The sequence below is a fragment of the Podarcis cretensis genome (genome assembly GCF_951804945.1).
Source record: "Podarcis cretensis genome assembly, chromosome: 1".
Lineage (NCBI taxonomy): Eukaryota > Metazoa > Chordata > Lepidosauria > Squamata > Lacertidae > Podarcis > Podarcis cretensis.
The window spans coordinates 94,631,158-95,476,823 of record NC_137170.1 but is presented as its reverse complement, the minus strand read 5'-3'; the positions used below and the strand labels follow the sequence as shown (position 1 = coordinate 95,476,823).

The window sequence follows — 845,666 nt, the reverse complement described above, 5'->3', positions numbered from 1 at the left end:
CTATAGAAATGCTCATGTCTTTGTAGATTACTTGATTATTCTTAATTATGACGCACAGATGTAATCAAGTGTCAGTCGTGCTTTCCCTAAGAAACTGTTTAAAGTTGTTTACTTGCTATAAGTGTTTAAATAAAAGCATGTAATACGTGACCACAGTTATTTTATGTCAAGTTGTTCTTATCCAAAAAATGCTGAAATTGCTTTGCAAAAATTATGAACAGTCCACAAGATGGTGCTGTGTCATTAACTATAACTCTAGTTAACAAATTTGAGTTCCGGTGTTCCTGAAACTTTTGGTGCAAGGATACCATTTTCTCATGGAATAAACATAGCTTCTTATGGTGCGCTGCCCCCCAAAACAGACCCTCCAAGTGTCCCTCTTTTCCAGGGACAGTCCAGGATTTACAGAAGCCATCCTGGTTTCTGATTTAATCCCGGAATTTCCTGATTTTCCTTAGTTCGTCCCTATTTTCATTGGAGAAATGTTGACAGATATAGAATGGAATGTACCTGTTTTCATCAGAGAAGTGTTGGAGGGTATGGCTACAAGAGCCTTACTTTTGCTACCCATATATCCAAATCACCACACCTGAAATCATGCCCATAATGAGTTCACTTTTACTATGGCTGCTGAGTTGTCTTCCTCTGCTCTGTTTTGAAAGTGAACTTTTTGATCCTATATTTGTATTGCATTAATAGTATTTCCTGTATCTTATTTATTTATAAGTATGAATTATTCTTGTTCTTCTTTTTACCTTGGAGCTACCTGGAGACCTTCTGTTGTAGTGTGGCCAACCAATAAATAAATATTTAAATGCTGGCTTTGTTGTCCTTTTTTCGACTTTGCTAGTCCACAAACTGGGTTGTGGGTCCAGGAATAATTATACCACCTATTGTTTCCTCATATTCAAATAGACTTACAGTGACATGGTTTGAGTACAGAAACTGAATCGAAGACCAGGCCAGCACAAGAGTTTTCTTGAGATACTTGATCAGGAAAGCTGAAGAATGGGACAATCGGATGCCACTACAAACTCCCACCATGGTTCACCTCTCCTTTCATGCCCTTGTAAAAGAAATTAAAATGAAATACAAATTACATTAAAATCCAAATATTGCAATAACTACATGTAAATGAAGCATATTATTGAATCATTTGTTTTGAGTTCATAACCTTGCATTTCTTAGTGCAAAGCTGCCTTTCTTTTTACCACAAAATACAGTCAGCCTTATATTCATAACCAAAAAGCAGACTATTGCCTCAAGAGAGCCAGTGTGGTGTAGTGGTTAGGAGCGGTAGACTCGTAATTTGGTGAACTAGGTTCGCTTCCCCGCTCCTCCACATGCAGCTGCTGGGTGACCTTGGGCCAGTCACACTTCTCTGCAGTCTCTCAGCCTCACTCACCTCACAGAGTGTTTGTTGTGGGGGAGGAAGGGAAAGGAGAATGTTAGCCGCTTTGAGACTCCTTAAAGGGAGTGAAAGGCAGGATATCAAATCCAAACTCTTCTTCTTCTTCTCAAATACACCAGTTTTCTAGACTATACAGGTGACTTGCATCTTACAGGGGAAAACTCCTGGAAGGGCCTTCTGAAATCTTGCAAGAGCCCTCATGAAACCTTCCCAGAGCCCAGTAAGCAGGACAAGGGGCTTAAAAACCTTGCATAGGGCAAGGCAAGGCCCTCTCAGCACCAACACTGGACATGTAGGGATGGCCGTGTGGGCCCATTCTGGGGGTTGTTCTGGCTTTATGTGATTTTGCTTATATGTGCTGTTAAAAATATATATAATTATATAGAAAAATGCACAGACTTGTGTGTAGATAATGCTGATCATTTTAAACTACTAGGTTCAGCAACAATATATTTTCCGCTGGTTCTGCACATAAGTTACTATTATACTGTTCCTAATATATTAAAGGCATCTGCCCCAAAGCCCTGTGTTTCAAGCCCTGCCTTGTACATCACTTTTGCTGGAACCTGCCTACAAAACCACAGCCGTGCCACATTTCCACAGCATCCCAGTGGAACCATCCAGTTTTAATGCATCTGCCCAAGATCAGCTTTCTGTTCTCCTTCCCAACAGCTATCCTGTTTGTAAAGACAAATGGCTCATTTTAAGTGCTGGCATGTGCAGGAATGTGAGAAGTTCTCACAATGCTTCTCTGGCAGCTGCTCCCAGCTTCCTGCTGAATCCTCCAGAGTAACAACAACATGCATGCTGGTTAGCCCCCATCACTGTGGGCAATTAGGAAGGATTTATTTGAAGATCTCTAGGGAATCTCAGCTCAGGCCACACAGAATGTTGCCCATAAGAACATACCATCTCCTTAGCCATCAATAGGGACCTGGCAGCTGGCCCTCCCGATACAAGTATTTTTAATTTGGCTATAGCGGCAAAAGGTAGAAGCAAGGCCCATGGGCCTGTGGTACATAGGACAAAACTAAAAAGCACAGTGGAAATTTGCCACCTCGTTGAGAAGTGGTAAATTGCATGTGTGTTTTAGGGGAGATGGGGATGGTGTCGATTGTGGAGGTCATTTCCCCAACAGTTTCTGCTTTTTCATATGGTTTCTGAGAATATGCTTACTAATTTTTTCTAGTTCCAAAAAATGTCTCTTCCTCAAATACCTGTGATCCTTTAAAAAACCCACACATATGAAGCCATACAAAAGTGCTATGCAGTGCAATGCTATAAATGCCTACTCAGAAGTAATCCCCATTTAGTTCAATGGGACTTATTGCCAGCTAGGTGTGGATAGGATCAAAGCCTTAATCTCTTTTCCAAATAATTTCTCCCAAATGCCTAATTAAAAACTTGCAACAGCCCTCTTCCTCCAAGCATATTGTTTTCTGTGATTTTTTTTGGATGCAATTTACACATGGTTGAACTGAAACTCTTCTTTTTTTCATAGGCTTCATTTGCAGCCATGTTGGTCTTAACACAGAGGGAGAAAGCAATATATGTATGATGGAAGTGAGAGATTGGCTAACTGAGCCAACGATGCAAGCACTGGGAGTATTCATGTTTGTCTTTCTTGACAAGCAAGATGATTAAACTGCTGTTGAAGAGCCATCCATGTTAAGTTAAAGGACTGGCTTAAAGCCACAAGCTTGTTTTAACAAACACCAAAAACCCTCCACCCTCCATATATCATCATGCAGCACAGAATGATTTCCATTGCATCTTGGCATTCTACGTTAAAGACCAGAACTCATAAAACTGGTTCGTGAACTAGTTCAGTGGGAGGGATGCTGAGATCTGCATGACACTTACTGCACTTCAGTGAGGTGTATGTCCATCAGCATCATATTAATTCATCCTTTGACTGGCAGCTTCCTAGCTTGCTTAGGCTAAGAGAAGAGCCTGGTGCTCAAATTACAGGAAGGGCAGAGGAACAGCTACTTTTCTGCCAGCTACTGTTTTTAGACAGCGGCTGGGACATGATATGACTAAAACTGGGAGGGTGAGAGGGGCACAGACCAGGAGGGAAGGGGCTCGTGCATTTTATTATTATCTTTCCCCTATAATTCTTGTCCAAAATGTTTCACAATGTAAAATATGTATCCCAATGCTTAAGGAAGACTAGAAAAGGATGGGGTAGGGAGATTACTTTTAAATTGCAAGCTAACCTAAGAATATTTGCTAGGCTATTTCATTCATTTATTTATTTATTCAGTAGATTCACATCCTGCCTTTTGAATCAAAGCCACCAACGACACTTATAAAATACATGAGCTAGACCAAGTAGCACATGACCAGGCTACAAACAAAACAACACAACACAACCAGCTGCGCTGGAGGTAAGAAGCCATTCTTTATACTGTGTCATACAAATGGTCCATCTAGCCCAGTGCTGTCTACGCCAAGGTTTCCCAAACTTGGGTCTCCATCTGTTTTTGGACTACAATTCCCATCATCCATAGCTAGCAGGACCAGTGGTCATAGACAATGGGAACTGTAGTACAGAAACAGCTGGAGATCCAAGTTTGGGAAACCCTGGTCTATACTAACTGACAGCGGCTCTCCACAGTTTCAGGCAGCAGGCTTCCTCAGCCTTACCTGGAGATGCTGGGGAACGGAACTGGGACGTTCTGAATGTGAAGCAGATGCTCTGCTCCTGAACTATGTCCCTTTTCCATGAGCAGGAGCTGGCAGTGGATGTTCCTTTCCACAAGACTGTTGCTATAAGTTGGTCCTGGAGCTGGGTGTGGAAAGAAGTCAGTCTGACTGGAACAGGTTCTTCACCTGCTGCCTCGTTCCCTTCTTCCTTCCCACCCAACTGAACCATCTGAAATAAATCCATCAATAAATACAATGTAAAAAAAATGTAGGTACTTGGTAAAACAGGCACAAGAGTAGCAAGAAAAGGAGAAAGATCGAAACACTTGGTTATTACATAAGGAATTATGACATGTTTCCTGTTTGTGATTTAAATAGCATGGGGCAATCAGCAATTAGATGCTGTTTTTAGTCTGTAAGCAAATAGCTTTTAGATTTTGCACTTATCAGCAAACTAGAGATTAACCAATAAAATGAGTTATTCTGCAGCTGCAGCCCTAAGCACACTTACTAGGGGGTAAGTCCTATTGAACACAATAGGGCTTACTTCCAAGTAAAAACGCACAGCAAGTCATCTTTTGTGTTATCAGCGGAAATAGCTATTGGGCTTGTCCCAAGAGAATTCACTGTTACTGGGCTAGATGCATCAGGACATATCTTCCTATATGCCCCCCCCCATGTAAGGATTGCAAGGCTCACAGCAATAAGTCTAGCAGAGTCAAAATTATGGGACAGTTGTTTGTATCGTAAGTGTGAACAGCAAAGAGACTCATGGCACCCTAAAAACCAATACAGGTATCTGCCTGACAGTTGATGAGCTGGGCTAAGCAATATGGAGCTCTCCAGATGTTTCAGATTACAACTCTCATCAGCCCCAGCTGGCATGGCCAATCAGCAGGAATGATGGGAGCTGGAGTCCACAACATCTGGACCTTGTTGGCTATTGCTGATAGAGCATATATCACACCATAAGCAAGGGCAACTCAGGAATATGGGAAGAGCAGGGCTTTTTTAAAGCTGGAACTCACCCAAACTCAGTTCTGGAACCTCTCAGGGGGTGCCATTGCCATTATAACAGAACAAGGGAGGCATTCATGGTGAGTTTTGGCACCTCTTTTTCTAGAAGAAGAGCAGTGGTGATTAATAGAATACCTGCACTCTACCTGATCTTTCATTTTAAGTTCGCATAATCTCTAGTAGGGGCCAATTTTACTTATATTTGATAGCTGCAGTACGTCACAAAATTTCTTTTCCCCCCTCTTATTCTTTGCATGCTTCCTAATTTAGTACAAATCATGACCTGACCAGACCAGAGCAGTTCACAGCCAGGAAGGCAATAAGCTTTAACTACTTGTCATGCGAGTGTGAAGTCATTTATCCAATGTGTACAGGTATGCACTGATGGATCAGGGACACTCGGGAGCTGTTGTGTCTGCTGAGGAGCTGAGCTATTTTTGAAACGGCACACTCATTTCTCTCTAGGGGACTGGGAGAAGATCTGTGCAGTAATTGGTAATTATAGAGTTAAATATTGTCTCCAGTTATTATGGGTTGGAGCTAAAGGATCCACCCTTCAGCTTGTTTTTACTTTCATTTACTTATGCAGTAATGTGTTAGCTTGTTTATCAAGGGGCCTCCAAAGCGTTCCAGGCCTACAAAGTGAGTAGCCTTGCCTTTGATGTAAGTACTTAACAGTCTGATCCTTAAAATAGTGGACAGAGACAGGCTGATACTGGGTTTACCTAACCCTGGGAGATAGTTTACTTAAAAAGATACACCCAGGGTATTAGTAGGAAAGTGTACTTGGAAGATAATACACAGGTTACCTTTACTCCAGGCATTACCTTAGAATTACACACCACAAATCAATACCTTACAGTCCAATAGCCTTGTAGAAGTTTTATCAGAAGAAAGTTTCAGTAAGTTCAGTGAGGGTTTTTCCAAGTCACTGGGCATGGCAGGGCCTTGTTAATGGTGCCCTCAGGGCAGCACTTTGGGGTAGAAGTCCAGGGTTCACTCAGCAAAATGGGTAGGAGTGCCTTCAAAAGCAGCAAGTCTGGCTTACCACATTTTGAGATACCGGTAACTGAAAAGTAATGCAGCATACATTTTCATCACGGGCATAGCCAGGAGTTTTGTTAGGGTGGGCAGGCCTTTTGTTGGGTGGGGGGCAGAATCTCAGTTTGCTATGTATTTTTTTTTATTGGTATTGATTGATTGATTTGTTAATTATTATTGGTATTTATTGATGGGGGGGGGGGACGCAGGTAGCACTGTGGTTAAACCACAGAGCCTAGGGCTTGCTGATCAGAAGGTTGGCGGTTCGAATCCCCCTTGACGGGGTGAGCTCCCGTTGCTCGGTCCCAGCTCCTGCCAACCTAGCAGTTCGAAAGCATGTCAAAGTGCAAGTAGATAAATAGGTACCGTTCCGGCGGGAAGGTAAACGGCGTTTCCGTGCGCTGCTCTGGTTCGCCAGAAGCAGCTTGGTCATGCTGGCTGCATGACCCAGAAACTCCCTTGGCCAATAAAGCGAGATGAGCACCGCATCCCCAGAGTCGTCCGCGACTGGACCTAACAGTCAGGGGTCCCTTTACCTTTACCTTTTATTGATTGGGGGGGGGCAGCTGCCCCTCCCTGGCTACATCCATAATTACCATGTAACTGGAGGGCAATTAAATTAAGTACTGGAGCTGCGTACCGACCAAACGTAATTAAAGCACATGCAGGCATTGAATCCTGGGGGTTGTAGTTTAAGTGTGCTGGGAATTGTAGCTGAGTTTCCAGGATTCTTGAGGGGGGCGGGGAGAGAGACACGTGCTTTACATGTATGGTGTGTATACAGCCCAAGTCGCAATTTTATTCAAGTAATAAGTATGCGTATAGGATTGCCATTTAAGGTTGCGGCAATCTAGAACAAGTTTAAATAAATAAATAAATAAATTGTCCAGTAGCACCTTAGAGACCAACAAAGTTTGTTCTGGGTATAAGCTTAGTTGGTCTCTAAGGTGCTACTGGACAATTTTTTAATTTATTTCGACTGCGTCAGACCAACACGGCTACCTACCTGAATCTAGAACAAGTTTATTATGCACTCGCTTACTTTTGACCTGGAATCCATAGATCCATTTAGCTTATTATTATTTTTTTAAAGCCTTTAGTTTAGATTAGGAACTTAATGCTGTGATCGGAGGCGGGGAGGTGCATCCTGACCGGGCTACAGAGAGTTAAAAATCCCCGGGCGCCTATTGGGCAGGCTGGGCGGAGATTTGCCATTCAGATCCTGTAGGAAGTAAGTTCCTGAGTCTTGGAAAGAGAGTAAAAAGAGAGAGTTCCAGTAAAGGAAGGGGGGAAAAGGAGACGCGGAGAGAGAAAGAGAGAGGGGCGCGCAAAAAACTAGCCAGAAATTCAGATGCAAAATCAGGCGGAGATGTTGAAGAGGCTGCTAAGGCAGGGCCTGGGAGAACTCGGCGGATGAGGAGTCGCGCAACTTTTCGAGTCCCGGGAGAAGTGCGCGGCGGCGGCGGCGGCGCGGGCGCAAGAAGGCGAGCATTGCGCGAGATGGAGCCTGCTGTGGAGGTGTAAAGAAGGAGGCAGTGTCTTCTCTCCCCCGTTTCTCTCGTTCTCTCCACACACGCGCGCCCCTTTATCTTTTGCCTTGGGTGCTCCGGACGAGGCAGGAATGCCCAGGATCGCGCCTCTTCCCTTGGCCGAGCCGACCGGTGCCTGCAGCCGCTCCAGCGGTGGCCTTTGCTGAAGGAGCAGCGCCGCCGCCGCTCTCTCCCCTTCTCCCGGCGCAGCTGCACAAAAGACTTTCGAGGAGCCTTTTTATTTTCCCCCTTCTCCAGCTGCGGTCGTCATGTCCCGACGGAGGGGGCTCCTGCCTTACCCCGCCGCCGCCGCCGCCTGCGTATGCATCTTCTCCCTCTTCAACACTGTTAGAGGTTAGTGGATGGCTTCAGAAGCAGAATTATAATCGAGAGGAATGGTATTTTGAAAATAAAACTGCTTCGGAAGGTTTGGGTATAAGGGAATATGTGAAGCTGCGTCTTAGTTCCCATCCCCCAGCAACAGGTTTTAAAGCTTAGCATACCGAGTGGGAGACAAACTAATGGAATTAGTTGTTGAATATTTAAGAGAGGTGTGCACGAACTCCAAAAATGATTGTCTGAGGAAGAAAGTTAAGTCGGTGGGGCTACACTTTTTAATATATTTTTAAAATAATCCTGTGACTTATTCCACATTGTTGATGATTTGAATTGCCCACACTGCCCTTCTGGACAAGATTCCTAGGGTGTGAAAACAGCACATATAAAGACTTTGCATAAATATTAAAACAAAACAGAAAGCATGGGGGGGGGGGGAGGAAGTTGTGGATAGTCATTTTGGACCATTGGTGGGGATCCTGTGGCCCTCCTCCCGTTAGCCCAGCTTGCTTAGCCAATGGTTTGGCATTATGGGAGTTGTAGTTTGACAATTTCTGGTGGGCAAGAGGCTCTCCATCTGACCCCTGTTCTATATAATAGAGAAAAGTAGTTATCAATAAGTCATCTTGAGCTCTTGAAGGTTGTAGTGCAAAATGTAAAAGGTGTAATGATGTAGTTGAATCAGACTTAATTGCAGCCTATCCTATGCTTGTTTGTTCAGAAGAGCCGATGTTTGTTGTTTTGGAGAGGCATTTGGGAGTGGAAACAAATGAGTGACTAAGCATCAGGTTTGCCAAGTATCTGGGGCAACCACTTGCCAAAAGTAAAGGCAGGAGAAACAGAAGCCAAAGATGGTTGGTAGTGCTGCATTAAGAATGCAGGTGCCAAGTTTTCACAGTGAGGCATGGGTAGGCCCCTGGAGTGAATTTGCAAAAGGAAAACTTCACATATACAGTATATATACTGTGTATAATCATAGGCTATGCATGAAGACTTCCCTCACAGAAAACATCTTGTTTTCATGCATCCTTTACAAAGAAAGACCACTTGGGAAAAGCAGCCACCAAAGATGGGTAATGTTTATCTTGCCGCACAAGAGAGGCTTCTGTGGTGGGTTTTTCCATCAGAGCCAAGCTGTAGAAGTGTTTATCATGCTAGAGCTGGCTGTCACATAAGGTCTTTTATTTAAAAAAAATAGGAGCTGGCTTCATATAAACATGTTCACTTCCTATGTTACTTTACTGAAATTGTGTTTTAAAAAATGTATAGGGGGAAGTGGTTTCGGAATGACCAGAGAAGCAGAGACTTGTAATATGTCAGTGGCTTGACAGGAGTTGGGCAGCACTCTGTAGCTGGCCCACAAAATGTGTGTATCAACAGTGTTTGGATATTGGTTTCTCAAGCAAGCCAGGGTTGGAATTATGCCCTGGAATTACCGTATTTTTCACCCTATAGGACACACTTTTTCCCCTCCAAAAATGAAGGGGAAATGTGTGTGCGTCCTATGGGGCGAATGCAGGCTTCAGGAGAGCCGCAGCGCCAGCCCCACAAGGTCGGGGACAGCGGGGAGGCTGTCCCCGGACCTGGTCTGCAGGCGGGCGGCGGGGAGAAGAGTGCTTCTCCCCGCTGCCGGCCCCACAAGTGCCTGGGGGGGAAATAATTTTTTTTCTTTATTCCCCCCCCCCAAAAAAAAACTTGGTGCGTCCTATGGGCCGGTGCATCCTATGGGGCGAAAAATACGGTATGCTTGTTGTATGCTACCTCCCACTGCATGCTTCACTTAGAAATGGTTGTATGCCTTTAATACTGCTGCATAAATAGCAGATTATTCCTGCTCAGATTGACTGCTCTTGCCCAGATGTTGTGCAGAAAAGATCCTGTAGGCTGCTGCTGTCCCAATATCACATGCCTCTGGCTTGTGAGTATTGAATGGCTGAATGTGTGCTAGTGCACGGCCAGTGAAGTTGCAGAGATGCCACCCTCTCTCTGGTCTGCTGTCCCAGATCAGCTACTGAGCAAGCTGAGATCTGATGTTTCATCTCTCATCTTGAAAAATAGGTGTACATCGTTTAGCACTTCAAAAACAAGTAGGTATAATGCATGAGTATTTAATACTTACTTTGCACCCCTGTCAAAATTGTATCCTTCCCTCACACACACCCCAACATACATATGTCCCTCTCACAAACCGCACACAGGCATATTTATTCCCTTCACACACACCCCAAACATACATACATCTCCCCACTCTCTCAGCCCAAATGCATATCCCTCTTCCTTTGCAATTACACATACAGTGGAACCTTGGGTTGCGAACATGATCCGTGCGGGAGGCACGTTCGCAACCCGCAGCGTTTACAACCCACAGCGCAGTGTCTGCACACACATGTGTTGCGATTCGGCGCTTATGCGCATGCGCAAAGCACAATTTAGTGCTTATGCGTGAGTGCCAAAACCCAGAAGTAACCCATTCTGATACTTCCAGGTTCAGTGCGGTGCACAACCTGAAATTGCATAACCTGAAGTGTCTGTAACCTGAGGTACCACTGTACACATAGGCTATATCTTCATGCATAACCTTTCTCAGATCAAACATACATATGTTCTCCCCTCACCCCTTCTCATACGCAGACCAACAGAATAAGGGATGACTTCGGGACAACTTTAGATATGTCAGTGCCTGTTCTCTTGGCAGATGTCTGTCAAAGAGCTGTGTTGGGACTATTGTTGTTGAACTGGTTTGTAAATGAACTGTACTGAAATATGACAGGATTTTTAATTTATTTTTTGGTAGAAGAAAAACATATTCTCTTGTATGCTAGTGTCATTACCAAGTCTTTATCAGGGCCTCATAGAGGTCTGCTCCTTCAGATAAGGGATCTTCAACTCTCCCTTATGCTTTCCTCTTTGTCAGGCATCCCCAGGAGATAGTTGTGAAGAAAGACAGAGCTGGGGGAATATGAAAGATGTCCATAGAAAAACTCGCCTAACTCATAGTGACCATGCAGATAATGGCCAATGGGAAACATTCTGATCTTTTAGAATTTCAGAATGATTGGAAGTTTATTCCATAGAGTCTGTATTCTTGGATAATTTATTCCCATTGACTGTCTCAGTTTTGCCCACTATATATATTATTTCTGCTTACAAACTGGCATGTCTCCTCTTTCTTGGCTCAGATGTTTTTAGGGTTAGCAAATAAGCACCTATAAATTATGGGCTTTTCTAAATGTCTTGTGGAATGTGTGTACTTCCCCCTGCTTCCTTTACTGTTCTAATTGCAATATTTGTAAAACCTCTATTTGGCTTTTGTTATGAAGTTTAAGAATATTGAGAAGAGGCAAATCCCTTGCCAAACTTCCCCTTAAAAAAAATGTAGAATCTGGTGCTGGAGTTGTTTGAGACTCCTGTTTTTACTTTGCCATTTGGCAGAGGAGGGGGGGAATTCAAGTTGTTTGAGTCAAAGCATTGCACACCTTACTGTTGGCTCCAGTTGTCAAGTCTCTGCACCATCGTTCTTTATTAAATCAGCTTGTTGATATCTAGTGTATTTTATTCTATAATAACATTTTAGGAAGCTCCCTAAAATCCTAGATAATGTTTCTGTGCTTTTCCACCTAACAGTGTATTTGTCAGTGGCTACTTCCAGACGCGGGTGGTGCTGTGGGTTAAACCACAGAGCCTAGGACTTGCGGGGTGAGCTCCCGTTGCTCGGTCCCATCTCCTGCCAACCTAGCAGTTCGAAAGCACGTCAAAGTGCAAGTAGATAAATAGGTACTGCTCCAGCGGGAAGGTAAATGGTGTTTTCGTGTGCTGCTCTGGTTCGCCAGAAGCAGCTTAGTTATGCTGGCCACATGACCTGGAAGCTGTATGCCGGCTCCCTCGGCCAATAAAGCGAAATAATTGCCGCAACCCCAGAGTCGGCTACGACTGGACCTAATGGTCAGGGGTCCCTTTACCTTTACCTTTACTTCCAGACAGGTGGCTCCTAGTGGTCTTCTTTTGTAAGATGCCGATAGAATTTGAAATCGACTTTCCACATGTTTGTGAGCATTGCTGTTTTTTGCTTGCTTGCTTTGTTTTCTGTGTTTATAGAGTAAGCAAACCATCGGCTTAGGATTTTTCAGTATCTTTTTATTTATTTAAAAATAGATATATGGATAATATATTAGGTGTGGGGAGGGCAAAGTCTGAGGCTTCTTTCTCATTCTGAAAGACAGTAAATCTCTTGACTACCAGATACTAAGGACTCACAACAGGGGATGGGCCATAAAACTTTTCTTGTGTACCTCTCTGAATAATTTGGTTGGCTACAGTTTGTAGTACTGATGGCAAATTTCTGGCTCACCAGCCTGCCATCAGCCCAAATCAGCATGACCACATATTGGGTGTGGTAGGACTTGCATTCCACAATGCTAGTCTTATAGACAGATGTTGAGGTAGATGGGATCAGAACATCCTTGATAACTGCGTGTAAAACAAGCTTGTGTTTTAAGAGCTGAGTGAGTTTCCAACAGGTAAGTTGGTCAGTTACTGTCATTCCTTTGTCCTTTGTCTAACAAATGCTGGACTTTTACTATATTTCATTATAGCTTCCACCCGTGGTGGAACCCGTGGTACCCGTGTACCTGAGGTTTAATTGTGGGTAATACAGATACCTTATGTTCACAAAGTCTGTTGTTGTGACCTTAACAGCAATGAAATAAATCTTGCCCTTCTCAAAATAACTTTGACTGAAAATAAACAAACTGTGGTTTCCTCCACCCACCCCCCTACACCTCAAGTTTATCCTTGGGATGTCTGTGTACAGGAAATCTTTAAATATCATCACATTTTTATCATCCTTTTTAAAGGAATTGGAACTTTGCCTGTATATATTAGGCGGTCAAGGAAATAATATCCTCTTGGAACCATTTACTTTTATCTTGGGGCAGTTGAGAATAGCATGTAGTCAATTTAGATCGAGGGTCATCTAACCCCCATTTCCAAGCCTTAGAAATGGCAGTGAAGATAAGACCTGCATTGACACAGTTCTCTCTGTAGATCATACAAGGCCGGCTGTGGCTCTGCCATCAAATGTCTTGCCAGTCATATTGCAATTGTTCCAACAACCCACGTTTACAAAGCTGTTGTTGTTGTTGTTTAGTCGTTTAGTCATGTCCGACTCTTCGTGACCCCATGGACCAGAGCACGCCAGGCACTTCTGTCTTCCACTGCCTCCCGCAGTTTGGTCAAACTCATGCTGGTAGCTTCGAGAACATTATCCAACCGTCTCGTCCTCTGTCGCCCCCTTCTCCTTGTGCCCTCCATCTTTCCCAACATAAGGGTCTTTTCCAGGGAGTCTTCTCTTCTCATGAGGTGGCCAAAGTCTTGGAGCCTCAGCTTCACGATCTGTCCTTCCAGTGAGCACTCAGGGCTGATTTCCTTCAGAATGGAGAGGTTTGATCTTCTTGCAGTCCATGGGACTCTCAAGAGTCTCCTCCAGCACCATAATTCAAAAGCATCAATTCTTCGGCTACCAACATGCATATTTACAGTGTATTCTCTGGTTGCCCTTTTGATTTCTTCCTGCAGTTACATTCCTGGATGATTCCCCAAAATGGTGGTTTAGACTTCAACACTTGGGGTGCAAAATAAAGTACTTTGATTAGAGGAGGGCAAGGTAGATTACAGCCATTCAGTACCAGTGCCTTTTAACTATTGTCTCAGCCAGATGGGGGCTCCTTAGTTACGAGAGGATCCCATTTGTTGGACTGTTGGAGGACTCGGTCTCAATGACCCAGACCTATGGACTGGATTAATTTCATAAGTCTTTCAATGGAACCCCCCTCCCCTCTCTCTTTCTCATTCTTATATTTGCTCTGTTGAGCCTAGGCTGGCCTACATTTCATAGTAGCAATTTTGTGGCTCACAAAGCATATGTAGCCAAAGGCTGGAAAAACAATTATTATTTACGGTATATTTGCCGCATGAAAAGAACTCTGTGACTGGCGTGCAGGACAACAATAGTAGAGCAGTGTCAAGGCTTGCTTTTATTGCACTTTCCCTCTGCAATCAATATAGGTGTTGTTGTTGTTGTTCTGAGATAGTCATTCAATGTTTCCCCCCCTCAGTAGATTATGGAAAGGGTGGCTTATATATGGATATATATATATATATATATATATATATATATATATATATATGAAAAAGAGCCTGTTGAGTCAGGGCAGAGGTCCATCTAGTCCAGAATTTATCTCTCACAGTACCCAACCCAATACCCACGGGGAGCAAATTCAGGTTCTGCTTGTCAAACTCTGCCCACTTATGGTTCTCAGCAACTGGTATTCAGAGACATAATACCTCAAAAAAAAAAAAAAATTAAGGAGGGAATCCTGTAGGATACACTCCTCAGAAGCCAGTGTGGTATGAGAGCCAGTGTGGTGTAGTGGTTAAGAGCGGTAGTCTCGTAATCTGGTGAACCGGGTTCACGTCTCTGCTCCTCCACATGCAGCTCCTGGGTGACCTTGGGCCAGTCACACTTCTTTGAAGTCTCTCAGCTTCACTCACCTCACAGAGTGTTTGTTGTAGGGGAGGAAGGAAAAGGAGAATGTTAGCCGCTTTGAGCCTCCTTAGGGTAGTGACAAAGCGGGATATCAAATCCAAACTCCTCCTCCTCAGTTCTTAGCTTGCAAATATGCCTGATGGTCACTGATGCTATAGTCCAATGATTCCTATACTGTCAGGTTTCAGAGAGCGCTTTCCCCCCCAAACCAAATAAAGTTATAAATTGGCTAAGCTTTGTGTGTATATGGAGCCATTGACTACTGTAAACTGCTTTGCTTGTGCATGGAAGCTGATTTGGCAGATATTGAATAATACATCACTTGTCTACCTGGAGGCCTAGGGCTAAACTCAAGTAAGTCATTCTCGGTGTAGACCCACTGAAATAATTGAAGTCCACTGATTCCAGTTGTTCTACTCTTTAGTATGACTTAGCTAGATGCAACCCATATACTGGATCTTACTAGTTCCAGCTCTTGTTTACAATGGAACAAGCTAAAGATTGTGGTTAAATATTTGAACTTGTGTGTGGACAATGTTAATTTGAGTAAAGGCTTATAGCTTGATAATGTTCATGTTTACTCAGATATAAGCTCCTTTAAGTTCAGTGAGACTTACTCCCAAGTAAATATTTGTAGGATGGTAGCCCTGGTCCTGGAATATGTTTTCACTGCCTGTTTGTTGTGAATAACCGTGCACAATGATCAGATGAAGAGCCTGGACTAGATTTAGATTAGGTCATAGATTTTTATCCCATCTTTCTGAGTATTTAGCCTCACATGGTGGTTTACGCCCTCAAGCCAAATAACAAATAGCCGTATTTTAGGGAGAGAATATACCATAAGGTTTATTATTATTATTAATTTTTTTGCTTGTTTACAAAGGTATGTGCAATGTCTCTTTTTTCAAGTTACATTTTCTACAGGTCAGTTTCATTTGTTGAGACACTAGGGCTACATTAGGAAGAAAAGGGGGGAGAGGTGGAGGGGGCCATGGTGGGTGGGGGTGGGGTCAGGAGGCGATGTTTCTATTTTACTTAATGTATGTGTAGGGTTGTGGAAGCATGACTAACAGCCCTTCCCTCTGCTGCTGATGTTGAGTTATCAGCTCTGTGTAAAAGAATTCACTCCTTCAAGGGAACTACCATTTAAACAGTAGGGATGCTCTTATGCTGCTTCTGAAATGCACTTTAAAATAGCACCACTTTAGAAAATGCATCTGCATAGCACACCATGTTCTCTTCATAGGTCCCCTCCCCCTAATATTATTCTGGGCTTTTTAAAAGGAGGAGTGCAACGGAGTGGCTTTTAGTTCTCTATTCATTTATTTCCTTCTGTGTTGTTTACAATTTAACAAGCCACATTAACAAGATTATTTTATGTACTGCCAAGCCGCCTGTGGCAAATGACTATAAAACAATATAGGGCTTCATTATATGGCGAGTCAATAACCCTCCAGATATTGCTGTAGTAGAGCGTGTGAATCCAGGACAAGAATTTCCACTAATTCAGTAATAAATCAAGGAAGATGCTAGTTCATATTGCTTATTACAGCGTGGTCTATTCAAGGCATAGCGTAAACTGGAATGCTGCTGCAAACCTGACATTTCAGTTGTGTTCTTAAAAACATCATTTGCATGTTTGTTCCATGAACATGGTGTTTGAAGAGCCTGAGAAGCGTTGTGTATAGGGTTTCTGTGACAGAACCACCCCTCTTCAAGTCAACTGGACAACATAGGGAAACCCAGCCCAGTGTTTTGACAAGGGATGGATGCCTTCTTTGGGGAGCACCAGAACACTAGTGGTTCTCTTTATCCCCTGACTGAAAGTGCCACAGGTTTTTTTTTTTTTTCTAGGCCCCAAAGCCTGAATTGAGCTTTGTGTCTGATTAAATTCAGATCTTTGGAAAACTGAATCTGGGGCACCTGCCTCCTTCTGAAGAATTAAGTATCATATAGTGAAAAGAATAGGGTGCCACTTCTGGACTTTGTTTGGGGAATTCTCAGTTCTTGAGTTGGAATGATGTATGCAGCCACCGCCCAAGTTTTTAAATTTTCACATATCAGCACACATTGCAAGAAATCTACCAAGGAAGCTGTTACGAAGAGAAGCTTGAAATCTTCCACTACAGAATTGGAATATGTTCATTCTGTGTCTGCCATGTAGTTCAGTTCTTTCTCTTTTGAAGCTATGATTGCTTGCAACGAGAAGTCGTGGGGGCAACTGACCGGTGCTTTTGTTGACTCGGTAGGACTGTGTGCATATTGTCATTGAATTGATCCCTCAGTGTGGGGAAAAAGGAATCACAATGGTTTTAGAATCTAGCCTTGGGTCAGGCTCTTTTCAGATTTCAGTGTGTCAATTCAATGTCATCAGCTGTGTTCATTTAATTAGATATTGACCCTGTTAATATCTGGGCACAGAAAAATTGACACATCAGTATTATTGATAGCTTTGCCTTGTCTATAAATACTATCACATCATAACAAAATAGTTCTCTTCCCTTCGCTTTCACATGTGCAATTTTTAAGACAAATTCAAGGAGGAGAGGGCTATCAGTGGCTACTATGCTCTGCGTCAACAGTTGGAGGCAGCAATTCATGCTTCTGAATACCAGTGGTTGGAAAGAGGAGAGTGCTCTTGTGCTCCTGTTTTGCTTGCTGGTTCCTAGGGGCATCTGGTTGGCCCCTCTGAGAACAAGATTCTGAACTAGATGAGCCATTGGCCTGATCCAGCAGGATCTTCTTATAAGAGTGTAAGCTTGCAGGCAATATCTGTTTGATTTGTTTTGCTTTGTACTTTGCCTTGGTGTTGAACATAGCCTGGAGATTATTGTAGAGATGAAACCTTGCAGCTCAATCTAGTAGCCAATTAATTACCAAAGAACTACCATAGCAATGTGGTCCTTAACCAGAATGGAAGTACTGAGTTTTCAGCCACTTCAGTTTAATTGCTGGCTATAATATAAATCACCCTGAATTTGTTGTTTAATTGGCTGCATGTCAGGACTCTGCAGTTTAGAAATGAGATTCATCAAGAAAGATATGTATAAAACAGTGAACACCACATGATAACTTTAATAGACCAGCAGTCTAAAACCTAGTGTAATTATCAATAGAGTAAATGGCAGCATTTTTTAAATGAGACATGATAATATAATAATTTATTATGGATACCCTGCCCATCTGGCTGGGTTTCCCCAGCCACTCTGGGCGGCTCCCAATAGAATTAAAAGCATAATAAAGCACCAAACATTAAAAACCTCCCTGTCACGGGACTGTCATGGGATGCAGTCCTGCTCCCTTTGTGTTTTGGAGCGCAAGGAACAGAGGTGATATCAGCAAGATCCTTCCCTTCCCTGCCATGGCACATCTGTGCTGGGAGTGCAGTTCTGCCAAGTGTGTTGAAACACATCCATGATGAGATCATCATAGAATTGGCATACATACCCAGCTTAGATGTAGATAGACATTGGTGGAGGAAGTTGTGCTTTTGTCTTATGAGGAGCCACAAGTGCAGAAAGGAGGTTTTTATACCCTTGGCCAGTAATTCAGAAAGTGCTCCAAATTCATGGAGGGAAGTCTCTGCTATCAGCTGTTGTCTTGGTTTCTGTAAAAGCAATGCTCCTTGTGAGACTGATAGACTGAGATATTAAATAATGCTCCACCCCTCAGTTGGTACGTTATGAGACCCTTAATCTCAGGGTCGTGGGTTTGAGACTCAAATTGGGCAAAAAATCCCTACGTTGCAGAGAGTTGGACTAGATGATCCTCATGGTCCCTGCCAATGCTACAATTCTATTATTCTCTTTTTCTCTCTGTGTGTATCATAGAATCATAGAATCATAGAGTTGGAAGAGACCACAAGGGCCATCGAGTCCAAGCCCCTGCCAAGCAGGAAACACCATCAGAGCACTCCTGACATATGGTTGTCAAGCCTCTGCTTAAAGACCTCCAAAGAAGGAGACTCCACCACACTCCTTGGCAGCAAATTCCACTGTCGAACAGCTCTTACTGTCAGGAAGTTCTTCCTAATGTTTAGGTGGAATCTTCTTTCTTGTAGTTTGGAGCCATTGCTCCGTGTCCGCTTCTCTGGAGCAGCAGAAAACAACCTTTCTCCCTCCTCTATGTGACATCCTTTTATATATTTGAACATGGCTATCATATCACCCCTACACCTCCTCTTCTCCAGGCTAAACATGCCCAGCTCCCTTAGCCGTTCCTCATAAGGCATCATTTCCAGGCCTTCCTTTGACCATTTTGGTTGCCCTCCTCTGGACACGTTCCAGTTTCTCAGTGTCCTTCTTGAACTGTGGTGCCCAGAAATGGACACAGTACTCCAGGTGAGGTCTGACCAGAGCAGAATACAGTGGCACTATTACTTCCCTTGATCTAGATGCTATACTCCTATTGATGCAGCCCAGAATTGCATTGGCTTTTTTTAGCTGCCGCGTCACACTGTTGGCTCATGTCAAGTTTGTGGTCAACCAAGACTCCTAGATCCTTTTCACATGTACTGCTCTCAAGCCAGGTGTCACCCATCTTGTATTTGTGCCTCTCATTTTTTTTGCCCAAGTGCAATACTTTACATTTCTCCCTGTTAAAATTCATCTTGTTTGTTTTGGCCCAGTTCTCTAATCTGTCAAGGTCGTTTTGAAGTGTGATCCTGTCCTCTGGGGTGTTAGCCACCCCTCCCAGTTTGGTGTCATCTGCAAATTTGATCAGGATGCCCTTGAGTCCATCATCCAAGTCGTTGATAAAGATGTTGAATAAGACCGGGCCCAAGACAGAACCCTGTGGCACCCCACTAGTCACTCTTCTCCAGGATGAAGAGGAACCATTGATGAGACCCTTTGGGTTCGGTCAGTCAGCCAGTTACAAATCCACTGAGTGGTAGCATAGTCAAGTCCGCATTTTACCAGCTTCTTTACAGGAATATCATGGGGCCCTTGTCAAATGCCTTGCTGAAATCAAGGTAGGCTACATCCACTGCGTTCCCTTCATCTACCAGGCTTGTAATTCTGTCAAAAAACGAGATCAGGTTAGTCTGACATGACTTATTTTTCAGAAATCCATGCTGACTATTGGTGATCAGCATGGATTTCTGAAAAATAAGTCATGTCAGACTAACCTGATCTCGTTTTTTGACAGAATTACAAGCCTGGTAGATGAAGATGTATGTATGTGGCTTGTCTGATTATGGGGGTGTGTATTATTTCTGCGCATATACACACTGACTTTTGTGTTTTATTGGCTATTGTCCAGGATAAACAAACTGCCCTGCATAACATGGATATCCGGTGGAAATTATTATATTATACTTTAAAAGAATAAATAGGTCACAGCGATGAAATGAGATAGTTATGTAACCTGCATGTGTGTTCAGACACATAATTAAATGCCATGTTATTAAAAGGTCAAGTTCAGATCAGTGCAGTTTACTCAGTTCAACCAGAATCCATTCGGATCTTAAATAGTCTTAAAATGAGGGATGCCTATGATTTCCCCTTTTTAAAAGCAAGTCAATTGACTGCCACAAGTTCTCGTATTCCAGAGAATAACCTAGACATATTTTATTTAAATAGAGTTCCATAATTTTTCCAGACAAACTTTTGCCCACAGTTAGATTTCTAAAATTCCATTGAGTATGCGCAGCCACAGAAAAATACTGTAATTTACACAGCACTTTCAGCGTGCTAACTCACCAATGTTTTTACCACATTGCAAGCATGGTGGGGAAAATTCAAAGCATCTGGTTGCCATGTGCCTAGAAAGTTTGTGCTGGTGCTTAGGAATTTGAAATATTTGCTAGAAAGGTGCCTAGGATTTTTCTTCTCTCAAATACTGGCCTGTTGCTTACAGTGTAAGATGCATCTTTTTACTCTGTCACGGCTCCTGTACCTGTCTCTTAACATCTGTGCAACTAGCAGAAATAAACACTTTCCCTTATCATCCCATCTCCATGCCATGAATGGGAAAGTTATGGCTGTTGACTTTTCATCTCTCATGTTGCTGTTTAAAGGAGCCCTGCTATAAAAATTCTGGGTACTGGTAGTAGATAGGAATATTACTTTGTCAGAGGATTCTTGTTCAAACACATAGGAAGGTAATACAGTGGTACCTTGGGTTACATATGCTTCAGGTTACATACACTTCAGGTTACAGACTCCGCTAACCCAGAAATAGTACCTCGAGTTAAGAACTTTGCTTCAGGATGAGAACAGAAATTGTGCTCCAGGGGCGCGGCAGCAGCAGGAGGTCCCATTAGCTAAAGTGGTGCTTCAGGTTAAGAACAGTTTCAGGTTAAGAACGGACCTCCGGAACGAATTAAGTACTTAACCCGAGGTACCACTGTATGGTTGTTTGGGCTGAAAAAGACACACCCCTAAACTTTGAGGCTTCAGTACAGTGGAATACTTTGGTGAGACTATTTCAAAGTGCACGGTGTGGCTTTTAAAATAACCCTCATTTTAAAACAACCCTTATTTTATTTATTAAGTTTATATCCCATCCTTTTTCCCAAAGGCGCCCAGAGTGGCAAGTCTTAGCTCCAAGCATTGAAAATGTTAAGTCGTTCAAATGCTGACTGACTGCCTATAGAAACATTAATTCCTAGCACTAAAAACAACCTAACATAGCATGTTTTTAGCTAAATATGGGAGTTTTTGATAACTTGCTAGACATTTAACCTTTTCTAAGTAGAAAACAAGCAATTACCTCATTTTTATAAAGCAACAAATGCAGGCTTTTTGGGGGGTTGGGGGGGAGTAAAGTCATCACACATCAAGAGAAAGATATTCCTAAAGGGTTGTCTCTAATAAAGTCATACTTAGAGTACACTCACTGAAATCTTGGTAGTTAAATTAGTCATGGCCATTGATTTCAGTGCGTCTGCTGACTGCAATCCTGTCCGGGTCTACTCAAGACGTGAGTTCTGTTGAATTCAATGGGGCTTAGTCCCCCAGTGGGGTTAGGAGTGTAGCCTTAGTTTTGTTTCTGATCTGCCATATTTATTCTGGTGTGAATAGTAACAAGCACCCTGTTATTTCTCATGGGGTATTTTTTTGGTCAATTTCTCTGGTTGCTCTCTTAAAGGTCTCAATATTTGCACAAGTGGCAGTGCTACCTCCTGTGAAGAATGTTTGCTTGTTCATCCCGAGTGTGCTTGGTGCTATAAAGAGGTGAGTTGTCACTTTTCTTTGGTCCTTCTTACTTTAAAACTAGCTTTGTATATTTGCAGTCTAGAATCCTTAACCTCAGGTGTTTTTTTGTACAAGGCAGACTGGTCAACAGATTACTTCCTTAGTTCCTGTATTAAATCATAAACAACACCAAGGGTGCGATGCCAAGCCTCTGCCCAAAATTTCTACTCCTCCGTTTTAATTATAGCCTGAAGAGGAGTTCTGTGTAACTCAAATGTTCACATGTCTTATTGTGAACGTTGCTGTTAAATAAGTTTGTAATTACCTGTATAATAACACTTAATTGACTATTTGAGGCAATGGTATCAGGAAGTTGTATTTTTTCTTTCCCACCCATTTACAAAAAAAAAAATAAAAAAAAAATGCATCAGTAATATGTAGTCCAAGAAAAAAGAAATGGTTGATAACCAACATTAGTCATAGTAGACCCACTGAGATCAATGGGCTTAAGTCTATTGATTTTAATGGGCCAACTCTTTTAAGATTAGTTAATATTAATATTTCAGTTAATATTAACTTAAGTATACATGCTTAAGTGCAGTGGTTTTCTTTATAATATCCTCTCATGAATTATCATGAGTTAGAATGATCATGTTTATCATTTTTTATCCTTTATATAAAAAAGAAAATTTCTAAAGAATAGAGCTTTTGCATAATTATGGCATAAACATCCTCCTTTTGTAATACTGGGGCTGCTGAACCTGATGTGACTTAAATGCACATGATTAATGTGGGCCTGGGCCTGCAGACGCTGTGATCTGAAGTGGAACCCTGGTAGCTGTTGAAGTCACTTTGGTGTAACGGACTTCCCTGCCCACTTAAAATGTGCCTTGGGTTGTGGGTATCATGCTGTATATGCAACCTGACTTTATACATTTGGAAAATGGCCTGATGTTTTCATTGCAATGTCTTATTTGCTGTCTGTCAGGGAACTGCCATCAGCTCAGAGGCAAGGGCAGTTGGGTTACAGGGAGCCTTCAAAGATCTTGAGAAGCAGCACTTCCTCCGTGGAGGAGGGAAGCCACGCCTCCAGTGGGGAAGGGAAGCAGGGCTCGGAGGATGCAAGGGAGAGGCAGAGCACCGGGCCTGAGCCAAGCGGGGGGGGGGGGGAGGCGGCTCCCCCTTTGCCCACGCCTTCTCTGCGCAGTCGGTTTACGCGCAGAGAGGGGAGGCGTAGGATGGGGGTCAAAAGACTACTCTGCTGGGGAAAGTTTAAGGACCACCCACTCCCAGATTCTGCTAGTGACTGAGCAAGACATGGAATTGAGACGTTCTGCACTGTGAATGTTTTGCACCGATAATAAGGCCTTGAAAAGACCAGTGGGGGTCTTGCCTGTTTGCTCTCGAGCAACCACGCCAACCTAACACTGTCCCTCAAAAGTTACTTCTGTTGCCACATTTGGACAGTGTGCATTCAGTCAGGGCCACCTCTGTTTCCACTGTTTGGGTCCATCTGCATTCTCTTAGTGGGGTTTTGGTGCTTCAGGGAGACCAGCGACTGCAGTTTCTCCATCCTATTTCCACCTGTAGGGGGGCCTCTTTTTATTCTGTTCTCCCTACAGAAGTTCCACTACAGCAGGGGTTGGCAGCCTGTGGCCCATGGGCCACAAGTGGCCCATGGGGGTCGTTTAAACGGCCCACAAGCCGTCCCCAAACTAAGCCATCTGCTCGGGGAGCCCCTGCGTGCTGCGCTAAACCAGCACAGTGTGGAGTGGGGACTCGCTTCTGCAGCGCCAGAAATTGTGTCTGCACAGACACGATCCGGCCCACAGAGCAATTTCGGCGGGAGTGAACCGGCCCAGGCAAGGTAAACCTTGCCGCCCCCTGCACTACAGTAATAATCGTGCTTCAGGGCGGGGGGCCACTAGGGGGTGCATTGGAAGATGGCCGACAATACCATCTCTCCGACCCACACGGGGTAATTAAGAGGCTGTTATGGGAGTAGGCAGCCTCCCTTGTTGCCCCAAGGAAATGGGGAACACTGCCCTTGCCTGCTGTGCCTATAAATCACCCCCTAATTTGATAGAAGGGGGTGAGGGCCCTAAGCAGAATGCCCCTGTGTGGACCTCGGCTCTCCTGGACGCTGTCTCTGATCGCACACTAGTTGCAGCAATTTGGAATAATTAATTACAAAAGAAGCAAATGCACATATTTCAAGATAAGAAGGGGAGTGAAGTCTGCTAATTTAAGTGACCTCTGCGAAAGAAGACGACGGGTTGGAGAAACAGGAATATTTTACGATGAAGATACACCAAAGGCTGGGTATGTTGACAACAACGGGACTGAATGGGGGGGGGGAACCTATTTTACTTTCCATCTATGTGATTTACAAGAACCCCTCCTCATTAGAATCGTCGGTTGAACTGACCCAAGCAGGATGATTAAGGTCTGTGTGGAGATAAACTTTAACTAAAAGTATGCTTTATGAAGATCGAGAAACAATAAGAGCTTTTGGGAATGGCGCAGCAATTAATTCGGAGTCGCCATCTTGCCAAAGGATTTATAGCCGGGAGGAAGAAAGGACTTGTTTTCAGACTGCATTCCTAGTGAATCTCCTCAGAAGTTTTGAGAAAGGAGGCAGATTGGTGAAGATTAATGACGCTAAGACTGTTTTGATGTATGGAAATGATGTTATATGGAAAACGTCTGGATATGGCTACTGGATTAAAAAAAAAAAATCCACGTAGTATTACAAACTGTTCTAACCAGCTTGCGGAGATTATCAGAGGTCACAAAGAGAAAGGAAAAATATATGAAAATAACAACAAGAGATGTGGAAAAAACAGTAAGAAAGGACTGGATAGTACTGTGAACATCAAAAGATTAGATTTGTGGACATTAAAACAGCAGTAAGATGCAAGAAGTTGATTGGATCACCTTCGAAACTTGAAATATGGGTACCCCCAACAAAAATTTAAAATTCGGCTGTGTAATTTGGAATTTATGTAATTTGGTTTGATTTGATGTGATTGGTCGGTTAATAAAAAATTATTCTTTTTTAAAAAAAGTCGTGCTTCAGGGCAATAGAAATGGAAATACTGGGGCATGCCGGAATGGGGGAATTGGCTCTTGTATATACTTAGGCTCACTTCGTTGGAGAGCTGCCAAGGCTAATGTTGTGGGACTCTCTGGAGGAGATTTGGGGGGGCATGGGGAGAAGAGAGGAAACATCAGTCCTGTTGTACCAGTAGAAATACTTTAGAGGATGCAACCTGTAAGAAGCGAGTTTCAATTTAAGCACAGTAATAGGATAACACTTAAGTTGGTCATCTGAGGTCATAAGTGGCAGAGTACTGTTGCCTGTAGGGATGGGAAAAAATCACTCTTGTTACATTTATACATCCAGCCAGGAGGATAATGGTGTTTAGTTCTTCATATGCTCAGCCTCTTGTACAAAGAGTGCATATGCATAGGGGAAGGGTTACTCCCCCCCCCCCATGCCTCAGAGACATCTTGTATGCATCTGTAAGAAGTGTGTTTCTGCCAAGTGTATAAGTGGTGGTGACATCAGAAAGAAAAAATACTGCTTGCGAAGCTGTGGTGTTGGGCTAGAATTGTTTTATTTTCTTGGCACAAAAGGGCTATTTTTTGAGTGGCTCTGCCAACAGAAATGTTTATCCGGGAGTTGTTGTGACCGCTAGTTATAGGTCATCCTTCAGCAGTAGCTGCTGATGCTGCGTTATCAAATCAATTATTTGGTTTAGATTCCCGCCCCCGCCCCCCCAATTTGACTGGAGAGCAAAGAGGTGAAAAGGGGCTGTTTGTAGACAATAATTCCTGAAGGCCACAATAGCTCTTAGTTTAAATTATCTGCCTTTAATTGTGCCACTGCCCTTAAGGAAAAGGTTTTCAATGTTTAGTGAAAAAAGTTGACATTGATATTCTAACAGTACAGAGTTGTAGCAGACCTTTTAAGTGTCTTTGTTTCTTCCCTACTTTGTACAAAAGTTCCCACTTTGAGTGGGGGGGGGGACCCTAGCCAGGAAAATTTTTATTTAGAGTTACGAAAACCTTGTTAGCCAAGGAAAAAGTTTAGGGTTTATTGGGTCGGATTAAACTAATTTGGTGTGCTAGTGGAAGACAGCACAAGGGCTCCTGTTAGTGCAGTTGAACTCCACCCCCCCCCCCGGCCAAATCCTCCCCATACATCTCCAGAAATCCCCTCCCAGAGAACCCCAGAGCAGCATGCTTTTTGGGGAGGGGGGAAGAGGGGAGATAGTTCCACGGGGCAAGCTAAAATGCTTGCACTTACTGAATGATAGTACAGTGGTACCTCGGGATGCGAACGGGATCTGTTCCGGAGCCCCGTTCGCATCCTGAAGTGAACGCAACCCGCATTTCGCTGCTTCCACGCATGCGTGCGACGTCATTTTGACCGTCTGCGCATGCGCGTGCGGTGAAACCCGGAAGTAACACACTCCGTTACTTCCGGGTTGCTGGGGAGCGCAACCCGAAAATACTTAACTTGAAGCACATTTATCCCAAGGTATGACTGTATTGAATTCCAGACCATGATTCCAAGTTTATGGGGCTCCGGGATTACTAAGGGTTACAACCAAAGCTGCCAGTCCTGTTATCAGAAGGGCCTTTGCAGTAATGGAGATCAATTTCTGAAAGTTGCGCAAGAGAAGGATCCAGTGCAACAGCCCTGCTGGTGGAACCATTTCACAAGAACTCACTAGTGCATACACATTTGTCTGCTTGTGGAACCTCTCGGGCAAGAGGATCTGTTTGAGAAAGGCAGCCCGCTAGCGGAGCAAATTCGAATTCCAACTCTTTAACTTCATTGAATGCAACCCTTAAGCAGCAGCCTTGCAGACACTTATTCTGGGAGGAACCTCAATGAAAACAATGGAACCAGTGTGGTGTGTTGGTCAGAGTATCATACTAAGGGCTCACCCAGACTTATCCTGTGCCTGGAAAGCATGGATTTGAGTGGTTTTCTGCATGTCCTATGCTTTCTAGGAACAGATCTGTACCGTTTTGCCCTTGTTCCACTGATTTCCACCAAAAATCCCACACTTTAGTGATAAATTGGAGCAGACGTCAATCCAGAGAAAACCCGAAGACGTTCTCTCTGATTCAGAGGTAGAGTTTGGGTTTTCCTTGGGGGAAGGTGGTGGGGCAAGTCTGGGTAAGCCTTAAGACCTGGGAGACGATGGTTCTAGTCCCCACTCAGTCATTAAGCTCACTGGGTGACCTTGGGTCAGTCACTGTCTCTCAGCCTTACAAGTTTGCAGTGAGGACAAAATGGAGAAGGGGGAAAAAGCATGTGCCCCACTCTGAGCTCCTTGGAGGAATGGTGTGGTATAAATCCAATTTTTAATAATGCGCACATTTCTGAATATAGGATTGCACCATGAGTGCAAATATTACGTTGTAGTCCGCAGGCAGAATTCTATTTACATATTTACTTTCCCTGTCCTGAGAAGTGTGGAAAATCTGTCTGCCTAATTGAATGTTAATAAATTCAGTTTTGTGCTGCTGTTCTTTGAGTATCCTAAATTGCATGTTTGGAAGTGGCAGAACCTCAGCAAGATATTCAAATTCAACCTGACACCCCCCCCCCCCAAATTCCAGTGGCAAGTCTAACAGGGCCTCTCTTTTCTGAGGAATTTCCAAAGCTAGGTTTTTAAGACTTGCAGTTCTCCACAGATCACTGTGCCCTTTAATCTGTTTTTCAGGAATAATGACATTTTGATTTTGCAGGAGAAAAGAACAATTATTAGCCCTGAGTTTGGTGCAATATATCTTAGATCAGGCTTCCCCAACCTAGTGTTGTCCATATGTTTTGGGTGACAACTGCCATTCGCCCCAACAGCATAATCGATTGGAGTCCAACACTTTCTGGAGGTACCAAGTTGGGTACACCTGGCCTGGACCTTGCTGAATTACTAAACCCCTGGACCTTTTTACTTACCAGCCGCAGTAGTTTCAATTGAGACTTCAGTATTAGTTTTGTTCTAATCAAACACCACAGGTTTAAGCAACATGTAAATGGATAACAAAAGACGGACTTCCTTAAATTCTTAAAAATGGTGGACCATGGTCTTATGAAGCCTGCAATAGATTATACTGGCATGATCTTTTTTTCATAAAGTCAGAGAGCTAGATGGAATCATAATGGAAGCATGTTTCACCTGAAATCCTTGGACAGAATATTTCTGGAGGCATTTTGTTTCTGAGTTGAAAGCTTCCATTAAACTTCTATTTTCAGAAGAAGAAAAAATAGTTGTAGTACTGTATGTGGAAATAACGTGTTCCTGGTATGTATTTGCCTTGAGGCTGAGGCGTGAAAGAGGCAAGATATTGCAGGAGAAATGGCAAAAATTAAAAGAGGATCACTGAGTGTTTATTTTTATTATTATTAGTGTTGCAGAGTAGTGAGCAAAAAGAGAGGGAGTTATTGGCATGCTAAGCAGAAAACATCAGAGAACGAGTTAAAGGAATAAGGAAAAAAATTGGCAGTATTTTCTTATAACCTGGTTTGCATAAGGTAATGAACTTCTAGCTCATATTATGGGTTAGCTTCAGTGTGCTTTAGCCAAAATTTTCGAAGCCTCTAATGTCTTCCTCTTTGAAAAGAAAAAAGGAGGGTGTGGTTTGTCTATATTTCTGGTTCTGCAATTTTTAAAAAATGCTTGTACTTTATTGTGGTCTGTAGAATATAATCTGTACTCAAAGATTTATCAGATAATGTGTATTCTGTAATTGGTGCCAAAAACATGTGGAGTTTTACAGCTGGGGGAGTATTACAGATGCAGGAGAGAGATAACTGACTGGGGATGTCTGTTTTGTTTTTGTTTTACAAAAACCCTTTATTGTACTGTTGGACAAGGTGGGCAAATCTGTCAATTTCAGTTTCTCATTAAAGAAAACAACTCTTAAGTTCACTTCTCCACATTTCCTCGTTAGTTTGCTTTTTTTTAAGAAGACTCCTTGTAAAAATTCATTGGCTCTTCAGTACAAAATTGTATTCATACATATTTTTGCAAATCAAACCTGCCTTGTGTGATGCGTTTTTAAGTTATTTTCATCAGTACATTTATATATATTTTTGGCACAAAACACAAACTGAATCAAAAATCGAATTTCTCCTCTATATTTAGCTGTTATTAACAATTTTATACAGCATTTACATGATATCCATACTTACTTTGAGCCTCAAAACAAGATGGAAGAAAAAACACATTTGTTTAAAAAATAAACCCCAAGGATGCCTGGGTAGCTCTTAGTGCAGAGGAAAAATACAGAAGAACAAAGCACAGATCACTGAAATAGTTCGTGCAGAATAATCTTTCAGAGTGTACCAGGCTGGTAGCATGCAGGAGGTTGGTTTTTTTTAGAAAAACAAAAGAGTAGATACATGAGAGAACTGAAATGTATTGTACAGAGGTGAATTTTATTCTAGTGCCTCTGCAAGCTCCTCTGTTTCTTTTTTTGCATTTGCTTGTAGAGAAATAGGGCTCATCCCACCTTTATTTAGTTCAAAACGTTTATATGCTGCCTATCCAAATGAAAAGTCCACCATGGAGGCTTACATATTAAATAAAAGAGTACATGCCCACCTGTTGAAGCATCATTGGCAAAGGGGTGGTGGAAGATAGCAATCTGGGCAGCTGAGCTAAAACGGCCCCACACCCCTGGAGTAAGGTGTTCCAAAGGCATGGGGCCACCATAGAACAAGCCCTCTTGTGCCTGCCAATCTCATTGGTTAGTTGGCGGGCAAACAAAGAGGACCTGTGATGCAGATCTTGGAGGGCATGCAAGACAACATGGGTTCAGATATCTTGGACCTATTTCTTTCAGGCTTTAAAGCTTAAAGCTAGCACCTTAAATTAGGTCCAGAAATGCAACCACATACCCACCTGTCCAGTACAGTAGTACCTCGGGTTAAGTACTTAATTCATTCCGGAGGTCTGTACTTAACCTGAAACTGTTCTTAACCTGAAGCACTACTTTAGCTAATGGGGCCTCCCATTGCTGCCACACCACCGGAGCACAATTTCTGTTCTCATCCTGAAGCAAAGTTCTTAACCCGAGGTAATATTTCTGGGTTAGCAGAGTCTGTAACCTGAAGCGTATGTAACCTGAGGTACCACTGTACTCTCTAGTGTTTTGGATTTTATACCAGCTGAGGCTTCCAAGCAGTCTTTAAAGGCAGCCCCATGTAAAGCACATTACAGTAGTCAAGCCAGTACATGACCAGAACACAGATTACTGTGGCTAGGCCAGATCTCTTCATATAGGGTGTACCAGCCAAAACTGGTGAAACAAACTCCTGGCTATTGATATCTGACTGGGGAAGCACACAAAAATGCTTTCCTGCCATCCCATAGATGCCTGAGATATAGGCATGCATTCCTTACAAGTTTTGTTTAATTTATATTGCTTTTAATGGATTTGTATGCTTTGGCCAGAAGCCCTGCATGCAGCTCATCCTGTGTTGACAAAGAACATTTCCACATGTCGGAAGCAACTAAGAGATTATTGGCAGTGCAGTCCACTATATTAGCCTTCCCCTACCTGGTACCCTCCAGAGGTTTTGTACCAGTCACAACCACTATGGCTGTGCTGACTGGGAACGATGGGAGTTGGAGTCCAAAAACATCTGGAAGGTGCTTGATGGGCAATGCCTCTATACTTGTTTCTTTAGAAGCCTCAGAAGTTAGTCTTCCTGTATAAATTTGTACTGGATTACTCTTCAGCCATAAGGGTCCTACTCTGCCCCACCCCACTGCAAATTTAAGGTAGAATGGGCGAAGTATATTGCCCCCTAGGTGCATCCCATCATGTTATCTGGTCAAATGTACTCTTAAGGTTGTTTTGTGTATAGCTAGAGATGTTGGTGGCGCTGTGGGTTAAACCACAGCGCCTAGGACTTGCCGATCAGAAGGTTGGCGGTTTGAATCCCCGTGACGGGGTGAGCTCCCGTTGTTCGGTCCCTGCTCCTGCCAACCTAGCAGTTCGAAAGCATGTCAAAGTGCAAGTAGATAAATAGGTACCGCTCCAGTGGGAAGGTAAATGGTGTTTTCGTGTGCTGCTCTGGTTCGTCAGAAGCTGCTTAGTCATGCTGGCCACATGACCCGGAAGCTGTATGCCGGCTCCCTCGGCCAATAAAGCGAGATGAGCGCCGCAACCCCAGAGTTGGCCATGACTGGACCTAATGGTCAGGGGCCCCTTTACCCTTTACCTAGAGATGTTGGACAAAATAAACGAGCAACAATAGAGTGGTTCAACCCAGATGCAGGTTTATTGCCTGGTAAGAACTGGGCCTCTGGTCTTTGCTGAGCATGACCTGATTTCCGGCTTGACCTTTCTTCTAACTAGTCCTTTAAAAAATCTCTGCCAAGAATTGTGCAATTGCATACTTGTGATTGTGCTTGCTTGCAAATTTACTTATTCTGTTTTTTATGACACAGGCTTAGCTAGTGATTTGTGCATAGAAAGTTCAAATGAGGAAACTTTTTTAAAAAAATCGTTGCGAAGTAGATAATGGGTATGTGTAGCAATAAGAAAGCCACAACTAGGTCAATATATACTTTGCCGATTTTGCAGTTTCAATCAAAAACTCCTTGCATTTGTAACTTGATAATTTGGCGGGATTTTTCTCTCTCTCCTCAAATTGGTGAAGAGTTTTCAACATCAAATATGCATGTGTGTGCCCACAAAAATGGTTTACGTGCTTTTGTTTTTTATTTTTGAGGGTTTTTATTATAAGACTAGAATATCACTGTTTGGAATGAGGCAAGATTTACATTTCACATACCAACTATAACTTCTGGCCAAAGATCTCTTATTTCATTTTGACAAGAACTTGGATTCCTATGAAAGCTCCTGAATAGCAACATGGGCTGTTTAAATAAACTCTAATATTTTTTAAATGTTTCAAAAAATGTTAAAAGAGCAGCACTTCTGGGGTTAAAGCCCATTGGGGAGGGAGGAACCTTTGTGAGCCAGAATCTCAGCACATTCTATGGCCTTGGGTACTAAGCCTTAATATCATCAGCTCCTTGTTTGTAATACGAGATAATGATGGTCTGCTTTGCCGGATTACAAAGATACTGGCTGTGAAAAGCTTTGAATACCTAAAGAAAGCACTGTATAACTACTATTATGACTGCTATTAAACATGCAAAGGCAAAGAAACCGGTAGAAATTTGACAAGTAGTAGCCAAGTTGTTAATGCACTTGCCTGCAATTGGAGTCAATACAGGAAGATATCTTACAAGTGAGCCAGACTACTGGTCCATCTATCCTGGTATTATCTACTTGACAAAGGTTCTCCAAGGGCTTTCTCCAGCCCTGATTCCTGAGATCCCTTTAAATGATTAGTGTTCCTTAGTCCAATGGATATTCCTCCGCCAACACCAACATTCCTTTGGGAGCACCAGTTTGAATCGTCCATAGTGGGGAAAGGTTTGGGTCTGAAGCAAGAGAGTAACCATTGGTTTGTCATTCAACTGCTCTGATCTCTTTCCATAATTGCAGAAATCTAAATAGTGGTGGTTTGTAGATTAAAAAATGACTCACTGATTTTCCTGCCTACCTCGGCTTGCATTGTTTCTAATGCTTTAGTTCTTATAATTGCTACCTTTCCATCATCCTGATGTGTCTGTAGAAACACACATGTGTATGTTCAAATCTGAAGAAATCCTGCCTTTCCCTGAGGCAATGGTATTTAGGTGATACTGTAAGCATTTAAAAAGGGTTTGCCTGTAAGAACAACCCCCTCTCCCCCAGTTTTGTTTAACATTTACCTTGATGAGTTCTGGGGAACTTAGACGTTTGCTCACTATTCATAACAATTGGTCTGGCCAAATAAGAATATTTCCCTGCTATGGATTTTGGACTTGTAGGTCTTCATTAAACTTGAACCATGGCAAACTGGAATCAGATTCCTGGTGGCTGATGAATGTTACTGGCTGACCTTGAACCAGTCAAATTCTCTCAGCCCAACCTAACTCATGGGTTGATTGTAAGTTAAAATGGAATAACCCCAAAGGTTGTTTTTATGAGCTTTCTGTGGGATTTACAGGATGAAAATTCCAATAATAAAAATGTCTTCCCAGCTAGCTCTCTGTTGAATCATTACAATCCTTTGGGCAAACTGATTTTCTCACGCTGCATACTTCAATTTTGTTTCCTCGCAGGAATTTGGCAGCAAAAAATCCATCACTTCGAGGTGTGACTTCACCGAAAATCTAATAGCCAATGGTTGTGCGGGGCACTTTGAGAGTACAAAAAGCAGCATTAAAATAGCGAAGAACCTTCCTTTGAGCAGCAAGGGCTCTAGTGTGGCCAGTTCGGATGTTATCCAGATAATGCCACAAAAGATCTCACTAAATCTACGGCCTGGTAAGTTAGCACCAAATGTCTGTAACCTGTATCGTTAATTTGCAAGCAACCTGGACACTATGGCAGGGAGCCAGTGTGGTGCCTTCCAGCTCCCATCAGCCCCAGCCAGCATGACTTATGTTTAAGGATAATGGGCACTGCAGTTCAACAAAAGTTGGAGGACACAATGTTGGCTTCCTCTGCTCTATGGGTTGGCTCACATGCAATACCAAACCATGGTTTGGAGATATGGGAGTAAGTCCTATGCCTGCTGTTCCTGTTCCCCTGCTTTCTACTCATACAATCCAGTTTTTTAGTTAGTTGCTGGGTTTATTTATTGTTTTTTTGTTTATATATATTTACAGCATTTCTGTACCACCATATAATAACATACCAAGGGCTGCAACAAACCATAGTTTACCATTGCCTCAGGACCCTGTAATACATAATTGTAAGTAAGGATCAGACTCTGGGTTACAGGCATGCCACAATATTGAGAAGATCTCTAATAGTCAAACCACCCTTGTTTCCTCCCCTTCCTTTCTTGGAAATGAGCCTTCCCCAGCCCTGATGCACAACTGGAGGGCATGAGGTTGGGGAAGTGTGTTGTTGACTGAGAAACTCGCCCACGCTTCTGCTTGTCCCGCTACTTTTCCATGGGAAAACCTGCTGCTTAGCACTGACTCAGAACAAATGTCAATTGGTTTTTCTGTGGCTTGACGTTTCTTCTGATTCGGCAGTAAACAACAGGTTTTCCTGGGGAAAAGGGGTGGAACAAACGAAGAGCTGCTTGGACCCGTGCTTTTGAGGCATGGGGCAAATGGAAGTGTGGGCACGCACTGGGTTCTCAATCATTAAAGTTTTATAAAACTGTGTTCCCATTTCCCCTTGAAATCCACCAGCTACTCGTCTTCAGAAATTATTCCCACTGTATTATCTCTTGTCTTAACATGGTTAAGTGACTCACAGTCATCCCACCTTCCCTGTAAAGACAAGATGAGCTTTGACTGCACTGACTCAAGAGATGAACTTTTGATCCAAGAAGCTAGAGTTTACCATATTATTAGCTTTCTGCCAAGATGAAAAAATAAAATGGAAAAATCAAGAATCTTGTTGTGGAAATAGTTTTGCAGAAAAGAGGCATTCATACAGTTTCAACGTTTGTGCGAAAATATTTAGCCTTTGATATTTGGTTGTTTTGTTTTCTAAAAAGGCCCTTTGTATTGAAGCTAAAGGCCATTATGAAAGACAGATTCACTAAACAATTGTGTACGTGCCTGGAATGTCTGTGTTGTGTTGTAGTCCAGGCAAACTGCAAATAGAGGAAATGTTTTCCCTTTCCATTCCTATCCTCCTCTGATAAGGAAAAGGTTTATTTGTTAACAATAAGGATTTTTGTGTGTTTTTTTTACTAATAATAAGGCTCTAGTATTCCTCTGATGAGAGCCCCAAGTTCATAAGGAATTCATATTCCCCACACACTTAAAACTCACGAATTTTCCCGACATTAAAATTAATCACAGCACAAAACAAGAAAGTTCCATCACCCAAAGTGGAAACGCGTGTTAGTTTCACATAAATAGAGAGGCAACTATTGAAATTTGGTTACTGAACGTTCTAGCTTGCAAAAGCCACCCTGAAAAATGCTTTTAATCTCCTCCTTCCAAAATTGCTGTCATTGTGCTCATTAATGGATCTCATGTAACAGCTCTGTAGTGTTCTCATCGTGCACTTGACGGAAAGCAAAGTTGACATGGTTTCATGCTGGTGAAGCTGATAGGATGTTGACTCCCAGCAATGTCTGTTCCCTTTCTCTGGACCGGATAGAGCAGTATTCTCAGTGTAGATCCTACTCTGACTGCCAGTAGCTTCCAGCAGAGATCTTTCCTGCTCCACTACTTGAAAAAATTGCTTTTTGAGAAGCTTTCTGTATGCAAAGTCTATTCTGTACCACTGAGCTTTGGGTGCATACCTTTTAATGGCTACGGTTTCTTGTAAGCTGTTCTCCCCAATGCAAATCCATTAATATAGCTGCCGCTGCTAAATGAGACACGGCAACAGATACACAAAACTGTATCCATGACCCTGCTTCTGTTTTGGACATCAGGTAGGCTGATCTAATCGATCTATGCAAATCCAGAGTGGATGCAGCTAGGAGCTGGTAATATATACAAGCCTAATACTGTAATGTGAATGTTGATTTTAAAGCTTTCTATTGATTGAAAGTTCACATTTGATTCAGGGCAAGTTCACACATTCAGAATCTCCCTCCATGTGACGCATTCCAATTGTCCTGGAGAGAATGCGTTTGCAAAGAGAAAATAGTTGCTGAATGGGAACAAGGCTCCCTTGTTTGCTAGCAGTTGCAGGGTGGAAAAAAGCTTTGCTAGAGCTGAGCCATCTGTCACATCAATCACTTCAGCAACAGTGAATCTTTAGGTTGCAGGTGAAATTCTTACTTTGGCAAGGGTGGGGGAAGCAAATCTTCTTTCAGAGCGTAATAAAATGAAATTACAGGGGCTGTAAAAGCAGTGGTAACAAAATGTGAAAAGTGTAGAAAAAATATGTACACAGGAAAAGCACTTCTGTTTGTTTGTGTATATAAACTTTGCACATAACTTCACGGGGTTATAACGGTCTTTTACTGCAGAGGAAGCCAATGGCATATATTGTCCTAAGCCAGCCCAGTCTTTCCATGCTCCTGCAGCTTCCCACTCTTAGAGACCTTGCTACTTTGACCTTTTAACCCATTGAGCCTTTTCTTCCTTGTTCTCCACCTCTCCATCACTGCATTATGCTCTCAAGCCGTTGTCCACCCACCCCACCTCAGTTTCTTTGCGTCCTGTTTCCTCCTCCTCCTCCCTGAGCTGGAATCTGTCCTATCTCCATCTATTATCAATGATGGCTACGGACATTGTAATACAATCATATATATGTCACTGGAGAAAGGAAGTTGTACTACTGTCAAAAAGAAGTTGTGCTAAGTTACTCTGCTAGCCATGTGGAATTGCCATTTTTTGCGGGACCGCTACCGTTGTTGATTCATCAGTTTATTTTAAGTGATTTTATTGGATTTTAATGTTATATGACCGTATGGTTGTGACCTGCCCTGGGACCTTATGGAGAAGGGCTTTCACTCTCAGGTAGTTCTTAGGAGGAAGCTGGATGATGCCCATCTACTGCTGGGTGTCCACAAATCTGTGCATACCTATGGGGCCAAAGTAGATTTAATCTTATTTCGCTAGGTTGTGAAGAGAGGAAGGATTATGTCTGTAAACCCTTGAAGCCATAACTTCCTAGCTGCATACCTGTGTTGTGCAGCTGTTACCAAAACATTATACAAGACACAACAGGACATAATTGAGTGTTACAAGCAAGGCTTCCGTTTGCAAACAGCCCTTAGTGTAAGTGGTGGAGAAGCATTTATAAAATGAGCAGTTAGTAAATGAGACTGACTGTTTTGTTTCTACACCAAGCAAAATATATATTTCAATAAACAGGATTACTTCAGTTGAGTGGCCTAGGAGTTGAGCTGCTTTCTACGTCCTTGACAGTCTGGAGGTGAAAATCTTGCTTGGGGTCTGCACTGGGTGGCTGGATCTAACTCACCCAGCTGTGAAAGAGAGCCTGATTGAGCTAGAAATGTCATTTGATGCGACAGAATAGTGCTCCCAGCCAAAGCCTATTAAAACCAACCATTACGAGGCATCTGAATTTCAGTTTTCAAATGCTTATCCTGTCTTTTCAATGGGAGGGGAGGAAAAGGTGGCAGGGGGATGCATGTGTTATAGTAGCCTATTAAAATATGTTGGATTTAACTTCAGTTTTTGTTTGAACCATTTGATGTAGCAACTGATGGTTCAGAGCAGAGCTTGACTCTACATTGATCATAGAAGTGCTGATATTCTCCTGTCCCCAACTACCCCAGTTAACACAGGCACCCAAACCCTAGGAAAATCTAAGGCACATTGTTGAGCTGGGATACTGCAGGACCACAAGGTCCTGTAATCACCAGTCCACATTCATTCCATTCCACTTAGTTAAGAGAGAGAGAGTGGCGTTTGTACAGAGCCCCTGGTCGTTTCACGGACTACTGACCTGTACACCACTGCTTTATTCTTCCGCTGCCACCAACCAGGTTTCTTCTGGTGAAATACTGAGTCTCAGTCAGGTTGTAAAGTCAACAACGAAGATTAAAGTTTATTGAAGAACAAACAAGTTTTAAATATATTCAGAATGGTTTCTCAAATGCACGCCCTTAACTAGATGTGGCACTATCTCACACTGTCACACTCTTCTCTCTCAGTTCTATCCCTGTCTCTCACTCTAGCTGTCACAACCAGTATGTTCGTCTTTTACTTTCTCTTTGTGACTCTGACTCCTCTATCTCCCAATGGTAAAACCCCTGGGCTGAACCTCAAAACCAGGTAGGCTCCGCCTCTGAGCTTTCTTATTGGTCATCTGTATTAACCATTTCCATCCCCCTGTACAAACAAAATCACAAGGAATGGGCAAACACCACAGAGGGAGAGAGAGAAGGGCTTAATGAGAGAGAAGGCCTTCCATCGGCTTAATGGAAACATAATTATATTTTGGTTCCTCTCTTCTCAGAATGCTCTCCATCTGCACCCATTCTGAGGGGAGAGGCAAGGCGGCAGGGTCCCCTCCATTGTTTTAGACAATGGATGGCACCAGCTGTGGTACATGAATTTGCTTATTTTTTTCTTCCTTTCTGGTTCCCTTTCTCTTTAGTATTGCATCTGTTTGATTTTAATCCATTATTACTGCAGTGAACTAGCTTGAGTGCATTGGTAAACAAAAAATAAAATAAAAAATGAAATGAAATGGCTCCCAGCCAGTAGCTGCGAGTCTCACAACTGGGAAATATTGTTGTGGCTTGGCTGCCCGCATGGATGCAAGCTAAAGAGCAGCCACATCAGAGTAGCACTGCAGTGTTATTGTTGTGGCCCTGATATCACCTGCCGATGGAACAGACTCCCTCGGAAGGTGGTGGACTCCTTCATTGGACGTTCTTAAGCAGAGGTTCGATGGCCATCTGCCATGGATGTTTTAGAGATTCCTGCTTTGCAGGGGGTTGGACCAGAAGACCCTCAGGGTACCTTCCAACGCTTCAATTCTATGGTTCTAACTTGAGTAATTGCTTCACTTGCTCCCCCTTGCAATTGCCAGGCTTCTACTGAAGCCTTAATGGAAGGGCTCTCTTACAGATTTTACAAAAAGGAAAGTATGCTGTCTGGATTTTGGCATGTTATATCAATTACATGTTGCAACAGGAAACTTTGTGAAGAAGTATTCATATTTCAGGCATGAATCTGTGGCTATTTCTGGTAACAGTTAAGGGGGTGATTTTTCACCGCCAGCTGAGTGAATGCAAAAGGCAAAGAAAGGAAACAACTGGCTTGCCTTTTGCTTGTCATTAACCTGCCACAAACCTGCTGCTTCCACAGGTGATCCAACGCCTTTCCATGTGCACGTTCGGCAGGTAGAGGACTACCCTGTGGACCTGTATTATTTGATGGACCTTTCCCTCTCCATGAAGGATGATTTGGACAACATCCGGAATCTGGGAACCACGCTGGCTGAAGAGATGGGGAAACTCACCAGCAATTTCCGCCTTGGGTTTGGCTCTTTCGTGGACAAAAACATTTCTCCCTTTTCTTACACAGCACCTAGATACCAGAACAACCCTTGCACTGGGTAAGCAAAGGGCCAGCAGCTGCTGCAGTTGTTGCTTTGGCACTGAATGTGCAAGAACGTAAGATTTCTTTCCTATTGAGCAGAGCAAGCTAGAACCTGCAGCAGCATCCCATGGCTGCAGGGAAGGGCTTGCAAGACCTCACAGCTTGCAGGTTCATTAAAAGGTAGACATCTCACATTTGAAAAAACAGGTCTATTTTGAATTTTGTGTAGGATCATGATATCTGCAATACAGTGTTTTTATATTCCTTTAAAAATATATATACTCTAAACTGTGCAGATATAAATACATTTGGGAAGTGGAAACTTTGGTCCTTGGGTTTTTGAAAATATTATTCTTTATATTCTTGGCCTATGCGTTTGTGTATGTAAAATTAGGGCAGTGGCCAGGATCCAAAGGCCCATTCAGTCTAGTGCTTTGCATAGGATTTTCTTGGCTGGAAGTCCCCTCTGACTGCATGGCAGAAGACCAGGCCTGCATAGATGAGTGACTCACCAAGCTAAACTGGGTCCATCTACTATTTGTTGTGGCTTGACAACTTCCTGGTTTTTTTTACAGGTCCCAGAAAGGCAGCAAAACCAAGCATTGCGAGTCCCTTCTATACTGGAGGGCTGCAGTTGTGTTAGTGGGTCCCAGATTGTGTGGGCCTGCAAAACACCTGCAAGCAACTCAAAGGGGAATGGGTGGTTTGCAAAAGTAGTTGATACATGGTGAGTGGTGTCTGCCAAAGAGTAAAAGTTAAACAAACCTGAACTCACCAAATGATCACAAGCCTTTGAGCTACGCAGCTGAAAGTAGTTCTTTGGATCCCATCTAGTATGACTATCTACCTTGCAGGGATGTTTGGGGCAGTTAACAACTACTGTCTTATACTTTTTTTCCTGGAGCAATCATCAGGATTTCAAACAAGTGCCTAGTGGCGGCAAATTTATTTGGCATGAAGCCAGTGATTCCTGATAATTTAGCAACTCTCCTTTGGCTTTTAGAAAGAAAAAGTTTTAAGAGATTTTAAAGCTCTGCGGACAACACACTTTGGGAGATTTTTCTAACCCTAACCCTAATATTCAGGTATAGGCGTTCCTGCAGGCAAAATCATTTACAGTACTTAAAAGGAGAGCTTATATGAGAAAGAGAGAAGCTGGAGGCTCACTCAAGCCCCCTCCACACACACTGCATTTACACACCTCTTTCCCATCACACCAACCGCACTCCTGGCACAGCCAGACTGCACATTTGTGTGCAGATTGTTTTCGAGCGGATGTGTTGCATCCAAAACAAATAAATTATTTTATGCATATGTATTTTTTACCAGTCTCGGCAGCCTTGCTTGCATTTTGCTTTACCCCAGGGGTCAGCAAACTTTTTCAGCAGGGGGCCGGTCCACTGTCCCTCAGACCTTGTGGAGGGCCCAACAATATTTTGAAGAAAAAAATGAATGAATTCCTATGCCCCACAAATAACCCGGAAATGCATTTTAAATAAAAGGACACATTCTACTCATGTAAAAACATACTGATTCCCAGACCATCCGCGGGCTGGATTGAGAGGGCAATTGGCCAGATCCGGCCCCTGGGCCTTAGTTTGCCTACCCATGCTCTACCCCAAATTGAATTTGTACAGCAATTTATAGATTTTTGGCCAGCATCATTGAGGGGAAGGGGGTAACAGGGTCGCTAGTGGTGAGGAACATGAGCTGAAGCATTGAAAAGACCATCAGCTATGCAAGTATTGTTCCTGAATCTAAATCCATGAAAAGTAGAACCTTTCTTCTTTTAAAGCAGGAGTCTTCTGTAGTGTCCATTGCACGCATGCATATTAGTTTTAAAATACAGCGCTCCCTGAAAGTTGCAGCCTAATCCTATGCATGGTAACTCTGAAGCAAGTCTCGCTGAGTTCAGTGGGGCTTACTCTCAAGTAAGTACCTGTAGGACTGCAGACTTAGGAGCAACCTAACTCCATGTTCCTCTTTTCAAAGCATTCCCACATCTGGAACCCCTGTTATCTTCTATACAGTGTCAGTAACCTTGGGCATGAGGGAATCCACCAAACTGCTGAAATTAAACTGGCAGTGAATGAATGCTTGGCTCTGGACATGAGCCTTTTCGCTCTGACAGTTGCCTCGTGTTAGCCAGTCGAGGCCTATTATGCACGACATCATGCTCACCTGCAATACAAAGCTCCAGGGATACTGGATACTACTGTTTCTTCTCTGGTTTACGTATCCCTGCAGTCTGTGTGCTCGTTCCATCTATGCAGTCATTGTTTGCCATTCACATCACCTTTGTAGGGGGGGAAGTGATGTGAATCAGGGCTGCTAATAGCCCGAGTGTTCTAAATCGGGCAGGCAGCTTCCACAAGTAGAAGAAGCTCCTCACTTTAGCATTTGGCTCTCCAGTTCATGGAAGGTTGAGATCGGAGAAAGGGATGTGTTGGAGGGTGTGAGGCGTGTCAGTGGGCCACTGATTTGTGCGACTTGTCATTGCTTGTAGACTGTGAACACCTGAATTAGGCTGATAACCGTGTGAAAAAAGGAGAATGAAACCACAAAATTGTGGAAGAGAACTGTAAAGTGAACCACTATTTGTAGACAAAATCTCCTGCACTTTAATTAACAATATTTTTGGGTGTGTAATTAGTGCACATCGTCCAAACTGTTCTGTGCTAGGAACACAGAACAAGAAAAGCACTTCAACCCCAAAGTGCAGCATGGGAAGTCAGGGTTTTCAGCAAATTTACAAGGCAGGCAAAATACAAAACATACGTATGTCCTTCTCTAATGTAACTTATCATGGTTACAGAGCCCGTTTAATCACACCCACTCAAGGCCACATTTTCATAACCTACTAGAAAAGTCAGTATCTTTGGCCTGGTGGATACAATGCTGACTCTCTGTATACTCATCTTTGGAATCAGGAGTTTCTCAAATCAGGAGACAGGCAGTTCTTCCTTTACCTCTCTCCCCCCAACCCCCTCTGCTGCTGTTAATTACCAGTGTCCCTTGTTCTTGCTTCCCTAATTTATGGTTCAACATAAAGTGGTTTCCAACATTAAGTGGTTTCCAACTTAAACATGATTTGATACCAGATCTGAAATCTGGTTGGCAGATGATTTGGCAGTGACCTGAAACCAGGGGTTATTTTCAGTGCAGATGTAATGTTAAAATTATGATTAAGACTGGTAAGAGAAGGGGAGAAGAGGGTATGCTTATTTGGTTGGAGGATGGTTTCTGCTTGCCAACCACAGTCCCATCTGCAGTATACGTTTAAAGCAGTATCATACTACGTTAAACATTCATGGCTTCTCCCAAAGAATTCTGGGCTGTAGTTTGCTAAGGGTGCTGTGACTTGTTAGGAGACACCTCTACACCCTTCACAGAGCTCTGTTTTCCAGATTGGTTTAGCCTCAGTTAATACAACCCCTAGTATGTAGCATATATGACTACTGAGAATGAAGAGGAGAGAACAAGCATATTGAGGTTCTATGTTATTTATGATGGCCAATTTGCCAAAGCCTCCACCCCAACTTAACACTGACATAAGATCTCTGCTAAGCTTCAAATCACAGAGTATTAGCTAACTGAACTAGAAGCTGCTAAGCTTCTAGGGACTCCTGTTCATGCTTATAAGAGAAAGTAGCATGATTAAAATGAAATTATTCTTCTGAAACCATAGAACTAGTGAAAGCAAAGCAAAGTCCTTTTCAAATGGGATAGTTGTTTTTCAGTTTCTGAAGTGGGGAGACTTGAGAGACTTGCTTCACTCTAGCACATACCATGCAGAGAAATGAGCTTGTCAGTTCAACCACATGAGTACATAAAGCAGTCATGTAAATACAAGACAGAGTGACAGAGACTGAAAACAGAGAATTTTCCAGCATTCCTTCCATCTGTTCCTCAGCTTTCAGCAGCAGCAGCAGCAGCAGCCGTTGTTCATCATGGCCAGTTCAGGCCCCTCTTCTTCCCTGGTGGGCTTCTCACATTGCCGAGGTGATAGTGACACTATGACAAGGAAGGGGGAAATAATATTTTTTAAAAATCTGTAGGGCTCTTTTGCATACACATTATGATCACCTGATGTAGCCCCAATGGAATTGCAGGCCAGTTTCTCTCCTACTCCTTTAAACAACATGCACTCAAATATTTATGTATCTATTACAATTCTTTATTTCCCATCTTTCAGAATATAAATATTTCCAAGGTTGCTTCCAATTAATTTTATGTATTTTTAAAATACAATAAACATTGTTTAACTACTTGAAAAGTCATCAAGATCCTCCCTACAGGGCAATTGATGGAATATTGCCCTCTTGGGGTAGGTTGGAAGGGACAGTCCAACTGGAGCAGGCCTAAGGCTTGCCTGCTTCTTTCCTGGTTCATGCCAAAATCTCAATCCTGAACAACAGCCAGTACCAAGGTTACTCAGAAAGAAATCTCTATAGAGACTTTTGACTGGGGCATATTCAGTTTCAAAATTCAGTTCCTCATTTCCAGTGTCACTGTACATTATTCGGAATCTGAGTAATTTTTCAAGCCAGAAAGTTGCTCTGAATTTGCATTCTTGAGCAGCTTTAGTAGGTATGAAGTACAACGCAAACTCTGGTGTTACTATCTTACTGTGCAGACAAATGACTCTCAATGATGTTTCATTTCTTTTCTAGTTACAAGTTATTTCCCAGTTGCGTCCCATCCTTTGGATTTCGCCACCTTTTGTCCCTCACGGATAAAGTTGACCGGTTTAATGAAGAGGTTCAGAAACAGAAGGTTTCCCGCAATAGGGATGCCCCAGAAGGTGGCTTTGACGCAATCTTGCAGGCTGCTGTGTGTGAGGTGAGTAACTTCTGGCAGATTGTGAATGGTTGGCTATACAGTGGTGTCTTGGTTTACAACCATAATCCGTTCTGGAGGTCTGGTTGTAAACCAAAACAGGTTGTAACCCAAGGCGCGCTTTTAACCAATGGGGCCTCCCAAAAAAATGGGTTGTAATCCCCCCCAAAATGGGTTGTAATCCAAAAAAAGGGACACACACTTCTGGGTTTGACATGGTTGTAATCCAAAATGGTTGTAATCCAAAGCGGTTGCAAACCAAGGTACCATTGTATCTGCCATTCCTTGTAGCCTGTAGGGGTTGCGGGTATTGGAGATGGGAAGTTAATTGATTGTGTGTGGGGAGAACATACTTTTAAAAATGGCACCAGTAAATGAATTCTCAGAATAGCTTTGTGCGCCATGTGGAATTTGTGCTTTTTAGGTTAGCTTGGGGAAATTATACATCTCTGTAGTGAGATTTGTGAGCAGAACCTGCACTTGGGACTTGTTCATCTCACCATAGGGTATATGTGCTAGTTTGCCCTTTCGAAGCACAAAAAGACAGGGTCTGGCACATTTGTGTGTCCCTGTATCTGTCGGGTGGAACTATCCCTAGTATATGTCTCCATCTGAAGAAAAATTGCAGTGCCATTGTTACTTGTCCCTTTGGCTGGCAGTTCCATCAGTGGCATTCCTTGCCAGTAGATCCTAAATATGCCTCTTGTTTATGAACAATGACTGCATTTGGCACTGGGATTTGGGTGCAGCATTTGTAGTAAAATACTTTTCTTGTCCTTTTTTGCCTTTGTATATTAGCAAGGTATATGGCATGACAGCCTATTTTAAGAATCTGTTGATACTATTTTTGGATAGGTTGCATCTATCTGACAGAGCTTCAGTTTCTGCTGCTTGTTTTCCTTTTATATATATATATATAAAACCCATAGCTTCTGTGCGGATCAAAACACAGCCTTCTTCTTAAATGTGCAGGCACAGTTGCCTCTCGTCAGCTGCCTTGGCAAAAGTTCCACTCTTGGCAGAAAGACAATTTTTATTCAAACTGCTGTCAGCATAATAAAAGGATAATATGTTTGTCACTTCCCTGGAGGGGGGAGTTATTTCCTGTGTTCAGCAGGGAACACTAAAGACAGCATTGGTTTTTTTACACCTGCTGCTAATAATAATGTCTCATATGGCTTTTTAAATTTTATTTCTTCACACCTTTTTTTGGCTGTTCTGAAAATTGAGCTGCTTTCCTAAGTTTCGGGAGCAAATATAAAATGCATGCCACTTTTTATGATTCTAGAGTTGGGAACTGCAATAGAATATCCCCCCCCCCCCCCGGAGGAACAATTGCATGATTAGTGAACTCTTACAGGACTTGAGGTCAGCAAATCTGATTTTCCAAGTTGACCAAGTCTATGTTGACCTCAAAGGAGGTGCAACTTTCCTAAACTAATATATCCCCTTGGAAAATGCAGTTAGTTGCTGCAGTGCATACATGGCATCTTATATTTTGACTTGGCCTGCCCTTTGCAGCCTTTGCTCTTTTGGATATTTCCTTCAAATAAGCAGGTCTCACAGGCTACTGGGGTATTGTACCTGTTTCACAGCCAGTGTGGCATCTTGCTGGACCTGGAGGTCATGCTGTCAGCTACTGGCTGCGACATGTGTGTTGACCACTGAAAACATCATTGTGCTTGAATGGCTAGAGCAACCATTTGCCCGCTTTAGGCAGGAGTCAGTTGTTTAAGAGGGTTTCCTATCAATAGGATGATGCCTAATTCCATTGAGATGAATATTTGGAAGACTGGGTTTCCATATCTTCCTACCAGTGGCAGGAAGATCATATTTTAATTGCTGCAGATAATGTCATGCACAGATTATGCTGTGCATTACAAGTTACTCACCAGGGACTGAATTTTTACTTACAGTTCTGCTTCGTTTATTACAATACATGCATTAGAATTTCTGGTTACAGAATTTGAAGGTTATGGTTATAATTCTGCTCTGTTTTTATTGTTTTCCTGTGGCTTTGTTTCTGTTCACAGCTCTTTTACAAAATAGTTTTATCTGTGTTATTGATGATACCTAAGCAATGCCTATTTCCTGATGCAATGGCTTTGTGCAGAAAGAAACTGTCTGTTGGCATGAGCAAAGGCTGACGGGTTTCTTCTTTTGCCTTGACTTCAATGTAGAAGGAGATTGGATGGCGGAAGGAGGCTTCTCACTTGTTGGTGTTCACTACGGATGATGTCCCACACATAGCACTGGATGGGAAGCTGGGTGGATTGGTGCAGCCACATGATGGGCAGTGTCACCTGAATGAGGCCAATGAATACACCGCTTCCAATCAACTGGTGAGAATGCATAGCAATGAAATGGATGTGTAAAATGTCTAGTTATCATTCTAAGGGCCTATTGAATGCGACAATGTTGTTTTGACTTCACATTTGGATGATTAGACAGTTTTAAAAACACATTCCCTTGTGTCTCCGGAGCCCTGCATGATGCAAAATAGTGTATATAAAAGCTGCTGCATGGAGTCCCTTGCTTCATTCCAGTTCTTTCCTCAATGTTTTGTGAGGTAAACAGCTGCTCCTTATCAGTGTTCTGTATCACTGATCCTTGTTGCATTTCATTTCAGGATGGAACAACTTGTTACCCCCAAACCCTTAACTGCTGTTTAAAGACGGTGGCTATGTGAATGTCTCACAACTTACTGTGTTTCAGTGCAACTTGTTGTGTCTCCATTATGCTTTCAGCAGCAGTCATGTGTTTCAGCTTCTGTTTGCCCCTTACTAGCTAAGTGCTGTCCTTCCATTTATGTGTATCAGTATATAAATAAAATATTGGTAATCAAAGGACAAGGTAAACCCCTCATACCTACGGGACCACCTCTCCTGGTATGTCCCACATAGGAACTTACGGTCTGCAAATAAAAACATCCTGAAGGTCCCAGGCCACAGAGAGGTTAGGCTGGCCTCAACTAGAGCCAGGGATTTCTCGGCTGCGGCTCCAATCTGGTGGAATGCTCTGTCACAAGAGACTAAGGCCCTGCGGGACCTGACATCTTTCTGCAGGGCCTGCAAGACAGAGCTGTTCCACCAGGCCTTTGGTCAGGGCGCAGCCTGACTCCCTCCTCTGGCAATCTGCACAGAATTTTGCTTAACGGTTGCCATCAATTTGATTTTAATTAATTTTTATAATGAAATGTTTTTAGTATATTGGATTATTTGATGGTTGTTAGCCGCCCTGAGCCCGGCTTCGGCTGGGGAGGGCGGGATATAAATAAAATTTATTATTATTATTATTATTGACACTTTGAATTCAGTAAAGATGTCTGCAGATAGCTATTTTCCTCCTTTGGCTTTTCTGGATGAAGAGCCGCTTTGTTCTTGCATAGCTGTTGGGTTGTTTTTCTGCAGGCCAGGCAAATTGCAAATCCTAATTATTATTGCGCCCTTTAATGAGCATGTAATGTTCCCCTCCCTCCATGTTGAAAGTGTTCCTAACTCGCTGTCTTTAGACAATGGGCTTGAATCCTTCCACAGGACATTTCTTTGTTTTCCTGAGTAAACAAAGTCAGTAAATATAAATATTCATTGGCCATTTCGAGAATTTGTGTACTAGCCTAGAAATCACATGAAAATCTATTCTGCCAGCATAGTATTGGAAGAATGTCAGCGTGGTTCACAAAGGAAGGCCTGGATACAAATTCCTGCTCCAACAGAGACTTGGCTGGATGGCCTTGGTTGGTCATCAGTTTCTCCATCTGTAAAATGGGAACATTACTGGCCGGTCCACACTGGACGGGCTGGAAGTCGTGAAAAGTTTGGCATGTCTAATTTCCATTGAAATGGATAGTACTAATGTGCATAGATAAATACTTAAAGCTGCAATCCTAAACTCCCAGGTGAATGAGCTTCATGGAATACATGTCTTGTTAATTTCTGTGGGATTCAGATGGCACTAAAGATTAGGTGTTCAGAATTGTCTGTACAAATTATTCAGCGTCTTGCCTATAATTTTATATGCAACAAGAAGTGGAGGGTATAAACAGTATTCTTAAGAGCGCATTCATACTAAGCTTTGCTCTGAGCTGGAGGTGATTGATACAAGGCCTAAACAGAGTGGATTGCTATTATCAGAACTCTCTTCTTTGCTCCAAATGTGTGATGTGAGAGAGGTTTTCCTCCACTTGTTTATACTGGGGCAAGATGCTGCCTTCTCCTGCTGTTACTTCACTGCCATTGGTATGGGTAATGGGGGGTGGTGCTGCTGGAAGGGGGAGATCAACTGGTTTATATCTTCTTTTGAGAGTGCAGAGAATGGTCTGAGAATACATAATGTAGGCACATGGTCTTAGCCTGGATTGGGAGGTCATGATGGCTCAGTGCAAGCTATGTAGAACTTCCTGAGAAGAGGTTTTGGGATGTAATGAAAAAGGGTAAAGAGAACGGCTGACCCCATAATTGGTGGGGAATTGGGCAGCATGCCTATTTATTCATTGCTTGGCTGACTTAATGCGACTAATTTGCTTGGAAACTAGTTAAGTGATGAAGTGTCCACTATACCATATAGGCCTTCCTGGGTATTAAGCTCTACAGGGGAGGCCTTCTTGGTAGTGGCTCCCTGATTATGAAATTTGTCACCCCACTGATTCTTTTGAGTTTTCAGTGCCAGCGGAAGGCACATTTCTTCATGTATGCCATTGTGTGGGTGGGTTGAGTTGTTACCTATCAAGTTTTAACTTAACTTGCCCTGCTCTTGTTTTTGTTTTGTTTTACTGTAATAAAAGCACTTGAATTTTATTGCTGCCTATTTTGGGTTATTGCCCTGGCAATTCTCTGTAATTTACCTCTATAACAACAACCCTGTGAATTGGCCTAGTTTTCACGTGATCATAATGAGTGCACTTAACTGATGGCAAACCAGGAATAGAGCTTTAGTTTGGACGGGCCACAGAGTTCCATTCCTTGACACACGGATGCCGTAATATGAAATAGGTCTTAAAGTACATCCATGGTGTGGAAATCTCTTATTTGCAGATGTGTGTGCTTAGCTATAATTGTATACGCTTGGAGTCTTTTAAAGCACAATTCTATGCATATCTACTCAGAAGGAAGCCCTGTTAACTTCAATGAAACTTACTCGCAGGCAAATAGGATTAAAGTTGCAAAGCAGTTATAATTCATTTTCTTTGTCTTCACTGGTCTCTCTTTCTTTATCTTTTTCTAGGATTATCCTTCTCTTGCTCTTCTTGCAGAGAAACTAGCTGAGAACAATATACACTTAATTTTTGCAGTGACGAAAAGTCACTATGTTCTTTATAAGGTAAGTGTTAGGCGCAAAGAGGAAGGAACTGATTTCCTGTTTGAAACCTGCTGGAAAGTGAAGGGGGAAGTCAGTAGAGTCAGAGTGGGCCTTGAAAGTCACCCCACTCCAGGGGTGGATAATCTTTTATGAGGGTTGCATTGCCCCATTGTAGCTCCTCCAGGGGTTTCATGCCAAGGTGGATGTGGGCCACACTCTCATGAAGGCACACACAAACACATGCAGGAATATGGCATATTTTCACACATGCAGGCACACTGGGAGCTCTCAATTGCAGATTTGTCCACTGTTTTTGGAACTTCCCCATCCTTGCCCCAATCTTGAGAATCTTGAAAGGACTCTTTCAGGTCTGATTAAGATTGCAAGGCGGCAGTTTTGCCACTGGAGTTCTGGGGTGAGAGGAGTGTTAAGACGTCTATTACTTAGGAGGAAGGAAGAGCTGCTTTGAATTAAAAAGCACTTGAGAATGTGCTTATGATCTGGCTTTAAGCCCTGGGAGCTTTGCCTCTGTGCAAATCAGGCTGCAATCCTAACTGTGTCTACTCGGAGGTATGTCCTGTTGGCATTCAGTAGGGCTTACTTCCAAATAAGTGGGGTTAGGGTTGCAGCCCCAAGCAGCTCTGCAGTGCGCCCTCCTCCAAATTTCATTCTTCAGTTAATTTCAGAATGGCGCTTCAGTGAAAAGCAGCTAAGCTTCTTAAAGTGAATAGATCAACATTGGTGATCATGAAGGCACCAAAAATAGCTATGGGATTTAATCCTTATTTTGGGAACGTTGCCAACAGTAGTGTATTCAGCCCAGCCTGCCGTTACTTAAATCTTATTACTTAAAAGTGAATTATGTCTCTGCCCTGTTCAGAGGCTCAAAGTACCTTGTGTCTCTTTCAACAAAATTTCCCATTCTCCTCCACCTAATTAATGTTAGTGAACAGAAGTCTCCAAGGACCAATGTTTTTCCCATTTAAAAAATCATGGCTTTTTAATTATATTGATGAAACTTATGAGAGGATATAATTTCCTTTGTTTTTAAATAACTTGTTTTTCTTGTGTACTTCTCTCTCTCTCTCTCTCTCTCTCTCTCTCTCTCTCTCAAAAGAACCTTACTGCCCTCATTCCTGGAACGACAGTAGAGATTTTAAATCAAGACTCTACAAATATTATCCAGCTTATAGTCAAGGCCTACAATGTGAGTTTTTCACTTTTGGTGTTTAGATGTCATCAACTTCGTCTGTATGTTTTAATTATTTAGAATACTTACATCCCTCTCTGTGGCCCCAAGGGGCTCTCAAAGTGGTTACAAAGGAGTCTCATAATAAAAGATGCATTCAAGTGTGGTATTGGGGAGCAGACATAACATTGTGCCATCTGCAAGCATATCATGAAAGGAGGTGTGTGCAAATGATGCCACTTAGCTGGTAAGAAATTTGAACTTGTGTCCTGCACTGTAAATCTATGGATTTCCTTAAATTTACTACTACAGTCCATTTCTCTTCAGATTGTCAGTCTAGTTGTTTCTTCTTGCTTCACACATCCTCCATCATCATTGTTGGCCAGCCATCCCCTGCCCTGGTAACTGTGACATTTGAGTTTCTCTATTGAACCACAGAAGAGCCAGTCTAGTGTAGTAGTTAGAGTCCTGGACTAGGACCTAGGAGACTGGAGTTCAAATCCCCACTAGCTCAGGCTTGCCATATGTCAGGAAAATTCCTGACATGTCCTGATTTTCGGGTGTAAAAATGGCGTTGGGGGAATTTTTGCCGAATCGGTCAAATGTCATGGGAAGCCTAGATGCATGGCAACATGATGAAAAAAGCTCCAAAAGCTTAAAATCACCTTGAGGTGGGATAGAAATGCAGTAAATAAATAATGAACAGATATTTGTCTGCTTACACAAATTACCCACTTCGAATTATTTCTCTTGCTTTTTGGTGGAGATTCTGAGGTCGGATCTTCTCGTACTGTATGTAGGTGATTTTGTACATAGGTGCTGTCTAAGAACATAAAATTATTTTGCTTTGATGGATTGAAGCCAGAATAGGAGCTCTAACAGTTTCATCTCTTGGCTTGAATTCCTGTTAACCGATTTCTCATTGTTAATCCTGTTTCTTGACTGTTTTCTCTATAATGTTTCAACGCAGAGAAGTGCTGTTCCAGAGTGTTTATTACTTCCTTTTGATTACTTCCCTTTCCCTCATGAGTGCCAGAAAAGCACTTTTAGCCTCTTCCCATGGAGCAGTGCTTAGAGGTTAAGCTCAGCTGCATGGATGCCTATTAGAAGTCAAAGCTGCATTATGCAATGTGGTGGTCCATGTTGTCCCCCGATTGGCTCTTTGGGACCATAAAAGAGGCTGCTGGGAGAAAGGAAATCAGCCACTCATAGGCATGAACCTACTTGTTAATATTTTTGTGGTCCCTTTTGTCCTGTATTTGACTTGTAGATAGACCCTGCCTGTAAAGAAATTATGCTGAATAATAAAGGCAGCAGCACATTCAACCTAGTAATACCGGTTCTGACTGGCAGCATATTTTTGTTTTAAAGATCACAGCAGGAAAAGGAGATGGCATGTATGAGGGATGCCCATTTCCTCCGTTTGTTTTGATTGTGTGGGAGGCTGATGAGGATAGTTGGCATGTGGGCAGCAGATGATTTGTTGCTGGGTACGCCACAAGAATTTTGGAATTATTTAGAGTTTAAGAATCTCTTGTTGGAAGCCGCCCAGAGTGGCTGAGGAAACCCAGCCAGATGGGTGTGGTATAAGCAATTAATAATAATAATAATAATTAGATTCCAGTTTCGTTGGTATTTTAATGTATTAAGACAGCCATAGCGAACATGGTGCCCTGTAGAAGCTGTTGGACTACAACTCTCATTGTCCTTGCCCATTGGTCTTGCTGGCAAGCGCTGATGAGAGCTGGGAGTCCAATTATATCTGGAGAGCAGCATGCTGGGTCTATTGAAAAACAAGCCATGTTAACATTGGAGAATCCAGCAGAGATGCATTTTTTTAAACACACACACAACACAGAGACTTTCTGCTACTCTGCTTTTGATTTGGAAATACTTGATATCCTGTTTATCTCATTGGAAAAGTCACCAGACGATGACAATGAATCTTTATAGCTATTTAAAATGCTTATAAACAAAGACCCTGAAGGGAGGAGTGGGGGACCATAAAAGGTTTGAACTTATTTTTACAGCAATGGTAATGAGCAAAGGATAAACAATCAGTCACCATTATAGTTACGTGTGCCCAACTCATTGTTAAGCCAGTACAGTACTGCCCACTTGCTAACACTGGAATACTGATGAAGAGGAACTAGGCAGTGAGTGAAGCATCACAGAGAAGGAATGCAGGCAAAAGGGCAAGTGGTGGAGAAGCAACTCTGGGCTTGGCAGTAGGACAATTATATTCCATGAAGTTTCTTGGTTAGAGAGGAGATGTAGGGGATTTAGTCAGTTCAAACATCACTGCAGGTGAAGAGGTTTGGAAGAATCCTTAGAACAGATTTAGGAAGTGCAGTGATTGTTATAATATCCCAAGCCACCAGACCCCTCAACAACTTTGAGACGTACATTAGACAAAATTACAATAATACTAAAAGAGCCATTTTTCCTCTTCATAATGTTTATTTATTAATTAATTATATATATATATATATATATATATATATATATACACACACACACACACACACACACACACACACACACACACACCTCCCTTCATCCTCAAATACACAAGCAGTAAAATCCCAGGGCCTTTAAATTCAAATACAAGATGATTCTTGGAGCGCTCTGTGGAATGAACCTCCATTCCTCTCAGTCTCAGCTGGAATAAAAGAAAATGCCAACAAATTACTCTTTTGGTGGTGTCTTACTTCATATGCTGTTCATAAAATAAATCACTCAACTTCACCTCTCTCTTGTGCTAGGGAAACTGTGGAAAGCAAGGCACTTCCTTTCATATGTGGTGGTTATGCCCAATTATTTCCGCAATATTGGGATTGGTCTTCCAGGAAAGAGGCAAGCTTATTTCTCAGCCACTAACTCTGGATTCTTTAGTAGCACTTCTGTTTATCTATGATTCACAACCTAAACATGTTTCTTAACAGCTAGAAACTGGAACCTTTCCTAGCACCAAGAACTATGGAATGTGGCACTGATGAAGAAGGGAGGTGCTCCTTATCGCTACTATGGATGCAACCTTAGATCACTGTGCTGTTTCATATAATTTGATGTGGCCATTAGTGCATAGTTTGTTCCTACAAATGTCTTAGGAAGTGAAATGATGTATGTGCTTTTAAAAAATTTTAACTGATGGGACTGTTTATTTTCCTTTTCTAGAGTATCCGATCTAAAGTAGAGCTAACTGTCTGGGATAACCCTGAGGACCTCAACCTGGCTTTCACAGCCACGTGTCAGGATGGCTTGTCATACCCTGGAGTCAGGAAGTGTGCAGATCTTCAGATAGGAGACACGGTGAGTTTGTTTATCCAGTGGACAGAATAGGAAATAATTGTGGTAGAATTGCATGTGGGCCATCGGGCTCCCATGAAAGGGATAATTGAGGCAGTTCAATAATAGGAGTTCCCTCCTCTCAGAGGTGCCTGTGACCTCTGCACCATGAATTTCTAAAAACCCACCTTCTTCAAACGGGCTCTATGTAAAAAAATTCCTTCCACCTAGGGAGCTACGTTGCAGAATATAGCTGTTGTTAGTTGTTATATTGTTCTGCTATTTAAGTAGCCTTTGATAACTTAATGTTGCTGCCCTTGTCAGTTTTAGATGGCTGTAAGATTGTTCATTGTTATGTTTTTGATATTCTGAGCTGCGCTGGGTGGGCTGTGCCCTCAACAGTGGCACATAAATTCAGTTTTTATTAGTTTAGAGATAGGAGTTTAAGAGGATTGCATCCAGATCTGATATTGAAAAAGAGAGACCAAATTCTGCCAGTGAATTCTGTTTGAGGGCTGCTTTGAAACTGGAAGGCCACAACGTGTTGGGCTTGAGGGAAGCAGCTTTCCATTCCATACGTTATGTAATCTATTTTGAAAATGGTAAAAGCATTTTAATTTGTTATTCTCATTTTGAACTTCTTCATCAGCTGGCTTACTACTTTCCCTTGCCTTGCTCACACGGTAGCAGCACATTCCTGTGCATGTCAGAAGTAAGCCCCACTGAGTTCAAGGGGCCTTATCCCCCATTTACCTTGGGGCAACTTTGCAATCTTACATCAGTGAGCACTAATCTGTACTTGGCTAGTCGTGAGTTTATATTGTCGGGGCATGCTCACAACCCCTTGCATTTGTGCTTGGAAAGAGCTGGGGAAGCAGATTCCTTCTCTTGACAGACAGAAGTCAGAAAAGCAGCATTTGCAAACAATTGCCTACTTTGCTTCCCGTGCTCGTTCCTCAGCTGTTACTATAATCGCCTTCCCACGTGGCCCCAGCCTGTGGATTTTATGCACAGTAGAATGTTGATGCAAGCTGTGGTTTTGCTTACATCCAGCGCAGTGTGTCAAATATTCAGTGTGAACTGGGGCCTATGTGCATTAACACTTAAGTGAGAAGGACCAAGGAATAATTATCTTTGGACGATCAGAACACAGGAAGTCACCAGATTTGTTTAATTTGGAAATGTATAATTGGCTTTTAAAATTGTACTATGATTTGACATTGTAATAATGTGGCCCATATTGGAGTGTTATTAATGAAAAAAATAAGGAAAAATGTTTTATAAAACCCAAAAAGCACTTATGTGAGAAGGCCTTGAATGGCACCCCTCCTCCCCGCTACCCTGCAAAGAGAAAGTGCAGATAGGTGACATGAACAAGGCCTATTTGCATAGGCATTTTCAATAAGTGCCATCGTTATCCAATAGAAATGAATATATCAAATCACACATTGGGAGAAGGCACTGTAGATCAGGCTTCCTCAGCCTTGGCCCTCCAGATGTTTTTGGCCTACAACTCCCATGATCCCTAGCTAGCAGGACCAGTGGTCAGGGATGATGGGAATTGTAGTCTCAAAACATCTGGAGGGCCAAGGCTGAGGAAGCCTGCTGTAGATGCTTCATGCTTGTTCCCCTGAAGAAGACAGAATCTGGGTATTGTGAGTTCTGATCTGCTCTGATCACAGGATTGGGAAACTTCTATGGTCCATGTAATCCTGGGGCTCCTCCCAGCAAACCTTTTAAGCTCTTTTTGATCTGTTTTCCTTTGTGAAGGAGGAGAGCTACTCATACCCCTGCAAGTCTCTAGATCAGGCTTTCCTATGCTTTTTCTGAATTGAGGACAGCACTGTTGGGGTTACTAATAGTGAAACTTGCTAGTGTCCCATCTGCACATTGCCACCTGGCGCAGAAGAGCAGAGCAGGCTGGGATTTTAATAAAATGAAGAATTCTCAGTGACCCTTTGAAAGAGCCAAGAGACTGCCCCATCCCCACTGTGTGTTTCAAACCAAGCCTGTTTCGAAGTACATCAGAAATTGGTTGATAGATAAACCTGGAGCAAAGCTAACATGCTGCATTGACATATGTAAATACTTTTAAGTTTCATAAATCAGTTCCTTTGCTCCATTCGTGCCACTGTGTTTTACAGGAGTGGGCTGTCCCTTGTTTTATTAGCAACAGTTCTGCATTCTCCAAGCAGCCTGCAAATTTGTGTTCATTTAAAAAAAGAAAAAAAGCAAAGGAGAAAAGGGGGGAATAAAAGAGACAACACTTATTTGCAGTCTAAGCCATTGGCCTTCACTTCTCAAAGAGAAAAATATCTAGTGTTGAGTTTAGTTTGTATCATTGCTGAATCTACCAGTTTGACAGGTTTTTTATGCCATGTGTTTTTAAAAACATGGCACTGGGGGGGATTGTGTATCATAATATCATGGGCATTTGGTAGCTTGTGGACACAATCATTTAAAAACAACAACACCATTTTGTTCATTTTCATTAATAAAGGATTCACAGTTGCAATTCAAAGTACAACTGTATGCATGCTTATACAGAATAAGTCCCATTGAGTTGAGTGAGCCTTACTTCCAGGTAGGTGTGTATAGGTTAGCAGCTATAATAATGTAACAAAAATTAACGGGGGGAGGGGAGGAATTAAGGCAATGTTTTCAACCTGAAAACAGGAAATCATTGTTCAGACCGACTTCTCCCTTAGCTTGCAGAGATAATTGCACTTTTATTTTATTTATTAAGCATTTATAACACATTCTTCAAAAAAAAAAAAAAAGTTCCCAGAGTAGCATACACAAACAGAATAGAGCAGGCATAGGCAAACTCGGGCTTCCAGATATTTTGGGACTACAATTCCCATCATCCCTGACCACTGGTCCTGTTAGCTAGGGATGGTGGGAGTTGTAGTCCCAAAATATCTGGAGGGCTGAGTTTGCCTATGCCTGGAATAGAGCAATGGCAGTAGAATAAAATCAAATGTAACAGGGAGGATGGAAGACTTGCAGATCTCTGCTCTAATGCTAGAGGAGGGAGCTTTCCTTCAAAGCAAAATAAGAACAACTTAACAAAAATATTCCCATTGCTTGAAATGATATGGGGGTTTGCTGCAATTGAAGGGATATCTTTGCCCTTGTTTTTTCCTTTTGAAGGTTGTTCCTAGGAACTCCAACCTAGGCTGTAAACAGGGCTTCACATGCATCTACACTTCTAATGTTTATTCTGTGTGGAGCAGGACAATGCAGCAGCCCCGTCTGCCCTTCTGCAGACAGAACCTGATCAGACTGGTGGCTGAATCCTGCTTCAGTAGTGGCAGCAGCCAACACTATATCCAGGGCTAGGGGTGGGGGCGGTAGGAGGCTAGCTGAGGATGCCCATGGCAGGGTGTCTAAGGAGAAGGTCCATCAGTCAGTAGTAGAGCTTAGCATACAGAAGGTCCCAGGTTCAGTCTCTGTCTGAGAGAGACCCTGTTTGAAGTCGCTGCCCGTCAGTGTAGATGATACTAAACTAGATGGACCAATAGCCTGACTTGGTATATGTTCCTTGGCTCACTCCCCCCCCCCCCCAGGCATTTGCTGTTTGAGGGAGCTGCCTCAACCTGCCCAACGGTAGAGCTGGTTCTGCCAAAACATTTGAGTTTTTAAAGGCTTCTGATGACTTCCCATTCCTACCTTTCACTGTTCCCACATAGGTTTCCTTTGAGATATCAGTAGAAGCTCGAAGTTGCCCCGCTGAGAACACCTCGCATACATTCACTATCAGGCCGGATTGGTTTCGGGACACTCTGGAGGTGATCGTCACCTACAACTGCGTGTGCGGATGTACCAAACAGATAGAGCACAGCAGCAGCAAGTGCAGTGGGAACGGCACCTACGTGTGTGGGTTATGTGACTGCGATCCGGGCCACGTGGGAGCCAAGTGTGAATGTGAGGAAGGCGAGAGTGGGAACATGTACCAGAACATGTGCCGCGAAGCTGAAGGGAAGCGGGTCTGCAATGGCCGAGGGGAATGCTCTTGCAACCACTGCGTCTGCTTCGAGAGCGAATTTGGGAAGATCTACGGGCTGTTCTGCGAGTGTGATGACTTCTCCTGCCCAAGATATAAAGGTGTAATCTGTTCAGGTAAGTGTGAGGAGATCTAATAATGCATTTTCCTGTTCAACTCAGATCTTGTAAGAGCTCTCAGATGTGAAGGGTGAGCCGTGCAGTTTCCTCTCCCCGAGATCTTCTGTTAATTGTTTACTTAAGCCAAAGGTGACCCTCCAGAAATGGTCAAACTCCACAACTCCCATCCCCTCTGACCATTGGCCTTGCTGGAAGGGGCTTTTGGGAAATGGGAGTCCAGCAACATCTGAAGGGTCACAGGTTCCCACCCCACCCCAATTGTGCAAAAACATTTCAAAAGACATTTGCTTACAAGCCAATGCACCAAGACCTCTTCTCAGCACAGGAAAATGTGGTTTCATATGCTAGACCTACGTTGTCATCAGAAGAAAGCATGTTCCAAAAGCCATATTCGCCATGTGAAACTAGTGTGGCCAAATCACTTCCTGATTTGCAGCCCCAAATCACACTTTCTTGGTAACATTAAGTTATGTATGTTGTGCTCAGCGGTCTCTGCCAACAGCTAATGAGGTGAAATGGATGAGGAAACCCCCAAAACTCCACGAGTGTTGTGTTATTAAATGTTTATTTGGGAGAAGGGGAAATGGTGCTGCATTTGAGTGTGATCATGCATTGGTAATAATGTGCAGATCAAGCCACTAGAAGAGAGATGGCTAAGTGGCTCTCCAGGTGTTGATGGACTAGGACTTCCATCAGCCCCAGTCAGCATAGCTAATGATCAGGGGTTGTATTCCAGCAACATTCTGTGGAGAGCCACAGGTTCCCCAATCCATGCGGTAGAGTTTAAGCTTTTTAATCCTTTAAACAACATGTTCACATGTTGCAAAATGTTCACATACACGCAGACAGCTTTATGTACACCATCCCAGAAATAAGGGACGGGCAAGCGAGATACATACTACTTTATTTCGCAATATTTATACAGTGATACCTTGCGTTACATACGCTTCAAGTTACAGACTCCGCTAACCCAGAAATTGTGCTTCAGGTTAAGAACTTTGCTTCAGGATGAGAACAGAAATCGTGCTCCGGCGGTGCAGCAGCAGCAGGAGGACCCCATTAGCTAAAGTGGTGCTTCAGGTTAAGAACAGTTTCAGGTTAAGTACAGACCTCCGGAACGAATTAAGTACTTAACCCGAGGTACCACTGTATACCGCTTGAACGATGGTAAAATGGCTTTGTGGTAACTTCCTGACTTTGCAGTTCAGCCTTGATCACTGTAAGCGTGAACTCGTACAACACTGCAGCGTCTTGCAAAATGAAGCATACTTTCCATGGCCTGTGTAGCAAGAGCCACCTTTAAGTAGTCATCTGAGCCTGAGTCATACTGGGCACTCACGAATCCGCAGATGTTAGGTCTGCAGTATTTCTTCTTTTCAAGGATTAAATACTGAAAGCTACAGTGGTGGCAACAAAGGAAATGAAAAAGAAAAGAAAAAGAAAATGGCTTCCTTAAGAGGAACCGTGTTACCTGTCTTCTTGCAATTTGGCTTCCTTTTCTCCCTAGTCCAGATGTCAGTTTGACATCTGGAAACATTGGATTTCTAGTGCCACATTTACTGCTAAGCTAGAACCCTATAGCTTTGCTAGAAATAATGTAATTATGCTGTGCCACATTTACTGCTAAGCTAGAACCCTATAGCTTTGCTAGAAATAATGTAATTATGTGTGTGAAGTTTTCTAGCAGAAATATGAAGCACTGTTGCTATTGTTAGAATGGTGTTTTGGAACTTTGAATGTGACATCATTACTGAGGACTGGAGTCCTGCTAAATGCAGGAGTATCCTTCTCTTTGCTTTCTTAACTAAAATATAAAAAAATTGGAAAACTCATCCTTTTATATAGTGCATTTTGAATGCTCAAAGCACTTCATGTACTTTCGCTTTGTAATTCTTTTAACAACCGTATAAGAAGAGGAGGAGGAGTTTGGACTTGATATCCCGCCTTTCACTCCCCTTTAAGGAGTCTCAGAGCGACTAACAATCTCCTTTCACTTCCTCCCCCACAACAAACACTCTGTGAGGTGAGTGTGACTAGCCCAAGGTCACCCAGTAGCTGCATGTGGAGGTGCGGAGACATGAACTCGGTTCACCAGATTATGAGTCCACCGCTCTTAACCACTACACCACACTGGCTCTCAGTGCAGTATCCTTTTCCTATTGTAGATGTTACAGATAGGTAGCCGTGTTGGTCTGCCATAGTCAAAACAAAATTAAAAAATTCCTTCCAGTAGCACCTTAAAGACCAACTAAGTTAGTTCTTGGTATGAGCTTTCGTGTGCATGCACACTTCTTCTTCTTCAGAAGAAGTGTGCATGCACACGAAAGCTCATACCAAGAACTAACTTAGTTGGTCTTTAAGGTGCTACTGGAAGGATTTTTTTTATTTTGTTTTGACTATTGTAGATGGTAGGAGAGGGACTGGGTTGAGAGACCACTGGCTTGCCTAAGTTCGTGGCTGAAGTAATATTTGCATCAGGGACTGAATGAGGCTGCAATCCGCCGCCTGATTTACACTGGGCTGTGGGTCGTTTGGATTGAGTGGAGGCATCCTGCCACTTGCTTCAGCCGGCCCATGTCACCAGCTACTACTGATGGCAAGTGATACTTGCAGACTTCTCCCAGTAGAGCCTGGGAGAAGGCTCTGTAAGTCAGCCTGAGATCTGCTGGATCCCAAGTTGCTCTCACAGCTGCTGATAGTCTGTGGTGGGGAGGTGATTTAAAGCTGGCTTGGGGTCATGCCCAATATACTTGTTCCCCACCTTGTGCCACTACCACCATGATGGGGCCTGTTGTGGTGTTTTTTTTTAATAAATATTTTTATTATATTTTCAGTCATAATAAAAAGTGACTTGAAACTATGGCAGCTAGTTGTTTTCCACCTGAAAGAACTTCCAAAGTAGCTTAAGGAAATGCTGATACATAAGAAATTTTTCACAAAGTCCCTAGACCTGTAAGTCCCTCCAAAGGTTGTCTCGTTTGGTCATCGTTCAATTTACTTCAGAACATTTTCGGGTGCCCTTAATAGGGATCTAATTTGGCACATTCACTTTACTTTTGTTTAGTAAACAGGACTCAAGACTCTGAAACTACCAAGCTTGCCTAATATTGTATTTACAATTGGCATCCATTCCTTGTTACTAATAAACTTGAGGAAACAGGGGGGAAATGTGGAAAAATAATGGGCTGGGGGAATTTCCACTCCACATCACTACTGAAAAGCCATTAGTGGTAGGGGCCAGGTGAGCCTCTCTAGGGAGATGAGCACTTCTGGGAAGGTTCTCTCTTCAGGTAGGCATAATAAAGGTTCCTCTTTTTTCGGAGGAGATTTTTGGGATATTCTGTCCTGGGTTTTGCCTACTGCAAAGGGTAGTCTGATCATCCCTTGCCATTGGCTATGCCTATTGGGGCTCTTGGGAGTTGTAGTTCACTTCTGGAGGGCCAAAGGTTCCCCACACCTGATTTAGAGCCATCCTTTTGGGGCACTGCTCTTCTTTCTTTACGCTGCTCCTTGAATTGGATGTGAATAGCAGAAGCAGCTGATCGAAACCACCTCCACCGTTTTAGCTACTCGAGTGCCAAATTGAACTCTGGCAGTCATTAAACTCTGTGGCAGACAAACCCAGAAGGACAAGAACACCCTGAGGAGAATCCAGAAACTTTGCAAAAGCAATCAGCAGCAGCGAGGCAGCTTAAAAATTATGTGCAGATCAGAGAATCTGGAAATAAGATATATCTGCAAAGTTCTGCAAGCTGGTGGGCCCATCTCAGGATGGATAGTGCTTTTGATTGTGAATTTACAGGGCTCATATAATATTCTTTTTACTATGGCGAAGGAAGGTGAAAGCATGTTTTATAGCTAGCATATGATGACTTGGATGCCTGGAAGCTTTCCCAGGAGTGATTCAGTATGTTTAATTGCAGTGCAAGTCAAAAGGAGACAGTGTGGTTTGTGGATGAAAGTAGCCCGTACATTGGGGAATGAATCTTAAGCCACATGGAGTGTTGAATCATGTCAATGCTATATTTCATGCAAGTAAAATAAGATAATTCATGCACTTTATGAGGAAATGGTTATGATAATAGGGGCAACAACAAAAGGGTATGATTTGGAATCAGTTGAGGACGATCCAAAATAATTTAAAGGAATGTAACCACAAAGGAGAACAGCAAACTCCCCCTGCTATCAGAGTTCAGCCATATCTTATAATTTAGAAAATTCTGCAAAAATTACACACAGTAGTAGAGCAGGGGGAGGAATGTTTGAATGGGGAGGAAAGCCCCAAATGTTACAAAATCTTTTCTCTCTCCAGAGGGGTAGCCATGTTATTTTTGTGTGGTTTAGTTTGCTCATTACGATTGAAACATTCTCAGCTAGAGTTCCTGCCTCTTGCAACTTTTGTGATGCAGTCTCTTGGCACTAGTTGTCTGCTTTAGAGATCAGGATCCAAACAATTAGCAACACATTCTTTATGCTTGATGTGTTGCTGATGCATTTGAATCCTTGTAGATTTTGAGGTCTCTGGAGAAGGGGTGCAGTTCAGACAAGCTGTCCTCCTTCACTGCTGAACTCTTGACTCTTTCCGGGTCAAATGCCTTTTAGATTCTTTGTAAGGATTGCTCCCTTTTGCTCAGAAACAGGTTGGAAACTGGAAGTGATCCTGAAGTTTCATCTTGGTTGCACTTGTACAGTAGACCTTTGGAGGATTGTGTGGTATGTCACGCAATAAGGCTGCAATCCCATGCACTCTTATTTAGTAGCAAGCCACATTCAACACAGTGGAGCTAACCTCTGAGTAAATGTGTGTAGTCTAGAACTGCAAGAGTGATAATGGTTTAATAGTAAGAATCATAACTGAGAAGGCTTTTGCAATTGCCTCTTTGAATTGTTAGAACTATATCCCCATGTGCTCCCATCTCAGTTTCTATATTAGTATTTTCCCCATTTATCAGCATTTTATAAGCTTAGCCCATAAGAAATATGCATTAAGGTAGGAGGGTGCTGTATTTTGTTTGACCTATAAATTTATTGTTTAGTATAACTTATAATTTATCATTGTGGCATGAATTTCAGAACCTTATAACTAAGAGGTTATCCACCATCATTAATAAGCATTCCGTTTCTAATGCAGATTCAACACAATTTTCTGCACTGTATAATTCACTTAAATAATATGTACTTAGTTAATATTCTGATTCGAGGAGAGAGGGAAGCTTTTGACAGGACAAATTCAGCCTTCTAGGGCAGGAACCTCTCCCTACCCTAAGACACATTTTGGTTCTGTTTTCCAAATTCCTATTAGTCAATTGTAGCTAGTTATTATGTTTTATAGCCTTGAGTTTTTCTCTTTCCAAAAGATGCTTAGGAGCTGTGTTTAAATATGTGTTAAATGCTCCAAATACATTGTAAGAGGACAGATGGGAAAATATATTCAGCTAGATTTCTCTGTTTCTCTCTCTCTTTCATTCTCATAAGCTTCCCAAAGAAGCAATTTCTTAGTTCCAGCAGATACAAAGAAGGTCAACAGACTGACCAGGCTTTTTACAAGTCTTTTTCTTTCCCTCAGCATCTCTCTCTTTATGGCTACTGCATTTTGATACATATAACCGTGTGTGTGTTTTCTGACTCATGACTAGGGATGGGGAGAAACTTGCGTTGTTTCACATTTTCATACGAATTCATGCTTTCCGAAACAATATCCAAACTGAGATGCAGCTATCCTTCAAAATTCACGTTCCTTCGAATTTTCTTAATGTACTTCTCCAACCAAAGGTTGTGTACAAAAATGTGGCTTTTTGAGGGGGGAGGTGCGCATAAAAAACAGCACACAATAGGGAAGATGGCTTTCAAAACTGAATATAGCAGGAGAAACACATGCTGAAATACTGATGCATTTTCATTGAGACTTTTGAAAACCTGGTGTGGAAATATGTACTGGACTGAGCAGTGAGATTGGAAAAACGAGAGACTGAAATGGACAGATTTATTCCTCCCTACCCGTGACACTTCTGGTTAGCGGCATAGATTTATGGATTCCCCAGGCATGTTTTAAAAGAAAGTGAGCCAGCATTGGGGTCTGCTGGCCTCCTTTTACTTGAATTCCATTCCAAGTGCCTCTTAACAAGGATTAGGCGTGGCATGCTTCTAGCCATTATTGCCACATGGGTTAACATGCAGAAATGTGGGGTCAAGATTTAGGTCCCTCTGATGTAATAAGGACTGACATGAACAGCAGGAAGTGGAGTCCTGTTGTTTGTTGCTAGTTGTAGCGGGGCGGCTTCCACTATGTGCATTAGATTTTGAAGATATTCTTTGTGCTTGGGAGTTCCAATAGTTTAGCAGTCTTTCTTCTGCTTCTGATGCACGTGTCTTGGGGGACATCAGCCTTATTCCCTCTAGGGGTTTATGGAGTCTGTTTGACACCACCCCCATCCTGCACGCATCTCTTCTTCAGCTCCCCTCTCCCATCCTCCCATTGCTTTTGCCTAATGCCCTTTGTAAAAAGTCAGGAGTTGGTATTCCTGCTGGGATCTGTCTGTTGCCCATCCCTGTAATAATGCAACAGAATGCCACTAACAGCTCAGGGGGAGGGCAGGGGAACTTCCCCTTGCTTGCCTAAAAATTAAAAAAAAAGTAGTGGCCAAAAAATTAACCACTTAACCACATATTGCCCAAGTGATGTGAAGCCAGAGCAGATGTGAGCAAGAGTGATGGATACTGGATTTTTCCAGAATTAACACAATGACTTATCGCCCCTTTCACATGATATGCAAGAACAGGTTATATACCTACTTAAGGGTACAAGGAGAGTTTCATACCTTCTGGAACCCCTTCTTTTCACCTAATAGATAATTTGCAGGCCTGGGGTTTAGTTTGGAGATAGATGATACCAGTATATGGTATATAAACATCACTTGTTTATGATTTATACATGCAAATGTGTGCTACTTTCAGTGCAGAGATGATGAGAATCCACATATGCTGTCTGTCTGCAGTGTGTTGGTTTCGGAAGGATGCACCTCCAAATACAGTTTCCATTGAAAGCAATGCAGTCCAGAGTTTTTGCTTGGATGATTGGTACAGTACTGGGAAACACATTTGTATGTGTGCATCCCTGATCAGTAGTCCTGATTCTAAGGCAAGGTGACAGTGGAGCAGTTTTGGACTTTGAGAATGTGCTTCTAAGGCACATCCTGCAAAGCTAACTGCCCCCCAAAAAAAGAACAGTCATTTCTAAAGCTGTAAGTGAAGCTTAAATGTCAGCTGTCTGCTTGCATACTTTCTATTAACTCTGTGGATATGACAGGGAAGAATACATAGGTGGTATCCCTGGATCTTGGGCTGCAGCTTCTGCTTAGCAGGCACACCTTTTGCTTGCCAGCTCTACTGAGCTACCAGGCAAAATCAGAAATCATAGGATCATAAAAGTTGGAAGGAACCCTGAGGATATGCAAGAATATGCAGTTGTCCCTTATGAACCAGTTCTAAACATGTGGGTCACAACTCATCCATCTAGATTGAAATATACTTGCCCTTTCTGTGCCCCCTTGCTCCTCCACTGCTGGTTAACGAATGACTCTGGATATATTTTCTCCTCTCCTGTGTAGTTGGGACTCATTAGTTGGGAAGAGTCTTCACATTCTACTTGAACAGTATGCGCTATATATTGTTGTTGATAAAAAAGGCAGTTCTTAGATCCCATCTGGCACTGCCATGTGGAATGAAATCATGCAACTGTCACATGCTTTTTTAAAATGGCTATCAGCTGAGTAATCACTGTTGATGTTGAAACCTCTCTCCTTAATTAAGGCATCATCTTAAAACATGTGCATGTGCTGACTAAGTGATACTGTATTTCCGAATGTGCTCATCTAGCATGTTTTTGTTCCTTTTTTCAGATCAGCTAAGCTGCTCTTTCCCCCTGTATTAACCTCTGATTTCTGAAACCTTTACTTGAAATTTGCGGTTTAAAATAACTTTGTGCTGGATGTGCATGTTCAAATGCTCATTTAATCCTGTTTAGTAAAGAAATAGATGCAAGCAGTAGCAGCAGAGCTGTTTTCCCCAATACGGGAATGTGGTATTGCACTGCTGGCATTAGATTGAAGATAGCATGAACATAGCGGGAAGGATTAAATCTTTGTTTTTTTAATTGATGAGAAAAGCACTAAAGCGCCATCCTGGTAGCACAGGAATCGCTATTCCATTCATGTCCAAAGCCTATAAAAAGGGAAAGCAACTGTTCAGCATCTGAATGAATTTGGCAGCAGCACTAAAAAGACATGAGCTGTGTATATACAAAGCCCCTCCAAGTAGTGAATTCCTGTTGCATGCACCAACTTTTTTTAACTCTGAAAACCCAAAAGACCATTTTGGCAGCTGAACTGATAATCCAACTATTATTTTCAGTATACTGCAAAGTATTGTTTGGATGCATCTAGGATGGTTGGAGCAGCAAAGGAGACTTCCTTGAGTATAGAAATCCTTGTGACCCATATACTTTCCTTTCCAAGGGAAGAGGGAAAAAAAATCAAACTTCCTAGTCAGCAAAGTTGTGAAAGAAATTCACAATTTGCACAAAGATGACGGGTGCAAAATAAATAGATCTCTGTTTCTGCTTATTATGACCCCTTGTTTGCTCATCCCTTTTGGATTATTGAAATCCAGTCATCTCAGTAAGGCATGCTGTTTAGCATATTAGTTGACTCTTTCTTCCGGCTTGTCAAAAAGCAGGGAGATTTCAGCAGAATCCTTAACTTTTTCTCCTTGCCTCCCACTCACTCCCTTCCCCAGACATTCTCGCTTCCAGTCCTGGCTCAGGTTATAACAGCTGTACATTTATCGTGTAAGCTGTTCTTATCTGTAAATATATGGATTCGATGAACCTGCTGCATTTATGCTGGGCATTCAAGTTAGGGGGGAAAGGCAGAATGTGTGGGAAATGATGAGGCACAGAGGCTTAACCTGTTACACAGAGACATCAAAAGTTGCCTTATACCAAATCAAAACATTGGCCCATTTAGCTTGGTCCTGCCTGCGCTTAATTGGGAGCAGCTCTTTAGGGTCTCAAAAGAGTCTTTTCTAGTCCTGCCTAGTTAATGGAGATCCGGGGATTGAAACTGGGACCTTCTGCATGCAAGGAAGGAGCTCTGCCACTAAGCTACACTCCTTCCCCAACTGTTGATTTCCTTTTGTGCTCTTAAGCACATCTAGCAACTTTGGATGGCGGTGCTGAGGCAAAGGGTGGTGTGGCCCACTGCTGTGCAACATTCTGAGGCTGCAGATTCCTCTGAGCCCTGTGATGCATTCACACCCTCTCTTTTTTCCCCTCTCCCCACCACCTCCATCCCTGGTGCTTTCCCCCCACGAAGATAATTTTTCCTGCTAATCCCAACAATTGATCTCTTACATGCATCTGGTAGGATGTTTCCCCATGTAGTGCAGAATGCACCGTGTTGGGAACAGGCAAATGAGCTGCTTCCATGGCAGTTTACGCTGCAGAGAGCAGCCTCCCGTGATATTTGTTCTGTAATTTATTTATATTTTTTGGCGGGGTGGGAGAAGAGGAATGACAGGGGCAACGTGACTGAATATCCCATTTGGCTTGGCCCATAATAGGGCAGGGCTTGCTCTCCCTAGGTTTAAAACAACGAATGTGTGATATTGGTATTTTGAGGTGGTTTAACAGCTTTCTCTTTGTAGGGTCAAGGGGTCCCTTGCTGCTCCAGCCACTCCCTATGCCTTGGACCTTTGGGTCTTTGACAGGCCCCTGTGTGTTTTTGCATTGGATGGTTCCACCTTCTACAGCTGACAGCTCTGCTACTGCTTGTTCATGTGGTCACTTGTCCAAGGATATGAGAGAGGTCTTCCACAGGACTCCTGACATGGGTGTCTGCAATATTTTTTTCTGGTATGGGCAAGGGGGACCCAAAAATTGAAAAGGGGGAGCAGTCTGGTTTCTCACACAGAAAGGAGAATAGTGTTTGTACATTTTTGCCCCATATATCTGACTCTTCAAATGCTAGGCACATATCCTTTTTTAAAAAATGAATGCTGGGAATAAACAGATTATGGTTTACTTGGGGTGTGTGAGAGATGTGCAGACAAGAATCTATGATGTTCCTTGTTCTCCCAGTGAGCATCCAGTCCTGTAAATTTTGGTTCTTCAGGAAGTGGCAATAACACACACTTAAAGAGTTTATAAAGGCATCCACTGCTTTCCCCACTTTTGTTTCTTTTTTTAGGGGCCCGAGTGGGTGGTTAGGGCAACGAGTGCAGTGGCGCTTTAAAGACTCATTGAATTAAAGTGGCATGAGCTTGAAGTGGAACAGCAAGCTTATATTCACATGGGTTGACATACATGCCCTGTTAAGTCAAGTTAACATGTTGAAGGCTGAGGTGGAATGTAAAAGCACACCTCTGCATAGTTTCGTGTTTTCCTGTTTAAGACATAAGCGGCTTATGGTTAGTGTATAGCACTTTGTTGTGAAGTTGCCTTAATGAAAGCTTCCATGGCCTTCATGAAAATTCAGTACTTTTAGTCATCTGACCAAGAAGGAAAAAATGGTCAGAACACTCACAGGTTATTTGAAGCTTTTTGCCTGCAGAAAAGGAGGGACTGAATAATTTTGCTAAGGAAAGCCTTCATCTTTAACATGTGCAAAGGTCACAAAACTCGAGAGTCTAGAAGGGGAAGGGTTGGACGCCTGCTTTTTGCCAACTGCTAAATTAATTCCAGTCATTTCTTAGCCCCTGCTGAGAGCATGAAAAACAAGGGTGTGTGTGAAGACAGGAAGCAAACTGGAGGGATGGTGGAAAGACTATAATGACTTAATGATCTAGGTATCCTTAATGTGAACTGACAGTGTTTTTAATTATTATTGTTGTTGTTTATATAGTGCCTCTTTTTTCTCCCTTCGTTTTTTAAAATTTCTTTTTTGTTTCCCTTCTTTGTTAAATTTACAAATAAATAATAATAATGAAGACAATTGTAGTGGCTGAAGTCTGTGGTTTTTGTAAAAAAACAAAACAACCCAGACTAAATGGAAAATGCTGACTCAAAATAAATGGCATTAGGAATAACTGGAAAAGATGATGTTCTCTTTAATAACTACATCTGTGAATGCTGAAAGATTTATATGAGAAGGGTTGGCAAGACTGAGGGTGCTGTACAGTCTAAAGAAGTGTAATGTTTTGGAAGAGCTGTGTTTTTCCAAATACTGCCTCCCAATGAGGCATGTTTGTGTATCTGTGTGACTTGTTGCATAAGGCATCATCTGCACCATCCATTTAAAGCCCTGCCGCATCACTTGAAATGCTAATGGCTTCCTCCAAAGAATCCTGGGAACTGTAGTTTCTTAAGGGTGCTGAGAGTTGCCAGGAGACCCTTGTTCACCTCACAGACTTAAGAGTTGTTCCAGAGTGCTCTGAGAAAGAGGGACTGATTGTTAAATAACTCTGGGAATTGTAGCTTTGTGAGGGGAATGAACCCAATGCTTCATTATGCATAATGGTGAGCTTATTGAAATATGTTTGGGAATTGCCCTGTTGCACTTTCTGTGGGCAAGGCACATCTTTTCATATACACCCAGGGTGGGGTGTCCATATAACCCCAGTGCTACAACATGTATGCTGCTTTCTTAGGTGAAGAAATGTGTTGTTGGGGGCATTCCAGTCTCCTTGTACTACAGTCTGGAAAATGGAACTACCAGCTCTTGGATCTATACAGCTACTGTTGGTATTGCATTTCTTTTTTTCCCCTCCCCCTGCCCCCTTTTGGCTTGCAGCTCTCACTTGGGGTGAAAAAGGATCCCTACGAGGTTGCATTAAGTTCTACTGCACAACATAGGCCTAAGTGTACAACTGGAGTGCACATATTCATTGGTTGGGTTGGATTTCTTTTTATATGTGATCCTGCTGAGCAGGTGAGCAGCACGTTGCCAGAATACAGTTAGCGGAATAGCTAGCAGAAAGTGACCAATAGTGGATGCTTTTACATCAAACCCCCCCCCCCCCCCCATCCTCTCATTCTTGATTTATTATATTTATCATAATTTTTTCCAGTTCCAGTAGTGTGTGTGGGCAGAAGATAGTGGAACAGGGAGGACAAGTTGGCTTAACTTTTTAATTATTTGTCCTGAGGCTCAGTTGTTTCTGTGAGGGTTCTTTGCTCAGGCATCCTCCCTCTTGTTTCAAAGCAAAAAGCAGAAATTGTGGGAGTTGGGAAAAGTGATGCTGGGTTTTCTTCAGAAGCTTGTAGAATGTGCACAGTCTGATTTCACAATATACAAGCAACTGTGCAGATTCATGTCTTGCTGGAATCTTTTTTTATTCTCTTGAGTCTGGTAGTGCTCTAGCTTTGCCCATCTTCACAGTTGGTTAATCTCTTTTAGCCCTAGTAGTCTGCCATCCCAGGAAAAACATCTGGGAGAGCTTCTGCTACCTTGTGCAAAATTCACTGTGTGGCAGGGTATGATGCGTGCTTATTTGTGCTATTTTGGAATGTAGACAGAAGCTAATGCTCTTTTCTTGAGTCATGGAAATAACTCTGTTGGAAGCTGTTTAACTTGTTTGCCTAAGAAGGAACTGCTTCTTGTTATACCCTGTTTCTAAACTCAACCTTCTAGATTTTCCAAAGTTCAAAGCTTTTTCCTGCATTCCTCTAAAGTTTGTACTTACTTATTTTTAAAAAAATTGAATCCCACCAAACAAAGCCTGCAAGGCAGCATGCAACATTATGTAGAAATAACAGTAAAACTACTGTAAAACGCCCCAAGTATCAACTTTATAAATTGGAGTCTTCTAGACAAAAACAACAGCAAACAATATAAAAATTAGCTTTAGTGAGTCGGAATCCCAAGCTACCTAACCATTTTAGGTCTCAGATCCCAAACGTTTCACTAACAATGTAAGAAGCAGTGCAGAGCTGCCAAAGCAGGCTTTAGGGGAGAGAGAGTTCCACAGTAGGGGGCTGCTACAGAAAAGGTCCCGCTGCTTGTAACTACCACCTAACATTTGCTAACAATGGGACTTGGAGCAATCCCACCTCCTCAGATGATGTCTGTGCATTCTAGGGGATAGTGTCTTCTGTGGGAGAAAGCATTCTGTAAATCAGGGATAGCCAATGTGATGCCCTCCAGATGTTTCGACCACAGCATCTCCTAGCATTCCTGACTATTGGCCATGCTGAATGGGATTGGGGGAAGTTGTGGTCCAAAACATGTTGGATACCCCTTGCCCTAAATTAACCTGGACCAATATATATGTCTTTATTTAGGGCTTTAAAGGTTAACACCAGCACTTTGAATTGTGCTCAGGGATAATTTGAGGACCACTTCATTTTTTCTCAACAGTAATGTTTTGTTCTCCCACCATGTAGTGGTGAGCACAACTGAAGTTTCTGATCCCTCTCTTTAGAACATAAGAAGAACCCTGCTAGATCAGACCAAAGGCCAGCATCCTGTTTGCCCAGTGGCCAACCATTTATAAGGGTGCAATCCAGCTCCATTAAAATAAGTAGGAGTCCTGCTGCTGACTTTAGTGGGAGTCCCATTATGATTTAAGGTGCAAGAGACAGAAGTTAGCTTGTTTGCCTTATTTCTGTATAAGTCATCTCTCTCCATGCTGGAAACTTAATTGGACTGCATTAGAGCTCCCATCTAGCACCATGCGCGCGCACACACACACACGCACGCACACACACGGGCAATCATGAATTTATTTATTTTTAGGAGTTTCCATTTGGGAAATATAAAATGCTACTCAGCCAGTTTAATCTATTTGTAATGGTTCCACTTGGGTTTTGTTTTCCTTTCCTTTTTTTTCAAAAACCCAGACAAACGCAGTGAGGACTGGCGTGTGTCCTTGTAAACAAATTGCAGAAAAGCTGCAGCGTGGAGGTCTGTGTCTTAAACTGTGCCAAATCTCTTAATTTGTATTGTGCTCTTGACACTCCTGCTGAAAAGGCAGAGGAGTGGAGAAAAACGGAAAGTGAGGGGGAGGGAAGAGATGAAGGGAGATGGTCTCTTTGTTGTGCCTTGTTCACTTAGCAAGGATTCCTGCATGAAATGGGGGCAAAGGAGGACAGGGCAGCGTCCTGCCAAGCCCCTGAACAATAGCAAGACAGCAGTGTTCTCCCAGTCTTTGCTTATTTAGCTGCAAAGGGATGCATCTCGGAATTTGAGTCTGAGTCAGTCCCATGTATCCATCTCCCTTGTTGAGAAGGGAATAGCTTTGGTGAAACCAGCATTGTTTCTTGGACTGCTGCAAGTTCCCAACTCATGAATCTGTTGATTTAGCTGGCCCGTGTGTCTTGTTTTCATCTCCTGGGAGTTGGGAAGGTAATTTAAAGGGAGGCAAACTGCAGCGCTTTTTACCATAACAAAACCAATAATATTTAAGGAAAGAGCTGTGGCTCAGTGGCAGAGCATTTGCTCTGCACACAGAAAATCCCAAGTTCAATCCCTGGCACCTCCAGGTAGAACAGGAGACAGCCCTTTCTGAAACCCTGGGTAGCTGCTGCCAGTCCGTGTAGACAGTCCTGAGCTAGATGGACATGATGGTGTTCTCATCTCCTGTGGCAGTAATTTAGCAGCAGGACTCCGAGCTTGAAGGAGTGATACCGTTATCTCTGTTTTGTCTAATATCGGGACAGTTTACATATTACAGCTGTAATTTATGGTGGTGGCTATGAACTATCCCACAGAGAGGCTGTTACCTTACTGTGAGCTGTTCATTTGCAGTTGCTCAGCGAAGGCATTGGTCAGTTTTCATCCTGCAAAAATAAGGGTCTGCTATCGCTTGCTGAAAAACACCCAGTCTTCACAAAGGTCCATTTCATTCCGTATTCATCCCACAGTAATGGCCATCCATTTCATTCCGTATTCATCCCACAGTAATGGCCATCCATTTCATTCCGTATTCATCCCACAGTAATGGCCATCCATAGAAAATAAGTGGCTTTGGTCACAACTGTTTAACCTGCAGCTGTACTCTGTCCTACAACACATTTAAGTTGTAGTCTGTGCTACAAGTGCTTAGCCCTAAAAGAAATTTACATCCTGCTGACCAGTTGTTTTGTGAGCAGGGCTCAGTAGTGTGGAAAGGCTAAGGTGTAGACTCTCCCCCCCCCGCCCCAACTTCCTAGCTGTTTTGGTTCTTTTCCAAAGGTACAGATGTGTGTATCACTAGCTACTGCACTGGCCCTGTTGAAGTGTGAGCATAATTCCGATTTGAATACAAAACCCCTCATCCTGCTTGGGGCTGTGCACACAGAAGCCTGCATCCATATGTACACAGGCCAGTGGTGGTGCAGGGCAGTTGTGAATCACTTGCCTGCTCAGACTGTACTCTTGCCTGACACTGATTTTACAAGCATAGAGATCTAGGGGAGAGAGCTTCTGAGAATGTTGCATGGAAACGATCAGGTTGTCAGTCTGCTCTCTTTTAAGAGCACTCTAATAAAATTGGCTATTGATTTTAAACATGGAATTAGGTTTACTGCTTTCAGTGGAAGAGCAGGAAACATCTGACATCTCATTTCAGAGTTGGACTAGAAGAAGCTCCTTGTGGCAAGCAGGAGGTGAAATATTTCTAGCAAACGGCATTAATAAATTGGATGCAAAACCAAAACAAGAGTGGTGGGTTTATCAAGTGCACAAAATATATTTATTTAACAGCAACAGGTGCTAGGGTACAGATGCGTGTTTCTTGATACTACCCCCACCCCCAAAAGAGAGATGCTTTAAACGTTTGATACTGGTACCTTACTATCATATAGCTGACATTTTGTTTCAAGAGCAACATAACTCACTCACCAATTGAAACATGCTGCAATCATTCAATTTCAGGCGTAGCATTTTTTAAAACTGAAGTACTGTAGGCAGAATGCCCTGTTTCAGACGTGTTAGTCACCCAGTCTCTGTATGTTGCTTTGACACCTCTGACTTGTTTTTGGAATGCACTTTCCCTTCTTGGGCTAAGATTATATTCCAATTCACCAGGAAGACTTATGTCTGCAGAAGGGTGCTGTGCTTTTCCAGCATTTATTTTTAGAGTCAGAATGCTTCTCCAAGATGGCCTTTTACATATTGTAAAGGTTCCTGGCCTCTTCTTCCCTCCCTGTCTCTTAATTTGGAGTGTGTGTGTATAAGAAATATCAAACAGACTGCCACAGGCTTGGGAATTCTTGATGCATTCGTGTCTTGAAAGCTGGTTTAATCTTGGTAATGAACCAGTTGCAGCTCAGTTTCTTTCATGGTAATTCCAGCTGAGCAAACTTTTTAAGTGTCCAAAGATTTTCCTTGCAATAATGGAAACAACAAAAATTAACCAGTGCCTCTCTTTCTGAATGGAATTCTCCACAGCACAAAACCTCAGTTTGCGTCCGAGTCAAAACACATGCACTTCTCCCATCTGGCAGGAGGAGCATTTACTGCTACTTTTGAGAACTACCTGCCTTTGTTGTCATTTTTCTCTAGAAACAGACAAAACCATCAAATACACTTTCAGAAAAGTTGGGTGGTGCCATACTTAATAACATACCACAGTAGTTACCTGCTACCAGAGGAGGGACAGTCTCATTTGATGAGATTCATTTTTTAAAAATTAACAAAACACCACTTGGTTTAGTATCTTGGCAGTCAACTTTGCCATCAGTGCCACCTTCAGGTGGATAAAGTGGGGCTTGCTGACAGCAAAATAACTTCTAAGTTGCAAGTTTGCAAGTCTTTCTTTGTAGCTGCTTCCTTACCTGCCCCACCTACCTGTCGTCACCTATGATGTCAGGTGGGTATGGGGGACATGGGCTTGTGGACTGGCTTTAACACTATGTGGTTAGAACTGGGAATTTCACAGCTGAACCAGTCTATATTCCTGGATGTTTTAAAGTTGTTGTCTGCTTAATAAACCCTCTTTAGCACTCCAGCGCTTTTGCTACAATTTATTATTTGTGTGTTATGTGCCGCTCTGGAAGTGATGCTGGCTTTGGAATGTCAAGCAGCATTCACAGGATTCCCAGAAAGTCTGGTGGGGCTGTATCCAACACCTCTTAGGTTGAAATGGCCTGCAGCCCTTAGGTTACCACTAATATACTCTTCCATCCTGCTTCACATTATGCAAAACTTTAGGGTGATGTAGTCCTTGTTCAATGCCCTTACAGTTCCAGGAGACATGTACGAGGAAAGCAGGAGTGAGTGCTGGGTTCAGCCACGAAACTTTCAATGCAAGTCACTTTTTCTCAGCCTAATCTACTCCACAGAGGCAGCTGTGAGGTTCAGATGCGATAGCAATACATTAAAACAAAGACTGTTCACCTTTGGAATGGGGGGGGGGGATTAAATAAATCAAGGCATGATGTTATATATGTTTTCTTTCCAATGTAACCTCATTGACTCTAGTAGGAAAGTTACTGCAGATTCCACCCCACCCCCACCCAAATGTCTAAGGAGGGGAGCCAGGGACCTCTACTTTTCGAGTATGTTGAACATCCCAAAGTGGTTGGCCTGGAGTTGTTTGGTTGGCTCAGATACGCCTGCTTTTTAAGATCCTCTTATTTCCAAGTATCCTAAATAGCAAGTCACAACCTCTGTGAATGGTTTTTATCATAAGCAGCTAAGAAATGATTCCTCCAGGGAGAGATTGCTGCAAAATATTGTCAACAGCAGTGCTGCAAGGTCTGTAGTAGCCTTTTAATGTTTGTTGGTGTTGGCGCAAAGTAGAATCTGTTATTTCAAAACAAGGAAAGAGACTCTGAGATGAAAATATTTAATAAGATTAAATATTTGTTAGTGCAAAACAGACGAGGATAAAAAAAAGAGGGTGGGGTTTAACTAAGAACATATTCCTTCAGCTGCATCAGGAAATAATCGAGAGCCAAAAAGAGTGCGTCTGAACTTTTGCTCCACTTGAAACAATAACTAGGAACTTGCTTCTATTTTAATTTTCTTGCTTAGCCCCTTGGTTTGTATGCTGTACAGCTTACGCTTGCCAGGTGGGATCTACAAATGAGATGCCACCCGTTTTAAAAGTGTCCTTTATTCCGGAACATATCAAATGTATAGCCTTGTTACTTTTTACTTTGAGTCTAGCAGTCCTTGTGTAGCTATTCTCATGCCAATTAATTTTAGCCTTTGTTGAGTTCTGGCGTTGAGTGTGTTGGGGTTGAGCCCAAGAGTGGAATTCCATGTAGTGCTAAGTGGGGTATGAGGTTCACCTCCACAATGGGACTTTTTCTCCCCCTCCTACTCCCCGTGTGACCCCTAAACTTGCTCTGTCCCCCCCCCCCTCCAAAGCAGATTTTGAGGCCAAGGGATGGGCTAGTCCTGTTGCACGAGTGGGCCACATTCTGCACATGCAACCATTAGCAACCAGAGAGACTTTGATAGAACTTGCGGGAACTTGTCATCTCCCGAGCAGTGGTCGAGGATAAAATGGACCATCCTTGGATACCCTTGAAGGGGAGAGGGAAGGGATACATGTGTTACAAATAAGATGTCTGGCCAGCTTGATGATTTGGGGCTTTGCTACATTCCTATGTAGAGGATGGCAAGGCTTGTTTTGTCGGCATCAGAAGTATGTTACATGTGCTTTGTTTATCCTTGTTGGTTGGCTGGTTTGCATTGTTGTGGAGAGGAATCAGTAAAGCTAGTCCCCACCTGCAGTTTGACGGGGTACAGCTGACAACAGATGGGATTACCATCTCATGTGCAGCCTGTGAGAACTACACCATAGTTTGTAGGTGACACTTTTTGCTGAATGTGATGTCTCCCTCCATAGTCAGTTTTTAATTACTTATTCCTGCTATTGCCCTTTTTACTACTACATAACACTTTTAATTTGCACAGTATTGCAATCTTTAATGTGTTTGCTTTCAACCCAATCCTGTGAGGTAGCTCATTTAATATCCCCATTTTTCAGACCAGCAGTGAGAACAGTGATGTTCCCAAAGTCTCACAGTGAGTCTATGGCTGAGCTAAGACTTTTTATCATTGAACACATTGGCTCTTGGGTAGCATTACTGCCTCTTAATTGGATTTTCAGCTGTCTTCTGGAACTGTGTCCCCATTTTGTTGGCAGCATAAGTGACGCCTGCTCTGTTTAATTTGCCTCTAGGTCATGGGGAATGCCACTGTGGGGAGTGCAAATGCCACCGTGGTTACATTGGGGACAACTGCAACTGCTCAACAGAGACAGGCCAGTGCCTTTCCAACGATGGCCAGATGTGCAGCGGCCGAGGCAACTGCATTTGTGGGAAATGCCAGTGCACAGAACCGGGTGCCTTTGGAGAGACGTGTGAGAAATGCCCTACCTGCCCAGGCGTCTGCAGCACAAAAAGGTATTGTGTGAGCTAGCTAGAGTGAAAACCCTTCTAATAACAACTTGATGACAGTGCCTGATTATGTCGCTCTCCAGCTTCATTGGTGTCCATCCCACCTGCCGATATACCTACAAAAATTCAGGAAGCAATGATGCATCACAGCTTGAAATTTACTTATCACTAGAATCCAGTGAGGTAGCTCATCAATATTCCCATTTTTCAGTTGGGGAATCTGCAGCTGAGACATGTGACATGTCCAAGACTACATCCATGAGTCCATTGTGCTTATTACAGCTTATTGTAGATGAGACCATGGCTTTGAAGTACTTTCCATACCTGAAGTCTTTGGCTCAGTTTTTGGCCTCAGCAGTTAAAAAGGTAGAATTGGGGAAAATCCGTTTGAGCTAGAGGGTAGGAGACTCAACAGTCCCAGGATCATGCATCCACCGTCTGTCTTCATGCAAGGCAGCAAAGGATGTAGTTTTGTGGTAGAGCAGCTGCTTTGGAAGCAGAAAGTCCCAGGTTCGATCCCTGACATCTCCAAGCAGGACTGGGAATGTGTCCTGGCCAAGATCCTGGAGAACCACTCCCAGTCTGCATAGACAAGGACTAATGATCTGACTTGATATAAAGCAGCTTCCTGTGTTGCTGTGTTCTATAGTTCTAACATCCATTTAGCTTGCATTGATGGATGTTTGTTTTGCTTAATGGCACTTGTTCAGGCTTGTACAGCTAGTGACACCCCGCCACCCCCAAGCTGAATGCAACTCCTTGCTTTTGTATTGGAACCTGTCAGGTATCTGACAACCTCCATTTCCCCCCCCCCCCCCAGTTCTAAATCATATAGCAAAAACAGGTTTATGAAGCTGTAATATGTGCCTGGTATATGCTGTGTTTTCAGCTTGACAGTTCATATGTTGTGCAGGCATGCATTAATAGTATTGTGTATAATGAAATGCATGAAAAAATGCAAAATGATCTGAAGCAATATGCATTTTCTTTTTCATTTCAATTTTACACAGCCTTAGCTTGCTAATTCTCTGTATTAGCCTCCAAAGGTTGGATACCTTCTCTACAAAACAGGACTGTCCTAAATATAATTTCCTAGTGCAAATCCTTTTTGGGGTTCTTCTTATCACTTCCCCTTTCTTCCTTTTTAAAAAGTATTATTAGAGAGTGACTTTTTCTCCTTGAATGGGAACGGTTTCTCCTTACATACAAGAAACAAATGTGTAGCCATGACCCATGTACCAATAAAATCAGCAGCAGCCTTTATATGTGGTTGCCACAGAGGGGGAAAGTTTTTATTTTGAGAAAACATCTCTGTCCATGTTTTTCTCAGGCAAATAGTTGTTGCTACTGTGCACTGAGACTTGTGGGGCAGAGGATAGGGAGGCCAACAGTAGGTGGAGCCAGAGAGGATAGACAAAACCAGTGATGGGAGTTTTGCTCCCATCCTCCTTCCTGCCGAGTTCTACGATGGGAACCCTTGAGACTAAGGAGGAGGAAGCTGGTGGCAGTGCCACTTCCCTGGACTGGTTCTAAGCAAGAAGGCAGGTGGGGACCGGCTGAGGGTAAACGGAGGTTGGTGGGGCAATGCCCCATTCCCTATGGGGGCAGACTCCACTGCACGCGGATGTGATTTGAAGGGAAGTCTATCAATCTCCTCTCATTCCTCTTTCTAAGGGACTGCATCGAGTGTATGCTGTTTAACTCAGGAAGACTGGCTGACAACCAGACCTGCCAAAAACACTGCCGGGACGAGATCATTACTCGAGTGGATGCTCTCAGTAAGTACAGGCAAGATAAACTAGGCAGAATCCTGGCAGAAGTTGATGCTGCTTATCAAAGTCTCACCACTTTAGGGGAAAGGGAATTTGGAATGTATTTTGTTAAAATGTAGACAAATAGTTGGATGTATTAGAGTTGTAAGGGAAAGGAACATTAAAGAACAATTGTGCGCGTAACGTAGGAAAAGAAGTAGCTGAGAGGTTGTATCTATACAATATATCGATTGTATCGATATATTGGCTAGTGATATAGGAGACAATTGTTTCAGTTAAGCAGCAGTGGTCCTTCTGTGGCCCTCCACTTGTTGCTGGACTACAATTCCCAACATCCCTTACCATTAGCCATGCAGACTGGGGCTGATGGGAGTTGCAGTCCACCTCTGAGTTAAAAGAAAATTGTTGCTGCATGATCTAATGGCAACAGATATAGCCAGCCGCTCTCTGTCTGGAGTACATTGTCATGTGGACTGAGTAGTTTGGTATCTCTGGACTTCAAGCTCTGTTGTGTTAAACCTTTTGTCACATTCCATTTTTGTGTGTGTGTGTGTGTGTGTGTGTGTGTGTGTGTGTGGCATTGGCGGGGGTGGGGGGACCATCACAGCTGTAGCTGCTCAGCTGTACTTGTGGCTCAACCCCACTCCCGCCAGTTAACAGACAATGACTATTTGCCAATGCAAATGTTGCAACATACTTTTTTTCTTCCTCTTTGTCTGTCTCTGCTGAGTTTATTTGCTATTTAAATGTGACTCCATTATCAACCCACTTTCCTAGGGAGAAAAGTCCAGATTTTTTCATTAATGGAATCCAAAACTGCCACAGAGGTGCAATGTGTGTGTGTGTGTGTGTGTGTGTGTGTGTGTGTGTGTGTGTGTGTTCTTAAAAATGCCCCTTAAAGCCCTTCTGGCTACTTGTGTAAATACAGATGCCTACCAATCGCAAAAAGCTAACTTCAGATAACAACATGCATACAGATAACCCTGAAATGCAGGCCTTTCGTTTGAAGCTGCTTTCCAAACTTATATGCTTAAGCTGTGCAGAGATAACGTAGCCAATATTGTGCTGAATTGCATGCAAAGCTCTTCCTGTGCAAACAGAAAAATTCTGGAGATCCACTTTTGGGAAGTGATTTGCACCAGCTTTACAAGTCTAGGGTAGAATTGAACTGAAACATTTGCGTTCCTTACTTGCTCCTTTATGGGGTCCCAACAGAGGCATAGACTGTATGGCTTCTGTAGCCACCACAATTTGGACAGAGCATAAAATATGATGGCATAGTGATCATATTAGACTCCTTCAAACATACTTCCTCACCTCTGGCCCAGAGGGTCCTATTGGGATCCAGCCTCTTCCAGGCTTTGGTTCAACACTTTCACAGCCTCTCCTGATTCAGACAGAATAAGGAGAAATATGTGTGCCATGCATGCTCCAAATCCCTGGATGACAGCTCCCACTGGCTTCATATAGAAGTTGAATAATATAGGAGAATGGACCCTTCTGCTTCACCTTCACATGCAGCAGCCAAACCTGCTATAGATGGGTTTTTCCTGCAAACCCAGCTGACTGGCCTTTTCATTTTATATAACAGCCTGTCCTTATATGATCCACTGGGGGGCCGGGGGAGAAACTGCTTGAAACAGCCGTGTCTGCCCCCCCTTCCTCCCACAACTTTCCCCTTTCTCTCAAAAATGACCTTTCAAGCAATTTCTGGCGATAAAAACCATTCAGCACATTTTTGAAATGCAAACACAGTGGATTGATTGCAGTTTTGATAACATCTCCACTTTGTCAGCACTTTGCGCCTCAAAATGAGACTGTTGTCTGCGGAGTATTCAAAAACGAAGGCAAGAGGAAAGCAAAAGGAATCCACAGGACAGAGTGCAATCCCTTGGCATTGAAGCCGGCATCATTTAGGAGCCTCGTTTTCTCAATCTCCCTTTTGTTATTAGGGCTTTACTTATTAGCCTAAACCAGATAGGCCTTTCGTGTGCATTCCTCTGAAAATCTGTAGCTGGGTTCAAAAATGATGAGATGGAATGTCTGATCAGACCCTAGGAGCCTTTACAAATTGTTGGTTTATTGCTCAAAAATTGAACTTGATACTTGGTTTTAGCAGTGTTCCAAACAACTAGCATGAGAAACAGTGGGATACACTGCTTTCCCTCAAATACCACTTAAGTTGTTTGTTTTAATTAGTTTTTGTTAAAGATTTTTTTGTTACAAAATATCTGTTGTCTCCACTTTCAATTCAGTCTTTTTCACAGTTCCTTTACATTTGGCATCCGTTTTAGAAGGTCCATCAGAACTTCTCCAGTGATGCACTACTGAATCGATTTTAAAGAATTAGTTTAAAGAGCATTCATTTATTAAATGCGACTAATTCAAGATGTTTAGCAGGGTTATATTTGATTCCTCTCCTGACTGAATGTCTGTATACCAGTTGCTCATAGTTTGGTCTGAAGTTGTACATGTACAGGTAGGGATTTGTGGGCCATCTGCTATCAGGAGTAATGAAGGTTGAGGCATCTTTGAAACAGAAGCTCTTTGTAGTGACTGCAGAAGTCTGTTCTTCTGACATGGTCCACAAGCCATCTGCCAAGCAGCCAAATGCTCACACAGTAAGAGAGATGAAAAGGGAAGATATCAGATTCTTAACATGGGAGCAGGAGCACAGGCAGATGGAAAGTAACCTGCTCAAGGATACCTGAAGGGCCAATTCTCCCATACAATCCTGCCTCACCCATTCAGATCCACCAATGGAAACATGCAGTTGCTGGGTAAATGGGATTTCCTTGTTTTCACACGCAGGCTTTGACACTCGCAAGTCTGAGGGGCCTTGGTGTTTTGCTGTGTGGTGGAAACAAAACTTTATTGTAAGGCTTTTGGCCTAGGCTACTGAATATTATTTTTTACTTCCTGCTATAATTTTGTTAAGGTATGGCATTGCTCAACTATGTTTCAAATACTTTTTGTATAGCATCATTCTATTGCTGGTAGTCACAAAGCTTATATATACAGTGGCACCTCGGGTTACATACACTTCAGGTTACAGACTCCGCTAACCCAGAAATAGTACCTCGGGTTAAGAACTTTGCTTCAGGATGAGAACAGAATTTGTGTGCCAGCGGCACGGCAGCAGCAGGAGGCCCCATTAGCTAAAGTAGTGCTTCAGGTTAAGAACAGTTTCAGGTTAAGAATGGACCTCCGGAACGAATTAAGTACTTAACCCGAGGTACCACTGTACATACATACATAGTGTGGCTTTGCTTTTTCTAAGCACTACCATTAGAAACTTGATTGCTTATTCCCCAAGGGAACGAAGTAGTGTTTAAAAACTGCATATGGGCAAAAGTGAGAGATTTGCCAATGAGACCTGCCTGAGGATGCAATTTTCTGACCTGCCCCAGATCTCTGGCCACATAACTACAGTGGTACCCCTGGTTAAGAACATAATTTGTTCTGGAGGTCCGTTCTTAACCTGAAGCACCACTTTAGCTAATGGGGCCTCCTGCTGCTGCCGCGCCGCCAGCACACAATTTCTGTTCTCATCCTGAAGCAAAGTTCTTAACCTGAGGTACTATTTCTGGGTTAGCGGAGTCTGTAACCTGAAGCGTCTGTAACCCAAGGTACCACTGTATTCAGTTTAATGCATTTGCTTGACCCTATGCAGCGTATCCATCACAGCATGTTTTTCTGTAATGCACAACATTGACCTTATCAGTGTTGAATATTTTAATCTCCATCTCCCTGCTATTCCCTGTGCTCCAACTGGATTGCAAAATTAAGCTTATTTCCAGACAATTACTTCCTCCATGGAGATTGGCATAAGGAAATGAAACTTCCTCTTCCAAAGAAAGTCTTCCAAGTTTCAGTTTTGTTTGGCCTTCTTTCAGAGAGACATAGAAATTCCTCTTTAAGGAGGGCAGGGCCATACCAACATCTCCTTTGCAATCTTGGAGTTGTGTTTATCCATAGCTTTCAAAATGTTTAGGCATGCAGCCGAGTCAATCTTTCACCTACTCACTATGTTAATGGTTTCAACAATTTTAGACATTTGAATGGTTTCCTAATTTGCTCCATATGTACCAACAGGAAGGCCGTCATATTGAAAGGAATCCAGAGACCCAAGAGACTTAGAATCTCAACATATTCTTCCATTTCTGGGGTCAAAATAATGGTAATTCAAACATGTGTTTTGATGCGCTGAACAAATGCCCAGCAAAACAAAGGGAGCATCTAATGCTGCGGATATGTTATAGGTTAAAATGTTTTTCAACATATGCCACAATATGCTAGGGTTTTAAATCTTTGTGTTATAAATAGGATTGTCTTACATTTTATTCCAGAAACTGATGACCCTCATTCAGTCTTGTGTGCTTACCCAGTGAAGGACTGTGTGATGAAGTTCACCTACACGGAACTCACCAGTGGAAAGACAAACATCACTGTTCTCAAGGAACCAGGTTTGTTATATCGTACATGCTTTGTGCTGTTTGTCCATACCACCAAAAGGCAAAAGTTTGGTTGTGGAGTTGACTGTAGAATCCCTTAGAATATTTTAACACCACTAAGGGTACAAGGGTGTACAAGAGTTTGGATGTTGTCCATAGATACTCTTTCCCTTTTCAGATGTGCAGAAAATACACAAGCAGTTTTAGGTATTTAAGGCGAACCAAGCCTTCCCCCTTTGGGGGCATTAGTGTGGTGGGGCCACTTCCACAGCCCTGCCATGCACAACGGCCAGGGCTGAAAGTGAGGGTTTAAATTGCTTCACCAGCCTGGAGATGGTGCAGTGATTGAGCCTGATGCTGATGGATCCTAGGCTAGCTCAGCCTCCCTGCCCTCCATATACCGTGTTTTGAGACCTTTCACTGGCTGCCCATTGAACTCCCTTGTGTCTGTATATTTCAAAGGGACAGTTCTGCATTGCTCTGTTGAAGGCAGCCTGCAAGAGTCCAGCTTAGCTGGGAGGAGACAGCTGAGCACAAGAGGGGTTTGGATTGCTCTGCCTACTGATTAATTTTCACTGGGGGGGGGGACTGCTTGTAGGTTAAGCCAGAAGAACAGATTCACATAGGGAGTGGTCCACAGAATACTAGTGAGAGGGGATGAAGGTTGATGGTCAGTAATCAGTGCCAGGCACATCTGGAGCACATCAGAAGGCCTTTGTGTGATGGGATGATGAAGTCAACTTACCTCAGTGTTGCAAGCATTCTTGCCAGAAGAAACATCCAAGCCAGTTGGAGCTTATTGGCTAGACCCAAATCCCCACCCATATTTTTAAGTGTAACTATGACCAAAGTAAAAAAGAATCTAGATAAGCAATGGTATAGCATGATAATCTAAAGCTCCTGATCTAAACAGCTCCAGACTTTGGGGAAAGAGTCCAATATTGGATTTAAAATTTAAAAAATTAATACTTTTTGTAGTCAAAAAGTTAGGCAATATTGTGCCCTACCTTACCTTTAGGGAACTGAATGTAGTGGCGTGCCCCAGTCTCAGTCTCCTGTCAAATTATCTAAGCTGTGAGCTGGAAGTGGGTGGGGCATCATTTTCAGATGGCATTCCTTTCTAGGCGACTTTGGGGCTGCATGCCAGCGGTGGACGGGGCAGAGCAATGGATGTAAATTTTATCTATGTAAAGTAGGCTAGCTTGTATACGCACTCACATTCCCCTCTCTAGCTTCCACCTAGACAAGCAATAGGCATTATCAGAGTTCAAGGACACATTCTGAGCCAGGCAAACATGCTCAAGGAGCGTGTGAAATAGGACCAGTGAAGAATGTGGCCTGGGAAGAGTGTGGCTGAGGAAAGGGTGAAACTTGGGAAGAGCCCAGGCTGAGGTTCCCCACCCGTTCTTAAAAATGCTATACATATGGAGCTGTCACATGCAGCAAGCAAAAGGACATGTGAATTTACCCATTCAGTGACCTTATATGTGCACAGAAGTAACCACTTGCTGGATTGGGGATATATAAAAACTCTGCTGCTGCAACAATATATATGCTGCAAATGAATTAGCAGAGCTGATCATATGTTAATAGTTAACTGTTGTCTCTGAAATACTGCCTCATAAATTCTGCTGTTGGTTTTGAACCTTTCAGGCTTGATAAAATACCTGTATTTGAAAAGGCAAGTTCTGATGTTTACACTGGATTTAGATAGTGTCCTTATCAATGATGATCATTTCTTTTCCTTGCCAGAGTGTAGCACTGCCCCTGATGCCATGATGATCTTACTGGCTGTGGTAGGCAGCATTGTGCTCCTGGGGATTGTCCTCTTGGCAATTTGGAAGCTGCTGGTCACTATTCATGACAGGCGGGAATTTGCCAGATTCCAAAGTGAGCGTTCCCGGGCAAGATATGAAATGGTAAGCATTCACTTCATGGGGGGGGGGGGCAGAAAAGAGCTGGAAAAGGGCTCAGTGCATAGGGGGTGGGAAGAAATGTGCAAATGTGTGCTGAGGACTACAGAGCAGGAAAGGAAAGTCTTGCTTTACTCTGTTCAGGGAAGGATTCATGGAGGCTGCTTGAGACCAGAATGGTGTGCAGGGAGGCAGAGGTGGCTCGGGTGGAGAGACGCAAACATGTGCAGCGGCTGTGTTGGCGGCAGCTGAAGAGCCGCGATGTACTGTCAGCTCAAATTGCCTTTGCCCAGGAAGACAGGCTGTGGCTTTGCTCTTGGTGCAGTTGGTCATGCCATGAAGAAACAGACAGCCCACCCCAGTGGAAGAAGACACAAGGCAGGCAGATGCAGGGAGCTTGAGAATGTGCTTGGCTGCCACCTGCCTACTTGGAGAGACAGCGTAGCTTCCTTGAGCTGGTCAGGTGGGGAGAGGCAGCCCCCCCAAGCAAGTGAGGCATCAGGGCTCACTCAGTTTGGGGGGAGGGGCTGCCTCCGCCTTCACACTGGAGGGCTCTTCTAGTCAGTCACTCCTGAAGCGACAAACCAGCTGGTCTCTGCCAGCTCCCCCCCCCCCCACCCGTGGCAGAGGGACTCAGGAGTGACAGTGGTTTCACCAGTGATACAGTGCTAGTTGACGCCTCTATCGCAGTCTGGCTGTCATACTGGTCCTGGGTGATGCACTGATACATCACCTAGGCCTACACAACACTATTACAGACTTTAGGAGTGCATGGGTAAAGAGTAGCAAAATAACATTAAGGGGAGGGGAAAACAAATGAGATTCCATTGATTTTAGCAGAACTTGCATTTGGTTTTCATGTCCAGAGTTTAATCTCCCTGTAAATACACTGTTTATATCACTTCCTTTTTTTCTTTTTTGTAGGCTTCAAACCCTCTTTACCGAAAACCTATTTCCACCCATAGCTTAGATTTCACATTCAACAAGCTTAACAGGACCTATAATGGTACAGTTGATTGACCCTGTGCTTGAAGGTGGAAGAGAGAGTTGAATGCTTGACAGTTGCTTGGCTTCCTCACCGCTTCCCAAAAAGGAAGACTGAATCCTCTACAGTGGGACAGTATTCTAAACTTTGACTTGAATGTCAGGAGATGGCTTCTATTGCACATTGAGGACAAGTGGGTAGCAGCCCATGTGCTCTGCAGATCTCTAACCCAAGCCCCGCTGATGTGCTCAGAATGTGTTGTCACTGACCTGGAGCTCTTGATGCCTCGGAAGCGCCAACCTATTGAACAATGTGCCATATAGCAGCTTCAGCCATATCTTGGTAGGAAAAAAACATGCAGGTCCATTTCATAGGGGTATTGTGTCACTGCTGGTTTTTAGGGGAGAAAAACTAGCATTGGAGAAGGTGGTGGAAGCATTGTTTTTTTTAAAAAAAATCCAGGTGTTAAACAGTTTTTAGAATAAATTTTTATATTAAAAAATAAAAGCAATTGCATATATGTGCTATGAGTATACTTATTCCTTTGCTTCCATGATCAATTTTTTTTATGAAAGGTGTGTTGCACTGTATTTAAGGACTTTTTATCAGAATTTAAATTAATATAAACAAGGAAGACTGCTTGTTCAGCCCATCATTTAGGTTAACCTGTACACTTACAAACTGTTCAGTTATCTGAAATTCCACGTTACAGCAGTCACAGTAGCTTTTAAGTAGCTGGAAATGTTTTGACTCCAAGCATGCTTATTTAGGATTAATTCCCACTGAACTTTACTTCCAAGTACACATGCTCACTACGTGACCCATGGTGAAAATAAAATAAACCCAAGTGTAGACACTGTAATATTTGCATAATTCAACTAACCACAAAACTTAAGATACATAATCTCTGTTTCTGTTCAATGTCACCAGTTTTGCATGCTGGCAAAGGAGACAACTAGATGTCCTCTAAAGGCTGCTCACTAGTTCTCACTATATGACACGTTAGGTTTAACCTAATCTACTTTAACACTGAACAATAAAGATCTTTAAAGAAGCACAGTGTTAAATGTATTAAGATCAGGTTTCTAAATGCCTAGTTACAGAGAGGCAGCGTATAAAGTACTTTTGTTTTATAAAGCTTACTGTTTGTTGGCAGTGACATTGCATTTCCTCTTCGCGAAAAAATCAGCCTTAATGCTGCGTCACCTTGTCCAAGGGGCAAAGTTGCTAGGTTCACTGTTCAATAATCTGTAATGAAGAGGTGTGGCAACAGGCAAACAATTGGATGGGCTGAAAAGCAAAATCGAGTGAGTGGTGGGACTACTGCAGCCCAGGAAGGGAGAAATTTCATATTATTCCACGCAGCCGACATGTAGCAAAATGACAACTGCAAAGCACATGGGGTAGCCACTTGCACCTACTCCACCAAGTAATGACCATAGCATCACAGCAGCAGCTCAGGTTTAATATGACATGTATGAAAGGTCTTAAGCACACAAAGACCATTATCACAAACCCAAATATGATTTTAATGAAGTGCTGCTTCAAGTTCTTGCAATGACTGGGGAAAGAACAGTGCTCAAAACATTTCGTGACTCTGCAATTATAAAAAATAAGGCTCTATACACTTCCCTTATACATACAATATTACTGCAAACATTGTCCAGTTTCAATATAGCAGGCAGCTGCAAACTGAATTTTGTTAGGACTTTAATGACAGTTTCTTAAACTTCCCAGTTAAACTATCACTCCCAACATCAAGTATGAATTTAAGGCTACAACTTATCTCTAATTGTGTAGCCTAATGCCTGGAAGCATTTCTTTATCCATTAGTTGAGCCTGCAAAACAAACCTCCAATTTTAAAAAAGAAAGAAACATAATCTTGAGAATTAGAGTATATCTATTTCTTATGGTAGTTTAAGAGACTGTTGTATCACAGCCTCAGTGCAGAAGGCAACATAAAATAAATAAAAGGCTAGCCAAGCTACCACTGATTCTCTCATTCTGACCCTTACAGGTCACAAAATGCATTTGCCAGGAGAAAACCAAGTTATTTTCATTTCCTGCTGGAGCAGTAGGTGCAGACATAGACCAATAGGCTGTTTAAGCTTGCTGCAATGAACACAATTACTATCTGCTACCCAGCATCAAACTGTGTTTATTTAACATTTTTATATGCCACCTTTCCCTCAAGGCCTCTAAAGGCTTTATAATGGCAACATAACCAATAAGAAGAGAACAGCCTATGGCATGTAAAAATAGAACACTCATCAATCAAAGCCAGGATTGATGGAGGAATGAGAAGAGTTGTACAATTACCTGACACACTAGAACTTATGAACTTTCCATCTTAACCACATTAACTAATTCACTCACACAAATAAAGTTGTCTCTTACACATCATAGTGGCTGGACATAATGGAAAAGCACTGTTTGGCTAATAGCAAAGAAAGGTTGCCTATAACAGATTTACAGTGATAAAGGGCCACGTTACAAAAGGCTGAAATTGTCCTTCACTGTTAAAATAAACTGGCTCCAGCTTCATCTCAAAATGAAAATGTAAAGCAGCCAAATTAAAGGTGGGGTGGAAACTTGAAGACAACAACTATTAGGTACTGCAAAGCACCTCATGCCACTTACACCTTCTGAATGAAATGGCCGTTGAACACTTCAACAGAGAATGGGACAGAACTACAGAATTTAAATGGCTATCAAGTGTTTGTGTCATTCCTATAATAATCTGTAATGAGCATTTCAATAACAGCCAGTTATGGAGAATCACTGTTATTGGCGTAGTTGGCTCAGTGCCTAGTATTGAATGAAGTAACAATCTCTGATGGATTTGGTTCTTCAACAAGTACCGCAAGCCAGTAAATAACTGCAGAATGAATATTTCTGCCGTCATTAAGCTACTGCATTTCCTTGGCACAGAAGTTTGCCAAGCAACCAGTCTAACAAGAAATATCACCTGATGACCACAACGCCAAAGACTGCATCAGCTTAAATGTATAAAAGTCAAATGTAGCCACTTAAAAAAACCCCACTTATTTTACAAAAAAGATACAATTAAGAAATTCAAGTTGTTTTATAAACTAGCAGAGGTTAGCACATCCAGCGCCTGTCTCCCTGTAATTCATTTACTGCCTCAGCTAGGAATGCCTATGGTATATAATGCAAATGAGGTTTTTTTTAAAAAAACACACAAACAAATTGTGACCTAGTTCTCATGTTCCTAACATATGGAAGGATGCCAGGGAATGTAAAATTAGAGATTATAGGACACATTAACCCTGGACACAGATTTCTTTACAGAGATGTGCCTGAATGAAAAGCATTGTTCCCTTGGCCGCTTCCAAAACCATGCCAATTAAGGCCAAGCACATACAAATAGTAATGTATGCTAACAATAAGTCCGATCTAAATGAAGGAGGTATGTGCAACAAAACAAAGGAGAACCAGCTACTATCATTTTGTCAAAACAGAACTCCCCTATTTTGTTTACTGAAGTGAAAACACAGTTCTTTTCTGTTAAATATCTACTACTTCAATTAAACAGTTCTTTATACTTGGGACAGCCTTGGACACTTCCCTCTCAATCATCTCCAACTGTTGCGTTTCAGGAGTATCTATTTTCTCTATTTTCTCACACCAACCCATATGAGTGATGCAGGCACATTTAAAAATGCTCTCTGCCTACCACTGCTCTAGGGAAATGTTAAAAGTATGGCTAGACCCATCAACTGTCTTATATCAACACAGATATTACACTGAATACACAGACAATGGCAGAAAGGGGGTGTAACTCAAACAGGTGGTAAGAGTAGTGCTGAGCCTGCATGGACCTCCTAAAGATGGTTAGGAGAAGAGTACATCTGCATTTGTATATTTTGTTCCAAAGCAGCACAAATGACAAATATTTTATACAGCAGACAGCTGCTTTCACATTTATATTCCAGCAAAAGTAGTTGGCAAGTCCTAAACAATAGGTAAGTTTACTTTCTTAGTTCTCAGCAGTTATTTATTGTGGAAGACCAAACAGTAATACACAAGTCTATGTAAAGTAGGGTTGCCATATTTCAAACAGTGAAAATCCGGACAGAAAAGTTGTGCTTTTTCTGGCAAGATTGCAAAAAATTGACATTTTGCAGCTATTTTAAGGAAAAATTGGCCAAATTGGCATTGCTGACATGGGCTGCCATATGTCCAGAATTTCCCAGTTGGGTGATTTCTGCCCAGACACTGCTGACGACTGCGGTATTCCAAATATGTCTGGGAAATTCCGGATGCATGGCAACCCTAAGTAAAGAAACTTTTGAAAAACACAAAGGGTTATAGCACCCTCTGGTGGCTTAAATTTTATACAATGATACAAATTATTATTTTTTTTTTTTAAGACAAGATCTCTAGAATGCAAATGTTCACTAGAAGGGCTTGAAATTTACAAAAGCATATATTGACACCCAACTTTGTCTTGTCTGCAAGTGGAACATACTTCTGCTCACAGTGGAACTTGCCCTTCCTCTACTCCAGAGGGTTGGGGACATTTCATGGCAGATTTTTTTTTTTTGGGGGGGGGCTCAGGGGGAGGAAGAGGATATCCATGCACTGGGTATCATCCAGAGTATTTAATGTACAAAAAGATCTTCCCATTCTCATACCATTTAAACATAGTCTTTTTGAAGTTTACTTTATTGTTGTGACAACCACTGCATTTTACCAGTGAGGCAATTGAGAAGCAAGGATCCTGAATGTGCTTTGAGGTAGCAGATCATTAATGGAATGCATCATCTCCACGTAGTACACAAGCATATTAATATCTAAGGCACACAATTTCTGCACCTGAGCAAGATTTTGAAACGTATTTCACATCATGATCTAAAGCACCAAATACTGGATGGAGAAACTGCTCTGTGGAAGAGGGCCTATTACACTCTCAGTCCTTACATTTTAACACAACTGAGAACAGCAACTAACTTTAAACTGCAAATGCAATGTGATCAGGATTTGCTCGGCTTCCTCTTTTCTCACAATCTTTATGGCTCTGTGGTTCACAAAACCACTGGAGTTAAAAAAAAAAAACCCTTTAAAGTGTTTTTAAAAATGGGATAGCAGACGACACACAGCTGTTTGAATTCAGAGTCAAAATTTACAATTTCTGTACTGATTCTCAAATAACTTTATAGCAAAATTTTAACATACAACAACATTAGGCAAAATAACAACAAAGAATTACCTGCTCAATCCTTCCTGCTTCTAGAATTTGGTTTGCTTAATGAAACACAGCAGTTGTACTATTTTTGTGCACCAATTCTCTGCAAGTAGCTTTCCCATGCTACTTTCCTATAAGTCTCTGCTTCATCTGGGCGACTGGGCGCAGATAAGATACCACGGCCGACAATGATGATATCCGAACCTCTTTTATCAATCACTTCCTGAGGGCTGAGGTACTTCTGCCCAAGCTTATCACCTGCAATGGATCACAATCACAAATATGCCATGTTATGCTTGCTCTCCAGGAGTTTCCTTCATAAAAGAGTTTCAAGAATGCTGGTGACCTCCAGAAAGTGTTCCCCATGCTAACACTGGGTACAGATTTATCCTTATACACTGATACCTCGGTTTAAGAACAGTCTGGTTTAAGAACGATTTGGTTTACAAACTCTGCAAAAATGGAAACAGTGTCTTGGTTTGAGAACTTTACCTCAGTCTTACAACGGAATCTGAACGGTGGAAGGGCACTGGCGGCGGGAGGCCTCATTGGGGAAAGCACGCCTTGGTTTAAGAATGGTTTTGGTTTAAGAACAGACTTCCGGAACAGATTAAGTTCGTAAACCGAGGTACCACTGTATTATTAAAATGCTATTAAGTGTGCACAGGAAATAGGCATGCTCTAAAAGGATCTAACCAAGATGAGATAATCAACAACATGAGGTACTGCACATCAGAGCAAATAATAATAACCAAATAGCACAAAATAACAGCTTTCTTAAAGGGTTATTAACACTGATTAAATATGAAACATAAAGCCTCACTGGCATATCCATGGCAAATATGCCTTGATATTTGCATATAATTTAAAGCATTGCAAGGTTGCATACAAAACAGCAGGGACTGGTTTGCAGCCAAGGCTATGTGTGCAGAGATTCACGCATACAGCAGGACTTCCCATTCCTCTCCCAACAGACCCTTAAGATCTGCCCTGGAGGGACCTCCAGCACCCTACAGTGTAGCGCAGGAGGCTACAGGGGAGCGATTGACACATGGAAACAAGCGATTGACACATGGAAACATATGTGAGAGATGTGATTTATCTGCTGTTACAAATTCTGAACTTGCATACAAGCACAGATAAGTAGGAAATTATTTCCAGTAACCTTAATATCTAGTTACAGTTTTCAGTGAATGAAATAAGAAAATACTGGACAGAGCATTATGAACATTTAGGTAACTTGTATATTGTATTTTATGATACTGCACTTATTTGGCTGCTCCTAGTGTGGAACAGTTAGTATGTTTTACTTCTACATTTTACTTTGTAGACCTGTTTATCATCTTCCCCACTCTCCTCACTGTAGTACATGAATTGGGCAATTCTGAGACTATTTGGATGTGATCTCTCACCCAAGGCTAGGGAATGCAGAACCAGACATACAAATCTAAAGGCAATCTTAATGTTAGGACAGGGAAGGGTATAATCTGAACAGGAACTACTCGGGACTTTGACTGTATTTTCACCCTCACCAGCATACAAACCAGAAATATTTATGAGTGTACCTCTGAATTATTTCAATTATTCTGGTATTTTCATAAATATTTTGTACCATCAAATAAAGTGCCACAGAATTGCTTACCTCCAGCCAGCATCTGAACACCAGGAGTCAGATGAAGAAATTCAGGTTTGTCAATAATTCTGGAGCCAGAAATAAATCCCAGAATAAAATCCGAGTGTTCCTCGGCCATTTTAACCTAAAGGAAAACAAGTAAACAAGAGCAGTTAGAAAATGCTTTACACTCTTGCTCTAGAATGGAGGTACAAATACTAAACAAGGTGCTATTATGCAAGCACAAAGACTTGCAGCCTTAACAAAATCAAGACAACATGATAAAGAATCAAGAGACTGTACTGATCAGAACATCATACAATCCACTTACCTCCATTCACAATGGATACCATTATCTCATTAGCAAATGAGCATGCCAATCACAAACATAACCTCCTTGCTTCCTCTGCCTCACCCCATTTCCCTCAATTCCTACCCACACTCCCCCAAGAACTTTGTTTTTCATTTTTCAGAAGTGTAAACTCCCACTACTTTTCCTCAGACATTAATTTCACTGCAGTATTATGCTGCTACACTTCCATTCTGATCTATTCCAGAAAAAGCACCAGCAAATATTATCTTTGCTGGCTATGTCCAATTGGAGAAACTTAAAGTAGCACATTAAAATCCAAGAAATGCTGCTTTTCAAAAGAGCTTCCCCTCCTCCCGGGTGGTGGTGGTGGGAGATCTAGACCATTCAAGACATTTTGTTGAGATGAACGCTCCAACTTACCACAGCTTTTGTATAGTCACCAGTGGCCAGCGACCCTTCTGAGCTCATCTCACCAATCAAGAGACACCCTCTCTGTAAAGGATGCCCTATTTCTTTCAATCCCTTAACAACTCCAGGTCCAGGAACAGCATGAGCATTAACTATATCTGACCAGGATGCTATTTTGAAAATACCACCTGAAACAGAAAATATACAATGTATCAGTTAAGCGTCTTTTTGGCAATCAGATAACTACTTAAGAGATTAACCAGGGATACCCTTTTCACAACTTTTATTACCACTGTAGAAATATTGTCGAGTCATATTTTCTACACCTATCAAGGTCATAACTACACAGTACTATCACAATATGGGATATCAATATTCTATATTTGTTAGCACCCTGTAGGCTAGCCTCAGGATTGATTTCCTCAGTATTATTTTTCTCAATATAGCATACAATCTGAATAAAAGTCAGCTCAAAAGCAAGGCCCTTGAAGGCTTGAAAATAAAGAGCTAGTTTCAAGTCAGTGAAGGCCACATCAACATTTCAAATTAAGAGTACTAGGAACATATGCAGCCCTATAGAGATATGCAACACATTATAGGTTGAAAAGAGGAGAGGGGTTAGTAGTTATGCCAAATTCACCTTCATACTGATGCTTCACAGTATTTCCAATGTCTGCAAACTTGCGATCTTCAAATATCAAGAATTCATGCTTATCTGCAAGTGCTCTCAACTCCTTGGCTATTTCTTGGGTGAAATCATCCAGAATATCAATGTGAGTCTTCAAGATACAGATGGAAGGGCCCAAAGTCGCAGCGAGCTGGAGCAATTCTTTGGAGTTAGTCACATCAGCAGAAAGACACAAATTAGACTGCTTTTTCTCCATCAGCCTGAGAAGTTGTGCAGCGAGGGGATGAGTGTCTGGCAGTTCAGCCCGAGCAGCAAAGCTCATTTCTTTGCACATTCTTTTCACGGGAGGAGTACCATTTTGCTCAGGTGGTTTAATAATATTCTCCTGGATGAATTTTTCTACTCTTGCCACCATCTCAGGAGAAACTTTTTCTTGCTGCTCAAGGATCTTGAGAATTTTAGATAAGGTGCATACAGAGTGTAGGCGTATGCCATGCTTCTCCAACAGGGCTACCCCTCCTTGCTCTCTGTCCAAAAGCACTATAGCATCTGTAACCTTCAACCCCTCTTTCCGAAGGGTCTCTGCCGTCTCCAGAACACTTGAACCAGTGGTAACTACATCTTCAATGATCAGACAAGTTTCTCCTGAGTTTATAGTCCCCTCCACAAGACGTTTGGTACCTTTTGAAGCAAAAAAGGGCATTTTTCATTAACCTACCAATACAAAAAAAACCAAGCTTGCCAGCTCAACTGAAAATATTATTGCTACTATAGTGGTACCTCGAGTTACAAATACCTCAGGTTACAAACTCCACTAACCTGGAAGAGTTACCTCGAGTTGAGAACTTTGCCCCAGGATGAGAATGGAAATTGTGTGCTGGCGGCGCAGTGGCAGCAAGAGGCCCCATTAGCGAAAGCACGCCTCTAGTTAAGAACAGTTTCAGGTTAAGAACAGACCTCCGGAAAGAATTAAGTCCATAACTAGAGGTACCACTGTATTATTAAAAACAACATGTGCACTACACCAGTTAATAAAAACTTGTGGTTAAAACTTCTGCACTAAGGCTCCTAAATCACAGGTGTGTTGTTGTTGTTTAGTCGTTTAGTCGTGTTCGACTCTTCATGACCCCATGGACCAGAGCACGCCAGGCACTTCTGTCTTCCACTACCTCCCGCAGTTTGGTCAAAACACAGTTGTGTTATGTACATCAAATTATTACCTTTCTAGATCTGCTAAAACAACAAACTGTATACACACTACTGAGGAAGTTGGAAACTTTGTTAATTTATTATAAACATTTTTGCTGTCTTGAATATTCATTGCTTATAATGCCAATATATATCATCTAGGTAAATTTGATTCTTTTTACCATAATCTTTAGCTTCTTTTCGCCGTATAAGCATTGGGATCTGGTTGGTTGAGCAGATGATTGTAGCCAGGGGCAAAGCCGTGTATGGGACCCCGCACACCGAGTCATACTTGATTGCAGCATCCTTTGCTGTTTGAAAAAGGAAACCTGCTACCTGAAAGAAAGAGTTTTAAATATTAAATAGGTTCTACCATTATAACCAAACATTAATACATTGTCAATAAAATAAGGAGAGTCCACAAAGAATCACCAGAAAGCGAAACCATAAGCACCAAAGATCACATGGATTTTGTTTCTTCACATGATGCTTACTTCATCATCTAATTATGCTTGTGTTCTTTGTATTTAGGTTGAGGAGCAACAAGCAGTGATAGCTTAATTATTTCCTTGGAAGAATCATGTATTTGTGTGATCTCTGTTGCACTAGTGGGAATTCTTGTGTTGAGTTCCGCTAGCACAACTATTTGGTTGAATATGGCATAAATGATAAGGTATGCTACCGAGTTCTGAGAAGGGTATCCTTTGCAACAATGCTGACAAGACAGAACAATGTTCTTATCTCTTTGTGCCCTTCTTCCATCCATATCCCTCAACCTCACCTTCCACTACAGCCAATTATGCATGAGGGAAAAACCCACCCCAACATGGTTCCAGGAGTACTACTAGCTGGCAGGATTGTATCATCTTTGACAGCCGCCCTCTTCCCCAGCAACTAGTTGACCCTCGTGGTCCCTTTCTGACTCTTCTAACACTCTTGCCATGTTTGTTTGCTTGTTTAAAAGAGGCTTTTCAAATATTCAGGCATGGCTGGCCTCCAACTCCCCTCAGTCCCAGTCAACATGGTTAGGGCCGGAGATGATGACAGCTGTTGTCCATTAGTATCGAGAGCACTAAATGAGAAAAGGCATTAAAGCATTTTTGTCCTGCTGAAAAGGCTCACAGAGAAGCTGACATAAATTCGATAGCAGCAAGCTGCCCCCCGTTTACACCCTCGTAAACCCTTTTCCCCCAAAAGGGGGAAGGAAAAAAATGAGGAGAGGCAAACCCCAGTCAGGACCAGTTCTTACAGCTGCACAGCGCTGCTTATAATGACCCCCAGCTGCAACAGAAACACGAGGCGCTGGTCTCTCGGCCTCCCTCCTCCAACTGCCTCGGCCCCGCCTTCCTCCCTCACGCGCGCCCCGTTCCCGCCCGCCCGTGGGGCTCACCTTGTTGAGCAGGGCCGGGTGCGACACGATGACGCGCAGGTCGACATAGGCCGGAGAGAGGAGGCCGCTCTTGAGCACGAACTCGCCGAAGCGCACCGCCCGCACGCCGTACAGCTCCGAAGCTAACGCTTCCATCCTTCCAGGCTCTCGTGCGTACGTAGGGAGGACAGCGCGCGCTGGAGCAGTCGCCGAGTAATGACGCGAGGCAAGGCGGGGCGGGGCAACCCTCTTCCGTCGCTAGGAAACGGGGCGATTCCTTACGGGGCGCCACGTGCACATGCGCGCTAGGGGAGACTACTCTTACCCAACCGGACCTACTATTGTATTTGTGGCACCTGGGTTTCTCTTGCATCCTAGCCGGTGCTATTTGCTTGGAAAGAAGGGGGTGCAATTGGTACCGGAGGAGGAGTGAAGGTTGTATATGCTCCGCGGAGAAGGCAGGGAGGCTGTTTTGCAGTTGCTTGTGCTACTACTACACGGATATTCTGGTGCACGTGTGTCCGGGTGGACGCGTGTGGACATCACCTAGCAGACACTGGTGTGGAGGCACAAAGCGGCGACTCCACCCCCCCAACCCGGTCTCCAGAATAGAGCTACCCAGGAGAGGAGAGATGGGTGTAGACAGGATTTATGTTGGGGGGGGGCAGGACTTTTGTTGGGGGAGGTAGGACCGACGTGGTTGGTCAGTTTGTTATTTCTATTGTTTTACTTGATCGAGGGAGGCAGGTGCCCCCCTTAGCTACGCCCATGCCTTGGAGCGTTTGAGGGGGAAAGCGGTGTGTACATTTAATTTAGGGGAGTACGAGAAGAGGGCCATGCACTCGCAGTGGGGGCGCCGCCTGTGCGTCCAAAAGCCGAATAAAAACTCCATCGCCAAAGGAAAAATCCCTCGGAGTGCAGCACTAGGATGGATGGAGGCATGACAACGACACTGGAAGCAACATTTGCGTCGGAAGAATACTGAATAGGGTCCATTTTGAAAGAGAAGCTTCGGGCTTCTCAGGGATGGATAACTTTTTAAAGAAAGGACTACAGGTTTTCCCGATTGAGATGTGTTTCGAACTTTTGTGCAACTAAGGACCTGGGAGCATGGCCGTAGCCAGGAATTGTTGGAGAAGGCGGCAGAACCGAGTTATCTGTGACGCAATTGGTTAGTTCAGTTCAGTTATTTTAATTTACGGTATTTATTTTCAGCCGCACCCCCCTGGGAGCCAATAATCACCTGCAGGGTCGTCTAGCACGTTCGGATTTACTCGCTTCGTAAGAACTCGGGCATTGCTCACATTAAGGACGTCCTCTGTTACGGACGTTTAATCTTTAGGCTCTGCTAAAAGTTCGGGGTCACACACTACCACCTTTAGCACTGAGTAGCCTGATCAACATAGACCAGAGGAAATTAACAGTTTTGGTGTGCGATATGTAGCAAAATTTGTATTTTTTTTAAAGGTAGTGTTAGCAATATCAAAATCGAATTTGCCCGAACACAGTAAAGGTAAAGGTAAAGGTACCCCTGCCCGTACGGGCCAGTCTTGACAGACTCTGGGGTTGTGCGCCCATCTCACTTAAGAGGCCAGGGGCCAGCGCTGTCCGGAGACACTTCCGGGTCACGTGGCCAGCGTGACATCACTGCTCTGGCCAGAGCCAGAGCCGCACACGGAAACGCCGTTTACCTTCCCGCTGGTAAGCGGTCCCTATTTATCTACTTGCACCCGGAGGTGCTTTCGAACTGCTAGGTTGGCAGGCGCTGGGACCGAGCAGCGGGAGCGCACCCCGCCGCAGGGATTCGAACCACCGACCTTTCGATCGGCAAGTCCTAGGCGCTGAGGCTTTAACCCACAGCGCCACCTGCGTCCCCTAGTAGAGCTAATCAATTCTCCACAGTAGAGCTAATCAATTCTCATTATTTCAAGGTTCATATTACAGTCTTAAAGCACATATGTCAAATTATAAATCCTATTTTTTAGGGAAGAAAAGTAGTATAGATAACGGACTTTCATTAAGCACCCCCCCTTACTTTTCAGCTGTATCTAAAGGCTTTACATGGCAGGCAGCTCTCACAATTTCTTCTCCTGTGTTCTCTCCCCATACTATACAGTGTCATATAAGTCAAAATAAAAGCTTGTCTTTATAATATCCGTCTTAATTGATTTTATCAGCAGAATTGCTTTTACATTAAAAAATAAAAATCCCATACTTGAATCTTTTGTATATTGTATTTATAAGGAAGGCAATAGCCTAAAATGTAGATTTTATCATCTGTAGATAACATATATATTTATATATACTGCAGAAGAGTAAGAACATGTGACAGCAGGAAATCACTTTACAACATTACACATGAAGAATCAGAAGTATAAATAAAATATTTACAAAATGTTTTAGAAAACACATATGCATACAAAACAAAATCAATAATAAAATAATGAGATAACACTTAAGGCAGACCAGCAAAAGACTGAAAATGATTAAGGCTGTGGAATTCGTTTGCACCTTGAAATTTTTTAAGCTCTTAATACAATCCCTACCACACCACCACCACCACCACAGAAATGATTGTTGCAAATATTTTTAAAAGTGTGTTTTTAGTAGTCTGCTGTGCCCTTTACATGTCTGACCTTATTTTTCAGTAGTATACTGTTGAAGTGACATGCTAGCAAAAGCAGACTCAATGGTTTGACAGAAAGATGCAAAAGCACCAGCACTGAAAAAGAGAGCATAAGGATAAGATATGGCTTAAGTAGAAAAGATGTTTGTTACTACTAGCTTCAGAGTATAAAGCTGAGAAATTACAGAATCCTGGCATATTAACAGTCACTAGTATAACGATTCTAGAAGCAGTTTGATATTGGACAGCTTGGGGAGCCAAAAAAAAAGGGATCTGACATTTATTCTCTTAGGAAAGCACCATTTTCTGATGTGTCAGTCCATAAACAATCAGCTTTGGGGAGAAACCAGAGCCCTGTGGAGGATTTTCTTCTACAAATGGATAGGAAAGATGTTGTCCATGCAATGGCACACATATTCCTCGGAGACCTAGTTACAATCCAATGGTCCCAAACCGTGGCTAGTCACACTTTGTTGCATACAACTACTGGCTGCAGATGACATATCCAACAAAATCAGCAGAGGATGAAGGGCACACATGTACACAGAGATATGCAGCCAGTCTTAAGTTGCTTTGTTACAAAAGATTAAAAGCAAGATTCCAGGAATTGTCACACATAATGCCTAAATGACATTTGAGCCTCTTGGATGTTATTGATGTTGCTGCAGAAGATAAGACATCCATGGTATTCTGGTTCAATGTAGATTTTACATTCACATTACAAAGCCCTTTGAAGCAAAAACTGTTTTATGCCTGAGAAAACAACTCTCAAGACTTCACGATAAAACAGCAGTCAGTCCTTGTCTTAAATCCTGCCTATTTGCTTGCCACAGATTCAGGTATTTTTCCCCCATAGGTGATTATTCCATAGGGATTTAAATGTACCATAGAGGTTTCTTCTTCAAGGATGCTTAAGTAATCTCTTTTGCATTTCCCCAGAATCACAAATAAAATAACCAAAAGTAGGTACACATTTTGACAGTCACTCTTCCACGTATATGTAGAAGAACAGAACTAGAAAGTAGATAGGCATTTTTGATGCGGCTACTGCAGCTGGAAAGAACAAGGAGATGTGGCAAAGATCCACATCTATTTATTTTATCATATCTAAAAGTTGTGATGCTTTACTGAGGTTGTCCTTGGTTCCAGTGAAGTGATCCATGACATGCAGTCTGGTCTCACTATGTTACGTATGTTTATTCAGAAGCAGCGCTGGCTCAATTGTTATCGTGTAATGTGAAGAAGCCACCTTGCGCAGATGCTGAAAGCATGGAAACACAACTGTTTGTGTCGCATGGCCTGTAATTCATCCCTGAACTAGCTCACGGCACTCGGGTGCAGTGGAGGATGCTGCCCCATCAACAGAGCTGAAGTCTCCTTGGCTTTTGTACATAGAATGGGGAAAGACACCATCTTGTCCCTTTGCCTCTGACATCAACATGTTTTGGGCTGCCCATGCTCGGAAGGAAGTACCCACTGTCTTCAGCGGAACTAGCTTTCCATTAAGTATGCATAGGATTGTAGCTAGCCTAGGTCACACTGAAGCCACTGGGACTACTTAGTTGTGACTAATATCTTCCATTGATTACAGTGGGATTCCGCCATGGGTAACTTGGGCTGGATCTTGGCCGTCGTTTATACCTGAGCCGATATGCTCTGCCTCTGGATGATTGTCAGTGCCTTGAGGAAATTGTAGCAACTAAAAGGAACCTCAAGAGTTGATCCTATCTCCACATTCCTTATTATAACAGTGGGTTGGATGATCACTGCATGTTCATAGTATAACAAACCTCTTGATTAAAAAATAGCAGGAAAAAAACACTTCATTGAAAAGTTAAAGGACATCAGCTTCTTTCCCTATGGAAAGGCCCTTTGCTTTGTTGAACCACATTTTCTAGCCAGAAAATCTAAGTCAAGTACCTTTCTCCTTTTCTGTACTGATTTGTTGGCTTGTTTCTTGGTTCACCAGACATCAGTGTGTTCACCACCTTTCTTATTACTCTCACTGTAGCAAGAACATTTACAGCTCCTGATTTGATCTGTTTGAGGTTTTGGGCAAGAGAAAGGAGAAAACGGTAAAATACTCCAAGTTAATATAATATGTTAGGTGCCACTGAGAGGCTACAGAACCCTTGTCACTTGGCTACCAGGTTGCCTAATCCTGACAGCTACTTAGGACACAAGTGACTAAAAGATGTGCCAGAACCATTAGTATATTGTGTTCAACAAATGGATGCCAACTGAACAGGCAAAATGAGAGAGCTCACCATGCCTTTGATTATTACTAGGTCCATTGCCACACTGCAGAGTTTATAGAAGATTAGTTGGTGGGATAGAGGAAAAAGTTAACTATGAATTGCTGATTGATTTCTAAATGATTAGGATATGGTCAGTCACTGTTTTGGCACTAAATTCCTCTTGGTGTGAAAAGCTGGACTAGTTCTTACAATATTAATTTGAGATAACTGCAATTTGGAACTATTCAAAAGCTTCTTAGTTTGAAAATACTTTGATGATTTATAAGGGGCTATTAAGTTAGTGGCGTGTTTAGTGCACAATAATGGACCATTACAATGACTTTTTATATTAATAGTCTTTTTTGAATTGTTATTTAACACCAGAGTTTGGGATGGAACAAATATGCTAGCATAGAAGTTAGGATTCTGGAGCTAGGAAGAGAGATGCATGTGTACAAATATGCAGTAAACTACCAGTCTCACACATCAAGACTAATTTTGAAGCAATAATTGTAAGGATGGACCCACTATGTTTACCACACTTTGGCCAACTTTGGATTGATTTCACAACTGATCAACTTTTAAAACTGAAAAAGGAATAAGATTCCTTTTCATTTTACAGACTATATGAGAATTCAACAAACATTCTGCAATAGAAAAAGTCTTTGACATCTAGTTTACAGATAACAGTAATTATTGTAACATAGCCTTTTCTCAACACACAGGTTTCACAAAAAAGTCTGTACAAGAGCTATAAAAATTTACTTTAAAAAATGTCTCATTGTGCTTCATCAAAACATTTTTTGTTCCAGTGAATTTACCATCTTAGCCGTAGCACATTGCTACTTTACAGTATGTTAGCTTTGAACATGTGAATGCTGGAGAATCCAAAGGACTTTTGACAAAGGTATACTATGATCCTGACCAATACGGCATACCTAAGTCACTTTACAGGCAAAGCTGACATTATGATAGCACAAGGGCCATAAAAAAACAATTCTGCCACAAGGTTAATTCTTATTGAAGACAAATGGAATTCTCCTAGTGAAACAGAGCTTCATTAGGACTTGAGGAGCAACTATTTCTGCAAAATCTCAAATCCAGTCCAGTGTTGTTGTTTCAGGAAATGCTGGCTGTGGAGGGTCAGCCTAGTTTTATTTCTTTACTTTCCGTTGCCTTTCAAATACATGAGTTAAAGTTTAATAAGATCAGCAAGGGTGTCCAGGTCTTTTAGAAGGCTGCCTTTCAAAAGTAAGGCAATGGTGTTTTGGTTACCATTTTCAAATGATGTATTTTTCTAAAATATTCTTCTGTATTTGACATGACTTCATCATTGCAAGATAAGTCACGCGAGGAGTTGCATATGCAACATCAGAAAGCCTCTAGTTCTAACCAGTTAGATAATGCAACTGCTGGAAAAGTACATACACTTTCTTTGACATCACATCAACTAGAATACTTTACACAGACATAAAGAGAGAGATTCCACCTTCTCTCTTTTCACACGCCACGGTGCTTCAGTGTCAAATCAAGGTACTTGTATTGCATTATATTCCTGGGTTCATCCTGCTCATTATGAAACTCTTAACATTGGGAATTGGCCGCACATCAAACTGGTGCTTGCGGCGTTCAATGAAGCTGGATAGGCGTGAGGTATCCAGTGGGATTTTGGAATAGCTGCCGTTGTGAAACTGCAGCCAAGGGTGCTGCAGACAAGTGGCTGCTGTTGGCCTCCTCCTGAAGTCTTCCTGAAGGATGACAGTGATGAAGTCTCTGGCAGCATGGCTTACATCACAGAAGTACTCACTGGGAAAGCTGAAGTCCACTCGGCACACATTGATGCAAGTCTCCTCCCTGCTTTCATCCAGAAAGGGGGACACACCACTCAGCATGACATAGGTGAGCACACCCAGGCTCCAAATATCTGTGCCCAGTGAAACAGGAGCACCTTGGATAACTTCTGGAGCAGCAAATTCAGGGTTTCCAAGGAGATGATGAACATGGTAATGGCCAGTGATTTGAACAGCATCTTCCAGGTCTATTAGCTTAACGCGAGGCACCGGGATCCGCAAATCAATGAGCAAATTTTCTGGCTGTGGAGAGCAAGGATAAAAAAAAAGGTTCCATTGTTCATTGCTTTTGTATTATAAATCAGTTTAAGCCAACATTTATCACATTTACAGCCTGCCTGCCTTCCACCACAGAACCCAGGACAGTGTATATGTGGTTCCTGTGGTCCTTCAGATCATACATTCTTTTGCTTTTCCTGTTAAGGAAAAAAATGTACCAACAATGTATGTGCTGGCACTTCTTCAGAACACACGTATGTCCCAAGTAAGTACTATAAGTATTTGCTCAGCTAGTTTGGAGGCTTTACATTTTGGTACTTACAGAGCATTTCAGTGAATATTTGCTCAGAAGTAAGTTCCACTGTGTTCAATAGGCCTTACTTTCATGTATAGAGGATTGCAGCCTTAATTATAATATTAGATTGACCACCCAGCAAAACACCATGCACAATGCACAAACTTGAGTGAAAGGTTTCAATGGATACCAGCTGAAGGATAGAGACATTTTGAAACTTGTGTACATTGGAGTACAATGATGTTTAAAACAAAAGGCACTACAGGAGGCCAGCCTGTAAGATGTACAGGCCACAACTGCCCACTAGGTAGAGGTGGGTGAATGGCAAGCATCATGTACAACCTTACAGAAAATATTTTACATCTTAGATTTATGCAGATATAAGTTCATGTCTGAGTAGTAGTTTGAGAAAAAACCTAGTTAAGCAGAAGAGGCAACAAAACTGCTATGAGCCAACACTGTGTATGTTTTGAGTTGCAGTGCAGACATGTAGACAGTCTGGTTACTCAGGCCATTTCACTAAAAAACAAGAATAAGCCTCTGTTGCACTGCTTATTCCATGTGCATATGTTGCTGAAGTATCCATCTTTCACAACTATCTGAGCCAGTCTAAGGAAGGATTTAAGCTTCATGTAAGCAACATATAAATTAGCTTTATGTTTACATCTCTATCAAGGTATAAGCAAAGTTATGTGGACAAATGAAATGAGATCTCATCATCCCCCTCCACCCCCCCCCAATTGCACATTTTTCAACAAGGAGCTTTTGTATGAAAGGAAGGAAAGAACTGGCATGTTGGATCTTTGTGGGAAAACATTGAAGATGTATGTGAGTTATACGCAGTTATTTTTTTCTGAGGGGATGCAGGGGTATGCATACCCCGAAACATTTTGTGAAGTTTTGCACTTTAATGTATTTATTTTTCCCAATTTGAACTATAAAATGGTGATTTTCTTGAGTCAAAATGAGAGTAACCCTAAAGGCTTTTTTTTTGAAAGAAAAAAGGCACTGGTTATATGTCATTTGTTAATGACAAGATATTAAAACAGAAAAAATGACATCCTGTAAGTGAATTCTCAGAACTGCTTGGAATTTTTATTGAAATTTGGACCAGATGCCTTCATCACAAATATGGCTATAAAGAAGTAGTTGAAAGAAGGACAGATTAGTGACATAAAGCAGGTACTTTTAAGTGTTTTCATTATAGGTAGATTGTCTCTTCACCCGAATTTAGAATAGACTGAATGCTTGGAATTCACCATGATAGAGAGAGATATACACAAGCTTCCTACCTTTATATCCAAATGAGCGACTCGGCAGTTGTGAAGGTACTGTAAGGCTTCCATTGTGTCTCTTATGTAAAAAGCTACTTTCTCCTCCATCAATTCATCATGATTCATTAAGTAGTCCAAGAGACGGCCATCATCCATCCTAAAAGCCAACAATTATGCACTGAGAAAAGAAATCTAGCATAATGACAAACTCTTGCTAATACTTCAAACATGCGACTAACACCTTATAATGGAAGTGGCATTTTTAAAAAGCAATAAATAAAATACTTATATATTGCAGTGTAATAAGGGCTATCTCATTTTAAATACAGTATAGGACTCTTTATTTAAGTGCATTGCTACTTCACACTGACTTATTATGCCCACCCCTACCCCCCTGGCCAATGCACATACTGGATTGTGTGAATCTGACATTCACAGTCATCTGAAATATTGCTCTTTTCATGGGGAAATGAAATCATTTTCATTACAATCATGAAATGTGTGATTGCAAAGATGGAGAATTCCCTCAGTATAACAAACAAGAAGTTTAGCTTCCATCAAAAGACTTACAGTTCTAAAATTAATATATAGGAGGAGGGTGACTCATAGGTGTCATGAATAGTGATATACTGAGGATGCTGCAAATGTTGCAACATGGCCGCCTCGTGTGCTGCCTGCTCTTCCTTCTTCATTTTTTTATTGATGAACTTCACTGCAACATCCTTCCTGGTGGCTTTGTGGATACATTTCTTTACAACAGCAAATCGGCCCCTGTGGAGAGAAATGATAATAAGCATTATTCATTCCTAAATCATGCACCCACTGCCTTAACAGATAACTTAAAAGAAACACTTTTAACACCTGGCTTGTGTATTTTAGTAAAATAATTGATTCCAATCTCATTTAGTGAAATAATTCACCTTCCAATCTCATTCAGTTCTGTGTAGGCGAAATCAAAGTTCTCTTTCCAGGTCACGGTGGCTCCATCTGCTGCAGAGTCTGTGAAACCCAGAGGATGGGGAAATAGAGTTGGTTGCAATGCTAATTATAGTCTTTATTACACATCAGTAATACAAAGGGAAAAGTTTAAAGAAAGAAAATCATGCGAGAGCCTTGACAAGCAAGCAGATGGCATGCCACCGAATGTGCACCCGGATCCTAAAGATTATGCCTTGAAAACAAAACAAAACAAAACAAAACAGCTGATCTAAATACATGTGTGCTGATCGGAAAAGACACAATCATATATACGTTGCCCTCAGATATCTATAGTTGAGTACAAAATGCCAACAAGAAGCTTGATAATCAAACAAACTGTAGCTTTTGAAGCAGAACTCTGACCCACAAGTTCTAATATTATTTCTTCTGAAAATTAGTATCCTTCCCTTTTTGACCATGTTCTCACCGTATTCTGGAAGTTTCACAAATTCAGAGGCCTCGCTGGGCAAACTGATTCCCCAGGGGTTGCTGGCGCTGACTCGGAACTGATATTGGCATCCAGGTGTGAGATCTTCAATAACGAGGTAGGTGTCCAAGGTGGAGGCAACAGACTGCTGCCAGACCTGTGAGCCTATGGGTTATGCAGAGAGAGATTAAGATAACATTTTTTAAAAGAACATGACTATAGATTTTAGAGAAGGGAGGATGCTGTGCCTTACTGACTCTTCCCCTCCACCGCACCACACTGAGACTAAGCCTTAATCTGGCCCTAATTGATAAAAAAAGGAAAGAAATACAGATTCTTTTAGAAGTCTCCTGTGCTTAAAAAAAAAAGCTAAGAAAAGTAGCAACCACTTTGTCTTCTTGTGTTGTCTGATTTAAACATGCAGTAGTGTGATGTTGTAGAATGGTCTATACCATATTAGACTAGAGGTAAGAGACATTATTTCTGAACACCATATTAAAAAAAACATTCCAAGTGGAAAACTAGTGCAATGGGGAAATCATTAGAACTTTATTTTCTATTGGTAGGGAGTTGAATAAATACATAAATAAATAAAATTTGCACAGGAAAGTATTGAGTAATACTCTTCATCCTCTGTGGACTGAAGCAGTATGGTCTGTTCTACCACTTCAGAGCCAGCTGTTAAGAACTTCAAATTACTACCCATTCTCTTCTGGGCAATCTTCTGGCAGCCACATGCCAGTGGTGGGCAGTGCCAGAGGCAAAAGTGGGAAGAACCATTAAATGTAAAATGTACAATAGGCTAGTTTCTACACACATGCAAACATTCCTCTTTGTCCTCCATCCCGGCAAGCAAGAGGCATTCTCAGAGTTCAACAATGCATTCTAGCCAGGCAAAAAACACTCGAGAGAGGCAGGAAGTAGGGGCAGTGAGGTGTGCTGCCTAGGAGTCTTGCTTGAGGGCTAGACAGAAAGGCCTGGAGGGCCACATTTGGTCTATGAGCCTGAGGTTCCTTCCCCCAGCTTATTGCAGCATGCTGGTCATGCATTTTTCACTGGTCTTTGTCAGGTGTATGGACCAGTGTGGTGATCACCACCAGTTGAAGAACCCTTCACATCTGGACTGTGAGAGCCAGGATGACTGAAAACAGGCTTGCCAGATCAAGTCCATAGGTTTTGCCTTTCACTTAAATAGGCTGGCAACCCCATGTAAAACTGGTGCTCCCTTGCTCTACTTGCACTTGCATCCTCAGAGGCCCATGGTTAAGCTGGAGGTCCACTGCTGAACAGCAGAAGAACCTGGCCCTGCTGTTGCTTCTCTTGCCATTGCCACCCACTGGCCCATAGCAGGCAGTGCAAAGAAGCCATGGGAGTGAAGGGAAGGAGCAGCAATTGCCACTGCCTGCTCACTTGCTGGCAGAGAAAGAGAGAGTGTGCAAGTGGGTAGTAGCAGGGAGGAAAGAGGTCACTAGGGCTTCTGAGAGAACCAATGTTTCCCAATAATGGCACAGAAAGAGAACATCCCTTCAGCTTCTTACCGAAGGGCTCCCAAAACCTCAAGCCAGTTCTGCTCACCTGTATTCTCCTGCCTGCCACGGGACACGACTTGCCCCACTTGCAGATGGGAGGGAAAGGTAATGGCGAAGCCACTGCTGCTAACTTGCTCACAACCTCCCATTTGCACCAGACAACCCTAGCAGAAAGAGGCAGGATAGGCAACACCCCAAATTAAAAGGCACCGAAGCCTATTAGCTCAGCCTAGCAGTTCCGCACAACAACCTGGATCATCCTATTACAATCAGTTGCAGACCAAAGGTGTATTATGAGTTTAAGCATATACCTTCTTCTCTGTACTCCACTGTGTAACCTGAAATGGTGCAGTTCCCTGTACTGGATGGAGGCAGCCAGCGAAGAATCACTGAGGTGCAGCTTCTTTCCTGAGCAATAGGGCGATTTGGGGCTGCAGGGACACCTGGAGTGTAGGCGGGGAGCAAAATCAGGAGAGTTGCATTGCAAAGCACGCGAAAGAGGGTTTCTTAAAACACACAGAGAGTGTTTCCTAGTGCAGTCATGGGTACAGGAGAACTGATGGACATGTATTAGGACACAACTATTAGAGACTGCCAGAGATCTAGAATCTGATCCTGTACTTGTATGCTTTACTCTGCAGGATAAATGGCAGGTTGGAGGGGTGGGGAAATGGTTGGGACAGGGACGCTAACTCCACTCCTCCCAAAATTTTAGCCCTAATTCCTCTTGCTCCCACAAAACCTGCAATTAATCTAATCCAAGTATCACCAGCCAGCACCCATTTGGTGACAATGGGCCATGCTATGTACCAAAATTGTGGGCAATTAACTTTGTTGTCTAAGTTTTTCTTGAAAATAATAGTACACATGAGAGCTGGTATACATGTTTAGGGTGGTAGAGGGAAGTATGCTGTTCACCCTCTAGGATTATATCACTTTAACTGTGTGTGTGTATATGTGTTAGAGAGATGAAGAAGGGGAAGAGATAAATTTGTAGTGATGGGGGCATGTGGAGGGGAGAACTGGTTATTTCCCATGTACTTAATATTTCCATGTAGAAAGTAGTACACAAAGTACATGTAGTACTTCAAATGCAAATGAGTATCACACACATTTGAGTATCACACATTTGAGTATCACACACATACACAACTAACCTGGTCTGCAAAAGCCTATCATGTCAGCTTTCCACAGGCAGGGATAGTTTTGACATGTGTGGATTCCTCACCTGCATTTTGAAGTGGTATACAGGCCCATGTACCATTAAACCAAACATTTCAAAAGCTGATTGCACAATGATTTAAACCAATGGAAGCTCTGGCTGAGCAAATATACAAAAAACCAGCAAGAAATCCATTACCTTGTACTTTTATTGTAGCCGAAGTGGACGCTGTTCCAAGCTCATTTGTTGCCACACAGGTATAAATACCGCTGTCTTGAGGCATCACATTACAGATCTTCAGAGTGATTTCACCTGAATCGCTGGAGAGGTGCAGATGTCAGTGTTTTAATCTGTTACTCTGCTAAGCATTTTACACTGGCTCAGTTTCCAGTGGCAAGCTGCTGCCAATCCATTTCAACTGACACAGAAAACAAGTCTCTGTGGATAGCAGACAAATAGAGCCCTTCGTATTATGCAGTTTTGTGGATGCAGGTGACTTACAAGGAGAGGAGGAAGAAAGTAGTAATGGATCCAGCTCTCTGTGTTAATGATTAATGATTTAGAGGCCCATAAGAATGGCACAGTTCAGCACCAGGTAGAAAGTGGTTTGTTTTTTAAAATAATAATAAAATCAGTGTGGGCTGTTATTGTGGTCCTCTGCTTCTTCGGATACTATCACTTAAACGTGCACTGCCTGCCTCTCCTGGAGTCAGAATAAACAGTGAAAGGTTGCTGCAGTGCCAGAAAAACCCATTATAAAGGCAATAGGGGTGTCCCACAGAGAACATCAATATTTCCTTTTGACCTGACGAGAGGGCTACCCAAGAACTATTTCCCTTGCTTCACTTTTAAAAAATGCTTGCGGCCACATACTTTAAGATGCATGAAAATGTCACATGGAAACAGTACGGAACAATTCTGTGGTTGCACCCTGTGATGTATTTCATGGATAAAAGTACTCACATCATATACATGCCTTTGGCTACAGCGCCTACATCTACATCTACGTCCTTGATTTCTTATCATCAGAAGCATTCAGTTGCTCTGATGAATTTCCCTCATTGTTTCCTGAGGATGTGGACCAAGGTTCTTTCAGAGGTGTGGCTTACTACATGTGTTCTTTCTCTTTCTCCCTTGTGATCAGGGAGATGATTAAAACCTCCCTTAGAGAAGGTATGGCTCCAGCGCCCTTGAAAGTGATGAGGGTGGTGCTGGGGAAACCCAGCTAGATGGACAGGGTATAAATAATAAAATTATTAATTATTATTATTATTATTATTATTATTATTAACCTCCTTCCTCTTCTGAAGCCATGCTTTGATCTGGACTGGATCAGGCCAGTGGCCCACCTAGCTCAGCATCCTATTCTCATAGCAGCCAACTTGATGGCTGTAGGAAACTGGCAATCAGGAGCCTAGCACAATAACACTCTCCCCTTCTGTGGTCCCCAGCAACCATGGAGGCAGAGCTAGTGGCTAGTACCTTGACAGCCTTATCCTCCATTAATTTGTCCAATTCCCCCTTTGAGGAGGAATGATAAGAAACAGTCTTGCTTCATCAGATCAAATACCCATTTAGTTCAGCAGCCTGTTCCCACACTTGCCAACCATATGCCTACATTTATTTATTTTTTTCAAATTTCAGTGTCCTAAACTGGCTCTCCTAACATAGTTTGGCATATAGGGTCATTAGCTGGATTCAAACACTTTTAATGCACCACATTTTCTAGGAGTGCAACTGCTACATTTGTGACATCCCAACGCCCTCTGCAAAATATGAACGTACCAGGAGGAAACTGCATATGCAGCTGTGCTGTTGTCGTTGTCAAGGATGTTCTGATCTGGTCCTTTCCAGGTTATGGTTGGCTTTGGTCGCCCACAGACTTTGCACTGCAACATTACCGTGTCACCAAGCAAGCAGGTGATGTCCACTAAGGGCACGAGAAACTCTGGAGCAACTGCAGCAAAGGCCACATGTATAGAGACATAATGTTCACTGAAAACATAAAACTAACCACAGGATGTTGAAAATACAAAATGTGCCTCAGTGATGCCTCTGTTGTATTGAGGGTTATTTATAAAGGGCTGTTATAAAGACCTTGCCCAACACCTCCTGTAAGACCAAGCATCAAGCAATAAAAGCAGCATCTGTTATCAGGTGAAACTCAGGAACATGAAAATCTCAGCACTCTCACACACAAATTCACACCTGGAAAGTCTCCATGAGGAAACCCTATATCCCGTGGTCTCCCATGAAATTCCAGAGGATTGCAAGGAATTCTGCAGGAAGTTCTAGAACTAGGGTTACCAATATCATGCCTTTCAAAACCAAAACGGGAGTCTCCAGAACACAAAGATGGATGAATAACTAAAATCATGTTTATCGCATTAAAAATACACCAAAATCTATTTAAATTTGAATAAACCAAAGGAAAGCAAGTAAACCGCATTCAAATAAATTAAATATGTTCATTTTTTGTGAACAGATGCAATATGAAACCAAATATTAATCCAAGTAACACAACACTGAAGTATGATTGAATACTGAATGTCTCTCCCTCTCACACACATATTTACCAGACAAAATTTGAATGTGGGTTCAAACTGGCTGGTTCACCATGCAATAGATTCCTTGGGACTGTGAGTGGTACTTGCTTGGCATCATTCTTTCTTGACTAATTACTTAGATAAGATTTCACAGGACTTGTTTGGGCAAAGATGATTAAACCCAATGTTTGGTTTGCTAGATCATGGGAACAACCTGCCACATTTCTGTCCTTACTCACCTTCCTGGATGAAGTTTGGGTTGATGATCTGGAAAAAGAACAGATACATAAAAGAAATAGAAAAGTCTTTTTTAACGGGCAATGAGAAGAGGGCTTATTCTCAGCAAAGTATTAGAGATTTGACATAAAGCTTGCTGAGGAACTAGAAGCACGTCTGGAAGGTTCTGATTCAGGATCCTGGGTGTGCTATTCCAGCACTTGTGACTTCCAGAGTCTAGAAGTGCAAGGTGCTGCAGCGCACAGCATGGAAAGGTTTTTTGGGACCAAATGTGAGTCAGTGCCCCTAATCCCCAAGGTCCTATGTCCTTGTCATAATGTGCAACAACCACTGTTTCCTAGGCCCATTCTTCAGCAATCAACATGACTTGGAGGAAACCACAAAGTTCATGTCATAGCTAGTTCTGGACAGTCCTGAGATGCATGAAGATTGCTGTGCTGGGGTCAAAGAACCATACAGTTCAGTATACCGCTCTCAAAAGCAGCCAACTTTTGAACATCTAGATAAGAATCAGGGTATTAAGACAAGGGTCACCTGCTGTTCTATGCCTCCAGTATCTGGTGATCTGAAGAGCCAGTGTGGTTCTTTTGTCTCTCAAAGGTAATTTGTCAAAGGCTGGCAGTGAGTAGAACAAGCCAGAAGTGGGCATTGCCCACTTCTAGACTCTTTGACCCATACCACATTGCCCTCAGGCCCATCTGTTGGTGGGTCACTGCCTCTGCCTTCTGGTAACAAACTGCACAGTGAGGCCTTCTGCAGCACATCATTCTGATGTAGACACAACTAGGTTTGCCATACATCCAGAATTTCCTGGACATACACGGAATACTGTAGTCAGAAGCAGCGTGTGGCCGGAAATTGGGGGTGGGGTGGGGAATCATCACTAACAAGCACTGGCACACTAAAACCACAGACAAAGCTCTAAATGTGCACAACATTAAAATTTGAAGCTTTCAGTTACAAAGGGTTTCAAGTGAAATTTGAACCTCAGTTTTGAAGGATGACTTTAGAAAACTGTTGTTAGTCTTGAGAAGTGAAATCTGAGACTGGATTATTAACCTGTCAAATCAAATGTTTTAGCTTTTTTAAAAATCATTTTAATCTAATAATATCTGCAAATAGTAATGTTGGGACATAATAAAATTAGAATTTGTGTGTTCACACACTGAAGCAAATTTAGTTATTTTTAGCAAATATTCTGAAATTCATTCAGTTCCTACTATAGAGCATTCCTACTATATACATTTAGGCCCAATGTGATGGTCAAACTACACTTTATGTTACACTTATGAAAAACATTACCACTCTTTCTTGGAGAAAAAGCAGCCTCTGTAAGCAATACTTTGCTTCAGCAGCAGAGAGCAGCTTTGCGCCAAGATTCATGGATTAACGATGAACTGCTTTGCAACCACTCAAACACAAATGGATATTTAAAACAAAGAATATCACTATTTCGCATAAGGCTGAGATGGGAGGGTTTTTTTTATTAATAGGCAGTAATACACATTATAATTGCTGTAGGAAATAGAGCTGGCATTTTGAGTCTTAAAATTCACCAGCAAGAATCATAGTTTACTCTCAAAGTCAAATTTCAAAGGTGAAATTTGACAAATTGTAAAACTCAAAGTTTCAGTTTTAAAATTATGAATTTTAAATGTTTACTACTTTCCCCTAACATTCACATTTCTTGCAACAATTGTAAAGTGCAGCTGCACCCTAAATATGCAGAAAGCAGGACTGGCAAAAAAGGGATCCACATTATTTAAAGTTTTAACAATGCACCTTCAGAGCAAGTAGCCAGGGCAAATTGCCTACTTCATTTGGACGTGGCTCAGTTGCACATTAATAAGCCTGTTCAGAATCCATCTCTTCTTGTTTTGCCTTTTGCCAGCCTGAGTTCTGCTCATGGAGAATATAGCAGTTACTGTATTACCTGTCATCTAGCCATTAAAAGTTTGGGGCATTTCTTTGGGTTGGGGGAGGGTGGCTGGCTATCCTAACTGGCATACATCTTTCCAATCTGAATTGCACTTCCAAATGGGCTTGTGAAACAAACTGAAATAATTATAAGCTACCTTTGTTGTAACATTATTGTCCTTTGTGAAAAACCAGAAGACATAAATCAAGAATGGGAAACGTGGCTATCTAAATGCTGCTGGACTTCCAAATTCCCATCATCCCTGATGACTGGCCATGCTGGCTGGGGCTGTTGGGAGTCAGAGTGCAACAACTTCCCGAAGGGCATAGATTCTCCACCCAGGCATAAACAATGCAGGCTGAAGGGACCTTGTAATCAAGGCTTTCTGATTGTCGCATAGTACAGTCTGGTTGTACATTTAAAACACACAACTTGTCCCAAAGAATCTTGGGGTCTGTAGTTTGTTAAGGGTGCTGGGGAGTGTAGCCATGTGGTGGGTAAACTATAGTTCCCAGCAATTTTTTTATTTTTTGGGGGGGGAGCCGTAACTGTTAGAAGTGCTATAAAGGTGCATTTAATACACACATTCCATTTGTCCAGAGATTTCGCAAAATAGAAACAGAGGCAGTTAAAAAAAGAGCTAGGCTGGATTTTCTCTCTTAGATGTGTTAACATTTTATTCCCAGGGATGGTTTGTGTTTTAACCTGGGGAAGTATTTGGAAATGGTATCCTTCCCTCCACACCTGTAAGGGCCTAATACACACACTGCCACATTATCCTACTGCATGTGTAGGCCCAACGTGATGGTCAAACTATACTTTATGTTACACTTCTGAAAAACATTACCACTCTTACTTGGAGAAAAAGCAACCTATAGAGACCTCTAAGCCAGTTTCCTGTCAAATGTCCCCCCTTACCTGCTCTCTGCTCTTGACAGCACCATTCAGAGCCAAGAGCAGCTGCATTTTTATTTTTTTTACCGTGAAATCTAGCTGGTTGGTTGTGTTAAGAAAAGCAGAGGGCACCTATTAAGGACAAGCTCAGAGAAGGGAAGAGGTATATAGTAGCCATTTTGTTCTTAACCTACCCAAAGACTGAAGAGCCTCAATATTCTGCTTTGGAGTCTAATGACTAGCAGGCAGACAGCGGCAAGTGTGTGCACTCCCCTGCCTTTGCTATATATACACCTTTCAAGAGAAGGAAGTGAGGAAGAACAAACAAAGATGGATGAAGACTTTTACTAATCAGTCAAAGCAGGGAGACTGTGGAACTGTGAGTGGTCCAAGCCAGCTGCTTGGAAGATGGCTGGATACTGTAAGTATTAGGCAGCTTTACTGGACACGACATGGTCAACCAGATGAATGGAGTATTACAGAACAAACTGAAGCACTGGGATACTGCAAGTCTACTTTGGGAGCTGGGTGGCAATGTGTCCTACTTTAATGAGGACAGTCCTCTATTTGAAGTCCAGTTTAAAGATAAAGAGCCCCAAGTGAGGACATCAGGGCCCATGAAGTTGTCCATCAACAGTGAGTATCTGGACCAGAAATTGAGAAGGCATATATATCACACTATATAGTCTTTCACACTATGTAGAGATGCATCATATTTCTATTTAAATCACAGTAATTGTCTTTATTTTTATTATTAAATTTCTATACTGCCCTATATTTGCATAGATACATAGAAATTAGCACATACATAAATTAGCACATACATCTGTGTCTTCTTATTCTTCCTGCTTGGCAGGGGGTTGGACTCGATGGCCCTTGTGGTCTCTTCCAACTCTATGATTCTATGATTCTGTCGATGTATAAGTAGCCAACTTGTTTGCGAGTTCAAAACAGCATTGTAACATTTTGCAAGTTGGCAGAGTACTGTTGCTAGGGCAAGGCAGATGGCAGAAGGCCGCCTTCGCAGAGGGACAAATGTTTCATAACTGTCACGAGGAGAGAGGGATATGCTCCTTTTTCATGACAATAACATAATATATGGGGGAGCACATGAAATGAGCCTGTGTAAGGCCCAGTGGTGCTGGCCTTTTAGAATATGAGACCTTTTCCCTGACTCCTTCCATACAAAAATATTGCTGTATCTCATTTTCTTCTGGGCTTCCTCTTCCTTTGTCCCTAGGTTTTGCGTTCATGTAAACAAAGCAGTGAGGCCAACAATGGATATTCTATTAAAAGTCTTTTAAAATAAACTATAATTACAAAGGCACAGCAAGTACAGTGGTATCAACATAGCACTGTTTAGCCAAAAGCAAATAAAAGAAGGAAGTTGGGAGGTAGGAATTCACTGCCTTGTTGTATTAGTTGGTCTCTAAGGTGCTACCGGACAATTTTTTATTGTTGTATCAAGTTTGCCTTACAGCTGAAGTCTGCAAGGCAAGTTTCACTGCAACCAGGGATGGGGCACCAATGGTTCTTCAACTCTTGTCAGACTACAGCTTCCATCATCCCTGACCATTAGCCATGCTGGCTGGAGCTGATGGGAGTTGGGGGTCTAACAGTGGGAGGACCACAGGTTCCCCACCTTGTACTAAATGGAATCTGAAACTGCCCAGATCTTACTGGTAAATGCACTTCAGTAGTACCAATGGACAGCAGCTGACCATGGACAGTTGCTAATATCGGTCAAAACAGGACCATTTCTCATCGGTAATGATTAAGGGCATATTCAAGTGATCGCCAATGGTAGGTGTGAGTTTTTTGTACACTTTTCTCCAGGGAATGGAAAACCAGCATTGTAGGCAGTCCAAAACACACTGGTGCATACAAGATACACATTTACAGTAAAGTAAGGATTAGCCCAAAAGGGACGCAGGTGGCGCTGTGGGTTAAAGCCTCAGCGCCTAGGGCTTGCCGATCGAAAGGTCGGCGGTTCGAATCCCTGCGGCAGGGTGCGCTCCCGCTGCTCGGTCCCAGCGCCTGCCAACCTAGCAGTTCGAAAGCACCTCCGGGTGCAAGTAGATAAATAGGGACCGCTTACCAGCGGGAAGGTAAACGGCGTTTCCGTGTGCGGCTCTGGCTTGCCAGAGCAGCGATGTCACGCTGGCCACGTGACCCGGAAGTGTCTCCGGACAGCGCTGGCCCCTGGCCTCTTAAGTGAGATGGGCGCACAACCCCAGAGTCTGTCAAGACTGGCCCGTACGGGCAGGGGTACCTTTACCTTTACCTTTACCTTTTAAGGATTAGCCCAAGCCAATCTGACACCTCACGTGCAGAATATAAAGGGCAGTTAAAAGGTTTTTAACAAATTAGATCAGTGATAGTTTGTTGCCCTTTAACACCGCCCTAGATCTGCTATCTGAGATGGCATTCTGCCTATCAGTCAGCCCCAAGTGCATTCCACTACACATGCAAAATTTCTCAGGGGGGTGGGATAGAAAAAGGTGCAAGGTGGGGGGAAGGGGAAGGTGCAAAAGGGTTATTGTCTACCTCCATGCTAGTGTTGGGATCAAGGTCATCACATTCTGACTCCTCTGAACTGTTTGTCTCCTTTTTGGCAGCATGGAGGAAAGAGAACAAAATTACAATGGGGAGAGAGATTAAGAGGCACAAGATCAGCAGAAGCAGGTGAGCGCAAGGTAGCAATGTGCACTGTGCAACTAACATGCTTTCCAAACAAAGAGGCACTAAGTGGCAAGCAGGAAAAGAAGAAAAAAGGTGTAGTAATCTTGAAATCATTCAGGGGGGGGGAAATCAAAGGTTTTAATGGAAGCAGCAGTATGAGGAGCTACCTCTGCTATACCAGCCCACTCCCACCCCCCATTTTGCAAGGCCCTTAAAACATCCACAACAATACTATACATGGAGAGCATTCACCAGACTCTTAACATTCTGTTCTAGTGCTGAAATCTATATCCTCCCAATGAACTCAGTTTGAAATAAAACGTCAGGTGGAGCCAAGAGTTCAATCTCCTTGGATTTGTTGTGCTTTTTAAAAAGACTTTCAGGTGTTTGACCATTCAGCCTATCAAATGTCAATCCTTTAAAAATGTACATGATCCATATACTTCAGTCAGCTTAAACATAAATGCAATCTGATGTGTGCAAGTACATAATTTTAAATTTAAGCACCCACCTTAAAAATCCAAACGGCATTTCCTTTGTTTCTGTTTTTTTGTGCTCCTTGGCCCAAATCCAAAGAAACATTAGAGCACAGCATAAGGTATCCCACTTACGGCTGCACTCAAAGCCCCCTCCCGCACCGTCCTTACAATACTGATTGCCTATTGATTTGAGGTGTGAGTGGCCAGACTCGGTCCAGGCACCAAATGCTTATTGGTCTTATCACTGCTGATAGATCAAATTACTCGTTTGACGGTATGTACACAACATAACAGGCACTGTAGGCACCCTTCTGAGTGGTGGATGTGGGAGATCACCCTGCTGCCACAGCAAACTTTTCCATTCTTTTGTAGGATAATCCGCAAGCAGATAAAAGTGGATCACCCTGCCTGCCCTGTAGTGATTGTGGAAGGGAAGGATGCAATAATGCAATTCCTGATCAAAAGAGTTGTATCAAACCTTAGCTAGAACAAGGTGGTAGATGTGTTTAATTTTTAGCATGTCAAACAGGCACCAAGAGAAAAATATTACTTAAAAAAAAGAAAGAAAGTAAACTGACTGATCAGTAGAGCAGATCATGGGTAGTCAAGCAGATGGTACCCTCAGAATGTGGTTGAGTGCCATTAGCCCCAGCCAATGGTCAGGGAGCTGCAGTTCAGCAACATCAGAAGGACACTCCATTGGTTACCCCTGAGTTAAGGGCTTTTATATCAAACACAAATGAAAAAAGAAAATTGTCCTGGGAACTGCAAGAGTGTTTAAGGTGTATTTAGTTGTACATAATTATTGTGACTATTATTGTCCTGCATTCACACAAAAATAAGTGCTGCACTTAAACCAGACTTCTCTCCATTGTCATTTAAATTGCAAAGCAGTTTTTTTTTTTAATTGCAAAGCAGTTTTGATGGATCTTTCTCCTTCCTGCCCAAAGAGTTTTGGGTTGAGATCCACAAACCAGTTTTGCCACGATTTAGACAAATTCCATGAAAATCCCACAAACTGCTAAAGCTAAATATTAATATTTGTCATTATAATATTTCTTTACTCAAAAGTATTACAAGTAATCTGAGATGTTAAAAAGCCATATATTGCTGTTTAATCACAAATATTATTTATAACACAGCTCAAAATCATATGTTATACAGTGGTACCTCAGGTTAAGTACTTAATTCGTTCCGGAGGTCCGTTCTTAACCTGAAACTGTTCCGAACCTGAAGCACCACTTTAGCTAATGCTGCCACCGCACTGCTGGAGCACGATTTCTGTTCTCATCCTGAAGCAAAGTTCTTAACCTGAAGCACTATTTCTGGGTTAGCAGAGTCTGTAACCTGAAGCGTATGTAACCTGAGGTACCACTGTATGTGTCAAAAAAAGACTAAACAAAGGAAATACTAAATGAAAACTTGAATCTCTGTGTTGGCTTCAATCTGCACAACAGATAGTGTGCACCTATAGAACTATTAACTGTCCAGACAGGTTTGAGAAATGTGCTACCACAAGAGCTTGTAGCTAGAGCTCTCTTTATACTACAGTGTTTTGATGTTAGTATGTTTTTAAGACAGACACAAGAGAATGCAAAGAAAAAAAGTGTTCTGCATAATATATATTTTGAGAAGTAACATTTTAAAGTTAGAATTTTAAAGAAATAGATCTACTACTAAACACATAGGGTGGAAGTCAGTAGAATGCTAAATTATTGTTCCATCTGGCTGTTCTGGGAGTTTCAAGCCTCCTGAGCAGATTGGGAATGGTGGGCCATAGGGATAACTGCTTATGCAACTTTCAATTGTTTATGTCACTTGCAAAGATGTATTTTGAAATATTAAATTCTCTTTGAGTTTCTAAAATATTGTTCTAGATATTATATTAGAAATGTGACCCAATATTACAAATTATATGTAATACAGAATATCAGTGAAGAATTTTAAGAATGCATTCGTTTCCAATTAATAAGGGTTTCTCCACACCTGCACCCCTGTGGAATATTTTTAGAAATGTAGTTTCCTGGTAAAGACCAATATGTGATTGAAACATGCCGGACTGCAAGTAGAAACTATTCAAGGAATTTTAAATTGCAATATATGGCTCAACACTCTTTTTCCTGTTATGCTGCTCAGATTGCAAAGGAGAACCAGGCTCATATACCTTAAACAGTCTGGTCAAGATGATTCCTGCTTTGGAAACATCTGACTTGCATTACATGTGCCCTTGAAGACAACTTGGAAGCTTCAATTGGTATAGATGCAGAATATAGCTGCCAGAGTTCTGGGTAGTATGGCCAGATGTCTATATTTGTGTGTGGCAATCTATTCACCATATTAAATATGCTGGTATTTACTTTTAAAGCCCTACACAGCTTAAGATCCCCAAACCTGAAGGAGACCAATTCTCACTGCAACCTGTGTGTGATTAAGGACCTTTTTTGGTATTGGCATGCCCTCTATGGAGTACTCTTGTTATAGAGACTTAGTGTGGTGCCTACATTGATGGCACCAGGTTGAAATATTATTGTTCAGCCTGGCATTTAATCTTGTGCATGTTTTAAGAATGTAGCCTCTCTCTGCTCTGGTTTTATTGTTGCATTTTATGTCTATCTTGATGGTGCAATGCCCTGAAATTTTTATGAGTGAAGAATGGTATGAAAAGTTTTAAATAAATATAGCAGCTATACAGAAGAATTTTAGCAGGTGCAGCTGGTCATGGCAGAAGTGGGGAAAAGCTGCACCTGCTAGAACTGCAGCTCCTACGCATCTGCTAAAGTTATATGAGCCCTATCTTCCTTTACTTTAAACTAGGGTAAGCAGATGAAAGCATCAAGCAGGCTCACTGAAGTTAGCACTGCTGAATAGACACAGACAAACACAAGCATATTAACACAAAAATGCAAACGTTGTTAGAATGCATGCAGATTTTACATTGCCACCACCACAGTTAATTCAATTTAAACCCCATTTCAACAAAAACACTTCTGTACGGTCATTGGTATTCCAAAAACAGTATTAATTTGAATGGAAACCAAATTATTTGCCTGAAGATTTTCTATGGCCTGAGTCACAGAATGTATACTTGGTCCATTTGATAAAGTTCTAAAGGGAGCAAGAAGGACCTGGGGTGGATTAGGCACTCTTCCATATTATCCAAACACTGTATGTGACAAATCACACAACCAGAATGAAAACTAAGAAAAACCTTACAAATAAAAATGTCAGTGTATTAGTAGCCCCAACAAATGCTGGCTGAATGGCATCAGCAGGGATCTGGAACGGCATAAGAACATGAAAAAAGTGGCTGACTCCTCACCATATTTGGAAAAAACCCACAAACAACTTTCTGATTGCCTAAGCCCCACTGACTTCAGTAGTTCATTAGAGACCAAGTGCTTTGATGGACTGAGGCTTAAGAGCCTGATCAAAATAGTTGTTGGAAGTTAGTGATAGAAGAGCCCAGTAGACACCCACAATATTAGGAGGGTGATCCACAACAACTGATCACACCGTAGCTAGTGCCTAGGGGGCCATTGTTGGAAAAAGGTTGGGAGACACTGGTCTAGGGATCTGCATAGGGTGAATTGACAATGCTCATTGTGCAACAACTCATGCCATCACTAAGGCTAGCAGTGTGAGTAGTTATACCCTGTTTGTAATTCTGCTGGAAGTTGCAGATCAGACTGCCTTATCACAGATCAAGGTGGTTTGGGGTGGGCTTTTTGTCACATGCTGTTATGTTCGTTAAGGCTTGCAAGCTTATCATAGTTGCCTTGAGCATTTCATCCCCAAGAGTTTCATGAACCTACATTGCAGATCTCACAATGAATTTGCTACACAAACATTTTGTAGCCTTTGTCCATGAGAAGGTTGCTTGGCATAAAGCTGTTATGTCAACCCCAGGAAACAATGGTGTAGTGGTGGGCGAGAAGGTAAAGCTGGCATTTCACAATTAATTCCATGCCCCACTTCTTCATGGAAATGTTCAAAAAAATGTGTCACTGCAAGCAAGATGTACATACATCTCTGTTGGGCCACTTACAAAACTCCTGCTTCACTTCCACAAACATTCATGGCACTTTCATACTAAAAAATTGCACTGAGATTTCTTCAGATCATGTTTATGGAGGGCAGGAATTTTGTGCCAACTGCATGACTTGCGTGTCTTCCACTGTCTCCAGTAAGTCATGCCTATTAAGAGGAAAAGCATTGAAACTGGGTTTCAGGGAGTGGAATTCAATCCCATGGTGGACAAAAAATTCCTTGCCAAATCAGTCTGTCTCTTTTTCAGCTAGAAAATGACAACCAGTGATGTGATTCTCACGATGACTTTGAGGACTAGCGGGCATAAGTGGGATTTATGACTGTTATGTAAACTTCTTAGAACTTTTCTTTTTTTGCTTAAGGAGTTTAGAAATATTGTTAAATAAAACAAATAAAAAGAGACAATACTCAGAGTGGTGTGTCCCCCACCCCCCTAGGCATCACAGTTCCCAACTAAATGACTCATTATTACAACTGGATTTTCCTAATTCCTTTTTTTGGGGGGGGAAGGGTTAATGATTAGCCAGAAGAGCTGGAATTTATTTGGGTTGTTCCTATATAGCAGGCACAATTCCAGGAGAAGATGTCAGAAGCTACATGAAAGAACCAGAGCAGTAAGTAAACATTGCCCTTACATAACTGGGTTGGGGGGAAAGGTGAAGTTTTTCTTCCTCATCCCTAATTTCTAGGAATTTAATTTCTAGGAATTTATTGAAAACATCATGGAAGTCTTCAATATGAACAGTCTTAGTCATAATACATCTATAACATACAAATCAATCTCTGTAGGATTGGAAATGCCGCAACAGCTAAACTAGTTTAAAAACAGCAGTGTTAGGCAGTGTTTAAGCAGCCCTAGAAGGATGAAACAGCCCCACCAAAACTTCTAGCAGGTCATTTTGACAGAGGTTGCCTGTTCTGCACTGTCATTGCTTACCAACCCCTGAAGGCATTTTGCTGCTCATGGATCATTTGTTGCAGATTGTTCCTCATCTATTAATAGCCAAGTCTTGCCTTATTTGGGCTGGCATGATTTTTGGTCCCTCCAAGGGAAAATTTTGCTCGCCTCTGCTTGGTCTTTTTAACTGGACATCTTTAACTGCACGTACACTTTTGATGGTTGCATTAAACTTCTGAAGTTAAATACTACACACAAACACACACACACACACACACACACAGAAACTATTTACTTACATTTTGGATGCCAGTGGTGAGGAGGGAAAAAAGCTGTGTTGTATCTTGCATGCAAAATCCGGCCAAAATGTCTACTACTACCAAAAAGTAAAACAAATTAAAAATAAAAAGCAAAAAGGGAAAAACAAAACAAAGTAAAAAGCCAGATGTCACCCCCTGTCCATATAGAGGATGTTGCAGGGGGAGTGAGGATGAGAAGCAGGAGGCAGCGCACAGCTTCTGATGGCCTTACTCACTTTAACAGAGACTTTGTTGCCCAGAATATCCTTGGGTTTACGTAGGCCATTGGCTTCAGTTTTGCCACTGCTTTCCTTTTCTGCCCGCTTTCTCATGCGCAGGGTATGCCATGAACATGACTTCCTGTTGTACCAAAAAATGCACCAATCAAATGGCATATCTTAGTAGGAAGAGGAAGGGATGTGGAAAAGCAATCAGCACACATGTTCTCGATACCTGCAGCCCCCCTTAAGAAGGGAGAAGCCACTTGCAATATGCCTAGTTGGGTGCAAACATTCAAGTCAGGATTTCAAACTAGTCTAGAACAAATGTTTTGTTTATTCTTGCTAATTGAAAGAAGATATTTTCTGTAAGTTGGCTGCAGGTCCGCAGATAACAGCATACTTCTTATTCATAACCTGCAAGGGTTGGCAAAGTAAATTCTTCCAGTTAAAGTGAAAATATTGCAAAATTAGAGAGAAATTAAGTCTTTGTGCATATCTTACAGAGCAACACAAAGCATTTGTGTATTCCATAGTTCGGTGCCAGCTCCCAAACATCAGAAGTTAGATGATAACCACTTTATTAGATAGAGGAGATAAACATCATAGTACAGCTGAGTTGATAAAACATAGGCATGTTGAAAGAACAAGAACTTCTTTGCTTAAGCATTAGCAATGCTTGTCTTTCTGCTCTAAGGAACAGAAAATGAAGTTTCTATATTCCCATTTTGTGTCCCAATACACATCCTACCTTTGCCACAAAATGTTTTCTTTAGGATGGGGAAGCAGAAATAGGAAAGTGTATGTATCAAAGCAAATAAGAATACTGACAACTATTTAGTCATTAACTGGATCGCCATTGCATGTCACTTTATAACAGAGAATCCCCCCTCTGTGGATTTGTAATACATTTTCATGTATACAGCTGAGTGAGAACTCACTTTTCTAAAACAGAAGCAAAACAGCTAGAACCATGGCTCAGTTGTCTGCTGTATTTGTCTTGGGTTTGTTTGTTTGTTTGTTTGTTTGTTTGTTTGTTTGTATGCTGCAAGTCTAGACTCTGATCCCAGCTATGAAGACATAACAACATACCTTACAAGAAAGGGCAGGTCTGCACTTCATAACTGCCACAGGAAAACACTGCTGTAACACCAGTGTTTCCTGCAGAAAATATGTGAAGGGTGGGCATTCACACATACATATTTTAAACATTCATGTACATATATCTGGGATTCCCAATTGAGCAAGAGCTTCTGGATGTGTGTACACACGTATGACATTCACTTTTTTTTTTACTGTGGTGAAAAATGGTGTGTAGAGCTACTCAAAAAGTTGCATGCAAACTGGGAGATCATTGAACATTTTATGAATTATCTCACAAAACAACACTTTGTTCCAATACTGAAATGCTTTGTGCTTATATAGTATTGTTCACCAGATTATTTGGTTGCAGTGTAATATTAAAAAGCAAAAAAACCCCAAGGCTTAGAGCAAATAAGCCACACCATCACAAGACTAAACTGATTTATATCAAATTGTGGTCAACCGTAGTTTATGAACTGTGTATATGCTAGTGTTACAAGAGAAGTCTGATAGGCAACATTGTTTGGGAGCATGCAATGGATATCAATATCATCAAACCATGTGATATTGCGCTGTACCAGTCCTGTTCACAACCTCCACATGCATGCTCACTGAACAAGTGAGGGAAATATAGCTTCATATTCAAGTATATTTAGAAGAAGGTGTGAAAGGGGCTCCTAATGACCTGTGGTTTCACTCCTTCACCCAAACATTCAGTGAATGTGTGTACTGCAGGCATGAACAGGGCTTTGGTTTGCAGAGCTCAGGGGGCAGATTTCTCTAAGATAATACTTGAGCATAATATCCATAGAAGCATGAGAAGTAAATGGGAAAGAATGGGAACATTATTAAGGAACATAAAACTAGTGAAGTAAGATTGATATAGATTTGCTTTTTTTCTGAATAAAAGGCCAAACTTTTAATTTTGGAGAGGAGGGGGAAGAAAAATTCCCATTTCCCCCTACATATTCAAGTTAGCTTGAAGTAATTTTGAGAACATAAAAGGCTTTGAAACAAAGTGTACAGAATTCTCAGCATTTGCAGGGATATTCTATAGTAGCGTGAAACCCATGAGAGAGATACATAGGCCTTCTCTCTCTGTACTGTTATGTATTTATGCATATATTGTTCATGTTTTTCCCACCCAGCAAGTCATTGTGCTTTATTTCCATTGGTGCAGTGTTTGCTTCATCATTGGTCTTCCTGTAGCATAGCAGTTTTGTGCATGAAAAGTTATGGTCAAAAACCTAAGTCCCAATCCACATGACAATTCCCCTTGCCATGAAAATAACTGCTCCCACATCTCACTGAATTTTGTGAATATGCCCCCTGGGCTGTTCCTAATATGGGAGGTACCCTGAGCAAGGCCAATCACACAAATGCCTGGCAAAACCAGCATGTGAGTTCCATTAAGAAACTTCTGTTACTCCCCATTTCCTCAGGCCTTGACATCACCTTGAGATCTTCACTGGATGAATGATGGTCAGGACATAGCTGAGTGGATAGAGCACGACACCCTTAATCTCAGGGTTGTGGGTTCAATCCCCACATTGGGCAAAAGGGGGATTGGACTAGATGACCCTCCTAGTCCCTTCCAGCTCTACAATTCTATGATAACTTTGTAAAGACTATAAATTATTAGGCCCAGTGCAGACCTAACCATATTAAGCACTGACAAGAAAGCAGGAGGTATGCTGTGAGCTCACATTCTTTCCCCCCCTCTTTGGTGCAAATTCACCTCTTCTCTTGTTGATTTTTGCCATAGTTGAGCACTACACCCAGGACGCACCAATGCTAACCATGGTTAATGTGAAGCAGCTTAGCAAATATTTGCAGTCTTGCTTCAAATCCTGGTTAGGAATCAGACTCATAGCTAAACATGGTTAGCATCTATGCAGATGCAACAATAAATCATGGCTAAGGCTAATAAGAAAAAAATATTTGTGTGGAAATCTTCATGTAGGCTATTCCCTCTCTCTTAAGATATAAAGACTGGCAGCATTGTGCCTGCACTGAGCCTTATTCATTTGCTGCAGCATACGTTAAATCTAATGAGTCAACACACCTAATCTTCAGTACTTAAAAGTCCATTGAAGAGCTCCCTTCAACAACTGTACTCCAAGGAATCTGTGCAAGATAACCAATGCTGAATCAATTTTTGACAACTGAAGATAAAAATAAAAATAAAAATCAACTGGTTTTACAAAAAGGATTGTACCTTCAGTATTTAATATCAAAAACATTTTCTTGCATTATTTAATCATTTCAAACTGACAAATTTCAAAAAAAGGTGAAATAGTATTCACACATTTGTTAAATAAGCAACAAAACATTGTAAGAAAAATAAGAACTTAAAGAGGGTCAAAAACTGGTCCTTTTTAACCTCATCAAAACATGCTCATGGTGAAAATTTATTTTACATATTTAAAATAGTACATTTAAAATTATTAGTTACATTACAGGTACAATGATGAACATTGCGACTATCCATAATATTGCACAACCTGACTTCAAATATGGGTTTCTTTAAATAGTGCAAAATACTTTTTACAGGAATGTACTCCAAAGGGGATTTCTCAAACCAAATTATTATTACAAAATATTATGTGAACAGAAAAAAGAAACTTTCAAAATAAAAAAGTTACAATCTGTACAAGAAATTGCCATTGACAACATCGAATCTCTAGTCCTTGAGAAGTGGGTCTCAATCCAATACAAGGCCTGATGTATGTGGGTGGTGTTTTTCTTTGCTCTATATCATTATAACCTATATATATATATTTATATTTATATATATTATAAGCAATTTAAAACACAAGATAAATACAAGTCCAGTCAAATCAGGTCCATATTTAGGAAAGGATGGGGGGAAACTATGCCCTTTAAACTGTCTATGGATTTCAATTCTTTACAAACTATGGGGGCAGAGCGGGGAGAGAACAAAATTCCAACAAAAGCCCAACTATGCCAACATGGATACCCCATGTTGTGTTACCAAGCAAAGTTTGTTCCAATGGCACTGTAGATTTTAAAAAAGGCAGGAAAATCCTAAGATTTGGGTTTTATTTTTCCTCAAAAATCCACATACTGCTCCCAGGGAATCCAACACAGCACTTACTTTATGCCTCCATCGCTATTATCTGTAGTTGATTTAGTGAGGGGAGCCAATATATTCCCTGGGATCCATCCTTCTGCTGCTGGTGAATGGTCATTGGCAGGCTGGTACACAAGGAACATGTTCTGCTGGTTAATGGCAAGTACTTGGACCACCTCACCCTGGTTGACACAGATTTCATTCTCCTTCAGTGCATAGTAATCTTTGATGACCACCATAGAAGAGGTCCCATTGCACCCACCCAAGTCATTCTGAAGAAGAGACACAGAAAGCAACAGTGACAAGATAGCTCGGCTGCAATGCTAAGTTTTTTTATCAGCATCTCCTGGGCAACACATTTAAGTGTACTAAGAGTTTACAAGACATCTCAGTGTGCACAGCAGAATGTTGCCTAGGCAACTGCACTGTGTTTCCTTCCATGTGATGCTGTGCGATTGATGGACTACAGATCAGTTGGCGTAAATTCACAAATGCATACTCATTGTCACTATAAGCAGTAGCTCTTTTTAATAGCCTGCTTGTGGAAAAAACCTACGCATAAGCTTGGGAAACAACAGTTGTCAACTAATTTCATAGGACATTTTTGAAAATCGATTATTTTCCTAATTTGGGAGATGGGAGAAGATCAGTTAAATAAATGCATCAAGTTACATCGGTTTTGGAAGGCAAAGTGAAACTCTGGTCACATAATGGAAGTACTGCAGCTGATATAATTAAGGTAAAGAAAAATAAGAAGCAAGAAGAACTTTGTGTGCAAAAGCTCCCTGGTTCTACTCATCTCCAGGTAGGGCTGGGAGAGAGTTAGGACTGAAACCCTGCTAGTCAGTGTAGACAATACTGAGCTAGGCAGACTAACAGTCTGACTTGGTATACCACAGATTCCTATGTTTCACTTACGCCAGTTGTTGCTGAGAAGTCTGCAAGAAGGAATGAAGGCAATTGCACTTCCTTGCTGTTATCTACTCCCTCTGAACATGGACTTCCCATTCAGCCATCAGGGGGGACCACTCCCCATGAATTTGTCTTAAGATTGTTGTTCTTTAAAGCAATTACAACTAATAGCCACCAGCACATGTGGCAGTGATTTCAAGGCTAGAGATGCACTTGTGTCTCCCTCTGTCGAATTTGCTTTCAGCTTTTTAAAAAAAATTGCACCATGCAGATTCTTGAGCCCTTTCCTAACACCCAGAACAGACTTAAGACTGGATTTTGCTGTCTGAAAGCTGAAGCTCATTTCCTTCTTGGATCAGCAGTTATTGACTCACTGGTTCAAGTACTCACATCCACTAACCAGGATCAGTAACAGGCCAAATTTGAAATGATGGCAATTGCAGTAAAAACAACAACAACACAAAGTGAAAATACATACATACCTTGATTAGTTCATATTTGTCCCCAGGCTGGTGCTGCTCATGCCCTGTGCTGCCATTGGAGGTAGATATTTTCAGAGGTGGAAGAGATGGGTTACGCATTGTAGCCTTCAAAGGTTTATCCGACCCTACTGGACCTGAGGAATAGGGTCTGGTGATGGGCTGAGGTACCCTGCTGGTCTGGGGTCTCATTACAGCAGAACTGCTGTTTTCTTTGCGCTGGTACTCTATAGGAGACTGTAGTGCTGGAGTAGAACACTAGGAGTTAGTACAGACCTGCCCATTTGTGACACCATGTTTGCCTAATGCAAGGGATGCCATGTTTAGCTTGTTTCAAACAAGTAGCCTGGGAAAATACAAACCATTCACCTACATAGCTTGGAAGCACTGAAAGTTTGTCTTCAGGAAGAGTGAAGGAAGCACTTTCACAAGTGCTGACTTAACAAGACTGTAAAAACCCAACGGTGCAGATCAGGCCCGCTTGGAGCTCATAGTAATACTCCCTACTTCTAGCCTCTTGATAACAGCAACAGTGAGCAGTGTCTGCTCAGTGATGTCCCTCCTGCTTCCATAATTTGTTGCTCTGGTGGTTGATACTAAATAGCAGCTAGACCTAAAAGATTACTTATCTTTATTTTATTTAAGATGAAATTGGTAGAGAAGAGAGGCAAAGGCAGCTTCTGCAAAATTCTGGCTTAAGAGCAAGAAGAAAACAGAACAAACCTAGTTTCAAAGTCAGAAGCTCTGCATGCCCATCCCTTACTATATGCAAATATAACATGGATGGGGAACTTGTGGGCTGCTATATCCTCTCTAAGTAGAAGAGGAGTCCATAGCTGAAACTACATACTGTTTGGAGTAGGACTTCCTCTAATATGTCCTGAATCTCACATGATTTAGCTTCATTGGAGGAAAAATGTAGCTTGTACCCAAGACTGGCTTGCATACCTAAGGACTGTGAAGTGGCCAATTTTTAAAGAGGGATACAGGAAATGACAAGCCAATTAGCATAACATCTGTTCCAGGTAAATTGGTGGACACCGTTGTGAAAGATGATAGCGTATACAAAAAGCAGTGCCGCTGAAGAAGAATTAACATGGCTTCTGAGAAAGTAGGACTTGTCTTGCTAACCATTTATGGAGTTCTTCGAGAGTGGCAGTAAGTATCTGGATGGGGTGATCTGGGGGACAATGGTACAATCCAACACACCACATCCTGAAATCCACTGCTAGACTTCCTAAAAGAAAAAGATTTTCACCCTAGATTTTAATCCTTAGCACAAAATTTATCTGCCTCCAGTCATGCTCCATTTAAAAGGAAGGTCAGCGTGCATGACAGTTATGGAGGTGGCCTGCAACAGCAATCTAGGTAGGAATAAGGTTCTGCCCAGAACAGTCAGAAAGCACTTGGGTTTTCTATAATCAAGGACAGAGATAAAAATGCTTACCATTTAAGAAGTCCCTCTGTGTGTCCAGCACTTGATTGATATCCTCCACCCAAGCTTGCTGGATTTCAGGATTGGCTGCCTGCAAAATGAGCCTTTCTGACGTTTCCCGACTCATGAGTGCGAATTTGCAGGGATCATTGTCCACATTATCCTCAAGGATTAGGTATGTCATCTGCAAGCAACCAGAGAAAGCTCAATGCTCATTCAAGGGGGAGCAAGCAAATTCAGGTAAACTATATAGCAGCTAAACTGAAAGATGGCCCTGCCACCACTGTCCAAATGAAGAGCAGCAACCACAGAAGGTTCACTTCCCCAGAGGAGGAACTCTCTGGAAGTAACGTCCCATAGAGAATACTTGGCTTTCAGCTTTGTTCTTCAACTTCTGTGGTAAGCATCTTCAAGAACAGTTCAATTATCTCTGAGTTACTGGCTTTCTTCAATGGTTAGCAATGCTAATAATTATGGGTGGGAGGAAGAAAATTGCTCTAAATTAGACGCCCTCCAAAACAGAAAATGCTTTCTGTCATATTGCCAAATAAACACAAGCATCAACAGAACAGCCTCTAAGAGGAAAAATATAATGCTGTTTGCCCAGGTATATAATTCAAGTGCACGAAGGTTTATCATTTGCTGACTGAAGTTTTTTGCTGAACATTTAGAGCAGGGGTTGGGAATCTTTTTCAGTCCTGAAAGTCACTTTCCTTCATGGGCAACCTTCTATGGGTCGGATGCCAGTGGGTGGGGCAATGGATGCAACTTCTACCTTTGTACAGTAGGCTATATATGAGCCCTGTAGAATTCAGAAGCACACACACACACAACACACACCCATCCATCAAGGCAAGCAAGAGGTGTTTTTGTAGGTCAACAACACATTTCATCCAGGCAAAAGCAGTGAAGGAGACTGCTGAGGCTGTCTGTGAGAGGGTGTAGCTCAGGGATGGGGTATGGCCAAGTGAGAGTACTGAGGGGCCAAGGGGCATTTGGCCCCTAGGCCTAAGGTTCTCCAATTCTGGTTTAGATAGTTCAGCTCTAATTAGATGTGATGTTATTTTGACGCTCATTATCCTAACCCTATGCTATTCTAGCAGTTTTATTTAATCACTCACTCAGTCTGCACACACAGACACACGTCACAGAATAATAGAATAGAATATTAAAATAGATTATATATCTATTGTACATGGCTGCAAGTCAGAGAATGACATGAACTGTAGGACTGGAAAAGGGCCTAATGACCATCTTCTTTAAACCTCCTGCACTGAAGCAGAAGGACCTTTTCACACCACCAACTTTGCTTATCTAGTGTGCAGCAAACCAAGAAAAGGAAAAATGCACTGCAGTGAAGTTTCCAAATGACTCAAGGAAGCACAACCACAACTTACCTTTATGCTTCGCTTAAAAAGGTACCCAGGTGTTAGAGAGCCTTTCCTCAGAAGTTCACTAAAGATGACAATTTGCTCAAAGAGGAAAACTCTGCGTTCTTTTGGCCGAGAGAGACCTCCAGAATCCTGCTCCGTTACATAGAACGTATCCTGCTGTAGCAACTTCCCTTGGGCTGCCAGCTTGCCCTAAGTTAAATAATTGTTAAGTTAAACACAGATGGCATAGAAAGATGAAAGGCACTCATTCATGGCCATCATGTTATCACATGGTCTGGGGTAGACCTTAGGATTTGCTCACGTGTGTGAAATGATTCATTATCACATGATGTTTAGCCATCTATGCTCAAAACTCGCTACCAAGTTCATGTACCCAATACCCTAACATGAATATGGAATTATGTACAATATATGCATGCCCACCCATATATCTGACCCTTGCAAACCTCCTGCATCAAAAAAACCCTGAAGGAACAAAGGAATTTGGCATGCACACACACACATACAGGTGTATGTGCATATCTCCCACACCATACTATATTGTATGTGTGATAAGGGATTCAGTCCAATGCCCTGCCATATGTAAGATTTCCACATTGGTGACTCTGAAGCAGATGCCTGAAGTTTTACTCAAAATGACTTATAAATTAAGCAATCCCACAGTGGAGAATCAGGAGTAACAGGGAAATTACAGTGGTGCCTCGCAAGACGAAATTAATTCGTTCCGCAAGTTTTTTCTTCTTGCGAGTTTTTCGTCTTGCGAAGCACGGTTTCCCATAGGAATGCATTGAAAATCAATCAATGCGTTCCTATGGAAACCGCCTTCAGACCAGGTCCGGGGACAGTCTGTCCCCCGACCTCTTCTGAAGGCTGGGGGGGGAGGGACAAGGGCTTTTCTTTCCACCGTGCTTTCCTGCTATCCCGGACGGCTTTTAAAATGCTGGCGGTGGAGAGCAAAGCCTTTCGGCCCCCACCAGCCTTCCTGGACCTCTTCTGAAGGCCGGAGGGGGGGGCGAAAGGCTTTGCTCCCCACCGCCAGCATTTAAAAGAGGTCCCCGGAGATTTCCCTATGGGCTTTCTTCTTGCGAAGCAAGCCGATAGGGAAATTCGTCTTGCGGAACGACTCAAAAATGGAAAACTCTTTCGTCTTGCGAGTTTTTCGTTTTGCGAGGCGTTCGTCTTGCGAGGCACCACTGTATCCATAAGCTACAACAACTTCAACACAATACTACATAGAAGCTTCAAGGTTTCACTGGACTGAGAGTCACAGTGATGCCTTCAACAACAACAGCAAAGGTAAAAGGCACCAGGCATAAGAAACTGCTTGCTATGTGATTACAGGTGCCAAAGGAAATGATTAAACAGTCTCTGTTCAGCTGTGTGTGTGTATGCACATGTGTAAGAGCACACTCATGCCCACAAGTGTACAAACGAAACTTCCTTCCTGGGTAAGACTCAAAGCAGAAAGTTTAAGCATATCATACCCACCATTTTATGGAAGAAAGTTCACACAACTCCCCCCCCCTTTCTAAAATGCAGTTGGGCTATTCCAATGAGACACAGCTATTAGTGTCAACAATTGTACTATTACATCCACATTTAAAAATATTGACTTCTACCTCAAAGCCCTGAAGACGACCCAGGTTCATCATGTCATTGCAGCGTTTAGGAACAAGGCACATCAGCTCCACAGCTTTCTATTGGAGAGAGGCAATACATAATCAGAACTGGAAGGAAATGAAAGGGCATCTAGTGTGCTACTCTACTCAAGGTAGGGCAAACCACGTATTGACCCTTCCATCCATGGTACAGAGGCCAGAGTCTGAAAGTGGGCATCTTGTAGAAAGATGTCAGAGGAGCAAATAGCTCAAGACCGCTCAAGCAAGAGGGTCAATGCTTATTTTGCCTGGTGTGCTCTGGTCCATGGGGTCATGAAGAGTCGGACATGACTAAATGACTAAAAGACTTAACAACAAAATAACAAATTACTAAAGCAGCTAGACAGTGGAACTTCAAATATGGCTTCCCATCACACCTACAGTGTGACCCAAAAATCCACCTACAAAATAATTCTAGCAGGCACAATTATTGCCACCAAGGACTGACCACAATCCCCACCCATGTAGATGCCTGCTGTACACAGGAAATGCCCAAAGTGACCAGAGCAAGAAGAGCCTTCCTTGTTTTGGCTGTGGGGTGAAAGTGGTTCAGTGAAGCCAACCACAGGTGGGGCAGGAATTGAATCCATTACTACCTTGCAAGCCAGTCATATGAAGCTGCCTTTGCCTCAAACCATCTAGAGACCATTAACTCTCAGCAAGCCCCATTAACTTTACCAAATGCAAGCACTGATGAAGCCATAGCTCCACAGCCTGCCTTTAAGTGGGGCTACAGAAGGGTTGGTTTTGGACATAGGAAAAGGATTTTGAACTCCTGTTCAAGACCTGTGGATGAGGGAAAAGCTCCATCTGATTGTATTGTCTAATTTTGTGTTATGCCATGCTCCCATGGTGCACTCTCTCAGAATTCAAAATGTGTCCACTGATCTAATTATCGGCAACTACTGCAGTATGGGACAGAGTGAACCTATGCATAAAGAGAAAGCTCCCCACTTCAGACTCCGCCCCCCCCCCATGAACTGATGGCAGGAAGGGGCAGTAAAGCTCCATTCAACACAAAGGTGAGCATGTGGAGAATGCTTGAAAGGGACTTCAATAAAATTATCTGAACAAATACTGTTTGGTAGCCAACACGGTCCCCTCCAGCTGTTGGATCACAACTCCTGGAGGGGGCGATGCTGCCTGGGACCGATGGAAGTGACATCAAGCAACATCTTGGTCTACTGAAAGACCCTTTGCAAGTTCTAGGCTGGTATCCGAACTTGTGTCTTCCAAATTTGTAACTGTGTTTTTAATTAATGCATCATATCAAATGTTACCTTGTGTCAATTGCAACTATCCTTGATGATCAAAGGAAGAGGGCAAGGAAAGTCTAAAGTAAGGATATTCAATTTGCTGCTCATAAGGCTAGATTTTCATTCACTAATTTTAGCCCGAGTTGACATTTTACATTAAACATTATTGAAAATGAATACAGCATAAAAGCAAGTATTTAAAGGCAGTGGAGGTGGGGTGGGGAGGGGAGTAAACAATAAAAAAATCATTTTTCTTCTTCTTACTGGTTTCACCATATGAAAATCACTCATATACTTTTTTGGTATCTTGACTTTCTGTTAATATACAAACACCCAAGCCAGCTTGCAACATGAACACATTATAATCATTCAGTAAAAACAATACAAAAGAGAAAAGACAGTAGATAAAAGTCCATACCTCTGTCTCTGAACATTCCAGCCCAGCTTTTTCACTGTATTTTAGAAAATCCTACAGGAATGAAAAACATCCTCTTAAAAATAATTAACAAGAATACATATTGATATTTTCCCCTTTGAAAGCATACTTGCTTACTTGTGGAAATGATTTTGCGTGGCAAGGTTCCAAACCCTCCCGAGATGTTAAGGAATAAAGACACATGAGACCACTAACTTTAGGTGAGTCTATGCTGCGGTTTAAAAGTGCCACCCATTTATAGACATAAAGGTCCTAACTGATGAGCAAATAGAACACAAGACTGAAACAAAATGTGTGCATTTACAAATTTTATTGTGATCTACAGTAATTTTGTTATGCATGATTGAATCTGAAGGCTTTTTGAATGCTGAACATGTAAACCGTACATTTCAAATTTAAATGGTCTCTATAGGGCACCTGGAAAACACCCCATCCACTCAACCCTTCACAGTGCATGCTCCCTGTACTGCAATAGCTTTGATGCAGTATGGGGGGAAACAAACAAGTAAAGCTCCAGTATACATACAATGCTCCAGGGAGCATTGTGGTTTAGCCTGCTACAGCAACTGGGTTGGTTTTTTTTTTTGCCATTATCAGTATACAGGTATTTGGATAACCTTTTTCCTAGACACAACAATTCACTGGTATATTTCACCTTGAGTAGCAGCTGGTACTTGGTTATTCTTTGAATGGGCTTTATTAAGAAGTCACTGAGAGTTAGCCGTTGGTTTATTTCTTGTTGCACCTCCTAGAAAACAAAAAGTAGGCAATATCAACAAACAAAAAAAACCTTATTTATATCTTGTCTTTCTTCCAAGGAAACTCAAGGGGTCCCCATCCAAGCACTGACCAGACTATGCGTTACTTAGTTTTAGCAAAATTTTGTAACATATGCCTTCTGTCAATTCCCTGAGATTATAGTCATCTATGACATGTTGACTAGCCCATCTTTCCAAACCGAACAGTTAGACTAGTCCAAATGTTACTACAATAGGCCCGTAACAATTAAGATTAGTATTGTACAGATTAATATAATTTTCCTTTACTCTTCTTGTTGAGTGGGTGGGTGGGCAGAAAAGGAGGTTAAAGTGAATGTATCAAGCATGAAACATCTTCAGAAACGGGTACAAAAATTTTCTGGAAAGAATACTGGCACTATCTGTCAATTAAATGGAATGAAACAACCCCCAAACCAAAGGGAATGAAACTCGAATAGTTGTTAACAGCTTACATGGCAGAAATGTTGCTTTAAAAAAAAAAAGGATTTTAAGCAGAAATGTTAGAATTTTTAAATTTAATATTTGAGGCAGTTTCTAGACCTTGAGACAGACATAAATGGAATCCTTTCATAAAACGGTTTAGGAACCATAAAATATGGAGGGGTTGCTCTCTTCCTTTAACTTCTGGTATCATTCTCCATATTTGTATGTGTGTGTGCAAGCACACCCACCCACCCTCAGTTCCTCACACCTGCTACAATATGTGCCAATCATCCATGCAACTGTTAAAACAATGAGGTAAATGACAAAACTTTCTAATAAAGAGTATTTTTGCACTTTAAGAATGAACTAATTTAATTATGGCGTAACTTTTCATCTGTATCTATTCCACCTGTTTTCTTTCAGAGCTAACTTTGACTCTAAGTGGCAGGTGAAGAGCTTGCCGTACCCCTTACTATTTGCATAAATATGCTTTACCAAACAAAAAAATTGATACCACAGGTAAGTAAGACAGCCCCCCACAAACTGCCTGGTCCTACCAGCAACAAATGTACAGGGAATCAGGTGGGGCACACGAGAAAGAACACACTGCTAAATCTAAGACAGAATTTACTTGGAAAGCAAAGACAGAAAGGGGGAAAGCCACTAATCCAAATGGGATAAGCTTGCTGACACAGCTGTAGGAATGTGTGTGCAAATATGAGAGGGGAGAAGAGATCCTGTCAGGTGTATTTTAAGCTGCAACATGAATAAGGAATGAAGGCCAAACCTTACCTCAAAATATGCACCACATTCCGCTACTATATATTCAGATTTTGGTTTGTTTTGACAGTACACCACATACATGTGTAATCGCCTCTCCTGTAAAAGCAAAATTTGCATAGTTTTCTTAGTCTAAGCCCAGACTAAAGCTTTTACCACTGCATGGACAGTGACAGAAAGCAAATTTAATTATTCTTGTCAGCCACAGCACAGACGGTCTTAGGGAGTATTTATTTTCCTTGTTTTAATTTTACTGTCTACTATCACCTGATCAAAGGACTGTGTACAGACACCAACTTTTGGAAAAAGAATGAGGAAAGCAAGATAAAACTAAAGTCCAGTTCCTAAACCCGAAGCACAAGCACCCTGGTTCCTCCCAAAGATAATGTGTGAGTGGGTCGCCCCATGTGGACATCAGATTCAGGCAATTGTTCAAGAAGGGTAAGACTGCATGATTGCTTGTCAGGAAACATGCCACACATGCCACTGCTGCTTTCATTTTGCTGCAACTTCCATATCTCTCCGGTTAGCTTTCTGAAGCAGCTAGGCACTGCCATAGTGCTGCTGCTGAGAGGACAGGAACAGAGCTCCTTGGCTCATTGGCTGTACAAAAGCAAATAGGTGGTACAGTCAACTAGAATCTTCAATATACAAAGAGATAGTTCATGGGCTCCTGCGTCAAATGGCCTTACACTATTATTACTTCCTCAAGCCAAAAGATGAGGACATGCTCAAAGCCAGCCAGCAAGTATGTGATTGATATAGGATATTAATCCAGGTCCAAACTCATCAAACTATTACTAAGGAGGCACTTGTTCTATAATCCTAGTTGAAGTGTAAAAAAAGTAGACTGTTGAATAAGCAATGTATTATTAGAAATTGCTGAGGTATACATCTGTGTTAGTTTAGCTCTGTTATTGAAGACACACATCCTGTACAAATATACAAAGGTTGTAGCCAGGAAGTAAGCAGCTAAACAGTATTTGAAGCAGCATTTGGGGTGGTGGGTACATTTCCAGCCAAGTTTTAACAGAAGCAATTAAGTAAAACACAATATTATTACAATTATGGCTTTAGTTAAGACAATTTTGTGGATATTGAAGGAAAATAACTTTCATTCTGGAAAAGTAAAATAAATACTCCACTCAAACATCCCATTTTATGGCTTGAGGGAAATCCAGGTATTATTCCTATCCTCATTTGGGGGGTGTGTGTGTGTAATTAAAATATCCAATCAGTACAACAGGGACATATTTAGGAGCTCTTTCCGTTTTTTAAAAGGACTAGCATGTAACTCACATGTTTGATGAAGAGCTGTGCTAAACGGTCATGCTCTTGAAGGCACTTTTCCAGTTCAGCGAGAAAGAAACTGCAATAAAAAAATACACAGCTATTCACAAAGTCTCTCTCAGTACTTTTCACTACCATACTATATAGTTTTATCTGATTTTGTCTTGCATCACAGATAAAACTACCCTCATATAAGATCGGTTACTTCTGAATAGCTTAGCCTGCATCATCCTGCTAATGGTTAAGAGAATTTAATTGCAAATGAGGAACTAGTAAATATAAAAAGCCCATCCGTTGGCATGCAATATCCTCCTCCGAATACTGAGAACCTTGCTGTTCATCTGTTAATGAAGATAGCCCCAGTCCAGTCTTCCTGTTGCAAAGAAATAGGGATAATTGACCATAATTCTTAGGAAAAGGTTGTGAAAACAGGAGTCAATTATCAGACATCTCTGTTCCATGGAATTTATCCCTGCCACCACCTGCATTTTTTAACTATTTCCTTTCTGCACATATAATACATCGAAAGTTCATCTTTGCAACCAATTTGCAACCCTGAGATTCTCCAATAACATATGTTCATTTGATTTTAAATGAAGGATTTTACAGAGCCTCATCATGGGTGCAACTAACAAATAATGGGAGGCATAGAAAAATAATTTCAGCAATTACTGAGTAAAAGAGGCAATACTAGAGTAAGAGGCCAGAACAGTGCTGTGTCCTGTAAGTCATAATATTCAGTCAACTAACATCTATGGCACTAGACGCTAGAGTTTTTGCTTGAAGCTTGCAAGAGACCTCTTGGGGTATAACAAATGCTCAGAATCACATACCTTGTGGCACTGAATGAAATGCTGATTGCTGCTACTAGCTATAGAACATTAACTCACAATGAACTTCTCCCAGAGGGTGAGGGGATGTAGTATAGTAGTTCAGGCCAAGTAAAATGTCTATGTATATAAGAAGTCTATGCATTTTAGCAATAGTCAGTTAAAAGCTGACTGCAGACTTACTCTTTGTGCCAGTCATAGATCTGGTGAATGTTACCGAACACTATCTTGTCTTTCCCTTTCATGTCTTCAGGAACACCTTTTTCTTCTATCCTTTTCATGAATCCCTTTAAGGAAATTATAAAAAATAAATTTAAAAAAGCAAATTTCAAATTCCAGATTTTTGTTATATTTTTGAGATACACATCATATTCAAATGAGACTTATTCTATATCCATGGAAGGGAGCAATTAAACCTGAAAGAAGTGCAAAAAGACAGCATTAAAACATTTCTTCTGTGCCCTCAGATGACAGATAAAATTATCTGGTTTTGGTTCATGAAAATTATAGTGTTAGAATATTACTCAATTTGAGAAGCCACAGTAAGAATATATACCCAATATAGATTATTTTACTCACCTCCACCACAATTCCTAAGTCTTTGACATAGTCCTTCTCTGTCTGTACAAGTTCATTTAAAACAAACCTAAAATTCAAAAGAGGAGCATATTGTAGCAGCCAGGTTAAATATACGTCACGTATACATGGTCAGCAACTATTTTCACTAGTAGACTAAGTAGTAGTAGTAGACTTTTCACTAAGTAGACTCTCATCTGAGTCGGGCAATATCAGGGCAGCTCAGGTTGATTATAAACAGGCAATTCCCACACCAAAGGCATGCACTGTAAAAAAAATAAAATTATATGGTGGTACAAGAGGATTCAAAGCCACCAAAGCAACCAACTTCTTTCAACTCTCATTACATACTTTAATGTCACTGGTTGCTCTATTGGAAATAGTGGGTGAAGACATATACAGTTAACTTGCATCTTACAAGAGGGCTTGGTTCTAGAGCAGGCTTCCTCAAACTCGGCCCTCCAGGTGTTTTGAGACTACAGTTCCCATCATCCCTGACCACTGGTCCTGCTAGCTAGGGATCATGAGAGTTGTAGGCCAAAAACATCCGGAGGGCAGAGTTTGAGGAAGCCTGTTCTAGAGGTTCAAGTGTGAACGCAAAATGCATAAAGCCAGGAGCCTCTTCAAAGTGGAGGGCTGCTTGCTGGGTTCTAGGAAGGTCACACCAGGGCTCTAGGACACTGCCAGAACCCTTGAGCCTTCTTCCCAAAGCTTGGCAAGCCTGCAAGTGCAGTTGTGTGTGGTGGTGGCAGTGGCGGATGGGGGACTAAATAAACGGGGAGCGGGGAATGGTGGATTTCCTACCCTCTCCATTTATTTATTCCCCCCTCAATTTCACAAAACTGCAATCATGTAAGTTTACAAGCGCAAGCTGCGAATTACCTCTATAACATATTAAGAACAGAGGAATTAGTTTTAAGAATGCCATCACCATGGTTTATAAAACTGTTCCTGGGAGAGCTTTAATTGGTTCTGTGGTTTCAGCATAACTTCTTCTGAATCAGAGCAAAGTCAGTTGTTGAAGGAGCCTACTGGCTAATGCCCAGAGCTTCACCACTATAGGCTTTATCCACCGGTTCTGAGGTCATGTATAAGGGGCATTCTTCTGCATTAAAAACACAAATTTTAAATACTGACTTGAAAAAAAATAACCAAAGTTTACTTACATCCTGCCTCTCATAGCTTTGGCTTTTTGTTCTTCTTCAAGGTTTCTTGAAGGAGGAGTTGAAGGTGTCACATTTTCGTTCAAGCATCCAGTGGAATCCTTTAAGCTTCCCCGGTAGGAGCCTCCTTCTAATGTCTTAAAAATAAGAAAAAAGCCAAAGGATTCAACAGAAAATCTTAACAGATTGACTATATAGCTATTTCTATAGCTACTTCCTCAGGGAATCTGTATTTGCAATAATTAGTAAGCGGGGGGACGGGACCCTTAACTTTTCTTAAAATGTACCCCACGGTGACATTTAATTTGTTTAGGCTGATTGGGGGAAGACAGAAGAATAGAACTGGCTTGATTCAGTACAGCAGTTTACAAGCTAAGAACATCTCATTCATTCCAAAGTTTTCCTAAATATTCTGAAGACCTCCTGAATAGGATAAATGTTAAAAGGTTACAGTATATCTGTGCTGGGTGCTTCCTGAAGCTGGTCCCCACTTTTCCCCTAAGTGTTTTGTACATCCCATCTGCAGATCTGCTCTGTGGCACACTTTTAGGCTAGTCAGGTATCATGGATTTGGTTAGACCCAAACCAAATGATACCTAATTCGCAGTAAAAGGTAGATTCCCCTCAGATGCAAATAGGTGATTGTGGGGTCATGCAACTATTTTGTTCTTATTCCACATTTGCGCAGAAAACCAAATCTCTCCCTTTTGTTTTAATGGGGAAAATAGGAAGGGAAGAAACTGAGGGATACCAACAGTGGAAGAGGGCTGCTGATTTGTAATACCTAACATCACACTAGAAGAAGCTGGCTAAAATGAGCCATTTAAATATTTAATTTATTCCTGTATACAAAACACTCAAGACAAAACTTGTTTCATTTAACAGAAATACCATTATCCCATCTGAGATTGAATTCTTATTTTTTTTATTTCAAGACACAGAAGCGCAGCATCTTGGATTCTAAAAAAGTACAAAGTGTATTGCCTGAATGGCAATTTATGTAACTATTTGCAAAATGAGCTTTCCATTTCCTATATTAGATTCTTACTAGTAAGCAGTGCTTAAACTGGTTTTCTAGATCAGCTGTCATGGAATTCTGTGATTTACCAAGTCAGAATATCAGCATTGAAATCACCAATGGAAGGGTAGGTGGTAAGGAGAGAGGAAGAAGAGTTCACAAAGGCATAAGTGCTGTTCTCAAGCCAATTAAACCATGGTAAGCTAGTCAAGTTGTATCCAGGACTAAGAGATGGCTGACCTTACTAGTATAGATAGATTTTAAAAAGAAACATCAACCTCCATCTGAAAATGAAAATGGAGCTTAGCTATGATAAAGGTGATGTAATAATGCAACAAGCAAGTCTGACCCAAGAAGTTGTTTCTTTATTTAAGTAATACAACTCAATTTTATGCATGTTCCTTTGACATGTCCCACTGAGTTGTACAGCACATGCTCCCAAGCAAAGGTAGATAAGATAGCAGCTTTAGTTTGCCCAACTGAATTAAGCTGCCTAGGATTATTTGTTACTGTATTCATTACTGTAAACCACCTGGAGTGTCTACAACTAAGGTGGGACATTAAATTGAAAATATTGCTTCATGAACCATATACTGAACAGCCCTTGAACCAAGTTTTCCAAAAGTGGCTCATTTTTTTTGGGGGGGGGGGAGGGGATACATGAAACAACAACCTTCTAATATGCCTAGTGTTTTTTAAAAAACAAGCACAAAAATGACAGATTCGACACAGCATAGCACTTGACTGAATATTGTAAAAGAAATAAAACATTTTAAAAGGAAAAATACTTGTTCTGCAATCACACCCCTAGAAATTTACCAGGTAAGTAACAGATGTTAGGGACTATACTATAGCCCGCTGATGTTATCAGGAATATGTCAACGAATCAAGTCATTTGCAAAAAATAAAAAATAAAAATGGTTTTACTGCACTTTAACTCTAGCAACTAGTTGACGATAGAACCAGCATGGAACTGCAATTAGCTACTCAGTGGTGAGGATAGTCAGCAATATGACCAGCAGCTGAATTACGGTGTTGCTCAACTAGGACGTTTCTCTTCATGGGATCCTAGGTCTTCACACTTACCAGCTTGCTTTTGACCAGTTTTTCTATTGCACTGACAAGATCCGCTGCAGTTGGGACATCGGAGATGCTCTGTCGAGCAGCTAGCAAAGAGGAGGACTGCAAGACACCAGTTTGCAAAGGAACAGCAGGTTAGCAGGAATGAGAAGGAACTAGGAAAGCCAAAAGGCTAGCAGTTTGAGGTCACACAATGGGGCACAAGCAGCGGGGGGAGGGGGGAGGGACATGACAGGAGCATGAAGGGTTGAGGGGAGGTCATGACATACAAAAGGCAGCAGCACTCAGCAACAGACTGGCAAAGCACATAACCTGCTCTGGGATTATGGGTAAAATGTATGTCTGAAGGGGTTCTTCTAAAGACCACCACTTAGTCACAAAGAAGAGCCAAAGAATAATTAAAAGAGCAGTTTGGCTCCTGTTTCTATATTGTGAAATCTCCCAAGATTTTTGTGCTACTTCAGGAACAAGCAGCGGTGGGTGAAGGGAGCAACCCTTTCCCCCAGGGAATGCAGAATCCATCCCTTTCTCTTGCTAAGCTCACTCCTATAGAGTACAATACAACGGCAGGCTGGATCAGACTAGGGATTTGACAAGCTCAGCACTTCATTGTAATGTTTTGCAATAACTTCATGTTATTATGAAATTCTACTTGGTGTACAATTTATTGCCAAAGATTCAAAAATGGAAAACACTTTGGACTGTTATTTCTCCTTGCTGTCAACTTTAAAAACTTGAGTGGCAAAGATAGATCAAAGTATCAGTGGTACCCTTCTTTACAATACCAAAACTGTCAAATGTAAGTATGTGTAGAGAAAACATATGCATTTCCTCCCCAAACTTAGACTGTAAGCTATGTGTGCCACACTTAGAAGGCCATTGGAGGTCCTCTCTCTCTCTCTCTCTCTCCTATTCCTTTCCAAGACAGGAAAAGAGAAATATCTGAAGCAGTACAGAGAGATCCTCCAAATCTTAAAACAGCTTTAAAATACATTCTTACTAGGTTTGCAATCTTTCCCACCTATCCTGAAGACTAGATTTTGGGTGGTGGCAGGCTGTTGTTTTTAAAGCAAGGTGCATAATACTCTGAAGCAAGAAGAACACCCAAGAACACCTCCCCGTGTCATTTCGTTTATGATGTGAGGAATGAGGCCGACAGAAAAGACTCATCCTGCCAGTTCTTCAGCAGAACTGGACCTTGGGTGAAGACAGAAGTTGTTCGCATGTGGTGGATGCAAATGCCCAGGCCATTCCTTTTCCTTCAAAGCCATTGAAGTTCGCCAACTGTACTATAGCTAAATGAGGAGGCAGATATCGTTAATATGCCCAATCCTAGAGTACTGGGCACCAATCAAAAGAATTCTGGACCCAATGTGGCATTGCCATGGATTCCTTTGACCTCGACTACTCTAGGCCCTGGTACTGTCCAGTTTTGACTATGTGGAAAAACTACAGAAATATGCATAGTCTGGAGATTGCATACAACTTGCATATTTGCCACCTGAATTCTATAAGGGCAGATGGAGCTTTAAAAGCAAACTACTAGGATTAACAAAGTTTAATCAACTTCACAGGTGTAGCAGAGGGGAGAAGAATAAAGGCAATCAAGCACCAAGAGAAATCCAGTGAAATTAGTAAGTGTTGCTAAATTGAACTCGGAGAAGTGACAGTAAATATCAGGCAGGTAGCTATCTCAATAAAGCAGACTATTGTCTGAAAGTCAGCCAGAACTGACAGCTGAAGGCTCCTTAGGAACTGCTGCTGAGTGATGTATCACTCTAGTCGCTTTATCCCTAAGAATACCTACAGTAGACATCTTGTCATTCTCCTCTGATACCTTATCATTCACTTAGAGCCAATCAGCAACTCAAATTAAAGTCGGTGAGAACAGACTTCCAAATAACCGTAAAGGTTACTTCAAAATACAGCACAGAGGAGTTACCTTATGGCGACCAATCTGAGTGACGTGAGGTGGAAAAATGTTCCAGTGCTCTGTTCTTCCACATAAACATTTCCATTTCTTAAACTCATTAGCAATGAATGGATACCAGTTGTAATACTAGATAAGTCTGGCAGTTTCAAAAGTTTTAAGCTTTGTTTCCCAAATACAAGCAAAATAACTTGCTAAATGAGATCATTTTCCAGAGTGATCTAAACATTTTCGGAAAATTTTCCAACTCAATATATTTCAGAAAATCCATATCACTGCCTGATATCTCAGCTTAGGAAAAGCCTTAAAAAGAAATTAATAATACAGGTTACTGGAAATGTATTTAAGGGAGGAAACACAGTAAAAGGCTCTTCTTCACTCTGGAGATTTAATCCTCCTCGTGTATACCATTTTACTGTATTTCCCTTCAAGAGAAGTGTAACCACATCATTCACTTTTCTATCTTCTGATTATGGAAGATACTCAAGACTGCTTTCTTCAAAAGTTATATGACAAAGTGACTAGACTACAGTTTAAGGGTTCCCTCCAACCCATGTGGATTTCAGCCTCAATGCTTAGGGTTAAACTTCATGTGATGCTTGGAGTCTCAATATGGCCAAAGTAGTTTTGTTTACAACCAGAATAGCTGTGGTTCATGTCGGGGGGGGGGGCACTTATCATCTTCCCTGTGGGGCATTTGTCTCATCAAAATTACCTCACCCAGTTGCTATTTGCTTTAAGGAAGAAAAGACAGGCATGCATACATTTCCCCCTACAAGGCAAAACATTTTTTTTTTGTGGGGTGAGGAGGAGAGATCTATTTTTTTTAAAATGGCCTTCAGGAAAACAGATAAGCATTTCCCCTTTCAACTTCTCATAGTCCCCCTCCCCCTATTAAGCCAGATAAAAGTTTATTGCAGCTGCTTTGGTGGGAGGGGAAAACCTTGGGAAACCACTCACATTATGAGTAGTTTGACTCCAAACCAACATGCCAGTTACTACACCACTCTTCAGCAAGCTGCAAATATACGGTAATCTATAGCAAGGCACTTTTTATCACTCTAGTACATCCAGAAAACTGAGCACTCTGTGTTCCAATGAACGAATCAAGGTAATGCAGGGACTGCAGAATGCTCGCACAACTACAAGGTCACACTATCAAGTATGAAATAACATTTAAAGCACAAGGCCTGTCCATGCCTCTTTTAGGGTCATCACACCTAGCCACAATTAAAAACAGCTTGACTACACTGATGGGAAATGAAGGACTCCCAATGATCCGCAAGCCCTCTCTCCATAGAGCAACAGTCTATGGCGGTGGTTCCCAATTAACTAATTACTGAGGACCCCCTATTTTTCAAAAGCCAAGCCACAGACCCCCTACTTTTGAAAATTTTGATAACTTTATGGTAGTTACTTTGGCAAAGCAATTTTTTTGAAGAAAATGTGGGGTAGCCCCTAGTAAGCAATGGATTTTAGGTATACTAAAAACAGTTTTTACCACGCTGAAATGGCAAAGATTTAGTTTTTGGTGGGGGAGACAATTTTTATTTTATTATAGTAAGCTAAAGGTAAAGGGACCCCTGACCATTAGGTCCAGTCGTGGCCGACTCTGGGGTTGCGCACTCATCTCACTTTATTGGCCGAGGGAGCTGGCGTACAGCTTCCGGGTCATGTGGCCAGCATGACTAAGCCGCTTCTGGCGAACCAGAGCAGCGCACGGAAACGCCGTTTACCTTCCCGCCGTTTACCTTCCCGCCGTTTACCTTCCCGCCGTTTACCTTCCCTATTTATCTACTTGCACTTTGACGTGCTTTCGAACTGCTAGGTTGGCAGGAGCAGGGATCAAGGAATGGGTGCTCACCCCGTTGCAGGGATTTGAACCGCCGACCTACTGATTGGCAAATCCTAGGCTCTGTGGTTTAACCCACAGTGCCACCCGCGTCCCTTATTAAAGTATAGTACAAGTGAACAAATTATGACATGTCTAGCAGCTACTAAACCTAATTTATATGCCTACATTTTATATGCCACCCATCTGGCTGGTTACCCCAGCCACGCTGTGTGGCTCCCAACAAGATGTTAAATACACACTAAACCTAAATGTGATGGGCATCTTTTTATCCCAAACAATCCCTTCCACATCTGGTTCAATATTTCCTACTTTCATTCTCAAATCTGATTCAATATCAAGCCAATTTCTATGCATGTATCTGCAAAGATAAGTGGAACAGAAGGGAACTAGATATTTCAAAGCTTTTTCACCAAACTTCTTATAATCAGCAAAAACTTTCATCCAGAATTGGCCCAGCCTACATTCTTTGAAAAATGATTTCAATGAACCATCACAAGTCACGTCAACAAGCGCATCTTGCTCTTGTGAGAGATTACACTGTTGTTCTTAATAACCTCCCAGATCACAATGGAAGTTGCTCAGGTACATGGCTTAGCAAGTGGAGGTCCACCTGTACTTTATCACTACAAGCATTCATTCACATGGGTATATGCACTTAAGAGCCCTGCTGGATCAGATCAAAGTTCTATTTAAGTATCCTGCTTTTCCCAGTAGGCCTTTGGCAACACCATAAGCAGCTGGTACTCAGTGACATACTGCCTCTGCAACTGAAGGCTGCATATGGACATCATGAATAGTCATCCTTGATAAGACTTATTCCCCATGTTGCATTCCACATAGTGCTAAGGAGATCACTCCATCAGCACAAGTACTCCTGCTTGCCTAACAAAAATATCCCTTTCCCTCCCCTTGCACACTGTTCTAGGACATACCGTAAGTCCCTTAGCACTGGCAGGAATTGTTGTGCTAGTACAACAATTCAGCTGAATATGGCCCCATGAGTATGAATTCATATGTATCCCCCTTTAAAGCTATCTAAGCCAGTGTCTTTTGTCACACCATGACACTGAATTTCATAAACTAATTATATTATGTCTTTATGGGTACTATTTTGTTTGCGTCAGATCTCTTGTTAATCAGTTCCATTGGATAACCAAGGGTTCTAGTACTAATAGAAAGATACTCTGCATCCATGTTTGCTACACCAAGTATAAGATGTCATCCTGTGCTCGCTTCATTGATTTTTTCTATACTTTAAAACCCCAGATTTTATCGCCCCTCTTCCAGCTGCATCCCTGATCATTTTGGTTCCCCCTTCCTGCATCTTTCCAGCCCTACAGTATTTTTTTGAGATAGGGTGACCTGAACTATATATATATTGGGTGAACTTTAAGAGAGAATCTGCTGTTTGCATCATACTGAAACGATATTGACTGTAGAACACTCAGTCTACTACTGCATATCTACTTCAGAGGCCCCTGCTGGCAACATTATGACTCATATATCCAGTCCCATGATGAAGTTTTTCAAACCTTGGGCACAACGTGCACCACACACCGCGCCATTAGAAGTTATTGCCGCAATCACCTTTTCTTGCCCAATTTCTCTGCAACACAGGTGGAGACAACACCAGCATCATGCTAGAATACTACATGTATGGCTGTTGCTGTACCACAGTGGTTTTAAGAAGTATTCTGGGAAACCCAAAAGTTCCTTGGAAGTTTATCAAGAACTTCTCAGTCAGAATACCGGTAACAGTAGGCAGGCTTCCCTGAAAGAAAGTTTGCCCACCCACTGACAAATCTTTCCTTGCAGCAGCGTATTGCAGGGCAAGTATTGGTTACGTTTTAGCACTAACTCTCAGTTCATGTAAAGAAATGGTGAGGCGAAACAGATAATAGAATCATAGAATTGTAGAGGTGGAAGGGGCCCCATCTGAACCAAACACTCGTATTCTAATACACCCCAGAAGCACCCACAAGGTCCAGAAATTCCTCAGCAGGCAAGTTCACATAGAAAGCTTTCTTCTGAACGTAACAACTGCTCTACAGAAAAGGCATGAAATGCAAAATACATTAAAAAATCAAGCTACAAAGGTAAGCAGACTAAGTCACAAATATTCTGATGATGACAGGAGGGAAAGGAAAGGGAAAATATCCTTGAGCGTTGCAACAATGGCCTTGAAAACAGATTGCTCAGTGCCATTCCTTCCGGATACAAAGTGAGGGTGTAAAATAACAAATTTCAATATATAGTACCCTACTGAAACACCATGCCTGGTTCCTTGGATTCCAGGAGGTTTTTTTTTTTTTTTTAAAAAAAAACAACAACACCACAAAAGAACACAAAGTTATTCTGAGGGAAAAAATGAAAAAAAGACCCGGGTCCTACCATGTCATCTTGTGTGGGATCATTATCAAAAATCTTCATAGGAGGAGGGAGTGGTGTATGAGATTCTTCATCTGGCTCATCTTCGCCCCAACCTTTCTTGCTCTTCTGAAAGCAAGGGAAATTTCATTATGAACAGGCAAAGTTGGATAGAATGAAAGAGTCCCTCCCATAATACGTTTATAGTGTTGGAACTCCATAATCAGAACAAATCCATTTCAGACAGAGGAATGGGTTGTTGTGACAGATATAAAAAGAATATTTATCTAGCCTGTCCCCTCTGATGCCTAGTGAGGTAGAAAGGGAATTCCCCACATAAGGGAGTCCCATGCAATTCTCTAACCCACATATTAACATCTACATAAAACATTATTTCCTTTAAAGGGGCAAGTGGATCTACAATAAGTAATTCACTGCAGCATCAGGACTTCAAATTTGCTCAGGAAAGACCACCATGCTGCTTAAAATAGCAAATGTTCTGCTAACCAGTTCTCAAGTTCCTCACTGAACTGGATCCGGCTGTCAGGCATGAAAAAAACCTCCTCCTCCTCCTCCTCTTCCTCCTCCTCCTTTTTTGAGCCTGCTACATTCCTGGGCATATATTTGAATGAGCACACTAGCTCCTTCCAGCAACCTAGTTCTATTTCTTGATTTATAGCATTCCTGCATCACTCTCACTATTGGCAGAGCAACACCTTAAATGCAGCTCCAATAGAATAATTTAAAATGCTTTGAGCAGCTATTAAAGCAGTCATAAAATACCCATAAATGCATCCATATCTGCAGCTGCAAAAGGAAGATAACAAATCTATACAAAACGACCAGGAAAAATGTGATGGAAAATAAAAATGCAAGAGCTCTGGTTCCCTTCATGATCTATGGTGTTATTTTACATCACACAGCAAAGATGGTGGACAGTAGGCAAGCCCAAGCTTTGGAAGTAAGGAGCCAACAAACATAAAGGCTGAGGCCTAGGGAGTAACTAGTCTGGATGGGGTGATACAAGAATCCTCTTTATACTGAGGACATAGGGCTTTCCCAGTTTTGATACAAGGATGGATGCTTTTCTACAGTTATTTCAAAACTTATTCCAAAACAAAGTGAAGAATCAAACAAAAGGATGCTTTATGCTCAAGTCAGCATTCTTAAAAAAAAAGGTATCAAACTATGTCCATACCTCATCTGCACTGTCTCCCTGAGGTGTGGTCTCGTCTCCAGGCTTGGGGGATCCCAGGTCAAAGCTTTTCCTTCCTTCGCGCACTTTCTTCTGCTTTTTGATGTTACTGTCTGCCTTTCCACTATTCAATCGGCGTACTGGACTGGTTAGCCATTTCTTCAGTGTGTTGGTAGAGCGCTTTGGACCAGGGGAGCTCTGGATGGAATTGATGGATGAATGAGGCTGCAAATTGGCCACCGATTCAGATTTCCCTCCATTTTCATTAGAGGATGCTGAATAGGAATCTGCCAGAACAAAATAATAAAAATGCTAAGCAAGACAGGGTATTATGTTAGACAGTTCTTTCTGGAAATGGAAGCTAATTTTGTTGATATAAATATTAAATCAGAAGGAGAGTGCTATGTTTAAAATTAGAAGAGAACACACAGTTAAGTCTAAACTAAGTGGACACTAAATGTACTCATTCCCCTTTCCACAGGTGTCCACCATCCCTTCCTGATCTGTACTTATGGAACACTCTAAATCTATTTTATTGGCTGGTCTGTTTGTCAGGTATGAATATAAGGAATCTCTTCTCCATACAAAGGACTTCACAAATCCTCAGTACTGTTACTTCTGTCCATTATGGTCAGTTGGATGTCTGTCCATACATTTGCCAAGGGAAGTTTGCTTTTTCTGGCCAAGTTAGGGGGGTGGGGCTAAGTCAACTTAACACTTCAAAGTTGCCTATCTGTAAAAACAGCTGGCATTGGCTTTTCACTGCTACTGATATTTCCAGCCAATGAATTCATATTAAGTAGCATTAAACTGACAAGAGATAAGCAACCACTGAAAATGATTCCACTCTGCTATCTTATGTACGATAGGCTTTGGACATTTTCCATTCACAGAAGCCATATGATTTGGAGGCGGGTGAATAACGCAAACTATTATCAGAATGCTGTTTGTCAGCAGATTCCAAGGTCAGACTGGTTGATCTAACATTCTGAAGATATATGCAGGATACAAGCTTGTCTTATTCCACTACCAACCATTCTAATTTTGCTGAAGTGCTTTATACTTGGTGTGTGCTCACTACAGAGTTAATAACATTTGGTACCCCAAGTTTCAGCAATACCTCCCCCAGTAAACTAGTGTTGTACTTTGGAACAGACCCAACTGTCCTCTGTCCTGGCACTTGGATCAGCCAATTACATTAGGAGTTGCTGAATTAGTTTATAAAAATACCAACATATATGTGGGGGCTTGAATGCCTGGGAAGGTGCCATATTGACATCTCTGTACAATGAAGCTTTGTTGCATCAGGACTGGAGCCCTGTGTTGAGTGAACAAGCATTGCTAACTGGAAGAACATTTTACTTGCCACACCGTATTATTTCTGCACAAAACTCCAAATGACATGCTAAAAGGTCCACAGCATGTATATGTTTGATCCAACATTCCAACTGTGCATTAATTGATGGGCAATAAAGTCATCAAGCACACCCCTCTCCTAAGTTTAAACAAGTAAGTTTCTTTGCAAAGGTACCAGTTTATGAAGCTTCTACGTAGTCGAGCAATTATTCCAAAAAATCAACCCTGCATTTACGAAAGGACTCAAAATATGCCAAGTGTATTTTGAATATGTTTCCATGTTCAGTAGTAGCCATCAATGTGGTTTTTTTAAACCAAATATTTGAGAAATATAAAAACTGGTTAGGGTTTTAATAGCAATGTATATTACACGCACACACACACACACACACGATTCTGTCCCACATGGAACCTTTGGGATTGAGAGGGTTATGCAATTAAAGCATTGTGAAGTATTTTGGAGAACTGGAACAACCTATTATGAGGGGCAAAGGGGCGCGGGTGGCGCTGTGAGTAAACCACAGAGCCTAGGGCTTGCCGATCAGAAGGTCGGCAGTTCAAATCCCCACGATGGGGTGAGCTCCCGTTGCTCGGTCCCAGCTCCTGCCAACCTAGCAGTTCGAAAGCATGTCAAAGTGCAAGTAGATAAATAGGTACTGCTCCGGTGGGAAGGTAAACAGCATTTCCGTGTGCTGCTCTGGTTTGCCAGAAGCGGCTTAGTCATGCTGGCCACATGACCCGGAAGCTGTACACCAGCTCCCTCGGCCAGCAAAGCAAGATGAGTGCCGCAACCCCAGAGTCATCCGCGACTGGACCTAATGGTCAGGGGTCCCTTTACCTTTACCTTTACAATGAGGGACAGCCAAAATGGTGCACTTCAGATGGGATGCTGGACTACTACTACCAGTATCCCTGACCACTGGCTGTGCTGGCTGGGACTGATAGGAGCTGTAGTCTAGCAACCCAAGTGGAAAGAAAAGCAGCACTGTAATAGCTAACCTTTCTCTTGTCTTTGTAACAGTTTACCCATAACACAACGTGATTAGCTGAACCCTAATTATGGTTCGTGGGTAGGTTATATGTAAGAAGTCTCCTTCCATGTTTAGGCCTGCTTAAAGAATTGAAATTCATGGACCTGCTGTTTTTGAAGACAAAAGTATCAAGGCCTGAAAGTAAAGTAAATATGATTAAAAGAAAGGGCATGCCTTAGATCAGAGTGGGTAACTCATGTAGCAGCAACTCCATGTGGACAGAGCCATCCCACTGCTATTGATTCACAAAGAACTTCCATACGCATAAACTTTCTCATTCACTTTTTAAATGGTCAGACAAATCCCAAATGCTGTGAGGAGAGTTTCCTTAGAATCACAACAGTCATTGGGACAGTTCTTGACGCACATGAGAGTATACAGAACTTAGAATACTGCACACTGAGTGCACTTGATCCAAGACTAGATATATATAAAGATATGGTAATTTTAAGGCTTCTGATGTGTTCATATATACTGGTAGATCCTTTGCTAATTTGGTAGGTTAAGTTATTAGCAGTGAAAATATCACCAAAAAGTATGTGACTACAGTTTCAAGTTCAACAACTTTGAGTGGACCAATCCTTAAAAAAGGTCAGGCAAAATGGTTCAACCCTTATGCATGTCCACTTCATCAAATCTAGCCCTCTTTGAAAAAAGTTTGGACACCCCTGCCTTAGTGGAACCGCTACTGCAAGTCAAAGCATCCACTTTTCAACCATCTTCTACCAACCTATGCAACCAGGGCCATCTTTGCCTGGGGGTGCAAGGCACCTGGGCGTCAAATTCTGGGGGGTGCCAGGTGCCCGCCGCTGAAGCCACCTAAGCTCTTAACTATCTACCTGTTACGAAATAATAAATAATTTTGATCAAGCTAGAAAAACAAAATACATATATACCTATGTACAGTGGTACCTCTGGTTAAGAACTTAATTCGTTCTGGAGGTCCATTCTTAACCTGAAACTGTTCTTAACCTGAAGCACCACTTTAGCTAATGGGGCCTCCCACTGCCGCTGTGCCACCGTCGTAGGATTTCTGTTCTCATCCTGAAGCAAAGGATGAGAAAGAAGTAAGAAAGAAGGGAAAGACAGGGTGGGGGCTGAATTTTTAAGGGATGAAAGATTATTATGTCAAGAGCAGACTGTTTGGGTGAGTATTAACAGATCAAGTGGGGGGAGTATTAACAGATCAATATTTAAGGCAATAATATGACTTTAGTCAGTTCAACAGTAGAAGACAATAATCTAAAACATAAAATTCAGCTAGGCAAGTAACTTCCGCCACTTACATAAAATTTTATAACCTCAAACCAAAAGCATCAATCAAAGAATGCTATCTCCAACAGATAAACTGTAGGCTGAGATAAGTTCCCTTTTGAAAACTGGGGCTTTGTCAAAAAATACTTTCAAAGTTAGGGCTGAAGATAATTCCAGGTACTTCATTAAGCTGTGACACCACAACTCCACAGAACCTATTTCATAAAGTGTATATACCACTAGATCACAAGGAAAAACCTCACATGTCCTGTATTTCAGGATGGCTCTGCTTTCTAAAGCCACAGCTCTACAGCAGCCCTTTTTGACTGACTGACAACAGTGTAATGCCACAAGGTGATATTTACCTACGGTTACTTGTTCTTGTAAATGTCATGGAAACTGGTTCTTAGCTGCAGACCCAATTGATTTAAAGGCTTCATCAAAAGGTGTGGATTTTTGTGCATAATTATTTTAGGACTACATACCTTACTCCGAGTAAGAAAGAAAGACAGAGAAGCCATCAACATTTTTACCTTGATGCCACTCACAAGTTTAAGTCACAACCTGTCTGCCTGCTTCAAGGATGAGCAAGAAACTTCAAACCTCCAAAATGGACCATAAACACACCTCAAACAGAAACAGACTAAATACAAAGTGACAGTTTGCAAACCTGTTATTACTTAGATCCAGAAAGGAACAGAAAGCTTGTTTTAATTCTAATGTTTTGTTTATTTCATCCAGGCTGTCTAGGCCAGGAAGAAATTTTACTATCAAAACGTTAGTGTGCAAGAATTTGCCTTCCCAGCCCATTAGAGAAATTGTGATTATGAGATTAACATGATTTAAAAAAAAAAAAAAACCACACCTAGCAAACCTTCACTGAAACTCATTCTGCTCATCTTACAGTGGTTTCATTGATCATGCATTTTAGAGACGTCTCTTATTTAAGTAAGAAAGCTTGGAGCAACATGAACTAATCAACTTATAGTACCGTCATATAACTATTATTTACTCTGATTGAAAAATGGAATTCTGCCAATTCAAACAATCAATGCCTTATCAGGAGAACTCCTTAAAAAAAATAGCTTGCCTATCCCACCAAAATCCCAGATCTAAGGTTTAAGCACCCAAGAAAGGCAAAAGCAATTATCTTTCATTGAACCAATTTCTGCTGGCAAACATATTTTTAGCTGCAAAAACATACGTATTTTTCGCTCTATAAGACACACCAGACCACAAGACGCACCTAGTTTTTGGAGGCGGAAAACAAGAAAAAAAAAATTCTGAATCTCAGAAGCCAGAACAGCAAGAGGGATCTCTGCGCAGTGAAAGCAGCAATCCCTCTTGCTGTTCTGGCTTCTGGGATAGCTGCGCAGCCTGCATTCGCTCCATAAGAAGCACACACATTTCCCCTTACTTTTTAGGAGGGGAAAAGTGAGTCTTATAGAGCAAAAAATACGGTATATATCAGAAACTGAACCTGTTCTATGGACTGGTAAGGAAAGAGACCTCAGGTCTGTAGTGTAACATATGCTACCTATATGAGGCCCTGGCATCTTCAAATGAAGAGTCCTGAGTAGTATGCTAGGAAAGATGTGTATAGAAACCATTGAGCTACTAGGTATTAAAAATGGTACTGGGTCATACTGACTTACACCAATGAGTCATGAGAGCAAAGACCAAAAGCCCATGGTTGATAACTACAGTATATCTGCCCCCAGCAACTAATGATTCCGACCGTAATGAAAGGTGGTCTGAACTTTCGTCTTGGCTTCATGATCTTCAAACAACTAACCCAGGACTTCCTCAAATCCTCTTAGGCGACTTTAACGCAAGAATAGGTCCCAATGACGATGCTATATTATCTCCCGCAGCACTCCTGGATAATCCCCTGCAGCCCCCCTGGGGAAACAGAAGCTCTCTTGATCCCATAACAAATGCGTCGGGGAGGCTGATGGCCCAATTGACCATTGAAAACGATCTCTGCATCGCAAATGGCAACGTTACTCCCTTGTCCTCAAATTCTGCTCTCTTCTCAATCTGACCCGCAAAACTGTTTTTAACTTAGAGTGTATTAGCCCGGTGGCCCTACCTTCAATCAAAAAGAAGTTACAGCAACTTGATTTCTCTAACACAGCTTCCCATGCAAGAGGGCCGTGTTCAGGCTTAGCCCTAGCTATTCCACCCCCTGAAGGGATCCCTCCATACTGCTTTACAATTCCTTCGGAGGCTAGGCGAAGGGCCTTCACCTGTGCCCGTCTCAACTGTTTCCCTACAGCAGTTTTGTCGGGTCGCTATTCCAGAGCTCCCATCGCAAATAGAACATGCACCTGCAACGACACGGCTCTGGAGAATATGGAACATGTAATGCTCTTCTGTACCAACTGGACAGATGAAAGATCTCGGTTTCTAATTCCTCTCGTGAACAAGTTTCATCTCCCAATCCAGCCCTGGATAGTGTCCCTTCTTCTGCAGGATTCAGACTGTTGGATTACCGAGATGACAGCTAACTTCCTGCTTAGTGTGATGAAGAGGAAAGTGGCACCAACTTCTTCTTTAACACCACAGCCGTAGTCGATATGCCGCACAATCGAACCTGTTTTTGCATTCTCTGTCACTCGATGTTTTAAATCCCCTGTCACTTTTGTTATCCTCGTATTCGCCTTGGACGATATCTACCTTTACCTCCCGCCCTATTTTATGCTGTTATTTCTATGTATATTATGCTATGGCCACATGGCTAATGCAATAATAAAGTTGTTGAAGAGTCATGAGAGCAGTTTATTACATAACCAATAATAGGATCCTCCTGCATACTCCAAGTCTTGCACCACCTTAGTTTTCTTACAGAAGTGAAGAGCAATTTTGGAAATTACAAGGATGTGCTCCTAGTTAAATTTTATACTCAAGTATTTATCAAACAATGCTTCTTTAGTGTTCTGATATGCTGCAAGAAAAAATAGGCACCCTAAAATTTTACACATGACCTTACTCTGGACTGCAATGTATTTAATGAATGACTCCCTATAGGTAAAAAGAATAACAAGGATGCAGTGAAACTTAGAATCGTAGAGTTGGAAGGGACCCCAAGGGTCATCTAGGTCAACTCCCTGCAATGCAGGAATCTCAGCTAAAACATCCATCCAACCTCTGTTTAAAAAACCTCCAAGGAAGAAGAGTCCACCACCTTCTGAAAAAGACCATTTCATTGTTGAACAGCTCTTACGTCAGAAAGTTCTTCCTGATGTTTAGTCAGAATCTCCCTTTTTTTTTTAACTTAAAGCCACTGGTCCAAGCCTCTTTTTTTTTTTTTTTTTTAACTTGAAGCCACTGGTCCAAGCCTCCAGAGCAGAAGAAAACAAGCTTGCTCCATCTTCCATGTGACAGCCCTTTAGATATTTGAAGATGGTTATCATATCTTCTCTCGGTCACCTCTTTTCCAGGCTAAACATGCCCAGCTCCTCAGCTGTTCCTCATAAGGCTGGTTTCCAGACTCTTGATCACCCTCCTCTGCACACATTTCAGTTACTGTGTTCAGCCCACAGCATTATCCTGATCCACCAAGCTTGCAACTCTATCAAACAATAAATTAGATTTGTCTGGCAGGACTTGTTTTTGGGAAACCAGTGCTGGGTTGGTCTTAGTAATCACAGCATCCTTTTCTAAGTGCTCACAGACCAAGTGCTTAATTATCTGTTCTAGGACCTTTCCTGGTATCGACATCAAACTGACTGGTCAGTAGTTACCTGGGTCTTCATGAAATCAACACTAGAATCTACACAGTACAGTGGTGCCTCAGGTTACATACACTTCAGGTTACAGACTCCGCTAACCCAGAAATATTACCTCGGGTTAAGAACTTTGCTTCAGGATGAGAACAGAAATTGTGCTCCAGCGGCGCGGCAGCAGCGGGAGGCCCCATTAGCTAAAGTGGTGTTTCAGGTTAAGAACAGTTTCAGGTTAAGAACGGACCTCCGGAACGAATTAAGTACTTAACCCGAGGTACCCCTGTATAAAATTTACTTGCGCTTCCATGGTAAAATCTGAGCTGTGTGAATTTAAGGAAGTTACCACTACCAAACAAATAGATTACTGCTACCAAAAAAGTAAGGGACGTGGGTGGCACTGTGGTCTAAACTACAGAGCCTAGGGCTTGCTGATCAGAAGGTTGGCAGTTTGAATCCCCGCGACGGGCTGATCACCCATTGTTCGGTCCCAGCTCCTGCCCACCTAGCAGTTCAAAAGCACGTCAAGTGCAAGTAGATAAATAGGTACTGCTCCGGCAGGAGGGTAAACAGTGCTTCCATGCACTGCTCTGGTTCACCAGAAACGGCTTAGTCATGCTGGCCACATGACCTGGAAGATGTCTGTGGACAAACGCCAGCTCCCTCAGCCAGTATAGCGAGATGAGTGCGCAACCCCAGAGTCGTTCGTGACTGGACCTAATGGTCAGGGGTACCTTTATTTTTAACCAAAAAAAGTAGTAGTTTGCCAGGACACAAAACCAGTAGGAACTGGATAGCCTTTTAAGATTGCTCTCTTCAAAAATTGGAAATGTCTATTTAGAAAGCTTTCCCCAAACTTCTGACAGCAGAGGCACACTGATCTACCCCTGAATTAAACTGGGAGGAGCACATCAGTCTTAAAACCCCATTAGTTTACTTTTAGGGTGTAAGTGTAAGAGAGGAATCCACCCTTAGAAGAGCCTATCCATGCTTTCTGCATGAAGTCACTGATCATTCTGACATGTTTCCTGACTGAACACTGAGTCATGTAAAACCACCTCTCTCGCCTCTTGCCATTGCTTTTTGGTTAGACGTAGGCCAGCACCAGCAGCTCCTCATATGCTGAGTAAAGGTGGCCAGGGAGAACATGTGGTTTTGAATTTCATAGAATTGGATCAGTTTGGCCTTTTAAAAACAAACCAACAAAAATAAACTATTTCTCATGCCCAGCAGATGCTAGCTAATTTATTTTAGTTTATTTATTACATTTTATCCCATTCTTACTTCAGGGAGATCAAGACAGTTTACATTTTTTTAGCCCTCACAACAAAAGCTCTCTGGTAGCTTAGGCTGAGAAAGTTTGGCTTGCCCAAGGTCACTCAGACACTTTCCATGACTGAGTGGAGATTTGAACCCAGGTATTCTACATAGAGAAACTTTCAGGAACAGCAGCATGGTTAATCATTTGCAAATGGTCACAACTGACAGCTAGCAAGACTGTGAGCCAACCAACATAATTACAGGTGGAAGGCATAGCAAACAATCAGGTGGCAGGCAATTATTTCATAGCATACGAGTATGAAAACAATTTTCTTCGTGAACTCTGTTGACTTCTGTTCTTAACAAGCTGGTGTCTATAGAGTCTTTTCTGCTTCATGTAGTTGTTCAAGCCAACCAAGCAGGAAAATTAACTCGTTTCATTGATCCCTACAGAAATCCTCTTGAAAGAACACAAGTCATGGACCATTAACCAGACAGCTTTTCCACTTCTGCAAGGAAAGGATGGGATTTGGGGAACTGGGGAAGCTACAGGTATAACTAGCTGCTCCTGCCTACTTGATTTGCAGCTTGAGAGAAGGGAGGCTGTTCCAGGAATTTGGCCGAGTTCCTTGAAATTATGACTCACAGCAACCTTCTCTATTCCTTTCATCCTCTGAATATAAATTATCATCCCCAAGTTGTGTGACAAAGGTGTATTGAAGTCAACATGATCAGTCAGCTATTTAAAAGTATTAATTTGTTCCTGCCCTTTCTGGGTCAACTCTGGATGATTTCAGATAACAAAAAACAATGCAGCAGGCATCTAAAAGCCTGCCACATAGTGCCTGCCACTACATTGAAAGTGGCTGACAGAAGCCTTCAACCACACAATTAAGCCCAGTAGGGTGATTTTATTGTTTTTAGAGTTTGCTGAAACAATGTTATTGTTTTTAGAACTTTGCTGAAATGATTTTTTTTTAAGAACAGGGATTTTTTTTAGAACACGGAAAATTCCCTTTTAAAGCTCTGTAGCTATATAGCCACACTAGCTTAACAAATGGAACTGTTCTTTAGCATCCACACACATGCTACTGCAGGACTTTCTGCTTATTAATTTCTCCCACTGACAATTTGTGAGTAGTTTACTAACCATACCAGTATGATCAGAGGGGGCTCTGTTAGAAGAATGCTTAGCCACTTTTTGACTCACTTTGTATAGGATGGTGCTGGCCTTGGATGATGTAATCTGTTCTAATAAGAAATTTGTTTCATTAACAGATGAACTGGAAAGGACCTTCACAGCTGAATTTGAGAGCCAGCAAATGAAGATGCTCTCTGATGCGCTCTGTGAAACAATGGAGCCTGTGTTGAGCTGACAGCTGCTTGGAAAACATGTGTATTATAGCTACATTACAACAACTGCTACTCTGAATTATTCGGAAAATGGGTGGGGATGATACTCTCCCCCCCAGCATAAAACATCGCTGTATCAACAAGGGATTTTCAGAAGGAAATAAAACTGGCAATGCTAATTGAGCCACTGAAACTGCTACATTTTTCTCCAACTCCAACAGGATTGAAAGAAATCGAAGACAAAGTTTAATTATAGTTGGATACACATTTTATTGAAAACTCTTATAATTCTGAACAAAATATGAGGGACAGCAATACATTCTCATATAAAAAGCAAGATTTATAGAATGCCTGCTTAGTTTGAGAAAGTGAAAACAACCAGGTTCATGTGTCTGCATCAGGGATTCAGCATGTGCTGGGGCGGGGAGAAGCAGAGAAAGAATAGAATAGGTGCTGCAAGCACCAACCTGTCTGCTGAAAGGAACTGATGTATGATTATATATATATATAAAATTATTACACTGAAGTCTCAACAATGCAACTTTTGTATGCAGTTTTCCAGGGTGACTATTTTCCAGATATTCTCCAAGGGATGCGAAAATGGGTCTGGTCACATGGTTCAAGCAGTTTTCCTTCATATGAGGAAACACCGACAGCATTAGGTCTGCTATTTCTATGTATAGTGCCTATGACATGAAATGAGTGCTGTAGAAGATTATAGAAAGTCTCAACAAAAGATAGCACTTAAATATGAGTTCTATGCATACCTGCACAGGTGATTGAAAGGAGTCTTCCTCAACCTGGTGCCTGCCCCTCCAGTTACAGGACGCCTAGCTCCATCATTTCTGACTGTTGTCCATACTGGCAGGGGCTAATGGAAATTAAGAGTTCAACTAGTTTTGGAGGTTGAGAAGCCTGGGTTAAAGAGTCAGACCCAATTCAAGTCACCTCTTACTGGATATTATCTACCAGTAAACAAAGTATGGTCATTTGACCTTTTGATCCATCCATTGATGGGCAATATTATTGATGGGACTTACAACTGCCTCTTTTTTTCTTCCTCCAATATAACATAACTTGGCCCAGGGTTATGGGCTAAACAGTATGCAATATTTAATAGCAACACATAGAAGTGAGCTGGGCTCAAAAATGTCTAAAAGAGGCTTTCAAGGAAAAAAGTAACAGTGGCTTTATTCCAGGTAGCATGAAAGCATTTTGTACAGCACACGCACAAAATTAAGTTTCATTAAATCACCTATCACATCACGTAGTAGGCAACTGATAGACCACCACCCTGACAAATACAGTTCCATGGCACTGAAACAAGCCCTTCTGAACCTAGCTATTGCATTCAGTCACCAGTCTTGCTAAAACTTGATCCTCCCACCGGGTAGATATAATTCTCAGATTGCAAGATGAGCCAATTCTCCACATAATCACCCTCTCAAACAATGAAGAAAGAGTGGTAACCAATTAAATCTAAATAAAATAATTTAACATTGACTACTAATAGAGATGCTATTTGTAAGCAATTCACACACATATATTATGTTCATATATGCACTGCCCCAGAAATTGCCCTACTGCTCCATGAAGAAACCAAGAGAGAACTCTCCTTTCTTACAAATGGTTAGATGCACACACACTGGGTCCTACCCAACTTTGGAGGGGGCCCAGCACACACATGTGATGTCATGTGGTAGGAGGAAGCCCAATGGGGCCAGCCGCAGCCATGGGGAGGCTCGCCATGGCCCGCCACAGCCTCAAAAAGGCCTGCCAGGACCTTGGGAGGGTCCGCCAGGACCTGTTGCAGGTGCAGGAAGATCTAATGGGCCCCACTGTGACTGAAGAATGCTGAGGGGGCTCAGCCCTCTCCTTGAAAATTTTGAGGCAGGCTCGGCCCCCTGCCCCAAATTTTTGGGTGGCCTCCCCCCCCCCCCCGATGGTGCCCCTGGTTAGACATGAATAAATGCCGAATGGCTTGCCTGCTAACCTAAGGTTACCAGATTTTTTTCAATGAATCAGGGGATACTATAAATAAATAAATAAATACTTCATGTCCGGGACATTGATGCTGCAGCGAAGGCAGTGGCAGAGTGGCAGCCGCCGCCTTGACCTCAACCGCCATGTTTCCCCTTCCTCCGAGGCTTCTATCTCCTTTCTCCATGAGCCTGGGCAGCCCCTGAGTTGTTGGTTCTTCGGTGGTGGTGGTGAGGAAGCAGTGTGTGGTGGGTCAGGCATGGAAGGTAGAGGAAGGCCAAGAGTGGCGGCGGCGAGGCTCGGGCAGCACGATGCCTCCCTTCTCATCGGAGCAGCCCAATCCCATTCCTACTTGCGTGCAAGCAGGAGGGGGTGGGGATCCCTCAATTGGGAAAGGAGGTTTTGCATGGGTCTATGGAGCAGCCCTGATCCCAACTCCTACTTGTGTGCAAGCAGGAGGGGGCAGGGATCTCTCAGTTAAGCAGTGTGACGCCTCCCTTCCCATAGGAGCAGCTCCAATCCCATTCCTACTTGCCTGCAAGCAGGAGGGGGTGGGGATTCCTCAGCTGGGAAGGGAGGCTTCCTGTTGCCTAACTGAGAGATCCCTGCCCCCTCCTGCTTGCACGCAAGTAGGAGTTGGGAGGCTGCTCTGATAGGCAGCATGAAGCCTTCCTTCGCAGCTTAGTTGCTGGGGTCAGGGAAGGTGGAGGCAGCCCGGAAGCTGCATCTTAGAGCCCCTGCACCACCACCATATGGGGACTTCCAAGCAGCTCCTGAAGCCAGCCAGAGGCAACTGCTCCGGGCTGCTGAAACTGCCGCTGCTGCGTTTCCCGGGGACATTAGATGAAATCCGGGGACATTCTGGGGATGGAATTTGTCCGGGGACTGTCCCTGGGAAACGGGGACATCTGGTAACCCTATGCTAACCTCCTCTGATTAGATTCCTGAGAACATTCATTATGGATAAAGTCAGTTCTGCATGTACCTCTAACATTTATTGCCTTTAAAATCAGAGTAGAAAATCAGTTATTTGGTACAGTGGTTAAAATGCTATCATTTTAACAAAAAAGATAATTAAGGTGATTTTTAATTATTTCGAAACTCTGTGTACAATGAATTAAATCTATACAAACCTATTTATTTAGAAAGTACACTTAAGATTATTTTCAAATCAGCAGCTTGGACTCCAAAGCTGCTATGTGTTGAAAAATACCATTACAATACAAAGTCAGTCTTCTAATCAGTGAAGCCCCCTCTGCTGGTAGCACTTTCTCTCTGGACCAATCGGGAAGCAGAGTGGTGTGATAATGTTCGGGTTCCGAAGTTACAGCTGCCCCCAGCCATAGTTCCTTACTGAAGACTCACAGGGCGTGGGGCAGAGCCAGTGGATGTGCTAAATCCATGTGCGCAGGGCCTTCTAAAAAGCAGTCCAACAAATCAACCCCAAAGTCACGTGCGCACACACTTTTTCAAGTTCCCCTGAACTCTTCATCAGGCTATATGGTAAAAAAACACAAAGGGGAGAGAGAAAAGAGGCTGTTGTTCAAGCCATCTGGGTCTGCATGTGGTAGGTGTCTTTAGTTTGAGGAAGACGTAGCAGAACTCAAAGAGATACTTTTAACTTCAGGATACTCTACAATGATATTATTGCACCAAATGGAGTATAACATCCACCTGTGATTATTCAACTGTCTTAAAGAAACCAGTTAAAGAAATTTCCTCAGTTTCTTGTTATATGTAATATTTAATATCTATTCATAGGCTCGCCCAAATTAAATAATTTCTTTTTGTCCATCAGATGCCAAGACTTAATTAGCAAATAACCTTCTATGTGCACTGAAGCAAGAAGATTTGTGTATTAACCCTTACGTTTCATTCCAAAGAACATACAAGTTTGACAAAGTGCACAAAAACTGCTACAGTAAAAAATGGATAGCTTACACCAATATTCAGCTTGCAATTGTTGGCTTGTGAATTAAATATGCATACTTGAGGTTTATACTGGCACCAAGAGGAAGACAGAAAATACAAACACACCCTTCTTGTAACCAGGGTGTGAAAGGGGCCCAGTTAATCTCTCTTTGATTCAGAAGGTAAGGTACGGTAAGTTTAAAAAGAAAAAACAACCCTGCACAGGTTAAACTTATTGTAAATTGCCACATTATTTTCTGAATCAATTGGCAGTTTAACAATACTTCTATAAATAAAATAAACAAAACTTCTAATGGTGAATCTCATTTGATCTCGTGTGTTGTTTTTTTGGTAACCCATTGTTTTCTCAGCTGGGAGTTATTTGTGAAACTTTGGTTCTTTACAAGACTTCTTTTCCTTCCTTATTTTTACATGCTTCTTTGCACCACTTTTCAAAGTCAAGGACACTCAAAATAATAAAAAGGATGCCTACACCTGGTTTAACATCAATGACCTTTAACATTAACTACATTTATTCAGTTTGCCTTACTGCAAACAGTCCATAAAGCAAGTGTGGGGAAGCTTTTTCAATCTGAGGGGCATATTCCCTCATAAGGAACCCTACAGGAGCCACATATGTATGTTGGGCAGGGTCAGGGAAAATGGGCAGGACACCTACTGTTGTACAGTAGGAAAAAGAGAAGAGTGCTACGTTCTTACTTAATATAAGGCAGGGTTATTCACTTTTGCAGACCCAGAACAAGAGACTATTTATTGATGAACACAGCAAAACAAATCGTCACAAGGAAAATGACAGTGACCATAAGAACAAGCTAAAGGATGGAGTCTTGGCTCCACTCCATAATAATACCATGACAATATTTAACGCTATCATTCTACACAGTGATTTCCACATATACACCCACCCTTTTCTATCCAGACAAACAAGAGACATTTATCACAGTTCAGCCAGAGAAAAACACTTAAGGAGGGCACGGAGCAAGGCCAGTGGTCTAGGGAAGAGTCCTATCAGACTGGAGAGAGAAGGCTGGAGGTTCTCTACAGCTGACATAAAAGTATGCCTCTTTTAAAGACTTTTAATGCTATTATTTCCCATGTCAACCCATTCTTAGTGCTACACATCCTGTAACTACACCCCCCTGACAAAGGAAAGAACTACATTTTGCAAAAAGAACCCCCCCCAAAGGACTGCAGAACTACCTGTAGCATGTGGTTTCCTCCCTATGAAAGCATCACAATGCCTACTATTGGTTGGTAAGACAGGGTTTCACCAGACCACGCATCTGAGTAATTCCAGTTGCTTCCTCATAGCTATCATTCAGGAAGCACAAGGAAACCTGAGGAACTTGTTCCACTATCTTAATCTCCACCATCTTTCCCTTGCCATGCAGAATTTCTAAAGAGCCATTTGAACACACATTTATATTCTCTGCTTTATGGTTCAACTGGAAAACTAAAATGTGAAGCCTTCAGTTCCCTGACATTTCCTTGTAGGATAATACTGTGGTGCAAATCATACCAGTGCAGGAAGGAATTTGAATCAGAAATATATTAATTTTCTTGTCAGTATTTGACCACTTCCTTAACACACAGACACACACATCTGGCACTCCTAGCATTGCTACTCTCTGGTACAGTATTTGACAGATCAGTTCTCAGAAACCCTTGAGCAACAGCCTTCAGTCACAATAGCTTCTTGTGTGTGACGTAACTATGGCTGTAACTAGAGGTCCCAAATAAAGCCTGTTGTGAGCAAGAAAGCGACGTATTATGTGTGAGAGAACACTATTAACAGCACCTCATTAGAATATATTGTGCTTGTAACCTATATATTAGGTTTTTGCATCACACAAATAATGTTCAGAATAGGGAACTTTTCATTCAAATTTAAGGAACAAGTGGCAAACCTCGTTCTAACTGCCAGTGTGCAGCCCCCACCTCTCAAAAGTGGGCCTTTGAAACTTAAGAACAGGTAGGCTGCTAGCCAGTAACCTAAGTTGCATTCAGTCACAAAAGTTTATGCTGTTACCATTAGTGTATAAAACCTTTAATGACTTAGGACCAGTTTATTTAAGGCAGGCATCCCCAAACTCGACCCTCCAGATGTTTTGGGACTACAACTCCCATCATCCCTAGCTAACAGGACCAGTGGTCAGGGATGATGGAAGCTGTAGTCCTGAAATATCTGGAGGGCCGAGTTTGGGGATGCCTGACTTAAGGGATCACTTAAAACACATGTGCCTTCTTGATCACTTCAGTCTGTGGAACTTGCACACACAATGTTTGTTCTGCATTTGTGAGGAGTCATTCCTTCGGTGTGGCAGTTCCTATGCTCTGGAACTCCCTGCCTATTGATACCAGGCAGGCACCTTTATTATGCTGTTCCTGCCTGTTTCAGCAACCTATACAGACATGTGATTTGGTTACATCTGCTTTTAAATTTGATGTTTTACCGAGTTTATTGTTTTTACGTGCTTTTAAATGTGTTTATTTTATTTTTAACTGTATCGTATCACTGATGAGTTTGCTACCCTGGGCTCCTTCAGGAGGAAGCACGGGATATAAATCCAATTAATTAATCAATCACACAGAGAGGGGGGTTGTTTCTAAATGGCATATCTTGGTCATTTTACAGGGCTGCTATGGAAACAGTTGCTTAAGAGATGCATTTACAGAAATAGAACAAATTATACAAGTTATTTTGTGTATTTATTGCAGTAAGTGAATCACTACAGTTCTTTCAACCCTGGCACGGTTATGCTAGAATTGCTTATTATTTGCTCTCACCCCTCTCCCACAATCACCTGCAGTGCTCCACTGCTAAGCAGTGCACAGATTATGTGGCATGCCTTCGCCTTGGGCAGCTGTGGGAAGCCCTAGGCATCAATTAGAAAACCGCATGCACAGTTTCCAGGAAGGACAAAACTAAGATGTTATTAGAGTTAAGGCTGTGTGTTGATCCCAGATCTCTTGGAGGGTAGTTATTATGCCTCTTCTGATTAAAGACATCACACACAATTCCATCTGGAAAACCTGTGATTCGGGACAGGCTAAAGCCTAGTTCTCACTGAGATGATAGGTCTGTGTCTGGGCACAGGTGGGGGCTCACATGATTTCAGTGTTCTTCCACTGGCATAGAAAACTGGCATCTCAGGGAAAGCATTCTAGCCTACATTTCTCCCCACCTTGTCTATTGTTTATGAACAGGATTTTTTTTTTAAAGGGATGAGCACTCAATCATAAAAGCTTCCCCATCTGCAGTGGTGTTGCCTAGACACATTCACCACCTTAGAACCATACCTCAAAAAAGCAAGTGGGACAAAAATCTAGGGACTTGAAGAAATATTTAGCTTGGTTCATTTCATGGCTGCCCAATGACACGTGACAGCTGCTCAACAGCATAATATAGACTGCCCTTAGCATCAGAGTTTGGAGGAATTCTGTACCCTACCTATAACCCTAAGTTTCTCCTTATATACAATGCCCTTCAAGTTTTTCCTCTCGTGTGTCAGACCTTGTGGTTTAGGGACAAACACGTTATGCAAGGTTCTGCAATTTACTGATACAGTGGTACCTCGGGTTAAGAATTTAATTCGTTCCGGAGGTCCGTTCTTAACCTGAAACTGTTCTTAACCTGAAGCACCACTTTAGCTAATGGGGCCTCCTGCTGCCGCTGCGCCGCCGCTGCATGATTTCTGTTCTCATCCTGAAGCAAAGTTCTTAACCCGAGGTACTATTTCTGGGTTAGCGGAGTCTGAAGCATATGTAACCTGAAGCGTATGTAACCCGAGGTACCACTGTAGATGCAAATCTTAGATTTCCTGAACTAAATTCACTTTCCCTTTGTACTGGCCACTAAAAGTCTATTGCTTAGGTATCTTAAGCTGCTAATGCATTTCACACACTTTCCCACAGGCTTCGGTCGCCAACATAGCTCAGAACTTTCTCCTACTCAAACTTTTTGAGCTTTCATAGCTTGTTTAAATAACACAGCACTGTGGTACCTTATCAGTATTGTACTTTGCACTGAGCAGCACATTGCAAATAATCATGTTCACTGCCCCTCTTTAAACTGATGAACTGCACAAATCCATCAGGACACCCTTCCTAAACATTAAAGGAAAATATTATAAAGAACCAATTGCCATTTAACCAGTTGGCATGTTATGTCCAAATTTTCAACTTAGCCATGAACTGGGCAACCCAGTAAATGTTACCACCTCAGCTTCCACATTTATAGCTTGGAAATTATATTACTATGATGACAAATATTAAGTATCTGATCACTTTAAATGATCAGTTGATTTAAGTAAATTGTTCATTCACTTCAGCAGAGTTTTTAGGAAGGGTGCAATTGCTACTGTGCAAATCATGCATTTCCCAACATGCCTGAAGAGCAAAGGAAAATGCCAGGGAAAGGTGAAGGGGAATCTAGACTTGCCAGGTTTAGGATTTTTTTCAGTTTGCATTGCAAAATTTTCTGATGGAGCAGTGTTTCCAAATGTATCGTATGCATACCTCCAGGGGTATGTGAAAATATTTCAATGGGACATGGCAGATTTTTTTGTTTTACTTTATCATAAATAAAATAGTAATATTAGGACTATCCACAAATTAACTTCACCTGGGAAAGGGTATGCCAGTAGAAATGAATGCTCAAAAGGAATATGTAATTAATTTAAGTTTGAAAAACACTGCCCTAAAGAGTGGTTTTATTTAGCTTGCCTAATATTGTATTTCCAGTTGGTATTTATTACTTGCTATTATTAATGAACTTACAAATCCATTGTGATTTAGTAAAGATTACAGCTCAAACCTGGCTAAAATACAACTTTGTCTACTATCGCTATCTACGATCTATCATCCCTGACCACTGGCCATTCTGACTGGGGCTAGATTTGGAGGGCCACAGATTTCTCATCCCCAGATTAGAGTATTAGACTAGGTCTGGGAGGTTAAAATCTCACTGAGTGACAGCAGGACAGTTACCATCTCCCAGCCTAACCTATTTGCGTGGTGAGGCCCCGGGCCCCGCAGTTCCCCCAGAAATAAACACAGAGACATGCATATGTTGGGTTAATGGGATAAATAAGGCCACAACTTTATTGGTTACATATGTGAGCGGTTTGGCTTAGGCAATTGGGTGAAGCAAGACTATATCCTGACTCCTGCAGGAAGTCTAAAAAGGTCAACCACTGATAGGGGGAGCCCTATGATATACATCAATTAAGAGCACTCCCAGGGTCACTGATGGGGTCCTGGCATGGCCCTTGCCCACACCCAGGCTTCGGACAGGAACTACACCCCCGGATCCCTTTAACGGGATACCCTTAACGTGGAGGGGCAGGCCTGAGGCAACAACTGCCCCTCCCATGACAAGGCTTACCCAATGCCTAACCTTAAAGTTGTGATGATTGCTACTAGGTAGGCGAAAACTAAATGGCTGGTGCCGATTTGCCAAGTGGAAAAATTCCTACCTGGCTCCGACAACCAGGCGACCGACATTAGTCATAGCAAGCCATAGTCATGCAATGCAAGGAAAGAGGGCTGGGAGATCCGACGAAAGGAGATGAATGGAGGCTGCCCCGAAGTCGCACCGCTGTTTAAATGGCAGGTGGCCACGCCTCCAGCTAACCCAATTGGTCAGCTGGGGGGGGCGTGACGCGGCTGGGCGTCCCACTGATGTGGGCAGCATCCCTTCACCCACTGCCTGGTAACTGGGGGGTCCCGGAACCCCTCCCGCAACGCAGCCCCCCTGGAAAAGGAGAGCTGTCCTAACAGGACTGCTATGAAAATACAATGACATAGAAGGATATGTACCACCTTGAACGCCTTGGAGGAAAGAGCAGGTATTTATGGTCATGAATCTGCTGACATCAATAAATACCTGCTCTTTCCTCCATGGCTTGTTTATGCACTGAAACAAACAGATAATTATTTTATATAGCATGTGATTTCTAGAGAGGAACTCTGGCCACCAGTTCCTTATCCCCATTTTCCCCATAATAATTTATCCACATTTCTCTCTTTTTGGTTCTTCCATTCTTGTGACCACTGTTTTACAAAACAGCATAAAAACATTGAGTTTCTTCAGAATTAGATATCTTAGAAGAGGCTTTATTGACACAAAAAAGTTTCAAGTATTAATACCCAATAGCAAGATTAAAAAAGACATTCAAATTAGTATAATTGGGGGGGGCAGAACACACAGAGAAAAAAATGTGATGACAAGATGAACAATGCTTGTGTGTCTGGGAATCAATAGAAGTCATTTACATATGAAGTAATATCTATTCAAAATACCTCAGAGCCGTTGCATTATTATAATCTATAAGGTTTATTAAAATAATAAAAAGATACATGCTTTATAAAGCAAGTCTAAAAGCAGAACGACTCTTAGAGATACAGTGGGCCCAAGAGTCAAGGTCTATCTCTCTCATTTCTTATCAAGACAACATTGTATGTTTAAAGGTCAGCACACAGCCTTAAAGGAAAAGCATCAAATTTTAAAACAGTGCCACTATACCAGGATATTTCTGACAATCAAAAGATCCTGCTAGTGGAGGTTTTTTTAGAGGTACAAATAATCTATGCGTTGAACTGCATGTTAGGGTAGTTAAATGATAGCAGATAGGGAGAAGATATACAGAGCCCAATTTGGCAGCAAAACTACTAAAGAGAAGACACAGAAACGGTAGCAGTTGATTGGTTTCTTTAGACAGGTGGGTTGCCCAGAGAGCTACAGTGAAGAATGGCTGCCTTGGCACTGACATTGTGAAGAGAAGTAAACCTGCAACAAGTAGATATCAGTGATGATGGAGTTTCAAAGTGCCTTACAGGAAAAGGATAAAAATATAAAACTACAACAAATTGTTTTTTAAAGCACCAAAACTATTCAACCAACACTAACCCACTATCAAAAACAATCAGCTAACAATAACAATTAGCCTTCCCCCTGAGCCACAAGATTTGTAGACTACCTAAAAAGTAAGCTCAGCAGTTAAAAAGTTCACAATGAGAAGAATTTGAATGTTTAAATAGTTAGAAAAAATAGAATATGCAGTAGGAATGGGAAGCCTTAGGGAACAATGGGAAGATGGATGGGAAGTCGAAGGAATAGAATTATGGAATGTATCTATTCCTTTCCCTTTCCCTTCTTTCCCTTCTTTCTTTTTTATTCTTCAGTGTGTGTGTGTGTGTGTGTGTGTGTGTATAAAACCAGTGCTCAAAAGAATGTTTTCAATGTCTTTCTTTTTGTAACCTCCTATGAGAGTCTTTGGTTAAGCACTGTTGGACATAGGTACTAAAAAAACAAAAACAAAACAAAACAAAACACCTCTCTTACTGTTTTAATTTCACAGACTCCAAAGGCTAACAATGCATGTAACCCACAAATAGTTATTTGCAATTAAGGGTAGGTTTTTACCAGTTTCTCATAGGCTGCTCCTGATGTAGAAAAGGTGAAAACAGTCAGGTTCAGAATCACAGGCCTGCACCCTTTGTTGCCACATAGGAAACACAAACAAACATGACCAGTTTGCGTTCCAGATACCATGAAAGCACTAGCTATGGGGGGGACGGGGACATTACCCTCCCCATTCCTCCTCACTCCTATCTCCTTCACATGAAGATACCTAGGTCTATAAAATGTAAAGTCAGAAGTTCAAAGCTACAACCAGATATCCTTATGATACAATGCGTCCATAAGGGGAGTGCTGTCTTTACATTAAAAGTAAGCTAGAGTTTTGTTGTAATTTTCACTTATACTCAACACTTCTGGTTTTGATGTTGTAAAAGAAAAATCTCTCTCTATCTGACTCAATGGTGGAGTCAGCAACCATTTCATCTGAAGGCAATTTAGAAATTGCTATTTTGGCCAATTTGAGAGCCCCACATATCAGCTTAAACAAAGAAAAACAAGGATGTCAGAAGATCCCATCACAGGTTGCACCATAAGTATCTTCTGCTTGACTCTGAAATGAATTGAGAGGTAGAGGGATAGAGTATGATCTCAGAGAATTTATCTGTGTGTGGCCAGCAAAAATAGATGGTGTTCCACATAATAGGTACATACCAAAACGTCATTCCAGACTGAATACATTTCTATTTCTGGTGAGGCCCTGTTCTAATATTTGAAACCCATACATTCAAGTAGCCTTGCCTGAATCTTGTGGGCACATTTTTTTGGTTTGGAAGGTACTAGTAGCCTAAGTAGGAAGTCAAGTATCAATGAGCCCAAGCTTCAGCAGAAATCTAAAGCCAAGTTTCCCCTCTTGGAAAAATTTGGTTTCACATTTTCTCTAGTCCGATTTAGATTTTCCTTGCTAATGACCTTCTACAGAGCAGGAAACACTTAAGCCATAGCTTAGCTCTACTTATCTCAACTTACATTTTCAAGGTACAAGGACATGGGAGAGTAATGCAGAAAGCAAACTGCACAGGCTTTTAAAAAGTCTCAAATACAGTGGTATCTCTGTTACAAACTTAACTCGTTCTGGAGGTCAGTTCTTAACCTGAAACTATTCTTAACCTGAGGCGCGCTTTCGCTAATGGGGCCTCCCGTTGCCATCGCGCCGCTGCCATGCAATTTCCATTCTCAGCCTGGGGCAAAGTTCTCAACCCGAGGTACTATTTGGATATTTAATTTGGCACATTTTACTAGAGAATCTTCTGCTATTCTATTTTATGCAACAATCAATATTAGTAGTTGTGACCATGGTTTATATTGTATGTGTGGTGCCCGATGATTTTTATGGTTATTGCTGTTTTTCCTTTTGTTATTTTTCTGAATGGCTAGCGCAATAAAAGTCGATGATGATGATGAACCCAAGGTACTACTTCCAGGTCAGTGGAGTTTGTAACCCGAAGTATTTGTAACCTGAGGCACCACTGTACAATTCTTTAGAGATAGACACACGGGAGCACCTATGACTTTAACTCCATTTGCATGTTCACCAAAGAGTACCTTTGAAATGTCTATGGCCCCATCTGCACTATATTTAAAGCTTAGTTTAAACAGTCATGGCTTCCGCCAAAGAATTCTGAGAAGTGTAATTTGTTAAGGACGCTAAGAATTCTTAGGAGACCCCATCCTCCTCAAAGTGCTACAGTTCCCCGAGTAGTTTAACAAGTAATCCCTCTTCCCAGGGAACTCAGGGAATCACAGCTCTGTGAGGGGAAAATGGGTTGCACTAACAAGTCTCAGCACCCTTAACGAACTACACTTCCCAGGATTCTTTGGGGAGAGCCATGACTGTTTAAAGTGGTATAAAACTACTTTAAATGTACAGTGCAGATAGGGCATATGTGCCTCTCTTTGTGTAAGTGCACACACATTACTGAGAAAAAATTGTGCATTTCTTACTGGTCGGGAACCAGAATGCGAGCACCAACCTAGTATCACTAAACCAAAAAGCAACAACTGGGAGCTGTCTTTCATAGGCAAGTGATAATTGTAACATTTATTGGGTTTAAAGGTTCAGCAGCAAGCCAAAGTAGGGAAAGTGTTCTCTGTCATTTGTTTTCAGGTCACCTTATGTCATAAAATTATGTGCCTGTCCCTATAATGGGTCCTCTGGATGTAAAGATCCAAACTTGATACTTGAGAGAACCGTATGACCCAGACCTTGGATTACCAATGGAAGTTCAACAACATTTCTATGGACTAATTTAAAGTCAGGAAGACAGACCTGACTTTCTAGGGTCCACATTGGGGCATTATCTTTGGGACATTTCTCCTCCTGAACAAGAGCAGCAGAACGTGGAGAATTTTTTAAAGCCCATATTTATGCCATCCACACCACCAGATATTCTTTGTTAAACTCCTATATTCTGCACAGCAAGTGTTTCTCCAACTCCCAAAGGAATATTACAACCAGAACCTAGAATCACGAAATCATATAATTGTAGAGTTGGAAGGAACCATGAGGGTCATCTATTCTAGCCCGCTGCAATGCAGAAAACTTTGACCCATGGGGCTTGAACCCACGACCGAGATTAACAGTCTCATGCTCTACCTAATGTCCTGATTAGGTAGCAAGAACACTAGAGATTTCCCTACTGTTATACTGAACTGCAGCTATGCAAAAAGGTCCAGTTTATTTCTCACAATAAAAAACTTCACTCACTGAGATCTTTGAAAGGAACCCACAAAGCAACGACTAAGACACCATGCTGAACTCTGTCCATCTGAGCCTTTTTGCATGTCCACAACCACCACCTACACTTTATAAAACAATGCTGTACAACTGTTGTAACAATGAAAGTTTACACTGGATTTTGAATTTGCATTGCTATGGTGGCAAAAGAGGGCATATCTTGTTGCTTAGCATTTCTTGTAAAGAATGCAACAGAATGGTTACTGCCTGCTACAACTGGGGGTGAAATGCAAATAGCAGAACCGTATGACCACAGAACAGAAGCCAGATTCTGACAGAACAGAAGTCAGTTTCTGGAAAGTCACCACTTTTTAATCACAGCTAGAGGAAGCAAAATTATTCCTGGGGCATGAAATTATATGAGCACTTAGATGAAACCAAAGCAACTGGCACATATTTTTGAAGTTTAACTTCTCAATCTTTTTATGTGAGAAAATAAAATATCTAAGGTACTTTAAAAATAAAGAGAAGCAGACTTTGAAAATTAAAGACTGCATATGGCTTATTAAGTCTGTTGAAGGAGATTTCTGCCTTTCTAAATGTATCTCAAACTACATGCATATGCTGGGTGAAAAAAGCACCCATGGATGGTTATAAAATTTGTGGCTACGCAGTTCCCTAGCAAATACATGAGACCCATGAAGAAAATTCCTCAAGTGTGAGTAATAACAAAGCATTAATATATATTGTCTGTACAGTTCTGTAGAACAGGCTAGTTTTATAGGCTCAAATTGCTGATGGGCAGTGGATAAGGCTAAGCAACAGTGCCTAAGGCCTCCTAGGGAAGTGGTCCTATAATGAGAGAAAACAATGTTGGGGAAGAACCAACTCAATGGGATTCTATGAGAGAGATAAGGAACCCAAGAATGATTTCCATAACCATCAGGCAAGGTGAAACATCCACCTTATCTTGCATAGGTAAATGGGCTTTATTTTAGGGTCATTGTTATGGACCTGCTTGCAACCGCCAAGAGATCCTCACACATGGAAAACCATGCACACACATTGGCAAAAGAGCATTTTTCAGCTGAGAGGCAGAGGTGAGAACTGAGTTTTCCCCCAATAGGTGATAGGAGTTGTGTAGCCCTAAGAACACTGCACAGGCAGTTCCAGAAACTGTCTCCTTTCCCCCTGCCTGCCTGGAATCCAGAAAGCAATCTGTGCACAGAAGCTTTTTGTCCAAAAAGCTTTTCTGCTGGACTGAGCAAATGCACTCTCCTTTTCAATCTCATTTGTTCATCTGTAAAATAGAAAATAATGGCCTTTCTCACAGAGGCCAAACCTATTAAGTACAATACAAATACCAATTATCATTGTTTACAACAAGCACTTATGACCATTGATTATATACCTTCTTGCTATAGAAAACCAAGTCAGGAATTATACAAACTACATAATGTAGTTAACACCTTGTCATCCCACCCACTTCTGATGAATTGTTTTAAATGCAGACTGAAGTCACTATTGTCTTTTGCAGGAACACAGAGAGAAAATTAAGAACCCCCACCCCTATTATATTTTGTCCAAAGTCAGCAGAAAGAGAGGTTTGGATTTTCGTTTATTTATACACAGCGTTTACCAAAGTATTTTGAATCTGCAATCTGGAAAGAAAGAAAAAACCCTAATGGGAGGGGAATAAATGCTTTCAGAAATACTGTAGTTCTTTCTCACAACTCCTTCAGCAACAGTTTGCTCTTATTGGCAAAGCAAGGTCACAAAGTTGTCTGCAGAAAAACTATGAACTCTGCTCCACTCTCCAGCACACACACTTTTTATCTCTGAGTTGGTTCTAAAATACAGCCTTGGTTCATTCAATCATTACATTTGTTAGTTTATTAGTATCAAAGAGTCTTTCTGGGCCTATCCTATCTTTACACAGAAGCATACTCCACTGAAATGGATGGGGTTTACTCAGCACCAAATGCACAGAGGGCTACAGCCCTAAGGTCAAATGAACATATAGAGTGCATGGGCATGTAGACAAGAATTATAGCTCCTAAAGTTGTGGTCTCTGTTTGCACTTCCTTAACCAGCAGCATATGCTGGACAGAAACCTAGAAAGAAGTCTCTCTCTCTCTCCTGGCAGAAGACATCTGAGGATATGTGCAAACAGAGATATGGAGTTGAGTGACAAGCCAGCAGCAACTAGAAACCACACACATATACCACTTGGGAAGGGTGCAGATTAAGAAGCACAAACTTCACATCAACATGCTATTTTTATGGCAGTTTCTATATACAGTACAGCTTCTTCCTAGCCCCCTTAGGGAAAACTCTTGAGCACCCTTCAAACACCAGCCATATAGCAAAGCCAGGGTTACTCATTTCAAGTTTAATATCCCCAGAGTTAGGAGTAGCAAACATTTAGTTTTGGATTTGAACAGCCTACCCTCTTCCTCCCAGAGCTCCAATGTTCAAACGAGAAGCACATCCAGTTTAGTAGCCGGCTACCAACCTCTGCACGTTGGGAAACAGCAGCAACACTTGGCGAGGAACCAGCCCAGGCAAGGCGTGCTGGTATAAGCGTGCCTCCCACCCTTCATTCTGCCTGGGGGGTACTCATGGCAACCAGGCTCCGCGGAATCCACCAGCTGAGCACAGCACACTCACACCAAAAGGATCGCGCCGCAGAGTAAGAAAGAAAACTACCTTCGGAAAAAGAGGAGAGCAGAGGGAGGAGCTCTCTGGAGACAGGGGCAGGGCCAACCCCCAGCTGGTGCTTATCTACTCTTGCCTGCAAGACTGGCTCGGAACACGATTATGCAACGCGGACGAGAGCGGAGGAGGGAGGGAGCGAGAAACGCACCTACTACGAATCGCGACGCTCTCCTCTGTAGCCAAAACATTGCACAAGGGCTTCTTCCGTCTACTCGGAAAACAAATGACAACCTGTCCTTGGGGTAGACGTTGCAAACGATGAAGTAGGCAGTATGTTACTTTCGATTGCGCCAACTTTAAATAACAAAAACCCCTATGTCTGCGACCATCACATCTGTGGTATACTGCAATTAGCTCTCTAAAGATAGATCTTTTTTTTTCCCCGCGAAAGCGGGTGGGGAAAATCCACAGGTTTCCTGCCCGCTTCTTCTCAGTGACGGCTCTTTTATTTTTGGAGGGATCCCGGTCGATCAATCAGCTGTTATTGCGAATTCTGGTTACAGCTTGTCGGTGGTGTGGACGGAGAAACAGCGGGTAACCAACTTGCAGCTTCTTGGTTCTGGCGCTGCCTGTTTTCTCAGCTGGCTCCTTTGCAGAGTTGCTAACTAGCCAGAAACTGGCTGTGTGTGTGCCATTTTATTTTTTTAAATGAAACTTTTTAGGGCTTGAAGCTGCAGCCAATCAAACTTCAGGGCGGGGGCCGTTACTGGGACTGGTTCAACAATTAGCAAAGAAGGAGATATCCAACAGGTTAAGCTTTCCCCCAGCTTTCAGATGCAGTGGTGAACGAAGTTTCCCCTTTCCTACAGTTTATGGCGCTGTTGGACTCCAATACCCATCGGCCAAAATGGCCAGTTATTTGGTATGATGGGAATTGTAATCAACAAGACCTATTGGACCACAGGTTCCCCATTCCTGCTTATTTTAAGGGCAGAATGACAGGGTCACTGAGAAATTTGGCAGCCCTGGTTGTATCAGCTGTTTGTGAATCACATGCTGACTCTTCTCCAAAGCACAGTCCTTCCCTTCAGGAGCCACTTTACCCCAAGGCTGCTTATAGCATATATATTAAGATAAACATTGAGTTTAGAATGCATCACTTGGGAATGTTGCAAGAGATAAAACAGAAGGCTTATTTTAAAACAAATGTGTGCAAGTGTAGCTAATATAGGTTTTTATTTGATTTACAGTCACATAAGGTGGCTGCCTTATAGGAAGTAATTCAACTGACACAGCTCACCAGCACAGATAGACTATAACAGGGAAAACTGCATCTGCTAAATTTCAATATGCCATGGTGCAGCTGCTAAAACAAGAATTTTAATCAGGAAAAAGAAGCAACATGCCTAATTTTTGCTGCATAATAACCAGAAATTCAGCAGGTGAAAATGTTCATGCATGAAATGCAAGGCTGAGGAAAACTTCACCTGTTGTATTTCTGCCTGTCAATGCAGAAGGGCTGCCAATAATAAAAAAGGTAATGTAACCATTCTGAAGTGAGCTACACATGTCTGAGTAAGCTTCTGATGTTGTGTTTCAGTATTTATATAACCCTAGTGTTCTTGCTTCCAATTTCAGAACAATAGTTTGCTACTGAGGATGTTATATGTCATAATTCAGTTCTCAGGAATAATGAATCAACTTCAGTGGCACTAATAAGTAGGTTCATGACTCAATACTTTCAGCAGTGGTTTGTGTACAGTACCAGAGTCCAAAAGGGTGTGCGAGTGACATCTTTAAGCAATGTCAGGCTTGATGTTTTAGCAGGGAAACTCAGCCTTCACTGTGACTCCTTGCCACTCCCTTCCTTGTTTGTTCTTCAAGGTAGCTATTTTATCTATTTGAAGAATACCACAGAGAGTTGTTTGCTTTTCTTAGTCTAGTGTGGTGTGATGCTTCTGAACTATAAATTCCTTTGGAATGTTCTTAATAAATAGTGGTATTATATTAGGGCTGGCAGCTTCTTTGACTGGCCCTGCTCTTGTGCCTTTAACAGCAGCCTAGTAATGAGAAATTAGGCAGGTGAAGGCTTTTACTGCCATGGAAATAATGTGAGGAGAGAAGTTCCACCTGCTTAATTGAGCCTCTCAGTCTGTTGTTAAAATCCCAGGAACAGGGGATGGGAGGCGATGTTTCTTATCCAGTGTACCCAGCACATGGAAACCCGCCAATCAACAACATTTAACATGCATGCCTGATGCATCTGGGATTTTATAGAGACGTTTCCAAGCTGATAGTAAAAATAAAAATAGGGTTTTTTTTCACTGCTTACACATAAATTTGAACAATAAAGTGGTAGGGGAACACCCTGATAGATGCTGACTGGAGAGCAGCTACATAGTTCTTTAAAACTGAACCTGGAACAGTTGAAGCATTAGGATTTAACTGTGTGCAATGAAGCTCAGGATGGATGGACTCCAAGTTGGGGAGCAAAGCATAGTTTCCGTCCCATAAACAGAGCAGTTGCTGTCTAGTTAGCACCCACTCCTTAAGTGTCCTGTAGGTTGTCCCCAGCACATGCAAGTACTTGGTAGAGCATGAGACTCTTAATCTCAGGGTCATGGGTTCAAGCCCCACAATGAGTAAAAGATTCCTGCATTGAAGAGGGTTGGACTAGATGACCCATGTGTACAATAGTTTTCTCTGGTGGTTTTGAAGGCTGGAGATTTATTGGTGGAACACAAAAGCACAATAGAATGAGAAAATGAAGGATTAAATCATCACTTATTGCAACAGACAATTATTGATTTGTGTTTGTAAACAATGTGAAATTCTTTACATTTGCTTATCAACAACTGGAACTCATTGCTTCAGTGTACGTTAGAAATACACACAATGCACACCCACCCACCCTGGTAGGGCTCCTATGTCTTTAACAGAAGTAGCATTGGCGTAAGTGAGCAGGTGAAAGTTTTGTTAGCATGGAGATTATGTGATGGGGATGGCTTAATATTTTGAATTTGGCCTTTTCATAGGTTTTAAAGCTCTGACAGTGGGAAGAGAGCTGGTAATGCTAGAGTGTTCTTTTGACTTTACAGCACATCACCTTTCTGCAAACCCTCCACAACCGAATCTCTCAGGAGCTATATCAGCTCTTTGACAAAACATGATGTCCTTCTGAGCCACCTAGAGGGCATTTCTATCCCAACAATAATCATAGAACAAAGCTGTCCTTTATGGTTCTGTCTCATGCCTGTATTGAAATCAGTTGTGACTTGCTTCCATCTGAGCAAAACAGGTTGTGACAAATAACGTGCCATCTGTTCCACTGAAAGAAGATGATGAAAATACTGAGGTTTCCAATGGAAAGTTGCAATAAAATATCTGCCTTAGCAAAATATTTATTCAACTAACCAAATGCAAATTTCCCACCAGCCTTGTTTCTCCACAGCTAAGGCAAAAGAGAGGCATAATGGACAATTGTCAGCTTTTGAGGAAGTATACAGGTGCCATGAATACCAGCGGGAACATAAAGGAGAGGCAAAATGGTTTCTTTGAGGGTAAGCAACATTTTCAATAAAGCTAAATGTATTTTTTTTGGCCTGTGGAAACATTCCAATGATCACTTGATTCCTCAAATTATGGAGGAAGAAGCAAACCCTAAAGCAGGCAGGTTCATGCTATATTAAACTTCAGATCCACATTTTCTGGAAAATAAACTAGTTACTGGAAGAGCAATCTAACCAAACCTGCTGTTTTAATTTTGAAACAGACATGCTGCTGTAGTACTTCAGGGCAGGGAAAACCACTGCGTTATTTTTGAGTCTTGTGTGATGACACAAGTATCAAGAGGTAAGAGTGGGATTTCGGGTAATTATGACTACAGTGTTGGGATACGGGTTGACTGTAAATGAGGATTGAAAAATCCAGCATTGTCTGACACAACATTAAACATACTGCAAAGAATAATGGATGATTAAGAGCAAATTTTCAACAAGTTACTCTCCTCTCCCTTGTCTATATAACCATGAAAGGACCGGGAGAGCCTGTGTCACACTACTTCTATCTAAATACTCTACAAGCACCAGTTTTTTAGAGCACCAATGTAGGTTTGGATCAGAAGTTTGAGAATCTTGTACACCTGCATTCCATATCAAAAAGAACATACGTTTCTTCTTATGGAAAATGGTAACTGCTAGCTTAAGCTTTGTGGCTGCCACTGTAATCTACAGAGAAGTGGACACTCACATATTAATAATATCAGTATTACAGAGTTTTAGACTTTTAACTCTTGATATTAATGTGACTGACTAAGGACCCAAATAATAACCAAGTAGCCCATCAGGCCTGGACTTTCTGATGCACTATATATAGCACTTTTTACCAGGTACATTGGTAGATTACAGCCCCATATTATTAAACTGCATAAAAATTGCATATGCTAATTTATATGCAAAGATACAAATTTAGACAAACAAAAACAAACCCTGGCTCTTGCTGTCAGGGCTTGCTCTGAGCTATGAAGTGCAAACAGGATTTTCTGGACACTGTACACTATGTCAGGGGCAAGGAACCTGTGGCTTTCCAGATGTTGTTGGATTTCAGCTTCCTCTAGTCTCAACCAGCATGGCCAGTGAAAATGGGAGTTATAGTCCAGCAACATCCAGAGGGCCATAGGTTTCCTGATGTTCCACTGTTCCACCTGAAATCTTTTGGTTAGAACTGCTTATTTACATAATTAAACTACAACAAGTATTGTCCAACATCTAGCATGACTTCTCTCTGTCTCAGTCACTCACCCATTCCCACTCACCTCTTTCCCTACCCTTACTGCATGTGCCCTGGGTAAATTCAGATGATGGGTGGGTAGGTCTAATTGGTACTGTGCTTTGCCTAGCCACATTGTTAGCAAATATTTTTTAAAATACAAAAGGCATAAAGCTCCTAGCCCACAAGCTAACATTGCAAATGACTTTTATCCAGTTGACAGCTCACAGTTATACTTAAGAAAGACATGAGATGCCCTTTGGGCAGGATAAAACCAGTTGTTTCCTTTCTGCTGTAGTCTTTGTCATTTAAAGACTATTGCTAAAATACATTATGAAATTATCAAATGAAACCTCATCATGGCTTAGATGGTACCTGAATTCTAGTTAAGCTGTGGATAATTTTTTATCCCTTCCTTCTTCAGAAAATAAAAGGACACCTTCTGTCTCTCTCTAAATAAACTCTAAGTTTAAAATAGAATGGTACCAATTCTGTTTCTTAAAATAGTCTTTCCTGTTTTATTACAGAATTTACAGAGGAAATAAAGAGCCTGATGAATTGCCAGTGGTGCTTCTCCAGGGATAACTTACTACCGATTAAAGTCAAGTGACTTTAATGATACATTTGGTTTGCCAGTTCTGGTAAACAAATATAAGTCTAGATAAGCTTGTGTGCTCAGAAACAACGTGACTGCAATCTAAAATATACATTATAGACAACAAAGCTTCCAAACCGTCTACTCTAGAAATCTAGCCCTATCACAATACAACCATTTTAATACACTTTTCATTTCCCTAATATTCTGTTCATAATATTGCTTTAGGCAGTGAGGGGAAGACTAATGTCATCAGAAGCACAAGTGGCAAAATACATTCCACTGAAGCTAATGACAAATTCAAAGCAACCTGCTCTCCAGTTGTTGGGCCAGAGGGAACTGAAGATAACTGAGTTAATTTAATTCACTTAATTAGGAGAAACACAACCACCTATGATTAAGGGCCAGAAACAAAGAGACATCATGAGCATGACATGTCCAGTCCGAACATAGCTGCAGGTCAAGAATATAAATCTCATAATTTTTAGATAAATAGGTTATACTAAGTTATTTGATTCAGATAAATAAATTAAGCCAGGTGCTACAACACAGAGAAGATCTGAAAACGTTGGTTGTTGAGCCTTTCCAAGAGGAATCTGTCCTGGCATTTTAGCACAGTAGATCCATCAAATTTCTCACATTCAACTGTTACATGCTTTCATATAAAGTATGGCAAGAGGAAAGGCAGATCACCTTTGGTGAGGCTAACAGCCTGATCCTATGGCCCATCATAGCTGCTGGACATACAGTATCTTACATAAAGATGGTGGGACACACAACTTTCTTTTACAAAGCGTGTTCTCCTTCATGGAGAGCACGTGTTGCGGTGGGGGCTGCCAGAACACTCCAAAGTTGGGGGGCGGGCTAATTGATCGTTGGCCACTGATGCGATTGGGGCTTCCCTTGTTGTTGGGAAGAAGTTAATGTTGCCATTTATTGATTGACAGCCAGAAATAGTAAAACCCCTTGCACGAGGCTAGGGCTTCCTCTTTTCGCCCGTGCACTTATGTGGCCCCTCAGTTTGAAAAGAAGACCCCTGAACCTCAAAAGCCAAAAACAGGAGGTTTTAAAAAGCGCTTGTATTGCTGGGATTACAGTAAAGGCTCTTGCCAGCGACAACCATGTAGGTTTCCTCATGTCTGTGAAAAATGTGGTGGCAACCACCCGGGCTCCACTTGCTTTGGCGGCCGCCGGCCCTTTCGTGGGGGAAAGGGGGGGTCACAAGCTGCAAAAGCGCCCCCCCCCTCAAGCAGCAGCTGGCGCTTCTAAGTGAGGCGGATATGGTTTTAGCTTATACGCCGGTACGGCTTCCAGAATTGGTTCATTGGTTGCAGTTTTACCCTAACCGTGAGGCAGCTGCTTATTTACAGGAGGGCTTTTCTTCTGGTTTTAGGATTCCGGTAGCTACGGTCCCCGTAGCACGGAATCCGGTTAATCAGCAGTCAGTTAGGAAAAGGCATGAAGTGGCACGTAAAAAGATTGAGAAAGAAATTGCCTTACGTCGTATGGCAGGCCCCTTCCTGGCTCTTCCTTTCGCTAATCTGCATCTCTCCCCCTTGGGAATTGTTCCGAAGAAAGCCCCCGGGGAGTTTCGCCTCATTCATAACTTATCACACCCCAGGGGTTCGTCAGTAAATGATGCTATCCCCCCGGAGCTTTGTTCGGTAAAATACGCTACTCTTGATCATGCGATCAAGATGATCAGAAAATTTGGGACAGGTGCCCTGCTGGCGAAATGCGACATTGAGTCTGCTTTTCGTTTGTTGCCAATTAATCCTCAGGATTTCTGGCTTTTAGGGTTCCAGTTTGAAGGGGCATTTTATTTTGACAAAGCCATGCCCATGGGCTGCTCAATTTAATGCGCAGCTTTCGAGTGCTTTAGTACTTTTCTCGACTGGGCCTTGCGTTTTAAAACCGGCCTGGATGGGGTGACCCATTTTTTGGATGACTTTTTACTGGCCTCGGCGAGGGACACGGGTGACTGCCTGGCCCTGCTTCAGGCTTTCGCATCTCTTACGGAAGAGTTGGGTGTCCCATTGGCATCGGATAAAACCGAGGGACCTTCCACTCAATTGACTTATTTAGGTATCCAATTGGATACAGTTGCATCTACATCTCGCTTACCTGAGGACAAATTGGTTAATTTGCAAAGGATAATAGAGGAGTTGCTCCCATTACGTAAGGTGACATTGCGTCAGTTGCAGTCCTTATTAGGCCACCTTAATTTTGCATGCAGGGTGGTGGCTCCCGGTCGCCCATTCTGTGCGCGCCTGGCCAGGCTTACGGCCGGCTTGCGTGCCCCTCATCATCGGGTGCGGCTGTCACCTGCTGTAAAGGCGGATTTGCAGTTATGGCTTGAATTCTTGAATGAATTCAATGGGGTGTCATTATGGCAGGACACTTTGAACCTCCATAATGACTTCCAAGTGCATTCTGATGCAGCAGGCTCTCTGGGTTTTGGGCTATACTGGAAAGGTCGTTGGTGCGCATTGCCCTGGCCGCCATCGTGGCGAGGGGAGCCTATTACGCGGGACTTAACTTTTCTTGAGTTCTTTCCCATTGCAGTGGCAGTGCACCTGTGGGTCAAGGAATTCAAGGACCATCGAGTCTGTTTCTGGCCCGATAACCAGGCCGTTGTGAACGTGTTGGCAAAAGAGTCGTCCCGTTCAGCCAGGGTATCGGCCCTTCTCAGGGCTTTTGTTTTGCATTGCCTGTACTTTAACATTGTGTTTTCAGCTCGATTCATCCCTGGCGTTTCTAATGAAATCGCTGATGCTCTGTCCCGTTTTCAGATGGAGCGGTTCAGGTCCCTTGCTCCAGAGGTGAATCTGCTGCCAGAAAATTTCCCGGATCATCTCTGGAACTTTGGCAGCAATTAGTCTTACAGGGAGTAGCCACGTCCATTTCACCTTCCACTCTGCGCTCATATAATCGAGCTTGGACTGACTTTTTAAAAATTTTGTCGTCAGTCTTTGTCTATGGAGATTGAGTCATCTCCTTCTACTTCACAGGTGCTGCAGTATTTGGCGCACCTTTTCCAATTGGGTCGAGCGGCCAGGACGCTCAGGATGCAAGCAGCAGCCATCTCCTTCTTCTGTAAAGCCTTCTTTAATAAGGATCCTTGCGCCAAATTTTTTGTGCGCAGGGCTCTGGAAGGTTGGGGGAGGCTTGGAACTCGACCCCCTTTGGTAAGAAAGCCTATAACTTTTGATTTGCTTACCAGCATGCGCTCAAAGTTGAGGAGCGTCTGCTGGTCCAGATATGAAGCGCGGCTTTTTTCAGCTGCCTTTTCTTTGGCCTTTTTTGGTGCCCTGAGGGTAGGTGAGGTGGTATTGGAGGTCATCCGGGGCAGAGAGTCTAGGGGTTTGCTTTTGCAGGACGTAACTCTATCCCCTTCAGCTATCGTGCTCCAGTTGGGGGAAAACGATCTGCCCGCCACAGACTGTTGTTCTTTACGCTTTACAATTCAAAGGGACTTAGTTGAATTGGCAGAGTTTTTGCCTGGTGTGAAAGTTTTTTGGTCCCAGTTGCTGCAGAGGCGCACCTGGCGTGGCAGTCACTGTCCAGCTGCCACTGAAGGAGCCAGAAAGCGCGTTAATAAGGTGGCAATGAAAACAGTCATTGCTCATGGTGGTTCCGTGATTGCGCACCCCAATATCACCTTCAAGGAGGCCGTCCTTTTCAGGGACGATGGTGTGCATCTTTCCCCGTTGGGAAATGACACATGGTTAAAATCTGTTGTGTTGGCGGCGAGCTTGAGTGCTCGGTGGCGGTTAGGCATTGGTTTATGGTTTGGTTGGTTGAGGGGCATGGATTGGCTGTGCCTGCCCCTCTAATGCTGCTGCTGCAAGGGATTCCGTTAAAGGAATTGGGAGCTAACTATTGCTTGTCCACTCTGTCAAGGGGGCTCGGGCCATAGCAATGAGCTCCTGGTTGCATTTGGGGTGAGGGCAGGTTCCCTGCTCCGCGTAACCCCCAAGTGTATTCCCCCATTCTGACTTTCGTATCGTGCGGAATGTCAGTCTGTCCCCCATGGTGGGGGCAGATAGTCGCAACCAATGCCTACGCAACCACTCACAAATTTGTATTTTAATAAAGTTGTGGCCAAAATTATGCCAAAAATCTTAAACAAAAATTTCTGTGTGATGTGTGAGTTATTGGGGTGGACCTGGGGACCTCGACACGCAAAAGTCTCCAGCCTTAACTTTGGATTTTAGCACAGGAGCTACAAAAGAGAGATGTTCCCACTGCCAATAGGTTGCCCTCCTCCACTTTCTTATCATTAAAAGACAACTTAGTCATGCACATACTCATCTATGGTAAGAATCACACTTGGAGGACCAAACAGGAAATTTTAGAAATTGCAACAGTACCTTAGCATCTTTCAGGCTGTGCCACAAATGACTATGAGGGCAATTTGGCTACTAAACATTTTTCTGGGCTACTAAACATTTTGCAGGCTCATTTCTAAGGGCTTTTGTGACTGTAAGCCAGTTTTTCGCAGAATGAGTTTCCAGCTCAGCACTTGTACAGTGGATATTGCTCCATGAGTGAGCTGGCTCATTAGCTTTAAAGCCAGATTCTTTGGCTCAAGCTTCTTAGAAAGTGTAAACACATGATACTTAAGCTAAGAAAATCTACAAAGTGTTCTGCTACTAACACCTTCAACATGACAAATTTTATTTTAAATAACTTTCTTTCTTTCTTTTTACTCCAGAGTCTGCAGGTTACCGTAATTCATAATTGCAATGGTAACATAAATAGGTATGTCAATTTTATGTAACCACTTCCTTGTACTATGTCAATTTCATGCTAGATATAGTACTATTTAAATGAAAGGAGTGAAAAAGGGAGGTGTGTTTTACTTGGCTGGATGGATAGCCTGCCTTCCATCCATGGCATCTCTGCCATCTGCCACTTCCTTTCCAATTCGAATACAGTAAACCTGCAATTTACATGCATTCAGTGCTATTTTTATAGAAAAAGAGGTGTTGGAACTCACCATTAACACATCCCTTGTTTTCTTATAATGACAATGGTGCCCATCTGAGAGGTGCCAGAACTGAGTTTTTGAGTTCAGGCTGAAAAAAAAGGCCTGCCTGCATTTAACTTGTGTGCATTCAGCTTTACGTGCATGGCAAAAAATAAAAAATAGAAGTAAGGAGAAGGAAGGGGCAGGGTTCCAGAAAAAATTACTTTGGCAATCCTACCCCAATGGGTTTTGACTACACATGATTTTGGCTTTAGATATGATCCCTGAAATGTAACCCTGGTATAAGTTGCGGGCTTACCATATGGTAATTTAATACTTCACATCTCCATTCTGCAGCAAAACTACAGGAATAAAAGACTCTTTTCCCTCTGTTAAGCTCAAGAGAGTAGTATAGACAGATTTGCAGTCTGAGTAGATTATAGATGTTATTTTCTTTCCCTGGGAAAGAAATGACAATTCTTCATTTGAAAGAGATAAGTCTTGTTCTATTTAAAACACTAACCCTTGCTGGAAAAACTAAAGGTGTATAAGAAGTTAGTTTCACATAATGCTTTTTCTTAAATTCCTCCAGAATTTTCAACATTAAACCCAGGATAGGGAATTTCCCAGTGTTTTTGGACTCCAACTCTCACCATGATGATAGAATCCGTAGTCAAGCAACATCTGGAAGGTCACCACTTCCCCCTTTCTTCCTTCAATATTGACTGCTGAGTTTACTTTACAGATATATTTTCAAAAGGCTGGAACACCAGTATCATAGTAGTAAAGGTGGAACAGGGAGGAGGAAAAGTGGAACAACACCAATCCAATGAGGCAGCAGCAAGTGCAAGCCCAATAATAACTTACAATATTGCCTCATCAGGCTTTTGCAGATCATCTATGGGCACTGGGACACTTGTACCACACACACAATGCAAATTTAGTTCACGTAACAAATTTAAACACCTTTCCATATTCATGATTTGGAAAAGGATTTTTCTTCTGGATCCATCCACTTATCTAACCTGCTATAAGTACACTCAAAACTAATCTAGGTTAACCCAAGGCCAACTGGGAAGTCATTTATTGCAGCATTGTCTCTATTCTGAGCCCTCTTCATATTAAGGGGCAGATTCCCTTCCTCTGTTGTCCCAAGGGGCAGCATGGACACTGCTGTCAACATAACATTTACCTTTGGAAACTGCTGCTCTTAGGCCTAGTTTTCACTGAGTAGGTAAAGCTGTCTTTGAGCCATACCACTTGAGCCACCAGGTGATGCTTCTCCATGGCAAGGGGAGGGGGTCGAATCCCTGTTGTATTGGGTGGAATGCTTGGGTAGCATCTCCCCTGACATGCTAGTTTTTCATATGCATGGATTTTTATTTTTGTATTAGGGAGAATTGACTATGGAGTGGGTTAGCCAGACACAGCTGACTCACATCAGTGAGAATTAGTTATTAGGTCCATGCATATTTTCTTGATGTATTGACCCTGATTCTTATATTATAACTTATGTTTTTAGAATGAATTACCAATAAGTGAGTAACTAGAAAGTTTCTACCTGTAAATCAGGAGAGCCCTCTTGTGAGAGGAAAGAGTAACAGCACACTCATTTGCCACAGCAAGAAGGTGGCGTGAGTTAAAGGTAAAGGTAAAGGTACCCCTGCCCGTACGGGCCAGTCTTGACAGACTCTGGGGTTGTGCGCCCATCTCACTTAAGAGGCCAGGGGCCAGCGCTGTCCGGAGACACTTCCGGGTCACGTGGCCAGCGTGACATCGCTGCTCTGGCCAGAGCCAGAGCCGCACACGGAAACGCCGTTTACCTTCCCGCTGGTAAGCGGTCCCTATTTATCTACTTGCACCCGGAGGTGCTTTCGAACTGCTAGGTTGGCAGGCGCTGGGACCGAGCAGCGGGAGCGCACCCCGTCGCAGGGATTCGAACCGCCGACCTTTCGATCGGCAAACCCTAGGCGCTGAGGCTTTAACCCACAGCGCCAGATCACAGCAATAGTTTTTAGGAGTTGAAAAATGCTTTTAACAGTTGAAAAAGGCTCTGCTTTTTGTAGATGCAGTTTCCTTTTCTTTCACTGTGTAGAACTAAATGGTGAAAACATTCCAGAAAGACTGTAAATGCCATATTGGTAGTCAAGATAACCCTGGGACTAATTAGCAGTTGCTGCAAGAATGAGCTCACCTATGTTTATGCGCTTGCTTTGATATATGTTAACCAGCTTGCTTTGATGCTATGCTTCTCTGTAGGCTTTAGGATGCTTGGTTATTTACCTAGGCAGGGGAGCAATCTAAGACTTGGAGGCTTGCCACCTATGCCTTCATTGGCAGGCAGTGTCCGAAACTCTCATTGTTCTAGGGCTAGGTGCATTTTGCGACAGGGAATTTCATTAGCGCAAGCAGTTTCTGAGCTCTGAGAACAGTATTGCCCCTAAGATTTCAGATTAATACTGCAGAGGGGAAGGAAAGGAGGACCTTTTTCTGCCTCCCCACTTCCACCTACTCTCTGAAGACCCTCTTAAGAATATTAGGGGGGTGGGCAGGTGAAAGACTAGACCATGTGAAAAACGAACGTAATATTTTAGCTTCAGTTCATTCATTTTCAGCTTTGTATTCTTGTTATAAAAAAGTGGTCCTAGACATTCTACTGTTGTACCCATAACCTAGGTTTAAGGTGCCATTCAGCTCCTAGCTTTCATATCTAGAATGCTTGCTGTTTCTGTGTCTGTCCCAGGTCTATAAAGGCAGCAAGGCTCTGCAGGCTGTGTTGTAAATTTACACCTTCTTTTAATAAAGCACCAGAATTGATCACCTTGGCATTTTTGACATCCTTGTTTGGTATCCCTGCACCAAACCAATCACACAAGCTCACCATTGGACCTGTGAAGCAGATTTTTAAGCAATACAAAAAACTGTGTAATCTGTTTACCAGAGGTGAAAGTGGAATAAGTGCATACATCACAAGCAGTGGCTACATACCCACCATGCATTTAAAGCACATGAAAAGCATACACATGCCACCAAGAACCCTGGGAATTGTAGTTTACTCTTCACAGAGCTACCATTTCCAACACCCTTTAAAAAACTACAGTTCCCGGTATTCTTTTTTGGGGTATGTGTGTGCATGGTGTGTATTGAGCCTAAGATTCCACCTTTTTATAGAACAAATCTCAGAATGCTGAATGCCTTCTTCTGTCCCTTTGTCTAGTTTTTAGATAAATTTCTAATTACTTAGTCAATATCTTCAGAAAAATGCAGGCAGTGAAAATTGCCTACATTCTTCTGTTTGCCTGTTCACTAAGATCTTAAGGGATGTCAGTTCTTTTTACTACTTCTTTTCACTGCCTTTGCTTCTCTGTTGACACCCGGCTCCAGAATAATAGCTGTTTGTCTCTGTTACCCTCTTCCCTGAGGTTTAAGTGTGTTACTGGCTTGACCTTTATTGGGTTTTTCTTAGTCCACTTTTCTGTCCATGAACACATGAAGTGAATTATAACATTTAAAACAATATAACATAAAAACATAAAAACAAACAATATATGACAGCAGCAAACAAAATCCAACTAGGCATTCTCCACCTAGACTATATTTGTGATTGTCCAGCACAGGCAAAAGCCCAAGGGCTTTCTTAGAAGAAATGATGCTAAGGTGAATTGCTTAACAAAACTATCCTTCCCAGCTAACTGCTATAATGTGATAGAACTCAGGTGCTTTAGGTATTGCTTTTTGGATCACCTGATCAAAAGTTTCAAAAACAGAAGTTTGGTGCTTTATTTTTAAATATTCCCCCCGTTTTTTTTAACACCCTTGAAAACCCTATATAATGGGAGAAGGTGATTTTCTGAATGACTCAAAAGCCATCCAATCAGCATTATGCAGAGTCCTGCACTCATACAGAAGGAATTGTTTTATAGCAGGTACAATGTCTGGCTAAACAGTATGTAATTGGGTTTCCACTCAAGCAGGAAAAACAGGTCCCTTCCTTCCCCCACCCTCTCCTGGCTGATGCAGGTGAAAAGATAAGTATGCACATCAAAAGTGCAGACAGCACACTTCCACAGCAGGCTGGCAGCTCAAATTATGAATATCTGTACTTTTATCCTCCCTTCATTTTAGCTAGTGAATTAACAGTGGAGGGAATATCAGCCCTGTTCAATTTCTGCCTACCTTTTCCTGAAGGGAAGAAACAGTCCATCTCCACACTGCTCCGGGAATGTGAGATACAGAGAGCACTGCTGGGGACCAGCCCTTCCTGAGGAGGACTGCGCTCTGTTGTCCGTACCAAACACCAGCCGGGCCTTTCACTTGGCCTTTCCAGTAACTCCACCGTTTGCCCCACCTGGATACTCAGCTCACTACTATGGCTGGCTATAAAGTCTTGTAGTACCACAGTTAGTTCACATCCTCCAGACAGCTGCAAGGGGAGAAAATTGAAACAGAAAAGAGGAAAAGTGAGTCACCTACAACAAGGCACAGTGATATTTCATATAATATTGACTCTTGTAATGAGAAACATAGTTCAGTTTAATAGTTTCCACTCTGGATGCTTCCAATCTGTTGCTTCGGATGGGATTCAGCCACATACCTGTAGGGCAAAGCAAATGGGACTCATACAGGTACTTGTATGTTTCCTCTGATGCAAATCTGTGGGTCACTTAATCAGGAGGAAATCTCCCTTCCTCTGTGGTGTGATCCTGACTGGATATGCAACTCCTCATATGCATGCATTTCCCCACTTTTCTTTCTTAAGGTATAAGATACTATCACTGGGTTTTCAATATCACGTGTGGTTCCGCTCTCATTCAAAAGAGTGGGAGGGCTCAGTGCTTTTTTCCACTGTTAAAACCAAGTAGGTTTCACATCCTGGCTAGTGCTCAGACGTGGGACAACAAAGCACAAAACAGAGGTATCCTTGCTTAAACAAATGCCTGGACTAGCCTTCCCTTTGTGGTTAGATGCTGTTACCATCTGATTCTGATTACTATATGTTAAATCTGCCTCCAAGAATCTCTCATCTCTTTCCTGGGAAAGGATACTTTATTGCAGGATCACTAGTTTTTAAATGATGGAGCCCATGAGACATCTACTACTCCCCATGGGAGGGAAAACAATGATTATTATTATCACTGTTAGCTAAAGAGTGCCATCAGTGTAAATGGTGCATTACAGAATTAAATAAAGCAGGCACTTGGTATAAGAGTTTGCCATCTAAGAATTAGATGAAAGAGAGAAAACAGCAAGGGAGTGCTGGAAATGGCAAAACTCAGAAACACATTTTATAAATGTAATTTATGCAACACCTAAAACACTGTATCTGTCTGGTGAAGAGGTAATGCTGAGGATCTCCCCCACTATATTGTTCAGTGGTACATCTATAAGGAGGCAAGAGTCCCTTCGTGTACCCTCACCTCTTCCTCTTTAAGTTTTGAACAAATGTACAGGGTTTTTGGCTGCAAAGGAAGAGCGGTCTTTTTTAAAAAAAACAACCCAGGAAGGCTAAGACAAATCTGCATGGATACAAAGTGGCAGCCAGTGTTCTGTCTATATTTCTGTTCTGCCTTGTTATGTCCTATGGTTAAAACAAAAATAACATTAAATATAAACTTTCCATAAATAATAGAACTGAAGCAATGAAAGGAAAAGGAAAAGTCAATCTTAGCCCTTACAATGAGATAAGATATTTTACACCATAATTACTCTCAGATAAATGCTTGCAACAGCAAATATGGTATATATTGATTTGGGGGGTACATATCTTCAGCTCTAATGATAAGCACTGTTGATGTCTGCAGTGCTGAAGCGTGATGTGCTTCAGCCTTTATTATTCTCTTACCAGTCTGTGTGTAGCCTACAGGGACTAACTTGCAGCCATTCAGTTGTTGGACTGCATCTCCCAACTACTGGCCAAGCTGGCTAGGGCTAATGGGAGCTGTAGTCCAACAACCTCAGGAGGACCGCAGGTTAGACACCCCTGGTGTAGTCCACACAGCTGGCTAATGATAAAGGTAATGACTGTGCTATTCGAGAAAGGTCTGCCTTTGGCAGAGACCTACCTAGGGTCCCTTACATCCTTGGCAAGGAGTTGTATTGGCACCCCCAGCAAGGAGCTGTATTGAAAAGAATCAATAGCCTACATCCGTCTTGTATGATCTAGCTGAGATTCTTGCATTGCAAGGGGTTGGACTAGATGACCCTGGGGTCTCTTCCAACTCTACAGTTCTATGATTCTAAGTTGCACTGCTTCCTTGTTACTCTTTTTACCAAATCTTGGCAACCCTTTTTTTTCTTTTTGGCCTGTGTCTATGCTGTTTGATGTTCACAATAGTTTAGGGCAGGTACTGTTTGCTCAGCATCCCACTCAGTTGCTTCTGGATTCCTGATCCATGTACTCAACTGCATAAGGATGTGTTTACAGACTGCTCCCTCTCCTTCACTATTTTCTGTGGATCTTCCTATGAAAGGTCTTACGCAAAAGATCACTAGTTGGGTGAGAAGGAATGTAGCAGAAGATTGATTAGACCTTTATTCATAACACTGACTAGGTCTCATTCAGATTAATGTTTTCTTACCATTTCTAAAGCAAAGACACTTAAGATCTTCTCTCTCTGCATATATTACTTCCCATCATCCTTAGCCAGCCCCAAAAGCTGAAGGACTACCAAGGAACAAAATGGCTCTCAAACTGTGAAGCCAGTATAACTCCCTGGGGAGCTGCAAACCAAACTACTTCCTGACCTATCTTTATGCCTAGAGGGTTTTTTTAGTGCTTTGATAGTATCTGGAATTGGCTGCTAAACTGGTCCTTGGAATCAGCACAGAGCACATTCCTCTGTGAACAAACCCCACTTTTATTGCCCTATGGTGCTAGGAGGCTCAGGGGGATGCTTAAGCAATTCGATCTTTATGAAATCTGACATGAACTGAGCTGATCTGTAACTCTGGATTAATATGTGGATTGGAACCCAGTTATCAACTGAACTTCTCTGACACAGTTCTTGTCTCAAAATTCACCAAAATGCATTTTAAAATGCACATTTTGAGAGACAATATGTTTAGAAATAAGTACTTTAAGGAAAACATATTTAATTATGCATTAAAATTCACAGATTAATATGGAAATGTGATGGAATAGATTTCTGAATGAACACATGTAAAAGTGACATAGACAAGAAACAGACCTGAGCCACCCATCCCTAGCCTCGTATTTTCATCACAGACTTGAAACTTCCTTGGAGTGTATATCTAAGGGATCATAAGGCACTCTGAACAAACCAGGATGCCCATTAGCTTAGCTGGTTTTAGTTGCTTAAGTTACATTTTTTGAAGGCTCTGTAGTAGTTACATGGTGAACTTTGAGTTTGGCTCATTCATATGATTCCAGCATAGCAAAAAATACTATGACTGCCTTGACATACATTAGTCAATGATTTCAATGTCACAATTTAGGATTGTATGGATAATAAAGGTAGTTCATTTAAAAAGTTGAGAGAATCAGGTTCAATTCAACTCCTTTAAAAGAATATAGTCTGCATACAATGCAACACACAACCACTAGATGTCCATATTTGCTGTCTAAAGGCAAACTGGATGGCTGCATCAAGCTAGGCTGTTTTGGACTGAATGGTGGGGGTGTGATACAAGATATGCCCAGACAGTGTATATGATGGTCAATTTGTAACTGACAGCACCAACCAAAGCTTTAAAAGTACCCATCAATTGCTTACAGCAGTAAGGCTGGTAGATGTTACAAAAGCAGAGGCAAACTTTCTCTAGATGCTTCATACAACTTTTGGAAAAAATAAAGTAAAGATTCAAAGGAAAGAGGAAAGTACCCTTAAATGCTGAGGGGGAAATTTACGAAAAATAAGCGAAGTCAAGTGGCAGAATTCCTAGAAATCTACATGACCACAATGACATCAAAGGCATAGCATCTAGCTTTCTACAACAAAGCCTTATAAGCTTCATTAGCATTCCTAAAATTGCATATTTTGGATATTTTTGCAAAAATGAAAAAGTCCTTATAGCAATGAAGAAAGCTTTGAGAAAATGGATGCAATGTCTGCTAAAAGCTCAACAAGTTTTTAAGGACAGTGTAAGGTTTCCCTTGGGCTAAGGGGCAAAGGCACCTTCCTTTTATACCTTTAGGTGTCAGGCGAAAACATTCCTCTTCAACCAGGCCTTGGGCTGAAATTAACATCGTATTCCCTTTTAAATGTGCTTGTGGGAAGAGGTGGGTTTATTGGTTTGTGGCTCCCCCGTTTTTATCATGTATTCTGCATTTTCATCTTGTATTTTATCCAAGATCTATGGATGAAGGGTGGTACACAACTTGAATGAATTAATGATTAAATGAATGAATATTTTGGGCAACCAGCAGGGTTTCCATTGTCTGGTTGCAGCTTTTGGCATTTTGCTGAATTCTAGATCCTCTAGTGGCTTCGTGGGAAGCTACTCTTATCTAAGGAACAGTACAGTAAACTGCAAAAGCCTCCTCATCAATTATTTGTGACCCCATGCCTCAGACAGGGGCTAACATAAAAATCAATTTGTGACATAGCTCCTGTCAATAACTTATTAAACTCTTAATCCTCTGAAGTAGCAAAAACCGCTTGGGTCAGGGGGAGAGCACTCCTGAACTCTGGTGCTTAAGGAGCATTTGTATTATTTGACCCTCATATATTGTTACCAGGCAGAGACTCTTTGTCCTTTTCATCTTTTTTCATTTGTTAAAATGTCACTTGAGGTAGAACTCAAGCTATGGCTCCATCACAGTGGGAGTATAGCCAGAGGAATTCCAATGAAGTTGATCAAGGACATAAGGTTGCTTCTAGCGGAGCTACTTGCTGGAATAACTTTGCAACTGCCTCCCCCCTATATTAACAAATGTATAATACTGCAGGTTTGGATTAGGTCATATCCATCATCCTTGACCATTGACCCTGCTAGCCAGAACTGATGGGAACTGTAGACCAGCAACATTTGAAGGGAGCACGTAGTTCAAAGGACAACATTTTTTAAAAGCTGTCCTGGGGTGTGTGTGTGTGTGTGTGTGTGTGTGTGTGTGTGTTTTCAAGTAACACTGCTAAGATAGTTCTTAGCAGTAACTTCTATGTTCAAAGACAATTTGCCACTGGATACCAGTTGCTGAGGGACTGTTGCCTACATGACCTGCTTGTAGGCTTGCCAGAAGCATCAGGCTTTCATTTATTTGTAACAGAATGCTTAAAAGAGAATGCTGAGTTCAGTGGGGCTTTCTCCCCCAGGTAGGTTTGTATAGGATGACAGTCTCCTTCTCCAATGTTAATCCAAGTACTGTTTTATAATATACATTTTTTTAAAAAGGCTGCATGTTATTACTCACACATACACGTGAGTAACATCGGATAAAAGTTAAGCCTTGAGAATATAATATTTCTCAGGTAAATGTGTTAGTACCATTTCCAGCAATATGTTTGTGTCTCCTTATTTCTGTAATAAATTCCCTCATTAAGTTTTATTCATTTTCTTTAACAGCTTTTCACAAAGCGACCACATGTTTGCATTCAATAAAAGGAGGAGGGAACATTTATGTGAGCAAAGGCAAATAATAAAAGGGCAGGGGGAAAATTGGTAGCTGATTTAAGAGCAAATATATAAAACTGGGAAGGAGACCTTCCAGATGTTGTTTACCCCTGCTCCCATTAGCCCCACCCAGAATGGTCAATGGTAAAGGATGATGGGAGTGGTAGCCCAACAATATCTGAAGAGCCATGGGTTCCCTATCCATGATGTAGAAACTCAGGGAAATTATCACACTGTTGTGGAGTACAGTTAGATTCACAATAAAATAAAGAACAGGGAAACACAAAGTGCTGGTTCCACTCTCTGCTGCTCCACAATGCTAACTGAAACTGGTAGAGCCTTTTAAACTACAATGATGTGCTTCTTATGTCAGTCCCATGTGGAAAATGATACTTGATTTTCCATGAGGCACCTATCTGTAGGTGGCATGCCTCCTTTATTATTGTGACACTCAGCTCTCTGCAATATTATACCGTTATGTTTGATCTACGTACATCGATATGGAAGACTGAGCCAAAGAAAAACTATCAAAGATGACACTCCAGTCCTAGACTTTCTTTTTCCATATTTAAATATGGAAATGTAAGGGGAAATATCTCCATAGATCTGGACTGTAAGCATATATTTTTGCTTCTAGTTCCAATCATTGCTCATAATGACAGAGTATTATTCAAGTCCATCACAGCAATCAGATTAACCACACCTTTCCAGTAAGCCTCCTCCATAAAACCACTGGATGGGCAATACTGAACAATCCTGTGAAGGGGTTTTGTTAAAATATTGAGAGACTGAATGTCTCTTAAAGAGACATGTTTATTCTATAGCACAAACTGATTTTATCTATTCTTTATCTAGGGGAAAAATTGGTTAGATTAGGGGGAAAGCTCAAGAAATTCAGAGTAAGGAAACACTGTTAACACACAACTGCAAAATTCACAAAATTCAACACTACCAGGAGGATTTAAACAAAGCGCACATCTTCAATGAATACTAAAGAAACTGCCATTTCTGTTAGGAAACCTCTGCCCATCAGGCTTGGATGAAAGCCAGTTTTAGTCACTATGAAATTCAGAGAGCAGAAAAGTGAGAAAGATAGAGAATGATGATTAACTTATGTCTACAACCTAGGGTGGGGGTGGAAAACGGAGTCCTATCAACTCATCTCTCTCCACGTGTTGAATTTCAACTGCACATTGTTCAGTATTGTTGCCATGCCCACCTGGGTGAATAGGAAAGGGCAGAATGTAATGTTCTCTGTGCAGTTTACAACAAGTTTCCTACGTAGTTTTATAAATTGTATTTTACCTCCTATTAAAACAGATGGCACCAGTCACTTTTGTCCATCCCTGCCTATGTGTACCAGGCCAGAGAGCTATCCAAACATTTGAATAATTAAAGCTACTCCTTTATAAGCAGAAAAAAGTCCTCCTAAAAATGTTCAGATATATTTTATGCAGGAGACTGGGATGCTGCCAAAGGTATTTTTGCATGATACAGTGGTGCCCCGCAAGACGAACGCCTCGCAAGACGGAAAAACCGCTATACGAAGAGCCTCACGGAACGGAGGCTCGTCTTGCGAGGCACCACTGTATCTTATTGTCTTTGTATGGACACCCACCCTGTGCCCTGTCAACATCACATCCCCCTTCTCTGTTCCACATTGTTGGCACATATTAAGTGATCCTACACAGTATGTAGCTCAACATGCAGCGACTGTTTCTGTCACCAATCCTATATCATGCATAATGTGTAGGAATGGTAACAAAAACACCACTCCATGATGAATCTCCATTTTTCTTATAATGCATATGATCACTTACCATGTGTTGATAATGTGGAGGCGGGGAAAGTGATGATGTCCAGATATGGGGTAAGGGATACTACATGTTACAGGTGAAGAAGAAATCATACAAATATGCTATTTTGGGCAGCATCCCTACATTCCACATTAAACACAGTTCCACTTTACTTAGTTTTAGGAGGCCTCATTGATTTCTTGAATACAGAAATCTCTAAACACTTTGGGATCCAGGAGCTGTTTGAATTAAAAGAAATATGGACTTGTGAAACCTCCTTCCTGGTCTAGGTCTCTTAGGTAGGAAAGAAGGAGATGGGAGGGAAGGAGAGATTTAGTTGGTTTTGTTGCTGCCAAAGGAGAAGAGAAAATGTCCAGAGAATTATGGAATCATCGAATTGTAGTTGGAAGGGATCATGAGGGTCATCTAGTCCAATCCTCTGCAATGCAAGAATCTCAGCTAAAGCATCCATGACAGATGGCCTTTCAACCTCTGCTTAAAAACCTACGGTATGTATATGTATGGTCCTTTAGACCAAGAGAAATCTAGTTGTTTTACAACAGGTGGAAGAGACCACAACAGTAACTGGAAACATGCAGTTATAGTAGCTGAAAGAAAATCTGTTTCTCTGTGTTTAGATAACATGCACCTTTTAGTGTTCCAGATTGCTTGGGCAGATTGTGGCACAACAGGAAACCTTAATAGACAACCACATCTACAACCTGACTCTGCTGATTTTTTGACTAATGTAGGCAGCCTGTGCACATACATGCGCTACACAGCTTGGGATGATATGCTTGCACAATTTGTAAATGTTCTCTAGGAAAGAAAGACTTTGAAACTACTGCCCTAGAATAGCAGCTCATTAAGATTATCACGGAATTGTTTTAAGGTTGGGGATGTCCATATGGCATGATGCTTTGCTACTTTTTCTTCTTTTACGCCACATACTGCTGTAAACATCAGACTAAGATAAGCAAGTCTGTGTGAGCCACTCTTGCAAAGTCCTCAGAACCTTTAGCAGGAAGCAAATAATAGTTCATGTTCAAATACTATAGCTTTACATTCAGATTGCAACAATAAGTGAAAATGCATGTGTTGCTTTCAAACTTTACACAATTCAGTGAAATACTGGTGAATGGCGAAGGCGACCAGTGAAATACTGGGGAAAAAGAAGTCATGTGTCACCTTCAGGTTCTTAACTAAGACTGAAGTAAATAGCAAATATGGAGGAGCAGACTGAGAGGTCTTAAGGACCACATTCAGTCCCTGTGCCCAAGGTTCTCCACCCCTGCACTGCTGGCTATACTCAGGATGAGGGTAAGCTGGTACCTCAGTAACAGTACATATGTACGAGGCCTGTCATTTGAATAAATAAATCATAGTTGATCAACTGAGTTTGAATGAATTTTAATTTGCATATATTTGCATCTAAAGTAGGTCAGACAGAAAAAAATGGATTATTTGTTTTTAGATTATGTACACATTTGTTGCATCAGGCACCCTTTGTTCTTCTAAGAAGGCACCTATGGATTTTTAAACATATCACATAAAATAATTGTTGAAAGAATTAAAATCTGCTCCCTGATTAATTGGAAACACCTTTTCAATTTATCAAAAGGTTTTAACTGATTAATTACCAAAACATGGCATTACTGGTGAACAGCCACGACACTCATGTAGTAATAGACTTACAGGTGGGTCCCCACTGCCTTATTCGGCACACAGCATTTCCAGATTGTCTCAGCTGGCCCTTAATCACTTAGTCACTGCTCCTAATTAAGACTATGGACAGAGCAATGTTAGAGGAGGAGGGGAGATTCCATAACAGAGGATGCACCACTTTCTAAGCCTACCATGACCTATGACCTTGCAGTACACCATGGAGGACGCTGATGAGGAAGATGTTCAGACCACTTCCCTGGGAGAACTACAAGTGCCTTATTGAGGGCCTTCCTATCTGGAAGACAGAGCTCTGAGTCAGAGGATGAGTCCCTAGAAGAACCTCATAGAAGTCAAAAGACTACAAAATAGTGAAGAGCCTTTAAACAGCCATCCAGCTGCTCCAAGGACCTACCATACTCCATGTCTTGTCAGCCTGTACAAGGCTTCAGTTAGCTTTAGCTCCCAGCAGAGATGACATCTTCTGTAGCTGCCTGCAGAGGAGAACACTTCAGCCAACACAGCCCCATTGGAGCTGTCAGAGATCCTGTTGCTGCCTGCCCAGACCTGACTCGGGCCTGACAGTAGGCAAAGCCCTGCTGGGCCTGTCAATGATGTGGTATCTCTTCCACCCTTTTCATCTCTGTTTTGTTCTTAAAATCCCCTCCCTTGGTTCCAGTGCATGAGAAAATAAATCTGCCAGCATAGTATTTCTCCCTTCTTGGGGGCATGTCAGGGGAACAGGAGGGATTTTGATCCAGTGGATCAAAGGTCTCTGATTCACCCCAACATGCCCTTTTTGTTTTCCTACTATTGTTAGAGCATCACAGGCTGCAGAACTTTTTACTGCTGCACCATGGAAGTCTCCAGCAGTTACCTTCTTCACTCAGTTTCTGTTGGTGAAGCAGAAAGTCTGCAGCAGCCCCTCAGCCACCCTCCCAAGGAACTTCGGGTTGTTCCCTAGCAGCCTAACCCTGGGTGAATCATTACCTTGCAGTATAATGTTTTGCTGCCAATAGGTATTTAAGTTTCCATGGCACATTTTTGTAAACGCAAAGCAGAAACACTAACAAGCATTTTACCATTTGCTGGATAGCAGAAAGAAGAGGTAGGTAAAAAAAACTTTCCTCCTCATTTTTTTTGTAAACAAGCACACAAATTTCTTACAAAAGAAAGAAAAAAAGAGCAGGGACAGGGAATTCAATTCAATGACCATCCAAATATGACAATAATGGTGGTGGGTTCATCAAACATTTGTCACATTATTCTTGGGTTAGTAATCTTAAAATGTGGTCTGGATTTAGAATAAAACACTCTTTGCCCGGCTGAATAGTTCAGTTTTGCATGGGGCTTCACTGTGATAAACCTCTGTTCCTATTCATCTCTATATAAAATAAGTTATTGGATTAGGGTTTTTCCCCACTGGCAGCCCAGTTCACTATGATAGCTGTAAATATCCCACTCCACCAAGGTGAAAAATACATTGAAATAAAAACCTTATTTGTTTGATACTGCTAAGATAATAAGCATTGTTGAACATACTTGGCAGCATCACCTTAAGAAACCAAATATCAGTTCTGAATGCTTAAAATAAAATCCTGATGGATGGGTTCAAATTATTCCCTGGTGTTTTCCTCTTCTAAATGCTGAAATCAGAGAACAGATGTTTTATATGAAAATGGTTTTAATCTTAATTGGAAGGGATTATTCAAACTATGTATAAACCAGATGGCTCTTGAAGTCACACTCCTTTTTGCCCCTTTCTAGAGAGGCTTCTTTCAATCTTTGCCATTTTTTTTAGGTTGCTCTCCATTTAAGAATCTTACTGTTGCTTTTTTCATTTTTATTGACTGTCTTCAGGCACAGTTACTGTAAATTCAACATTCAGCTTTGACTCGAGGGAAGACTGGAATAAATTTAACTTAATGGTTCACTGGACTGATCCTACAGAGAAGACTTGAGCTGACTTCACTGACAAACATATGCAGGGACAGGGGAGAAATATAGAGGGATTTAGCAACACCAGAGATTTCTTATTTTTTATTGGGGGGAGCAATACTGGAATTTTGAGGGCAAACAGTTGCACCCCACCCTTTAAATGGAATCTCACAGGTGTTGCATTGCAGAAAAGTAATCTAAATAATTTCAGGTTAAGGATACACCTGTTAATATTCACTGTTTAGAAGGTGTTGAATGCAGACACCTCACTCTATGTGTGCACTTATTCTTATGAAACTCATGATTTAAAACATTTCAAAAATTCCTATAATAATGGAAGAATGGAAGAAGCATTCTGGGCTAGCGATTGTGAGCAACTCGTTTTTCCTGTTCACCTATACTCTGTTGATTGAAAGTACAGTATGTGCCACACTTCATTTGTTTTCATGACTCTTCTTCCTGATCTGTTCCATTTGTGGCTGAGAAACCACTACCCCATTCTCCTCCCCCACCTTAGTTGATTTGGAATGGGGAAAGCTTCATAGAAAAGGCATGCTAATGAATAGGCAAAGTTGTGGACAGCATAAATCCCCGTCAATATACTCTAATTTTATTAATTTGGTGTGCAAATTGGAAAAAAATAATGAGTGGCTGGGGCAACCCAGTCAGATGGGGAGGATATTACTACTACTACTACTACAATAGTCACCAGGGCAAGGAGGGGGAGAACCCTACCAGTATTTTTCTGCACCCCCAAATCCAAAGCAGTATGCCAGCAGTCCTATCCTAATAATGGTCTTGATTACTGTTACTAGTGATTCACAATGGCGTGTTCAAATTGCGCACAGCAAAACTAGCACAGAATTATTTCATTATTCTAGGCAAACGATGTGGAACTTGTGACCACCACAATCTTCAATCATCCCAATTATCCATGCTAGTGGGGACTGATATGAGCTGGAGCCAATGACACCTGGAGGGCCACAGGTTCCCTATCCTGTTCTCAGCTATCACTTCTAAAATGTTCATTTGAAATAAACTGGTTTCCCTCTCTATCCTTCAGCACTATTCACATTGCAATCCTATGCATGTCTGTTCAGAAGTAAGTCACATTGAGTTCAGCTCGAAAGCAAGTGTGTATAGGACTATAACCTTAATTTCTATAAATGCTAAGCACATTTAGTGGAAGTACATCCCACTGATTTTACTGGAAGTTATTTCTAGGTAATACACTAGGGGATGAGTTATAATGCCTTTATCAAAGAAAGCATGGTGGAAAGTCACTACAAGAAGAAAAGGGTCAGCAAAGGATGTGAATAGATTCCCAGATCCTTGACAAATCAAGGATCAACCAGGGCCCCCCAAATTTATATACAATGACCATCAGCTTTTATATGCAAATGAAGGGTTTTTTTTATCTTTGACAAAATAAAGGTCTCATTCTCAAAGACAGACAACACCTGTGAAATTTGAACAACCAACTATTTTGCTAACACACCCCATGATTTCGCTTTCTGTGACTACACAGTGTGTGTGTGTGTGTGTGTGTGTGTGTGTATGTGTGTGTGCGTATGACCATTGCCTTTCTTGGCTTTCTTCAGAAATCCAAAGATTCACACCACTATTTTTAAATGTATTCAATGCAATAGACTTAACTGTCTTAATAACTTTTTTTTAGCAATAGCAGAAAAATTTTAAATGTACGTACTAGGTATAACTTTGTAGTACTAGTGAGTGATGGTTACTGTCATGGGAGGTTTATAGGACACACCAGCCACATACTTTAATATCTCTCTCCAACAAGAACAGCAAGAGGTAACTCATGAGGCCACCCAGTTACTGCTAAGTCTAGTGCCACCTAGTGACTAAACTAAAAAAGGTAAAGGACAGTTAAGTCCAGTCGCAAATGATTCTGGGGTTGCGGCGCTCATCTCGCTTTACTGGCTGAGGGAGCCAACGTCTGTCCACAGACAATTTTTCCGGGTCATGTGGCCAGCATGACTAAGCCGCTTATGGCGAAACCAGAGCAGCACACGGAAACGCTATTTACCTTCCCGCCTGAGCAGTACCTATTTATCTACTTGCACTTTGACGTGCTTTTGAACTGCTAGGTTGTCAGGAGCTGAAACTGAACAACAGGAGCTCACCCCATCGCAGGGATTCAAACTGCCAATCTTCTGATTGGCAAGCCCTAGGGCTCAGTGGTTTACACCACAGCGCCACCCGCATTGTGCAGTGACTAAACCACACAATGACAATATCCACACAGTATTACATACGAAAAAACAGTCACCACTTGCTAAGCTAGTAGATAATTACCACCTACCTTATGGCTGACCATTTCCTGATTTTTGGTAAATCATCGATAGCAGTACAGTGGTGCCCCGCAAGACGAACGCCTTGCAAGACGGAAAACCCGCTAGACGAAAGGGTTTTCCGTTTTGGAGGCGCTTCGCAAAACGAATTTCCCTATGGGCTTGCTTCGCAAGACGAAATGTCTTGCGAGTTCCTGCGGGTTCCCCCCCCCTATTTTCCCCCTTTTCCTAAGCCGCTAAACCGCTTATCAGCTGATCCGCTGATAAGCCGCTTATCAGCTGATCCGCTAAAAGCCGCTAAACCGCTAATAGCGCTAATCCGCTAAGCTGTCAATGGGCTTGCTTCGCAAGACGAAAAAACCGCTATACGAAGAGCCTCATGGAACGGATTAATTTCGTCTTGCGAGGCACCACTGTATGATACCATTCTAGTTACTGACCAAGGAGAGTCCTGGTTGGCACTGCTTCCACTTGGTGTTAACCCATTAATAGTAATGCCATCTGACACCTGATGTCTTAATTTAGCTCTCAGGCTAAATTAATTTCAATACCTTTCAACACTTCTCTTTCCAAATCTTATATCCATTCATGCTTTGTATCATCAAGAGGCATACCTTTTTCCACCTCATGTATACTGTATTATAGTAATCTCCCATTTCTACTCATGCAGTTTACCTACTACATTGTAACATGTAGTATTTAAAACTATTATTATATACTCATATGACCAAGCTACTTTTCCATTATTTGTGCAAATTATGCAAAAACAAACAAACCCCACATCAACTCCTTGTACCTTCAGAGACAACTTTTCACTCATTATTAAATCTATATAAGTTGACTACTATATTAGATAAAAATCTAAAACACAAAACAAATAATATGAAGAAAAAAATCATTCTTATCAAGTTGCAGTTCTGATGGAATTATTATGACCCTGCTGCAATGACCATCTGCTAACATCTGCTATAATCTTGCATTGGCTACAGAAATTAAAAGCTTTTGCTCACATGCAAAGAGGGTAAAAATAAAGAGGAAGGAAAATTCACTGCACTGCATATATTAATATCACTAACTTCAAAAGAGATGGATAATTTTGCAGAAGATTTCCCCCACCAAAGTCTTCTATTAACTACTTTTTTATCTCAGTACAGTGATCTAAGCGACAATGGAGAGAAACAGAACTGATCACCGAGACACAATCATAGCAGTGCACCAAAAATGTGAAACCCACTGTACCTTGCCCTCCTGCTGTTGAACAGGTGTGTTCTGAACAAACTAACACTTGTCTTATCAACTTGACGTCATTGTTACTGGGTTGACAAGATGTTTCCATGACAAATTTGAAAGCTGATCTGTCCCCTTCAATTCTGACGATGCCTCAAGACTACCTCTCTTTTCCAACATTTTCATGGGTAACACCCACCTATTAGGTTGGATGAATGCATAGCTGAAATTTAACTTATGTCTTTCTTCATGTGCTTGGAAAAAGTAAAACAAAGCTATTTGTTGAGCTCTTCCCACAGCTTTCTGTACTGCTTCTACTGTGACCACACCTTTATGACCCATAACACAATGTAGTTTCAAAAGCTGTTGGCTATATCTGCATTAACAAAGGAAATCAGTAACACAGGAAACGACAAACCTTGTAAGCACACAATTCTATTAACACTTTGAAGTATATCTCTCCACTTCTACACACACAAACACACTGATGGCTATAAATTATCATCTCAAGCAGACAGAGCTCATAATAACTAGCAGATGTCTGAACTTTGCATGATTGGGAGGAGATTTCACATGGATTATGGAATGACACAGCTTTCCATACGTATCAGGGTGTTTCAAGGAAGTAATTTATGTTCTGTAGTCATGGATGATAAGTTGCAGTGGAACAGCAGGAATCTGAGTAGCTTTCATATTCCATCCCATCACAGTTGCAATCCTCTAATAAAAGAATGCTAGAAGCAGGGCTCTGGGTGCAGAGGAAACTCCCATAGCACTTGTAGCTCTGTTAACACATTACTGGTCTGCAGGTGGGGTAGAAAAGTTATCCCAGTTGACAATGTATATACTGTACATCCCTTCTTTTCTTATTTTTGTGTGTGAACAGATGCTAAAGACAATTATTAGCTTGATGCCATAAGGTAACCTTTCAAGGTTAAGGAAATGGAACTGAGCCTGTAGACACCACTAAGTAGAACAGTACAGTCACACCTCGGGTTGAAGTTGCTTCAGGTTGAGCGCTTTCGGGTTGCGCTCTGCGGTGACCCTGAAGTAACAGAATGCATTACTTCCCGGTTTCACCGCTCGTGCATGCGCAGATGGTCAAAATGATGTCACGTGCATGCGCGGAAACGGCGAATCATGACCCGCAGACACGGGTTGCATTTGCTTCAGGGTGTGAACAGGGCTCCGGAACGGATCCCGTTCATATCCAGAGGTACCACTGTATAGTACACACTGGATTGTCTGGCAATGATATGACTCTTGCCATGCGAGGGCTCCTCATTCTGGAATTGATCAGTGCAAGCCTTGTTCAAAAAGTCCGCATTGATCTTTGAAGCCCTGCCCTCTGAAATATTTTTACTGGGCGTGGGGCAGGCTCCAGGAAGTTGAGGCCAAGGGCAAGAAGCTGAGAAGGGACAGAAAGAATGAAACTTGATCCCATATATAGTAAAAGAGCTCTGCGTTTTAGTACAGTGGTACCTTGGTTCTCAAACTTTATCTGTTCCAGAAGTCCATTCCAAAACTAAAATGTTCCAAAACCAAGGCACACTTTCCCATAGAAAGTAATGCAAAATGGATTAACCCGTTCCAGACTTCCAAAAACAACCCATAAAACAGCAATTTAACATGAATTTTACTAGACCATCTTTACGAGACCATTGATCCATAAAATGAAAGCAATAAACAATGTACTGCAGTCACACAATCAATCAATCAGTAGCTGAACTGGGTTCCACACAGTCACAAAAACAAAACAAAAAAGAGCTGCAAAAACAAAAAACACAAAATAAAAAGCAAAAACAGGCAGACGTCAGTGTAACACTCAAAATGGAAGTGTGGCACTCAAAACAGAAGCGTGGCACTCAAAAATGAGCACGTTTGGCTTCCAAAAAAGTTCACAAACTAGAACACTTACTTCTGGGTTTGCAGTGTTTGGGTTCCAAGTTGTTTGAGTACCAAGGCGTTTGAGAACCAAGGTACTACTGTATGTCTATTTAGAATATTTTTCTAAACTTCTACACAGTGCTGTTGTGAATCAGTCAAGCATTCAGCTGCATACAACTAATTCAATTATTATTCTTTGAATTTCTAAGACTAAAAACAAAACACTCTGTCACAAAATATAAATGAGTGATTAGGCCAGCAAAATAATTCAGGAGCAACCAAAGTCTTTCCTCCTCAAAATAAACAGCAGTAACTTTACTTTACTAGCAACCAACGATAGGAGGTAAGACTTGGCAACTTCTATTATTAGTAAATACATGTCATTTTTTGTTCTAATGATGAAAGTCAATACAAATCATTTGTTGTATGGCTGGGTAGGTCAATTGGAACCAGATTTCCAACAGGTTGCATCGGCACATACATATCCTTAATGCTCTGCATATGGTTTCCAGAACATCATACTTTTAATAAATCATGTTTCCCCCCCTTCTATACATGTTGCTTCTAATTTGGTAACAGGAAGTTGATTTAATATATATATATATAAGGCAGATGCAACTTTGGCAGCTTTATACAAGATATAACACATTAATAGATATATTTTCTCAGTTGTCTATTATGGTTCATTGATGAGGAAGCAATATCTCTGCTGACCCCATGACCAGTGCAGATTTCTTCTGATGGTCACTAAATAATACACCTCTCTTTTAATCACCATATGCACATTATTGTCTCCAAATAATTATACAGCACCAGAACTAAGGATAGCATCAATAATCAAACCTGTATTGAAGTGTGTTCAGTTCCTAGAACTCTGGAACTATTTGAACAACTTGTACGTATGTCTGGTCTCTCCACACTCTTCTCACAACTTGCAGTATATTCATAAAACAAAATGATGGATAGTGACCCAGCTTGTAAGGAAGAGTTTTGTCTGCATCTCCTTATCTTGACAAACACACTTCTGTGTCAAAATTATCATGAAGAGCAAACCTCAGCAGAGAATGTCCCCTGCTTCACAAAGCAAAATTCCCTGAACAATATGTCCAAGAGAACAACTCTGAATCAAGGAGATTTGTCAGTTTAATTATGTTCAAAATGAACATAATTAAGAAATCTTTTACACACTGCATTGCTTTCCACTGTACATTTTATATAAAAATATATAAACACACGAACACGTGTACACACACACACACACACACACACACACGGCTATTACAGTGGGTTTGTACATCAACACCTCCAGACTCAGCATGTAGCAGCATCGCTAACACAGCAAATACATCTACTGCACACATTTTTATTTGATTACCACCATTTTTGGAAATTTTCTCCGTGCTTCTCTGGGGCGTCTATTCTAGTCCTGAATTTTCAAAGTTCATTAATCTGTGGGTAATCTCTTTGAACAACAATGAATAATTTAGCACTTCAATCACTTCAGCTCTTATGAGCCAGAAACACTTTGTAAGGCAGTTCCCATATTGTCTGAAAGCTGTTATTTTATGTTCTGGCAGTCGTCATAGTAACTCATGGGGGAGTATGTGAAAAAGCCCATATTATATAGAAGAATGATAAGCATAAAAGTAAAATTTGAGAATGGATTCCATTCCAGGATCTACTATCTGTCCAAGCTGTATGCTTTAAAGCTTAGGACAGTGAATATCATGTGCTTGCTTAGGGGGTGGTGATAGCCTAGTTACATATTATTCACCCTCTGATTGACTCCCTTTAATAATCTGCCATGAAATAAATGGCCCGTTCATAAGACTCTGGAAAACAAGCGAAAAAGCCCTGTGCCACATCTAGGAAAGAATGGAAGAACTTGCCTTTCTAGATCAAATTTCAGAATTCTGTTTCCACAGAATACAGGATTGTGATCCCCCCTCCTTTTCCCCCAATAGAAGGTTGGGTGGGCTTTTTTTTAAAGGGTGCTTCGGATAGGAAATAATGTTCCTTAGACTCAAAGAGTTTGGAATATTATGCACTAGTACTTTACCAATGCTCTGGTTGTATCAAAGGATGTTGGTGTGTGGAAGAGGAAAAAGCTTGTTTATTTTATATATTACAAAAAATGCCTTCCTCATTGTATACTGTTTGATAAGCTTCCCCAGTGGTCCACTGTGCTGAATAAATTCCTCAAATCTCCCCTCCCCATGGGGAAATATTATTTGTAATATGTAAAATATACATGCTTTTTCTCTATCATGTTTACTTGTCAAGTAATATTAGGGCTGCTAGTTTTAAGGGCAGACCTTTTAATTGTTGAGGCTATTTTGATTCTAATACATCACGGTAATGGATCATAAAACCTATCATATTTAAGTTTTTCCATAGTACTAGAGGAATGATAGCGTATATGTCTACTCAGGAATAAGCTCCTTGAAGGTAGGTGCATATATGCTTACAGACTAGTGCTATCTAGTGAGCTCATTAACAGAGATAAGGATTGAACTAGATACTTCCTAGTACTTTCATTTTAGTACCATAACCACTATGCTATACTTGCTCTTACTGAGGCACAAGTAACAATGAAACGATCACATCCGTTATTTCTAAAACGATCGTAACAAGAACATGCATCTTACAGACAGGAGGGAAATAAAAAGCCAAAGTCATGAGAATATTGTCCATCTCCCTGGGATCTGAAGGCAGAATCCTGGATACACTGCCACTTCTTGCCATATGAGTTATTATTAGATTCTGTGTGGCCTGAAAGAGACCCTTTTGATATGAAAACCTCCTCGGAGTCACGGTATCTCTGAAGCATACAAAGCAGTGAACGTATCTGACCTGAAGCAAGTGCTAATGAATCCTACCAAACTTATACGAATGTTCAATTAGAATGTACAATTAGAACGGCTTGTTAGCCTAGTTGCCTCTCCTTTCGTCTCCCTTTCCCTAGCTCCACACCTCGCAGCCTACCCTAAGAGATCACTGAGTCACTCTTCAATGAAATAATCTTTAATTAAAGCTAGACCCACAGCTTGTTTTCTCACCTATCTAGAAACCTTGTAAATGCTTCAAACAGTAGAGAGGTTCCAAAACCAAAACCCCAGAAGGGGTCACTGAGTAAAACCTTTGTTAAAAATTGGTTCAATGCATGATCTGAACCATTCTTTTCATCAGCCAAGCTTTCACACAAAGTTGCATGGCCTGCGATAATATTCTCGGGATAACCTTGAATCTTCAAATAAACAATAGCTTCTCTTTAGCGTCTTAAGAGAGATTTGTGGAAATGTTTAATAATGGTATCCGTTACTGTTACAGTAGCTGTTACAGAATTATAAAATTGTTTGATAAAAGATTAAGGCAACAGTGTGTCACTACAAAGTTAATACTGTTAGCACTTTGATCAAATTTGTAGTGCAGAGCATGCAAATAATATATATTGTAAATTACCTTTCCTGGTGTTTTCACCTGTCACTTTCTATCAATAATATCCCTGTTTTAGCAGATGTAAATGATTTGCCAGAGTAACTCATTCCTTAACCGGGGGATATATGCCTGAAGTTATTTATTAAGTGCCCTGCTTGCCTTAAGGACTTTATAAGCAAGCGTCAAAATGAAGAAAATGAAAGAGGAAAGTAAGTTAAATATATATTTCCAAAACAATATTTTATTTTTGTGTAACAGCCTTATATAAGCAGTGGCCAAATCCTAAATATTATTTAACGGGCTAGAGGTAAGGCAGGGTGTGTTCAGACAGCACTTTACTCTGTTTTCCCAATGTTTCTTTACCTGATAATTTTCAATCTTTCACACAGTAGAAAAGCCCCTTATGTAAATCTAGTGGACTTTAGTGGAAGATTAATGCTAACATTTCCATGTTAATGGCTTCCAGAAAAAAATCAGTTGGCCAACCAATTAACCTGGAAAATTGTGAGATAAGATTTGGGATGGTGTTCCAGCATAAAATTTTGTAGGGGGAACATGCGGGAACAGAAGCTCACACACACATAAAAGGTGGGGGATGGAAACATGTTGGATAATATGAGCTGTTGTGTCACACCACACCTTCTGCTATGAATGGAATTTAGTGTCATGTGGAGGTGCTGAATGTTAGAAACTGGGACAGAAGCACTAGCATTATAACCAGGAAAACTAACACAATAATCCTCATGTCTGAATGCACCCACAGGCTCTATGCATGAATGAGTGAGCAATAAAAAAAACTACAGTGTCAGCGTGGAGCTGTTGAGGGGAAAAGGGTACACACACTAGCTTCTAGTAAATAGGCATCCTGGGCCAGGTTGTTCATGTGCATGCACTATTGTTATCAGGGTTTGGCTTGTAAAATGCCAGTGTAAACATGAACCTCACCCAAAACAGGCATATGCACATAGCTAGTTCGAAATGGACAGAGCTAGCTGGGAATCAACATTAGTTATGTTTTCCCCTACTCTCAAACCATTAGATAATTGTCATTGATATCAGTACAAAGTACTCATTTCCATGACACCAATGTTTAAGGACAGAATGAAAGACATATATTAAATGGGCACTTAAAACAACAAGAGTGTCGAAAATAAAAAAGTACAAAAAAATACAGAAAAGAAGCCTTTAACTGCATGATCATACACCGTTCCTCCTTTAGTTAACTTTCCACAAGTGCTCCCATTTATGAAAGACATGCTGGACTGCAAATAACCCCAGCAGGGCAGTTTGCTCAGCAGCAAAGAGGGAATGTCTGCAACATTTCACCACACCCATTATCCCCTTTTATGGGTGGTCTGAGGAAGCACTTCCTTGATACTCTCTTTGACAGCAATTAAGTATATTAAAAAGGAATATGTGGACTGGAGCTGCTTATTCTAGAGAAATGGATAATTATTTTTTTAGGTCCTCACTTAAACACTTAGGTAGCCTCTAATAAGCTGACAAAACATAACATCACAGTATTTACACTTTCCATTTCAACTTTACACCTACTTAAAATGCTTGCAAGTTTATTCTGCCACAAGTCTATTCTGATCTTTTCAAGTTATTCACCCATTTGCTAGAAATCTTGACTGAATGGTAACTATGTTAGTGACCATGTCCCTATAACATGGAGCTGTTTTTCTGCATTTATACAAATGATTGTCCACCATATTTACACAAATACCAGTCCCACTCTATGAATTCGTACAACACATTTACATCCTAAATTGTTAATTCAAGTAGCAAAATAAAATCTGGCTTCTTCAAAAGGGGAGAACACTCCTTCTCCTAATTAGAAATTGAATTGGAACACTGTTTGTACCTTTACAGACTTGGGTTTGAATAGTTCATTTTACTAGCTGATCATGATTATACTATTATTATCCCCTTGACCTAATGTGATGTAATAGGAAAGGGAGGGGTTCAGGTCATACTCACTCTCTTCTTGATCTGTTTTGGTTGCCTCGAACTCATCCACTTTAACATTCTGCTCCTTTGCTGGCTGCAGCCTCTTTGCGGTTGAAGGCAAAACTGAAAATGTTTCTGTCTCTCTCTCTCTCTCTCTTTTCCCCTCCCCTTGCCTGTCTGACTTTCCAATGAAGCTTTATAGGTTTGCAACATGGTTTATTTCCTGCAATTTAGCACCACACAGTCATTCTGAACAGAGACTTTGTACCACCTCTGCAACTTGCATGGGCTGCCAACTTTTATGTCAGTAACTGGGCTTCCCTTATGCTTTGGAAGATTCAGCCATTCTGCCTACAGCGAGATCACATGTACATCAGAAGCATCTTGTGATTTACAGACATTGCATAAGCAATTAGCTGCAATAGCAAATAGTTCACTAACATGAGGTTTAGCTGAAAGTTATGGTGTTTGCACTACAAAGACATTTTATGAAGGTATTGATTGTAAAATGATTTTTTCACACGGCTCAAACTACAAGGCAGTGACAATCTGATTAACTCCTCTATTTCAATATTATTCTTTAAAAAAGCTGTTTGGCTGTCCAGTCTATTCTATGGTTGTATTTAAATGCAATGCTAAACTGTAGCTTAAGGTTACAAGAATGAAGGTGTATATCAATTGTGTGGTTGAGAAGCAGCAAATCATAAATAAGAGAGCTTTGCTCAGAATGAACCAGATGCCTATAAGAGTTGTGTCTCGAGCATCTTTCAGTGATTACAGCGTGAAGCTCTTACATAAAACAGTGTTTCTAAGGGTGCTTTGTCAAACTACAGTCCCAAATTCAAAACAGAAATTCAGATTTCACTGTCTCTATATTAAGAGTCAGCTATTCTCAAAACACACTGTTTATCCCCTAATTCAACATTAAGTATGAGAGTTGTTTTTGTTTTTAAAACTGACCTGGTTATAATAAATTGTGGGTGTGTTGAGAAGTTTGGGAAGGATGTCCTCTGGCAACCTTTCAAACATCTCTTTTGGATTATGTGGAAGAGCACTAATAATGCACACCATATGATTTGTACTAGTCAAACATAAATGTCTTATTAATTTGATTAAAGCCATGCATAATCACAGGGTTAGAAGTGACCTGAAGATCTTTCAGCAGCTCCTGCATATTGAAAAGATAGGATTCCTTTACCATTTATATACACACCACACATTAATCTTGCCTATAAATTAACACAAAATATCAAATGCGCGCAAAAACTAAACCAAGTGTGAATATGGTGTACTGTATCCCACAATTTCTGAAATTGTTCCAAGATGCATTTTCCTGTAAAAGGCAAACATACATTCCAAGATTGTCAGCCAATATGACTAGGCTAATTTCATGGTCTACAAAAACCCTTCTAAAGTTCATGTAGGTTTGTACATTAAATATAACTTCACAATAGGAGCTATGTTCAAAGCCTGGTCTAATTTAGTGGCCAGGGACAGGTGATAGTGGATTATTTGCAACCCAACACAAGTGTCTGGCAGAAGAGGGTGCCATGACAATGGTAACAAGACGACCGTGTCACAACATTAAGGAGCAAACAGAATGAATCCTTTCCTGAAAATCAATTAAGAGGTGTTGGGGGCACGGGGGCAGGCAAATCCATGCAGTCTCTTACATTATAACTAACTTTGTACCAAGCCTTCCTAAAAAGTCTTACAAATTTTGTCGAAGTCTGAATGCAAGCAGCTGCTCAGCCATAGGCTTCTTCATTTCAGCCATCCACAACATTCATTCATTCATTCATTCTACTGCTCATCATCCAAAGATCACAGGGCAGTTTGCAATATAAAAACAAAGGTTTTTGGTCATCATAGGGCCAATAACGTGCCCAATGAATGAGATGGGGCCAGCAGTGCAACTCCACTCCTAGTAGACTAATTGATAATCATATCTTGAATTCCCAGTGTCAGATACAGACTCTAAAAACTGATCAACGGTTGGACAGAGTATATGAGCTGAGGCTGGAAGGTGGAACAGAAGGTAAGTAACATTTAAATATCCAATTCAGCTTCCACTTATCTCGTCCATCTGTTCTTCACTGCCATAGCACCTTTTGCCCCTAGCCCTGCTTCTGCTGCGTGAACTTCTCCATCACCTGGCCTCTCCCTTACTCTATTGATTCTGCATGGCACTGTCAGCATGCAGCCTACTGCAGGGTAGCCTCTTGCTGTCACTCTTGACCTTATGGTGACATTGTACTGGATGAAAGATAGTAGTAGCAGAAGAAGAGGACTCAGCATGCTTCCTTATTCCCTTCCCAGCTCCACAACTATTGGGCATAGCTCAGATATTTTAAAGGATAGAAAGGGGGAGGGGAGGAAAAAGAAAAGCCTGCTTGTGATTCACATATGCAGTGCTCCCTGGGTGCAGATGCAAAAGGCCACAGAAGCACAAATTATTGCTATTTGAAAACGCCTACCTGTCCCCTTCAGCGCAGAACCCCAAAGGTGGCGACAGAAAAATGAATATTTTTCAAAGTCTTGAGTGTGGGAAGCAAACATGAAATCTTTGTGCTCTTGATTCATTTGTGTATGTGTCTTTCCACCCAGGCAACCGCTTTGTCGATCGACCCCTTTATGCATCACAGTCAATTCAAGAGCCTGCCAGGGATGGGGGTGGGGAATCACATGGACAGCTTTACGTGGGTGACCCAGAAAGGGAGGGGGGAGTCATAATTGTTGCGTTATGGGAATTGCTGGTTAAACTCTGCTCAGAAGCAGATGGGGTAATCAAAATTTACACTGCAAGCACATGCTTTGGACAGTTTGCTTTTATAAATGATGAACAATCTAAAGCAATGGCAGAGTTCTTTCTTGCTCACCGCCTTCCCAACTATAAGCCAATAAGTTCCTGCTGCTAAAACTTAATAGTTTAAGGCTCTGAAGTATATTTAAGCCATTTTCTTATGGATCATTACTCTGTGTGTTCTCATGAACTAAATGGAAAGAGACCACCCTACTTCAATTTTCACAATGTGCATCTCATGTTAGAATTCACAATCTCACCCAGGTTTACTGAAAAGTAAGCCTCATTTAGTTTGATAGGGTGACTTTCAAATAGGTGCACAGAGGTGCAATGCACTTAAAGTGCAATGCACCTTTTTTTTGGAAAGCAAGAGGAAGTATTTCTGTTCTGACTTTAGTATGCTACAAACACACAGGACAGTAGCCTACCAACTGCATGACTAGGGGAAAACTTATTTACTCTAAGCCAAACAACCAGGAGCTTTAAATTTTAAAAATCAAGTTATTTTTATCAAATAAAATACTATCACTTTCAATTGCTCTAAAACTACACAAAGAGAGAGAAAAGCAAGGAGGAAACAAACAGGAAGAAAGGAAGGAACTCTGATGATTTGGAACTGAGTTGCCAACCTGTGGCTTACAGATACCCATGAATAAGTCAAAACCAAAATATCAGGATGCTTCACGAAACTGAGGAATACTTGATTCATTTCAACAAGTGATGCTGAACCGGATCATAGTTATATCTTTTTTTTTGGGGGGGGGGAGTCTAAACTACTCAAACAGATTTACCCCCATATTGCTAAATAACTTCTAAATGATCAGTTATTTTGTTCTACACATAAAATGGGATGTTACCGTCACTGAAAAGTCGCCCTCAAGTTTGTAATCTCAACTTTTGTCCCTCAAGCAAGGGGGGTGGGAACCCTATTACAATATTTCCTACAGTCCATAGTCCCCAAAATCTCAATGAGTTACTAAGCAGAATCATTCATTTTATATCTCAAGTAATTCTGAACAGCTTTGTGCACATGAACACTAAGGTAGTCTGTGGACAGGAGCCATTGGCTGCCAATGCCTGGTGACTTCACCACAGCCCAGGATGGGTGTGACGCTTCAGAGACCAAACATGGTACAAGTCCCTAGCACATTGGGGGTGGGTGATTGCCGCTCCACCACATCAGATACCTGCACTGGGCACCATGCTGCAGGGGGCACCACAATAATGCTGTAGAACAAAGTGTGAGAGATGGGAGGTCAGCCTCAACAAGCTTTGTAGCCAAGATGGGTTGACAAAAGAGCAAGAGAAAGATATCTGCATGCTTGGTGAATCTTGAGGAATATAGAAACACAAAAAATTGGGGTGGGGGTGGGGTTGAGAAACAAACACAGATGGGGCACTTCTCTCCCCCCCCCCCAGGTTTTGAATGCAACTGCACAAGCATGCAGTATATGTTAATCTTGCTGTGCTCTTTGGCTGTCTCATAATCTGTAGGGTCAGGGTTTGCATGGCAAGCTTTCAAAAACCATCACACAGGCTCCTGACAGAAGAAGGACAACAGAAGCAAGAAGCAGAAGGAGAAACTGAGTGGAGAAAAGAAGAAACCCAAAGGATGACAGCGAGGAGGGGGCAATAGGGAGAAAGCAGGAGGTAGGAGGTAGTGAAAGACAATTTATGACAGAGTGAGTGAGAGAAGGCAACAGAGGAGTTGGGTGAGAGCAGAGGCAGCAAAGAGCAGTAAGGAGAAGGTAGGATGAAAATGACCAAGAACAAGAGATGGTGAGGGTGGGGCTGGGGGCAGAGGAGAACAGAGTGATCAAGTGAGAGAGAATGGACAGGAGCAGAGGTGGAGGGAGGGGAAATGGCAGCATAAACAGTGGAACTCAAAGGGGAGAAAGGAGAGAAGTATAAAATGAAAGACACAGTAGGGACTGCAGAAGAGGAAGTTAGAAACAGGGTGACAGGTAGGGGAAGGGAAGGGAGAATCAGGAGTGAGGTGTTGTATAGGGCACTAAGCTTTTTAATCCAAGCAACATTTTGCTGTGGGTTCTCATTATGGCATTCCCCCCACCCTGGCTGGGTCTTTTGTGCTGTAACTGAGTTAATCTGCAGAACCAATCTGGTGATCTTGCTGCCCTACCTTAGCAGGGGAAATAGCTCTGTGGGAAGAAACAGACACCATTCTCTCTATTTCCTGCCCTTTGTCAACCTTTCCATTTCCATGATGAATTGTTTATTTCTTCCACAGCAATTCCATGTAGGCAGTTACCTATTTCAGAGTCCTACCTAAGACAGAACAACTCTTTAAAATAATAATAATAATCCCAGCAGTACTGGAAATTATCCAGGAAAGAAAGCAATAATGTATGTGTCACCATTGATTACATACACACACAAATTCAGGCATTGAAGTCTCCAGAAGAGACGTCAGTGACACCACCCACAAAATGCTGTGCGTAGATAACCATCTGCCACCATGAGTGATGCAAATGCATTGGAAGTGCAGGGCATCAGTTTTTCAACAAACAAATGAATAAATAACATGATTTTTCACTGTTTATTTTTCATTATTTTTCGTTGTGAGTCATGCACCCTAACCTTTTGACATTACTAATTAATAACAACCGGATGTCTCTCATTAGTACCTGTGTGGTCAGCATTTATTGGGATAGGTCAATGAAGAGTTTTCAGAACTTGATTGCTTTAACCTCTTACTTGGGCTTTGGTGGGAAACTGCTGTTTCTGCCAGAGAATTGCATTTTAGTCCAGTCTTTTTTTCTCTATCGCTAGGTAGGGGTGGGGAGGGTGTGCATTCAGAATCTCAACCTGTGCCTGCTCTTATAATTCCCACTTACTGAATTGGCTCCACTTCCATATGTGTGTTGGGGGGGGGAGATTTGAGGATACATGTTGCAGGAATGTACACCTGCTCTACGGTGGCATTCTCTTTACTATCTGATAGATAAGACTTGATTCCTGTATACAGTGCTTGTTTCTAGAAAAACAGGTGCCAGTACTCACCATGAAGCTGTTACAGTAAGTGCCACATTTTTTAACAAAAAAAGAGAGGTGTACCGGTACCGTGGACCCTTGAGTAACCCCTGAAGAAAAGCACTGCCTTTATATAAAACACTAACCACATAGCGTTTTGTTCTGTTGTTGTTTGATTCTTACACTTGAAACTGTTATGACCACTAGAATAAAAAGAGTTTTCTATTTGGGGAGAGGGAGCTACATCAATACAGCATAAAGACTCTTGGCAGCATATTTGATAGCAGCACATATGAAGGTAAAAAGGGCATTGTCTATTCCTCTGCAGATAATCTATATGGGAAAGTTATCATAAGTGGATTCTGAGTTGTATTGTCAAAGGGAGACTTCATGCTCACCAAAGAAACATTTAACTTTAAAAAATAGTTAAATGCCACTGGAGGTGCCAATGCTTCCTCCTCCATGTTCCAGCAGCCAATCAGGATCCACAATGATGCAAGCCAAACAGGACATCAAGCAACACAGAGCTGCCTGCCCACCCTCCCGCTACAGCTCCCCAGTGGCATCGCAGGAAGACACATGCTCAAAAATAATACAAGCCAGACTAGAACTCTAAAAGGCAAAGTGACAATCATATTCTGCCCCCCTCCCCATCATGGAGAAAATTTGAAATAAGTTACCAAAATACAAGTCAAACAGAAGGGAGTCTCCATACCATACATTACAATATGAAAATATAACATAAGCATGGACTTCAGATGAGAGCCCCATGGGCCCCTGGCTTCTGACTGTGGTAGATGGGACTTGATGAATTTTAGCAGTTGCATAACTAAGGCACAAAGTAAGTAAGTAAATAAGTAAGTAAGTAAGTAAGTAAGTAAGTAAGTAAGCAAGCTGCATATTGAGCCAAGCAAAATGAACACAGGCAGTAGAAGAGCAGGCAAATGGAAGGCAAGAGACAGGTAAATTCTGCCACCATATCAACCCAATGTGTTGAACTGTTCAGACACTATTTCTTATGGCATTAATACAGCCTGGATAATTTTTTCTTATTGTCCACAGCCTACAGGAATACACACACACACATATATATACAGTCGTACGTTCGCTTACATATCCCTCCAGTGACGTAAACTTCGGGATACATAAGCAGCAAACCCGGAAGTATATTTCGGGGTTTTTGCCACATGCGTGTGCGCAGAAGCAGTCTCTCCAGTTCCGAAAACCCCAGGATCCGGCCAGACCTCTGGAACAGATCCTGTCTGCAACCGGAGGTACCACTGTATATATATTTTCAGTGAGTGGTATATAAATTGGCTGAGTATGTTTTAGTATAAATGTGACCAGTTAGAAATCATTTTTTCCACCTGTAACATGCAGCCTTTGGATGTTTCAAAAAACCCGCATCACTCCCTGAGAAAGCAATGTGTGACATATGCACATAACAGGAAATCACTGAATGATTGGCCTTTGCTTCAGTTTTGCAGGGATGGGAACAGCTGGAGAGGCACTGCAGATGTGTTGCCATGGGAAATTTGCCTTAAATTCTCAGAAAATGCATAATCTTCTTTGAGGATGGGGATGTTGGTGGCCAGAGTGGTCAATAAGTGAGTAGATCTGCAGCCAGCTGCTAGGGTTTGCAATAGTCAGGATAAGATGTACAGTCTAAATTCTGCCACAGTTTCCAAATTTTGAAATGAAAAAAAGAAAAAGATCCTTCAGACAAAATATTGCAGACTTCAAAATGTATTGCCAACAGACTTGGTTCCTTGCTTTAAGGTCACTTTTATTGTGAGCAAGATTATTGTGGTTTCTCAAGGGCTTTGATTATGTGCTTAATTGTAATATGTCATTCTTTACAAAAAAAATTGAAATTCAGAGATTCAGACTGCCAAGAAAGTTAAGCAAGTGTACAACCATGATAACAAACTAGAGCTTGATCTCTAATCGCTTAAGCAAACCGCATACAAAATTCGTCCTAAGAAAAGAAAAGAAAAGAAAAGAAAAGAAAAGGAAGAAGCATAGCTAACTTTTGTGCTGCTTCTGAACAATGTGTTTGGAACAGTGCATTTGCCCAGCCCTACTGACCTTTTAGACATCTGTGAAGGATCATATGACTGCCACTTTATTGGAAGGAAATTAAACCAATAACACCGGAATATGCCTTTAATGCAAACATAATTTGTATATCTTAGGACTCCTATAAAAGTTATTCATTTAAGATTTACTCCTGTTTCACAGGTTTGCTCTGCCAACAATGCTGCTTATGGTATTTACCCTGCTTCTGGAAAGGACATATGTTCGACCATGGAACAGACTCCCTCAGGTGGTTGTGGACTCTCCTGCATTGGAGGTTTCTAAGCAGAGGTTGGATGGCCATCAATGGTTTAGTTCAGATTCCTGCATTGCAGGTTTTTGGACTAAATGACCCTTCCAACTCTACACTTCTATAATTCTATGGCATGTACCATAACATTGTCCCAAATGTACCACAGACAAAACTCTTCAGGCAGTTTAGCAAATTTTTTATACCTTTACTGCTTTTGTACCTGAACCAAACAGTGATATTTCAAGACTCAATAGCAATCAGCAAACTACAGCTCAGTAATTGCTTCTGCATGATTCTAGATTCAGGTAGGTAGCTGTGTTGGTCTGACGCTGTCGAAATGAAATAAAAAAATTGTCCAGTAGCACCTTAGAGACCAACTAAGTTTGTTCTGGGTATAAGCTTTCGTGTGCATGCACACTTCTTCAGATACTGAAGATACTTCAGATACTGAATCAGAAGTCTGCATTCTGAATTGTGTGCCTTGGGACTCTATCTATCTATATGTCTGTCTATCTATCATCTATCTATCTATCTATCTATCTGTCTGTCTGTCTGTCTGTCTATCTATCTATCTATCTATCTATCTATCTATCTATCTGTCTGTCTGTCACCGCTGAAAGATCAGGAAACAATACCAAGCAGATGCATTTCTGTTCCCAATCAAATTAATATGGCAACTGAATATCCAGATCTGAACAATGCATTCAATGAAAACAGAATCCAATCATCTTCAAGCATTCCACTATGTCAAAGAGAGAAAAGACAGAGACTATTCAACCCCACAAAATGACTCCTTACCAGGTTTTGCACCTTGGACACCACACTAAAGTCTTGTGTTGTTCTTGCTGAAGTGCGTTTGAGTTCCTGGACCTGGCAGCCCTCTTCATATGTGGTTTATCAATTCCTGACAGGGCCTCTTCTAACACCACCAATTTCCAGGGTCCAACAAGCTCACATTCCCCATCTGTCTATGCCTCCAAGCAATTGTGCTGTACAATCTGAAATGTGTGTCTTAAAATTTCGAGGAAGCAAGCAGAGCCTCCCTCAATCCAGAAGTAGTACCCTGATGGCCACCAGAATATTGAAAGAGTTTCTGGGCTACAAATCACAAATCACACACTAATCTACTTACAACCTTAAAAACATTCCTTCCCCAAGTGACTACTTAGGTTGCTTATGCTATCAGGCTGGCCCTGCTAATCAGCCCTTGCCTCCTTGCCCATCCTTCCTCCTCCACCTGCTATTACAGAGCAGGAGTAACACATGGACATTACTTGGAAAGGAAAGTCTTTTCCATGTTATGGTGCCACAGACTTGAGTGCAACTCAGCTCTTTTACATTTGCATCACATAAATTCTTGGTGATAACTACTTAAGGATGACGCGCAATTCACAATGCCAATGTGCCAAGAAAGAAAGAAAAAATAACCCTGGATCCAGTTTATGGAGCGAATCCAGCCTGGCTGCTTTACTTTTCCAGGATGCTCACACTCACAAAGAATGAGTTGTATTCAATTGTGTCTCTTCATTGAGAGAAGGGCAATTTGATCCAATTGAAGCTTCTATGAGTAGAAAGGCAGAAACATTGAATCATAGAATCTTTGAGTTGGAAAGGACCCAAAGGTCATCTATTCCAACCCCCTGCAATGCTGGAATCTCAGCTAAAGCATCCATGACAGATGGCCATCCAACCTCTGCTTATAAACCTCCAAGGAAGGAGAGTCCACAACCTCCTGAGGGAGACTGTACAACCTCCTGAGGGAGGAGGTAATATTTTCTGTGCCCCTCAAATCTGCTCCAGAGGATGTTTTTGAATAGAATGGAAAGCGGCACAAGGGAAATTTGCAAAAATCATCTCCTGTCCCTTTCCACTCATGGAAACCTCCACAGGATCAAAGAGACTTCTGTCAGCTGAGGGACAAAGTTGGACATACCTGATATGAACTCTATGCAGCCATGGAACGTAAACGGACAGTTTAAGCAGTTCCAAAAAGACAGAACACTTAATTTTTATCTCTGACGACAGTTTAATACTTTTCTTCTGCCTAGAATCAGCAGTGCTATATTTTCAAGAACAAATCCTACCTTGTCACTGTCCACTGTATTTTGAGAAGTTCTGGATGCAATTGAAATTGTGTCTGGCTGACTGCTCCCATCTCCTTGGCTGTCGGCATCTTCTCCTCCCTCTCTGCAGGGAAAGAACCAGAAAATTTCGTCAATGGATTTGAAAACTGCTCTGCTAGTGTGTGAAAAGTCAGTTGCTCAGCCGATCACATTTGTGTTACAACTCAATCTGTAATTTAGAATGATGTCACCTCTACCATGAAGCTAGCACATAATAACCATGTTTGCTCTTGGAAATTGACTATCCTGGGCTTATATGGTGACAGCAATGTTTCTTAAAATAGCTCTGTAATGAGGGTGGCCTGCCCATAGCCCATTCTGCTTGGATTTCTCACATAACCAAACCAAGCTATCTAGATTATAGCTTTGCTGTTTTGGAAAACGGACGCCAATTGCCAAGGGTCATTTCTCAGTCTTTGCATTTTTAGTAGTTTGAATTAAGAAATCATAACAATCTTTAAGGAAAAACGTACAAAACATTAATGTACTGATACCCTTCCCCTCCATTTTATATATTTTCCACATTTTACAAGAGTTTGGAGTATTTCATACCTTTCCATTCAAATGTTCTCTCTGTAAGTCATACTATTGTGGGGTTTCTTTGTATGTAGCAGGTGGCAGGTTGTATGCCTGAGTCCCTTCTAATTCCTGGATCCAACAAGGATTCAATTGCTGGAATAGCCAGGCAAGTTTCTTGGTAATGGCCAGCTAAGTATGGGTTGCTAAGGTAACAAAGGAAGTGGCTCCAAGCTAGAGGTAAAATGGGGGGGGGGGCTCCCACATATAATTGTTAGTTAGAAAGACAAAGGCCAGAGTTGAGGAGTGTGAACTAGAAGCAAGGAACCAGCTGGGCAGCTGAGAGACAGAGCCATGCCTGATTTCTGCTGGATCCAAGGCTATGGCTATGGGAGAAACTGATCCCTGTAGACAAAGTTTATTGTGCTGCTGATATTCACTGAAACAACTATTTATACAATTACTCCCACATTGACAAATCTTCACAAAGCCTTTGCATAGCAAACTAATTACCTTAAGCAGAGCGTCAAGTGATTAAAAATCATAGCTATTCCAAGGAATTACTAAGATTACCTCTTACTGTTGTTTCTTTGCTTTGCTGGGGTTTTGGGGAGCTGTATTGGCTCTTTCAAGGCTCCCTTTAAGTGTATCATCCTTTCCTGAATCACTTCCCGAATATTTTTTATCCACTCTTGTTTTGTTTCAATATTGGATGCCTAAAGAATTCAACAGAGAAAGCAGAAGTATGGCTTCATGTTCTAGTGCTTTGTTTCAGTTTCTTCCATTCCTTTGTTCTTCATTAGAGAACAATCTGCCTGGGTAAATCATAAGTAGTTCAAGTGTCAAAAGCACCTGACCAGCTGCTTTAGCAAAAACCAGATAAATGTGTGTAGTACATGAAATACAATACGCCTGACAGAGGGGGAAATAGGATGTTGTTCCATCACTAGGATTTCTGTATGCTACAAGGTCCTTGTTAAAACAAAATCAATCAGCAAAAATCACCAGCTTGTTCAGGTGGTGAAAAAATCGTTAGAGTCAAAACAATCCAGAGAGACTGGGCAGTAGTTAAGGGGCGGGGGGGAATACTATAAAGGAACTTTCAGTGAACTTGATTCTCTTCTGTTATAAGCAATGAATAGCAAATACATTCCTTACGTCACACCACGTCAACACCGCAGACCATTTCCCCCTTCCCCCCTCTCTCCCCCCACAACTGCATGTCTATAACAATAGTGTCTCATACCGAACATAAACCAACTATGAAAAAGACTCTATGAATTGAAAATGGAGACGCTATGTGTCCTCTTCCTTGTTTATGTGTTTGTTTTTTAACATAACAAAATCTTTAATAAAATCCAATTTTAACCCCCCCCCTTGCAGACTACTTCAGTCTCATGAATCTGATAATATGTACCTGATCTGCATTCAATTGGACCACATGGACTTTTCCTAGCAATGCCTGGGCATGATTTAATTTCCTATCAACCTTCTAGACCTTACTTTTTTTAAAAAAAATTAACTTGCTAGGTGCCTTGTTTTAGTTAGGAAAGTATGTTGTCTATCAAGGACAAGGGCCATCATTCTCTTTCAAGCCTTTGAAAGGTGTGTTGTTTGATTTGTGAATCAAATGAACTTTCAGGTTACAAGTACCCAGGAAATCCTTAGAGAGGCAGATCACTATTGCAAGATGGTCCTAAGTCTGTAGCCTTAAGGAATGTGACTAGAGAGTGTGTGGAATTTGTGTGTAAGCCTTCATGATTAATTTGTTGTTGTTTTTTGCTCCATTTGTGGGTTGAGTTTGTTTTTCAATAACCTTTCCACGTAAAACCCTTTTCTTAAGAAATTATTGTATCACTTTAGTACACTTTTATCTACGCTTCATTAAAACCTTGTTATCTCTGATTATTCACCATGCATGTCTTAAGCCAAGTTCTATGCAGGTGGCGCTGTGGGTTAAACCACAGAGCCTAGGGCTTGCCGATCAGAAGGTCGGCAGTTTGAATCCCTGCAATGGGGTGAGCGCTCGTTGCTCTGTCCCAGCTCTTGCCAACCTAGCAGTTCGAAAGCACGAAGTGCAAGTAGATAAATAGGTACCGCTCTGGCGGGAAGATAAATGGCGTTTCCATGCGCTGCTCTGGTTCGCCAGAAGCAGCTTAGTTATGCTGACCACATGACCCGGAAGTTGTACGCTGGCTCCCTTGGCCAATAAAGTGAGATGAACGCCGCAACCCCAGAGTCACCCACAACTGGACCTAACGGTCAGGGGTCCTTTCTTGGGGAGACATGAGGGAAACTTTTAGGCCAATTGGTGATAAGTAGCTTGGCGGGGGGGGGGGGTAACCCAATCACTTGCTGGTAGAAAGCCCTGAAATGGGGAGAGTAGGTGAACAGGAGCCATTGTGTTTCGCAGGATCTGCATCCCCATCACAGCACGGGACCCAAGGTGGCTAAATCATATGGGCACAGCATCCTAACTCCTACCTCAAGGCCAGTTCAGCTGCTACATCATTATTAATGCAACATCATCAGGTGGACTGTATGCAGACTCCCAGCTGTGGAAGTAGAGAACTGCTAAGGAACCACAGTCTGAAGAACTGGACTCTATTCTACATCAAACTCAATATCAAACTGCTAGCTGTACCACAGAGCTAGGTTTATCTAACAACATATGGCTGCTGAGGTAGAACAATGAGATGAAGACACAGAAAATAAACTTGGAGACTCACTTTCAGCACTGTTTTGTTATCTGAGGAGGGAGTCCGTCCAGACCACAAGGCAAATTTGCAGGGATCTCCTTCCACATGCTCTGTCACTCCCAGCTCTGAGGTCTGTTAGGAAAGAGAGATGGTTGGGAAACACATTTTCTACAGATTTAGAACTGAGGCTAGGAAGAAACTCACGCCTAGTATCATACTGCAATGGATGTAACTTTATTGAATAGTGTTAAGCCTTTTCGGGTATCCTCTGCACATTGCTTCTCAAGTAAAGTAGAATAAAGCTAATCCTCATGGGATGTGGCACCAAACTGCTAGCATCTTCCAAATTTGGTACAAAGACATGCACACCTTATTTCTGCGCCCTTCATACTTAAAAAATAAGCCCATACAAACATTCATCCTAGTCTCAGCAAACATACCAGTAATTTGTTCTTGTAAACATATTTAGTGTGCCCTGCAGAATCTTTGATCTCTTTGCTGAAAACAAGAGAAATTTCAAAGAGAAACAAATGTCTCTCACGACCCTTCCGGATGAGAGATTTGGGGTCCCACACTTGAAAGGAATCTTGAAGGATCAGTTCTCCCTGAACATCCAGATTTTCATCAAATCCTACATATAAAACAAATCAGATCAAATGAAAAACATAAAGATCATGAAATGAAGTTGGTTTTAGACAAACTGATAAGACAGAGACTGAGAAATGAAACTTGTTCTCTAAAGAATTACCAAAAGTAAGGGAAGAGGACATATGTGCCATATCTATAAATGCCATGAAATTCTGTGCAAGTCTGAGATTGTGTCTGACCTCCTTGCCATATCAATCTTGTGTTCCACCACCGAGACCCCCTTTTCCTTCCCAAAAGAGGGATTCCATAAATGGGGTGAGGAAGCAATGACCCTTTGGAACTCTGATGCAAACACACTTTCTAAAGTTGTACAAAACTACTGTACAGAACAAAAAATAGATTATGCAACAAGAGGGAAAGGGATTGGTGAAGATGTGCCGAAAAGGAATGGGGCACTAGTTAAACTTGGACAAAATGTGGCAACTTCAAGGAGATATGTTGTGTGTTGAAAACAAAAACTTTTAAGAATGTGTGGCACAAGTTATAGACAGTCTCAAGTTCTTTCTTTCATTCTTTCTTTGGGAGCAGGAATCTGCAAAGTTACTTAGTAAAGCCAAGTATCTGTAAATGCTGTTATCTATTTATCCATCCAAAAGAACGCTCACTTCTGCACTTACTGGCATATTCATGTATGTATGTATGTATGTATGTATGTATGTATGTAGTAACATTCCTCTCCCTACTGTCAAAATCTGCTTACCTTCCAACATGCTAACATGCATGGCATCATTGGCTTTCTTGGGAACACTGAGCATCACTTCCAAACCATCCTTGAGTTCTCCCTTCCCTTCTTCACAGCATGTTAGAAGCTCCTGAAGAGAAACAGTAAACAAAACAAAACCCCATAAAAGATTGCTGCTTCCTTAATTTGCAGTCAGTAAGAACATTCAAATCAAGGTATTTGGCACCTGGATGAGTGTGTATCTTGTCAGATGTAGATAATGTTGATATAATATCAATAACAAACACTCATTCTCCACTTTACTGAATATTAAAGTTAAGTTCAGTACTGGGTATTATTATCACAATATTGTTTCAGCTCGTTTTCTCCTTTGTCACCCAACCATCTCTGAGCTCCACCCAGTGACTTTGCATGTGACCCATGCCATTTTGATAGTGACTTGCAGACGAGCAAACATGTGGGTTCCTGGAGAGATTATAGTGACTGCTATGCTCCTCCTCCAGTTCTGCTGCTGTCACATTACCTGGGGTAAAGCTATGGTTTGGCTTAGCAGTATATCCAAACCCAGGCTTGTGGTTTGTCTTACTACAGACAAACCATGAGCCACAACTATGGTTTGCTCGTGGTTTACAACTCATGCTTTGTTTAGAGGAAACAAACCACATGCTCAGGTTCAGATGTGATGCTAAGCCAAACCGTGGCTTAGCCCTGGGTAGCCCAACAGAAGCAGGACCAGGAGAGGACAAGGAAGAAATGCAACATATATTATTATAACAATGAAAAATTTAATGATTCTCCAAGTCTGCTATCTAGTATCACAATGCACCTTGTAAGTGAAATCTAAGTTAGATTACTCAATCTGAGCTGGTGTGGGATTCACATTCCTCTCAGTTAGTGTAAAGGTAAAGGTAAAGGGACCCCTGACCATTAGGTCCAGTCGTGACCGACTCTGAGGTTGCGGCGCTCATCTCGCTTTATTGGCCGAGGGAGCCGGCGTACAGCCTCCGGGTCATGTGGCCAGCATGACTAAGCCACTTCTGGCGAACCAGAGCAGCAAACGGAAACGCCATTTACCTTCCCGCCGGAGCGGTACCTATTTATCTACTTGCACTTTGACATGCTTTCGAACTGCTAGGTGGGCAGGAGCTGGGACTGAACAACGGGAGCTCACCCCGTTGCAGGGATTCAAACTGCCGACCTTCTGATCAGCAAGTCCTAGGCTCTGTGGTTTAACCCACAGCGCAACCTGCGTCCCTCTCAGTTGTGTACCATCAGTTAAATAAAGGCATATGCAAATAAGTATCATAAGAGTAGAAACAAATCACTGGTGTACCTTCAATAAAAGCTGGTATTTGGTAATCCTCTGGACAGGTTTGATTAAGTATGAGGAAATGGAGTTGGCCAGACCATGCCTCTGCTGAATTTCCTTTAAAAAAGTCAAAACAAAACCACAGTTAAGTTAAACATATAAATAGAACACGATGAAAAAGTTCCTAGACTTAGTCAGTTTGAAAAGCAGCCACACATAATCAATTTTAGCTGCACAATACCTGGGCTGACCAGTTTTTTTTGAATAGATAATTATTATGTGGTTACCTGATAGATAACAGTATATCCACAGAGAAATTTTATAATGGTCATTGAGGGAGACCTTTCAATACAAATATGTCAGTTAAGGCTTTCCCAATAAAATAATAAATGGTTTGTTTTAAACAGATCTTTACTCCCATAAAAAGGTGACTTTTTCTTGATAATTAACATTAAAGCCTAGATTAATTTTAATATTTTGGCAGAGATGGTGGGGGAATCACTAAACCCCTTCTACATATGGAAATTTCGATTGCTTTTTAACTTGCAGGAGCCCTTTGAGAATGGTTTACTAAATCTGAGTGAAATACAGCTCCAACAAAATTAATGGGGCATAATATGTATTGTTCCTTTTCTGTTCAGCAAACAAGAGAAAGCCAGTTAAGTCTTCCTGATTCTCATCACAATCCGTAGACATAGGAGAGTTCTCCCTGTCTTCTTCAAATTGCTCCTAAACTGAAGTGCTTTGTTTCTGTGTAGTGTATCTAAACAAAGATGTGCAGTGACACAATTTAAAATTTCCCGAAACAAAAGTGTTTGGCACTGCTCAAGTTATGACAGAGCAGGACAAGGGAGTTTGTTATGAAATCAATAAGGCCTAACTCCTGACTCCCCCTCTCCTATTTTAGCAAAACCATGTTCTTAAGGGGTGATTACAAAAGGTAACAAGGCCAGGCACACTCTGGACCCCTACAATTTGAGCTACTGCAGTGCATGTAGCAAGAACAAGCAGCAGCTGTTCTCAGAGGAAGGTGCAACTTTGGTATTGTATAGTTCCAATCTGGAGAAATCAGGAAGCAGCAAGAATCCACCTATGTGTTAAGAGAGTTGCTGAGTAAAGACAGTCAGCTCTGCTTCATTTCCAAGGCACAACGTAATGCTTTAGTAAACGATGCTCTGTTTTGCCCCATGACTGATTCCCATTTCAACAGTCAATTACTGTAAGAATTACTATAAGGATATGTACAAAAACTAGTGTGTCGATCGTAACTTCTGATAAAAAGTTTCTCCTCACACTGAGAAAACTTAGTTGGCCGTGCCACCAGGTGGCGCGTTGGAAGATGGCCGATAATAACATCTCTCTGACCCATACGAGGTAATTAAGGGGCTGCTATGGGAAGTATGCAGCCTTCCTACCCCCCAGGAGGTGGGGGGCCCTGTCTTGCCAGCGGTGTTCACAATGCACCCCCTGATCCGAGAGATGGGGGTGCCGAACACTTGGCACGAGCCCTCAGTGAAGTCAGATCTTCCTGACGCCGATTCCAATTAGCGCGTGCTGGTTGCTTCAGCTCGGAATTATAATTGGAAACATACGATTGGAAATGAAGCTGAAGCACATACATCAAGTAAAGCTCGACAGATAAGACTGCTGATTAATGGATCTCTGTGACCAGGAGTGACGGATGGATAAGTAAATCTTCTGATGAATCACCACTAGGAGACTGTATGTTTGGAACGAAGGGGGGGGGTGGAGGAAAAAAAACTCTTTTTTTCTTTGCACGATGTGATATTAATAACCCTTCACCCCAGAAAGAAATAAGATCGTCGCGTTTTTACTAATCATAAGCAGGATTTTAAGAACTGTGTGGGATGGATTACAACAGGAGAGAAGACTGGTGAACGGTGAGAAAGAGGAAAATTTTTATGACGCAGTTAAAAAATGGCGTCTCGCCAAGACAGGCTTGCCAGAGAAAGAAGGACAGGGGGAGGAGAATCAGGATCGTTCGAAAGAGAAGGAGTGTTGGAATGCAAGTTTGACCTGACAGAGCCCCCTGATTTATTTGATTTATTTGGCTAGCCTGAGAAAAAATAAAGGACAGACAGAAGATTAACTTTGTTTATGGAAGCGTTGAACAGAGGCTGTCCCTGAGTGATATGGTCTTTGAAGAGTACAAAACCCACACAGAGACGCTCGTTTTCAATCTGCTTGTGAGAATCATCAGAGATTGCAAAGAAAGGAATATATGATAACAACAAGATGAGAAAGAAAGTAATAAAGGACTATCCGGATCGAACTGGATAGAACTGTCAAAGCAGTAAAATAAGTGATGCCTGGAATTATCCAGAATTTTGGACTCGTGCGGAGCTTGATGTATGGGTAACCTCAATAAAATTTAAAATTTGGCTGTATAATTTGGAACTAATGTGATTTGAATAATGTGATGTGATTGGCCTGTTAATAAAAATTATTTTTTAAAAAAGGAAGAGAAAACTTAGTTGGCCGTGGCTTCTCAGAGCATGTGGCATGGATAATGAAACACTTGCATGTAGTCACAAGTTACAATCTATACATGGGTTTCTTATTAATTTCAATTGCATATAGGGTTACATATAGCATACAGTGCATGTGCAGGAGAAAGCTTTCAGCTCAAGGGCCACATTCCCCATGGGTAAACATCTGGAGGCCACATGCCAGCAGGAGGGAATAAAGCAAAAGTAGGTGGGGGTGGAACATCCCTATTCACATCCCTTTCACACCCATCCTTCCACACAAATACACATTTGGGTGCATGCTTTTGTATAACATTCAGCTTTCCCTGTTCCAGATTCTCCAGATTCATCTTATCAGGCTACTCCTTCCTACAGTTCAGGGCGACAGGAGTTTTGCTCTCCTTCCCTTCCACCCTCTTCATCTCAGTCTCTGTGTCTCTCTGCCCCCCCCCCATCTCTGTGTATTATCTCTCGCTTTTTCAAGTAGCCCTATGCTATTTGTCTTTTATATCAAGCTGGGCTCTCTGTCCCCAGTGGGACAATGACAACAGAAAGCTTTATTTCAATCAATCTAACAACAACAGGGCGGTGTGTGAGAGAGAAATCTGAAGTCTGATTTTGCTTATGTTGGTTGTGACTGAGGGACATGAAACAACTCTGATTGGGATAATTATTGCTTTGGGATAAGTGGGAGGCAGCAATAATGGACAAGTGCCTCTGAACATACCCAAGTGCTTTTGGAAGAAGTTGAGAGCTGCAGAAAACTCCCTGGAGCATCCAAGCACTTCTGAGTGCAGGCAAGAATGCCAGAGGAAGAATGGAAAGGCACAGACACTTCTTTGAATATACAAGTGCTTCCAAGCATGGAGGCTGTTGACTTACTTTGGCAGGCATTGGTATGAGGGTTTGGGCCTATGCTGATGAGGGTATAGGGCTTGAAGGAGAGGGTGCTAGGATTAATAGAAAGGCTGGGAGTGCTGGATGTGGCCCCTGGGCCCCTGGTTCTCCATCCTTAATATAGTGCTTCTTTTGTTTAGTTCAGTAATCCTTTCAACTGTGCAAAGTAGACCCAAGTTATCATTCTCTGAGAGATCATGTTTTCTCATAGGCCACCCACGGAGCGCTTCCCTGTTTCGTTACACAAACTGTAAGTACCTTCCATGCAGAAACTGTGTGAAGGGGCCCTAATTAGTCCAATTTCCCTGATGCTTTTGAACCTAGTTGCACAGAATGAGATGGCACTATTCCTTATACCTGTGTAGGGAGTGCAGCTCTCACATGGATGGGCAAGGAAACATGCATGTGAAGCCACATTCAATCCCTGAATGAATTTTGGCTCATTGGGAACGGAGCAGATGAATGCAGTCCTTATCACTGGTTTGTTTTTGTTTTATTATGTATTATGTATTATGTATTCTCATTTTGTATTTTTGTGTTGTGAACTGTCCTGTGATGTTCCAATGAAGGGTGGTATACAAATTCAAATAATAATAATAATAATAATAATAATAATAATAATAATATGGTACCACCACCTGCTAAAATGAGCATCCAGCTGCCCTGTAGGCACAGGTGGGCTGGGTTGAAGAGGGATCCTGCTGAGCCCCTTGGCTTCCTGACCAGTGCCCAGTCTGTCTGACCACTGGCATCAGGCCTGGGCATAAGGCCTCACAGAGAGCAGCAGTACACTGACAGTGATCCCAGGACACACAGACATGGTTCCCAAACACACTGTTGTCCTACCCAATGCCGCCCCAAACTGTAGTCCCCACCTTGCTGTGAAATACACATTCTCATCATGGCCCAGTCTCCTCAACTGCATCCTGATCAGGATTAACCTGCATCCTTGATATGGTCCCTACCTGGCCATTGGATGCTGTGTGTGGAAGCACACAGTATATGTGATCTTTAGATGAGGAATGGTACATAAATTTACTAAATAAATAAGTCACAGGTAAGCTGTCTTCTGGTTCAGCCATGTTAAAGCAGGAGAAGCCACAATGCCCTGCAGGCTGGATTCAGATAATTTTAGTGGAAGGAGGCCTCCACAACGCACTCTTTGTGCACTTTGCCTGGGTTATGCCCAGTATTGTTGGCTTTTAATCTATCTTGTGCCAGATTTTCAATGTTAGTTTAGACTGCTGTCAGCTCACACTAAAAAAATAAAAAAATAAAAAAATAAAAAAATAAAAAAAATCACTTCTAAGTATAAGGCCAGAATTAGACAAGAAGATATCTGAAAATGTTCCCAGAGGACCTAATTTCCACCATAATGTTCCCCATCTCTGATTTTCTGCTGCCCTCCTTCTGAAAATGACACCTGAAGAGGTGCCAAATCAAGCAAGGAACATTTTGCAGTCTTTTTGCATGATTGGATGACTATGTGAGCAGCTATGACAAAGTACAGTCAGGCTAACTCTCCAAAATGCACAAAAAGTCAGCTTCCTGTTTTCTTCCTGTTGCTTTTCAGGAAAAGGGATTTTCTAGCCTAGAAACTGAAAAAGAGAAAGGAAAAATCTACCACTCATTTGCAAAACATAAATGGGATGAAACATCAACTTTTTTTTGTATTAAGCATTATCAGAATATTTCCAACCAGCATAGCGCAGCTGGGCTAGAAAAGCTTAGCCAGGCAAATGCCTTCTAATCTGTGTCAATACCCTGTTAAACATGTAAATCTGCTGAAATGTTACATCCCTTCCAGAAACCTTTGAGTAGGCAAGAATGCCACCTGCTGGTTCTTATATTTAACTATCACACATATTTTCACCAAAGGGACAGGGATAATTCTAAAAGAGACTCCTATGGGACGCTGCCCAATTAAAAAGAATAATACTCTCTCCACCTTTCTTTTTCTTTAACTCACTTGAAAATGTTCTAAACAATGAGCTAAAAAGAGAAAATGTAATCAAGGGCATGTAATGAGGCAAGTCATATAAGACTTTAACAGCTGCATCTAGGTGGAAAGACTGCCAAGGGATGATATTTGTAATTTGAGATGTTCAATTTAGGACTAGATTAACCATTATGCTAAGTAGAGCAGGGACCCAGCCAAACTGGAGTCCTACCTATAGCGCAAGCTAAGAGTGGTTCTGTGCAGTAAAAAAGGCTATCCACTCTTAGTTTTTGGTTCCTGAAAAACTGCCTTGGCTCAGAGCAAAGAAAGCAGTGGTTGACAGGGGATTTTCATTGGGTAAACAGCATTTGGAAAAAGAGTTAACCTTCATTCCACAGTGCTGCTATCTTAATCTGGAATGGGTTCCTTGTGGCTGTTATCTGCTGAAAAGAAGGCAGAACCAGTCACAGATCTCTAATGTTTCACCTAGTTGACCCTAAAAATTGTTTAAAATTAAACAATATTCATTTCTCCCCCCCCCAGACTTTTAAATTTATATGTATTTTTAATACACACAGTCTCAAATATTAAGGGTAATTTTGAATCCTATTAGTAAAATGTAGGTAGCACAATCCAAATTTTAGCAAAAAGCCCCAAATCACTGCCATTAGAATTTGAAAATTTTCACTCAAATTTGAGTTGGCCATTGAATTTACACTTCTATTAATGGAATCAGACCAGGATACAAAGAGCTGTATGGGAAAATTAAAATGTACCACTAGTGCATCAGGGCTTCGGAGACTTCAGGAGAGCAGATTTAATCTAAACTCCTGGCCAATAGCAATGGGTTTGATGAAGTGGCATAACCACCACCACTTGCACAGTCCTTCCACACAAACTGGCCAGGACAGAAGGTTTTGCTGCAGCAGCTCTCAGGCTGAAACACCAAAGAGGTCTGGATTGGGTCCACTGAGATAGATAAACCACAAGCCCAGGGTCAGACATACAGTAATGCTAAGCAACCCATGGCACAGCTCCAGGTAGTGCAGCAGTAGGACTGGGGAAGGCGCTAAACAGTCACAATGTTTACTACAAGCATGCACATACTTGCATGTTCATATTTAGCCATGGTTTGGCTTATTGCTGTGTGTGAACTGGGCCAGTGCAGTTCTAATTTCTCAGTGGCAGCCAGGAGAAAATGAGATGAGAGGGAAACCAAGGCAGCCATCAAGTCTCTGCTGCATGGTGTCTAATACCACAAGCGCAAAAAACTCTCATATAACCAACAAGCCTCCAAACTGGATGGCCATTGCAACAGCAAAAGAGCAGCACAGGTTATTGTCTAATCTGACATAGAAAAACAATAAACACTTACATCGAAGAATGTTCCTGCATGTTCTAGGATTAGCTGGCTGGAGTCAGGCTTGTTTTTACAGTAGGTAACATACATCTGAAATTTATCTGCCTGTGAAAATAAACGCCAAGAGGGGGGAAAGGCAAGATGATCAAGAGTTGTACTTGCACCATTTCCGATTCAACTTCCACAGAATATATGAATACTTTATGTCTGTCCCCTCTAATTAGAAATGTACTGCAAATGAAAGGAACAATAAAAAGTATAACAGAGTATGTTAGAGTAGTAGAAAAAAAATCTACAAGAAAATCATGATTGCCTTTCCTATTAATTAAATGTATGTCCTTTTGAAAATTTTATCTATAGTGCCCACTAACATATCTCAGTGTCTATTTAAAAGTCCTTTTTGCCACAGAAATATATCTTGCACAATATATAAGATGGGGTGCTTAGAAATAATTAAATTAGGAAGTGTGATTTTCTAAAAATTGAAATATAAATGTTGCTGTTACCTATGGTACTGTACACCTTAAAAATTCTGGATCTGTCTTAAACTTGTACTTAGTACATAGAAGTTATTTCATCAAAACAAATCTATATTAGCAGATGAAGCCTGGAATTTCACAATTTTAAGTTGCATTTGTGTTATATTGATCTGATTGTCCATTGGCAGAAGTCTGGTGCCCTGTGATGATTTGCAACCTTTTGCAAATAGCGGACTTATTAGATGGCTGAAATTAATGTTTGAGGAAAACTTTCTATAAAGGTTCAATTACCATTCAGCAAAGTACTGCCTGAAGAACTGCACAGTCCACTACTTTGGCCTACTTAAAGCTACTCAGTCCCTGTTACAAATGATCAAGACATCCATTAATAAATGGTGCTATGTTAAGACTCATTACCCAGGTGACAAAGCAATGACCCACATCTTCAGGGAGTTGTTCATATTTTTCCAGTTCTTTCAGAAAAATGCTGAAAAAGTAAGAGAGAGGACTCTGGTTATAATATGCTTGCCCTACCTGCACCCCAATCAACCTGATACAAGATATTAAAGAGTGTACACCCTCCAATGCTATTTGGTTGAGTGACTCAGGGGAACATCACAACCACCTAGTAGAAGCAGGTGCTGGATGATGGAAAATGCTTTCATATATTTCACAGAAAAAAGGACCCTCCAAATTCATCTCAAATGTTGCTGAGCGTAAAATCTGTCAGTAGATTACAGATGTGCAAACCTCAACCTCTGACATTTCAATCTTAAAGAAATTATTTCACTTCCCCTTGAAATTCCTACAAACTTGATTCAGTTCCCATAATCCCTGACCACTGTGTGTTCTGGGTGGGACTGATGGAAGTTGTGGAGACCAACAACTCATGTGTTCCCTATCCTTGCTATAGATGTTTCAGCTGAGCAGGACCTTTCAAATTCACTGTGGTTTTTTTCTTTATGAGACATTCAGTAGCAACTCTTCTTTTAGTACAGAATTAGTCTGTACAGAATTAGTCACATTTCATGGTAGGTGAATGGTTGGTTACCTTATCCACATAGCAGACCACACATACCTGGCTGTAATACTTAGCATAATTGCCATGCCAATTTCCTTATTACGTAGAGCGTGAGTTTCAAAGTTGGGACTAGATATTCCTGAACTGTCTTATTTCTGGTGTAGAAACGCTTGGCACAACTGGAAAGATCTTCATGGGGAACCATGCTAGACATTGTAGGTCTGAGCCGATGAGTGGGGAGTGTCATCGCACAGAACATGTCTCCAGCCTGCATAAGCAGGTAGGCCAGGGCTGCCCAATATTTATCATGTTAAAATCTATAGCACAGTTATTTTCCTCCTCCATAGCTCAGCACCTGTTTTTGCCACACATTAGCCCACTCCTGCAAATTGTTTGACACTTCATAATCAATTATATATGAAGCTATGAACGAGCATTGGGACTGAGCACTCCTCTCCATGTCCCTCCTCTGCTCTCTCTCAGGGCACACTGGTTTCAGCATGAAGATCCTGGCTTGTTCTTGTTATGTCTGAACCAGGGAACTGTAGCTTACTGTTAAATAATAAGCCAGGGTCTACCCACCAGATCCAGTGTGTGATGCCGGAGGAGAGGAACACTTGGCCTCAATGCTGGTTCCTAGCTTTGCAAAATAGGGTAAGCTTCCAAAAGGGTACCTTTCTCAAAGTGTTGAAGAATACGTACTTATTATGAAAGTCATAAATCTCCTGGATGTTGCCAAAAATTATGTGCTCTTTGTTAAGAATCCCTGGGGGTATCTCCTCTACGCCACTTGTCATTTCCCAAAGATAGGTCTAGAAGACAACAGTAGTTCTTAAACACAGAGAAGAAGTGCACAACAAAAGAAAAGATCTTCTAGTTTTCTTGCCAAAGGCACAGAATATCTCAGAAAACATGGAGTTCTAAGCTAAAAGATAATAATAAAAACCAACACAACTAATAAACCAAAACAATTAATGTGGATGTTTAAGTGATAAGAAATATCTCAACAAATTTAAAGATAGATGCTTTGATGTTCAGACACACCTTCAGCTAGTTCAAAGGTTCAGTTACCATAACCTTTTCTTTCTTTCTTTCTTTCTTTTTTGCTATGCATACAAAACCTTTTTTTGAGGTCCAAACTGAACGTTAGCTTTTTGTCTTCACACACAAATTAATAATAATAATTACATTTCTTACCCACGCTTCACCACAAACAATTTAAAAATACAACATTAAAAGCTGTCTATTACTTATGGTGTTGCATGTCTACAGCAAGAGTAATATATCAGTTTTGAACACATACATTGCACCCACCTTCCATTCTACCTGTAGAAAATATCGAAGGCTTTTGCATTTTCAGATTGTTGAAACACAAACATCATGAACCAGCCTGCACAGTACAGCAAACCTCCACACAGGACTCATCAACTATTACATCCAGGCAAGTTTATAATCCTTGAAAACCCTGCCGTAACTGAAGATTACAACACCACATCATGGTGGTAGTTATTATGACCACCAGCCATCAGAAACAGTACAGCATCTTTATAAACATACCTCTAAACATTCATGTAAATCCCTGACATAGGCCTTCTCAGTCTGAAGCAGTTCAGCCATGATGAATCTAGGAGCAGAAATGCATGGGAGTAAGTCTGTATATTAAACACAAACTCTCTCTTTGTTATATTCTTCGTAAGAAAGAAAGAAAAATACTTTCAATGTTACGTAGACCAATGCTATGGATATTTGCTGAAAGTAAGTGTACAGAATATTGTAGTCGTTATCTTTCTGGGCTGCCTAAATTACACATTGTAAATGAAAGAATAAAATATTGTTTATGTGACCATCTCATCATGTATTATAACATTTCAAGGTCATGGGTTCAAGCCCCACATTGGACAAAAGATTCCTGCATTGCAGGGGGTTGGACTAGATGACCCTTGTGGTCCCTTCCAACTTAACAATTCTATCATTTCCAAATTAGAAAAGCATTCATGTTAAGGGATGGAGGGATTACAAACTGGAAGTGTGGGGAATGCTTCATGCATGCAATAAGCAAGTGTGGACACTATTCCGCTTTCTCCAGTTTTTTGTAATGTATGAAAAGAGAACTTAAGTATCTCCTCTATGATGTAGTAATCAGCCTGGGACTGGTGATATCCAGTCAAATCCACGCTAAGCCACAAAGCACACTGGGTGACATTTGATTGCGCCAGACACTATCTCAGTTTAAGTTATCTCACAGAATTGCTGAAGAGATAACATTGGGGAAAGGAAATTGTGTATACTGCCTTGAGCTCTTTGGAGGAAAAGTGAGATATACTTTATGTTTCCTTGTATAAGACATCCCTATGTCTAAGACGCCGCCTACTTTGGGGGACCCCAAATTTAGAAAATGGGCATATGCACTATCTGTGTATAAGATGCCCCCAGATTTTAAACCTTATTTTAAAGTAAAAAAACCCAGTCTTATACACGTAAAAGTACGGCAAGTGTTAATAAGTAAATAAAATGTAATTCCTCAAGCCATTTCTCCCTTCCCATCAGTTTACATTAGTTCTTCGTCTCTAGCATATTTGTATTTTCTCCCTGATTATGGAAATACATTTAGAATGTATCATATCATGTTTGAACATTTATGTATTGTAGCCATCTCTGCATTTTTATGTAATTTGCATAATACTTGCATAATTCAATAAATTTCTAGAATCAAGTATAAATGTTGTTAATCTTGTTGTGGTTATTGTTGGAGGTACTGGTTGGTTGCTCGAGAGCAATCAAGCAGTATGCCTCAATAGTCTGTTCTAAAGCTTTCTTATTGGTGGTAAAAACCTTTAGAATGCAGAGCGCCTCTTTTCCATGTCTTGCTCATTCACTGGCAGAATCTGAGAGTGGGCAGTCCTTAAATCTTCTCCAGCAGAGTAGATTCTTGACCCCCAGTCTGTGCCTCCCCTCTCTGCACGAAAGCTTACTGCGCAAGGAAGGCTTGGGTAACGGGGGACCTCCCTCCTCCCCGCTTTGCCCAGGCAAGGTGTCCTGGCACCGCCTCGCCTCCTCCAAGCCCTGCACCTCCTCCCCACTAGAGCCATGGCTGCCTTCCTCCGCTGAGGAAGTGCTGCTTCCCACAATCTTTGGGGGCTCTCTGTAATCCATCCACCTTTTCCCCTCTTGCTCCTGAGCCGATGGCAGTTCCCTGACAGTTATATAAATATGAGTTTCTATCTTGATAAATAAGAATAAATTAGCATTTAGTTACACACACATAGAGAGAAAAAACAATTACGTTTTTAATTTATCAGGCATGGCCTTATCCCACATATCTTGCTTCTCTCCAAACTCTGGTCTTTTGTTTGCATAACATTCCTGCAAGGATATCTCACCTGCCTCACAAATAGGTGGGCTTGGTGAATTGTTCACATGGAACTGCTGCTGTTTGTCATTCATGTGCTATGTTTTGTGAGGTGCCCATTTCCTACCACTTACTCTTTCTTTCTGGCTGACTTCCTTTTTTCTTCATTAGCTTCGTGATTGGCATCACGCAGCTTCACTTCGCGATCTGACAGACTTGCTGGAATGATGTCTAATTCCAGGTCCTTGTTATCCTGAAAAAGAGTAGTGTTTTGGATTTAAAACACATTTCTATGTTTTGCAAAAGTAAGCATATCTACAAAGTGAAAGAAAAGGCTATAGGGCTGGAAGAAAGGAAAAGGAAAGGGAAAGGGAAAGGGAAAGGGAAAGGGAAAGGGAAAGGGAAAGGGAAAGGGAAAGGGAAAGGAAAAGGAAAAGGAAAAGGAAAAGGAAAAGGAAAAGGAAAAGGAAAAGAACAAACAACTGCACATACAGACCTACTAACGACTGGCTAAATGCATCACATATTTGGCAGGTGGTAGGAGGGTCCTTTTCCCCAACCAATTTGCTAGGCTTCATCAGTAACCCTTCCTCTCATTTGACTTCAGGAAGGGGATGGCTTTCCTCATGGGAATCCTGGGACACATCAGTGGTGGCAGCAAGCAGACACATTTTGTCTGCTCCGCAATATTGCCTCTGAGGCTTGTACTCTACTTTCCCCAAATGACAGCATTTGCTCAAATTTCATAAATGATATTTATTTGGTACATCTTTATTGCATTCTTCATTCAAATGAACCAGATCTGAATAAAAACACTGGCTTTGACCCCTGTGTGAGCAGAAGTACACTTTTGCTTGCACTAGATAAGTGCCCAATTTTGCCAATCCCCCCTTTCTGCTGCAGTCAGCTTCATGGCATCCCATCCTATTCCAGAAGGCCTCCCAATCTTCAGGAGCAGATTTTTAGGAGCCAAAATGGCCATAGCAAGAAGGTGACTGTCAGAGGAACTCACATATGGAAATTAGGATCCAATCCCTTTCTCACTTGAATGGTTCTGAAGTGAATTTTTGAGGCAATAACTAAAAGTTAACATTGCCCTGGCTTATACATGGTAACCTAAATCCGCTCTTCACATGTCCTGCTGGCCGTAACAGAATGGGCTGCAAAACAGTAGATTTACCCAGAATAGCAACCATTTAGCTCTGTGGGACTCAAGTCAAACATGTACATACACAAGGCCAGTGCCAGAAACATGAAAAGCCTTGTAACAGACCATGTGCAGCCCAGTAAAGTCTGCAGCTTTTCACAAGTAGCACCAGCTAGGAATTAATTACAGATTAATAATTGATTTGCCCTGCTATTTTGAATGAATTACCATTTTGTCTTATGTTGACTGATCATCATCTACATGAATTTATACCTGGAAGTCTACTTGATTACTCCTTATAGCAACTTCCTGGGCACCCAACCAATCATTCCCCTGTCATCTTGTCTAGCCTTTGTGTCACAAAGGAACAACTTTGTGTCACAAAATCCACACCTAGTGTGCTCTGTGTTATGCCACTGCAAGGTAAGGCTGGCTATGTAATGCATGAAAGCATTTTCACATAAGACAGTTCTAATTCCTCTTAGGTTTTTTCATTTCTTTAAAGTATGTCAGCAAAACATGTGACTTACAGTACCTCTGTATTGATTCCAAGAGCTTTTTCCAAAGAGTAGCGGTATTTCCCCATCCTCAGTGAAAAGTCCCGATAGCGTTTGTCGACGGTGGTAACCCATTTCCTAATTTCAGTGGCATGAGTATGCCCTTTCTCTACAAAGCTATCAGCCAGCTGAATGAGAAGCTTCACTTTCTCCTTGGTTTGCTGCCCAAAAGAGTTTTCCTTGGTTATCATATCTTCCATGGACATTTTGTTCAAATTTCATTCACATAATAACCATATGGACCTCATATTCTTCACAAGCATCACTAACACAAAATGTTCCTGAGATCTTTGGAGACATAGTGTAGGTGGAGTGCAATCTTTTCATTTATTATCTAAAATGGTTCTGAATTTCCCACTGCCACTCACTACTACTCAATGGAACTTAGTTGTTACAGGTTGCAATACTTTGCAGAATTGTTTGGGTCTGAAGCAATCTTTTGAAAGTGGCAATGTGAGCAGAGAGTGATAGCACCATTCTGCTTATGGGTGTTAATTTTGACCTGATTGGTCAGAATTTCTCTTCAAATGGACGCTGCGGCAGACAGGAATGAGATGAGCATGGGGATGTGGGTACAAAGTGATAGCAGGGAGACTGCAGAGCTTGATGTCCCCAAACAGGCAGATATTGCAATTTAGAAAACAAGGGCAGAATATTCTGAGGTCATTCTGAAGTTTGGTAGTTCTTCAGAAATAATTAATATCATTGGTCAGTATACAAAAGAACTCTGAAACTAGCTCCATTAGCAAAAGGGGGCTTTAGAGTTGTTTTCCTCAATAAATTGTTCTCCATGCCACATCACAAGCTCCTTTTGGATTTGAAGTGAGTTTTAAAAGACATCTGTGATAATGCATGGAGTGAGCTTCCAAAGGAAAACAGGCCCCTTCTGTGAGCCTGTGAGTCTGCAATCCTATATACACTCAGTGGGACTCGACACACATAAGATTGCATTATTAGTAATTTTTTTGGATCTCAGCCATAGAGTTCAGAATGGGGGGGGGGTTGCATTTATAACATTCAGAGCTATTAAATATATCATGTTATACATTTATTTAGTAATAAATGATGCATGTAGATAAGTAATAGTGTAACTGAGACTAAATCCTGTGAGTTGTATACATTTACTACATTTCTTAACTGAAACTACCATAGGAAGCTCATGAAATTATAAAATCAATAGAAGGGTTTACCTTGGCAGGTACTTTGAATTCTCCATATTCTTTCAGAAGTTCCTGAGTTTCTTCTGCTGATTCCCCCGTAGAGTTGTGAGTAGAAAGATAATACTCTCCTGTTTCCTGAATCCAGTCTAAGGCCTACAAATGGGAGGGTGGGGGACCAAATGAACAAAAACAAGGTGACTTGCTTTCACCCATGCAACCAGTTCTCATTGGCACATTTCAAAATTAATTGTTCAAATTCTATTGCAGTTGAAGAGCACCACTAGCCCTCAGAAAAGAAGAAGCCCGACAGGCAGGCCTAGGCCTCAAATTCAAGTCTAACAACACTTTACACAGTAAACAAGCAAGCAAAATGTAGCACAGTAGGGACTGATGGTCCACTGCCTTGAATTTTATGCGGTCACAGACACTTACACATGATATATTTTTCCTTGCATCTGGCAAAGCAGACTTGAGCTCACAGTAGCTGAAGAGGTAATAAATTTGTTAGTCTTTAAGGTGCTATGAGACTCCTTGCTTGATCTTGATCGTAGTAGTCTTGCAAGACTTCAGATCAGAGATGACTGCAGTGCAGACACAGTGTGAGAGGTTGCCAATGTTAGGCTTCTCGTCACATCTGCTTCCCCACCACCACCCCGAATATAGGCTCACCCTTCTTCTCCATCTACTGAAACAAGGAGAACTTCTGTTTTGCCCTACGACAGATGAGGTCTGAGACCAACTGCTAAGAGACCCAGGAAAGAAACAGGTGGGAGCAGTTAACAATTTCTCCCACAGCATTCAGCATATACAAGGCAAAATGTTTATTTCTGGTTTGCAGTCTGGCAGCCTTATTCAGGCCAATGGCCTATCCAGCTCACACTGTCAGTTTCAACTAGTGTCAGGTTTGAAACTAACTCTCCAGGGTCATTACCAGTGTTGGCTGATGCAAAGGATTGAACATGGCAGCTCATAAAAAAAATTTTCCAATCTTGATTGATGCAAAGGATTGAACATGGGGTCTCATAATGCAAAGTCTGCAGTCCCTGAGATACAACCCTTCCCACAACTAATCTATTACACAGTCCATTATTACCTGTCAGCCATAACAACAGAACAAGAGGGGAAAGCAGAGTTTTATTAAGCTACCTGCTTAGCACTACGCTCAAAGACCACATACTGCTGGCACTGATCTAATCGCCGTTTCTTCAAGGTCCAGAAGTGAAGAACTCTGTTCTCTCTCTGCAGCAGCTCACTCAGAATGGCTGCGGAGAAAAGGAGGATGGTCGTTACCCTCAGTGGCTCAGTGAGTACATGCAGACGCAAGTCAATGCAAATTCAACTGGCTACTCCATCACAGTGATATAAACTCCCTAGTATGAAGCACTTCAGAGTCAACTGAAAAACAACAACAAAATAGCAGAGAGTGGGCAGTCCTTAACACAAGGGGCTCACTAAGGGTGTGTGGACAAAAATCAACAGAAAAAATATTATATTCCCAACACATAGATACAGATAGAGTTCAGAGCACTTCAGACCACACTGTTCAAAGCCCAAGCAACGGGAGTGGGGGAATAATTACAAGTCATGCAGCTAACAACAGTTTAGATACCCAGTCATTAAATGTATCCTCATAAATGCAGAAGGAACAAGCACCATGCCTTGGTGCCAATAGTGGCCAGACTCACAAATGTCAATCTTGTACTTCCCACACTCACCTGCTCACTTATACAACATTTATTTGGAGCACAGTCAGTGATGTCTTAGGCCTGGGGTGGACATACTATACTAAAACAAAAGGTATTTGACGATTCTGCCATACAGTTCTATTCCAGAGAGGCATCTTTATTCTTTGTTCAATGGTATTACAATTTTAGGTCACCAAAGCCTCCCCTAAAATCAGTCCTATGAATTTTTCAGAATGCTCAGCTCACATTATTGATTTCTTAGAACTAAAACTCTGAAAGGTCGGCTGCAAGAGGTTCTTGTGGTACATATCCTTGAGCTGTCTCTAGACTCACAAATTAAACATTCCAACATGATTCTTTTGAGGTACAAGCAAGGACCAGTCCAGGACATTTTGGTGGCTAAGGGGGCAAATTCAACTCATATCCTGGTTCACTAATTAATAGGGGGGATTACCAACAGTTTCTTCTGTGCAAGCTTCAGTTAAATAAAATTCTATGGTGCTTGTGAAAGAGAATGCCCCACCTTTTTCTGTCTGTCACAGCCAAGCTTACTAATTAAAGCAACTAAGTGTATATCCCCTACAATGGTCTATTGATATTGGTTTTTTGTTTTGATCCTGAATCACAGAATCATAAGAGTTGGAAGGTACCCTAGGGTCATTTAGTCCAACCTTATGCAATACAGGAATCTCAACTTGCAGTCCCCATTTGAAACCATACTGGACCCTGCTTAGTTTTGTAAATGTGCTAGTATTTTTACTTTTATGATGTTATTGGTTGGTTTTATGTTTTTATATTGTTGTAAACTGCTGTGCTATATTTTTATGATACAGTGGTATAGAAATATATTTATAAAAATAATAAGAGGACCTATATCCGCTGTGTAAAGTAGCCTACTCTCCTTGCTTGCCTCCTCATAGGAAAGATCTTATGTCTTAAAATGACAATGTGAGAGGCTGCCTAAAGTTTATGTCTATTGCTTAACATGTATAAACAGTTCCATATATTTTAGTAAGCCTTCTCCCTAAAACTGTATCTTAAGAACCCAGCTTAATTGTGTGTGCATTTTTTTAAAAAAAGATACTCATGTATACGAGTGCAGACTTTTTTTGAGTTCTTGAGCAATATTAACCAAAGAAATATATATTTTTAAAGTACGGATTTTATGTTAGGCAACAGCATTTTCAACCCCTTTAGTGATAGCAACTGTATGGCACACTCAGTATCAAACTACATAATTATTATTGCCCTCCACAGTCATTGATCTGTTCTTTTCTACAGCTCTAAAAGTAATCCAATCAGAGATGAAAAATGGCTTAGTTCTGCAGATTTACTTTAGTTCATTTTTATCAGCTCCTCACAGAATCAAGGAACAGATTAGCAACTGGTGGATTACAGCTACAAAAGAAAGCAGGGGATGCATCACCCCAGACTCCTCCAAGAATGTATCATCACCACAGCAGCCAATGTTCATTTGAACATATGAAAGAGGCAAGCATAAGAAGGTCATTCTATTGGTCACTGTAGCTAAATAGCTAAGAAAGAGAAGCAGACATTGAACTCTGAGAAAAGTGACCACGTTGTGAATTTCAATTTTGGCTTGTCTTATCTTGGTATGGAAGCCTGATTAATACTCTGCAATAGCTCCAAATGCCAACAAACAAACAAACCCAGTATAATAACCAGTTCTGTCCTTGAATGTAGTATGAGACAGATACTTTCTGCTCACTGTTTCCTGAAGTGGAAGGAGTTAAGGGATAGTCCTTTTAACAGAAGGAAATACTATTTACTGCAGCTCTTTGTAGCTAAACTGCCCACATTTTCAGTCTTTCTCTCCCGCTCCCCACCGCCCCAAATTAGATTAGTAATTAATTGCTTTCAGATTCCATAACTAAGCTCTGAATCAGATGGGATGGTTTCTCTTTTACACCTGTAGGCAGTCTGGAAATAAGAAGGGATCTGTATATGTACAGTAACCTTCCTACAAATCCATCACTGCTCTCCTCTTACCTCTTTTGCTTTTAATTTTTTTTTCAAATGACTACCAGGGCATCACTTAGATCATGGGTAGTAAAATGAGATAGCTTAAAGAAGCTTGACCCTGCTATGATTTTAGTACCCACACCCTGACACATTTTGAAGTGGAGGCTTAAAGTATGGCTTGATATGAAAAAAGCACGTGATAGGTGTAATAGAGAATGGATCTTAATGACTACTACTTTAAAAAATACTCTAAACATACTAATAGGAGAAGTATTGCCTATAGATTTCATGGAATTTCTATTGTTCTAATGACAGATGATGGCACACTGGTAAATTTATATGCAAAACATTTCACTAGATCCACTCCTAAGATTTCTGAGCCAGCACAGAAATGAAAAAGATGCTGCCATTTTCATACCATCTGCTTGTATTCTAATCTTATTCTGTTCAGCAGAAAAGGTGCACCTGTAATTATTATGTGGCAAATTTAATCCGGTGTAAGGAAGCATCAGTGGTGAGCACAAGCGTCATCCATGGGTGTGTGGTATATTTCTAAAGCCAAGCTGCCATTCCATTAACGCATCTCCCAAACAAACACACTGACCTTTGACTTGTTGCTCAGGTCCCCTCGTGTGGCTCACTCCCCCTGGCATGCTGACGTTGTTTCGGTGAATATACTTGAGAAACACTTCTGCATTCCTTCGTGCTAGTGTGCAGGCCTGTGGGCAGTAAACAACACCCCCCACCCCCAAGCACAACAGTTACCCTTTTGACAAGTGAATCAGAAGAATAAAACACAGAGGAACCACTGAACTGTGACATGAGCTTCTCTTCTCATTTGACCTCTGAAGGATGTTGACGTGCATGAGAAAACACTGAGAAACTCAGACTGCAGTCACACACATCCATCATCTTGGGAATGGGTATGATATGAGAAAAAATGCTATGTGGAAAAAATTGGCTGATTCCAGTAGAAAAGCAAAAGCGTAACACCGCTAGTGGGAGATTGTACATCTTGATCTTTATTCCAGAAGGTGACAGTTGATTTATTCTGGAATGCAGTCTTTCAAAAACATACCATTACATTATATGTATGCAACTTTGAAAAGCAAAGGTGTTAAGAATTATTTAACATTTATATATAAGCTATGGGTTGCTGAGGTGAGGATCTAGGGATACATGGAAGAAAGGCCAGTCACTTTTTGCCATTGCATTCCTGCAACAGAATATACAGCGGCCAGGAACTTGTCCTTATCCTTGCCATATCCTAGTCAGAACAATTGTTAATATACCACAGTACCATGTATCCTAGAGACAGCCAATGCGGTGTCTTCCAGATGACAGTGGCCACTCCCAACAGCCCCAGCCAGCATGGCCAGTGATCAGACATGGTGTGAGTTCTAATTCAGCAACATCTAGGGTACCACATTGTCTGTTCCCCTGGTCAACCCTGCCTGGCATCAGTTCTCGTAAGTCAAAAGGTAGTGATCTTTTCCAGCTCTGAATTCCTTTTAACTAGCAGTTCCTGGAATTGAATCATACTACTGTCAGCATGTAAATCATGTGCTTGAACTTTTCCTCCTACTGCAGCTACCAGTACTTTGAGCCAGATAAATGAGATCTGGGAGAAAGGGAAACAATAAGGGCAGGAAGAAAAGATGCACCTTGAGTTCTTTACCCTTTCAATGTGAATGCTGCTTAGAAGACCATGGGCAGAAGAAAACAGTTGTTCCTGCCCTCGCATCTACCCAGAAACAAAACCAAGTACTGATATCTGCTCAAAGCCACATTATCTCATGCTTGGTTAGTAGGCCTCTACTCCTTTTTAATGCCAAAGAGCAATGAAACATTCCAAACCCTTGTCTCTCCATCTGCTAATTGTACCTGGCCTTTTGCAACACTAAAGAGTTGGCTCAAATGAGGCACTGGAATCCAGTGCACAAGGCACTGCCCACATGAGCAGGCTATTCATGTGAAGGATGTAAAATTAGCACAGCAGATTAATATGAGCTCTTGTGTTCCCTTCCATGAATTGAAAAAAAATCACAAGTTGTAATTTCTTTTCAAGCTGATACATGCTGGTTGGTCCCACATTACACTGCCTGTGGAAGCAGCCACTTGTATGGGCAGAATATCCATTTTTGTAGTGTTGGAACTGACTGTCAAAATGAGGATGAGGGGAAGGGAGGAATTGGGAAATCTCTATTCTGGAGAAAGATTGTGCAAGTTGTCTACTCATAAAACATTTAGAGAAAAGCTACACTATGACTGCATGCAAAAACTGTGTTGTTCTTATGATTCCCATAAAATTATATTCAGGTATGTTCTATATGGAAATGACTGTGCACAGAACATCATCTGCATGCTCTGCTGACAGGTTTCCACCACAGCTATTTTCAGTTACCAAAAAATAAAAACAACTACAGAAAAGAGGAAGGCTACAACAGACCTTGAGAAAGGCTTCTTTTTGTTCCAGATGTTTGCTGATTAAGGGGATGACATGGTCTATTTCAGATGCTGGTCCAAGCTTATCCCGACCTCCACACCAGTCTTCATCTCTTCGATATTCCTGTTCCAAACTCTCTAGCACACTGCAAACCTGAGGCATAAGAACACAGTACTTCAGCTATAAAAGCTACATCCAGAAACATAGAAAAACTACTACAAGTCCATTAACCTATAAAGCTAACAAAAGACAAGAAAAGGAGAGATTCACAGACAAATGTTATATGGGCTTCATAACTCAGAACATATTAGTTTGGGAAATATTAATTGACCTTTTAAAGAGAAAATTCCAACCTAATTTGCAGACCCTGTAGCTGATGAAGCCTATTGCCTAATGAGGATTTTTAATGATGCAGAACTTTAGGATTCCAAGTTGTGCTAAAACTACAGAAGAAAAATAATATATTGATTTGTAGGTTTGAGACTCACCTGGTCTCATGAAATGGGCTCTTTGTCTGCCCAGCTGACAATGGGGCAACAAGTCAGCATTTGGCAGCTATGGTGCTGAGCTAGCCAGTTCTCTTATTTGTGAATCAAGGGCATCAAATTTAGGACTGATGCCTTGGAAATGGCTTGAGATGTATTTTAATTGTTTAGGTTATTGTGCTCAAACCATGCAGGAAAATCCTAGGTCGCAGGTAGTTAAGTTATTCATACAGAAAATTCATGTATCGGCAATACAGTCTGAATTGATGTTGACCACACCCACTGTCAATGCACTTTCATATAATACATTGAACAACAATATGCATCCATTGTGGAGAAGGCTGAGCCAAAAGCTTAAAATTTGTTTTGGCTCAAAACTTTGGAGGTTTGGAGGGGATCCCAAATCTTGGGATTTGTAGTTAATGAATCTCAATCTAGGACTATGTAAGATTCAGACAGCATCAATGAATATGTGGGCAATATAAAGATGTGGCTAGCTCAGAGATTTGAAGTCACAGCTGCCCTAAATAAAATGTTATGACAATGAATACTATGGGATTTTTTTTAATAGTTACAAGTATCACTGCACATCATTCGGCTCACCTGCTCTGAGGTTTTATAAAAAGCGACAGATGCATTAACCAGCTTCAGCCTGTCTTCCATCTTCAACATTAGTTGCTGCCAGTGCAGTGCCACCTTTTCTGCACATTCCCTTATGGCATCAGCATCGTAGTGCCCAGCCTGCAGCAATACCTCTGCCTTCTGCTGCACCTGGAGGGCACTCTGGTGCGTCTTCTGCAAGGAAGTGGCATGAAAGAGGGACTGTGTATGAGGGGAGGAAAGAGAGATTTGTACAGATGTGCCAGACATATGGTAAAAAGAGGTGAAGTGAAGCGTGAGAATGAAAATGCGAGAGAATGAAACATTTTTAGTGTTTTCCACAACCAACATATTCTCTTTAGTAAACATTTTGCAGATTCATACGGGCATATTTATTCTTATTCCTGATTTATTACCAATATTTATACCCCATTCTTCTACGAAATATTCAAGGCAGCTTTTAAACAAAGGTAACACCGGCCTTATTAATAATTTCCACTACACTTCTAATGCAGTCACTGCTTTAAAATCTTTGTTATTTTCCCTCCTCACAACCCTGGAACATACAACACTATTAGGACCATTTTAAGAAAGATAATTTAGGAAGTATGGCCACAATACAGGTTTTGTTCATTGCAATAAATCAAGCCTTTTAAACCCCTAAACTTGAAAATTAGTTCAAGAGTTGCTCCTAACATGATGTTGAATTGCATAGTACATAAAAAGCAGTAACCCCCCACCCCATATATACATACACGTTCTGAAAATGCCCAGATACCATTAGTTGGGGGTGGCTGCCCAGATGATAATGAGAATGCTTGTTTTAAAAAAAGATGTCAAAGAATTTGCAATGGAAACCCCACCAACAGTTAGACCTTCCCTGCCTCACTGTATGCTTTTCTGGATACTAGTTACATGCTGAGATTTTAAGGACCATCAGTATTTAATCTGGTATTCCCATCTCTGAACAAAATTCTTTTCTCCCATTGGCAGCGTGAGAACCTATGTCTCACTGTGGGCCTCTTAGTTAATACCAAGTACAAGCATCTCTGAAGTGTGGAAAGCTGTGCTAACAGGAAATGTGTATTCTGCTCCACAGAGGTGCCTGGTTAAGGCTGCCAAGATGCAGCTGAATGGTAACCTCCTCCGCTGGATGATAAAAGGCTTCCCTTCCCTTTGGGGTTTGCCAATATGGCAGGATAATGTAAAGTCTTGTCAGATGCTCATTAAGAAATGATTAATAACTCTACAGAAAAGTGACTTATTTATTCCCGTTATGGGAAGTTTCAAGAACATCAACAATGGTCATATACCAAGACAATGCTAATTTATTTCAGATTAATCAGAAGAGGGGGGAAATACAATTTCCTGGTTTGTTTGTTTTTAATTTACGGTATTTTCACATATGACGATAAAAATCGCTTTGGACCCACCCCTGTTGAGCGATTTGTGTGCATATGTGACTGCTACTAATGTGAGAAAAAACAGACTTTAAAACACCCACCCAGGATGACTATTCTAGCCCAACTTGACATTGTATTTTGCAGATGGGAATTAAAAAAAGAACCACCACCACCATCATGGTATCATGTTATTACAACCACTAAAGTGAATAGTCACTTCTAGTACCTCTGATTCCATCCATAAGCAAATGCTGGAGTGGAAAACTCCAAACTTCTAAGTAACAAGGGTTATCTAATGCAGAGAAATGGCTATCTCTTGACCTTGCCTACATTACAGGGTTACTATGAGGATAAATGGAGGAGCATGGAGAACTATGTATGCTGCCTTAAATTCCTTAAAAGAAAGGCAGGATATAAACATAATAAATAAATGGCAATTGTTTCCAAGTGACTAATACAGCAGGGTACATACTGCTCTCCTGCTTTTGACTATCTGTCCCAGTCTTCAAGCCAAGGGTGAGGAACCTGTGGACCTTCAGTGTTGCTGAACTAAATAATGACACAATTTATGCTCTCTGCATACTTCTTTGGCCCTCACATATTCATTCCAGTCAGTGCCTATTTAACCTCTGAACTTTTGTTCTGCTGCAACAAATCAGATTGATGCTTTGACAGGCCTCTGTATGTGCATAAATGCACCCTTAACCTAATTCCTCTCTAACCAACAAAACAAGCCTGTAAGAGGATAAGAGGTTTCTATCAGTAGTATTGCCTATCAAAACCTAAAAGCGCCCATTGCAGAGGTAGATAGAGGTGCTATTCAAGTTTTGTAAAGGCTTAAAAGAAATCCAATGCTCCAATCTTTAAGTTCACTTCCATGAGTATTTGCCTTTTGGGGTGTTAGTTTATATTTCTGCTGAACCATTTGCAAAGAATTACAAAGGTGGTATGGGAAATGAGCAGCTTCTTCATGTATTGTGATTTTTGTCAAGTAACAGGAAAGCTTAGCTATTGATAGTAAATTATCTGTTACAATTGTAGTCTCCTCCCACTGTTAAATAGCATCTTGTTTTTATCCCCTTGCACTTTCATCACCATTAAATTTCTGCCCAAGGAGGTGGCCTCATGTTTGCGGAAAGGGAAATCCAAACGTGCCTATTATGGTTACCTCTATGGCCAGCTGGAACTGCTCATGCTCTCTCTGGAGCTGCTCAGCTTCTGACAGTGAACTTGCATTGACAAGGCTGGCATTGAGCATTGATTCTCCATTCCGGATCCAGCCAAGGACCTGCCAGAAAAGAAAGAAAGAAAAGACACCTTGAATGATAACCACTATAAATATTATTTTTGCTTATGGAAACTCAATATTTGTGCATATGCAGCATCTACAGTTTACCTACGAACAATTTTTCTCCCCTGAGATGGGCCAAATCTCAACAAAAGTACCTGCCCTGAGTTGGTTTTGGCATACTATTTTAATATTTTATTTAATATTTTAAAGAAATATTCCTGCTCTACTTTCTCTGCTATTCATGAAGTCTTATACTGTTACTTTAAAATATGTAAGGTCCTATTTGGCTTTTAGAAAATGTTAATATATGGATGAAGGAACCATGAGAATTGAAAATCAATAAACAGGTATCTTTTATTTGCTTCTTTGATGCCAGCTGTTTAGCATTTTGGCACTACATCTTAAATGTACATCTTTGTACCTCTGAGGCCTAGAAACTTACTTTATGATTTTAATTGAAAATGAGATTCTTCAGATTTTAATAAGAGCCCGTGGGTCACATAATAGCTTCAGGCACCACACGTGGCTCACTTGCCAGATGTCATCCATTGCTTAATGGGTAAGAATGCAACTTAATTCTGAACGCAAGTTCCCATGCTGAATATTTACACTTCTAGATATATTTTCCCAGTACTTGCTAGAATATTACTACAATAGTTGGAAACAGTGCTGCATTATTTTCAAAATGCTGAGTTTCTTTTTCTTTTTCTCTTTTGTCTATACAGATTCATCCATTTCACAAACAGAAACAGCCTATCTTTATTTCATGATCAAAAGTGTTTATTAGCTACATGGCTTTGAAATCCAATGGCTTCTGTTCAATATTCTCACTAGCAGCCCTACTGCAATCCCCTTCCCAGCTGAGACTCATGGAACTACTCCCCTAGTACATCATATATTGCTCTCATCACCACAATTTACCATCCTTAAAGAAATCAGTTGTCATTAGAAACGAAAAGAAGTAACTAGTCCATATGTTTCAATTACACCTGTTTGCATGGAGGCGCTGACTGCAGATTCTGCAAGTGGGGTCTTCAAGAAATCCATCACCACCCCTACCCCGCCATCCAGTTTAATGCCAAATTTGATTTAATTGGTATCACATTCCACAAAAAGCAACAAAAAACCCCCCAAAACTATTGGGGTACACTAGGCCTCACAACATTAACTTAAATTCCTCTGTAAAGAAAGTTCTATAAAGAAAATAAGGGAGATGCATAGGTGAAAGACTAGGCTCACAGAAAAAACAAGGAGAAAACAAATCAGAAAACCACCAAAATGCCAGGTGAGTTACTGAATTCAAAGTAAATAATGGAAGGAGTCCAATGTATCCCAATAGCAAACGTTCTAATTTACCCCTACAAAAAGATACCTCAAGAAATTTCCACCACCTCAAAAATATCTATGATAAATTAGAAACAACTCTTGAAAATTTGCATTATGAAATCATTTAAAACTTCTATGTAAAGATAAATCCAGTTTGGGACAGAATTTAACCCTAAGGACAGAATCTGTTTTTGAGGTCCAACTGACCTGTGCAGCACTTTGTAGTGGGTTTGCTTTGTACATACAGGATGGAATGGAATTGGGGGTGGGGTATGTTTTCTTAAAAAATGAAAGCGTGGGGAGAGATATAATACCAGATAACAACTGATTCCAAATTGTTGAGGAATACATGGAGTATGAAATGATTCAAGTTAGCTAAAAAGTTTTATAAGTATTTCAAACAGCTTCTGAGTTCCACAATAACTCCATTAGGTTGGGGTTTTCTTTGTTTTGTTTTTTTGGTGGAGGGCATTAATGTAGCTTCTCTCTATCTCACCACCAGCACTGCTATTGCAGTTTTTTTACTATGTGAGCCTACAGTTAAGCACAACTAATCAATACCAAGAATATGAAACTCTGTGTCTAATTGCCAGCTACTTGGTGATCAATATCTTTTCTGCATCACCAGCTTCTAACTGTCTGGCTTGTTACTGACTTAAACAGACAAGAAGTGTAAATAACACACTGAACAGGATTACAATATAAATTATCCCAGATCACCTTCAGTCACCAAAATCAGGGCCAGTTCTGAGAATCAATCTGAAGTCACTAAATGCAGTCTGGGATAAGTTTATAACCCACGGCTTACAGAATACAGGCCACCAGTGCCAGATCATCTGCCTACAGTATTAATTGATTTGTTTACACTGATAACCTTTTTAAAAAATGTCTTTTTACATAGCCCTTAAACTGATCCCTACAAGCAGATGGTCTGGATTAGTGAGAGTCTAGAATAAACATTTAATGAGGACTATAGAATTGAATGAAGGGACGCAGGTGGCGCTGTGGGTTAAAGCCTCAGCGCCTAGGACTTGCCGATCGAAAGGTTGGCGGTTCGAATCCCTGCGGCGGGGTGCACTCCCGCTGCTCGGTCCCAGCGCCTGCCAACCTAGCAGTTCGAAAGCACCTCCGGGTGCAAGTAGATAAATAGGGACCGCTTACCAGCGGGAAGGTAAACGGCGTTTCCGTGTGCGGCTCTGGCTCGCCAGAGCAGCGATGTCACACTGGCCACGTGACCCGGAAGTGTCTCCGGACAGCGCTGGCCCCTGGCCTCTTAAGTGAGATGGGCGCACAACCCCAGAGTCTGTCAAGACTGGCCCGTACGGGCAAGGGTACCTTTACCTTTACCTTTTTCTAGAATTGAATTAACTATTGGGAAACATATTGTGTAGAGAGACCTACCAATGCAAGGTGAGGGTTAAAAAAAAAAAGGAAGTGAGTTCAACAGTGATTTGAGTAAGTACAATCAGGAGAGATTTTAGTTAAAAATACGTAACTGAAAGAGCATAATGTGGCTTCTCCTAATGATGGTCTGGTACCCTCCCAAAAGGAACATTAGTTTCAGTCACCAGAATGTGATTTAAGGAAACTCTTAACTTTGGGGAGTTGAAACAAAAGAGGAACATGCACTCCTATTTTCTGTTGTATGTGGGCAAGCAATCCCATTCCCTTTTCTGTTGAAACTGTTTCACACTGACAGGATTATACCAAATTTATGGAAAATGTATCTTAAAGAGCAAACAAAGCAAAATGAGAAGCCACCATCAGCACATGCGTGCATGCACACACACACACACACACACACACGCACACACCACACGCACACACACATTCTGGCCAGTTGCCAAAAGAATATTGTCATGATTAATTCCCCCCCCACACACACAAAATCACCTGGCATGCATAAATGGAGGAAGCTGCCTCAGACCATTGGTCTATGTAGCTCAGTATTGTCTACAGTGAGTAGCAGCAGATTTCCAGGGTCTCCAAGAGGAGACTTTCCAAGTACTGCCTGCAGATGACAGATGCCAAACCTGGAACTCTCTGCATGCAAAACATGAGGTCCACCATTGAGTTATAGTCCCTCACCGCAACTTTGTGCAATGCAGCCCCAACACTAATGCTAATGCTAATGCTAATAATAATAATACTTTAAAAACACATTCTGAAAAGGTAGTTTTGAGCAATACTGTGTGTGTTTAACCACCCACTATTATCCAAATCACATACTTTCTATAAAGCCATTGGGCAAGTATTTGAGTCTTGTAACAGTGATGAAGCACTACACCCAATTCTTTGTTCAAAATGTACACCAGCTGTTTTTCTTTTCTTTTTTTAAAAAGAAAGAAAACAACTTCAGATCTCCAGTGCACACACAATTGTGCACAGTGTATACCTGACCCCTAAAATGTAGACTAGCGATCAGCACAGCAGCCCATTTTATTTTAATTTTACACCTGCCTGTTCTAGCAACAGGAAAGGCAGCTAAATGTTGCATGCAACTGCAAAATTGGTTGGTGACCTTAGCAACATGGAGTGGTGTTGTGGGTCATTCTTCACTTTTACACATGTTGACAAAACCTCAAGTTGCCATTGCATGTGTGCATAATACATAAAAATGACACTTCAACTCCCCACTTTTTAAATAGTTGGTGCAGTTCTCAAGCCAATGATATTTAGATACAGTACATAGGATGACTGCAACATTCCTCCCCCTTCCTTATATACATTCCATTGTTTAAATGTAGAATACATAACACTTGGATTAGTCTTGATCTACCACATATTGATACCTGACCTATACAGTTGGGATGTAGGCTTGATGCAACAAAACTGTGAGGAGTCATACACTATCATTTTTCACTTGCTAGATAATTTGCACTTGCATCAGGAATTGTACATTTGACATAGCCTAAGAAGAAATGAGGTGTCATTTCATGAGAGCAAACTGAAACAGACGATGATCTACTGTGACAATTTGACTTTCTTCATACTGCAAACTGCTTTGGGCCAATGCATTCATAGACAATAGGCCTTATATATTACAAATGATGGATTTTGAGATGTATTTGAGATGGATTTTGAGATGTATGATACTTTGGCTGTATGGCTACCTTAACACAAAAGTGCCATTATTTCACCCAGCGTAGTAAGAGAAACACCATGGTGCATCTGCAACAGCAAAACCAGATGCCTTCATCTGCCCCAGCTGCAACAAAACATCTCTCTCCTGCATCAATTTCTACAGCCACAGCAGGCACTGCAAGCTTCCAACAGTATGACTTCACCCTCAAAGGTACACTCCTCCCAAGACAGATGGATGTCAACAACAGTAAGAGAACCACCTCCAGGGGATGAAAACTGAAGCCAAGAATGGTTTCACATGACTCAGGCCATGACACTACATACGTGTGCCAGGAGTAAGTCCCACTGAAGTCAGCAGGGTTAACTTCTCCCAAGCATAGGATTGTGCTGTTAGTTGTGGGACAAATGCCACTAGTGGCCAGAATGAGAAATTTGTTCTGCTACACTACAACAACTCCTTTATGTTCTGATGAGCCTTTAAGCAAATGGGATAAAGGAATTTGCAGTTACTCATCCACATTTTCTAGAGACATTAATTACTCTTTACATCATCTTGGAAACTTAATACATGTCCTCCTTTGCAAAGCTCCTCGTAAATGAAATTTGTCTGGAGGATTCAGGGATAATAGTGATTGTGCTGATCATCATCATCATAGGGTAGAGCATTTAAGCTACTACAATTAGGAAATGTTACAGTAATCTCCTAAAGGGTTTGCTGAAAAACGAAGGAATAGGGATTAACCTCTTTCCTATAGCTTTGTATATCCATCAAGTACCTTTTCCCATTCTCTCTGGGAATCTCCCATGAAAATCCAGGCATTAGCTTAATTGCCATAAACACAGTAAGAATAGGGACAATTGTGCAAAGACGTTCCAGCATTAGGGCTGGCCAAGGAAATGAGGCACATCAACCCAAATCTCTCTCATCTATCTGCTGAGGAGGAGGCTGAATCTTCCCTCAAGGTTACAAATGTTGGTACAACTAAGGAGGCCAGGATTAGCAGATTTAACCTTTAAATATAAGTGTTGGAGACGTTTCCATTCCATCATCCAGAGTTTGAAAATTTGGGCTCAGTGCTTCTACGTACATGTGCCGCAGTGTACCTTTCCTTTGTTAAGGTGAAGTGAGGTGCTTGTCCTCCATTGGACAGAGTACCTAGAAAATGAGCTGTGTAACTCCCCCACCCTGGGTACTTTATTTATTGATTTACAGTATTTACATACTGCCTTATAACAAATGACACTGGGTACTCCTTAATAAAAAGCCACGTACTTGCAGCTGGATATCGCTTTGTGCAGGCTAACAGCATCCTCCAGGCTCTATAGGGAACCAAACTAGCTTGTATCACTGAGATTGAAAAGGGTGAACTGGATGGAGTGTGTCTGATTTGCCTGCCTGTTTACCCTCCCTGCTGAAATATGAAAAGCCCCATCAGTGTTGGCATTCTGCTGCCTTCTGAAAACAGACCTGTAGTTTTAACTGTTTTTAAGTGTTTTAATTTGTGTGTTACGCTTTTTAATTGCTTGTTTTATTGTATACTTTAAGGATGATTTAATATTGTTGTGTATTTTAAGTATGTATTAATTTAATAGAAGCCATTTTGAGATATAAGTGGTATACATATAATAATAAGCATTAATAATACGGTGCAGCACCAATATAAAGAAAAATGTTTATATTAGAAGAAAAATGCACAGAAATGTTATCAATTTGCACTCAGACTTTTAAAGAAATTGCTAGCTGAACTTACAATTGGAAAAATAAGAACCTGAGAGAAACCAAAACTGATTTGTTAACTCATCCTTAAATACACCACAAATAATAGGTAACAAAACAATGACTTCAAAAGCCCTTTTAGCATTAACCTCATAAATTTGGATCTTGGGATGTGGCTGGAAATCAGCATTTATATGCATAAATAATATGTATCTCATTACACAAAATGCTTGTTAGCTGGCACAGGCTCCTATGGTGTTAACATGCATTTAACAAGAAACTATGTATATGGATTAATGCATTCCCCAGATACTTCTCTGATCACCACTTTCAATGAAGTAACAGATATGCCTATTATCTCTAAATGCACAGACAAACTAACAAAGGCAGTAACCTTTAGGCAGACATTTCATCCAAATTGAAGATTTTATCAGTTTTTGGAGACATTAAATATCTCAGGATTTAAGTGGAGCCTGAAGACCCATAGAAAAGCACTAAATAATTTTCTTTTTGATGAAAAAGCAGAATAATGCTGTGGAATGCTCAGAGTCAAGTCAGCTCCTGTAGACGGAACAATTTCAATATAAGCAAGTTTTCAAGAATCGTAATTGCTCTTGCTGCAATAACTGGTTTTAATTCTGACTTTTTCTGCACCGATATCAGGGCCAAACTACACATGATGCTTATGACATACTTTGCCCTTGAGTTCAAGCTTTTGCTTTCATAAATTGCCAGTGTGGGGTGTCTGATCAAACCCTTTAATTCTTTGCTTCCCTCACTGCAATCTTGATCTGTATAAGCCCTGCCTGCCCCACACCAACAATTTATATAGGGGAGCATTCTGACTGAGACAATTTGAATACCCCCCAAACATCTGGGAATACTCCCAGATGTGGGACCCCTCATTCAGAATGAGACCATGGTGGACAGCAAAGGGCTCTGATATGCCAAGGTCCTGATATGGATTTGGCTATCCATTATAGCAATTTGGGCAGGAAGAAGTTTACACTCTTGGGCAAACTATGTGATAAACATCACACATAGCTTGGTCCTCATTTCTACTGAAATAGCTACATATTAGAAGAATGCCTCCCTGGAAGTTATGGTGGAAAATAATTTTACACCAAAAAACTTTATCAATATCATCATCACCATTATTTCAGTTTTCTACATATAGCATCCAAGGTGGCTAACAACAATCATAACAAAAATACAATAAATCAGTTTTTTTAAAGAACATCCAGTAATACTAAGATAAAACAAACGAGAACACATAAAAATTGTAAAGATGAGAAATAAACCCGAAGTAAAACATCAACAGGTTAAAGCCCTGTTTTTTGTTTTTTTTAAAAAAAGGTATTTGCCTAATGGCTGACTAACCCCCTAGAGAAGACTAGGCAGGAATTTCAAAGGTGCACCAGTCTCAGCTATGCATAACCACTATTTGCCACTGCTGAAATCTGGGCATCCAGGCTCAGTGACAGAACCATGCTGAATCTCTATTCCCTGATCTGACATTCTAGGAAGCACTAAATTTTTGACACTTCAGTGCCTCAGTTTTGTACTGTAATATTTCACACCATGGTATTCTTAGACCTCTGTTTTTGATCTGGTTTGCAGATGAAAGACTAAGCAGTCAAAGATGCTATAAAGGGACAGAACTGGGAGTAGTCAGAAGTAGCTGGGGGGGGGGGCAGACATATTTGGTGGCAGCCCAAGCAAAGTCTTCCATTTGAAGAAAGTGGAAAACTACTGGGCAGGACAGTTTGGAGAAACAAACAACTAGATGATATGTAGATAATGGTAGAAGGCACACCCTTAATTATCTCTCTCTGCCTTAGCATAAGAGAATGTGAAAAATCAGCCACCTATTTTATTAAGTATTCTACAGTGAGAGTCAGCCCCCATACACATTACACATCCTTTATATCTAATTACTCCAAGTTTCAACTCATTGCCTTAACATCCAAGCCAATGGCATGTACTGTTGAAAAAGGAAAACTTTCCAAATGAGAGAGGGAAGAAAAAAACAATTTCAGATATTTCCAAGCACCATTATGTTAAAATGCAACCACATGTAGGCATTCTAGAGCTCTCCAGACTTTCTACTGTATCAGCAAAAGTTGAGTTGAGTAAGCACCAGGTATTGCTTGGTGGCTCTAATCCTAAGAGCGAGGGCAATTTGGTAATGGATTTGAGACCATTCATCGTCTCAGATGCTCTAAAGTGAAAGGGAAACCCATTTGGATCTGGACTGGAAACGAACAACAGGCCAAAATCAATATAAATTCCAATTTCACTAAGTGATTTTGATTATGACTCATCCCACAGGAAGCCAAATCCAGCCGTTTTATGACAGGGCAGTGATATATTTAAACCCAGCTCTTTCCAGGGAAAGCTATAGCTGTAATAATTCACAGGTTAATAATCAATTGACTTTTAAAGTATTCAGCTGAACAAATAAAATGTGTTTTCACCATGGGCTTGCTGTAAAGCATTGGAGTGAGAAAGGCTTCCCAATAACGTTAAAGAAACTCTAATGAACCACAGCTGTTAACATCCCTTTTGAAACAGTTTGAAAGTTCACTCCTAAATCCATGCACACTTTGTTTGGGCTTTAGATTACTGTACTCTGCACAAGTTTGTAGATGGTTGGAGCACACTATGGAAATAGCATGACTCATTCTGCATCTTTTAAAGCAATAATTCCTTTAAAATGAAATTTTGAGGGAATATTTTAAGGCAGATAATATATATTGGTATATAGAGTTTTCCAAGCAAGAATAAGAATTAAAATCAGAAAGGGAAAGGTTCAGAATGAGTTACAGATACAAACAAGCGCCATAGATTTCCCTAAGAGTCTTATGACCACTGTAATGTCTTCCATGTGGAGCTGCCCCTGAAGACAGTCTGGAAGCTTTAACATTGTTTTAAATGTGAAAACATTGTTTTCAACAGGTGATTGTATTACACTAATCATATTACTCCAGTGTTACAAAAAAGGCTGTTAGTTGTCAATATGTTACAAGGGTGTAAATGTTCCTATTCCTCTGCTTCCCAGTCTCCTCTTAGCTGCCAGTAGGCTGATTATTAAGGTCATGATACTTCAGGGGCAGTTTCAACAACTGCCTCTGATTGGCAGCAAGAGCAAGCAAAATGGAAGTTTAGGCTCTACAAATCTTTTCAGTGTTTGAAGCACTAGAAACTGCAACAACTGATTTTTAGAAATTGCCTGAAGTTTAAGAAATTTTGCAGCTCTCCTGACTAGTGATAAGACCATGGAGAGAAAAAGTGCAGATAATAGATTGATTATTGGAAGCCCTGTCCACAGTGCCTCTGATTTTCTGATGTGTTTTGAACACCTCCAACAACCAACACTATTTGCTGATAGCTTGAAAATCACTTTATAGAGTAAAAGCTGTATTTTAGCATTCTCACATTGTCTTCTAGAATTTATACTGCTTGGGAGCACATGATCACACTAGCTTGTTGAGAAAGCTATGAAGTATGAGGCTGGGCAGTGGGGCATAGCAAACGGAAACCAAGTGGAACTTGAGTGAAGCAACCACACAACCACTTTATGGCTGCTGGACGATTCATGGATCAGTGGATCCTGCCAATTTACCTGATACTTCGAATATTTGCAGTTTCACAGCAACTGTGTTCAGTACTTTACCTCGCTGAAAATACTTTCTGAATACTTGTTCCACCAGGACAACTTTGCTCGTAATAAGAAGAGAACATATCCTACTGGGCAGAACGGAACAATGCGTCTCAACCAAACAATGTGTATGCTTTAAAAACAATGAAATGGTTTCTCAGAAAAGTGCACTATAGAATCATAGAATTGGAAGGGACCCCAAGGGTCACCTAGTCTAACCCCCTGCAATGCAGGAATCTCAACTAAAGCATCCATGACAAATGGCCATCCAACCTCTGCTTAAAAACCTCCAAGGAAGGAGAGTCCACCTCTCATGGGAGTCTGTTCCGCTGATGAACAGCACTTTACTGCAGAAAGTTATTCCTGATGTTTAGTTAGAATCTCCTTTCTTGTAACTTGAATTCATTGGTTTGGGTCCTACGCTTCAGAGCAATAGAAAACAAGCTTGCTCCGTCTTGAATATCCCCAAATATTTCTTTTTTTTTTAGAAATAATTTTTATTTTTATTTATTAATAACAATCCAATGGAGGCCACATTAATACAACACCAAATCATACCAAATCATAATATAATCAAAAGATCCAATTAATCAGTTCTGAATTCAGCATTTTTGGATGACTTCCCGTGTTCTGGCTATTAGGAGTTGATGTTATTCCTTGGTCCTGCGCCAATTCTCTTAATTAGTCCAAATACAACAATTCCGATCTTGATCCTTTATTTTAACAGCCACTGGTGTGATGACTTTCGTTCGTATTTAGCAAATCCAGATCCATTAACTTGCAAAGGGAATTTATTTCTTGCAGTTTTCTGTGTGAAATATTTGTTTACATTCTTCTTTTCCTTCATGTTGTAATCAATCAATCCTCTTCAACATTGCCCCTCCCTCGAGAACGTAATTCTCATTATGCCACAGCTTCCATTTTGCCTTTCTAAAACCGAAAGTATTCCAGTGTCCGGCAGTGACTCCTGGTTTGCTTCCCGCTTTTATCTCTTTTAGTCCTTTCCAATCTACTAACAAGCTGGTGTCTCACCAAAACCAGAGTTAGAGCCCTCTTTAGTAGGCAATATCACAAATCATCACAGTATTTCACAGTCTATTCTTTCCAGAACTCCGTAAAGAAAATTATAGTTCTTGTTGAATCCCTCTTGCATTCCATATATAGTTGTAATCCATTAGTAATTTTATTCCATTAATAATTAATTAATTAATTCTTCTTCAGTGAAGGCTTGCTGAATCATCGCAAACAAATATAATGTAAAAAGAGAGCAAAGCCTTCCCCTTCACTTACATAGCAATCCAATTACGACAACAGTCCTCTCCAGATCTAAACATTGGCACTCGGTGGCTGATTCATTTAGCTGGCTAGCTTTCTCCTTCATCCAGAGCACATCTGTTTCTTACGTCCAAATTCAGATCCATCTTAAAAGAAACAGAAGTACCTCCACTCATGGCGACCGCATTGGGGGGTTTCCAATACGTGCAGTGCTATGCACTCTGTGTCCCTGCTCTGCATTCCATCAGAGCGAGAGGCAGTTATTGGACGATCCGTGAGTGAAAGCTCCGCCCCTGACCCGGGGCTTGCAAGGATAATTACTCCCAGATTATCCTTAATTAACTGCACGGCTGGTGTCCGCTATCGTGGGATCTGCAGTTTGCCATGGTGGCAGCGCCAGAAGTCCATCCCAAATATTTCTTATCAGAAATTGTCCACAGTGATAAATTTAAGGTTGGTTTACAAAAGCAGTTAGATGGATTGAGGAGCTTTAGACTTAATTTTCCAAGCATGAAGGGCTTCAGTCAGGCCTGTCACCCATATCAAGCTGTTGAATGATGGAAAGCTGGACAGAAGAGGACCATGAGCAACACAAAATACCAATGCCCTGATCCAATTCAAGATTCCTTTGGGTACTTGAGCTGTTACCCGTGGTACTGTCTACTGCACAATTTAATTTGTCCTACACAAAAAGAGGTCTAGAAACCTGCTTTTGAAAACTAAACCTCATGATCTCAGCCTCTGTATTAGATATTAAAGTCCATGCTTACATCAGAAACATGCAACATCTGCAGATCAAGATATTACTTTCTACTGGAGATCCTATAGAATGAGCAACAAAAGTTTTTTCAAATAAAATATATGTGGAAGCTGCCAATTCATGTTGTTTTTGAGAAAAAACTAAGCTAAATACCACCCAGGGAGTTTAACACTTTCAATATGTCGCAGCTCAGCATGTCTTCCAGAAACATTTAAGCCAACACAAAAACAGACTAATGACAATGGTGAAGGGCTCTGACCTGCTTGACCTCTGCCTGCAAGTGTCGGAGCTGAAGGCACTGCTCCAGCCGCTTGTGCGTCTGATCAGCATTGAGCTCCAGCTCATGTTGCTTCTCGTGAAGAAATTCCAGCAGTTCTTGCACTTGTGTTGCTAGATCAATGTCTTTTTCACAGATCAATTCAATGCCTGTAATGAAAAAAATTTCCTCAGATGGAACAGTGGACCTGCTCCTAACAAAAGGAAAAAGGTAGTAGCCTGGAAAAGTGCTGTGACTTGTAACAACCACCTGAACTTTTCTGTTGGTAATTTATTGTAGATAAACCCATTCACATTTACAGATGCCTTGTGAAGCACCGAGGAATCAGTTTGCTAGTTGCTCAAATCTAACATATCTGCAGCTGGTGTCTGGATAGGAAATGTGTTGTGTAGCTACCAAAATGTTATTCTTCCAGCTGCAGCTTCTCTTCCCCATGGCCGTCTGAAGCAACAGTTTTGCAGTGAGTAATTGCTCTCAGCCTTTCAGGGATGCAATGTTTAACTAAAGAATATGGATTACTTTTTAAAATTAAGGTGAAGAAAAAGCCCTTTCTGTCTCTTGTACACCACTGATTTTATTAGAAAGAGAGAGCACAGAATTACTGAAATTCTCAGTAAATATCCTTTTGATTTTGGCACATTATAAGAGAAGATTATACTTCTCTTTCATACCACATAGCAGAAAAGAAAGAGGCAGAGCCAAAGAAAAATTAACCTTTTTTATGTTCTGAACTCAGGCTCGTGGGTTCAATGTGACCATTTATGTTTTGCTTTGTTCAATGCTAAGGACAAGAGTCTTGGTTTGCAGTCAAGAGGAGGTACACTCTGCCCACCACATGCTCCCAAAAGTTTTCTTAGGATCCAGACTCCAAGTAAAGGACCATAAAAAGCATAGTATATAGAAAGGTTCTACATTCAAACCCAGTTAAAATTTCCCTGTGATTTAGGAAAATAAATCCACCCAGCAAAAATATTAATGAATCACTATTTTACCTAAGACAATACATTCAAAGCAACAGAAAAAGTAGTTCTGTTAATACCAGCATTTTAAGAAATCCCAGTTTTGTCATCGTATATGTGGCTTAAAACTGTTTGACATGTGGCAAGACAGAAAGGCCAAATCATTCATCACAGGGGAGCCAGCTGCCCTTTGATATCCTAGGCCCTTTACTGATTGCCACTGATGAGTTATCACAATCAGAAATACACCAGCCGTGTGTGTGATTGAAAATTGTGAATGCAGCCAGATCAAAGACATGTAGCGAAGTCAAGCATATTAAATGCAGGAAAAGTCCTGAGGACACAACACCATATGCAGGCTAATTATAACAAATGTGTGCTGTATCTGGCATTTAAAAAGAACCTTCCTCCCAAAGGGGAGGATAGATTACCATGCCCTGAATGTGAAGTTCAAGAGCCATTCTATCTTATTTAGTAATGAAGATGTTGTTTTGTTTGGGCCCAGATATTCTACTGATTTTCACTTCCATGCAGTTTTCAATACCGCAGGCTTACAAGACCACATCTCCCAAGATGGCTATGTTTCATATTGCCTCTGCTAGCACTTTAAGCAGCTGGAGAAGTTGTAAGTGAAAAAAGATCCCCTAGATAGGCAGGAACATTCCCTGACCTCCATTGTGTAACTAACTGGGCTGTTAGTTAGTTTAGAATTAACTAACTGGGCAGAAGTATAAACTGCATAAGCTCTCTGTATTACCCCCAAGCACAAATCCCATGGAAACAGGGCAGGTATGGAACAGCAGAAACATCTTTCTGATTTGAACTTTACCCAGCTTCAGTGTTTGTGTGTACTCCAATAGTGCTAGGCTTCACTTAATTTCTCTTGGTTGTTTTATTTCCTTGAGAATACCTCTTGTAGATGTGAAAGCATGCTAACATGAGCCTTAAGGGATAAAACTGGAAAGTACAAATAAATGTATGTCACTTGCCTGAAGCTTGGACTTCCATGATGTACTGGTGCAAATCTTGCCCTTGCTGGATGACCTCAAAGGTCATGTTGTTCATTGCCAGCTTCCGCTCTGTGTGTCTCTGCAGGCGCTGCTCTGCCAGGGTCAGGTCCTCAGTATTGAAATCATTCATTTGCCTTAGCAAGTCCTCATTCCAGGCATCTAACTCAGCTGTTACCTTCAAAGTAAAAACAAGCAATACAGAATAAGCATTATAAGCCATCAAAAACATGGTTACTGAGAAAAATAATCTAAAACTGCTTTGTTCTTTTCTGTTATTACAGTCTATATTTCACAGCCCAGCAGATTTAACTGGTTATTATATAAGATACAATGGTGTTTGGAAGCAAGACATGTTTTTCAGAAGAGCATAAAATAAAGATATATAATGTTTATGATATTGCATAAAGCAAAATGATGTAATATTTATTATACCAGAATCTTAGAGGTAAGATTGGACTGGAAGTTGTGGGTATTGAAGAAATTGCCCAAATTGGGTATTTTCAAACATCACAAAATCAGTACAATTTAGCTGCCTATGAGAATAAATTATTGTTTTATTAATATTATTATTTATTGAATTTATATACCGCCCTATACAGTGGTGCCTCGCAAGACGAAAAGAATCCGTTACGTGAGTCTCTTCGTCTAGCGTTTCTTTCGTCTTGCAAAGCAAGCCCATTGACGGCTTATCGGATTAGCGCTATTAGCAGTTTAGCAGCTTTTAGCGGCTTTTAGCGGCTTAGCGGATAAGCGGCTTAGCGGCTTAGAAAAAGGGGGGGAGGGGAAAAAACCCACAGGAATTCGCAAGACATTTTCGTCTTGCGAAGCAAGCCCATAGGAAATTCGTTTTGCGAAGCACCTCCAAAACGGAAAACACTTTCGTCTAGCGAGTTTTCTGTCTTGCGAGGCATTCGTCTTGCGGGGCACCACTGTATCTGGAGGTCTCAGAGCCATTCACAGAAAAGATAAATGGATCTTCCTTAGGATAATTCTATTTTGCGAGAAGCTTGCCTTCACATAAGTGGACATAGGGGATTGCAGCCTAATTATATTATCCAAGGTTTCAATGGAATGTTAATTATTTTGTGTGTGTGTGTGTGTGTATAATAGGGTTGTAGATTTTAGCTGCTTTATAATTTTATTATGTGCACTGCTTAGAGAGCTCTTTAATTAAGTGGTTTATAAATATTTCTAAAGTAATAAATGGGGCTGATGAAGTGGAGACACTACAGCAGGGGTAGCCAGTATGGTGCTCTCCCCAACATTGTTGGATTCTACCTGCCATCATCCCTGATCATTAGACATGCTGGCTGGGGCTGATGGGAGCTGGAGTCCAGCAAAATCGAGAGGGCACCATGTTGGCTAACCCTGGCCTATTCTTGTTTTATGAATTCATTGTTTCTCACCATGTGGATAGTGGTATCTGATTGGTGAGCACTGGTGGAGTTTCTAGGGTTATTGTACACATTTGCTTGGAGTAAAAGGGAAGGGTAAGTTGGAGGAGGGAAGCGATGACGAATGGAGCAAGCAACAACAATCTACAGCAACAACAAATTCACTCCTCTAACCATGTGTTGTAGCCAAGGTTTGTTATTGGCTGTTCTTTGTGGTTAGTAGGGAAAGAGCTTCAGCACGAGTCCAGGTACAGAAAACACACTAAGGACATAGCTCAGCCCATGACATGAGTCCTACAGATGTGTCATGGTGGTCTGATCCTGAGGAAGAATGGGAGACGCTCAGAGAGCTGGACAACCCTGAGGAAGGTATTAGTGAGAAGGAGGACTCCAAGGAGTGTCAGAATCCAGAAGCAGCTGGTAATATGGAGGATGGAGAGTAAGATCCAGAGGAGAGTCGCGGCAGATTAGCAGAGAAGTGTTCTGCTCCAGAGCCACTGGGCACCCCATGTCAGATCCCTCCTGTTGTAGCACCTCCTCCTATCAGTGATGAGGTTCCTTCAGAGGAGGAGGCTACTGAGGGTAAATCAGATGCTGAGTGCCAGCATAAACAGAACTTGCAAGCTGAATCCACCTGGAGGAGTGCCTCTTTGCTTCTCCAGCCTCAAGACTCCTGCTGTTTGTTGCACTTAGTGCTGTGCCCACACATCCTTCAAAAGAAACGTGCAGGGGGCATGCCGCTTGTTGGAGCTAATCCTTTTGCACATCTACTGCACTATGGAACACTGCCTCGCTTATGTACTCCTCTGATTTAAGCATTAAAGTCTTTGGAAGAAAGTGACCTGGGAGTTCAAGTTCTTCATCTGGCAGTGAGGGCCACGACAGTGAAGTGCAATAGTAAAAAAAAAAAAAAAGCCTAGGGAACAACAAAGCAGCTGCAAACTCTCCAGGAGCCAACACATTCTTTCTGTCCCAGTAAGTTGTAGTTCGACTTGCCATGTCATGTGAGCATTGACAATTTACAGTTCTTGGAAATCCAAGTCAGAATAACAGTAGACAGCAAATGTGTGAGTGCTGCTTTCAATCAGCATCACTAAACCTGGGGTAGAAATTCATAGAGAGGGGATTTCAGAAGGCTGCTTTTATAGATCTTCTATTCCTCCTTGTTTGTTTCTGGATGGAGGGTGGTGTGCAAATTTAATAAATAAATAATAGTAATAATGAAGAAATGGCTTGAGTTGCAGGAAAAAGAATTCAGGCTCTCACAGGAGGTGTGTTACTGACAGTACCGTTGCCATAAAAGCCTTCATTTTCTTCCTTCCTTTTTTAAATGTCTCTCCTGGCACAGACAAGGCAGAGCACACACATGCATCCTGATTGAGTACCGTACAGCCAGCATGAAACATAGCACCCTTGTGCCCACTCAAATTCTGTTCCTACTGAAATCAAATCATTCTTTAATGGCAATGATAAATGAATATATATATATATATATATATATATATATATATATATATAACTTCCTTAAATGCTTCACAGTTCAAATGCTGGGTTAAATTAATTGTATGAAGAACAGCTGCTCTAAGATTCATGCTGAGATTCATGAGGAGTATTTCCGTAGCAGGGAAGCGAGTAGAGTAGTCTTGCTCCCACAGGGTCCTGATTCCATGGGGCTTATTTCAGTAATTTCAAGGATAAACATTTTCAGAATAATAATAATAATAAATTCTTTTCCTGCACATGTTATTCTTCCCTGCCAATAATATTTGTTAATACTGTATAGTCCTATCACCTGAACATACAAATTCCCTCTTAAAGTGCAAACTGCCAAAACTAGGCCCATTTTATATATATATATTCGGTTTGGGTTCTTTCCTTTATTTCTGAGGTTATTTTCCCTACTTGAGGTCTAGTAATTTTCAGTATTACTCTGATGTCAACTTTCTGTTTTGATTTGTATCCACAGCTGTCCCCATGAATGTTGAGGTCAGTATTGGAGGGCCTGCTCTGTGCCCTTTCACCATGAGACAGATAACAGGTGGGCACAAGGGATGTTTCTGTTGTGGCACCAAGGTTAGGTAATGCTCTCCTGAAAGAGCATCCACCTCCGCTCACCTCCTTGAGCTGTCTGTGCTAAACTACAGAGTATACATTCTGGTCACATTGAATAAGGCTAGGAATTGACTTTCAAACATTATCATAAAACAAACAAAAAAATTGATCGTCCATCTCTTCCCACCCCAATTTTCCTCAAAGGCTCTTCCCTTTCAGAGTATTCAGTGGAACCCTTACCTCAATGGTGTACTGTTCAAAAATTCGGAGCTGAAGGAAAATGTCTAGCTTAATCTTTCTCTCATGAAAAAGCTCTTCCATCTGTACTTGGGCTTCATCAAGCTGCTGGAGGACAGATTCAATGTGGCTGATGGAACTATTGTGTGGCGTTTTATTGTTAGAGACTGCTGAATCCCTGTGGTAAAGTCAAAGATGAATGGTTAAAAATGCAGTGTTGAAAAAGGTAATAAGAAAGAATATTAAACATTCTCAGCTCTAAAAATAGCTGGAAAAGGTTGAAGGAAGTTTTATCCAGGATTCACCTCATTCAGTTGCTGAATGGCTGCATTACAGAATGCCTGCATTACACAGTGAATTGTATGCATCCTTTCATATCTGGTGACATTATGACCTCTGTGCACCAACAAGGAGTTGGAGAGAAAGGAGAAGGGAGTGAATGGTGCATAAAGTTTCTTGAAGACTCTGACTGGTAATCGTCCTTGATTTTATTTCAAGTGAGCCCAATTCTCCCACCAATACTGCTTCTACTAGCATGCTGTGCACAACACTATTTGCTGAATTCATTCAAGTATCTGCCTATTTTTAGATTGCATCAGAATAAACTGTATATTAATATGCAGGGACTTGATATTTCTCATTATTTCCTACTTTTTTAAAAACCGTGAAACGTTATCATGTGGTCACAACAGGGAGCTCAAAACAACAACAAAATCTGAATAATTTCAATATATATCTCAAAGTAGAGTGAATTAAATTATTACTTCAACAAACATTGCCATTTTTAATACTATGATAAACAAAACTTTTTTAAAAAAAAAAAAATCACCACCAGAATAAGAAGATATGCACTTATCCTATAGTATCAGGTTTCGTTATGAACTCAACACACACCCATACACAAAAAAATTTATTGGCAGCTGTGTGTGTGTGTGTGTGTGTGTGTGTAAAGAGATGTGTGAGAGAGATATTACTTTCCACCATTAAATCTGTATTCATCTGAGGCGAGGGGAGAAGCATAGCACCATCTATTTTGTTACAATTGCTTGTAGGAGTACCACTAAGGAACACTAATGGAGTGTGTTGAGCAGGCCAAGTCTGCCCCTGCTGATATTAATTTTGTATGGGGCAACGTAGGTTGTTCTTCTTCCTGCAAAGTATTGCTAATTGCATCCCTCTCACTTTGCTCTATAGAATTTAATGGGACCCATGGACACTCAGAACTCTTATCTGCATGATATTGTCCTGGTGTTATGTCCCCTGCCTCAGGATCCCAGTTTTGACCAAAGGAAGACTCTGACTTGAGAAGGATCCCTCTGCACTCAATTCTACACTTCCTTGGCCTGACGACATGGCTCTTCCATTGTCCTCAGAGTCTGAGGTTGATTTGGAACAGGCTGTAGGCCCATTAAATATTGCAAACAGCTTCCCTGGGGGAGTTGTGCCACTGGAATATTAAGTTCTGCCAGTCTTTTTAGGGTTTCAGGAAAATATCTGCTGAGACATCTTCCTAAACTCAGCAGGGACGAGTGGGAGCTGCCCAAGGTCCTGATTTGACTTGCTTTGTCCTGCTTTACCTTGGATTGCAAGAGGTTCTGGTATTTGTTACCACTTCCCCAGCAGAACAGGACACTTAGGACCAACAGAACCAATTTATACCTTAGTGGTAGGAATGTGAGAGCAAATTTCAAGTAGTTTTTTTTTGTTTTTTTAACCATGTTTCAATAATGCATGGATCAAGGGCAATGGCATGATTTCTGACCAGCTGATCAGTGCTAAGGGCAAACAGTTGCCATACCACTGCTAATAATATATCACATTAGATCTAAGCAGATGTGCTAATATTTTGTGGGGGTCCCAGTTACAAGCTGAAAAAGTGTATTTCAGCTATTTTCACATGATTTGTGAAAATATAGTTTATCTTCTCCCACCTTCATGCCCAGTTGCAAGGGAAATTTGCGGTGGTGCTGACAGTCATTAGTGTTCTCCTGTCCACTGACTGCAATATCAAAAGTGAAAAACTGACCTCCCTTTCAATTTAATTCATTTATTAAATATTTATAGATTTCTGCAACCAGTAAAAAAAGTTAAATAGCAGTGATATTAAAATAGAACTCAAGCATCTATACATACATGTGAACTCATATCACGCACACATGATGACATATATCTATCACATTGGGCACCTTTGCTGTGGACAATTACTCTCCACAGATGTTGTTGCAATGGACACAATTACTCTGCAAATACCAATGTTGTTTTGCTTATTTGGAGGAATTTGGCAAAACTAATTAAATACCAATCCAAATTGGGGAGGGGGGGAGAAGTTTATTTGCACAAAATGGCAGGCAGAAAGTATAATGGCTTTGCGACATGGTCCGCCAGTATTCAGCAATACAGAAGGATAAAGGTGATTGATTCAGCATGAGGCCACACAAACCCACACTGCCTGGACTATAAGCTTAGCTGCTAGTAAAGAGATAGTGACAGAGAGTCTAAAAGGCAGAGCATTTCCTTATATGGAAATTTAGGATGGGTATTCAGAAATGCAGTGGGTTAGCCAAAAACACCAGGAAGGGGGAATGTTCATGTGCAAATAGCAACATTACAGATCTTGTGATAGCCTTTGCCAACCTGGTTCTGGGCTACAGCTTTCATCAGCCCCAGCCAGCACGGCTGTGCGGAGCAGAGCTGCAGTCCAAAACATCTGGAGGTCAGATGTTGGTGAAAGCTGATGTAGGTAAACAAGATCTGAGAAATATGAAAAGTAGAGGGGGGGGAGCAAAGAGGGTGGAAACACAATAAATACCTGTCCCCAAAAGGAGAGAACAGAAACAGCTCGCTGGATTTTCACTGTGACTTAACAGTACAGAGTCACAGTGCACATCTGGGACGCAATGATATTTCAGGCAGTTAACCAGAGACAGATTAATCTGTCTCTGCTTACTGCTCGGATGGTCCAACTAACCTTCAGCTGAGGCTTATCTTGGCTGCATCAAATTCCACCCTGGATTCATAGAAACCTGTCCGAATAAAGTTTAAAAGTAGGAAGGGGCGAGTTTCCTTTTGGGATGACACAGTTTTGTGCTTCCCACAAGGTCCTGACTACTCCAAAAGAGAAAAATAGCAAATATGGCTGAGAAGCAGTGAGATGGGGAGGGAGGCAAGGGTAGGTTTCATCTAAGGCTGAAGAAGTGCTCCTCCTGTAACCATCCATGAGTTTGGAGCAGTCTTGGAAATCAGAGGCATGGAACTGAAGAAGAGCACTGAACAGCCTGAGCAGGTCCCAGTTATATGAAAGAGAATGTCTGAAAGACATTGGCTCTGGCACAAAGTGTGATCTCATTAAAGCCAGCTGGACATTATATGTTAATTAATTCAAGTACTCAGCCATTACAGACATATTATAAATTTCCTGCCTTATAGAGGCAGGGATATAACAAGGAGCCTTTGGCAAGTTAGAACTTGCCGTCAGATGACTACATACTCCTCATGAGGAAAGGTGGATCCACTTCTTAGAAAGCAAAAAAGTAAATTGAATGGTGGGAGGGTGGTTGCTGCAGACTGCCTCTTTTTACTGCACAGTGTTAATTAAAATCAAATAAGGGTTGACTTGCATTACACATGGTAGATGTTATGCTAAGTTCAATTCACAACAGTGGGCATGCTGTGGTGCAAGAGTGGACACCATCAACCATACTGCCACCCTTTATGCACATGTGCACTTCTGTGCCCCCATGATTCAGCCATGAAAATGGTGAGAAAGCACTGTATGCTGGAATACCCAAATTTCATCACATGAATGGCAGTGGCACGATGTATGAAAACCACAGGAAAATTACAGTACAAACACTCTTCTCGTTCTCCAGGTTAACAGGGTTGAAAACGGATTTTTTTCTGGAAGCAATTATCATGAAAATTAGCACTAAACTTCCACTAGATTCTGCTTGATTTCTAGGAGTGGCTTTTACATATCTATGAAAGATCACATGAAACACATAAATTATCAGGAAAGGAAATGTCATGAAAATGGAAACAAGTACTGTCTGAATACAGGCCGAGTCACACCAAAATTTATTATTTATTTTATGATTTTCATTCATCCATCACCTCTTAACCTGAGTTCTCTAGGTGATGCTATAGCTGGTGATGCTATAGCTGGGGTTCTCAGGGCAATGAACTACTTAAACAGACAAAAAGAAAGTAAAACATAAAATCAGACCAACCAGACAGATATAAACTAAAACATCCATCAAAACTAAAATTCAGAGAGTTAAAACACCTCATGAGGCACAACACACAACCATGATGATAACAGCAGACACTCTGTTGCCAGTAGCAGGCACTATGTGATGATACGAATGCTCCACATGCAAACACAAAACTCCTGCAGGAAGTAAAATATTGCATTCAGTGTTATTTGAATCTACGCGTTTTGCTCAGTAGCTGGCAGACACTGCCTAGCAGGAGTAAGCAAATAAATCACCAGGTCCCACTTCATAACAGTTTAACAATATTCTGTAAATATCTACTTCAAAAATATTTATACAGTAACCATTTAATCATACTCACTTTACCTTATCTACAGTTCTTCTCATCCATTACACACAGTGGCTCAAAGTGATTTAAGACTATTTTTACCAGTCTCTACAAATCATTCCTTGCAGTTTCAATAAAATAAAATATTCTGAATCGTAGCAGGGCAGTGATTAATTCTCACATTAAATTCTAAGTTATCCTGCCTCTGTTCATTGGGCCTCTCATGCAGTGTGATGAACTTACCTGAGCTGCTGGATTAGATCTTCACCTTCTTTGATTACATTGAGGGTTGCATCGAGGGTAGCTGTTTGCTGCTGCTGGAACTGCTTAATGAGTTCTTGAACAGCATCCACTGAGTCAGCACAAACATCTTCCAAGAGCTCCTTCTGCAGGTCTTCCATCCATGTCCACAGCTGTAAAGGAGGAAAGGAACACAAATGGAAGGACATGGAGTGGGGAGGGGGAGGGGGAGGGAAAAGCGGGAGGGAAGTGGGGGAAGAAAATGGAAGAGATTGAGTTTTAACCCTTTAATCCTCTAAAGCCAGCTTAATTAAGCCAGCTTAAGTATTAATCAGAGTACTACAAAGCACACCATGTCAGATGCTAAAGGACACTGAAAATTACATGTATTGAACAACCAATATATTAGATGAAGTAATCTGAAATCTCATATTAAAATGAATGCACAGTATGAGCACATATGAAATGGGCTATAATTTACTGCCTTTTTATCAAGAAGATAACCAAAATGTTAAAATACTGGTAGGTATATAATACCCCACCCACCTGTATGAATACTAGATTCCAGTTCTCATATAGACTGTGAGCATATCATATTCTGATATGTATGGTATATTAAGGTGTAATGAAGGAAAGCAGATGCCAAAATCTTTGTGGTTAACTTTCAGCTATTTTCTGTTTCCTTTGTGCAGAAGCTTAGCTTATGATCAATCTTCTAAATATTGACACCATAAAATAATAAATTCACTCCTCTGATTTCACAAGCAGGATATATGTCTCATTAACATATCTTACCTGAATGTGATACACATTATATGATCAACCTATGAAGGAGAATGTTACTCCTTCAATCAGAGCTGGCTTGCCTATGCTTAGGGGGTGAAGCACCTGCTTCAGGCAGTGCTGTGCCCACCCCACCGCAGCAGAACTTGGAGGAGCACCCAAGTTCCTGCAGAGTTTGGCAAGAGCATTGGGATGCAATGAGCAAGGCCAACCTTTTCCCTCATTATAGGTAAAGGGACCCCTAACCATTAGGTCCAGTCGTGGCCGACTCTGGGGTTGCGGTGCTTATCTCGCTTTATTGGCTGAGGGAGCCAGCATACAGCTTCCGGTCATGTAGCCAGCATGACTAAGCAGCTTCTGGCGAACCAGAGCAGTGCACAGAAACACTGTTACCTTCCCGCTGGAGTGGTACCTATTTATCTACTTGCACTCTGATGTGCTTTCGAACTGCTATGTTGGTAGGAGCAGGGACTGAGCAACGGGAGCTTACCCCGCCACGGGGATTCGAACCACCGACCTTCTGATCGGCAAGTCCTAGGCTCTGTGGTTTAACCCACAGTGCCACCCACGTCCTTCTCTGCTTTTGAAAAACAACCTTCAGGACTTCATGCCGCATATACGTATGCATATAGCACTATTTGCCCCTTAGTCTTTTGTAATGCACTTCCCCAAAACCTACTGTGGCCAGTGTGGCAATCAGAAAACCATTTGGAAACTGCTGACCTAAAGAGTCTGTAACATTCTTTGTGGCCATGTCAGCCACGCTTTTGCCAAAGTCATTTTGAAACTTGCAGCATAAATCTGACGTGTGAAGATTCCTCCCCACGCCAAACATAATAAATGTATTGATTACAATTCTACCCTACTATCCCATTGCCCTTGAGGAAATTAAATAATGAAGTTTATTTTTCTCTCCAACAGAGTCCAGATTGATTCAATAATTCAAAGCTAACTATTTATTTGTCCAAATTGTTTAGTATACAGAAAGCTGTTCATCCTTATGATGAGGTATGTGAAAAATGATAGACAGCCCTTAACTCTCACAGCCTGCACAAAAACTACCTAAAACATATGGGACTGTTCTTTGAGGAAACAGTGCAAAAATTGTATCAAGAGAGACCTTATAAAGGTTCCCCTCAATATAAATAATTTCCACCTCAAATCAGATTGGCTATTCATTCAGGAGCTTTATTCTCTCTCTATTCATTCATTCATTCATTCTATTTTAGCCCTGCTTTTCAAGCAAGTATCACTTACAGAGTGGCTTGCCATAATTGAAAAGCACCATAAAGTTGCAAAATAAAATTTTAGTGATGCATCCCCCTTCCGTGGATGTACATACCTTCTGATTGTGGTTTCATATTTGCTGCTTTGATTATGCACTGTACTATTGGGTTTTAATATTTGTAATATTGTATTTGTCAGGGAACTGACATCAGAGCGAGAAGCAGAGGCAGGGCTCCAGAACGATGCTGGAGAGGGAACCAGCAAGGGGGAAGGAATTCAGCGTGACACCAATAGAGAGGAGAGGGAGATAGAGGAATCGGGGTCGGGGCTCCAAGACCCTTCAACCGAAATAAATGAAATATTCATGGTAAATGTAGGGGGAAATCCCACAGCTACTGATATTTCTTCCCACTGGTGTATGGGGTTGTACATATGGGATACTAACGTATAAATATGTGGTAAGAAACTTTAGAGATGTAGATTACACATCTGGCTATCATACAGTAGAATTAAGGACTCAATTTGTATACCACAGTGAAAAGCAGCACTGAAGTGATGGTGATACATTATAGAAGTCATGTTAGTCCTAGAATGGAGGAGGAGGAAAACAAGTTTGAGAAAAGAAAATGATAAATTCAGTGCAAAGACTAAGATTTGCTCTCAGCTAGTTATTTTCATGTGATATACATCTAAAGTACTACTACAGATGATGCAAGCTGAACTCTTACGCATTTGCAATATACTCAAACAAATCAGGTCAAGATAGCATCGGAATCTACATTAACAGTGTTTATTCCTAGTGCATGACCTTTTACAACAAGGATTTGCATATTATAAAACTATTAAACTGTACATCTTCATTGACTCAGAAGGTTTTAGTCCCCTGGTCTTCAGTTATGCCTGCAAAACCCCATTACAAATAATCTGTGCTGTTAATAAGATTAAAAATATTTCAGAAACAATTTCAATCAAAATGTGATTTTTGATCGATTCACAGGATTCCCATTCATGTCCCAAGCAAGCCACAAACAGTAGGCAAAAAACAAACCATGGTTACCACAAGCCGGGGTTTGGATATAATGACAAGGTAGATTCTAGTTCTAATCTTCTGACAGCATAGCAGCTGTAGGAACAGTGAGGGGAGTGAAATTCAAGCTTTGCATTGGTGTGTACCAGCTCAGTGTACAGCTACATTAAGCCATAGTTTATGTGTAATATGGGGACACATGACAACTTTTAGTAGGTAAAAGATACCCCAAATTTGTAAGTAAACAATTCAACAGTGATGAGTTGATTGGAATTATTATGTCATGAATGGAACCTAGTGTTTCAAGTCTAAAAAGCATTGAATCAAAGTAGATTACGGCATTCAGTCTATGTACAAAAAGAGCAAGTAGAACTAGGCATCACAGCACCTACTCAGTGGCTTTAAGTAAACTGAGGAGGCAGTAATAGTACTGCCTATTTAACACCGAGGGGCCTGGTAGCATATGGGATGAGGCTTAGTGCAGTCTTCTGGGCCACTTTAGACTTTGTCTTATCTATTCTGTGGCTTCCAGTGCATTCCTCTCCAGCACAAAGCCCTCCAGAGAGCCAAGGGAAGTATTTCTGTCTGCTATGTGCACAGATTTGGGTTAGGTTCTAAAAGACGGAAGACAGAAGAAGGGAGGTCAAGTACAGGAATCTCCAAAGCAACTATTTTGCATGATAAGTTGCTCAGAAAGAGGAACCAAGCCTAAGACAACAATTACCGTATATAAGGCTAGCCAGGCCCTTGTCTGCTTTGGCAATAAATCTGCTTCTGCTAGGCTGATGAGCTACCATTATCTGGGTAGCACTAACAGAATAAAAGACCACACAAATATCTCCTTCACAGCCACCCTACTGGCAAAGAAAATAAGGAGCCCGAGTCCTGCTGTCAGATTCTCTGATTCAAGCTTTCCAACACCTTGCAAAAGGATTCTGGACCTGCCCTGGAAACGGTTTCACTCTAGCCGACAGTTCTTGGGCAAAACAAGAATCCATCTTACAATGTAAGCTAATACATTCTTGAAATAAACAGATATCAACTCAAAGCTATTCATCATTAAAGTAAGGCCTCTTTTGATGTTTCTGTACAAGAATGATGTACAGAATTATAAGCACTTATAATCTGATGTTTCAGATTTTTTCATGCACCAAATTGATACAGCTAAATATAACCTCTACTCGAGGCAAATATGCTTAAGGCAGCTATGCTTGCATCAGTTAGCATGCCAAGGTCCCAAAAAATGTGTGTGATGGATTCAGAGTTCATCCATCCCATAATATTAAATTGTGCTACTGAGGAGTCAGATGCTCATGAACTGTAGCTTTAGAATGACTGACAAAAACATGTTCCTATCTAAAATAATATTCTAATTTCTATGTCATTATTAATCTGGAGGTAATTAAGAGCAGACATTGTCAAGGGCAAGCCAAATTCCATGCTTACTTTACAGAAATAAACTGGATGAAAGCAATCAGCATTAATATAAGCCCTCTTCAGAAAGTCTAATACTGTGTGGACACAGGGGGCAGGGGGCGGCTTCAGGGATGATCACCCTAGCTGCACCCCCTTATTGCCACTTCAGTTACCCTCTATGAGCTGAGGGGGGGGGGACTGCTGAAGTGAAGAGCATCCTGAACTTATTGAGACTTTCCATGCATTTTAGAACCCCTAAGTTCTAAAAGGTACAGAAGTTTGTCCTCCAACCCATGGAAGGCAATTGGCATGGAGACAGAGGGACAGAGCTAGTGCTCCTGTCCCCACAGCACAAACATGCCAATTTTAACACTGAATCAGTCTGCCTGAAGAGGGCAACAGTTACTGCTTATTTTTAAGCCGTGATAAGTTGACAACAGAATGTGTGCTTCTAAGAGTTCCAGCACCCTGCATTGAAAAGGAAGTGATTTATTAGACTGTCTGGAAGGAACCATGAAGTTCCCACTCTTTTTGCTGCTTTGAAACATTCCACAAATCCTTAGTCAAAGGATGTAATTTCTCCAGCATCTATGTATTTTCCTTCTGCTTTGTATTTTCATTAGCTAAACATGACACAGGACATAATCCTGATAGATCTCCAAGTGCTTTATGTGACTTCCTCACCACTGTCCTGGAATTTCAAAAGTAAATCATTTGTGACAATTCTAAACCATTCTGCAAAAACTTTTTAAAAGGTTAAACAAAACATCCTACCAAACCTCACTGAATCAACCAGTTTTTCTTATTTTGTACAAGCTTAGAATTTCAACTTTGTACTTGATAAAATAACACCGTCTTGATGCCTTTGCTGAAATAACACCATTTCTACAGCATCATCTCTACACCAAAGGCCTAAAGACCAGCTGACATAAAGGAAAGTAGATGTAAAAAACTATACACATCAATAAGGGTAGGATAGCTTATGCATAGAACACTGCACTATCCTTTGGGATAGCTTGCAAATGTTATGCTCTAGACAGGCTGAATTAAAATCATGAAACCTATGGGCAGTCCATATTAGTTGTACTCTTTTTGTACAATTTTCTCCCTTAACATGCTCAGTGCATTAATCTAAAAGTGTATGGCCTAGGAGTCTCAGATCACAAGGGTATGTCTCCCACCCTTTCCTCCTGCCCTCAAACATTTGAAACTTCCAAATGATATAAATTATACTCCCACATTATTCTTAGGTTCCTGTGACTGAAAACCAGCTCCTCACTCCCTTGAACAAGTTCCTTTTTCTGGACAACTTCCCCTACCCAAGAGAGATTAAAAACCTAACAGGTAAACACTAGCTAACCAGATGGTTAAGTTTTACCTTCCCAGTATCTTCCTTATCTCTCTGATCTACAAAGTAAAATCACCAGACAGTAAGCAGCACACTTCAGGAGAGACAAGACCCTGCCAGAGTAACAGTAAAGAAGAGCTGTACATTTCCAAATGGCAATTATGAGCCCACACATATTCCTCGGCAAACTATTTAATATTAAGCAATTTACAACAGACAAATCTTAAGTTCTGGGGTGCCTAAGAACTGTGGTGTATGGACAAGGTTAAGATCAATAAGGCCTTTAAGAACCACATTGTCAGAAAAGCAGTGTTTAATGTCTGGACAAAATATAAAGACTTATTGGAAAATAAAACTCCAAGGTGGCTATCACCTCTGGAAGCTAAGGCCCGAAAAAGACCCAATATGGAGGCCAAATGGCCAAAATATGGGGAAATACTAGAAAAAGATGGAGACAATTGGAAATTGCAGAGTTTGGAGAAAATGAAGGATAAAGTGCGAGACTGGTTACACTACGCTCAGATTAAAGAAGTTTTTAAAAATGACAAAAAGTTAGGGTTCCAGGTGGAGAAATCGAAATTGGAAACAGAATTGTTAGAACCTAAGACTAAGGTACTTTCAAGAATGTATAACTTGCTGTTAAAATGGAACACACAAGATGAAATGGTTAAATCGGCTATGATAAAGTGGGCACAGGATATTGGGTATAATATTATGTTTGAGGACTGGGAAAGGTTGTGGACCACTGGGTTGAACTTCACTGCATGTAATGCTTTGAAGGAAAATGTAATGAAAATGATATATAGATGGTACATGACCCCAGTTAAACTTGCCAAAATATACCATTTGTCTGATAACAAATGCTGGAAGTGTAAAGGGAATGAAGGAACATTCTTTCACCTCTGGTGGACGTGCCCTAGAGTGAAGGCCTTCTGGGAAATGATATATAATGAGTTGAAAAAGGTATTTAAGTATACTTTCCCTAAGAAACCAGAGGCCTTCCTCCTGGGTATTGTCGGCCAGAGGGTGATAGAGAAGGACAGAACTTTTTTCCTGTATGCAACAACGGCAGCAAGGATACTCATTGCTAAGCATTGGAAAACCCAAGATCTACCCACACTGGAAGAATGGCAGATGCAACTGATAGACTATATGGAATTGGCAGAGATGACCGGCAGAATTCGAGACCTGGGAGAGGAGAGGGTTGAAGAAGACTGGAAGAAATTCAGGATTTATTTACAAAAACACTGTAATTTGGTTGAATGTTAAGAAGGATGCCAGATCATAAACAATTGAGCACCACTAAATTAGACGTAATCTGGATGACAAATGAGATTGAGGAAAATATAAATTTTTTATTGGAGAATTATTAGACTAAATTAAATGAATAAGACTTAAGAATGTAAATAAGTTGATAAATTGCTGGGAAAAGTTTTGCAATGATGCAAGTGGGAGCGGGAGACGTGAGGGAGTCCAAAGAAGCTTTGACAATACGTTATGATATATGTTATATTGTTTATTATTTTTGCATTTTTGTATTCAAAAAATCTTAATTTTTTTTTTAAAAAAAAATAAGAACTGTGGTGTATGTGTGCATACACAACCATTACTGCATCATGTGATAAGAAGTTAGGGGCTAGCTGAATATGTGGGTAGACCCAACCAAACCAATAAAGAGATACTTGATTCATAAAAGGAATGCACATTGTCTTCCATGTCCCATCCATAGCTAAAAGTGCTTCATACCATTCAAGATGCTGAAGAGAAAGACCCATGCAGTGCAGACCATTTCCTTTACACTAGCTTATCTGTGACCAAATACGTTTGTTTGCTCAGGCTTCCCTAACTCTGCAGCAGCTTATTACAAATTACTTGTTTGTAGTACATAATTCAGCTAATACTGGCAAAGCCTTCAGCTCCTGCGGGTGCCTTTATGGATCAAGAGTGCTGTGGCACACAGATGCTACAGTGCATGAAAAAACAATGATTCAGATTAATCCTTTCTCCTCACAGAATAAAACTTATCTTCCAAAGGCACACATTGCTGAATAGCCTTTGGTCGAAAGGGGAAAAATGTGAAGTATGCTTTAATTGCACCCTCAGGGGCCTCCAATTTCAACGCCCTGTCCCCTCTGTCTCCTGCTCGAGTGTCTTATCTTTGCACATTTTTCACTTGAACTAAAACAGCATTTAGTCTCGTTCTGAGCAAGCAACTGAAAAACACATGGGAACATGCATTTTAGGCCCATTTTAAATAGTATGAAAGTATAACCATCTCTGATCATAATCTGAATTCTTAGTTAGAAACTTACTAGAAATAGTAAAACAGATGCTTCATTATACAGTGGTGCCCCACAAGATGAACACTTCGCAAGACGGAAAACCCGCTAGACGAAAGGGTTTTCTGTTTTGGAGGCGCTTCGCAAAACGAATTTCCCTATGGGCTTGCTTCGCAAGACAAAAATGTCTTGCGAGTTCCTGCGGGGTTTTTTCCCTCCCCCCCCCCTTTCCAAAGCCCTAAGCCGCTTATCATCTGATCTGCTAAAAGCCGCTAAACCGCTAATAGCGCTAATCCGCTAAGCTGTCAATGGGCTTGCTTCGCAAGACGAAAAAACCGCTATAGGAAGAGCCTCACGGAATGGATTAATTTCGTCTTGCGAGGCACCACTTTAATGAAATTCCTCAAGAAACACTTCTACACAGTTATGCCTATGATTATAACTGATATTCTTTTAAAAAGAGCTCAGACCAAATGCAATTAGTATAAATTGTACATTATTACTATTTAATTATTATGAACTTGGTCACCTTCCTCTCCTCTCATGAGACTGCTGTAAATTTGCTTTAAAAACACTTTATCACTTCTGTGTTTTTAATGTTGTACACTGCCCTGGGCTCTTTTGATAAAGGGTGTTATATAAACTGAATTAACAACAACAACAACAACAACAACAACAACAACACTTTTTCTTGGATTTACATTAAACAAATGAAAGGAGAGAAAATATGGCATTTTTGCAAGATATACAAGTTGTCAATGTTTTCTGAGTTTTCATGCTGTACATTTCACATTCAGTCTATTATGGCTTAAGCAACTTAAAACTTTCTTGAGTGTTACAGGCTTTGCAACATCAGTCAAATATCAGCAGTCACTTGTGTGATGGCAAAATTCTGTGCTCCCCTGTCTCTTGCCTTCTGTTCTAAGTCATTGTTGCGGCGCCCCCTGCAGCACCCTCTTCGCTCAGTGCCCAGTGCGGGCAATCTGGTCGTGCTCCCCTAAATGCAGCTCTGATCACACTGTCAGCATCTTACCTCTTTGGTATGAGTGTGGAAGGATACAGACATGTCCAAAAGAAGCTTCCTCTGCTCCACTCTTCTGACAAAGTCCTGAATCCGCACTTCCAGATGCCGTGCTGCCTTGTAGATCTCTTCAGGGTCACACTCTCCGGTTTGAGCCAACTGCTCTGCTGCTTCCAGTAGCTTGTCTGCATTAGTATAGGTATTCTACCAGGAAACAGAGCAAGAAACAAAGTGCAAGTCACACATATGTGGCAACTGAAGCTCTAGCATGAGTATTTACACTTCCAAAACGCAGGAACAGAAACCAGCATCTTAAAATGACAACAGTTATTCCAAGTGATGCTCTCTGCAAGAGGAGCTAGCAAAAACCCACACAGAGTAATCTCCAAATAGGCATGAAATAGTTTCTCATTTGAAACGCATAACCTCTCCAGAGCTAGCTTGTTTGACAGATTAAAAAGGCTCAGCATTCACTTATTTCCATGATCCCTGGAATCTTTCAAATATGACGTAGGGTAAAAAGCAGTTCAGATAGTTAACTACTTCGGAAGCAGACACGGTCTCCCAGGAGATATTTCACAATGCATTTGTTTAACTAGGAGCACTGATGGCTAGCATGTTGCAACATGTAAATGTAGTGAACTGGAAACATTACTTCTTTAAAAAATGTGTCCACTCCCTTATTTTTGTATTTTGTCAAAAGCAATCAATCTGTGAGATTCTGGCCTAATTTACAAACATATCTATTGGACTCATGAAAATCAACAGTATTTAACAACTCCCTTACCTGAGTGTGTGGATTATTTCTGATTAAGCTGCCTCAGTGCACTCACAGGGGCTCTGACATCCATGTGGAGCTACACACAAAGAAGAGACACCTCTACAACGTGGCTAGGGAACATGTGGCCCTCCAGATACTGCTGGACTCTAACTCCCATCAGCCCCTGTCAACATTGCCAATGGTCAGGGGTTATGGAAGCTGAAGTCCAGAAACTTCAGCTTCCATAAGCCACAAGTTCCCCACCACTGCTCTATAATGTCAGGGGAGCTCAAAATGCAAGTTCCTACTGTGTCGTAGAGTATTACCTGATGCTGAACAAAATAAGGCAGTCCACATAAACAAAGCTCTCTGTGGAATTCAAAATATTTAAAATTACTTATTTAAAAGTAATTTAATATTTTAAAATACTTATTTTGCATTTCTTTTAAAAAATACCAACAAATTATTTGGCTTGCTATTTTTTAACCTGCTCCACTGTCAAATGTGTGGCAGGGTAGGCATAAGACATCATTTCTCAGTCATGACTCTCAGAATTCAGAACAGCTTTCCTACTTTTTTATACATAAATATTTTATTTAATAGATTAGACCATTTTTAAGGCAAAAATGCCTGTCAAAGTTGTTTACAGTTGTATATAATATAAATCCATAAAATCCAATAATAAAATCACTAATGGTTGCACCCAGGGAAGTAATTCCTTTTGAACAAGTACTTTCAATTCTGCAATGGAACCTCCCTTCCCTCTTCTATCTCACATGCCCCACACCCATGTCTCCCATCAGCTCTGGAGGGTAAGGGGAACACCCAGAACAGTTTTGGAAGGGACACAGTGTGGGGAGCAAAAGTTGAAGCTCTTTTGCAAGTGGGATAACTTTGTTGGATAAAACCCTAAATATTTAAAATACTGATTTTTATCAAGATGGACCAGTATATCCGACCAGTATATCATATAGTAAAAGAAAAGTAAATTCAGCTAGTTTAAGAACAATGTCCAATTTACAGATGTTAATTAGCCCCAAAAGGCCATTGTAACATAATACGTTTTTAAGGTGGTTTGCCTAAGGCTTTGTCACCCAGTGGAGCTTTGTTGCATGCTCTTAAAATAATTTTAAACTGCTGCCACTTTTCAAAGATGCTAGTAATATTAGGCACCAGGCAAAAAGGTTTCTCTATAATCAGCTTTTGGCTGATTAAACATTCTATGGCCTTTTAAATGTGCTTGCGTAGGAAGGGCTTATTGGTTTGTTTTTGTTTCATTCTCTATTTTGTGTTCTCATTTTGTATTATTAGGTTGTGAACTGCCCTGTGATCTTTCGAAGAAGGGTGGTATACAAATTTAATAAATCACCAACATGTTTTAGTTTACAATTTATTTTATTGTATTTGACAATATTTATGAAGTGATGGTTTTTGTAAGTTGCCTTGAATATATTTTTTATGGAAAGATGGAGTATAAATACCAGAAATAAACAAATATCTTAAATAGCTTTATCTTGCTTTGAACCAACTCAAGCTAAGGCAAAACCAGTTTTCCATTTCAATTAGCTTAATAACTTCTCTGTGATAAGCAATAAATAATAATCTTTTAAAACTGATAAAATATGCCATCTCAAAAACTGGAAAACTTCCTACAGACTGCAAAATGGCACGCTTACAAATGTACACACATGTAATTATTTTATGTGTGAAAGAACAAGAGGGCATAAATTGGTTTATTCACTACTAAGAAAAAGAAATGGCAAATACTATTTTTCAAAAGGTCACAGGAAGAAAAGCCACCACGGGCTAAAAAGTCAGTGGCATTTATTTGACTGAACAGATTACCATGTCAATTAATATGTTTCATGTTTTTTATTCATTAGCAATTGATGCTTATCACACAGGGTAAAAAAAGAGAGAGAGTTTCTTTTCAATAAGTGGAAATTGAGCACCAAAGATAAAGGAAGAAGTCTAAGTCCTGCTAGATCACTGTGTAGTAGGTTGAAACAGAGATTGTACCGCCACTTTCCATATGAACCTACCCGGACCCTGAGATCATCTTCTGAGGCCCTCTGTCATGTGCCTCCTCCTCAAGAGGTCCAGATCGTAGCAACACAAGAACGGGCCTTCTCTGCAGTGGCTCCCCATCTGTGGAATACTCTCCAGGGAAGTTCTGGTACCTTGATTATACACCTTTAGGCGCCAGGCAAAAACATTCCTTTTTAACCAGGTCTTTGGCTGATTTAATTGACATCCTATGCCCTTTTAAAATGCAGTAGTTTTTGTTTTGTTTTTGGAGGGGTGCTATTGGGTTGTTGTTTTTATTTTTATTATGTATTTTGTGGTTTTATATTTTTATTTTATTCTGTGAACTGCCCTGAGACCTCCGAATATAGGGCGGTATATAAATTCAATTATTATTATTAATAATAGTTTGATGAGGTATAATCTCAGTCCCCAGCTATGTTTGTTTTCAAGCCAGACAAGGCCAGGACACTGTATCAAGTCAAACAACTACATAGTAACATGGTAGGGCTTAGTCTCTCATCCCTCCAGTGACAAGGAAAGAGCAGTCATTGAACCAGGTGACAAAAAGGCAAGAGGCTTCAACCCACCATATTTCAGTAGAGTGACTCAGTAACTACAATCTCTGTTCCAACCTACTTGCACCTGGTCCATTATTCAAAGCCAAGCAAAGCTGGAAGTGTATGTTTTACCAATCAGAAGTGTTCTTTCATATATTTTAAAATACATTTTAAAAAATGATTACCAAATAATTACCAAATACAAAGTGTTGTCTTCCAAGACAAATATATATACAAATGCTACCCTTACTCAATCAGGCTGGTAGTGCTTCAAGCCAAACATGGATAAATATCTATCCCAAGAAAGAGGAAAGGAGTAAGACTTCTTGCCCAATAAAGTTGACATGTATTTTCTTGGTAAACAACAAAATCCAAGACAGTCTTTTGTAACAGCTAGGAATCCCAGGAATTCCTTAGAAGAGCTTGAACATGTCCTTGAAAAATAAGTCAGAAGTTGTCTGCAGTGTCTATAAGATTCTACAGCCTTCCAGTTGGAGCTGCTTTTTCACTGATATATCTGACAGCCCAGTTGTAATGTCTGAAGGTCTGCAAACCACCTGAGCAGATCTTTCCACTCTGCCCCCCTTCCTTTGTTATAAAAAATAATTGAGCAATGGACCATGATTAAGCTTCTCATCAAAGGAGCCTTTCCAAGCATGAATGAGCTCCCCACCTCTGCATCCCTTCACACCTTCTGGAGAGGGAATGATATACTGACTTTCTGGCAGAGCATTTGCCTTTCCCCTTCCATTCTGGAAGGCTCAGGGAGCCTTGAGGGCAGCCTCTTATCATTTTTCAATGAGGGAGGAGCATAGGATAAAGGTAATGTGTAAGAAAAGACACAGGAAAGCAGTGAGGATGGGGTTACATTGTGCACATCTGGTGGGTGTTCTTCTCTGCTATACTCATCTTATGCATATCAGTCTGTGAAATTAGATGAAAGAGCATGCAGATGTTAACTGAAAGAATGTGATTCAGTTTGTCACAGAATGTACTATGTACTGCTAATGGATGCAAAGTGTGTGGGAATTAGTTAACAGGAGGAGGGCCAATTACGGACTTGTCCTTTTTATCAACAAACCAAAAGTAACACAAGTCCCCCCCCACCCCCCCACCCCAACAAGAATGTGTTTTGTTGTTGATGCTGACACTAATCAAAGTAGAATTTGTGTATAAGGACTACAGGAAGAAAAAAATCAGTTCAGAATGAAAAATAATAAGAAAGTGCTTCATAAAGGCATTGCATGGTTGTCATTTTTGCTAAATTAAAGTGGAATGATTTGTGAAATGCATGTGTACAACTGGGAGTAGGGATTTCAGTTTCCTATTTTATATTTAAACGTGCTTTTTGAGAAACAAGGAAGCTGCCTTATACTGGGTCAGAACATTGGTCCATCTAGCTCAGCACTGCCTTCACTGACTGGCTGGGATTTCAGACAGGGATGTCTCCCAGAATTACCTGAAGATTCTGGGGACTGAGTCTGGGACCTTCTACAGGCAAAGCAGAGGCTCTATCACTGAGCTAATACACCTGTGACCATTTTCATGGCATAGTCTTCACGTATGCCTCATTACATTATTTCTGAAATGTAAGGAAAGGGTCAAACTGCACTTTCTTGAATTTGTACAGTCTTCAATTCCCTTATTAAGAACAACTGAAAGGCTCTGCCCATATCATCAGCACATGTCAAATTTCATTTCGTTTTAATTTTTTAGTGCCTCATAGGTTTAGTAAAATCTTGTTGCATTTCCTGTTCAAGCTTGTGTCTTCCTCTCTGAATTGCATGCACAGGGTTTAAAGAATTTTAATTAATAAATGCTGGATTTGTGCAAATACCATCATGCATCCATCCATCCATCCAATGTGTAATTAATTTCATGCATTATGGGGGGAAAGGGAGAAAGGTGGTATTAAGAAATGAGCTGGCTTCTGGAAGTATGAAGTAGATAGCTTTTAACCTCTTCTAGCAAGAAAATTAACAAGCTGTCTAGACAAGGATGGAAATGTCTGAAGGGAATACTGCACTTTTCTAGCAGATACCTGTTACTATTCAAACAATGCTTTCCTAAGTTGGTTTTAAAATGAGGCCACTGGGTCAGACTTTTGACATCTAGATGCAGGGACAGTGCCATCTGCAGGACCAAAAATGCAAATTCTAATCACCATCCCTTATCCACTTTGCAACAGCATTATTTTTCTGATAAAGAGGTACACAATTTATTTATATTTCCAATCCTTAATAGACATATTATTATTAATAATGAGATTTGTATGCAACCCTTCAACTGAATATGACATCATGGTTCATAACAAACATACAAAATGAGAATACAAAATGCATAACAAACAAAACAAAAAAACCAAACAATAATTGCCTCCCACAAACACACTTAAAAGGCCATAGATTGTTTAATCAGCCAAAGGTCTGGTTATAGAGAAACGTTTTTGCCTAGCACCTGAAGATTTATAATGAAGGCACCAGGCAAGTCTCCCTGGGGAGAGCATTTCACAAACGGAGCCACCAAAGAAAAGGCCCATTCTTGTGTTGCCGCCTTCCGGACCTCTCATTGAGGGCGTACATGAAGAAGAGCCTCAGGGCCAGAGTTGGTTCATAGGGGGAGAGGCACTCCTTGAGGCATTGAGGTCCTGAGCTGTTTAAGGCTTTATAGGTCAAGAAGAGCACTTTGAATCGGGCCTGGAAACCAAATTGCCCTGCCTCATTGAGCAATCTGGCCACCAAATTCCAGTTGACGTTTCTGAACTATATTAAGAGGCAGCCTTCTGAAGGTAACCAGAACATAGACAACAGAAGTTAATCTATCCTTGTTCAGACAGTAGCACAGCTGAGCCACTAGGTGATGGAAGGCACTTCATGCCACCAAGGCCACTTGAGCCACAAGCAACAGCAAAGGATCCAGGAATACCCTTAAGCTACGTACTCACTCATTCAGAGGGAGTGCAACCCCATCAAGTGCAGGCAGCCTCCAATCCATCCAGTCTAGTCTATACTTGTGAAGCAATCCATGACATGGGAGCATGGAAGCAGATTGAGAATATATGGGTAAAAATTGTAGGGGAGGGAAACAACAGTGACCTTACTGTGGCTGTCTACTATAGACCTCTAAGCCAGATTGAGGACTTGAATGATATTACCAAACATTCAAAAAGGAGAGCTATAGTAGTCATGGGAGACTTCAACTACCCTGATGTCTGTTGGAACTCAAGCTCTGCCAAGAATGTAAGGTCCAACAAACTCAATTGCCTTGCTGACAATTTCATTTCTCACAAGGTAGAAGATGCATTTTTTCTTTTCATGGAAGGAGCCCATGGTCATGTGGCTCCCATATTATACTAGTCATGCAAACTAATTGCTTGTGTGCCCAGGTTTTTTGAGATGCAAATAAGCCACAACAAGTCATCAGAATGAACTCATAAATCTAATGCAACAGCAGAGGGGGCGGGGAGGAAATATCAGGGGCACTACAAATGCAATGAGGAGTTGGAGAGACATCCTTAAGGATCAGATTTAATTCAGAAACCTTTCTGGGGATCCAGGATACTTCAGAGTTACGTCTTAATCGTTCAGTATTTCTTATGCTCTGGAATCAACAGAGCAAGAAATCACCTTTTATATTCAGACTTTTATGTTACAGTTTCTGTGAAGAAGGACCAGGTTCACAGCAAGATCAGTGGCTTGATTATCAAACTGTAGCACATTTGAAGAACATTGGTTGTAGCTGTGATTATTATTTTTTTAAAAAAATAATTAGAAATATAAATATAAAAATTATGGGAAAGAGTACTTCCATCTGACCTCACAAAATGCCCCTCCCATTTCTATTCCCCCACCCATTAGTCCTAAATCTACACAGTTAACATTTAACTTTGAAAACAGACAGATAGCTTGAGCAAAACAAGTGACTATCATCAAGAAACCAGTGGATAACATAGAAATTCCTTCCCAAACCGCATAATAAATTATATCCAACACAAGATACAATTTTTCAAAGGAATCCTAGCTTTGACAAATGTCTGGCCTCTGCACTTTCCTATCACACTTTTCCAAAGAAATGAGTATTATTTTCACAAACCTTTAACCTTTGATACAATGTGGGAGTTTCCTGGTTTCAAGCTATATATGTCCCAGAGTGACACACAGCATTCAGCGGTCACATTTCAGACATTCCCCATAAATTAGTAAGAAGATTCTGGTGTAAATTGTGTAAATCTATCCAGAGACAAGGCACAGGTCAAGCTGCTATTGAAGTCAATAGGGGGATATGGTCAATAGTGGGAAGAAGAGCCATGTTCTGAAACGGTAATTGACATTCTGGATCGATAGAGCAAAATATTACAAAACCGAAACAATGAAACCCTCTTTCCTGTATCCAGGATGTTTGCCACCTATTTTAAAAACAGAATAGGATTTTTAAAATTTACAATTCTGGCTTAGCATCCTCACATATAGAAAGAAGGGACAGGGAGATCCCCTGGTTCTCTCTGGCTTGGCATAAGCAGTCTTTGATATTGAGCAGAATAGCAGGAAAGCCCTTCTGTTCCCATTGCTTCCCTGCCATGATGATCAGTTCCTATCCACATGAAGCAAGAGGACAGGAGAGACAGAAGGATGTTTCTCTGTCCTCCTCTACAGTCCCTTTAAAACCTTCTCTTAAATAACCTTATATACAAGTTTTCAAACAGTCATGTCAAAGCACTATTATCAGTTTCCAAAACAAAAATACTCTGCTTGAATCTCTAACCCTGTTTCCTATTTCTGATCAAGCTTTCAGGGGACCTAACATTTTGCATTAAAATAACTTTGTAACAGGATTCCCTAAAAAACAAGACTGGGATTTGTAGATTTCTGAAGGAGGTATTATGTTTGTAGAGACAGTGAGACTAGCTAGAAGGAAATAATAGGATGAGATGTAAAATAGGATGAGATGACCGAACCCAAAGGTTGCTCATCAATGGTTCCTCTTCATCCTGGAGAAGAGTGACTAGTGGGGTGCCACAGGGTTCTGTCTTGGGCCCGGTCTTATTCAACATCTTTATCAACGACTTGGATGATGGACTCAAGGGCATCCTGATCAAATTTGCAGATGACACCAAACTGGGAGGGGTGGCTAACACCCCAGAGGACAGGATCACACTTCAAAATGACCTTGACAGATTAGAGAACTGGGCCAAAACAAACAAGATGAATTTTAACAGAGAGAAATGTAAAGTATTGCACTTGGGCAAAAAAAATGAGAGGCACAAATACAAGATGGGTGACACCTGGCTTGAGAGCAGTACATGTGAAAAGGATCTAGGAGTCTTGGTTGACCACAAACTTGACATGAGCCAACAGTGTGACGCGGCAGCTAAAAAAGCCAATGCAATTCTGGGCTGCATCAATAGGAGTAGAGCATCTAGATCAAGGGAAGTAATAGTGCCACTGTATTCTGCTCTGGTCAGACCTCACCTGGAGTACTGTGTCCAGTTCTGGGCACCACAGTTCAAGAAGGACACTGACAAACTGAAACGTGTCCAGAAGAGGGCAACCAAAATGGTCAAAGGCCTGGAAACGATGCCTTATGAGGAACGGCTAAGGGAGCTGGGCATGTTTAGCCTGGAGAAGAAGAGGTTAAGGGGTGATATGATAGCCATGTTCAAATATATAAAAGGATGTCACATAGAGGAGGGAGAAAGGTTGTTTTCTGCTGCTCCAGAGAAGCGGACACAGAGCAATGGTTCCAAACTACAAGAAAGAAGATTCCACCTAAACATTAGGAAGAACTTCCTGACAGTAAGAGCTGTTCGACAGTGGAATTTGCTGCCAAGGAGTGTGGTGGAGTCTCCTTCTTTGGAGGTCTTTAAGCAGAGGCTTGACAACCATATGTCAGGAGTGCTCTGATGGTGTTTCCTGCTTGGCAGGGGGTTGGACTCAATGTCCCTTGTGGTCTCTTCCAACTCTATGATTCTATGATTCTAAGTACACACACATAGTTTCATTATGGCTGGGAAAAATGGACTCTCCTGGCAGATGAATAAGATCTTGGCCAGTATGAAAACTTAGCAAACAGAGATGTGGATGTGCAGTAAAGATGTTTTTTAGCACACATATAATGGGTTGGGGCATATGCAAAAAAATTCCTTTATTGTGCATGCATATTCCTATTCACTTCCAAAAGCCAAACATCTCACATTCTGAACATGAAAGTGTCACATAGCACTTTGAAAATCAGCAGTATGTTCCATTTATAATGGAGCATACTCAAGAGGAATACGCCCATTCTTTTCTTCAGGTTCATATTATTTATATTCATAGTGCCCTAAAGGAAGAGCTCAGTTTGAAATGCATTGGGCTCAATAAAAGCTTGCCGCTTGTGCACCTGAAGGTTTCATTCCTTCTTCCTGAGACTGGTAGCTTCCTGTGTTCTCTTACTTCTTTCCCAAATGAAACCAAATATATTTTTCCAAATACCAATACAAAAAATAGGTTGTTTTGTGTTGTTTCTATTACAAATGTGGTACAGACAACTGTGCGCTAATTACTTGGTGAATTATGGTGTGATATCTCACCCAATACAGAGTGAACCCTTATTTCTTGACTAGCTACTCTTCTGACCAGAACACCTCTACACTCTCCGGAAGTTCATTAATAAGTAGACAAACGATGGGTGGGGGAGGGTTTAAGGATGCTTAAGTAATCAAAAAATAGCCCAAAGGAATTCAATATGTATGTTATGGGAAGTCTCAATTAAGAAGAGACATACTTCTATTCACTGGCTGTAAATGCCAAGGAAGAAATGAATTAATCATGACAATAAGATTGAATGTATAAACAGGAGCCAATGGAAGAAATCAAGAGATGGTATAACATCTTTTAGTCTCAAGAATATAGCAGTAAGAACAATAGACTATTAAGATCCTTAAGATCCTTCAGATTATTATCTTTGCTAAATTGACTTTCAAAGGTACATACTGGTACCTGTGAGAATGAAAAGCCTTACTGTGAAGTAATTTGAAGCCATCATACTGGAGGCTAAGCTAATATCTTCTGGAGAATGGGATAGCGCCATGTTGACTGAATAAGCTGGATGCCCAACGAGAAGCCACAGCATGAGAGGTAGTTTTTGTGGTTACTGCAGCTTATAGAACCTAGAGTTAGAGAGGGCTAATAGATGATTGGATGTGTACTATTTTTCTTTTTTGCCTTAGTTATAAAAAAGGTACAACAACAGTAATTCCTTTGATGTGCTTTTTGTGAATTATGCTTTATTCTGACATCAAATTGTTTTGTGGACTAATTCCCATGGATATATATATATGAAAATGATAAGTCAGTTAATACAATTGGTGAAACACAGTTTAAATATCATCATGCCTCTGCACATGTAAGCTACAATTCCTGAGTCATTGTCACATTACACTGGCCAAATATGAAAGTTATTTATTTTTTATTTAACTCCCATTGGGCTCTCCTAGTCTTCCTAAGTATGAACAGACAGAATGAACTAAATCACTGGAGTGCCAGCCTTGACATCCCCATCCTACAAGTCAAATGATGCAAGAGAACAAAGTACAATCTCAAATGCTTCTGATCAACAGCATTTCCCCAGTCATCCTCTAGGTACAAATCATTTACCAAGGCTGTGAAAGTTGCTTCCAGCCATAATCAGGCAAGAATCCTGCATGGAAAGGACTGAGATAGGCTATATAATCCAAGAAAACCTGTAGTTGCTCTGCTGCTACCCACTTTACTGCATCTACCATTCCACACTGAAAAAGAAAAGGAAAAAGAAAGACTGAACACTAATCTAAATTTAGACTCTCCTGGCACTGTACTTCGAAGTTTCCTCCATCTCTTTTCCGTGAGCACTCAACCTGTAAACATTATAGGTTTTCACCCCAAGATCCCAACAAAACAGTTTATTTCACATGTTTGAAAAGAAACCTCAGAGCACTTCAGAGTCCTGGAAACAACACAATAAATCAGTACAATGGTATCCTCTGTCAAAGCAATTTGCTTAGATTTGTCACTTGCTTACCTGTGCTACTTCTTCAAAATCGTCATGTCTTTTCTGAAGAGCTCGTGCCCGATGCAGGGATTTTCCCACTCCAGTGTGTTTACTAAGGAAGGCTTCCCCATGGTTTTCAATCCAGTCCAATACCTGGACAGAGAAGAAGAATATCCAATTATCTCTCATGGCTGTTCAACACAAAACATCCAATTATCTGTGGGCAGTACTTAGAAACAACACCATTCCATATAAGTGGATTCAATAGCCTGAAGAGTTTATCTAACACTCAACACCATTCAGAGACAAATCTACTCAGAATCCAAAGTAAAAGGCTCCCCCCCCCGGCTATTTACTGATAAATTGCTGTTATTGAATACTTGTTATCTGTTTATTTCCATCATATGCTACATGTTTTGCAGCAGAAATGAATTTGTTCTAAATTACTGGGATTTTTAAAAGAAAACCACCACCACTATCATCATATAGGGGAGACAGTTACATCTACTATGTTGCCCTTCCATTCAAGTTCTTGTGTCTTAGATGTGCAATGATTCACTTCATATGAGCAGCCTATCCCAAGGCAGAGTATCTAAAATAAATCTGAACTGAAAGTAAAGGATTTAATTTTAGGAAGAAGGGAGATGGCTGTTTCAATGTTTAATCTAAAGAGTCTAAGGCTGAGGTCTTAAACCATACAACATTGGACGACACCAGTTGTTAATGTAACACCAGCTTCCAATCTACTCACTGTAACTGATCCCAGCAAACCTTATATGCAAGAGGTTCAAAATATTATCTTTCCCAAAAAAAATCACCTCTGCCACGGCAGGTAAAAGATGCTTCTCCCAAGTAGTAAAAAAATTAATGTTACAAGTAACATCAAAAGCATCCATCCATTATTAGAAGCCCATGCTTTTTAAATAAAATACAGTTATACCATATATGCAGATGATTCGAGATGACATGGATATAAATAAATGCTACAGAAGAACAGTAGTAGCCATAAATTTTGATGCCATAATTCAGGTCTTCTAGAAAACTGGCACCAGCGGCAGCTGAACCATGATAGCTGACAGAATGTGTAACAAGCAGAAGGAGCCCTTCTCACAAGCTGACCAACTAGCTGGCCTTCCTTTCCACCCAACAGTAGAATGATGTTTGAGAACACAGAGAGCAAAATCTTCTACAACCAGAAAGACAGAAAGGAAGGACAGCTGGATTGTTCATTAATGACCCATGCTCTATTCAACTCCTGGTTAGCCCCAGATGCTACTGAGATATTTCAGGCACTTGGTTCCTTCTCACATTCAAAAAAAAATGAATGTTATAATGAAATATACAAACGCCTACCCACCCAGCCTGTTTGCTACCTGTCTGCTGAAAAGGGCACTATCAGAACCTACAGAGAAACCCTTCTGGTCATGAGAACCACACCAACTTCCTGAACTGTGTTTCAGCTTCTAGCATGCAGGTATGCTGCAATACTCTGAACTTTGGGGTGTATCACATTGGCCTTCTTGCCTAAGCTCTTTTGATCTTTTATTATTTATAACAGCCTTTGACAAGTTGGTGCCCTCCAGATGTTTTGGACTACAACTCCCATCAGTCCCAACCAGCCCATGAAGGCTGTTTTTTTAAGATGTCTGTCGGCAACCACATATGCTATATGAAACTAGAGAGGTAGATTCTGTTTAGGTAGTGCTAAGGAGAAATAGTAGTTTTCCTACTGAGCAACATTTCTTCCTAAAGGTCTTTTCTGGCTTAGATTGTAAACTGAGCTGGCTTGCCTCCATCTAGGACACCTGGGAAGCTGAAACAGCTGAACATCAAGTACCTTAATCCTTAGTATGACTATCAAGCCTCCTGTAAATGATATGTGCAGGTTCCTTTCTGCCTGGTATTTACTCCTGTGTAAATATGCACACAATAAGGCTACATTTATATTCCACAGAACAAGATATTCTTTAAACTGCATTTTAAAAATAAACTTTGCATTATTTCTTTGGTGGGTATAGTACAATAACACTTAGGAATTTTGTAATGTAGGCCATATACCAATTTAAAAGAAAATGGTCCACTATCCTACTTAATGTTGGGATACAGTGGTAGCTGCTGTTTGATGGATCAGGAACATTTTATGGGGTTTATCAGAGGAAACTGCCACCTCAGTTTCCCTCTTGGAATGAACTCCTACACATGTGAGATAAGAGAACCCAAAATATGAATGGTTTTTCTTCTAATATGTCTTTGCTCTAGTATTTGTACATGGCTTGTAATAACAGGAATGACTGAACAGTTACTAGCTAGCTCCGCTGTTATTAAATCTATTAATACTTCTGTTAACATCCTTTCTCCTCATCAGGGAGTCTTCACATCCTCTACTATAATCCAATCTAAGCAAAAAGTGGAAGTTGAAAGCAGAGCCATATTATTTGAAAGTAGGAAATGTCCATTGACCTAAAATATTATAAAGAGAAAACCTAAATGGCATTCCCACTGATTGAAAATAATTATTTTCTATATATTTACAAGGAAGCTATGCAATTTCTTATGTATTTTGAATAGATACACAACACACAAAATGTTTTCATTGGGGTGGGGAGATTGCATTCTTAGCCAAAACAATGTAACTTTCTTGGCTTCTTTGTTTGTAGGAAGAAGTAGTGTCAGACATATATGACATCACTACTTTATGACCTTCACTGGAAACTCCGAACAAGGTATTTACTGAGGTTTCCTGTATCCCATGCCTGCAATATTATTCATTATCAACTTTCAATCATCAATAAGTATATGGAAACGCTCAGTGTGTGATGGTCACTGGAAAGAGTGATGCCCCCATCCAAGCTCTCTTCTTCTTCACGGAAGATAACTCTGATAATCTCCATCCATTGTTAATATTTACAGGACCTTGGGTCACACAATTGATGTGTTCTAATTACAACCAGCAGAGGGTGCTTCCAGTGCACATCTGAGCCAAAACAGTTTCATTTTTGACTGTGCATAAAAATGATTTTTCTACCACTACCGGAAGAAATTGTCACTGGGGCTATACAATTTTCAAGGTTTAAAGGGACATGTCTGGAAAGCTACACAGCACCAGTCAGCTGCAACAGCTATGTAGTTCCCATGTGAACCCTAAAAGAACAAACATGTGAAAGGCTTTCTATTGGCTTAAAACTATGCACTATGAAGGGAAGGGGGGCGATCCTTTTGGGTGTGTTCATTAATTCCTCCTTGAGGGTCCCTCCTTCTCATCTTGCTCCTAACCTTTAGATTTTCCTTCTGGTTGGATAATCAATGGAAAACTTGTTAACTGGTCACAATATAAAGGACTAATTGGAAACTATATGAAAAGCAATTGGAATTTTTGCTGGTTGCTGGTTTATTTTTCTGTCCACAGAAAAATGTGGCCTCATGCTCAGCTGCACACATTTGAAAAATAAGAAATTAGGCCTAGCTGGCCAGCCAACCAGCTAACTGTAGTATGCACAACAATGTTTATATTCCTTTAGGGTTATTTTCATCCTTTACCAGTAAGTATTCAAGAAAAAGATTTTGAGTACTGTATAGTACGTGCTTTAAAAGAGTAAAGAGTATCTTAAGATAGATACTTTTTAAGATCACATTAAGTTATCTCTTTATTTCAACCTTTAGCAGAAAGCACCCAGTCCTGCTCTAGACATCAATAAAAATTCAGAATAAACAAACTCTCCCTTCTTATTGCAGGCAGACAAGCTTATTTCTTTACTATTGGATGGGTAGAGGGGTGGACTCTAACTCTAGTCCATACAAAGTTATAATATTTAACTCTTGAAGGGTCATGTTACTATAAAGGCTGGGGGTTTTTCAGGATCACTTAAGCAATTATAGGGTGATTGTGATCATGAAAAATCCATCCAAAGCCAGGGAAAGTCTTGAATGAGTAGACTTTGGAGGGCTCTTCAGAATCAGGTTTTTGCTGTGTACTTGCCCTGCCTGAATTTATCAAAGGGTCCCATTGATCCTGTTCTCAAAACAAGTTGTCATTCCTCAAACGAAGGCTGTCATTGACTAGCACGTCACAAATTAAAAGAGACAATTATCCTGCCAAAAAACTGGGAGGGTGTGGGAAGCACAGCTCTGGGAGGGGACAGTGCCTCAAGAATGCACTCTAATTCTACAACATGAAGCAAAGTCAGTACCTTTCTAAAATAATAAATAAATAAAAGTGTACTTCTGGAGGATGGATTGGAGAGGAAGCATCCCATTCAACAGCAGAAGACCTGGCTGTTAAGTAAAAAGAAGTAATACTGGCACCATTCTCTGGTGGCTGAAATCCACAGTCTAGCTACAATTTAAAATGAAAATGTAGAGAGAACATTGTGAATTTCTTCAATAAACAGATGTTATGGAATCTTCTGCCTTTTAAGGAAAACACAGTCGTACCTTGGTTCCTGAACGGAATCCATTCTGGAAGTCCATTCGACTTCCAAAAACGTTTGAAAACCAAGGTGCGGCTTCCGATTGACTGCAGGAGCTTCCTGCACTCAACTGGAATCCGCGGAAGGTGCATCGGACATTCGGCTTCCAAAAATAGTTTGCAAACCAGAACACTCAGTTCTGGGTTTGTGGTGTTCGGGAGCCAAAATGTTCAAGAACTAAGCTGTTTGAAAACCAAGGTACAACTATAAAAGGGAATTCAGTGGGTTCCACATATCAGTCCAGCACTATATATGCTGAATATGCAACCCTCTTAGTTTTAGAAGGACCTTGGTTTCAGAAATGCTAATAACAAAATAAAAAACAAAGAAAAAAAGTCTTGAGAAAAAAATCTAAGGAGGCTTACTAAATCCTAATCCTGCATAATGGCCAATAATGCTCACCAACTTAATTACACACAAAAAAATCTCCTTTTGTTTATTTAAAAGCCACTGCTTGAAATAGATTTCCCCCTCTTTTCTCTTCCCCATTTATCATGGAAGAGTAATGTCAAATAAAGGTCTATTAGAAAGGGAAAAACACTTCTAAATACAAAGCAATTTATCCTCTGGCTTTTCCTGCCATTATTAATGACTTACAATAGCTGAGTCACAAATAAACTAAACTGTTCTTATTGGCACTTAGAAGACTTCTTAATAAAACACAGAACCAAGACAGTAAGTGAATTTTCACTACAGGTTCTGTGAATGACTTAGTAACAAAAAATGAGATCAGAATTTGACCAGAAATTAAGATCTGGTTTAATTCAAAAATTAATACCAAAGACAAAATACACCTTAAGAAATAGTTTCAATCCTCAGCACTGCAAGATCTGCCCTTCTATTTCTGAGAACAAACCTGATTTTCTTTGATGTTCTATTGAGGTGCTTATTGGCTTGATGGTTTCAATCATATCTTATTATTGTATTTAACATTTTTATGGAGATTGCTGATGTATTGTTTATTGCTGGGTTTATCTACTCAGCTTTGGTTTATCTTTTAGGTCACCTTGAGAGGGCTTTTACCCTTACAAGTGACCTAAAAATATTATAAATAGGTGTTAGAAACTCTCATTAGAAGAAGGATGCCATCTACAATCTTAATAAGAAAAGACCAGTAAAGAAGCTGCCTTATACCAGAGCAGAGTATTTGCCCATATAGCCCACTATGGTCAGCTCTGACTGGCAGGAACCTTCCAGAGTCACAAGGAGAGGCCTTGCTGCTTGCACATCATCTGCTTTGATCCTTTTAACTGGAGATGCCGAGGAAGGAACATGGGACATTTTCTATGCAAAATATGTGTTGTGGCACAGATTTATGGTCCCTCCTCATATATATAATAACACAACATTTATTTGCAGAGAGTTTCCCCCCTTCAGACATTGCAAAATTAGGCTCAGAGTTTTACAGGTTAACATCTGTAATATTGTCAGGTGGCAAATGTTTTATACTAGCACTATCACCAGGACAGGACAGAACATCACTGATCCTTCCATTCCTCAGAGCAGAACAGACAATGTCTGATAGAACTGTAGTAGACGCTCAAACTGCAGACAAATGGCCACATCAGGGGGAAATACTGCCTGTCGTACAGACAGTTAAAAACAATTAAACATCAGCCCACAGGATTCCTGTATGTTTTATAAGAAATGACTAGCTTGCCAATAGCAAATCCATCACTTCTAAACAATTCCAGCCTGAAGCTATGTAATTCAGCTACCCTTAAGGGCCATTAGAGAATACAAGGTAAATGCAGCATCATATAACATGCTGCTTTAGATGGAAATATTCGCACCAATCAATAAATACTATTCTCTTCACACTCATTCTGCTACACCTTTTTACTTGTAAGGATAAAGCTCCAGGCAGGTCTTTATCCATCTTATTAGAACTTTTGGTCCAGTCTGTTTCTGGTATATAGCCTTGGGTTTAATGCCCCTCAGTGTGCCAGTGCCCCTGACAATTGCAATGCAGATACAGAGTCAAAAATAGGGGTCAGTAGGGGTCCAGTGCCTGGTTGTGTATGCTAGGTGCTCATATTGCACCTGGATTTTCTATGTAACCTGGAACAATATGCTTGTGGCCTGAATCTGGCAATTCTAGGTGAGATGAATAACAGCAGGCAATACGTCCACTCTACTTCTTGCTCTTTAAACACCATGTACTAGCAAAGCAACAAATCTATCTAATTCAGTAAGCTCTGAACATGTTTCCTCAAATCCATTTCTGATCATACCCTAGACTATCCATGGTCTGGTCAAATCTGAAATGGATATGAAAATTGGCCTCATTACATGCAGCACATAGTGTTCTTGAAGCTCTCTATGCCATTTTCAACATATGTTGCAACTTACCAGAAGCAGGGTTGTGAGGAGAGTACTAGGGAAGAGTCCAAGAAATGCCACAGCAGGCACATGAACACATGTTGGCCACAGAATTAAAGGCTGCTGGAAACAATGGGAGCTGCAGTTCTCACATTTTATCTATCCCTAGAGTTGAACTGTCAACATATGCAGTAGTATCCAGGACCTCAGTTACTGCTGTGTCATTTTGAGGAGTCATTTCTGCCATCTCTTATCATGTCCCATAAGATCCAAAAGTGAGAATACAGGAGCAAATGCTGAATTTGCACTTGAACAACCTTTCTCAACCTGTGGGTCCCCAGATGTTGTTGGACTACAACTCCCATCACCCCTAGCTAGCAAGGCCAGAGCTCAGGGATGATGGGAGTTGTGGTCCAACAACATCTAGGGACCCACAGGTTGAGAACCGCTGCTCTAGAATTTGGTCCAAAGTTCAGTTTAATATTGGAGAAGACTTGGATGGGTCTACTAATCAGCAGAATCTGTTTAATCTACAACCACAACATATGCATGGCAAAAGAGCGCTTACCGTGCCTTAAATTCAAAGTCACATCAGGCATGACATTATTAGCACCGTGTAATAAATTATCTCTGAAAATTCTCTCTGCTTATGAAAAATGTCCCATACAATTCTTATATATGCAAGCATAGCTTACTGGGATGGATCGTAACACTGAAAAGTCTTTACAGATTCTTCTACCATCTATGTGCCCTTCTCTTTCTCAGCATCTTTTCCCAAAATATCCACACATTGAACTGCAAACAGCTCTTTTTAGAAAGTCTGGGAGCTAATCCATGAGCCATTATGAAAATTTTTCTAATCAAATCCTGCTTTCTCTCCCCCCTCCACTACCAGTGTTTAGAGGCCTACTTCCTATACATAATCACCCAAGACTCTGAAAAGAACATGCAATCTGCTTTCTCCTTGAAAGGAAGAGCAACCTTGCAGACCTATCAATATTCTTTTGCTCAGCACAACTAAATTAATGAAGAAAATTAAGTGCAGAGGCAATTACAACTCTTAAATCATCTTTCTTTATCCTCTTGCCAATATTAAGCTGAAGAAATCCCTTAAAGTCAGCATGTAGGTATTTTTTATAAGCCCACAATCCAAACTGCAAGAGCTTCATCCTAATATAAATTCTCTTTCTATTATAAAATGGAACTTCTGAATTTTTATGAACTCATTTTTTGCTATGATCACCATCCCATAAACGCTGCCTTGACTTCTCTAATGACACACGTCTCTGTTTTCCAAATCCAGTACTGATCTTTTCTCCTTCACAGGCATGCTTAGGGTTTTGCTGACTACCACCACCAACCCGCTCATTCTTTCTGAAGAATAAATGGGCAGTAGCTTTTGGTTATGGTGTAACTATATTTGATTGCTACTACAAAGAATTATGCTTTTTTCCTGCATTTTCAGCCTGTTGGGATGTTAATGTTGCATTGTATTGATCTGCTGTAACCCACCTTAGGAAAGTATACATCCTAAAAGGCAGACAGAAAAACCATTAAAAATATTAAAAGGCCAGTTTGTTTTCTTCATCATTTTGGAGCATTTTCAAGATAATGTTATGTGTATCTTGAAAGATTGCTATTTCATTATCATGTGCCGATTAAATGCCATGTACAGTTTGTATCATTTTGACCTCTACTGCCTGTTGACATACCATATTTTTCCCTAGGTAAATTCCTAATTTGTTGATTATGTACTTAATGTGACAAATGTCACCAACTGTGCTATTAAAAATACTGCACAGAAAAACAAAACATTTTTTGTACATTTCCCCAGCCACCTTCAATCATATTCTGTGCTCTTATAATTATGTCTTAATAAATTGCAGGAGAGGGGAGTAGTAACTAAAACTGTCAATTGAGAAGGGAACCATACTTTTTAATGCTGAACTTGCTTCTTGTATAGCAATGTTTCCAAACTGTGTGTGGATGGATGAGCTATAAATAACTGAATATGTGCATGTTTCTGCAAAGAAATATAGAAAATGTGTTCCCTCTCACAGAATATAAGAAAGAAGCAAGAGTACTCTACAGAAAGCTGTTGGTTGTTTTTCTTTTTTCTTTTGCTTTACAAAGACTTAAAATCCTTACAGTTCTTATAATAGCTTAAAAGGGGCCAGTCAGTGGCATTACCCAAAGGCTCAGAACTCTTAATTCAATAAATTTATCACATTAGCATCCACTTCTCTGTGCTGATGTTCTTCTTTATTCCAAGACTGCCACAAACCACATCTACTTTCCACGCATTGGTCAAGATGCCAACTCCAAATGTTCAAATAACCTAATAGCCTTCCTTATATTTCAATAATAAAAAACAGATATTATCCTTTTAAAACGTAATGCAGCAGAACGCTGATTTACCCAAGTTGCTTTTATCTAAAATTCCTTGTTGGCCTAATGGAAGACAAAAGCCTTCAGAATGTTGGTGAGCCAGGGTGGGAAGCTCTGACTGTTCCACATTAGATTTGCCTCTGACCTTTTTGACATCACGAAGGGAAATTCAACCTTCCCTGCCCCCCATCACTTCTGTATTTGGAAATTAATTATATGAAAAGGGGAAATTATATTGGATCAGGCCCTGTGAGACTCAGGGTCAATAGAAGGTCCCCTTCATCACCTCCACAGCAGTTATGTCTCTCAGGAAAGTTGGTTAGGGATCTATGTGCAAATATTTAGTTCTGGAGGGAGCGATCACTTACTTACAATTAAATGAAATGTCTGAGGGTTCTTTTCCTTTAAACGCCAAGTTGTTAGGCTGCCCTGCACTTTGAAAATGGTGACATCAATATGCCCCTCCATGTATACAGTTGTGATGACTGGAGCAGCCCTCTTCTTAATATATAATGCCATGGCAATGACACTATGCCATGTAGTGTTGTCTCCAAGGAAGCGAATATGCACCCAACCAATTTCAAACCACTTGGCAGCTGGGAGAGTTTGGAGTCAAGCCACTTGCTGCTTTTAAATTATTTTAAAAAGGAATTCTTGGCCATCCCCCTGAACCTTTCACTACCCTCTCTTGATCATCCCCATTCCTCCAAATGTGTCAAAAAAGTTCAGTGGAGAACATCTGGTGCAGGCCTAACCTTTTCTAATTAAATATTCCACTTTATCTAACCTAATGATATAAGGGCTAAATTATACATGATCAGGAAGCCACATATATTTTATCCACATTTATATTTTATATTGATCCGCATATATTTTTATCCCACATCTCCCAAAACGACACTACTAGAACTCGAAAAGGTGCAAAAATGTGCATCAGTGATTATGAGGTAGTTGGAGCACCCTTCCTAATGTTACATATTAGTTTAGAAATAAGGACTAATGGGATATACAACAGAGGTTTAGCAAGTTATGAGTAGTGTGGAAAAGTAGAAGTTTTTCTCCCACTTTCATACAAGAACTTAAGGTGACCCATGGAACTGACTGGCAGGAGATTTGAGGAAATAAGTAAGTGTCTTCTTCACATAGCATGTAACTTCAACATTAATAATCTATATTTAAAAAATGAATTACAGGATCATTAACACACTGTTCAATAAATAGATATTGAAAAATAGTAAGGGTAATGGTAACTCTAATGAGGGCCGCTTTAAAGCACAAAGCAGAGTAATCTGTTCTGATTAGCAACTCTAGGGAGGAGAAAAGAATTACAGATGGAGACTAATTTCATATGAAAGTTCAAATCAAATTATGCAAATGACAGGGTATGGTTAAATAATGAGCCCTATAGAATGTCCCGAGGAAATATCATTACATGAAAATGAAATTATTTAAAAACAGAGTTTTGTGGCATTACACTGAGCTTTATTTAAGCATCATTGTCTGATGTTTGGAATAATTTTATTTAGCTTCCTAGCAGGCTGTGGAGAATTTGAAGCCTATCAACTGCTTAGTCTAACATCAATAGTCACCTGTGCAATATTCTTGGACCAATGCCTTGCAACATTAAAAAAGGTCTATACTGAGTAGCAAAAATTAATCAGAGGTTTTAAACACACCTTTCAGTAAATGTATGTTGAGTATCATTTGGAAAAGAAAAAATGAAAACTGAAATTGGGAAGAGGAAAGTGTATAACTTCCCAGAGACTCATATAATATAGTATCCAAAAGATAGGTTCTGCTGGCTAAATAGAACCTTGAACTAGAGCACTTATATTAGGAGATGAGGATATACTGCAACATCATCACCATCACCATCACCATCACCATTATGATGCTGATGCAGGTCCCACCTTGTATCACCAATATCTGCAGTTCTGGCAAATATTACCTTATACTGAATGGCAGATCAAATCTCCATCTATCTATATCTCACATATTCTCACTACCCACCTCCACCCCTTTATCCCCAGGTAGTATAAGAGACCTACTTACAAGATGGCTTTTCTCAGTTACTGCATCAAACAGTGATTAGAACCAAAAAGAACTCATTTGTTAATTATGGACAGAGATGCTGCCACATCTTCAAAACCTTCAAAAGACATTGTCAAAATGCATCCACCACGAGTCCACTGGTCTCTGTTGTGATACCAATACTAGTAATCCTGAGACTGAGGTTTCTTCATTTTGCTTATGCTTGAAATATTAGGGGGAAGAGCATATTCTGAGACCTAGTATCCCTCTTCCCACCAGAATCCTCTCCAACTTTCTAGGGATAATATACCCAAGATGGACGCAAAGTGAACAGATGCTGTACTACTTGAGATGTCTCAAAGGAGATTTGCACATGTTCCTGTAACATGCAAACACATCATGTCTTTCATATGCATGCTGCCCTCCCTCCGCTGACAATGCATAGACATGAGGCAAGGCAGGATTGAAGTTTCTTTATAGAGGTGCCAAAAGCCATAGTTCAATTGCAAAGCACGTGCTTTGCATGCAAGAGGTCCCAGGCTCAGTAACTGGTATATCCAGTGGGAAAGACTCCTGCCTGAAACCCAAGAGAGTTGCTACCAGTCAGCATCAACAGTGCTAAGCTAGATTGAAAAATGGTCTCACTTGGCATAAGGCAGCTCTCTATAATCCTATGCTCCATCATATGGAACTCCCTGCCTAGGTCTGGCTGGCTGCTACACTGTCCTGCTTCAGGAACTTGGAGGATGGAGAACCTATCTTTTCCCCAGTTAAAAGGTTTCTGGAACAGAAAAATGTGCTCTGCAGTTTTGTGGTTATAATGTGGCTTTATGTTTCTTTCTGATGATGTGTTTGAGGTTATTTTTACATGTTTAATTTTTTATTGATTGGTTTCATGTATTTTTCACTGCCGTTGAGGAGACCTATAAAATGAATATATAATCATGGTTCATGGGGTCATTTCTGGCAATCCAGAAAACATAGTGATATAATGCCACAGATAAGTGGGCATGGGTCTGGTTTTGCAATGTACAGTATCTTAGCAATACCATCTCCGTTGTGCATGCATACATCAGCAGATTGGGTAGGGGATAGCACATTTCACAATGTATCGCTAGTATGTGTGGATCTACCATCACTACTCTTACAATATAAACTTCCATTTATGTAGAAATCTGTACAGGCATAGAAGCTAAGCCACTGGCAGCAATTTGTAGCACTACACACCAAAATATATGCATTGTGACATTTATGCCTTCTCAAAACATGTAGATCTTATTGCAAGATTAGTGTAAAGGTTTGAGAACCAAATCAATACTGTAATTGAAAACACAAACATCTGTCTCTGTATTCTAGTGAAACAAAGGGTATTTCCTTACCACTGTATTTAGAAAGGATTAAAGACACATTTCCCAGTTTTGTTGAATCAATATTGGTTTCTGTGTTTCTTGTACATATTGGTTCTGCACAATAACTCCTAAATGTGAACATTTACTTGCTGAGGGAAGGGGAAGAAAGTTGGGAAAAGAAGATGGAGATCTTAGAGGCAGCCATGATATCTTAAATAACAGCTGTGGTGGGGACAATGGGCAGCCTACAGAAGTGGTGCCAAAGGTGATGATCATGATGATATGTAGAATTTAACTGAGCTTTTGAATGTTTAAACATTTCACCAACATTATATTGTCACAATCATTACAACAACCCTGTAAGTATTGTAATATTGACACTGATCTTTCCAGGTGAGGAGGCGAGGTTAAGGTTGAGAGACTATGGTTTGTTTAGGACAACTTTTTTCCTATGTCTGCTCTGGCAACACCTGGACCTAATAATGTCAACCATAACCAGAGTTCATCCACCTGCTCATATTTAAATGTTGTACATACCATTATCTGCCAACATCACCCTTCCATGGTCCACATAAGACAAATAGGTCAGTATCAACGCAGAGAAATAAATTAACAATATTGGCTACTTCTCCATGGTTTATTAATCCAGGCATGTTATGTAAAAACCAGCTCAACAGCCTGTTAATTTTGACAACTGTGCCATAGTTCTCATATTCTAAGGAAAGGTAAACAATGATTTCCAGTTCACTTTCTGCACACCCCTCGTGATTATATAATGCTGAAATCATCTAGGTAATAACCTAGGGATATAATTCATTCCACTCTCACTGTTGCTTTTTTCATTTAACTGTCCTTCAGGCATAGACAGTGGTTTGACAGCTAATTACCTACTCACAAAGACAAATTCCAAAATAATTTCTAAAAGCTTTCCTATAATAATTTTGTAATTAATGGTGGCACATGATATGGTAAAAGTCTATGAAAGCTGTTTTATATTTCAGTATATCAGCCTAACAGCATCAGGTGATAAAAATATTGTTTCATGAGGCTTTCCAGATGAAACTCCAAGCCAATTTTCAGGCCACAATGAACTAATCTCCAAGTTTCAGTTTCACATGCCTGAGAAATTACATTACCTGCTGAACATCTTGCTGGAAAACACAAAGTTGAAGCCTCTGATGTAACCGGACCTTCCTGTGCTGCCAGATGCTCTCCAAACGCCGTTGGTGATGCAAGACCTCATGGACCACATCCAAAACTTGGTGAACAGCCTTGGAATAATTAGCTGTGGCAGTAAGAGATTCCGAATTCCCTGGACTCAAGGGACGCTGTAAGACATCCAGCAAAGCCTTTCCATCCTGGCTTACCTGTAAGATTAAAGGGGGGGGGGGTGAATCCATCAAGTTTGATGTTATAAAATTGTTCAGGTAATTGTGTTTTAAAAATACATATGTAATTAAATGGGGTCACTTTTTTTCTTTCTTTCCCTGTGAAAAGGCAAACTCAGAAGGATATTTATTCCTAAGGTTCAGAAACTTAATTCACAAACTTCACTTTTGTCTTAAGAAAACATGGGTGAATTCTCTTCAGTGTTTCCTTTTAAAAACTGCCTATAAGTGGGGGTTGTTCTAAGCTGTAATGTTGGTGAAAACTGTATATGGAAAAATGGAATTGCCATTAATTTATACCGATGCAACACAGCAGGCTCACACCCAAAAGAGTGTACTTAAAACATTTTCCTTCAAGCCTATTATGAAAACATTCAAGCAAATTAGAACTTCACTAGATACTTTGTTACATACAGTATTTACTACTTTATTTTGAACACAGTGGGAATCCATACTTGGTTTAATGGCTTTTCTTCAGTGCTTTTTAAAAAAATTGTTCTGATAATGTTGTTATAGATATCATAGAAACACCAATAAAAAGAACATGAATTATGTGAGTCCTGAAAGCCCCTGCAAATGAATGAATGGGTTTTGAAAGAATTATTTAGAAAGTAAGCAGCTACCTGCCATTTAAGCCTTCCAGCGCTCCCTTTAAGAAGTAAAAATACATGTATGTCTTATGTCAGTGATTTGCATTTTACAAGGATTGTTCAAGGTTAAAATACACTTATAGAGCAGCTTTGCAGTGTGTATTGTATCATAAGTTGAAAATGGGGCTATACAATCAAACTAGTGGGTGAATTCATTCTCCCCTCAGTTCAAATTGTAATTGGGTTGCTAATTGCAAGCATCATCAGAGAACACTGAAAAGAGATCAGTTTTCCCCCTAGAGTTCTAAATTGGCTTACTTTTAGGGAACACACATGTGCATTTTTGCACTGCTGCTTAGAGATTATTTTATTTTTAAAATGCATATAATGCCTTTTATTAACTTTGTTTTTGTTTTTCCAGCAGTCAATTAAGGATTTGGTTTTTTAAAGATAATGTGTATACAGTACATGCCCTGTATTTGGGCATAAGTTCCCAAACTTTTCAGTTTGCCAACCCAATAGCCCAAATGTTATTGGTATGGTGACTCATTTTATTGCCATAATCATGATCCCTATCCAACAGCTATACAAGTTATTATCTCCTTCTTCTTCTGTACTTCTATCATCTCTTTCACAGTTACAGTGGTACATCGAGTTACAAATGCCTCAGGTTACAAACGCTTCAGGCTACAAACTCTGCTAACCTGGAAGAGTTACCTCGAGTTGAGAACTTTGCCCCAGGATGAGAACAGAAATCATGTGCCGGCGGCGTAGCAGTAGCAAGAGGCCCCATTAGTGAAAGCACGCCTCTAGTTAAGAACAGTTTCAGATTAAGAATGGACCTCTGGAACGAATTAAGTTCGTAACTAGAGGTACCACTGTACTAGGGATATATACAATTTAATTATATATCTGTAAACCGCTTTGAGATTTTTATTAAAAATATAAAGCAGTATAGAATTTTTTTTTTAAAAAAAATTAATTACTTTGTGCAAATTATTTGGAGAACGTTACTTAAGCAAAACAGAGTTTGGGTTTTAATTTGTGTAGGTAACACACTGTGCTAGTTATGGCTATTTAGACCAGAAGTTGATAGTGGTGGTTGTCTAGTGTTTCACAGTTTCTCTTACTGTGCAATCTAGCACTGCAGGCAGCTAAGATCACAATAATGTTACACAGAATCATAGAGTTGGAAAGAACCCAAAGGATCATCTAGTCCAACACCCTGCAATGCAGGAATCACAGCTGAAGAATCCCTGACAGATGTTCTTCAACCTCTGCTTAAAATCCTCCAAGGAAGGAGAGTCCACCATCCAAGGGAGTCCGTTTCACTGTTAAACAGCTCTTACTGTCATAGTTCCTTCTAATGCTTTATTAAAATACCCTTTCTTGCAACTTGAATCCATTGGTTTGGGTCCTACCCTCTGGAGAAGCAGAAAACAAGCTCATTCCAAGTTCCACGTGACAGACCTTCAGATAATTAAAGATAGCTGGCACATCACCTCTCAGTCTGCTTTTCATGGATTAGGTGACTCAGTATAATGTTCACTCATTATATTGAGAAGAGAGCAAAATAGTAGGCTGGACGTAGACAGTACTAACAGAATAGTTAAAGAAGCAGGGGTTAATATGGATAATCATCTGGCAGCTCTACCGACTGAAGAGAGTTCCTTCTGCTCACGCATCATTAAAATTCACCAATAGTGCAATGAACAAGCAAAACTGGAGAATATTCATCACTTCAAGAATGAATGAATGTCTTCAGAAGCAGGGGACAAGAGACCTTTGAGGACTATTTGAGATGTGATAGTCACATAGCTCACCCTGTGCTGAGATTCTACCACAGGTTCACTTAATTACTGTTAGAATCCCAAGCCCTGGTGCCTAATTTGCGGAACAATCGTGGGCATGGTTTCTCAGACGTTAAGTCCCACTGTGTACAGTGGGGCTTATTTTCTAATAATTGTGCTCAGACTGCAATACTATAAAGTGCTTTCTGGGGAGAAAGTGGGGTAGATGTTTCTGGATTGTAATGCAGAGGGTTCCACTGTTTGTCTGCTTACAGAAGACTCATTAGTTAAGGTGCTTAAACAGTCACATCAGCATGGAAATGAAAAGTCAGATAAATATGTCCTACATATTACTCAGCTAATACCTCCACACCTCAGAGGCATATCCAACAATTTTCATTAATTTTCACTGTCTAACCTGCTAGTGGTTATTAAAGTCTGTTCCGTAAACACTCACCTCCGTGTAGGCTTGGGTGACCTGTTCATAAAGGGACTGATGATGATGGATGGCCAGTTCAAGGTCTTGCATTTCAGAGGGGAGGCCTCCTTCACTGCACATTTTACACCAGGCATCTACACCAGAAAGGAACTGCAAGAAGAAATTCCAAAAGGACATTACAGGAATGCAATAGACAGGTAGCAGCAGGAGGAAATAATAATAATTAAAATTATCAGGAGAGCCATTCTGAAGTACTACACATCATAGCACATCAAAAGTAGAGTGAGACAAACAAGCATATAAACAAAGTTTCACTTTCTGAGTGGAAACCAGGATCCACAGAACTTGTGTACCCAAGGGGGCACGGAACTTATGATAATCAATCAGCAGCCCCCTGACCTGTCAGTGCTGCAATGGTTTTGGACAACTCCCTGAGTTTCAAAAATAACAGAATGGAGAAGGCAGATTTTTTATTTTTTATTTTTTGAGAGAGAGCAAGAGAGAGAGAAGAAAGCTGTATAGCATAGCCCCTTGGGTGCACCTAACCCACTGAGCATGCCTATAACATGTTTTTAGATCCTAGCCCATGATAGCACAGAATGAGAAGAAGAAAAGGAGTGCTGGTCTTAACTGTACACAAGCTTTCATTTTTAAGAGCTTAAGTGATAAACCTGTGACCCATTAACTTAGTGCAACTCACAGGGTAATTTCTTTAAGACAATCTCTACATGAAGTACGCTACATGTTGAAATGGACTGGGCTACATCTTAGCACTACTATACAAAATCGAGGCCAAGCAATCACTTCAGCAACAAAAAGAAACAACACCTCCCTCTAAAGGTCATGTAAAAGGGGAGAAATTAACAGATTCTGCATCCCTCTATGATTAGCAACACTTGCCTAAATTCTATATTCTACACAACTATTAAAGATATCTCTGCCCAACTTTGCATATGGTCACCCAGAGCTAGGCCATCTTCTATCTTTCAAAAACATCCAGTAATGATGGAAAATCTCCCTGCAGCTTGATTTGAAATTGAATCAGCCAATGTGAAAGTTTACTGGAGAACACTTTTTAAAAGATTGCTTTTTCTCCACGAGCCCTTGTAATATCTTCTCATACTATTTCATTTTTAACTGGTTCAAAAATCTAGTTAGTTATTATTATTTATTTATTTTTGGCCTGCCATATGGACACTAAATGCATCTCATAGAGAGCTAAGCAAACACACCAAGGGGCAGTTTTTATGACTCTATGGGGCAATGGAGAAATTCCAGAGCCTTAAGAAAGGGAAACCCATCACCCAAAGACATGTTATCCAACACCAGTGAGGTACAATCTACACTGAAACTACAGTGGTACCTTGGGTTAAGAACTTAATACGTTCTGGAGGTCCGTTCTTAACCTGAAACTGTTCTTAACCTGAGGTACTACTTTAGCTAATGGGGCGTCCTGCTGCCGCCGCACCGCCAAAGCACGATTTCTGTTCTCATCCTGAAGCAAAGTTCTTAACTCGAGGTACTATTTCTGGATTAGCGGAGCCTGTCACCTGAAGCGTTTGTAACCCGAGGTACCACTGTATGTATATTTTCTTAAAGAACTGGGGATTTCCAGGATGCTAAATCTGTGGTGCCAAACAGTAAACACTAGCAATGAGAAGGCTTGCAAGTTCTAAGGCCATGTAGCCTGTACACTTTTCATAAGCCTACAAAGCTTTTCCTGACCCTGCCTTCTCTGAACAAAACTTTCTCTTGCTTGCTGGTTTGTTTGTTCAAACTGAACATGACACATTGATGTGCCTTTTAACAAGCTCACATCTTCAACTTGTTATTTATTTATTTCATATCCTGCCCTTCCTCCCAAAGGAGGCCAGGATTGGAAACAAGTGATAAAACGTTAACAACATATTAAAAACAATTCCAATACGGATGCAGACCAGGAAAGATTCCACACACTCTTAATCCCACCACATTACTCTTTCCTAATGTTCCTGTTTCGCTTAGTCTTTTTTTTTCTCTTGCTCATTCTGCTATGCATAAACACCTATCAATAAAAAGAACAGCTAATTATACAGTAGCTACACTACCTCATTTGAGTAATATTAAAAAAAAACCCTCTGTAGCCCCAGTTTTTTAATCCACATTTGAAGTTTGAAGTTTCCCCCCTCTGCCTTGCTTAGGCAATGCTTTATTTAAGCATTGTACCTACTGAGGTGTACTGACTGAAGAGTTCCTGTTAAGTTTGCCATTTTTATCACGGATATCTTAGAATGAGGAGCCTGAAAGGATATGAAGGTCACAGTGGCTAACCCCATCTCAACCCCACCCTGAGCAGAGTCCTCCCCCACCTAAACACATTAGCACAATTATTATGAATCATAAGCATAGCTCAGCATATGCTGGGCCCAGCAGCTTTACGACAGGGAAGCCACTTTAGCATAAAAGACTCCTATGGCTCAACCAAGGTAGCTGAATTAAGTGTAACAATGCTTGGACAAATACACTTTTTTTGGATTGCTTTTGCTTTTCAGTGTGTACTTTCCCCACTGATTAGTGGTGATGTACTGTGCTTATCAAACCAGAAGAGGGGGGAAACAGGAAAGGATTCGCACCTACTGATCACCAAAAGGCAGTATAGTGGCACCTCGAGTTAAGTACTTAATTCGTTCCGGAGGTTCGTACTTAACCTGAAGCTGTTCTTAACCTGAAGCACCACTTTAGCTAATGGGGCCTCCTGCTGCTGCCGCGCTGCCGGAGCACGACTTCTGTTCTCATCCTGAAGCAAAGTTCTTAACCTGAAGCACTATTTCTGGGTTAGCGGAGTCTGTAACCTGAAGCGTATGTAACCCGAGGTACCACTGTATTACATTGCATGGTTCTCAATTCCTGCCCTCTGGATTCCTAAACTTCAGTGTCTAAGGATTCTGGCAGTGAAGCTAAAGTTTAGGTATGTAAACTCAAATGAACTTTTTGGGTATGAATACATGTGCCATGCATTTGTACCTAAGTAGGAATAAACTCCCCCCCCATCCTCATTTACACAGCATTTTCTAAGCATTTCATTTTGTTGTTTCCTATCATCACAACTACTCCCTGGCTTGTTTTTTCTTTCCAAGTCATTGCATGTCAGTCAGAAGGCAATGCATTCAAAATAATTTTATTTGGGGCATTAAAAAAAAATTTCTTTGGGGATAACTTGGAAGCAACCTGGTTTCAGCTATGACCACAAAGAAGAACAAAGTCACTCATGTACTTGAGAAATATTTATAAAGTGCTTCCCAAGGCTTCAATCAGCTTATGCCTGGCTCAGATAAACTGCAGCTGCAACAGTTTGTAAATGGTCTAAGTGTGTCTGTAAACATTAGGTGCTGTAAGATATGTTGTATGTTTTAAAATAGCAACCACCTTAGAAAGAGATAGAAACAAGTATTCCACAAAGGGTATTCTGGTTACTAGGTAAGAGAAAAGAGATAGAGATGGAAGTTAAAGCACATGAGTTTAAAAGAAACCCAGCTGAAATATAGAATATAATTTTATTAACGGAAAAGAGAAGAAACATCATGAGATTAAGACACCACACAATGTGAAGGCTGCCATCCTAAGCACATTTAACTAGAGAGTAAGTTCCAGTGATCTCGGACTTACTTCTGAGTAAACATACTTAGGAACATAAAAGTTCAACAAACTCAATTTTAGGGGAATCGTTTTCTGGGAATTACTGTTTGGCTCCTGCCTTAACTTTCATAGCACACCAGGGAGTTGATCTTCTAAATTATAAGACGATGAGTCAACAGGATATTTCACTAAATAGAAGAACCAGAGCAGACTACACATTTCAGTTCCAGACTCCCAGCTGATGGAACTGCAAGCCTAGTCAGATAATTGCAGCCCCCACCCCACCCAGGCACTTGAGAGTTTGCTGGCTCCACACCAATCCTTTCCTCCCACAAATGTCTCTTTTAATCCAAATGAGTAGCAAGTTGGACTCAGATTCTCCTACCCACTTTAATTCCTGTCCTGAGAGACTCTGATAACTGTCTATCAGCCTTTATTTCAAGAAAGGGTTCCTTTTTTCCAGTTGCTTTCTAACCCAAGTGAGAGGGCCCATTAAAAGCTAGGCATGTTAATGCAGCTGATACAGCTGTCCTGTCAAAGCTTAGACCATTTAGGTATTTCTGTTTTTGTCTCTGTGTTTCCTTGTGATCTCTAAGAATGTGCCTGCACCTGACATCTCTACTCATGACTCACTAGAAAATCCAAGAAATTGCCATTTAGCAAGTATGCATTAAGAGTGAGGGAATCCCACATTGCTATCAGTCTGGAAAGGTACTATTAGTCTGGCACAATGCAGACTGCACCCCCAGTGCTAGTCCTTAAATTACTACACACAATGCACATGGGGATGAGACCAGCTGATCTGAAGACAGGCACAGTGTGGATTTTGAGGATCACAGAGCTGTTACAGCTGCCCTGTGGAAATGCTTGAAATTACTCCAACTGGCAGTTCTAACTCCCATGATAGTTAAGTAGTTTCAACAGAGTATATCATCATGACATTTGGCAATACACCCGCCTTCCCAAAACACAACTCTCCGTTAAGATATTTTATTGGTTATTATTACAAATATTTATGTCCCAGCTAATGTGCTCAAATTGGCTAACAACAAAGTTTATAATCTATTCTTACAGAACGCTCCAGAAATAACAAAAAGTAGTCTAAAGAGGTAATAAAATACTACAGTTGAGAAAAAGCCATAATATGCCTGTGCTGGCATGGAGAATCCAACTGCATGTGGAATTACTCCATACAAAGGTGTAACCAGTATGGGGTGTAATTTTAATTGGTTTTGAAGTGCAAAGTATAAAGCACAGACTCCTAAGCAACTTTTAGAAATGCGATCAACTTTACCATTGAGACTAAGATCCAGAAGCTGAAGTATTTTAGCTAGAACATTTATTAATCAAAATGTAAAATCCCCTAGATTGAAAAAGATAAGCATTTTTTTTAAAAAAAGGACAGAAGAAAAAGAAAATTGCCTGATTTTTTTGTTTATTTGTAAAGTGATAGCCATGTCTGAAGAGGGGAAAGGATGACTGCTAGGAAAAGAATAACAACAAAACATACCCAGATATACAGTATTTCAGCAAGGTTTCCCTTGGTTAAGGTAGGCTTCCTGTTGGCTGTCAAATCAGCCTGGAGAATATCCGAACTCAGTGACCTCTCTATAGCCAAATACCTCTGCATCTTTCACAAGGGCAGACTGGTCCTGCGCAGTAACCCAATCTTTATACTGAAGGTCTCTTCCAGCTTCCACTTACAACAGGAACTTGTTTTGCCCACATTCTGCCTAGAAAGCCTGGCATTCCCTAGACATTTGCAGGACCTTAAAAACCTACAGCAACAGGACCAGGGATCTCAGGAGAACAGAATCCCTCTTTGTATCCTTTCACACTTCCTCCCTGGGGAAGAAAGTGACCTCCCCTACCTTGGCTGGATAGATTAAGGCCTGTATTGCTCTTGCCTATGAAGCACAAAAGCTTCTGGGCTCCTCCTTTCATCACTGCTCACTACATATGATCAGCAGCTACCTTGGCTGCTTTCTCATCCAATGCTCCTCTCCTAGAGTGACCAACACCTTCACAAAACACTGCTGCATCAATGCCCATGTTTCTGTTAAAGCCACCTTCAGTAGGAGGGTCCTACAATGGGTACTTCCTCTATAATCTTGCAGCTGTTCTCCCACCTGAGAATGGGATAGCTCTGGTATGTCCCGATCTGCTGACCTTTCATTGCAGGGAAATGGGGGGAAAGTATGGTCGTACCTACCTGAAGCATAGTTTTCCATTGCCAATGAAAGATCAGCAGGGCCCCACCCTTATGGCGGATTGCAGGATCCCTCAATGTTCTCTCTCTATGATTCCCTGTTTTCTCTGTGATGTAGTATCTGTTTTTCCCCTTCCCTAGTTCCTGTCTTTCCTTGAGCTTGGTGAATCCGCAAACTGAATCCCTATTTGTAACACATCACCAAGAAAAGAGCCAAGATACCAGTTGAATTAATGGTATCGATAAAATTCTTAACCATCAGGGAGTTGGCTGATGAGGGTGAATGCATCGGGGCAGGGCCCTGTCCTGGTTTCTGATCCGTGGTTGACTTCTGACTTCTGCTCGGTGGTTGGGGCTGGGACCTTCACGTCGAGTCTGACTGTGGACTAACATGAACTTATCTCTACTCATAAACTCTTAAAAAAAAAAAAAAGATAAAATTCTCAACCAGACCAACATCCCAAATAAACCGAAATTACACACCTGTTCAGCCTTCTGGTGAAACACAGCAGACATTGCTAGTATAGTGCTGCGCTCATCCAGTGCTGCAGCAAAGCTCTTCCATTCTTGATCTAGCTGCGTAGAAATTTGTTTAATTTGTTGAGATGCATAATGGCCTGCCTCTGAAAGCCTGGATGCAACCGACATGATGCGATTTATATTCACGTAGGCATTCTGGGGAGAGAGAAAATTATATTAAGTAAGAACTGCCACCCTCCCTATTATTCATCAAAACATTTTAATATATTTCTCAAAACTGAGAATGGGTTGTGAAGGAGAGAACAGGTACACAACCAAGCAGCATTTTGGAAGATCTGACAGCCAAGCTAAATTATTAACAGGATCATATGGTGATATTCTTATTTATTGATTGTAGCATTTCATCTTTCAAATGGAAGTTCCCACTCCTGCATGCCAAGTTTTCTACCTGCTGAAAGCAGTAATGTATTTATGGTGTTTGCCTCCCATGCTTCAATTTTTGTTATTTTTAAAGTCACATATCCAGTGTCCCAGCCAGACAAATGGAGTAAATGAAATTGTAAGATGAGGGTTGGAACCATGCTAAACTAGTAAATATTGATTTATTTAAGATATTATTTTGAAACTGAAATAAATAAATCATGAACAACATAATTTAATTTCCACCTTTTTATTTTACTTTAATGTTGTATTTAAATGTTTTTTTATTAAAAAAATGCTCAAAAAAGCTATAAATTAAAAATTCAAATGAATCTACAATAAGTAGTGCTCTTGACTTAACCTTTCTACTTGCTTTGTAAAGATTATGCTCCTACACAAACATGGAATTAATAAAATGTTCACTAAGGAGATGGCTTTTTAAAAGATCAAATGCATTGTGCTTATCATGATGGTCTAACATGCCTCTTTTCACCACTTAGTTCCTGGAGACACACAGGGTGGGCAAGAATTAAAGACAGAAGGTGGGGATTCTGCTAGGACTTGCTCTCTCTCTCTCTCTCTCTCTCTCTCTCTCTCTCTCCTCCTTCTATTATAACAAACGATCATCACCAGAATAAAGTTAAAGAAAAATTATACACACAACACAACCCCACTCAGGAGTGAAAGAAGCAGAAGACTCCATGAACTCAAGAAATACATTAATATGAGTCCATGTTTTTCTGAAGAAATCCAATTGCTGCTTTGATTTTGCAGGGAATGAAGTTGTAATCTTTAAACTGTACCCAGCAATTGTATAAGCTCTAATGAAGAACAATAGCTTGTTCTCATATGATCTCTTCAAGAACCCAATTCCCATGGTAATGTTCTTAACCAACTAATTGCATGTGGCCTGATGCAGATTTTAATTGAAGTGCATATTGTCTTGGCATAATATAAAGAGTACAGTGCATGGAAATGACAAACAGTAAGATCTTATTTCAGAAAGATGTCATTAGAGGGTAATTGTAATGTGTTTCCTATGCATTGTAACTCTAGGGAGAGAGGGCAACTTGTCCTAGTTTTTAACAATTAGTTCCTTGACAATGGGTGGGCTGATGTAGCCATGTTGGAAAACAACTTTGCACATTTCTCTGAAGTCATGACTCACCCTTCGAAGGGGTCACATATAAAGCATAAACCAATTTTGGTGAAGCAGTTATGAATAGCTTCAATTAGAATAATCAGCATGTGCACTGAGCTATTCAAATATAAATCGGCAATCAGTGTGATTTGTACCCATTTAAATAGGACAATGAAGCTTGCTTTAGAAAAGTAATGAGATTAATGGGATACCAAATATACTTTAAAGTCAGTTTTCTCTTTTAATGAGACACATTAACATATAGACGTAAATACTGCACAGTTGTAATAAAAGAAAAATCCATTTTTTAAAAAAAATAATACTAACACTGCTCTGTTAAAATAAACACAATTCTTAGAGTACATAGTGCTATATAATATTCATTTAGTTTAACATAACAGCCTAGGAAATCCATTTTCTTACAATGCACTATAGCATCACTATAGCAGTGATGGCAAAACTTTTATACACCGAGTGCCCAAACTGCAACCCAAAACCCACTTACTTATCACAAAGTGCAAACACAGCAATTTAACCTGAATACTGAGGTTTTAGTTTAGAAAAAAACAACTCATACATTAACATCTTTTGTCTTAAAAGAAAAACACAGTAACAGAGTTTTCAATGATACAAACAACTTATAAAAGTTTGCATTAAGATGATCCAAACTAAGTAAGGAAAGCAATCCCAAGTGCTTTCATTGACTTAAAATTATTTAGCAGAGAATTCCATACTTTAAGGATTCCCCACTTTTAAGCTCCAGCCTGAGCAAGCAAGCGTTTTCAGCGTTGCCCTCTGAGCGCATGCAGAGCAGAACCCCCCCCACACACACACATCACGCTGCTGTTTCCTGAAAGGGCCCCGGGGGCTGCCCAACATGCTAGTCCTACTCTCTCGCCCAGCCCCGACTAGCCCCTACGCAGGGTGTCCACCGTGGCCGGAGGGTGTGTAAAGCCTCAACCTCACAGCAGCAAGAGGAAGGCGGCTGCTCGGAACTCTCAGTGGCCCACCAACGCAGCAAATGTAATAAATTTGGGTTGTTTGAAACATTCCTCCTTTTTCTAATTTTTGAAACATGTGTTACATGTATTTAATACAAAAAGTAGCACATGTAGCCATGAAGACTGTTACTTTTAAAAAAGAAAAGAAAAGAAAAAACCCTAAAGCTGAGATTTTTTTGGATTCCAATCAGTCTAAAAGCCTCCCACAAGGAACATTCCATATCTCCTATGATTTTAAAATATAAGGATTTTGCCTTGACTACCTGCTTTTATGAAACCAGCTTTTAGAACAAAAGAAAACAAAACATCAATCTACGTACTGTAATGGGAGTTTATTTTAAATAGTGATGGCAATGAAACTAACAGCTGTACACAATATGTATAGTCTGACTATGACAAAACTGATGAAGAAGGATTATTCATGAAAAAGTGTGCAAATAAATAAAATGTTTAGAGAACTGCACTTAAAGACATTTTCTTTAACAGTTTTTCCTTTTCTGTTTCATTACAGCAAAAGGAAAGGTAACTGGAAAGCTGTTAAGGCCCCGTGGGGATTGGGAACTCAGCCATAGCCATTACTAGCACACATGTGGTGTAAAGCTAGGCATTACTAATCAATGCACAGCTAGTGACAGTCCCCTATGAAACTCAGATATTAAATGTTCAAAGAGGCTCAGCTTATGCTTTATGAGCCACAGAAAAATCATATGGCTATGAAGAGTCCTGCCCATGAAGACCTTCCACAATCAAATTCTTCATTTTGCTCCTTTAATGGTTCCTCTGTGGAGATGCTTTTTAGGAGAACAGCATTCAGAAAATAAGCAAGTTTATCTAGATGAGACAAGAGTACCACGTCTTCAGTCACATCATACATCAAAAGGAAGGCCCTTATAACATGGTCAGTGTTACTTTCTCAATAAAGCTACATTATGGCAATTAATACAACAGTGTTCTGAAATGACACTTAAATAGGAAGTCTGTGTCCAAGTTTGCAACAGCTTTGTAGAAACAGCAATCCCAGCAGCTGGTAAAGTTGAATGGAGACAAACCACACAACATCCACACACTTATAGGAATGATTAACTTCCTGCCACAAACCGAAGTTTCTGAATAAAACTTCATGCATTAGCAGTACTTAATTTTTACTGAGTGATACGCTGACAGCTAACAGGTGGATTTTCTCTTCTTTAATTTTTAACTGTGTTCAATTTACCAACTACAAATTAAACTGAAATATTATTGCAAGTGTCCCATAAAGCCACTGGGATTATAATAATCAGATGGTATTTTGCTAGAACATAAAGTTTATCATTTCCAGTCCTATGAAACATGACATTTTATTTTTTTAGTGACCCCCAAACACCAAAGCAACTTGTTTTACATTTACTGAGCGGCCAGTGACATTCTAACCGCCCTATGAGTTGTCAAGCTCTGAGCATCTTTAAGCCAAAAATTCAGATGGCCACAGCTTGTCATGGGGCCTCTTATAACCACTGCTATTTTTGGAGACTAAATTTTTCTTTGAGTTTTAGTTGTCATCCAATTTCAGCAGGCAAACAAACTGTCACATAATTTCAAGCATTTGGACAATAATTTCAACTAGTGGGGTGCTAAGCTGTGATTGCATATCCTGAAGCAGCTACTTTGATGTGAAGGGATTCAGAATGGCCCCAAGGTTCCTTCAACCCACAAAAAACAGGAATGGTTTGGAGCAGGAAGAACCTGTATCAGCTCTATTTTGATGCACCGTTCCCATGCCCATGCAATAGTGTGGGAGCTAATTTTCTGTTATACAAACTAATGGAAACCTGTGACTAAGCACCCATGTGGCCATGGGTCTTTCTTGCCCAATAATTGTCTTGTCTACTGGTCAAGCAATTACTTGGTGGAAAACAAGAATATGACTCCTGGAGTGGCATGAAATCATACCAGAGGGAAGTGGCTTCAACATTGCTATAAGCACATACAAAAGAGGCATGTATCCAATGCAGATGGAATCAGCATGTCCGAAAATAAGCATTATGGATTATTTTCAGGAAGTCTGAACTTCAGTAGCAGGTTAAATGACCAAGTGATCAAAGAGGAAAAATAAATCCTGGTCATATGAAAAAAAAATGTCAGTTATCACAGTACTAAGCTTTCTGTTTACTGACTCTCATTAATGGTATCTCATGAACATGGCAAAATTTGTATTGCACCAACCGTCCTTTAAATACTTCTTTTTAAAAAGTATTGCTGTTAGATGCTCAACCTGACCTTTTACTCATTGAACCTCTAGGGCTTCCCTAATCTTTTAACTGGTGCTTCTTCCTTGACTTTTCATCTCTGTCCCATATGCATCCTTAGACAGGAAGAAAATAGGTACTTACCATAGAATTCATAGCAAAATGATTATGCTGTGTCTGCAAATCCAGGGCATGTTGGTAGTTCACTCCAATTTCAGTGTGGCTCTGCAGGAACAACTCTTTGTTGTGACTGATCCAATCAAACATCTAAAAAAAGAAAGAAAACAAAATCATGGCTTGAAGATGAGGACCTTACCTTGGATCCAAGCATATTGTTTTCTACACAAATTTATACTGGTGTCACACACAACACCCTATACAAAATTCTACCAAAACTATGCTCTGTGAATAAAAGCATGGCATATGTACTTCGAAAGCACTGCTCAAATCATATGAAGCTTGGATATTTGAACTGTCCAAATTATTGTGATACAATTTCAAATTTGATCTACTTAGTCTTAGGTCAGGTTGAAAGGATATACAAGCCCAGGGTGGAATATGCATGCATTTATAGGGCCCAGACCGATTAGAAACCTGTATGTGGGCCTATGTAATTTATATGTGGAATTCACTTATAATTCCAAGCAACTCGGAATATATGCATCATGGCCCCCAACCACAGAAGTCAGCAATACTCCAAGGGGAAACTGGGTGCTGCATCCAGAGGATAACCTGAAATACCTTCTTGTATGTCCTCCTTGTTAATTGACACAGTCCAACCAACACGCTCTTACTCAGAAGATGATAGGACGTCCACTTCCCTGACCTTGCAGAAGCCAGCAGATAAAAACCAGGCAAGGATCCTTTAATCAACACAGCCAGCTCCTATAGGCTCTGTCAACTTCAGCTCTCTGCTGAGACAACATCCCTCTATTGCTGCAATAGGAAGGTGAACTCCAGCCAGAAGGGGCCACTGGGAACTGTCCATGGTCTGGACTTTCCTGGTTGCTCTTTAAAGAGATGTACCCTGATGTGCCCTAACCTCTCAAAAGAGACGTGACTTGACCATGAGCCCCAAGTCCCTTGGAACATTTGGATATGGTAGCTGTTCCCTTATAATGTGACACAGGAATGGTGGCCATCTTGTAATTTGTATGAAAAATCATAGAAGCATAAACTCTATGACAATGAGACAACTGAATTCTCTACATAATAGAATAGTTCAGAAGAGAGATTAGCAATAAATTAGAAATGTGTTTGTTATCATAGATCTATCTAAATGTTCTTAATATAAAAACAGGATGAAGTTACCATATTGACTTGTGTGGTGGATTTTTGTGCAATGGCTGGTCTTCTGAATAGCCTAACATGGGTTGACACAGCAGCTCAACAAGTTCTGGCTCAAGCCTATCTTTAATCATTTACCCCAAGAAGAAACAAATCTTGATATGCAAATATATTTGAGAAAGAAGTTTATCATAGCAAAAAATTCAATTCCACATCACTCCTCAATTTACGAAAACTACAAAATAGTTATGTGAACCAGCCCTATATGATTGCTGCCAAATAGATGTGATGTATATAGATCATAGCTGTAAGGTATGATATAAGATCCATGGAGTGGCTTGTAGTGCTGTTCAGAGATAACCAAGTCTAGTCAGTTTCAAAACAAGCCAAATTAAAATTATGGGTTTGAAGGAAGGAGTGCAAAAGCCTGAAACACACTTGGGCTCATTCTAGCATGTGCATGTCATGCTAAACCATGGGTTTGCATGAAGTGCAAACACATGCTAAACCATGGGTTAGCATGAAGTGCAAACAGAGCAAATGGATTTATCTGGATTTCTGTCATTTGCTGGATCATTCTAACAGCAGTGCTCAACTGCTTTTTATGCATGATATGACTGCAGCCCCAAAGTGAAAAAGTGGGTAAATGAGAAAATTTGTGAAGAGGCATTTTTCCAGTCGGCCAATGCACAGGGATGGATTAAGATTTTTAGGAAGTTGGCAGGAGGAGTTTTGCAGTGGACAGCTGGAAAAATAATGCCACTAAGCTGTGCTGGGAATGGCAGGGAACTCAGCAGATGGAACAGGAGATTGATAATCATTGAGATCAACATTTTAGGGTTGCAGAATGTGTTCCTCTGGTTTTCAAAGCTTTAAGGTTCTACATTTCATTTTCACTAGCAACAGAGTATTTTTTTCTGTTAACTATTTAATCCCTACAATTGCTTTTTTGGCAGTTTCACATAAAAGAAGAAAGAAATCCAACAGGATTCCTAATTAGAAATTTAAAACTTGTATGTGGCAAAAATGAAAAAAATACTGGGAGAAAAAAATATTCCATTTGTTCTGCCACCCTCCCAACCCACTAATTTTCTCTTCTGATGCCACCTGATACATTATTTCTGAAGTTTAAATTAGAAGCTTTCATTACAGCAATGGATGATTTGGCCTGGACATTTTCTGTCTTGGAGAAGCTTAGCGTATTGGGGATTTACAGCAACAATTCTTTGTCTTAGGAAACAACTTAGGTTTATCTTGTTAAGTAACTGCAGGTTAGATGTGAACATTTTCCAAACCAAGCTAGAGCCATTTAAGAAGGCAAGAGCCATTCCCTTAAATACGAAAGAAGGGAATGTGTATTAAAGGTGTAACCACGGATGATTGTCAGAGACGTTGAAGGAAGTCAAAAAAATAACTATGATTTGTTGTATGCGGGATTGAACGAAGAATTGGAGGGAATTTTATAAAATGTATAATAATAAAAATTATCATAAAAAAAAGAAGGCAAGAGCCATCTGGCAACAAGCCCTAGAAAATAAACAGTCAATCTAGTGCATTATTCACAAGGAACCTAGCTGAGATCAACCCAGAACTAAGTAATTAACAAACCCCGACGATTGTTGCTAAAGGACCAAGAGAACATTTCTTTCCCCATCTTCAGAATAACTCTTATGTCATTGGGTAATGGCTCTATATGGACTAATGCAGAATTATTTGGACACAGTGAACTGCATTTTATATTTTCCTCCCTCTTCTTGTTCCAAACTTACTTATGAAAGGATATTAGCAGCATGTAGCAGCCATATCCAGCAGCTTCTGATCTGATCTTTATTATTTCCAAGGCTTTTTTTCCCCAGCTGGAACTCGCCGGAACTCAGTTCCAGCACCTCTCTGGTGGGGGCCATTATCATTATAAGAGAACAAAGGAGTTGTACATAGTGAGTTCCAGCACCTCTTTTTCTAGAAAAATAGCACTGATTATTTCTAATAGCTTGCTAAAACAACGCTGGCCAAATAGTGGTGTTCCCTACCACCATGCAAGGAAACATGGATCTATTAACACAATCCTAGGAATGAGTGGGCTTTCTGACATGCCTGTCAGGATGCGGTCAGACATTATCTTTACCCTGTGGTGATGGCAACTGCCACAAAGAAAAAAGGAAGAGCAAGTGGCTCTTCATGGTGCTTACCATAGAAGGCCTTGCTCTTCTACTAGTTCCAGTGCAAACTATAGCCAGTTAAAAGTGCTGGAAGGAAGTGTGGAGCAGGGCCAGTGAGGTGTGTGGCATGGGGATGCCTAGCCAGTGTCTCAAGGGCCAGGCAGAGAAAACTGGAGGGACTCACTTGCCCCCAAAACCTGAGGTTCCCCACCCCTGCATCACTCAGTGTTAAAGAAGTGGTCCTATTGCAAGGATGGGAAAACTTTCATAGGAATCTGTTTGATGAATTAAATGTTACATTAGTAGGCTAATTCCTCCATTGTAACCCTTCTCTAGCACAGAAGGTAATGTTCAGAACAAGGGGCTAACTGGGAACTGTACAATGAACCAAATGGCCGTGGCTAATTTAAGATTTGCGGCCATGTAAAATAGTAAATCATGAATGTACTCAATGTCAGCTGACTAGTTCATACCCTCCAACATTTCTCAGAGGAAAATAGGGACACGAGCACAGAAAATTTTGAATTTATGTATTGCATTTAGAGAAGCCTGAGGAAAAAGATATGGGGTATCCCAATGTTTATTTTGGGGTCCAGGGACATAAAAACTTTTGAGTTCAGGGATACATAAACTTCCCTTAAGTGTTTCAAAATTCTGAGCAAATTAGGAATGTGTAAGCAATTGCAGCATCCTGGTGTTGTGGTGAATCCTAAATGGATCAGGTGCACAGACACCCACCCCCTGGCATCCCCTCCCCCAGCTGCGATGGGACTCCTCTTCACCCAAATGCACAAAATGCATCAGATTTCAGAAGGCACCACCAATTTACCTCATGGGAGAGATCAATGCCTTCCCCCTGTCCACATGATAAACCAAGCAGGAAGGGGCTTTGGAGCGATGTGTTTTTGTTCCAGAGAACCCCTCCCCATTTCCTCAAATCCCCTTCATCTCTAGAAATCTAGTCTTGTTCATTTTAAGTCATAGAAAGAGCCAAGCTTTGGGATCAGAACTCTCTGTGTCTCTCTCAAAGCAGGAGCCAAAGAGGAAATGCACACTACACACACAGGTGGCAGTGGCTTAGAGACACTTCAGATTCCCAAATGAAACTGGCGATGAAAGGACTCTGAATTCGGGACATGAGAAGCCATGGTGACTTTAAGGTTTTCGTGATGGTCTCGGTATTTTCAGGGCAGTTGGAGACTATGCTAGTTTTACCTATATACAGCATTAGACATAAGCTGGAGCAGTTAAAAAAAAAGAAACAAAGGAAGGAACTTTTACTGTAAAATTATATTTTGCTTTCTCTTTAGAGCTCTTCTTCACGAACAAGCACAAAAAGAGGGTTGTTTAAAAGACAGAAAGACTTTGATATTTTCCCATCATATTCCCCACTTCTACCCTTTCAAAATATCAAAGAGAATGAATAGACCTGCCAGGGTACACAGTGACTAGAACATTCACTGCCTTCTGAAACATAACCCAATAACTTATGTGCGGATGGAGGTGATCTGGGAGTCAAAGTGCTGTCGTATTTCTGCCCAGTGTGAAAAATACCTGAAGAGTTGCCAGTGGTAAATAGGTTAATGTCATAGAGTGCTCTACAGAGCAATAATTGAGGGCATCCCTGATGTGCCTCCTCCATTAGTCAGATACATTTGTTACTACAGTATACTTGCAGCACTGCATACCTTAATGAGTTCATCAGCAGGTTCGGAAACAAATGGGCAGCTCTCTTGTTTACCTCCGTAAATCTTATTGTCTTTGCTTCTAGGGACTTGGCACTTGGTCTGCTGTTTAACTTGGAACTCGTGTCAGTAATGCATATTGTAGACAGCTCAGGGTATTCTCTGTATCCTTCTTTAAGCAGATAGCAATAAGCTACTGCTAGAGGGTTTACAGGAGCCAGCAAAGACGTAGCTTTAAATCCCAGCACAGAAATAAAATAAATGTGCAGGAGCCTTCGTCAAATTTCTGGTAATGAACATTTCTATGTATCAACTGAAGAGAGGCCTCAGGCTCTTGTGGATAATTTAGCAAAATATTGCATGGAGTAAGCCTGCACACAATTTGTTGGATTTTTTCATGAGAGAATAATTCACTGAATTACATGTAATTTTGTAGCACTTAGCTGTACTGTACAGTATGTGCCTTTGCTTTTCCTTCATGGAACACAAGAGATAATGAGCTAGAGAGATAATAATATTTGATGGATGTTTATCTGTGAAATAATTTATATATATAAATGTGCTTTTTTCTAAAAATATTCAAAAAATGTTTAGGTGTTCTCTCATTTTGACTTAATAAAATTACCATTTTATAGTTCAAATCGGGGGGGGGGGGGAATACAGTATATGGACAAAAGTACAAAATGTTTAGGGGTATGCGTACCCCTAGAAAAAAGCACTGTGTGTGTGTGTGTGTGTGTATGTATACTAGATGCCACCAACAAATTTTAGAAGTGGTCTGGGAGCCAAAGATATGCTTGGGTGGGGTTTAGACCTGCCCTGCACACACAATGGTTCAACACTCCTGATTTAGTTCAACAAGTAGTACTAACAATTATTTCTTTTGCTATCATCAATACAGCAGACAATAAACAGGAAAGGAATAGTTCAATATCCAGTCTATCTATGCAAGATACATAGAGGACACGACATACTGTATGTGCATTTATTAAACTCACACTCGCCAATGTGCTGATAAGGCAGAAGTAGATGTTAACTAAAGAAGAATGTGGAAGCAGCTCTACACTGCTTGGAAGCTGCTATATTAAGGGGTATATTAAACAAACAAACATAATCAATGTAGTTCCTTACTCTACTTCTCTGCTACTTTTTCTTTCATACTAACTGGTTTTCCATATCACAGTTATTGTTTGAAATGTGGATCTGCCATTCTTTTAAAGAAGGCTTAACTGAGTTATTGTTTGCCTTTTAACCAAATAATCAATTAATCAATTGCATTTCTTTGTTGCGGGTTGATATTGTACTTTGTAGCAACATTGCTATAAATTACTTGCTGTATCTGCTATCATTTTCTGTAACCTTTCAGTTTTCCTTATGTAGTCAATCATCCAACTGGTATAAACAGCACTCAACAATCATTAGCTGAAAGAACAAGATCCCATTCTTAGAAACACCACACCTGAAACAATTAGAAATATGCCCTAAAATGTGAGATTTTCACAGATAGGTTATTTCCAGCTGATGCATAGTAGACTTCAACATATTCGGCAACTCTCTGACGACTAGACATCTACAATTATATTAACACAGTGAGAGATTTATTGACCATTCTCTGACGTTTAAACCGTCAATTTCAATGAGTGGTGCACAGGGGCTCAAGCAATGCACCTGAGTGGGTAGTGGGCTATACAAAAGCAGCCATATCTATTGGGGAAGGGAGACATTGTTAGCAGAAGAGGCAAAGAGGAATCCATCAAAATTATTTGGCATACTAATAGCGGCTATTAGCCAATTTTAAGTTGCCTCAGCAAAGTTCAAGGGAGGGCCTTTAAGTGAAGAACAGGAATTCCTAAAATGATTTTCACAGTATTTTATTACTATACCTATTAGTCACACCCCTAATTCCTAAGATACTGTCAGTTATTCCTTCTGAATATAAAAGAAATGGAAAGACTACAGACAACTCCTCCAACACAGTGGCTAAGTGTCTGAATCACAAAATAACTGGTCTTAGGCAATAACTGGTCTTTCAGCCTACACATTCCTCCTGCAATATGGGGTATAATAATGCACTTCTATTTCACATGCTGGTGGAAAGGATTTCAACAAATTAATGCATGCAAATAGCACCAAATACTTGAAAGTGCAATACAAATGTTAAATATTATAAATATTATAAATATTATATTATAAGATGTTTGGTAGGGGTATGAAGGAAAAGAGATTTGTTTAGTAAATATGGGTGGCGTCTTTGCTGCTTACTTGCTGCCGCCAAAGTAAAGTGAATTCTGGCAGCAAATCTCACAACTGTTCAACTAATCTGAATGGGGAGACAGAATAACATAAATATGTCTCGATTTAGGTGCACTTATACCATTTGTGAGTTCCATTACTATGTGATTACCAGGGAGAGGGGAGGAACAACTTGTTACGATATGGATGCAATGCAGCTGCAAAGTGCTAGCTTGAAAAGTAAACATGTTGGGACTGTCCGTGGGAATCACAGGCGAAGCACCGGAATTAGCTCAGAGTGTAATATGAGCTCTTCCGTTTATTCCTATCCAGGAAGTGTTTCTGTCTCTATACTGCTGGAGCTTGAAGAGAGCAGTCATGTTTTTTGTAACGCTGCAGAGACAGAAATAAAGGCATGTAAATACGTTTCTGTCTATCTCTTTCCCCTGCCCGGGGGGGCAGGAAAGAGGGGTGTGTTCTTCTCACGTTTGAGAAGAATCGCCGATCGAGACCTTGCCTGCGCCTGCTGGGGAATGCAGCCAGGGAGGTCAACAGGGAATCAAGCCGGGTGCCTAGGATTGTTGCCAGTTCCTCCTGATAAAGGGCTTGATATCCCGACACCACTTGCATAAGCAAAGGCCTAGCACATTCTGTACAACTACCCTGTTGTTTTGGTCCCTACAGCAGAATATTCCTCTGGTTTTCCAGTTTTCAGATTTGGATTGTCACACCCAGTGACGGACCTTGGGGTCTCAAATTTCAGCAGTGCCTTGTGCCAAAATTTGGTGCCCCCCCCCATGTTCCATTCTACATCATAGTCGCAGTGCCCCCAAAGCTCTGGTCATGCTTCCACTGTTTCTAGGGTGAATTTCAAAACCCCTATTTTGTAGTGATCTGGATTCAAAGTTTAAACTGCACTTCTACGCTGGAGCCTGACAATGCAGCAAGCTTGGGGTGGGGGGCAGTCCAGAAGTCATTAAAGAAAATCATATTTTCTTTCCTGTGCCTTTTCTGTGGTGCATTTTCCTCTCTGTAATTGTAGCAGGCCCTACTCAGTTACAATTTCTTAAATGCTGTTGCATTGTTGAACACAACCAGCAACCCAAAACAACTGCAAAAATTAAAAAAACTGTTAACTCCAGGAAATGGCAGGGGAGTTGTAATACATAAAAAGAAGTCAACAACAAATATATTCTCAATTTTGTTGCTTTATGTGTCTTTTTTGTACTCTAGAACAACATGAAACACATATTATTGCCACATATGATTATTCGGGAATCTGTACATGTGGATTTATTGGGGGGGGGTTCCTCATGTATGCACATGAACTTCACCAAAAATAAAAATGATTTTAAAAGATAGAAGTACAGTGGTACCTCAGTTCTTGAATGTCTCCGTTCGGAACCTGAACACCAAAAACCCATAAGTAAATGCTTCCATTTTCAAACACACCTCAGAAGTCGAACGGCTTCCGCTACGAGTTTTTCAAGTTTCTCACCTGAATTTGCAGACAGCCCTTTGCGCCTTGGTTTTCGAACATTTCAGAACTCGAACGGTCTTCCAGAACAGATTACGTTTGAGAACCGAGGTACCACTGTAGTTGGAATTTTCTAAGCTTTCTATTCTTCTGTGCCTTGTAAGATCACAGGTCAATCAAAAATGAGGTCATAGTACACTGCCTATTGTGCTTCCACACTCAGCTCACTGCTATTCCTCACACATTGGTCAAAACAGAGGACATCTTTCAACAGGATTATATGCAATAGCGCTTAAACCAAATTAAAGATGCATAGGTTTACAGCTTTTGTCTGTTTTCTGATCTTGCCTACAGAATGGTTCCTAGCATTATGTTGGGAAGAAGCTATAGTAGGGGGTAGACAAGTATTGTATGGACATCTAATGTGGGCATTTTGTTCGCCATGCAGCTCAGTCCTATGTATGCTTACTCAGAAGTCTGACTAAACTCCATGTGTCTTACTCCCAAGTAAATGAGCACAGGTTTGCACTGGAATCAGAGCAAGCAAGCAAGCAAGCAAGCAAGCAAGCAACAAGGGGCACCAATTGTGTGCAGCTAGGATTTTTTAAATTTCTCTTATCAGTGGCAATCAGAGGAAAGACCAATCTGGGAAGACCTGGCTGACTTGCTGGCTATTTTGCACACATACACACACAGTTCTTTGCAGGTGGCTGGAAGATGGGAAGTCATTGTTCACAATGCTAATGATACCCAGAGGAATGAGACTACAATCTGGATAGCTGTTCAGGAAAGCAACAGCATCCAAAGCTTCTACAGTTTGAGAGATCTGGAGGCAATTTGGCACATCTACCTACCAAAGAGCATGTTCAGATTTTACAATCCAGTTACCAGTCCGAGCTCCACATATGCTTTGAAGGAAATCTAGGCTACTAAAATTATAAGAGCTGTAACTGAGTTGCTGAGGTGGGGAAAGCAAAAAACCCCACGTCTTTGAGGGAAAAACAGAAAGGGGTGGATTATCAGTTGCTTACAAGAGAGTTCACAGTGTTGTATAATGCATCCCAACTGCCTTTAGGAATGCATTCACGTGGAGACCATAAACATGCAACCTAGAACCCCCACAGATTCAGCTGCAGCTTCCTAGCAGCAGTTCCCACAATTGTGGAAGTATGTTTTTCAGCTGCTGTCTTCACTGGAATCACTTCTGGGAAGCTGCATCTGCATCCATGAAGGACCCAGGTCACATATTACATTCTCCATATGAGTGATTCCCTTGGAATAATCAAGGGACATTACTTTAAGAAGATTTCTACTCTCAATCATGAAACGGTGTTGATAAATCATTGGCTTTTTCTGAACATCTCTGGAACAGTTGTGGACTGTATTACTGACACTCTGCAACCTCTCATGCACTGCACTAATCTTACCCTCCCTTTGTGCTGTAAACACTCCTGTTCCCTTCTCTTTTCTGTTTACCTGCAGTGAGCACACGGGAGGTCATGTGAGCTGCCACTCCAAAGCTGAAAGATCAGTTATGATCTGCTCATGGACATCAGAAGGATAGTGAGCAGAGTAGGGAACATGTCATCCTTAAGTCAAATATAGGGCCTAGAACAGGGGCAGGGAACCTGTAGCCACCCAGTTGTCACTTGACTCTGAACTCTCATCAGCTCCAACTAGCAAGGGATTATGGGAGTTGTAGTCTAGTAATGTCTGGAGACAAAGAGGTTTTCCACCTAACTTAAAACCTAGCTTTCTTCAGAAAATTTGGATTGGTATGCTTTTGCTGCATACACTCCTTAGACAAGCATTCCTCAACTCTCCTCAGGACTATGACTACCAGCATCACCAGCCAGCATGGCCAGTGGTCAGGGGTGTTGGCAGTTGTGTCTAATGACATGTGAGAACCAAAGATTGGGAAAGGCTGCCTTACACTGCCTTTGAATCCATATGGTATTCTATAGAAGAAGTAGAATCCTGGTGTATGTCATTTGTGTGAAAGAATCTCACAAGAATCACAAGAATGTAGAGGTTTGTCGTAATGTGCATGGCAGGAGTGGGCGTGGGGAGGTGAACCTGAGTTCTCCACTCTAGCACTGGATTCTGGATATAAACTTCAGATTCCATCTAAAACATTGCTGTGTTTGGCTCCCCGATTGTGGAATGCTCTCTCCAGAGAGACTCGCCTGGCACCATCATTATAAGTCTTTAGAAGCCAGGCAAAAAGATTATTCTTTACCCAGGCCTAAATAATCTATGGCCTGTGAAGGGCTGTGAAGTAGTAGTAGTAGCAGCAGCAGTAGTAGTAAAGCAAAGTGCTCTCAAGCTTCATCACAGCCAGCTTCCTCAAGGAAAGAGGAGAATCGTTCAAGCCTCCTCAGAAGTGACCAGAATAAAACAAAGATGGATGATTTACTAACAGTGTTCACACTTGTAATTAGTCTGGAGGAAGGAGGTCAAAGTTTGACCTCCTGCATATTTTTAAGCCCCTGAGGGAAGAACTCTTAGGAAGAAATAAGCTGCATGAGGTTTGCACTCCTCTACTGTATATTATATTGCTTTGAAGGGGTGGATTGGCCCTTTGTTAACAAGAGTTTGTAGGGTAGCCTGTTTTACAAACTGAGAGATGCTAGGTGGGATGCTTGCTTAGGAACCAGAGGTTATAGCTTTCAATGTCCAGTTTGCCACATCCACAAGCCTTTCTGCTTCTAAAAAGACAAACCTCCAGTCAAGGTTGCCAAAGGGTTTTTTGTGTGCCCAGTACTGTGTACCTGGATTGGGCCTTCCAACCCACTTGTAAATGAGGATACATATTTGTGTTCCCTTTTGCAGGTGGAACGGAGGGACCCAAAAATAAATCAGTGACCGCACACATAATAAAATGTTTGAGAGACAGATTGTGAAGAGGTGAAGCATTTCACACAATTTTATTTCTGTATTAGAAAATACTTAACCTGTTGAATTTTTGCCTGCTGCACTATGGAAGGCAGAAGAACCTTGCTTTACCCCAATGCCAACCCTAAACTTTTATAACATTCCTTCTAGGAGTGCTAGAGACTTCATTTCAAGGGCATCCTCCCAAATCAGCCCCCCCCCCCAGCATTCTGCCTCCTTTTCATATATTTGCAGAAGGATATAGTAAGCCCCTGAAAGAGCTTTGATTTTGCAATAAGCAAAGGTTATGATACTAACCTAAGAAAAAAAAGATAGGACTGCCTGAGTTCTAAGCTTTTGAAAGAGTGGCAGTTGTGGTCTCTTCATCACTGTTGCAGCACTTATTATAAATACATGTGGATGTGCTGAAAACAAGGCAATGTCTTTAATTGCTGCCAATACTTGTAACAGAGGCTCCAACCAAGTGAGAGGATACCACACTCTTTCACATGAACAGAAGTTTGACGGGGAATATTCAAATTATTTCAAATGGGTGGAAAAATTACCTGAAAAGCTTCAATTTGAATAAGCACTCTGAAAACAGGAAAATGAGCTGCCAAAAAGGTGAACGACATAAACTACTGTTATGTATTTTCAACTCTCATCTGCCTCATTATGGCATCCCTCATTTCAATATGGTGGGGGGTTTAAGGGAAAGGGCAATTGGGTCTAGAAAGAACTGTCTTTTTTGTTGTTTCTCACAACTTATAATTTTGATATTATATATACGAAACACATACACGAACATCCAACCAACACAGATATATAATATATATCCATGTATACCAGTTTATCTCCAGGACTTCCATACAATTTGCCCAGGCTTATGCCCTAGAGAGGTTACTTCATTGTTGCTAACGCAGCTAAAACAACACAATTATCAGTTACCGGTCTCTGCAGTCACAGCAGGTGCTGTGATTCTCCAGGAGTTTGACTTCACCCTGGAGGTGCACTCTATTGCTTCTTGAGGCAGACTGATGCCAACAATATCAGTATACCAATGCTGTGTTGGAATTTGAACACAGTTCTCCCTAGAGTGACCTACAATATTTAAAAGTAGCCAGAACCAATGGCCCAATGAATGAATGAAGAGAAAAACTCCTGTTCTTATATCATTTTTAAAATACTCTTTAGTTTTTACAAGATGACATAACAGAGAAGGGAAGAAATATGACTCTATTGATTGATAAGTGCTGCTGAACTCTATTCCTTCCAGAAACCGAGCAAAATCTATTTCCAGGAAATCCTTTTCACACACACACACACACACACACACACACACACACACACACTTGCCATTTGCTCAGGGACACTTACTACTGCTGCACTTAATGGACTATAATAAAATAAACTGCTTCCTATTAGCAAAGAGGATCTTGTCATCAGCTGTGTAATGCCATTTTATTATAGCTCATGAAGCATCTAAAGGAAGCAATACTTGAAATGGTTAAGGCTGGAGTATGATAATGCATTTGTCCCTGAATATCCAAATGCCTTTCTGCAAAGAAACTACAACAAAGTACTGTTTTCTTGTGCACCATGCTCTCCTACAGTAAATCCCCATCTCTGTCATCCATTGCTGGATTCCAACAATTCCCTTAATTTACCACCTTCCCTTTCTGGTGATCCTTTGCTTTCATTGGTATTCTGGCTTAAAAGTGGAAATCTACAATAAATAGAGGTAAAAGATTAGTTTGTAGGAGTTTAGAGGAAGATAGCATCACAAATTGTGAGCTACTGTTGCCCTGGTAAATTGCCAGAACATGGCCTTCTGATAACCTTTGTCTGAAGGATGCTTCCATAACTGTTAAACTTATGGGAAGAATAAGGAACCAGGAAGAAAGAATCTTTAATAAAGACAGAAAATCTGAAAACTTACTGTAAACAACTGAAAACATTAGCAGGGTTAATGTAAAATGAGCAGTAAAGAAAACTCCATTATTGTGGAAATGCAGAGATAAAACGAAAGGGAGCACAGATGGGGTGAGGGTGTTACCGGAAAAATCCGAGGGCTCCCTTGGACAAAAAGTAAAGACACCAACCAGAGTAAATTGGAGCAAATCAGCAGCCTGTAGGCTTGGCCTTTACTGAACTGTTGCAACAGGGTGCTCCCCTCACTTGCAGGAGAGAGGAAAGACACAGAAAAATGGTGTGCAAGACCTTATAAAAACTTTTCAAATTCCCATCCTGTAGGTCAAGCCCACCCCCAGAAACATCATGCATACATTACAGAAAGGAGGGGTTGAGGGAGGAGTTGTGGTGGTAACCTGAGTGTCCTGTCACCTGGCTGGTTCCCTTCTCCCCCTCCCCATGAGTCATTTTCTGAAGACAAAAGGTAGTCGCAGTTTCCTGCCCCCTGAGGGAAGATCTGATCATTGTCCTTTGTTCCAGTCCATGCTGAATCCACTTCCATATGGAAGATCTTTGTGATCTTGATTGTCTTCTGTCTAGGACCATCAGGGTTGGCATAGCAACTGGGCAGGGCTCCTGTGGATGTGCTGGGATGTTCAAGGGATTATGGCCGGCCTGTATCAAACCTTCCCCATTTTGTAGTCCTTCCTTCATGGAGTAAAATAAAAGTTGAACAGTGCAAATCCGATGTATGGTTGATTTTCTATGAATTTATAACAGAAGCGTAGTGTATGTAGTGTGTGAGTGTGAGTGTGTGTGAAGTTTGTACAAACTGAATGATGGGGGGGGGCGTTTCCTGCTACAAGGGGAAGTCAACTTGATGTTATTTTGGGTTTTGTATCTTTTGTTAGAAAATGATATATAAATTTATATTTAAAAAACCCTAAAAAGGGATGTTCCTATAAACTTACAAAAAAAATAAAATAAAATCTAGTGACAATTCTTCCCTAGAATCCCGAAGCATTCTCTTCTTTAGCCTCCCAAATAAGGTCTCAGAAGAGGCTGTGAAAGCTTTGAAAACACAAATGGGGCCAGAAGATCTTGATGATCAGCAGTTTGGTAGGATGCACCACTCCTTGCTAAAGTACTCTAAGCACTTTGGCTTCCCCTGCATGCAGCTTATATTGTCCAGACATCTTTAGCCAACTTAATCTATTAAATTCCATTTCCACTCCTTCCAATTCCATTTTCCCCTCTTCAATGTAAGCAGCCTGCCTACAGGCGTGTTGTGTTTAATTTCCTTGTGTGTCACATACAGCAGGGGTCTGTCTTACCTTTTCCTGGCCAGCCCTGATGGGAAATACTGTATCTTGTGGATGTCAACTGCTGGTGTTCCCTTTCTTGTTTCATTCTAGGGATTCACTTCAGGATTTCCCTCTCAATTGAGACTGGCTGACAGCCAGCTTCTGCCTCCTCCAAACTGACAGTACCAATAATTAGCATTCTTCTACCTCATGCGTTGTGTATTCTCCCCTCACTTTGGAACATTTCAGGTTTGTTTCAACAGGCACTCGGATCTCCTGGCTTTTATGAGGGAAAATTTAAAGCTAGTCAGCTTCAACTGCTCAGGAGCATTTCTCTCTGGTACCCTACTATCAGGGGTCTGTTGATGCAGTAATACTAACTGAAGTTCCTCCACAAGTACTGGAATTAAAGGAGAGCCAGTGTGGTGTAATGGTTAAGAGCGCTAGACTCATAATCTGGTGAACCGGGTTCGCGTCTCCGCTCCTCCACATGCAGCTGCTTGGGCCAGTCACACCTCTCTGAAATCTCTCAGCCCCACTCACCTCAGAGTGTTTGTTGTGGGGGAGGAAGGGAAAGGAGAATGTTAGCCGCTTTGAGACTCCTTAGGGTAGTGATAAAGCGGGATATCAAATCCAAACTCCTCCTCTTCTTCTTCTTAGAACCCACTGTCACTTCAATAGCATTCTTCCACATACAAGGATTCTAGCACAATATATTATAAAATGCCATGCTAGTTCATCAGCTCACATGATTATACTGTAAGGATCATCCTGTAACAATTACAGGCTTATTATTAAGTAATACCGTATTGGCCCAAATAAAAGCCGCACCTGCAAATAAGCCACACCTTTAAAATTGAAGGGAGGAAAGAAAAAAAGACAATACCCGAGCTGCTTTCTGGGGAGGTGCCTCACTGTTTTGCCGGCAGCCTCCTCCTGCTTTCCCCCTTCATTCTGACAGCTCGGGGGAGTCTTGGGAGCGGCGGACAGGCAGCGCTCTCGGGGGGGGGGGAGAGCCACACCATTTTGCCGATGACCTCCTCCCTTCTCCCCGATGACTCAGGGCAGGCTTGGAAGTGGCAGGCGGGTGGCGTTGCCCCACGCTGCTTCGGGGGGAGTCACGTGCTTTGCCGGCGGTGTAAGGTCACAAATATAAGCCACACTTTAACTTTTCACTGTCAGAATTTGGAAAAAAGTGCAGCTTATATTTGGGCCAATACGGTACATTATATTATCTTGCCCTTCTTTCACAGAGGTGAGGATCCCCTCCCCTAATGCTTTCCCTCACAACAGCTCTGGGAGTTAACAGCAGCTGGAGGGAATGTGACTGACCCAGGCTGCAGAAATCTGAACCAGGGTTTCCCCCAGTCATGGTTCAACACAAAGGCAGAGGATTGTTGAGACGCTATTCTTCATGTCATAAAATTCCATTTTATGAAATATTTTGCGTTGTGTTAGTGCATGATTCCCTCTACTTACTGCCATGAATGATTATTTATCCTCCTTATTTATATTTAGCAAATAGATGGGGGAAAGAACATCTGAGAATAAACATGCTTCTTATGGTCTGGATCATATGCTAAGTACCAGCCATGCTAACAGTAGTGGTGAGCTGGTTGCTCACTGCCACATAAGTTTTCTTAGTTCAGATGCATTGAGATAATGATATTGACACGGGATTGATGCATTGAGATAATGATATTGACACGGGATAAAAGAAAAGAAAAACCAGGATGCATGCCAACATTAAGTATTTCCAGAAGGTCTGCAGACAGTATGTAGGCTGATAAATATTTTCTGTCCTTAGTGTGCTTATTCCAGTAGAGTATGAGGCATCCACCCTGCCCTTCCTTCCCTTTAACTCCCACCACTACACAAACTTATTAGCATTTCTTGAATATTTCCAATACCTTCCCTTGTTTTGAAAAACTATGCTGGCTGTGGGTTGCATCACCACAATATCTGATACAGTTAAATGCTATGCTTTTTCTTATGATTAAATAACCCTATCTTACTTTGCTGTCCAACAGAGACACAATCAAGAACTGAAGTTATCTGTCCTTCTCTCAGGTAAGGAATTAATCTGAATAGCAAAGCCTGAGACTATCTTTCCTGCAGATCCCAATGTGAGTTAATCAGGCCATCACTGTGGTGGGGGATGCACACTACGTGAACCGCCTCCTATTGCTCAGCAATGAATGCAACACAGTTGACCTAATTGAATCATGGCATTTAGACTTCAACCACAAGAAGATTGCAATTTCTCTCTATGGATTAATTTCATTTGCACCTGTGGAATCCTAGAGGCCCTGGGTTTTTTCTTCTCTGCATGCTGGAAGGGAAAAAACAAAAACCAACCAAGCTAAACAAACCAAGTTTTTCTATTGAAGTTGGATGACAGAAGCTCCTAGTATGATTGCTACCTCCCAGTCCCCTGATTTCTACCAAATGTGTGTGCTGCTCAGCAGATTATGACTTTGTAGACTGACTGGTTCTATCCTGAACTGAAAACCTCATGTCATTTTTTCCTTACTTGTTTCTAGTTGCAAGCCTGAAAGAAACCAAAATCCAATTGACTACCACCATCTATGTAAGGTTAATAATCTCTAAGAAATAGAAAACTGAAGCCTGGTTTGTGAAACCACAGTATCCGCCTAACCAATTAGGAAATCTCTTTAGCCAGGGGAGGAGAGCACTTGAGTTTATCCCTTGTTCCTGCTACAATAAATCATACTTTTCTAGAGTGGCAGTAGTGCCATTGCTGTGCCTCAGTGGGCTTTTCTGGAACAATGCACATTCAGATCTGACTGCCTCTCAGAACCACCATCTCCTGTGCTTGGTGCTGGCCATTGGATTGAGGAAGAGAAAAAACAGCAGCAACCCGTCACCTATTGGAGCTGAGCAACCACTCCACGCCCAGCTCACTGCTGCACCATAAGCACCACCTGCTCAGAGCAGAAGGGACGTCTCTGGCAATTCATATTACATATTGACACCTAACTAATATATTGACCTCCCTGCCCATCATGGCTAAAATACATTTTTAGATAATTATACTATCCATCACTTCATGGCTGGGGCTATACTTCTGTGAATAAGCTTCTGCCACAGCTAGCCTACTACAGCTAGCATATACACCAGTTCCCTCAGCAGCTCACTTATTGCTTCCTTTCCTATATCTCCTTTTCTATCTTCTCACAAATAAACTCCTGACTAAAACTCCTGAGTTGGTTACCCCTTCTCAAAACATCAACCAGTTCTGGTAGAAAGCCTGGTGGAAAGAAGCAAAGCTTAACTTGGGGTGCCTTACATCTACTTGTATATATCCAAAGCAGATCAGTTTTCTTCAGAACAGCCAGAGGTGAGTTATTCTTGGCTCTCATACTGCTTGCTACTTCCAACAATTAGTTCAGTGATTTTGCTTTACAAGTCACATAAAATACATTTGCTAGCAACTTGAGGTTTATATCCCCGATTAATTCCTCATGTTGCTAATTGCAGAAGCATATATATTTGGCTACAATGTTGCCATGTGATTTCACAGTAATATTCAAGAAGAAGAAGAAAACTACCCCTTACCTTTTCTGCATCTTGCTCAAAAAGTCGAAGTTGAAAACACTGGTCTAGTTTCAGTTTCCGGACATGCCACATCTGATGCAAGTGTTGCCGAGTTGAATGCAGCTTGTCCAAAAGGCTGGTGATCTTTGGCACAAGGCTTTGGAAATCTGCACTGCCAGGAATGCAGTTCCTACCAGAAAAACCATCACTGCACCGTATGCACTGTAATAACCTCTGGCCCTCACGATCCAATTCTTCTACTGGAGCTTTAATTACTTTCTTCTTGAGCTGCGTGTGTTCATCTATTAGTCTTCTTGAGCCCTCCACATCCACTGGAAATTCCTTCCTAGCCAACATTTCCTGAAGGTCCTCTAGCCTGGATAACAAATGGATGGCACTGTTGAAAAACTCTTCCAATGAAACTCTCAACTCTATCCATTCATCATGATTGTAATCCAAGGATCCTTCAAATTCCTCTGTTAGTTGGGAGGGATCCACCAGTTTTGCTAGGCCTTCAACAGAGACCATGCTTGTCTAAGGGCATAAAAAAATATTGAAATGTGTTATCAGTGAAAGACTGAGAAATGTTGCAATACTGGGATCTAAACGTTATAATTATCTAGCTATTTGTCATGGGAAGGTAGGTCGGAGGAGGGAAAGGACATTGACAGCCAGGACGGGTAAGAATTTCCCCCACCATCCACAACTCAGAGATGTCATGGCAGCATTTAGAGAATAACAACTGTAATAACACAACTGTAATTCCATTAATTCCCCACAGAATTCTTGCATAAACATTTTGCAATGCTTCCCGTGACAGTTCTATACAGCAAGTGTCTCTTACTTTCCATTTCACTGTTCGAAATCTTGAGGTATGTCTGGTTGAGGTAATCTACTGTTCAGTGTCGTTGCTGAGTATAAAGCACTAAGTACTCATGTGCAAAGACCATGAATATTTCACTTGTGGGTGGTAACATGCAGCTAATGGATCAAACTCTGCACAACATGATACTGGTTTATACAAAGATGAGCTTGCTGGGATTTTAGTTGAACTGCAGACATTCTTGTGGAAGCATGCATTCAGGACACAAGATGTGATTTTGCTGAAGGAAGCCCACTGAGCTGGAATCTGAAGCCAGATTTCTCATATCCAACATCAATGTTCCAGCCAATGGCACCACACATCGGGTTTTTATGAAAAGGATACTGAGTTAATGGGCTTTTTTTAACTTATACATTTCACTGGGGGCGGGGAGCCTTTTAAAGAGCACCGGGGACTACATTTACTTCATAATCACTGCACAAACTTTAAGAACTTGTGCTTTCGTTTGATTCTACCTTCAGCAGCAAACCTTTCTTGAATCACTGGTTCTTTTTAATCTAAAGTGATCATTAGAAAGTTCTTTTTTTGGAAGGTGGGGAATAATGTTTCCACAACATATCCCTTCAAACTAAAGAGTGTATTTTGTATCACTGTAAATACAACTCTTCCCCATTGCCTTTAGCTATTCTGGCTTGAATGTTCTCCTAAGTGGATATGTGATATCACACCGGATTCTGCTATTTGAATTATACAGCCATTATATAGGTTTCAGGCGTGTGACTGGAAGCAGGTGCTCTACCAAGCCAAAATACACATCTCACTGCTCCTTATTTTCTTTCAGATTATTCCAACTGGCTTTTCCCACAGGCAGATCACACAGGCTTCCATATGGCTGCTATTTTTCAACCCTTTTTAAATATGATTAAGCCAAATTAATGTAAAAATTAAATGCCACTGAGGTATTTACAGAAGAACTTGCCATGGATAAAAAGAACTACCTATGAGTCATAATGAAAAAAAGTTAAACTACTACTTTATATAAAACTTACAATGTGCTTTCCAAGCTTTATCTTCTTCGTTCTATCAACAATCCTGGTATGTACTTATTATTCCCATTTAACAGATAAGTTAGGCCATGAGATAAGAATTTGTTGCATATGGCCACCCAGTAAGTTTATGGCTAAAGAAGTGTTTGCACTGAAGTTTGCCATGCTTTAGGTCTAGAACGAGGCGCTGGGAGAAACTGACTACCACTCAATAAACAGTACCACTGTAATTTATGTGGTCTTTGTTGGGTGAGGACACAAATGAATTTGTGGCAGTAAAAATTAACTTGGAATAAAAAAACAGGAAATCCTGGAATACATGGTCATTTACATTATTAGTTTTGGAAATGAAGGTAAGGGCCTGGCCATGTATCCTAGAACACTGTTTGATGACTTTCCAGTTCTTTTGCAATGATTCTTGGAGAGTGTGCAAATAGTTATCCCTACCCAAAATGCTACATTTAAAATAACTATACCTCACCATTCCTTCTAAACTCACTAAACGGTCATACCTCAGGTTACAGATGCTTCAGGTTGTGCACCGCACAGAACCCGGAAGTACTGGAACAGGTTACTTCCGGGTTTCGGCGCTTGCGTATGCACAGAAGCGCTACATCACACTTTGCGCATGCGCAGAAGCGGCTAATCGCAACCCACGGGTGCGCAGACGCAGCGCTGCAGGTTGTGAATGCTGTGGGTTGTGAACGTGCCTCCCGCACAGATTATGCTTGCAACCTGAGCGTCCACTGTACTGCACTTTAGCTCTAGTTTTTTTTAAAAGCCCCACAATTTAAAAATATTGTCTTTTGAAATTCCCATTTGTACAGTTTATTTCTCCCTGCTATCCACCAAAGCATACAGAATTGTGACATGTGCTTGTTAAGTCTTCAGCCAACAAAAGTTCCAGAACTGGCAACCTGAGGCACATCTGGCAAGAACTCAGTCTGAGCACCATTGTTCTGATACAACTGGCACTGACGCTACTAAGCTTTCAGCAGCAGGTCCTGGTTATTTTTCCAGGTTTTCGGTGAAATTTCATGTCAGTATTGGATTATTCTGCATTGTAATTTGGTTGAAGTTTGACCTGCCTTTTTCTCCTGTTGTTTTATGTACATGTATTTCTTTTTTAATTATTAGTAGGCATTGAATGAGAATTTATAAAGAAGAACAGAGGCGTTTTTGGTTTTTTTAATCACCTAGCTCTTGCTACAGAAGTTAAAGCACTGCAGGGAGGCTACTTATGAAGGCCAGAACAGAATGTGCCACTTTGGGAGCTTTACTGTAGGCATCTGATTCCAATGCAATGAGAACATGGAATATATCAAAGCAAACTGTGCAGCTGGGGCATTTCCAAGAATTAGACTAGGTGATTCACTTCACATCACTACTTTAGAAAATAACAATTCCATCTCCCAACGCTGATCGCAGATATTGCACTTTGTTAGAATTTTCAGGTCTGCACCACTGACCTTTACTGACATCCATTGCCAAATAAGGAGAAGATGCATTAGAGCAATTGGAAATAATACAATATATCTGTATAAGGTCATATTGTAGGATGCTTAAACTGACGTATATTGTAATTTGATGCTTTTTAAAAGGTTGAAATCTTTAAAAGGAGGTAGGTTCTCTTGCTCCAAAAGAATGTGTGTGTGTTTCTTTGTGGCTGATTAGCTACTCTCCCTGTGCAAAGGTCAGAGGGGGCAGGGTTTCTGTTGAGGCAGGTGATTAGCTGTGGGAGGAGCAGTGCATGCAATTGGATCCATCTTTTAGATTTAGGGGAGCTAGTCTCAAACGTTTGTTGGGGGAGACCTAGGTTTTTTTGGGGGGGAGTTATTTGTCCTGTCTTCACACTTTTTATGATGGAGGACTGCTGTAGCCACCCCCAACGACACGTTCTCAAGATGGAGGGTGAGGGAACAGCTGCAGTCGCCTGCGGTTCCTGCGCAATGTTTGCCATCTTGCCAAAGGTTGCAGGCAGCTTTACCTGCAGCAATTGCATGTTGATTGCCCTCTTAGAAGACAAAGTCCAGCAACTGGAGGAACGTGTAGCTACGCTCCAAAGAATTAGAGAGCTGGAGCTCTTCTTGGAAGCAACAGAGCACACCGTCTCCACCAAGGAGGAGACAGGGGACTCCCCTGAGAAGGAGGCTAGTTCACCAACACAGGAGCCAGATATATGGAGAAACGTGACTCAAAGAAGTAGGAGGCCCAGGGTTCGCTCTGATTGTTTAGAAATACACAATCACTTTGAGGTCCTCTCCCCTAGCATGGAAGACGAAGAGCAGACTCCATTTGAGGATCTCTCCCTCATTACAGTCGATCAGGTATATGAAGACGAGCAGCAAAGTCAGTCCTCAGGGAATGTGCAGGTGACCTTGGAACGGACAGCTCACGGAAGAACCCCGAACAAACCTAAGAGGAGGCGTGTAGTGGTGATAGGGGATTCCCTACTGAGGGGAACAGAAGCAGTGATCTGTGGGCCTGACAAGATGTCTCGGGAAGTGTGCTGTCTCCCCGGGGCTAAGATCCAAGATGTAACTGAACGACTGCAAGGAATCATAAAACCCACTGACAAATACCCCTTCCTCTTGGTTCATGTGGGAACCAATGACACTGCAAGCAATAGCCTCCAGAAGATCAAAAGAGACTACGAGGCTCTGGGCAGGAAATTGAAGCAATTAAATGCACAAATTGTCATCTCATCTGTCCTCCCAGTTGAACAACGTGGCCCAGGGAGAGAGGGAAAAATAGTGGAAGTGAACAGCTGGCTTCGCAAATGGTGTAAACAGGAACGGTTTGGATTCTTAGACCACGCACTGCAGTTTCTTGAAGATGGACTTCTGGCAAGCGATGGGCTGCACCTCACAACGGTTGGGAGGAATGTTTTTGCCAAAAATCTCAGAAACCTCATCAGGAGGGCTTTAAACTAACTAATGTGGGGGAGGGAGACAGTGCTCCTGAAGGTAGGAGTCTGTCAATTGATGAAGATGATCATCCAAATGTCATAGACCAAATGGAGCAAACAGCACGCAGACCTAGTGGTGGGAGAAAAAAATCCTTAAATAAGAGACACGGGGGCGTGATTAATGGACTTCAATGTCTGTACACTAATAAACAAGATGAGCTTGAGCTCTTGGTACAGCAAACTAAATATGACATAATAGGCATCACTGAAACCTGGTGGGATAAGTCCCACGACTGGAATGTAATAATGGAGGGATACAATCTATTTCAGAGAAACAGACCAGACAAGAAAGGAGGAGGAGTGGCGTTATATGTCAGGGATGTGTATACCTGTGAAGAGATCCAAGATTTAGAACCTCAAAGCCAAAGTGAGAGAATTTGGGTCAAAATTAAGGGAGAGAAGAATAACAGGGACCTCATTGTGGGAGTTTACTATAGATCCCCAAGCCAAACGGAGGACATAGATGATGCCTTCCTGGAACAGATGGCCAAGCATGCAAAAGGAAGGGAGATAGTAGTAATGGGGGACTTCAATTACCCGGATATTTGTTGGATGTCAAACTCAGCCAAGAGCATAAGGTCAAACAGATTCCTCACTGGCCTTGCAGACAACTTCATTGCCCAGAAAGTGGGAGAAGCAACAAGAGGAACAGCCATTTTAGATCTGGTCCTAACCAATGTTGATGACCTGGTTAGTGGGGTAGAAGTGGAAGGATCATTAGGTGCGAGTGATCATGCTCTTCTGAAGTTTACTATACAGCGGAAAGGAGCAGCCAAGCATACTAGGACTCAATTTCTTGACTTTAAGAAAGCCGACTTCATAAAACTTAGGGAAGTGCTGGGTGAGATCCCATGGACAGTAATACTAAAAGGAAAGGGAGTTCATGATGGCTGGGAGTTTGTTAAGAGGGAGATAGTAAAAGCACAACTTCAGGCAATACCAATGAGACGGAAACATGGAAGGTGCCTAAAGAAGCCACCGTGGCTATCTAAATAACTTTTAAGTGAGTTAAGATTTAAAAAGGATGTGTACAAAAAATGGAAAAGGGGGGAAACCACCAAAGAGGAATTCAAACAAATAGCCAGCATGTGTAGACACAAAGTCAGAAAAGCTAAAGCACAGAATGAACTCAGGCTTGCTAGAGAGGTTAAAAGCAACAAAGAAGGCTTTTATGGGTATGTTCGTAGCAAAAGGAAGAACAAAGAAACAGTGGGGTCACTCAGAGGAGAAGATGGTGAAATGCAAACAGGGGACACAGAAAGGGCTGAACTCCTCAATGCCTTCTTTGCCTCAGTCTTCTCCGATAAAGAAAACAATGCCCGACCTGAAGAATTTGGAGCAAATGATTCAGCAGAGGAAACACAGCCCAGAATAACTAAGGAGATAGTACAAGAATACTTGGCTAGTTTAGATGTATTCAAGTCTCCAGGGCCAGATGAACTGCATCCAAGAGTATTAAAAGAACTGGCAGATGTGATCTCAGAACCACTGGCAGTCATCTTTGAGAATTCCTGGAGAACAGGCAAAGTCCCAGCAGACTGGAGGAGGGCAAATGTTGTTCTTATTTTCAAAAAGGGGAAAAGAGAGGACCCAAATAATTACCGCCCAGTCAGTCTGACATCAATACCAGGGAAGATTCTGGAGCAGATCATTAAGCAAACAGTCTGTGAGCACCTAGAAAGGAATGCTGTGATCACCAATAGTCAGCATGGATTTCTGAAAAATAAGTCATGTCAGACTAACCTGATCTCGTTTTTTGACGGAATTACAAGCCTGGTAGATGAAGGGAACGCAGTGGATGTAGCCTACCTTGATTTCAGCAAGGCATTTGACAAGGTGCCCCATGATATTCTTGTAAAGAAGCTGGTAAAATGCGGTCTTGACTATGCTACCACTCAGTGGATTTGTAACTGGCTGACTGACCGAATCCCAAAGGGTGCTCATCAATGGTTCCTCTTCATCCTGGAGAAGAGTGACTAGTGGGGTGCCACAGGGTTCTGTCTTGGGCCCGGTCTTATTCAACATCTTTATCAATGATTTGGATGATGGACTCAAGGGCATCCTGATCAAATTTGCAGATGACACCAAACTGGGAGGGGTGGCTAACACCCCAGAGGACAGGATCACACTTCAAAACGAACTTGACAGATTAGAGAACTAGGCCAAAACAAACAAGATGAATTTTAACAGGGAGAAATGTAAAGTATTGCACTTGGGCAAAAAAAATGAGAGGCACAAATACAAGATGGGTGACACCTGGCTTGAGAGCAGTACATGTGAAAAGGATCTAGGAGTCTTGGTTGACCACAAACTTGACATGAGCCAACAGTGTGACGCGGCAGCTAAAAAAGCCAATGCAATTCTGGGCTGCATCAATAGGAGTATAGCATCTAGATCAAGGGAAGTAATAGTGCCACTGGATTCTGCTCTGGTCAGACCTCACCTGGAGTACTGTGTCCAGTTCTGGGCACCACAGTTCAAGAAGGACACTGACAAACTGGAACGTGTCCAGAGGAGGGCAACCAAAATGGTCAAAGGCCTGGAAATGATGCCTTATGAGGAACGGCTAAGGGAGCTGGGCATGTTTAGCCTGGAGAAGAGGAGGTTAAGGGGTGATATGATAGCCATGTTCAAATATATAAAAGGATGTCACATAGAGGAGGGAGAAAGGTTGTTTTCTGCTGCTCCAGAGAAGTGGACACGGAGCAATGGTTCCAAACTACAAGAAAGAAGATTCCACCTAAACATTAGGAAGAACTTCCTGACAGTAAGAGCTGTTTGACAGTGGAATTTGCTGCCAAGGAGTGTGGTGGAGTCTCCTTCTTTGGAGGCCTTTAAGCAGAGGCTTGACAACCATATGTCAGGAGTGCTCTGATGGTGTTTCCTGCTTGGCAGGGGGTTGGACTCGATGGCCCTTGTGGTCTCTTCCAACTCTATGATTCTATGAAAAGGAGTCTCCCCTGCACCCACACCAATTCCAGCTTGTAAATATGGTGACTTTCACCTGGACAGGAAAAGTTCAAACTTGATTGACAAGCTAGTTGGTAACTCTTAAGAATAAGATGTGATAGCTATAAATTTTAAACATTGCTACTGTGCAGTGCAATACTAATTTTATATACATATTTTTTTGTGGCAGCAGTCAATGGTGCTCTTAGGGCTGGGCTTTGGGCAGAGGTCTAGGGGCCCTATAACCCCTAACCTTAGGTGTGGGAAAAAACACTTTGGCTCGCCACTCACTCACCAGCTCTGGATTGAGCCTATGCTGAATGCCTGGGCTGCTATCAGTGTCTCAGCAAAACTGTGCCTCTTTGATTTTAAAGTACAAGCAAAGAAGGGAAATGCACTTTAAAATCCAAGCCATGTAGCACTAAGGGGCAGCTTTGGGGAGAGACCATGATAAAAAAACAACACCCCGAAAAAACATAAGATGAGCACGGCTGTATCAAACAAAAGGCTCATCTAGTCCAACATTCTATTCTCACAGTGATCTTCAGGAAGCCAACAACAAGGACCTGGGCAACCACCATCTAGACAGATAGCTGGCATTTTGAACAAGGAAATGAGAGGAAGTGGGAAGTGAACTACAGTGCATGATTAAGTAGCATAGTTCCCTTCCCACATTCTCTCAGGTCCACTTTCTACCTGTTGACTAAGTAAGGAAACAGACACCCTCAAACCAGTGTCATGACATATTCATTTTCCACCTTAGTATCTAAGGTGAAGAAAGGGGAAGATATTATGAGATCACCGGGGTGTGGGTGTGGGTGACACTTTAGCATGTACATAAGATAGTGACCCTGTTCAAACATCATGGTAAACTACTAAGGTATACATTTATTGGCTGTTTGTCTCCTTTCTGCTAGGATGAAGGAGAAACACATTATGCTCAGACCAGAGATCATGGCTTCTTTCACTTCCAACAGATCACCATCTGCAGCCAAGTTTTGTTCTTGGTTTAATGAGCATGGTTTCTTGAGAGTGGAATAAACTATGACGCCTAGTTTGGATGGAACCCTGAGCCAGGGTGGTGGCTTATTTTCTCCGCTGATTTAGAAGGAGGCAACCAGTTCAGACAAGTGTGTCCATGGTAAATAATTAGCCATGACGTACTCCACAACACAGGAACCAGGTCAATACTCCATTGTATTGTATTTACAATTATGGAGCCAGTCAGATACATATTAAGACAGTAGACCTTTCAAAAATGCACCTCAAGCTTTTATGGTCTCTCATCTTGAACAGTAACCCTTTAAAGTTTTAAGGTGATGATTACATTTAGCATAAAATATGTCAATGCAGGTCAAAGATTCCCCACTTGGTTTTAAAATCCACTTCAAAAATATTCTTTCCTGTCACAATCGGCCTTTTCGGGACAAAGATGTGACAGGAGGCCTTTCTGTTTAAAGCACTCTGAAGATGCATTTATTATTCAGATAGGTTCTCTCGGGAGAACTAGAGATGAATAGGAATACATTATCAAACTTCATCAGGAAGGGAGAAGGGATGTGCAAAGCAAGGTAACAGCCTATCAGCTGTCATATTTCTCTCTCTTAGATGCAACCAATCAAAATCACAGCCTGCTCATTCAATCTTTTCAGGAGAAAAGAAAAATAATTTGCAAAAGTACTCCTGAATTAATGACAAGGAGGTTTATTGGGTCATCCCTCTCGTTGACAGCAAGCTCCTGAATCTGCATTAGTCAATCAAGTGTCAGCTTTGCTCTTTTTAGCTTACCTACAACTTGTGACTGACTGTACCCACAAGGGAAAATACAAAAGTAAACCTTACTATTGTTGGGGTTGTTCAATTGTCAAAAAAGCCAACTAAGGAGCAGATTATTTGCAGGAGCAGCAACTATTGTAGCATGAACATCCCTCCCCTCTAAACTTGAGGGCATTATCTTTTTTAAAGTTAACACTGTCTGTGAATTTTTCAATTAATCAATATAGATTGAATTGCCTAGATATATGTGATCTTTACTCGAATTGAAACTCTTCAGACATTACAGAAGGCTCTCAATCTTACCTCAAAGATAAATTTGGAACTTCCAAAATTTGTCTTCTGCTTCTGCCAGAAGTTATCCGGCTTGATTATCAGGGCAACATGAATTTCTGCAGGGAAGGCCTCCTGAAGAGTCTTCAATAGGGGCTTGATCAGGTCCCACTTAGACCCCCTCATATCAATGATGACAGTAAACCCTCGTTTGCAGACATCTTCACTGTAGGGATAAAACATGGGATAAATAATGTGCCTTCAGGAGCACAGGGTATATGATGCACAGAAATGTGAAGATGCAATCACACACAAGTGTCACGACACTTGGCTTGCTTCTTTTCTGATCCAGGTGTGTCAGTCCAGGTGGTCCTCCTACTAAAGATCTCCACTTAGTGTTATCATATTATTTACTTGAGAATTTTGTTCCTTTCTTCAGTTGTTGCCATTATGTATGTTTCTTTGAGTGTGCAATCATTAACTTTCAAACGAACCCTGTGACATAGTTTATTATAATTCCCAATATAAAGCATAGATTAACTGGTTTGTCCAAGATCACACAACAAATCCTTGACTCAGATAGCATTTGATCCTAATACTTTTTCCCAAAAAAGTCCATAAATATACAGTGGTACCTCAGGTTAAGTACTTAATTCGTTCCGGAGGTCCGTTCTTAACCTGAAACTGTTCTTAACCTGAAGCACCACTTTAGCTAATGGGGCCTCCTGCTTCTGCCGCGCCCAGAAACTGCCCAGAAAACTTTGGTTATAGGGAGACATATAAAGTATATTATAAAGAAATAAACAAAAATACTGTAAACATTGCCTGGAGAAAAGACTTTTGAACCAGGTCACAGAAAGGCTCATATCTCACAACCCATTTTTCTCAAATAAGCATTTTAAAGTATTTTTGTGTTTACATTTTGTTTACATTTTGTTATGTCAGTAAGTGTGCTCAGTAGACTGAAATAAATCCAATAATAGCTACTTGGTTCTTGAGGATGTGGAATTAGGTAACTACGGAAAAACTCACATCAAATTTATCTTTCTACAGAATTGGCCAAACCTGATGCTTTCCCGGATAAGAAGGTGAGGGTGGGCTGGATGCATAGAAAACAAATATGTTATGCAACCTCCTGTAAAAGAGGCTGTTTAACTGTTATAATTGTCAATACTGTATCTTTGCTGTATTGTCTTCGGTGTATGATTAATTTGTTTATAAATGATATACAACTTTCTATATTTTTGAATTTTGAATTACATGTGATATCCACCAAAAGCATATGAGTACTCCCATTGTCATGGACAAGAGTTGTCAAGCTTTCTTTTGGAGGGTAAGACCAAAGTTGTCAAGCTTTTTTTTAGTGATAGTGATGTTAGCGCAAGGACTTCTGGCTCTGCAATGAAATTTTCCCTTCCTCTCCTCTCCTTGTCTCTTGCCCTTCTTGGTTTCCCTTTTTCTTTTCTGTTTATAAAAACTTAGAAATAAAACCTGGCTGAGGATATCCCAGTCCCTGTAAGTTAGCACCTGGGCACTTGAATCAGCTAGGCTAGGCTCTAGACCAGAGCTTTCCAAATTGTGTGTCGCGATATGTTAGTGTGTCAGCTGCAGTATGTAGGTGTGTCACATGAATGCTCTTATAATGAGTTAGTTTAGCTGCTGGTTTGCTAGTAAAGCTGAATTGCTGTGTCACAAGATGATGCATGTCTAAAAACTGTGTCACAACATGAAAAATTTGGAAAGCTCTGCTCTAGACTCAAGTCTAAAGCCTGCAAGGGGGCAGGACAAAAAGGAGATGCGGAGGTTGCATGAGGAGAGTCCATGGGCCTTCAGTGCCACACAACTAGAACAGGGGTAACCTGTGGCCAACCAGATGTTGTTGGACACCAACTCCCATCAACCCCAGTTAGCATGTCCAAAGGTTAGGGACTACAGGAGGTGTAGTCCACCAATGTCTGGAGGACAAAAAGTGAGCTACCACTAGAAGTTTTCCTGACATGGCAAGTTGTTACTGTGCAGTCAGCAATATGTTTTCCATTAGTGTAGTAGCTGATGTCACAGTAGCTTCACTGCAGCTGAAAACCTTATTTACTTACATATCCAAACAGTGACTTACAAAGTCACATCCTATGAATATGCAAAAGCACAAATTAGTAACAAGAAAGCTTGAAATCCCCTTTGTGTATCTTGTTTTTCAAGTTTTTAAGTGGGATGCTAATTCACATTTTAATTTAAATGCACACACTTTGAAAAATGTGTGGAATTTGTAGCAACTGAGCTTCACTTCAGTTTTCCAGCTGCAGAAGAAGATACGAAGGAATCTGTGCCTTGCAGTAGTTAGGATCAAAACGGAGAAGAGCCTTGGTTTAAATGAATAGCCTGAGGAACAGCCAAAGTATACTGATCAAAAGTACGGGTGGGTGGAGACAATCATTGCAGGAATGCTATTTACATATTAGAGTTACACTACTATACAGACATAGCGCTGGGATAGAATGGATTTCAGAATCAAGAGCTGAGATCCTTGATGCTCAAGCCTAGGAAAGCTTGCAGCATTGATAGTGCTTTATGATTATATTTTAAAAGCCCTTCATAAAGGATGGAAGTTTCATGACCTCACTTGGTGCTTGGCCATTTTCTCATGATAGGCATCGCAGCACACATACATACTTTAAGCAACAACATACCCTGTCTTCTAAATACATGGTAATTAGCAGGAAGCTATATGGCTGGGGGCAGATTACCCAGAATTAACTAATGGGATTTGACAAGTAGCTTCAGACATTGGACACTAAAATTTGATCATAACTTTGTAGAAAAGCAGCATGCAATTATCATGATACCAGAGAGTTCAGATTTAGATGAAAGACAGGACCTGGAGGCTTTTCTAGGTGAATGCCATTAACCTAATTAAAGTATTAACAGGAGAAATAACAGGTTCTCTGAAAGTGAGAGCCTAGTTTCAGGGGTCACATTTAGGTTGGCAAAGGGGAGCAATATTCCCACCCCTGTGGTTCAGGCCAGGTGTAAGCAAGCTTCTCAAGCATAGGCATAGCCAGGAGTTTTTTTTTTGGGGGGCAGGCCTTTTGTTAGGGGCAGAATCTCAGTTTGCTATGTATTACTATTTTTTATTTCTACTGATTGGGGAGGCAGCTGCCCCTCCCTGTCCTCCCTTGGCTATGCCCATGTTCTCAAGTGCTTCTATCCCTTGTCTATACAGACTCTCAAACTGGCTCCTCCCTGTTGCAATCTGAAACAGTAGCTCTGTCTTCATGTTCTTCAAAATTTAATTAAGAATAGCCTTCAATACATTGATCAGCTACTAAATAATTAGGAAGACCTTGGTCAATCTAGAGACACAAATGCTTCATTACATGATCAGACTATACAGTAGTATGTAGGTAACATGCACACACACACACAAACACAAATGTTCAGTCAATAATGCCAATCCAGTAAAGTGAAACTGTAGAGTGCTTGTTTGTTTATATGATAAACTAGTTCAATACAAGTAAAAGTCATGAACAAACAAACAAACTATAAATACAAACTTCAATGAGGTATATTTGTCAAAGCTTTGGAATTATGCATATTGTACATGTTACACATGCCTTGGATTTTTGTCATTAAAAGCAAACTGAAGATTAATTAACCTGGAACTGTTAAATTGTACTCCTACTGAGCACAGTAGCTTGCTTTGATTTCAAATGACTGAGGGTTCTGTTTTAATCCGTTCAGTTTATTAACATACAAGTCATTTACCACTTATTCACTTTCCATAGTAATTGTTGTCTGGCAATTGTCTCTCATTGGACAGACTCTCAGCAGTGTTTAAGATGAGAGAACAAAGCAGGATGGGAAAACTCTTACCTTTCATAACAGGAACATTTTTTTAAGGTTGAAGTAGAAAAAATCAAGGATAAATTCTAAAGATCATGCATGAGAAACCTATGGCCTGCAGATGTTGTTGGACTCCAACTCCCCTCAGACAACATAGCCAATGTTCAGGGATGATGGGAGCTGTATTTCAACAAGAACGTGCCACAGGTTCTGCTTTCCTGCTACAGATCAATATTAGTATTTGCGAATACTTAATCTGAGCCAGAGTTTGCCCTATGGCACTCTTACCTCTACCCCATTATTACCAACAGGCAGCCCCTCATGCATACAGAATGAAGGAGCAGAGCTTCCAAAGAATGGGGTTTAGTCCTCATATGCCTTCTGTTTTCATAGATTAACCTCAGCATCCCTTATGAAAGCTGCATACTTATAGGAGTGCATCTTATGCCCCAGCCTGACCCCCCTCCTTTTCCTGTATTTTCTGGTTCATTTTTCCTTGATTGGCTTGGCTTGTAAGAGCATGACTGTCAGTTACTGAGTATGGAAACCTTGGGATATACAAATACGGTAAGCCTGCAGCTTATGCACATTTAACTGGGGGGGGGGGGGGGGAATAAGGTGGCAGAAAGGGGGCGGGCTTCCAGTAAAAAAAACTTTAGCAATCCCACCCACCCTTTTGCTCCCAATGTGTTTTTCACTATACGTGACTTTGGCTTTAGACACAATCCCAGGGAACATCAACCCTGCATACCTTTCAGGCTTACTGTATACAAACATGATAAGAATGGAATCAGATTAGTAAGGGGTGACAGGTGAAATGTACACCTTCAGAATCAGAGTATATGCATGAACAGATCTTTATGAGCAATGATCACAAGGCAGAAAGTAGCAAATATCCAAATATGCTGGATCTACACCGGCAGCATTTAAAAGCCTACACTTGAGCACTAAGAGTTTGACAGATGTAAAAGGAGGGATCGAGGGAGGGGGGAAGAGAGGGGGCAGCAATGGGTGTGGAATTAGAACTGCTAATGTCCAGTTTAAGTTTGTTCCATGGACTGTTTTGTGTTTTCCATCACTTGAATATTTTGGGTGATCTCAGTGGCAGCAGTCCACAGGCACTAACAGGCTAAATTAGCATTTGTATGAATGATGGTAATGATGTTTTCCTTCTGGAAGACTGACACAGTAATCCTATGAAAGGTAATACTGTACTCAGGGAGGAACACACAAGCAAAAGGAGGTTAAGAGAGGAGACCAAATTCCACTGTTAATTACAGTCCATGGGCCAGAGTACACATTTAGGACTATATACTCCCTTCATCCAGACCATCATTCAACTTCCACTTGGGGGAGGTTTGCATAAAAAACAAGGATAATAATTCACTCTTCTGTAATAATCAAAGCTTCCTGTTCTCATTATCTGTTCATACTACATTGCTATGTTCACAATTACTCACTTCAAATAATTGCTCAGCTTCAGGACCACCAACATTTTTGTCTTTCAGTTTTACTTCAGTCTAAGATTTTGTTTCTTTCTGTGTGTATCTTTCCCTTTTGTTGTTTTTTTCCACACTTTCTTCTCCAAGCAACAAATGGTCTAACGTTTTAAGTTTCACCTATATCACCATTCCTTCAGCAAATGTCAAGGAAAACCAGCAGGGTTGTGCTCCCCGCACCAGCTCTCTCCCATAAATGTCATAAACAAGGGTGACCAAGGCTGTTTCAGTGCCAGAACCAGGCCTGAAGCCAGACTGGAATGGATCCAAGTAATCAGCTTCCTTCAAGCATGCCTGTAGATGGACCACCACCACCACCTTAATATTTGTCCCTGGGTGATAGTTGTTTAATGCTTCTGGGTTCAGGGAAGTCTTCCAGGAGGTACACCACCACCTCCTTTGAGGCAAATGGTACTTTCCCCCTTTCCAATGAAGCACTGATCACTCTGAGACTCACCCAGTCAACCCTCTATGGCTAGTCTGAAGAAGCCAAGATGGGCAAGGGTCAAGAAGGCAGGTGATTGGCCATGCTTATTCAAACAGCTTGTCTACATCCTCAATAAACACACAAGACGTAACCATCTTGTACATCCTCAGGCTGCAACAATCTAAACTGATCCAGTATAGGTAGAATAGACAGCACTCTAGACAGTCACCACAGCATGCTATCAATCACATTGACAGTTTCTTCCCCCTGTCTGTGTCAGTCAATGACAGGGAGGAAGGGCAAGGAAACTCACAGCATATGACATCATCTCATGTGGTTATCATTTCTAAATGTTATGAGGCACGGAGTGGGGACATCTCAAACTAGAAATGACATTTTCAGCCATTCTTTGCTGCCAGTGCTACACTAATTCCAACTTTTAGGCACATTTCTCTCTCTGTTTTAATATTATCTCAAATGGAACCCATTTAAAAATTGTCCTAAGAAATGTCAGATCAAACAAAACATTTTTTTAAAAAAAAGAACCAGTAAGAACAGTGTGTACATCTGATTAACAGGTACATTGGGCAAAGACAAAAAAGGAAATACAATGTATGAGACGAAAGAAAAGCACTTCATCCAGTATCCAATTCCCATCATGTCCAAGTATTAGTATTATGTTAACCTGGATGCCCATCTCACTCATTTTACATCCTGTCAACATTTAGCAGAAACATTTGCCCATTTAAAGCAATGCAATTTGGCCCTTGTAAACACAACTTCTGCTGTTGTCTGCATTAAAAGTGTAAAAGTGTAGGTTAAAAACAAAAAGTACTTAAGTACAGTTAATTTCAATTTAACACCTGAAAATCCATAATCTAGCTATATCTTTAAAAAATATTTTTTAAAAAATATATTGTTAATGCTATTAGCTATCCATTTTCACTAGCAAGAAATAGCTTGCTCCAATATCAAACATGTTTTGAAACATTCTATTTCAATTAATTTTTCAGATATTTGGTAATAGTGATATGTATCTTTCATCCAGCATAGTTTGCCTCAAAGTTACTGACATTTAGAATGCTCTATAGTAATTAGATGAAATAATCTAACATTTTCACCACATTAAACATGAGTGGATGGCAAGCAATGTGGTGTTACTTCTTGAACCTTGAACTAACAAAAGATTTAAAAAGATATATATTTTTATATTGTTGTAAACCACTGTGATATATTTTTATGATACAGTGGTATATAAATATTTAAATAAATAAATAAATAAATAAATCTGTACAGTATCAGAAAAGATACATTCTCCCAGCAGTTGTTTGGCTGGTACAATTATCAACACATTACCTTGACAACAGAACTCACATCTTTGATATACAGTATGCCACATGCCAAACTCTGATACAGTTTTTAAAATCCCCACATTAGAGATATTTAGATCAGCTTTTCTGAAGCTGTTTTCCTTCCAATTCAAACAAACAAACAAACCTACATTGTTCATACTTAACATAAATAAAGGTCATGTCTCCACTGCTGCTCTACCAATCAGAGAGTCAGCTGAACAAAAATATATGATGTGTTTGAGAATACTGGAAAAAGAAATGAGGTTATAGGGTTGTAGATGTGTAAGTTTTTAGGTCCTCACAGATTTGAGGAATGCTTATTGCTACAACAGGCTCCGCATCTAAGATGCTTCCTATCATCATAAATAACAAGAGTATTTCTGGACAGCCCCAGTCAGCATAACCAATGGTAAAGGATGATGGGACTTGTAGTCCAACAACATCTGAAGGTCACCATGTTGGCTCTAATAGGTAACTATGTGGGAGTGGGGCAGGCAGTGATGGTCAATGCAGCCTAAAACTGATAATTTCTGCTCTTGGCTGTAACTGTTTCTTCTTTCCCAATTATATGCCTAGCAGGCAGCTAATCCCTAGCAAAACAATCTGGGAATAGAGAAGCCCTGGAGGTAATTCTATAGTTGTGTTATATATGGCTCCTGGATTTGCACTGGGTTGCCAGGACTTGGCTCCCAACTTCTAGGGGGGAAAGGGTGGTCATGAAACACCAAACTTTTGTGGATTAGGATTCATCCATTTTGGAATCTGCCACAGAAGAGTAGTATACTGATGGATTTGTCCAGCCCTTTGTGTCAGCATAGCATCATATTTTAAACACTTCAAGGCTTCTGCTACCCTGATCGCATGAAGGAGCAGGAGGATCTATCACAACATCTCTGTCCCATCAAACTCTTGTGTGGAATTATAATGGTTACAGTGCCTCTTCTCACTCAGTCCTCTGTATAGTAAGCACATCTGGCTGCTATTCGGTGTCCAATCTCCTGTATATTGAGTGGCATGTCTGAGGCAAAAATATGTTGAGTCTTCTTACACTGCAGCAAGTGGAAAGTACTATAATAAACTATTTTCATCTCCTTTCTTCCCTTTTAGTATTTCTAATTTGCTATAATATTTCCCTTTGTTTATCTACTGGAATATTGCAAACCCCATATCTTAAAGAGCCAGCAGTTGCTATGAATGTGTGTGTGTGTGTGTGTGTGTGTGAGAGAGAGAGAGAGAGAGAGAGAGAGAATAAGAAATAAGAAAAATGTGGTTCCAATGTTTCATTTATTTGCAATTACTTGTTCTTTTCTTATCAGTGCCTAAATACATTCTGTTTCTCTACCAGTGAAAAAGCAATTACGCTCCCTCCCCCTCCCCCGGCAAAGAAACTAAAACTATTTTTTCTTTTATTGGGACTAGACTTGAAAGCACCACCACTGGTGTTTTTCAGTATCACCGTAGTCAGCCATTGGAATTTGTAGTTATCATGGCCAACAGTTACTGCAAGCTGAAGGGGGCATGTGACAGGACTGTGAATGAAACAAGAATGCAGATGTGGAACTGCACAATGTCTGGATTAATTTGACCAGAAACGCTGGCCAAATACCAATGGATGAGAAAGCAAAGACAAAAGAGAAAGTAAAATTCAAGTTTGGCAACAAAAAGCTAAGTTAACAGAAGTGCCCATGCTGTTTTCAAGGAAATAACCAAGCACTGCATTTGTCAAAGAAATGCTGCAGTATCTGGTTAGTTAAGGTACAGTCCACCTACTGTTTAACTGTACATACATGTGTGATCTTGAAAGAGAAACTGTCATTTCTATGGGTTATTCTTTCTTTTTATGACAGCTTCAGAGATACTGAGAGAGTAGTGAGAAATATAGTGTCCTTTTAGGGTTTTTCCTACTTATCCTCCTTCTGCAGGCAAGAAGTGGCCTTGAATGTAAATACTTTGTTGTAATTTGGCATAAACATTTGCTTTAGATCAAGCTGAATGGCTTTGAAAATAGTGTTTGTACTTCTACAGCCACAAATTTCTAATACATGCAGAACACCAGCAATTGATATTTATTTTAAGAATATGATGATGATGACAACAACGAGAGAGAGAGAGAGAGAGAGAGAGAGAGAGAGAGAGAGAGAGAGACTGCAGAAAAATAAAATAAAAAGTGTATCCCATGTTACAGGTTGAAAGAATTGGTCCGAGGTGCGAAAAAAATTAAAGACAACTGATGTACATAATATCTTATCCCTGTGGCAATTACATATTACAGCTCAGAAATAACTTGCTTTCTTTTATTGTTCTTGGCTGCATGTCACTGCAAAATTCGGGGCATGGTAGTATTGTTACTTACCTGTCGGGTCACAATACAGTGGTACCTCGTTTTAAGAACAATCCTGTTTACAAACCATTTGAATTTACGAACTCCACAAAACCAAAAGTAGTGTCCTGGTTTGAGAACTTTACCTCGGTCTAAGAACGGAATCCGAAAGGTGGAAGGGCAGCGGCGATGGGAGGCTTCATTCGGGAAAGCACACCTCAGTTTAAGAACAATTTGGGTTTAAGAACGGACTTCCGGAATGGATTAAGTTCATAAACTGAGGTACCACTGTAAGTTGCTGGTAGGCTCAGCTCAACTTGGTGGGTCACAAGTCTGGCAGGCCTGCTCTTGATTGTCCAGTTATTCATATGCTTAGCTAATCCATTAAAGTAAAGTCTGGAGGGGAACCATTTCTCAAGCAACTATCATAACTTTGTGGATGTGAGCCAGAAATAAAGAAGCTTTATTATCTTAACATAACAATATAAAACAGGCTGTTTTCAAGTTCCAATAAGCATACATGATCACAACAGCTGTTTTTTAAAAAGCCAAATCTAATGAGAGAATGTTATTATTCAGATTCTTTTTAAAACCTGGCTGATGTCTGGCAATTTGGTATCACTCTCACTTGTCCTATTCTGTTGATGTTATCTCAGATTTACTGCAGTCAGCAGTGTCTGGCAAGTTCTCTCTCTTGTAGCCATGTGGATAAATATGGTATTAATCAGGGCTCCTTTCTTCTTCTTTTTTAAAAAAATTAAAATCCAGGATTAAAAGTGATATACATGTGGTATCTCCACAGCAAGCTTTGTCTGCATGGCAATTCTCCTTCTAGTGAAACTTATCATGTCGTTCCTTCTGACTGATTACCACCGCCAGATGCTTATGGAGGTATCAATGGCTGCTGTGGACACTTCCTATGCACTCCAAAGGACCCATGTGGCAAGCTACAGCATATGTTCAGAGTGATCATGTGTATGCTGCTTATCATGGAGGAAAGGTACTGTGAACCTCAATTTTTATATATTTTCTAGGAATGTTGATATGACATTGACATACTTCTCTAGAGACTGCCACCCTATTATCTCTTTCCCATCTAGTATCTCTTTCCTCCAAGACATTCGGTAGCAATAAAAAGGAGCTTGATTGAATGAAAATCAATACAGAATTGCTACTTGATGGTAAATTAACTGCTGGAACTCTCATGCCCTTCAGAGAAAGACACTGATGGACATGGGGCTAACTGAGAGCATTTCTAAGGAAGCAATTGAGCTCCAACTCCAGCTGTTATAAATACATTTGCCTTATTCTTATTCATTTTTTGGGTTCAGCTCAAAGTTGTAGAACTTTTTTTAGGGATTTACAAAAAGCTTGGGGGGGAGTTCTGCTTGGGGGGGGGGTTAAAGGCAAGGGACAAAGGGGTAAAGTTACTCACAAAAATCGCTATGGATCAAAACAGCAGAGAAAGCTCCGTCTTCCCTTCCAGAGATCATACAACAATGGAGGGTGGGGCAAGGGGGCGTAGCAGGAGTCAGTTTTAGAAGAGCTAAGGAAAGGGAGCCAGAGATCGACCGCAATCGCAATCTACCAAAACCTCATGGGGATTTACCAGTAGATCGCAATCGACCTGCTGGACATCCCTGATCTAATGGAAGCATGAAAGCCCATGCTTCCAGGATAATAAATAGACACTGTCACAGTGAAGGAGAGGTTAGAAGGATGTAGTACATTGAACTTCGATGTTCATCTGAATGCATTTGCTGCAACCTTTAGCACACAATTCACTGTTTTTCAGCATCAGAATTTCAATATTTCTTCTTATCATGATCATTCTCCTCCGACTCCATGAAATCACGGGCACTAGGAACTGACTAGGAAATAGGAATTTTTGTGATGCCACATTTTGTTACTCTTTTTCACTGAATGTGGACAAGTGGGGTAACACAAGTTGCAACATCATCACATAATAAAGACATTATGGCAGAGTTTGCCATCTGTAAAATATTGACGAACATGGATTAACATTTTGGGTTGACTATCTATCAAATCCCAAAAACAGATGTCAATTTTTAGCCACAGCAAAAAGAAAAAAATTAATGGGTGATTATTTTAGACTCAATTATACATCTGCCTTTTTGAAATTCAAATTAGTGTTATTTAAAAATGCTTTAGCATTTTAGTACAAATTAAGATACAATTCAACCCTGTCCCAATGTGTTTTTAGTCTGAGGAACATGAACGGGGCAGGATTAAAATGGAGGTCCAGGTCTGATGTAGGAGAAAAAAGGATGTTGATAGGTGAGGCCAAGTCAACAGCAGCAAAGCACAGACTAATTGATGGTGATCCAGGAAAGTTGCATGCTTTGCGGACAATCATAAAAAATAGAGGGAACAGGCTTGTTGGATCAAAATATGTAGAATATAGGAGTGCACAGAAAGCTAAATGCACTTCACCAACTCTCTTGTTTTGCTATTCCAAGCAGGCTGCAACAAGAGAGAATGTTCCTACATCTTTGAGTGCTAAAATATTACCTGACTCACTACAAAATCTTGGTATCACAAGCCTCAGTGGAATACTGCCTTGTCCCAGTAGGGTCAATCTGCATTTCTTATGTGCCTTCAAATTGTAAAGTCAGAAGGGACACTGAGGGCCCTCTAGTTCAACCCCTTGCATAGCAGGAATCCTGTCGACAGGCATCCCTGGGTGAGCTCAAGCCACCAACCTTCTGGTTAACAACCAGACGCAATGGCCTATTGTGTCAACTTGTCTCATCGCATATATTTAAACACCAGGCAAAAACGTTTCTCTTCAACCAGGTATGCAGCAATTAGCATTCTGTGGCTTTTTATATGTGTTTGTGGGAGTGGGGTTAGTGATCTGTGTTAGTTTTTCTTCCATTATGTGTTTTGTATTCTAATTTTGTATTTTTCTGTTGTGAATCCCCCTGGGATCTTTAGATGAAGGACAGTATACAAATTAAATAAATAAATAATAAACAAACTATGGCTTACCAGGAATGGACAAGCATGTTCATGCACTCTATTCAAAATCTCACCTTCACCTTCTTTCCTTTACCGTGCCAATAAAAAAACACCACACCACTGTCTTAGCATTGTATATGAACTAGAGGTTGCTGTTTGCTTCTCTCGAAACAAACCATGAGAACAAGCCAAGAACAAACCATGGTTTCTGGCCATTAAGTCTTATTTTGTTTAACTCCAGCTTACCATTATATACAAAACAGGCCAATGAAGTTAACTCAACAAGCTTTATTTTTTCTTGCTTTGTGGGCAGACATGGCTTGTCCAAATGGACTGTGAAAAGTAGAGTTTCAGTAAGTGGGAAACATTTAATTCACACAAACAGGCCTAGGGAACATGTTTGACATTTTGTTTGGGTATAATTTCAAAGTATAACTAATGAGGAAGCTAAAGCAACTGCCAGGATTTGTTGATGAAGCTTAGAATGTCTGCAGGGAGCAAACTTAACTATGCTTTAGTGAATGCCTCTCAACAGGACACTTTTTAGGCATTTAGCACCCTGGGCAAATAATTAATACAGCATGTTTTCGCTACTTGGATCCATTTGCATCTACATCCAGGCGACTCTTCCCCACTATCCTGTCCACCTTTCCTTCCCACTAATTCCAACTTATGTCAGAATGTGAATTCTTCGTGCAACTTAGTGCATAGAAAAATACTTCAAATATGGCAATCTCTAATTTGATCACTGAACACAAGGTTCAGTTTCTGTGCATCTGCTAGTATTAGAAACAGTAGTACAGTAGCCATAGAACAAGTCATTCTTCTATCTCTAGACAGCTGTTTCTATAGTGGGATGTCAACAAAATTATAAATTACATCGCAAAGCTCAGCACAGTGTGGTCAGCTCATAAAACCTTATAAATGTGATTTCAAAAATCAAACCACATTCCCATTTCCAATGCTAGAGTTTTCAGACTCTGTTCTACATATGTACTGATTTTATACAAGGAATCTTTACAGTTCTATGCATATGCTTGTTGAATAGTGCCACATTCTGTTTCATTCTGCTCACAACTGAGCAAATGCATCCATTCTTTTCCCCTAAATGCAGAACTTTGTGAGTATTTGTAAATTGGGCCAAAGGGCTGAACTGACTTGGAGGATTTTGCTGCTTTTTCCAGAATCAAAGCTTGCCATTTTTAAACTAGATTTCTAGTTCATTTGCTTGTAAAGCTATCCATTGCAATATAATATAATGCAAATTTATCTTGCTGAGTGTCTGTAACCAGCCAAAGAAAAACAGTGACAATTCAAAAACATTAGACATTCTTCACTTTAAAAGGCTTCTATCCCCCCCCCCCCATATTTTTAATTTATTTTGGATTAGTTTATAGAATCACAGAACTGTAGAGCTGGACCATCTAGCCCAACCCCCTGCAATGCAGAACTCTCAGCTAAAACATTCATGATAGGTGGTTAGCCAACCTCTTATTAAAAAACTCCAATGAAGGCAAGTCCACCACCTGCCAAGGGAATTTGACCTCAGACTCCTAAAGTTGCAAAATATAAATTTGTTTAAGATGAATTAAAATACCTATACTGATCATCATCCCATGAATACCACCAGGATATGGTTTGTTCAAACTAACTTTGGTTATAACAAGCAATAGTTCGGACATATAACAGAAGTGTGATTTGTCCTTAAAGCAAAAGCAGAAGATTGCAAACTCCTTTGCATGCAATGGAACAGAAAGGGAACACAATGGAACACATATGCCTGAGGCCTGCAGTGACTTATTCCTTAGCCAATAAACCATTGGAAAGGGTCAGACTGACATTATTTTCTGCCAGATATTCTTATCAGGGTCTTCACAAATGCATTTTTTGGCAGAAAAGCACGATAAAAATACTTTAAAAGATAAATAATCATTTGACTATTTTCAGATAACTAGGCCCAAACTTTGACCATGTGCTGATTCGTGTAACTATTACAACCCACCAAGTGCTATTCTCTTCCCACAAAGACTTTTAAATAGTTTGTGTCAGGGCAACATTTAATGGATTGTGCTCTTCATTTCCGAGAAGAATTCTGAAAATAAGGAAGAAGAAAACCAGTCTCTGAATTCTCTAACAAAAGAAGAGAGAAACAAACTGCTACTTGATTAAAAGGAGTCAATTTCTGGAAATCAGGGAAAGGCATTCCAAGAAACCAATACCCCATTCATTTGAGACCAAAACAGAAATTATTCCTGTTTAATGCTTAATTCACCCCCCCCCCATATTTAGGAAATATTGATGTAAAGATAACACATGGCTTCTGAATTAACTAATAGATTTCTTCCCAATTATTAGATTAAAATTATACTGGAGTAACATAAAGACACCCTGAAGGTTTAATAGAAAATGACCAAAAGATAAGCTAGATCCCATCCTTTTTACTCCCTAGTATTCTTGATTCCAAACTTTCAAATAATCTTAGTACTATTGAAAACCTTTATAAGATGCAAATTATTTGCAATTACGCTTCATTGAAATCTCAGTGCTACTTTCAAGTAAACAGGTTTAGAATCCTAGTGTCAATTGCAGCTTTTTATGGTCCCAAACAACCACCACTTTCAGGTTCTTCCTAACCTAAATATAATGCCATTTGCCTACAAGACAATTCAGGCATTGAACAAGACTTTACAGTATTGCAGGAAAAGATGGTGGCACAGGCCAAGCTAGACTCCCAGGGGCAAAACTAATAACTGGGGGGGGGGGGGACTCTCAACTGGTAAGGCTACGGATGAAGTGAAGTTAGAAGTATTGTAAACTGAGCTCTTTTGCAATGTCCTTACTAAATTTTGAGAGAAAGTAGTGGATTATGTAAATATTACTGTGAGGGGGGGAATTACAATTTTCTGGGGAAATTCTTGTGAACTACATTCCTACTACAGTATATGGAATTTGACAACTGGACAATGTAAATGGATTCTTCATGCTCCTACTGTGGCCAAGAGACTAATAATAAGGCACTGGAAAAATAAGTGTTCAGCTCCATCTAATCAATGGATTGAAGGTATGACTACACTTGCAACGTATGCAACTTATGAACAGATTGCTTACAGACATAGACTTGCATGGACAAGTATAATGATATCTGGAATGCACTTATACTAAATATAGTAGGTTAAATGTATGTGTGTGTGTTTGAATAATAACAATACTATCAATGAAATTTATTGATTTCATGTATCTACTGATTCATTCATTTTATAGGTCTATGATTTGGGGTATTGAACTTTGGGTAACTTAAGATGGTGGGCAGCAAATATGGATTGGAGCTAAGGTTAGCTTTCATTCAGAAGTGCTGTCACCTGTGCATCACTGAAGAATGTCTGGAAATCCAAAGGAGGGCAGTGAGTGCCACTGTCACTGAAGCAGTGGTGCCAGCAGAGAAAGCATGTGGTGGTCACCACCCCCCTGCCCTGGTTCGTGGCCGCATTGTCAGCATGCAGAAGACTGACACCTGATCTGGCAGCAGCATTTTTCACTATTGTCTTCAAATGCCTGCTACATACATGCTAAAATTCAAAGATTCCTGCTCTGCAGAGTACTCAGCAAACCATTTCAGATTGAAATTCCCATATGAACCATGATATTGAATAAATTTATTTCCCTTCCAATACCTGTTCTAGCCAACACTACAAATAACACCAACAAAATAAAAATGCTTTTAAAGCATTACTAGTTCTTCAAACTATTCTAAGCCACCAGAAAACCTTCTGTAAATGGAAAATGCTTGATACTTTTCATGTGGGGAGAAAAATCAGATGACACCATTAAAGAAAGCACCAAAGATCCATTAACTTTACCAGTTTCAACTCACTTATTAATGGGTCCTTTTGATGCATGTGCATTGCCAAATCATGACCTGACAAAGGATGCCAGATATCTAGTTACCCAAATTAGTATGAAATCCCTTGTGTTATTTTAAAAACATATGGTTATTTTTATATACATAATACTATTATAGTCTCTCCCTCCCCACTCAGGCTCTAAAAAAGCTTCCTTTATTTTAGGATCATGTAACAGAAAATAAGAGCTCCAACATTTAATCCTTATCAATCAACAAAAAGAATTGCACACTACTTCTAGTATGACCTGCTACTACACAATATACTTTGAGCTCACCAAGAAACTGCTTGAAATTAAGCCAGGGCAGCACTTTATATTAGTAAATTTTGCCAAGTCAATAATCCATTCCTAACCCAGAAACTTGATTATTTTAATGGGCTCTGATACCTTTAAATTGTCTCAGAAAAGAACCTCCAATTTCTCAGTCTGTCTAGAATACCTTCTGTCATTGCTTTCTGAGTCTTGGATGCTCCCCAGAGCTGGTGAAATATTTGAGGATGTTTTCTGAGGACAAGTAAATGTAGACATATATAAAACATTAGGCCTCAGAGGTATCATGTGTTTCCATCACAGAAAAGTTGAGAATCTTGGCTCTCAGACAGGCTGATGTATTCAGCAGAAAGATAAATCGGGGTTGAGACAGAATATTACCTTTGCCATATGGAAACAAGATACATATAATAGAAATTAAGAGATTGCATAGGCCTAGAATGAAAATCTTTTCCCTTCCTTCCTTCCTTCCTTCCTTCCTTCCTTCCTTCCTTCCTTTGCAGATGTCTGCATATGACATACCAGAATGATACCTGGGAAATGAGGCCTGATAAAGTAAGGTAAAGGTAAAGGGACCCCTGACCATTAGGTCCAGTCGTGACCCACTGGGGTTGTGGCCCTCATTTCGCTTTATTGGCTGAGGGAGCCGGCGTACAGCTTCTGGGTCATGCGGCCAGCATGACTAAGCCGCTTCTGGCGAACCAGAGCAGCACACAGAAACGCCGTTTACCTTCCCGCCAGAGCAGTACCTATTTATCTACTTGCAGTTTGACGTGCTTTCAAACTGCTAGGTTGGCAGGAGCAGGGACCGAGCAACGGGAGCTCACCCCATCCCATCTCGGGGATTCGAACCGTCGACCTTCTGATCGGCAAGTCCTAGGCTCTGTGGTTTAACCCACAGCGCCACCCGCATCCCTTACAGTATAAATATATATATACAGTATAAAGTATTTATGTTCATATGTAACAACAGCCAGATCTAGCTATAATTTTATTATAATATAGACATAAGCAAACAGCAGCATCAAGTGTGCATGGCACTACTGGAAGCTGACTAATTAGAATGAATAGATAGTGGTACTGCCTAGAAAGACTCTACTAGATGGATATTTTCCTTACCAGCTCAAAACACAAATTCCTAATGTGATAACACCAAATCTTAGCTACCCCACTGAGTTGCACTCTAATTTATATACATCTGCAATACTAGCAATACAGTAACTTCCTTAAGGACAATCAGTTAATCACCTTACACACACACACACACACACACACACACACACTGAACTGAACAAAGTCCACAGATGAGACTTGTATTGTATGCAAGCAAAGAAAAACCAAATGTTACCAAAAAAAAAGGTTCATGGAATCATTCCTCTCCAACACATAAATATCATAAACCAAACTCTAGTGTCCAACACAAGAACAAAGAAAATCAGACAAAAGAAACACCAGGAGTGCATATAAACAAGGGGGTGGTGGTCTACATATTCTAATCATTATAGTCTAATAGCTAAGAATGTCAGCAAGGTACTGCAGACGCACACTTTAAAAAAACAGTCTTGGTATTCTTGTCCACCATTACCCTCTCTCTCCCTTCTGCCCCAAGGCAGACTGGAATAAAACTCCTTAAAAAGCCAGAGAGTGGTCTGATTATAGGATGGAAGGAGAGGAACATCTGTCAGTGGACATAATGAGGCTATCATAATGCGGCTACCATAGAGGAAAATAAGGGTTGTAAGATCAAAGAAATGGCAAATGTAGAACTAGGCAGCTACTGGAGGCATTGGGTCACTGATCTTCTCTTTCTGTGTTTTTTAAAAGGAAATGTACCCACAACAAGTCATGCAGTCATAAAATGGGGCACAGTCTATTAACTGGCTGCGATCTTAAAGTACAACAGTATAACATCCCATTGGGTTGAACAAGCGACAGGGTTTAAAAGTGCTTTAGTTGAGCTGGAATATATATACCCAAACTATTTAACATCTTATGCTAAGCAAAGAAATGTCACAGCAAGCATCTCCAATTGATGTACCTGAGGAATAAAGTGTATGTGTGAAAATACAACATAGATATAATCTATTTCCACTAGAACCCAAGGGGAAAAATTTTAAAAAGAAAAAGTGTACTAAATGGTTAGGTGTGGGGCAAGTGCTTGTGACAGTGATCTATGTAGGAAAGTATTAAGCATCAGATTTCTAAGCCTGCAGTACACACAAAACAGGATAACATCGAAAGGGGCAGCTTCACTGCCACGTTATCCGGCATGAGATGGATGACTAGTTGACATTTATTCATGGACATTTGACCTACTGCCCTCTTATCCTAAGGCACATTCACGAAATATGGTCACAAATAACACTGGATGGTGAAAGCTAGTGTTGGGGTTTATTAAAGAGTGTGAAAATAAAAGTAATCAAGCAATGACAAAAGCCATTCCAAGCAGACTGAAAGCAAAAGTTTCCTCAGGAAATTAAATCTGAAGGTTTATTGCGGTGTGTATAACCTAGCTGCTAGATCTATCAGCCTCCAAATATCTGCTCTGCTAGTCTGATTTAGGTTTTATTCTTATTCAGCTTTAAGCTCTTCCCACATCACCAGGTAACTATGGAAGTGTGACTCCTTTGCTATGCTAACACACAGCTAGATCAATCTTTGAGTCTAGAGATGCCTCCACATAGCAGTTTATCGTGAATTTGGCAGCCTTTACCTTTTCTTCATTTAATCAAGTTTTCCCCTTACCACAGAAAATCTAGTAGGTAGAAAGAACTCATTTTTTGGAGATGGAGTGGAGAGGGTGTTGGCGTAGCTCAGCACAGTGTAGGAGTAAAAAAGACTAGGGAGAAACAAATCAGCTGCAAGCTTCCATCTAGGAGCCCACAACATTTGCGCACTTTACCATCTGATCCACAGATGGTAAGTGAGAACACAGTAAGAACCTTTGCATGTCAGCCAAAGCATTTAGAGTGAGCAGAAAGAACACAGCATATGAGGGACAGAGGTTCTTAGATCCTGGCTGTCAGGATTACATAGTTACTTTAATTGAGACACTTATTACCATCACAGCAAGCAATCTGAAGTGTAATTTTAAATAATTCAAATTTTATTCGCTGCTCAGAAGAAATTCACTATAATTATTGGATAACTAGAATAGGAAAAAGACATACCTCTGGCCTTTGACACCTGCAATATATAATCTATGGCCCACCCTATTCCTGTGATTGTAATTTGTTTTAAACTATTGGTAGTACTGTATTTTTAAATTGCTATAACCTTAGAATCAATGGGTGGGAGGTTTTAGAAGTGTTTCAAGGGGAATAATTGCTTAGGGAAATATGGGGAGGCTGTGGGAATATAGGGACAAGAGAAGAGAGAGACTGTGTGTTCTGAAGGGGATAATAGAGATATAGTACAAGATATTTAACGGTATGACAGAGGGGCTGAAAACAGAATAGGAAAATACTGAGGTGAAAAAAACTTTGACCTGAAAACTTAGAACCTGGAGGGAAAGTTTCCTGATGGATTTAGAAGGGAACATCATGGGCTATGACCGAAAGGGAGTGAAAAGTCAGTTGAGATTGGTAGTAGTGATTACTGCGGAAAATAGGGTGGTCTTTAACTTGGGGAAATGGGAACTGGTGATGGAGAGAAGGAAGGATGATGTTCTGAGGGGAATAATGATGGTGCTCTGTGTTTACTTGGGTCACTTCTGTGACCATTCTAAAAGCACACAGGCGACCAGACTGATTTTGAGTACACCAGTAGGCCCTGAGGTATGATTATAAAGTCAAAGTACAAAGAGTGACAGAGATGGAAAAAAGTTCTCAGATCATCTTGTATGTTATTGTAGGCAGCAGCACACATCCCACCCCTGGAAGGCAGCCCCAGAGTTCTGTCCCAAGACCCATGGCCAGCAGTCACCTGTGCCCATTGCTAAATGCAAGTTATAATATGGAGGGGTATCCATTTTAAACAAAATGAACATTCATTCTAGCCATTCTAGAGCTTATATCTGTGTTATGGATGTAAGTGCAAAAACCACATTGAACATTTGTGAAAATGCCAAAAAGAAACCTCCCCCTCTGCTTTTTCAGTTTTGCACGCACAGAATGAAATAATCTGTAAATGAATTGTGCTGTTTTCATACATGACACACAACCAAACCTAAATCTCTAGCCTTTCAGTCAGTTTCTGCTCTGTTCTCATATGGTGTCATGAGTGTGTGTGTGTGTGTGTTTGGCCTTATTTGGCTGCCTAAGATATGATTAGAGTGCACATGAAAGGCAGAGCTGCTGTTTTCCCTGGCAGGACATACAAAAATGTACCAAAGGCCAATACTTGGAAGTGAGCAGCTTGCCAAGAACATATCCTCCCCACCAATGCATTTCTTTTGAACTTTTACCTTGGCACGCTAGCCAAGTAAGTCACAAGTTTCCGAAGGTCTTCCTGCCTTATTCTGTCATGATTGCTGCGTGCTGGAAATGTCAGGATGGGACCTCCCCGTTTATCACGGCCACCTGCAGGAAAATAACGGGTTGTTAGAAAATTAACCAGGAAGCACATTACATTATATGAGCCAAGCTGACAGACTCAAATGACTGAGAAGCAGTTTCATCATCAATGTTTCCACACACTCCATACTACTTCAGTGGACATGCTGGTGATCATACATAAAATGGGTTACAATGTGGGAGTTGCCTTATGCTTGTTGCCTTATGCTCTACAAATCTATGAATTTGTGCCCACAGTTCAAGGGTATACACAGCTTCACTGGGCTTGCATTAATCACACATCCCAAAGATTCTAGAGAAGCTACAATACTGGCAGAAAAGGCATTAATTGGGGGAATTGTCATGCGTCATTCACTCATATTTTACAGGAATGAGGATGTTATCCAGTTTTTATCTTGACACATTTAGCCAGCGATTGTTCTGCTTTCCTCAACATAGTTTTTTTTTTTTTTTAAAAAAAAGAAGGGAACAGTTGTGCAAACTCCAGAAATATGCTGTTGTTTTCCCATTTTTTTTAATGGGGGAATGATTTTGATGTGTGCTGTGACATTTTACAAGGTTGAGTCCTATGCCTCTTCACACAACCTTTAAAATATGTTATTTAGGAAGTTTCCCACCAACAGGGAATATTTGTTTTTCTGTGATTTTTGAAGCAGGTTCATAGTTTTAAAGCTCCTTGCCTTTATGAGGAAAAACACACACACAAAAGCTGTTCCAAAAATTTCCATAATGAGCAGGCATTGATTTTAAGTTGAATTATAGGTTACACTCACACTTGTTGCTTGGCCTTAGCAACAGACCTAACCATGCCAGGTGAGCACAATTGTTCTGAGATAATTTATGCTTAATCCATAGCAATTTGCACCCTTTTAATGGGAACTGAATCAACCTTTCTCTTGCTGATTTCCATGGAAACCTTAACATATAATCTGTAGTTCCATCTATCCTGGATAATAAGAGATGGATCTGTAGAAGCAGGTTTTGGATGTGTTTGAGGGTTATTACTCATCACAGCTTAGGCCAGTCAATTTGGGGTTATGTGGGCGCAGTGGCAGAAGACCAGATTGGCTACACTAGTGCACTAACACAGCCCCAACCTCACAGTTGCCCTACCCCATCCAGCTAAGCTGTAGTGCTGCCGGTGTCAGGGGGGAGGCTCTAAGGTTCCATGCCAACACACAGGTTACTACTGCAAGCTCCTTCTAGATTAGGGAACTGGTTGCTTGTCCTTCCCACTTTTTGGTTTTGATACATACAGTATCAGTAACTCATAGTTTCTGATGGTATAAACACATATATTAGGTGGAAGTGTGTATAAAAATACATATATGCTACTCTATTCTGCCTTGGTCAGACCACACCTTGAATACTTTGTCCATTTATGGGTGCCACAATTTAGGAAGGATATTAACAAACTGGAATGTGTGTAGAGGAGGACGACCAAGTTGATCAGGGGTCTGGAAACCAAGCCTTATGGGGAACAGTTGAAGGAGCTGGGTATGTTTAGCCTGTAAAAGAGGAGACTGAGGGAAGATATGATAGGCATCTTCAAATATCTTAAGGGATGTCACATGGAAGATGGAGGAAGCTTGTTTTCTCCTGATCTGGAGGGTAGGACTAGAACCAATGGCTTCAAGTTACAAGAAAGGAGATTCCGACTAAATATCAGGAAGAACTTTCTGACAGTGAGAGCTGCTTGACAGTGGAACAGACTTCCTTAGAAGGTGATGACCTCTCCTTCTATGTAGGTTTTTAAACAGAGGTTGGATGGCCATCTGTCATAGAAGCTTTAGTTGATATTGAGAGGGTTGCACTGTAGAGGGTTGGACTATTTGACCCTAGGGGCCCCTTCCAACTCTACAGTTCTATGATTCTATTATTTATGTCCTATGTTTCCCCTCAAGGAGCTTAACATGGTATTCCCCTTCCCAGAATGTGGCTGCCAGACGGGGGCCTGGGAGTGCCTGCTGGGATCATATACTAGTCCTAAAAGATCTAGATTGGATCCCTGTACGTTTCCAAGCACAATTCAAAGTGTTGGTGTTGACATTTAAAGCCCTAAACAACTTAGGCCCTGCATACCCGAAGGAGCATCTCCACTCCCATTGTTCAGCCCAGACACTGAGGTCCAGTTCCAAGGGCCTTCTGGCAGTTTCCTCATTGTAAGAAGCGAAGTTACAGAGAACCAGCCAGAGGGCCTTATTGGTAGTCACACCCGCCCTGTGGAACTCCCTCCTGTCAGATGTCAAGGGAATGTTTTAGACGATTTTAGAAGATATCTGAAAGCAGCCCTGTATTGGGAAGCCTTTAATGTCTGGTGTATCACACTTTTTCTAATCTGTTGGGAGCTGCCCAGAGTGGCTGAGGTAACCCATTCAGGTGGGTGGAGTATACAGTGGTACCTTGGTTGTTGAATTTAATCCATTCTGGGAGTACATTCGACTCCTGAAACAGTTCAAAAACCAAGGCACAGCTTCCAATTGGCTGCAGGAGCTTTCTGCACTCAATCAGAAGCTGTGGAAGCCACATCAGATGTTCGGTTTCCGGGTTTGCGAACGTTTGGCTTCCGGGTTTGTGGCGTTCGGGAGCTGATTTGTTCAGGAGCCAAGCCATTTGACAACCAAGGTACCACTGTACAAAAGTTAAGCAGAGTAAGCTATACCCACTATTTTCCAGTTAAGCTGGCATAATTTATGAATCTGAAAGCAGTCTCAGTTGTGCTTCTGAACTGGTCTTTGACTGTAATAATAAATTATTACTACAGTGGTACCTTGGGTTACAGATGCTTCAGGTTACAGACGCTTCAGGTTACAGACTCCGCTAACCCAGAAATAGTACCTCGGAATAAGAACTTTGCTTCAGGATGAGAACAGAAATCACATGGCGGCAGCACAGCAGAAGTGGGAGGCCCCATTAGCTAAAGTGGTACCTCAGGTTAAGAACAGTTTCAGGTTAAGAACGGGCCTCCGGAATGAATTAAGTTCTTAACCTGAGGTACCACTGTATTACTAATCTGATGTTATTCAGTGTCAGATTTATTGGATGTGATCTTAAATCAGTAACATTTGCCAACTGTATCGTCCACTTTTTGTAGATCAGCATAGTAAAGGTGAAAGTAAAGGTAAAGTTGGTAGTTGATTCTAAACACCTTCTGGTTAAACACAGGGCTGTTCTGAACCAAGGTCAGCATTTTCAGGCATCATATCTGTTTTATTTATTTGCCACATTCACATCCTGTCCTTCATCCAAGGAGCCCAAGGCAGCATTCAGAGAAGCTATCAATTCCTCCCTGCTTCAACATACTACTTATTACCCCACAATACAACTCACTTAGATCACACATAAACTCATTCCTGAGGTAGAAAAAACTTCACCTGCTCAATTAATTTCTGTAGGTCAGGCTGTTATTATAAGCACAGGGGCAGGACCAGTGGAGGAAGGTTGAAAGCTTGACTCCAAAGTTGTTGATGGGCACAATATCTCTATGACTTTCTCCTCTTAAGATTCTATTAATTCCACCCCTGACCCTGTTATTTAACTTGTCTTGTTGAACTTATTCTGCTTCAATAAAAGTCCCAACAGTTAATTAAAAAGGCATGGTGGCTGATTGGATTTCATGATATATGCAGGCCTTGTGAGAGACTCTAGGGGCTACTCTGGAAGTCCTTGCAGATTCCAGGGGGATTTTCAATGAGCTTTGATTCTTGTCTAGATTTCAGCAGGTTCTGAGTAAACAGAATCCAGGTGGGTGAAAGTTTGATCCCTCTCTGGTTTTACTGGCCCCGAGAGAAAGGAGCTGCATTTACTTGGTCAGCATATGTGGCCTCATTAACCCCGATCAAACTAGTTAAGGAGAAGCATTTAAGGTTTCTCTCAGCTTGGAAACAGGTGAATGTCTTTGATGGCATCTGGAAACTACATAAGGCGTAGTGGCAGGTAATAGCTGTACTTACCTCTCTGGTTTAGATTATGGTTATTGTTAAAACATATGCAAAATAAAATGTAGCCAGCGCCTCCACAGTCTACTAATTTTTATATGAACTGCCACATCATATGGCTGAATAAGAAAGAAATCCCAAAGAGATTATTTCATTTCTTATTTGGCTGAGAGTTTCTATGATGCTAGATAGAATCTGCTATGCCAGCCCTAAGTACCAACCACATTTTGAAGACTGCAATTGGGCACACAGAGAGACAATACTCTCCTAGGAACATTCCCCTCCTCTGGTGTCTATATGCATGTTCGCAGCTGTCATTAATTAGCAACTGAATAATTTTAATTTTGAGTGCATGGAAAGATGACATATTTTTCATATGTGATTTTTCTCACATGGATTTTTTTTTAATGTGTAGACTGTAACATTCAGTTCATTCTGTATTTCCTCCTTCCCTTTAACATTTATTCTTTCCAGATCTTTCCAAAGGTTAATTCCTCATAACAGACACACCAAACACAGCCAAATTTATGTGAACATAACATACACATGAGCAATTTCCAGCAAGTATCCTTGCTCTCAAAAAATCTGTTCACGGCCTCACTAACAATATACATATAGTGCCATCAACCCACAGGCTCCCGTGGTCAGAACCACCATTGTAGTGTGCCTGCTGCACACTGATGGGCACCCACCTCCTTCTCTGGTCCTCTGCTGCTCTGGTCACACACCTCCCATTGTGTCCATACCCTCCCCCAGCGCCACAGCCAGGAAATCCTGGTGTACTGGTGGCCGTGGTGGGCATGGGGACACAGGGACACGGGGCCGTGGTGGGACAGGGGACACGGGGCACTTGTCACTGCTGAGTGCTTGCTGCTCCTGCTCCTCTGCCACTGTGGCTGTGCCCCCTTCCTGTGGTCATGTCCCCCCACTACTGGGAAACCCAGGTGCGCCAGCAGAAGTGGGGTGGGAGAGGAGGAGGAGCAGAAGATGACAGTGAGGCACAGCGAGGGTGGGACTGGGGGCTCTGTTTGAAACAGCAAAATGTTCCAGGCTGGTCCTACCTTAATGGGTAAGTCAAAAGTAAGATGCCTGCTTGAAAGAGCTTACAATTTAAAATGATAGTTGGGGAGCCAACAAAAGGGAAGGGGAGAAAGAAGCAAGGATACCAGAAGATGAATATGTAGCTACATGTACTTAAGCTTTGTTTCCACTGGGAGTGAAAACTAAGAAGTTAAGGCAAAGGCTTTCTAAAAAGAGTATGTTTGGTATATAGATTGTAAACAAAGGCAAAGGTATCATTTAGGAACTAAATTTCAGTGTTCTGATTATGTCAAGGTGTCTTGATATACGGAGCAACAAGGAAGATGGGATGGAGTCTTCTAAGCAAGCTGGGCACATAGGGGAAGGAGCAATGGTCACAGAGAAGGGTATACCAGGAAAGTAGGACACGAAGAGGGAGGAAATCCTGCAAGGTAAGGACCAACATGTGGAAGTGGGCCAAATTACTTTTCTTTGTGAAAGAATTTGCTTCCAAGTTCCTACCAGTTGTATGCGACAGAGTGTTCTGTGAAATCTCTTCAACAGACATGCAGTCCACAGCAAACAAACAGCACTTGAGCTCCATATTAAAGGATAACCCTCTTTATACTGTCACAATAGGTTGCAAAGATTTGCCCTACATTTTCAAAAGCCACTGGTGAGCCTTGGCTCTGCCTATTATGTCTGCAGATCATTGAGAGGGAAGGCTGCTATTGAAATAGCTGTGTCAGAAATGATTGCCTTTCCATGCAGAGACAAAGCAGCAAAGCAAGCTGAGATGTCCCAAGTGTCTTCCTCTGACATCTCTTTAAAGAAACTGAAGAGGAATTCATTGACCAAGAGTAGTGAGCAATCTTTTCATTCTGTGCAACCTGCGCAGGTTTGGGTCAGACTTCTACTTGCGGACTAAGCGATTCGTGACATGTAAGGTATGATGAAATCTACCTTTTGAACTGGAAATCCATTCACACCTCAAAACAAAAGGTGCAGTACTTCTAATAGCAATTAAGGGCAAGAGCCAATTCATATACTGTAACTGACTTTTTCTGTTTGGATTTGATATCCCGCCTTTCACTCCCCTTCAGACGTCTCAAAGCGGCTAACATTCTCCTTTCCCTTCCTCCCCCACAACAAACACTCTGTGAGGTGAGTGGGGCTGAGAGACTTCAAAGAAGTGTGACTGGTCCAAGGTCACCCAGCAGCTGCATGTGGAGGAGCGGAGACGCGAACCCGGTTCCCCAGATTACGAGACTACCGCTCTTAACCACTACACCACACTGGCTCTCTTTTCTGTGTTACTGCAACTCTCCTCACCTAGGGATCCTCACCATGATCATGGCTATAGCATTAACAGCACTTGGGGATGGCAATGACAGCAAATTATGCAGACTGTGGTCTAGGTCAGGCTTCCTCAAACTCGGCCCTCCAGATGTTTTTGGCCTACAACGCCCATGATCCCTAGCTAGCAGGACCAGTGGTCAGGGATGATGGGAATTGTAGTCTCAAAACATCTGGAGGGCCGAGTTTGAGGAAGCCTGGTCTAGGTGGTGGATGGACAACTTCTGTTAATCTTGTTTGTTTGTTTCCCAGTGCTGTGATTATACGTGGTCCTGCACAATTCTATCACGTATAAATGGGAGGATGCGTCTTTTGCACCTGGTCACCCTTTAAAACCTTTTTGTTTTGTTCAATAATCACTAATCCCTTGTTCTGAATCCCCTGTCCTTGCATGAAGGTCTTCTACTTTTACTCTGCCTCCTGCCAGTTGCCTTTCCTTTCCTCCTGAACTGTTTTTAGAACATACTAATCAAAAGTGGAAAGTATGACTTATAAATATAATGCCAAGCCATCATGCAGTTTTCAGAAAGTTAACATTCTCACATTCAAATTCTGTCCAAACATTTAGTTTTAACGTGGCACTGGAACTCAAATTTGAAATTTGAAAATATCCTGAATGTGTTTCAGCTCTCTGTAAAACCATATACCACCACCTTTAATTACTGACAGCAACAAAAATGACCGTATTTTTCGCCCTATAGGACGCACTTTTTCCCCTCCAAAAATGAAGGGGAAATCTGTGTGCGTCCTATGGGGCGAATGCAGGCTTTCGCTGAAGCGTGGAGAGCGAGAGGGCTCGGTGCGCACCGACCCCTCTCGCTCTCCAGGCTTCAGGAAGCTATCAGCAAGCCTGGGCTCCCTAGGCTCCCTAGGCTGCGGATAGCAGCCTGCTGCACAGAGCGTGGGGCGCGCCAAAGCAGAGCGCCCCGCGCTTCGGACAGACATCTGCGGTTGGGGGGGGATAAATTTTATTCCCTTTATTTCCCCCCAAAAAAACTAGGTGCGTCCTATGAGCCGGTGCGTCCTATAGGGTGAAAAATACGGTACTTCTTAAATTACTGCATTTAAATCAGTGACCCAATAAGTGAATGAGGTTGCAATCCTACACACACTTAGGAAGTTGCCTTATACCAACTCAGACCACTAGTTCAGTATGATCTACACTGATTAGCTGTGGTTCTCCAGTGTTTCAAGCTGGAGTCTTTCCAATTCTGCTTGAAAATGCCAGGGATTTAACATAGGAACTTTTGCATGCAAAACATTATGCCCCACCATTGAGTTAAGGCCTTTCCCTAACTAAGCAAGTCTCTAAGAATACAACTGGACCGAATTATGAGTAGTTGTGCTTAAAATCTAGCAAACAGATTATAATCTATTCCGTAATATTCTGTTATATATTGCTGCTATACTTATATAATTTTCACTGGTGCAATGTGCTCACACACTTCAAAAAGAAAAGAGTAATGAACCCACCTGACACAAAGGCAACTTTTTCCTTTAGTATGGGAAGGACATCAGCAGCTTTTAAACCATCATTTCGGAAAGATCCTGCAAAAACGAGAAATAGGAATGTCTTGATTAGAAAGGAGTCTGCCTTTGACAGTGCTTGCAATGTGTTCCAGACTGCCCCAATCAACAAGCGATTGCCTACAATTTGTAGATCAAGCTATGGAAATACAGAAAACATTCTTTTCTCCAATACTAATTTTCTTCCAAATAAAAAGGGAAGGCAGCATGATATCTGTCAAAACGTACAAAAAGCACTGCACAAGCTTCTATTCATTATCACTGTTGTCAGGTCATGACAATATCAGGAACAAGAAATGAGTAAGTGACTAATATAAAAGATATAACAACAACAAAACAAACCCACAGGTCATAACAAAATAAAATCATTTCTCATATTAAACTGAGCATTCAGTAATATAACTAATTAACAGCACTGGCATTTCCTAATCTTTACAGCTGCCATAAATTATCAAAACTTTAAGTACATTACCTAATTCCATTCTAAGTATGGCTGCAGCCAAAGTGAAAAATGTCATGGCTCTATACAGATAACAAGTGACCAATATTTGCGTAAGAAATATACACCAGAAAGACAACCCTCATCCCCCATGTAGGCATACCGGTATTTTGCTCATGTAGTGCAAATGCAAAATACTGCCTAATCCACATGTTCAGCAAAGTGAACGGAATTACTCGTACAGGTGGAGCTCAGGTGTCATATCAAAAATACATTTACTTGAAACTAAAATTTCTTCAAATCCAGTGGAACTTACTTCCAAGTAAACATGCTTGAACTGTGAGGATTGTGTCAACACATTGGGGATCCCAGTTTTAGAATATCATGGGGGGGGGGCCTTTGCGCCTACCCATTTTTTCTGTCATGAAACTGTTGCTACTCTAACATCCACATCCTCCTGCAGCAATCTCAGCTTTGAACTTAAGGAAGACAATGAAGACAAGGTCTGTCTTGCCTGCATCCTGTTATTGTGGTTTTTTACAAAGAAAGCAGCTGGGTTTTTATGCCTGCCGACTGCTAAATATCTGAATATGGTTCTGAAAATGGGTAGCCTCTCCATCACATATCCATTAATACACCCAGCTTCAGAATGTGCTCAGTGCAGCTGATGAAGTTACATAGCAACTCATGTACAGTAGATGGCCACATAAATGCTACAAAGAGGGGTTCCAATAAAGACTCTCCTCCCTGAAAGAGAGGGGAGTGGTTGTGGGCGGGAGCCCGAGCACCGCCCAGCAGGGGGCATTTGCCCCCTGCCTCCAGCTCACCTGGCTGGTGCTCACGCCCCCCCCCCCGTGGCCATCCAACCAGGTGCCACGGAGGGGGCGTGTTCAGCAGCCTTTTGCTGCATCGCCAGCCTTTCCCTGGCCTCATTCCTCGTCATCCCGTTGTAAGCCGGACTTAAGAAGGGAGTCAAAGCGCAAGGTGTGTTGGAAATTCAATAAGGGGTCATACCAAGGCAGTCTGGTAAGTATCCGCACAAATGCGAGAGGTGTGCAGGGGTACATCCAGCCGCAGCGTGTTACAAAGAGAAGCAGCCCTTTCGGGGAGGTTGGGGGTTCCACCATTCTAGCTCCAGAGGAGCCCCCGCAGCAGGGAACAGACGATAGGGACCCTCCGGGTCTAGCATTTTCACTGATCCAGCTCCCTCCTCTCCGCAACCTCTTGTCTAGCTATCCAGACGGAAGCGCAGCATCCTTTTGTTGGAAGGGTTTTGTCAGAGGGTTTCAGAATACCAGTAACTGACTCTTTAATTGCAAAGGATTTCCCCTAACCAGATGTCAGTAAGGGAAAGGCTTGAGGTTGCAGAAAAAGAAAATAACTAAGGAAGTGGCCGCAGGGAGGGTGGCTGGTCCATTCGTACACCCCCCTATCCCAAACCTGCATATCTCGCCCCTTGGTATTGTACCCAAAAAGACCCATGGTGAGTTTAGATTAATCCACAACCTTTCTTACCCTAAGGGTCTCGCTCTCAGATGTCTCGCTTCCGGTTGCTAGCACCTGGAGCTCATGGGCTTCAGGTCAGGGATATTGGGGCTTTTGCCTAGCGTGCCACCCACCACGGATGACATTCTGCAATACCTTTACCATCTTGACGATTTGGGACGGGACCCCAAAACTTTAAAGATACACGTAGTCGCCATCAGCTTCTTTGCTAAAGCCATGTTTTCCTCTGACCCGTGCAGTGACTTCCTGATCCACAGAGCTATTGAGGTTTGGGGCAGGCTACAACCCCCCTAGAGCCGTAAGCCAATTTCTTACGGGCTGCTATCTCAGATACGCACAAAGCTTAGGTCAATCTGCTGGGCCAAGTTCGAGGCCCGCCTCTTTTCCACAGCATATGCAATCGCCTTCTTTGGCGCCTTGAGGGTTGGCGAAGTGGTAGCCGAGGTTAACGCAAGTGGGAGGAAGTGCAGTTGACCGAAGCTAGCATGACTGTGCTCATACGTCAATCCAAAACGGACCAGGCAGGTAGGGGTTCCCTTGTAAAACTTACAGCTTCAGCGCAGCGGGGCCCATGCCCGGTCAAAGACACTAGATGGTACCTTTACCTCAGACTGCCCGGTCCTGGCCCGCTCCTGGTTCACGAGGATGGGTCACCTTTGTTGAGACACCAATTCACAAGGGCACTCCGCAAAGTTATTGATGCCTGTGGTTTATCTTCCCAGGATTATGCGGCACACTCATTCAGGATTGGCGCAGCCACAACAGCTGCACGCTTGGGCCTGCCAGCGGATAAGATTAAGGAAATAGGCCGGTGGAATCCGACGCTTATAAAGGTTACATTCGTTAGAATGCGCCCTGCTCCTTTACCTCTACTTATCCGTAATTATTTTTTCTATTTCTATTTCTTTTTCTTTTTCTTCCCTTTCCTTTATTCTCAGCCGTTCTCAGAAGTGTCTGGATTTGTGGCCATGGTATAGTCCATTGGCCCACGTACGGTCAGTTAGCTGTGGCCTCACCCCTAACCTCGGATTGCCACCTGGAGTGCGAGTTTCCTGGTTTTCGAGACGAGGCATTGCTTATGCCATTGCTGAGAGGGAGAGTTGCCGCGTTTGGCCCTCCTGACAGCCACCTGGAGTGCGAGTTTCCTGGTTTTCCTGACGAGGCATTGCTTATGCCATTGCTGAGAGGGAGAGTTGCCACGTTTGGCACTCCTGACACCCACCTGGAGTGCGAGTTTCCTGGTCTTCGTGACGAGGCATTGCTTATGCCATTGCTGAGAGGGAGAGTTGCCGCGTTTGGCCCTCCTGACAGCCACCTGGAGTGCGAGTTTCCTGGTTTTCCTGACGAGGCATTGCTTATGCCATTGCTGAGAGGGAGAGTTGCCGCATTTGGCCCTCCTGACACCCACCTGGAGTGCGAGTTTCCTGGTCTTCGTGACGAGGCATTGCTTATGCCATTTCTGAGAGGGAGAGTTGCCACGTTTGGCCCTCCTGACAGCCACCTGGAGTGCGAGTTTCCTGGTTTTCCTGACGAGGCATTGCTTATGCCATTGCTGAGAGGGAGAGTTGCCACGTTTGGCCCTCCTGACACCCACCTGGAGTGCGAGTTTCCTGGTTTTCCTGACGAGGCATTGCTTATGCCATTGCTGAGAGGGAGAGTTGCCACATCTGGCCTTCCTGGAGTGCGAGTTTCCTGGTTTTCGTGATGAGGCATTGCTTATGCCATTGCTGAGAGGGAGAGTTGCCACGTTTGGCCCTCCTGACACCCACCTGGAGTGCGAGTTTCCTGGTTTTCGTGATGAGGCATTGCTTATGCCATTGCTGAGAGGGAGAGTTGCCACGTTTGGCCCTCCTGGAGTGCGAGTTTCCTGGTTTTCGTGATGAGGCATTGCTTATGCCATTGCTGAGAGGGAGAGTTGCCACGTTTGGCCCTCCTGACACCCACCTGGAGTGCGAGTTTCCTGGTTTTCGTGACGAGGCATTGCTTATGCCATTGCTGAGAGGGAGAGTTGCCACATCTGGCCTTCCTGGAGTGCGAGTTTCCTGGTTTTCGTGACGAGGCATTGCTTATGCCATTGCTGAGAGGGAGAGTTGCCGCGTTTGGCCCTCCTGACATCCTTATCCTTCAATTAGGGGGAAATGACCTTGTTAGCAGAAGAAGTGTGGACTTGTCGTGGCACATAAAGAGAGATTTGGATGAGGTGGCTGCCTTGTGTCCTGGAACAACGGTGTTCTGGTCCTCCTTCCTGAAGAGAATTGTGTGACGCAGTGTGCAGAACTGTATGGCCATTGAAAAATCCAGGAAACTCTTAAATCGTGCATTAGCCCGTTGGGTGCACTTTTTGTATGGCCGAGTCATTTATCATGACCGTATCCGGATTGGTGACCAAGCTTTATACCGGAATTATGGTGTCCACCTATCGGATCTGGGGAACGACATTTGGTTAGCTAGTGTCAGCAAAAGCATCTGGGATTGGTTACAGCTTTGAAGGTACTGGCGGCGAGCCTTTTGGCTCGGGTGGCGGTTAGGCATTGGAATAATGTGTTGTGGTGTGTCGAAGTGCTAGGTGTGGCCATCGCCTATGCCTTCAATGTTTAGGGGTATTCCGTTAAAGGAATCTGGCGGTTGTGTATTCTGTCCGATGCCTGCTTGGCGGGAGGCCATGGCACGACCCTCTGTGACAGCAGGAGGTGAGCCTATAGTTGGATCAGCATCAACAGGCTCCACCTACTGGTGAATAAACCCACTTGTTTCGATCCAATGCCTAAGCCAATACCTTTTCATTGCTGTAATCAATAAAGTTGTGGCCTTTTCTAGCCCATTAACCTTATATCACGTGTCCTTATGTCTTCATTTCACTTCGCGGGGTCGGGTCCTCGAACCACAATGGGTTATTATTTCTTATAGCTGAAATCAGTGTTGTTGTTTTTTCTTAAAAAATTCAAGGGGTACTCTCGTTTTCCTACTCATATTGAAATACTGCCCCTCAACGAAGCCAAACTTACTGTAGATTCACAAAATGTTTAGGGGTATGTGTACCCCTGCGTCCCCCCAGAAAAAAAAGCACTGGCTGAAATATAATTTGCTGCACTCTTTACGAACAAAAGTGTTGTATGGTGTCTTGTTTATTTGGCCTTGGAGCTTCCTCTTCATATAGGAATTGGATTAATAAATCATTACTTTGTCCTCCCTAGGAAGGCCAATGAAGTAAAGATTTCCTGCCATTCCAAAACCAGGAGCATGCCTGCTCCCTGCCAAGGTGAATGAGTCATTCCTTGGCAGACTGGAAGCTGCTCAGCTGTTGCTTGAGAGTTTGAAGGAGGTCACATTTTTGGTTGCTATGGTGCACAGAAGAGCAAACAATACATGCTCTCCCACATGATAAGAACTATACAGTAATAAATCCACCCACATTGTCAAGACAACAAAGGTTATGATAAGACAAAGAAATATAACTTTTCTTAGCTTTAAACCGAAAGATGTAGGGCAGAAGATGAAGCCAATGATTAGAAGCCACTTCCGTCCACTAACCTGAAATGAAAGTCTTTTAGCCCAGGAGCATACTTTTCTCTCTCTAATTAGGCATGACTAACGTGATGGGCGTTTCTATTTTTCTTAACTGAAAATATGAAAGTTAGCATAAAAAGGAAATACTTTTTCCAAGCATGCTTGCCCCCAAACTTTCACTTATTTGTTTTCTGCAAAGCCTGTGCAAATAACACAGTTCGGATGAGCTTGCCATAATTAGCAGTACAAGGTGCGATCAGCCCTATTTTGCAGGGGTATTTCTGCTCTTGAGTTGCTAGACGGGGCTTTTTGTTGTTGTAGTGATGTTGTTATATAAAAGGTAATATTTAAAACAGGTATAACTTCTGCCATTAGAATTCTGCTGTGGTAAACAGCACCCAGTCCCATACTGAATCTGACAAATCTATTCTAACCCCTGAGGTGGTAGAAGCTCCATTATCTATCAAAGCCAAAAGCAGAAACTGTGAAGCCAAACCCCTTGGAAAAAATGTCAGGCTCTGGCAGGAATCTGCCATGCAAATAATAAAATATTAAGCAACCTCCTCTGCTTTAGGAGAAATGGACAACTAGACATTTCTTGGGCTCCAATATTTGTTTTCAGAAAGCCAACTTCAAATGGAATGTGTGTGTGTGTGTGTGTGTGTGAGAGAGAGAGAGAGAGAGAGAGAGAGAGAGAGAGAGAGAGCATGCTGTCATATATTACCTCAGGAGAGGTTTCAATATAAAACCACAGTACCATTAAATTAACAAAAACTTTATGTAATATTCACAATTCTGAAGATAGTGGCAAACACAAAAGTGATAATTTCCAGCAGACTTTTAACAACTTCCCCTGAAAAACGTACCTTTTGAGTCACCCCAAAATCTTCTAGATGGTACCTCAAGTTCCTGTGGGCCTTCCCCTAGACAGCATTACTAAGAAAGCCAAAGCTTCCCTTTCAATCCAAACTGGTATCATAGCTGTTAACTAAATGGGCCCTTAAATGTATTTTCTCCTGAACTGGTGAACTTTTACCTCAACCGTGCTCTCTCCACAAAAATTTAACACGTGGGCTTCAGGTGCTTGAAACACACACACGAACTCAGTAGGCCTTATTTTAAAGGTACCATAAGTAAAGTCAGGGTATGCCTTATACATCTTTGAAGGAAACCCCAAGTGGGAGAGAAATTTGTGGAGAGGCAGTGTGGAAGTCGTGTGTGTGTGTGTGTGTGTGTGTGTGTGTGTGTGTGTCTTGGGAGGAGTGATCCCGAGGAGAGGTTTTATTAAGAAAGATATGGAGCAAGAGGTTTAGATTTTGTGAGGAGGAGAAGAAGTTATCTGCCTAGCTGAACTGCTGGAGCAGGCCACAATGATACATAACAACATGTTCATTATTACAGAATTTCACCTGAAGCTCTAGAAAGCAGATTAAATGGCACCAAAGCACCTCTCGCATAAAGAGACTCTTGGGTCCAGGGTTCAAATTTTTTTTTGGGGGGGGAGGGGTGTTGATGAGCTCCTCAAGCCCCACCACCCTCACTCAACCCTATTCTCCTCAAAACATGCTTCTTTATATGCCTTAAAGATAGCTAGTGTAATTCACTCACAAATTCTGAGTGTATTAAAACTGCCAAAATATTTAGTCATTGAATAATTTAGACGGAACAACAGGCACCTGTTTCTCACAGGTAAACATGTGGAATCTCTCTATGTTTCTGGCTACATAGTCCTGGCCTGGGATGCAGCAGTAGGCCTCAGTCTCCCTCACTGTGGAGCCACTGCTGCAAGAAGCCTGTATGATGGTAGAAGGCTGCTGTTGTCTTCTCCACTGCTTTCTTAGCCCATGGAAGAAGTGTGGGTCAGGCAGGGTAGCAGCTTCCCCTGGGGAGGTGGGACTCGGCATAGTTTCTGACAACTCTGGAGGTGGAGTTGGCTGTGCAATGAGCAGAGTGGATTGCACCAGAACCAGACTCCGACAGCTCCAGGGATGAAAGTGGTGCCCCTTCCTTGTGCCATGGGGATAGATAGGGAGATGAAAGGGTGAGGGGAATCCCACTCCCCACCTCTCCAGGATCCCTTTCCTCAGGCACTTCCAACTTAGGCAAAGATCTGCCTCAACCACTGGATCCCACCCCAGGATTACAGAATCATGGAATTGTAGAGTTGGAACGGGTCCCAAGGGTCATCATTGGCCAACCACTAATTGTCTCCATCCTAATTTTGCCAGACCCCCTATTCAGGTCATTATAGCTCTCCCAATGCCCATTCTCAATGGCTTCATCTAGACGTTGGTTACAACTACCTATAGCACAACTTCCAACTACAATTCCCCAATGCTACTCTGTAGAACCATCCCTGTAAGTAGGAGTGGGACCACACTACCTCTAACTCCCAACTCACCAAGTCAGTCCATGAGGATACAACAGTCAGTGGTATCAAAAACCACTGAGAGATCAAATAAGAGTAACAGGATCACACACCCCCATCTCTCCCTAATAAAGGTAATCTCTCAGGGGGATCAAAATTGATTCCGCTACCAGACTGGGCCTGCCCTGACTGGAATGGGTCTAGATTATCAGTTTCTTCCAAGAGCAACTGCAGCTGAATCACAGCCACAAGGTTAAGCACCTTGCCCAAAGCAGGGCTATCTGTAACCATACAGTAGTTTTTGGACCCAGGGAAGGCTTTTTAGGAGCGCCTAGGCAGAAATGACACAGCCCAGTACAAGCTATGTTGTGTATTTCAGCTGATCACATAGCCAAGTGAGCTAGTACTTAGAAACAGAGTTCCCTGCATATTTTTAAATGTCACTGTATTTGAATATTGAATGTGAGTACTTATGAACAGTGTTGTATTGCAAATATATGCTTCCATTGTTTTATAACTGACAGGAAACCTTGGCTTCCAAACTGCTATGGATACCACTGAACTGAGGAAGACTTTGCATACCATGAGGTACAACAAAGCACAGGTCACATGCTCTGTGCTTTGAGGCATTTTCCTGGGGAACTTTTTAAAAGAGTTCATTCCCTAGAACCATGGAAACCAAACAGGCCATCTGCACAGTATACTAAATCCCACTGCCCCATACGCCAAACCATTTGTTCCATCTAAGACAAAGGCTATATTCACTTTATGGCTGAAATTTATTCTCAGATGAAAAAGATTAATGCCATCGGTGTGCATTACTTAGACCTGATCCAAGACTAATATTTTCTCCCAGTTTTCTTGTCCCATCCTTCCTTCTATTAATTATACATCGCCACCACTTGCTGTAACATCCTTCCCATTTCAAGACATATGGGTAGCTGAGGCTTTCCAAAGACTCAAAGCCCTTTGCCAAGGCTTGTCAGAGAGCCAGCACTTTGGGCTCTTTTTTTTAATGGAAAGGCCTGTCTCTGAGATTTCCTGCTTTTTGGATCTTCACACAGGAGCAGCCTTTGTAAAAAGGAAAAGGAAAAAAAAAAAACCCTCCACCTTTCTTGCTTCCATTCCCCCCTCCTGCAGCCCTCAAATCTGGCAGAGGTGTGTGTGTATTATATTTAATTGCTAAGATTGTTATTCTTTACACGAGGCCTTTGGCAGGGCAGGGATTGAAAAGTGGTGCCTGAATGTACAAACATCAAAAGCAATGGATGCCCTGCAGCTCGAGAGCAGGCTAAAGGAGAGGCAGGGCTTTGATAAAGGCAAAGCACTTTGTACCAAAACATACAAATATAATCAAAGCTTTTTACACCCATGACCTCTCAGAAAGACGCATCCCAGTATTTGATGTCAACATGTTGTATATCACCGCTTAAGCCAACAGCCACACCTTGCCCTATGAGAAGAAACAGCCATATGGAAAGCATCTGATGAAAACTTTGTTAACAGACCATATGTGTGCTTTTAGATGCCATGTTAAGACATTCTTATTTACCCCAGATATTTGAAAATGTATACAACACCTCAACACTTTGTGCTTTTACTGCTGTATTTTTATAATACTAATATTAATTGTATTGTGGTCTGCATATGTTATATACAGCCCTGAAATCTGATTTGATAGCGGGCATTATAGAAATTAAATGAAAAATTTAATACACATACACACAACCCTCTCTGCATGCCCTCCAACATTTCCACATATTTAGCAATCCTTTTATACCACTCAGGCTTCCCCTTTACACATTGCTGAATACTTTCAAGAGTAGCCAACATAGTGCCTCTAAGATGTTGCAGGACCCCAGCTCCCATCATCCTTGCCAGCCTATTTTCCTTGTTGGCTAGGGTTCTTGGGAGTTGGAGTTCAACAACAGCTCAAAGGCATCTGCTCTAAAATCCATTGGCTATGTGCTGTTTTCATGTAAAAGCCAAAAATGTTTCCTTTCTTAAGTTAAAGAGATATGTGAGGTAGAAAAACATAATTATCCTACAATCTTTAACCAACACACTCAAAAATATCCTCATGAGTATGTCAAATGACAGGTTACTTAGCATCTTGATCTACATGGTACATTAGAAACAAGAAGCATACACTCCCATGTTTTAAGATTTAACAATTAGGGATCTCTGAAATGGTGTGTAAACCTTGAAGAATTTTACCAAATCATACTAACCAAATTGTAACAACATATCCACAAAAGGCAAAAATGGGAATATTACTAACTTACTATGCAGAAGAACAAAAACCTCAGGCACTACTCTGGATAGAAGGGGATAAGAATAGTCGTAGCATGTAACTCAGCAGGTTTATAGCTAGTTGGCTGAAAGTTTAGTTTTGTTTTCAGTAGCAGCTGGCGGAAAGGATGTACACACATGGCTTCCCATCAGCAAACTCACTGCCCCTTATCAGGATGGAGAGAGATGGCAGGGAAATCAGTGTAGTGCAAATGTAACAGTCTGACCTTCCAACAGGACCCCTCCCACTAAGCAGCAGCAACTCTGCTGATGGGAAGTAGTGCTGCAGCTCTGCTTAAATTTAACTGAACGCTGTGGCTAACAACATGTTGCCATATTAATTAAGCAAACAAAGGGTGCAACTAAAAAGGCCTTAGCAATTCAACAACATTGTTGTTTGCTGCAGGATGGCAGGCCTTGGGATTTATTCTTATAAAATACTTATTTAATTAACCGTGAAGGGCAGGTTAAACACTTCAGTTAATCAGGAACTGGACACACAACCTATGCAATACAGGTCCAAGTAACAACTGTTTTCTAAAGGAGAAGGGTCATCTATCTTTGCGGAGCAAAGAAAACCACACCCCTTTCTGATATGCGCTGCATACAGCAAAGCTGTACTGCTGATTGAGTAATGACCCTCTTCTTTGGCTCATCAGAGGTGTATTTCCTGAAATACTGAGCATACAAAAGAACAATATGCTGCATATGACCCAAACATCTGCTTCCCAGGCAGATTTCATGTGAGACTCAAAGAAAGCAGCTTTAATTAGAGACCAAGCCAGACCTTCACTTTGAGGCCTCCAATTTTCTAAAGAATCTTTTAAAAACAAAATGAAAACCGGTATCCCCCTTCTCTCCTGCATGCTAAAATGAAGATACATTCTGCTCAAACCCGCACCCCCTTTTCGCTTTTTGTTAATGTATGACAAAATGTATTTTACTATTCTGTGCTTACAGGGTACGTGTCCAATTCACTATTTCTTCCCATTGCCTTCCTTCTTTCTGGTATAGTGCCTTTTGACTCAACTGGGAGCTTTGCCAATAAATCCGATTCAGCAATATGTCAGAGCACGTGTATTTAAAAACAATTGTTTGTTTGTTTGTTAAATCTATATAACCATTCATCAATAAATACATCCTGGGCAGCTTACAAGCAAAACAATATTAAAATGCAATATATAATAATTAAAATAAACAAGTAAATAATAAAAGCCACACCCCAAAGCCATCCCACTTTCTCCCATGGATTTTGATTATGAAACTATCATACGCAAAATGGAGCCTCTTGTCAGTCAAATCACTGCTCTTCTTTCCTTTGGCCCTCTGTGTCTCACCAGCACACCTTTTCTGGTGAGATATTTCTGGCCTTTATTTATTCATACTTTATATCTACTGTTGCCAAGTTCTTTACTGTTCTGCTGCTCCTTCTCAAACCACAAATCCGACCCATGGATGGATTGTTTGCTCACGGAAAGAAAGTCATTTTTGAAATAGCCCTATTTTACAGGTGATGAGTATTATCTGCCAGACAGCAGTATAAATCTGAACAAAACTAGAACACTTTACATACATCAGCTGTGAGGAGCTGGGAAGAAGGAAGAGAGACGAAAGCAGAAGCCTAAATAATTTATGTGTGCTGCTTATATATTCTGACATCCCTGACACACTTTTTAAAACATTAATGAAAAATCATTTTACGGGTGGCTGAGTCATGACTGTCAGTCTGTAAAGGCTCCATATCTTGCCACCTGACTCTTCCATATGCTTTTAGCTCTTTTGACAGCCAAGCTGCTTGTAACTTCCGAGTGTTCATCAGCATACAGCACCAGGAAATATGTTGACCCATAGATGTGCCAATAAATAGCCAAAGAAACATCATGAGAGGCTAGCTGTGAAAGATCAATTCTTTTTCAGTGGCATTTTTACACTGTAGCCACCAGGCCCTAATCTTGCTGCTCCTGCTTTTGCAAACCTGCTGTTCTGTTAATTAGTTAAGCTGCCATGCCAGTGCCGCTAATGGTTTGGGAAATTATCTGATAAATGTCGGAAGGCCTCCCAGGCTGCAATACTCATGCTACTTAATCTGGAACAGTCCTGTTAACATCCTGGGTTACCTCCACTTTCACTGGTTTGAACACGGCCTGTTGGTTACATCTGTAATATGCCAATGACCTCATGGTGGCGTAGGTCCCCTAGTCCTAGTCCAGACCTGTAACCATGAGAGCACACTGGTTGTCACTTTATTCATTAATATTAGCCCTTAATAGTATCCTACCAAATGGTTCTGAATTAAAAGATTCTGTTGGCCCATCTATTTGATTCTATATATTTGTACACATTTTACATAAACCTCAAGACAATGGTATAACCCTTCAGATTTTTTCAAATTTTCACTCAATCATAAAGGTCCCTGGAAGAGCTTGGACCAGTCACTATTTCTCAGCCTACACACTTCAGTGGTAGTGGTACATGTGTACGTGTTGGGGTGGGGGAAGCCACACTTCTTTAGGCCACTTGGAGGGAGGGAAATCTAAAACGAATGTTACAAATATTGAACTGGTAAATTATTGTATGAAGGCCACATCTGAACAGTGGAACAACGCCCACTGGACGCTTGGGTTGCTAACTTGATCCGTGCGGGATGCACGTTAGCAATCTTTAGCATTCGCAACCCGCAATGGCGCGTCTGCGCCATTGCGGGTTGCGATTCGGTGCTTCTGTGCATGCGCAAAGTGCAATTTAGCACTTCTGCACATGCGCAACCGCCAAAACCTGGAAGTAACCCGTTCCGGTACTTCCGGCTTTCGGCAGTCCGTAACCCAAAAAAAACGCAACCTGAAGTGTCTGTAACCCAAGGTATGACTGTATTGTTATTATTATTACAGTGGTACCTCGTGTTGCGTAACCTCCAGGTTACGGAATCTTCGGGTTACGGCCATGGCAAACCCAGAAGTGTATACTTCTAGGTTTCGCCGCTCTCGCATGCGCAGAAGTGCTCTGCGTGCTGTGCACATGCACAGAAGCACTCTGCGCGACACATGCATGCACAGAAGCGGCACCTCTAGTTACAGATTTTTCAGGGTGCACACGGCACCCCGAAACTAATTAAATCTGTAACCAGAGGTACCACTGTATTTGTTATTTTTATTATACACACCCGCCAGTGTGGCTCATAGGATCTCACAAAGTAGTCTTAAGAACAACAAATGCTTCTGATACTCAGTTCAGGAGTTGGCCAGGTCTACACAGATCTCCAATGGAAGGTGGGTAAAAGAATTACCCACCTGATTTTGCCCAGAATGATGGGGAAATTAAGTCACTTCAGCCAACTGGTTAAAACATTGATGGAAAAGAAGGGACTCATCTCTTCCCTTGCTTGGTCAATTCCCTGCTAGACTATGAAGAAGTGCAACCTAGAAAATACACTGCAAAAGAGAAAGAAAAACCAACTCGTCTACTGTCTTGAGGTCTAAAGCAGAAAGCCATGTAGAATCATAGAATCATAGAATCATAGAATCATAGAGTTGGAAGAGACCACAAGGGCCATCGAGTCCAACCCCCTGCCAAGCAGGAAACACCATCAGAGCACTCCTGACATATGGTTGTCAAGCCTCTGCTTAAAGACCTCCAAAGAAGGAGACTCCACCACACACCTTGGCAGCAAATTCCACTGTCGAACAACTCTTACTGTCAGGAAGTGTGTAATTTCATCTCGTATATCCTATTACACTGAAGGACGGAGCACCAGTGTTAGCAGTAATACGCTCTTCATCCCAAGCATGCTTTGCTTACAGAAGGCAGGGGGTGGGGAAATATGTAACAAGATTAAATTGACTACTGCTTAAATTCTGCAAATTGGCTTTTCTTCACTAAAAGGAGCTCCTCTGAGCCAAACAAAGAACTGGTTGCAGGTTAATGAAATTTGACTGATCTCCAGGGGGAGCAAGCTGTTGCCATATAGATCTATGACATCTGTGGTGAAATGACCATCTAACTTGTCCACAAGACACAAGGAGGACAGGGCTGAATGAAGTGCTTCAAGGCTTTGTATTATTCTTAATTGTACTTGAACAACTAGATTACAAAGCCATTTTCCAAGCACACCCTGTTCGCTACTATACATTAAAAAAAATCAATACCTGTTTTATATATATATATATATATATATATATATATATATATATATATATATATATTCAGTTAAAACAAAAACAAAAAACCCATCACACTACACTGTAGAAATTAAGAAAAAGCAGCCAGGAGAAAGAAAAATACCAAGGAAACTTGTTATTATTCCACAAGGTAGTATTTAAAAACGTTCCTCCACAAAGTAAAGTTGTAGCACATAATTCTGTTTCATGACCACCCATAATTTCTTTAACATGGTTCTAGTTAAATGTCGACACATTATTTAGCCATTAAAGTAAAACAAACTTATTCAGAGGCATCAAGAGCTGTGTTGGAAATGTTTTCATGGAGAGGAGTGCCACTGGAAATTGGAATATTTTATTAGTCTAATTGGTTAGTCTGACAATTTCGCATGTCATGACTGTGCCAAGTTCCCACTCACCAGCTGAGCCTTCCAGCCATCTGTGGTGACCAGAAGACTCGGTAGTGCCAAAGATAAGTCTTCAAAATCATGACTCATAAGCTCTCAAATTATTGATTTAAATTACAAATCGGGGGCGGGGGGGGGGGAAATGACTACTGACAATGAAAAAAACCACACACAACACCATGGCATCTTAAGGCCAATTTACATAAGCAGCAGAATTGTGGTAACAGGCTTTTCCTAAACTGTACTATTTCAGGCTGCAGGTGGGAAGCTACATGTTTGAATGCTATCTATTGGTAGGGGGATTACTTCCACAGTGTGGGAGTATTAAAACATGCAGCCCCCAGTATGCAGTTTGAAATGGTACAGTCCAAAAAAAACTTTACTGCCCGATTCTACTGGTTATATAAATTGATCCAACTATTCTGCATACCTCATGTATCCAATAGAACAGAAACCATGATGATGTCAACCAACATAGATTCTGGATTATGCAATAACAAATCAACAGAGGAAATTGCTCAGCTGAGTACATAAATTAGTAATATACTATAAAACACACACACACCAGTTATCTTTTCAATTGTACATTCCCTCAAGAAAAAGCTTCTTGGAGGGCAATTTAAGAACCATTGTCTTTAATGATAGCTAACTGAATAATTTATATTGCCAGAATATTTAATTATAGGCTGAATTAAGAATCCTGTTATCTAGATTCAACACAATGAAGATACAATACACCAAGCACATATGTAGCACAATCTTCATTTATGGCAATAGTCCTCAACAATCTTAGCTGAAATTAATGAGAGCTGATAATAGCATAGTGACCAGAAGACTTGAGTTTGGAATCAGGAAGTTCCAAGCTTAAGTTTTGCCTCTAGCATTAATTAACAAGTTGGTCTTAGGCAAGCAACTTTGAGCCTCTCCTGGTATTTACATCATCATTCCTTCTAATAGTAAACTCAGGCGGTGAGTGCAGCAGTTTTGTGAAAGAAAGAAAGAAAGAAAGAAAGAAAGAAAGAAAGAAAGAAAGAAAAGGAAAGTAAAAAAAGAAGTCGACTTAGAACAACCTAAAACTGAGCATGCCCAGGAGACATGGTATGGTATGTTGACTATCAGCAGGAAAAGGAAACACTGTGGAAAGGAAGAACAGGGTGGTTTACAGGAGGGCAGGACTGATCCTTAAAAACATGAACAGAAGTACTCTTATTAGGTCAGAATACAGAAAACATTTTGTCGCAGGTCCCACTTTTGGGTTAATAATAGTGATCTACCTAACAAGATTATTTTGAGAATGAACACAAAATAATGTATGCATCCTGAATCAGCCCCAAACACACTGACTAGATGTCTGGAAGCTGTGGCTGGATGGCTGCATGGGAGCCAGCTGCAGTTATACCCTTCGAAGACAGAGGTCCTCTGGCTGCGTCAGGACGGCATGGGGTTGGGGGGCCAACTCCCATCTCTTGCAGGGGCTCAACTTGTGCCAGTGCCTTCTGTCAAGAGTTTGTGTGTAACCTTCGACGCCTCCCTCTCCATGGAGGCACAGGTTACAGCTACTGCAAAGGCGGCATTTTTCCATCTCCGCCATATCAAACAGTTGGTCCCTTACCTTTTCCCACCCTAATCTGGCCACAGTGATCCATGTGACGGTCACCTCCAGGCTTGACTACTGTAACTCGCTCTACACGGGGCTGCCCTTGAAGTTGTCCCAGAAACTCCAACTTTTGATATGCTTATTCATTTAAAACATTCATATGCCACAGTCCACCAAGACAAATCACAGAATTGTAGAATTCGAAGGGACCCTGAAAGTCACCTAGTCCAAGCCCCTACCATGTAAAAGAGCTGCTTTGTTTGTCCTCAAAGCTGCTTACAAACTATTAAAAAATCTGCAATCCAATAAAAAAAGCTAACCATCAATAGCAGCGATATGACAACTGTTCTTATCTCAGCCAGATAAGTGGTTTAATTTAATATTCTAATTAGGAAAAGCTAACACTTTTGGATCTGTGGGCACATTTGCAAGCAGCAGAAAGTATTATGGGCTTCAAGCATGCACCACACACACACACCCCAGTCATGCACACATAGCCTCTGTCCCCACCTACAATTAGGCTGGGGTTTTCACTTTTTTCCAAGCCTAATGTGGATCCTAGAGAATGTACCTAAAGAGGAAAAACCTAACATCCCTCTCCAGCTGCAGTCTTCAAGGAGATAAAATGTTAGGCTTGGAAAAAAACCTTCTATTGAAGCCAGTAAAAGGCTTTATTCAAGCCTAATTTCAACAGGGAGAAGAATAGGGAGGCGGAGGACTCAGTAGATGCTAGGGAAAGCCTTGATGGGCAATCCATGAGCTGGTGGAAGAGAAGGACTCAAAGAAGTGAGTCTGGGGGGTTGTTGTTGTTTAGTCCTTTAGTCGTGCCCGACCCTTCGTGACCTCATGGACCAGAGCACGCCAGGCACTCCTGTCTTCTACTGCCTCCCGCAGTTTGGTCAAACTCATGCTGGTAGCTTCGAGAACACTATCCAACCATCTCGTCCTCTGTCTTCCCCTTCTACTTGTGCCCTCCATCTTTCCCAATATCAGGGTCTTTTCCAGGGAGTCTTCTCTTCTCATGAGGTGGCCAAAGAGTATTGGAGCCTCAGCTTCACGATCTGTCCTTCCAGTGAGCACTCAGGGCTGATTTCCTTTAGAATGGATAGGTTTGATCTTCTTGCAGTCCATGGGACTCTCAAGAGTGTCCTCCAGCACCATAATTCAAAAGCATCAATTCTTCAGCGATCAGCCTTCTTTATGGTCCAGCTCTCACTTCCATACATCACTACTGGGAAAACCATAGCTTTTACTATACGGACCTTTGTTGGCAAGGTGATGTCTCTACTTTTTAAGATGCTGTCTAGGTTTGTCGAGTCTGGGGGGAGCATCCCAATAATCAGGACACTGTTTTTAACCCAGGAAAGCCCTATACCTGAATGCTACCTGCCTGTTCTCCAAGGAAGTAGGGCCTCCAAGGATGTTAATAAACAGACAGGCTTCTATGTGAGGAGGTATTTCGGTGCACATGTTTCCACAGCAGAATGCCATTGTGTATATGTTACAAGTGCTTCAGATAGTCCAGGGACAAATAGGGTAAACAAGACCATGGAACAGAGACAGTCTGAGATTCTGCTAACCAAGGCTGGAGGTGAATAATGGAGGTCCTGACACTGCAAGCTAATGACAATTAGCTAATGGCAACTAGCTAATTAGCTAATGGCAAGCTAATAAAACACTGGCGTTATTACTATTCACCTCTACTATTTTAAAAATTGATGCCAATCAAGTACTAGGAAATGTCCTGAAATAACTGCAAAACGATTGCACTCAAAGTTCAGCATTATTTACAGTGCAGTCAGTTAACCAAATTCCCAGGATAAAGAATATGTGGTGAAAAAGGATTGTAATTCCAGCCATCAGTCCCATCCCTAACTGCCATGCACTCACCCAAACTTCTGCACAGAGACAACACATGTACAAGTTGCACAATCGTAACACTTTTGTAGGATACATGCACAATCGTGTTGAGCCGTGGTGCTCAAGAGATTATTTCTTCACTATATTAATCATTTCACAATTACAGATGCTTTTTGTATATATACATATTCAGATTTACTTTGCACATGTATTCAAACTGAGTCCTAAAAATACCAGGAATTGCAGTGTTTTGGTTTTGATTCACATTCCCATTGCGCTGACCAAATCTGTCGTTTTGATGTTTATTTATTTACTTGTGCCATTTAATAATCTGACATTCTCCTTGGAATGGACCCAAGACAGGTTACAAATTTAACATAAAAACTCCAGATATATATATTTTTAAAAACAGGAACCTTAGTATGTATGAACAACATCTTATACTGTTCCAATGACTTTGGGGATGGGGGGGATAGCTTGTCTAAAACTATTCATGTGTTCAGCCAGACCAGCTTCCCTTGTGAGGAAGTTCCTCACCTGACGAGTTCCACACCTGATACAGAACAGGTCATATTCCACAGCCCACACATTCTCAAAGCATGTGAAAGGTGGCGATTGTATTTTCTTGTCTCTACCTCCAAAGTTGTCTGCTGGTGCTTAATTAAATTACACTCTTACAGGTTTTTAACTAGGTGTAAAGCTTTTCCTTTGGAAAGTGTGAGCTTTGGCTGCTGCCATCATTAAAGGAAACTGTTAACAGTTTAACAAGAATGAAAGTATAACAGCTACAGCAGAAATAGTTGCTCTTTTTTGGTGACAGAGCTCCCACATTTTGACATAAAAAAGCAGAGACTTAACTGCAGTTGATCATGCTGCTTCAAACAAGTTAAGCATTTTGAGGCGTAGTGTGAACTCATATATTGAGTTATCATTGGACAGAGGTTTCTTTTGATGAAAGTTGAACTTTAAATCTAAAGAGATTCCCCTTCCCCACTGCTCTGACTCACCATGAACTGTCTAATCTAGAGAGTTTATTTATTTGCTAGGAATGTATTGATTTATCTACAAGACAGCACTTGTCATTTTTAGTCCAACCTGTTGGTACATGTGTATGTTTAACATGTTATTTTATATTTTTAGTTCCTTTCAATACTAGTCAAATATTATTAAATGAAACAGAATTGATCTTAATTTAGGCATCTTTTCCCACACTTTATGCTTCAGTAAAATGAGAATAAACAACACAATGTAAATTAGGGAAAGCAGAATCAGAGTGAGAGGAAACTGAGAAAGAAATACAAATATGCTATGGGTCCGATGCATTACTGCAGCATCTCAACAACTTAGAAGCCACAAGAAGCAAAATTCAGACTTGATCCTGGTTCAAAAAGAATTGTACGTCTATGTTACTTCCATTTATCCTGCCCTCTCACAAGTCAATAACCTGTTGCTCAAGAAAACTACAGGATGGTAATTGAAAACAGGGTCTCGTCCATGACAGGAAATCAGCCCAGTTTTGATGTCTTTTGCAGCTCTCAGCCAATCATTCAGGACTTCGGGAGCCTTGGAAAATGAATATATGAGATGACAATCTCTGAACAGAATATGGCGAAAGTGCTTATCTCTAGTGCCTTCACACTGAATAGCTTCAGCAGTAATGATAACCTCTGATTAAGAAATACAGCTACTTCCTGAGTTTGGATTTCACTAGGCTCCCCTGACAACACTGGTTAAGCAAAAAAGCTACATAATATGTTTGGAAAGGAAACAAATGTACCATAAGAACACAATCCCCTTACTGGGTCTGCCCACCAGAGGTCTACCTAGCCCAGTATCCAGTTTCCAGCATGGCCAGTTCCAGATGCCTCAGAGGAAATGTATAAGCACAGACCATTAACCCAATATTCCAGTTTCTGCCAATCACTCAAGTACCTAAACCATATGGTTTCCAAGATTAATTACTATTCACGTCAAAGTAACAACCATTCTATGCATGTCTACTCATACGTAAGCCCCAGTGAGGACTTAACTCCTAGATAAATGTGTATAACGGGGGCAGGTGGGGGACGGACCATTTTCAGCTGAGAGCCCCATTCCCTCTTGGGCAATCTTCTGGTTAAAGGACACATTCCAGTGGTGAATGTGACAAAAGCGAGTGTAGCTAAACACACATCACTCTACATCCTGGCAAGCAAGAGGTATTTTTACAGGTCAGGAGCACATTCTGACCAAATGAAACCACCAGAAGGGAGCACAGAGCAGGGTCAGTGAGAGATGTGACTTGCAGAGGGAACATATGCTGGGAAGATGTGGGAAAATTCCATTCCACCTTAAGGAGCAGACATGGGATTGTTATGTGTCACATGTCTGTTTACGTTCCAGCACAGTCCACTGGGAACTTCCGTTTGTGTATAGCTTTTGTTTGACTCTGTTTCTCTGAGGAGAAGAAAGGGAGACGCCATGTTTTCTTTGTCCTGATTTATGCTTAATAAATCTTTAGCTCTTAGTATGTTTCCACAAGCCTCACGCCTGTTCTGTTTGTGCAGTATGCTCTGCTAATATAGCGTGATCTGGCTTTTGAAGTCTGAGTCACTGATTTACGTCGCACCAGAGATTGGGGGATCGTCACAGCTGGACAGGCATGATCCAGCTGGGATCTTGATCCCCGAAGGATGCCAACAGCAGAGTCCTGTGGGCCAGATAGAGAAACTTGGAGGGTCACATCCAGCCCACAGATCTGAAGTTTCCACCCCTGGTGTACAGTCATCAAGCAGTATAGATTGAAAATATGTATTTGCTGCTATCACCTACAAAAGCATGTAACCTAGGGGAAATGTTCATATTCTCAGCAAGTTTTGCTAGCTGTTTCCAGACAAAAAATATCTCAATATAAGCAATTATTTGAAAGGGCTCTTAAACAGAGCTTTATCAGATTTCTTATATCAAGCTGTTTTGTTCTAATGACACTTAAACCAGTTTCTCAAATAAGTCATGCTACCGAAATGTTTTTCAACCAATACTTCGCCTTGTAGTTAACACCACCGGTGGGAAAACAGATGAAGTGGGACTGTGCTATTGAATGACATTCTGCAGTCAGACAAAGAAAACACTTTCTCCACTCTCCAGCACTGTATCTAGATAGAAGATCAAATTGACACATGGCTTACTGAATCTGAAGTCAGCAACTTGCTGATCCTGAAGTGTGATTACCTGCAGAGAAAAGCGTTCTTATACAGCCTGCTAAAATCTGCAAACCAGAAAAGTAGAAAAGCACACCTTACAATCCTGGTATTTTTTCTTCATTTCAAGTGCTACTTCCTTGAATTTCACCTCACCAAAATAATTGAGATCAGCTTGATAAAAACTCAAGTTGACTCAGCATGTTCTGCCAAGTCCTCACAGCTCTACCTGAAAAGGTCTAGCCAAGGCAAACATCTCAGTGAGATCTCACGACGGGCTATTGAGCCGTGAGACTATAGACATAATAATATCCATCCTTTGCCAATTGAAAAACATTTATTACGTAGTACATGACACAACACAGATGGGGCTTGTCAACCTCGGAAGGTAGCCCATCTAGGAAAAGGAAAACTCTGATCAGAAACTTTAACTGCTTTGTGGGATATCTTTGGGAGAAGAAAAGGCTAAGGAGTAAACCCTGCAAAAATCTGAAGCTGAGTTAGTAAGATGGTTGGATGGCGCCTTGTACACATCTTTCTGGCAGCTCCTGCAGCCAAGCTGGTACCAAGCGTATTACTCAGCTTCCCTTTGGACCACATCAGCAAGGCTGAGAGGAGGGTGGGTGTTTTCCAGCACACCTCCATACACACTGCCCAGGCTTGTTCCCCAGGGAGGTCACTTCAGTGCTGCTAACACAGTGATTAGGCTTCACCCCCAGAGGTCCACTCTATGTCTCTCGAGGCAGACAGATACCCCCCTTCCAATACATGGTATAGCCAGGCTAGCTTCCTGGTGATATGATGGGCCTTTAAGGGGAACAAAGGAAAGGACTCTGCATGAGATGGCAAATGGGTGGGGTACCCCCCCCAACTCATAGGTAGTTAGAAGGACAAAAACAGGATTGAGCGTTGAGTGATGTGAGCTAAAAGCAAAGCAGCAAACTGGGAAGCCACACACAGAGAGAGAGAGAGATCCATGACTGATTTCTGTTTGAATCCAATGCTGCGGCTATGGAGGGAGCGGGGGGGGGGCTAATGCTGTGAACCCCTCCATCATAGGTCCACGTTGTAGATATGTGTATATCATAAAGACAATGCAGTCTTCACTGTGCCTCATTCCAAAGGAAATGTGCACCCTGGGTAAGCACCTGGAACCCTAGGAATCTTGCACCGCTCAGAAAATGGGGTGGTGTGCAACAATATGCATACATGTCTCATGATGCCCAACATACTGAAGAGCATAAACTGAGAAAGATTCAACCCACCAGAAATCTGAAATGGCACCACGCAAACAAATTTTAAATAGAAATAGCTGTTTGATCACAAGGCATCAAATGAGAGCTGTGTTATTATTAATGCCAAACACATCATAAAGTTAATAGAAAGGCTTGCAGGCAGTCTAAAAAAGCACAAGGTGTTTACAGTGGCTCAAACACTACAGGATGTTAATTAGCATGCCCCAAACAGATGCAGGATTTAGGATGCCTGAGTGCAGTAGTACCTTTACTGCAGTGTATGTGTTCAGAGGATGTGCAGAAATCTCATGCCAGAGACGTTATATGGTACCGAAAAGCCCTCCCAAGTTTAAACATGGAAGGATATTAAATGCTTCTTACAACTCGGCTCTCTTCCCACTACATCTCTTTGCTCTCCTTTCTTGGCAGTATTCATTGACTACAGCAAACTGAAAAGCCATTTTGTCCATGGTCCAAATGTTACATTTTAGTTGTATTGAGTTTCAGATTCCAAATTAGAATGAAAGGAAAAGGGAATAAGTAGCACTCCTCATATGCACAGACATACAGCACTGGGGTGGGGAGGCAGCAGGGGCAGCCATCTACCCCTGCTCCTGAAAATGCCACCAGGCATAGCAGTGATGTGGATTTTCCAGAAAATGTTGGAATTAGAAACATTTCTGGAAACATTTCCTATGCATATTTGCATAGGGTACTTTGCATCAGAGCATTTTTAGTTTGTATCATAAAATTTCCAGTTTGCATCAGAAATATTTTCTAATGCCCGAGGGAGTGATACAGTTTAGCATGTTTAATTTAGTTTTATTTAGTCAACTAAAACTTTCTGATAAATCCATCAGTCTTGTATTTGCAGTTCATCAAGAAAGAGGTTAATTTAAGTCAGGCATAGACAAACTCGGCCCTCCAGATGTTTTGGGACTACAACTCCTATGATCCCTAGCTAACAGGACCAATGGTCAGGGATGATGGGAATTGTAGTCCCAAAGCATCTGGAGGGCCGAGTTTGCCTATGCCTGACTTAAGTGATGCTGAGATGGTATTTTACCTGTGTGAGACTGGCTGACATGAAACCAGGGTCTTCTATAAAGTGTAGGAGCAGTTGCCGGGGTGGGTACTCTCTTTCCTATGTGGTGGACCTGCCTGAGGGTACAATCTTTTGGGACTAGGGTTACACCCACACACCCACACCCACACCCCTATCAGTTTATTCCTTTGAACCCTAGCCTTGCTGTGCTTTCTATTTTTCCTGGGGAAAATTGAAAATGCTCACCATTGGAACCAGTTTCCCGTCTTCACACGTACTTGTAATTTCTATTGTCTAATCCCTTGTTTATTTCTTTTGATTATTACTTTAATACTTAAAAATAATAAAAATGTACAGTTTAAGAAAAATAATAAATGGGTTTAGTAATAACCATTATACCATATTTTCTTATCCCCAATCAGAACTTTTCCTCCTTCCAGTAGCTTTAGATACATATTTTAGCCATTAGCCATTAGCAAAATATAAAAATTCTAAATCAGTACTAAATGTGATGTTGAATAATAGTCGTATGTAGAGTAGTTTCATTGAATTTAATTTCAATGGGTCTACTCTGAGTATGGCATAGTTAGTTATCACCCTAAGTTATTTACATAACACAATGGGATTTGTTATTACTGTTTGCTGCTTTGGGCACTTGGTTATAAATGTATCTGAAGAATTCTATTGATTTTGATGTAGTTAACTTCCAAATAAACAGCATGTTAGGATTGTAGCCTGTTCTTAACTTCTGGTTAATTATTCAGTTATAAATTGTATGTTAAAAGTGATTTTCTTTCAATAATCCACAAGTATTCAGCAATGGTGGGGTGAGCTACTGGTTTGGGGGCATACTTGCCCCCCACATCAACTCCCTCTCTGGTGCCACCTATGTCTGCATTCAAACTCACATTATAATTTTTAAAAACTTGTTTCTTTATGAAAAATTGGACAAATAAGTTAGCTGCATTTGCCAGCTGCAGTGGACTTATCTGTGCGCTTTGTTAATTATTATAATAAAGAATACTGACAAAAATAACATCAGAAGACTATGGGCTGCATTAATAAATCATGTTGGCAGATCACTGAGAACTGTAAATAGATCAACAGTTTTTAGAAGAGGTGGTACCTGCTAATGGCTTACGACAAATCAGTGAAAACAATTAGCACCTCTTAACATATAAGGCATTAAGTGGGTTTTAACAGTTGCATGTGACACTAATTGCTTGGTAGAAAAACATTTGTATTTGTGTGTGTGTTTCTTAATACAGTATGTCCAATTCATAGCATTGTAGGGACAATAGAGTAACAACTTAATTAAACAGCAACAAAAAGAAAATATCCATGTATGATCCATTTGACAATGACTCTCACTCTTTGTCAAGTAATTATCTAGATAAGCTATCAATTATTAACAAATGACAAAACCCCCTTTTAGTCCTTTACCCAGCATGTATTTCAAAGAGAACACCTTTATCAATCCCTGGTGGATCAAACTCAAGAGTCATGTAGACCACTATCCTTCCTTCCTAAAGTGTCAGCTGAGGCATGACCCCCGAAACTGGTATTCCATGGTACATTGCCTCTGAACACTTGACCACTTAAATCAATAGTATTGTAAAAACTGCACCCTTGCTGTTAGGAAAGGACCATGTAACACTCATGTGTTGCAAGGAAAGCATTTTCATGGAGAGTATGACCAGAGAACCAGCGACAAGTCTTGTGTGCTGTGTTGTCATATATGGGCCTAGTAAAGGCAGGCAATGAATAATCAGCATTTTTTTTTGGCTGGGATCTAAAAAGCAATTGCCTCAGGGTTTGAAGGGATCCTGAAAAAAGTGCCCTCCCTTGGGACCCCTTGTCCATAAGTTGGTCCTGATGGGTAGGGCCTTGCTCTGAGCAATGTCAGGGGAGACTGGGCCTAGCGGCCATTTTAATTTGTCACAGTGGCAACAATTCACCATGGTCTCTGGCAGAGGTCTTTCACATCAGCTGTTACCTTATAACTCCCTTCTTCCAAACTGATAAAAGTTCTCTTCCACAGCCTAAGAAGTTCACAATATCCATCCATATATTTAATCAGTACTTTGACTGCTGATATATCACAGATGCCTTTACACATTTTTATAACAGATCATGTCAGTCTCACTTGACAACTGGAACTTTTTGCTCCTGTGGCGCAATGGGTCAGTGCATCTGGCTGTTGACCAGAAGGTTAGTGGTTCAAGTCAAGGGATGGCTGTGGGTAGGATTCCTGCATTGCTGGGGGTTGGAATAAATGGTCCTTGGGGCCCCTTCCAACCCCATAGTTCTATGATTCTATGATTACAGCTATTTATACTGCAATAGATTAGTATCATTTGGTTGTAAGCAACTTCTTAATAAAACTCAATGAAATTGAAATTGGACAGGACCATCATGCTGCTTTAATGTGTACCTGAAACTGCACATCTGAAGCACCCATGGCAGCCAGAAGCATTAAACTATGAGCATTAATTTAGGAGAGATCTAACAAATGCAATAGCTTTTACAAATCGAAAAATTAAAATCTGCAAAAGCAAGCAAATTGAAATAAGCAATTTAGGCCACTTTCATTTAGGATCATTATCATACCAAATCAAATGTGACAAATTCATTGGGTCATAATAATCAAAGCCATGGAATATTAAGAAGAGGGTAACTGAACATTTGCTGCTGAAAGCTTTTCTTCTTCTTACAGCAGATTTGAGGGAATCAATCCATCTGTGTGACTAAGCAAGTATTAATTCATTTATTGTGAATTTTGATCAGATTTTGAAACAGTACTAAAAAGAATAATGCAGACCCCAAAAAGCATCCTTAGCATCATTTGTGTAAACACCCAACGGGTTGTTTAAAAGGGCTTCAACACTGGTTTGTGCACTCTTGGGCTGTTGCTTTGCCCACAAAAGCCACCAGGAGCCTATGATATGCTTGTTGTGGGCTTTGAAATTCAGTTTCCCATTCCAGACACTGGTGTAGTACAACCTCAATTCACCTTGCAGGAACATTGGAAGGTGCCTTATACCAGATTGGCCTATTTATCCATCTAGCCTGCTGCTCTCTGCACTGTATGACACTTCAAAGAGCTGCTGTCAATCAAACTCTGAGCCCTTTCCCACCCTGTACTATTTGATCTTTTTAGCTAGAGATGTCAGAAATTTAACCTAGGACCTTTTGCATGCATACCAGATGCTCTGCCACGGAGCTATGGTCTGCCATGCTCTGGTCCAATGCTGACTCCCATAGAGAAAGTGGCAAGGCTGCCAAACCATGGACAGCTCCAAGTGAGCAACTTGCTCTGCCCAAGGTTGGGAGCGACTGGGTTCTTTTAAGACTCTACTTTCTTCAGGCTCCACCCCCTTGTAGGGGACTTCAAAGCTGTAAAGGGCCGACCTATGACCCAAAGATGGGCATTCTGTCTCCGTCCCATAGCCTCCCCACACTGTGTGGTGGGAGGCATCAGGTTCCTCAGAGGGAGGTGCCTGTGAGAGTTTGGGCTCTGGCCTTACAGGCCTTTGTGGTCTTGGAGGTTCCTGCCCAACAACCTCAGGTGCAATTGTTTTCCTACCTTCAGCACTCAGCTCTGAGCCCCAAACCTGACCTAGGTCCCCATTTAGTGCCTCTGAAGGCTTCACCCCATGTTCAGATTACTGCTACATTTAGGGGGCATGGTGTGATCCCTCTTAATTTTCAATGTTGCTGATATAGGCTCTTCACTGAAATTAGATGTGTAGAGACATAACTACCTACACAAATTCTTGTGGGGTGCTCCCCCCTAAGGCGGGGAAAGATTTGCTTCTTCTTTGCATTAGCTTCCTATGATCTCAAGATCATGGGTTCGAGCCCCTGTTGGGCAAAACGATTCTTGCATTGCAGGGAGTTGGACTAGTTGACCCTCAGGCCCCCTTCTAACTCTACAGTTCTATGATTCTATTATTCTAACAACTACACAGTCTTGTCTCTGAGCCCATTGCTGACTTTCAGTTCCCCCCACCCCATGCTTCATGCAAGCTTTTAGCTTTTAAAAATAGTAATAATTCCAGTGTACATCTGGCCAGAAAAGGACAAATGCAGATCCCCATTGGCCTTGTCAGTCAAGTTGTGCACATCAGCACGGACCTTCTCTAGAAAATGATAGTGGTGCTATTTCTTCCCAGGAGAATTGTACTAGTAGAACTCACAATGCAATCAAAATCTGTACTGTTACAGACCTGAAGGTTTAAAGATCAATGTGTCAGTATTAATAGTTTTAATGTGCCTTAAACAAGCTCTTTATTACTCCTTTCACCCTAAGTCTGTATGTTATGTGTATCTTAGGAGGAAAACAGGCATTTGTGTTGAAGGGTTGCCCCAAATGTCTGTGTTGCTCAGTAATGCTGGATGCCAGCAGGAAATTCTGAGCCTAGCTGTATCCCTGACACAACCCAACTACGGTACTCTTCTTGGTTCAGGTTTCATACAATGATACATCTGCTTCCATTTGCCTCTTTCAAGGTAATAGTGCAGTCTGCTGACAGAAGACTCTTGTTAACCTTGGTTTAGAGTAGTTCATACCCCCCTCTCAGCTCTCAACTCTGTTCTTTCATGCTACCATGAACCCAAACCTTTTAGTTAGGATCCTGGTGCTTTAATTAGTTGAAGTGTATGTTTCTGACCATGTGTAAGAGGCAAATCGATTCACTCAGCTTTGTAAACTTTGAGAGAAAGTGTATCACTGACTAGGAAACAGCTCAGGCAAGAAAGGTGGACAAAAACTTTGTTGTTTAAAGCCCGATAAATATATTCTTCCCCTTACTTGCTAAAAACCAAATAGGACATTTTGCCTGGTAGCAACAGTGAAGTGAAACTGACATGCACAATGTTCAGTTCACTTCACACTGGCTCCCTTTAGAGTACCAGAGAAAATAATGAGGAACTACAGCAAGTTTGCAAGGTTCTTTGATAAATGGAATGATAGAAAAAACAACTGTTTTGGTTTGGGGTTTTTTTTTAATGCCAGGAAGAGACCACCCTTCTCATTCACAGTTGGCTTGAGAATGATAAAACAGAAGGGGGATTCACCAAAGGAAACTCTTCTTTATTTTCTTTGTCAATGGGGTGGGAGATGAGGGTCCTATAAGGGCAAGAAAGTGTTTCTTGCCCCCGCCCCACCTGCAGCTTTCTGCTATTCAAGTTTCCTTTGAAACTCAAGTCTGCCCACCTCTAGTAGCAATGGGGCTAGTATCTCCAAGTCCAAATCAGGCCAGATAGATTAATAATGGGCATAAATGACAGGATCCACTTCTCCTGATTGAAACTGATTCACGAGAAAGAGCCACTAGAGAAGGAAAAGCAGGAATTGTTCCTTTGGCCAGGAGCACACAGTCAGGGCCAATTCATCATTGGGCATGTGATGGTCGCTGGCCTTTAATCTGCTTGAAACCTGGGCATGCCTTAGCCCCCTGCCTGAAAAGAACCATTTGTACAGGGCAACATACAAGCTCAGCCTTTTCTTTTTCACTTACAGCCATAAACCACTCTGAATGAGGGTTAGCAGCAGCGTACCCAAAGCACACTCCTTTGCATAGTCACAACAGACACAATAGGAAGCCAGCTACTGCAGTGGTTTAAAAGGTGCTTCTCACTGCACAAGTGTGATATACCCCTTCCTTCCTAGAAAAAAAAGAGAGACTTTTCCTTCTATCTACAAAGGTAATTCTGCCTATTAGTATGCAAGTGAATCCAAGTGGCACCTCTCTCTCTCTCTCTCTCTCTCTCTCTCTCTGGGAGAAATAAGTCTGCTGCACACATTTATGTGCCTGGATTCCTAATCATGTGGAAAGGACAGGGAGACTCTTATGAAATCCACAAAACCCCAGCCCTGGCTCCCCACAATTTTAGCCAAATCATGCTTTCCCTTTGCCCTTCAGTATCAGCTTCAGTATCAACATTTACTGCATAATGCTCAGTTTATTATATCAAAGACCTATCTGCCTGCCCCCCCAAAGTTCATTGTCTGCTAATGGAAGGTCATAAGAGAACAGCCTAATTAGGTCTCTCTTGGCACGAAGTTTTAGAACCTGGGAGCAGACACCAAGAAGGCTCTTTCACATATTGGTGGGGCTTTACCCTTGTGAAGAAGGATCTCTCCACCAATCTGAAAATCTGGATAGCCTCATATAAGAGAATATGGTCTTTCAGGTTACTTGATACACAGTGAATAAGCAACAGTCAAATCACAATCCTACCTAAGTAGTAAATGAGTACTACTGCTACAGTACAATCCTAAACATGTCTACTCAGAAGTGTGTTCCACTGGGGTCAATGGAATGTATTCCTCAATATATGGATATAGGTTTATACATTAAACTTTACACATTTCTGACCTCAGTTTATCCCAGCAAAATTTCAAAGGCTTCTTCTCTTGTTGGAATTATTTTATTCATCATGCTTAGTATTATAGCTACTTATTACAAATTGCCTGTCCAAAATAGTCAACAGTACGGTTACCATTCTTGTACCCCATAAGAACCCTTATGAGTTATTTGAGCCCCTTTAAAGCACAAAAATACAGTTATGTTTTACATTACCATAGGATTGAAAATGTGCTAAACATCCTAGAGTCCTATTCTCCTTTTCCTAAAAAGAGCACCCCAGTGAGTCTTGAACTGTTTCACTGAAATATATGAGGCAAGTGCAGAGTACCTTTGGATAGCATATGAGGCAGAAATAGCTAAGAAGCTAAATGACTCTTTTTACTCAGCATTCAGCTGGGAGACATAGGGACATGTGCCAGATTTGGAGATAAATTACCCGGGGGCAAAAAATTAAAAATTAAACAAAACTCAAGGCGACATCCAGAACATGTCAAAAACAAATAAAATGGACTGAGGGCAACTGACAGTGGTCCTAGCTCCAGTACAGGGCTTGACAGCTGGCACCTCGGGAATGTGGACAGAATACAAATTACTGGTGCTGTAGATTTTTCACTTCTTACTAGAATAAAGGGATGGAGAAGCAGTCCACACACACACACACACACACACACACACCCAAACAAAATCTGCCCAGTCAATCAAGAGCTCTTTCTTTGACTCACTGCAACCTCCTGATATCATACTTACAGTTCTAACAACTGCAATCTTATGCACAATTTTCACAGCTTAAACTCTATTTTAGTCAATGGGATTTAAGCAGCCAAAACCATGCACAGGATTGCTCTCTAGGTTACCATGTCTATTGTCAGTTTTCTTTTCTAGTTATTCCATCTTTATAATCAGATGTAGATTTCCCCTTCAGCTACTAAGTTATGCAGTAGGCATTATTCACTCTCAGACATAACAGACCAGAGATGAATAGTGTGCAGAATTTAACAATGTTTAGCTATTTCCATTCCATATGCCACATATTAATGTTACCCATGTTGTTTTTGCTCTCAGCTTTCTGACCATGCAGTTTGTACTCGCTGCATTCAGCACCCTTGTCTGCACATCCAAATAACCTAACATATTTCAACAACCCTTCTGCATGCCCATTGTTAAAGGATCATGGAACAAAGGTGCTTAAAATGCATATTAAAATGTGCTGTGGTAATCAGGTGCAACCAAGATTATGTGTGGCAGTTTCTCCCACACACGTATTAAGTAATGAAGGTGGGGGGGAATCTGTGACACTCCAGATGTTGCTGAACTACAACTCCCATCATCCCTGACCATTGACCATTCTGGCTTGGGCTGATGGGAGCTGGAGTCCAACAACATCTGGAGGGCGACAGGTTCCCCACTCCTTCTCTGGATGGAGAAAACATATTTGCTGCCAGTTGGCCAGGCTATAAAGAACAGGAACAAAATCCCACCACTTCCAACCTAAGTCAGTGCAAGGTCAGTCATGACAACATACACATCTAACTCTCCATAAGATTGGGCTGTGTCTGTTTGAGCATAACCTACTAAGCTTTTGACAGAGGTGAGGATTGGGGTGGGGGGTCAGTATGAAAAGTCTCCCATTTCTTGCTGCTCCCTTCTCATGCCTAGCTTGTTGACACTTGGAAAATTGTGTTCACCATCAAGTGTCAAGGGCTCTTTGACAAGCTACTTCCAAATCAACGTGCATTTGGGAGAACAGAAGGTATTCTTTGACTTTTAGTAACTAGCACAATCTGACAACTGATGTTTTTGAATTTGAAGAACAAATGCTTTTTCCTTTAAGTACTGTTCCTTTAAGTACTGTTGAGGCCAGGAGTGAAACATCAGGTGGAAAGAGAAGACCCAGAACATTACTGATGCTAAAGGTGAACAATTTCCTTGAGCTGCAAACCTCCTGTTTCCGAGATGGATTTTCAATGCCTTTTAATAATTTCTCAAGGTTCCAAAATAAACTTTGATGGCAAGATTATATTTAGACAAAACCTGAGTATCCCAAAGGGAAGCAGAAACATCCTGGCACTAATTAGATCTCAGTTTTCAAAGTCAAGCCAAGGCAACCTTGCCCACACATTCTATGCAACCCGACTTGTTACCCAAATACTTTTCTTTACTTAAAAAAAAAATCAAGTAGTAAAGTCCTGTGTTGATCTTCTTGCCAGAAATCCTGAATACCTTGGGAGCATAGCCAGGCTGAAATCACTGAAGTGATTGTTCTTCAATTCAATTAAACACTAAAATATACTACAACATCTGCCAGGAGGTCCAAGCTCTAAAAAGGACTCTGCTACACATTTGTTTAAAAATCATACAACATAGGCTTATACTTACTAAAAGTAACTCAAGTAGCTTTCTCATCTCCCATCCCTCTATCTTTATTAACAGACATACTGGTATGACTTAAATGCAGCTGCAATAAATAACCAGATCAACTAAACCTTTGGTTGATTTATCAATGATGGAGAACAACCTTATTCAATGAGAACAACTTTTAATCAGTGCTGCTGAGAATGAAATACACACTTGTTTGTTTTGATGCTGTTTTGAAACTGTGCTTCTAGCACATAGAAACTGTCATGAGGCTTAGCAAGCAGGGTAAGGGCTTATAAAGGGTCCTGCAGGATGACTGGCACCAGGTATAGCACCAGGCAACAGACTACCCTTCCCACAGTGGGGATGGGCTGTACTCAGGGATGGAGCTCATACCTTGCTTGTGGATTGTCCCAGTATCAATTGCTATAATCTCCTTAGATGGATGTAAATATTGTTTTCTTTGGCAGGAACATTTTCTTTTTAATGTTTGCTTTACTTCTATCTTCCTCTTAAACTGACTGCTTGTGGCCTGTCATCCAAGGTTCACATTTGCCCAACTTCAGCAGCGACCCAGCAGCAAATGTTCCCAGGCTGTTCGCTGGGTCCAAGAAGCTTCCACTACCAACAGAAGATTTGCTGACCAGAACACAAACCTGCTTGAGCACTATGCAGAGCTCCTGTTGCTACAGCAATCGGAGAACTCTAATCCCCGGAGTACAAAATGAATCAAAGCATAGGCTGTGTGTTATCTGCTATCTAGACCATTAGTAATTTTCCACAGCAGGGCAGAACACCATGGGTCCCAGTTTGGGATCTTTCAAGTTGCTTTATATTGCCCTAAGTGCCTAACAGCAGGAGTGAGAAAAGGGTGCTTAGCACATTAAGCCTGTCAGGTCTTATCTCTCAGCTTACTTCTTTTCCAGGTCTAGACAGCAGGACCTTCTGGCTCACACCTGCTGACAGTGCACTCTCCCAGCTACCACCCATTCCCACCACATGGTGCTGCCTGATAAGAGCCTAAAACAATTACAGTGGAAACAACCAATCAGCCATAACAAGTTCCAACAACAGTAACTGCAAATAAAATGTTAGTATTCAGAGCATTGGTGGTTTTGTGAGGATTGCATTCAGTTTGGGGTGCCACTGTTTTAAGGAAATGGAGGGGAGCGGAGGCGGGAATCAAAGGTAAGAATGTGTTTAGAAAGTTATGACATCCTTTTTAAAAGACTCAGAAGGAACTTCTGTTGAGAGAATGAATCAAGTTTCAATTTAGTAAAGCATCCATATTCTGTTTACTAAACTACCTTGATCAGGGTCCCCCCCCCATAAGCCTACCATTCTAATCCCATTCTCGTCTGTGAATTCTAAATCCATTCTTGTTTAGCTTCCTGAGACAATGGCATATTCTATAAGCACATCCCATAAAAACACCTGTAATAGAATAAAAAAATAAGATTTCTTTTACATATTATTATTTGTACCCTCTTAACCAAAGTTCAACTATTGGGGGGGGGGGGAATCCAAGGTCTACTAGAACCAATGTCTAAGTCCAAGCCTGTGCTATGTCCTCATAATATTCCTGATGAGAGAAATGGTGAGGTATGGAATCCTCTGCTTTGGTATTAATCTGGCAAGCTGACTGCAATACAGTAACTATGGCCTGCTTTGTACATCACAGTATGTTAAGCTACGGTCTCTTGGGACCCTGAAGATGTGCCAGGTCCTGGAGGGGAACTCACACTCACTTTGTTCCTCCCTGGTCCTCTTAGCTCTGTGTGGCAGCTAAACCAAGGTCCCTAACTTTTTGGGAGCACTGGCCACAGTTCAAATTTTGAGAGAGGGTTGTGAGCATCAGTCATATAATGGCTGTCATGGGGGGCAGGGCGGCATGGCATTTCACAAAATCAAAGCAAGTACAGTCATGATGAAGCCTTTCCCATTAATGTTTTTCCATAGCAGAAAAGGCTTAACCTGTTGAATTTCTGTCTATCATACAACTGTTAAAAACACAAGAAACCCAGCCAGATGAGCAGGATATTATTATTATTATTATTATTATTATTATTATTATTATTATTATTATTATTATTTGTTGTTGTTGTTGTTGTTGTTGTTGTTGTTGTTGTTGTTGTTGTTGTTGTTGTCACCCTGTTTCCCCCCCCCATGCCAACCCTAAACCAAATTCTAGGCTGCCACTTGCCTAAAGGTAAGCCCCATTAAATAGGGAGAGAATTACTTCTGAGTAGACATGTATATCATTGTACTGTAAGTTAATTATAATTCTTAATGAGGGCCTGGACATTAGTCCTTGCACAACTGTAGACATGTCTAAGCCTCTCTGCAAAGTTTTCACATTTCTCTGACCACTGGTCATGCTGGCTGGGCCTAATAGGTATATCCTATCTCATCCTGCTTCCTCAGTCCCAGATTGTGAACATTGCTATTCCTAAGAGTTATCAAAAACATCCCGATCACCCACCTCCTTGGAGCCGCTCAGATGCCTTTAATATATCTTGCATAAATTTGTATTGTCTCATTTTGTTAAGCCTGCAGGGAAAACAGACCTGGCGTCTGAAACATTAGATTAATAGTAATCTGCCCTACCCAATAAATATTGTTTTGAAATACTTTCAGAAATATCAAAGCAGCGCCACAGATACACACAAAATAAGATTATGCTTCTTTTAAAGTAATTTCATCCTAAAACTCCATTTGCTTCAGATTTTTGTTTTGTCTTTATGCATGTTCTGTTATCAATTTATAACCTCAAGTGGGATTTCATCTAGTTTAAAACAGAGACAAAAATGATGATCTAGCATGCTAGTTTTTCCTAGGGTTTTGTTTTGCTCAACCTTTTCTAGAATCAGAAAATTGTAGAGATGGAAGCGACCACAGGGGTCATCTAGTCCAACCCATGCAATGCCTTCAATGTGGGGCTCAAACACAGAACCCTGAGATTAAGAGCCTCATGCTCTACTGGCTGAGCTATCTCAAATTACTGCTTCATAGTGATTACAGTGACAACAGATCACTACCTTAGTCTTCAATGACCTTTTCCTCATCCCAGTACATTTCAAGCAGAGTTGGTCATAATATTGTGCTACCTGGAACTATGGAAAGTGGTTATGCATCCATCTTTCATAGCTCCTCAGAACTTATAAAGCAATTCTAAGTTATTCCTTTTGAACGGTCAAGCCACAGAATCCATTAAAACTGTCACCATCATAATGCTATTATACAAAACTATGATGTGACAACATTTGGAATACTGTGTACAGTTCCTGTCACCTCACCTCAAAATGAATATTGTGGAGTCCAGAAAAGGGCAACCAAAATTATCAAGGGGACGCAGCAACTCCCCTAAAAGGTTGCAGTATTAACAGAAATTCAGCAGGTACAATATTCAGTTACTGCATTGGGGTGGGAAATTCAGTTGCTGAATTTCTGCCTGTTGTGGAGCTGTTAAAGTGACATTCAGAAGGGGGTGGCACAACCTTACGTGAGAAGTATTGTGTTGCGGTTTGGAAAGGAGGCAAGCTACCTGTGGAAGTATTACTAGCAGATGAAACCAGGGGAGTGATTTCTCCCAAAAGCTCATTAAATGTGGTCTGTGGGGATTAAATCACAGCACACAACACAACCAGCCAAGTCTTCTATGTTTCCATCCTTGTTTAGTCAGCTGCACAAAGCAAGATAGTTCTATGTCTGGCATGAGGTTTCTTTCAAAAACTACTGAGCAAAAAAACACACAAAAAAGCAACCAACAAAGCCAAAGGCCAGGTAAAATCACTGTTAGATCATCCATCAAATTGCTTTCACTGTCACCGAAAGGTTATTATGTTCTTCTAAGATTACCATGGACTGTAGGAGAGTATGAAGGAAGGCCCCAATACAAAATAAAGGAGGAAAACCTCCAAAGTGGACTGGAAATGTCTAGTTAATTAGGCCTCTTAAAACTTAAGACTCTTCATCAGGTCCATAGTGTTCCACATATCTTTTATTAAGAAGCATACAAGAACACAAGAGTAATGTCTAGCTCTAACATGAATTGCAAAGCTTTCTAGCAGAGCATGAGGCTGAACATTCTCTGGGAAATTAACAAGACAATAATTTTTGAATGGGAGGATGCTCTGTCAGCATGATCAATAGCAGGATTCACTTCCTGTCTCATTTCCTATTTCTGCTTGCAGTTCACTGCCCAGAGCATTAGATATTCCACAACCATCTTGAAACTCCAAGCACTGGGGCACATTAGAATCAACCAACCACAGAATGGGCTTGGTCTGAAGGTGGGCCTACAAATGCTGCAAAATGGGGCAGGAAAGTTGTGGTAGAATTGACTGCAGGTGGGGGGATCACTTTTAATTTCTTCTCTATGTCAACAACGCTCTGTAAATCGCAAACTGGTGCATGGGGGGGGGAATATAGACAGCTCTATCCCTCCCCTATTCGTTTTATGGCTTGCAGAGACTTCCCCACTCCCCATCACATAAGGAGCATTGAAAAAAACGTGATCCACCCACTTGTACTCTGAAGTGCTACTTACAGGCAAATGTGAATAGCTAATCCTTTCCTTCTTCCCACTCTAAATCTTTTCTTCAAGAATGTCAAAATGAACTTGTATTCTTTTTGCAGAAGGAATAGTTTGACCTAAACCTGAACTGATTTCTAATCTAATACCTGAAGGAGCATTGTGGCCTCGCTTTGTGGTAAAGAGTTGAAGAAATAAAAAAGCTGCTTCTTGTAATGCCCATTCCTACTGCTACAGCTGCTCGGAACTGACGGAGCGGATTTAATTAGAATACAAAATTGAGTGCATTTTAAATGTTCAGAAATTCTATGCTGACAAAGAATTTTTAAAATAATTAAGTTTTATATTCCTTCCTACCTACGTAGAAGAGTACAACTTACATATCTTTTCATCTGCAATATTTTTTTAAAAAATGAAATTATTTGCAGACTGTGAATAATATATGCTTAGATGAAGGGCTGAACAACTTTATAACCTCTTGCAGTTAAATCTTTAAAACATTTCTGTAACTTTCTCTTACCATACTTCCTCTACACACACACACACACACACACACCAGCTTTTAACACTGTTACAGATGAAATCTTTATTTTCTGTTTGGTTTACAGTGGAGGCAGGGGGAGAGCTTATTTATAATGACTCTTGAAAATAGCCATATGAAACCAGGTTACAATTATTGGTATCAATGCAAGGCCTCTTTTGCACGTTTGAGCTCAAATATGCCGAGCAGCATGCAGTGTATATAGCCCCTATATTACTGTGCATAGTTTCCAGCTTGGTGTAGCCATCATGTTTTTGTTATAGTTTCAACACTGAAGTTTCTAGTCCCTATGGACATAGCAATGAGCTTGAAAATATGATAGGTCTGCTTACAGTGACTGACAGCTACTGGGACTGAGACACTTGAAGATCCACAGGCCTTGTGACCTGTGGATTAGAGAAAGATAGGGATGCCCATAATTGGTGGGGCTCAGCTTCCTTTTGATACAGATAAACAATCTGGGAATGTACCTTGGACACATCACACCATCAGGAACAAGGTGGACATTAACAGGCTTGACGACAACTCTATAAAAAACTGAATTCCCTGTGGGCAGTGGGCTCACTTAGTGCACATAGTGCTCCAGTGCTTTTATTGTAGCCATCCCCACACAATTCATAATGCTGTATTTCAGCTCTAACATAAGGAGTGGATTGGGGATTGCATCCCTTGGAATCCGCCTCATTCTCTAGTGCTTGTTGTGATCTGTTAATATTAACTCGGAGAGTGCTCGTAGATCTATCACTTGTACATCATGTGTATTCACTGATGATACCTGAAGATACCAGTCTTTGAGGACTGTTGCAGACTTCACAGTTGTGGAACTCACTCTGCAACATACAGGAAGTGTTTCTGACAGTGATGGTGGAATCACTATTTTGGGGGGCCTCTCCTGGAGTGTATATGAAAAGGACTACACATTTTGACAAGAATGACAGGAAAATGTTGTCTATGGGTGTTTCGACATGGGAGCTTTAATGTGGTTAAATGGGTGATTAGGATATTGCAAGTGGACCACAGGCAACAGCTGTGTTATTGTTGTTTTACTTACTGGATTTCCCGCAAAAAGGGATAAATCCAGATTAAAGGGCAGGGAGAGAAATATGGGCTGGCATTTTGACAACATTGTATGGACACTGCCAAAAAAAACTTGCATGCATGAAAAGCACTGATTCCACCAAAGAACACTTCTAGAAGCACACAAGGACTAATATCCGTATTATATGGCCAGTTCATATTTCCTAGGAATTTAGACTAGAAGCAGTGCAAGGTTACCTCCTCTTGTTTCTGCCCTTTTCTGAGCTGAGATCACAAGATGTGCCAGGCCACAACAAAAAAGGTTTTATTTGTGAGCAGCTATAAAAGCCTACTGCCTCCTCCTCCTTTAGAACAGGAAAGGTTGTGCCTCTATTAAAATTTATCATCATGCTTTAACAGCAAAAGCCTACTTATTCATTTCCATTTGAATTCATAGATGCCTTCCAAGAGCCTGGCATAACATAAATCCACTTCCCATTTGCTCTCTGTGTTTCATTGCTTGCAATTCATGGCTATGTGGTGTGGTGAAGGATGTATCATGAGATCAGTGGTTTTCACCAGAAGGAGCCTCCGCTTCCAGCTTCCCCCACCTCAATTTCAATTTCACTTTTGGCTCTGACTGCCAATTGCCCTGGAACTGCAGAGCATACTTTGGCCCCATCCATCAGCTAGAGAACCAAGGGTTTGGAGTCTGCATTTATGTGAATTATTACAGTCTATTGTTAGCCACCTTTTAACTTGATTGAAAGGCAGGATAAAAATCTTCTACATAATTAATAAATAAATTTCAAAGCAAAGGTTGATAAACAGAGGGTGCTATCTAAGTAGACATCACTTCTACACCTGTCTGCTTCCTAGTGAATAACCCACAGTATCAAAGGGAATGCCCAAACAAGTGGGGAGGCAGAGACAGACAGACAGACAGACAGACAGACAGACAGACACACACACACACACACACACACACACACACACACACACACAGGGGGAGGAGGGAGAGAGGGAGAGAGAGAGAGAGAGAGAGAGAATATCTAAATGAATTAAGTTTAAATGGAATAGTAAAGCCCAGGAGATTATCTTTGTGGTGCTGGAACTAATTCGAGATGTGATTTCTGCCACCACTTTGTCTAATTGTCCCTAAACTATCTGGCTGTTTATCTTTCAGATGGTCGCATGCATATACAACATCCCTTCCAAAAGTCAGCCGTTGTACAGAGAACAACTTTAGACCCCCTACAATTAATCTGCAAGCCTTCAGACTCCCACCTGAATTTAAAATTTCTTATGCTAGGGATGTTGCCAGAACTTTTCAGAGATTGAGACTCCACTCAGAACTAAATAAACATAATAATTTGCAAATTAATGAGCTAGAGTAAATGCTAAAATGTCACAGAAAACTTAAGGAACTTGGCCAAGGTCACAGAATGTCTTTATTTACAGTGCAATCCTAAACATATTTACTCAGAACCCTACTGAATTAAGTGGAGCTTACTCCCAGGGAAGTGAGGTTCAGAGTGCAGCCTCAGTCGCTTTCCACAAGAAATCTCAAAACAATTTACAAAAAATAAAGTTCCAGTACATGAAACAAGGTATGTTAGCTAGCAGAGGATCTCTCCTATGCTTGATGCTATAGGTGAGACCACGGGGAGAAAGAAATCAGCTGTTTGATGATGCTACTATGTCAAAAAATGACATGGGATTCTTGAGTCACAAAAACCTTAACCATGGCGCACTTTGACCAGTTTGTGGGCAGTTTGAACAGCAATTTATTTGAAGGAGCACCTTTCTCTACATTGCCCTGCTGGATTTTAAGACTCGCAGGAAAGGCCCTTTTTGTGCTTCAAGCACCGACTGAAGCCATTCTGAAGTTACAGAATATAAGGAGAAGTCCTCTTGGGGAGCCGTAACTGCAAGGATGGAGCAAGTGGAGTCCCCCAAGGATGGTAACAGGAACCTTAAACTTGTTTGGGGTAAGCAGCAAGATGGCAAAGCTTACCAATGATGCCAAATTGTTCAGGGTGGTTAAAACAAAAACGGGTTGCAAGGAGCTCCAAAAGGATCTCTACAAAGTGGGTGAATGGGCAGTAAAATGGCAAATGTAGTTCAATGTAAACAAGGGTAAAGAGATGTATATTGGGGCTAGGAACCTAAATTTCATATATATGTTTCTGGGGTCTGAATTGGCAGTGACTAACCAGGAATAAAATCTTAGGGTCATAGTGGATAGGCTGATGAAGATGTCAGCCCAGGTCTGCTTAGCAGATTCTTTCTGGCATCTGACTCATTGCTGTGCGACCAGGATACTGGACTTATGGGCCACTGTTCTGATCCAGTAGACCCTTCTTAAGTTCTCAAGATGCTTTAGCTTGGGACAGGTCCTTCTCAGTGGTGGTACATGGAATGGTCTTTCCCTCAACTGTGGCTGGGGTCAATATGGTTCAGATTTGGTGCACACTAAAAATCCATCTCTTTCTCTAGGCTTTTGGCAAAGATGGCATTTGAGATACTGAGTTATCCGATACTGTTATGGGAAGCAGATTACGTGAGATAGTTTTACTGTATGATTTTATGGTATTTATTTATATTATTTGAATGCAACCCACTGAGAACATATGGTGAAGGGTGAAACATACATTTTATATATAAATAAAATAAACCCATATAGTCTTGCTTTGGTCCTGGTGCTTCTGTTAATGGACTCTACTGAGGGATCAGACACAAGTCCACTGCTGTTTACAACAAGCAAGTATGTTATCCATGCTATAGGTACTTGCTGCACACATACATGCAGAGATCACATGTGCTGTATAAGGTATGAAGCCACACATACATGGTTGGTCTTTTTATCTTGTTGAGAACACTGCTGATTTGTTGGAGTCTATATCGTTATATAAACACATTGTCTGTCTTCTTAATGTGATTTCTAGTATTTATTTTTCAGCTATAACTCAACTGAAAAACTTTTATTTCCCTTCTAAGCCATAGCATAGTAATGAATTTTCTCAGTGGTCCCATCAATCTCTCTGTCTCTTTGTTGCTCTTTAAAGAGTAAAGAGACAATCTTCTTTAGCACAATGAAGTGGATTTTAATCAAACGCTTCTGTTGATGGGATTTTGTATACTACCACTGAGGAGGCACCAAGATAGCAGAAATGTTACCAGCCGCAGAAGATGGCTAGCTATCAAGCTAGGAGGTTAGTTTCTCCTAGCTTAAGGACCCTATGCACATATGAATACTCCACTGATCTTCTGTTTTGACAGCTTTAACCAATTACTGCCAAAAAAGCTCCCATTCCCCACAAATCACACTGCTGTTGCAGATGGTAAACTTGGTGCTCACCAGACTACAACTCCTGTCAGACTAAACCAGCATAACCAATGCTCAGAGATGATGATGGGAGTTGTAGTTCAAAACATTTAAATGGCACCAGACTGAGGAAGGGCAGGATACCCCTAATGAGTGTAATCAGTAGAATCCCCGGTGCAAGGGTTTCCATTTGTGCAGTGGGGCTTTCCCCCCAGCCTACACCCACTGAAATTAGCTCTGGGGGGTTGGGGGAGCCCACAGAACAGTGCAGGGAGGGGGGAAGGGGAATTTTCCATCTGGCCTGTGCTGCTCAAACAATCAGAAGAACACGATCATATTGAATTCCTTCCATGTTAAATTTACCTTTAAAATGCTACTGTAACAAAAGCTACTTTTATAATTAGAAAGCCGTCTTAAAATAACAACTATTGTGAGTTTCTGCCAACTTTCAAAAATATATCTATTTGCTCAAGCTGTCCCTGTCCTCTGATACCAGTTGAACAATTCCTAGTTATTGTGATAGTGATTTTTTAAAAACTGTTGTTCTACTGAATCATACCATGTATCACAGTTATTATTTTAATGAGAGGCAGTATATGAATATTATAAACAAACAAACACACAATCTCACTTTACACTGGTTCTGAAAGACATGAACAACTATAGGTTGGTGGTTAATATTCCTTTCCTGGGCAAGGTTCTAGAGTGGGTGGTTGCTGCCAACACTAGGCTCTCTCAGATGAAACTGATTTTCTAAAGCCATTTCAATTGGGGTTTTGTATGGAAACTGCCTTGGTCACCCTGTGGGATGCAACAGAGGGAGTATGACTTAATTCTCCAGGATCTCTCAGTGGTTTTTGAGATCACAAACCATTAACCATTAACGCTTTCAGAGGTTCCACTCATGCCTGGACGGTCTTTTCTAGAGGACCACCAGCTCAGTTTCTAGCACTTACGCTTTGCAGTCCCGTAGAGTTCTATTCTGTTCTGCATGCTTTGCAACTTCTATATGAAACCACTAAGCTGTGCCACTGAAATGTCTAGAGTGAGGTGCCATCAATATTCAGATGACATACAACCCTACTTCTCCTTTCCATCAGACCAAGATGGGAGTGTAAAATCAGTGCCCATACAGCCTTAAACAGTTCAGAACTGCAATACCCCAAGGACTGCCTGTCTCCATATGAACCAACCAACCCAGCCCTGTGAACATCATCTGTTCTTTGTGTTCCTTCTTTGTGTTCCTGCTCTGCAAGGGCAGAGGCCAGCAACACAAGAATGGGCCTTTTCTGTGGTCACTCTCCACTTACGGAATGCTCTTTCTGGGGCGACTTACCTGGTACCTTTGTTACATTTATTTAAGCACCAAGCAAAAACATTTCTCTTCTCACAGGCCCTTGGCTAATTAAACAATCTATGGCCTTTTAAACTGTGTGTGTGTGTTAACTTTGTGTTATTATGGTATGTGTTTTAGTGTTATTATGTTGTAAACTGCCCAGATGAAGGTGCTGTATAGAAATTTCAATAATAATAATAATACCAATTTGAAAATGCAGCCTAAAACACACAGAGTAGTGCATGAAATGATTAGGCTAAAACAACAGTTTGAGAGTAGTCTATAAATACTGTGCATAAGAAAACTATTAATACAGGTATTCAGCCTTTTGAAAATTTTACAGGCCAGAAAGTTTCATGAGCCACTTGTAGAAGTACACGCCTAATGCAATGCCTTGTCCTGATTTAGCCGTCCTTTTTAGGTCTATTGATGTTAAATGTATGCATCTGAAACCAGTTGAATGTAGCCTCCTTTCGGTTCCATAAAAAGAAATTAATTATTGTCTTGTGTGTGGCCTGTTTGAAAGACAAAAGAAGCCAAACTGTGGCATATTGAGACCACGTGAACATGCAGGCTCCCAAAATGTCTTAAAAGCTGCTTTGCTCCTCTCTGGTCTTTCTACTTCTGTGCTGCACTGAACCAAACCAAGCGCTTTGCTTTTATTTCAAATGAAAGACAGTGTACACATTATTTTAACCAATTAATTAATTTCATAGTGTTATTTATCTTGGACATAATCTTGTCTCTCCATTTTTCAAACGTTTTAACCTGATTGTACTTAAGTCCACCTGTCAAATGGCTAAGATGGACTAAGACTGGAGTTTGATAAAGAGTCAGCACTGTGATTAAATTATTCTTGAAAGATCTATTGTCAACAATAAGCCACTCACCACAGGCAGCTATCCCTGCCACCTGCTTTCTTTTCTCAGTTTCTGCAAGTCTGAACTGAAGAGTACTTGGCCTATATGAGGTCCAAGTCTTTTGCTATCAACATAAAGCTATCACTTCCCACACTCTCCTATACTAGACCTGAAGGCTCATAATAAATTGAGCTTTCTAGAATCATAGCCCTACTGCAAAGCAGACCTTTTCAGGATAGATCACTATGCCACAGCACCCATTCACCAGCTGCCACCAACTAAGAACTCTTTTATATACAGTGTGGTGTAGTGGTTAAGAGCGGTAGTCTCGTAATCTGGTGAACCGGGTTCGTGTCTCCACTCCACCACATGCAGCTCCTGGGTGATCTTGGGCCAGTCACACTTCTTTGACGTCTCTCAGCCCCACTCACCTCACAGAGTGTTTGTTGTAGGGGGGGAAGGAAAAGGAGAATGTTAGCCGCTTTGAGACTCCTTAGGGTAGTGATAAAGCGGGATATCAATTCCACACTCTTCTTCTGACTTTCCCACTATTTCACAACCACCGCAGATTCATGAAATCCTGGGACAAGACCTTCAAACACAGTCTATTACAAAGTCTTAACTAGGTGTGCAATTAACCATATTATAGCACATGGCATTTGGATCTCTCTCTCTCTCTCTCTCTCTCTGGGATATTGCATAGATAGCTTCTGAGATTTGGTGTGGGACAACCAAATCCATAGTATACTGCTAAGGAGAATGGTGAAACTGTCCAGTCCTCTAATTACACTGCAGCAAGCTGAAAAGTGGTGTGTGCATATTTTAATTATTTTTTTAAGCAACTGGCATATGGCTGGGCTTCCTTGCATATGGAATCCGAGTAGAAGGTTTTGAGGTGTTCTGCTACCACTGCGGATCCCAAAAGCCTGAAACCAACCCTGCCATACAAATTCAGTACAGTAATGTTACTTACCTCTCTCAGTAGTGCCACACAACCACCCATGTGAACACACCCAAAGATGCGTCAGTACAAACATTTTTAAGGTGTCTACATGCAAACTATATATATTGTAAATAACTTGCAGTGCTGTCTCAAGCAAAACACACCTTACTTATGAGGTTGCTTCCTGGCAAGCATGTCCAGAATTACAGCCTGGGAAGAGTGTGCTGTCAAACACTTTGAAAGATTTGGAAAATTCAAGCAGAGCATCCCCACAGTCTTTACTGCAAGAAGAGGACACTTGCATAGTAAACCATCTAAAACCAGGCTCACTTGACCTGCAGAATTTAATTAGAATCTTTGGCTGCCTAGCACTTTTCCTATTTTATTCCTTTACTAACTTTAAAACTTTCTTATTAACTTGTACAACTTTACAACTTATGTGTGAAAATGAAAAATCCAGTTTCATATATATCAGGAGGTTATGTGTTTAATTTCCTCCTGGCATGCTGACAATACAGAGTTAACCCTTTAATTGATATTATTTGGGGAAGTGGAGGAAATCTATATTACAGAAGTGCTGTTTCTAATTCTGGAAAGAACTTCCTCAAGAGTCCACACAACCTACAACGCCTCTTACAATTTCATGAATGTCAGCCTATAGCTCTCAAGATGTGGATGAAATCCATCTCCCATTATCCCTGACTACTGGCCATTTGGCTGGAGTTGACTTGAATTTATTTCATAAAATTTATATACTGCTTTGGTAATCAACAACTACAACAAAACAACAACACAAGTCAAAACAGAAGGACTACAGCCCTGATCGAAATTGTCCATTGTGTAGTGTGTTGCAAGAGAAGACTGAACCTTCATGCTCAAAGTGGGTTTTTTTCTAACAAAAAGCAAACAACCCCAACAACAACAGCTTAACAGAACAATTCAGGTATGTTGTCTCAAGGAAGGGAGGCTGGAGAAGTCACAAACTATAAAATAAAGTGGTAGTTGCAAGAACGATGAAAACTCAAGACTACTAATCAGTCTGACCTGAAGGAGAAAATACTATTTCAAAATGTGGAAAGTTCAACGAGGTGCAAAGAGGTTGCTGGAAATATGTACAACAAAGCTCTAACAGTGAAATTTTGAAAGCGAAGAAGGGAAGCAGCTGGGAGAGCTATTCTGAGCAACAGCAACAAAAGTCTGGCAGAGAAAGGGTTAAAACACTCTCTCTCTCTCTCTCTCTCTCTCTCTCTCTCTCTCTCTCTCATCCCCTGCTGCTGCTTCACTCAAAACTGCAGCTTCCCAAGTAAAAACTGTCTGGGCTTCAATGCACACATTTGCATATAATGTCTAGTTTGTCCCTTAGACAGTGAAGCATAACAGTTAAGTCCCAGTCAGCAATCTTGGAGCTTTTAAGGGAAATTTTATTCTATATTACTTTTGCAGGCTGGATTGTAATGAGAGAACAGAATTATTTTTTATCTAGGGAAACTAACTTTACATTATAAATGGAAGACACCTTACAAACGCTCAGTGGGGATGAATGCCTACATGTGGAGGAAAGCATCATCATGGCAGAAGGCTCTACCTCCCTGACCCACATGTAGAAAGCCCCCCATTTGCACAGCTGTAAAGGCAAAAGGGTTCTCTCTGTGCAATGGGGAACCTGTCACACAGAGAACTACCTACATGTGTATATTCATGGGGACTCTCTACATACGGTCTAATAAATACATGTAAGTCCAGAGCAGACAGGGCCAGGACAAGACACTTTGCTTCCTGAGGCAAAGGTATCTCCTGCATTCCATGTATAAAACAAGACACACACCACCTGCCCAAGATGGCTGCCCAGTCTACTTAATGGTGGTTCCGGCCCTGGAAATGGATACTGACACTCCTCCCCTGCCCCCATCTGTAAAGTTGTTGCTGTTTTTACCATATTGGACCGAATATAAGCTGCACCTGTATATAATCCACATCTTTAAAATTGGAGGGGGGGAGAGAAGAAAAAATACCCAAATATAAGCCGCTCCATACCTCGCTGCTCTTGGCTGCATACTGGAAGGGGAGGGGGAAGCCACGCTGCGTTGCCAGCGGCCTTTCCCCTTTCTCGCTCTCTCCCTTCCTGGCCTTGAGGGAGAGGACTGGGGACTACGTGTGGGGCGCTTTGCCGGGCTCCTGGCTGCATACCGTAAGGTCGTGAATATAAGCCACACTTTAACTTTTCATAGTGGGAATTTGGGGAGAAAGTGAGGCTTATATTTAAGCCAATACAGTAAATGTTGGCACCTTTTAAGTGTACAATAGAGTCTGTCTCAAGCACTTGGATGCCTAGATTCCTGGAAGTTTACCTTAGTGAGGACCTCACTTGGAAAATCAGCATAACTCAGGTGGTCAGAAAGGACCAACAGAGACTCCATTTCCTCAGGGTCTTGCGAACGAATATTGTTAAACAACTGATGAACTCCTTTTACTGGTCCACAATAGAAAGTGTCCTTTCATACTGTATCACAGTGTGGTATGCTGGCCTGACAGCCATGGACAGAAAGTCTCTACAGAGGGTGGTGAATACAGCACATGATATCATGGGCTGTCCCTTGAGTCTGCTAGATGACATCGCGAGGGATCATTGTCTTAGGAGAGCGAGAAAAATTCTTAGGGATGACTCACACCCCAGCCATCACCTCTTTAATGTTCTACCCTTGGGCAGGAGATATAGAAGTATAATCAGCCGTACCAACAGGCTAAAAAATAGCTTCCATCCGTGGGCTGTTAGGCTGTTGAACAAAAAATAACATAGCGAAATTGACTTGTGAGGTGGTGTGTTGTTTGATAAGAGATTGTTTGGAGGGAGAGGCTTGTTCAATTTCATTGTACACAGGTTGTACAATGACAATAAAGGTATTATTATATTAGATGTGAAAATAAAACAGCAATTCACATTCCTTCCAGATGCTGTGGTTTTCTTGAGGTGATGCTGCTGTAACTGAACTAGCCAGATGACATCACCCCCAGAGAGCACTCTTGGTGGTTTGAATTGCTGTTTGTCAAGGTATCTCTGTGGTGCAGCATCTCTCTTGCTTTCTCCAAACTTAACCCTCGTTCCTCATTCCAGACAAAAAGGACATTAGAGTACGCATGTAACAGAGTTTGCCCCCATTCATCCTTTCCTCCCCTCATCACTCTCTCCGTTGTTGTGTTACAACTTGCTTCTCCCTTCCTTTCCCTCAGCTTCCTCTGCTGCATCACACTCACCCCTGCAATATGAAAATTAAAGCAAATCACCTTTGATATATTATTTTTACCTTGTGTTGGTTAATAAGAACATAAGATCAGGCCAATGGCCCATCTTGTCCAGCATCCTGTTCTCACAGTGGACAACCAGCTGCCTATTACACACATGAAATGCCTTTTACACAAATGATGCAATTAAATCATCATCATCATCAGTATTTCTTAGCTCTGACTCTATGAAGGTTTCAGGCTCCTCGCTGAGGAAAAGTAGTTGCATTTGCTCCATAGGTTCCCCTTGAAGCCTATCACCAAATTTATCTCCCCCACCTATTTAAGCCACTTTGAGAGTCCACCAGGAGAGTGTCCTCCCCACCCCCCACCCCACTCCAAGACTGCTGCCACAAAACAACATAATGTAAAGCCTCCTTCCTCAGGCAGCATGTGCATCCTCCCTCAGCAAGGCTGGCGCCTTACTTTTCCTATGCTTGGATAGCCCTGGAGATAGTTAGCATTAATACAGCCTTGGAAAAAGCTGTGGTTATTCTTGCAAGAGAGCAGCCCAGCTCAGAAAAGGGCTCCCTAGAGAAAAACAAAGCCAAATAACTGGGGGGGGGGAGTTCTTCCGTTTACTGGAATGTTCATTATTGCCAGCAGTGTTTCATAATGAAAGGAAAGTACAATTGAACCTGTATAATGAATCAATAGTATTGATTAGTTGTTCAGTTTAACTTATTGTAACAAATCAATGAAGCGTATGAATTGGGGGCAGTGGGGGGGGGGAGCTTTCTACTGTCATGGAATTCTACAAGCAACTCTCTGTCCCCTCCCCTCCGTTATGGACATTTTCATATTGCTGGCCTTGTTCAAAAGTTTAAACATTAGCGAAGCTGTGCTTGCTAATCATAGTGAAAGATGAAAGCGCAGCTAACGTCATATGGCGTAATTCAGAATTGATTTCCTATTATGATAACATTTCCACTGAGGCCAGCTGTGGTCTACTTCTTCAATGCACATTTAGAGTAGAGTATATACAGCTCACAGCCTTCCTATCACCCCTCCTCCAAAATAAGCTTATTATATTCTTGTTTATCATATTTGTATCTGACCCTTCCTCTGAGGAAATCAGGGCCAATATACATGCAGTTATATTTACAAGAAACCTGAGAGATAGGTGAAGCTGAGAGATGGTGATGGGCCATCCAATATTACAAGGTGAACTTGAGTAGCCCCACCCCCCTAAAAAAAAAAAAAATCTAAGGCTAGCATCCAGGAAAAGGAAGAGGCTGAACCTGAATTGGAGGAGGGGGTTTCTTCCCTTTCCTCCATGGCTTTGGCCACTTGGAACGAGGGAGCAGGGATGCTGTCTCTCCACCCACCTGCCCCAACTTTCATGTGGAATTGAGAGCCTCAATGGATGCCCACAACAGTGGGGAAGATAGAACCAGAGGCAGCAGCGGTGGAACAGGTGCCCAAAGAGAAGAGTGTAGTCTTGTCACCTAGGACCAGGCACTGCTTTCACAGAAAGAAGCAAACCCCCCTCCCACAAAGGAGAGCGCATTTGCAATCTTAACATCCCTGAAGGGCAAGTGAGTCTCATGAGGGTGGGATGGCTCCTCCCCCTGGAGGAAAAGGCGAAAGACTCCCTGCCTACCCAGTCCAGTGGGAAAATAATTCTATTAACTGAATGTCCTCAGTCCATGCTGGCAAATCTTAATCAAAACCTCTGATCCTAGTGCTGGAACCTCACATATACAAAGTTGCATAATTTGTTTTTAGATTAATTTTTGATCCAGTACAACACAGCATATGATTTCTATAATCAACAATGACCCATAAACCTGCACAGGAGAAAAACTAAACAACCGGGCTCTTACTCTTGCACATTCTTTCGTAAGTCTTTGAAGTCTTTAAATGGTTAAAGTGTGCTAAAGAAAGGGTTAGTTCACATTAACATTCTGACTGTAAATGTAAATGCATTGAGTCCCTCTCATTTTCCTGCACCACCATGGCCACTGGTCATACCATTTAAACTTTTTTTTGTAGTGGTTCAAGCCACTGTACCCTAAGAAAGGTGAAAACAGTCCTTAGAAACAATATACCAGGGAGTATGTTTTCTTTTTACTATTCCAGACACTCACCCTATAACAAGCAACACACTTCTCTCTCTTGCTGCCAGAACAGGTTTGCAGCTGTTTTTAAATAGTTTGTCATTTCTAGTACATGAAATGACAAGGAAGGGTGAGTTCTTACCTTTCTGTATGCATAAGGACTCTTACATCCCACTAAAGGGGAGGGGAAGGGCAAAAATAGCACTCCCCTGAAGATCTTTTGCAGTGGAGGCGCCTCCTTCCATCTATACTGTATAAATTATAATTGACCAAATGGTAAACCTACTCCTTATTTCTTTTTGAGGGTTGCCTTTTAATCCTGTTGCAAGGTATTCATAATCTGCAATCCCACATTACATCTGGTGAAACTGAGAAGATAACCAGCTGGCTCCTGATTGCAGGCAACTCATAGCAAAGCTGAGAAGTCATAGTCACAATGTTATTAATTGCTGCCAAAATACTCAAAGAAAATCTTGTTCACACTGCATACAACTAGCCTATGAATCCAACCTTCAAATGGTCTGCTGATAATGGTAGCACAGCACAAGAGAATTGCAAATAAACACACACATATTGAATTTGTAGGAGATAAAAATCAATTTCTGTCATACCATGGATTCCCAGTGATAATATTCCTTTATTATATTGTGTTCTAACACAATATAATTTTGCCTAATGGTTCCACTCTGACAAGACTGGGCAGAACAAAGTGCAGCGGATCTATTTTATTCTGACACATGTCCAGAGCAAAACTGCAGGATCTAGAAAGATCTAATATAGTAAAGACACCCAATGTGGCCTCAAGGGGCCCTGAACCTCCAAGGCAATGTTGGACACCTTAGAGCAGATGAGGAGGCCTAACCCAGGAGATGCCTCTCAAGATGTACTGGGTCTCTTTGAATCTGCTACAAGGTCTGCAGTCATGCAAAGGGGGTCTCAAGGAAGGCTTAGGTTCCAGGAATGGCCTGTTGGGCACACACTCCATGTGTTTCCACAATGGCTCAGAATCACCAGAGCCTGCTCTGGAAAGGTTTCCACCCCAACTGGAAGCTATGGTTTAGGCAGCTCCTTGTGAGAATCAAGCAGAGACTTCTCTTCTTCCTCCTGTCAGCATATCCTTCAGTGGTCACACATGCCACGTATCTGCCCTAGAGAAAAGTGTCATCCTCCACAGTTGTCCCAGATTGAAGGGAACAGCTATATTTACAACCACCAACCCACTCCCCACCCCGCTTTCTGAAATGGATCTCTATAGCCCTATAGCCCTAAACCTGAAGCCAAGAGGAGGCATCAAAAATAAACTGACTTATTATAGTACCTCTGGGTGTGAACAGGATCTGTTCCGGAGGCCCGTTTGCAACATGAAAAGAGCGCAACCCCCAGCGGCACGTCTGTGCATGCACTGGTTGCGATTTGCCGCTTCTGCGCATGCGCGTGACATCATTTTGCACGTTTGCGCATGCGTGAGCGGCAAAACCCGGAAGTAACCCTTTCCGGTACTTCCGGGTCGCTGCGGACGTAACCTGAAAGAACGTAACATGAAGCGGATGTTCTTTCACGTAACATGAGGTATGACTGTACTAAGTCCTATATAAGCTACTATATAAGCTTATATAATATATAAGCTTTATTTTGTGATTTGGGTTTCTGGAACAAGGATAAGCAGGTGAGTGGAGACATAAGCAGAAGTTATTTTTTCTTGATTTTTTATCTTCAACTAAGAAAAGATACCGTGAGCACAGCCCATATACTAAAACTTGGGTTGAGCATGTGCTCAGAGGGACCTGCTCTTGAATTTGAAGGATGTGGGGAGCCTGCAGTTGTTCAGACACTCAGTAACATAAAACTTTACAGGTATGAGGGATGGTTCACCCACCAGAGACTAATGGATTCCTATGGAATCCTTGAAACTCTGAGGAATTTTTGTGTCACCACAGCTGATGGTTCTGCTGAAGCCCTGGGTCCATCTCTGGAATGAGAAGGAAAATCTCTCTCAAACCATTTTCAAATCTTAAAAAATAAAAAAGATTGTTCGATTCCAGCCAAAGGCTATCCTGGACTATTTCCATAATAATGACTGTAGCTTCCAGAAACAAAATTCACAATCCCTTCTATGCAAACATAATTTAAATTGGGTTAACAAAAATGAAATATTTCATGGAATTAAAAGTAGGGGGAAAGCCAGTGGTATCTTTGGTCCTACAGGGTATTTTTCAGCAGACACTGATGATTAGTTATAAAACCAATGACATTGCTATTTCACTCTCACTTATTATTCTAGTCACTGAACAGCCAATATCAGAATCCCTGTTTTGTTCTATGAATTCCACTAATTTATTCTTTATTAATTCTAGCACATCATCTTTATTAAGTTACACAACGAAGTAATTATGTGGTTTTACTGAAAATATAAAAATACAAATTAGCTTCTGTCAGTAATTTAAATTCATTCTGTGATGTTGTTTCAACATCTTTGAAATTAACCAGTACAGACTGTGTGCAATCAGGTGGGACGAGTCTGCCCTTATATAAATAATGATTATATACATAAAAGGATGATTAATATTTTGCTTATGTAGCACCTTTCATCTCAAAAGGTCTCCTGAAGCACCTAAAAGTTATACCTATGTGTATATGGAGTGTAAATCAGAATAATATAGGTACACTTAAATCCTGAGAAATCTACGTTGATTAAGTCAAAGCTAAGTATATGTAAATCAATAGGATTTAAGCAAATCAGTTCTTCTCTGGATTGCACCCATGATTTATAAACCCAGTGCTCTTTTTCTAGAAAAAGAGGTGCCAGAACTCACCATGAACGCCTCCCTTGTTCTCTTATAATGGCAATGACGTCCACCTGAGAGGTGCCGGAACTGAGTTCTAGAACGTTCCAATTGAAAAAAACCCTCTGTATAAAACATATACTGGCTGTCTACAGATCTTTCTATCTTGTCTTTATTGGATGCAGAGGAGCTCAGCTTATAATCCTCAGATAATTTTTAATATAACTCCCTAGTTTTAACTCAATCCCCCCACTGCACATGCCATTGCAGCCTCCACACGCTGGTGAGCAATTATACTGGATTGCAGCCTGATCCTATGCATTAGGGTTAAAACACTTCATAATTTCTCCCTTCTTTTCATTTTAACTCGAGTTATATTACTATATATCATAATGAAAATAGCTAAAATTCTATATATTTTATAAAACAGAATCAAGTCTACAAAAACTTACATTATAATTATTTTCTTAAGTCTTTAAGATGCTACAAGAGGAAGGTTCTTTGAAGATTTCAGAGCCTTGCTACCTATCAAAATTCTGAACAAATTCTTCTTTTCCACTTTCAGAGCTGGTCTGTTTTAGAAAGGGAATCCTATAGGGCTACATTTCAGTAGCACTATGTAGATTTAAACGCAGCATTCATATCAAAGTATATCATCTTTAAAACTCTTCCCACAACCCCAGCAAGAGAGTACTCTACTGGGTGTAACAAGCTGTTCCACAACTGTGTTTTTAGCTTGCATGGCAGCAGTACTGAGCCAAGCGATTTGAACATAATAATTATGTAGAGTGCTTTTGAAAAACAAAATGCCTTTTTGCAAGGGACACTAATGGAATTTTAAGAAATGCATTCCATGATTTCTGCATTCAAAACATTCTTGGATGTGCTGCACTAAATTTAAACACACTTCTCTCATAATTTTTCTACTTTAAAAATAAAAAAGTCTCACCTGAACTCCTACAACCAAAATAGCAATAAGCACTTTAAAGTTTCTCACCAGCGACATTTTAAATTCTGGGCACATAGTTTTTAATATTACATTTCTCAGTCTTCAAAATTAGAAGGAATTCACCAAGGTTTAGAAGAAGAAAAAGTGAACACTGGCAATCTTTCGCTAGACTATACTAATCTTCTTTCTGATCTTCTGTTGTCTCATGTTGTTCCCATCACATCTACTGAGGGCCAATAGCAAGCAGTGGTGTGGCACTTCATCTTTCCCCCTCTTGGTAACTGACTATGATACTCAGCCTTGGGAAGCCAGGTGAGCAACGCTGTCCCCCATCCATGTCTTCCTGCCATCCACTACTGTCCAACAGTTGCCAAAAACACCCACCTCTCTTGCCACTTTGATTATATGGCTTCCTGTCCACATTTCTGGATCTAGCACAAGCTCCTTGTCCTTTCCTTCAAAGCCCTCCAAGGCCTCCCCACCCTCTTATCTCTCCACTCTTATAACCCAATATACCCATGTCCATTGTCTTGATTCCTTGAGCTTCATAACCCTCTACCATCTGAACCTCTCCTGCTCCCTTGAAAGACTCCACCATGTCGTCGTCTTCTTCTTCTTCTTCTTCTTCTTCTTCTTCTTCTTCTTCTTCTTCTTCTTTTTCTTCTTCTTCTTTGGCGATCACTCGTAGCCGAGTAAGATTGTCTTCCATAAACACAGTTTTAACAATGAGTCCATAAGTGACTGTGGAGGCCAATTCTGGATCCACATCTCCTTCCACAGTGTGGACATTGGTTTCCGGGCAGGAGTTGATCACGGTGTGGATTTGCCAAGCGTGCCTTCCTCTTAGCGCATTTCTCCCTTGCGTCCTGAGTTCGAGTGTGTTTGAAAAGCCCATGAATCCCTTGCTTCAAGTGCCTCTCAGAACAAGTGCCTAGAGCCATCTCTGGTAGTTACTGCCATTCTATCTTAAAAACCCCTATTTTTTTATGAGGCCTTTGGCTCAATCCTTTAGTTTTCTCATGCTCTACGGTGCTTAAGGATGTGTAACAGATATAATGCACCTTCTTTCTGCATTCTTTAGTCCTGCTTCCACTGCTTTACCCTTCGTCCTGTTACCCCTTCATCGAATGTTAAATTGTAAACTCCTCGAGAAAGGGATCTGACCTCTGTGAAAACAACATGCACCTGAAGTTCAGTGCTATATTTTCAGACTTGCTTCTGCAACCATTAGGATTAGATTTATTGGTACATAATTGAATTCTCGGAGACATAAATGTGGTGCAAACATCAAATGTGGTGGGGTGGTGGGTAATCACATGTTGCCCAGCATTACTCCAGAATGAAGATTTTAATCTCTAAATGAAATATATGCTCTGCATCCCAGAAGATCCATGGTTTAAATTCTGGAATGTTGCAAATTATTATTTGTGCCCTTAAATAAGCTTTGAGCAGGAAAATAGTCAGATCTGATGGTATACATAAATATCTATCGCAGCTATAAACTGCAGAGGATAAAGCCATTTCCCTCTCTCTAGCTGTCTGCTGAATGCTGAAAGCAAGCCACAGAATAACTTATATGTTCATTACATTAGCTGTAGGAATCCATTTTATTTTTTCTCAAAAGCAGCAGATTTCTTTAAAGCACTGAATAATACTGGAAATATAAAATTAATATTTGTCTTTAGATTATGATTTTTATACTAAACAAGTACTAAAAAAAAAAGCAATTTCAGTGTTACCACAAGGCACATTCAATTCATTATAACTAAAAAGACCCACGTGGCCAGACATGAAGGGGTTGGTGGGGCTCTCTGTATTTGCATCCTATGCATTATTAAATGCAGCTTTCAATTTGTTGTTTGAAACCCAATTATCAGGATCCTATTTACCCCCTCCAAGGAAGATGTCTGTAGCTTTCTGAATGTAATAACAGCAATATATTATGCTAATTAAGCTCTAACAAACATTGCTTTTGTTTCAGAAGGATGAATGAGGTGGCTGGTTGGTGCAATTAAGCTCAGGAATTGCCCTTCTGTAGTCTTATATACATTGTGTACCGGTATATCTGTCATAAACTGCAAGCAGAAGTAGAAAACAGAGAATATATTTGATCAGTAAACAGGAGGCATTTTAACTGACACTTGCAAACACAGTTTCACATAGAATTTTGGCAAATATACACACTGCTCAAGCATCATTTCTTTGTGCCTCCTTATCCCCCTCCCCACCAAAAAGACCTTGCCTGCGCTGAAAAGCTAGCACACCAATTGGTGTGTTTAGTTTTGTTTGATGTCTTTGTGTGCAGCGAAATTCAAAGCATGTTTCCTCAGGAATAAATCCTACTGGCCACAGTGGAACTTACTCCCTAGTAAGTATGCAGAGGATTGCCCAGCTAAGCTCTTTACACTTTTAGCTTCCTGTCTGAATCTGTAGCCAGATACAAATATATGTATCCACATATACTATATACACAAGAAGCAAATGCCTTTTAGACCTACTCCATACCCCTAGGTTATTCTGTGCAAACTTACTCACATACATCTGAGAGCCTGGAAATGAGCAACACTGGCACCTACTATTCCAAGCGCATAAGAATAACTTGAATAGCACCTAATATAAGGTGATTTGAATGTCTGCTACCTCCTCTTTTTTCCTCCATCATAAGATTCTTATAAGGTGCAAATGGAGATAGCTTCACCAACAGTCAAATATATATGATGATTTTGTGACATTTTGATTGGCCAACAGGGTTAGGTATTTCCCTGATATGATTTTTTAAAAGGTGAGCCAACATGGCTGCCTTTGCTTTTGCTTTGTACAACAGAAACAGTAAATTTCAAACCTCTCTTATTCAAGAATGCCAAATATGCTACCTCCCTCACAATAGTGTTCAACTAGGTGACGTAACCTCAAGCACATTATCTCACATGTTTAATGGTGATGATTAGGAAATCCCAGCATTTGCAATTCTCTGAAGGATTTTGCCTCACACAAACACGTGTGGGGTGCTGCCTGGAGCCTGGAGCCATTCTGAGGATTTCATCTAATAGCAGGACATAAAACAATCACACCTATGAAACTGAAATGGTACACAGATATATCGAGAACTCAAAATATAATTTTTAAAAACTATGTATTCATACAGAATTCTGAATATTGTCACCTGTGTTTGAAGAATTATGTTTGCAGGCTAATCTTGGCTGCAAGCAGTGCTTTTTTCTGGGGGTACTCAAGGGCACACTGTACCGGCACCTTTTTTTTCTTAGAAGAAAAGAACTGGATACAAGTAAGACATCATGGATCTCCCATTAGATCTTATTCTAATTTCACTGCAATGTACAGAAGGAAGCAAGGGATTATGTTTTATTACTTCTTAACAAGCCACAATCAGAAAGCCAATAACACACCATGACATAGGGATGTGGCTTGCTAGGCAGCAAGAAACCATGATTTCTGGCTCAGATGTACAGTGGCATAGTCTAACATTGTGACATACAGTAATGTGAAGACAAAGATTCCTGGTTTGTTTATCCTGCTTGTGCCAGAGGAACAGTGAAATGGAAACGACATGTCAGCATACACCAGCATACTGCTTGCCCATTGCTGAACTGTGGTAATCCAGGATGTTTGGCTCGTTGTTACATGTGAATGCAACCAATATCTAATGGCAGACAGAAAACCACACCTGTACTGTACTTTATTGTGCGCCATCAGCCTTGAAGAGCCCCCACCAAGCTCATTTAAAATAGTCGTGACAAATTATTCCAATAATAGCATTATTTTGCTTTCTGCAGAGACGATGTCAATGCTGACATCTCATTACTTCAAAAGTTTCTTTATTGATCTATTTTACTTTTAAGTAAAAGTAATAATAAGTTAAAAAGCCTTACTGATTATCAGCAGAGAAATACTTTCAACTCGAACAATCTAGCAGTCACTGTAAATGCATACTAAAAAACCAAGAAAAATGAAAATATGTTTACTGAAAAAATGTGTTATTTATTTAAAGCAGCCATTGTATTTTAGAGATTGCTGATTCGTGTTTTAGTCTTTTGGAAACTTTTTCTTCTCACTGCCATTCACTCGCTGGCATGTAATGGAGGCTGGAGAGAAAAACTGCATGTCATCTCAAGGCCAAATATAAATTCCTCTGGTGTGGCTGCTCCAAACAATGGGCATGCTGCCAACTCCTATCATCTGGCAATTAAGCCTCATTTTCCTTTCCACGTCACTAACAGAGATGTTAAATAGGATTTGGTCCTAGCAGTGGGCCCTGAGGGGGTTGCCTTGTTACTGCTTTCCACAAAGTCTTGCCGACGTTCACCTGAAGGCCAGTGAGAGGGAGCAGTGATTCTTGTCGAAACAAAGTCTGACGTATAACATGTTTTCAGCTGCGTATTGAGAGGTGAGTGCTTGATTTATGAACAAGCTTTAAATGGAGTGTGCTGAACAGAAAGCCCTTTACACGCACACGCTCACCCACAACTCCACATACCTTCTTTTTAACTTCCCCCACCTCTACTTTGTTCCTTGTGAGCTTAGGACTCTGGTAGGACATATTTAAAAGTCAGTCTTGGGAAATAAATATGGCTCTGAAAACAAAATGTCACAGGGATTGTTAACAACCCCCAGTTGTCCTGACCTTAGGGCCAACTTCTGAGGTGGTAAACCTGTGTCTGAGCTACAGCATTTCAGACTATAAGTGGGGGTGGGGGGATTGTGTGACTGAACGCTCCTCAACTGAAAAAAATTATTCACGGGTGGTACATGCGAAGGCAGGAAAGTATGTAGAAAGGGATTGTGGGGCTGTACTGGCCTCATTCCTTGGCCCTGCCCTTGTGATTCACACCAATATCAGGTAAGCATTTGCTCAGAGACATCTAGTGTAGAAATGTAGTGGCTTCCCCACCTCAGAAGTGCACTGTGGGGTCAAGTAGAAGCTCTACACCCTTTCTACGCACATACAGAGAGCTGGACTGGGGGGGAAGACCCACGATGCATGCAGTCTTTGAACACATGGAGGTCATCTGAATGCTCCTCTTCTCAATGTGAACTACGCCATTGCAAATGTCCAAACTTTGGTGGATGTGGTCATGGGAATGCTGGTGACCTCAAATCAATTTTTGAACACATAAAATAAGATATATTAATGTCCCCACTTTTCAGATTACTAAATGCTTACAATCACATTTATGGGACTGTCCACATTCACCATTAGTGTACTGAATTTTAGGACAATCACTAAAGGTTACTTGGACTGGCAGCAATCACATGAATAGCAACACTCACCAAATTTCAGATATTTGCTATAACATTACAGTGTGCCTGTTTTTTTTAGTGATCTCAACAGCTTTCAAGGCATCTACAATTATAACTGTTTTCAAGGTATCTACAATTGGATGGATAAGCTGATTTCAGTGAAGCTGTACTGTATACCATATTTTTAAAGGTTTCCAGATGAAAATAGGGACATTCCTGTGCATGAGTCCCTGTGACTAGTGGTGGAGCCTAGCAGCAAGGCCTGGTGGACAACAGTAGAGCCAACACAATTCAGTCTCATATGAGCCACAAGGAGAAAGCAGGAACCAAAGGGAGCAATCAAGCCACTAATTTCAAAAGCAGGTGAGAAGTCAGATACTACAAGGCAAGTCAAATACACATAATGTGCACACAATACACACATATGCACTGTGGTTTCTTAGCATTGAGGCTACCCTCCCCACCCCCCCATCTGATGCACTCTATATGTTTTGGATTACAATTCCTATCACCTTTTACCATTGGTCTTGCTGGTGGGGATTGATGTGAGTTGGAGCCAACTGCAGTGCCAGGCGAGGAGTTCCTCTATTGGCTACTCTGTACAGAATTGGGACAGTTAGATGTTAGGGTAATTGACACCTTAAAAACAACAACAGATAAAGTCATTTTCCCCATTTGAATATAATGTTGGATGTAATATTTTAATATAGAGATAATCTCTATACCATCACTTCAGAGCAATCATTTTAATTACTTCCCCTGTGGTTTTTAAATCAATGGGAACTTCAGATTGAGATTAATTTATGGCAAATCCTCTATGACTTTTGCTGTAGCAGCATATTTACTAAAAAAGGCCTGTTAATTATATTAAAGTAACCCACAAATGAAGATGTATAGATCCTCATTCCACAAGGATAGGTCTTCCTGTGTTGATGATACTCTTCTAAATTTGAAAAAATAAAATAAAGATGTCTCAACCTCTCGTCTAAAGGTGGAGAGATTCTAAAAGGAAGCTACCGCAGGGCATACACACAACCATTTCCTTGCCAATGTGCCAGAAAGTATTAGATCTGAACTGCTTAAATAACCATCAAGCTACTTAGGTCAGGTTTGTCTTTCGAGGGCCACTATGTTTATCCATCTCCTCAGGGAAGAAAGGAGTCTCATTGCAACAAAGTAATAGGATGCAGGGTAGCCATATTGTCAGGGGTTTTCCTAGATACATATAAAATTTCCTAGTAGAAAACTATAGGAGCATAATTGTGTGTGTGTATACACACAAACACATCTTGTCCATTTTGAATATGATTATTGTGAATATTTTTGATATGTAAAATATTTTTTAAACTAAAAATTGATGACAATAAACATATAGAAGGTGCTGTGTATCCATTTTCATAGCATGTAGGTCCTAATGTAGAGATACATCTATGCAGCAATATAGTCTGTCCAGCCACTAATTTTGATATACTAATCATATTTAGTAGGAATTAAAGCCAACCCAAGCCTCTTCACTCACTAATTTGAGGTGGGAGGAGGAGGACAGGTTAGCCCTCTTCCTTCTGTCCTTAGATTGTCATCAACACTGTTTCCTTGGATCCAAGTTCAGCATCAATAACGGCATCCACTCCAATTGCTTCCATGGAGAGATCCAGTACTAGGAATCACATGATACTGCACTTTTTTGTGCTCAACCAATTTTCAATATAGTGGATGGCAACTGTTCACATCCTCTATGTCGATTGGCAATATGTTTAAACTGAGAATGCTTATAACTGCAAAAAAAAAACCCCTAGCATTAACATGCAATTGAACCTTTGGCTAAAAAAATGTGGAACCTCTAACATTTAATCACATCAGCAACAAAGAATTGCACTGGAAAGCTTCTCTGGCTCTCAGGAGGATTCATAAATTAACAAAGAACACATCAAAAATGTTAATTTTGTTCAAAGAAAGTAATTAAAGTTTTCTTCTAGGGCTGGCTAATGTAGGACCTTTAACTCACCCTTCTCTCCTGGAAAGAGATTTGATTAGTTCAATATATGCTACATTTCTGGAATAGGAACTTACTGCCATCTACTTGCAATGTCAATTGATTACTAATGCTTATTAACATTTAAAACGAAGTAGATTTGATCACTGCAAAACCTGCAAGAAAGGTTACTTTTTAAATTGTCTGACAGAAGAGATTGGTGATTCATTTTCACTTGGGTGAAAGAAGTTCTTTTGGAGAAATGAGGACGAATAAACACATGAATGGAATATGAGATTTAACAGGCAAATACTTATGGGCTCTCTCTTGTTATGTTGTTTTCAATCAATCGTGATTGAATTTTATGTTGCCAGTGTATGTTAGATTTTCAATCTACCAATGTAGGAATAAGCACATCAAAAAAGAAACTGTTGTGTTTGCAGTCTGGAATTAGTAATGTAAAAAGACAATGAAAGCTCAGTACATGGTCTGCAAGGGGATATGAACAGACTACCTCTGCTATTAAGCATAGCAGAGCCTGGTGGCAACAATCGTGTGTGTGTGTGTGTGTAAAATTTATACCCCACCCATCTGGCTGGGTTTCCCCAGCCACTCTGGGAGCCTGACAGCACATAAAAAATTGTAAAACATTAGACATTAAAAATTTCCTGATACAGGGTTGTCTTCAGATGTCTTCTAAAAGTCAGAGAGTTGTTTATTTCCTTGACATCTGATGGGAGGGCATTCCACAGGGTGGGCACCACTACTGAGAAGGCCCTCTGCCTGGTTCCCTGTAACCTCACTTCTTGCAGTGAGGGAACCACCAGAAGGTCCTTGGAGCTGGTCCTCAGTGTCCGGGCTGAATGATGGGGGTGGAGATGCTCCTTCAGGGTCATCACTGGGCCGTCAGTGGCTACCAATGATGCTGAATTATCTGGAAATGGCACACATGTTAAGTGCTTGGCATGTCAATGTGTGAAAAGCATACTTCTGCCTCTTCACTTTTCAATACTCATTGAAATAAGGAACTATTCTGACCTTCCATTATAGCTTTCAGATGAAAAACATTTACAAGCAAATGTTTCAGTCAACTAACAAATGACTGAAGTGAAGAGGTTAATGAAAACTCTTTTATTCCCCAGACCACTGATGAACCTTGGTGTTGTTGACATTTGGCATTTTTTTCTAACCCCTTGATTTCACCAAGCTTGCCTTATTATGCCTCCATAAAACTAGAGAATGATAGCTAGTGTGTTTGATGGAAAGAAGTTGACTTTGGGCTCTGCGTGTCTGGGTTTTTTTCTCCCACCACTACAGCTACCATTTAAGGCTTGTGCCTGATAAGTGTGGCAGTCTTTGGCGTGAGACAAAGGGCAAGAGTTTCAGCTGAGGGTAAGCAACTGGAACATGTAACACTGATGGAGAAGACACTTATGGAGCATGAGGTGGAGACCAGGAGAATGGGTTTGCAGGAGAGGCAAATGATTCCATATGAGCAAGCTTTACTAGTCTGATCACTGCTGAACTGTAGCAGAACTATAGGCAAAGGACCTTGGTCCAGTGCCTGTATGTTTATGAGCCAGAGCTCTCTTAGATTTAGAGGTGATTTAGCGTCTATCTTAAATTCTGAGTTGGCCCCTTCTATGAGAAGTGGCAGAAGCTGGGGGACCGTAATGCCTGGTGGTCTTGGTTCACTGACCCCCTGGATAACCATAATATCCCTGGTACCACCTACTCCTCCATGCTGTGCTTCTTGGAGATGCCACAGCCTCCTCTGTGATACTGAAACACCACAGCTGCAACTTCTACAACTCTAAGGTAACAGCAGAAGGGATTTCTAAGGTACTTTCTGAAGACACCCTACCAATTGCTTCAACTGCAGGGAGGTCATGATCTGCAGTAACTGCCATCTTCCCATGCATTTACAATAGCTAGTCTTGCTGCAGATGTTAGACTAAGACCGAGCAATACAAAAAATTGCCCTTCTGTATTCTTTGAACAGCTGCTTGCTTTATTTCTAAGAGGTCTTGACCACTTTTTCCCTGTCAGGATCCCCGTATAAATTGCTATGTGACAGGCAGTGATTCATATGGTGAATATTTTTTCCAGCATAGAGATGGGAATACTCGCCCTGATGAATTTCTCCTTGTCACACAGTTGTTAAAGGCAACAGTGCCCTTGCCTAAATTAAGAGAGGTAACTCTGTGTGTGAATAAACATACATAATAGCCACTTTGGGTTTTCATTTGGAGGAAAAGAAGGGTATATCATTTATAAACCACTTCTTATGGTATAGGATCCTGGGTCTGTGAACATACATAATAAAATAATAATTAACAGTTGAGCCATAATTAATTTGATAATTATAAATATGCTGGAGGAAAACACTAAAATGAAATACTTTTTTCTCTGTCCACATTGAATTGGATACTATACACACACACACACACACACACACACACACATATATGTATGTATGTATGTATGTATGTATGTATGTATCAATCATTATAAACTAAGCCACCTATGCAGAAAACTGAAATTCCAGTCTTGAGTCATGAACAAACTGGGCTTTTGCTAGGTTTTGTCAGATTTGGCATCAGTTTTGCTCTTACAAGAGACCACTACAGTTAACATTCCCTACAAATTCTCAGTCTCAACACTATACTCTGCAGCAATGTGTGACAGCTGCCAAAAGCAATTGCCGTTAGCTGTGCAGGACTTTGTCTGTAAGCAGGGAAGAGTGAGAAAACTGCCAGATACAGGGAGCTGTATTTTTCGAGAGGAGCAATAAAAAGGCATCTGTCCTGATTAACTGGGCAATAAGCAGCACTGTGCAACAACAACAAATCCAGCATTTTTTCCAACCATTCTCCATCAAGTAATAGGAAAAGAAACTGCATTTGAAAATTATTGAAGGAGAAAGAAAATTTTGGTAAAATCATCATAGGTGGGGTGCAGGGTTTGTGTCATACTTATCTTACCTTTATTTAGAAAAAAATGTAAACTGTGTAATAAATCTCTAAGCAGAATACATAAAATAATATAAAACAATGATCAGTAATACACATATAAAAAGCAGCAAAAAGATTAAAACAAAGTATATGTAATTAGGTTATATGTCTAGGTGGATTTCTGGCTATCCAACAATTTTTATGCAAATGTGTAAAACAGTAAAGCAAGGGTTTCTTACTATTGTTAATACGCAGGGAATCCCAAAGCATAAATGCTGGCACACAGAAGGATTCCTTACAGATACAGAACCAAAGTCATATAGCACTTGGCAGGAATCTCCTGAAAAGGAGCTCCCATAAGAAACCAATCTCAGAGGGTCTTCCAGTTGGTGCCAAATTTAAAGCCTCAGTTGCTCAAGGAATCATAAAGCACACACTCAGAGGCTCCCACGTTCCTTTGCAGCTGCATCTTTACCTGTTGCATACCTGACATCATTATGTAACAGGCATGGAACAGGTAGGTATGACTTGCAAAACAGAACCTCATGGACCAAATTAGAACCTTTGCTGTGTTTAATTTGGTGCACAGGCAAGAGGTTTCCCACACATGGTTTACTAGAAGGAAACACACACACTTCAGCACTTTGCAACACTACAGTGAACTCAAGACCCAGCACCCACTTACATTATAAAGTGCCCTGAGAATTAAGCTGATTAATGAAAGCGTAAGGAAGCAGAGGACCAATGGTCAGATTCAGTATAAGGCAGCTTCCTATGTTCTTATGTAGGACAGCACTAGCACAGCTGCTGCGCAACCCAGTCATGACTCTCCACCTGGTTTGAATGAATCCTGCTAATAAATTAGGCAGCTCCAAAGGTTTATTGAGCAGATAATGAAGTGTTATATAACTATAATGCATTGTAGCTGTATATACCATATTTTTAGCCCTATAGGACGCACCAGCCCATAGGACGCACCTAGTTTTTTGGGGGGGAAATAAAGAAAAAAAATTACCCCCCCCCCAGCTGCGGGGCTGGGGTGGGGGAAGCCTGAGCTTTTAAAAACGCACCTACCATAGTTTTTAGAGGAGAAAAACAAGTAAAAAATATTCTGAATCAAATGTTGTATAAACTACTGCATTTAATAAACAACCAGTATATCAGAATCATATTACAGCCATGTAAAGTGAACAGCAGTCAACAGTGGCATTAAGAACCATCATCACTGTCATTAACAAATGAAGAGAGACTTTAAGGTTTGAGTACTCTTCTAATCTTCTGTGAACCCCAAGAACTCATCACTGCTAGAGTCAGAATTTATGAAGCTCAGTTGCTCACAATCACTGACATCACTTTCTTCGCTATCTTCATGTAAAATATCATCTTTGTTTCCATCCAAAGCATTGCTAATGCCACATTTTTTGAATGACCAGACAATGATTTCCTCCTTCACCGAGTGCCATGATGTTTTCACCCATTCACAAACTTGAGTGATAGTGGGCCTCTTCATTCGTCCAGTGGGTGTTAGATCATGATTACCAGCAGCCATCCATTTGTTCCACTCTTCTTGCATAAAGATCTTAAATGGCTTGTTGATGGAAATGTCAAGAGGTTGCAACTGGCTGGTAAGACCTCCAGGAATTACAGCTAGATGAGTCTTCACTTCTTTAAAGCGCTTTTTTGTAGTTTTGCTAATATGTGCTCTAAACTGGTCAAGTACTAATAAGGCAGGTTTTTTCAAAAGCCCTCCAGGACGTTTGGACCACACTTTTTCAACCCATACTCTCATTCCATTTTCATCCATCCATCCTTTCTCATGAACATGTACAACAACTCCTCGTGGAATCACTTTTTTTGGAAATGTTTTCCTTTTGAAAATTAACATGGATGGCAATTTGGTGCCATCTGCACAGCAAGACAACACAACAGTGTAATGGGTTTTCTCATGTCCGGAGGTTTTCATGGTGATAGTTTTGGCACCTTTCCGATCAACAGTCCTATTTGATGGCACATCAAAGGTTAGAGGGACTTCATCCATATTCCCAATCTGGCCAATTTCAAATCCATTTCTCTTCCTAGCATCAATTACAAAGTTATGAAAAGACATAATCTTAGATTCATATTCTTCTGGCATTTTTTGTGCGGTTCTAGTTTTGGTGCGCATAGCAAGGCCACATCGCTTCATAAATCTGTAGCACCATGATGGTGAGCCAGTAAAATCATGAATGCCTTTCTCAAAAGCAATCCGTTTGGCTTCATATATTATCATTTTTGTAGAGACTGCGAAGCCATTTTCCCGGTGACTTGTGATCCATTCTTTCATGGCAATGTCCATCTGTGGCCACTTTGCAGCACATCCACAAAAAGTGTGCTTACTTTTATCTGCTTTTTGCAGCGATCCTCCTGTTTCCTCCACTCTCTTATCATTTTTTCAGTTGGAGGTGAACCAAAATGTCTCTCCGCTTCTCTGTTTCCATGCTCCCTAGCATATTTTACTACCTCTAGTTTAAAAGGAATCTTATATGCTAGTCTTTTCTGCTTTATCATCCTTATCAGAATGGGGGAGGTCTTCTACAAGAAAATACAGTGGTAAGGAACTGTCAGTAATGTACAGGACAGTATCTCCAACGTTTATCATTGAGCGCTTAACAGCCCCCCCCCCCAATATTTTTAAGTTGGAAGAGGCAGGGTGGGAAGGAAGGGAAAGGGAGAGCTCAACCTGTGGGTCCCCAGATGTTGTTGGGCTATAACTCCTATCATTCCTCAACTCCCATCTTTCCTGAGCTCTGGCCTTGCTACCTGGGGCGATGGGAGTTGTAGTTCAGCAACATCTGCGGACCCACAGTTTGAGAAAGGCTGAATTGTCTGTGAGGTGGGGCTTAACTCCCCCCCCCCCATATTTTTAAGTTGGAAGAGGGAGGGAGGGAAAGAAGAGCGAGGGAGATCTTACATTTCTGGGTGTCTGTGGAGGGCAGCTGCCTTGCCTCGTGCAACCAGAGCAAAAGGAGGAAATGGCGGGAATTTCCCGGCACAATAAGCTGGGGGAGGGGTGGAAGGGGCAGTCCCGATCCTTCCGGCACACTGTTAATCTAGCAGAGTGTAAGCAGCTTTCAATTTGCTTGAATTACAGCCCTGCGAAGCAGCCAGCCCCGGCTGAGTTTGTCAGCCAGTGTCGGGGCTGAAGGGGGAAGCCAGGGGTTTCCCCATAAAGCCCCGGCAAGTGGCTCAGGGAACAGCCTAGACAGCCCTGCGGGACCTCCCGCGGGGCTCCCTCGGCTGCGGATATCTGCCCGGCGGCGAGGCGCTCTCCTTCAGGGTGCACTGCGCCGGGCAGCAGGCTGCTATCCTCACCCTAGACAGCCCTGCGGGACCTAGGCTGTGGATGTGTTCCCGAAGCGCTGGGTGCTCTGCTTTCAGGGCGCCCGACACTCCGGGAAGCAGGCTGCTATCCGCAGCCTAGACAGCCCTGTGGGAACTCCCGCAGGGCTGCCTAGGCTGCGGATGTCTTCCTGAAGCCTGGAGAGCGAGAGGGGTCGGTGCGCACCGACCCCTCTCGCTCTCCAAGCTTCAGCGAAAGCCTGCATTCGCCCATAGGATGCACCCAGATTTCCCCTTCATTTTTCGAGGGGAAAAAGTGCGTCCTATGGGGCGAGAAATACGGTAATACATATATACCTACACACAAGCCATTGGCAAAAACAAAACAAACAAAAAAAACCCAAGTCAAATATTCTCAGGAGATAAATGCCAGCTTAATAACATGTACAGGGAGAATAACACAGATATATTTCAATATTGTGTGCAGGGTCTATTCTGCCTTATGTGATTACGTGCTCACCTTGCAAGCTTATTTATTGTTTCATACACTGATCTGCAAGTCTACCTTTGTATCATTTGTCTCTGTCTATCTATTATATAGGAAAGATATATAGTACTTTGTAAATTCTGAGCCCATAAAAAGGAGTTACCATAGCAACAGAGCATTCTTGTTTTGTATAAACAAGAAGCAGATGACAGAGGTCAGTAACATGGATAGCACATCAAATCTTCTCCAGAGAGGTGTTTCTCGGCTCCTATTAAGTTGCTTTTAGATAATTAATCAGAGTCCTATAATCTAGCTGGACATGTTACATGCAATTTATTTGTTTGTTTTTAGATGAGTAAGTGGGGTCTCTTGTTCAAGTTCAGACTGATGAAGAAGTAATTTGATGTCCACCTTCCCAGCTGAACTGACTGGAAGATGGTGAAATGGAGAAAAGACACCAGACTGCTATACTGAGCACAGAGGGTAGTTTCAAACCTGCTACATCTGCTGCGTTCAAGTATTTGAGAAGCCTACAGCAACCTCTAATCGGGCAAAAGTCAAGCCTTGTTGAAGTCATCCCAACCCCTCTCACTTTCAACATTCCCTATGCTGCAATTCATCTTCACAGTTCCAACTTGGTCCATACACATCCTGGTACAGGAGGGTTACTATGGGTGAGGCTACTTCCAGCCAAGTGTTTATTGTAGGATCATTGCCTTTCATGCAAGCCATGGGGGGGGGGTTGCAACATCCACACAATGACAATGGCATCAAAGTGCTTGCTCTTGAAGGCCACTTGCTCTTTAAGGGATTGAGGTAAATTGTTGGATGTGTAACTTCTATAGTGCTGCACTGTGTTTAACTCAGCAGATCTATCACTTGCAGGGATAGCAAGTGGGAAGATGGAGATGGCGCCTGTCTTTTTAAAACCTCTGTGGTACCAAGAAATAATGTAATTCCTTACCCGCCTCTCACCGCTGCTGTGTCAAAACTAAAATTTTACAGTGCAAGTAAATGGCAGAGGTGAGAGGGCACCCCAAGAGAAGTTCTTATGAACTGGGAATTATGAAGAAACTTTGACCATATTCTTGCCTTCTGCCTTCTTTATTACCCATGAGCAATTATTGACTCCATTCACAAGGCCGTTCAATTTCCCCAACATTCCTCTAACTATTAGTTTCCACATTATATTTTAGCTTCCACCCAATGTACAAATGACTTCTGGAAATCTAGCAGAACATAGTGGAAGTTGAAGCACTGAGTTTAAGCATTTCTGTGTTAACTGCTTCTGGAAATAAACCATTTGCAACCCCCACTCACCCAGAAAACAGCAGGAGAAAACTGATGGCATTTGGGGCAGTATACTGGTATATGGTTATTTTCTGACATTTTCATGAGTAAATCATGGGGAGAACAGAAGAAAGGACATGTGAAAAAGGGTGGGGGAGTAGCAATGTTGTTCTATGACATTCATTGTGCCACACTATGCATGCCAATGTGAAAGTTAGCGTGACGTGCTGAATATAGGTCAAAAAGCCAGAGTTCCATAATGCAACAAGTGCAGCAGGGTGAAAGGAATATTCATAAACAGGACAGAAGTGCTAGCATTATAATCAGGAAAACTAACACAATATTCCCCATGTCTGCATCCCCCATTCTAGCTCTCTCAAGAAGTGTTGGGAACATTTTGATAGATCAACAGGCTTCTTCAAGGGATGGAAGGTATCATGACAATTTCCACTGGGTTTATTTTTCATATGTGTACACCTTTCCCATAGGTTAATACTGCCATGCAATCAACATGTCCTGACACTGCCATTGTTAGAATGGGAAAGCAGCCCTTAAGGAGTCCTACATTATGACTTTCATTAGCAAGTGATAAATTTCCTGGAATACAGATCTTGTTTCATATTGATCATGGTGAGGAAAAGAAAATTACAGCGGCTGAACTTTCAGAAAGATACTTGGCAATCCAGGTAAGTGAAAGTAACTAAACCCTACCCCCCCCCCTCTCTCTCTCTCTCTCTCTGTGTGTGTGTGTGTGTGTGTGTGTTTCCTTACCTTTTCTATTGCTGCTCCTTATTTCAGGCACAGTCTACCACTTGCTTCTAAGAGAAACCTCAGTGGATCTTCATCCTGACCTTGTAACTTCTCCTCTTCCATCTGCTGCTAAATTCACACTGTGTGAAGATTTGTAGGTATACCAAGCCTCACTCTTGGGGAATAAGATCCTTTCCGGCTTGCTGCTCTATTCAGTTCTATCACACTGTTCCTTAAAAGAGCAGAGATTTCAAGAGCATTTCATAAACTCTCTGAACACTTTTGTGCATGGTTTCCTTTCCTTATTTCTCTTATTTTAAAAAGACCTTTAAGTTGGCAGCACTGTGAAGTTGGCAACTGAGTGCTACAGTAGGGTTGCCAACTAAACAGAAAAAATGGCCTGCCTTGATGCTGCTGCACTGTTAATTGTAGCTTGATGTAGAATGTTACAAGTGAAGCTTTTAATGGAGATAATAATGTCTAGCACACATCAGGCTGCTGTTAAAGGCACAGCTAAAAAGACCTTCTGCAGCTACCAAATTTCTAGACCAGTTTTGTATGTGCAAATAACTTATACTCTTCAATCTATGCAGCCAAGAACTAGGAAAACTGGAACTAGGAAATACCATCCAGATAATAAAAGAAATTGGTAAACAGATTTTACCATGGTGGGAAGAACTGTTCAAGTAATAGATCTAATTTATCTTCTGCATTTGGGAGCAGAAATGGATATGTCACTCCAGTCAGTTTTGCTAATGACTTGGCATGGCCTTTTTGTGGCCTAACAAGGTTAAGTCACACCATCCTCCTTTGACCTCCTTACCACCACCTGTGGCACCACCAGGAAATGGGACACACATTTCTCTGATAGCAGCAGACATTTGCTTTTAAATTTTTTATCTTGCCATATGGGTCAGCTGATCTCTTGTTGTGACTTAGAACCTTAATGACATACAATAATACAAAACCTAAGCCAAAATATTTTTTAAAATAGCAAAAGTATGTAATCAAAATATTAAAAACAGCACGGAGATATAAATTAATAAAAAATAGAAGTTAATCTCCAGGTAAGTTGTATCACTAGCTTTAAAATAAATCAACTACTCTCTCATCTGCTAGAAGAGAAAGGTCTGTATAATCTTCACAACAGAGCAGGCTTGATGTATTTCTATGAGCAGGGAGTTCCAGAATACTGGTAATAACATTCAAGCTTCATGAAGCATCTGCTGTCAGTGGTTTGATTAAATAATTTTAGGATCTGGACTCAACAGTCTTAAAAGGTAAAGGGACCCCTGACCGTAAGGTCCAGTCGCGGACGACTCTGGGGTTGCGGCGCTCATCTTGCTTTACTGGCCGAGGGAGCCGGTGTACGGCTTCCGGGTCATGTGGCCAGCATGACTAAGCCACTTCTGGTGAATCAGAGCAGCGCACGGAAACGCCATTTACCTTCCCACCGCAGCGGTACCTATTTATCTACTTGCACTTTGATGTGCTTTCGAACTGCTAGGTTGGCAGGAGCAGGGACCGAGCAACGGGAGCTCACCCCGTCGTGGGGATTCGAACCACCAACCTTCTGATCGGCAAGTCCTAGGCTGTGGTTTAACCCACAGCACCACCCGTGTCCCTCAACAGTCTTACAGGAGGCTAATTATTTCAGGGACTACCAAACTGGTGCCTGTGGGCAAAGACTTTCAATGACATTCCCAGACACAACCCTAAGACTCTGAGCTTCAATGTTTATAAAAAGTAAATTTCTAGTCCCCCTAGAAAGAAAAGTATGAAGCAAAATGTGCAGGTACTCTTCTGAATGATTTCTGTTAAATGAACTAGCCTAGTTACAACCAGGGGTTTTTTTCCAGCCCATGAGTTAAATAGGAGCTATGTGCCTTTAACAGCTATATAACCATCAGGGCCAATAGGATTTATCATGGTAAGCAAAGGGTTATTTGTGTATAATTTTAATTAATTCAGAATGTGTTAAGTTGTTAAGTGACACTTGGGCTATGGTGGCTCATGGCAGGGCCTTTTCAGTGTCCTCCCCCAGGGGGTTCAGATTGCCTCCTCACTGGGTAGCTTTTACTGGAATATGAAGACCCGTCAGCATTAGTAAGTAACCAAATTGTTCAGGCTTAAATGTACTGCCATTGTTCCTGTTTTTAGTGATTTTTAAATATAGATATATTTATTCAATTGTCCTTTATACATAGCCTCAGTATAAACTGTACTGCCACCCAGGGATGGCTGATCAATTAATAATGATGATATTTTTAAAATCCATTTTAAAAAAAACAAACAGCACTGTGAAAATAAAACCAAAACAGAGCTGGAAATAAGAAGCATTAATGGGTGCAACTGACATGCTGTATTAATTGGACTATGATTTATTTTTATTTCTGCAGTCTTGTGTTGCTACACTAAAACTTTACATCACATGCCAGCAAAACAACCTGAATTTCCATTGTGTAAAACTAAAGAAACCTTAGCAGCAAAGTGCCTCACTAAAGCTTAGGAACGGATGGGGACCACTTGGGGTGGTTTTGTTCAGATAAGAACACCTGTGGGTTGGCCCTATTCTGCTGCACGACTTCACTTACTTGGCTTCAAGCACTGAAAACAAAGAGCCCTACGTGCATTTGGAGGCATGGGGAGGACAAAATATGTAGCACCACCCTGAGCCATTATGGAATGAACACAAGAGCAATTTCAGCTGAATGGCAATGACTTAACTCAGTTCCCACTGCCTAAATTGGTGTGAAGCACTTTCCTGCAAAACAGGTGGTCTATAGTCAGGGCCATGTGCTTTACAGTTCCTCTGTATAGGTGTAGAATGTGGTATTACAGATAGGATTAGCAACTTGAGAAGCCCAACTTTCATTTAAGAATTTTTAGTAAACTCAAGTTTCTAGCCCTTATGGCTACACATATAGGTCTGAAACTGCTTGGACAGTGGCACAAAGTGTGGTTTGCAGTGCGTGAGATGAAGTGCTTCAGCACCCTGTTAGCTCTGTGGTCTTTGCCACAGCTATCAAAAGTACATTACACAAAATAAGCAAGCCTATGTAAAAAACTCCTAAATTTATCCAGGTGATAGGATTCATAATTATCCTCAACCTCTCAGTGGATTTCAATACCATTGACTATGGTGTCCTTCTGGAGCAACTGTCTGAGTTGCAGGTGGGTGGCCCTGCTTTGCAGTGCTTCTGGTCCTACTTGGATGGTCATTTCCAGAGGGTGATGCTTGGGCAGTGCTCTTTGGCCCTGTGGAGACCCCTGTGGGGTCCTCATAATTTGATTTTAGCCTCTATGCTGTTTTAACATATACATGAAACCACTGAATGGGGTTATCTGGAGCTTTGGAGTACGTTGTCAGCAATATGTTGATGACACACTACTCTACTTCTCCTTTGCATCTGCTGGTGTGACAGCGGATGTGCTGCACTGGTGTCTTACCTCAAGTAATGGACTGGATGACAGCCAACAAACTGAGGCTCAATCCATACTGAGGCACTGTTAGTGGGAGGATCCCTAGACTGGATGGATAGAAGGCTGTCTGCTCTTGGTGGGTTACACTCCCTCTGAAGTAGCGGGTATGTAGTTTGAAGGTACTCCTGGATCCTTTGCTGTTGCTTGAGGTTTTGGTTGCCTTGGCACAGAGTGCTTTCCATAAGCTTCAGTGGGTGGCCCAGCTGTGCCCCTATCTGGACAAGGATAGCCTATCGTCTATGCTCTGGTAACCGCTAGGTCAGATTACTGCAATGCATTATAAGTGGGGCTACCTCTGAAGACGGTTCAGAGACTTCAGCTGGTGCAGAATTTGGCAGGCAAACAAAAGTAATGGAATGCAATTTTCTGATTTTCTGCATTGTGAGTTTCTTCCTTCACTTGGGTTGAGTGAGTATAGGATACAAGAGAGCACACATCCCCTTTTCACGGCATAAATTGATGTGTAGGATCGCTTGAAAAGAACAACCTAAACTGAATAAGAATTGAATTGCATAGAGTATTCCTTCCCAATCATCTTGTCTTGGGAGTAAGCTGGAAGAACGGTTGTATGACATGACTTATTTATAAATCCATTACTTTCGTGGTGCAGCTAAGTACCACTATGAAACACGCCCACACAGACTCTCTCTCTCTCTGTAACCATAGTAGCAGCCTCCAGTTTTTCTCTTGTCTCTTTTCACTTTGGAAAGTAGCACAGTAACCACAGAGCTTTTTCCAACTGAAGGTGATGCAAATGAATTAAAACAGAGGAGGAATATATCTGTCTATCCCTCTATCACAACAGCTAGCTGAAAATTGCATTTAAATAATGCATCCACACACCACTAACTGTAACATATTTTGCTTTCTTCCACGTAAAGGTACACCCAGGTACGCATCTTTCACATCAGCAACATAACATTCATGAAGCAGTAACTGAATTGTGCCTAAAACTGACTCACCTTTTATTGTATCTACTAAAGGGAAATGCACATCAATAGCTATTGGAGAGAGTCTGCTTCAAGCAGATCCAAATGATGGGAGCTTCCCCAAGGTGAGTCTTTCACCAGGAGCACAGGTAGCCAAAATGGTGTCCTCCAAATGTTGCTGTCCCATCAATTCTGACCAATGGCAATGACTCCTGATGGGAGCTGTAGCCCAACAACATCTGGAGAGCACCATTTTGGCAAACCTTGATCAACAGGTGGAGGAGCCTCCTGTCCCATCCCACTGTGAACTAGCTACAAAGTGACAAGAGGTCTGTCTGGGGAGTCATTTCATGTAAATGATTAAAATACAACCACTGCTTCCACCATATTTATATCTGACCCTTTGTTGAGGATCTCAGAATAGGTTACAAGAACCTAATACAGTTGTACCTCGGTAATTCGTTCCGGAGGTCCGTTCTTAACCTGAAACTGTTCTTAACCTGAAGCACCACTTTAGCTAATGGGGCCTCCTGCTGCCACCGCGTCACCAGAGCACAATTTTTGTTCTCATCCTGAAGCAAAGTTCTTAACCCGAGGTAATATTTCTGGGTTAGCGGAGTCTGGAACCTGAAGAGTATGTAACCTGAAGCGTATATAACCTGAGGTACCACTGTACATACAACACACAATAAAACAGAGTTCAAAACATAGAATCTCCACACTAAAAACTACACTCCATTATTTTCTTATACAATACTGCCTAGCTTCCCTAAGAATACTCAGCAAACCTCAACAAGCCTTGTGAAAGAATACTGTCTTTAGCTGGCACTTTTTCTTCCTTGTTGGCTGTAAAATTTTAGATCAGACACTCCATGGGGACAGCAACCTGTATTTCTTCCACTAATTAAACTCAGTGCCATGAATGTAAACAATGCTTATGATTTCCACATTAAAAAACTTCTCCTCAATTAGAGTATAATTAAATATTTTCTCAACAGGCTAATGGCCTACTCAATGAAGCACCCTTGTGGACATTAATCTCCCATTGGTTGCTAATTAACCTTTTGCCATCTCAATGGTTTCTTGGGTTTGGATTTAAGCTATATGCTTATCTGGCCAAACTCTTCAGTCTTTGTACAAGTCTGAAACCCCAGCTCGTTCTACCATCCTCCAAAGTAGGATTTTTCAGACTAGTATTTATGAGCCTCTCTTAATTAAAGGGAACAGAAATCAAACCCAACTCACTAACTGGGCTTTCCTGGGGGCCATTGAAATACTGAGCATTGATAGCACTCTTTGTGAAATGTGCTACATATCCAACCAATAGTTGTTGGCTAGAGTTGAACATGACACACCTTCCTTCAGCAGCAGTGTGCTTGGCTGTGCTAGGATACACCATGAAGACACTGATAAAAGGCTCCAAGGGTGCTAGTGTGCCTGGCCTGCTGCCCTCCCAAAGTGTCCTAGTAAACCGATTTCTGGCATTTCAACCACATTGGAAACATACGTAATTATTATAAGCTGTAAAGAAGTCAATACATAATTTACGTAGTTTTAATAACTACTAATATGTTACATGACTTTTGAAGCTTATTTTACATCCCTGCCCAGTTGAACCTGTGGAACTAATCCTTTTATTCCAACTGAGGGATCATTCAAGCCCTTCCTCAAAGCCTGCTGATGCTCATGGTCAGGATCCTGCCTCCCTGCTTCTCTTAAAGTAAAAAAAATAAAAATGAGATATATAGTGAAAGAATCACATCCATGTCAAAAAGGTTACAGGCTGAGGGGACGCTACCATAGAACAAAGGGTTCGCAGGCATTGCTAATATGTAAGTGACCCATTTATTTGATTGATTTTACACATCTTTATTTTAAGCAGACTGATTACAAATGAGTTGGGAGAATCTCCCGTCGCTAATGAGTATTTATGCTGGGTTTTTAGAATGCAAGTAGTAATACCAGTGATGGAAAAAGTAAAACATGAAGTGGTCCAGTTCAGCAGATCTCCCACAGCACTTGGTTTTGTTCTAAATAATTTATTGGGCAACCTTAACCTCTTGCTGTTAACAAACCTGTCTTCTGAGAAGCACATGCTGTGTTTTGTTTGACAGTACATAAATGGGGGAAATCGGTTAGCAAATTTGCTTGATTTGCCCCCTTCCCCTCAATCAGACCAAAATAAATTGTGCTCAGTTCATAGATTGACAAGTTGATAAGAAATAACTGTGTTACATGGATAGTCAACAGCAGCCTTGTGCTCAGTCCCAAATATCCTCAGGCAGAAGCTCATATACCTCACCTGGTGCTAGCTTGACAGGAAGCTGTGCTAATGACATGAAAACTAGAGCACATTCCAGCACCATCTGATAAATCTCATATCTCTATCTAACAGGCACAGGGCTGAGATTATTGCTTTGAAAACTTGGTTTTTCCTCACCTCAAAAGAAACACATAATCAAAAAGGGAAAACTACTTTGATGGAAATCAGTGTGGGTCTTATAAGGATATTTCTGCTTGTGTGTCAGTGCGTGCGCAAGGTGCCCAGAGACAACAACAAAACTACAAGGCAGAATATGGAACCACTAGGAACACTGTGAAAATTAGGCTACAGCAGTATTTCATTCCCAATAAGAGGCCTGTCACATTAAAGTACAAGCTCTTCTGTCCACCTGGCAAAACAGATGTATAAATGAACAGAATCATGTGTATCGTGTAATGTATCTTGATATCAGTAAGGCTTTTGACAAAGTCCCCCATGATATTCTTGCAGAGAACCTGGTAAAGAGTATTCATTAACGGTGGGTAAATATTGTTAAAAAGGTTTAGTCATAGGTATATCAGTTTTCAAATCTGAATTGTCAAATTGTGTTATTGGCGTTATTACAGTTTTTGTTGTATGTGTCTTTTGCGGTTGTTTGTATTGAAAAAATGATTAATTTTTTTTTAAAAAAAGAGTATTCATTAATGGTTCCTCGTGATCCTGGGGAAAGTGACAATGAGGTGCCACAGGGTTCTGTACTAGGCCCTGTTGTTGTTCAATATTTTTATAAATGACTTGGACAAGAGAATTGAGGGGGTGCACATCAAATTTCATATAGTTAAAGCTATGGTTTTGGCAGTAGTGATGTATGGAAGTGAGAGCTGGACCATAAAGAAGGCTGATCGCTGAAGAATTTATGCTTTTGAATTATGGTGCTGGAGGAGACTCTTGAGAGTCCCATGGACTGCAAGAAGATCAAACCTCTCCATTTTTAAACAAATCAGCCCTGAGTGCTCGCTGGAAGGACAGATCGTGAAGCTGAGGCTCCAATACTCTTTGGCCACCTCATGAGAAGAGAAGGCTCCCTGGAAAAGACCCTGATGTTGGGAAAGATGGAGGGCACAAGGAGAAGGGGACGACAGAGGACGAGATGGTTGGACAGTGTTCTCGAAGCTACCAGCATGAGTTTGACCAAACTGCGGGAGGCAGTGGAAGACAGGAGTGCCTGGCGTGCTCTGGTCCATGGGGTCACGAAGAGTTGGACACGACTAAACGACTAAACAATAACATCAGTTTTGCTGATGACACCAAAATAGGCAGGGTAGCTAGTGCCACAGAGGTCTGAATCAAGATTCAAGATGACCTTAAAGCTTGGAGAACTGGGGACCAAAGTGGAACCAAACAGGGGAACTAAAAAGGTAAGCAGCAGTAAAGTAGTTTGTTGTACTATGAATGATACATTTTGGACAGTAAAAAAGGCATATTAGAGCATAGGTTTTCAATGACCAATCAGAATTCATCCTTCTACCCATATTATGGCACTTTAAGTAACCTCCATTTGTGACAAAGCTCTCATATACAGAATAGAAAACTTGGCTGAGTAGTTCAGATCTGCCACAAACATTGATTCACTTGGGGGGGAAAATAACTCACTGAAAAACTCGGCGGGGGGGGGGGGACGGAATCATGTCCTGCCTCCAAGAGAAACTTGCCAAAATATCATTTTAAAACAATTTTATAGTTTCTGCCTGAATTACTTAATGATTCTATGCCAGACTGCTTCTGTTGAAGACTTGGCTTCTATCATGTGCAGCTTAGTTAAACTGCTGAAGACAGGGCTCTTAATATACACCTTCCTTTGAGTTTTATAACATCTCTCCCCTGCAGCCTCTGGTAGTCCTCAAGAAGAGAGCACAGGCAGAAAAACTGCTCAGTAGCTCCATTTAGTTACAATCCTTGCAATTTAACAATGAAATTGACCACATGTGAATTTCTAACTGCTTTCATCCCAACCCTGTCTTAAAGTCTCTGGGGTTTGCTTCCCCACCCCATGTCATACCAGTATTGGTTAAGGGGTATTTGCGCGCGCGCGCGCGCACACACACACACACACACACACACACAGAGTGAATGTACAGATCTGAGGAATAAGAGCCTATTGAGGACGGTGTTCTTTTTAACAGGGTTTGGCACAATTATGCATTATTAACACAGATCTGTTATTTTACAGATTCATTTGCTGCTGTTGATTTTATGAGCTGAAAGAAGGAATAAGAATGGAGGGCTAATAATTTCAGTAGAAGTCAGCAGATGGAGAATAAGTACTTCATGCTCTCCCTCTCTCTGCAAACACTCAACATATAGGATTCTTGTAAAGCATTTCCAGAAAACAGCAGTAGACATTCTTGTTAGAACTTAATGGAATCCTGGGTTGAAGCTCCAGTAAGAAAAAAAAAAAGGTCCATTTGGCACTCCAGATGTATCTGGAGTGTTAGGCCTCAAATATATGAAGGTCATGTTACTGGAGAAAAATCTGGACTATTTAGTCATCAAAGGGCTGTATGTGCTGTTAAACCATGGAGTCTACGTAAGGGTTAACACTGCTCACTATCCAACACACTTCTTTCTTCCCCAGCAGCAAACTTAATCTGTAGAAATTCTTCTATAGATGAAGCATATAAATTAAATGATGGATAGCTTCTCATTTTAGCAATCAGAGAATCACTTCCTTACACAGCTACTAGCGGCCCAGTATCTTGCCCACTTCTGGTAACCTCCTGTAGCATCATCTATAACTAGACCATAATGTCTGCCCACTTACGTTTGTCCCCTGGCTCCACATTTTTCAACTGTGCCTTTCAAGAACTGTAACATGATTTGTGATGATAACTTTCTGTCTTGATTAGCAGCAAGAGCTATGAGGCAATTCTTGACAGTGCCTAGTGAAGCAGCAGTTCTGTTCAGTTCGTGGTCATTTAGAAACTGTCCTAGCAGTAGCGGAAGCAAGCAAAATGCTCCTACCCCTCGATAACCTAGAGCCAGCATCCATTTAAAGGTAAAGGTAAAGGTACCCCTGCCCGTACGGGCCAGTCTTGCCAGACTCTGGGGTTGTGCGCCCATCTCACTTAAGAGGCCAGGGGCCAGCGCTGTCCGGAGACACTTCCGGGTCACGTGGCCAGCGTGACATCGCTGCTCTGGCCAGAGCCAGAGCCGCACACGGAAACGCCGTTTACCTTCCCGCTGGTAAGCGGTCCCTATTTATCTACTTGCACCCGGAGGTGCTTTCGAACTGCTAGGTTGGCAGGCGCTGGGACCGAGCAGCGGGAGCGCACCCCGCCGCAGGGATTCGAACCGCCGACCTTTCGATCGGCAAGTCCTAGGCGCTGAGGCTTTAACCCACAGCGCCACCGGTGGGTGCATAATCCCTTTGTACACTGCCCATCCATATCATCCTACCATGTGGGGGTGGGGGTGTATATGTGTGTGTGTCATGCTTGCTCAGAAATCTGAAGGAACTGGGGAGTAAGAATATTCGCCTCACCTCTTGGCAGGACAACACAAAAAACCGGATTACCAAGCTGTTATATTCACTTTTGGTAAAAGTTTTCATGTATCTGAGTACTGATAGTCCTGGAGCTACTAGAGACTAGCATGAACAGGCAGAGGGAAGAGGAAATGATTCCACCCCATTCATTACTTTCCCTCCTTTCAACCTCAAACTGTTACAAGATAATACAGAGGAAAGATGAAGAGGAGTGGTGTATAGACTTGCCAGTAGGCCACAAACGCCAATTTATACACTCCTATTGTGTCAAATATTAAGAATCCGGACATATGGCAACCCACCCATGTCGGAAGATTTTGGTGAATTTCCTTTAAAATAGCTCAAAAACTCTTTTTTCTTTTTCTTTTGATCAAGCAAAAAAGCTCATCAACTTTGAAAAAAAAGCTCAACATGTTAACTTCAATTTGGTTATGTGTTTATGTGTTTTGGTACTACAGAAACAGAAGCTCATGCACCTTGCCTATTCTGTTTCAATAAGTTATCTGCTGTGCCCCAATCACCACCCACAAACCATTTTCCTGTTTTGATGTTACAACAAAGCTTGAAACTGTGGTTTGCAATTTTGATTATAAGGGCAAGTGCAAACCATAGTTTGCTACTTTGGCTCTAAGGATGATCACCAATTGAAGCACTATAGTTTCATGTTACAATTGACCCAAGCCATATAGTGCTTAACCAGAAGGACATGTCAGATTTAGATTGCAAGCCCAGGAACACTGACCTGGGAGTAAGCCATTGAACTCAATGAAGCTTACTTCTGAGCTGACAGCTTTGTGTTGTAAGGTGTTCATAAATATTGTCTTGCCCTGGGCCCAAGATTTCTCTCAATAAGCGTACCTGTGAAGGAACCTCAAAGCAGCTGTCATTGAGTTCTAATCCATGGATAGCAAACGTGGAGCTCTCCAGATGTTGTTGGACTCAACTCTTATGAGCCCATTCAGCATGGTGGGTGGTCAAGGATGATAGGAGCCGCCGTTCAACAACATCTCAGGGGTACCATATTGACTACCCCTGTTCTGAGATTTCTAATGCTCAGTTACACGTTCCTCAATGTTTGCACATTATTAGCTTTCTTTTTCTTTATCCAAGCAAACGGATAAGAAAAACAATGTTAGAACTAGAACATGCCCCCACAACACACTAATCATAAGTAGTAAAAGTCTGTGTTGCAGAATAATACTTGGCAAGGCAGGGTCAATGTAAGGATTCCATTCTTTCCTACAAGAAATCATTAACACTGACGCCACAGATCTGCTACTAGTAATACTGGGTAAACATCCCAGAAAGATTAATAATATTTTCATTGAGCTCCATATTTCAAAAAGCAGAAGGAAGCTGCATTTTGTCCTTAAGCTGATAATATAGGCCACGTGTGAAAACAATAAAAATAATAAAAAATGACATGAATAATCTTTCAGTGGGAAAAAATTGTTTTTAAAAAGCTTCACCCCAGGAAAAGGGTTTCTACTTCAAAGAAGGCAGATAATCTGACAATATTTTCTTCCACAGTGCTAGATAAGGGATACTTAATGATTTAAACGATACAGGATTTAAATTTTTATTAGTCCCTGTGGAGCAATAGTAAATTCCAAGTGAAAATTGCCTGCCTTATTTTGGAAGCAAGTTCCATTATTGATTCTAACTGTGTTTATAGCAGTGGTAGAAACAGAAACAAGTCATTTCCAGAAATCACAAGTTAAAATATTAGAGGATTTGGGGATGTAATTAATGAATGAGTTATGAAATAAAGCTTACAATGGCCTGTCACATGGTATAATAGCCTATCTACTGCAGAACCAACTCCATGCACTGAACCAGGATGCCTAGTAGATTACCCCATATAAATGAGACTCATGTTCTACATCACAAGTACACTTTTCATAAGGCTGTTATGGCTCCATGAACCAAAACCGTCATAAGCTAAAAATCAGCTAAGGTATGTATGTGTCTTGTCTCCAATGGAACTGGAAGACCCATGGCCTTTTGCACCTTTTAAAGGTATGCATCTAAGAATAGTTTATACTAACAATATAAGGGTTGAATGCAGAAAATACAAATACATTCACGATTGGCTGACTCAGTGGCAGACTCAGGTTTGCTTTCAGATGAAATGTACAACAGGTTCGCTTTGAAAGAACAAGGGTGGTATACAATTATGTTTTACTCAGAGTAGACACAGTGAAATCAATGGACCTTACTTTTTTATGTTCATTCATGTCAATGGGTCTACTCTGAGTAAAACAAAGTTTAATACCATCCTCAATCTTTATCTTACTTACGTTCAAATTCTAATAATCATTGGAATAGGGTGCCATTAACACTGTATTTCCCATCCACGTTGGTTGAGAACTGAAGTGTTCTATTACATGGGATCCATGTGCCTTAACTGTTTACAGACAAATTGCTAGATGCTAACTAAGATGAAAAAAGCGAGCACTATTGTCCTAATTTTAGGCATAAAAAAATAAAATGTGCAAGGATGCATGTCCAGGTTTTACAACATTGCTGGACACCATTATTCTAACCCATGGATTAGCCATCTGGGTAAGAGTAATGTAAATCTGTCAATAAAAATTCACACACTTAACTCTTCAGTTAAAATCAATGGCACTTAGAGTACTCAGAATTGACTGGAAAGATACTGTTGCTGTCCTTACAGTGCTCAGAATTAGGGCTTTTTCGCCCTCCTAGTTACTCTGCCAAGAGCTGCGTTGGTTTCTGTTGCTTTTTAATATTGCTCTATATTGTTTTTAGTGTATGCTGCTCTGATCTCTATAGGAATGAACAGGTTATAAAAGATTTCAAATAAATAAGTAAATATTGCCTGATTGAGAGTTTGGGAAACCATCTCACAGGGAGATCTCAGCTGATCAGACCACCGACTGTCTCTTTTTGCACCCTTTCAACACAACCTCCCACTATTTCAAAAAATGGGGAAGGGGCCCCTTTCAGTTAAATAACAAATGGGAAAAAAATCCCTAGGAAGCACAATAGTTTCACATCTGGAGACCACTGTACTCACCCAGTCTTTGTATGAGAATGTGAGGCTTTCATCCATTTGCTGACAAGAATGAGGCAATTCCCAAGAAAGAAACACAACAGAACATCAGCTGCCAAATTAGTAATAGCAGCACCTGCAATTTCTCAATCAGCACCACAACAGAAAAGAGCATTAGGATTCCCTTGGTGTATCAGAGGTATATTTATCCTTCACAGAACAAGGACTAGTTACATGTCTAGTCCTTCTTTTAAGGCTATCTAACTCATGCATCATCTCCTAAAGTAGATTAACAGCAGGTGTTTCAGCCCAATAATATGCACCTAATTGATGGTATGATGTATGTTTTGCTGAGCCTTCCTGAACAACCAGCACATGGCTCTACATTCAAAATGCCTGGAGGTATGAGTAAGCCTCCAGGTGATAAATATACAGAAAGATATCAACTTTTCATGAGGAAAAAGGAAAAGAAAGGGGCAGAAGAGGTTAAAGTCACCAGTGAAGAAGCTTTGGCTTCTTCCAGTTCCACTCTTCCAGTTATCTCAGTTTGGTGACGTAAGATGCCTATCCAGCCTCCTTGCACTGGTGTAACATGTTTTGACAGCATAGCAAGCTACAAGTCACACAGTGAGCTGAAGCAACCAGGACCTTGGATAGCAAACTCTGTACTAATTGGTGCTGCTTCCTTATTACAACAACACATCTAAAGGACATCTACATGGAGATAACGTTCTGCTATAACATGTTCTACATGAAACATGCATATGATTCCTGATGGCATCAAACCTTTCCATAAGTCAATGCAGAAGGAATTAGAGAGAAGCCCACATGAGCACACATTCATTGGTGTAGACAGTAAGTAGGACCAATACAAAGTGGTGCAATGGGGAGTTAGAAGCCATTCAGCATTCCCCGTATCAGGGATGCTGGAGCTTCAGCAACAGAGCAGCTCAGACTGGGAACTTACATAGAAGGTGGAGGTTCCATCCCTTCCTGGCTGTTAGCCAGGTGTTCGTCCATGCAGATGTTTCCATGTGCTTGCCCCATGTGCAACTAACTAGACTCTTACATTCCTGCCTTGCTTGCTGTCCTTCTATTTCTGAGGCTCAGAGGGAGATGTGTTGTGTGTGTGTGTGTGTGTGAGAGAGAGAGAGAGAGAGAGAGAGAGAGAGAGAGAGAGAGAGAGAATAAAGAACCTAGATAGCTGGTATGGGAACCTCCTGTCCTGGGGCAAGGATGTCCATATCCAAAGGCTCCTCAAGATCCCTGGCAGTGTGGAGATCTGCTGGAGGGGCCAAGATCTGGGCAGGTTTGAAATCTGACAAGTAAAGATAGGTGTGGCAAACCTTTGGCTCCACAGATGTTGCTGCTGATCTCCAACTCTCACCTGCCCCACTAATAGGGCATGCTGTTTTAGGGAGTGAAACTTATTTTTTGCAAATTTCTTCAGGGAAGAATCTTAAAAAATGGTTTTGGGTATGAGGAATTCAAATCTGCTATTATTTTTATGATTGGACAACATTCCTCCATGAAGAATCCAACATAGCTATTTTAGCAATTCCCCAGTGTTTTTAACAATCCAATGCTTTTAGATCTGGAGGGTGATCGCTTTGCTGGAAACCAGAATTTTCTGCTTCAGTCAGCAAATTTCAAACCATCTCACAGCGTTCTGTTCAAGCAGTCAAAACACTGTTCACATTTATGCATTGGGGATCCTAGTCCAGAAAAGCAATATGCACAAAGAAGATTGGCTGACCCTTGCTTGATCAGGGAAGCAGTTTTAAATCGAATGCTCGATCTGTAATACCTTTGAAGTCATTTTGCAGACTTACAAAAGCAAACAAAATTATTATACTTCGTTTTCTCTTTTAAGTAGTCTGTTTGCATTGAATTTGAAGAAGAACCAATTATTCATAACATTTATGTTTAACTTCGGGATTCACACCACAATTGAATTAATTAAATGTGTATTTTAAAACTTGTTTCTGTTAAAAATTACACTACTCAATCACTGTGAGTAGTGATTGCTCTGTGTGATTGCTCATTTTATTAGTATACCACAAATATGACAGTCTACAATACTATCTGAACAGATGCATATATGTTTCTTGCCAGCATCAAAGAGCCAGAGTCTTCAGAGGAAGAGAAATTTTGACAAGTGTTGCCCATGAGCAAAGCCAGGGGGAAAATGTGTATCAAGAATTTTTGATGTTCTTCTTAAATTTTTGAAATACAGTAACATCAATAGTTAAAGTTTGTCAGAGTGGAAGTTAGAGGAAATATCTCAAAAAGTTTCTGTAGATGAATGTTCATTGGTAGAAGAGTAAATATATATTTTTTGAATGAATTATCAGGACCCTTAAATCCAAAAACAGATTAATCCAATTTACCTAGGGAAATTACTCCTCAGGAATAAGTTTCTGGATTAGTTTCTTTCAGAGATGGTTTAAAACCACAATACATGTTTTTTTGTGACAAAGTAAAAAAAACCCAAATGCTTCCGCACATAGGCTAACAGCTCCTAGGGGCTGAGGCACTTTCAATCCCATGGGGTTTTTTTAGGGGGATGGGGCTGAGCCCCCTAAATGTTCAGAGGGTGTTCAGCTCTGCCCCCTGGCTCCTCGAGACATTGAGCATACAGCATCACGCACATGACATCAGGATGTCACATTGAACCCCCTGCTTCCACACTGTAAGATATTTAATTCGCTTCTATATTTAGCACCTTCCCACACAAGAAACTCCTCTGCCAGAAATGATCTGTGGTCCACAGTATGAGCTCCTCCTTTACAACCTCTGACTTCTAAGCAGTAGAGAAAGCAACTGTGTAGCACAGGAACTAAGAGTGTGTGTGTGCGCGCGCGCGCAGTATCTGTTTGTTAAGAGTTTTTTCATTTTATCTTTTAATATCAAATAGTCCAGACTCAATGTTTTAATTTTCCTTTGTTGTTGTTGTTGTTTAGTCATGTCAGACTCTTCGTGACCCCATGGCCAGGCACTCCTGTCTTCAATTTTCCTTTATACCCACCCTAATTCACTCTCTGATGCATTCCAATTTATTGGACATATTGTAAGGTACACACATCAATTTATTCATATGAATCACTTCATTATTAGAGATACTGTCAAAATTCCCCTACTAGGCCCAGATATAAACCAGGAGGGGCTTTAAAATCCCACCTCTAATGACATGCAAACTTTTCATATAATCATAGAGTTGGAGAGGACCAAAGGGATCACCTAGTCCTAGTCCAACCACCTGTAAGGCAGGAATCTTTTTGCCCAATGTGGGGCTCAAACCCACGACTCTGAGATTAAGAGACTTGTGGTCTACCAGTTGAGCTATATAAAACTTATGTGGGTCCTTCAAGGCCTACTCCTTGCTTTGCTGGCCTATTTCCATCTGGCCTGGGAAGGTTGGGTCCTGGCTGACTCTAGCTACAAAAACTGCTTCTACTGCTTAAGGAGCCAGAGAGACCATATTATCTGTGAGTCCTTTAAGACTTGCTGCTCAAGGTGCCTAGTGGCTACAGGGATGCTGTATTGTTTAGGAGTTTTTGTTTGGGTAAGGATTGAATTCTGAATATGCTTAATTTTTGCTGTTCTCGGAACTGTGCATTCTTTATTGTTAAGACTTTGTTGGGGGTTATTTAATTCTACTGTATAACTAACTAAAATGTTTTTATTCATTGTTAACGACCACTTAAATTTTGTTACAGTTTTCTAATTATATAAATCTTTTGATGTTGCAAACCACCTTGAGCATGGTCTAACTATGGCATGCAAATAAATGATGATGAAAGCATCCAAATTCTTCTCCAGCTAATTTATGTGTTAATCCAAGCAGTTTTAGTATTCATTCCCCACATAATTTGCAATCCTAAAACACATTTACTAGGAAATAAGTCTCACTGAGTGTAGTCGGACTTCTGAGAAAACTGGCATGGGATTCTGCTTTTAACTTCTAGAATCCCTGGGGAGGAAGCATGTGTATGTATGTATGTCATGACATTATTAATCTCCCACTGAAACAAACCATAGCAGAGAGATCAAATCTGACAAGCCGAGACAGCAGTCTGAATGAGTTATTTCGGGTTTCCATATAGCAAGAAATGTATTTAAAAGACAGAGGCATCAAGACTGGATCCATTAATGTAAATGGGAATTCTGGCACCAATTGTAACAGAATCAGCATTTTGTTCCTAGACCCTGTCTATCTTGCTTTTTTATATTTCACTCATCACTCCAAAAGAACAGTATTAACATTTCTGACAGCCATGGTTCATAATCTAAGAACAACACAAGGATTTAATGACCTTCTTGGATATTCAGTCAGAGGTCTCCAAAGATGTTTTATGATGTAAAAGGATTTATTTATACTTTAATTTAATTCAGATTTAAATATTTAAATCCATGGTATTGTAGGAAGAGGGGTTTTTTGGGGGGGAAATGCAAATGGTACTGGCAAACGGCTTCCTAAGTAGAAGGCAGAAAATTAATTACAAAGGCTTACCCTGCTAATAAAGGCTTTGTGTGCTATATCATCATGGTAATTTCTGATAAACTGAAATATGAATCTGATTGGAATTATGCTGGCAGTGAGGATTATACTTCCTTTTGATAGGCCCGCATTGACTGGAACTTTAGAGGTTAATCAAATGGCTGGATTACAGTAAGGAGAGAAAAAGCATCTTCCAACTTTGCCCTTGCAAGGGAGAATATGAGATTCCAGGAATGAATTACCCCATTCCCCTGCTGCTTATAGCAAATAAGAGCTAAAATAGGCAAGCCGAATCCCCTGTGATCCATTTACTGCTGAATTAAACCAATTCATACAACAAGAGTGGGGGGAGGATCAAAAGCTTTTACGCTTTCTTTACCTCGCCCCCAAATCTCCCGATACTAAAACAAAATGTGACATACCATGTTAAGTGCTAACTCCAACCTTCTTCCTAACAGTCTACGGGACCCCATGGACAACTCTGCTTATGCTGCTTGCTCTCTTCCTTGTTACAAAAAGCTGCCTCTGTCCTTAAGATGAAGGTTGGGAGAGTATGGATACAATTCAGGAGGAGCGAAGCATTCAGTCAATGGAGCTTGCACATCCATGAGACTTCAGGGTGCTTGGCATTCTCTAGGTCAGCCTTCACCAATCCAGTGCCCTCCAAATGTTTTGAACTACAGTTCCCATCAGGCCCAGTCCACACCACTCATCTAAATGCTCCTAGCACCAGTTAACCCTGCAATGGTTACAGCTATATTTTTTATTTTATTTTTTTAAAAAAAACCTCCCTTATTGGATGCCAAAAAGTTAGTGCAGTTGAGTTCTCGACAGGCCCAAGTGTAAACAAAGGCCCCAAGGATTTATGCTGAGCTTGCTGATAACTCTCTGGCTAATTGCCATGCAGGACCACCAATGGTTATCTCTAGCCCCTTCTGCCACTGACATTGTACATTTCTCTTCCCGTCTGCAGCCAAGAGACTTGGGTTTGCTGGCAGGAGAGACAGCTATATCGGCTTGTTATCATTCTCACGTCTTCCCTCCTTTCCAGGACAGCCTAAGGATAACTGTGGAGATTTAAAGTATTCCAATAAATTAAAGTAGACAAGTAGGCATAAGTGCTTATCAAGGGTTGGACATCCTTTAGCACTGGTGGAAGCAAATCCTTGTACCATGTCCAAGCCAAATGGCTGTGTCTTTCTTACTCCTGTTATCGTTTGAGAGACACTCAAATGCATTTTAATCGATAGCTTGTAGACATGCAGTCTTTAGATACACCTTGACGTCATTTTAAGCACTTGCATCTACTAGCACAATGCCACTCATTCAGCCCCATCTAATCTCTGATTATACAAATTAAAGGGGCTTATTTCTTGTTCAAACAGCACACCAAGTTGTTATTATAACATTTGTTCTGGGCAAACAGATTCTGAGATGTACGTTCACAATGTTCTGAGACAGCTACACATTTGCCAGATGATCTTTGTTAAGGCACAGTGTCTTCTGATCAACTTTTAGCAGCTTGCTGGTTTCTGCCAATCATGTTTGAAATTTATTTCATACCCTTGAAAGCAGTTTTGGGAGACCAAAAGTTGTCTCCTCCACGATGTTGCTGCCAAGAATGAGCTAGCTAGCTCAAGATCACCCAGTCTACTCATTCCAAATCAAAGTGTTTTACAAGGCAAAGACCAGCTGTGGCACAAAACAGAGCCTGCAGAGTAAACAGCTGCAGATAACTCAAGCAAGTGATAACCGGTAAGCCTGCCATGTGCTGCGGGGCGAAGATAACATAAGATCTGACAGCAACTCTCCTGTATTTGTACAAGTGCTCCAGGAGTCTAAATGTTGATACTAATAGCTCTTTGCCTTGTAGATCAGGGATTTGGCTCAAAAGGGGTTTGGGGTGGGGAGAGGAGTGAGAAGCATACAGAAGAAAGTTACAGTTAATATCAAATTTTCCTTGCTAATGGAAACTTTTCAATACTACATGAAAGAATAAATGCCAGGCCTAGCGTACCATCTGTCACATTTGATAAAACTCAAATGCATGGTTGAACTATGTTTCCATAGATATGCTCTAGCTTGGAGTAGCCATTGTGATGCCCTCCAGACAGATGTTGCTGTACCTTCCGTCATTCTCACCACTGGCCAAACTGCCTGGGGTTGATCAGAGTTTAGTCCAGAAACATCAAGAAGGCACCATGTTGGCTTACCCTTGTTCTTGGTTAAAGCTGCAATATTATGCCAACCTACCTGGAAGCAAGCCTCCTTGAGCTCAGAGAAGACATGTTTAGGACTTCACTTGTAAAGACAGTTGCTAGGGGACAATCTTCAACAGCTGTGGCTTATGCAACCCCAGCACTCTCTTTGTTGGGAATGGATCCCAAGTGTATATGAGCCCCAAGAACACATCTGTTAATGAGAACCTCTGTGCAGGCTGCACCATGGAAAGAGCTGCATGCCAGCCACAGCTCCATCCATCAGAGGTTATCACTGAAGGGGAGTAAGATAATGACAGTGCTTTGTAGCTTTCTTTGGGCCATTTAATAAAATAGTTAGCCTTTACCCTGTTTATGTGTTAGCTGCATTCTGAATCCTATTGCCCTTTTGTCAATACACAGGTACATTTATCATTATGGGAAATGGGAAAGACACGTGAAATCAATGGTAAACTTCTATCTAACTGCAAAGTGTAGGGAGCAAGAAGCACCTTATTTAGAAACAAGCCCTACTGAGTTTAAGGGGGTCACTTCAATGAAATGAAAAACGCAGTGCCACATGGATAAGTTTATCAGTACTTTCATTCCACAGCTCTGCATCCAAGACATTCTTCCTTCACCTATAAACCAGGCTAACTCTTCATCTAGGAGTATTTCTCCACAAGGAAAGGAAAGGATGGAAAATCCACTACAGGCAGACAAGGCACAAACTTTATCTGGCAAACTTTCCCAGGATGCTCCCCCAGGATATCACACAAATATGATACAGGACACCTCAACCATATGAACTTGTGCTTGCAAAGACTTTTAATCCACAGAGTGTTAACAAAAGACTAAAATATTATTTAGTGTAACTCGATTCTGCTACTATTCCACACATACACAGTAAAAATATTTTACTTATTTAATTTCACACTAATTTACAAGAATGGCACATATTCAAAAGTTCAATGGAATTGGTTAAGTTGTTTTTTAAAAAAATATGAGCACTCTGATCTATCACGTATCATTATTTTTTATACCAGAGCACAATCAAAAAAGAGAACGCAAGATGACTTTATGTAGGGAGGAGTGGTTTCCCATTCAGTTTCAGGGGCAAAGTAAATGCACTGCAATTGGCTTGATTCCAGCAGGGGTGGAAAACCCTAAACCAGCCTTTCTCAGCCATGGATCCTCAGCTGTTCTTGAACTAAAACTCCCAACACCTCTGACCACTGGCTAAGCTTGCTAGGAATGATGGGACCCAGGGTTGAGAAAGGTTGCCCTAAACTCTCCAAAACATACAGGCACTAGGAGAAAGCTGTAAATCCTTTGAATCTATAAGAAAATCCCTTCCCTCATGAAGGGAGTGGATACAGTTTAGTCTTATGGGGGGGGGGGGGGGACTAAGTGCAACATCTAGGATACAACTGCAATGAGACCACAATCTATGCAGGGCCAGTCCACCTATGAGGCAAGGTGACGCAGTGGCCGCAGGGCAGCAGGCTCCAGGCAGCTGGGAGGGGCAGCAGATCCAGCCTCCGAAAAGCATGCCACTCATTGCCTCCTGCACTTGTCAGCTGCTGCCTCCAACTCCACTAGGTGCCCACTGCCTGAGGGTAGAGGTTGGAGGGGCACTACTCCATTTACCCTAAACAACCAGCCTCCACTGAAGCACACCATTGTGTTGTCTTTTTGCTCTCTTCTTTTTTATTGTAGTGACATGAATTGGCTGAGCTCCTCGATAAGGTTGCCAGTTCCATCCCCTGATAGAGCCTTTTTCTGTGCCTTGAGAAAAGGTGACAATGCTTATTTGTATAATTTTATTTCACTACAAGATAGATACACTAGAGATCAACGTTTGAATTGGATTGTTGAATTGGTTCAACTTTCCCCTCAAAATGAGAGATGCTATACACACTTATCTGGGAATAAGTCCCACAGAGGCCAGTGGGGTCTTGCTTCTGAGTAATTATCCCTAGGATTGTACTGCCACCATCTTATACATCCATGACAACAAGCTCTATTGAACTCAGAATGACATATAAGAAATGGATTTGCCTATAAGAGTCAGTAATGGAAGTGATATCTTGCAAAAACACTGCCGGGGGCCCAAACATGCAGACAACTTTGATTTCACACACGCACAGCTCTTCCCATATTTTTTAGATCATGCTTTGTTCCTTCCCAAAGGAAGCACTGAAATATTGCAAGGTAGACTGTGCTCCCCGGATGGAAGGCCCCTGGCAGAAAAACACATTCCTTCAAACCTATTAATGATTAATTGTAGTGCTATTGTAATTACGATAAGGCTTTTGTGTGGTTGTGGTCAATGGAAAATTCTCTGGCAATTGTAATACAAAAAAGTAGGGGGCGGGGTGGGAAATCTGCCGGTAAAAGACAGCACTCTGATGACAGGCCTGATAACCGAAGACCATTTTCCCCCTTGCAACAGATCATATCACATAACACTTAAAGACAGAACAGAGATCATTTTTTCCTGCATAGCATCTCACTTTGGTGCTTTTGCAGTATGAGCTGTCATCCAAAAATACAGATTCTTTTATTTGGGATGTGGCAGGTATAAAGCAGAGAGAAAGAGATTTCCTCCTTGTGGAAATCAAGAAAATAGGGAGAGAGGTAGGGAAGAAGGAAATATACTATAAATGACAAAAGGAAGTAAAAGCAACTAGACAGCGCTGCATAGGCTATGTATAAATACATATTGACCACACAGAAACACACTGTCAACTAACACCACTGTGAACACCACAAAAATGGGAATTAAAACTCCTCTCCAAATCTGACCATCACTTCCACCCAACAATTCAACATATATACTCAGCAATCCTGCTTCACAAAGATCTCCTCACAAAGATTCCTGTGAAAGAATCCATCATATGGCAGAACCACATAAGCATAGTCTTTTGTTCTGGAATGACTATCTCAACCCAGTTTTATGCTCAAAACACCATCACAGATAAGAATTCACTATTCCAGAGCTACTGTCTACTAGATCAGCACAGTAATGTCTACTCTGAGTGGCAACTTGTCAAGTAGACAGGTCTTTCCTAATGCCTCTTACATTTTTAACTAGAGGAGCTAGGTACAGAACCTGGGATCTTCTGCATGCAAAGCATTAACTCTAGCACCTTGTTGAGATTCCATCCCCAGCAACTAAGCATGCATATAAAAGTGGGAACATTCACCCTTTAACCACCCTGACTGTGACTACAAAACCACAGTTAAATTGCACTAAGGACCAAACGTATTCTTATCTTGAACATGAACTTCTAACCTCATGTGCAAATGGTCTGGCAGCAAAGCACTCAGACAGAATGGCTGAACATCTGATTGACTTATCAGCATTTCAGTTCTCCCAAAGCCCTTCCTCATGAGAGTGGCACATGCAACCAATGAAATGTTTAAAACCTCTCACTCGCATACAGTGGTACCTCTAGTTATGAACTTAATTCGTTCCAGAGGTCCGTTCTTAACCTGAAACTGTTTTTAACTAGAGGCGTGCTTTCGCTAATGGGGCCTCTTGCTGCCGCTGCGCTGCCGGCACACAATTTCCGTTCTCGTCCTGGGGCAAAGTTCTCAACTCGAGGTAACTCTTCCAGGTTAGCAGAGTTTGTAACTTGAAGCATTTGTAACCTGAGGCGTTTGTAACTCGAGATACCACTGTACCTCTCTCAACTGCATTCAGCACCTGCACACTACTGCTGCACACCCCTGGCAATCTCTGGCATACAGTGGCTGCCGTGACGGGGTGGTGAATGCAGCAAGGAGCTTTTAAACATTATCCTTGCCATTTAGTCAGACTATTGGTCCATCTAACTCAGTCTTGTCTACACAGAATGGCAGCAGCTTTTCACATTTTCAGATAGGAAACTTTCCCTGTCCTACCAGAGGGGGAACCTTGGACATTTTTTTAAAAATCCACAGCTCTTCCACTGAGCTACAGGGGAGGAGTTGCGGTGGACCGTGTGGCCACCCACTCCCCACTGGGGGTGGGGAACCTTTTCCCCCGTTGCCTGGGGCATCCCGGCCACGTCAGAGCCCGGCCAGCCAACCCGCTGGCTGGGGGGGTGGTGGCCGGGGCCGTTTAAACGGAGGAGCTAACCAGAGGACTTCCTCTTTGGCTCGCTTCCTCAATCACCCACCCTCCCTCCCTATTTTGCAGGTTAGGCAATGGCCTTGCTATGGACTTCGGTTGGTCACCTTGGTTGTCCGAGGGACCTGGTAGGAATTTTTCCACTTAGCAAATTGGCACTGGCCACTTGGTTTTCGCCCACCTTGTAGAAATCGTCACAACTTTGTTAGGGTTGCGGTTAGGCATTGTTTGACCTTGTGTGGGGGAGGGGAGGTGTGGCCATCACCTGCCCCTCCATGCTTAAGGGTATTCCGTTAAAGGAATCCAGGGGTGTTGCTCTAGTCAGAAGCCCGGCTGAGGGGCTAAGGCCTTGACACGACCCCGACGGGAACACTAGGGGGAGCTTGAGTTGGTCCACATCGACAGGGTTCCCCCTACCGGTGGCTTACCCTTACTGGGGACTTCCTGCACAATGGGCAGGAGTCATATATAGTCAGGTCCAATCAATGCCTAAGCCAATACCGCTCACATTCTGTAATTTCAATAAAGTTGTGGCCAAAATTTGCCCAATAACATAAACCTAATATCCGTGTCCTTGTGCGAGTTAATTCCAACGAGGGGGTGGCTGCGGGGTCTTAACACACAAGGAAGGGCTTTGTGGTAGCCTGCAGGCGTGTTTATAGCCTTTCTGACTTCCTTAATTCTGAATTTGCTGCATTAAGATTTTCTCTTAAAACATGATCCATTCTTAAGGTTGAACCACGCACTGAATGACTTTTAAAGCAAAAACAACAAGATTGTAGTGATAATGTATATGGTACATTTCGCATAAGTGCTTGGAGCATTTAACTGTCTAGCTCAAGGATCTTTACTGAACCTCTGTTGGGTAGGTCAGTATTATATGTATAACCACATTTTATGAATGAAAGGTCTAAGAGCTGAGAGCGGGCAGGGGTACTAACGTGAAAAAAATATTGGGGGGGGGGCAGATAGGCCCCAACCCACATAGTTGATCACATGACATGGCATGCGCACGCACGCGCGCGCACACACACACACACACACACACAATTTTAATGGGAATGCCAATCAACTTTGGGGGGACCTGGCCCCCTCAGATATATTATTGGGAGGCAAGGGACCTTGGCCCCTAGGAGTTGGCTCCTATGGAGAGGGGAGCTTGCCTAAGGCTGCCCAGAGAGCTCAGGTTTAAACCAAGCACTTCTGGATCATGCTCTTAACCATGTTATACAAATAGGGTGGGAAACCTCAGGCCCAGGGACCAGCTGCATCCCTCTAGGCCTCTCTATCTGGCCCTTGGAATTCTCCTCAGGCCACACCCTTCATAGGCCCTGCTTTGCCCCCAAGTTTTTTCGCTTGGCAAGAGTATTTGTGGGTCAAGCTCTTTCTTGTTGGATAGCGGACAGAGAGGGACGTTTGAATGTGTGCAGAGGCTAGACTATCCTACAATGAGGGCATTTACATTCATCACTCCATCCACTTTTACCTCTGGCCTTGCCCATCACTGGCATGCGGCCCTCCAAAGGTTGCCCAGTTTTCCACCTGCCTATACAGGTAAGCTAACACAATGGCTATAAATTGGACAGCAGTATAGCAGGAGTAGCAGCAGCCCTTACTAATTATCCCTGGGTTCTTGTGCTACACAAGAAAGGCTTGTGGCTTTGTAACTTAAAACAGACCAACCTCAATACAGAATGTTTCCTTTTAGCCAAAACATCTGCCCCCACAAAGATGCTTTTCTCAGGTCCAGAGCACTTTTGAAAGTGGCAAGTCTACATTTAAAATAACAGTTTTTTCTCTTATGGTTGCAGAGAAGTTTATGACAAAAGTGAATGTGCCATAGTCATATTCTCAAATGTACCCACTGTGGTCATATGCCACCACATCTATAGCCATAGTGGTGTCTAGCCTTTAGCAAGGACCTCCCAGCCTATGAGGTTGAGAGAATTACCCATACAAAGCTGCCAGAGGAAAATGCTAATATTTATTATTTATGGAGTACCTACATCTAAGTTAAGTACAAAAATGATAAAGGGGGCCCTGCCCACAATCTACTTATCCTCTAGCTAGGCAGCTATATGCATATTTTTGGGGCAGCGAGTGGAGGAGGAAGACAAGGAGAGAGATGGACGAGATTTCACACACTGATTCAAACTACCAGGCAGATATTTTCTTGGAAGCCTCTGTAATGATACAATATGGTTGCCAAAATGTTAAGAGAAGAATGTGTGCCTGAATGCACAGACAGCAACATTTACCATTCTTTTCATACAATGGTGCAATCAGGGCTGGACTTTTGGGCAGAGATCCAGGGTCTCACTGAGGAGAATGAGCAGAAAGGCCTGGATTATTTCAATTACTCCAAAATGTGTCAATAATATTGCTATCTCAAATGGGTCTCCCCAGTAAATCTATTAAATCCAGAGTCTAAAATTACCAAACTGAACCACTGTTATCATATTTACTTTGCAAAACGTGGCTGTTTTGACAGGCTGCCCCTGGGAAACTAGGATTGGAGACAAAAACCCATCCCTTACAGGGGATCCTTGAGGCAAAAAGATTCTCAGTAGCTGTAAAAATCCCCCCTCCCCACCTTGGGGCAAACATTAACAAACACTTAGAGCTCTATTCCAGGCAGCAAACTTACCTGACATCTAGTACAGAAGTTACACCAAAGTCAGCCCTACCACAAGTTTAGGTAAACTCCTGAGCTCAGGTGGGTGGGTGGGTGGGTGTGGGTAAGGGGGGGGTAACATACTCATCGGCCTGCTCCCCAATCGCTACAACTACCCTGGTCCACCAATCGACCAGCAGTAATACCTTTCTGGTAATATGTGGGGAAGCTGGGACCACTTCCAAATAAACATATTCAGAAATCCAAGGGGGGAAAACTGGCTCGCCACTTCAAATGACGGACCAAATACGCAGACACAATGAGAGCACTCTAAAACGTAGATAAATCAATGAGGACATTGATTTCATAAGATAATCCTCATGAGTTTTGGCCCTCATCAATTTTTAAAGACTTTAATTCTTCTCAGTTAATACATTAATTGTATTGGCATCAACCCGGCTGCCTTGAAAAGATTTGAAGGCCACTTTGTCTGTTCTTTTGAGTATGTTACTCACCTCTTAATACAGAGGAATTCCCAGCTGGGAAGAGAAAAAAAGACCTATAGGATTAGGTCTCAAAGAACACAAGCAATTCCAGTTAGTGGAAGAGAAACATGCATTGATTTTTTCTGGAGCCAGCATTGACAATTCTGCTTTCAAGCCAGGAAAACTGCTCCACTTAGGCCATCAAGGCAACCCAGTCCTATGTTCAAACATTAAGCTTATGGTAGGCTGGCCAAAAAGGAATGTTTATGTTGAAATGGTACAGATGAAATTTTACACAAGGGGATTTGTGCTGTCAAAGCAAAAATGTGATTGTTACGGCCTGTGCAATGAGATTAGTAAAATATCAATTAAGGCCAAAACTGCACTTTTACTCTGAGCTGCTTGGATTAGATGGTGACTAACGAAGGGATAAGAACCAGTGTTTGTTTATCCTAATCACATTTCAAATGCCAGCTCTTTCTATTATCCTCTCCCACACAGCAGTCACTCCCAATGACAGAATTCAATCCCCATTGGCTCAGAAGGCTCCCTGATCCCCCCCACTCCACCCAGCACCACCAAAGAGCACTTTTCTCTGATCTGCATTTCTACCCCCAGACCCTTTCCCCATCCCTACCTTTACAACATTTAGGAAAATCCCACTCAAAGTCATCAGTATGGATGATGCTTCTTGCAACACAGAAAGACCAAAACTGGATTGTAATTTACACTCGCACAAACAAACACACATTTGCCTTTCTTGGCATTCAGTTTGGCAAATTGGTGGGAATCTTTTGTAATTAAGAGTTAGAAAGATACAATTATGGAAACTGTGTGGTCTAGTAATGGTCGACTATTCTCCCACTGAGTTGATTTAAGTGATTTTGCAAGACATCAACCAAAACAAAACATTAAAACAACAACAACACACAAAATGTTCTAAGCCATTTATCTACATTCCAATAGGCTACAGAGAGTAGTCAAAAGGTCATTTGGCTTCAGAGTATTTATTTTCTTCAAGTTCCCATTATGCATCATAATTTTTGTTACTCACTATATGCAGTATATCAAATGCAACAAACAATTACCTTGTCTTCACAGTACCCACTGAGAACAAGTTTATTCCCATTTTACAAATCTGAGAATTAAGCTGAGGGGAAATGGAGCTGGACTATGATTACTCACGTCCCCAGCCATGATGAATCCCCATATTATTATTAGGTTACAAATCTCATCCAGCGGTGTAGTGGTTAATTTTGAAGTTCAGGAGCTCATATTTACAGTCCCCATTGCCATGCCCCATGGAGAGTCCAAAAATGCAGGCGTTTATGTTGATCCATTATATTAGCAGTACATTACATAATACCCAATTTGTTAGAATCAGCATGGCTGCAATCCTTTGTATAGTTTCTTGGGAGTAAGCACCATTCAACTCGGTGTTCACTTCTTAAAAAACACATAGAGCTTTAACAAAAGCTCTTCAGCCTGCTAAAATACAACCTTTAGTTTTTAATTAGAAATGCAAACAATCTGTGGGGGAAATGTTATCATTTAAACTGCTAGCATGAAGTAGCAATCCTATTTAAAATGGGAGTGGGGCGAGTATTTGACTTCTGCTTATTTTCTCCATTCTCTGACTTCTTCCATGCTATCCTGCCACAAACAAACTTGAAAGCCTCATTATCAGCTCATTCACTTGCCAGACAGTTCAACTGATGGATGCAATAACTCTTGCTTTGAGGGGGGGGGGGAATCCATAACTGTGTGCCCCTGCATTTTTCCTCCACTACAACCATTTGCCCATTACTGCTGACCATGCTGCATGGGAGTGATGGTGGGAACAGGAGACTTAACAATATCTGAGGACCTAAGGCTGGGAAGGTCAGTCCACAGGTAAAGGCACAATTCCAAATCCAATAATCTGTTCGCAGGATCTTGGATTCTCTCAAGAAAATTAGAACAGTCAGGATACCTGGCAAGGATATCCAAAAGCCAGTTTCAAAGGACAAAAGAATGAAAAGCTCCTTTACAGAATAAGCGCTTGACCACAAAAACATGAGATGGTTGTCCAGTACGTTTCTGCAACTGCCAGATCTACTACTGGAAATGAAGCTCGGGTTTATAAGGCAAAATTTACATGGCATTGTCAAAGTTGCCCCAAGGGGAAGAAAGAAAAAAGAGAACAAGGAAGGCTGTCAGACAACATCAGTGCCCTGTTGCAGCTGTGCTGTTCTTTCCACCCTGACCAACTTTACATTTTATGACATTATTTGTTTTAGTATTAAAAGTATAAACCACCTTGGCAGAAAGGTGGCACATAAATGTAATGGATGTGATTGAAAAGAAATCTCCTGTAGTACAGAAATTGTAAAATGGCCCAAACTTACTGCTGTCCACCAGGAAAGGAACCAAGGCTATGTTCACTGCTATCAGCTATGGAGTTGCTGTCACACACCCATGCCCATTATTCCTGCTGCCACTTACAAAGGCTTCTTGGCAACTAATACAAAATAAGTCATATACAGTGAGCTTCAAGCCATATTGACTCACCACAGATAGCTAGTACTACCACCAGCACCAAATAGCTAACCCAGTGGGTAACTCTAGAGCTCAGAGAGGAGCACACAGAAGACAGCAAAGTAGGTCAGTGGAAGGAAACAATAAGGATCCGTTTTGAGCATGTGGAACTCTGTTGTGGGTGCAGACAAGTACAGGGGGTAAGGGACTATTTAGAGTTGGGTGAAAGGTAAATAAGAGAGAATGATTAATAACTTGCTTTTCTGGGCTTTGTTTGTATCACTGTTTGTCCCTTCCAATCTCTTCTTTCACAGTATCCAAATAAAGCCCCCTGTCTGTTATACCATGCAACGGGTTCCACAATATTTCTTAATACAGTGGTACCTCAGGTTACATATGCTTCAGGTTACATATGCTTCAGGTTACAGACTCTGCTAACCCAGAAATAGTGCTTCAGGTTAAGAACTTTGCTTCAGGATGAGAACAGAAATCGTGCTCCGGCGGTGTGGCGGCAGCAGGAGGCCCCAATAGCTAAAGTGGTGCTTCAGGTTAAGAACAGTTTCAGGTTAAGAATGGACCTCCAGAACGAATTAAGTACTTAACCTGAGGTACCACTGTATAGTAATTTACTGGACTCCTATGGTTTGGCAACTTCTGATATCCTGTTCATTCACTGAATTTGTCTGTTCCTCCATTCGGCTGCTGAGCCCTTTTTTCACTAAGCATGTCCTAAAACACTTCTCTCATTTTCTGAATCCCTTGCCAAAAAATCAGAAATCTCTGGAACAGTAGCACTTTCACTGGGGATATGAAAGTGCTACCAGATATGCTAGGTCTGAAACAACAAGCTCATAAACTTAAAGCCATCTTCCTACAGCAAAAGCATCATTTTGGGAGAATAGGGGGATAGAACAAAATAGCCATAACACATTGTGGCTTAAAAATAAGTTGTGCCCTCCCACTCCCAATTTAGGCTATAAGCCTTAGCCCACTTGCTAGGAAGATAAATCCCACTGGAGTCTGTGTGAGTTACTTATCAATAGGGGAATTTACACTGTGAATTTGAATGTATCCAAAAGCAGGGCTTTGGAACACTGCAGCAATTCATTGCCCCATAGTAGCTTCGTTATTAAAGTTATATGTTCACTGGATCCCCAAAGAGCTGACCATGTCATCAAGCCTTTTATGGACAAAATAGAAGCATGCTTCCCTTCTTGCATATCTGTACTAGATTTAAATCTGGACATCTGTACTTACTTAACTCATGTTTCCTTTCACCAAGTAGCCTTGTACTTGTCATATATATGTAAAAACTTCAAGGGGAGCAGGGAATGTAGCCAAACTACAGTTTAATTCAATGGAGACAGCCTTGAGTAATATAGATTGCAGAGCATTTTTAATTACAGTAAATAGCTTCTACACATCTTTCCCAGCACAGCCATCAAGCTAGGAGGAATCCAGCATATCCTATCAGTTTTATATGTTTAATTATATTTTGTAACAACTGCTTTTTGATCCTCTAAACATCCAGCAGGAAACATGGTTTATATTATAATATTAAAGTTGAATTTCTTCTTGATTATTTATACCTGATGACTAATGACTTTCAATCAGAAAGTACACACATCCTCCTTTTTTGCTTTATGCAGGGACACAATACAATTAAAATAGCTTTGAAAATGTGGATATTATTATTACCCAATATCAAAGATTTAATTTAAGATTCATATGGCTTTCTAACTGAGTGCCAGCACTTTTCTCCATTGCAGAATCTTGGCAAGACTTCACAATTCATTTGCAAATACAATATTTCAGTGGCTAAGGCATGTCTGATGGTTCCAGGATATTTACAGTTGTAGCCAATAAAGAGAGAGAAAGCAGGGGGAGCACTGATTTTAATTAAACATCTAATTGCTTTCCGAGACAACATGAAGAAGCTATGATTGCATGAAATTGTGCCTGACTCTCTTAAATAAAAGATTTGCCAGCAGCGCTATTGTCTATCATCTGTTCACTAGGTGGTTATAAATAAGTGCTAAATCATCAATGCTGTTAACGTCATCTAGAGTTTTGCAGTCCAACTTCAATGTAAACAAGTTCGTTCTGTGTACATCAGGCCTGTGGACCAAAGCTGCAAAATGAGAAAGCTAAACTGCACACCAGACAGCATAAACAAACACACAAAATGAACTAGATTTTCATTTGTATTCATCTTACCCTTCCTTGCCCTAGGCAGCTGCTTTTCACAGCCACAACTTTTGTTTATTAGTTCCAATTGTTCTGCTCAGTTCTCCCCCTCCTAACATACTCTTTAATATGGATTGCTCTTGCCAGACTCAGTCGCTTTATCACATTTCCACTGAGTCTCAGGTCTCTGTTGTTGTGAGTGACCTCAAAGCCCTTTACAAAATAGTTTGGCCTGCCGGTTATTCCAAAATCTTTCCAAGATTTCCAGCCTACTAGTAGTACTTGGAACTTGTACCTCTATCATTCTTGGAGTTTGGTCTTACCATCTAACCACTGGCTTGTGGAAACAGTAATGTGAATTCCTCTTGGGGAACAACAAATACCTTTACCAGATGTGTGATTGCCTTCCTGCTTGATCCTTGGTGACCCAGGACTTTGCTTGGTAAACTTTGATAATGACCATAAGCTTTAACCAAAACAAGGCAGCTGCACTGCACTGTAAAACAACAACAACCAAGAAGCTTGTAGCCCCCTTCTTTCCTCAACCTTCTTCCATTTTTATTTCCCCTATTACCATCCACATGATGGTAGAATGCCATTTTACAGCCACATGACATCAAATGAAGGTTTCTTTATTTAAGGTGCTTACATGCTGTCTTTTAGGACAAAGCCCTTGTCAATGTGGAATATAAAAGAAACCTGGCTTCATATATACCTATATCTACTATATCCTACTTTGCAGGAACATGATACCCCAAAATGATTTCCAGTATAACCTACTTACAATACTTCTGGTCCAGTCCCCATGATCTTCCTTTTACCCAATGTCCTGTGATCCATAGTACTGTACCTAGCCCATATACCTCACACCTTCAGTGCTTCAGCCTGTGGAACTTTTATTCAAGTAGTGGGAAGATTTTGGAATTTGAATAACACTCCCTTTCTGGCATGCTTAGACTGCCTTGACATTCTGTCCCCCAAAGCCCTTTGCAACTACTGAAAGGTAGAAATTCATTGGGTCATGGAGCTGGATCTAAGCACAAGGGAGAGTCTTCTTCTTCTTCTTCTTCTTCTTCTTCTTCTTCTTCTTCTTCTTCTGACCTCAACAATGGCTGTTGACAAGTAGAGGAAGGGGGGCTCTCAGCTGAAGCTGTATCTAGACATGATGGAGAGGTACCTGAATGCTTTCTCTTTTCTCTCTGATGCCTCAGCAATCAGGTTGCCAAGGAAACTGTGAGTTCGTTGGTTAGATTACTTTATTGAACTTTTTGCAGTTGAGTAATACAACTTATTTACACAGTCAATACAGATAAGATAGCAGGCAGCACTTCCTTTTCTATAGCTAACTCTCTGGAAATCTTTGTTCTGGCATTGGGGAGTTAAAACATTCTAAGTTACACTGCCTCTAAATCTATACTGCCTTTTTCCAAGAGGATGCTGACATTTCAATGTCATTCGAACACAAAGTATGGGTCAATGTCCACAAAACAGGCCACTTAGGAAAGTTTTTAATGTTTGATGTTTTATTGTGTTTTTAATATTCTGTTGGGAGCCACCCAGAGTGGTTGGGGAGGCCTGGTCAGATGGGTGGGGTATAAGTAATAAGTTGTTGTTGTTGTTGTTGTTGTTGTTGAACTTTGAATACTTTTCCATAACAGCTACTTCCATATGGTAGGTCATCTATACATTTTGGATCACCAGGTATATAAAGGGAGCTTCCCCACATCATGACATCACAAGCTTACTTTCTTCACCATAAGAAGATGCTTCCAAATCTGAAGGCAAAAAGCTCAACACATGAAGACACTGTCATGGGAAGTCATGTAAAGATGGCAGCAGTCAGTGTACCTTGGCCCTGAGAAACAGTATATCATCACATTCAATATGCAAGAACATCAGTAATGATAAACACAGGTACCAGGTCTCCCAAAGAGTTAAAAGGACTTTCTGTGATCCCACCAAGGCCTTCTGCCCGCATCTAAAGGACATCTGGACACTAGCAGCCACTGTGGTGGGGTGGAGCTGCCCTTCTTACACTGGCATAACTGCAGCTTATCTTGAAGGATCTGGGATGGAGCAAGGTGGTGATGAGGTTGGGGCTATTTAAGTGCACCACCAGTTTGGTGCTTCCCAAGCTTGTCACCTCTCCCCCCTGCCCAGGTGAACTGCAGCAACACCAGTATCGGGAGAGAAGTTCCATCCCACCACATGAGCCACTGCTGTGCCTTAGCCATCCTGGTTTCTGCCACAAGAAAACAGCCAATTTCTATGGGGTTTCACACATTGAAAGGAGACATAGAAACACTCAGCACCCATTTCAGACCCAGTTTCTAAATAGAATCACAGCTCACCAGATACAAGTATCTTCTTGCATTTCCAATTACCCTTGTATTACCAATCATTTTCATAATGCTCCCAGAAGAATTCATTATTTTGAATACACTGTTAGAGGAAGAGTCAGAAATAGCTCATGTATGCAGAACGTTTTCAGGTTCACCAAACGTTAAGTGTCTGAGCCATGTCAACGAATGGCTTCTTAATGAAACTCTTTGCCGCGTATGAACCTTTAGCCCTTTACATTAATGCCATCCTTAGTGTCCTTGTACCAGTTGCCTCAGCTCTAAAATGCAAATACCCTTAATCTGTAATAGGGGCACATCATTGTGCACACAGTTCAAACTCCAGCCTTTAGTAATTAGCAATGTCTGCTCACTAATAAGTGGGTCTGTCTCCAGAGTCTTCCAAGAACTTCAGATCAGCCTCTCTGAAGTCAGTGGGACTATTTAAATTCTTGTGAAAGCTGCAATCTTCTGTTTGTTTTAACCTTTCTCTAAAACGAATAACTTATGCAAATACAAACACATCTTACAATTCTGCATGGAACTGTATAATCTTTTAAGATGCCCATCGGGAAAAATCTTTTACTTGAAAGTACCGTACACATTCCAATGCTAGCAACATCAGAAGGGAGGCTCTTCTAGAAGGCATGTTTCTCCTGACATGTTAGTTCTCTGCATGTGGCAGGGGCACAGACACAACTATTCTACACATGAATCCTAGAGCTGACACAGTCCCATGAAAATGGCACCACGCACTTAAAAAAAAAGTCATTGTTGACTTACAAGAGCTAGGATTAAATTTCTGAGCCTTACAAGTCCAGTTTGCTGGAAATCACAGAGTTGGAGAACAATAAAATCAGTCTTTGCACCTGTTTCAACCCAAGACTAAAACATTTTATGAACTAGGACTACCGAAGGCACACATCTTATCAGCACACATCTTATCAGAAATTAAAGTAGCCTGGTGAGGGAATTGCTGCTTATATCCCAGAGCTGTGTCATCTCTCTTAAGACTGCAATTGGGAATTTCCTTGATGCACAAACAATGAATGAAGGCAACCACATAGGTTGTCAAGGGATGGTAAAAAAAAAAAATCCAACAGAAAAAGTAAGTGAAAATATATAAATTTTACCAAAGGCTAAAAACTTCACCAACCTAGTCAGTTCTCCCATTAACCAATTTCTGAAGTTTCCCTGTATACATATTGTCATCACAAACAGCTATGAGAAGGAGCTGAAGGCATTAAATCTCCTCTGCCAATGGATACAGAAAACAAATCAGCTGTACTGAGCTACAGACAGTGAGAGCTCTTGTAAATTTACAGGTGTGCAACGTAAAGAGCAATTGTTTAACAGCTTGTACACCAGTAACTGGCCTCAAGGCTGTCTTCCTAACTGATGTTCTTTCACCTGCTGTAAAACAAATCTGCCCAAAACAATATAAATTTAAATAGCTGTACTGCCTAATGTTTACAAAAACCTTTATCCTTGAACACTGAAAAAGAAAGACCTAAAAGCAGGGAGAGCATGACATACAAGATGCCCATAGAAGTTCCAAGATGGTGAATCCCTGGTTTACTGAAAATCTCATGTATGCATCAGGGTTCATTCATGCCCATGCTGGGAACCTGAGGTCTAGTTGGAGGTTGAGAAGAGAGAAAAGGGCTCCATAGCTCAGACCATGGGGACATTTGGATTTCTGAAAGAGTGCTGTGGGTGCCACAGCTTCTGGTTGCTTGTTTCCCTGCTCCCCAGATCAGCCTGCCCCCGAACAGAAATAAATAACCTATGTACACACTTCACTTCACAAGGAAGCTGTGTAAAAGTCAAATCCAGTAGAATTAAATTGATTCTTTAAAAGCACATTGAGATGAAAGAGAAGCAGAAAAAGCATCCATCACACTTCTAGCTTCCTCTTTCACCTCTATGTGTTGTATTTAACTAATTTTTGCTCAGAGTACACTTACTGAAATCACTTTTTAAATTGTTTATTTATTAAATTTGTTGGTATATTTATTTTGCTCAGGACAACCCAAAGCAACTTACAGCAGACTTCCTCTACTACGTAAGCAGATATTAAGTTACTCTGCTTCACCCACCCTCTGATTCAGATCTATAATTTGGGGGCAAATCTTCCCAGCCCATCTGAATCAACTTTTGTAAGGATAACTGTGATGATGTTTGTGAAGTGCTTACGAAAACTAAGCCAAATGTGTCTGATATGAAGTCTGAAGGAGATTTGCAAATTTGAAGGAGGTCTAACAAGTTTCTGGTTCAAAAGGTTTGCACTCTAATTTCTCGGAGAGTCTCAGAAATTAGCAAGCTTTGTGTAAAGACATGATCCGTTATGCAAGAATAAAAAGGACGCTATGAAGATTAGAGATCAATTAAGGGGAATCTCAATGTAACTCCACTGACACTCTGAAAACAGTTATTAATTGAGATCAACTCTCAAGAGAGTAATACTACATTCACATGAATGTAAGAGAAATTCATTAAGTATTTCTATGGAGTTTATTCAGGAAAAGCATGGTTTTTTGTAAGAAAGGCATGCGTAACATTGAACATGACCCTCTTGGGGGAAATGCAATCACTGAACCCAAGACAGCAACACCCTCAATCCAACAAAATCAAATGGCATGATCTTTTGATTTATGCCAGGTGAACAAAAAAGTCAGAGGCTTCGCTAAGAGTCTCATTTTGCTAATTGCCCCAGACCTGGGAACTATGCACTGTGCGGAGGAGGAGGAGGAGGAGGAGGAGGAGGAGGAGGAGGAGGAGGAGATGGTGGTTCTGTCTCCATTCTGGAGGGATGAATTGCCAGGACCTTCTGCAAGACCCTCCTGGCCAGAGAACGCAGCACTGCCACCTTCTTTTGAGTCAGAGAATACATCTCCGAGTCCCACAGTGCCTCAGTCTCATCAGCTCTGTTGGAGCAATACTGCAAAATAAAGTGAGGACCCTTTAACAAACAGGCAGCTCCTCTGGAGAGGGAAGGGTTACTACACAGGACAGGTCCCATCAATCTATGTAAACCTTCAGTTTGATCTAGGTGCTTGAGAGGACAACAGCTTGTAAAGCTGCCTCAGCAGAACTCTGGGAGCTTTCCATGGTCCTGCAGGTACTCCGGATTGCTGACTCAAGCCACAGATGAGGGCATGGTCTGACTTCCCACGTGGGCCTCAAACTCTAACAGGATAGGACGTTAATCTTATTGACCTCCCAGCAAAGACTGGGAGATCTGAGATCTTCCTAGTCCTCTGTGAAGTGTGGAGCTGCTCATATAGCTGAAGGCAGCCAAATTCTCAATGACTGAATTCCTCAAATGTCCCTCATTTTAAAAGATGAGACATGGGGTCACGAAGAGTCGGACACGACTAAACGACTAAACAACAACAACATACATTTTTGACCCTTTCAACTTGTCTCCAGTGAGGGAACCAGGCATTACATGCTGTTCTTTGTAACCCCTTTTTCTGATTTTTAATGGATGCTCAATCCTTGATCAAAATAACAGAAGAGAGTATTTGACATTTCCCCCATAAGTAGTTTCCCCCATCAAAATGGCAGCTTCCCCCAGTTGCTTTTTCTTTCACCTGGAAAAAGTTGGTAGCCATTTTAAACAGAAAGGGGGCAGGATTTAAGGATCCCCATTCCTACATGCCTTTCCTCCACTGACAGTATTCTCCTGAAACTGCTTTTTATTTAGTTACCCGGGGGTGGGGAGGATATTTAGAAAATGTTGCACACAGAGAGAATGTCATACACAACTGTGTGTGGTTTTTAGTTTAGCCCTAAACTGGGGACCAGAACAGGTTTGGGGGGTTTAGAGGGAAGAGGGAGGGAAGTCCCATTGCATGAGCAGACCTCGTTCCCTGCATGCATACCCCACTTAGCACTACACTGAACTCAATTCATAGTAACAAAAGCTTCACAAAATGATGAAGCAAGATTGCAGTGGAAGGCTGAAAATAGCAGCTCAAATGTTGATATAATTAAGAGTTACAACATGTTGTGGACATCCATAGTAAACAGAAGCTGGGCACTAACTGTCAGGGAAGTCATAGGTTGGTACTATCTGGTAAATGTCCATGACCCACACTCACCAACACACCCAACAACAATCTCATTAGCAGCAATGAATATATTGCCAGGGCAGCAGGAATATCCTCACAACAGAAGTGCTGCCTTGAATGAAAACATCTGGACTCCACATAACAAATAAGGGGAAAAAAATCTGAATCTTAATTGCATGCACATCCACACAAGTTATTATGCAAAGAACCTAAAGCACAATGAATTGAAGCATAGGAATTTCCATCAGGCCCCATCTATTAGATGCTGCACATATCAAGAGCCAGTGGCCTGTTTTACAATATGTCAAGCTCATTCTTCTGTGTACTTCCATTTTGCCCGAATCTAGTCATCTTTGGGGTTGGACAACACAGCTTGTTTCACATTATTAGCATCCAGTAATGCTTATCCAAACAGTATTTCAAGCTAACATACAATTTGGATAAAGGCTGCATTCCTTTGCTGACATTAATCTAAGTTAAAGTTTAAGTTCCAGCTGAATCCACTGGTTTTGGAACAATCTAGTTTGAAGGACATGCTGGACAGAGTACAGTGTGAACAGGCCAATTTGCTCAAATGCTTCTGAGAAGCATTTGATGGAGCCCCACTCCCCACTCCCCCAGTGCAACAGACCACCTAAAGCAAATAAATAACTTTTGGAACATAAATAGCAGCAGCAGCTGCTAGCGTTCTGTGCATGGTGCCAGTCCTCCCACAACAACCGCTACTACTACAGCTCACTTATTGTCTATGCCTCCCTCTTGCCTCGGGAAGAGAAAACCAACTCCCCCAATGCCTAAAAAATACAGCGCATTAATCCTTTAAAAAAATGAGTAAAGCACAGAAAAAAATACAGCAATTGAAAACTTTAATTTTTTGAAAAAAAACACTGATGGAAAAGTTCAACAGAAGACAAATTAATGATCTTGCTGAACCAGGCTTGTTCTTTCTTCCACTGACTGCAATGAAAGTTTTGGATTTTATTTTTTTAAAGTTCTGTTAAGAATGGTCACAAACTGCCATTTAAATGTACTATTTAAAAGGCTAAAATCCAGATGATTTTGAAGGAAAGAAGTAGCAAATTAAGATACTTATGAAATTGGACTAGCCTGTTCTATTACCTAGACCAATGAGCAACACTAGCACTCATTTTAGATGGCACACATTTTCAACTAGCTGATAGCACCAGAACAAAACAGGAAGCATTTTCTTGGAAAGATTGCAACCCAACGATCTAAGAAATGGAGCCAAATTTTGTCATATGCATTTCGGAAATTTTGTCATACATGTCTTCAGGTTTCCTGGTGTCGACCCTGCGATCCTGCCAATCAATCCCTTTAAAAACTCAGATGCAACACACAAGTAAACAAGTATATATTCTTTACGCACAAAGCAGCATATGGCAGCTTACCCAGAACATCACACCTGGCTGGTGAGGCCATAAGTGGCAGCTATCCTGGGCCTAGAGCCTAGAGCCCAGCATCCCAAGGCCAGGCCTACAGAGAAGCACAGAATAAAGACCTTTTTGGCTAGTCTATCCTTGATTCCTGCTACAAGGTGGAAAGACCTCTATGCAGTCCTGTTTGCATGTATTAATATTTGCTTGTAATATTTGCTTCCCAGCATGACTTATCTCCCAGAGCTTTAGTTTGAAACAAGAAATGGAAAGGCAAGGATGGTTTTTAAAAAGGGTTAAACAAATCAATGGAGGATATAGCGATGTTCTAGCTCTGTTGCCAGGCCCAGTATGCCTCTGAATACCAATTGCTGGGGAGCACATGTGGGGAAGGTGCTGTTGCATTCAGGTCCTGCTTGTGGGATTCCCTTGGGCATCTGGTTGGCCACTATGAGAACAGAGTGCCTTTGGCCTCATCCAGCAGGCATCTTCTTATGTTCCTAAGAATACAGGACAAGAAGACTTCAGAACCACTTTGGAATAAAAGGGCTTGTGCGGCACATATTCAAATTCAGGGAGAAATTATTTGGTTGGAGCTGACCCCTGGATGTGAATTACTTTTCCAGGAGATCTCCATGGGTAAGAGAAACTAACGTCACACTAGCCTTGCTCAATCCTTTATCACTCACATTGACTGCAAAACAGCAGCGACTAGCTATCGCGTGTAAGCCTTCTGCCAATATTTCTTACGCAAATAGACTATGGCTCTTTAAAAATGCATTTTGCCCCTGTGTACAATCAAATAGATTTTCTCCAAAGACCATTATGGACTATAAGCATCAATATTTTTACAACCAGATGACATACACGCAGATAGATAGGACAAGGGCTTTTTAAAACAAAGAATGTACTACAGCAGAATATTCAATATACTGATGCATTGCACATGGACATATATGTATACATTATCTCCATGTAACAATTTGCAGCACAATACTGTGCATGTACATTCAGAACAAAGTCCCAGAGAGTTCAGTATCACTTATGCCCAGGTCTCATAGCCAGACATGCAAACGCCTGCACATGCACAGACTCACATGAACACACACACACATATTGTACATATATATATTTGTATCTTTAGCTTTAAGGCTAGGTCACATTTATTTACCATCATAATGATTATCATTTTGTTAGGGTGTGGGGGTGTGTGGAGGAAGATCAATTGAATATTGCAAGAGATGCCTTTCAGTAGGATCCATGTCACTCAGCTTTTGCTCTTATTTCAGCATTTCATGGAGCATAGCCATTAATTTTCTCCAGTAGGACTGGGTGGAAAGCATTCACTTAGTAAAGGAGTGCACTCAAATATATCAGTTAATTGAGACTTAAGCTGCACCCAATGCCACTAGTTACTGAGAATCACGCTTTCTTTATTTCCATAGTCCATCCCCTTCATCTTCATAGCTGCATCTTGCATTCTGTTTCTGGGTCATGACAGACTCACAGTGTGGTGGATCAGGAAAGTAGGATGTTGTGAATTAGGGACACCTCCCCTCTCCCAATATCAACTTTTAAAATCAATTATAAGCTACATATAGAATCAATAAAAAGAAAAAAAGAATAACAGAAATCAAGTCTTCAAACAATTGTGCAATGCACAAATGATCACTAGAGTTGACATGCACAACACAGGTGCTTCATTAGGTGGTGATGGATACAGTACATGCCCCTGCTTGTTGCAGACAATATATCCATATAAATGCAAAGGAGAGTAGGTGAAGATGAAAAGATATAAAAAAGGGAAGAGAAAATCTGACTTATGTATGACTTCCATATTTGTCATGCCCTGTCCCAGAGCTTTCCAAACTGCGTATCACGGCACGTTAGTGTGTCAGCTGCAGTGTGTAGGTGTGTCGCATGAACATTCCCCATGCTCCTCCCAGGGCTGGAAAGGGTTCGTTAAACCTCCGGTTTGCTAGTAAAACTGAATTACTGTGTCGCAAAATGATGAATGTCTAAAAAGTGTGTCACCAGCATGAAAAGTTTGGAAAGCTCTGCCCTATCCCATCTAAAATGCAGGCTAGTTGTATGGCAACTTCTCTCTGAAGCTAACTGAATTAATGTAGTTTGCCTGTTCACCATATAAAGATTGTTATCTTAACTCCCTAGCCAAGGTACAATTTACAATCATGATTAAGGAAAGCAAGTAAAGTCAGGAAGATGCAAGTGGCTACCAAATGTGTGTCTCTGTTTTAGAGTTGGGGCTTTCTCTTTTGCTTTCTTTGTTATTAGATTGTTTAATGTGAAATGCTACTGAGATGGCAACGACTTTTGTCATGCATATTGGAGAATAAAATTAATTGACTGCACAATTAAAGGGCACTGGCTGAGCACACACTGAGGCATAAGCACTAGAGCCATAAAGCTGGGTCATCAAACCCATCAATTAAACCAGTAGTGCTATTTGTGAGCATAGCTGCTGGTGAGATTGCCTGGGGAACAATCTCAAGGCAAGGACAAGGCCTCTTATGCTATCTATTAAATATATATGACAGGCATATAGGGTGTTATGCGGGCATCCCTGGAATCTTATATGGTTTTGCCTTAAATGTACATATGCCCTAAGTGAATAATCATTATTTAGCATAGTTCTTGGAATTCTCCACAGATGCAGAAATGAACTGTTCAAAAATTCCTTGATGTCCATAAAGGTAAAGGTAAAGGTACCCCTGCCCGTACGGGCCAGTCTTGACAGACTCTGGGGTTGTGCGCCCATCTCACTTAAGAGGCCAGGGGCCAGCGCTGTCCGGAGACACTTCCGGGTCACGTGGCCAGCGTGACAAAGCTGCATCTGGCGAGCCAGAGCCGCACACGGAAACGCCGTTTACCTTCCCGCTGGTAAGCGGTCCCTATTTATCTACTTGCACCCGGAGGTGCTTTCGAATAGTGTCCAGTAAACCATTAAGTGCCTTTAAACATGTATCAGGAAGAGAAATAGATTCAGCAGGGAGTATATGTTAATATGCTGGGCAAGCATACACAAGAAAAGTCATATAAAACAAAACTACCATAACTAAGCCAATGTAGCCTGCTGATAGTGGACTATACCCTGAATTTGATAGGCTTTATTCAAATTGTATTTTTGTTTTTTGTTTCAAAGGAACTAATTTTTATATACAAAACTTGCAGATTTTAAAAAATATAATCTATATTTCTGCAGGCACCCAATGTAGCAGAATCACATACCTGGAAGAATCATAAGGCTGGAAAACCTATAGAGATCTAACAATATTGATCCCTGGTCTAACACAAAACCATTCATAAGGTAAACCTCTTCATTCAGAACTAATTCTCCATACAGATAGATTTATTGATTTATTAACTGATGGGGCTTTTGAAGCAATGCGTGTCAGTAAAATACTTCAAACACTCAAGCAACAAAGACAACAAACACACTAGAGGAAAGGCAATCTAGAATTTTAGGTCTGATATCTGTGGTAAGTGAACACTCATCTGAGGTCTATTTCAACTATAGCACCATTCAGTCCTCCCACAATGGCTGAATGTGTGCATCCCTGTGGTTAAAGAAGCTTAACTATACTTAAGACTGGTGTCTGAACTGACAGACCAGGACATCTAATGAGCTAAGAAGCAAAAATCAAAAGCTACAGTATGAGGTGAGCTTACAAACCAGAGAATGTACTAACTATGGTTTGTTGTGGTGTCCGAATTGACAAAGCAGAATTATCTGAACCACAGAAGCAAGAGTGTTGAAAGATGAAAGTAGATGGGAAAAGCAGCTTCACGCTATGGTTTACCTTAGATTATGGTTTTGGTTCTAAACTATGGTTAAGAATCTGGTTGGTGTGATATTTGAAGTGAGTCTCCTTCCTAATATTTAAATCTGCCCTACATTTCAAGTATTTCTTACTCTGGGGATGTCATGTTGAATTCTATGAATACACATCAGGATTATTTAGGTGGGAGGGTTAGCTGGGATTAAGTAGCCATTGCTCATTTGAATATACAGGCATTCATTTATACAAGCATTTGTATTTAAAACCAGCTCTTGGCTTCCACAAATATAGAATTGAGGGATGGGAGATGATACCATCTGGGAAACAAAAATACCAGCTGTGCCAATTTAGAAAAGGCCAGTTGGCAAACATAGGATTATACCAGAGTAAGAGGTTTGTGGGTTACAGTCAGACTATAATCCTATCCCACTGACCCAGTTGTTGCAGAATCAAGGATATTTTGCACATTCAGCATTGTGCAGACTTACATCCACACCTGAAAACACAGCAGTTGATACATATGGGCTATTTTCGGCTATTTTCTAGCTCAGTTTCTGAATTTGACCTACTTATTAAGTAAGAAGGGCCAAGATCATTATCACAGAAAACCACAGTTTACAGTAATTGAGAAGAACAGAAAGTGATCAGTAAGTACAGAGCTGTAACAGAGTCATAAGTCTGGATACAGGCCCTGTTAAACTTGTTGCAACACTGCCAACCTATTCAAGCCAAAAAAGCATCAATGGAGGCCTTACATACGCCTTTTTCTGGAACCATAATTTCAAGAGCATTATTCTGACCAGGGGCAGAAAATAGACTTTACAACAGAAATTAGACTCTAAAACACAGTAAGTGTTAACGCTGGGCCATTTCACATTTATGTGCCCATTACGCACATTTATGGCAGCCTTTGTAGTACTTGTAGCCAACCTCCACTTACTCATAGAAATATCCCATTCATCTATTTCAGAAACTCTAGGGGACATTCCCTGGACACACTGTCACTGACTTGAAAGCTGCCATCTTCTAAAAATGATATTTCAGAAGGAAAATTCCAGTGAAATAGCTCAATTAGAACTAATACCAAGGTTCGATTTTATTTGTTTGGGCATCAAGACAAATAATGGTTTTCCTGTTCCACTACGGGAAACTGAATTTTCTACATTCCATTGCCATTTAAATCCACTGCTTACTTTCTCCTATCTATACCTCCCAACAACACTTCGTGCATCTAATAAGGGGGCTCTAGTCCATCAAATCTTATGGCACAATCAACTTGTCATTGTTTTGTCAACTTGTCTTGTTTTGTCAAGATAGTCATTAACAGTAGTTGTTGTTTTTTAACAGTCTTGTCCACAAACTCCCTCCAAAGCATGCTTAACATTCCAGATGAGTTAATCACAGAAACACAGAATTGTAGAGTTGGAAGAGATCCCATGGGTCATCTAGTCCAACCCCCCTGCAATGCAGGAACCTCAGCTAAAGCATCCATGACAGATGCCCATCCAACCTCTGCTTAAAAACCTCCAAGGAAGGAGAGCCCACAACCTCCCGAAGGAGTCCTTTCCACTACTTAATAGTTCTTACCATCAGAAAGTTCTTCCTGGTGTTTACTCGGAATCTTCTTTCTCTTAACTTGGTTTGAGTACTACCCTCTGGAGCAGGAGAAAACAAGCTTGCTCCATCCTTCATATGACAGCCCTTTAGATTTTTGAAAGTGGCTATCATATCTCCTCTCAGTCTCCTCTTTTCCAGGCTAAACATACCCAGCTTTTTCAACTGTTCCTCATAAGGCTTGGTTTCCAGAACTTTGATCATCTTAGGCCCTCCTCTGCACATGTTCCTAATTGTTGATATCCTTCTTAAATTTGGGCACCCAAAACTGGACACAGTATTCCAGTTGTGATCTGACCAAGGCAGTACTATTACTTCCCTTGATCAGGACACTATACTTCTGTTGATGTAGTCTAACACAGCATTATCTTTTTTTTTCTTCTTTTTTGCTGCTGTATCATACTGTTGACTCATGTTAAGCTTGTGGTCTACTAAGTTCCTTATATCCTTTTCAAATGTACTACTGGCAAGACATGTGCCCCCCATCTTATAATGTTGCAGCTGGCTATTCCTATCTAAGTGCAAAATCTTACATTTGTCCCTATCGAAATTGGTTTTCTTAGTTTTGACCAAGGGCGGGGTATAAATAATAAATTATTGTTATTATTATACCTGGCTCCCTGTCCAGTGCCTACCTTTCTTTGCTTCCCCCAGACTACCTATCTGTCAGTTACCAACATTCTGCCTACCTGCCTTGCACATGGCTATGCTTCAGACAACTTGTCCTTAAACACATCAGTTTTGCTTCATCCTAATAACATGGGGTGTGTGGTTAGGAAACTGGGTAATTAAAAGCATGTGTATACAAAACATGTTTATACAAAGTCAGGGGTAGCTCTCCAGATGTTGTGGACTGCATCTCCCATCAGCCCCAGCCAGGATGCCCAATAGCTAGGGATGGCAGCAGCTGTAGTCCACAACATCTGGATGGCACCATGTTGGCTAACTGTCCACTAAGAAATGTGCTTTGGACTGCAGCCATTGAGGCAGCAAAGTTCCATTTTAATTTAAATCATTTTATGAAAAGGTAGTCATTTAGTCATTGTTACATGTAAGCTCAAATACATCCATTGCAGAAAAGTTCTCCATACTTGGTAGTGAGCCACATTTAATCATTTCATTTTCTAACTAAATTTAAAACAGACTCCCTAAGTAATAAAAAAAGACAGACTTGATTGTTTGGAATTTTAGCATGTGGCTGACATCCCAAATATGTAGGAATGGTCATGTTCACCACTGTTGGTCTAGTCTATTTGGCAGGAAAGCTGCTGTTCCACGTTCCACATGCCACAGAGTATTCAGCGTTACCACCTCATATTTCTGTTCATCGCTTACGTATAAATATATTCCCTATAGGAAGAAATCCTCAAATGATTAGTTGTTTTCAATTCTCAGTCATAGACTCAGAAAGTACTGTAATCCCAGTTCTGCTTTATGAACTGGCTATCAAAAGATGTGAATAATACATAGCTGCTTGCTGACTGAACCCCTATTTTTTTCAAGCTTCTGTTTTCCAAACTCTGGGTCAATTAGGACTGCTTCATACAACTATTTTTAATAAAGTGTAATAATTACCATATGGTGCCCATTCTGCTTATCCAAAGTTTGTGCTGTAAAGTGATCTAGTTAAAAAGTGCCTCCTCATGATAAAATGACAAATATCACAACCCTGAGTTCCAGTAGCAGAGATCCAGTAGCAGTGGACAGAGAGGAGGGAGCAGTGGTGCTTATGCTTAGAAGGAACTAGGCTCAAGACTCACAACTGAGTCTAAACCCAACACCCAGGAATCCACTGAGCTTCAGCTCTCAAGTCTGGACCCCCAGAGACTGCAGTTATCAAGTCTGGATCCATCAACAAGTGGCATCCTCACCCCCACATCCACTCCCTCTGCAGAGGCAGCTTGCCAGGCCAGGCAGTGTGCAACACCATGGAATGCTATAGTCCAGGCCAGAAAGCTGCCCCTTTAAGGTTCTGCTTAAACTTTCTTCTCAATGAATAGGTGAGCTTGTGCTACCTCAGATGGCAGAATTTTTTTTTAAATTTTTTTTTTTGGGGGGGGAATACTGTTTTTCCAAACCAAAATAAAAAAACTAACAAAAGATTTTTAAAAAACCTAACATGTCTGAGGAAAGGGATCTAACCCAGCCCTCCCTCTGCTATGCTAGCTTTTTTATGTGCAGGTAATATTTTAATAAGGGACACAGGTGGTGCCGTGGGTTAAACCACAGAGCCTAGGGCTTGCCGATCAGAAGGTCGGCGGTTCAAATCCCCGCGATGGGCTGAGCTCCCGTTGCTCGGTCCCTGCTCCTGCCAACCTAGCAGTTTGAAAGCACGTCAAAGTGCAACTAGATAAATAGGTATCACTCCAGCAGGAAGGTAAACAGCGTTTCCATGCGCTGCTCTGGTTCGCCAGAAGCGGCTTAGTCATGCTGGCCACATGACCCAGAAGCTGTACGTCAGCTCCCTCGGCCAATAAAGCGAGATGAGCGCCGCAACCCCAGAGTCGGCCATGACTGGACCTAATGGTCAGGGGTCCATTCACCTTTACCTAATATTTTTATGGAGAATCACTGACTCAAGTGTCCACTTGCTGTCTGAAGTGGAAGTTTCCAGACACAGGTATACTATCTCAGCAAGTATTACGTTTCCATCCAGCTAGTTCCTGAAGTTGCTTTCACTCAACAACCAGGTCCAATTCATTCCCAAGGTCTAGGGTGGGGATGAGAAGTGATCATGAGAGCGGAAACTTGCAAGAGGGCATGTTGGGGAGTTGAGGTTGCCCATTAACTCCCAACTCCCTTTTCGAAGCAGCCCTGGCCAAGCCCAGCTGATTATAAAGGGCTTATGCAAATTGACCTCTTGGATAATGAGATCAGTAAAAACTGTACAGAGAACAGAATGATTCAGTATTGAAACTATATTTTGAGGGTTGGTTTGGAAAAGAGAAAGTAGCTGTGCTCTATGAATGTGGCCCACTTTGAACTGAATTTTCACAGAATGTGGATATTTGGAAACAGATGCCTATCAGTGCAACAAATAAACAAACAAATTTCATACCAAGCATGCAGACGGGAAATATGAAAGGCAGGCAGGCTCCACAAAAGCTGATGTCAGAAAGTCATGATCCTTTTTCGTGCCAGAAAATAACTTTTGACAAGACTATTATACCAGCCAGCATTAAGGATAAAGCAAAAGGAAGTCATTTGATAACCGCATAATAAAAGTGTCTCTATTAACACAGGGTCACAACCCTGATGTAGCCGATCTTTTGTGCGCCCTTCTGCCTGGAGGACTCAAATTTGCCAACAGCTATTCCAAAAGCCGCACAAGGGTTAAAGGGGGCCAAAGACACTGCAATAAAAGAGAGTTAACCATTCTGATTTAATTTGCAACTTGCAGAAGCAGTGCTTTCGGCAATAACACAGTGTTCTGGATACCTCCTGTGTAGCTGCTAAAAGAAAACATGAAGAGACAATCTATGCCACAACGATCACGACATTCTGTTTTGATACGGATCAGGTTTCTCCTCTGCAAACAGAAGAGGGCATCCAATGGATTGCAGACATGTTTTAAGGACTTCACGCCTCTGCCTGCCTAGTATCAGAATTTTATTCTTACGATCCTAAAAAGATGTGGCGACAGCTACTTCCTTAGACAGCTTTTTAAAAGGGTTAACCAGGGTGGGCAGCCCATACCCCATGGCCTAATTTCACGTGGGTTGCAATGACCGGGTGGCAGGGGAAACAGGGGGGAAGGAGCTGGTAGAAAGATATAGAAGGTGTCCACTTTTAGCTCAGAAAACCACCCCCACTGCCAGTATGCTGGCCTGGCAGTTTGTCCCTAAAGGAGTGCATCCCTTAACAGAAAAAAGAAGTTGCCCACTCATGGGTTAGATAAGCCATACAATAAGTTGTATTGACTGATAGAATGAAATGAAATCAATAACTGTGTGTTCTTACACACCTGTACATACTCAGAAGTAACCCAACTGATTCCAGCAGGGCTGGCTCCCAGATAAGTAAGTATGCTTAGAAATGTAGATTTACTTTTTCTAATAAGATCAGATCAGTTCAAATCCTAGAAGGCGATGGCCTAAAATATGAAGAGAACAGTACAACCTGAAAGCATTGTACTAGCCTTCCATACTAATGTTGTTGTTGTTTTAAAAGGAATGGTTTCCTAAGAAAAACTAGAGATCCTGTTATTTATACACCATGTTTTCCATATGTGCATGTCAAGAGGAAAGCCCTTACTCAGAAAATCAGACCACTGTGAGGTTCATGTGGTGTTTTAACTATTAATCCCGACACTCTTTCTAGCCAATAAAGGCATTTCTCTCCCCCCCCCACACACACATATCTTGGGGAGGGATGGGTGGGTGTTTCTCACTTCCCAGCTCCTGACAATTTATTATTTTCTATATAAACTGTACAACCAAGTCCAAGCATTCCATGTAATAAAGAGATACAGCTTTCCTGGACCATCTTTTGGCTCCACCCTACAAAAGAACATTACAGCCTCCCACCAAGAGTACATAATTGTTCCCACTTAAACAGCAACATGTGCTTCAAGATCTTGACGATAAATAACTGAAAGAGGAAATAGCCTTTTTATCGTGTGTGGGAAAGCATCCAACCACCAAATAATGTTTAAAAAAAATAATCTGGCGAAGTAAAAGAAGAAGAAAATGGTGGGATGCAGTTGAGGTCCTTGTTCTCACAGAAGGTAGTTTGATCTAGCAAAGAGACTGCTAGCTACAGCCTACACCCCCACACCCCCCCCACACCACCTTCCACTTTGTTTTGGAGGGTCCCCCAACTCTCTGGAGCTGATTTTAGGGGGAAGGTGGAAATAGGCAGAGATCTCATTCTCTCTCCTCTTAGCTTTCACTTCCACTCCAGCAGCAGCCATTCTGTGCGTGCAACAGTGCCAGATTCCACCCAGATCATTTCATAAGAGAATTATTTTGGTTCCCATTTTCGGCAGTGTATACGTGCTGCAAAGCAGAGTGACTCGGCACCTCTGTATATATCTCATGTATTTACTGGGACCTTGTTCAGCATGAAGGCCAACTAATGCAGTATTAGCTGGACCTGGACCAGGACCAGCGACCTGTGTCAATCTATGTGATGCCAATAATAGCAGAACGGTGTTATTGAGGGCATGATTTGGATCCCTTCCAGTCGGGATTCAGGCCTCATCATGGGACTGAAACTGCCTTGGTCGCACTGGTTGATGATCTCCGGCGGGCTAGGGACAAAGGTGAGAGCTGTTTCCTAGTTCTGCTGGATCTCTCAGCGGCGTTTGATACCATCGACCATAACATCCTTCTGGACCGTCTTGAGGGGCTGGGAGCTGGGGGCACTGTCATACAGTGGTTCCACTCCTTCCTCCTGGGCCGTGTTCAGAAAGTGGTGGGGGGGGATGAGTGTTCAGACCCCTGGGCTCTCACTCAGGGTTCTGTCCTCTCCCCCATGCTTTTCAACATTTACATGCAGCCACTGGGAGAGATCATCAGGAGGTTTGGGCTGGGTGTTCATCAGTATGCGGATGATACCCAGCTCTACCTCTCTTTTAAATCAGAACCAGTGAAGGCGGTGAAGGTCCTGTGTGAGTGTCTGGAGGCGGTTGAAGGATGGATGGCGGCTAACAGATTGAGGTTGAATCCTGACAAGACAGAAGTACTGTTTTTGGGGGACAGGAGGCGGGCAGGTGTGGAGGATTCCCTGGTCCTGAATGGGGTAACTGTGCCCCTGAAGGACCAGGTGCGCAGCCTGGGAGTCATTTTGGACTCACAGCTGTCCATGGAGGCACAGGTCAAATCTGTATCCAGGGCAGCTGTTTACCAGCTCCATCTGGTACGTAGGCTGAGACCCTATCTGCCTGCAGACTGTCTCGCCAGAGTGGTACATGCTCTGGTTATCTCCCGCTTGGACTACTGCAATGCGCTCTACGTGGGGCTACCTTTGAAGGTGACCCGGAAACTACAACTAATCCAGAATGCGGCAGCTAGACTGGTGACTGGGAGCGGCCGCCGAGACCATATAACACCGGTCTTGAAAGACCTACATTGGCTCCCAGTACGTTTCCGAGCACAATTCAAAGTGCTGGTGCTGACCTTTAAAGCCCTAAATGGCCTCGGTCCAGTATATCTGAAGGAGCGTCTCCTCCCCCATCGGTCTGCCCGGACACTGAGGTCCAGCTCCGAGGGCCTTCTGGCGGTTCCCTCACTGCAAGAGGCCAAGTTGCAGGGAACCAGGCAGAGGGCCTTCTCGGTGGTGGCGCCCGCCCTGTGGAATGCCCTCCCATCGGATGTCAAGGCGATGGACAACTACCTGACATTCAGAAAACATCTGAAGGCAGCCCTGTTCAGGGAAGTTTTTAATATGTGACATTTTAGTGTATTTTTCATCTCTGTTGGAAGCCGCCCAGAGTGGCTGGGGAAACCCAGCCAGATGGGCGGGGTACAAATAATAAATTATTATTATTATTATTATTATTACAGGTTGCTGTCCCCATGGAGTGTCTGATCTAAATACCTGAAGGAGCGTCTCCACCCCCATCGTTCTGCCCGGACGCTGAGGTCCAGCGCCGAGGGCCTTCTGGCGGTTCCGTCATTGCGAGAAGCAAAGCTACAGGGAACCAGGCAGAGGGCCTTCTCGGTAATGGCGCCCTCCCTGTGGAATGCCCTTCCAGCAGATGTCAAAGCAATAAACAACTACCTGAGATTCAGAAGGCATCTTAAGGCAGCCCTGTTCAGGGAAGTTTTTAACGTGTGATATTTTACTGTATTTTTGGTTTCTATGGAAGCCGCCCAGAGTGGCTGGGGAGGCCCAGCCAGATGGGCGGGGTATAAATAACAAATTATTATTATTATTATTATTATTATTATTATTATTATTATTATTATCCTTGTCCCCAAGCATATATCTGGCTATGGGTTACACTACTGCTGCTTAAGCTGTATCCAAGGGTGTCATTCCGCCCCTCCTTGAAAAAGGGGCCAGCTTATGGTAGAAGGGCATGGTTTTCTTCCTGAGTCTGAATCAGCTGCTGCTGACGTACAGGGTTCAAGAAGACATAGGGAGGGAACTGCAGGTGGTTTGAAACAGAATTCGATTTTAAAGATGTAAATTAGTCTTGTTAATCATTTCCCATATAAAAGTAATGTTTTTACTGCTCGTACTGGGATCTACTATATATAGGGAACCAACCAGCCAGATAGATTAGAGTACTGAGCCAGCCCTGTTTAAGGAACTAGCAGCAAGAGCTCATTGTGGATTTTACATTTTCCATCCATTCCTTTCTCTATGCTGTGGCAGTCTTCAGAGAGGAAGTACAGTGGTGCCTCGCAAGACGAAATTAATTCGTTCCGCAAGTCTTTTCGTCTTGCGAGTTTTTCGTCTTGCGAAGCACGGTTTCCCATAGGAATGCACTGAAAATCAATCATTGCGTTCCTATGGAAACCGCCTTCAGACCAGGTCCGGGGACAGTCTGTCCCCCGACCTCTTCTGAAGGCCGGCGGGGGGGGCCGAAAGTCTTTGCTTCCCCCCGCCTGCCTTCCCGGGACAGCGGAGACTTCTCCGCTGTCCGGGGCGATCTTAAAATGCTGGCGGGCGCCCGGGACAGCGGATGAATTCTCCGCTGTCCCAGGGCGATTTAAAAGCCCCCGGGAAGGCAGGCAGGGGGGACAAAGACTTTTGCCCCCCGCCCGCCTTCAGAAGAGGTCCAGAGGGCTCCCCAAGCGGCGAATGTCTGCCCCGCGCGAGGAGCAGGCTGCTATCCGCAGCCTAGGCGGGAACTCTTCTGAAGGCTGGCGGGGGAGAAGGGCTTTTCTTCCCACCGCCAGCCTTCAGAACAGCCTTCTGAATGTTGGCGGTGGGGAGGAAAACCTTCCTCCCACCGCAAGTCTTCAAGACAGGTCCGGGAACAGAGGAGAAGCGCTGCGCACCTTCCCCTCTGTTCCCGGACCTGTCCTGAAGGCTTGCGGTGGGAGGAGGGCTTTCCTCCCCACCGCCAACATTCAGAAGGCTGTTCGGAAAAACCCTCCTCCCACCGCAAGCCCCGGGAACAGAGGAGAAGCCCTTCGCGCCTTGTCCTCTGTTCCCGGACCTCCCACCGCCAGCCTTAGGACAGGTCCGGGAACAGAGGAGAAGGCGCGCTGCGCTTCCCCGCTGTCTCCGGAGATTTCCCTATGGGCTTTCGTCTTGCGAAGCAAGCCCATAGGGAAATTCGTTTTGCGAAGCCGCTAAAAAATCGGAAAACCCTTTCGTCTTGCGGGTTTTTTGTTTAGCGAGGCATTCGTCTTGCGGGGCACCACTGTAAGAGTTGTAACCAAGGTTTGCCAACTGACACATCACACCAAACATGCTTTTTTTTCTGGTGTTCTAGCCAGTCACAAGCTACTGTTTGTCAACCTGGATATACTGCCAAGCTTAATAAACTAAGGTTTGACATGATACATTATTTTAGCCTGCATGAATGTGACCAGAAGATGTAGGGCAATTTGAGGCAAAACAGACAGCGGTGGGTGAGTGTGGGACTTTTTTCAAAATAGGAGCAATGACATCATCTGCTAGAGTGCCAGTGGCGGACCTTGGCAACCAAATGAGCTGATAATAAGGCTTTCAAGTTTTACAATTGTTTGTGGCAGATTAGTATGGAGGCAGTCAGAGAAGAAGGCAAGCACACTATACAAGGGCAATCAGCAGGTCCTGATAAATTGGACATTATGCTACAGACTACTGCTTCTACTCTGTGTGTGTGTGTGTGTGTGTGTGTGTGTGTCATATAGATATAAAAAAAGGTAAAGGACCCCTGACAGTTAAGTCCAGTCACGAACAACTCTGGGGTTGCAGTGCTCATCTCGCTTTACTGGCCGAGGGAGCTGACGTTTGTCCGCAGACAGTTTTTCCGGGTCATGTGGCCAGCATGACTAAGTCGCTTCTGGCAAAACCAGAACAGCACACGGAAACGCCGTTTACCTTCCTGCTGGAGCGGTACCTATTTATCTACTTGCACTTTTGGCGTGCTTTCAAACTGCTAGGTTGGCAGGAGCAGGGACCGAGCAACGGAAGCTCACCCCGTTGCGGGGATTCACACCACCGACCTTCTGATCATATAGCTATAGGCACACACAAATAACACAGCTCCCTGCATTTTTGCCCACCCTTGGTAGCAGGGTTGTGGGGGCTATTGGGACAGCACCTGCACTTCAAAAATTTCCATGACACCACTGAAAACAGGGTGGGGGGACAAATACTTCCCCTGCCATACTCATAGGGGCAAAACAACACTCATCATGAAAGCAGGCAAGCTCTGTAGAATTAAAATCTCAAGCTTCACGTAACAAGTGCTTGCTGACAACTGCTTTATTTTTATTATTATTATTTTAATATTAATCTGATACTATTATTTCAAGCCTGCATAAACTAGGAAAGATTACTTGCCTTTATTGTGGGAGCAGAAGGTGGCCCATAGCCCCTGCTTTATATACAACATGAAAAGGGAGGGGGGTCCAGAAGCTGGGCTAAGCGCCTTTCTGATTGCCCTCTCCCTCCTTACCAACACGGTTTAAGTTGCAGTCCTCAGTAAGGATCTGGGTGCCTTTCAGATGTAAATATTTTACAAGAGGATACCATATGGGAGACACAACTGTTTGTTTTTATTAGCAAAAAGAAAATCAATCTCTTCACTTTGTACAGGGGTTTTATGGACGCCTGGTCTACAGCTCTCTGCCAATATTTAAATTACCTTAGCTCGGATTAACCTCTAAAAACTGCTCTAACTAAATATGGCCTCTAACTATCGAGCATAATTTAAAGATGGCATAAAAGGAAAGCAAGGCTGCATGACACTGGTGTTATCAAGGATACCTTATGTAATGTTTGAATGAAAACAAAGGCTAAGCTAAGGGAGGAATGTTTGAGTTGCCTAATCAGCCATGACTGCATTTGAATATTTACATAAGAAATACTGTGTCTGGTAGAAGTTAATCATCAATATCTGTCTTAAAATCACAGAAGGGCAAATATAATCCCAATTGCTCCATGAACAGAACCAGTTTCCTGTATTACCCAGAATCCAATAATATTTAATACTTCTCTTGTAGGGTTCATCCTTAGTGTATTTTTCGTAAAGATGTGTTTGATTTGGTATTGTGCTGGCTTCATGGTTTTTTTCTGCACTGTGATTTTTGCCAGTGCCTGCTTTTGTGATTCGCTCTCCCATGCAGGGGAGAGCTGAGCTGGCAGAGTTAACAGGGGCTGCAGGAGAAGCCTGGGCTGGCTTCATGATTTTCCCCATGGTTTTTTGCATCTCTCTCTCTCTCTCTCTCTCTCTCTCTCTCTCTCACACACACACACACACACACACACTGATTCACAATATATTGCCAGGTCAAAAATTATGAAACCAATACCACAATATGGACTTCAAACCGATTTTGGACAATATATTGATATATCGCCCAGTCCTAGTGAGGAGTGAGGGGATGCAGCAAACTCATCTACACTAAAGGCAGGAACGCCAAGGAGGATGTGAACAAGAATATTTGATCTCATCTTTTGCGCTTCCTCCTCCCCTTTCCCTCAGACACAGAAAACCTTTTAATGGAAGAATATTTTTACATAACACACACACACACACACACTTTTTCTCACCTGAAATGGTACTGTCCCAAAATAAAGTGTTTTTTCTCTTGCTTCTACTTAAATGCAAAAACTCATATTGGGCTGGTTGCAGCACAAGTTGTATTCTTAGTGAGAGTTCACTGAAGCAATTCTCCATATGGAAAGTGTTACCATTGGAATAAAAAGGCAGACAGTAAGTCAGATGTCGAGATCTGACACACGTGAATTTTGCAGACAATATCTGTGAGCAGGAGCTGACAGAAATCTTGTATCCCACTACGGATGAGCAGATGTCCCCTTCTGTTATTGTTTTGTGGGCTGGATTTGGCTCATGTTCCACTCCACCTGCCTTCCTATTTTAACTTGGAGAATTTCTAAAATCAATTTTGGAATTGGTACATGCCCAGTTTGCTGCACTTTACAGTCCCCATGCAGTCATACCAAGACTTCCTTTTGGTTCAGTTTTTAATTAATGCACATATGTGCTTGTGTACTTTGATAATCAATAACAATGGGGAGAGATGTGGCTGAAGACTGAAGCAAACTGCAGACTTAGACAAAGTACAGAAATAAAACAAAAGAGAGAGAAAAACTGCAAATCGCTAATGTGTCAGTGCCACTCTGCAAACAAGATCAGATTATTCAGCACCCCAAAATATACGGAGAAATTCAAATGGGGGAAATTTACTAAGCATCCCTATACCCTACCCAAATAATCTTCCTGCTACATTGATGTGGATTTTTCATGTCAATGCCCATGAATCATTCCAACATTCGCAAGGATTAAAAACATGAAGAAAGAACAAGCTCTAACTATGAAGTATATTGACTTCATTCAGTGGAATCCAAGGATGCCCTATTATATGAGGCATGGCAAAGTGGCTTCAGGCACCAGATTAGAGAGTGACCAGCATTTCCCTACCCCCAATGTTATTTTAAAACTGAAGTTTATGCCCCAAGAAGGGTGGGCCTGCTACTAACATTTTAGAACGACCTCTCCCAACCTGGTGCCTTCCAGAGTTTTGCACTGCAACTCCTATCTGCTCCCACCAGCGTGGCCAATACTCATGAATGAAGGGAGTTGAAGCCCAAGCCATCTAAAGAGCACCAAGTTGATGAAACCTATCTTGACAGAAAGCCTAAGGGAGGGGTAGGCAACCTAAGGCCCATGGGCCGAATGTGGCCCAATCGCCTTCTCAATCCAGCCTGTGGACGGTCTGGGAATCAGCATGTTTTTACATGAGTAGAATGTGTCCTTTTATTTAAAATGAATCTCTGGGTTATTTGTGGGGCCTGCCTGGTGTTTTTACATGAGTAGAATGTGTGCTTTTATTTAAAATGCATCTCTGGGTTATTTGTGGGGCATAGGAATTTGTTCATCTCCCCTCCAAAAAAATATACAGTCCGGCCCACCACATGGTCTGAGGGATGATGGCTGAAAAAGGTTGCTGACCCCTGGTCTAAGGCCAACATTCAGTGGAAGTTACTTTCATAGACGAGGCTTAGGATTGGGGTACAAAACGCTCTTTGGCATGAGCTATCCGACTGCGAGTATTTAATATACATGGGAATTTTTCAGTGGAACAGAAGCCAACAGAGGCAATTATAATTTCCACTCATAGACAAGTAAACACACAAGTTTCAAGAAATGGCTTCAGGCCCTGAAATACTAAGTTCCTTCTATGCTAGCCTCTTTATGCCAAGAAAAAGACTACAAATCTGTTTGTGGAAATGGTGGAGACAATACATTAGGCAAGCACTAGAAGCTTCCCTTTTCTGGTAATAAAAGTATAACACTATAAATTAAATCCTGATTAAATCCCTGAGGCCTAGAACAGCTACAGTAACTCAAAGGCACTCAATGGACACTAGCTTGACTAAAACTCACATATTCACATCCAAGTCTAACACTATTCATTGGACCACATTTTGTCTTTCACAACTTCGGGTCATACCAAGTTTCTCTCCATTATATTGTAAACATAATTATCCAGATAAAAGTTTATCTGGACACAGGCGTGAAAGAGTTTATGTCCAACTATTCAACACGGTCTTGAGTTTTCACTGTGTTCTTATTGTCAGGTTTGTCATCAGCTCCTAGCTGCAAAGGGCAGGGGGAGAACTAAACCCTCACAGGGGACTCTCTCCATCCCTGGGGCACTTTGAAGTCCAAATGGTGGCTGACCTTGTTTTGGATTCTCAGGCCTCACCCGAGGGTGCCAACTGGAAAGATGTTCAGGTTTTGTAGTCTTCCCTGTTTGGAATACCTCTCTGGAAGTTGCTTCCCCCAGTTGTTTGTCTTGGCTTCTGGTATGGGAGACCTCCACCAGTTGTGGCAGTCTGGGCTCGGCAGGGCTTCTGCTGCAGCTTCTTCTGCTCTCTCGCCTTTGGGGCTTGCTGCTCTCTTCCCTGGCTGCTGAGGAAGCACAGGTGAGTCAAAGCTTCTCCCTCCCTCTTTCAGCTTACTTTCACATTGTCCTCCTCTCATTCTGCTTTTTGCTTTCTTTCTTTTAGAGGCAAATCCTGGTGGGCTGATTAATGGGCCAAACCACTGCAAACCTTAGTAGTAGCAGTAGTAGTAGTAGTAGTAGTAGTGGTAGTAGTAATAATGGAAGAAGACACCTGATTATTAAGAGGAACCATTATTTCTCAAATTTAGAGCCAGCTACAACTTATATTTCTTTTCCCTCATATTGTTAAATTGATTAGATGAGTCATTTAAGTTACATCTAGGCTTTCAATTCTTTGCTCTAGGATGTTTTGATAGCTTTTTTCCCCAATCTTAGCTACTAAGCCTTCACAGAACAGTATGTGTGTGTGACACGCGCGCACACACACATTCTAAGTGCTAGCAGCAGCATTTGAGGAAACTGGTATTAGATGTTTTTCAAGCCCTGCTGCAGTTTTCCCATATTACATATTTTTATATTTTATTCTGTTTTGGTTGAGCCTGTCAATAATGGTAGGTAGAAGTTTGGGAACGTTGATTCAGGTTTATGAGGGAATATATCCCATCTATCATAGGCAGAAATAGTCTCATAACCCAGTTGTGGATGATTTTATTAGTTGCATGGATGATGCTTTCATTTTATATGGGCAATAAATAATTATAATGTTTATATAGAATGTATAAAATATTTTGCATTATATTAATTACTCTTATGATTCATTGTGGCAGCCCTAATATTTTCTTCAGGCACACTATTTATGTTATGCATTATGTAGGTGTGTATGTTTGTATTACATTTCTAGATCTCTTCTCAGCTATGCTTCCAAAACAATTTAAAATGTATTTAGTTGTTAATAGAAGTATATGAGATGAGGCCTTCTTCTACTGTGTTGGAACACCGATCCATCTAGTCCAAATTTGTATTCTATGACTAGCCATGGTTCTCTCTCACTATCATGCTGAATTGCACTTGTAAGCGACCTTTTTCGGAGTGCTGATGTTTAAAACCAGTTGTAATATGTTCCCTCCTGCACACACTAGTCTTTCTGGGCCAGCAGTAGTTTCCTGGCAGTCTTCAGAGCCATATCATACAGAGTGCATTGCAATAATCTAATACGTACAAAAGTCACCAAGGCAAGTACAGCAGTGGCAAAGTCCCTCCAACTAAAGAGAAGAAACAGAATAGCTATTCACCTCCCATGGAAGAGGTCACAAAGCCAAGCAAGGTATTTAACATCTCAGCTCCTCCTGACTCCATGCAGATACAACTAATTAGATTGCCATCTAGTGGTTAAACTATATAATGGCATTATCCACTATCCTGAACAAGAGATTTTCCTACCATCAATACCTGTTTTATCTTTAATAGGCTTCAATTTATTGGCCGCCATCCAACTCATCAGTGATATGGAATAAGTCACCTCAGTTGTATGTGACAGAAAGGAGGGAAGCAAGTGTGTGACAACCACACATTGATTGCACTGAATGCCATGCCTTCCAAATACCTCTCTTGGTGGCTTCACATAAATGTTGAAAAGGATAGGAAACAACATAGAACTGTGTAGCGCCCTATGGGAAAATACAGCAGCAGGCTACCACCACCACCTTCTGGAACCTTCTTGAAAAGTAAGAATTCCTCCAACTCCAACTCTGTCAGACAGAGAGGATCAATGGTTACAAAGGCCACAGCAGATTCAACAGTGTTCCCAAAAAGTATATTTCTGAATGGCTCATAATTACCTTCAATCAAAAGGACCCACAGATGACTCACATGATTGCCATTCTTTAAGAAGGCATTAAGCAACAACCTAATGGCTCTGGTCCCTTTTGGCATAGCAGAATAAATGAACAAATGCAAGGATCAAGAGCCACAATATCCTATTGTTCCCTTCCATTTCACTCACCTACAAATGGTATATTTTTAAAGCAGCAGACTATAAAGATATCACACAGAAGGTTTGAAGCTCAAAGCAGTCTTTGAAGTAAATTCACCTTCACCACCCTTGAAAAGGGCTGTGAGACTGCAGTAAGACTAGCTTTTCAAAGAACTCAACAGGGGGAAGCTCTTCCCTTAATGTTTAGGCAGATGCCTAAATGGTGAACTAAGCTCTTTTGAAGATCTCATCTACACAGGGAATGTTAAACCTCAAAAATAAAAATAAATTTCCTATTGGTTTGATATGCTGAGGCTTCTGATGGCATAAAGCCTAAGGCATGGTAAGCCCCCTTCCTTCTCCCTTAATTTGTCTGCAATGGAAATAAAACACTTGAGACTCATTAGTCTGGTGGGCATGGATAGAAGCTCTCATTTTTCCCAATGTTGTGGAAAAACTGAAATTCATACATTGGTTGCTACATCTGTTATTAACTCAGCAAAGTCAATACCAGTAACCTTGTTAACTAGAAACGTCTTTGGGCTCATATACCCAAATATCCCTGGTGTAATAGAATCCCACCAATGTCATTTGGTTGTGAAAATACTGATGTCATTTATTACCACTGGTATACCAATAGGTAAACCAGATGGCTAGTAAAACCTGAAACCTTTTCCCCAGCTCGTAGCCTAGAACAGATTGCTGGTTTGGGTAAAGACGACGGAGCTACAGATGCTAATCTTGCACTTGTCTTATATACTGTAATATCTATGTTCTTTAAAAGCCAATTTCTGGCATAAACTTCTTCCATTCACAAAATGTCTCCTGGAATGCTTCTTGGAATGCACGGATTTCCTTTGATAGGTCATCCTTATTCTTAGACAGTCCCATGAATTAACTCCACCTCCCTACAGAGTTAGTTAACTTCAAGCAAGTTGCAAGGGTGACTGGTGGTGTGAAACTCTCACTATTGTTACCAATGGAAGTTATCAGTTGCTGAGTCCAATTCTATATAGGGGTCTCAATCCAGCCAAAGTTAGGGTGCATGCAAACTTACTTAAAAACCTGTAGTTGCCACAATCTTTGCTACTTATGTTATGAATCCTATTCACAGAATAATGTGCATAGTTCTGGTTGGTGTTCTTCTTCACACAGTGCATACACTATGCACTTAAATGACACAAACTTGTAGTCATGGCCACCCATGTTCAGAGTAAAGCTAGCCTGAGGGATTTGTCTATTTTTCAACAATTCAATAAGTGTGCTTCCAGAGTACCTAAATTCTAGCTCAGTTTGGTAGAGCACAAGACTCTCAATCTCAGAGTTGTGAATCTGAGCCCCATGTTGGGCAAATGATTCCTGCAATGCAGGGGGTTGGACTAGATGATCTTTGTGGTCCCTTCCAACTCTATAATTCTCTGATTCTATTTCCTATGCAGCTCTGTATGCAACCAATGGGACAATTTGGTAACAGTAAAGTCTTTTTGCTTTCAGTAGGACTTGGTCATTATGTCTTTATTTAATTTCTATCCTGCCCTTCATCTGTGGATCACAGGTTAGTTTGTAGTATAAGAACACAAAACTACATACCATTATAACAAATAAAAACAATAACCCCCACCATCTTTGGAGCCAATTTAAACTGCCATGTGTTGCACCCTGATCCTTAGAACTAAAAAGGTAAAGGTAAAGGTACCCCTGCCCGTACGGGCCAGTCTTGACAGACTCTGGGGTTGTGCGCCCATCTCACTTAAGAGGCCGGGGGCCAGCGCTGTCCGGAGACACTTCCGGGTCACGTGGCCAGCGTGACATCGCTGCTCTGGCGAGCCAGAGCTGCACACGGAAACGCCGTTTACCTTCCCGCTGGTAAGCGGTCCCTATTTATCTACTTGCACCCGGAGGTGCTTTTGAACTGCTAGGTTGGCAGGCGCTGGGACCGAGCAGCGGGAGCGCACTCCGCCGCAGGGATTCGAACCGCCAACCTTTCGATCGGCAAGTCCTAGGCGCTGAGGCTTTAACCCACAGCGCCACCTGCTCTACTTATTCCAATGGGGCTTGCTCACAAGTCTGTACAAGGGGGGAGGGGGAATTCACAAACCTTGTTGCAATAGTGAATAGCTCCCTAGCACTGAATGAGCTGAACCCCATTGTTATTTCACTGAATATATTATATTACTTTTTTGCAGAAAGGCATGGTTCAAACAAGTGTCTCCACTTGGACTAAGTAAACCTATTTGCCTCTCACTATATGTGCACCACTCTTTCTGAAAAGAGGGTGGAAGACCACACACCTCTCTGGCAAAGAATCTCAACACTGCCTGAAGGTTTAAGCCAAGTGGATTTGTTCCACCATAGACCTGACCCCTTCAATGTTTGCAGGACTGCAAAGCATCGTCCTAAAAAAACAAAAACAAAAAGAACCGTGGTTCTCAGTAACATAATTAAGTACCATTTTCTGAAGCTTTCTTTTCTTTCCTTTTGTCTTCATATGAAAATAGAATCCATCCCAGGGCTTGCATAACTTTTGTTCAAGTACATTGCATGATCTGATATCACAGCAAGTGCTGGTACCTGCTATTAATTTAAACTAATAGGAAGCAATCCACATCATTCTGATCTGATTTGGCAGTCCCGCTAGAAAAGCAATGCTAGGCAATTTCCATTTCAAGTAGGTTTTTCCACTCAAACCTCAGTAGTCAGAGTTCAGCAGACAACAGGCAAAAGTTAAAATGAAAGATGATGGAGAAAGGATTTCTTGGGACTATTTGAAAATTGAGAGGTTACTAATGTTCAGCAAGCATGCTCCGGGCAGTACCCAGCTTTCTGACCTGGTGACCTGAACTATGTTTGTGCTTATAGTAAAAGCATTCAAGCAGAGAGTTGGGGAATGAAAGTCTCTATGTAGGAGAGCTTCCCACATGCTATTTCCACCTCCACCCCCACCCCGTTTTGCCTCATTTATTAGCGAGTATTACAGAAACAAAGAAAGTTGAAGTAAGAACTTTCAAGCTGTTGTTTCTCCTTATAAGCTGAATCCTTACATCTACTAAAAGTGTTACAGTGATGGAGATGGTTTGCCTTTCTGGACAAAAAATATGTATGCCAGATCTCCTGTTCTTCCCTACTTCCCATCCTATGGCTTGATCTTACCCACCAATCTTGCCTGCATGCCTCCATCCCCAATTTCATTCCACAGTTTAGTAGAGATTTACAGTGTAAAAAGAGTCTTGAGAGAGCAAATTGAAGATCCGCCATTCTTCTTCTTCCTACAGTGGCCAAGCAGCTACCCACCAGGGCAAGAAAACCTTTCCTCACTGTTGCTCCTCAGCAACTGGCATGCAGAAGTACAGTGCCTTGGGAAATAGAGGTTCAGTATACCAAAGTGTACTCCTTCCTGAGTCCTCTGGTGAAAGTATGGGCCAGCTTCAGAATTCTACTTTTGCTTTCCCCATGGTTCACTTGTGTGCTTTAAATTTACAAAGCAGTTCATTATGAAGTCCATAATCGGCATCTCTTAACGAATCTAGGACTATTCAGATGCTTATGGCTGTGTAGTATGCACATAGCGGGGACTGAACTAGCACCTGATGGCCTATGCACATCAGACATAATAAAGGTAAAGGTAAAGGTACCCCTGCCCGTACGGGCCAGTCTTGACAGACTCTGGGGTTGTGCGCCCATCTCACTTAAGAGGCCAGGGGCCAGCGCTGTCCGGAGACACTTCCGGGTCATGTGGCCAGCGTGACATCGCTGCTCTGGCGAGCCAGAGCCGCACACGGAAACGCCGTTTACCTTCCCGCTGGTAAGCGGTCCCTATTTATCTACTTGCACCTGGAGGTGCTTTCGAACTGCTAGGTTGGCAGGCGCTGGGACCGAGCAGCGGGAGCGCACCCCGCCGCAGGGATTCGAACCGCCGACCTGACGATCGGCAAGTCCTAGGCGCTGAGGCTTTAACCCACAGCGCCACCTGCGTCCCTATCAGACATAATACGTCTGTACATAACCTATGCATATGTAAGCTGTCCATCCATAGACTCCACCTAGGAATAAGGGACCCATGGTGGCGGGTGACCCAGACGTTATGCTGAACATATATACCTGGGAGAAAGTAGGGCCAGTAGGAATAACCCCAATCCCTACTCTGCATACATTCATTTTACACAGTCCGCACAGTCCTGATGGGTTCAAAAGAAGGCACTCTTGCTTAAGAAAGTAAGAAGAGCCTTGCTGACTCAGAGGTGTACCAAGTCCAACATTCTTTGCAAGAATCCTAGCAATACACCTGTCTGCTTATTTTTAACAGAATGCCTTGCTGAGTGAGGTCCAATGGGCTCTGTCACTATACTTCTATGGGTTAGACCTTGCTTCGTGGAAAGGACTTTGGTTAACTGTGCAATTTTTCTAGTTTAGGCTTGTTTTGGGGTTTGTTTTTGCTGTTTTTATTTGTTAAGCAGATCAGATGCTATTAATTTGAATTTACATTGTGGGGTACAGAGATTATGTCTGTTTTAGTACTGTTGGTTAGCAGTCTTGAGTCTCCTTGGAGAAACAGGGAGGACAGACAACTCCAAAATAACAAACAAACAAACAAATTGTATTTGATTTCAAAATTAATTTGTATCCTGTATGTTCTCCAGGAACCTCATGGCGGTGTACGTAATACTTATTTTCCCTCAACCGCCCTTTGACAGATTGTGATCATGATCAGCCAGTGAGCTTCATGGCTGAATGAGGATTTGAACATGAGTATTTCCACTTGTAATCTTGGCACTACACAACCACTGGCTCTTGATCTCCACTGCCCGCCCCCTTTCAAATAAAAGCTGGTGCTCAAATAGTATGTTGCAATCAGTTGCTTGTTTTCACAACTAGGGCTTCATGTGAGCCAAGAACTTAACAAAACACCACAGTAGCAAGCAACTTCCAAAACTGCAACAGTTTCAACATTTATTTCCCTGACGATGACAGAAGTTGCTTGCTACTGTGGCAATATTTGCATTCTTTGGACTGTTTTCTTCCATTAGTTTTGTTCCACTGGAAGTTGTCAAGCAGAATAACTGGAGGATAACATCTCATAACTGATTCTGTCGCTAGCATTACACAATATTTTTTAGCAGAGTAAAGATAAAGTAGGCCGGGCTCATGGCAAATAGCATTCTACTTTGAAATTTCCTGCTTTGGGGCATAATCCAGAGAAAGTTACATACAGCCTTATAACCTGTTGATTGTGCCACTAAACCCGTCAATTTCTATGGTTCATCTGCATGCCTGGCTTTCTTGGGAATCTACCCTGCAGCACTAATGAAATAATAATAATAATAATAAATTTTATTTATATCCCGCCCTCCCCAGCTGAAGCCGGGCTCAGGGCGGCTAACAACACTAAAACAGTACAACATTATAAAACATTATAAAAATTAATTAAAATCAAAAACAGTGTAGAGATTCCATGTATGATACTTGTATCATATTTGTCTCTGCGTTAAATGAGGAAACATTTAGTCAAAATCAGCTCTCTTTACAAACCCTTTGAATTCAGTGGGAAAGAGTAGCAGACCAATCCTATGAATGTGTGTGTAGGCTGATTAATATTCTTTTAAATATTTTATTTTAAATATTTTAAATGTGTTTGTGGGAGGGGGTTATTGTTTTGTGGTTTCTGTTTATTTATGCTTTTATCTTGTGAACCGTTCTGAGATCTGTTGATGAAGGGTGGAATATAAATCAATCAATCAATCAATCAAATAAACAAATAAGTCACAATGAGTTCAAAGTAAGTGTACACAGGAGTGTAACTCTGAGAATCTGCGCCACTCTCCTTCTGAAATCATAGATAAATGACATTTACAAGTGCTTAATTTTGTCTAAACTGTAACCAGTGTTTTTGACCATTTAGTTGGCAATGATATCCCCCATGTCTAATGGAGTTACTCTACTGTGATTTAGCAACTATAAAAATGTATTCATTCCCATTGCCTAATAGCAATTCATTTTCAGAATGGGATTAAAGGGGCTCTTGTTGAAAACATGATGTGGCTTTTGTTTTCGCAGGAAATTCCTCATGAAATGTTTTGAAAGAGTCACTAACTGTAATATATGATGGTATTCCTGAACTGGGGATCAAGTGTGATCAAAAAGGGCAAAAAAATGTAGCAGATATTACCACTGACAATATCAGCTCCATTGGTTTCTGTTTTTGTTATTAACAGAGCATTTGGCTATGTGTAGTTTATTTTGTCAGGGATGAGGAGTCTGAGGGCCTAAATGCTGTTGGACACCAGTTCCCATCTCCTCCAGCCAGCATGGTCATAGTCAGGGATGAGGGAAGTGGCAGTCTGATGATAAGAGCCACAGGTGCCCCATTCTGATGTAAGTCATATGTGGCAAACACAAACACTGGAACATCTATGCATGCTACCAACACTGAGAAGTAGTGGTTGAAATGGTCTGTTCTAGAAATCTTTTTTTAGAAGCTCTGAAGTTAGTGGCTGAGCACCAAAGCACATGGCTTTGATCAGGCCTGCATAAACTGTGCTCAACCAAGCTGAAAACAGCTCACAAGCCGTTTAGTATGGCCTGCCAGGTGCCTGCAGTGCCTTTGGTACCTCCTCCTATACATAGCTGGTGAGGCATATTTGACTTGGTGGGTCACAACTTAATGTAGGTCTTCTGAGCATGCCCTAGATCAACCCAAATACATTCATGTCATGTCTCAGACTCAAAAACCTGACCCCAGTCAAATCAAACATTCGGAACTGCTAACTACTGCTGCTGTCTTTGTCAATTTTTGCCCCTGAACACCAGCTGCCACCTCAGTGTATCTCAAACTCTCCAAGTGTCCCTATTTTCCAGGGACATCCCTGATTTAGATAAGCTGTCCCAGTTTCTGATTTGATCCCAGAATGTCCCTTTTTTCCTTAGGATGTCCCTATTTTCACTGGAGAAATGTTGGACAGTACGGAGTTATCTGACCCCCAACCAGTCTGAAGGCAATGCTGTATAAGGAAGTTTAAAAAAAAAATGTTTAATGTTTTATTATGCTTTTATATATGTTGGAAGCTGCCCAGTATAAATAGTATAAATAGTATAAATAGTAAAATTATCGTTATGGAAAGGGACGTCCCTGTTTTCATCTGAGAAATGTTGGAAGATATGGTGTCTGCTTCTTCCTTTGCTACTGATTGATGCCATTTTTATTTTTATGTAGCAAAAGAGGCTTATATACAAGCTTTAGTCTCCCACTTAAGTCTCACTGGGGCTTGTAAGTGCTTCGTTATGACCGGATTAGGATCAATACTTCCCCAGCTGCTGGAAACCCAAAGCTCAATCAAAATACTGCCATACACCCAAGTCTACTCAAATGTAAAGACAAACATGCTAGCCTGAAGCTCACCAACATCTTTGTTGCCCCCTCTGAGAGGGTAACCACAAAGAACGGCCCAAAGCTTTTTCCAGGAAGAGTGGAGCTTGAATTCTGGGCTCCTGGTTCCAGACAATCTCTAGTGGTGATGCAGCTTAAAGAGAGTTTGTGATGACTAACTCAGAGTGACTCATATGCAGATTGCTTTTGTGGCTCAGCTTTCAAGTACTGTAATGGGCCACAGCCAAGATACTGGCTGGAAAATAAGCCAGTGCTCTGCTGCTTATTGATAGGGATTCTGCTGTACTTCCTCGCCCTTCTCTCTACCCTTTGTGCTGAAACCTGCTCTATATTTACTTCTTCATTTGTAAGCTGTGTTTCCCAAAACATGATCACTGTTTGTTTCACCCTCTCACCCAGGCAGAAGTACCATTAGGGTAGCCCATGAGGTACCCTCCACACAGTGGCGTAGCGTGGGGGGTGCAGGGGGGGCCGGCCGCACCGGGCGCAACATCTGGGGGTTAGGGTTAGGGGGCGCAAATCCACGGGTTAGGGGGCGCAAATCCACGGGTTAGGGGGCGCAAATTACTTGCCTTGCCCCGGGTGCTGACAACCCACGCTACGCCACTGCCTCCACATATTGTTGGGCTATAACTCTCACAATACTTGACCAAAACAAAATAAAAAAATTCCTTCCAGTAGCACCTTAAAGACCAACTAAGTTAGTTCTTGGTATGAGCTCTCGTGTGCATGCACACTTCCTCAGATACACTTGATCGTTGGCCATGCTGGCTGGCTGAAACGAATGCAAGATGAAGCTCAACAAAAGCTAGAGGGCACCACAATAGCTACCCCTATAGGCATAATTACTTTGCCCACCCACACCCTCATAATTATGCCCCATTGACATACTGGATCTTCCTAGCTGTAGCCATCACATTTCCAGCAGGGATGGAAACAAAGCAAATATACTACACACACACACACACACACACACACACACACACACACTTGATCTAAGCCAAAAGGCCTGTATATACCTGTAGCGGAAAACAGCTGCATGTTTAATGGCAACAGTGGACAACAAAAGCAAAACAGACACTTGGGAATAGCATGTACGACAAAGGTACAAGGACAATAGGTGGTACCAGCATCAGTGAATGGGCTGTTGAATTATTATTCTGTAGACAAAAATATAAAATGGAGAGAATGCAATGAGAGAGTTCTGCCAAATGGCACCGCTAAAGAAGGCAAAGAATGAATGTGGTAATCGTTCAAAAACTCACTTATAGGAGAGCAAAGATACCACGACAACTTAGCCCAAGTAAGCACATGAAACAATATATCCAGAAGGTACTGGGCCCACGGAGAGTTCTGATACAATCAATTAAATGTGGTCAAACCAAACACACTGAAGGTATAGTCCCATTGGAACTGTGGGAAACAAATCCCATGTGAGAAAGAGCTAGTGTCCACCCTTCCACCTCAGATGCATCTCCATTCTCTTCAAGAGACACACCCAGCCGTTCACCACGGCTCAGCTAATCATTGCGACACAGACGGAGATGTGCACCAGCATCACAATGCATACAGAAAGGTGCTTATGCTGGTGGTTTTGACTTGGTGAACAGGGCTCTGTCCTCTTAAAATAAAGACAAATTCCTAAGGAGATTTCTGTGAACCACCCTGAGACCCCCGGATATAAGGTGGTATATAAATTCAATAAATGACGAAGAAGATGATGATGATGATGAAGAAGAAGAAGACAGGAATCCAAGAGAATATAAATCACCTATCTAAAATAGCCTGCCTCTTAACCTGAGGCTATGCAACAAATGTGGAATGTTATTTTTTTTTAAGTACATGTGTTCCTAGACCTATGAACATTGAGCACCTGGGCTACTCCTGATTTTGCCAGGGGAACATTACAACTAAGACAGCCTAGCCCACCCTTCACCAACCTGGTGCCCTCCAGATGTTTTGGACCACAACTACCATTAGGCAGCACAAAACATCTGGAGGGCAATAGGTTGGTAGAGGCTGGGTTAGATTGTTAACTTATGGCTAACATACTGTAGCTGTATGAAAAGATCCTACCAAAACTCTGATTGGCAGAAAATAAAAGTTCAAGCACAATTAATATCTAATGCCATAGAACACTTAAGACAATGTTCTTGCAGAGGACACAAAATAAAGAGGACTATATATGAGGAGGGACCGTGAAACTAGTAATTACTGGAAAACTGCAAGGAATAATGAATCCACTGTCAATGAGCAAATGCACTGTGTATTTTTATCTTAGACATCTGCAAGACAGAATAAGATTGTGTTGAACTGAATAGTTCCCCAGCGTGCAATACATTGTAGGCTGTTCCAGCTTCAGTTGGAGCAGTGTTATGCTAAAGGAAAAGTATGCTTTCAAATTCAAGTCTCCACACTTTCATGTAATGTTTGAATATATTCTTCCACAATAAATAAACTGAATATATTAATATAAATAAATTGGATTATGTACTTTTCAAAAATGTCCCTCCTAAGATTCTTAGAAACCTTTTCTTCTTTAGAGATTTCGGATTCTAGATGTTACCCAAATATTACATAACATGTAACTATCAGGGTTAATTTACCAATCTTTTTTCCCCCAGCTTGAAAGATGGCCAGGGGATTTTTAGAGGATTCAAAGCCCTTCCTTTTCACCATTTTTAAGCCTTGTTCACTGATTGTTTTGGTAGAAGCAATCATCTAGTTTCCAATGGCTGCAAGCCATTTTTCTGCCTACAAGATGCTGGAATGAGGACATTGCCCTCTTCCACAGTGGCTCTACAACAGTGGAATGTAGCCAAGAGCCTGGCTCAGCTGTGATGCTAAACGTTATACTAAATGGATATAGAATCTGCTTCTATTTTCAACTAATTGCAGCTTGTCCTTTTTTGTCCAAGCTTGGAACTGTGGTTAACTTTAACTGTGGTGCTACTCATGATCCACAGGAATACAATACTCACCACTGAGAATAGGTGTTTGCCCAAGCAAGGCCAGGCCAGGGCGAAGAGCCAGAACTCTGGAGGAAGATCAAGGTGCAGGAATCCTCTTTTCACTTTCATCTGGCTGTCATCTCACTTTCATTATTCGTACCTACTTGGACTGAAGCTAATTTACCCTGCAGTCCTATACATGTTTATTCAAAAATAAGGCCTGCTAGAGCCAAAGGGACACTCCCAGGTAAACAGGCATGACTGCAGTCCAAGGCCGCAATCCTACACACGCCTACCTGTGTAGGTTCAGTCCCACTGAACTCAGCAAGGCTTTTTGAGTAGAAATGCACAGGATTGTGAAGTCAGCCCCTTTTAAATGAATGGGGTGGACATCCACAAACTAGTTAAATCTACTTACTTGAACATAGTTTTGTCCCATATAAATCAGTATGATATCAGCTTCAGTTCAAGTGCTCAGTTGTGTTTGATTTGTGGAGTGCAGCCAAAATATCTTCATTTTTCTTTATACTGAATCCCTGCTTGCTCATCCGTCTCTGGCTCTTAGTAACTCTTTAACAGCTGCAACTTGGCACTGATTCTACTTTAACTTCACTTTTGCCAATATGAATAACAGAATTGAATCAAATATTGTTAAACTCCAGAGTTCTGACAACCCAAAAATCAGTTATCAGAATGCACACTGTGTCTTCCAGGCAGAAATAATATTCCAAAATACCCCAACACATTATTGGCTAACGAAAAGGTCTCTCACTGTCTTATTCACTAATAAGACAATGGATCAATGTTTGTTATTCTCAGATTCACTTGCCCAAACCAGTAATGTAATTCAAATACCACTCTGTAAATGGGTACTAAGATTGCAGTATAGGAGAAATATTCGCATTTTGAACCTGCTTCCAAAAAAGCTTTTGAAAAAAATGTTAATTTGAGTTCAGACTTGTAGTGCAGGTTTTGGGGACATGCGGGCTATAAAGAACAGTGAGAGGTTTGAGATCATACTCCTCGAAACATCTCACATATGTTTTCCCTTTCTAAAGCCTCTTTATTGGCTAGGTGAAGTTCTCCGTGCTAGTACCTCCAGGGTCCTTAATCTGTCAACACTGGAGATGCTACAGCTCTGTAAAATGTTGGATTTCACCCTGAGTAATGCACAATTAAGAGAATCAGTTTTCTATGGATACGGTGCTTTCTAAACTGAATAAGTGGCCTATCCAGACCACTAATGGCAAACTTTCTCCAAGGTATTTCCCAGTCCCTGCTGAGATCATTTAATTGGAAATACCCAGAACTGAACCTGGGAGCCTTATGTGGACAAAGCATGTGTCCTACCATTGAGCTTGGGTCCTCTTGGGAAACATGTCAAATATTATGGGTACAGCTCTACAGTAGCATGGATGGGGATGGGATGGGGATTCTTAACACCATGGGCTCAGCCTGACAGAAAGTCCCACAACTCGCAAGCAACACCAACAGGCAAAGCACTGAAGTCACACTCGCTTCATGTGGAAGCCGCTACCAGTAATTTCTGGTGTATGTACCAGCTTCCAGAGCATATGAAGTGGGACAAGAACAAATATGCTGGTATGTGTAATAACAGGACAGTATCCCAATATGTGCAAAGCAGTGACGTTGCTCCCGATAAAAATAATAATAATGAATTAAACAGAAATGTACAGAAAATAATCTAGCTATCCTAAATGTTATGATGGAGGAGAGTTGAATAAGACCTTGTTGGCTCACTACTATTCCTTTGTCCCATCTTTGGATGCTCTGAGCCAGTAAGAGCCCACCACCCACTAATGTAGTGGAATGGTCTTCCTCAGACAGGTGCTGGGCTAAGTGTAATGCCAGGGATATTCCCAAGAATAACGTAAGAAGCGGAACAGGGATCCCCACAAACATCCCTTAGGTTATCATTACAGACACCTGAGAACTCTTGTGACAGTTTAGAAGCAAACATTTGCCTTTATCATATTGAGGCACTCCAGCCCAGATGAGAACCTGCTACTGTCTCTGACACAGTTTTCTGACACAGCCCTGAGTAGTTTACTAGTTAAAGCTTCATGTTCTACATTTCATATCCTGATGAATGCTTTGTCTCTACACAGTCCTCTTGAGGTACAGCAAGAGGTATAAATATAATTCAAATTTGGCAGCTGCAGAAAATTATACCTCTGCTTCAGGAATAAACAGGGGACAATATATCAAGCCCTACTATACCAGAACTGAAAGTGCTAGTCATGCCCAGTAGCTTTTAACATAAATTTGCAGCAGTAAACATTGAAAGCTTAAGGCTGATTTAAACATGACAACCACCATGTAGGGACCCACTGAAAAGCACTTCATTATAGGTGTCCTCTGCTGCTGATTTCACATTTGGAAGGGTCTTACCTTGGTGGTTTTTCGAGTGTTTTATCCCCAGAGACTCACCATAGGCTGCTCTCTAATTTGCCATTTTGGAGTAAGAAGTTTAAACAGGTTGTGACTGGTCAACTCCAGGTTCTGTTGAATATCTAGATCTTTACTGGCTCAGTTTTTAGCCTGGCTTATGGTGCTGTCCCAATACACTTGGCTGCCTGAAGCAGAGCCCAAATGATGTCTGCACCCCTGCTAAGCCCAACACTTTAAAATGTGGCTGCACCATTAGGTACCAGTTCCTGCCTTCATCAGTCTCCCTTCATGGTGCTCCCTGAAGCAGGTTGCTTCACCCTGCTGAATTTGCAGGGCTGCCCTTGTTGGTTTAGGGAATGAAATTGTATTGGTTATCGTAACTGACAACTTACCCTAGGAATAGTCAACTAGGTAGTCTTCATGACCCCATGAATTCACCTTTTCAAAACATTGAATATTGTATCCTTCTGGTCTGCCTTGGTGGGTTGGCAGCTAGAGGAACCACTCTCACTTGGTTCCACTCCTACCTGCAATTTAAGCTTCAAATGTGGTACTATGAGACTATGGGTCATCAAAGTTTTGTCTTCCCTGCTTTTGAAAATCTACTTTTGACACTACTTGGTGAAGTCAGTCTGCTGATGATAGATAGCTCTGTTTCTCATCTTCATCCAATTCAGATGTGGCAGTGACCTTGGCCTGAGTGGGATGAGAGACATCATTTGCTCTTCTGCTTCAGGCAGTAATATATCTTGGGCCAGCCCTGACAATGTGATGCACAGCCTACCATTTCACATACAGCAGCAACTAAGCTTTATTTTGAACCATTTATGAGATACTGTAGGAAAATTACATTTAATTACAATTAATATACCATTAAACAAAAGAATCAGCTTCTTTGCTTGTAAATTTGCGGAGCATGGGCTACCGCAGTGCAAGCAGAACACACAGCAGGCAGAGGGAGCAGGAGGGAGGGACTCTGGCTCTCGTCTTCCTTGTTATTGAAATAGGCATGTTACAAGCGTGTCCATTTTCATCTGTGAAATGCTGGAGGATATGCCACTGTGTTCCTTTCACCCAGTTATTTACACATGTGCTGTGTCATTTTCTCTTTCTCTGCCAGATGTTATTCTCCACTTTCGTCAGTCAGACTGGGGCCAATCATTCCTCAGATCTCCACTCGAGTCAGTCAGCTCTTGGTTACCATCCTCTCCATTTCCCCAGCTGTTAGTTTTCACATCAAAGCCCCAGTGTTGCCCCTAGTAACCTGCTAGGGCTCAAATTCTCCTTCCCTACATGCTCAAAATGCAAAATTGGCTCACAGAACCATTTACAGTCAGGCTCGAAACCTCGTGAATGAACTCTGCAAAGTTTTCATACCAACCTGGTTCACACATAACACTAAACCATTGGTTTAGTGTTATGTGTGAGCTCGTCCATTAGCTTCACTATTATATGTTTGCTTTCAACAAACCACTGTACTAAACCATGGTTTGTTGTTGGCACATGAACCTTGGCTTGTTTTAACTATTGCTTGGTGTTATATGTGAACCCAGACTGCTTCCTTAACTGTGGCTTGTTTAACTACCACACTCCAGATTCTCCTTAGCTATAAAGACCAGCTATATCAGCTAGAAAACAAAACAAACACTGAAGAAACAAGCCATGATTTTCTGAAAGCCTTTGTGACAACTCATAGCTGAACAAGCCGTGACTTAGTATTATGTGCAAACTAGGCTACAGTCTTATTCCTCAGGTGGAAAAGCCACCTAATTAGGCACACTGAGATAATTGCCCTCAAGCTCAGTCATGCTACTGTGCCTCTCCTATACCCTTCGATTTCCTTCTTCTCACCTGGGACCAACTTATAAAGTGAGAGGTACCCTATAATGGTGTCATCATGGCTCTTCTTCTAGCAAACAAAGTAGATTCTGGAGTTAAGCCCTCTAGGGTCAAATTAGAAATCACAATAAATACTTGGTTAGCACTCACTCTTGGATGTGTGTGTGGGTTTTTAAGGCTGATGAGGAGGGGATATTTTTGTCCCTTTTCTTCCCTGCAGCAAAAATATCCACATATGTTATTAGCCCCAGAGGAAAGCTCTGCTTGGTGTCAATGGAGGAACAATTTTCAGTAGAACCTCAGTAGGAAAGGAAATGGTTAAATCTCACTCTTCCCCGCCCCCTGCTACATTCCTAATAAGCACTGCCATCACATGTTCCATTTTTAAAACAGTGCAAGCATGATTGCTACCGCCACATTTGGCATCATGTCTAGTTTGGACCTTACTTTGCAGCCCTGCTTTTGATAACATGGATCATGTCCCTAATCTATAACATCACTTTTATATTGAGGCATTCCAACTGAACCAGCTCAATTTGATTGTAAAACTATTTGTGTAATAGAATGGAAAAATTAGACCCCATGATCTTAGTCAGTAACCAACCAACACAAAAGTAAATAAACCAAGTAACTTGACTGTACTAGCAACTGAACAAATGATGTATGTTTTCAATTTGGTCTCAATAGAAAAAAAGTTGTGGTGACTCCCATCTTTAAAGCATTAATTGTTCTAAATACTACTGACACATATCTGATGCTAATTAGAAAAGAGTAAATGAGGAAGGTATGGGGCTAGATGGAAAGAATTCTTTCTTTTCAGCTGTATGTCATCAGAAAAAGTGAACGTGGAATCAACGTTCAAGGTTTCTGTTCCACCCCCCAAAAAACATGAATTGCTCTATTCTATAATGTATGGTGCAGCAGCATGGAAGCAATTTTGTAAGAAGACCTGGAGAACTGCTGCATTAGTTTTTGTAACAATCAAAGGTAGCAAATAGTGGTTGGTAAATGAACAAGCTAAAGGGGGTAAACAAATTGCTTTCCTCTGCCCACTGACCCTCTCCAAAACCTTGGAAGATGGTAGAGCATTTTGAGGGAACCTCAATACGTTGTCCTCTTGTACTGCCTTCTCAATATTTACTAAGAGAGGAGAAACAGAAAGAAGGAAAACCTCTGCCCTACCTGTTCAAGCATATGGGGGATGTGGTTTAGGGAACAACTGTCTCTGTGCTGGATTTAAGTGCAGGAGATCTGCCCCTCAAGCTATGTCAGAAGCACTGCGGATCCTGGCCCTAGAACTGAGCTTTAAAAAATAGTTGTAAGGTGACAGAGGAGGTAATAATAATAATAATAATAATAATAATATATTATTTCTACCCCACCCATCTGGCTGGGTTTCCCCAGCCACTCTGGGCGGCTTCCAACAAAAGATTAAAATACATTGATTCATCAAATATTAAAAGCTTCCCTAAACAGGGCTGCCGTCAGATGTCTTCTAAAAGTCCAATAGTTGTTTACTTCTTTGACATCTGATGGGAGGGCGTTCCACAGGGCGGGCGCCACTACTGAGAAGGCCCTCTGCCTGGTTCCCTGTAACTTGGCTTCTCGCAGTGAGGGAACCGCCAGAAGGCCCTCGGAGCTGGACCTCAGTGTCCGGGCAGAACGATGGGGGTGGAGACACTTCTTGAGGTATACTGGGACGAGGCCGTTTAGGGCTTTAAAGGTCAGCCCCAACACTTTGAATTGTGCCCAGAAACGTACTGGGAGCCAATGTAGGTCTTTCAGGACCGGTGTTATGTGGTTTCGGCGGCCACTCCCACTCACCAGTCTAGCTGCAACATTCTGGATTAGTTGTAGTTTCTGGGTCACCTTCAAAGGTAGCCCCATGTACTGCACATTGCAGTAGTCCAAGCAGGAGATAACCAGAGCATGCACCACTCTGGCAAGAGAGTCCACGGGCAGGTAGGGTCTCAGCCTGCATACCAGATGGAGCTGGTAGACAGCTGCCCGGGACACAGAATTGACCTGCGCCTCCCATGGACAGCTTTGAGTCCAAAATGACTCCCAGGCTGCGCATCTGGTCCTACAGAGGCACAGTTACCCCATTCAGGACCAGGGAGTCCCCCACAGCCGCCCACCCCCTGTCCCCCAGAAACAGTACTTCTGTCTTGTCAGAATTCCAGCTCAATCTGTTAGCCGCCATCCATCCTCCAACTGCCTCCAGACACTCACACAGGACCTTCAAGGAGACAGGTGGTCGGTTTCACTTGTCCAAGCAGCCTGTCCACATCCTCGGAAGTAACAGTTCCCCTTTTTCCATTTAGCTTGAAATTCAGTAGAACTGGGACTTCAGTTTCATCATTTAGAAGTATTAAACAAGGACTAGACAAGGGCAGATGATACCCACTGAACTTAAATGTTTTCAGCCTACCAACTCTGTATTCTTAGGAAACAAGTATTACAGCAAGAATGGAAGATGAAGCATATAAGGTAACAAAGAGACACAAAGCATTTGCCTGGGAAAAAGCTTGTAACAAAAGGCATTATTTTTCAGTCACACATCTTCATAGCTATTTTATTACATTAACTTGAAGTGTTCAGTTTATACCAACTAAGTGCTGCTGCTGAGCATCATACGATGCACTGGCTAATTTAATCTGGATGATATTTCTGAAACACCTACTATGGGATATGGCTGTGGGGGATATGAGAAATTGCCACTCCACTTGAGGGGTGTGTGTGTGGGTGGGTGTCAGAGAGAGGGGGGGAGGGGGGGAGAAAAAGAGAGAGAGAAATTCACAAATTACAAGATGCAGCAGAAAGTAGGTGCACAAATTACTAATGGTTTCACTGTTTGTATGGATATTTTAACATTCAAAGGGGATACGTACTGTACTTGAACATCTACTCTCACAGTGAGATGCAAAGGTTCCAAAAACATTTTTAAATTCATGGATTTGACCACAGGTAAAATGAATGAGCTAATTATTCAAACAAAGCATGAGAAATGGAAACACAAGTCACTCATTCATCTGCTTTTCACCACCTTGTAATATAAAAAATCATTCTCAACACACATACCTCTGTTGAGAAGAGTAGTGGCTACAGGAAAAGGATGTACTCATGCAACCATGTTTGATGAGTTTATGATGTGATAGGCTAGTTACTAGACGATTCTGTCTCTAATAATGAACCAAGATTGTGAGTGCAGACACATATGTAACTGAAAAAAGGCAGGCTTGGGGTAGTCTCTAAGTTTGGAGAACTACAAAAAATATTTTTTAAAAAAATTAAAAGACACGCTGAATATACATTGGAAAAGAAAACCAGAAAAGCGGGGTATTCTGGAAGGGAACATAGCTGGCTGGCTTGAGCTCTGAACTACTTCTAATTACAATTTCCAACTTTGTACATTGTACATGTTGCAAAATTGGCACTAAATCATTTGTGCCATGTATAAATAGGACTTAACATAAGATCCCAGCAGAGGTCTGGAACCTGCTTTCTATGTGAAGAGGGTGGATTTCCGGAACATGATTAATGGCAAGGAAGAAAATAACTTTAAGGATGTGCAGCATGCCACATTAGGGACTAAGGAGAATGTCTTCACATTCCAAGACCTGTGTTATTTTGCAGAGCACTTTGCTTCAAACTTGAAGTAGATGAACTGCCTGATCAAAGCAGAATTAAGATAAACTTTGCTGCATCTGAGTTGCTATACAGATCTGATCCAAAGTCATTCAAACAAGAAAAATCTAGCTCAAATTTGTAGAGCTAGGCTGTTCACTCTTTGAAAAGCATAGAAATGTGCAGCACAAGCACCTTCATGTTTTTGCTTTTAGCATGATTTATGACTATTATTGGAATGGATGCAAATATTAATCTACTCTGGCTTCCGTTGATTTTACTGTAAACATAAATTGAGTAGTTGGGATTGAAATGCATACGTATAGGCCAGAGGGGTTGAAGTGAAATGTCAAATAACGTTAACAGAGAAGAACTCAACATTTTGAATCCCTCACATGGAAAGCCCTGCATATATGAAGCAAAATGTACTTTGAGCAAGTATACTTTCCCCTCTTTTTCACATTTGCAAATTGAAATTAATAATATTTGCCCAGTATTAGCATTGAGTAGCATTAACTAGTAAGCAAATGTATTCATACTCAGCCCTACAGTCACAATGGAGGAGGTTGGGTCATATCTGTGTTTACTCAGTTTACTCACTTTGTTTACAGCCCATGTTTTTCTACCTTGATAAAAATCTATACATTCTTTTTTAAAATGTATCTCTTTGTTGTATTTTTAATGATGTTTACAACAAACAAGGAAAACCAATTTTTTTAAAACAGGGAAAACAGTGGAAGGGGGAAGAATGGGAAGAGTGGCTAGGGCTCTGGAGGCCAGAAGGGGCTCAGATTGAGTACTATATACAAAGCATCAAGATTATTGGCCATCACAGAGGTTATGGATACATGCTTGTGTGTGCTCCCCAGATATCTGCATATGATTATCTCCCCAGATATCTGCATAGAAAGGGTCTTCAGTATGCTGCACACTCGCAAAAGGATAGGAATGTCAGACCCCTTGTCAAAGCAAGATCCTGTCTTGGAGGACACTTATTTTCTCTACAAAAAAGAAGTGTGTAACAAGCCAACATGCCATCTTCTATGGCAATCCAAGAAGTCCCAAAATGTCATTTATGAATATTATTTCAATACTACATTTATGCCAGAAAGCCTTGGGGATGTTTAAAGGTTAATCATATGGATACAAACCTAGATCTATTTATTTGTAACCCCAATTGCTTATTTAGGCTCACATGAGAATGTTAATTCTTTTGGTTTAGTCTTCTAAATCAATCTTAGAAATCCTCTTCTCCCCTATCATGACTAGGCTTTGCTATTCTTATGTAATGCAACACCAAAAATACTTAAAATAGTTAGAAATATTGAAAGCAAAGCCAAGAGAGAAAGACTACTTGACGTTGGAGGAAGTCCATTTGGACATACTTGCACTTCAGCTAGAAGGTCAGAACAGCTGGTTCCAAAAGTCTCTTTACAAAAGAAACTAGTCATGCCTTAAAAAAAGCAAAGCAAATCTTCCCTCAGAGTTGGAGATCACATTGCTTTGATTGGGTATTAGTTTTCCATACACATGACTGTAACAAAGTGAAACTGTAAAAAAAAGCAGATTGACTTTACTTGATGGTGGAGGGTAGGAAGTAGAAACTATCAAGTTGGACGGCTAGAAAATGGATATAAAGGGAAGTTAAATGTGCTGGAACCAATTTCAACCTACCATATTGGCCCGAATATAAGCTGCACCCAAATATAAGCCACACCTTTAAAATTCAGGGGGGGGGGGTTAAGAAAAAAAAGACAATATCCGAATATAAGCCACTCCCTTAAAATTCCACAGGCACTCAAACCCATTCCATTTTACTGTATGTCTGTTTCAGCAGTGATATCGTAAAAGCCCATTTTTGTAAGGTCGCGGATTTAAGCCACAGTTTAACTTTTCAGTCAGAATTTGGGGGAAAAGTGAGGCTTATATTCAGGCCAATACGGTATACTGTACTTGAAAATTAGGAGACAAAATTTTACATAGGTGTAAGTCAGGAAAGAAGTGGTTTGGTTTTCAAATAAAGGAAGAAAAGGACAAAGGGGAGCTGTTACTAATATTAAAAGCAACCTTAATCTCAATATTACAGAAATTATGTAACATGTACAATTGTTAAGAAGCAAGAAGTCAGAAGGAAAGCCACCTAGTGTGGTCAGTGGCAAAATAACGCAAGAGGGTTTCTACCTACAGGCAAAGACAGTCCATCTGATAAGCAATCTTGCAAGCACACACAGCACCAAACCTGGAAGTGACCTTAAAATTCCACAGAAAGATGGAGCGGGGGCAGGGCAGAACAGGGGTTGGGTTGGGTGGGGCAGAATGCTTTACGCAGACCCACCAATGCATGTGGGGTTCCCCAACATGACCTACATGCAAAACGAAGATTGCCAGTATTTAATAGCTGTGTAGATGAGGCAAATTCAGCTGGTGCAGGATGTCATGCAAGCTACATCTACTGAAATTCCCTCTTCTGTACAACTATTCAATGTATAGGAGACCTTGTCCTCTTTTTCATCTGCCCACCCTAAGTTCCTCTACCTCTACATCAATAAGCCATGACGGATGCTCAGTCAGTCTGCTCCCTCCAGAAGAAAGTGGTACTCAAGCCAAAGGTGGCATTTTTGGAAATATTGCAAATGTTTTACAGCAGGAGTCAGGGGTCAAGGAGGTAATTTATGGCTACTTCAATATATTTTGCCATTCTGAATAACATTCATTGCCCACTAAGCATGCTACGTTCTCACTGCTCTGTTTTTGGGCAGTTTCTCTCCTACAAGTTTCTGCCCCCCCCCAAAAAAAAAGTGTTCTTGAAATCTAGGGGTTCCCATAAGCTTGCTGATACTTCCCCTCCTGTACATAAATGGTTTTGCTTTGTCTACATAAGGACTGACATTCAGAAATGTGAGTTTTGTGTTTGTTCAGTCAGATATACTAACATATTTATTGCTAAAATTGGTTTGCTGTCTTGAAGGAATACTCATTAATGGTGAATCCCATAAAATAGTAACTATATCTGCCACTGCCATAACCACATTGCAGCTGTCTTGACGGAAGCCTAGACTGTTGTCAGTGAATCTAATCATAACAAATATAGTTTGCTTCCAGGGCCTGTTTGACTAACATTTTTTCCAGGGCAAGAGGAGGAATTCCATTCAGATGTGTTTATCATAGTGGCAGTGTGGGTGAGGTGCATGACTGAACCCAGTGCCTGCATGACACCAGAAATAAATTAACTGTTTCCAAAGAAAGAATGTGTTTGCAAGGTACAGGGTGGAAACTGGTCAATGATTTATAGCTTATGTGGCATCTATTCACTACAGTCACATTACAGAATGATTTATCATTATACAAGTGTATTGCTCTTCTGTCATTATCTGGAAACACTTAAACCAAATTTTGGTCCTCTTATTGATTTCTGGTCTATGAAGGAATCTTTGCATCATACAGCACAAACATGAGTGGCAGTGTGGTTCAGACTATTGTCAACCAACACGGCAGAAAAATATCTATCTTTGCACCTTCTTATTGAATGTTTCTGTTTAGGATGTAAACTATTTGCCCTTAACTGTATTCCTTTTATTGCTGTAAAAAGGTTTCTCTTTTAGTGGCATTTTCCATATATACTGCCGCTGCCCCCCCACCAAGAATTCCAGCTGTACTGCACCAGCTTTCCTAAATGCAAAGCTCTGCTGTGGCATTGTCAAGGACCATGGTGGCTTAAGGTTCATTGTCAGAAGCAGAAGTCTCAATAAAATTACTGTTTTCTGATAAGTTAGTAAAGTAACTTGTTCTGATGCTATTGGATTGCAGTGGTCCTATACATGGTGAAATACCTGAAAGAATTAACTTGCCTCCAAAGATGGAAAAGAATAAAAGTGAACAGCAGCTAATTTGCACATACCAAAAACAATAACAACAAAGCATATAAATGGCAATGTCATAAGCAGGTAAAAATTAAAAAAACAACCAGCTCTCATCCAAAATGTTTACCTGACAGTGGGCAACAGCTAACCACAGCTCTCAAACTGGTGCTGAGTCAAACTGTTATTAGAGCTTAGGTATTATTTGTAGTTAAGTGGTATATAAGTTGTTTAAATATATAAAAATAAATAACATTTCCCATAGCGTTCTCAACATAGTATTCTTTGGGGTCATAGTGGAAAATACCTAGCTGTCTGGTATCACTTTCAGTCATTGTGGGAAATACCTGAAGCTGCTTGGAGTGCCAGGCTAGGTTTTTTTTTAAGAGTGGGGCGGCTCAGTTTCTATCTTGTTTCTATATATGGCCCTTCACATGAGTGAGCACTGAGGTGAAAGATCTTCACAAGATGCTTATGTTGTAAACCACCTCAGATGAAGGGTAGTATATAAATGTTAACAACAACAACAACAACAACAACAACAACAACAACAACAACAACATGACCTTAGGTTGCACCAATTGGAGCTTTCCCCCCTATCACTATTTGTAGCATGGGGGGCATTTTTGTGGATACTGATACTATGAAGGAAAAACTTTATTCCCCATGCATAGCAGAACAGATACAAATCTGGGAGGCCCCTACTTAATATTAAATAATCATAAACCTCCAGCATAATTGGCAGCAGTACATTCAGCTTCTCATGTAATTAGGCCCTAAGATCTGCCCACATGATCTACTCCCCCTTTCTTTTTCTGTGGACACATCATCTGAGCGGAGCCTAAATAAAGTCATTTATCGAAAGGACACATCAAGCACATTAGAATGCCATTAGAATTCCTCTGAGATTAGTGCCTTTTTTCAACTTAATGACCGTAATAATGAACACTAGATGTTCATTTGAATACTATACAGTATCTTGTAGTGAAGTTTATTCTGCGAGTAGTCTGCTGGGAGGAGCTGAATGCAGTTGGTTACCAAGGAGACAGGAGAGAACGCAAGTGAAAGGAAGAAGACAGAGTCTGCAGCTGGAGAGTCTGGGGAGAGGGAAAAAACCAACAAAAAAAAACTAAAACTGGGATGGAGATATACTGGCACCTTAGGGAGATCTGTGGGGAAAGCTGAGACGATGCAGCTTGGAAGTCAAGGGGGAAGCCTTGCAGTCTAGAGCCATGAAAGAGATCTCTAGAACACTGAAGCAGATCTAGAAAAGGAGCTCAGAAGACCTTGCCTGGAAAACTTGGCACAGACATGAAGCCTTAGAAACCAGGCACAAACTTGCCATCAGGTTCCAGGCAGTGATCTGTCATGTGAGAACAGGGGTATCCCATGTACGTATGAGTGTTCCTATTTGTATCTGTAAAATGTGGATGATATGTATACAGGAATAGTAGAACTGGTCCAATTTTAGTGAAAGGAATATAGAATCCAGGAGACTGGGTCTTTCTAGCCCCATATTGTTTGCACACTGATTGGCAGCAGCTGATCAGAGTTTTGGACAGCCGTCTTTCCCAGTCCTGCTCTGCCACTGAGCTGTGGCTTAGTGGCTCTTCTACTACAGGACCCATGTTCTATTGGTAAATTAAAATATCAAAGCTACTGCCTCTGAACTTGATTCCTATTCCCACACCTCATACAGTGGTACCTCGGGTTAAGAACTTAATTCGTTCTGGAGGTCTGTTCTTAACCTGAAACTGTTCTTAACCTGAAGCACCACTTTAGCTAATAGGGCCTCCCGCTGCTGCCGCTGCGCCGCCACTGCACGATTTCTGTTCTCATCCTGAAGCAAAGTTCTTAACCCAAGGTACTATTTGTGGGTTAGCGGACTCTGTAACCTGAAGCGTATGTAACCTGAAGCGTCTTTAATCCAAGGTACCACTGTAACTGTGGCAAATAGTGTTGATTATTCACTGGTGAAGAAAACAGGACTTTCACACAGATACTCTGCTCTCCAGGCGAGCTGCACGTTATGGTGAGCTTTTTTTAACAAAATAAATTACAGCATGCCTTATTTCTAAGTAATGTATCACATTTAGCCTGTGGTGAACATCCGAAATGTACCCAGAGAGAAAGAATGGCTTTTGCAACGTAATTCTTGGCTTGCACATTTGCCTCGCTAGTGACGACCATTTCCTCCTCTTGTTAAACTGAATGGCAAAATTCCCATTCATGTCCACTGGGAGCAGAATCGGAACCAGTCTGTGTATCCTGGACATTTTTAAAAGGTAAAAGGCTTCCAGCTTGACTGACATATACAGTGTCTTATTTCCCATATACCTTGTGTTTTGTCAGTCTCGTGCTAGGATTGATATCCTTCTCCTAGAACAATTGCTCTTTGGGGACACAAAGTCACCTCAAAAGCCTTGCATAGTACATTAGCAGAAAGGCAAAACAATAACCGTTGCATCAAAAATAATATTTTCCATTTTCATTGTGGAGCTGTCAGCTATTCCTGAGAAACACGGATATGGATTTTTTAAATGAAAAACACATGTCAAATCCCAGCATGCATGCCTTGTTTATGCGTTCTTGCAAAATAACTACTGAAAGGACCAATCTCCAGAAACTGCCTGATGGGACATTATCAGCCCGTAGTATGCCAAAGGCACCTTTAAACATGTGTTCACGGTGCAATTGCCTTTTTCTCAATAGGCAACTAGGCACTTGAAATGCATTTTTCAGAAAATGGCCAGTATCTTCACAAAGTGATGACTGCTGTGTCAAAACTATTGTAGTTTGGACTGGTCCTACTGGTCCTGGCCTGAGGAGTTTTGTCCTTCACCACCATCTTTCTGGTGTCCCTGCTTGTGATTTTACAAATGATTTCTGGCTTTCACTAAAGGATTAATGTTAAATTCTGTACTCCAAAATCCAAACCATGTACAAAAAAAATGAGCAAAGTGCAATTTGTGAATGATGTGTAATAGCTAAAATCATATGATTTGTAAGCAGCATTTGCTATCTTTTTCCTGGCTTGATTTACACACATTCCAGCAATTCAACATATCCTGTACTTGTGAACCAGTTACTGAGTACATAATATAACATATATATTGAACAGCAGTTATATTGCAACATTTAGTTCAAAAGGTTCCTATGGCACCTTACAGAAACAAATCATAAGGTAGTCCCTGCCCTCAGGTTTACAATAAGAAAAGATACTAAACATGAAGAAGGAGGGCAGGGGGAAGCAAGATCAAGAACCATTTTTAAAAAAGATATAGGTCTTGTAACACATAGTTCTGTCTAAGATTCTGGCTTTCTAGGAAAGCAACAATTCCACAGAAAAAGATTTCCCCACCCCAATCAGATTTGAGAGCAAAACAGCAGACCCTCCAATTGGACATCCGTGATTTAGAGAAGCCATTCCGGTTTCCATTTTGATCCTAGAATGTCCCACTTTCCTTAGGATGTCTCAATTTTCATTGAAGAAATGTTGGAGGGTATGGAGTTATTTGACCCCTGAGCAGTCTGAAGGCAATCCTGTATAGGGAAGTGTTTGGGGTTTTTTTTAATGTTTTGTTATGTTTTTATATGTGTTGGAAGCTGCCCAGAGTGGGTGGGGCAACCCAGTAAGATGTGTGAAGTATAAACAGTAAAATTATCATTATGGAATGGGACATCCCTATTTTTATCAGAGAAATGTTGGAGGGTATGAAACAAGGGATAATGTCCAGGCCAGGAGAGCAGGGATGCTCCTAACATACCATTGTTTTTCCTCTCTAACTGCTGGCTTGATGGCAATAGGAATTGTCACAGAAGGGGTTCTGATGGAGTTGTCCTCCTCCCTTACATTAGTGAACAGCAGCTCTGTTTGTTCTGGGCAACCCTTTCCTGGAGGCACCTGCCCGCTCTGCCCCCAGATCAGAGCCAGGAGCAGAGCAGATGATGTCTATGTCAGGAAGACAGGGCTGCTCCTACCACACAGTTCTTTTCTCAGACATCTAACATCTGAAGCAATCGTACAACTCCTGCCAACCATTGGTTATTTTGATGTGGTCTATCCCTGGCTTTGATTTTGGTTGTGCTCTAGGATTCTGGCACACATTGGCCTAAGCTTCTTTGATGAAGAGATGAAGCTTATAAGTAGCATAAAGTTCCATAAAGTCACTTGAGGTGTGATAGCTTTAGAAAACAGCCACTTCCAAGTACATACTCCCCATGCATATAATTATTACATAATGTGTAATTACGTGAACTTAGTGCAAATGCCTAGATAAACTAAGGTTCCTGAATCCCACTCCAGGACCACATTAAAAGGAAGCAAAGGCCAATGCCTCAAAAACCAGAGCTGCTTCCTAAGCTCCTTCCACCAGCCTTCCAGACTCTACCCACAAGCTCTTCAAGAAATAGTTTAGAGCAGCATATTTCCAGGCATCCCTTCAAAAATGTTGTCTTCATAAAGAGTCGATACTGGCTCATGATCCGGCACCACAGACAAAGATATTTGCTTTCCCTTTTTCTAACATTTGTATACAGAAATACGTTACAAGGAAGCAGCAGGAGAAGCAGTAGCTTGATTTTGCACGCCTTTTCAGGCTTTCTGGGTGACATGCAAAGAAAGAGCACAAACATTTGAACTCATGTGTTTCTCCTTGGTTGGGAAACAAGATGAACAAGTCATGTGTGCTTCTGCTGTCATAATTACTTCCTTGTAACATATGAGTCCATCCTCATTTCTGGCCAATCAAGCACATCTTAGCAATAGAAAGATTCTGCTCAAGTTGGGCAGAAAGTAGAATTCTGTTTCTCAGCTGCAGATCAATCTTTGCCTTCATTTGAATGTTTCATTGCCCATGAATTTTCAGAGACCTTAACAGATCATTTGTCGGAACTTTCAGAAGTTCTTTATGCCAGCATATTTTGAGAGAAATCATGGCATGAACTGAGACAATCCACTGGCAGTGAAGAATTCAAAGCCTGCTTTTCTCCCTCCCCATTTTGGAAGCCTCTTTTCTGCCAGCAAATTTTTAGAGCTTTCTGCTCAGGCCGATACTATTTCCAGCACAGCTAACAGCTGATAGCCAAGACCAAGACCAATCTGAATTTGCACCAACACCCATCATGGATTAAGTTAAATTTGTGTCATTAACATGCCATGTATTTGTTTTGTAACTACCGTGTGCTGCCACATGGACTTTTTTACTCTCATTCGCAAACTGCAGCCTTTACCCCCAGACTCATTAAAACTCCTAGTGCATATTTCTACATTAAAGCACTGGATATGAAATCATGTACCAGGGGAGAAGTGTAAAGTTAAGTTTAATCATCCACAGCTTGGGTGATCACAGAATGACATCACATTCTAGCACAACCCTATTCAAACTACTGCAGAAGTTAAAAACCATGCATAATTTGAAAGTTTCCAAATATCATGCTTTCAGCATGGTTCAGCTTGAATTCAGCCTAAGCAATCTACACCACAGATATTAATACCTTCAGCCTCACTAGACAGCATAAGCAAATTGGACTGAGTCAATCAAAATGGCAGCCTCAGAATTTGTAAAATTTTGCACAGTGTCATTCCCATTTACCATTTTAATTTCAAATTACTTTTTGATATCCACTCCATCTGTGACGGCTACTTTAACTTTAAAGTTTTATAACTCAATTGCTTTTTGGCACTTGGTTCACAGTCTGGTAGTTTCAATGTGTTTCCAAAGCTGCGAATGTTTGGCGACTTGCCAATCTTCTCCAGCCAGATGACACTCCATTTTGCCAGGGGCCCCATTCACTTCTGGGTAATCTTCTGGGGGCAACATGCCAGTGATTGGCAGGTCCAGATGCAAAAGTGGGCAGAGCAATGATGGGGAGAGCTTGGGATGGGGTGTGACTTGGAGAAAATCTTGAAGATCAGATAGAGAGAACTGGTTCCATACCCACAATTTATTAAATAATCTCTACTTTCCCCTCAATGGGACACGGGTGGCACTGTGGGTTAAACCACAGAGCCTAGGACTTGCCAATTAGAAGGTCAGCGGTTCGAATCCCCGCAACGGGGTGAGCTCTCGTTGCTTGGTCCCTGCTCCTGCCAACCTACCAGTTCGAAAGCACATCAAAGTGCAAGTAGATAAATAGGTACCACTCCGGCGGGAAGGTAAACGGCGTTTCCGTGCGTTGCTCTGGTTCACCAGAAGCGGCTTTGTCATGCTGGCCACATGACCCAGAAGCTGTACACCGGCTCCCTCAGCCAATAAAGCGAGATGAGCACCGCAACCCCAGAGTCGGTCACGACTGGACCTAATGCTCAGGGGTCCCTTTACCTTTACCTTACTTTTTTTATATATATAATATTTATTAAATTTTAGTTTAACAATAAAATACATAGATAATAACACAATCTTTTCCAATATCCACATTTCATATTCATCTTTGGACTTCCTCACAACCCTTGTTCCTGCTTTCTAAACTCATAAATTTTACCAGCAAATTATTAACTTGGTTTAATTCATATAATATAATTTTCCAATATTTATATCTCAAATTTTGGGATTTAACATACTCTTATTGAAACTTAATCATAAAATGTTACTTATCCAAAATTTATCTTTTCGTCTTCCAATTAAATTTAAATTTATATTCTTTATAACTAGTTTGTTGAAGCCATGTTTTTGCTAATCTTACATCTTTCTTAACATTCATACAATTTGCAATATTTTTGTAGATAGTCCTTAAATTTCTTCCAGTCTTCCTCCACCAGTTCTTCTCCCAGGTCTCGGATTCTGCCAGTCATCTCCGCCAACTCCATATAGTCTATCAGTTGCATCTGCCATTCTTCCAGTGTGGGTAATTCTTGAGTTTTCCAGCTTTTAGCGATGAGTATCCTTGCTGCTGTTGTAGCATACATAAAAAAGGTTTGATCCTTCTTTTGCACGCTCTGACCAACAATGCCCAAGAGAAAGGCCTCTGGTTTCTTTACCTTTACCTTACTATCCCCTCAGAGAGAACAAAAAATCCCTACACATTCACAGCTTCAGGTCTGATATTCTGCTTGGCTGGGGGCCCCATTAAAAATACAATCAGCCAAGGTGGGGTAAGGACAAGCACACTTCTAGGTGACTGAAATTCTTGCTTAAGATGAGAGATTTGTGGATAGGGGTGGAGGATGCTCTCCAAGGACTTCCTCAACTGCTCGTACAGTTTAAGCAACAGGAGGATGGGATATATCGTCCCTCTCCTATTGATTCAAGCTTAGGTATTCAGATGAGCTCTAAAATCCCAGCATTTTTGGGAGTAATAAAGATCTGGTGTCCTTCCCTATATGCCATTCTCAGAGTGGCCTTCTACCTGGTATTTCTGCAAAGCTCAATTACAGCTGGCAAAGCCACCTTTATATTTCACTGTCTTCACCACCAGCCACAAAAATCCCTTTGAAGCCCATTGTCTAGGACTGCTTTTTATTACAGTTCTTATCAACTTGTTTTCATCACGACTTTTCTGCAACATAGCTTGGCTTGATGGTGGGTGGGACCAGTGGCTCCACTGAGAAACCCCACGGGGAAGGCACCCAAGCTCCTATGTAAAGCATGTATCTTTACATAAGTAGCAGGGATCAGCTCCAACATATATTTTTAGTGCAATGGAACCCATGGAAAAATTGGAGATGAAAGCACTCCTAAGCAGGTGCAGGGTAGGGAAGGACTGTAGCTCTATGGTAGAGCATCTTCCTTGCATGAAGAAGGTCCCAGGTTCCACCAGTGATGCCTCCAGGTACGGCTGGGGGAAATATCCTGTCTGAAACCCTGGAGAGCTATTGCCAGAATGTACAACACTGGGCTAAATAGACCAGTGGTCTGGCTCAGTATAATGCAAATGGTTCTCTGGTAGGGTTGGCAGGGTGCAATCCAGTTGTCTGAATTGCATAGATTAAAATGTGTGAGCAACAGGTATGGGTGTCTGACCATCTGCATGAAAAAAAGAAGAGGACTGAACTACTGATCCCTTCCAACTCTCTTGAGTGTGGTAAGCTCCAGTATTAAGTACAAATGTGTTACTTGCTGGCAATGGATGTGCTTCATGAAACAAGAGGTACTGTATGTTACATTGAACTGCACAGGGGCTAACAATGAAGCTCACATATGATACTGTGATAAGCCAGCTGCTAACTACATACACTGCAGGGATTTGGGTGCCCTTTGCTTTCAACCCTATCCTGTTCCCTTCAGCTAAAGTATAAATTTAATTCCACCCAGTCTAGCATGCCCCCTCCAGAAAGACGAATGCTCAGTTTACAGTACCAGCTTCTTCTGGGAAAGAACAAGAATTATGGATAACACTCCTCCCCCTGGGAATTGACAAATTAGTTAATTTGCTGATGGGTGCAGAACAAACAGATATACTGTAATGAGCTGCCTGGGAATGAAAAAAAGGAATGGATCAGGGACTATGTGAAGCTGTCATACACTGTCAGAACATCTAGTACAGGACTTTACTCTGGACAGCCCTTCAAGGTCTTCAGAGCAAGGCCTGTCCCCAACCTGCTCTCTAAAATCATTCTTGAGTAGAGATAGCAGAGCTTGGACTGTGGACCTTATACATAAATGGTGCATGAACCTGTCTCTATGCACTGGTGACAGGCATGGGCATTCTACAATCTGCACTCTCTTCTAAGCTTGATCCAGACATCATAACTGGGGCGACAGACAGCGGTCACATTGTGACTTGGGCAAACCAGTGGAGATCTGAAGGCAAACAAAGCTAGTAACAGGCAAGCAAATTAAGCAGGGTTCAAGGGGAGTCCAGGCAGAGCTGGGCAAAAAGAACAGAATAAGGAAGTCAACTGGAAGCATAACCAAGGAGCTCAAAACAGAAGTTGCTGAACAGCCAACTAGCATCCTTTTCATGGTCCTTTTTATAAAGCAACTGGGAGGCTGGAGCCAATGAGAGCTCAGGGCTTGCCAAAAATGCAGAATGTGAATAAGGAAGAATGATGCCTGATGTGGGCCCCATTGAAGCAAAACGCATACAAAAGGAAAGTTGCCTCAGTAACTACAGACACCACTCAGAAGCAACTATAGGCCTCTTTACATGACCAAACAGGATAGACTGAATGGGTCGACAGGGGAAGTGGTAATGTGACTTTTTGCAGAGTCCCAGGCCATGCAAGAAAGGCAATATATACTTCTAATATGTAATAACAATACACATGCACACATAGGCTGTGTGCAGATGAGCTGATGAACTTGTGGGGGTTGCAGATGTTCAAATCTCTAATGCACCCATTTATTCTTCCCTGTGAATGAACAGAGCCTGTGGTTCGAGGGAGGCATATGTGGTCTTGCCAGTGAAATCACACAAGCAAGAAGTTGGGAACATCTGTGACTCTTCAAAGAGAATCTGACTCTGCTTTTCTATCTGTTCAAAACACTAAAGAAAAAAGGGTACATAAGAAGACCCAAGTCACAGTTTGGAGAACAGCTGATTTACTGGTAGCAAAGTATTGTTGACTAATGCTTCCAGATGTTAGATAAGCATGGTTCATGACAGAAAGGAAGTTAGAAGTATATGAATGTGAACCAATGTGCCATCCACTTTTTGAGCACTTTCTTGTAGCTTCACTGAAGTCCTTGTACTTGGTACAAACATTGGTAACGAATGTGCCTTGTAACCCTTTTACAACTAGCTGGAGAAATAAAATGTATTAATGATATACAGGTCCTTTCAAAACAGCAGGGTATGGTAACCAAGGAGAATATTTAGAAAGCCATGCATGCAGAAATGCTCTTGGACCCATACAAGCATACCTTAAGTCATAACTTGCTGCAGGGGTCCAGTATTGTGTAAGCAGCTGAAATTTTAACACATCTGGATTCACTTTTGATATGTAGTTCACCATGTTCAGCTCTCCTTGTCCTTCAAATTGTACAGTACTGGTACCTGCCTTCGTATTTTCTGTTGGGAGGTTCTCATGCCCTTGTCCCTCGCTTTTAAGGCAGACTCATTGGGTGCAATGATGCCTAATGAAGCACTAGCTTCAATATGTGACTGGGGCTCACAAGATGTCTTCTGCTTTTTGAAATAGATCTGCTTCTTTGCTTTCTCTCTCTAGCAGCCTTATATTTTCACTGCATTCTAGGGTTTCCAAATCTTGCAAAATTTGCAAAAGCAGCATCATTCATTCAGAACAAGCAACTTTTCATCCAGTAAAGTGTGGGGTCCATGCATTTAGGATTCCAGTGGGGCAAGTGCCCATTTGCCTACCCTTGCAGACACTTGTGCAGAAGTACCAAAATATTTTAGACAAAAACCCTCACGAGTGGGTATCTTTAGTAGTTAAGAAATTGTGACTGAATATTAGGAGTAGGGAATAGAAAACTGAGTGGGAAGATGGAATGGAGTGGCTATAATCCTGAACAGCGACAGTCAACACTGCAAGATTTTGTTGCAGCAGGTCTTACCTATATAAAGTCATTTTAAAATTGTTGAAATCCAAGCTTTTATTTAAAAGAAAAATACATACATCTTTAGGACTCATTGTAGTTGGAGTTTAATTTTATAAATGCAATGATGACAATATGAGTTACATGCTCAGAAATTGGAAAGGGGGGAATCCATTGTATATGATTTCAAATACCATTTCACATTTCTGTAAAAGCTTAGTACTGTACTCGAAGGTGACTTCCACATCTAGGTTTGATATTTCCACCAACCATGAATTAAAATTTACCATTTACAGGAAATGAATATGCAAGTTTTGCCACATAAAATATGTAAAGTATAAGTAAAATGTGCAAAGTAACTACAGCCCTTTGGCATGGGCATTCATTGTAATTTTTAGTACTAAAGGAGCTACATGTTCCTCAGCTGGGCCATTACCTCTATCATCTGATTATTGAATCGAATGCTAATGAAAACCAGGGATGAGATAGCCAGAGGAAACTGACTTCAGTCTTGCTACCACAGCCTTATTTGGTAAGAAAGTTCAAGTGTGTTGTTTTCATATATAATGTCATAATCATTCCTGCGCCTAAGCTGCACAGCATGTGGGGAAGACAGCCTGAATCTACAGGCATTTACATGGAAGAAAATTTTGAACCAGGAAACTGGTCTTCAACATGTGGGTATGAAGGGTGGTATTTACTGAGCTATTTCTTTTACGAACTGGTGGTAGCATACATTAATATATTAGCAACTCCTTTAGGACTTAGTCACAGGGGTGCAGTGTGCTCTGCAACTTTTCTGGTAGGTAGGCCTTTAAGAGGCACAATGGTGGAGCAAAAAACTGATGTTGAACAAAACCTGTGTTTGTCTGTCAACAACTCTGATGAAAAATTAAAAGACAAATAAAAGTAAACGGTTGAGAACGCTATGGGAAACATCATCTAAAGAGGAAATTAACTTTCACAAAGATCAGAACAAAACACTTTACCCCAGGCAGCCTCCAAAGCCCACTCTTGGAAGGTGGTAAGCAATCAATGGGAACTGAAGAGCTTAGCTTCACTTTGATGGATTCAGAAACTAAATGTTTCTAATGATAAAGGTGCACCAAAACAAACTCCAGGCATTCTCCAGACAGGAGAAGTATGCCCCGTTGACCACACTGTGTTTCAGTTATGAACTTTATCACTTGAAGGGTAGGCACAAGCAAGACTCCTCAGAATATCCTAATCTGTGGTAGCAAAGGAACAGAATGGGATAATGCAACTTGATTCTGGTACTCTCAGGGGTGGGCAGCAGGGGCAAGGGAACAGCAGTTACAGTGGCATTCTCCCAGCAGAGGATGGGGCAAGCTGAGAAGTGACAAGGTAGAATTGCTTCCAATGCGGCATACAAGAAAATCAATAAAAAAGCAAGTGTTTAAAATACGGTTAAAAGCTCATAATCAGAAAACAGAATAGTCTTTAAATGTATTTCTTACCCCTCAGACTTCATAATGTCAGGATTAACTTATGCAGATGTTACACATTTCTGCAATTTTACTGACTTTATGCAGAAGTAGAACTTTCTGACTACAGATCCAGAATAGCCAAAAAAATCTGACTAGACAGTCAGCCAGCCATAATTCAGCTTTCACATCTGAAACTCTGATCTTGCTAATGCAACAGTATGGAAATATAAAGCAAATAATAAAATTAGAGTTAACAAGGCTTATCTGCCACTTCCAATGAAAATTATACGGTCTTTCCATTCCAACACTTGTTAATCTGTTCCAACTTAGCAAAAGAACACAAACTGGTAATAGCAGCTGAAGAATGATATGATAGATTATATAAATTATAAATTCCTAAGGAGGCATACACCCCATTTTTCTCAAAACATGGAAATAAAGTAATAATACCATACCAATTATGCTTTCCACATACACACACCCTAAAGTAATGTGTATATCTGTGCAATGGTTCGAGTTAGTCATTTGAAGGGGCAGTTCCAAATCTCACTATCCATCATTGATTTTCCAGATCATGATTGCCAGTGGTATTGTAAACCTCACCTGTAATAAAGGTGAGCAAACCACCAAAAGTAATATTATAGCAAGAAGCTGCTTCTAGTGGTACACTGGTTCTTAAATAACAAAGCCATAAGCCTATAGAATTACTGAAACAAAAGCATTCTTGGTAAAATCCCACATCTGTAAGATGAATAATAATAATAATAATAATTTATTATTTATACCCCGCCCATCTGGCTGGGCCTCCCCAGCCACTCTGGGCGGCTTCCATAGAAAGCAAAAATACAATAAAATATCACACATTAAAAACTTCCCTGAACAGGGCTGCCTTAAGATGTCTTCTGAATGTCAGGTAGTTGTTTATCGCTTTGACATCTGCTGGAAGGGCGTTCCACAGGGCGGGCGCCACTACCAAGAAGGCCCTCTGCCTGGTTCCCTGTAGCTTTACTTCTCGCAATGAGGGAACCGCCAGAAGGCCCTCGGCGCTGGACCTCAGCGTCCGGGCAGAATGATGGGGGTGGAGACGCTCCTTCAGGTATACTGGACCGAGGCCGTTTAGGGCTTTAAAGGTCAGCACCAACACTTTGAATTGTGCCCGGAAACATACTGGGAGCCAATGTAGGTCTTTCAAGACCGGTGTTATATGGTCTCGGCGGCCACCCCCAGTCACCAGTCTAGCTGCCGCATTCTGGATTAGTTGTAGTTTCCGAGTCACCTTCAAAGGTAGCCCCACGTAGAGTGCATTGCAGTAGTCCAAGCGGGAGATAACCAGAGCATGCACCACTCTGGCGAGACAGTCTGCAGGCAGGTAGGGTCTCAGCCTATGTACCAGCCTACGTACCAGCTGCCCTGGACACATTTGACCTGTGCCTCCATGGGCAGCTGTGAGTCCAAAATGACTCCCAGGCTGCGCACCTGGTCCTTCAGGGGCACAGTTACCCCATTCAGGACCAGGGAATCCTCCACACCTGCCCGCCTCCTGTCCCCCAAAAACAGCACCCATAGCTGCTGTGTAATTGGCATCAGCCACACTTTCTATGATACTGCATTAAAGTGGTCAGACTATCAGCTGCAAATCAGGACTTAAGTTCATTTACATCCACACATAGGAATACAAAGGACAAGATTCTAGTGGTCTCCATAGAATAAGAGCAGACCATTTTGACACCTTATCTGATATATCATTAGGACAGTGTATTCTAGAAATATGACTTCAGCTAGGTTGGTGTTTGGTCTTTTACGGCAAACCCAAGCATAACGACATTCACAGAATTCTTGTGACACTCCAGTCTAACAGATTAACTGCAGCCTAAACATTAGTGGACTAGAGCCCAGTCCAAACGAAGATAATTTTACTAAATAATCTAGCTGTGCCAGTCCCCACAAAAATAAACCAATCTCTTACCTTAAATCAACACTTTCACACACAAGCTGCGCAGTACTCTGATATAAGAAAGCGTTCCACTGAAGTAAAATTCCTAGTGAATTTAAGGGATCAGGATTGTACCAGCAGGTAGATTAAACAGGTCAGTATATAAGGCTTTGCTTTCTTTAGTAATTCCCCGCCCCAGATAATGTACTCAGAGGTCAGATCTGCTCCAGGCCCTGTAGTATCAGAATCAGGCCCTGCAGATGTCATTTCAGTCCTCAAACATTTCACCTCTGAACTTTGCACTTCTGGCAAATACAAAAATAAAACACCGCTTTATCTCAGGCAAACTGCTATCTGACATGACAGCCTATCTGTCAGCTTCATAACCCAAGATCCCACGTATCTGTCTTGTTTCACCATAAATTTCTGCTCAAACAGCAAGATTATGACAGCTGTACCATGCACAGACTTATACACAACACTGAAAACTCTCTGGAATGGTTTGAATTGGAGACAAGAGCAAGGCTGCATTTTGGAGAAGGAAGTGCTTCTAGTGACAGTGGCGGTAAGAAACCCACTCCTTATACAATGCAATAACTGGCATCAATTTCTAAATAAGCTGTAACTCAATTATAAAAGCCACATTCTAAAACAAATAAATTAAAATGACAGATAGTTTGCTATTTCATCATCTATTGTTTTCCTCAGACAAGTATGATTTTCTAAGTTTAGCTAGCTGGGAGGCTGACCACAGGTATGGCTCTGTGGTGATTGCTTCTCTTTTTCCATTATAAGCTTGTTCTACCCAGTTATATTTTTAGAATATCTGCTCATGTTGAATGACATCCAGATATTTTAGGGTAGGATTTTCTTTGGTTTTGTTTTTTGCAATGTATAAAAAGGAAGAGGGGAAGCTGAGTTTTGAAAAAAGAATACACTGACTACTTCAGAATTGGCTGTGTGACTCATTTGGTTGTAATGTCAAAATGATCTGCTACCAGAGCCTGCTCAAGATGGAGAGAGGAGCAGCTGTAGATAGAAAGATGTTGGGACATCCTCACAATATTTAGGTATTTATTTATTGGAAATATTAGCTCACCTTGAATTAAAATCAAAGATTCCCAGTCTTTGAGAATCATCACACAGATAGAAGAAGATAAAAACCACAGCAAAATCAGTACCAATAATGGTATCAAAATCAGACAAGTCACTTGACCTCCTATGAAGAACTACTGGAATATACATATTTTCAAATCATTTACTACATGGAGCTCAGAACACACACACACACCACACCACACCACTTTCACAATCTTGCTCTTTGATTACATGTGTGGAATCCAACACCACAATGTTATTTCACACATGTCCTGATCAGGTGTTAAAAGTCATTCTACTTAAAAGAAATTCTTTTTTTTTTTTTAAAAAAAAAGGGAATAACAAATTATAAAGCATGCGTGGAAGGATGAAAGATACTGTGTTCTGTGCATAAAGAACAATAATATAATGTGTCTGATGACCCAGAAAAATATACTGTAGCTCCTAGGCCTGTTCATTACATGTCTGTGTCAAGGGAGCTGAAACAAGAAGTGAAAGGCTGGGTTTTGTTTTGCTTCAATCAGTGAAGGCCAGACATGTAAGCTTTTGCATTCAGACTGCATCTGGAAATTGACACTGATAAGGGAATATAATTTCTACTTAGTCCTAGAGTCATCAACTTAAGAGGCCAGACAGCATACAGCTGTCTCAGACACTCTTTCTCGCACACAGTTATAAATACTTCTGCATTAGAAGTAAGAGAATTCTGGAATAAAATGTGTCTCAGAACCCACCACTGAGACTGGAAATTAAAATTCAGATATGCAAAAATCAGAGATATGTAGCCCTGGAGATCATCCCTGGAAAGTTCTAAAGTGAGGATGGAGCTGCCCTACCTCTCCTGCTGCCTTGACCCTTTTACCTACTTTCATCCCTCGCCAACAGATAGGAGGGAGCGAGGTAAATGAACAGACCAGCGGAGGAATGAAGGAGGAGGCACAATGGCTGCATACCATCTTGTGCGGCAGCTGCAGACAAATTCCATGCTAGAGATCATTAAGAAAGGAATTGAAAATAAAACTGCCGATATCATAATGCCATTATACAAATCTATGGTGAAAACACGCTTGGAATACAGTGTACAGCTCTGGTCACCTTGCTTCAAAAAGGATATTTGTGCAACGTCTTGTACTAGCACTGTCTGAGTACACAACTAGAAGCTACAGCTACCCATAGAGAGTCACTTGTTCATATGTATGGATATACACATATTTCACCCAATTTCTATATTCCTTCCGCTTCTTTTTTGGGGGTAAGAGATTCACAGGTATGAGGCAAATTGTGCAGATCATATGGAATTTCTTATCTGCAATGGGGCTGCCCCTCATGATACCCAGGCTATTCCCTCAGTCATCAACATCTGAACTGGCCATAAGGAACTGCACAACCCTGTGTCTATTTAACTTAGATAAACAGTGCTTAGCAATTAGTGCATTGCTATGTTTCTCTCAGCCCCAAAGCCTAAAAAGCCTTTGTCTTCATGGGCTTGCAGAATAACACTCTCTTTTTGGTTCTGGTGTATTCCTGAATACATTTGTTGGCTTCACATTTGCCTCTAATGCTTCGGTCTAATGTTCAGGTGTAAAAGATTTATGATGGCAGTAATTTCTTCTTGAGTGTGGTGCATTAAATTCAGGGAGCCAGTTTCCTTTCCCATAGAGCTGAAAAGCCACATGTAGGAGTAGAAGAGTAATTATCCGGCTCAGACTGTCCAGTCTGAAGCAGAGGTGATGCCAGTTTGTACCAGAACTTTGCATTTTGAATGCTCTCCACTCCTCCGTTTCCCTCCAGACACATGATTGACATGGCTTTGATCCATCTAGATTTCCGTATGCTGGCACCAATCCATGTCAGATCATGATCATGTAAAACTACCCTGAATCTTATACGAGTACATGGATAGTCACTTTGTAGTCTCTGCAAAAAGTAGTGAGTGGGAGAAGCAAGGTGGGTGCAGCCCACCTAAAGCAGCCCCACCTCCTTGATTCTGCTTGCACCCCACACCCCACAGCAGCTACTACCCTGTCGTCCTTGCTCAAAGGAAAAAATAACTGAGAGGGAAACTGGGTGAGTTTGATTCCTCTGTCCTCAAGCAAATGTAAGGGATTTTATGCTCTTCCCCTTACTTTGCTGGATGGGTGAATGATCAGGGTTTCTTTGGCACAAGCATTCTTTCTGCCTACCTTTGAGGTTTCATGAACACTTAAAGGGATCTTTAAGGGACCATGATCATTTTTGAAGTAAACTGGGGAAAGGTCTGCTGATTCTGAAGTCTCCCGTAATACAGAAGTGAATGTATTTCACCTTTTAGTCTCTTACTCATTATGGATGCTTAAAAGAGAAATAAAGTTTAAAAACAAAGAGTCTATAGGTCTTCTTAATTCATGATAGCAATTATTTCAGAGGGGCAGCAAAGGATCTTTTGAAGTTTTGGGGTTAGGTCTGTGGCTCAGCAGTAGAGCACCTGCTTTGCATCTTTAGATAGGGCTGGGTGGGAGAGACCCATGCCTGAAATACTGGAAGCAACAGTACTAAGCTGGAAGGACTAACAGACTGATTTAGTATTATGTAGCTTCTTATGTTCATATTCATTCTTTATACACACACAGAGAGAGAGAGAGAGAGAGAGAACATTTTGCATGAAAACCACTAATATTAATGTACTTAAAGAACAACAGGATGAAGTTGGAAATTGTTTGACACAGTGCCTAATATTGGCTGGAATGTTATTCAGGCCGTGCCAGGTGGTGGAGGTTCATACTTAACACTGCATGTTTCCAAGAAAGCATCTGGAATCATATAACCTCCACCACCTGGCACGGCCAACTCAGAGCTACAATACCACCCGTCCAATATGCCTGCACTATCTATTTCCAGTTCAAACCGGGTTGTAAAATCCAATTCCCCAAAATAACTTGGAAAAAATAGATTAGCTGCAATTGGCTCTCTCTCTCTCTCTCTCTCTCTGAAGTGTAAAAAGGCTTCAGGCTGCTGTGCATGATCTGCTGTAAAGGGGACATCCATATTTCACTTTCCAGAAAGAAAGTAATGACATGGGAGGCTGAATTACTTGCACTGCAGTCTGGAAGTCTACAGGATATCATTATCCTAGCTTTTAACACAGCTGCCTGTTAGATACATAGAGAAACTTTTTTATAACATGCTCTCAAATCATGTCTCCTTGTTAAAACATAGCTGGACTACAATCTTTACCAGTCAGCAGATAAACCTAATAATCTCTTTGATACATAATCTCACACTGCAGGGCATCCATTGGGCACTGAGGAGATGGTAACGTTTGCCAAGGATTTTTTGTAACATAATCCCATTCCTGCTCATGGCACAACACAATACCCTCTTTATGCATAACAGTGGGATGCCACTACCACTGCCTCCACAAATGCTCTCACCTGGTACTTACAAAGGTACCACCTGATACAGGTACATATGCCATCAAATGGAAGCCAATATCACAAACAAAACAGAAGAAAAGGTGTTGGAGTAACTGGACATGGAGAAGGGGTTAACTTCCTTCATGAGCACAAATCACCCCATGAAGTTTTCTCTATAATGTTTGACTATAACCAGGTCTTTGGCTGATTTAATATTCAATGGTATTTTAAATGTGTTTGTGGGTAGGTGATTATTGGTTTGTTTCTCTTTTTATTTCATTATGTATGTTGTTTTCTCATTTTGTATTTTTATGTTGTGAACCACCCTGTAGTATTCAGAAGAAGGGTGGTATACAAATTATTATTATTATTATTATTATTATTATTATCTCCAACAGGTACAAGGTCAGCCAAGCCAAATGTTATGGTATCAGCCCAGTGCTGAATATATAAGTAATAGTGGCATGTCAGCTCATTAGTCGTCAGTCTGTCTGAGGTCAGTGAGTAAGTGTGAGTTGGAGTCTGTATAACATCTTGAATTGCTAGAGCAACAGAAATACTTTGTACCTTTATATATCTCTATATGTATTTGCAAAGCCTACAAGCTGTGAATCTACATCCAGAACTGTATTACTGAAGCCTTATCTTCTGCAGCTTTAAACTAGTTTGGACCTTAAGCTGCTTCTGGTGACTGGAACTGGGGGCAACTTCCTCTACATGGGTATCTCACCTCAGATTTCCAACATGAACCTCAAAACATTAGGCAATAGCTCAATCAACTTTCTGCAGAAAGAGTAGATGAAAATACCTTCTGGTTTCCAGAGGTATAATTAACTGAATGAGGTACTGGCATATTTCCAAAATGATTTTGCTATAATTAATATTACAAGTATAAGCTATTTCCCCTTGGTAATGAGGGAAACACATTTTATGTACATGCTTGCCACTCTTATCTCATTCTTCAGAACAGTGAGGAAATATAGGGATTGGTCCTAATGGCTTGCTCCCTTCTGTCTGGCTCATGAAATTTGACTCCTTTGCCTGGAGAGCTCAAGAAAGAGGCTGAAGCTCTGGAACTTCAGCAAAAGAAGTGTTGCAGATCTATGTATCAGCATACTTTTGATTTCACTGAGGATGAAAATCAACTCCATCCAAGCTACAAAATGCCTTCAGAGTTTCTTGTTTTGACTTACTTTTTACCTCTGACTACAGCCAGCAGCCCCAAACTCTGCACTGGACCCTACTGTACTAGGAAAGAGCTGTTTGTATGTCATTAAAAAATAACCTATTAAATAAAGACTGCTGTGATCCCGAAGTACCCACCTGCCCACAGAGGCGAGTCTGCCCTTATGTCTCTGAATGATTGCATGGAATGAGACTGGCAACAGGCACTTTACTCAGGCAGTATGCAAGTGGAGGTAAGCGGCGTTCAGAATTTTACAGCAATATAGTGACAAGACTGCCATCAGTTGAGATGCAGATTCTACAGCATTTGGCGCAGTATGGCTCAGGTAACTTGAGAAGCCTATAGGATCCCAGCTGACCTTATTTAAACTATTTTAGACACCACTTTTCTAAAAGAAAATCACAGATTTAGAACTATTACTCATTCTCAGAGGAGGTTGCTTGTTACCTTGACAACACATGTAAAATATCCCTGGTTATTTCCCAGCATTTCCCAGTACAGTGGTACTTCGGTTTTTGAACAGCTACTTGGAACCCAAACACTTTAAACCTGGAAGTGTGTAGCTGAAGTATGTAGGCTTTGGCAGAGATCTGACAATACCTACCCCTGATACCAGCCTGCCCACAACATCATGGTTCTGGCCTTGCTGTCTTCCAGTTAATCCCCACTGGAAGCAGGAAATCCTGCTATGTAACTGTGATCAAGTGGGACTGGGTCATTCAAAATTTTGGTCCTTCTCTGTTGTCTTTTAAGGAAGCGCTTAAGATGTTTTTATGCCACCAGGCCTGTAGTGGATCTTAAGCTAGCCAGCAATGTTTGTTTGTTTTTTAAAATATCTTACTCTTAAGTTTTAATGTTTTGCTTTCAAGTGTATTAAATGCTTATTGTAAAACACCTTGGTGGTCCTCATTAGGGCCAAAGGGTGGTATTAAAATGTTTCTATGAGTAATAAAAAAATGAGCAACTCCTGTTGCAGAGATGTAGTACAACGTCTCATTCTCAGATGAAGTTGCCTGTTCCAGTCGGCAGCAGCTCTTACTGTCACAAAGTTCTTTCTGACGTTTAGTTGAAATCTCCTTTCTTGTAACTCGAAGCCATTGGTTCAGGTCCTAGCCTCCCGAGCTGGAGAAAACAAGCTTGCTCCATCTTCCATGTGACATTCAGTGTAGACAGATGGACAGACTGACCTAATATACAGTCACTTACTGTGAAAGGGGAAGAATCACAGCTCAGAGGCAAAGTATATGTTTTTGCATGCAGAAAGTCCCAACATGAATCCCTGAGACCTCCAGGTAGGGCTGGAAAAGGCTGCTGTCTTGAGTAGCAATGCTATGCAAACTGGGCTGGTACTCTGACTTAGTATGCATAAAGTCACTACTCTTGACAGAGGGCCTTTGCCCATTCAGGAGGCATCCTCAGATCAGTGAGTCGTGCAGATACTCCTTTTCAGCTGCAAGACTGGAATGTGTCTCCAATTTTAATTCTGGAGGCAGGGAGGGAGTTTTCCTCAGCTATCAGAAACTTGGAAAAACCAGACTCTAGTGTGTACAAAAGGATGATTGGATTATACCAGTAACACTGGCTTTATTGTTTAAAGAGCAACACAGAGATATAAAATAACTCATCCATTCGTGCTGCTTCTTTATTTCTAGCATCAGCTTTTTGAAGTACCTAAAGCAGCTGCTCCCCTAAAAAATAAAATTACAGCAGACACTCCCTCTCTCTCTCTTAAAAGTTCAAAAGAAAAATCTGGAGAATGAGGCAAAGTACACCCAAATAGGCTTCTGCAATTGGTTGCTCAGCCTTGCTTCCCAGTAGAAATACTGTCAGTCCAGGCTTTCAAAGCTCACGAGAACATTACTTCACACCCGTTAGGCTTGACTTGCTCCTTTGGATTGAATTTATCCAAATGCTTCAGATGGAGTCTATTAGCATCGTTCTCTGAGCTCCCTGCTCCACTTTTCAAAGATGAAGCAAGCAATTTAAATTGCCATGAAGGCAACAGTAGATACTTCCAAAAGGGCCAGCTGTTTTATGATATATCCCTCTCAATAGGAGGCAATGACTACAATCAGAATATATATTAAGCATAGTACAATCTCCTCAGTTGTCTTAGCTCCCAGTTCCTCTCTACCATACGCATACACTCCTATATTCTCAACCTTGGAAAATCACAATCCCTAATATTTGTCCCCATCTTACCCTACAGAAGCCTTCCCCAACCTGATGCCCTCCAGATGTTGTTGGACGACAGCTTCCGTCACCAATGGCCATGCTGGTTGGGGCTGATGGGAACCATAGCCCAAAACATCTGAAGGGTTCCAGGATGGGGGATGCTGTGTGAAAACTTTTTGTATGGGAGAGCCACTATCATTGCCATTCTTCAAAATTCATGTCTTTACCAGAGAAGCCTCTAGCACAGGGGTTGGGGACCTGTAGCCCTCCAGATATTGCTAGACTGCAACTCCCATCAGCTCCATAAGTTTCTAACATTGCAGTCCTATCTATACTCACCTGAGAATAAGTCCTATTGAACTCACCAGAACTTGCTTCTGAGTATATGCATATATGACTGCAGACTGAGTAGGTGGGTAAATGTATCCTGTCTAGTATTCATTGAAACTGTATGTTTCTAAATGTTGGTTATCTAGGAGAATGCGGACCTTTCAAGCAGGTCTGTTTTCCCCTCCGACTCACTGAAAGGTATGAATTTGAGAAATAGCTTAGATTGGATCCACACAATTTGTGACTCGCCAGCTGAATGCAGTTCATCAAGTATGTACAATGTAGCCCACCAGAGAATCTCTTGGAGATTTCGTTTTCTTGTTTTCTTGGTGGGACTGCAAAAGTGCATGGCAAGCACATATCAGAACAGTACAGTGGTACCTCGGGTTAAGAACTTAATTCGCTCTGGAGGTCTGTTCTTAACCTGAAACTGTTCTTAACCTGAGGTACAACTTTAGCTAATGGGGCCTCCTCCTGCTGCTGCTGCTGCTGCTGCTGCTGCTGCTGTGCTACTGCCACTGTGCAATTTCTGGAAATGCACTGGTTGATTGGTACATTGCAGACTTTTTGCCATCTTTTCACCTTCAGATGGTTCATGGTTAAGATTTTGTAGTCTTGAACAAAGCAAATTTACTCACTCCCCTTGACAATGCAACATTTTCTCAGTTTTGCAATCATGGGAGGGAAACACCTACAGAATGCACTATTCCTTAGTTACTTTCTGGATACACTATACTATCCTAGTCATAGCTTCCTCCTGAACCAACAGCAAATAAATAATTCCCAGCCCCCCAGCCCTTCCAGTTGTTGTCTGAGCCACAGGTTTACTGTATGTTAGTGACCCTTAAGTCCTGCTCCCCATCTGTCCCTGCTGTTACACCACCCAAGAAATCCAACTACAGTCACAAGTTGATCCGTGCCGTTATCTCAGCTACAGTCACACAACTGACACTGCAAACCTCATTCCCTGAAACAGAGGGTCCATACACCTGTTTAATACAAGGAATAGATGTAATTGCTTTCACATTATATTACAGTGCTTCTTTACTGCCAACATGGAAATCAAGAAGATCATCTCATAATTGAGACAGGGAGGATTCCTCTGAATATACTAGTCTTCCTCTCAGCTTCAAGAATCTAGCAACATTAATTTCTGTATGACTTAGATTTAACAAATTCAAGATTAACCCTGACAGTTCATAATTTCAAATAAATTAATCATTAGCACAGCAAATAGGCCTGGCAGTTTAAGGCCTGCTCTGAAAACCTGGTTTGATAACCTAAACTTAATGAGTGAGAAATATATGGATACACTGGCTGGTCATATAAATTCTTCCTTGATTTTATCAATGCTTTATTTTGTTTTTGCATGCAGATCAAATGTTCAGACTTTGGCAGAGATTTCATTCCTATTTCCACTAAAATTGCCAGCACAATAATGTCCTTTCCCCCACCCCTACCCCATCTAGGTCCTCTTTGGTGCAACACTTGAACATTTCTCTGACAAGACTGTGATCTGCTAATTTTACTAAGAGCTGAATTGGCATCTCTGGGGACAATGTTCTTTCCTTACCTTTTCATCCAGTAATATGATTTGCTTGCAGCTAATGAAATACGCTTTCACATTAGCTAGGCTGAGTAAGGAGTTCAATAGGCAATTCCCCATCCTTTTCTGGATGACATATGGTCAAGCGACAACAATACACCCCCCCCAACAAAAAGTTAATGTCAACTGCTTTTGACCGAGAATTTCCTCCTTTTCTTTAACATGTCAGAGCAGGAGTTGATAATCCCCACAGACCTCCATTTTTCACCCTCCCCTCATCCCATTTTTTAGTTGCCCCAGTGGTTTATCATGTCCAATTAGCCATCTGCCATGCTGGTATCATCATACAAAAGAAATGCTCTCCCTTCCACCATAACCCATCAGCAGGCCCTTTGTCCAAGCTGACAAATAAGAATCAGGCACCATTGTTCTTTGTCGATGCTGCTGTCCGCATGTAGGCTGCCAATTCTGATTATAACAGCAGGAGTACCACAGGACACTCTAGGACTCAGGATCTGTGCCAACAACTCCATAGAATATCACCAAGTCATATTTAACAGTGCATATTCTATTTTCAGCAGCTAAACCACATCAGGTCAGATTCCTTTCTCTTGCACATTTGGGGATTCCACGGGGATCTCTTTACTATTTAGTTTTAAATTCAAGATATTATATCTGGAATATACAAGGAGTAGCATCACACTAAGCCTGAGCCATTCTCTTACAGGGAAAGTGTGTGTGTGTGTTCAAGTATATAATCTTCTTTTTAATTCATAAAGGAACACAGCATTTTCTGACATACTACTTCTTAGCAGGATAGCTCAGGGTAGACTTTTGTTGCACTAGCACAAAGCCATGGGTCCATTAGACATCAGATGCAGCTGTTTGATTAGTGCTGCACTGCAAGACTGGCATGTATCAGATGGGCACAACTGTGTGCAAACAGTTTGTGCAATCTGCACTGCCCCTGGATGCAATCATAGATTTCACATCTCACTGCATCACAATTATTATTAGTGCTGGTTTGTCCAGGACCATACCATTCCTGACTAAAGACATACAAGCTATACAGTGCGCCTGCATAACTTGTGAAACTGCAAATCAATGCCAGCCCACCACTAACCATGTGTTGTGGATTGCCATGTGTCTGGCAATCCTCCTGTCATTGCATGCTGAGTTTATCTGACCCTCCTGCGAACCACCACAGAGAACTTTCAAGTTGGTCATTCACTTGCTATGTGATGATACTTCCTTTCACTTTCTCATGCTCGCTAGATGTGCAGGAGCTAATAATGTAGACAGAGAGACTTCAAAATAAAATAAAAGCTTGAACAGTCATCTAATTAAGAACATCCAAATGGCAATGTGAGCATGGGGATTCTAATCCTAGATATGGAGTCTACGCTCTCCATTGTGCCAGCACGGCATATGACCAGAACATTCCTGGAAAGCCTCACCTGGCATTTTCCGGAAAGCATGGAATAGTGACAGAAATATATCGCATTATTCAGGATTTCAGGTGGACTGCACCTCGAGTACTGACCCTGAAACTCCCTGCCCCACATCTTGATATGTAAAATTAAACATGTGAATATTTTCCTGGCATGGAGGGAGAAAATGACATGGACTTTTTCTCATGCTGAATCTCTCTGTTAGGCTGCTGTTTAAAACACAGCAGTTGGGCCAGTTAGGAACTCTATCCACATCCTACTGATATTCATGTTACAGGGATATTGTTTGATTCACACTTTGAGGCAAAGCCTACGTCTCTTCCCTCCATACACATGCCCACCAAAGACTGTTTCTGCAATATAAATGACCATAGCACTCCAACTCACCAATTGCTATTATTAAAGATAATTTTCTCTCATTATCCTCAGCCAAGCATGATGAGAGTAAAAAAGCACAGTATGCCTAATTACAGCAGCTTTATTCCACGGCTGAAATAAAAGAAAAAGTTGCACAAAAACTGCAGAAAGAGATTTTCAGTTTTTGTATTACAGGCAACTTCTTATCTGCAAGTGTCAGATGCAGAGATAAAAGGAGTAGATCTCTACATGCCTGATGTTGCCACATTTGAGCCAAGTTAGGATCAAAGCTACCTTGACTGAATAGGAATATCTCTGCCAATAGACATATTCCACAGGTAGAACTGGAGAGCAAATCTATCCACCTAATGTTTGAAACGGCAGATGGTACTTGAATGAAGGTTTCCCTGCCACAGGGCACAAGTCTTTTCTGGGAAATGTTTAGGAAGCCATCCCTGAGCTCCTGCCTCAATTACTGTGCTTGCAGAGTCCAACTTCAATAGCTCATTTTCTCCAGTAAAAGGGGGTAAATGAATGGCCAGCACCATGAGCCTTTACATAGCTACATAGAAGGAAGTTCCACAGAGTTCAATAAGGCTTACTCTCAGGTAACTCAGGCAACTCCTGCAGCCAAGCTAGTGTCAAATGCTGCTGCTTTCCTTTGGACCACATCAGCAGGGCTGAGAGGGGAGTATTGTTGTCTGGGTAGCTCAGGATCTCCATACACACTGCCCAGGCTTGCACCCCAGAGAGGTCACCGGTGCTGCTAACTCAGCAACAACAACACAGGAGGCAGCAGTTATGATTTACTGGTCTCTGCAGCCACAGCAGGCGCTGTGATTCTCCAGCAGTTTGACTTCGCCCCAGAGGCACACTCCATTGTCTCTCAGGACAGAGGAATGCCAACAACTCTCAGGTAAGCACACAAAGGATTCTAGCCTGAAACTGACAGGAGGCTGGATAGCACCCTCTATGAATCCTGGCATGGAGGTGACTAGAAAAACACAGTTCCATCATTACATTTTATAGTTACATTTAATAAAACATAACATTTTAGTTTGGTGTGTTTGCTCACTTTCCTTCCTTTGCTGAAGAGGTTTTTTGGAATGTTCCACTTTCAAGACCACTCTCTAGTAAAACACTGAATTCCATGAGGTTTCATACTGGTCTACTCCATACTACAGAACAAGAATTGTTTATTCACCATAGTATTAAATGCAGAACCTTCATCCAAATAAAATATGGGCACAAATGCTTCTCATTTGGCCCTCAGCCGTGCTGATGTTTCAAGTAATAAATTACAGGGAAAATTGGGTTAATAAACCCTAGCCCTCCAAAAGTATTTTCCTTTCATATGTTCATAAATACCAATGGTTACTGTACAAGCATGTGTCATAGTACTTTGGTAAAATTGCAGTTCTGTATCTATACTGAAACCTCATTGGAACTATAAGTCATAGCAGCTGAAGCAACAAAATAATTCATCATGGCTCCTAGGTGCTTGCAAGAGCCCCACACACCTGTCCCAAATTTCCCTGCAATGGGTCCTCTCTCTTGAAAGGTGTGCAACCATTTCTCCACTGAAAACCAAATGTACACTTTAAAATGTGTTCCTATATCCCTCTATGGTCATAAACAGCTAGCGGTAGCTATTATGTTCTTGACGAATTTGATTTGAGATGTGCATTTTTAGGATTCACCCTATTCTTGTGATTGTAGTTTGTTTTATACTGTTTTTAATGTAAATTGTGACCCACTCCACCACCTTCAGGGATGGTAATAAATTATGTTATTGCTGTTGTTGTTAATACTGCTGTATGCACATGGTCTTGTCAGCAGACAATCTGCAATTTAACATATGTTGATGGTGAGAGGTTCTTCTACAAGATCCCATTGTCATTGGTATGCATATTCATTGACCATGCTCAGTCACCTAGTAAAAGGGGGGCACTGGCAGGTTTCACATCTAATCCCCCCTTTTTTGTAAACTATTACCCACATTCATCCTCAGTGATAGCATTTAACCACCTTCCAATGTAATGCTATCGGGACATGGGTGGCGCTGTGGGTAAAACCTCAGTGCCTAGGGCTTGCCAATCGCATGGTCGGTGGTTCGAATCCCTGCGGCGGGGTGAGCTCCCGTCTTTTGGTCCCAGCTCCTGCCCACCTAGCAGTTCGAAAGCACCCCTAAGTGCAAGTAGATAAATAGGTACCGCTTTATAGCGGGAAGGTAAACGGTGTTTCCGTGTGCTGCGCTGGTGCTGGCTCGCCAGAGCAGCTTCGTCACGCTGGCCACGTGACCCGGACGTGTCTCCGGACAGCGCTGGCCCCCGGCCTCTTAAGTGAGATGGGCGCACAACCCTAGAGTCGGACACGACTGGCCCATATGGGCAGGGGTACCTTTACCTTTACCTTAATGTAATGCTGACAAAGAAGAATACCATCCCCTGACCTAAACATCAGGAATAACTTTCTGACAGTAAGAGCTGCTTGACAGTAGAACAGACTCCCATGAGAGCTGGTGGACTTTCCTTCCTTGGAGGTTTTTAAGCAGAGGTTGGATGGCCATCTGTCATGGATGCTTTAGTTGAGATTCCTGCATTGCAGGGGGTCAGACTAAATGACCTTTGGGGTCACTTCCAACTCTACAATTCTATGATTCACCTTGAATTAATGTATGTTAGCTATATACCCAAATGACAACAAACAACCATCATTGTTTTCCAGCTACAACAGGCGGTATCTGCTCCTGACTAGTAATCTGGTAGGACAAAACTGCCACAATGTTAAAGTCAACATTGGGATTCCTTGGCAAATTATGACAATCTACTCTGCATCTCAGCCTCATTGATTTATGCGCATCATGGAGGTTGACCATTTATGAAGTCTGAAAGCAAGAAAGTAAAGACATCATGAAAAGCATTGTCTACCAACAAAGACAAACAGATTGATTCAATGTCTATGTCCTATTAAGAGCCGTATAGTTCCTCAGCCTCAAGGAACTCCTTTGCAGACATAATTTCAAGAGCCTCTATTGATCAAACAGCTTGTCCACTGCCAATCATTCATTTTTAACTTGTTTAGTGATAGAACTGCCAGTCACTTGTGCACAAATGAGCAATAACAAAAGTCTGACACACCAGTAGATGGAAAGGAGAGAGGGAGCCACAGAGACAGAATAATTCATTGCCTTAAAAAAAAAAGTAGAAGAATATCAGGAACAGATAACATATCCTACCATATTAAATATAACCAATGATCAAGCTACACAATAGAATAGTAATTTTAGAAATCAATACCCTCCCCCCACTCTGTATGGATAGAACAAATAATTGCTCTTTCCTGGCATTTAGGAATTTGCATTGTATTGTTCTGTCACTTCTCCTTTATAAATATTTAATTTAGACAAAGGATTCCTTTGTCTGTTTTCACCAAGGTGTTGTTAAGGAATTCTTGAAATACACGGAAAAAATATATTTCCCCACAGATCTTTTATTGTAGTAAAAAGTATTGCTAGAAAGGCCACCCTCCTTTTTTTTAATGTATACACACAACTTCCTTTTTGGTACAGTCAACAAAGTAATTTATATTTTGTTTCACAAATGGGAAACTATATACAACCCCTATTAATTCAAGACGCCTAGGGAACAGCCAAAACAACTGGAAAACCTAAAAACTCACATAAAAAGAGTGTGATTAATATATCCTTATATACCCAAGCTTCAATTCTCCTATGTCTTGTGAATAAACAGCAGAATTAAACACATGCAAAAATATAATTTTAAGTGGTCAGCAACTGGTGGAACATGGGGCCACATGCTGTTAAGTTTCATGGGGGATAAGGCTATCAATAGCTACTAATCATTATACTTATATACTACTTCCAGAATCAAAGGTACCTTACTTCTGAATAGAGACGCAGGTGGCGCTGTGGGTTAAAGCCTCAGCACCTAGGACTTGCCGATCGAAAGGTCGGCGGTTCGAATCCCTGCGGCGGGGTGCGCTCCCGCTGCTCGGTCCCAGCGCCTGCCAACCTAGCAGTTCGAAAGCACCTCCGGGTGCAAGTAGATAAATAGGGACCGCTTACCAGCGGGAAGGTAAACGGCGTTTCCGTGTGCGGCTCTGGCTCGCCAGAGCAGCGATGTCACGCTGGCCACGTGACCCGGAAGTGTCTCCGGACAGCGCTGGCCCCTGGCCTCTTAAGTGAGATGGGCGCACAACCCCAGAGTCTGTCAAGACTGGCCCGTATGGGCAGGGGTACCTTTACCTTTACCTTTTACTTCTGAATACCAGTTGTTGTAGAACAACAGTGGGAAAGGCCTATTGCACTCAAGTCCTGCTTATGGGCTTCCCATGGGCATCTGGTTGGTCACTGAGGGGAACAGGATGCTGAAGTTGACCGTCAAGACTGAGCAGGCAACCAGGTCACAGGCTTCCCCACTATGGCGAGATGTACTATATTTCTACTGAAAGTATAACTGTTATTTCCAAATTTGTATGTCTAAATTAGACATAGGATTTCCCAAACTTGGGTCTCCAGCTGTTGCTGGACTACAACTTCCATCATCCGTAGTTAGAAGGACCAGTGGTTGGGGTGATGGGAACTGTAGTCCAAAAACAGCTGGATACCCAACTTTGTGAAACCCTGAATTAAGAGCATATCAATTTTACAGAAATTTGTGCTGCTTCAGTCCTCTTTTTATTATTCATTTTCTCTCTCTTTTTTTGCCATACATAAGATATCACTCTACTGCCAGGTAGAGCTGGATAACAGGGCTCTTGAGGGCCCTCCTAGTACTGCACAGTGGGAACCCAGAACAACACTAAACAGCAGCTCTTGCAGGTCAGTTTCTAGCTAAGGCCAACAGGGGAGAGTGCAGGGTGAATGTGACTGGCAAATCAGGAGGCTACTTATTTATTTTTTAAGAGTGACACAGTCATTATGGAAGCCTAATGGAAAGTTAATGGGTGGTGGCTGTAGCTCATAGAGCATGTGCCTTGCATCTACAAGCTCCTTGGCATTTCCAGTTCAGACAAAAGGATTGGTATGGAAAAGGCCTCTGCCAGGGACCTTGGAAAGTCGCTAAGAAGGGCCTATCAGCATTCAGTAGCAGAGCACATGCTTTGCATACAGGTTCAAAGTCCCAGATTGAATCCTTGAATCTCCAGTTAAAAGTGTCAGGTGACAGCGATGGAACTTTACAGTTGTTTGAGTCAGAAATTAATGTAGCTAGAACACCATCCGGTCAGCTTGTGATGGATACTTCTTAGCTTTTCTAGACTGAGGGGCAAATTGCTTGGAGGCTTGAGAGCTCTCATATGTTCTTTAGATCCTTACACTTCCCTCATAAAGCAATCAACTTGATTCTTAGGTGTGGTTCATGTTTCCTTGAGAGAAAGTAAGGTCCTGCTGTCTTGAAAGAAGTGGTGGTTCTAATTCTCTTAAAAATTTAGGTCCAGCTCATGTGAGCCATTATTTCCCAGTATACAATGCACCACTTTTTAAAATAAGGTGATGGAAAAGATGGAATTATAGGTAATACTCAATACCTGGATCCATTTCAGTCCAGTTTCTGGCCTAGCTATGGGATAGAAACTGCCTTGGTCACCCTGGTGGTGGATGACCAGGATCAGAAAAGAGAGAGGGAGGAGATTGCAATCCTGTTGATTCTTCTAGATATATCTGTGACTTTCAATATCACTGGCCGTGGAGAATGTTACATTTATGTAGAATTTCAGAGTGCTCTGTTTGTGACTATGTGTAATGAGTAACAGAGCCACATTACCAAAAAGGCAGAGCAGGCACCAGCCTATGAACCCCATGCCTTTTAGGAGCACCACCTCTTGGTTTATTAAAATTGTTGGCTGGTAAAATAAAAAACTTATCAGGAGATATGTTTGCAAGGGTGGGGAGAGATTTCGACTGCCATGGGGCCTCCCCAGGGCACTGATGAGTAAGCATCTGGCACTGATGAGTAAGCAGCAGGCTATAAATTACGCTGAGAATATATCCTGGACCAGAATGGCAACTGAAAGAATCAGTGAATGGCTTAATCTGCAACAACAAAATGTACTTCAGATGGGCTCATTGAGGAGATACAAGGAAGCTGTTTGTTGCTACACATTCTTGGTCTTTTCATCATCCCCTATGGAATGGCCAGCTAGCAGAGATAGTGCCAGATGTGACCCCCAAAAGTAATTTTATCTGGTCTCTCCCAAACTTTAATCAAGGGTGTGATAAAATGTTTCATTTGTAAGGGGGAAAAAGTTTCCTTCTTTCCAGAGTTTCACTCAGAAGGAAAAGAATTGGGTTTTCGAATTGTGCAAATTAAATATATTCCATGCTGCACTGTTATGCCCCTAATTCTGTATTTCACATATGCCAATGTACATACTTGTTTGAATTTTTACTGTGCCAGAGTGCATGTGCTCCATAAATTAAGAGCATAAAAAGAAAACTGGTGGATCAGACCAAAGGCCCATCAAGTCCAGCATCATTATCTCTGTTGCCAACTAGATGTCTGCAGGAAGTCCACAACAGCACTCCCACTCCCACTTGTACACTGGTATTCTTAGGCGCTGCTTCTGATACCAGAGGCTATAGAAAGCCATCATGACTATTAGCCAATTATAGCTTGATCCTGCATGACTTTGTCTAATCTGACTTTAAACTGTCCAAGTTCTTGGCCATTACTACACCTTGTGGTAGCAAACTCCACATTGCTATGTGAACCATGTGTTGTGTGAAAAAGTTCCTTCGTGCCTGTCCTGAATTTTCCACCATTCAGTTTTACTGGGTGGCTGGGTTCTATTATTATGAGAGATGAAGGAAAAATTTCCTCTGTCCACTTTTACCACTGGGAAACCTTCTGTTAGAAGCCTTCTTTAAGTAAGACCAGCAAATCTGTACTTGCTTTGATCCTGCAAGCTGCTGCAACCTCTCACTTTCCTTGCCCCAAAGTCCATAAACTTATCTTCAGAACAGGTAAAAAGTGGCGGAAGATGCAGTGGCAAGTACTTCAAAGGCCCAATAAAACATCTCCCCACCCCCCACCCCAGTGACTTGGACTACAAAACCAGGATTCCCAACAAGAAAAGATGTTCTGCTGGGGCTTGGGACTACCTGACACTTCAAGCTTTCTCCCAGCTCAAAGTTAACTTTCTGCAGATGGAGCAGAGGAAGGGGGAGGAAGAGGTTGTGGTGGGCACTTCATGGGCACCCTTGGACCTTTGCAAGCATCTGATATGAGCACTTACAAAAGTGCATTTTGGGGGAGGAGTAGGATGCTTGTGCATCTCCAAGAGCAACATATCCTTCCATCACTCAGAGCACTATCTGGAGAACAAGGTGGTCCCTGATCATGAAAGAGTTGGCAAACTATAACTAAGACTTCAGGGAAAGACTTAAAAACTAACTATGGTGCTATAGAGCAATGACCCACAGTCCTTTCTAATTGCACCAGTGGAAATTTTCAGTGCAGAGGTTATTGTTTCTGGATTAAAACACAGCATTTGGTTGTTTATGAATGCTCTCTGTACTAGAGTTACTTCCTTGAATACTATGTTGACTGCTAGCATCTCCTCCCCCTTCCATTTTCTGGTATCTATTAACACTGAGAACGGCAACTCTAAGCACTCAGAACACAAGCATACACAAAGCAAAGAGCCAACAGAACAAGAAGTCTCCCTAGATAAATGGATTTCTTTCCAATAAGAAGAGATTTGATTTTGCCATGCTTGGGCCCACAGCCAAATGCCTAGATCTGTCTTTCACACTCACTTGCTGTTGTTCATAATTCTTTGTATTAATTTAAAAGTCTGCCTGTTATCATTACAAACAAATGACACTTTTTTGCATCTATGAATTAATAACAAATTCTTGTGTGAAACTAAATCATAGCATGTACAAAAGTGCAATGGAAGGAGAAGCTTCTCAAACATCAATGGATATGAATGCCAAGAAACCTTCCAGGAAATCCATAGGGCACCTAAACAGGATTGTAATCAAGATTATTTTGGTATAGAATTTCTGGCAGAGCAGTCAGAAAAGGAAACATCTGATCAGAACATTATTTTTAGTAGCATTTCTTGCAGTAGAAGTGTCACTGAGTAGTTACCTAAACACACACTCAGAAATAACTTTTGAATAAAAAGCCAACAGTCTGTAGAAATAAAGGAATGGAGTGGGGGGTGGCTGGGCTGGAGAAAATTGTTTTAATAGCGTCCATTAAACCATGCATAGCCCAAAGGCACTTGCACACCAGAGGGCTATGAGAAATCTATAATTGCTTTGCTTGTAGCCTTCTTAAGGTATCAACAGGCAAATATCCATCAGCACCGTGTGGCTCCTGAGATATACACACAGCCAGACCTTATTATACTTATCCTCTGAGATCAAAGCATATTCACATAAATGGGGTGCAGCCTTCCATGGAGGGCAGCCAGGGGGCCTGTCATGGATCTGCAGGAATAAACTTCTTGAAAAGTTTGGGCGATGATGCGATTGTTCTGCTGTGGCTGGAGGAACACTCCGCGTGACTGATGATCAGGGCTGAACCAAAGCAGGAGAGAGAGGCAGCTGGAAAAGCAAAGCAGCTGTAGTTGCAGGAGTAAAAAACAGCCTCAGTCTGGAAGGGTCAAGCCTCCATCTAAAGGGAGCATTTAATCCTTTACTATCCTTAATTAAGGCTCTGCCAAGTTGCCTGTAATTCTCCCCCTCCCCATAGAAGTTCTGGTAGTGGAATTGGAAAACACTGGAGGACTGTGAGGTGGGGTTTTTTCCTTATACTTTCATCAGAGCTAAGAACAGAATTTAAGACCAAACATATAGGGCTCTCCTGTGTACATGCAAGTTTCACAACCCCCTCCCCCATCATGCTCTCTTCTGATGTAGGCACAGCTGCTTGTATTCAGACTTCTGCTGTTATGTTAGTACCCTCCCCTGAAACCAGAGAGCAAACACCAATCCCCAGGACACTGAATTACATCGTGACATGCCCTCTAAAATCACCTACTGAAAGTCTTTACCTGGAAAGTTCACAGCAGAAAAGCCTATACCTTGCTGAAAACCAAAAATCCACACCAGCGAGGTCTTCACGCACATGTGAATGCAAACACCCACAGCTACACACACTGGTTGGTTGGCTAACACAGTGCACAAGCGGAGCCAGGAGCCAAGGAGGGGGTTTATGCAAAGATTTCATCAGGGATAATCAAAGGGAGACACAAAGCACTAAGATGTGCAAACAAAAATAGGGACCTTGGTGCAATTTCAAACATGCCATCTCGATCAAAAGCACAGATTTGTTACCTGCAGAATAGGGAGGTGGAGAGGGGGGTCAAATAGGTTCCACAATAACGAATTATGGTCCCTGAATACTCTCCTCCCCACCCACGATCCTCACTCTCCTTACTCATCCAGCGAGGTAACATAGATTGAGGCAGCAGCTCAAAGATGGCTAATATCTAAGCCTCTGGCTCCATCGCCAGACCCAACCTGTACACCAGCCAAGCTTAAACGGCGTATTTAAGAAGCCAGCATCTCTCCTAGTCTACACAACAGGCACACACCATCATTCAGCCCCTCGTTCGACTTAAGGCTGTAGGTTGGGGAAGATTTCGTGATGCTTTAAAGAGCCTGAAGTACAGCGGGCAATCTGGAGGGGTGTGTGCATGTAGTGGATGGGTTGCAACCAAGCCTGCTCGCAGGTTTCCCAAAAGTGATCGAAGATCGCCCCGTTCCTGTGCGAAAAGCGAAACGCAGCATTGTGGGTTATATGCTGTATAATACGGATGAGCCACTAGCCATGAAGCCCAGGAAACTCAACATATATAGGTTTCATCCATATGGGGTGAAACCAGCAGGACGGAGAGCGAAACATCAGTCTGCTTTGCCTCGTACAACGGACTGACAGCCAACAGTTTGCCCCTTTCCCCCCTTCCAGATCCGTGGAAACAACCCAAAGCCCAGCGCACAAAAAGCATCGTTGTGCCTGGAGACGGCGGCTTCTCCCTCGAAAGTGTCTGTCTGTCGTGCCAGAGGAGCGGCGGGGGGAGGGCAGAGGGGGTTGGGATATACAGAGGAGACGATAAGTGGGTTTGGTTTGTGGTGGTGGTGGGTTTTTATTTTTGTCCAATAATTACTGGTGTGGAGGAACAATGTAGGGCGGAAGACGAGGCAATAAATCCGGGGGGGGGGAATCAATTGGTGATCCCTTTCCTTAGGGGAGCCCTCCCCCCCAAAAAATACCCTCCCCCTGCTTCCCTCAAAACAAAGGGAATCCAACATCACACGCTCCGCAACGTAAACCCATCACCCGAGATATAAACACACCACACACATCACCAAATCTCGCCTCCAGGTCTCGCCGGGGCGCTGGCAGCCCAGCCTGTCTCCCCAACCAGCCGCCGCCGCCGCCGCCGCCCCTCCGCTCTTTACCTGTTCGGAAAAAGGCATCCACCTCGGAATCGGGAACTGCCCCTTCCTCCGCTGCCCCCTCGGCGGGGTTCATGGCTGGGCTCGCGGAGGAGAAGCAGGGGGCTCAGCAGCAGCAGCAGCAGCAGTCACGGCAGCAGCAGCAGCAACGATCCCGGCGGCTGGGTAACATCCAGTGAGTTGGGGAGGAGGAGGAGGAGAGGAGAGGGGCGAGAGAGAGAGAGAGAGAGGAGACACACACACACACACATATACACACAGGCCAGGAGGAGAGAGGGAGGGGGGAGGGGAGGGAGGGCGTGTAGGGAAGAGAAAGCAGGGAGGGGAGGGATGGAGGAGCCTTCAGCAGCAGCCAGCCCGGGCGAGCCCCATCCCTGCCAGGGGGTCTGCTGGGATCTTCGGCTACTCCTGCCTGTCCTCGGGGGGGGGGGGGTCCCCGCCTCCTCCGCCTCTTCTTCTTACCCCAAAGGCGTGTACACACACACACACACGCACACGCACACACCAGTAGCGCCTCACGCTGCGCCCGCCCCCTCTCCTCTCTATTGTTCAGACCTGCTCTCTGATCGTTCTCTCTCTCTCTCTCCCCCACCCACCACCACACCTCCTCCTCCTCTTCAGCTTCTGCCAGCGATCCCCCTTCTCCTATTTGTTCCACGCGCGATACTCTCCCCCCACCCCACCCACCCAGCTAAACAAACAAAAACCCACCCACCCGAGGTAGGGATATACACAGAGATGACAGCTCAGTTTTCCCCGGGCGCCACCGCTACTACCCACCCGTCCCCCCGCACGGCAACACCCCCATCTCTTTTTTTAATCCTCATTGTTGCAAAGCAGCTTTGGCAGGACTTCCTGAAAGGAGGCAGGAAAAGCTGGGAGGCGACGAGCCGCGTAAAGGGAAAGAGAGGGTCGCGTGCGCTTGAGGGAGAGGGGAAGTGCCCTGGGCGAAGATCAAAGGGGCTTCCTCTCTCTCTTCCCCTCGCCTCAATCCCCTTAGTTCGCTCGGGCCACCTTCCCTGTCATCGCAGCCTGCCTTCCCTTCTCTTTCTTTCTTTAGCCCACCTAAGCTCCTCTCCCCCTCCCCACCCTTCCATCCTCTGATGATTCACCTCCGCTTGCCCTCTCATTACAGAAGCAGCAATTAAAATCCTTTCCTTCTTAACCGGAAGAGTAACAAGCAAACAAGAGGGTGTAAGAGCTGGGCAACGTTCAGGTGTGCAAGGAAATCCACGGTGGGCAGCCAGAGAGAGAGACGGGAGGGGGTGTCTAGCTAAGAAAAGGGCAGGGAACTGGCTCCTGTTGAATTTCAGAGAGCGAGAGGTGGAGGGAGGCGGCAGGAGAGCGGCTCCACAGACGTCACTTTGGTAATTGTTGCAGACTGTTGTATCAGTTGGTTTCCAAACAATAATTAGGGGGCTTGACAGTTTCCAGAATAGGACCTGAAGTTCCATTTCTAAGGTTTGTGTGAGAGAGGAAGTGGAAAGGGAAAGGGAGAAAAAATACCATGTTTCCAACAAGTCACTCCCCGCCCCAAAAGATACTTCCAAGGTAGCAGCTTTGCAGCTTAGAATTCATAAGAAGAGCTGCCTGTGGCATCAACACTCTGCATCACTTGTTCTGCCCATTTCCACTCACTTCCTTCCCTTTCTATATCAAGTGAGTGAATTTCTGCCTCCTAAAGGCTCCCAAGATGATGCGTTTAGACAGTGGAGATCAATATTTATATGAGGGTGGGGGAAAGTGCCTCTGTAGCTCAGCCAGGCCAGGATTACATGATGGAAGCACTTGGAAGTATAAGTGCTATGTCCCAAAAGACTCCATATAAGTACTAATTGGAAAGATACATACATATTTACGCAGGACGGAGTGACACTGGATAGTGTAACATCATAACAGACTCTGGTTTTTCTGTGTTTTATGCTAATCTTGCTCCATTCAGATCAGTAACGTGTGCCATTGTAAAAAAAATCTACTGTTAGATTTCTATAGCACTTGGATACCTTCAGGGGTTGTTAGGTATTTGTACCCAGATGGAGCATCTAACAGTATTTATTACAATGGCTTCAGAAGTATAACACCCACCCCCACAAAAATATTTAGACATCACAGAAAGGTTTAGAGGTTGTGAGATGGGATCAAACATTTCCTTCTTGCAGCAGTATCCAAACTGCCTTGTACTATTTAGTAACAGTTGGCCTGGCTGTAGAGTTGGACACACCTTTCATATCTCAAAAACTGTTGTCTGGAGAAGAGAATCCAACCAGTGGTTGGTAGCATGACTGGCTGTTGTGGAGAACCATTGTAAAGACATGATCAAAAGACAAGACTGGGGTGATATACCCCCTCTAAACTACCCACTTCCCTCCTCCCTCTGTTGAAATCAAGAATGTAAGCTGCTGGTGAGCAAGGGACTGGCTAATTTTGCTTATGCTACTTTGTAAAGTGCCATGTACATAGATGCTGCTGAGCGATAAATTAGAGGTAATTAAGAATGTAGGAATAACCTTGCTGGAACAGACCAAAGGCTCATCTAGTGCAGCTTTTTGCTGCAACCAGACGCCTATTGGAAGAAAGACCACAAGCAGTACATGTGTGCAACAGCACTCTCCCTAATAAATAAATAGCCTTCCCCAATAAATGCTCCCCTCCTTTTAATTAGCATATTCTGAATTCTCATAAAAGCTCCCCCCCCACTACATTTGCCTTATGAGAACAAGATTTACAGTCAGAAGCTATAAGCTTATGTCATAATAAATTTTAGTCTTTCAGGTGCCACAAAACTGTTAGTTTTCCAACTTCCAGTTGTTGCTTGTTTTGCCATGTGTTCCTGTGTCACCTCCAATGTAAACAACATCCTAATTCTAGTCTCTGTCATGTTCCTGGCCTGCTTAACATAGCTAGCTCCATACACTGTGTCCAGTCTCCCGAGCTCTCCAGTCAAGCCTGCTCCAGGTACCAGCAGAACTGAGCTTTGGTGGGTGAATGCAAGGGGCAGGACCTTCCCAATTATGGCAGCAACACTGTGGAATGCCCTCCCCAGGAAAGTCCACCTCGCTACATCTTTGTGTACTTTTCATCACTTTGTCAAGATGTGGTTCTTCTAGGGAGCACTTTGGAGGACAATGGCAATTATAAGACTTTCCTTCTGCTGCAGTGATAGAAAATGGCAAATCAGCCTGACTTTTTATTATTGCTTTTAAAAAATGAGTTTTGTTGCATTTTTGTATTATGAACTGCATTTATTATTTTATTGCAAGTCATTTTGAGTTCTTACAGGAAAAGAAGATTGAAATAAATAGATAAGCAAGAATTCCACAATAACAATCAGCTTTGGTTGATCTTCCTGATTTGGCAGTACAGCCTGAGAGGTTATGCTGCACTGACATTTGCCTGGTTATACTCCAGGAATATCTGAGGCTGCCGGTGGGCTCCAGTCATTGCAAAATCTGCCCCTGAGCACAAAGGCCTCACTTCAGAGCCATAGTTTATTGGTAGAGCACATGCTTTGAATGCAGATGATCCCATATTCAATTCCTGACATTTCTAATTTAAATAAAAGGATCGGCTAGTAGGTGACAGGAAAGACCTTTACTTGGACCACTGTCAATCAGAGTGGCCCATCCTAGACAGACAAATGATAGTCTGATCTGGTATGACAGCATATTTACTGATCCTAAACATTTCTATATAAACAGGTGTGCCTTTAGAAGGAACTTCACTCACCACTTGCAGAGGGAGCAAACAGAGCAAAGAAAGACACTGTGAACTGTAAAGGTGCCATTCACGAAAGGCATAATAGGCAGCATCCTTCACCATATTTCAAGCAACATGCTTTTATTCATTTGAAACACATGCATTTCCTGTTATGATTAAGTATAAATAAAAAATTAAAAACCTTAAACAATTATCTTAAAATTAAGGTGCCACTCAATGTTTATGGGTGAACATTTTTTTGCACAGCAGGAGACTTTGGCAAAAACAATAAAAAGGTCCCCAAATTTCCTGCCTGACAGACCCCTCCCAAAATTTTACCTTATTGGCATGAGTTCATCCACATTGTTCACTACCTGTTTCAATTCTTTTTTTTTAAAGTGTCTTCCCCCTGACCCCAGCTTTATTATTCCCCAAAATGCAATCTAGCCAATCGCAGAAAATGATGTGAATGTGATGACATCATAAGGCCAAACAGCTACTGAGATTTAGCACTGTGACGACATCATTGACGGCACATGTAACCAGTTCAGTGAGGTCAATGCTTTGTGCCTCACATTACTCTCAATCTGGATTGGCAGGGATTGCTATGACAGCTGCTACTTCCTCCTCCTAAGTAAGATGGGCACAATTACACAACCCTTTTCACAGCTGCTGCTGAATATATTAGACTTGGCCTTTCCCTTTTACCCCTTTTGCTGAATTCTGTTTTCTCCCTTCTTATGGCACCACCTGGAAGGATAGATAAATGTTGTTTACTGGACCAACATCTCAATAACCTTCACAACACTGCTCTTCAAATGCAAAAAGGAGTGATTTAAGAGGCAATAAATCTGGTTGCGCAGGGTATATGAGAATGTCACACATGAGCTTGTAAAGGACTGCTGGGTATTGCTGCAGACCATGATGTGGTGATTTACTTCCCCATCCATGGAAGATACTGGGGAAGTTAGCTCACTGCCCAGTCCAGACCTCTTGAACTGCTGCAGCTGTGAAGAGGGCAGAGGATGGAGGCAGAGCTGGACCAAGGAGAACCCAGGGAAGGAGAAAAGACAGCTGGAAGGCATCCCATGAGAGATGAAAGTGGAGCGGCAAACCCCAGTGGGTGGTATCAGGAACAAACTATCACAGACTGGGGTGACCAGAGTGTCCAAGGAGAAAGGAAATTAGAGCAGAGGTCAAGTGGAGAACACTATTCCTAGCTATTTCATTGCTTCATTGTTTATTTATTATTTCATAAAATTTATACACCATTTGATTGTAAAAAACAACCTCAAAGCAGTTTAAAAACTGATTAAAAAAATAAAATCAAGAAAAATTCGCAAGCATACTTTAAAACATACAAAAATTATGATCTTAAAATAGATTAAAATTACCGTACCTCCACTTACTAAGCATCTGGGGAGGCTTGTCTAAACAGGAATGTTTTTAACAGAAAGCTGATGAGGGCTGTCTGAGGCAAAGGACAAGATGGTACTCCCCCTCCCCATTCCATGTCCAGAAGTTGTTCAGCTAGGGTTGCCATTTATCTGGCTGAATGTCCGGGGAAAACCGGACTTATGGCAGTTCATGCCGGCACTGCTGCTTTTGGGCAAAACTTTAAAAAGCTCAACAACTTTTCTGTCTGGATTTTCACTGTTTCAAATACGGTAACCCTAGCCGGGCATCAACAGCATCCTCCAGAGAGCAGCAGCCTCTCTTAGGGGCCACATCACCAACTACATGGCCCTCATGGTTCTGTCCTCCAACAGCTCTCTGTCATTTTTACTCTCTGCCCTGAAGCTGTGCAGAAGGTACTGTAGGAACACAGCACACAATTTGTAATACAGGCAAACATTATATGCTGGACATATTTATATATCTGGAATTGAAGGAACTAATCTGATGCAAAATAAACTTTTAAAGATTGCTTTTTTCTCTTGCTTTGTATTGAAATATAAAACAAGGTTTGCATTGCACTGTGAAAGACTACTGGTTCCCAAGTGCAGTAAGAACTACCGCTAAATGAATCTGACTATGCTTACTGGAAATCAATGTGAACCTGTCTTTTAAATTTGGATATTCCACAGTACTGATGAGATTCAAAATTATTCATTCATTTATTTATTTTTAATCCCTGGGTAGCTTTGGTCTATAGAACTGGCTGTGCTGGAAGGAGTATGCAAGAGTCTCTAGCACACTTTTCAAGCTGGTCATCTCCCCTCCCTGTATATTGCCATTTAAGAGAATCATAGTGCAGTTGATGGTAACAACCTGTCCCCATTGTTCACTTTATCTGCCTAACCTGGGTTGCCAAGGGCTCATCCCACCCATCCAACACAAGGGACACAAAGGCCAGTTCAAAGTGAGACTGCCCTGGCACTCAGTTCTTCCATTGCACTGACCTGGATCACATGGCATGGTAATTTAAACTATGGCTTAGTGAGACCATGCAAATGTGCATGCCTCCAGTGAGAAGCTTAGACACTTTGTTCTTCCCTGGTCCTTTTTTACTGTTGCAAGGCTAGTTCTTGGCTACATACCATGGTTAGTGGGGAGAAAGCTTAGCCCCAAGGCCTAGATGGGATTGCACACTATGCCAAACCTTGACTTAGATTTACAAAGCACTTTAGTAAAAATGACTAGGGAGGAGAAAAGTGGCTGAGAGCTCCTCTCCCAAATCCCACATGTCTGAGCAGTCTTACTAAGCCATAGTTTGCTTTACCATGCTGCGCAAACCAGGTCACTGTGACTAGAGCTTTTGGCAAGAAACAGGCACTGAATGCTCAGCGTTACCAAAGAACACAACCCGTTAACATAATAGCAGCTAGCCTTTCCTTCTGATTATAAAATAAAAAAATTCCTTCCAGTAGCACCTTAAAGACCAACTAAGTTAGTTTTTGGTATCTGATATCTGAAGAAGTGTGCATGCACACGAAAGCTCATACCAAAAACTAACTTAGTTGGTCTTTAAGGTGCTACTGGAAGGAATTTTTTTATTTTGTTTTGACTATGGCAGACCAACACGGCTACCATTCTGATTATAAGTTAACTTTCATTGAAGAACCTTAGAATAGATCAGGTCAATGTTCCATCTAGTCCAGCATCCTATTTTCCCACTGGCCAACCAGATGCCTATGGGGAACCTGAAAGCACTGAGCTATAACTAGAACTATAAGCTGCCTCCTGAATAACAAAAACAATGTCCTGCTTTCAATGTCACAAAGGTTCCAGGTGGAATTCAACATTGTGCTCTTCCGACTGTTCCATCTGCATAAGCATTCTTACTTGGTAGACAGAACAATTCCTCCTTTCTCCCTCCCCCACTGGTTCTAGGGATTCTCCTGACCACCTCAAAGCCAAATTCAGGGACATAGGGGTTGTGTAGTGGGGAGAGAAGAGGGAAAGCCTTGTTCTGCAAGTGAAAGTCCTTGAGAAGTCCTTGAGAAGGCAATACCAGAAACATATCGGTACTTACTGAGCAGGAAGATGGTATGTACATGGAGTGTCAAGGGTCTTATTGTCAGTTTTTCCTCTTATTAGTCATGTGCTCACTCACAGGACAATTAGTGTTCTATTTCCACACATGGAAGTTATTACCCTGAAATTATAGCAGCTACTACCACTAGTGAAACTGTATGGCTTCAAACCACGTGAGCGTGCTTGGCAATACAAACCACTTTAAAGTTTAGTGTCACTGCTGCTAATTTATTATTATTATTATTATCATTATCATCATCATCATCATCTTAATCATCATCATCATCATCATCATCATCATCATCATCTTGCCCTTCACCCTAAAGTCCCAGGGTGCATGGCAACAATTAAAACACAATGTTAAGAATAGTTTTAAACAACTTATAATCACAAAAGTAAGGTGGGTACAGCTCAAGTGTCAAAAACTAGGGTCATGTAGCAATAGCGGTCATGTAAACAGTTATGATGAATTAATGACACCAGAAGCCAGGGCTGGCTCTATCATTAGGCAGAGTGAAGCAACTGCCTCAGATGGCAGATCCGGAGGAGCAACACACCTCCTGTGTCAAATAAGCTAGCCTACTCTGCACCTCCTAAGGTAGTCTGCTGCCCTCAGATACAGTGGAATATATTGTTCCATTAGCAGTGTCAGAGTAAGATTCAACTGCCAGTCCAGGCAGATTGCGGATGTGGAATTTGGCAGAAGGACCATTTTGTCCTTCACCTCAGGCAGCAAAATGTATGGTACGGGCCCTGCTAGAAGAATTCTGTCATAACCACTGTCAAAAGACAACTGGGCCATACTATTGCAAACTACCGCAGGCAAACATGAAAACACGTTAACAATTTGGAGAAGGATTTTCATCTCCATTAATACCAGCACAGAAAATGGCTTTATTGCATACTGACAGCAACAACTTGAATGTAGTCACTTGTCACTCTAAAAGCACAAATAGAGTTCAGTAGGGACAGCAGTTTTGCTGTTGTTCACGAATGAGCACTTAAATTATTGAAAGATTCTTTTGTAGCAATCACTTATTTTTCTATAATTACTATAAATGTTTGCATTTATGCTGCAGAGCAAAATACAAAGTCATAAAATTAATAAACAGAGAGGTATGTATAATCTGTCTATCTCCTTCATGGGCTGGTGCTTTTAACTATTCTAGGGCAAGGGTTTCAAGTATATTTCACTTTGGGTATATCAGTCAAAAAAGCTAAAATGCAGCACTTAGGATGGCTCTCAGTGACAGCTTTTAACACGAAGTATCAATAAAAAAGACCATAAATATATATGAAAAGGTCAAAAAGAATAGGTCTTGTTTTCTTGCAGCATCAGCAATCCTCCACAAGTAAATTCAATAAAATCCCCATACTATCTACTTCTGGAGTAGTTCTATTGTCTTCAGTGGAAAACCTCCAAGACATGCAGTTTTTATTCCACAGTTTCATTGCCTTTACAATTGCCTAACTGGTAGCCACACCATAAAAACAATGACTTTTTTCATAACAGTACATAGTCCTGATGAACTATCAATAACTTTCTATGGAAACAATTGCGAAGGCCTTGGTTTAAGTGGCACATGCCATATTTTTCCGTCTATAAGATGCCCCCAAGTATAAGACACCCCCTATTTTGGGGACTCAGATTTAAGAAAATGGGGGCAGATGGCCCAGTGTATAAGACACCCCCTAATTTTTGACATTATTTTTTTTTGGGGGGGGGAACCTAGTCTTATACATGGAAAAATACAGTAATTACTAAGAACACCATGCTTGCTAGGTTTTATATATCACATAATTTATTTAATAAGCTACTTGCAAAGTAAGTTAAGACATCAGCACACAAGAAATGAAGAGATCTGGCAATTCTGAGAGGCACTGGATGGCTATGACCTATCAAACACAGAAGAATTTGGTTCTGAGTAAATAATAACAATAGGATTATGCTGAAAAGCTACAGTTCTATGCACACTTGGTAGTAAATCCCACTAAATTCAGCACAATTTGTTTCTGTAAATAACCCTTCCACAGTTCTGCCAAGCTAGATTATGAGAAGAACTGAATAGAAGAGTACCAGATAGGTCCTTGAGGGTGAGAGGCAACATGTAAGGCCTAACTAGTAAAGCATAACAACAAGTCTTTAAAAGCACTACCAGTGTTGCAAAGTCTTTAAGTAATCATGAGCTGAACTCTGCTAGCTTTGTGAAACAAGGGAAGATGCCTTCCTTCACATCTTGCTTTTCTGAAGGAATCTTGGCAATGCAGGACACAAGGCCTCCTCACCTAAGGGAGGCATCTTGGCAAGCTCTTGGGCACAGTTTCATGATATCCTTAGCAGAGATGCAGATTGCAGTTTAAGGGCCAAGGAGGGGAAAGCCATTCTGGATGGTGAGGGATTCCCTTCAAATATGAGAACTGGGAAATGAAGCCTACATTCTGCAATAACCTACTTTGATGTCATGCCAGCACTATGCAAAAGCCTTTTTTAAATTTTCTCAGGCATGTTAATTTGTGTGTTTTTACTGTTGATACTTGGGTTTTAGCCTGTTCTCTTACTTGCTGTTTGATTTTATTGTTGTTGTTTTATAAAGCTTTTATTATTGTTTATTTGTGCTGTGTTTTTTATATTTTACTGGAAGCTGTAAGATTGTTTTTGAAGGATGACGCATAAATACTTTAAAATAAATAAACAGATGAATGCTTTAGATTTATTGGAGAAATAACAAGGTGATTACATAATATCAAATTTCTCTAGGAAGCTAGTAATAAATATGGTGTAAGTAAGGGCAGATGCCATGTTGGACCAAGAAAGCAAAACACGTGAAAGAGATGAGAGACTTCTAGAAACTTGGTCAAAGTACAGCATTTGTCCATCATGCTTCCACTGCATGTCAGTGAGCATGGAATCAAAGGTAGTCATCCGAGTAAATAGCACCCCTTCCAAGTTTACTCCACTTCTCCTCAGAACCCTTTGACCTTTTTCTGTAACTGCTCACATCCATTTCCATTCAGTTTTGCCCTGCAATGGACAGAGCTTTGCTGTTCATGCATAGTTACTGTACTGATGCCTATACATATGTGGTTAAACCAGTATCATTTCATGTTCTGCCATTTTAAAATGAATGCATAAATAAATAAAAATCTCTCAGTATCTTTCTGGATGCTCTTGTATATATATATATATATATCGGCACCTGAACACCATTTATCCTTCCTTGTTTTATGGATTACCATATAGAAACTGTATGATTTTTATTGTTTCATTTATACTGTGTTCTGCCTTAGGTGCACAATGTGATAAAAAACGATTAACAAAATCTATAGATAAGTAACCTGAGTGCCTTCCTGAAATGCCGCTTTTGTGCAAACTGGAGCATTTCAGGAATGCAGTGGCACAGCACAGTGCCACTGCCACTTACCTGGGTGGTACCAGGCAGGGCAGGATAGTAGTGAGGTCAGGGCTTCGCAGGCACACTGGTGCAGTGCTAGAGGGCTTCACACAGCCCTAAACTCAGCTTGCCCTGCCTCACCCCCACAATAGCCACATAAGTGGCAGTGACACAGCACTGCCCCACTACCTCAGCAACACCTGGTGCCATGACACACCCCAGTATTTCAAAAGGAGAAAAACCAGTGTGTTGATGAAACATGTATACAGACTGATTTACAGAGGAGCTGTGGGGAAAAAGAAGAACCTCTCAGACCATGCCTAGAAATAATGGGACAAACAGAAGCAATCATGGGACAAAGGGGAGTGTGGGTGAACCCTTAGTCAGTAGACTGGGTAGTGTATTCGCTCCAGGTTTTGCACAGTGCCACACACAACTGACTGCCAACCTCACCCACTTTCTCCAAGAGAAGAAGCATACCACTGAAAATATGCGACCAACATAGGGTAGGATTAAAAAGGTAAATGGACCCCTGACCATTAGGTCCTGTCGTGACCAACTCTGGGGTTGCGGCGCTCATCTCACTTTATTGGCCAAGGGAGCCGGTGTACAGCTTCCGGGTCATGTGGCCAGCATGACTAAGCCGCTTCTGGCGAACCAGAGCAGCACCTGGAAACGCTGTTTACCTTCCTGCCGGAGCGGTACCTATTTATCTACTTGCACTTTGATGTGCTTTCGAACTGCTAGGTTGGCAGGAGCAGGGACCAAGCAACGGGAGCTCACCCCATCGCGGGAATTCGAACCGCTGACCTTCTGATTGGCAAATCCTAGGCCCTGTGGTTTAACCCACAGTGCCACCCGCATCCCAGGGTAGGATTATCCCACCCTAAATGCAAAATGGGGCTTTGATAAAGTACAGCTAGATTTTTATTTTACATGTGTTGCTCATTGAGTGACATTTATATGTAGCTTCTGTAAAATGCTTTTTCTATTAAGCTGTAAAATGTAAATTTGGACCTCAACTGTACAGAACAGAAAGTCTCAGGAAATGGTATAACAACTTCTTTCATTCTGCTTAGTTTCAATGAAGGTAGGATTGATTGACAATCTTTATTACTCAACAGCAGTTGTTCAGTGGCCTAAGGGAAATAAAGCCTGAGCTCAGTTCCAAGTAGACAACTGTCCAAATTACAGTATAGCATAATCACAGTTAAACCTTTTTTGACAAGTCCCACCAGTGGGGCCAAGAGCCTATAAAGCAGAATAACATGCTATGCTTTGAACTGATATTCTTAGGTCAAGTTTATTTACTTTCTTTTCACACTAATATTCCACCATTCTCCAAGGAGTTCAAATCCTCATACAACAGCAACTTCACAACAACCTTGTGTGGTAGGTTGAACCAAGTTGTCTCTCTTCTGAGCAGGGATTTGAACAAGGGTCCACAGGTTTGCATAAAGTGTAAGCCAATTCATGTTAAATGTTCTTGAGAAAGTCTCCCAATACTGGAGTGCTTTCTGGAGCAGAAAGTCCTTGAACTAAATGTATAGGAGTGTGAAGGTAAGATAACTCCCTTTAAGTTCTTCTAAATCAATTTCATGCCAAAGAGAACCAATATATCATGAGATTCTTGGAAGCAACAGGCAGAAATTGCACCAACTTTTCTCCATTTTCAGAGTTTCATTCTAACTTGGCTGAAGTATCCAGAGATGAGCCTGGCACAAGGGTTCCACTAAGGACATCTTTGTGTTCAATCAATGTGAACCAACTATGCAGCAAGATGGTAGATAGAGTGGGCAGGCTGGTTCTTTGCCTTCACACTCTGTCCCGACTATAATATTGCTGATTACTGTTAATATTACTGAAGCATAAAGGGCATGCGTTGAGCAGTACTTCAAGCACAATTTCAGAAATATGAACGTTCCCTTTCATGCAAGGGTGGGGGACCCCTGCATCTGGAATAGGATAGGCAGAGGTGCCATGGCAGAAAATTGATACATAAGTCAAGTTATTTGTCACTGTCAACATGTGTTATTTGTGCCAATTCTCATTCACTGGAAATATCATCAGTGATGCTCAACAATGTGTTCATCTGCACACAGGGAAGATGCCATGTATATTTGAAATGTGAATTTCTTCCTTTGAATTGCTGGCTGGCAATGCAAAGGATCTTTCTCTTCAAATGAGCTGCTCCCTCAAAGGAAAAAATGTTCCTCTGCATCATTTGATGGCATTGTGATATCAGGTGATTGACAGTGTGGGCAGCTAGCTACAAACACAATTGAGGATTATACTTTATGCATCTGATGAAGTGAATTCAAACCCAGAAAATCTTATGCCATAATAAATTTGCAAGTCTTTAAGGTGCCACAAGACCTTTCATGGTTTTTGATCCAGCAAATGACAGTCTTTGACTAAGTCCCAGTTCAATCAGTGGGACTTAGGTTACTCACAATCGACAGAAATCCCATTGATTTCAATGGGACTTAATCAAGATTACAAATGCAAGGCTCATATCAATGCAGAAATGAGCATGTTTTCTTAGAACTAAATCTTACTCTCTTTGCCATGGCTCACACACTAGCAGGGCTGGCCCAATACATTTTGTTGCTTGAGGCAGAACACGGAATGTCACCTCCACACACACATCAAGGTACATAGTACTAAAGGCTGGTCAAGTTATTTTAACACCTCAGCCAGTACATCCCCAAAGCATCTCTCCCTGCATGGAAAAATACAATTTGCTGTCCTTTCATGACATCTAACATCTTTCAGGTGCCTGGGGTGACCACATCACTCTGTCTAATAGTAGGGCTGTTCCTGCTCACAGGTAGAAGTATGCCGAATTCCATTACTTTCCTTTCCAAGTAGTTGTGCATGGGATGGCAACACAAGAACAAGCTTTTTCTGCAGTGGCTCCCCATTTGGGGAATGTTTTCCTCAAGGAGGTTCACCTGGCACCTAAAGATATATAATGAAGGCGCCAGGTGAAAACGTTCCTCTTCAACCAGGCCTTTGGCTGATTAGTATTCTATAGGCTTTTAAATGTGTTTGGGGAGGGGTGTTGTTTTGTTGTTAAACTATTTATTTGTGCTTTTGCCTTGCATTTTTATCTTGTGAACCACCCTGAGATCTTGTGATGAAGGGCGGCATACAAATTTAATTATTTATAATAATAATCCAAAACATGCCTGTGAGAGGGTAAGTCCAACTAAATTCAGTGGTGCTTACTTCTGAGTAAATGTGCATGAGAGCAGACTGCCTGTCACACAGTCTCTGATTGGCTGGATTGTGTCCTGCATTTATAGGCATGTATGGCAAGAATTCAAAAAAATCCTTCTTAACCACTAAATTGAACAGTGAACACTGTTTTATTACCACATGCATTCACTTGAGTGTGCTTGTAGGACATTAATTTCACACATGGCTGGGCATAAATACAAACCTGGTTTCCAATTCACCCTTACAAAAGATGTGTCAATTAAAAAAAGAAAGAAAAAGTTTCAGTCTTGAGTAAGAGGGCAAAAAACCTCAGTTTGCAGATATACTGAACGAACTGCATCAAGTCTACCAATTGTGTTATTAACTGGTTTTAAAAGATGCACAATGATCAGGAAAATAACATGTATCTTAGGGTGGACATGTGAAAGCAACCTAAAGAAATCTTAGAGATCAGTGGCCTAAAAGTGATAGAGATGCTGCCTTTCTAACAAGGGTATAGATACTTCAAGACTACTGCTATTTTGTGGGTGGAATTCAACTGTGTGCTGGTAAATTCAAGTTAGGTTATTAAAGTGGATTTGGAGCTCTTGCAAAACATACTTTTGCTGTTTCTTCTTTGAAATGGCTTTTGTGACAAGGGAAATGATGAGGAAATGCACTGACAAGTGTGGGATAGCAACTGTTTGAAGCAATGTCACATAACTTCCCTACAATAAAGCAGGATGAATGCTCAATAAACAGCCAACATTGTATAAATTCCCAATAAACTTTGGGAATTGTAGCCTATTAAATTTTACTACAGTAGACCCATTGTAATAAATGGACCTAAGTTAGTTGTGTTTATTAATTCCAATAGACTTACTCTAAGTATGACTAACACTGGATAAAACCCTGTGCAAACAAATCAGGACGAATCCTCAGTAAACAGGTCATCCAGGAGTGACTTATGTGCTGCACTTAGTTTCGAAAACCCAGCACATCTTCAGATTTGCTTAAGTACAGATGGTAAGATTTTGCCATTGCTACCCTCCAAAAATGCTTTGTCTGATGCATTTAAGATAGCTGCATTAAGAATGACCTGAAAACTTGTAAAATTCATTGTCAACAATGTGGTTTCACTGAACCAGAACAGTGCAACACTTATTTGTTTTGCTATTTGAAAATCCACAGCAGATACTGTCTGACACCTACAGGCTACCTAGTGTGGGCAAAATAAATTTAGGCAGAGTGGAAATGTTCCCAGAAATCAACATTCTCAGTTAATTGTAATTCTTACAGTGGTAACTAGCACACCGATATGTCAGTGCTCCAGACACCTGCAAGCTAGACTACAATAATGATTTAAATACTAATTAATGCTGCTCTAAACATACTACTAGAGTCAGCACAAGAGAAAGAAAGATAACCATACAAAATTTGCAATGGTAGATTCAAGTCTCTAAGATAAAGGTACTGCTTCAATTACAAAACGGCCTCGGTCCAGTATATCTGAAGGAGCGTCTCCTCCCCCATCGTTCTGCCCGGACACTGAGGTCCAGCTCCGAGGGCCTTCTGGCGGTTCCCTCACTGCGAGAGGCCAAGTTACAGGGAACCAGGCAGAGGGCCTTCTCGGTAGTGGCGCCCGCCCTGTGGAACATCCTCCCATCAGATGTCAAAGCGATAAACAACTACCTGACATTCAGAAGACATCTGAAGGCAGCCCTGTTCAGGGAAGTTTTTAATATGTGACATTTTAGTGTACTTTTCATCTTTGTTGGAAGCTGCCCAGAGTGGCTGGGGAAACCCAGCCAGATGGGCGGGGTACAAATAATAAATTATTATTATTATTATTATTATTATTATTATTATTATTATTACATCTACCTTGTTTTGCTGCCATAGTTGCAGCTAACATCCTTAAGGAAGCTATTTGAAAGTACCCTCAAAAGAGGATGTCCATTATTAGTTAGATTTCCCTCTTACACACACACAATTTTTCCATTTCCGTCAAATTTCCATAGACCTCCTCTTCCAAACAACCACCTGCTTAGCTGCTACATATCTCTGCATCCTTACTCTAAAAAGAAACTTGTGCAACAATTAAAATTAGAAAGTTTTTAAAAATACAAATCTTTAATATTCTGGACATTACATGCTAGGGATTAGTCTCTTTAACAACATGCCTGCTACAGAGAGAAAACCAGAGGGGAAAATCTAGAAGGTGATAGGACTTTGCTGAATGACTGGATTATCCTTTTGTAACCTTGTACTAGTCTCAGTTGACAAGTCCAGAAAAATCTAATACTGCATAAGGAAAATAAATATGGGTCAGGTGTATTATAACAGTTTAAATTACAGGTCAGTGTAGGTGGGACAGATTAAAATGTTCCATGGAGCCTAAATTAAGGCTGATTCTAGATAGGGGCTTAATTTGTTACTAAAATATCACAAATGGATCATTAACACTTATTAAAAATTATTGGATTTCTTGAGAAAGAGTAAGGCCATATTAAATGGGGCAAAAAATATAGGCTGGGATTTTGATGCCAATGACATCATGCGGACACTACAAAAATGTTCCCATAAAAAACACCTTCTGGAGCCCCCCCCCCCCCCAGGATGTTTTTTGCTTCCCACTATAAACCATAGTTGTCCCCAAAATAAGACCAGAAAGCAATGCTATACAGTATAGGGCTCAGCTGAAATATATTTTGCAAGCATTTTGCAGCTCCCCCCAAACACCCTGTGTCTTCAGTGAAGATGGGGAAAAGGGATTTTAAAGGATGTGGAATCATGGAAGCATTCCTATAACCAACACTTCCTGACTTGCCATGCTGCAATAAAACCATCATAGCCGGAAAGACAAGCGTAACTGTGTTGCCAAGACAACTGGGGACAATACTCTGCGTCTTACTGCACTGCTATGCTACCCTATGGTGGTTCCACAGCAGCACAGATATACAGGGAGCGTCACTCCAGTTCCTTAGCAACAAGGATACACCCCTTCACAGCAGTCTGAGCTTGATTGGCCTCAGTGACATCACCACATAACCAAATCTCACTGGTTATGGACTGCTGTTATGTCACTGCATTCTGTAAATGAGTCCTGACTGGTTGACAGAACAGCTGGGGAAGAAACAGTAGCAGAGCAGGACGTTTAGAAGGTTTCAGACAATAGAAAGTCCTCTCCTTTGGAGGTGAAATTTCAGCAAAGTCTTGGTACTACAAAAGTGTAGAACAGTTTAAGGGGGGGGGGGAATTATGAGCAAATAATATTTTAACCATGCATTCAAATAAATGAAAATGAATGCCACATTCTGATTCTGACTTTTGGAGCAATGTGTGAAGTAAGTCTTATGTAAACATACAAAGGAGTGGATTGAAAGAGATTTCATTTTAGAACTAATTCAGTAAGAGGAAGGAAGAGCTACTATTTGAAAATACAGCACTAGCAAATTGGGACAAACTCCCTAAAGTATAGAACAAGCCACCTTGAGCTTTGAAAGGGCAATAGGTGCAGAGTAGAATCTATTAACATGCTTCTGCAGTAGAAAGGCTAGAAACTGTTAGATGAAGGGGAGGGTGAATACATTTGTCACCACATTGCTTACTCCATTCTAACTTTTTATTATCAATTTCCACAGAAGGTCAGCCTGGTGCCTATAGTAGAAAATCGCATAAATTTATTGGCCTAATGCCAATGGAGTTAATGTTGCTAAGCTTATAATTTATTTTCAAAATCCAAACCGACAATGCAAAAAAAATGCAAGTTAAACCAGCAGGAATCTTTGCAAATAATCACTGTGCATTAGTTATATATGGAATTTTATATGGGGCCACTGCCTGGGGAACTATCAGCAGAAGCTTTAGATCTAGTGATGGCCCATTCTTAAACAAGATGAGAATATCAACAGCTGCAGCTCGTCTCATCCCTACATTGCAAGCCCCCCTCTTCTAAAAGTCTTTGTCCTGCCTTTCTCTCCCAACAATGGTGCCTCTCCTCAAGACAGTGGTATAATAGTACAGAAGCCCTATCCACCATTATATAAGCCTATGTTCCTCACTGGAAGGCCCTTGTGGTGATGGCAAGCTACACATTGTGAGCTCAAATTATTAGTGAAATGGATGAGGGGAAAATGCTGTTGCCGCCCCCCCCAAAAAAAATAGTGTCTCCAGTCAGACCACTTGCCCTCACATTTTCCTTTTGGAGGAAGCCCAGCAAACAACCTAATGGGCAAGAACAGGTAGGATTTATACAGCAAGGAAGGGAAGAAAAGGAAAAAAGAGAACTATATCCAACACAAATAGAAGGGGGTGGACTTCAGTAAGTGATCCACAGATTAGTAAGCAATTGGAGTCTCTCAGCACTGCCTCTTGCTACTCAAGCCCTGTGGTGGGATGCAGCTCAATCTATGCTACTCGAAGTCTGTGGACCTGTTTCAATCACATGTAGCCAATGCAGTGTCCTTCATGTTGGACTACAACTCCCATTAGCCTCCAGTCAATAAAACCAATTGGCCGGGGATGATAGGAGTTGTAGTTTACAATACCTTGAGGGCATCACATTGGTTTTGAGAATACTGAGTTAGACAGCCCGTCTCATTTTAAGATCACTTCCTATGTTCTCACACTAGGCCTTTATGCAGATGTATAGAGTGAATTGTAAAATTCATGGCAGATCCCACAATCTACTCTGGAGTTTTGGTACAACATAAATCCAGATTCTATAACGCTCTCCAGTGACTTGATGGAAACTTTTCAGGGAGTGAGATGAATTAATGAGTGCTATTCATTCCCATTATGAATCCTTATGCCTCCTTTTAAACATAATTTTATTTTTATAAAAAAGCTTTATTCGGTAACGTAAGGGTGCTTTTTTTGTTTACTTGTACAACAGCAAATAACCACTTCTAAAATCAGCAGTCTGTAGTTACTGCACCTTTTCTAAAGGCTAGGATATATAAAGGAGGTGATTATATAAAGAGGACCAATATAGGTTGCTGAAGAAGGATGCAAGCTTTGCTGATTTTACAGAGCTTTTAGTTTCAAAACACAGCATAATGTCATAAACTTTGTTTTCATTCCACTCTGTCCAAGCAAGCAGGTTTTGTAAAACACCAAAGTTTGTAGCCATGAATGTGGGATTCATTTAGTTCAGCCAAAACGTCTTGAACAAATAACTCCTACTCTGGAAATTATTTTTTAACGTGAGCAGCCTATTAAGATTCTACATCCATGCAAGGGAATGCCAGTACTTTACCACATATGCATTTCTAGATAAGTAATGATGCCTGGTTAAACACTAATAGGAGTACATGGAACTGCTGTTAAGTCTATACACACCTTTCTGTTTTAACTCAAACATTAAACTTGCTATCCACTCTCCTAAGAATTACCTTCTGACCTTCTGACAGCCTAATCTGGTCCCTCCTCTCAGATCTAGCTATTTGGTTTGGAACTTCTCATTTAGATTATTGCAATGCATTCTCTTAAAAATGAATTGGAAGCATGCTGTAGATGGTTAATAGGTACAGCTTTCTCTATCATTGCATCTCCATGCTGGGGGAAAGCAAGATCAGTTGAATTTCTGCCTGTATGATTAATTTGTTAAATCATTCAAGACAAAAGCAGCCTTCATGATGTAATCAGTTTTGGCCAGGGACTGCTACTTCAGTAATTAGAGCCAATTAATTCATTGCTGTGCAAATGAAGAACACCTTCCAACAGAATCTAAACAGCACGAGATCTTCACAGGATATACCTAATAACTTGGAATGTGGCTTTTGGCTCCAATGACAACAAATCTGAAAGAAAAGCAGAAATCTGGCTGAACATGACCAGGAACACATGTTTATGGGATAAGAGCTATTCAGCATGAGGACATTATAACAACTACCTGACATTCAGAAAACATCTGAAGGCAGCCCTGTTCAGGGAAGTTTTTAATATGTGACATTTTAGTGTATTTTTCATCTCTGTTGAAAGCCGCCCAGAGTGGCTGGGGAAACCCAGCCAGATGGGCGGGGTACAAATAATAAATTATTATTATTATTATTATTATAACTTGATTGCCAAATTAGTAAATGTGAAGCTTCAAGCAAGTTACTAGGGTCCAAAACACCTTTTTGAGCAAAAGAATTTACCTTACTAAATACTCTCTAGCAGTGTGTGTGTGTGTGTGTGTGTGTGTGTTGTTGTTGTTGTTGTTTAGTCGTTTAGTCGTGTCCGACTCTTCGTGACCCCATGGACCAGAGAACGCCAGGCACTCCTGTCCTCCACTGCCCCCCGCAGCTTGGTCAGACTCATGCTGGTAACCTCGAAAACACTATCCAACCAGTGTGTGTATATATATATATAATTTGAATTTGCCATATTCTCTAAAAATATTCTTTCAGTTAGGTTGAGCTGCCAGGCTACAACCAAGTGAAAGCTCATTTACCTCAATGAGATTTACCTTAAAATCTCTTGGTACATTGGGAGACAAGGCAGCTGTGGCTTCTCCCACCCCAGTCCTTCATCAGTCCTATCATCTCAATCCCTTCACCCGATCTGACTCCAGGTGTGCTTCAAAGGAGGTAGGGGGAGGGGAGAAATGATCTAGGATGGGAACAGGCAGCAGAAGTCATGGCTGCCTTGGGAGATTTAAAGTTATAAGAACGTTATTCAGGTTTGAACGCAGCAATCTTACAATCAGATGAACAGCCTGTTCAGCACTCAGAAAAAGGGCAACGCCATGAGGCAGAGAACTACAGCTAGTTTATACATCTTTTTATGTAACTTGATTAAATTAGTAAGGCCCAGGTGGATTCTAGGACTAAAACTGCCTGATATGAAACATTACCCATGCAACTTCCAATTAAACACCTGCCTAGGCAATTCTTACCATTGTAGAGGCTCATCAGCTTGCTGAGTGTTAATGTACACTAGTAAAAACGATTACTTTGTAAAAGCCAGTGCTACTTTTTTAAAAATAAAAAGGTTGTTTTGAGTGTGTGTTAATTATCCACTAAAATTATATGAATGGCTGGACAAATTAACAGGTTTGACCACATAACTGAAGGTTATTTCCTTCTTATTTTGACTTACATGAGAGAAAATCCCATGAAGTGCAATGGAGCTTACTTTCGAGTAGACCTGCACAGGACTGCACTGTTAAAAGTCTGGTCACTTTATCACTTATCAACTCACTGCCCAGTGGACAAAGGGGCTGTAGCTCAATAAGAGACTATCTGCTTTGCTAGCATATGGTCCTGCATTCAATCCCTGGCAATTCCTCCAATTAAAAAAACAACTAGGTGGCAGGTGATGTGACAGACTTCCACCACCCACAGTAGACAAAACTGGGCTAGTGATGAACAAATAATCAGATCTGGTAGCATATAAAACAGCTTATGTTTCTAATGTAACAGGCCCTCAGAAACTATCCCTCAGGCTCATTTTTTTTAAAAAAGCTAGGATATTCTGTTTTTAAAGCTAGGATATTCTGTTTAGATTAGGATATTCTGAAAGATGGTCCTTTACAACACATTAAAGCATTTTCTAACACTCATCATAGCTGAAGTTTTAAAGATTCCAAAATGTGCCAGAGAAACAGACTTTAAGAGTTTGTGGCCGTTGGACAGTGAGCTGCTATGAAGATAAGATGCCAAGGTGGAAAAAGAGGTTCCTATATTTTAATCATCAAGCAAAAGTATCAGCAGCTGTGGCTCTTCTCACCTCTGCAAGATAAGTGGCACCCATCAAAAATCCAGCTTCTATATAACTATGAAATATATGGCAGTCAAATCCCCTTTGGTATATGGTCACTCTGTATGAGGAAACTTTCAAAATGCAGCACAGAGGTTAAACAGGAGAAACTATCTCACAGTGCAATCCTCTCACCATGTCCACTCAGAAGTAAGTCTGATTGAATTCAATGGGTCTTACTCTCAGGTAAGTGGGGTTACAATTGCAGCCTTAAGGAAGTGACTACCTACAGGAACTAGGCATGTGGGGCAAAGTCTCCCTCCATTCCCAAATAAAGATCAAGTTGACTTACCCATCCTCTGATATTTTCATCAGCTTCAGTCTTTAAAAATCTCTGCCATTAAAGGTTGGTTCCCTGAACCACATCCACTTTGCAATCATTCCAGGGGTGGGGGGCACAAAACAACCCAAAATGCCCTTGTAGAAATTCTTTACAGAGGTGGGGAGGGGGAGAGAGAATCTTCTGAGCAGCCAATCAAGCGGCGTTTGCCAAGACTGTACTCCGTACAAAGCACATTCAGCTTTGTATTCAACAATATGCTCTACTAATAGTTAACATAAATCATTAGGGTAACTTTACAACATAAAAGACCAAACCATTTAATCTGGATTGTTCTTTTATATATCCCCCACTTTGCAAGGTTGCCATGCAACTGACTTGTAGCTAAGCAGCAATAAGTAAGTGACGATGCTATTGCTCCCTCTAGTGTAAATATGCATTATTATTTATTAAATTCATAAAAGTCTAGAAGCAATAATTTACCATCCCAGCCAGCAGAAGGAAACCACCATGCATTCCCCAAAGACAAGAAGAATTACTTATAAATAATTGCTGCACATTAACAGGTTTGCCTGCTGTGTTTTTCCTGGCGTTTGGGGTGGCCCCCTCTTTGAGAATGTTTCTCTGTGTAAATTCACTGACACTTAAACAAGTAGTGCTGACATCCATATAATGGGCCAAGTGCTTTGTTAAATGGGATCAGATTCTGAGCTAGCACAGATCTGCTGAATTCTGTAACTGGGACATCTTTCACCGTTTCAGTAATTTCCTCCTTTGGCACATAGTGAGTACATGGACTTCTTCACCTTTTATAGGAAGAGGTAGTGGGTGGCAGTTTCATCACACAGTGTGCAAAATAGTTCTTGCTGCACATGTGCGCAATTTAACAACCAGTCCTGTGAACCATCTGCTTCTCTGGCCATGCTATGTGATGCTCTTCCTTCAATGTGCTTCTGAAAGGCATATCTCAGTAACTAGCAAGCAGACAAAAAGTTAGAGCCTAGTGCACTTCCTCTAGAGAAGGGTCTTTTACCATTCGTGTTAAAGCTATGAATTAGGGACTTGCTAGTTTCACCTTAGCAGTGAATGAACTGGCTGTGTGTTGTGCATAGATCTATATTTCATATCAGCCTGACATATTTATATGTTACAGTAAGAGTTGTACTGCTACAGATATAACCTTAGGTGGCATAACCTACATGCATCTATGGGTCAATGAAACTAGCTTGATAGGAATCAAATCAAACAGATACTTGGACTGTCATTGGATCTGTAAATAAATGTTGTAAAAATTGCCTCTGGTGAACAAATATTACACCTTTTGTTACCTATGGGTGAAAAAGTTGTGTGTGCTGTTTTGGGATAGCATGGGGTATATATAATTCTTCAAGGTTAGTCTTCCGAATTGAAACTATGTGTGTTTCTGATTTAAACTGAAATCACTACCTGCCTGGTTGGTTTATTCTATGGAGGTTGGAAAATCTGGCATTTGTGGGGCTTGTACTTTGTGGAACCTCTTTAGAGACAACAGCCACAGATATATATTTCTCTTTATGCAAATCAGCTATAGAGACTCTCCTTAAGAGTTGGCCACGCTGGGGAAATCGATTTAAAGCAAGCTATGATAAAATCTTACATTGGAGTTTGTTGAATTAATTGATAGCTGGGTTCCTCACTATAGTTCTTTTGGGAGCCATGGGGCCAGGTGGCTACATGGTAAGGAATGGGACGGGAAAAGAAGAAATAACTATTTGCTTAAGAAGAAAATAGAAGGGCAAGTCTTTTGCAGCTTATCATGTTGGCACTGAAAACCATGATGCAGGAAAAAGAACTGGATAGTAGCCTGTAAAACACAGTGAATGAAGCAGTGTATCCTGAAAAGCAATTTATGCAAAGCAGGACATTAGAACAGAGAAGGAGTCAGACCACCATGGAATTAAGAAGCAAGTTTGCTTTCATGCTAAGCACAGGAATGAGATGTTGGAGAACAGTTTTTTCTCCAGGATCAGTTAGCAGAGAAATCTTGTGTTGTGCTAGATGGCAGGAGTTGTGGAAACGCTAGTGTAAGCGTGGCCTCAAAACCCACAGTATTCTTCACAAACTCTACATGGGACCAAGGTTTGATCAACATGAACTACAGCTTATTATCAAGCACAAGGTGGCTCCCAGAGCGTTGCCTTTCCCCCCCCCCTCACTTGTCGGTCCCAAGCTGTTCCCTCACATGTTTCTTTGAGCCTGCTTCTTGAACTCAGGGTAAGGACCAGGACTGCCCCCATGCTGGGTGACTTACCCTTATACAAAAATCAGACCCAAAAGGGAATTCCTTGTAGACATAGCCTATGAGATTTGCCAGGAATCTCAGAATCCTGCTATTCCTAGAAGCTCTAACTTCATTACACCACCTTCTCTAGGGTGATGTCTTCTCTATACCAGGTGGGGTTGTCCAGGAGAGTGGTACTGGTATCTGCACTATGGTAAGGTAGCTAATGCAACACTTCCTCTGCTCTTCACAGATATCTGATTTAGCCTCTATCCCCAGGACCCTCTCCTCCACACACAGGGCTTGGTCCATGTCTCTTGGCCCTTTCTCTTCTTATCCATTTGTTCAGAACCCAAGAGCATCTCCCTCCAGCTACCCATTATAGGTCATATTTCATAGTTCTTTCACCACTTGAAACTTTTTAGTGAGCAATTATAGTGTCACAGAGAAAGAAATGGACATCTATCATATACAGAAGTGCAGGAGTAAATGCTGATGTGCAGGAGCGAATTGTAATAGTCCCCCTAGCCACGCTTCCAACCAGAGTCTAAAACACGAAAGCAACTGCAAGGAGCTTGTAAGTAACTGAGCCTCACAGCCGACCCCTACTCCCATTCCCAAGTCTGAGGTGTTAGGAATCTTGAGAGAGAGGCACTTTCCAGAGTTTGCTCTCTTCCTGCCCTTTGAGGGCCTGGCTTTTTGGAGAGCCGAGGTGGGACAATGGACATGCTGCTTGTTAAAGTGTTAAGCATGCCTCCACCTATACTCAACTTGTATATTTGTAAATAAATTCAAACATTACAAAACATCATACAGTGGTGCTGTCAGGGTAGGACTTTAGGGCCCTCCTCATCAGAAAGAGCAGGAGGAGCACTTAAGGTAGCAGGGCTGGCTTACCACATTTTGAAGTGTGGTATTACCATTTTAAGGAAGGTGGCTGGCTCCCCATAAGACCTTTAGTCCAAAAGGCTAAAATTATCTAGCTGCATCACTATGCCACAAACCTCCAGAGATCTCCTTCCAAAGGAAACAAAATCCAGATAGTTGTTGTACCCCTGGAACTTCTCACTGCTTGGGAAAGTGTGGTGGCATAACAATATAGTTACAGTGTACCTACTACTGACATTACCTTATATTGGCATAACCTGCAGTTAACGACAACACCACCGGCATGCTAGGAATGCAGCATCTAGGAATTTGAAGTCACACTAGGCCTTTTCAGACATTCCCCTCCATATATAATATGCAGGAAAGAATGGAATTGTGTTCCACACAGATCCCAACATCGCCATATGCCACCGGCCCCACTTCGAGATCTCTGCAAGGACAGTTAAGGCCTCAGAAGGGGCCCTTCTGCGCTTACAGGTGAAAATACATAGGAGGTGTTTTCAGTTTTTCATGTGGAACAGGTCTGGGAATGGGGGCAGTGGGCATGGTCTTGTCCTCTTATACATATTAGCTTTACAGGTAGAAGGGACTGATGAAAGGGGCTTGTGTCTGCAATAAATTCTTGCAAGTTTGCCTCATTTATTATACGTTTTTGTTACAGCTGGATCAAATGGTTTTATAACTTGGGGAAAGCATACATGTGATTTTTATTATATTATATGTCATTATTAAATCAGTAATTTTTGTTTGTCTTCTATTCCAAGGACTCATAAAATTAAACAAGTATCTACTTTAACTTCCAAAATCAAAGCCTCTAATATGACCTGCCTGTCTGTGTGTTGTTGCATCAGGAAAAAATGATAAGGACCAAAGCATCTATGTTTTGGTGACCCACTATTGTCTCAGTCCTACATCTGCCATGGACTACCTCACAGGACTGTTGCAAGCACTGAGTTAATATATGCAAAGTGCTTGAAATTAATACCTCTTCCTCCTCTCCACTAGGAGAGGATTTAGACATGTTTATAATGAAACTGCCCACCATGACATTTCCCACTCTTTCTGTAGTCTTTGGAGGTCGCAAATGAATATGGGATATTAGATGGAATAATTTTTCACACATTCTGCAGAGGGATGCCCAAATTCTCCTCGAGTGTACGTACAGTTGACAAAGAACCATGGCGGTTGGCGGCCCTCTAATGACCGTTGCAGGTATGATGCTCCAGTCTGCATGTTTAAGTATACATGACCTTAGAATTGAGGTGTTTTTCTTTAAAGATGCTCAGTACATCATATCTCCATGCCCTTATCATATGAGGAGTTCAGTAACTTTATCCTCCCTGCATATTGGAAAATCCACCCCCCTGGGGTATTGCAGCCTGTTCTTCAATACAGAGGCACTTTCCCTGTGTTCCACACCACCTTCTCCATTCCATACTGTGCTACACACAACAGCATCTGGCCCATTGTGCTGAGTCCTATTAATATGCATTAGTTTAAAATATTTGAATATAAATGGTGCACCGTGAGCTTTTTGATAAAGCCAAAGGACATGCAAGTTCAGGACCTTTCTCTGCCTTTCTGAATTGAACATTAACCCTGACTGAAAATTTCAAAACACCAGGAATACATATTCAAAACGTATCATTGTCTGAAATTTTGGCAGCCTTCTTATCACTGTACAACGAGCTCTTTGGAGAATTACAGTGCAGTTTGGGTTTCCCCCACCGCCAAATATTCATGGACAAAAAGGTTGTGAAGATTAGGTTCCCAAAACAACAGAACCATCACTAGAATCTAATTAAAGCTATTTGTCAGAAGCATCTTTTAAAATTCAAAAAGGCTCTGTAGAAACCAGCCTTGAACTGAAACTAAAATTATCTTGCCCTGGGTGTAATTAGTATAAGAGGGATTAATGAGCACATACAATTACACATTTGCTTTCCTACTCAGGCTTTGCATTTTTAGTGAAGAAAGAAAAATAAGTCACTAGGGTGGAGGAAATGCAATAAGCAGAAGAGATAAGTACATCTTGCTACAGAGCTGCATAGCTTGGTGAACACAAATTACTGCTACCTTGGATGGCAGCTCTGGCAATACTCGCTTTTGGTTAATCAGATGTTCTTAGAAGTAGGTCTTTAAATTTATTCTTGGCTGTTGACTTTAGGAAAGAATCACAACTGCAGTTTGCAATTTTTTCCCCATTTTTTATTATGTTTACATGAATCAAGGTTTAAGGTGACCAGCCAGCTCTCGATTCCAAAGACAATTAATTGTTGATGATGATGATGAAAAAATTACTTACTACTGGGGAGGTTCAAGTGGCATAACCATGTAGACCATGAATGGAAACTAGTGAGTCAAGGGTGGACAATATGCAAAGAAGTTTAGTATATGCAAAAATAAACACACAAGAGATTCATTAATATGAAGGTCCCAAGGCATGGCCTGAGAGCACATAGTGGAGCTACCTGCTGAACTGAAGTCAGTTTGAGTCTAGTTAGTGCCTAAATGGCAGGTTACCTGACACTCCCATGCATGCTACCTTGAGTTTGTTTCTTAGTTTATTAAATTTATATCCCACCCTTCTCCCAAAGGGAGCCCAAGGCAACAAACACATGTAGGCAAATTTCCATGATGGAAGAGAGGTGGGATTTAAATGAATTTTAATACATAAAAATAAATGAAGAAATTGTTCACTTAAAACGGTTTTCCTTGGTGTTGTCAAAGAGCCACATTCACATATTACCAAAGGGAGCCCAAGGCAACAAACACATGTAGGCAAATTTCCATGATGGAAGAGAGGTGGGATTTAAATGAATTTTAATACATAAAAATAAATGAAGAAATTGTTCACTTAAAACGGTTTTCCTTGGTGTTGTCAAAGAGCCACATTCACATATTACCAAAGGAAAATGATAATAATAATGTACTATCATGTGGGCTGTAAATTTTACTGAATTCTCAAATTCTGATACTGGTTGCTTGCCAGAGCAATTTTGCTAAGTAGGCAATTGATAGCTGCCAACATCCATACCTAAACTAGGCATTTTAGCATATCTGTGTGCTTCATTGAGTCCAATTGCTTGTATAGATAATTACTGTGTTTCTAAAAACAAGTTCTAACACAGCAGAATTGTGCCCTTATGTATAGAGCCTTGTTTAGTACTCTAAAATGTGTTCAGGATTTTTTGTGGTTCATCTTTGCTTTCCTTCCTACTGCAGCCAATCCAGGGAAGGTGATGTTATTTTGTCACCTGATCTTCCCAAGGAAAATGAACATGCAAGAATTGGTCCTGGTGAAAGAGGAACAGATGTCAACTACTTGTAGTGGGGAGAGATGAAATGGTAAGCAAGCTAGGGGACATCCTAAGAGAGAATACAAAGCCATGATAGAATTAAAAAGTCCTTACTTCTAAGAGAGAATGGGCCAAAGCATAGAGTTTTCCCCCAGTTCTGCTTCTTCAGTTCTGTGTGTTTCTTTACAAAGCCATAATAGCAGTTGTGTCTTCATAAGAGAAGGGTCAAAACTAGATGTGCTTATACAAATGATCAGTATGCAAAACTGTATAAATTTTGCATGCAAGATATATCTGACTGCCTTGCTCATGCTACATGTCTTGTATGGCTACTGGTGTTGAAAAAGTTGCCCATCCCCTAAAAACAAACTTGCAAGTGTATTTAAGTCTGGAGCTTAATCCAACAAGCTGTTGTGTTTGGCAGTCTCCCCTTTTTTTCCACCCCCAGAAAATCCTCCTTGTCCTTGTTAGAGCTTTGCAGATTTATTCAATCACTGAAATTAGATAGAGGAAAAAACCTTGTATGTCCTTTTAATGCCCTTGGCTTGGGCTGAATCTAGTACTAGAAACCTCAATTTCTTCACTGAAGTTAGGGGTTCACTGTTAAGTCCCTGGATTTCCCTTGAAATCAGCATAAATGGTAAACGCTTACACCCAAGTTAGAACAAGCATGGAGCAAAAGAAGAAGAAAATATAACTTCAATTCAGCATGTCAGTCGTGTTCAATACATTCTGCTCCTCCATGAACAATGGGAGTGGTTTGTATTCAGTTTTCTTGTGGGAGTAAGTGGTGGATGTGACCATCTTTTTCCTTATAGCCCATCCACAGAAATAATGCTTTTGGCATATTGGGTTTTGGATAACTACTTCTAGTTCTTTATGCCACCATCTGGAAAAGCAGATGGAGTAACTTGCCTAGTTTGAATGACCGCTGGGAGGAGCACAGAAAGAAGAAATGACACAGTGAACTTGTAGCAGCAAAATTGGATGCCTTCATCTGCCCCACATGCAATTAAACATGTCTCTCCTGTATTGTTCTCTACAGCCACAGCAGGTGCTTTAACTCTCCAGCAATAGCTACAGTTGTTTAGCCATTATTTATAAACTGGCAAGATGAGGTAAAATAATGCCATGTTCATTTATAAAATATAAACAATGGCTGGGTGATAATAAGGAAACCCCCTACCCCCAGTACGATTGTCACCTTAACAAATATTTCCTGAGTATATGGATACGCACTGCAACACCACAAATGTCTAATTATAGTCTTACGTCCTTTTTTTGGTATTTTCACAGCAGGTAAATGTAAGGGGACACCTGTTCATAAGCTTGCTTTACTTGCTTTAAGAGTGGTATTTGCATCAGATGCTATGGTTTTGTTCAAGAATTGCCCAAAAAGTGGTGGGAGAAGTCACCTTGTAGTAAAAAAATAATACTAATATTAAGCATTTACCTGGTGTTTATTTGGTTATATACTGTAAATGTTCCATATAATGTTGAAGAATCATGCATTAGAGGTTTTGCCATGATGAGTGGTTGGGTTTGCACCGCAGTCATTATGGACACTTTAATAAATTCATTGCACAGGAATTTGCAGTTCTTCCAACATCAACTTAGGCTTGAAAGTTTGTAATTATGGCACCTACATTTGGATGAGCCTTGTTGGTATTACACTGGTTTTTTTTAAGAAGCCTTCAATCCATGTAATTGGGAAGAAAGGCTGGCATTTGACTGTAGGCTCTCAAAAGCTAACAAGAACAGCTAAATACTTTTCTTTTTTCCCATTTCCCCCAACCTTCTAGTCCGAATGACAGAGTGCTGTCTTCCACATTGTTACTTAATTTCACTGTTACTTAATTTCACTGTTTTCTACTCACCATCCATAACCCCAACCTTGTGCACACAATTTTGTCAAACGCTTATTGGGGTCCTTTCAATCTGCCTTGCCAACAGTGCAACCTATTACTTCTCTTTTTCCAGTCTTCACTCCAGCTGCTGAAAATGATTGCCCCCTCACTTGCCCTCCTCCCAGTACTTGGCTTCTAGTCCTTTGATCTTTTTCTTTGCCATTCCTAGTAAGCAACCTGACCCTTTCACACCTTCTCTCTCACTCATTTCTTCCTCATCCTTCAGTCTTGCTTTCATCTTTTCCCTTCTTTGTTCACAAGCTCCCCAGTTCTTCCTTTCACTGAAGATTGCGTCCTTCCGCCTCCCCACCCCTAGCTAAGAAAAACACAGGAGCCAGAAAATGTCACCTTTAAAATTATTGTCCATTTCCAGCAGGTACTACATTGAAATCATTTTTCTCCAAGACATACTGACACAGCAGTATTTTTAGCTCCAGAAATAAGAATTTAAAGCATTAAATAGAAAAAAGCTGCTATACTAAGATGACCTGTGATGTGACCATTTCACGTACTTTTATATAATATTAGCTAAACATGTGAACATGAATTTGTCATTGCATACAAATTAATTCTATATTACACAGAGCTCCATTATCAATTTGGTTGCTTACTTTCATTTCAAGAAGTGGATGTGGAAGCACAGTACTTTGTGCAACTCCACATTTCTATAAATATGTGATGAACAGACATTGTGCTACCTTCTGTTATATGGCTTAGCACAGAAAAGGAAATAATGATGAATGATTGCGTCTAAAGGACTCTGTGCCCTTAAAACAGCTTGTCTAACAATTTTCTCTCCTCCGCCTATCTTTCAGTACGTAGGTACAGAGAACATTCAAAACAGTACATTCTCACTAGCACTTTCGTGATCTCGCCACAGCAGAGATCATTCACATTCTCAAAGGGGGGGACGGGACATTAGATTGCTTGCCATACAACAAAAGGGCATCCCTGGAGGTCTTAGCAAAGCCTTGACAATGCGTTCTCCACTATTGCTTTCTGGGGACTACAGTACCCATGGTATTTGGATGAGTAGGCGGCTCAGTAGCATAGATCACACTATGATGCCATCAGACACTATTGGCCAAGAACTGAGAGGCCTGTGGTTCAGAAGTGGAAACAACTATGCAGAGCCTTGTGGAAAAACTGCTGCACAAGAGGCAGGGATGCAAGCAGAATCTGAATCAAAACTAGAATTCTATGGGGACTGTGTGGATAGGAGATGGGGCAAGGGGTAAGATTCTTCTCTGGCTTAGATACAAATATGGGCCAGAGAAGAATTTGAGGTCTGTAATGTAATGTAGGGACGTGGGTGGCATAGGGACGCGGGTGGCGTTGTGGGTTAAACCACAGAGCCTAGGACTTGCCGATCAGAAGGTCGGCGGTTCAAATCCCCGCGACGGGGTGAGCTCCTGTTGCCCGGTCCCTGCTCCTGCCAACCTAGCAGTTCGAAAGCATGTCAAAGTGCAAGTAGATAAATAGGTACCACTCCAGCGGGAAGGTAAACAGCGTTTCCGTGCACGGCTCTGGTTCGCCAGAAACAGCTTAGTCATGCTGGCCACATGACCCAGAAGCTGTACGCTGGCTCCCTCAGCCAATAAAGTGATATGAGCACCGCAACCCCAGAGTCGGTCACAACTGGACCTAATGGTCAGGGGTCCCTTTATCCTTTACCTTTAATGTTATCCTTGTATTTAAGGTCATTATGAGTCCTAATGTGGAACTTAACTTACCTTGTTCCTCCATCTATATAGTCTGTTCCTATCTTCTTTTTCCAGAAATATTATTTCAGGCTTAGTAAAGGCCATTTTTAGGGAGGGGTAGAAATGGTCCAGAGCTCTTGGATATATTCTAAATTAAGTTTTTTTTATAATAACGTTTGTTGTAATTACTTCTGCATAACTCTTAACAACCTAGTTTCCACATTTGACTAAGGAAAAAATTGCCCTGCTTTGTTCTACAAAAATCAGCAGGTAAAGTTTTCAAACAACTGAAAAATAAGCATAATTGCCCAGCCATGCCTGCATATCAAATTGCTGTTAAAGGCATGGGGGGAAGATTTGACAAAAACAAATTAGCAACCTTACAATAATAAGAAAGAGGAGCAGTGGCAGCTGGTCCAATGAACAAGAAAGACAGATGTACCTCCCTTGCTTGTTTCCCTCTGCTTAATTACATTGCTTTGACATGTAGCTTAACCAGGGCTGACTTAATTGTGGCAGCTAGAGTGGTGACTGGGAGCAGCTGCCAGGACCATATAACACTGGTCCTAAAGGATCTTCACTGACTTCCGGTACGTTTCCAAGCACAATTCAAAGTGTTAGTGCTGACCTTAAAAGCCTTAAACAGCCCCGGCCCAGTATACCTGGAGGAACGTCTCCACCCCCATCGCTCAGCCCAGACACTAAGGTTCTCCTCCGAGGGTCCTCCGGCAGTTACCACACTGCTAGGAGTGAGGTTACCCCTGCTTGGCAGGGGGTTGGACTCGATGGCCCTTGTGGTCTCTTCCAACTCTATGATTCTATGATTCTATGATTCTATGATTCTATGAACCAGGCAGAGAGCCTTCTTGGTAGTGGTGCCCTCCCTGTGGAACGTCCTCCCATCAGATATCAAGGAAATGAACAACTGTCTGATTTTTAGAAGACATCTGAAGGCAGCCCTGTATCAGGAGTTTTTAAATATTTGATGTTTTAATATGTTTTATATGTACTGTAAGCCGGCCAGAGTGACTGGAGAAACCCAACCAGGTGGGCGGGGTATTATTATTATTATTATTAATAATAATAATAATTTGCAGAAACAGGATACTAACAACAATACAGTAGCTCCTGAAAAGCTCACTATATGATGGTTCTCACTACATGAATAGGAGATCACTTGTAGCTCCCAGCCACTTAGTAACTCCAGAATTTCCAAGCCCCATCTCCCCAAATTCCAAGTACGGTAGCTACTAACAAGTAGGAACTTTAGGCCTCACTGCTATGTCGGAGAAACAAAATATACCGTTTTTCTGGTTCATTCTTAAAGCTACTCAGATATTAATCTGCAGGTGCTTAATTTTGGTATGCTACAGCATGGATTATATGTAAAAACATGACAAAACAGATATTAGTTATTACCTGCCTCTTATATCCTGCCTCTTTAATAACCCTGGTCTGTTAATACAGGTCCTGTGCCTTTAATCAGCTGCATAGAAGGTAAAAACAAAACAAAAGGCACAAGCTTCCCTGGCATGGAGAAGCAGGAAAAAGACTGACTATAATTAATTTCTCTCCACTAAAATACTGTAAAAAATCTCAGGGAAAAAAGTAGCTAACAACCCTAAGGTGGCATTTTAAATTACTTCCATCTTACCATCTATATTTCATGCACTTTAACCCTCTGCTCCTGAAGTATACACTGTCAGAGCTTAAACCAGAAGTATCTGGAAAATGAAGATTTTTTTTAAAAAAAATTTTCAATGAAAGAATCATTCCTATTTAGTATGGGGTGTTAAAGGCACAATAGTTAAGAAGCTTTTGCAGCTTTCATTGCAGTAATTCTTGGGGTGGATTCGACTACATGAAAAGAAATGTCCTTTTTCTTTTCGTTTATCATACATTTCCCCAGTGAAAGAGTGAATCAAGAGATAACTTTCAGTTGTCATCTCAACAGCGGGTAAATAATGTTTACTTCACCTGTTTAGCATAATGCACAATTTCTATATCCTTCACCAAACATTTCTCTCCGTATAACAATGCAATATAATCTGTTGACATTTTTGTTCATGCTCTTTTGTCAAACAGAGTTTTAGGTTTAGGTCTTATGTTATTTGCTATGATATTCATGCTATTTCATATTCACTCTTCATCCTTTTTTAAAAGAAAACCATTCACTTGAAGGTTATTACTTTGAAGCATCTATCACTTCTTCTTGAAAGGAGAGCCAGGGAAACATGATATTGACATTAGCTTTGTGATAAATTTAAAACTAGGAAGAAAAACCACCATGCTGGCATTTCCTGAATATGTCCCTCAATTTACCCCACTTGTCACCCCCTGATCCCACTTTACCTCTTCTAGTAGGGAGTGTAGTAATGCCACTCGAGTGGTTAAGGCTGAAATTATAACCCCACGGAGTTCTGAGTACACATTGACTGTGCATACAGAGTTCAAGGAGACCTGGTTCAAATCTTTCTTTGACTACAAATTACCTGTGAACCCCATCCCACCCACGTACACACAATAGGAGGATTAATAATACAGCCTATAGCATGCAGATGATAATATAGACCTGTACAACCTTACTTGGAACTTGGAAGCAAGCCTTAATGAGCTTGGTGGACTTATTTTCTGAGTTAACCAATCTAGAACCACACTATAGCAGTGTTGGCATTATGCATGCAATTTATTGCCAGGCACACACATAACTCCTGTTGCTATTTATTATTATCGATCAGATTTTTTACCCACCCTTCGTTATGAAATCCGAAGGCAACTTACAACAACGGACGCTTACCCCTTCCTGGGTGGGCATCTGTTGCGGCCTCTCACGCTCAGCCGCCATCCCTGGTCCGTCAGAGCAGAGCGCACATGTCCGGGCAGCCATTAGGGAAATCCCCCCAGCTGCCTAGACATCTGGGAAGTTCCCGCCTGCTGCAGCATCTTAAATGGGCCAATCAGTGGCCTCCCTTGTGGGTGTGCCTCGCAGTCTGGGAGGGCATTGGCTGCATAAAAGTCTGCAGCGCTGTCCGGCCTCAGCACAGTCAGCGGAGAAGCAAACAAACCCCACCCCCCACCCCTTCTTATCGTTAATCTTCTTTATTTTCCAGGTCAATTTCATTTTGTTCTAGAATGTTTTCTGCCTTTCAGGTTGCTGCTTTAACAATGCTCTGTTCCTTCATTCACAGTTTAACCTTATTTTGTTTCCCGTGTATCTCCTGACCTTGCTATGGTTGCACACGTTTGCCATATTTGGGGCCAGGAAGGAATTTTCCCTGTAGACAAATTGGCCGGTTTAGAGGTTTTGCCTTCCTCGCAGCAAACTGTCTTAACTTTGGCAGTTAAAGCATTGGGTGGAATCCTAGTCTTCAAGCGTGGGGTGAAGTGGTGCATCACCCAATATGATCCAGCGGTGTTTTCAGGGTACCTCGTTAAAGGGGTCTTGGTGGATGTCCCAGTCCTGAGGCCAAGCATGCAGCAGATGGGCCTATAAGGCTTCCAGCAGCAGCCTTAGGATGGCCAACTCAGTAGACTGACATCTTGGAGAGGCCACAATCCTGGCACACACCTGCAGCAGTTCCAGTCCTCCAGCAGGAGGCTGGAATGGATACACCCAATGCCTGAGCCAAAATCCCACATACATTCTGTAATCAATAAAGTTGTGGCCAATATTAATCCAGATTGTTGTCCGCCTGAGTTATTAATCATTTACAGACACTAACGAGGGGTGGGCAGCACTGCGACTGGGCCCGCAATGTAAAAATACATTATTAAGATCAAAACAAAATAAAAAAATTCCTTCCAGTAGCACCTTAAAGACCAACTAAGTTAGTTCTTGGTATGAGCTTTCGTGTGCATGCACACTTCTTTAAGGTGCTACTGGAAGGAATTTTTTTATTTTGTTTTGACTATGGCAGACCAACACGGCTACCTATCTGTAACTGGAATTATTAAGATCAGTTTAAAAACACAACAGCTTCCTTAATGTGTGGGTAACAATCATATTGAACATATATTGCTTTATTTGGTTCTTTTCGGCTACAGACACAGGATGGAACTACAGAAATATTAACATACTAGAAGTTTCTTTGGGAATCCAAAATGGTTTGGAAGTGGTTTATGCCAATGAAACACCATCTAATACTAAGGGTAGCCATGTGACCTACTTTCCCAAGGGTAGTCCTCTGTTTAAAGCATTGTCAGAGGACAGCCCTCCATTTGAAGGCATCCTCTATTAGAAGGAATGTCCAATCCAAGTCTGGTTTGAAGATTAGAAAACCATAAGAAGGCAGAGCAGCGACCTTGAACTTGTCCATCAACAGTTAGCACCTGGACACCAGACAGAGCAAGCACACAAGCCACCTGACTATAGGCTTCCCTGCTACGGTGACATGCATTATATTTCTATTTAAATTATAGTAATTATTTCCACATTTCCATCTCTACATATGTATTTAGCACACTAATATTCTATGCAAAGCTCTGTTGCCTTTTGTTCTCTGCTTTGGTGCGACATTCTCTTGTCTATGTGCAAATGGTCACAGTACCAATGGGTTAGAGAAGACAGGCAGCAGTAAGCCTTCTCAGCAGCGTTTTGCAGCCCTCATCAGGCAGCCCTTTCCCCTATAAAAGCAACACTTCTTGCTCCCCACAACTGTGATTAGAATTTTTCCTCCTGGTCATCTTTGTTTTATCACTGCCACACCTTACTAACTCAAACTTCCTCTGCCCCACAAAAGAGTGAAAATGGCAGGTGTTATTGGTGTACAACAGATGGTGTACAACAGATTTACATGACAGGGTAGAAACAACAGGACAAATCCATGCAGCCATGCCCATAGAATCAAGCAAACCTTGAAACCCATAAAATTCATTTTATGGATATCTAGGAGATAGTGAAAGCCCTAAAATTTATCTAAAATACCTGTCCTACCCATGGAGTTTGAGGCTCCCCAACCCCACCCTGATGAAGCTCTCTTAACTCCCCAGTAAGAACCCCATGACCTTTTCAAGTGTCTCACTGTTTACTGCCAGCAAAGGCAGCTGACAGAATCAGTGCCTTTGTGAGGTAGAGCACCAGTTGCTAGGATACCTAGAGCTGCAGGGAAACAAAGGGCGCAGTCCTGAGTTAATGCAAGGGCCCATCTTGGGTGGAAGCAGCGTGAAGCCCCCGATAAAGCCTGGTGTGACTGTCCCAAAACAGCAGCTGGGCGATCTTCACGAAGAGGCTGAGTCGTCTCAGCCTCCGGTAATACAGGACAAAACCACCCTGGGGGACAGAATTCTTATCCCACTTTGCTAATCTCCGACATCAACAAGGGGCAGAACCACACCACGAAAGCACATCCAACACACATTTAAAGCCCGGTTACTTCCCCCAAACAGTCCCGGGAGCTGTAGTTTCCTGGCCTGAAGCTACCGTTCCTAGCACCCTTGACAAACTACAGTTCCCAGGATTCTTTGGCGCAAGTCGTGTGCTTCAAATGTGTGCTGGATGTGTTTTAAATGTATGGTGTGGATCTGTGCAAGGTCTGTTAGATGCAAGCCCAATGCCAAAGACTGGGGACAAATTTGTAGTGACAGTGCGTGGATGGAAAGAATAGAGATAGGGTAGCTGGAATGGGGTGGCAGAGTTACAAAAATATATTTGCAAGTGCTTGTTGCTTGCTAAGTGGTCTGTGAAACTGCTCTGTACAAATCCCCCAAGCCTTGCCTCATCAAGACCTCTTCACTTCCTTGAGTTCCCTTTTATTTTTTTGTATTTTGGTGGGGGTATGGCTGGGTGATCATTATATGCATTTATCCAAAGTTTCTACAACTGGAATAAATTATTCCTATCACCAGCAAAGGGAATATTTCATATCGCAAAGGGGTGGGCAGAGGGTGCCCAATTAGATGCAGTTGCAACCATAGGATTGCAGCCACTGCAACAGCAGTTGCACTGCAGCTGTGGACACATGCATCATAGTCTATTACTGCCAAGTGAGAAAGAAATACTTTTGACATTCCCAGAGGAATAAAGCTTTCTCACAAGAGACGCATTAGTCCTGCACTCATAGAGGAACATTCATTGTCCTTAGCAACGGACCATGCTTTCTGCGGGAGGCTGACCTGTCATGTTGAAAACTATCATTGTATAGGATCTACTGTATTCAAAAATGCCTAAATTTTCCAATTCTGGAGAAACTGGGGTGTGCATAAGGACTCATCAGTAGCTCTGTGTGTACTGATGGTCAGTGAATGCTAGCAGGGAAGAGAATCCAAATTACACCTGCTGGTCTCAACCGCCTCACATTCACTGAAAGTCTGAATTTGTACATGCTGTACAGACACAGACTCTGTACAGACAGTCAGAGATCCTGCCTGCCTTTTGCAGATTTTCTTATTTTTCCTTATTGTGCAAAAGATAGCTCGTCATCCTTCACCTAGAAAGCACAACTACAATGGTGTATTGGACATGGTCAAGGGTACATTCTTTTCGTGAGTGATGATAATGGATGGGCCCAACAGGTGTGGACAGCACCTTAGATGCACTGATAATGCACTCTAGAAATCTGCACAATGTTCAGGGACTTCATAATAGGCACGTAGAAGTTCATTACCAGACAAATTCAGCAGGGGGAGGATTCCCCAACAATAGAAATGTAAAATTCACAATTATATAGCTACTATTACACAACGTTATAAAATACAAAGTGATTTAGTGAAATGAGTAAGAACTCAAATGTAATAGTTTTCAGTAAAAGGTTATGTGCTTTTCTTGCGTGGTACTGCCTGCCTTCTGTTTTTCAACATTTTTATAGCACCACACAAGTTTATAGGATAAAAAAGAACTTTGACTGAAGGGTTGCTTCAATGGGTAATTGCAATGTGTTTTCCAACACTTAACAGAGAAGGTTGCTATTTTTTCTAACAGGCACAGGAATTATGCCACAAACAGACAAACAAGTATGCATCCCTCCGGAGCTTCCAGATTTGTTGAAGCAGTTTACAAAAGCTGCCATTCGGACACAACCTCCAGATCTGATCCAATGGTCTTCTGAGTAAGTTTAATATTTTACTCTAAAAAACTGTATCCTTAAAACTGATACTATACTTAATAGTTTATAGGTTTACTTGTGGAATTCTATGTTTATGCCATTTCCCCTATACTTTTTGAGAACACACTTTTTTTCAGGCAAAGATGGGTAGCAATTATTTGGTATCAGGAATTAATGCAGCTTTCATTAAAGAATGACCAGCACCATTTTATGAAGAACTGCCCTATGCTTGCCACAGGGAACCCTGGGTGGAATAAGTTCAGGGAGCAAAATATCCCTCAAGACACCCTAGGCTACAGTAAATAACAAATCCAGAGAAAATACATCCCCTGAAACCTAAAGGAATATAGACCAACAGTCACACATGACTTTCATTTTCTCATGTGCAACATTTTCAAGCAGTTTTTGCAAAACAAAAACCAAAAACACCAAGATCAATGTGGGTGGGAGTATTGCAACAAAAACTGCTATCACTGTCATAGCCAAATAATGAAAACTCTACTACCCAGCATACATAAGCACTACCCGCCTCGGTGAACAGACAACCACATTTCAAATTAAGCATAAATAATAGCTCAGGCTTCAATCCTAACTCCTGGCCAGCAGTGGTAGAGTTTGATGGAGAAGCACAGCCAGTGGCACATCACCAGCCTCAGTGGTCATACAAGCTAAGGCAGAAGGCAGTGAGGGAGAGGAAATGCCCTTTTACTGCAAAGAGGCTACAATCAGGCCTGTTGCTCTCATGTGATTCCCCCTCCTATTATCAGCTACCACCATGACAAGTGGGGGGAACATTTGACCCTCCAGATGTTGTCGAACTCCAGCCAGTCCCAGCCACCATAGTCAATGGTCAGAGATAATGAGAGTTCCAGACCAACAATATTCAGAAGGTCAGGCTTCCCACCCTTATACAGTAGTAACTTGGTAGTCTCCTGCAGCCAATCGGTAGCTGCGCCTTGGTTTTCAAATGGTTTTGAGAGTCAAACAGACTCCCAGAACGGATTAAGTTTGAGAACCAAGGTACCACTGTATTACAATATCCCATCTTTCCTCGTTGTAGAAAGGCAGCTTACATAATTTCCAGGCTGTCCCCTATCCATCACTAACCAGAACTGAGCTGCTAAATTTCAATAAGGATGCTGTGTCATGTGCCTTCAAGCTATGTCCTTTTGATATGCGTACTTTATGAGTTTTCACTGTTGAGCTTTAATATGTCATTTATAAACTTGAAAACAAATAGCCAAATTCTAGTCACACTTTTTGTTAACATATTTTGCTAAAATGCAAATACCTGCTGTTTTCTTTCTGTCTAGCTATTTTAATGCTATGGCCCGTGGAGAGAATCCTCCTGTAAGAGAACGACCAGATAGAGTCCCTTTATCAAACTGTGCAGAGCTTACACCAGAGCTCTTGAAGGTCTTACACCAGAGAGTAAGAAACATCTCCTTTCCATTTTGGGGCAAGTACATAAGAGGCTTGAGTGTTTGTACTCTACTATTTCATATTGGTTTTGGACACGGTTCCAGTAATTGCCTTCAGTCTTATATCTGCTACTTTTTGTTCACATTGTAAGATGCATACAGACAGAATATAACTATTACAAAATGTCAAGGTTACAAGACTTCTGCCAAAGTAGGAAGACTATTTAAAAGATTAATGCTCTTCATAATTCCTTTACTTTTATTACATTCAAGCCTAGTTCCACAACCTTCCTGATACACATAGGTAAGCAATACTTTGTGCACGCTCTAATTTTAAACCCTGACTTCATTTGCACCTCATGGTAAACAACAATTCATGTATTACTCTGAATGTGCCAATCTGAACTGCTTTGCTCCTCCCTGGGGAGAAATAAACCATGGCTTAACATTACATGCAAACCAGAGATCATGGTTTGTTTTGCTCCAAGCAAACCACAGTCTGCAACCAAAGTTTGTACTTAGCATACTGATTGTGGTTTGTTTGGAGCACTACAAACCACAACCCTGGTTTGGACATAATGCTAAGCCAGGAATTGTGGTTTATTTCCCTTGCGTGCCAGGGAGAAGCAAAGCAACGCAGATGGTCATGTTTATAGTAAGTCATCAGTTATAGTTCACCACCCTGTGAGAACTCAAACAATGAATAAAGATGACAACTTACAAAGTAGTAACTTGCAACCACATAAGAAGCAAGCCATCTATACTAGGACTTGGGGATTTCTATCTGGCCCTCAGGTTTCTCCACAGACCGCTCCACCCACTTTTGCTTTGGTCCTGCCCACTGCTAGCATGTTGCCCTCAGAAGATTGCCTAAAAGGGAATTGAAAAGGGTTCCCTACCCATTATCTATACCATCCTCTCAAATGTTCTCATCCCCTTGTTACACAGAAGAAAAGGGAGAATCAGCATGATAAAGTTCTCTTCAGCAGCATGACCAACTTCTTTCTGTAACTGTAAGCACAATGCAATGCAATCAATTACTCCAATGTTTACTTCATCAATACCCAGTTATAGCCTGGCATAGAAGCCAACTCCAGGGGACCATGGGTGCTTGGGCACCCACAATAATATAATTGTGGGGGCCAAGCACCCACAAAGTCAATGAGCAAAGCTGGAGAGAGGCAGCCAGCTAGCCTCTGTGGTGCTGCCTCAGAGAGAGAAGCAGTTCAGCTCCACCCTGCACAGTCAGCAAGCGAGGCACCCTTTTCCAGTACGGGGGCTTGGACATGGAGGCAGTCTCTCTGCTTCTGAGTCCATGCCCCTCCCCGCAGAAAAGGAGGAAGAGGAGCAGCCGATGCTGCAACATGGACATGCAACATCACATATACATGCTTGCACATGGTGCATGTGATGTCACACACACAATGTGCAATGTCGTGTTCATTTTTGGAGGAGCCAACATTACAGCGATGGGCATCCACAATCCTGAGGGTGAGATGCCGCCCCTGTAGCCCAAGTATTATTTTTACAAATTAGCTGAAAAAATGCACAACTGGGCTTTATGATTAGAACATGGACATCTTTTCATATGTACTCTGAATCAATATCTGTAGCTTTTCATGCAAAATTTTCATACCACCAGCAGCATGGCAAGCTTTGAATTTCTTCACAAAAAAACTAACCAACCATAACTGCTCAGTTATTGTACCAATATGAGTTAAATGGATCCCATTTTTGTGTTTTTAAGCCTTTCATTTTGAGCAGAGAACAGGTGGAAGAGGATGTATTATTTAGGAAGACAGCGGGTATACACCACCACAGGATTTATGATCCAGTTAGTGATGCACAGTGCTTCTGTGCTACTACTGTTTCTCCATTTTCTCCCAAAATATATTTACACAAGATAAGTTCCTTACTCCAGAAACAACTCCTTGAATTTTAGGATGTTAGTATCTTCACATCAGCACAGTACTGATACCTGCACATTTGATGCTGACTCCTATTCACTGGAATTTGATTTCAGTCCTAATAAACTATGGGCCATTTTCACCTAGGTTGTTGAGCTAGCAGGGTGCACCACAATGAGTCCCACTAGCACAATGGGACTTCCTCCCCCTCTTCCCCCTGCACCCTCCTCGAATCCCTAGAACAGTGTGCAGTGTGGGGGAGGAGATGGGAGATGATTTTGTTTGGCCAGCAGAAATGCTTGTGATGATGGAAAGATCATTTTAGCACTACCCAGAATATTTTATAGCCCTGGAGTACCCTTTAGAGTGGCTAAGAAATATACAGCAGTTTATTAATTCAAGTGGCAGATTTGAAGTCATGAAGATTCTACAGGTGTCTGTGATTGACAACCTGCAGCTCAAATAATCCCTAGAAACTTTAGTACTTGTGTGCCCGTGAGAAATCAGGCTCCAAAAGCAGATGTGCATCCCAAATGCAGGTGCTCACTCAAATATATAACCAAATGTACACTCCTCTGAAAACTATGGTGTGCAGAGATATTGCTTCTCCATTCAAGCACACACCTATCTGACCCCCAGTTACCAGTCTAGGAAGCACCCTGCTTACCTTTGCTTTGTGCTTCCTAGGTACAAGTCTGGGCTTTCCAAGTCTGTGTCCAAGTGGTTACTTATTTATTATTTTTGGTCCTGGTGCTTTCCCCAGAAAAACCCATATTTTACCGCTGAATTGGAACAAACGGCAAGCAGGTTTTCTGCAGATTGCTGTTTGTTCTGATTCAGTGGTAAAACAGGGGGTTTCCTGAGGAAAGCCCTGGGACAAAACCCACTCAGATATGAACCTGAAAAGCCCAGAAAGCACAAAGCAATGGGAAGTATGGATAAACCCTGAAAGGACAAATGCCAACTGACAGTTCAAAGGATCTAGAGAAGGGGAAGTGACCTGGGAGATTTGTACACATTTAAACACATTTCAGGCCTCCAGTTGAAAGACAACTGCTTGCTTCCCTTCAGCTAACTCTAGAGAGCTGAGAGCTATCACTAGTGTCCTGCTTTCTGCTTCAACATGAATAGACAGCATGTGGATAGCACACATGTGTATCCCTGTGTTCTTTCTTGTTCTGGGGTACAAAGGTCTTTTTCAAAATATATTGTTGTTTCGTTAGCCATGTCCAACTCTTCGTGACCCCATGGACCAGAGCATGCCAGGTACTCCTGTCTTCCACTGCCTCTGGCAGTTTGGTCAAACTCATGTTGGTAGCTTCGAGAACAAAATATATACTCCTGCATATCTAGGGCATTCTCCCCTGTGTGTATGAATTCATTCCTATATTCTTCTTGTGCCCACAATGGCACTCAAAAGCAGACACAGCATACCAACTTCATTACCTGGGTGGGTGATAATATCCCCAAAATAGACATCCCCAGTGTTAGTGGCATCATTTATTCCCAAGTGGACAGTGTCAACATATTGTTCCAAAGCCCCTGCCTGCTTTTCTACATTGAATTCAGGCCCATTCAAGATCCACATGACCCTCATCTGCCTGATCCTCTTCTTTGGGACACTTAATACATAAGGAAAACCTAGCATTGTTTCTACAGATTGCACAGCCTGCACAAGAAACAGAGAGCTATAGATGCAAAAGCTCAACATCATAATTAAACCTTTTCCAGAAATACTGCTTCCCAAGGTTATGGCTGTATACTGAGGCTGTAATCCTAAATATGCTTACTCAGAAGTAAAGATTAAGTTTGAGTAAACATGTTCAGGACAGTGCTGCACAACTCGCAGTGAAGGGTTTAAAACAACACACTGAAAGGCAGTAGACCTGCTGTGGACACCTCTTAAAACTGTGCCATGTCATTAACTTTTCAACAGCTGCATATTGAATATTAAAATAGCAAAATGGTGGAATAATCTCAAAGCACATGGCCAATCAGTGCAGTCTCACAAACTTATTTCTTAAATATTTGCTACTATGAGTTCAAGCACCATCTACTACATTTGGAATGAACACAGAGAGTGAGACTCCTTGCAGCTTTTGTGAGAAAGGCTGGAATATAAATCTAATCAATCAATCAATCAATCAATCAATCAATAAGATATGGAAGCATTAGCATATTATCCAGCAGTGGGGTCCTAAGATATAAGATATAGTTTTCCCCTGCCAAAAAAAGTGGACTGGGTAAGTCCATTTTCTCCTTCTTGCACAGTAGGAATCTGCAGTAAAAGCAGCAGTCCTGTACTTGTTTTTGCAAGTTTAGAATCAAACAATCCTGGTGTAGCCATATACTAGACTAGAAGCAGAAGGTGAATTAGTTCTTGGTGCAGCTGCGCCACCCCAGTACCTGCACCCTCAGCGTTTTCCAGCCTAGTAGATGTCAAGTCAGTATAACAGCAGTTTGAATGTCACGTGGTCCATTTTCAAAAGATCTACATTAGGTCTGTGTATGTCACCTCATAATTAAGGCTCAGTCTTGGTACCAGACAGTTATGTATTAATATATTTATAAACTGGCATATACAAATAAGCAAGGATACCCTGCCCCATCACAGAACTAAGAAGATGCAGACATGATTACATCCTACTTACTTTTTGGGAGGAGTACAACAAGATGGCACAAAGCAGAACCACAGTTAATACAAACTCAGCACAACATTTTCTAAAACAGTTAGTACATGTCTGTGGCATGTACTGTCTCATTCTTTGCCTGGACACTTACAGTAAAAAATATCAAAGCAGCAACATACTCCTTCTTACAAAGAACAGAGCAAGGATTCAGCCAACATCCCAATCTGCTTAGCTGTATCTTAGTTCCGTGATCTCGTACATTTTTATTTATTTTTACTGATTCTACAAAGCAAACAGAATGCTTACCATCTCTGAAATTTGTACGATTAGGAAGGAATTCCTGGCACTAAAGCAGGTGACGAGATCTAGATAAAAACAAAAAACCTGCAGTCATTTATTCACTTATGATAGATATTGCCAATATTTCTTTCCAGGTGGGCGGGAGGCTGATAATCCACGTAGATGAGCTAGCCCAGATGTGGAAGGTGCTCAATCTTCCTACAGACCTATTTGACAGTATTATGAACGTTGGACACTTTACTGAAGAAATTGAATGGCTGAAGTTTTTAGCTCTGGCCTGCAGCTCTCTTGGAGTTGTAAGTTCTTTTTCTTTTGAATTTCCAATATGTTTAGATTCCTTAAATAATTAGTATTTACTTTTAGTGGGTCTATGTCATGTGGATTATTATTAAGAGCTTGTAGTTTCACTCAGGAAGCAGTGAAAAGCAGAACCAGCTGCAAACTAATGGGCCTTACTGCAGCAGCCTCCCTTCCTGTATTTTTGCAGTCCCAGAACAGAAGGAAAGCGAGAACAACCACCACAACTTATTGGACTGTTGTATGAAGGTATTACCTGGGTTGATGGAGAAAGAACACCTTGACTGCCCATTTGTTCCTAATATGGCCTCACCCAGGTCTGCTTCTACACACAGAGCAGAAAGAGCTGGGAAGGAGGCTATAGGGGTAGTAGATGGGTACCATTTCAGGTGTAGAGGAAATCACTTTTTAAAAAATATTCTGCTGCGAGTTTTTAAAAATACAAGTTGAAAAGTAGCACAGCAAGGAGCAGGCTACTAAAGTATTTTGGTCCTCAGAGTCCTAATTTTCTTCTTACTGTGAATGGCAATTCTAAACATCAATTCGAATTGGTACAATCCACTCTACAATCCCCCCAAGCTTGGATTCTACCACTGTATTCTGCTGTGTGTGAAGAATTAAAAGGGCAGAGGACATTTTCACATTGCAGTAAATCTGGTGCTGTTGGGAGGGTCGCCATTAGTGGCCGAGTTGTCCTATTCCCTACACTGTACCTACTATCCGTACTCTTCCTACTATGAGGAACCGCACATCATATAAGCTTTGTAAAAGCCCTTCAACCTTAAGATAGTTCACCAGCTAACAGCTACAGTCTCCACCCTTTCTCCCCCTCTTTTCCATGGCAACTGCACAAGATCCCAGATGAGTTTCAATACTGGATTTTGTTACACCATATTTGTCTGGTGGGCTCTTTTTTGGATGAATCACAAGTAATACCAATCTCCCTTAATAGCCTCGATTTGAAAAACAACAAGAACCCAATCTTTACTTTTACAATTTGAATTATTAAATTGGACCAACGTAAGATAGTATTGTATGGATATTTAGGCCTCTCCCTCATTCATGAACATAAACATATTTCACAGAAATTATTGCTTTTACATGTAAGAAAGGGAGGTTGCAAATTTACAAGGAATAAAGCTGGATTGGTATAACATCCAGCTAATCATGGGTTGCCACATTCTCACAACATGGTAGAAGCCCTAAGAATCCCACTGTTGCAGCTGTCCTGATGGCAGCTATTATCTGCAGAAGTGCATCTAATGCTATAAAGACACTTAACAATGTGGGTTAACATTACTCTTCATATGACCACTGATTGTATTAATATAGGCTGATTAATGTATCTTTCGGAATGAACTGTTGTAATCTTACATCCAAAACTTTATCACAATCCATTGTATTTTCTGTTTCTCTCTCCTACCCTTTAGCCTGTTTTAGGGGCACCATTTATGAATCTGGCTTTTTGTGTTTGTGAATTTGTCTGTTCCTGCAGACTTCTTCCTCACCTGAAGTCATAATCTTATATTTATAACATTACAGTTAGCAGCTGTGGAGATAATTCTGATTTCAGAGAAGATTTTGACTTCAGGTGAGCAAAAGATAAAAAGCAGACAGAGCTAATAGATATTGTTTTTTTGTTCATCAGGAAACAGTCATTTACCAAAACAGAGCAACTCAAACATCAACTTTCCTAGAGAATATCTCCTTATGTACAATGTTGTACATTAATGTATTACTGTTATTGTTACTATAAAGTGCCAATATATATAATTTTTAAGAGAGTATATAAAGCCCAATGTATATAGTAATTGGCCGCAGTCTATAAGATATTAAAGTGTGCTTAATCTCACTGAAATCATTAGTATCACAGTAACTCTGCCCCTGTGGCCACTGTTCTTTGATACATCTTAGCACATTAAAACTAAACTGCATTTTTGGTGTGGCTTTCCATAATAGAGATGTTTATCAAGAAACACCTACCTTAAAAATTTAAGCTTCACATAATTTGTACAAGGCCCTCCACACCCTTATTATCCTCCTCACAATAACCCTGTGAGGTAAGACTAGGCCAGGAAATCATGATTGCCCAAACTCACCTTAGAGCTTCATAATTGTGTGGAGATTTGAACCTGGCATTCCCCTATTCTAATCACTACACCACAAACCACCACAGCATAGCGGTTATATCCAGAACTATACTTACCACCTAACTATAATTCTCAGGACTTCTGGCAAAGAAGCTGTGACTGTTTAGTTGAGTCACATAAATAAACAGTCGCTCACTCTTCTGTTTATGGCAGGGGTAGCCAATGTGGGGGCCCCCAGACATTTTGGCCAGCAACTCTCACCATCCCTGACCATTTCCCAACTGGGCAGGGCTGAAGGGAGTTGGGCCACAACATCTGGAGGACACCACAATTGCTATCCCTGCTTTATGGCTTTATAGCCAGACATTGAGCTATTTCTTTTTTAGTATTTCTAGAAATGAATAATAACTAGTTGCTTTATTATGAATGGCAAACTTAGATACTAATTCTTCTTATCTTTTTAATAGACTATTGCAAAAACTCTAAAGATAATATGTGAGGTTTTATCCAATGAGAATGACAGTGGACCCGCCCGTATCCCCTTCAGCACTTTCCAGTTTCTCTACACTTACATCGCTGAAGTAGATGGGGAGATTTCAGCATCTCATGTTAGTCGAATGCTGAATTATATTGAGCAGGAGATGTAAGTAACCCCAGTATAGCTAATACATACAGCTAACGTAAATGTCAAGGCGTGTGGCTATTTGCATCATAGGTTTTACCCTCCTGTATGGTATTGAAGTGCAGTAGTTTTTACAGCTATAGGGACAGATATTGCTAAGTCCTAGTTTGTTCACAGGACAGGACATCCTCACATTAAACAGAATAATCAGGACTGGGGAAAATCCCAGTTTGATATACCATGTCTCTAAAAACTTGGGATTGTGTCCAGTTGGAAGCCCCATCAAGGAATTCAAGCTGGTATACATGTTTCGCCCCCTCCCCATTTTATCCTCACAACTCTGTGAGGCAATGACTGACCCAAGGTCACCCAGTGAGCTTCATGACTTGAATGGGGATTTGAATCCTGGTCCACCATGCCCCAGTCCACCACTCTAACCACTATACCTGTTGATTCTGATACTTAAAAATTTAATATATTTTTCCATGCCCACTGAGGTTGCAGGATCTCTTTAGAAATCTTTTGATCATAATCCCTGATTTATTATAGTTAATGCTACTGTCGCGGCCACTGATAGCAAGAATTGCTTATTTAGGCATACGTTTTAAATCCCAACTTTCCTATCCCCTTTGGCTCTATCTTGGGAAAAGTGTTTTGTGTCAAAGCATCCTGTATTTCAAACTATATATGATTGCTGCCACCTTGTGGCATTCCTCGACTCACAGACTAATTTGGACTACGCTGCCTGCACCCAGTGTAGTTCTTTTAAAATCGGTGCTTCACTGAGGTAGAAGGAAGAATGGCATCTGGAAAGACAGAAGATGGTGCTACAATTATGTTTGTGAGATAAAAGTTTAGAATGTTTCATAAAGATCAAGTATTGCTGGTTGAGCAAACCTCTTTTTTTTTTATGTTCCCTACACAGCATTGGGCCAGATGGCTTGATCAAGGTGAATGATTTTACCCAGAATCCGCGGGTCAGGTTGGAGTAGTTCTCAGTGCATCATACACTGCTATGTTGATAGGAAGAAGACGAAACAGAGGACAGAATAAGAATTACAAATAGGCCAACCTCTCAGTCTCTTTTTTCCCTTTGTGTCCGTTAATAAACAGTTTGGCAAAGCAACAAATAAGAAAGATGGAAACATAGATTGAGAAGGTGCCACTGGAGTAGAATACAGTCTACTGTTAAACTTTCTGGTGCTATGATATACACACGTCCACCCAAATAAATATCATAGACTACCAAATAGTATAAACCTATTATATTAAATATATATTGAGGTCCACCCTTCTCCCCTCTTTTTGCATTTCAAAATATCCGGCACTGCCATGGAGGGAATTTCAGATGCCTTCATCTGCAGGGAAAAACTTCAGAATTGTTTCCATTATTTCCCTGGGAACGAAAAGGAAGCCTTCAAGTTTGCTTTCCATTAGTGATTGTTCAGTTGTGCATTTATTCAGGTATAGTGCACCCCTCATATTTCAAATGAACTGGTCTGGGGCTCACTTTCTGTGGTATGATTGATAAATTATAATTGATAAATGATACAAGCAGACAAAAGTGTGAGTGTTGAAAAAGTGAAATAAGGTACCCCAGTCTCAATACAGCTAACAGAGTGACTCTAGAAACACATTGTAATATTTGACTCTCTGGCTCTGTAAGCAGATTTATAAAAGATGTTTAACACGGGTGTTTGTGAATGTTCGGAGTGATAAATAACAACTTTTTGGAACAGTGAAGACCTGGAAATTTAGAGCTGCTTCCTTGCTTGAATACAAAACAAATATGCACCACGGGGGGAGTTTAAAAGTGCATGTTCATTCATTCATTCATTCATTCATTTAGCATCTGTTACTTTAAAACATATATCATACAAAAAAGAGGCACAATCCATTGTTTGCTACACCCTCTAGTAATTGCAGGAGAAATTTGTTTGCCTTTCTAATTACTGCTGGTGTGAGATATGGAACATCCAGGCACTTTATTTTCTTCGATTTCTTTTTTTAAAAAACCAGAAAATGGGGAACTTGTGGTCCTCCAGATGTTGTTGGATTCCAGTTTCATCATCCCCAGCAACCAGTGCAGCTAGAGATCAGAGACTGTGGATGGTGCAGTCCAGCAACATATGGAGGGCCAGAGGATTCCTACCTATGTAAAATGTAGAATTAATAAATGCTTCCTCAAGTATTTTTATACATATTTACACAGTGTAAACACTTTTATAACGAGAGTATCATACCTGAACTTTACATGATTATTTTTTTTTGGGGGGGGGGGGGACTGATGAACTCCAACTCCCAGGCCTTCAACCCACTGTTACTGTGAGTTCAACAAGCTACATCTCTGTAGCCCATAAAATCAGTAGGTGGTCAACACTAATTGGAAGTCTCTTTCAAACTAGAAATTTCCCTAGAAAGTACTCATAGCTTACACAATAAGGATACCAAATTTTAAAGAATGCTTAAAAGACTCTTACAAAAAAGCACATGGCAGAAGTTCATTCCATCCAGGACAGGGGTGGACTTTGGTCTTTCAAATTTCAGTGGTGCAAGGCCAAAATTTGGCACCCCTCTACCTCTTGCCTTCCATTTTGCATGGTCACTAGATCATACAGTAGTTGTGACACCCTGTGGCACCCCCTGGGCTTGGCATCCAGTGCTGCAGAAGTGCCCTAAATCCATATTTGCCCAGGAACCTGAGCACACAGATTGATAAGGCACCTAACTGGTAGCTGCAAGAAGGGCTTAGGTTGAATGTCTGGTAGCAAGATTGCTCTTTTAAAGTCCACTAAATGTAAACAACCGGAAGCAGTTTCACTTTTAAGGAAACAAAAGACAACAACACCTACTGCAAAATAAGTTGTGGGAGATGGAAGGGAGCTGCCAAGGATGGTTTTAGACAAGGGGTCGAAGATGCTTCATATCAGAGCAGGTACTAGACCAGATGATCGCAACCATGAACAGTCTCTCAATATGGTCAATGTGTAGTAGGGTTTTAGCCCTGATTGAATTTGGGTGCCAGAAAGACAGGAATCCCATTGCTGTGGAGTAGGGGTGGCAACTCTGTGGGCTGCATCAGGCCCACAAAGCTGCTCCCTGTGACTGACCAGCCAGCCCTCTGCCAAAGGGTGCTGTTTATTTTCCTCTTGACCTCCACTAATCCTACAAAGGCACTTCTTCTCCCTCTTGGGCACTGCTGCTCCTAGGTGTTAACTCTAAGGGAATAGTCCTTCTTCTTTGCTAAGCACTAATGCCACCTTAGATGAAGAAGAAACAACTTTGCAAGGTAATTGGAAAGCTTTCTTCCCCATTGCAGTGATGGGCTGGGGTGGGGGGAGGCTCCGATAACTGAAGAGGAAAGACTATTCTTCCTCCCCATTGCCATGCTGGCCTAGGAGGAATGGAACGTCTCCCAGCCCAATGTAGTGATGAGAAATCGACAGAAGAGTGAATGTGTATTGGGGAAATTGTATAAACGTGTATGTGTGTACATCTGCCTGCCTAACTACTTATCTGAATGTGTGTTGGTGTGTATGTGTGTTGAATGTTTGTGTGAATGTCTGTTGGTCATACCTACTTTGGCCATGCCCACTACTGCATCAGCCACTCGAGGGTTAACCAACTTTTTTTTTTACGTCTCTTGGGCCAAAAACTCCTACTCAGAAGCATTCAGCACAGGGGACAGGACATTTCCATTTACACTTCAGTGAAGTGTGGATCCACGGTATGGGCCTTCAAGAACCACTAAACTTATCTGTTAGCCCTGGCTCACTTGACAACTACAAACTGGCAAAATGGATATACATAGGAGCTGTAAGAGACTCTCAGCACTCAAGACCTGAGCACTAACTAGCCTTTGGTGTAGAAGGTGCCAAATGACTAGGGTAAAACCAGCCCTGCACAGCAGATGCTGCCACCACTCCTGTTAGTCCACTCAACCTGAGCCAGGAGAATCCTGGGCTGTACACTGAACAGTGTGCAAGAGCTAGATAGGAAAGCAAGAGATAAAGAACCAGAATCCTGCCTCTTGAGCAACAAGCCCACATTACTCAGTAGCAGTTTGACCAAGTAGGATTCAGAGCTAAAGTTTAATCCCAAGAAAACACACAAGGTTCATAGAGGTCGAGTAATTAATAATTACAAAAATGTCAGCATACAAATATGAACCCATTACCGGTTAAAATAAGAAAGGAAACTAATGTGTGAGAATACATTTGGAAATCAGACAAAAAGCAAAAGACAAAAAGTTAACTGCTAGAATGCTAACCCCACTGAAATCCAGCAAGCAGCATCTCAATTCTGGAACTCTCTTTGAGGAGATATCACTGCCTGCCTGCCTCCCTACCTTTAGTCAACAACTGAAAATGCATCATTTTCACCCAGGCATTTCAGGGGAAATTGTAGGCATGATATGGCTTTGCTTTGTGTTGGCACCAGGTGTTTGAATGTGGTAACAGAAATTGGAGACCAAGCACCACAAAGGTTTCAGATGGGTAGTGGTAAGAATCTACCTCTGAATTGTGTGTTGCGGGTGGAGAGTATGAGCGGGTAGGAAGCATGAGAATGAGGTTTATGATTTTTTGGGGGGGTGCCTGAAAGTTGGGGTGCAGAGCAGAGGCTCCCCTTGCGAAGGTGGAGAAGGATGCTGAGGAGCTGAACACAGAGTGTGTTTCTCACCCTGAGACGAGCAATAACATCAGTATCTCTCTGTACCTCTTTGAGGCTCTGTAAGGCACTAGGGAGGGACGCAGGTGGCGCTGTGGGTTAAAGCCTCAGCACCTAGGGCTTGCCGATCGAAAGGTCGGCGGTTCGAATCCCTGCGGCGGGGTGCGCTCCCGCTGCTCGGTCCCAGCGCCTGCCAACCTAGCAGTTCGAAAGCACCTCCGGGTGCAAGTAGATAAATAGGGACCGCTTACCAGCGGGAAGGTAAACGGCGTTTCCGTGTGCGGCTCTGGCTCGCCAGATGCAGCTTTGTCACGCTGGCCACGTGACCCGGAAGTGTCTCCGGACAGCGCTGGCCCCTGGCCTCTTGAGTGAGATGGGCGCACAACCCCAGAGTCTGTCAAGACTGGCCCGTACGGGCAGGGGTACCTTTACCTTTACCTTTTAAGGCACTAGGGAGTGGGTTGCCAGTCTACTCCCACTGACACCAAGCAACAGCCACTTATTGAAGTGTCTTCCCAGACCTGGGCTGATCCTAAACTGGACTTGGGTGCCTGGAAGCTTGTTTGTTGTTGCCTCTTTCCCCTCTGCTCTGAGGAGTGCAAGGTGGCACACCAAAGGGATAAATAATACCTTAATAATTTGTCTGACACCTTTAAGTTTACTTTCATATGCTGGCACTATTATTATTAGTAATAATTTGTATACCACCCTTCACCCAAAGATCACAGGGCAGTTCACAACAAAATGATAAGACAAAATACATAAAACAAGAACAAGAACAAATCAATAACTCCCGCAAAAGTAGGTTGGTGTTAGGTGGATTTTTTAAATTAACAATATGTATATGCTGCCCAATAACAAAGCTGACTGCGTTGAATTGTTGGAAAAATGAGCAGTAACTGTAGGATGTTACAAGAAGCAGCATTGTATGTTGAAACAAATGCTGTGACGCCACAGAAAGTGATTTATTTTATAAAAGAACCACAAGGCTGATTGGGTATCTTCTTAGGCCAGTGGTTTTTAACCAGTGTGCCGTGGCACCCTGGGGTGCCTTGAATGATGGTCGGGGTGCCGCGGGCAACACTGGCCTCTGCCCCTTTTTCTTTCCCTCCCTTCTCCGATGCCTTCTTGCATCTCTGCCTCCCCAAGGCTTGCACAGCTGTTTGTTGCAGCAGCCTTGGCTACCAGTTCCCCAGGCAAAGGGTGCCTCTGGGGCTTGCCAGGCCCCTGTGGGCAGGGGACGCAGCTAGGGGACCAGGGATGGCGGCGGCAGCAGCAGCAGCTGCCCAGAGGACTCCCAAGAAGAGAGAAGGCTCTCCACCCACAAGGGAGGGTGTTCGAAAAAGGGTGAGAGGCTGCCCGCTCTGCAGGCAAAGGGTGACCCATAACTGAGCTCCTGAGCCCCACAGGAGTGCCGCAAAAAGAATGAAGTTGGTCAAGGGAGCCGTGAACTCAAAAAGGTTGAAAACCTCTGCCATAGGCTAACACACTGGGCGCAGGATGAGCTTCCGGAGCCAAAAGCAAGGGCCCCTTCCCTTCCCCCAGCAGCAAAAAAAAATTGGCCTGTGGGGATTTCCCACTCAGTTCAATGGCTCTTACTCCCAGACAAACGTGTGCAGGGCTCCTAGTAAACACCGGTCCCACCCTCCGCGGGTTGACTAAGGGAAAAACGGGCTAAGCCACGCCTCTCTCACGCTCCGCTTCCTCTATTGGTCCGACTTAGGAACGGCTCTAACCAATAGAATAGACCAATAGAATAGAATAGACCGCCGGGCTCTTATTTATTTCCCTCCTACCTCTTCCTTTCCCGCTCGGTCTGCCGCCGCCGCCGCCTCAATGAGAGCAAGTAGGGGGCGGGGCTTGAGACAGGCTCTGCCCCGTGAGTAACCGTTGGGCCCGTCAGTCAGCTTGGAGGAAGAGGCAGCCTCTTGGCTGGAAGGAGATGGCGAGGCCGGGCTCCGTAAAGCACAAGGTAAATGCGGGCGGGAGATGGGGAACAAAGCGCTCCCTCCCTTGCCATTAAGTTCGGGCTCTTCTCCGTGAGTTCCCCCCCTAACCGTGCATGATGCCTGTATGCTTACCGACTCAGGACTGCAGTTCATGCACCTGATGATGGAAGTGGAGTGAGATCCGCGAACGCCTCTGTTATTGATGCATCTTATTTAGTTCTTAAGGTGCCGCGAGACTGTTGCTTTTACCAACAGAGTAGGTAACAAGCCCACCCTTCTAGAATTCGTAAAAGCAGAGGGTCTTTAAGCTGATCCCTATCGCTCTTGCTCCTGGAGCACACACGCAAAATGTGATGGTGTGAACCGTGATTGTTTCTGAAATACCAGATTGTACAAAAATAGTATGAGTTTAACTACTTAAGCATAACCTCTCCTGGTCTGCAGTGGTTTTATTTATTATTAATAGTTATAGAACACATTACCAAATGGTTGAGGTTATAAAGGCTCTTAGTTGGAAACCAGTGTTTTCCTTGTTGAAATGGCCAGTTAATAGTCATGCTTGTGCAGGGAATCTGAATTTCAAAATGTGAAGTATTCTGTTCTTGATATTTGCAAATATGGTTTAGCTGATTGATTGGAATCAATTCACAAAGGCCTAGATGCTCCTAATGTTTATTTATTCTTAAAAAAGACTCTTAACTAGCTTACATACAAAGTATTGGTCAGACATGCTACACTACTGTATATCGCTTTTCACTCTTGAAGTAGAATGAAATATTTCTGTTATCAGTTCTATGCTCTTATAAGCATTTTTGAAATAAAACATCACTTGCATGCTAGGTTTCCTGTAGAAGATGTAGTGTCTCTCTCTCTCTCTTTTGTAAGCCTGAGGTGTGTGTTCTGTTATACTTATTCTGGAAAACTAATACCAAATATTGAGTGCTTGTTTGTGCATCCAACAGGTACTGTCATCAGGAAGGTTGACAGGATCAGCTAAACTTGCAAGTGGAGGAAAACAGTAAGAATATCCTCATAACTTCTACATTTGTTCAGGTTTGAGCAGTAAAGGTAAAGGGTAAAGGGACCCTTGACTATTAGGTCCAGTCGTGGACGACTCTGGGGTTGCGGCACTCATCTCGCTCTATAGGCCAAGGGAGCCGGCGTTTGTCCGCAGACAGCTTCCGGGTCATGTGGCCAGCATGACTAAGCCGCTTCTGACGAACCAGAGCAGCGCACGGAAACACATTTACCTTCCCGCCAGAGCGGTACCTATTTATCTACTTGCACTTTGATGTGCTTTTGAACTGCTAGGTTGGCAGGAGCAGGGACCGAGCAACAGGAGCTCACCCCGCCACGGGGATTTGAACCGCCGACCTTCTGATCGGCAAGCCCTAGGCTCTGTGGTTTAACCCACAGCACCACATGTTGTCCTTTCTGCTGGCAAAGCGCCAGGTCCTGCAGACTGGCTGATTGGGACCAATGCTTGTCTTTAGAAATGAAGAGTATAGAATCGTCTTAAATTCCTTATCAAATATTACATATAATGCCTTCAAACTACGTCAAAAAGCACCTTAAGTTGGTTTTAGAGTTTCTGATACTGTGTTTTAGCATTTCTCCTTTCCTAGATATCAAAATCCAAAATGTGTCCAAGTGTTGTTTTGTATGTATGCTAGAGAGAGAGTTGACACAGCATTTCTGTGTTTCAGGAATGCTTTAAGAAAAGTGGCACGTCCTGATGCTGATTTTGGCTACTCCTTGTATTCCACAGATTCTGAAGATCAGGTAATGACAGACTATCATGCAAAATCTGAGCAAAGTTTTTTATTTGTGCATATTAAATATTGCTACGAAAAGCCACTAGCCCTGGTTACTGTCATCATGTTTCACATTTTCAATTAATCTGGAGAACAGGGCCTTGTCAGAAAGTTATATGGAAGAGGGTAATCTTTTAAGCAGGAGTAAGGAACCTTTTCTGGATGGATGGCTGCCCATCTGTTAATCACTTAATGCCATTGTGATGTCAGCTCATGTTGCGCTTTGAAGCCCCGATTGTTGGGATTTCAAAGTGCAGTACTATTTAAAATTCATTTCCTGTTTGCAAAGGACTTTCAGACAGCTCCTGTTTGAGTCTCTGGTTTTGTAGGCTCAAACTAGGCCTGGGTGATATATCAATATATTGCCCAGAACCAGTATGAAGAGCAGACCGTGATGTTGGTTTCATTAAGCGGTATATCACTGATGAAACCGCCACCGCTCCTGAATCCCTGTGCTAGCAGCATGCGCTGGAGGGAGTCAAATGTTTCTTCTTCCAGCGGGCACTGCTAGCAGAGGGACTCAGGAGCAGCGGTGGTTTCACCAGCAATACATGGCTTAGTGAAACCACCATCCCACTGCCTTCATACGACGTGGAGGGAGAAACAAGCTGTATCGGCAAGGCGCCGATACAGCCTGTTCCTCCCTCTGAATCTTTAAACCGCTCACCTGAGGAGTGCACAGCTGCCCTTGCCTCAGTCTAGCAATTAAAGGAGCCCCAATACTCTCTGTCACTTGTGTGTGAGCAGCAAAAGGAACAGGCATGTCTCAGCTGGGGAGGGGAAATGTTCCCTCCCCCCAGCTGAGCTGCGCGAACAAGCTGCATTGTCCTAGCCTGCAAGCCTGGGTGAATTCGCCTCAGCTCTTGAGGTGAGAGCTGGGGCAGTTTCACCCGGTGTCTTGCAAGCAGAGGCCAATGCATCTTGTTTTTTCAACATCGCGGTAGACGGTGTTTGGCTGGCGAGACACCGCAATGTTGGAAAGCTAATATTGTCCAGCCCTAGCTTAAACAGAAATGCTTGATCACTTGACTTGAACAGTATTTAACTCATTTGCTACATAGGCCTGTGCCTTGCACAGGATTTAACCCAGTTATGTCAACTGACAGGCAGGTAGACATGGTTGGAGGGAAAGAACCTCATAGGTCAAGATTAGCCTACAGGCCCAAGGTTGCCCACCCCTGCTGTTAAGATATGCAGGTCCCAAGCCAGCAAGGGTTGTAATGAGTATCTTGAATTGAGCCTGGAAACAAACCAGCAGCCAGGGCAAATCATACAATGCCTAGCACTCACGGGCATCCTAGCAGAAGCATTCAGTACTGATTGCAGTTTCCAACATACACTTTGGAACATTTACTAGCTCACAGAATAAAGAAGGTGTAATAATGAGCCATTTTCTGTGAATGAAAACTGTTTGCATTCTCTTTCATATCCTTTCTATAGGTTGCAACCATTCATCATGGCCTGGATCGCTGTGCATCTTTACTAAAGGACATTTTGCAAAATGAATCTGAAGGTAGTATTCTTTTTAATTACTGGAATTCAGTTTTCATTCTGCGAGTAACTTACTTTGTTGCTAAATGATATTATTTCAAATGGTGCTAGGGATGGAAAACCTCTGTCAAAAGGCAGGAAAAGCAGCTTTTGTCAGAACAGCTTCAAGACCTTTACTCAGTAAAGTCAATGGTTCAAAGAAGAGGGGTCAAAAGAAAAAAAGTATTTCTGCAAATGTGCGTAAAGGAATGGGTAAGATGTTTTTCTTCAACTTTATTTTCAAGTTAGTTCTTTATTTTATTATATCCATTCAGTGTTTTGTTACAGAATAGCTGTAAGAAAATGATAAAACACAATTTATACATTACTCTTTAAAAGATCTGATTTTTTAAAAAATAGCCTTACTGTACCATAAATGTTCAGTAGATTTCACCTGCACTAGTAGATCAAATTTGCTTCATGGAGGTCTAAGTTTTTTGTTGTATTCATCAATAGGACTAAATTACGTGTTTCACTGTACAGTCTTTGGTCAAGTACAGGCCACCATGAGTCTGTGAACAATGCTCATGTGACTGCACAAAGAATATTCTTGAACTATTAGAAAATAGTTTAGACTTTGAGGAATACTTAAGAGTATAACTTACATATTTTTACTTTTATCTTACATAATGTGAGATAAAACATAATCAAGACTACAAGCGCATGGCAATGCTTCAAGAGTAGAATTCCAAAACTCAAAAGGTTACTGCTACATCTTTGTTGTTTTAGAATATAACTTAACAGAGTTAAAAGTATTCCTTTTTGCTTTTCGTAGTGCCTATGCCAAGTAAGCCAGCATCAGTGAATGCTGCAGTTGCTGAAAAAGACACAACTCCTGTAAGCACAGGGCAACCTGCTCCTCTTCAACCAATTCATATACCTTGCACTCAGCACTCTCCTGAGATGCATCAGAAACTGTGTGAGCATGTACAAACCCAGATGTCTCTGCTAAATACCCAACCGCTGCAAAAATCCAGTGGCATTCCTGAAGTTCCATGTTCCATCATTCCTGAACACAGTGAGTGGGAATGGCATGATTTGATCTGACAGACGTTGTGGGATGGATATATTTAATCTTAACACTGACAATTTTGTTCTTTATACCTCAATTGATAGCAACATATCAGCCTGTAACAGCATTCAACTCCCGTTTGCCTACCTCTACACCAGCTCTGTCCCCACAATATGCAGCTAATCCTTCGTTTGTTCAGCCTGTAAGTACTCTCTTAAATTTTGGATTGCCACGTTTTGTTCTGTGCATACTGTTGATAGATTTCTACTGTTTTGCCTTCCTTAAAAGTTCCCTTAATACATGTTAAAATGGGGGCTTCTAAAGTCTAATGCAATTTAACAAGTGTTGGTGTAGATGTAGATTACTAGTCATTTTTTTCATTTTATTTATTTGTGGTTGTCAAAGAGGAGGAACCATGATATAATTTCAATTTCCCCTTGGGTATTTGACAACGTAAGAGGTTGGAGGGGACAACAGGAATGTAAGACTCTATGTTAAGGTCAGCAGCTTGTGCCAAAGTCCAGCAGATCACATTCAGGAAAACACTCTATTTTTCCCATCACATGACACTTCTTAAAAACATGCCTGTTTGCTTAAGCCTTTTCTGGCATTTAATGTTGAGAATTAATAGTGCCCTTTGGATTATCAGCTGCATTTTTTATATTTTACTGAGATTTATTGCTATATTTTATCACCTTGTACACCGTCTTGAGGCTGACCGTAGTAGGCATTATATAAATACTGTTACGAATGAACAATAATAAACTGTTACGAACACCTTTATGCTTAGTCCTGAATCAGTTTCATGTTTTCCAACATGTCTAAATGCTGGAAGGTGTCAGCTGTATCAGAGCTGTATAAGTAGAATTTGCTTGTCACCCATTCTTCTAAATTCTTCCTCACTACATTGGGCGAGCACAATACAGCACAATTGCAACAAATTAATTCTGTGAGCCGAAAGGGGAAAAGAAAGAAAAAATTGTTAAAACAAATCCAACTTCACCTGCTTCAAAGTGAAGCTGTTTTGAAGAACACCAGTACCGAAGCAACCTTTAATTCTGCATATATTTTGAAACACCTGCCATAGATTACCCCATCAGGTTCAACTAATTACTAATACAATTTAGGCAATCTCTCTTTGTCTCTCTTTGTGTGTTGGATAACAATCAAATGGCATAATAGCCTATTGTTAAATAAGCCTTTAGGATAGGGTATGTCAGCTGCTGTGCCTTTGAAAGTATGCTTAAGAAGTGGGGAAAGAGATCCTGCATGGTGTCATAGAAAAGATCATATTTACCGTATTTTTCGCTCTATAAGACACACTTTTTCCCCTCCTAAAAAGTAAAGGGAAATGTGTGTGTGTCTTATGGAGCGAATGCAGGCTGCGCAGCTATCCCAGAAGTCAGAACAGCAAGAGGGATCGCTGCGCAGCGATCCCTCTTGCTGTTCTGACTTCTGGGATAGCTGCGTGAAGCCTCTTCAGAGCAACGGGAGGAACACTCGCCCTGCCCTGAAGAGGCTTGGTGCGGCTATCCCAGAACAGCACTTGCTGTTCTGACTTCGCTTTGCTGGAGAGGCACTGCGCAGAGAGGGAGAGCTGCACAGCGCCCCTTCAGCGAAGCGGGAGGAGAAACGGAGCCCCTTCCGTTTCTCCCCCCGCTTTGCTGAAGAGGTGCTGCGCAGATTCAGATTTTTTTTTCTTGTTTTCCTCCTCTAAAACTAGGTGCGTCTTATGGTCAGGTGCGTCTTATAGAGCAAAAAATACGGTCCCTAACGTAATATTTACCTTTATAGTAGAAGGTTGCACATCTAAACACTACTCATAACTGAGTGTGCAGTATTAACATTTCAGTGTAGAATAAATTATTCATATGCTCTTTTTATAGGGTGCTGTCATTGAGAGCTGTACTCAGTGTGCATCACAGATGGGACTTCTCTTGCCAGAAGGCCCCAGTGGCTCCACTTCTGGTGCCCAAGGGCAGACTGTTGCTTTATGTTCTGCCCTGCCCCACATGACCCAGTCTGCTCCAAACAATCCTACGCCACCCACAGTACTTGCTCCACCTAGTACCAGAGAAACTGTGCCACATCAAGGAAACCACAAACAACAGATTAAAGAGGCAGACTTAATAAGATGTATTCAAGCACATCTGGCTCTGTTGCAAGCACATGAAAAGGAGAATGGGAAGGTTGATGGAAAGTACCAGGATGTTGACCCAATTCAGTCCAAGCCCTTGATTTCTAGAGAAGACACTGCTGAAGAATATAGTGAGGGTACTCTGAGTGAAGAGGAAAACTTGGATGGAGTTGATATGGCACCAGTGAGAGATAAAAGCTGTCAGACGAGCTTTGACAAGGACATTTTAAAACCTAAAAAGACAAGCCTTCAAAAAACAGCTCAGAAAGTGAAAACCGTGAAGTATCTTTTGGGAGAACTTAAGGCCTTGCTCACTGATCAGGGTAATATGAGATTTCTTCTTACACTATAATTGATTTATACTTCTGTAAGGTTTACTTAATTGAATACCAACATGACAAAACCACATTTGTTTCTACTAATTTTGTCTTTCTACTAAGGTTTCATATTTTAGTATTTTGTTCCTTTTATCTGTTAGTAGTAGGCAATAAAAGGGACGCGGGTGGCACTGTGGGTTAAACCACAGAGCCTAGGGCTTGCCGATCAGAAGGTCGCGGTTCAAATCCCCGCGACGGGGTGAGCTCCCGTTGCTCAGTCCCTGCTCCTGCCAACCTAGCAGTTCGAAAGCACAAAACTGCAAGTAGATAAATAGGTGCCACTCTGGCAGGAGGGTAAATGTCGTTTCCATGCACTGCTCTGGTTTGCCAGAAGCGGCTTAGTCATGCTGGCCACATGACCCGGAAGCTGTACGCCAGCTCCCTCGGCTAGTAAAGTGAGATGAGCGCCGCAACCCCAGAGTCGTCTGCGACTGGACCTAACGGTCAGGGGTCCCTTTACATTTAGTAGGCAATAAAGCACAGAGACTCCTTTCTGCACAAGGGAGAGTGTTCACATTCTCAATATGGCTGAGTGGTGCTTTTTGTTTTGTAAAAAATCTGAAGTCAAATGTAAAAAAAAAAATCAAATCTCTTTCCCTTCATTTTCCTAATCAGATCTGCTTCATGTATTGAAAACTAGTGATTTACAACTCATTGCTATTCTTATTAAAATATTTTTGGATACTTTCTTGATTAAGGAATCATGTTCCAGATCAGTACAGCATAAAAGCTTCCAATGGAGTTTGATAGGTAGTAGATCTGAATGTGAGACATCTTTTTTAAAAAAAAAATCTGATGAGTATAGAAAGCAAATATAACTATCTGCCTTGCCCTACCTAATATGAATAGGTTATAAAATGTTTCTTGTGGATTCCCATATTAATGTAAGTCTTATTAGATGCGGAAACACCCATGGTGGAATTCTTATTATTTCCACTTTGTGAGCTGGCAAGTACGGTTCATCCTGGGCAGCAGGTAAGTAAGCAAGCGAGCAAGCTTATATGGAAGTAAAGGAAGCTTCTGGAATAATTAGCTGTAAGCAGATGTGTTTAGGGTCATGTTGCCAACATTACACCTGGAACAATAAGGTTGATATATATACACAAGGGTTCTCATTATTCTCTGGGTAAAGTGCTGGTTTTTTCTTTTAGCAACATGCTCTGCAAAAACATTAATGAAATTTGTTCCCTTCCTTTGGAAAGGGACATATTGAAGACAGAGCTCTGTCTTAAATCTATTGTAGCATATAGCTGATGTGAAAGTACTTGGTATCTTTCTAGGATTGTGAATTTTTATTCTTCCACAACATGTTTTGAGGAGTGCATTTGATTACTCAACAGATTCTTCCTTTCCCCATTATAGATGATTCAGAAATTTTGAGGTTGCTAGGTGAAGTGGAAGACACAGTATCACTCTTGCCTGCAGTTGTTGGAAATGCAAATGTACAAGCTGAAATAGCACTTGCTGTTCAACCTCTCAGAAGTGAAAATGCCCAATTGCGCAGGTCAGTAATACATGTATGGAAGATCAGCAATGGTAATTCACCAGATCTCAGTTTAGAACAGTTAACGAAAGAGTGAATGTGCACTTAAAACAGAAGCATTTTACAGCAGGATTACAATTCTGTCCTTTTTTTAAAGGAGTAGATGCATAGATTATGTATACATATAAATTAAGTCTGTTATCTATAAAACAGAAATAGGTAAAGGTAAAGGTACCCCTGCCCGTACGGGCCAGTCTTGACAGACTTTGGGGTTGTGCGCCCATCTCACTTAAGAGGCCAGGGGCCAGCGCTGTCCGGAGACACTTCCGGGTCATGTGGCCAGCGTGACATCGCTGCTCTGGCCAGAGCCAGAGCCAGAACCAGAGCCGCACACAGAAACGCCGTTTACCTTCCCGCTGGTAAGCGGTCCCTATTTATCTACTTGCACCCGGAGGTGCTTTCGAACTGCTAGGTTGGCAGGCGCTGGGACCGAGCAGCGGGAGCGCACCCCGCCGCAGGGATTCGAACCGCCGACCTTTCGATCGGCAAGCCCTAGGCGCTGAGGCTTTAACCCACAGCGCCACCTGCGTCCCTTAAAACAGAAATACTGTATAATAAATTAACATGTTGAAACTTTTTTGTGAAACAATCTAAAACTTGTTTATCAATGTTCAACTAAAATGAGTAAGATGCATTTGGGAGTTGAAACATCAGCAGACTATCTTGATATAAAAGTTGGCGCAATCCTTGTTCTCCACCCAATTTTCACTTTCTTGTAGAGTTCATTGTGGAAGAAGAGGGGTCTGCCGCGGGAACTGCAAAAGGCAGTTCACTGCCACATAATGGTTATCCATGTAATGTAACAGAATAGTTCTGTTATCGTGATTAATAACAGTTGGTAATGCTAGTGATAACAGTTGGTAATGCTAGTGATAACAACTGTGATCAGTTTGTGTATTCAGGTTGATAGGACTGTGGTTCAGCAACAGCAAACCTCTCTGCTGACTTTATCAGATCAGCACTGGTAACCTCAGCTGATTGGAAGCTCATATCGGTTGCAGTTGGGGTTCAACTGTATAATACGCAAGCTGCTGTGGGAACATTCTTGGATTGTGCTTTTTGTGTATTGGCATTGTTTTAAAGCTGTGGTGCAATTGTCCCAAGCAGAAGAGGATCTAGCTGAGAATGAAGGGTTGTCAGAATGGATAAAGTTAACTTAAAAGCTGAGGAAGACAGTTTTGTCCCCTCACTTTTTATCAAAACCATTGCCATAGAAAATAGCTGTTAAATGCAAACTTTCCCGCCCCCCAATTCAAATGAAGACGACTAAGAATATTGAATCAACAGCTGAAGAGCCAAGAGAGAGCAGAAAAAGAATGCAATCTGGATAGCAACTATGAATGTAAGTAACAAAGTGTAAAGATTTGAATGTATTTTAAAAGCACTTAAAACAGAATTTGAGGTGTATTCACAGTCTCTGCTGGTTACTCACACTTCTAACAGTTCTGGAAGCAAAGCTGTTTTCGTCTAATGAAGTACTTGAATAGTGTACTATATTTACTTTATATAAAGCCCTTCATGTAATAGTAAGCCATAGTTAATGGTTTACCACAAATGCACAAATTATACCTGCTTTCCCTGGCTTAAGTGTGTCCAAACTGGAAATAAAGGTTTGTTTTGCTCCAATAACAAATGAAGGATCGTGATTTCTTTCTCCTGCCCACTAGGAGAACATTCACAATTAACTATTAGCTATGTTTTTTCATTCATGTCTACTAAACTGCAGCAGATTTCTGGCTCTTAAGGTTTTCAGTTATGCTGCTGCTTCTCCTAGCCGTTATTCAGACCTATGTCACTCTGTTATTCCATGTTACAGATAGGTAGCCGTGTTGGTCTGCCATAGTCAAAACAAAAAAAATTCCTTCCAGTAGCACCTTAAAGACCAACTAAGTTAGTTCTTGGTATGAGCTTTCGTGTGCATGCACACTTCTGAAGAAGTGTGCATGCACACGAAAGCTCATACCAAGAACTAACTTAGTTGGTCTTTAAGGTGCTACTGGAAGGAATTTTTTTTTGTTATTCCATGGTTTGTTTTATGCCGATGATTTTTTATAATGTGTTGTACCCAATTCTAAATACATTTTCTAAATATATTAATAATAGATTTGCAGTACATATGAAAGCAGAAACTAGTTAGCTGAAGATTTCCTAGCATGTTCACGGGCTCTTGCGAATTAGCTGCATGTGTGAGCAGAAGACTGGTTCACATTTTGGCTTATTAAGATGTGAGATGCTAATCAAAACATGACCACTGTCTCATTCCCTCTCATACTGTTTCACATGAAACAATGCCATTGTATCGTACAACTTTATTCAGGAATGGCTTATTGACTTGATTGTGGAAGTGGTTACATGCATGGTTTCTCTTACAGTTTGAATATTAAAGTCTGTATAGTTGGGTCATACTATGAATTTCTACCATGTACATTATTGTGTGGAGAAAAGTAGGTGAACCAGTTAGTGCAGGCAGCGAGTTGGCTGTATCTTCATGATTGCAGCTGTTACATCCTAAGTCAGCTCCAACCAGTAAGTAAGACATCTTCAGTTTGGCCTAGAAGGAAATAGAAAAACTCATTACAGCTACAGCAGAACAGTTCATATATATTCATCTAAGGACATGTTGCAACATTCTCTACTGATTGAAATTTCTAGACAGTCTCCAAAGGAAGCCTTGGGCAAAATATATTGCTGTTAAAAATCCTAGAGATTACAAGGGCATGCCACCTATTTATATTTTAGTAGTTATAAATATTTGTTGGGGTTGAACTTGTCTTTTAAAACAACTATATGCTTCTTCCCATAGTCTCGCTCCAGTCTTTGAATATCACATTGCAGAGTCAGTTGAATGAATATATGAAAAGCAATGAGTTGCTGCAGAATAAAAATGAAGAGATCATAAAAATGTTAGAAAGCCAAAAAGAGGAAAATAGAAGGCTGACCAGAATAATTCACGAGAGGGACCAAGAGCTTCATGAAAAGCAACAGCAATATGATATTTTCTCAACAAAGCTCAAAATTGGTGTGTACACTGAGGCACTTTCTGGGTTCATATTCGTTTAATGTAAAAATTACAATTTACACTTCTTCAATGTGTTTCAGAAGCAGACGATATGCTGAACAGCACAAAGAGCTTGCAGTACAAGTTGGAAGTTGCTGAGAAAGAAAACCAGATTTTAGACATAACATTGCGTCAGAAAGATGCAGAAGTGAATAGGTTACATGAATTGACTCGGTAACTATCTTAATTTGCTTGTTAAATATGTATCTCACCTTTTAATCAAATGGTGCAAATAACTAATGTTCAGTAACATTGCCCTTGCTCTAACTTCCTTCTTTTAACTTTAGTCCTATGCAGTTAGCAAAATTTTAGGCCCAACACATTTAGAATGAAAAGCTGAAAATTGCATGTACAGTGGTGCCTCGCAAGACGAAATTAATCCGTTCCGTGAGGCTCTTCGTATAGCGGTTTCTTCGTCTTGCGAAGCAAGCCCATTGACAGCTTAGCGGATTAGCGCTATTAGCGGTTTAGCGGCTTTTAGCGAACAGCTGTTAAGCGGCTTATCAGCGGATCAGCTGATAAGCGGCTTAGCGGCTTAGGAAAAGGGGGGGAGGGGAAAAAACCCGCAGGAACGCGCAATACATTTTCGTCTTGCGAAGCAAGCCCATAGGGAAATTCGTTTTGCGAAGCGCCTCCAAAACGGAAAACCCTTTCGTCTAGCGGGTTTTCCGTCTTGCGAGGCGTTCGTCTTGCGGGGCACCACTGTATGTTGATCTGAAAGCTATGATAAACTTATAGAAGACTGGGAGAAGTCGCCATATTGGAAAATGGTGGATTCTTTTCAGTTTAAAAGCACCAATATCTCTGAAAATAATAGCCAAATTGAACATTCTCCAAAGATTTTGCAGAATAATTTCAGGTAGGATTTTCAAACTTCAGATTTGGGAGGGGGAACATGCTATATGTTTAGCATGGCAAAGGAACAATATTCAGCTTTTTATTTTAAATGTTTGGGTCAAGCCCTAGTTTCACTTGAAACTAATATTACAACTAGTATTCATTAACTATATAAATTGGCAAAATAATATAGCAGAAACCCATTTCTATCACTTAATTGGGGAAGAATGTATTGCTCTTGTGACTTTGTTTGAATAATTAGTTGCTCTTTGAAAACTGTATAATGCAAGTAATCCTGACAGTTAGCTGAACTTGGGTGTGCTACACTAGTTCCTGAAACTTGATTGGCTTACGGCTGACACTGAGGTGGTCGTGCTCAGTCTTCTTGGGACTTGATTCATTCACTATAGAATGCCACCCAGAAGGAGAGTCCAAAGGATGTACAGAAGTTCAGAAAATAAAGAAAACTTGTCCTTTGTTTTTCTACAGTTAATGGGTTTGAATAATCTCTCTTTCTATCAAGAATCCAATTTACTTAAGACTTCTTTTGAGGTGGTACATTAAGTATGAAAAGAAATTGTGTAGAAACAGACAAAGAGAAACAAATCTGCTTAGCCAAGTCTATTTACTTACCTCCAGCTGTTCCGTCTCTCCTTATTTCACTTGAGCTTCTTGTTTAATAGAAAATTGTTTGAAGAGGGCATAATTTATCCTGTGAACTGCCCTGAGACCTATGGGTATAGGGCAGTATACAAATTTAAATAATAAAAACAACAACTGCTTCTGGAGCAGGTAGTCTCGCGCAAGACCTTTGTTGAAGTTCAACTGATAGTTCTGTCACATATATTTAGTGTTATATCAAGTCTGGCACTGTGGGTGTAGTACCTAGCCACCAGATGGTGTCAGAGATTCGTGGACTAAGTTGAAACCTGTCTTGCTAGAAAGGGGAAAAAATGACCCTTTACAATTTATTCACCAGTGTGAATAAAAGTTCACATTCTGGTTTTTAGCTCTTGTTTTCTCTTGTTGCTTCACCTAATCCAGTTGGGCATCATTACCACACATTACAGGTAGATTTTTCAGACTGTAGCTCAAACTAGATGGGGGTTGTTTGTGCAACCTGTGTGCATACTTTTGTCTCCTGTTTAATAGGTTGGAACTGAACTATTGAGACTATTCAAAAAGCTTAAATTTTTACCTCTTCAGCTATTCAGGACAGTGGGGAGCAGAACACGTGCCAGGACTCCTCCACCCCACAAACAGCTAATCCTCAGACCGTTTTATTTTTTAAAAGAACCGTGGGTGCAGCCACAAGTTTCGTGGGGAGCACTTTTGAGTTCAGTTTTTAATGTTTTTGGAATTTTCCTTGAATGTTCCAGGAGAGAGTGATGCAGCATTTAATCAATTTAGTTTTTCAAGTTGCAAGCATTCCATTCATAACAATGGGCAAAGGGAGGGGTTCTCCCGCTCTTCCCCAGACACCCATTGCAATGGGTTATGGGAGGGAGTGTCTCTTAGTAAAGACTTCCGATTGCAGCATTAGTTCTTCCTTTAAGGCTGAATGGTGGCCGTTTGGCTTTTATTTATAAAAATATTTCTATATCACTATAACATGAAATATCAGGACACTGCACAACATTAGAACACAACACAATTAAATTATTATTATTACAGTGGTACCTTGGGTTAAGAACTTAATTCGTTCTGGAGGTCCGTTCTTAACCTGAAACTGTTCTTAACCTGAAGCACCACTTTAGCTAATGGGGCCTCCCACTGCTGCTGTGCTGCCGCCGTGCAATTTCTGTTCTCATTCTGAAGCAAAGTTCTTAACCCGAGGTACTATTTTTGGGTTAGCGGAGTCTGTAACCTGAAGCGTCTGTAACCCGAGGTACCACTGTATTAATATCATCATCAACAACAACAACAACAACAACAACAACAACAACAACACATATACTAGGGCATGTTAGGGAGACAAGCCAACCATTGATCACTGGTTTTAGGGGAAGGGGCGGCGCTTTTCCTCCTAGCAGTGTTTGTAACTGTAGCCAACTTGCTTTTGGCCCATGTGACTTGTTGGAAAGCAGTGACAGCTGGGTGTACGGTTGTATTTACATGGCCCCATTTCTAGAGACCCCTCTTCACTTATAGCCTCTCTCACTTGGCATTCTTTCTCCCCCATGGTTATGGCATTTACTTACACACACACACACACACACACACACACACACACACACACACACAAAAACACGTTCAGTTTTCTATTTCTTTTATTTTCAATGAAAGTTTAAATGTGTTTACCTCTTTACAAAACTAATAGATAATGTTCTACTTCAATACAATGGTCGTTTGGAAGATAAACTTAAGACAGACCACCAAAAAAGCCCAACCTGCAGTCATAGCTTTTAAGTTTTACTTTAAAAGCTCAGTATAGGTATGACTAAACAGTATTACTAACTTCTGTATTGTCTCAAGGTGGACTGTATCCTGAAAGAGGTACAGTATACCATGTCTATACCCACAGGTAAGTGGGTATAAAACTACAACCAGAGCCCAACTGCTTGAGACAAATTGAGGATCTTGGATTTTGTCATATTCCTTGTCCTAATTAAAATCAAACTACTGAATTGTTCTCAACAGGGCTCTGCAGGGCAGTATGTCTAAACTTCTCTCGGACCTCACTGTGGACACTGCCAAACCAAAACAGGAAAGCAGTCTGTCGAAAGCACTCTTGGAAATTCATGAAAAACAGCTGCAGGCCGACGCATACCCTCTAAGTGATTCTGTAATGAGCTACCTTAAAAAGTTAGAAACCAGTCCTATTCTGGCAGAGCCTGTCTTACCAAAAAGTAAGATGAAGGTACCAGGTGAAGGATATGACATGAGGGCAACTGAAGACCCTCCTCAAAACAGTCCTATTGCAGGGGAAATAGTGGCTCCAAAAAGCTTTGCCTTTCTAAAGCCTGATGTTGAAGCAGCCAGCAATTCAAGTACTTTGGTAGAAGGGCATGGGCCGGATGAGACTATTTACATTCCATTGAGTAGCAGGCCATCTCAGAAACCAGCTGCAGCAGCTGAAAGGACAGATACACAGTGTCAAGTTCCCCCAAAACGGGACTGTAACTTTGGGTTGGCCAATTCCAAGCAGCCAATTAGGTTTGAGATGCCGGGCAACAATGCAAAGGCCGTTGATAAATTGTATGGTAGCTTTAGTCCCAAAAAGACTGTGGAAAATAACTCTGAAAGTAAGGGGAAGACAGCAAAGCTGGAGGGAGACAGATGCCAAATGCAGCCAAAAGAAATAACAAATGAAGCTGCTAAAATGATTTCGGACGATCCAGATGGACTTCAGCCTGATAAATTCTTTTATGCTTCTATTCCACATCAGAAAGGAAACGCACAGAAAAAAGGCCCTGGTATTTCTGTTCCTGACTCCAGTTTCTCAACTTTTGACTGGATGTCTGGAAAATCTGAATGGACTATATCTTCCTTTTCAACATTCACTTCTAGAGATGAAGAAGACTTCAAAAATGGTCTAGCAGCCTTGGATGCAAACATAGCTAGACTGCAAAAGACTTTGCAGAATAGTTTGAAAAAAACAGCAAGTCCTTAATGCGCTATTTCAGAAGACGCTAGAGAAATGCTTTCCTTGAAATCTGGTTATTTTATAGCATGTTTGTACATGTATAACTTTTGAATTGTTGCTGTAACACTTTTTTTTTACTGACAAGATGAAGAGCTCTTTTACTGGCAAAAAATTATTCATTACATAAATGAAGATTAAATCTGAAATATCCCTGTAAATTTTAATTTTAGAATGTAAATAAATGTAAGTTTTCTAATAAATTATTAATTATTTGTTAATAAATTGATTGCACCTACTGTTTTTCTGTGGGCTTCATTTACTGATAATTTTTCATCTAAACACCACCTGAAGCTTGATTTTGTACCTCAAAGTAGTAAACTCTCCTTCCTTGGAGGTTTTTAAACAAATTGGATAGCCATCCATCAGGGATTCTTTAAGCTGTGATTCCTGCAATGCAGGGGGTCGGACTAGATGACCTTTGGATTTCCACACACAATTCAACACTGGAGGCAATTGCCTTCGTTTTTTCCTTGTTCCCACCAGCCTTTCCTTTCTTTGTTCCCACCATCAACAGACACCCTTTTCACGCATCTGAATATAGAGAGGGAGGAATGAGGGAGCAGCTTTGTTTATATACTTGACCTCCATATATTCACCACAAAGGCCTGAGCAACCTTCGGGCAAAAACTGAGCAGGATCCCTCAGAATATAGAAAGCAGCATCGGGGGGGGGGGGGGATGTTTGCTCAGGTCTTGTAATGTACATGGAGGCTCTTGACACATTCAAAGGACATCTGAAAAGCAACTGAAACCTACCACTCAAAGAGCTTTAAACCACTGCTGGGTAAAAATATGGCATTTAGCCTATATTGAAATGCATTAAAGGATTTTGAAGTTAATTACATTTGAAATAGTGATGCCACAGTGTAGCTGAGGTACTCTAATGTCAGAGAGGTAGCCTAGTTTACTGAGATCCCAGTTTACAGAAACAGTAGAATATTAGCTTATCAGGACTAAATCTTTCAGTGCAGCACTAAGATTTTAATCATACAGAAGTTCATAATAGGCGGTGGGTGAGAAAAGATTAAACAGCCTTCCCCTTTTGGGAACATTCAGCTTGATGAAATCAAAAGCTTGCATCACATTTAAGAATCCGATCGAAATCAAAGCAGTATTGTACTATTCCTGTGCAAAAGATGACAGCTTGCGTTTTAGCCCCAATCTTTATGATTCCCATTTCCACACAATTTTTCATTATTTCAGATTTGATTACCATTGTCCCAGCCATCAAACTAACTGAGGTGATGTCTTGTCAGTTCCCATTACCAAGACTGCTGTAATTCAAAAACTGCAAGGTACTAAAATGACTTAACATCATTTTCCAGGTGTAGTTATGTAGTTGTTTTTGAAAGGGGACAAGAGAGAGAGGAGGAGGAGGAAAGGAAACTTCCAAAGCCACTGCCTTCATTTCTCAGAACAACTTGTATAAGTTATTCATTATACTAGAATGAGCTTATAAATAGAAGCTTTGTTGTTGAAGCTAGAAAACTTTTACATAGTTAAGTTTTTTATTATAAACATAGTTATCCTTGTTAAGTTGTCTATGGAGAATAGCTGTATTACTAGCACATCACAGTGAGGGGTGGCTCGATACTTGGTTGCTTGAGGGGAATAAGGTCAAGACAAGACGCTGCCCTTCCACTGGTCATCTTTCCATGTGCAGTAGCCAACTGGACTGGCAGTTGGGACAGGGTCTTCCATTGCCCCCAAAAGCAACAGACTAGGTTCAAGCCAGAGGCAGCTAGCTCATTTTACTTCATGGTAGAGCTGCTCCTGTACACACACACACACACACACACACTTCCTCTAAGCAGGGCATATATCCTTTCATGGGAAAAAATTGATCAGTGCTCCTCAAACTGGACTGGGGAATTAGCAGTGGGCCTCAGGGTCACAGCCTGCCTGCTGTCTCCTCCCTCACCTGACTGCCAGCAGAACCCCACCAGCACACGGCATCGTCACATGTGGAAGTGGAAGTAGGTGAGAAGGCAAGGTGGTAGGACAGAAAAGCAGAGGAAATAAGGGAAATGGACAATTGGATGGATGGACTGGCAGGCCAAGTGTGGAGGGGGGGTAGGGATGATTGTGCGGGGAGGGGGGAGGACAGGAAAGCAACCCGTGATTCTGATGCTGATGAACCTTCTGACCACACACAAACACACAGAGCCCCCTAAATCTTCCTTCCCACCTGGTCTCCAGCTGAGCCAGAAAGCTTCTACTGCCCAGCTCCAAGGTAGCAGCTACCTTCTTCTTTAGCAATTACTCGTAGCTGAGTAAGATTGTCTTCCATAAACACAGTTTAAACAATGAGTTCATACCTCATAAGGACAAGCAAGCGTTGGGCAGTTTTGCTAAGAAGTCAACAGCAGCGTATACATACCAAGTAAAGATGAGGGAGATGGGGAACTTTGGCAGGCAGAGAAGGGAAGGCTCTTCAAGGAAAAGGGCTAGAGGGTGCCTTGAAAGGTAAGTAAGAGGTAGGAGGGGGGTCTGTGTGTGTGTGTGTGTGCGCGCGCACACACACACACACACACACACACACAGAAATAGGAAAGAAGCAGAGAAAAGAGGAAAACTTATTAAGAGAAAGAAATAGATGTAAAAAAAAGGAGCACGAAGGAAGAATGAAAGAAACTGGTAGCTTGGGGTAGGTCCAGAGGGCACATGCTAAGAATGGAAGGAAGAGTGGATAAGAAAGCATAGGAGCTGCATAAAGACACCAAGAGGCAATGTGTGGGGTGAGTGGGTGAGGATCTATACAACAGCAGCACCTCTGCATAAAATTCTGCCTGAAATGGGGAGGTGGGTTCATAATATCTCCAGAGCCACTATCTCTGTCCTGAGAAAAGCTGAATTGTGGCAGGAAGTTCCATAGAAGGAACTCACGAATAACTTTTTTAGAAATTTGCGGATCAGATATCGAGAGAAAGTGATGCAACAAATGGTGCTTCCATCCGCAGCCATTTTTTGAGCAGTAGGTCTCAATTTGTATAACCATTTGAAATGGGCCGTGGGATGGTAGAAAGTTTGAGAACTACCACACTGGAGTGATGTAAGTATTTTATTTATGCACTACACAACAAACAGGACCCCCCAAAAGTGAAGCACTGTTAAATGTTTTCTTCCAATCCCAGCTGCAGAATTCACATCAGCTTCTTGAAACTTATTCAATTTGTTCATAATTTTCTTTTTGCGTTCTCAACAGCAGATAGCAAACTGGAATCCCAAATAGCTAGAAAGAAAGCACAGAACATACAGAAAATTTAGGATTGGGTATTTGGGTACTTGAAACACAAAGAAGGAAGACACAATAGACAGTAATCAGAATTATTTTGCTCTAGATGTATTTTTTTATATACACTGGGGCAACCACTTGGCTCATTGTTTCCAATGTGAAATATAAGGATTGTCACCTCACATTAGAAAAAAACATTTTAAGAAAACCCAAATGCATCTGGCTGGTTCTTATTTCTAAATTTCGAAAGCCTGGCTCTCACATTTGTCAACATCAACATCAAATAGCACCCATCTATAGTGTTTAAATCTAGATCTACTTGATAGACCAGTCCAACACTTCAGTTTAACACTTCATGCTTACCTGTGCAACTCCAGCAAAAAGACCAACCCCTCCAAGTATAGCAATGTGCTCTTCAACCCAATTATTCAGTTTTAGAACACACCCCTGGAGAAAGAAAGAGAAAAACCTGATATTTTAATTGCTGCAAGGCGCACCTTCAAAATCAAATGCAAAACTTTTTAAATAAATGAAAATCTAAGTTTCACATTGTGATTAAGATTCCTACACACACACACACACAAACACACACACACAAAGGGAGAGAGAGAGAGAGAGAGAGAGAGAGAGAGAGAGTGTCTTCAGAAGCTCCAGTTCTTTTTATTCCTGCTGTCAAATTATGAGAGAAAGTAGTGACGCCCATCATTAAATCCACAGGCACCATTCCTTGACTCCCAACTCCCGCCAGTGTTAGCTAAATCATATCCCCATATCTTCCTAAAGGCAGTAGGTAAGGGGACCATCACAAGAGGCAAAAAAGCTGATCTCCTCTACCCTCCTCCCCAAAATGGTTGATAGATGGGAAAGTCAGCAGTCATTGCTTTTCTTTGCATGGGAAACAGATGGGGAAGCCTCCAAGGGTTAAACAATAAGAACGAGAACCTCTAGCTAAAAATGAATTAATGCCTCCCCCTCTTCAAGAGAAAGAATCAAGGTGGAATGCAATGTCCAAGCCAGCTTGGAAGGTCTGAAGGTTTTGCAACATTAAGACTCATTTATCAAGCACCAGATCAGGGCTTAGACACAACTATATATGCAGTCTAAAACAATGTAGATCATTGTCTTTTAGACGTTTTTATCTGGAGAGCCCAGCCATGCCACATTCCTAACCTGGTCCTTCATTTAAGAGCACTTCTGGAGGCTGCTACCAAGAGTGCTGGGACCAAAGTCCCGAATCAGTTTGTGACTTTCAAACACTCAGTGAAATCCAAAAGTTACTGCAACAGAAACGTAGACCTGGCATGCGAAGAAAGCGTTAGCAAAGAAGTCACTTAAAAACGAACCAGCCCAGAAATGGCTAATGGTGAGAGATTATCAGCAGATATTTCCTTTACGTGAGCCATGCTTCCCTGAATGGGCAACCTCCTTCCTGTCTGGAAGATGGGAGTATAAGTTCTTCAGCATCAGCATTTAGAATCTGGGCAGAGTAAGATCACTGGGAGTTCAGTGGGAGTTTCAGGAAACTCCTACATGATTAGTGATTGTGCTGCTAGCTTCAGTGCAATATGCTTGCATTAATGTTACAGGAATACAATAGAAGTCCCTAGTGCATACTCTCTCATCACAAGGAGACAAACCTTGTGCAGGGGTACATCACTGAACATCCTGCTATTTATATAAATAGGATTGATTTCTTTTCCCTTTCATAACAGTACATGGAGTTTTGCTTTGTCATATCTGAACACCAAACCAAAGTGTTGGAATTCCAAACGTTCCCCATCAGCTTAGAACTCAGGACAGATCTAAAGCATGAGGATGGTAGCCTGATGTTTTTCATGCATATTAAGTATTCCAAGATGTGCTGGTCACACTGAGAAATAAGATGTCACACCAAATTTGGTTGGGCTCACTCTGGTGTGTGTGGTGGGGTGTACACATTATAGACAGCTACATTAAGAGACAGGCGATTTAATGTGTTCTCTGTACATGCAACAGCTCTTCCTGTTCACAGATGCATTGATGTAAAATGAGCACTCTATTTACTCATTTCATTTAACAAAACGTACACACTGCTTGTGATTTACAAACAGCAATATAAAACACTCATTTTAAAAGACCAATGGAAGCAAACCTTAAAAATAATTTGACAAAATGTCAAAATATAAAATCGGCTATTTTAAAACAATATTACAAACTGCCGCATTGAAGGATGATTTGCTTGCAAGTGCTGAATGGAAATTATGTCGCACTTGTAAAAGTGCAAGTTCCATAGGCTGAAATGGTAGAGTGGGCATATATTGTGATCCTTTAAGTAAACTGGTCCCAAGCTGTTAAGGGTTTTATATAGTAATAGTGACACCTTAAATTTGGCCTGGTAACAAACTGGCAGCCAGTGCAGATCTCAGTGCAGGTGTTATATGCTGATAAGTTCTCCCTCCTGTCAGCAATTGTGCTTCATCATTCTGCGCTAACAGTAGTTTCTAGGACAAGCACAACAGGAGCAACACATCAAGTTCATTGCAGTAATTCAGTATTAACCGGTACATGTGCTTGGACTACTTATGGTTAAGCTATACCAGTCCAGGAGCAGCTGCAGCTGCCACACAGTTAAAAAAATGTGCTCCTACCTAGGCCTCCAGACACACAGCTGACTCCAAAATCACCCCCAGAATGCAAGTCTGCTCCTTCAGAGGGAGTACCTAGAGATGGGAATTGGCCAGTTTCTCAGAGGCAGGAACCACTCACTCAGAGCACCTCTATTTTGCTAAGATAGAGTTTATTTTCCCTTATTTGCTCCACCACTACATCTAGGCACCAATCTGGGGCTCACAAGGCCTCTCCCAATTCAGATTTTATGGAGACAGAGATGAGTGACATCAACATACTGATGGCATCTTGCCCCAAATCTCCTAATTTCGCTCTCAACAGCTCCATGCAGATTGATATAGCACTGGGAATAAAATAGTGCCCTGTACTCCTCTGTAGCAGAACTCCAAGGAAGACAAAAAACACACTCCCAATGTTACTCTCGACTATGCCCTATAGCCAGGGGTTGGGGGGTCAAGAAGACACATGGTTGGGCATATAGCCACAAGCAAATAATAACAACAATTTATTATTTGTACCCTGCTCATCTGTTTGGGTTGCTCCAGCCACTCTGGATGGCTTTGAGCGTATATAAAAACCTTACTAAAACATTAAAACTTGAAAAACTTCCCTATACAGATGTCCACATCATCAGGCCACATAATCTGAAATCAGTTTCACAACATGTCACAGACTATAGATTTGGATGCTTCAAGAGAAGCTGCAGTGTCAAGTTAATTGAAAAGTAGGGTGACTTTATCCTCACAATGTGCAGCCAGTTGTTCACAGCAGGCCCTCCAGGGGGCCCTTCCCCCACAAGGAGAATCTGCAATCTCTGGACCACCTTAAATAACTCTGCTGGTTGGCTACTGGAAGGTGCAATGCTGGCTGCAAAATGTGCCCACATCACGGACCACACTGCCACTTGGTAGACATGATTATGTGCACTAATCTGTGTTTGGTTGACTTTAGAGGGAGACTTGCACTCTAGTTTTCACCTGGCTCTAGCCCATTTTATTTGCTAGCACATCCCTAACTGGTTGCCCACTTTGAAGGATATTAGTTTCAAACACACATTTCCCTTAAGAGACAAGACATGCAAGATGTGGTTTTTGACAATATGACGTTTACCTGCTGGTTAATGCCTGCTGTGTCTTTGCTTAGATCTGTGATGCAGTTTTCCACAGGTACTCTGCAACAGCTTATTGGGACAGATGAAGAGAGAGACCCAAATGTTGTGTTCAGCCAATCGGTATAGTTCTCTGCACCACAGCATTGGAACTAGAGTGGAAGGGAAAGGAATTTAGGTTGGTAAGCAGTGGAACAGATAGTGTAGTTGTTGATGAAAGCCTAACAACTCTTCTTAACAACAACAAAAAGTATGAAGAAAGATTCTACTTATACTAATATGCTATTCTGCTAAACAGGTAATCTGAAGGCGCTATGACAATTTGTCACAGCCATAGGGTGAACACTAATTTCTTTTATTCCCATTGTCAACTCTAGCCAGACAGGTTTTGCAAGGGTTTTATTTTAAGCCCTACAAAGTCTTTTTCAACCAGAGAAAATGGTGGGACAGAAAATCTCAAAAAGCAATCATTCTATCATGCCATCTTCAAAGTTGTGCCTCCTTGACTTAGAGAGATTCCTCCCTTTTCTTTCCAGGACCAGTGGGTTTTCTGGTCTAATCCAATAGCCTTTAGATGGCAGCATAGAAAGACTGAAAAAATATATTGTTATTCCCGCTTGAGCTTCTTAAATGTTACCAGAATACTGGGCTTCACCATTAGTTCTCTGCTCTTTGTAATTGAAAAGAAAGTTTGCTTACCTCTGTCTGTAAAGAGTCCACCCCTTTGGTGATCTGCACTTCTTCATTATATTTGTCCAATGTCTTCAAGGTATCGCTCAACAAAGTCTGATGCAACTGCATTAACACACACAGGGTTTTCCAAAGGCAGGAGAAAATAATTTGCATGGAGGACGGTAGAGCTAAGGAGAACCATTTCTTTTTATGAAAGGACTTCAAGCACACAAGTGGAAGTTGTGTCTTAATCAATCAATTGGACTCTTACTGAGTGGGCCCTTTCCCTCCACTTAGCTTGGCTCCCACAATTCTGGCCATGAAAGTTTACGCAAGAACAGCATTTTGTATGCTAGAAGGATCCATCTAAAATAATCACTTAAATTAGGACTACGCAATATTATCTTTTCTGTGTGGCAGGTAAGGAAGAGAAAGGGGAATTCAAACATCTGAGAGACACTGGCACATTCAACAGGTGGATCATTAACAAGTTACAAGGTTCCAAGCATAATTACTAGACTGCATATTACTTGACTGCTTCCAAGCTAACACCCCTTTTGTACATCAACTTGCAACACACAGGGTCTCACTCAAGGCAGAAGCAGGAATGGAAATCCATTTACATATTTGGGTTAAGGAAGCACTTCTTACACTAGCTCTGGAGAAAAAATGGGGACCATCTGTGGTATAGTCTAACATTGTGCAGAAGTGTTTCCGTATTTTCTCTGGTGTTTCAGTTTAGTGGCAAAGCCTATGAAGACATGACTGGCACTAATGTTTCTTGCAAGGCTTCTGGTTTACCTCATTTGCTTTCTGAGGTTTGTCCACCTTACCAATTGGAAAATGTAGCCAAGACAAATTATTTTCATACTTTCTCCCTCAGCCTTTCTATTCCATATTTATTGAGCACATTGTAGGCAGTTAAAAGCTTACACACAGTTAAATATTCCAAGAAAAACTCAATTCAATGCTGAAGATTTAATTAAAAATGGAATGAAAACTTAATAAAACATTAAACATCAAAAACGTCCCTATACAGGGCTGCCTCCAGATGTCTTCTAAAGTTTGTATAGTTACTTATCCCCTTGACATCTGATGGGAGGGCATTCCACAGGGAGGGCACCACTACTGAGAAGGCCCTCTGCCTGGTTCCCTGTAACCTCACTTTTCACAGTGAGGGAACTGCCAGAAGGCCCTCAGAGGTGGACCTCAGTGTCTAGGTTGAAAGCTGGGGGTGGAGACGCTCTTTCAGGTATACAGAGCCGAGGCTGCAAGCACAAGCTATTGGATTGGGACATTTATTTAAAAAGGTTTTTGTTTTATTGGAGGAGGACAGAGAAGGAAAGAAATACCTCCTTGCTGTGGAAAGTGGTAAGCACATGAGTGTTATGCATCAGTTTGAAATAATAAAATATGTTCCCATCCCACTTACTGCAATTGCCCACTTCTCTTTAAGAATATTGACTTTAGGTAAGACTCTAGTTCTACATCTTTCCAACATCACCAAAAAACTATTTAAGGTGGTGCCATGTTTTAGTACAAAACTTACCTTATGTCTGTAAGTGTAGGCGACAGCACCAACTGTGATTTCAAGTACCAACAGTGCCAACAATATGCCTATGAACTAGAAACGAAGAGTTGCTTTCAGCTTAAAGGTCATTTTCTTAACAACAACAACAACAAACATCAGGATTGTGCTAAGTGTTTTTTTAAAAATAATTGCAGAAAATTGCATTGGTGCCCTCATTTTTTTCTTATTTATCTACCCAGGTCTCCCACATCCCCTAGTCTAACTTTAATTTATCTGAGATGCCAAGTTGATTGTATGATGCCTACAGAGCCAAATTCAACATTTTGTCCATTATCACTGGCACCAATATAGATTAAGAGATGAAGTCACACTTAGGAATAGTCAAAATCAAATGGCTGATCATATCCAAGTTCAGCCTTCAGGTCCATACATGGTAAATTAACCTGCTGTGGTTAAAGTGTATACCACTGTTTATATGTTCACTTCTAAAACAACATATTTTGGGGCATGTGTTCAGTATTAAAAGCCAACAGGCACACACTCGGATGGAGTAGTTTTCCCAGCTGAACAAGAGAACAGGGTTTGAGATGAAGAACAGTTACCTACATAAGCAGGATTTTTTACTTATCACAAAGTATACTCAAAAACTCCTTCATATAAGATATGTACACATTAGTGGCTTAAAACACAATGCATTTGCATATTGCTAAGTACACCAGAGAGGTGGCAGGGATACCTGTTTGGTACCCCCTCCAATTCCCATTCATGAAGTTGTCATCCGCACACACGCTGCCATCTGTGAATTTGCAATGGATGTCTCAAAGTTACACACCTCAGCTTGTCTGCGAATGGAATGTGGTTTAATTTGCCTTTTAGATTGAAGCTAGTTTGAGGGAAATCACATCAAACAGCAGTTTTTCCTCAACAAACCATAGGATAGCTCTGCATTGTGGGTAATGTGGTGTGTACACGCAAGCCAGGAATGGGAATACAATAGGGGCAGAATAATGGCTAATGTGTACAATGGTACCTTGGGTTACATACGCTTCAGGTTACATATGCTTCAGGTTACAGACTCCGCTAACCCAGAAATAGTGCTTCAGGTTAAGAACTTTGCTTCAGGATGAGAACAGAAATTGTGCTCCGGCAGTGCGGCGGCAGCAGGAGGCCCCATTAGCTAAAGTGGTGCTTCAGGTTAAGAACAGTTTCAGGTTAAGAACGGACCTCCAGAACGAATTAAGTACTTAACCCAAGGTTCCACTGTACAGGGCCTATGGTCTTCAGAAAGTTTTTACTTGCTCTAAAGACGGGTCATTATACCGTTTGCTCTGAACCTAATCTCTTTTGAGTGAGGGTGGGGAAATCAATTGTGCAAGATTACTAGTTTATTTCTTGCCTATTTCTTATGCTTAGGCAACAATACATTTATTATTTGTGGTTTTCAGGACGGTTGCCTAGCATAGTTCTTCCTGTGGGTATTACAAGGAATTAAAAGAATGGGTGAGAGACCTAAGCGCACCTCCCCATTGAATTACACAACCCAGATAAGAAAGCACTGCAACTTAAAAAAAAAAAAATCAATTACAGTATGGCATCTCTTGACCCAGCCCTCCTCTGTGCCTTCAAAAGGGGTAGAGGTTAAGATTCAGCTAAATTTAAAGGCCTACTCATGCTTTGGATCTGACTTAGAAATCTGGGTATCATTACTTACCAATTTGATCAAGTTAGGACTGTGATTTAGTAGAGCAACTTTCCCAAAGGCTGACGAAAGGACAACAAGTGTGCCAATAACTGTTATGATCACAGGGACTTCTGAAGCAGCATCATTTATCACTACATAGATATCACGGAGCTTCACCTGAACAGATACTCCAGTGGACATTAATACAACTCCAGAGACCTAGAATGTTAAGAGTCAATAAAAGAAGCTGTGAAAGCTTACTCTTGAGGAAACATGCATATTAGTCACACACAGTTTATAATAATAATTTAAAAAATGACAAACAAGCATTCTGTAACTTGTTAAATTGCCCCCTAGTCTCTGCATTAAGGACTGCTTTAATTTCCCCATTGTAAATCTGATTGCAAATGATCAAGCCTTGGTGTATCATCCTGCATGGGCTGGCTGTTCCTATGTAGAATATAAAAGCTAATTTATATCAGTACAGTACTCTTTCAGGCTTTGCTTTTTTTACCAGTTCTAAGTTGCATCATGGAGGGCCTGGACTTGTACTGCCTTTCCGTTTCACCCATACCACCTCTTTATCTCAATATAAATACAATCAGTTTTGTATTCATCCTTTTTCTTAAGTTTTGTGTTGCATAAGCACTTCTTTTTAGGAAGGAGGCCAATAGGAAAGTCTGACTTTCTCATTATGTCTCAATACAAGGGGAGCCAGTGTGGTTAAAATGTTGGACTAGGACCTTGGAGACCAGGGTTCAAATCTCCAGTTTGCCATGAAGCTCGCTGGGTGATCTTAGTCTAGTCACCGCCTCTCAGACTAACCTACCTCACAGGGTTGTTATGAGGATTAAATGAGTTGGGGAAGAGCCACGTATGCTACTTTGAACTCCTTGAAAAATGGTGGGATATAAATGCAATAAATAAAATAAAAATAAAAAGAAGAAGAATGATGCCTACTAAGAACCCAGTCCTATTGAACACAATGGGTTTTACTCATTGGGGTTAGGATTACAGCCTTATTTTCTCAAAAACTGGGAGTGTATAATTTTTGTTAAACAACACTGGATGACCAAACAGATTTTAATAGAACTATTTTAACTTGTTAAAAGAGGCTATGTTCATTAACACTGTACAACTTGAAAGGTTGCTAGAAAATTATCTAGAGTACTTTTTACACAGAAACCTTACAGTGGCATCTTAAGACTTCTAACCTATAGCTGTTACAAATCTATACAATTATTGGAAAGCACAGCAGTAGAACAACTAAAACAAAACCAGAAGCTGATTGCACACAAACACAATTCAATTTGTAAGCATAAAGAATGTTTCACTCAACAACAAAAAAGCTATGTAATAGATTATACAGCTTCTACTCAAATCACTACATTTCAACACAAAACCTAAATATGCCACTAAAAGTAACTTACCCAATAAAAGAAGATAGCCAGCCAAAAACAAATTTTAACAAATCTTTCAAAATTACTAATCCCTTTTTCATTCATCTTGCTTACTAACTTCTGTCTTACACCTCCTGAATAACCAGTAGTGATGATAGATATACTAACTCTAATGTGCATTCAATTGTTGCACTTGTCACCAATTTCAAGTTAATTATCCTTTTAATGGAAAATGTCAAGTGCTTTATAGAGAGGAACAGGTTTGTTAAAAGTCCTAAATCACTTATTCTGGAGTGGTGAGGTAAAACAAACTAAATCAGCTGTGGTCACATAATGCATTGCTCCTGAAACAACTTATTCCAGACTTCTATATGCTGAATTACCAGTCACTATGTAGGGATAGAGATCACTCCTCATGCCTTCTAATTATCAATACCAACATCCATAAACAAATGAAGTAAGACACTTGTGCATAGTCATTAGCTGTGTACAAAAAATAAAATAAAAAAGCAATCTGGATGACAAAAAGTAAAGGGAGTTGGGTTGGTTCATCAGAGAAATTCAACTTACAAAATAACTGAAAAGCTTTAAAGAGTTCTGAAGTGCCAGAAAATTTGTTCACTACTTTCTCTGGTCCTAAGAAAAATATTGTCCTGTTGTGGATTTTTCAATCTGAATGGTGGTACACTGCAGAATAAATATAGAAAGGAAGCTATCATCAAACCCTTATATTTTAATGGCTGTTATTCTGAAAGCATCTGGGCTTTATCATGGAAGTTGTTGCAGAATCTGAAATACTGAAAAGTTCAGCAATGTAGAATAAAGGGTCTAGTTCTCATGGTTGTGGTGAAATGCTTAGAAAACAAGCTTTGCCTACTGATGTAAAATACTGCTTCCATATGCCATTGCAAGGAGACCATGGCAGTCCAGGTCCAACCAGTCATTAGTAGTATTCTCGAAGCTTTTCAGAGACAAGAACACCTAATTGTGACTTGCTCTGCAACAGATGCACCATTAAAGCCAGAACTCAAACATTTTTTCTCATCATTGACTTGTCTTAAATAAATGAAACGAACTTATTAGATACTGTTAATGCTAATGCTAATTAGTGTTGTTATCTGCAACTGCAATTGCAGATACAGTACTGTATTGACTTTTTTTAAAACTAATAAATTAAAGAAAGAAATCAGGCCATGTTCCAGCTTGACCAGAGGGGGGATTCTTGAGTCTGTGCTTTGCTTTTAAAAATATTTAAAATCTCAGGACTCAAAAGTATCTCCATTTAGCAACCGTCCTTCGCCAGCAAACAACAGCTTGTATTGGCGTGGAATCAAAGCTGGGTGCAAGAACAGCCATGTCTGCACCTGCATGGAAAAATTACTAGAACTTTCTTGCCAGTGTACATTAATATTAACAGTCTGTTTTTGACTCCCCCCCCCCCAAGTATGAACCAGCTCCCAGCATTTTACCACTGTGTCCCAGACCATGTCTCGGCTTTTATGTATATGAACAAAGCCATAATGATGGCCATACGCAGAACCTGGCAGTCCTGCTCTTGGCAGAAGAAAGTCTATGGGGATGTTATTATTATTATTTAAGCCTACAGAGCTCCAGCCAGTGCAAGTGTTGAAGTTCAGCATTTTTGTGGCTTGCAGGCATTAGAAAGTTAGGCATTCCCAGCAAGCTAGCACACACACCCCCCACACACACCATCCAGCACTCTAGGCATGAGAGTCTAAAGAATATTTTTGGGAGGTTGTACCATAGTCAACATTCCAGATATCATTGAACTGCAACTCCCATCAGCCTTACCCAGTATGGCCAATAATCAGGGATGATGGGAGTTGTAGTTCACAACATGAACTACTCCTGTTTGCAACCTCTGGCTCCCTTGCTAGGTTTCTGAAAATATTGCTGGAACTTTAACAGAATGAATCTCTCCCCTCTCCAGGTCTATCTTTCTGTCTTTCATTGCACTCGTGCTGGCAAAGCAAAGAAAGCGACTGAGTAGATGGAGCCTCAGGTGTGATGCTGATATGCCGTGTGTGGCAATGTGAAACAGAGTCCTTTCAGTGGTGGCATCTAATCACCTTTCCAGGAAATATTCACCTGATTCATGCTTGGGTTGACAGGCTAAGGCTCTGCAAATTCAGAGGGCCTTAGGTTCAGGATACAATTAGCCGTCCTTATTCCTTATCTGGGTATGCTGTGCTTTTTTACTGCTGCTGTTTCCTTTTTGTTTGAAATAGCTTTGTTTTTATACGGTTCAGCAAGGCAGCTCAATAGATTCTGAAGGATAATTATATAAGATGGATTCTAAACATTTTTAATTAAATGCATTTCATATAAGTGAATCTTAACATAAAGGGGTCCTAAGCACTTTAAATGTAAGCAATGTGTGAATTGTTCCTGAGAGATCTGAGTATTCCAGGTTTCTTTGCTTTTAGTGGATTAAATGTAGAATGCCTAGAATAATATTCTTTGACCCTGATTGTAGTTGATCTCTTCATTACCAGTCAAGCATTTTACATGCAAATCCAGGAATGTCACTATTCCATTGTTCACATTTTCAACTCCAGCTGCTTAGATAATTGACTTCATTTGCGATTAAAGTGTTTCCATAATAAACAAAAGGTTGTACATGCGGTGCCATTTCAGAACCTTTTTACTGCTAGTAAGCTGGAGGAAGAGGCTCTCCTCTGTAGTTCTGAAATGTCTTCAGATTTTGTGAGGCCAAATTGCAGGTGTGCTCCAGCATGACACATAACAAAAAGAAACATTTTGATTCTAAAAAAAGAGAAGAGATTTAGGGCATGAACCAGTGAAAGTAAACCCCTTACCAGCACAGTCCTATGGAGATCTATTCAGAAGTAGCTCCCATTTAATTTGATTGGGCTTTCTCCATGGGTGTGGCAAGGATTTGTTTTAGAGGGGGGCAGAACCAAGTTATTTGCAATGTAGTTGGTCAGTTAGTTAGGTATTTTTATTTATTTACTTGACTGAGGGGGCAGCTGCCTCCCTGCCACCCTCATGGCTATGCCCATGGCTTTCTCCCAACTAAATGTGCATAGTCTAAATCCTGTTTACTCCGATGTGAGAAATAAGCAGGTATAAGAGATAGAATTGTAGAGTTGAAAAGGGCCATGAGGGTCATCTAGTCCAACCCCTGCAATGAAGGAATCTTTTCCCCAATGTAGGGCTCAAACCCACAACCCTGAGATTAAGAGTCTCGTGCTCTACCGGCTGAGCTATTCTTCAGTAACACACAAGACAATACATATGCCAAACAGAACAAAATATAATAGGACAGAACACATGCAAACATTAGATAATGTACTCCCCACAACACAAGCACCACATAGGACACAACAGAATGCAATACAGTGCAGCACACACAAAGAATGTGCAAAATTGTCACACGTGCCATACACTGTATGACATTATATCCTACAGGGTTGCTCATCGGTGGAGGTATAAACACCTTTAGTAATGGAAATGTTCACACATGTACCAGAACAGTTATCAACGGCCTTGGTGCTTAGTTGGGTATATATGCACAGAAGTTAACAACACTGGGTGGTATTGTCATGTGTAACCAGGGTTGCTACCGGTCCCTAGAAAAACGTGATCATTTGTTTGAGAAAAGTGTCACCTATCCTGTTTCGACACCTTTTTCATGTATTCAGTCTCTTCTTCCTCCTTCCCCAAACTATGCAGGCAGAGGGTGGGTCTGGTGGGAAGAGGAGAGCGAGAACCTGAGTGCGGGATTGTGTGGGCAGAGAGTGGGTCCATGAGGAGGAGAGCTGAGAGCTGAGAGTGAGAGATCGCTGTGTCAAAGAAGTCTTAAATCTGCATTGCTCTTGCAACAGTAGTTAAAGGACCCTGCATAAACATCTTCAACTCACATCCACACCACTCCATATCCTGTGGGATGTTATTATTACTAGAGCAGTCGTTTTCCTGTTGCCTATAATGGACCCATAGGGGAATGTGGCTCCAGGCAAGGGAGACAGGCAGGATGTCCTGTGTGTGATCAGGGAGATGGGCATGACCCTAGCTGACCAGATAAAAGGGCTGGCCACGCAACCATCTCCCCCTTGGACTCTTGCTCTCCTGGCTCTTAGCCAGCGCATGGCTCAGCCTTCACATGTGATGGAGCCCACAAGCAGAAGTCTGAGGTGTAGCTCAGACTTCTTTTCACTGTAACCACAAGATAAAGCCTGCCTTCAGATTACTGCTGTGAGCTGAGTGTGAGTAAAACTTTGTTCTTACTTTTAAAGAAGACTGTGTTGTGTTGTGTTATTATTATTTTAAGAGGGAAATAAAGGGGAAACTTACCAGGGACAAGCCAGGCTGGATTGCTTAATTGAAGGATTCTAATGAATCATCAGCTTGCTTCCAATAAGTTGCAAAGGGAATGTGCTCTGCTGTTTACTCACTAGCGTAAGTATTAGTAAGGAGGGATAATATCAAAACAATATATCCTCTCCTACCTTCCTTAACATTCTCACATATCCATTGCTCGTTTTTACTGTAACTCATTTTAGGCATCTCTGTTCCTAATCTTCTGATAATCATCTCTGAACTGCAGTATTTACAGTTCAGCTTCAATCATCTGCTTCCCTAAACGCATCCACTCAGTAACTTTATCCTGCTTTTTGTTTCATACAGAAGCCGCTTGAAAATTCTCCTTGGGGTTTGTAGTCTATAAGCTTGGAAAATTGCAAGTACAGTGGTACCTCAGGTTACAGAAGCTTCAGGTTACAGATGCTTCAGGTTACAGACTCCACTAACCTAAAAATAGTACCTTGGGTTAAGAACTTTGCTTCAGGATGAGAACAGAAATTGTGCAGCAGCGGCGCAGGAGGCCCCACTAGCTAAAGTGGTGCTTCAGGTTAAGAACAGTTTCAAGTTAAGAACAGACCTTAAGGTACCACTGTATCACCAATAGGCCAAAGAATGTGCCTTAACAAGGCATAAGCCCATCAGGACTATGCTTCCTAAACATGCCTCCGTAGCAGCTGTCTGAAAAATGTTTATAGCTTTCAAAACAATAAGTGACCAGTTAGGAGCAACATAATATATTAAGGGTCCACAGCCAGGACCCACATCCTGTGCCTTCAACACTGTACTTCCATAATGAGTAAACAACAGAGTCCTGTGGCAGTTTCAGGACTAACAGATTTATTATAGCATAAAGTTTTTGTGTGGAAACTACTTTCTCAAATACATGTGGTTAGTTTTTAAACAAGATTCCATTAAACACTTTTTGGTGTGTGTTTGCTTCTGCAAACACAACCCTGAAATTGGAGGGTGAGGGGAGCTGAATCGTTACAATAAAAACATTTTTAAAAAACAACTCCAAACATAATTAACTGACCAACAAGGGTGGTTCCAACTATATACTCTTCCACCTCTATCCCAGGTATGTGTCTAGGTAGTTTGTTGGCTCAAACAATGAGCCAGCCTAGGCTGTTGAAGCCTTCTACTGTTGTTGTTTAGTCGTGTCCGACTCTTTATGACCCCATGGACCAGAGCACGCCAGGCACTCCTGTCTTCCACTGCCTCCCGCAGTTTGGTCAGACTCATGTTGGTACCTTCGAGAACATTGTCCAGCCATCTCGTCCTCTGTCATCCCCTTCTCCTTGTGCCCTCAATCTTTCCCAACATCAGGATCTTTTCCAAGGAGTTTCCTCTCCTCGTGAGAGAGTATTAAAGTATTCCAAGTATTCCAAGAGTATTAAAAGAACTGGCAGATGTGATCTCAGAACCACTGGCAGTCATCTTTGAGAATTCCTGGAGAACAGGCGAAGTCCCGGCAGACTGGAGGAGGGCAAATGTTGTCCCTATTTTCAAAAAGGGGAAAAGTGAGGACCCAAATAATTACCGCCCAGTTAGTCTGACATCAATACCAGGGAAGATTCTGGAGCAGATCATTAAGCAAACAGTCTGTGAGCACCTAGAAAGGAATGCTGTGATCACCAATAGTCAGCATGGATTTCTGAAAAATAAGTCATGTCAGACTAACCTGATCTCGTTTTTTGACAGAATTACAAGCCTGGTAGATGAAGGGAACGCAGTGGATGTAGCCTACCTTGAATTCAGCAAGGCATTTGACAAGGTGCCCCATGATATTCTTGTAAAGAAGCTGGTAAAATGTGGTCTTGACTATGCTACCACTCAGTGGATTTGCAACTGGCTGACTGACTGAACCCAAAGGGTGCTCATCAGTGGTTCCTCTTCATCCTGGAGAAGAGTGACTAGTGGGGTGCCACAGGGTTCTGTCTTGGGCCCAGTCTTATTCAACATCTTTATCAACGACTTGGATGATGGACTCAAGGGCATCCTGATCAAATTTGCAGATGACACCAAACTGGGGGGTGGCTAACACCCCAGAGGACAGGATCACACTTCAAAACGACCTTGACAGATTAGAGAACTGGGCCAAAACAAACAAGATGAATTTTAACAGGGAGAAATGTAAAGTATTGCACTTGGGCAAAAAAAAATGAGAGGCACAAATACAAGATGGGTGACACCTGGCTTGAGAGCAGTACATGTGAAAAGGATCTAGGAGTCTTGGTTGACCACAAACTTGACATGAGCCAACAGTGGGACGCGGCAGCTAAAAAAGCCAATGCAATTCTGGGCTGCATCAATAGGAGTATAGCATCTAGATCAAGGGAAGTAATAGTGCCACTGTATTCTGCTCTGGTCAGACCTCACCTGGAGTACTGTGTCCAGTTCTGGGCACCACAGTTCAAGAAGGACACTGACAAACTGGAACGTGTCCAGAGGAGGGCAACCAAAATGGTCAAAGGCCTGGAAACGATGCCTTATGAGGAACAGCTAAGGGAGCTGGGCATGTTTAGCCTGGAGAAGAGGAGGTTAAGGGGTGATATGATAGCCATGTTCAAATATATAAAAGGATGTCACATAGAGGAGGGAGAAAGGTTGTTTTCTGCTGCTCCAGAGAAGCGGACATGGAGCAATGGATCCAAACTACAAGAAAGAAGATTCCACCTAAACATTAGGAAGAACTTCCTGACAGTAAGAGCTGTTCGACAGTGGATTTTGCTGCCAAGGAGTGTGGTGGAGTCTCCTTCTTTGGAGGTCTTTAAGCAGAGGCTTGACAACCATATGTCAGGAGTGCTCTGATGGTGTTTCCTGCTTGGCAGGGGGTTGGACTCGATGGCCCTTGTGGTCTCTTCCAACTCTATGATTCTATGAGGTGGCCAGAGTATTGGAGCCTCAGCTTCAGGATCTGTCCTTCCAGTGAGCACTCAGGGCTGATTTCCTTCAGAATGGAGAGGTTTGATCTTCTTGCAGTCCATGGGACTCTCAAGAGTCTCCTCCTGCACCATAATTCAAAAGCATCAATTCTTCGGCGATCATCCTTCTTTACGGTCCAGCTCTCACATCCATGCATCACTACTGGGAAAACCATAGCTTTAACTATACAGACCTTTGTTGAGGATCACTGCCTTGTCATGGTGAAGGGGCTTGAATAACTAAGAGACGCTATGAGCTATGCCGTGCAGGGCCACCAAAGACGGACAGGTCACAGTGGAGAGTTTTGACTAAACGTGATCCACCTGGACCATGAACCAGCAAGCCACTCTAGTCTCCCTGCCAAGAAAACTCCATGGAAAAAAGCCTTCTACGATTCCAACCCAATTCCTCTTTATCTTTCAGGTTCAGAGTTGCTCTTCCGTTCTGCTGTTCAGCTTCAGAACCTGCATAGGTGGGTATGAAATTCTTAACACAAGAACATAAGAAGAGCCTGCTGGATCAGGCCAGTGACCCATCTAGTACAGCATCCTGTTCTCAGAGTGGCCGCCCTGATGCCTGTGGGGAAATCTGCAAGCAGGACCTGAGCAGTTTCCAGCAATTCTGAAGCATTACTGCCTTTGACAGTGGAGGCAGAGCACAACCATTGTGGTTTGTAGCCTTTGGTAGCCTTACACTCCATGAATATGATCCTCTTTTAAAGCCATTGAAGCTGGTGAACATCACTGTCTCCTGTGGAAGCGACTTACCATCTGCTTATCAATTGCACAGCATACTTCTCCCTAACTTTGGGAGGCACTTGGGCAGCTGCCAAAGGTTTCCTTGTGGCTGGGTGTGGAATCTGAATGCAGGAAGGTGGGATCACCTCACCAGATAAAATCCCAGCAATCAAATTATTTGGATCATTTATGGAGAAAATATACTGGTTTCAGTTTATTGCCTCATCTGCCCCCGCGTTCCAATTCCCTGACAAAAGTGGGTGGAGGGAAGGAATAAAGCACTGGTACTTTTAGCAGAAAGCTTGGTTTAACGTGTGTGAGGGACATGACAATTCAGATTCAGTTCATTTTAAGTACCGTATGGTACCTAGTGATAAAAGTAGCATGTTCTTCCATCAAAACCCCTTTACCCACAAAACCATATGGAACAAATATGGCTGGGTCTAGAGCCTTTCTTCCAAAGTTGCCCTTGGCTCACATGTGAATGATGTCATGAGTTAAAAGAGCGAAGGACAAATATTCAACGCCTGGCCTTATGTACACAAACAAAAGTTATAGCATGAGTGGACTATTTCTAGAGGCTTATCTCCTGTTTGTAGTGTTTACGCATCTAACTGCTTTTACAACATGCTCAAGCAAACTTTGCAGTAATGCAAATAAGGAGGTGGGGATTCTTTCCTTTCCTTTCACTTATAGTGATCAGCCAAATGCCCAATACAAATGATAAATGATGAGGCATGTAGGAGCTGTAGGCAAGGTAATCTCTCAGTGTCTGGTAATCATCATGGTGTAGTGGTCAGTGCTGGACTTGGACGAGGGAGACTCATGTTTACAAACCCATTCATCTATGAAACTGACCAGCCATGTATCTCAACCTAACCTATGCCAGAGGACTGATATGGGGAGGAAAACACTGGGGTGGTGAAGAACCTTGTATTGACTGAGCCCTTGGGACAGGAATGTGGAACCTCAGGGCCAGGGGCCAAATGTGGCCCTCCAAGCCTCTCTCTCTGGCCCTTGGGACTCTTCCCAGCTACACCCCTCAGGGGCCCTGCTTTGCACTCTCCTTGAGGGCCAATGTGTCCTTGAACTTCTTGCCTGCCTGGATGGACAACAGAGAGGAATATGTGAGTGTGTGTAAAAACCAGCCTACAGTGAAAACAAGATTTTTCCCTAAGCTTACTTTTTTCTTCTATTATTCTCTTATGATTTGGATTAAGTCCAAGCAACTGCAATCCTTGCAGGCAATTAAATTATACTATTTTTATGAGTAAACGTCCTAGGATAAGAGGAAAGCAGCTATATCTCTCCTTGAGAGAGGGGGTGGAGGGACTTCCTAATGTAGAACTTTATTATCTTGCCCATCAAATAAGGCATATTGTTCCTTTTATTTTAGAAGAAGATACCAAACACTGAGTTCAAATAGAAAGGGAAGTAGCAGATGGTCTCCCAGTATCGGTGTTCCTTTTTTTTGAAACAAGGATTTAGAACCAGTCTAAAGGTGGATAATAGATTTACTCCAACTATTTTTAACTCCCAGAAGGCAAAAGCAGAAGTGTTGGAACCAGCTTAATCACCTTTTATTTCCCTGGTTTTCCGCCCACTTTTTATAATAGGAATTGTAGGTATGATGGGGATGGGGGATGGAGGGACAGGGAACTACATTGTGCATATCAGTTCTATTCCGCTTAATTTATTGGAAGCTTTTAAGCAGAAGTTGGATGGCCATCTGCCATGCATGATCTAGTTGTGATTCTACATTGGAGGGGGTTGGACTAAGTGACCCCCGTGATCCCTTCCAACTCTACAGTTCTACGATTCTATGAACTGGTTGATGCTTTGCCAGATCTGATTATTTTTAGTAAGAGAGGAGCATTTTGCCAAATTACTGGGGGTGGATGAGTTATCCTACATTTTCCTTGGGGTGGGCTCACCCCCCCCCCCGCAAAGGCAATAGTATAGCTCCTTCTTACTTAGCCTAAGGGTGATTTATCTTTTTGTTTCCTACTGCTGCAAGTGGCGGAAGCGGCAACTTGTATTGGTAGCCTAGCCACCATTTTACAGTGTCCAAATTGCCTTACCACTGTTGTTCTCTAGTTGTTGTTGTTGTTTTTTTTTTTTAAGAAAATGGTGGTTACCACTCATAAATAACGAGAAAATTCAGAGAAAATTCATCAAAGTGGCCTTTTTCTAAGGTAGTGAGAAAAAGAAAAAATCCAGGAAACTTTATCAGGAAAAAAATGTGAAATCTTGGCTCAGCTATAGTTAGAAAAGATGCACTCATTATTATTTTTGTAATGACTGCTTTCTTGCATTGACAATAGTCATCTACTCAAATAATGCGAAGTTCGCTTCTTCGGTCTTTTTATTTTTTGAGGGGATTCCACCTGTGACAACGACAACGGTGCGCACGCCCCTGGGGTTTCTTTCAGGTCTGAGGCGACGCTGCCTGCGCTATGGATCACTAGTTGTTAGCGGTGTGATCTTCTGTGTCTCTCTCACGCCGCGCCGGTCTGCTCTCCACCCTGCACCTCCAGCCTTTCCTATCGCATCGCATCCCCGCCTCGTCTCCCCCTCCCACTGGCTGCAGGTCACCAACGCTTGTTGTCAAAACTGCGAGCAGTCATTGCAGAAGGGCTGCTGGCTGCTGCCGCCTCTGATTACCTCCTCCGCCCCCCACCCCGCTTTCAGCCACATGCACACGCACAAAAACCGATGTCCCGCCTGCTCCCAACTCCTGCAAACATTTCCTAATAAGGCTCCCCAGGCATTAAACAGCCCACGTTTTCGAAAGGGGCAGCCTTGGGGAGTTAAAAGGGAGCCGTCTGGACTGTGTCGCTAAGAAACTGAGCAAGCGGGGACGGAGCGAGAGCGCGGGGGACTGAGATCCGGCGGGAGTTTCTAACTTGACTGGCGGCGGCAGCAACCAAAGCGATCGCGGTGAGTCTCCCTCCCTCTTCTCCATTGCCTCCGATGATGCGGGTCTCTTTCCCCCGATTCTGGTCACCTTAGGCTAAATGCAGGCGAAGAGAGATTTAACAATAATAAAGGCTAGAGCGCGGTAGTGAATATGATGCGCCTCTTTCCACGTTGAAACGTGGGCTTTGGTTTTTTAGCCATCCTCCCACAGTGCGTTTGCTTAGTAACTGAGGCTGCAGTCCTTCCTAACCAATCCTTTGTAATCCTAAAGCTGCAGATCTGCCGTGGGAGCAAATCCCGTTTACCACAGGGGGAGTTTCTTCCAGCCGCACCCCCTGTAAATCTGTATGAAACAGTGCTGCAATCCTGCCTTAACCCTGCTTGGCTTACTGGGATTTACTTCCGAGGAGACGTGCTTTTGACTCGCGCTTGCGCGTTTCGTTTAACTGATCTCCCCCACCTTTGTGGACCTTTCAAAGGGGGGGGGGTGGCGGGCAGAGAGTGCCCTGCGCTTGCAGCAACTGCAGCAGCTCCCCATTCACAAAGATGTTTTCTCTCGCACCTAATTGAAAAATGCCAGCAGCCGTCTAGTGGTGGAGAATGAATGCAAAGGGGGCGGGGAGAGAGAGGCGGCTTGGGCTGGTGCAGCTATAGCTCTGGCTGGGCGTGCAAAGCACAAAGCCTCTTGGCGTTTGCTTTGGTTTGCCACTGGCTTGGTGTTGGAAGTGACTGTGTGTGCGCGTGAAACGTGCAGGTTGCCTTGGAGCAGTGACTTCATCTTCATTAATAATGGCGCGAGGGGGGCTGCTAGAGCGTCTCTGTGGAGGGAGCGTTTGAAGGGAATCGCTGAGGTGACGAGGAGGGAATCTTGGTTGGCGCGCAGCTTGGGAAGAAACTGCTCTGGTTTGTTACTTGAAGCCTCTGGCTTTTATTTATTTATTTCTATAATCTGTGCAGCGAAGGTCACCATTACTCCTCGCCCTCTGCCTGAAATGTACAACTTCTGCTGCTGTTCCCCTTTTCAACTTTCTGAAAGTATCATCCTGTAGGAGCCTCGATGTGTGGGAACAATCTGAACTGACTCATTCAATTGTTACTTCTGTCTCAAGTGAAATACTAAGCCAGAAGTCTGTTTGAAAACAACTCCTCACATGAGCTGAAGGGCCACATTCTCCCACCCAACACATGCCCAGAACCAGGCACCATCCTTCCTCCCCCCCTGTACAAATCCTATCAATTGTTCTGAATCATTTTGATGAACACCAGTTCCCCCAACTTCTTTTTCCTGGTGTCTGTGATCAACAGCAGCTGTTTTGCTTCCTGAATATCCCGCTATAATAGGTTTTAAAGAGGATTCATTATCTGGGACTAATGTCTGATATATTTCAGTCACAGATTTACATAGCAAAGAATATTGACTTTTGTGCACGCTTGACTTGAACACATAAGGAATTATTATGGGCAATTTTGGGCATACTTACCGGGGGGATAAGTCCCATTGAGCCCTGAATTGATGGTTTTATGGGATTTTCCTAGGAACAGACATGCATAGAGTTGTACTTGGAAGTGCACTAGGCTGCTGTTTGTGCCTTTGTAATATTGTATTGTATGGAGTGTTGTTAGGTGTTGTGTAGGCTGCATTGGAACCAGCAGAAGTCCTGATAAAGCCCTGACGCACACGAAGCTTTCTTTGGTGACAATATTCACTTGTACAGAATACCAACACCTCTTTTTTTTTTTGCTGCCCATGACCTCCGTTTTGTGCTGACACCCATGGCGCAAAATATATGAGTATTAATGAGTATTGAGTAAAATATATGAGTATTAATATTTATATTAAAATATTTATATTATATTAAAAAACAAGGTGAAAGTACTCATATATTTTGTTTTTTTACAAAAAAACAACACTGCACAAACCTGTTTTACATAGCAAGGAATAAAAGGAACTAAGAACCAATGTCCTCTCAATCCAGTAACCTTGATTGAGTGATACGGAAGAGTTGGGGAGCAAAAATAGCACCTTCAGCTGAGGTCTGTTGATATACAACATGTTTCCAGGGGGCAGGAGCTATGTGTACTTGTGCATGTAATGATAGTGGAATGCTACAGACCTTTCAAATAGTATACTTTTTAGACATGCACGTGGTGCCTACTAAGCAAGGACTCCTGAAGCAAAACATAATGTGCGAGCCAGAAGTACATAGTAATCACTCTTGGCTAGTGTAACAGTATTTCGCCAGGTGTATGCATCCATGATGAATCCATATTCTACAGGTGCAAAATAGAATTGGCCCTTCGGTCTTTTAAAAAAGTGATTTTCACTATCTGTATGACACTAAACGCTGCCACTGCCTGTTCTGGCTTGCAAAATGGAATGATTCCCCTTTCCTCTTCTAGTGTGCTGTTCCAGGGGTTCTCCCAACCCCCCGAGCCAGTTTTGGGGGTGGGGAGGAGGGGAGGAGAGAGGGAAAAGCCCCACTACACAAGTGGAAGTCATTGTGCAGGGCTTCCACTGATGGGCCTCATTAGTTGAATCCCACCCAATATCTCTTACCTCCTCACCAAAGTTGGCCCTACCATTAGGCAGAGTGAAGCAATTGCCCTAGGTAGCAGATGCTGTGGGGCAGCAGTAACACCCTTTCTAGCTGCTGCTCCTGAGCTCCCAGACCATTCCCAATTGTTTAAGATCAGACCCGTGTGTGCCACACAGGCTTCCATGTACCCCTTAAAATAGTCTCCTGCTCTCAGGTGCACTGGAGGTCAATGCCCTGTTGCCAGTGTTAAAGTCCAGTTAGCTTCTGCACATGGAAGGAAAGGCACTCGACTTTGCCCACTGGCTCAGGCAGCAAAACGGCTTGGGTCAGTGCTGGTTCTCATCTTTCTTTCTCATTGTACTCGGCATACGGCTGTTGAGAAACCTGTGAACACCCAGATGTGTAGCAGTTCACTTAAACTGACTGAAACAAGCGCTGATCCTCAGTTCTTCACTCGCTAGGATGATGCACAAGAAGCTATGCTGTAGAGTACCTGATATTGACTCTTTGGGTAGACTCGCAGCCTTTCTCAACCTTGGGTCCCCAAATGTTGTTGAACTACAACTCCCATCATTCCTAGCTAGCAAGGCCAGAGCTCAGGGATGATGGGAGTTGTAGTTCAACAACATCTGGGGACCCAAGGATGAGAAACACTGGAGAGCCTTTAATAATTTTACTCAGGTTCTCTTTATTTCTTCTGCCACAGGACAACTCTTCTTTGGTTGATCTTCCTGATTGATGGTTTCATTGTACAGTGGTACCTCGGGTTACATACGCTTCAGGTTACATACGCTTCAGGTTACAGACTCTGCTAACCCAGAAATAGTGCTTCGGGTTAAGAACTTTGCTTCAGGATGAGAACAGAAATCATGCTCCGGCGGCGCAGCAGCAGCAGGAGGCCCCATTAGCTAAAGTGGTGCTTCAGGTTAAGAACAGTTTCAGGTTAAGTAGGGACCTCCGGACCGAATTAAGTACTTAACCCGAGGTACCACTGTACAGTCATACCTTGGGTTGAATACGCTTCAGGTTGAGTGCTTTCGTGTTGTGCTCCGCGGTGACCTGGAAGTAGCGGAGCATGTTATTTCCGGGTTTCGCCGCTCACGCGTGCACGGACGATCAAAATGATGTCACGCGCATGCGCGGAAGTGGCGAATCACGACCTGCGCACACGCAGATGTGCAGTCGCGGATCCCGTTTGCATCCTGAGGTACCACTGTATAGTTCCAGAGATACTAAACATAAATATTTTAAACAAGGTTGCTTCTGTGCAATTTACAGCAGTTCGATCTACCAAAATCAGTAGATAAAACAACAGAGTCTTAACAGATTTAGGTTGCTCTTTGATGACCCGCTTTTTGAACATACATTCAGGTCAATTTGCAGGGTTGCTATACAACAGTCACTGTTTATTGAGCCTTCATTCTGATTTTTGTATGTGGCTTTTCCCATCACTTTCCTTACTGCAAAAAGTTCATTGAGGTGGGTGGGGGGTGGGGAGAGAGAGGAAGACAAGAGTGCCAAATCTGCTTTAATTGTGGGATCTGGATTTATTGGTATGTGACTGAACAACCATAAAATAGTAAGAGTCGGAATGCAACATTAATGCAGCACAAGCATTTGGAGACAGGAATCCAGTTCTGCATATAAGGCACCTCATTGCATAAGCATTAGTACATGCTAATGTCACCAGATCAAGCTGCTGTTAAAGGGCCAGGAACAAGTTGGTGGCTATCACTGGCTGGGAGGCACAATGGCTATATTCTGCACTGAATAACTGAGAAGGGTTTCTATGTATTATCACCAAATCAGTGCTTTTTCTATGTGCTTCTGGAGTTGATCTTGCCACCCCTGGATGGTTGCTTCTCTCTGTTGAATTGCTGCCAGTTCCTGGACATTGGGGGTATCATGGCAGTGTTTGGGGAGTGAAGGTGAGAAATTTAGGGTTCTATAATCCACAATATTTATTTATTTAAGAAAAGCATACACTGTCTAGGGCAGTGTGCATGGAAATAAAAACACCCAACAGAAAGTGAAAATCATGATTAAAAAACTATAGCAGCAGCTACATGCAGTTTCTACCTACCCAATACTGAAAATAGAAGAATGTGGGTTGCCAGGCAAGTCTCCTTGGGAAGGGAATTTCACAAATGGCACCATTGCTAAAAAGGCATTTTCTAGGGTTTGCTGCTTGCCCTCTCCTCAGGTGATAGGGCATCTAAAGGAAAGCCATTATACAAGAAGAAGAAAACTCTAGAACGTCAGTTTCAACATGAGAACTGGGTAGGGTGTTTTATATGGAGTAGAGTTCCTTTAAAAAATTGTGAATAAAAATAATAAGCAACTTTTTTTTTGTTTTTTAACCACTATTGTACAATACGCTGTAGCTAACAAGCCATGGTCACTGCCCAGTGTTGATTTGCTGACATTCCAGTCCTATTATTCTATAACTGCTTTGCAAGCCCCTTTCATTTCTAGCCAGATCCAACTTTTTCAGTTTGGTTGGTGTGATGGGTAAAGGGATGTTGATGAGAAAGCTGCTGTGAAAACAGATGCTATTCTGATGTACTTTCTGATTCAAACATGTACTTACCTTGGTTGGATTTTAAAAAATAATTAAATCAAGTACAACTGCTGGCGCTAGATTACTAGGAAGTGAAACTGATGTACATTCCATTGTGAAATGTTTACTGTGAAACAAGCATCCTGCAAATCGTGGGGAAAAGAAACAAATAGTCCTAGATAATAAAAAAATTAGACTATTTTAAAGTTATTAAAAGTTAATTTGCATCTTTCGGTTCAATAGTTCTCCCTTATATAACAAGTAGGAGTGGGGGGAAAGTGATTCAGAGCAAGTATACATTGAGTTTTCAAAACTTAAAACATTGTGAATAATTATTTTGAAGTGATTTATGCCATATCAAAATTTACATGTAAAAGTCCATAAAAGTTTTTCCTGTCTATTGTTATAGCAGAGCTAAAGAAAACTTGGAAGTTTTGATTTTGATGAATTCCAGTGGATGCAAATCCCTTCCAAAAAAACTTTAGTAAGGAAAATATTCTTGTCTGCTGGTGAATTCATGCACATTTTGGCTGCTTAGTAAAAAATAAAAAATCCATTCTATCATGCACTGTATAGGAATTAATATCTGATTTTTTCCCCCAATCCAGATGTTCAGCCTTGTGAACTGATTTAGCTGGCAGAAGCACACAGGCCCTTTGCAATACGTTTTAATTATTGTTTCATCTTTTTGAAATGTTATTGTCACCCATCAGCTATCTTAAAGTCTTAATTTAGAATTACTTTCGCATTTTATTTATTCAAAACTAATTGTCATTAGCAAAAGAATTCAGTCATGCAAAAGAATTCAGTCAGAACATGTCATGCAAATCCAATTTTGCCAGCTTTATCTTGCTTTGTCAAACACATATTGATTTCAGTGTAAGCCCCATGGTTTCAGATGAATCTACTTAGTTCCAACTAGATATGTTTAGTATTATATCTTGCACAAAGCTGTGCAGCCATTCTATTCTCCCCCCACTTGACAAATGTTTGTCACCTGAGGAGGAATCTTTTTTGATTTATGATTTAGGAAAATTCCATGAATCCCAAAGGGATGTGAACACTGCTATCTGCCTGATAAATGTTACCAATTTGCTGTTCTAGTTCCTTTACTAGTAAGAAATTACAACTCCTGTTATCATTGGGGTTTTTTTAAAATAAAAAAGCAAAACAAAAAACTGTAGGGCTCAATGCAGAGCTAATTGTGGCTGTGAGGCATGATGTGAAAACAGGTGTCCTTGAGGTCATAGATTCTTGTTTCTTGTGCTCATTGGGCCAGATGTTGCACTGATTCGTCACCCATAAAGCCACATATTTTAACTGTAGATGAATAGTAAATTGTTAACCAATAGTGCGGTAGGAGAGCTGAAATAAATTCACTTCTGGCAACTAATGTGCCCCTTTGGTTTCAGATAGTACAAGGGTAGACGAGTCTAAAAAGCCCGGAACACAAATTTTCACAGCTCATTCGAAGGGTTTACTTTGCTCAGAATCAAGTATACACTTCCAGAGTTAATGCTAAATACATTACTTCTGGTAAATGATCCACCATAGCTGCTAGAGGGTTGTGAAAATTTCTGTCCCGGGCTTTTTAGATTTTTCTACCCATGTACTATCAGAAACCAAAGGAGCATATTGGTTGACAGATGTGAAATATATCGGCATTATTTTCAGCTCTCCTACCCCACAACAAGGGCCAAACTACAAATTATGTTATTCACACTTTTTAAAAGCTTGAAGTGGCCATTTTAATTTCGTCAAAGAAGCAAACATGGGACCCTGATCCAGATCAGATCCCCTCTTTGGTTCCATCTGAAAATTGCCCCTTCCTGTATGCAATTTGATCCCAGCGTTGCTGTTTACGAGTAGGGAGGGACCAATTTTAATTGGAAAACATGGTGAGAGGGGCTCATATCTGGATCAGGATCCCATGATTACTTTTTCTTCAGAATAAATGTATTCATTTTCCTCCTCTCTGGACAAGGAGTTGCTAGCATTGAAAGCTGAGAGCTGTGGGACAGTCTTGCCTCCCCATGGAGTGAAGATTGGGTATGAAGAGTTCCAAATTGTGCAAGAAACCTATGTGCCAACAGGAGGCTGCATCCTGAGCAAGGGTTGGGCCAGTGAATGTGGTCCTGTTCTCCCAGTCCATGCAATTATTAATTGTGCGAACTGAATGCCTGAGTAGGGCTTCTCTTGCAGTCCAATCCTATGCAGACTTAGTCAGGCGTAAGCCCATTGATTCCATTGAGTTCTACTAGAAGCTGGAAGCTGCTGTGTTTCTCAAGAGAAATGTGGGAGAAGACAGGCAAAGGGAAATTTGTGTACATTCCCAAACACATCCTGCTTAGAGCAGTAGTGGACAGCTTGGTGAGGCACTGCAGCTCATCTGACTTCTGGTCAGTTTCATTGTGCTGCTCACTGGGAGGTAGGAATATCAGTGAGTTCTCTACAAATGTACCACCGGAAGTGCTAGATGGGTTCCACTGGTGCATTTGCAGCAGGGCAGCTGACTGGAGACCAGGGGCACCACTCCGCCATGCTGTGCGCTACTAGGTAGAACTTCAAAATGTCCCTCAACTCATTTGCTGTTTGCCGGTTCTTGCCAGTTACTGACAGTCATAGATACAGTCATTAATTCTTGATCACAGCTCCATGATATCCATACTTAGTAGAGAGGGAGGAATCAAACTCTTTTCACAGCCTTCAAATCATGCCAGCGCTATGTACTTTACCAAAGTTTCTGGATGTTCTGCCATTTCCACAGGAGATTATTCACTCTGAGGTCACGCAGATCAGAACATCCTTCGAGAAATGGGATTTGTTTACCAGTAAGGTTCAAGGTCTCCTACAAGCTCTTATCTTGTGTTTTTATCTGTGATTTCAAAACTATGGTGTGTTGGATCTCCTATAGGAATGTGTGAAGACATGAACAAACAAAGTGATTGCCCATCATCGTCAGTAAGGGGCGGGGGATAGAGATACATTTGTTTTGGAGGAGGTGCGGGAACGGCTTAACTCCGAGGTCTTGGCTTTGTAATGTCATGCACATGAATGCTTAGGAAGAAGTTTCTGTCTGTCCCCCACAGCTGTGGAAGCCTATCAGACTTTGAGAAGCTACTTTTTTTGGTACTGTCCATATTTATATAGCACACAAATGTATATGCCACTGTGTAATACGGGATAATAGAGATTTGTACTGAAACCTTACCATGGAGAAAATAATATAACAAAGGATGTGCCATTTCATTCTTTCTTTCCACTACAAGAATTCATGTTGCCATGCACATTAATGGCTTCTATTTGAAGTGGTGAATTAAACCTACATGTTATAAGCCAAGTTGGGAGTCATATGTCTCATTTTAAATGAAAGCAGACTCTCGGGACTGATCCTGATTACTCATTATTTTACCTAGGCCTTTCTTCCTCTCTTTTCCTCTCCTTGAAGATGCCTACAGCCTTAAAATACTGATGACAACTTGATTAATGCGCAGGAGTGCTTGTGCCATTGCCTGTACAGTGTTCCAGTGATATAATATCCAGGTCTTTTTGGCAGGCAGATTGGCTGTGTGGGATGTAGCTTTGGTGGGAGGGTGAAGGGTTAATAAAGTGGCTTTCTTTTAAGCTAGTCACAGCAAATCAATACCACTCGTTGCAGTTGCCATGCTAAAAACCAGTAGCTTTGCGGTAACTTTAACTTCTGTGGAAGGCCAGTATGTATTGGAAGACTGTGCAGTGGCATGATTTTATATCACAAATGAAAGCTCTCTTAATCCTTAGAAAACCAAGATGTAATACCTCATCATCTTTCAGCAGGCCTACTGGATATTTACCTTCTCACTGGCTTCTGTAGACCATGTGCTTGTGGAATGGAAATATGCCAGTTTTTCCAATTGTGTTTTTTTTAAACCACAGATCAGAAATGATTATGGGGTTGTTGTTTTAAGTCTCATGTTGCCAGATTTATGATGAAAATGGGAAAAAAATCTCAGCTTTCACTTAAATGTATAGGAAAGATTTCTAGTTTTCTTTTTTTTCTTTTGGATAAAAATGTAAGAAGCTCAAGTGCTTATGGGCTGAAGTAGGGGGACAGGCAGCTTTGGGATGGGGAAGAATATTTAGCATATGATACAGGGATGTAGTGAACTTGTCTGTTGCACAAAATTATCTAGCATCCACATGAATGTGATGGCAGCTGCAAAGCCAGGCTTTACAGTGAGCGTGTTGCTCTTAGTCAAATTAACCAACTATTTTGAAATTATTATCTCTGGATGTGAAACACCTTTAGTCCACTCCTTAAAAAAAGAAGAAGAGATATGGGGAGCTTTGCAAGCATTTTTTGACTAAAAGTAAGCCCCACTAAATTCAGCTGGGCATACATAGAAAAGTGCACATCTGATTGTATCCTTGGTCTTAACAAAAGTAAGATTGCTATCTTTCCATTTGCTTGTCCTATGGTTTCTAAGCCTTTAGCATATTTTGCTTATTGCTATTATGATTTCAGTGTCCTTGCGCTGCAAATAAGAGGACCTGAAACTAGAGTTACCAACTCCCCACCAGGGCAATGCTGCCATGCTTTTAACAGCTACATGACAGACAGAAATTCAACAGGTGCTCTTTTTTTTAGGACAAAGGTGCAGTGACAAGAAAAGCTTTCCCTCTTAAAATTCCCACATGTTACGTAGCTGTTAAAAACAGAGGAGCCCTGTTGTGGGGCTGGGGAGGTTAAAAGATCAACCAAAACTTTTTTTTAAAAAAAAGTAAATTGGAAATTTTGGCAATTCAGTGAGAATTGGATGAGACAAGGCTACCCAATGTATTCGGTTTGCTTACTCTACACAGCAGTTATATAATGTCCATTCATACTGTCAAACATAAAAATTACACAACCTACAATTCAGAGCCCGTGTACAAGCTAAATTGTGTATTTTGACTTTAGGAAGACAACCATCAGTTGCTTGAACCTTTTTGCTGGCAAACCTTGTACATTCCTGCTACATTCCAGAAAGCTGATATAATTATTTATGTGTCCTTATTTAAAATGGCCATGTCTGCTAACAGCTGCTTCAGCAAACTCTATGACTTACAAGATATAATTCATTCTAACTATGGTTAACTTTTCAGTCAAGGTACACGTCAGTCTCTGTAACTGGAAAAGAATGAATAAAAGAGTTAAATATATAATTTCAGTTGTATATAAGCTCTGAAAAGATACAAGATTTTTTTAAAAATAAAACCATATTTGTGGAATAGCTGTTAGAGTAATAAATTAACATGATATACAAACCCTGCCACCTAGGATTACATGGTGCAGAATTCCAGCTGGTATTAATGGATACAGTAGTTTAATAGGGGGTGGGAATTCTATTCATTCTTTCAATATTGCATTTCTTCCCCTCCTTTCCTCTCAAAGGAGCCCAAAGTATAAGCAGCTTCCCAAGCAATCGGTGGAACTGTTATTTCCATTTGTACTAAAAGCTTGCATCTGATTGGCTGTGTCAGGGGCTCAGGAGCAGAGGCACAGGGAAGAGAGGAGATGGAGAGCGAAGGGGAAGAATCCGAGGGGAGCGTAGGAGAAGAGGACAGTGGACCGAGGGATTCCATGAGCCTCTCCAGCGAATCGGAAGATTCACAGAAGGGGGCGCCAGTGGCCAGGGGTAGGGGGTTCCCAAGGGGAACGCCCCAGGAGCAAGGGGGCAGCAGGGACTCCCAGAGCAGTAGTTGGAAATCAGGACCAGCTTCCCCACCAGAGCAGAGTGGGGGGAAGAGTCCCAAGTATCGGGGCCAGTGCATTCCCCACCAGGGAGAGAAGATGAGGCAGGGCTGACCACGCCTCCATCAGAAAGTCGGACAACGGAGGGGAGGTCAGATCCGGCCAGTATCCCGGAAGAGGGAAGCAGTGACCGAAGTAGTGTAACGGTTAGGAGAAAGGTCACTGGGTTGGCGCGAGAGGCAAGTTCAAATGTACAGGAGCGCGGGACAGCAGAGAATGAGGATTGGGAACCGGGTCCTAAAGCCCGCAGGAGGCAGGGGGAGGAGCTAAGCGACTCAGCGTCGGAAGAGTCCAGAAAGGGCAATGCCCCAGCGGGCAGGAGGACCCAGAAGAGGAGAGAGCAGCGGAAAAGGTGGAGCAGGGCTAGGATCTTAAACTGGTGTCAGAGGGGAGGAGACTCAGACGGGACTTCGCCGATCTAGGGTTTAAGATGTAGGGCTGCGCGCTGCGGCTTTGAAATGGAAATTGAACTTCAATAAAGACTTTTGTACATTACGACAGCCTAGCGTTGGTCCTCTGTGAGCTGGGACCTAGAGGCAGCTCTGACAGGCTGGTTAGTTCAAATCAATATTTTGTCATGAAGCCCTCCTGTATCGCCCACTTACAATGCTGCAATGACAAAAGAAGTCACAAGTGGCAGAATTATCTGTGGGGTATACCTAGCAGTCTATTTCTAAGCCCTCTGTCTCTTGCCTTGAGCACTAATTTGGCTTCTAAGTATGTAAACCTATTGCCTACCTGTTACCTCCATAGCATGCAGACCCTCTTGACAATTAGGAAGGGTGGCGCTGTGGGTTAAACCACAGAGCCTAGGACTTGCCAATCAGAAGGTCGGCGGTTCGAATCTCTGTGACTGGGTGAGCTCCCGTTGCTCAGTCCCTGCTCCTGCCAACCTAGCAGTTCGAAAGCACGTGAAAGTGCAAGTAGATAAATAGGTACCGCTCCGGCGGGAAGGTAAACGGCGTTTCCGTGCGCTGCTCTGGTTCGCCAGAAGCAGCTTAGTCATGCTGGCCACATGACCCGGAAGCTGTACGCTGGCTCCCTCAGCCAATAAAGCGAGATGAGCGCCGCAACCCCAGAGTCAGCCATGACTGGACCTAATGGTCAGGGGTCCCTTTACCTTTACCTTTAGCTCTAATTAGTTCCTCCTTGCCTCAGTTACCTAACTCTCTTCTCTGTTTCCTCAAGCCATCTACCCTTACTTCTGGTTTCTTTTTTGCAGCCCATTTATTACTATGTACATTTCCTTCTGTCTCTTACCCCTGGGTGTGTACACATCAGTGGCTTAAAACATGTCAAGGTAGTTTCCCCACTCCTGCTGCATTTCAAGTCACATTTGCACATTGTTGTATACACCTGACAGTGGGCAGGGATGTCTTTACCTGATGTGCATTACCTGCTTGGTTTCCCTCCCCTGTAAACACGCCCCCCCAATTGATGAGACTATCACCTATGCATGCACAATGACTGTCTCAAATGTGCACACCTCAGGTTAATTGCAAAGTAAATGTGGCTTATGTTTTCCTTTCAGATTGAAGCTAGTTGATGATCTGAGCCACAGCGCTCCAGGTCTTGTTTTTGCTTACTGTATAGAGCTTTTCCATCTTTGGCTGCAGAGAATATAATCAATCTGATTTCGATGCTGACCGTCTGGTGATGTCCATGTGTAAAGTCATCTCTTGTGTTGTTGGAAAAGAGTATTTGCGATGACCAGCTTGTTCTCTAGGCAGAACTCTATTAGCCTTTGCCCTGCTTCGTTTTGAACTCCCAAGGCCGAACTTGCCAATTGTTCCTTTTATCTCTTGACTCCCTACTTTAGCATTCCAATCCCCTATAATGAAAAGAACATCCTTCTTTGGTGTCATTTCTAGAAGGTGTTGTAAGTCTTCATAGAACTGGTCAATTTCAGTTTCTTCAGCGTCAGTGGTTGGTGCATAAACTTGGATTGCTGTGATGTTAAAAGGTCTGCCTTGGATTCGTATCGAGATCATTCTGTCATTTTTGAGATTGCATCCCAGTACAGCTTTCGCCACTCTTTTGTTGACTATGAGGGCCACTCCATTTATTTTATGGGATTCTTGCCCACAGTAGTAGATACGATGCTCATCCAAACTGAATTCACCCATTCCCGTCCATTTTAGTTCACTGATGCCCAGGATGTCAATATTTATTCTTGCCATCTCATTTTTGACCACACCCAGCTTACCAAGGTTTATGATTCTTACATTCCAGGTTCCTAAGCAATATTTTTCTTTACAGCATTGGACTTTCCTTTCACTTCCAGGCATATCCGCAACTGAGCGACCATTCGGCTTTGGCCCAGCCGCTTCATCAGCTCTGAATCTACTCGTACTTGTCCTCCGTTCTTCCTCAGTAGCATGTTGGACACCTTCCAACTTGAGGGGCTCATCTTCCTGCCTGTTGTCCTTGTCCATGGAGTTTTCTTGGCAGGGATACTGGAGTGGCTTGCTGGTTCCTGCTCCAGGCGGATCATGTTTGGTCAAAACTCTCCACTGTGACCTGTCCGTCTTGGGTGGCCCTGCACGGCATAGCTCATAGCTTCTCTGAGTTATTCAAGCCCCTTCGCCACGACAAGGCAGTGCACCGATTCAAAAGCCAGCTGTGCGAGCACACTAGGACAAGAGAAAATTATAATGTGTATACAGGCTCAGTGTGTCAAGACTTCATCCCAGTCATCAGCCTGGCTCTTTGACGTTTTAATGCCAAGAAAATGGACATATTTTCCTTCCTTCACAGAATCTGGACTGTCAACTATTTAGCTCCCTGAGCAAGTCAACATTCCATTCCATCGTATCAGCTGAGCTAATCATTGTCAGAAATTTCAACATCCCAAGCACAATACAATGTGATTTTGTATTGAGTAAGGAAAGCTGTGATTGAACAACAAAAGCAGCTTGCTTATCAGCCATAAATCTTAGAGAAGTATAGTTGTACGCAGGTCATTGGTGCAAAATAGTTTCTAGCCTTTTGGAAAATAAAAATTCAAAGGTTAGCTTTTGAAAATGTGCAGTTTAAATCAAAATAATTCCACTTTTGGTTGTGTAGTAGTGAATAGAGCACTAAAGATATTGAGCTAGGACGCAAGGAATCGGGTTGTGTCAGAACTCTAGGACTGATGGTGGGAAAGTATCTTTTGAAGGCAGAGAGCGGGAAGAGAGAATCCGAACAGAATCTTAGATTAGTTAAGGTTCACTGAATGGCTTTGTTGAAAATTCAAGAAGAGCATTTAAATACAGAAGTGCTGATGAAGGTGCAGGGCATCACAGATCTGTTTCCATGGTGATGTTGTTCAAACAGAAGCTTAGAAGTGCATTGAATATATCTTCTATAGAAAATGGCAATCTTGGGGAGGCACTGAAATTATTCGTTAGGTCTCCGTGACTGGATGGATTGTAAGGGACCATCTACACTTTCGTTTGTCCTATGATCTCAAGTCACGGGTCTGATAGGGTTGGGTTTTTTTTGTCCTGGGAAAACCTGCTGTTTACTGCTCAATTGGAACAAACATCAATCCACAAAAAACCCAGTTTAGATTTGTTCTGATTCTTCAGTAAACAGCAAGTTTTCCAGGGAAACTGGTGGGTCAAAAAGCCCCCTCTTGAACCCTTGACTTGAAATCACAGAATGAAAGAAAGTGTGGATAGGCCCTTGTGGAGTGTTCCTCAGTCTTCTCTCTTCTCCCATCTCCTTGGAAGTACTCTGGGCAGCAGCACTGCCACTCCTGGTCTCTGAGCTGATGCCCCCCCCCCCGCCCCAAAGAGAGGTGCTTCCTCCCTCTGCCCACAGGGGCCTGGAAAGCACCCACTGGCCAGCCCCAGAGGCACCATTTGCCTGGGGAGCTTGTAGCCAGGGCTGCTGCAACAAACAGCTGTGCAAGCCTTTCGGAGGCAGAGATGTAAGAAGGCATCAGAGAAGGGAGGGAAGAAAAGATGGACAGAGGCTAGTGTTGCCTGTGGCACCCCTGACCATCATTCAAGGCACCCCAGGGTTCCATGGCACACTGGTTGAAAACCACTTCCTTAAGCAGTTCCAGACTGGGCAAGATACTTGCTTAAAAGGTTTGTTGAAAGAGGAAGGTCTTCAGTCGGTGCCAAAGACATAATAGAGATGGTGCTTTTCTGATATTCAAGAAGAGGGAATTCCAAATGGCAGGTGCAACAACACTAAAGGCCCGATTCCTACATGGTGTAGAATTGACTCCTGATTAAGATGGTATCTGCAGGAGGCCCTCAACCTGCAGAGCACAGGTGGTTTATCTTCTCCTCTCCCTCCCTTGCAAAATGCTCAAACTAGGAAACTTATTTTGTTAAAAAATCAAAATCAGTTTAGGAAACCTTTGAAATATTTGGTTGCTTAAACTTGTCTGGTTTGTTTGGTTGCTTAAACTTGTTCCTAATATTACAAAGTGGTTGTTAACAAAACCCAACACTACTGAATGTAAAATAAAATAAAATAATCAGTTACAAGCAGCAGAAGTGCAATAATTTGTTAACATCCACTCTTCTGGAGAGCTGTGGCTTGCTTCCCATGCGGCAGCAGCTCCTTCCTCACTGGCAAATCAACTTAGGCTCCCATTTCTGTTGTTGTAGTCAATAGGAAAGTGGCTTGCTTATGGTCTTGTGCCAATCACAGAGGTTTCAGCTTTACTCACTTCTCCGTGATACACTATTTGGGCCCTTCCAATAATGCCTTGATCAGGCTTCCCCATTGCCAAAGTTCCCCAATGTGTAGCTTGCCCTCATACAAGCAAGACTATGCTTTTCCTCTCGTTACATTAATTGTGCGAGGGAATAACACCCAAATACCAAATAAGGCTGTCGTACCTCCCGAAATCCCCTCTTCCACAATAGCCACTGCTCTAAATGTTGCATTTGCTTTATGGGGTTCTGGACTAAATTTAGCTTCTGTGCCAAAGGCAATAACTCCTCGATTCTGTTTCTTAAATTACCTTATAGTTACTTCAGAAGGCAGCTACACTGATGCTTTGGTAATGTGCACAAATATATTTTTATGTATAAGTTAGGTGATTCATTGCCCAAACATTTTGTAAACCATCAACAACCTTGCTTATAGCCTAAACAAAAGGAAATCTCAGGATTCTGCAATGTGGGTCACATCATCACTGAAACAGGGGAGTTGGGTTCTGAAGCAGATTGCTGCCAATCAGTTACCCAGGTTGCTGTTGTGGTGCAGGAAGAGGGAGGCATGAGTTGTAAGCCATTCAGTGTATTAGCCAAAACAGGAATGGGGGATAGGAAGGGCCAACTGGATCAGAACAAAGATCTATCTAGTTCAGGGATGGGTAAATGGTGGCCCTCCAGACACTGTTGGACTCTGGCTCCCATCAACCCTGCCTTCATGAGAATAGAACTCAACAACATCTAGCACCCCAACCCTTATCTAGTATACTGTTTCCTGTTCTACAAAATAGCCAGCAAGACGATTATGGGAAGCCCATAATCATGGCATGAAGGCCTTTGCCATTCCTGCTTCTGATCATGGAGATTAGGTATTACAGCCAGTAAATGCTAATAATTCAATTTTCCATGGAATTGCTGAAATCATTCTAAGGCTGTGGTCACCACCACATATATGGCAGCGACTTCCATACTTTAATTGTACATTGATGGAAATATATATATATATATGGGGGGGGGGTATCGTTCTTGAATATGTTGTCTATCTATTTCCTTGGGTGCCCCTGAATTCAAGTATTATGGGGGAGGGAGAACGTGTTTATTTATTTATTTAAATGTTGCATCTTCCAATCCAAAATAACCACATTGGTCAGTGTAGAAACTGACTGTATAAAGGAAGAAATGGCTGAAGGAGTGGAGGATCCATGTGGGTATATTCTCTCGTTGAGATGTTTAGACTGGAAGGAGCATAGGCACTCTTGTAAGTTTATTAGGGCACTTTATTTCATAAAGTTTAGAGAAGCAATGCCTTAGCTGTTTTACAAAATCATATGGGGGCAACCTAGACATTTGGCAGAGACCTAAGTCTGGGAATGTGGTTTCCACCCACAAACATCTGAAAGACAATGGGGGGGAGGGTCAGGGAGAGTTGCAAATCTGGGAGTAGAAACAGTGAGTGCCCACATCTGTTCCCCTGCACTGCCCTTCTCATGCTGTGTTCAAGAGTCCTAAGTGCTTCTATTATGAAGTTGCAGGGATTCACTATGCAGAGGAAAAACACATAGGTGGTACCATAAAGATTTTGGGATGTGAGGAGGCTGCTTCCTGTCAGATTACAGGCTAGTGGCTGCATTCTCTTCACATCTGTTCCTGTGCGCTCTGCCTATGGATGGATGCTCAGAGGATAAGATCTGTCAGTATCAGGAAATAGAGTTAGGTTGCTTTGTTGCAAAACAACAGCTCCCCAATAAAACTGTTTAAACATAAACACTTAAGAAGAAAATAGACTTGGAGCAGATTAATGCACACAGCAGAAGTGAATGTCTGGGGAATGAATGTGGCTTAAGATGAGTTTGACCCTAAATGTTCACGAATGAATAATTTGCATGTGTACTGGATAGAGCATAGCCCACGGTATTAGTTCAGGGAGGGCAATCACCCCACCGGGGGGTGGGGTGGGATGGGGAGTGGGGCTAGTTGCATAGAACTTTGATTAAATGTTTCTACTTGAGTCAGTCATACATCTCCCACTGGTCCACTTTATACTTTCAAACTCCTGGACGCTGTGTCTAATGCATTCTTTTGTATACTTAAGTTTTGTCTTCTTGCCCAGATTTGGCACTGGCACCACAGGCAGACGGCAGGAAGAGAGAATGAATATATTTTTTCATTTGAAGTGAAGCCACACCAGAAGATGTTATGTTTAGTCTCTGAGCCTCATCAGTGCACTGGAGAAGTTTTCTTCTGTTAGCAAAACACTAGAGATATGAACCACAGTGGAAAGGCTGAGAGGTCAAGCAAATGTTCTCATCCTCGCTTTCTTCATTCACTCAGAGGGTAGCTGCCGCTGCCACTGCTATATTAGTTCTTCAATGACTGAAGCTAAAAAGGATCATTCTTTTCAGCCATTCAGCCTGGTTCTTCAGGGTGATGGGAAGCTAATCAAAAGTCTAGACCTCCCAAAAGTTTTCTGGTAGAATACTAGAATGTAGGTAAATGGCAGGACAGCTTGAAGCAGGGGGCACATGAAAATCTTCTCCTGAGATAAAAAGAACACTTCTGGTGTAAGACGTGTTCGTCATACTCATTAAAGATTAAAAGCAATAATTATTTTGAGTTTACTAATAAAACCCACAACCCACTTGAACAGTCTTAGCAACTCACTTCCTGATCACGATCTACAGATTGGGAATCACCGATATAAAGTATGCATACATTTATGTCCTGCCTTGTTGCTTGTTAGACAACAGGAAAATGAAGTGTAAACGAAATAATACTGAAAGCACAACAAAAAATTGGTGCAGTTGCAAAAGAAAACCAAAGCAACACGATCCAAATAGTCAGAAAACATCTAGAACAATACTCAATTATCACTTATACCAAAAGCTCTCCGAAAAAAGCGTCTTCACTACCCTTCTGAACCTAAGCAGTAAGCAAAGCCTGAGTGCCCCTACTACGAAGGACCTGCGTCATGTAACCACACACCTTACTTCATCTGGCAGAGGAAAGCCGAGCAGGTCATCTGATGCTGACATGTTGCATCTTGCACATTCCCTGTTCACAGAGGAAGAGCTTCTTTGGCATTGCAGCACTCACATAAGTAGCAGTGTATGTGGATTAGAACAAATATTTATGCCCATTTTTATCTATGTGCTACCTCTTAATCTTGGATTATCCAGATCAGGGGATCTGTGGACATCCAGATGTTGGTGGACAACCATTTCCACCACCTCTGACAATCGCTCATACTAGGTGGCGCTATTGGGAGTTGGATTCCAACAGCATCTGGAGGACCACAGATTCCCTGCTCCTAATCCAGATAATAGAAGCAGAATAATAATATGATAATATGCAGGTGGTGCCTATAGGATATCTCATGTCACATGCTATAACTAAAAGACACACTGATGTCCCGTGTCACATGCTATAACTAATGGACACACAAACATTGATTTTTGTGGGCTTAAATGTGCCTGACATCCGATTATTTGTGATGATATTCTTGAGGTGGCACTGTATTTTGATTGAGAGAGCATTTGTTTATTTTTTTGCTAGTTAAATACACTAATCTAGTGCCAGCAGTAAAATGCTTTTCGATTAAATTGAAGGTACTGGTTATGCTTATTTATTTGTTTTAATCCTCTGTAAAAATCTTAAGTGAGCTACCCTTTTGATGTGTCTGGAATTACAGTAATTGAAGGAATCTGTCAGGGGTCCTGTTTCATGCTATTACAGCCCTCTAAATTACTATCTTGAAGGATTGCTGCAGCCTAGGAGTTTTCATTCCTTCAAACCAAGCAGCTAGTTTCAGACCTCAATCATTCTAATTAGAGACAAGTAATGGCTTGAGATTATTTGTAATAACCCTAAATTGCTCTGCATTTCTTCAGAAGACTCCACTATTTTATAATATATGTATATTTTGCAGGACAACTGGTTGGTAATTGTGTTAGGCTCGAACTCAGTTAAGTGACCGTGCACTTTAATAGTTTGAATGGTCTGGGCCAGTTCCAACATTGTTTTTCCTCTACTCAAGGCTCAGGAAGTGAGGAACAAATGGACGGATACACCACTTTCCTAATGCCAAAATGGGCATACACAAAGTCTGACTCTACATTTCTTTCTAGGCCTCTTCCAAGGTATCAGTTTTATCATCGTTAGGGATTCTGAGAAGACAACCAATTTCTCTCTGTGTTTTTAAGAACTAGCTATAATTGAACTGCTTAGCTCCAGTATTGTCATGAGTCCTGTAGAAGTGTCATAAATGGGATGGTTGGATCCTGAGGACGAATGGGCGGAACTTGAAGAGTTGGAGCTGAAGGACCCTGTGGGGTGGGATCCTAGTGGGGTCTGTAAGCTGCCTTGAGTCCTGTCAGGGGAAAAGGTGGGGTATTAATATACAGTCCCCCATGGCCCGTTCCCTTCCTCTTTGCAGCCCCCAGACACATGTTTCTGTTTTCTTTTCTGGAGTAGAGAACCTTTCCTAAAAAAAAAAAGATCAACAACTTTGGGGTCCCCCCTAAAAAATGTCAACAACTCTGGGCAACCTGGGGGAGGGGGCGCTGGGCGGATCTTTGTACCCTGGCGCCGCATATGCTTAAGACAGCCCTGTGCACAACAGTGTATATGGAAAGTTGTGTGTGGGCTTTGCATTCTAGCCGTTATACAGCAAAACCAGGAAAAGTATGTAGCAGTAGTCATATCCAACAATTTATCCAGAAAATTAAATATGTTTGAATGCCTGCCTAAGAAGGAAAGATCTCACCTGTCTTCTGCCAAAGTCCTGGCAGGCTTCCTTGAGAAGGGAATTTCACAGTTGTGGTTTCATGATAAAAGGTCTAATTTTAAAGCTTAAGCACTAGGGGCAGGTCTTTCCCTATACACCTCAATGGTTAGGGGTAGGGGCATTTTGAAGAATTGGTTTCAAGGTAAGATTTATGCATCGTGGTGGTGAATGTCCACGAGATCATTTTCAGGCAGAAGGAAAAGGTTTCAGTGTTGTTTGTGCTGTGCAGCTTTTACAGGTCTACTGCTTTTACAACCCAAGTATTCTAAAATGTGTTCTCAATTACCTTGTGCATATTTTAAAAGAATTAAATTTCCATCAAAGGGTTTTACATACTGTTTGATGTTACTGTGTCTAAAGATCCTGATCAGAATAAAGATAATTTTGACTGTGTTCATATTGTTCCATTCCAAAATATAAGCTTCCTTTTGTCTGGATTGTGGCTTTCAAAGGAGGTTGGTTGGTCTTTTTCATGTTGTGACCTCTGACATCTCCAGTGGATGTGAACTGAAGATCTAGGTCTGAAACAACATGACTGTGGCGTGGCTTGTGTGGGGTCTGCAGATGCTTTGTGTATCTTGGTGTTCTGCAAGTTTTATAGCTCTGGAGTTCAAGAGAAAATATTGCCTCAGCAAGTGGAATTGCTTCGGATCTCTAAACTTCCCTCAGAGCGGTTTCTTAGCACCATAAGCAGTACTGGCCACCCTTGGTGGGTGTGATGTACATGTCAGAAGCTTCTCTACAAGGCAGAAATACACCTGCTTTTGAATGGCTTGAGACAGGCAGCCTTCATTGAGGTTAGTTGTATAACTGACAGCCAGGGGCTTCTCACATGACAAGTTAGTGTGGAAAGGCCTCCTTGGAATGTTTGAGAACTTTTGCACTAGTGCAAGCAGCCAACACTTATGGCTCTTAAAACAGGACATTTCATGCTCCACTTCCTAGAATACCCCCATTGTGGGCTTGATCTGATGTTTCTCTTAAAGTTACGATTGTTAAACACCAGGAATTATGAAGATGCACATCGTTTGCTGAGTTCTTAAAATATCTTCATACATGTTTGGCTGGGCTATTAGAATTTTTCTCCTCAGAATATGAATGACCCCTAGGACATTAGTTAGGTGGGCTGATTCTGAACTCCCCTGCAATCTGTTTTTGTGTGTGTGTCCTAGTAAGAAATGGAACCTGTGGATGGATTCTTGCAAGCTTTGGTTTCTTTTTTTTCTTTTGGAATAATCTTTGTTGAGTTTTAAAGGTAACAAGGCAGAGAAAAAATATTAGAACAAAACAGAAATCATTGGAGAACAAAAATTAGGCATAGGTTTCAAATAAAGTGTTGCTTCCTTGATGACTCAGTAGGTTTTGGGCAGAGATCTTTCCTACAGTTACCAAATGCCAAGAATTGAATCTGCTAAGTATGAGCTATGGCCCCTTCCCAACTATGTTTTTTTTTTGTTCCATCAACTTCTTGACAGGAAGTAGAATCATTGTTGATATACCAATGCTTTTTTGTAAAAACTTTGTAATAATTGTACATATGAACGCTTATGACCCTTGTTATTTATTTCATATGTGAGCTTGGCTTATATGAGACCCAAATGGTGTTATTTGTGTGTGCTGCCACAAATCCCATACAAAATTTGGATTAATCTTACTATCCATTTTTTTAAAAAAACAACAACAACAGTACAAAAAGAATGTAGAACTGAGTAGTTTTTGCCTTGGGAAAATCCAGTTTATGCCAGTTTTACCCATCCTGTTGTGATATGGTGACAATCAACTATTATACTTATGTCTAAGAAATACTATAGTCATAGGGTCAAGGTAGATGATAATTAAAATTAAAGAGGATTCTGAGTGCACATTAAGGGTCAAGTAAGATTACTACCTGTCAAGGGAGTTAAAGAATATGATTCAGCCATCTGTTGAAGAACCGGCCTATTCCAGAGTTTCCAGGCAAGTGGTACTTCATGAGGCCATTTTATTACAATACAGAAATCAACATTCAGTGAAACATACAGTTGATTTTCTCTTGTTCTTGTTACAAAATTAAGACTTATTCCCAGGTAAGTGTGTATAGGATTGGCATCTCAGTCAGAACTGAAAAAAAACTTAGGGATCACACACGGATCTCAAATTTAGTATAGTGACACTCAAACAAAAGCTAGTTTCAACCCCTAAGAATCTCACACATTTGGTGTTATCAGTGTTATTTTCTGTCCCTATTTCAGCTGTCTTTTTTGTATTTACTAGACATACACACATTATGAAAGCAAGTGTCCCTTTTCTGTGCCAACCCATGGCCCATTTTTGTAATTTATCAAGATGGCCTCTAAAGTGATTTTCACATGAAGAAAGGTAATGCAAATAAAGGTTTGGACTGCAGTCCTAGTGCACTTACCAGTGAGTAAACCCACTGAATTCAGTGGAACTGAATTGACATGGATAGGATTGGGGTGTTATGCAGGAATAACAGGCCTAGTTTGTTTACCAGTCCTATTTTATTTATTTATTTAAGGAAACCAGAGTTTACATAGCATTAAAGAGACAAGTTCTATAAAAACCGTGGGTCAATGCGTCTAGTTGTTAAGCAGAAGGCCACCCAGGGACAGTTGTAGGGTCCCTTCCAATGCTACAATTCTATGATTCTATGTAAACCTGAAGGCTCATATAATAATAATGCAAAAAACAAACCTACTATAAGGAAAGTACCTAAATGAATATGCAAATGAAACTCAAACTCAAGTACATATACTTATTCCACTATATATACTGGTAACGAGCCTTGCTTTGCCTCAGAAAGTAGATCAGATTCATTAAAGCTTATGAGTACCATATTCTGAAACTTCTTTGAGTATCTATCACTTCGCTGAAGACATTCCTTGTTTACATATGAAGCAGTTAAGATATAGATTTGCCAATTCCCCCATGGAAAATTCTACCTTAAGCCACAGGAAAACTGTTTGGGTGAAAATAGTAGTTTCCATTTTGGGGCAAATTGCCATTTCAGGGGAATGAATTTTATGGAGGAAATGGCATGACTTTCTCTGTGTGTTTGTATGTAAGGATTAACTCCTCTCCCCTCCGCAGTCTAGATCAGGACTCTCTAATTGTGGGTTTGTTTGGGTTTTTTTTAAAAAAATAAGGCTTTAAGGTAATAGAAATACAACCACAGCTTTTCCAGAATAGAGTTTCATGCTGTCTGTTAAAGTACACATAAAGTACAAATCAGATTTAAGGAAGGTGCATGCACGTTAATTTCTCAGCAACACAGCCTACTGTAGGTGCCTATCTCAGATTATGGTGGTTACGGTCTTCCTCCTCCTCCTGCTGCTGCTGCTGCAGTAGCAGCAGCAGCAGCAGCAGCAGCCGCCTTCAGTATGATTTGATGGAGGGAGTGATTTGCCAGACACCCTTTGCTGGAAAAGTAATCTACAATGTTGGCAACCAGCTGTATTTCTCAAGCAATTACAGGTGCTCCTATTGACTTTCTTGTGGCTGGGATTATAGTACCACACAGTCCTTAAAATATTGGAGGAGAAAAATCGGTTTTGAAGATTTTAAGCAAATAATTTTCCACTGGGTCCCATGCTGTTGGCAGGTTGCCCAGCTCTATGCTAGCTAAGGCAGGGAGAAGAAACTGCTCTATCAGCCATACCCATCTGCCACCAACAGAATAATGCTGACTTGCACTGACTTGGCCAGTCTCTTGCGCTCTTGATAATTGCTGGGTGGGAGGATAGGGAGCTAGTAAAAAACAACTCTAGGAAGATGTGAACAGGGCAGTTGAGTAGCCACTTGTGTTCTACAAAACAAAAAACAAAAAAACACCCAATACATAAAAAATGCAAATGCATAAAATTTGCTTATGTTAATTTACATGCATAGATGCAAATTTAGCAATGACAACTATAGAAATACATCTCACCATAATGGGAAATACTGTGAATAGGTGAGCAGTATCCTTGCTCAGTCTGCTATCCAGAGCCACCTGTCGATTGGCAACTTCAATATCCCTGCCCTATCTCGGATTGGCCAGCCCTTCAAATAGAGGACTCATTGCATGTCCACCTCAAAGGAAGCTTGGTTAGCCAGCCCCAGAAGGAAAAGTGTATGTATGTATGTGTGCTTCCTGCTTCAAATGACACACCCATGCTTTCTCTGATTGGGCAGGGAGAAAGACTTCCCTCTGAAGTATTGAAGGGGAGGCAGCAATTTGAGTTACAGAGTCTCCTGTCCCCATAGCAGAAAGGCAGCAGAAGTGGGAAAGCATAGTGGTACAAGCCAGGCAGAACTTCAGCATGCTACTCTTGATGAAAAGAGAGAAACTAGAGCCAGTGAGTAAAGTACTGTAACTCCAGAACTCTACTCTTCTCTTACTTTTATTTTCTGTTTTATTTGCCCTTCGTTAAAGAAGCCCCGCTCCATGTACAGGGAGAGTAATAAGTCACCAACACATGAATGCTGCCAATCCTAAAGCAATTCATGGGCTCTTTCCAAGACTCCAGGCATATCTGATTATTTTATGACTTCACAACATCATGGTATAAGCTTCCTGAATGCATTTTATTACGATCCTGGCAATACGTGTGCAACCTTTTCTTTTGTAATCTGACCTGTTTGTTTTCAAAATGAAGGCTTTATGTGCAACTCTAGTTGCTCAGCAATTGTATGTTTGTTGACCACCTTAACCTCTAGCATGTGGATGTACGTGTAAAAGGAACTGGTATAGTTCAAAACTCGAATATTAATATTCATTTTCCATCTCATAGGATGATGTCATTTTAGGCACACTGTAGGATACTAATAGTGCTGGAGAGGTTGGGGTTCCAAGAAGTAGAAAGATCTGTGAAAGTATTGCATAGTTCCAAGAACTTGATGTATTTTTTTCCAGTATTCAAAATCATTAGCACTTTTCTTCTTTGGAGATCATGGGATGTCAGCCATAGTACCAAATAACAGCAAGATTTAGTGGGGTGTGTAGCTTTTTTTACAGGGTTCTTTTAGCTATGTTGTTGCCTTTTGAAATCAGGGCTCAAAATGTTTCTGAGACAGGCCTCTATGTTTCCCAATGGAGAAATGCAACATTTTCATTTCATTTCATTTCATTTGAGGAAACACAAATCAACTTCAATCAAGACTGATAGTTCCTTCTTTATTAACTTCCTGAAGCCTAAATTATACCTGCAGCCAGGCAGGCAGATGCGTAGCTGCTTCTATTACACCTGTATCAGCTTTGTGGGCTAAGCTGTTTATGCGAAGCGGCTTCTGACACTGCTCTGGTGATTTCAGGTATGCCACCGTAACCAAGGGTTTGGTTAGTGTGGTTAAGATTGTTGCAGACACAAACAGCTTGCCAAATGAAGTTGTCTTTAATGTGGTTATGTACCAATCAGCAACCCACAGAGGCAAGCTGCCTGTTTGGACCAGGCCTTACAACCACCAGGTATTAAGGAAAATTTTACTTCCATAGGCCCTGATGTGAGTCTGTATTAAAGACTCATATCATCTCTAAAAGAAACAATACAGTACTAGAAAACATAATACCTGAAACCTGAGCATAAAATGTTGCTTTTTCTTGATCGGGTCCCTGCTACATCTACCCTAGTACAGTATTAGATGCTCTGTAGGGCAGTAACTCTTCAGGGCCATCAGACAAGGGGCTTTTCCAGCCTTGCTGTCTGATCTCATTTCAACTGGAAACTGAAGCCAGGACCTTTTGGATGTAAAGCATGTGCTCTACCATTGTTCTGTGATTCCTCCCATTGTTCCATGTCCTGAGGCAGTATATGCCACTAAATATCAATTGCTGGTGAAAAACAGCATTAAGGGAGGGGGAGAGGTTACCCTAAAGAGGCATATTAATAGGAACGCTGCCTGCCTTACTAGGCGTTAGGAGTGGTAAATCTGCCTCAAATTTTAAATTTTCTACTCAGTATTTATTGACATAATGACTTTATAAAATTGAGATATACAGCTACAGTTTGTATTTGAAGCTGTCTATTTTTATTATAGGTGAATAGCACTTTAACTTATGAAATACTTTTAAAAAGCTAGAGAACAATTTCTGTTTAGTTAACATTAAAAAAAACACACAACAGCAACACCTTTTTGAGGACTTGGCATTCTTGGCAAACATGTGGTCAAAATTACGCCCTTGTCTGTATCTCGGAAACTTGTATTTTATTTAGTGCATAGTTTCAAAATGACCTGCGTCAAGTTCAGAGGAAGATGTAACGTGAACAATATGCAAGTAGATTCTTTATGCATGTGGGATAACAGATGTGTTTCTCCTGGAGATATTTGAAGGGTTTCTTGGCTTGTCTCATTTGATCTGTTGAAATAAACGCCGTTTTGTCTGGTGAATGACATGTTCTATCTTAAGTATATCGTGCAGAGTTCTGCTGGCATCCTCTCTGGTTCCTGACCCCTTTTGAATGTGTTGCTCAATTTGTTGGGGGCTGGTGTAGTGTATCATAAGAAAAGTCAAGGAAAACAGTCCCTTTAATTGTACGCTTATACAGTACTGCAAAAATGTTTAATTCAAACTTTTAACAGTAAGGATTACCTGCCTTTAGAGAACACCCCCCCTCCCCGGGTTGCAACAGGAAACCACCTTTAAGGATTATCTGCTTCATTTCTGTATCAAGAGAGACTAAGTCCTATTTGAGTATTATCCCCCTCTCCCTAACAGAGCTCTTGGGTAAAATGGCTTCATAGTTTAAAATTGAAATGATGAGAGTTTGCAAAGCTTTTGGTCAAAACATATTCAGTGGAAGGGAAACACTTTCCAAAAAGTGTCTAATTTCCACAGATGTGGAAAGTATTATTATGGCTAGTGCCTAACGGTAGAATCTCACAACACACATACTTAGCAATCCTTGCCAAGGCTCTGATCTAAAGGCAATCTAAGGCCAATGGGGATTGTTCCCATTGGCTTTGTCGCCATTTAGCTGTAATTTTGGCAAGGCAGCCAGGTACTGTTTGGCAAAGTATTGAGGTAACTGTGGCTAATATAATCAGTACTGAGCAACACCTCCTTGGCCATTATATGCTTTTAGAAAAGGTCTATCAAGCATGGTTACAGTGCTTGTAGAAGGCGTTATAGAAAGTGCAAACCCCAAGAGGTGAGTGTGATCACCACCTTGCTTAGAATTTCTCACTCTGCATGGTTTATCATGCACATCTATGCTTATTGATAGCACCTATATTTATATAAATATATCTACAGAAATGCCTTTATATAAATATGTATGTGTACCTCTTACTGGTGTTCTTACATCATATTGGTAAACAATAAGATGATTTTTTACTGCCATTTGGCCTCTCAGGGTAACTTTATAGCAATTTGTACTACATCAGTTTAAGCAGGAAACATTAGTAAAGGAAAACAGCCATGCAGTGTAGAAGTAGGAAAAATGTGCGGTAATGGACAAGAAACCAGTTTCCCACTGTGACGAGCACTTTGATAAATGAATTGTATGAACATCCCTACCATAATGATGTCAGCATGCAAACCTGTCCCGGTTGTTATTCTAACCTGTTGACCTAAGTGATCAAAATTAGGAATGCATGACCTTCTTTAGCTCATTTAAACGGGTTTGTCTGACACTTATACTGCAAGGTATTAAGAGTCCATGGGTCTTGCTATTTTGTGTATCTTCTCTTTCTACTGTCAAGATACAAAATTTTCTTATGCAAATATCTTTCTCTCAACTATAGTGCAGTTGGTAGGTGGGCAGGCCTTTTTCACTGGGATTCATAGTAACTTTCATTGATTTTTTCATACTTTCCCAGGAGTTGGTCACCTCCATGAAGTATGAGCAGTTAATGATTAATTAGCACAATCAATAGATTTGGTAATGGCTTTGAGTGGGGGAATAAATATTTGGCTGCGACCCTAAACACACTTAGTAGGGAGTAAAACTCATTGACTTTGCTGGGTAAAACATGCATAGGATTGTGCTGTCCATTGATCTAAAAGTTAAAATTGTCATATGACATGACAAGGTGGTTCTCTAGTAAATATGCATCTTGATATTTATTTTAAAATATTTTTCTATTAAAAGGTAACATAATTTCAATGCAAATTATATAATATTGAAGACATATTCTGTAGTTTTACTTTCACTATATTTCAGTATCCTATCAAGCAGGATTTTATTTGATAACTAGACAAATTAAAACTAGGCATCACAATTCAAGAAGGATGGTTGACAAATGGGAAAGAATTCAGTGGAGACCCAGAGGAATGACAAGCAGTCTTCTCCAACCTGATGCCCTCAAGGTGTTTTGAACTACAGCTCTTATCATCCCTGACCATTGGCCATGTTGGCAGGGGCTGATGGGAGCTGGAGTCCAACAACATCTGGAGTGGGCACCAGGTTGAAGAAGACATGTCTAGAGGGCAAGTGGGGAGGAGTTGCAGGAAGCGTGGAGCTTTTCCTATGACCAAAAAGATTGAATGGAGATGTTGACAGTTATCTAACATGAAAAAGGGTGTTAGGAAGAAGAGGGGGAAAGCTTTTGTTTACTCTTTCTGCTATGGAAAAGACAACAAGCAAATTGGCTTAAGCTGCGGGACGAAAGGCTCACAGTGGATATTAAACATTTACTTGTCATAAGAGCAGTTTAGTTGTGTGAAAAACAGCCTGAGATAGTGGTAGAATCTTTCACCTTCGAACCTTCAAGGAAGAGCAGGAAGCGACTTAGTGTGTGTCCAGACTCTGCTCACTGTGTCTGTATGTCCAGAGTCCAGTTTATTTATTTAGCAAGATTTATATACCACTTGACTGTTAAAAAAACCCTCTAAGTATTTTACAAAAAGAATGTAACATTTAAATTAGCAATAAAAACATTTAAAAACAAGAATAAAAAAATTCAAAAGAAAATTAAAATCAACAATAAGTCAAAAAGGGGTTGAAGCACATGTGAACTTTTTTTGCTGCTGCATTACACTGGTTAGGCATGTGGTCTACAAAGAACCCTAGAGCCTTTTCACATGTACTGCTGGCAAGCCAGATGCCCCCATCTTATATTTATGCAGCTGTTTCTTTCTGCCTAAGTGTAGAACCTTACATTTATCCCAGCTGAAATTCATTTTGTTAGTTTTGGCCCAGTTCTCCAATCTGTTAAGGTCATCTTGAATCCCACCTCTGGCATTAGCTTATGGCATTATTGGCCAGTAGGGCAATAGGGCACTGCAAACTTTCCCTTCGTCTGTTAGTATTCCCTGTGTGTGTCTCCAATTATCTCTGCCTCCTTGCTACCTACCCTGCCTTTCAACTAATTTTGGAATATATATGAAAGTCAAAATTACTGCTGTTGCTAAATAAATAAGCAAAAATGAAAATGAAATTTCATTTCAAAAATGAAATCTTCTAACAATGCATAACAATGAGCACAACTTTGCTCTGATTGTGGAAACTGGGTTTCTGGGATTTAGAATTTTGATTTGGGAGTGAAATGTAGTGAAAATCCAGTTGAATAAAGTGAAACAATCCCATTTAAATTGGTTTCACAATCCAAAAACTCAGAATGGCACTTGTAACCCATCTTTCTGTAGTGGAGTGCGGAAAACCACAGTCACGATTATTTTGTAAAATGTTAAATTTCACCAGTATCAGGGACTTAACTCTGTTCAGCAGCTGTCTAGAAAAGCTTCAGATTGCAAAACCCAAGCATTCCAAATCTATTCCTTGCACTCTTTTATCATCCTTATGTATCTGTATCCCCCACTTTATCAGAACAAAGCTCATCTTATGTGTTGTCTGTCACATCCAGAATCCAAAATTCGAAAGAACAGAAGAGGCCCTTTTAATGTTGCTTCTGAACAATCTGCCCTGCTACATCTAACCTATGGCTTTACTGGAAACATCTGGACATCGCTTTTGTTGTTTAAAGCCTTTGAGAAGCCCTGCCTTACTTGAATGGTGACCCTTTGGTGAAAAGAATGCACTGGGCCCACAGAATGAAGGAAGGATATAAAACAGATTCAAAACTCTTTGGGGGCCAACCTTGCTAGTTACTTACAACTTGTGAAGTTAAAACTTATTGTACTAACATATATGGAGTTCTTAATTAGACAGATGTATTCTTTGCAAATCAGATAACAAATTAATTGAAGTAGAGATGAATTAGGGTGGGTTGATATGGGAGCTTTCAATCTCTGTACATAGCCAGAAATTGTGTGCTGCTGCTGGTGAATTTGGGTTGAGAAGTCCCTTAAACCCAGCAGGATGGGGATGGGGAGCCCAGTGATAAAAGGATGTAGTATGTGCATCTAGGGGCAGAACCTATGGAAAACACTCTGTTAATCCAAGGCAGGTTATTGGGACTACCTGGGCCACCTCCCTCACTGGCTTGCTCCATGCCCTCTTTGCTTGCCTGGAGGAGATGTATTGCCCTGGCCCACCCCAGCTACGGAAGGCACATGTCTGATAGTTAAGTCTTTACTGACAAAAGAAGCGCTTGCAGCAACTCTGGCAGTGCTTGGGATGCACACCTGCACACATGCCACTAAGCAACAGTCCACCACAGATCTGCACCCTGTGGAGCAATTGTAGTAACAGTGAGACCCCACCCCACCTGCCAGCTTATATACCCTCCCCTGATGGTTGTGTGCCTACAACCTGAGACTTCTCCTGCACGGAAGTGGTCACTACTCTTCCTGCTTCAAGCCCTTCCTAGTTTTAGAGTTAGGGTGAGGAGATTGTCTTATAGAAGGCAAGCTAGCTCACTGTGGGGCAGCTGCTAGAGTAATTCTGGCTATACACAAGTTACACCTATCAGCACAATTCTTGGAACCAAGCCCTCATGTTATGATGCGAGTTGCCTGTACTGTATACATGTTTATGTGGAGAAACTTGTCCTTGTGAATTGTCTGTCAAACTTGGCAGCATCGTAAGTACAACTATTCTAGTGGAGAATGACACTTGGTAGGTGGGTAGCCAGTAGTCACAACCTAGTATGCTTTCTAATATGGAAACTGGTTAGGATGACTTATTTGAAAGGAGGTGAGGCAACAGTTCTATACAGAGATGGTGGGAGCCTTGCCTTGATCAAAAAAGGTGGTGATGACCTTGAGCAATTGGTCTTAGATACTATTTCAGTGCTGTGACCCAGCCTCCTGACCTGGTTACCTGCATATAGCTATCAGATGAGCATGACATACCTTAGGCTTAGTTCCAGTGAGATCAGATATAGGTAGAAATGCACTTCCAGCCTTCCAGATGTTGCTCCAGAATGTGTCCATGGGCATCTCAAATTGGTTCCATGTGATCTCTTAAGTCCTATAGAGCAAACAGAAACATCTTTATGCACAAAGGAACAAATATACTTACCTAAAGGCTATCAGCAGTTAAAGATGCCTTCATTTTTACTTGGGTACCCTAGTGTGATGCTAGAGCTCAGCTTGCCCATGGTTTCCATATCTTTGAAATGCAGGTTGCAATGCCTCCCCCCTGCATGCTTTCAACTGGCATTGAGAGGTTTAATCCATTATTGTGTGTAAAGGGCTTTAAGGCCCTGGGTTGGGTAGAAAGTGCTATTTAAGAGCTTAGTGGTGCTATTATTAAAGCAGTTTATGGAGCTTACAGTCATTGACTACAAGGCTGAAAACAAGTCTATACTCAGTGGCAAATTTCAGTTTGTTCAAGAAAGACTGGTCCTCCTGCTGTGCTGTTATCTGCCTGGCATTGACTTGTTTTGAATATATGTACCTTACAAGAACTGTTGGAAATGAAATTAGCTCTTTAAACATAGGGAACTTCAAGTTTCTTCAGGAACCTTCCCCTTTTCTTAAATATAGCTGAGATCACACAATATCCTGACAAAGAATCTTTTTTCCAAGATGAACTGGGTAATGGCACATGGAGGTAAGTGCAAGTAGACATATTGGGTGAATTACAGAATTGCTGTAAGACTCCAAGTAAAAGATTTGAGGGTTAGTTCTCTAAAATCAGATATTCAGACAACAAGACATTTATGGTAAAATCATTGTTGATTTCATAAGGTGTTGGATTACGGTATATTTTCTAGGTGGGTGCCGTTATAATAAGGAGATTTAGCAAAACTTAGGTTGTTCCTGCTTTGTGAGTTTTCTCTACAATAATGAAAAATGGCAGTGAGATGCTTGCAGTTGCAGACATTACATGTTTGTATACAACAACTGGGCTTAACATAGTGCAGTTGGAATTTAAATGTTCTCAGTTTGCATCCCTCCCTACCCAGCTGTCAGGACAGAACTATATGGGAAGGCAACAAATCTGAGCGTTTATACATTAATATATCCCAATCCTTGGAGGGAGAAGAAGCAGGAGATGCATTTTTTAAAGCAACATGGGTGAGGAGAGTAGAATCCTCCCTGAAATGTTTCATGCACAGCTTTAGTACAGGAAGTGTTTTTGGCTGGGAGAAAAGAGAGAGTGCCTGTGGAGAGGTAAAGAGTCTGTAGGTTAGTTTTATCCTTTTCACTCCTATCCTTTATCGCACCTGCATGTGTACTCACTGTGAAACCAGCTGGCCTATCCACTGGAGAATTTGGTTTGTCACATACTTTGGGACTCATGCAGCCCTGCAAATGTCCAGTCTGTCTAGGGAAGGCAGCTGATGAAGAGACAGGATCCCTGCACCTTTACTAGTGGTTGTGCAAGCTACATCTGCTGAAATTGCAGTATATTAGTTAAGGGTGCAGTTTACAACACTTAGCATTATTTTTGAGCCAAAGAGCCTTAAGTAGGCATCCAAAGCATATCTGCACAAGAGACTAAAGCTAGTTTCATAGTCATTCCCTTGTCCTAGGAAACCTCGCATTTCACTCAACTAACAATTTCCAGTAGACTTTGGGAGAGAGACTGATGGTTAAAGAGATATAAAACTGGTGTTTGATGGTTTTATATGCCTGTACAAGTCAGGTCAACTGTGATGCTTGCTTTTAGTTCATTTCTACCATTCTAGCAATAGCTCCCAAACTGCTGTCATGACAGGTACTATTTCTTTAAGATATTGCCTATTTTACTACCAGGTTTTCAGCTACTATGCTGAGGAACCTATGGGCCAATTCTCTGCACATTTACTTGGAATAGGTTCTCCAGGGCTTACTTCAAAATAAGTGTGAGTGGAATTGCCACTTAGAAAACATGTACCTGATGGAGGAGAAATTCAGTTTGTTTCCACACAGCCATCTTTTGAAATTCACACTTCTTTGAATTTTGCAATGCAGTTCTCCGGCGAAGCAATATGCACAGAAATGTTTATAATCGCCGTAAAGTGGCATATATTAGTGGAAATAATATACAAAATTGCATTGAATTAGGGGAAATTGTTTTGCAAAAATGTGATATCAGGGCAAATTGCATAGAAAAATGTGTATTAGGGGAAACTCACAATAAAATGCTGATAAATTTTCGTGAGGATTTTTTTTTTTTAATGCAAAGACTGGAAAATGAGATAACCTGAAATTGAGATTCTCCCACTCTCGCTTTATAGTTACGGTAATCACACTGATCTCTGTGGCCTTACTTTTGAGAAATCATGCACCTTGCTTAGTCCAGAAGCACCCTAAAGTTCAGTTTCTGGTCTGTAAAAATTATAATGACAGTAATCTACCATAATGATAGCAAGATAGCTGCTGTAACCAACAAACAGAAATTAATGCACTGAAGGAATGTTGCCTATTTTCCATCCTATCTCAAATGACATCTAACTTTGTGGTGAGAGATAGGGAACCAATGCAAAGTTTCCCATGTTCCTGCATGAAACTCATGTGTTTGCTTGGGAAAGACAGCATGAAGGGAGGCAGTCTGGAACTGGTAAATGGTATTGGGAGAAGGAGGACTGAAGCTACACAGAACCACCACCAGAAGTGTGTATTCAATGGGCCTTTCCGTAGTTAAGAATAAATTCTATGTATTATAAGATGGGACATCCGGCATAATCACTAAGACTTAAATTGCCCTGTAACATCTACAGATTGTTACCTCCTTCTGTCATGGTGTAGAATCATAACATATGTTTCTGATGCAGCTGGAGTATTTGCCACCACAAATGCCTACGACTCCCTCCTCACTTCCCTCTGGATTCTCATGTTCTGCTTACCATATGGATCTCCCACTTGTTTCAATTTCCATTCTGCTTTTATAAAATAGCTCTTGAATATAGAACATTGTCTTTAAAATGTGCAGTGTGCTTCACATTTTATCTGCTCTTTTAAAAATTATTTTAAAGCTAGCAGCTGTACTTTTTTCCTCCTCTTTGGTCAATGCTTGATTTGCTACTTCCTAATCTGCTGTTTCAGATTAGGCATGCAAGGATGTCCTGGTTTAAAATTCATTTACAGTACTATTCAGCTGGGTAGTATTCAGCTAAAGGCTCACCCCCACTTACCTTTTGCCCTGTGCTTCCCAGGCACAGGTCCACACTTTCCCAGTCCTTGTCCAAGAGCTTTTTCTTTTTCTTTTTGCCCTGCCACTTTCCCCAGGAAACCCAATCTGCACCACTGAATTGGAGCAAACAGCCATTCAGGTTTTCTGTGACTTGCTGTTTGCTTTCATGGGGGAAGTAGTGGGGAAAAGTGCTTGGACGCAGACATGGAAAGCCCAGACCTGTGCCTAGAAACATGGAGCAAAGTTAAGTGTGGATGAGCCCTAAGTTTTATTTGGAATAGACCCACTGAAATGAATGAACATGACTAAGTAGGCCCATTAGTTTCAGTGGATATAATTTGCCCTTTATGTAGAACTCTGGTTTAATCAACATTAATACATACATGTAATTTGCACTTAAAAATCCAGCAATATCTTAACCACTTCAGGCTTGGCATAGAGATATTAATAGTGGAGTTCTTACGCATGTCATTGTCTACTCAGAAGTAAGTCCTCAAGTTCAATAAAACTTACTCCCAGGGAATACAATTACAACATAAGATTGAGCAAGAAAATACGTTCTTTAGGAAGCCATGGGTAGTGTAGCCATACCTGCCACAGTTTCCAGTTAGAAAAACAGAGAATGAGTTCTGTTGTTCTTCAGCCCCATTGGGTATAACCACCTTTGTTTACCTACATTTATTTTCTTGTTTAAAAAAGTCTGTGCATGTGCAGCAATGTTAAAAAATGGTATCTAAAATTGAAAATTGGAGATGAAAAGAGTGGTGGCGCCTGATAGACTTCACCAGGCTACTTTTAAAATCAGCTGTGTCTCTGCCAAAGCACGGAATTGACAGGTATGTATAGCTGCATTCCTAGACTACAATTCTGCTCTCTGAAGAGTGATGGGGTCTGTGCACGAGACCACTAGATTCTTAGAAAGATTATAATACAGTGCATACATCTGTATGTATAATGGTCGATTCCTAACAAGGGGCCCTGAAATTGCACCAAAGACTACTTACTTGCTGCATTCTGAGTTTTTACAAACATGGGTGAAAACATGCTTTCAAGGCCCTTCCTACAACTTTTATTATTACTTGTCAGCTATATACTTAATTTAAAAAAAAATAAATAAATCTATATTTTCACAAGCCTGTCACCCTAACACTGGCAGGATGTGTTATGGCGTTGCACCTTCCTTACAGACATGTTACTCGAAAGCAAGTTGTAAATTCTTCTGCTATAACTCCATAAAAACCTCTGAAGTGGTTAATAGTGTTGCAACTTGGAGATTCTTCCTATCCTTCTAAATCCATGTATGAATCTAGCATGTTGAAGAGCTGAGGAAAAATAATTGAGAGATTGTTGTGTCCCTTGATTCAGCAGCAGTTTTATAGATAAAAGACAAGTCTCCAGGTTTTAGCTTGGCAACTCTAGTAGTAAATGTTCTTAATTAAATTTTATATTGCAGTCCAGAGGGAGGGAAAGAAGGTGGCTTTCTTGAGGTTGCGCTGCAATAAACCACACAAGTTTTGCGAGGGGAGCCTTTCCTTGTTACTAATCCTAGTAGAGCTGTACAAAATAGAGCTTAGGCAGACAATGCACCAGGTGGCAGTCATTTGACCTTACCTAAAGTAGTGCAACACTTAATTGTTCGGCTGATTAGCATAAAGAAGTGTGCTAAGAAGGGATTGTGGCAGAGAGAAGATGGGTGTTTGGTATGCCTCAAAAGAGATACAATGTGTAGTATCGGGGTCCTTTTTATGAGGCAAATGTTTAAAAGCGCACCTTTTAAGAATGATATATTTACTGGCAATCCTAATTGGGGAACGGATGCTGCTTTAAGAGTCAGAGGGTGGAGTGTCAGATTAGTAGAGATGGCACACCCATGAGGCAGGATGAAGTGCCCACCTCAGATGGCAGAAGTGCAAAAGGCATCGCTCCACCACCAAGGGGGAGATGTGCAGTGTTGCTGTTCGTCTCCCCTACCCATGGGCAGAGAAGCCTAGTGGGCAGCAATGCTCTGAGGGGCACCCTGACACCCATCAAGCTCAACAAGAACTGAGGTGTGACTGTCAAAAGTGGGGGGATGCAGTGGGGGAGCAGAGGGCAGCATTTCCTGTTTTGCCTTTGGTAGCTAAATGGGATGGGCCACCCCTCCAGATATCTTCTAATCTCAGAGCACTTGATTCCTTTGTGCTCTGCAGCTGAGCAGATTACGCTGGCTCTCTCAATAAGCCAAGGCAAGCTAAGGCTCCTCCTGTACCCTTACAGTTGTGTGGAAGTGGGAAATTTTTGAAAGCTGCATGCAGCTTGTCATACAGAGGTGAGTGAAGCTAAATCAGCTGAAATGCTTTTGTCTTTCCCATTGTTAAAGGTAGAGGTATTCTTGTCCCTTTTGCAACTAGTTGTCCTACCTTGTGGGTGTAAAGTAACCAGGATAATAAAATTTCTAGCAACATTTTTGCCGAGTTTTCTAATGTATGTTTGGGCCAAGCAGGGACTTACAATACAAAACAGTACAATACAATACAAAACAGTAGCAAAAATCCACATTGCAGTGCTGTGGAATGAACTATAATAATGATAGTAATTATAGTAATTATTATAATAATAAATAATAAATTTAAGCTGTAAACAGTGGCTGCATCTAAGTTCCGTCTTTCACCTCTTTTTCTGACTGGGGCAAAGGAAACCTAATGTAATCAAACAGCTATGTAGGAAGCCGGCGGTACACATTTACCTCCTGCCACAAATTTATGGTGAGAGCAGCTAGTTATGACTTAATCTTTTTGTTTCCGGCCTTTATTTCTGCATGTAGAGAGGCTGAAAGTGAGGGGAGGGTGTGAAGGCAGTGGGGCTGGGCTGCAGTTTCCTGACAGAAAATGCTTGAAATGCGCTCAGCTTGTCTCAGTATTAGAAAGATTATGGCTCATAGTGTGAGAATTTGTAAGGATCTGTGTTCTTTTTAGAAAGGATTATGTTGTGCATCTGTATTTTTTTATCTTTTTGCGTGGATGTTGTGCCATATTCAGCATTGTTATTATAGTTAATGTAGCTTTGCTTGAAGACAGGGTTATCTAATGAGCTACTGTGAGGGAATAATCTGCTATTTAAAAAATGTCTAGTTCAGGGGTTGTCAGTCTGTTTGGAACAGTGGGCGTATTATGAATATTGTGATGGTGGGAGTGCTTGTCCCAAAATATCTGATTTGGGGTGGGAGTTGTGGCCACAACAAACAAACAACACCCGCAACAACTGTGTGCTTGTGATGGTCTCTCATCCTCTCATCCTTAACCAAATTAAGACAGGCAGGAGAAACGGCCAACCAGCCTCCAGCTGTTTTTGGACTACAACTCCCATCATCCGTAGCTAGCAAGACCAGTGGTCAGGGATGATGGGAATTGTAGTTCAAAAACAGCTGGAGGCCCAAGGTTGGGAAACACTGGCTTAGAGATTTGGTAGGCAGGATAAACCTGTTTAATTTCCTGAGGAAAAGGTCCCCAAAAGGGGATAGAGGTGCTTTTACAGGAAGAGTAAAAGTGGAAAGCTCCTTTCTAGGAGGAGATAATTTTGATAGAAACACTTCTGTTGTGGATAATTAAAAGTAAAGTTATTCTTTCAACCTGAAACAGCATTTTTGACAGAAAATAAGTACTGTGCTTTTAATTGTGACACTTCCATGCTTTTTATCCCTCTTTGAGTGCTACTTAATAAAAGTACAGTTTTCATTTCCATCATGCCCCATCTTTAATTTACACCTAGGTGAGGGAATAAGTCGTCACAGGGAGCTTCACTATCAAGAGTCCTTGTGGGTTTATATTTTATCTTAACACATGTAGAGAATCCCCGAATTCTTTGTTGTTTTAGGCAGGGAATGGCCAAGATTAAATCAACCCACGCCCTGCTCCCATCTTCACTGAGTGTGTCACTATGCTTACTAAAGGAGGTCAGCTACATTTTTCTTTCTGGTCCTGATTGTGGATATCATACAGTGTTGATTTTACACATCTACACCCATTTATGTTGTTGCTTCTAATGGCAATAGGGAACATTTCTCAATACCAGGAAAAATATACAATATACAAATATATTACTGATATTTCATCCATTGAAGGTCCTAGGGTGCAGGTAGGGTGCAGATAGGGACGTGGGTGGCACTGTGGGTTAAACCACAGAGACTAGGACTTGCCGATTGGAAGGTTGGCGGTTTGAATCCCCGCAGCGGGGTGAACTCCCATTGCTTGGTCCCTGCTCCTGCCAACCTAGCAGTTCGAAAGCATGAAGTGCAAGTAGATAAATAGGTACCACTCCGGCGGGAAGGTAAACAGAGTTTCCGTGTGCTGCTCTGGTTCACCAGAAGCAGCTTAGTCATGCTGGCCACATGACCCAGAAGCGAGATGAGCGCCGCAACCCCAGAGTCGGTCACGACTGGACCTAACGGTCAGGGGTCCCTTTACCTTTACCTTTAGGCTTATGGATGAAAATATTTTTCTTTCTCAGGTGTGGGTAATGCACTGAATTTTTCAGTTAGCAGCTGGTGGGTGGAGGGTAGCAATCTTTTACCTAGATTTCAGAGCACTCATGGAGAACTTGAAAATGGAATCCAGGTGCCTTTATGCATTCCTTCCTGTAAGCCAGATTCTATCCCATTCTGGCATTCCAGCCTTTAGCATGCTTGTCCTCACCCTAGTGTCACCTCTGTAATAACTTAGCATTAACAACCTATGGTTGTGGAGCCCTTGGCATTCCTCATGACAAGGCATGCGATAGCTTGGAGAAAAGCATTGGAGCTATAGTTGTGTGTGTGCACATTCAGATAGGGGGAAACAGAGGCTATGATTGCTCAGCTGCAAGGTTCTCTAGGTTTTGTGACTGCACAGGACAGAATAGACTACGTAATGTTTAGTAATTGTACTGTGACTTTTGAAAACAATTATATGTGTGAAAAAATCAAAGTGGATTGTCTACTTTTCTTGGGACAGTCTCATGAATGGGATCCAACTGTGATCTCAGACTTTTATTTTACTGGAAAAACAAGAAGGGAAATTAATTTCTTGACTTAAGGTCCACATTTTTCCTCCCTGTGAACTAGTGATTTTGTCCTTTCCCTAATAAATCGATAATTGCCTAGAACTGCACAAAGTTGTTGATGATTATTTTTTGTGTTCGTGGCTATTGCCTTATAAATGTCAGCAGATGAGGACAGAGGTGTTGCTTGCTGTTTCACATACATTTCTGAAACTGTTGGACATGTAGCATGCCAGAGATCCCCACCTTTTCTTTTAATCGTTACGTAAGTCTTGTCCATTAAAAATTCATCACTTACCCTTTTTAATAACGTTGTACACTACTGAGGTAGAAAACATTTTTCAGCTCGAGGTTCCCATTCCCTTGTGGGAAACCTTCACGGGGCCAAAACTGACAAAATTGGATGAAGCAATGAACATAAATGTTAAATTTGTACAGTAAGCTAATCTGTATACTCTCACGCATCTACTTCTAACTTCCAAGCAAGCAGGCAGGCAGGCAGGCAGGCAGGCAGGCAGGCAAGCAGGCAAGCAAGCAAGCAGAGTTATCAAAGTTCAAGGACACATTTGAGTTAGGCAAAAACACACTGGAACAAGGCAGGGCTTGAGGGGGTGGTAGCCTTGGGAGAGCTCTGAGGGCTAGGTAGAGAGGCCTCAGGGGGCTAGATTTGGCCCCCATCCTTGATGTTGACGTTCAGTACACCCGGTGTCACCTGGATAAGGCCACATTCACACATATATTTAAAACACTGATACCATTTTTAAAAAGTTATGGTTTCCACCAAAGAATTCTGGGAATTGAAGTTTGTTAATGGTGCTGCGGCCGCTATCCCCTTCACAGAGCTACAGTTCCCAGATTCCTTGTGAAGAGGGAGTGATTGTTAATCCACTCTGAGAATCATGAAAGAAGTTGCTAGAGGCAAGTTGCTAGTGGCCATTACATACCTGAATATAAAAAGGAAGTTCTATTGGTGTGTCTGCTTTGCTGGCATGTACCGGTAGATATCCAGCTGCTTAGTTACCCAGGTGGCCAAAAAGCTTAATTTGTGTGGTATTGCATGTTTTAAACATTTTAACCTCTGTTTTCATTTTTTAAAAGAGATTCCTCCTGCTCTTACTGTGGAGAAAATCTTTATCAAAAAATATTTTAGCAGCTGTTCTTCTAGTAGGCCTAGATTCCCCTGCTTGCAAAAAGCAAGAGAGCCTTGAAGTCATTGCAGGATTTAAGAACTGCATTACTAAAATTTGGAAATAGCTGCTGCAAGATACTTGAGGGACCAACAAGTAGATATAGGGACTGAATGAGACTGAGAGCAACAAGAATAAAAAGCAAGTCAGAGCAAGGTTCAGTGGGGTCTAGAATTCATATTGGTGACGAGTGGTGCCACAGCAAGGCAAAAACTGTATTTGATTGTGTGGAGATTTATAAGGGGATTCAGTGGCTGGTATGGAATCACTATGACTTTGATCTAGCAGACATTAAAAATCACAGCAAAAAAATAATCTCCAGCTTTCCAAATGCAGCTGCATAGTTGTTTCTGAAACTCCTTCCCTGATGATTTGCCATCACATTTTGTGAAATCAGTTTGTATAATCAGTGAAAAGAAAAGGCACAACTACTGTAGGCATAATTCTAGGCTTTTGGTTCATTTCCCTTCCCCATTGTGAGGCTTGCTGTTGCAAAATTGTTTATAGTACAGTTAATTCTTGTCTGTCCTGTCCTGGAAAAGCCATATAAATGGAGACAGTCCATTTTTAAAACCACACTTTTCGTCTAGACGATTGTATTTATTTATTACTGATGCAAGTAGTTTTCAGGTTGCTGGATTCCCCTCCACCCCTTTCCCATTAAACTCTTGTGGTTATTATTTTATAGTTGCTTTAGCTTGGTTATTCCTTCAGTTTTTCACACACAAGGAGGGATCAATTATTTTATGTGTTCGGTTTCTTTTTTGAAAAATCTCATTGTTCTTGCAGGCAAGGGGTTTCCAGAGCAATGGTGTCCTTTTCCTATAGGTTTAATGTCTTCTTATTGGGCATAATCCTGAGCACGTTTAATTTGCACTGATTTGGATGAAAGAGATTTAACACTTCAGGGTTCTGAGAAACAATTGCCTGTTTTCAGCTTTCATCCTACTTGCTTCTCCCTCTGAAATAAATAAGACTTGGGTATTTTATTTAATTTTCTCTGCGGTTTGACAGTGTCCCTATAGAAGTAATAACTGGCATTTGTACTTCCTTGTTTTTCATCTGCTTTTAAAGCTCTTAACATGGGGGATGTGAAACTGGTAACGACTACTAGGATCTCCAAAGCCACATTGACCCTGGACCACTCCTCTCTAAAGTCTCCTGCTACAACAGAAGCACCGGCATTTACTTTACCTCCAAGGAATATCCGGGTGTCACTTGGAAGCACGGCCAGGTTTGAAGGAAAGGTAAGGCAAGCTTTCTGGGTGGGTGCTTGGGGGAAAGGGGGACAAGAAAGTATCCCATGTTGAACTCAGGAACATGGAGGGACATGTTCACAGCAGGAAAAAAGTACTCAGCAGGAGTACTGTTCACCAGTGTTGTTCACTTGAGAAATTGGAAAACAGCCATTCCTAGCTAGAGTCCAGAGTGATAACTACTACACTACTGTTTGCACACGTGTAACTGTCAGCTGATCCTAACACTGAGTATTATGCTTTGCATTCCTGTTCTTTGGAAATATATGTACCAGCATATTTTGCCATATGAGGGTTTGTCATCATGGGTAATTTACTACTATACAAGTTTCATTCTCTGCTTTTGTAGACTGAAAACATGTAGGTTCAGACAGTGACTGATCTAGTGTTATCCGGTGAACTTCATGGCTAATCAGAGGCCAACTTAAATTTGTTTTAAAATACCTGTCTGAAACTACTAGCAATGCAGCTTTTCCCACTGATGATATTCCCTATAAAAGTTACACTACCTGTTCATGATATGTAAAGATGGAGTCATTATTTTACATTTTGGATTTTTTTGTTTCAGTAGGTTTTGCAATCACACCTTTGTATCCTAAATTGTCCAAGACATAACACTGTGTATGTGCTGTTCAAAACAACATCTCTTTCAATATTGCAGCAGCAACAACAGAGAAGTCCCTTTTAATAACTGGCTGTGGACCACTTGAATGGGGTATATATTTCAACTAAGAGCTCTAGTTGCATGCATTTCACCTGGGCTATACTTTGGCAGGTACTACTGTTAATAAATGTCCCCTGTTTCAGTTTGCCACAGATGCTTCTACACTTGAAGACAAAGAGCAAGTCTTTAAGAATAGTATCTAGTCCAGAATTATGTTTCAGAAAGTCTGAATAAAATATATTCTAATTTCGGGGGGACGGGGACAATTTCCACCAACACTTTGCTTTTCAAGCAAGCTGCAGCTGTTATTTCTTGCTAAAATACTAGCTCAAACTGTGTTGTATCCAACCAGATCATTGCAGGAGCCCAGTGACTTTCACCAGCACAACCCAAGTTCCTTTCCTACCCTCTATATGCCCCTATACACCCCCCATCAGCTGTAGGAGTTCCCCAGCCTGTTCTGCTTTGTGAGTGGAAGTTGTTTCGCTTGTACAATGGCCTATTGGAGTCACTCCTCTGATAAGTATGTGGAAATTAGACCCATTTGACATTAACGGAATGTCTTCCAAATATTTTGTTTCCATTTTATTGAATGGAGGTCTGGGGTTTTCCATATTTACTTTTATTTATTTGATGATTGCTGTTCTTTGGGTAAAACTTATCAGGGCTGCTAAGAATTTTAAAACAGTAAGTCCATTAAACACTGGGTTGTATCCAGAGCTGTGCAAATAGAAGGCAAGCTCATGAAGTGGATTTTCGTCCTTCCCCCTTCTGCAGCTTCCTGAATTCCCCACAAACACCTCTTCATATGGTTGTGTGGGGAGGGACCTACCAAACATTGTGTCATCCAGTGCTCAAAATGGGAGGAGGAAATTACTTAAAATTGCGGGGGGGGGGGATTTTCCACTAGCTCCATTGTTTGGAAGCCCTTGCTATCTCTTGAGCAAGGTTAGATATCTTTGACTACTTAAAGTGGTCTAATAATGCTTCAAATGTATAATGCAGATGGGATCTGCAGTAGATCAGCACAAAGGCTTCAAGTCCAGATCTTTGCTTGCTGTATTGGATTTCTGTTTATGTGGAGAATTTTTTAAAAAACATAACTTGCTCTCTGTATTCTGTTTGCTTACTCTGCCTGTATAGAAAGACCAGGTGTGACTATGTCTAAGGTGGGATTTTGACTTGGGATTGCCACATTTGACCAAGTTTGTTTTTAATTTGATTGATAGCATTTACTGAAGTGCAGCTGTTACGGTACCTATAGCTATATAAAGTTTTCTATCAGAAAAATAAGGAGCAGATGCTTTGATGGATGCTTACTGATACTTGGCTTAATCACACAATATAAATATTAAACTCTACTTGGGCTAAAACAAAAATGGCTAGACAGGAGATTTTCTTCAAAGAACTCTTCCGTACTGGAATTTATGTTATCAGAAAGAACAAACATTTTGAGACTCCAAGGCAGGATATAAAGTTGATATTGTAAAGATCTTATATTCTCCTTTTAAAAAACCTGATAAAAATCCCACAGAATCAGATCTCTGTTATTTTTCCCAGTGCACAGTATATGACAAAATAATTTGCATGGAAGTAGAACTTGAAAGAGAAGAAAAATGCAGAAGTTAAAGAAAGTGACCTCATAAATCCAGGGCAACTGAAGTAGAGGTGAAGATCAAAATACTGTGTATCTTTTAATAAAAGGAAAAACCTACAATCTTTCTGATAACATGGATAGTTTCTTTTTAAAGCAAGATGTGTAGTGTGTCTTTTTCTTCTTTAAGAAATTTCTCTATGAATTTACTAACAATAAAAGGAAATGTTTTGTTTTATTCCATGTAGAACATGATGTTGTCTTTCCCTAAATCCTGGCCCCTTGGGGGGGGGAGTTATTGTTTTCATTTGTTACTATGTTATTTTTGTGTTTCTATATTGTAAACTGTCCTGTGATCCTAGGATGAAGGGTGGTATAGAAATTTAATAAATAATAATAATATGCTTCTGAGCTCTTTGTAACTGTGCAGAATAAGGAAGGGGGGAGCCCATGACCCTGAGGCTCATGCATGTAATGCTAAACCACAGTTTAGTGTTACATACAAATTAGATCAGTGCATATGAAAGTGCAAAAATGACCTCCACAAGAGACACAAGGTTTTTAGCTATGGCCTGTCTGCTTCCTTGATATTGGGAAATTCTTATTGCTGATATTTTAGATGACAGAACCATGGTAAATTGCCTTATGGAAGTCCAGTACAGTGGTACCTTTGTTTACGAACTTAATCCATTCTGGAAGTCCGTTCTTAAACCAAAGCGTTCTTAAACCAAGGTGTGCTTTTCCATAGCAGCGGGGGACTCAGTTTACAAATGGAAAACACTCAACAGGAAGCGGAACATGTTCTGCTTCCAAGGCAAAGTTCACGAACCAAAACACCTACTTCGGGGTTTGCAGCGTTCTTAATCCAAGTTGTTCCTAAACTAAGCTGTTCTTAAACCAAGGTATCAGCTGTATCATCTTCTTTAAACTACTCTTGTCAGTAATAGGTTTGGCTTTATAGGAGCATTACATGTAGGGATGCCAGCTAGCCACTGTTTTACTGGTACTGCTACCTCACAATGACGGGTCCTTTTTAAAAGGACTGGTTGCAGACAACTAAAAAAAATTTTTTTTAAAATAAATCTGACTGCTTGCTTCCAGCTTTGAGTGGGCAGCAGACCAATGCCCAATAGAAATTGCAACTCTAGTGGATTTTTAAAAGATTACTGTATAGACAATGTGCATTCTGTCCGAGGAAAGAGAAATTTAAACCTTGTAGTTTCAAGGGAAGTACTGCAAAAAAAAAAAAAAAAAAAAAAGCTAAGAAAATGACCACTAGTCCATAGTGTCTAGAAGCGAGAGCTGGGTCTGATACTCTGACTATATTCCAGGTAAAGCATTTTGGAAGAGTCTTTAAATCAGCAGAAGAATTTTTGTTTGTTTGTGTGTAATATCGCTTTAGAATGGGCCTGTGAAAAGGCACCATTCTTTAGAATTTACAAGTGCAGCTTGCTACAAAGTTTTCTATTTTCTCCCTTAATGGTCCATCGGTGTTCTGTTCCCAGTCATCACCACTCGGCAAAGTGAGATCACTATTAGAACTGAGATCACTATTAGTTATTTTTCCTAAAGGTTTTTGTACTTTTGAAAACCTTGATGTGCCCTGAAGCTTGACGGTACCTTCTTCTTGCTTGTGGGTTGTGTTTTGTTGGCTACACAAACAACGGCACACGCAGCTGAACATTGGAAATAGAGGCATGCTGATCTATGTTTGTGCTCTCTGGCATGGCTGATAGCTTTAACTCCCTCTAAATCAGTAGGCTGTTGAGAACTTGATGCTAACCAGAACAAAGCTATCTTTGCAATACAGGCATTCTTTTGAAGTGTATCAGGAAATGGGAAACCTTACACTGCTCTGAACCTGTGCCTGATATTAGGGCTGCATGTTGTCTCTGCCATGTCTCAGGAGAAAGACAGTAGCCTGGTTGTATGAGGAGGTATGAAGATGATGAACATGGTTCTTTTTTCCAGTTTAAAATTCTTTCAGCATTCATTTATTTATAAGTTTTCTTAGTTTAATTATAATTTTCTGGAGAGGGGGTACTTTAAGGAACCATTGTCTCATTTATACAACTCTGAGACATTTTTGATTCCTGCATAGGAAAAACAGAAAAATTCTAATGAGTATGAAATCTGGTATATAGCCCTGTCAAATAATTAGTGTGCCTGTCTGGGCTGCACAAATGCAAAGAGCTGGGTTACCAGACCCACTAGTAAACGATTTCTCAATGCACTTAAAACATACTGCAATCCTCACCTTAATGTTCTTATAGGACACCAACAGATGTTGCAAGAGAACCAGTATTATGGGACAGGCTTATAGCAGGCCCACTATAGGGATCCACTAAGCACTTTGAGAGAAGGCATGCTTCAGCTGTGCTTTAAATGCAACCTGTGTACAACAGCAGTTCCCAAACTTTTAAAGTCACAGAGTTGTTAGTTGATGTTTTATCATATAGCAAAATTTTGATCCAAACTTATTTTTCCCCATTGAAAGTCATTAAAAATGGAAGTTAAATATTGTTTTCTCAAAATATTTCACCTAGCACCTACATAGGCACTGAACCGAATGATAGTAGTATTGATGATGGAGGGTACTTTTAAGCATTTGGGCATGTTAAACATCAGGGTTTCACTTCATTCAAAATGTTGCTTTCCCCACTTATTTCAGAGAAATAAGGAACTTACTTAACTACATAAACAAAAAACAATAACAAAAAACATAGAGTAAGGCAAAACATTTGAGAACAAATTCAAAGCAGGTATTGTAAATCAACAATATGTTACATATATATGCTAGTTAAAACTTTTTTTTTACAGTTGCAAAACCAAAAATGTCACTTGGCATCGAAAAAGAACGATAAAGCATAGCTTGGGAACTTAGATTCTAATGAGAGGTATGGGACTGTTTTGATTTGCACAATGTGGCTATCACTGGTTAAATTTGGGACAGCTGCAACCAAATATCTGGCTCTGCATTGAGGTGTGATCTGTAGTTTGTTTTAGTAGCTACATAGGCAGAGAACCCTGATTGTACAGAGAACAGCACCTCTTTGGACGACTCTTCAATATGCACCCTCATTGGTTGTGATGCAGCAGGTGGCTATGAGGTGCATAACTTCAGTGATGGCACCCTGGCTGTGGAATACTCTCCCTAGAGAGGCTCATTGATGTGAATCTTGCTGTTATTTGGTTCCAGGCAAAGGCCTATTTATTTCCCTAGGTCTTTTCTTATGTCTTAGCTTTAAGTCATTTTTATGCACTGCAAATGCTGTATACATGCTTTTATTGTTGTAAAACATTGCCTTTCTTGTTTTGAGCCACCCTGAGAGTTGCCTGTAAATACCCTGGGTTGCCTGTAAATACTAAATTGCCTGTAAATGCTAAATTGCCAACCTCATGTCACAGACTAAGAGATGACAGCTTATCAAAAGCCACCAGCAGAGTCCATGGCAAGATGAGATTTAACTGGGGAAACCTTTGGTTCATACAGCAGTCTTAGCCACCATGTTACACTAGGAGCTCAAGATCTTTATGCCTACTGAAGAACTTTGTAAAGCTTGAAATCTTGCAAAATTTATTTGCTCTTTAGTAAAGATATTTTTTAAATTTAAACCTAACAACATTTCAACAGGGACATTGTGATTAAACTATCCATTCTAAAAAGGGACAGAAGAACCCCAATTTTACAGCATAACACAACAGCTTATTAGTTTCTTTCTTGAGTTGCTTCTGGTGATTTTTTATTTATATTTTGTCCTAGTGGGTTTTGCAACACAAACCTGCTGTTGTTCTTCAATAATCTCTCTTCCTGTGCCAGAGGCTTTTCCTGAAATGAATACTTGATCATATCATAATTTTCCGGACAGATTCCTGAACTGATTTGATAAGCACTGAAAGTAGTTCCTGGATTATTTGCTGTGCTGATGCATGGAAATAGCTTGTACTGAAGGACCTAACCCGCAAACATTCTTTTAGAAATTTCATAGAAAATATGTGTGGAAAATTGCAGGTGCCCTGGGCAGCTCCTCAAGTTTCACTTGGAACTAATGCTACTTTATTTCACAAATTTAAATATGTCATAAGATAGTGCAGGCATGCAATTTTTGTCATCCACATTTAAGCATTATAAATTTCTAATGCCTGGTATATATTCTCCAGTAATTCACAGGTTAATTTTGGTTAAAGGCATTCTTAGTCTAATGTCTGACACCTTTGCCCTTCTCTGAATGGGCAAAGTATTCCAATGTGCGTTCCCATAGACAATTGACATAGCTAGTCAATAACTCTTATGACCTGGTATCACGCGATGTTGCACACCAGTTTGCACAATTGCTTTTTAATGGGGGAGAATCCAGCAGCTAGCTGGAGACACAAAGTGGGAAATGCTGCAGAAATATAGGCACAGATTTTGCTCAGCCCTACTTTCTTTTCAGGGTTGGTCAAAGGATAGTATAAATGTTCCACCTGTTCAATGGATTGCATAAATAAATGACATACTGCAAAGAGCTCTGTAATGCTTAAAAAGGAAGATAGATGTTGCCTGCAGTGTAATGATTTATCATGACAGTTTACCAAAAAGTAACCTTTTGCTATAATTCCATCTGAGACTTCTGCTAAAAACACAAAAGAGCATTTTTTAATGTCTTGCATCTATGTGTCCATTATGAAGAAATGCATTTCCCTCCAACAACCTTCTTGCAACTCAATTCTGAAAAATCTGGTATTCTGAAGGGACACAATTCTGTGTCCAAGCAAGTCCAAGCAAGCTCTATTTGCGAACAATTGAAGTCCTGTGCCTTTTAATATTATATATAACACTTGATTCTACAGCAGTCACTGTGCAGGATAACTGTAGAAATGTGAGAACATGAGAGGTAAAAAGATCCTATACACCTTTGGAAAAAATAGGATTTCTCTATTTGCCTTCTGTTTCAGGAAATTCTAACTTTTTGCCCTTCCATATAAAATAAAACAAGTGTTTTTAATTTGCAGGGCACAATTGTATGAGAAGTATTTTTAAAGTGGTACCTGAGTGCTTTAATATCTAAAACTGCACACCTCTCAAGTGGAGTGTCATGAGTTGTCTTACATCAGTAGTGACATTGAACAGCAAGATTTATTTCTTTTATCAGATTTGTACCCTATTTTTCCAGCAAGCAGACAAGTTGTCATGCCTGGGGAGAGTATCTCATTTTAACTTCATTATAGCCTGTGAGGTAAGTTAGGCTGAGATAATGGTGACCTGCCCAAGATCTCCTCTCCTCCCCCTGTGTGCTGCTCTGGGGGTTCTCTGGAACCTCCCAATATAATTTTTCGCAGAAGGAAACAGGAAGACAGTTGTGCAAGCAGATGTCCTGGGGCAGGGCTTCTGATGGGACTCATTAGTGGAATCCCACACATCTATTCATGCATATTCATTTCAGTTTTGCTAAATAGCACTTATGTAATACTGTATATTTAGTTGAGTCAATATATCACATCTGACTCCTACTTGCATGCGGTGATGACACATGACTTTGGGCCCTGAAACCATTGGGTGCATCCTCCTCCGGGGCAAACCCCAGACAAGCATTGTGGCCAATGTATTGTATTTTTATTGTATTTGTATGCAACCAATTGCCATCTGTTGTAATTCTGAAGATAAAAGGTAAAGGTAAAGGTACCCCTGCCCGTACGGGCCAGTCTTGACAGACTCTGGGGTTGTGCGCCCATCTCACTTAAGAGGCCAGGGGCCAGCGCTGTCCGGAGACACTTCCGGGTCACGTGGCCAGCGTGACATTGCTGCTCTGGCGAGCCAGAGCCGCACACGGAAATGCCGTTTACCTTCCCGCTGGTAAGCGGTCCCTATTTATCTACTTGCACCCGGAGGTGCTTTCGAACTGCTAGGTTGGCAGGCGCTGGGACCGAGCAGCGGGAGCGCACCCCGCCGCAGGGATTCGAACCGCCGACCTTTCGATCGGCAAGCCCTAGGCGCTGAGGCTTTAACCCACAGCGCCACCTGCGTCCTAATTATGAAGATAGCTGACTGTAAAGTAGCCAGGGAAGGAAAGTTGGAGGAAGTAGAAAATTTAAGTGTAGAGGAAGGAGTGGCCAAGGCGAATGCATCTGTGGTAGGGTCAGCTGCTGAGCCAAGTAAAGAAGGTAAGAAAAGAAAGGTTAGAGGTGATGAAAGCCTAAGGAAGGTGTTGGATGAGATGATGTTGGCAATGGAAAGTGGGATTGTGTACCTGGAAGACAATATAGAGAACAATGGAGCAAAGCTAATTGTGAACAGGAAAAGGATGTCAGAACTAGCACTTGCTTGGAGACTTGAGCTTTGCCGATCATCATAGCTATGTTTTCTTGTACATAATTACCATTTGTTAAGAATCTCTTTCTAATTGCTGAATAATATAAGAGAATCTGGATTACACCAATTCCAAATCTCCAGCTAACTCCATTGTAATAATGATCCTATGGATACATTTTCCGGAACATTTTTGCTATCTCCTTTATTTGCGAGGACAGAAAAGTACTATAGTTCTAAAATGTCGTTTTGTCTTAGGACAAACAATTCAAAGCTTGTGCAGCCACTTTTAATAGAATACTGAAATAGATGTTTTTGCTGTGTTCAGATTAATGTGCCATGGTGGCTAATGGTAGAATCAACTTCTGTGCAAGAGCCCTACCAGTTTCTTGTAAGGAAACCTGGAAAACAATAAGATGATAGTCAACAATATGATTTGCAGCTGCTGTCTGCTTTTCTGCTAACAGACCATGTCTTTTGTAGATAGCTCATAAATACTTCACTGTTGGGAGTACTATAAATGTTGGCTTAGTTGGAGCTTCTCCACTCATCCTTGGAGTAATTTTTGTATTTATTGGAAAAGCCACAGCTTCCACAGTGGTGGTTCATTGCTTTGGCTTCAGGGGCTTTCCAAACAGACCTATTTTTCCTCTGCTGTTGCCATTCTCCTGCATTTTGTCAGTTCATTCATCTGTTACCTTGGTTAATGATGTGGAGTTTCTGTTACTTTATATGAGATGAGAGTGAAAAGCCATGAGGTGAGAGCATAGGATGTTCCCTTCACATTAAGCTACTTGAATAAGGTACTGCAATAGATGAGCCAGGTAAAATAGAGCACGGAGGGACCAGTAATTAAGATTATAAAAGTCATTTGAGGCTATCCCAGAGAGTTTTTCTTGACTCTGTTTCTCGCAGTGGAAGTAGCCAGACTCCCTGTGGGTAGAGTAAGGTTTTTAGCAGTGGGCTTTTCTGGGTAATGCATTCTCCCTAAGCATATTTCAGAGCAATTATGTTTTGATAAGTACACAAATTGTGACTGGCCTTCCTGATTGCCATTGAAGGCTATGGTTTTTGTCCTATTGTGTGATCAGGCTAGGAGCAACAAGAGGCAGAGCCTTCTTGATGGCTAATTTTCCTTCCTTTGAAAAACAGTTGCATTTTTAGATGGTGGTTGAAAACTTTTTAGAATATATGATCTGTGGGTTTTTTTTAAAAAAAAATACTTAAGGCCCATGGTTTTAAAATCTAAATTGTTAAAAATATTGTTTATGAGTTATGATTGAGATGAAATGCCCTCCTACTTTGCTGCTCCACCTGTGGGCGGTGAAATGGGAGACATCCCTCCACAAACAGCTGCCATTTGTTCCTCTAAAGGTTCATCAGGGTGACACTACATGATGTGTGCTGTTTCTGTTAGAAAGATTTCTGTGTACCCATGTCCTCATTCAGGGGCTGGGTGGGTTGGGTGAGATAGCGGCTGCCAGGAAGAGTTGTGGTGGCAAAGGTATGCCTCCTGAGCATGTTCTTTCAGGTTTCAGACAAGCAACCCCTAAACATGGGTGTTCCAAATAGCCATTGTGGCTAATAGATCTGTTTTCCATGAATGTTGCTAGCCTATGGACTCATTACCTAAAATAGATGGATAAATCAAGGCAGCAAAATTTACTTCCATTTGCGATGAAAGGGAAACAGAGCTAAGAGTTCCATGGGATGAAGTCCTAAAGCACACAGTTAAAGATGAGGTAGAGTCAGGCTACTTAGATACAGTGTTGACTAATAATTCAATAATGTTCTGATTTTGAGGGATTTTGTTAAAGACATTGCTGAAATTTTTCCTCTGCTACTTTGGATTGCTTGGGGGAAGATCTCAGTAGTGGCATTCTTCAAATGTGAACTCCCAAAGCAGTGATTTATTAGCACTGCTTACATATGGAAGAAGAAACTTAAGCAATGCCAGATGTTGAGACAAAATATGACAGCTTATGCTGCAAGTTGAAGCATGCATTTGATCCTCTCTCTTTCAATGCATGGATGATTTTGAATGAGATAGAGTTAATTCCCCTTTTGAGTTGAATGATGATGTTAATCTAAGTCATCTAGGATTCTAGACCAGGCATTATTAAGCATTGGGAGCCATGTTAGAAAATAGGTAAATAGCCCTTTACCATATTTTGTTGTTATCAAGCATGCCATGATTTTATTGTGTGCCATTTCTGGTGTCATATTGAATCTGGAATTTGATTGAAAACTTTAATGGATACTTAAGACTCGTTGATGACAATGTGTTTGCAATAATTTGTGTGATTTCCAAACATTGAGCAATGAGCATAACTATTGAATGAAGACATTTATTATTTTGTAAGAAGAGTCCTAGGTGTTACTAGTCCCAATTGGGCAAGTTTTCAGATTCATGGGTTAAGGTAGGAAATCCCAAGAACTGAAAACCACAATAGGTTAGAGGCAATGCACATGTCATCTGGGATTAACTTTATATCCATGGTAGATTTCTTTATTTATCATTATTAATATATAGCATCATAAAAAATATAAGCAGCTTACACAAAATGATACAAGATAAAATGCCAATAAAAGCAGACCTTAAAAGGGTTGGCAACTGAATTTTTTAGTGTAACCATGTGATTATAAAGTCAGCATTGCAAGCAAGACAAAAACTCTCATGCACTTGGGGATATATATTTTGTAAACCTTTGCAAACTTCTTCTTGATTAGAGCTTGAGAAGGGTAATAAAAAGGATCATGGTGTTCAGAATGGAAGAAACTCACCTTCTTATGACATTGCATGTTGTACTGGTAATGGTACAGCATGTCTTGTTACTCTTCATTGGGCTTCTGAGCAGAAATTTACTGCAGGAGTTCAAGGTCTATGTCATTTAAATAGGTCTTGAAATATTGTAACTAGCTTATATGTGTTTAGCCTACTTCTGGTTTCAGGTTAGACCAGAAACAGTTTGTTGTGGATGTGGGTTGAAAATATATCAAGATTCTTCCATTATCTGAAGTCTGTACAAACCAAGGCATTGATGCTGTCATTTAAGAACAGTTGCAAAATATTCAGAGAAAGCCCTAGTAGCTTTTTGAGGGGACTTTTTAATGTTCTGTGGAACTTTCACTCAAGTTTACTTTGCTCACTGAATTCAGGGCCAATTCAGACATTACGTGGCTGGATGGATGTTCTACATATCCACTATGTGTTTCCTGCTGAACACCTTAATACCAAAAAGGATATGAGTATCTGTAAACCTATTAATATTACAGTGGTACCTCAGGTTAAGTACTTAATTTGTTCTGGAGGTCCGTTCTTAACCTGAAACTGATCTTAACCTGAAGCACCACTTTAGCTAATGGGGCCTCCTGCTGCCGCTGCGCCGCTGAAGCACGATTTCTGTTCTCACCCTGAAACAAAGTTCTTAACCTGAGGCTCTATTTCTGGGTTAGTGGAGTTTGTAACCTGAAACATATGTAACCTGAAGCACATGTAACCCGAGGTACCACTGTACTACAATTTATTAAGGTCCCAGAGCAGGCTACAACAGTTAAAACGCAAGAGTCCATACAATTGGGACGCTGCAGTTGGCTATAACTCAGTCCCTGTCACATATGCATTATGTGTTTACACACGTCTTTACCCCACTTATTAGTGGAGACAGGTTAGACAATCAGCATGCAATGTGAATTGGTCTTTACTTGGAAGTAAGCTGCATTTCAATCTTTGTTCCTTTCTTTTGGGTGAAAGCAATCCTCCACCCGTTTACTCTGTAGGCCCATGTAAGGAGTAGACAGGGCTATAAATAAGGGCTATAGCCTTAAGCTGCAGAGCATTAGGTAAGTGGATAAGTCCTCACCCATTGTGGATGTATTATTAAATGCAGATGTTTCTGCAGAGCCTGAAAGAGTTACCAGAAAAATTAATTTTTTATTTATAGAAAAACCTGCTGCAGTTCTGGAATTGGTCCACCATCGACATCAAACTGAGGTAACTGGCAGCTTGTTTTAGAATCGCCAGACATTTTTATGGCAGGAATACATCTTTTCAGTGCAGGGGTTAGTTCCATATGAAATGTGTTTCAAACTCTAGCTTGAAATGTAAATCCTCACAAACAGAATAATTCGCCACTTGCTGCTTCTCCTTATTCTCCTTTCCCCCCCAAGTACTATACCAACTGATGAAGCTGCAAGGCAGTGTGGGCTAACGAAGCTCACAAAAATTAAGCCCTTTGTGCATCAATCAGCCTCTCTCTCTGATTTTCTTAGGAAGAACTCTCTCATCCTTTTGGATGCATGTGCCCCTCCTGCTGTTCTTCCTCAAATTGGAGGCTTGATGTTTGCAAAATAAAAACACATGGAAAAAATTGAAATGTAGCTTATGTATGAGGGAGAGCCAAAAGATGGTCAAAGAAGCCTATGAAACTAACCGTAAGTGAAGAATTGGATAGGAATGACATAGTATGGTCCAATTGGAGCTAAGGGAAATTAGAGTGATACGTTCTATCATGAGGGAAAACTAATAATTTGGAATAGCATCCAGAAGGAGAAAGTCACAATACTTTGTGGCCTGTGTTATTTGAAATTGGACTGGATGATAGGAAGAGATTATAATATTTTCCAGGGAGGAATCTACCATCTATTTGTTTTGTTAAATCAATTCCTTCTCCTGCAAGCACTTCTGACATTGGTGCCTGCTTTTATCCAAACCCCTCACTGCTTTTGACACACTGTAATTTAGAGAATGGGACGCAGGTGGCGCTGTGGGTTAAAGCCTCAGCGCCTAGGACTTGCCGATCGAAAGGTCGGCGGTTCGAATCCCTGCGGCGGGGTGCGCTCCCGCTGCTCGGTCCCAGCGCCTGCCAACCTAGCAGTTCGAAAGCACCTCCGGGTGCAAGTAGATAAATAGGGACCGCTTACCAGTGGGAAGGTAAACGGCGTTTCCGTGTGCGGCTCTGGCTCTGGCCAGAGCAGCGATGTCACGCTGGCCACGTGACCCGGAAGTGTCTCCGGACAGCGCTGGCCCCTGGCCTCTTAAGTGAGATGGGCGCACAACCCCAGAGTCTGTCAAGACTGGCCCGTACGGGCAGGGGTACCTTTACCTTTACCTTTACCTTTAATCTAGAGAATATGCTTGGATCTGCTTTATTGTGACATTATTAGATTAATACCAATGGCAGTGCCAGAGAAACCTGAGTTATGCCTTAGTTCATTCAGTCTGCTGTTAACTGCCACTTAAGAAAATCTTTAGTTTTCTTTTATTTTACACCAGATGATGATAAACTGCATGATTGCTTGTGTGAACATCAGAAAGCTAAGTTTCTCATTAGTAAATTAGCAGAGGAGAGGACAGTGATTCCTAAATTCTGGGTTGTTACCTTCTAGTGGATTACCAGATCTTTGTAGGTCAGGTCCACCCTTCCTATGCTGTGAGGAATGTTTGCCAGTCTTCACAAAGATTATTGTTATAGTGTAGTATGTTCCCCTAGCTGCAGAAGGAAAATAACTAAGACTGCAGCTGGACATTGTATTGTTATGCTTGTCCTTGGAGTTTCACATTCTGTGGAAACTTCTCCATGAGGATCACTGCTCATGCTGCAAATGCATTGCATCCCCATTTACAGATGCATTCCCATGTTAGCTGTTTTCTACCATGGACAGCCCTGGAACCCTTTTTTTGACTCCTCCTTCCAGTTGATTTTGTGTGTGCTTTTCAGTTTTCTTTACAATAAATGAAATTAAAACACACACACTGTATTTGTTTATTGTGGGGAACAACATATTGTTAATTGGTGTTGGTCTTTGTTACTTTGTGAGAACTTTGTAACTGCAAAGGACACCACCTGGTGGATAATTTTTTTTATCCTGTTTATGTCGTAGCTCAAAATAACTGTGTAAATGCATTCAGTGCGATGGACTATATGTGAAAAGTTTATATCATTTCCTGGACTACATGTGATAAGCTTGTATCATTTCCCAGGCTAAATCCACTGGTTGAAGAATTGCTTCATAAAATGCCATGATGACCCATTGGCACTGGTCAGTAGGTAACTTTGCATGGTCTTGATGGTGACAGTTCCACAACTTCACATTATTAAGGGGTATCTGCAGAAATTGAATAGCAACATGCAGGAGAAAAAGTGCATTAAAAATCAGATGTTCCATTAACTTCCGGCCTTACTGATTGCTTAACTAAATTTACAGTTTTCAGCTCTTGTTAAGAATGTTAGGCACTCCTCTTGATTTATTCTGTTGGAAAGAAATATATGGTCCAGTGAATATTTGAAATTCGGAATGTTGACATTCGGAATGTAAATGTTGGATTTATTATTTTGTATAAAATACTTATGTACTGTCTTGTATCCTATTTGGATTTTAAGGAAGTGTAACACTCAAAATGTATATCATAATATGGACTGAAATAAAACAGAAAATAAAGCTCATTCAAAGCAGAAATAGAAATAACAACAATTTTTAAATGTCTGAATGAATCAGCATATTTTTTGCTTCATGCAAAACAAAATGTAAATCAGGCACTCTCTTTAAGGAGGGCATTCTGTAACTAGAGTGCAAGCGCTGAAAATGTCTTCTCCTTTGTGACTGACTGATGTAGCTTAGATAAAGGTGACACCTAGAGAAGACCCTCAGCAGAAGATCTTAATTCATGGACAGGTTGGTATGGAAATAGGTGCTTCTTCAGGTGTTTGCCCCTCAAAATTGGGAGAAATAGCTACTTTTGGATATTCATGAAATTCATTTTGGGGAAAGTTCACCTTTTATGTGTGATAAAATGTTAACCAAATTTTGCACACGCAGTGTTACGCATGCACACTTAACACTAAAAAAACCACAACCAGGTCTATTTTGCCATGGGGGGTGTTTGACCCTTTCTAAAGAGGCTGATGAACATTGCTTCTTCTAAATGCCTCTCCTAGTGAATGCATCTGATAATGAGGCCTGCAAATGTCATGCTACAATAAATCTGTTAGTCTAGACAGCCGTTTGACAGTAGAATATGCTCTAATAATTTTGGCTCATGATTCTGCTTCTCAGAATTTCTCATTTCTGGCTTTAAAATTTCAAAAGACAGAAAAAACCTTTGTCTGGGTAGCTGCCTGCTGGAGCAGCATTGCTAGTTTTAACAGCTTGATGCACCCAATAGTTTCTTTTCTTTTTCTTCAGGTTTTTGCCATTTGGCTCAAAACAGTTTGTATGTGTTTAACAGATATGGTTTTAGAAAATACTTTCCACTGGCTTATGAAGTGTTCTGCATTTCTTCCAGATAAAGTCACCTTCTGTGTTTGTTTCTCTCTCCTCCCCACTTTCTCACTCTCCGCACACCACCCCCAATCTTTTTGCACCCAATCTTTCTAGGTCAGAGGCATCCCAGAACCCCAAGTCACATGGTACAAGAATGGGCAACTTCTGACAGAGGGAGAGCGCTGTGTAGTGGACCGTAGCATTCGAGGGCTTTTCAGCTTAATTATAAAAGGGGTGCAGGAGGAAGATGGTGGGCCATACACCTGCGAGGCCCGGAATGCTGGTGGCGTTCGTCAGGTGACAGTAGAATTAACAGTGGAAGGTAAGGGTCTTTCCACTCTGTTGCACGTTATGTATGGCATGCTTTACCCTGGTAGCAAATGAAGGGAGAAGTAGATTGAAAATAAGCAGGAAAAGCTTATAAAAATGATAAGGCTTTCAATAAGGCAGAAAATGAAATGCTGGCTATTCCTGTGTCTTCACCCCCCAAGAAGAATGAGAGCATAGGCACCAATGCTAAAGTCATTTCCACATTGATAGTATCAGCTCTCTGCAATGGCTGCCACTAAGGACAGAGCTTGTGGAATGCTGGGGATCCACTTTAAGGCTATGCTTAGCTGCTGTGAGTGCAGATGACCCCAGTTCCTGATGGTGTGGCCTTCTGTTGAGTAGCAGGACTGGATGATTGGCCTGATCCTCTTCCTCCTCCAGTCTGGCCTGTTTCAGCAGTATCTGTTTTGCTTTTCTTTGCAAATATTTATAATACTAATACTGAGGTTTCTGTACGTGTTTTGTGTGTGGCTTATTTGTGTAATAATAAACCATCCAGATGCAGCACCTTAGAGTGTTCAAAGTGATTCATGCTGATTATCTCAGTAATTCTTAACAGTAACCCTATCAGGTAGGTCAGTGCTACTATCATGATATTATCATGATATTTTCAGGTCTCCTTGAGGGCATGTGCTGGCTATCATTGGCTCCTCCACTGCATGCCTGTGATAAGCTTGCAAGCCCTTTGCACATTGGAGGGCGAATGCTTTATTCATGGAGGCTCTCCATGTAATTTAGAACCCCTGAGATACTATAGAGAATGTAGAACTAACTGGTACATCTCTGCTCTGCCCCACATCAGGTGAGAAGGAGGCCTGGGTAAGGTTGTAGTGGCTTGCCTATGGCTTCCTGGTGAGATCACCTAGTGCAGGTGAGATTTGAGCTGGAGGCATTCACAGCTCATTCTTTACCACTGTGCTTTTTTATTTATTTTGTGCTTGAATAAGAAGATATTATTATTTATGGAAGCTTCTTGTGCTCAGGCTTCCTAGGTCAGTTCATACTACAGTACTGTTCTGCCAAAAAAAGGGGGGGGGGGCGTATTCACCATTTAGTTATGTTGGCTTGGCATAATCCTGCCCATGTCCAGTAGATGGTGCTAAACATACAGTTAATAATACATTCCTCATATCTTGACTCTTGTATAAAACAGTTTTCTTGTCTTTATGGAGAGAAATAAAAGGTAACAAATTTAGATAGGTGAAGTTAAGTCAAACTGGACTACTTTTGGAAGTAAATATAAATGCACTATTGAAAAGTAATTAGTAATTTTAAAAATGGCAAAGAACATTTCACAGCTTGGTAAAGTTATCCTTTCGTATATGTGGAGAAATTATAGTGAAGAGTAAGACAGCTTTTTGTTTTGTATATGGGACTCAGTTTTGGACTCCTGTTTCGTTGGTTGAAAAGCACACCACACCAAATGGCTCGTCCGTTACTACTGGGATCCAAGGCGTTGTGGCTTCTCCACTTCTAGAGTATAAACATATAATATATATAAACAGCAAATATATAAACAGCAAAACACACATACACACAAGACATGGAACTTAAATGCTTCCCCCATTTGCTGCAGAGGGAAAACATATATTTATTTTTTGCCACCTTGTATCATATATTTTGTGGGACGCAGGTGGCGCTGTGGGTTAAAGCCTCAGCGCCTAGGGCTTGCCGATCGAAAGGTCGGCGGTTCGAATCCCTGCGGCGGGGTGCGCTCCCGCTGCTCGGTCCCAGCACCTGCCAACCTAGCAGTTCGAAAGCACCTCCGGGTGCAAGTAGATAAATAGGGACCGCTTACCAGCGGGAAGGTAAACGGCGTTTCCGTGTGCGGCTCTGGCTCGCCAGAGCAGCGATGTCACGCTGGCCACGTGACCCGGAAGTGTCTCCGGACAGCGCTGGCCCCTGGCCTCTTAAGTGAGATGGGCGCACAACCCCAGAGTCTGTCAAGACTGGCCCGTATGGGCAGGGGTACCTTTACCTTTACCTTTTATCATATATTTTACTAGAAATTGATGGAAGGATGGCTTTTTAATTTTTAATTTTCTGTAGCCAGCGTCCCTAAATCTGAAAGAAATTGCAGCCCTGATTAGTATTTTTATTGTATTTCTTTCCTTCTATTTTCTGCTTCCAGGATCTGTTTTGAAGAAGTACAGTCTGCCTTCTGGTGCCAAAAGTTCTGGGTAAGAATTCCAGTGGTTTTCACATTTCTAGAGCGGAAGAATACTGATAGCTTTTGGAATATGCACACATTTTGAAATACTTACCCCTCCACGCTTTCTTGAGCAACATTGACCCTTGCTATTAGCAATATCAATTTTGCTCAAAACATTCCTTGCAACTAGGACAGACTTACAGAAAATTGCAGTACATTTACCAGCCCCTTGAGGCTTCTCAGCTAACTGATTGTCCCTTTTGTTCTCTCTTTCCACCTGTCTACCTTTAAGGCCAACTAGATACCAGCTGAAATGTATGAATGCATGTCATGTACCTTTTAAAATTGTAAATAGTAGTGTGTGGTTGGGGGGGGGGCAGGCAATAGCATCATGTCTCTCCGCAAACTGCTGTGGGCATGAGAGGAACTTGTGTGTGTGTGTGTGCCAGCGAATATTTTCCTCCAGTGGCTAATAGCAGTTTCAGGGGTGATTTTTCCCACTTTTCCCATATGCTGTGCTCCTGAGCCCACTATTCTTTTCTTTTTTCAAGTTAAAAGTGAAGGCAAGGCAAGTGAGGCTCATAGCAATTGTTTTTCAACTCATGCGATTTCTGAGACCATCTGTATTTCTAGTTGCCTACAAAAATCTTCACCATGACCTTATTTTATTCAGAATTAACAAGTTGCCCCCAAATTGTCGTCTTTACATTGATGTGACTGCTCCTTGGGCTGAGGCCATATGTGGTTTTTCTTAGTGTTCTGATACGTTGTGGAAGCAGAAAGAGATGGGCACAACTTGTTGGCTTATGGGTAAGCTGTTGTGTGAAATGCACATGGCCCAAGAATGTTTGTTTCATTTGCTTGCCTGAAAACCACAGCTTCAACTTCATCACCCTTGATTATCTCCTGCTAATGTGTGGTTGTGTATTTGCTGTTGAAATAGGCCTTGTCCATAGTAATGTGCATGGGTTTGGGTCATGCTATAGTATTGGCTCATATTTCAAGGCTATGAATGAGAGCAGCCAGCTCATTTGACATGGTATTGATGATTTCATCACTGAAGTAGCTTGTTCCTTGAGTATGAGCAGAGATGGGCCAACACTATAAAGATGTTTTAATGCTGGTCATTTAACTCTGCACCTTAAATGTAGCAGCAGGCGGCTGGAAGGCCACTTCCAGCTTTTGATTTAGAGTTGCTTTTGTAAACATGTTTATGGCTGAATTTTCAGAATTGCAGGTTCTATGAATTTTCATTCTTAAATCTTGGGGGGCTGGGGTGGAATTTAAAAGATTATGGTGCAAAACAAATCTCAGTCATCAACTAAGTGTCCTCAAATCACACGATTCTTCACCTTGTAATTTTTTTTAAAAAAAGAGGGTGTCTCTTGGCTTTTAAGATTTGGAGGGATTACTAGTAGATCACTTGGCTGCACCAGTTGACTGGGTCACTCTGTAGGCAAAAGGGGGACATATCCCACATTTCTGATGTGCCAGGATTTCAAATTGATTCCAAAATCCAGCCAAGCCAAAGTGTGAAAGAGGCATGGCACCTGCCATTGCTACAGAATAAATTCCATGTATGCCTGCACCATAACTTGCCATTGAACTCCTTTGTAGGTGCTTGTGTTAAATTTTTACAGAAAGTATGCATGCAAGCTTTGCTGCCGCATAGAACTTCCATTGTGGTTCTTGATGCTGAAGGACTGGCCCATCTCTGTTCTAAATGCACTTGTTTATATGCTCTGCAAAACAATGATTGGATTTTCTGCAAAACCATGTCTGACTTGGGCCCCTTTGTAAAGAGTATGACTACCTGCTTATGGATGAATTGGCCAGAGGCATCCAAATTGTTACATAAGTCCAGTTAAGTTAGGGTCCTATTTATTAGAGATTTAGGGGGTCTGTATTAGTTCCTTTAGTTCCTATTTTATTCTAAACAAAGTTGGGTAGTTTCTTAGATAACTGAAGGAGAATGTTGAGAAGATCACCCAGTTCTGCTGGAGGATTGTTAAAGAAGATAAACAGTTTTATCAGATTTTGGATAGTGGTGATTCTGCTATGTAGTGGAATATTCATGGACATCTGTCCAGTAAGAGAACTTCTATTGTATGTGGCAATTAGACTGTTCATTGTTACTTATGAACAACCAGAGCTGTCAAAGAGCATGCTTGTATGTGTTGTGTGCATATTAAAGGAAGGCATCTGGCAAAATGGTGTTCCATTTTGGGAGGAACCTATGGCAATGATCATTATGTAAGCAGCTACCCTGCATTCCTTTTTTTTAAGGGCACTCGTGATCTATCAATCAGCATTGTTCCATACTTTTCCATATATCCAGTTGTTTATTTTATATTTTGTACGTAGGTATGGATAAAGTGCAAAATGCAATTTCTGATTGTGTCTGGTCTGAAGGGAATTAATATACAAAATGTGGTACATGTTCCTTTCAAGTACTCAGAAGGGGTGGCTGGCAAAGGTCAAGCCTCTGCTTCCTAGTATTTTCATATGACATATGCCCTCTTCAAACTTGATGAGAGGTACATGCATTATGTAACTGTACCTTAGTGTTTTTTTAAAAAAGTGCAAATAGGTTCTCAAAAAGGACACCATATTGTCTACCGCAGGGGTGGGGAACAAGTACCCCTGCAGCTATTGCTGAACTCAACTCCCACCATCCTCAGCCATCATGGCCAATGCTTAGAAATGACGGAAATTGTAGTTTAACAACATTGGGGGCCACAGGTTCCCTACCCCAGTCTACTGCTTTCATTGTTTTAATCACCTGAACACTGTTCATAAAACACATTTAAGTAGCACAATTTAAGAAGTAACAATCTCTTTAAATATAGCTATATTAATTACTGAGCTCTGATAATATTGTTTCCTTTCCAGTGGTAGAGTTACTGTTCCATCGGTAGAGCAACGACCAAGCATCTGGGGCGAATGCCCACCCAAGTTTGCTACAAAACCCAATCGGGTCATAGTGCGAGAGGGACAGACTGGTAAATTCTCCTGTAAGATAACAGGACGACCTCAGCCTCAAGTCACTTGGTTTAAGGTACAATTATTTGAGAGGATTTCCAAATTCACCTCTCCTAAAGGGAATGAAACCCAAAGCCTTGTTTATTTGAACTTGTGTACTTTGAAGTATCTTTAGCCACAGTTTTGCTTGGCCAGATTTTTTTAAGTTTTCAACCTGAACATGAAAACTTAGTTTCCTCAATCTTATTCCCCTGTGAGAATAAATTATGGGGATACATGTCAGAGCACTCCCATGATAAATTATTCAAGTAAGCACACTGAAAGACATGGAAAACTTGCAGTGGAAGCATGTTCTGTAACCTTGTACACAAAATTAAGTTGAGATATCTTGGGGAAAGTATTGCAATAACATTTTAATTAATCATAAATTTATAAACCTTTACATACTGAGAACTCAGAAATGGCAACTATACTGCAAAATACATGATGGAATTCAACATTGCAATTTTTCAGTCAGTGCAAGCATTTTTGCTTGCCACACGGAACAATTTCACATCTCCCCTTGTGTGTTGTTCTGTGAGTTCTTCTCACCTTCCAGAGAAGATTTGGGGGAGGACGGGGGGGGGGGGGAGCCCCATTGTGCTAGTGGGAGTCCTTGTACTGGCTTCTGCTAGCATACCTGATTAGTTGAATCCAGACCATTGTAATTGAGACTGAATTTAGTTTGCAAACTATTTTGCAAGGGCTAGGTTTTCAGGCTGTGGCAAATATGTCTTTTGACGGAAGAATTCACAAAGTTCTGGCTTTGGGTTATGGCAACTGAGCCTTAAAATGTCCATATTCTGAGTGTGTCTTATCCATGGTGTAAATCAGATTATCCGGAATGCCTGAGGTCTGGCCGCTTGGGAGTATATAAACATTGCCACAGAGAGCAGTGGGCTGAATTGTAAAAGCAGAAAAACAGCAAAGGATGAGGTGTTAATCTGCCAGGCATTGATTCCCACCCCCTCTACCATTAATGAATGTATCTGTACACCTTTGGTATTTTTCATGATGCATGCAGGGTGAAATTCAGGTGCAGAAAAGTGATCGTTTCAACATGTTTGAGAAAGCAGGCATCCAGTTTTTGGAGATCCAGAATGCTCAGCTGGTCGATGCTGGAATTTACACTTGCACTGTGATGAATAGTGCTGGGAAGGCTTCTGTGTCTGCAGAGCTCATGGTTCAAGGTATGGTTAAAATAGACTAAAAGGGAAAGAATGCAGGCATGCCAGCTAAAAGTTTTCCAAGAGTTGAGCCAATTCCTCCCCATCAGTCCTCTTCTCCCTCCTCCTCCTCCTCCTGCTTTCTTGAATGACATTTAAAACGAGGTCCACACTTGCAGTTCAGCATTTAGATTTTTTAGAAAAGCCTTGTATTTTAATCTAGCGGAAATGAGCCGCTGAAAGATCCATCATGTTTACTCTTCATTTATTCATCTTGGAAATCCTGAATGCACTTAATTACAGCAAGTGAAAATTATATTTATTTTAATTGAAATTTTGGCCCCATGTGTGTGTTTCTTTCTTTCCCCCACCTCTAAATAAACTGGAAAGCTAAACAAGCATGTTATTTTCTAGAAGCTTTACTAGCTTCTCAGACCTGAGAATTGATAGCCTTGGTGAAGGTATAGAGGGAGGAGGGGGAGGTTTCTATTCTGCCAGTTCTCAAAGGACTTCCCAGGCAGCATGCATGCTTCGCACCATTTTTATCCTCACAATGATTAGCTTCAATAACGAGTGGAGATATGAACCCAAGTCCTTTCTAACACTCTTAACCATTATGCTACCATTAACCCCACGTGTTTAACAGGTGGCTGTGGAAAAAAGTACAACAGGAGAATGGTGTTCTGCATGTTGTAATTCTGCCTGGTGTTCTGCCTTCTGGCTGTATGAGAATTTGGGTCCAGGTATTACCAGCCCATTTCCAATACTTCCATTCACTACACAACTCTGAAACTGGTTTCTGTGTGTTCAGCTACCCTGGCTATCTTTCTCTTCTATTTCTAAATACTGGTTGGCTTCCCACTTTCAGAGGGTTGTTGTTAGAGTCATTCAGACCCCCTAGACTTTGATTACAAAGAGAGCATTATATATTTAGCATACTTGTCTTTATCAACTCATTTTACAACTTCAAGCCCTCATTTGTAGTCCTTTTCATTACCCCACAGAATCAGATAATAACATAAACTGTTACACAATTGGAATTATTGTTATTTTAAGCAAAACCATGTAGACCTCTTGTATAGATAAGCTCTTTCCAAGCTCCCCCCCCCCTTATTTTTCCACTGGGAAGGGGAGTAAACGGCCTCTTAAGTTGATTGGATCATAAAGTGCTGCTTCATCTGTAGTGACAGCTGAGTGCTTTCAAAGCTTCTCTATATTATCTGATCATCTTTCAGCTATAGTGAAATTCTCTTGTTCTTTCTTTCTTCCTCTCTCTCTCTCCAAAAAAATAATTCCACAGTAATATTTTTTTTCTAGACTGGAATGCACCCAAAGATGCTGTAGATCTTTTTGAATCTGGGACATTTGAAGAAATTCCCCCCTCCCCCCATTATGTAGTGTTGTTGTTGTTGTTGTCTAGTACATTAATTTGCTGTTTACTACATAAAATGTGTCAAAGTGAATTGCAGTTGCAATAAACATGCAGATACAAAGATTTTAAACAACATAAAAGAATTAAGCAACATTATTTACTAAAAGTACTCCTGCCCTACCCTACCCTACCCTACCCTACTAAAGGTTGAACACTAAAACAGGCTAGGGTACCATAATGCCATATGATCCCAATTAAGAATCAATGGCTGGATAAACTGGAATGCCTTTACCTGGCACCCAAATGTTGATAATGATGGCACCAGGCACACTTCCCTGGGGAGAGCATTCCATAGCTGGGGAGCCACCACTGAAAAGGCCTCTTCTTGTGTTGCCTTCCTTTGCTCTGTTTCTGAGTTCTTGTTTATTCCCTTGACAAATAATGAATTAAATCATGGAGGATCAGAAAACCTATTAAACTCACCACCACTTGTGGCTGTATTCTGGGAATGTCAGATTCTGCTCCATTATCCCTTAGCTTAGCTGCTTTAGAATTACGGTATACAGCTGCCTAAGGTACACACACTTCCTGTGGATATTTTATATATTTATTGCATTGATAAACCTACCTTTTCTCCAAGGAGCTCAAGGTAGTGTACATGGTTCTCCCCCCTCCTCATTTAATCTGCACAGCAGCAACCCTGTGAGGTCACAGTTAGGCTGAGAGGCAGTGACTGGCCAAGGTTACCCAGTGAGTTTCATTACTGAGTAGGGATTTGAACCTTGGTCTCTGAGGTCTAACCACTACACCACACTGTCCCTATTCATATTGTGACCATAAAAGGCCTTGAATCGTGATCATGTTAGAGGCAGTGAGTTTGTGCTTTTCAAATCTAATCAAAACCAAGAAGGCAATCCATGGCCGCAGGTGATAAAACTTGAGGATGGAAGTCAGCACTCAAGCAAAGGGCTCCAAAGCACAGTACAGGCATAAACCTACACCAGTGCATATGAAATGGCATTCCTCCTCTCAATAGTTAATGTTGCACATAGCTACATTTCCTGCATATTCTAAATTAATTTATTATTTTATTCATCTACTTTAATTATATACTCTTATGAAACTGCAGGTTATTATAATAATCCTGCCAATGTCCTTAGCGCTGAAATAAATCATTTGTATATGGCCCTGTGGAACGCCCTTCCAGCAGATGTCAAAGCGATAAACGACTACCTGACATTCAGGGAAGTTTTTAACGTGTGATATTTTATTGTATTTTTGCTTTCTATGGAAGCCGCCCAGAGTGGCTGGGGAGTCCCAGCCAGATGGGCGGGGTATAAATAATAAATTATTATTATTATTATTATTATTATTATTATTATTATTATTATTTCTGAAAGTCCCAGTCTAACAAGGGTTTAATCTCCAGGGGCTTTTTTCTTCCCAGTCCCAGAAATAATTTGGTTGTGGTCACCTTATCATTTAAGCTAGGCAGGCAAATATTTGTGTGGCTGGAAGTGAATTGTATTTTGCTGACTCAGGGACAAGTGAATATAATTTAGGGCCACCATGAATTCTCAGTAATATCAGATCTTGTGTCTTGAAAACAAACTGTAACATATATCCTCTCCTTAACATTCCAATATCATATTTTTATAATATCTTTTAATGCTTCATCATTTCAGGTTCTATTAAGAAAGACGTGCACACTCATCCTCCTTGGTATGTTGTTCAACTCCCTCTACCCACATTTTGATTTCCATCCTTTTAAGAAAATAAACAGTAACCTATCTGTATGTCACAAGTCTTTTGCATTGTTGAGTCCATATAGCCTAATAATGGTTTACAAATTCCATAGGATCCCTCTTCTAATCTGGATATTTCACATGTGAGGAAGAGAATTTGGAGATAAATGCTTAATGGGGCTTCTTCGGTTTGTGTAGGTTCCTCATGCAATGTAGAATCCTGATTTGCCAAGGTTCTAAGCCTCAATGTGGGGACCCAACATAAGTACAGGAGGCTCCCTTCTTCAGACAATCACCCTTCATGGAGGGTGATGGAAGGAGGGGTGGAACTAGCATGCTCCTTCCCACAGTCCTCACCTCTCAGGTGAATGCCTGAATAAGGCTTGGGTTTTCTATGGTGGGCTTCCTGACTCCTTGTGGATGCAGGTCATATAAGAAGTTTAGTGGAACCACAAGGGGTAGGGCTCTTTGGGTGGAATTTGCTCTGCCTGGCCTCCCTGCATCTGCCTGAATGTGTTTTGATATGAAATGCAAAGATACTGTGTTGGGTGCCCAGGGTTTAATCCCATGGATGCTACTCCCAAGGTAAGGAGAGCAGAGAGAAAAGCAGGGAAGCTCCCTTTGTTCCTGACCGCAGTGAGAGGGCTGGACTGTTTGTTGGAAGACTGACCAGCCACAGCTGCAGTATGATGTTGGAGGCCAAGGATCTGTTAGTAGCCATGAAGGCTTGGATTGTCAGTCTTCCAACAAGCAGCACCACAGTGAGTTGATGCCTCTTGGGGCCTGCAAGAGGCTGATAGCTCACTGTGAGTATATGGCACATACTTTAAAAGTCAGGGTAGCGGGGCTGATTAGGACTGTGGCTGTGCCTTTAGTGGCAGCAGATAATAGGATAGAGGAGATTTGGGATGCTGTTCCTCCCTTTCTGTTCTATATATGAGGCCCTGAGACTTTAACAGTGGGGGTGTGAGTTATTACTAGCTGAGTGGTGAAAATGTATGGTTTAATAGTCGGCTTTTATTTGCTTCCCATTACCTCAAACCCTCACACCATGGGCTCATGAAAGAACTGAATATTTCATAGTAGGCTCTTAATAAATAAATAAAAAGAATCAAAAACCCACAGCTTAGAATATTTTAAAACTCCATGAATCATCCATTTGGCCACGTGCTGTGAAGCTTATAATTATTATAGTTACTATTGATTACTGATAAAGTGCCTAAAATTGCAAGGTGCTGTGAAAAAATTACACCAGAAGGTGTACATTTTAAAGCTTTTTAGTTACAGAAGAACAGCAGATAAATGGTGCAGCAAATCAAGTGCCTATTCAAGGTTTTATTTCATTAATGGATTTCTATGCCACCTTCAGCAAAAATCCCAGAGCTAAAACCAGTGACCCAAGGCACAAGAGGCTTATAAAGTTGCCTTACACTGAGTCAGTCCTTTGGTCCAGCCTAGTTCAGAGCTGTCTACTCTGACTAGCAGCTGCTCTCCAAAGTCTAGGGCAGGGGTAGACAGCATGGTGACCTTCAGACTACAAAATGCATCATACCTGACCATTGGCCATGCTGCCTGGGATTGATTATTGGAGTCCAATAAATCTGGCGAGTATCACACTGCCTATTCTGGTTTAAGACATAGGTCTCCATTTTGAAATCATTAAAGTGTAGGTCCTGAGGATTGAACCTTGGAACCTTCTGCACTTTAAGTTATGGCTTCTCCTTATCCCTTGTAATGGATTAGTTGGTCTTGTAATAGATGTCCTATATCGTTCATGTGGTAGGTGCAGGATTGAGTGCTTGAATGTTGTCCCTGCACATACAAGTAGCATGTCAAGAAGAAGGTTTGCACACTTTATATAGACTACAGCTCCTTCTTTTCTTTTCTTTCTTTCTTTCTTTCTTTCTTTCTTTCTTTCTTTCTTTCTTTCACATAATACATATAGCCTGCTTTAAAAGAGATTAGTAAGCCATTTTAAAGAGATTTGAAGAAATGCATGCAAACATGATGCGAATTGTTCTGTGTACTTAATAAACTTCCCTCCTCTCTTTAGCATGCCAACAAAATGCAGTACCTTTACAAAACCCACCATCACAACCAAAGCTATTGAAACGTCAGAGTTCAGAAAGGCCACTAGCAATGGAATTGCTAAAGAACTCAAATCCACTACCACAGAACTTTTGCTTGAACCCAAAGAAAGGCCAGCCGTAAAGAAAGAGATCCCTCTCACTTCATCCAAAGAAGCCAAACAGAATCAACTGGAAGAGGTGAAGGAACCCCATATAGAGCCACGTAAAGAGGAAGGGAAAGGTTGCAGAGTCCTGCAAAAAACATCAAGCACCATAACTCTACAGTCTGTTAAAGTACAAACTGGACCAAAGGCACAAGTGAAGGCAGCTTCCTATGGGCAGGAAGATGATGGGAAAAAGCCAAAGCAACCACTCACAACAGGCTGGCAGGCTGCCCCGTCTATCAGGCCAAGCGGTTTGAGGACTAAGGAATTAGATGACCGTGTTGGATTAAAGAAAAGCATAACTGATGTAAAGAGGGAGACTCAAGGGATCGCTCCCCAGTTTGAGTGTCGCCCACAAAGCCAAGAAGCACTCGAAGGAGAAGTGGTTACATTCAGATGCAAAGGTAAATAGGAGAAAGGCTTTGCCCACAGTTGCAACAGCAGCGTTAGGTGGTAAAATACTGAGGCTAGTAGAAGGATCTGTACAACTTTGCAATGCAGGAGGGGCATCAGATTCGTGAATGCTTTTCCGTGATGATAAAAACGAAAATGCATAAAACACCTCCTACCAAGAAGAAAGCTAGAAATATAGGGAACAAGCTGGACTAGTTCCCCTGACCCTGCTCGATTGGGGGGGGGGCGGTGGTATTCAGAACTCCTATCTCCAACCTGCTGGCAGAGGAGGGAGAAGAGAGTGCATGCATGTGGTTTCTCTCTCTGTGAGTGGTTTCACTGCATGTGTGCATGTGGTTGTGGTATGTGTGTGGTGCTAATTCAGGCATAGGCAAACTCGGCCCTCCAGGTGTTTTGGGACTACAACTCCCATCATCCCTAGCTAACAGGATCAGTGGTCAGGGATGATGGGAGTTGTAGTCCCAAAACATCTAAAGGGCCGAGTTTGCCTATGCCTGTGCTAATTACATCATCTTTAAATTAGAAATGTACTCACAGGCCCCCAAAATGTTGGGGACCCGTGAACTGGATGTCCCATTGGATAGTTTCCACCATAATTTTCTATTGTTGCCCTAAGAATTTTCAAAACTAGCTTTTCTCCAAACAAAGTGTTGTGTCATGTGTCTTCCTGCTAAGAACAGAACAACCCATTTCATTCTGCCCACTATATTCCAGCCTGATGAACTTTTTAGTTTGCTTAATGATGGGTGAACTCTGTGCTTTTTCAGTAACTAGAAGGTGGCTGGCTTCTATTTAAAGCACGAGTAGCTGTACTTTCTGGCCTTCACCCTTCTGGACCAGTGGTGGGTATGATCAAAAGTGGGTGAGGCTACCCCACACTTTCATACCCTCTTTCATGCACTCAACATATGTATGTAACATTAATATATTTTAGTAATAATGCACCTGTGATGAACTAGTTTCAGGGAAGCCCAAGGCAAATGTTGTATGGTTCAAAGAAGGATGCCAAATGGAAGCAGGAGATGAAGTCCAAATATACGAAGAGGATGGAATCCATTGTTTGTGTCTGAAAAAAACTCAGTTGGAAAACAGTGGGTCTTACTGCTGTACAGCCTCCAATGCTCAAGGCCAGGCTTCAACCAGGTGGATATTAACAATAAAAAGTAAGTACATTTTTGGTGCATGATTGGCACAGATGATTGTTTCAGGACTTTGTGTCAGGGTGAGTGGGGAAAGGTTAAAGCAGTTTTGTTTAAATACAATAATTACAAAAACCTATGAAGCAAGTCATCCATAAGGGCCCACATGATACAGATTGTTACCGAATTATTATGAGTTGGGTAAGATTTCTTGGAGACCTTGACTTAATACATAACATGAGTGATTGTTTCTTGATCTGGGAGTTTGGGCTGTGGGAATGTGCTGATTTGACCAGACCACTCAAGCGTTTGGGCCCTGCATATTTAAGAAATAAAAAGAGTGCTTATTTATAACAATGCCAAGCAGTCATAGCTGCTCCACATTTAAAAATAGCCTGGTAGGAGATAGCACTTATTTTAAAGTTTGTAGTGAAAACTCTATAATACGCTTTTGGCTCTCAGAGCAGTTAGTCAAAAGCTAGGCTTTCTATAAGAAATGAAAAATCAATATGTCCAGGGAAAAGAATGTGGATGATGGGAACAGACAGGGAGCAGTGTGTCAGGGGAGAAAGAGGTTCACAAGGGAAGCATTAAGCATTATCTCCCTCTTGCTGACGCCAGCTTTTCCTTGTTGCAAAGCAACCCTCCTGAGGACACTTTGCAACAGAGGACTCATGCAGACTTCCACTCGTACTGCCACTTTCCCCTGGGAAAACCCAATTTTTGCAGCTGAATTGAAGCAAACATCCATCATGTTTTCTTCAGATTGGTATTTGCTTCGTTTCAGCACTAACAAGCGGATTTTCCCAGGGAAAGTGGCAGAGCAAACAGAAAACTGCTCAGACCCATTCTTTCTAGACATGGGACAAGCTGAGGTGTGGACGAACGCAGAGAAGGGGCTGTTGGGCTAATGGTACCCATGAAGCCTGCATTATGACCTGTCATTTGGTGTTTATACGTAATAGACTGCAACACTTTATGAAGTCCTTAACCAATGTGACCTGACATTTTGACAATGAAACTTTTAATTATGTATAGCTGGTAAAACACTTACTGTTTTGCTGTCTATTGTGGGAATTGCTTTTCCATTCTGAAACAGGTTACTGGTGCTGGATTTTGCATACCTTCTGTTTCTAGTGTATCTTCCTTTGCTTTGATTTGTAGGGCCCAAAGTGAAGGATGTCGCTCCTCATTTTTCCACCATTTTGAAGTCATGCAGTGTGAGTGAAGGACAGGATTTTGTGCTTCAGTGCTTAGTTGAGGGTACCCCTGTGCCTGAGATCACTTGGCTCCTCAATGGTAAGTCTTGGTCAGAAAGTAATGGCAGCCCTACTGTCTGTTTCTTGTAACATTGCTAACACTTTGGTTACCAGCATCTACATACGAATTGGGGCAGTCAGTCAGTGAGGGGGTAGCCAGGGGACTTTGATCGGAACATAGGAAGCGACCTTAAACTGACTTAGATCATTTCCCCATTTAGCTAAGTATTGCCTGCACTGACTGGCAGCAGCTTTCTGGCATCTGAGATCATGAAGCGCTGCCACCAGTTGGTGTACAGAGCTAGATGGACCAATGGTTTGACTTGCTTTAAGGCATCTTTCTGCTTTCTTATCAATGGAAGGTACGCACAAGCTGTCTCAGATTAGCAGAGCAGTTCAGGGCAGATTTTTCTAAAAAGGCTGCTGTCCCATCACAGTTGCCTAAAATATGTGGCACAACTAAGATCTGGCAAGGCATTCTGGAACGAGGAAAGAAAACATATTTGCTGCTGTTTTGAAGTTTGTCCAGTAGAGGGTGTTTTGTGACAAGGCTGCATTTTTGTTGTTTGCTTGTATGGCCGTGAGCTTTATTGCAACAGAATGCAGATTTTAGGAAATGAGACTGAATGTTTCCTTAGTATGTATGGTTTATTTCATAAGATTTACAAAAATATAAAACAATAAAATCAATAAAAGCATACAAAAGTTAAAATACTAAAAACAAATTAAGATTACCTAAATTTTCTAAGCGTCGGGTTAAGCTTGCCTTAACAGGAATGTTTTTAGCAGGCACTGAAAAGAATACAACAAAGGCACATTCTTGATCTCAATAGGCAGGGAGTTCCAAAGTTCTTGTGGTTGACTATCAAGAAAAGTGAATATAGTACCGTATCTTCTCATTTCCTCCATTTCCGGTATAAATTTTTGTTAAAAGGTATGTTCTTAATTACCAGAAGAAGCACCCTGCAGTCCGTGCTGACTACTATCCAGGGGAAGATCATACCCTCACTGTATGCAGCACTGTGGAGAAAGCCCCTTCTCTGCTGGGCTTCTGCAGGCCATGATACAGTTAACAGGGCCTCCTATTGCTGGTTGCAGTAATCTGGCTGGTTTCGTAGGTACACATATTGATCTAAAGTTGTTATCATAGGGTCAGCAAATCTTCTTAGCTATGATCTTATTTAGCTTTGCTTTAATGGACAGAATGCATCTTATCTTCAGTGAGTGCCCTGCTGCATCTACACATCTGATGGTAGAGGTGTTTTACTGAATATTTTGATACTTATCCCTTTTGTGAGAAGGAGCAGCTCAGTGGTAGAATGCAGGAAATCCCAGGTTCAGTGCCCAGCCTCTCCTGGTAGGTCTGGGAAAATTCCCCGTCTGAAATCCTGAAGAGCCACTGCCAGTCAGTGTAAACAGTGCTGAGCTAGATGGAGCAAGTATCTGATTCAGTAATTGTGGACTGTCTTTAGTTTATATGCATTTATTCAAATCTGTAGGTTTTCTGGTCACAGAATTCCAGACAATTTCTTTGTAAACATTGAGGAAGTGGCTCCCTGAAAATAAAGCCCACTGAGTCCAGTTGCTGTCTTTCTTAAGTAGTCCTATTCTTAAGGAATACCACTAGCTGCCTAGTACTGCCACTTGCTGCCTTGCATCCCTACACAGAGGCTTTTATTCAGACATAACACAAAACCCCAGCTTTGCAAATCATGGTTTGTGAGTGGCTGCCAAAACAGGACGTAAAAACCATGATTTGAAGCTGGTTTGCACAATTTGTTATAACTGTAGATATGTCTGAACTCATAAATTGTTCACACATCATAATTAAGGCTGGTGCACCACAGAGGTGAGAATGAACTGAATGAATACTGAGCAGAACCTCTGAATACTGAACAGAAGGAAAACAAACCAGACAAAAAATTCTGCACCGTAGTTTCTCTGCTCTGCGTGTTCGGGTGTTTAAATGATAGGGTCAGTTCTTGACTATGATTCGCACAAAGCATAGTTTTGCGTGATGTCTGAATCGAAGCAGAGGTAGTTTGTTCTGCATTGCAAACTGTTAGAGTTAATGAAAATCCTATCACTTGGCCATTGTGGCCTTGTGGGGTTGGCATCTTGGAAGGCAAAGCTTCTTCTCTGATCAATGACTTTCATTTATACTAGTTATAATAACTATATATTATGTCCCATATCGCAGACAGCATTTTGCTCTTGTTCTGCTTGTAGGCTTTCTGTAGGCATCTAGTTGACCACTGAGAGGACAGAATGCAGAACTAGATGGATGTGTGGTCTGGTTCACCTTGGCTTTTCTCGTTCTTACGTTTTTGATGTAGACCTACGTAGACCTACCCTACAATGGATGCACCCGTCAGCTGCCCTCCAAATTTATTTTGTACAATAATTTGTGTCTCTATTCTTCCACATATGGAACTATGTACTATGCTTGTTGAGAAGGTCTAATGGGGAGAAGGAGAGTTATTTGAGTAACTAGCTTTCAAACCATTTAGGGCTTTGGAAGCTACAGATTAAAACCTTAACCCCAATTGTAAGCCGGCAGGCAGTGATAGCTTTCAGCAACAGAAGTTTAAGAAACATGGAAATGTGAAGTGAAAACAGGGACATTATGTATTATCTGAAAGACATAAACATGTTACTTCCATTCCCAACTCCCAGAACTTGCCAGTAATTCTCATCTGTCTCACTTCTGATCTTGATACATAACTGTTTATACATCACTTGGAAACAGACATGGGCTAGCTTATAAACTGTAGTTAAACTCTGGGATTTCTTGCAGCTTTTCAGCATATACCTTCTAGAAAATAATTTTGCTTAAGGATTAAGTTGGCTAATTGTAATATCCTCATGAATGCAAACAATCTGCTTCTCTCTGTCATGGAAGGATACATCGCAGGAAAGGATAGCTGTCCATAACCAAATAAAGAAGAAAGTTGCATTCCTTGTCCATGACTGTTAGTTCCAGGCATGCTTAATGGTGCTCATGGCAAAATGGTGAGCAGTACAGTTGCAGTAGTAAGCTTGGTGTTTGGAATTTCCATATTATATTAGTCTCTGATCCAGTGGTCATTTAGATTGGATAAACGTCAGTATATTTTAAAGAAGAGTCCATAATGCACAGAAGGCACTTGTTGCTGGGCCAAAGAGGTTCCCCACCACTGCCGTAAAGCCTGGGCAAAGAAGTCTATCTTGATCTGATGCTGAAAACAACAACAGTGGTACTGAAAACAACAAGACATGCCTTGGAGGGAAGGACATTCAAACACTTTGGAGCCACAACAGAGAAGGTCCTTCTGCATCTTCGTTACATCTAGGTTGGCTTACTGCAGCTTCCTCTAAATGGTGGTACCTTTGGAATGTCTTTGGAAGCTTGACTTGGTCCAAAATGTAGTTGCAAAGATGCTGGTGGATGTTTGTCCATATGATCATGTTACACCCACCCTACAATAGCTGCTGTGGTTCCAGTCTTCTTTCATACACAATTGAAAGTGTTGTTGAGCACTTCCAAAGCTCTCCCTGGCTTAGGCCTAACATACATTAAAGAATTACCTCCTCCCATATCATCATGCCCACTCTCTAGAATTAGAAGGTGAGGCCCATCTTCGTACCCATACAGCACAGCTGTATGAAACAAGATAGAGGGACTTCTTGGTGGCAGCGGCCAGATTATGGAACATACTGCCCATGAGGTATACTTGGCTGCCTCCCTAACTGTTTGTCACTGGCTGCTGAAGACCTCTGTATTTCAGCAGGCTTTTTTGACAGGGCAGATAAGCTTATACTATTTTAAACTGCTAACTTTGTCTCTCTTTGTAAATGTTACAGACCCACACCCACATAATTATTGCATGTTATAATGTATATTTATGCTAGAAGGGGGATGTAAATGTACTACAAACATAAATAATAATAATAATAATAATAATAATAATAATAATAATAATATTTATTTATATCCCGCCCTCCCCAGCCGAAGCCGGGCTCAGGGCAGCTAACAATCAAATAATCAAACAATCAAATAATCCAACCTTCTAAAAACATTTCATTATAAAAATTAATTAAAATCAAATTAATGGCAACCGTTAAGCAAAATTCTGTGCAGGTTGCCAGAGGAGGGAGTCAGGCTGTGCCCTGACCAAAGGCCTGGTGGAACAACTCTGTCTTGCAGGCCCTGCGGAAAGATGTCAGGTCCCGCAGGGCCCTAGTCTCTTGTGACAGAGCGTTCCACCAGATTGGAGCCACAGCTGAGAAAGCCCTGGCTCTAGTTGAGGCCAGCCTAACCTCTCTGAGGCCTGGGACCTTCAGGATGTTTTTATTTGCAGACCGTAGGTTCCTCTGTGGGGCATACCAGGAGAGGCGGTCCTGTAGGTACGAGGGTCCTAGGCCGTATAGGGCTTTAAAGGTTAAAACCAGCACCTTAAACCTGATCCTGTACTCCACCGGGAGCCAGTGCAGCTGGTATAGTACCGGATGAATGTGATCTCGCAGCGAAGACCCCATAAGGAGTCTCGCCGTGGCATTCTGCACCTGCTGGAGTTTCTGGGTCAGTCTCAAGGGCAGCCCCACGTAGAGCGAGTTACAATAATCCAGTCTGGAGGTGACCGTCGCGTGGATCATAGTGGCTAGGTCGGGGCGAGAGAGATAAGGGGCCAACTGCTTAGCTTGGCGGAGATAAAAAAATGCCGCCTTTGTTATAGCTGTAATCTGTGCCTCCATAGAGAGGGAGGTATCGAAGATTACACCCAAACTCTTAACGGATGGTGCTGGCACTAATTGCACCCCCGCAAGAGATGGGAGTTGCCCCCTCAATCCCATATCGTCCCGTCCCAGCCAGAGGACCTCTGTCTTCGAAGGATTTAACTTCAACCGGCTCCCACGTAACCATCCAGCCACAGCTTCCAAACATCTGGTCAGTGTGTCTGGGGCCGAGTCAGGATGGCCATCCATCAACAGATAGAGTTCGATGTCATCGGCATACTGATGGCAACCCAGCCCAAAACTCCGGACAAGCTGGGCGAGGGGGCGCATAAAGATGTTAAAAAGCATCGGGGAGAGTATCGCACCCTGAGGCACTCCACACACCAAGGAGTGGCGCGATGACAATTCCCCCCCAAGCGCCACCCTCTGTCCCCGACCAGAGAGAAACGAGCGCAGCCATTGAAGGACTGTGCCCTGGATCCCCACGTCAGCATCCACATCTACATCAAAAGGTTGCCATGAGGCTAACATGCCACCCTGAGTTATTTGGAGGAAGGTCAGAAAACAAGTGTTACTAGTGAAACAAGATTTCATGTTAAGGAGACAGACGGCTGTGTACGAATCTCTGCATGTTTACATATGTATGTAAAATCTTTGGTTGGCATGGACTTTACGCATAATAATTCACAGTGGGCATTTCTATAAGTTATTTAACAAAATGGTACAAAGAGTTAGCTAAAGGACTGATCCTATTGGAAACTTCTTTTGCATTTCAAATCTGTATAAATGGATCCTTGACTCTAACAAAATGGTAAGGCAATGAGGTGAGCTTTAAAGCTAGTAACTGGTGATTTACGAAGTATCGGTTGGTAACTGGGATGTTCAACAATTTATTGATTCTCTCTCTCCCCCCACTTCTCTAGATCGGCCTATTCAGTATGCACATTCTGCCTTTGAAGATGGACTTGCAAAACTGACTGTTCAAGATGCCTTACCAGAAGATGATGGGGTGTATACTTGTTTGGCAGAAAATAGTGCTGGAAGGGCATCCTGCAGTGCTCAAGTTACTGTCAATGGTGAGTGCCCATCTTACTTACAGCTTAGAAGAAGCAAATATGGATTAAATTGAAAGCAGTAGCTTTGGCCTTTTTTATTGGCTTATAAGAGTTTGCATGGTGTAATTGATGATGCGGTGTGGTGATCAGATAGAATCCTGTTATATCTTGGGAGTCTGGCTGATACATCTTCATACTTCTTGGGCAACTTATGAAATTGACAGCATATTTTGAACCGATAAAAAATGATTTCTGTATGCTTACTGATTGAAAAGCCCTTATCTACACATTGACCTTATTAACAGCTCTCAGTCAGCTTGATAAATTTTCATTGCTGAAGTAGGGAACCTTGGGCATATTTGATTGGAATTGCCTTTTTACAGATCATTTTATTTCTTTGCAGGTTTTATTCTCAGTGCTACTTAAAAGTTGAAATTATAGTGCAGGGAAGAGTGTGATCAGCAATGATAATTTGAGAAAGAATGACTCAGCCCTGATGGTAGAGGCTAGAATAGTTTCTCTTGCACTCCATTTTAAAAAATTCTTTTACATTTTGTAGGTTGAAATTAGAATGTTTAAGTTTTATATCTTAGTCCTATTTCGGAGCTCTCATGAACTCTCCCATCTAGACAGACCACATAGAAACATTCTTAGTTTTATAACTAAGAAGGTAACGTAACCAGAGATACCACTGTCATTTTATTTGTATGCTGCCTTTCCAAACCATGCTCAAGGCAACTTACAACATGAAAAAATACATAATTACAACATAGAAAAGTAGTCATAATAAATAAAACATCAAAAAATACACAGCCAAATTGAACACTTGCCAAATAAATCCTAATACGATTTAAAATAAAAAACAAAAAAATTAATATCAATAACAGCAGCACACACCCCAGGAACCCCCCACCAACAATACCCCCAACCCAAGAGTCTGTTCAGCAGCCTCAGCTCTTGCAGCTGTAGTCAGTAAGGCCCCCACCCTCCCAGGCCAGGTGGGAAAAGTCATGCAAGGCAAGGAACAGGTTTTCTAGGGCTCACAACCAAGATCATGTGTTCTCAAATCCTCTGGTTGGTCTTCCATTCTTGTGTTGCTGTTTTGTTCATGTGCCACCACTTGGGGGGAAACCAACACACATTTCCCAACCACATTATGGCCAGCCAGTCATACAATTAAGCAAAGCAATGCAGTTAAACAGAACTTAATCTAATCTAATGAGAACCTCCTAGACCACCTAAGGCTATCCAGGGCTTTTTTTCGACAGAGCTCACCAGAGGTCAGCTCCAGCACCTCTCAGGTAGATGCCATTGCCACTCTAAGAGAACAAGTTAATGGTGAACTCAGGCACCTCTTTTTCTAGAAAAATAGCACTGGATGTCACAGAATGTAGTTTGGCCTAAACCTCCCACCCACCTGTCAATCACCTGCCATCATATGGCTTCAGGCACAGGACACGTAAACCTGCAGGGCCAAACTGAAATGAGCTCCTGGTTCTTCCTTTTCAACCACTAGTAGAATTCAGAACTTGAAAATTTGGCACCTTCTCCTGTCATTTTGCAGTGACCAAAAAAAGCACCAAATTAAAAAAGCACTGAACTATAGCTGGAAAAGAAGAAATAGTTCACTTAAGGGTATGTTCCCAGTGTTTCCTTTGCTGCCATTGCCCCAGTTACATTCAGCCTATGGCTACAAAGGAAGAATCAGGAGCATACTTAGATTGTGCTCCTCATTCGCCCTTTACAAGCTGTGAATCACCTGGTCATGGGATGTTGTGTGATTGACAGCCTTGCTCACCAGTCAGTGTTCCATGGAAAGTTAGCTGGATCCAGTCCTTCACCCCTGGTACAAATCATCTGTATGTTTCAGTTGACCCTACCCAAATTTACCTGGTGCTGTTCTGAGTAGAGTTTGTTTCCTGGATTTTTGGTGTGCTTTTTATGTCAGTCTAGTTATAGGGATACATAGACTAAATGGAGAATATTTTTTACAGTAATAGACTTAAGTATTTTAAATGTATTGAGAGCCATATGTTTAATATTTTAACAGATTTAGGGCATCCTGTTAAAACCTCATTAGTTTGCATTTGGATTTTATTTTTGCTGTCTCAGATTGAGATAAACATGGATTTTTGTGCTGAAAATAGGCTTGAAACTGGAATTGAAGCTTCAAAAATCTGTGCACATATTCCTCCCATATCTTTAAAGCTCCCTAAAGAGTACTTGTGGTGTAACACTGTATAATATACAATGTACTACTGCTCAGGGCTTTGGCTTCCAAGGGTTGGGGAATAAGCACCCACAAATCAGAACACAGATACAAAGGGATAATATACTTGAAGTGTTTCTCTACTATATGACACATTTCTGTCCCACAAATAGCATTCCCATGTCCAATGAAATATCCCATTTATTGGGGTCACAGAGAGCTGAAATTGATTTTTTGCCCAGGCACTTTTTGCCATGTTTTAATTTTTGTAAGAGGCAGAAGAGAAATAATGAGTAAACCTTTGGTGTTAGAATTTGATGACAAAGATTTGCATAAGACTAGTATTTTAATCTTAATGAAGAAAGTATTAAGCAAATTCCTATCAAAGAGCATTACAGTATATTCACCCATTACACTTTTAGATGTATTCACCTAATTTCAAAAGTCACAAGACAGTTGGGGTCTGGCTAAGACTGTCTGAGGTTTGTGGTTATGTTATGTGTGAAGTACTATCAAATTATCTTATGATACTGCAGAACCTTTATCATTTGAAATTTGGTATCGGAGTCCTTGTATCTGAATTCGTTGTGCCCTTTCTCCTGTATTATAGCCGTGTGAACAGCATTTGTGTCTGCCAGATGTCTTCTTTGATCCTTTTGGATATGCATTGCTTAAATTAAGTATGTCTGTGTTTGATATTATCCCACAGAGCTTGTGATCTCAGCCACCCAAGAGATTAATATTTTATCACCATCCAAGAGATTAATATTTTTGCTCATCAATTCTCCTGACCACCACCACTCTACCCAAATCTTCCTTTCAGGTCACATTTTTTAAGCAAACACAGAGTGGGGAATCCATGTTTGCTAGTGCAATGCATAACTCTGCCCAGAAGGAGATTATACAGCGACTTCTTTTTCTTTTTAATTTTACAGTTACAATGGCCTTAAGAGTACCTGTTGCTTTTTCACAGCTGCTGCTTTATTTCTGTTACATTACCTTTTTGTCATTTAATTAAAAGCGGTGTGCATAGGGTTCCCAGGCAATCTCCCACTCAGTCATTGACCAGCCCCAGACCTGCTTAACTTCAGTAAGGTGTCTGCTTCAGACTATGCCCTGTGACTTTTAATGTATAAATCATTTTGCTTTCAGACACCTTGGTGATGAACAAGTCGTAGCAGCAGCATCTGCTGACAGGATTGGGGGAAGTTTACCTGCTGCTAAGTGTCTTTAAAGTGGCCCACACATTTTCCCCCTGCAGAAATCTTTCAGAGCTTTCCTTGTTCTTTTATTATTATAAAAGAGAACAAGAACTACTGAACTAAACCAAGGGTTTTGACATTAACTGTCTTGTAAAAGGCCCATATAAGCAGCTTGTAAACGAAATGGAAAATAACATAAAGAAAAGAAAGCATGCCTTTATAAATTCCATGGGATTATGGGATCAAGTTCTAAAACTGAAAGCATATTATCAGCACAAAAGGAGATGTTCTGTCAAATGGATGTAAAAATAGCTTGTGTGTAAAGTGCTATCTTTACCCATCTTCCTGCTACCAGGAGTATGACCATCCCTACACTGCATATCCATGTTACATTGTGTTTTTGGAGGTGTTACATACAACCTGGTTAGCAGTTGTGTTGTCCAGATCTGGGTCATTTTATGCTATAGTATGCTATAGATTAGGGTCTCATCCAATGGGGAGCCCTTATTCTGAAGTAGTGCATGAATGGCAGCTCCATATACTGTGTTCCTTTTCAGTTTCCTGCAGCTCACAACATGATGTATTATATCTCTACATACGACAAGTTAGTAGGGCTTTGTTTATAGTTGTGGCCTGCATGAGAGCAGAAGCTTGGCCTAGAGTATAATTTTTACTTGCCCCACATCAGATGTCATAAATGATGTTAGGTCTACTACAGCTCAGCCTGACTTCACTGAAATGGTCTTTTGGGCCACATGGGGAGCCTCATTAGGCCTGAGGTTGGGACAGCACGACCAGTTCTGCTGCTCCGAGCACCAAGCCTGGGTGCACCACAGGGCATCATGTAGTGAATTGAGCAGAATGGAAGGTGAGAGGTGGTGGGGGTACCAAATTTTGCCATTGCACAGGGCACCATTGAAATTTGAAAGACCAAAGCCTGGCCCTGCCAGAGGGTCAGAGGTTCCTCACTGTTGGAGTAGATGATGGCTGGAAAAGAAGATAATTTCATTGTATGTGTGGATTTGTTTGTGCACCTTTGTGCTCAAATATTGCATTTATACAAGAAGGCTTGGTGTTGTGACCTAGGGTTCGCCCCATTAATTCTCATGATTCTTTTAGGAAATAAGGCTGGGAGATGGTTTCTTTCTCAATGAAAGAATTCAGCAAAGAATTGAATTATTGTATCCCTTATCCAAGATTCTAATTATTATCTCCTGCACCACACTGGGTCTCTGTTGAAAGATCTCATGGGTCTCTGGAAGGATACTGCTCCACAATGGGGGTTCTGTCTCCATTTATATGGCCTTTCTCCTTGACATAAGGCATGTTGTGCATAATTACCTGTTGTGCTTTAAGTATGCATTCAAGGGTGCAATGTGCATGGTTCAAACACCACAAAATATGAAGTGATACAATGATTTTATTCTCATCAAATGAGACTTGCTCTTATTGATGGGATAGGATTCACATGCCACATTGAGCAGTTTGCATTTTTGTCATAGTTATAGATTTATTTATTTTTGTTACTGCTTTTCATCTGGTAGCAGTTGCCCCTGGGCGAGGAGCCAAGTAGCACAGATCACATCCCCAGGCTTGCAAGGATGCCATTGTACTCTCCAACACTTTCCTGATGAGGGAAAGATCTACACCATGAGGGATGTTGTTTGCACTGCACTTTCTTCTTCTTACCTTCTTTACCTTCAAGGCTAGAAGCCAGGGAGTAGCCACAGATATTTATATAGTCTACCCGCATTAAATGTTTGTGTTGGGTAGCCATAGTCCTCATAATCTGATTATAGCAACCATTCATTGACCAGCAGGCAAGCAGATTAGAGTCACCTGAAAGCTTTTCCCCTGAGAGGCTGCTGTGACCAGTTTATCACAGCAAGAGAGGAGAGAGACATTGCTTGCAAAACCTGTTTCAGGAGCAAAATACAACTTGGTGTTTTCAGGTAGGCTTCCCTTCTGGATGTCTTGGAGAAGTGGGTTTATTCTTGTGTTCGTTTATAGCACTGTAAAAACATGTTTCTTTCTTGAGTGGCATGCTAAATCAAAATACTGTGTATATATGTTGTAAATTAATGTGCACTGATTTTTAAAGCAACTCTTTTGAATATGTTTAGAGTTTAAGAGATAGCATGTGTGCTTTAGTGTCACACCTATTATGTAGGAGGGGGATTATTGGTTTGTTTTTATTTTATTATGTATTTTGTGTTGTCATATTGTCTTTTTTGTTGTGAACCACCTTGTGAGCTTCAGGTGAAGGACAGTTTGTAAATAATACAATTATTATTATTATTATTATTATTATTATTATTATTATTATTATTTAGTTTCTGTCATCTGCCAGTGTTCCAGGACCATCCAGAATGCAAAACATTATGTTGTTTTGTGAAGTAATGCAATTTATGGAGAACACTGAGCTTAATCTGTCCATTCATGGGAGCACTTGACAGTCTGCCTTACAGTAATTGCACTAATAATAATAATAATAATAATAATAATAATAATAATAATAATTTATTATTATTTATACCCTGCCCATCTGGCTGGGTTTCCCCAGCTACTCCTATTGTTTCACCTTACAACCAAACAATGTAAGGAGGTGCATTTGATCATACTCAACACTAAAGCATGATAGCAGACCCTGTAGTTGTAGCCTTCATTCATACAAGAACTCGAGTGACCATTTTCCATCACATGGAAAATGGCAACTTGCTGTTATGTAAAGTGTGCAAACATGTTTGAGGCTGCATTTTGTTTTCTGTGTGTATGAGTGATTAACAGCCATATGTTGACATACTCATGTGTCAAAAGGCTTTGTTGTATATTGACAATGCTCTCTTGGAAAGCAGCTTCTTACATTTATTTAATGTGCATGTCTAAGCATGATGTGAGAATAAGTTGTGTAATGAAGCACTATGGCATATAGATATGGGAGTTGTATATAAGAATACGCCCTTCGTTTCAGACAATGAATTTTCTATTCTATGTTTGTGGGGAAGGTGTGTGCATGTGTACAAATATACATTGAAATAGTAGTTGCACTATTGTTGCTGCTGTTTGCTTTTCCCCTCCATTGAAGTGGGCCCAGATACTCACTGTGATAAAGAGAAATGCACATACATTCTAATGCTGGTTTAGTTATCAGTCTTGCCTGTCCTCCAATCTTTGGAGGAGGTGCTTTGCCTTGTTTATTTTCTGAAGCATTGATTCACTTGAACATTTCTTTCCTTAAAAAAGAAGTTGCAAAACTGTTCCAAGGATTATGGTAGGTGAATTATGGTAGGTGAGGTGGTTCATGATGTCCAAAGGCTTGCTAGTCAATATTATTCCCAGCTGAAGTGCCTGCCACACTGCAAAAACTGGCTTTCCTTGCGCTTAACCTGGGACATGAAGTTGCATCTTTTGATGAATGCACTTCCAAAATTGCTCCACTGCTCAAATTTTGTTTCACTTGTATTTACCTTTAGCGTGTAAAACTTTCATAAAGTGAGCAAAGTAGCCATATAGAACTTGCACACACCTACGAAGGACCATATAATGGATGCTTCTAACCCTATAAATACAGTGGAAGCTTGGAAGTAGAATCAAACTAGCAGTACTAACATGCTTCTTTGTAAATCTTAGTAAACCTCTTTCTTTTATCATATTCCAACATTCATATGTTTTACTGGCAGTTGTGTGTAATTTTATTAGCTGAAAGACAGAGTACAGTACAAACTTTGAAATAGTTACAAAATGGCTGAGGTCCTAGCTGAAAGCCTCAGGCCTTAGAGATGGGACAGTAGGTTCCTTTGTCCTTCAAGAACACAACATGCAAGAGGGCCTAAAATACGTTTTGTTATATAAAACAAGCTTGAGAGAAGTCTGCTAAAGCTAGTGTCATGGTTCTGTGGGGTATTGTTTTGTGGGATTTGTTGTTGCTTGTTTTTAGTGAAACATCAGGTTGTCTGAAAAGGAAGTGAACAGGAGAACTTGTGGCATGAAGCTGAGAAGCGGTCTTATGTAAAAGCAGGTCCTTTTAACTAAATTTTGAGAAGAGAAACTGTCTTGCTCTAATGGGGGGGGGGGAGTAAATGTGATGATGTTGGCTTCATGTCCACTAGATCCACACATTCACATGCCTTATTTACCTTATTGCATGGTTTGACATGTCAGCTTAGCACCAAGAGTAGAAACTGAAATTGTTTGTTTTTTAACTTGAACTGAACATAAATCATAAACCAAACCTACAGTGACTTTTGTTTTACATTGACACTTCCTATGTTAGTTTGCTTTTTGTGATCATTCTGTGACGTGTGGCATGGCAGGGTGGGGCGTATTCCTTTTTAACATTGTAAACTGAACACCTTACTTATTACATGGTAGTAATCCACAACCTAATTGAGAACCGGATCACTTTGACTGTACAATCATTTTCAAACTCACAGGGAGGAGGATGTGAGGATAGAAATATTCTTGGCATCCTTTCCTGACCAGGTTCAGTGTGAGCAGACATGCTTCCCCTTTGTGCATCCACTCCAAACCTGTGCAGAGAACAGAGAAAGCAAGAGAGGATGATGTTTCAGGGGCACTTGTGCTATCAGTGAAACTGATTCCTAAGAGGAAGCCAGAGCACGTCTGTATTGTTGCCTTCCATTTGAATTTCATATCTAGTGGAGCACAATTAAAGGTTGAGGGGGTTGGACAAAATTGTTTTGCAGAATTAATGGTGGTGGGGTACCAGTTGGCCATTTGTGATCTAGGAAATGAGTTAATATGATGAGGTGGAGTACAGGGGTCTGCCCTATACTGCAGATTTTGAACAAAATTTGGAGTTGAAGTATTGGCTCCTGCTGTTTCCTTCCTTCAAACTCAGTTTTGTATATGTCTCATTTGGTTTAGGAAGCATAATAATGTTCTATGTATTTCTTCTGGCCACAACTGAACACTCCTGTCCTTCCCCAATCAGCTTATTTTGATTCACTAATAGACAATTTTCAATTCCGATAGTCCCATAAGTATTTCCTATGTTTACATCCATGCTTATTTATTTGTAAGATACTTATAAATCAGTGTCACATAAAAATGTCATTATGGCACACAATATAATAATTAAAACTTCATAAGACTATAAAATCATAAAATACAGAAGAAATGATGAACAGTGGATCAAATTAATTCTCTAAAAATGCTTGGCGAAACAAAAACGTTTTTGCTGCCTGTCACATGGAACAACTCAAAGCAGCTTCATGTTTATTAAGGCTATGTTGTTTAGAGCAGTGTTTCCCAACCTTGGGTCTCCAGCTGCTGTTGGACTACAATTCCCATCATCCCTGACCATTGGTCTTGCTAGCAAGGGATGATGGGATTTGTAGTCCAAAAACAGCTGGAGACCCAAGGTTGGGAAACACTGGTTTAGAGGTACCTTCCTTTAACAGGAGGCATTGCAAGATAAATATAGCATGGTCCTATATAGCAACTAAAATCCTGTCTAGTGCACCAGCCTACTTTGGGTAAAGGCAGTCTTTGTTATTGCCACTGCCTGTTCATGCATTGACAAAAACCATATTCTAGATAAAGCATTTTTTTTTTTTTACTCTTTCAGGCATGGCCATACTTGGCCCTCCAGATGTTTTGGAACTACAATTCCCATCATCCCTAGCTAACAGGACCAGTGGTCAGGGATGATGGGAATTGTAATCCCAAAACATCTGGAGGGCCAAGTATGGCCATGCCTGCTTTAGGGGAACCTTTTTGACTTTGGGAGCCAGGTCTTTATCTGGCACCACCCCACAGGCTAACCTCCTGTTAAACATGACATCATTATGAAGTCACATAATTGACAGGTGGGTTGTTTTGCCCCTGCCTCTGTATCCCTTGCTCAGGATTCCCAAACTTTTAACAGCCAGCTAGCTGTCATGTATTTTAGAATCACAGCTCAAGGGCTGTTCCCAGCCCTCCGCTTGGCGCTTTGAGAAGTGCTGAAAATGGGCCTGGCTAAGCATTTCTTTCTCCCCTCCCAATCAAGAAAGAAGGAGCACAGATGAAGGAGGAATGTCCAAATTTCCCCATCAGTGTTGCAGTCAAATCGATGGGGGGGGGATGTTTTAAGTTGGAAGGGGCTGGTGCAACTAACATGACAATTTCTGGGCTGCTTGCATTTCTCTTGATTTAAGCCAGTGGATGGCAGGTTGAATGACACAACTATGCAGCTCCTGCTCAGTTGTTGGTTGTCTTGTATATATTTATGAATTGGGGAGAAGATTCTCTGTCTAAAAGGTATATCACTTAATGCAACAAGAAGAAGTAGCTAATTAATAGAAATCTGGATGGGTTTGCATGTGTACCCTATTACAGTTTATTTCAGAAATTGCCTGCAGATTTCTTGTCTGTATCTGTAAAATTGAAAGCTGAAAGGAGGGTATTCATGAAAGAAAGAAATACGGTATATCAGTGCATGTTGATTATAACAAGACTTCTATATTTTACAACTTAAAAAAAAAATCAGATAAATTTTATATTCTTGTTCCGTGAAGCTGTTTTTTCTTTTTATGGAGCTGACAGTATTAAAGTATTAAAGCACTGTTAAAAAGTGGAGATTGGATGTCAACCAGAATGGAGATGAACGCTGTGAAGTATATAATCTTATTTGGAAGCTGTTCTGTGACTACTTGGCTGTGTATAATTGTGTGTGATTTCTCCTCTGTGAGCTTAGCAAACCAGCACTTTGTGAGTTAAGTCTTTTTCTGCAGTTCAGTTGATTTATTGGACTCAGAGCCAACACAATATTTTAATCACCATAAATGGTCAATGTTGCTGAGCATGTGTGTCTGCAAAGGATTCGAGCTAGGCATTATTTGGCTGCATTATTGTATGGCTCTGGCAAACAGATTCTTCTGGTATAATTAGATCTTTTCCAGAAACTAATCACTACAGAAGATTATTCACATTATACTCACTTTAGACTCAGTTAAATAGGATGAGAATTTACTGACAAATAAATAAGATTGCTGTTTGGCTACTTTTGAACCAGTCTGCTCTTGTTGTTTGTAGGGCTGGTTGTTAAAAAGGTAAAGGTAAAGGTACCCCTGCCCATACGGGCCAGTCTTGACAGACTCTGGGGTTGTGCGCCCATCTCACTTAAGAGGCCAGGGGCCAGCGCTGTCCGGAGACACTTCCTGGGTCACGTGGCCAGCGTGACATCGCTGCTCTGGCGAGCCAGAGCCGCACACGGAAACGCCGTTTACCTTCCCGCTGGTAAGCGGTCCCTATTTATCTACTTGCACCCGGAGGTGCTTTCGAACTGCTAGGTTGGCAGGCGCTGGGACCAAGCAGCGGGAGCGCACCCCGCCGCAGGGATTCGAACCGCCGACCTTTCGATCGGCAAGTCCTAGGCGCTGAGGCTTTAACCCACAGCGCCACCTGCGTCCCTAGGGCTGGTTGTTAGCCTCGTGCTATTGCGTAGTATCAGTTCATTTGAATGTAAATATGCAAATAGGCAATCCCAGCTTAAAAGAGTCCAACCTAGAAATAAATGTGAATTATAGTTTGGATCGAGTGTTAAAGTATTATGAGCAGCATGCATTTCCCTCCCCCTTGCTTTTTCTTGTTTCAGTAATGAGCTACAGTGGTGTCAGCAGAAGTTCAGTCCCACTCAACTTTCAAGAAAAAGCTTGAAGCTGGACCAGTTTCTCAGAGTTTCTGTGTTTGCTAGATATGCTGGTGGTAGTGATATTCACAGGAGATTTAAGAGCTAAGAATATAAATGTTGCCATTCTTGGCCACAAGAGTGGCCCATGGCAGTTCTCAGAACTAAGAAAAACTACTGAGGCTGTTGAGATAAATCAGTACAGTGATTATGTTATCTTTTGTTCCGTGGATAAAATAGAGGGCATGGGGAAGGTTAGCTGTACAAAACAACAACAACAAACAGTCCTTCCCCATACAGTTTGGATACCATTTTAGTGTACTTAATAATGACTATAAGAGAATGACGAGTGACTACTTTCAGCGGAGATATGCCCATAAACCATGTGTTGCCAATATGCACCCCAAAGTCATAGGAACAGATTTTGTGAAACCATAGAAGTTGCAAGTCAGAGAAATGCACTTCTCTAGATATGGGTTAAGGGATGGTCTCATGTAATTGAATGCTAAACTACTAAGTTAACCATCATCAGCACAGACTGGTAGATGGAACAGAAGGGGCTATGCAGTCATCTGGTAGGCTAAGCATGCAAGGGCCCTTTGAAGGGCTTTTGTGGAAATATGTGAGATGAACTTTGTACAATGATGATAATTAGGATTTATAAGAATTCCTAAGAACATGAGAAGAATATGTCTGGATTAGGCCAAGGGCCCATCTAGTCCAGGTTTCTTGTTCTCAGTGGTCAGCCAGGTGGCCATGGGAAGCCTTCAAGGAGGACCTGAGTGCAACAGCAACTTTCCCCACTGGTGAATTCAAAACATCTAGGCTGCTTCTTGGTGTCGCTTCTTGGACTATGGTAGTGGAAAGAAAGGGTTGCATCTACTGTTGGTCCTATTCATGAGCTTGGTTCGTTGATTTCAGTGGGTCTACTCTAAATATAACATAGTTGAATAGAGCCCATTTCCTCTGTCACCCATCCCGTAAACAGAAAGTCCATCATTAGTAGGTTCTGTGGCTAGACTAACCATTTAGTTAATCATGACAACAGCACTCTTTTGTGGATTGGCTACTTAGTTAAATTTGTGATATGTGGGTGATTTGCACTTTGACTCAGGGTGCTAATTACAGCATGAAATGTTCTTCAAAAGTAAAATAAATACCAGAAAATTGAATAGTTTCTCTCTCTCTCCCCCCCCCAAGTTTATTGTTTTATTTTTACTCTTCTACTGTGAAAAATGCACAGTGTAAGTGTTAGGCTAAGTAAAAAAAGGTGTATTCACACTGGATATTTGAATGGGGAGGAAGGCTGTGTGGTCATGTTCACATTGCATTGATTCCCAGAGGGATAGACCACGGGGATCTTGGAGTTAGCACATGAGTCAGTTTCCTTTCAGTTGGGCATTTTCTTGGTGATACTACTTACACTTCTGGTTTTGTAGCAAACATCAAACTGAAGGTCCTGGGAAACTTTAGTGTAAGTCATGCTGTTAGGTCAATTAAGATTGAACGCAGGCTGCATTTTCTCTGCATGATGAGCCTCACTTCCAAACGTGGAAAACTGTTTTCAGAAGGAAGCACTTGAAAACTTTAATCTCTGTGGAGCTCATCCGTGAAGCATAGTTTGTGTGACTTGTGTGATAATGCCCACAAATGAAGTGCTGGACCTCTTCATTCAGATCCAAGTTACTACATTATATAAAATGAAATGTTGTGTGGAAATTAATTGTGAATGTGTGCCTTTATTATTTTTTAAAAAAAGGATATGGGATTTTAGAATTTTCTTTTTTTCTCTTTTCTAATCTCTCAAACTAAGCATGGCTCTTTTTAGACCAGTAATTGGAAGTGCTGCTTCTCATTTCCCCCATTTGAAATCTGAATCTTGTGTCTTTGCAGCTTTTGAAAGATCTGAAGGGATAGGATTAAAACCAGAAGGAAGACATGCATGTACAAATCATTGAGTTTTTTGTGTCAATAAGAATTTACCAACTGCATGTTGTAGAATTTAATAAAAGCCAATGGGAGCTTTTTCTACTAGTCTTCTGGCATTGGTTACATAATTTTGCCAAGTTCTGTGTATGTTTAGAGCTTTGGAAGTATTTTATACATGTCTACTTCAAAAGCAAGTCCCACTGAAGTCAGTGGTGCTTACACCCAGGAAACTGGGTTTGGGTTTGCTGCCCCTCAACTCAGAGTAGCTGATGTTAAGTAGTCCTTCAATTTTCTGTTCTTTGAAACCTAGATTGTGTCACAGTGAGATTAAGATTCTGTTACTGATCTAGAGATTTGGATCAAATCTTCTTGCTGGCCCCTTGTATAACCATGTCTAGATATGAATAAGAGGATAATTTAATCCTCAAAGCATTTTTGATGGCATGTATCCCGCTTAATTAAAAAGAGAAAGTTATGGACATATCCATTAAGGTGAAGAGTTTCATACAGGGCACAGTTGGGAAACTGCTAGTAGGAATATTCCCATGTTAATACATCCGGGACAGACTAAGGAATAATGAATGCTTAGTGGAAACATACTTATTTTCATAAATCACAGAGGATATTTGTTTTGGTAGCAGAAGAGACGACTAAGAGCCCTGTAGTATCTTTAATGACTTTATATTGTGGCATTAGGTGTATGAAATAGTTGCCTGAATGGGGTAGGTATATAGATTCTGAATAAATAAGAAAGAGATAAAATGTGTTATTGCATTAAGTGATCTCAAAAGGTTAAGCAATGCAGAAGTTGTGTTTTCCCTTTTGTTGAGTACAATAAGACTGAATAACCTATGGTACAGGTGTTTTATCTGTCAACTAGCTTAAAGCTGTTCATTATAAAATTGTCTTAAGTAAGTTGCATTATTGCATGTATGTTTATAATAGCACTCATTGAGTATGTGAAGACATATCTGTTAATATGCTCTTATCAGAAGCTTTTTAAAGCCTCATTTTTCGTGTTTCTTTACTTTCTTTTGAAGTAGACCATGTCTGGAATTCATATTTTTTCAACCAGAACATTGGTTAAAGATTAGAACCAAATTGACCTAATAATAGAATTTAGCTCTTCTGATTGGGAATTTTAAACCTCCCTCCCCCTCATAATGTAAATATAGTTAGTGTTAAGGAAGAATATTATGCAATCAAGGAAACATTTTCTTAAGTATTTGCAGGGCTTGCTATTGCTCTATGTAGGATTGTGTTCTAAAGGCTGTAGATTTGGGTTAGCCTTCCACTCCCCTCCTTCCTGTTACTACAAAATAAAAAGGAGCTGGCAAAAGCATTCAATTTCAGCCAGAGACCACAGGCAACCTTGCTTCCCGAAGGGGATTTGCATGATCATGCTGGTGTGGGTGGGTGTCCCACCCCCCACCCGCCATGCCACAGCAATCATGACTATTGTAGTTTTCTGAGAGCAACCCAAAGGGTGCTCATCAATGGTTCCTCTTCATCCTGGAGAAGAGTGACTAGTGGGGTGCCACAGGGTTCTGTCTTGGGCCCGGTCTTATTCAACATCTTTATCAACGACTTGGATGATGGACTCAAGGGCATCCTGATCAAATTTGCAGATGACACCAAACTGGGAGGGGTGGCTAACACCCCAGAGGACAGGATCACACTTCAAAATGACCTTGACAGATTAGAGAACTGGGCCAAAACAAACAAGATGAATTTTAACAGGGAGAAATGTAAAGTATTGCACTTGGGCAAAAAAATATATGAGAGGCACAAATACAAGATGGGTGACACCTGGCTTGAGAGCAGTACATGTGAAAAGGATCTAGGAGTCTTGGTTGACCACAAACTTGACATGAGCCAACAGTGGGACGCGGCAGCTAAAAAAGCCAATGCAATTCTGGGCTGCATCAATAGGAGTATAGCATCTAGATCAAGGGAAGTAATAGTGCCACTGTATTCTGCTCTGGTCAGACCTCACCTGGAGTACTGTGTCCAGTTCTGGGCACCACAGTTCAAGAAGGACATTGACAAACTGGAACGTGTCCAGAGGAGGGTAACCAAAATGGTCAAAGGCCTGGAAACAATGCCTTATGAGGAACGGCTAAGGGAGCTGGGCATGTTTAGCCTGGAGAAGAGGTTAAGGGTGATATGATAGCCATGTTCAAATATATAAAAGGATGTCATATAGAGGAGGGAAAAAGGTTGTTTTCTGCTGCTCCAGAGAAGCGGACCCGGAGCAATGGTTCCAAACTACAAGAAAGAAGATTCCACCTAAACATTAGGAAGAACTTCCTGACAGTAAGAGCTGTTCGACAGTGGAATTTGCTGCCAAGGAGTGTGGTGGAGTCTCCTTCTTTGGAGGTCTTTAAGCAGAGGCTTGACAACCATATGTCAGGAGTGCTCTGATGGTGTTTCCTGCTTGGCAGGGGGTTGGACTCGATGGCCCTTGTGGTCTCTTCCAACTCTATGATTCTATATTGTTATAAGTATATACTCACAAGGCACAATCCTATGATTCCTCAGTGATTGTCTCGGGGGAAACAGGATATTTCAGGTCTCTCCTAGCTGAAGGTGGCGAGAGAGGTCCTTCCTTGAAAAGGTAACTCTAACCTTGGAATCCTCCTACCTGCGGCTTCCAAAAGGTTTGCACCTAGTGCTTCTCCTACTTTGAGATGACAAAAACTAGGTGTGCTGGGGATTTGCTAGGAATGTGCTGGAAGATGCTGTGGATCCACAGAATCCAAATCAGTTTGTTTCACTGATGTGCCCCTGGAGCAGTGGCAGGACTGTGCCAGCCCTGGAGCTGGCATTGCATATTTCCCTCCTATCCCTCTCAATGGAAGGAAAAAGCTTTGGTAAATAAAAACTGTTGTAAAAGGCCTAATAAAAAGGGAAAAGCTACACCCTCTTAAAAAAAAATCCTCCCACCCTCCTGTTTTCTCTCTCTCTTCCCCACATTATTTGAATTTAAGGCAAAAAAAATAAGTATGATAGAAATGGATGCACGGCTTTAGTCAATATTGCATTTTTTAAAAAATAAAATAAAGAATTTTCAACAGAAAAATATATTAGGGGGCTGTTTTCAGTTTCAGAAAGAAAACCCTCTGTTCCATACAACTGCCTCTTGCTGCTGGATCAACAATAGCAATGGACTTTTTTTTCATTGGAAATGGTCCCTGTCCCATTCCGTTTTTGTTCCAATTAAAAAGCAGTTTATTACTTTGTACAAGTCTTTCCTAATTTGAACTGTTGTCTTGTTTGTTCAAGCAGAAAAGAAGAGCAGAAATAAACCTCAAAGAGCACATCCTGCCCCAGTCAACAAAACCTTCCCTCCAATCTTCCTAAAAGGCCTAAGTGACCTCAAGGTGATGGATGGAAGCCAAGTGATTATGACAGTAGAAGTTTCGGGTAAGAGCCAGTGCTTATTAATGGATCATGGTCACCTGTTTTGAGGTTTGACAAGGCTACTTTAACCCAGCAGTTTCTCCTCCTGGTTTCTAGGCACTTTTTTATATCCCAGTTTTTCCTTCTAACGTTTGGAAAGTCAACATTTAGGGAGGCTTGTCCTGGCCAGGAAATTTCATGCATATCTTCAAGAAATTTGCTTATTTTAAACATATTTTGCTCTTTACCCATCCTAAGACTTCAAAGATTAGGCAGACAATAGGGTCCTTTCAGACAGTATGTTTTGTGTGGCTGGGGTTTTAATTTTAGTTTGCACTGGGGCATTATCTGCCACATATGGTATGTTTTAAGGCCAGTGCTGTAACCCACCCACAGCCCAGTGGAAAGTACAAAAAAAATCCATATAAACCCTTCTTCCATCTGCATGGAACAGATAGAGTTTAAAGAAAGGGCAGTGGATGGTGTTTCCAGCCACTGTCTGCGGAGTGGGGAAGAGTCATTTAAAATGTGTAAAAAGGAGGCTATAGAGAAATCTTTATCTGGAATTTATTACATCTGGTGTGCTTTGGAAAACCAGAATTGTGGATGTCTTTATGTGGGTGCATGTGCGACTGCCGAGGAAGTGGAAGGTTTTTTTTTTTTGGGGGGGGGAATATCATTGTGTACCATGGGACTGTAAAGTAGGCTGGAATCTGACAATTCCATAGTGAGGAAAGCACAAAAAAGAGACTACATGCTACTTCTGCATATGCTACTATATAGATTTTGCTGCAGACATTTCCATAAGAAGGGCAGGACTGCAATATGTGCATCACCCCTTCTCAAGGACAGATTTGCATAAGATTTGCATAAATTAATGTACATGGATAGATGCAAATTTAGAAATAAATATTTTAATGTAAATAAAAATAACAGTACAGAGGGACGGAGAATCTGTTGTCAGGTGAGCTGTGTGCCTGCTCAGCCTGCTGTCTGGATGCAGACTGAGAATGGACTACTTCAGGGCTCCTCCATGGGATTATTTATCGATATTCAGCAGCTGGACTGGACAACCCTTCAAATAGAGGACACCATCAAATAGTGGACTGTCCTCTCACTGATCTTTCAATAGAGGACTGCCTCCTGTAAAGAAGTATACATGGCCATCCTAGTATGGGGGAAGTAGAGCCGAGGATAAGAGATGAAAGGTGGTGCAGAGCCTTGTGGCTCCTGGATTCACAGGAAAGCATAGGACAGCAGGAGGGTTGTTAAATAGCTAAACCTAAGTGCCATTATATGCAATATGCCCTCAGTGTAATTTTGAGCTACCTGAATGTAGCTGAGAATAGGTCTATTTTAAAAACCTATGCAAAAGGAAGTCAAAGTGAGTTGTTTGTTCCTCCTTATCTCATGACCGCAGTTGGCCTAGTAGAATAGCTCGCACGCTTCCGTTGTTGCTTATGGTTTATCTCAAAGCCTTGTGTTTTGTTGTGGCTCAGCTAACCCGCCTCCTGAAATAATTTGGCTGCACAATGGGAAAGAAATCCAGGAAACGGAGGATTTTCATTTTGAGAAGAAGGGGAATGAATATAGCCTGTATATCCAGGAGGTATTCCCTGAGGATACTGGAAAGTACACCTGTGAGGCTTGGAATGATTTAGGAGAAATTCAGACTGAAGCAACACTAACTGTACAAGGTAATCATTCTTTTCTGTCCTCCTCAGCATTATTTAGCATTTGTGACAGCGACACAGGAAAGCATTCTGCTGTACCCGATGAATGACAGTTTCAAAGAGAGAAGAGAGAATTCAAACTTTCCCCTTGTGGTTTCATTTTCTGTATAACTTTCTCAAGAATTTTGCGTATTTAAGAATCTACTCTAATCTCCAAACTAGGAAAAGTATAGCAGAGTATAAAATCAGAATATAAGGATGTATGTAAAGGTTGTAGATTGCTTCTGCAAAAATTTGGGAAAGCTAGGCACGTGAGTGTCAGTAATAAGCCAGGGATAAGACAGTATCTTCAGTACCAGAAACAGCATACCTCTGAATTTCATTTGCTGGGGAGCATTAGGAGGAAATTTTTATTATGCTTGTGTCCTGCCTGTGGTAGGCCGCTGTGAGAACAGGATGATGGACTAGATGGGCCTTTGGTCTGATCCAGCCACACTTTTCTTACACTTCAAAAAACTTAGCAGACTGTCAATAATTAATATGACATTTTAAGATCAAGTTACAGTCTGCATTCATCTGTATCACTGTTATGTCTCTTCCTTGTGGATCCTCTCCTTTGTGGATAAAGTAACAATATAGATTGATGGATGGATGATAGGGTGGGGAGTAACACAGTATTATAGGAGGTGTTCAATTTCACCATGGTTGACAGGATCAAGTATTTCTTTAGGCTTTAAAGTTAAAAATTTCTGGAAATCTGCTTGGCCCAGCTTATACGGAATCAGCCTTGATATTATTGTAAGTGGGCATGAGGAACTAATCCAAAAGGGAAGTGTAGCCAAGCCACTAAGGAGCACAATGAGTGATTGCCGTGAATTTTTTGTGGACAGAAAAATGCAGATAGGGAAACCAAAGCAAACTCTACATCAGTATCAGAGGGGAAAGAGGAGTTAAAAGGAGTGCTCAGTAAGGTAACTGCATGGATGATGCTTGTTGAAAATATTTTATTTATAAAAATATTTATAGACCATTATATCACCATACTATATTTTCGTAAGGAAAAATGCCGTCACACTGCAGTTCATGTGGCTGCTGATACATGGCCATGGCGACTGCACCATGAGGACAGAACAGCAGGCAGGAGGTGGAGGCAGATAGGTGAGCAAGCAGGGACAAGCAGAAGGTAACTGGAGGCAGGCAGATGAGTGTGGCTCACACTTTACAAGCCTTCCTGCTCTCCTCCAGGAGCTGCCACTGGTTGGTTTGGGAGATAGTGTGCGAATGAGCAGGTACGCAGAGTGAGTGGGGTAGGGCACCACCAACAGAAAGAAGTGTGCTTTTCTCCTCTTCTTTCCCAACCCCCTTGCCCATGGCATTGGTGAAAGGGGGTCTTGGGGCAAGCTGTGAGAAGAGACGGGAGCTTGGGGTAAACGATGGGAGGATGGGAATTAGCAGTGCCTTTGTTGTATTCATTTTTGTCACCTGCTTGAAACATTTTTATTTAGGCATTTTTGTTTATGCAAACAGGTTACCTGTGTTTTAACTTTTTTTTAGCTACTGCCATTTTCTGAACATCTTTAAATTTTCTGAACATCTCTAAAATATGTTTTTACTGTTTTTTTTTCATATTTTTGTAAATCACTTAGAGGATTTTTTTATACAATCAAGTAGTATGTAAATTTTACTTAGACACAATGGAAATAAAAATTGGTCTACAAGCAAATATATTGTTCTTTACTGTCCCTATACTAGAGGCCATGCAATAATTCTGTTAAATGGCACTTAAATTCATGTTGTTGTTTTTCCTAACTTAAACTTTGGACCCTTGGAAAACTTGTTCAGAAGCCAGACATTCTTCTGGCTTTTATTGCTAGGATCATAAAAATAGTGGATATCTGCAAATACAAACAAGCCCTTAAAAGAAGGCTGATTCTCCCTAGATAAATCTCCCTGTTATGGCTGTACTCACTACTAGAAGAAAGGAAGATACCCTTAGCTAAGGCCCCAAGCTTTATTTCCCTCCATTGACTTAATTATGTGCAATCCCAAATAGTTTTTGCTTCAGTGTTGTGAGTTGCTGTTCAGAACTTCAGGTGCCTATGTTTGATTTTCATAACATTTCAGATGTTGACTTTTCCCATTCCTTAGTTCCTCTGAATATAAGAAAGGAACCGGCAACCTGAGGATTAACAGCATTAAGATTCTGAAATGGAGAGTTTAACCCTTTGGATATTCCCAAGGTGGTAGTTTCAGTCATGGCCCAATATGATGTTCTGCAATAGTGTGAGAGAGTCAAATTGGTGTTCAAATGCTGATGAGACTTTGCTGAGCCAGATGGATCCTGGTCTCAGATCCATCAAGGCTTAATGTTGTTTGGGTTAGAATGGGTACCAGAGTTTCCAGTGTTGGTTTGGGAGGAGAAGAACTTTGATTCTGGGCTAGACTATGACTTTATGCACATAGGATAGCTCTCTCCCAGGATGATGAAGCATCTGTGCTGTGTACAAAAGAAGAAATGATGTAAATTAATGTGAATCCTAAGATAGTAACTTCAGGTTGAATTAATCCACTTAGCTGTTTATATTTTGAATCACACCCACCTCCATTACTACTTTCAGCTTTTTCTTTTTTCTTTCTTTTTCTTCCAGAGCCTCAGGATGGCATTCAGCCATGGTTCATTAGCAAGCCAAGATCAGTGATAGCAGAAGCTGGGCAGAATGTCCTTATTTCCTGTGCCATTGCTGGAGATCCTTTCCCCATGGTTCATTGGTTCAAAGATGGGCAGGAAGTGATGCCAGGAGCAGGATGTGAATTCCTGCAAAATGAAGACATCTTCACATTGATTATAAGAAATGTACAGCCTTCTCATATTGGGCAGTACGAAATACAGCTCAGGTACGTCAAGTGCAAAGTTATACGGTGCTAAACAGATTTATTTATTTATGCATGCCATTTCTATGCCACTTAGTTATTCACATTTATAAGTGGTGTACGTGAAATGTAATCCTAAATGTGAACTATAAGACATTTTAATAATTTATTAATGAATGGTTATTTTCACCTTCCCAGAGCATGCATAAGTAGTCATGGAAATTGACATTGTGGGCATTACGTTTATATTTGTAGCAGCCATTGATGTTTAGCCCAGGCTTGCTATGTTGCAAGCATTTTGCTGTTGCTGCCTTTTCATGGCCTGCTTTTCACATTGGCCTGCTTTCAGTGGATCTTTAAGGCTCAAACTACACAGCATGTGGGGTTCTGTGTTTTTATTCTTCTGCTCCCCATTCCTTTATTACAAATGAAAATCAGGCAGTCTTTTTTTCTGGTGAGAGTAACTTTCCAAAGTGGCATTTTAACCCTCAGTGACAGAGATACAGGTAAAGATGTGGTGATCTCTTGCCTTCCCCCCTGCAGGTGAAAAACCTTTGGGAAGGAGATTTTGTCTTGAAAATAAGAAGCGAGGAAAGGGTTAAATGGCTGTGTGCGCTCTCCCTCTCTCCCCGTCCCCCCCTCCGTCCCCCCCTCCACCTTTATTCTGCTCTGACTTGCAGACTGTCCAGGCTGATTTTATTTTATTTTTTAAACTCAGAGTAGGGGGAAAGGCATGCATAACATTGTTGTGTGTGATAGTAGGTGGCTCAAACTGGGCATTCTGCCCTGATAATTTCCCACAATACAAACAGGGGGATTCGCTGCTTCACAAAATTGTTTGAAATGTATATGGACTGCAGGTCAAAAAATTGTTTTTATATACCGGTACTTCTTCATTATTTTTTTTAACTGGAACCCTGAGGTTCACCAACCAGTGCCATGAGCAGAGTAGTGGATCAAGGAGCAGAGCCAGTTATTTACCATACTCCATGAGCCATTCCCTGGGATGACTTGAATATATAACTGCAAATCTACATCTGAGTTAGAATCCTTGAACTGTAGTAACAGCCTGTCCTTTTGTGGGGAGGGGGAACACAGTTTTTTTGTTGTTGCTGTTGTTAAAGTTTGAGAGTCAGAAATCTTTGAAAAGCTACTGCAAATCATCCAGAAATCTAATAGATCCCAGTCTGCCTTCTGACCACCCCTAATTCATTGGTATGGCATGGAAAGAACTCTGTGCTGTTTGCAAAAGCCTATCAAAGCAGTTTATAGTACTGCACAGCATTTATTTGCCCACATATGGATCCATTCACCACTTTTGTAGGATTTGAATTTAGGTATGTTCTTTAAACATTGTGTCAACTTAAATGTTTTTGACTGGGGGAAAAACAACTCATGTTCAGATTCTTTTTCCTCCAGGCAAGGCTGATCAAATGCTAAAGTATATTCCCTGGTATGGTCTTAAGAAAAGCAGTGGTACAGCTTCATACTGATAATATCATTACACGCTATTTACTGTGCTTAGATGTATTGCCTTATTCGGTTAATATTTTTGATTTTGTTTAACCTACGTGACTTTTTTTGGCCTGGGATAACTTTTAAACAAACTGTCTTGTGCTACCTATTTAGTTTTAGTTAAATCCAAAAGTTTCCTGTGCAGCCCAGTCTTAGGCATGGAACTCATTAGGAAGTAAGTTCTACTGTGGGGGCTTTACTCTCAGGGAAGTATTGTAGTCTTAGGGTTACATCTTAAATTTTACTGCCCCAATTCAGTGTTCTGTGGGTACAAGTTTTTGGTTTTCGTTTGCTTGTTTTTTTGAAGTTTCCACCTTACATATTCAGTATGGAATGTCTAGGAAGAGGAGGTGGGACTGCAGTTAGTGGGCTGATGGGATTCTGTTGTGTTTGCTGGATTTAGAGTAGAAAGTGAAGCTGTGTTGTATAGATTTAAAACTGAATCTAATTAAGCTTTGAAGGTTCATAGAAGCATAGAGTTTTAGAACTGGACGGAACCTTGAAGGTCATCTAGTCCAACCCCCTACAATGCAGGAATCTCAACTAAAGCATCCCTGACAGATGGCCGTCCAACCTCTGCTTTAAAACCTCCAAGGAAGGAGAGTCCACCACCTCCCGAAGGAGTCTGTCCCACTGTTGAACAGCTCTTAACATCAGAAAGTTCTTCCTGATGTTTAGTCAAAATCTCCTTTCTTGTAACTTGAAGCCATTGGTTTGAGTCCTACCCTCTGGAGCAGGAGAAAACAAGCTTTCTCTGTCTTCCATGTGATAACACTTTAGATATTTGAAGATGGCTATCTTCTCAGTCTCTTCTTCACCAGGCTAAACATACCCAATTCCCTCAGCTGTTCCTCATAAGGCTTGGTTTCCAGACCACTGTACACATTCCAGCTTGTCAATTCCCTCCTTAAAGTGGTGCCCAGAACTGGACACAGTACTCTTGTTGTGGTCTAACCAAAGCAGAATAGAATGGTACTATAACTTCCCTTGATTGGGCGCTGTTGATGCAGCCTAGAACAGCATTAGCTTTATTTGCTGCGGCATCACACTGTTGACTCATGCGAAACTTGTGGTCTACTAAGACCCCTAGATCCCTTTCTTATGCACTACTAACAAGCCAAGTGTCCCCCATCTTATATTTGTGCAACTATGTTGGTACCTAATAAAATTCATTTTGTTACTTTGGGCCCAGTTCTCCAAACCATTAAGGTCATCTTGAATCCTGAATCTGTCTTCCCGGGGCATTAGCTACCCCTCCCAAATAGATGTCATCTGAGTCACAAAAAAGGGGATAGATTTGCATTAAAATTGTGTACATGGACATGCAAATTTAGAAAGAAGTGGTACAATTTAACTAAAAATACTATACATCTCACCACAGTGAGGAATGCTGAGACAAGGTTGCTGTCCAGGTACTACTTATAAATGGGCAGCTTCAGGGTTCCTTCTCTCGTGTAATAATGATCTTTATCTGTAGAGCAGATGATCACGCACCAAATGGGATGCAAGTGACCAAAGTATTTTGTGTCAACACATGTTTGTGTGTTCTGTGTTGAGCTTGAGTTTGCATGCCAAATTGCCTAGCTGTAAACATGCCATCAGTGTGATTTAAAATGACTTGAATCTAGTTCTGAATAGACCTATTTGCAGCCTCTGAGCTTCCAGATGACATTGCTTCCAATTCCCAAGTGCCCTCAGCCCCAGACAGTATGGCCAATAGTCAGACACGATGGGAGCTGGACTTAAAAGGACCACAGGTTCTCCATCCCTGGTTTCAATCGTATGGTCTAAGTCGATTACGTGGGTGTAGAAGATAGTGGCTCGATTCACATCTAAAATAAAATGTTCAGCAGGTTGATTTTAGTCATATGTCTCTGTTCTGAAGGTTCTGCTAAATCCCATTCATTTTGAAAACATAATGGGATTCGGTTAAAAAAGAATACTCCAGGAGTTTCTCATGTTCCTATTTCTACATCCAGTGCCTTGAGAATGTTTCCAGAGAGATAAATCTTCCAGATAATATTAATTAAAAGAAAAACCTTCCAGGCTAGTCATGGGGTTGGGCTTATAGTGGGAAACCCTTAAAAATCCACCCTCTGATAAAATATCTCCTCCTTCTTTTAACTGTTGGCAAAGGGCCAGTCCATCTTTCTTTCTTTTAAATGAATGCAGTAGCATTGTTTATAGAGTTGCCTGAAGCCATAAAATCTGTGTTGCTTCCCCCCTCCCCCACTTGGCATCTCTTGGGGGAGATGAGCCATTTTGAAGATGTATCTTCTGTGAAGCATAACATGGTTTGGGGGGGGGGGTTGGGAAAAGGGGAAAGTATTTTAATGACTTCTTTAATGGGAGTCATTTCCAACAGGCATCTCTGGCATTCCTCTGCAAAAGGAAGAATAAGTGCTCAGCACCATATATGGTGACACTTTTATTTTTTTTATTTTTTTTAATATAAACATGCACAGACTGAAACAATCTGCAAGGGAAGGAGAAGAGGGGGTGGGGAAGGGAAGAGGGGTCCCTGCTTTTAATATCTTAGTGTTAGGAAAGTTAAAAGCTTGGTATTGTATAAACAAACACAGGGACAAGGCTTGGAGAACTTTTTAAGCGTTGCAAAACAGTGCTTTTCCCTTGCTTGGAGTTCACAACTTTTGGATATTTATTTTCCTTCAGGTCGCTTGTTTTGGAGGTAAAACACACACACCCCAGCCTTTATTTTGAAGCTCATTAGCAATGACTCAGTGTGCCTGTCAAGCAGGGAGAAAAGTTCCAGTGGTGGGGAATATTGTTTGTTTTTAGACAGTGATAGCAACTTGGATGATTACTGGGATAGTGGGCTGGGTGCGGGGAAAACCAAGCATAGTGAGGGTTGGGTTTGGGTGATTTGGGTATGTGGTTTGCTCAGTTTACGTTCTGATTTTAACTTTTTCAGAAACCAAGTTGGAGAATGCAGCTGTCAGGTGTCTTTGATGCTGAGAGAAACTTCCACAGGAGAAATACACAGAGAGTAAGTACAATTCCCAGGGACTTACATGGGTGGGTTCTATTTTTTGCTTTGCTAATTCTCTTACCTTTTAGACTCAAGTTGGCTGCTGTTCAGCCTAATTCCTAAATGTGACCCAACAAATTGTTTTCATCACACACAGCTGAAGCAAACTGTACCAAGCCAGTGTGCAGCACTTTTTTATTTTATTATTTTTTTGCATGTGTGTAGCCTTATATGGTTCCTGAAGTCATCAGTGATGCAGTTAACTAATGGAGCAAGTTCTTCTAATCAGCCTTCTCTTCTATAAACATATTTTGTCCTGGCTCTAAGGTGGTTCCTTGATACTTTAAACCAACTCTTTGCTTGCCCTTTTTCTCTTCTCCCTCCCCTTCTCCCTCCCCCTTCCCTGCAACCCTTCTGTGCTTGCAGTGGGAGGCAGACGGAACAGAGAGATGCTGATAATCATGATGCACTGACATTTGGAAGCACTGGAGACTTCAGAAAGAGCACTGGTGAAGTCCAGCAAGTTGAGGAAGAGCAGGAGGACGTTCGGGGTGTGCTCAAGAGGCGAGTAGAAACCCGGGAGAGTACAGAGGAGAAGCTTAGGCAGCAGGAGGCTGAACAGATTGACTTCCGCGACATTTTGGCAAAGAAAGTCAACACCAAAAGTTTTTCTGAGGAGGACCTGAAAGAAATTCCAGCCGAACAGATGGACTTCCGTGCTAACCTGCAGCGGCAGGTCAAGCCCAAGACCTTGTCGGAAGAGGAAAGGAAAGTCCATGCTCCTCAACAGGTAGACTTCCGTGCGGTGCTGGCAAAAAAGGGTACCCCCAAACCTTCCTTTCCAGAGAAGGCACCTGCCCCAAAGCCAGCTACCCCAGATTTTAGGTCTGTGCTTGGCGCTAAGAAAAAAGCACCAACTGAGAATGGTGACCCTGGTGCTCAAGCCCAAAATGCTAACGCTATCCCGGATGTGCAGAAACCCAGCACCCACCCCAAAGTGGCCGATGCAAGTGCCAACTCCAAAAACCCACCAGTATCCAAGGCACTGGACACCCAGAATGCCAGCTCTAAAATACCACATGCTATCACTGTTTCAGAAGCCAAGGATGCTAGCCCCACATCTAAAATACAAAATGCTAGCATTAACTCTGAAGCCCAGCTTGCCAGAACCAACTCTGAATTGCCACATACCAAACTGAAGGAGAAAGAGGATAAGAATGACAACAACTGCAAAGGTGGTTGCCCACCGGTAGTCGATGGAGGAATAACTGAAGAGAAAGTAGAGGATAACAAAAAAGAGCAGCCAAAGGGAACAGCACCATCATTTACCGAAAAGCTACAGAATACTCATGTTGTAGAAGGTGACAAATTAATCTTGCAGTGTCAGGTTTCCTCAGATCCACCTGCTGCTGTCACTTGGACTCTGGATGGGAAAGTCATCAAATCGTCGAAGTTCATTGTCCTCTCTCAAGAAGGTAAAATGATGCAAACAGCAAGGCAGCCGTGTGGCTCACTGCTGTTATAGCCTACTTCTTTCATTTGTGTTAAGTAAATTTTGCTCTTTTTAACTCATAATGTATATCACTATTTTAGTGCTAACCCTGTAATTGATTCCAGATGTGTTTGTTGCTGGCGTGCTGGGGACAAGGAATAGTCTTATTAAACATGTTTCCGGCAGATCAGCATCTAACAACTTGCAGATGCAAGCTGAATCGTCTTCCGTTCTTGTTTAAGTTATATTTAAATGTGGTTTTAGGATTCTGAAATCCAGTATCTACTTAATGAGTATTTAATTGGAAACTGGTCTATAGCAAGGGGATCATATCAATTTCAGTATCTGAATTCAGGTATGATTCTCCTATTACGTGAAAATTTTTGCATGACTCTTGCTGAGTCGTGGGAACTTTGGGAGGAAAAGAAATGAGTTTGGGGTAGAATTATACTTTAAAACATGTTCTGGAAATGAAGCCTGGAAAGGAATCCTCTGAAATAAGAGTGTAAGTGACTTGACTCTTAGTATGTTCAACATAGATGTTTTAAATAATTTTGATACTAGTTGACAAATACAGTAGTAGCATACCAGAATTCAGGAAATGCTTTATTGAACAGAACATCCTGTTTTCGTACTGTTTTTAGGGTCAGTGGTGACACAAAAGTTCTCTAGTCCAATTCTCTGCATAAGAGTTAGGAATGCTTAGTGCAAAGGATTCTTAACAATTTAGCCCACACTGTGTATATGCTGATATTTCACAGAGGGAGGGAGGGAGATGGATATGGCAATTGCCACAGATACCTGGAGCATGCAGAATGGATTTAACCAATCAAAGTTGTTCAGATGCCCAAGTCACAAAGCACCATTACAGGTTAATGTTTTAAATTGGAACTATCTTGAGGCCTCATTTCACCCGAACTTCATAAGGGCTTGGTCCTGCAACCACCATTTTTAATATAATTGTTCATCACTGGAACAAGTTGGGTTGTGGGGAGTAGGAAAATTGGTACACATTTAAAACAACAGCAGTAATAAAGATGAGTTTCTGAGGAGATGCATAGTGCCTTTTCCTCACAATAGCTAAGGTCAGTCAGGCTTTAAATGTGGGCCCTCTTTCTGTGGGGCCTCATCCTCCCCATTGCCATAGCCTCTGCTGCTACTTGTTTCTCAGGTAGAAGGCTGGTGATTGAACAAGCAGGTAGCAGCTACTCTTCATGTTAATTTGGTGCTTTGCAATCGTAAGATCCCAGGTTCCATCTCTGGCATCTCTAAGAAAGACTGAGAATTTCCTGGTCTGAAACCCTGGAAATCCTCAAGCAAGGTGGACCAGTGGTCTACCTCCACATTCCTGTGTCTGTGTTTGCCATTGTTATTGCTACTGAGCTGCGCATACCAAAGAGTGGGAGTGCAAGGAAACAGGTGGTAACAGGAAGGAACAGGAGCAACATAGCTGCGGTTTTCTAGAGGTGGGCCCTCTAGTGGGCTATGTGGCTGGGAAGATGCCCAACCAAACTGTCCCTGGATGGTAGCTGCACATCAGTTGGGATGCAGAGTGAAAGAATGCAGGCTTTGCCCTGGAATTAACCAAGAGAATTATATCTTTGCTGTTCTGCACAGGCCTTGGCAAAACAACTGTCTTGTCATGTTGTGTGATGGAATAACAAGAGGAATGCTATGTATTACTGAATTTGATGAGACCTAATTTTGATGTTCTGGCAGGAAGTGATGTGTTTTTCCTTGTTGCTGAACTGCTGTTGTGCTACACTTGGGCAAAAGAAGCCAGAGACATTGCCTAAGTGAACTTGTAGTAATAAATGGTAGTATTCAATGCTAGTCCTGTGCAAAGTAGACTTATTGAAGCTAATATTCAAGATTAACTTAATTCCATTAAGTCCTACTCTGACTAGGACTTGGTTGATGGAAACCCAAACTCTTCCTTCACTTTACCACATTATTATATTATGATAGCCACAAATCACCTAAAAGTTTAGTTCTCTGAAAAGTGCAGTAATTTGTCAGAGAAATACAACAACCAGGTCATGGCGGAGGTGGTGATAGTTACTCTGACGTAACCATAATGAGTGGAATCCAATTGGTCCTCTTAGTGCAGTTGCTCCAGTGTAAGTTTCTGCTCACAGAAGCAGGGGGGACTTGTTCTTTGATTCCTCCTCTTCCCCTGCTGCTGCATCGCCCCCCAATTCTGTTCTAGAGGGTTGGGGTATTCTCCAGAAAAGATGTTCAGGGGTGCTAAGGGAAATACCAAAAATCCTCTTCCCTCTTCTGATAGTAGAAACCTCCCACTGAATTAAAAGCCCTTGTGCTTGCCACAAGGGCACTAGTTGGAAACAGACTATTGTAATATTTATTTATAAATATATATATTTTTATCAATAGCAATTAATTCTAACAATAATGTTTTATTTTAAATCTCCTTTTTAAAATCACAGTGTCCCTACATCTCAATGAGGTGGTAAATCTGTACCTGGGCTGTGCCACTTCAGGTGCTGATTCGGTCATACACACATGCATATAGAAAACTAGATATCTGGGAGGCTAAGCTAGAATCCTTACTGTATTTTATGTTGAAGGAAGAAAATGTGTATGGAAGAGCTTTCCATCAAGTGAGCCCCTGCAGGCACTCCGTGATGGTACAGCCCAGGCATAGGCTTATCACCTTAGTAAGAACTAGGTGTTAAGCTGAGTGTCCTTGTACCTGAGGGTGCAGTGGTTTGAGAAGAACAATGTATCATTAGACAACTCAGTGCTGATAACTGTTCAGGCCGGTATGTGCATTAAGTTGCCAGGCACTTGTGAAATTGCTTCCATTTGCAGTTGCTTTGCAGTGCTCAGGACAGGCTAATGCTCAGAGTGGGTTAACTGGATGTTACATATGAGCCCAGCTGTGGGTTTGAGATACAGCCTCAGTTCCTGACAACAGAATGACATGGAAATAATGGTTATAAATAGCAATTTTTTTGTTTATAATTGTATCCTGAATTTTCCAATGTGTAGTTCATAGGTTACTGTCCTAAAGGTAAACATTCCATGAGCTATTTTATCTGACTTACAGTGCAAGGTTCAACTCACATCTGATGAGATGGATAATATACATCAGTTAATCCTTAGCCTGATGATTGTATTCATCATAAACTCAAGATGGTGTGTTCCTTTCACTGTGAGTTTGCCATGAAGCATCTACGTCAGGCATAAGCAAACTCGGCCCTCCAGATGTTTTGGGACTACAACTCCCATGTTCCCTAGTTAACAGGACCAGTGGTCAGAGATGGTGGGAATTGTGGTCCCAAAACATCTGGAGGGCCGAGTTTGCCTATGCCTGATCTACGTGGTGAACGGTATAATCGGTCCACATTTTTAAAAATTCTGTTGAAAAATGGCAAAGTTGTCACAGTTCTAAATTTTTGGCAATTTATATAGAATCCGTCACTTCTAATGAATGTCATTCCCTGAAATGACAGCTTATAGGGAAAGCAGAGGGTCGTTTTATTTAGAGTTTTACAGCTATGTGGCCGCCCATCTTATAGTGGCCTGAGTTTCATTATCCTCTGACATCCAGAAGAAACATCCTAAAAGTATGGTTGAATGAAAGCTAATTTGCAACCTAGCACAAATAAAGGCATCTGCATCAGCTAAAGTGAGCTCCTTAACTTGAACATTTGAGGAGTGAAGTTGTCAGCACTTTAACTTTTCCTTTAAACCAAAGTTTTATTGATTCTAGAATAAGAGAGAGCATGCATTGAAAAGTGGGACATCAATATATAATAATATATTATTAATATATATTATATATTAATATAATATAACCTTTCTTCAATCTCTCTGTTTATTCAAAACAAGAGTTATTATACTTCATATTCCAAGTTCTTTGTGGTTGAGGAGAGAAATTTGAATCTTTCTGGAGGCATCAAAGGAAAAATGTTCAGCATATTAATTACTTTGTGAAATCTTTTTTGTGGTCATTTTGATTTGTGCTTATTCTTTAGTGCCTTGCTTAGAAAAAATAGGGTTAGTGCTGCCAATATCGCTTATGGAAGCTGCCTTGTTCCTGGTCAGACTACATCTGGCCCAGTATTGTCTCATTTGACTGGCTGTGCAGGGTCTATCCTTAGTGCAGTCAGAAACAATATAATTCTCATCCTTGAGTCTTTTGGCATCTTGCTGACTCAGTGGACCTCACTGGCATACTTTCTTTCATTACATTAGTCTTTTTTGGTATGGCTTTATTGTACTTCTCTTTGGCTCCCCTTTTCACCAGCCTTACGTATGTATACATTAGAATAATTTATTTTCACTTTGATTTTCCCCATTGAAATGTAATCCTTTCTTCGATTTTTTTTTTTTTTTTTTGTATTTAACTTGCATAGCCTGTTTCCATGCAATGGGAATTGGCCTTTTCCTTACTACTCTATTTGTCTGTCCCCCATGGAGACTAGCAGGCAAATCCTCCTAGATAGCTGCTTACCCAAAAAGCAGGAAAGTTGAATCTGAGTTGCAAAAGCTTGGATCTGTCTGTCTATCTGTCTATTGAAAAGTTCGAGAGAGAAGAAAAAGCTGGGCCAGGAAAAGGAAAAGCAACTCCGTAATTCTTTAGCCAGCTTAAATCCTTAAACTTTGCTGTAATAGTACAGGAGATGTCAACCTACAGGTAGGAGTGATCAACTGCATCACTGAAATGCTAGCCTTATGTAGCCTTTCCTGTTGTATTCTAGCTGAACTGCCCTATCTCAGAAGCTTTAAGTTTACCTCTAATTAAGGAAGGGGGGGGGTGAGTTTTGATTGTTTACTTTTAAAAGTGCACCTATCTAACTCACTCTTCCTGGAACAATTTGAGAATCAAATATAGTCATCCTTCAACATTTGCACTTCTCTGAATTTTGCAGTGCAGTTGTCCAGCCAACAAAAATGCACTGCAATGCATATAATAGGGTAAAGAGTTCTCATATATTCTCATATATATATCACATCACATAAGAAATGCATTCTATTGCTTTGCCAAAAAGGGGGAAATTAGGCAGTACAGTAGTATAGTATAGTATAGTATAGTATAGTATAGTATAGTATAGTATAGTATAGTATAGTATAGCAAGGGGGCAGTCCATTATCCCACAGACCTTGTGGGGGGCCAGACTAATATATATTAAAAAAGAACGAATTCCTGTGCCCCACAAATAACCCAGAGATGCATTTTAAATAAAAGCACACATTCTGCTCATGTAAAAACATGCTGATTCCCAGACCACCCATGGGCCGGATTTAGAAGGCAATTGGGCCGGATCAGGCCCTCAGGCCTTAGTTTGCCTACCCATGGTATAGAGAAATCTATACTAAAATGCTGGTGAATTTTGCTGATGAGGACTTCTTTAAAATAATTCACAAACTAATTCAGAAATGTGGAGATTGCAACGCAATATTGGAAAAAACAGAAACTTAAGGAAATCAAAATGGGCAGATTCACTCATCCTACCTCTAGTGACCAGGGAATCCTTGCACATGGTAATATATACATCACTCAGACACTCTCTTACGCACCCTACTGATTAATCATAACATAAATCACATAGTACATCATGATCCAAACACAACTGTAGGCTTACTATCTTGCATCACTGTATCCATGCCCACTTGCTTATCCTGGAGGGGTGGCTAACACCCCAGAGGACAGGATCACACTTCAAAACGACCTTGACAGATTAGAGAACTGGGCTAAAACAAACAAGATGAACTTTAACAGGGAGAAATGTAAAGTATTGCACTTGGGCAAAAAAAAATATGAGAGGCACAAATACAAGATGGGTGACACCTGGCTTGAGAGCAGTACATGTGAAAAGGATCTAGGCGTCTTGGTTGACCACAAACTTGACATGAGCCAACAGTGTGACGCGGCAGCTAAAAAAGCCAATGCAATTCTGGGCTGCATCAATAGGAGTATAGCATCTAGATCAAGGGAAGTAATAGTGCCACTGTATTCTGCTCTGGTCAGACCTCACCTGGAATACTGTGTCCAGTTCTGGGCACCACAGTTCAAGAAGGACACTGACAAACTGGAACGTGTCCAGAGGAGGGCAACCAAAATGGTCAAAGGCCTGGAAACGATGCCTTATGAGGAACGGCTAAGGGAGCTGGGCATGTTTAGCCTGGAGAAGAGGTTAAGGGTGATATGATAGCCATGTTCAAATATATAAAAGGATGTCATATAGAGGAGGGAGAAAGGTTGTTTTCTGCTGCTCCAGAGAAGCGGACACGGAGTAATGGATCCAAACTACAAGAAAGAAGATTCCACCTAAGCATTAGGAAGAACTTCTTGACAGTAAGAGCTGTTTGACAGTGGAATTTGCTGCCAAGGAGTGTGGTGGAGTCTCCTTCTTTGGAGGTCTTTAAGCAGAGGCTTGACAACCATATGTCAGGAGTGCTCTGATGGTGTTTCCTGCTTGGCAGGGGGTTGGACTCAATGGCCCTTGTGGTCTATTTCAACTCTATGATTCTATGATTCTATGAATTTGGTAACGTGAAAGGGAAGCCTACTTAGTCTTCATGCCTTGTACAGCTATTGTTTTAAGAGCAACTTTTAATAATCTTTGAAGATAATCTGCCTGTTCGTTCTCTGCTAAAAAAAAGGTTGGTACAGTAGAGAGAAGACTAGTTAATGCTGTTTGGGGTTAACTCACCTTAATGGATTTAATTCTTACAGAGCTATTTTGGAGCTGTCAGTGTATTCTTTGTGCCCAATGTCCTCTGTAGAAAAATATTCTTCAGAATCAGGCTTTAGGCTTGTCGTTGATGCTCTCATCCCAACCTTTCATTTTTTATTTTTTATTGGTTCTAATTAAGACTGCTTTGTAACGGTGGGATTAGTTGGCCAATTAATTGATTACTCCACTAACATATATGGTTAATAATAATAATAATAATAATAATAATAATATTTTTTATTTATACCCCGCCCTCCCCAGCCAAGGCCGGGCTCAGAGCGGCTTACAAACCGGTTAAAGAAATCATAGTTGGCTGAGCAGATGACAGCACAAATTTTAACAGGCAACAATTACGCATTAATCTAACCTGAGGTGGCCAACCTGAGGTAGTGCCTTCTAGGTGTTGTTGGAATACAAATCCCATGACCCCTTGTTGCTGGCTGTGCTGGCTGTGGCTGATGGGAGGTGGAGTCCAATATATGGAGGGTGCCTTGTTGGATCTGTGTATATAGCATAGGTGGACTATAAATGCTACATTCTTGATGGATTGACTTAATGGAAAGTGCCATAGCTGTCTTATTGAAGATAATGATATTGTTATAGCACTACTACACATTTTGATATGCAAGTGATTACTTTGCAACATTGGCTGGCTGTTGTGATTGTATACAATTCATTCTAATAATTCTGCTTACATTTAAATATGATTTCTTAGTAGGAGAGGTTTCTGTGCGACCTTGGTTGTTTTTTTCATTTCTTTGATGTTCTCAGTTTTTCTGAGCAGATGTTATTCTCCTTGATCTTAAGTACTTTGGAAATCAGCAGAAGGATAATACACCTGCCCCCAAACTTTAAGTGGGTGGATAGATTTAGGAATGCTTCTTGTTGAGAGGCTGCTTTTGGGAATGCTTCCTATGATATAGTACAGGCATCCCCAAACTCGGCCCTCCATATGTTTTGGGACTACAATTCCAATCATCCCTGACCAGTGGTCCTGTTAGCTGGGGATGATGGGAGTTGTAGTCCCAAAACATCTGGAGGGCCGATGTTTGGGGGTGCCTGATATAGTAGAAATGAGTTCATGGAATAAATATAAGCTGTGTCCCCTATAATGATTGCTAGGGTTCAATCTGGAGAACACTCACCATTAAGGTAGGAACTGGGGTAGCCATAGTTTCTGCTACTTGCTCATCTCCTGACCTTTCATCTGCCTGTCTCTGGCACTGAGCAAGACTCCATGTTTTCCCTGCTGCAGGCAAGAAAGAAGGATGGATGAAAACATCAGTAGAGGAAAAAGAGGAAGCATCTATGGTTACTTCAGCTTCCACCTAACTGTTGCGTTTCAAACTCAACATGTTTTATCTGTTGTTGCAATCTGGATCTGGCACCCCTATCAGTAATATACATTTTTCATCATGTGTCCATTTTGAAGATTCATCCTCATAACAGAGGGATTCACCCTAGTTCTGGTCTCAGAGTGTACATAAGTTAACACAACGGTATGCAGCTGAACCCTATGTTACATGGTAGAAATTAATGCATGCTACATTTTAACATAGGCATGCTTCAGCAATAAAGTGTAAACTGACCCTAAAGCAGTAAAGATGGCTAAGCTGAAATCCACAGAGTTGTTCTTCTTTGCCCCAGAATTAATTGACTTTCAGATTTCAGCATCCTTTTTGGCATCCGCTGCCTTTTAAAAACTGCTCAGGGTACACGAACTGAGTTATTGCAGCTGGAACAGAGGGAAATATGTTTTGCTGACCAAGATAGGAAAGTAAAATATAGGAGCTATCCTTGTTTTGAGGCTCTGCATATTTGTTTTGAAGTTCACTAGCTATCATGCGGCAAGAACCATAAATATTTTGCCAAGTTTGTGCTATTTTGGTTAAACCAAACATCTCCACATAAGCCCCAAACTCCAGGGAGAGTGTCTTAAAGTGTTTAAGCCTCTGAACTCTCCAGACAATTGGATCCTTCCCACAGTATTGCCATGGATATTCCAACAAGTTTCCAATTATAGGCATTTTGAACACGTTTTTTGTGTCTAATACACAAGTGTATCTAACTCTATGCATTGCAATGCTTTCTTCACATAGACATGTAAACTTTATGACACACAGTTGGCTGACAGCTATATAAACAGTTTGGGGGCAGGGAGAGGTCAACATTTACAGCAATCTTGTTATTTTCCCTCCTGGGATTTCATTTTGTAAGGTGCCAAAAATTCAGAATTCCCAGTGGAAGTCACCAGACAGAGCCTTCCTCAGAACTATGAGAAAAGAATCTCATCTCTGGAGGTCAGTGGAGGCTTTTGTAGAGGAAATACCAAATGCTTCATTGAGAGACATTTGGCCTCCCATCTCAGGGAATGAAGCAGTTGCCTAAGTCACAGAAAGCAAAACCCTCTTTGGAAAGTTTCATGTCTCTAGTAAATATATCCGACTTGCTTTTTGTTTGTATATCTAGTTAAGCGGAATACTTGTGCATGATTCAAGACAGATTTCAAACACATGTCCAAAGATAACATTCTACCTCATCATTCTTTTATTACATGTGCACTGTGGCGTACAATCAACACTCTCTTGGCTTCATTAGCCTTTAAAGTTCATAAATTGGCGGTAGGTTTGTTGTGACAAAACGCAGTTCTAGAGCAGGGAGTGAGGAAGCTAGGGCCCTACAGAGGTTGTTGGACTCCATCTCCCATCAGCCCCAGCCAGCATGGGACTGTTGGGTTTGATGAAGGAACTTGTAGTTCAATAAAAGGTTTTCTATCCCTGCTTTGAAGGTCATGACTTAAGAAGAAGGAGCATAGAGTTTCAGTGCATAGACAAAATGGGATTGGGAATAGGATTGAACCATTATGTGTAAAGTGGAAAGGAGCAATATACCAGTCTCTACCACAGTTTATTGTTCTTCTGGACCTCTAATGTTCTTAAATAAAAACAATCTGAAACAATAGAGTCATTTTAAAGAATAAAAATGGTTTCATTCTTAAAATATGAACAGTACAGCCATACAGTTCTGAAATTCACTCGCTACAGAGGTGTGTGTGGCATCTTCATTATGTAGTTTTTGTTATATGCTGAAGATGTAACTCTTTACCCTGGCATTTGACACCATACCCAAAATGTCTAAGCTTTTAAAAAGTACATTCTGTTCTATGACTGATTACAGACAGTATTTGTTCAGAGAAGGTAGATGATGGCCCACCAGCACATGTCTTAATTGTTTTGGTTTCACTGTGGTTTCTGGTTGAACTTTTTTTGCCATTGCTGTTCGACTTAAGACAATAGTAGTACAGAAAATGTACGGTACATATGGACCCCCAACCTCAGTGAAAGTGGCTGAATGAAGTCACTTTCGATTTCTGTAAAATATGTGTGCACAGAACTTAAGATACATGTCACAAGTAAGACTGGTCTTTGTTTGCAGAAAACGTCTGTGAAGTTCTGTAGTTTTTCTGCTAACACTTTGGTTTATGTAAATTAGACTTAGATGATTGTTTTGGTCTCATCAACACTTCTTTGAGTATAGTTCATTTTATTGTGAATTGTAAAATCGCTTGGCAAGGTGGCAGAGAACATAGCTTGGCAAGGTGACAGAGACTATAGCCTTGATTAACCTCCTAAAAACTCATATTAAACATCATATACCTGTATGCATCTTATGCTTGAAACGTTCAATATATAGGTACTAACATGGTGCTATTAACAAGCAACCTCACCATGTGGCTGGTCTTCAGTTTGATGCAATTATCACTGCTCCAGTGATGTTTGCAATTTCTGGAGTATTGTTGGGACTGTCAAAGGTATCCCACTAAAGCATCCAACTGGCACAAGGATTTCCACAGAAAATCCCTACTTTCTCTTCCCCCTCCCTGTAAGACCCTTAAATCTGTGTGACCTTTGAATATGTCCACCAACCCCACAGAGCAGATTTGAGGAGGGCATGCACAGAAGTGGGAGGAGGTGGGAGAGTTGCATTGCACAAATGTAAAATCTTGCGGTGGTTGGACTCATTAGTTGGATACTGCACACCACACTATTACTTGATTCGCAAATTATCTCATCAGCCTCCTCCATGTCTCCTGATATGTTGGAATCCCAGTTCACGCAACAGTTTTCAAGGTACTGAAGAAGTCATCACACTGTGATACTCCCACTTCATTTTCTCAATGAATTTTTTTGGGTTTTTTGTTAAAGCACCTTTGGGGGCAAACTTGAAAGGCATCAGGTTTTAACTTGCTTTCCTTGTCTGTTCTGTGCAAGTGCCTGTTCCTCTCATGAAAATGGAGTAGCTAAGATTTTGAGAAATAAACACATTGCTGAATATGTGTGACTGTGTTGGAAGGCAAAAATGCCACTAACGATTCCTGCTTCACAACCAGGAGACTAATGTGTCTTTATGCTGAAGTGTTGAAGTGGACCAAATCAGAGAGCTAGTGGGACCACATGTTTCAGTGCTCACCCATATTGGGAGGCAATTAGCAAGAATTCTTTTTCATGATTTATGAACTTTTTCTGTGTTCACAGAACTGTTGTAAGGAGAAGCACTAGAATGTGTGAATTTCCAGCATAGGAAGCTACCTTACACTAAGTCAGAGCATTCTGTGTTGCTCAGTATTGCCCATGCCACTTTTCTTCAACCTTGGGTCCCCAGACGTTCTTTGCTTACAACTCCTTGACCATTGGCTGGGGATGGTGAGATCTGTAATCCAACATCTGGTGACTTAAGGTTGAAATAACTGGCAGTAATTTTCTGGAGTTTCAGACGGAAATCTTTTTCAAGCTCTGTCTTGAGATGTTGTGGATTGAATCAGGAACCTTTTGCTTGCATATGCCCTGCCAGAGAGCCATGGCCCTTTGCCGCCCTGCATAACAATGCATCTGGATGTAGGCTGAGGAAGGAAGAAAATATTTATCTTAAGACTGCTTTGCCTATGAATATAGAATGTACCAAGATAAGTCTTAAGAGATATTCCTCTGTATTATTTCAGTTAACGTAACACTAAATAAAGTTGTAATGTTAACAGTTCTGTATTTCCATAGGCATATTTCAAAGGACCTACAGAGCTGGGGGAAAAAGACTTTATTCACTTTTGTCTTTACATATTGCAAATAATTTATTAACTGTCAAATTTTTTTCTACAAATGTATCTGGTATTCGCTACACTGATTGTGGGGTTTTATTGTTTTATTATCTGAATAATAAATAAAAATTTACCAGAAACAAACAGAGCTGTGCTTTTGTCATAAACAATGCTTGGTGGCCCCTCCTAACCTCTGTTTCCTGCCCATTAGGACCACTGTGCTCACTAACCATTGACAAGGCCTTCCCTGAAGATGAGGGCCAGTACAAATGTATAGCTGAGAATACGGCAGGAAAATCAGAGTGTGCTTGCAACGTGTCGGTGGAAGGTAAGTAGACTTTCCCCTCCTTATCCCACCTCAATTTCTGCTATCGTCACCCTGTTTAATCTGATTCTGATTTGTAAAACCACGAAAAGGTGGCTTTTTCTGCTTCTTTCTCTTTTACACTCCTTCCATGAAAATGTTACAATTTTTAATATCTAAAACAAACAGTGAATGAGCCACATGGAGCTAAACACTGTGTCCACACCATTGTGTGTCAGCTCCACATTCAGACTGCCAAAACTGTGCGTCTGAATTGACCTTAAAATCCTCTCTGCATACATTTAAGTTCACCTATGATAGTTTCTGTGGCATTTTGAAACCATATCTAAAAAGCTGCCTTGTAAGCAATGGTGTGTGCTTTTGAGGCAAAATTAAATAAATAAAACTAATATTTAACTTGCTCTTGTTCTGGTACTCTTATCACCAAACAGAAACCGTGGTGAAATTTTTACCAAAGATGGTAGAGAAAGAGCTCCATGCTGTTGTTGTATCTACCACATTGCAGTCAATAGCCTGTGCTAATGCTCACTTTCACTCTTGTCTTGAAGCAAACGTGGCTTCTGGGGGTCACTTGAGCTTAAAACAGAACATACGTTCCTCGTACAGTGTTACCTCTGGTTACGAACTTAATTCGTTCTGGAAACCTGAAACCGTTCTTAACCTGAGGTACCACTTTAGCTAATGGGCCTCCCGCTGCCGTTGTGCGGCAGCTGTGTGATTTCTGTTCTCATCCTGAAGCAAAGTTCTTAACCCAAGGTACTATTTCTGGATTAGCAGAATCTGTAACCCAAAGTGTTTGTAGCCCGAGGTGTTTGTAGCCTGAGGTACTACTGTAAAATGATATGTGGGCAAACCCAGATTCTCTAAGCCCTTTATTTATTCACTTCATTACTCTTATTACATTTAGGTCCCACCCTTTGTTCATGTTGCTCAGGGCAGTATATTTGGTCATTTCCCCCGCCTCCCGCTTTATTGTCATAACAACGTTGTGGTTAGGTATAGAGAGATTATATGACGAGCCCAGTGGGCTTCATGCCTGAATGAGGATTTGGGCCTTTGCTTCCACAATCCTTATCTTACACTTTAATTGCTATGACTGCCATTGGCCTAATCCAGCAGGCTCTTCTTACGTTATGAAGACAGAATTGATTCTCTGATTCATAGGCTTGGAGTTGCTTCACTCAAAATTTCATCTGTTGTTTTATCATAAACTCTGGCAGTCCCTTTTTTTTTTGGTTATGGGACAGTGAGCAGTTATGTGCTGAATTCCAAGGCATTGGTGGTATGTCACTTGTTGGTGTCCGGTTAAACATCAGGGGAATTAAGTACTTCTGGGCTTGCTCTACTGTGTTCTCTTGCCGAGACTTGTCTACCTATTATGTAGCCGTTCAGCCATTTGCAGATAATTGTCGAGGAGGTGAAATCTTGGCCAAGGGCATTAGACAAGATCCTGGCTGTTGCAAAATGGGCTACCAAATCCTTACAGTACAAATAAGGCAGACACATCATTAGAACAAATCAGCTCCTTCAGCTACTTAAAAACCCTTCTTTGAATGTGTATTTTACATCAGCTGTCTAAAGAAACTTGAGAAAGGCAATAAACTCTGCTCACAGTGATACCAGGATAGTGCCTGGGTCACTTTTATTGTTCCATTTTCTTCAGTTTATTAAAAGGCCTTTGGGTTGTTGTGAAGACTTCCTGGAAGTATCTAGGACATCATTCATTTCCACAAAGGCAAGAATCTCTGCATTTCTGTATCTAACCAATATTATGAAATTTTGCAGGTAGCAGAAATTCTACTTTAGTCATTACAGTTGCTTCCTTGTTGTGATATTCTCCCTGGGTCCAACTTTTCTATAATATTCAATTTACTGAGTTCAGAGATTAACAAAAGTTAATACTTGATATAACAGCATTTTTGCTTTGGATTTGCTAATCTGGTATAACATCTTACTGCTTTTGGGGGGAGGGGATGGTATATTTTTAAAAAGAAGAAATGGCAGCAATATATATTGAAAATGATGCCCCATCAGTTCTGTTCTACAAATGCTGGTACCATGATCAATATAAGGAAGAGAATATTTGCTGTATGGCTGAAGACTTCACAGGTTGAACAGGAAGGATGGAATGGATATGAATGATTTTTGCTAGATGCATATTATCTTGCAAACAGAATAAATCAAAGTTTGCATATATTTTAAAATCATTACATTCTGCTTTTCTTCTAAGGAATTTAATGTATGTAGCAAACTGTCTCATACCATTAGTCCATCTAGTTCAGTATTGTCTGCATTGAATGGCAGTGGCTCTTTCAGAGAAACATGTTTTTTGTAAGACTTATTTGCCTAGTTACTTGGAGTTACTGTTTATGCACTAGAGGCAACCAGGGAGGTGACCATTTAAAAGCTTACAAATGTGTGTGATTCCTATTGGAGGTTTACCAGTCAAACACACATGCTTTTCTATAATATGTTGTCTTAACGTGGTGCACATTTTGTTTGCCCCATTGCTGTTCCTGGTTAAGAAGTTTTTTAAATGATACAAAAGCTTACAGATTTTGTTTACCAACTGAGTGTACATTCCATGCGCAGTAATATCTCTTTCAGACTATATTTAACTTTCTGGAAACACTACTGTCTGTTCCCAGGCTTGGTTTCTATCTTTATTATAACAGCCTGCTACCTAGCCTTGCTATATTTTTGAACTGAGATTTGATTAATCTTTCAGCTTCAGCATAGTGATCTTATTTTATCCCTTCACGCTAAACCCTCTTTGGTCAATCCCTGTATTTTTGAAACAGGGAACCCTCTAGTTGGGGCTTAATCAGAGTAACTTCAGTAGAAAGTTGCATCCTACTAAATTGTTAAGATTAGCCATTGATGTTTAATGGAGTTTTGAGCAGAACATCTATTGGACAGCCGATACAGCTATTTTTATTCAGAATGTAGCCTTTCCAAACCACTGTGTGCAATAAGTCTTGTTTAAACATCACAAAAGCTAACAATTTCCATCTGCTTTCCACCTCAATCAGAATCAAATTAAAAGAATGAGAGGTCTGTTTTTCTTGCAATCATTGCTCTTTAGTTCTAAATGCTTGTTGTTGTTTTAATTGTTAACTGTCCTTTTTCTTTCCCTCTGCTTATAGAGTCTTCAAAGCCAACTGAAAAGAAGAGCAAAAAGCCAAAGAGTTCACTCTCTCCTATGCTTGCAACAGAGAGTAAGTTGTTCTGCTTTGTTTCCTTTCAGCTGAATTTGAGCAGGTACTTTAGAAAGCAGTTGGTTCCGAAGATGATTGTCTTTATTGTGACTGAAGCTAGGGGCATACAGAAAGAGGGCAGCAGCATCAATAATGAAAATCTGTTCCTCCATTTACATATTTGTATGGGTGCTTGATGTCACCTCCTGCAGTGATCATGATAAGCCTTCTGTCTAGGTGAATCTTCTTGATATTATGTTTGTATGATACACAAGCAGCAAATTTCCCAATTTCTGCATTATATAAACTCATTGTTATGGAGCCAAATGAGCAGAAATTTTAGACGTACTTGGGTCATCATGAGGGTGGTATTCCTCATACAGTGCATACAAAAGTATCTTAAGTAATAAAAGCCAAGAGGTGGAAAAATGGTCCAAGCCAAATCCTTGTCTATTTAGAACTGATTTTTTTTAATGGAATTGCTTTGTAGTTGGTGAATGCAAAAGCAGTTCATTGTTCATACTGAATATGTTGTCTCCAAAACTGGCTCAGGTGTTTTGCTTTAAAGATATATATAAAACCCATCCCTAAATTTTGGCATTGTTTCCCCCTTTTCCTCTCCATATTGTCAGATATCCACAAACTGTCTTGTATACCCTTGCTTTTTAGAACATCTGAGTATTATATTTCTATCTCACCTTTCCTCCAAGGGACTCAATGTGACCTACAAGCTCCTCCTCTGCTCTATTTTTATCCTCACAACAACCCTTTGAGGCTGGCTAGGCTGAGAGATAATGACTGGCTCAAGGTCATCCAATAACCCTCATTTCTAAGTAAAGTTTTTAACCCTGATCTCCCAGGTCCTAGTCCAGCACTCTAACCACTATACCACACTGGCTCTTTCAGCATGTGAATAGGTCTACTTTGCCCTCTTTTAGGGTAGTTATTTGTAGGTTTCATCTTAAAGGAATAGCAGGCTGATCATTCACAACTTTTGGTGGTGAACAGAACACTTCCTCCTTCCTGTTAATGATAGCTGCAGCCCTAGGATTGTTGCCGGGAATCAGAGTTAAAAACTTAAGTTAGTATGAATCAGTCAAAGGGGATGTATTTTAGTTGGAATAACAAGACTAAATCAAACTCTTGAAACAACTCCAGATTCCATGGCTGTGTAAACAAGACCTCTATAGCAACATTCTTTTACCAAATCCAGTTAAGATCAAGAGAAGAGTTTTTATTCAATTTAACATCAAAGGCAAAATAGTAACATTATACCTGTGTCTGAATAATGGGGAGAGAGAGAAATCACTGTTAGCTACTGCATATATTCTTAATTCTTGGTGCTATGACTAAAACTGCTGCTGTTGAAGGTCTTGTCTCTCCCGCCACCCAATATTTTATTTGAGATTATAACAGAAAGACAGTTAAAGTTCTCTTAGACATCTTGCATTTTGTTGAGAATGGCTGTCCTCTTAGTCACTATCCTTCGGCTCCTCAGAAGGAAAAGGGGAATCTCCTAAAATGATTATTAAATTAACAATGTCCATCTATTCTGATGTCACAAAATGAAGAAATATAATATCGGTAAATGAATGACTTGCAAATTCATTTGTGTAAGCCGCAGCCACTTAGATGCTGCCATGTTATATAAAGGTTACCTTTTGCTAGAAAGTGCAGTACAATTCTCAGATGTGGACAGATTATTATAATAAAGAATGCACAATGTAGAGAAAGGTAGTCTTGACATTTATAGATTTGAGTGCTCCACGGGTAGCCAGTAATCTAGTCAGGAGAATCAGTGGTGCTTGGTGCATATTTGATACTGAAATAGTTGAATTTCACCATTCAAAAGTAAATCCCACCTTTTCCCCATTGCTGCCTCCTCTACCCCACCCCAATCTAGTCTCTAAGGGGGTATTTTTCAGAACATCCAAAGAATCTGGAATCCTTTTGCACACAGACAACAGAGCAGCTTAGTGTAGGAATGGTGTTTGTCAGGAGAGGTCTTTACAAAATCCCCTCACAGGTTCAGCAAATGCAGGATAGGAACAATGTAGTCATGCCTGTTGGACAGCCCCTCCATTTCTGAGGCACCTGCTGGCCATGACCCCTGGCAGCCCAAGCATTTGGCATTGGTGAGAAAAGGGCCATACATATATACATCTCCTTCACCTGTTCATGAACTCTGGCTAGTCAGGGTTCCCAAATGGATGGTGCACCTTATATAATGTACAGTTTATATGCTATATGCAGTGATGGCTGGTGCCCCTTGGGACTGTTAGGGCAGAAATCCGAGATGTCGGTAGTAGGTGGAGCTAGAGCCAATGCTAAGCAGAGACAATGAATTCTAGTTTTGTCCCCATCCTTCCTGTTGGGCCACCCCATGGAATGGTTGTAAGAAAGAAAGCAGGCATGTGGGGGCTGGCTGAGGGCAGAATGAGGTTGGTGGGGCAGTGCCCTAATGGATCAGACTTCACTGCTTATATGTGTATTTGGGCCGCTTTCTCACTAAAGCCACAAGTATAGCTATCTAAGTCAATCTTGCATCACTAAGGGGTTGAGTCCTTCGGAAGTTCTAGTTACCATCCATGGAAATTAAAATATAGGGACAATGTTAGATCATAGACTCATAGAATCTTAGAGCTGGAAGGGACCCAAGGATCATCTAGTCCAACCCCCCACAATGTAGCTATTAATCTTGTAATTAAATTAACCTTGATGTAAATTATTGCTACTCAAGCCTACTTATTGTCATTTTCTTCTACTCTTACGGTATTTGTGTTGGCTTTGTGACGACTAATGGGAAGAACTGCTCTAAGTAAAAATGGCCAGGGTAACCAATTTTATGGGTGTTCATATTTGAACTGAAATAAACAGTGTTAAATTGTTACTCTTTAGGTTTATATGTGATGAAGAATTTCACACTGAGATGGATTCAATAATGTTTATGCCATCTCACTACTAAAAACTCAGAAGTTATGTCTTTCTTTGATTGGTATAAACATAAAACCTCATTTTGCGGCCTGCTTTCTCCATATTTTTTCATACAGTCCATGTTCTTGTATGAAAGGTTCTTTACGATTCTCTCAGCAAAAACCAGATAAAGGCAGTAAAGGTTTATTCAAACATTAATATTCAGCATAGAGCTGAGCGGGTATAAGGCACTGGGAGAGCAAAGGTGTTTACGGTAATAAGTCTCCCTCAGCCCACATTGCTTCTGAATCGCTGCACTACAGCAAGTTTCAGAGAAAATAACCCTTAAGACTCCAGTGTGGTATAGTGGTTAAGAGCTGTGGACTCGTAATCTGGTGAACTGGGTTCGCTTCCCTGCTCCTCCACATGCAGCTGCTGGGTGACCTTGGGCTAGTCACACTTCTTTGAAGTCTCTCAGCCCCACTCATCTCACAGAATGTTTGTTGTGGGGGAGGAAGGGAAAGGAGAATGTTAGCCACTTTGAGACTCCTTCAGGTAGTGATAAAGCGGGATATCAAATCCAAACTCCCCTTCTTCTTCTTCTTCTTCTTCTTCTTCTTCTTCTTCTTCTTCTTCCAAGTAACTGTGTAGTCCACCCTAACCCAACTTGGTGTCCTCTTGATGTTTTAGACTACAACTTCCATCAGCCCCAGCTACCATGGCCAGTGGTCAAGGATGATGGGAGCTGTGATACAAAACATTATTATTATTAACAGTAATAATAATTAGTAACAGTAATAAAAAAAATTGAATTGCCTTTTACATATGTTTCTAGGTGATTTACAAACACTATAAAAAAGCTGCAACTGTTTTTTTTTTAAAAAACCAGTAAGAAAACAATTGAAGATAGGTTTTTAAATAATACAAAATGAACACCTTGGCAAAGACCTTTTCATTTCGCTGTCAAAACAAAAGTGTCTTCAATTTCCAGGAAGTACAGGCAGTGGGTGCCTGCTGCCATATCTCAACAGGGACAGCCGCCCTGCTGTGAGTTACTACAGAGTGGGCTTCTGGAGAATGCCAGGTTGGAAAATGCTGGTGTTGTGTGAACTAGCCTGCAGGATGCCACTCAGGGGAGCTTTCAAGTCTTGGAAGTGAGCAAGACTGCTACACAGTCCCTAAACTTGTATAACCTGTCCTCAGGAAGATGGACTGTACAAATGTTTAGGCAGTTCCCTTTTATATACTTTCTGTAAGTCCTCTTATCTCCAGCCCAGCCCATAGGACTCCAGCCCAGCCCATAGGACTAAGCAGATGCAGGGATAACATAGAAAAGTTATCAGTGACATAAGCTTACTGTGGAAGAGAGCTTACAGCAACTAAACAAACTGTGCCTCAGATTTATCTCTGTTTTGTAAGGGTGACTTTCTAGACTTTGCTGATCTAGACTTACTCCTGATTGGGGAGTAAGCCAGGGGTAGGCAACCTAAGGTCCTGGGGCCGGGTGCTGCCCCAATTGCCCTCTCAATCTGGCCCGTGGACAGTCCGGGAATCAGCTTGTTTTTACATGAGTAGAATGTGTCCTTTTATTTAAAATGCATCTCTGGGTTATTTGTGGGGCCTGCCTGGTGTTTTTACATGAGTAGAATGTGTGCTTTTATTTAAAATGCATCTCTGGGTTATTTGTGGGGCATAGGAATTCTTTCATTGCCCCCCCGAAAAAATATATATATAGTCCGGCCCACCACATGATCTGAGGGATGGTGGACCAGCCCCCTGCTAAAAAACATTGCTGACCCCTGGAGTAAGCAAATGATCCCTGAGCAATATGCCATCCATAGCCCAAAGACTGCATAGTTCCCTGAAGTCTTATTTAAAAAAACTGTCTTTTGGGATTTTTGTCCATCTCTGAGTGAGTGATGATTAGGCTACTTTGCAGAATTTTCTCCAAATATTTTGCACCACATTTGGGGTAGCTGTCATTTTCCTTTCTGTGCTTCCTTACAGAGGCAGGGTACAGGGTATTGTGGAGGATATATGCCCAAACTTCATAAGGTGAAAGAACCACCAAGAGGGCCCCCTCTGCCAATCTTAACACCCAAGAGAGTCTGGAAGGGAGAGAATATTTCAGATATTTGGGTTCTGAGTCATTTAGGGCTTTAAATACTAATGTGAGCACCTTGACCTGGACTCAGAAATGAACTGGCAACCAGTGCAGCTGTTTTCAAACATGAGTTACATGAGATCTAAATGGAACTTTAGCCAGTAATCTGACCATTTCCTTTTGGACCAACTGAAGTTTCTGAGTTGCCTTCAAGGGCATATTGCAGTGACTCAGTCTGGAAGTTACTAGAGCAGTGTTTCCCAACCTTGGGGCCCCAGCTGTTTTTGGACTACAACTCCCATCATCCCTAGCTAGCAAGACCAGTGGTCAGGGATGATGGGAATTGTAGTTCAAAAACAGCTGGAGGCCCAAGGTTGGGAAACACTAGAGCATAGAGTACAATGGCCAAGCCATTTCTGTCCAAAAGGGGGAGTAGCTGGCAAACAAACCATAGATGGGAAAAGGTACTCCTAGCCACCAAGCCCACCTTAGTAGCACGGATGAGTCCAGGAACACCCCCAAGGTATGGACCTACTCCATCCAAGGGAGCACAACTCCATCCAGGACAGACCACCTTCTGGACATGAGGACTTGGAACACATAACAACTATGTCTTTTCAGAATTTATCCTCAATTTATTGGTTCATCATGGCCTCCCAGCAGCTGTCTAACTCCTCAATTGTGTCTCCCAATTCATTTTAGGGCATATATATTTTTAAAAAACTTAAAATCTTAAGTCCCAGAGGATGCACTCCCTTTTTTGTGTTCATTGGGGGGGAAATTATCCCAACTGTTTAAAACAGTTCACTGTGTAATGTTATTTCTTTTTTCAGTCTGTCTTCCAGCAATCAAAAGAACGGTGCTTGGGGGTATCTCATATCCTTAATAAATCTTCATGCTGACTACTGCATAAAATCTGTCCGATTTTATTTCAAACAAAAGTATTGGCTAGGTTATTCTGTGCTCCTGCAGAGAGTTGTTAATATACATCACCACTGACACTGTCCAGAACAAAACCTAGGGAAATCTCCATTGTTATTTCTTAGACCTGATATCCTGGCTAGTGCTGAACTGAATAATTCAAGCTAGCAGGTCTCTGTACTTTCGGTGCATAGGGCAAATGCAGGATTAATCTTTGGGTGGGCTTGAAATAGCGACCTTGGGCCAGTCACTGTCTCTTAGCTCAACCTACCTCACAGGATTGTTGTGGGGATTAAATGAGGAGGAGAACCATGTAAGCCACCTTGAGCTCCATGAAGAAAAAGGAGGGATATAAATGAAATCAATCAATCGATAGAAGAGCTTTTTGGTGTGTGTTTTTAATGGGGTGGGGCGACTTTGGGACAGGCTTAATTAGTGCATTAGCTTCCCTCTGCAGCTCAGTGATATCTCCTGTGAAACTTGAGAGAGAATCCACTATAGGACTGCATCCCAAACACTGTCAAAGGAGATACCATCAGGTTGCTAAGGTGTATCCAACCAGCTGCTTCAAGCAGCAGCAAAGCTTTTATTTAAAAACAAAAACCAGCCAATTAATCATTAAAGGTAAACCTGCCCGATCCAAATATCCTTTTGTGTTGCCTGCCCCCCAAACTAGCTGATATCTCCTCCCCACTTTCAAGAGGAGAAATGGTGAAACTGGTAGTGGGGTAGAGCTTGAGTCCCAGCAATGTTCCATTGTTCTTGAATTATTAGACAGATGTTTGCAGTGCCAGTGTACAAGGATGTCATCAGTGTAAACATGTCAAAAGTTCCTCATCATTTTCACGAGCTCCACAGTGGAAAATATATATAAAGCACTTACTTTAACTGGCCGGGATTAGCTCTCAGTAGCCAGAATGATCAAAGCCCTATTCTGTTGCTTGCCCTTCAGAAACAAAGCAAAATCTTACCCAGATGGAGAAGTGGAGTTTACAGGTGTCATTTTAGGCAAATGTCTTTGCAACCTAATCACAAAAATGTTTTGATTTAATTTCCATTTCCTATTTCTTAGGGATAGAACCAGCAGTTCTTCCAAGCTCCAATTATAAAAGCATTAAACATGTCTGCTGCCATAGTTGATAGCCAACATGCTGCCTCTGACCACTTCCTATTGTGGACCGGGCTTAGAGGTGTGTGCCCAATCACTTTTTATTAATGGAGTCTTCAGCACAGCATCACCACTTTCTCCCAGAGTTCTAGAACCTGCTGCTTCCCACACTTGCCTTTTCCCAGCTCAGCATCAATATGTTTAAGAGGATGGCAGCAAAAGTTCCATCGTTGCTCTTTCTTTTTTATTTCATTAGCCTGCAACTTTATACTCTGTAATAAGATATAGTTGCTGTAAAAATGTAGAAATAAAGTAACAGCTTCAAGTAGGACCACCACCACCCCTTGCATAAAAACAAAATGCCACTGTGTTCAAGCTCCTAAACATTTAAAATACGTTTTCCATGTTTGAAAAGTCATTGGAGTGGAATGGTAGTATTGTTGTTGTAACTTCTGAGAATGAACATGTGCAACATGAGGAAATGAACGCTTTTAAGGCTGAAATCTTGCTTTCTAGGCCCTGCACTTATTGTGAGAATTTGCGCTTCTTGATAATTATGTAGATAGTGACAGGCAAATTACACTGCAGATAACTGTAAGGCAGAAATGGAGTTTGCTGTCACATTTGCCAGATAACAAAATATAGAGTATGTTCCACTATTCAGAGAGCTTCTGAAATTTCCACTTTGAAAAAGATTTCTCACAGACCCAGGAAAATTCAGAGAAGTGATTTAAACAGAATATGGTTTTAATAAACAACTTCGGGATCAACAGGTACTTAGAGTGAGACCTATCATGACCAATTCTTTTGTTTGGGGGGTGGGGGATGAACCTGAGTTGGAACTGCTCCAGATTCTGGTATGTTGGAACTGCTAAAAGAAACATGGAACAGACTTCTATCTAAACTGTATCCAATGCTGCACAGAACTCAGGCAAATCAATAGTGTGAGAACTCGTTTTACAAATAATCTTCAAAGTGGGAAAAATAACACTTCTCAAGTGTTGGTCCCTCTGTCTGAATTAGTTCTACAGTGGTTTGTCCATTTTATTTTCTTATGGGTTAGATCATTGGTGGGAGACTTCTGGCCTGTGGGCCAAATTAGGCCCACTGGCTTCCTAGTTTGACCCAAACAACACGTATGATGTCAGGCAGAAAAGTGCACACCAAGCTCATTCATGGTCATTCATTCCCTTCTGCTGGGGAAATGGTGTGCTCTTTGAATTACACTAGAAAGGCAGGATCTCTTTTGAACTCAAGCTAGGGCTTCAAAGGAGGAAAGGAAAGCTGAGAGCACACTTAGAATGTGTTCCAGCTTCTTGCTTTGAAGTAGAATCATTTGATGCCATGTGATTGACAGGTGGGCCACCCCACCCACCTGTCAAAGCAGCCTATAGAGGGTGGGGGAGTTTTGGATCTGCCTTGCCAGTTAGATTAAACTCCTGGATTAAACCTGAAGGTCTCAGTGACACTTGGAAGTTGATAAAATAGAAAATATTTCCTCTTACCCACCACGTTTTGCATCATAACTGAACCAGGTTGCTTTTCCTCAAATAAAAATTATTGTGATTGGACTTCCTATCTAGTTTCAGGGGGAGTGTACAGGAAAGTTTCTGTAATGGGCTTCTTTCTTTCTTTCTTTCTTTCTTTCTTTCTTTCTTTCTTTCTTTTAGATAAACAGCACCTGGTCTAGAATTCCTTGAGGCTATTTTCATTGTGAGATGAGCATCAGTGTGGCAAACACCACATTTTAAGGCATTTTGATCATATGCCTGGCTTATTTGGTCACTTGAAACAAAGAAAAAGGGTCAAACACTGATGAGATAGTGGGGATGGTAGCCCAACAACATCTGGAGCACCAGGGGTTTTCCATCCTTGCTCTAAACCAGTAAGGAAAATGTTCTGGATGAGCATGCCATTCCTCCTTGGCAAGTATTTAAGTTTATGCCAGGTATGTTACTTGAATCTCTGCCAGCTTATTATGCTTTATAGTTTATGCCATCCTGACAAGCTGTGACTGAGTTAATACTGGCAAAGAGCAGGATTTTCCATGAAGGCTTTGTTTACATTGCATTCTGCATAGTTATCTGGGGACAGGCAGAAGAGAAGGGTGGTTGTTATTGATTGCCACATATAGAAGTTGATCATGACATCTTATCTCTGTGTTACACAACCCACATGGCACAGTGAAAATTGCCTTTTATTTCCCCCACTCCTGAAATGTTCTTTTCTTGTCTGTAAATGTACAAACTATGCTGAATTGCCCATGTCATCTCAGTGAAGGTCAGCCTAGAGATCCTTCTAAAATGTGCTGTGGTTTTCTTTCAGCAGCAGGCATTCCTCAAACATGGTTAACCCATTTTAATCAGATTAGATGTTTTGCTTTGCATCTAGTTCTTTATATAGGCAGGAATTGCTTCATACAATCTTCTTTCCCTTTTCTTTCCATTCTATTGCTGCGCTCTTAATATGGGCCTAAAGTTCCACTTAGAATTATCAGTGCATGCACTTGGTATCTTCTCCCCAACCAATACCCCCTCTCTTTTTTATATAGTTCATGAGTATGAAGCATATGATAACAATAGGATTCACACCATTTCCCAAGAAGATAGTAGAGGAATCAAAGGTCAATGAGCAAAGCAACTTTAGATCCACATGGCCAAAAGCTGAGGATTACTAAGAGTGGGAGCAGATTGTTTATGGCAGAGTTTTCTCCTATAAGTCCCCACCATTTTGAACTTTGCACAGTGCCCCAGAGCTCCTAAAAGCATTGTTCTTGGTCACAGTGGAAAATTAAAAATGGTGTGTGATTCTTAGACACAGTTGCTTAAGAACACAGGGAACTGCCTTATATGGAGTCCATCCCGCTCTGTATTTTCTACAATTACTGGCAGCGGCTCTTCCTTAACTGGAGATGCTGGTGATTGAACCTGGGCCATTCATTCAAAGCAAGATCCTGTACTGCAGAACTCTGCCCACCCAAATAGCAGGGGTGGGAAAGAAGGCAGATTGCATCATGACATGCCCATTTCCCAAAAGGCCAAGTTGCTAATTTAATCATGAAAAGAGTCTTACAGTGGTACCTTGGGTTAAGTACTTAATTCGTTCTGGAGGTCAGTACTTAACCTGAAACTGTTCTTAACCTGAAGTACCACTTTAGCTAATGGGGCCTCCTGCTGCTGCCGCCGCGCCGCCGGAGCACGATTTCTGTTCTTATCCTGAAGCAAAGTTCTTAACCTGAAGCACTATTTCTGGCTTAGTGGAGTGTGTAACCTGAAGCGTATGTAACCTGAAGCGTATGTAACCCGAGGTACCACAGTACTAGATCACTAATTCAGTTGCAGACTCTGGAAGTTCTCTCAGTAGAATTTTGCTCAGGAGATGCTCCCGCTGGTGAAAGGGGAGGTGTTTTCACCAAATACTCCTGCCCTTGTAGCTCCCATGCACACCCACACCACAACTGCTCTGATGAGTTACAGCACCCTCTGGAATAGTGTGTTTGACTGGCCTTCAAAACTGAAGGGAAAATCAGTGACAATAGTCTCCTCTTTCTTGCTTGTTCAAAGCTCATTCCGCAAATGGAAGGAGCCTTTCATTTACGGAATGCAAGTCTAGACCCAGCCATCTGAAAGGTAGATACAATTTTATGTTGTCATATTGAGAGAACTGGGGAGGAGAGGAAAGGCAATATGGATCCTAGAAATGCCTTCAGCAAACTTGGTTGGAAGGTTTTGGTAAAAGTTAATAATGTAAAAGGCTCCATTATACCAAGGAAAGGCCACTAGGGGTTCATCTGTGGACTCATACTGCCCAGCCCTCATTGTTGCCCTGCCCTGCCCACCCCTGCCCTACTCTGGTATGCAACAGCAATTCTGGTATCAGAAAGCCCAGATCCTTGTGCTGCTCCTCCCTGACCACTATTCCTACTTATACCAATGTAACTTAGTATTGTATACCCTGATTGGCAGTGGCTCTCCAATATTTCAGACAGACATTCCCAACATGCTGGGTTTGGAACAAGGGACTTTCTGTATGCAAACCAGATGCTCTACCACTGAGCTATTGTTTCTTCAGCTTCCCACCATACAAATAGACTGGAGTATTCTGGGAGCAGAGGCTATTGTTGGAATGTATGGCAAAGTGGAGGGGAAGCCGCATGGGACATGAGAAATCTTGGCTAATGATAGTTGAGGATTTTGAGAGACCTTGACCTGACTCTAAGGATGTCACAGCAGTGACTAATACAGAGTGGGCACTGGTGTTAAATGGCCCATGGTGTGCAAAGGCATCTATAATATGAACAGTACTCTTTTCCCTCTGGAAATTAAAGCTATAGCTTCAGGTAAATTTCCTTGAATTTCTGTTTCCTAAAGAAGGGCTTGATGTCTCAGAAAGTATGGGCTGTCCTCTGAGTGCAGCTGAAGTTTGAGCTGCTAAATGGCTAGCATTTTAAAATATCAAGCTGCTTATTAAAGAGCCTAAGTGTGGAGATTTAGAAGCTTAGCTATAAGCTTTTGTTTTGAAAAGCTTTGCAGTGGCATTATTGTGCATGGGGGAGGAGGATGGACCACTGCTGAAGTCATTAAAAATTTCTGGTTGTTTGGAAGTAACCTCTCAGGTTTATAGAAGCGAAGCTAGGGAAAGTACAGGAGAATAATCTCTCTCTTGTGCTTGACCACATTGGTAAAATTTCTAGTGGAAGCAGGCATTGGTAGGTACTGAAAGGACAATGGGGCAGAAGCCCATGACACAAATGAGCATAATATTTACATATGCTAATATATATATATATAGAGAGAGAGAGAGAGAGAGATATGACGCTGGGAAATTAAGATGGTGGTAGGTATCTGAGGTCTCACCAGCAGTGCACTTTGCAGTGTGCTTAGCTATAAGTAAGGATGGACAAATCTGTCAATTTGATTATTTTTATCAAACATCTGTACCTGATTTGTGGTGGAGTTCTCCTACGGCTTGGCATGTGACAAAGCAGAATGCTGGGTTTGGAACAAGGGACTTTCTGTATGCAAACCAGGCCATGGTTTCTCCAGGTGAGAGGACTCTCCCTGAGGTAGTTTGACAGAGACCATATAGACAACCAATCTACAAAATAAACTCTTTCCCCCCCTTTTTGCACCAAACCTCCCAGAAATCTTTTTTCATCTTGTGGGTGCTTAGAATGCAACTTAGCAGCATCAAAAGATAGATAAGCTCTTTAAATGTGAAGTGGTTGGTTGGTTGGAAATTGTTTTGAATTGTCTTGGACAAGAAGAAGCAGCTAACAAGTTTAGTAAACTTATCATCATCATCTGCACATCCCCAAATCTACTTTGGAGGACCTTCAGCAGAGTGTAGGGGACAACAGTGTTGTGCAAGAAATCCTTGCATTGATGGAACCTTAGCCTTAGCACTGCATTGAATACAACTCATAATGACAGGAAGACTTGTGGATATAGGTTTTGCCCAGATAGTCTCCAGCCTTTACTGCAGTTATATGAGATTTTTCCACTTGATCATTTTTGAGTGGCTCAGACAGTGCAGTGAGTGATTTCCTGGGAAGGAAGGAGCAGTTGGGAGTTTCGTGTTACTATTTTTAGCAAAATGCCTGAAAAGGGAAACGAGAGGGAGATCGGGACAGACACAAACACAGACGCTTCTGAGCATCTCTACTTATGGGACTAGTATTTGCACCATTGAAATGGCATGGCACAATGTTCCATAGCTGCAAACCCATTTAAAAGGAGCCTTTCCCCACAGTAGGTGTGATTTTCTCATGCCTAAAATTATTCTGCTTCAATATCAGCCTTTTAATGCTTTGTAAATCTCACCCCTTAAAAACAAACGTACAGGTGATTAGTTACATAGCCTCATTATAGGAGTATTTGTCCTCCTTTGCTCTCAGTCCTACTCTTGGCAGGAAACAAATGCATTCTGGGGAGGCTGCACCCATTTCCTCTCAGGGCAAAACTACACTCATTACATAGGTACTTTGTGTGTATGGAGCTGCCAATATAATTTTATTTTTTGTAAAAGCAACAGTGGGGGCCCCTGCTTTGGACTGGAGCCATGACATGGGGGAGGGGAATTGGATGCTTTCTCCTCATGCCCCATGGGACCTGAAACCAGAGTTGTCTCTGTACCATTTGCTATTAGCTATGTTGGTACTTTTTTTTTTTTTTTAAGTGCACAAGTTTCTACCTCTGGCTGGTAGGAATAGCAGGGAGTTGATCTGGTTAGAATCTCATAAGCCTAATCCAACAAAGGGATTCCCAGTGACTTTTTTACAAAAGTAAAATGATGTTGGGAGATCCTGACACTTGTTACAGTGCCATGTTTACACAGTTCCCCTTTGCAAACAGGCAGCTTCTACTTGTATAGTGAATTCACATATTTTGTTGTGCTCATCACAAAGTTCATCTACAAACCCCTCTCTTTGTTTAATTAGGTGAGGCAACAGTGAAGAAAAAACCAGCTCCCAAGACTTCACCCAAAGCAGGTATTGATTGGAATATTGCTATTAATACAGATAAGAGAACAGTAAACAAATGCAGAAAAATTACCATGCAACACACTTTAAACAACCTTGTTAGTTGTACCCATTTAAGTTTGATGGCTTGACAGTTCAGGACAACGTTTCTCAGTTACCTGTCTTCTTTTGTAGGTCTATCAGGTGTGTGTGTGTGTGTGTGTGTATCAGTGTAATAAAATATGTTGTTTTATTAGACACACAGCATTTTCAAGAGACTGTGCAGTTCTGTCAGACAGGAAGTCTTAAACTCCCTCTCATTAGACCTCCCCAAGTTAAAAGTAAAAACCAATTATAACTGAATAAAGTGACTTTAGTTCAAAGACTAACCAAATTCTTATCCCAAATCAGATTTTCCCCCCTGTGCTGATGGATAGATTTCTGCCCCATACATGCCCTTACTCACTCTGAACCAGACTTGGAGAATTCATAACCCATCAAGTCAAATGCCCATCAAGTCAAATGCTGTTAATCAACTATAAATTAGGGCTAATGATTCATGCTTAATGAGTGTTTTTGCAGTGTCAGGCAGCTAAAAAAAGCAAGAGGTTTAATGGACTTCTGGTGGCCCACAAAAAACGCCTGGTTAGTTGCATTCAATTTGGGACTAGAGATGGGTGAGCTGTCCCATAGCTCCCTCAGATTAACTCAGAAATTATCTGAGATCTTTCCTATAGGTCTGGGGGGAAAATCATACACATCCTTTTTTTAGCTTGCATCATTTGTAGAGGGAGATTTGAGTGACTACATAGACCAAAACCAAGGGAGGAAGTCCAACCCCCTTCATGACGGACACTTTAGGCAAGAGTGCCCTCCATGGAACCCTTGTTTGTTTGTTTGTTTTTACCATAGGAAGCTATCTTTATATGCAGGACATATCTACACTTCCCTTTCTTCCATGCTTTCCAGGCACAGTCTAATGCTTTAAAGTTATGTGTCCAATTGCTCTCTTTTATTTTCCCTCTCTTTTTTGCTCCAGAGCTTTCCCCATTAAAATCAACTCTTTTAAAGCTGAATCCATGGAAAAGTCTAATTTCTGGTTGTTGTGCTTCAGCTTTAAAGAGCATGTTTTCATGGGGAAAGGGGGAAAAAAAAGAGCACTTGGACACAGAGCTTTAAAGTGTGGACCTGTGCCTGGAAAGAGCAGGGCAAAAGGTAAGTCATATCATTAGTCTGTCTAGCTCAGTGCTACCTACACCGAAAGGCTCACCAAGGTTTCAGGAAAGGTTCTCTCCCAGTCCTAACACAGAGATGGCAAGCACTGATCCAGTTGCTCTACCACTGAGCTGCAGCTCTTCCTCATTTCTCAGCTCAGTCTTGTCTCTAGAGACCTCTATAGGGCATCTCCAAGACTGAGCTGAAATTGCTGCCTTGTTATCCTGTAATCCTGGTAGAGCTGTTGGTGTGCTTTACTTCTAACCCCCCATCCCTGGCTTCACTCAGCCAGGAGACTGGGCTTGTTTTTGCTGGGCTCTTTTCACAGTTGAAGCTTTGAAAAAATGGTTAGATAAATGGCAATAGGTTAACTTACCCATCTGGATGCATTGACTTGATAACTTTGAAAAGTCTGTCCGTCAGCCCAAGAAGCAGTGAAAAGCTTCAGTGAAAAATGGAGGAAAGCAGAGCCACATAGATGTAGGCACACTTTTAATGCCTTGTTAGCTTCCTAAACTCAGAGCCAAGAACTTACTCCAGTGAGAACCCTACCTCTAAATAAATCCTCCCTTTTTGCCAGCTCTTCCCCCGCAGATTGTTCAGTTCCCAGAAGACCAAAAAGTTCGGGCTGGTGAATCAGTGGAGCTGTTGTGCAAAGTTGCAGGAACTCTGCCCTTAACCTGTACCTGGATGAAATTTCGGAAACAGGTAACACTATCTTTGTTGCTGTTCTTTTGTTCATAGGTTGCATGATAGAAGGTGGTATCTGAAAGTAATGTTTTCATATATGAAGTATTCATGTTCACCCAGAATCATATGTTGCACATGCAGCCAAATGTCAGCTATTTTCCTACATAGCAACTTGCATCTACATCAGCTGGAGCAGGAAGCTTTTTATCCTATGAAATCTAGTAATGATAACTCTGTGGCACGTTTGTCCATGCTGAATATTACTGAAAAGTCCTAACTAAATGTGGTGGTAAAACAGACACCATGGCAAATGTGTAGTTCAATAATGACTTGCTGTTTCCTTGAAAGTAAGGGCTGAGCTACACACAGTGCTAAATGCATCACTTAAGGTAGTGATTCTTTTTTAAATGGTCAGTGGTAGGTAGCCCCTCCCCCCTCCACATGAAGATTAGGGCCATCGTTTGCTAGGAGAGGAGATTGAACTTCCGCTGTCCAGAAGTTTCAGTCCCAGCAAAAACATTCTCCTCCCATGCTGCTATTAGCTCAGGAAGAAAGTTACTACAATGGGAACTTCTTTCCTGGAACAGCAAGCAGGTTTTGTGTGTCTGATTTTGTTGGGACTACAGCTACCAAGGAGAGTGGGTTGGTTAAATCCCCTCTCCCAGCACAATACAGTCCTGATCACACACTATGCATGCTATTTAATATTTCATAAGCATTCATGAAATTACAAGTGATGCATTTAGCAAAGTAATTGCTTGTGGATGGTGTTTGCCTCCATGAGGCAAACATAGCAGTAATAGTATGTTATCTTATGCAAATAAATAAATTCTACTGATCTTCTCCTCCCTACACTGCTCTTGAGAGATCCCCCAGATATGCTTTTTTGTCCCATCTCAGCTTGTGTGGAGGCAGCCAAATATAGTATTCAGATCTTGGCTTATGGATAGCTGTTGCTTTGCCTCAGGGTGCTGACTGAAAAGCCAGGGATATGATTAGACTCGTTATTATTTCACTTTTAGGATCAGAGAGAGATGTCTGCTACACTCTGAGGTTTTCTTGCCATTAACCTCTCTCACTCTTACATTTTTGTAGTTTCATTGGTCTGTGTTTTTCTTATGAATTCCATTATTTTCAACGAATACGTCTTCATTTCCTTCTTCTGCCCCTTTCTTTAGTACCATTTTGGAATCTAGAAAAATCCCTTGTAATTGCCCTGGAGGGGTTATACATTATTATTTTTAGATCAGTGTTAATCCAGTTGCCCCACATGCTTGTGCCATTTGAGCAGAAGGGTAAGTGCTTGGATATTAGTTACGCTTTCGTACCACTGCATAACTTGTGTTCTATGGGAAAAGGTTGTATACTTTTTTTTTTTTTTTTTTTACTTTGTGGAGATCCCACCCAAACTGAGTTTAGTTAGAGGTAGGAATAATACAAATGGTTTCTAGACAGCTTTTGTGGGTCTCTTTCCTTTATTTTTATCCCATTTTACAGCCAAGTATTGTCTCCCTAAGAAGCTCAAAAGGAGAGAGAGAGAGAGAGAGAGAGAGAGAGAGAGAGAGAGAGAGACTGTCTTCAGTCTTAACAAACTAAACAAAGCACACAAGGGAAGGGGAAGGGAAGAAAAGGTAGAAGAGAGAGATCAGTCCATCAAGGCCAGAATGTTGTGGCAAGCTGTATCAAGTTTGAGCCAGGCTGGTGTTTCTGTTTGGACAGTGGTTGGTGGCTTTTGTTCCCTTTGGCTGACGGATGGAGCCAGAGTGTCCTTTTCGCTTGTTTCTGCAGTCCCAGGGCAATGGACAGCTGGAGCTGAGTGTTCTTTCTGGCAGGGACATTTTATGATGATGATTTACCGGTACTTGCTTCTCATTTGTTAGCTTTTAAAATCTGTTTTATGAATGCCATTTTAAATTTTTGTTTCTTAGCCACCTTCAGTTGTTCAGTTATCAACTAGAAAGGCAGGATATAAATATTCACAATCGAGAAGTAGCTCTAAGTCCCTTTTATAAAAGAGGATGGCCGCTTGTCCTACTTTACAGAGAGCAGTCCTCTATTTGAATAGCTGTCTGGTCCAATGTCAATTTAAAGGTTAAAAAAAACAACAGTGATAAGAAGTAAGAGAAGGAACCTTGAAATTGCTCATAACAGCAAGTGGACAACAGATTATGCAGGAACAGAGGTTTTTGCTGAGTCTCTTTTGGCCATTTTGGCTCATGTCCACAGCTGGCTCATGCCCACAGCTGACCACTGAGCTGACAGTATGATCAGTAAGCTGCTTTGCCAGCAGCTCCTGACAAAGGTATTTCTGAATTTGCATACATACGCATATGAAAATATGAACATCTCTGCCATCTATTGTTTTAATTCTTGTTGAAGCATTGCCTCTCCTTTTGGTAATTCATAAGTGGCCAGCCTAGTGCCAATTCCTGGGCAGAAATAAACCAAGATGCCTGCTGCTTGCGGATATTTCACATTGAGACCTAGGACTCCAGTGGCAGACAGTTGTACCAATCTATCATTTCTGGTATAGTCTATGTAACCATAATGCTTCTGTTAGGCTTGATACCCCAATAATCTGTTCTGTTAAGTGGAATGATCACCACCTTGAATTCCTGGCTCACTCAATACCTTTTCAAGATTTTCTACGTTTTGCTGATCATACCAGATGTAGCTAAATTCCATAGATGACTGTGTCCATACTACAATCATGTGGACCGAGGGAATCCTTTGGTGACAAATTCATCACATTAAAAAATTATTATCTAGACTGTACAATTTCTTGATAGCAATTCCAAGAATGGTGTGTGATTCACATGTTTACATTTCTTCCATTGCACAGAACTAAAGGAGTCTGAACTTCACGTTAAAGTTTGCCGAACACTAGTTAAAAAAATGTGATAAAGACAAAACAAAGCCTGTTGAGAACTGAAATCCTCCTGAGATCTTGTGAATTTATTACTACTCCTACAGGATCAGCTACAGGAAGCTAGCTTTTGCAGTCCTTTGCCAGAATAGACTTTGTTACTAAGACTTTCATGGTTTTTTTGTTGTCTCAAAATGTACAGCAGGACATGCCAAACTAAATAGCCTTCATTTTTAATGAAACTCTGGATGAGCTGGAGCAACTCTTATCTAACAGGAAGTGGAGGGGAGGATACTGGCACTATTATCTATTCTCATATTTAGAACAGACTGTGCTGCTTTTAAAAAAATTAAGTATCTAACCTCTTGCTTGCCCTTATTGACTAAACTTCATGAAAATCAAGTTCTAAGTATTCTTGACATTTTTGACCATGACTCTCATCTTAGCTTCATAGAATTGTAGAGTTGGAAGGGATCCTGAGGGTCATCTAGTCCAAGCCCCTGCTATGCAGGGATCTCAACTAAAACATCCATGACAGACAGCTATACAATCTCTCTTTAAAAACCTCCAATGAAAGAGAGTTCCCCACCTTCCAAGGGAGCTCATTCCATTGTAGAACAGCTCTTACTGTCAGAAAGTTCTTCCTGGTGTTTAGTTGGACTCTCTGTTCTGGTAACTTGAATCCATTGGTTCAGGTCTTAGCCTCCAGAGCAGAAGAAACCAAGCTTGCTCCGTCTTCCATGTGATAGCCCTGTAGAGATTTAAAGAAATTCGTGGCTAGTCTTGCTGTTTGTTAGTTATAATTCATTTCTGTAAAATGGGTACAATGTTTTGCATGTACCCACTTTGATGACTGAAATAACCATTTTACACAATAAATAATTTTCCACAGTTTTATTACTTAGAACATACAGTATTATAGGAACTGCTTGACTGGTGACCTAGGCAACTAGAAAGGGGTCTAAGAGAGCAAACAGAAGGGTGATATCAAGGGATAAGACAGATTGATGAGTCCTGCCAAACATACGTGCCCCACTTCTTTAGTGTTTGGCAATTCCTTAAATTGACTTTAAATTATATTTTCAAAATGCCTGCCTTTACCTATCTCTTTAATTTGGCAGATCCAAGAGAGTGAACACATCAAAATTGAGAATGCTGAGAACAGCAGTAAGCTAACTATCTCCTCCACTAAGCAGGAACATTGTGGATGTTATACTTTAGTAGTAGAAAACAAACTGGGCAGCAGACAAGCCCAGGTTAACCTCACCATTGTAGGTAAGTAAACTGGATTATTATTTTTGTAGTTGATGTTGATAAGTGACCTGGGCTCCTCAAACTTGAATCAATGCAATTAATTATGGAGGAAAACAATGAATTATTATTTTGCATATTTTTGGAATCAGTTTATGCCCTAGTTTGTGTCCTTTTTTGGTTGGAGAACTGCATCACAGAATTGAGAGAAGTGTAAATATTGTGAGATAACTGAGTTTCAGTTTGCGCGTTTCAAGAAATGTGAATTGAGCAGGTTTGTATTAAAATGTGAACTGAACAAAATTTATTCCCTATTCTTAGTGGTAAAAATGAGAAGAAATATATTCTTCCTTCAATAATTTGCAAGGTCACTTATAATTGAGTAATACAAATTGTAATCTTGATAATTAATGATTGATAGCACTAGGTCTGATATTGTAAAGACATTTGTCTAGTTAAAGGCTCTGATTTTTACCTCATTCTTGGCAGTCAAAAACCTGCTCTGGAAAGGGTCAGAAATGTGAGTTGTTTTCAGGATACATTTTCCATACCCACTAGGATCTAAATGCATGTCACCTGGGTTTTTTAACCTAAAAATTAGCAGTATGAGAGCTACATATAGGTATAGTGGAAAGTCCTTCTGTTGGGGAAAGAGATACATTTAGCATGCCAGGGAAAGTTCAAGCCTTCGTTTAGAATCAGTAGACCATCTAACTGTTATATAAGAAGTAATAATACACTGTTGAATCTGTGCATGAGATCACTCTTATTAGGGAATCCCTGCTTAAAAAGACTAAATGTAAGCAATTGCTGTGATCAGGCAATCGCCTAAGCAGTCATCTTGAGAGAAGACCAGTTAACATCATCTCATAATATTAGGTGCTTCTCTTTCCAATGCACACCAAAGCCTTTGAAGGTCTAATAATATGTCTTATGGGATGACTCGGGATATTACCAGTTCTTAATTACCAGTTCTTACTGTGGTAACAAATACAGGTGGGTTAAATAGCCTCAAATTAACTTTTATCTCTGTACTTGCATAGAGGAAGATATGTTAACCAAATCCTCACCAGTGCTACAGCTAACATATGTATGTCTTTCAACTGACATTAAAAAACCTAATTTGCCGCTTTGAACAGACGAGTAGATATAATTGCCTAGCTAAAAAAAAGCCCAATTCTGCCTAATGAATTTGACCTGATGATAGATACTGGAACCAGAAAAAGAAAGATACCAGTGATAAAGGCTGACCATCACACTATTAATTGTTATCTAATCATCTATAGTTTTTAAAGTGTTACTGGTGGTTTTGAAGGCGTTAACTCAGGGGTCTGCAAACTTTTTCAGCCGTGGACCGGTCCCTCAGACCATGTGGTGGGCCAGACTATATTTGCGGGGGGGGGGTGTGGAACGAATTCCTGTGCCCCACAAATAACCCAGAGATGCATTTTAAATAAAAGCACACATTCTGCTCATGTAAAAACACAAGGCAGGCCCCACAAATAACCCAGAGATGCATTTTAATTAAAAGGACACATTCTACTCATGTAAAAACACACTGATTCTCGGACCATCCACAGGCCGGATTGAGAAGGCAATTGGGCTGCATCTGGCCCATGAGCCTTAGGTTGCCTACCCCTACCTTAACTGATACATGTATGGCCAAATCATATTTAGGGTCTTAATGTATTTTACTCCTAAGTGCTACTTCCCCCCTCCCCCATAAAGGCAGATATACACACCACAGCCTTATACAGAACCCAGAAGGCAATTAGCATATACAATCCCGAAAATATAAGCTTCTATATAAAAAGATGAAGTCTATAGCGCTCATTGTTGTGCAGAAGAGATAATGGGCACAATCTACTCCTGGTTGTGGGAAAAAGCAGAGCCTGTAAGTTCTAGAAGCAACAACACAAGCAGCACGATCACTGTGGTGTATTGAAATGACACACAGAAGCTCTCATGGAGGATTAAAAGTGGAAGTTCATTGAAGTCAGTATATTGAGAGAAACTGTTGTTTTATGAGGGGAAAGTTCTTTTCACTGAAGAACTTGATAGCTATGTAAAGATGGATCTTTTTTAAAAAAAAGAAAAGAGTTGCCCTTTCCCCCTTCCCATGTTTATGCTAAAGATAGAATTCATCAACATCTATACAGAATAATGCTTTTAAATTACAGCCCATTTCCCCCCTTGGAAATATAAGCTGCATGGTACTTTTTTTTTCTAATGAAAGCAGAGCAGTTTACAGTCAGTCAGTCACACACACACACACACACACACACACATGCCCTGAGAGCGGTAACATAGAGTTCAGTTATGGCCTTTTATGGTTTCATTTTTCTCCCGCAGATGAATCTCAAGTGCAGTCTTTGCCAGCAATGTCGGCATGGACATCATCCAGCAGGCTTTAGCAGTATATTAAATACCTTCTGTGGCTAAACAGCCTAGCCCATGGAAAGGAATTAATTGTTGCTTTATGTCTGCTCTTCATCTGGCAGGCAAATATCACAATAGCTAATAATAGTGTGGAATGGTAATATGATAACTCAAATTAAAGTAGCCAAGGTATCTAAAGAGGACTACCTTGAGTGTGGTGTTTCCTTTCTGAAGCAAAACTTGCCTCCTGATACAGAGTCCCCGAGTTGAAGACACCCAGTCAGCAATCATGGCAGTTGGGACTTGGGAAGCTGTAAGCCAAAGAAGCAATAGCTTCTAAGTTAAAAAGGGAAGATATAGGAAAGAAGTCCCACTAGCTGTATTATTAAATAACTTGTATGTCTCTTATCTCCCAAACCATATCTGAGGATCCCTGTAAGAAGCATTTCATTTTATCCGAGCCAGTGTAAGCATGCAAAGAAGCATTCAGTACAGCACTCATGAGACTTGCACATATATGCTTTGAAAGTGCCCTCTGATCCAATGGTCCCTGCACATGTGAAACTGGTACATCAGAGAGAGAGAGAGAGAGAGTGTTGACACCTAGTCTTTTACACCGTATTTTTTGCCCTGTAGGACGCACTTTTTCCCCTCCAAAAATAAAGGGGAAATGTGTGTGCGTCCTATGGGGTGAATGTAGGCTTTCGCTGAAGCATGGAGAGTGAGAGGGGTCGGTGCGCACCGACCCCTCTTGCTCTCCAGGCTTCAGGAAGCTATCCACAAGCCTTGGGAGCCCGCAGGAGTTCCCGCCAGGCTCCCAAGGCTTGCGGACAGCAGCCTGCAGCCCGAAACCTGGGGAACGCAGCGGAGCGTGCCCCAGGCTTCGGGGAGCTCTCCGCAAGCCATGGGAGCCCAACGGGAAGTCGTGCCAGTCTCCCAAGGCTTGCGGAGAGCTGCCTGCATCCCGAAGCCTGGGGCGCACTGAGTAGCGCGCCCCGGGCTTTGGGCAGATATCCACAAGCCTGGGGAGACCGGCGCGACTTCCCGCTGGGCTCCCTAGGCTTGCGGATAGCAGCCTGTTCTGGGGGCTGGGGTCGGGGAAGCTTGGGCTTCCCCAGCCCCGCGCCTGGGGGGGAAATAATTTTTTTTCTTTATTTACCCCCCCCCCCAAAAAAAAAACTAGCTGCGCCCTATGGGCCGGTGCGCCCTATGGGGCAAAAAATACAGTAATTTATAATAATCATAATAATTTATTATTTATACCCCGCCCATCTGGCTGAGTTTCCCCAGCCACTCTGGGTGGCTTCCAACCGACTATTAAAAACACAATACAGTATCAAACATTAAAAACTTCCCTAAACAGGGCCACCTTCAGATGTCTTTTAAAAGTAAGATAGTTGCTTATTGCCTTGACATCTGCCGGGAGGGCATTCCACAGGGCAGGCTCCACTACTGAGAAGGCCCTCTGCCTGATTCTCTGTAACCTCACTTCTCACAGCGAGGGAACTGCTAGAAGGCCCTTGGCGCTGGACCTCAGTGTCCGGGCTGAACAATGGGGGTGGAGACGTTCCTTCAAGTATACAGGACCAAGGCCGTTTGGGGCTTTAAACACCAAGTTCCATGAGATATACAAGACTACAGTGAAAGGCCTGTGCATGTATACACTCCGCAGACACACTCACTCACACACACACACACCTGCCTCATAGTTCTATAAAGAAAAACATCTTAAAAACATTTTACCATCTGCATCTGGATAATTTTACTTGGTGCTGAGGCTTTGTGCTCTATATTAAAGAGAGGTAACAATATGGTGCATATTAATAGGACGGTACAAGACTACTTAAATATAGCTTTAAATTCAAAAGTTGATTTTGGATCTTAGTCCTACATATCTAATCAGTTCATACCGAAGAATAAGTAAACATCCGTTCTCTTTCAGCAGAAGGCAGAGATCCACTGGTTGTTTCAAGTCTGTTAGTACTCAACCGCAATACAAATTAGTCACAATAATAGTGGCCATAATACATCCATTTGCTTGCAGTGTTTGCAGATGTAATGATTTGTCCCTGTACTTGAAGTTGTTATGAAATGTGATTGCAGGAATAGTTAGTGGGACATACATTATTTTTGGTCAAAAGCACAATGCCCTCTCTCAACTGCTTTTTAGATTGTCAAGAGGGAGCCAGGTTCCCACACACAAGTCTCTGCTGAATGCCTACACTTTGGCCTATAGTCAGTAAGACTGGTGTTGCCCTCCCTGCTCAGATGCTGAGAAAGAGACTTTGAAAGACTCTGCATGTTGAAAATGAAAGGTTGGACCATAAGGTTCTAAGCAAATACGAAATTATCCATGAGATCAAAGATGTATCAGATTTTATCCAAAACAAAATTTCCATTGTTGTTACTATTAAAATTAAATTATATCTACATAAACAACATTTACTTAAATCAAAAACCTACCCCAAAATAGGTTTTTGTATAATATTTACAGAGTTTCTTGTTACAAAATCAAATAAACAAATACCACTTTTGATTGCACATGTTCAGTCTCTGGGCTCAGCTACATTCAGGCAATTACCGATATATTGTTATAACTGTGTTATAAACATGCCATTTCAACACCGCCATTTCAACACATAACAATTCAGTTACAAGTCCAATTAAAAAGAATAACTGCTGCTATTGGCTCAAGAGACTGTGCAACTGAGCCATTACTTAGTAAATATGTTTAGGATTGTTGTGTTCAGCACTAGTGAAATAGAGGCTTTCCCACAAATATGCAAACATCTTTTTCTGTTTTTGGAAAAAACTCTTAGTTGTTGTTTTTCCAAAAAGGAAGTTTGGCATCGTGATAGGTTGCCCTTCCATCTCTGGGTGATCTTTACTGCTCACATACTTGACTAATGGATATGTCCTGATCTTAAATTAATTTTCCTGTGTTTGCCTCATTACTTTCCAGTGTGCATCTGTCTACTACTTCAGTTTTTATCCCCCTTCAGAGTTACTGTCTATATTCTCTCCTTTTACCTTTCCTCACTGTTTTTACTTTGTCTTTCAACTTTATAATTATTGTTGTCCCTTTGGTTCAGTCATAAATGGTTTATTTCATTGAACTCAGTGGACTGTGTGGCAAGCAGTGGATTCTGACCCTTATTTTTTAAGATCAGTTCTGAGAAAAGATTCTTTTGAGGCATATAGCATCCATATGCAATGTTAGAATTAGTTTTGAATTCACCAACTCGGTGCCCTCAAGATGTGCTGATTGGGGTTGATGGGAGATGTATGAAGTTGAAGGGCACCAGGTTGGCAAAGTCTGTTTAGAGAAAAGCCAAATATACCTTTTTGTACCTCAGGAGAAACAAGACAATCTATTACGTGAATTATTCTAGAGTATTCTCATTAATAAAGGACGCAGGTGGCGCTGTGGGTTAAAGCCTCAGCGCCTAGGACTTGCCGATCGAAAGGTCAGCGGTTCGAATCCCTGCGGCGGGGTGCGCTCCCGCTGCTCGGTCCCAGCGCCTGCCAACCTAGCAGTTCGAAAGCACCTCCGGGTGCAAGTAGATAAATAGGGACCGCTTACCAGCGGGAAGGTAAACGGCGTTTCCGTGTGCGGCTCTGGCTCGCCAGAGCAGCGATGTCACGCTGGCCACGTGACCCGGAAGTGTCTCCGGACAGCGCTGGCCCCCGGCCTCTTGAGTGAGATGGGCGCACAACCCCAGAGTCTGTCAAGACTGGCCCGTACGGGCAGGGGTACCTTTACCTTTACCTTTACCTTTACCTTATTCTCATTAAACTTATTAAATGTTTTCTAGTGTAGGTGAGTTGTGAATTACAGTAATCATCAAAGAGTAGACTATTGTTCCAGGACCTTAGGTGTCTGAGTACCTGGGCTCCTAAAAACATAATACTGGCATTATTTCGGCTCTGTTGTACAATGTTGGCTCCTGCTCTTGGGGTGAGACCTTTGTATAGCAACAACAACTCTGTTTAGCTAACGTATTCATTGTTGCCTGTATGGTCTGTTGTGGGGAAAAGCTTTTGCCTAGCAATCTTAAATCTCTGTACCTTACGCTAGAAAAGCCAGACTTAAAGCAACATAGTGCGACATGATCTCTGTATGCAGCATATATATTAATGTAGCATGCTAGCCCTATAGCAGTAAGAATTCTGTACCCAGGAAGACAAAACACTTTCTGCTACTGGCTCTTGCTGCCTTCTAAACCAGGATGACCAACGAGAAGTGCCAGGTAGCAAATAGTGCTGTTGGATCCATGGTTCAAATTAGTGATGGGTGAAGGATTAGGCTAACAAAACTATAATTTTCAGGTCCAGCTATAAATTCTTAACCCATACCATACCCTGGTGTTTGTTGCACTATATGATGGCTGCAAGATGTGTACAAAGCAGGGGAAGCGGTGGTCCTCCAGATTGTTGGTAGGGGAACATGCCTCCCATGTTGACTGAGGCTTGTGGGAATCAGTGTTCAACAACATTTGGAGGGCCACAGCTTTCCCATCTCTCACATAGAGCATGTGAAGCAGGATAATCAGCAGGAGTACTCAGAGTCCACTTGCGGAGTCAGTGCCTGTCTGTAAGAGAGAGAAATAGGAGAATGTCTTTGTCGGCATATAACACATTTTTATGTGTGTCCCCCCCCCCCCATCTGTAGATAAACCTGATCCTCCAGCAGGAACGCCTTGTGCTTCAGACATAAGGAGTTCTTCCCTCACCCTCTCATGGTACGGTTCTTCATACGATGGTGGAAGCGCAGTGCAGTCCTACACTGTGGAAATCTGGAATACAGCGGACAAGAAATGGACTGATCTCACTACATGCCGCAGCACTTCTTACAATGTCCAGGACCTGCTGGCTGACAGAGAGTACAAATTCAGGGTGCGAGCTGCTAACGTGTATGGGATAAGTGAGCCAAGTCATGAATCTGAGCTAGTAAAAGTGGGAGACAAGCAAGAAGGTAAGTTTGTTGTCACTTGAAATTTATGTTTAATTATGATAGTATATACCATTTGGTTTTTACTTTGGCAGCTTTTATGTGTAGATCACCTTTTTCTTCTTAATCTGGGGACTGGGTGCCAGACTGGATAGTACACACAAGATAACTGAGTATTTATGCTCTTGCATCTCCCCATGGTCCAGTTGGTTAGAAGATCTGGGTGGCTTTATAAAACGTAGGATTAAAAGAATTGAAAAAGTGAGTGTGCATGTATATGTATGATAATATTTCATAATCCGCTTCGGCATTTTGGAAAGACTGTTTACCAAAAAGAGGAAAAAAGCTTGCAGGCCAGATTTACCAGTTCTTGTGGTAGTGGAAGCTAGTGCAACGAGTCCTTTTAGTATAACAGGACTTCCCCTCCCTCCTCCCCCACATGGCCTCTCCAGATCTGCTTGGGAGGGTCAGGAAAACCCTCAGAACAGCACACAGGGTGGGGCAGGGGGAGGAAAAGGGAGATAGTTCTATCTGGCAAGCAGCAATGTTTTGCACAACATTGAATTCCACTCTGTCTTGGAGTTATGTACAGTAGTGCCTCGCAAGACGAAATTAATCCGTTCCGTGAGGCTCTTCGTATAGCGGTTTTTTCGTCTTGCGAAGCAAGCCCATTGACAGCTTAGTGGATTAGCGCTATTAGCGGTTTAGCGGCTTTTAGCGGATCAGCTGATAAGCGGCTTAGGGCTTAGGAAAAAGGGGGGGGGAGGGAAAAAACCCCGCAGGAACTCGCAAGACATTTTCGTCTTGCAAAGCAAGCCCATAGGGAAATTCGTTTTGCGAAGCGCCTCCAAAACGGAAAACCCTTTCGTTTAGCGGGTTTTCCGTCTTGCGAGGCGTTCGTCTTGCGGGGCACCACTGTATTCTAATTGAATCCCAGTTTCTGACATCCTATTGTTGCTGTAATGGTGTAGTACAGAAGGGCAGGTGAACCATGAACTGTGACCTGGAAATTCCTGGTTCAGATCCTAGCTCAGCCACAAGCTCCACATGTAGCTGCTTGGAGTGGGGGCATAGTGACTGAGCCAGGCATGTTTCTCTTGTGAGGCCGTTCTGTAATTCTGGTACCCTTTTATCCTTACAACCATCATGTAAAGGTGAGTCAGAATTATTATCTCCTGTTGCAGATGGGGCTCTAAGGCTGATTGGCCACACATTAAAAATCACTGTGGCACAAGCTTTTCTAGGCCATTTCATCATTGTCTCTGGTTCCCAGAAGCTTGTGGTACAATAAAACGATAGCTTTTAAGGTGTCAGAAATCACAGCAAAGAATCAACTGCAATAGGCTAACATGGCTACCAATCTAGAGGCTGTGTGCACACTATACCCTCAAAATAAATTTGAAGCACATTCTTTCCCTCAAAGAATTCTGGACTCTTTGGTTTGGCAAGGGTTTCCGGGAAATGTAACTCTATGAGGGGTTAACTACAGTGACCAGAATTATTTGAGGGAAAGAAAGGGTATCGTGTGCATGCTATGAGTTGTTTTATTCAGTGCTCATGCTGCCCTTTACAATAACAGATTAACATTAGTAGGGCTACCTCTTCCTTCAACTGTCCTACAAGCCATTTTAACAGGCCTTCCTATTCACCCCTCCTTTTCTGGAGGTTCTTGCTCTTGCCTTCCTGAGCACAGATTGCTGGACTAGTTAAAAAAGGAGGGAAAATGAACCACAAGTCTCTCTTTCACTGCACCCCTGCTTCACATGTCTCCATTAGTGAGGAAGAAAGCATGGTGCTGCTACAGATGCCAAATTGTGGGGAGGGGAAGTACTTTCCTCATACAGAAAGGCCCTGAAGGCTAGAAAGTTACTATATGTATTATTTTGCCCTAATGTTTTCCATTCCTAAAGACAACCTCTGTAAAAGAGAGGCCAATATAGCACAAGTCATATCCCAGACGTCCACATGTTCCAAGAGTGGAATTAATGGGGGGTCTTGTGAATTTCTTGCTACTGATGAATAGGGTTTTTCCTAAGAGCCATGTATGGCATTGGAAGGTTCAGCTTCAGTTTTTAAAAGAGAGATAGTTGAGAGTTAGGTGACGGCCCTTCCCCCAGTTTTCTTGCATTCAGTCCATGAAGAATGGATTATGTGTTCCAATTCCCTCTTCCTGTTTTTAAGTATGTTCTATATATAGTACTTTGTAGGTTTAATTTACTTTGGCATAACCACAAAGAGTTCATAATATTATTCTAGAGTAAAATAATAGAATAAAATAACAATGCAATCGTTGAGAGCTATATGATATTATTAACGTCAGCTCCTAAGCACATAGGATTTATCCAGCTTCTGTTCATTTAGGATTTCAATGGAGGGACATCACACTGATCATCAGAATTCTCCTCTCTTATATGCACTCAATATAAGTAGAGATTTTCCCTCAAAGAGAGAATGGAGCAGAAAATCCGGAAAGTGGCAGCTGGGTGGCAGTACCCATTTCACTATACTGTGATGGCCCCTCTCTTTCACTGGAGGAAGAATGTCCATTTAAGCCTCCCTAATTCTGTATTTTGCAGTGGGACATATACATGAAAGGAAACACAGTTAAAATAAATTTAAATAACCTAAAGGAGCAGGACATGATTCAACAATGGGCCTTGGCAGTTGCCCATGCATGCCAGTTGCTGATGTCATCCCTGTAGCCTTGTCGAGAGACGAGGAACTCACATACAGAATTCAACTTTTAATCCTTAAAGGGGGGAATAAAGATGGCATGAGAAGGCATTCTTTATAGACATATACATTTATATTTGGTTATAGGTCCCAAAGAAGAAGAAGAAGCTGAAGGATCTGATGATGGTAAGAAATTGCTCTTTTACCATACTATGTTTGCAGTGCGTGGGCCTCCTCGTAATCAGATGTGTTTTTTCCCTGCCAACTTCTAGAAGAGAAGGAAACAGAATTTGACTATCGGACAGTGACTATCAATACAGAACAAAAAGTTTCAGACTCCTACAATGTTGAAGAAAGACTGGGATCGTAAGTGTAGCAATATGCATTTTCTTCTAAGCATGTTTTCTTGACAGTTAACTTCCATCAAAATCAATGTGGCTGCGCTTCAGAGAAAATACGTTTAGGATGTGAAACATACCATGATTTCTTTCTGAGAAATGTACCACACAGAACATAGCTTTTCCATACTCCCACCCCAGAAATACCATTTGGCTATTCTAAACCCCACCCCACTCCAGTTTATTTTTCTGGTTCCACCACTGGTGGTTCTTTCTAAAGTGGTACCTCAGGTTACAGAGGCTTCAGGTTACAGAAGCTTCAGGTTACAGACTCTGCTAATCCAGAAATAGTACCTCGGGTTAAGAACTTTGCTTCAGGATGAGAACAGAAATCGTGTGGCAGCGGCAGGGGGCCCCATTAGCCAAAGTGTTACCTCAGGTTAAGAACAGTTTCCGGTTAAGAACGGACCTCCAGAACGAATTAAGTTCTTAACCCGAGGTATAGTCTAACCTTGTGAATGAGTTCCTAGATGGTTTCAAAATTGCCTGTGTTGAAGAGAGTACTCAAGGCTTACAAATATATAAAACCAATTTAATTTGTGTTTGACTGAACAGCACTGTGCAATTATTACGGTTTCGTTATAACTACTAGAGATTACGAGATTCAGCCTTTTGCCTTGCCTTTAGGAGAGATTCCTTGCTGCTAGTGGTTATAATCCCCAAAATATATGAGCTATGATGATACTGCTCAGTGAAGGCCAGTTGTAAATCACTGAAAATTGCCTCCTTCCAAGGCCCTTCCATTTGCAGAAGTGCAACTTTGGATCTAACCCATTAAAATAAAACACTGTAAGACAAAACCAGCCCACTTCCCTATACACATCTGAAACAGAACAGCCATAGTTAGTGCACCAAATGAAGGAGCTTCAGAGCTGGGTACAATACTTGTGAAGGTTTTGTCCAGTATATCAATCTTCTTAACTTGATATGGAGCAGGACCTCAGCTGACTTTCTAAGATCATAGGTAGGTCCATACAAGAGAAGGTGGTCTCTAAAAGTAATGAGATCCCAGGTGTATCTCATTTGGCATCTTATAAACTAGGTGCAGGAAACTACAGTTCCCTTCAGTTGCAGCAAACATTACCAATAGCCAGGGGGTGATGGGAGTTATAGTCCAGGTTTTATGGAGGGCCAGAGGTTCCCCACACCTGTTCTAATGCTTTCTCCAGACATAGCCCAATGCAAGTAAATAAATAGATTTCCCACAGAATCAAACCAACATATGAATTAGAATTAGTTTTGCTAATATGGGGAGGGACCATTGCTCAGTGGGAGACCACATGCTTTGCTTGCTGAATGTCCCAGATTCAGTCCCTAGTGTTTCAGTTAGAATGAGCAGGGAACAGGTGATTGGGAAGATCTTTCCTGAGACCTTAGTGAGCTGCTGCAAGAGTAGATAAGACAGAGCTGCAGAGTTACTGGTACGGAGTCTCAGTGGTGACTCATGTCCATTGGGGCTAGTGGGACAGAAGGCAGGGAGCCCAAACATGGAGCCAGAGCCAAAGAAAGGTGGATCCAACTATTTCTACTTTTGTCCGCAACATTCTCCCCACTAAGTTTTACAAGGGTAGCACTAACAAGCAGTGCCACTCCCTTGATTGGTTGTAAAAAAAGCAGGCAGGCAGGTGGAGGCTGGCTCAGGGCAGACTGAGTTTAGTAGGGCAGTGCACCATTTCTCCTAATGGACCAGCCACCACTTCTTTGTATAAGGCAGCTTCCTATGTTCCTCTGTATTGCACCATACACCCTAAAATATGTGTTTGTGTGTGACTCAGGGCATTTGGTCTAAAACACAGCAAGTCCTATCTTCTGAGTTCAAGGTCACATTAATCATTCCAGGACATCAAAAAAGCATGTTCTAATGTTTTCAGGCTGTGTTGTATGCTGACCCTCAGACATTGAAATAGCTTAATGTGGATTCCTCTGTATTTTGCAGGGGAAAATTTGGACAAGTCTTCAGACTTGTTGAGAAGAAAACTGGAAAAGTTTGGGCAGGAAAGTTTTTTAAAGCATATTCAGCTAAGGATAAAGAAAACATAAGGCAAGAAATCAGCATTATGAACTGTTTGCACCATCCAAAACTCGTTCAGTGTGTAGATGCCTTCGAAGAGAAAGCAAACATTGTCATGGTCTTGGAACTGTGAGTATAAATTAGACTATTGTTACTTTCCCATAACAATGTTATTTTTTAAAAATCTAACGAAGGCCTCCTAGGTCTCTTAACATATCTGCAAGTTCTTCTTCCTTTGTTCTTCACAGTTTTCTCATTACAGTGGTACCTCGAGTTACAGACGCTTCAGGTTACAGACACCGCTAACCCAGAAATAGTACCTCGGGTTAAGAACTTTGTTTCAGGATGAGAACAGAAATCACGCGGCTGCAGCGCAACGGCAGTGGGAGGCCCCATTAGCTAAAGTGGTACCTCAGGTTAAGAACAGTTTCAGATTAAGAATGGACCTCTGGAAAGAATTAAGTTCTTAACCCGAGGTACCACTGTGGTCAGATATTGCGTTCTTCACTGATACACCCTTTAAAAATCAGATAAACTTGAATTTGCTAAGAACCACCACTAGGAATACTTATATCTTGCATTTTGCAAGTATGGCTGCATATCAGTGGTGATCAATATGGTAAGAAGATGGCATGAGTTAATTCCCTCTGGAACCACACATGCACCCTCTACAACCATGAAGAATTCACACTAGAGGGAGATGGTATTATACTGGAAGCTCTCCTTAGCCTTGCAATCTCCTTTCTATAGGCAGTCTACAAATCCTTTCTCTGCCAAATCTGAAAGTTAAGGAGGTTTTTGCCTTGGCAATGTTTTTCAGGCTTCTTTTTCAACTACTTCCCATACTCACTCTCCTTACTGCCTCCAGCTAGCATGAATCCATTTTCCCAGCCAGGAGCAGCGGAATTAACAAGGATAATTAAAGATGATCATTTGAAATGTTGCATGTCTACAGGACAGATCTGTCGCAAGATGCCAGTAGATTAGGGATGTTGCTAGAGTACAACTCCCATTATCCCTTACCATTGGCCATGCTGGCTGGGGCTGATGGGAGCAGAAGTCCAACATCCTCTGCGGTGCAGAATTACTGCTGCTAAATGATACCCCAGCATTTTCCATTTTCTGCTAATCCTCTACATTATGGGCCTCTTTGGATCAGAGTCTTTATGTCACAGCCTTTTTAAGCTGCATAACTTGATATCCACATGTTTCTCATTATTATTATTTTTAAATAATATTTATTAGCAGTTTAAAGATTACAAAAGAAAAGAAAAAGAGTTAAACAATACAATACAATACAATACAATACAATACAATACAATACAATACAATACAATATAATACAATACAAAAACACCACACAACCCAAACCCTAAAACATTGAATCAACCAAACCAAACAAAAACAATTAAAAACACATCCAATAATTTCGATATCATAACTTTCGTTCACTTGTTTCAGCGACCTCCTCACACCTCCCTTTTTGTATTCCACTTCAATTAACTGTTTCAGCAATTCCTTTCCATCTTCCTCTGTTTTCTGTCCTGTGATTTAACTTAACATATTCTAACCTTGTTTTTTCCCTTTAATACATTTACAATCTGTCTGTACCTAATTCCTTATAACATTTCTGCTAAAGCCATATAACTTCATTCCATCGTTTTTCTAACATTCATTAATTTTACAATATTTCTGTAAATAATCTTTAAACTTTTTCCAGTCTTCTTCCACCGACTCTTCTCCCTGGTCTCGGATTCTGCCAGTCATTTCTGCCAGTTCCATATAGTCCATAAACTTCATCTGCCATTCTTCCCGGGTGGGTAAATCTTGTGTCTTCCAATACTTCGCGATGAGTATTCTTGCTGCTGTTGTTGCATACATAAAGAAAGTTCTGTCCTTCTTTGGCAGCAATTGGCCGACCATGCCCAGGAGAAAGGCCTCTGGTTTCTTAAGGAAGGTATATTTGAGTACCTTTTTCATTTCATTATAAATCATCTCCCAGAATGTCTTAATTCTTGGGCATGTCCACCAAAGGTGAAAGAATGTACCTTCAATCTCATTACATTTCCAACATTTATTTTCGGGCAAATGGTAAATTTTTGCAAGCTTGACTGGTGTCATGTACCACCTATAAATCATTTTCATTAAATTCTCTCTTAGGGCATTACATGCCGTAAATTTCATACCTGTGGTCCATAACTGTTCCCAGTCAGCCATCATAATGTTATGTCCAACATCTTGTGCCCATTTAATCATAGCAGATTTCACCGTTTCATCCTGACTGTTCCATTTCAACAGCAAGTTATACATTCTTGACAAATTCTTGATTTTAGGATCTAGCAATTCTATTTCCAATTTTGATTTTTCCACCTGGAAGCCGACTTTTTTGTCCAAATTATATGCCTCCATTATTTGGTAATAATGGAGCCAATCTCGCACTTTGTTTTTTAATTTTTCAAAGCTCTGCAGTTTTACTCTGTCTCCATCTTGTTCCAAAATTTCCCAATATTTCGGCCATTTGGCCTCCATATTGAGTTTTTTCTGTGCCTTCGCTTCCATTGGTGACAACCATCTTGGGGTTTTATTTTCTAACAAATCCTTATATCTTATCCAAACATTAAACAGTGCTTTTCTAACAATATGGTTTTTAAACGCTTTATGTGATTTTACCTTATCATACCACAAATATGCATGCCAACCAAATACATTGTTAAAACCTTCTAAATCCAGCACATCAGTGTTTTCAAGAAGCAGCCATTCTTTCAGCCAGCAAAAAGCAGCTGATTCATAGTAAAGTTTAAAGTCTGGCAGGGCAAATCCACCTCTTTCTTTAGCATCAGTTAATATCTTAAATTTTATTCAAGGCTTCTTGCCCTGCCAGACAAATCTGGAAATATCTCTCTGCCACTTCTTGAAACAATCCATCTTGTCTATAATTTGCAATGTTTGAAACAAGAACAACATCCTTGGCAATACATTCATTTTTATTGTGGCAATTCGACCTAGCAATGATAGCTTCAAATTTGACCATATTTCTAAGTCCTTTTTCACTTCAATCCAACATTTTTCATAATTATCCTTAAACAGGTTCACATTCTTGGCAGTCATATTAACCCCTAAATATTTCACTTTCTTGACCAATGTTAATCCTGTCTCCTCCTGGAACTTCTCTCTCTCATTCACAGTTAAATTTTTCTCTAAGACCTTAGTTTTCATTTTATTCAACTTGAAGCCTGCTACCTGTCCAAATTCTTGAATCAGTTCCAGTACCCTTTTGGTACTAGATTCTGGCTCCTGTAAAGTCAATACTAAGTCATCAGCAAATGCTTTCAGTTTGTACTGTTTAGCTCCCACTTGCATACCTTTAACCTCTTGGTCCTTTCTAATCATATTTAACAATACCTCCAGGACTGATATGAAAAGCAATGGAGAGATTGGGTAGCCTTGTCGTGTTCCTTTCTCAATCTTAAACTCTTCTGTCACTACATTGTTCACAATTAATTTTGCCTTTTGTTCTGAATAAATTGCACCTATACCATTTTCAAAGCCTTGACCTACCCCCATCCCCTGTAAATTCTTCTTCATAAAACTCCAAGAAATATTATCAAAAGCTTTCTCCGCGTCCACAAATATCAGAACTGCCTTATTATTAATATTCACTTGTAGTTTTTCTAAAATATTAATTATGTTCCTCATATTGCCAGACAAATGTCTGCTCGGGAGAAAGCCTGCTTGATCTTTATGGATTTCTTCTGCTAACACCTTTTTTAATCTTTTAGCCAAAATGTCTGCAAAAATTTTATAATCCACATTAAGCAGCGATATGGGGCGGTAGTTCTTAAGCTGTGTCTTTTCAATCTCTGTTTTTGGTATAAGTGCAATATAAGCTTCCTTCCACGACTCTGGTGCCTTTCTCCCTTCCAAAATTTCGTTGCAGACTTCCTTCAGTGGTTGTATTAACCATTCTTTCAAAGATTTGTAGTATCTTGAAGTCAAACCATCTGGTCCTGGAGATTTACCTAATTGCATATTCTGGATGGCCCCTTCCACCTCCTGATCCGTTATTTTATAGTTCAACATTAACTTATTTTCCTGAGAGATTGTCTGTAGTCCATTTATTTTCAAGAATCGATCAATGTCCATTTCTTTCTGCTTCTCCTGTGTATAAAGTTGTTTAAAGTACCTCTGGAAGCACTTCCTGATCTCCACTGGGTTCTCTACATTCTTTCCTTCCACTTCCAAATTCGTAATAGTATTAAGTTTTTGTCTTTTTTTCATTTGCCAAGCCAACAATTTTCCACACTTATTTGCCGATTCAAATGTCTTTTGTCTCATCTGTTTAATCTTCCATTCTATTTTCTGATTCATCATTTTCATATATTGTACTTGGTATAACTTTATCTCTTTCAGGATCTCCTGTGACTTTGGTTTTGCTCTCAGTTTCTTCTCTCCTTCCTTTATTTTCTCCAGGATTTTATCTTTTTTTTCATTTTGGGTTCTCTTCTTAATTGCATTCTGTTGTATCAAAAATCCTCTCATAACCGCTTTACTTGCGTCCCATATTACTCTTTTTTCCACTGTAGTATTCATATTTATCTCAAAATAATCTCTCAAGGTTTTTTGGGCCTTCTTGGTCACTTCTTCATTCCTAAATAAAGTATCATTCATCCTCCATCTAAAAGAACCAATTGGCGTCAATTTTAATTTCATCTTCATAGCATTATGGTCAGAGCAAGTTTTGGGGCAAATCTCCACTTTGCTGGTCTTCGGAGCCAGTTCTCTAGTTACCCATATTTGGTCAATTCTTGTCCATATCATTTTAGCCTCAGAGAAGAAAGTTCCCTCTCTTCCCAGAGGATTCTTCACTCTCCAGATATCAACTAAATCTATATTTTCAGTCATGTCAAATAAGGTTTTTGGTAGTCTACCATCTTTGGTAATTACCTGTCTCTGTGCCTTATCCATATTTGTAGACACCACTCCATTCATATCTCCCATCAAAATCATATTATAGTCCATATAATCCAACAGAGTCTCATGTAACTTCTTAAAAAATTCCGATTTTCCTTCATTTGGTGCATAAATGCCTACTATCAAGAATTTCTCTCCTTGTGATTGGATTTCAATTGCAACAAATCTTCCTTGGTCATCTTTGAATATAAATTTCGGTGATGGGCTCTCCTTTGCATAAAGAACTACACCTCTTTTTTTAACTTTATCTGATGAAATAAATTCATTGCCCAATCTTTTATTACTCAATATCTTCCTGTGTAGCCTTATCACATGTGTTTCTTGTAGGCAAATCAAGTCCAATTGTTCTTTTTTCAATAAATGAAAGACTCTCCGTCTTTTTTCCGGGGAGTTCAGTCCATTAACATTCCAACTCAATACTTGCAACGCCATGATATAATTACTCTGATTTTCCTCCAACTGCACCCAATGCTTGCTCTTCTTCTGTTAGTAGTGTTGGTGTCACGTTCACTGGGGGGTCCAGTCGAAAGGGTAATGTTGCTATATCCGCTATTCCTCTAATTGATGATCTTCTGTCCAATGCTCTTTGCTCTAGTCCTCTATCTGGTGATCTTCTATCCAATGCTCTTGGGTCTTTTCCAAGTTCCTTCTGCAGATCTTCGTGATTATACAAGAACTTTACTTTGTCTTCTACTGATCTTATTTTTATTTTCCTTCCTTTGAAACTGAAAGATAGGACTTGGGGAAATTCCCACCTGAAGATGATTTTATTCCTTCTGAATAGGGCCACCAAATCTCCATAGTTAGATCTGAGATCCAAAAGATATTTCGGGACGTCTTAAAAAATTTCTATCAGACTGTCCTTCTCCAATTCAGGTAAAGCTCTGATCCTCAGATTCGTCTGTTTTTCTTTAAGTTCAATCATAGAAAGTGTCAACTTATGGTCATCAAGTTGCCTCTGTAGGGCTGGGACTCTCTCACATGTTTCTCATTAGATCACCTTTTTTCTTGTGACAGTAGTATTTGGGAAGAAGTGACTCAGCTTGTTAATTTTCCAAAATGTTGGACCAGAAGGATCCACTGCTGTTGGTTGTTTTACTCTGTTAACAAGGGGAGGACATTGTACATACTTTTGTAAACAAAGAAATCTTTAATAAAAAATACATTAAAAAAAAATCAATGGAGCAAACTGTTAAAATAATTTTAAGCAAAAGGGTGCACACAATTCCCTTCCCTTTGTTGCCATATGTACAGGGTGCATAAAAATACAGCCCAAAAAGACATGAATCAGAGTTGGAATCCTTATTATGCAATTTCATTGCTTGAACAGAAGATGGTTGTTTATTTTTAGATTTAAACCTTGACCAAGTTGGTGATAGTGGGTAAAATAAATTATACAGTATAGGGTAAGAAAATAAAAGAAACATTCCTACTTAGCATGGAACTGGGAACTGGCAGTGCTAATGGAAAACAGGGGGAATGTATGAAGTTTGCTGGACTGCGCACAGCTTTGCACAACATTAATTTATTTTGCCTCCTGATTCTTTCCCCTTCAAAAAGAAATTAGAATAAAGTACATGATTATAAAGAATAATAAGCAGTTTAGCTGCATTAGCTTCTCACGCACTGCAGTTTCAAAGCCCTAGAATATTCCTATACCTTTGAATCTCCATATGTAAAAGGTAAAGGTAAAGGACCCCTGAACAGCTGAGTCCAGTCAAGGGCAACTATGGGGTTGTGGCGCTCATCTCACTTTCAGGCTGAGGGAGCCTGCATTTGTCCACAGACAGCTTTCTGGGTCATGTGGCCAGCATGACTAAACTGCTACTGGTGCACAGAGCACATGGAAACGCCATTTACCTTCCCGCCACAGCGGTACCTATTTATCTACTTGCACTGGCATGCTTTCGAACTGCTAGGTTGGCAGTGGTGGGAAGATGAGGCAGCCGCAGCTTCTCCTGCCTGTTCCTTTCCCAGCTTTCCTGTCCATTCCCTCCTCTACTAGTAGAAATTTACCAGAGGTCCAGTTTTCACACAGCAAGCAGGGGAGAGGGTGGTGGATGACAGGGCTGGGGAAGGAAGGAGCAAGAAACGCACGGGCTGCCTTTTCTTCTGCTACAGTAGGAAATCTAAAATAGGGGTGTAACTAATTGATTGTATTAATCCATTTAGAAACATTTAATCAACTGAAGAGGTGTAGTGATTAATCAGGCATCCTATTATTTTTCTAAAAATATCTGTTTTTAATATGCGCTTTTAAAAACTGGAGGTGGTAAGCATCATTTTAAGAGGCAATCCCACACTTAAGTTGCCTGTTGTGTCTCAAGGAAACAGAACTTGTGTATGTTTATATAAAACGATTTCATAGAATAATAGAAGTGTAGAGTTGGAATAGACTACAAGGATCATCTACTCCAACCCCATGCAATGCATGGGGCTTGAACCCACAACTCTGAGATTAAGAGTCTCATGCTCTACCGACTGAGCTATCCCAGCTTGATATGTTTTGCTTGAAAGAGTTGGAAGTTTTGTTAAATGTTTTGATAAGGAATAACTGAATAATGGCTCAGGAAACTGGAGAAAGATTAACATTGGGGGGGGTCCTTGAGGAGCTGCGGGGGAGAAATAGGAAAGAGGTGAGAGATCACTGCTGTTTCCTGAAATCAGCTGAGCAGGGCAAATTTCAGAGCCCTATGGAAGTCACTTGGGACGCAGGTGGCGCTGTGGGTTAAAGCCTCAGCGCCTAGGACTTGCCGATCGAAAGGTCGGCGGTTCGAATCCCTGAGGCGGGGTGCGCTCCCGCTGCTCAGTCCCAGCGCCTGCCAACCTAGCAGTTCGAAAGCACCTCCGGGTGCAAGTAGATAAATAGGGACCGCTTACCAGCGGGAAGGTAAACGGCGTTTCCGTGTGCGACTCTGGCTCGCCAGAGCAGCGATGTCACGCTGGCCACGTGACCCGGAAGTGTCTCCGGACAGCGCTGGCCCCTGGCCTCTTAAGTGAGATGGGCGCACAACCCCAGAGTCTGTCAAGACTGGCCCGTATGGGCAGGGGTACCTTTACCTTTACCTTTTATGGAAGTCACAGTGAAGTACCTGTGCCACCTTTTTTTTATTTGCTCTAGTGCACAGAGGGATTGCATCTTACTGGGCTCCTAGAATAAGGACCCGATAATGTGATGTTTGAGAGTAGGGGGAAAGACTGGATGAATGTTGGGGGACATATTAATGGTTCTGCATGAAACCACTCTACTGGTTCATACCCCACCATCTGTATTTTCAATCCTCCAGAATAACCCACGTGCAAACTGTCTTCATACGGAATTTTACCAAACAATAATGTTAATTTAAAAATCTTTCTCTTTTGAATTATATTTTAGTGTTTCTGGAGGCGAGCTCTTTGAGAGAATCATTGATGAGGACTTTGAGCTAACAGAGAGAGAGTGCATTAAATACATGAAACAGATCTCAGAAGGAGTACAGTATATTCATAAGCAAGGCATTGTTCATTTGGATTTGAAGCCCGAAAATATTATGTGTGTCAACAAGACTGGTACAAGAATCAAGCTGATTGACTTTGGGCTTGCACGAAGGCTAGGTAAAAACTCTTGGAACTGTTTTACTAAACTATGACCTATCTGATAGGTATTTGATTGTGTGTAGATGTCACAAGACCCAAGCATTGTATTTAATTCAGAACTTGTTATCTTCCCATATTCCATATGGTTTGAGTCGGCCTTGGAGCCAAGTCTGCAGTGATGGGCACTTCGTATGTACACTTCCTTTCCTCAGGCACACAGTGATCATATCCCAGAGTTTCCAAAAAGTTGGAAGAGCCCATGTGAAAGTCTTAGTCCACACTGTGGACTATTTGCTATTGTTTTGCTAAGTATGGTTCATTAAATATGGAAATTGGAACCCCTTTTATACATTTCCCAGCCTACCCTCCTCTTACATCCCATAGGACAATAACTGAGAGAAGCCTGTGAGCCTTTGCTCTCTGATTTTAAAGCTTTATGTGCCTTTTCGTTGTATTTTCACCAATTAAAAAAAGGAGGGGGGAAACCAGTGCAGCTAAGCTTCTATGCTTTGATGTCATTTAAATGAGTTAAGATCAGTGATCCTTTTGTGGTCAATTTCTACAGAGAATTAGTTTTCCCAGGACATGCCAAAGATAAAGCAGGATATTTTTCCTGACCTTTTTTGGTATGTTTAGAACTTGTATGTGGGGATTGTGATGCTTTCGCCTCATGTGGGGTGTCTTCTTCAAGCATTTCTTTAAAAAAAAAGCATTTTCAGAAATTGATTTGTTCTGCACCGTGCACTGAAAGGGCCAGGGCCCTTTACCAATTCTGCCATGTGCAGATGGTAATAAAATACATGGCTCTGTCTTGGTCACCAGACAATTTACATCGCCAATCAAGTCCTGGGCAGAAAATGTGGGACACTGGCCCTCATAATAAAACAGTTCAGCATAAATAAGTGTCAGTTTTTGTTTCACTGTCCACAGAATTCTGAAGCAGAATACCTCCTGCTTGAGGAATTCTCCTGGTTATTATTATTTTTTATTATTTGTTAAATTTGTATACTGTCCTATACCTGCACATCTCAGGGCAGTTCACAGATTAGTTATTTTGAGAAGCAAGATGATGGTCCAGATGAATATTTGGCCTAATCCAGTAATGTTCTTCTTATCATTATTAGAAACTGGAATATTTTTGGTATGACGGCCACATTTGAGACTATCTTGTTCTGACTTTACTCAAGAAAAACACATGAGGCCCTACATGCACCACTACCACATGGTCCTGAATTAGCAGCTATGTCCATTCACTTTCCACCTCAGTGGATTGGAAATTATTTGTATAGTAGGAATTGTGGGTTTTAACTGCCACTACCTCTTTAGAAAAACAGTTTTATCCCATTCCCCACCTAAAAGTATTGATGAGCAAAATGGTGTTAGAGCCCAGTGTATTGAGTTTGGACATGGGCAATCAAGTTCATATCCCAACTTGGCCTTCTAGCTCACTGGGTTGCCTTGGACAAGTTGCAGTCTCTCCACCTAATTTCCCTCCAAACATTATTGGAAGGAGGGTAAACGCTGCTTTGATCACAAACAGCTGCTTGGACTGATATAGGGCATGTTCAAGTCTGGAAGTATTTCTCGTTTTGAAAGGTAGGAGGTATAATTTTTCCATTATATATATATATATATATATATATATATACACACACACATAACATTTTTTCCCTATTTCACAGAAAGTGCAGGTTCTCTTAAAGTCCTCTTTGGGACACCAGAGTTTGTGGCTCCAGAAGTGATAAACTATGAGCCTATTGGGTATGCTACAGACATGTGGAGCATAGGAGTCATCTGCTACATCTTGTGAGTACTTGCTGCTGGGCCAAATCTTGACCATTTCTCAATCTCACTGATACTTATCTCCTATGTTTGTTACCTGCATTCCCATGCCTATATGCTGCAACAGAGCCAGACATTTCCAGTAGGGTTATTTGATTCTAGAGTATTTTCCCCAACCCACCCTTGCTCTTTCTTCAGAGTCACTTATTGGTGTGTTAATACTCTATGTTATGGGAATGTTATATACTCTCTTAATTATGCTAATGGGTTTTCAACTTATTCCACAGATATATTCATTAACAAATTCCACAGTTGCTTCCTGGAATTCAGCTACCAGCAGCTGCAATTGACCACTGTGAGATTTTTGTAAAAATATTGTATAGTAATATTAAAAGAATAAAGTAATAAAAATCCCTAGCAATCCAATAGCCAAATTACTTTGTCCAGTCTCATTTAGACAAATACTTTTCTTGATTCATCTTACCACTGCATTGTAAAAATATATCACAGTAGTTTTTACAACAATATAAAAACATAAAACCAAAGAAGAAAGTCATAAAAGGTTAAAAACCAGTTAAAAGCAAAAATAAATTAAAAACAAACATCAAGAGACCATTGTGTCAGGCAGCAAAATGTCTTGGGCTTGCCATGCACACTCTTGGTTTCCTGCTTACCTACAGAGCCAATGTTAGGGCAGTGAATCATGGAATTGTAGAATTGGAAGGGACCCCAAGAGTCATCTAATCCAACCCCCTGCAGTGCTGTCCACAGCTGTCCCTGGGTGGGCTTGAACCTCCCACCTTCTGGTTAACAGCCAGCTGCAGTAAAAAACATCTTTTTGGGGTTGCTGCAATCCTAATGCTAGAGTAGCTTATTCAGATTTACCATAGTATTTTTGAAAGGGAAATACAGCTTTGTTCTGGCCCTGGATGCTGCTAGAAACTTAACTATGCCTAAGGTTACGTTGCCAAGAAGATGCCTGATCTAAGTAGCTGGAAAAAATCTTTCCAGTAAACATCTCAGTGTTAGTTGTAATAGTAACTGTATAGCTTCAACCCCAAATAATTTCTCCGAAGCAGACACAGCTCATCTTTGTCACTCTGACTTCAGTACTGCAGAAAGGAAATTGTTTCCATAATTTGTCAAAATGTTGTTCCATTATTGCTTTACATGGCTATTATTTAAAGCTGAGATCAGAGCACTGGGGCATGAAGATCTGTGATAAAGATGGAAATGTTTTAGGGATAAACTTCATTAAAAGTTCCAGCAATCTCCCCTCATGCACTTCCTGTTCTTCCACTTCCCAATTAGAGAAATAAATACTTGCTTTTCCTGGAAGTATTTTTAAACCAGTTTTGGATTTCATATTTCCTGAGACCCACATAACACACCACTGCATTTGAAACCACCTTAAATGTTGACAGTCAGGTTTGTATCATCACAAGACAGAATCAGCATTGATGTGCTTTGATCGTGGATGAACACTAATCCTCAGAATATGCATTGGCTTGCCACAGGAATATCTCGTGATGGATTGGCTACCTTAATGCACTTAATGTACTCCTTTCACTCTGGCACTCATCACGGTCCTCCGTGTGCCAGAAGAAGTTTAGTCATGCTGGCCACATGACCCAGAAACTGTCTGTGGACAAATGCTGGCTCCCTCAGCCTGAAAAGTGAGATGAGCACCACACCGCATAGTCGCCTTTGACTGGACTTAACGGTCCAGGGCTTCTTTACCTTTACCTTTATTCTGTGTCAGTTTTGCTGGTGCTCAATCATAGGCCCATTCTGTTCCATTCTTTGCAGACTTCATGTATAAAAAGCATGAAAAATCCACATGTAAGTTGTATGCATTTATTGTAAAATACACATTGCTCAATGCAGTTCAATGAATTTCCCCCTAAAATTCTGACATAACTGTACAATACATGTTTTTGTTGAAAACCTTTGGGGGCCAAAACCATAGTACTAAATATGAAGAAGCACATAATCCAACTGATAGTTTTAAGCAAATTTGGGAATGTTGAATTGGGTTGGTCTGGAGCAAATAAATTCCCCCTTCATCGCTAGTAATGACATACATTGCTTTTGTGTATGCTCTTAGTAAGTACTTTCTGTTGAGGGAAAACATCCACAACTAAAAAAAGAGACCATCATAGTTTTTTGGTTCCCTCTAGTGGGTGAAAAATAGAATTATTATTTTTGTTCAGCAGTTGACAGATTTCAAACCCAAAACTGACTAGCAGGAGACACATCACATTATGTTTTTCCTGCAGCTTGCCTACAGGGAGATTTTGGAAGCATTGTGTTTACCTTTGTGTACATACAATTGTTGGATGTATAGATTTGCAGATAATAAATATGTGTGTTCCTCATAGGGTTTTAAACTCAAAACTTCGATAATTTTGAAATGCTCTTGTTCTTTTAAACCTCAGGGTCAGTGGACTTTCCCCTTTTATGGGAGACAATGACAATGAAACTTTAGCCAATGTTACCTCAGCCACCTGGGATTTTGATGACGAAGCTTTTGATGAGATCTCAGATGATGCCAAGGATTTTATCAGCAGCCTTCTAAAGAAAGATATGAAGTAAAGATACCTTATGTGCAATTCCTTTCATGTTGCTTTGTTGACATGATTGCCTCTCATGAACTTGTGGGCATAATTGCATAGAAGCCTCAATATTATAACAGTTCTGCTATCTGTATGTTCCTATGCTGAAGAACCATCATTGAATCAATGTTGACAAAATTTGTGGAAGAGCTACACTTGAGTGCTTGTCTAGTCTTTTCTCTTTATCTGTGCCAGAGTTGATATACTAGTAATCCAATAGGCAAAATGTGTACTATATATGCTTTTGGGAGAGGTCCTGTATGCCATTTTCATGTTTAAACAAATTCAAGCCCCAAATTCTGCAAAAGTATATATGAATGGCTACTGTGAAACCACATTTTAAAATATAAAGTTACAGTGGCTTTAAATAATCTCCTATAAATAGTAATAATCCATGTTGCCAATTTACTAGCATATAAAGTTTACAGAGATAATCAAGTTTATCTGAAGGAGTGTGTTATATGCAATATAATGAGCACTGCTGCTCTGTCAATAAAGAAGAACATGTAGGTTTGTGTAATTGAATACATCTATTCATGTTGCTAATTCATCAGAATTTCTATTTCAATAAGCATACTGTTTATGTGCATACTATTTTAAGGCAACCATTAGGTCATGTGTGAATGATACCTAAGTTATTCTTGATGGTTTTAGTGCAACTTACTCCTTACACTGTTAGATGGATGTTCCAACTCCAGCCAGAAAATGCTGATCCCAGTGTGTGATGGGAGTATCTTTCTTTCTTTCTTTCTTTCTTTCTTTCTTTCTTTCATTTATTAATTGCCTTCTAAACAACCATCTCACAGCAATTTACACTAAAGGTGATTAAAACCAGTTGCAAACACAATAGACTATCAAATACATTTAAAGACTAAAACCATACAAAGTAGACACTCATGGTAAATGCCAGTTTATCCAGTTGGGAAAGCCTGTGGAAGAAACGTTTTCAGCTGTTTCTGGAAAGTGCAGATAGTGAGCGCCTGTCTTATCTCACCAGGTATGCTATTCCACAGAACAGGCATCCACACTAAAAGCCCTGCTCTGAGTGACTGCAGTGTGGGCTTCTGTGATCTTTGGAACTTTCAGGAGAAACTCTCCTGCAGAGTGCAGCTATCTGCTATGTGTATAAGGTCTCTCAAGTAACCTGGCTCTGAGCTGTATGGGGCCTTATATGAAGGTACCCAGTGGCAGATTGGCAGCCAGTGTGAATTTCGCAAGCAGAGTGCTATATGCTGTTGGTAGTTTCCCCCCACAAACAATCTAGCCTACAGGTAAAAAGGTAAAGGGACCCCTGACCATTAGGTCCAGTCGTGGCCGACTCTGGGGTTGTGGCGCTCATCTCGCTTTACTGGCCAAGGGAGCCGGTGTACAGCTTCCGGGTCACGTGGCCAGCATGACTAAGCCGCTTCTGGCAAACCAGAGCAGCACATGGAAACGCCGTTTACCTTCCTGCCGGAGCGGTACCTATTTATCTACTTGCACTTTGACGTGCTTTCGAACTGCTAGGTTGGCAGAAGCAGGGACCGAGCAACGGGAGCTCACCCCGTTGCGGGGATTCGGATCACCGACCTCCTGATCAGCAAGTCCTAGGCTCTGTGGTTTAACCACAGCGCCACCCGCATCCCTAGCCTACAGGTATCTGTAGGTTAAATGTGATTTTTATGCCAAATGTTTCTGCAATTGGTATTTCTGGATAGGTGTGCCTTCATCCTCTTGACAGTATGTGTCAGTCTCAACAGAGAAGGGTGTTGAAAGGATGATACACCTGGTAGTATGCTGTGTCCTTGAACAATGAGTTCCAGTTTGTTCTAAAAGTATAGAGTCACACAGTTGAGCAAGAATGATTCTTTTATCCAGGGATTTGACTCCTGGGTCAAGGACTGATCAGGCTGGGGTAGGAAAGAGTGAGCAATCAATCAGGCACTCACATGATTTACAAACAACCCAAGCTAATTTAAGGGAAGGTTGTTTTTTCATCAATGAAGGTACGCCTAACAGAGGCACTATCTCGCCCTCAGGATTGTGGGTGCCTGCTACCGTAATGCGGGCTCCTCAAAAAACGGACACGACATTGCACATGGTGCGTTTGATGTCACATCCACCACATGCAGGCATGCGCAAGTGATGTCACATATTCGCATTGTGGTGGCGGCCACTCCTCTTCGTTGTCCTCCTCTCCGCAGCCAGCGAGACACCCTTTTCTGCGGGGAGGGGCTTGGACTCAGAAGCAACTACTTATAGGAGATAATTGAATGATCCGCGCTGTTCATTGAAAAAATATAGAGAGCTCAATTGTATGTTAATACAATAGCAAGTTCATTGCAACCCTGACTTTGTTTTCTCTAAACTCACAGGGACCGGTTAGATTGCTCCCAATGCCTTCAGCATCCTTGGCTGCAAAAGGACACCAAAACCATGGAAGCCAAAAAACTATCGAAAGATAGAATGAAAAAGTACATGGCTAGAAGAAAATGGCAGGTAATATAGTGGAGAGAAAAGTGGGCTGCAGGTCCCCCATACCTTCCATTTCTAAAATTCGTGGTGTGGGGAATGATGTGGGAATAGAGGGCCTTTTGTTATGAAGAACATACATATTTTGCAGGAAACATGTTGGAAGATGGGAGAGGTAGATTTTCAGTTACCCTTTTCCTAACCCATGTCCTGCAAAGCACATAGTCACTGAGTTCAAATGCATATCCTGTGCAGAGCTTGTGGGAAATGTCTCCTGAGATAATAATGGGAAAATTCTGAGTCCTCATTTTGGGGCAATTGAAGAAGACTGAAAACTGCTCAATGCTTTTATTGGAAATAGCAGCAAAGAAGACAGGGAAGGTGGGGATCGATGTTCATGCCCTTCAGAAAAGTTTTTCTGTGAGGTTTTTCTGTTGACTCCATACCTGTTCATTTCTATTTCTCCTTCTGTTCTTGTTCCTTAAATGGAAACTTTAAATATTCCAGCTGCTTCAGTAATGTTCTGGCTTCCTGACACTGCAAGCTGCCCAATATTGGCTGTGGAAATCTTTGCTAGGTATCTGTGTCTCCTGATATTCATCAAATGGCCTGACACAATTGTGTGGTTTCTTCACTACGTAGTTTATAAACATTTGGGGATCAGTAATCACAAGAATGGATTCACTAAGCATTTCTGGGTTAAATTTCAGAAAACAGGGAATGCGGTTCGTGCAATAGGAAGACTATCATCTATGGCAATGATATCTGGCCTGAGTGGGAGGAAGTCATCTTCAAGCTCACCAACAAGTCCTGTTAATGCAGAAAAGACAGAAGCTGAAGGTACGAAAATGTTGATATGGTCTGAACACATACTTATGTGTCCTATATGACTTCCAAGATTTGAGCAGATATTTTAAATCCATAGTAAACAGTATGTACAGCCCTCGGGCCCAATATTGCATGTGATATTGTTTGATGTTTTGCTTATCATTTAAGTAGAAACTGTAATTAGTAACCGGAATATATTACAACACTAATTATGACTGTGTGTAAGAACGAAGTTTATATAAGCTTATGAAATCTTTAAATTAGTGTTTGTGTAAAGGCTGTGTGTGGGACATTGAGAAAATAATCAAGATCTGTGTGAAACGAAATGAGCAACAGCAAATAGTACATGAAGGACTTACTTTAATCCTAACCGGTAAACAAGTGTTGATGAACCCAGGTGAACTGCTTTGTTAGGTGAGGGGAGGGAATAAACATTAGTACTTCAAAGCATCAAAAAAGCATTAGAAGGCAAATGATTAAAGGAGGCTTAGTTTTTATGAGCAGAATAATTAGGACAGGTGCCTTGGACTCAAGTGCTGGACTGCTATGGGAAACAAGCCCCTCTTGAGATGACCAGACTGTAAGATCTGGACTCCATCTAAACTCTGGTGTAAATATGTGAATAAATCATATTTCTTAAAGCTATGACAGTCCCTGGTGAATCTTGATTCTCAATGAAACACAAACCCTGGGTGAGTGGCTGCAACCTCCTGGAATCTTGCTACCACTCGGCAGAGAGTTGGGATAGAGCCCAACTTTTGTTACCAGTACTGTATTTTCAGCACAATTGCCATGCAGATCCTCCTGAACAATGAAAAATTACTAGGACATGTTCCTGGAGGTTGCTCTACAGTGGTACCTCAGGTTACATACGCTTCAGGTTACAGACTCCGCTAACCCAAAAATATTGCTTCAGGTTAAGAACTTTGCTTCAGGATGAGAACAGAAATTGTTCTCCTGCAGCGCGGCAGCTGCAGGAGGCCCCATTAGCTAAAGTGGTGCTTCAGGTTAAGAACAGTTTCAGGTTAAGTACAGACCTCCGGAACGAATTAAGTACTTAACCCGAGTGTCAGGGAACTGCCATCAGGGCCGGAGGGAGAGAGAGGGCTCCAGAGGGATTCCAGAGAGCGTCCCGGGATGGGGAGAGGCAGCCCATCTTCTGGGGAAGGGAATCAGCGTAGCACCAGTGGAGAAGGGGGGCAGATGGGGGAATTGGCGAGGCGGTCCCATGACTCCTTGCCGGGGACCAGCGGGGAGAGTAAGGGTCCCCCGCTGCCCACACCCTCCTTGCACAGAAGGCTTTCGCGCAGGGAGAGTAGGCGGAGACTAGGCGTCAAAGAGCTTCTTTGCTGGAAGATGTTCAAGAAACGCCCACTGACGGATTCTGCCAGCGATTGAGACAGCCACGGGCGAGTGGCTGTCCGGACAGAAAAGGTTCACTAAGGCAACCCAGCCAGATGTGACGCCGGTTTACACACGAGCAACCCCTAGAACCATCACACCGAGGTACCACTGTATTGGTATTTAAGATCTCAGTGTAACCTGGGAAAATCATCAGTAGACTGCTACAGCCATGACAAGATGCTGTACAGATGGGACACATATACGTATCCGACACACTGGCTTTATTGTCTTTGTGGTGCCTGTTGAAGACCTTCCTTTTTCAACAAGCTTTTTAATTGGAATTTTTTATCCCTGTCTGTATCTGGATTGGGAATTTATATATGAAATTGTTTGTTTTTGTATTTATTGATAAATTGCAATTCATAAATGAACATATAGATGGATATTGAGCCCTTTAAAAATAACTCTCATATGCTTCCTTTATGTAAAAAAGAAAAGTAATGTGGCATATAAACTACAATAAACAATCTTAAACAGCAGTCTTATTATTAATATCAGTGTTCTGAAAACACTTATTGAAATAGTTTCAACAACTTACAATGTGATGTGATGTACATGTTTTAAATTGCAATTACCTTAAGCCACAGCCAGCATAGCCAGTGATCAAGGATGATTAGAGTTGTAGTTCAAAACATATGAAGATCATCAGGTTGGAGAAGGATGAGTGTGTAGTGACTGCCCTTGAAAGGCCATAAGCTATGATATCTCCTATATGACATCATGATATCACTACACAGTTTACAGAATAGTTGCTATGATGAATCATCATTAATGCTAATAAAATATTTTTGTTTGCGCAAGCACGGAGTAATATTTACTGGGAAGTGTCCCAAGGAGCTCACACTTTTTTCCATGTAAATTTGTTTATGACTGAACTGTGAGAATGCTGCTCAAATGAAATTATGTCCTTATGCTACTGAAAAATAGCTCCACCATTAAAGACTATCATGATGTGCACACAAAGCAGACTTCCATGAACTTCTGCACTGTTGCTGAAAGTAAAGGAAGACTTTGATGGTGATGATTAGGCCACTAAAACAAAGACCTTTCGCCAGAGAAACTTCTATATAAGTTTAATGGATCTTTGTTTACTTTGTCTAGATGAAGCTGCTAGTGCTCTCCTGGAAGCAGTTGATGAAGAAAGGTCCCATGTGAAGCCATATTTCTCTAAAACAATTCAAGATATAGAAGTTGTGGAAGGCAGTGCTGCTAGGTTTGACTGCAAAATTGAAGGTACTCATCATAAATTTGGATGACTATTTTCTGCTATCAACATACCATCTTTCTCTGTGTTGCTTCATCAGTGTTTTTCACACTAGTATTTTATCTACCCATAAGCCACTTTATTTTACTCTTCAGGTACATCTCGATGCTCCACTAAATGGAATCACGTATTAATAAACAGTTATGCCCAGCTAACCAGAGACAGAGGACACAGGCTGTGTATTTGAGAGATTTTCAATTGGAATTATTATTATTATTATTAACCATCATTATCGTTATCGTTATCATTATTTCTATCCTGCCCATCTGGCTGGGTTTCCCCAGCCACTCTGAGCAGCTTACAGCATATATAAAAACATAATAAAACATCAAACATTAAAAAACAAAATACCTTATACAGACTATAACCAATAAATCAATAGAAACATAAACATTAAAAAAATCCGTTTACATTTATACCCAAATTAAAATAAGTGCCAACCCCAACTAAATATTTACCAACCCCAACCCAACAAAAACAAAACAGTGGAACCAAAATTAAAACCGTTCTAAACCATTTTTGCCAGTTGTTCTAGCAATATCCTTCTGGGCTCCCAGGAGTCTCTTTTAGCTGTTCATGGTGAGTCTGGGCCCTGCCCCCTAGGCCAGGTCCTTGCAGAAGGGAGTGGTCTTCCTTCTAGCACTCTCAGCAGCTGCAATGAAAAGCTGTTCTGGAAAAGAAGGCAAGCTCCTTCACAGAATGTGCTGTGATTGGTCATGCTCAAGTTGTTGAGTGTCTAAAAATGGCTTCAAAGTGCAGAGACATAATACATAACCCTATGTTGCTCCATGCTGATTGTTTTAAGAGATTGTCATGTGAAGTGAGACTCAATCTTTACACTCGATCTTTACACATTCAGCTAGACGTGTATGTTGCAAATTCACTGCTATCTCCACATAGACATGGACTAGGCAAAGAGAACTAGCTGCCACTTTGGCACGTCTTATTGTAATATATATGTGTGTGTGTGTTGTGCTGCAGTTTGAGTGACTGCCAGTAGGCGCAAGCTGCAGGATGCCAACAGCAGGTTGGAGCGAATGGGCAGGCAGGTAGCCCAGGCAGGCATTTCCAAGTTACCCCTGCCATAATTGTTGCTGTCACTGCCATAAACTGCCTACCCTCTTGCTTGCTCACATGTGTACAAAACAACGCAAGGGAAGCCTACGGTCTGAGCAGGTAGCCTGGCTGAGAAAGTGCAGAGAGCAAGCAGACAGCCAGGTAGGTGAACAGCCGAGGCAGGATGGGCCGTTGAGCAACATGAGTAGAAGCAACAGTTCCTAGTGTCAACCAAAATTATGTTAACAGATGCACATGTGCACACATATCCCTTCCCAATATTACAGTGTATCAGCCCCTTAACATGAACCAGTCTTTTAAGGATAAGCATGCAAAAATAGTTTTAAGTTGCTTGACTTGTTGCATCTGCTGTTCTTACAGGTTACCCTGATCCAGAGGTGATTTGGTACAAAGATGACCAGTCTATCAAGGAGTCCAGGCACTTCCAGATAGACTATGATGAGGATGGCAATTGCTCTTTGACTATTTCTGAAGTCTGTGGGGACGATGATGCCAAATATACCTGCAAGGCAGTTAACAGTCTTGGAGAAATAACTTGTACTGCAGAACTCATTGTGGAAACAATGGGGAAAGAAGGGGAAGAAGAAGAGGAGGAGGAAGAAGAATGAAATCAGGATGGGGTAGAGATACGGAAAATTACCCAGTAAAAGACTGTTTTTAAGGCTTACACAATGTAACATTAGGTCATTTTTTCCTGTTTTTTCAGCACAGTCAGCTGATAACATGTTTGTTTTATTTATGGGCATTAACTTGAATTCGCAAGCTTCAGTTTAGTTTAAGTTAATCAGTTGCATTGCCCAAACAATCAATGTGAACAACACCATATGAAATGCTAATCTGCAATTTTAACCAGAGTCCACAATTTATTTGTTGAACATGCTGATCAGGAGAGGGGGACTGAACAATTGCGCTAATTGTTCCATCAACCAATACAACAGCTATGGAGAACTTGGAATACTTCAGGGCCAATCCTCCCAATCATGTCTGCACGTAAGTCTCCTAGCATCAGTGGATCTTATATGAATGTATTTTGAGAACACTGAGCACAATCTAGCAGAAGGCTTACCTGCAAAGGGCCACTAAAAGAATGAGAGCTGCACAGAATAACTTGTCAAGCATATACACAACACAGTTATTTGCCATCATCCCGTAGAATGTTTGCAGCATATTTATAAGTGAAGACTCCACCACAGCAGCATTTCAGTTTCTGTATCTTCTTTAGTTCTTCCTCTGAACATTATCATTCATAACTGTAATTCAGAATAACTAAATTTATGCAAAATAATTATCATTGGAAGAGAATGAATTAAGCTTAAATCTAAGCATTTCAGCTTAAATGTAGTGTAGTTTTCCTCCTCTGAACACTAAATGAACATTTCCCCATTAATTTGTTGTTGCCAGTTGAGCAGTAGATCTTCTCAGTTACTCTTTCTCCAGACGTTCCAGTTGTTACCATGACATTAGTAAAAGCAATAATAAGCTGGTTTATGGCAATTTCCAACCATAACAGCTGGTACATTCAAGATTTGGTACTCAACCACAAACTATCCAAAATGTTGTGTAAGCATTGGTGTGACAGCTTCTCTTGACTGCCTTACCTGTAGGTTATATAGTAATTGACTGGCTTTCTCCCCACAGCTGCCAAACAGAAATGGTAACCAAAAGCAGTCCTAGGTTACCTTACCTGGTGGCAGATTACCGTGTGGGCAACCAAGATAAATACAGAACTTTGCTTATTGAACTGAAAAGGCATATGTGCTGCTGCAAAGCAATATGTTGTGTAAAGTCAATGATCGTGTGCCTGTGTGGTGCTACTCTGGTTTGAAACCAACTTCCAAAGCCATGTTTTAGCAGTATCTGTGAGGCTAATGACTTAAAATTGAAAATCAGCACAATCAATAATAAAATGTGATTTTTCCTCAAACTGATTAACACATTTAGATTTACTGATGTTGCTTTTCTTTCACAGTTGGTTGCAGTCCAGAGGCCATGAAAAGTCACATTTAATCAATATGCCCACTGTAAGCACATCATTCCAGTTGTGTGGCTTTTCCCTCCCTCCCTTTATTTGTAAGATGCAAACATTTTAAGTGTAACAGTGACTTCTTTTTTTCTTAAAAAAAGTATACAATGAAGCTTACTTTAGCTTACTAAGGCAGAGGGGAGAAATTAAGTGTACTTTAATACAGATGTATACGGTATCATCTTTTGATTGTTTGATATTGCCTAATGTTATGTGTTCTATATTATTTGCTCATCTGCCTGTTGGAATGCAACATTCTATATATGAGGCTCACTCACTATTGCTGTGGGTTTTTATAACTGCTTTTGCTGTTTCTTGCTAGGAGGAGGTTACCATCGTGTCTTCTTTTTGAATGGATAAAGAACTTTTGTTATAGTAAACACAATAATTGCCAGTTTGCCACACATTCTTATAAGGTTTTTAGTATTATTTAGTGCATACAGAGCGTTTTGTCACATTTTCAATGTGTTAAGAAAACAATGGGGTGTATTTTTTGTATACCATAATTAAAAATATGCCAATGATTGCTTAAACCAAAAGAGTTGCAAGATATGAGAACACTACAGCTGTAGTTACTCACAATTTCTCAATAAAGAAATACCACAAAGCATGCTACCATTTGCTCATTTGTTTAATCTTATACCCAGAACTTTTATTGCAACATGGTTCTCAACCTTCTATGATCGTTGCTCTTGATTTTCATAAATCCTACTTACTAATAATATTTCCCATTTGTCAAGCAAGTGTAGTAAGTTATTTTCTGACTCTACCCTCTTCTGTCCAGACACGTCTCCTTCATCAGTAGGTGAGGTAGTTCATATGAAACTCCATAAGGGGCACTAAAAATATCTATGCTAGAAAAAAATCCCATAGAAGCAACTTTTATAGTCACAATAATTTTAATGAACAGAAGTCCTGGATGCTTTAGCTGACATTCCTAATTGCAGGGGGTTGGACTAGATGACTCTCAGAGTGCCTTTTAACTCAACAATTCCATGCTTCTACAGTGGTACCTCGGGTTAAGTACTTAATTCGTTCTGGAGGTCTGTACTTAACCTGAAACTGTTCTTAACCTGAAGCACCACTTTAGCTAATGGGGCCTCCTGCTGCTGCTGGGCCGCCGGAGCACAATTTCTGTTCTCATCCTGAAGCAAAGTTCTTAACCTGAAGCAATTATTTCTGGGTTAGCGGAGTCTGTAACCTGAAGCGTATGTAACCTGAAGCATATGTAACCTGAGGAACCACTGTATAAGGTTACACATGATGCAATTTTCCCATAGGATTGCTTCACACATTACAAAATTTATTGTTGTATTGGAAATTTGTGTGGAAATTGTAGGAAGGTTTAGATATTATGTTTATGTATCAGTATTATATTTGTATATCAACATTTTTCACTTGCAGTAAATATACTGCAATTAAGGCTGCTAACCAAATAAACAATATTTATGTTTTAGTTAAATAGCAACACACAAAAAATCTGTATATTACTCAAAGGCCAAAACTTTAACACAAAAGGCTGACTGAGATACTAAAAAAAATGTGAAACAACATGCAATTAAACTAATGTTACCTATTCTGTCCTGAGACCTCTCTCAATCATGATAGTTTTCAACAAAACTCCACAAACCTCTCATACATAGATTTATTGAAGAGAATCAAGGCACATGTAGAAATATTACTCACATTCCAATAGGCTGTTCTTTATAGAGTTCATGGAGTTATAGAAGAAGGAAGGAGTTCTAGGAGGAAGGGAGATTTCTTCCCTCTGGGAAGAGCCAATGGAAGGGAGGTATTTTTCTGCTCTAAAGGTTTTAATTAATCAATTTACCAGTAAAAACTTGCAGATTCTAACTACTATTATTGATTTTATTTTTACAATTTTACAAAAACAAAATATCAAGCAACATTCAACTAGAGCATAGAGGATTGGGGTGACAATGCTGTTTAATATGCTGTTGTCTTTAGAGAGTACACATAGTGAATACTCCATGCAAGTTCGTAATTGTAAGAGGCACTTATGTGTTGTTTGGTAGCTGCACCATTGTTAGACCCATGTAAATGGATAAAGTGTGAAAGGTAAGAAGGTAAAGGACCCCTGAACAGTTATGTCAAGTCAAATTTGACTATGGGGTGCATGTGGCGCTCATCTCTGCTTTCAAGCTGAGCATTTGTCCACAGACAGCTTTTCCAGGTCATGTGGCCAGCATGACTAAACCACTTCTGGTGCAACAGAAAACCATTCGTTTTTGCTGCAAAAATACTCCCACAACTCACTTATGGATCCCAGGTCTGCAGTTTTAAAAATTTTGCGCCTATGGAGGCATTTCAAACAAAATTCTATCGGTGTTTATTGGGGATCCCCCCTTGTGTATCTAATATAGCTGTCCGCTTAGAAGTTGGACAACCACCCGTTAACGCACGGCTGTGGATTCTAAAGATACACTACTGGTTAAAACTTATTTTTTCCCCGGCCGGTTTGGCTCCCTTAACACTCTTAGACACCTTTCATTCTACCTGGAAAGCTTCCCTGTTTGAAAAGATAAGAAGCTTGGGATGCTTTATCCCATGTTGATGGCCTTTCAGCTGATTCCCTGGTGGCCCGCTGGAATGCGGAGTTAACCAGGGCTATCGACTGTCTGGCTCCGAAGCGCCCTCTCCGATTGCATGGAGCCCGGACAGCTCCGTGGTTTTCTTCGGAGCTGAGGGCGATGAAACAATCGCTGAGACGGCTAGAGCGTCGGTGGCAAAAAACTCACTCCGAATCTGACCGGACACAGGTTAGAGCTCAACGTCGAGCCTACCAAGTGGCGATAGCGACGGCGAAGAAGACTTTCTTCACCGCCTCTATTGCATCTGCAGAAAATAGTAGCAGGAGACTCTTTCAGGTGGTTCGTAATTTAACGGAACCACCTTTACCAATGGGGCCTTGTAAAGACCCCAAGATCTCCTGCAAAGTTTTTTGCAGATAAAATCACTCATATTCGGAAGGAGCTAGACACCACCGTGGGAGCAGTTCCGGGGCGGGAGAGTGCTAGAGCTCTGTCTGGTCAAGTTGCATGGAATCAATTTCAATCCGTTACCCCCGAGGATGTGGACAGGCTGCTTGGACGCGTGAAACCAACCACCTGTCTCCTGGATCCTTGCCCATCCTGGCTAATAAAAGCAAGCCGGGAAGGGCTGGGCGATGGGCTCTGCGGGGTGGTGAATGCTTCCCTCTGTGAGGGAACATTCCCAGATCCGCTGAAAGAGGCGGTCATTAAACCGCTTCTTAAAAAACCATCTTTAGACCCGGCCAGTATGGCCAACTATCGCCCAGTCTCAAATCTTCCTTTCTTGGGCAAGGTGATTGAGCGCGTGGTTGCTGAACAACTCCAGGCACGCCTGGAGGATGCGGACCATTTGGATCCCTTCCAATCGGGATTCAGGCCTCATCATGGGACTGAAACTGCCTTGGTCGCGCTGGTTGATGATCTCCGGCGAGCTAGGGACAAAGGTGAGAGTTGTTTCCTAGTTCTGCTGGATCTCTCAGCGGCCTTTGATACAATCGACCATAACATCCTTCTGGACCGTCTAGAGGGGCTGGGAGCTGGGGGCACTGTTATACAGTGGTTTCGCTCCTTCCTCCTGGGCCGTGTTCAGAAAGTGGTGGTGGGGGATGAGTGTTCAGACCCCTGGGCCCTCACTTGTGGGGTGCCTCAAGGTTCCGTCCTCTCCCCCATGCTTTTTAACATCTATATGAAGCCGCTGGGAGAGATCATCAGGGGGTTTGGACTGGGTGTTCATCAATATGCAGATGATACCCAGCTCTACCTCTCTTTCAAATCAGAACCAGTGAAGGCGGTGAAGGTCCTGTGTGAGTGCCTGGAGGCGGTTGGAGGATGGATGGCGGCTAATGGATTGAGGTTGAATCCTGACAAGACAGAAGTACTGTTTTTGGGGGACAGGGGGCGGGCTGGTGTGGAGGACTCCCTGGTCCTGAATAGGGTAACTGTGCCCCTGAAGGACCAGGTGCGCAGCCTGGGAGTCATTTTGGACTCACAGCTGTCCATGGAGGCGCAGGTCAATTCTGTATCCAGGGCAGCTGTCTACCAACTCCACCTGGTACGCAGGCTGAGACCCTACCTGCCTGCGGACTGTCTCACCAGAGTGGTGCATGCTCTAGCTATCTCCCGCTTGGACTACTGCAATGCGCTCTACGTGGGGCTACCTTTGAAGGTGACTCGGAAACTACAACTAATCCAGAATGCGGCAGCTAGACTGGTGACTGGGGGTGGCCGCCGAGACCACATAACACCGGTCTTTAAAGACCTACATTGGCTCCCAGTACGTTTCCGAGCACAATTCAAAGTGCTGGTGTTGACCTTTAAAGCCCTAAACGGCCTCGGCCCAGTATACCTGAAGGAGCGTCTCCACCTCCATCGTTCTGCCCGGACGCTGAGGTCCAGTGCCGAGGGCCTTCTGGCGGTTCCCTCATTGCGAGAAGCAAAGCTACAGGGAACCAGGCAGAGGGCCTTCTCGGTCGTGGCGCCTGCCCTGTGGAACGCCCTCCCATCAGATGTCAAAGCAATAAATAACTACCTGACATTCAGAAGACATCTTAAGGCAGCCCTGTTCAGGGAAGTTTTTAATCTGTGATATTTTAGTGTATTTTTGGTTTTTATGGAAGCCGCCCAGAGTGGCTGGGGAGACCCAGCCAGATGGGCGGGGTACAAATAACAAATTATTATTATTATTATTATTATTATTATTATTATTCTCCCCGCAGATCTTGATAGCGGCAGGATATGAGAGTGCCAGAAGTCAAGTGCTCCAACGCATTAGGGACATAGAGCTGCAATGTCATATGGGCAAAATGAATAAACATGCCACAATTAGAGACTTTGGGAGAGGGTTCTCACCCGCAAATTATTTGGCTGATTTACAAATACCTAAGTACAGACACTCCTTTACCCTGGCCAGATTCAACGTTCTGCCCTCTGCCCTGTTGTTAGGCAGATATGAGGGCAAACCATATGAGTCACGTGTTTGCCCATGTGGCTCATCGGAAGTGGAAACAAGTCTGCATGTATTGCTGCACTGTAGTTATTACGAGGACCTACGCCTGACCTTTATTGCCCCAGTTCTACAAAAGCTTAAAAATGAACCAGAACTCCTATGTATGAGAGCCTTGGTAGAAGATAAGGTCCCTGAAATTACGATCAATGTTGCCAAATTCTGTGTAGCCGCTATTAGGCGCAGGAAACAAGAGCTTTCCAATGTCAATATGCAGGCGAAGGCAAATACTTAATTTTATTTATGCTGTCTAATTTTAAATTGCTGTTATGGCCTAATCTGTATTGAAATTGTCCTTTGTTTTTCCGGTGTTATCTTTTGCTGACTAGCTGTACGAGTTAATCTGGTCTGTGACCGTTTAATAAAATTTGATTTGATTTGATTTGAACCATTCGGTAAGCCCAAGAGGCTCAGACCACAGTGCCACCCAAGTCCCCTTATGAAATGTGATGCTGTAGTTCAGAAGGCTTTAACCTCTTCTTTAAAAAAAATAATAAAATATTTATTACTTTTAAAACTTACAAAAAGGAAAGAGAAGAAAAGAGACAACAACAAAAAACAAGAAAGGGAAAAAACAAAACAATACAATATATAAACAATACAAAACACAACATTAACCTAAACAAAACAAAGCAAAAACAATTTAAAAACATACATTATACCATTTCAGTAGTCTATCTTTCATACCCTTGTTTCATCCACCTCCTCTCACCTCCCTTTTTGTATTCCACTTCTATTAATTGTTTCAGCAGTTCCTTTCCATCTTTCTCTATTTTCTGTCATATAAATATCTTAACTTATTTTTACCCTTATTTTCCATTAATACTATAATGCTTATTTATGCTTAACTCCTTATAACATTTCAACTAAAGCCATAAGATTTCATTCCAACATTTTTCTAACACTCAGTAATTTTACAATATTTCTATTTCTGAAAATAAACTTTAAAACTTTTTCCAATCTTCTTCCACCATCTCTTCTCCCTGGTCTCGGATACTGCCAGTCATTCGTCAATTCCAAATAGCCCATCAACCTGGTGATCTTCTGTCTGAGGCTCTTAACTCTTTTCCAAGTCCCTGCAGGTCTTCTTCATATTTATACATGCACTTTACTTTGTCTTCTACTGATCTTGTTCTTATTTTCCTTCCTTTGATACTGAAGAGCAGATCTCGGGGAAGTTCCAACCTAGCAATGCTTTTATTCCTTCTCGACAGGTCAACCAAATCTCCATGGTTAAATCTAAAATCCATAAGGTATTTCAGGACATTTCAAAATTCCTCCAAATCCAAAGGCCCCCACAGCTCCAATCTCCTCACGACCCAAGTCCAAATCCCAAAAGTCAGTAAATCCCTGCATGAAGGGATCTATCCAACTTTCCTTCTCCAGTCCAGGCAGGGCTCCGATCCTCAAAATCTGACTTTTTCTAAATTCAATCATAAAAGGCCTGAACTTATAGTCCTCAATTTGCTTCTGTAAGGCTGGGGCTCCCACTTGTATTACTTTAGGTTCAACAACAGCAACTTTCTCCTTCGCCTTCTCAACAATTTGCCCTGTCAAAGTAGATTCCTGTATCAGATCCTGAATAATTTCTGTATTCTGTATTTTTGTCCAAAATTAGTCACTTTTTGTCCCAAGTTAGTCACTTTTTGTCCCAAGTTATCAATTTTAGTAGTCATGACATCTGTCTTCTTGTGGAGTTGTTCCAACGAGTGACTTATCTTGCATAATGCAATCACTAAAGCTTCTTCTGTCATCATTCTCAAATAGTCCAAGGTCAATCCCTGATTCTCAGTCTCTTATCTTGCAGCTGGTTCCCCCAGCTCAGCTCTTATAACAGTTTCAAAGGCTCCCTCTAGAGGGAAACAGTTTCTATTTGTGTCAATCCTTTTAAGCACAGTTCAAACAGTAAATATAGTTTCAATTTTCAGTTACTTTTCCTCCTTTTTAAACACAGAAGAGGACAATGGAAACAATATATTTCTCTTATTTAGCTAATTGTCAAGATACGTTCTATTCACAGCCAATGAACTTCAAAACGTCAATCTTACTGGCAGCCCCTTTCCAGGTTCAGAGCAGTGGTGATTTAATTTTCAACACTCTCCCCTGCAGGCTTGCGCGATCCAAAATTTTCCCCCTCTTCTCCTGCTTCCAAGGGGGGTTTAATAGTTTTAATCGATGGAAGTTTAATCCTTTGCGGAAGACTTTCCAAGACCTTAGCTTGCAGCGTCTTTGCTTCAATCTATTTACAAAAGGGGAAGGCGGACTTCCTGTTTAAAACCTTCCTGTTTCAGTGCCAAATTAAGACATTTATAGATCCAATTTTCCGTTCT

At 41.4% G+C, this 845,666-nt stretch overlaps 8 protein-coding genes and 4 long non-coding RNA genes across 42 annotated transcripts; 8 read left to right on the top strand and 4 right to left on the bottom strand.

Moving 5' to 3' along the window:
* Positions 1 to 7,350: 7,350 nt before the first annotated feature.
* Positions 7,351 to 86,475, top strand: ITGB5 (integrin subunit beta 5). Its single transcript, XM_079993424.1, has 15 exons — positions 7,351 to 8,001; positions 21,620 to 21,705; positions 32,880 to 33,084; positions 38,532 to 38,781; positions 43,439 to 43,607; positions 45,785 to 45,946; positions 48,828 to 48,923; positions 50,020 to 50,109; positions 53,269 to 53,403; positions 57,072 to 57,501; positions 76,615 to 76,837; positions 78,506 to 78,609; positions 82,953 to 83,069; positions 84,810 to 84,976; positions 85,895 to 86,475. Exons 1-15 carry the CDS (start codon positions 7,917 to 7,919, stop codon positions 85,988 to 85,990), a joined length of 2,415 nt encoding a protein of 804 aa, XP_079849550.1. The 5' UTR covers positions 7,351 to 7,916; the 3' UTR covers positions 85,991 to 86,475.
* Positions 41,411 to 96,885, bottom strand: UMPS (uridine monophosphate synthetase). 4 transcript variants are annotated; one of them, XR_013843189.1, is made up of 7 exons: positions 96,705 to 96,885; positions 95,497 to 95,650; positions 94,139 to 94,807; positions 93,511 to 93,686; positions 92,808 to 92,922; positions 91,190 to 91,423; positions 41,411 to 42,779 (listed from the first exon to the last, which is right to left on the bottom strand). XR_013843189.1 is itself a non-coding variant. In XM_079994162.1 (6 exons), the coding sequence occupies exons 1-6, from the start codon at positions 96,837 to 96,839 to the stop codon at positions 91,248 to 91,250; spliced, it is 1,425 nt and encodes a 474-aa protein (XP_079850288.1). In that variant the 5' UTR covers positions 96,840 to 96,885; the 3' UTR covers positions 90,615 to 91,247. The 4 variants fall into 4 exon arrangements, 2 of the variants coding, with proteins under 2 accessions (XP_079850288.1, XP_079850289.1); XR_013843190.1 differs by lacking the exon at positions 41,411 to 42,779 and adding an exon at positions 86,421 to 87,245; XM_079994162.1 differs by lacking the exon at positions 41,411 to 42,779 and having other exon boundaries at positions 90,615 to 91,423.
* A 2,060-nt stretch (positions 96,886 to 98,945) lies between these two features.
* On the bottom strand, positions 98,946 to 591,763 carry KALRN (kalirin RhoGEF kinase). 22 transcript variants are annotated; one of them, XM_079992495.1, is made up of 62 exons: positions 591,465 to 591,744; positions 509,666 to 509,896; positions 381,737 to 381,811; positions 373,841 to 373,955; positions 352,879 to 353,071; positions 343,035 to 343,547; positions 324,671 to 324,793; positions 319,743 to 319,934; positions 313,454 to 313,585; positions 310,365 to 310,595; positions 296,703 to 296,825; positions 285,333 to 285,524; positions 276,223 to 276,392; positions 271,444 to 271,618; positions 267,737 to 267,932; positions 265,771 to 265,937; positions 253,566 to 253,685; positions 250,998 to 251,216; positions 249,913 to 250,062; positions 248,068 to 248,182; positions 244,942 to 245,057; positions 243,826 to 243,948; positions 242,614 to 242,796; positions 241,066 to 241,184; positions 239,140 to 239,206; positions 238,285 to 238,394; positions 236,979 to 237,048; positions 236,098 to 236,187; positions 229,422 to 229,514; positions 228,107 to 228,218; positions 227,199 to 227,389; positions 226,789 to 226,890; positions 224,633 to 224,775; positions 223,505 to 223,607; positions 191,688 to 191,934; positions 150,535 to 150,818; positions 149,361 to 149,465; positions 143,191 to 143,286; positions 142,135 to 142,182; positions 141,090 to 141,223; positions 139,927 to 139,993; positions 139,531 to 139,634; positions 138,527 to 138,596; positions 137,240 to 137,326; positions 135,901 to 135,993; positions 135,228 to 135,278; positions 133,515 to 133,592; positions 131,899 to 132,084; positions 130,514 to 130,685; positions 129,070 to 129,311; positions 127,700 to 127,947; positions 123,517 to 123,640; positions 117,423 to 117,482; positions 112,066 to 112,093; positions 111,066 to 111,237; positions 109,479 to 109,600; positions 108,430 to 108,561; positions 106,590 to 106,754; positions 106,105 to 106,183; positions 105,755 to 105,955; positions 105,203 to 105,341; positions 98,946 to 103,639 (listed from the first exon to the last, which is right to left on the bottom strand). In XM_079992495.1, exons 1-62 carry the CDS (start codon positions 591,466 to 591,468, stop codon positions 103,094 to 103,096), a joined length of 9,138 nt encoding a protein of 3,045 aa, XP_079848621.1. In that variant the 5' UTR covers positions 591,469 to 591,744; the 3' UTR covers positions 98,946 to 103,093. The 22 variants fall into 22 exon arrangements, with proteins under 22 accessions (XP_079848621.1, XP_079848623.1, XP_079848607.1 ...); XM_079992497.1 differs by lacking the exon at positions 142,135 to 142,182 and having other exon boundaries at positions 250,998 to 251,189; XM_079992481.1 differs by lacking the exon at positions 142,135 to 142,182 and having other exon boundaries at positions 591,465 to 591,743.
* Positions 201,604 to 217,896, top strand: LOC307226589. Its single transcript, XR_013843511.1, has 3 exons — positions 201,604 to 201,647; positions 215,260 to 215,335; positions 217,595 to 217,896. It is a non-coding gene; the product is annotated as an uncharacterized lncRNA (long non-coding RNA).
* LOC307226647 lies at positions 245,010 to 247,055 on the top strand. The gene is made up of 2 exons (XR_013843535.1): positions 245,010 to 245,098; positions 246,834 to 247,055. It is a non-coding gene; the product is annotated as an uncharacterized lncRNA (long non-coding RNA).
* On the bottom strand, positions 497,522 to 741,542 carry LOC307226175 (uncharacterized protein). Its single transcript, XM_079994681.1, has 2 exons — positions 740,401 to 741,542; positions 497,522 to 497,533 (listed from the first exon to the last, which is right to left on the bottom strand). Exon 1 carries the CDS (start codon positions 741,405 to 741,407, stop codon positions 740,481 to 740,483), a length of 927 nt encoding a protein of 308 aa, XP_079850807.1. The 5' UTR covers positions 741,408 to 741,542; the 3' UTR covers positions 497,522 to 497,533; positions 740,401 to 740,480.
* On the top strand, positions 534,838 to 552,967 carry LOC307200983. Its single transcript, XR_013832483.1, has 3 exons — positions 534,838 to 535,261; positions 544,708 to 544,841; positions 552,579 to 552,967. It is a non-coding gene; the product is annotated as an uncharacterized lncRNA (long non-coding RNA).
* On the top strand, positions 606,601 to 618,888 carry ROPN1 (rhophilin associated tail protein 1). Its single transcript, XM_079994941.1, has 6 exons — positions 606,601 to 606,757; positions 608,426 to 608,552; positions 609,863 to 609,980; positions 614,942 to 615,103; positions 617,662 to 617,837; positions 618,742 to 618,888. The coding sequence occupies exons 2-6, from the start codon at positions 608,437 to 608,439 to the stop codon at positions 618,806 to 618,808; spliced, it is 639 nt and encodes a 212-aa protein (XP_079851067.1). The 5' UTR covers positions 606,601 to 606,757; positions 608,426 to 608,436; the 3' UTR covers positions 618,809 to 618,888.
* Positions 624,317 to 640,623, top strand: CCDC14 (coiled-coil domain containing 14). 2 transcript variants are annotated; one of them, XM_079993342.1, is made up of 13 exons: positions 624,317 to 624,456; positions 625,396 to 625,451; positions 626,140 to 626,215; positions 627,688 to 627,760; positions 627,850 to 627,990; positions 628,553 to 628,795; positions 628,894 to 628,991; positions 630,676 to 631,249; positions 632,666 to 632,807; positions 634,109 to 634,188; positions 635,650 to 635,865; positions 635,949 to 636,078; positions 639,382 to 640,623. In XM_079993342.1, exons 1-13 carry the CDS (start codon positions 624,427 to 624,429, stop codon positions 640,352 to 640,354), a joined length of 2,832 nt encoding a protein of 943 aa, XP_079849468.1. In that variant the 5' UTR covers positions 624,317 to 624,426; the 3' UTR covers positions 640,355 to 640,623. The 2 variants fall into 2 exon arrangements, with proteins under 2 accessions (XP_079849468.1, XP_079849467.1); XM_079993341.1 differs by having other exon boundaries at positions 635,946 to 636,078.
* On the bottom strand, positions 643,430 to 663,034 carry LOC307226214 (tetraspanin-6-like). Of its 2 annotated transcripts, none has more exons than XM_079994789.1 (7): positions 662,962 to 663,034; positions 651,251 to 651,439; positions 649,558 to 649,632; positions 648,036 to 648,131; positions 647,339 to 647,488; positions 643,985 to 644,068; positions 643,430 to 643,618 (listed from the first exon to the last, which is right to left on the bottom strand). In XM_079994789.1, the coding sequence occupies exons 2-7, from the start codon at positions 651,419 to 651,421 to the stop codon at positions 643,550 to 643,552; spliced, it is 645 nt and encodes a 214-aa protein (XP_079850915.1). In that variant the 5' UTR covers positions 651,422 to 651,439; positions 662,962 to 663,034; the 3' UTR covers positions 643,430 to 643,549. The 2 variants fall into 2 exon arrangements, with proteins under 2 accessions (XP_079850915.1, XP_079850914.1); XM_079994788.1 differs by lacking the exon at positions 662,962 to 663,034 and adding an exon at positions 652,651 to 653,097.
* On the top strand, positions 663,254 to 838,891 carry MYLK (myosin light chain kinase). 5 transcript variants are annotated; one of them, XM_079992853.1, is made up of 32 exons: positions 663,254 to 663,569; positions 705,521 to 705,693; positions 721,627 to 721,834; positions 723,974 to 724,022; positions 726,887 to 727,052; positions 728,040 to 728,205; positions 731,239 to 731,275; positions 733,352 to 733,935; positions 734,905 to 735,108; positions 736,249 to 736,383; positions 741,983 to 742,135; positions 758,373 to 758,513; positions 759,989 to 760,186; positions 762,811 to 763,057; positions 767,481 to 767,555; positions 767,964 to 769,012; positions 781,040 to 781,156; positions 784,300 to 784,371; positions 797,836 to 797,886; positions 799,652 to 799,779; positions 803,749 to 803,902; positions 810,930 to 811,232; positions 814,029 to 814,067; positions 814,154 to 814,247; positions 816,216 to 816,419; positions 824,638 to 824,855; positions 826,520 to 826,643; positions 829,058 to 829,210; positions 831,589 to 831,712; positions 832,396 to 832,525; positions 835,019 to 835,150; positions 836,619 to 838,891. In XM_079992853.1, the coding sequence occupies exons 2-32, from the start codon at positions 705,529 to 705,531 to the stop codon at positions 836,864 to 836,866; spliced, it is 5,868 nt and encodes a 1,955-aa protein (XP_079848979.1). In that variant the 5' UTR covers positions 663,254 to 663,569; positions 705,521 to 705,528; the 3' UTR covers positions 836,867 to 838,891. The 5 variants fall into 5 exon arrangements, with proteins under 5 accessions (XP_079848979.1, XP_079848981.1, XP_079848980.1 ...); XM_079992855.1 differs by lacking the exon at positions 663,254 to 663,569 and adding an exon at positions 699,931 to 699,946; XM_079992854.1 differs by lacking the exon at positions 663,254 to 663,569 and adding an exon at positions 700,415 to 700,554.
* On the top strand, positions 706,320 to 708,362 carry LOC307226652. The gene is made up of 2 exons (XR_013843536.1): positions 706,320 to 706,417; positions 707,927 to 708,362. It is a non-coding gene; the product is annotated as an uncharacterized lncRNA (long non-coding RNA).
* Positions 838,892 to 845,666: the final 6,775 nt, after the last annotated feature.

What these genes read in the sequence shown, in the direction of transcription:
- UMPS (XM_079994162.1), bottom strand. Translation starts at nt 96,839, where the DNA reads ATGGAAGCGTTAGCTTCGGAGCTGTACGGCGTGCGGGCGGTGCGCTTC. An exon ending in AAAAGAAGCTAAAGATTATG is followed by an intron (nt 94,808 to 95,496) that starts GTAAAAAGAATC and finishes TTGCTTCAAAAG; the next exon opens with GTACCAAACGTCTTGTGGAG. An exon ending in TGTTCAGATGCTGGCTGGAG is followed by an intron (nt 91,424 to 92,807) that starts GTAAGCAATTCT and finishes GATCCATTGCAG; the next exon opens with GTGATAAGCTTGGGCAGAAG.
- MYLK (XM_079992853.1), top strand. Translation starts at nt 705,529, where the DNA reads ATGGGGGATGTGAAACTGGTAACGACTACTAGGATCTCCAAAGCCACA. An exon ending in CTCAAGTCACTTGGTTTAAG is followed by an intron (nt 727,053 to 728,039) that starts GTACAATTATTT and finishes TGATGCATGCAG; the next exon opens with GGTGAAATTCAGGTGCAGAA. An exon ending in TGCAGAGCTCATGGTTCAAG is followed by an intron (nt 728,206 to 731,238) that starts GTATGGTTAAAA and finishes TCATCATTTCAG; the next exon opens with GTTCTATTAAGAAAGACGTG.
- KALRN (XM_079992494.1), bottom strand. Translation starts at nt 569,736, where the DNA reads ATGAACCCCGCCGAGGGGGCAGCGGAGGAAGGGGCAGTTCCCGATTCC. An exon ending in AGTTCCAGCTGGCCATAGAG is followed by an intron (nt 251,217 to 253,565) that starts GTAACCATAATA and finishes CCTCATACACAG; the next exon opens with TCCCTCTTTCATGCCACTTC. An exon ending in AATAGCGATGGAGGCATAAA is followed by an intron (nt 123,641 to 127,699) that starts GTAAGTGCTGTG and finishes TTGGTACAACAG; the next exon opens with GAAGTCATGTTCATGGCATA.
- LOC307226175 (XM_079994681.1), bottom strand. Translation starts at nt 741,407, where the DNA reads ATGCTTTTTAACATCTTTATGCGCCCCCTCGCCCAGCTTGTCCGGAGT.
- ITGB5 (XM_079993424.1), top strand. Translation starts at nt 7,917, where the DNA reads ATGTCCCGACGGAGGGGGCTCCTGCCTTACCCCGCCGCCGCCGCCGCC. An exon ending in GTGCTTGGTGCTATAAAGAG is followed by an intron (nt 21,706 to 32,879) that starts GTGAGTTGTCAC and finishes GTTTCCTCGCAG; the next exon opens with GAATTTGGCAGCAAAAAATC. An exon ending in CCCGGGCAAGATATGAAATG is followed by an intron (nt 84,977 to 85,894) that starts GTAAGCATTCAC and finishes TCTTTTTTGTAG; the next exon opens with GCTTCAAACCCTCTTTACCG.
- CCDC14 (XM_079993341.1), top strand. Translation starts at nt 624,427, where the DNA reads ATGGCGAGGCCGGGCTCCGTAAAGCACAAG. An exon ending in CCACAGATTCTGAAGATCAG is followed by an intron (nt 626,216 to 627,687) that starts GTAATGACAGAC and finishes TCCTTTCTATAG; the next exon opens with GTTGCAACCATTCATCATGG. An exon ending in TTTGCAAAATGAATCTGAAG is followed by an intron (nt 627,761 to 627,849) that starts GTAGTATTCTTT and finishes AAATGGTGCTAG; the next exon opens with GGATGGAAAACCTCTGTCAA.
- LOC307226214 (XM_079994788.1), bottom strand. Translation starts at nt 652,800, where the DNA reads ATGCACATTAGAGTTAGTATATCTATCATCACTACTGGTTATTCAGGA. An exon ending in TGGACTCTTTACAGACAGAG is followed by an intron (nt 647,489 to 648,035) that starts GTAAGCAAACTT and finishes CTTCCACTCTAG; the next exon opens with TTCCAATGCTGTGGTGCAGA. An exon ending in TTTTTGCTGGAGTTGCACAG is followed by an intron (nt 643,619 to 643,984) that starts GTAAGCATGAAG and finishes CTTTCTTTCTAG; the next exon opens with CTATTTGGGATTCCAGTTTG.
- ROPN1 (XM_079994941.1), top strand. Translation starts at nt 608,437, where the DNA reads ATGCCACAAACAGACAAACAAGTATGCATCCCTCCGGAGCTTCCAGAT. An exon ending in TGAAGGTCTTACACCAGAGA is followed by an intron (nt 609,981 to 614,941) that starts GTAAGAAACATC and finishes ATTTCTTTCCAG; the next exon opens with GTGGGCGGGAGGCTGATAAT. An exon ending in CCTGCAGCTCTCTTGGAGTT is followed by an intron (nt 615,104 to 617,661) that starts GTAAGTTCTTTT and finishes TCTTTTTAATAG; the next exon opens with ACTATTGCAAAAACTCTAAA.